The sequence below is a fragment of the Mus musculus genome, chromosome 7 (genome assembly GCF_000001635.26).
Source record: "Mus musculus strain C57BL/6J chromosome 7, GRCm38.p6 C57BL/6J".
In the NCBI taxonomy this organism is placed as follows: domain Eukaryota; kingdom Metazoa; phylum Chordata; class Mammalia; order Rodentia; family Muridae; genus Mus; species Mus musculus.
This window is the reverse complement of record NC_000073.6, coordinates 134531312-135503559: the sequence shown is the minus strand read 5'-3', so window position 1 is coordinate 135503559 and position 972248 is coordinate 134531312. Positions and strand designations below refer to the sequence as shown.

The 972248-nt window shown below is 44.8% G+C and overlaps 4 protein-coding genes, 4 long non-coding RNA genes, 1 other non-coding gene and 1 pseudogene across 15 annotated transcripts, besides 1 other annotated feature; 5 read left to right on the top strand and 5 right to left on the bottom strand.

The window, feature by feature from the left end:
• Positions 1-11254: 11254 nt before the first annotated feature.
• Positions 11255-17639, bottom strand: Gm36356 (predicted gene, 36356). The gene is made up of 8 exons (NR_166608.1): positions 17397-17639; positions 16518-16848; positions 15064-15231; positions 13815-13937; positions 13205-13601; positions 12695-12836; positions 12147-12373; positions 11255-11472 (listed from the first exon to the last, which is right to left on the bottom strand). It is a non-coding gene; the product is annotated as a predicted gene, 36356 (long non-coding RNA).
• Positions 17640-73635: 55996 nt separating this feature from the next.
• Gm39105 lies at positions 73636-79428 on the top strand. The gene is made up of 2 exons (XR_870015.2): positions 73636-73922; positions 78783-79428. It is a non-coding gene; the product is annotated as a predicted gene, 39105 (long non-coding RNA).
• A 10509-nt stretch (positions 79429-89937) lies between these two features.
• On the bottom strand, positions 89938-93193 carry Foxi2 (forkhead box I2). Its single transcript, NM_183193.3, has 2 exons — positions 92620-93193; positions 89938-91961 (listed from the first exon to the last, which is right to left on the bottom strand). The coding sequence occupies exons 1-2, from the start codon at positions 93119-93121 to the stop codon at positions 91528-91530; spliced, it is 936 nt and encodes a 311-aa protein (NP_899016.2). The 5' UTR covers positions 93122-93193; the 3' UTR covers positions 89938-91527.
• A 10889-nt stretch (positions 93194-104082) lies between these two features.
• Positions 104083-107911, top strand: Gm36062. Of its 5 annotated transcripts, none has more exons than XR_378562.4 (4): positions 104083-105816; positions 106144-106260; positions 107057-107206; positions 107494-107911. It is a non-coding gene; the product is annotated as a predicted gene, 36062 (long non-coding RNA). The 5 variants fall into 5 exon arrangements; XR_378563.4 differs by having other exon boundaries at positions 105498-105567; XR_378561.4 differs by having other exon boundaries at positions 105572-105694.
• A 122706-nt stretch (positions 107912-230617) lies between these two features.
• Nps (neuropeptide S) lies at positions 230618-234941 on the bottom strand. Its single transcript, NM_001163611.1, has 3 exons — positions 234914-234941; positions 234720-234801; positions 230618-231367 (listed from the first exon to the last, which is right to left on the bottom strand). Exons 1-3 carry the CDS (start codon positions 234919-234921, stop codon positions 231188-231190), a joined length of 270 nt encoding a protein of 89 aa, NP_001157083.1. The 5' UTR covers positions 234922-234941; the 3' UTR covers positions 230618-231187.
• A 72616-nt stretch (positions 234942-307557) lies between these two features.
• Positions 307558-311795, top strand: 1700120G07Rik (RIKEN cDNA 1700120G07 gene). The gene is made up of 4 exons (NR_046050.1): positions 307558-307589; positions 309657-309850; positions 310546-310733; positions 311326-311795. It is a non-coding gene; the product is annotated as an RIKEN cDNA 1700120G07 gene (long non-coding RNA).
• Positions 311796-329912: 18117 nt separating this feature from the next.
• On the bottom strand, positions 329913-832873 carry Dock1 (dedicator of cytokinesis 1). Its single transcript, NM_001033420.2, has 52 exons — positions 832716-832873; positions 779147-779230; positions 773502-773542; positions 769455-769510; positions 765834-765930; positions 762426-762574; positions 759221-759356; positions 758453-758610; positions 757050-757131; positions 756517-756652; positions 750126-750198; positions 746604-746683; positions 742623-742748; positions 739587-739711; positions 738242-738340; positions 737297-737369; positions 731990-732093; positions 731085-731268; positions 726068-726165; positions 721122-721211; positions 720713-720813; positions 714275-714409; positions 698910-699018; positions 655348-655418; positions 651957-652063; positions 629375-629502; positions 627245-627340; positions 512937-513038; positions 504242-504336; positions 426347-426425; positions 421642-421742; positions 412128-412186; positions 404679-404827; positions 395040-395125; positions 394698-394854; positions 389672-389712; positions 388180-388270; positions 384533-384652; positions 370482-370571; positions 369597-369701; positions 365604-365745; positions 365404-365482; positions 363169-363253; positions 359718-359804; positions 357970-358146; positions 357037-357120; positions 351214-351351; positions 344954-345099; positions 340084-340282; positions 336307-336460; positions 335046-335197; positions 329913-331113 (listed from the first exon to the last, which is right to left on the bottom strand). Exons 1-52 carry the CDS (start codon positions 832759-832761, stop codon positions 331018-331020), a joined length of 5598 nt encoding a protein of 1865 aa, NP_001028592.1. The 5' UTR covers positions 832762-832873; the 3' UTR covers positions 329913-331017.
• Positions 362942-365639: an enhancer, noted in NCBI's record as "VISTA enhancer mm1401". NCBI's record gives its function as "enhancer in: midbrain (mesencephalon)[3/4] | forebrain[3/4]" and the evidence as "EXISTENCE:transgenic organism evidence [ECO:0001131][PMID:17130149]".
• Gm24581 lies at positions 371914-372046 on the top strand. The gene has a single exon (XR_003947172.1). It is a non-coding gene; the product is annotated as a small nucleolar RNA SNORA17 (small nucleolar RNA).
• Positions 565130-621652, top strand: Insyn2a (inhibitory synaptic factor 2A). Of its 3 annotated transcripts, NM_001143802.1 has the most exons (4): positions 565130-565848; positions 584756-585917; positions 604343-604414; positions 618969-621652. In NM_001143802.1, exons 2-4 carry the CDS (start codon positions 584761-584763, stop codon positions 619150-619152), a joined length of 1413 nt encoding a protein of 470 aa, NP_001137274.1. In that variant the 5' UTR covers positions 565130-565848; positions 584756-584760; the 3' UTR covers positions 619153-621652. The 3 variants fall into 3 exon arrangements, with proteins under 3 accessions (NP_001137274.1, XP_017177932.1, XP_006508166.1); XM_017322443.2 differs by lacking the exon at positions 565130-565848 and having other exon boundaries at positions 575475-585917; positions 618969-621336; XM_006508103.4 differs by lacking the exons at positions 565130-565848; positions 604343-604414 and having other exon boundaries at positions 575475-585917; positions 618969-621336.
• On the bottom strand, positions 841906-843225 carry Gm9333 (predicted gene 9333; annotated as a pseudogene).

The following is a 972248-nucleotide window of genomic DNA, read 5'->3' as shown; positions in this document are numbered from 1 at the left end:
CGTTAGATGCTGAGAAAGCATTTGACATAATCCAACACCCATTCATGATAAAAGTCTTGGAAAGATCAGGAATTCAAGGACCATACCTAAACATGATAAAAGCAATCTATAGAAAACCAGTAGCCAACATCAAAGTAAATGGTGAGAAGCTGGAAGCAACCCCACTAAAATCAGGGACTAGACAAGGCTGCCCACTTTCTCCCTACCTATTCAACATTGTACTTGAAGTCCTAGCCAGATAAACTCGACAACAAAAGGAGATCAAGGGGATACAAATTGGCAAGGAAGAAAATATCACTTTTTGCAGATGATATGATAGTATATATAAGTGACCCTAAAAATTCCACCAGAGAACTCCTAAACCTGATAAACAGCTTCAGGGAAGTAGCTGGATATAAAATTAACTCAAACAAGTCAATGGCCTTTCTCTACACAAAGGATAAACAGGCTGAGAAAGAAATTAGGGAAACAACACCCTTCTCAATAGTCACAAATAATATAAAATACCTTGGTGTGACTCTAACTAAGGAAGTGAAAGATCTGTATGATAAGAATTTCAAGTCTCTGAAGAAAGAAATTAAAGAAGATCTCAGAAGATGGAAAGATCTCCCATGCTCATGGATTGGCAGGATCAATATAGTAAAAATGGCTATCTTGCCAAAAGCAATCTACAGATTCAATGCAATCCCCATCAAAATCCCAACTCAATTCTTCAACGAATTAGAAAGGGCAATCTGCAAATTCATGTGGAATAACAAAAAACCTAGAATAGCAAAAACTTTGCTCAAGGATAAAAAAACCTCTGGTCGAATTACCATGCCTGACCTAAAGCTGTACTACAGAGCAATTGTGATAAAAACTGCATGGTACTGGTATAGCGACAGACAAGTAGAACAATGGCATAGAATTCAAGACCCAGAAAGGAACCCACACACCTATGGTCACTTGATCTTTGACAAGGGAGCAAAAACCATCCGGTGGGAAAAAAGACAGCATTTTAAACAAATGGTGCTGACAGAACTGGCGGTTATCATGTAGAAGAATGCGAATTGATCCATTCCTATCTCCTTGTACCAAGGTCAAATCTAAGTGGATTAAGGAACTCCACATAAATCCAGAGACGCTGAAACTTATAGAGGAGAAAGTAGGGAAAACCCTCGGAGATATGGGTACAGGGGAAAAATTCCTGAATAGAACAGCAATGGCTTGTGCTGTAAGATCAAGAATTGACAAATGGGACCTCATAAAATTGCAAAGCTTCTGCAAGGCAAAAGACACCGTAAATAAGACAAAAAGGCCACCCACAGATTGGGAAAGGATCTTTACCTATCCTAAATCAGATAGGGGACTAATATCCAATATATATAAAGAACTCAAGAAGGTGGACTCCAGAAAATCAAATAACCCCATTAAAAAATGGGGCTCAGAGCTAAACAAAGAATTCTCACCTGAGGAATACCGAATGGCTGAGAAGTACTTGAAAAAATGTTCAACATCCTTAATCATCAGGGAAATGCAAATCAAAACAACCCTGAGATTCCACCCCACACTACTCAGAATGGCTAAGTTCAAAAATTCAGGTGCCAGCAGATGCTGGCAAGGATGTGGAGAAAGAGGAATACTCCTCCATTGTTGGTGGGATTGCAAGCTTGTACAACCACTCTGGAAATCAGTCTGGTGGTTCCTCAGAAAATTGGATATAGTACTACCGGAGGATCCCGCAATACCTCTCCTGGGCATATATCCAGAAGATGTCCCAACCGGTAAGAAGGACACATGCTCCACTATGTTCATAGCAGCCTTATTTATAATAGCCAGGAGCTGGAAAGAACCCAGATGCCCCTCAACAGAGGAATGGATACAGAAAATGTGGTACATTTACACAATGGAGTAGTACTCAGCTATTAAAAAGAATGAATTTATGAAATTCCTAGGCAAATGGATTGACCTGGAGGGCATCATCCTAAGTGAGGTAACCCAATCACAAAAGAACTCACACAATATGTACTCACTGATAAGTGGATATTAGTCCAGAAACTTAGAATACCCAAGATATAAGATACAATTTGCAAAACACAGGAAACTCAAGAAGAATGAAGACCAAAGTGTGGACACTTTGCCCCTTCTTAGAATTGGGAACAAAACACCCATGGAAGGAGTTACAGAGACAAAGTTTGGAGCTGAGAAGAATGAATGGACCATCTAGTGACTGCCATATCCGGGGATCCATCCCATAATCAGCTTCCAAATGCTGACACCATTGCATACACTAGCAAGATTTTACTGAAAGGACCCAGATATACCTGTCTCTTGTGAGACTATGCTGGGGCCTAGCAAACACAGAAGTGGATGCTCACAGTCAGCTATTGAATGGATCACAGGGCCCCCAGTGGAGGAGCTAGAGAAAGTAACCAAGGAGCTAAAGGGATCTGCAACCCTATAGGTGGAACAACAATATGAACTAACCAGTACCCACCCAAGCTCGTGTCTCTAGCTGCATATGTATCAGAAGATGGCCTAGTCAGCCATCAGTGGAAAGAGAGGCCCATTGGTCATACAAACTTTATATGCCTCAGTATAGGGGAACGCCAGGGCTAAGAAGTGGGAGTGGGTGGTTGGGGGAGTGCGTGGGGGATCGTGGGGGGGGACTTTTGGGATAGCATTGGAAATGTAAATGAAATAAATACCTAATTAAAAAAAAAAGAAAATTCAGTCTTGTGTCTAGACAGTTATATTAGAGCAAGGGCAATGATTTTAACAGATTCTTAAAGCATTTGATTACATTTTAAAACTTTTATTTAGTGTGAATGTGGGGGCCACATATGCACATGGAAATGTGTGTGTGTGTACATGTAGAAGCATGTTCAAGTGTAGGAGTTAGAAAACATCTTTAGGGAGTCATGTGAGTCCCAGGATTTGAACTCAGGTTGTCAGACTTGGTGGCAGGTGCCTTCATCTGCTGAGCCATCTCCTGGTCCTGAGTTCCTTAGATGGCAGTGGGTTCCCTCCCTGACACTGGAGTAAACTTGACAAGTGGTGTAGAATGAAGACAGCATCACCATTCTGTTCTGACCACATTTGCTGTGTGCTCAGACAGTTCTCAGCCCTGTACCCCACCCCTCCCTGCAATAGTTGAGATTTTCATGGCCTTGACCATGGTCCAGATGTATTAAACAAAATAACTGGCAAGTTATGTCTAAAGTAACTACCATCCTTTGCCAGGAATTAACATTTCAAGGTTACCTGACCCTCATCTAACTCCAATGTATCATTGTGGGTTTTGCCTTTAAAGATGCTGTGTCCCTGAAGTTGGCATCAAAAGACATTTTAAAGGCCCAAACCTGCTCTTGGTCTGGCCTTCAGTTAAAAGGACTTAAACTCTTTTTTTAAAAAAAGATTTATTTATTATTATATATAAGTACACTGTAGTTGTCTTCAGATGCACCAGAAAAGGGTGTCAGATCTCATTACAGATGGTTGTGAGCCACCATGTGGTTGCTGGGATTTAAACTCAGGACCTTTGAAAGAGCAGTCAGTGCTCTTAATCACTAAGCTATCTTTTCAGCCCAGACTTAGAACTCTTAATTGGCTTCATCAGTGTGGGTGCCACTAACTGTGTCACACAGGTCATTACACTCCTACTCAGAAGTCATTTGCACACGGAGTCTGGGAGGATGAGGGTGAAGTCCCCTTTTCTGTTAAAAACTCTTTCTCTTCTGTGTTGTGAGTGATTTTTTAAAAAACTCATTCATAATTTTGTAACATTAAGCAATGGCCATTTGGAAACAACTGACTCACCCATTTATCCAAAATTTTCTAACATTGATCTAGTCTTCATTACCATTGAAAACCCACACTGGGGCCTGGAGAGATGGCTCAGTGGGTAAGTGCATCGAATGTTTTTCCAGAGGGGCTATAGTTTTCAGCACCAGGCAAGAGTGCTCACAACTGACTGTAGCTGCAGCTCACTCTGCTGGCCTCTAAGAGCACATACACATGGCAGACTACTGCTACTACCGTTCTGTCTATCTATTCATATCTCTCTCTCTCTCTCTCTCTCTCTCTCTCTCTCTCTCTCTCTCTCTCTCTCACACACACACACACACACAGAGGAAACCTTTAAAATAATCTACAGTAGTTATTTTTAACACCAATTTCAGGAATGCATGTAAATGCAGAAAGCTGGACATCTCACAGTGTCAGAAGTACGTTTTCCAAAATTCTGATATTATTATTATTTGCTTGAAAAACTCTAATTTGGCACTAAATACTGTTAGTTTTTTCCCTTGATGTGTCAGACTTACTTTATTCACCTTTAAGAAAAATACTTGTGGTTGAAAAATGATGCTGAAAGGGTGAAGAGAACGACTCAGAGAGGACTAGTCAGTATTCCTCACCAAGTAAAAGATGTCAGCCTGTTCCCAACAGGGAATATATCGGGTGAAAAGTTTTCTCTTAGCCTCTGGAAGTTCTCAGTTGGAGTGTGGGGCCTGAGGGCTTCCTCACAGGGATGGCAGAACAATCTGTGTAATGGGAAGTAGAGAAAGAGGATGCTACCTTGGGACCCCTGGGCACTTGCCACTTGGGCTTCCCTATCCCTCCTCAGGGCACAGTCTGTGTGGGGAGACCACAGTGGTTGGTGTTGCTGAAGCTTGGTAGTGGTCCAAAGGTGTTCCTTGTATTCTCTGAAATAGAGAAAGTTTAAAAAGAGAAACAAGAATAATTTTATAAGAATGCTCTTAGGCCTTGATACTGGAAAAGGGAAGTGGTAGAGAAGAATTCTGTGCTGTCTGCAATAGTGGTAGCCCTCTTCCATAGTTCTGTGGGGCTAGACTACACTACAGTCCAAGGAACCCAGAGGACGGTGTCTTAGTCAGGGTTTCTATTCCTGCACAAACATCATGACCAAGAAACAAGTTGGGGAGGAAAGGGTTTATTCGGCTTACACTTCCATGCTGCTGTTCATCACCAAGGAAGTCAGGACTGGAACTCAAGCAGGTCAGGAAGCAGGAGCTGATGCAGAGGCCATGGAGGGATGTTCTTTACTGGCTTGCCTCACCTGGCTTGCTCAGCCTGCTCTCTTATAGAACCCAAGACTACCAGCCCAGAGATGGTCCCACCCACAAGGGGCCTTTCCCCCTTGATCACTAATTGAGAAAATGCCTTACAGTTGGATCTCATGGAGGCATTTCCTCAACTGAAGCTCCTTTCTCTGTGATAACTCCAGCTGTGTCAAGTTGACACAAAACTAGCCAGTACAATTGACCCCTTGTCAACTTGACACACAAAAACATCACTAGTAAGCCTCAACCCTTACAATCTTATTCATCCCCAAGATCTAAACAACTTTAAAAGTACCACAGTCTTTACATATTCTTAAATTTTCAATCTCTTTAAAATATCCATCTCTTTTAAAATCCAAAGTCTTTTTACAATTAAAAGTCTCTTAACTGTGGGCTCCACTAAAACAGTTTCTTCCTTCAAGAGGGAAAATATCAGGGTACAGTCACAATCAAAAGCAAAAGTCAATCTCCAACCGTCCATTGTCTGGGATCCAACTCACGATCTTCTGGGCTCCTCCAAGGGCTTGGGTCACTTCTCCAGCCATGCCCTTTGTAGCACACACGTCGTCCTCTAGGCTCCAGATGCCTGTACTCCACTGCTGCTGCTGCTCTTGGTGGTCATCTCATGGTATTGGCATCTCCAAAACACTGCATGACCCCTTCAGTCCTGGGCCTTCAATTGCAACTGAGGCTGCACCTTCACCAATGGCCTTCCATGGCCTCTCACAGTGTCGAGCCTCAGCTGCTTTGCGTGACCCCTTCATGCCTTCAAAACCAGTACCACCTGGGTGACCCTTACATATTACCAAGTCCTGCTGCAGCAGGAGTACAACCTTGGCCATCTCTGGAACACAGCCTCTTTGTCCTTTCAGAAAACACTTCCCAGAAGATGTCACCTCAATGATGCTGGTCTCTTCTTAATCACCGCTAATTTCTTAGCTCCAGCTAAACAACATCAATAGTCCCAATAATGCAAAGTTTTTGCTTTGGTAGTTCTGGTATCTTGTTAATCACAGCTGATTCTTCAGCCCCAGTTAACCAGAACCACAGGATCTTCACAATCAAAACAGCAATGGCCCTGAAAAGAGTCTTTAATTTTCCCTCTGAAATTTCACAAGCCAGGCCTCCATCTTCTGCAGTGTTCTCAACATTATCTTCCAAGCTCCTACACAACATCCGACAGAGCTCTTAACAACGGATGGATCTTCAAGCCCAAAGTTCCAAAGTCCTTCCACAGTCCTCCCCAAAACATGGTCAGGTTGTCACAGGAATACCCCACTCTGCTGGTACCAATTTGTCTTAGTCAGGGTTTCTATTCCTGCACAAACATCATGACCAAGAAACAAGTTGGGGAGGAAAGGGTTTATTCGGCTTACACTTCCATGCTGCTGTTCATCACCAAGGAAGTCAGGACTGGAACTCAAGCAGGTCAGGAAGCAGGAGCTGATGCAGAGGCCATGGAGGGATGTTCTTTACTGGCTTGCCTCACCTGGCTTGCTCAGCCTGCTCTCTTATAGAACCCAAGACTACCAGCCCAGAGATGGTCCCACCCACAAGGGGCCTTTCCCCCTTGATCACTAATTGAGAAAATGCCTTACAGTCGGATCTCATGGAGGCATTTCCTCAACTGAAGCTCCTTTCTCTGTGATAACTCCAGCTGTGTCAAGTTGACACAAAACTAGCCAGTACAGATGGAGATATACAGGGTACTGGTGACTGAACCCAAGGCCTCACACATGCTAGACAAGGGTCCTGCCACTGAGCTACATCCCCAGGCCCCAGAGGATGTAGGAAGATGCTCTTGGGTCTCCCTCTAGTTGGGTCAATTTCTTCTGATGGCAATGGAAGGAAACTTCTAGATAGTCACAGGAACAGATCCCTGAGGTGCACCTGGCCTTGAAACATAAGAGACCTGGAAGCTCTCAGCCAGCTCAGGCTCCTGTAACCAAATGCCACAGACTGTGTTTTAACCAACAGCATTTTATATCTCACTGACTGGGAGGCTGGCGACACCCAAGGTCAAGCTGTTGACCCAAGGTCAAGTGTTTGATGGGGTTCCACTTTCTGGACCATAAATGTGGAGGTTTGAATAAGCATGCTTCCCATAAACTCATGTATTTGAATGCTTGGCCCATTTTGAGTCCTCTCTATTAGGAGGTATGACCTTGTTAGAGTAAGTGTGGCCTTGTTGGAGGAAGTATGTTACCATAGGGGCAGGCTTTGAGGTCTCCTATGCTCAAGTTATACCCACTGTGGTACAGTCTCCTTCTGTTGCCTTTGGACCCAGATGTAGAACTCTCAGCTCCTACTCCAGCACCATGCCTGCCTGCATGCTGCCATGTTCCCACCTTGATGCTAATGAACTGAACCTCTGAAACTATAAGCCAGCCCCAATTAAATGTTTTCCCTTAGAAGAGTTGCCGTGGTCATGGTGTCTTTTCACAATAATAGAACTCCAAGACAATACGTGTGCTTTTCTCTGTGTCCTCGGGTGTGGGAGGAGCCAGTGCTCATTCATATGCCCACCCTCTTCATGAGGAGTGTACCCTGTACCTCTTTCCCACTCCAGGTCCCACTGTCATTTTGAGTGGGGCTTGCAACATTCCAATTTCAAGGGCTGAAGATACCCATCCAGCAGCAAGGGCACCATCTGTTGACCATAGCAGTCTCTCAGAGACTCCATCCCAGTTCCAGAAGCATCTCTGTTGGGAGGACAGACAGATGGAAAACAGACAGGCAGCCAGACCTAGTGTCAGGCTGGACCCTGGCTGAGGCCCGGATGGCAGGTCCCTGGAAATGTGAGGGGGGTGCATATCAGAAAGACATGACTTGTGGGAGATCATAATGGTGTTCTCCCACGCCCTGATGCTGACCATCACTGTAAGTGGCCCTAGGGGCCCACAGGTCTAGGCAGCTGAGCAGCTGACACACTGCATTTCAAGGGCCCCTCTAATCACTGTTATGTATGAGAGCCCTCTAGTGGACTTCTGTCACTGTGCCGCAAGGACTGTCAGGGCTGGACACTGAGGCTAGGCAGCCTTGGCCTTTCCAGGAGAGCAGGGAGGCTGACTGGGCTCTAGGGATTGGGTATGGCAAGGTCAGATGTCAGCTCCTCCCTGGCTAAAGCATTATCACTGTCTCTGAAGGGCTCATTACGTGGTAGGTAAGTGCTTTGTTAGCAAAACACTCATATCTTAAAACAATGTGTGGGCATATGGAAAATAAAGATACGCTAACCACCTGCATCCCCACCACTCAGAATTTGAAGTATTGAAGTCCATGTTCTTTATCATTAATTATAGAGCTGTAAATTAAAACCCCTGGGGAATATAACTTCACTCCAGCTTAAATGATTAAGAACTGAACAGCCAGGTAGGAGAAAAGACTCAACAGTGAAGAGCACTGACTGCTCTTCCAGAGGTCCTGAGTTCAATTCCCAGCAACCACATGGTGGCTCACAAGTATCTTGGGATCCAATGACCTCTTCTGGTGTATCTCAAGACAGTGACAGTGTACTCATATGAATAAAATAAACAAATCTTTTTTTTTAAAAAGAATTCAACAGCCATATAAACCAGGTGTGGAGCCAGACTCATGAAATTCCATCCCTGGGAGAGGAGAACTAGGGAGTTGAAGGTCTACATGACAATTTCAAGCCCAACCTGAGGTACACGAGCTTCAGTCTCAAAAACCCAGTAAATAAACTTATGATGTGAGAACCAGGAGCCGAGCCACATAGCCATAGTTCTCTCAGTTGGGGTGGAGGGGTCTCTCAGTTCTCATAGTTCTCTCAGTAGAGAGGCTGAGGATGGAGAGTGACTTGAGTCCAGGAAGAGCATTCTGGGCAACATAGCAAAACTTTGTCTTAAAAAAAAAAAAGACTCACAAAAAGAATTATGAAAAAGAGAAAAGAAAACCACTGAGCTCCTACAGTCACTTGATTTTTGACAAAGGAGCTAAAACCATCCAGTGGGAAAAAGACAGCATTTTCAACAAATGGTGCTGGCTCAACTGGCGGTTATCATGTAGAAGAATGCACATTGATCCATTCTTATCTCCTTGTACAAAGCTCAAGTCTAAGTGGATCAAGGACCTTGATAAAAAAAAAAAACAGACACACTGAATCTAATAGAAGAGAAAGTGGGGGAAAGCCTCGAACACATGGGCACAGGGGGAAAGTTCCTGAACAGAACATCAATGGCTTATGCTCTAGGATCAAGAAGTGACAAATGGGACCTCATACAATTACAAAGCTTCTGTAAGGCAAAGGACACTGCCAAGAGAACAAAACAGCAACCAACAGATTGGGAAAAGAACTTTACCATTCTACATCCCATAGAGGGCTCAAATTCAATATATACGAAGAACTCAAGAAGGTAGACTCCAGAGAACCAAATAACCCTATTAAAAAATGGGAACAGAGCTAAACAGAGAATTCTCAACTGAGGAAACTCGAAGGGCTCAGAAACACCTAAAGTAATGTTCAACATCCTTAGTAATCAGGGAAATGCAAATCTAAACAACCCTGATATTCCACCTCACACCATTCCAAATGGCTAAGATAAAATAACTCAGATGACAGCAGATGCTGGCGAGGATGTGGAGAAAGAGGAACACTCCTCCATTGCTGGTGGGATTGCAAGCTGTTACAACCACTTTTGAAATCTATCTGGCAGTTCCTCAGAAAATTGGGCATAGTACTACCTGAGGACCCAGCTATACCACTCCTGGGCATATACCCAGGAGATGCTCCAACATGTAACAAGGACACATGCTCCACTATGTTCATAGCAGCCATAATTATAATGGTCAGAAGCTGGAAGCAACCCAGATGCTCCTCAACAGAGGAATGGATACAGGAAATATGATACATTTACACAATGGAGTACTAATCAGCCATTAAAAACAATGAATTCATGAAATTCGCAGGCAAATGGATGGAACTTGAGAATATCATCCTGAGTGAGGTGACTCAGTCACAAAGGAACAAACATGGTATGTACTCACTGATAAGTAGATATTAACCCAAAAGTTTGGAATACCCAAGGTTCAATTCACAGACCATATGAAGCCCAAGAAGAAGGAAGACCAAAAGGTGGATGCTTCAGTGCTTTTTAGAAGGGTAAACAAAATACTCACAAGAGGAAATATGGAGACAAATTGTGGAGCAGAGACTGAAGGAAAGGCCATCCAGAGACTGACCCACCTGGGGATCCATCCCATATACAGCCACCAAACCTGGACACTATTGTGGATGCCAGGAAGTGCTTGCTGATCAAGAATCAACAAATGGGACCTCATACAATTGCAAAGCTTCTGTAAGGCAAAGGATACTGCCAAGAGGACAAAACAAGAGATGTGGCTGTCTCCTGAGAAGCTCTTCTAGAGCCTGATAAATACAGAGGAGGAAGCTCACAGTCAACCATTGGAGTGAACTCAGGGGTCCCTGATGGAGGAGTTGGAGAAGGGACTGAAGGAGCTGAGGAGGTTTGCAGGCTCATGGAAAGAGCAACAGCGTCAACCAGCCAGACTCCCCCGGAGCTCCCACGAACTGGACCAACAACCAAAGAATACACATGTAGCAACCCATGGTGCTGGCTGTATATGTGGCAGAAGATGGCCTTGTTGGACATCAGTTGGAGGAGAGGCCCTAGGGCCTGAGGGTGTTCAATGCCCCAGTGTAGGGAATGCCAGGGTGGAAGGATGAGAGTGGGGGGTGGGGGAGCATCCCCATAGAGGCGGGGGGATGGGATAGGGGATTTCTGAAGGGGAGACCTAGAAAGGAGAAAACATTTAAAATGTAAATAAAGAAAATATCGAAGAAGAAGAAGAAGAAGAAGAAGAAGAAGAAGAAGAAGAAGAAGAAGAAGAAGAAGAAGAAGAAGAAGAAGAAGAAGAAGAAGAAGAAGAAGAAGAAGGGGAAGGGGTAGGGGAAGGGGAGGGGAGGGGTAGGGGAAGGGGAAGGAAAAGGGGAGGAAGAGGAGGAAGAGGAGGAAGAGAGGAGGAAGAGGAAAAGACACTGTGACATAGTGGCCCCTGCCGCAGGTGCTGTTAATTACAGCCCTAGTCACTAAATGGGGGAGTGTGATCTGCTCACCGTCTTTTGAAAAGAGGCTCCCAGTTCTTTTAAGAATAGAGTTAACCATGTGATCCAGCAATTATACTTCTAGGCATGTACAATGTACACAAGCGAAATGAAAACACATTTATTCTTAACACTCATACACCAGTGTGTTAGTCACTGTGTTCTGTTGCTGTCAAGAGACACCGTGGCCAAGGCAACTCTTATAAAGGGAAGCATTTAACTGGGGCTGACTAACAGCTCCAGAGGTTTAGTCTGTTGTCATCATGGCAGGAAACATGGCAGCGTGCAGGCAGACATGGTAGCTGAGAGTTCTACATCCAGATCCTAAGGCAGCAGGAAGAGAGAGACACACACTGGGCCTGGCTTGAGCTTCTGAAACTTCAAAGTCCACCCTTAGTGATGTATTTCCTCCAACAAAGCCACACTCACTAATTCTTTCAAATAGTGCCACTCCCTATTCAAATATCGGGGACTGTTCTTGTTCAAACCACCACAAGCAGAGTTGTCAATAGCAGCCAAAACTCAAAAACTACTTGAATGGCTGCACCTGAACCACTAACAGACCACTGCGTCTCTTCCTGCACTGGAATATTGTTCAGCCATGTAAAAGGACACATGCTGTAATAGGAATGAACCCCTGCTGAGGGAAGAGAGCCAATCACAGTGACCCCATTATGTACTTAATTAATACACTCTATCCTAGAATTCCATTCTCATCAGAGGTCCAGGACAGGAAAATCAGGAGAGACAGAGAGCAGATTGCTGTGAAGCTGGGGTTGACAGCTGTGACTGCAGATAATTGCTTTTTTGTTTTGGGGTTTTTTTGTTTGTTTGTTTGTTTTTGAGACAGGGTTTCTCTGTATAGCCCTGGCTGTCCTGGAACTCACTTTGTAGACTAGGCTGGCCTCGAACTCAGAAGTCCACCTGCCTCTGCCTAGATAATTGCTTCTTTGATAATAACTTTCTTGGATAACGTAGCTGCCTAGCTGAGGACTCACCAAGCTGCATACTCTAAACAGGCGGGCTCAGTGCAGGGTAATCGTAACATGATAAACGCTGGCTGCTGTTGCTTTTTTGTTGTTTTGCTTTTTTTGTTGGTTTGCTTGCTTGTTTTCTTTAGTTTGCTCTTTGGCCTGTTGAGACAAGATGCCTCTCATTCTGTTGTCCGAACTGTCTTCAAATTTGTAATCTTCCTGCCTCATCCTGGAAACGGAACCGAGATCCCCTAGAAGAGCAGTAGCCCCTTTAACCACCAAGCCATCTTTTCAGCTCCCCTACCCAGATAAATCTTTTCAGAGCCATGTTTCCAGCATTTTCCAGTGCACGGTGCAATTAGTGTTATGTTCCGTTCACATCGTGAACATATTTATTCTAATTTTTTTAGTTTTCAGTACTGAGGCTTGAACCCACGACCTGACACACACAAAGCAACTATTCAGCCACATGCCCCATCCCCAGTCTTCCTCCAGTATTTTCTACATGAAAGAAATGGATGGGAATGTGGAAGTCCAGCCTCCACTCTTCCCCTGCATCCTTCCTTTCTCACCACCGCAGCCATGATCGTGAATCTCCCTGCAGTTTGTCATTAGCGGCTGTTCCCGAGGTTCTGAGAGTCTGCATTGCATTTCTTCATTAGCCACCGGGTGAGTTCCTTTTTTCCAGGCTGCAGTGTTACTGTAACAGATGAGCTAACCCAAGCACAGAAAGGTCAAAATCGATTCACCCAAGGTTTCAAAGCCGAGTGAAGCCCAGCTGCCCTAGCTGGATGCTGCTGTTCAGTTCTGAGTTCACATTTTCATTTCCTGTTTCCCTGCAAGCCTCTTTGGCTAAGCTCACGAATAATCACATTAATCTGCTTCTAGGAAAATACTTTGTGGGTGACACTAACAGTGAGGAGGGGACATGCAGGAATCTAGGAGCCTCATGTTTTCGAGGAGGTGCTTTCATAGCTGCTGTGTAATTTTATAATTCCTTTTCCCAGAGGTAAAGTATTAAAATCCCAACCCACGCAATGAGATGACCCAGATTGCTCAGTGAGAGCACAACTGCTCCTTACCTCCCAGGCCTGCAGATGTCACTCCTCCACCACCACACCTGAACAGTCGCTGCTCTGCTAGCCAAGGACAGCCACCAGAGAGGGCCAAGAGGCTGATCCTCCATCGCAGTAGGAAATAGACATGACTCAGAGATAAAACATTTGCCACAAAACCAAAGATGAGTACAACAGACTGATGGATTATTCCAGAGGTCCACTGTTAGGGGTCTCAGGCTCCTCCCATTCCTTCCTCTACGTACCCTAAAGATTGTGCTGCTGAACCCCAAGACAAGCAGCTACGTCCATTGACTCCTCTTGAGTGAGCCCCGGGTGTCTTCAGGGCACTTGTTGCAAACGGTCTCCTAAGCATACCAGCCATCACCATCTTCATCAGAAGCAGCTGTGACTATTCATGGCCCTTTGCAAAAGGAGGGGGTGGGGGAATCCCGGGACTGTCATCTGAGATCTCAGTCACCTCCCTACCCTGCCACCTGCTTATAATCCTGCCCAAATCACATGTAACCTCAGGAGATGCTAGAACATATAGAGAGTGGAAAGTTGGCTGAAGAGGGGAGAGACTCCATCTATACAGTCATAGGGAAGTCAGTGTCCAAGCTAGGGTGAGACTTACCAGCAATGCAGCTGCTCTGGGGTCACCTACTGTATTGGCTGGTTTTGTGTGTCAACTTGACACAAGCTGGAGTTGTCACAGAGAAAGGAGCTTCAGTTGTGGGAATGCCTCCATGAGATCCAGCTGAAAGGCATTGTCTCAATTAGCGATCAAGGGTGGGAGGGCCTATTGTGGGTAGTGCCATCCCTGGGCTGGCAGTCTTGGGTTCTATAAGAAAGCAAGCTGAGCAAGCCCAGGGGAAGCAAGCCAGTAAGTAACATCCCTCCATGGCCTCTGCATCAGCTCCTGCTTCCTGACCTGCCTGAGTTCCAATCCTGACTTCCTTTGGTGATGAACAGCAATGCGGAAAGTGTAAGCTTCCACTTGCTTCTTGGTCACATCTTTTGTGCAGGAATAGGAACCCTGACTAAGACACCTACATTCCTTAATTAGACCCTCAACTGTGCTAAATAAGGTCAATGAGTTATTGCCTCACAAGTTGGATTTGGGTGGAGTTGTGCTCTGGTCTGTCATTGGTACCTTGCCTCCCCAAGATTGGCCTATAGGCAAGTCTAAGAGTAAATTTTCTTGGCTTATGTTCATGTGGGAGGGTCTAGCCCACTGTTCGTGGTGCCATCTCTGGACTGATGGTCTTGGGTTGAATAATAAAGCAGGCTGAGCTAGCCACAAGGAACAAGCAAGGGAGCAGCACACTTGGGTGGCTCCTGCTCCTGCTCCTGCTTCCAGGTTCCTGTCTTGCGGTCCTGCCCCCCTTCCCCCTTCATGATAGTCTGTAACTGATGAAATAAAGCCTTTCTTCACCAAGTTGTTTTTCGTCGTGGTGTTTTATCACATAACAGAAAAGCCATCTAGGACAGTACCATATCTGGGGTGTGTGGACATTTGTTCACATTTACCCAGGAAAACTTCACTCAACAGACACCATTGGGAATGCAAAGGTGCTGGTGACTAGCTTTCAATATGAGATTTCTTACTGTCTGATGTTAACCTGGGAACTGCTGGAAGCCTGTCCGTCCTGGTGATAATTGACAGAGCTTTAAGGAACTATTGGCGTCTCTTCCAAGGAGAGAGTTGAGGATTGTCGGTGTCTGTACTCAACCAATGTCCATGGGCCCCAGTTCTTCTGGTTTCAGTTTCCTTATTTGTAAGCTAGACTTCTGTTGTAGGCTAGAGTTCAAAACACAGACCCCCCCGTCCCCCCTCCCCAAACACAGCCACTGTCCATGGTGTTCTCTGGAACCAGCCTTACTCAGCCATGTGTGCATTGCCAATAGTTGTTTCCATGTGCCAGAGAAGCACCTGAGAGATCAGATGTGAGAGATCAGATGGTCCAAGAGTGCCTGGGAGATGCCCGGGAGCACTGCCTCCTGGTGGCCACTTCAGGAACTGAGGAATGGTGAGTGAACCCAGCAATTACCTATGGAAATACAGTGTGCCTGGGCTGTATAGCCTGAGACCTGGAATAATGTTAAACACCCTTGTGATACTATGATTCATCCCGTGTGGCCTGCAGCACACTTGCATAGAGTCCTAGGCAGCCCGTTCTACGCCTCCCACTCCCCCACCCTTATTAACGACTTGAACACAATCTCTGCAGTACCACAACAGACCATCTGATCACCAAGACAGCTGCTCAGATAAGTACCAGCTGGAGAACACACACAGTGGGGATACACTGGATAGAGAGGCTAATGCGATTTCATCTTGCTATTTGAGCAATGTGCAATTTAAAACGCATGACCTGCTCATCCCTGTAATTTTTCCATTCTGTATTTACAGGGCACAAATGAGAAAGGGTATGTGAGCATGTGGAAAGCTAGCCCACCATGGATAAGGTGGGATCGCTGGACTCTCATCTCTTAGACACTGTTCCCATCATGAGTCTGGGTAGCTGCTTCTATTAGAATTGATTTTGAAATGTAGAGACTAGGTGGGTGATTTTCTGTGTGGATTTCACTTTGGGGTTTGCTGCAAACTTGCACATTGATTCTGGCAGATGAGGACACCCCTGGAGAGTCCACAGGGCCTCTCAGAGTTCACATTTCGGCTTGGAACTTGTCCCTCCCAAGAGGCAAAAGTGTGTTTCCAGGAGCTACCAGTAGAGAGCAGCAGAGGCCGTTAAATGCGTTGCTGCAGTTGGCAGAGAGCTCAGGGAGGGAATGGGTCATCCCCTGTTAAGTGGGTGATCTTCTGTGGTTTGGAGGTGCACTTCTCCAAGCAGCTTTGTCCATGAGGTTCCCTAAATTCTCACAGTCACCCTCACATGTGCACACCAGGAATCACCAGGTTAAAGGAGCGCTAATCCCATTCATTTGTGGGTTTTACGTGTATTCGTGCATGCAGGCCCTTCTGTTGATAGTGGCCCCCATAGTCATGTATTTTTTCTTAAATCCTTTTAAAAATCAAAGTCAATATGTTTTCATGGCTCCCAAGTATAGCAATCCCTCTGCCTTATGTATCTCCCATGCAACCCTGGGCTTCCCTCTCATGAAGCCTTCCCTCTAGTGGCCTCCTCGCTGTGTGTATGTACTTGGCATTCTGCCTGCGTGTCCAGGCACACACATCCCCACTGTGCAGACACTAGGAGGTCCTGGGGCCAAAGCCTTTTTACAGAGCACAGTGGACACACTGAAGACATTGCTTCCCACGAAGCCATGTCACCTCAGACTGACACACACTCTTCTAGGTGGCTTAAAGACTCACTTTGATGCAATGGCTCCTGAGTTCTGTGGGCTTGGCTTCACAGCCTTGGGTTGTCCTCGGCTACATTGCCTTGATCAATGCTCTATCAGCATCCGTTGATGGCTCATTCTGCTGATGCTGCCTGTCCTGTAACTTTCTCCCCACCTGAGGAGAAGTGGGGGAGAGGCAGGGTCTATTTCTTCTATTTCAGTGTGGTGTCTTCTGCCAGACACAGCCTCCTTTCAGCTTCACGCAGGGTCTTGGACATCTTCAAAGAGACTGACATCACCCGTCCTGCTGTGATGATGATCTGTAACTGCACGGGAGTACTGAACCAGGTCCTTCATAAGGTCTGCTAACAAAAGGCTTAGAAGGACGAGCCATTCCTCTCTCACTTCAGCTGCACCCCAATCACCGTGACACCCCCTCTTTTTCTGAAGCCACTCCCTCCCTGACCCCTTTACGCTATCTAAGGCAGACTCCAGGCTCTCTTGTCAAACCTCTAATTCCCCTCCTGCAATTGCTTCTTCCTTCCCAAGAGCATGTTGGTCTGACCCTGCTGCTCCAAAGGCCGCAGGAATCGTTGTTGCTGCTATTATGCTGACCTTGTCTGCCAGACTTCCAGCTTCTTAGTCCAGCCTCTCCCTAGTGGCTTGAGTCCCCCCCACCCACTTTTCCAATCCTAACACTACTATTCCTTTTAGGGCTCCTTTTCTCACCCTCCTATCCCGCCTCTACCGCTCTCCCAGGCTTCCTTTCTGTCTGCAGCGATGGTAGCCATCTCCATTCCATTGCCCAACCCACCAGCTGGCCAGCCAACATCCAGCCTTGAAGGCCTGAGATCGCCTCTGCTCTCCCTGGTCAGCTCCCAGAAAGCTGGTCCCCTTGCCAAGGCCTCACCTGTGCCATCTGGATAGAGAAGGGACAGGAAGTGGTCTCGACTCAGTGACACTTCACAGACTGCACCCCAGATTCTTGCAAAGCATCCTTGCGAGCTCTGAAGGCTTGGCAGTGAGCTTCTGTTGGGTTTGGCCTGCTCCCTTGGTCCCTCTTCCTCGGCATCCTTTGCTGTGAGCAACCACAGCGGGGCGCCACGAGATCTGCCAACCCCACCTCTGACTGCTTGCTGAGTAGCACTCTGTGCACAGGCCTTTGGAGGCCCTTTGAGTGGCAGCTGCCAAGCTTGCCCGCTGGCTGCTTCAGCTATCTGGATGAGTGGATTCTTTGCTCTCCCTGTGTAGAGCCGTTCCCAGCCAGAGCTCCCCTGCCCCCAAGGCAGCTGCTTCTAAATTGAGATGTAAAAGTTAATTGTTTTATTGGACTAAAAAGAAAAGAGCAGCGGCAGCAGGCCGGCAGGAAGGGCTGAGAGCTGTTGTTCGCTAATTTATTTTAAACTCAGTTTTAATTTGGTATTGACTGTCCAGTCCCGGGCTCTGGGGGGTGGGGGTGGAGGTGGGGGTGGGGGGCATCTGCCCGGGGTTCCTTGAGGCTGGTAGGCTAGAGGCAGCAGGCTCCTCGGGTTTGAAACTAATTTGTCTTTGAAAGGAAACACTCAGCAGGACACTCAAGAGGTTTCTAGAGTATAAGGTTTTGAAGGGTGGGTCTTTCCAGCTCTGAAAGGCTGCTGGGGTGAGGGCAGGTGGACTGGCTTACCTTCCTGTGGTAGAGACTGTTCCCATTTCTAGCAACCAGCTTCCTTCCAGGACCTGGGGTAGGATCTCCCTGGCTCCCTCCCACTCTTTGATGGGATTATAGGGACCCCAGGTACCACCCCCCATCCTTTGATGGGATTAAGGCGGTTTGGAAAGGATTCATCTCCTCTAATGAGCCCCAGCCTTCCCAGCCTTTGACGGACGTTCCTGGTGCTGCTCCAGGGGCAAACTTTTTGGAATAATCTCCCTCGGGCCTCTGCTGAGCTTCTTTTCAGGGAAGAGTGTTCACAGGTTTCTAGTTCTTGGCTTGATTGGTGCTGTCTCCAGCAAGAGGGTGGGGGTGGGGCACAGATCCACTTATTTTTGTCACTGGCCTTCTTCTGAGTCTCTAATTGTGCACACAGGTCTGATTAATGTGAAGTAGCATGTCACAGAGATTTTAGGGTAAAGCCTGGGTTTTGGAGCCCCACAAAGCGAGACTCATCCACGCACCCCAATACACTAAAGAAACAAATGGGAAAACAGAACAGATATTAACTGTGGCCATATTGGGAAGAGCAACAGATAAAGGGGCCCAGTGACCCCAGTCTATCTTGGGGTACTGACATGAACTCAGATAAAGAAATAATTGGGGGTGAGGGTGGACGTGGCAGGGACAGGAGACATGCTTTATTAAGCTGTCCAGGTCAAGGTGTGGGCTGTTTGATCGCGTTGTCTCTGTGTGATCCAGTATCATGACCAGAAGACCTTCTGGATGCTATTGTTTAAAGGATCAGTCTAATCCTCGGAGACGGCCTCTCTTCTGCTGAAGGTGTAGCCTTGCGGCTGTGGAGGCTGTGGATAGCTGTGCTCCTCTTGAGAGAATCGGTCTTGTGAGATCTGCCCCCCAACCCCCACCCGGAATCTAAGATGGCCTAAGGTTCAGGGCAACGACTTACTTCCTTGCCTTCAGCCTCGAAGGAAGGATGAGGCTGGCTAGGATGGACGTCTGTACTCTGAAATCTCAGCTGCAGATGGATTCACGGGGGCAGGTACTCTCCACTGCCCTTTGGGGTGTTGATGGGGTGGGTGGGGCAGGATAGGATCGCATTGCCCATCCCAAGGGTTGTTCAGCTTGGAACTGGCAAAGCCACCACTCACTTGTTTCTAGTGAGATCCTAGGCTTGATGTGCACAGAGGGTATCAGGTAGGGGCAGGCTCAGCCCTGACCCAGCCACCTGGGGTTCTTTACCACCATCACCCCCCCATTGTCTTCACCCAAGCATTTCTCCATATTTAAAAGGTTATGGGAAGAGAGTATGGCTATGTAAAGGATCAGTTTACCAGTAAACAGACCCCACAGGGACCAAGTGCTAATCTCTTTCTCCGGGGGCTCCTCGAGGGGAAAATATAGATTAGAAGACACCCAGAGCCTGCCTTTCGGCCCCAGCAGCCTGGAAATCCATTCTGCTTCCCTGCACATCTGGCTGCCAGCCCAGGCTGAGAGTGGAGTGGTCACTGTGAGAGAAGAAAGGAAGCTTCTCCAGAGAACAGCAGCTCAAACTCTTGTAGGCGCATGAGATGTCGTCAAATGACTAAGGGGCCGGTCTCCAGCCCCTAGGCTGCTCTTTCTCTCTGAGCCAGTGGGTTAAGCTCTTTTAACCCTGGGACCATGTCCTGGCTTGTTTTGAGTCCGCTGGTAGTGAGGTTTGCCTTATACAGTGCAACTCCTCCGGGTTTTAAGATTTTCTTAAGGGGCTGGAGAGAGAACTCAGAGGTTAAGAGCACTGTCTGCTCTTCCAGAGGTCCTGAGTTCAATTCCCAGCAACCACATGGTAGCTCATAACCATCTATAATGAGATCTGGTGCCCTCTTCTGGTGTCTAGGCATGCATACATGTAGGCAGAGCACTGTATACATAGTAAATAAATACATCTTTTTTAAAAAAAGATAGGTTTAAGGAAGGAAGGAAGGAAGGAAGGAAGGGAAAGAAAGAAAAGAGAGAGAGAGAGAGAGAGAGAGAGAGAGAGAGAGAGAGAGAGAGAGAGAAAGAAAGAAAGAAAGAAAGAAAGAAAGAAAGAAAGAAAGAAAGAAAGAAAGAAAAAAAGAAAGACCCCTGGGTATGTGGCTGGTGGTGGTGGTGACTAAGTCTACCCTCTGGTGGATTGGTGTTCAGAAACTAGCAGATTGACTACAAGAAAAGCACAGGCTTGAAATCAGTGCTGTTTGTCCAAAGATGTTATTCCTGCCTGCAGACTGTCCTATGACAGGAATCTGGGAATGAGGGCTTTGAGGCAGAGAAGGAAGGCAGTGTACACATAGCCCTCAGAGGGTGTGTGAGCTCACACCTGGCTTGGCTTCCTGCTTGCCAGGACTGTGATTCCAGGCAGGTTCGTTCTGTCTCATCTAGCACCCACCCCCAACCAGCTCTCTTGTCAATGCATAAAAAGTGTCAACCAGAGATAATCACACCACCCTGCTGTGTGACATGGGGTGGGTGCCTCATTGGACACTCAGGTTGAAACTGGTCCTTGCTCTGGCCGTGCTAGAAGACCTTGTGGGAATACTTGGGTCACAGGGACCCCATGATGGTACTGAGTTCCACACACAGGGTTGAATGAATTATTGTGGGAAGGGTTTATTGTCCTGAGAGAAAGAGAGTTGTCATGAATGTGTGTATGTGTGTGTGTCTGTGTGTCTGTCTGTCCACTGTCTAGGTTTCCTCATTATACATTCTTGTATGAGGTACCATGTGACCTGAAACATCACAAGGCTCTCAGCAAAGGACTGACTTCGTATTTCCCACCTTCTAGAACCCTCAGGCAAAACAAATGTGTTTTCCGGGTGACCCAGTTTCATGCATCCTGTTATAGCAAGAGTGGAAGCAAAGACATTTATTTGGGTGTTGTCAGCGCTGCTCTGGGCACTTTGAGTATGAGCTTCATTGTCACGGTAACTGTACACAGGAGGTGCCGTCATTACCTGCACTTCCACCTGGGCAACCTGAGGTCTGAAGAGGTACATTGTTCTCACAAGGTTTCACAGACATCTAGGAATGGAAGAGAAAGGAGGAGATGAGGCGGCTTGGTGAGAGCTCTGTGAATCAGGGCCGTCCTTCAGGGAAGGATGTGGCCAGATAAACTTGAAGAATCTCAGGGGTCATACTTGAATTTACCTCCTGGACCTTTCCATCTGACTTGCCTGACTCACAGTGAACCCATGACCCACCAGTATCTACCTCGCTGGTGTTGGGTCCATGTATACGTGTCACCATCTTTTTCACACAGTTCACTCTTCTCCTTTGCCTTCTCAAGGGTTCATGGCCAGCACACGACCACTGCACAGACGCTGGGGTTTGTGTCCCACTCCCAGTTGACCTTCTTGGTTTGAAAGCCACTGGCCTTCGTTGGCGCCAGTCGCATGAGTTTTGCCTTTTGCGAAGAGCATGCCGGCAAATGCAATGTTCTCTGGCCTCTTCTGAGGGCAATTTGCCTGAACGTGGTCAACCAGTGGGGCTGCTGACCTTGAACTCAGGCACATTTACCCGGAATGCAGACAAGACGACCAGGGTTCCTTCCATCTCCAGTACCTGTGTGGAAAAGATGGTGACACGGATACATGGACCCAACACCAGCGAGGTAGATACTGGTGGGTAACTGGGTTCACTGGTGAGTCAGGCAAGTCAGATGGAAGGTCCAGGCCAATGGGAAACCCTATTTTGAAATTCAAGGTGGAGGGACTCTTGATTCCTCAGCTCAGATTGATTCCTGGCTACTCCATGAAGGCTCCCCCACACTTGCGCGCGCACACACACTTATAATACATACAAACTACACATACATATGCACACACAAAAACACTTACTGGCAGTAGGTGTGCTGTCTACCAAAGCAATCTGCATGGCAGTGCCACCTTTCACCCTCCAGGCTTTATGGAAACTCCTTCCCCTGCTAATCCTTCAGGGGCGACTTTAGTTACACATCAGGGTGTGAAGCAATCTCAGCCTTACTCTGTGGAATGGTTTCTTCCCCGACTCGATGAACAGCTGCACTTAAGAGACAGATGGCTCCCGAAGATGGGGAGATTCTTTCCCACATCCCTATCGACCTGTGCTCGTTGATTTACCCGGCTGCTTGGTGAAAGGCCACACTGTCAGACCTTAAATCAGCTCACAGTGACACCTGCCAGCCCCCCTCATCTGTCTTCATCTGTCACTGGTGAGTTCTGGAAAAGGCAGTTGTTCCTGTTGGTCCCTACTGGATGGGTGCTTCTCTGAAGCCTCCACACGGTTCTGTGATGCTCTCTCCTCAGGCTGCTACCTGGCTGACAAGAAATAGGCTTATCTTTGCTGCGTGGGTGAGACAGAAACAGTGCTGTTTGCACCTGAAATCTCTCCTCCCTCACTTCTAATCTTTAGGGGGGAAACTGACATTCCTGTTACAGAGTAAAAGACCGGGGGGGGGCATTTTAAAGGTATTTTACTTTATGTTTGAGATGATCCCAGCTAATTTGTTTGAAAAGTGTAAGCAGCAAATTGTTATTTGCTCTCTGTCTCTGTGTCTGCCTTTGCCTCTGTCTCTGTTTGTATCTGTCTGTCTGTCTGTCTGTCTGTCTGTCTCTGTCTCTCTGTCTCTGTCTCTGTCTCTCTCTCTCTCTCTCTCTCTCTGTGTGTGTGTGTGTGTGTGTAGATCAAATGTCTTTCTTAATCATTTCTCCACATTAGTTTTGGGAGACAGGGTGGCTGACTTACCAACAAGCCCTGGACACATCTGTCTCTGCTTCCCCAGCTCTAGGTTCCAGATGTGTTATTATTATTACTATTACTATTATTATTATTACCTGTGTGTTGGGTCATCTTACTTTCAAAACAAGCACATTACTGCTGGGGCCATCTCTCCAGCCCCACGAAGTGAACACTTAGACCCTCACGGTCTCCAGAGCACTAATCTCCATTTTCTGGAGCATTGTATTAGTAAAATTTCTTAGCCCAGACTCTGTTCTCAGCAGCCTCCTGTCACAGGGGAAGGACCTCGGGGACAATGGCAGAGATACTCAGCAGGCAAAGGCGGGCACTAAAATGTGTCCTTTTTCAGGATGATGGGACCATCTTTAGCGTTAGGAAATGAATGCGAACACTTCGAAGGTGACAGTTCATGAGCTGAGTGATGCTTTGAAACAGACCCAGAGGTAGTGTCCCACATGTGCACTGTTCTCAGAGAGGCTGCTGGGGCAGGTAGGGGGAGGAGGAGAGAGCATGTGACAGTCAAGGGGAGGCGCTGGTGTGGCACAGGCCCCGCTGGTGTGGTGCGGGTCCGCTGGCTCTGGCTCTGTTGCTTGCTTCTCTTCCTATAAGATGTGGACTGGGCAGACCCCTTAGTGCTGTATTTTCCAACCAGAGGCCAGGACAGCTCTGCCAAGAGACTGTCACCACCAAGACACCACTTTCCCTTTGCAGTGAAGTTACATACCCTCCTTTAAGTTAGACTCTAAAGTCTAAAAGAGGGTGTTTACATTCCAAAAGCGACAGTGACCTCTCCACCCTAGAGGCACATTCACCTGTACACCACCAGAGGGATTTCCTGGGGTGCCTGCCTTCAGCGTCTGCCCTCTAAGAAAAGAGTCCTGGGAAGGAACAAACCGACTCTCCCTTGGAAGGGGCGTTTTGGCAAGTGTCCAAGGATAGCTCTGCCTGCCATTTCAACAGGATAACTTCATCAGCATTTCTCCAGCACAGCTTTGAGGGTTTGAAAAGCTTGTTAACAAAGAGAGAGAAGGAGAAAGGGAAGGGAGGGTGAAGGCCTTTCCTGTTGTATCACTTTAAACAGAAAAACAGAATTCGGCGGGCGTGGCGGTACACATCTACAATACCAGCATTCAGAAAGCGGAGGAGGCAGGAGGACCACTAATTTGAAGCATGGTTTGGCTACGCAGCAAAACTCTGACTCAAAATAGTAGACAAAACAAAAGCAAGGGCTGAGAAGATGACTCAGCAAAGTGCTTCCCGTGCAAGCATAGGACCTTGGCCTGATCCCAGGACCCATACACAAAGTTAGGAGTAGTGGCCTAACCTAGTGTTAGGGAGTTGGAGCCAGGCAGAGCCCCACACAGATTCCCGGGACTCAGTGGCTCGTCAGTCTAGCCTACTTAACAAGCTTCAGGCCAGTGAGAAACCTGTCTCAGTAAAAGTTAGACAGATGAAAAATGATACCTGAGCTTATTCTGTCCTGGACACGCCCGCCCAACACACACACACACACACACACACACACACACACACACACACACACACCACATTTGTAGTCATATGAACATCCATACAAACTTAGAGAAGAAAAATAAGTCACCAAATCAGATCAGTCCAGCTGTGTTGCCACCAATAACACTAGATACCACCTGACAGTCTGCAGAGCCCAGAGGGGCTGAGGTGCTCCAAACTTTCTAACCTTAGAGCCAATTAGATCATTACGTTAGCTATGTTCAAATATCCTTGTCACTTCTACAAGGGAAATGACAGCCCTCTCCCTATTCATTTTTCTGAGCTCTTTCAGACATATGTGTGTGAGAGAGGCCTTAAATAAGGAGACATGTCACCGGATGCACAGACGTGGTTTTGTGACTTTGTTTGTGCTGAGACCTTGGGCATCCTGTGACACTCACCGTGTCAGAGACCATATGGCTGCAAGGAAAAATTAGGCTAAATTAGTAAAAGGACAAATTTTGTCATCTGTCAAACCATATTTCATCTTGTATCATGATCACAACTCTAGAGTTTCAGTGTCTCACCCAAAACACTTCAAAAACCAAAAAACCAAAAAACCAAAAAACCAAAAACCAAAAAGAGGACAAGGCTGCAAAAACCAGACAAGACAGCTCGGACTTGGCGTTCCTGTTTTTGTTCTGCACATGAGAGCAGAGGGCGGTCTCCCTTCTGTCTTCACCCCTGTGCCCCAGGAACATCTCCAGCCTCCTGCCAATTTTTAAGGACTCTGGATGTCTCCAAAGTCCTTTTTGGCATCATCCAAAAGAGCTTAGCTCGGGGTTTCTACCGAGACGTTGACTGTGAGTGATCAGATACTATGATGGTGTGTAGATGTGTGTCCCCGTAGCATCTCCACTAATAAAGCAACAAGAAACTGCTTTGCCAGATCTGTCAGCTGCCTGCCATCACCTTTGTAGCCAATGACAACCACGTGAGTGGGTTTTACAGAGGTTTCAAATGGTGGCCAGGGAGGCTGGCTGTAAATAGAAGATCTTGTTGGACAAAAGTCTATAGGTAGGTTTATAACTGGGTTCTAAGCCTTGATATCTGAGGCTAGATCATTCTCTGTTGTGGAACTATCTCCAGCACAACATCTTCAGACCATTCTCTGTTGTGAGGCTATCTCAAGCGCAGTATCTGCGTGTATGACCTCTGTCCACTCATCCCCTGTCCACTGCTTCCTCCTTTAGCTGTGGTGAGTAGATAGGTCTCCAGACATTGCCAAGTGACTCAGGTGATGACCCTGAGTGAGATCTATAGGTGTAGCTGTAGCATTTGTGTATACATGTGTGTGCACCCACATGTGTTGCTGGTGATGAGAGATCAGATTTAAATGTCCACTGGTGTCCCAGCTTCTCTCCTGAGATGAGGTGATTACCCATAGAGAAGTCTCTTTTTCTTGCAGCAACCTTAGGAAGATTCATCTCTTGTGCTCTTGAAGCCACAAGACTCACCCTTCCTGCACAGCTGCACCTTCTGCCTTGGAAGCCCCTCCCCCTTGGAAGCCCCTCCCCCGACTTGCACTGCCCAGGGCAACTCTGAAAATGGTGATGGGCATTGACAAAAGAAGACAGGTGAGCCCTGGAGTGCAGAGGGACTTTCCCAGGACCCCGGGTCTCCACCTGGGGCCCTGAACCAACTCATCTGGTCATTTCTGTAGCTTCACTTTGTTGATTGTTGAAGAATGCGCCTGGGGACACTGGCTTCTTCCTGTGCACTCTCTGGAAAGGGAGTGCTTCTTGAATTCCTCAGGGGAGGGGGCAGCCTGGTCCTAATTACAGACCTAGCAAGGGCCCACGGCAGGTTTCTTTAGAGTCAGAGGTGGAGACCTAGGGGCTCCAGGCTCTTAGAGCCAAGCATGCTCACAAGCCCGTGCATCCAGTCACCATATCCTCACTCCAGACACCGTCCCAGAAGCTGGAGGGAATCAAGTCAGTGTCTCACTCAGTGTTTCAGCTCTCCGCAGACTGGATGGGATGGATGGTTTGTCTCTCTTCCAACTGCTAATTCCCTTCTGGCCAGTGGCCCTGACCCTCTTGATCTCTGGCCTTTTAGCTTGGCCTGAGCATGCTTATTCACCTCAAGGAGGGCATCTCAGGGTAAAAATACCATGGCATCTGCCTACCCAGGGGCTGGCCCTTCCCTCCCACAAACTCAAAAAACCAGAACCATCTACAGTTAAAGAAAGAATACAATGAAGGAAGTAAGAAAGACATCAGCTAAAGGCACTTGCCACCAAGAGGCTCTGACATACACAGACAGACAGACAGACAGACAGACACACACACACACACACACACACACTAAATATGTGAAATACATTTTTGAAGAGGTATGGGGAGTCCTGAGCAGTTGCAAACAGTACCTGCTCACAGAAGTGAGACCTAGGTTTGAGACCCAGTAGGGACTCAGGCTGATGATGTACAGCTAGGGGGTGGGGTGTGGGAGGAAGTGAGCTGGCAGGCTCAGATAGATCTCAGGCATTCTCATTGATCCATCTCCTTCCTGCTACAATTCATGTACCACCTGCTCTGCACCAGGTGCCAGACTCAAAGTGCAGGAGAGAAAATCCTTCTCTTCAGGAGCCTGAGGCTGAGTGAAGCAGGTGGACAGACCAGCATCACCCCTGTGGCCTTACGTGGCCCCTGGGGAGGTGGTAACATGGCTTCTTTCCTCTAAGGAACCTTCCTGAGGGTAGACACCACAGTGAGCCTGTTTGTGACTGAGGGACAAGTGGGAGAAGAAGGAACTGAGGGTATCAGGTGTGGCTTTGGTTGGGAGAAGGAGGGATAAATGGCCAGAGATGAGATGAGCCAGGGGTCGGCAGATAGTGACTTGACCTTTGACCCCTGGCGGAGTTAGCCTAGTCCTCCACACGACAGCAGAGCAGAGTTCAGTGTGCTAGGCAAAGGGAATAAAGAGAGCTCTGTTCTTCTCGAGGGGGAGGTCCTGTAGGCTCTGCCATCTCTCCGTAGGGTTAGAATGGCTGTCGAGAATCCCAAGGCTCATGAACAGAGCAATGGTCATGCCAACGAGGAAGAGAATGCAAATGTTTTCATGGAACTTTCTTCTCTGCTTCCTGAGCCCATGTCTGTCCTTATGGCTGCCTGAAATTGTTCAGGGTACAAAGGACAGTAGAAACTTGGCACCCCCAAAAGGGGGCAGCAGCATGGCAGGTTATGGTCTAGGATCGAGGAGGAGGAGGATGTGAGACAACATAAATAAAAGTCCAGGCATTCTGCTGTCTGAGGTTGGTATTTCCCAGTGGGTCTGGCAGTTTGTCTGGCTTTCCATCCTGAATGCTGGGTCAGCAGGTCCTAGGAAGCCTTTAGTGGAGCCCACCCACAGGAGGGGATCTTGGGATGATGGACAGCTCTGCCCCACGCTAACTACAAAGGGCAGGTGAGTGGGTTCCCCTGACCCAGCCTCTGCTCTCCAGAAGGCGAATGCTGCCAGGGGAGCCTTCCCTTCCCAAAGATGTTGGTCTAGAATCCAGGTGTTCTTAGCTTCCTAAGAATTCCTAAGAATTGTGTGTCCAATTGGACAGAGTCTGCATGATAGTCAAGTGTCACATTGTCAATGATGCTGCCAAGTTTGAGGACTAGACACAGTTCTTTCCTAAATTGTTCTTCTCAGAACTACATCAAGTTAAATACGTTTTCTCCCAGCTAAACCTTTTCAAAGACATTATGAATGGAAAAAGAAACGTGGAAATATTCTTTTAAAAGAAAAATTGCCCATTGGCTTTATATGATTTCAAAAAAGTTAAGTCCCATATTCAAACACTCAATAAGCATTATTGTGGCCACAGCCTTCTCTTTCCTCATTTTCCATGTTTTTGGTTCCAGTTACCCAGTGTCTTAGTCAGGGTTTCTATTCCTGCACAAACGTCAGGACCAAGAAGCAAGTTGGGAAAGAAAGGGTTTGTTTAGCTCACACTTCCACACCGCTGTTCATTACCAAAGGAAGTCAGGACTGGAACTCAAGCAGGACAGGAAGCAGGACAGGAAGCAGGAGCTGATGCAGAGGCCATGGAGGGACGTTCCTTACTGGCTTGCTTCCCCGGCCTTGCTCAGCTTGCTCTCTTATAGAACCCAAGACTACCAGCCCAGGGTTGGCACCACCCACAGTGGGCCCTCCCACCCTTGATCACTAATTGAGAAAATGCCTTACAGCTGGATCTCGTGGAGGCATTTCCTCAACTGAAGCTCCTTTCTCTGTGACAACTCCAACTTGTGTCAAGTTGACACACAAAACCAGCCACTACCCCCAGGATCCATAGCAGTGTGGAAATGGTAAATGGAAAATTGCAGCAGTAAGTAATTCATAAGTTCTACATTGCACGGCATTCTGAGTGGTATACAGATCGCTTAGGTGTTCTGTTCTATCCCCCTGGGATATGTCATCGTGTCTACCTTGCATATGCCGCCTGCCTGCCAGTCACTCACTGGAGTTATCACAGCAGCTGTCAGGGTGTTCTGTTCCATGCTGTGTACAAGTGACCCTTGTTCTTAGTCAGTAATGGCTCCAAAGCCCAAGAGCTGTTGACGTTGGCAATTCTACTTTAGTATATTGTTATAATTTTATCGTTGTTATTATAGCAAATCTCTTAATGTGCCTGATTTAAAAATTGAACCTTATTACAGGGACGTATAGAACACAGTTATGTAGGATTTGTTACTATCTATCTGCAGCTACTAGGAGTCTTTGAACATATGCTTTATAGATAATATGGAACTATTATGTTCTTATTCTTATGGTGATGGTTGAATGTGAAGCATCTCTCATAGGCTCACATGTTCAGGACTTCCTCCCCAGTTTGTAGTGCTGTTTGGGAAGGTTCTGGAAGCCTGAAGAGGTGGGATTGGAGGAAGTAAGTCATCCCCCCACCCCCTCTCTCTGTTTCCTGACTTCCTTGGTATGAGCAGCTTCTGTACACATTTAAGTCACCACGGTGTTATGCTTCAGCTCAGGCCGAAGCAATAGTTCCCAGCTGCCATCGATTGAACCATCCGAAACTAATCAGAATACAGCTTTTCTCGGTTTAAGTTGTGATATAAATGTGATGGCCCCCGTAGTCTCGGGCGTTTGAATGCTCAGTCTCTGGTTGGTGGTACCACTTGGAAAGGCTTAGGAGGTGTGGCTTCATTGGAGGAAGTGTGACGCTAGATGGGGCTTTGAACCCTTTGGAGGGTTCACACCATTTCTAGTCGCTCTCTCTGCTTCCTGCTTGTGGTTCATGATTTGAACTCTCAGCTGCTATTTAAGTCGCTATGCCTGCTTTGCCATCACTGAATTAGCTCTCTGGAATCATAACCCCAAATAAACTCTTTTTTTCTATAAGTTGCCTTTGTCCTGGTGTTTTAATCACCACAATAAAAGATAACCATTACAGTTATTTTGTTTGTTTGTTTGTTTGTTTTCAGGTTGTTTTGCAGTAACAATGAGAAGATTTAACCCATACAGTTACTATTTCTTTTGTTATTTTATAAGACATTACTATTTTCCGGAATACAGTTTTTTAAACTTTGGACTTTTATTTTTTGCCTCTAATACAAACCGGTTATTTAAAATATTTTAAGTGCAAGGCCCATCTGAAGCCCAATGGCAGCTGCTCATAAAACATCCAGGATTTAAGTAAACATCTTAGGTTAACTCAGATTTACTGATATTATTATTAAAGTCAAGTTATAATTTAAACACATTAGGCTAGACACCCAAAAAGGCCTTGTGGTCAGAGAACTCAACTCAGCCACAACTGCTGGTCCATCACCAACAGACATTTTGTCCTGACAGTGCCCTTGAAAAAGGTACCATACGTAGGGAACCATCGTCCCTCATAGGAAACCAGGTCTGACCTTCTGTCTCCAGGCCATGTGCTCCACACCTCAGGACTCAGCCCTCACCTGATCTCCTATCTTGGCCCGGGAACTGCCTGCCTCTCCACACAGCAGCCATGGGGAAGCTCCAAGACATGGAGAAAGTGAAGCCATATCTTCTTTTAGTGTAGAACAGTCTTGGTTTCCTTCCTTTGTTCCCTCCTTCTCTCCATTCCCTCTGTTCTTTCCTCTCTCCGTCCCTCCCCTCCCACCTCCTTTATTTTTTTTTAAGACAAGATCTCATGTAGCTCAGGCTGGCCTTGAACTCCTCACGATCCTCCTGCCTTGAGTTCTTGAGTGGCAGGTACTCATGATTTCATCAGGCTGCATGCACCCCAGAACAGCTGTGAACATGGTCCAACACCAAACTGTAAACTACTTAAAACACAATGAGGCTTTTTTTTTTCCTTTTTCTGTGATTCTTAAAAACTCAATCACGTGGTTTTGAAGGATGAACTTTGTCAATGGCAGTTCTATGTTGCCATGTTAAAAGCTGGGACACCCTTGCTCTGGATCGAGTCATGATGCACACAGGAAATATGCACAGATGAGGATCATAGGCTTAGGTGGCATTTTCTTGGCATGCAATCTGCCTTGGGTTTCATCTTCAGCATGAAAGGCCTGGACAGCAGTGTTAACTGGTTCTCCCAAGCAATCTGCCAAACCTGGGCTTGTGTACCAAAGTTGCATGTCAGGTACCATTTCCATCATCACCATCATCATCGTCATCACCACCACCACCACCCTCATCATCTCTGTCATCATCATCAGTACCAGCAGCAGCAGCATCACCACCATCATCATCATAACTATTGTTGTTGTTGTTTTGTTATATTTACTGTTATTGATGGTGCAGATAAAACCCAGGGCCTTGTACAGACTAGGCAAAGCTCTACTACTTATGTCCCAAGCTCTTAGTTTTGGAGGTGGGATCTTTCTATTTAGCCCAGGCTGGCTTCCGATTTAAGATATTTCTGTCTCCCTCTGCCTAGCATTAAGATTACAGGTGTGTAAACCCATATCCAGTAGGCACTGTTATTCTTAAATGAAACAGAAATCAGCATGAAGAAAAGACCAATTTGGGCTAAATTGGTATAATGTATATAATATATAAAATTACACATAAGTAAGACTCCAATCTCCTCTCCTCTCCTCTCAGGATTGTTCTGTGGAAAACTCGAGCCTTATGCTTCTCTTTGTGCTTGAGAGGCTGTGCCTGGGCTTCTCTTTCAGAGCTCTGGGTAGCTTTTCCCTGGCGTTCATCTTTAGGGGCCATGGAAATGACCCTGGGTTGCCAATGGTTCTGCCCTTCCCTCTCCTTCCTCTTTCCACCTCCCACCCCACGAAGCCAATCCCAGCTGCCACCCCAAGCCAGGAATCCTGAAGAGAAAAGCATTTCCTTCCTTGATGGAACCTGAAAGCTGGGAAATTCTCAGCCACTCCCTTTGGTCAAACCACAGAGATTACTAGTTAAAGGTCTGAGTCAAGCTTTTGAAAAAAAAAAAAATCTGAAACCAGGGAATGTTTCATGCCCTGAAATGCGACAGGTGTCTCGGTGGAGCAGGTAGCGCATGTGTGTGTGATTGCAGCCAGGGAAGGGGCTGAGGCAAGCTCAAACAAAGAACAAAGAGACCAACCATTCAAAAGTCACTTTCTTTGTAAAGTTAAAAAGAGAGACCAAGTCCAGCTTGTTTCCTGGATAAAAGCGTAGGGGCTTCCCATGCCTGCCCATGTCAACGGATGCTGGTCTAGAAGGGAAGACAGGCTTCCAAGTAGCAATCCTGACTTCTTAGAAGGTCAGATAACCACCTAGGATTTGGTTTGATGATCATAGTGCTTCATAGTAGAGCTTCCTGTAACATTTACTCAATGCCTTTGAATAAAGATTCATTCTTTTACTCTTCCAAATTGAGAAGATATTAAACATGCTTATGTGCAATTAGAGGACCCAACTTTGGACCTTTGTGGACACAGTGTGACCACAGTTCAGTTTATGACCACCCCCACACACACACACACACTTCTACCTCCTTCTGTCCTTACTATATGCCCTAGAATTGACTTCTCTAAGCTAGCTACCCTGTTCTGTCTGCTTTTCAAGGTTGATGGATGTTGGGTAACCTCAGGTACCCACAAAGGGTCTAGGCTCTTGGAGGAGGGTGTGTGCTTGAATGTCCTCACACAGCTGGAGTGTGAGCATGGGCTCTAGAAAGGACATAGAAAACATTTCAAGAGATTTAGCACAAAATGGCTTAGCAAAGGGCCCTTCAGGGGTCAGGATGAACTGGGCTAAGGAACTTTCCAGGGCTGCATAGTAGCTTTCTAGTGGCTGGCTGCAATAGGGGGCCTGCATCTTCTTCTTAGGGCATCTGGGGGTACCTGCTTTCCACTGTGGCCTCTACATCAGACAGCAGGGGCACAAACACGTGTAAGCATGAAGGAATGTGTGATACCCCTGTACTTTGTACAGGGCACAGAATCCACCACCCCAGATATGCCTCTTCGGTATAGGAATCATTATTTTATTTTAATAATGCATGTAGCTGTTCTGTGTGTGTATATGTCTGCAAACCACATTCAGACATTTCCTGAGGATTTCAGAAGAGGGTGATGGATTCCCTTGCTTCCAGAATTGCTGATGATAGTCAGCTGTGATGTGGGTGCTGGGAATAAAATCCCAGCCCTCTGTAAGAGCAGCCAATGCTCCTCGGCTGCTGAGCCATTCCTCCAGCTCTGACACATGGATTATGGTTGTGCCAAAGCGAGTGACAGTAGCAGACACAGGGAGACTTCTGACTGACTAAAAGCAGATGCATACATGGAGGACATTTGCATTTGTAGCCGGGAGTTTCTCACTTGGGATCTATGTTAAGCAGCTTCATTTTAAATCATAATCTGTGATTTTGCTGAAGTGAAGGCACCAGAATACATTTTACGGACTAAATCCGTAGGAACATATGTGTTGATCTGCATGGAGTGGCTCTTTCCTGTAATCCCAGTTAGGAGAGGCAGAGGAAAGAAGATTGCTATTCTAGTTAGGGTTACTATCGCTGCAACGAAACATCTCATCCAAAGAAACTTGGGGATCAAAGGGTTTGTTTGGCTTACATGTCCACGTCATAGTCCATCATTGAAGGAAGTTGGGAATTCAACTCAATCAGGGCAGGAACCCGGAGGCAGGAGCTGATGCAGAGGCCGTGGAGGAATGATGCTTACTGGCTTATTCAGGCTTGCTCAGCCTGCTTTCTTATAGAACCCAGGACCACCAGCCCACAGATGGCACCACCCACAACAGGATGAGCCTTCTAAGTGGGGCCCTTCCTAGTCAATCAACTTTAAAGATGTCCTACAACTGGATCTCATGGAGACATTTTCTCAGTTGAGGTTTCCTCTTCTCAGGTAACTCAAGTTAATACGAAACTAGCCAGGACAATTGCAGAGATTGCAAGCCTTGAGGAGCAAGCCAGTAAGCAGCATTCCTCCACGGCCTCTGCATCAGCTCCTGCCTCCAGCTTCTCTATGTTCTTTCTAGATTCCCAAGCTCATACTCCAGCTGTATGAGGACATTCAAGAACATATACCTTCAGCATCATGCAGATGTTTAAGAGCCTAGACCCTCTCTGAGCACCCTGAGGTTATCCAACATATGGTCACAATCCCAGAGTTGGTCCTTCTGGCCGGACCTGCTTGGTTGTCATGGTCTGTTCTCTTCTCTGTGCATGAAATCTCTGAGAGACTCATTTTATTGCAGGAGCCAGGGCTGGGCACAATGCCCATCCCATCAAAGGCAATCAATAAATACTGTTAAGTGAATGCACAAAACAGAGATGGAAAAAGAGAACTCAATAGGAGGCAGGTCGGGAGCCGAAGCCCCTGAACTTGCCCAACACCAGAGCCCTTTTTATTACAACTTCATGAAATGTGAGTGAGAACAGTAGACATTTTCTGCAGGACCTAGATACCCACTTCCACAGCCGAGGCAAGAGAAGATGGGCCAACCCCAACCTGGCTCAGGCAGGCCAGCAGCTCATGAGCCCTACCTGACCCTTACTGAGAAATCGAATGGAATTTCAGTGACTGACTCTTGAAACAGGAAGCAGACCTCTGAAATCAGTGAGTGGAGAATTATAATCCCAAATTGGGAAAAATGGAGGTTTTGGTCAGGGGTTCTCAGGGTGCCAATTAAAATATGGGCTTGCCTTGAGTTGCATTCACCCACATCTGGAGGGGTTTCATTCCCGTAACAAGCTGCCAAGGACTCTGATGTACAATCACACAGCAATTATCTGGAACCTGAAGCCCAGAGAACAGAGTTCTCTAGTTGAAAGGATTGCTGCAAAAAAAAAAAAAAAAAAAAAAAAAAAAAACCCAGATCAGGTTCTTCAAGGGTCAGGCTGCCTGCAGCGAGGACCAGCTGATCCCTGTCACTTAAAGGGGAACGAGGTCAAAGGCTTCAGCTTGGGGAATTGCTGCTCAGTGAGTTGGGGTGACAGCCACACACTTCACGGCTGTCAGGACCGGCATGGGGGATGACTGTGTGTCATCGGAGGGTGTCAGGAGGTAATTAGCGCCCCGTCAGCTGTCTGTAAACAAACATTTTTGATACATGCCATGAGCTATTTTGGTGATCAATTTTTGTACTCTCAGAGAGCTGTATTTAATTACTTGTCTGATCTATCATGAAGCCTGGCATCACGTCAGGACCAACCGTGGGCGGAGCCAGGCCCCCACCTGTGCAGAGGTGGCTGTGCTACGTGCCCGGGTCTTATTCCAAGGTCCATTCTCTTTCAACAGACCATCATTTTCACTGGGGTTTACTAAGAGACAAGGGTTCTAAAGTCAGTCAGAAGGCCTTGAATGGCCTCCCAAATGGCCTCTAGAAACCTTTCCTGCGTGCTAATGATGTTAGCTAATGGCTAGCATCCCTGGCCCTGCGCTGGCAGCTGTGAAGACCAAGCTGCCTTGGGCTTACTGTTCCCCTCACCCAAGGAATGGAAAGTGGCATATTAGACACAGTGTACGGGGTTACAGACATGCACAGTATGAGATGGCAATGGGAGAGAACGCTAGCCCAGCTTGCGGGTGACGGGGAGTGGGGGTAGGGGTGAGGACCTGAGATACCCGGAAGTCAAAAGCTTCGGGACCCTCCCTTTGGGTCTGTGTTCTAGTCAGGCTGCTGATACAAAAGAACCAGAAAGAGAGACTTCAGAGCCTCTGACTGAGCTACAATGTAACAGTGAGAACAAACTAAATGGAGCTTCAAAACCTTAGAACTTAGTATCTCATAAAAAAATGGGCTGGACAACGAATGGCTTAGATGGTGGCTTAGGCTTAGTTGCTACGTAAGCAGGTAGGCCTGAGTCTGTGTCCCTAGCACTTAGGTAAAAAACCTAGAGTGGTAGGCACACCTGCAGTCTCAGCGCTGGGGAAGCAAAGATGGTGGGGAGATCCCCTGGGCTTGCTGCCTAGCCAGTCTAGCTGCACAGTGAGCACCAGGTTGACCTCAACTCAAAAAATAATATGCAGTGTGCTTGTGAAAGATATCCGGTGTCAACTGCTGGTCTTTACACACACGGGCATGTACATGCACGCAACTCCTTCAACCATCCACACTACACACAAAGGTCAGAGGTGGGCAGCTCATGTCCATAAAGACACACCTCAGGGCCCAAGGGTCTAATTTCCTGTGGTTTCATTCCACCATCCTTATATAGCACGTGGTGGCAGCCGCTCTGACGTTCAGCGTGTGGGCCACAGTGGTGCTCCAAAATTCGGGCAGCAGGCTCGGGATGCGGAGACACTGTACGTTAAGGGGCATCCCAAACTTTTCATTTGTTTTCATTTGGGTACTTCCATATGGGCTGCCACTGTGCCTGTCATGTATGTTCAGTAGAATTTATTTCCCATCTCCTATCTCCCGTGTTTCACCCCTAGTCAAACCTAAAAGACCATTTGTTACTATTTTTAATGTAAATTGAATGCATGGGGATTACACTCTGAAAAAGACATAAAAGGTTAATAAGAGCAAAGCAAATCCACTTTTCGTATATCCAGTGCCAGCTCCTGGCTAATGATGCGTATACAACCATGCAGTGGTGATGATTACCATCACATTAATCACGGGCCACCCCACAAAGCTGCTTCTGTGCCCAGTTCACAGAGAAGGAGATGAGGCCAAGAGAGTGCCCGAGTGCCTGAGGTTACTCAACCTCTGCCCTTCTGACTCCCGCAGCGTGGTAGGTGAGGAACAGGGAAAGAGAGCGTTGAAGGAGCTGGAGTCTTCCTATACACAAGGTCCCAGAGCTCACACCCAGCACTGTAGGACGAAGTAGAATAGAAGAAAAATACAAAATATCTTTTTCCTTGTATCAAATGGTGACCCTTCCAGCAGTAACAAATTCCCACACAAAGCTCTGCAAGGGTTTGCCAGCTCAGCTTTTCTGATCTTCTCTTCACTTCCTAACTTCTTGTCCTCTGCCCTCCGCTTGATGTTCCACCTTAATTGACAGTCACCCAGTTTCAGGGAACAGAAACAAATTAGCATCTTCCAGAGGAGGGGATTGTGCTTGTGGTGTGATAGTGTGGATGTTGCTATAGTAATTGGCAATGGTGGTTGTGATGGCAGTGGTTGTCGGTGGCCCTGCTGAATGGTATGGTGACTGTGGTTACCGCTACCGTGCCAGTGATGGTGCTCAGGGCTGTGGGAATGGTGGCAGTAGTGGCGGGGAGGGTGGTAAGACTGTGATGGAGGTACTGGGATCAGAGCAAAGGTGAGGTGAGAGATGCTGAACTGCTTCTCCTCCTCCTCTTCCTCCTCCTCCTCCTCCTCCTCCTCCTCCTTCTCCTCCTTCTCCTCCTCCTCCTCCTCCTGCTGCTGCTGCTGCTGCTGCTGCTGCTGCTGCTGCTGCTGGAGACTATGGCCGCTCTGGACTTGGTGGCATCTTTGGGATCCTGTGACACAGGGGAGGAACATTTTTCAGCAGGACAGACTCAGGACATAGGCAGTCAGTATGGGAGGCTGCCTTTCTGTCTCTTTTGATGGCAAAAGGGGTTTCATACCCTTGCATCTTCTTGTATGTGTCAAATGATGACAGGTGGGCACAGGGCCACTCCCTTCCTTGACCATTCACAGGAAAGCTGAGTTTGGGTGTCCTTAAGTTTCCAGAGTCAACAGATGGAACCAGTTCAGTCCAGCTAGGACTGTTTTGTCTGAGGTAGCTGTGGGTCTAGGGGAGGAGAGGTGTGTACTTCTGCCACAAACAAGACATCCAGGACAGTGGTGGACTCTGCAAACTGTGGATAAAAGAGACATGGTCTCTGTTAAGCACCTGCATATTTGGCAGGTAAGACGGAGTGGGTATCCAATCCAAGGAATTCCCGGGCAGATTTGTAACATCGGAAGCTGGGCTGCACTTGAAGCCTCATTCCAGCCACACTGTCCAGGCTTGAGACATCCTGCCCTGTCAGGGAAGAAGTGATGTTTTATGAGGTCAGGGGTTCATTCTTTCCAGCTTTCCCTATTCTGAAGTTTAGGGGAGATTTTATTTTCCCCACTGGCGTCTTTTCACCCTTTCTCGGTCCTCAGGGTGGGCAGAGCGGAGTGTGCAAGAGGACTGAATTTCACAAAGCAAAACAACCCCGCCACCCCTCCCACAGCGAACTGGCAAAGGGAGCGCCAACAAGCCAGCAGTGTTCAGTACACAAAGGCTTCCTGTCCCCGCCACATACCAATTCTCCAAGCTCAGTCACTGCAGGATTGTCCACAAAACCGTGCCTCAAAGTCGTTTGAAAAATGTTAACTATGTGGGAGAAGCATGCTTCTGGATGCTCTGCCTCCTGGGAGTGAATGCAGGCTCGTTTCTCCCCGTGAGGATACTGGGGTATCAGGAGACACAGGCGCTACGCAGCGGTGAGCTCCATCAGACTGCCTCATTCAACCTCCATTCATAGAAAGAGGGGCTGCGGATTACAGGGGCTTTGGGTTAGCCCATCAGCATAAGCCTTTTTCTTCTCTTCTCTTCTCTTCTCTTCTCTTCTCTTCTCTTCTCTTCTCTTCTCTCCTCTCCTCTCCTCTCCTCTCCTCTCCTCTCCTCTCCTCTCCTCTCCTCTCCTCTCCTCTCCTCTCCTCTCCTCTCCTCTTCTCTTTTTCCCTCTGTCCCTTTCTGCCTTCTCTTTCTTTGCCTGGTGGTAGTCAGTCCCAAGAGCATCCAGCAGGGGTCACACTTTCCTTCCACATGATGCCATGTGGTTTTGTTGTATTTGTCTTGTTGCTGTTACTCTTTGTTTATTTATTTTAAGAGACATTCACACTGCACCTTGCCCTGGGCTGTAAATTTCCAACGCACTCAGAGAGATTCTGCAGTGGATGCTGTGGGAGGCAGGCCCTGAGACATACGAGCTGCCAATCATCCATGCTTCTCTTGTTATAGCATGGATAATGACAGTTACAGTGGAACAGCCATACAGCAGTGCTGGCCTTTTCATGCCTCCATTGTGCATACCACTGCGGTGTGTTGGCTTAAGTCATATTGGGCACATACTGGCATTGGCCTTATATTGACCATAGGGTCTTCTTTTCAGATTGTGACTACCTAGAGTTATTGCTTATGGACCAGTCAGGCTCCTGTGAACCATCTGGAGTGACTATAGTTGCCCAATAGCTTTCAATCTTCTGGGCTATGATCTCCGCACTGAGGAGGTTGGAGAGAGCTGCATGGCAGAGGGGAAGACCTGGGCTGGAATCTTCAATGATGTGCAGTAATGAGCTTGGAAGATGAGAAAGGAACAGTTGATTAACTCGAGCAGACCCATTGCAAGGGCTGAGAAGATGTTTGGTGGATAGGAACACTTATTGTGGAAGCCTGGAGAGCTGGCTTTGTGTTCCTAGCACGCACGCACATCTAAATCTGGGCATCCCTGTGCATAACTCCAGTGCTGGGGGCGCAGAGACAGGCAGATCCTGAGAGCTTGGTGGCCAGACAGCCTAACTGAAACAGATTCAATGAGAGACCCCATCTCGACACAATAAAGTGGAGAATGGTAGAAAAAGATAACTGAAGCCTTCCTTGACCTCTACATCCATTGGTATGCCTCTGGATATTCGTGTATGTACCCTATACACATATGCATAAACATATGCAGCACATATGTACCTATACACATGCGCACGCGCGTGCACGTGTACACACACACACACACACACACACACACACAGAGTTTGCCAGGGGGTTGCCTGGCAGTCTTCTCTGGCCCACAGTTCACAGGGTTTTCTAGCAATGAATATGTAGGAAGAGCTAAGACTTACTGGCACTCCCCAGTCCATTCCCGAGAGCCAAGTGCCTTCTAGTTCTTAATTTGGTTCTAGACTTGAGAGAACCAAGACTAAGATGTGTTTCTGGAGCACACAATCTGACCCCAGATGCCTAGTGTCATGTGATTTTTTTTTTTTTGATGAGACATAAAGAAATATGTATTTGTTGGAGATAGAGGGATGACAGATCCAAGAAAAGATTCCATGGGAGTCTCTTTTGATAACTGGTCAATTTAGAGTTCCTTACAGGAGCATGGGTGACTTAGAGTGATCACATCTTTGGGAAGTTTTCTGTGCAGCTTACATCAGTCCCCTTACTGAGAGCCTCAAGCCCCAGTCCACCTCCCACATCCTCTACCCAGGAAGGAAAAAGGTCTGTGAGAATCTTGTGAAGGTTTGTGAGCTGCAGGGGAACCCAGGACACAACAAGCCTCTCTCTTGAGGGTCTTTGCTAGTGAGCACAGCTGCTCTGATTCAAGACAGCAGAGGCCATGTCCTGCTGGAGGAAGCAGCTCTGTGAAACCCACTTTAGGTGTGGTCTAACCATTCCTCTCAGTAGTTTCTTAAGAAGTAACTCAATTCCCGGTGCGGTACAGTCATGTCACTTAAGCTGGTGGTTGACATGTTTCCATAACAGTCTCAGTGCGGGGACATATCCTGTTGCTACCCAGCTCCTTCACACTGGGAAACAGGCTAACATGAAAAGCTACCCAGGGTAACAATTTAACATGAATGGAAACACCTGGGGTCTGGCCACTGGCATTTATCTAATAAAAAGACTAGCTATACACAAGTGGAAACAGAGGGCAGTGCGTGTGTGTCTATGTGTGTGAGTGAGTGTGTGTGTGTGTGTGTGTGTGTGTAACCCCAAGAGTGGGCTATATTCTAGTGTTTTTCCCTTGAAAAAAATTTTAATTACATATAATTTTTATACGTGTGTGTGTGTGTGTGTGTGTGTGTGTATCACACATGTGAAAGTCAGAGAACAACTTACCTGGAGTTAGTTCTCATTTCTCTCCTTCTACCATATGGGTCCCAGGGCTTGTCAGATTTGCATGCAAGCATCTTTACCATTTGAGCCATCTCAGCAGTCTCTTTTGGGGTGTGTGTGTGTGGGGGTATGTTTTCTGGGTAGTGTGTGTGCCTTGTGTGTGAGAATCAGAGATCAACCTCATGTGTCCTTACTTAGGCACCATTCACTTTTTTTTTCTTTTTGTGACACAGAATATATCTTACCAAGCCTGAAAGCTCACCAAGTAGGCTGGGCTGGTTGCTGCGGACTCCCAGGATCAGACTCCTTACTGTCTCCACCCTATCAGTTCCATAGTTACAGGCACATACAGCTAGAGGAACTCAGGCCACAATTCATATGCCCATTGCCTCATGGGTACCCGAAGCAGAATGAGGGTTCATTTGCTCATTGCTTTAGCTTGGTAGGGTTAGGACAAAGGTCCCATGTACGGTATAACCCACATACAAAAGGGTCAGTTTCCCCATACAGATTTCCAAGAGATTCCCAGACTTTTCTCTTCACCACAGAGCACACCACAGATCTTGACAATAAGCCAAGGCAAGGTTCAAGTCACAGATCATACAAACAGCTTCAGTGTTTGTCATGGGAGGTGACAAATGAAGGCAGGGTCCTTCCAAATGGGTCTAAGCAACATGCTGGCAAAGGCTGAAGTGATGAATGAGATATGAACAGCAGGAAGGGCAGCATCCCTGTTTCCCAGACCCTGGGGAAGGCAGCCATGGCTCTCAGTGAGAAGACTACAAAACAAACAAACAAACAAACAAACAAACAAACAAACACAGCCTCAGGTCCCCTTGCATCAGCTGGCACCATCTTGCAGTTAGGTATAATGAAAGAAATATGATCCATTAGAGCAGTCTAGAACGCAGCCATTGTCTACAAATCATCATTATAAAGTCTTTAAGAAATGTTGGGAGACTAGAGAGAGGGCTCAGTGCATAAAAGCACTTGTGTAAGGATGAGGACTTGAGGTCATCATTTCCAGAACCCTCATAAAGCCAAAAGTATAGCATGGGTCCTGTAACACTGAGGGTTATATAGGGAGGTAGGAAGATGGGAATGGAAAAATTCCCAGAAGCTCATGGCACTGTAGGAAAACGACAACAAAGGGACCTTGCTTCAGACAGGGCAGAAGGCAAGAATTGACAACTGAGCTTACCCTTCATACTGGAATATGTGTGTGTTACAGAGAGAGAGAGAGAGAGAGAGAGAGAGAGAGAGGGAGAGGGAGAGAGAGAGAGAGAGAGAGAGAGAGAGAGAGAGAGAGAGAGAGGAGAGGAAAGAGAGGTTGAAGTCAGGTATGGTGGCTCACATCTGTAATTTTAGCTACTTGGGAGGCAGAGGCAGAGGATTATTGTGAGTTTAAGGTCAACATGAATAACACCGTAGGTCCTAGTCTAACCAGGGCATAGTGAGACCTTGTCTGAGAATACCACCAGTACCACCACCACCACCAGTGACACAGGAACACTGAAGTCTTTTTGATGTCTTTACAAAAGCATTCCTCTATATTTGACCCTTTATGTCAAGAGTCGGTAGTCAGGGAATGAGATAGATACAGCTCTCGACGTGAGTTTGTCTGTTGAGGCTTTTGTGGCAAGGCTCTTCCTGTGCTCCATGTCGTCTACTGAGCATGATATTCTAGTCTGGGTTTTCACACCTGGCAGCATAGCATCAGTCACTTTGGCTTAGGGAAAGCTGTTGGAGAAGTTTATGAACAGCGGTACTTGGAAGTCCATGTCAGAGATCGATGACATTGACTCAAGTATCCTAGTCATGCCTGCAACTCAGGCCCAGGGTCCACAGTGGTGGTTGCTCAATTAATGTTTGACACAGAATGGATGAAAAAAAAAATACACACTTTCTTCCTGACCTGAGACTCTCACAGTTTTAGAGTTAGTGTAGGAGACCAGAGAAAACGCTGAAATGTTAGAAAACCCTAAGACTTCAGAGACCCTAAATACAGAGATTTTTCAGCAATCCCCTTTCAATGGACAGCATCCAGTGAGCCACACAGCAGATCAAAGCCCTCAGAGCCATGGGGATCCCTCCTTTAAGTCCCTGCAAAGTTGACAGAGTCAATCTTCTAGAGAGATGGAGTGCCGGTTTGCTCTGAGCTGCTTAACCACACTAAACAATTCCTGTTGTCTGTCTCTTGGGGACTCAGGTCACCTTTCAGAGAAGAGCCGCTTGCCTGAAGTGGCTAGCCAAGTGTGAGAAATCTCAGAAGACTCACATAGCAGAAACCGTTGTTCTGTTCTCTCTCAGTGCAGCTATGTACTAATGGGGTGATCTGTCATTTCCTTTGGCCTCCCCACTTTATTACAACAAATGCAGCCAGGATTTTTGGTTGAAAAATAGCTTCTTGACTTTCCCATAGTTTAAGAAATGTCAGTAATTTTGTGCAGAAACATCTGTCCCCTCACCCCTTGGTCCTGTTGAGTAATCTCTGATGTTTGGGCTCAAATCTCACGCTTGTGGAGGAGGTGTGGCTAGGAAGACATCTGAGAGTCCATGCCCTGGGCAGGGGGAGCCTGGCTTTAAAATTACATTTTATGTCACTTGCCAGCAGGAGGTCACATCGTCCTCATTTTCAGAGAAACTGAGTCCCCACAGGGGGCCGGTATCACATTAGAAAACTTTGATACCATCATTTATGGGTGGACAGAGGTGTGGTGTGTGTTTTAAGAGCCAAGAAAACTGGAGTCATCTACTTGTTTATTCTCGCATTGTACGTATCTGAAATTAAAGTGCAGGCAGGTTGAGTGAATCCCAGAAAGATGGAATCTATGGGAAAAGAAAGAGCTTGGTGAGCTGTTTCAAGTGTGAATTCCTTTCTCTGTTGGGTCCTCCAGAATTGGACCAAAGTAGAAAACAAAGAAGCTTGCAATTATGTGTAATACTTTAACCAGGCAGGGACTTGCTATATTCTTTTGTTTGTTCTTTTGTATGGTCTTTTTCGGATCATTCTAGCTAAGGGTGTTCAACCTGTGGTCTTCAAGTTGTTGATGGCCCAATGTAGCCACAAACGTGGCTCAATACAAAATCTTAAACACTCTTGTGTACAACGGAAGGGGGTTGTTGTTGTTGCTCTGTTGTGTGGTCCTGGAGTATAAACTCTATAAATGAGAACAGTGTCTCTCAAAACAAACGTATATAAGCTTGCACAACGATGTGTTACCCAAGATAATTCATCCAATGTGGCCCAGAGAAGAAAAGAGGCAACACACTCTGCTCTAGACTACTGGGGACACAGTGGCACACAACCCCATCCACAATCCAGGGCCAGGGGACCAGGATGAGGCGCTCTCCACATGGACACATGTGTAATGACCTCTCTGAGGATTCACACCAGTCCCCTGCTGCTTAGTGTTCTTAGCTGCTTTTAACAGAACCTCTAACTGTTGGGAACCAGCAAGCTGGCAGAACCATCCCTGATCCTGACTGGACACAGCTAGAAGTTAGCATGAAGACCCTGAATTATCTCCCTGGGGAAGTGAATTTCCCATGGATGACTGGCAGATCATATGTCTCAGGCTGTTAGAGTGGCCTGGATGACCTTTCATGACTTTTCAGAGCAGGCACCATGATGGTCTCTCTTGAAATATGAATGCTAGCCTGCACTGTACTTTGAATGGGTGACGTTTGTCTGGAGAGTGCTCTGCACAAGCCAAAGCTCACTGCCAACAAGCCTGTGATGCGGGTGGGCTGTGTTCTGTGAAGTTTCATGGAGTTATGGTTACAAATAATGTTGGCTTCCCTTCTGCTTTGGGAAGGGCAGGAAGTTCTTCCAGGAAGTCACTAGGAATCTTCAGCTAAAACTTCCTGTTCTACAGACAGATAGGCAAGCCATCAAGCTTCTATCTGGAAAACCCATGGAGCCTGTGTGAACTGTCACGATGCCTTGGGAGAAAATAGGAAATACGTGTCTTCTGTCCATTCATTCCCAGAAGATATAGCTCCATCTTCTACCAGGAATGCAGGGGATGGTAACGCAATGGGAGTGTCAATTTTGACATAGCTTATTGGTCCATTCGTCAGTAACTGATAGGGCTGGCTGTCCAATAGAGGGAATTAGGCAATGACTATGCAGCCATTGTTCTGTTGGGCAAGTGGTATGACTGTAGTAAGCGACAGAGATGCTAGCCTGGCTGGGTTTGGGGTCAGGGAAGACTTTATGGAATAGGGACATTTATATGATACATTAAAGTATGGGTGAGAACTCACTGGTGCAGGCTTCGTAAGTACTAAGCACGAGGACTCGAAGCTCTCTACAAGAGTAGGCATGTGAGCCACAGCCTTACATGGGATTGAAGTATGAAGCATAGATGAGATCGTGGTCTGAGGACCATGACAACTGGGGTGCTCATAGAAAGGGCTTTATGTGCCTTGCTAGTCTTCAGAGAGGTGACTTGTCACATGGCCACCCACAAAGGTAACTGTCCAGGGCTGGTTGTCCTGGACATCACTGCATCTATAACCATGAATTCAATGCTGGGACTCAGAGAGGGGACCAGATATAGACACCTTCCTGTAGTCATGACCATCACTATCTCCCCCCATCAGAGCTACAGGCAACCAGCAGGCACGGAATGGGACACCTTTGAGCTTGTTTTCTAAGACTGTCTTCATGCACTAGCCAGGCAGCCCAGGCTCTGTGCTAATTGCCCTGATTGTAACAAAATCATCAGATGGGGTTGCATCTGAGAGTCAGATTCTGTTAAAGAACTGAAGAAACCAGCTTGTTCAGTGCGCAGGTCTCACACTTCCATAGAATGAGTTTTCAGTAGCTGGTGGTGTCTCTGCTATGCTGGCTGGAGACTGTACCAGGCCATCACAGTAATTTCACACGAATGAGAAAGGGCAGCTGGGGTGGTTTCCATCTTTCTTTGTAAGACAGCACTACTGCTTGGGTTAGGCTTAAGGCAGGCAGAGGGTGAGTGGAGTTCCAATAAAGGTGACAGATGTGTTCTTCACCCTGGGAGACAGAGGGAAGGAAGTGTCTTTCTCCTTTGCTTTCCTCTGCTTCTTTACTTACAACTCTCCTTCTGTGGGAAGAGTAGGTCAGCGAGACCTTGGAAAAAAGATGCTTATCGCCTGTACTCATTCCTTCTTAAAAAGAAATCACCCGATGTGGATATGCGGGGCTGTACATACATGTGTGCACACTTGCGTGACTGTGGATGCATACATATGATGACTCAGTGCAAATCTGTGCCTGTGCCTGTGGAGGTCAGAGGTTGATGTGGGTGTTTTCCTGGATTGTTCTCACCTCATATCCTGAGCCCCAGAGAGCTCTGATTTGGTCTAGCCAGTCAGCTTGCCTTGGGGATCTCCTTTCTTCACCTTTCTAGAGGGCTGGGGTTGCATGGGATGCCATCTGTGGTGGTTTGCTTAGGGTCATCCCAGGGAGTGGCACTAGTAGAAGGTGTGAGCTTGTTGGAGGAAGTATGTCATTGTGGCGGTGGGCTTGGAGATCTTCCTCCTAGCTGCTGAGAATGCCCAGTCTGCTCCTGGCTTCCTTCGGATGAAGATGTAGAACCCTCAGCTCCTCCTGCACCATGCCTGCCTGGATGCTGCCATGCTTCCACCTTGATGGTAATGGACTGAATCTCTGGACCTGTAAGCCAGCCCCAATTACATGTTGTCATTTATAAGACCTGCCTTAGTCATGGTGTCTGTTCACAGCAGTAAAACCCTAACTAAGACACCATGTTAGTCTGGTTTTTACGTGGATGCAGGGGCTCCAGACTCCAGTTGCCACTCTTGAAAGGCCAACAGTTCATCTACGAATCAGGTCACCAGCCCTGCTGACTTTTTTATGGCATTTCTAAATCAATAAAAGCTAAAGCTTTCACACGTGGGTTTATTGCACATCCAGCCCCTTTACATCTCCCTACATTTCCTTTTCTCGCCCCTCCCTGCCCCCACTAGTCTTTCAGGTTGACTTAGACGATTTTACTTCTGTGTTCACATTATATAGTCATGCACACTTCCATGTATCTCAATACCATCCAGGAGCTACAAATGAGAGGAAATCTGTAGTTGGCCTATTTGAGACTGACGTAATTCACCCATTTTCCTACAGATGGCTTAACTTTGTTCTTCTTTATGGCTGGGACACATTTTCCTTATTCAGCCCTCTCTTGTTGGATGCCTGGGTTGTCTCCATTCCTTCAGTAAACATGGCTGTACGAGTGCCTCTCTGCTGTGTCAATGTCAATCCAAGGCCTTTGTATGAATACCCAGGGGCGCTGTAGCTGGGCCTTATAGGAGACCCAGTGTCAGGTTTAGAGAAGCCTTGCATAGTGACTGGACTAATTTACATTCCCACCACCAGTCCATGAGGGTTCCATTTGTTTGCGTCCGCTCCAGGAACATCTGGAGTCCCTGGAATGTGCTCCTAGATACAGAATACAACCTGTAAACATCCATTAAAACCTACAAAAATTTTGTGGAAAAAAAAAAACAACAACAAGTTCCCTTTTAAACAACAGAACACATCCAGGATGAGTGATCTTCGTCCCATAACTTGGGCCTTAGAGGGTGAGCACTGCTTAACAGGAAGTGTGTGGAAGAGGGAGGGAGGCACAGATGGAGACTGAGTGGGAGCCATGCTAGAAATGTCTCCCACAATCCATCAGCTCCAGAAAAGGACAGCATGTAGCATACTGCTGAGATTAAAATAGAGAAGATGGCGTTCTTGCTGGAAAGACAATAAGTTTTCATAGGGTGACCTTTGCATAGGATAGCAGTAAGAAGGAAATGCTAAAGCTCAGGGTTAGGCAGGAGGTGGGCCGTAGGGGAGAGACTGTCTGCAGAGTGTTGACTGGCACCTAACCCCGCCATGCCACAGATAGGTGGAGACTCAGGAGTTTTGGTTTCCAGAAGAAGGTAGATATGGGGGCTGACAATCTCTGGAAACTGAAGTCCTGGTGACATCTCCCTGAGGTGACCTTGGGAAGCTCCCACTTGTTGTGATCCACTCTGTTGACAGTCAACAGTGACAGTTGTCCCAGCTGCTGTGAATGTCAGAGGGGACAGGTGTCCTGTGTTATTCTTACCTATGTATAGGCAGTGCTTACTATAAACACTTCATGCCTTTACACTCATAAGAAAGAAACTGGGTCTATGTCTGATTTCAAGATCACGTCCTTGTGGCTGTGTAGAGCACTCAGCTCCAAACATACGTCATCTCCACCCAGGGGTACTGTATCTGCGTCATATGGGGAAATCAAGTGTTAGTTTTTCTCTTTGGAAAAACCTCCGTAGTGACTTTCATAGTGACTGGACTAATTTACATTCCCACCATAAGTATATAAGGGTTCCAATTGTTTAGAATCAATAAGCAAGTGCTTATTTTGCTCCATCCCAGGAGTGCTGGGCAGCGACAGGGGCAGAAAAAGGTGATGTTTATAGAAGCTCCAACTCCAGTGACATTCAAGGCAACTATGATTGTGCATAGCTTAATACCCTAATTTCCAGAAAAAGCCTGGCCTGAATTGACGATGAAGTCCTGCTGATTTGCCTTGGTGTCAGGTCAGAGCTCTCCTTGTGGAACTAGTGCGATGGGTTCAAGAATGCTATTATTTTTCATTAAAAATGAGATGACACGTTTGTGTTTACCAGGGCTACAGGCTGTGTCAGAAGCTCAGCAGCTGTTACCATGGCAATGAGATACTCTGTGCCTCTTTGCAAGATCACCTTTGTTTTGCTAGAATTCTTTCCCCCCAGTATCTAGAGACCTGTGTCCTAGTGTCATGGTTAGTTTTTGTCAACTTGACACAAACCTAGACACACATGGAAGGAGGGGATATTAATTGAGGAATTGCCTCCATCAGATGGGCTGTGGGCATATCTGTAGCACATTATTGATTGTTAACTATGTAGGACAGCCCAGTCTACTGTAGGTGATGTTATCCCTGGACAGGTATATCCCTGGGCTGTATATGAGAAGTAGCTGGCTGAGCAAGCTGAAGGAGTTAGCTAGTAAACAGTGTTCCTCTATGGTCTCTGCTTAGGTTTCTGTCTTGAGTTCCTGCCATGGCTTCCCTGATGATGGACTGTGACCTATAAGTCAAATAAATCCTTTGTACCTCCAAGTTGCTTTTGGCCAGTATTTTATTCCAGCACCAAAAAAGCAAAGAAGAGTCCTCTCACTGAATTCAGTTATAGAATCTCAGCTAAGGACACACACCCAGCATGATTCTTAGGTTTGCAAGAGCTCAGGGTTGAAAATTTTGGGGAAAAGAAAAGAAAATTTAAAAAAGCATTAGTTGGTTCAAACCTGTGCAAAGGCTGATTTGGCAGCTAGGCGGGGTCACAAGGTTAGGACATTCCCCATTCAAGACACATGCATTTGGTCCAGGAAAACAAGGAACCATTTGTCACACATTCAGATGAAGCCAACCTTTAGAAAAACCAGGACCTGATGCAAGTTCTCTGCCTGAGGATGCAGAGGTAGAGGAAGTGAGGAGCAGGATACAGTCAGGAGACAAAGGAAGATGCTTCTGGGTAAAGAAATGACAGGCTCTAGTCTTGGAAGATCTTGTAGTCATTCGAAAGAGGCTGTGGCCGGCAACTGGTACAGTCTAAGCGCAAATATAGGTCCTGCTAGGCTCTTTGTGACCTTGAGAAAGTTGCTGTATCCCTCTCCCATACTAGAAAAGTGCAATTTAAAAATTCAACTCCTCCAGGCTTTTGTGAAGATGAAATACTGTATAGAGTATAACCTCACGGTATGTGACAACATGGAGTATGACGTCATGGTGTGTGTGACACAGAAAGTGCTTGGTGCTGTTATGGGCATGCCTTAACTCATATCTTAAGGTAGAGGAAGGCCTAGTAGGAAGATGCTACATGACCAACATGAGCATCAAGGACTTTACAAGGCAGCCTGTCATACTGGCATTCAGACAGGGACCAGCTGCTAAGCTACAACTTACAAGAAGCACTGGTAGTTACATATGGTGAAGGATCCGAATGGTGGTCCTTACCAGACTGTCAGTGGTGCCGAGGGTCAGACCCTGGCTGCCACCCCAGTATGCTGCAGACTTTGTCCTAGGAGCCAGTCACCCCAACAGTTCAGCACTGAAGCTTCCTGGACAGTTCCCTGTCCCTGGTGTCTGCGGGTTTGGAGGGGTAGCTTGCTTAGAGAATCATAGCTGAGTTTAGCTTGTCAATGTCAGTGCACACAAACCCACTTGCTTTTTGTAACAACAGTTTCATTGATGAGCCTTGTAGAAACACATCTGAGCTGGCAGACTGCTCACCTTTCTCATTCATGAAGCCCCGGGTCTGATCCATAGCACTGTGCAAGCACTGTGGTAGCACACATCTATAATCCCAGCCTTCAGGAGACTCAGAAGTGCGAAGTCATTTTCATCTACATTATGAGTTTAAGGATAGCGTAGGTTATGGGAGACTCTCTAAATAAAGAAAAAGTAGTTTCATATTGAGAGAATCTGTGTAACAGGAAACTCCTGTTTAAAGCTACAGATCAAACTTAGAGGCAGCAGCAGCAGCAAAACCCAAGCAAACCAAAATGAAACAAAGAAAAAGAGATTTAATATAAACTCTGTGGTTAGTAGTGTGCTTGTGGTGTGGTACCACACCCAGGTCAACTCCAGAATGTTCTCATCACTTCCTGGTGGCCCTCATCTCTGACTTGGATGGAGGTTGTGTTTCTACAAACACTTCACTTAAGAAGCCTTTCCACTGGTCAGGAGGATTAGATCAGATGTCTACAATCTTGAAGGCCTGATTTAAAATGCATGCCAGGGATGGTGCTGGAGTTGGCTCTGGGGCACTACTTTTTTTTCAGTGTGATGCTCACCAGGCAAATTAACCGTATGTCTTGGCATAGTTGGCAGGTAAGATGTGCTCGTGGAAGGTTCTACACTGCAAGGGCAGGTGGAGTGTTCACATCAAGTTGTCTGTCCTCTGTCCCACCAACAGTGATTTCTATATCAAGTGATCAAGAAATACTTAAGACATTAATGCTCATATGACTAGAGACTGCAATCCCTTTATGGTGCCTTCCAGTCTACAATGCCTGTGTCCAGTGAAAGCAGGGGCCAAAGTATTGACCTGTGGGATGACCAAGTCAGGTGCTTCCACCTTCTTGGTGTTCCATATGCAGAGGGTGAAGCTGTGCTGTGCTGGACTGAGGCACTACCCCAACAGAGCAAGTAGGTTGCTTGGGTGAGCCCAGGTAGGGTGGTGTGTTCAGCCCCAACACATGGCTTATGTGTTTTCTTCCCTTCTGCATCTTCCCTTGTCCCTTGGAAGACAGAGGCAATGGCAAATCTTACTGTTTAAATTTGGATTCAGGACACATTGCCTAATTGATGGGCCATTGCTTTCCAAGTCAGTCTCCTTTTGTGCTCATAAAGTCCCCTGGTTTCTGGGGTTGTTGCCAAGTATCCTAGAACAAACAATTCCTTTCAGCCATCGGAATATGACTCTGGCTTTTGGGCTAAACCCCTAAAGTCACAAATTTCTCAAGGCTCTGTTTTTCTTCTGAGGAATAGCACCAATTCCTCTACAACCATCAACTTTGGATAAAACAAAACAGGACAAGGCAGCAGCACATGTATTCTGGAGCTGCATGCAGTTACCTGTCCAAGCTACCTCACTCTGGCTCACAGAAGCTGCAGAAGGACCCAGGATAACACTGGCACCCTTAGTCTGAGGGCTGGAGGCAACAGGAAAGATGAGGCTGTGGCTTGTCAGCTAGAGGCAAGGGTCCTGCTTCCCCTGAACCCTGGGCAGAGTGGAGAGGGAAGACCGTGGCACTGAGTAGAGATAGAGAGAGAACACTTGTGGCATCTTGGGTACAGTTCCCAGTGGAAAGATTCAGCTATGTTCTTTTTCTTTTGTTCTGTGTGTAGGTGCTTTGCCTGCACTATATCTGTGTACCACATATGTGCCTGGAGCCCTTGGAGACCAGATTCCCTGGAAAATGAGTCATAGATGGTTGTGAACCATAATGTGGGTGCTGGGGTCTGAAGGTGGATCCTCTGAACAGCCCACACTCTTAATCTCTGAGTCCTCTGATTCTTCTGCTGCATTCTTGAAGCTAGAGCCTCTTGACTCCTTTGAGAAGCCCCTCTCCCCTTACCCCTTCTAGTTATGCACACCTCTGTCTTTTGTTGTTGTTGTTGATTTAGTTTGGCTTTTTTAATTTTTTGAGACAGGTTTTTTTCTATGTAGCTTTGGCTGTACTGGAATACCTATGTGTTGAGTACAGACCCATATAGTTCCAGAACTCAACACAGCTCTCCCTCTTCCTCGCCTTCTTTCCTCCCCTTCCCTCTCCCTCTTCCCATTGCTGTCCCCTCTCCCTCCCTCTTCCCACTCTCTAATACTGAGTGTTCTGCCTCATTCATTTGGAACAGGGTCTGCCATTGAACCTGAAGCTTGCATAGGCTGGATTGCCGGAGAGTTTCTGGGATCCACCTATCTCCATTTCTAGTGTTAAGGTTATAGAGCAACAGACATGTGGGATGTATCTGGGGATTTGAACTCAGGTCCCCATGTTTTCATAACGAGTGCTCTCACTCACTGAGCCATCTACTCAGTCCTGATGTTCAGGTATTTTCTAAAGCAAGAAACATTCTTTTACCTCCTGTCTTCTTTTTCACACTATTGATCTGGAGTGAGATTAGTAGGAAAAGCCAATGTCTTTCACTGGGTATGGAGTGCTCCTGGGAACGAGTCTGCTAGGCTCAGCGACTTTCAGAGACACTGGAGATTCTCCCTGAGAGCAGGGAATTCCTCTGCACCTTCTAAATCCCATAAAAGGCTGAACTGCGAAAGCAAGTCAATAAATTTGAAAACAAAACAAAAAAAAAACCAAACAAATAAACAAAAAACCAGAAAGCTGGGGTGCTTCGGAGACAAGCGCCAGCCCATGGGCATCAAGTTTCAGTTGAGAGTATCAATAAATACTGTCTGCTTTGTAGGTAAACACTAGGACAGGAGCCTGAGGGGCAACAACTACTTTACTCTGGTTGTATGCAAATTGCTCGTCAAACTGCCAACCAATAACTCTAAATGGCCAGACTCCTTCCCCTATCCTCCTTTAGCCTCCTGTGTGCAGATGGTCTTGTGTGGTGACATATTTCTTGGGGAATCTATTTCCTTTCCCACAAGACAGAATGGACGATGATGTATCCAATTCTGACTTGAACTGATGAGTTTATTGGGGTTACATATAGGAGTATGGGGTGACTGAGCTGCTCATGGAAGGGTCCACCCCAGGACTGATGGCTACTTATAAAAGCTACATCACCTTGTGCCCCTACTTTAGGCAACACCGGGGTACAAGTTCTCCCCAAGCAATGAAACACTTTATATGAAAGACTTTTGCATCTTGAGAGCAGCACACACTGTGAGTTAGACTTGCTGATGCCAGCTTAGCCCTCCTCCTGTGGAGTGCTCAAGGATCCTGGAAACCACACAGCACAGCCATGGAACAGGACTTAAAGTTTGGGTTCTGGGCTGTCCTTTAGACATCATCCTGGTTCCCCCAGACTCATCATGGAAGGCTCTAACAGTCTTTAAGACTGCCTTGTGTGCCTCCAAACAAATCTTTAGCCCACAGAAGCGACAGAGTGACAGGGACAGTATATGCAATCCACAGATCTACCTGCATTTCTCTCTAGCTCAGGAGAACGAGCAGCCACAACAAAATGGGAAGAAATCAATGGAACAAAAGATGAATCAGTTCAAACCAGTGGTTCTCAACCTCATGGGTGATGCAATGCTTTGATACAGTTCCTCATGTTATGGTGACCCCGCCCCAACCATACAATTATTTTCATTGCTACTTCAAAACTGTAATTTTGCTACTGTTATGAATAGTAAGTAAATATTTTTGGAGAGAGAGGTTTGCCAAAGGGGTATGATCCACAGGTTGAGGCCCACGGATCTAAACCTGTCAGATAGTTGCTGGACCATCTAAGAAAGAGTATCTTAGAGATAAAAGCTGGAATGTTGAAATTCTTAAAAACACATGATACCCATCTTGTGTTTAAGATCTGGTGCATTCCAGGTGAACTTTTGTAGGAGAAACTGCTGAAGAAACAAACCCTATTGTAGAATGCTAGTGGCCAAAGGGATTAATAAACGTTATCAATTCAAAACTTCAGCCCAGAGATAGAGTGACATGGAGATGTGACTCTTCAAAGAGGGGACAGCTGCACATTTAGATGTGCCTATGGTACCATTCTGGTTTCTAAACATGTGTTTGTTGATATTTTTCTGTATGTAGAATATAGGCATCTCTCTCTCTCTCTCTCTCTCTCTCTCTCTCTCTCTCTCTCTCTCTCTCCCTCTCTCTCTCTCTCTGTGTGTGTGTGTGTGTGTGTGTGTGTGTGTGTTATGGGTGCCGCTGGAGGCTAAAGGAGGACATTGGATTTCCAGAGCTGGAAATGATTGTGAGGTTGCAGGGAACCTATTAGGGTTCCTTTGGAAGAGCAGAAAACACTCCTAGATGCTGAAACACATCTCCATGCCTGTGTCTATATCTCTTAAATATACTCATGGTATATTCTCCCTTGGCTCTCAGCTATTGTTTAGATTTAAGATGGACAGGGGGGTCTGAAAGATTAGAAATTTGAAAGCGTCCATGCTTGCTTCTCCCCCAGGCCATCTGATGTGGATGTGTTGAATCAGCGCAACCCTAGTACCAAGACTGGGCCAGGTGCTAGAGATGCAATGGGGAGCAAAGACCCTGGAGATTTGGGTGGCACCCTATCATGATTCCACACTTGACCCATGGAAAGGCTTGAGTCTTAAATATGAATGTCTCTGAGGAAAAAGAAGAGAGGCCATGTGAGACCATGATGTGCAGTGATGCTGGGCTACCCATGTGCTCTGTCTGCGGTGAGCAAGGCGGCTTCCCAGCCTTGGGAACAAGCTGCTGCGGTGGATGTAAGTGTGGCCACTGTCTTGCCACAAGGCTCTGTGGAACCTCGCAGCAAAACTCTAGACTTCTTGATACTTTTGTGCCAGGAAAGGAGCACAGACGCTGGCTTTAGACAACTGAAATCGGGTTATGGGCCAGAAAAATCTAATAAAAAGTTTATCATTGAAAAGAGTGACTGAGGAATCTTTTACAACAATGAAGGTTCATTGAAGGATGAGGCTATAACTGTCACAGACCTTTATATATAAAATAATATAAACGAATACCAGTACTATTGTGCATAAAAAATACATTAGCCCTAACATGCATAAAATGTAAACTGCAGAAAATATGAGGGAAAAGTAGACAGGATTATAATAACACCAGGGGCTTCTAGTGACTGCCAGGAGTTTATCATTCAAGTAGAGACAAGCATAACAAGAAGTCAATGAATATTCCTACAAGCGTAACTGATCAAGTTACTTAATAGATACGTTAAACTTTAGCCCAGTCTAGATAACTGTAAATACATCTCCTTCTTCACTTCCTGTGGCACCTCATTAACCATCTCTGACTGCATTTTTGCATGACTAACATCCAGCCAGTTCCTTACAGAATGTGAAGGAGAAGGCAGACCCTCTGAGATTATGCAATAGTCTTGTAACTTTTTCTTTAAAAGGCTTATTTTTATATTATGTATATAGGTGTATGGCCTGAATGTATCTATATACCACACACGGTGCTCGTGGAGGCCAGAGGAGGACAATGAGTCCCCTGTAAATGGAGCTGCAGATGGTGGTGAGCGGCCTGATGTTGGTATCGGGAGCTGACCTCAGGTCCTCTGGGAGAGTACCAAGTGCATATAACTGTTGAGCCATCTCTATAGCCCCTACATTCCCACCCACACAAATACACATAAACACATGCATATAAGTGAGATTATACAGACTGAACAAATTATTTTTATATACTTAGGAACACACGATATCTATCACCATTTTCAGAAAAAAAAAATCTCTTGAGGTTTTGGAGTAGGTTCTATCACAGAAAGTATATACCAGTGGGATTAAACAACTAAATTTATTTCTGTCATTCTGGGGCTAGAATTCTGAGATTGAGGTACTGGTGTGGTTGGATTCTATTGAGAGCACAACTCCCGAGTCACAGGTAGCTGTGTCTCTTCAGGGTCCTCAGAGGGGGAAAGTGGGGAAGATGCGGTTATTTTCTTTCTTTAACTAAGGCACTCCCAGAAAGGCTAAGTGGGGGAAAGACCCACCCTTCATGTAGAGGCACCATTTCTAAAGTCCTGGTGAAGCAAAGGAGTCAAAGAAGAAATCCCTGCTCCTTCCTTGCAACCATGATTCCAGATGCTTGGCTCTGCCACGCCCTCCCGCTCAGTTTGCTCTGGTCGGGTAGATTATCAATGAGAGAAAATTCAACACAGGTGTAATATCATCAAGCTGCCCTTTGTGGCGTAAAGCTTGCTGAAACCCAGGTCTTCATCCCAATACCCTGGGGGTGAGGGTGGTAATTTGTGAATGTGGGAGGATATAAACACCCTGTTTGTATCAGGCAGAGAAGTGGTCACTTGAGTCCATGTAGCAAACAACTGAAAAACTTGGACAAAATAAGACAAGCAACTCTTTGAATTTACCAGAGGGCATAGGAAGGCAGAGGTGCTTAACTTTACAACTGCAAGGGGGAAAGGACAGCATCGTGAGCCTTCAGCATAGGATGCAGACTGACCACAAGGCTGAGGCCATTAGATGTAGCTTGGGGAGACAGCAGCAATTTTCCTTAGTCCATACCCTCAGAACTGGGCAGATGCTCATAAAGAAACAGAAGTCATAGCTTTGTGAGTACCTCAGGAGAGTGAGAATGAAATTCAGGGAGGAAGACCCAACCTCTGATGACAACCCAGAGCATGGCTATGGGGGGGAACCCATCCAGGGACCCAGGAAAAAGCAGCCAGAGGGCAGAGAGAAGGGAGTTCTATAACCCTGAGTTTTTGCTCCTGGTCGGTTGTATGCTTCCAGCCACCCACCCAGGAACTCTTTGGATCCACGAATGAAACACACAAACGCGCATGCATACATTAGCTTATTTTTGAAAATGCCTTGGCTACTCAAAGGCTGGGCACTTCTAATCCTTTCCCTGCTACCTTAGGCCCACTCAGAGAAGTGGCCAGTGGCCACTCACCTGAATCACATGGCTGGTTGGCTTTCTCCCCTGCAGCTCCCCCACCCCATCCTTCTTCCCCTACTCATGGCAATTCCACATCTACTCCCCACCCTGCGTCCTAGCGGGAGCAAATCTAAAGGTCCCGCCCCAGCTCCCTTTGCCCAACCATTGACCACTGGCATCTTTATTGATCAATCAAAAATAAATTGGGGACAAGGACTTCTAGAGTTTGGACACACAGATTTCCAACTGAATCAAAACATTAGAACCAATCTCCCAACAGAGCTCTTCATGGATAAGCTGTGTGGACAGAGAGATCAGCCTCCCCACCAGGAGCAGAGGAGAAAGCTAGATCTAAATGGACTCAAAATGCCAGAGCAAGAAATGCAAAGCCCAGTACCTGCCAGGAGTGAAACCTTGCCTCTGCTCAGAGTCTTGTCTGACCACCAGCTGTGTGGATGAGCACAAGAGAGGCCAGCTGTGTGGATGAGCACAAGAGAGGCCAGTGCAACATCCAAAGCAGAGAGGGCATCCCTGTGGGTCTCAAGCTCTCTGCCATGACAAGACTAGATAGGAGGAGAGTGGGTGTCAGAGCTGCCTTCTGTAGGGAGAGAGAGCATGCAGGTGGAATCCAAACATGCCCAATATATCTGCAGGACCCAGTCCATCAACACACACATACACATTATTTACAACGTTATCCAATGTCAATAAACTTGCAAGAAACAGGGCATCGTGTCCATATTCCTGAAGAAAAGATGGTAACAGAGCCTGCCTGAGTTGGGCCATCAGCAGATTACTCTTTCAAAGCTACAGTGATATGTATGGGGAAAGAATTAAAAGGAAATATGTGCAAATAATGGAGAAAATATGCCTCACGTGAATGGAGAGTGCAACAGAAGAGTGTAAACGATATAAAAAATTTGGTGCAAACAGCTCAATACCAGAATGGCAATCATTTAGCTGGGTAGAGCTGCACTTTAGAAACACCAGCATTCTCAAGAGATGGTGACAACAGATCAATAAACATGCCCTTCTCCGAAAAAGGCAGAAAAATATTGAAGAAAAATAAAGTTTCAGAGTCCTGTGGACCACATGAAGTGACCTAACATATGTGCACTGGAATCCCAGGGAGGCTAAGAAGGAGGCAAGAAAAGTATTTATTAGAAGAAAGGATTTAAACATGGGGAAACTGTTAGAGACTTGAGGACATCAACAAACTTAAATCTTCTAAAGAAAGTGTCTCTCAAAAACATGATAGTCAGATTGCTGCAAACCAAAGATAAACTGATAATCCTGGGTAGATGAGATGGCTCAGCAGGGAAAGGTGACTTGCTCTCAAATCTGAGGACCTGAGTTCGATCCCTGGGGCTGGCATGGTAGAAGGAGAGAACTGACCCCTATCCCGGGGTTGTTCTCTGGCCTACAAACACACAATGTGGCATGTGCCACCCCATAAATCAATAAGTGTAGTAAAAAATTAAAGGTATCAATATTGAGAATACAAGCCATTCTGCACGGAGAGATACTGGCATATTAATGACTGACTTAAGTCATTCAAATGGTTCAATAAAGGAAAGTAAATAAACAAAAACCCAATCTCCCCTCCTCAACCCAAAATCCCGTGAGTTCAGCAATCTAATCACGGTGGCACTCTCCTCCATAAATGAAGGCACATTTAAACGTGTTCAGATAAGCAGAACCTGGGAGAAGCCACTGCTCGCAGATGTACAGCTAAGTAATGATGCAGCTGGTTCTTCAGGCTAAAGGGAAGAGCACAGATGCCTCAGAAGTGCCTGTGCATTTAAAATGATATTTTCTGCAGTTTCTCTTTACTTAAGAAATACATGACTTTGGGGCTGGAGAGTTGGTTTAGTGGTTAAGAGTTCTTGTTGCTCTTACACAAGACCCAGGTTTAGTCCCCAGCATCCCACACGGTGGTTCACAATCATCCTTCATTTCAGTTCTAGACCACCCAATGTCTTGTCCTGATGGTCTCTGAAGGCACACGTGAGGTGCACATGCATGCGTGCGGGAAAACCACCTGTGATGAATAAAATAAGCAAATGGAGATCAATTTTAGAACACATGACTTAGTGAAGTTAATATCCTCGCACTGTGGCTATGGGTTTTATCAGTGGGTGAGATTGGCAAGACAGCGGTGTCACAAGAGATATGTATGAGGATAAAGACATTTACACTGCACCAGCGTCTTGTATTTTACCTGAAGTCTTTCAGTATTTACTCAAAAGAACAGCTTGACGTATTTAAAGTGCATGTTACAATCCTTGAAGCAACCACTGACAAACAACTGCAGAAGGCTCTAGAGATAATGAAGCCAACTCAAATGTTGTCTTCAAAGACAGATTGATAGAATGGGCTATCAAAATACAGACACACACACACACTTACACACATGCACACACACAGAGCAGTGTAAAAATATGAAAAAAATAACAAATGAGACAAACTTTATTTTTAGTTATTTTTGTTTTTGAGACAAATTTTAGTAATAAAAAGTAACAATCTCTTAAAATTAAAACCATTTTATTTCATTTATGTGTGTGTGTGTGTCAATGAGAGTACATAGACATGTGTACCCAGAGCCTCAGAGGACAAAGTGGGTGTCCAACTCCTCAGACCTCGAATCACAGGCATCTGAGAACCCTCTGACACGACATGGGTGCTGGAATCTGAACTCTGGTCCCCACAATTTTACTACAAGTACGCTTAACTGCTGAGTCATCTCGCTTAACTGCTGAGTCATCTCTTCAGCCTTGATAAGGAAATAACAATTTTAATGCATCAATATAATAATTAAAAGCAGACAAACTGAAAATCATGGTAAAAGATAATCTGGGGGCTGAGGATAAGCCTCAGTTGGCAGAATGTTTGTCTGGGATACATGAAGTCCCAGGTTCAATTCCCAGAACTTCATAAACCAGCTGTGGTGGCCCATGCCTGTAACCCGGACACTTGGGAAACAGAGGTATGAGGATCAGAAATTCAAGGTCAATCTCAGCTACATGAATAGTTTAGGGGTAGCCTGAGATATGTGAAACCCTGTCTAAAAGAGAAAAGCCAAAAGGATAAAATAGGGATGAGCATCTAACTCCATGGGAACACTGGGCTAGCAAATCCCAGCACAAAACAACAACAACAAAACAAACAAACAAACAAAAAAACAAATAAGTTTAAAATTCAAGAACCAGGGGCTGAAGAGATGTCAAATTAGTAAAGAATGTGTAAATACTGTCTTTGTAGAGGACCTGAATTTAAATTCCAGTATCTAATTTGAAAGGTCCACCACCACCTCTAAATCCAGTTCCAAACGATATGGAGTCTCCTTCTGGCCTCTGTGGGCACCTGCATTCATATACATACACTCACACACAGACACACATGCATACACAGCACATCCTTAAAAGTTTATGAATAAATTGAATTATTTATTTAAATTAATTAATAAAATTTTAAAAATGAAATAAACCTTTAAATCAATTTAAGAACCAACTATAGTATATTATATGATGTTTATTTTAATTCCAAAAACACAGAGTGAGCGTTGTAGGCTGCTCACACAGTGAGAGCTGCGTAGGAACAGCAGCGTGAATAGCACACAAAACAGAACTGAGGCAGAAACACTACCACACAAAGGAAGAGGTTGTACATGAATACAATATGGCTTTCCCTTTCTGTTCCGTTTCCCTGTGTGAAATCTCCTTAAAACTCTTTTTTTTTTTTTTTTCCTGGTCTTGCTCCTGGGTTGCAAGCTTCTGTTATCTGCTATTTTTGATCAGTTCAGTCATGTTTTCTTCTTGAATTTGTAAGGTCTCATGGATTTTACTTACATGTACATTTGTGAACTGATTCTACAAAATACAGTCATTAGAAAAATTTGCTTCAAAATGTGTACAATCTCACGGAGTTTGTTTTCATTGGTATTTTTTATGTACTTCATCAACAGAAAGTTGTGCATCTGGGAGCAAAATCTCTCCAAAGGGCTCTCTTCTCATGATCAAAGGACTGGGGACATTGCAAGTGCCAGCAGCTCTGGCCTCTTTCAGCTGTCTGTGAGTTACTCTAAAACCAGCAGGGTACCATTAGGTAAAGGTATAAGGGTGGACTGTTTTCGAACAAAGAAGCTGTGGTCTTAGTTTCTCAGCATGACTGAGGTCGCAGTGGTCCTCTGCATTATTGGCGATACTCAGTGTTTCTTCTGACTGTCCAGTTAGAGTGGTAGGAGGATAGATTCTGACCCCACTCTGAACACGAAGCAGCAAAGGGCACACTGTTTCAGAGGTTGGCACAAACAATCTGTGAGTCAACTCCGAGGGTTTCCACATCTGGCTTTTCCTAGCTGGGATTCATGAACACCATGGATGAGGTCCTGGGTGCATTTCTCATTATCCGGGGACTTGAGCAGTGAACAACTCTGTCTTGACACAGAGCGCGCTTTCCAGGTGCACATACGTGTCTGCCAACATGTATGTGGATTTCACCTGCCATCACTTGTTTCTGGTTCTTAAGATTTTCTTCTCTCCTGTTTCTTTTGAACATCAAATTAGTTTGGATACCTGGTTACTATTATTAAATGCTGTATTAAACATTAGGTGTACACACACACACACACACACACACATGTTGTAAGTACATATTTTTAAAAAATTGTAAAATCCATTCTGGTGAATTGAATCTGCTGACCTCTGATAGGATCTTGTCCCCAAGAACCTTTTCTTAGGGTAGATTTGATATGTATCAGGCACCAAGTCAGGAGGGAGGGATGTGGATGGAATACTTAGGGGTCACTCTACTTGAGCAGATCTGCAATTAATTAGTAGGGTACACAAGCTGAGGTTAAGTTGGTCCTGGCTTGGATTTGTTGTAGCTAACTGGCCAAGGACAATCCATTCAGACTCTGCCTCAACATCCCCTTCTGGAAAGTCAGGTTGACAACAGTGCATATGTCTTGCCCATCATCTTTAAGACTCAATCAGATGACTTGTGTATAATAAGCAGACTGACTTTGTGGATATGAGAAGACTAAATCAGGTTATTTGTGTCCGTGTCTCAGCTCCATAGCTGGTTGGTGTGTCAATTGAATATGTTAGTCTATCCTGTCTGAACCTCAGTTACCCCATCTGTAGGGTAAAGATAACAGCAAGCCCTACTTCATAAGGACTAAGGGCTTCACAATGTAAATAGTTATGATGAAGCCCACAATGTAGTTGCTATGGTTACAAGAAAAGATGTTTGAAGATGTCAAATGTTGCAGAATAAATCACTAATGAGTACTGCATCCCAAACAAGTGCTGCGTATTTTCAGGTGTTTACAGATCCTTTCTCAGTGTTTGGGAAATCTCTGCAAAGTGAGTGGCCTGCCTTTATGTGGGCAAAGAGAACCTAGGAAGTTTATGACAGAAACCACCCCTCACACCTAATGTCTCCACAAGTATTTCTAGGCAGTCCTCTCCTTCCAAGGCCAGCATAAGTGTCTACTTCTTTGCTGATGTGCCCTGAAGGGAGAAGTCCTTACATCACTCTCTCACCATGTACAAAGGACGGGGCCCTCCCTGCTGAGCTGTCAGCCTCCTCCTATAGCAAGCCAGCCATTGCCTTGTGTCCTGGCCCTGTAACTGCCCTCCTCCCTCCTGGCTACAAGCTTTTGTATGTCTCCATCACCTGCAATACCCACATCCTTGTTTAGCTTTTCATTTGAGCCAAATCATAGGTCACAAAGCATGGTCAAAGGCTCGGGAAATAACCTCAAGCCCCTCCATTTATTTTGTTTATTAGTGGCAGTATTGGAGATTGCCTTTCTCTGGAAAGAAAATAGTCAAGGCGACAGAATATTTATTACTCAGAGGACCTGTTTATCTGACTAATCAGCCTCAAGCACTGGACATAGGTGAGAATGAGCCTGTTCTGTTCTTGGCTCTTGAGCATTAATTAGAGACCATCTTCTGCTTTCCTTGACATTCAATGTGCAGAAAAAAAATGGTTCCTGAAATGCCAAATTATTTCACTACAGGACCTATTTTACCTTCTCAGGAATATAACCTTTCAACACAAGGCTTATGCTAGCTCTGGAGTTGGTGATACATGTGTTTTGGAAAACAGTGTGAGTTCATAAAGGTTTATTAGAAGATAATGGGATATATAGTATACTTCATAAAGGAGGCCTGCTATTACTACGTTAAACAGTATGTAATTTCATTCGCCTCTCCCTTTGTCTTTGTGTCCATGGAAAAATGGCTGTTTGCTGGAAACTCTCTGGGAAGAAGAAAACATCTATCTCCACTAAGATGTAAAAATTACTATTAAGTCTCTGGCAACTTTTAATGCAAATTTAAATGTTTATAACTGAAATGTACTCTTTAGTGGCCTTTCCTATAATACAACCAGACTGCATCAGGGTCAGTTTTCAGAGGCTTCAACCATCTTTCCCAGAATCAGAAACCAGAACTCAAGAACTCTATGGCTGAACCACCCCGAACACACACGATCTCATCAGAAGTAAACCCCTCTTCCTCCTGACAGCTGGAAGGGCTTTTCCTAGCAAGAGTGTTTAGCACCTGTTGCTTGCCAGCTGTGCTGATGAGTTTATGTCAACTTGACACAAGCTAGAGTCATTGGAGAGGAAGGAGCCTCAATTGAGAAAATACCTATAGGGCAGGCCTGTAAGGCATTTTCTTAATTAGTGATGGATGGAGGAGGGCCCAGCCCATTGTGGGTAGAGGCAGCACTGAGCAGGTGGTTCTGCCTGACTATAAGAAAGCAGGCTGAGCAAGCCATGGGAAGCAAGCCAGTAAGCAGCATTCGTTTCTGTCCTCTGCATCAGCTCCTGCTTCCAGATTCCTGCCTTGCTGGACTTCCTGTCCTGACTTCATCTGGTGACAAACAGCAGTGTGGAAGAGTAAGCCAAATAAACCCTTTCCTCTCGAAGTTGCTTTGGCCAGACACCAGGCCTGCCTCTGCATTAGATATCAACAAAACTTCTGAAAAGAGCTAGGAAGTAAATATTTAGGCTTTCTAAGTCCCCCTTCCCACTTTCTTCTCTCCCTCTTAAATTCTGCTTTATTTTAAGTTTTGCTTTATTTCTCACAAAAGCTCTGGAACATTGTGACAAGGAAAGACAAGCAGAAGTTCTTTCACCTTATATTTGTGCTCAGGCCATTTTAGGCTTGGGACTAGAACTTGATTTAGTTCTAGTCCTAAGCCTAAAATGGGAAGGCATTGTAGAAAATTACCCAACTCTGTCCTAGAAAGTTGAGATCAGGACCAGGGTCACAAGTCCCTTCCAGTCAGTGCCAGCACCGGGTCACCTAGGATGCAGAGTAGGCAGAAACCCCCAAGGTCCCCAGAGGATTCTCCATGCCATCTTAGGACCTCTGGTGAGTGGAACACAACTTCTGTTCCAATCCAATCTTGAGGGACCTGAGATAGCATTAATTAGGGAAGCAGAAAACCCGGCCAGACCAGGGTAACAAGTCCCTTCCGGTTGGCACCAGCACCGGGTCACTTTGGGCACAGAGTTGGCAGACAACCCCAAGGTCCCTAGAGGACTCTCCATGCGATCTTAGGACCTCTGGTGAGTGGAACACAACTTCTGCCAGGAGGCAGGTCCGAATACCAAATATCTGGGCATCTTCCCTGCAAGAGGAGAGCTTGCCTGCAGAGAGTGCTCTGACCACTGAAACTCAGGAAAGAGCTAGTCTCCCAGGTCTGCTGATAGACGCTAACAGAATCACGAGAGGAACAAGCTCTAACCAGCTATAACAACTAACTCCAGAGAACACCAGATGGCAAAAGGCAAACGTAAGAATCTTACTAGCAGAAACCAAGACCACTCACCATCATTAGAACACAGCACTCCCACCTCACGCAGTCCTGGGCACCCCAACACACCCGAAAAGCTAGACCTGGATTTAAAAGCATATCTCATGATGATGGTAGAGGACATCAAGAAGGACTTTAATAACTCACTTAAAGAAATACAGGGGAACACTGCTAAAGAGTTACAAGGCCTTAAAGAAAAACAGGAAAACACATCCAAACAGGTGATGGAAATGAACAAAACCATACTAGACCTAAAAAAGGAAGGAGACACAATAAACAAAACCCAAAGTGAGGCAATGCTGGAGATAGAAACCCTAGGAAAGAAATCTGGAACCATAGATGTGAGCATCAGCAACAGAATACAAGAGATGGAAGAGAGAATCTCAGGTGCAGAAGATTCCATAGAGAACATGGGCACAACAATTAAAGAAAATGCAAAATGCAAAAAGATCCTAACTCAAAACATCCAGGAAATCCAGGACACAATGAGAAGACCAAACCTACAGATAATAGGAGTAGATGAGAATGAAGATTTTCAACTTAAAGGGCCAGCAAATATCTTCAACAAAATAATAGAAGAAAACTTCCCAAATCTAAAGAAAGAGATGCCCACGAACATACAAGAAACCTACAGAACTCTAAATAGACTGGACCAGAAAAGAAATTCCTCCCGACACATAATAATCAGAACAACAAATGCACTAAATAAAGATAGAATATTAAAAGCAGTAAGGGAAAAAAGTCAAGTAACATATAAAGGCAGGCCTATCAGAATTTACCCAGAGTTTTCACCAGAGACTATGAAAGCCAGAAGATCCTGGACAGATGTTATACGGACACTAAGAGAACACAAATGCCAGCCCAGGCTACTATACCCAGGCAAGCTTTCAATTACCATAAATGGAGAAACCAAAGTATTCCACAACAAAACCAAATTCACACATTATCTTTCCACAAATCCAGCCCTTCAAAGGATAATAACAGGAAAAAAATACAAGGATGGAAACCACGCCCTAGAAAAAGCAAGAAAGTAACCCTTCAACAAACCAGAAAGAAGACAGCCACAAGAACAGAATGCCAACTCTAACAACAAAAATAATAGGAAGCAACAATTACTTTTCCTTAATATCTCTTAAAATCAATGGACCCAATTCCCCAATAAAAAGACATAGACTAACAGACTGGCTACACAAACAGGACCCAACATTTTGCTGCTTATAAGAAACCCATCTCAGGGAAAAAGACAGACACTACCTCAGAATGAAAGGCTGGAAAACAATTTTCCAAGCAAATGGTCTGAAGAAACATGCTGGAGTAGCCATTCTAATATCTAATAAAATCGACTTCCAACCCAAAGTTATCAAAAAAGACAAGGAGGGACACTTCATACTCATGAAAGATAAAATCTTCCAAGAGGAACTCTCAATTCTGAATATCTATGCTCCAAATACAAGGGCAGCCACATTCATTAAAGAAATTTTGGTAAAGCTCAAAGCATACATTGCACCTCACACAATAATAGTGGGAGACTTTAACACACCACTTTCATCAATGGACAGATCGTGGAAACAGAAACTAAACAGGGACACAGTGAAACTAACATAAGTTATGAAACAAATGGATTTAACAGATATCTACAGAACATTTTATTCTAAAACAAAAGAATATACCTTCTTCTCAGCACCTCATGGTACCTTCTCCAAAATTGACCATATAATTGGTCACAAAACAGGCCTCAACAGATGCAAAAGTATTGAAATTGTCCCATGTATCCTATCAGATCACCATGGACTAAGGCTGATCTTCAATAACAACATAAATAATAGAAAGCCAACATTCACGTGGAAAGTGAACAACACTCTTCTTAATGATACCTTGGTCAAGGAAGGAATAAAGAAAGAAATTAAAGACTTTTTAGAGTTTAATGAAAATGAAGCCACAACATACCCAAACTTATGGGACAAAATGAAAGCATTTCTAAGAGGGAAACTCATAGCTCTGAGTGCCTCCAAAAAGAAACTAGAAAGAGCACTCACTAGCAGCTTGACAACACACCTAAAAGTTCTAGAACAAAAGGAAGCAGGAGTAGATGGCAGGAAATAATCAAACTCAGGAGCGAAATCAACCAAGTGGAAACAAGATGAACCATTCAAAGAATCAACCAAAGAGGAGCTGGTTTTTTGAGAAAATCAACAAGGTAGATAAACCCTTAGCAAGACTCACTAGAGGGCACAGGGACAGCATCCTAATTAACAAAATCAGAAATGAAAAGGGAGACATAACAAGAGATCCAGAAGAAATCCAAAACACCATCAGATCCTTCTACAAAAGGCTATACTCAATAAAACTGGAAAATCTGGATGAAATGGACAGATTTCTAGACAGATACCAGGTACCAAAGTTAAATCAGGATCAGGTTAATGATCTAAACAGTCCTATATCCCCTAAAGAAATAGAAGCAGTCATTAATTGTCTCACAACCAAAAAAAGCCCAGGATGGGTTTAGTGCAGAGTTCTATCAGACCTTCAAAGAAGATCTAATTCCAGTTCTTCACAAACTATTCCACAAAATAGAAGCAGAAGGTACTCTACCCAATTCATTCTATGAAGCCACAATTACTCTGATACCTAAACCACAGAAAGATCCAACAAAGATAGAAAACTTCAAAACAATTTCCCTTATGAATATCGATGCAAAAATACTCAATAAAATTCTTGCTAATCGAATCCAAGAACACATCAAAACAATCATCCTTCCTGACCAAGTAGGTTTTATTCTAGGGATACAGGGATGGTTTAATATATGGAAATCCATCAACATAATCCATTATATAAACAAACTCAAAGACAAAAACCACATGATCATCTCCGTAGATGCTGAGAAAGCATTTGACAAAATCCAACACCCATTCATGATAAAAGTCTTGGAAAGATCAGGAATTCAAGGACCATACCTAAATATGATAAAAGCAATTTACAGCAAACCAGTAGCCAACATCAAGTAAATGGTGAGAAGTTGGAAGCAATCCCACTAAAATCAGGGACTAGACAAGGCTGCCCACTTTCTCCCCACCTATTTAACATTGTACTTGAAGTCCTAGCCAGAGCAATTCGACAACAAAAGGAGATCAAGGGGATACAAATTGTCAAGGAAAAAGTCAAACTATCACTTTTTGCAGATGATATGATAGTATATATAAGTGACCCTAAAAATTCCACCAGAGAACTCCTAAACCTGATAAACAGCTTCAGGGAAGTAGCTGGATATAAAATTAACTCAAACAAGTCAATGGCCTTTCTCTACACAAAGAATAAACAGGCTGAGAAAGAAATTAGGGAAACAACACCCTTCTCAATAGTCACAAATAATATAAAATACCTTGGTCTGACTCTAACTAAGGAAGTGAAAGATCTGTATGATAAGAACTTCAAGTCTCTGAAGAAAGAAATTAAAGAAGATCTCAGAAGATGGAAAGATCTCCCATGCTCATGGATTGGCAGGATCAATATAGTAAAAATGGCTATCTTGCCAAAAGCAATCTACAGATTCAATGCAATCCCCATCAAAATTCTGACTCAATTCTTCTAGGAATTAGAAAGGGCAATCGGCAGATTCATGTGGAATAACAAAAAACCTAGGATAGCAAAAACTCTTCTCAAGGATAAAAGAACCTCTGGTAGAATCAACATGCCTGACCTAAAGCTGTACTACAGAGCAATGGTGATAAAAACTGCATGGTACTGGTATAGGGACAGACAAGTAGACCAATGGAATAGAATTGAAGACCCAGAAATGAACCCTCACACCTATGGTCACTTGATCTTTGACAAGGGAGCTAAAACCATCCAGTGGAAAAAAGACAGCATTTTCAACAAATGGTGCTGACAGAACTGGCGGTTATCATGTAGAAGAATGCGAATCGATCCATACTTATCTCCTTGTACTAAGGTCAAATCTAAGTGGATCAAGGAACTCCACATACATCCAAAGATGCTGAAACTTATAGAGGAGAAAGTAGGAAAAACCCTCAGAGATATGGGTACAGGGGAAGAATTCCTGAATAGAACAGCAATGGCTTGTGCTGTAAGATCAAGAATTGACAAATGGGACCCCATAAAATTGCAAAGCTTCTGTAAGGCAAAAGACACTGTCAGTAAGACAAAAAGACCACCAACAGATTGGGAAAGGATCTTTAACAATCCTAAATCAGATAGGGGGCTAATATCCAATATATATAAAGAACTCAAGAAGGTGGACTCCAGAAAATCAAATAACCCCACTAAAAATGGGGCTCAGAGCTAAACAAAGAATTCTCACCTGAGGAATACCAAATGGCTGAGAAGCACCTGACAAAAATGTTCAGCATCTTTAATCATCAGGGAAATGCAAATCAAAACAACCCTGAGATTCCACCTCACACCAGTCAGAATGGCTAAGATCAAAAATTCAGGTGACAGCAGATGCTGGCAAGGATGTGGAGAAAGAGGAATACTCCTCCATTGTTGGTGGGATTGCAAGCTTGTACAAACCACTCTGGAAATCAGTCTGGCGGTTCCTCAGAAAATTTGACATAGTACTACTGGAGGATCCCGCAATACCTCTCCTGGGCATAAATCCAGAAGTTGTTCCAACCAGTAAGAAGGACACATGCTCCACTATGTTCATAGCAGCCTTATTTATAATAGCCAGAAGCTGGAAAGAACCCAGATGCCCCTTAACAGAGGAATGGATACAGAAAATGTGGTGCATTTTTACAATGGAGTACTACTCAGCTATTAAAAAGAATGAATTTATGAAATTCCTAGGCAAATGGATGGATCTGGAGGGCATCATCCTGAGTGAGGTGACCCAATCACAAAAGAACTCACATGATATGTATTCACTGATAAGTGGATATTAGCCCAGAAACTTAGAATACCCAAGATACAAGATAATATTTGCAAAACACATGAAACTCAAGAAGAACGAAGACCAAAGTGTGGACACTTTGCCCCTTCATAGAATTGGGAACAAAACACCCATGGAAGGAGTTACAGAGACAAAGTTTGGAGCTGAGACGAAAGGATGGACCATCTAGAGACTGCCATACCCTGGGGATCTATCCCATCATCAGTCTTCATACACTGACACCATTGCATATATTTGCATGATATTCCTGAAAGGACCCAGATATAGCTGTCTCTTGTGAGGCTATGCTGGGGCCTAGCAAACACAGAAGTGGATGCTCACAGTCAGCTATTGGATGGATCACAGGGCCTCCAATGGAGGAGCTGGAGAACGTACCCAAGGAGCTAAAGGGGTCTGCAACCCTATAGGTGGAACAACAAGATAAGCTAACCAGTACCCCACAGAGCTCGTGTCTCTAGCTCCAGATGTATCAGAAGATAGCCTAGTCGGCCATCGTTGGAAACAGAGGCCCATTGGTCTTGCAAACTTTAGATGCTTCAGTATAGGGGAACGCCAGGGCCAAGAAGTAGGAGTGAGTGGGTAGGCGAGTGGGGGGAGGGTATGGGGGACTTTTGGGATAGCATTGGAAATGTAAATGAGGAAAATACCTAATTAAAAAAATTTAAAAATCACTTACTGTTGTAAAATATTATTAAAGAAATTTTTTAATTTGAAAAAGAAAAAGAAACTTGAGGTCAAGGTGTTGCAGCTAAGTTATCTTCACTTATGTTAAACTGATTGATTGTGGAACCCCCACCCCCCAGATAAATGCTTATGTTAGCTTCTGTTAAGCTGATTGCTTGCACAAGCCTACCCCTGTAGTTGCTGTAAAAGATAATGGAACGTGTTTTTTGCCTTTGAAAGTTTCTTACTCTATAAGCTCAGAGCTACACTTGGGTCCTGAATATCAGAGTGTAGTCCCAGCCAGCGGTAATAAAGATTTTCAATTGCCTGTAAACTCTGTCTGAGTCCTCTTCTCTGGTGGGCTCCCCATAACAACATGAACACCATAGCCAATGAACATACTGAGGCAGAGTACACACTGAATTTCATAGAGACTCTGGGATGAAATGGCCCCTGGTTTCATAGATAAGGAAGAACCAGGTATGTTCTTTGTGGAAAACAAGGGATCTTGAATGTAAAAGTACAGGTGGAGGAGAAAGAGTAAGAAGTAGAAAGGGAGAGCGAAGGAGGGCTGCGGGGAGTGAACCTGTCTGTGCAGGCTGAGAGAGGCAAGAAGGATATGAGCATTCAGTCCTAGGTGTCATTCTACAGCCTGAAGCAGTGGGAGTGACTTGAGGGAAAGCAAAGCCTGTCCTTTCAGAGGCTCATGGCAGGGATCAGAGACTTGGTTTTGAAAGACAGTTGAGGGTTCCTGAAGGATACTAAGCAGAGTCCATGTTGTTCCACCTAGGACTGAGAAGGGGTGGGTAGGATAGGCCAAGAGTGTGGAGCTTCTTTGGATGGGAGTGGTGGAGGGGCACAGAGAGGGAGGAGAGGCTCTGACTTCTCTACTGACCTTGAATTTTATCAAGTTGAGGGTCAGGTAATGGGATAGTTGGGTAGATGAATAGATGAGATGATAGATAGATGATAGATAAATAGATAGACAATAGTAATATGGATGGATAGATTGTAGATAGATAAATGATAGTTATACGGATGAATGGATGATAGATAGAGTCATCCTGGAGATGGTTCAATGCTTGCTCACTCTAGAGATTGCTTGAGGGACCAGGAATGACTTAAAAGTAGCCCAGACTATTCTACAGTCCTTAGAACCATTCAAAGGTGAATGGAATGCTCACTTCTTATATGTCTTGGATCTGAGAAGAAAGTTCTTGGTCATACAGAGGCATGAGTTTTCTCAGGTGACCCACAGTTCTCAGCTTTAACATCACCATCTGATAATGTGCTTATCCAGGTCCTTGTTCTAGAATTCTAGAGAGCCTGCCATGTGCCTCATCCATGGAACTTTGGAGAAAAGAAGTAGTCAGCCTCCTCTTTTTTTTTTCTATAGGAAGTTGGCAGTCCTGTTTAAGAACTATGCAGATAATGCATAGAAAACATACGCGTGCACACACACACACACACACACACACACACCATTCAGCACTAGGAAGGACACGGCATGGTGAGGAAGTGGATGATGCGTGGATATGTGCAGGCAGCTTCCAGGGCCCAAGGCTGTGGTCACCATGCACTGTCAGGCATGGTGGAATATGCTTGAGATCTCAGCACCTGGACTAGAGGGAGAGGGGACAGGAGCTTGAGGTCAGCCTGTACTATGTGAGGCCTGTGGCCGTTCAGATAAGATTGGTGCCCATGGGCTCACAGATTTGAATACTTGGTCACCAGGGAGTGGCACTATTTGAAAGGATTTAGGAGGTCAGACCTTGTTGGAGGAAGTGTGTTGCTGGGAGCTGGCTTTGAGATTTTTGAGACACAAGCCAGGCTCTGTGTCTCAGTCTTCCTGCTGCCTGCAGACCCAGATGTAGAACTCTCAGCTCTTTCTCCAGCACCATGCCTGCATGCTGCCATGCTCCCCACTGTGATGATAATGGACTGAATTTCTGCAACTGTAAACCAGCACCAATTGTAATGCTCTTTCATAAGAGTTACTGGGATCATAGTGGCTCTTTACAGCAATAGAAGAGTGACTAAGACAAGGCCTTTTCTCAATGACAACAGAAAAAGAAAGGCTGACCATTGCCTCCTCTAACAAATCTACAGTCCTAGATAAAAATTTCCATTATGATGACTCTTGGCGGTAAAGGAGATCACCGTTGTTTGGGGTACTTTGGTACTCCAGGCTGAGGAGAGGAAGGAGTTGTGGGTAGAGAACTCACCAAATTGCAGCCAACTCTGACTCACCAAAGTGTGTCTGCAACATCAGGCCTCTATGTACAGAAGTCCCATTTTAGTCTCTCCCCTCCCTCAGCCCCCCACTCCGCCTCCACACACCAGCCTGCCTGATTCATGACCACCCAACCTTCTCTTTGAGAGCAGAGCAAGTCATTAGCAGACAGGCCAGACAGACAGGAGCCACTGTGATAATGACCTGCATTCATTACCCACTGACAGCAGGGACTCAAGTGAAACTAATGACAAAGCTCTTTCCTTCCAACAGGGACTTGGTGCCAAACTTCTTGTTGATGACACTTGAAAAATCGTAAGAAGTCATTAGAAAGCTTCTCCCAACTGTGTGTCCTAGTGTAGAAAACTTATAGAGAATTAGATTATGGTGGATAAGAGCCTGCAGATTTCTGGGGCTGGCACAAGGCATCTCACATGGGTGGACAGAGTGGACAGAGATGCATGCAGGATTCACCTGGCCTGACCATAACCCCCACACTTGTTCCCTCCAGAATTTCAGGGTCAGCAGTGTGGTGCAGAACTTTGGGCAGATTCTTACCTTTGCAACATGGCTTTGTGGACTCTCAAGTTCACACTGGAAGACTGTGCAATCAAGGTACAATTTTTATTTGTTCGTCTTGGGAAAAAAATGCAATAAGTTCTGTAAGTCTTTGATTTTGTGTTGGTGTGCTGTGTCAGGAGGACACAGGCTAGAGTGGTTTGAAAGGAGACAACATCACTTGAGAAATTTCTCCAGAGATTAGCCTGTGGGCAAGCCTGTGTATTGGATTTTCTTGATTGATAATTGGTGTGGGAGGGGCCAGCCCATTTGTGGGCGGTGCCAGCTCTGGGCAAGTGATCCTATGTTTTATAAGAAAGAAGGCTGAACAACCAATGGGGAGCAATCTAGTAAGCAGGATTTTACTGTGGTCCCTGCTTCAGTTCCTACCTCCAGGTTCCTGCCTTGAGTTCCTTCTCTGGCTTCCCTTGGATGATGAATTTATCAAGTGTAAAATGATATAAACCTCCCCCCAACACACACACACACACACACACACACACACACACACACACACACACACAAGTTACTTTTGGTTATGGTATTTATCACAGCAAAAACGATAAAAACTTATATAAAATATTTTTTCCAAAACAGACAAATAAAAATCGCACCTAACAAAGATAATTGGTTATGTATATAGCTATCCTGGGCCACATAAGATCATGTGGGTGATCATGTTGTAGATAAGTTTAACACAATGTCCATTCTATGTTCACATCCATGATGGAGGAATAGGAGATCCGTTTTCTATGGCCTTCCTGGGAAAACGAAGCTTTCCAAATAGTCAAGGCCTGACTGATTGGCCCATCAGGCGCAGCACTCCCCACCTCCGTGTGATTCGGCCTTCCACAGGAAGCAGGCCTGTGATTTGACCTTCCACAGGAAGCAGGCCTGTGATTCGGCCTTCCACAGGAAGCAGGCCTGTGATTTGACCTTCCACAGGAACCAGGCCTGAGTTCTACCAGAAGCTGCTGTGGCCTGGATGTCGAACATCTCTGAAGGACTATGTGCTAGAGGTATGGTCTCCATGCTGGTGTTCTCAGGGGTTGTTCGGTCATTGAGGAAACGTGGTCCAGGAGACTGAAAAGCCCCTGCCTCTTCCTCTCTATTTCTTGCATCCTGAGGTGAATACTTTTCTCCATCACACATTCTTGTCAAGATATGTCACTAGTCCCAGAGGCTCAAAGCCATAGGATCACCTATTCTTGAACCTTCAGAGCTTTGAGCCCAAATCATTCTGCCATTTTTATAAGTTCAACAATGTGCCTTGGGCATATCACTATAAGGGCAGAAAAGTCGTGAAATAAAATTGAAATAAAATATTTCATTTTATGAAATATGAAAATAGCCCAATGAAATATGAATATGAAATAAATTGAAAATGAAATGAAGTCAAGTTATTTCCCAAACAACAGCTTAGCTGGCAACAGGGAAGTCCTGGCTAAGTCTTCCCACACAGGAAGAGGACACAGACTGATCTGGCAAATTAGTTCTTGCGTGGCCTACAATTTTATTTACTTCTTTTTATTTACTTTGTTCTTACTGTTGCGTATGTGTGTGCCTGTGCGCATTTGCGTACATACTCACAGAGAACAGAAGAGGGCGCCAGATCCCCTGATGCTGAAGCTACAGGCAGCTGATGGCCGCCTGACATGGCTGCTGGGAACCAAACTTGGGTCCTCTGGAGGAGCAGCCAGTGCTCTTAACCACTAACCCATCTTTCCAGCACCTTATTATTATTTATTCTGAAACTGTATTTGTCCTTGTTGATGTATGTAATGTATTTTGGTTCTTTTGACCCCTTTAATCCCACTCATCCTCCTCCTACCCCTGATAACCGCCCTCCCCCTTTCCAAACAAATCTTTCTTAACTTTCTTCCTACTTTCATGTCTTTTTGAGATGTTTATTTGTTTGTTTGTCTGTTTATAATCCACTGGGTTTAATCAGGCTTGCTTGCATAGGCCCGAGTGGGTGGACACTACTTCCTGGAGCATGGATAACTTAGCAGTGGCCACAGAACTGAAGACAATTACTCCTCCTTCTCCTCCTGCAGCAGCAATCATTAACTGCCAGGAGCTTGTCAGGGAGGGGTGGAGCCCCACGAGCTCCTCCCTCATCTGTGATTGGGTGTGGATAGTGCCCCATCTTGTGCAGGTCTTGAGTTCTGTTATGAAACAGCCACATTACATCTTGGACTCAGTGGTTCATTGTGTTCCACCTCTGCATCCTCGGTTCACGTATGCTCTCTGCTCCTTTTCTTCAGTGGCCTCTGAGCCTTAATGTGGGGCAAGGGGTATCAACAAATTCCTACAAATTCTTCTAAGATTGAATATTCAATGGCCATTTACTCTCAGCGCTTTGATGAGTCGATGCGTCTGTGTTATTCATCACCTACTACAAATGAGAGTTTCCCAGACCGACAGCTGGAGCTGCACAGGCATGGGTATAAACACTAATATTTGGAAAGCACTTTGATGCAATTCCCGTTTAATAAAACAACAGTAGCATGGTTTTGCCTAGGTCTATGACCTCCGCAGCCATGGGCTTTAGGATGGTAATTCTGATGACAGAGGGTGGGACCGGAGAGAAGTAAACATCAGTCTTAGCCCATTTGAATCTACCTTACTTCGATTCCATCCCCAGCACATTATTACAGTCAGACAGGCCCTCTGAGGTAATATGGCCACATTTTAGACATGAAAGATGGCCAGAATACCAGTTTTCAGCCAACAAGACTGCAGGGGGCTACCTTGAGTCTTTCATATCAATTCAGATTAAAAGATTTTTTTGATAGTGGCAGACTTTTTTTATTTCCACTGTTTATCAAGCAACTTGTGAGTAAACGCCACAGCTACCTTTCAGAGGAATGGCATCGAGGAAATGTTATTTTTAATATTTTCATTTTTATTACATTTTTCTCCCAGTTTTATGAGAATGGTAAAACTTGATCACATTGGTAACCTGATCAGACTTCCCACTGTAAACCTGAAGGAGATTTAAGTTTGATATTATGGTTATTTGTACTTAAGCCAGTAGGTGCACTTAGGAAAGAAATCTGTCTGACCAATGCCGGATTCAAGGCTTCTAATATGTCTGCTGACATTCAGCACTTCAGAGGCTAGGTCCAGGTCCATTCAAGGCCACTTGCAGCCTCCATGATGATGTGCATCGTACAAGAAGTAGAGCAGGACCTCTCTGCTACCAGATGTTGGCTCATCATTCATCTGAAGTGGGAGCATCAATTCCATGGGCAGAATAGATGTATCTGTTCAAAACTGACCAGGTCCATGTGAAAAATGGAGAAAAGGCAACAGTGTTAGAGAGATAGCAGCTAGTGAGAGACAGCTCAGTGAGTAAGAGTGCCTGCTGTATAAACATGAGGACTTGAGATCAAATCTTTAGCACCCACATAAAACGCCAGCTGTGGCCACACGTGCTTCTATAACTCCAGTGCTGTGGGGAGTGAAGGCAGGAGGATGGGTGGGACTTGCTTGTTACCAGCTTAGTCAAGGTTCAGCGAGACTGTGTCTTAAGGTAATAACACGGAGAGCAGGCCTCTTCTGGCTTCAGTACATGCTGCTCAGATGTGCTGGCTAGTTTTTATGTCAACTTGGCATACGGCTAGAGCCATCAGAGAAGAAGGGGCCTCAATTAAGAAAATTCCTTTATAAGATCAGGCTGTAGGTAAGCCTGCAGGACATTTTCTTAATTAGTGATTGATGGGGAAAGGCTCAATCCATTGTGGGTGGGGTCATCCCTGCACTGGTGGTCCTGGGTTCTATAAGAAAGTAGGCTGAGTAAGCCATGAGAAGCAAGCCAGTAAGCAGTATCCATCCATGGCCTCTGCATCAGTTCCTGCCTCCAGGTTCTTGCCTTTTTGAGTTCCTGTCCTGACTTCCTTTGATTATGAACTGTGATGTGAAACCATAAGCCCTTGCTTTCTCAAGTTTCTTTGGTCATGGTGCTTCATCACAGCAAGAGTAACCCCAATTTAGACAACAGGCATGTGTACTCACACACATACATACTCATACAGCACACACATTGCCCCTCCTGCCCTTCCACAGACAGCAGTTGACTAGTCCTTTCCAAGAAGGCTTTTGTTCACTGACCACAGGCTTCCTAGTATTGGGCCTGATATTGAGTTGATGATCAGTTATGAGAGTGTGCAAGGTTGTGATAGGCCTGGAGAGGGTACAACAATACTTCAGGCATGGCTTGGTGAGGAAAATGAGGGTAAGCAAAGTCAGTTCTAAACAAGCTCTAGGAAACATCTTCTGGACTTCAGGGATAATGCTGTAGGCTGGGGTTGCTGATACAAGTTCAAGTTCTTCATAAAAGAAGCTATGACCTATTGTGGTCTCAGATACATAAGCAGCTCAAAGCCCAGTGCTGGGCCATCATGCTGCAGGCAGGTGCACTTATCAAGAAGGGAGCCACACATATATGCATGGTTGAGTCTCACTGAAGCGGGCAAGTTTACCCAGAGGAAGCATAGTGGAAGTGATCGGTCAGGATACAAGAGTGTCCATCACAGAAGTGTGAAGACACTGACTCCTTGTGACCTTGAGATTCTCTACTGTCTACTATCTACCTCATGGACCACAGGCTTGCTTATCATATCTTGTATTCACAAATCTTGAACTTGAGGTTCACTCTGCAGAGACCATGGTGAACACATCAAGGTATTTTTCAGTGGGTGACTCACGCAATTGGATATTATTTTGGAAACCAAAGAAGATCATTCAAAACAAAGGCAAGACTTCTTGTAGAGATCTGAGCTCTGTGACCATATGACCAGAGAGGTAGGAGGATTGGGGAGCACACTCAAAACTTGAGTTAAGAGTAGGCAGGGTGTATTTCTAAAGAGGAGCTGGAGTGTTTCCTGTCTGGTCACAAAGGGAACACATACAAATATTACACAGGCTAAAACTCTAGCCACATAAGAAAAATAGTGAATACCTTTCATAAAAACACATAACTATAGTATATGAGCATACATATATGCATATGGGTGGATGAGTGGGTAGATAAATGGATGAATGGATGGGTAGATGGACAGATGAAAGACAAAAGGATTTATAATAAGGAATCAGCTCACATTGGTACAGAAACTCACCAATCCTAAGGTGTTCAGGATGAGCCTTAAGCTGGACCTCAGGAGTACTTAATGGGTTAGTCTCCATTTCCCTTCAGATGCCAGCAAGTCAGAAAAGCTGGAGTATAATTCTTGTAAAATCTTGGCAGATCTGAGATGCTAAAAGACTGAAGTGTGTAGCTCAAGCTCAGTGGAGGAAGAAGCTGCTTTGAAAGAGTCAAAGAAGGGAGTCCCTCCTACCTGAGGAAGGGTTAGCACTTTTGTTTCATCCAGACCTTCAAGTTAGATGCTGACCAACCACATGAGACAAGGAAATCTGTTTAAGCTACCAACTCAAGGGTTAGTCTGACTCATAACTATCCAGTTGGATGTTAGAGCAAATATCTGGACAACCTAGTCCAGTCAAGTTGATGTAAGCAATTGACCATTGCTGAATACATTTAGAGAAGAGTTACTGAAAGGTTAATATGGATTCTTTTCCAGGAATTGGTGCTATTTGGAGCCAATTTCCTTTACTTGTGGATGTAGATTTGTGATAAACGCTCGTGTCATGGTTCACACTGTCAACTTGACAGGATCTAAAATCACTTAGGAGGCCAACCTCCAGACATGCCTGTGAGGAAGTTTCTAGATTAGGCTAACTGTGGTGTGAAGACTCGCTGTAACTTTTGGTGAAGCCATTCCCTGACTGAGATCCTGAACTGAATAAAAAAAGAGCAAGCGAGCTAAGCACCAGTAAGCACTAGTGTTCATTTCTTTCTCTCTCTTTGCTTCCAGACTGTGGGTGCAATGTGATCAGCTGCCTCAAACTCCTGCTGCCATGATCTCCTCACCATGATGGACTGTACCCTCAAACCTGTCAGCCAAACCAAACCCTTCATCCTTAAGGTTTTTGTCAGTTGCTATCTGTCACCTCAACAGTAAGATTGTTCCACCCTTCTATGAGACAATAGACTTCAACATACATGTCCACATGTCCCCTTAGATGACCTGAATTTAACAGGTCCACATCTCATGCAACCAAGTCTTGGCTCATCCAGTTGCTGCTGCTCAAAGTGCCTTCCGCTCAGCCCACTTGGGTGATGTACTTTGCCTTCCAGGATTTGTGAGTAGAGCCTCCTCATCTGGAACCTCCCTCAGGCAGCACAGTACCTAAGGTGAAAACAGAGATTGACCTCTTTCCCCATCTAATTTCCCGCATCAGCTGCTGACACTGTGATTTACCTGAACGCTTTGTTTTAGTCTCCAAACCAATGTTTGCTAAGAGAGTGAGCGCATAGACCCCTCGAAAACAGCATCACGTTCGTCAAGAAGTTTTGAATCTTCCTGTTTTCTTCCCCTTGTTGGCTCCTTAAATAAATGTAACCCCAGCTTAATGCTGCTGTCCATAGTGCTACAAGGCCTGTCTGATTCCATCTTAAAAGACAGTGATCAAGTGTATGTCCTTCCCTTCTCTTCCGTAGTGAATCCATGAGTGTCTCCGTGGTGGATCTTTATGGTTAAGCCATTCGTGCTGATCAGTTTTTATGTAAGCTTGACATAAGCTAGGATCATCTGGGAAGAGTGGACCTCCATTGAGAAAATGCTTCCATCCTATTGGCAAGTCTATGGGGCATTCTCTTAATTGGTGATTGATGTGGGAGGGTCCTGCCATTGTGGGTAGTGCCACTTCAGGGACAGTGGCCCTGGGTTGTACAAGAAAGCAGGATGAGCAAGCTGTTGGAGAGTAAGCCGGTATAATGGGTTCCTTCATGGGCTCTGCATCAATTCCTGTCTCCAGGTTCCTGCCTTGAGCTCCTTCCCTGACTTCCCTTTGGGATGGACTACAACTGTAAGCCAAAATAATCCTCTTTTCTCCTCATACTGCTTTTGCTCGTGACATTTCTCACAGCAACAGAAAGCAAACCAAAACACCATATAATTCACTAAAGAAATGAATATATTACACAAGGCAAATGTTTAAAGATTCATGTTCATTTTTCCAGAGTTACATTACTAGTTAATAAAACATTTGGCTGTTGGCTTTGTGCATTTCCCATGGGGCTGTGCTAACCGTTTTCTCCCGCTGCTGTCAACTCTGGTACTAGCTGGGGACAGGGCAAACCTAGGAATCAACCTGCGAATCTCCAGATCAGGGTGCAGCAGACATCAGTGGAAGGCCACAAGCTTCAGTGATAGTTAAGATTTCACCTGGCCTGGGTACTCTGCATTTTGTTTCCAGATGCTCTTTAAAGAGAAGCTGCTGTTGGCAGTGTTTTATGAATTCTGCCTGGAGGAAGAGGTATAGGCTGCAGGTAGTAAAGGGCACAGTCCTGCACCAGGGGGGTGAAATTGAGTTCCAGTTCTCCTGCCTTCTAGTTGTGTGGTTTCACGGCATGCCTCTGACTCAGTTTCTCCATCTTCAAAAGAAAATAATAATATCTCACTATTTTCAGGATTGTTGGAAGAATGGTGTGTATTTAAGATGCAAACATAGATTAGATAAATGTCAGCTATTTGAAAATTGAACCTCAAAGAAAAGCCACACCATTTATAAAATCTCAGAGGCACACATGTGACCCAGAGACTAAAATTCAGGAATGGATAAGCCATGTGAAACCAATCTTGACTCAGAAAAATATAATTTCTTTTTTGAATTTTTTTCATTTTTTAAACTAAAGCTTTATCTTTTGTGTGTGTGTGTGTGTGTGTGTGTGTGTGTGTGTATACCTCATGTGCATGCAGCTGCCTGTTGGGGCCAGAAGAAAGCATTGGATGCTCAGGAGCTGAAGTTGTAGATTGTAGTTACCTGATATGGGTGCTAGGAACTAAACTTAGGTCCTCTGGAAGAGCAGGAAGCACTCAAATGCTGAGCCACCTCTCCAGCCCATCTCAGAAGATTTAAAAATACTTCTTTGCCTTGCACAAAATGCTGGAACCATAATACTCAAAAGCATGAGTTCTTAATGATCAAAACACAGAAATGGCTGCCTCCTATTCCACATGCATGTGATAAATGGAAGGCTGAGTCCAGAGATCCAGAGTTTCCATGTGCCTTTGGGCATAACTAGTGGTTCAACCTGACTTTTTTTGTTTTTTCAGTTATACTGTCGTGACAAGAAACAGATTTAATCTTATAACTCTGATATATATGTAATAGCTCCTTTAAGGGAAATAATGAGAAAGGTTCTAAAGCTGAGTGAAGATAGAGTAGTCAACAGTCTGGTGATCGATTATTCATGTCTGCACAGGAGTAAACATGGGCACATAAGTGCAATGCATTTGAATGGAGTCATGTCTCAAAAAATCTTTCTAGCTCTAAGATGCTTGGAATTTTAAGTTGCTTTAAACTGCTACAATGTCTGCTATAGCTTCTGGTTGGGAATAATTATTTGAACACATTCAATGTAGATTTTTAGGTTTTAGGCTAGGCTTCAATGCTTCCTTTTCTCTGCTTTCTTATGGGATTCTGACCAAAATAATGAGCCTGTCCTCATCCTCATATGCACTCCTTACAGCAACCCTAGTGCTTCTAGGGTCATCCAGTCCCTCCTTTGCTGTCTTCCACCCACGTGTGCCATCCTTAAGACTCACTTCTTGATAATTTCTTTATTACTCCCTCCCTACTCCTACAGCTCAAAAAAATGCTTCACCTTTAACACTTTTAATTTACTGATTTAGTTTGTGTGTGTAGTATATCACCCATGTGTCCCCCCTCTATCCCTCTCCCATTTTATTTCTTGAGACAGGGTCTTTCCATGAACCTAGGGCTCACTGTTTTGGCTAGGTTGGCTGGCCAGCAAACTCCCATGATCCACCTGTCTTGGCCCCATGATGTTCAGCTGACCAGCATGCATGGCTGGCCCAGCCTGGCTCTGTGTGGATGCTGAGGATTTAAACTCAGGTCCTCTTGCTCTTAAAGTAAATTCTCTTGCTCACTGGGGAATCTCTCAACCCTAGCTTCACCTTGTGATTTTGAGAAAAAGCAGAGATTAGTATGAGGATCCCTGCACTCTGTCTCTCTCAAGGGGGAAGAGGTAGCCATTCAAACCTTTTCCCTCTAGAAGGGGGAGATGGCTTCTTCTCTTCCAGGCCAATGTCTTTGTTGTGTGCCAGAGCAGCCTACTGCTCTCTCGGGCACTTACTTCATATCCTCTCTGATCTTCAGTCTGCCTTTTACCTTTTCTCTCCCATTGTCACTTTGTCCTTGCATCTCAGCAGGATCTTACAAACATCAAGCAAACCTGAAGACTGACTTTCACTTTTTCCTCCTCTTCTTCTCCTCCACCCTCTAATCCCATCATCCACCCCTGCATCTGCTGAAGCTGCCAGGCTCTCCCTAGGTGTCCACTGAGAGATGAGCTGGCCAAGAGAAGGTACCACAGAGGAGTGGCTGAGGGCGCCCATCACTCCTAGGAACATCTGCGGCTGTCCTTTGCCTTTTCCATCTGTGCCGTGGATCCTCCTGTTCTCTTCATTTTTCAAAGCCAGCACTTGGCTTTGAGGATCGTCTCTATCAATGTCTGTTTTATGAGTCTCTTCTTATGAATTTTCTTCCTTATTTAAAGCCATTTTTCCTTTCCTCCCCCACACTCCCTTTCTCCTTTCTCTCTTTCTTTCCTTGTTTTGGGATAGAGTTTTATGGATAGCCCAAGTTGGCTTCAAGGTCAGGCTCCTCTTTTCTCAGCCTCCTCAGTATGGGGATTAAAAGTATGCCACTGTGTACTCAGCATCTACATAGTCTAGAATCTTACGGAGCTGGGGAGGTGGCTCAGAGGTTCAGAGCGCTTGTTGCTTTTACAGAGGACCTGAGTTCCTAGCACCTATATGGAGGCTCAGAACTGTCTGTAATTCCCATTTCAGGAGATCCAACACCCTCTTCTGTCCTCTGTAGACATTGTATGCATGTGGTATAAACATATACATGGTGGGGAAAAACTCCCTTCTCCCCCCACCCCCCCCAAAACCAAAACTCATACATAAAAAAATAAATAAATCTTTTTTTTTACAAAAAATAAACTGTATCAATCTTTCTCCTTTTTAGGTGGTTGAGTTGCTAGATAGCTAAGAATGGGCTCAAATTGCCTGCACTATAAATATACTCATTTCATTTACTTTAAATTTTTCTTCATTCCTTGGGAGCTATTGTGTCTTCCTGATAGTCAACTATTTTTTATCACTGTTGATCTCTTTCTTTGCCATATTAACATGTCTATATTAAATTATATTTTAAAGTTAATATTGCTATAGCTTACCAAATGCTTGAAATGTGCCTCCTAGATCTTTTTATGTGCCTTTCGATTTTCTTTGGGGTTTTATTCCATTTGTATTTCTTCTTGGCAGCCTACTAGATGAAAAATACATTCATCATATCCCCTGGCTTTAAAAAGATGTGTATACACTTACATTTATTATCATAACTACTGTGCATTTGCATTTCTTTCTCCATCTTACTCTGGGCTTGCTCTTAACTCTTCACCCCTCTCCTTTTCTATATCCCAACAGGTCAGAGATTGACCTATTGGTCAATATTATTCTGATAACATTTGGTAATCTCTAGTAAACACCCTAGGCTTTGGGGGCCAAAGGCCAAAAGCAGTGGTGTCTTGCGATGCCCATTTTGCAACGGAGAGACAAATTTTCCACAGCAGATTTTGCCTTGTGTGTTTTTGTTGTTGATCATGTTGAAAATCGTAACATGAAATTGCTCCTCATGGTGTTACACCCTTGTAAACCTAGCACTTGAGAGAACGAGGCTGGAGACAAGCCACAAGTTCAAGGCCAGCCTAGGCTACATAACAAGAGCCCATTTAAAGAACGAAATAACAACTAATCATATATAATTATAAGAACAGAACTGAGGACAAGAAGTTTGTCATTTGAAATGGATTTGTTTTCTCAATGCCCCTTCTGGCCACAATTTTTTGATTCTTGTGTCCATACTTGACTTAATCGGTAAATGGCCTTTGCTAACGAGGAAAACCCTTGGAAACATTGTTGGTGGTAGCCTCAGTTTCAGTTCTGTGCTCTTGTGAAGATAGTCTGTTGTGCTGAGACAGTTTATTAATTTGTTTTTCCCTATCATGGCTCCCATGAGGCATAAGCAATGGTGTCTTAAAATGTACAAGAGAGATCAATGAGCTGAATATGAAAAAGAGCACATTCTATACAAACCTGAGAGTTTCACAGCAAACCCCACTGTTGTTTACAGTTAATATACATACTAATGAGAAAAGACTGCAAATTATAAATTTGATTTTTTTTCTTCTTTTTGACATGTAGAATTTGTTTGGATCATAGAAAAACAGATAGGATACATGGAAGTGACCCTGATGATGCTGGCATATGGGTGACCAAGTCCTGCTCCCTTCAGTTTGCAGTGTGTAGCTACAGAAAAGCCACACTGGTCTGATGCAGCCCCCCCCCCCACTCTGTCCATTGAATGCAGAGGCAATCATATCTCAACAATTGAGCAAGCTGACTCAAAGTAAAACTACATTTAAGGATACTGAAATTTTAATTTTATGTCTTGAAATAGTCTTCTTCATTTGAGTTTCTCCAGTTGGTATGCAACATGAAAATAACCTCTCATTCATGGGCTATACATGGAGCTTGAAAAACAACCTTAACGGATCTCCCGATGAATTGTTTGTTTGTTTTTAGTTTCCTTCATTCTCTTGGAAACTATAGATTGTATTCATGTAGTGGTCTTGTTTAAATTCTAAAGTCCTGCTTACTAAGGTAAACTTAATTTTTAAAGGACTGATTGTTTGATATGTATGAGTGTGTTGCCTGTATGTATATATGTGAACCTTTTGTCTGTCTGGTGTCCATGGAGGTCAGAAGAGGGCATTGATATTGGTTCTTCTGATGCCGGGAAATGAACTGGGGTCCTCTACAACAGGAATAAATACTCTTAACTGCTGAGCCATCTCTCCATCCCCTAAATTAAAGTTACACAACAACAACAACACCCAAACATAACCGTATTTATATTTCAATTCAATCTTACTGGATTGTTCCATGTCTGCTCAACTGCATGGTACTTATATTGCCATCTCATGGAGCTGGTCTTTGTAAGAGTCTGCACAACCAACTCAATTCTCCTTGGTGGCATTTTAGTTGGTCGAAGCATATGGCATTCCTGACCACTTCCAGTTATTATATAAAAAGGTCATGCAGATCGTGGGGGTCAATGGACTTTGGATCAGACAAAGGAGGCTTAAATTTTTGTTCCCCTGTCCTCAGGAAGTCACTAAGTTCTGTGAACCACAGATTTGTCATTTCTAAGGCTGAGCTGGCAACTCTCGTTCATTACTATGATGCACGGCTATCGCAAAGCCAGCGCTCATAGTACACACTACATGGAGTTTGATATTGGTTCTTAAAAGGTCAGAGTCATGACTGGCCTGGTGGCTGGGGAGCAGGATGGGACAACTCAACAAAGACTCGTTATTCAGGTGTGTCCCTATTCACTGTGGACTCCCCATTAGGCTGTCAAAGAGTTTGCTGTGTGGATCAGCCCTCGTGAAGTCAGAGCTCAAGACTGGGCTGCCTCTCAACAGGCCAGAACGTGGAAGCACCCATCTTACTTGTTATCTGAAAATCTATGGCTCTTTACTGGTATAAATCTCATTTCCATTTTCTTCTGGAGACGAAGGCACACATACTGCTGTATGTGCTAACAGACTCACATTTGGAGCCCGGCAATTGGAATGTCTCCGCAAGGAAGAGAAGTCCCATCTTGTTAGGAAAATATAGAACTGGTACAAGTTCTTTCTCATGGTGCTTACAGTTTGCTTATGTACCGAACACATTAGCCAGGGCGCTAGAGAAAAAAATAAAGTAAGATGACAAAAAGAGAAGCCAAAATTTATTTCTAGAGAATTATATAAACTAACAATTCTTTAAAAGTTTTTTTTTGAGATTTCTTTCTTTTGTATAATATTGTTAAAAAATAACAGGTCAAATAATTTTTATTTAAATTTTTCTCCAGTTAAAATACACAATTTATAATACACGTTCTTTTCATCCTAGACTTTAAAATTAAGAAAACAGATAAAACAATGTATACCAAAGAACAAAACAGCTAAGTGCGTGGTTTTCAAGACTCCTGAAACTAAAACCTCTCATTAAAGTATTCATTCTATTGACTCTGGAGTGCATCTTCCTCTGTGACCTGCCCGTAGGCTCCTTGTAGTAAAGTGGTCTCAGCCTGGGCAGGTGGGTTTCAGTCAAAGGTCCAGGTTGCATGGCTCAGGTGTTGACACTAATAGGTGCCTCAGGCAGCTCCCAGCCACTGGTGCGTGCAGGAGTGAGGGTCTAGGTGTGGGTGATGGATTGGGGGACCATTAAAGGCTTGGGGACAGGCACTTCCAGAGGGCACAAAACTGAGTTTTACACATGCATCCCATTTGTCTCCCACCCCATAATGGAGCCAAGTGAGAGGCTGCGACAGAGCCTAGCAGTGGGACGCAGTATCGCCTTCAAGTCCTTGCTGCTCCCTTGGAAGCTAAGGCTGGTCCCGTCTTCTTGGATAAGGAGAGTGGGATCAGAAGCATGGAGGAGAGGAGGAGGTGGTATGGAAAATGCTTCAAGGGAAAGTATGCACGTCTAGTCATTCACTAAGGTGAGACCACAGAGGTGACACCATAAATACTCCACGACAAAGCAGACATCCTCATGCAGTAATAAAGCCAGCCAATGAGAGCAGCTTCCTGCAAGGCAGAGGGGGCTTAGCCAGAGTGATGCTGCTTAGCATGCTGGAACGCAAGGCGTTCTCAGTATTTCAGCTCATGGATGCAGGGAAGCCCCAGTGGAGTTTTACCCAGAAGCCCTAGAAAGCTCAGATCCAGTAGATGACGGGTCTCCCAACAAGAGGACAGGTCTCCAGTTAAACTCAGCATGTGCTACTGTGGAGCGGGGAATAAAGCAGACCCACCCGAGCCTGGCTGCATGTGCCTATACCTGAGGTTAGGGAGAGGGGCAGAATGTGGAACACAGGTAGGTACAGTTGGTACAATGTGGTAGTATGGCATTCGGGCTTGTGTTTTTGTTTTTTTTTTTTAAATTATTTATTTATTATATGTAAGTACACTGCAGCTGTCTTCAGACACACCAGTCAGATCTCCTTAAGGATGGTTGTGAGCCACCATGTAGTTGCTGGGACTTGAACTCAGGACCTTCAGAAGAGCAGTCGGGTGCTCTTACCCGCTGAGCCATCTGCATTGGAGCCAAGTCACCTCCATTCGGCCTGTGCTGTGGCTGCTCATCATCTTTGTCCTAACCATGGGGAGGAGGCTCTTGTAGGGCAACAACTAGCGCGTACCACTTTCTGCTGGACTGACAAAGATTCTTAGTTGGTCCTTTAAAAGATTTATTGGCTGAATCACATTTTATTAAGCTCTATGGTACTCATCTTCTGCTATATTTTGTAACATTTCTGTGGTTTTCACCCACCTTGGTCCAGTCCTGATGCAGGGATGACCTTCTCAGAGTATTATTTGAAGACATCATGGGCAGATGCTATAATGAGTGAATTTTACCTTAAGGATTCTGGCCAGGACAGTGCTCTATGGTGTGTGTGTGTGTGTGTGTGTGGTTGCACACACATGTGCGCACATGTGCACACACACATGTGTACAAGTGCATTGTTTGATGGTTTGTGTGCCAGGAGTCCTTTGTAACCCTCAATGGATGAGTCTCTGCCCATCACCTAGTTCTTTAACTTGAGTTATCTACCTGGGAGAAACCTCCAGATTCTGTCTTACTGAGAAGTTCTGCTAATCACTGTGTTGCTGGGTCCATGGGTGACAGATGACACCAATTGCAGGGGACATGCTTTGAGAAATGAGAGATTAGCCTGGCAGTAGTGGTGCATGCCTTTAATCCCAGCAGGAGGTAGAGGCAGGCAGATCTCTGTGAATTTGAGATCAACCTGGCCAGCCTGGTCTACAGAGTGAGTTCCAGGACAACTAGGATTACCCAGAATAACCTTTCTCTCAAAAAAGAAAGGAAGGAAGGAAGGAAGAGAAAGGAGAGGAGAAGAGAGGAGAAGAGGAGAGGAGAGGAGAAGAGAGGAGAGGAGAGGAGAGGAGAGGAGAGGAGAGGAGAGGAGAGGAGAGGAGAGGAGAAGAGAAGAGAAGAGAAGAGAAGAGAAGAGAAGAGAAGAGAAGAGAAGAGAAGAGAAGAGAAGAGAAGAGAAGAGGAAAGAAAAGATTGATTGAAAGAACTGGGCAAGGTGTCTGTAATCCCAGCATTCAGGCAGCATTCAGGCTCTCTCTCTCTCTCTCTCTCTCTCTCTCTCTCTCTCTCTCTCTCTCTCTCTCTCTCTCTCCACACACACACACACACACACATCCAATAATACAGAATATTTTTTAAAGTAGTAGTGTCAAATCCCTTCAAAAAAGAATGGAAGGAAGAAAGAAAAAAGGAAGGAAGGAAGAAGGAAGGAAGGAAAGAAAGAAGGAAGGAAGGAAGGAAGGAAGGAAGGAAGGAAGGAAGGAAGGAAGGAAGGAAGGAAGGAAGGAAGACCTATGACAGAAGTGTATGGTCATCACAGACACACTCCACGTTTTTTTGACATGTGAAATGAGAACTCATGTCTTGAAGTCAAGGGCTCACTCTCACTTTCACAGACACATTGAAGGAACATTGGGGTTCCTTGGGAATATCCGTTTTAGAAGGGGGATTCTTCCCCCCTCAGTGACCAGTCCATATCCAGGGAGACTGTGGCTCGTGCTATTAGTATGCTCTTTGGCTTTTAAAACCTCAAGATTATTATGACTTAGTTGACAATGGTCAGAACTCTGAGTAACCCAATGTGCTTCCCTCTGAAGTTTGGAACTCAGTGGCTCAGCTGCACTTAGCTGTCTCTCAGATGAGGAGCTGGGCATCCAGTGGGACACCATCATTGGCTTGTGACAGCTTGTGTGGTGGGCCCACAGTTAGTTACCTTAATAAGTTGGCATTTTCTATAAGTTTAACCATTTCAAAGGCAACAAAGAGAGGGGATGGGGAAGAAAGTGGGGCATAAGTACCGTGACGGGGTCTTTAGCAACATGCTCTTTGCCATGCCAACGACACCCTGGTCTATTCGTGTGCAGCTTTAGAGAGGCCAAGCTCACCCTGTCTGCTTTGTTTGGCTTCTGGTTTTGCTCTCAGTAGAGTCTTCCCTTTAGGAAAGTAGTCCTTTGTGATGCTGGAGTTGGCTGCACCAGCACCTGTGAATGCCTCCCCTCCAAATATTCACCCAGACACATGGGCTGTCTTCCCGAAGGGTGGATTCTGTTTGGTTTTTGACACTACCACTTTCCAAATAGCCTGCGTTACTCTCTCTCTCTCTCTCTCTCTCTCTCTCTCTCTCTCTCTCTCTGTGTGTGTGTGTGTGTGTGCTTTTGTGAGAGAGAGAGAGAGAGAGAGAGAGAGAATATTCTTGTGACAGGGTCTGATGTAGCCCAGGCTTGCCTCAAACTCACTATGTAACTAACACTGGCCTTAAACTTGATTCTCTGTCTCTGACTCTTTTTTTTTAAAGAATTATTTATTATATATATATATATATATATATATATATATATATATATATATATATATATATATGTATACGCTATAGCTGTCTTCACACACATCAGAAGAAGGCATTGGATCCTATTACAGATGGTTGTGAGCCACCATGTGGTTGCTGGGATTTGAACTCAGGACCTCTGGAAGAGCAGTCAGTGTGCTCTTAACCGCTGAGCCATCTCACCAGCCCTGTCACTGACTCTTAAGTGCTAGAATTACATTTATTTGTAACCACGCCCTTTTGGAATATTTTTAATTATGGTTTTCTCATAGAGAGCTCATCTATTTGATATATCATTACTTATTAGTGCTATGTAGCTTTGAATGGCCAAATCATCTTTAAGTACCCAAAACTGACTTTTAGGCAAACAAAACATCAAAAAAATATTTTCCTTTTCTTAATTTTAATAGAAAATCCAGCATCAGAAGTAGAAAACAAACACAATTTCCATGATGCAGCTGCCACACAGCCAAGACACCTGGATGTATCCAACTTTGTGGAAGCCCTGACGAAAGTTACACTGTATTTCTTCTTGTTGTAGCTAGTTATTTCTTTCTTTCCAATTTTCTTGCAAAGATAGAATAAAAAGTGGGATGTTCCTTTTTAGTGTGTTATTCTATTAAAATATGCCCCCAAATCGAAAAACCTTTTTTATTTATATTTTAAATAATTTATATTTTCCTGAATTTTAAAAATCGCATTACATTTGGAAAGAGAGTATGGGTTGACTGTAAGCTTGGTTAACCACAGCACACCAGGTAGGAACAACACGCAGCAAACAGGAGGCAGGGTTGGGGAGCAGGACCCCATTCCTGCATCCTGAGCACCGCAGGTTCAGAGGACCATGGCTCTCCCAGTAGGCAGATTGGAGATAGTCCAAGGCAGACTTGCCCTGTTGGTGCAAGTGGGGCTGGGCTCACTAAAGGGCAAGACTGGTCTGGCTTAAGACTTCCCTCTCTGCTCTCTTCCAGGGAAAGTACTCCTCCCATCTGTCCTGGCATAGTATGGGTCCATGGCCAGTGTCCATGTCCCCAGAAAATGCCAGGTGACACAAAGACTTATAACAGCTGGGACCTCAAGGAGCTCCTGAAAGCACAGAGGTCCAAAAGCCAGTCACTGAATATAAACAGGCTTGGAAAGGCTGGAGAGTTAAATTCTGGAGGAAGTTCTCAGGATTCTGCCTGAGAGCAGTCACAGCAAGGGAGGAGGCAGGAGTAGAGAGAAACCAAAAACAGGTGTGGTCACCCACCTGCCTCAGGTGAGCTTTAGTGAGTGTGGGCGGTGATGGCGATGGTGGGGGTAGGGGGTGGGAGCAGCGGTCAAGTAAGGCAAACCCAAAGCTGCCCAGGGTTTCCTAAGTGCCAGCCTCTCTGTGGTCTGGGGACAGCGAGGTTCTGTAACAGGAGCACTGATGATGCCAGGAGCACAGTGACAGGGGAGGGAGCTGGTGTCCTCGGGGATCTCCCTCTGCTGAGACAGCTCTTGCCTAAGTATGAGAGTCCCCTCAATGTGCAATCTCATGAGGGTGGAAGGCAGCCACCTGTCCTCATGCTGCACCCCCATCCCATTCCCTAGCTGCCCTGAAACAGGTGGGCCAGAGATGGGGCCAATCACTGAAGGGCGCTCTGGATGCTCTTGCAGCCCAGTTTCCTCCCATCCTCTCACCAGCTGCCAGACATCTCTCTGGAGACTGGAGACCAACAGGCTTCTTTAGGAACCTATTACCCCTTTAAGAAGGCTCTCTGGGGCGCTCTGTCAGAGAGCCCAGAGCTGGATCTATAGGCAGAGAACCAGCTTAAGAAGAGGGTATATTCCCCAGGTTGATGAGAACACAGCAAGCTCAACCTGCCTCAGCCAATCCACACAGGAGCCCCGCCATTTCCTATGCAGCACCTGTGGGGCTCCCAGGAAGGACTGATTCAGGACCTTAGCTCAATGTTGGAACAGAGCACCTGGCCAGTCTCTAGCTTTCCTTCAAACTTCAGTCCCATCCCGGCTGTAGATGAGGTGCCCCATCCTAAAGCCTGTAGCCCCTGTCTGATGGCCCGGAGCGAAGCCTGGCGCGGTGTTAGGAATCTGAGGGCTGTGGGCAGCCGCGGTTGGTGGTGGCCTTCGCAAAGAAAAGTCATGGGCCAGACCATCAGGGAGGGCGCCAAAGCCGCCGGCCAGGGCTCCCATGGCCGTGGAGAAGCCCGAGAGGCAAGTAGTGGTGGCCTCAGACGGGGATGGTGAGGTCTGTGGGTCCTGGGGAGTGGAGCCACGGGGCTCCAGTGCAGTTCCCTCTGGGCTGCTGGCTCCAGGCACAGCGGCCTCGCTAGTCTCTCCTCTCCGTCTCCTCTTCCTTCGGAAGTTCCCATTGTCAAACATCTTCTCACAGTTTGGATCCAGCGTCCAATAATTGCCTTTTCCTGCAGAGGAAGGCAGTTAGTTCAGAAAGCCCCGTATTGATTCCACTGGTCCCTGCAAAGGGTCCTGGGTCCTCCTTCTCCCAGACCTTGAGGGTTCACTGTGTTGGGAATAGGCCTCCACAGTCAGACTGCAAGAATTTGGGTGCGCCAGAAAGATCCAAGCATGGGCTATTGAGGGAATATCCAAGTACATCTAGTTGGAAACTGGAGAGACTGTCCAAGAGAAGGGCTCAGCCAGTGGAACTGAGCTAACCACATCTGGCCTTTGTGTAGGGCCCAACGCTTTCCAGAGGCACATCACTCCTTATCCTGCCCAGATTTTTAAAAGGTAGGCTCCATTTCTTTCATTTTACAGGGAAGTGTATGGAGCCCAGAGACCTTAAACTCCCAAAGCCTTTCACTCAGTTGGCTAGCTCCTTAGGGAGGTCTCAAGCAGATAAGCAAAGAGCCCTGGGGCATAGGACTGGAAACTAAGACCTGAGAACACTGCAGCCATCTAGGAAACTGCCCTTGCCTAAAATGTTTCTCCTTCCCATATCACCCCACCGGAGCTCTCTCCTTTGCATCAATGGGCTCCCTCAAGGTCGCTTCTATCCCAGCTACCCCACCAGATGCGAGAGGCCAGGATACTGGACCAGGCGCATGTGCTGCTGTTTACCTGGATCGTTCTCATCTCGGGGCACCTTCTTGAAGCAATCATTGAGCGACAGGTTGTGGCGGATGGAGTTCTGCCAGCCCGCCTTGCTGCGCTTGTAGAAGGGGAAGTTGCCCGCCACATACTGGTAGATCTGGCTGAGCGTCAACCTGCGTAGCGGCGCGCTTTGGATGGCCATGGCGATCAGTGCTGAGTAGGAGTAGGGCGGCCGTACCAGCCTCAGCAGCTCCTGCTGTCCGGACAGGCTCAGCCAAGCGAGATCAGCGCCTGCCAGACCGCCTGAAGCGCCAAGAAGCGAACCCGGGACGGCGAGAGTCGCTGCAGCGTAGGATGGAGCCGGCCCTGGTCCCGTCGCGTAGGGCGCCGGGCTGAGCGCGGCCGAGTTCACCCACAGGCGCCGGCCAGAGCTCAGATCCGTTCGGCCGTAGCTCGGGGGATGCGCGATGGCCCGGGTCAGGCCGTGCGGGACTGAGCAGGAACCCAGGCTGTCGCAGAACCCAGCCATGTCCAGCTCTCCCCCGGCCTGGGCCGGTGCAGGTGGCTCCGTGCTGAAGCTCATGGGAGCTCCATTCACCCTGTCCTCACACTCCTGACCTGGGCCCTTTAAATGCCATTGGGGAGGAGGGAGCATGGGGGTATCCAAGGTGGTGAGTCTCCTCCCTTGTCACCTTGGAGGAGTGAAGTCCATGTCCCCACCCTCAGGTCAGTTTTCAGCCCCGCCCTGGGACAGCCAGACAAACAGTCTTGGAACTCTCCGAGGGTACTTAGGTCTCTCTGTTAGGTCGTGGCCTGCAGTGTTCTGAGGACAAGGACTCAGCATCTCTCAGATCCCAGCTCCTAAGGCTCTGCTCTCTGCATTGACCCCTTTGCACATTTCAGACCCCAAATTGAGAGCAATTGTCATGGGCATAAAATCCTAGTGAGGTCCTTGGGTGTAACAGACAGAGTCTCAAGAAGAAGTGTAGAAAGAGAGTTGTCGGGAGTCCTGGTGAGTTTCACTAGAAATCTCAGAAATCCTGCCCAAGGAATCTTGATTTTCAGATGCTGGAAGAGTCTGGGCCCTTGCTTGACCTGTTTGTCATGTAGCCTGGGCCACCTAGTGCAAGCAGCAGCAGGGAAGGCCATCCTGGGCATCCCCCCGAAGAACCTAAGACACGAATGTCTTCCTTGCAGTTGTGCCAGCTGCTATCCATCCCTCCATTTTGACACTGAAGATCAAAGCTGCGGGCTTTCCTTCCTGTCAGGCTCTGGGCTTCTCTCCTGCTCCATGTCCTGGTTAATCAGCACACTCAGTTTCCCAGATGCCCTTGCCTTAGGCACCGTGGGGGCTTAGCAACAAATAAGGTTACAGCTGTGGCACAGAGGGACAGTTCTGACTGGGGTGTCTCAGAACTGTTCACTGAGGCCAACTGAATGGAGAGAGAAAATTTCTGGCATAGGAGAAATAAGGGGGTAAGGGCGGGGTGGGTACCACAATGGGTTCCACCACCCCCCCAAACTATTGTCTTCAGTATAAGAGACTAAATTACTAAGTTGCACAGCAACTTTTTTTTTAATTAGGTATTTTCCTCATTTACATTTCCAATGCTATCCCAAAAGTCCCCCAATCCCCTACCCACCCACTCTCCCATTTTGGCCCTGGCGTTCCCCTGTACTGGGGAATATAAAGTTTGCAAGTCCAAAGGGCCTCTCTTTCCAGTGATGGCTGACTAGGTCATCTTTTGATATATATGCAGCTAGAGACAAGAGCTCCGGGGTACTGGTTAGTTCATATTGTTGTTCCACATATAGGGTTGCAGATCCCTTTAGCTCCTTGGCTACTTTCTCTAGCTCCTCCATTGGGAGCCCTGTGATCCATCCATTAGCTGACTGTGAGCATCCACTTCTGTGTTTGCTAGGCCCCGGCATAGTCTCACAAGAGACAGCTATATCTGGGTCCTTACAGCAAAATCTTGCTAGTGTATGCAATGGTGTCAGCGTTTGGAAGCTGATTATGGGATGGATTCCTGGATATGGCAATCACTAGATGGTCCATCCTTTCGTCACAGCTCCAAATTTTGTCTCTGTACACAGCAACTTAATATGTTGGTTAATAAAAGAAAAAGTCCAATCTGGCCTGGCTTCTGGCTGAGGAGGCGCCTGCTGTTTGGGCCAGTGGTCTGGCCTGGCTTTGGAATGGAAGAATTCTTTGCTGTAATGATACACAGACATCGGGTGACACCATCAGTTAACGAGGCAGTATGACAAGGGCAGGAGGAAGTGAGATTCCATCTAGCTCAAATTTGGCCTCTGTACTCTGTAGCCTTGGGAAGAGGTTGGTTAAGTAAAGGCAGTGGCCAGCCAGTGACAACAGCAGTCAGGAATGGACTCATGTGGGCTCTCTAGCCAGATGGTGGCCCTGCCTCCCTTCCCCAGAGGGCTGGTTGGGGGAGCAAGTACCTGATATCCCCCCCAAAACACACACACACACACACACACACACACACACACACAGAGAGGGAGAGAGAGAGAGACAGAGACAGAGACGAGACAGAGAGAGACAGAGACATACAAAGACAGATGACAGAGACAGAAAAAGATAGAGAGACAGAGAGACAGAGAGACAGAGATGACAGAGGCAGAGACAGAGAGACAGAGAGACAGAGGCAGAGACCCAGTGACGGGAAGCTCTCTGAGCTTCTCCTCCCTCTCTGGCTTCTCAAGAGGTGTTATCTGTTGTATTTCCCTAAACAGCACCCAAAGCCACCAGCCTCTCTCTCTAATGAGCCATTTCCAAGATGTGCTCAAAAATTACAAAACTGTTCTCTGTGGGCTTAAAGTAACCACTTTTCGAGGGGAGTTTCTTTCCACCAGCAAGTGTGGTGGTGTTCCTCATAGTCCTAGCAAAGGGGCACTCACCCCCCTCCTTACCTGGTCACCTTTTCTCCACCTGCTGGAATCTTGCTGTAGATGAGGAAGCATCGTTTGACAGCCCAATCGTCACAAGACAGAGTATCACAGAGGCTACTGCTCTGCCTCAGCCACATGATCCCTGAGACAGTCCACTGTGAGAGCCACAGCCAGACAGTGGGGTCATATGAATCTATTTTTAAGAATTCTGCCTTCTCTGGCTTCTCTGTTGTGACGTGTCTGTCAGGAACATGGCTGCTCTGTAAGGAGGTGATCCAAGGTGTTAAATGGAGTAGACATTTGCCTTGCACTGCGATGTGAGAGGGAAGTTTTATTTTATCCACAGTTGGCTATGATACTGGTAAAAAGCCGCAGTCATCCAGACAACATGTCACAGCATAAAGACAGGTAAATAAACCAATGGAGTGGAATAGAGAGCTGAGCTGAGCTGAGCTCGCCCGGGTATCTACAGCCAGCTGACTTTCCACAAAGAATCTAAGAGGGCCCATCAGAAAAAAGGACACGTTTCCAATAAACATTGCTGGGGAAAACTCACACCTACATGCAGAAGGAAGCTTGACTCTCATCTGTCAAAAGTTGACTTTAAAATGATTGAAGGTTAAAACGTGAGACCTGGAAAAATGAAACTATAGACAAAAAACACACCATCCTCCAGGAAAGAGCTCACCCTTCTAAAAAACAAAAAACAAAAAACAACAAACAAACAAACAAACAAAAAACCTGATCCTTAAAACATAGGAAACAAAAGCAAAGAAAGGCCAATAGGATTGTGTTTAACTGAAAAGCTTTGGCACAGGGATGTCATGAGCTGCTGAACAGAAGACAGCATTTGAGAGCTGTGCATCTGAAGGGGGGGGGGGGTGATAAACATTCAGAATAGGCAAGGAACTCCAAACTCAACAGCAAGTAATAATAATCCGGTCCAAAACAGATAATAAACTCAAATGCCTAAATTCTTCCTTCAAAAGATAGCACACAAACAGACAACAGGTATATGAAAAGATACCCAGCATTATCAGCCACCAGAGTGATGCAAATCAAGACAGTGCAATGCAGTATCAACAAACAAAAGGAAGAATAGTTGTCATCAAAACGGAAAAAAGATAACCAGTGTGGTGAGGAAGTAGATAACAGGGAACCCTTGAACACTTTTGGCAAAGTGTACATTAATGTAGCTGTGTATGATCCAGCAATCTTCCCAATATGTGTTCAAAAGAAACAAAGTCAGAACCCTGAGGAGTCGCCACCACACCCACATTTATTGTGGCTCTATTCACAATAGCCAAGAAACAAAACCAGTGCAAGTGTCCAACCACAAACAAGATGTGGTATGTGCACACAATGGGACACTCTAAAGGCATAAGCGAAGAAACTCATGCCATTTCAATAGTATTCAATAGCAAGTTTCAAGAGTCTTCTCTTGCTGGTGAAATGGCTCAGTGGTTAAGAGCTCTTCTGAAGGTCCTGAGTTCAAATCCCAGCAACCACATGGTGGCTCACAACCATCCATAATGAGATCTGACGCCCTCTTCTGGTGAGTCTGAAATCAGCTACAGTGTATTTACATATAATAAATAAATAATTTTAAAAAAAATAGTCTTCTCTTGCAATGCAAATGAATAACGGACAGCCAGTCTCTTCCCAGGTTCTTATCTTTGCAGTTTCTTTCTGTTGAAGTTTTAACTCGTGAACACTGTGGGCTCTAGGACCTCCAAGATCAAGTGAACCTTCCTGTAATTTCCCTGTAAAAATCATTACAATTTGTGCTGTATTTCTACCCTCCTTCTCTGATGCCCAAGCCTGACGCCTGTCTTCACAGTAATAGCTTTCTGAGCTTTCAGCAGGCTGGACCCCAGTGACTCTCAGTGGATGAAGAACAGTCATTTTTGGGAAAATGCTTTAACACCTGAATCATCTTTGAGGAACCCTGATGAGAATTTTTCGAAGAGAAAAATATGTCTAAGAGAGAACTCACAGGGCTGAGAGCATGCCCTGCTGAGTCTCAGGGCAGGACAACAGCCCTGGGCCCCTTTTCAAGCTCTTACCCTTTTGAAGTGACCCACTACCTACCTTGTGGACACTACCTACCTTCCAGACATCCCCCACCAAACACAAGCCCAACTATAGGTATGCCCACACCTGCAGCTGTGCCCACACCTGCAGCTGCACCTACACCTGCAGATGTACTCACACCTGCAGCTGCACCCACACCTGCAGTTGTACACACACTGGCAGCTGTACTCACACCTGTTGCTGCTGTTACCACCCCTTTCACCCGCCAAGCCTCTCCTGTGGGCAGCAGTGGTGTGCAACATAGAGGCACTGAGGTGTGGCTCTGTGGCCAGTGGCCACACTTAGGCTTCTCAGACACTAGGGATCCAGCTGGAGGAACTCAATCACTGGAGACATGTCTTTGGAGAAGGGGGTGCCTTGATTTGTCTTTGTTTCCTGTCCACTATGAGGTGAACAGTCTTTGCCTCCCTCCACTTCTACCACCATGCAGTATGACATTATGCCTGAGCTTGTGGAGCCAAAGATGGGTTGAAGCCCCTGAAACTCTGAACCAAGACAAGTCTTTCCCTTTCTAAGTTGTTCTCTTAGGTTTTGAGATACAAAAGTAATATGTTTAGTTAAACACTTGGCTGTTCATACATGTTAAACTCTAATCCAAATATGCTATCTACCTACCTATCTATCTATCTATCTATCTATCCATCCATCCATCCTTCTTTCTATCTATCTATCTATCTATCTATCTATCTATCTATCTATCTATCTATCTTTTATCTATCACTAGGGACTGAACTCAGGACCTTTCATGTGCTAGGCAGGCACTCTGGCCTGACCACATACATTCTTGATATAAAACTGAAGAATGATTTTGCCTTGGTCTGCTTTTTTCTCAATGTCCTTTTACTAGGGAAACATTGGCCAGGATTTAAGTATAGATCATTTAACTAATTTCAAGACTTGTTTTTCTTTTGTGTATTCTAACTTTTATTCTAAAAAAAAGTTCCAAACATAAGATTAAAACTCAAAAATACTAATTATTTTTGGCTTTATTCTGTAGCAATCAGTGCCCATCAAAAACAAAACAAACAAAATGACCTTGTCCTACATAGTCCCAACCTTGCCATCACGGCTAGCAAGTTAACAGCAATCCCTTAATGTTATACAAAGCAGCAAATATTTAAAATTCTCAGATTATCCCTAAATTAATTTTTGACCTTTATGTTTCCAGATCAGAATGCAGTGTGTGCATGGTTTTGTGTACACTGCTCTGGATTTTGACCCGTGCCTTAAGTTCTAGAACAGTCCCTGCCTCCCACTCCCGGCATTTTATATAAATTTATATAAATTCTGGGGTAAGTGCTGTACACTGAGTGTGGAGAGAGGCCCACATATGAGCCTATCGGGTGCTTCTTCTCCTTGTAACACTTCATATATTGCTGAGTCTCCAGCATCCCACAAATGCTGGAAGACAGGACTGACAAAGCTGGCCTGAGAGGTAGCAGGAAAGCTGCTAATGTTTGCCACACAGAAAAGCACAGGCTGCAGTGTAAGAGGCTGGGAACCTAGTGTAAAGAGGCTCGTTTCAAAGTGGCCACGGCCGTGGCCCACTTTATAAACCATAAGGGGTATGTTTCAGCCTGCTTTGGGATTGGTTGCTATGTATCAACTTTTCTTAAATTAAGGAAAACTGTTGGTTGATTTTCTGTAATTAAATTTTACTAATTTACACTGACAAGGACATGACGCTTGCATTTCATATTTCAGTTGTGGTGAGAAACCAGTGTTTTGGGGAAAATTAGAATCATGTAGGTTCAATTAAGGAGTCACAGTCAGTGGGTCTTTGGTGTACCTAAGCTGTGGTCTTTTCATCTTTCCGACCAGCTCTGAAGTTCTGATTGAATCAAGGTTAAATGGTTTCCTGTCAGTCATTCTGCTGTGGAGTGACGAGAAGCGGTGAGGCTGGACCACTGTCCCTGACGTGGAGCTTGGTCGTGGACTTGAAGGGGTGATGGCAGCTGGGCTCCAAGATGGCACGTGGGCTTGTACAATTTCAGTCCACTCAAGTGTATCTGGGTTGGGTTAACTACTGCCTATGTGATCTGGGATGAGTTAACTCAGCCTCTCAGTTTCTTCCACTTTAGGCAAGAGGAGTCAGCCCCCAGCCCCCAGCCCTCAGCCTCATCCCCAGGACCAATGAAGCAATTTGTGTGAATTTGATTGCTGGAGCTGGACAGGGGGGCAGTGTTCTAATGCAATTAAGCATGAGTTTTCAAAGGTCACAACAAACGAGAAACCAAGTCCTAGTACTGGAAAGAGAGAGGCTGTCTTCCTTACCCTCCAGAGTAAGTCCAAGGGGACCTCTTTCCTCCAGGGAGATGCCTGCCTGTCATTATGTGGTTGTGGCGCCATCTAGTGGTAGATGACAGTCTGCTTAGAGAGGAGAAGCGACGATTGGTGTTAACTTCATGCCTTCCTTATTAAAGGTGTATGCAGAATGCATAGACATCGATAAAGATAACTTTGAATGAAATTTATTTTAAAGATACAGCCTTTCTTCTCTGGACTTAGTTAATAAAAAGTAAAGAATCCCCACAAAACAAGCTTGTTTACTAAGAAGTCTTCTTTGGTATTTTTTTCTTAAAACTTGAATATTAATTTTTGTGACATGTGTGTGATATTTTTAACACACACACACACACACACACACACACACACACACACACGCTGGTATCACAGCTGTGTGTCACCATCCCCAGACAATAAGGGTTTTCTGTAGCACTGGGAATGAAACCCCAGACCTTTCACACTCCAGGCAAATGCCCTGCCACTGAGCTACACCTCAGCCCTTGAGCCTTCTGGAGTTTTAGTTTTCAATCAATAACATTTACCTCACCTCGAGTCACATGCATCCGAAGCATAAAGAAGTTCTGGGGGTCTTCTGCAACATATTCTGAGCTTCACAAGGATATGAAAGGTTTTCTTTTGTGAAAGACACTTCTTTGAGAAGTGTGTAAATATTACTCAATCTAGCTTTTAAAAAGTAAAACACTTTACAGATTTGTTTTTATGTGTCTGTGTGGGCTATGGACACACGTACAGGAGCTCGAGAAAGCCAGAGGCATCAGGTCTCCTGGAGCTGTAGGTCCAGGTAGCTATGAGCTGCTGGATCGTGGTGCTGAGAACCAAACCGTAGTCCTCTGCATGAGAAATAAGTGCTCCTAAACACTCAGCCATCTCCACCATCCAAACGAAAAGATAAACTCAACTTTGCCCATCTCACCAGAAGTCTGCTGGAAACTCTACCTTGGTCTGCTTGCGGTTTTCCCTACAGACACTGGTGTGGTCAGTCATGTGGATCAGAGCTGGGCACCTCTTAAAAATAGGTTCCAAGTGTTGTGCCAGGGGTTGTCCAACTACTCACCGCTACGTTTGTCATGGTAGGGTCATTCTGTGCCTTCTTATTCTTCTGGCTTAAGAACCTTCAGAAGAAGCTGGGGTCCCATAAAGGCTTTGGGTTGCAGAGGTCTCATACCAGGCTGGAGGCAGCGAGAGAGCTCTTGTTTCTGAGGGATGCTCTAGCTAGACATGGCAACTGGGTTCCAATTCAAGAGAGCAGAGGGGGTGTGGGAGCAGGCGACTGCAGCAGCTCCTGTCGTGTTGACTGGTAAGAGTGGATGTCTTCTTGCATGGGTGGCAGCCTGCTCTGCCCTGGGAAACAGGAGCAGCATGCTGCAAGGGTCCTGGGCGTGCTGGCTCTAGCAGAGGTGTGGAGCTTTAGCAATGCCTAATACCTCCATCATCCCCTGCATCCAGCTCTTACTATAATTTCATAAGTTAATGTCTGTCAAACACCCCTTCTTGTGACCCCTGAAGCAGTCTGTCTTCCTAATGGGACACCAACTGATGTGCTCAGAAATCCAGTAGGTGTGAGTGAGCTCTGGGTTAGCTCACTGATGCTGTCTCGATGGTCCTCAAGGCTAGACCCTAAACCATCACTAAGGACAGGAGAGCAGGACACACATTTTTTTCCCCACGTGCTTGGAACTTTTGAACACCTGTTGTGGTTGTTTCAGTGAGGTTTCCCACAGTCACTTCTTTAACTGGAGACCACAGGACTCAGTCAATCTCTAAGCTATGAACACCTCCCCTCCCCCCACTTTAAGTTGCCACACCAGTCACTGGTGAGTGGTCAATTCACAAGTCCCATGCCTGTGAACTCAGGAGGTGATTTCCAGGAGAAAGGAGATCTCTTCCCTGCCCCCACCCCAGCTCTCTTTAGTCGGGTTCCCTTACTCCTGACTGCATACAGCTTAGGGGCCTTTTCTCTCTTCAAGGCATGACTCTGTTATAGTCTAACAAGTTTTGGTGCATCCATGTGTGGATTGGGCTTAGCTCATTCTTGGGATAACCTCATGGCCACACAGAACAGTTTTCACAGACTGCCATGCAATGGCGTGCTAATTCGACATCAACGAAATAGACTAAACGCCTTGGATCACACTAGCTTCTGTGGTAAGGCCTGTGGGGCAGACGGCTGTCTGGAGGCCAGCGAGGCTGGGAAGATGTAAGGCAAGCATCTAAAGGTGTTGAGGAGCAGAACAGAGGGCAAGGTTCGGTACAGAGATTGAATGCTATGGGTTGGAGCCTGGGGGCTGAAGTGACGGGTCAGTGGTTAAGAGCTCTGGATGCCCTTCCAGAGGACTCTGATTGGTTTTTGTTTGTTTGTTTGTTGTTTGTTTGTTTTCCAGTGCCTACTTGGTGGCTTGCAACCATCTGTGATTCTAGTTCCAGAGGATCCAATGCCCTTTTCTCATCTCGGCAAATGGTACATAGATATTTATGCAGGCAAAACATCTATACACATACAATATAATAATGATGATGATGATGATAATAATAATTAAAAAAAGAAACAACAGCCTTGGGCTTGTTTGGAGAGCACTTGCTATAATAAAAGCAACTCATGGGCCAGAAAGATGGCTCAATGGGTAGAGACCTCATGATTTGAATTTGATCCCCAGACTCCATGGTGGAAGGAAATGATTTACTCTCAGAAAATCCTCTGATTTCCAAGTGCATGCCATGGCATGCTCCCCTCCACTAACGCAATTAGTATCACATAATACTAATATGATATATAATTATATAATAATGGTGATTACTATAAACAAAAATAAATAATTAAAAATAAAAATAGGCCCTGTGTGCAAAACTCGGGAGGTTTTGTTTGTTTGTTTGGTTGGTTTTTAAGTGAGCCTTCTCTTCCAACTCCTTGGTGCCTGAGCAACCACCAAAGCCAAACTTTCCACCCTGGTCTCATCCAACAGTGATTCTAAACACTGAGACTAGACCTCGGAGTTGAGTGTTTAGCCACCTTGTTTTGTTATCTAACCTGAGGAAAGGACTGTGGGGGAACCTCATTGGGTCATGTGAGTGTGTGCACCCTCCTACTGGAGGGTAGTTTGTAGAATAATTTATAATAACCAGATATCTATCAACTGTCTCTGAGTAGAGACTGAACTGATACGGTCTTTTTGTGGTTTAAGAGAGAACCTGACTGGTTCTTCTGCGCACATATCAGGGATATGAGGGAATGGATATCTTGCCTAAGGGAACCACAGGACAGCACCTCCCGTGCACTTACCAGCCCAGATGAGACTGTGGGGGAGTCCTCAAAGCATCTGTCTATGGTGGACAGATCCCTCTGAAAAGCCACAGGTAGCTTGATTGCCAAAACACCTTAACTGATAGTCCCTAAGCCCTGGATACAGTTTAACTGCTCCCACCCAGAAACCGAACTCTCACTTGGCTATTGAGTCCCTGCCATCAGGGCTCTTCTAAATAATTCATCACTCCCGAGGAAAAAGTCATCAACTCTCATGAATCAAAGCAAGATAGTTTTACATTTCTTCTAAGAACTTTGCTGGGGTTCAGAATCTGCCTGGAGGGAATCCTGGCTTTATTTTCCAGGCACATGCTTCTGAGACCAAAGGTGATCTAATTTCTAATTACAAAGGAATTTTGAGCAGCTCGGAACTAACAACCCAAATAGCTTTGAACCTTGCCTGCTTTACCTTCCAACAGCGACTGAGAGTGTAGGTCCTGCAATCCAACTCCAGCTTCTGAAAGAGCATCCAGGATGTAACGGCCTGGGTTCTCAGAGAGAAGGCTGCCGGCGTAACCTTTGCTTACACGAGGTAGATATGCCTTACTGGGCTCTTTACAAAACCACCGCTTTCTGGGGGAAAGTTACCAGCCGTGTCGTGCTTGATGGATTAAATAGCTGTCATAACCCCGACTGGATCCTTCTGGCTTTGATTTCTATCAGAGGTAAAATTGAACGGTTCACACATGGCCAGGTTTAGTGCACCATCCAACTGTGTGCTGGGCAGTACAGCAGCCCTGCAGCTGAGTAGCTCCCACCTCTGGCCCATCTCTGTCACACTGGCACTATATCAGAAACACTTGCTTTAATTGCTTTTATTTATAGAGTTTATTCATAGCATGTTAAAAAGAGGAATGCATAAATCTCATATAATTCTTTTAAGTACAAGGTTGCTTTTTATTAAACAAATAACAGAACGTCAAGAGCATGTTTTACCATAATTTTTCTGGTGACTGAATGTGTGTGGAATTGTTTGAAGATTGTGCCACCAGGACCTCTTTTGTGTATTTAAAGACACAGCCGAGGATATATTAGTTATTTCAAAGATTAGTCATAGTGAGTAAAATGACTAAAAAACCCGCCTACAACACTTTTTTTTATTATTATTTCTTTTTGTTACATTTATCTTGAGGGGTGGGACATGGGTGTTGGGACTTGTGTGTGGTGCTCAGGGGACAACTTTCAGGAGTCACTTCTCTCCTTCAACCACATGAGCCCCTGGCATGAAGCTCAGATATTCAGGCTTGGTGACAACTCCTACCAGCTGAGCCTTCTAACCTGCCTAATACTTCTTGGTGTGATAGACTACTGTTGTCTTCTCATGTAAGTTATCGGAGGCAGTTTAAGTGGTGTCACTACACTTTAGCCCTCAGTTAAAGTTCTTAAATAAGACGTTGGTAATTTCATATACTGAATTTTGGTGATTTTTACCACCTTACTCTGAAACCCTTCTCCCCAGCAAGCCATCTTTCTACTTTAATCTCTTAGTCATTTGGTTGTTTACCTGCTGAATTTAAATATGGATGCCTGCCTGCCCTTTGGAGTAGTTTTCCATTGCAGATTGATCTACATACTGTTAATCTCCCTTTTCTTTTTTATTTATTTTTATTTTTATTTTTTGAGATTGTCCTCCTTTTTTCTTAAGAATAAAAAAAATCTCACTTCGTTGATGTGTTTCCGTCTCTTTCCTTGAAGGTTCAGCGAGGATTAGGAAGTGGAGCCATCAATGTTAATATGTACATTAAAGATGAGCACTTGCGTCTTATTTTAGGACCATCAACCTTGACAGCTCCTTTTTAATCACCGGGATTTGAACAGATATGTAAACACGGGAACGAGAAGTAAAGGGCTCACGATTGAGAAGTCAGATCATCGAGAAAATTGCCGGAGAGGGGACACAGGTTGGTAATTCCTTCACGATGCTCTGATTCCAGAAATCTGCAGTTGTCATACAAGTGGAAAACGGAAACCACCTAGACTGAGCGAACCCAGCGAACAGCGTGCATTTGTTAATTGTCCAGTCTGAGAAGCCGAGGGCGTCTCCCACACAGAAATCCCCGGACTCCTACTGATCCTGGGGAAATCAGGGTCCCTTCCTGTCTTTCTTATTCTCGTTAATATAAGAATTCATGAATGGAGCAAGCAGAAGTTTAAAGGGTAAAAACAAAACAAGCAAGCAAGCAAGCAAACAAACAAACAATGGCAACAGAGTAGGCATGCCTTAACTATCAGCAGCTGCCCAGAGGAGGAGAATGGGGGAGGGAAGGAAAAGGCCACGGTGTGTGAGTTATCAGCACGGAGGCACACCACATGGCTGAAGATAGCCACATTTTGGGGACAGGGGCTGAGGAAAGAAGCTCAAAGTACTTGAAAAAACAAACTTAGATTCTGGTCAGCACGTGAAAGAGATAGAAAACAAGAAAGAAAAATGTTGCACCGTTTTGAGTCCTCACTCAGAAGGGTGTTTGGGCAGAGGCAGCAGAACCTCTGGTTGGCTCCGCTCCTAGAGGCTGGGCTGTGGGCAGGGTGGGGTTGTAGGAGTTCTGGGAAGGAATAGAATAGTATCCATTAAAGGGCTAATTATTCCATCCATTTCTTTAACATGGCTTGAGGTGAACATACCTTCTTAGGGGTGGCCCCTTTAGCCAGGCTGGGGACCCTGTTTAGCTGGAATATTATTAGATCTCTGCCCAGGCCAGAGATCCTATTCTCTTTACCAGGAGTTTTTCCTTATTGGGCCTCTACTGCTGCTTTAACACCGTGACTCTGGTGTTTGCCCTCCTTTGATGCCCTCCTGGGGAACTGATGAGTGATAAATCAACAGAGCCATTTAATATCTTCCTCTACAACTCTTTGCTGGTGAAATAGGCCTTTTTCTTTGTTTATTTAAAGACCGGTATACATTTAAATAGCATCTGTCATTGCTCTCTCACTTGTAGGTCAAAGTCAGCCCGTGTGCTTTGGAGGACATCCTAAGTGGGAAATGAGAACTCAGTGGGACTCGATGTCCTGCAGTCACAGACAACATTGATGGGGAAAAGACAGCCTCTGGCCAGGTAAGCTGTATATTTTATCTTCTGGATTGAGCAGGACACTGGGTGGCTGGCTGGCATCCAACAGCATCGCATTAAATCACAGCCTCCCTGAGCTCCTGACACTGAGGCTTGGGTATCACAATTCATCCGTCTTCCTAGCCAGTAAACCACTGTGTGATCAATTCCTCTGCAAAGGATGGCCATAAAAATTTTCAACGGTAACTGCAGAATTCTCATCTCATGAACCATCATGAGGAGGTACCTGATGATCAATGTTTAAGCACAGGCAAGAATTAAAATATATCGCATAGGACTGTCACAGAGGTGAGGTCCAGGGTTGGAGGTCAGCAGATAGGCAGCAGGGGTGACTGGGTTGCGGATGGCCTTGGTCAGTTTAATCACATGGTTTCCAGGAAGTGACTTTAGGCTTTACTGAGGGCTCCTTCCCCTCACTTGTATCCATCCCTCGCGGCTGGACTTTGTTCCATGAAAACATCACACACCTTCATCTCTCTGATGGAATTTTCTGGCAATCAGCCTTGATCTCACCAGGTCGAAAGAATCATGGCCCCCTAGCCAAGGGTCAGAGTAAGTGAGGGGTCTCAGGGGTAGCTCTTGGTTCTCAGGGAAAGCCGTTTTCTCTCGGGCCTTTGCAAACAGAAGAGAGTTAGGCACGGCGTGGCAGCAGTCTGGAAGGCCCTTTAAGGTCTAGGGTGGTTGACGGACAAGAACCCTAATGAGAATTAAGGCCTCGATATCCTGTGGTCCCGGAGGCGGGGACACAAACGCGACATGCGCTCACTGGTTTTCCTTTAAGTCTTATGGATGACGACTGTATCTGGAAGGGACAGAAGAGCAGAAGCTGAGTGAGCTGACTTGTAAGAGAAGGCAGGAAGATGTCTTGGACACTGCCCATTGCAGAACTTCATCCCACCTCCCTGAGGGAGTTTCATCAAGCCGAAGCTGGGTGGGTGCGCATGCCCGATGAGTACCTGTTCTCTCACTCCTGGGCTGGGTGGGTGCGCATGCCCCATGAGTACCTGTTCTCTCACTCCTGGGCTGGGTGGGTGCGCATGCCCGATGAGTACCTGTTCTCTCACTCCCGGGCTGGGTGGGTGCGCATGCCCCATGAGTACCTGTTCTCTCACTCCTGGGCTGGGTGGGTGCGCATGCCCGATGAGCACCTGTTCGCTCACTCCTGGGCTGGGTGAGTGCGCATGCCCGATGAGTACAGGTTCTCTTTTCCATTTGCAGGCATCTGCCATCAGAGCTACAACTTGTTGATGGGCCACCCTGACAGCCTGGAGGCTGCATGTACTCTTCTCACCCGGCCTCCATCACCCTGCACTTATGTCTTCCCTGTCTCTCTCCTTCTCTCTTTGCCTTGGACGGCTACATTTCTCACCATGTCTGTGACTGGCCTCCTGGGGGTGACCCGTTCTTTATACAGTATGACCCTATAGTTTATCTACCCTTTATTCAACCCGTAGCCCTCAGAAGCTTTGACATTGCATTCTATTTTTTTTTAATGTTTATTATGTTCTTTTTCAGGCTTTCTATGTGCATGCAGGTGAATGTGGTAGATGCATATGCAGTGTACCTTTGAGTGTGTGTGTGTGTGGTATACTTCTGTGAGTGTGCATGAGTTTGTGTGTGTATGTGTATGTATGTGGTGAATGTGTGTGGTAAACTTGTGTGTGTGTAGTATATGTGCATACACTTGTGTGTGTGTGTGTATATATATATATATATATATATATATATATATATATATATATATATGGGGGGGCAGGGACATGTATACAAATGGGGTCCAGAGAAGGACACTGTTATTCTACTTTAAGTTGCCCTGCCTTATCTTGGGGATGGGGTGGGTGGAGTTAGGCTGGGCTGGTGGCCAGCAAACCCCACCCTTCTCCTAGCTTCATCTCTACATGTCCCAGTAATGGGATGAATAAAACAAAATAAAATATGAAATACCATTTTAATATTCTATCTGGTAAAACAATACATTCATCTATTTGTAAACACTAGCTTAAAGATGTAAACACATATACACATACATATATTTGCATATTCATAAATGCATGCATATGCATTGCTGTATCCATTTTGCATTTTGCATGACATTTCATTTTAAGTTGCATAGTATCTCAAACATCTGTCACTTTGCACTAGGATTGCCTTGCTACCTTCTGCTTGCTTATGACAAAAATATGATTCATTTTTTTGAGGCTAAAATTGAAAGTAAATAAAAAATATTAAATTTCAACTGGAAAAATTGGCTCCTATCCTCCATAGATTAAATATATATAGTTTTATTGATTTTGCTTGATTTTTAATTCCTTACTTTACTTCTATGGCTTAACAAAGTATATTTTATTTAAAAATAAAACATCTGTGAAAGTTTATAACAGTTTCAGTGTTCATAATTGAGCTGGATTTCCATATCCCGATTGTATTATCTTAGGCTTTTCCCCGTTGCAGTGGATAAAATGCTCAGATAAAAGGAACTTACTGGAGAAAGAGTGTCTTTTTCTGGTTTGCTGTTCCAGGCTCATGCCCACCATAAAAGAAGCTGCAGTAGCAGGGACTTCAGACAGCTGGTCACATGCCACCTGCAGTCTTGAGGCAGAGTGACAGGTCACATGCCACCTACAGTCTTGTGGCAGAGTGACAAGTGCTTGCTCAGTTCCATTTTCCCAGGATCCCTTGCTCAGGGAATGGTCCTGCTCACAACTGAGCTGGCAAGGTGGCTCAGTGGGTAGAGGCGCTTGTCATGCAAGCCTGGCGATGGGAGTGGAATCCGTGAATCCTTACAAAGGTAGAGGGGGAGAACAGATTCTCCAAAGCTGTCCTCTAACATGCTGGACCACATGCCACCCACCCCACATCATGCATGCGTGTTATGATAGAAATGATCTTCTCACGTGAACTAAGATGATCAGCGTAATCCCCAAGGGCCCTCCCAGAGGCCATCTTCCAGAGGACCCTAGAGCCTGTCAATCAACACTAAACATCACAACCATCTACAGCTACTGTTGCATCTCAGGAAATGCCAGTAAACAGCTTCTGCAGAGCGACTTGAAGCCTCTCCCTTCCCTGAGAACACACACTGCTCACTGATGTGTGTGTGTGTGTGTGTGTGTGTGTGTGTGTGTGTGTGTGTGTTAGCAATCTAGTTCCTAGCACATTTTAGTGTGATTTGCAGGTTGGTGGGACATTTGTCATTTACTTAGCAAATTTATGGCTGTAAATGATCTCCCTTGGAATTTTGGTACTGAACACTTATTATAATTAAACATTTTTTAGGTTGATTTATTTTGTATTGCAATTGTTTCATTATGCTTAAAATATGAATTTAGAAAATGTGATTGGAGAATAGAGGGTGGAGATTGACTAAGCAGCCCATAAAAGTGCTCATCTATTTAAAAATACCCACACAACACACACAGGCACACACACACACACACACACACACACACATGCATGCATGCACACACGCACACACGAACGAACGACAGCTGCCTCTCAGGCCTGAGGCGTGGAAAGGTGGGAACAGCAAGTTAGTGAGTTGATCTCTTTGGCAAACCTCTCTCCAACATTTTTCCATTACAGTTGACAACAGTAGCAAACTTAGAGTCATGAAGTAGCAATGAATGTGGTTGGAGGTAACCACAACATTAAGAACCATATTAAAGGGTCTCAGCATTAGGAAAGCTGAGAGCCACTACAGTATAGGTTTCCATATGAACAGGGGCACCAATGTAGTCATACCCCTTTGGGTCCCTAGTAAGTACAAAACATGGAGAAAATATTCACAGGAGACTATTAACTCCTTTGTGAAATGACACACAAAAGGCTGGTCAAAAAAGAACTTATACTAAGTCACACATCAGACAAAGAGGATGTATTGACATACACTTAAGAGAGCAGTGAGTGAGACCCGGGAGAGAAGACTGTGGAGCTGAGAGCAGGTGATGGAGTGGGGGTGGGCAGCTTAACATCAACAGAGAGGCTCCTGGGTGGACTCATATCAGGGTAGACAGGAGACATCTTTATCTGGTTGAGTAATAAACTTTACAGCGTCAATTGCTTTTCATGAAACTGGCTATTTGTGTAAGTCGCCATGGGTCAACTGGGGTCGGGCTCTGGATGGTTAGATCTGATCACTGAAGTGTAAGGATTTAGCTTTTATTCTTGGCCTTTTGTCTGTAAGTTAATCTCATACATTTAAAGTAATTGCTCCCTGTGTTGAGTCCCAGCAGGCATCAGCATGTTAAAGCCCCAATCCTGAAGGCACTTTGGTGTCAGCAATGAAAGCAGAGCCTCTGATGGGAGCATCAGGTCAGCACAAGGGTCAGACTCGAAGGGTAATTTATAATGAATCGTATACACATTTCAAATAAACAGCAGAAAGAAGGCTGTTTGCCAAAACACATAACAACATTTTAGATGGGCTTTAGGGGAAAAGAGTAGAGGGATAGGAGAGGGCACTGTTGCTATCTCATGTCATAATTCTAAATAGAGTGAGATAGAAAGCAAAATAAAATGAAAACGGGAAAAAAATCCACCCCTCAAAGAATAGCAAAACAATCTTCCGTGAATGTATTCCTAGTCTGAGAATCTCCAATTCATCACCGAACTCATAAAAGAAAACCGAGAGTTTTATTATTTACACAATTAAAATTTTCTGTAAGAAAAACGAATTCAAAGTCAAGTCAAAGGCGACACAGGCACACCTGTAAGAAATGTCTGCAAGATAAAACTTCACTTCATCTCTGAAACCACAGAAAGTAAAAGAAGGAAAGACAAACAGCCGGCAGGAAAGCAAGAAGCAGGGAGGACTGGGGCTTTCCTGGCACAGAAAGCATACTAATTAATCTAAGAAAACCTTATGCATAATTAAAGAAATGCAAATAAATAGAAAGGCAGGCCATTTTCTTAGTTTCCCTGATAGTTAAAAATTAAACAATACCCTAATAATCTACGAAACCCGAAATCGTCCCCACTGCTTGTCAGAAACCAGGGCAATTTTTAGAAGGCTGCATTCTGTTATCTTAAGGTTTTAAAAAAATCATGAGCTTGTTCCCGATAAATCGATCCATTCGAAAGAGCTGCAGAGGTGGCTGGAGAAGTGGCTCACTGGTTAACATCATGGGCTGCTCTTCTAGGGGACTGGAGCTCATTTGATTCCCAGCACCTTCTTGGCAGCTGATGGCCATCTATCACTCAGTTCCAGGAAATCTGACACCTTCTTCTGGCTTCTGTGAGCACTGCTGTATATGCATGGTACACAGATCTACATGCAGACCAAATATCTATATACTAAATAAAAACAAAAATAATTTTTAAAGAGATGCACAGATTCTATCTATCTATCTATCTATCTATCTATCTATCTATCTATCTATCTATCTATCTATCTATCATCTACCTAAAGATGAAGACTAAACCCAAGACCTCACATAAGAGTTCTACAATTGAGTTACATTTTCAGAATCTACAAATCTTTCTTAAACAACTGTAGAAATGAGACAGTAGAGAAAATCCAGTGAGGATGGTATTCAGGCAGCTCTTTGCTTGAAGACACTGATAAATAGATTATAGTGTGGGAGATGCAGCCACCCTATACAGACTCACTGCCTGCCGTAGTCATGTTAAAGTGGCTGGAGAGAGAAAAGGGAGGTGTCCTGAATGGGGGGGGGGGGCTGATCGGGAGGTGACCTGAAATCTGAATGGGAACACTTTTCACTCCTGGATTATCTTTGAAATGCACAAAGAGAGAAAGACCAAGGAGACCTGGAAGAAAGCAGCATACAGAAAGAAGCAATGGATGGATGGATGGATGGATGGATGGATGGATAAATGAATGAATGGAGGGAACATTACCTTCTGGCTTCCCAGGGAAGTCAGCCTGGAGATTAATTCAGCTAAGTTTTTTGCATGAAGAGATAAAGAGTCTTTTTTTTTTTAAAAAAAAAAAGATGGGCTGGAGATATGGCTCAGCCATTAAAGGCTAGGCTCACAACCAAAAAAAAGAAAGAAAAAGAAAAAAGAAAAGGAAAAGAATGCAGAGTCTCCACAACAGCTCACCCACGTGGCTTAGCACACAACAAGAAACCGACAAAGAAAAAGCATGAAGCCTGGAGTGAGGAGGAAGGACACTAGAAGCCGACTTCTGCAAATGATCCAGATATTAGTGCATAGGAGTTCAAGGCCATTGCTATAAGCACACTCCAGGACACAAAGGACAATGTAGCCTTGTGAATACACTGGTGGGGATCCTATGGGACAGGTGGAAATAGAAGACAAGGGGGAGTTGACAAAGTGATCACTAGAGGCAAAATAATGTATAAAGTCGATGCTTATAAGATGGACTTAAGGGCAGAAATATAGTTAATAAACATGAGAAGTTATATAAGATAAATAAATAAATTAATAATAATAATAAAGAACCATTTATGAAAATGAGAGAATCCTTTCTGGTCTTTGCAACTATATCAAGTAGATTACCATTGCAAAGAAGAAAGAGAATGGAGGGAAGCAGAGAATAAGTGCTGGAATTTCCTAACAGTGATGTCCTCTCTCTCCTTCCCTCCCTCCCTCCCTCCCTCCCTCCCTCCCTCCCTCCCTCCCTCCCTCCCTCCCTCCCTCCCTGCCTCCCTCCCTCCTTCTCTTCTTCCCTTCCTTCCTCCCTTCCTGTCTTTCTTTGATGCCAGGATCTCAGGCTGGTCTGGAACTTGCTATGTAGCCCAGGCTGGGCTCAACCTCATAATCTTGCCACCCCAGCCTCTCAAATGCTGTTGTCTTATGTTTATCACCACCCATGATAAAATCTTAAACTTATATCTCAAAGATCAGTGTATGTTCAGAAGAACACATATTTAAAAATGATATAGGCATGTGACTAGTGGATGTGAGAAAACCTAAGAGAAAGAGAAGACCTTGAACACACCCAGAGAACACACCCATCTTTATGGGTGGTGATACCTGGGCAAACTAGCAAACCATTGACAGAGGCTGTTCACTGCTTTCAATGGGGATAAAAGGTAAACAGGATGATGTCCTCAAAGCATCAAAAGAAAACATTCCAGCACAAAATCCTACACTTGTGAAAATATTGTTCAGAGAGAGAGCAAGCGAGCGAGCGAGCGAGCGAGAGAGAGAGAGGGAGCGCAGAATAAAAGCATTTTCAAATGTGTGAAGCACATAGAACTGTTTCATCCACAGAACTACAATGAACAAATGTGAGAGGAATTTCTAGGGTGCAGGAAACACCCTAGAAAGGAGGGGACAGAGGGCTGGGTATGTTAGAGCAAACCTGTTACCCCAGCACTTAGGATAGTGAGCTGCAGGCCAGCCTGGGCTAGATAGTGTTCTCCAATCACTGAAATAGAACACACATAAAGTACAGGAAATGGATAGCGCGTGTATGTGCACATTTCTGTTATGTGCACGTTTTAATTTTGTTTCCAGCAGGTTAGCGTATCTGAGGCAGGTGACAGCTATGCTTAAGCCTTGTAAGAACTTTCAGACTTTCCTAAAGTAGTGTTAGCATTTTATTATTAATATTCCATTACCCTCCTCAACATACGTTATTGCTGTTTTAGTCTTGCCATACAGTAGTGGGTGAAATGGTCTTGACGCACATTTCCCTGAAGGCTGACATCAGATCCTTTCCCCATGTCCTTTGGCCATTGATATATCTTCTTGGGGGAACTTTGCTCAACTTTGCAGCTGGGTTATACGCCTTTTTAATTGCGTTGTTGGGGGTATTCATTATGCGCTTCACATACTCAGTGTTCTCTTGGGGGAAGAAGTGGTCAGCTGGACAATGGGGAGCTGGAATACTACGTGGGTATTGTCTGTCTAAAAATATACGTACGCTTTGTGGTGTGTATCCCTGTACTAAACAGAGGAAAACCCTTACAATTTTGAACTTGGTGGCTGCAATTTGCTCAGTGATCAACTGGGATTCTCTCAGTAACCAAGCTCTTGTCTGTCAAGTACATCTATCATTATTTTCCCTGCCTAATTACAGCTTCTTCTGCCTCGGAACAACCAGTAGGGGGCAGTAACAGCAGCCTAGAAAACTGAAAGAGACAGGACCCAAAATTCTGTTACTAAGAGAGCTGACCTCCTTATGTCCCCACAGGATCATCTGGTCCACCAGCTTAACAGTGACCTTCTTAAAGGTTCAAATCCCAGTGCCATTGTGAGCCTCCTCCAGTTTTTCAAACCCCCAAACTTTATACCTTGGTTTCTCTCTCTCTCTCTCTCTCTCTCTCTCTCTCTCTCTCTCTCTCTCTCTCTCTCTCTCTTTCTTTCTTTCTATAGTAGAAAGATAATGATTTTTGGCGGTTTTTTGTTTTTGTCTTTTTTGTTTGTTTGTTTATTTTCTTTTTCTTTCCGAGACAGTGTTTCTCTATATAGCCCTGGCTGTCCTGGAACTCACTCTGTAGACCAGGCTGGCCTCGAACTCAGAAATCTGCCTGCCTCTGCCTCCCAAGTGCTGGGATTAAAGGCATGTGCCACCATTGCCCAGGAAGATAATGATTCTTAATATTAACACTTTCTGTTAAGTAACTAGAGTCATCTCTCTCAACAACAAGCCTTCTGGATAGCAGGGTGGCTTCTGTTTTCGTCTTAATCACCCATCTACTTCCTGAATTTTAGAAAAAGAGAAAGATGTCTTCCTTAGGCAACAAGGAAGAATCAATCCCGGGGCATGATTCTGAGAATCAGCAGAGATGGTGCATCCCATAAGTGTGTGACATCTCTGGATTCATCAGCGTCTTCTGTCCAGAGAGGAGCTCAGGGCTGGTTTTTCAGCTGGGCAGTTGGATCAGGCTTCTCCTGATTTGTGCGTCATGTTGATGCCTCTTTCATGGTTCCCCTAATCTCCTTTGGAGTTGGACTAAGGAATTAAATACCAACTGATGGTTTCTGGCTCTGCTGGCATCCTTGTCACCTCATCTCCCTCTGCTTGGCTATTGCAGCCATCCAGTGTTGACTGACTCTACACGAAGGTTTTTGCTAAATTGCAGCTTCAATCACTCCAGCCCCCCTTTAGAGACTCCGTGTGTTTGCATGTGTGCATGTGTGCAGGCCCATTGCTGCACATACAGAGGCCAGAGGTAGACATCAGGTGTCTTTGCTTTCTACCTTATTGAGACAGTCTCTCACTGAACCAAGAACTCATTGTTTCATCAAAACAATGTCCCCAACCCCCTGGGGATTCTCCTGCCTTTAGCCCCTGTGCTGGAGTTAGACACAGACTACCATGACCAGCTTTCTTCCATGGATGCCAGGATCCAAATTCAGCTCCTTACGACTGCACAGCAAGCGCTCTAACCACTGACTTATCTCCCTGGACTGTCTTGAGACTTTTAACTGCTTCTCTGAACACGAACTCAGCCACATCCACTGTGTCACCCTGGTGGGGACTAGTCACCTTCGTAATGTGCACAGCAGCTGCTTCTGTTCCTCTCAGGTTCTACAGTGATGGCAGAGTGCTAGCTTCTTAGAAACCCTTTGAATCCTCCACCTTGAAAGTCACTTTCCAGAACATTCTTCCCGGAGTCTCCTCCTATTCACATACATTCTTTAGACTTCAGCTTGACAGTCAGTCCTCAGAATAGGCAACTCTGACCACTGCCCGAATACAGTCTTCTCTTTCTAGAATTCCTGTACCTTCTTTGATAAACTTGATTGCAACCTGTACATGTATTTTTTATTTGTATTTTTAATTGGATATTTTCTTTATTTACATTTCAAATGTTATCCCCTTTCTCAGTCCCCTGCCTAGAACCCCCCTATCCCATCCCCCCTACTTCTACAAGGGTGTTCCTCCACTCACCCACTCACTCCTGCCTCCCCACCCTCGATTCTCCTATACTGGGGCATCCTTCGAGCCTTCATATGACCAAGGATCTCTCCTTCCATTGATGTCTGACAAGGCCATCCTCTGCTACATATGCAGTGGGAGCCATGTGTGCTCCTTGGTTGGTGGCTTAGTCCCTGGCAGCTATGGGGGTCTGGTTGGTTGATATTGTTCTTCCTATGCAAACCCCTTCAACTCCTTCAGTTCTTTCTCTGAATTCTCCATTGAGGACCCCATGTTCAATACAATGGCTGGCTGCAAGCATCTGCCTCTGTATTTGTAAGGCTCTGGCAGGGCCTCTCAGGAGACAGCTATATCAGGCTCCTTTCAGGAAGCATTTCTTGGCTTCCACAATACTGTCAGGGTTTGGTATATGGGATGAGTCCCAGGTTGGGCAGTCTCTGAATGGCCTTTCCTTCAGTTTCTGCTCTGCACTTTGTCTCCATATTTGCTCCCGTGAGTATTTTGTTCCCCTTTCTAAGAAGGACTGAAGCACCTACACTTTGGTCTTCCTTCTTCTTGAGCTTCATGTAGTCTGTGAATTGTATCTTGGGTATTCAGAGCTTTGGGGCTAATATCCACTTATCAGTGAGTGCATACCATATGTGTTCTTTTGTAATTGGTTACCTCACTCAGGATGGTGTTTTCTTGGTCCATCCATTTGCCAAAGAATTTCATGAATTCATTGTTTTTAATAGCTGAGTAGTACTCGATTGTGTAAATGTATCCATTCCTCCATTGAAGAACATCTGGGTTCTTTCCAGCTTCTGGCTATTATAATTAAGGCTGCTAGAAACATAGTGAAGCATATGTCCTTGTTATATGTTGGAGAATATTTTGGGTATATAGCCAGGAGTGATATAGCTGGGTCTTCAGGTAATACTATGAGGAACCGCCAGACTGATTTCCAGAGTGGTTGTACCAGCTTGGAATCCCACCAACAATGGAGGAGTGTTCCTCTTTTTCCACATCCTTGACAGCATCTGCTGTCACCTGAGATTTTGATCATAGTCATTCTGACTGATGTAAGGTGGATTCTCCTTTGACCAGTATAAAGTGTCCTTCCTTTCCTTATCATTTTTGATAACTTTTGGTTGAAAGTTGATTTCATTCGATATTAGAATGGCTACTCCAGCTTGTTTCTTGGAACCATTTGCTTGAAAATTTGTTTTCCAACCTTTTACTCTGAGGTAGTGTCTGTCTTTGTCACTGAGGTGTGTTTCCTGTATGCAGCAAAATGCTGGGTCCTGTTTACACATCCAGTCTGTTAGTTTATGCCTTTTTTGGGGAATTGAGTCCATCGATGTTAAGAGATATTGAGGAAAAGTGATTGCTACTTCCTGTTATCTTTGTTGTTAGAAGTGGAATTATGTTTGTGTGGCTATCTTCTTTTGGATTTGTTGAAAGACTACTTTCTGGCTTTTTCTCAGGTGTAGTTTCCCTCCTTGTGTTGGTGTTTTCCATCTAGTATGCTTTGTAGGGCTGGATTTATGGAAAGATATCATGTAAATTTGGTTTTGTCATGGACTATCTTGGTTTCTCTGTCTATGGTAATTGAGAGTTTTGATGGATATAGTAGCCTGGGCTGGCATTTGTATTCTCTTAGGGTCTGTATGAGATCTGCCCAAGATCTTTCATAGTCTCTGGTGAGAAGTCTGGTGTAATTCTGATAGGTCTGCCTTTATATATTACTTGACCTTTTTTCCTTACTGCTTTTAATATTCTTCCTTTGTTTAATGCATTTGGCGTTTTGATTATTATGTGACTGGGAGGAATTTCTTTTCTGGTCCAGTCTATTTGGAGTTCTGAAGGCTTCTTGTATGCTCATGGGCATCTCTTTGTTTAGGTTAGGGAAGTTTTCTTCTATAATTTTGTTGAAGATATTTACTTTAAGGGCCTTTAAGTTGGGAATTTTCGCTCTCTTCTATACCTATTATCCTTAGGTTTGGTCTTCACATTGTGTCCTGAATTTCCTGGATGTTTTGGGTTAGGAGCTTTCTTCCTTTTTCTTTTCTTTTCTTTTTTCTTTTCTTTTCTTTTCTCTCCTCCTCCTCCTCTTCCTCCTCTTCCTCCTCTTCCTCCTCTTCCTCCTCCTCCTCCTCCTCCTCCTCCTCCTCCTCCTCCTCCTCCTCCTCTTCTTCTTCTTCTTCTTCTTCTTCTTCTTCTTCTTCTTCTTCTTCTTCTTCTTCTTCTTCTTCTTCTTCTTTCTGTTGTGTCAATGTTTTCTATGGTATCCTCTGCACTGAGATTCTCTCTTCTATCTCTTGAATTCTGTTGGTGATGCTTGCATCTATGGCTTCTGATCTCTTTCCTAGTTTTTTTTTTTTTTTTTTTTTTTTAACTCTAGGGTTGTCTCCCTTTGTGATTTCTTTGTCGGTTCTATTTCCATTTTTAGATCCTGAATGGTTTTGCTCATTTCCTTTGCCTGTTTGATTGTGTTTTCCTGTAATTCTTTTAGGGATTTTTGTGTTTCCTCTTTAAGGGCTTCTACCTGTTTACCCATGTTCTCCTGTATTACTTTAAAGGAGTTATTTATGTCCTTCTTAAGTCCTCTATCATCATGAGAAGTGATTTTAGATCCAAATCTTGCTTTTCCGATGTGATGGTGTATCCAGGACTTGCTATGGTGGGAGAATTGGGTTCTGGTGATGCCAAGTAACCTTGGTTTCTGTTGCTTATGTTCTTATGCTTGCCTCCTACCATCTGATTATCTCTGGTGCTACCTGCCCTCACTATATCTGACTGGAGCCTGTCCTTCCTGTGATCCTGGTTGTGTCAGAACTCCTCAGAGTTCAGCTGTCTCTGTGATCCTGTGATCCTGAGATCCTGGGTGTGTCAGAGCTCCTGGGAGTCAAGCTGCCTCTGGGACCCTGAGATCCTGGTGTGAGCAAGCTCCTGGAATCCTGTGATCCTGTGATTCTGGGTGTATTAGAGCGCCTGGGAGTGGAACTTCCTGTAGGTGTTGTGGGACTGGCTGCAGAGTTCACACCCAAGGTCTGCTCAGGGCACCTGCTCAGACTGGAAGGAACCAATTTCACTGTCAGGTGGGGTTCCTGGGTGCCTGGGTCCCGCTGGTCCCAGTTTCTCCCAGTGTTGGGATAAATGTGTCCTCCTCACTTCTAATCCTATCTAACTGTATTTTTATTGGTGTGGTTATTAGATACAGCTTCCTTGGTAACACTGTATACTCCCAGCTAAGCTGGGGAATAGATGTGTTCTGGTTTTCACATAATTTCCAAGCAGTTTGGGCCAGTGGAGATACACTAAAGAGAAAAGAGAAGGAAAGACAGCTCTCAGAATTCAGAGATTATGAGCCAGACTCAGGAGCCACAAGGCAGCTGCAGCACCGGCAGGGGTGGTGTTGTGGTCTGAGTGAGTAATGTCTCCCATAGGCTCATGCATGTGAACATTTGGACCCCAGCTGGTGGTATAGTTTAGGGAGGTTATGGAACTCTGAAGAAGTAGAACCTTATTGGGGATGGGCTTTGAAGGCTTATAGTCTCAAACCACTTCTAGTTCTTTCTATCTTCTTCCCACGTGGTTGATGTGAGACCTCTCAGCTGCCTGCTCCTGCTGCCATGCTTTCTCTGCCATTATGGACACCTAACCATGTGGAACCATAAGTCAAAACAAACTCTCTCTTAAGGTGCCTTTGGATGTGGTATTTTACACAGCAACAGAAAAGTAACTAATTCCGGTGAGTCTCCAGGCTTCCTCTGGATAGCTGAGTGTGTGATCCACAAACTCCATCCCTTTTTGGGATCTTGTCTGGGCCTGTGGTTTCTGCTGCCATTGCTTCACCAAAGACTACAGCTTTGAGCCATAGCCTTGATAAGTCCTTCCTGATATCACAGGCAATCAACTTGTTTCTGATTACCTCTATTCACCATGAATAATTATTACTGTTATTATTAGACCTAAAACATAACAAGTAAACAGCCATCTTAGAAGACCTCTCACATTACAGCACACACACACAGCCCAGCAAGGTGCTGTTGACATTGAGTTGACAATGGAGTTTGCTATACATTATCATTTTCAGAACCACAGAGAGGAGGAAGAGGAGCAGGAGAAGGAGGAGGGAGGGAGGAAAGGAGGGAGGGAGAGAAAGAGAGAGAGAGAGAAAGAGAGAGAGAGAAAGAAAGAGAGAGAAGAAGGGGAGTTGAGAAGGGAATAGAGACAGAGAAAGACACACACACACACACACACACACACACACACACACACACACACCCTAGAGAGATTTAAGGCTTTGGTCCTGGAGGTTAATCATGAGAACTCTGATCCCTCAAATGTCAGTGTCCACCAGGTACTTTCTCCATAGCTCTTCCCATGATGGGCTTAACAATGGCTGATAGGTAAGGACCTGGTAGAGACCACGAACACGATCACTCTGGGGTGCTCTGAAAGTTAGAGGTCAAGGTTGAAAGGCAAGCCCAGTCCAGAAACTGCTCTCTCCAAAGCAGTCTTGCTGTTGGTCTTGAAGTAGATTTGCTTTGTTAACACTGTAGAAACTCAATGTGATGGTTGATGGTAAAGTGGACATGTTCTAAGTCACCTAGGAGACACACCTCTGGGCATGCGTGTGAGGGAGGTCCTAGGTTAGATTCATTGGGCCGGGAAGACCTACCCTAAGTACAGGCAGGTCCATGCTATAGGCTGAGTTTCTGGATTGAATAAAAAGCAAAAAGCAAGCTAAGCAACCGGCAGCATCCACCTCTCTATGCTTCCTGGTTGCTGATGCGACATGACTGACTGCCTCACATTCTTGATGCCACCTCCTCCCTGCAAAGAGGGACCCCTGAAACTGGGAGCCAGAGTAAACCCTTCCCTCCTTAAATTGCTTTAGCCATGTGTTTCTGCCATCAATATACCCATTACAAAGAAACAAGCATGCCGATAAGACAGCTCAGTGGGCAAAGGCCATTGCTGCCAAGGCTGATGACCTGAGTTTGATCTCTAGGTCCTGTGTATGGTAGGAGACAACTGACCTCTACACTTGTTCTGTGACACATGCATGGACACACACACACACTCTCTCTCTCTCTCTCTCACACACACACACACACACACACACACACACACACCACAGCTGGATGACTCAGTAAAGTCATGTAACTACAGTCCACCACATGGGCTGCTCCCAATAGGAAACCAATGCCTGTGTGGTAGAACCAAAAGCCCCATTCCTTCCTAGGAAACCCTACCACAAGACTTTCACTTAACAGCAGTTTGATCCCCCCCCCCCCGCCCCTCCTGGAGTGGTTTGAATAAGAATGGAGATGCCCACAAACAAACTCCAGCAACAGGGAAGGCAAAGGAACTGTCAGATTCAAAGATGTTGTTAGGAAAACAGCCCTAGAGTCCAGGGACACCAGTGCTCAGAGTGGCAGCAGAGATGCTGTAGCCAACCTTCCTTTGTCTCTCCCCATGAGCACACTTACCAGTTCTTTCCCAAAGAGCTCTTATGCCAGGAGGCAATCCATCCTCATTTACATCAGGAGACAGTGGGTTAGAGATGGTAGAATCCTTGAGGCTCTGGGATCCCATTTCACTAGCTCACATCCTGTGTTCAATGGCTCAGCCTCTTCTTTCTCTTCAACACTAAGGGCCTGCCATAGTTGCTCTTTTAGGATGGGACTAACATGTCACGTTTGCACCGTTTGGGGGAAGTTGTGATATTCTTTTTTTTCCCCTGAAGCCACTATGCACTTCTTATCCTCCAGGCCCAGAATTTGTTGAAGGCAGATATATAAGCAAAGCAGAGCTGGCAGGTCTGAAAAAGCAAAAGGAAATAAATCATCGCAGCCCCAAATGTAAATGATAACTTCAGCAGATAAAACTTATGCTGTGAGCATTTGTATTTGCAATGAAACTGTAGTGCAGTTGATACCTCCACCCTTCTCTCCCCGCCAAGGAAAAAATGTATTTGAAAAAAGGGTGATCTAATATATTGCAGAAATTGAAGCCAGTATTTTCTTTCTTTCCTTTTTTGCTTTGCTTGTTTGTTTGTTTGCTTTTTGTTTTTTCGAGACAGGGTTTCTCTGTGTAGCCCTGGCTGTCCTGGAACTCACTTTGTAGACCAGGCTGGCCTCGAACTCAGAAATTCACCTGCCTCCCGAGTGCTGGGATTAAAGGTGTGCGCCACCAGCGCCCAGCGAAGCCAGTATTTTAAAACTCTAATTTTTTTGCACTTAAAAACAATTGTCTTGTCTAGTGTTACTCAGAGTGATTCCTGGAGAGAGATAAGTTAATTAAATAGTTTGTTTCTTTATTTGTATTTTGATGATCGGTACTAACCTGGGTCGAAAATCAAAAAAGTCCAAAGCTCTTCTCGTTAGCTTTTTGGTAGAGAAATAAACCTGATCATCTTTGGCTGAGATGGGTTTAACCGGATGCATCTCCCCTTTCACTCATTTTCAATTCCTTGTCAGAACTGTGGAATGCAGTCCTTTAGAGTGGACGAGAGCTGGACAATGAGCAAATAAATTCGTTTGAAAGAAAGGTATACTGTGCTGTGCACGTTGAAGTTAAACCTTCTCACTCACCGTTTACCTCACACCATATAACTGCTAGGGAGAAAGCCCCAAGATGGATTGTCATCTTGGGCATTTTTTGAAGGAAAAAAGAGCCAAGGACATTACCTGCCAGAAATAACGTTTCTCCATGAGGCAGATCATATTTGTGAAGCTTCCTTCCTGGCAGCAATTCCCCCTGAATTACTTTTGTAAGAGCTGTGACTCCTTCCTTCTCCCTGCCTTTCCTAGTACCCTGGTTGATTACCAGAGCTGTGGGTGGCTATTGATTGTCCTCAAGGGATCGGACACCCTAGTGAGAGACAGCAAAGCCAGATGCAGGAATCTGCACGCAAGGGTGTCTCTTGCCTCCTGTGTCACACTGCCTTGGACTCGAGCACAACAGATAAATTCCGAGAGAAAGAATGAAGCTTAATTTTCAAGCCCACTGACTCTCTGGCCTCTTTATAAAGTCTGTCAGTCTGTGGAAGACCTCCTTGACAGGCGAGGGAAATTTGCTGTGCACATGGACCCTGCTGTGTGGGGTTTGGTGTTGAGGTTCAGGGAAGAATCGCAATTGTCAACATGGGCAGTGTTCTGCTGCTGTCATCTAGGGCCAGCTCTCAATAGTGGAAAGATTTCAGCAAATACTGAAAGTAGGAGAGAGAGAGAGAGAGAGAGAGAGAGAGAGAGAGAGAGAGAGATTGATTCCAACTTCAAAGAGTTTAAACTTTAGCAGGTGTGAGGGGAGGGTGGTGTTGTATTAGTCACTGGCTGTGACCAAATATTTGACAAAAGCAACCTAAGGAAGCAAGGGTATGAGCTGTCTCACAGTTTAAAGATACAGTCGGGAAAGCATGGAGGGAAAGCATGGTGGTGCAAACGTGAGGCAGCTCAGCTGTGTCACCCACTGTCAGGAAGCAGAGAGAGAGAGCTGGTGCCCAGATCTGTTTCTCCTTGGTTACTTTTTCTCCAGTTCAGGAACCTATGGGATGGCGTCGCCCAAATTCATGATGAGCTCTCTCTGGAAACACCCTCACAGACATACCCAGAGGTGTGTCTCCTTAAGGGATTGTCAAGTAGACGGTGACAGTTAACTTTCAAGCTTGCCTCCTTTGTCTCTAAGTCAGAAAGTTGTCAGAAGGCAACACAGAGAATTGGTGGGGTGCTGCCCACATCCCAATCTCCTCTGATGAGATTCCGTGCCAATTACATAGAGTGTGCGGGTGACTTGGGGCCACCAAAGCATTCTGAAAATGCCCTACTGCTCTCACATAAAGAGGCCAGAGAGCACTAGACAAGCGTAGGCCCCTGGCTGGATGAAAGCTGCCTTGGTGAAGAAGAGGATAGAAGTGGATTTGGAGAGACCTGGTTAGGTGCCATTCTAATTTATGGAAGTCTTAGTCACTTATCTAACTCAGTCCATTGATTACTTGAGAGACAAAATATTTTCTGTCAAAGTTCTTCCAATGATGTGGTGCTGTGTTCCAGCCTAGCCTTCCACAGAGGAAGAGATGTTTCTTTACGTACTTGATAGACAGAGTTGGATTTCATCAGCTGGAGCAAGATGGGGATGTGTCTCCAGGCAGGAAAGTTCATTCTATCCATGGATGTTGTTCAATTTAATAGGACATTTAAAAATCATTGCTATTAACCGGCAGTGATGATACACACCTTTAATCCCAGCACTTCAGAGGCAGAGGCAGGGGGATCTCTGTGAGTTCAAGATCAGCCTGGTCTCCAAAGTAAGCTCCAGGACAGTCAAGGCCACTCAGAGAAACCCTGGAAAAAAACAAAAATTATTGCTATTATTATTATTATTATTATTATTATTATTACTAAAAAGACAATGTCTCTGTCTATAATACAGACTAGCTTTGAATTCATGGTCATGAAACCTCAGATGCCTGGGGGTTGGAATTCCAGGCATGTGTGTGCCCATATGCCCCTTAATACAGTTTTGTTTATTTGTTCATTTATGTATGTGATACCAGGGATGGAACTAGACAAGAGCTTTACTGAAAGCTACAATCCTAGCTTCCATAGGACTGTAAAATAAAATGACTTGATGAAGTGTTATATATATCAAACAAGCTTTCTTTCTACCCCAAATAATCACCTTAATGCCTATTACCTGGGACTATGACCATATTTGGGAATAGAGTTATATAGAGTAGATGTGATTAGTTGGGACAAGCCCATATTGCAGTAACGTGGGCTCCCTATCTCCTTGTCTAAAATGACTGGTGTCCTCATGAACGTGAAGATGAACTTGAAGAAAGCCTGTAGGTCAAGGAGAGAGGCCCAGCACAGTGCCTTCCTTCAGAATGGGTCATCCCTGCTTGTATCCTGGCCTTGGGTTTCCAGGTTCTTCCAGGGTTCCAGGACCATGAGTCACCATTGTTTAGAAATTGTGGCTGCCCTGGCAGATGAGTACAGGAAAGGGATTGAAAAAGGCAACTTAGGGCCGTCGCAAGAATTGGAATGTCATATGTGGTCTGGACCAGAAGACAGAAGTGGGATCATCAGGTCGAACAGGGACCTATGTGTGTGCTTCAGAATGCTGCTATCATTGGAGGGAAGTAAGACTGGAAAGGAGACAGTCCCATGGGCTGCACAGGGGAGGAAAGCCCTGCATAGAAGCAGTGTGGGCAGCAAGACAGGAACCGTGTTATTGACGGGCTTGAATATGCGGGAGGCAAGGCAGCAAAACTCATTCATTTGAGATAGGGTCTCACACTGAATCTAGGGCTAGGCTGGTTGTCAGCCAACCTAGCTACCCACCCGTCTCTACAATACCACCCCCAGCAAAAGCAAAGCCCAAAGATGGGTTTTTGTGGCCTGAATCTGACCAATAAGAAGGGGTTGCTGGGGCTTCATTTTAGAAGTCTTGGTTTCTCTCTCTCTCTCTCTCTCTCTCTCTCTCTCTCTCTCTCTCTCTCTCTCTCTCTCTCTCTGTGTGTGTGTGTATGTATGTATGTAGGCAGGCACCCACCTGTATGGAAACTTCTGAGTCCATTATATGTTTGGAGCAGGTGCTCAAGGCAGAGTGGGAAGTATCTATTCCACTGCAAAGCAGCTGTAGACTTACACTGAGGCTACCGCATGTGGATAAAAGCATTGAGGAGGGAGAACGTGGCAACGGACGAGCGCAGTGTCTCCCTAGAATGTGTCCCTGAAGGGGAATTCTGGGAAGTGAGATTAGTGGGTGCAGCCCGTGTATATTCTTAGGCTTCTTAACACGTATCACAAATGACTCTCCCTGAGGATTGTGCCAATTTATTACGCCACACGGTCGCGCTATGTAAGTGGATCTTTTCCTATTAGATTTTAAAATCTATTTGCGTTTCCTGCTCTGAACTGTCTTCACTTTCCTGGGTTAAATCTTGCTTCATCAAGATAAATTAGTCTTAGCGTGCATGGCTTAATTTCCTTTATCAGAGTGGTACATGGCTCACTTCTTGTAATTTAAGCCATAACCTCTTCAACATCACAGTCTCATGGCCGCCACCACTGGTTCCCTGAAGAGCTGAGACAGGTGGAGAGCAGAGCTCGGAGGCTCTGGGGCCTGTGTGTCTTCCCCGGCTCTGGGTTAGCCAACGCTTCAGTGTGACTAGGAGCCTGGGGCTAGGCTGGCCACACCAGGACTTGTGATATCTGTTGTAAGCAGAGAAGAAAACGGAGTAGAAACTGAGGCAGCCAAGAAAAAGAAGCCAGGTTCAAAGGTTCCCTGATGTGGTATGGCTTCCCTAATGCTGTGCTTCTGTTCCATAGTGCGCCCCCTGCAGGCCAACTGGAGCATGACCTAGTCATTCCAGGAGTCCACACTCACACATTATCTGAGGTTACCACCGGTCTTAGTCTGTTTGTATCAAAATACCCAAGACAGGGTAATTTATATAAATACCAGAAATACATTCCCTATAGCGCAGGAGGCTAGAAGTCCAAGCTCAGGGCTGCAGCCTGGGTGCTGGATGAAGACTGCTTTAGTGATGGTGCCATGCTGGAAAGTGGAGGAAAGGGCATGACCAGTGCCCACGAGCCTCCTTACTAGGACACTAATCTATCCAAGGGGGATGCATGGCTCATAACTTATTAATATCTAAAGGTCTTACTCCTTACTACCTACGTGAATTTTATTGGGACTCATGGATTCAAACCATAGCACCAGTCTAAAGCCCTATTCTTCTGGTCACCTGTCCTGAACTACTTTCCTAAGAATGTAGGATACAGCCTATGTGTCAGGTGGAACCTAGCCTGGCCCACTGGGTTTGCCCATTTTCAGAGGGATCTGGTCCATATATTCGTGCTGGAGGATACGGAGGCTTGGAGAGATACATGCAGACCAGCTTCATCCATGGGAGTATGGGAACTGTTGGATTAACATGCTGGCCTCCTTCATAACTCAACCACTTGCATTAGGCTTCCTTCACAACAGATTTAATTCATTGCCAAACAATGACAAATGCCACTGTCCTCGTGACTGTTGCCCGGAGGAGCGCAACCCTGCCAAAGAGCAATCACATCCACCGAGAACAATTAGTAGAGTAGACTTTTATACTTACCTGGATGCGCCTATTATTCTTTAGAAAGTACAGTTACTATGATGTAAATGCTACATTTTAATTAGCTTTTATGAATGTAGTCATCCAATTAGCAGCGTTTCTACAGAGCCTGATGAGGCGAGCGCAGTTACAGAGGAGGTGCGCATGCGCAGGCAGGAGGCGAGGGATGATGGATGGTCCCACACATGTGGCGAATAAAACATTTGACAAGCAATCTTCTGTTTTTAATAACATGAAACATTGCGAGGAAAAAGGGACAGGGAAGGAAATAAATCTATTTTTATAGATCTGTGGAAGCAATGGGATCGTTATGAGAAGAACAAGTATGCCTCCAATGAGATTATAATTATAGGTGATTTCAATTATTTCAAAGAATTGAAAATCTCTAAGGTATTCTGCACCGTAAGTCCCCTAAGAAACAGACACACAGAGGATGTCTTGCCTGGTTTCTGACCAAAGAGTATCACAGAGCAAGATTCCATAGTCCTCTCTGCTTACCAAGATGGAATCTTATTAGAATTATCCAAGACACCAAGGTCAAACCAGGCTAGATATTTATTACAAAGATGACAGAATATTTAATGTACAGCCAGAATTCTTCTCTGTTGCTAAGAAAGTGGCTTCCGTTGTGGGATGCCTGTTGGCTGACTTTAGATTCTGTGGAAGCCTTCCAGCTGCCTTCAGAGGTGCCCAAGAGCTTCCTGGAACCCTGCTTCCGTAAGTGGGGCCATCCTTTGAGTAATACATTAATGGTGTGTCCTGCGAGATTGTCACACTAATATATCACTAGAGGAGCAACTCGCTTTGGTGATGCATGGCTTGATGGAGCTGGGAGGAGCCATTCACTCAGGGGTAGACTGGCTCTGGCTCTGATACCCTGTGCTGACCCCAGAGAGGAGCGAGAGGAGGGAGAGGAGGGAGAGGAGGGGAGAGGAGGGAGAGGAGGGAGAGGAGGGAGAGGAGGGAGAGGAGGGAGAGGAGCGAGAGGAGCGAGAGGAGGGAGAGGAGGGAGAGGAGGGAAGAGGAGGGAGAGGAGGGAGAGGAGGGAGAGGAGGGAGAGGAGGGAGAGGAGGGAGAGGAGGGAGAGGAGGGAGAGGAGCGAGAGGAGCGAGAGGAGGGAGAGGAGGGAGAGGAGGGAAGAGGAGGGAGAGGAGGGAGAGGAGGGAGAGGAGAGAGAGGAGGGAGAGGAGGGAGAGGAGGGAGAGGAGGGAGAGGAGGGAGAGAAAGATTGTGGTCCCTTTTATTTAAGGCACAAATAGAGCTCTTTACTCTCAAGGTTCCTTGTAGATCATTCCAGAACATAATGTGTATTCTGACTGCCAGGTGATACAAGAACAAAGCTTATAAATTCTGCATCTAGAGAAGTCCTTAAAAGCCAAGGTCTGGCCTGGGGAGTGATGCACACCTGTAACCTTAGCAACCAGGAAGCTGAGCCCTGGCACTCTTTTGAGTTCCAGGCCAGCACAGGATTCATAGTTGGCCTCCATCTTAAAAATAAGAAGAGTAATTAAAAAAAAAATAAAAAGCCAGGATTTTGGTAGAGTCAAACTGAGTATTTAGAAGCAATGTTCCCTTCCAGAGGTGCACGCCTCAATCAGGGGGTAGCAATTGCTTATCTTTGATTCCACATAAAAGCATTCATCATGGTAGCTTTTACACTCATTTCCAAAGTGGAACTATGTTGAGTGTGTGTGTGTGTGTGTGTGTGTGTGTGTGGAGAGAGAGAGAGAGAGAGAGAGAGAGAGAGAGAGAGAGAGAGAGAGAGAGAGAGAAGATGTGTGCACCTACAGGAAGAATGGAGGGCAGTGCTAGGCATTATTTCTCAGGCATCCACTTGTGTTTTAGGATGGAGTCTCTCACTGACCTGGAACTCTCCAAGCAGGGCTGGCTTCTCCAGTGCTGGGATTGCAGATAAATACTACTGCTCCTTTTAAATGTAGGTGCTGGGGACCATGCTCAGGTCCTCATATGTGCACAGCAAGCACACTTTACCAACGGAGCCTTTGTTCTTCCTGAGAGCTGTAAAATGAATCAACTTAGGGCAACTCAGAACTTTCTGCTTGCTCGGGGCTCCAGGCAGAGAGCCCCCTCAGTTCAGAAATGTTGACATGTTACTTAACATCATTAAACTAACTTGTAATGTTAGTCTTTGATACCCATATTGGATGTTGCTATGTATTTAAATTTAAAACATATATATATATATATATATATATATATATATATATATATATATATATATGTATGTACTCAGATTGTCTTACACAATTTGAATCACCACTCGAGTGATTGATGGCACTGCCATTAAAATGATCAATGTCATCTTACTACAGTGTTTAAATTTTACAAAAAGTAGTCATCTCATTATGTAATTTCAATAGCTCTTTTCACACCGACTCATGGCATAAATTGGGTGTGTGTCTATCATTGTTTTACACAAAAGGACCTTGACATAGGAGAGGCTGAGGGCTTTGTCCAAACCCCTTAGGCCCAGGCCAAGAGAAGATACACAGCTGGGCCATGTGGTCACCTCTTTTCACTACCATGTGCCTGCTACCTCCACCCCAAGAATCATTCTAGGATCCCTGGAACCCTAAACAATCATTGAGGGATAGGCCCCCAGGAAAAGCAGCAGCAGCTTGGGAAATGCTGCTATGTTTACAGGTATTTAGCTAGAGTTACTTATCACAGTCAAAACAGACATTTCTAAAGTCTGTTTTGAAAGGGAAGAGGGGACCTGGGAGCACTTGACTAGTCATGCGCTGCCAAACCCCTCAGCATTGTGGAACATAGGCTGACTTAAAGACATGTTCTTTCTAACTGTATGAGCAACTACTCCGGGTCACCCCCTTTTAAAAAAAAGATTCATTTATTTTTATTTTATATGTATCGGTGTTTTACCTGCATGTATATCTGTATACCACAGTCAAGCAGGGTCTGAGGAACTCAGAAAGCAAGAATTGGATCCCCTGGAACTGGAGTTAGAGATGGTTGTGAGCCACCGTCTGGGTGCTGGGAACTGAGCACGGCTTCTTCAGCAAGGGCAGCCAGTGTTGAGTCTTCTCTCCAGGCCCTGGGCCATCCCTTCAAGATTGATACCCCACCCACCGTCCACTCTACAGTCTCCTAAGTCCTGAGGAGGCACATGCAATGGTCAATTCCACTTTCTCCTATTAATATGGCTTTCTCTATTGGGTCGCAGCTAAGAAACACGAAGAGTACATCCTTTTTGGCTTCTAAGTATAACCGACCACTATGTGTGAAATCAGGGATTCAGGAGGGACAATCAGGCACAAGGTCCAGTCTGCCTAGCTTCTCTGTCAAATTCTGAACCACTTTGGGGTGATATTACATAGTAATATTCTGGGGGTCAGGGGTAGGGAGGAATCTCATTATCCGTGGGTAGTGATTCCTGTGCATGCTGGCATGAGCTGGCATGAACTGCATACCACCCTGGTGTGCCAGAGAATGAAGCTCCATGCAGGCTCGGGCCCAAAGAATCCAGCCAAGAAATTACCCAACATCCCTTAACATGCCTTGAATTCATAGAAGCAAGGGCTGTCTAGGTGTGAAAGATCGAGCATTCTTTTCCTATCAATGGCAGAAGATATAATGGCATCAGCCTGTCAGGCTTCAGGAATTTGCAAGAGAAAATGGTGATTGCTTACCATAACACAATTTGGGGTTGTGCTGGGAATTAATGACTTTGTGTCTTCTGTGTGCACAAGAAACCGGCACCTGCCTAGCTCCTAGGAGGCACAGGCTGCTATCAGGAAAGTAGATTGGGATTCTATGAGCACATCATATTGAAGTCACATTTGCAAAAACAGACCTGAGAACTTACCAAACACGCCAGACTGAGGCAGGGTGTAACACCCTCACTTGGACTCTATAGAGACGAAGGCACGGAACCCTCACTGACTGGACTACCTAGTGTGTGTTGTCAAAGAACCAGCAGGCAGAAAATTCCCAATTGTCCCCAGAGCTTCAGCTCAACACAGTTGACAGTGCTGGAGGTAGCACATTTGAGCTCCGGGCCATCTGCCCTCCTGCATTTGTTCATCTGGACCCTGCCCTGCACCTTGCATGTATGTGCTGTGCCTCACATCCACAGCCCTGTGGCTCTGCAGTTCAGGGAGACTCTGGGACCCCAGGGCTCAGCTCTGTGCCTCCATCAGTTGTCCAGCTGGGTTGGTCAATATCTCATTCCAACCCCTGCAGTGACTCTCTTAACACCGATATCAATTCTCTGCCTACAGTGCTGCTTCCCAAACCCTGCAGTCCCTTTAACCCTTTGCAGCCAGCCATTCTGTAACTTACATGAATACCTGTGGATGTAACTGCTGTATAGAGTGTAATGTGTGAACTGAGAGTTAGCATTTGTAGTTAAGATTGCAATGGAAGATCTCGTGGCTGCCAAAGGCTGGATAGCAAAGGAAATTGGGACACTCACCAAGAAGCAGCCAGTGGAAGCCACAAAGCTTGTGAACTGATTGTTACTCAGTAAATTCTGACAGCATGGAAAACCACGTGGGTCCGTGTTCTTGGCATGGAGTGATCATGGAGTTGGGGACTGAACCCAAGGCTTTATGTGTTCTCTGTTTTGAATGCACTACTACAGCTACATCCCCAGCCTCGTGACTTGCCTTCAATCCTTGTTGCGTGTAACATGAGACAAGTCTTATTCCGTGAGGATACTATGACTTTCCTACTTGCATCCCTTCCAAAATCCATTATGTTCACAGTTGCCAGTGAGATATTATTAAGATGCTGGGCCAACGGGATGTTATAGAGTCATGAAAGCAGAGCTCTAGTGAATGAGATCAACACCTTTATCAAAGAGGCTTCATCCACAGTGGGTGCCATCTCAGCATCAGAAAGCAGCCATCAGCAGACTACATTGCTGGCACCTTGGTCCTGGACTCCTCTGTCTCTAGAGCTTTGAAGAAATAAATACTCCTTTTACATATTACCTTGTCTTGAGCATTTTGTTACAGAGGCACAGATGAACTAAAGCGATGGCTAGCCAGTTGACAGAACACCATTTGTTTGTTTGTTTGTTTGTTTGTTTGTTTTGTTCGTTTTGTTTTTTTGTTTTTTTGAGAGGATTGCTTTCCCCGATGCATTACCAGCAACTACTTTCCTTGTGTTGGGCACACAAGCACAGAATGCAGTTCTGCCTCCTGGGACTCTGTTCAGTCAGTGTCTGCACCAGCAGGACCTTCAAAATGCCATGAGAGGGTTTGAATCTATGGTTTGTTAAAAGGGCTAAATTTTTTTGCTCCATACATGTGTGGATGAAAGCAATCCAGCACAAACTATTTTCTTCTGGGGAAGATTTCAAAATATGAATCCAATTTCTTTCTTGTATGTGGAGTTGCTTGTATCTTAGCTCACTTTTTGTCAGTTTTAATATATCTTAAACAAAATTTGCATATTTCATAAAACTCACAAAATTGTCTGCATGCGAGTATTTATAACATCCTCTTATTATCACGTAAATGTGTTTGGCATCTACAGTGACATCCTTTTCAATTCTGATATCGAAAAATGAAGTTTTCTCTCTTTTGACCTTGATTAATTCATTTTATTAATCTTTTTAAAATCCAGCCCTTGGCGCTGTTGATGATCCCCGCTTGTATTTGATCTCCATTTCATTGATTTATGTCTTAATCTCCTTCCCACCCACTTCACTTGGGCTTCGCCTACTGTACTTTGTCCAGCTCCTTAAGAAGACCGGTTCTGTAGCTGGCCTTTCATCCTTGCCTTCTCCATCGTGTGAATTTATAATCTTAGCTTCTCCACTCAATAGTTTCAGTGTCATCCTTCCTCTTGCAGTCTGTCCTGGTTTTGGAGTAATTAAGTCAAAATATATTCTTAATTACCCTGATAACTTACTCACATGTTTCTGGTGTCTACAGTTAGGAGTGCAAGCCCCAGATCCTCATTGTTTTTATTTGCCTTGGGTTTCTTGTTTGTTTGGTTGGGTTTGTGTGTGTGTGTGTGTGTGTGTGTGTGTGTGTGTGTGTGTGTGTGTGTGTGTTTGTCTTTCTAAATCACAGGGCCCTGAGTATGCTCATATATACTCCATTTATATACACAGTATAGCTAGGACTTATTCTGTGAATAAAATTAGAATTTTTTTGATTTGAGGCAGTGGGTTCAACTGGTCCACATTCACCAACATACACCTCTAGTCTGTAATGTATCATGTGAGACTTCCATCCATCCACATTACATATCTATATCTATATCATCTATATCTATATCATCTATATCAATCATCTATCTAATATCTATATCTATATCTATATCGATATCATCTATATCATCTATCTGGTTCCATCTGTATGGGGTGTGTTCTTGGTTCCTAAGACAGTCTAGCTTTAGTTTGGGTACTTGTATTTTAGACTAACTTCTGTCCCTGATCATCTGTTTGGCCCTTGATATTTCTTTCAGTGCCCCTGACTTCGGCTTCATATCCATATCATCAGATGAGCTAACCCTCTTCCCTTTCCATCTTCCCAGAGCCCTTACTTCAATGGGGTTATTTCTACTTTATCAAAAGATCCACCATCAGGATGGTGATTTTTCTCTCTGTTTTAATCTTATATCAATAGTTAAATCCAAATAATTCCTACTGTTGTTTTCCCAATATGTACTAGCTAGGACTGCATTAGATTCATTTCCATCACTATTTCAAAGGTTTCAGTCCACCAAGGATGGACAGACAGACACACACACACACCACCTTTGATCAGGTTCCACCTCCTACAGATCTATCATTTCTTAATATTCTATCAAAAATTTGATCCAGCCAGCCGTGGTTGAAGTCAGAGCCCTCACAATCTCTCCCTTCCTTCCTTCCTTCCTTCCTTCCTTCCTTCCTTCCTTCCTTCCTTCCTTCCTTCCTTCCTTCCTTCCTTCCTTCTCCCTCTCCCTCTCCCTCTCCCTCTCCCTCTCCCTCTCCCTCTCCCTCTCCCTCTCCCTCTCCCTCTCCCTCTCCCTCTCTCTCTCTGCGTGTGTGTGTGTGTGTGTGTGTGTGTGTGTGTGTGTGTGTGTGTGTGTGTGTGTCCGTGTCCCCAGAGGTATGCTGCACTAATTGCCTGGGAGTTTCTCAAACTAATCCTGTTGATGACAAGACCAGCCATACAAGAAAGGTCTCTTTTTCTAGTAAAAACGTCCAAGAAAGTCCCTGACGTCTTATGCATTTTGACAGTCTTTCTGTAATTTAGTCCCTGAAGTTCAGCTGGACTGAAAAGTCGAGTCCTGGGCTCATTATTCTTTTCCATGGGTTTATTTTTCTTTTAATGCAATCGTGATTAATTATTGGCAATTAGTGAAATAATCAATTCTGTGCTACTGAAACTCAAATTCAGTGCTTGCCCAGCCCAGGCAAGCACCCTGCCACCGCCTATACTCCCAGCCGTCCCTTGAGCTGTTTGTCAACATTGTTTGGTTTTTCTGTTTTACTGTTGTGTTTTCTGTGTTGCTCTTAGAGGCCTGACATCAGTAGGATTCTGTCTGCCTTACGAATAATTAGATCCTTATAGTTGAACAATCTTTGACTGTTTTTCTTTACCCTTATAGCCTAATTCTTTTTCTTATGTCTGTCCAGAATTAATCATTCCGGGTGTACTCTCTCAGGGGTGGGGGAGCTACTGCCATTGTCTCTTTCTAACAGTTTAACTGGGTTTAGGTATAGATTACAGTTTTCTTTCATTATTTGATTTCCCACTGCCAGGATTCCAGTTATATCTGTGTTGGATCCTCTTTCTCTGACTGCTAACCGGTCTCCTTGTAAGCATTTCTACTCATCCCTTTTCTCTCTTTATATCTCATTTTCCCTTTGGATTCTCTACTTGTATTTTCCTATATGGCCCTCTTAATTTTTAACTATTGTACCCTTGGGCATTCTGTCTGCCTCTCTGCCTGTCTGTCTGTCTTTCTCTCTGTCTCTGTCTGTCTCTGTCTGTGTCTGTGTCTGTGTCTGTGTCTCTGTCTCTCCCTTCCTTCCTTCCTTCCTTCCTTCCTTCCTTCCTTCCTTCCTTCCTTCCTTCCTTCCTTCCTTCCTTCCTTCCTTCCCTCCCTCCCTCCCTCTTTCTTTCTTTCTTTCTTTCTTTCTTTCTTTCTTTCTTTCTTTCTTTCTTTCTTTCTTTCTTTCTTTCTTTCCAGACAGGGTACATACACAGTGCAGTCCAGGAGGATTCAGAGCTTGCTGGCCTTGGACTCCTGGCAATCCCTGTGCCTTAGCCTCCCAATGCTGGGATTACCAGAGAGAGCACTTGACCACTACCAGTTATTTCTGTTAGGACATTTCTCTTTTAATTGTTTTGGGCTTTCTAATGCAACCATCTTAATTTAATAAATTTAATAAATAAAACAGTGTATCCATTGTTTTATTTATTTAGTTCAACCATTGTTTTATTTATCCTTTAATTAGAAAACTGAATTTAGGAGGGTTTATTTTGTTGTTTTTGTTTTTTGCTTGTTTTTCTGTTTTTTTTTCAAATGCTTATTTAATTATATTTAATTTAGCTCAGGATTTTTCTTTTCTCTTTTTAGAGATTAATTTCATTTGTGTGTGTGTGTGTGTGTGTGTGTGTACAAATGTGAATGCAGATGCCTTTGGTGGGCAAGAGATCACTTGGAGCTGGCCTTACGGTGGTTGTGAGTGCCTTAATGTGGGTGCTGGGAATGGAACTCTGGACCTCTGAAAGAGCAGTGATTGCTGTAACTGCTGAGCCACTTCTCCATCCTCTAGGACTTTTTCTTACATCTTTTCTGCTTTATGGTTAATTGGAGCAGGTAGAAGCTTGCAAACCTTAACCTGGGGTCTGTGTTTATCTCACAGGGATTCAGTGAATGAAGATTCTCCCTACTCCTGCCCTTCGTGTAAGTGGATGGTGGCTTGGGAGAACGCACCACCGCATGCTCTTCCTGTGGATGGGCACAGGGTGTGTAGCTTTCTACGTTCGTCTTGCCTTACAGACCCCTGTATTTCTCCCTTCCTATCTCCAGCTCTTCTGGCCCCTGTGCACCTCATTGTCTTTCTCCAGGACAGGCTTGCGTGAAACTGAAAACACTTGACAGTAAGATCCAAAACATGTTTCATAAACCTTTATGAACAAGCATTTGTTCAGCTCATATTAAAGCCAGACTGTCAGACAGTGTCATAACCTGCATGCTTAGTTAAAATTTCTGTAGTCTACGGGATTTGAAGTTTTGAACAAAAGGTAAATCTTCTACATTGTAATTTACCAAAATTTCAATAATATATTCAAAAACATTGTGTTCATTATGCTTTTCAGAGCTACATACAGCGATGAAAACAGGAAGAGCTGAACAAAGCTGGGGCTGGCTAATCATCAGGTCCTAACCTTGATGGGAACTACTCAGGGTTCCATGCTCATAAATAATTTCTTAACAGTGATTAGAAATGTGTTTATATGATAAAATTACATCTCATAATGAGTCTCCCCATTATGCAGATAATAAAGACAACTGGGATATACTTGTAGAAAATGCTGAAGTTTATTAAAGAAATAAATTATGAATCCAACCGATGCAAAATAATAAGTGTGAAGCACATTATTTATGTACTCAAGTAATTATTCTCCTATTTTCTTCTAATATCCTATTGTTATTAGAAATTTTATACCCTATTAATTTCCCCCTGCCTTCTTTCCACAGCATAACATTTGTTTTGAGCACACACATATTCTCCCACTCCTCCTGTGCACAAGCATTTGCACACAAGCAATCCCTCCCAAGAAGAGATACTGACGTTGACAAAACATGGTAGTAGAAGTCTGGTATTCACAGAGAGACACATTTCTAGAAGTGTGATTGGCTATTTTCTAGATTTATGCTAAACATGTGAATTAGGAAATGCTCAGTGGTTAAGAGCATTGCACTCACGTGGCAGCTCACAACCATTTGTAACTTCAGTTCCAGGGAACTCAACGTCTTCTTGTGACCTCTGTGGGCATCGTATGCACCTGGCACACATATATACAAACAGGCAAAGCATTCATGCACAATCAATCAATCAATAAATCAATAAATCTTAAAAAGGACTGTGCTATGTGATATTTTTAAAAGAATTATCTATTTATTTTATGTATATGAGCACACTTCAGACACACCAGAAGATGGCATCTGATCCCATTACAGATGGTTGTGAACCACCATGTGGTTGCTGGGAATTGAACTCAGGACTCCTGGAAGAACAGTCAGTGCTCTTAACTGCTGAGCCATCTCTCCAGCCCACATGTGATACTTTTTAAATGTATGAATTGGGAAAGCATAATTTGGAGGGAGTCCTTGTGCACATGAAAGAGACGACTAGAAGTTGGGCTGATATTTTGTGTTGTGTGTACGTGAGTCTTTGAGCTTGAAAGGAATTTAAAAGGATTCTTGAAGGACAGATGGCAGCCTTCAGGTTCCTGAAGTGTTTCCAGCCACAGAGAAGTCTTGAGCTGGCACATCTTCCTCTTGGAACTTTGTAAGCCCCCATGAGATGCATGATTCCAATTAGTTTGATGCCATCCAAGGAAGAAGGTTCAACTTATTGACTGAGAGGTACAGTCAGTGTAGAACTTTTACTCTGTACCTATGAATAGCCAGGGACAGGCTATAGGATCAGTTTGCCTGATGTTATCACACCTTTTCTTAAATGGAAATGTACAAAGGGGCAGAAAGAATTTGTGGAACAGCTGCCATTTATGTGATGTTTTAAAAAATATTTCACTTACGTTTGTGCTTATGAGCATTTTTCTATGTTTATGTATATGCACCCCATGCATGCAGTGCTCAGGGAGGGTAAAAGAGAGTATTAAATTCCTGGGAGCTTGGTTACAGGTGATTGTGAGCCAACACTTGGCTGCTGGGAACTGAATCCAGGTCCTCTGTAAGAGCAGCAGGTGCTCTTAGCTGTTGATCTATCTCATCAGTCTCGTTTATGTTTTTAAAAGTTCATTTTTGGGTCAGGGGAGGTGGCTCAGTTGGTGAAGTAAATAAATAAAGTGTTCACTATGCAAGCAAAGGGCCTGAGTCTGGATCCTCATCGCTGGTAGATGCCACTATAGCCCCCGCTTTGGGGGGAGGACAAAGACAGGGGTGTCCTTGCTTTCGACATCCTTGCATTCAAAATTCAGTTTTTACAATCTAGCTGAATCAGAGAGCTTGAGGTTCAATGAAGCCCTGCCTTAAAAATATCTTTGGGGGAACAATGAAGAAAGACAACTGAAGTCATCCACACGCATATGTGTACATGCACATATGACACATATGCACATCACACACATATGCACACACATTTATGTGCACTTTTAAATAGAAGCATCCGAATCTTTTGATTTATGTAGAACAGGGGTTCCTGCCCATCTGATCAGTTGGGACCTACAGTTAATCAGTTTACTAAGAACATTTGGCCAGTTTTTCAGAATAGTTTGTATATGAGATGTCCTGGACAGGATCATGCATTTGATTGTTTGGTCGTCTAGCTGGTGGCACTCTTTGGGGGAAGTGATGGAGACGTTTGGAGGTGGTGACCAGGTGGAGACGGCTGGGTGATGCGGCCTTTGGAAGGTGTATTTGCTACTTTTCTGTTGGTGAGATGAAACACCATGACTAAAGCAACTTTTAAAAGAAAGAGTTTATTTTGGCGTATGGTCTCAGAGGGAGAGTCTATAATAACAGAGACAGCATGGCAATAGGTGGCAGGCATAGCAGCAGGAGCAGGAAGTTGAGAGCCCACATCTTGAGCAGCCAACATGATGCAGACAGAGCAATTAATTACAAATGTCATGGGTCTTTAAGCTCCGCCTCCAGTGACACACTTCCTCCAACAAGGTCCCATCCCCCTAAACTTCCCCGAACAGTGCCACCAACTGGGAACCAAGTGTCCAAATGCCTGAGTCTGCGGGGATATTCTCATTCAAGCATCTACAAAGGGCATCTTGTCATTGGCTCTTTTCAAGCATCCTTCTCCCCCTTCTCAGCCCTCATCTTCCTCTCTGTGACGGCCAGCCTCCTCTCAGACCCATGGCAGTAGAACCAACCTGCCACAGACTGAAATGTTCAGCTAACATACAACCAAATTGCTTCTCTCAGACTTTTGCCACAAGGATGAAAGTCTGACTAAAACACTTTCTGTCTCCCTGGCCCATCTCTCAGCTCACTCTTTTGACTTCAGTATTTGCAAACCCACACAACATTGTCTACTTAAAATGTGCTTAGGAAGCCAGAAATGAAGTCTTACCACCACAAAAAGCTTTACTGACTCGGTCTAGATGACCTATACTTCACAGACAGATTTGGGAAACAGATCAAGGGAAGAAATCAGAGAGTGAAGAAGCAGAACCAGCGATTGATACCCAGCAGTGGACAAGACTCTTCATCTTTGCACAAATCCAGCAGTGCTGGTGAGAGCTCTTTCCATTTTCTGATGCAATTCAGATCTGGATGCTCCATCAAAGAAGCAAAGGTCCTTGAAATTTCTAGCCTCTGAGATGATGCCTGAGTATTTTTCAGTCAACAGAGACTGCGATTTCCAAGGAAGGCTGAAATCACTGAAAGCATTTCTTTCCAAACTATTTTCTGGACCGAATTTCACCTCTGCTCATATGTCTTGATCAGATCAATATGAGCCCAGTGCTCACACTTTCTGACACCTTCATCTAAATCATTTTTTTTCTGCTATGGGGAAAATATCTATCTTTAAAACAGGAGTGAAGTGTATTTTCTTGAGTCAAAATAGTACACACAGAAAGCCATATTATTTTTTTGTCATGTGTAATAGACACTTATTATTTTACCCACAGAAGAATCAGATTTGATTCCTGCCAAGGAAGGGTCAGTGATAAGAACTTTATGAATCTCAAATCCCTAGTCAGGTTTTGTCAAGTAGAGTCAATGTTAACAGGTCTGCTCTGAAACCCACCACTTGTGGGCGCGCATGTATAGACACACAGACTCAAGGACATACACAAAACAAGTGTGCATGCACACATGAACATATATGCACAGACCCATGTGCACACGCACACATATATGTACCTGCACTCACACCTGCACACATATATGTATAAAAAAACATGAATGCATGCACACACAAATGTGCGCACATGCACACTTAAATGCACACATGTGCACATATTACATCCAGGAGAATTCAAAGCTTTTTAGAGCTTATGACAGATTCAATAGTCCTCATACATTTTTACACTGATTTAAACCTTTATTGGGCTCTAACACCAGTATTTCAGATACAACATTCAGACAGGGAGAGTTATTTGATATTACTCTTCTTTTATGCCATTCTGGGAGCTGTGCACTAGAAGTTAACGCCCAACTTCTGGATTCATAGCTTACTGGTAGGAATATATTTCAGACAGATATTTGATGCCTACCATAGGCATTGATTGATTGGAATACACTTGCTGAATTTTGGGAAATGGCAATGAGGATCAGAAATGTTAGCTACACTCCGATGCTTTATAATCATCTGATGTCTAAGTTTGTACGCAGGTAAGTTGTGTTTTCTTTTCTGGTCTAAGAGTGAAGCTGATCCGGGTCAGAAACACAAGTCACCCTCGGCACGCATGCCACCCACGTCACCAGACCTGTAGCTGCAGTTTGATATGCAGTCAGTGTACACTTCTTCAATTGTAAAACTTTCAATTTATACACAGGTCATAAAATGGCTCCCCCGGAATTCTCACTGACTACTCAAGTTAAAAACAAATCATTGAAATTTTCCAGTTCTGGTAAAAATTTCTTCTAATCAGGAAACTCATTTCCTGAGATCTGACCCTTGGCACTCTGGTATAAAAAGGAAGCTGAACCGACTATGGAAGCTAAGTGGGAAGGAGTATGCCATGTGGTCCTTTTGTCTAGTGATAACCTCCTCTACAACTTAAGGAGAACATGTGTGCTTAATTTCAGTGAAAGATGGCACTGGGCTGTTTTGCTTCTGTCTTTGATGCAAGATGTCGCTATACACCCTCTTCTTCAGCCACCTTTCCCCATGCTCATGAGTCCATTGAGGCAATACTAACTTCAGAGTTGTTTGTGTTTGATGTAAACTTGGTTGCTGTCTCTGATCCCTCAGCTTAGGACTTCAAACTTTCATTTGGGGTGTGTGTGTATGTGTGTGTGTGTGTGTGTGTGTGTGTGTGTGGGTGTGTGTACGTGTCTGTGTGTGTGTGATATTTTTAATACTTCCTGAATTCATCATCTAACAGAAGTTAGAAAGCTGAATTCCAAATATAAATCTATCTTCTTAAGACCCAGGGACTTGCCTTCAGGTTCCCTGAGGACACTAAATTTCCAGTTCTGGCCCCCTGATGCACTGTCATCCCTAGCTGTGCATGTTAGTGGGGCCATCAGAACTCCACAGTCTGTGGATGATCTTCTATACCCCAAGCATAGGCCTTCTAGTTGTTTGATTTGTTTACCTTGAATATTAATAATATTGGTAGTTATTAGAAAATCAGTCAACTCTCCAATATTTTAAGGTTTTTTATTATATGTGTGAAAAACAAAAATAGGTATAACCCTTAACATTTTAGATGCTCCACATGTTTAAATCTTAGAATCACACAATTCTAACATTATTCTTACGGTATCTAATGGAATCTATTGGGATCTGATACTGTGACTTGAGAGCTACCACCATCTATTTAAAGACCACACAAAGCAAAACCAGGTGGTGGCTTATACTTGCAGCCCCAGCCGTTGCCAGGTCAGGCTGAGATAGCAGAATTGGAAGTTGGTGGCCATCTTGGACTACTAGATAGTTCAAAGTCACTCTGAGCAATAGAGTGAGACCTCACCTCAAGCAAATAAAAATGTAGCTGACACTCTAGCAAGATGGCCTGAAAGAAGCAGAAAACCATTCTAGAATCATTACAAATACCTTTTTTTCTGCAACAGCAACCTGTGCGCTCACTTCTGCATACAGTTTTCCCCAAGGGTCATTTATTCTGTTATGGAGAGCTTGAAGCAACCTTTCTTCCTCCACCATTTAAAACAGTTTTCAAATCATTGTGATTGTAAGACTCTATTTAGGCTATTTTAAAAAGCATTGCTAATACACAGTGGATCCATGCAGACTCAAGGTAACACACCTTTTAATTAGTAATTCTTGAATTCATATAAACTTTCATTGAGGAGATATCTTTTGGTAAAATGGATGAGTATTTTTGCAATTGTTTATATGCCCATGCTTGACTATGCTACAGATAAGAGGTAAAATGTGGAATAGTTCACTCCAAAACATAATCAAGTGCTAAGATAGCTTGTTAACATGAACGAGGAGACAGAGAAGTTCCAGGGCGGTAAAATTGGACGAGGTTTTAGTTTTTAGAGGCTTCTTGGTTTTGTTTGTTTTGCTTGTGTTTGTGTGTGTTGTGTACATGTGGCACTGCTCACAGTGAGTCTCCCATATCAATCATCAATCAAGAAAATGCCCCATAAAAATGCCTTCATGCCAATCTGATGGAGACATTTTCTCAGCTGAGGTTCCCTTTTTTCCAAATGACTCTGGCTCATGTCACATTCACAAAGAACTAACCAGCGGACATTTTTACTTAACCTTTAGAGAACTGTCTGTTTATTTCATTAGCTCATTTATAGACTAGGTGGTTTGATTTCCTTGTATTTGGTTTTTAAGATCATATATGTGTGTGTATATATATATACATATATATGTATTTACATATACACACATATGTATGGGTGTATACACATATATATGCATATATATGTATGTGTATATATATATATATATGTATGTATATCCATGTCTGATGCATAGGTAGCCAAGCTCTCTCTTTCTCTGTTTGTCTTTTCAGTTTCTTCTTTTATTGCAGAAGGCTTTTGATTTCATGAAATTCTCTCTGTCAGCTGGCATTATTTCCAGAGCAGCTGCGATCCTTGCCTGTGCCCATGTCTTGAAGTCTCCTGCTCTTTCCTCTCACTGCCCTAGAGTTTCAGATCCCTGTTCCCTCAGGAGTCGATTTGTTTACAGGGTGAAAATAGAGATGTCACTTCACCCTCTGCATGTGAACACCCAGTTTTCCACTTACTGCAGAAAGTGTCTTTTCTCCAATGTGCATGTTTTGCATCTTTTGTCAAAAACCAGGTTGCTGTAGCTACAGGGATTCACATCTGGATCCTCATTCTGTCCAGTTGTGATGTGTGGCCGATTCCATGGCTGTGCAGTATTCACTTTTTAAAAGGATGTTTCACTTGTGACTGGCAATCTCTGTAAGACACTTTCCAAATACTTTTCTTATTCTCTTTATAAAGCAGGAGCAATGTGGGGTCTTCATGGTCATTGCCACTTCCCTGTCACTGCAGGTCATTTTACACCTATTTATCGATTCTCTTTCTCCACATTATACAGATTCCCGGTCTCCGCATGGAGATTCCACCAAGCCCAAATGGGAAACATTTGGGGAAGACTGTGCCTGGCACTAGCATGGTCATGCTCATACAGGCCACATGGCTCCTGCCATCCCCAAACCATCTAGCACAACAATGTGCACATACTTACATTGCATTAGCTACTGTGAATCATCTAGAGATGGTTTGCAGTGTAGAGGCTATGGTAGGTGGGTTACGATAGTATGCCACTTTATATATGAGATGGGGACATTCATGGATTTGTTTTTTTAAGTCTTGAAACCAATCCACACAACCCCAGACAGTAAGGACAGGTTTTAATTCTGGGGTCTAAGTGGATCTCATTAGAAGGTGTGGGCCAGCATTTCTGCTTCCTTTCCTCTTTCTTTGCTTCCTTTTTTCTTCCCCCCTCCCTCCCTCCCTCTCCCCCTCCCTCCCTTCCTTCCTCCCTCCCTCCCTCTCTCTCTTTTCTCCCCTCCTCTCTCCTTCCCTTCCTTCATGTCTTCTTTGTTTCTTACAGCCTAGGATCATATGCACCTTGAGCAAGAACTCCACCTCTGAGAGATACCATTGGACCTGATTTCTAAAAGCTCAAGTGTCACCTCACTGAGAACAACACTGACTCTTCCTCCTGATTACAGTTCAGTGCTGACCTTCCACCACTCCAGACTCACCTCTTTTTCTACCTCTCCTACAAAAATAGCAGTTAGTATCTTAATACATTTCAATTTATTTGTGTATTACAGCAACAGTTCATTTTAGGCTCTACAAGTCCAGGAGACTCTGAATTTGGGGGCTTGCTGACATACTCCTTACAACAAAACAGTACAGGAAGCTTAGGCATTCAATAAGTATTTGCTGATTGAGCAAATAAACTGTGAATGGTTCTGCCCGACCCTTTGTTACTGAAAGCAGTGTTGAGTTCCAATAAGCACATTAGGATTTTGAGGGACTTGAAACACAATCAATGCAGGAGGCTTCCCCTGAATTCCTAACTTGTCTTAAGAATAAAAGTTTAAAGAGAAACTCTTCCAATATTATTTTATGACTATTTTCTACAGGAACAGGCAGAGAGATAGCACAAGCTGCTGGCTCCCTTCCCAGCCTATCACTGAAGATGCTGAGGAAGGAGGAAGGAATCATATGGCTGTAGAGACAGCAGATGAGACCACGGGAGGCTGCAGGTAGGTGAGTGTTGGTGTGGCTTGGCTTCAGGAGAAAATAGCAGCCTAGCACATATGACGGTGGGCCTCACTCACACATAAACATGAGCCTATGTGCATGCAAACACACACACACACACACATGTCAGAAGTTGATGTTGGGTATCTTCCTCAATTGCTCATCATTTGTGATGGTTTGTATATGCTCAGCCCAGGGAGTGGCACTATTAGAAAGTGTGGCCCTGTTGTAGTAGGTGTGGTCTTGTGGGAGTAGATGTGTCACTGTGGGTGTGGGCTTTAAGACCCTCATCCTAGTTGCCTGGGAGCCAGTATTCTGCTAGCAGTCTTCAGATAAAGATGTAGAACTTTCAGCTCCTCCTGCACCATGCCCACCTAGACTCTGCCATGCTTCCACCTTGATGATAATGGATTGAACCTCTGAACCTATAAGTTAGCCCCAACTAAATGTCCTTATAAGGATTGCCTTGGTCATGGTACCTGTTCACAGCAGTAAGACCCTAACTAAGACACCATCCTATATGCTGAGGATAGCCAGCTTGTTTCAACGATCCCCTGTCTTTATCTCCCAAGGACTGGAATTATATGCAAGATGCCATACCCACCCAGCAGTTATGGGGTTAATGGAGATATGAACCCCACTCCTCATGCTTCTATATAGCAAGCACTGAGCTATCTTCTCACTTCCCCTGTTTCTTGGGGTTTCACCATGCAGCCTTTGCTGGCCTTAAGCTTCTGGTTGCTTAACTGCACAAGCTTCCCTTTGCAGCACTGGCCTTGGCTGGGTAATGTCTGTGGGACAGAGTCCAGAAGTGTGGGAACCTTCCTGTGACAGGCAGGGGCTACTCTGGAGGCATCTTGAGAGTTGAGTGTTAATGGGAAAGAGAATGTCTCTTTAAGGAAAGTGGTAGCAGGTGGGCGTAGCTATGGGAGTGAGTGCTCAGGACCCCTCCAAATGGTCAGCGAGTGGGGCTGCCAGTCTGGGTCTCCATGGGTTCCCTTCCTGGAGAGCCCTCCCCTTTTTTAGTCGACCTAGAAAAGGCAAGCTATGACCTTGGCCCCAATACTCCATAATAAAATTGACTTTCTAAGAAGGCAGCATTTCCAGAGGAGGAAATTGTCTCCAAAAGAACAAGGGGAGGTAATTGTCTCCGAAAGAAAAATTAGCCGGCTGCCGATCAGCCAATGTAAAAGGAAAGAGACAAGAGGTGTGGAAAGAAAGAACACAGTACCCTGGACCAATGAGAAGAAACAGGACAGAATGAGAAAGAGTGAGAGAGACAGAGTCCCAGAGAGGATGTGATGCAAACAAGAGCAAGCTGGGCCCTGTGCTTCCTGCTCCATGCTTAAGCTTCAGAGCAAATGGCAGAGCAGAGGAATAAAGCAGAGAGTAGGTGCAGCCAAAATTACATCAGCAATTCAGATTGAGAAACTCCTCAAAGACAGCAACAAGAGATAAAAAGATGAAATGTGTGATAAGAAGGCTGAGACATAAAGGATGATGTGTGTGCACATGCTGGAGCAGAGGGATGCGCAAGAGCATATACAGGCAAAGTGTGTGTGTGTGTGGGGGGGGGGGGTTCCAAAGCCAGAAAACACAGTGAACATGCCAGAGCAGAACAGGCAAATGTGTGTGAGGAGCAAACATGCCAGAGCAGAGGGATGCACCAGAGCATCCACAGGTAAAGGTGGGGTGTGTTCCAAAGCTAGAAAACACATTTGAAAAGTTTACAACAAAGAAGACATTTAAAAAAATATTTAAGTATCTGATTATAAAACCTTATAGGATCCTAACTATATGAATGAGGGGAAAAAACCCACCACGTGTAATTTAACTGAAAGACAAAGAGGGCCATTCATTCCCAAGACAGTGTTCTGCACTAAGAACAGACTGGCAATTAGAACATACATGGTTTACAGTTAGCAGAGCTCTGGGTCCAGACTGGAGGCTATGCCAGCCAGTGTAGACATAAGGCTCAGAAATCTCCTTTCTCAGAGATTTCTGAAAACCCCACAGGAGGATACCCTCCACGAGGGGGACTCAACAGTGACAATGACTAACTCGAGCAAAGGTGAATGAATTACCAGGTAGACAAATCACTTGATTAAAATTAATAGAGTTCTACAAACCAAGAAGCACCAGGAAATCTGGGACGGGAGAAGGGAGGGCGAGGAGAGAGCACTGAAATCTCTTCTGAACTAAAAAATGCAAGACCAAAACTTTAAAAATACTTCAGCTGAGTTGTTTCGATTTTAAAATGAGTAATATACATATATAATTGTCTATCTGTTTTCAGAATCATCCACACAAAGTAATGTCTTCTTGCCTTTAATCCAAGTCTAATTTTTTTTAAGAGTTGTTTTAAAAAAAATAGTTCTTTGAGAATTTTAAACACTGTGTTTTGGCCATACACACCCCTCCCTCAACTCCTTCCACATATCCTCTCCTCCTCCCGCCCCATTTTCTCTTTCTTTTTTTTTTCACTCATCAAGTCCCAGTCTAACCTTGTCAAGAAGCGTCTCAGGAGGAGGTCAAGGGTTTGGTACCTGCTGATGCTGATGCCGATGCTGTACCTATGGGCATCTCTTCCTGTGCTGATGCTGTACCTATGGGCGTCTCTTCCTCTGCTGATGCTGTACCTATGGGCGTTTCTTCCTCTGCTGATGCTGTACCTATGGGCGTCTCTTCCTGTGCTGATGCTGTACCTATGGGCGTTTCTTCCTCTGCTGATGCTGTACCTATGGGTGTCTCTTCCTCTGCTGTTTGACCGTGTGCCAGTGTGAAGTGACTGAGGCCAAGGAGGATGAACAGGCTGTGCAATCTTCTGGGCTTTACTTCATTCCTCTCTCTCTCTCTCTCTCTCTCTCTCTCTCTCTCTCTCTCTCTCTCTCTCTCTCTCTCAAAGCAGAGTCTCACTGGCTGTCCTGGGTGGAACTCACTATGTAGACCATGGTGTTAATCATATATGAACTGAGATTTCTAGGAAGTTTTGAATTTCCTCTCTGATTTCTTCAATGAACCACTGATCATTCAAGAATATATTCGTCAGTTCTGTGTACTGGTACAGCTTCTCTTGCTATTGATTTCCAGTTTCATTTCATTGTGATCTAATAAGATAAAAAAAGTTATTTTTACTTATATTTGTTAAGATTTAATTCGTGGCCCACAGTATGATCCATTTTAGGGAAAGCTCTGTAGTCTGCAGAGAAGAATATATATATTTTATAGCTGCTTGTATTGAGAACATTAATGAAGATACTGTAGATGTCTGGGTTTTGTATAATTTAATGTAGTAGTAGGTATTGCTTAATGCTGAAATTTACTTTTAATTATTTTACTATTATTGTACACAATATAGTGTATTGTGTGTGTGTGTGTGCACATGTGGACATGCAGATGTGCACTGCCACATGCCCATGTTTCTCTTTTTAAAGCATACTTTACATTTTAGAGGTAGATACTGTCAACTCTTATGTTGGTGTGTTAAAAAAAAACCCTGGCAAAAGCAACTCAAACAATAGTTTATTTCAGCCCACAATTCAACAGTCTACCATCACGGCAGGGAAATCAAGGTGGCAAGGGCTTCCAGCAGCTGGCTACATGGTGTCCTTCACGTGTTTGCCCCAGCAAAACACCATCCAACCGACTTTCCAAAGAACCCTTAAGTTTCCACTTCAGATGCATGTCACTGCTCCTGTGGCTCCCAGGGATAAAACTCAAGTCATCAGGCTTGGGAGCAACAAGTGTCTTTCCTCACTGAGCAATCCTACTGGCTCAGAAATGCTCTTTCAAATGAAATCTTCTGGATTGCACGAAGGAAAAAGCAACTACTGTAATAGCAGTAATACCAAACAAACCAGCTGTAGAAACACACCACAATGACTGAAGCCTAACACTCCTCCACAGATGAACAAGGGAGGGAAGTGGTAGCCGAAGGAAGGCTGGAAACCTAAAACGGATGAATTCTGCATTGAAGCTTCACTGTTTAGTTATGTAAAAATTCAGATGAATAGCAGCTTGTCAAAATTTAAATTTGACAGCTGACTATAAATTACATTTTATCTCGTAAATTCCGGACCTGCTTATTTTGTATATTTGTAGATGACACATGGTGCCAATTATTTCTAGCAAAATCAGCATAGCAAAGATTGTATAAGGGCACATTGGATTGTAAGTCACCCTCATGGGCGTTCGTGTCAAGAACATCATTGTGTAAGGGCACATCGGGTTGTTAGTCACAATCATGGGCGTTCGTGTCAAGAGTGTAAAATCTCAGCCTCCAATTTCTGAGCCTTGGATGGACAGAGTATTAGGGAATATCCTGCTAGGTACCCAGTGCACAAATCAAGGTGCCCAGTAAGGGGGCAACTCTAGCCCCTGCTTCCTGCGAAAGAATTTACAGGCTGTTATAATTGTTTCTGATGTCCGAAGCCCCCAACCTCATAATTCAAACACATTACACAAAAGCACTCATGAAAGGAAGAGAAATAAACATAGGATTATTTAAAGCCCTTTAAATGGGTCCTAAACTACAGTCCTGCAAGCATTTCATGCTGGGCACATTTCAGTGGGCAATAAATAAAAGGTCCTGAGAAGTGGGGCATTTTCTGACAGGGTGAGCATCTCCTGATCAGAGGAAAGTTCCTGTAAAATAAGTGCCTCTAAGTATGTGGCATACAGACCACACATCTGGCCCTCTTCCTCTCATTTGACATTGTGTCCTGCAAAGTTCTGAAATATTGCAGTTCTGAAATATTATGAGATGGGTCTTGGCTTGCTGTAAGCTCTCTCTCTCTCTCTCTCTCTCTCTCTCTCTCTCTCTCCCTCTCTCTTTCCTCCCCCTCCTTCCCCCATCATTCTCTCCCCCCTTTCACCTATCATGAACATTCATAAATATCCTATATAAATTTTAATTTTTAAAAAATTTACTTTTATTTTATCTTTATGGTGTTTTCTCCATGTATGTATGTGAACTATGTGCATGTCTGATGCCTGTGGAGGTGAGAAGAGGGCATTGGATGCTCCAAAATTGAAATTATAGATGGTTGTAAGATGCTATCATGTGGATGCTGGGGAATCAAATTTGGGTCCTCTTGAAGAACAAGCAGTGCTTTTTACCACTGAGTCATCTCTCTAGGCTAGCTCTATATACTTTAAGCATAAGCAACAAAAGTAGCTAAGTAACAAATAGTCAACCAACTGTAAGTCTCCAGGAAAAGACCCTTCTACATCTATCCAACATGCAAACTGACTTTAGTTTTTCTAAGTCGTAACTAACACTGCATTGTGTGTCTGTATAAATACAGCTTTTCCTCATGCTCCCATCCATATTTAAAATTGCTACCTTGGGCTAAATTCCAAGACAAAATTGTTAAATCACAGACTATGAATGGGTTAGAATCTTGATGCATTGCTAAACTGATTCCAAAGGCAGTGACCCTTGTACACTGCCACCCACCATGTGCGATCGGTGCACAGCACCTCACTCTCAGCAGCAGAGTAAATTAAAACGGCCTCTTATTTTAATGAGGTCACTCATTTCTCGTACGCGTTCTTATTCATTGCCTGCAGGAGATGGTGATAAGGACCCACAGTTCTTCTCGAGGGACTTACAGGAAGTCTCTGGAGTTTAGAGCATTTCATCTGACATTCCTCTGCTCTTCTCTCTAAAATAGTCTGTCAAGTATGACCTCTAGTTCCAAGTGAGAGACCTGACTCCCAAAGGGGGTCTTTTACCCCTATGGTAAAAGAGAATACATTGGGGGAGGCTGGGGAGTTGGCTCAGAGGTTCAGAACACTTGCTACTCTTGCAGAGGACCTAGGTTTGGTGCCTAACACCAACATGGTAGTTCACAATCAGTTGCAAACTCAGTTTCAGAAGACTTGATGCCCTCTCCTGGCTTCTACAGGTACTAGGCATGTTTGTGGTGCACACACATATACGTAAGCACTCATATATTCTTATAAAAACCTAAAAAAAAAGAAATGAAAAGAGGACAGACAGAGTTCTCCACACTACAGCTACCTGGCCACATGAAGCTCACTGAAGCTCACCTGGGAGCAGATGCAGCCTCTTCCATGCCACGTTTGAGTGTAACCTCATGCAGGTACAAGCAGAAGGAGCCTGCCTGCTCCAGTCTTTAGTCCCATGGTCCAAGAGGAGAGCTTGCTTTTTTTCTAGACTTTCCCACAGTCTACCTGATCAAAGAAGGTGAGAGAAGTTTTTCACAAACATGGGAGGAACATGATGCTGGTCAGGATGAAATTCTGATGTAGACTCAATTCCATCAAACAGAGATTCTACACTCAATGCTGATGTTCAAGGAGGTAAGAAGGCTTGTTTCTTGGTTGGATGGCTAATGTATGGGACAGAATTATAAGCCCTGCCCAAGTTTATTACAGAGGAGGAAGAAAAAGACTTGGGAAGTGAGTTTGTCAGTGAAGACCTCATGTACACTGGGAAATTCCAGAGGACACACATTTCTAGCCACAAGTGTGAAGAAGATGAATAGGTGAAGAACCCCTGGGCATCTTCAAAGGGTCTGTGATTTCTATTTAGGAAAGGGGGAACCAATCTCTCCCTACATGCAAAAAGAGAGATTGGATCCTGGGTGGGAGGAATGGAGCCCATAAGAGAGTGTGACCAGAATCAACAGCTGAGCTAAAGGTATTGAGAGTTCTCTGGTCTGCACAGACCACTGGTGTCATCCAATGGCTTGTGGTGTCTCTAAAATAGGAGAACACCACAGTCTTACTTCCTCTGCTCTAAAGCAGAAACCGCCTCAATCAAGTGAAAATAGTCTGGTCTGAAATACTCAGTCAGCTTCCTCCATAATCACAAGACTTGAGCTAGAGGACACCCATAAACCTTGGATGAAGAAGAGATGAAGTCTCCTTGAGATGAGACCATAACCTGTGGATGAAGAGGAAGCTGGGTCCTCTATATGAAACCCATAATTCTTAAATGAAGAGGATTTTGTATCCCATTGAGGAGATCCATAACTCTTGAATGAAGAAGAGGTTGGGTCCCCTTAAGAGAAGGCCAAACACTGTTGCCAAATAGTTCCTGTGATCATCTTCTTCCCAGACTCTTCAAAGGGATCTGAAGAATTCCATGAAGACAGTTGTACAGTGATGAACTGGGTAGAGACTTCTTGGGGATTGCTAGAAAAGGGTTGTGAGATGCTGTCTGTCCCAGCAGACATGCAATACTATGACAATCCACTGGGCTATGGATGTCAGGTGGTTGTGCAGGTCCATCTAGCAGGTCAGCGAGTCTTCAAACATTCTTGTATCTATTTCTTCAGATCAATAGGAATGCATCACCATAATGAGCACACCCTACTGTGTCAGGACCCCCATGTCTTTGGAGTCATTGTGGGCTCTAGGTAATCACAGGCTAATTCCTTAACCTCTTTCTATCAGAAACTTCTCATCTGTAAGAGGGTGTCGTCATCATGACCATCCTACAAGCGCTGTGAGGAACTAATGAATATTATACATATACATATATATATATGTATACACACACACATATATATATACATACACACACACACACACACACACACACACACACACACACACACACACACACGCACGCACGCACACACACACACACACAAACAAAAACAAATCCTCGAGAAGTAAGCTCATTCAGAACTATTTTGGAGCACAGGATGGTTAGTGCTGTCAACTTGCTAGAATCTAGAATCACCTGAGGGTTGAGCCTCTGGAGATACCACAGGGCACTCATTTTCTTGATTGTGTTAAATGAAGGGGGAAGACCTGCCCATTTTGGGTGCTATCACTTCCTGAGCTGGGATCTTGCTCTGTTTAAATGTAGAAATGGGACTGAGCAGTGGCAAGCATCCATTGCTCTCTGCTTCCCGACGGTAAACATTATATGGCCAGCTGCTCCAAGCTCCTGTCACATAATGATGGACTGCTGAGCTGTGAGCTGGAATAAACCCTCTCTCATTTCATCTGTGTTTTTTTTTTTCAGAGAATTTTATCACACTAACTAAAGAGTGACTAAGACAGTACCTATGTCTAAAAGATAACATATGTTTAACAAACTTTAAAACCTACATCCATAATACCAAATATCCAGAGTTTGAATTCCTGTATTGTTAAAAATTATTTTAAGTTAAATTATTTTCATTTCATTTATGTATATGTGTTTTAGCTGGCACCACGGGTGTGCACCCTCAAAGGTCAGAAGAGGTTGCCTAATCTCCTGGGACAGGTGTTACAAACAGTCAGTTGTGAGACACCGATGTGGGTGCTGGGAGCCAAACCTAGATCCTTTGAAAAAGTAGTGAGTGCTGTTAACTACTGAACCATCTTTCATACCACATACTTTAAGTTCTGTTTAAATCAGGATAAATAGGAACTGAAGGGATGGCTCAGTAGGTGAAGTGCTTACGACCAGGCATGAGGAACAGACTTTGGATCCCCAGTGGTCACACAAAAAAATGGGCTCAACAAACACATGCCAGTAATCCCATTGCTGGAGGTACAGAGACAAGCCAATCATATAGCTTCTCTGGGCAGCTAACCTGGCTAAAAAAGCAAACGAGAGAGGGAGGGAGGGAGGGAGGGAGGGAGGGAGGGAGGGAGGGAGGGAGGGAGGGAGGGAGGGAGGGAGAGAGAGAGAGAGAGAGAGAGAGAGAGAGAGAGAGAGAGAGAGAGAGAGAGAGACTTTTCCTAAGAATAAGTTGGAGAATATTAGACAAACATCCCCAGTGACAGCTTCTGGCCTCTGCACACACACACATAAGTGATCAAAACATGCACATATCGTACATATGTGCACACACACATTATATACATGTATACGTATATGTGTATGTATACGTATCTGTATACACGTATGTCAGTACACAGCCATCAACAGATCAGTTCTCTTTTAATTCTCAGTTATCTATTAATAACTTATTTGTCTACCTGTCTGTATCCATCTCTTTTTTTATTTTAGTTTCTTGTGGGTAAATGCCCGTTTCTCAAATGACTATGTTATACAATAAGTATATGTTCAACTTTGAAAGGAATTGCCTAGAAATCTCCCAAAGTGGCTGGCTGTACTATTTCATATTCCAACAAGCAATGTTGTGGCAGCTCTTGACTGTCAGTCATTTATCTGAGGTGTGTGCACTAGAGTGGCCTCCCCTGTGACTGCAGCAGCTGGGTGTCATTTTATCTGCTTCTTCAGTGAAGCATCTGTTCAAAGCATTTTTCTTTTACTTGAGCTGTTTGTCTTTCATAATTTCACATAATGCATATAATAACATATATATATATACCAAGGGGTCATATTCTTGTCCTTTTCTCTCTCTCTATAGTATCCAATGTATAGTTCCTCCATAGGACTTGCCTTGTCACTTTCTTATGAACATCTTTTGAATGTTAACATTTAAAAATATTTACAAATGGCAATTTATAGAATCTCTTCCTTTTGTAATTCTAAGGATATTTTTGTTTGCTTGTTTGCTTTTTTGTGTGTGTGTGTCCAATTTTATACCCACCAATGTGGCCAGGCGCATCCCATTCGTTCTTGTCTCTCAGCAACATTCCACAGATTCTAATGTACAGACTTGCACTTGGTTTGTTTAATTTGACTACTAAATCAATTACTACTGTGCTGGTTAGTGTCATGTCAACTTGACACAGCTAGGGTCATTTGAGAGGAGGGAGCCTCAATTGAGAAAATGCCTCCATAAGATCAGGCTGCAGCCAAGCCTGAAGGGCATTTTCTTAATTAGTGATTGATGAGGAAGAGTCCAACCTGTTGTGGGTGGTGCCATCTCTGGACTGGTGGTCCTGGGTTCTGTAAGAAAGCAGGCTGAGCAGGCCATGAGGAGCAAGCCAGTAAGCATCACTCTCCATGGCCTCTGCATCAGCTCCTGCCTCCAGGTTCCTTTAATAGGCTGTGACTTGAGCCATGTAAGCCAAACACACTCTTTCCTCACCATGCTGCTTTCGGTTAGTGTTTCATCACAGCAATAGCGAGATTGCTAAGACACTCTTCTGGCATCATAAATGGCGTCTAAACCACTTTTCATTCTTTTCTGTGTTTTTGGACTAATCTTCTTACCACTACAGTTTAAGTGTTAGCTTACTTTATGACCCAGCAATGGGCTGTACTCTCCTGCTCTGGTCTGAAAGGTTCCCTTCTTTAATTCAGTCATGTTAGTTTCTCTTTACTGGAGATAAGTATTTTGTCTTTGAAACATATTCCACTAGTGGTGTAATTGGAAAATCAGTTGGAAGAATACATTCTCTGCATTATTATTTACCACACAGCTGGATTTACATGATGTCATGTGCTTCTAACTTCAGGGTTAGCTTCTATTGATTTCAGCCTAACATTTCACCTGGCCTCAACAGCAAACCCAAACCACGTGGGTTCACAGGCATGTTACTTCTTAGTTTCCATCATCTCCCATAAGTGATGGTTTTAGTAGCTTTTACTTTATCTTCCTCAAGGATTTTCTTTTTGTCATTACAGTTTTTTTTTTTTTAGCTCCTTCCTTTCTTTTATAAATCTAGCATAAAACACACCACTCTGATTCTCTCTTCAGTCACAGATCCCGGAAGCTGCTTTATATAATTATTTAGGTGACTTTCTCATATGTGTGCATGGCTGTAGAGTATTCCCTTTGTATGCACACTGTGATTTTTTTTATGAAGGTCACATGAGTCATCTCAAGTCTGTCTGTCATTATTACAAATCAACCCGTGATTGATAACTTTAATGTATGTTATCTCATACCCACAGACATAATTCTTCAAGGTAAACTTCTACAAGAGGAATTGCTAGCACAAGGGTAAATACTTACCTGATTTTATAATATTATATATAATAAGATATTGCCTAATGCCCTTGTTAACAGGCTTTCGACCCCTTCATGCCATCGGAACTTCTGGATAGACTTAGAATATTCCCCTAGACTGCTGTAGTTTTTCAGTACATAGGATAAAGCTCACTTGCTGGTAGATTCCAGTCAGTGTGTGAGTGTCCTAGACCCTATGTGCTACTTTAACAAAATACCCAAGGTTGGGTGATTTATAAGTAGTAGATTTAGGTCCCATGGCTCTGGAGAATGGGAACACAGAGTATCATAGGGTTGCTGCTCCAAGACAAGGTCTTTTCTCCATGTCCTCCTCCAGAGGGAAGGAAGGCAACCTTTTTGATAAGCCAGAGAACACTGACTCCACCTTTGAGCCCCTTTTGAAGGCTGTAAAGTTGGTCAAACACCTGAGAAAGGCCCAAGTCTTGCTCCTGCTCCAGCTTGAGTTTTGGACAGAATACGATTGTTTGACTACAGATAGCAGGCAGGTAAGTCCTACTCTCCTCAAATATTCAAAGTATTTGCCTTTTTAAAAACAAACATTCTCACAATACGTCCCCCCAAATATTTTATATTTTCAACCTCTGGACGGCAACAACAAAACACAGTAAGCTAGCTGCTGAGCAGGCTATGTGAGAGCACTTCATCCCTTCACTGTGAATATGCAAGAAAAGCTCAATTATAAATAATAAATAATGCTGAAATTCAGTGGTGCTGTTGCTAATTTTGTATACAGTTCTCTCTTAATTGTAGTTCAAAGCCAAATGCAAACACTGAACACACAGCATCTGTGATGGTTAGTTTTGATTGTTGGCGACACAGTCTGGAATCACCTAGAAAGAGAATGTCAATGAACGAATGATTGTCAAGGTCAGGTTCACTTGGGACAATGCCTTTGAAATGTTTTCTTTCATCTTTTTTTAATAAGATGTATTTATTCTATACTGTGTGGTTGAGTGTTTACCTGCATGTTGGTGTGTGTACCACACGCACACTGCCAGAAGAGGGCGTCAGAGCCCTGGAACTGGAGTTACAGATAATTAGGAGCTGCCCGGAACCGAACTTGAATCTTTTGCAAGAGTAGTAAGCCCTTAACTGTCGAGTCATCGTTCTTCCATTTGGGATTCTCTTAATTGGATTAGTTGAAGTGGGACGACAATCCTGGATATGGCTTGAACCATATCATGGGAAGGGTCCTGGACGGAATAAAAAGGAGAAAGCAAGCTAAACACATAGGGATGCTTTGTCTGCCTATTCTTGACTATGAATGTACCTAGTTGTTTCATGTTTCCACTGCTTTGACGTTCCAGCAAGGACCGGTGGTGACTTGGAATGGTGAGCTAACATGAAGCCTTTCTCCCCCATTTGCTTTTGTCGAGGTGTCAATCATAGCAACAGAGAAGGGGACTAAGATGTCCTATAAACATGTGCTGAAGGATACCATGCCTTTTACTCTTCAACTGTATCTGACGTATAATTACAGTTACATGCTAGTTAATTATTACTGTAATTATTTATCACTTTAGCTGTACATCGCTGTGTTAATAAAAATTAAGTGATAAGACATGACATGCTGACTTGTTTTATTTTAAAAATGAATACGTGGGTTAATTTCTTCAGATCTGTGTCATTTAAACTTAATAAGAGTTGTCTATTCTGTAAGATGCAATCTGTATTTTGTGGTGATTTTAAAAACACTGCTAACATTGAGATAAAGAGATACCTGAGAGATTAGAAGCACTAACACTAGTGGGGGTTTATAGTGTATGCCTCCCAGCACTCTGAGGCAGAGGCAGGCAGATCTGTGTGAGTTCATTACCAGCTTGGTCTACAGAGCTAGTTCCAGGACAGTTCAGTTCCCAGCACTCACATGGTGGTTCACTGGGGTCTGTAACTCCAGTTCCAGGGATTGCAATGCTCTCTTCTGGCTTCTGAGGCCCTCCATGCACAGGATGCACATACACACATGCAGACAAACACTGATGCGCAAAATAAAACAGTATTATTAATGCATAACTTGGAATTGAATTGTGGTACGTTGAAGGTTAGCTCTTCATTGCTTCAGACGATGGTGGTGTTTCCAACCGTGCTCCTTATGGATTAATTGCCTAACATGAGTTTCCACTGGAGAGAGAGTCAGCACCTACTAAGAGGACCAGCACCGTTACAGGAGGATATGTAAGGGTAGGGGGCCCTGGGACAACATTGTGAGGAGAGAGATTGGCTGTGTAGCTGAATGCATTAGAAGCCCAAGGACTTTTGACCAGCCATCTGAAACTGGAAAGAGTCAAAGATGCACTATAGAGTATAGAGGGAACCTGGCCCTACCCAGAAGTGTGCTACCCCCAAACTAGAAACAATAAATTCTATTACTTTAAACAATAATTTGGGTGGCTGGCTTGATGGCTTAGTGGATAGAGACACTCAGTAGTAATATTGATGATCTGAGTTCAATACTCTGGGCCCAATTGGTGGAAGGAGAGAACCCAATTCTACAGGTTATATTCTGACTTCCACATGTGTCATGGCATGTGTACATGTAACACAGAAACAATTAGTAATGTAATAAAAGCCTGGATAAACAATGCACTCAGAATGACCCAGTTGTGGCTCTTTGTTGTGACAGCCCAAGGAAACAAATGCATATGTGAAATACCCTACTTATTTAAACACTAACCCATGAAGCGAGTTATTTATGACGGGAAGTAAACCTGAGCTGGCCAAGTTATTTGACAGCAAGGGTTGACGTTGCTGCTCAGGCTGAGTGGAGGGCCGCATCCATAAAATTTAATGAGCTTAATCAGCATCTTGCATTTTAGATTATGGATGCTTTACACATGGGGAAAGAAATGTAATGTTTTATCTGAAATGTTATCCTGCAAAGGCATATTAATGAGTTTTAATTTCCCCTGTTTTCTGGGTGTATCTTGTTAAAGTAAGCTGCCTCCTAGCAAAGGGATGGAAGGGCCATTCAGTAGTGACTAGGTAGTTATATTATCGCGTATTTTGGCTGTACTCTTCCAAGTCTTCAGAAAGTAGCCAATCCTTTTGCAAATTATGAAATTATGATCACTCAAATGTGTTGTTTTTAGTTGTTGTTTTAAGCAAAACTGAGAAAATCTAATGCAGGTCATAAACTATTTGTTATTGAAAATGTATTTTACGATGATCCACTATGATTTGTGGCATATAACAGATAAGTTATAGCTCACATTTTGGCATCTGTTTAGGATCAGTATCTACTCAGGAATTCCTCTTGGTGCCCCTGAACATGAAAACTTGAGATGGTTTCTGCTACCTTCTGGTTCCAAGCCACTCACAGCTGAAGCAATTGATAAAGTGGTCACGATCCCATCAGAAGACTCTCTTCAAACAAAACCATGTCTTTCCCTTTAACAATTATTGTTATCAAATTTGAACCTGATTTTTAACATGAACAAATTTTTGGAAATTTCGGCATGAAAGTTGCTTGTGATTGTACATGGGGATAAAAGAGATAAAATGTTAGAACCCATGGCTTCAGAGAATGAAACCCTTTCAATTTAACTGTTCTTTTACTGGAAGGCATGAGATGAGCAACTGTTTCCCATTCATAAGAGAGTATTTGGATAAAAAGGGAAAAGCAACAGCAAGTCAGGGCAGAGTGACACGTGAAGATGGTTCTACTCTTAGAGTCAAACTATGGAAGGATTTCCAAATGAATGATGCTCTTCCAAGGTCATCCCAGCGTTTTGGTCCCTTGAGAGACATGTGAATGGAGAAGACATTTTGAACGCTACTTCCTGTGGTGCTTTGAGTTTCTTTCCAAATATGAAAACAGTTTTATAAATTAAAAAGCAGCTTGAAAAGTACAAAGAAGGTAGCTGTCTTTCAAAGTCCTTGCAGGAGCTTCAATGTGTCACTGGACCATTGTCCCTGCTGTCCTGGAGAGCTGGCTTGGCCACATGCCTGTGTCCATTGTTTCAGGATTGACTAATTGAACCCATTCTTACACAGTTATTGAGTTAGAAAATGTATTGCTTTCCCCAAATGGCCCTTATTTTAGTCACTGGACAGTTTTGCTTTTGTCTAAAATTCTCTCCGTTTGGAGTGGGTTTTCTGTTTTGTATCAGATCCGTCCTCCATAATTCTAACTCTCCTGATAACAAGGGGAGTTTCCTCCTTTGTGATTGGGAATGACAGGCAGTGAGACGTCATGGGCTGGGTTTCTTCAGCGATGTTGGTGAGAGTGTGGGAAACTCTGGACATCTGTCTAGAGGGGTCACACTAGCTGTTCAAGCCGGCATGTGTGGTGAGCAGGAAGGGAAGAGTCCCGAGGTTAGAAGGGTATCTACGGAGGGAGACAGGCTTGGAAAGGAATTCTGGTTAAAGGCAAGCATACTGGGAGAAGCACAGCCAAATCCAAGTACTTGTAAATGGGAAATACCTGCTGTATTTCAAAAGAAATTATAGCAAAACCCACCACAGTTCTTTTCCTTTGGGGCAGGGTTTTGCTATGTAGCCCAGCCTGTCCTCAAACTCACAGTCCCCCTTGCCCTGGTCTCTGGAGTGGGGCAGAGATAGGCGTATACTCGGGCCTTACTGGCCCGACAGTTATAGGTGAATTGGTTCACAACAGCTTCGGGGAGAGTCTACCTCAGTCAACCTTGCTGATGCTGCCCCCCTTTAATACAGTTCCTCATGGTGTGGAACCTCAAATCATAAAATCATTTTTGTTGTTACTTCATAACTAAGTTTGCTGTTGTGAATCATAATATAAATATCTGATTTGCCGGATATCTGGTACATGACCCCTGTGAAATGGTCATAGGGTTTTGACTCACAGGTTGAGAAAGACTGTCCTATCTCAAAAAAGTGGAAAGTGAGCCTCTAGCTTCCATAGCACATGTGCCCACATAAACATGTGTGTGCATGCCGCCCGAGAGACAAAAAGAGAGAGAGAGATCCATATGTTCTCAGATAGCTGTGATTTTATTGAATGCTCCAGTCTGAACGTCGTTACAGTGTATAGGCTAAGCTCGTTATACACAAGAACCTGCCCCCTAGGCACATGTGGTGTGATGGTATTCAGCAGATTGCAAACACAAACAGATGTTCTTGAGGCCAGAGAGCTACACTGTAAAAAAGTCCTATGTTCATTAACAATAATGATCTCAAACCAAAAATATGCTAAATTCTTCATATATCTGGGACAATAAAGAAAGAGAAGAAATAAACTCCTTTCTAATCTTACAATTAAAAATGTTCAAGTTTTAGAATGTTTCAGGGCATAAACCAGTGGGACTAAAAAAATAGCAGACAAAGAAAAACCTAATTAACACACAGCCCATGTAGCAGAAGAAAGAAAAGCAAACAGACACAAAGTGAGCCACGTGTAAGGCAAGAACAAAGTGAACTTTGAGCGAGATCTGCGAACATTACCAGAGCTCCGTGAGCGGATGTTTCCGGAAGCTGGGTGGCATTAGGACTCCTGAGTCCCAGTGCTGGCTGCCAAGGGGAAAGATCTTCAAGAGTGTTACAAGAAGCTGTTGTAGCTCTGATTCTGAGGTCTGTCTGGGACCTTGCAACGTGTATCTCCAAGCTTTGGGGTTTCACCTAAGAAAATCCTGTGGCCTGAAGGCACGCAACCCCTAAACAACCTCAATGAGTTGCTAAAACTCTAAGATGGGAAAATATGTATGTGGTTAAAGGAAGGGGTAGCCATAGTGACCTAGGATGCTGTAGAAACCATTAAGTAGGGGAAAGGGCAACTTAATATTGACAAATAGTGTTATTCACAACGAAAAATTATAGACCATATTAGTGCAAACGAAAATATGTTAAAGAAATTCCTGATGATTTTGGTAAGCACTCCTCGCTTTTCCAACCTTCCTTCTCCCTCTCACCTTTCTTTGCATCATAATTTAGAAAGTCTTAACAAAGGCTAGGAACATATAATATATCATATGATGAGTAAATTCAACAAAGTCTTAGAGGTAAAAGATTAAAGCTTCCATCTCATTTGCCATTAAAAGAGGAATGACTAGAAAGATGCCCTGTGTCAGCACCACTCAAGTTTTTGTACAGTAGCCCGGAGTTAGGGCATCTGCACTATGTTTATATTTTTCATCTGCCCTTCTGTAAGTTTTTCAGATAAACAATATTATTATAATTGATTAAGAAACATAATTGTGGACGGGTACTCCAAAGTCTGCTCAAGAAGAGCACGAATAAGGTTAAGAACTCCAAGCTGGCAGAGCTGGCTGGCCCAGGCTTATAAAGGTACTGTAGCACATCCTTGTCGTTCAAACGATAATTCTTCAGTGTGTGTAACAGCTTGCAATAGTTCTCGATGTTGGGAGTCTGTGGAAACAACTCACCTGGCTAAGTATCTCACACAAGACAGTGGGGAGGACAACAGTGTATGTGTGCACAGTGCACAGTTATACATATACAGACACGGATACTTGTATATGCGTAGATATATGTATACATACATGTACACGCATGATTTGTGAGAAGAGTAAAAGTATCAGGAATTCCAGGGATGCCCTGTCAGATCTGGGGATGAGTGAACAGCTAGCATGCAGCATTAAGGAAGGAGCATCCTGGGTGGAAGGGCAGTCTGGGTGGAAGCCTTTGAGTAGGTTCCTCCAGTAACCTCACTGGGTGTGTGTGCCAGAGGGAAGGAGGCGGCCCTGACTGAAGATAGAACAAGGCATGAGAGGGCCCCAAACTGTATTAGCTTGCGTGAATTTTATTTCAAGCAATTAAGGGGGATCTCAGAGAATATTGATCAAGAGTTTAACACGGTCTAATTTATGCCTTGGACTGCTGCCTAGAGCGATGGTTGGAAGGAAGAAGGAGGGTGGCTGGAGAGCCTCTAGTGTCGTGGGATGGTGGCTGCAAGGGGCTTTGGCAGGAAAGTGGACCGGCTTGACAGCTTGAGGCTGACTGTGGGGAAGGGAACCCACGAGAAGGAGCTGTGGACGCACCTCGGGTGTGGAAAGCTCTTCACTGTCTGCTTTGCGCAGTTAGAGGGAGGGGCGGTGTCGTTTTTTCCGAGCCGAGAACCATTACCTAGCTTTTTTTTTCATTTTTTATTAGGTATTTAGCTCATTTACATTTCCAATGCTATACCAAAAGTCCCCCATACTAACCCACCCCCACTCCCCTACCCACCCACTCCCCCTTTTTGGCCCTGGCGTTACCCTGTACTGGGGCATATAAAGTTTGCGTGTCCAATGGGCCTCTCTTTCCAGTGATGGCCGACTAGGCCATCTTTTGATACATATGCAGCTAGAGTCAAGAGCTCCGGGATACTGGTTAGTTCATTATGTTGTTTCGCCTATAGGGTTGCAGATCCCTTTAGCTCCTTGGGCACTTTCTCTAGCTCCTCCATTGGGAGCCCTGTGATTCATCCATTAGCTGACTGTGAGCATCCACTTCTGTGTTTGCTAGGCCCCGGCATAGTCTCACAAGAGACAGCTACATCTGGGTCCTTTCGATAAAATCTTGCTAGTGTATGCAATGGTGTCAGTGTTTGGATGCTGATTATGGGGTGGATCCCTGGATATGGCAGTCTCTACATGGACCATCCTTTCATCTCAGCTCCAAACTTTGTCTCTGTAACTCCTTCCCAGGGTGTTTTGTTCCCACTTCTAAGGAGGGGCATAGTGTCCACACTTCAGTCTTCATTTTTCTTGAGTTTCATGTGTTTAGGAAATTGTATCTTATATCTTGGGTATCCTAGGTTTTGGGCTAATATCCACTTATCAGTGAGTACATATTGTGTGAGTTCCTTTGTGAATGTGTTACCTCACTCAGGATGATGCCCTCCAGGTCCATCCATTTGGCTAGGAATTTCATAAATTCATTCTTTTTAATAGCTGAGTAGTACTCCATTGTGTAGATGTACCACATTTTCTGTATCCATGCCTCTGTTGAGGGGCATCTGGGTTCTTTCCAGCTTCTGGCTATTAAGCAGTTATCAATAGTCTCCCAGCCAAAAAAAAGCCCAGGACCAGACGGGTTTAGTGCAGAGTTCTATCAGACCTTCAAAGAAGATCTAATTCCAGTTCTGCACAAACTATTTCACAAAATAGAAGTAGAAGGTACTCTACCCAACTCATTTTATGAAGCCACTATTACTCTGTTACCTAAACCACAGAAAGACCCAACAAAGATAGAGAATTTCAGACCAATTTCTCTTATGAATATCGATGCAAAAATCCTCAATAAAATTCTCGCTAACCGAATCCAAGAACACATTAAAGCAATCATCCATCCTGACCAAGTAGGTTTTATTCCAGGGATGCAGGGATGGTTTAATATACGAAAATCCACCAATGTAATCCATTATATAAACAAACTCAAAGACAAAAACCACATGATCATCTCGTTAGATGCAGAAAAAGCATTTGACAAGATCCAACACCCATTCATGATAAAAGTTCTGGAAAGATCAGGAATTCAAGGCCCATACCTAAACATGATAAAAGCAATCTACAGCAAACCAGTAGCCAACATCAAAGTAAATGGAGAGAAGCTGGAAGCAATCCCACTAAAATCAGGGACTAGACAAGGCTGCCCACTTTCTCCCTACCTTTTCAACATAGTACTTGAAGTATTAGCCAGAGCAATTCGACAACAAAAGGAGATCAAGGGGATACAAATGGGAAAAGAGGAAGTCAAAATATCACTTTTTGCAGATGATATGATAGTATATATAAGTGACCCCAAAAATTCCACCAGAGATCTCCTAAACCTGATAAACAGCTTCGGTGAAGTAGCTGGATATAAAATAAACTCAAACAAGTCAATGGCCTTTCTCTATACAAAGAATAAACAGGCTGAGAAAGAAATTAGGGAAACAACACCCTTCTCAATAGTCACAAATAATATAAAATATCTCGGTGTGACTCTAACTAAGGAAGTGAAAGATCTGTATGATAAAAACTTCAAGTCTCTGAAGAAAGAAATTAAAGAAGATCTCAGAAGATGGAAGGATCTCCCATGCCCATGGATTGGCAGGATCAACATTGTAAAAATGGCTATCTTGCCAAAAGCAATCTACAGATTCAATGCAATCCCCATCAAAATTCCAACTCAATTCTTCAACGAATTAGAAGGAGCAATTTGCAAATTCATATGGAATAACAAAAAACCTAGGATAGCAAAAACTCTTCTCAAGGATAAAAGAACCTCTGGTGGAATCACCATGCCTGACCTAAAGCTTTACTACAGAGCAATTGTGATAAAAACTGCATGGTACTGGTATAGAGACAGACAAGTAGACCAATGGAATAGAATTGAAGACCCAGAAATGAACCCACACACCTATGGTCACTTGATCTTCGACAAGGGAGCTAAAACCATCCAGTGGAAGAAAGACAGCATTTTCAACAATTGGTGCTGGCACAACTGGTTGTTATCATGTAGAAGAATGCGAATCGATCCATACTTATCTCCTTGTACTAAGGTCAAATCTAAGTGGATCAAGGAACTTCACTTAAAACCAGAGACACTGAAACTTATAGAGGAGAAAGTGGGGAAAAGCCTTGAAGATATGGGCACAGGGGAAAAATTCCTGAACAGAACAGCAGTGGCTTGTGCTGTAAGATCGAGAATTGACAAATGGGACCTAATGAAACTCCAAAGTTTCTGCAAGGCAAAAGACACCGTCAATAAGACAAAAAGACCACCAACAGATTGGGAAAGGATCTTTACCTATCCTAAATCAGATAGGGGACTAATATCCAACATATATAAAGAACTCAAGAAGGTGGACTTCAGAAAATCAAATAACCCCATTAAAAAATGGGGCTCAGAACTGAACAAAGAATTCTCACCTGAGGAATACCGAATGGCAGAGAAGCACCTGAAAAAATGTTCAACATCCTTAATCATCAGGGAAATGCAAATCAAAACAACCCTGAGATTCCACCTCACACCAGTCAGAATGGCTAAGATCAAAAATTCAGGTGACAGCAGATGCTGGCGTGGATGTGGAGAAAGAGGAACACTCCTCCATTGTTGGTGGGATTGCAGGCTTGTACAACCACTCTGGAAATCAGTCTGGCGGTTCCTCAGAAAATTGGACATAGTACTACCGGAGGATCCAGCAATACCTCTCCTGGGCATATATCCAGAAGATGCCCCAACTGTTAAGAAGGACACATGCTCCACTATGTTCATAGCAGCCTTATTTATAATAGCCATTACCTAGCTTTTTAAGATACCAGAGAAAAGCAAATGAGATGACAAAGATCAGGATGGTGTGGGTGGCTCTTTGAAGAAAGATTTTCTTGATTTGTGTGTGCGTCATCTGTGTGTATGACCATGTGTGTATGTGAGCGTTCTCGTGTCCATTCACATGATCACGTTGTCGTGAGCCAACCGATGTGGGTGCTGAGACCCAAACTCAGATCCTCTGCCTGAGCAGCAAGTACTCTGAACCACTGAGTCACCTCTCCAACCCATTTGAGCACCCTTAAAATAGGTCCCCCTTTCTTCCTCTTCTTCTGCTCCCCCCTCCCTTATTGTGGATTTGGTGCATCATGGGTTCCTCCCTGCATGTAAGACGTTGAACGACCCTGCCCCCCGCTGGTTCTGATTGGTAAATAATGTTGCTGATTGCCAATAGCTGGGCAGGGAGACAGAGGAGGGACTTTAGTATTCACTGGCAAGGGGAAGAATTACCATGCTGGGAAGCAGAAAGATCAGGCCTACGAAGTACAGGACAGAAAGACAGCCTACAAGTAAGAGTCGGGAACTGGGGCCCAGGAGGGCAATAATTCAGGAATATTGGAGGGGAGAGTGTGCTAGCCGCATGGAGGTTTGAGAGTGGCCCTGCCATTGAGTTGCTTAGGGCATATTAAATATAAGGCTGCATGTGTGTGTCTTTCATTGCAGAATCCACAACACTGGGAAGGTAGTAAGGAGCTGGCGCTGTCCCTGGGTTAATCTACTATAGCAGCACTCCCTTCCTTCCTTCCCTCTATCCCTCCATCCTTTCCCACATGCCTCCCTCCATCTTTCTCTCCCTTTTGTTTTACTTTTCAATTTCCTTTCATTTTGGGGGATAGTCTCGCACTGTAGCCCAGGCTGGCCTCAGACTCCCAGTCTCTTCTGAGAGCTGGGATAACAGGACCATGTCACTAGGCTTGGATCTTACAATTCGTTTTACTTAGTGGAAGAAGTCAGTCCACAACAGCTAATAGTGTGGTTTAAATGATAGGGCAGTGTATACACGGAAAAAGACAGCCATAATAAAACGAATCAGTGACTTAGGAGATGGAAGAGCATGTGGTTGAAAATGAGGGTTTGTTTGTTTGTTTGGTTGGTTGGTTTTGGTTTTTGTATTTGGGCTTTGTAGTGGTTATTCCTAGTTGTCACCTTGACTATATCTGGAATGAACTACAATACAGAATTGGAAGGCTCACCTGTGATCCTAATTTGGAGGCTGGGAGATACAAGTTTCTGACCTGGATCTTGGCATGGAGATATTGAGATCTTGTTGTTGTTATATATGTGTTGCTTTTGTGTTTTTGGCAGTAGAGCTGTCACACAGCCTTTGTCATGAAATAATGTGCTTGTCAAAATCCATAGGATTTTATAATACAATATATGAGTTTTTGGAAATCCCCAGGGAGGCAGTCAGGAAATCCTAGGACACTATAGTAGCTATAAATCCCAGGAGACTAAGGCAAGGAGATCTCAGAGTTCAAGGTCATCTGGGACAAAGCAAGTCCCAGATCCAGGCATGGTGGCACACACCTTTAATCTGGGCCACACCTTCTGCTGGAGACCTACATAAGGACATTTGGAAGAAGGAAGACGTTCTCTGTTTTGCCTGCTTGCCTTGTGGGATTGAGCAACTGCTAGATCCTTGGACTTTCATTCATAGCTGCTGCTGACCATTGTTGGGAGTTGGACTACAGACTGTAAGTCATCAACCAATTCCCTTACTATATAGAGTCTACCCATGAGTTCTGTGACTCTAGAAAACCCTGACTAATACAGGTTTTTTGGTTGTTGTTGTTGTTGTTATATGTGTGTTGCTTTTGTGTTTTTGGCAGTAGAGCTGTCACACAGCCTTTGTCATGACATAATGTGCTTGTCAAAATCCATAGATTTTATAGTACAATATATGAGTTTTTGGAAATCCCCAGGGAGGCAGTCAGGAAATCCTAGGACACAATGCAGAATGCATCCATAGCATGGAAACATGTGACCAGTATCACTGAAGGAGCCTAGGAGAGGTGCTGACCCAGGTGGCTCTGAAATGAGCAGTCATTTACACAGCTAAGAAGGAAGTAGCCTAGTTACCCGCCAACAGATATATGGTAAAGAAAACATATGTATGCACGAGGAAATTTTACTCAGCTGTAAAGAGAAATGAAATCACAATATTTGAAGGGAAATGAATGATATGCAGGTTCTAGGTTTTTTTTTAATGTGTATGCAAGGGGGCATATAGGTCATAAAACTAGAAAGCAGACCTTGAAGAAGGAAACAGAAGGAAGAGGAGATTAGAATACACCGGTGATAAAAGGAAAGGGGATGCTAGGAACAAGAAAGAGATCAGCAGGAAGGAGCCAGGGGTCTGAGGTAGTGGTGGTAGGAGAGAAGGCACATATGAAACTGTCAGTGAAAGCTGTTACTTTGCGTAGTATTTTAAAAATCAAATAATAAACCTTGCACAACCTAACTGAAGGCTAGAGAGACGGTGCAGGGACCAAGAGTGTACATTGCTCTGGCAGAGGACCAGAGCTCTGTTCCCACTCTGGGTGGCTCATAACTACCTGTAACTCCACTCCAGATCATCTATCCTTGTCAGGACCCCGAAGGCACTTGCACCTAGTGTGTGAACTTCCAACCCTGCCCCCCCCCCCCGACGTGCCCATAATTTAAAAATAAATATTAAAAAATGACTGTCAAATAAAATTGCAGTGAAGCTTGCCCTGGAGCCCAGTCAGCTGCTTTCCTAGGAAGGCCGGATGGACAGCCAGCCAGCCTCTGCTGGAGTGAAGGATTAGAGCATAGACTGCCTAAGGGGAGCCAGGTCTCCTGACAGGTTAAGGCTTTGCACTCATTCGTTCCTCTCTGCTGCCCCCTAAGCCAATAGTCTCACTTAGTGCCTCTCTCAAACCACGTTTGTTGTTGTTGCTTAATCTTCAAGTTTGGTTTGGATCACTTTTCTGTTCTTCTACTTATTTTGTTTCCCCCTAGGTTCTTCCATTCCCATCATGTACACATTCTCTTCACCTTTTGAGCGATTAGAGCATGTTTTTAATAGATCCTAGCATCTGTGTTTGCCGATGCCTTCATCTCCATCATTCTATCTTGCTTGCCATCCATTGAGATTTACTTTTAGTTTATGGATTGTTTCCTCTTGTCCTCACATATGTGGCGATGTTTGCTTAGATGTCAGTCTTTAAGAAGTTTGCATTATCGGAGGCTGTTTTGTTGTATTCCTTTTAAGTATATTTGGGCATCATTTTAGGGTTGCTGTTAATTTGCATGAAGCTAATTTGATCTGTTTGCAGCTAGCTTTAAATAGCAGCATTTAGGAAGCAGAATAATTTTAACAGTATACAAACTTAATAACTAAGATTGAAGCTAGCAGAATTAAACAGGAGCAAGACTAAGAGAAGGGGTAGAAAGCCATATACATTTGCAGCTGGAAAACTCAGCAGCCATCTCTCAACAGTCAATGGAATGAGTTAAACAATCAGTAGAGTATGGGAAACTTGAAAACACTGTCAAACTGACTTAGTGTAACTAATAATCATAGACCATGGAACTCAACCCTGGAAAGCACAGAAGGCTGAAAGTGCTTGCCCAGTCTTAAAAATTAAAATGAAGGAAATAAACACGAGTAATCAATGGGGAGGAAATAATAAATACAAGGGCAGAGATCAATAACGGGGAACATAAAACAGTTGCTTAGGAAGTTCAGTGAGGGTCTATTCTGAGCATAGAAAAAAAATGAGACACGGAGTATCATTGCCAGAAGTGAGAGGACGTACCATGAGCCATTCTACACCAGTAAACTTAATTTACATGGAGTGGGAGGAGTCTTTAAAGATATGAAACTTTCTCAGGAATACTAGGTGCCCTAAGCTGCGCCCTGCCACCCATGGCAGTACCATGGCAACATCTACTCAGCATTAAAGGGAGGAAAAGCCTCTGAAATCACAGTCACCTTCATATCTAAATAAGACAGGCCAGGGTGGCGAAACGTGTTTGAACCAGTTTTCCTCAGAAGCACACATACATGCTGTCTGGTTACTTTTCTGTTGCTGTGATTAACGCTGTTACCAAAAGCAACCTATGGGAGAGAAGAGTTTCCATCATCAACGGAAGCCAGGGCAAGTGTTCAAGGCAGGAGCTTGAAGCAGAAACCACAGGGGAAAGCTGCTTACTGGCCTCCTCCTTCTGGATTGCTCAGCTTGCTTTCTTATATAGATAGCTCAGGACCACGCCTAGGGAAGACAACACCTAAGGTGGACTGGACCTTTTACATCAATTAACAATCAATAAAATTCCCTACAGACATGCATGAGGCCCATCCAATGGAGGCAATTCTTCAGTTGAGGTTCCCTTTTCACAGTCAAGTTGACAACCAAGATTAGCCACCATACAGATACACACGAAATGTCAAATTGAATGCAGCATCATATTAAAATAATAACACATCATTATAAAGATAGTTTTATCTTTAAATTTTAAAATATGTATAATATTCAAGTTTTAATGAAACAGCATGTTAACAGATTAAACACACACACACATACACACACACACACACACACCATCTCAAAGGTGGAAACGTGTGATTTAGAAAAAAAAATGTGATTTTCTTCATAGAACATCCTAAACTTCAATATACCCTGCTATAACTGATTTGATTAGCAAGTTCTGGGTCAGTGTACAAAAGCAGCTGCATTTCCTTGTGTCAGCATTGTGTAAGTAGAGTTTTAAAATGTAAATAAAATCTCATTTACAATAACCTGTAAATAGAATAAGAAATGCTCAAGGGTGAATATGACAAAATACATTCATATGGTGCTGGTTCCCATTTCTGTTGCTGTGAGAAAACACCCGACAAAAACAACTCAAGGGGTAGGGGGAAGGCTTTGTTTTGGCTTTCAGTTCCAGAGATTGCATTACAACTGGCAGGGCAGGTGTGGCAGCAGGAGCAGGAAGCTTGGCAGAACTCATTACATTTGTTTCCAGGAATCGGGGAGAGAAGGGAAAACGGGAACTGCTATAAACCCTCAAAGCCCATTTCCTCCAGCAAGACTCTGCCTCCTAAAGCCCAGCGACCTTCCCAAACATCTGCACCAGCCGGGCAACTGTTCACACACAAGGGCCTTTTCCTATCTAAACTACAACACACACCTGGAAACTCACTGCTCAAGGGAGGCAAATCAGGACTGGGAGGGGGGGATGGGGGGCAGGTTGGGGGGAGGGGGAGGTGTCCCATGCTCATGGATAGGGAGACTCAACATTGCTCTTAATAGTCCTCCAACTGAGCTGGACATACGGTGCAATGTATTACCAAGCGAAACGTAAGCAGGATCTCAAGGCAAACTGAGCAAGTGGAAGCCAAGAATATCCAAAACTGGAGCAGGGGCGATCCCAAAAGCTGTTGTCTGTACTTGGGATACGTTCTACTAACTGAGCCTCAGTGGGAGAGGAAGTGCCTAGTCTTGCAGAGACTTGAAGTGCCAGGATAGGGGGATACCCAAGGGGACCACACCCACTCAGAGGAGAAGGAGGGGGGAGGATTGTGGGAGAGGGCAGGGGCAGTGAGTGGGATATAAAGTGAATAAGTAAAAAAATTAAATTAAAAAAGAATATCCATAAAAAATAAACCATAAAAAATAAAAAAAATTGAGAGGCTTATCATTTCCAATATCAATTGTTTTAAAACTATAATGACTAAGATTGTATGGTATTGAGAGCATACTGGTAGACACACTAACCAGAGGGGCAGAAGAGAGAGCTTAAAAATAAAGACATAATTTGCAGAGACAATCAATCGTGGAAAATAGAACATTTTGAACATATGCTGCTAGAATATTTGCATAATATGCAGAAGAGGGTGTTCTAGGCTTGAGTGTCCTAATATAAATTATTTTAAAGAATTTTTAACTTTGGCCTTGGCAATAAATATGTAAGATACAAAAAGAGCCTCCTTTTAAAAAAGGAAATCACTACTTTGGACTTCATTGAAATTGAAATGACTTGCTCCCCAAAGCACACTCTAAGGAGAGAAAAGGGGCAAGCTATAGGTTGGGAGGGAATCTTTACAAGTTGATAAAAAAAAAAAAAACCTAAACAAATGCACACAAAAATTTGGACATTAGCGAAAAAGGTATGTAAAGGGCAGGTTGGTACAGGAAAAGACACAGCATCGATAGTGACTTGGGAATGCAAACTGTAGTCAGATGCAGTGAGAACATGCGCCGAAGTAGATAACGTCAGAGCCTGAAGTCACCAAGTGTGAGCGTGAGGAGCAACTGGAGAGCAATGCTTTGCTCAAAGGGTGTGAAGGGGTGCAAAGGCTTTAGAAAAAAAATGTTTGATTTTTTTTTTTTTGAAAATAAGCTAAGCCACTCTTAGGCATGTGTTCAATGAGAAATGAAAATAAAAGATTCCCCAAGGCTGTTAGTGGAAAAGCTGGACAGGGTTCACCCATCACAGAGCCTAAACTCAGTTGTCTGAAGGTAACAAAGCTGACCTGAAAAAAAAAAAACACCCCTAAACACTTTACTGCAAATCAGTTCAAGAACGCATAATAAAAATACCTACTAGGAAACATTAGAATCCTTTGGACATTAATCCCAATAGTAAATGGGGAGGAAGTGCCAACACACTTTAATGCCAGAGTCAGTATTTTGTGAAAAATGAAATTTACTTGTTTTCAAGTAAACTTACTTTATCAGGCTAATATGCAGAAGGTGACTTTAATAATGAGGATATATTTTAATTAGCCTATCAATTCTGCATGTAAATGAATGCATGAAAACACTTTGTTCTCCTGAGTAGCTTAAGCATCCCCTGTCTAATCTTATTTACATTCTTAATTTGCTTTGCAAATTTTTCATTACCCAGATAAAATTCAAGTGGTCACAAACTGAGACTAGGAATACCTGAATTAATGAGGCCTTCCCCATATCTCTCTTCTAGACCATGTACTTCAAAGCTTCTTAAAGAACAGGCTTGGTTCAATGTTCCCCTGGCTCCAGACAGGCTCTCCAGTTTTCACACGCTCTGTCTCTTTGCCAGGTTGATGCCAGTGGCGTCGTCAGCAGAAAACATCAATTTGACTGTTTTCTCCTGGGTTATTTTCCAGCATGCCCATGTCTTTCTCAGCTGTCTCAATGATCTCAGCCCTCTGAATCTCCCCAACCTTAAGAGCAGATCGCTGACCCACCCTAGAATGTTCTGGAAGCCCTCTCCACTCCTCAACGATTTCCTGTCTTGGATCTTCCACAATTCTTTCTTTATATATTTTACAAGTTATCTTCTTGCTGGGCCTCCTTGAGAGCAGGATGTAGTCTTAACACTAGTCCAGTGGTTACCTAAATAAAAATTGTAGGCTTTACCCCACATTGAGGAAACCTCTTTGAGACAGACAGAGACCATAGAATGAAAATCACAACCAATCAAAATGTAGAGTTTCTGTGAGGGTGTGTCTCCTAGGAACATGACTGCCTAAATGTGAACTGAACAGGGACAACAAGAGATACACTAGAGCAGACAGGAGAAAGGCCAGGGGGCCTCAACCCTAGACAAAGAGCTTCAGGCAACTAAGGATCATTGAGAATGGGAGAAATAGTCTTTCCCAGGGAAGAACACATCAATTGGTTATCCCATACCAAATGGTCAGCCCTGAAAATACACAAACAGGCAACATTATCCAGTCTTAGCAGATTGTACTTATTAAGCATGTATATATACATACATATTGACCAAAATAAGCTAAGAAGCAAGGGAAGCAATATGGGTGGGTTTGGAGAGATGAAAGAAAAGAGGAAAATGGTATTGTGTAATTATATTATGGATCTCAAAAAAATAATTTTGTTTAAAGTTGCATCTAGTAACTAACAAATTCCCTCAAAAAATATTTTTGTCAGATAATAGAATATACCATGTAAAACACATCCTGAATTTAACAGAGTTTTTGTTGGGCATACTGAGAACCACCAGAAATCCTTTGCCCACATTCCAGAACCTGGTTCCTTCCTTCCTTAAAATGACTCAGTGCCAACTGCCCGCCATCACTAACAGCCAATGCAACAGAGTTCCACAGTCGATGTATTTTCTCTATGCCCAGCTCCATATTCACTAAAGAGTCCACCATCATGGCCTGGTCTGCTGCTGTCTGTATCCCGGCTCAGAGGCAGCCATTTTGCTCCCAGCACCTCCCGCCCCAATACATTTCTGTTACATGATGTGATTTTTGTGACATTCTTCAGCCCCTGGTAGCTGAGATATACTTTCACTGAAAAAAACAAAACAAAACAAACAAACAAAAAAAAACAAACAAAAAATCCAAACCAAACCAATCAAACAACAACAACAACAACAAAACTTTCAGTCTTTACTTTACCTCGTGGAACAAATGAAAACAACAAAACAAAACAAAAGAGAAACAGAAACAAACATTAACTATAATGCTAAATGGTGAAAAGGCTAGGCAAACCATTTTTGTCTTATTTAGTTTTGTCGTTGTGATAAACAAAGGCAACGTGAGGAAAAAATTTTACGTGGCTTACAGGTTACAGTCCCTTGTTGACAGAAGCCAAGTCACAGACTCAAGGCAGGCACCTGGATGTGGGAAGCAGCTTCTCTGAAAGAAGACTGTTCCAGACTGTCATGGGACGCGAGCAGGAAGGTTACCATAGGCAGAGACATTGGAGGCTCCATGGGGCGGCAGCAGCAGTAAGGCTCTGAAGGATAGGGAGAGTTTTGATGACTCAGGAAGGGAGTGGGACAACAGAGGCTCAGCCATGGGCAGCTGCTGGTGTCTTCAGGGAAAGGGAGGGCACAGGGAGATGCCACGATAGGTGGGAAAGAGACTTAGTTTCTGTAACCAGTCATGCAGAGAGCCCCAGGCACAGACTCAGAAGACCACAGTCCTCCCCAAGACAATGGCTTCTCTACATGACTGCTAGGGACAGTCTTTGCCTCAGCAAAGGTCCATCTGGACATCCTCCATTGAAGGCTCTCATACGAAGAAGGTGAGTGCTGACTTTTGAGAGGAGACCCGTGGTAGCTGTGCAGAGCTCTTAGAAGCAACAGCTGCAAAAATGGAGGAGATGTACATCTTCACACGTTTGGGGGCAGAACATCCCAGTGCTCAGACATCAGATCTGGAGAAAGAATATCAAGTTGCCTAGACTGCAGATCTAGGAGGAGAAGATAGAGGGAGGTGTTCAGATGTAGAATCTGGGAAGAAACTGTACAGATGCCCAGCTGTCAGGCCTGGGAAGGTTGCACAGTGTCACGGTGTTCTTTCCTTATTCCTGATTTTAATGAATGGATTTCAGGTTTTAGTTTGGGGTGATTTTGATAACTAGTTTATGTCAACGTAAGGGGTCTGTGATCCTATCACTTAAGAGACTTGGGCAGGAGGACTGTATTTAAAACCAGTTTGGGCTACGTAACAAGAACCTATCTAAATAAACAGAAGAACCCCAAATTTAGTTTTCTTCTATACCTATGCAATTATTAAGAATATTTCAAAGAGTCAAAACAAAGTGCAATCAATGAACACTTGTTCCCAGCATCCAGAATCTCTAATTTGACATAGTTTGCCTCAATATTTAGTTTTTAAAGCTCAATTTGGTATTTTTGCCACTTGATTATTCTTTTATTTTTTTAAGATATTTATTTGTTTTATGTAAGTACACTGTCACCGTTTTCAGATACACCAGAAGAGAGTGTCAGATTCCATTACAGATGGTTGTGAGCCACCATGTGGTTGCTGGGAATTGAACTCAGAACCTCTGTAAGAGCAGTCAGTGCTCTTAACTGCTGAGCCATCTCTCCAGCCCTTTATTTTATTTATTAGCATGATCAATTTTACTTCTTAAGTTTGTAAGTCCTCACATTAACAAGTGTGAATAAAAAAATCAAGTCATAGACAAATTGCTATCTGTGACCACTAATTTGAGGATTCTGGGTCCAGGACTATAGCAAGGATTCCTAGCCATCATCCTGAGCTGTCAAAGTTCACACAAGACACTAAAGCCACCAAAGCCTTTGGTTTCTTCATACAATAAGAACAGCCAGTCATCTCGACCATTCCCAGAATGGTCTCGAAGGTCAAGTGAGAGAATCCGAATGTGAAACAATAAGGTGGGAGTTGCAGAGATGGAGGGTCCTGAACTGCCACGATGACTGTGCTATTGCTATGATGAATTTTAAGCTCCTTTGTTTCTGAGTGCTGTTCCCCTTTCTGCTCAGCATCCCACGATCAGCCTTTGAGAAGCAGGACATCTACCCTGTGGCTCTGTTGACACCAAACTCTCCAATGAGGTCTGAATTATGACTCCTCCGATCACTGCATGGAAAATGCTTTCTATCTGCTCTGCAGATCTATTGCAACGACTCCTCAAATTACAGCAGGGGAGCGGGGAGTTGATTGTTAATATTTAGATCAGGTGTCTCGGACCTCAGTGGTGTGATCATTTGCTTTAAATTTTTTAAGATATGCAAATGTGGTGTGAAGGTGCTGCAGTGCCTCCCACCCCTGCTGTCAGCACCCTGTCTCATCAGAATTTATTGTTTTTAAACATATGAAACATTTTGCAGTGTGACTATAAGTCATCGTAAACACGGCATGGTTGATGAGCACATGGCCAGGATCATGGAGAATCATCTGTGGCCCAGAAGATTCTGGTTTTGCTATTCTTATAAGATGCTTTAACTTTGTCCAGGGTGTAGCAGGGCTCTGCATTTGAAACAGGTTGTTTCGTAGCACTCAGGCAAACATTTGGCATTAAAGTCTGTGGATTTCATGTTTGTGATTGTGATTACACACACATCTGAGACAGTAAAGAAAAGAAATGAAGGGTGATTTAGCTCAGACAAGATAATATAATAGAGAAGGTACAATTGCAGTTTGGAGACCAACCCAATACAACTAGAGATTTGAAACTACATCCGATCAGCTCCATATAGTTTCCAGCCCATAGTTAAATTTCTAATTATCTTTTTAAAAGTCACTTTGTTTTTATATTACTTTTATGATTGCAGGAGAAATTGGGAGACTAGGACAAAGAAATTCCACACCCCTCACCTCCAGTTCCTCCTGCGATTCACAGCCTAGAGGGATGACACATTTGGTGTCGAGATTAACAGTGATGTGTTAGCAGCTGAAGTCTGTATTTTACTCTTAGGTCTTTCAAATTCACCTACACCCTTTTCCTGGTCCAAGAGCCTGTTATGAATCCCACATTAGATTAGTGTTTTTCTATATGTTTCTTGTATGTTGGCTTCTCAGATTTACTTTTGATGACCTTGACCGTTTCAAGGTCTCTACTTCTTATTGGCCTCCTTTGCCAACCTTCCCACTTACATTTCGTCTTGTTGCTGCTGCTGGTGGTGTTGTGTAACAGTTCCCCCGACCTTAGTAGGCTCCCAGAATTCAGAACAACTGATTCCATAATGGAAGTACCATTCAGGCCATAAAACACAGCATGTAAATTGCACCGTCTGTCAAAACAAAAACAAAGACCTAATCCATCAAAGTCCATAGTTCTGGGGGTGTTTCTAAATGTACCAACTTTCCTTTGTGGCTTCTATAGCTCTCCTTCTGACTAACCAGGCTTGTTAACTGAAGCAAGTCAACCCAGGGTATGGCTTTTGTGCTTAAACACTTACCCTGAGAAAGGCTGTGACTACCCTGGAATCCTACTACCCAGTGTAGTAGCCAGCCAGCTAATAAGGACTTCCTGTTGGCTAAAACCCGTGTCCGAGCAGTCTTCTTTGGTGGATACCACATAACATTTTCTTGTTTTGTTTTGCTGAGACAGGATCTTGCTATATAGTCAGCTGGCCTGGAACACAAGGAACTCTGACCTGAACCTCCTAAACTCTGAGATTACCAGTGTATACCATGCCTTCCCAGTCCTAAGCCCTTCTTAGAAAAGTGAACGCCCCAGTGTTCTGAGACACTTTGGATAAACTTTGTAGAGATGTGCATTCTAATATCAAAACAGTGGTGATTGACTAGTCGTTCCATTTTATAAATGTGCTTGTGTTGACTTATAGATTGGGGCATGTCTATACAAAGTTGCTTCCTAGTGATTAGATATTTTGAGATATGTTTTATAACCCCAATTTTGATTTTACTTGAAATTAAAGTTCACTACAGTTATAAACATAATCTGTTTATGCTGCATCAATCTGGTGGCTCTTATGTAATATAGGCACAATTAACATCTCCCTGTATTCATGTCCCCCTCACCCTGTCAAAACAAACACCTGCCCAAAATCCACAGAAGAAATTCCTAGAGGGGTAAGAGGATAGAGTGCAACCCATCCCCATGTCTTGTTGCTTCCAGGTCACTAAATCTCAGACCTCTAAGCCAATAGCAGGGTCTTTTGTCCTTGTATGGAGTTCTCAGGCCTTTACAGTCCAGTGACCTCCTTCTGTCCATTGTTTAAAATTATTTACTGAGCAGTTTCTCTGTTACAAGTTCTTTGTGAATGGGTCAAACACTTGTCTCTGTCTCCACGGATAAAGCTTGGCAAAGAGAGAGGCTCAGAGTAAATCAATCAGTAAAGATTTAGTACGAGATAACTGCTCTGTGAGCTGGGAGAGTCCTGTGATTTTTCTGTGATTCCATTTTCATCCCTGTGTTAGCGTGACACGACTGTTACAAATGCCTGACAGGCTCAACAGAAGAAGAGGAAAAACTCATTTTCACTCATGGGTTTGGAGGTCACCGTGCATGGTCTGTTGTGACCACAGCTTTGAGGCCTGTAGTTGAGGTGAACTATCTTGATATGAAACTGAGTAAAATTCTGCCCCATCTTCGAGTGGAGTAAAAATGAGAGAGTGAGAGGGTTCAGCATCAAATGGCTCCCTCAAGGGCATACATTAGTGACCCAAAGGCACTCTGCTGGACCACATTCACAATTTCCAGCAACTCCCAATAAAGACCAAATCTTTAACACATGGGACTTGGGGACATCCAAGATCAAAACTCCCTGTCTTCTCTGCTATTCCTCTGGCTCTCAACTATCCCTCTCCGCTCCCCACCATTGACTCTCCTCAGCTTTTCTGGCCATGGCCAACCCCTTCAGACCATTAGAAAGGTCCGTTTGACTCAGTCTGTCTCAGCTTTGGTTGCATCACATCTGTGGACTAGGCTGCACTGCTTGCTGTGGGAAGACATGAGCAGACACTGCAGAGGCACAGAGCAATTGAGTCCAGGAATGGATGCTTCTCCAAAGAGAGAAAAGGACAGGAAAGTTGATAGAGATCCAGGGAGTTGTAAGCCAGTTCATAGTGGTTTACAATGTGTACAGTGGGAACACAGGAGAGGGCACAAATCGGGGAAAGACATGGAAAATAGTGGACGACACATGATTGGTCCGAGTGTCATGCATCTTAAGATTAAGGAGATATAAAACATATCAGGGATTTCGAAATCATCATTTCATTATGATTGAGGGATCAATTATACAAGACAACACAACAGTTCAAAACCTATATGGCTCCCTGCAAAGATGCTTTGAAATGTGTGGAGCAAACATGATAGCAATGGAAGGAAAATGAGACAAAGCCACAACTGTGAGAAATCCCAACACTCACCTTTAGTAATTGTCATGCAAATAGGAAATTTGATCTTTATTTGGATACTGATAGAGCCCAGTCAGCTTTCTTTCAGTGTAAAAATATCCTTTACCATTTGAATTCTTTTTTGTTTGTTTTTAGACTGGGTCTCCAGTAGCTCAGGCTGATATTGAACTCCCTATGTAGACAAGGAGTGACTGGAATTCCTGATCTTTCTGCCTCCACTTCCAGAGTGCTGGAAGTTCCAAGCCTGTGCCTCCACTCCAGGCCTAGCCTATTGGTCTTTAGGCACGGTGAGTCTTTACCCTCAGATTAGATTCCCTGTAGGCAGCGCATGCTTGAGTATATTATCAACCAAATTGGGGAATTTTAAAGAGGCAACGTGAACAAACCCCATGTTCTTTTCAAGTACACAGGCTACAAACCCAAATCGGCCATATTTTAAGACACAAAATGTCTGAATACATTTAAAGGGGTATGGTTAGTTACTAATAGGTTACCTGGATGTGATGGACTTAAATCAAAAACATATCACAGAAAGACATACTGTAGAGGCCAAGCTTTTGTCAACAAATAACTTAATTTAAAATAACTCACAGGCCAAGGACAAAATAAAAAGGAAATAAACTATTTTTAACAGAATAAAACCATGCTAATATGTCTGAAAATACAACACAGTGCAATTTTTGAGATGCAACAGAATGCAAAGCCTAAAGGGACTCGGATCGCTCTGGATTCCTATTCTGAAAGAAAGAGGAAAGATCAGAAATGTACAACCTTGAGCTTCTATCTTAGGAAAAATTATGAAAGTCAGGGAAGTCAGATCCAAAGTAAGGAGGAAGAAGTAAGAAATATCAGAGCAGACATGTGTGAAGCACAAAGCAGGGCATCTCACATTAAAAAAACAAATCAATGAAGCAAAAGCTGGTTCTTGGAGGAGATCAATGCCATTGATAAGCCTCCAGCCAAGCCAAGGTAGCTAACAAAAGGAACCCAGTCAGAAGCAACTGATAACAGGACTGAGACACATGACATGACAATGAGCCACAGATACATCTGTGATGATGGGGGACAACTGTGAGCAGTTTGATGCCAAAAAATCCAACAACTTAGATGAGACAGAGCTTTCTTGACATACAGAAACTCTAACAAAGCTCTCTCAAAAGGAATCAGTCGTGCAGTTCTGACATTCATAATTGTTCACTGGCCCTACACATGCATGGACCAAGACACAGAGAATAATGTATCTAAGATGTGCAGAATTTGGGTCAACTAAATAAGACTTCAGTATAGGCATTTCAAAATCTAGGTTGAGTTAGTCAGCACCTGTAACCCCAGTGCTTTGGGGGCAGAAACAGGAGGATTGCTCTTAGTTTGAGGCCAGCCTGTTCTGCACAGCAAGTTCCAAGCCATCCTGGGATATAAAGGAAGTCTGTTTCTCAGAACAAAAGAATCTGTGTATTAAATCCCTCTTCTCATTAAAAACCACCAATGGCCCCTTTCTGGTTTCCTGGCTTCCTCTATACCATAGAGTCTATAGTATAGACTATACTCCAGACCTGAAGCTCTGACACACTAGGCTCTTCATGAACGAGAACATGAGGCTTTTGTCTTCCTGGTCTGAGTAACTTCATTCAGAATATTTTCCAGTTCTACTCACTGGCCAGCAAGTGTCATGCTTTCTTGACAGGTGAATAGTATTTCATTGTGTAAATATAGCACACTTTCATATTTGCCTGTCGGTTGATAAACATCAAGGCTGTCTCTATTTCCCGGCTATTGTGAAGACAATTGCATCTCTGTAATAGGATATAGATGACTTTGGGAAGCACTAAGGGCAGGACAGCTGCATGGTGTGGTAGGGCTCTTCCTAGCTTTCTGAGGGGTCTCCACAGTGATCACACAGGGGCTGCATCAGTCTGCCCTCCCACCAACAGTGAACGGGTGTTCCTCTTCCTCCACATGACATGGGTCAGCATTTCTTATTTGGCTTCTATATTATTTATATTATTCCTTTTACTTTTTGAGATTAGAACAGTGGATCTCAACCTCCCTAATGTTGTGGCCCTCTAATAAGGTCCCTCATTTGTGCTGACCCCCCAACCATAAAATTATTTTTACTGCTACTTCATAATTGTAATTTTGCTACTGTTATGAATAGTAACATAAATATCTGTGTCTTCTGATGGTCTTAGGTGACCCTTATGAAAGGGTCACTTGACCCCCTAAGGGCTTAAGACTCAGGCGGAGAAGCACTGGATGAGTATATAATTACATCATTTCCCCCTTCCCTTTCCTCCCCTCAAACTTCAAACCCTCCCATATACCCCTCCTTGCTCTTTTTCTAATTCGTGGCCTCTTTTTCATTAATTGTCGTTTCATGCGTATGTGTACGTATGTACATATATGTTCCTAAATACAGCCCGCTCAGTCCATATAGTGTCACTTGTAGGTGTGCTTTCAAGGCTGACCATTTGGTATTGCATAACACACTGTTGTGTTCTGCCAAGAGGATGATTCTCCCACTCTCTGCATTCCTTAGTTGCCTATATTTCTTTGTGTAGGGTTGAGGGCTCCTGGGCTTTCACCACCCACTTTGGCTTGTCTACTGTGGTTGTCTTTGTTCAACTCATGCTTAGGCTAACATGTTGTTGAGATGTTATGAGTGTAGCTTTTGGTATTACTCGGAGACATGACCTCACAGCAAGCCCCCAGATCTTTCTGGCTTCTCTTCCACAACATTCCCAGAGCCTTAGGTCCAGAGTGTTTTATAGGTATAGAGCCCATCAGGACTGGGCTCTACAACTCCAGTTTTGACTGGTTATGGTTTTCTGTAGTGATCTTTGTTTGTTGCAAAGAGGAGTTTCCTTGATGAGGGGTGAGGACTACACTAATCTCTGGGTATAAGGACAAATACTTTGCAGTTGGGGATTCTGCTGTTTTAGTAAAATGGTGGTTGTAGGTTCTCGTCCAAGGCTCATGACTTTACTAGCACTAGACAATTGGCTAGGTTTCCACTTCCCCTCTTGTTGAGAGGATCTTAAGTCCAATTAGGCAACTGCTTGTTAGTACCAAGATATGCATTTCACGGTACATCCTTAGGGTTATGGTGCCATGTTGGCCATTGCTGTGGTTTAGAGGAGTCTTAGTGGGGTAGGACTGTTGGTTGCTTCCCTCCTTTGGAAGCTTGCCTGGCACCTCCTGGTTCCATGAAGGTAGTCCTCAGAGGGGCAGATTTCAGGTCAGTTGTAGCTCAGGGGCCTCTGAAGCATATATGAATTTACCTTTCCCATATGAGAACAAGCAAGGACAATAGCAATCGCTTGTAATGTTTTCAGAGTCTCTTGGACAGCCCTGACCAACAACTCAAATGAGAGCTTCTCATGCCTGGCATTGGGGTTTTGTTAGATGGTGTTTGGCTCATAGAGGAAATGTTATCAGTCCAACTGAGAGATTTTTATTAAAAAAATTCATTTTACATCTAATCACAGCCCCCCTTTCCTCTCAGTATACCCCTCCTACTTCTCCTCCTCCCCTTCTCGTCAGAAAAGAGGAAGGCCCATGGGTACCAACCACCCAGGCACATCAAATCACAGCAGGACTAAATGCATTCTCTCCCACTGCAGCCAGACAAGGCAGTCCAGCTAGGGGAAGGGGATCCAGTGGCAGGCAAAAGAGTCAGAGACAGTCCCTGCTCCAATTGTTAGGGGAGCCACCTGAAGATATTTTTCTGAAGATTTATGTGTTTTCTTGATGACAGCCATTCTGACTGTGGCAAGATGAAATCTCACAGTTGTTTCAATTTTCATTTTCCTAATAGACAAGTATATTAGAGAGTTTTCAAAAATATTTTTTAGCCACTTATATCTCTTCTTTTGAGCTCTTTGTTTAGTTCTGTGGCCTATTTTTTTAGTTGGGTTATTTGTTTTCTTGGTGTTTAAAGTTTTGAGTTCTTCGTGTATTCTAGACACAAATTCTCTGTGAGATGTATCACTGACAAAGATTACTTCCCCATTCTGTAGGCTGCCTCTTCAGCAAATTAACACAGTCCTTTGGTGTAGAGATGCTTTTAAACATTGAGGTTGGTCTAGTTGATTACTGCTCTTATTTTCTGCATGACGGAAGTTCCCACTCAGAAGTCTTAACTGAAGCTGATACTCTAAAGTGTATTTCCCATTTCTTCTTCCAGAATCTCAGGACTAAAATTGACATCTTTGATCCACCTAAAAGTTACTCTTGTGCAGGCTAAGAGATAAGGATCCAGCTTCAATCTTCTACACATAGCTATCTGGCTTCGCTGCCAGCATTTGTTAAAGATAGTGTCTTCTCTCCAATGAGTATTTTTTACCTCTAATAAAAATCAGAAGGCTGTTGGACTATAGGCTTATATCTGAGTCCTCAATTCTATTCCATTGATCAGTATGTTTATTTTCATGCCAATACTACATTGATTTTTACCACTATGGCTTTGTAGTATAACTTCAAATTAGGAATGGTGACGCCTTGCTCAGAGATTTTATTCTTTGGGATTTGTTTTGGTTAGCATACAGAGACAAAATGTGGAGCAGAGACTGAAAGAAAGGCCATCCAGAGACTGCCTCACCTGGAGTTCCATCCTATATACAGTCACCAAACTCAGACACTATTGTGGATACCAACAAGTGCTTGCTGACAGGAGCCTGATATAGCTGTCTCCTGAGAGGCCCTGCCAGTGCCTGACAAATACAGAGGTAGATGCTCTCAGCCAACCGTTGGTCTGAGCACAGGGTCCCCAATGGAGGAGCTAGAAAAAGAATCCAAGGAGCTGAAGGGGTTTGTAGCCCCATAGGAGGAACAACAATATGAACCAACCAGAACCCCGAGAGCTCCCAGGGACTAAACCACCAACCAAAGAGTACAAGTGCAGGGACCTATGGCTCCAGTGACATATGTAGCAAAGGATGGCCTAATCAGACATCAATGGGAGGAGAGGCCCTGGTTCTGTGAAGGCTCAATGCCTCAGTGTAGGGGAATGCCAGGGCAGGAAAGTGGGGGTGGGTAGATGGGTGAGCAAGGGGAGGGAGGATGAGATAGGTGGTAACCAGGAAAGGGGATAACATTTGAAATATAAAGATAATATCTAATAGATATTATGAATTTGAAGTGTTTTTTCTATTTCTGTGGTGGGTTGAAATTTTGATCAAGACTACAGAATATGTAGACTGATGTTGTTAGGATAGCCATTTTCCCCTTACCTGTCTATCTACATGTGAAATCTATCTGTATAGGTTTTTCATTTTTAGGCCGAATGGGATTTGCTCCATGGTCTCTTTCTCAGTCCGTCTTTGGAAGATCCTTAATTTAGGTATGTTGATTTCATAACTGATACTTTTCTGAAAGTGTTTATCAGCTCTTAGCTTCCTGGTGACATGTTTGGGGTCTCTCATGTTATCTACAAACAGGGAAAATTGGACTTCTTCCTTCCCTGTTTGTATTCCTTCTATTTCCTTCTCTGGTCTTGTGCTAGCTAGCAACCCAAGCGCTCTACTGAATGGGAGGGGCGACATTGGCCACTATTACCTTGTTCTGCATCTTACAAGAAAGCCTCAGGAGCTTTTTATCCATTGCTCATGATGGTGACTATTGGTTTGTCATGAATAGTCTTTATCTTGTTGATAGATGTTCCCTCCACCCTTAGTCTCTCCAGGGTCTTTATTATGAAACATTGTTGGATTTTGTCAAAGGCATTTTCTGCACTGATAATCCTTTGGATGCATTCTTAAATTTGGCTTGTAAGTATTTTTGCAACTGGTGAAAGTGTAGAAAATGAGTGTCTGTGGAGAGCCCGGCCCTAAATAGGACATCACATTGTCTACCCTCAAGATGCTGGGAATGTGGTGAAACACAGGGTGAAAGATTTGAAGAGCCAGAGGCTGAAGGGGGGGGGGGGAGTGAGGCGAAAACGGTCCATAGAACTGTAGACATGGAAGAACCTTTGCAGTCACAAACTCCCAGCAGCTGTGGTTGCCTGCCACAGACCTCCACAAGGCCAAAAGAGTCAACACTCCCGCATGGATGGACGACAGCACATGAGTACCCAGCTGACGAGCAATTGACAGGTGATGCCTGCTAGGGGAGGGAAAGTCTATTCCCTTTAGGGACATGGCTGCTGCTCCAATAGATGGCTCCACCCTCATGTCTCCATGGTCCACACTGGACTCAATCGTTTATAAGAAGGAAGAAGACATGACGTGAGAGGGCATGGTGGGACTCAGAAGGGGTTTGAAAGGGTTGATGGGAGGTATGTGCAAAACCCATAGGCGTGTATGAAACTTTCAAAGAATAAAGAAACATTACATTTAAAACGTTACATCTGTATTGACAGCCAGTGATTTTCATCCAGGTGAGCTCTTCTTTGTAGGGACCGTGGGAAGAGATCCCAGGGCAACAATGTCTTACGATGTCATGGGTAGGACAATGGTGTCCTATTGATGTATGGGTGGACTCTATCAAACAGAGGTGAAGTATAAGAAATGGTGTCTAGTGTGAAGTTTGGTTGATGCTACCTTCACAGACTGCCCTTTCCATTTTATAGAGCACTGTGAGGAGCGTTGCTGTCAGCTGTTCTTACAGGGTTTGCTGAAACTCATCAGTGAAACAGTCTGGGTCTCTGGGCTTTCTCTTTTTGGGGGGAGATGTTTACTCTGCTTCTTACCTTTGCTCACTGTAGTCCTGTTTAAGTTGCTTATCTCCCCTTGGTTTAACTTTGGTAGATTCCCCATGTCTAGGAATCATCTGTTACTTCCAGATTTTCCACTTTTGTTTCTTTTTTAATATGTGTTGTCAAAATATTTCCCAGAGATTTTTGGATCTGAAAAGAGTCTTTGGCTGCGATATTAAAATTGACTGTGCAATTATGTCTGTCAGAGCTCGGCTAGATGGATAATGATCTGATGGTACAGATACAGGAGATTGGTGTCCTCAAAAAGACCCACCAAGTAGGCTTCACATCACTCCTGAAGTGCCACCACACTAAGCTGTGGAAGTGTAGTTTGGTCGTTGAGTCCTTAAGCGTCAGGCACTAGGACCATAGCGTGTATTTCAGCAGCTCCTTGAACTAACTTTTCCAGCAGCCTCGTGGCGCCAAGCTATTAGCAGCAGGGCTTCTTTGTGCTATTGCTGGCAAGTGTGTGCTTGTGAGCAGCCTCACCGGACAGCTGTTTGTGTAGCAGCAAGGTATTGGTGGCTATGTTGGCTGTTTAGTGTCAGTTACCATGAGAAAGAGCTGTAACAACAACCCTGGGAGTGAAGGTAATGATTCCCAGACTTCTTTCTTAAGGCATGCTCGCTGATGACTTGCCCAAAGGCAAGGTTTATTCCCAAGCTTAGAACATGGTTGTCTGAAGACCACAGTGATTCCTGCTCTTATGTAATTCCAATGATTTGCAGAGCCGCGTTAAACATCTAGGACAATGGACAGAGGCAGATTTGGGGAGATAGCTGGAACAGGTGGCTCAGTTGAGGGAGCAAGGATACTTTCAGAGCCTTTTGATGTGTCTATGGTGGGAGGCCCAGGCAACATGGCTGGCTGCAGCTCACTCAGAATGTATGTTCCCTGAAAGGCTCTCAAGCCAGGGAGGTGCTTACATTTACTGTAACTGGGCAACATGTACCACTTGGGGTTCAATCAGTTTGACACAACTGTCTAGTTATGCTCCAATCTCTCCTCACTTTAAGCAATACTGAGTGGATACAAATGTTTTTCATTTTCTTTCTGTCTTTCTCTTCCAGGGCAGATTTGCTCATGAAAGCTGAGTAGGGGATTCCTTTTGTTTGGTTAGATCGGGCCTGTGATGTGCAGGGGCTTTTGTGCATAAGCCAGTTTCAAACACAAAGTGAGTCCGTGCCCCAGTTTCCCAGTCTTGTATACACAGTGGAATCTGTCTCAAAAAAAAAAGTAAAGAAAAGAAACTTGTATTTTTTTTCCTCTATCTGTAAAAACATGATCAGAATATGAAACCAAAATATGTGGGAAGGTATTATACATTTTCCTGAATTCTGTGAGATTTATGTAAAACTTATCATTTGTGATTTTTTTTTACCATTTTAGGTGAAAACTTAAACTGTTATATTATATATATATATTATAACCATTTATTGATATGTTTATGATCCTGCATTCTCTTTTTTTATTTCAAGAAGCTAGCATATTGCAACCTGCTGTGTGTTGTGTGGATATCTACAAGAGAGGACCTCAAAACCGAGATCACAAAGGGATAACAGGGAGAGAGAGAGATGCTAGCTAGCTGAGTGTGTAGGTGCACACCGTGTGCATGTGTGAAAATGTCACATGAAAGCTCATTCATGTGTGCAATTACTACATGCTAACAAAATCAAGTTCAGAGGCAACCTATCCAGGACCATAAAGAAGAGAAGAGACAAGTGTCCCAACAGCAACTAGTGAAGACATTGCCCTGGGGCTAATGAGGGCCTCAAAGCAGAAACACATAGAGACTCCACCTCCACCCTTGTCAAGAGGAGGTTCTCCTCCTCCTGGGGAGTCAACACTAGGTATAAAAGCAAAGGAAGTTCCTGTGTCATATATGCTTTGAGCCCGTGAAAGTGCCGTGTACCTTTGAGTGTCAGGGATAAAGCCCAACCCAGGGTTGGGGACCCTCATCTGACCCAGGGCCTTCCCTTGGATGGGTTAGGCAGCTTTAGTTTCTGATTCAATTCTCAGAATTGCTGTAATTTGAGAGAAGGGGAGGTTGGCAAGGGAGATGAGGGGAGGAAGAAACTGAGATGTCAGACAACTGTTGAGAGAGATGTGTGTCCATGGCTCTGTGGGTCCCACATATAGTCAAAGGTCTTTCACTCCACAAACACTGAGCCCAAGTGTCAGAGAGAATGAGGAAATAGAATTTCCTCTGCAAATTTTTATTGCAAATGAAGGGAAAACCAAGCATCTCTTAAAAGAAAGGGCATCACATAAGAAGCTGTGCAAGGCTGTGAGCAGCAGCGGCAATAACAGAGAGCCAGGCACAGCTCACTCCGAAGTCTATCGAGCCTTACAAGGCGAAGGAGCAGTAGGAAACTTTCCAGTAACTGGATTCAAGAGCCATATGGAAAGCATGCACTAAGAGAACAAGGTGGTCAGAGTGTGGGCTGCCTGGCAGAGGGGCTGTGCTTTTATCTCAGCAGGAGAAGCAAGATGACTACAGAGACAGTACCATGCAGCTGTGGTACAGGACCCCATGATAAACTGCACTAACAATGGTCTAGAATATTAGAATAGTACAGAGTAGAGGCATTAGTGTAGTATGTGTCACATGCACACAAAGCACATGAATAGTATGCAAGTAGTATAGTATGTATCATCCACATATAGCATAATATAGTATAGATGTATATAAGGTGTATGTACATCATAGGGCAGAGTAGAAACCTATGGTATAGTCCACAGCAGGTGTGCACAGCATAGTGTATAGAACATGTATATAAAATAGAATGAATATATATATGTATGTACATATATATGTATGTATATATAATGTGGTACACATTAGATGTGTATATACCCACAATATAGCATGTAGTAGATACATACAGGATCATGTCTAACACTCACACGTATATGCATATAACATCCCAACATGTAGCAGATATACATAGTATGGTGCACAGTAGATGTATATAAGATGGTATATAGTGTGTATTCACAGCACAGCATGTGGTAAATACATATAGAATAGTTGTAATATATGCATATATACAGCATAGCATGTAACACATGTGACTATTATAGTGCACAGCATATTCACATAGCAGGGCATATAATATACATGATGCTGTATACCGAACATGTCCATACATATGTGTGTAGGTTATATACATAGAATACTGCATTCTAGAAGCACAAAGTACAGTATATAGCATGCATTATAAATAGTGCAGTATGCATTATATATACTGTTATATGTGCACATGACAGCACATATGTACGTACTTATTTGTAATGCAGAGTCTATGCATGCTTTTTAAAACACCAAAGGGAAGGGCTGTGGGGACAGCTCAGTGGATCAAATCACTTAATAATGTACAGGCCTGATAACTTGAGTTTGGATCCCCAGAATCCATGTAAAAACTGGGCATGATAGCACAAGTGCCTGTAATCTCAGCACACCCCAACAGGGAGATGGAAGGTAGAGATGGGAGATTCTCCAGAAGCTGGTGGGCCAGCTAATTTGATCTCCTATTTAGCTCAACTGTCAACCAGACACAGCTCAGAGTAATCTGAGGAAGTCTCAATAAAGGAATCTTACCAATCAGATTGGCCTTTGGGCTTATCTGTGTAGGCATTATATTAAGTAACTAATTGCTAATTAGTGTAATAGAGCCAAGCCCACTATGGGTGGTGCCATCCCTAGGCAAACAGGCCTGAGCTGTGCATGAGAAGTATCTGTCAGAAAAGCAAGCAGTACTCCTTCATGGTTTCTACTCTAGGTTAGTGCTTTGAGTTCGTGCCTTGGCTTCTCTTGGTGTTGGACTGCAATGTGTAAGGTGAAACAAACCCTATCCTCCTCAAGGGACTCCATGGTGTTTCTCACAGCAACAGGAATCAAACCAGAGCAACAGGAGCATGGGACATGGGAGAAGCCCTGTTTCTAACAAGACAAAAAAGAGATAGACTTACACCCTAAGATTGTCTTCTGCCTTCCACATGTGCCCTAGCACACACATGCTTATACATCCACACATGAACAGGTGCATACGTGTATTCACACACACCAAAAAGGAAAAAAGAAAAAGAGTTTAGAAGATGAAAGGGAAAGGAGAAATGACAGACAGCTCATGACAGATGACTAATGTTTCCAATTTGCAGGGAGAGGGCTCAGAAAGTCTGATCATGAACTCCACTGCACTGTTAAGTCAAGCGGAATGCCTTGGTGGCACACCACTCAATTATCCCAACTGCAGTCGTCATGGCTGACCCTGTCAGTGACTTCTGAGACACTGGATGTTATTGTGGCTCTAAATACGGGTTCTGTACTTTCAGCTTCCACACAACCAGCTATCCACTCCCATTGTCCTCTTCTCTGTTTCTCTAAGTCCTACAGTTTTATTATATTCTGATTTTATAATATAAATTTTAAAGCTGCTGTAACATTTAGGGAGATTGAACCCTAACTTATTTTATACTTATATTTATTTTTCTGTAGTAGATTACTTACAGTTTGAGTTCAATTCATCTGCCATTTTAACTTTTAAAAATGTATAAAAAGAATTATCCTTTAAAATTTTTTTTATTTTTGAGATTATAACTTACATTATCCCCTTTCTCTTTCCTCCCTCCAAACCCTCCCACATATCCTTCCTTGCTCTCTTTCAAATTCATGGCCTCAGTTTACAGTATGTATTGTTACATACATAAATACATATATTATTAAATATAACTTACTGAATCTATATAACATTACTTGCATAATTGTCCTATTTCTAGAGAGCCCTCCAATCTTTGTTTCCATGGTCTTGACCCATATCCTGCCAGGTACCAGAGTGGAGCAGCCATCATTAGCACACACTCCATCTGTGCCCATGCAGGACTGTCTACAGCCCTCTGAAGCTGAGACCCAGCTTTTCTTCCTAGTTCAACTGTTCCCATGAGATGAATCTCAAGGCTCTGAGTCTTTCTTGAGTCTCTTCCATGTGCCCTGCTGAAGCAAGACTCCATGTGGTACAGTGTCAGGAATGGTCTCTTTCTATTAGTATGTACAGTCGTCTTCCTGCACTCCAACGTACTGCAAAGTCCTTGGGGTCGAATGGAGAACATCTTAGGATGACAGCCACTCCGGAAACTGTGGCTATGTTGCCATGGCCTGCTGTCTTCATTTGTACTTGTCTTCATCCAGACTCTGTGAGAGACTTCTTTATTCTTTCATCAGCCTGCAAGGCAGAAAGGTGGGACAAATACTAGCATCATTGCCGTTTCCATCATGACTCAGGATCAACCAGGAGCCACCTCTATCTACTCTGTATCTGAAGTAGTGTACAGACTCTGCCCTCCATCGTCTTCTCTGCAGCCTCAACTCCAACTTCTCCCTGACAAAGCCCACTTGAGCCAACTCTCCTTTTGAGCTGAGGACATACCTTGCTGCCTCCCCATGTACCCCAACCACCTTTGCCTCCTCCTCACCCCCTTCTACCTGTCCACCAGAATGAAGGTAAAGTCCCTCGAGCACCAGGTCCCATTCTTCCACTGAGCCTTCTTACTCCCGTAGGAGAGCCTGTCTTTAGAGCCCTCTGGCCCTCTTTCCAGAACCATTTCCACTATAGTTAAGTGGTGTTCGAACATGGTCAAAAGAATGACCCATGGTAAATAATGCCTTGAGGAACTGTGAGAGAGACTCTAGGAAAAAATGGCAGAGGGCCTTTTTTGTCAGATGTATTTTGTGCTCTGGATTACTCTTAGACATGATTTCGTGCCCCTGTGACTGACAATCATTTACATTCAATGTATAAGATATGTTTATTGTTTTTGTTGGATGTCAGAACATAACAGTAAAACCCAATCTGGTGAAAGGCTATGCTGGGTGCTTCCCTCAGTGTGCCCTGAATCTGGATATGGCCTTTTACCTTGCTCTTGTGCTTTCCCAGATATAATCTGTAGTACATGCCAGGCAATTGCGTTTCAATTGCCTTGTCCTGAGAAAGTTCTATTATGTTAACATTTAGTATGTGCTTACTGGAGTTTGTTTACATGTTTTTCTGATCTTGTTTTTCTGAACTCAAACAACCTTCCTTGGATCATCGCTTTCTTTGTTAACATTCATATGTAAAAGTATGCTGAAATGAAGTAAGATAATCTACAGCACTACAATGTAGTCTGCCCTATTCTTTCAGGTCCTCAGATCCGGATCCAGCGGACAAGATCTGCATAGGTTGATGAAAGTTGCCAACATGGTGTACCACTCTCTCTGTACCCAGTTAAATGCCTTGCTTTCCAACCTGATGGTAGGAACTGCAAACTTCTCTTCCTTTAACTACGATCTTCTGTATAGACACTGATGGAGAAAGTCTTGGAGTGTGTTCCAACTGGTAAGATGAAGTCCATCAATGTATCACACGGATATAAAGTTTTTTTTTTCTTAATTCACTTAATCCAGTATCCCAAGACAACCTTCCATTCAAGTCCAAGGTAAGACCTTTCAAGGTGTTCTGGAAGCAGATTCCTTGGTATTCTTCAGTTCTCACATTCCCAGAACCAGAGCCTCCTGTCAGATATTCCATGCCGCAAATGTAGACATTTTAGCACCACCCAGCCTTCCATGGATATTCATGGTGGTAAGTGGAGGTCTTGGTTTATAAATATACAGAACCAGCGGGTGGCCCTGGGTCAGAAGTAAACACCTAAAAGAAACAGAAATGGGCTCTATTTATGCATATAAATATTGATGTTATAACTTGTGGTAAAGAGAGATCCAGATGAAATTAGTTTAAGCAAAAAAAGCAGACTGTCTTGGTGGTTTCAATGTAAAGAACAGATGAAAGGACCGGACCAAGTACATAGCCAAAAACTGTCTTATCCTGACCTCTTGTGGTTTCTACCCTTGCGCTGCTCCAAGTGTTGGAAGCATAGACTCAGGCAGCACAGGGTATATTCTTGTAGTCACTAGACTCTCTGCCACTGCCCATATATAAATTCTCATGATATACCCTGAGTGACCAGCTATGGCCATGAGCTCATCCCTGGGCCTTCAGCTTGCTGGCATTTTAGGTCTGGCCATGCCTGGGTCCCACAGTCACCTTGTGATGAAGCAGAAAGAAATCAGGTTGCGCGGGTGAGGGGCAGTTAGGAAAGTCACCAGTAGGAGACTGTGCACAAAGCCTATCAGGCCTATGAAGAAGGAGAACTGTCGCTTTGTGTCTAAGCCCATAGCTAGACAGTGTCTGCTGGTCACAACACAGGTGCCATCTGGAGCCACATGAGAAGCTATTGATTAAGGTGCAGCTGTTAAATGCCCTCAGAGCTCCACCCGATGACACTTATTAGCATTTAGTGTGACTTTGGTTTTCTCTCATTGCAACCCAAGGAGAAACCTTCAGCTTCTTCCTTGTACACACCAGGTAGCAAAAAGTCTGTCAGTGCAGTCCACTAACACAGACTATAAATGGCTTCTCTTCCTTTCCAGAAGCTTGCCTTCCCATGGGTCACGGTGCTTGAGAGGAGCGCACCCTTCCCTGGAACTGTCTCTCGGAAACTTCCAAAGCTCTCAGGGCCTAACACTTTCCTCCTCTGCGGCTGTGACATGGAAGCTAGCGATGACTGGTGAGTCCAACCAGGGAAGGTCCTATGAGAGCTCTGCCTATTCCTTCCAAGTAGAACTCTCCACTCCCCCACCCCCGTGTTTCTTCTCCTACCCTTCTTACCTCCCTCCCTCTCCATTAGTTGAAACTCATTTTTTATATGTAGAAAACAATTACCTTATTTTTGAGAGTTTCATGCATGTATGCAATATACTATAATCATATTCACCCCACCATTCTCCTTATCATGCGTGTATGCCATATACTATAATCACATTCACCCCACCATCCTCCTTATCATGCATGTATGTAATATACTATAATCATATTCACCCCACCATTCTCCTTATCATGCGTGTATGCCATATACTATAATCATATTCACCTCACCATCCTCCTTATCATGCATGTATGTAATATACTACAATCACATTCACCCCATCATCCTCCTTATCATGCATGTGTGTCATATGCTATACTCATGTCCATTATCCTCCATACTGTCCCTTTCCCACTTTTACCATTTCCCCACTTACTTTAGCCAGGGTTGCTGGCATGGGCCTGGAGGGGCAAAATGCAGGCAATGTAACAGTGGCTACACCACTACAGAAAATGAAACTTCCTCCCATGACAACCGTTCACTGCCAATGGCTTCTCAGGGAGGGGCGGGGCCTCATGAACCACTCCCTGACACATGATGTTGAAGGACCCACTCTTGTGCAAGTCCTGTGTACCCATAGCTGCTGCATATTTGTGCATGTGACAGATGGCCTGAAACCCCTTTCAAGTGTGAAGAGTCATCTCCTGACTAGATTTCAAATTAAATGACAAAGTGTTGAACTTGGACTCTTTCTTGTCTGCTTCTCTCTCTTCTTGAAAATGTATTATGTCAGAATTAAAAGTTTTTATCCTTAAGGGAGCAGGAAGATTCCTCTGAATATTGGAGAAACACATGGGATGTGGGACTATTTACAATCAGACCAGCCTTCATCCAAAGATTCTCTACTGAAGACACATCATTATGTAACATGGTCACGACCTGCCTGCCTGAGTCAGCTGCCCATGGAAGTTGCCATCATATTTTGAGTACGGTGTTTTCCATGCGATTGGTCTTGAACCAGCTGATTACTCTCAGGGACCACAGCAGCCCCTAAGTCAGATTTCAGCATCTTCACTGGACAAGTGAGAGCACTGTGTGTGATGGAGGAGACACATCTTAACCTGCATCAGTTAGCCATGATGGGCCCAGAGCCAGAACCCACATGCCCTTCGTCCAGTGAAAGATGGTCTAAAGAGGAAGGGCTTCAGTTAGCATTTGGTTTTTTAATTATTTTTCTACTTAACAGTTACCCGCATTCCTCAAAGTGTCTCAGCCTTTGGCTTTCATTAGCAGTGCTTCAGGTTCTTCATCTAGAGGCAAAGGGGCCCTGAAGGAAAGCTTGTCTGCATCTAACTCTGAAAGAAACACTGGCACAAATGCTCCCACCTCTGATTCTGGCTTTAATGTGGACCCATCGTGGAGCCAGGAGCCAGCCAATCTAGAGCTCACCTGATGGCAGATTTTGTTCTGGGGCACAGCAGATGATTCCCTGAGCCATAGGATCTTGGATCAAATCATCTCAGTTTCCAACTCTTGTGGCTGAAACCAACACACACACACACACACACACACACACACACACACACATTCATCTGCACACATACACACACATGCATGCATGCACACATGTATGCACACAGTGACATCTTCTTTTTAGCTATTGATATATCTGAAGACATAACCAATACAGTGTGATTGATCTGCACTTAATAAAGTCCTCTTCAGTATGAAGACACAACGAAGGGAAAGCTTTGGCCTGTTAAGAATTATTAATAAAGCATGGTAAGAAGGTGCATGTGTGAACTTGCAAGTCTCATGGAAGCACCTCTATTGACTTAGCAATGATAAAAAAGAAACGAACAGATGTTGGACCTATTAGTCGCTATTAAGAAAGACTCATATTTTAATCAGTTTATTAATCTTGTAACGTTCCCTTCACATGATTGTCACAGAGCAGAATCAGCGGTGTTTCTCTGGGAAACTGCCCTGCGGTGGCATCTCCCTTTTAATCAGGAATATTATTTTTTAATTTCCAAGGTATCTAAAGTGAGCCAACTCTATGTAACTAAGGAGACTGAACAATTTGCATTTTGGGGCCCGTGTTGAATGGAAAATATTTCTTCTTTCAAAAAGCCGTGCTTTTAAAGTACATCTACATGGGAAATGATCTTGGCTCCTGACATTCAGTTCCCTTGACAAATAGATGGCCCGTGACAGTTAATCATGCCTGTCAACTAGATGCCACCGGAATCAACTAGGGAAACATTTCTCTACATGTGACTGTGAGTGTATTCCCGGAGAAGTTTGCCAGAGAATGGAAGATTCAACCTGAATGTGAGCAGTACCACCCAAGGGCTAGGGCTAGGGCCCAGAGCAAAAGGAGGAAGCAAGCTGAGTATGGGGGTGTATCTCTCTCTGCTGCCTGACTGTGGGCACACTATGACCAGCTAACTCAAGATCCTGCTGCTGTGGCTTCCCTGCTATGATATCCTGTACTCTGTGAGCCAAAGCAAAACCTTCACTGCTCAAGTCGTTCCTGTCATGGGATCTTATAAAACCAACAGAAAAGCAAGACCCAAGAATTTCTAGTCTCGCTCCATTCACATGTTGGCCCAGATAGTTCTTTGTTGCTTGAGGTTCTCTTGTGTGACTGGATGCTTGTGAAGAACTATGGCATCTTCCCCTAGATATCAATGGTATTTCTACCCCCAGGTTGTTATAACCAGACATGTATGCATGGCCCAATGCCCCACATCAGGGAGGGAGCCTACTCACAATTGGGAATCACCATCAAGCACTCCTTCCCTCTACGTGGCCTTCAACTTTTGACCTAGGGATAGTCCTAATATTGAGAGAGAAGTTTTCACTTCCAGAGCCCAAGGAAAGCTGCAAATGTGAATTTTTAAAAAATGTTAGTTATAAAGGTTCTGAAAATGTTAAAAGGTTCTGAAAATTCTAATGACCTAGTGGCATCCAACACCCATATTTTGCACAGGATAGAGCTTTTCTACAAAGTTTTTCAGGCACCTTCCACATTCTCTGATCAAATAAACCATTCCCAATGCCAGACACATTCTCTTGGAATATCTTCCAAGTTCTGGGAGTTGAATTTAGGGCCTCATACATTTGAAGGGAGTACTCTACTACTTAGCCATCGTGCGAGACCATGAAAAGACCACTAGTCAGGGGGCCTAGGATATTTCCCTCTCCCCTCAGTGAAATCATTATCTTCCCAAGGAGGAAGAAAAAAAAAAAAACCAAAGCTGTCTTTGTGTTTCAGTCCAATTCTTCTCTTCATACTCTCATTATAAAATTTTAATCTTGCAAAGTTTGCTTAGACTTGGCTCCAGAAATTCTCACTGAAGGGGCAGGGAGAATTATAAATCTCAGAGATGTGCAGAAAGTCTGGGACCTGCTAACACATCCCTCATCTGTGTCCTGTGAGCATCGCTGTAGGCAGCAGGTAAAGGGCAGGTGACTAATGATGCCAAGAGCCATCCCTGGCAGCTCTCAGACTGAATTTGCTGCATGTAGATAGGACACTAGATGCTTCATCAAACTAATAAGGCTAAGGAAGAAATGGTATCTGCTTCAAGATGAGTCCAAATCTAGCATGCTTTCCTCTAAAAATTCACAAATATTAGAAAACAAACCTTTGTTAGCACTTTTGCAGAAGATAAAACAAGAGCCTGGAAAAACAAAACAAAACTTGTTTGTTTTAGCTAGTTGTGTGAAGACCAGATAAACAATCATAAAACAAAACAACAAAGAAACAAAACCACTGCAATCAAATCTATGGATCCAGGAAGAATATGTTCCTAGAAACAGGCTAGGACAAGAACACTTTTAAGCTTAGCTCATCTGATGGCCAATGAGCAAATGCTTCTAGATATGTGCCATTTACTTACATAGAAACACCCCCTTTTTCTGACTACAGGTTCTCCAAAGCATCTTGGGAACTAGTTTTTCATTCCCATGTGGTCACTTAGAATTAACTTTGTTTTGCTGTGAAAAATTCCATTTTGCTTCTTGTATATATCACTTGTCCATCCACCTGTTCAACCTTCAGCTCCATCCACCCATTTGACCATTCACTTATCCATTCATCCATCCATCCATCCATCCATCCATCCATCCATCCATCCATCCATCCTTCTTTTTGTCTATACACTCATGCATCCATAATTTTATCATTCTACCTAGCCATCCATCATCTATTCAACATTCCATGTATCTATTCATCTACCCATTTGTTACCTAAGCATCTATCATTCCATCATTATATCCATCCACCAATCATCTATTTATTCATTCACTCGCCCATCATCCCATTATTCCATCCATAACCCATTCATTTATCCATTCATCTGTCTATCATGTCATCCTCTACCTATCCATCCATCCACTTATTAATCCATGTATTGACCAGGAATTAGCTAAGTGGCTTTGTTATGCTCTGGGATTTCTATGTCAGTTGCTGTGAGAGGTTTTAAGATTAAGAGATGAAATAAACAATGTCCTCAACGGACTCTGCATACATCTTTGTTGAATTATCAGAATGTAACACATTAATATGTACAAATACTATGTGTCAGATTCTTAAATGCTGTTCTGGATAGTCTCGGAACACTCAAATGTTTCAGAGGCACTCTGAGGACCCCATAGGTTGGGACTGCATATTCTTTATATGGGAAATATTGGCTGCTCCACACTGATGTTCACTGATAGACCAAAGGATGGGTAAGATCAGAGTGCTGATGTGTGGATAAACCATCCATCAAATACGTTTCTAATGGTGCTAGGTTCCTGGTTAGTCAGTCACAGTGTCATGGGATATTTTAAGTTCTTCTGAGGCAGATGGGCAGTACACAAACTTCTCTGATGAGTCCTTCAGTTTTCTATTGAGAGCTGAGTTTGCTGAGCTCTTTGCTGATTGGCATGGCCCAGTAACCCTTTGATGCATGCAAATTTGGAATGAGCTGCTGGCTCATGGACAGTGGTTACGATGGTACCCAGCAGATGGCTTGCTGGTTGCTAGAAATAGACAGTGTTGGGAGAAATTCTTGCTGCTCATCTGTGGTTTGCCACACTGGATTCCGGAGGGCAGGAGCTGGCTCCTGGTGGCTAAATATACTCTGCCTGTTCAGAGCTCTGGGGGTGCTTTCCAGGTGCTGTGCAGGGTGACATAGGGCTGTCAAGACCACCATGGCTTCTTCCAGGGCTTATACCTAACGTTCTTCTAGAATTTGACATCAGGCTCTTTCACACAGGTGATTTCATTCTGTGAGAACAGAGGACAGATAATAGAAAAAGTGGGGTGTCACCCAACAGAGTCTCCCAAATGCTGTTTTCTTAGCCAGCTTCCTGCTCTTCCTTTCACCTACTTAGTTAGTATCACCCCTGTAAAAAGAGAAGTGTGTCCCTCATCCCTGATTCCAGAGCTCTGAGCTTGTGCTTGAATATGGAGCCATCTGCTTCAAATCACCCCAAACCCATCAGTCTCCTGGCTAATTGAACACTTCCTGAACATGGGATCATTTCCTATGAATTGTGTGCATGTTCCTCTTATGTGTGTCCGTGTGTGTGTGGTGTATATGGGTGCGTACATGCGCAATGGAGCAGGCATGAGTGTATGTGAAGGTTATGGGTCACCCTTGAGTGTGATTCCTTAGGCCCTATCCACCTTAGGTTTTGTCACAGGGCTTCTCACTGTCCTGGAACTCACCAATTCAGCTAGGCTGGCCACTGAGTCCTGAGAAGCCGTCTGTCCCCATTTACCCCCGTGCTGTGATTATAAATGCATGCTGGGAATCAAACTCAGATCCTCATGTTTGCCTAGCAAGTATTTTACAGAGTGAACCATCTCTCTAGGCCCCAATTTCTGTTGGAAGGAAGTAGAAGGGGAGCTCAGGGTGTCATGTGGAGCTAAAAGTTAACATTTGGGAACAATGATATCACTACCCGGTGAGCTAGCATTGGATGAGGAAGCTCTAATCACTTCACTCTGTTGAAGTTGTGTCCTGGGCACATTTTATTTATTAACCATGTGACTTAGCACCAGGAAGGACTAAAATTCAAAGAGTTCTGGGGATCCCCACCCCCCCTTCATGGGATATTTTAAGGCAGCTTCTCAAGAGTTTATTTTCTTTTGTGATTTTTATGTAACTGCCATTGGAAGTTTATCATGAGGGACTTAAAAATGTGTTCTCACTGTAAAATCTTGAGCCAGAAGCCATTTTTTAAAGTGAATTTCTCACTTGGGTCAGTGTTTGACGACAGAAAAATAGAATGGGCCCAGGCAAGTTCGTTTAGCTTCCTGCCATTGTTGTATTGGCTCAACATTCTGTTTACCAAAAAAAGCATCCTTGTCCAGTTCCAGCTGCAATGAATTCTCCTGACAGAAAAGATGGTGAGGTCCGTTCCTCATCTGCTCTGGAAAAGGAGTAGAATTTTAAAGTTATGTTTTCATTTGAGAACCTAAACCATGTTGTTCTTATGAGGGGTGTTTGAAAGCTGAGCTATAAATAAATTAAAACACTCCAGGTAATGATGTTCTTCAGAGCCTCCAATGATGTCACTGAGCCTGAAGTCAGGCATGCCTTTAAGCATAACAGCAGAAAGCATTTTAAGACTTAAATCAGCAGTAGCAAAAGTTGATCTTGGCCACATGGAAATACTTAGCAAGTCATTTCAGGAATAAATGTTATAATTGGGAAAATGCAAACAAACATATTTTGTTGTCTGTTATATACAAGAGCAGAGTTACCAAAGCCAAGATCACAAAGATAGGTTCACAAACAAACTGGCAGTCTTCAAAGAAAAACCAAGGATGTTATAAAATCTTGAACGGTTATTTTTTTAAAGTAGAAACAATGAGTAGAATAAACAGTACAAATGGTGAAAATAAAGTTTAACTCAAAGTTAATGGGCTTGTCAATAGAGGGTCATCTCAGAAATGACCTTAACAGTGACACTTACATAAAGGAGAAGCTGGTGATGTCCTATAATGGCACTATGATTGATTCTAGCTTGAAACAAATGTAGACTTGCTGGTCAATATACTTTTCTTAAATGATAAGAGAAGAACATATTTTATTCTGGTTAAAAGTCAAATGGCTGATTTGACTCAGTGTGTTACTTGCAGTCAGTTGATCTCAAAGATGCTAATGACATAGCCATTATATGAATATGTGTTTGCAATGTTTATGATGATGGTGGCTATAAACACAAATTATGCTGCAAAGTGCTTGATGGTTAGATAATGACACAAAAATCTCAAACCACAAGTGAATGTTTCAGTGACTGCAGGGCCGGCTGGCTATGGAGCATATACATTGGACCCACCTGGGCTCTGAGAGATATCTGGAGATGAAGGCATCTGTAGGAAGTTAGTTAATATTAATAAATGACCCCAAGAAGCCCTGGCAGAGGAATGGGACTAGTTGAGAAGGTCACGTAAAGTAGTGCCTGTCAGAGGCTCATGGTGTGACGTTGGACCATTAATGTACACAAGTCACATTTCAGTGATTCCTATTAGTGTAATGAGAAAGGAAATTTGTACACTGTTGGTTTTGAGTTGACAGTAGGGCATGCACTTTCCCTGGTGGTTCCCTTTTCTCCATGTGAAGAGGCAGGGCTCTTCAGCAGCCTCCTGACAAAGGGTCATGGATGCTTCCATGTAGGATTCAGAGCAGGCAGGCATAAAGGTGATATACAGCAGTACCAATCATTTGCTGAACCCACTGAATACTCAATGTACCAAACATACCTTGCCATGGAGACCTGTCCTGGGACTTCCATGAATGGCATAGGCATTATCTTTTCCATTCATTTTCTCTCGAATGGAACATTGCTTACATTCTAGGCATGAGGAACCCAGCTGAGGTATGCATACTTCCAGGCTCCCTTGCAGCTAGAAGTGCCAGGGCAGCCCTTTCATACTTCTTCATGGCCCACTCTTGCAAGAGAGTCATGTAGTGACAGGAGCTGACAAGCAGGAACAGTGAGGTCTGTAACAAGGTTAGTGGGCTTTTGTGACTGAGAGTTAGGGACACATGTGGCACCTGTTTCCTGGGAAGACTTTATGGCTGAGCTCTAGTCCTCCTGAAAGGCAACTCAAGCTAAGCTACTGGTGTGTGTGTGTGTGTGTGTGTGTGTGTGTGTGTGTGTGTGTGTTATCTCCTTCTGGAAGTATTCATAAACAATGCTGCAGTGAGCAGAGATGGTAAATTGACATGCATAATAAATTAGACGATGACTTTTATTTCTTTTAGCTAAATATCCAAGTAATGAGAAGTGACCTTGAATGTGTGTCCTGCTCCATAGATACCAGCTGACACGGTAAAGAGAATCTCATCAGGGCTTTCTAATTTGTGGTTAGATTGTTGTTTTTCTTCAAGGAGGAAAAATAATAGGCAAATTTGGATAAGGGGAATGAATTCATTGTTCATCCAAACGATAAAGAATGTCTCCCAGATTTGGTTTATTTTAACAGATGTTGAACAGGCTTAATCAACAATCGCAAGGCAAAATGGAATATGTTTATTGCAGATGACAAGATTGTCGAAATGAAGATGAGCTTGGGAATTGGATGAAGACAATTGATCATGGGAACGATTAATCACTGGGGACTCTTGGCTCATTTACATGGGATAAGATTTAATGTATCTGAGGGAAACAGAACACACCATCCATCCTCTCTTCCCGCTAAGAAATCATCCTGGTGACAATAAGAAGGGCTGGCTGGGTGCTCTCCTGTGTGTCTCAGAGTCCTCAGCACCCCACATTATTATGTGTGATCATCGACCTAACCCCAACTCCACATCAGGCCCCGAGTTCCACAAGAGTCAGTGGCATCTCTCCAGCTTCCTGTGTTAGCTCTTTCTTTGGGTATATAATGGGTTTGTACATATAGATCTACATATAGATTGTCCGAACATACAGAGCAGGAGAGGCTCTTCAATCAGATGTGTTTGCACAGATGTGTAAACTCCTTTTGAGAAGTTCACTATGTTCCACAGTGGACACTGATGGAGTGCTGGGACACTCCAGTCATCCTTCAGCAGAGATACAGTGAGAACTCTGATGCCAGCCACACATCCAGAGATAGTGAGCTCCAAGTCAAGGAAGAGAGAGGACCTCCAGACCCACTAGAACCCCATAGATGACTCCTTCAAGTTCAATCCTGGTTTTAGAAATCCATGCATTCATTGCATCAGCTTCTTATCTGCTGAGCAGCTAAACAGGAGGCACCATTAATTCTCATTCCTCTTCATGCTATTTTTTGTTCATTATTTTTGGTTTTGTCTTTACTTTTGTTTTCAACGCATGGTCTTTCTGTGTAACTCTGGCTGTCCCAGAATCTGCTCTGTAGACCAGGCTGGCCTTAAACTCAGAGATCCACCTGCCTCTGCCTCCCTAGTACTGGGATTAAGGGAGTATGCCGCCATGCCTTTAATTTAAAGTAATTTAAAGTAGTGCTTTAATTTAATCTAAGTAATTTACAATATTTAAAAATACTCCATGGTATGTTTTTAAGATTGATTTATTTATTTTATGCATGTGAGTACACTGTCGCTCTCTTTGGACACACCAGAAGAGGGTACCGGATCCCATTACAGATGGTTTTGAGCCACCATGTGGGAATTGAACTCAGGGCCTCTGGAAGAGCAGTTAGTGCTCTTAACTAACTCTCTCCAGCCCCACTTCATGGAATTTTTAAACTCTTGTTTTCATGTGAAATTTCTGAAAGAAAACAAACACAACTGAAAAAAATCGGAGGTTTTAAATGTTCCCCTGTGGTAGGAGGAAGGCACTAGTATACCTAGAGATGAAGGTGAAAGCGGCTCCCATGGAAACCAGGTTCGTGTACATCACACACCTGTTATTTCAATGTGCAGGAGAGTGAGGTAGGAGGGATCATGAGTTTGAGGCCAGCCTGGGCTACATAACAAGACCCTGTCTCAATAAACAAAACCCAAAGGCTCTAAGAACAAGATGAAATCTTCCTCAGAGTCATATAGCTCTTTTGAAAAAAATGAACGCTTTCTATATATTGGGTTTTTTTAATCAATAAAAGCCTGAAGAGCAGCATAAATATTTTTGAAAGAACAAGAACAACATAAAGGTTTATTAATTTTTGTTGTACAACATTAAATTTTAGGGACTGAAAGATTGGCAATTAAATGTCCCTTTAATCCAAACTCCTGCCAACAAAGGATATCTTGCAAGAGTTCTGGCTTTCAGTCTTGCACTTTACCTGAAAAATACATGGGTGACAAATAATGTAAACAGGAAGCAACGGCATTCAGCATTCGGCAAATGTCAATCAAAATTACGGTAAGGTCCAGGGCACAGCTTAGAATGCTTAAGGAACCAGACAGTACTAAATGTTGGCAATCAAATTGTGACTGGCTTGCTGCTGGGAATGTAAATAAATACAACTGCTTTGAAAAGTGATGTGGAGGTCTTTCATACGATCAAACATACATGCAGTGTCATACCCAGAGATTGCAATCTTATATATTTACCTAAAAGAAATGAAGTGTGCAGAAGGCACACAAGTGTTCGCAGTAGCTTTACTTGTTGTCATTGGAATTTAGGAAGAACTCACATGTCTCCTAGCTTGCACATGGGCAGATTGTACCACATCTATAAAATGAAATGCTGCTCAGGAATAAAAAAAAAAAAAACAAACTGACCAAGGATGCTACAGCATGGATCATTTCTAACAGTCTAACCCTTCTTATAAAACCTTCTGGGCTCAGGCATGTTGGCATCCACTTTAATTTCAGCACTTGGGAAGCAGAAGAAGGCAGGTATTTGAGGCCAGCCTGGTCTACATAGAGAGCTCCAGAACAGCAGGGTTACACAGCAAGACCCTGTTTCAAACAGTAACAACAACAACAACAACAACAACAACAATAAAGCAAACTTTAGGAGTAGAAAACACTGGTCCCCCAGAAATAGGTTTATTAGTTACGTTTTTTAACTCCTGCGACCAAGTCCCAACAAGTAGATGTGTGATAGAGTCTATTTTGGCTTCATGTTTGAGGGTACACAGACAGTTTCAGTGGGGAAGGCATGGTGTTGGGAGCAGCCCTCCACTGTGGTGACAGGAACAGGAGGCTGCTTGCTCACATGGAGGTAGACCAGGAGCTCAGGACAGGACAGGAAGTGAGGTCAGGCTAGAAACCTTGCTGTCCACCCCACAGCAATGAGATTTCCTTCAGGTAGAGCATACATTCCTATGGTCCCATAGCCTCTGTGTTACAACACTACTATCTGGGAGCCAAGTTTTCAGACACATGAGCCTGTGGAATATGTTTTATGTCCAAACCCTAACTGCAGGGGAGGGGTTTGACTAGTAAACATGGAAGGGCCAGAGGAAGGAAGCCCCATGGTATCTTAAAGATGCATTCCTATGTGAAATGCATGGCACCTTAACCCGAATGGATGCTATGCAGTGAAAATTATCCCTCAGTAAATGTATGTGGGTGGATGGAATGAGACATGACAGCAATGCGCAATCAGCTCCTGAGCGTATCGGTAAGCACAGAAACAAACAGCATTTTAAAAACCAGCAGCTGTGATGGTGATATTGGCAGAGGTGGAGAAGATCAGGTGAGCTAGGGCATTATTTGTTTCGCTGTTCTGACTTTCTTGGGCATGAGGAAGGTCTCAGGGGCTGTGAGAGAATGTGCTTTCTTTGGACACACTGGCTGAGAAGCAAAACATCATGGTGGTCCCAAGCTACTATTCCAAGACTCAAATTGTTTAGAGAAAAGGTAAAGTATGTGTATGTGCTCATATGTGTGTAGAGAGAGTACGTGTGTTTGTGTGTGCACATGTGTGTGAGTATGTGTGTATATGAATGTGTGTGAGAGTATGTTTGCGGGTGCATATGCGTGTTTGCACGTGTGTGTATGTGTGCATGTGTGCATGTGCATGTGTGTGTGTGAATGTGTATGCTGTGCATGCAAGAACATGGGCTTGTGATTTTTTTTAACTCGTGTGCAAAGAGAGAGTATGGAAGCAGAGAAAGAGAGAACTTAGTGACTACAAGTGAAATTCTCACACTATACTTTTGATCTTGTATAGATTTGAAATTTTTCAAATAAAAAATTGGCAGAAAAATGTGTCAATCCTTCTTTACCGAACAGTGATCAGCAGTGAAGAGCCTTATCTTAATCAAATGATCATAGGTGGATGCAGAGATGTAGGAGAAAAATAGACTCAACATCCAGAAGTTTACAAGGTTAAAAAATACAAAGAATAGCAAAGTGTCCAGCCACACATAGTGCCTGACAGAGAGTGGGATTTGCTACAATTTTGCCAAACAAGTGGGTGTTTGCCTTAAAGAGTCATGAATAAATAAATAATAGTATATAAATATAACAGAATATTATGCTGACTTTAAATATGTTTTGCTAAATATTTAATAACATGGGGAATGCCTATGCCATGCTAAATGAAAAATTCAGAATGCAAAGCCTATATAGATGAAGTTATTCTTTTAAAACCATTTTTAAAGCATGGAGAGAGAAGCTGGAAGAAAATGAACTAAAACGTTAAAAGGGGCTCTCTCTTGTGACAGGATTTTTTCCCTCATTTGTTTTTTGCCCTACTTTCCAATGCTCTACACTGAATGTATACTTTTATTTTATTTTCTCAGCATCTGAAGTAATGTACTTGAGTTTAGCCATGCAGAACCCTGGGATGGAAACAAATGCACCTAGAAGACTCTCTTGTGGCAGGTCTGCCCAGAGGAGGTGTGGCAGCGGGGCTGAGGCCATAGAAACACTGGCAAGTCAAATATTGATGGGAGACTTGACTCAGGCTTGCCCTTTCTTACGATGAAACCTCCAGATTTAAACTGAGTTGGTCTCTTCTCTTTGCTCTGACAAAATTATCGAATGTGTTTTAAAAACTGGTAGCACATTCCGACTGTGCATTACTCCTGGAATTTAAGCACAGAGCAATATTAAGCCTTGGACTATGATAAGGGAGAACAAACATACAACTTTGAGCTGTCTCGGCAGAGCTTTCTTGACACCCCTTTGACTGCAGCCACACAGACTCACGTGTACCATAGAGAGCCAGCTCTGTGCTGTCAGGACAGCAGGCCTGTGAGGCTGCTTGCTCACATCTGGGTGGAGATGGAAGCAGAGACTAGACAGGAAGCAGAGTCAGGCTAGCAAGCTCAAGACCTAACCCACAGAGACTGATGTCCTTCATGCACGATAGTTGCCTCTGCAGCATCTCTACCCTGAGACCGCCGCTGGACTGTCTGGGTGATGCCCACACATCTGTCAGAGTCTGTGTTCTAAGTTGCATGGCTGGAGGGGATAAGCAAGAGCCAGCAGGAAACAGGAAGCTGAAAGAGCAAGTGGAAAACCCGTGAAATCACAGAACTCTGTCAGAATCGTCCTGAGCCCTTGTCTCTGCCGATCAAGCCTGGATGAGGATTGGAAACCTTGGGGTCTCTGATTTCAGTAACAGCCCTTTGCACAGCTCTGTTTATGTTGTTCTCTGGAGAGAAGGGAGTGCTGTGTAGGGCCCAGGCTTGGAGTACACTGGGCAGAGAGTGAACTGCCCTGGAGTTAGACTTTCGGATTTCCAGTTGGTGAAACAGAGACCCTGGGGGCGGGGGTGGTGGTGGTGGTGGTGGTGGTGGTGGTGAGGCAGAAGCCACATTCATCCAATTTAGGGAAATCAAGCTGTCAAGAGTATTTGCTTGGGGACCTTGCTGTGGACGAGGACTTGGCCCCTATAGTGGAAAGGCTACGAGGCCAGCTCATGCCCAGTTGAACTTGGAGGTCAGGCTCCTGCTCTGGGTCTAGAATCACCCAGGAGAGAGCTAGGAGCATGTGGAGGAGATGCGGAGGAAAGCTGATATTCAGGGCTTTGTATTAGCAAGGCAGCAGAGCAATGTGGTGTTCAAAGGTGGGCAGAGAAACCAGCTCAACATGAAATTTTCAAGCAAATTGACTTAAGAATACTACAAACTTTATGCACTCGTTATGTTCCTCATTGCTATGATCAATGCCCAACAAAAATAGAAGGAAGGAAGGGAGGGAGGAAGGAAGGAAAGAAAGAACAAAGGAAGGAAGGGAGGGGCAGGCTTACTTCAGACCCAAGGGTGTAGCTCACCATGACAGAGAAAGCATGGTAGCAGGAGCATACGGTAACCTCCCGCCTCTGTGCATAGAGTAAGCTCACTCTCAGGTTGCTTTCTTCATTTCATTCACTCTAGAAGCCCAGCCCACAGAGAGGTCCCACCTACATTTAGGATGGGGCTTCCTGCCTCAATTAACCAAGTCTAGGATTTCCCTAACAGACACGTCAAGAGATGTTTGTCTTCTAGATGATTCTAGATCCTGGCCAAGTGGAGAACTGATATTAACCATCATACTTTGGTTTGCTTTCTGAACAAACATTTTTGAATGGACATTTTTTGAATAAAAATATCTTTCTCCGCTCTGTGACCAAGGACCACCCGGAAGACCTGTGGGAAACTCTTCCCAGTCTAAATGTTTGCTTGTCTCATCTTAACATTAACTACACTGTACTATTCTGCTGTTCACAGTGTCCTGAACTGGACACGTGCCCTTGAATAATGCAGTCACATTGAGTAAATACTTTCATGTCTTCAGACTCAAGTATTAAGTGTAAAGAGCTCTACAAAGCCGTGTGGTTAATAAATGATGGTACAGCTTAATATCAGCACTTAGAAACCTGGGAGACTTTCATCTTCATATTCTAAATACTTAATGATTCCTTCCTCCCCTTCTTATTAAAGCCATTTAGAGAAATGAATCTTTTTCTTCAAGAAACTCCTAACATTCTCCTCATTAGTTGAAGGGAAAGAGACTCCGGTGCATCTATCTATCTCCCCCACTCCCTTGGCTCTGTGCTCACGTGAAGCAAGTAGAACTGAGTTTTAATGTGAAAGTTCCGTTTGTGTCACTGGGGCATAAGGCTGTGGCATTGCCATAGGTCTGCACACTGAGGTTTTCCTGTGGTGAGATGGATGATGGCTTGATTTTATGCATGCACCCATACAGATGTATGTGGGTACACTTTGGACACAGGAAGAGTTGACTCTTCCAGATATCACTGTAGCCCAACTCCTTCCTGTGATAAGAGAGGAAGTTTGGGGTTCATAAACTGCTTTGTCAGGGCCCCTTGCTCTTTGTTGTACCCAATGGTGTTGGGAGAACAGGACTCATGAGTTTGGATATCAGCTGGTTTTCCAACACTTAACAGAGTACACCTGTACCACAGGGAGGGAAGGAAACAGCACCTCACTGGCCTGCTGATGGGCCTCATGAGAAACAGCTTCTACAAATGTCAAAGATCATCCAGCCTTCCCCTTTTCAGGTCTATAAAGACCCATGGGCAAGAAGCCATAAGTGTTACCAATCTCCTGGTTCCCATTTCTTATGGAAAGGGGCAGCAGAATCATTTTAGAGGCAACGGTCTCTTGTTGATGCTGAAATGACTGGACCACCCATCACTAGCAGCCTGCTGAACAAGGCCAGTCAGAAGCCCTTCCCAGAATCAGGAGCCCAGCCATACGGTCTACAGTCCAGCCCAATTTCATGAAAATGATTTCACTAAAGGACTCTGCAGCCAGGAGTTTTGGATTCCTTCTCCTAGGGTCACCCTCTGCAGTCCCCGAAGAGCAGCCACAGCCTCCCCGCCACACGTTCCCTGCCTGGGGACATAGCTCCACCCTTAGCTCTGCTAGACTTTTGTTTGAGGTAGACCCAAAGTGGCTATGGACACCTCATGACTTCATACCACTATCTCCCAAAACAGCATGACCAGCTGAGGACCAAGTGTCCAGACAGATGAGTCTGTGAGGGAGATTTCACATTCAATCCAGGATCTGGGCTGAGACTCAAGGTGATAGACACTAGTTCTGCTCCGAGTGCCATGTCTGAAGGCACGCAAGTGTTGAGACTGCTTCGTGTTAACAAAATCTGACTCCTGAGCTCACTGGCTGCCTGAGATGTAGTTGCTTCGATTTTTTTCCCTTAGTTCTCCTCTGTTGCTTCTGCATCTTAACAGTTCAAGTTCAAGAAATCTTAGGTCACTTAAAGATGCCCTGAGTCATAGCAGGTCTTCTGGGGCACTGGTACACGAGGTAAAGCTGAATGGGACACAGCGGAATAGATGGAGCCTCTCACCCAGCACTGGAGTACCATGGGTCTCCTATTTAATACTAGCTGTGATTGTTTTTAAGCCAGATGTGGGGTTAATCGGAACTGTCAACCCGCTGGAAACAAATCACCAGACAGTCTGTGAGGAGTTTTCTAGATTAGATTAACTGAGGTGGGAAGGCCCACGCTGAATGTTGGAGGCAACATTCCATGTGCCAGAATCCTGGCCTGAATTAAGTGGAGAGAGTGAGCAGAGTACCAGATCCATCTCTCTCTGTGGATGTGGATATGGACGTGGACGTGGATGTGGACGTGGGCGTGGGCATGGGCATGGACGTGGATGTGGATGCGCAGTGACCAGCCGCCTCATGCTCCCGCTGTTTGCCTTCCCTGCCTGCCGTGGATACTCTGAAACTGTGAGCCCAAACAGACCCTTCTTTCCTTAATTCACCTCTGTCAGCAATATTGTAACAGCAGGAAGAAAAGTAACTAATACACTGGGATTTGGGGGGGAGAGAGGGGCGGAGATAAATGTCCTATTAAATTCAGAGAACCGGCCTGTGTGGTGTAATGGACTGAAGTGAGAATCACCCATTTTCACAGGAAACTCTCAGTGTCTCCATGGGCTGTCCCCACTCCATGTCAGGAAGTGGTAAGCATGGGCCTCCCTCTGGTCACCCCTTCACCCTCTTGAGGACAGGGATGATAAGGTGCTACAGATTTTTATGAAAAGAGAAAAATGACCTTTCATAAAATTTATGAGCCCCCTGTTGAGTGAAGGCAAAATGACTTGCTTACTTCGATCATTAAAAAATCTAGTAGAGGGCTGGCGAGATGGCTCAGCGGGTAAGAGCACTGACTACTCTTCCAAAGGTCTTGAGTTCAAATTCCAGCAACCACATGGTGGCTCACAACCATCCGTAATGAGATCTGACGCCCTCTTCTGGAGTGTCTGAAGACAGCTACAGTGTACTTACATATGATAAATAAATAAATCTTTTTAAAAAATCTAGTAGAAGCCATTTATTAACCAGCTGGTGGCACTGCTTTCTTTAAGGAAAGATGGGGTGAGATTATGCACACTGGTCCTTTGTCAGGTGTGTAGAGGACAGACTTATAGCTTCTTTTCATCTATGTGCATAAAATCCACCAATATTTGGTATGTGCAGCCAAGTCCTAAGAAGAGACAAGAGTTTTAGACAGTCGTTAAACATCGGCTAGCAGGGAGTTATACAAGTTATGCAGGTCAAAATGCAAGTGTTTGGTGTTCTTTTTTTCTTGTAACTGGCCCCTTGGCGAAGGTCAGTGTGAACACCAGCAAGACAGTTAGTTGGGTGACACTGCTCTGCATGGGTTGTGTCGCCTTGAGCTGTTTGCACAGGCCACCCATTCTCTCCTGTGCACTGTCGAAGACGAGAGTGTGGAACTCAGCTTTCTTCTCTAAAATTACCCGGTGAGTTCCTGCCTCCCTCCCTTGATGCAGAAAAGGAAGTCTGCCTGCAAAAAAGGGAGTCCTACGTCAGACCCACAGAGTGCCCCGAGTGTTATTTCTGTAACACAGTCACGTGACGATATCGTTGCCAATGTCCCAATTCCATTATGTCAAAAAGAATTGCCAATCAGGTGTGGGAATAATGTTGTCCTCCCACTGAAAAACACTCAAAATACCCACAACCTTGACCTCTCCATCTGGGTACACCATTTCTTTCTCCTCCAAGGGACTGAACCTCCCACCCGACACTCGGCTGGCACCATCTGTACCTTCCTCATCTGGGACTGGATTCGAAGTCCGCAGATATACTCAAAGCCAGTGCTTGTACCCAGCAGACCCTCTGACTCCTGAGCACAGCAGGCAGCAGGAAACACTGGGGGCGCGCACAAAACAACTCCCTAGTCTGTATTTCCTCTCCTCCTTTGGACCCATGCCTTCTTATTCTCCTGAGACAAGCGGATCTTTCTGTGTTCAGAGTTTTATTTACAAGGGAACGTTGATGTAATTAGCAGTGTGTTTAGGGTGATCTTTACTGATCTGTATCACAAAGCCTTCTTACCCCAGCAGCCCCAGAGAAGCAAAACCTTCCACACCCATGTGCAGGGAGAATGGGGGTCATCTGCCAAGGGTTGTACGACCAATTAGAGAAAGATGAATCTGGCAGCCTTGGAAATCCAGCCCATGAAAACCATTATTTGAGAATGAAAAGTGTTCTTCTGATTTAATCAAGAATGCAAAGTGTGCCCCGAGGATAGCGAGGCACAGCCAAGAACAGTGGGGTCTTGAACACTTTCCTATTGGATGGTTACTCCAATATTCTTATGAGCTAACCTCATAGGAGCTTGTAAGGATGACTAACTAAGCCTAATGCGTGTAACAAAAGCTGCCACCGGGGGCTTTATGACAAGGCTGTCTGAAGGATCAGAGAATCCCAAATCCTATAGGATTTATGCAATGGGTCACTGGAGGAAAAAAAAGCTTCCAATATCCTTGAATGGATCTTGGCCAATGGCTCATGAGCATCTACGGGCTGGTCCTGGAAGACCATCTGGAATGTAGACGGTGAGTCAGAGCTTCAAATCATGAAGTAGCAGGTCAGGGACTATAGGGGACAGAGCAGTTGCTTTCAAATGTTCAAAGGGTGACTGCATCGAAGAAATAAGTCCAATTTACTGGATGGCCCTATTCCAATTACTCAAACTGCCCCTAATATGCCAAGAACTTCTGGGATACAGCTGGAGAATAATTTCGTTCAACCCTCGTGTGTCCCTGCTGGATGACCTCCTCAGGCCTTCTATCTTACCTGCTCTTTCTACATCTTATCCTGATCCTGTTAGAATGTGTAATGAGTTCCAGTGAACCCTGCAATCACCGGAATCAGTCATCATTTTTAAGAAGAGCAGAGCCAGTGGCTACCAGCTAGAGACAAGGCAATTCCAGATAATATATTAGAACCTCAATAACATGGCTTCAGATAATACTTTCAAGAAACTTTGGAAAATAGGTTTCAATTCACATCTTTTAGGCAAGGGAAATTGCAATTTAGAGGCATGGAGTAAATTGTCTAAATGAATGTAAAATTTAAAATCACAGCCCGGGGCCCATATCTGCTCCTCTATCCCAGCTGTTCTGGTTTCCCACATGCCCTGTTAGTAAGGGAAGACATTGGTACCTGCCATGCAGAACCAAGGAGACAGGGCAGGGAGAAGCAAGCACTTCCCACTTAAAGTTCCTGCCCATATCCCCAATGCTGTGAGTCACAGCTAAGGTTGCATTGATTCTTGGGCTGCCTCCCTTATCCCAGGTCTCTGTCACATCCTGGAGATGCCCCCACCTCCCCACCCCAGGCAGTTGCAGATTTCCACTCATTCTCATGGCCTTCTGGCCACCTCTCCCATCTCTCCCCACACTTGATTCTGAGTACCCCAACTCCTTCCCACATCACCTCTCCCTCCCAGTTCCCTCTCTCCAGCTGCCTCTTCTGACCGTTTTCTTCTCCCTTCTAAGTGAGACTCGAGCATCCTTGCTTGCGCCTTCTGTCTTTCTTGTTTAGCTTCTTTGGGTCTGTGGGGTGTAGCATGGGTAACCTGTACTTTATGGCTAATATCCACTTATCAGTGAGTATATATCAGACATGCCCTTTTGGGTCTAGGCTACCTCACTTAGGATTATATTCTCAAGTTCCATCCATTTACCTACAAAATTGTCTTGGTTTTTATTGCTGGATAATATTCCATTGTGTAGATGTACCACATTTTCTTTATCCATTCTTCAGTGGAGGAACATCTAGGTTGCTTCCAGTTTCTAGCTTTTGTGTTTTATAAAAATGAAGTGGAGAGAAGGAATGTGTTTGGTGGATGTAGTCAGGTATGGGGGAAATGGTGCCTCTTTAGGCCCATGCTGAGGCATCCCTTTCCCCTGAGGGACCATCACAGGACTATAGAATAAAATAGAGTTTATTCAGGCCATGGGGAGGGGAGTTGAGGGAATAGAGACAGAGAAAGGCAGAGAGAGAGAGGGGGGGGAGGGGAGGGGAGGGGAGGGGAGGGGAGGGGAGGGGAGAGGAGAGGAGAGGAGAGGAGAGGAGAGGAGAGGAGAGGAGAGGAGAGGAGAGGAGAGGAGAGGAGAGGAGAAGAGAAGAGAAGAGAAGAGAAGAGAAGAGAAGAGAAGAGAAGAGAAGAGAAGAGAAGAGAAGAGAAGAGAAGAGAAGAGGCCAGCCATAAGTACATGGGGGAGGGAATGGGGAGAGAAGGAGAGCAGGAGCAAGAGAACAGAGCGAGTGAGCGAGCAAGAGAGAGAGAGAGGAGAGAGAGAGAGCTTGTGGGAAAATATCCTTCACTCCTGTAGACTGTTGATGGGTTGGCTATGTGTGTATAGGCTTCCCTACAGGAAACCATTTCCTTTTTAACTATAAAGATCTTCATCAGCTTACAGCGTGGGGTTTTGAGAATGACTGAAACCTGGTTTTAGATCTTCTGTATGACCTTTGATTTCTCTCCTAGAAACTTGTAGCAATTTTTTCCCTTGAAGTTTTTGAAATTTCATGACATTTGAATGGAGTTGGTGATGCTATTAGCTGATTGGTTTTAATGATCAACTTCACACAGCCTATAATCACCTGGGGAAAGTCTCAATGGGGAATTTTCTAGATCAGGATGGTCTGTGGAAGACTGTTATATTAAGACCCAGCCTACTGTGGGCAGACTCATTCCCTATAATCACAGACAACTAAAAACTAGCTTTCTAGAAGAAAGGGATTGAATAAATGAAAGAGGGGAAGAAGGAAGGAAGGATGAATAGAGGGAGGGATGGGAGAGATGAAGGAAGGAAGAGAAAGGGAGAGAAGAGACAGCTTATAACAGTCTAGGTAGAGTCTTAACAGGAAATTGTTTAAATCTTGTTGGTCTGTGGACATATCTGTGGGAGATTATTTCAATTAATTGATATAGGAAGACCTGGCCCACTATGGGCAGCTCTATTCTCTAAGCTGAGCTCTGAACTACAATGAATGAAGAAAGTTTGTAAACACTTAGGGAATATGGATGCCTATATTTCTCTCTGCTATTGACTATAGATGTCACATAACCAGCTATCTCAAGCTCTTGCCACTATGACTTTCCTGCAATAATGGAATAGAATCTGGAATTGTGGGCTAAAAACCAACTTTTCCTCCTTTACATTTTTGTTTGTTTATTTTTGTTTTTAGTTTTTTTGGTCAGCATATTTCATCACAGCAACATAAGTGGAACAAGAAGAGCTCGTTTCTGACTACCGAGCTGCTCCTGGGTGTGCCCTTTTGAACTAGCAATTTGTGTGCTCCATTATTGGTGCTTTTCTTACATTGTTTCATTGGTGATTTATTCCTGTCCTTCCTCTATGCCAGGAACTACCATAGTTCTCTTTGCTTATGCTTTCACTTTTCCATGGTTTTGATTTTCTTGAGTCCAGCCATAATCTAAACACATTACGTGATTGTTGCTCCTAAAAGTTTTCTTCTCTGTAAAATCCAGTTCTTATTTCATGCTTTCATTATTCTGGCTTATCGATGTGAATGTTACCAGTAGCTTCCTGCTCTTTGACTTAGGATATTGTTATCATCTTTCTACTCACTTCTATTTACTTCATTTCCCCTCCTTCTACTAAGTGCCGTTATTTGTCTTCTGTGCTAGAAACTGCCTTTAGATGGCTCCTAACATTTTCTGCTCTGATTCTGTTGAGCAGAAGGCTCGACAGAGCAGGGCAGGTGATCTAGCACATGTACGGAGGCTGCTCTTAGAAGCCACACTACTGCATGAACTACTGATCATGTCAACTGGGGATCCTCTGGCATTGGCATGTTTGGATTTCACCAAACATCCAAGGTAAGAATTTCTTTCCTCTTGCCTGGTGGAAGCAGGAATTCCCAGACTACTAGGTGCTTGGTGAAAGCAAAGCATCTCAGCTGCAGGTAACATACCCTTACCCCGAAGTGCTCATCAGAATGCCCCCTGTATTCATCCATGCCTGGTTCTTCGGTCTGGATCCATTATTCACCAAGAGTAAGTCTTGTATTACACAAGGGGCACAGGGAAGAAGTGGTCATCTAGAATGGGACAGAGACTCTGGGTCTGATAGTTTCTTAAATAGACTCCTAAAATTTTTCTTTACTTTAGTCATCTCAGCTGAAGCTTTTTCTAGAAGCATCTAATGCCATTAAATGGGAGGCATTTTTGAGGGCTGTGGGATACACAGCTTACTTATATTATGGAGCTAAGTTTTCTAGAAAGTGTTCTGTCACTGGACCCTTTTATATCTTTACCAACCTCAAAATGCTATCACTGCCTCTTCTCTCATTCTGTATCTCATTCACCTTGTGAGGTTTGAGCTTCTTCTGAACACCTTTTCAGAGAGGTTTCTGGAACTTGTAAACACACACACACACACACACACACACACACACACACACACAATCCATTTTACTCCTTGAAGTGGGAGGAGACGGTTTTGTCAATCAGTGTCACCAGAATAGCATCCTCTACCTCTAATATCTTAAGTTAATGTTTAAATTCACATGCTCTTATCCAATTTTACATGATTAAGTATTCTCTTACACCATCTTTAAATATGCAAGGGGTGATTCATGCTTCCGTTAGGAACCATCTTAACTTTCAGGTTGTTGGTTCATGCAGTTTTGTTCTATTCAGTTTCTTCAGAAATTTTGTCTCTACACATTCCTAATTAGTTCTTAAAGGATAAAGCTAACATAATCCAATAACATATTCATTTGGTCAGTACTAGTGTTTTCCAGTTATTATGAACACTCTGGAACTGTACTGGAAATTCAAGAATGCACTGACCATAGGAAACTGACCCCCTGTTTCAGAGGAAATAAAAATTCTAGTGGTCACTCCCTAGACTGACACTTAAACTTGGCATGTCCTGTGCTCTCTTGATTGGCTACTTCTTCAGTGTGTTTGTAGGCAGTCATTTTGAAATTTTTATGAAGTTCTTCAGAATGTGGATCTCATTAATATGTAAGATAATTTGCACATGCCTAAGAGTTGTTAGGGATGCTATTATTGGGAGGGAGTGGATCTTGGCTCCATCAAGTTGTGATGAAGCACTGCTGACCTCTCTGTCACATCAGCAACATATTATACATAGCAAGGACATTCCTCTTCACAGGCTGGCCTTCTGAATTCTAGTGGTATATAGTAAGAGAAATGTCTCATATTCTTTATAAGGTTTGACCGTAGTTTTCAAAGTTAAACGTTTTATGGAATAGATGTGTCTGAGGCTGAAGATTGCAATGATAAAACATTCATGTATTTCTGTAGCCAAGTATTAAGCAAAGTTATTTTAAGGATACAAAATAGAAAGAAGAGTATCACCCATTAAATAAATCACTCACAATTGGCGTATTTTTGCACTAGGCTCAGAAGCTGGCATGAGATATGTGCCTAGCAACATAAAATGATTCCTAGAGGATCATATGGAAACTAAGGACTAAGAATGAACTTGTTGAGGCTCTGGATATATTTGGCTGTGAAGCTGCTAGAAAGTTTTTTAGTCACAGGATTAAATGAACCTGCCGTCGTTCATCTTAGAATTAGGTGAAGACCTGATCTCCCAGACTGGTGACACTGCACTCTCTTCTCCCTCAAAAGAAGAACTGAACATTTGTGCCAAGGAGAAAGACCTCAGGAGCATTGTGAAAACAACATTGTCACACACACACACACACACACACACACACACACACACACACACACCGCCGTCAGATCACTTGTCCTGCTAGTCTTATGTCAAGGTGACACAAGCTAGAGAAGAGAAACTCAATTGAGAAAATGCCTATATATAAGATCCAGCTCTAGTGATCTTAACTAGGGATCCATAGGGAGGGCTCACCCCATTGTGAGAGGTGCCATTCCTGAGCTGGTGGTCTTGAGTTCTATAAGAAAGCAGGCTGAGCAAGCCATGGGGGACAGACCAGTAAGCAGCACCCATCCATGGCCTTTGCATCAGTTCCTGCCTCCAGGTTCCTGTCTTGCTTGAGTTCCTGTCCTGGCTTCCTTTGATTATGAACTGTGATGTGAAAGCATAGGCTGAATAAGCAGTTACCTCTCTAATTTGCTTTTGGTTGTGGGTTTCATTGCAGCAATAGTAACCCTGAGACACTCATCCTCTCTAAAGAAGTGAGAGACTAGGATTAGACATACAAGAGGTCAACTTGGAAGGCCAAGTCCAGTCTACAAGACATCAAAGCAGGGAGTTGCCTTAATGTCTTCTTATTAATTCCTCCTGGCATTTCATTGCTTTGTAGACTCTGAAAGACTGTCCCCGTAGGAAAGGTCATGGACGTGCTACCTTAGGAGACTTTCATGGAGTGGTCTGTTCTGCATGGCTGCATCCGCAGGTTGGCATCACAGCTGCTAACCAAAAGGTGGTTCAGATACACATAAGGCTCATATAGGAGGCTTGCCCCATCAATCACTATGATGACAGAGAGGAGCAGCTTTGGGGAGAAGTCAAGTGTAGGACCAGCTAGGGTTCCCCTCCCCCGCCCCACCACTGGCAGTGTTCTCACTTGGCAAGGCTCAGAAGTTGAGCTCCCTCTCTTCTGAGCAGCTGCAGTGACTGAGCACACAGTACCCTCTGCCTGTTATGTGAGAGGTGCTCACCCAGAAAGGAGAAAGGGTGCAATACTGAGGAAAAAATGGTTGTATATTCTCCATACAGCAAGCCTCCATGGACCTGGGCCCTCATCCAGCAGTCTTGGAGGCTCAGTTATGCTCAGAACTCCATCCCTGTGGCAAATCTTTTATCCATGAACTTGGATTAGTTTGTTTTTGTGACTTGTCACCAAAGGAGTCTCAGGTTGTCCTCCCACCCAATCCAACCAATGCCAAGTGCTGTTCTGGCCTAGCTGTGTGGGTTCCCTGTGGTTCTCTCTCCAGGAACCGAAGCGATTAGCTGTCATATCCTTTGGAGCATCGCTTGTTTCTCAAAGCTCATGTCAAGTGGTATTTCACTTAGACTGAAGAAGGGAAAGAGGGAGTCTTCTGAATGAGACCCACAGAGAATATCTGTCTGAGAAGCACTGACCAGTGTCCACTTTGATGAGTAGTCAAACTTCTGGGGAGCCTCCTCCTTGGTCCCCTTACAGGTTCCTTATTGAGCATGGTGACACTGAGATATGCCATGTGTCTTCCTTTGTGAGCTTTGTAGCTCACACACTATTTCCATGTGTCTCCTATCTACTCAAGGTAGCTATACAAAGACTGCATGCGCATTCTTGTCCTCCTCCAGCTCCCCCGTCTTCGTCTTTAGATGCAGTGAAACATAATAAGAGAGGCACTCAACAGATTCTCACCCACGAATCAATGCCTGCATGTCTTTCTTCATCAAGGGTCTGGTCACCATGTATTAAACCAGTATTCATGATGCTCATTTTTGTGGAAGATGAGGGCTAACTTTATGACCACACTCAAGGAGGTTTTGCATTAATAGCTTCTCCTGATTTTGTTCCCAAGCCTGTTAGATGACAGCTAAGACAGACAACCAAGACAAAGCCTATCTTTAGTTACAGATTTCCATTGCTGAGAAGAGACCCGATCACCATGGCAACCCTTATAAGGGACAACATTTAATTGGGGCTGGCTTAAAGGCTCAGAAGTTCAGTCCATTATCACCAGCATGGCAACATGCAGGCAGACATGGTGCTGAAGAAGGAGCTGAGAGTTCTGGCATCTTGATCGGAAAGCAGCCAGGAGAAGACTGGCTCCCACTTGGCTAGGAAAAGGGTCTGAAAGCCCACCCGCACAGTGACACAGTTCTTCCAATAGAGCCACACCTACTCCAATTCCAACAAGGCCACACACCTCCAAATCATGCCACTCCCTGGGCCAAGCATATTCAAACCACCACAAAGCCAATTCCCAGTTTCAGAGGCCAATGCCGCAGCCTCTCAAGACTTAAGACTAGGTGTTTCCTATTTGAAAAAAAGTGCTATGTGATGATAAAGTGAGGTTGATAATGCTGTGCTATAAGCTGATCTTTCTGTGTATAAACTTTTTCAAACTTGAGTGCTATCCTAAAATTAAATGTGGGGAAGGACGCCTGCATGCATAACTTAAGCCGGAGAGTATAGATGGAAATAAACAGATGCCTGTGATGTCCCACACAGTCACTCCACACTGAGGATTCTAGAACCCTTGCGATTTAAAAAAAAATAGTTTAATCTTACAATTGCCTCTTATTCTTTTGGCAGCAAACTAGTTTACTATAGAGGAGAGTAAGAAAGGAGAATGGAGTAGATTTCCAAATGTATTTTTGAGATTTTAGCATATTTTCTCACCCATTTCACCAGGTAGGAAGCCATTCTTTCATCTCATTAAGCCAAAATATATTTTAAAGGTACTAAAGCCTGTGGTAGCATGTATCAGGACTATTTTTTTTAGCAAATATACACAAATGGGGGATATTCTAAAAGTTTCACTAAATGATTTTCTGAGTCAGAGAGGCCTTATACATACATGTATAAACTTTGACAATATATATTATATATAGTTTGTGCAACATGTATGTTCTAGAGAAATGCATATGGTTACACATTATATATTATACTCATCCATCACAAGAGCTATTATTTGGCAACACTGCAACAAAAGAAACATCAGATTTAGATATTCAGAGAAATTTAAGTACTAAGAAGTAGCTGTCTAGGGTTGATACAGTAATGAATTCTGCTTGGACCAGGAAGTGTTAGGGTCCTATGAGAAGCTGAAAGAGAAAACAGACTGGAGGCTGTACTGAGCAAATAAAGCCAACTTTAAGTCAGTTGGGATTACAGATAACAGTGAACTGTTCCCTCCTGAACCTCTGACGATTTCATCATGTGGTGTTTGTGGAGTAGCCCAGCCATTCAGCCCAGATCATACAAGGTTCATTGTTCACATAAAGATCCTCTCTCTTGTTCTGTTTCATCATGGCTCTTGTGTGGAATGCTAGTATCTTGTCTCTATATCACAGGTAGAAAGAGACAAAGTCACAGACTGTAGTTATCAAGGCATTAGACTGTGTGTGGTCGCAGGGTGATCAGTAGAGAGCTGAGTTACTTTGGAGGACTTTGACAATGTCAGTGCCAACAATACCACTGCTGTGCTGAGAACGATCCTAAAGGTTCTACATTCATTACTGAATGCCACTTTAAGGCCCTGGACTGAGTGTTTTATGTGCATCAACTCACTTAATCTACAAACCCTGCAGAATAGTCATTACTATTCATAGTTATTGTTTGAGTCAGGGAGATGGCTCAGTGGTTAAAGCACTTGTCAGTCAGGCCGCAATCATAAGGACTAGAGATCAGATTCTCAGAACCTGCTTAGATGTTACGTGGGTGTGGTGGCTCTCATATACTTCTAGCACTTTCAAGAGGGAACAAAGGATCCCCAGAGAAAGCCAGCAAGAGCTCTGGGTTCAAATGAAAAGCCCCTCCCTCAATGAATAAGGTGGAGTAATCAAGGAAGACCTCCAATATTAGCCTCAAGTCTTCACATGCACACACACACACACACACACACACACACACACACACGCACACACACGCACACATACTATATACACAGGCCCAAGAAAAAGTAAGCTGTTGTTTTTGCATTTTGCTCAATAAATAATTCAGTCTGCGAGAGAGGATCTTCTCAAAGCTATCAGGTGGTAAATGCTGAGCTGCCATGACTGGTGGGCGCAGAACACCAGAACCCAGAAACTGTCACTGTCACTCGACCAAATCTAGATGAAAGTCAACATGTTACAGATCGACCTGACACTCCCCCCCCCCCCCCGCCCCAAGGACTCTCTCCTTACACCCATGCAATCCCGTGCTTTAAAGGGGAGATGCCAATCATGGCTCCTCCCTCTTGGTACACGCTGCGCCTTCTGAAATAAAAACCTTAAATAAACAGGAGGTGGTGCATTTAAACGTCCCCAAATATTACTGAAAAAGAAAGAGAGAAAGGAAGAAAGAGAAAAAGAAAGAGAAGATTTTAAAGAGTTGTTAACAAGAGGATAAGAGCCATGGGATGCTGGCCTTTTGTCAGATCCATATAGAATTTGAAATTTCTGGGATCTTGGACATCTTTTCCATGGCAAGTTCATACATAGTTACTTGTCTTTAAATACAGTGTGATAAAATTATCTACAAATCAGAAAATGAGACCATACTTATCTTGAGAGCCCATTGAATACTAATTAATAATTAGTTGTGTGTCCTGCCTTACTTCTGTGGAGCTCAGTTAAATTACAAATATCTTTCTACCTGCACTATGGAATTACAAAGATTAGTTTCAATATGTGTGGGAAAACCCTTTTCTATCCTTATTCAAATGGGAGTGATTTTTTTTGAATTATAACCACAAAGTAAAACAAGTTGAAGACTCTCATCTAATACTTGCCACCTGGCCCCCCATCTCCTGGGGATGGTGCCTTCTTCTTGCTCTCTAGCAGGGATATTAAAGCAAAGACACATGGCCTTGATTCCCCATCTCTGCTCCAGACTGCTGGCAGGCAGGTACTCTGTGCATACAGGAGATGGAGTGTGCCCTGGAGGCTTTTCACAGTCATTCTTGCCCTGGGAATATATTAGTATCCCTTCCACATCAGGAAAAGGATGGCATCTCCCACCTATGAAGAGGGCAGTTTCTTCGTAATTTTGTCCATTGAAGGCTTTATGTAAGGCTTTCTAGTGAAACAACACCCGGAGGCAGGTCTCTGAGCAAAGAAAAACACTACAGACCCCCAAAAGGAGAGACCAGGCTATGGGAGGAGGGGCCAGCGTGTGACTTTAGAAGAAATAAAGAACCATAAGGCTCTCTCAAAGGCAGTAGAGTTGGGGAGACCCTCCTTTGCCAGCTGCAGAGCTCAAAGCTGCTCAAGTTAAAAAGATAAAACCTAGGGGGTCACATTAAGTAATACACAAGAGATGAGACTTCCTGGATGAATGGCTCCAGGACTATAGCCCATGTCTTCAGGGACTGCTATCACCCTGTATTCCTGTTTCACTTCCTATTTATTGTCTAAACATTCCCCCATCTGTCATGGAAAAATGGACACCCGTATCTTCACAGCTCTGACATATTGGGGAAAAGAATCTTTCCTCCTGACAGGTTCAAAAAAGGCCTGAGCTTCACATCTTTTTTTAAAATTTTTAATGTTTTTTATTATGTATTTTCCTCAATTACATTTCCAATGCTATCCCAAAAGTCCCCCATACCCCCCCCACTTCCCTACCCACCCATTCCCATTTTTTTGGCCCTGGTGTTCCCTTGTACTGGGGCATATAAAGTTTGTGTGTCCAATGGGCCTCTCTTTCCAGTGATGGCCGACTAGGCCATCTTTTGATACATATGCAGCTAGAGTCAAGAGCTCCGGGGTACTGGTTAGTTCATATTGTTGTTCCACCTATAGGGTTGCAGGCCCCTTTAGCTCCTTGGGTACTTTCTCTAGCTCCTCCATTGGGAGCCCTGTGAGCCATCCAATAGCTGACTGTGAGCATCCACTTCTGTGTTTGCTAGGCCCCGGCATAGTCTCACAAGAGACAGCTATATCTGGGTCCTTTCAGCAAAATCTTGCTAGTGTATGCAATGGTGTCAGCGTTTGGAAGCTGATTATGGGGTGAATCCCTGGATATGGCAGTCTCTAGATGGTCCATCCTTTCATCACAGCTCCAAACTTTGTAACTCCTTCCATGGGTGTTTTGTTCCCAATTCTAAGAAGGGGCACAGTGTCCACACTTTGGTCTTCATTCTTCTTGAGTTTCATGCGTTTAGCAAATTGTATCTTATATCTTGGGTATCCTAAGTTTCTGGGCTAATATCCACTTATCAGTGAGTACATATTGTGCGAGTTCCTTTGTGATTGGGTTACCTCACTCAGGATGATGCCCTCCAGGTCCATTCATTTGCCTAGGAATTTCATAAATTCATTCTTTTTAATAGCTGACTAATACTCCATTGTGTAAATGTACCACATTTTCTGTATCCATTCCTCTGTTGAGGGGCATCTGGGTTCTTTCCAGCTTCTGGCTATTATAAATAAGGCTGCCAATAACATAGTGGAGCATGTGTCCTTCTTACCGGTTGGGACATCTTCTGGATATATGCCCAGGAGAGGTATTGCTGGATCCTCTGGTAGTACTATGTCAAATTTTCTGAGGAACCGCCAGACTGATTTCCAGAGTGGTTGTACAAGCTTGCAATCCCACCAACAATGGAGGACTGTTCCTCTTTCTCCGAATCCTCACCAGCATCTGCTGTCACCTGAATTTTTTATCTTAGCCATTCTGACTGGTGTGAGGTGGAATGTCAGGGTTGTTTTGATTTGCATTTCCCTGATGATTAAGGATGTTGAACATTTTTTCAGGTGACCAATGTCCTTTATAATTGGGTCAGATGCTCACTTCTTTTAGTCATCACAGATCCAGGCTGTCTCTGATGCCCCAGTGTGTAATGTCTCTTATTTTATTTTATTTTTCTCCCAATGATCTTATTGTAATGTCACTTTGGCTTGTACTTTTACAGGAAACTGAGGCTGGGAAGATCTGGAAATGTGCCTATGGTTTTCAGAATGAATGCAGTTTGAGCTTGGGTGTGCCTGACCGCAAAGTCAGTGCTCGACAACTGAAGAATTTTGAGGTTCCTGTGACACACATGTTAACTGTCGGAGCACACCCCATGGGGGCCTGGGACAGAACTCTTGCACCAGCTTGAGCTGCACATCTCACTCCAAGACTATAAAAGAGCCATAACCCATAATTCTTTTATATACCTGGAGGGTTTCCATCATGGTGGCAGGAAGCAAGACTCCAGCTAATGTCATTTCTTGGCAGTGACCATAAGTCACTCTGATAATTACCGAACTGCTTGCCCAAGGATGTGCAAAGTTGCACTACGGACAGGAACACAGAGCTCCTGGCTCCCTACGAGCTGACCTCTTTAGGAGCTTGTAGCCATGCTGGTGCATAGGACACTGCTCTGGAACTTCTGATTTCCGAGTTCAGGTTGGGTCCAGTCATTTTCCATTTGCTCTAGTGGCCCCTCCTCAGGGCATACATTTCATCCTGGGTAATGCATCCTGGATCTCCTAGCACATCTTCATCTTCCGCAGTGCCCCCAGTCTTTTCTGTTCTTTTTCTATTCTTCATTCTGTCCCTGCTGTCCCCTACCTGAAACTAGCTTTTCCTCACAGCCCATGCTAGTAAAAAGATGTTGAACCCCGTGGGAATATTGCTGTCTTCCCAGAGTCCAAGAGAGTCAGCAGAGCAGGGGACTTGGGGATAGGAGGAAGGGAGATAGGGGAGGGAAGAAATAAGGAACTCCTCTGTCATTCCAAGTGTCCCCAGCATCTTGGATATTATCCACTGTTCTTACTCAAAAACTGATAGGAAGCTCACATTCCAGCTAAGCTGCTTCTGCCATCTGTGGTGACACACACCTTTAATAACAACACCCAGGGGCTTGAGGCTCTCAAATCTCTGTGAGCTTGAGGCCAGCCTGATTAACACGGCAAGTTCCAAGCCAGTCATCCAGGGCTATACAGTGAGACCCTGTCAAAAAACAAACAAACAAAGCCCTCCCACCAGCTTGGCTACTCTGAGGACATAACAGGGAAGAAGGCACAGAGGGAAGGGAGTCTGAGTCACTGGGTGTCCTTCATGTAGTGAATAACTGCAGTTGTTAAAACTGAATATAGGGGTATTTTATGTCTCACGTGTATAAAGTCACCAAGGCAAAAAGATCCAGATCTGCTGGAAACTTTCTAATCCTCTGTACCACTCAGAGGAAAAGCAAGAGTCTTACAAAACCCTTTAGAGACTCACTGCCCCGTCTGGTGTCAGTGTACCTTGTGTGCTCTGATCTCTCCTGGAGGCATCTTCCCTAGCAACTGAACCAAGATTGCTCTCTTTCTCCTACCCCACAAATTTCCATTTGTCAGCATAACCTTTTCTTTTTATCATCATTTAAGATGCTATTTACATCTACACAATTGAATGTAATCAAATACATAGATGCTACCTGTATATATGTACTATTGCATGATTGCATTGTATATGTCCACATACATATATGTACATGTTAAGTAAGACCTACTAGTCTTTTAAATTAGCTTCCATACCAATAAGGCTAGGTACATAAGAAATACCAATTTACCAGAAAGATTCCTGGTAGGAACCATCCAAGAGTTTTGATGTATTTTCTTCATCTCTGTGTCTGAGTTTAGTACAAGCTCAGCAAATATTTTTGAGCAAATGAATTGATCAGTAAAAGAGAAACAGCCTGGTAAGATAAGTGATGCCAGGTCTGGCTTGTGCAGGGGGAACCCGGAGTTAGAAGAATTTTAGAAACTGGGTGATGTGGTTAAACCAAGGAAGTGTAGCCATGGGTTTTGAGGGCAGCCTGCAGGATCAAGGGTTCTTGGCTCTTCTGCCTCCCTTGTCAACTTTGTGTCTAACTCCTCCATACTGATATCCTCTCTCACCAGACACATATGGCTCCTGCTGAATTTTTACTAAAATTCGACCTATTAAAATTCTCCAATAGAACATGAAACTCCATCCTGTTCAGGTGAGTCAGAGGGTAATAAATAACTTGTTACTCATTTTATGGCATGTTTATGTTCTAAGGGCTTCCAGAGCCTCCAACTAGCCAAGCAAAATGCTGGCCTCCATCAACGCCCTTGGTGAGGAATGTCACTGGTACCTTCTCATCGCCATCCCTTCACGCCAGACTACTCCCCGATCGATGCATGCAGCTTCCAGAGTATAAGATCAGTGACCAAAACCAGCTACCAGAGTTAAGCTCACACCCTCAAAGGTCTAAGTGACCTTTTCCAACCACTTCTCTGGTAACTCAAAACATTATTTTATCTAAAATATGTTCTTACAGAAATCTGGGCAAGACATAATCAGCCACCAAACGCAGACACTATTGCATATGCCAGCAAGATTTTGCTGAAAGGACCCTGATATAGCTGTCTCTTGTGAGGCTATGCCAGTGCCTGGCAAACACAGAGGTGGATGCTCACAATCATCTATTGGATGAAACACAGGGCCCCCAATGGGGGAGCTAGAGAAAGTACCCAAGGAGCTGAAGGGGTCTGCAACCCTATAGGAGGATCAACATTATGAACTAACCGGTACCCCCAGAGCTCGTGTCTCTAGCTGCATATGTAGCAGAAGATGGCCTAGTTGGCCATCATTGGGAAGAGAGGCCCCTTGGTCTTGCAAACGTTATATGCCTCAGTACGGGGGAATGCCAGGGCTGAGAAGTGGGAGTGGGTGGGTAGGGGAGCAGGGCAAGAGAAGGGTATAGGGGACTTTCAGGATAGCATTTGAGATGTAAATGAAGAAACTATCTAATAAAAAATTGAAACAAACAAACAAACAAACAACCCCCCCCCAAAAAAAAAAAACAAGAAATCTGGGCAAGAAGTGTACGCATTTTCTCCCGAAGCAGAATTCCCTGTCTGCTTACGCGCAATCCCCTCTGATTCTTTAGTGGTGAACACTTTTTCATAGTTTGCCCCTTCCCCAAGGCTTAAATATTTTACACTCAGAAATGGGAAGGGAAATTTTCCAATTATGTTTTTGGTGTTTTCTTATTCCAATCAATCTATATAAATGCAAATAATAGAGAACTGGGACGACACAAGCTTGGCCTTTTCCTTCTCTCTTACAAGGAGCCTCATCCACAGCTATGTAGCAATCTGCTTCCTGCCATAAAGCTGTAAAGACCAGCCATGAGGTTATCTCATTAGCTCTCCCATCAATAATTCCGGGAAGACACGAAGCACCCAGTTCCCTGGCAAACTCCAGCCAGGCTTTCCACATTTTACTGGAAACGTTTCCCATGGTGACCGTCAGGCCTCCATGTGCTGTGGAGTTTATGACCGTCACCCAGTGCAGATCCCTGGCTGTGTCCAGATGTTCTGAAAGTAGAGCTGACACGGACCAAGGGCTGAGATTTCTAAAGCTGTCCCCTCAGACTCAGTGGCAGAAAACAGAGAGCAAAGGTGATCAGTCCTGGATACACCGAGATTTCTTCCTGCCGTCTCTATCCACTGACATGAGACCAGGGAACAGCAATTGTCTCCCTTTTAAAAAAAAACAAGCTGCATCCACTTTGAAGGTGTTGGTTATTGTTTCAGAAATCTTTTTAAAAATCTCAATGGTTTCAGCCCATTCAGGTTCCCAGGAAGCAGATAAAAATGGCGAATAGGGGAGATGATGCCAAGGCCACTTTAAGTCTCCACATGCCTCAGGCTGATGTCTCCTTTCAACATGTGCAGGGCAGCATCTGCCTCCATCCCCGGTATCCTGAGCACAGAAATGGTGGCTCAAGGGCTGAAGAGCTGACCATGGCTGGTGACAGCTTCACATAGCTGCTGCCTAGAGGAAGGCTAGGGGGAGACTGTGGACACCATTTCAGCTGTGTCTAAGTGAGCTCCAGGGTCATGGACAGAGAGGGGAGAGCTAGGTGGCCAATCTTGTGTTTGCTAGCTCTGTGTTTCCTCTCACCATCAGCCTATGCACTGCCTTTTCTTGTCCTGGGGATAATCACACACACACACACACACACACACACACACACACAAGTAGTTGAAGTGTGTGTGTGTGTGTGTGTGTGTGTGGGAGAGAGAGAGAGAGAGAGAGAGAGAGAGAGGGAGAGAGAGAGAGAGAGAGAGAGAGAGAGAGAGAGGTAGCAGATGTGTTGTATGTGTGCTTGTGGTGGTTTGAATAAAAATGTCCCCCAAAGGTCCACAGGGAGTGGCGCTATTAGAGGTATGACCTTGGAGTAGGTGTGACTTTGTTGGAGGAGGTATGTGACTATGTGAGGGGTGGGCTCAAGTCGATTCTCTTCCTGCTGCCTGTAGATGAAGATGTAGAACTCCCAGCTCCTTCTCCAGCACCATTTCTGTCTGCATGCTGCCATGCTTCTGCCCGGATAATAATGGGCTAGACCTCTGAAACTGTAACCCAGCCTCAATTAAATGTTTTCCTATGTAAGACTTGCTGTGGTCATGGCATCTCATCACAACAATAAAAAACCCTAGTGAAGACTGTGGATATGTGTGTGATGTACATGTGTTTGTGGTAAGTATGTTTCTCTCTGTGCGTGGTGTGTGTGAGATGTGCATTGTATGCGGTATGTGTGCAGTGTGTACCTGTAGGGGTCTGTGTGCATGCATATGTTGTTTGTACATGTATGTGGTATATATGTTTGTGTATAAGGTCTGTCAGCCCATGTGTGAGTGTTTGTATCTATGTGTGTATTCGGGGAGACAGAAATAAGGAGAGGGAGGGGACCTTAGACAGTGTGTAGATTTTCTAAGAATGTTTCAAAATCTCGGCTAGAATGATGATAACTTACTGGTTTTGCAGAGAACCAGATTTTGGTTCCCAGAACCCACATCAGCTCACAAAGATCTATAATTCTAGATCCAAGAGATCTGATGGTCTCTCTGGCCTCTGAAATTACCCTCAGTCATAGGCACGTACCCACAGACAGACACAGACACTTATACACAAATAAAAATAAATCTAAAAGATGAATGTTTCAAGTTATCAGAAGCACCATCTGTCCCCTGAAATAATGTGTGATATGTAATAAACAAAACCACAGCCCAGAAGGTGAAGATGTCCTTTTCTACCCAAGGAACCAGGGAGAGCACACCCAGTGTCATAGTAGTATGTATGATGCTGTCTCCTCCCTGAGTCTGCCTTGGCACAGCCATTAGACAAAATACGCTGTACAGCTGGCTCTACAGAGCAGACCAGCAATGGATGCCTGGCTCCAAATGGTACATAAAGGTGAAGCCCAGGAAGCACTGGAGTGGGGAGGTCATTGAGTGTTGCAAAGCAGGGGATGGGGGTGGGGCGCAGATGGCATCATGGAAGGTCACAGTCATCACATCATCAGGTCTATAAGGACATGACTGCTAGAAGAAGGCAGGGGACAGTTGACCTCAATGCCCACAGCAGCACAGACCTTCCATGCTTGGATGTCTCCTCTGGGCTTTCTGGAAGTGTCTCCTTGAGGCTCCTAGAACCTTAAAGCCCCTTTAGCTGGTACACACATTGCTACATGACTTCATTCCGAACTATCTCCTGTGTATCTGCACAGCAAGAGTAAAGTGAACATGCACTAGCCAGGAAGCCCCTCGATTTTACAACAGGCAGGGGAAAACACTAGAAGGCATTGCAAATGGCCTTATTTCTCAGGCCTATTCTTAGAACCTTCTTCAAGTCTGGAGTCTGCTTACCATAAGCTCCAAATCCTGAAGAATTTTCTATCAGAAGCTGGTGACCAAGGACAGGGTCCTTCTTTGACTTTTAGAGCTGCCACCACCACTGCCACCGCCACCGCCACCACCACCACCCCACCCAAGTCCTACACTGTCCTTTTTGATACCGAGAGTGTCAATGTAAGGGTGCTGAGCCTGACCCAGCAGGGAGAGGGGACTTTGTACGGACCTCTACCGTACAAGCACCAGCTAGATATCTATTGTCACCGTTGTGACGGGCAGTATTTCATGGTTTAAGATTTTAAAAGTCAAGACAAAACAAAATTTCCAAGGCAAAACAATCAGTCATATTTAAGTATATTTGGAATCGGAAAAAGGAGAGGGAAAAACAGACCCAGAGGGGGCGAGCCCTTGCTGCAGGTACCAATTGGCTGAGCCATAGATCCAGGGGCACCATTCATCTTCTTACTGGAATTTCTTGAGATTCTTTTACAAACAGAAACAGCACAGCTGAGTCATTTGAGGAAATCTCATTTTAAAGGAGAAATGGCATATACCTGCCACTGCACTTGGTGGCACAGCACAGGAAGACCACAGGAGAAAAAGCACAGTAAAAAAACACTCACGCATTGTGGCCGACTCAAGATCAAAGCCGATGAATCCCTCCCCTCCGTATTCGTGGAAGTTTCTAGCTAAGCACAGAAATCGTTTTTTCACTCACAGGCAGAAGTTTGAGACAGGTTTGCAATTTTCCCCCAAAACTTAATTTACTCTGAGCCCGTTAGGAGAAGGGGGATATCTGAGGATGAGGAGGGAAGCAACATCTTATGGTAAGATACAACCGTTTTTAGCACATCAGTCACACTCTACATAGCTTGAGATTAATTCCCAGAGTCCTTTGCACACTTATTCATTGCTTTGCTCTTCGAAACGAAGTTTTTTTCGCCCCTGAGCCGACTCCGTTGCGAAAGGACCTTTTCATCGATGTCTTCTCCAAAATTGGCTTTAGAAAAGCTAGCCTGTCGCTCCCCTCCAGCCTGGCTGGGCAGCTGCTCAGCAAGATGAGAAAGTAATCAGGCTTCCCAGGCACCTGGTGATTTAGATGAGGAAAGAGAGAGAGGAAACAGCTTCTAGGTTAAAAGTTTATTTCTACAGCAATGATTTTCAAAAAAAAATCTCAAGGCTATCCACTCGCTCCGTCTCATCCTCTTAATGGGGAGAAACATCTCTGAAACACAACATCTACTTAGTGTAGGGCTACCACCGGCTTCTTCACTTTTTATTCCGCTGATCGGCGTTTACATTGTGTATTCTGCACAGCGATCATGTCGTTGTTATTTTACAAGGAATATCTGAAGGCTCTGATTAGCCCTGGGGATGCTACTGAAAATTCACCTAGGGGTTAGGGATGTGGCACAGTTGGTAGGGTACTGGCTAGCCTACTTAAAGCCCTTGGTTCAACCTCCCAGCCACACATGAACTGGATAGAGTGGCACGTACTAAAGATCTCAGCCCTTGGAAGGTGGAGGCAGGAGAATAAGAAATGTAACATCATCTTCGGCAAGATAGTGAGCTTTAGGTCAGACTTGGCTGTGTGTGACACCGTGTCTCAGAAGTTTCTTTTGCCCTAAGTATGTACAAACATGCTATAAGGAAACCTGCTGCTCTATAAGCTAGTTTAAAAATTAAATTAACTAAAAGAAATTCACCCAGACAAAACCCCACCCAGGGTGACCCAACTTTGGGTTTGTCAGAGTCACTTAGCTTCCTTCTGTAGCTGCCCACCAAGGTCTCTAGAGAGTGGTGTCATTCAATGTGAGACCCCAACCCTGTCAGCTTTGGGCTGCAGTTCCCAGTTATCATCATTGCCCAAGGCCTGGATAGCACATCACAGCTCTGGAGTGCTAAGTGGTGAAAGAAAAGGAGCCCCAGAGCTCGAGTCGGGCCAGAGGAACCTGTAGTTCAGTCCCACACTGTGTAGATGAGGAAGCCAAGCGCCAGAGCCAAGGCCTCACTCTGGTCACAGCTGCTGAGTCCTAGAGGCAGCCTTGATCCAGGGCTCTGGTGGGAAACCGCTGACCCTTGCCAGGTCTCAAAAGCTCAGGCCCAGTTTCAAATGAAACCTCATAACTGGCATCATGCTAACCAAATCCTGCCCCCTGACAAAGCAGAGACCTTGGTAAATAAAGCCTTCTCTGAGTGACGAACTCTCCATGCCTTCTGATATTTTATTTTATCCTGCAAAGGAAAAGAGCTGTGTGAAGCTAACACTACTGACTCCCCAAGCTCTAGGTGAGGAGGAGGCCACGTGCTTGCAGATGACGCTCTTCACCAGTGTCTGACTCCAAGACCTGGTTTCTCGGCGCCAGTAGAACAATAGCCTAAGCATTTTATTGAAAGTGAAGAGACATAGCATGAAGTAAGACTTACACCTCTTGCTGTTTGGTGGAGGAGGCAAGTTTGCCTTGACTAAGTCTGTTTGGGGGTTGGGGTAAGCCTTGCAAAGCATCAGATTCTCTGGAACTCTTTGCTCTGGCACCCAAGCAAACCTTTGCAATGTCCCTGGGGGAAGAAGATGTGTATCCTCTCTCTGTGTCTCTCTGCTACTGTCTTTGTGTCTCCATAACTGTCTGTGTCTGCCTGACTCCATCTCTGTCTCTGTCTCCGTCGCCATCTTCGTCTCCGTCTCTCTCTCTGTCTCTCTCTCTCTGTCTCCCTCTCTGTCTCTCTCTCTCTGTCTCTCTCTGTCTCTCTCTCTCTGTGTGAGTGTGTTCGTGTGTGTGTATGTGTGTGTTCTATTTGATCTGGGAATAGTCAAAGATGGTTTCATAAATATTGGTTATGGTAAAAAAAAAAAACAATCGAGAGGTATGAGTTTCATTCCTCTGTTTTCCCCTGTGTTAACATGATAGACCATTGCTGCACATTTTAAATCTCTAGCCAGAGTGACCTACGCCACACTGCAGAAAGGAAACAACTGACTGTTTCCAGAAACACTCATGTGGCCATCTCTATGGAACCCGAAAGGTGCCAGTTCCGGTTACGAGACCCTTAAGTCATCCCTAAAGAGACCTCCATGTACTTGGCTGATCTGGAGGCAGCTGCGCCAACTCATCATGAGGATACCACTGTGCACCTGCCCAGCTAATGGGCATCATGAATCTCTGAACCAAATGATGAAATCCTCTGTGATTAGACAGCACCATCGCTCACCCTGAACAGTCGAGTTGTCACGAACCCCGTTCATGACATTACCTGTCCGTAACAGGAAAAGCATTCTCATAAGCAAAGCTAGAAATAGGTCAACACAGTGAAAGGAGAGACACCACCTTGTGGCCCAGGAGGTCTCCACATACTTCAGAAGAAAGAATTCTTAATTTAAAAACTGCAGCAGACAAGTGACTCTTGTTCAAACTGTGTCGAGCAAACCTTTAGGGACAAATAATAGAAAGCAATCAGGAAGACACTTGAGAGGATATACCCATTTATGGATTGTGAGTCAGACACCTGATCAATGTCGCATCTTAAAGGATCAATGAGAAAATTAGTGTTGAGCGCCCATAGGAGGGAAAGGCGGGAGAGGAGCTATTTTAAGTAAACAGGACATAGAAAAATGACAGATGCAGAGATCAATGAGGAGACTGGTTATATAAATAACTAGAACACAGTGCTTGAAGGAGTTGCCTCTTGGAATTCCTGTGACCTCCCTTCATCCTAAAACTAGTCCTCCAATTGCAGTGAGCTGAGTAATGACATTGTGACAGGTTAAGTTTTAGTGAAGTAAAAAGTTCACAGTGTCCGCAATGGCCAAAGATAAGTTTGTAAAGATCATGACATAAAAACAATGACAGATGACATAGAAGGAATATAAATACCCCCAAAGAAAGGCAATCATTTTTCTGAATGTCTTGAGCAGCTCTGGAAATATAGCTAGGACCACCACCAATACTCCTGAATAAATACAGGAGTAAATATTTTAGGGAATATTTCATTGGAATCTAACATGTTGCCTACATTCTTCATCTGGGAAAAAAGTCCACATTTTTGTAAAATTAAGAAACTTTCTGCTTCTGAAAAATATCCACTGTGCGGGTTTTTGGTACAATTTTGATGTAAAATATCTACTATGATAAAGAGTGGGTGTGTGAAATAAATAAATTGTCTTGGGTCAAAATATGAACATTTTATATTGAAACATCCATTTCCTTGTACAAGATCCAACCCTTAAATAATTCACAATGAACTAGTATATTCCAGAGTTACCTACTGTCACATACAAATTTCTGTCTTACTAATTTCATGAGTCTGTTTACACTTGATTTCCTCTAAAGACGAAGTAAATGACCTTTGCTGTCACATATTTCTCGAGATCCTTTTGAATTTGGGCCCTCCACCATCCTGATCATCTATCTAACCATCAGAAATGGCAGTGACGCCCTTACCTTGGAAGAGAGGACCGGATAACACCAAAGCACGTGCATTACAGACAGCGACAGAGCTAAGACGAAGCTGAGTTTTAACGAGCTGCAGAGAAGAAAAGATAGAACCTTGGGTGGAATCTCACACAAGCAAATATAAGCATTAAGAACATACAAAAATTCAACATTTCTCTTGGCAGAAATGTGCAATACTTTACCCAATCATTTTGGATTTTCCGAGACCTGCGCAGATGGGTTTTTATTGCCAATTTCCTCACGTTTGCTGTCTGAGCCTGCTTGGGTGGCCCTTTTATATTAGAAAAGTTCAGAAGTAAAAATGTCATTGAGATCCCTCCTGTGTGACTGGTTGGCCTGGCTGTGGCCTTTTGTTCTTGTTAAGTAAGAAAAGGACAGTAACATATAAGCTGTCACCGAGTGTCCAGGGGTTGACTTCACTCAGAGCTTGCCATTAAGGATGCCCTTCAAAGGCCTAGCCCTCCACACAGCTTCCCTGTGACATGGGTGGCCAGGAGCCTCAAAAAGAACTCAAAGTATTGTTCTTAGCTGGGAGTTTAAACACTTAGAAAGGATGACGGTATTCTTTGAATGTCAGAGACTAATACAAGTGAAATCACTGAGGGATCCAAGGGTGATCACAGAAATGATGCAGCCTGATCAGGCCTCTACACTCAGTCTCAAATGGCAATCTGTTGTCACTGGTCCCTGAGTCAGTCAAGGAATGTTTCTGGTCCCTTTCTGAAAACACTCTCCAAGTCCTGTGTCCAGAGTTTGTGTGTCCCTACATTCATCATTTCCTCTTCAAGGGACAGAGCCTACCTAGCACTGTGCCATGATGTTAAGATGGTTTGGGGTGTTGAGCAGGGATGGGTATTGCTGATGACTACAATGGAAGAAAACGCCAAAGGGGATGTTGCTGCTATTGCTGCTGTTTCTGAAGTAGAGTCAATGCTTTTCATTGCTATTGAAAACCATTGTTTTGTGATGGTTCAGTTGCCAAAGTGCTTGCCATGCAAGCATGAGGACTCAAGCAACCACATAAAACACAGGTGCAGTGGTACACACCTGTGACTCAGGCACTGGTGAACTAGAGACAAGCAGAAGCCTGGAGCTCACCGGTCAGCCAATCTAATCAATGGACAATGAGAGACAATGCCTCAAACATAAGGTATAGAGTAACTGGGTTACATCAGCCTCTGACTTACACACACACACACTCACACACCCAGCAACTGAAATAAATACTCACCTTTTGGAGGGCAAAGATACCCTGGTATCTGGGACATAGCTACTTGTCACAACGACATTCAGTCCTTTCTCTTAGGAAATGTATCTCTGTATGACTTTTAGGCAACTGTCAATCATGTTGTCCCAGTCTGCATACCACAAGGACAAGGAGGAAACCCAGATCCTGAGAGAGCTCAGATCACAGGACTAGTGCCAAGCTGGAAGCCTGGATTAGGTATTCCAAACACTTTTGTTGGGAGTTCTTTTACATTTCAGCAGGATGTCATGTAGACACTGAAAGACAAAGTGGGCACAAGGAATTGATGATAATATATGGTTCTCTTTTGGTTGCTTTTTAAGACTAGATAACGTGCATGCAAACACAGAGAAGGGGGGATAGGGAGAGGCAGAGAGAGACAGACAGAGACAGAGACAGAGAGAGAATAAGGAAGAAAGAAGTCTTATCCAGAGGCAACATTAACCAATGAGCTGATGAGCAACAGACTGCTAGATCTGGGAAGTGCTTGCTGACAGACTCAGCTATGCTTAGGACTGGGTGCTCTTTACATGTAGTAAAGGTAGTACCAGAAGGAGGCCAGGAGAAGTGTGGTTGAGGATCATTTAAATGCCACATCACTTCCCTTCTTTTTGGACTTGGCAGGAGGCTAGAGGTTTCTTCTAAAGAGGGGCTAAACAGAGGCCTCCTAATTGAGAGGATTAGACATAGTGGAGTCTATAAAAAAAGGCATAACTCAATGCCATAACCCATGAGACTGTCTCTGATATAGCTCAGCTCTTATACATTTCCAGACGGTCCCTCGCCATCAAAACAAGTGGCAGAAGACCTTTTTCTCCATCATCTGCTCAAGACAAACGGAGAGAGCTGGAGCTATAGGAACTCCAGAGAGTCTGCACAAAAGCATCTCAGCAGGCTGAAGTCAGTGTGCTAACCTCCCCCTGTTGCCCACTCTGGTGACAGAAAATCCTTTTGTGAATGTTTTTGGTACCTGATCTTAAATCTATACACATGATCAAAACACAAGTGTGATAAATAAAGTACACTTACAGAGATGTACCCCAGTCAGAAGAAAGAGGATGAAGACAGCAATATGGAAAATTACAAAGAAATTAAAGGAACAAGAAATATGAAAAATGTAATGGGGAAAATTTTTAAAAAGGAAACAACTTAATATTCTCTGAAAGAATACAGGATATAGTATATCTATGAAACAAGAAAAGAAAGCTATATAAAAGGAAAGCTGCCGGAGACAAAGCATTCAATGAAAATGAAAATGAAAGAAAACTCAAAAGTATTGAGAGAGAACATTAAATAAACCTCCCAGACATTAGATTAAGAAGATAAGGGAGAAAGTTTGCATTGCAGAGTCCACACAGACACGACAGAAATTCTAGAAAAGAAAGCAGAAGGAATGTGGAAGCAAAGAACCATAGATAAATATCCAAGAATATTTCCTCAATATTTACAGGTGGAAAGGTGCCATCATTGTCTGGCAGAATAATGAAAACAGCCCATGCCAGAGCTTAACCCAATACATGTCAGCAGAATGGGTTCAGTTAGCTTCTAGATTATCTACAAAGCCTCAACTCACAAATACTTCTGAACTTCTCAGAAATAACACAGAGGCCAGGCAGTGGTGGTGCACACCTCTATTCCCAGCACTTGGGAGGTAGAGACAGGCAGATTTCTGAGTTCGAGGCCAGCCTGGTCTACAGAGTGAGTTCAGAGACAGCCAGGGATACACAGAGAAACCCTGTCTCGGAAAAAAAAAAAAGGAGAGAGAGAGAAAGGAAGGAAGGAAGGAAGGAAGGAAGGAAGGAAGGAAGGAAGGAAGGAAGGAAGGAAGGAAGGGAAAAATGACACAATTTAAGAATTTAGGAGATAGTGAAACAATGCTTTCAAAATTCTGGAAGAATTTTCAAACGTTATTTCCAATTTAGAATTAAAATCCAATGATTCAGAAATAGCCAGAATTTCTTTCTTTCTATTAAGTGTAAGACTATGATAATGGGGTAGTAGACTGCCAGGAAACTTGGTAAGGTTGAGTGGGTTCAGAAACGCAGCACCCACCTGGCACAGTAGGTGTTTCACTTGCTCCCATTTCTGTGTTTCACATGGCCGTGACTTTCCACATAAAGAACGTGACCACTGGTCACGCAGCACAGAACAGCATTCTCTGTGCTATGAAATCTCTAGATGGGCCTGAGGGTTTAGACAGTAAGCTTCCCTTCCTGGACTTTCCTTCCTGCTAAAGGTATTTAATCTCTGGTCCACCCTGAAGAAGTTGTATGCACCTATTCCCTACAATGAGCAACCAATAAACAGTTTGGAACCGAAGACTGACTCCCTCATTAAGAACCTCCATGGGGGTTCGGGGGGAGACTTCATCATACAGAGTCTTCTGCAGAAAAGCCCTCCATACTCTTGGACATTCACTTGCCTCCTGAGCTAAGCTGGAGTTCCCCATACCCCCACCTCCACCCCTGGCCTCATTGCAGACCCACGAGCCCCCTTCACTCCTGATTCCACAAGGTTTTCAGCAGCAACTGGATGCCCTGGGGCTTGGGAATCCCTGACTCTTTGGCCTTAGCCTGTGTCATTTCTCATCCAGGCAGAGGCCATCCTTGACTTCTCCCATCCTCTGAGCACTTCCCACAAACCCGTCACCGATGGCTGCATGGTGTAAAATGCAGTCTAGCATCTCCCATTTTTGTCTCACTGGGCGGAGTTCACACACCCCTGTAGTGAGAGTGAATGAGGACCCACATATTTTTGTACAATCACAAAATAATGCTTCTATAAACCTTTTCTCAGAAAGTTACTTCTGGGTATGCTCCACCAAAAGTGCAATGCTGAAAAGATGAGGGACCCAGCCACAAGATGAATACAGGAGATGGAGGAAATTCACAGATGGCAATCAAGAGCGGTCCCCAGTTCTGCCACCAGACCTGCAGGACCATGTGCATATTGGGGTGGGATAGAAGGCTCTAATGGAGACTTCTGTGAGAAGATAAAAGCTGGAGAATGACTAAATGCCTTGGAAGGAGAGTTGGAGCACTGGAAACTTGATGATTGATTTAGTAATAAGTCCATAGGAAACTAACAAGAAGAGGGGGTCTCTCCAGGGAGAATAGATAGCTAGCTACTTGACCCAGCTGGAGGATGTTGTACAGTGATTATAATGATTCGGTTACCAAGAGGGTTTCGAACCCAAAAGAAACCCAACTGTACAGAAAGCTATTTCTAGCGCGAACACAAATCTATGGTAAAGTGGATCGCCTAATCTCTATAAAAGGGAACTCAAGATATAATCTTGAAAAATGAAAATTCAAACCACACTATTTTATTCAGAGATAAATACAAAGATAATCAGCTTAAAGCGGTTGAAAGTGATGGCTCTGTAGGTGGAAACTGAACAGGACTGAGTATTATCATAAAGTGCTTCCTTGGATATTTGACTCTTTCAGTAGAATATACTGTTAGCTGTGATGAAAGTAAAGGTGTGCAATTTTACAACATTATAGACTAGTTATGTCTGAGGATGGCAGGGGTCATCTTTACTGCTGTGTAGAAAAAAGATTTCCTGAGCTAATTTAAAATTAAAAAAAAAAAAGCCCATACCAGAAATCTACACCAAGGAATGAAAAGGGGGAGAAAAGTAATAAAAGATGGACAGAGGAGGAAGGGAGGAAGGGAAGAAGAGAGAAAAATCAGGACATAGGTGCAGAGAAATGGGAGAAAGATAGAAAGGTTTAATGTAGACAGACGTGCGACAAAAAAAAGAAGTAATTGGAGATATATGGAGATGTAAACACATGAATCAATTAAAAGAAATGAAGAAGGAAGAAAAAAGATGGCGAGAGATGCAAAAAGAAGAGGGAAACAGAGTGAGGTTGGCAGGCAGATCGTTAGAGAGAGATATAAGATGAAATTGTATAACTCTTGAGCTTAAATACTTGAACCTCACTCTGTAGACCAGGCTGGCCTGAAACTCAGAAATCCACCTGCCTCTGCCTCCTAAGTGCTGGGATCAAAGGCGTGTGCCACCAACGCCCGTAGGCACGCCTTTGATCCCAGCATTTGGGAGGCAGAGGCAGGTGGATTTCTGAGTTTGAGGCCAGCCAGGTCTACGGAGTAAGTTTCAGAATAGCCAGGGCTACACAGAGAAACCCTGTCTCGAAAAACCAAAAAAAAAAAAAACCAAAAAAAAACAAAAAAACAAAAAAAAAACTTGAACCTCATTTTCCTTTGATATTTCATTTATGTAAACCAATTTTCTTCTTAATACAAATGAGAGATTTAACCTAAAAACATTTGGCTAACAAACACTAACCTCAGTCCGTAACAATAACAGTCAACATTTTTTTTTTACATCTGCCACTTCATTTATTGTTTTTATTTGCAGGAGGAGTTGAAACAAAAGTTTAAGGGTGTTTTTTGTTCTCCCCTAAACATGAATCATTCAAGTAAAACCAACATAACTATTGAAATTAGCAAAGTAAAGGGGAGTATGCACAACAACCCAAGAGCGAAGGCTGGGGAGGGAGGAGGGTGCAGTCTGTGTCCAACAGATGCGCGCAGGCAGCAGTTCACCTGCTGGGGACCGCCGACCCGGAAGGCAAGCACAAGGACCCTTTAATGAGGATGCCCCCCAACATCTGAAAATGTTTCAACCCAAAACATAAGGTTAAAGAGAAAAAAAAGGAAAAACCCCAAAACACACAACCCCACAGACCACCCAGCCATAACCACCATCCTTAATCATAGGCATTTCTTTTCATTTTATAAAAAGATTAATAAAAAATATTGAAAACATTATTTTCTCATCTTGTATTTGTAAAGATAATAGAATTCAGAAGTTTCTTAGACAACCGTCCAGAAACTGCCCTCCAGTTTCCACTCCTCTTGCTGAAGACCAGCAGGACTACAAAGGTTGGGACACTGGAGCTGCTGGTGGAGAATGGGAAGCCCAGCCCAGGAGAAATGAGACAGAGCAGGGTGCATGGGGAGGCTGGGAGCAACTCCACGGGATACATGGCTGTGTAGAAAGGGGAACACGAGGTGGTCAGAAAGGCCTTAAACTCCTCCTCAACATACAAAACCGGTTTGTACAAGATCCAAGCAGTTTGGTCCCAAACTGAGGTGAACACTTCAATTTTTATTCACATGCTTTGTTTTCTCTTAAGAGTCAAAGTTGCCCAAATTAAAATCTTTACACTAATATTACTATATATCCCCTAAAAAGAAGAAAAAGAAAAAGGATTTCTTAATAAAACTCAGGACAGGAAGAGACAACAGTCAACGTTTTGTACTGAGTGCTTGCTGTTGCAGGTTTGTGCAGCTTGACTGCTTTATGTGTTTCTGATCGCTATGCCTTCATAGCAGCTCTGGGAAGGCACGGCTAACAGTTCACCGTCTTCTGCAACTCAGTCTCAGAGATGTTAAACAACTTGCCCAAGGTTATCTAGCCAATGGAGGAAAGACCAGCTGTCACTCCAGTTTTGTGGAATTTCACAGGCTGTTTATTCTTCCATGCATGGATGTTGACCATGGTTGGAATAGCTAGTACTTATGAAAATCAAGTCCAAACACATACTACCCAGCACACATACACACTGAAGTTGGATTATCTCAGTATTTGAAATCAGATGTGTTCATTCCCAATGAAAAATTTCAGATGTCACCTCCCCCCAGTTCAGTGCAGTTGTCTGCTCTCTAGATCTGGTGTCTGTGTCACCTCTTGTTCCCTTACTTGCCTGGGCCAGGCTGGCTCTGTAATTCTAGGATCTTCCCTTACCCCTCCTCATTCCTCTTCCTCCATCTTTTTCCTCAGAGATTACACAAGACATTACCCAAGACAATTTCTGCTTCAACTTTGATGGTGTCATCTTGATCTTCCACCATATGGTATTATGCATGACTTTGAATGGTGCCCCCTTTCCCCTAAGCATCTTGCCTTACCCCAGAGATTTTCCTCTGAGGGACTCATATACATTCAAGGATATTATTATGTCCCCTATGGGTATAATAATAATAATAATAATAATAATAATAATAATAATAATAATAATAAAGTTCTACTACTCAGAATAATAAAGCGCTACTTGGTATCACCAACCAGGCATCTCTTAAGGTCAGTTGTCAGTTAGACTTAACTTTCAAGAGAATTTGAATCAACGTGTTTCTCCATAAGGCCCTTGTGAACTGCCATTTTGATCTGAAGGTAGATGGCATTAACTTCTCATTCTCTCCCCTCCTTTCTTGTCCATCTTTCTCATTCCCCATCTTCCTTATCTCCCTTTACCTCTCTCTCAATTGCTCCCTCCCTCCCTCCCTCCCTCCCTCCCTCCCTCCCTCCCTTCCTTCCTTCTTTCCTTCATGTGGTTTATTTAAAGACAGGGTTTCATTTATCCTAGGTTAGCCTTGAACTTGCTATATAGCCAATCCTCTTGCCTCTTTCTCTCAAGGACTAGTAGTACAAGTATATAACACCATACCTGATGTTTTGTGATGCTGGAACAGAACACAGGGTGCACGCTAAGTACTCTTCTAATTGAGCCAAAGCCCTAGTCTAGGACTATGACAATCTCGTAATAATAATATAACCATTATGTGGCTGATAGTTACGCTCATTTCTTAGCTCTCTGACGCTTCTGGTTAGTATTTGTCTGCTTCAGCATCTCTGCAGTAAGCACCTAAGAGAAAGCAATCTCAGGGAGGAAGTTTCTGTTGACTCAAACTTCCACAAGCCTTGCTTAGTGGCTGACTCCATTATTTCTGGGCCTGTTGAGAGGCAGAACATCATGGTAGGGAGCTGTGTCAGAACCAAGTTGTTCAACTCATAAGATCCAGGAAGCAGAGTCCACAGGCGGGATCCCAGCCCTTGAATCTCCTGAAACTACCCACTAGTTATTGTATGTATGTCTGTACTGGCTGGTTTTGTGTGTCTACTTGACACAGGCTGGAATTATCACAGAGAAAGAGGCTTCAGTTGGGGAAGTGCCTCCATGAGATCCAGCTGTGGGGCATTTTCTCAGTTGGTGATCAAGGGTGGGAGGGCCCTTTGTGGGTGGTGCCATCCCTGGGCTGGTAGTCTTGGGTTTTATAAGAGAGCAGGCTGAGCAAGCCAGGAAAGCAAGTCAGTAAAGAACATCCCTCCATGGCCTCTGCTGCATCAGCTCCTGCTTCCTGACCTGCCTGAGTTCCAGTCCTGACTTCCTTTGGTGATGACCAGCAACATGGAAGTGTAAGCTGAATAAATCCTTTCCTCCCCAACTTGCTTCTTGGTCATGATGTTTGTGCAGGAATAGAAACCCTGACTAAGACAATATCCATTTGAACCATGACCTGGGGAGAGAGACCAAGGTTATCATGAGACTTAGAGATGTCCCAAAATCCATGATCTATCTCTCTCCAAAGAACAGAGCTGCTAGCCTACACATGTGCTTATAACCAAACCAAGGTTGCTCATCACAGACAGTTGTAACCTCAAGCCTTTGTGAGATCTTTTCCTGCTGCTTGGTCCCATGACTATTGTTTATTCATTCATTTGGACACTAGTGTGTATAGTGTGTAATGCTTATAGGGAAGAGGGCTCATGGGGTGGATCTGACACATGTTTGATTAGCAGATTCTTAGACAAACCCATTCCCTCCCTCCTGTCTGCTACACCCATACACAGAGCACCTCCTACTTCTCAGCTGTGGCATTAGCCATGTAACTTGTTTCAGCCAATGTATCTTAGACATCAGGCAGTCTAGCTTGTAATTACTAAAAGCCAATCCATGCTAATGCTGGCTACTGTCCGGCCAACGTGGTCTCCCCACCTCCATGGCTATCCCCATGGAGTAATCCACCCAACTTCCTTCCTGCTGGCATTCCCAGCCATCCGTCTCCTGTGAGTAGTCGGCCAGGACTTTGAGTCCTATATAAAGAAAACTCCACAGGTTTGTAATTTATCAGTCAGATTTATTACAGTAAATTCTCAACCCACAAATCACCTATACAAAGAACTCAAAACTCAGTTGATATTGATACAAACTGCCCACCTAGATTGGACAAATTACCCTATATTATTCTATGCTCTTCTATAATATTCATAGCTGTCTGTGACTATTTCAAGCCACATGGATCTGGTGCATCTTCCTTTCCTATAGGTTCTATCTTGTCTCCTTGTCTCCATCTTCCTCTCTGACTTTCTGTTTCTCTGTACCTGTGTCTAAAACTCTCAGCCCGCCTTCTTTTTCCATTTCCCAATCACAGGCTCTAGCTTTATCTTTCACCTGCCTTCATCTGCTTACAGATAGCAATCTATAAGGCATCAACAGACATGGGACATGCCTGTTGTTTGGTGTGTGAGAAGAAACAGCCCCCATGGCCTGTAGAATCCAGAAGGGAGAGTCAGTCATGGTCTGGAGAGCAAAGGTCTTCCAGCCAGCCTAGCTGAAATATGTCACTAAGGTGTCCAACCGGCTGGGACTTTGTGTCCCAGAACTTTGTAGTGTTTTGGTATACAAAATATTTAGCGGATGGCTCTCCAGTCAACATTCACTTGAGAAAATGCAACATGAGGCTTTGCCTGTAGCTCCTTCTTGAACTCAGCCTGGGATTCCTCTTGACATATTGGCCATCCTCTAACCCAAAAGACAACCTTTGCGTGGCTGAGCTTGGTTACCAACACCACACACCTAGGAAGAGGGAACCTTAACTGAGGAAGTACTTCTATCAGATTGGCCAGTGTACATGTCTGTGGGATATTTTCTTAATTGATAGTTGATGTCAGAAAGCCCAATCTACCATGGGTGGTGTCATCCTTTGACCCTCGCTACCGTCTCGCCAGCAAAACACACGCAGGCCACTCGGATCCTTCTGCAGTACAGCTTTAATACATCTCGAGAGATAGATGATCAGCTTCAGGAGAGGAGACCCAGAGAGCAGAAAACCCTTCCCTTTTATAGACTGCGAAAAAACGGTTGGAGACGTGCACCACTGGGATTGGCTGCCCACTATCAGTCAGTTAACGCCACGAGAAAGGCAGGGCTCTGGTAATGGAATGATACCCTGACGCCTGCGCACATTTTACTACGAGCAACGGATGTCAGCGCCATCTTGTAAAGGCGACTGTGAGGGCGGCTCCTCACAATCCTTAGTCAGGAGGGCCTGGGCTATGGAATAAAGACAGCTGGTTTTGAGACTGGGAGCAAGCAGTATGCAGTGTGCCTCTTAGGTCTATGTTTTAGTTCCTGCTTTAAGGTTCCTACTTGAGTTCGTGCCCCAGCTTTCCTTAAACCCTCTCTTCCCCTCTCGTTTGGCCAGTGACCAAAAAAAGCAGCAGAAAGCAAAGTAGGACATCTGTCACCATGACTCATCCATGAGTCTTTCTACATTGGTGACTGAGCAAAGACTGATGGATTATACACAGGCTCAGACATAATAGTATAATAAGCATGCTAAATGGTCCTTCAAGGCGTAGATCTAATGATTCTTCCCTTCTGTCTTTAAAGGTATTTCAGGTGCCTGGATCCCAGTGCGATGTCTGGGACTGACAGGAAGGGTACCGAGACCCCTGTCAACACCAAAAATGAAAGTTAGCAGCAGTTAACTGTGTTAGAGGTACTCACTCTGCCTGCCATTTCTTCCCTGAAAACATATTTTTGTGTTCATCCACTTTGCTCTGGGCCCTGTGCTAGAAGCTGTGACTTGGAATTGATTATGACACCCTCAGTCCCATCCGGTCCTCAGGGAATTCCCAGATCAGATTCAAAAGCAAGATTTGCTTTCTGATCCCAAGCTTGTTAAAAACAGGTTGCAGCTGGGCAGCTGTTAAGAGATGGCTCAGGATATGCTCATGGCTTTGAGTTCTAGGCCAGGACTATGAGCCCAGCACCCAAGCACCCCTGCACCCCAGCACCCCAGAACTCTCCCACAGCTCAACTTCCGATGAATGAGAAGTAGAGTCTTTTATTCCTCAGTCTCGGCTAAGAATCAGAAGTCCTAATTTAGTTGCAGAGTGCCTCGAGCTGTAAGATTTTCCTTTTAGCAGCTTTGTGTGGAAAGGGCAGAGAAAGAATGTTGAACCCTGAGCGCATATAAATGTCAATTGCTCATCCAAGAGGAGGGTGAGAAGTGGAGGGGAGTCAGAAGCCTGGCACAGGCCCCTGGGGTCTCTTTGGAATGATGGGTTCCATAGTGTGGTGTCTCGGGCAGACAGAGAAGGTGCCACGTGCCAAGAACGCTGTCTACACAGAAAGCAAAGGTTAGTGCCAGCTCAGCCCTGGAACTTACCAGCCTTCGCCTTGAAAGTACACTGCCCTGCCTGTCATAGCAGAGTTGTCTGAGAGTCGCAGGAGGCCTTTGCCGACACTGCTTCCCAATATTAAAGACAAAGCAGAGGAAAAAGATCAAATGCCTTTTGACGTTTGCTTCTCATTGGTCAGCTCTGGAATGTCCAGACACGTCTGCCTCTCCCATCAGACGTTTTAGGGTGTCAGTTTAGAAATACTGTGGATGAGAGCCACTGAGGTCGGTCACCTTTTTAATCCCAAGGACTTTGTGTCAAAGCACCAAGAAATCTCCTTACGGATCAAGTGTATTACTACTGGCTTTAGCAACTTACCAAAACTAGGGACTTATAATAAAGTTTAAATTATTCCTTGTTAAAAATTTAAAAACAAAACCCAGGAAAGGTTAACGGTTTGGTCCAGTTGAAGGCTTGGATTTTTTTTAATGTTTTTGCAATGGATCTCAGTGGCTCTAATTATAATATACATTAGGCCCCACATCTTTCTGCGTATATGGAAAAATCAATTTCATCTTACTGCTCCTTAACTCATATAAATGTTATATCATCCAAAAGTGTAATTAAAACACTGAATGTGTTTTAGTATACTCTGTGCTTTATGGTAGAGAGGGAAGAGGCTTGGGGAAAGCTGAGGTGGATTTATTGAAGTCAGTCATTGCTCTGGTTCGTGGCTGTTCCTCAATTCTTTGCTGTGGTCCTGAAGAGCTGGCAGTCAGCATCAGTGTTGTATCGAGACAGGACCCAGGAGATGGTGAGGCGTGTCATGGCAGAAATAAAAAGTGAAAACCACCCACTCTCACTGATTGCTTTATATGATGGCTCTACAACCTCAGAAGTATTAACATCTACAGATGGACATATCTCTCTGTGTGTGTCTGTCTGTCTGTCTCTGTCTGTCTCTCTGTCTATCTATTTCTGTCTCTGTCTCTCTCTGTCTCTCTCTGTCTCTCTCTGTCTCTCTGTCTCTCTCTGTCTCTCTGTCTCTGTCTCTCTCTCTCTCTCTCTCTCTCTCTCTCTCTCTGTGTGTGTGTGTGTGTGTGTGTGTGTGTGTGTGTGTGTAGGCCAGATGTCACCTTCAATGTCCTACCTCAGGAATTATTCATGTTTTATATACACAAATGTGTTCTCTTTTTCCTTTCCTTTTTTAAAAAAAATTATTTTTCATCTTTGTGTATAAATGTTTTTCCTTCCTCTATGTGTGTCCCACTTGCATGCAGTTCCCATAGAGACCAGAAGAGGGTGTCAGATAACATTGAACTAGCATTACAGTGGTTATAAGACACCATGTGGGTGCTGGGAACTGAATCCCAGTTCTTTAGATCAGCCAGTCCTTTTAACTGCTGAGCCATCCCTCCAGCTCTAGCAGCTGCTTATCTTATCTGTTGAAACAGGGTCTTTCATTAACCTGGAGTTCACAGATTGGACCAGGCTAACTGGCCATGAGCTCCAGGTATCTACTGGTCTCTCCTTCTCCAATGCTATGTTTACAAGTGTGTGCTACCATGCTGGGCTTTTTAATATGGGTTCTGGGGGCCAAACTCAGGTTCTCATTTTTTTGGGCAGCAAAATTTGTACCAACCAAGCCATGGGCTCAACACCACGGGCTAGAAGTGATTGTGAAATCTGCTCATGTATTTTAAGCTTTTAAGCAGTGTTCCTGGCCTACCTATTAGATACTGCTAAGCCAGCAGTGGCAAATGTAAACCTTTCCAGAAATGGCCAAATGTCCCCTGGGGGAAGCAGGTGCAAAATCCACTCACATATCCCTTTCCCAGCTGAGAACCATATCCTGGACATAAGAGACCAATAGTCTAGGCAGACGTATTTTATAGGTCCGCCTTGCTGCCTGGCTACCTCCCTTCCTTCTCTCTTTCCTCCCTTCCTTCCTTCCTTCCTCCCTCCCTCCCTCCCTCCCTCCCTCCCTCCCTCCCTCCCTCCCTCCCTTCCTTCCTTCCTTCCTTCCTTCCTTCCGTAATACAAGTTCTCGCTATGTAGCCCTGGCTGACCTGGAGCCTGTTATATAGACTAAGCTTGAACTCACAGAGATTTACCTTGAGGGCTGTGAATGCTTCCCTGTCTTGTTTATTCATAAAATGTGGTGTTTTTTTTTGTTTGTTTTGTTCATCTTGTCTCACTGGTACTTGTTTATACTTACTTATTTGTGGAACTTATTGTGAGATAATACAGAAAGCTGTATCACATGACAAATGGCTTATATGTTGATTAAATAATTAGTGATAAAATATGCTATCAGATTTTCTCAGAGGCATACCTTCTCAGTTAGAAATGTCTGCATATGCTCCTGTGTTTAACCCCCCAGTTTTATTCTATTGGTACTCTGAATTTCCTCCTGAGGAGGCATATGCTCTGCAAGGCAAGGTTTCAGTGTGCAACAGGATATTTCACAGAATCCTGTTTTGCAGCCTCATTGAGCAATAAAGAAAACTCCTTAAACAGCTGGAAACAGCATCTGGATCTTTATTGATAAGCAAGTAGTCTTTGATAGGACTCACTGTGGGAAGAGAAGACCCTTTCTCTGTTCAGGATGGAGCACTCTCTTAAAAGCATTTTCTAGAATATTCTAGAAAGTTCCATTTATGCATCGATTTGTTAACAAATCAATAAGGGTCCACTGTATGCTGAAGACTGAGCACCAAGCAAATACTACAAAGGGTGAGATGCAGGAGATAAGGAATTCAGAGGTCAGGGTGGCATGAATGGGGCAGCACCTACCAGCACTCTGCCTTCATAGTGAGGGGGAATCTGAGCCCCAGGGTGTTTGAAGTCCCCACAAGAGGCTCCGTCCTGCTACTTTTAGTGCCACTTGAGAGTTACAACAGGTTCCCATCTTACAGGCACAGTGTACCAGGACTGGGCACCTGTACTTCATTCTGCCACCAAAGAATCACGGCAGAGGAGGCACCTCATCAGAGTTGTAGCTTTTAAATGGTCAGAAGCAGAGGAAATAGGCAGCCTAGCAAGTGGGCAGAGAGGGTCCTCAGTGTGGTGATCCAAATGAGAAGAGAGGGCTGGAGTCAGGCTGGTGCGGCAGAGGTAAAGACAGACAAATGAGCACATTCACAGATTAGGCTGTGTGGGCGTGATGAGATGATTGGAAAGGGTTGACTTTTTCATCAGCTCACTGTGGTTACTCAAAAATATGCCATCTTCAAAATGTCGCCTCCACACCTGGCCATTGTCGCCCTCCCCATATTGCCTTTTCTCTGTTCCAGGTCCTCCAGGGACTCTAACTGCACTGGGTCTCATGACCTCCATCTTCACCACCCACCTATGCTCTGACCACCTCCTCACCACCCCATCTCTGCCTTGGCCACATCTTTACCTCTCATGTCTGCTCTGATCACCTCTTCAACACTCAGCTCAGCTCTGACCACCTCCTTAGCACTCCCACCTCAGCCCCACCACCTTTTAACCCCATCATTTCCCTGATCACATCCCCTTTCAGCCCTCATCTCTACCCTGACCACCTCCACCTCTACACTCCTGCCTCTGCTCTGACCACCTCCTTAGCACACACTTCTGTTCTGTCTACATGGTCAACACCTGTATTTGCTCTGAGCACCTCCTCAATACCTACCATACCCTGGGTCATCTCTTCCTTTACCACTCAGCATAGAAATCCCCTGCTTCATTGGAAAACCTAGGTCTTCCAGATTAGATGGCCATGCCTTAAGCAGATAGGGCTGCAGAGTAGAAAACACAAGAGCCCCTACCACTTGCGGTCGGAGGCAGCTTGGTTGTGGTCATATATTAACCAAGTCCCTCTTCTCCTAGTCAATATTTGTGGCCTCTGTCATGTAGTCCAAATCCCCAATTTCTTACCTTTGCCACATAGCATAGGTCACATATTTAACTAAGTCTGTTTACCAAAATGTTCAAGAGTATTACCTGACTGTGTCTAAAAGGGCTGAAGCCTTGTCCTTTGGACCCCAGATGTGCTGTGTTGCCTGCCTGTTGCCACAGTGGTAATAAATCTTATACCTGAAGGGCAATTGGGTTCAACATTTTTTAACACTCTTTTCTCCCTCCTCAAAACATCCACAATCATAATTATTCCTGAAAGAGCCTCTGTCTTTCCAAAACCCAGCACAACTGTTAAGATTGCCACCACATTGGTTTTGAGTGAAGGTATAGCACCCCATTACTGAGATTCCCTCCAGTAACATCATAGGAAAGTGCTCAACTTCTTAGTAAAATGTCATGGCTACAGATCTCCCTCCCTGGATCACATATTAACTGGGCTCAACTTACCTACCCAGAGGAAGAGTGGCTACTGTCACATTAACTCAGCTTGCTTCTCTACCATGCAAACCCCCCTTTCCTTGAAAACCTTGAAAGACTTTTTTTTTTGTCTTGGTGGTTGGCTGGGACCATTTCCAGTTCCCTAGCATGTGACTGTTTGTGTTAACAAATGTCTGGCCTACATGATGCCTCAGTTCAGAGGCAGTCTCCAGCCTCCTCTTCTCTCCCTCTCTTAGAATACTACAAGTGACTGATTCCTGCCTCTGGGAACTGGCACTGAATAAGCATGTAGAGTGGTGCTTTGGGTACCAGGAGAGCATCTTGTGGTGAACTGCTAGATGATCAGAGCATCCTGCGCCCGACATGTAGATCCGGGAGGAACCATGTGCCTGTGTGGGAAGCCACATGTGCCGTTGCAGAGTGGCACTGACTACTGCTGGCCACCACGCATAAGTTTGGATAAACAACCAATGTGTACATATGCAGTAAAGTTTTTTGCAAAGACACTGCCTGGCCCGGGCATGATAATGAGGCTTTGAGAGTATAACCAATCAGATATGAGACATGCAAATGAGGTATGATAATGAGGCTCTGTGAGGTACAGAGAGAGAGAGAGTAGCCAATCAGATGAGGAACATGCAAATGAGGCTTAGTGCATAACCAATCCGGGTGTGAGACACACCTCTCCTAGGCCTATATAAGCAGCACCAGTTCTGGGCTCGGGGTCTCTTCGCCTCTGCAATCAAGCTCTCCCAATAAACGTGTGCAGAAGGATCCTGTTGCAGTGTCGTTACTGCTGGCCAGCCCGGCGCTCGCAAGATGCCTAATGGAAGGGTACTGCAATATGGACAGAGAGGTGGGGTAGGATGAGCACAACCATTATGGCCAAAGGAAGATGCTGAGCCCCTGGTCTTGGGGTTATGGTGGGGGCACAGGGGAAATCTAGTGGAGATGAGCAAGGCAAAGGTTGAGCAATTGAAAGGGCTCTCCAGGGCTCTCTAAGCTGCTGAGGGGTGATCCCAGTCAGGTACAGGGTCCTACTGGAAGGTACTGAACATTTCTGTCTACTTCTCAGAGGAGCTGCTAGGTGACAGAGGCAAAGAGAGCAACCTGTATAGCATTGCATCCTGAGTAGCTCAATATTCAAGGATGTGAACCCAGAGGCACAGCTGGACCCCAGCTCTCATGTCCAAGGTCACTCTCCAGATGCCCAACCATGACCCCAAACAGTTGTACACAAGAAAGGCAAGAACTTGTGGAGGTCATTGCCAGCTCCTACAGCTCCGACCTATCTTACTTCCTGCTTTGACCTGGAGCCCCAGGACCATCTCCTAAGCATGTCACACAAAGCAGGTGGCAGAGTAGGTCCCTAGTAGCCTCTAATCAGCCCCTCCTGCCTCACGCTGAAAGGCTTTGAGGAAAATAAGCCTCAGCCTGCAAGGACTGCTGAGAGGGAAGCAGGGCTCTGAGACCCACCCTTCCGTGGAGGCAGCCTCCCTGCTGGCCTTAGTCACACCCATACATCCCATCTCTTGTCAGGGATATGTCCTTGCCTTTGGCTCTTCCTTCACAATTTTCCCTCGTCCATATATTTTACTATCTAAATTTTATTAGGGCTGTGGTTATTTTCGAGCTATGTACCCATTTAGACGTTATAATCTTTTATTGGGGTTGTATTCATGGATAAATAAATCCCAGGCACTTGAAACTTTATCTACTGGAAGCTTCTGCTTTGGCCTCCAAACAATCCTGATCTCCAGCTAAAATAATCATGTCAGTATCCCTGAAAGATGGAGCTTTCAGAGTTCCAGAGACTGAGCAGGGGGGACAGATGCCTACATAAATCACACTCCTACTATGCTGTGGGATTTTTAAGTGCTTTTGAATTAGTTGATGTATAATACTGATACTATTATAAAAATTAAGTATATTTGGATTTCCTATAAGAACGAACACTTCTAGGGTTGGAGAGTTGGCTTTGCACCTAAGAGTACTTACTGCTCTTGAAGGGAGGGGCCAAGTTTAGTTCCGAACACCGACAATGAGCAGCTCACAACCACCTCCAATCCCAGCTCCAAGGGATCAGATACCTTTCTTGGGCATTCACAGGTTCTCTGTCTCTCTGTCTCTCTGTCTCTCTCTCTGTCTCTCTCTCTGTCTCTCTCTCTCTCTCTCTTTCACACACACCACCACCACCACAAATAACACAACTGATCAATTTCAAAATTGATGCTAAACATTTTTTGGTCATGGGATATGTTATATATTCAGATTGATATATAGATAGGTATAGATATGGATAGATATAGATATGCAATTTTTTAGGGTTTTTTTGAGACAGGGTTTCTCTGTGTAGCCCTGGCTGTCCTGGAACTCACTCTGAAGACCAGGCTGGCCTCAAACTCAGAAATCTGCCTGCCTCTGCTTCCCACAGGCTAGGATTAAAGGCGTGAGTCACCACTGCTCAACTCATATATATACATTTATGTCTGTGTCTATATACAGCTGTGAGCATACAGAGGGGCCAGAAGTGTCTTACTCTATATCTCTTCCCACCCTAGTTTTGAGACAGGGTCTCTCGCTATGCCTGGTTCTCACTGATTTGGCTAGACTGGCTGGCCAGTGAGCTTTGGGGACGTACTTCACTCTTCCCCACCACCAAGCACAACATTTGACTGCGAAGCATTTGAAATACAGGATAGACGCTGGCCAGGAGGAAAAACTCCAAACCTCCCAGGTTGTGGGTGAAGATTTGGAGGTCAGAAATGCCATGCCAGGAACTCTCATTCAGCTGTATACAGAGCCACTGCAGGGGAGCATCCCACTCAAGACTGCAAGAACAGAGTGGAAGTCACATCCCACTCAGGAACAGAGTGGAAGTCACAAGTTACTTGTCTTTATTCTTGTCCTTTCCTTTGACTAGCTGAGGTCCTGTGGTGCCAGATCCATCCAGTTCTCTTCCAGGAGCGGAGTGGGTTCTGTGACAGCTATCGCCAGCTTTTATCTTTATGCTGCCAGAGCAAGAGGGCCTAAAACGATGGCCCAGTGGATAGAGTGATTGTTGTATAAGCATGAGTACCTAAGTTCAATTCCCAGCACCCATGTATAAAACTATTAAGGACATCTCAGTTGCTGGCGGGCTCCCTTGTTAAGCAGCCCTATTAAATCAAGGGTGTTTGTTAGGTGATGATTCTAGCCTTGCGTGTTTCTCTGACTGCCTCTCACTTCATCCCAGAGGCATCTGGGTAAGATAGTTTTGCCAGTGAACTGGCTGGGGTCCCTTGACTCTCTAGAATAATTATTATGGGTAGATAAAGAGATACTCTTCCAGATCTTCAGTACCCAATCCCTAGGAGCCAGGCTGCTGGATGCGAATGCCAGAAAGCTCTTCCAGGCTTCAGAACCCAGAAACTGTAGGTACTGTAGGCACTTGGACTGGATGCTCACTGTGCTGAACAGCTAACACTTGGCGGTTGCTTTAACTTTAAGCATCTAGCAGTATTATCGTTCAGTAGCAGGTTCTAAGGAGGTTTCTGCTGTGGGCTGGTGTTTTCTTGAGCAGATCTGTCCACTGTAGACCCAGCACTGCCCTATTCTATCCTGTCATAACAACCCCGTTCTGCCCTGATTGCCCTATACTTTGTAAAGGGGTCTCCTTTTCTTTGTTTGGCTGTCCCATCTAGGGCAATGACCTCTCCTCCTAGCTGCTTTCTATCTTGTAGTTATTTGACTGATATGTTCCACACCCATAGGCTCATGTGTTTAAATACTTAGTTCCCAGCACCCAGACCTGTTTGGGAAGGATTAAGAAGTGTGGCTTTCTTGGAGGAGGTGTGTGCCTGGGGGCAGACTTAGAGATTGCAAAAGACTCTATTCTCAGGATGTTCTTTCTTTCTCCAGCTCCTACTTGTGGATCAAGATATGAACTTTCAGCTGCCATGTCTTTGCTCCTCCAGCATGGACTGTGACCACTTTGAAATGTAAACCAATCAAATGCTTCTTCTCCTTCTTCTCCTTTTCCTCCTTCTCCTCTTCCTCCTCCTCCTCCTCCTCCTCCTTCTTCTTCATTGCCTTGGTCATGGTGCTTTGTCATAGAAATTTAGAAGTAACTAAGACATATCTCTTTCTCTGGAAGCAGCAGGAAGGCTGCTGGAGACCTAGGGGATTTGGCTGAGGCCTTTTCTGGACACAGAAATAATAAGATATACTTCCTGTTCTATGATTCTCAACTCTCCTATGCAAAGTCAGTGGAGAGGTTCTTCAGAGACTGAGCAGGAATGAAGGATGCATGCTTTTGTGTCCTTTCTGTCTACCTAGGAATTTTCTACTGAACAGCTGCCTTACCTCCTGGCCTCATGGTGGGCAGAGGGAGGGAATAGGAGGGACGTGGAGAGATCACCCGTAATTCCTTTCTTCCCCTAGAAACTAGAAACTTGATTTACTTCCCTATTTGAGCTGGTTTGTGTTTGCCAACTTGATACAAGCTAGAGTCACCTGGAAAGAAGAAATGTCATTTGAGGAATTCTCTCTTTCAGACTTGCCTGTAAGCAAGTTCGTAAGGCAGTTTCTCAATTGATATAAGAGCCCCAGAACTTTGTTGGAAGTGCCACCCCCTGGCTGGTAGTCCAGAATTTTATAAGAAAGCAGACTAAGAAAGCCATTAGAGGCAAGGCAGTAAGTAGCATTTCTCATGCTTTTTGCTTCAGTTTCTGTTTTGGGTTCCTGCCCTTACTTCTCTCAGTGATGAACTGTGCCATTAAAGTTGTAAACCAGATAGGCCCTTCCTTCTCCAGGTTTCTTTTGGTCATTGTGTTTTTGAAGTACTAGAAAGCAAACCAGGACATTATGCAAGTTTCCAGACAGGTCTCATATTTTTTTTTGTTCTGAGAGAGAGAGAGAGAGAGAGAGAGAGAGAGAGAGAGAGAGAGAGAGAGCGCACTTGCACACACACGTGCTCACATACACATGTGTTTGGTGGGGTTCCCACAGAAGTCAGAAGAGAGAATCAGACCTCCTAGAGCTGGAGTTACAGACAGCTGTGAGCCACCTGATATTAACACTGGACACCAAACCCCAGTGGTCTGCAAGAGCAGAAAGTGTCCCAAACCACTGAACATCTCTCCAACCCTAACTGCCTCTTAGGGGACACTCAAACTCCTCCTAGTGGGAATGACAAAGTAATAAAAAGTAACACCAAATGTCTTTCCATTTGAGTCCCCTCCCTTGGACCACCCCAAATGTCTATGCTAGCTATCCTGGACTAAACATTCCCTGGCATCTATAATCTGATTGTAGAGCAATGTGTCCAGGACAAAGGGGTGGGGAAACTGCATTCACTGAAGCGAGGAGAGCTTGGCTCAGTTTTATAAACTGTCTTTCCTCAGCTGTGACCCACCCCCAGATGAAGGAGAAAAAAATATAATCTGGCTCTTCACTGTTGGAAATAATACAGTGGGAGCCTATTCAAGGTCAAGTTGACTTCAAAGAGTCAAAGCTGAGAAGAACCCCGGTGGTCCAAGGAGATTTGATGGAGAACTCCTTACCCTGGCTTCTGCCAGCTCCACATTCAGCACACATAGTCTACAAACGCTGCACAGTCCAGCTGAGGTCTCAGATCGCAGCAGGACCTGCCTGCCAGAGATTTGCTTGGAGGTCAGTCATGAGGCCTCTGTTTGCTTTTAAGCCTCTCTGAGAGGGACTTGAGCCAACTCTTTGCTCCAGCAAAGGTCTGAAGGCCCCTGTGTCAGACCTCTGCAGCCTTCTAGATGACAACAGGGCAAGGCTTGTGGGGCAGCATCTTACTGATAGTAATGTTCTTTTCTTGGGGAAGGCTCAGCCAGTCTACAATAGGGTTGAAGAATAGATCATGAAAGCCACCAAGGTGGACTTTGCCAGTGAAAGAAACTGGAAACTAAGAAGTCACATTGAGAGGGTGCCCACTGACTACTTGTCCAAGAGCTCAACCTGGGTACTACCACCCCTGCAAAGGACTCACATGTGTTTCAGGAAGTGCCTCCTGGCTCCTCAGACCCACTTCCACCTCCCAACTTGATCTCTAACTCCTGAAAGCTCATTGATGTTGTGGTCTCATTCATAGTTGCCTCTGCTTCTTTTCTGAACATTTAGATTTCAGAGAGCTGCCTCAAAGACAGCTGTAATGGAGAATAACATATGACATGAAAACGAGGAAGTTTCTGGAGAAAGGCATCGGAGACATGGGCCTGGTTGCCTGCTCAGGGCAGAATTCTTAATCTGCCTTCTCTGTTCCCACATTACCTGTTCCAGGCTGCCTCGTGTGGCAGCCACCAATTGGGAAGACCAGTGTGTGCCCCGGCCCTGTCTTTGAATAACACGTACAGCCTGCTCTGGAAGGCTTTGAGAATCAGAGCACCTTCAGGGAGATCAACCCCTTCCTTCCTGTTCACAGGGACACTTTGGGATGAAGGCAGGGTATTCAGGCAGAAAGCAGTACAGTCTTATGCTGGCTGGAGTGTGGCATCAGGGGAGGTGCCACATATAACTGGAGACAAAATGAGAATAGAGGAAATGTAAGTGCCAGGCAGCGTGGTGACAGTTTCATAGACCGCTCAGAAAGGTAGCTCTTGAGAAAGATATCATTATTGAGAGAAAGATGCCTGTTAAAGATGAAGTTCTACTTCATGACAGAATAAACAGCTTCTCAGCCAAACATGTGGGAAATGCAGAATTTCCCCGTGGCCACAGAATGGGCTGCCAATACTACTGGGAGAAAGTGAGGGTGCATGGGTATAAAGTCCCCAGTCCTTGCCATTGAGCTCAAATGGCTACAACCATCTTTTTCTGAGTATCCCCAGGGGTAGGCATCCATCCCTAGCATTCTGCCATGCAGGGATTGTCAACCGTGCTTTACAGGCAAGCATCTAAGGTACCACACAAGAGAAGTTTCTAGTGTGCAAAGCAGGGGCCAGGCTAATTTAGAAACATTCTGTTGAAAGCTCTCAGAATCAATGAAGGTGTTGAAGACCATGTCTGAAGCTGCAGATCCAGTGATCTTGGGAACACAAACTCTGAATGTATAGGACAGCTGAGGGGAAATTCCCAGAAAAGACATTTCAACTGTCTTAGCTGAGTCATGGGGACTTAATTGGGCTCTGGGGCAAGTTGGAACCACCTCATCAGAAACATCAGGAAAGGAGCCAGCTGCAAAGTCCCCTCAGATAACAGCTACTTCAAGAACCCCAAAAATACCAAACAATGAGTAGCACTGGCTAGCCTCGACCAGTGCTTGCCTTGGGAATTGCTAAAGAGTAGGATTGTGAAAACAAGCCTGGAACTTTGTACAGACAACTCCTTGCTTGGTGACTAGACAGACAGGGCTCAGCCTCCCTGTGACTTCAGTTCCTTATCTCCGAAGTGGAGCTTGTAAGAGCTTTACAAGCTTGCAGGGGGGATTCGCAGATGAGTAGCTCCTGGTGTTTCTATACCTGGGTCTTTAGAAAAAAATTATCCAAGATCCAGGACTGGCCACACAATTTGCAAAGTCCAGTACAGAATAGAAGCATGGGGACTCTTGTTCAATAGTCATTAGGAACTCCAAGACATGAATAATGGTTCATACCTGTAATCCCAGCACTGGGTAGGCAGGGGCAGGAAAAGCGGGTGGACAGGGGCAGGAGAATCCTGACAGCTGAAACTACATAGTGAGATCTTAGGCCAGCCTGAGCTACATGTGTCTCAAAAAAATGCAGACAGTAAAAGCAGAGATCTACATTCAAGTGTACAGCCCTTTCAAGAACTGTTTCCTATGGGACTATATGTATCCCATGTCCCAGAGGCAGCCCTGCCGTGGTCATCCAATAGGCCAAGCCAGGCTCCATCCAGACACTGGATGGTCTCTTTGGGAACCTGAGCCTTTCTGTTTTTACAGCAATGACACTTTCCTGTGAGACTTGTAGTCTCATTCTAAAGAACACTAAGGTAAGGGTCTGGCTTCTCTGAAGAGCAGATGGTGACTAAGTCACACAGAAGAGATGGATGGAAGTTGTCCTATTCTTTGATCTTTGGAAGGAGAAAGGATATGGATAGGAGCTAGATGGCTCAGTAAGCAGGGTCAGCTAGATGGCCTGGAAGTTCTCAGACATGGGGATCTAGGAGTGGAAAATCTTGTAGGGGCAGGGCAGGTAGCAAGTGATAGGAAGAGAGCCAGGCAGAACAAAGAAGCCCAGCTCCTTGCCATTTTGAGGTGACATGCTTTATTAAGAAATGACTGGCAAGAGAAAGCCACACGGCTGTAAATGTCAGCAGGAGCCCAGTGCCGATGCCCGTCATTGTCCGTGAAAAGGTTCCTCTCAGAGACGACAGCCAGCACAGACAGAGTCCTGGCTTGAGTGATAGCCTGGCTGGCTCTGAGTTCCTGGCTGGGTGTCTGTGCAGGAACAGACTCCTGTCCAAGACTATTATATTGCTCCAAGCAAAAGCATCCTGCTACTCCAATCCTGCATCAAATCCACAGCCTCTGCCTGGCTTCTCACCTTCTCGTGGCCCTACTGCCCAGGATGCATTTGTCTGGGTAGGGATTTGAGATACCAATGAGTAAGAGCAAAACTCTTTCTGGAACAATATTCCAGGTACCCAAGAGACAACAATGCCAAGAGCTTGTGAGCTCCCAGCTCAGCCCTGATTCCCTGGCTCGGCTCCGTGGTGGGTCATTTGTCAGCACAGCAACACCAGAATGTGTGTCAGCTTGTGGCCAATGGGATTCTCATTGAGTGAGCTCCTGTACCATAATAGGTTTCAAAGCCTATGGTAGCTGAACCCTGCTATGATCCTGCTTTTTGACATTTCATGGAACGTGTGTGTGTGTGTGTGTGTGTGTGTGTGTGTGTAGAGTGTGAGGCAGAAGTCAAGGTCAGGTGTCTTCCCTCTAGTTTCCCATCTTAACTTTTGAGCTAGAGTCTGTCATTGACACAGTTTTATGCCAACTTGGCACTAGCTAAAGTCATCCGAGAAGAGGGAACCCCTATTTAAGAAAAAAAAAGTCTCTGCTAAGATTGAGCTGTGGGCAAGCCTATGGGGTATTTTCTTAGTGATTGACAAAGGAGGGCTTAGCCCATTGTGGGTGGTGCCACCCTCAGGCTGATGGTCCTGAGTTCTATAAGAAACCAGGCTGAGCAAGCCGTGAGGAGCAAGCCAGTAAGCCGCACACCTCCATCCATCGCCTCTGCATCAGCTCCTGCTTCTAGGTTCCTGCCCTGTCTGAGTTCTTGCCATGATATCCTTTGATGAACAATGATATGGAGGCATCAGGCAAATAAACCTTTTCCTCCCCAACTTGCTTTTTGGTCAGGGTGTTTCATCACGGCATTAGAAACCCTAGCTAAGACAGTCGTTGAGTTCACTGCTTTGGCTAGCCTGGCTTGCTAGCAAGTGCCTCAGACGTGCCTGTCTGCCCTCCAAGGTATTACTGTAACAGGCAGGGGCTGCTCTGCCTGACTTTTACCTGTACACTGAGAATCCAGATTCAGAGCCCCATGTTTCTATCACAAGCTCTTCACTCACAAAGAAACCATTTCCCCAGTCCTCTCATAGCCTCCTGTCTCGGAGAAGAAACAGAAAAGCAAATCAAGAGAAATCTGAAGAGTAGCATTGCAGACCTGTTCAAATTTAAAGATAAATAGACTCCACCACTCTGATTCTGAAGGAAATTAGAACCGTGTTGTCGGGCCCCAATCTCTACCTGCAATGGGCTGCCTAGAGAAGTAAGACCCAAAAAAAAAAAATCCAGCTCCAGAATTTTCTGGAACAAACAGCCCACTGAGTCTTCTCCTGCTACTTCTTCCATGATGCTGGTCTCACCTGAGACCTCTAGCCCATCTTCACTTGTAACAGCAGAGACATGCTGTTGGGTTTGTGACAGTAACACCCCACACCTTCCCTTGCAATGATTATCAGTGTGGGAGTCTGATCCCAACATCTTCACAACTGTGTGAGACCAGGACCATGGCTTGTCTAGCTACATATCCCCAAACAGTGCTGGGCCCATGATAAAAGACATGGAGAAACACTCCAAAAAGACTTGTTAAACTTTTCATTCATTCATTCATTCATTCATTCATAAATGTGCCCCTCAATCATGAATAATCCTTCATGACAAACACTAGCCCACTGTTCTAGTTTGTCGTACTTTGGTCACCATGATAAACACCATGACCAATAGCAGCCTGGGGAGGAGAAGGTTTATTTCATCTTAGAGTTTATAGTCTGGCCTGGAAGTCGGGACAGAAACCTGGAGGTGAGACCTGAAGTAGAGACCATAGAAGAGCACTCCTTACTGGTTTGCTTCTCATGGCCTACTCAGCTTGCTTTTTAAAATTACCCAGGACCACTTGGCCAGAGGTGGCACCACCCATGGTGGGATGGGCCCACCCCTTGTCAATCACTAATCTAGAAAATGCTCCATAGGTTTGCCTACAGGTTATTCTGATGAAGGTATTTTCTTCATAAATTACCTCTTCCCAGATCACTTTAGCTTGTGTCAAGTTGATAAAAATTAGTAAGCATATCTACAAATACTCTTTTAATCAAGCATTTTATCTGGCTGAACCTTACTTCCACATTTAGGAAAATAAGAAATAGTACTCCTTTGAGTGTGGGTTTCACAGAGAGGAACAAGGTTGCTAAGAGCCAGGGCTGTGAGCTTGGTAGGGACAAAACTGCCTGGTGCTATTAGGTTGAAGTTGAGGCACGGCAGGAAGCCACCAGAATGATTTTTGTTTTGGATTTTCAGATAATGGGACTCTGAGTGCTATGCTCAATTGTCTGAGCAATCAGAGATGCCATGGCAGCATAAGGAGAGTCCAAAAGTGATGATTTTGAAGGGAATGGGGCTTTCTATACCAAATTGGTTGACGGTTATATTAAAAATCACATTGTTAGGGCTGGAGAGATGGCTCAGTGGTTAAGAGCACTGATTGTTCTTCCAGAGGTTCTGAGTTCAGTTCCCAGCAACCACATGGTATCTCACAATTGGAATTGGGATCCAATATCCTCTTCTGATGTATTTGAAGACAGGTACACTATACATACATATAGATGTAACTGGACTTCATGTAACCCCTCTATAATTGGATCTCATGAAATGTAGATGTTCACACATACAGTTCTTTAAGAACATGATGCAAGCAGGCATAGTGGTACACACCTGTAATTCCAACAGTTGGGAAGCCAATGTAGGAGAATAGCCTCATCATAAGTTTTTAGCCAGTCTATGCTACATAATAAGTTCTAAGCAAACTCTAATAGAGACCTGAGACCTTGACAACTTTTGATTTTCTCTAATGCAGAGGAAATTGCATGTGCGCACATGTATGTGCGCCTGTACACACACACACACACACACACACACACACACACACACACAGTAGAGTGGCACAGGGATTTCCCCTCCTACCCTGGATTCCTGGGAGAAGGAGCCACTTCTGTAGGTGTGTCATCCAGACATCCTGGATCCAGCCCAACTAAGCAAGAATATTCTGACTCACATCACTTGTGACTTTTGACATTCTCAACTATATTTTCAGATTGGAGAACTAACTTGAGATTTGGATAGCTGCTGTAGTACCCCTTCTAGTAGTACTTCACAGTTCAAGGTCAGCTTTACTCTTTTAAAGCCTCTTCTATGCAGTTTGGCTTCCTGTAGTATTTCCAACCACATGGATTCAATCACAATTGGCTCTCTGTAGATGAAGCTCAATTAGCTTCTAGTACCTTGGTCCCTATATCATAGTCTAGGTCTCTAATAGAGTTTGCTTAGAATTTACTATATAGCATAGTCTGGCTTCAAACTCATGAGGAGGCTATTCTCAACAAGACAATGATGAACTCAAAGCAGCTTGTAATGGTTAATTTGTAGGCTTGGTACAATCTAGAATCACTTGGGAAGGAAGTTTCAATGACAAATTATCCTCAACATCTTGGCCTTAATTGATGTGAGAAGAGTCAGCCCACTGTGGGCAACTCCATTCCCTAAGCATGCATCGTGAACTGTGTAAGAGTAAAGAAATGGGGTTGGGGAAACAAGTAAGCGTACATGCTTAGTAAGAGAAATGAAACTGGAGAGTTGCTCAAGAGGTTAACAGGCACCATCATGTATTGTATTTGGCTTTCTGCTGCTGGAAGTGATTCCCTGACAAATACTACATGAAACACAGCTGGGCAGGAAGTCAGGCTGGGCTGGGTTCATCATCTCAGCAGACCCCATTGCCAGCTCAGGAAGCCAGCTGCAGCATTCTCTAGGAGAGCTTCTTCCTCTGCATAAGGAGAGGGGTCTCTAACTCAGAGAGAATGAAGGCACAGGAGGTTTAATTGTCCATCTAAAGAAACCTTTCTCATTTCTAGAAGGTTATGGAACTTTCTTTCCTCCTTTCTACACCCAAAGGAACTTCCAATTCATATTTAGGTCTTAGCATTGTGTTGCTGGGTTGTAAAGAGTTGGGACAGGAACATAGGAAGCTGTAGGGAGGGCATGTAGGGAGGTGTTTGAGGCCCAGAGCCTGGGAAAAATACAGAGGAGGGGGCTTTGAGGAAGTTGTCCCATACTGCATACGCTACTCACAGATATAGAATGTTTGGATTAGTTTGATATTACTTGCTGGGGACTGAGCTGTTATTAGACCCTCTGAGATTCAGCTTTCTGAATTTTGGCTTGAACAGAGTTCCATTTCAAACCTCCAACGTCCTTGCCTCTCTGACCCTTCACTTCCAAGCTCCATCTGGCTTCGCATCCTGCGGTCATTGTCTCCATCCTGGCCTCACTGTTTTTCCTGGCACTTGGTTCAGATGCCCTTCCTGCTCCATGTGCATGAGAACCCCATCTTCTCACAGCTGCCTCTGCTGCTGTGTCAGCCCGCCTCCCTCCACCTGCTCAACACCTGCCAGGGACCTTGCAAAAGCCCTCGTCTCATCTGACCATTCGATGGTTTTAGTCTATGTAGGCACCCTATCACCTTGAATCATAAAGAAAAAAATCCATTTAGGGACACACTGAGGCACATACTTGTAATCCCAGCAATGGGCAGATAAAGATAAGAGGCTTATACGTTGATGACTATCCTGGGCTACATAGTAGGAGCATGTAAAGGAAAAGATGGCCACTTTTTTTTTTTTTTTTTGCAGCCCCATCCCACTCCTCCTTGCCAGGTGTGATTGTTTAGATCCTTTCTATTCCTGAGTGAGAACTAAAATTTTCTCTACTGGAAAGAGGAGATATCTCTTGTTCCTAAGACACCATGGAGTCTGATTGCCTTCTTTCTACAGCTGTCTCCTTCCTGCATGTCCTCAAAGCAGGCCTGTGTCCCCAACACTCCATCTGCACTGTACCTACGTGACAAGACACATCCTCTAGTGTATCCTGTGATCCATGTACCAAGAGCCTCAGTCATGCATTGGAAGCCCAGGCTTGCCTTCCCCCCTCGTCTCTCAAGCTCTTTGGCATATCCACTAGAATATCTCTAAAAAGCCGTAAGTTAACATATTAAAAACAACTTTTGCCCTTTGTGCATCTCCCTGTTTCTTCTTCCCGCTGTCAATAAACCACCCAGATGTTCAAGTGGAAAACTTAAAACCTTTCTCTTCCCCAGTCCCATGAGTCACCAAGACCTGGGTATTTACCTGCAGAACACAACTCACTGTTTATTCATTCAGCAGGAACTGAAGCTCAAGTCCTTTGCCTCTGACCTTAATTCACATGTGCCTGCAGCTGGAATCCCCACCTTCCTATGGGCCTTCTCCATCTGTCTGCTCAAGCCCCCAATGAAGCACGAGTCAGATGAGGCTCTTCCCCTCAGTGACCCTTACATCAGATCCCAGCTCATGGCTGCATCCGCAGTGTGCTGGTTGATCTAATAACTGCTTTTCCTGTTGTCTCTTTCTCTGCTTCTTGCTTCCTCTGAGCGCTTATACATGATGGGCCTTTTGCCAAAACACCTTCCCCTCTCTGTTTGTGACTGCAACCCCTTAGCATCCTATAGAAAAGCACAAACTCTACTTTTCTTTGAGTTTCTTAAATACCTTACCCAAAGCACAGTGCCCCCTTTCTCAAATGTTATTACAACACTATGGAATTGTTTTATATGTTTTTCATTGATAAAAATTATATCCAACTGCCTCTCCATACTTCTCATATCCATAATGGTGGAAAGTGTTCTTCCCTATATTCTCTGATCTCCCCATAATAATCACATGATTACTGTGTTCTTGTTAAACAAATGCACATGAACACCATTTCAACCTCCAGAACTTGTGTGTCTTCATCAGGGTAGGACAGGATACAGTGACAGAAAGACCTACTTCTAGACAATAGGTAATAGGACCTCTTGCCCATCTTTTGTTGTTCCTTCTTTCTTTTATTCTATCAAGGGCTTTAGGGATGAGGGAGATGGCTCAGTAAAGTGCTCACCCTGAAAGTGTGAAGGCCTGACTTAAGGTTCCCAGTATTTATATACAAAGCCAGGAGCCATGGCTTTAATAAAGAACAGCCACTGTATGAGCCACAAGGCCCCTTGGGCTAGCAGAAGGGACCTGAAGAGACCCTCATTTTGGTCACTGCCTGTATAGAGATCTCAGAGCACTGTACATTGAGGGTCCTGGGTATTGCAGGAAGAAGGATCAAACAGTTTATGTCTAGGCTCTGGGAAACCTGGATGGTCCTGACTTCATTGAAGATGACAGCTTGACTCTACTGTCATGAATTCCTTCTCTCTCTCTCTCTCTCTCTCTCTCTCTCTCTCTCTCTCTCTCTCTGGATGTCTGTGCTCTAAAATCTGTGGTTGAAATTACTATGTCACAAGTTGCAGCTCTTTTCTGCTCCTATATGTTTCAGCCTTCATTTAATGTTGCCTCCCCATGTTTTATAGCCACTGTCACCACGCCAGGCTGAACTTGCTAATACAGCTCATTGGAAGTGCCTCTCATACCTGGATGATAAGTGGAGGACCTGTCCATCTGTTGCCAGAGAAAGCCAGTATGGTTTTCTCACTGTTGTGTCTGCCCCCTGTACTTTGGGCTGCAGACGGCACCATCTGCTTCCAAAATCCACTAATATGCAGAGGAGCTATGGGGTGATAACCTTCCTGGCCCAGATTCAGTTTCCGTATCTCTGACCAACCCCTGTGTTCCCCATCCCATCTGCAAGTGAGACCTGAGCTAGAAGGCTGGCAGCCTCAAAAGCTTGGCCAGGATGGCCCCAACGTCCTCCCACCTCAAGAACACATCCCTCTCCCAACAAAAGCCACAGGTCCATGGAGAACAGAGGTTGGAAAGGGACCCTGAACCCAACAAATATGAAGACATTTTTGTTGCCTGGGAAACGACTCTTTTGTGTCCTGGGATCGGCTCAGGCATACTCTAAGAGATTTCCTCTCTATGCTACTCACATTTGCCAGTGTGAAGCATTATCAGGAAAACCCTGACATTAATAAAATGAGGATATGAATCTGCTAAATCCGATTAAGCCTTTTTAACGTTAACTGTGCCTTTCTGACATTCACAGCAACCCTAGAAGTGCTAAGCACAAGTTCAACGCATTTCATCAGTTAGCACAGGCCTCCCTTCCCCTGTGATTTGTGGAGAGTGTGTGTGTGTGGGGGGGGGGCAGAATTAAACCATCTGGTGTATATTTAGGATGAACTCTGTGATGTGAAACATCTGGTCAGCAGCCAGACCAAGGGAAAGCTTGGAGAGAATTAAGCTCCATCCATTCTTTTAGCCAAATCGCCTGCATTGGACAGTTAAATATGGGTGGGTCATTTGGAAGGAGAGTTTCCTTGCTGACATTCTTGCAGTGGCTGATTCATCCTTCAACATAACAGGGTTTAGAGCTGAGGATTGCCCTTTCCACTTAACCTAGAGTCACAGTTACCACTGTCAGCATCCCATTTCACACGTTTGATTCCAAATACATAATAAAAACTCTATTAGCGAGAACATACATTTTCAGTAGCTTATTCTCCAGATTGCTAAGTACCGATGTGTCTGTCCAATTTAGAAATGCTGTCCTAGAAAACACCAGCATTAGATCTCAGCTATGTGCAAGCGCTTTGGTTTCTAATAGGAGAGGTTTGCCTTGTGAAGGGCAGACTCAAAGAATCTGGTGTGAGATTAGGGATGCTCAGTAGAAAATCACTAACCACAGTCATTGGTCAGGTCCTTTGAGGATTTGCTCTTCAGGGAAGAGAGGGCGGAAATCATGCAAGGGGACTCTCTAAGGGCTTTAGTATATAGAACAAGACATTTCAATGCTACTTATTACTACTCTTTGGTGAGCAATGCTCGGTGAAGACCCTACTATGATGGTTCAGTGGGTAAAGTTCTTATTACACAAACATGAAGATCTGAGCTTGATTCCAAACCATTGATACAAACGTCAAGTGGGCTGCATATGAGGAGGAAGACAGGTGACTCCAGAGGCTTGATGGCCAGAGAGCCTAGTGGAAATGATGAGATCCTGGTTGGTTCACCATTCAGTGGTTGGACACAGTACAAAGTGCCAGCAGAGTGATGGAAATGTCACTTTCCCACCCCTCATGGTAATTGCAGGTGTCACTAATAGCGTCATCCCAGCTTTTAACTGGAATATAGCCCTGGAGATTTTATCCACATAGTCCCCAGGCAGGCATAATAGACAATGACAGCTGACATATACAAGGACACCCATGTGCCATTCTTGGCGTGGATTCCTATTGTTCTAATGAGGAAGAGAAAGGTCCATAAATACATACCTGCTGAGATTCCAAAGGCCAGATGTCTCACCTCTGCTGAACTAAGACAGAAGTGGCTGAGATGGCTGATATACCTGAGAGCAAAATATCTGAATACAGAAGATTTGTTGTGGTTGCTCCAGGCAAACTTTGATCTCCTGGTGCTGTGTTGGTGACAGTTGGAGTGGCTCTCATCCTGTAAGAGGCAGGGATGCTGGGGTTATAACATTTGATGATCAATGATCTTGCCTGGTTGGGTGGGAGCATTTGAACTGCCTTGTTTAACATTCCAGACTTAGATGTTCTATGCTCCTCAGACAGGAACTCAGAGGAACGGGAAGATGGATGCTTTGAGTGTATAAAACATGTATGGAAGGAAGAAGCTTATGCCTTGTAGGGACCAGAGACCCTATCAGGCTAGATTGAAAAGTTACTACACTACAGAGATGACCCATACTGCCTTTGAAAAATGGAACAGATCACTCTCAAACAAACATGGGATGCTTACCCTAGGTAGTTTAATATAGTAAACAAGGATAGAACAAACAAACTCTTTCCTCATGAGTTCAGGGGTCCATGAGAAGAAAGACCCATCTGGCCAGCTGTGGAGAGTCACCAGATAATAATAATAATGTTGATGAGTCCCTTGGCTAGCCCCTTTTGCTACAATAGGAATTCCCATGGACACATGGGTTGAAAATGAGTCAGAAATGTGAGACATCTCTCCTGGAGGTAAGGCGTATAGAATGAGGAGTGCAGGGCTAAAGATTAGTGGAATGAAGGGTTAGGTCTTTCTGGAGACTCCTTGGGGGAGCCTGGGTACTTGTTCTGTCCAGCTCACAAAGGTGCTAAAACTCTTAGACTCTACTCCACCCCATCCCCATCATCACATCTCTCCAGACATTGTTTTTATTGTCAAATCTTCTTTTCCTAATTTTGTCTCCAAGTCCTTTTGATATTGGATACCCAGGTAATCAAGATGACCTGACCATCTCAGAGTATATAACTTTCACCTGAAGATCTTTTGTCATCTAGGGTAACTTCATTGGTTCCAAGGATTCCAATGTGGGGTGTGGGGTGAGTGTGTGTATGTGTGTGTGTGTGTGTGTGTGTGTGTGTGTGTTCACCTTACAGGTGTGAACATCTGATTTTGCTTTGGAATTTGTTGTGTCCTTGCCTTGCTTCTAAAGGTGTAATGAGAACTCACTCACTCTCTCAGTGAGACCTGGCTCCCTCAGAGTGGCAAGGAAGGGATAAGAGAGACTGGCCTGATGCTGATCTTAAAAGCCATGCTGCAGCTAAAGCCAGCTCTTAAAAGAGAAGAGACTGATTTGAATTCCAAAACCTTCATCTGGAAAAATCAAAGGCTAAAGTCTGAAAGATGGGGCCATAGAGTTAATCCACATAGAATAGATTAGAAAGAGGACTCAGGCTGTGCCTATCCAGTAGGGAATGCAGCTTTGCTGGCTGGTCACAGTATAAAGACCAGAGGGGCCCAGTATAAAATAAGGAGTATGGATTCCTGAGGGTTCTACAGACCAGATCTAATGCCAAAGTCAAAACTATAGAGCAAGGACAAGCAATGGAGCTGCAAGTCACTGGGAGGCTGGGGAGTTGTAATCAGCTCGCTCTCCCTGGGCTCCTAGGAATTTTAGCTTCTCCAGACCCTTGTCCTCTGGGTTCTGGGTCTCTGTGTGCCCCTGTAAAGCAAAAAAGCATCTGAAAGAACATTCTCTCAAGATGGATGCAGATGAACCTGAAGAAGAACCAGAGGCTCAAAGTCTACGAATAAAATGAGAAACCAGGCTGCAGACGTTGCAGAAGCATGGAGTTCTGAGCCTCTGCCATATCCAAGGAAGCCATGAAGGGCAAACACAACCCCAGATCTGGTACCAAGCAACACATAGGTCTTCCTTCTACCCTGTATGGCGTCTACACTGTGACCTAAAGGAGTTGAAGACAAGAAGAAGGGTGACTTCCAGGGTGCCTAAGTATAGCTCTGTTTGGACTACACTTAGGACTGGAAACAGCCAAGAGCCCCTTCACTGGGACATGGGTGCAAGGTCTCTGGTGACTGGCTCACCATATTTCGAACTGGAATAGTCACCACTTGTCTTTAATGGTATGAACCCCTAACAGTTCTAACTGTCTTGAATGATTCCCTATATTCTAAATCTCTCTGATTCTCTTCTGAAGGTGTTGATTAGTTTTCCCTTTATTGGTGAGCTGCCAAACTTTTAAATGATGCTTTTTAAAAGCAGATGTTTTATAGCCTTACAACTGATATGTAATGATAATAAAGACATGGATTTATCTTCATTTGGGAATAATGTCACTTCCTTCATTGTCTTATAAGAGCCCCATCAAAGCTCACCAAGAAGACATCCAGCTATTTTGCCATATCGATTTTGAATATGGAGATGCTGATCTTTGTTCAATCACTTTCTCAAGACTTGAGAAGAGGGGTGAGGCATGTAGCTCACTTGATAGAGTATGCAGGATGTAATAAATTTGATCTGCAGAACCACATTAACTGCATACAGAATAAGTCTGCCCTCAGCAGATAGAGATGGAAGAGGAAAAGTTCCAGGCCATCCTCAGACCTTGCCTCAGTCAAGCGTATGCCAAAGATATGGTTGAACAAGGAGTTTTCCCTTCTCCATCTCCAAAACTCAATCCTACCGCGAACTTTTGGGTCCCATCAATACTTTCTGCCCATAATGACTGAGAACAAGATTCCATACTGCTGAGACCTGGACATCAACATGTACACTTAGGATGTTTGAAAAGATTTTGTGTTTGTTTTCTCCTGAGAACATGGGGTGGGGGCAGACTTGCCAGTGTCGCTCACTAGAACACCACCTGTTATTTGTGGCTTGGGCATGAAATGTTCCCCCCTCTAACTCAAATATCTGAGATTTGATCCTCAGCTGCTGGTTGTGTACCCTCTGGAATGTGGGGACCCAGCTAGAAGAAGTAGGTCACTTGTGGTGGGTAGGCCTTGATGCTTATATGGCCTTGGAAGGCTTCTGGCCCTCTCTTTGCTTCCCAACTCAAGGGAATATAGAATGCTGAGGGGCAAGCTCACATAGTTATGACTTTCCTATCCATCTTGGACTTTCCTCTCAAACCATGAACTAAATACACCTTGCCTCTTTTAAGTTGCTTCTTGTCAGATACTAGGCCATACCAACAAGAAAAGTAATGAATACACAGACTCTCTGAAGGGGAGGTTACAACTTAATTGTCCTGACCTCCTAACAGCAGGTACCTCTGCCTCAGAAGAGTCAGAAATGTGAACACTGAGTTCAGTGTTCACCATAGCCTGGAGTGATGCTTAGGACCATGAAATACAAATTGTTGAATGAATGTATGAATGAATAAACAAGTGAATGAAGCAATGAATGAAGTAATGAGTAAAGTAGTGGGTATTTAGCTCAGGGAGAGATTTAAAACAAGTTAGTAGAAGACTTGTGCAAGAACAATGTACAGGACTGGTATTGACTCTTGCTCCATGCGGCTGCACCCAAAAAGGATTTGTGCATCTCCTGGATGCCAGCCATACCCTCCTGGTGATCATGCAATCCTCTTTATAAGTGGTGAAGGTCTTTCAAAGAACGAACTGCCAGGCATGATGGGACACTTGAAACCTTGTCACAAATTCTGTTTCCTCAGATATTTTCTCAGAAGTCACATTTTCCCCCTTACTGTCTCATCTCAAGAGAGGCTTAGAAAAATGAATACCTACTAAGTCTTCATAGAGCCGGGGCTGTTACAAGAGAAGAAACTGATGGGACAATTCTACTCCTTGTCTCAGGAGGCTGGAAGTAGCAGCATCTATGCATAGTGGTGAGATCTACCTCCCAGACCAAATTGTGGGAGATAGGGTTGTAGGCCCCAGCAGAATGGATGCTCTCTGCTTGAGGTGACTCCGCTGTGACTTCACATTGTTGAGAACTGGAGATGCACACATGTAACTGTGCATGTGTAAGACATTTGAAAAAATGCTGTGTGTTTGTTTTCTTCTGAGAATACCAAAAGAAGAGAAAAATATAAGAATACTCCCAAGAGTTTTCAGCAGGTCCTAGAAAGAAAATGATTCTGGGTTTAGTGCTGGATTCATTAATATTCTTCAACAGGGACCTGCCGGGTGTCAGCCCTGGTTGGCACTAGAAATCTAAAGGAATGTCTTAACATGACAGCAAACAACCCACTCAAGTCCACCTTCCTTTTTGTTGTTTACAAAAAAAGCAATCTAGACCCCTACCCCAACACACACACACACACACACACACACACACACACACACACACACACCATCTTTTTCCTGGTAAACAGCCTCTCCAGGAACAGTAGTCCTTCTTAGTTGATATTCCCATAATCACTGAGCCTTGTAGCCATTGTAAAAAAGAGTAAGATTTCCGGTCTCTGCTCCTAGATGTTCTTATTCAGGAGACCTGAAACTTTGCTCAGAAATCTTTGTCTTTTAAAATATGATTTGGGATGGTTCTGAGCAAAGCCTTGTTTGGGCACCAAGGGCTGACAATTATCCAAAGCCAGTATTGGGGTCATCCATACTGCAGCAGGATTAATTCACTTTAAGGTGAGCTATCCCAGGACCTCAGCGCCAAATCAGTTGGGCATCTCAGGAAACATTTGTCACCGGGGAACAGTGACAATTTGAACAACATGATCCCTTGCCTTCCTTCTCAACACAGAAGTCAAAATCCCCGTGGTGAGGCTAGGGCTTTGTCAGTTTTCAGAGCTGCACTAGAAAATCGTAGAGCAGTCAAAGTCAAAGATCACAGAGTTAGACGAAAGTGAACGCACATCAGTTCAGATGCCTTTTGTCGAATCCTACTTCCTAATTACCCTGGTGATGTTCTATACCCTACAAATTATGTAACGTGGAACTCAAAATGAGTAGGGCTGACCTTACCAACTCCATTTCACAGGTAAAGAAGTGATGCTCCAAAAGGGCAAATATATTTCCAAGTTGCTACAGCTGCCGGGGAGACCTCAACGGGAGAGTACCACAGCTCCTGGGCTCCCCCATTGTGTCACAAGCCCTGTACCAACTAGAGGGGCTTTGCTGCTGAGTTTGATTTCACCCGATTAGAGATTACATATTTACTCTTTTGTGGTTTTAGAAGGAAGTTTATTGTAGACTCATAAGTATGTGCTTAAGAGGAAGAGAGAGAGCGAGCCATGCCATTCAAGTTAGATGTGGAAGACAGCCACATGGTTGAGATGTAGAGGAGTAAGGCAGCCCGGCATACCAGAAGATGCATGCTTAGGTCTGGCCGACATCTAAAGGAAGAAGAGGAGAAAAAGGCAAAGTTCTACACTTCTCCATATCAAGTCACTGGAAAACAAGCAGACCCTATGAGCCTCAAGGAGACTCTGGGAATTCTGGGAAGGAAAAGTACATGATCTCATTAAAGAACTAATTCTTTCTCCCAGCTCTTCAGAGTTGCTTAAGCTCCTCAATGAGTCTCTTGGTTTGACTTGAGTGAAGAGTGGGTGTCTAGGGTGGGAATGAAGAGCCACATAATCACACACTGTCCTAGAAGACAAGCAAAATGGATCTACGTTGTTTGATGCTTCCAATTTACATCTTGTTAAAATATGATGTGAGAAAAGAAAAAAAAGCAACCTTCAAAAACAAGCAGTTAACTGAATCGAAGTTTGCAAGGAAAGAGATAAATGACTCAGGGAAAGATAGAGCAAAAACAAGATAACATAATATATATATTTAGGATCAGACTTTCTAATTTACTGCAATCTGTGATTCTCCAGATCTCACTACATTGGCTATAATTATTTCTGTCTAAATAATTCTGCAGACTTGCAGCGTAATAACTCAGGATCACAAATAAGAATCAGCTCTGCTGTGCTCACAACACAGCAATGATTATGTTCTTGAGTCAGTAAAGCTCTTTATAGCTTGGTACAAAGTAATTATGGTTCTCTTTCCCCCCGTTGATATGAAGCACATTAACCTGTGGAAATGACAAACCAGAAAGTAGAAGAAAAGTCTATGCATCTGGTGGGAAATACCAACACTGGTTGACTGGAAATTCTAAGCTGGGTGAATAAGGAGGTGTTGAGAGGTCTCCCTGGTGGAAGCTGCACTTCATTGATAAGGTCATAATCTTTATGGACTATACTACAGCAGACATTCCCATAACCAGTAGAGGTAGAAATGCACCCTTTATAGAGGACATATACATCAATGGCTTGGAAGCCAGCCACAATTGATACCTGTGTCTCTAGCCATTTGCCTTCATGCTGCAAATCTACTCTCTGAATAGATCATCATCGTTTACTAACTAGAGACTGCAGAAGCAGTGGTGCTTTCGTGGAGTTGCAAGGAACATGACTAAAAGGAAGGGCGTAGCAGGTTTCTGCTGCTTTGTGACCCTTTGTTTCATAAGGTAGATAATGACTTTAGGGTAGTTATCTTAAACTCCCTATTTTTTATTCACGTAAAATAGTTTTTCTATTTTCTTTTTCTTTTCAAAAAATAAAAAATGCAGTCCCAGATCCATCAAATAAGGGACAGAAAGAGCAACTGCACAAGCTCAAACCAGGGATGAAACTGGTAAAGATACTGGACAGCAAAGTCTTCCAGTCTCGTGTGTGCACATGATGGAGAGTCTCCCGAGCCACCAGACTCTTGGTACCACTCTGGGACAAAACAGAAGAAAGACATGAGAACAGGGAGCCCCCAAGCAGTCAGCTGGCCTCCCCTGGGGTTCATAGCATGCCAAACAGTGGAAAGTCAGGAAATTTGTGACTAATGCCACCTCTGCCAAGAAGTTTGCATGGTTGAAGGCTCCTGGGCTCTGTGAGATCTTGGAGCTGCTTCTCGAGATGCCTGTCAGGGAGGAGCTGAAGAGTGAGAATGCTGTTAGAGCCATAGCTAAGACCAAGTAGGAAAGTAGACTCCTAAATGATAAAAGAGAAAGTGAGACAAAATTGTAGTGGTAGAGAAACAGCCTGAACAACAACAAAAACCACCACCACCACCACCACCACAACAACAACAAGAATCAAGGAGCCACATCTTGAATATCATATGAAACCAACAGAAGGAGGAATAATATGCACCTAGAAAAATGTGTCTGAACCAAGCCTCCCTTGGGAGTCTGGAAAACAAACTCCATGTTAAATAACTGTTATGGGACACAAAAGCATCTTGAAAGGCAAAGAAAGTATACAGTATACTCTAAACCATCATAAAAAATAGTTTAAAACAGGTGAAAAAAATTAGGAGTATAAAACCAGACACAAAATAGTAATGTAAATAAGAATTAGAAAGACCCAGAATAAGGGTCTCAATAAGGGTCTCAATAAGGGACTCAATAAGCACTTAACCAAAAACCTAATATAACTTAAAAATGAAGATGAGATTAAAGAATGCAAGAGTAAATAAGCAAATTTTTGAATCAAAATAGGTCTTAGATAAAAGAAACAAAGCCTATTAAAAGCAATTCAAGACACTGAAAAAGTCACCATACCGGTAACCTTAAGGAAGAGAGGTCCAGGAAAAGAAAGATACAGAATAAATATGACAGACTCCAACACAGGAGAGAAAAACAGATGTGAAATTACTGAAACAATGCACTCTTTACCTAAGAATAATGACATAGAACAAAAAATAAAATTTGTTTCACTCAAGTTCCCACAGTTATTAAAAGAAAAATATTTTAGCAATATAGGGAAGAAGAAAATGTGATTGAAAAATAAAATTAAATTAGATTATTATAAAATGATTTTTTTCTAGCCCTGGTTTATGACAGAAGAAAATCAAATAACATCTTTAGTATATTTAAAGGAAAACCAGTCATGGTCTGTGGCACCTGCCTGAAATACCAGAACTCTGCAGCAGAAGCAAGAAGTTCAGCACAGGTTGGAGGTCTGCTTAGGCTACATTTTATGCTCCTGTCTTAGTCTGTTTCCACGATAAAAATGTCCTAACAAGGTTTAGTTGACTCAAAATTCCAGGTTACAGTCAATTGGTTCTGGAAGCCAAGGCTGCAGGAACTTAAAGTGACAAATCACATCACTCAAAGCAGAGGACAGTGAGTCAGTGCATACCTGCTAGCGCTCAGCTCTTTCTCCATTCTAAGCAATCCAGGATTCCCCTATCTAGGGAATGACACCACCCTCAGGGGTGCTCACAAGCCAATCTGATCTTGTCAGTCCCACATTGAGACTTTTTCTTTCCAGGTGATTCTTGATTGTATCAAGTTAGCAATTAATGCTAACAATCACAGAGAATGCCTCAAAAGAAAAAAAAAAGAAAAAGAAAAAGAAAAAGAAAAAGAAAAAGAAAAGAAAAGGTGGAAGAAAGGAAGAGGAAGGAAAATGAAAGAAGGAGAAAAGGAACCAAGGAAGGGATCTGAGGCAAGACTTCATAATGCAACATGATCCATAAGTATAAAATGGACAAAGAGTTACCCATGGAGAAGTTGCCAGGAGCATTGCTCACAGATCTTCCTGAGAAGTCGGGCAGAAAACAAACTTTGGATACTGAACATGGCCAGAAAGTTCTTCCTGGGTATGAGCACTAACTATATTAACCTACAACGTGAGAAAGAAGAAAGAGCTGAGAGTTTTAGTTATACCCAAGCACCACTTGAGAGGGTGTGCAGATGAAGGAACATGGATGGGCCCAACAGTCCTAACTGGTGACAAGATCAGATGTGCTGTCATTAGAAATGAGATGAAAGTGGAACCAACAAGAGAGGATATAAATTCTAATTTCATCATCTCTGGCACCTGAGAACTAAGATCTGAATGTAAAAGGAAGGCTGTTCAGGAGTACTATAGCACTAGTCATAGGCCTGGAGTCAGGACTCTGGGAATAACAGCAAGAACTTCTACATTATTCTATGTGTATCTGGAGAAAGTGAAGGAACATACATATATGCATAAATATACACATTCATACACATATGCACACGTAGACATAAATATGTATACATTCAGTCATGCACTCATACACATACATACACACAACACTTTTCAACTCTGTCCACTATAGCTATAATACACACAACACATTTCAACTCTGTCCACTATAGCTATAAAAGCCTATTAGCAAAAATAGAACCATGATTATGGTCTCAAAATAGCATTTTCCATTAAAAAAAAAAAACCCAGGGTTTAAAGACAGACTAAATTCCATGCCTAGAACAAATATGTGGAATATTACATAACCCAGAATAGTCAGAAAGCTGGTGGGGCTACTTTCTCTAGCCAAACACAGGACAACTAAAATAAGCTTCAATAAGAATGAGAATTATGGGCTGGAGAGACGGCTCAGAGGTTAAGAACACTGACTGCTCTTCCAGAGGTTCTGGGTTCAATTCCCAGCAACCACACGGTGGCTCACAACCATCTGTAATGGGGTCCAAAGCACTCTTCTGGGGTGTCTGAAGACAGCTACAGTGCACTCATACATAAGATAAATAAATAAATCTTTTAAAAAATGAGAAATACAATGGGAGTTGAGGAGATGGCTCAGCAGTTATGAGTGTTGGCTTCTCTTGCATAAAACTTGCATTCATCTCACAGCATTCAGGTTTGGGCATCTTATAATCACCTGCCACTTCAACTCCAGGAGATCCAACATCCCTTTCTGGACTCCATGGTCAATCCACACACATGTGACACATGTGCCCATACACACACATGGATCAAACTCTAAAACTGATGCTAAACCTATTACATCATAATGAGTTTTTAAACTATGACTTGCCCATGAACATGACAGAAACATTTTGTTATCTCTGAAAGTAAGAAAACATTTCTGCATCAAACATTTCTTCATTTCTTGTAAGAACCATACCACAAGATAAGTGCTTATCATATAAGAAAAGTGTCGCTTTCCTTCCCAGGGATTCCATGCAAATGAAGTGATTGTATTAGGACTCACCATTCGGCAGTCCCTGGATTATTGGATCTGGGTAGAAAACATGATGGCTTCAAGAATTTGAGAAGAGTACAAATCAGATCTTCTGCAGTCCTGATGAAAGAACACAGCCAGCAACCTTGGCAAAGGATCCAGATTGAGTCGGATCAGGTGCCAAGTTCTGGGAAATGCAGGAAACTAGGCACAGGCCAAGTTGTCATCAGCATCATCATCGGTATTATAATTACCACCATCATCACCAATATCAGCAGCAGGAGCAATATCACACAAGGCCCATCCTATGGGATGCCATAACTCAAACGCCCTAAGTTCTTCTGTGTGCAAGTTATAAGGAAAAGAAAAGGATACCAGATGGCCCTCCTACAGTGCACAGGGGGTAAGGATGAAGACACTGTTGGAGTGAGTAAGAAACTTTGTAAAGAACGCCATGCTTTCCCATGGGTCAGAGAAGGAAAGGGAAATGCCAAGACATACATACATACATACAGACAGACAGACAGACAGACAGACAGACAGACAGAGATGGAGAGACAAAGGGAGAGAGACAGAGACAGAAGAACGGAGGGAAAGAGGGAGAGAAGGAGGAAGGGAGGCAAATACATCAGTTACACAAAACTTAAAACATAATTAGAATCAATCTTCTGTCTCCTGATAGGCAAATGGCAAACACTTCAAGATTCCCATGACAGTGCTCATAAAAGCCAGGCCACTGGAAGTGACTTTTAGAGCAAGGAGGTTTGTGACAGGAATGAGGAAGATGGAGATGCTTAGAAGGATCTGACCAAGGATCCTGTTCTTGACTAAACTGATGTTTGCAAGATGACTTTAAAACTATTCTTTCAGCTCCTCATCAAATGGATGGGTAGATGGCGAAAGACAGAATGCTTGACACAGGTTAAAGGGCCCCGGGTGAAAGCCACACCTCCCACCCTGCTTGGCTGTTTCATGGGGGCAGGTTTCTCAGCTCTGCTGAGCCTTCCTTTTTCCATCATCAGGATGGAGTCTAATTTGCAGTGTTGTGGTTTAAAAAAAATACTTCCTATCTCCATATTTTTTGTCAAGATGGAATAAAATGTGATAGCGTCAGTAAGTCTCTCCAAGCTTCGCTGATGAGCCGGAAACTAGACCTGGGAATGATCTTTGAATGTGAATTGGGTTCTTTGCTTTTCTTTGCAAAAGGAAGTCTGGGTGCTTCCATTGGACCCCTAGTGGTGATTCTAGAAGAGAAATAAGAATGACTCTTGCTATCCAGGTGTGGTGGCCCACATCTTTAATCCCAAAACTCTGGAGGCCAAGGCAGTTGGAACTGTGAAAGTTGTAGGCAGGCCTGGTCTACCTAGCAAGTTCTGGGCCATCTGGGGCTACATAGTAAGACTCTGTGTCAAAACCAGAAGCAAAAAGTGACACTTGTCATTCTCAGTGATTATGACAACTGAGGAGGTAGGTACGGGCACATGGTAAACTGTTGTGTCTTTACAGAAAACGAGCTGTGGTCATCACCCTCTGGCACCTGCAAAGGGTGGTCTGCCCATGCTTCTGAGGTGGAAAAAACTCACTGAAATACTATGGATTGCTCCAGACTGTGCAACTCAAAACAGGGTAGTTAGCAACAAAAGCAAATATGGAGGGTAAACTTTGTTGAGTGACCCTGTGTTTGGGCAGCAGTGTGAGGTCAGGTGTTCATCTGAAAGCACAAGAACCAGTGTCACCATCCTGGGCAGTAAACTGAGACACTGCCATGCAGAGAACAGATCCAGAAGCTCAGGAGGAGAGCCACAGAGAGCCGAAAGCAGAGGTCAGTCCCAGACTGGCGGGAAACATCGCCCAGTTCTTCACGCCAAAGAGACACTGGGAAAAGAGATGCTGCAGGGATTTGAAGCCCCAGTAAGCCTGTATAAACACACACACACACACACACACACACACACACACACACACACACACACACACACACAATCCAGTTATTATGATTATAAGATATGTGCCTAGCCTGGGCAGACCTAGCACTATACTCACTTATTCCCCAGCTACTTTGCTACTTGCAGTTTCTCCCAGCCACGTGGTTCTGCTCTATCTTGGCTTCCTCCTCCTTCCCATCCTCTCTTCTTCCCTTTCTCGTTCTCTTCCCTCCTCTTCAAAAACCTCTCCCCCCCCCAACTCCCCCCCCCACTGCCCAGTCACAGGCTCTAGCCTTTATTGACGAGCTAGAATGGGGAGAAGTTCACATGAGACTCATTGCTTAACCCCTTTTAGAATAGGATGTAAATATTACAAGGGCTAAAAGTTAGATTTTAGGGCCACACTAATTGGGGTTCAAATTCTGTCTCTAGAGGACCTTGCCGTGTTTCCTAAGTTGTTTCGTGTGTTAGTTCCTTTGTTGATGTGACACAGTTCTGCTGCCTACCACACAGCTTTGATAAGAAGAAGGAACACAAAGGTTTTAGCTCGTGGTGAGAGCTCTTAATGATTGCTTTTATCTATCTATCTATCTATCTATCTATCTATCTATCTTTCTAATATAGTGAAGTCCAAATAATATGTCACAATCTCCCACATTGTATAAATATACTCCAAAATATCACCAAGAAAGCTTTGGCCCTGTGTACTGACCCTAAAAGAGAAAAATGCTGTCAGTCTAATACTTCCTGTGCAATAGTCACATAACTCTAGAGCAGCTGTTCTCAACCTGTGGGTTGTGACCCCTTGGTGGGGTTGAACAACCCTTGCACCGGGGTCATCTAAAACCATCAGAAATATTAGATATTTACATTACAATTTATAACAGTAGCAAAATTACAGTTATAAAGCAGCAATGGAAATAATTTTATGGCTGGATGGTGGGTGTCACCACAATATGAAGAAATGTATTAAAGGGTCACAGCATTAGAAAGGTTGAGAACCACTGCTTTAAAGCTTCTAGTTCAATGCTTTCTGGAAGGAAATATTTGTATCTTAAGTCTGAGATAAACAGTTGAGAGGTATGAACAGCTTGAATCTGAACTGTCCTTCTCAGGTTTGTGTTTTCAACACATGGCCCTCAGCTTTTGCTCCAGCTCAGGAGGCTGTGGAACCAATAGGAGGTAGGGTCTACCAGGAGGAAGTGGATCACTAGTGATGAGCGTCTGAAGGTGACTCCTGGTCTCTGCTTCATAGTCTGTCCTGTTGCCAACAGCTTCCTTCATGTGCTTCTAATGCCTTAAACTGAGCTGCCCTAGCACATTTCCCTGCAAGGATGGACTAAATCCCTCTGTAACTGTGAGCCAAAATACAGCTTTCCTCTTTTCTCTCTTAACTTGTTCCTGACAGGTATCGTAGTCAGTGACATGATTATTCAAATACGATGACATGTAAAAAGTTATTTAAAATAACACAGCCATAAATTCAGTCTTTAAAATATATATAAAACAGATTAGACTAAATAATGAAAGAGAAAGATAAGTAAAAGCAACACTGAGTTTATTATTTATTTATTATTTACTGTTGTATGGGGTGGTATGGATGATACACTTTGTTGGAAAGTTTGCTAATGAATAGGTCCTTGTATATTTCTGGTAGACCACACAAAGATTCATCAGAAAAACCATCATGACTAAAGCAGTCAATTCTAAAAGGCTACCTTGAAGGCAAACCTCTGTCACTATACGAACACATATGCCCATGTCATAAACAACACCCTCTTTGGTAACAACAGACTACTGGAGTTGGTCCCAGTGCTATTAGACATGGCTGGTTGAGTAGATTGGGTAAGCCTGTGCAGAAGCCTCCTTACCCAATGTATTAGGAACTTACAAAAAAGATGTCCTAGGAAGCAGCAAGGTGGGAATTCCCCTGTACCCCAAGGTAAACATAAACCTATATCACAATACATTAATGCCTCTGCACTTCAAAACAGAAGAGGGGATTTGATAGGCTAATCTAGACAAAGCTGGGCCATGGCCAACTAGGATTTCCTGGTCTTTCTTAGAAAACATGAGCATGTACAACATGAGAACACAGGTAGTGACCGACAGGATCCAGTCCTTCAAGGGTGGCACCATTCCCTAGGCAGGGAATCCTGAACTATATAAATAAGAGTGGAGACACTGGACTTAGTATAAACAAGCAAGCATGCCTTTATCTATCTCCCAGCTCTTGACTGTACATGTGATGTGACCAGTTGTCTCAAGCTCTTACTTCATTGATATCCCCAAAGTGACAGCCTATCATCTGGAACTGTACAGTGAAATAAACCCCCTTGCCTGTTCATCAGGATCTGCCCAAGAAGACCTGGTGGACAGAATGGCACTTACACAATGGTGGCTGCATTCATGCGATCCACCTTCCCTACAACCTGTCATGTTATATCTGCACAGGAATATCCATAGTAACTCACTTTTAAAACGCTCGTCTTTGAATAGTGAAAGGGTTACGAGATGAGACCACATCAGTATCCATAACCTATTCAGTGCCCAGATCATACTTTTTAAATATCATTCTTCATAAAGTATGGGTACAGAATTTTAAAATGAACAGTAAACTTGGAGCATCATGTTCAATCATGAAGCACAAAAATCCAAGGACAAATAGGACTCTGTCAAGTGATTCAGAAGATCCTTGGAGTCCACCCACCTCTTTAAATGGGGCCAAGCTTAATGTCAGAATAAGACTCACTCATAGGACAAACAGAAGCTCAGAAGCCCGTGGTGACTAAGAGGGGTTGGAGACAAGAAAAGCATCCTTGTGTTGGGGGTGGCTTCACACCAACTCCTCACTCTGAGAATTGGTGACTATGATGCTTGTGAGCAATGGTAGCTCTCTTTAATCATCTAAGTTTTTCAGAAGTACCAAGTAATTAGTGTAGAGATGGGGATCAATTTATAAAAATCACCGTTCTATAATTCTCAAAGAATTAACAGACATAAGCAAGGAAAGATACATGATGCTAAAACAAAATGGATGCACTGGGCCTATCAGAAGGCTAACTTCTCACAAGGAGAGCCAACCTTTATAAGGAGGGGGCATGATGTCACCTCTTAACCAAGTGACCAGACTTAACACTAGTGAGAGGGACTCGGAGCCTTGGGCTTACACAGTGTCACCATGAAGTGTCTTTGCTAGAAATGTTAAGTCAGAGTCTACCCAGTTGTGGACATAGCTACCAATTTAAAGTACACTTAGGGGTGAAGACATGTATCAGACAGTGCCACAGGAAAGAGTCATATAAATCTAGAACATTATAGAACTTGCTGGTCTTCCAAGCAGATGAGCAGTGCAAACATGAGACACCCACTGGAAAGCCAGGCACCCTAAGGAGGCTGTGGCTTCTTTTCATCCTCTTGCTAATTATGTAATGTGATAGAGATGATGGTGGGTGCTTTGTCAGTCACAGTCTTTAATCTTGAGGTTCCTTGTGCCTGGATGAACAATGACTGCTCAGGTCAAGTCAGTACAGGGACCACAAGGCAATAACCCCAACATCTTGCCCTGACACCAAACTATCATCTGGCCATGTCTTCAACTCATTAGCTGGCTGTGTCCCTTACCCAGTATCCATCCCTCTTACATTCTGTCCTATCTGTCCATGTTCTTATCCCTAACCCATCATTTAACCCTGTCCCCTCCTTACCATCTGTCCCTATACCATTTTATTATCTGTCCCATTCCATCATCTGTCCATGTATACATCTTATCATCCATTTCTGTCCCACTCCATCACCTGTGAGTGCTCTTCAGTACCCCCTTGCAGAAACAAGGGAGGACAACATGGAGGAAGGTGCGTTTAGCCTTCCAAGATCTCTCCATTGTTCTGTTTCAACTTTTGCATCCCTGAAACCCATGAAGGGAAGATGCAGAGGGAGCGCCTCTGACTACCAAGTGCCTCCTCCCACATCCCATTAAAAGAACAAAGACTACTCTAGTGGCCACAGTTTAAATATTCATCTCTAAATGGACTGTTCCTGTTAGTTATGGCAAAGCATTTCAAAGGACTGACATTATACATTTTAAGCATGTTAAAAATTCAACCATACAAAAGCACTCACTGCAACAAGTCTTCTTCAGGGTGCTAGAGGAAGCCGTTGTTCATGGTTCCTCTGAATGATTTCTTATATTATCTGTGTCCATGTCAAAAACAAAAATGAAAACAACAACAAAATTTCACACCCAGGTTTATCTATTCCTCATGTAAAATTCCTCAGTTAAAAGTTTTCTCCTTGTTTTTTTATGTATGTGGCATGTGTGTGTGTGTGCATGTATGTTTATGGGTGCTTGAATGTACGTGTGCATGTGTACATACATGTGTGGGGGCATACATGTGTGCTATGTATATGTATGTGTTTGAAAGTGCATGTGTATGTATGTTTATGTGTGTGTATGCCAAATGTTGATATAAGGAATCTTTCTCAATTATTCTCCACCTTACACATGGAAGCAAGGTCTCTCACTTGAAACCAGTGGTTCAGCAAGACTAACTTGATCCAGGAACCCCCATCTCCATCTCCCAACTGTGAGTGTTGGTATTACAGGCAGGCTATCAGATCCATGTAGAATTTGCATAGTTACTAAGGATTTGAACTCCAGTCACTAATTGTGTAACAAATGCTTTACCCACTGAGCATCTTCCAGCCCATAAAAACCACTTTCTACCGGGAAGTATCACAGGCCTAACAAAAGATGCATAACATAAAAATGTACAGCTTGAAGAATTTAATAATATATCCATATAGACCCATTCACACCCAGAGATAGTACATGAGCAGCAGCTGGAAACCCTTGAACGACAGCTATCGACCTTTTGTGGTGGTCACTTTCTTATTGTTCTTATAACTAATCTTATAGCACAAGAATAGATCTCTAACATTATAATTTACCCTTGTCAGCCTTTGAACCCATTTACACAGAGACAAGTGTGATATCAAATTATATAACATTATTTCCCCTCATTCACTCCTGTTACTGCTTATGGTTGAAATTTGTTTGTTTAACTGGTGCATAGGTAGATTCATCGTCGGACTACATAAAAATCATTTATCCCTTTGGGCCCTTTAGACTTTCTCAGGTCCTGGTTTTTACAGAAAGTGACACCACGAGCATTTGGTTAGTCATGTTGTGTGTGTGCTCATGGCCTTGGGGGGAATCTTTGCAGGAGTGTTGTGGGCTCACTGACAGTCAGAAAGCAGAGATGTTTCCTTGGTGCCTCTGCCAATTCACCTTGCCTCTGGCAGTGTCCAAGAGACCCTGTTGCCTCACGTTCCTGTCAACATTTGGTATTATTCATTTCAGCTCCTGTGCTGATTATTGGTGTTGCTAATTTGGGTTTCCATGATTAAAACTTGTCATTGGTCAATACACTGTCTAGTCTTTTAAATTGCCAAGTCACATTTGTTTTTTTATCAGTTGTCTGCAGAAATGTCTGCTTTTTTATACTGACTTATGAACGTTTTTAAAAATATTGTAAGTGTTCCTCTTTGTCAGTTTTACTAGCTGCAGATAGTTTCTCACCATTTCATTTAGCTTATTGATTTATAAATGTGTCATAACCAGACATACAAGGCAACATCTGGTTTTGAAAGAATTCATATCACTATTTTTTGTTTCTTTTTTATTAGATATTTTCTTATCACTATTTTATAAATAAAAAAACTTTTTGTGACATATTATGAATTGATTTAAAGTGAAGAGCTTAGCATCATTTAGTGTATTCACAGAGTTGCATGGGCAATCCCCCTTCTGATTTGAGAGCATTCACCCACACTCATTGGCCTTCAGTAACCGACTTTCTCCCCTTAGCTTATTGTTTTGAAGCATTACCCATAGTGCAGTGTACACACAAACTTCATGTGGACTGACATTCCAGTGTACAGAGATATTGTGTTCACACACTCTGGTCAATGGACACTTCACCCAGTGACCAAACAGCTGCAGTCCGCATGACTGAGGCGGACATGGCAGTTTGTGTTCTCAAGGATCTACCACCTGAATGGAAAACTCACAGGTCAGATGCATCCCAAAGTCTGCTCCTTCTTGTCAACTGTCATCTGCTGTCTTTCAGGGCAATGGCACACAGTGGTAACTGGGGAAGGTACAGATCAAATTGTGCCTCTCCAAATTCACAGACTGAAATCCCAGTGGTAACGCCTTATTCTGTGATGATACCGGTGATGGAGTCTTATGGAGTAATTGAGGTAAAACAACATCTTACAGTCAATCCTCAAGTCACAAGGACTCACCTGCTTATAAGAGGAGATTAAAATGGGCTAAAACTGAGTATGTGAGGCCGTGGGACAGAAGGCGTTCATATGGAAACCAAGAGAAGAGGCAGAGAAGAAACCAAACTTATGTTTACTTCATCTTAGATTTTGAGTCTCCAGAAGTGTGAGATAATCATTTTTTAAAGATGTATTTGTTTATTTTATGTATATGAGTACACAGTTGCTCTCTTTAGACACATAAGAAGAAGGGCATCAAATCCTTTTACAGAAGAATGTGAACCCCCATGTAGTTGCTAAGAATTGAACTCAGGACCTCTGGAAGAGCAGTCAGTGCTCTTAACTACTGAGCCATCTCTCCAGCCTGAGCTAATCATGTTTTACTGTTTAAGCCCTTCAATGTGTGATCATTGGTGACTGTGACCTTAGCAAACTATGCAATGGGCATCTTCATTCCAATTTCATTGGAAACATTGCTGTGTTTTCCTCACTGGCCAGTGTTGGGCTTCTCATTCTAAGAAAATTTCCATCATTCCCAGTAAGAGAAGTTCATAACATCAAGACTAGATGTGAAGGTTTTTTTTTAAACTAGTACATCCATTTTTTATTTATTTTGGGGGGTTGGCATGTACACACCATATGTATGCTTAGAAGTCAGAAGACAACTTGAAGGTATCATTATGTTCTTATCTAGCTAGCTATCATTACAAGGGGCTTAGGACTCAAACTCAGGACATCAAATTTAGTGGCAAGGGTGTTTATCTACTGAATTTATCTTGCTGGGCCAATATTATGTGATTTTTTTTTTAAAAAAATGGCTTTTAGAGACATGGGTTCTCTATATAGTCCTGGTTGTCCTGGAGCTCACTCTGTAGACCAGGCTGGCCTCAAATTCAGAGGTCTGCCTGCCTCTCCACTCTACTGCCAGGATTATAGGAAAGTGTGAGATACCACATAACCCTATTATATGCTTTTAAAATATACATATTTTGCCACTAGTGGAGGTCAGATGATCAATCTTATTTAATTCATTGATGGTATCTTTGATTATCTTCATGGATTTCCTTGTCTTTTAAGTGTGTGTGTGTGTGTGTGTGTGTGTGTGTGTATGTATGTATGTGTGAGTACACATGGGTACAGGTACCAAGGACCAGAAGTCTGATCTCCTGGAGCCAGAGTTATGGGCAGTTGTGAGCATATGGGTGCTGAGAACAAACAGAGGGTACTCTGCAAGATTAATACATGATTTTATCTACTAAGCCATCTCTGCAGCCCACAGACATGGTTCAAGATTTGCATTATTTAATTAGCAGGCAAGGCTTCATGTGTAGAAGCATAAAAATGGCTCCTGAATATTTGTCTCTTTATCAAAGATGGCTGACTTAGGGGAGTCCTTGCCTTTGATGTTCTCCCTGAGTTTCCACATCTTCTAATTTATGTAATCCCAGGAGACCAGGCTAGCCCATCTAGTATTGTGTATTCTTGATTATAGAGTCAACATTTACTGTCCTTTCAGGCTATTTTTTTTTTCATTTTTTTTTTTTTTTGGATTTTACAATCATAGGAGTTCAAATATTCTCAATATTCTTGACTTAAATAAATAACTTGGCTTTTATTTCCTTTGTCTGATGCATGTATAATTTTTTCTGTAAGTTTCAGCGTCTCAGGTTTTTGTTCTGTGCTGGCATTTCGTGCTGTCACCAGTCCATGCTTCTGAGGAGACAGTTTTCTTCTGCTATATCTTTGATATGCTTTCACATCTACTCAGGCTTCTCCCAGAGAGCACCAACTTTCCCATCTGTATCTCTCTGTTGTCTGCATTCCGTGTATAGCATGTCCCCTATAATCCTTTCAACTCTCCTCTTTTCCATTTATTTCTTTGAGTTCCTCTTTTGTGACTCCCATTGCAATTTTAATAACATTAATCTGCTTAGTGATTTAATTCTGACATTTATCCATTCAATGGCTTGATTTTTCTCTCCAGCCTTTTTCCTTGGTGCTTCCAGCTTGCTCACCGCCTTGCATTGTCTCATCTTATATGCTTTGGTATGCTTATTTCAGCATAAAAATACTGCCTTGTAGGTGGTTCAGTTAGAAACAGTGTTTACTACACAACCATGAGAACCAGGGTTTGAATCTTCTAAACCCACATAAAGGATAGGCAAGAAGAAGGGGCGCTTACAACTCAAGAACTCAGGATGTAGACATAGGAGATCCCTGCAACAATATGGCTGTTGCAGACCACTCAAAACAGTCAACTCTGGGTCCTCAATAAATGAAGTGTAGAGCTATGAAGACACCAAACATCAACTGCAGACCCCCCCCCCATGTGTGTGTGTGCACCTGCACACATGAGAACATGCCTATGTGTATGCATTCCACACATATATACAAAGACACAGACCAGACACACACCAAAAGAGACACATAGAAATACTACCTTTTCTTTTCTTCATCTGGAATTACACATTGTCTACAAACATCTGCTGGTTTAGGGCTCAGTTCTTTGGTGATGTGTTTTACCCCATATTTCATAGGGTGTATTTCCCTTATCATTTTATTTTGCAGGCTTACTATTGAGTCCTATTCAGATTCCTTTCTCATTGTACTTTATCTTGAATATGGTCCTTCCAACGCTAGGCATTGCCCAAAATACAGCACAGTGGGTGGGCCAGCAGTGCTGGACTAGAGACTGAATGCTGTGAGTGTGAAGCTGTGAGCTCTAGAGACGTGTCTCAGCTTTGGGCAGGCAGGAGGCATGCCTGGCTCACAAAGAGACCCAGCATGTGAAGGTCCTTCTGGTGTGAACTTGATGTTCAGACCTTGTCTTCTGACTGTGATCACCAGCTGCCAGGCTCATCCTCACCAACTGCCTCTCTTCTACCCTGGCACTCACTCAATAGACTTATTGCAAAGATGCTGTGTATGCATAGGCCTCAGGCACCTTAAAGGACATTCTGCAATGTCATGACACACTCAAGGACACTCTACCAAAGCCTATTATTTCATAGAACTTTCTTGCTGGGTCACTCGACACTGAAGAACTGGGTTCACCACCCAGCATCTGCAGAGTCCATGCCCTCTCTTGGCATCCACATTGTACTCTCCTGCTGCTAAACTAGCAAGCACACAGGCGCACATCTTTCCTAAGTATGCATTCTGGCAAGGAGGAAGCCCTCTCTTTGGAAAAACCTATTTTTTCCTCAATAAGGCAAGGCAACTCATGCTGAAACATGACTGGGGGTTCTTAATTAGCAGGCAAGGGATTCGTGTGCAGCAGCATAAAAATGGCACCTGGACTTTTGCCTCTGTTTGTCAAGGATGAGTGGCTGAGCAGGAGTCCCGGCCATTGATGGTCTTCCTGAGTTTCCACTTCTCTTAATTTCTGTAAGCCAAGGAAAGCAGGTCATCTCCTCTACTGCTATCTGTGGATCTTCCCATGCAGTCTCTGGAAACACCAGGGACCTGATGAGAGCCAGCTGTAGTGATGGCACGTGTGATTTTAACCTCCCCAATGGTAATTGGGGAACTTCCTTGACACATAGCATAATGACTGGGAATGATGGGTGTGGTAAATGATTACATGTTGGGGGCATCATCGGGAGTGCTTAGTGTCAAGATCTGCTTCCAGCTAATAGCCAATAGGGTATCAGGAAGTCAGTGAGAGCTAGACACTGGGTCAGGGTAGCACACTTCAAGGAAATTGATGCAGTATGAAATTCAAAATACAGCTACCAGCAAGAATTAAAAATGTATGACTCCAGTAAGCAGAAAGGACGATGGAGTTCAGAGTTCAAGTCAGAGTTCAGAGCTCAGGAACCACGTTCACAGACAGAAATAGAATAAACAGAAGCTGTGGTTATCCTGTGAGGCCATGATTTTCTTATCTCAATGCAAACCAGTTTCACCCGAGTTAAGGGATAATTATGGAGGGCTATACAAGAAATCAAATAGCTACAAGAAATATGAAAATGTGTCTATCTTCCACAGGAATCAGCTCCAGGCACTGAATCTAGAGGAGCCCATCTTCCCATCTATGGCATTGGCCTTGCTCATGCAACTTGCTTTGACTAACAAGGTGCCAATCAATAGAACATGAACGAAAGCTTTGTGTTGACGTGGCCTTTTTCACTGTGATTGAAAGCCATCCCCCATGTGTCCGGGGAGAAATAATCTGAAAAAAAAAATCAGAAGTCAGTCCATTAATAGGAGCCATGATCAGCTCAACCTGATTTATGGAGCCATCTGTCGCAGTCCCATCTTCATTTGTGAAAAACCCCAGTGTTTATTTCCAAGGATTTTCATGAGCAAACGTGAATCCAACGAAACATTCCGATATCCAGTCAAATGTGCTTTCTATTTTGCAATGGTTTTAGTCTTCATAAACATCCAAACCCTTAATTTTTACAAAAGTTTAGATTCTTTAGTGAGTTCTATCCTCATTTATTGTTTTTAGAATTTTTGATATGATGGGGCTGGAGCCTCAGCAGGTAAGAATGCAGATCTGATGCCCCCTTCTGCCCTTTGTGGTTACAGCAGGCTCTTGTGATATATACACAAGCCCACACATATAAGTAAAAGTAAATCTCTAAGAAAACTTAAAATTGTGGTAAAATACATCTTTTGTCAAATTATCCCCCTCAGTTCTTTTTAAAGTGTGGGGTTAGGTGACATAACATGCACTCCTATGGTGGAACAGCAATTACCATTGTCCATCAGAACTCTTAGCCTTGCAAACCTGAAAGGGTGTCCATCCCTGTCAAACAAAGCTCCTCCTTCCCCGGGCCTTGCCACCACCTGGAACCATTGTTCTAGTATCTGTCTCTATGACTGTGACTATGCTGAGGCCATCACACTGGTAAGCCGCCGATAGAACTTGCCTACTGCGAACAACTTATTTCAGTTAACACATGGCTCTCCTGTGGTGTACCAGAGGCCAAAATCAAGTTTACTTTTCAAAACTAATATCTCACTACACAGGTAACACTTTCTGTTTGTTTGTTTGTTTGTTTCATGCATTCAGTTGTCAGTGGGCACTGTGGTCATTTCTACTTCTTTGAAAAGATGTTATCTTCACTAGTATACAAATATCTATAAAGAATCTAATTTAGGGAGCTTTGTGGGGGACTATAGCTATATAGAGCCACTGTATCAAATGATAAGTCTATTTCTACTTAAAGCTCAGCCTTATTGCTTTGTAAGTTTTTTAAACTATCAACTTTTGGTGCGAATTGAACCCAGGCCCTTGGAAAGAGCAGCCAGTGCTCTTAACTACTGAGCCATCTTCTCAGCCTCAACCCTGTATATTTTAAATGAGCAGTTCACTCTTCAGCTCAGATAAGTTCACACCTCACTGTAGAGAGCTCTATCACTGCAGATAGCCACTCTGGTTTTGCCAGGAAGCTTTAAAGGTTCCTTTTAGAACCGTTTCTCTTCTGTGGCCTTTCCTGACTCACAGAGTAGGAATGTCTTGGCTCAGGCCCATGACCCCATGTCCAAGTGTGCTCATCCATTTTGCTCAGACATCAGATGTGTCGTACTGCCAGCTGTAAGCCCTTAGAGTGAGGGGGAGGAACTTCTTGATCTTTTCCTTTGTGTGTGTGTGTGTGTCTGTCTGTCTGTCTGTCTGTCTTAGAGTTTTTATTTGTTGTTGACTGCATTTTGTTTTCCTTTTTACAAAACTTCACAATTATTTACTTGTGGCGTGTGTGTGTGTGTGTGTGTGTGTGTGTGTGTGTGTGTGTTTGTGCGTTCATAGTCATTCATGCTATGGTGTACCTATGATGGAGGTCAGAGGACAACTTGCAAAGTCAGTTCTCATCTTCCTCTATGTGAGTCTCATGGATCAAACTCAGATAGTCAGGCTTGTTGGCGGTTGTCCTCCATCGATAGCTGACCCATCCCACCTGCTTTGTTTTAGGAGACAGGGTCTCTTTATGTACACCAGGCTCCCCTTGTATGCATTAGATAGCTGGTGATGACCCTGAGCTCCTGACTTTCCTGCACCGTCTCCCAAATGCTAGGATGACAGCTATGACTGCCATACCTCACTTCCTCTGCATCTCCAGCAGTCACCACAATCTCAGAACACTTTACTGACATGTATTGGGGGATTTCTGGTATGCATTAGCTTCATGTCTTCACGTCCCCTCAGACATTAGTCTGCTAGCATATAGACACTGCTTTTCACATGCAAAAGCAGCTCTCCCAAGGCTACTCTCTAGTTTATTCTCCTGATCCCCCAAACAAGGACTCAGGTGGCCAGTCCCTCCACATACGTCTTCTATGAAGTCCTCCCTCTCTTACCTCTTGTCCCAAGTCTCCACTCATAAGTTTGCTATGGGGTCCACCTACATCCAACATAACTCAAGCACCAGGTCAATTCAAATGACAAAAATTTATTGCAATCAAGCTGCTACTGATCAATCAGGGCTGCAGAATAGGCTTTGGAGCTAAACTACACACACACACACACACACACACACACACACACACACACACACCCCAAGCCAGGACATTACCAAGCTCTTAAGGTTGAAGACCACAAACATCTGTGCCAAGTTACAGTCATATTTTCCCACCAATCAGGATTTAGGGATAGAAGACTTCCTTGGGAATATGTCTTTGTGGTACACTTATCCTGTTGCCATTGTTGGGTTATTCAACTGTGGTGGGGCAATTTGCTTAGCATTCATGCTTCAACTTGCCAACCAGTATGGCAGTTACTCAGGGAGGTCTTAGGAAGCTAAATTTCATTTGACCCATATTCAAAATGGAAGATCTATTCAAAATGGCTTCAGTTTGGACCTTTTATTCAGTTTTTCATCACGGACCATTGATCCTTCATGGAGACCCTATGATTTATGTCCTTCTCTGCCAGCTTTTCCTGCAAGCTGGCAGTCATATGTCAATCACAGTTTTCAACATTTTACCCTGGAACTCCTTTGCGGGCCCTTATATCTGTGCACCATGCCTGGCCACTGTGCCCCAGGACTACTTTGTCTGGTGGCACAGCAGAGATCCTCGCCTTCATTCTTATTCAAGTCTCACCCTTTTCCTTTTATTATTATCCAGCACAGTGGTCACTGACACCTCTCTCCACAACAGCAATCATCCATGGGAAGCTTTGGCTTGTCTCCATGGGCTCCCAAGCTACTGATGCCTTTATTCTAATGTTGATCTGTGGCAAATCAGGCAAGAGCCATCCATTCTGTGGTTTCCAGTGGATCCTGCACCTGGCAGCACAGTGTGATTAGGCCAAGCTGCCCAAATATACCTATCTGATTTTATTTTTCTCTTGCAGACAGATAACTGATCTGTCAGTGAGCTGGCATATCAGTCCTAAGCTGGGTAATAGAATTAAGAATTAGGAAGACTATAAACGCCTGCTTCAGAGGCAACAGAGTGACCCAAATCACTCTCCTATCCTAAGAGGATGCTGGTGTTTAGTGGTACCAAAAGCAAGTGTGATAGTCTCCACTGTCAGTTTGTTGGGGTTTAGAGTCACTAGACCTAGAGGTGTGTCTATGAGAATATTTCCAAAGAAGCTTAACTGAGAGAGGTAACCTGAGAGGGGGTGGCATCAATCCATGGATCAGAGTCCTGGAGTGAATCAAAAATAGGAAATGACTGGAGCTCTAGCATTCTTCTTTATGCTTCCTGACTTAGGCAGCAGGAATGTAATGTGGGTACAATGTGACCAGCTGCCTCACATTCTTGTTAGGATGCCTTTCCCCACTATGGTGTACAGTACTCTCAAACCATGAGCCAAAATGAGCTCTTCCTCCTTTAAGCTCCTTTGAAAGATGTTTGCTCCTAATGACACCATGAGTAACTAATATAAGGAGGGCTCAGAATGCCTTTCAGCTCTGCCTTAAGAATTGTTTTTTTTTAACATATCTATGTGAGTGCCTATGTGTATGTATACATTCCTGGTGCTCTCTGAGGTCAGATGAGGACATTGGATACCCAGAACTGGAGTTACAGGTGGTCGTGATCTGCACACTATAGATGCTTGAAACCAAACCCAGGTCCTCTGTAGCCATAGAAAATGCTGTTAAATGTTGAGCCATCCCTCCAAGCTGATCTGCCCTAGTGTTTGTTATTCTTCACCCATAGAATCTTATAGGACAAGCCCTGATAGCCCTACTCTTCCTGACAGTTCCTCCTGCCTCAGTTGTCATAAATTTTTATCCCAGGAAAATTGAGATAAGTCTCTTTCTATCACTGCAGATATTTGCACTGGTTCTTGAGAAGCAAATATTAGAAAGGCTGGGGTCTTTATCCTGTCCAACTACACCCTTACTGCCAACAGTAGTTCTGGCCTCATGAAGCATATGCAGGGGTGATATAAGGATACCCCTGCCCAGTGCTATGCAGAATAGCAAGCTAGCAAAGGACCTCATCTCTGGAAACCTTCATATTTACTCAGGTTTAGAAGGCATTGTAGGGGTGATAGCCCAGGTCTGACCAAACTGACTCCCTATCTGGCCCCAGCTATGAAGTTTGACAGCCCAGACCTACATACAGGTGAGCAACTGTGATTCTTGAAGTTTTGACCAGAAGGGTCTAAGACTCTGGACTTCACAGTTTGCAATAGCTGGTAGGGTCTTGAGACTAAGACCTCTCCAATCAGGTAATATTAATTTTTGAGAGGCAAAGACCACTGCAGATAAAAAGGACAAAATCCAGAGATGGTGCTCTCTTAGGAGCTGACAAATCTTGTGAGGGTAGAATCACTCTCAGGGTCTCACATTAACTCCCAGGGCCCGCAGGCCCAAAGAAAGAGACAGAGACAAAGACAGACACAAACTGAACCTAAATTGCGCAATGTGGATATTGGCTGTCATGAGGGAGTCATGTCTAACCTGATCTGAAGATACAGTCCAAGAATAAATCCAGCCGAGCACCTTCCTTCATAGCATCATGAAAAGCATTTAAAGGCCATGGCTAGAACAAGCAGCAAGAGGACATTGCTGTCAGTAGGGCAGAGTGTATAGGGAACTGATTCAGGTCCTTGAGTCTTAAGTGGGTTGAGTGTGATAGTGACAGTGCATATGAAATAGTTATTTTTACTCTTCGGGGAACCCTTTCACAGACTGCTCCTTGTGCCAGGCTCCTGTGAAGGAACGGAGCGTTGAAAGGGGAATACATAAGGAGACAATGAAAGGGGCTGAAAGAGAGCAGCCTGGGAGTGATTTTGGTGCAGGAAAGAGATGAATAACACTCAAGAGCAAAGAGAGGGACTGGGACCCAATAGAGACAAAAGACTCCCCAGGGAACAAGCACCTTAACACAAGGATAGCTAGAACTCAAAGACCAGCCACAGGGCCCTCCATAGACAAGCCACAGGGTCCTTCAAAGATCAGTTACAGGGTCTTCCAAAGACCAACCACAGGGTCCTCCAAAGACCACTCACAAGATCCTCCAAAGGGCAGTGTACTCCAGTGCAGAGAAGGGATCTGGCACTGTCCTATGATGGGGAGTATGTGGTATCACGTATGGATCAAAACCCATACTGTGCACTACACATAGACACTAGAGACATTCTTTAAGGAATTCTGATTTCTGCTCTGTGTTCTCCTGTGAACTGAACGCTGCTCTAGAAAGTCTAGTCTCTGAAGAAGACCAGATCAAAAAAGCATCCTTAAAAGAACAAGAGAGGAACTGCAGAGATGGTTCAACACTTAAGAGCACTGGTTGCTCTTTCAGAGGACCTGGGTTCAATTCTCAGCACCCAGATAGTGGTCCATAACCATGTGTAACTTCAGTTTTGGGGGATCTGGTGTCCTCTTCTGACCTCAGTAGACATTGGCACACATGTGGTGCATAGACACACATGCAGGTAAAACATCTAGACACGTAGAAGTTCTTAAAATGCTTTGGAAGAACCAAGAGCAGCCACCTGATTTCTCATAGACACACATGCAGGTAAAACATCTAGACACGTAGAAGTTCTTAAAATGCTTTGGAAGAACCAAGAGCAGCCACCTGATTTCTCATATGGCTTTGATGAGGCTGCACAAGAACATAGGGGCGCCCCTAAGTTGTCAGTGTAGTTCCCAGATTAGCCCATGTTCACCTCAGTCCTGCTATATTTAGATGGGTGTGCTCAACCAAGGGAGTTTAGCTTTAGATTCTAGCATCCTCGCAGTGAGATTTGGCATTGTATTTTCCTGTTTGATGCCACTGTGTTTACCTAACATCAGTGTCTTATGGCTGGATACACAGCAAGAGGGAGGGTTCACAAAATGACAACATCAGTTTCTCATCTGCCAAAGGATGTGGAACTCTCCCGACAACTCATGTGGACATCTTCCTATCTGATATCTTGTAGGAACTACACCGTGTTACTGCACTTTTCATCTGGAATCATAAACTATACTAAGTAGGGCCAATGAGATAGCTCAGCAGGTAAAAGGCTCTTCCCGTGTGCCTTGGCTGATTAAGATTACTATTGCTGTGATAAACACCATGACCAAAAGCAACTCGAGGAGGAAAGGTTTAATTTGCTTACTCTTCCCTAACACAGTTCATCATCAAATGCAACCAGAGGAAGAACTCAAACTGGGTAGGAACCTGCAGGCAGGAGCTGATGCAGAGGCTGTTTACTAGCTTGCTCCTCACGGCTTGCTCAGTTTGATTTCTTATACACCTACCTATGCAGGGATGGCTCTGCCCACAATGGGTTGGGCCCTCGCACACCAATCACCAATTAAGAAAAATGTCCCACAGCCTTACCCACAGGATAATCTGATAGGGACAATTTCTCAATTGATGGTTTCTGTTTCTATGTCTGTAGCTTGTGTCAAGTTGACATAAAGCTAGCCTGCACTTGCTCATTTAGAGTTACACCAAGATATTTTATATTATTAGTGGCTATTGTGAAGAGTGTTGTGTCTCTAATTTCTTTCTCACTCATTCATTGTTTGTATAAAGGAGGATCCCTGATTTTTTTCCCTGATATTTTTTTTGAGTTAATTTTGTATACAGACACTTTGCTGAAGGTATTTATCAGCTATAGGGTTCTCTGCTAAAAATTTTTGGGGTCACTTATGTATACTATCATATCATCTGTGAATAGTGATAGTTTGACTTTGTCCTTGCCAATTTCTATCCCCTTGATCTCTTTTAGCTGTCTTATTGCTCTAGCTAGAACTTCAAGTACTATGTTGGATAGATATGGAGAGAGTGGTCAGCCTTGTTTTGTTCCTGATTTTAGTGGAACTGCTTTAAGTTTCTCTCCATTTAATTTGATGTTGGCTGTTGGCTTGCTGTATGTTGCCTTTATTATGTTTAGGTATGGACCTTGTATCCATGATCTCCCCAAGACTTTTAGCTTGAAGGGGTGTTGGAGTTTGTCAAAGGCCAAATATTAGGAGGAAGAGTCTTTTGGAAGAGTCGGGGATAGGATTGAGGGAACTAGAGAGGTTAAAGACACCATAAGAAGACCTACTGGTGAGAGTCAGCTAACCTGGACCCATGGGGGCTCACAGAAACTGAACTACCAACAAAAGAGCATGCAGAGGCTAGACCTGGGCCCCCTACATGCAGTTTGGTCTTCATGTGAGCCCCCTAACAATTGGAGCACAAGCTATTTCTCTGTTGCCTGACTTTGGATCCCCTTCCCCTAGCTGGACTGCCTTGTCATGCCACAGTAAGAGAGAATGCACCTAGTCTTGATGGAACTTGATGTGCCAAGGGTGCATTGGTACCCATGGGGGACTTTCCCTTCTCTGGGGAGAAGGAAGGAGGGAATGGGGAAAGGGGTTTATGAATGGGAGACTGGGAAGAGAGAAAGTAGGGGCCTTCAACTGGGATGTAAAGTAAAGGAGAGAGAGAGAGAGAGAGAGAGAGAGAGAGAGAGAGAGAGAGAGAGAATATCATGCAAAGCTAATGACCTCAGTGAGTTCCATGCCCAAAATCTTCATGAAATGCCAGATGCAATGGCACACACATATAATCCCAGCACTTCTGATTAAATAAGAGGTGGAGACAAAGAATGGCTTATATGTTCACAAGCTAGCTAGACTGGAGTACAGTACACAGCAGAAATAAAGGGTAGCCTGCTTTGAAAAGGTAAGAGGATAGAATCTACTTCCCAGAGTTGTTCCCTGACCTGACCTCCACTCATGCATGCACCTCTCTCTCTCTCTCTCTCTCTCTCTCTCTCTCTCTCTCTCTCTCTCTCACACACACACACACACACACACACACACACCATATACCCACATAGACAATAATGAATACAGACAAAACAGCATCTAGCATCATTTCCAGATGACCAAGCACAATCCTCATCAGAAAATAAAATTCCTATCTTGCATGGCTAGCAATTTTCTGCCAGTGACTATACTAAGCTGGCGTGAGGCAGGGGGGGGGGGGTTGGGAGGGGCATTTCCAGGAATGATTAACAGAGTGGGGAAGACCCTTCCCCAGAGTGGGTTGCAGCAGCAGCTCAGATGTAAAGAAACACCAGGAAAAAGCAGCCTACTCTATTGCCTGCCCTTGCTTCTTGATGTCGTGCTTATCTGTTGCTGCTGCAGGCATCCTTTCCCGACATCAGACTCCATGGTCTTCTGGTAGGAACTGCCCAAGAATATCCCAGGCCTTAAGCACTGGATTGGGATGGCTAAGAAATCCAGCCTCGTGGATGGAGCTGCTACAAGGCTCTCTGCCTCTCCAACACATAGATGGCCATTGTTGTACGACCTAGCCTGTATTCTATAAGTCAATCTGATAAGCCCCTTTTATAACATATATTTGTTCTATTCTGTCTGCTCTTCTAGAAAGCTGTGACTAATGCACAGCTCATCCTTCCGATCCACCCTCAGTCTCTGCCGTCTGGCTCAGCAGATGCCCCCGGTGCTGAGTCTAGCAACAGCATGGATGTATAGGCTCTGGAGGCCTGGGTTCCAGCTGTCACTCTTCCCCTGTGACCACAGACTGTACGCCCTTTCTGGGCCTTCTTCATGGTTCTGGGTCAAGGATGCATCTGTGCATCCAGCTGAGAAATAGCAACCCCAAGCCTAGGTTTTCCATGAAAATGGTGTTACACCTCACTCCCCTACTCGAGACACACTATCGAGGAGGCTGCTGCTATTTTCCCTTTTTAAAAAGTTGGAAAAAAAGGGTTGCTTCATTTTTTTTCCCTGTGAAATGTTGAAAATCACAAGGGAAAAATTAAAACCTGGGAAGCAAAATTCCCATTGCAACCTACCTAGAGGTCCCTTCTTCATGTATTTTGAACTTGTCTGTACGGTTATTTATTACCTACAACTAGTGTGTGTGTGTATGGGTGGGGGGAAGCAGGGTACCTCCTAGTGAAAGAGAGGGACTTTCAAAACAGAAGCAGCTCTGGCTTCCTGGGGGTTCCCAGAAGCAATTTTCGTTATTGGACTATCTCTGAGTTTGCAGTGGCTATAAGGAGAAAAGAAACGAGGTGTAGAAGGGGGAGGGGGAGGATGAATTGCAGCCTTACAGGTGGGGCACACCTGGGTGATGCACAGGTGGGATGCTCGTGAGACTTCTAGAAATAGGAAAAAAAAAAAAAAAAAAAGAATGTCACCTCCATGCTCCATCTGATCTGACTGAGAGGAACGAGAGAGAACATGGCCTGGAATTTAAATGACAGTCGCTACAACACTCTGCAGCAAACATCATTTGAGTCTGCAGGATCAGACATGGTTCTACCCACAAGGAATTCATGCCTAATGGCCAGATGCAGTGGACCATGGGACAGAAAGGGTGGGAATATTATTGTAATTGATTACATGTAGAGGTTAGTGAGAAGTGCGTATGGTCATCTGTAAGGGTGCCAGGAAACAGATGCTAAAATCGCATATCCTCTTCTGACACAAAATTTGAGTAGCCAGAGACTAGAAATACACTTGCTAAAATTAAGAGAATCCATTAGAAAAATCTAGCAAGCATCACACTTGGTAATAAATCATTTGACATTCCCATTAAAGTCAGATTGGCAAGCTGCCCAAAAGAGGCAGGACTTGGCACCATAGGTACATGCTTCTTTGTAGGGTGGCTCTGGAATCTTTTCCTCTACCTTCTAATCCTGGGCTGGCCTTGACATTGGAATGCAGAGAAAGTAATATGCCACTCCAAACTAATGTCACTGGAGATGCCACAGTCTCTGTTCTTGCTGAAGTACTGTCTGAACAGTAGCCTGGACAGGCCACAAGTGGAGGCCAGACCACACAGCACACACAGACTGCTCTGAGGCTGGTACCCAGCATGATATATGTGCTGGCGGCCACTTCAGACATTCTGCCTCAATCACACTGCAGATGGCTGCAGCTATATGAAGGACACTCGAGGGAGTAGTCCAGCTCAGCTGAAGCCTTGCCCTCATTGCTGACCTATAGAATGGTGAAAGGACACAAATGCCTGCTGCTCTGAGCCTCTGTGTTTAGGGTGTTTGTTAGGTATTATGCTGGTTAGCTTTAAATGTCAACTTGACATGACCTAGATTCTAGGTGCTAGTACAGTGTGAGAAAAAAAATCTTTATGATGAATTGTCTACATTGGGTTGGTCTGTGGGGGAAGGTTTTAATTAGTTGATGTGGACAATCCCAGTCCACTGTGAGTGGCACCATTCCCTATGCAAGAGTTTATAAACTGTGTAAGTATGACGAAATCAGGCTAAGGATACCCAAGCAGGTGAACATGTATACAGTTATTTCTCTCTGCTCGGGTTGGGTGTGCTTCACACTTCACCCATTACAATGACTTCCCTACTAATGTGGACTGAACCTGGAACTGTGCCGTAAAATAAATCCTTTCTTCTCTATATTACTTTTCGTCAGAGTATCACAGCAACAGAAATTAAACATATATATGCTATTCCTGGTTGTCAACTTGACTATATCCGGAATGAACTACAATCCAGAATTGGAAGGTTCACCTGTGATCCAGATCTTGAGACTGGGAGATACAAGTTTCTGACCTGGATCTTGGCATGGAGATCTTGAAGCATAGTGGATATGAATCCCAGGAGTCTAAGGCAAGGAGATCTCTGAGTTCAAGGTCAGCCTGTGACAAAACAAGTCCCAGATCCAGGTGTGGTGGTACACACCTTTAATCTGGGCCACACCTTCTACTGGAGACTTATATAAAGATATTGGAAGAAGGAAGATTCACTCTTCATCATCACCATCTTGCATTTTCTTGCCATCACATCTATTGGAACCTACTAGCCTTTCAGAACTGAGCAACTACTAGATCCTTGGACTTCATTGTTGGGAAGTAGGACTACAGACTGTAAGTCATCATAACAAATTCTCTTACTATATAGAGACTATCCATGAGTTCTGTGACTCTAGAGAACCCTGACTAATACACATATACACACAGACGTTTCTCTCTGTGTGTGGTGTTGTGTGTGTGTGTGTGTGTGTGTGTGTGTGTGTGTGTGTGTGTGTGTAGGCTTGTTGGAAATGTTACTCAAACTAAAAAAGCAGTGTGGCTCCTTCAGAGGAGCCCAGCAGTGGGAACTGGTGTGTAGCCAGCCTTGCTCTTGCACTTTCAGATGCTGTCTTCTGTTCACGTGACATGAACTGTGTGCATCTTCCCAAACCTCACTCTTTTATAATAAACTGATCCTATTGGGCTGCTGCCTGATTTAATGACCTCAGTTTAGCTTGAACTTGCCTCCAAATAAGGTCACTTTCTGAAGCACCAGAGATTGAGACATATGAATTTTAGAACTTCCCATCCCAGTGCACCAACAGATGACTCATGGTTCACACGTTTGGTGACAGGGATAATTGCAGTTATTGATCTTTGCTCTGAAGGCTCTAATAAAACAAGGCAAGAAAATAAGCTGAAGGTTAATATTGGGAAGGCAACAATAAGCATATCATTACTGGGAGATGTTCTTATCGTCTACCAGGAACTTAAAACCTTAAGTGGAATGCTACTGTGACTCCTTTTAAGATAATTCCTTAGAGCAGAAACTGAGGGAACCAATAGCCAATCCCTAACACTATTAGTGATACTCTGTTATGCTTGCAGACAGGCATCTAGTATGGCTGTCCTATAAGAGGCTCCACCCAGAAGCTGAATCAGACAAATATAGACACCCACAGCCAAACAGTGGATGGAGCTTGAGGACTCTTATGGAAGAATAGGAAGAAGGATTGCAGCCCCCAAGGGGATAGGAACTCTACAGACGACCAACAGAGTCAACTCACTTGGACCCTTGGAGCTCTCAGAGGCTGAACCCACCAACCAAAATACATACACAGGCTAGACCTAGGCACCCCCGCTCATATGCAGCAGATGTGTAGCTTGGTCTTTATGTGGGTCTTGAACAACTGGAGCAGGGGAGGGGGTGGCTATCCCAAAAGCTGTTGCCTGTACATGGAACATGTTCTAGTTGGGCTGCCTTGTCTGGTCTCAGTGGGAGAGGATGAGTCTAGCCTCACAGAGACTTGATGTGCCAAGGTTGGGGGGCATCCAGGAGGGCCCTACCCTCTCTGAGGAGAAGGGGAGTGGGAGAGGGGAAGGATTGTGAGAGTTACTGGAAAGGGGCAGTGAGTAGAATGTAAAGTGAATAAGAAAAAATTTAAAAATAAATTAATTAATCAAAAAAGATAATTTCTTAGGATTCTGCATATATTAATATGCTTTTCAAAGTTCCTTTTCCTATGTCAGAAATAACTGAACATATAATTTTCAAAGTTACATGCACAAGAGGCATATGTCAGTGTTCATATCAGCTTTATTAACAACAATAATATGTTTTTTAAACCTTAAAATAAGAATGATAGCCAAGTGTGGTGTTATATGACTATCATCCAAGTGTGTCAAGAGTTCAAGGGCTGTCCTGGCTATAGAGCAAGTTTGAAGTCAACCTTGGTTGCATAAGGTCCTGTCTCAAAGAAAGAAAGAAAAAAGAAAAAATAGAAATGGCACAAATAGCAATCAACAGCAGAATGTCTGATGAGCAAGGTGAGCCCAGTGCTGGTGACATTTCTCCATGGATGCAAGGTGAGTATGAAGATGCGTATATAAATATGTATTCATCAGGAGCAGGAGCTCATCAGACTAACGCTTAAAATGGAGATGGCTGCATTCATCTTGCTGCATATAAATTACACTTGAGGGAATAGCTTTTTACGATTTATTTTTATTGTTTTTAATTCTGTGTATGTGTGTGTTGGGGGAGGTGTGCATGTGAGTGCAGATATCTGCAGAGACCACAAGAGTGTATTGGGTTGGAGCTGGACTCAAAGGCCATTGTAAGCCTCTTGATGTGGGTGCTAGGAACTGAACCCCAGTCCTTTGGAAGAGTAGCATATACCTTTGACCACTGAGCCGTTCTTTCAGTCCCAGAAGTAGAATTTTAAAGTTTTGAATTTTATTATAAGGATGAACCTTTTATATAAATAGGAAGACATTAAAATGGCCAAAGAAAAATTAAAGGAATGGTGTTAAATTTTTACTGTGAAAATACTTTAGTCAACATAACAGAAAGAAGCAAGATTCATAAGAGACATAGATCAAAAAGTTTAAATGTCACATTATGAATAACATTTCACATGATTGTATAGCAAAGGACACCATGAGGGTGGAGGATGGTTTCTCATTGTAGAACACTTACCTAAGGTTCAACACCCCTGCCAGGAACAAAATAGGCAACAATAGTTCAAAATTTATAATCTACTTGTTGAACAATGGAGCTCTTTCAGAAACACCATTCTCTGGTTGAGGTGAGAGAAGAAAATCCCAGGAATTCTTTGAGTTTAGGATGCTCCCAAGCTGAACCAGCAGGGATGATGACTTCATGCAGATATCCAGCTGCTGGGAAGGCAGAGGGATAGGCAGAGGAAGCCCTTGAGCACAACCAATACTGTGCAGCCACTGTGGGAATGATTGGTGGGGATCATCGTTACCTTTTCCCTGATGACCTTGGCTTAGCAGGAAATGCAATGTATTCTGTCCTGTCCACTCCTAGCTCCACCCCACTCAAGGGACATGAAGAATGAGCCCAAGTGTAAGTTATGTTCACTGTCCTCACATCCCTGGATCCCAGAAGCCCTCTTCTCCCTAGATAGCTACCAAGGAATGAAAAGAGCTGCTGCTTGTTCATTGAAGCATCAAGGCTTGCTGTGTTAATTAGAAATTAAAACTGAGAATACCCCAGAATGTTGTTGTTTAAAAAAAAAAAAACCCGACAGATCTAAAGTCATGATGTGTTAACTAACATTAAGAAAACTAGCTTATGAAAAGGTAGCTGGATTATTCACTATTATGAAAAGAGTTTTGCCATTAAGACTGCTCAAAAGAATATCAGGGGCTCTTGGGTGCCACACTTCTGCACATACCCTGAAATGCTACTCCAAGGAAGTGTTCAGAAGATTGGCCAGAAAGGCTTAATCAAAGATGCTAATCTCAAACACACACATGCACAAAAAAGAAAAGAAATCGAAGAGAGAAGAGTAGGCTTTCTACATATCCTCCTAATGTCTGGCTTACAGCAGACAGTTGGATTCTCAGAGCTACTCTGCTGTGGTTGGTTGCTTTGGTTTAAGTACAGAAAGGAAATCAGGCCTTCTACACACAGGTCAGTGGAGAGAAAGGGAGTTTTCCTTACCCGACTTTCAGATAATTTTAGAAATTCTCCTTTTACATCTTATCAAGTGTCAGAAGTCACAGGTTACTAAAATTGTATTCAATGTGGCTGGAGAGATGACTAAGTAGTTAAGGGCACTGGTTGTGCTTTCAGAGGACCTCAGCTAGTTCCCGGCACCCATGTTGAACAGCTCATAACTCGAGATCTAAGGGACTTAGCACCCTCTTCTGGCTTCAAGGCACTGCACTCATACACACACACTCAAACACAGATACACACATACATTTAATTCCAAATGAAAAATAAATCTTAAATAGAAAAATAAAAGCACTTTAAGATGGCTATATATATTCTTCTGATGCATGGTTATCAAATCTCAGTAGGTTGTAGGTTGCTAAAATGTATTCGTGGTAGAATGAGAAGCCCCACCAATGATCTTATACCCAACTTGGACTTTAACTCTCTAAGGTCATCTTGGACTCCAATATGTTGCCACACAGCATCTTACAGTGGATATCAAGAAAATGCTAAGTCTCTAAGTTATGCAGAGCTTGCATCTGTTGCCACATTTTCTCATGCATGATTAGAAAATTCTCTTTGTTAAGTTCTCTAGCATTCTCAGAGGAAGGCACCTCTGTACCGGGAGCTGTCAGGCTCAGGGAGGCTGCTACAAGTGTCCCAAAATTCCAATTTTCACTTGAAAGCTCGAATTTTATCATCGGCAAAAATAGACTGTCAGTTGCTCTCCTTGAAGTGACAGGCTTGCATCGTTCATTTTTGAGAAAATGTCTAGCAAATACCGAAGTCTGAAGAGCCGTGGTGTGTCTGTCAGTCACTCTTTGAAATAAAAACGGCGTTCCAAAGAAGGAGAGGTTCATTCAACTCAAAACAGAAGCAATCACGTGCACGTGCTTCTCGGGAAAGAGCATAGAACACGTGGGGGGCAGAAACACTCAGTGCACACTGGCCCTGTCACGGGGCAGCAGAGCATTAGAAGACAGGCATCCTAGAGCCAAGGCTCTGGTTTCATGCATGTGTTGTGTGCACGTGTGTGTGAAGGTGCATGTCTGTGTGGAAGTCAGATGTCAATCATGCATGTGACATTCCTCAGGTACTGTCTACCTTGTTTCTTGATAGAGTTTCTCACTGTCCTAGAACTCATCAAATAGGCTAGGTTGACTAGCCAGAGAGCCCCATACATCTGCCTGTCACCTCCTCAGCACTGGGGCTGCTAATACTCAACGTCACACCCCAGTCTTTTTTTTTTCTATCTGTTCTGGGGATGGAACTTGGCTTGACAAGCACGTTAGTCCCAGTGCTAACACTCCAGTCTTCTGAAACTAACTTTCGACATCAAATTGAGCTAACTAAGATGTCTTCTCTCCTTAGAGACCCTCATCTACAGAGGCATAGGGGGCCCAAGTCATATAGGAGGTATTTGTGTCCCTGGGTATTGGATCTATGCTTTGAATTCCCCAAATAATATCAAGAGCTGAGGAATGCCCTTAGAGGGTAAGGAGGGCACAGCAGGAGGAAGGATGCCTGAAGTATTAGGGCTGCTAAAGATGGTGAGAAGGACTCAGGCAGTGGGAAGGGCTCAAGCTTTGGGATCCAGAAGTCTCAGTGTGTGACTGCAGGGGTGAGAAAGGAGCTATGCACTGTGTCTCAGCAAAACTAAATCCAGAAAGACCAGTCCCTGAGAACGACATTGGCAGCAGTGTGAGCAGGGGCGTACATCACTGGAAATTTCTGAGGAACCCATTGATAATTCTGAGCTAAAAGTTGCATCACAGGAAAATTGATCTGGCAGCTCAGTTGTGGAGAGAGACACAAAAGGAATAGAAATACAAGTATAGGAAATAAGTGGGAAAATTAATTTATTTGGAGGAAAAGATAAAGTCTTCTAGCAAAGAAGACTCTTGAAGCTGTCTCAGTGACATTGTGTGTCTCTGAGACATGATCCTAGTACATGTCCTCTCTGTGACCAGTTAGGGCTGTCACATAAAGAGACACTAATCTGAAAGGATTCACTTATTCAGCCAACTTATTTCTGTGAAGGACCTGCCGTGTTCTAAGTAGGTGGTTTTGTGTGTGTGTGTAAAATGCATGCATGATTAAGTGCACAAGACCAGAGAAAACAAGGGTCCTACTTTGTCACTCTCCATTTTATTCCCTTGAGACTGGATCTCTTGATGAAACTGGAACTAGGTTTGCTGCCAGCAAGCAGGGCTATCCTCCTGTCTCTGTATTTCACCACTAGGGAGCTACAGACACACCTGGGACCATGCCAGCTTTTGACGGGAGGGGAATATTCTGGAGATTTGAACTCAGATCTACATGTTTATGTAGCAAGCACTGTCACCCGTGTATCCATCTCCTGAGCCCACGCCAGGTGATATCTCAGACATATCTTAATTGTCTCATGGAGGTGACCTGAGAAAATGCTAGCTGCTGAGCAAGAGACTGAAGCATGTGGTCATGAGCTCTGAGAAGCTTCAGTGGGTGTGACATTTCGTCTTGGAACAGAGAGTCACCTCTGCGGAGATATTTCACCAAGAGGCTCCTGCCGGAAGTGTAGGATCCACAGCTTATGATTCAGCATGAGCAAGTGCGGAAAGGACGACTGGCAGCAGCCACCGACTCGGGGGATATACACTGTGGTTCGGCACCCAAGGTAGCCCCTGTGGAACCAGAGGACAGCCAGACTGAGCTGGAAGACCCAGCCACCAAGGCAGAGAGAAGGAGACACCATGTTGAGCTGCTCTGAGGAAGAAAGTACAGGGCACACACATGGCTACCTGGCCACATGCAAGCCCCCCCGCCCATGGAAGCATCTGGTCACTCAGTGGACACCCCACTTGAATCCCAAGTTGTGCACAGGGCTCCTGGCTTAGGTAAAGACTAATAAGAACAATTTCTATTTTTGAACAGAGATTGATCTGCATATTTGACTACTCCTCTAAACTGCTATAGCTTCCGAGATGGTGATGCTTGTGACTGAGGGCTGACAGAGCTTTAGGGGTCACTGGGAAAGACAGTGGAGTCTGGTGACGCAGCTTCGGGGAGCCCTTGGCCTTACACCTGAGCCCTTGGCCACTGGAGCTGATTCTAGGCGCTGGGGCTGGGGGTGGGGGTGGGGGTGTCACAGTGAATTTCTGAAGTGCATGGAGCCTCTTAGCTTTTGAGCACGAAACGGTTTTAAGGCTTTTCTATGAAGGTGTGATCCCGCATTGAGATGTGCCTGCTGCCTTCTCATGTCCCCTAAACAATTGATTTGGAAATCCAGGGCCAAGTCACTAATGCTAAACAGGGCTTCTCCATGTCAGCCCCAGGTCAAAAAACACTGTCGTGACTCTGCATTCAGAGCTGTTTTACAAATCCTCAGACCTGGGAAACATCTCAGACAAAAGTGGGACTTCTGCTCAGAAGGTGTGAGGCTTGTCAAAACTAAGTCCCCTAAGAGCCCCGGGGACAACTTTGGAAAGACTAGAATGCATACAGGTTCAAGCTGTGTTTGGATCTTAGAATGTTTTAAGTCTGGAGAGTTCCGTGCCCCTCTGTATCTAAGGAGGACACAGCCAAATGGGAAACCTACAGAGGGGCCAGAGAAGAGAGGGTAAGGAGAGCCTGGCTAACATTGGGGTGCTCATGTGAAAGACTTTGCCATACCATACCAGAAGAGGGGTATGGCACTTTCTCTTTGCAACTCCCCCAAACAGAGGAGGAACCCAGAGAACTAGAAAATCCCCTCTCTGAGATTCCCCTTCCTAGGTGAATCTAGATTGTGACATATGGAGAAGTAAAACCAACCACCACATACTTAAAATATTTACATGGAGAACAGTTCTTCTCCTTGAGTTCTAGGAAATGAGTTACTAACAGTGGAGGGCACAGGAGCCACCTGACTCTGAGGGACTGTGTGATGGCTGGAGGTAATTCAGGGGGCACGCTTCGCACACCCATGTCAAATCATGTGTCAGTGTCATTCATAGTTACTGATGATGAGGAAGTGGGAAGGCGCAGCTTTGGGAGTTGAGGAGGATGTAGAAAGGCTCCTTGCAAGAACTGATTTCTGAAGGTAAACACCAAGGATAAGTTGCCGTTAAAGAATTGGTTGCAGGGGCTGGAGAGATGGCTAAGTGATTAAGAGCACTGACTACTCTTGCAAAGATCCTGAGTTCAATTCCTAGCAACCATATGGAGGCTCACAACCATCCATAACAATATCTGGCTCCCTCTTCTGGAGTGTCTGAAGACAGCTACAGTGTACTTACATATAATAAATACATCTTAAAAAAAAAAAAGAATTGGTTGCAGGGGCTGGGAATACTGTATTGGAGTCAGAAGCTAGAGAAAGCATAATGATTTGAAACAATCTCAACATGGCTGGAGGGATGTCCTTGAGAAAAGATGCTGAGCTGGGCTCAGAGATGTGGGTCTTTTAGCATTTGGGATGCAGAGGCAAGTGGATAGATTAGTTCAAGGCTAGCCTGGTCTATGAAGTGAGACCCTGCCAAAAAAAAAGAAAAGATAGCAGAGGGGGGAAAGGGGAGTAGAGGGGAAAGACAGGAGAGAAGAGATCTATTGGGTAACCATTCAGTAGCAGCAGAGTAAAATCATGTGGGGTTTGTCCTATGGCCAGGGATTCAGAAAGATTGAGGGCCATTGACACAATCAGACTTATTACTTCAGAAATGTTCTGACTGCTCAGGGAGAGATATCAGGGGGCAGGAATAGAGGTAAGGGACCTGTGAGAAGCCACAAAGATCAGCTGGGAGGCAGACAAAGGTGGTCTGGATGAGGGCTGCCGCACTGAGGACCAAGACCGGAAGGTTACTGTGTCAGAGGGTCCTAGGTGGGATGAAGGAAAGGGGGTGTTGAAAACAAGTCTGTTTCCTGTCTGAAGCAAGTGGATGCTGGTGTGCAACTTTCCAAAATAAAGGACAAAGATGATCAAGATGGGCCAGGTCAAATCAGGAGAGAAAGAGTAGGAGATGGGTAGGACCACCATGCTGTGGGCAGGAAGCAGAGGCTGTGACATCAAGGTAGCAGAAGGCAGTGCAGTAAAGGCTATGGTGATGGTGTAGGAGGGAGTAAGAGGCCATGAAAGGTACCTGGAGCTGCTGGAAAATGGGGATGGGATGCCAGCTTCAATTCAGTGCCTAGAGACACCCTAACCCTGACTCACCAACTGTAACCCTAACCCTGACCACTATTGCACTCCCGGTTCCTTCTTTCTGTGTCCTGATGTGACAATGAGATGTGATCAGCAGCTCTCTTCTCCAGCTATCTGTTGCCATGCTTCCCAACCATTCCTGACTTCACCCTCTAGAACCAAAATAACCTTTCTTCTGTAAGTTGCTTTTGGTCATGGCGTTTCATCGCAGCAACAGAAAAGGACCTAAGAATCCAGGTCACGGTCAAACCCACTTGAGCTAACTGTGGAGTAGGGTGACCATGAGAACATCTGAGCCCTGCAGCCCCTCCTCTGAAGCTCTAGCCATTTTCTGAAGGTCACGATTCTCTGCCCATCGTGTAACTATAACATTATGTGGGATGAAGGTTATCAATACTGCAGTCTTGGACTGATGTATCAAAGTACACAGTGCTTGTCAACTGCTTCTCCCATCTCTGCAGAGGTTTCTGAATATGTTTGCCTTGTCTCCTCCATTGACAAAGAAAGATTGAAACCTATAAGCTCAAAGGAAAGAGCTAAGGGAGCTGAGGTATGACATAACTACGTGCCTCTTACGGCTTGTTTGGATCTGCAGTCTGCCTAACAGTGACACCTACGTCCACACTAACGGAAGAGAAAGTGTCTCAATGAATAGCATTTCAATGGTGCATACAACACAAGTGGAATGGCCTTTTAGTTAGGTTAGTGAATCCTTGCTTGGGTATTTGTTTTAATTAGTTCAAATTCTAGCTACCTAAATCGGAGAGAAAAAAACCCACTCTTGTTTGTGAGGAAGAAGATGAGAAAGAGGAGGAAAAGGAGGAAGAGAGGAAGAGAGGAGGAGGAGGGAGAGGAGGATGAGAAGGGAGAGGATGAGAAGGAGGAGGGAGAGAGGAGGAGGAGGGAGAGGAGGAGGAGGGAGAGGAGGAGGGAGAGGAGGATGAGAAGGGAGAGGATGAGAAGGAGGAGGGAGAGAGGAGGAGGAAGGAGAGGAGGAGGAGGGAGAGGAGGAGGAGGGAGAGGAGGAGGGAGAGGAGGATGAGAAGGGAGAGGATGAGAAGGAGGAGGGAGAGGGGAGGAGGAAGGAGAGGAGGAGGAGGGAGAGGAGGAGGGAGAGGAGGATGAGAAGGGAGAGGATGAGAAGGAGGAGGGAGAGAGGAGGAGGAGGGAGAGGAGGAGGAAGAGGAGGAGGAGAAGGAGGAGAAGGAGAAGGAGAAGGAGAAGGAGAAGGGGGAGGTTTGTCTACTAGCTAACAACTGAAGAGGACATTTTTTCCCCAAGAATTTTTAAGCCGTTCTAGTTTGACAGGAATTATTTTATCATCAACAGATTTTTTTCACTGATTTATGAACCATTTTAACCTCTTTCTGTTGTACTGCGAACGTTTTCTGGTAAGGAGTTGGAGGAGACCACGCAAAGCAGTTTCATTTTCTGGTAAGGAGTCGGAGGAGACCATGCAAAGCAGTTTGCTTTGTGGCAGCTTTCCCATCATCCCTGAAGAGTTCCTGGGAGGACTCAGCTCTCCACCAAACTTCCCCAGAACCATCACTCCTCTCTGTGGATGGCAGCAGATTTAGGACATTTGTAAGTCGTCTTTATAATACAATAAACAGGAATGAGGACCATGAGCGCATCCGTGCCTACCAACCTATGAAAGTGAGAGAGATGCCCACGTTTTTAGAAAGGGAGAGGAATAAAGTTTTCTTCATGGATGTATTTTTCTTTTAAAGCAGTTTGTATTCTGGCACTGGTCAAACAACCCAGAATGATTAGCTCTGGTTGAATTAGCTCTAGGTGAATGATAACCCAAATTCACCTCTGACGTTCCATAGAGGGCAGAGCTGCACTGATTAGAAAGTGCCAGAAAGCCAAGTATCAGTGTGTCAGCTGCAGATTCTACTGTGCCAGGAACTAGTAATGTTTTCCAGAAAGTTCCAAAACCCAAGGAAAGGGCTTTACTCCCTGCTAGCACTTTTCCTTGCCCAGTGAGGTGAGTAGAAACATTTTAATTCATACACAGATGTCATCATTTCTCGTGAACCTTGAGAGCGTATAGTGAAAATCATTTAGCCAAAACCTAGCCCCTTCCCCCCACAGAGCTAAAGATCTTCATTCAAAGTCTCAAGCAATGATTAAATATCTTCTCTACACCATACCTCTGATCTTCTCTTTTCAGGACAGAGTTAAACCAGTTGAGGATACATGGATCCAACAAGGTGTCTGCAGCTTTTCTGTATTTGATCTACATGCAGACAGATACTAGCGAATGGAAACAAATTCTTCATTTAAAAGAGTCCTTGGCGTTCCTGAGAAGCATAAAGAGGAACACGATGCAATCTAAGTCTCAGATTATCAAAATGTACAAAGAATTGGGCTCATGAAATATTCAAAGAAAAGTAGGCAGCATCTCATAGAAATATGCATTTGGTTGCAAGGGGTACATGGAAAGTGTAGATCTTGATTTGTTTTCCTGTGAACCCAAAACTGTTAAAAAAAAAAAAAAGAAGAAGAAGAAGAAAAGAAAAGAAAAACCCAAAAAGCAAAAAACAAAAAAAGCAAAACAAAAGAACCAAAACAACAACAACAACAACAACAACAAAAAACCACCACCAAAACCCCCTGAAATATAGTATATATTGTGTATTTATATATTGTATGATATTGTATATAGTGTGTAAACTGATATTGTATATAGTGTGTAAACAATCTGAACAATGGAGGGTTTTAAGTCCACTGTATCATGGCCCTTGCAACAACTCATCTCATCAGTGGCAAGAAGGCAAGGGTGTCTGGGAAAGATAGGCGGTGTCAGGCTCACCTCTACCCATCAGACCGAGAATGAGGGTGGCAGAGGGTAGCCTGGCAGGGCACAGGGTAGAAGTGCTTCATGTCCTAGAACTGGGGCAGGTCTGAATTCTAACACAGAAGTGACACTGTGCTGTGATCAGAATATTAGATAATTCAGGAATTTCTCTCCAGAACACAACCCTGAGCAAAGAAAATGCCAACCCATCTGACTTTACAGCAGTGACCTTGGCCGTCTGTTCTTCCACATTTACCTTTAACTACTGGATGCTGAGTGCAGGGCTTAGCCCTGGGCAGGCAAAGGGGCAGGAGTCTAGCCAGTCTGTGGGCGGGGATGGCACTCCAATCACAGTAATGGCAGTGACTGTTACCAGGATTTGGAGATGATTTGGGGCAATTATTTCCTGTGCTGAAGGTCAGGAAGGCTTTATAGAGACAAGGTTTGATTTCATCTTTGGAAGGAGCCTAGAGCCCGGGAACAGCAAGGAAAGGGCCAGGTGGTGCAATCATACACATATGACATTTATAGTTGTTTGTGTTTATGTCAAATCACACACAATAAATAAGTATGCATGCATATAAGCAATATCATCACTTAGAAATACTCATGGGTCAGGCAAAAGTTTAAAATAGTCTTAGAATGTTTGGGTCAGATGCTCAGACCACAAAGTGATGAAATTACAATGCCTAATAATAAAAATTCAACCAGGAAATTAAAATGTCTCCACCCCACAGATAACATCTGAGACAAAGGAAACCCAGATTTCTATTACAGAATAATTGTGTAGAAATTTTGAAATGTGAAGCCCATTCAGTCTGACTCACAGGCAATATGCATGAGCTAGAGATATGATTACCAGTCGCTAAAAAACGTAGAAGTTTGGAGGGTAGTGAGCGAGCACCCTGGGGAAGTCATGGTAACAAAATTATGTTACAATAATTGAACTTAAAAGTCTAAAAAGCAGAGCTCAAAACCTTGATGGACCTAAGCAATGTCTCCGCTAAGAACTCACAAAGCCAGGTGAGGTAGTGCACACAGGCATTCCCAGTTTTCATGAGGTTAAGGCAGAGGAATGCAGTGAGTTCAAGGCCAGCCAGAGTTAACAGATCAAGACTTTGCCTTGAGTCAAAAACAAACAAAAGAGAACAGTAGAGGCAGAGCAGCAACAAATAACACAGCCAATGGAACAGAACTTTCTAGAAAACCTTAGCATGAAAGAGGATGGACAACAGAGTCCTATCCCAGGATGATCAAGAACAAACCGCCAGAGACCGTCGTTTTAATGAATGCTGTAAAGGATTCCATTATGAAATTTTAAAGTGGGAATGAAATCAGTGAGTCTTCAGGAAAACACGCACACGTCAAAATCAGCTCAGAAAGAAGTGGGAGGTTCCAGGAAGTCGAAATAATTAGTGCATCTCCCAAGCCTCGAGCCCAAATGATCCAGGGGGATAATTTAAATCTGTAACTAGTCTATTTCCAAAGTTCAACAGGAAAGCCTGCCTTTCAAACAGGCTCCGTGAATTCTGCCTATACCCCAAGGTTCTGTTTATTTTTAACTATTCGTGATCAAGGGAAAACATGAAAAAGATCTCTACTTATTTTTTCCAGAGTAGTGGGATCACATTATTCATCACTACAGAGGCAATCATGCCCATGTTGAGTGTCCTTAAATAACTACCACTCATTAGTACACAAGGCCTGGGGGTTGGGATCTCAGAAAGGACTGGTGGGCAGTGCCATCTAAGAGATCACTTACAGACACAGCTCCCTTCCCTGATGCCCTAGACTGAGCGCGCGCACACACACACACACACACACACACACACACACACACACACACACACATACACAGAGCAATCAGTCCATTCAAGGGGCAATTTAAAAAGGTCTACCTGTTAAAGGAAGGTCTAGCAAAGACTCCTGGGTATATTGTAATCTATTTGAATTATTCTTTGAACATTTCATACATGTATAAAATGTACTCATCATATCCACCACTTCCCCGTTCCAGCCCATCATGCCCCTCCCAATTCTTCATATCCTAATTATTTTACCACTCCCTCCCCCAGTCCAATTAGTGCCGCCCACACGTGCAAGAGTGCAGGGCCATCCACTGGAGCACGGGCAACCATCATTCCTGGAGAATACCAAGGCTAACTTTCCCTCTCTCCGCAACCATCAACTGCAAGTAGCCTCTCCTCTGAGGTGGGGCGTTTTGTGTCTGTCCCCTACTCTGCTGGAAGTGTGACTGATTTGATTTGTGCAGGCAGTCACACCTGCTGTGGGTTCATGAGTCCAGTGGCGCTGTCATGGCTACGGGACATCCTTCACTAGCAGTACTCCCTAATCTAAGTGCTCATTCTGCCCTCCTCTCGAATTATGGGGTGTAATATAGACGTCCCATGTGGCTGAGCATGCCATGGTCACTTAGTCTCTGCATTTTGATCAAGTGTGAATCTTTGTATTAACCATTGCCCACTGTAAAAAAGAAAGAAGAAGAAGAAGAAGAAGAAGAAGAAGAAGAAGAAGAAGAAGAAGAAGAAGAAGAAGAAGAAGAAGAAGAAGAAGAAGAAGAAGAAGAAGAAGAAGAAGTCTGATGAGGACAGAATGATGACAATGACGACCACGAAATCATGGATCTAGTTGCAAACCTCAGCATAGCCTATCAATCTGCTGATTGATTGAAAATTACCTACCTCTCTCCAACATGCAAAACACATTCACATTCACCCTACTCCTCCATCTGTTCTTTACAGCATCAGTAAATGATCCAGGTGGTTTTCCTACATGGTGGGTCCTCGGGGAAGGAGGCTCCTTGGATGTAACTTTCAGCACATCTCAAATCCCTTTTCTCTTGACAAAAGACCTGTGTGCCACACATGCAAAATGCAATAGGTGGAGTAAAAGAAACAGTTTCCATGTTTAAATCCATCCAGGCAAGCTGTAGCTTTCCTGAATGGAACTCAGTGCAATAATATGTCGTCCACTTCCTGTCTGGTGGTGGAGCTTGGAGGGCTTCAAAACCACCTCTCTCCCTTTTTTCTCTTGTTTCTGTCCTCTTCACTTCACACTAGTGATATTTATTATGCATTTCTTTTTAAATGTTTGTGGGTCTTCTACAATCTTATTGAAGATTGGGTTCATTAGGACAAAGTCACAGTTACTATACTTTTAAGGGTAAAACCTCTATTTGGGTTTCTGCTAAGACACCTCCCTTAAGTTTCTTGAGAGTCCTGTTGTTATAATGACTCTCTCTTTTTAAGGTATTATCCTGTCCTTTTTATAGCTAATCAAAGACTAACCCTGCCCCAAGAGGTATGTCCTCCCCTGCCCATCTTCCAGGGCTGCAATCAGGCAGCTTTATTGGCTAGAGTAGTATGGACTCTGAACAATGATGCTCTCACTGACAGATGCTACCCAGGTCTCAGCACTGTGTGTTCTTCCCCAGAGAGCTGGTTTATTAATATGGTCTGAGGACACAGCTTGTTGCCTTCCCAAGAGCTCTGTGTTCATGCTGGGCAGGGATTGCACTTAATGATCCAGTGAGAGTCTCAGGAAGCTGTTCAGGAAGGGAGATCGGAGACCAGTGAAATTTAGGATGCCTCTCTGCCTGTGTGGCTCAGTGTGAATCAGGTTCGGTCGGTACCCCTGCGCTGTTGAGGAGTGCTTCTCTGTCTACTGGATGGCTTTCACTGCAGCTTCTGAGGAGTTCCTGGAGGCCCTCGCTCCAGAAGGCCTGCCACGTGGATAGAGAGATAGATCAGATGAGCTCTACAGAATCCCTGCGGCAGCATTGAAAGTCACAGTTCCAACACAGACCCTAGCTGGCACCGACCAGAACAACTATCCTCTCAAATGCCAGGACTTGACTCTCCATGGCTCTGCTCAGCCTGCTCTGGCCTAGCAAGGCTCTCTCAGCAAGCACATCCTGGAGTAGACAAAGGAGAAGGGATGGAGGTTGGACCACTACTTGGTTTATGAAATGAAAGGCCTTGGATCATGGAGGTCAGAGTGTAGCCATGGATGTGGGTGGCATCTGTGAAAGACAAGATTGTTTGCTAAAGCCCACATTGTCTGTCTAGGCAGGGCAAATCTCAACATAGCCTCACTTTAGAATTTTGGATTTCATTCCTGAGGACCTTGATATCCAGAAGTTCGGCTGGAGGAGGACTTAGGTCTTCCAAACTTGGTAGGCTCACTTAAGGCCACGTGTTAAGGTTTGATTCATTGAGACCGAGTCTTACTGTGTAGCCACAGGTGTCCTTGGACTCACTATATATGTCTTAAACTTATTATCTTCCTGCCTCAGCCTCACAAATACTGGGATAATATGCATGCACCATCATGTCTGACTGGTGATAATGTTTTGGGCTGGTGACTTTTTTTTAAAGGGTGATTGCCATCTTGCTTGCATCTAGAATCAACAAAGAGGCAAGCTTCTTCTCTGAGGGTATCTCCAGGAAGGACTGATCAAGGGGAGAAGACCCTCTCTCAGAAGCAGGGTTACCTGTTGCCTTCACTTCCTGCTGCTGGGTGTGTGTCTATCCCAGCGCCATTTTGCACAGCCATCAGAATCCAGTTCCCTCGGGCTTCCTGTGTGGACTGAAGACCAGCAGCTCTCCACCAATCCTTCAAGCCTTCGGCATCTGACTGAAATGCTGAGGCATCCAGTCACACGGATATCTGAGTAGCTATTGGGCTCCTGGCTTCTCTGTGTGCAAACGGTCATCGCTGGACTTCTCGGCCCCATTGTGTAAGCCAATTTTGAAAACCTCTTTTTGCAATATCTATTTATTCTATCTCTTTTGTCTTTCTAAAGTGCCCTAACAACAGTCTTACTGTTTTTGTTGTTGCTGATGACAATGGTCTCTGCTGCTTTATTTTCTCTCATCATTTAGCACAAGGGTTTTATTCATTCAGACCACGTGATGGCTAGTGTTCTGCTGCTGTTCGGAAAATGAGCACCTCCTCTGTGGTCTTCACTCACACAGAGTGAGGGGAAGTGTGTGTGGAGGGCAGGCATTCTCTGAGCTCTGGGGGTGGAGGTGGGGGCACAGTCGCTGTTGGCCACTCCCCAGAGCATTTGGTGAGACATCTCAGGAGGTGCAGTGCTTGGGGCTGTGGCATACACCTCGACATGCATTCCTACCAAGTTGCTTATGATTTTGAGTAGCCACTGAGGACCTCTATGTCTTGTATAAAACATGGCCTCCCTCGCCGGTGTGTCAGTAGGGTACTCTCAGCTGATAGGACTACATTCTCAGTGAGCCCTAAGACTCAGTCATGGCTAAGAAGGCCCAGTGACTCTCTAGGGCTTCAGTAGTCTGGGTGTTTCACTCCTGGGCAGGGAAGCTGTTTGGATACCTTGGGGAACTCATTGACATGTTCAGAGCTCTTCAGGTAAGTGGGGGTAGTCATAGAATTTCAGAGCTCTTAGACATCCGTGTCCTATCTCAGATAATAGCAGCCCTACCCCTGACATCTTGCAAAGACAGGCTCTTCCCTTTCATCCAAGCCTTCCCCTTAAGAGAGCATACCCACCCACACAAGGCTGAAGGCCACCGGTCACTTCCAATTATGCTGCCCCGTCACCTAACAGTCTTTGTCAGGTGAGGAGAAAAGCAGTGGAGGCAAGGCTGGTCTACAGAGAAAATTGTTTCTTTTGTGTGACTGTGACCTGGAGAATAAGGAACCATTCCCAGGAAGACACATAATGATGGGTTAGTAAGCACTGTCAGAGCTTAGCCACCGCTGCCAATGCCCTTGAGGGAGGCTGCCATTCTTTCATCACCCTCCTACCAGCTTCTATTCAAAAGAAAGCTGTTATCCTGCCTGAGGACCCTGCCTCCTGACAATGGTGAGGGCCAGCCTGAGCTAGGGACCCTGCCTCCAAAAGAAAATGAAAATGGAGATATGAGGGAAGAAGAAGGGAGGAAGAGGAGAAGGAGGAGGAGGAAAAAGAGGAGCAGGAGGGAGAGGGAGAGGGAGAGGGAGAGGGAGAGGGAGAGGGAGAGGGAGAGGGAGAGGGAGAGGGACAGGGAGAGGGAGAGGGAGAGGGAGAGGGAGAGGGAGAGGGAGAGGGACTGGGAGAGGGAGAGGGACAGGGAGAGGGAGAGGGAGAGGGAGAGGGACAGGGAGAGGGAGAGGGACAGGGAGAGGGAGAGGGACAGGGAGAGGGAGAGGGAGGAGGAGGAGGAGGAGGAGGAAGAGGAAGAGGGAGAGGGAGAGGGAGAGGGAGAGGGAGAGGGAGAAACCAATCTTCTTAGCATATTCAAAGTCAAATATTTGCATGTACTAGATAAGTCACAAAAGTCGAATTCTGATGAGTTCCAGGTCCCAGAGATGAAGCCATGGCCACTGTGCCACAGGGAAGGACTTCTCTGCCTACCATCCTCCTAGAGAAAGAAGAACGTGGGGAACAAATGAGCAAGGCCAGGTCCAGTCACATGAAAGATGTTGAGGGGACTTAGTGAGACTGGATATGCTCTGAGCAGCATGAGAGGCCTGCCTGGGCTTGCCATCAGCCTGCAAAACGTCATAGCCACATGTCACTCAGCTTTCCAGGACTTGCACCTTCCTCATAAAGTGAGAAGGAAATCTGTTGTTCCTCTTATATACCCATGACAGTTATGAGAATCCAAGATAATTGATGTGTTAAGCATTTTGGAAAGTATAGGGATTCATGATAAAAATAAATATTCTCTTTTAGACTCAATAATAGCTTGCCAGCGTCATGACATTCTTGGCTCACTGCTAAGTGGCTCCAGGAAGCTGAGGAGATTGATTTAAGGTTTGGTTAGGTTTTTTTTTTTTTAACCTTTCATTTTCCCCATGCCCACAATCAAGACAGCATCTCTTCTACCACCAAAAAAAATCTGTCAGCAAGAACAAGCGTGGGACAGTGAGAATTAGCCTTTCCAGGAAGAAGCAAGCCTGGGCCCTTGGTGGGTACCAGCTGGGGCTTGCCCTCCTCATCTGCTTCTTCTCCAACTCTGTGCAGCAGACGGCAGGCTACACAGGACACGTGAATTAAGTGAAGGCTGTGAACGAGGTGTTCCTTTTTCTCCTTCACTCTCTCTCTCTTCCCTTCCCTTCTCTCTTCTCTTCTTTCCTTTTTATCCAACCCCCACCTTCTCTGCTTTCTTACATTTCTGCCAATCCTAGTTTCTCCTCAGTGGACTGGTTTGTGATAACGTGTTCTCAAAGAGAGTTATCAGCTGATGCACCAGCACTATCTTTAGAAGCCTAGTGATCTTGCTGGTACAAGGACCTGCACTGGAGCGACTCCTGAGTCTCTGTCACCACTTCCATACCTGCCTGAACTGGGGACTGGATCATGTGTGGGTTAGTTCTTACAACAGGATTGACTGCACAGTGCTTTCATGAAAACTACTTCCTCTCTTGCCCCAAACACCTTAGGGCCGACATGGGTGGTGGGGGTGGAAGCTGTGGTTATGATGAAGATGGTGGTAGTTGTAGTTGGGATGGTGATGATGGTGGTGGTGATGATTGTGAATAGAGTGATAATGGTGATGATTATGAATGTGGTGATGATGGTAGCAGTGGTGACCATGGTGAGGATGGCGATGCTTGGGGTGGAGGTGGTAATATTAATGGCAGACGAAAGGGTGGCGATGAGCGTAATTATGGTAATGACAGTGTTGGAGGTTAGGGTAGGGATAGAGGTGACAGTGATAATGATGGTGGTGATGACTGTAGAGGTGATGGCATCGATGATGGTGATGGTGGAGTTAGTGGTGGTGATGAAGATGATGGTGGCAACAGTGGTAGTGCCGTGGATAGACAGCAACATCTTTTTCCCCACTTCTGGTTGCTTTTCTTCCTGATTAACCCTCCCATCCTTCTCCTCTCAAAGAGCAACTAGAGCTGACGTAGCTGCCAGCCACCAGCACAACCATAACAATGAACATCTGGCCCTATCTGATTGTATGTGGGTATGGATACCTGATTCTAGCAGGCAGGTCCATGTACAGTCCCTACAGGCTGTAGGAGGCTATCCCTGCTGACCCCTCCTTGCTTTACCCAGAGTGCATGCAGATGATAATAATGTCCATCTTCCTCACTGCAAATGATAGAGGATGTTTTCAGTATATCAGTCACATTCCCTGGCCCAGGTCTGGCTTCATCACAGTGTAGGAGCTAATAGTACCCACTGTCTTGTGTTTTAGGCCATCTTTGAGGCTGCAAAATTTTGCCTAAGCTGGTGTGAGGGGCAGTTAAGAAGCAGGAACAGCCCTTAGTCACTGGGACAAGAGTCTAGATGTCTCAAGCTCACTGTGTGCAGTCAGTAAAATGTGCTTTGGGCTAGAGGATAAAAATAAGGACATTATTGGTCATGGAAAAGGACGGTGACGTCAGGTCTGGACAGTTGGGACAACTGAACCGCCTGTGCTAAAGCTATAGTATATACAGATAGATTCTTCCTGCATTAGGGCTGCCTCTACCCCTGTGAAAGAACCATGTAGGTTCCTTCTACAATCAGATGGCAGTGGGAGGTGATACCACTTCTCCAGGAGAAGTAGGAGAATTTGTGGAAGGTCTCAAGTGTGTTGCCACCAAGTAGAGGGGAAGAAGGGGACTTCTGGCTGATGGAGAGGTATTAGGAAAGCAGGGGAAGTGACAGACACCAAGCCCCTTCTTTCTTTCTTATGCCTTGATATATAGCTCCCTCCCTGTACGGGCACCACTGTGGTAACTGCTTGGCTCTCTGGGTTCTTCATGGACTTATTCTATGGGCTTTCATCTGTGCAGCCTGGAGCCTGAGAACTGAGCTGAGACCTGAAAGAAATAGGAAGCCTATGGCAGGGTTGAAGGACAGGTGGAGATACAAGTTAGCCATTCAGAGATGGAAAAGTATTGTCCGGGAAACAGATGGAATATCAATCTAGTTTCTGCAGAGAGTCTCTGTTGTGTCATGGGGATTTCAAAAAGTCTGTTCCTTGTCTTCTCCTAAATTCATGAGGTTTCTGGAAGCCTGTTGGCTTTGAGTCCTTTTAAAATGTTTATTCTTTTGAATTCTCTTTTCTCAAAGGCGTGCCTATTATCAGACTAGTTGAGAACAGATTGCCTGCAGGCAGATGGAGTAAAGTCCCCTGGGGGGCCTTGCCCTCCTCCAGCCAAGGTGGGGTAGCCTTATTGACCTGTTAGAAGAAAGCTGCTTACATGTAGCCAGAACTGTCCAAACCCACACACAATGTGCTCATTTATAAGCAACTTGTAAAAGAACTGATATTCTAGTCATTGGCAGGCTCGGTCCTCAGGGCAATTAGTAGCCACATGATGTGGGCAATGCACTGCAGGCGAAATCTACGATCAATTATTTTCCTCGGCAGTCATAGTCTGTGTGCACACTAACATGCTTGTCAGGAAGCAACTGCAGCAGGTAGAGGAGGTGACTCTGTGGGTAAAGCGCTCGCTGTGCCAGGATGAGGTCATGAGTTCCATCTCCCAGAACTCAAGGGGACACCGAAACGCTGAGCCTGGTGCACACACCTGTAACTCCGGCACTGGGGAGATGGGGTTTGTTGGCCAAGCCATCTAACTGAAACCACAAGCCTGAGGTTCAGTGAAAGCTCCTGTCTCAAAGAAGTAAGATAGAAAGCAATAGATGAGAGCAACGAACAGGTCTTTCTTGATTATATGCACACACTCAAATGCACACACAGAAATCGCTGCAGCCTGTAGGGTTGCTTCACTGTCCCTGTAGTGAGGAGGAAGATGGAAGCTGGCATCGAACCTGTTGATGGTTGCTTCAGAGTGAGTTGTGCAGAACATACCTAGGAACCCTGAGAACCTTAAAGGAAGCAAAAGACCTGCCAGTTCAATCATCCATTTCTAACCCAACATGAGTTCCAAGGATGCCTTCAAACAGAAAGCTGGCTGGGCAGCCTTGGTAAATTCTGTGTTTTGAGTTTCCAAGTACTATGATGAATGCAGAAAACTGAAGTTGAGTGCATTGCCTCAATCCCAAGAGTCTCTCCTTAGAGAAGAGTCTGGAATCAGTTTTCCACTTTTTAACACCATGAACCTTTTCTAGCTGTGGACTTACTAAATTTCCTTTCACCTCTGACAGCAGGAAACAGTGGAAAGTGGACATGTCTGAGAAAGAGCCTGTGCCTGAATTAGGGATTTAAAACTCAGTCTCTGCTGCCACCTGTTCTACTCTGAGCTGTGGAGAACAGGGCCTGGATTCAGGACTCTCTGATCATTTCTGTGCAGATCTGTCACAGCCAGGATGTTCCAGGCACTTGGAGACCACACTGAACCAACCACCAGACTTTGCATTCCGTTCTCCACATCTCTCCCTGAAGGGAGTCTGCACCCAAGGGTATAAAAGCTGTGATCCCAACTCATTCTGCCCACCAGACTTCTGGGCTGCCAAATGAGCACTTCGCAAGCCATCAAAACCAAAGAAACTGGGCAGCCTTTACTCCAAGGCTAAAATAATAAGATGCTCCTATTGAAAACCATTCGTTCCACTAACGCGTCTGAAAAACTGAGGTGTGTTGGGGGGGGGGGTGCTCTGCCATAGCTTTGCCATTATAATTGCTTTGCTTTTATGAAGTTTGCTTTTCATGTGAAAAAGCCTTCACCAGGCAGTGAAAGCCTGCAGATGTTGTCTGTATACCCTGCCGAGAAACCAAAAATATGCAGGTGTTTAAAAATAACCCTGCCTTTTGCAGGTAGCTCCTTATTCAATATTAAGTGTCCTCCTCTCCAACAAGAGTGTGCATAATGGTAAATTAACTGTTAACAAGTATTTTTAAATAGCCTAATTTATGCTAATTCAAAAAATATTCCGTTCCCAAACTGATTATTTTTGCCTCCCAAATTGCCGCACCTTTCCATTAGCAGCCGAGAAGTCTGGGTGCTGTGAGCCAGAAGCTTCCTGGGTGGCTTTCTGGATTCTGGTGGTTTCTGTGAGTGTTTTCCACTGTGGCCACTGCATAGCTCACTTTGGAGGATCAGGGTGGCAATGAACTTGTGTGTTTTGTAGTGTGCTGCCGGTGTTGTGGAGGCAAGGCTCACAGCAATGGTCAGGGCATCCCTGGACATTTTCAGGAGACCTCTCTCTCTTAAGCCACACCCCGCCCCCAGCTGGAAAATCCACAGTCCTAATGGCAGGGATGAAACTCTAAAGCCACCTTGTACCTCTGGGGTTTCTTGTGCTTCCTTTGAGATGTGGATGCTGACTTCATCTAGTGATAGTGGTGATGCGAAAGACCTCATGGGCCATCCTTCCATTTCCTTGTTACCAACAAAAGAACACCCTCCTACATACCCTTCACCTGGGGTGGTGGTCATTTTCCTTCCTGCCTTTGAGTTGAGATCTAAGTTCCCTCATGGACAGGAGGCTCCCCAAGGCCTGGTCCCACTAAATCTTTGCCCTTTGTGCCCGTTCACCTCTGCCTTCTGTTTGGGAACCATTCCCACTTCATCCCCAGTCACACTGCCCTGGATTCGTAGTTCGTTCCTACAGCAGCTCAAGGTGGCCCTCAAACACTGCAGCTTTGGGGAGTTCACCTTCCTCTCTACCCGTCTGAGGACCACAGGGTCTTCTTATTTCTGGTTTTTATAAGGATTAGCAACACCCCCCCCCCGAGTGTCACCTGTTCTCTCCTAGAGGACCTTCAGCATTAGCTCTGCTCACAGCAGGGCAGGAGCATGAACAAGGCAAGGCCTGGCAAGATCCCTGGAACCATGTCATAAAGACAGGAAGGGAGGGGTTCTTGATCCTTTGATCTCACAAGCTCGGCAAACCTTTGCTCCTTGGGGTTCTAAGTGGAGACTTCACTGGTAAGAGAGGTATCAGTGGTGGCTTTGCATCCGTGTTTCCAATGATGCTGAACCTAAGGAATGCTCTAAGGAAACTTGTTTGTGGACATGGCTAGCCTTTCTCAGAGAAGTTGTTGAATATCACATCAAGTTTCCTAAGGGAAAAGGTATTTGCAACCTTCGGGCATGATGCTCTGGGATAACACAGCTATGTTGCTCTCCTGGAATCATTTGACATAAGATGTCTGCTGTGTACAGCACTAGCCCTCTTGCTGTAGTGTGGCTTTTCTTCAAATGAAGATAGTTTTGTACATAGCCTCAATGTGAGCATTAAAGCCAAGAATTCAATACTGATTATATTGGCTTGGCACCTTTTCATTTCCCTGTGACCAAACACCTGACAAGAAGCAACTTAAGACAGGAAAGCAAGAGGAGAGAGAAGGAAAAGAGGGGGGAAATGAGAAAGAATTGGGGGGAGGAAAGAAAGAAGGCAGAGAAAAGGGAGAGAGGAGGAACAGAGGATAAAGAGTAGAGAGAAAGGAGAGATGAAAGAAGAGAGTGGATAGAAAAGGGGACCGGGAGAGAGAATGAGGAGAAGGGGGAGGTGGAATATAAAGAAGGAAGTGGGGGAGAGAGGAGAAAGAAGATAAGCAAGCAGAGAGGTGAAGAAGGGAGAGAAAGGAGAAGGGATAGAGAGAGGGGAGGAAGAGTGGAGAGAGAAAAATGGGGGAAAGGAGAGAGGAAAGAGGGAAGAGTAGTGAGAGAGAAGACAAAGGAAATTTGGAAATGGGGAGAATGGAGGGAAAGAAGGAGGGAGGAAGAGAAAGTAAGGCTGAGACACACACATAGACATAGAGAGACAGAGAGATAGAGACAGAGAGGGACAGAGAAATGTACACACAGACACATACAGAGACACAGAGAGAGACACACAGATAAAGAGGAGACAGAGAGAGATAGACACACAGACAGGAAGTCACAGAGAGACACACAAAGAGACACACACAGACATACACACCAAGACAGAAAGGCAGACAGAGAGAAACACAGAGAGCAAGGCTCTGTCTCAACAAACAAGACAAAACAACAACAACAAAAAACAAACTCAACAAAACCCTAGCAAACAAGAAAGACTATATCACACCTTTAATGTCCAGGGCTAGAAAGAGAAATTTAGTGAATTTGTCAAAATGATCTTTATCCTGAGCTACTATGTTCAGATCTAGAACATTCATTTAGGCCTTAAATCAAGGAGTGGGAATGGCAGATTATGTAGGGGAGAGAACAACAGGATTAGTCAAGTTTAGGACATGAGTTAAAGGATTAGACAGTCCCCTGCTCTTCTGAGCACCCCCAACAAGACAGGAGGGTGTTTAAATAGTTCTAAAAGGCCAGTTGAGAAGACAGAGGGAAAGTTACCAAACAGACTAAAAAGGAAACGAAAGCAATTAAATATAGAACTAAAAAGCTAAGGCTTGAAAGGCATTAAACCCACAAAGGCTCCCATGAACACGACCCATGGAGCCCAGAGCCAGAGAGGAATCCAGAGCAGAAGATAATACAATCTGTAAAGAATTAAAGAGATCAAATCTTTACATGAAAGAATAATCTTAAAATTGATTTTTAAATAATTTCTTTAGATACTAGGAGGCAATCTTCAGGCACCAAGGGTGGTTTTTAAATAGGGGGAAAAGATTTTTCCATTTATAGGATAAAGCTTATATACTATCTACTTGGAATAAAGATGTGGGGGAAGTGCGTATTAAATTGGGTAGTTAAAAGTAAAGGTGAATGTTTAATAGGCCAGAGAGCATTCCAAAGGTCCAAGGAAATAAAACCAAAAGTTAAGTAACTCTGTGAGAGCTAAACTTGGCCTTGAACTTCCTAACAATCAAAGAAAGGAAAACAAACAAACAACCCCCAACAAAACAGAACACAAGAGACTACACCCCACAATAGTTTTAGAGTTGGCATTGACAGTGATGCACCCCAGAGAGTGGGAACTGAATATTAAGCGAAGAGGCCAAGTTGCACATCTGCTACATATGTATGTGTGTGTATGTGTGTGTGTGTGTGTGTGTGTGTGTGTGTGTGTGTGTGTGCTAGCTCTAGACCATGCATGTTCTTTGGTTGGTGGCTCAGTCTCTGGAGTTTTCAAAGGAGATGTTGGACTCTGGGTCTTCCCCCCTTTCTCTTCCTCCTTTGCAACCAGCTGTGAGGTAAATGGGCCTTCTTCCTTCACTGCCACAAGGCATAGGCCCAAATTGTCACAGCTAATTGATTGTAGCCTGAAGTCTCAACTGCGAGCCTAAGTAGACCTTCCTCATATTTAGGTTCATTTACTTCAGGCATTCTTACAGCAACAGAAGGCTGACACAGGGAGAAAATTGTGAGACTACACAGGGTTAGAGATATCCCCTTCTTGTGAATATATCGGTATATTAAGAAAGTTCTGTGACAAAATGGCTGTCTCCCTTCCTTCTTTCCCCTTCCCTCCCTTCTTCCGTCCCTCTTTCCCTTCCATCCTTCTCTCCTTGGTAACTTTGCTATGGTCTCCAGGTGTTTCCCAGCAGGGGGTGTGGCCCTGGAAGGTGTTGTGGTTCCGAGGAGCATGCTGCTGCTGCTATAGGCTCAGGTATTTGAACACTTGGCTCCCAGTTGGCGACACTATTTGGGAGGGCTTAGGAGGTGTTTGTTGCCTTGCTGGAGGGACGGAGCATGTCACTGGAGGCAGGCTTTGAGAGCTTAGAGCCTTGTGCTGCTTCCAGTTCACTTTCTCTGCTTCACACCTGAGGTTGAAGGGAAGCTTCCGGTTCCAGCTGCCATGTCTGCCACTTGAAGGAGGACCTAAGGAGTTTTCTGTTGATGGAGAGCAAACAAATAGAAAAGGGAAGGGCAAGACCAGGGCAAGACCCCATCTACCCATCTATGCTTCCAACTTATGAAGGATTGATCTTCTTGTACAAATTGCCTGAATTATCATGTTTTGACACAGTAACAGAAAAGTAACTAATATAGAGGTGTATGTATGTGTGTGTGTGTGTGCGCGCGCGCGCGCGCATGCAGGGGTATGGTATGTACATGAGTGTGTGTGTGCATGTGTGTGGTAAATGGGCATGTGTGTGCATGTGCAGGTGTATGCAGTGCATGTTTGTGTGTGTGCATATGTGTGGTACATATGTGTGTGTGTACATGTGAATGATTCTCACAGTTGTTGGTGGCTACATGCATGAGACAGTGCAATGACATCCCCATCCTCCCATTCTCAAATAACCCACAGCCAGTAGCTGGACTCTTGATATTCTCTTATACTGCTGTGCCAAAGCCATCTGTTGCAGGACTGTGGGTCTGACATACCGGTTAGAGGATGAGCATGTATCTTGATGAAAAGAGCAGGTTCACACAAACACACACACACACACACACACACACACACACACACACAAGATTCCACCTTGACAAGCCAACTGAGTCCTAGATATTTACCTGTGTGTATGTGTGTGTGTGCACACGTGTGTGTGCATGTATGCACACCCATACATGAATGTGTAGTGCTCATGAACTTGTGGGGAGGCCAGGAGACACCAAGTATCCTGCCCTATCATTTTCTTCCTTATTTCCTTGACCTGGGGGTATGGGGGTTCTCACTGAACCGAGAGCTGGACAGCAGTCCACTGTCCCCAGTGGTCCTCCTGTCTCTGCCCTCCACAGTGCCTGGGTTACAGGGACACATAGTCACACGTATATTTTTTAATGTGGGTGTTGGAGATCCATGTTTGTGTGACAAGTATTCTTACCAGCACATAGAGGCATCTCCACAATCCCTTAAGCAGTTATATTATACTCTGAAGTTGTTAAAAGTTGTAAAGGGGCAGCTACAACACGCGCAAAGATGCCCTGGGGCATCTTGGTTTCTGCAGAGGGCTCCTCCAAGTTGGTGAGGGCAGACACACAAGTACTTTCTTGTGGACTGAGCATGTTTTCAAAGGAGGGAGATGAGAGCCCTTCACAGGAGGACCTATTGTCATCTAATATCTAGCAGGGTAAGTCCTGGAGAAGGCTCTCTAGCATCCAGGCTTCTCAAGCCAAAGCACACACCGTAGGACAAAGTCCTCTCTCAAATTAGCAGCAACAGAGGCAGGAGAGAAAGAGGCCTCAGCAATGCCCAGCCAGAGAAGAGGCCCCACAGAGAAGCAGCTGGGGGACTCCAGGCCCAGTGTGGGACTAAAGTGTAGGAGTGTGTATCTCAGATGTGGCCTGTGAGGATGTGGGCATTTTTGACCTGGGCTCCCAACCAAGAGCAATGAAGTGGGATGATTCATAATTGTAAGTATCAGCATATATATTTAGAAGGCACTTCGGCAGCAATGGTCATTTAGCAAAATAAGCAATAGCAGGTTTTATGCTCCAGCCGATGACCTCCCAGCCACGGCTTTTGGACTAGGAACTATTTATGTTTATCCTCCATAGACCTGGGCTGCTCTCAACCTTGGTCAGAGAATCTTCTTTTTGCAGTGGACAGCAGCCACTTCGGAGACATATAGCCAATCAAATGGCTAAGAATAAAAGACGGAGGGCTCAGCGCTAAGCGGGACATCTACATTAGCTTCCCAACCTCCAAAGGAAGGCTCAGGGAACACCACAGAAGAGTAGGTGGCAAGACTGCACAAGCAGGAGGACGTAGGTTGGTGCTCTGAAATGCTATCTGCCAGAGGTGATATAGCTATGCGGTCATGAGCTCACGGCAGCTGAGGTTTCCCCGCACAAATTCAAGCCACTTAAAATCTGGGCATGGACAGGAAGATGACCTCCAAGATCCACCCCTTACTGAGATGGGAAAATCTCTCTCTCTCTCTCTCTCTCTCTCTCTCTCTCTCTCTCTCTCTCTCCCCCTCCCCCAGGTTTCCCATGCTCCAATGAATGGCCTCACACTCATGCACATACCAGCAAACTTAGTGTGTTATTAAAAAAAGGGAAAAGAAGACGTGAAGTTGAGCTAGGACGTGCTGGTATAGGGGAGCTGGGGGGAACATGAGGGGTCCATATGGTTATGTTTCACTGTGTATATGTGTGAAACTCGTAAAATAAACTCTTTGAAACTCAAAATAAAAATAAACCTTTTCAAAAATTAAAGAACAATTATGTCTAAGGGCTGAGGAGAGGGCTCAGTGAGGGAAGCATTTGTTACAAAACCATGAGGACTCGAACGTAGTGCTAGAACCCGCACCCCGGAGCCCGTGTCTCTAGCTGCACGTGTAGCAGAAGAGGGCCTAGTCGGCCATCATTGGGAAGAGAGGCCCCTTGGGCTAGCAAACTTTATATGCTCTAGTACAGGGGAACACCAGGGTCAAGAAGTAGGAGTGAGTGGGTAGGGGAGCAGGGCGGGGGAAGGGTATAGGGGACTTTCGGGATAGCATTTGAAATGTAAATGAAGAAAATATCTAATAAAAAAAAGATGGGGCTGGAGAGATGCCTCAGCATTTAAGAGCACTGACCGCTCTTCCGAAGGTCCTGAGTTCAAATCCCAGCAACCACATGATGGCTCAAAACCATCTGTACAGCTACAATGTACTCATATATATATAAAATAAATAAATCTTAAAAAAGAAAGAAATATATCTTTAAAAAAAAGACAGTGGTAACAAAAAATGTACAGTGTGTTGGCTATATATGCATAGAAAGAAATAAAACTCAGCTTGTACCAAATTTAAAAAAAACACGCTGGGAGCAGTGATGTGCACTTATAATTCCAGTTCTAGGGAGGTAGGGACAGGTAGATCACCGAGGCCTGCTGGCTGCCAGTCTAGCCTAATTCTTACCTGGTTACTGCATAGCTTTTCAGGGGAGTTGATCTCACTCTACGGTTGAGGTTCATGAGAGACCCTCCCTCAAAACACACGGCAAAGAGCAACTGAGTAAGAAACATGAAGTTTAGTTCTGACCCCTATGTTCATACACAGACATGTGCACTCACTCACACAAGTGCATGAGTGTACACACACACACACACACACACACACACACACACACACACACACACTTACACACACAGTTAAGTTTGAGGAAGATGGATAGGTACATATATGATTATGTGTTTTTTCCTTAAGAAAGCATCTATATTTTATGTTAAATGGTTAAAAGAGGCCAGCCACCAGGAGTCCTTTTTAAATAACATTTATTTCTCATTTGTCAGTGATTAACTTTGAACTCTCCTAGAACAAACAGTATCATGATCAGAGTGAATAAAAAAATATAGATGATCAAATAAAATATTAGGTTATACAAAGTTAGTTTTTTTTTTAAACAAACGAATCATTGTCCACCAACATTTTCAGGACCTTGGAAATCTGGAAAACAATTTTGCGGTATTTAGAAAACAAATATTTCCAGCAGTTAAACATGAAGACACACTGGAGCTCGTTTTCAGAGACCCGCTGGAGTAAGCAAGGGTGACAGACACTCACCGGAGCTCTGAGAACCACCGTATATACAAATATTCTGTACACACAGAGAAGCCACCCAATTAAAACCACCTCTGGTGGTATAGGGGGCTCATATTTTAAAAAGAATGAAAATTCACCTTCCTATGCTCATATTAATTTTCCATTTGATCCAGTATCCATAATGGTGTCTCTACGCCGTATATTAATATCTCTTTAGTAATCAAGAGATATTCCTACTTTAAATTATGCCACGGGAAATTGAGATCTTCTCTGAAGGGGTACACTTAGCTGCTTGATGTCAGCTGAAGTGACACTCCACCCCAGGAGTCACACTGCAGATATATCAAGGATAGGGGTTGAGCAGTCAGCCCTTGGGGGTGAGCTAGAGTCTGGGTTGGAGAGGCCGAGTGAGGATCCTTACAAGGCTACTGCATAGCTTCTCACGGGAGTAGGGCTAGGGGTTTGCCTCATCCCTCCCGCTTGGCTGACTCACACTGGACAAGCTCTCTGCAAATGAATATAAGTCATTTGGCACAAAAGGAAAGAGTTTCAGGGCAAGACTGAGGCTATCAGAAAGGCTGACATGCTCTGAGTCCCCAACTTAAAAAAAAAAAAAAAAACCAATCCAGACTATGTATGACTTGGCTCCATTCCCACTGTGCTGAGACACTTCAGGCCTCTGGTCCCGTGGCTAGGATGGACCTCTTTCCAAGAAAAGCCAATCACACTAAGGCGAAGCATCCCAGGGCCCGGAGGAGGTCATCGGCAGGCACGGCAGATGTAGGAGAGAAGCAGGAGGTTAGCCTTCTCCTCCCAGGATTCACTGCACGATTCCAGAGTCCACTGAGGTCTGCTTTCGGGTCGTCTTCGGAGGGGGAGGAGGTGGTGTTTTGCTGGGCAGTGGAGGTGGCTGTTGCTAGGAAACAGGAGTATGAAGAAACCACCGCATTACTGGTATCCTCACTGAGAATCTTACTCGGCATAGAAGTGGGAGGTCCATCTGAACACTTAGGATAGGCACTGACCCTCTTCCTGTGACCTGGCTCCACCCTGCCTGGCTTGGATCCAGCCTGTTAACTACCCCACCCTGGGCTTCCCTGCAGCCATGTGGATTTCTGACATCTGAATCTATGTGCATCCCCTGAAAAGCATCATTGTTTGTGGTTTTTAGATTCAGGTATTGTCACCCTAGCGTCACCCAACCAAAGGACAGGTTCTCTAGGGTGTGATGAGAGATTGTCCCTTGCCTTCTGAATGGACAGCCCAGGTCGGTCAGCAAGATTTCTCTGGAAAGTAATGTTCTATAATTTGTGGGTCATGTGTGGCTCTCACTGAGGCTGGGAAGCAGCCCAAATCTGGACCAGCAGAAGCCATGGCCATAACTGTGGGTGAAGGAAACTTTATGAACAGAAGCAAGGGACTGGCTGGATTGGTTCATAGGCAGCAAAATGCCTTGGGTTCTGGGTACAGCTTTATTGTAAATGCCTCCTCCCTTGCAGACTCATGTGTTTGAACACCTTGACCCTAGCCAGTGGCACTACTGCAGGAGGCTTCTTAGCAGTGCATCATGAAGATTAGAAAAATAACTAATAGAACATATCCTCCAAAACAGGTACCAACCACACAGCTGTGAAGCCTCAGAAATTCATAGGGTGGTACCTGCTGGGTGTCAGTGACTCAGGGGGCCACTGCCCAACTGCTCTAGGGACCCTCACGACCATCACAGATGCTGAAAAGAGAGGCCCAGGTACCTAAAGACAGGCTGAATAAGAAGATGCAAAAACTGGTGGACTGGGGGAGGTGGGAGCCACCACAGGCAGAAATCTCAACGAATGTTCAAGAGCCAACATGTGACGAAAGGGCCAGAGTCGTAGTCTCTCAGCAGAGGCTGGGGGTGTGGCTGAATGTGAGGGAAGTTCTCAAAAGCAGAACCATGACATAGGGGTCTCTCACTCACTGCCTCGGTTTCCTCCTGGTGCTGAGATACAGAAGGAAGGAGGTCGCCATTTTACAGGGGAAAGCAGTGGTCTCGGGAGTTGGCTCAGTTTTGAAATTCTTGTCACACAAGCATAAGGGCCTGAATGCATGCCCATGTAAAAAACTGGGCACAATAGCACAAGCCTATAACCCCTGCCTGAGGGCCAGGAGAATTCCTGGGTGTTGCTGGGCAGGAATCAGCAAAATCCAGGTTTACTGGGAGATCTTTCTCAAAAAAAAAAAAAAAAAAAAAAGGAGAGTGATTAAGAAAAGACACCAGATGTTAAACCTCCAGTTCCCATGTGCAGATACACAAATGTCCATACGAACCTGCGCACACACACACACACACACACACACACACACACACACACACACAGCCTCTCCCCACAACACACAAATCAAGGAGAAAGTAATGAGTCCATTTATAAGTCTCTTTTAAGGCTGGTGTGAACTGTGGAAAGAAACACTGATTTGACGGCCTGAGAACATTCATGGTAGGTGTCTTTGCAGGTGACATCTATGGTGACAGTGACCTCCAACAGAGGGTTCCTGCAGGTAGGACCACCAGTCTCAAGAAATCACAGTGTTAGATGCCAGAGGCATCCTTAACATCAAGCAGGAGAATGTTGGATTTTATCACCATTAAGTAAAATGATAGCTCACATGGCTGGTCATATGAGCGGTTCTGAAATGAATGACAGCTTAAAATGGCAACAACTAGAGATAGAGTCACCGACAAGCCTGGGGCCGATCGATGAGAGTGACGGGAGGCTATCGATCACCTCCCGCAGCAGATGAACGATCATTATCCAAAAACGGCTCTCAGGGCCTGTGCAGAGGGACGCACCTGAGAGGACGCCTTAACTAATTACGACGCACTAACCACCGGCCTGTCATCCAAACTTGAGCCCTGGCTGCAAATTAAACCAGAAACAAATTGCAAAGAGAGTTGAGTAATTAATCTAATTGAATTTGCACCCGCTTTATAAAGCGGAGCAGCTAGGGCACGAGTCACAGGCAGCACTGATTGATGGCTTAGGACACTGGATCTGTCACCCCTGCATGGATGCGAGACGGAAATGGACCTGATCACACTTCCAAAGTTCAGGGGTTTCAGATTATAGGAGGACCTGGGGGATATTTCTGCTTTTCAAATAAAATATGGATATAAGCAACTCAATAGGCTTCCCTAAGGAATTGGAGGTTCCCCTACCCTAGGCCCCCTGGGGTCTCCTTTTGTACTGGAGAGGTCAAGTTTACATTCCAGTAGCTGTCTGAGCCCTCTAGCCTAATAGAACACTCCCTTCTCCGGGGTCAGCTCCCTACTTTAGCTTTAGAAGCGCCACTTGTCCCTTGCATGTCACAGAAAAAGCCTTAGAGTGAGTTTAGTTTCCTTTAAAGAACAACCAGACACACAGTTAACACACAATCTCTTCCCTCACTACTTTCTTTTTGTATGTGCAAACGCCTGTCTGTCTGTAGATGTTTAAACATGTGCTAGTGTGAATATTTGTGTATGAGCACCTGTGTGGCAGCCAGAGGTCAACATCAGGCACCCTCCTCAGTCTCTCTCAGCTTTCACTGAGCCTGAGCTCACTAATTTGGTAAGCATGACTGGCCAAGGAGCTTCAGGGGCCTTCGTGACCTAGCACCGCCCTAGTACTAGGATGACAGGGGCCTGTCCGCATGCCTAGCACTTTTACATGGCTTCTGGTGGACTGGGACTCAGGTCCCTTGCATGATAAGCATTTTACATACTGAGCATCACCCCAGACCTCCCTGACCTCCCTCACTGCTTTCACAAGGGAAGAAAAGAGGTTTGCAGAGCACCCAGTAAAATGCCTCCCCAAGAAAGAAAAAGAGAAGGCACGGAGAATTTATTTTTATTATGACTGAGGAAAAAGCAATTCCTGTGCCTTGTGATAGCCAGCAGCAAATCTCACTCCATCAGGGCTCTCAGGAGCTCTGGTGGCCATGCCATTACTTTATGGAGGAAGGGCATCAAAAAGTATGGCCAGCTGTACAAACATAGACTTGAGTGTTTTACTCTTCAGCCCGAGTTGATTTAACTTTATAAGGCCATGAATAAATGCGTCATGGGAATGGGGACTTGGGAGTGGACATTACTGTTGTGACTGCATAAATGACACTGTGCCTCCTCCCTGAGCCTACCTTCTTTACTCACTTTTGAGCATTACAAGAGGATGGGTCAGGGCCACAGCCTCCCAGCAATGCATGACCATAGCTGTGAGGACCCAGTGCAGTGTGGCATTTAGGACCCTCTCTACCATTGCATTAGCAGGTAGGCCTGAGGCTGCTCAGCAGGGAGTGCACTGGATGTGATTAATGACTTTAAAAAAGTGTCTGGTGGGGACCAGCGCTGGGGTTCGCGCTGGCTGCTCATGAGTACTGCTGGAGCAAGCCAGGCCAGAACCTTGAACCAAGACTTTGAGCAGCACTTGAGGGCTGATGAAACAGGACGGTAGGGTATGCAGTCTGCACCAATGTGGAACCCTACTATGGACTCTCTAAGTAGCAAGAGCCTGTGGCTACCAGGGAACTGTCAATGTGAGGACAACATTGTCCAGAGAACCTAGAGGGCCAAAATGGGGAAAACAAAGGAGGCGTCCCCTATGGAACAGCACATCTCTTCAGTGCAGTCAGACAGACCTCTTGGCACCAAAGCTGCTGGTAGTACTAACAGCTCAAAGACCAGCATCCATCAGGACAGCTTCAGAGCAAAGGCAGCACTGTCTGGGAGGTGGGGCTGCCTGCAGCTAGGGCTAAGAAACTGTATCACAGAGCATGCATACCTCAGTCCTGGCTGCGGGCAGAAACTAAAGTCTCGTGGTTTTAGATCCCACTTACCCGTTGTGGGGGAGGAGGAGGTGGAGATGTGGGTGAGACCATCATATCCTGGTTTTCCATCAGATTTCCATAATCTGCCATGTTGCCTTTGAGGGGCAGAGGGGGTGGGACATCGGCCACATCCATTCCCATCATGCCGTTCAGCTCCAGACCTGGAAAATGGTGAAATGGTTACAGAGGGATCAAAAAAGTCTAAAGAACACAGCGAAGGGTAAAAGAGGAGTAGAGACTACAAAGAGTAGGATTCTTTCCTGGTAGAATGTTCTAGAAAGGAAACAGAGTGCTAGAGCTTGAAGCAACGTATCAACTCTCTGTGTAAATACTACTGTCTGTGAGCCTCCTTCTCCTTAGTGGCATCCGCATAGTTGGTGCGACAAGGCTGTGGCTTTATGGTAAGTCTGCCACAGTTGCTATTGGGAGAGCTCACTGGTAGAGTCCGGTGATGGGGCACACAGCCAGCTCACCAGGGCAATCCATGATTGTAGGACAGGAAGCGGCTGGCAGCTGCCTTCCAGAGCCAACAGGATATGCTACAGGTTGTTAAAGCAGACAAAACTGGCTGTTTGTAAACAGAGGGGAGATCACAAAGGTGGGCTAACTTCATCAGCCTTTGCTGATGCTCTTGGAAGAGATGTTTTATTTTAAACCAAAGAGAGGAAAATGGACACTTTCACTGATGGGTATGGTTTGGGAGTTTTTAAAGTGGTCAGTTGTCTGATAATAGGGCAATGACAGGGTAGTCCAGTGGTGAATGTAGAAACCTTGGTGTCGAGCTGGGAGAGCAGGGGTCCCCAGGAGTGGCACTTGAATACCTGAGTCATTGCAGTAAAGCAGATGTGATGTTAAGTTCTGCAGTGTGCAAGCCCATGGTGGTTACAGGCTGATGGTGCTGTGCCATCTGTCATCCCTGGTAGACATTTCTATGCTGTAAGCAATGACTCTCTCACCGTTCCTCCCACTAGACACGGAGCCCCAAGACCCCTGAAGACATTGGTACCCTGTGGCTCTCAAGACTCCTTTCAGGCAGGAGCTCTGCTCCTGGGTTGGGTCCTGCACTTTATATTTGTTGAGCTCTGCCACTGAGGATGGATTTCTTTCTGCGTGAGATGTTTGAAGTCTAGATTTCCCACCTCAACCTGAGGTGACTTCTTCAGACGTCACATACCCCTCTAACTTTCACTCTACTGCTGGGGAAAGGGTCCTGAACAAAGGGCCACAGTCAGGGGGCACCTTAAGGGGCAACACCTTAAGTTCCACTTACTGGGCTGAATGCTGAAGCTGAGCTTGGCTCTTGGTGTGACTGGAGGGGGCGTCTGCTGGGAGGACGGTGATGCTGGAGACACAGAGAAGCGCCTTTCATTTCCAATGACATTGATCACCTGGCTCTTGGGTCTTTGGGGCCGCAGGGGACTTATCTGCGTTGAGGGACAGAAAGAACAAAGTTAAGGTGTGTATGGACTGGCTGTGTCTTCTCCAAATCCCTGTGCTGAAGCCCTGACCCCAGTGCCCAGCCCACAAGCCCATCTGGGTATAGGGATTTTTGCAAAGAGCCAAGTTAAGATGGTGTAAGCATGAATCCAACGAGACCTTATAAACTAAGGGGGTCTGAACAGCATGCAAGCAGAGAGAATGTCATAGGAAGACAAAAGCAGAGGTGGGGTACCCCTGCAGCAAGTCAAAGGACACCAAAGATGGCCAACCAATCCAGAAGCCAGGGGAGGTGTGGAACTTAATTTCTTACCACCTTAGCAGGGGGCAACCCCATCTACACTTTAATCTTGGACCTGTAGCTTCTAGAATTGGTAGGGAACAACTTTCTGTTGTCTGAGTTGCCCATGGAAAGGACAGTACTTTGTTCTGGCAGCCTGTCCCCACTAACACAGAACTTCACATGAATCTTCAACCCAGCCTTTGGGAGTAGCCTAGCCGGGAACTTGCTATGTACCTAAGATGACCTTGAACTCCTGATCCTGCTCCATATCCTGAATGCTCATTACAAGTGTGCACCTCTACTACACTACCACGTGGGGTTTATGAGTTGTTGGGGATTGAACCCAAGGCCTAGCATGCTAGGCAAACACTCTACCCACCGAGCTATGACCCTAGTCCTTTATAGGCTACTTGACCACAATGCTAAAGGGGAGGAGTGCAGCTATGAGCTATCTGTGTAGCTAGTGAGCACACCCAAGGATGCCCCCAAAGGATCAAGAACAGAACAGAAGTCTGGAGCCTCAGCAAAAGGACAGGAGCCCCTTTGCCCCTTGTTTAGTTTCTCCTCTGAGCTGTTATTGCCAACAGGAGTTCCTTTTCTCTCCTCTTCTTGCTGGCCTTGGGCTTCGGGGTGCACTTGACTTTTCTCCACCTGAGCCCTTTCCCCTGTTTGTAACATCAGTAAATTTAATTTGTATATTTCTTACAGCTTGCTCTCTGATCTTACACATCAGGGAACACCAGCAATTACAAAATATTCTGAGGTAGGATTATTCAGAAACGTTATTAACTTGGCGGAAGAGCAGAAGAGGCTGTCTCCCAGAGGGCCTGGCCTTGGCGTTTCAGCTTAATCCTGGGGCAGAGTGGGTGGGCTGAGGTGGTTTTACAGGGGTGGAAATGGCAAAAGCCAGTGAGTCACTGTATCTACCTTAGAAGAGACCCACAAAGCCAGCCCAGGCTGGAGCTACTGAAGCCAGAAGTAGAAGTGAGGTTCTGAGCAGGGAAGAGGCCTTCAGATACATGAGCAGCACCTAGCCTCAGCGTACAGATCAAAATTATTCTGTACAGAAGGTGTGGGTGCCATGACCAAGTACTCTGTGGAAATGGAGAGTCCTTGCTGGGTGAGGTCAGGACTGGCTCCAAGCCTGGCTCTCTCAGGAAGATGTGCTAGGAGCTGGTGAAAGAGGCTGAGGCTGTCAGGTGTTTCTCTCACTTCTGAGCTTCTAACACAAAGCTTCAGGAAGATTTCCTGGGGAAATGCAAATGGTAGCCTGAAGGCCCAGCTTGGAGAGGCTCAGCTAAAGGTCAGGAGATTGTTAACCATGCAAATCAAGAAGGAAGCTGAGCCCAGCCCAAAAGGGAAGAGGGAAACCCTACAGAGGCAGGAGAGAGCAGTTTACTCCTGTAGGTCTATGGAGGGCTGGGAACACTAGCAGCATCAGCGTCCTGAACACTAGGGGGTGCTACAGTCATCATGGAACATGCAGTTGCTTTCCAGGATGACTCCTGCCCAGGGGACCACATCAACACCTGTGCCTGGAGGAGGCCTCTGCTTGCATAGATGCACCGTGCCTGACCAGTGGATAGGACTCTGCTGTTGCAGCCCTGGTCACTGTGCCTCGAACCCCAGGCACCTACTGATGGCAAAGTCAAGGCTCTGGGCTCTGACCTTGTGTAGTTCCTGTGACCTGAGAGGCCCCCATATGGTTTTGCACCTGGCCCTGTCATCAGCAGGTGTTGTCTCAGGGACATGGTCATCATTGGGAAGGACAGAAACTGTCCTGCACTGGCTCAGCCCTGTCCTTGGAGTTGTCCTTACACAGTTCAACTGTGGCCCTTTCTGCTACTTGGCTCTATGTTTCTCAGGCCCAGTTTCAATATCTTAAAACAGAGCTTAAATAAAAATGTCTGAAGGACTGCAAAGTGCCTGACCCTGAGTAACTATGTCCAAGAAGGAAGCTGAGCCAACTAGTTAGGATGCTGTGTGCCCGGAGAGGAGATCTCAACTTGTGGGATTGTCTGGAAGCCCGGCTTTCTGAAATGGTTGATCATTTCATATACAGCCTGAGGCCCAGAATCCAGGCATTTAATGCCAGCCTTGACCAGTGGGCCCAATGCCCTTGGTCACTAGGCTGCACAGAGCCATCAGAGCCCGGCTCCAGTGAGAGCACATGTCCACAAGGCCGAGAGGCAACGGCCTTCTCGAGCCATGCTCTGGCACCTGTATCTCTGCCTACCACCTTGAGTAGAGCAAGCAGCATTTGTATGACAGTTGTTGGTACCGGGACGTTCTCTCCGACATGGTTTAGTATGGCTTACAGAGAAGTGTGCCTCTGATGGAGGGAGGGGTTTGTATGGGTGGGACTGGGAAGAAAGGAGGGAGGGGGACTGGGATGAGGATGTAAAGTGAATTAAAAAAAACTATACCTTGATCAGCATTTTGGTGAAACTGCCCTTAATCCCAGCTGAAATGGAGCTGCTGCCCAAGACACATGATCTGGCCACTTCCCAGTCAAGTGCTATCCACGTCTAGAAGTGGCTCTCAGATTATGTCAGTCTGGACACTGATGTATCTGTCTGTCTGTCTGTCTGTCTGAAACATTTTCTACCTCATTTCTACATGTAGACCCAAAACACTGTGGTGTGCTTCTGGGATGCGTAGGCTCAAGACTCACCGTGGGACGAAAGCGCGCTTACAATTACTTTATTCATTTGTATAGGCATGCATACATGCCTATGTTTGTATGTATCTGCACATGTCATAGCATATGTGTGGAGGTCACAGGGCAACTTGTGGGAGTCAATTTTCATCTCCCATGTGGATGCAAGGGATCAAACTGAAAGCACCAAGAATAGAGTCACCTCACCAGGCAGAAGCTGAGCGGATTCTAACCCTCAGGCAGTGACTAAGACTTAAGGATGCTAGTCAGGAAGGGGTAGGGAAGACATTTGCTATCCATGAGTGAGTACAGCTTGTGAAAGCACTATGCTTCTGTTCTCTGAGGTGCTAGGACACAAGGGCACCAAGTCCAACGGAGCTATAAGGAGCCTAGACACATGAGGTCCCTGTAGGGGACTGACCTATCCAGCCCCTCTAAAAGAGGATAAAGGCCAAGACAGCATGTGCCCTCAGAGAAAAGACAGCACTGCTCTGTGTCTCTGACGGTTGGGTTATTTGAGGTCAGAGATGAAAAGACCTCGGGCTTTTAAGTTGCTATATTTTGCAAAAATTCAATAAAATCCAACTGACAGCCCTCTCGGTAAGATGCAGAGCCTAGGTGGGTCCCAGGCACCCCTGCAGAGCTCTTCCGATCTACAGTTAAATTACCGTTTCAGAAAGGATCACAGCCTCAGACTGCTGCAGGGAGCTGTCAGCGGGCTTGAATTCCTTATCAAATATCTCTTGGTGTTTGCTGTTCCTTTTCTCCTTCTTCTTGTCCTTCTTCTCTTTATCTGGATCGTCCTTGTCTAGCTTGTCCTGGGACCTGGAGTGCATCTTCTTCGGCAGCAGAGGCTCTAGAGCAAATCTGAAAGAAATAGGTATCTAAAGCAATGTCTTAGCAGGGCAGCTACTGCTCTTTCCCCAGGCAGAGATATGTAAAGTCAGGCACCATGCACCAGGCTATCTGGTAACCACAGACTTCTACGAGGAAAGGCATGGTTCAAAGAGAGAGGCAACAGGGGTCTTTGGATGTATTGTGACCCATCAGGAATGATGTCTGAATCCTAACAAAGCACCAGGCTAGAGGTGGCTGCTTTGGTTAAATGCTTGCTACACAAGCACAAGGACCTGAGCCTGCTCCTTAGAACTGACATGAAAAAGCCAAATGTGGCAGTGTGTGCTTGCTTCTTCTAGGTGTGCTGGCCAGCTGGCTTAGCTAAATTAGTGAGCTAAAGGCCAGTAAGAGACCTTATCTTAAAAACCACCAAGGTACTAGAGCCCTAGCAGTACTACTTGATCAGGTCCTTCAGCCTTCATGTGTACATACTGCCCTTGGACATGAGCACACACTCAAGATGCATGCAGGAACACACAAACTGCCCTCCCACGAATGCACATATGATATCTGCTGGAGGAGATAAATACCACAGAGTGCAAGAACTGTGTTACACACATGTTGCCTCTCCCAGGCTAACAGAGCTGTGGGATGGGATTCATTGGTGAGGTGTACATGCAATTTAAATTGTAATGGTGTTGAATCTGAGCATAGATTACCAATGGCCATTAACATCACCAAGAGAGAAAGTCAGCTGTGATGTGCCCCTGATGGGAAGGACCTATTGCCACCTATAAGGTTAGCTGGCCCCAAATCAAACCTGAATTACACCAGACCTCTAGATTCAACTCCCAATACGCTGATAATAGGGAGGACAGACACACATCAGACAGCATCTACACTGCAGGGCACAAAATCAATACGATCCACTCTGCAGACACAGAAAGGTAAGCAATTTGGATTTTTCAACAAATTACAAAGACAATGACAGTTTTTAAAAAGTAGATTGTGAGACTTAAGGAGATAATTCCAACCAAGAGTATGGTGAGGGCTTCATTCAGTTTAGCTTCAAACAAACTTTTAAAAATGTGTAGTAGGGCCACGGAAATGGTGTGGTGTGTACAGTTCTTGTGCAGCTGTGAGGACCTGAGCTCAAATCTACAGCACCCACATGGGGATGGCTATGATGCTGCCCGTTGTAATCCTAGCACTTCAACAGTGAGACGGGAGCAGAGGCAGGGGAATACCTAGAAGTGCAGGGGCAACTAGGCTGCTGCACATAGTGCTGAACAACAGAAAGAAACCCCATCTCAAACAAGGTGGAAGGTGAAGACGAGCAGGGGAGGTGCTCCTCTGACTGCTACATGCCTGCAATGGCGTGTGCATGCCTGTATGCATGCATGTAAACACACACACACAGACACACACATGCAAGATAAAAATAACAATAAAATAAAAACACGCATATCAAATGAGAAATTGTTATGAAGGTCATCATGATTAGGAATTCATGTCAATTATCTTACATGATGTTAAAGTATACAGCTACGTTTTCTAAAGGGGACTCCTCATCGTTTAGGAACTCACATGGAGGACCAACAGGTAACAAAATACGACGCTTAAAACTTGTTACAGAAGAAAGATGAAGTCAGGACTAGGGGGAGATACAGGTGGAAACAAAAGGGGAAGGTAGTTTATAATGTGAAGGTTGGCTGCTGGGTAAGACATCCTATAATAGTATTTAGTCCATACTCAACATGCCTGAAAAATTCCCATAATAAAACTATTAAAAATGACAGGTGATATACACATCAGCTCTTGTCTGTGATCATGAAGGCTTGGCAGTCTGCATGAGAAATATTTCCCACAGACCCATGCATTGAAACGCTTGGTCCCCAGTAGGAGGTGCTATGTTTGCAGAGGTTATGGAGTCTTTAGGAAGAAGTATGGCCCGGGGCAGGCTTTGGTGGTTCATAGCCTTGACTTACTTCCTATTCTCTTCTCTCTCTCTCTCTCTGCGTCTCTGTGCTTCTCCCTCTACCCCTATCCCCGCCCTCTGCTTTCTGAGTGCAATGTGATGGCCTCCACTGCTGCTCTCCTGCCTTTCCTGCCTGGTGTCACACCTTCCTGTTCATGGTGACCTCATTCTTTCCAGAACTGTGAGCTAGCCTCATCCTGCCTTCCTTGTTAATTTTTTGTCAGGGTATTTTATCACAGCAAGACAAAAGTAACTAAAATAAAGGCATTCTGATCTATCTGTCCATCTGTCCACCTGTCTGCCTGCCTATCTATCTATCTATCTATCTATCTATCTATCTATCTATCTATCTATCTATCTATATTTATATATCATCTACATATAAAATACACTTAAATATCTGTCTATATTTATTTATATATTTGTATCAAATCAACATCATGACACATGAAATATTATATCTAAAATATTAGAAGCAACACTAAAGAGAAATGTCACCACTCTAGTCCATGTGTTTCTGAACTTGAGACAATTTAAATAGGCAAAAGGCAAATTTATGGTCCCCTTTGGAGCTTAGGAGGAGACCTCTGCAGTCTGTCTGGGAGAGCATTCAAGGAACTCAAGCGAGCCAGGTACAGTGCTTTGCCTTTGGAGGAGAGTCAGGATGGACTCTAGCCTGCATGTCACCTGTACCACTTGATAGTACGCCTCATTTTGTCAGTATTAGTCAGAGAGCAAAGCCTGGCAACCCAAGAATGAGCACAACCCTGGGCTCTAATAGAGACACTTTCCAGTTAAAGGTTGAACAAACGCCTCCTGGGTGAGCTGACTGTAACACACCACTCTATCTAAAACTTCTCCATCAATTTCCACCTAACCCCTGCGTTCTCGGGAATATAAAACCCTTTTCCTAACTAGCCTGGGGATTCTCTTGAAGGGAAGCGGCATCAAATTTCTCTAGCTATCTTGTTCTAAGTGACAGGCACAGATGATTTAAACACCTCGAAATGGAGAATTTCCATATGGGGTTGGCCTAATAACAGACACTGATAAAAATTACTGTTAAGGAAAGAACATGGCTAGATTTTGCGGTTCTCTATCAGGTGCATCAACTGCTGGCAAGAAAAGGCACTTAGAACTGAGGGGCCCCTGATATTCTCTGGTAGGCTGTGTCTGTATACAAGGACCAGGAGCCTTGAGGTTTGATAGTGACAAACTGTCAACAGAAAGGGCTAGGAGAAGCACACCACTGTGCAAAACTAAACGCTCACAGGTTCTTCAATGATGTATAAACTGTATGTGAAATTTTCTTCTTTTTGCAGAAGAAGAAATTCTACATGGTTTTTCACGTAAAAACAACAGGAAAATACAAGTATCAAGGTGGTATTTACAACCATCTGAGTTAATGTTCAAACCACACTGAGGGCTCATGAGTTAGCTTGTAAACTAGCAGGTTCATGCCCGCTTTCAGTTTTTATGCGGGGTTCTGTAAGATGACCTCACAGGACATTATACATGCTAGACTGGGTAAATTCAATGCCAGAAAGTACAGTGGCTGTTGCTGGGGTCTAAAGGAGTGGGGTACAAGGTTTAATGGTGTGAGGTTCAGTTTGTATAATGAAAGAGTTCTAGGAGAGTGTACAGCAGTGTGACTTTATGTATACGTATATATTTAACAGTGTTTTTCTTTAATTTTAATCAGTATTTATCTGTTGTGTTCATGTACATGTATGTGTGTGTAGAGGACAACTTGCTAGAATTAGTTCTCTCTTTGCACATATGGGTCTCAGGGATCAGACTTGGCAGCAAGACACTTTGCCTACTCTTAAAGGTGGTTTTAATGATGCAACAAACTATAATTTAAAAATTGGGGAAAAAGAATGTGATTTCTATTCTGCAGGGTAGCCAAATAAAGTAGAAAGAGAGTTTTTCTCACAAGTATTTAACTTAAACAGAATTTCTCTTTATAAAGTAATAAATCTGGGATGGAGAGATGTCTCAGTAGTGAAGAGCATGCACTCTTCTTACAGAGGACCTGGTGTATGTATTGGGTCATTTTTTGGAGTGGGGGGGGGTTGTCAATTCTAGCACTCACATGGTGCTTTAGCCACCTGCAAGTCCAGTTCTAGAGGATCGGCTGGCCTTTCTGGGTACCAGGCATGCATGTGGTGGATCTATCTATCTCTATATATACACACACATATGTATATATGTATATATGTATGTATGTATGAATGTATGTATGTATGATGTATGTGTATATATATATATATTATATGTAGGTAAACATTTGTATGTATATAAAATAAAAATAAATATTTTTAAAAAGTAACAATAAACAATTTAAAAGAAATAAACAATTCTGTGCTGTCTTTCTCTTACACACACACACACACACACACACACACACACACACACACACACACATTATCCAGTGATATAAGTCTGGCTCTGGCAGTTGGCATGGTTGGGATCATAGAAGAGTTGAGACGCATTGAGTATTAAATGCTCACTAGAGTTTTAAGGTTTGGCAGACGCCTTTCTGGCAATGCTACTTAGAGCAAGGTCACAGTAACCACACTGTCAGGTACCACCAGGTCTTGGAGACTCTCAGTTTTCAAAACAGCATGACCAGGATTGCTGCGCAATCCCAGGGTATGGATGGCACCCTATGCGGTGCCCAGCCGTCCCTACCAGGATTCCCGGCGGCTGAACCCACTCACCCATCAGAGCCTGGCCTGGAAGGAGTGCTGTCAGAGGAGAAAGAAGAGACGGAAGCCACTGACAGGGGCCGGGAGGATGATGGCATGGTGAAAGATCGCACCATTGAACGTGGACGGCTGCCTCTCCTGTCATCCAAGCCTGAGGGCTGAGAAAAGAAGAAGACAACATGTTAAGGTCCAGGCCACTGTGGTCAGATCTTTGTGCTGAAGGACCTTATGGGACCACACTTCATAAACTATTTCTTTTCTTGTTCTGAGCTGAAGGGAAAAACAATGAAGACAGTTTCCACATCTTTTGAGACCCGAATTAACGGATAAGAATTCCAGAAAGAACCTCCTTGGCCTTTTTATTTTAAATATAGATTTCCTCTCCTAGACAAATCAACCTGTCCTTCAGTGGGGTTACTCACAGGAAGTTTAAAGCACAGTGCATCTAGAATGTGACTAAAAATGTGTAAGATCTTTGCATGACCTTTGTCCACCTGCACAGTAATACCTGAGTCAGATGCCCAGACTCACAGAGCTGTATTGGTTCAAAGCTCTCACTACAGAGGCGCCTCCTCACACTAGAGTCGGGTCTTCTTGGCTGAGCAAGGGTGATGGAAGAAAGGCCTGGGCCAGGCTGTGGGTCTCTCCTTTTCACACATTCTAAGAACATTGTCACTAGAGGGAATTTTCCAATCTCTCCTTGACAACTTGCTGTACATTACCAACAAACAAACAAGCAAACAAAACGCCCAACGTTCATTGGATACAGCATGTATCGACATCTAATTAGCTAGGAAACACCAGAGTACCTGAGCCTGAAGCCAGATGTTGGCACATCTGGACCACAGCTGCTTCACAAACGCTTTCTTTGGGCTGGCAGAAATCCCATGTCTGAATGTCACTCCTCTTGTGTTGTATCAGGTTCCTCACAGCACCCTAGGATGCTGTTGGCATGTTATACAGATAATCACCTACAGGACAGCTGGTTTGTGTTACATTCACAGCCCTTGGAGGTAGCAAGGTGCCGATTAAATATGATGCAGAAAGGAATGGGGCTGTCTGCTAATAAAACTTTATTTACAAAATATGCAAGTGACCCCTGGTGTGGTGCAGGCCACTGGCTCAAGATAATCAGTGTCTGGGGTTTGCCAGCACAAAGTCTTGAACTTAGTGCCAGAGGGCACTTCCATGGATGTTGACTATGATTAATCAGCCATGAGGAGGAAGTTATAAGGTGTAGGGTGACTAGTAGATTCTCCCCATGTGCTAAATATTTTCTACAGGACACCTGGAGAGTTGGTATTTACACCAATCACTCTGCACTCTTCCCATCCCTTCTGAAGTGCTGCTGGGTATGCAGAATGATAGCTTGATCGGTAAGGTTTCCCTCTGCCTTGGGCTAGTCCCAGGGATGTAGGTAGCTATTTGTCCTTGTCATTCCCATTGATTCAGGGTAGAGTTCTGCCTAGGTCCATTCTGACTTGCTCATCACCACCCAAGCCCTATCCTACCCACCTGAGATGCCAGTTACTCTCTGGTATCTTTGAGGCCAATGGGCCCTCAGCCTTTAACTCACTTTATGCTTTAAGTGAGACCTGGTCATATCTTTGGCCTTCTCAGATGCACACTGTCTTTGGCCATTCTTCTACAGGACTAGAGGTGGAGAATCAGTTGTTGAAGGTGCTTACATTTCCAAACAACCTCTAGCTGGGGAGAGACTGTCTTTCTGACTCTACTGCAAGCGTTTCAAGCTTGACTTTATCATTATCCATTGGGCATACTGGTTGGGAAAGAAAGGAAGGCAAGAAAATGTTGGACTCTGCTGACTTCTGTAACTTGGGGGAATGCTGCCTTGTGTCTCACCACCACCTGGGCAGGGGAAGGAGAAGCCAAGGAGACAATGCCAAGCCAAGAGCTGGGAAGAAACTTGACCTATATGGTATGTGAGTGGGGTTGCCCCGGAACTCTGAGGCCTATTCCTGAGAATATCCAGCTTGTGGGCTGCTATATCTGTGATGCAGTGATCGTCCATGTACAGAAGGAGACCACTGAGGGTCATAGAGTACAAAGGTCAGACCAAGTCACCTTCAGACTTCAAGAGGACCATCCACCTGCTGTCAACCAGCAAGGGCTGGCACATAACCAATGTGCACATGCACTGGGATGTACAAGACAAGGAGGAGGTCATGGGAAGGATCCTTGAAACAGGAGACAGGGGCCCTGTTGGAGATTTGTATTTACAGGGACTCACAGAGGAGAACTGTGGGTTCTTCTGGACCATTAGTCTTATTTCTTTATTGAGTAGAGGCTGAGAAATTTAGAACTAAGAGGACTTTCATTTGTTCCATCTGAACCAACTAGAACCTCACGTAAGACCAAAAGGTAGCTCAAGGCCACACAAACGGGAGTGTCTTGCTGTCTGCCTGTTCCAGCCATAGGGCCAAACAGGTTAGGAGTAGAGTGTTAGAACAGGCTAGATTTTTGTCTCGTGCATCAACTGTGTGATCATATGCAAACCAAGGAATTACTGTGAGCTTCTTTAAAGACGCGCAGAGAGCTGTCTCCCCATTGTGGGTCCTCTGTAAAGATTAACAATGACTGCATATGAGGGCTGTAAGGCTTGGTGCAAGGTTAGTAGCAGCTTCCATTGTCCTTCTCTTGTTGCCTTGGTATCTGGATGGAAAATTTATTTTGGTCTTTGTAGGTAAAATGACACTCGGGCCTTGCCCTGTAGCACCGAATTTTGCATCTTTTCTTTCTGGCTGAAGTATGTTTTTCAATCATAACCATGAATGTTGACTACACAATGAATCACGGTCAGGTGACTGGATCGAGGTGAGTTCACAAGGAAGGGAGAGAGGTAAGTGTATTTTGGTCTTTGCCTGTGGACTGGAGACTCAGGCATTATGCTGCCCTGAAGGCAGCCATGTTTGAAGCCATGAGAAGCAGTGCAGGAGCAGGGGCCTGGTCTGAGTCTCCCTCCAGGTAAAGAGGCCCAGCACTGAGCTGGAGGTGCCAACAAAGCCAGTAGGGGAGATAGATGACTGGATGTTGCAGCTGATGGGTGTAGCACTGAAGTACTGGGCTGTGGGGTAGAGGAGACTCCACAAGGGTGTAGGGGCCACCCGGAGAGAGAGGCTTGGAGTTCCAACCAGCACATGGTCTGAATGGTGGTTTGGTTCAGGTGAGGAGAGGGGTGGAGAAAAGAGCAGAGCCAAGCTAGGCCCTCTGGACCTCATCTGACTTTAGGAAGAGGACAGGAGGGCCAGGAAACAGATAAAAAGGTTTCATGTATATGGAGGAGCCTTCACATGCTGTGGGAAGCAAAGGCAGAGGCCAGTGTTTGGCATTTCCTTTCTGGGGGGGGGTCTCTGGGAATCTGCTCAGCGTTCATCCAAGAAGCGGTGTCTCCTTGGATCTCCAGAATCGACAATATAGATGGCACAGAGGAGCCAGTGGGAGAGGCCCTTGTATTACACAGTCAGGGGGGGTCTAGTGCTTGCCTTACTGGAGCTTAGGCTGGCTTAGAAACATTGAAAAAATGGTTTATGTCCTTTCTGTGTTTTTTTTTATATTATTATGATTTTAAAGCCTATCCTTTTGGAAGGAGGATGATGTGATATTGCTTCTCAAAGTATTCTGATATGCTTGTAGGTTTCCAAAGTAGGTAAGGCAAGACAGGTGCCTTCCAGCCTGCCTTTATGACCACATCCCTCACCGAATGACAAGCTGCAGCCTGAACCACTGCTTACCTAGAAAGGACGGCTGCAGAGCCTCATTCTGGGCCCCAGGATGGAGTAGGACTCATAAAGGTTGCTCCCTGTATCCTAGTAGCCATGGGGATAAATGCTTCCTGAATTCTGTCTCCAGATCATGCTCTGAAAGCCCTGCTGGGTGGGATGTCCCGTTGCCCCCACCAAGAGAAGCATGATGTATGGAGAAGGTGATATAGAAAGTGGTTGCCTTTAGCTAATGATGGGTGCCAAGATACAAGGGAAACATGTCTGAAAAGACATCCTTCATCTTTACACATCCCCCATGTCCCCCCATCCAACCCAACCCAACCCACCACCACCACCTTCCTGCCCCCACTTTCTATTTTGACCTATACCCTATAGCATGGTTTCTCAGTGGTATTTCATAGCAGAGGAGGGATGTAAAAACTAACAGGCAAGATCAATAGGTTTCTTTAATTGTGGAAGATTCAATAAAGGGTTGATAAAATAGGAAGCATTGAACTAAGTTAAGAACTTGGAGCCTGCACAAGCACTTCATTCTTAGAGCAGCATGGAACTTGGAAAGAGTTGCCTTCTGACACACACACACACACACACACACACACACACACACACACACACACACACACACACCTTTTGCCATTCAGCCCTGATGCTGACAAGCTGCAGGCTCCAAGCTATCAATAGCACTGCTCAAGGATTCTGTCTTACAGAAGGGTTCTCCAAAACAGCAGGGGAGGCACCTTGTATCCTAGCTGTTTACCTGCAGGGGCTCCCACTGGGCTGTCAGTCTCAGGTTCTCATCTGTTGGGTTTACGACCAGAGTCCAGGCTCATGTCCTGCTGAGTCTGTGACAAAGCACTGACCAATGGGATTAGAGACATTGGCTCCGCCATGAGCATGCTCAGTGGGGGCTTGTCTATAAAAATACATCCGTAGCTCTCTTTGCATTGCTGAGAATCAAAGATGCTCATCTGTCATGCTTCTGACCCCAACCCCAATCTGGGAATTTTTCAGGAACACATCACCAGAGTCATTCAGCCCCATGTTGTGAGCATAGCCTACTGCCCCTGAGTGGTGCCTCTGGCTCATGAAGGCTGCTTGCCTTTCCAACTTGCCTTTGGTGCTCTTCTGTTAAGTGTATACCTTTGTCTGCATTGGCCTCTGGCCTGCCACTCAAAACCCTGGTTATCTCCCAGCCTGGATCATTTCTACCATTTCTACCTCCTTCAGTGGCTAAGCTTTTATTTAGCAACAGTTTAGATCATCAGTAACCCATCTCCCCATCTCTTCTCCCTTTCCGGCCATGGTGTGTATGTGTGTGTGTGTGTGTGTGTGTGTGTGTGTGTGTGTGTGTGTGTTCTGATGGGTGAACATGTATGCTGTCTACCTTCTATTATGAGACAGGATCTCTCACCTTGCCTAGATCTCTCCAAGTAGGCAGTACTGGCTGGCCAGTGAGTTACAGGGATCTGCATATCTCTGCCTACCAAGCACTGGTATTACATGTGTGTGCCATCATGCTTGGTTTTGTTTTATTTTACATGACATGAGGGGATTGAACTTTGGTCCTCATGCTTTCAATAAAGCCATTGTCTCCCTGAGCCTGCTGGTTATGTTCTTAGGTTCCAGCATCGAGCTAGGCATTGAGTCCATCTCTAGGATACCATGGGTGCTACTGCCTGAGCGTTACACAGCTCTCTGTGTATGGCATGTCTCAGGACAAGAGCTCTGTAACCCACCCGAGTCCTAAGGGCCTCTGTGAAATTTCTCCATGACCTTGAGTGACTAGGAGTTAGCCAGGCTCCCTGGTAGGTTGACAGACAGGGAGAAGGGCCATGGCCAGGTAATAAAGGTGGTAAACTTTCAACACTGGCTTAGTGCTCATCCATGTGAGACAAAAGCCTGGTACTTTCAAACAAAGGACTTGCTGGCTTTCTCTACCACCATCAGCAGCACCCCCACCCTCACCCTCCACCCCAACATCCCGTCCCCCATAGACTGACTCAACAAGTTCAAGGCCTGATCAGGACACAACAACTGTGAACAAAACAGCCTCCTGTACTTTCTCCAAATTGACCAACCCTAAATTAGAGACAGAAGACTCTTCAGAGACCTAAAAATCCCCTGCTCTTGAGAAGAAACTAGGTTTCTGGGTTCGAGTTCCCTGTCTGCTTCCCAGAGGGTCCTTCTCTCTGTGTGTCTGTTGCATGTGTGGTTCTTCACCCACCATAAGGGCCTTTCTTCGTCTGCTGATTCTGTTGCGTCTGTTCGTGGTGTTCCAAGATTTCTCCACTGCTACCTGTCAAACTCTAGATCTTCCCTGCTTCCTTTGAATTCTTGAACTATCCCTATCGAGACCCCCAGACTGCACCAACCTACACAGCACACTACTCAGAGACGATGAATGAGGTACTTGGAAATTAACAACTCCCATAAAGTGAGCTTGGTAAGGAGGCTGGGGTCCATAAAAATCCCAGAGGCCCCAGCCCCTCCACTCCAAACGGACACTCTTCTGTGGACCCGCCCACTTACCATGGTCCTGACGCCATATTGCTTTTCCACTTTTTCCTTCAGTTGCTTGAAGCAGGCTTCCATGCGCTCGTGGAATGGCCTCAGGGCCTCTGTGACTTTGTCTCCATGAATCCTGATCCCTTCAGCCAAAAATGGAATCTGAAAAACACAGGGTGATGTTCCTGATTTGGGAGGGGAACAGGTCTAGATGGAGCAGTACACAGCAGGAGGTGGCAATGGCAAGCTGGTTGCACCTGCTTCTGTTCCCAAATCAGAGTGACTGATTAAACTCATCAGCAGACAGGCCACCCCCACCCCTCCAGCCCCCAGAGATGGAAATGTTTAAACAAGAATTGCTTGGGATTTGGGGGGGATCATTTCCAAGGTGGAAGACCCCATGAGTACTGCATTCTGTTACTTGGTGGGGGTGGGAGGTGTCTTGTTACTCAACCAGCCCCAGAACAGACTCAACACCAGTGTTTTCTCAATGGATTTTGGGGGACAGTTTTGCTTTGAATGTGTTCACATACATCTTGTGCTGGTAGCAAAAGGTCATGCCATGGCTCATTTGTCGGCCGAGGATACACTGTATTTATAGGCAATTGAGTAGCCTACCCCAAACATAACAGTTCAGTTACAGGCCATCCATAGTCCTGATAGATATTCTCATGTGGAAAGGAAAACTATATTTATTCTCCCTTAAAACCAAAAATAATCACTTCTCTGACGACACTACTGTCACAAGATATCCATGCCAACACTTCACTTCCAACAGTAGAAGCGCTGCTGACCTTTAAAACCTGTCACATGAGACATTTTCATTTTCTCAGTGGCAGAGAACCCTGGAGCAACTGTGGCTAGGGACTGGCCATGAGAAGAGGCTCCATTCTGTCCCTGGCCTCTGCTTCTCCCCTAGGACCGAGACTGGAAGTTAGTCAGTCTTCAATGCAATCAAGCTAAGAGGCTTCCTCTTAATAATTTATAATTAAGTAAAAATACTGATTAAAAACATATTTTCCTAATAGGATAGAATACCGATCTGAACCAGCATATTTATTAGGGAGAGGAATAATAAGTATACAATTGAATTTCATGTGAACAAACTCAAGGAATCTTAGCAAGATGAATCCACTCATGAGCTGTATCTGCTTCCATTTATAGCACACAGCTGCTGCTTCTCTTGTACTCCAGGAAAGGAGGGGCACACAAACACCCCCATATTCAAAGTACCCAGCCTACTCAGGAGGCAGGGACACAAAAGTTAGTTATGCTGACAGTTGGGCCAAAACACAAGGCACACGTCATTTGTTACCCATTTCTGTCTGGTTATCACACAAGACCTGTGTGCAGGTGAGCTTCTTCAAAACAGACAAGGTCTTTTCGTAACCCACATGAATTCCTTATGCAGATGGCAGCTTTCCCAGGGCTTGCTACCATGCACTCAGGACTGGCCTAAGAAATGTTCATTGCTGGTCTTTTGCTTCCTGAGTTCTGACTGGAGGTAGGGGAGTTTGAAGGGGCGGTGGTGGTGACAAGGACCTGCTGGGACATCTTTGGGTGGCATGGCAAATGTGTTGTCCGTGGAAAAGGGAAGGCAAACCTGTGTGGGAAGGCTGTCTCTAGGTGACACCGCAGTCATTCTTGATGCTAAGAGCTGTTCTGATTTAGAATAACTTGTTTCAAATGTGCAAAACTTGATCCAATCACCCCGGGGTTTGTGGTGGCGGAGGTGGTGAGGGTTGGGGTGATAAAGTTATTCTTTGTACCAAAGAGACGACTTGGTGGATGAGAATGAAAGCCGAGGTCCTGGTTTGCATGGGGACAGCTGGAACCTGGGCTTTGGCAGGTGAGTAGCACAAGGTGAGAGAACTTGCCAGTCACTCTCAGTCGTCCCTGACACTGAGCAGACAAAGCCTTCTCAGAGAATAGGATTTAGTCTTTGCTATTTGGATCTGAGCTGCGGCTGTGGTTCTAAATGGAGGGAAATCACATGCTATTTGTGGAGCTCAGTCCAATGTATGAGATGCTTAATATACAAAGAAAGACCATAGACCTGGGGTCTTTGGAGGCCTTTTTGTTCCCTATGTTCAAAATATCTTTGGCAGGCAGATTCCTTGCCCCATTCAGGATTGCCACAATTGCCACGGGACTCGGAAACTGTGCCCCACAGCTTGAGTCACTATGGGTACATTTCGGAACCTGTTATTTCTGAAGCGCCCCAGACTCTGGAAGAAAGGGGAGGCTTTTCCAGCCACACCTCCAGTTGTTCTAAGTGAACCTTCAGCATCGTGCTATGTGGGCCCTGCACGGGTCCAAGCCTTGCCAGCAGCAGGGAACATCTGACAGCTTTGTTCATTGCTCGCAGGGCACCAGCCCCTGCAGATAGGACAGTGCCAGTTGTCAGCTGGGGATGATGAGTGAGGCTGCTCGCTCTTCTCTGTACACTTCAAAGAAAATAAGTACGGCACATAGCAGTTGAATAGGAAAATGCATGGGCTCATCCTTGGACACTCTGCAGGTGTGTTTAAGGGAAGACAGAGCTAAGCCTTTGAGGAAGTAGCCCTGACTGGGTATCAAAGTCTGCAGGCTCCAGGCAGCCTGCATCATGACCAGTCTCCCAGCTGTCGAGGGCCAGGCCATCACTGTTCAGAATCATGAAGAGGAGCTAAAGAGCAGGCCAGGGCCCGCCAGCCAATCTCACAGGAACTCTAGGTATGGGAGACATGCTTGTCTACAGCCATATACCTGTGATGTAACTCAGCCAGCAAGTCCTGGGACTCCTCCCAGGAGAAACCCTAGAGAGAATTTCCGGAAAAACCCAAACTGAATAAAGGAAGGAGCAAAACGAGAACAAGGCTAACTGTAAAGCTCTCATTTTTTTTTAATGAACATACAACTCAATTACTGATACGAAGCTATCAAAATGCTTGCAAATGAGAGCAAAATCACAGGTAATGCTCTGAATATGTATTTCTTTCCCTTTGCTCTTTGATTTAATGAAGTTGCTAGAAAACAGACTTTCTTTCAACTTTCCCATGAGCTGTTTTAAAATTCATCTTTTAATATAGATATTAGGGGCGATGACATGGTGCTGGCATAAAGTCTCTCTCTGGGGAACAAATTATTTTCCTCTGTTTGACTTGAAACTCATAGAATCCAATTTGCTGTGAAAGCTTACAGGGGGAAAAAAATCAATAGAACTTCTGCAGACCAAACTAGTTTCTGTGTTATAGAATACTGGGGGATTTTGAGTTCTGTGCCCCCTTCATTTCTAGGGACTCAGATGGAACCATCCAAATCATCATCATCATCTTTATCATCTTCATCATCATCACCATCATCATCTTCATCATCATCACCATCATCATCTTCATCATCATCTTCATCACCTTCTTCTTCTTCTTCTTCTTCTTCTTCTTCTTCTTCTTCTTCTTCTTCTTCTTCTTCTTCTTCTTCTTCTTCTTCTTCTTCTTCTTCTTCTTCTTCTTCTCCTCCTCCTCCTCCTCCTCCTCCTCCTCCTCCTCCTCCTTCTTCTTCTTCTTCTTCTTCTTCTTCTTCTTCTTCTTCTTCTCCTTCCAAAATAAAAGTCACAGGGAGACTGGGGATATGACTTACATTCTGTGTGAAGAAACTATATTGGCCAATAGTGTCTCTCCCTTTTTGTTCATAGGGATCTTATGTCACAAAACAATTGCAGGGCAATCAGATTTCAGGAGCTTTGTGACAAAAATCAGAGTATCTTTTCGTCATGTAAGTCTCTTAAAATGTAAATATACTAAAGCTGCACATGCATGACGATGACCATGGTAGGAAAAAAAAGAGAACACGAATAACAACAAGTCTTGGTGAAGACTCAGACACTGGACCCTTGGATTCCAGTTGTTTGGTGTTTAAGATGATTCAGCACTGGAGATAAATTTGGTAATGGCTGAAAACCTCAGACCTAGAATTTTATACGATACAGAAGATTCAGCCTTCAGTACATGCAGAGTCCAGGAAGCAAGGGGATCGATCACAGGCATCTGTGAACTTGTGTTCATTTCATTGTTAGTCAGACTAACCTCCAGGTAGACACAACCCAAACCCTCACAGATAAATGCATGGATGAACTGTGGCATAGCCACACGGCAGAATATTATTTGGCCTCACAAAAAGATGATCTAACAAAAGCTACTACATGGATGAACCTTGAAGTCATTATGCTGAGTGAAATAAGACACACCAAAGAATGAATCATATACAGTTCTACTCAAGAGTTTCTTAGAGTCCTCAGGTTAGGCAGACCGAGAGCAGAAGGGCAGATGCTGGAAGCTAAGGGAAAATTCAAGGGGCACAACTAGAACAGGGGTGCGTGTGTGTGTGTGTGTGTGTGTGTGTGTGTGTGTGCGCGCGCGCATGCATGCATGCCAGAGCTGTGACAATCTAGTCATCTAGATGCAAATTTAGAAGAGGAAGAAGAAGAAGAAGAAGAAGAAGAAGAAGAAGAAGAAGAAGAAGAAGAAGAAGAGGAAGAGGAAGAGGAAGAGGAAGAGGAAGAGGAAGAGGAAGAGGAAGAGGAAGAGGAAGAGGAAGAGGAAGAGGAAGAAGAGGAAGAGGAAGAGGAAGAGGAAGAGGAAGAGGAAGAGGAAGAGGAAGAGGAAGAAGAAGAAGTCGTCCAACTGGGCTACAAGCCGTAACTCAGGCCCGCACTCTAAGTGGTCTCACTGGTCAATGTGCTGATGACAGAAACGTCCCAAGTATGAGACTCCTTTAGGAGTCAGTACAGAATGAAGGAAAGGTCTCATAGCAGAAGCATCTCTGATGAGTCTAGATGTCCTTAGGCTCATTCAAGAGTCTAGGGCCAGGCTTAGCCATGCATGCAGCCTGGGCGCCTGCCCAACTCTAACACAACTTAGCTAGCTTTCTACCTCCTATAGATTGGGCACATTCCTAACTCAAGCACAGGGTGGCCCACTCCCTACCTTCTGCAGTCTGGCTAGTGGGGTTATACCTCATGAATATCATGATGCCAGCACCTCCTTCCTGCCTGTGTATGGAAACCTCTAGCAAGTCGCTCCAGTGGTAGAACAATTGTAGACAGTGTAAGTGTAGACAATCCAGATCAGGGGTTCTGGGGAGCACAGACCCCAGAGGAATACAAGGGGCCCTCTGCAGCTCCCTACTCTTGAAGTAGATAGGCAAGAAGGGCTCAGCCTAGAAGCAAGAATGGAAGCAATCTAATGTTCAGAACCACAGCTGGGCAAACACAAACAAGGACACTCATCCTCTGGAACTGCCTCCTCACAGCAGAAGGGATGGGCAGGCTGCAGCTCCCCTATGGATCTGTTTCTCTGTCTTCCTTCCTTCCTTCCTTCCTTCCTTCCTTCCTTCCTTCCTTCCTTCCTCTCTCTCTCTCTCTCTCTCTCTCTCTCTCTCTCTCTCTCTCTCTCTGCCTCCTCACAGCAGAAGGGATGGGCAGGCTGCAGCTCCCCTATGGATCTGTTTCTCTGTCTTCCTTCCTTCCTTCCTTCCTTCCTTCCTTCCTTCCTTCCTTCCTTCCTTCCTTCCTTCCTCTCTCTCTCTCTCTCTCTCTCTCTCTCTCTCTCTCTCTCTCTCTCTCTCTCTCTCGCCACAGAGGCTAAGGCCTGGGCTTTTGCAGCTCTGGGTCCACCTCAATATCTGATATTCTTCTATTAATTCCAGCCAAAGGTTTCCCAACAGATCTTGTTCATTTGCCATGCAGAATTTTGCGGGTGTTTGAGTGACTTTATCCTTGTGAGTGTGTTGACCCAGAAGCCACTTCAGTGGTAGGAATGTATGTGGACAGGCCCAGGATACCCAGCTTCCTTTCCCAGACATACAAACCTGCCAGGCTATCAGGTCCTTGAGCTTCTCAATCTGCCCATGGGCCTCAGGATGCTCCTGCAGGTATCTGTCTGTGAAGAAAGCCTGTGGAGACAGGGAGAGCCTTTTAGCACATGTGATTGCCTATCACGGCACTGTGTATAGGAGCCTTGGGAAGAGAAACAAGCACAACCCAGCCCCACAGCCCTCTTAGGGTACTCCTTGCAGGACCATAGATGGACTCTCCCCAGAGCTTAAGGTACGTGGAGCACACAGATAGCTAGGGATCCAGAAAGGCCACGTCCGACCTAGATTGCTTAGTAGCAGTGGCTATGACCCTCTCAGCTGTACCAATGTCTGGAAGTTCACTTTTGTAGCTGATATTCGTCTGTTCTATTGATTCTAGCCAGACAGAGATTTGTCTGGACGACAGAAACATTGGGAAGGGACTAACTTTTCTTCCACGATCATTGGCAGCTCACCAGGAGAGCCCTTTTGGTCTCAGGTTTAGATCTGTGTCAACAAGCTTCTTTTGTATAGGGCCAACAGACATGATTTTGGTCTTGTGGACCACACAGGCCTAGTGGCTCAAAATATCATTGCTACATTAGGAAAACTATCCTGGACAAGACATAAATAAATGCACACAGCCCCAGCATTTACAAAAATAGGCAGTGGACTATGGTGAGCAAAACAGGCTTAGCCTGTACCACACGATCTTTAATTTCTACCCATTCTCACTGCGCTACTATTAAGGGATGCCAGTGACCCTCCACCGCACCTATGCTCTCTCTCTAGGGTAAACATCTGGACTCTTGCTTGTCTCCAGAATGGAATATTTAGATCTTTGATAGCCCCAGAGTTCTGGAAAGTGAGGGTGACTCTCCACAATAACTTCTGGGTCCCAGGAATGGACTTTGTGAATGGTTAGGCTGTCCCAGGTGTGTCACGTGCCTTCTCATAATTGGCAAAACCACCCATGACAGCAGGATCCACAATGCCATTCAGGAGCATGGACAGGGGGTTGATAGGCAGGCCCGGGTCATCCAGGTGCTGCTGGACCATGCTGCTGATCTTGTCATTGGTCAACTGCATTGTCTCGATGGCATTCTCCAGTGGGCTGATCTCTACCTGCAAGGAAAAGAAGAAGGTGGGCATCACCCAGCTACTGTAGTGTGCCCAGGTGAGGAAGCCTCCCTGGCCTCATGTATACTTTCTGTGTAGTCCACATAGTTTCTGGAAAAATACAGGTATTTGGGGTTATGAAAATTTAGTCATTTTGTGCATGTTAATGCAGTGTCGGGGGCTTTCCTCCAGATCTTAGCCTGGCCACCCTAAACGTTCTCATGGTCTAACGGCACGATTGCCTTCTATCTACCTTGGTTGCTTTGGGACACAGAATGGAGGTCTCAGATCCTGAGGACTCTGGGAGTAAAGGATTGGGGGGCTCCATCTCAGCTGCAGTGGGGTGGAGAAGTCTGGTGGAGCGGTGACACGTGTTCATAGAAGGGCCCAGAGTTCTTATTGGTAAAAAAAAAAGATTGGTGGACATACAGAAGGGAAGAGCAAGTTTGGCAAGCTTAGCCAAGTCCTTAAGCCAAATCACCAGGTGTTTCAGGGACTCACTGTTAATTGAACGGCAGAAGCCATCGCCTGATATGGGATCCAGCCCAGCAAAGGCACATGAACAAAAGCATATTTTAATTAGTTTTTTTTTTCTTGAGACAGACTATCATGTAGCCCAGGCTGGCTTCAGATTCAACATAGAGCTGAAGGTAACACTGGGGCTTGGGATTCTCCTGTGTGCTAGGATTATAGGTGTGCACTGCCACACCCAGTTTATGTTGGGGATAGAAGCCAACATGCACACAAGACAAGCGTGCTTCCAAGTGGGCTACCACACCCTTATCCTTTCAGGGGATTGTCTTACGTGGACAACTGTCACAGAGCTGCTGTTTCAGTCCTGGTAATAAGCCTATGGTGGAGCTCTGCGCTTCATTGGTGAAGTCTTCTTGTATCTCCCCACAAATGTTTGTTTCATGTAAATAAAAGTGTCCCATGGTGTCAGAGATGGCTTAGTGGTTAAGAGAACAGACTGCTCTTCCAGAATACTTGGGTTTGCTTCTGAGCCATCCCTGTCGTGGCTCACAAACCATTTGTAACTCACAACTCACAACACCCTCTCTTTTGGCTCCAGCAGGCATTGCATATACAAAGGATATACATGACTGTAAAATGTGCACTCATAAACCAAACCAAATGACAAAATAACCCATTGATTAATACAATGGGAATTGTATCTTTAAAAATATGTCCCAATGGGAATACATTCTCTTATTTACTCACTTGAAATGAGTAAATTCTATTGGCTAAGTTATTAGTACACCAAAAGTGCCAGAAAGAGGCTTGGTGCAAGGTTCATGGAGCGGCACAGTTCTGGCTGAGATTGCTAATTTGTGAGAAGGAATGGGTTTCCTGTTAGCTAGCCCTGAGGGTGGCCACACAGCTTTGGAAAGAAGATGCTGGGGGATAGGAGATACTGATGCTCTGAGGTATATCACAGGGTGTAACAGGAACTGAAGGGCCTGTAGCATGTAACAGGCCATACATAGCAATCACACGATTCTTGAGAACAAACCGGGGAGAGGTGTCAAATGCAATAGGTAAGGAGATAGGAATCTCCTTCTAGGGTATATTCTTACCATGAAGACAGATTTGACTTCAAACCACCTTAAAATTCCTGGCAGTTTATAGGCCGTAGTGTAGATGGTTCTTTCAATCCACATATTCTGTAAGAAGAGACCATGCAATACATGTCAGGAGGGTAGTGCCAGTAGGAGGGGGCTCTGTTCTGCTGCGTATCTGTGTGACCCCATCATGTGGGGTCCTCTAGCAGGACAAGGTTGTCCTGTGATCACAAAGGACAGGTGTGTGCTGAGGGGAACCTCAGGAGCCATGTTCTACTCGACAGCTATAGTACATTATCAAAGTACCCCATTTCTCACCTATCAAGCATGCCTGCTGTCTGGCAAGGAAATGTAGTGGGTTGTCAGGGGTTGCCTAAATCCCTCAGAATGAGAGGGCTTCCCTCTTAAATGAGTGTGTGTGTGGGAGGGATCCTAGTGTACTTTCCACTAGCCTTATCTAGAATTCAAATTAGCCTTACCTAGGGCTCAAAAGAAACTCAAAGGCACAAATGCATCAAGGTTTCCTGAAATTAACCTCTTGTGTGTCAATAAAATCAATAGTTTAAACAACACAAATATTGTGTGAGCACATAGTATGGAGAAAGAAGAGAGACATATCCTCAAGGCACTGAGGAGGACCTAAACACTTTAGTGGCCTTTGTTCAAGGCTTCTCACCCAGTGTTATGCCTTTTCTCCATGTATTTTTTGTTTATTTGTTTTGAGACAGGTCTCATGTAGTCCCACTGGCCCAAACTTGGTAGTTAGCTGCGGAGGAACTTGGACTTGTGATCCTTAGTGCTAGGATTACAGTTGTGCACCACAATATCCACTCAGCTTGTGCAGTGCTGGGGCTCAGACCCAGCTCTTCCTGCATTCTAGGTAAGCATTCTACCATCAAGATGCAACCTCAGCCCTACCTATATTAAAAAAAAAAGCCATTTCCAAATTGTAGTCTTTATAACGCTGCAGGAAATGCTTTCAAACCAATGAGACTAATTCTGTCTGGCTCTTCAAAGGTTGGTCCCTCAGCTCTAGTAGCCAGGCAAATAACCCTCCAGAGTGGCACATCTGCAGACCTATCTAGTCATGAGATGACAATTACAGAAAGCTGGCCTGGCTTTTAGACCATCTGAGATACCAGGCGAAGCAAGGAGACCACAGGAGCTTCGTGGTCACTGGCAGATCTTTGTCTCCTAGGCCAGGTTCTTATATCTGTGTTCCTGGGGACTTACCAGAGAAAGGGTAACTGTCTGCTCTACGGCCATACCCTTGTGAATGTCGTATACTGATGCCAAGTTCCTTATGCAGGCCCCCACCTTGGCTGGATCCTCTTGAAGTTTCACCCCCAGCTCAGGCTATAGATTCACCCCTGCTCAGGCACAGCTCTTGGCTTCCTGGGGAAGTCTTTCTAGCCTTGCCCTTGGGGTAAGAAATCCTATAGAAGGGGCCAGGATCAAGCTCCTCACTACAGAAAACCACTTTGCTCTTTTCTGGATGCCTGAATGTTTGTCAGGCTATGAAGGGTTAAATCCTGTAGCTTCTGAATGGCCCATCTATGTGTGAGGACCCAAATGGGGCCATCGGAGGATTTTGGGGCCATCTAGAAGCAGCACAAGCTCTGAGGCTTAGGATGTCAGGTGTCTCGGTTATTCTTAGCTCCGCTGCCAGCTCGCTGAGCACCCTTCAGCAATTCGCTTGGCCTCCTCGTGTCTATTCCTTACAGTGTAAGGATATATACATTCAGCAAGATGGAAGGCGGGTAATGGGGGAAAGTCAATAAATCCCTGGGTCCCTGACATTGCAGAAAGAGCGACATGACTTATTATGTGAGAAAAATACTCAGAAAACTGTTCATCTACTCTTAGTGTGTCTGTTCCTAGGCTCTGACCCTAGTTAAAGACCAGCCATCAAAGGCCTGGGATGTTGGTACTGGCCAAGGAACACAACCTTTGTCTTGAAACAATAAGTCAACTCACTCCAAAGTCCTGACATCACACAAGGACACTGGTCTCTGGGCCAGAGGGGATGTTACTTAAGGTGACTCCCAGGAGGTGTTAAGGAAACTCAGGGTTTTGCCTCTCAAGATTTCTATGGAGGGAGGTGAAAGTCCTTCTCCCTAAAGCAGCCTTGACAGTTGGCTTCAAACTATGCTTTGGGTCAGGTGTGGCTATTTAGTCCCCTTTGGCCTCCTATATCCCAAAGGCCTCTAGACAACAAATGAGGCCATGCTAGCAGGGCTGGTCTTTGATGTTACTTAGGGGCTAAAGTGTCCTCTGAACATGGGTCTGAAGGGAGATTCTGCAGGGAGGCGTTCCAGTAAGAGGTCTTAACATTTTAAACTACGGGTTGGTCTGATACCTTTTGAAGTAGGCTCCATTAGATCAGTTCATTTGTACAACAGATTCTTTGAGTGTGTGTGTGTGTGTGTGTGTGTGTGTGTGTGTGTGAGAGAGAGAGAGAGAGAGAGAGAGAGAGAGAGAGAGTGTGTTTGTGTGTGTATATCTTTGGTACTTTTCATCTTGTTTTCCAGAGTCTCATATTAGGACCTGGCTTGCTTAGTAAGCTAGAGTGGTTAGCCAGTGAGCTCCAGAGAACTGCCTTGCTCTGTCATCCCAATGCTGGATTATAGATATGCACCACCACACCCAGGTTTATTAACATGGATTCTGGAGATGGAATTCAGGTCCTCATGCTTCTGTGGTAAGCCGCCGCCTCCTCCGCCTCCTCCTTCTTCCTTCTCTCTCTCTCTCTCTCTCTCTCTCTCTCTCTCTCTCTCTCTGTGTGTGTGTGTGTGTGTGTGTGTGTGTGTGTGTGTGTGTGTTACTATTCCCAGGGTTATTGTGGTGGCTGCAAAACTGAAGAAATACCTGGCAGTGTCTAGAGCTCTGACTGGTTGTCCTGACCAGGGAGATGACACTGGGTTCAGGTTGGAGGTGCATGGTGTGGCCCCACAGAGGATCACCCAGTCCAGAATGGCAGTGAGCATCCTGCTGCAGTGTGATGAGTTACAGGGAGGCCTGGTACTGGCCTCACCTGACTGTCATTGTCACCAAGGCCAAATTAGCCTCTGGAGTTCTGAGCACTGAGACTGGTGTTAGAGGACTAGATTAGGGGTTATATCCTCATAATGGCACAGAGCCTAGTAAATAAATCCTAGTTTGAGTCTCATTCAGTTGACGCTGGGCTGGGTGGGGATAAGACTAATTATTATTATTATTTTACATTCACTAGAAGGGAATACCCAATGCCCTAATGCCATTGGTCCATTATTTCCTGTCTCAGCTATCTCGATGACAAGCTCTGTAAAAATGCTACTAGCTTTGCTCAGTCTGGAATGTAATGCTTAGGATGTCTGCGTGCAATGTACAGAGACATTTAACACTGTCCACGGTGGCCTGTGGTGATGTGTTCTCCTGGAGGTAAGGATTTGGGGGCATTGTTATGGTGGATATGTTTTTTAATTACCGCAAATTCATTGTCTGGGTTTTTCTCTCCTTTCCGGATGGGCCGTGAATACTCGAATCGCTGTACCTCATTCACCCTGTAAAAACTGTAGAGACAGACAAATCATCAGACTTTTAACCTGAAAGTAGCCAGTTTGCTGTTAGATTTGCGGGAGGGAGGTCCTGTTCAGAACACATCTCAGGAAGTATGCCCACATTTGACCAGAAGCCACAGCCTTGGCTCCTTCCTTAGCAGCTCCTGAGGGGACATTGCTGCAGGTAGAAAAACTGACTGGAGACTTTTGCCTCCTCTCTGTCTCTGGCAGCCCTCAGGGGAGAAGAGATGCTGAGTAAGGTGGACTGGGCACAGGCTTGGCAAGGTGAAGTGAAGGAGAGACAAAGTGCCTGTGGATTCCACAGATATGCGCACTGTTTATAAAAAACAATAATGTGTGGTTTTAGTGATATAAACATATAATTTAGTGATATATGTGATCTATAATAAATAATAAAACTACATACACATACCACATATGTATGCATGCATGTATGCATGCATGCATGTATGTACGTTTGCATGTGTGTATGTTATGTGTGTGTATAGTTTTTTTTTAAGACAGTGTGTCATTATGCAGCCTTGGCTTGTACCTTGTTATATAGACAAGGCTGGCCTTAAATATCTAAAGATCCACCTGCCTCTGCCCCAGCTAACGGAATAAATTAACAGTCAATTTATCTAGAGGAACTGACAATGTGTATCTTTAAAAAAAAAGAAGGGTGCCATGCACTCTAATTTCAGAGTTTTGAGATGTAGATTTAGCAGAGTGGTGTTCCGGGCAGGGCCACACACAGCTTGTTGTCTGTCTTCCATACCACTAAGGCGTGGCCAGTGCTTGTGAAGGGTGTGTGCATGCCCATGTACTCGACTTAATTCTCTCCCCAGGAAAGAATGTACACAAAGCCATGTGAGCAGCTTTGTGATTCTCTTTGCCTACTGCTGCATTTCTGTGACCGCTGAAAGGCAGCCCTAGATTGTTTCCATGGCTTCCAAGGCAACAGTGATGAAAGGCTAAAATGGAACTCCAGGATGTGGAACAAACACACCAGAGGAGGAGCAGGCCTCAAAGAGGCTGCAGTTCCCATGAGCACAGAGATCAAAGAGATGATTCACCACAGCAAAGAGCCTGCAGGGAACTACTCTACAGCGCCCCCCACCCCCCACCCCCCAGTCAGTTGCACCTTAGCACTGGTGTGTGAGCTCAGCCCCACTGGGATATGTGGAGTTTAAATGCCACTGCATGACTCTGTCTGTGTGATCATTTGGGGGGGGGGGGAAGAAGAAGGGGAGATGGGTGTGCATGTAGAGGTCAGAGGACCACCCTTGGCATGGTCTTTCAGGCACCTTCCACTTTCTGTTTGAGACAAGGTCTCAAAAGCCTGGAACTTCACCCAGTAGCTCTGCTTGCTGCCCAATGAGTTTACAGGGACTCCACAGTTTTGGCTTCCCACTTTGCCATTTCTGGGTTAAAGCAAAAAGCACCCTACCTGGTGGTTTCCGTTGGTTTGTTTGTTTATAATATGGGTACTGGGGATAAAACTGAGGTCCAATTGCTTACAGTCCGTGCTTTACCAAAGGAATGATCCCTCTAACCCAGTGCAAACGGACTGTTTTGCATCTTAATGGGGAGCAAATACTCTAATCTCTGCTTCCATATCATAAAAGGCAAAGAGTCTGTAATCTCCACAGGACAGGGCGAGGGTTGGCTTTGAACACTGTTGGGTATTTTACCCTGAATGTATGGTCTCTAAGGAGACCCAAGGCCTACTTCCTTCCTTCTGGGTTTCATCTTTGCAGACGCTGGAAAAACAATCCTGAGCGCCCCTCTAATAACTTTCTTTCCTTTTGGTGGGTGTCAGAAATCGCTAGCTTTCCTTGTTCTTGGGAGAGGGTAGAAGAAACATCTAGCATGTTCTTCAAAGTTTAAAGTCTACCTACCCTTCAAAAGGTAGACTGATTAGCAAGACACCCACCGTCAGCATATTGCTGCCTTTTTTTTTTTTTTTTTTTTTTTTTTTTTTTGAGACATGGTTTCTCTGTATAGCTCTGGTTGTCCTGGAACTCACTTTGTAGACCAGGCTAGCCTCGAACTCAGAAATCCGCCTGCCTCTGCCTCCTGAGTGCTGGGATTAAAGGCGTGCGCCACCACGTCCGTCTTATCTTGCTGCCTCTTATTGGTAAGAAAATTAGCGTAGTTACCTTACAATCTGTTCAGACACGGGTCGGTGAAATCTCGGAGGTAAGTCTAGCTTGGGCTTCACTGTGAAGCACTGGATGTCTGAGGAAAGGGGGTGAAGGAAGATGGCAGCACACATGACAACCAAGAGAAGCCCTGCTCCCTGTGTGCACCAGTGCGCCCATGTTCCCATGAATGGCCCTCCTGCTGCCTTAAAGGATACACTGGCCGGGAGAAGTCTTAATGTCATCGCCCGGTGGAGACGTCGTCTTCATTTTTTCAGCATTTGGAAACTGAGTTAACAGCCGAGCTTCAAAATCTTCCCGTCGCTCATATTCCTTGCCTCGGTAAATGAACACTTTGCCCTGGAGACAGTGACCTTTGTTAAATACACCACAGGTGGAGGGCCGAGAAAAGCTCACACACAGAATGCTGCTCTTCAGATACGTTTGACAGTTTTGTTTATTTGTTGCTTGTTTTGGACAGTTTGTTTTTCCTTTTTAAATCACTGCATTTAAGAATAACTAACAACTCTCCTCTCTCATCAAGAGCACCAAACTTCATCCCGCTGAATACTCACTGTGAGCTTTACTCTGAGTAAGAAGGACTCATTACAAACCTGTGAAGGTGGGCAGCGGGATGGTTTAGCAGGTGAAGGTCCTTGTAAGCCAAGCCTGACCCACATGGTACAAGAAGTGACTCCCACAAGTTGTCCTCTGACCTCCACAGCCACACCCCGGCACATGAACACACACAAGTAGGCAATAAGTTCTATTATTATATAAATACATGTAGTAAGTAATCAAGCAAGGCACAGGACTCCCACACATGTTCACACAGGGTTAACTAGCCAGTGTGTGTGGACAACAGTATTTGTTTTTCTTCTCAGGTGAATGTGGAGGACTTAAGAATATGCTGACTGGAATATAATTATTTAAAGCCAAATTTCCCCCATGGGACTGTGGCCACTATAGGAGTTGCTCAGCCTCCTTCTCCTCCTCTTTTTTTTGGAGACAGAGTCTCTATTATGTAGTTTTGTCTGTCCTAGAACTCACTGTATAGACCAGGCTGACCTCTTGCCTCTGCCTCCCGAATGCTAGGATTAAAGGCATGTGCTAACACATCTATTAGCTTCTACTTTCATTTTGAAGGAAGTAAACGGATTCTTACTAGGGGAGCCTTTCATACTCCACTGTAACCTGGATAACCGCCTACCTATTTCTGTCAGTAACATTCCCAGAAGTTTCTATCCCGTTGTCTGTCTTGCTTTTATTTTGTTAATTCATTGCTCTGTCAACTCTGGTCATATAGTTGGAATGTATTCTCTTGTGAAAATCCATATGTATATATAAAATTAATTAGTTTTTATGTTTCTCTCATGTGAATTGGGTCCTGTGTTGATTGGCTACCTAGACACAGGAAAGAGCTGGCATGAGACCCCAGCGGCCAGTGGCAGCTGCCTCCCCCTTGTAGCCCTAATTAAGTCATCATTCCTCTGCCAAAAAAGAATACAGCTCTGCACAGGACCAAGGGGAGGTCCTCAGATCCTGACCTGGTCCATGGTCACATGGAGGTCAGCAGAGATGGAGGAAAGGGGACCCTGGCCAAACAGGAAGACCCTGAACTCCTGGCCTTCCTGAAGCCTAGAAATGAGTGGATGGTAGGACTTCCTTCTGGCAGGATGAGCTCTGTAAGATCCTTACTCAGCAGCTACAAGGTGTACGCAGTTCTCTTAGGACTGGCTTTTGTCATTTTCAAGTGATGTTCTCCAATCTAGATTCCGCTGGAAGCTGTTAGCATAGGCCAGAACAGGTAGCTCTGGTATGTGCGTAGGTGAATTGACACTCCCCTTACACTCTCTGTGGGTTTGAGCAGCCACACTACATACATCTGGAAGGAAGGGTCCTGAGATATATAACAGATCTCTTCAAGGACCAGAGAGTTCGGCATGTCATCTCAGTCACAAACAGGTGTCAGCGGTTACAACATGACATCGCTGCTGTCATCTGAAGTCTGCCGCCTCTCCAACTGCCCAGTCCTTTCCTGTGCTTCTGCTATCTACTGGAAGACTTGTCTGCATCAGCTAGTGATGCTAGGTGAAGCCCTGCCTTATCAGTAGCTGTCCATGGACAGATATGAGTTGGTGGCAGTGAGAAGGAGGAAGATGGAGTGAGAGGAGAAGAGAGGGACAGAGGTAACAGCATTTTGCCACACACTCTTAGATCTGTGTTGACTCAGCCATTAGTAAAAACTTATCCAATCAGCACGCTGTCACACAGATAAGGGGAGACACCTGCCCTTACTGTGGCTTGAAGGACCCTGCCACCCTTTTACCCTTTAAACACTGAAATACAGTCACCAGTGTAATGGCTGATGGGTATTTGTGTGTGTTGGGAATGAACTAGCTCTGCTAAGGTCTCCAGAATTTTTCTTCTCCTACCCTAAAGGGTCTCATCAGACACAGAATCAACTGGTCCCTTGCCCTGGACTTCACAGCCTCCAGATCTATGAGCAATAACTTTTGGTTGTTTATAAATTACCCAGTCTAAGGTGTTTTGTTATAACAATCCAAACCTACCTGAACAATCCCCCTTTCAAGTCCCAATTTATTCTGCAGTTTAACAAATTACAAAGGAAGTAACAGTTTAAGGATTAGATTTTTCTCCCCTGCTTTGTGCTTAGGTATGGCTTGAAACATCATTATGGAAGAAAAAAAATGCCCTATTTTTTTTCTGGAAGAAAAATGTCAAGCAGAAAGGAAAGTAATATGTAGTCTTAATTAGAAATATAAATACAGAGTCTGGGCCTCCTGTGAGGCTCTAGGAAGCCAAACATTTCAGGAATGCCGTAAGATTTACTAGAGAGCAGACCACTCAGAAAGTAGCATGCATTTATTAAGCTTTACCTTCGAAGAAGGCACAATAATAAAAACACATAAAGGCTTTAATAGAAAAACACTAGAGTTATAGACGAAAAACACTAATAATATTTTCCAGAAATGTCCATTATTTTGCATTCTGCAGTAGTCCTTCCAAACATGAAAATGGAGGAAATGTACATAGAGTCAGAGATATTTATTCCTTGTGAGAATGATAAATATTAATAAGAATGCAAAAAAGCAATGAGCTCGATTTATGGAGAGAAACAGTGCCAAGGGGACAGGCAGATAGCTCAGCGTCTGCTCTCTTCGGCAGCTTGACGCTGCTAAACATTCCGCCCACTTTTTGGTAACTGGTAATGTCATTGTCAGGCTGACCCCTGCCAGGCGATCTGTGAAGCGTAATGGATATATTGCTACAGCCCCACGGAGTTATTCAGGTGTGTCGGGAAAGTCAGCTCAATATTAATCAAGCGCTTTAAACTCTTTAGTCTTACTTTATATTCTGTCCTTTGATGGTGGAAGTGACCCAGGACGGTCCCTGGAGCCTGCAGTCGCCAGTGCTTCAGACTGTATTGCAGTGTGCCCCTGGGGGGCATTACATCTCACGCTCAGTCAGGCTGCTGCCTTGCTGGTGGAGCTAGATAACTATAGCCATGGTTGGTGGCCCCTGTATCACAGGGGGACTCTGTGCCTGGGCCCCAGACTCTACCACCCCATGAGCATGAGTGTGTCAAGCCCAAGGTTAATCTTTCTTTCCTTGAGATTCATACATGTGGGGCACACATAAAGACACTAAAGTTTTTATAAAATGTGCACGCATTCCACAGAGTGTTTACGGAGATGAGAGGAGCCACGAGTATTGGTTAATATCCTGTACTTTGTTTGAGGCAGGGCCCCTTTGTTGTTTATTGCTTTATATACCAGACTAGCTGGCCTATGAGCTTCCAGAGGGTCTCCTGTATCTACAGTCTATCTTTTGGTAGAGTGCTGGTTTTGTGGATATGTGCCATTGAATCTGGTTTTGTATAGGTTCTGGGGGTCGGAACTTAGGTCCTCGCACTTTGGCCAAGTGCTCTGCCTACTGAGCCACCTCTCTGGTTTGCTATGTATATTTCAACACAACTAAACACATATACAAATCTTTGAGCAGAGTTCATTCAGGAAAAAAAAATCACACAAAATCTCTAAATGTATCCAGAGTCCTCATGTAATTAAATATTTTTCGTCCCTCTCTGGCATCCCAGAGTCAACATCTGCTCTGTAAAGCACTAAGACCGGAAGGTGTCTCTCTGCTGAGCGAGTGACGCTGGTTCAGAGCAAGAAGATCAAACTTACCCGAAGGAATGACGGGAACCCTTGCCCATAGTAGCCAACAGCAAAATAGTCAGGCTTGGGTCTTATCACCTTCACGATGTTCTCGTAAAATTGTGCCTGTTTTTTCTGGAATGTAAAATGAAAACTCATTTCAGGGTTGCACAGAGCATTGGAGCACCCATCCACCCTTCTGGATTCTTCTTGGGGGCCTGGGGCCTGGACCTGGATGAATCTCAATTTGGATATTATTTTTCAAGTTGTTCAGCAAGGTAACCTAAACAGGCCACACTTGGTCGCTAGTTATCTGTTGAGGGGATTTTCAATAATCCAAGGAAGTTATTTCCCTGCGCTTCTACTGCTTTAAAAAAAAAGGGGGGGGGATAGAGCAGACACTGGGAGAATTTGAAAGACAGACTTATTCTGCTCTAAATCATAGGCAAACACTCGGTCATAAACGTGGCCTGCTGTGCACTAAATAAATAAATAAATAAATAAATAAACAAAGGTAGATTATGGCATGGCTGAGAAGTCAGTAACTAAAAACTTAGAGGATGTCATGATCGAAAGGTTCTGGCCACCACCTCTCCATCTCCTCTCTTGTGGAAAGGGTGAGCACTTTAAACTAGCTGAGACTCTCAGAGACTCTGGGCTGCCAAGACCCCTACACTTAGGACGTAAGCACCTGTTATGCATTACCGATACCAGGTTTAACTTCTTGGCCTACTTGAGAATAAAGAGTGAATTTTCAGAGGCTGGAATCAACCAGCAGATAAAGGAGAGCCATTTCCCAGGACAATAAAGAAGGCACAGGTCAGAGCCAAAAGAACATCTGGGGTGGGTCTCAACATGAAAACCGAATGGGAAATCTAAGTAAAAACCCAACCGCAAACCCAAGCAAGGACTGACCAGCAATTCACTGAGCTGCTCATAATCAAACATCTCTGTTTCGTACTGCTCCGCAAGTTCCTTGCCCAGGGCGATGGCCTCCTCCCACATCTGTGAGTGACACAGAGAAGAGAGAGAGAGATCCAAGCATGAGTTACGCATCAAGCCAAACAGGAAAATCATTATTTACAATGAAACATCCAGAAATACACGAGATTAACAGGCACGCTGGGGAATCATGCAGGAAATGTATGAGTGTTTTCTAGAGGTTCCAGCTTTGGGCTCAGGACCTGCAGTCTTGACTAAAGTGCTCAACCCGAGCCTCATCCATCACACCACCTCTTCCCTGGCATGGTCGTCTGCTGGTCCAGCATCACTCGTCCCCACTCTCCTGCTGCCAGCAATGGCCGCCAAGGACCATCTGTCAGGGCAGCCTGGGAGCCAGGGAAGAGACACCACAGGGTGAAGATGCATAGTGAGGAACATCTACTATGTGGCAACTTCCCAAATGTTCTCACTGCATAGCCATCAGGTTCCAGAATGCACACTGCCAAAGCTTCATCATGCTTGCTTTTCTTGCTTTTTGCAGATGCAAATCCTGCCAGTATTTGAAAAGGGGATTTTCCTATGGCAAGTGGCTTGAAAAGGGGATTTTCCTATGGCAAGTGGCTTCTGCAAGTGGCTTACTTTTAAAAACATGGATTAAACTTTTACTTATTTTACTAATTTATTTTGTATACACACACACACACACACACACACACACACACACAAGTGCCAGTGTCGTTTGAAGTGAGAGGTGATGGAGTTATAGGCTGTTGTAAGGTGTCCAGGGTGGGTGCTGGGAACCAAACTTGGGACCCTGCAAGAATAGAACGCACTCTTAATGGATAAGCCATCACTCCAGCTCTTATCACTATCATGATCACTACCATCACCATCGATGTCATCATCATCATTAACAGCAGCAACAGCAGCAGGGGCAGCAACAACAACAGCAACAGCATTTTTTAATGTGGATAAAGTTTTGAACATAGTAGTTTGATGCTAGTCCTGGCTCCTCCTTGGGAAAGATGAATTGCCTGAGAAGCATGGGACATTTGGATCCCACTTGCTGCCCACTCTCCTTCTTTGGACTTCAGTGACCCAGAACTTTCTTTAATGTATTAAAACTGGAACATGGTTGTCTTTTCTCCTCAGATTGTATTTCCCCAAGAGCAAGGGCTGGGTGTCACTCAGATGAAAGCTGAGGACATAGCTACCTATTCCTCAAGGCTCAGTACACAGAACAGGAGGCTGACAGGAAACTAAAGTTCCGACAATTCCTAACAAACTAATCTGAGCCTCATGTCTCTATATTTCCACAATGCTATCATCCCTAGGAGATCACTGCACTAATATTCATGGGAGCTACTCATTCTTGCCTACCAGTAGCTAGAAAAAGATGAGGACTCCTGCCCCTAGAGACATTGCAGGTATGGCTGCTGTCACATGTGAGTCAGTAAGTAGTAGCAGGGAGGAGAGAGGCTATGTCTATGCTCAGTGTTCTGACCTGGGAACATCTGAATGATAAGTAGCCTAACACTCCCTGAAAAAAAGCAAGCCTGAGATTACCATTAGCCTGGTACCAGACAGGCTCAGACAGGCTCCCAGGATGGGAAGAAAGCCAGAAACTAGAAGCATCCCACCTGGGACTTCAGTCCCTAGGTGGGAGTGAGCCTGAGACAGAGGACCCTCACAAGAGGCCACTAGGGCAGACTGGGCAAGGTGCAAGCCTAAGGTGACCACTAGACTGGCACCATGGGGTCCAGACAAGGAACTACTCTGAGATGACCCCTGCCTGGCACCATAATGCATGAGCAGAGCAGAGCAGAGCAGAGCAGAGCAGAGCAGAGCACTCCTGAGACTATTTCTGAGATGACCACAGACACTCAGAGACCCCAGGAGCCACTAAGATGAGCAATGGTGGAAGAATGGAAGAGAAAGAGAAGCAGAAGGATGTGGTACAATGAAGAGAGGTAGAACTGAAGACTCGAGGGTAGTGAGGAAGAGCCTGATGTGAGTAGCCAGTGATGCCACCTGTGTGTGTGCACGTGTATGTGTGTGTGTCCTGACTTGTGGTTCCACTGGGGCCTGTGTCTGAGATTGTGGCCATGCAGTAGCAGGAGTCTGTTATCAAAGGCCAGGCAGATGTCCCTGGTCTAGGTTGCCATCTACAGACACGTTGATGTCTGAGGGCTGTGTAGAACTGGCCCTATCCCCCTTACCTAGACATCATGGGAAAGCTGGCCCTACCACTGATATCTCATGGCATGGATGAAGAAGAGATACCCTCCTCCCCCTTGACCCTCACTGTCTGTGGCAGGTGGGAAAATAGGTCCTGGGACCATAAGAGTAGGAGAAAGGGCCCTACCCCTCACCAGCTGCACATTCACACCTCGCCTGGACAGTGCAGTAGAGCTGACCCTTGGAGGGGAAGGGTTGTGCTGGTCTAAGGGTTTAGGAGAGCTAGCCTCAGCACTTGTCTGTCTTGTGGTGATGTAGGCAAGGAAGAGAGGAAGAGATGACCCCCAGGTGGGAGAGTTGGCCCAGTTGGGGCCCTGAGAGCAGAGCCCTGTACCTCATTTGGGCAGTACAGTAGAGCTGACCTTGATGGTAGGACATTGGAGACTTTCCTTAAGGGTGTGAGCATGAGAGAGCTGGCCCCTCAACTTGTCTGTCGTGGGGCAGTGTGGGCAAGGGAGATAAACTCCCTCACTCTTGCCCCTTGCCACCTACCAGGTGGGAGAGCCGATCCTGGGGTCATGAGAGCAGGAGAGCTGCACCTGTCTCCCACCTGGGGCAACATCTGGGAGAGCAGCCCCTGTACCTTCCCTGGTACAGCAGAGCTGGCCCCAGATGTGGGAGTTGTATGTCGGTGAGCCAGCTGGCGGGCATGAGTACAAGAGAGCCTGTTCTGTCTCTTGTTCCCAGGTCGGTGACAAGGATAAGGGAGAGATGCTCTCCTCCCCTTCCTCATCCTGTGCCATTTATGACAGGCAGGAGAGCCGCTCCCAGGTTCATGAGACTGAAAGAACTGGCCATGTCCCTCACCAGATACAAACACTCAGGGGAGCAGACCCTGCACCTCACCTGGGCAGCACGGTAGAGCTGGCTTTGGTAGCAGGGGATGGCTGGCAAGCTGACCCTGAGGGCAGGACCAGCTCAGATAACCCTCAGGTCCAGATCCAGGGCTTTGAGTTGGCCCATCCCAGTTTCTACTCTATCAGTGACCTGATGTAAAACATGAAGGGGCAGGTCCTACAGTTCCCAGACTCCAGGATCTCTAGGACACGGGCAACCATAAGGTGTCTGAGAAGAGTTCCAGGGAGCTTCCAGTATTGATAGAGTAGCAGAAGCCAGAGGCCTCATACCAGACCAGCAAGTCATTGCAATGAATATTTGCAAGCAAAGAAGTGTGGACAAAAGGGTCTGCTGTGGGACACACTACAGCTTCCACCATGAGTTTTCCCCCCTCTGTTGGAGGGAATGTTGCAAGGAGGGTGAGGTAGGAGGGAAAGGGGGAACAAGTGGGACTGGGGACCTGATATGAAATTCACAAAGAATCCATAAAAAGTTTAAGAAAAAAAGATGAAGACCTGCTGGGGGAATGTCTCCCTGACAAGGACTTAGTTGGTGTTTCTCAAGCTGTGGCTCAGACCCTTTGGGGGGGGTTCCCATATTATATCATAATTCATGACAGTAGCAAAATTATTATGAAGTAGCAACAAAATAACATGGTGGTGATGGTGGGGGGTCCACCACAACATGAGGAACGGTATTAAAGGGTCGCAGCACTACTACTACTGCTTTATAAACCATCCCCCTTTCTCTCATTGGGGGTATTCTGAGACGGGGTCCTCCAGTTCACTATATACAAGAGGATGATTTTGAACTCCCGATTCTTCTGCCTCTACCCCCCAAGTTCTGAGATGCCAGCAGTGTGCCATTATGTCCAACGCCACTGGGAATTCTTGGTAAGAAAATAAAAAGGTGACTCTGAATTAAGGACTGTATTTTTAATACTCGGAAGAGCAAAGTAAAAGTAGGTTCCTTGTGGGCTTCAGATAAGGTAGACTGGCCTGAAGAGGAATAGAGGAGGCGACAGGGACCCCAGGTCAAGGAGTCACTTCACACTGCTCTCTTTGGTCTGATATTCTTTTACATCCTCTGTGTACCCACATCTGCCTCTCTAGACCTTTCGTGTCCTCTTCCGGAGCCTGAGTTCACATGCTCAGAACACTCTCCGCTATAATGTTCTAGGCACCACTCACCCATGCCTCCCTTAGTATATTTCCACTTCAAAGACCACATTCCCGCTCCTTGTAGGTCTCCTTTAGCCGATTGTTCCTTAGTTTCTGTAAGCTAATATACCTTCTCTCAGCTGCTCATTCCCGAGCAAAAGCTTAATCTGTCTTGATCCTAAATGACAGATGAGGTACTTTAGATACGTAGCCAAGTAATTGTTTTTAAAAGAAATATAGGTCTCGAGTAAATATCTGTTCTTGCTCACCCTGAGGTTTCATGGCTGTGTTTCCTATCAGATTTTCTATAAATATATAAGCCACCCCCCCTCGTCCATGCCCCTCCACTTGTGTTAAAGGATTCCACACTGGGCAGATTTTCATCTATTTTTAATTGGACCAGGGCTCTACAGGGAGTGTGGGCAGTTCATACTTCCAACACGAGCGCTGAGGAAAATATTTCAGTGCCACAGAGGAAGCAGATTCAATACGATCTAGATTTAGATTGTCTCAGGGAAAGAATCGCTTTGACCTTTGGTGACCGAACTCGGGCTCAGTTCCATTCTTACAAGAGCTGCGGGCTTAGCAGGCTTGGACAGCCCCAAATGAAAACGCCTGGATCCGCAGACAACTTTATTTTCTGATCTGAGGTCTTTAATCCAGTTTATGGTATCTGGGGAATTGTTAGCCATCGTCTGGGGGAGGTGGGGGGGGGGAAGCACATTTGGCCTCTGTCCTCTTCCCTGAGGGATAGGTTCCCCCCCTTTCCTGAGATGGTGATCTTTACTGTCTTCCTTGGTTCTGGAGCTCCCCGTTTCTTTAAGCCCCGCACCCAGAAAACTTTCTTTTCTAATAAAACACCTTTCTCAGTGTCAAGATGGTGGCAGTCAAGGAGGTCTCTCTCTCTCTCTCTCTCTCTCTCTCTCTCTCTCTCTCTCTCTCTCTCTCTCTCACACACACACACACACACACAGTGGCAGAGAATATACCAGGTATTGATTTCTCAGGCAGACATGATGTGGGTTACAGGGATGGAGACACTTCAGGATGGCAGGTCAGCAGCAGATGAAGAAGGAGATGTCATTAGGGGTGAAAGGACAGTCACTGGCTGATTCACCAGGACTCCCATGGGCAACCCTGGTTTAGTGCACATACTGGCTGCGAGCAGCTCCCTAGCAAAGGTGTTTTATATGAAGCCTGACTTTCGGCCATTTTTTTACTGCTCATCCGTTTTCCCTGGCAGTTATTGGGAATAGTCACACTCAATTACCTCCTGAATTTCCAGAGTCCCACACAGCTTTCTGGTGTTTAATGGATGAGGATCAATGTTGTGGAAGAGGCCTCAGCACTGCTTGAGGCCCCTCTGCACCAGAGGGACCTAGTGGCCCAGGACCGGCAGGAGGCCGTCACGCTCAGTTAACATCCTTCTGGTCCCCAAATCTGAACAAGGGACCACTGACACCTGTGAGGTAGGTCTACCTATGTCCACCGGTGTCACATGGGCAAGGAAGGCTTCCTTATGTAGATACTCTTTGAGAACTCTGATGCTGGCCGTGAGTCCCTTGAGGTCAACTCTGCCTATGTTTGTGTATATCAGGGTGCAGAGTGGCCTGCAGCACACAGTAGGTTTGTTAGTGGAGAAATTTCTCTGTGATCCTACAGGCTAAAGTGTGACAGACAGCATTGCTCCTGGCTCAAATGCTCTGACAAAAGTTAATTCCTTTTAATAGTGTCAAATCCCAAAGAACCTCAGAGACCTGAATTCCCACAGAGATTCCATCTGATGAGATAGACTCAGGCTCACACTGTGAGTTTGCAAAGCCTGAAAATGAACTTCTGACAGGGTTCCACAAGGCCTTCTAAAAGGGAATGAATGTCACAGGATGTGAAAATGTCACCCAACTTAGAAACAAAATCCAACCATCTCTCTCTCTTACACACACAAAAAGGAAACACACTTCCTAACTCCTATTTACAGCTCACAGACGATGTAGGCTGTGTGCATTTTGGTTTTGATTTTTTTTACTCCCCCCCCCCCCCCCCAAGTTTGGCACAAGGCAAAGTGTGAACTTCATCAATGGGATCTCGTTGTAAAGAAGGCAAAATTCAATTAAAAACCGTTGCAGGGCTCCACACATCATCCTGGCCGTAAATTATACATCGTCGTTGTTAATGGCCAGCAGGGTCTGGACTTGAGAGATTGAGAGCCACAGTCACCTGGGGAGGACTGGCATCCCTACTGTAAATTCTCCCAATAGTGTGGCTGCTATTTTCAACTCTCATCCTCCACAGAGAAGCCTGGTAATTTTCAGTGAAGTACTTGGATTAAGGGCTTTATTGAAAATTACTAGGCCTCAGCCAAACACAATAAGACAGACAATTTGGAACAGCTTCAGAAAAGAACGCTCGCTTCCCAGATAAAGCCCGAATGGAGGCCTTTGCAGGGAAAGGCCCAGGTGGGGGTAAAAATGGAATGGGAAAAAAGTCTGCAGTAATTGTTGGGCTGTAGAAGGAAGAAATGTTGGAGAATGAAAATGAGAGTGAATGGAAATGACATTTTGTGGAGAGAAAGGAAAAAGATTAAGATGCCAACTGCTAGGCTGAAAGTCATTCAAAACGGTAAAGAACGGAAGAAAAGCAAAAATAGAAGAGTGATTTTGTATAGGAGAAACACAGAAAACTAACAGGTCATACTTTACAGGTAAACGCGCCCAATACAAAGGGCTAGAACCCCTGTTGGCCTTGCTGGTGTCACAGCACAAGGTAGAGATGGAGGCTTTCTTAGATTCGATTCCAGCCTCAGCCCAGGCCCTCTTGTTAAAGCTTCCCGGCAACCAGGCACAGCTGTGGACCTGAGAATTGAGCCTTCCTCTTAGTCTGCCAGCAACACCCTGCTCTAAGTCACACTGCCTGGGATGCTGTGGGCCTGACTTTCCCCATATTAGCACTCCAAGTCCCAACAGTGCAGCCACTCAAGGCTTTATTACGCCATGTCCATATAGCAAGCACAGAGCGAAGAGTTCCTTAAGTGCAAGGGAAACCAGACCCAAGATGTCAAGCTGTATCCAGAGCTCTGCCTGAAACAAGGTTTGGTGAGACTGAGGTTTCATTTCATTTCCATCTTATCACACCATTAAAAATAATTTAAATGTTCTACTCATGTATACATACAAGCGAATAAATGAAATAAAAAATTAAAAATGCATGTCTACGTGCAAGATCAAACTTGCTTGAGGTTTAAGTGGGACACAAGAGCCAGGCTATGAGTGCCATTGGCAAATCTTATCTGTGTCATGGCCCTCTGCGTGTTTGTCTGCTCACCCACTCAAAAAGCTGCTGACTCGACTCAGACTGAAGGTGGCTGCTTTTAATCAGACAAACAGGGCTCTGTATAGTAATGGCCAGCCCTTCTCTTGCAAGGACCCATCTTTGTCCCATTAGCAACCTCTACTGTGAGTGAATGCGGTGCTGGGGGCAGCAATGGAGCCAAGTTAGTACAAGACTCAGGACGTGCATATTAACAGCATGCACGGCTAGGATATTCATGGGAGGACTGATGGGGCAAAGATGCTTCTGATGCGGTGTCACGTGTGGGGAAGAGGAGAGATGCTTTTGAGGCCTCCCTGGGGCTCAGAGGCAGGGTCAAGAAGCAAGATCATACACTTGTCTGAGGAACTTCACGGCGTACCTAAGTGATGGCAGCATCTTTGATCCCATGGTGTTTGCTGCTCCAACAGTGGCCAGAGAGGGCCTTAGTTGCAAAAAAAAACCCCACCTGATTGTGTTGATACTCTCAAGTATTGGGGTGTGGGGCAGGGGAATAAGGACAACTCTGCACTTTTTGCTCAATTTTGCAGTAAATCTAAACTATTCTAAAAACACACAGTTTAAGGGTGGTGACGTGGCTCTGTGGTAGAGGTCCTTGCCTTCTCTTAAAGACAGGAGTTTGACCTGGGAATCCACATGGTTGTACAACTACCATGGACAACTCTTCCTACAAGCTGTCCTTTGGTCTCTACAGGTTGATGGTCTGTACACCAGGTTGACCTGAGGCCATGTCTGTGAGGGATTGCCTCCATTATTGCAGAAATTCCCATCTTAAACATATCAGACCAGATACAATTTCATGGAGGAAAGAAAGCTTCGCTCTTCTGTCCCATTGATCTTCATTCTCATTGCTGAGCTCAGCTACCCTGTTGCTCCTGCTGCTGATTCCTTCCATGATATTAGAACCAGCTTTTCTGGGCTTCCAGTGTGAACTGAAGATCAGTGGTTCTTCAGGCATCCAGCCTTGTTTGCAGAGCTGGGGGTCTCAGCCTCTGTGGTATGAGAATAGCATTGCTGGGCTATCCTCCTGAATATACCCTGAAGCCAATCTAAGAAGCCTCCAACTAGTAGTATACACTCATTCTATTGGTTCGGTTTGTCTAGAGCAATAGTTTTTATCCTGTGAGTTGTAACCCCTTTGGGGGCACATATCAGATAGTTACATAACAATTAATAACAGTAGCAAAATTACAGTTATGAAGCAGCAATGAAATAATTTTATGGTTGTGGTCACCACAACAGGAGGAATTGTCACAGCATTAGAACGGTTGAGGACCACTAAGTATGGAGGACCCTGACTAATACAATCCCCCACTGGCTCATGTGGTCTTCAGATGGTGATGCTGTTCTGGCAAAGCTGATGAATCTGTATGGTGTTTGAGAAAGTGAATCATTGCAGGTGGGCCTTGAGGCTTCTCTCTGCTTCCTGACGATGGGTGTAGTAGATGTAGAATGACCAGTCAGTCACCTTATGCTGCTGCTATGCCTCCCCTGCCATGTGGGACTGGCTCCCTTCCATTGTTGCTAATTTGTCAGGTTATTATTCAGAGCAGGGAGCAAAATAGATAACCCAATGCTCTTACGCAGAATCAAGTAGAACGTAGAGGCAGGACTTAAGAGGAGTTGGTGGGTGGCTGGTAATGGGAGCCACTCATCCTCTGAGGTAGACAAGAATGCAGCTCTCCGGGAGATAATGTGACTAGTCCTTACAAGCCCAGGAAATAAAAACTGACGGTGGTGGGCTCTGGACAGCATCGGCAAATGCACTACTGAGGACCACAATTCTCAACTCAAATATTAAGGGAAGTTCCAGGAAATGCCAACACAGTCAACAAAGTACCATTGCACTTCATGTGTACAGATACCTGCATGTACGTGTGTGTACCTGGAATTTTCCTCTATTGATCTCTACCTTGGTTTTGTTTTTGAGAGAAGGTCTCTCACTGAAACTGGAGCTTTCCCAGTTTTGCTAGGCTGGCTGGCCAGGAAGCCAGGAAATGCTCCTGGGATTCTCTTTCCCAGTGTGAGGATTACAGGTCGCAGCCTTGTCCCGTGCTTTTCATCTGTGTGTTGTGGGATGCAAGGCAGGTCCGATATGAAATGTTTTCATATAACATGCAGGCCATCTTCCTAGCCCTGCTGCTGAGTTCCTTGGATGCTAGTCACCACCACAGTGGCCTGCAGCAGCCTCTCCTTTTTCCTTAGCTTCTGTCTTGTCCCTGCAGGTTTGCCTATAGTCTAATCTTAAGGAGACATTTTCTCAACTAAGGTACCCTCTTTTCAGATGAACCTAGCCTTTGTCAAGTTGACAAAAAGAGAACAATACAACAAAGTCAATGAGAGTGAAATGTATGAAGAACATTGGTTCTCCAATTACTATGTAGTCTAGCTTGTTCCCTCAATGAAAGTGAGTCAAAATCTTGAACATTGTGTCAAACTGTCTACACCTACTATGCTACACCCCTACCCTGTGACCTCACAGGACACCGGGACCCATTTTGCAACACTTTTCCTATATAGGTCTGCCTTTCAGGATCACTCAAATGGAAGAATGGTAATCAGTCACAGAGAAGCCAGGATGAACACCAGAGTCAAGTTCTCTTAGATAGCAGTTCCTATATCTCTAGCTGTGAGGAGTCACACCATTAGATGTGTAGTAGTTTTCTTAGAACACATGTATCACTTGGGAGAAGTGAAGATTAACCATTCTAGGATGGACAAGATGGCTCAGTGGGTGAAGTGCTTGCTGAACAAGCAGAAAGATCTGTGTTTGAACTCCTACCACCTGCATAAAATGTTAGGTGTTGTGCTGTGTATCTATAACTCCAGTCCTGGAGAGGCAAAGACAGGGGGAGTCCAGGGGCTTTCTGGCCATTCAGTTTAGCCAATCAGTGAGCTCCAGGTCATGGAGACACCCCATCTCAAAGTGGATAGAAACAGAGGACACCCCTGGGGGCTTGTATGTGGGCCCAGATGCACGCACGCACGCACTTGCGCGCGCGCACACACACACACACAGACAGAGAGAGAGACAGAGACAGAGAGTCAGACAGAGAGAGATGGAGAGATTAACTGCCTTATGTGCTGAGAGAACACAATTACCTAGAATTCCCCCTGATCAAGTGCCGTGGTGCATGATGGGAGTAGGTTCCCCTCATGCTGTCCTGTTCTCCTAGGCCCTTGCCCATCCCTGGAGGGCCTGTATGGCCATGTGGTTTGCCTCAGCAGAAGACAAGAAGAGAAGCAGTTCAGGGAAGCTACTCCCTCCTATCTGTTCCTGGGCTGCATCTACCTGAGCAGATGGGCAGCCTTCCTGGGCCTTGTTCAGGGAGATGGCCACTAGTCTGAGCAGAAGTGGAGCACTGTTGTTTGGAACTCTGGAGAGTTCCAGGTCAAAACTCCAGAATGTTCTGGCCCATCCCAGGCTGCATAAAAGATAATGGCTTCCTAGAACACATCCTGCTTGGTGATATGAAGATGAGCCCTTTGCTGCCAGCTCATTACACAGGCACTGCTTGCCCTATGCACTGGCGTTCTCTCCAGCATCTGTGTTGTAGACTCGTGTAGATGGGTGGACTGGATCCTTTTTAACATTCTGGTGGAAATGTTGCAGGCACTCCGAAATGGCTTTCCAATCTTGTTGTTTTATCAATACAACTGGAATGGCAGCTGGGAACGCAGCCCTCCCAAGCTCACTCTGACTCAAGGTCAGCCAATGGACCACGTCACCATGGTCTTCTTTCTGTTTCCACAACATAGGGACATCTGGGGACAGGCCTCTGCTGGTTTTCCATTTTTGTCTATACTATTTTGTCACATGGATCTCTCTCTCTCTCTCTCTCTCTCTCTCTCTCTCTCTCTCTCTTTCTCTCTCAAAGCAGGCTTTCCAACCTCAGCACTATTGACATTCTGGGCTGGATGTTCTCTGTGCTGGGGACACCTTGTGCATTATGGGAAACTCAGCCCCACATGCTCAGCCCCAGCCATGAGACTTCTAGTGACACTGGTTCTCACTCATGAGAGCAAGGTGTTCTTGCTGATTAAGATCGGATACCAACATTCCAAACTGACTGCATTCATTTTTGCCCCTTCATGTTGATTCTTTTTTAAGATGAGCAATTGTATACAGAAAGTTAACAGATTATCTTTCATTAAAAACAACAACAACCAACCAAAAAACAAAACCTCACTGTCTTCTGTCTCATTCCTATGGAAAGTGAGTCGTGTCCCGCCCCCCCCCCCCCCCCCCCCCCCCAGTGAGCCTGCAGCAGGCAGCAGGCACTGTTCTGAGCATTAGGCATGCTGGGAGAAGAAATAAGAGAAGCCTCTGTTTCCAGTGCTCACAGTCTCTTCGGTGAGGCTACAGAAGCATGTATGTAAACTTCCTGTAGCAAATTAAAGAAAGGACTCCAAAGAAAGACAGAGGGTGACTCAGGGGCGAGGAAGAGGTGACATTTAGGCTGAGATGGAGAAGAAAGAGCTGTGTGTGGGGGAACAATAGATAGCTTTTGGGCAGAACAAGACTGGTATATTCCAGACTCCAACAAGTATGGCAGAAACACAGAGTAAGGTGAGGGGAAAGAGAGGGAGACAAAGCCAGAGAAACTGAGGGTCTAAGACCGTTCAGAGCTGTGCTTTTCATGGAGAGCCTGAGTCTGGCTGCCCACGGAGCCATGTGCTCCTCAGACGTGGTAGACCCTTGTTTTCCTTAGGCTTCCTGCTTGGGATCTCTGCCTGGGCTTCCCAGTGCCTGGTTATCATTCCCCAGCATACCACAGAGCCACAAAGCAAAGGGGAGCCCAATGGTGAAAGCCTCGCTTCTAAACATCCTGCTAGTCTACCATAGGGTCACGAAGAACCTACCTTCCAAGTGGCCTGAGTAGAGAATTTGGACTTTTCCCTGTGTGAAGAAGACAGGTGGCATAGGCCTGCTATCCTAGCTGCCAAGGATGCTGAGGCAAGGAGGATCACAAGTTCAAAGTCAGCCTGGTGTTTTGAAATGAACAGGTTAACAGAAGGAACGGTGGAGGGCAAAGCACTTGCTTAGCACATGTAAGGCTTAGGTTCAATTCTCAGCAACCCACACATACACCATGCAAAAAGATAACATACGATGACTTCAGATGTGGAGAGAATCCAGAGCTTGTGCTCACAGAGGAATCTACTAAATGGTCACTTTTAAGACGGTTGGGTTCCTGTGAATAACAACTAAGGGTAAGGGTTCTTCTGTACAACACAGGATGCTGTAGGTAGAAATGCATTTCCACAAAGACATGGGCAGTCCTAAGCCCTGGTATCTGTGATTGAGAGCTTCGTGTGGACATAGGCACTTTAGACAAAGTTCATTTCTATGGAGCAGGGTGGGGCAACCTGACAGGCCAGCATTTGGTGTCCTCATAGAAGAAGGAATATAGACACAGGCACACTGTAAGCATGGGGAAGACCCAGACAGTTGGGTGATGGGTCTGCAAGGGAACAAGTACCAACAATTGCCCACCATGACTGCCATAAGTGGTCCTGGAAGGCCTCCAGAGACCCTGGGCTCCACTACACCTGCACCCCAGGCTAGGAGTCCCAGCACTGAAAAGTGAGATGTTTCTACTGTTCAAAGCGTTCTGTCCCAACAGTGATAGTCGGAAATAAAACACCAGCTGTTTTTGAGATCCTGCTAGAGTGACACAGAACAACCTTGACATGATTAAAAAATTCAGTGGAACCCCAGAAGGAGCTTGGAAGTCACCTTGGTTTTAAGGATTTCTTAAACAGAGTGGCTAGATTTTATAGTGACTACACATCTAATCACAAGGAAGTGACAAAGTGTAAGACGGTTGATTAAAATGATGCCAGCTTTCCCTTAGAAAAAGTCAACTGAATATATCATTTTGCTTAAGCCAATTAATCTACAAACTGCCAAGGTGGAACAAAGCCCGTCTTGTCACAGGGTTAATTTTTCAGTGACAATAGGAAAATGGAAGATGCCAAAGGCTCCAAGCACACAGACATGGCTAAGCTGCTCTTCCAGACCTAGTTCCTCAAGTAAGAGCTATCAAAATAGTCAGATGTCTTCAGGCCTTACTATTCATAGAGTTCCTAAAAGAGCTATTGTTTTTTTCTTATATAAAGGGGTTTCTTATAAGTACGAGCCAGAGGAACATACATAAAATACTTCCAGACACAACATGTAATGTATTTCTTGTTCTGTGAACATCGTGTGTTAAGAATTGTACTTCTAGGTTCTATGCCCCAGTATAGGGGAATGCCAGGACCAGGAAGCAGAAGTGGGTGGGTTGGTGGGCAGGGGGAGGGGAAAGAGGATAGGGGGTTTTTGGAGAGGAAACTAGGAAAGGGGATAACATTTGAAATGTAAATAAAGAAAATATCTAATTAAAAAAAAAAAGAATTGTACTTCTAGTGCTGTGGGGGAAATACATGAAAGAGACCAAGGGACAGTGTGTGTCTTACCTTGCCTTTGTCAAAGTAGTGGATGATTTCTTGGTAGAGCTGCTCTTTCAGCTGTCCCTGTGTTGTCGCCTGGAACCCGTCCCGCTGAGTGAGGTGAGCTGCACACACGTCCTCTGACCACTGTGGAAAAAAACAATGAATGAACAATACTGAGGCAGGGGCATGTTAAATAATATCACTAAGCACTAAGGCAGGCATTGAGTGTGGGGATGAGACTCTGATGCCAGGGACCTAGGGCTGCTGTTATCAGACTGCCCAGGCCTGGAAATGCTAGAGGTACAACCTGTCCCTGAAGGGCCTAACAAGAAGGATGGATGAGAAGGCAGAGCCAGACTTGCCCAATAGAAAATCCCTGAAAAGCTCGGGCTCCTAGGCTTGCAAATAGCTTCCTGGCAGCCAGGGTGTACTATAAGCAAGTGATTGCTGACAGTTCTCAGTGGGCAATGAGAGTGCTCTCTCTCCTTGGTCAGAAGTCACTCAAAACCTTAACAGACAATGTCTGTGGATCACAGGCCATTCAGAAGGGAACTCCATAGTCTATCTTTATAGAAGGAGGTGGCTCTGCACTACCAGCAGTAGGCCCACTACCTAGCATAGGTTCTGTCAGTATTTGTGGTAGTGCTGGCCAATTTTTGAGTGAACTGAAGAGGTAGAAGAGTAGAAGCTAAGGCCATTTGACAGGCAAAGCATGTGAAACTCCTCAGTATTAAGTTAACAAACCATTGTTGTTATGGGCTTCAGTAACAATGAGCTGATGTTTCTTGGGGTCTTTCCATGTGCCTATGGGTCAAGATGTGTCAGGAGACTCACCCACTGGAGCTCTGAGCCACCTATCACACAAGTGCATCATGGGATATAATATCCCTGAAGAAGATCCCATAGGCTTCTAAGAGTATGAGATGTGACTTTGCCTGGGGTGGCCTGGGAGGCTCAGGGTAGAGCAGGAATGAGCTTCTCAGATGGATCTGTGAGGTGTAATGTGACCCTCTGTTACGGCAGGACAGGGAGGGTCTTACAAAGAAGCAACTGACTTCCAGGCCATTATTTCCCAAACAAATGCGAGTGAGAGCATGGGATATCCCAGTGAACTCTGTGGGATAGTCAAACCACAGGACCAGCTCTGATGACATTTGTTAAGGGCATGACAGACAAGGAGAGCTGGGCAAGCAGTGGGTATCATGGTGGTGCTGGGACATAGAACAAAGGGCCAAACGGACTGGCATGGAGAAGTGGGGAGTTAGGCTCCACTGATGGTGGTAACAAACCAGATGTTTACTCCCAGGCACACAACATTCCTAAAGTCCAGAGCCTTGGGCTACCTCAAACAGAACTCTGTCAGTCTGGAGGCTCCCTATCCCTACGATTGTTGGGTAGGAGCTGGGAGACCTTTATATGGTCTACAAGATGCTCAAATTAAAGATGACCTTACAGATCCCATCTGCAAGCAGAACCTGAGTCTGTGTAACACAATCGGTAGTTGTAGAAGTTGTGGATGCAAACACCAAACTTGGGTAACTGGCAAGGACCAAAAGGTTAAGGCTTATTGTATGATTTCAGATCATATAAGTACCACATTGAATCTGGATGGGGAAGTTCCTCATATTTCCTATAGTAAGCCTGCAGATGAATAAATTCACTGCTAAGCTAAACACTCATGTTTTTAATCATTCTTATTTTTGATAAAAAAATAGTAGAAAAGATTGCATTTAAGAACCTTTTTAATTCATAGATACAGGAATACAAACCATTTTGTTTAGTAAGTTGATTGACCAGCACAAATTCACATTGATAATATCAAACATATTTAGGAAAAAAAAATCACAAAATGTAACAGTATAAGAAATATGGAGGCAGATTATGTTTCATTTACCATTTAATTGGAAAATTTGGAGCCCAGTGGAAGAGATAATGCAATTGAGCCTATTGATCTAGGCTGTGGAATAGACTCTCACACAGTCAGTGACAAACCCATCTGTCCTCAATATATCCAAAGATTAAGCAAATGGAATGCTTATACACACACACACACACACACACACACACACACACACACACACACACACACACACACATTTTACATCTATACAGACATACAAAGTTTATGTTCTAAGAGTGTGAGCAGTCTGCCAAACCGTTTTAATTTCCCTGGTGTGAATAACAAGACCTTCACATTTTGCAAAAATACTCTGTTCCTGACATTTGGATTTCTAATAAATACAGACATCGGACTTTACAAAGGAAATGGCTGCTTCCAGGGGCATGCCACGAAATCTCTATCTTCAAAGCTGATACTCCTTGGGAAAGCTTCAGATGGCTGCAAGACAGGAGGGGTCCTTAGGCATCCAACCTCCAGGATTGTGGAGGGGGAGCAAGAGTAAGCCAGCTCTTTGCCTTCTATCTGCCAGGACCCTGCTCACTTCAGGCAAAGGCAAATGCTGCAGAGCCATGTGTGTGTGTGTGTGTGTGTGTGTGTGTGTGTGTGTGTGTGTGTGTGTGTGTGTGTTTAACTCTGGAACACCATCCTCCTTGACTCCCATGATCCAAAACACATCTCCTAACACACATTTTAATGTAATTTTTTTCTTGTGGCATTATCTCTCACTCTACTTTTGCTGTTTGGGAGGTTATCCTAATTTGCAAACAAGAGTCATTGACTAAACACTCTAATGGTTCTTGTTTATCTCATGCAGAATTTTCTGATTTTTTTTTTTTAAATAAAGGTGACATGAGAAAGATAATCAAAGACTGGCTAAGATTCTAAAATATAAAACTTGAAGTTGCATAGAAGTTTCTCCATCTCTTCACCTGTCTATCCATATCCACCACCTCCTCATGCATCCGCACAGCCTTCATCCATCCATCTATCCATCCATCCATCCATCTATCCATCTAGCCATCCATCTATCCATCCATCCATCCATCCATCCATCCATCCATCCATCTGTCAATCATCAACTATCCATCAATCCTTCCCCCATCCATCATCCAACATCCACCCATCCATGCCTCTATCCCTCTCTCTTCCCACATCCATCCATTTACTTACTAATCCACCCATCTACCTGTCCACCCACCTGGTCTAGCTATTTTATAAGGATCTACTTTGTATTACTACCTATTCTGGAATTGAACATCAGAGACAACACAACCCATCAGCACAAGCAGAAGGCCAACGTCTTAGAGTGGGCTGAGGAGTAAAGGAATCACCGAAGTTGAAAGTTCTCGAGCTATTGCTCATTAGCAACACACGTTATAGACTCCAACAGCCGACACGGAAACGCTCAGCACGACCTGCTCTGCAGAAAAGTCTGGACCTGCTTGCGCCCTCTGTGAGGAGGAGGATGACGTACCCTTCCTCTCAGCTGCTCTACCAGGATCATTCCTAATTATCGATGTTGTTCTGAGTCACAGTCGCTTCACAGCCCACTGAAGGTTTGCAAACCTGACACCTTGTTAGATCGGCATTAGCTGGGCCGAGTCTGCAATCAGAGCACTTGGATATTTTTGTTTCTATCACTGACTGTAGCCCATACCCATAAAACCATATGCCAGTGGTTTACTAAAATTTGTCATGGAAAAGGAAAATTTGAAATAAAGTCAGAATTTATAAGAAGAGCTGCATAGACATGTACAGTGATTTTTCTTACCTTTAGAAGTTTCGCGTGCAGAAGCAAAGTGTAGGCCGCCTCTGTGTAGTTGTCACACTCTTTGTGCAGGTCACAGAGCTTATACAAGTACCTGGTGATGAAATAGGACTGCATTCTTAAGGACTCACAAGGTAATTTGTGTTGAGGGCTGTAGGTACTAAATTTGACATTCAACAGTAACTCATGGCTATACTTTCTTTTTACTATGTTCATAATTCATAATGCCTTTAAAACTGTTGGTGTAGAAATCACAGAAAGAACTGATACGAATAAGTGTAATAATAATAATATATATGCAGACAGACATATATACCATGCATATATAAATAAAAGTATATGTTGGCATATACATATACAAATATATAATTTTAAGTCATCTTTGTAGGAAAAAATGTGGATAATATATAAAGGTAAGAATTTTATTGCAGGGTTCCTTATTTCTCTCATCTTTTCCAGTTACATTCCTCAAACATTTGAAATGAGATTAGACAATCTAGATTGTGCATTTCTCTGGAGTCAAAATGCATATGTACAGAAATCCATAAAGATCTAAATCCACAAGACAAAAAAAAAAAGGCATCAGTGACAGCAGACTTGATCAAAAGGAAGTCTGTGCCGCAGGAAGAAAGGGATGCTCTTTACTCCACAGCCAGACACATTTTGGATCAAAGAGGCTGGTTGTTTCCTAAGTTTATTATATTCATATCATATGTTTTAAAGGAAAAAGTGAAAAAAAAACCAAGAAATCCAAAACCATGCAAAGTACACTCTGTGTAGCTACCACACAGTCAAACCTTCTGTCCCACAGGTGACAAGCTAACCTCATTCAATAAGGTGGTCTGTAACCTTGCTAATTAGGGGCCACATAGCCTGAAAAGTGATTGAGAAATATAGTGTGTTATTCTAATCAAGTGCTTTGATCATCCAATGATGGTAAGGTTCAAACCTAGGTCCTCCCCAAGCTAGGTTAAGTTTTCCACCAGTGGGCTATGTCCCCAGTGTATCTTAAAAGCAAATAAAGAATCAAGTCCAGCCGGCCACACAAAACATTTTTCATCTTTGTGAGAGAAAGACATAGGCACGTGGGAAATAAGAATAGACTGCAAAATTATACTGTCTACTTCTGGAAAATTTATCACCATATTTCTCATTTGATCACATGACTTATTAGGGGACCAACATATACAGAGAGAGTGCCGGCCAGCTTGGCATATACATACCTTGTATACATGTAACATGATTATAGCTCACACACAGGGTACTGGTCAGCTCAGCATATTACATATCTTATATACATCCCACAGTGATTGCAAGGCACACACAGGGTGCAGAGTCAGCTTGGCACATACATACCTTATATACACTGCACAGCGATTATAGCACACACACAGGTGCTGTCCAGTGTGGCACACACAGGATGTAAGCCAATAAGGCACACACCTACTTTATATGCATCTCGGAGACCACAATGCACACACAGACATACACGTACCTTATATACATCTCTTCTCTTTCAATTTCTTTGTAGAAATTCTGAAAAAAATTAAACCATGACATTGTTTAAAAAAAAAATCTGACTCCATTATACAACACAGTACAAAGAACAACAAAGCAAAAGCAAAATTACAATAACTCATCATTGCAAATCCATGCTTCAGTTATGATTGGCACACTCAGTGGATCTAGTGTATGTAGAGTAGATCTCTCAATTCACCTGAGCTCTGAGCATCTAACACTAGTCCTGCTTTTTGCTTTTGTAAGGATCACATCTCAAACACTTTAGACACTTGAGGACTAAACCTGTATCGGTCATTTGAAAGTCACCCATCTTCAGTAAGGACAAGGTTCTGCCTGAAAACACAAGCTCTCAACCACTGTAGCCAGTCTCATTTGAATAAGCAGTCTACTATTGGGAGGAAGGAGAAGCATCATCAATATGACTTCACATCCTGGGGCCGGCCTGTGTAAGAGATGGAGAAGCCTGGGGACATTCGTGTCCTCACACATCCCAAACCACTGGCCATGTGTATTTAAAGGCAAAGACACATTAGTTACATAACACTGCCACACTGACTGTTCCACAAGGGGCCACTGTCACTGCTGTTAAGGCCGAATCCCACCTCCATGGACCTATAATGTATAATGGATTCCACAGAGAATCCACTGTGTTAGAGAGAGGCCCTCTAAACTACAGTATAAGAAAAATGGATGCCCACTTAAAAAAAAAAGAAGGAAGAAGAGAAGAAATAGAGGAAGGAAGGAAGGAAGGAAGGAAGGAAGGAAGGAAGGAAGGAAGGAAGAAAGGAAACCAATCTGAAAGAATAAAGCCCCTTGTCCAAAAACCCTGGTGGAGAAAAGTTAGCTTGTGATTTCCACTAAGTGGGCTATTTCTACACATTACTTTAAAATATCATCTGACTCAATATTTACATCAAAGTCACACTTCTCGTGAGCACGGCAGTGTACACGTATATGGCAGTACTGGGAGGCTGAGGCAGAAGAATCACGAGTTTGGCCCAGCACAGGCTATATAGAGATTCTCAAATCAGTCTGAGTGACACCATGAGACCCTGCCTTACCCTTTCCACCTAGTGATGTTTCGTCTCCCTGTGGACTACTTTCTACACCTTACGTTATGCATAGGACACTACAGAGGTGCAGGAGTCAACTCATATGGGTCTGTAGGATGGAAGCATGAGAGTCACTTTATTTTCTATATCAGTTTTTTGTTTTTCTTGAGAATTTCATACTTGCATACAATGAAACATGATCATATCCAATGACCATTTTCCCCTTTGAATTCTTCCCAAAATGTCCTCCTCTTAACATTAAGTCTTATGTTTCTTGGAGAGAACCCATTAGATCTAATGAATGCTGTCACATATGCATGGGAGAAGGGCCATCAGCTGGAGCCCAGGAACTCAACAAGGACCGACATAGTCATTCTTTTTCTTTTAAACTAACTTATTTTTAAGAATGATTCTCCCTCCCCCACAGTTATCATCTGCCAATAATTCCCCAGTAAGGGATGGGGCCAGAAGAGCTCCTCATCATGAAATTTAGCATCTAGGAATGATGTTTAAACGCTACCATGAGTGCCCCCAGGGAGCTGGCAAACACAAACACTGTAAAAGCAGACACACAGTGAGTCTTCAGCCTCACAGATCAAGAGGGCCAGTCTCCCTGAAACAGACTATCCGGACAGCAAGCAGGGTTCTGTATTGAAAGACCCATTCTTCCTGGAGCTGCACCTGACATTCAAATGAGCCCAGGTTCCCTTGAGGCCAGCAGTAACAAGGGCATTTCCAGCTACAGCCGGAGACTCAACAGAAGATTCAGAGTGAGAAAAGCCCTTTCTTCCCACCTCTCACTACGATGACCCTCTCTTGTACCCACGGTTTCAATTCCAGCTCACATCCTCAAATTCATTACTGACTGAACCATCTTCTAAGTCCCACAGTTATTTGACATGCCTGGGCCAATATCTGTGAGACCTCTGTCGTGTCTATGTCTGGCTCCGATGGATGGCTTCTCTGTCCCTCAAATTTTGCTCTCTGTTTTTAGGATGGTTCTTTTATGCTGAGAGGACAGTGATGTCCAGCCTGGGTTTCTACTATCCTGGATGTCAGCTCCAGCAGCTGTGGCTTTGAGCATCTTCTTGCCTCCATAGCTGAAGGAGAACTTGATAGTCTAAGAAGCTGGATGTTAGGAGAACTGTTTGTCTTTTTTAGTTTATTCACTTTCTTCCTTTGCTGTTCAAGGGAAGGTGATTCTCATGCTCTTTCCACCACTGACAGACATCATAGGTCCCCATGCTTATGGAAGGGAAAACTCATTATCAGAATGTTTGTCATCAGCCTTAACAGCTTGTCCAGACAGCAGACAGGGGCTGTGCTGTACCAGGACTTTTAGAAGACGTTCCTCATGGCAGGACAGAGACAACATTGATGCTCAGAGAAGCAGAGAGTAAAATGACTGCTTCTGATAATTTTTCTTATTCAAATATCTCAGGTTTTTCTTTCTGATTTTAAGATTTTCTTTATTATTTATTTATATGAATGTATGTATGCCTGTACCCATGTATGAGTATCCTTAAAGGCCAGAAGAGGGCACTGGGTCCCCTAGTGCTGGAGTTACAGGAAGCTCAAAGGTTTCTGATATGGGTGCTGAGAACTGAACTCAGGTCCTTTGAAAGAGCAATATTCACACTTAACCTTTAAACATTTCTCTAGCTCTTTCTGATTTTCCTTAATATATGTATGATTATATGAGTGTGTGGTATATGTGAGTATGTGTGGTGTGTGTGAGTTAGTGTGTATGAGTGTGTAGTGTGTGTGTGAAAGTGTATGTGTATGTATGTGAGTGTGTACATGTGTATGTGAGTGTGCATGTGTGTTCTCCCTCTCTCTCTCTCCCTCTCTCTCTCTCTCTGTGTAACTGTGTGTTAGTGTGTGGTGTGTGCACCCATGAATGTGTTCAGAGGCCAGAGAAGAATGTCAGGTTTGCTGTTCTCTATCCCACTGTGACAGCACCTCTCACTGAACCTAGAACTATGTTGGTAGTCAATAAGGCCCAGAGATCCTCCTGTCTCTGTCCCTCACAGTGCTGTGCATATAGCCACATATGCCACTCTGCCTGAGTTTTCGTTGACACTAGGATGCAAACTCAGGGTCTGATGGTCACTCAGCAAGTGACATTACTCACTGGGCCATCTCCTCAACCCCTTTGGTAACACCATAAAGAATGAATGCTATATCACATTCCTCCTGACACAAAAGTTCCAGTCTGGTGACCTCAAAGTACTTGCAAGTCACACAAATGGCAGATATGGAAGTGAAGGCCAAGTGCTTACATGCTACTCAATGACTGAGTCATGGCCTGAAATCACAAGGCCAGTGACTGGGAAGAATAGTGAAGGAAGTTAGGCATGGTAGGAATAGTATTGTCTTGCATTTCTGCCTACAGACAGCTCTGGGAAGCAGAGAATAGTCAGCTATTATGGTTCCTTATAGGAGCAAAAGTGCACGAAAATGCAGAGAGCCCTGAAGCCAGATTGGGAAGTATATTCATATAGAGAGGCTTGAGGTTGGCCAGCCTAGCCACTCCTTGGACTTGAGCTTGCGCGTCATCAAGCTTCCTAAAAGCACACTGGTCCTCCTGCTCTTCCCAGATGCACATTAAGAAGGAAGTGCAAGGTCAAGCATAACCAAATTCATCTCGCCACCCTTCATCTGTGCCATCCTGCACTATTGTTCTGTGGTGCTCTCACAAATGACCATAAACTGGGTGGCTTCAAACAACACAAAGACATCCTCATAGTCATAAAGTTCTAAAGTCAAGGTGCCTGTTAGCGCCTTGCATTCTCTGTGAAGGCTCTAGGGAAGACGTGTTTCTTGACCCATCTAGCTTCTAGAGATTCCCAGAGTTCTGTGGATGCTGTATTTATCACTCTAATTGCTGCCCCCTATTCACTTAGCTTCTCTTCGATGTCTGTGTCTGCTTTCCTTTTGGCCGGTGGTGGACTGAGACAGGGGTCTTATGCAGCCTACACTGGTCTCACATAAGCTATATAGCTGAGGCTAGCCTTGAACTTTCATGATCTTCATGCCTCCATTCTCTAAGTACACTGCCACACACAACTTCTTCTTTTCTCTTTTATAAGAACTCTTTTGAATAGATTTAACCCTATCCACCTAGGCATCGCAGGCTAATCTCATCTCAAGCTTCAGTGTGCATGTGTGTGTACTTATGTGTGTGTGTGTGTGTGTGTGTGTCGGGGGGTGTGCATGCATGTGTGAGTGTAAGAGGATGAGCAAAGCTCTCATTCATTCCTCAGCTTGTTTTCTGTCTTTGTTTTTTTTTTTTTTTTTTTTTGGAGATGGAGTCTCTCATTGGCCTGGAGCTTACTCAGTGGGCTATGCTAACTGCCCACTGAGACCCAGGAATCCAACTTTCCAACTGTCTTTGCTGCACCAGTGCTGGGGTTATGAGGCACCATGCTTGGGTTATTTTTATGCATGCTTTAGAGGATTGGACTCAGGGCTTCAGATTAGTAAGGCAAGCACTTTACCAACTGAGCTATCTGGGTCTCATCTGGAGAGATGCCTTTTTCCAAAAAGAGTCATATTCTCAGGACGAAGGAGAAATATATCTTTTGGATGCTACCATTCAGAACACTCACTATAGAACATGACTCTGATCAAATAAAGGTAGAGTCTTCCTATCTGGAATTCACAAGGTGCAACTTTGGCTATGAAACTAGATGGCTTGCCACCCTCAGCCGCAGCAGGGACATTGTGAAACATTCAGAAGGGAGTCAAGCTCTCAGATATACAGGTAATTCTCTGCCCTTCCTTCCCAGCACCAGAGAGGACGTCCCACCCCCACCTTTGGCAGGGGGAAGCTATGATGTGCTGTGGAGTGTTCTAAGGTCAGTTGTCCTCTGGGCTCTGGAATGCCCTGGCTGTTTGCATGCAGCATGCTGTGAAGATAGAAGGTTTAATTAAGGTTTCGCTCACCAGCACGTTGACGGTGCAGCTCATCCGATTGTCTTTGTTTTCGTCATGCATGATGGTCCTGTAGTCCAGGAGCCTCTCCATCAACCGCACTACGAGCTTCACAAAAGTTTCTCCTGTCTTGGCGAGGTATTTATGCTTCCTGCAGTGCTCCAGGAGGCTGAAAAAAATAATTACATACACCTTGTTAATCACACTCCAAGAAAGAAACTTGAGGCATGGTTTAAAATATTTCCCATTATTAACACATTTTAATTATTTCTGGGCTACAAAGTTCATTGTAGTCTAATTACAAGTCTCTCCATCTCTCTCCTGACATAAATCCCACCGTGAATCAACACTTACATTTTATCAAATAACACTTTGTATTGCTCGTCTCCTCTGCCTCCTTCCACTTCATGATCCAGCTTAGTGATGATCTCATTTTCAAACTATAATTAAACAGAGGAAGTGTAAATAATTAGCATGGCAGATATTCCATCTGACAACATGGGTCTCAGTCACATTTACGTCTTTGGGGTCAGTGCTGGGTGGTTACCCTCTGCCTTTGAAACATGATTTCATTTCAGAGATGCTGTCCCTGAGCCCTTACAGAGATCCAATGACTCACAGCCTCAGAGAGAACCTTTGCTTCTTCTCCCAGTTAATGAAGCCAGAATGCATGTATTTCAGTAGCAGGAATAAGAGCCACGTAAGGAAAGTCAAGGCAAGTCAATTGTAGGAGACAGAATCAAAGCGTAATGGAGTGATGTACCCAACTTTATCTCTACAGACAAGCAGTAAGTGGAAGAGGGTGTCGATTCCTGGGAAGGAGTAGGTGGCACTTCATTTGCTAAGTTAGTGTTCTGGGCAGTCTGAAAACATCCATGGGACCACTTCACTGCTACTCCGTGACAGATCTCCACTCCAAACAAGATTAGTGGAAGCAAAACAGAAGAGTCCAGAAGCTGAGATTAGCAGGCATCTTTAGATGGTCCATTTCCAGGCTCATCCTAGAGCTGGACATGGTAAGTGTCAGAGTTAACTGATTATATTTCTAAAAAAAAAAAAAAATCTCTAAATTCTAGGGAGAAATTCCCAGCATGTTTCTGGGGACAATTAGATTGGAAATAAAACACCATCATAATAATAAGTATCTCTCCCCGTTTCCTTCCCTGATAGCCAGATGACACCCAGATCACAGAGAATCTCAAGGTTACCAAACCTGGGGTATTGGTAGGCAGGAGGGGCTAGGAGAGTATGGGTTCTTATAAAGATGGAGACATCCACACTCTGAACAATTGGAGGTGAGCAAGAGGGAAATGGGCAACTGAACTCAAAGACCAGAAGCAAGAACACTATAGCATAGATGTGAGGGTCTCGAGGATCCCTTTTAAGATGTCCAAACACCCAGTTCTCAGCAGCAATCCCCAGGTCCCCTATGGTGGCAAGGTTCTTATGAGAACGACAGCCAGGTGAGACTAGGCCTCCTCTCTTAGTGACTGCCATATTGAGGCTTGGAGATAAGCCTGAGACAGTTGACCTCATGAAATAAATATGCTGCCCCACGGGCATGGCAAATTTGTTTGGTGACTGTCATGTATATAAAAGTAGAATCTCAAGTCAGTATATAAGCGAGGAAGAACTTCTAATCCTCCTGCTTCTACCTCCCGAGTGTTGGGATTAGATAGGTGTCACTATATAAGTGGAGTGTTATGGAGTATTATGGAGTGTTGAGGATGGAACCCAGGGTTTCTTGTATGACTGACAAGCCCTCTACAGTGATCTATACCTAGGGATGCAAGTAATTGAGCCTTAAGTAGACAGAACTCAGGAGAGCTCAATATGCCAGCAAAGAGTGGGCTGGTTGGTACCGAAACAACTGGCTCTCTAGGCCATGTCCAGCCAAGTGGTGACATGGTTGAGCCACAACACTAGCTACAGGACACTGGCATGGCGTATGGGAAGTGTTACTGTGACAGTGGCAGCTAATGGTAGGCTCTGGAGAAGCAGAAAGCAGGGCCCATGGAAGAGCCTCTGGGCTGGCACAGGCTCTCCTGTCCCTATCATGACACAGCCCTCAGAGCCTCACTTTCATCCCGCTGCACAGACATAAATTAGGGTGGGGGAGGAGGGTGCTTTTTGCTCAGCATTAAGGACTTGGCGGCCTCCCAGCAACCTTGGCCTTTATGATCTCCTCAGTCTCTCTGACCCTCTCACACTTTTCTTCCAGATAAATAGCACTTTTTGATGGTCAGGCTTAAGAAGTTCAAGGCTTTTAGAAACAGAGATGGTTCCACTGAAGGAAGAGATTGACTTAGCTTTTTTCCCTTTCAACATGGAGTCTCAAAAAAGGAAAATACATTTGCTGTGAAATGACCACCTTTTGCTACTAGCTCACAACTCTCTTCTTTATAGAAAGGATTCCTTCAAGTGGGGCCATTCACTTTGGACTCCAACACAAGGGAGATCTCTTGTAATTAGCCCCTAAGCGGCATTTCAAGGCAATCCCATCTTTCAGGAGAAAACAGACTGAGAAGTCAAAGATTATGGGAGTGACAGGCATGTGTGATTCACAAGTAGTTGAGACAGAAAAGAGAGCCCAGAATTCAGACATAGCGCTCAAATGTATGTATAAGAGGACTACAACTGGGAAGGTATAGAGAATTCAGAGAAGCAAGACTTATTCTAACACTGGCAAACATACATAGAAACATTTAAAATGGTTTCTCACTCAGAAGATACTGGAATGTGACTTCTACTTTATGAAAATCACACGCTTCCGTGTGTAAACTTAGCTGTTACACACAAGGAGATGAGGAAGCCTTGGGCCATTCAATATGCTGCTTATCGAAGTTGACTAAGGAATTTAAAGTTTTCCAGAAAGAATGGCTGAATTGTAAGTGCATCGCAGTACAGCTGACTCTACATTTACCAACCTCCAGGCTGAGGTTGAACAGTTGCACAAACAGCTGGTAACTCTGTCCTATATCAGCAAGGTCTACAGCAGCAGGGCTCTTCAGCTAGCCTCTCGCTTCTGTGCCTTCATTCATTTTTTTAACAGAACATATGAGGATCAATATGTTAGTGTACTGTGACCTGTTATCATAATCAGAATTAAATGGCCCCATCCCGATAAACTGGAGACAGTCCATTTGCTGATAGAGCAGGGCTGGTTTTTATAAAGGCTGTGTTTACTGTGTTCCTTGTCAGCCTGCAATGGTAACAGGCAGCGGGGCTCTGTGGTTGGGATAAAATTAGAGTGTGTTTATTGTGCTACTCAAATGGTGGTGGAGGCTCACTGATGGAGCAACCAGAATCATTATATTTTCTTCTCTTTTCTGAATCACAAATACTGCTACAAAAACATCCACAGGGTAGCCAACTTAAAATACAGACTAGAGCATCTCAGGCCTCTGATATCAGCATTTTCCCGAGACTAGCAAATGGAAGAGGTCACCAGGGAAAGGCATTCAGAAAGGTGCTTTGCAACTGGCCACGATGGACTGTCCTTAGTGGCACTGATGTTGTGAATTCAATTAACTAAGAAAAAGCTACTGCTTCCCAATATTACTACCCAAGTCAGCTATGGGTTACTGAATACTATTTCAGAGACTACGAAATAGGGATCCCAGCCATGGATAATCTTAAAGCCTATGATAATTCATTTGAAATGTATAATTTTGGGTTAGGTTTACTGCTATTAAAAATCATGGGCATGTGCCATGTCTCTACCCACTGAGCTATCTTACCAGTCTTACTGCTATCATTACAATATATTTATACATGTATAAAAATCAGACCTGTAATGTAGCCAGGATTGTTTAATCACAGAGATCTGGATGTAAATAATACAAACAAAGGCTAAGAGCTTTTCGCAATCTGGTTGAAATTTGTGAACCTATGAGTGTAGCCTGCAGCATCTAGTAGCAAAAGAATTTCCTGGTGAATATTTCTCTTTGCCCAAAGTGCTCTACTTTCCTCTGATGTTCTCATGAAAACAAGTTGAAAAGACACTACAAGGTAGGAGCCTGGTGCTTGGCAACTTCCTGGTTTCAGAGAGCACCAAGGCATCACCTCTTTTGTCTCCTCCACCTCCACACAGGGCTGGCTGTTCTGCTGGAGCCATACAACCTCACTCGCGGGCTTTACCAGAGGCCATTAGAAATAGGAAGATGGTTGACTGAGCCTGCATGGAAAATACGTCTGTGAAGAAGCCTCAGCAGACACAAGCCGGGTGCTTAGAAGCCTCAGTCCCCCAGCTCTCCTGATGAGATCCTAACAGTGACAGATTCTTCAGTCTGTCACTTGGCCTTTAATCCCCATGCTCTGACACACTAATATTTTTATGTAGATTACATTTATCTTCCCTAACCACTGCGTAAACTTAATTACATACTTAATTAATCTCTAGGATTTCATCCCATATTAAAAAAACAACATTCATATTCCTCCTGTCTATCAAGGAGGCCGCTCCCTGACCTTGAAGCTCCTGTGACCGGTTCATGAGTTGAGAGTCCCCAACACTGTACCCTCAGAGCAGGGAGGCTCAGCTGCCGACTGGCTGAGCTGCCTTGCAGACACTCACAACTTAGCCTGAAGAGGATCTTCTGAGCACAGTTCCAGTGAACTCTGAGGAAATGGCAGAGAGAGCCAAGTTTGATTTAGTTGAAGGGGACCACGGGAGGTTGAGTGTGTCTTTGCTGGAAGGCGTTAAAGAACAGAAGTCAATCTAATCAGAACTCTTGGAGTCAAAGGTATTGGCTGTCAAGATCTCGCAGACCACCTTTGGAAATGAATTCAATGAAATCAAATCTACTCCCCAAGCCATGGTTCCTCTAGAAGCATTGAGCGCGATATGGCCATGTTTTCTTTTGAAATAAAGAACACAAATAAACAAGTCAGCAAATACAACTCCCTAATGAATTGGAGAATAAACAAGATAAAATTCCCACCAGACTTACTCACATTCATACTAGACTACAAATTGTACTGGCTTTTTTACCAAGTGGCAGACGCTTCCAACATTGTTCCAACAAGTTGACTCACTTGGGCTATTCAACTATTTGCTTAAGGTAAGCAGCAGGGGTGGCACAGGGAGATGATTCAAACGGAAACTCAGGATGACACCAAGATTACTCCTGTTTATATTGTCACTACTAAATGGGAGTGTCTGGAGGTCATGGAGCTGTTTACCGAGTCTCACAGAGATGACATGAAATGACCCCATGATTGAGAACATGATTTTGCCTTTTCCACTGCATTCATTTTTATCAGTGGTATGCAGGCTGCATGGCCATTTGCTTACACTTCTCTCAGCTGGGAGGGCTGCATTTCCAAAGCCGAAACAAACGGAATTCTTTAAAAATATGTCAGGACAGAATTAAAAGGGTGGGGTTTTCCCCCTTTCATTTTTATGTTTTGGAAGTAAAGTACAGCATAAGGCTGGGATGGTGATGGCTGTGCCTCTGGAAGGCTCTCAGTCAGAAAGCAGAAAAGGCAGGGTAATGCTGAGAGATGGTCCACCATCCTTTTACCAAGGCCGGGTGTGTGGAGGAGGGTGACAAATGGGGCAAGAAGACCTGGACGTCTCCTCACCTCTTCCATATTACCGCAGAATGGGGTGGAAGGAGGATTCAGACACAAGCATGAAAACAGGGCTGAGTTGAGGTAACATGTTACCATGGTGGTGGACAGAGACTTCCTGGAGGGGAAACCCACAGAGCAGGGGTAGGAGTGAATGACTTAGGCAGATGGGTGGGATAACCTGATCGTGAGAGGGTCTTGGAAAGGACTGAGAGGATCAAAAAGGCAGAGCTTCATAACAGTCAGAGATGAAACAGGTGCAGAAGAAAAGGATTTCTGCTGAGGGGAGACTCATGTAGAGAGGGCAGAGACATGACAGGGGAGTCCCTCTGTCAATGGCAGCCGCTACAGGGACAGGAGGGATCACCTCAGGGACACATGAAAGGCCTCTGAGCTGAGGCGCTCACATGTGCTCTTGCCTCTGCTACTTGGAGCACCCACAACCATGGAGGAGAAGGACATGCTGCAAAGGTGATGTGAGGCAGGGAGGAAGAGTGAGAGTAGAGATTTGGGGATGGGAGAAAGCAACCTGTCCACCATGATGTCTTCCTTCCAATGGGCTGCAGATCTGCTGACCTGGCCCAGAAGAACAAACATGTCTATAGCCAGGAGGGATTTCCGAAAGGACCTGAGGCTGCCTCTTATTTCATATGCTTCTGCCTTGTCTAAGATCCTTCTTGTTAGATCACAGACTCACCCATTTGGGCCCAGTCCCTATACAACTTAGCTATAAACTGGTGACATTTGCTAGCATTAGAGACACTGAGACTACAGACCTTCCTGTCCTTATTTCGCTTTTCCTAGACTGTTTTTTGAGCCATGCTCTCATGTATTCTAGGCTAGCTTGAATTTTGCTAGGCAGGTGAGGATGACCTTGAAATTTTGATCCTCCTGCCTCCACCTCCAAAAGATTAAACACGTACCACCATGCTAGTTTATTCAGTGCTCGGGAACCAAACCCATGGCTTTGTGCATGCCAGGTAAACACTCTACCTACTGAGCCACATCCCCGGGTCCTATAGACTTTCATGGTTCTGGTGAGATCTGTCCAGAACTGAAGAAATCACGGTGACTCAGTGAACTGAGGTAAGGAACGCAGCTCTAGAAAGCATGACATAGGCTACAGGAGGCTGTGGTCCTTGAATGGGTACCTCTATGTCATCCTTCCACAGGAGCCCAGCCAATGGAAGGACCTTGGAGAGGCTGGACAGGGCAAGGACACAGCGGTTTTCGAAGTTTTCTGCACTCCCAGGAACGGCATTGAAAAGAACATGCTAATAAAACATTACCATCGTGGCTGGGGTAGGGGATGCAAGGGCAACTCTGGAAAAAACAATTTGTAGCACATGCTTCTAAAACTCTAGTCATGGTTAGATACCATTTAATCTTGAGTAAGTTGAGGTTTCCCCCTGAACCCGAGAGGTTGCCCCCAAACTCCAATTACAAGTGATCAAGATAACCTGGCCACAATGCATATTTTGGGAACATCAACATATCAACTTCTCTACTGTGGAAGCGCAATCTTTAGAAGATGCTGCGTCCTGTGACCAAAACACTAAAGCTGCTGAAAAACAAAAAGCCCTAATGCCTTCCCCTCACTCCATTAGGTTTGTGCATCTGCTATAAAAGTGGAGGCAATTTAAGCCCTCACTGATGTGACTAATCAGGTTAGATAATTGCATTTGTGGTGGATTAGTTAAACAGCAGCCAAGCATCCCCATCCCAGCAGCTCCTGGATGGAGAGGCAGGCTGAGCCAGCTGTGTCCTGGTGGCTGAGCATGCACCCAGTCAGGATATATCTGCAGAGATTGCCAGTAAGGAAGAGGGATCATGGCTTCGGCTTTAAGAGAACAAGCTGACCTGCCAGAGTGAACGCAGGAAAGTGCTAGAAGGGCAGAGGAAGTCAACGGATAAGTGCTGTGGTCCAGGAGAGCCTTGGTATGGGGGAGCACGGAGAAGGGTGTAGCCCAGAAAGGGCAAGGTGAGATTTCTCAAATGACTGTAGTCAGGAGGCAGAGAAGGCAAGCAAAGCCACAGTAACTACCTTATACCAGAAAACCAAGTGGCCAGGATCCTAGCAGAGAAATGAGTGATGGGAAGGTTTGGATAGGGCATCTTCCTGAGAAGCAGAGGTCATTAATTTTTTTTTCCCAACCCCGAGGAACAGACTGACACAGAAGAGACCGGCTACAGTGGGCTTCACTAGTATGCTCTCAAAGTCCCATGTGACAGAGGCCTGGTTTCCAGGAAACCGTTAGCATGGGAGGTGTCTAGGCCAAGTAGACCAATAGGTGCACCTCTGAGGGAGAGAGAGCATGGTGGCAGCTCCTCCTGGTCCTGGGATGGGTGGCTTTGCTGCACTACTTCTCCAGTCCTGCTGTGATCAAGGGCTTTACCAAAGACCCCAGACAGGGGCAGCTGGTGACAGTGAAACTCTCTCAAACGGAGCCAGAGCAAACCCCTTCTCTTTATAAATAGATTATCTGGGGTATTTGTTCTGGCGAGGAGGGAAAGCTGGTAATCACAAGACTGCTTCTACAAGCTTTACGGTTTTCTGTCTTCTGATTTGCTTCACTTAGAGAGTTGTCAACACAGGCAACCCAGCGTCTCTACACAAGTGGAACAGCCAGTGAGATTTGAGCAACGTGCTGGAGGATGAAGAAGCCGTGCTTAGCCTGGTACCGGTACCGTCTCTTTTGTGGATCTGCTGGTTCGGGGCTGTGCTTTTATTTGCCTAAATGCGAGTGAGGTGTGTCTTAAGTCAGTGAAATGCTTATAGAGCATGAGCTAGGATATAGGGAGCCTTGCTTCTTTGTGGGATGACTCAGGAACTTTAGCTCTGTGCAAAAAACAAAGGACAGAGTCTGAATGCCCAAAAGGAGTGTTTACATGGGCACCTGCTCCTATGGCTCCCATTGACTTCATCCCATTTTCCATCAAACCTGGGGGAGATCCTAACACAGAAGAGACCCGGCTACAGTGGGCTTCACTAGTATGCCCTCAAAGTCCCATGTGACAGAGGCTTAGAAGGTTGTTGTAAGATATTTAGAAACCTCCATAATACAACAACTGGGTACCAAGACAGAGAGGAGGGAGGGGAAATGCCAACCCCCCCCCCGCACCCTCCCCCCAGCCCATTCATCTTCATTTAACCTACCCTTGACCTTTACTTTGACCCAAAGTTTACGTTTAAAAATGAGAAACGGTATTAATGGTTTTCAAGGCTTATGATTTTAGTTTTCTGGGCTTGTGACACTCATCTATATAAATACCTTTTCTCCATTTATCTGAGGTTTTAAATTTAATAGCAGTTTTCACAAGTCTTTCTTTGTGCTTGATTCATACGAAATTCAAAAGTGTGATGAATTTTATGCCTGGGAAAAAGTATTTTAGATTATAATTTATAGTTTCGGCAAGCCTGGAGTGACACTGGAGCCAGGCTTTTGAGGCAGCTGCAGTGGAGGCAGGTCAAAGCTTATAGCAATAATATCAAACAATTTGGCAATAATGTCAAACGGTACAAAAAGCGTTTTGATTCTAAAATTGCATTTCTGAGTGTGTACACTGAGGAAACATTCAATATGAATTCAAGCTGTGTGAATGAGCAGGGACGCAGTACACTCATTGGTAGTGGAAACTAAGCAGCCCAGGGCAAGGAAGGGGGTCAATGTGCTCTCTGAACTGTTATATCCCCATTAAAATAAGATTTAAAAAATCACACACATACAGTTTATGTGTGCACCCACTCGTGTGTGTGTGTGTGTGTGTGTGTGTGTGTGTGTGTGTTTGTGAGAGAGAGAGAGAGAGAGAGAGAGAGAGAGAGAGAGAGAGAGTGCAGACCCCATCTGCAGAAGCCAAAGGATGCTGAGTGTCATGTTTTCAGTCTCCACTTTATCCCCTGAGACCGAACACTTCACTGAACCCAAAGCTTATCTTTTTTGTTAGGTTGGCCAGCTGGCAAGCTCCTATGACCCATGCACTGCTACAGTCCTATGACCTATGACCTATGCCCTATGACCTCCCCCCCAACACTGGTAAGCATGCCTATGCTCTGATTTTTTTTTTTTTAAACATGGATGCTGGTGATTCAAATTCAGATCTTCATGTTTGCACAGCAGATGCCCTACACCCATCCAGCTCCCTTTCCAGCCTCAAGGGGCTTTAGTCTAGGATTTGATGTAAAGTCCTTATAAAAAAACAATAGAAGACAGCTAGAAACCAACCACCCCCTTCCCAACCAGGAAGACAGAAGACAACAGATTCTCAAGTAAGGATGGTCACCGTGTTTTCTTTGAGCTGTGGAGAACTGTTTTTGCGTGTGTCACCTTTAGCTCTGGAATCGCCTGTGTCTTCTGTTTGTTTGTTTGTTTGTCTGTCTGTCCCGCTGGTCTTCACATTCTTTACACATTACGCCCTTACCATTTGAAAGCTCCGGGTGGAGTGGAATTCACACTGCATCATGTCGAAGAAGATGGGAAGGGTGGCTTTTCGAAGCTCTGTCTCAGGAATCAATGTCATTTCCAATATTGGGCCAACCATTTCTGGGATGAATTTTATCTTGTGTTGACCTTTCAATCAAGAAACGCAACATCTATTATTTTAAAAAGAAGCGGTAGAATTTTCAAAAGGGGGTTGAGGACACAGAACACAGCAACACAGACCCTGGGATACTGAATGGAGTTTCTATGGTTGTGAACTCAATCTTGCTTATAAGGATTTTGAGTGCTTTAAGTCATGTGTGGACTGAGGGCTGAGGAGATAGTTCAGTAGAGAAAATGTCTGCCAGGTAAGGATGTGGACTGGAGTTCAGAACCCCAGCATCCACATAAAAGCTGGGGAGGCCATGTATGAGAGGCAGAGACTGGGGCAGTATGGAGAGTCAGGCTAGCCTACACAGTAACCTCTGAACTCAGTGAGAGGCCCTGCCTCAGTAAATAAAGTAGAGGGCACGAAGAGATGACACTTAAAGTGAACCTCTGGTCTCCATACACATACGCACATCACACCAATATATACACATAAGGGAGAAAATGTGGATAGAACTCGAGTTCAATCATGATCTAGCAATGAGACACTATTCTCTACGTGTATTTCCAGGCAGCAAGATGGCACAGTAGGTAAAGGCATTTGCCACCAAGCTCCAAATACGATCCTGGAACCCACATAAAGGTAGGCAGAAAGAACCAGTCCTACAGGGACCCCCTCATCTCCACACACACGCCATGCCATGTCCCTCCTCTCCCATATCATGCACGCACATTCAGTAATAATAAAAAGCAATATTTTAAAAACTTGTCGCCTGTGGGCATGGTTCGTGATACTACGTACTATAATATTTACTATTGTTCCTATAGAGAGGTCATTTGGATGTTTATTTTGAGAAAAGATCTCCCTATATATTGACCAGATAATGTGGTTTCACAAGAAGGTAGTTGTAGGACATAAATGAAAGACATGATCATTGTCTGCTACTCAGACAGAGCAGGGAACTGGGGCTGGGATAGCCCCATCTGACACTCACAGGAGCTGAGACAGGGAGAGTGTGGGTCTCCAAGGTTCCCTGCCTCCAAGGTGGCATGGAGAGGTGTGGTCCACTTGACACCCCTGTAACTTCTGAATGACTGCAGTCAGAGCACAAAAAGCCCCCACTGAAATATGGGACTACAGCAAGAGCAGAGCCTACTATCTCGGGCTGCTGCACGATAGGCAGGCATTTATGTAAAGAAGAGCTTTGTCGGGCTCAGGAGGTAAAGGGGCTGCCTTGCAAGCATGAAGACCTTGGTTCGATCCTCAGAATTTAAAATAATAAAAAGCAAAGATGCGGTGGAACCCCTTTGTGTTCTCTGCACTGGGAGGTGGTTTCCTAGGGCTCAGTGACTGGCTGAGCCTACGGAGCCTACTTTGACTTTCCCATCCCTGAGTTCAGGATGTTTGGGGGATGGCACAGATGAGTGTACATAGGGCTTGATGAGAGCCATGGAAGGCAAGGGGAGAAAGCAGTGGCAAGACCTAGTTCATGCCCCTGCTCGTGTGCAGAAGTGAGGCTTCTAGGAGCCTTTCTACACAGAGGCAAGCAGGCTGTGATGATTAATCTCTGTTGTCAACCAACAACATCTGGAATCAACTACAAACTCAAGCAGTTGGGAATATCTGCAATGGATTTTTTTTTTAATTGGATTATTAGAGGAAGGAAGACCCAGCCTAAGTCTGGGCTACACCTCATTCTGGCAGCCTAGATAAAAGGACGCCTAAGGAGGAAGCCTTTGCCTTTGCCTGCCTGCCCTCACTCTTGCTGGCAAGTTCATCCATCCTGTGGCTGGGGCATTCCTCTGCTGGGATTAGAACCTACTTCTTTGGGATTCCAACATAGACTGAAGACCAATAGCTCTCTAGGTCCTCCCTGGGATGCCAGCACAACCTATGGGACTGTTTAGACACCTAGTTTCATAGAGTGAAAAACTATGGGATTCTTGGCCTTTATGTCATGAGATAGCCATTGTAGGACTACCTGGACCACAGCCTGTTAGCCATTCTAACTAACTAACACATTCATTCATTCATTCATTCATTCATATTCTCTCTCTCTCTCTCTCTCTCTCTCTCTCTCTCTCTCTCTCTCTCTCTCTCTCTCTCTCTCTCTCTCAGCTCTGTTCCCTTAGAACACTGACTAATACACTAGCCTCCTGAAGGGGCATGATGAGGCAAGAGTGGTGCTCCCGGGCAGCTGTCTCTCATCCTTCATTGCAGAATGCCCCCTTTCTCTTCAAGCCTCTGCACTCTAACCAGCACTGTCTCATTCCAGCACATAACAGGAGGGTGCATGAGAAATGATACGCCTGACTGAATTATTTGTGACATTTTCTTATTAACACTAGCAGCTGATCTGGAGTTAATTAATCTTACTAATACTTCGACACAATCGGGAAACACAACACAGAATCTGGTTTTCTTTATAGCTCAACAAATGCAGATTTCTGTCAAGAGAATCATTAAGTGAATGTGTCTATTATAAATAACCATACCTAAGAAAGTAGAGTGTCCTCATAAGCCAAAAGATGTTTTTAATAGAGTGGACACAGGTACCAAAATGTAATCTCTGATAAGGAACCTGAATTTAATTAGAATCCGAATTTTCAACCTTTGCTAAATAGATACTATCTTGTCTGAAGCGACAATGGTGTGATTCTGCCCATTTCCCTTAATGCTTAACACTTCTGAGAGGCGTGCAAGCGCCGCAAAGTGGTCCCCTGAAAATGCCATTATATTCAATTTCTCAGGTGACATTTTCCTTGTATTATGCCTAAAAGATGTCAGAGCCAATGCTTCAGAGAAGCAGGAGATCGTGACAGCAAGTTGTTCATCAACTGTAATTTCAGTGTCATAAAGTTCTGTCTGTCACTCTCGGCTTTTATTGTTCCAAGCTGGGAGGAACATACAAAGCAGAGCAAGAGGGTGCTGGAGCAGCTACTGGAAAACTGAGCTAGAAGAAAATAAGAGCTGCAACCCCAGGCATCAGCACCCTTCCCTTGGGTACAGAAAGCACACCTGGCTGGAGTAGCCTGAGACCTTTGAGCTGTGATACCCCTGGGGATGGAACTGTCACAAGTCCACAGTCCTTGAGTTAGTAAGCTGGGCAGGGCTGTCAGATGCTCTTATTAATTTAATTATTTTTAGACATCCAGATTTTGGGCTTCTCCTGACGCACATCTGGCCGAAGTCTAATGATGGAACTGGAGGTGGGTCAACGAGCGTCAAGGCTTTCTTTTCCTTTGAAGAGAAAGGCAGCACGAGATGACTGTGGTGGTTTGAATGAGACGTGTTCCCAGAGCTCGGCTTTTTGAAGGCTTGGTCCCTAGACAGCAGCTGTGTCTGGGAAAGTTAAGGAACCTCCGGGAGGTACAGCCTTGATGGCGGAAGTACATCACTGGGGGCAGGCCTTGAGAGTCTCTAGCCTTGCTCTACTTCCAGTCTCCTTTCTCTGCTTCCAGCTCCAGCAGCCTGCTGCCTTGCCTCCTTTACAGTATGATCTCTCTCTCTCTCTCTCTCTCTCTCTCTCTCTCTCTCTCTCTCTCTCTCTCTCTCTCTCTCTCTGGATGACATAGATCCTTTCTTCTGTAAGTTGCTTTTTTTTTTTTTTTGGACATGGTGCTTTTATCACAGCAACAGAAAAGTAACTGAGACTCTAATAACCATGGTGCGAAGTGAAAGATTGTATCTTAGGTCCCCTAGTTGTATTCTCTAACCCCTGCACCCCCAAGACCTCCCTGGAGTGTCTAATCTCGTGACAGGATGTAGCACTAAGTCCTCTGAGAGCCGCACCTGGCTTCCTCTGAAAGGCAGGCTTTCGCCTTGACACTTCTGATGGTCAAGAATCAGACCACTGCACAGGGTCTTAATGTAACAAAGTTGTGCACACAGAAGGACCACAGGACGGAGAACCTTTCATCACCTCCAGCTATGGCGTAGTGTCTGGGTCTAATGAAAAGCAGTCAGTTTGCACATCCCCAAAAATAACAGGGAAAGAGATCCTCACACGAAAAATAGCCCAAGCCAAATAAGGCCAAAGAAAGGTCTCGCCGTGAGCATCTTTTTGTTTCAGTCAGAAGGCATCAGGGAGCATGCGCTGGTTCCTGAGAGGTGGACGTAACAAACAAAAATGGATGAAGGAACCAGGAGAGAGGGAGACGAGGTGGCCCTGTAGGCCGCCACCAAGCTGCACTCATAAATAACTGGAGGGTTCGGTAAAAGAACACATTTTCTCCACTTCTCTTTTGAAAGAGTACACTTCTGATTTTCTCTTTGACATGCTGGGTTCTGCAAAGAAATGGGTTAGTTGCCCTGTCCCACCCAGCACGCCTGGGTCTGCATTTGTAACCACACTGAGCAAGGAGACTCCGATCTGTGCCCTGGGGCTGCTGGGTACCTCTGCGTGAGACACCCCTCCCTCCCCAAAGCCCACAGACTGCACTGGTGGAGTGACAGGTGACTAATTCTAAGGTGAGGAACACATCTGATCCGACTTCTATTTTTATTTTCTTGGCAGAACTGGCTGCATATGCCTGCCAACATATTCCCAAACCTGAGCCCACTGGAAAAAAAAAAGAAAAAGAAAAGAAAACAGGAAGCTATGTGGAAAAGAGGATGTGTATATCCTGGGAAATCATGACAGGCTGCTGTGAGTTTGGAGAGCGGCAGCCTGCACAGTGCCATTGGCAGGCAGGCCTGAAACCTGAAGACCCACAGCAGGAAGGGTCCAGCATGGCCAAGGTCATGGCTTCCGTTTGATCTCCTGCCTGTTCTCATGCCCAAATTGATGTTTGTTGCTGACAAGCAAGCTTTGAAACACTTGGGTGTTAGTTATATGTTCACATTAGTGAGTAAGAAGATTTTTTTTTGGGGGGGGGGGGTGTTCCTGCTCAGTTAGCTTCCTTCTCAGTATCCTGAATCAGAAATCTCATTGCTGGGCTCATCTTGTTTAGAGAATAATGACAGACGCTGTCAAGAGAGTTCACCGCTCTGGGACGGAACAGAAAAGTCTGGGCACACACCTGAGACTGGGGGCTCTCGAGGAGGTGCTGTGGAGAACCTCACTCTTCCTGAAGCTCATCTTTCCTTCCTTCCTGGGGGTCATGGCAAATGACATGGAAAGAGATAGGACCAGGTTCAAGGTCAACCTCTGTCCCTTCAGAGGTGTCACTGACTATACTTAAACATGAACATGTAGTTTGGTTGCTAGAGGAGGAAGGAACATCTTCAGGGATACAACTATGGGCAAGGTGCACATAACCCTCACCCAGGCTTCAGGAAGAGCCTTAATGAAACTCACTTTGTAACCCCAAAAAGAAAAAAGGGCATGAAAGTGGGGGGAGGCAGAAGGGGGTTAGCAGAAGTAAGAGGGGGCAACAGGAACAGTGGGGATGAATATTTCAAAAATCCCATACATGTATAAAACAGCACACCCAAACAATAAAAATTATTATATAATTAAAATAGTATGATAAAAATTAAAAAAGAAGTACAAAGTTCAAGGTCAGCATATAAAACATAAACCATGGTCATTGAAAACAAAACAAAACAAAACAAAAAACCAAAACCAAAAAAACAAAACCTCAAAAAAAATTAAAACAAAAATATTGGAATGGCAAGAAGACTCATCAATCCATCAGTTAGGATAATCTGTGGATTATCTCTGGATAATACCTGGGGCCAGAGATCAGTTCTTTCTATTCTAACCAGTGACCCTGTCACTACAGGACCATAGTGAGATGCTGGGGATGCCTGGGACAGCACCCAGAGTTTATCAGGGAAGAAAGAGCCACCCTATTGCACACTGGTCCCTCAGGCTCTCCTTTTCTTTCCTCTTCTTTTGCAGTACTTCAGACTGAGTGCAGGGCCTCATGCATGGTAGCCTATGCCTAGAGGAGCCAACAGGACAGTGCAGGCTGGCAAATGAGACAGAACTCATGTCATCTCCTTTGTGAATGCTGGGTCTAGAGAGGATCTAGAGAACCTGTCATCCAGTGGAGAACCATGGTGTCCCTCTAAGCTGTCCATGTCGGGGGTCCTTGGCTGCTCATTACTCTCTTTCTCATAGGTAACACATTGTTTCCTGTCGGGCATTAGTTTGGCTATTGGGCTGTCTAGGTCAAGTGACAAATGGATCTTTCAGCATGAGCTTTTGAGAAGAAAGACAGAAAAATTGGTTAAGATTATCCATGGATGCTCCCTTCCTTGTTCCAACAGACTCAGACTCTTAGCACTGAGCTCATCCTATGTCCACGTCATAGGACTGTTAGGCGTCTGGATTGGAAGTCTTCTGACAACTTCTGCCCAACCTCCATAACATAAAAACTGGACTGCTGAGTGAGGGAAACGGAGAAGGACCATGTCACATGACAAGAGGTTACAAAGGCAAGGCAGTGGAGGAAGAAAACTCAGTGTGACTTAGCAAACTACTCAGTCCACCCTTGGGTTCCTGTGAACTCCCAGAGTGGGCAGAAAGTCAGGATGGTTTCTGTGGGGTCCATGTTACAGAGATCAGCAGGCTGAAACGCCCAAGAACCAGGACTTACTCAGGTCCTCCATAAACAGCTTGCTGTGATCTTGTTACAATCCTATAGAGAATGTCCCTGAAGGGTCCTCAACCTGCTCCAATTATGACACCTAATATGATAGGATGGTGCAGGTTCTACATGCACTGGATGACTACAGCAGACATATTTCCTTGACAGCTCTGCACTTCCACTATGGAACTTTACCCTGCAGCTCTATGCCCAGGAGCTGAGCTGGGGCCTCAGGTGAAATGTTTATGCTATCAGTATTGCCTACAGAATAATATCACCTATAGAGTAATGTCACCCATAGAGTGATATTGCTTATAGAGCAACATCACTTATAGAGTAATATTACCCATAGAACAATGTCTCCTATAGAGTAATATCACCTATAGAGCACTATACTGATACCTGTGCATGGTCCAAGGACCAACTCCTCCATAGTCCAGCACACTTGATACAAAGATAGCAATAGGACCTAGTATCTGCCATGTAACCAGGAGGACCTGAGTTCAAAGCCAGAACCCATATAATATAAAGCTGACTGAGGGTCTCATACTTGTCACCCTAGTGATGGGGAGGCAGAGACAAGTGGATCCCTAGGCCCTGATGAGCCAGACAGCTGGTCAACTTGACAAGTTAGATCCTGCTCTAAAAACCATTGGATAGACCCTAACACACACACACACACACACACACACACACACACACACACACACACCAGAGACCAACATTAAAAAATGGGGCTGATGTCACAGTACAGAGAGAACTCAAGGTGCTCACCCCATCTCCAAGATGATGCCCAGCTACTCACCCAGGTTGTACCACATGTCTCTGATCTCAAAGCCAATCTGCCTCCTCATGTCTCCATACCTAGAACGAAGGAGAGAGGGCAATGCCAGTTTACAGAGCTTCTGGAAATCAAACTCCGGCCTTCCATCATGGACTTAGTTAGATGAAGGCTATGCCAGAGTTCCAACTACATCCATCAGCAGGATTTCTAGGAGAGCTCCAGGCAGGAATGGGGCTCATCCCAGATGACAGAGCATCTCCATGGGAGCATGGAGAAGCTGTGAAGAACAGCCAGTCTTGTGTTTTTCAGTCTTGTGGCCCTGGGCCTAAGGGAGTTTGTCTCCCATGCATGCTGCTGTTGGCACATGCAGGCACCCAAGAGCATTCTACCACAGAGCAGAGGGTTCCCCCAGGAAAATAAAACCCTAGAGTTGGGGAAGGCAGCTCCCAAAATTTCCCCATTCTTCTATATCATTTTAAATGTAAGCAAGAGCTTAATACCCAAATATGTCAACAAACATTCCACCAGTTTTTGTTTATCTGGGAAAATAAATGCTAATTTTCCTCCCGGTGGGCGAAGAGAGGAGGTGCGCGTTTCATGAGTAAACAGAATTTGATGCTTCGGAAGATAAACCTTTATTAGCTTGTGAGCAATTTAACTTTTTCTTTTAGTGCCTAAGGAAAAAGCTGATTATATTAAAAATAATAATTTGCGAAATTATCATACAGCATTGCAGCCGAGCAGCTGCATCGTCAGGCTTGCTCCGTTCTTCCTTGTGGCAGCTGAGGCGCCAAGGAAAGCTGATCACAGATGATGGTGTCCTGGCTCTTCAGGCAAGCAGCCCTGGCTGCTAAATCAACAACCCTCAGCTGGCTGCCACCTTATTAAAGTCTCTCACACCTAAGCACCTGTCTGTCACTCACAGCAGGAAGGTTACAGTGGCATGTTCATCTCAACCAGAGAAAATATGTAATCCAAGGTACATGCATGCTTTCTCTATGTGGGATCTGGCATGCACATATACATAGGCATATGTATGTATGTATGTATGTATGTATGTATGTATGTATATACATGTGTTCTTTTCCATATATATGTGTGTGTGCAAGTATATACAAACTTTTCTCCATATTATATACATATATAAAGAAAATAGAAAGGGGATATAAGGAAGGGAAGAGGTCTAAAGGGAGGGAAAATGAGAGTGAATAATGGAAGATGTGGCCTAAAATAGGAGGACTGATCTTGGGGGTAAGAGAGAAATGAAGGGCAGGTCTTGGGGAAGGATATTGAGGGTGTATAACAATAAACTATAATAATATATGTGTATAAAATGTCATAATGAAACTCATTACTTTGTATGCTAACATATGTGTGTATGTATACATGTATGTATGAATATATACATGTATGGTGTATGGATATGTTGGATGCCATGGAGTGTAGAACATCCAGGTTTATGTAGCTGGAGAAACAGAACCGGGAAGTCAGCTATTTCCTCTCAGGACAAGCTGGGTCCTAAAGACCCTGCCCAGCAAGCCAGTGAAAGCTGACTCAGAGATTCTCTGTAAATCAGGTGATCTAAGCCAGCTGCAGATTCACTGCCAAGGCCACAGGGGTGGGAGGCATGTTCCAGGCAGTGAAGACATGATACCAGCTAGTAGGTATGAGGTAACAGGGAGACACTCTCCCAGGCTTGACTCTCCCTTCAAATCGCTTAAGGGTTCCGAGACCTGAACACATTAAGATGTGCATTATTTTGAGGTTTCTCAGCAGTCAAAGCCACCTGGGCCTGGGCAAGATGGAGTTGGAAGCATGCACAGCGACCTGGCTACTTGCAACTTCTGGTATTTATCAGGGGGAGAGGAATCAGCCCTGACTTTGAGGCTAATGGACGAGTCACTTTCAGCTACAAGGCCACAGACAAGACTGGGAGACACAGCATTGTGGCAGGGGGCTACAGGACACAACCATCCTCAGTTCTCTAGCTCTCTATGATGTGTGTTCATACCCTCAATCCACCAATGAAGCCAGTGGTATCAAAAACAGCATCATTAACTCTGGCTTTGAACATCTTGCATCCAGGTTACAGGAAGGATTCCTCCTTAAAACACAGGAATACCTAACAGTAGGCTTCATGGATGTCTCTGTTCCTTTGCCCTTGACTCAAGGTCTTTGCTCTTTCTCTCGGGTCCTCTACTGATTACAGTTCTAATCGTGTAAAGGAAGCCCTGGGACTCTAACATTTGTGATTCTGGGTGGGGACCTGCCTCTCTCCAGCTGCTGTGGAAATTAGGAGTGCTGTTGCTGCTGAAGGAGGGTGAGGACCATGGGTTCACACACTCACTTCTGCTTTTCTGGTTCGGGTGATGATTGGACATGACGGTATTTGAGAATCAGGGCATTGGCAATGATCAGAGGGGGTGATTCTTGTGAGAGCCAGGCCTACAGCACAAGGAGACAAAATACTGTCTAACAGCAGAATGAACTAGAGGCCTAGAAACCCAGACGAAAAGGCGGGAGACGCACGGTGGAGGGAAGGACTGAAGTTCCCTGGCAGCAGGCTGGGCTTGATCCTTCCTTTGCATTTAATAGGAAGGCAGATCTGATGAATCTGTACAAGCTTCCTAGCAATTCTCAAGCAGAGTAGCAGCTGTCACCAGACCTCAAGAGGGTTTGCGGGGAACACTTCTACCTTCTTCCCTTAAAAGAAAAATATGAGGATAATTGAGAGTGTCTGGCTGGAGCTCATTTCCTGGAGACAGACCTTGGAGCCAGGGGCAGCCCTAGAGATCACAGTTGAGTGGCTCTCTCATAGCACAGAGTCAGGGAGCTGGCCCAAGCCTGGAGGGGAAAGCTGGATGACTTGGCTTAGGTTACAGGGCAAAGAGAAGAGAGTCCAAGTCCTTAGATCGCAAGCCCACATTGCTCCCTGCACTGCACACTCCAGGGACCGACTGTTGCATCTTCTTCCAAAATGCTTCTGTCTCATATCACAGTCGCTCTTCCAGTGAGGAGTCCAGGACTCATGGTGCTGAGCAGATGGGCCTAGCTCTGCTAAGTCATAAGGGACCTGGAACTTCATAAGAACTGGAGTGACCTCACCCTGTGTGTCCACCCACCAAGTGAACATAGGAAAGGTGACTTGAAAGGGAGCCTTTCCCCAGTGCAGGAAGTCCTATGCTCCTACATCCAGTCTCAATGGCACTACTTGAATTCTTGCATCTTTACCCAAGATGAGGAATTCTATCTACCATTCAGCCTTATTTAAGCACAGCTGGGCAACTTCTTGGCCCCTATTTCTTTCACAGTTTAAGGAAACAACTCTTGGTGCTTACCTTGATGCTGGTCTGAATGTTGAGAACAAGGTAGCATCTACTCTCTCTCAGCCAGCACTCTAAGGAGGAGATGCTATACTTTAAAGGGCTGGCCTTAAGCACAGCATGTTGGCAAAGGCCATTAGACTGATTCATTTAGCCATCACTAATAGAGAACTACAACAAGATTCACAAGCCTTAGGACACATGCACCATGACAGGGGAGGCAGACTTCAATTCCACAATCATACAGGGCATCTGCAAATCTTATACATATGACGCCTGTCTGTGCGACCTCATTTGGAAATAGGGTCTGTACAATGTAACCTAGTTGTGATGAAGCCACACTGTAGTGGAGAGAGGCCTAAATTCAAGGAGTGATGTCTCTATAAGGAGGGCGTATCAAGAGTCACAGATATACAGGAAGACTTAAAAAGAACCTAATCTAGAGAAAAGCAGAGACTGAAAAACACAGGCTACGGAATGCTGGGGTCTGGGATGGCAACTTAAAGGTAACAGAACAGTCCCCCCAGAGAGATCTGCACCATCACCATCCTGACTTCAAACTCATGGCTTCCATAATTACCAGACAAGAGACTGTAACTTCCTTTGTACCCACTGTTATGGCAGGTGAACTCAGGGAATATATGCAACAATCCATTTATTTAGTATAGTCCATGAAACAATGAGAATCTAGAATCTGAAAAATGCTTTCCCATGGAAAGAATAAAATAAGAATTCTAAGGCTGAGATTGGAGGGGGCGGGGGCTCTGGCACGTTGATGTGTCCGTGTAGGAGTCTAAACCAGACAAGGAAACAGGCTGAAGAGGCAGAAGCAAACCTAGAAAGAAGTTCCACGGGACAAGGAGATAGAGTGCTGTGATTTGGATACTCCTGTCCCCAGAGGTCCATGTCCTGCCACTTTGGTCTCTAAGGTAATAGGACAGAGAGATGGCAGACATTAAGAGACCCAGCAGACATGGTTCTATCTGAGCTTGCTTCCCTCAGGAATGGGTAAATACCTTTCAACAGATTGGGTTGGTTCTTTCAAGACTGGGTTAGGTCTTCAGGGAGCGAGTCAGATCTCTTGGGAACGACATAGCACAGGTCAGAGCTAGGTCTTCAAGAATAGATTAGCACAGGACTCTGGGGAGAGTAGGTGTTTATACAGCAAGTCTGCCTCTGTTTCTCTCTCTCTTACGAACACTTCCTGTCTGCACTCCTTGCTCGCCCTCCAGGCTTCACTATCATATGTTCTACAGCACAAGACTCTCAGCAGAAGCTGGGAAAATGCTAGTTTCATGCCCTTGAAAGAGCTTGCCTCCAGGATGATGAGCCAATGACAGCCTCTTTACAAAACATTCAAACTCTGGGTTTGTAGCCATGACCCAGGCCAAGAAACAGTGGTGAAGGACGTGGGGAGAGCAATCCAGAGCACCAGATGTGGATTTAGTGCCTTAGTGACTTGGTCAGAGTGCCAAAGGGTGGACGGTTCGGCAAGAAAAAGAAAGGAAAGATAACCAAGAAACAGGCTCATGGATAGGATGAGGCAATTCTGTCTTAATGGGAGACAAAACAAAACAACAACAACAACAACAAAAACCCGCATACAATAGGTCGAAGGGGATCAGGCCATTGGGAATGAACCCTGTTGGACACAGGGCTGATGTGAGCATTCTGCCTACATTAAAGCTTTATTATGCTCTCTAGAGCAATGCCTCACCAATATATCTAATTAGCTTTGCCAACATGAAGGTGGCACAGGGCTACTGCTTATGAAGTGTGTTTCCCTAGGTCCCTTACTAATCCTTAAAGTGAATTTACTTGGAACGACTTGAATCTTTTGGAAAAAAAAATAATTAGCATGAGGATTGAATTGATCGGACTCTGCAATACAGAATCCTACTTTCTGACTAGGTCACATTGTAAAACGGGACTTGTCACATCTCATTTATTCCTTCTTAGCTTCCTTCAAAGTCCCTTCTACAGTCTGGACTCTCAGAAGCCAGTGTCTGGTGAAATGGGAATATGTTTGTTTGTGTGATGTTTTGGTCCAGCTGCAAAACATGTCCCCTCAGGAGATTATAGATTTCACAGGGGAAAAAAAAATGGGCGAGTGAAAGAGTTGGACGTGCTCAGTCAACATCTCCTCTCCCTCCTGTGATGCCATCCAAACCGGGAATCTCTTGCAAACACTTGGAAAAACGCTGTGCTACCTTTAATTCCAGTACTTTGGGAGGCAGAAGCCGGCTGGATCTAAGTGCCTATGAGGATAGCCTGGGCCTCCAGATAGAGAGATCTGCCTCCCCCACCACCCCTAAAAAAAGAACAACCAAAACAACCAAAACCAAAACCAACCAAACAAAACCATGCAAAAGCGATTATGAATCTTTTCTCTCCCAGAACAAAGTTGGGCCCTGAGCATGGTGCGCTTTTGTGGTCATGTGACACAGTAATGTTGTCCAAATGGCTATGAGTTTAGAGTTAACTCTTCTGCATTTTATTTATATTTCCTGAACCCCAATGATGCAAAAAACTTGGGGAGGGTGGCTGATGGTCCAAAGCCGAGTTGCCTGATGTCTGTGGTGGGAGTCGCTAGCACCAGGGAGGAGTTGAGGCCGCACAGCAGCGTTTTCTTAGTAGGGACCTGGAGTTCTTGAGGTTCTTAACTAAACTTTGAGTTTTAGAGGAAAATCTTTTTTTATTTGGAGGTTAATATACTCAGTTCTTGGCAATGGTGTAGCTTGGTGTGTGTGTGTGTGTGTGTGTGTGTGTGTGTGTCTGTGTCTGTGTGTGTGAGTGTTATATGTTTTGCACCCAAGTACTTAGGGCATAAACAAGAAGTATTCTAATTCCAGAAATCTTTAATTTTCTAAGCCATGGTGAGGCAGACCAGGCAAGAAAAGAGAAGACCCAGGTTGTCCACTCAGATGTGCCCTATAGAGGCTGACAAGCCACACATGGATAGTCTTGAGGGCATGAGTGGGCAGACCCGAATCTACCTCAGACCCAAGGGTTTCTCCTACTTGTAGTTAAATGTTGCATACAGCATTCCCCAAGTGTGTAAGGCCAGCTACCACCACAGACCACTGGGACTAACTCCGTACAATCTTGCAGGAGATGTCCTCTGAGCCTTGCCAGCCACTGCCACTCCTTTATACTATCCAAGGCGTGTATCTCTTTGCTATAGGACTGGGATATACCTGTCAATGTCAGTCAAATGGGCAGGCATCTCAGCTGCCAGTTCCCCCTTGTCTGACGTCCACACTACCTGGTAGCCTCCACTCCCTAGGCTGTGCCCCAGCCACTTCCAAAGCTCTGTCGATAACCTTATCTTCTCCTGATCCCCTATACGGATCCAGCTTAGCTTTCTACTAGACAATGAATGGCTTCACCTGAGGATCCGCTTCTCCTTCTCCAGCAACAGGACCATACTTGCCTGAGCACAGAAGAGGCCTAATCCTGTTCCATTAGATAAGCCAAAAGGATCCAGGCATTCAGTGTACCCAGTAAATTAGAGTTTGCAAATATACTATGAAGCGTCTGAGGTCTATAAAGAGGCACAACTCTCTCGTGAATGCTGGTGACAAGCTGCATGAAGCTGATGTCTCTTAGGCTTAGAGGTCATGTTGGGTTTATCATAGACAGGAGCCCTTGATGGCCAGTCACTGCCACATGGAGTCTTGTCTAGTGAGACCCAAATATAGCCCAGAGTTTACAGAGACAACTTGCAATGCGCTCAGGTTTTTCGCCTGAGAAATCCTTGAGAAAACACAGACGCACAGCTCAAGTCTCTTGTCACTGTGTCTAAGAGAGACAGGAAAACCCGATCTAGAGTCCCCGTGGGCTCTGGGAAGGGAGACACCAGATGGCTGTGTTCAATCTCCTTTGGCTCTGTAGCTCTTGAAACGATAGAGCAAGAAGGGAAGCAAAGACTTTCTCTGGAGAACAGGATCCTTCCTGATTAAAGCTATCGCTGGTGCTGCTCTAGCTAGGACTGTAGACACAGCAGCAAGAGGAAACCCCAGCTCAGAGCTACCACCCAGTCTCCACAGCACTCAGCAGCAAAGCCTCCAGGAGCGACACCTCATTTAAAAGCCTCTCTTCTCCTGTGGGCATCTATCTCTAAGGGCACGAAATGCAGGTGCTTCCCAGGAAGTGGCTTCTAAAGTCAGCCACCATTAGGGCTGGATGTCCAGCATCTCACTGCAGCATGCACCGGCCACACGGACTCATGAACACATGTAACAAATGGTGGGAGTGTGTACTTCAAGAAGCTGAGGTGGCCTCGGTGAGCTGCCCTGATTGCTGCTAAGGATGCTCTGCTTCTAAAGTAATGGTTTCTACCGCACGGGGAGCAACAACAGGAATCCCTCCCTTCTCACAAGCCCCGTGAATGCCCGAAGTGGGAAACTTTGTATAGTGTCCATCTCTAGCATGTGTAGCCGGCAGAAGTCTGTCCTTGGCACAGGGGGTCATGGTAAACGATTAAGCCCTGAGAAGGTTCCAAAGAGGGGCAATGTGCCAGCAGTCACAGGTGGGGCTACTCTGCGCTCACTGTGGTTGGTCTGGCAGGTACATCTGTCACTTCTAAATAATAGTCACTGTCTACATTCATGCCTCTTGGGGTCAGCCAAAGAGGATCTGATCAGTCGCAAGAGGGCTTGCAGATGGGTTCTCTCTCTGAAAGTCAAGTTCTCCTTGGACAGAGTTGCCTGGGCTGGAATCTGGCAGCAGGAGATAGATAAGGTGGCCCATGATGGGTCCTGCTCATAGAGATGGATGCCATCCATAAGGCATTCATAGTTCAACATGGATTAGAGGACATACTGAATGAAGAGTCTTGCTTTTTAATGATTATATGTGAAACATGCACATGCACACCTAAACATAGGCACACATATAAGTGCATACATGTATAGACATGTACACATGTATGCACAGTGTCTAGAAGGATGCTGTCATGTGAACTAAGCCCAGTGTTAGATGCAGAAACACATCTTACATCCTAGAGATCAAGTGCTTTCAATTTCCCAGTAACGGTGATAGAAACTGCTGGGCTCTGAGAAGAAGAGCCGCTACCACATTCCAAGACTCCCTCTGCAGCCTCTAACCTCAGCAACTTATAGGGACCAGGCCAAGCCTTGATGGTCAAAATGCTACAGAGGCATTATAAATATGACAACCCAGCAATATGGGCACCATTTCAGAATCTTCTTAGGAGTTCCTGTTAGAAGGACACCTGGAGCTGGATGACATTAGTGGAGCTTAGGCCAAAGGTGAAGAGCAAAGACCTCAGTATAGCTGAGCAACTATTTTTCTTTTCCTTTGTAAACTGTGTGTGTGTGTGTGTGTGTGTGTGTGTGTGAGAGAGAGAGAGAGAGAGAGAGAGAGAGAACGCGAGTGTGCATGTGCACACGCATGGCGATCACAGGGATTGGACCTCTGGTTCCACGTGCTTTGAGAAAAGGTTTCTTGTTTGCAGCTATGCAAGCCTGAAAGCATCTGGGGACCGTCCTGTTTCTCTTTCTCATCACACCATAGGAACTCTGGGGATTTGAACTCGGATACATATGCTTGAGCAGCAAGCACCTGACCCACTGAGCCATCTTCTCAGCCCACGGTCTTCTCTCTTGCCACAGGAACATGATCATTCAGGGTATTCAGGGGCGCCATAGAGCTGCCCAAGCACTTTGGCCTTCATGAAGCTTCTCTGGTGAGACACAGGCTGATCCAGTCCACTCAGACCTCCTACCCAGAGGAAGACAGGGGACTTTTGTGCCACTAAAGAAACCATGGCTAGCTCTGCTTCACCAGTCAGGACAGTCCCAGCAGTGCCCGCCCAGGACTTTCATCAGCACCTCTCTTTCCGTAGAAGCAGAACTGGAAAACTAAGCAATAAAGTAAACCAGAGCGTAATGACATCAGAAAGGTGCTCAGCAAAGGTCATTATCTCCAGAAACTCAAACGCTGTTTAGCACTAACCATCTCCAATCACACTGACTTTGAACCTGCCAGGACGAATCCTGCAATTTTAGATCTTGATTCATGGGTTACAAAGGCAACACTGGATTTGTGATTTGAAACCACCCTTTCATTACGCTGTGATTACATCTCAATTTGTACCCAGTTGGCTTAGAGAAGACATGGAAATTAGGGTAATAAGCAGAAGGCTCCCGCCTGCAGTGGCAGGGCTGTGGTGGTGGTGGGGGACTTACTTGTTAAGGATTTTAGCTCTCTTAGCACTTGAAAAATTCTCCAGTTGCAGGGACTCTTGAGTGAGGAAAGCCACGGCCAGGTGAAAGTAGTTGTTCCACAGCTGAAAACCAAAAGACAGGAGATAAGGCTGAGCAATGGAACAGCTTACCGTCGGGTCTCAGGAAAGTTCTGGGCCATTATCATCCTGAAATGCTTCAAAATCCACAGCACTGCAAGCTAGTCTTCAGGGCGTGATTCATGGGTGAGCATGAGGCTCAATTCAGCAGGGCAGCTCCTCTAACCTCTCTGCCTGTGCTTCAGTTGCTTCTCGGGGTTGTTAGCAGTATCTACCTGGGTAGGCTTCCAGGAAGGGATCAAGGATTACTACCCGAAGAAGCAGTGGCTAATGGTATGGTGGTGCTGAGCAGGTAACGAGCACTCCACCGTCTCAGCTCTAACTATCAGCAGGAGATGGAGCCCCTCTCTGAGGAACAGTATACACTTGCATAATTTACGACTTTTTACTACACCAAAATTATGCATACACCAGACAATTAGGGAAAACATGTAAAAGGATCAAACCTCCATTTCAAGGATTTATGGGCTATATGTGATTTGAAGGGTGATCTTTGGAAGACATTGTAGATACTTTTTTTCTCCTCATTTACATACCAGGTATCCAAATATTCAAATATGATAGCTACAAAGAGTCACAGGAGGATAAGGCATTCACATTACCAACTCTGAGTTTAATGACCTGCAAAAGTTGGGAATTTAAGAGTATCCTCAGAATATAACAGTGTGTGCGCTCCCTTTTATCTGGCTCTTCCTAGGAAATGGCATTGCCTACAGGGCTTCTGACCACCAAAGAACTAACCAAGGATGCAATGGCCACCCATATTAGGATGCTCACAGCTACAGTAGAATTGAAGCTGAGCAGATGTCCCTGACCTCAGAGAGCTTCGTTACTGCCCACAAAGCACATTTTTCTTTGGCCTTTTTCTGCAATCAAAAGGGGTGGCTTCACTCCGTGAGATACTAGTTGCTCTTTTTCATTTATTTTTGAAAGGAGCATTTCCCTCCTGTGTCCTTCTTGATCCTGCAGCAGTCACAGGACAATGCTACACATGTTCTGTATGTTCTGAGAACCACAGAATCACGGCTGGCTGGAAAAGTGGACTGGGAGGGAGGCAAAGAGGGCAGGAAAACACATACCGGAACCTATACAGACAGACACCTGGTACCTGTTTTTGTTTTCTTTTTATTTTCTGACACAAGGTGCCTGTGATGGTTTGTATATCCTTGGACCAGGGAGTGGCACCATCAGAAGGTGTGGCCTCGTTGCAATAGGTGTGACCTGGTTGGAATGGGTGTGTCACTGTGGGTGTGGGTATAAGATCCTCACCCTAGTTGCCTAGAAGTCAGTCTTCCACTAGCAGCCTTTGGATGAAGACATAGAACTCTCAGCTCCTCTTGTGCCATGCCTGCCTGGATACTGCCATGCTCCCACCTTGATGATAATGGACTGAACCTCTGAACCTGTAAGCCAGCCCCAATTAAATGTTTTTTTTTTTTTTTTTTATAAGACTTGCCTTAGTCATGGTGTCTGTTCACAGCAGTAAAACCCTAACTAAGACAGTGCCTTATAGCCTAAGATGGCTTTGCCTGGTTATGTAGCTAAGATGAACTGCAATTCCTACTGCTTCTATTCAACCTCCAAAGTGCTGGGATTATAGGTATGTAGGTATGTGCCACCATGCCTGCCGACCTAGTACCTCTAAAAGCCATAATGTAATAATCACGAATCCAATCCAATCCTTTCCTCCCTCCCTCTCTCCCTCCCTTCCTATCTCCCTATTTCTTTCTTTGTGTGTTTGAATCCAGGGCTTAAGCGTGGTGGGAAAAGCATGGTATTGCTGAGCCAGATACCAGCTCGTTTTAATTTTAGTTTTAAGAAAGGAACCTGCTGAACTACCTAGGCTAGCCTTGAACTTGCTATGTAGCCAAAGTAGGACCAGAACTCAAAATCCTTCTGCTCTAACTTTTTGAAGTGGCATGTCCCATCATGAGCGACAATGTTCCTTTCGGCAATCTGTTTTCTCATGACAGGCTATAGCTTTGCATTTCAGACAAACCTAAAACCTGGGATCCTTCCATTTTAGCTGCCTGGGAACTGAGGTTACAGGTGTGCACCACCACACCAGGCCGAGAGCTTGTCGAATGACATTACCAACTCCTCATTCCTTCTATTCACTTATGGGGCCCGGACTACTTGTGGTTTATTGTGGTTTGGCCCACACCCAGTACTCTTGCCTGGTCCCAGCTCTGAAATCTGGAGAGCACAGAGCCTTCAAGGTGTTCAGTCTCAAGGTGAGAACCCAGACAGCAGTCATAATAGCTCCTGAGTAGCAGGGCACATTGAGAATGCCTTCAGTGGGGAGATGGGTCCCTCCCTAGCAGCAGCCACATTCAGGACAGACAGGAATCCAGCCAGCAAGTCACAAGGCAAGCCGGAGTTCAATGAAAGCTAGAGCAAGAAGACCAGCATGGAATGGAAGAAAACAGGCTAGAAAATACTCCCTCAAAGGCTGTCCCATTTCCAAGTTCAGCAGTCCAGCAAGTCCAGTTAACATGCAAGCAGCATGATTTTCAGAAGAGACACTCAACTAGCTGATTTTAAAGTACGTGTGCAAGAAGTAACACACAAACGCAGCCAGGGCAATTCCTTGCAGAAAATTCACTGGGAGGTGCGGGTTCCACTATCTGGCTATAGAACTGAACCAAGGAAGTCACTGTGGTCGCAACACAGATAACAGAGTCTATACACATGTAGGTTTGCAATCTGGCCAGCGGCAGCATGTCAAGTCACTGGAGACGGAGGAATCCAATCATGAACTCCACGTGGTGAGCGGAGAGTAAGACCCTGATCCTAACACTAGTTATAGAAATCTTAGGTGGATTAAATAACTGAAAAGTTAAAAAAAAAAGGAACCATTAAGCTGAACTCTGTAGATAATTGCTGATATTAACTTCATTGCGGATAACTCAATCTACAACATTAAGGCAATTAGGGATTCGCTATGCAAAACCTAAGACCATATAATCACAAGAGAAATGTCAGGTTTCACTACAGGAAAAGTTAAATATTTTTATATAATAAAATTAAAGCCATGAATAGGATATAATAAGAGTCCCAACTAATTAAAAACACTGAGAGCCAATGAAAGCAAAAGAAAGGCCCAGGCAGGGCATAGCAAAAAAAAATCCCCATAGCTGATAAATTCTCTCAGCAGAACTGGTCATTCAAAAACGTAGTGGTCAGAAAAGGGTTCATAGAAACAGGAATCCTAAATTCTCAAGAAAGCCTGCACAAAGCTGCTTTGTGCAAAAGAGGCTAGTGAGAATGTCTGGATAGCTCAATGGGTCAGAAGGCAAAACACAAAAACATGAGAAGGGTACTTGGAATTTGGAAGGGAGACTGTCAGGGGTGGGAGGGAACTTGGAGAAGATGGGGCTGGTGGGAGAGACTGAGGAGAACGTGGTACATACATATACGAAAATCTCCAAAGAGAAAATTAAAAAGGTTTATAAATACACACACACACACACACACACACATACACACACACACACACACACACACACACACACACATCTATGTGGCTAGTGGGGTGCTACTGCTGGAACACTTTTAGGACGGCATTGTGACCCTGCCCATCGAGCTTAACCACTCATCCCGTTTTGTCTGCAATCAGCCTTTTCTTGGGGGTGCGTGCACTGACATTCATGGAAACTCAAGGAAGCTTGGCTCAGGGCAGTGAGAAGCAGAAGCCGCTGGGCCATCTTGCAGGGGCAGCAGATACATTCATGCTGTGGGGTATGACAGGCCTGTAAAACACTCGGCGTGAACCAACATGTGTTAAAAGGAAGATGAAGTCATGCACGGGGCCGCATAAATGTGTCTGGTGTCAGGAAGAGTGCAGAGCACTTAGTTACAAGTGACTCCTGCAGAGAGAGAATGGGAGTTGCTAAGAGTAGAGGAAACATTTCCTAACAACTCATTTACGGCATGCGACTCTTTGTTTATGACACATGAAAACAAGCATCAAGCGGAGAAAAACAATAAAAAGTTAAAAACAAAAAAATATTTTAAAAATAAGATTGCTAGGGGTGGGGATGTGGCTCTGTTGGTAGAAGGCCTAATTAATTAGCATGCGCAAGGATTCAGGGTTCCCTCCCCAGGACTCCTCCACACCTACTTAGGCAGGCATATACAGAAGAGGTATTTATGATACAGGAGGACTCAATGTGGACAATACGGGTGGCACAAAGCCAGGAGCGAATATGACGGGGAAAGAGTTTCAGAAGCAATTAGCTCAGTGAAGCACACCCGATTCTCCTGTACTGAACCCTTCATCCTGTCTTAGGATGATGTGAGAGGAGGCTGGCAGCCAGGCATAGTGGCACTCGGTAGCTTGCCTGCTGCTTCCTGCCAGAAGAGTCCCTCCTTGCCACTCTGATTCAGTACTTTCTCCTGGAAACAACTCTATCTCCTAACTTGCTAAATGGAGCAAATACACTAAAAACATCATTTCTCACTCCCTGAGTCCCATCTCCACACCTCCGATCAGGATCCCAGGATTAGAAATATAAGTGACTGACACCGGGCAGCTGTTTGTTTTAACAAGATTCTCCCACAAAGGTGCTGTCTCCTTCTCCTTTTACCTGCAGCTCAAAGTTGGCTTGATCCAGAAATCTCTTGTTCAGCATATCTGCATACTGATTAATCGCCCGCAGAAAGACTCTGAAAGACCAAGAGAAAATGGCATAATTACACACTCAGGCTTTGGCACCTTTGCAGGTTTGGCATTTCAATTAGGTAGGATTCCAGACTGTGGAGAAGGCGAAGCCTCTAAGTCCTGCATGAAGTTGGGAGGTTTTGCCAGTGAAAAGCACTCAGCGTTTATATGCAGATGTTCTCCAAATTAATCAAGAAAATTAGCACAAGCGGAATGAAAGAAACAGACCAAAATAACAGCCCCTAAAAGTAACATTTAAAAATGTATCACAAAAATACCCCGCTTTCCAAAAAGAAGGAAGAAAAGGTGAAAATAAAAATCCTTTCCTGAAGTTACAATGTCTTGCTGCATCATAATCGAATCCTTTGGTTGGATCTGAAAGCACTCTCGGTGTGTAAGCTACTAGGCTCAGCGTGCTTTGGTACAATGTTACTGTACTTGGATGTATTGCCATTATCGGTACCATCTGTCCTTTATCTAATTTCAATCATTGTTCACTTAATAAAAGAAAATTAAAAAGGCTTTAGTAGATTAGAAAGTGACTCGGCGAGAATTTTAGAGGTATTGTGATTCGTCGATTCACCGATATGTATAATTGGTGTGTGTGTGTGTGTGTAGTTGTAGTAGTAGTAGGAACGGGGAGGCCAGATGAAGACATCAGATAACCTGATCACTCTTTGACTTACCCCTTTCAAACAAAGAATATGCCTTTGATTGACCAAGGAGCTAGGATAGTAGCCAGCAAGCCCTAGTGAGCCCCTGTAGCCTCTGGCCACCTACTCCTGGGATAACAAGTGTACGTGGCCAACCCTAGCGTTTTACATGGGTGAAGGAGATTTGAACTCAGGTGTAAATATGTGCACAGCAAGGGCTGGATCCCACTGAGCCACTTCCTCAGCCCTGACAATGTGCAATTTTCAGCATTTCTCAACACCCTGACTTCTACTTTTCCATGATGAAGTGTGCAATTTGGGCTGTCAGGGAGGACTCTGGAGGACTGTCTTTCCCCAGCTTGTTCACTCAGTAGACTTGTTTTATAACCCTTGAATGTGTTGACAACAGTAAAGCATAGTCCAGCTATTTCTTTGTAAATGGCATTCTCCCTTCGCACAAAGCAAGGATGCAAGAAGAATTAGCATTAGGTCACAGATAATAAACTTAATTACCTCTCCTCATTTAGACAGCAGGAAGCAGCTACAATGTGAGGGAAATCTGGGTTACTTGAGATCCTTGTTCTCTGATGGCATTATCTTTTTAACTAAGTATGCTTATAGGAGCTCCCTAGGTCCTACCACCTCAGAGTCACTAAAGACTAGTGATGTTAGGAGTAAGAAAAGGACTCTCGACTTGGGGCTTTAAGAGGTCTGTGGCAGAGCCTTTCCCACAGCACTTGAGGCCATCGTACTTTCTCACTCCTGAAGGAAGCTCTGTCAATCCAGAGCTACAGGCATCATTCCATCAGAAAGCCAAACATCGGGATGTACGACCCACACAGTTGTGCCACATGGCCCGTGGTGGAGTTTGCTATCTCAGTCACTGGAGAAACAGACAGTTATCTGTATTCTTCCCTGGAGACATAAAGATATAACCAGATAGGAAAAATGGGTGTTTTTAAGTGTCTTTTAATGGAGGACCATGGGGTCACTGCCTTGACTGTTAGCCAAGACTGGGCAACAGTATCCATTGGCCAGATTTTGCAAATTTAGGATGCCCAGTTACGTTTGAAATATAGCCCTGGATACTGAACTCTGCAATTGAGTTAGTTGTTTCTTTAAAGCTGAATGCAGGGTGTTAGGACATCCTGACAGATTACTACATGGAGCACAATAGGGCCATGCCTCCTGCATGGAGGAAACATAGCAGCCCTAGCTAGGCTCTAGACTAGGGGTGGTGCCTGTCATGGCAGGGTTAACCCTCAGGAATACAGCAGAGGACAAAAGAAGATGATCTCATATTGCCGAGTCTTGAGCTTCGGAAGGTACACGTTGCAGGGCCAAAAACCAGAGCCTCCAGGTAACTCAGTTTCTTTCTCAGAGGAATGGGCTTGCATGAACTCCAAAAACTCCAAGCTTATGTAGCCACAATAAACTTTTCATTTCTATTTTTCCCCTTCATCTTTTGTGGACATTCCTGAGAGCACCCAGCTGTCCTTAAGAGCTGAAAGTCATTCTCCCCAGCCCCTGATGGCAATAATGATGGGTTCATCACAACATGCATTATTATTACAGGGTAATTATTTGGCCTCTAGATAACACCCAAACAGATGCAATATGCTACTTCTAATTAAGCTCTGGAACATTTTCAGCTAGTTAAATAAAGTTATTTCTCAAAATGCCCTTCCACCCCTTTAAAGAAAAAGAAACCATGTCAGGCTGAAACAATATGAAAGCTGAACAAAACCTTTTTTTTTTTTTTAAATGAACTGTCAGCTGAGAAAGAGCAGTGCTGAGAGATAGATTCTATAATTTAGAATCCCTATAAATTTTTTAAAAAGTCAGGACAAAACTCCAAATAACACAGAATGCAAGACACACGAAGAAAACTAGGGGAAACACTACAGCCAATGCTGTAAACAAGAGCAAATGGAACATGGGCTCAGGGCAGGAGAGGAGGGCGACTTACACAGCCCCATCAGAGACACGTGGAAATAATCCCTCACAGTTCACAGCCATGGGATGAAAAAGCTGCTAACCCCAAGTCTTCCTGAAATCAATCAATTAGCTAAGTAGGCAAAAGGAAACAAAAGCTGCGGCTATTTCGGCAGAATGACCTGTTAGGCACTGTAATCCTATGTTGTTTGGAATAAGTCTCAAACTACGGAGCATACACGCCGAAAGTCAGAAGCTTTTGCACAGCACTTGTTTTTGGTCATAGAGGTCTGTGAAGAAGATCCTAAGTCATGTGACTAGACCCATTCTGATTCATGATGCCTTATCAGACGATATAGAGTATAGGAAAACAAACGCTTTCCTCCCAGTGGGTCCCACACAGCTACATCTCAGTTGGTTTTGAAAGGAAGTGACGATAGGAAAGGCAGGTAGATGAATAGATAGATAGGCTTGTCTTTACATACTGATGAGTCTGTCTCTACTCCACACTGTTGGAGTAGGCTTAGGGGAAAGAGAAAAGAAAACAGAATAAGAAACAGTCCCCTCTCTAACAATGGGCAAATGGTAGGGATGCAAAAACACTGGCTTTGTCTGCTTGCAGTGGTTAGTTGGGTAATGGGTAGACAAATAGAAAGGTGGAAAGATGTATGAGTGGGTGGGCCAATAGATAAATGGATGGATGGGTAGGTGGATGTGTGATGAGTGAATGAATGGTAAATGATAGGTAATGGATAGATAAGTGAGTGCCTGGATGGATAAATGAGTGCATGAGCAGTGGGTGGATGGATGGATGGGCAGGCAGGTAGATAAGTAGGTGAGTGGATGATGGGTGGGTAAGTAGTAAATGAGTGGGTAAGGGGGTGGATGGAGAAATCGTGGATGGACAGGTGGATAGATGGCAAATAAATGAGTACGGTGGCCTAGAGAGCAAACTGACTCCCAACAGAGGCTCAGGTATTCGGGGTGTTCTCAGTCTCTGGAGACCCTGCTTCCTAAGTGGACTCTCTGTGGCAGGGTTAAGTATTTTCAGGGTTTTGTTATCCAGGTTTCTGATATGGTTTGGCAGTGGCATTGCTCCCTTCTCCCATTCTTGGTCTAAGGAGCTCATTCCATTATCTCTGGCTCATTTCTTGATGGAAAGAATCTTGCTTTTTTTTTTTTTTTTTTTTTTTTAACTTCAAGAACCTTCAAGGCATCTATCTGGCAGATCCCTTGTTGATGTGCACATTCTGCAAGGCTCTGTTTCAAGGAACCACATGTTTACAAGGATGGTAATAGAGATCTTTAAGCCAAGGTGAACATTAGGAAATTTTACCAACCAAAGCAAAATACTCTATCCGTCAGCTTCCTCCAGGACAGCTCAGTAGAGGCCAGGCGCAATGTTAGAATATCAGAAATGCTTGCTAGGAAGAAAAGAAGGTTCCCAAAAGGGGAGGGGGGTGTAGATATTATATTCATGCAGAAGAGCGGAAGTCTCAGTAGGTGAAAACCATCAATCATTAGGCACATGAATCAAGCTTTGTCTTGTTCAGAGCCTGGGATATCAGGTGGCAACTTCCAAACACCCAGCTAATGGTATAAAAGTTCAAATGTGTTCATGGACGCTCTCCCAAATGATCTCAATGCTTAAGAAAAAGGGTAAGCCTGCATTGAACAGAGCTCTTTTCAACCATTTTTAATCTATGGAAGGATTTATTTATAATCTAAAACTTTAGAAGATAAAAACCCTGCACAGAGATAAATAATACAGAGAGAATCAGAGGCAAATCATGTCACCCTAAAAAGATTAAAAAATGTCATCAGGTCGAGAGACTGCAAGTTTTATTTCCAAAATACCAGTGGAAATAAAGTAATCTCTGGGTACTTGCAACCTAGTCATATGTCCACAAAGTCCGGGTAGCATGCTCAAACCTATTACAACATACTCTGTACACATTGTGTATATATGTACATAGCTTGTGTGTGGAGGTCAGAGGAGAATGTACGGTGTCTGTCCTTAAGTGCTTTCAACTTCTTGTTTGAGACAGAGACTCTCTCATTGGCTGGAATTTTACCATGTATGCCAGGCTAACCAGCCCATGATCTTAAGATATCTGCTTGTCTCTACTGCTGGGATTATATACGTGGGTGCCACACACAGCTCTTCTTGTATGGGTTTTGGGGGCCAATAAGAAGGTACACACACTTATGACAGAAGGTATACACTGATGGAGCCACCTCCCTAAAATTTTTTGTTTAAATTGGGGCAATGGAAAAAATAAAGACAATTCATCCCCAAGCTAATATAATTCAACTAATCAAACAACACAGGATGTCTCTCTGACAACGCCTTCTATAAGAGGCAGTCACTGCTAGTGGCTTTCAAGTAGAAACAATGCTCAATTCTATTCTGTCAGTCTCAACTAAATTTAATTGTAGATGACACATTCACACATTTGTATAGTTAAATTCTTAATCTAATTGTATCTATATATCTGTCAATCAATGGCTTCCTCTGCATATAAACATTTAGTTATGCACAAGTACTTCAACATCACAAGGGCATGATAAGGATGTAAGGTGACAGATAAATTAATAAGGATGATTTAACCACTCTACAAGATGTACATATGCCACCAGAACACGCTACATCTTGTGAATACATAATACAACTGCCAATTACAATTGAGTTATAAAGAAGATATTACATCAGCAGAAGAAGCAGTTCGAGCCTCGGAGCAGTTTATGAGAATACTGAGCTGAGTACTACTGAGTTCTTTGAAATCTCTCAATCTACACGGCTTACCTAGTTCAAGATTTTCAAAATGAAGAAGTCACATCACTACATGTCCCACTGTCATCAAATGCTGCCATCTTTATGCATTCTATGATGGGTGGTTAGACCTAGTTTCCAACTTGGTTGTCTCTGGGATATACTGAGACTCACTTTTGGGTTGGTCTGTGAAGGCATTTCTAAGAAGGGTTAACTGAAGGTGAACACTAACCCCAGACTGGCTCTCACCTTCCAGAGGCAGCCCATATACAAAGGGGTCTTAGGGTAAAATGAGGCTGTTGCCATCCTTTGCTGACTTAGGAGCCCAGATTTTAAAGTGTCCTAATATGGACTGAAGACCAGCAGCTCTCTAGGTATTCTTTAGGCCTTCAGCACCAGACTGGGACTACAGAGGCCTTTAGCCTCATGGACTAAATAGCTACAGGATTCTCAACTCCAGTGGGTATAAGATAGCCAATGTTGAATTAACCAGCCTATCTTGTCTAAATCAACCTAATAAATCCACTTTGTAATATATTCACTCCTTTGGTTCTGTTCTTCTAGAGAATCCTGAGTAATAGGAAAAACTATAAAATCTTAAGTTGCATTTATCTAAAGGAAGTTGTGCCCTTGATTATTTCTATGTTTTGCATGTCCTGGTAGATATGCCTGAAAGAGGGATGGGTGGTTTGAATAGGTTTGGCCCCATAGATTCATGTAATTCAGTGATCGGCAAAGAAATGGCAATATTAGGCAGCGTGGCCTTATTAGAGTAGGTGTGGCCTTATTGGAGGAAGTGTAACAATGTGTAGGCAGGCTTTGAGGTCTCCTATGTATAAGCTCCACCCGGTATGGAAAGAGAGCCTCCTCCTGGTTGCCTGTGGAGGACAGTCCCCTCCTGCCTGCCTTCTGATCAAGGCTGTAGAACTCTCAGCTCCTTCTCTAGCACTATGTCTGCCTACATGCTGCCATGCTTCCCTTCATGATGATAATGGACCGAACCTCTGGAACTGTAAGCCAGCCCCAATTAAATATTGTCCTTTATGAGAGTTGCCTTGGTCATGGCATCTCTTCACAGCAGGTAAACCCTTACCAATATACCAAGGTATTTGCTGAGTTCCAAGCCTCTGAGCAACATGAAGTTTATGGGGAGCTTTCCAGTGCTCTGGACTTTCTGCCCCAGTGCCTATTATGACCTTGTACAAAATGGGCAGGGTCTGGGGATGCTTCTGCTCTGGCAGGAGACCACCCAGAAAGGCTGCCTGCTGGGATAAGGCAGGTGATATATAGAGTCCTAAAAGCAACACAGGCCAACTCAGCTGAGGAGGGCAGTTAACAAATGGAAAGTCCTCAGAAGCCAGTTTAAGCCCTGCAAGGACAGGCTCTAAAATGACTGTGGTTTACGCCCCCAATGTCTCCGTCTTCTCTGTCACTCAGTGGTGCTGCTAAGACTCAAGATGAGGTGGCCTGTCACTAAGGAGGGGAAAATATGGAGAACTGCGCAAAGCCTCCAGGGAAATGAAAAGCCAGTTCCCAAACTGTGAAGCTGAGGGCTTTTCCTAATTCCTTCCCTAAACTCACTTTAACTTACATAATTAGATTGCACAGTTCAATATGAGGGCATTTAAACAGTTCTGGCACCAAAACAAGTTGCTTTGGGGGCAGGGGAAACTGCATCTTTTACGAAAATGTTTTGCCCAAAGTAGGTAGGGAAAAAAAAAAAAAAAAAAAAAAAGAAACAAACAAATTAGAAGTGACAGATCCCATCCCAGCAGGACAATGAGTCAAGTGCAGGAGCTGGAAATGCGCCTTCAAAGGATTTCTGCAGAATTCAGGAATGCTGGGGAAAGAAAGGGGCAAGTTAAGGAGAAGTAGCGAGGGGGAGGCAAAGCAAACCATTCCAATTAGATGAGAAGGGGGTGGGTAATGAATGCTTTATTTCAGCAAATCGGTTTGGCTGTCCAGTCCCCAGCTTAGCAGAGCAGCTTTTCTGACCAACTAGGGTCAGCGGCTTCCTGTTGTGTAACCTCTACTGGGAAATGGAAAACTCATACACACTCGAGGTGACTTCTAAGGGGGAACCCCAGGAATGGACATATGAGGATGCAGAGAAACCAAAAGCCTGGTGATCCAACATTGCCTCAGCAACACGGTAGGAAGACGAATGTCACTAGAGAGCCAGCTCAGTAGATATTATGATTGACCACGATGTGGGGTTGAGCCTTGTTTGGAGGCAGACAGTTGAGTTAGCATAGATTCCGAGGACTCTAACCCGGGGAAGGGTCACATGTAGCTGGGCTTTCTCCCAAATCTCAAGACTCCATCACCTGCACAGGTCTTGCTACAGTTTCCCAAGATTTCCTCATTTCTTTTTCAAATCAATAAAGACTTAAATATCCATCAGGCTCTTAACTAAAATCCTAATTTCCTTCTGAATTTTGTTTGGTTTTGTTTTCCTACTGGCCAGGGCTGGTAAGAGAGCTTGAGTTGCAGACAGGAATACAGAGAATTTTCTGGGAGGGCCTGCCCTGCATCTAGGTTGTGTGGTCCTCACTACAAGGTCTCCAGCTGAGATGGCTGGGCACTCACCCTCTTGTTCTTGCTAAAGAAGCAGGGCAGGATTCACGCTCTACCCCACTTCCACCAAGCCACTCCTCCCACTCACGGAATCATTAGGGCTGAAGGGGCTGCTCAGGTGGCTGCCCGGGGACCTCAGGCTTCCTCTCAATGGCTAACCACACTTCTTCCTGCTGCTCTGCTGTTCCAGGAAATCTCTCTGTTATAGGAACTGCTGCTGTTCCTTCATACAAACCATGCTCTGGAATGAGGTCAACAATTATGGGGTATAGATTATTCAATACTATACACACAAGCAAACTGAGGCCCCTTCTGGAGCTGAGTTCCTGTGACCTCACAACTGCTTTCCTTAGGAACCTGAACAGGGTGGTCAGCGTGGCCCAAGTCAATTCCTGATCTTTTTCTCCTTTCACACTGCAGTAAGGATATAGCTTCCATCAGAAACCTAAGCAGACAGCACAACCGGAGCTCAGGCTCTCATAATTATACTCTGTCCAAAGCTGTGTCATTTACCCTTCCGTCCCTTAACTCTCTCACATTATTTTTGATATTTTCGGGTAGTTTTAGGTCCTCAGCAAAGATGGATGGAAAGTGATGCTTCTCTCCCAGACATGGCCCAGTCTCCTTCAGTAACCTCCTTAGCTGAGTGCGATACATTTCCAACCATCTATGAACCTTCATCAACATCTGAATGCCAGTTATCACCTGGAGTGTGTGGTTTACATTCCTGTTGACTCCTCATGCTGTGTGGTCTGTAGTAGACAAATGTATGGCAGAGATCCTGTACTGCAGAATAATAAAAAGCATGCTCACTGCCCCAGGATAGATATTCTGTGATCCACCTAACTGATTTCTCCTCTCTCATCCCTGACAGCCACTAATCTCATCACAGTTCAAGGGTGCAGTTCATCATGGTGGGGAAGTGAGGGCAGCAGGAGACTGAGGAGTGGACCCTGTCACATCCACAGTCAGGAATCAGAGCGTGATGAATACATGCTGCTCCTCAGCTCCCCTTCTCTGCTTACACTGTCCATGATTTAACCAGGGATTGGTGCTACCCACAGTGGACAGCTCTTCCCACCTTCATCAGTAAAGATAACAAGATGATCCACACCCCTCTCCCCCCAGGCATGCCCAGAAGTCCAAGTTCCAAGTGAAAATAGATTCTATCAATTTGATAATTAACACTAATTATTACTCTGGTGTATGCATGTGTTTGCTCTTTTAAAAACAATCCAACATAAATAACGTAAGTTTGATCATCGTAGCATTTTCCATTTTTTATTTTTTATTTTTTTTGAGGCAGAGTTTCTCTGTATAGCCCTGGCTGTCCTGGAACTCACTGTGTAGACCAGTCTGGCCTTGAACTTAGAAATTTGCCTGCCTCTGCCTCTGCCTCCCAAGTGCTGGGATTAAAGGCGTGCACCACCACTGCCCAATTTCATCTTAGCAATTTTAAGGCATACATTTCATCAGTACTGAACATACAAACATCTAAGCCATAATTGCTGTCTATCTGCGGAGTTTATCTTACAAGCATAAAGCCTCAGCCCTTAAATGGTGACTCCCCATGTACCCGTCTCCTGTCCTTTATAACTATCTTTGCACTGTCTATGAGTCCGATAACTCTTAGTTCCAAATATGAGTGGAATAATAAAGAATTTATCTTCCAGCGTGTGGTTTGCTTCATGAGCAAAATATCCACAAGGTTTGTCTTTGTGGCTGTGTCACAATCCCTTATTCTTAAGGCCGCATAATACCTTATTGTAAAAGTCATACTGTGTTTGTTCACTGATCTGCCAGCTGGACACGAGTTGTTTCCAGCTTTTGGCTAGTATAAGTATAGGCATGCAGCTTGGTGTGTAAGTATCCGATTTCGATGCCTTTGGGTGTCCACGTGGAAATGCACTGGCTTCAGTAGTGGTAATAGCATTACAGGCTTTTAAGAAACCACTATGCAATTTTACATGGCGGGCTGCATCACTTTATATCTCTAACAACAGTACATAAGAGTTCTAACTTCTCTAAGTCCTCACCAAGGCTTGCTATTTTTTCTTTTGGAATCCTGATAGAAGCTATCTTAAGGTACCACCTGTGAAGTGGCATAAAGTCTCATTAGAACACAGCCATACCTACTCATTACGAGATGTTCCATGGCTGTCTGCCCACTACAAAGAGAAAGGCTATGCCATGGGTGTGGGTGGGGTGGGATGGAAAGCTGCCGGCCAAGGAATGCATAAAGACTTAGATTGAAGGAATAGAGGTTGAGAGATCTATGGACACCAGGTAGGTGCCTATGGATAAATGTGTTCTTGAAGCACTGTGAAGAACATGGCTGTTAAATGCCTCATCACATGTTAACCAGCTAGATTACAGCCATTCCAGAACCCATAGACACTCCACGACAACAGTGTTACACAGGAAAAAAACAAGGGTTGTTACTCATCAAATAAATAATGAACGTCTTAATAAGGCCACAAGCTACCCCTCTCTCCAACCTTCTCCTCACTCTCCTGTACCTCCCACCCCTGTGCAGATAACACATGGCCACTCCACAGTAAGCGTTGGGTTAGTGGGAGGCAGAACAGTGCAGTGAAAGTGATCCAGCAAACCCTAGGAAGCAGGGCAATCTCTAATGAGGGCAAGGCAGGGAATAGAGTACATGGCTTGACTCTAAGAATTAATCACGGTAGGGAGAAAGGGTCGTAGTTGCCCCAGAGTCTGTCTATTAACATCCCAAGGCGTGGTCCCCCGCTGTTCTCAGGATGCTTCTGTGGTCACCTCTCACCTGGATGGTTCAAGGACTGTGATGTTTGATGGTGTGAGATGGAAGATGATTTGGCTGGAGGCAGAGGCAAAAGTGGAGGTGGGGGTGGGGGGCAGTCATCTTTCAGGCTTAGGAACAAGCATACAGATCTCCATAGAATGCGAGTATCAGCCTCACCCACACCGGAGTCTTTTCTGATTTCCAGTTACACACAAAGGTGGGAGGGTTGGAACAGAGAGCTAGGAATTTCTGCTCAGAGATGAATTGTGTTGGGAATAAACAGCAATGTTGGCAGCACAACATTACAGATGTAATTAATGCTCTCAAACTCTGCACACTTGTAAATGGGAGAAAGGTGAATTTTATGATATATATATATATATATATATATATATATATATATATATATATATACATACACATATATATATGAGAAAGACACAGAGGGAAAGAAAACAGCATTTTCTAGAAACTGCAGCAGTGGGAGTCATGATTTTCCTTTGCTATCACTGTGACTTTAGTTCCATGCTTTAGAAAACAAAAAACCCCAACAAACTAAACTAAACTAAAGCAAACCAACAAACCTGGGAATACGAATGTGCGCATTTCACTCTGCAAGCCCCAGGCTGTTTGGGTCCAGGAGTCTGAGGGGCATTGATAAATAGGCATAAACAAAGACAAAACCAGAAACCTAACAAGGATAACAACCACTAGCCCAGAGCCTTGGGCCCTAGGGTGCCTGTCACCTAGCTTGGGAGCAGGGTCAGCCACAGGCCTGGAGGTGCCTTTTCAGCTAGCAGGCCTCCGGGGATTTTGTACAGAATAAAGCCTAGTGCAGATGAATGCACCTTGTGAGGACCCCCGGGGTGAGCTGGTAAGTTCAAGGCAGAAATTCTTAAGAGAAGCTAGCAGAACAAAGGACAAAGTGTCTTTCAAGTCAGCTCACGCTTGGACGGACCAGCTCTGTTTAGTACTCATCCTGGTGCATCTGCAAGACTTGCTTAAGGGCACTTTAATCATTTAGCAAACTAATGTAACTTGCTCCAGGCTCCGTTGCCACAGGCTAAAAACTGGGACAAGATTCTTTGGCCACTCCAGGGGCCTAGGTGCCTGAGAGTGTTCTGTGAGCAGCTACCTGGCACTTGGCATTTTCTATATTTCCCTCATCTGCACTGAAGTGTGGCTAATTCTTCTCGCTACCAGCTTAGATTCCCATGCACAGGTTTCCTGCTAGGTCTCTGTGTGAGAGGAACAGGGGAACAGGGAGGATATAGGAGGTAGGAGAGGAAGCAAGGAGAACTTTCATACTCCATAGTATGATAAAGATGTATCTGTACTCCATATTGCAGAAAGGAATTGAAGGATACTTTATTATTAGCGCTTCAGTTCCACGTTCTTCCCATCCTACCGCAGCTCAGATGGCCTGGAGGAGGACAAGGTCAACATCAGCCTACCCTAACCAGCTCCCAGAATTCAAGAACTGCCAGATTCCAGATTCTTAGAGAATGAGCGAATGAGGGAGGGGGTGGTAACCAGAGACATAGACACCTCAGGTCTCTGAAAAGTGGCTGACCACCCAAGTGACTTCTCTTGTTAGCCTAACAAAAATGTTTGACAAGGCAATTAGCAGATAGAAGGGTTGGCTTGGGCTTACTCAGTGAGGATAAGATGCAGTCTGTCACAGGGGGAGGTCACAGAATCAAGAGTTTGAGACAGACTGACTGTCACTTTGCACCCACAGTCATAAAGATAGAGAGATGGATGTTGGTGCTCTCTTTCTTCTTTTTCTCCAGTCCAGGATTCCAGAACATGAAATGGTGTCCACTACATTTAGGGTAAGTCTTCCAACATGAATGAACTCAATCTGGAAACATCCTCATAGACACAACTAGAGGTCTGTTCCCATGGTGATTTTCAATCCAGACTAGCTGACAATGGAGAGTAGCTATCATGTCACCTGACTTGTGAGGGCCAGACTCTGTAGTGGCTGGCCTTTGCTCTTTGCTCTTCTCCCATGCAATCTGCTGCAGGAGAGGAGCTGTGAGGCAGTGTAGGGTGTTAGCTTACTGCCATCTCAGAGCCCTGGCCCTCGGAACACAGTGTGGGTAAAGATGCTCTTCCTGGATGCTCACTGGTCTTTGTGCTAACCAGCATGGACTCTGGTCTTCTAGTTACAGAGGACCCTTATGTGTGAGCTGTCACTGGTAGCCTGTGCAGCCGTGGTCAAGTTCATTAACACCTCTGAACTCCAGTCTCCTTGCTGAGGTCTGGGGCACCGGGGAAAGAGGATCAGAAGTCATAGCTTCTAAGGAGGCTACATGAAAGAACTGCTTGACAGCTGGCAGAGCCCGCTGGGACTGTGGTCAGGACACAAGGGGTGAAGGCCCCTGTTACCTTCTTTGTCAGGGGTTTTAGAAGACATCTGTGAAAGAGTTCAGCGAGCAAAGGAGAATTCAGGTTAATGTTCATGAGATCTCAGTCTGTTGTAAAACCCCCTCCATCACCCCACAGCAGCCGGAGCCCTTGGTGTGTAGCAAAGCCTCCACCATCATCCTCCAGCATCTGGAATCCTCGGGCTTTATTCTGATAGTAACCAGAAGAAACTGCCAAGCCCGTGTGATTGCACGAGCCCTGGAATTGATGCCACGATGTTTCCCTTAACCATTTCTTCCTCTTAGTTTTGGAGAATGGGGTTCTCTCACTGAACGCAGAGCTTACTGCATCAGGTAGTATGGCTCATTCCTGGGCTCCTGGGATCTACCTGTCTCTGCCTCCATGGCTGGCTTTTATGTAGGTGCTGGGGATTCAAACTGGAGTCCTCATGTTTGTGCATCAGACAGTTCACTCACTGAGTCATCTCCCCAGCTCGGAAGGTCTGCTAATTAGTGACTTTTAACTGTGCCTCCTCTTTCAATGCTTGGATCATCCCAGGCATAATAGGGTGCATCACGTATGGTTCTGCCTATACACAGGGGTGGTGGGTGGGAACTGCCCCAGGGTGAGGCTCCTTGTGGTCATGCTGGAACTCGGTGGACCACGGTAGATTTGCTCTTTTATTTTTTTCCTGGATACATGGAGCCACAGAGCTCAAAGCCAAATGTATTGTACAGGTCCTGCTGGCATTGTCTTTCAGCCATGAACTCATGCAGAGAGAGGTTCTCCTTTGGTGGTCCCCATGCTGGCATGAATGTTTGAGAGAAAGTGGAGGAGAGGCCAGGAAAAGAAAGCACGAAATACTAATGTGTACCAGGCTGGAGAGAAGGGACTGCCCTTCCAGAAGCCATCCTCTGAGTGGCACTTCTTATTACCGAGCATAACCTTAGTCTGAGCCTGGGAGGCCATCTCATTCCAAGTTCATTTGCTGGCAGGACTCAGCATAGCAGCCTAGACCAGGAGAGCTCAGGCATTGAATTATGATTTTCTTCCCCTGCAGTCCAGAAAAGAAGAAAAGAAAAAGCAGCAAAGGAGTTGCTTATATTTACATAATTGCTCAGAGTCACAAGAGGGAGGGCAAGCTTTCTTCTTCCAGAGTATAGTATGAGCTCACACACTAAGGAGTTGGGTCAAGGCACCCTGTGCCATGTCATAACCCTAACCTGACAGGAAGCCGGATAGAATCATGTCTCTGAAGTCCCCATACTACATCCCACAGACTAAGCCCACCATCTTATATCAAGAAAATTATACTGGCATAGAATAAACCTGCACAGAGCTGAAAATGTGGTCTATCATTTGAGACAGGGTCTTATGTGTAGTCTAGGCTGGTTTGAAACTCTTAATGTAGCAGAAGATGATCTTGAATACCTGATAAACTTCCTGAGTGCTGGGATGAGAGGTGTACAATGCAGTGTGGCTCTAGTTTGAGGCTTTATGCATGTGCAGCAACTGAACTACAGCGTCAGGTAGACCTGTGGCCTATCATTGTAACAAATTCATTTAACAATTCACTTAAGAAGTTCAAGGAGAGAAGACATAGTATACTGACCCCAAGATTTATTTGCCCCAGTAAACTCATGAACCCATCCCTACCTCCGATGTAAATTTGCTATCATTTTATTATTAAGACCACCTGAACCTGCTCCTTCTATCCCAGACATAGTGTCCCCCGTCCTTGGAACAGCGTTACCAAGTGACCTTGACTTTTGGACTCACGAATGCCCAATCCTAAGATTTGGAAAATGGATCCAAGTCTTGCTTAGGGCTGGAAGTAATGTCAGTGTGACAGTTAGACAAAGAGCCCGAGTGGCAACCCCAAGTGTCTTCATGAACCAGTGAGCTATGAATGTAATGACCATGGTCTTTCAGCTTCCTTGTCTATCAAATGGGTCCCAGGTAGGGAGAAAAAGTGAGCTACAAGGGTGTTTAGTACTTAAGAGAATGCACTGCACACACACCAAACTGTGAGAAAGTGGGTGAACCGCTTACACCCAAACAATTCAACAGAAAGAACTAGTTTAGAGCCATGTCATATACAGTCAGTTCGCCTTCAACTAGAAAAGTACATTCTAAAATGAGTGGCCTGGGCAAGTGTTTTGATTTTTTTTTTTTTTTTTTGACTAAAAGCTGAATGCAAGCATGTTGCTAGAAATTATTTTATGAACTTTGAATTTCCACATGATCAGAACTGATTATAAAAATAGTCATCCTTATTAATATCTGTGTTATGTAAAATATATGGACACCCACAGTTGTTTTGGGAATTCTCCAGGCTTCTGTGGGAATAGGCTATGAGGATCTCCGGAGCTCAGTATCCGGGGATGGTACCCAAAGCCTCATCATATACTGTAGCATCAAGCCATGGGTCCAGAGGACTCAGCTGGCCTGATGATGACAATTACATCTAGCATACTTTCTCACCTGCTTGGAATGCTTTTCTTTATAAGGCACAGGGGAAGAGCAGCCATCATGACATAAGGGGCTTTGGGAAGCCCAGGGTCACTGCATATGGATAGACATATGTGGCTGACTTTGGTCAGAGATCACCCTTCATGTCCGGTAGCCAAGTAACGAGGACACAGCTCAGTAACACCAGTTCTGGAGATGGGCAGCTCAAGGCTGGGGAGATGGTTTAGCAAGTGAAGTGCTTGTTGTGCAAGTGTAAGGACCAGAGTTCAGATCCCAGCACCCTTGGAAAAGCTGGGTGGTAGAAAAGGAAAGCTGGGGTGGTAATCCCAGCATGGGGTAGATAGAGATGACAGTTCAGGAACAACTCAATTAGTGAGATGAACTAAACTGTGGTTGAACAAGGGGTCCTGCCTTAATATGTAAGTGGAAAGTGATCCAGGAAGACACCCAACATCAACCTCAAGCTTCCACATGCACATATACACATGTGCACCTACATACTCAAACATGCATACACACAGACACACACAGACAAACACAAACACAGATAGGAAGCTCACAGTATGGTAGCAGATACCACCGATATGCCTCGGCTCTTTGTTAATGTGACAACATATAACGGAGAGAAACTATTTAAAAGGAATATTGATTAAAAGACCCTAGTGCAAAAGCATCCTGGTATGACAGGCACAACATGGTAGAAAAGGAAAGCTGCTCATCTCATGGTGGGCAGGAAGCAGCAAGAAAGCTGGGAAAGGGCCAAGTGCAAGCTAGACCCTTGAAAGGCACCTCCCCAGTGACCTACTTTCTTCCCACGGCTGCACTTCCTCATAGCTCAGAGCTGTAATTGCATCCAAGAATTAGCTCCTGGGTGAAGTCAGTGGCAGTATGCGGCAATTAGTGCCAGCAACTTGAGCATCAAATCTAATATGCACAAGCCTTTTTTGGTGGATGTACCCTACCCAAACCTTGGCAATGACCAGTTTTAGGTCCAACAATGAGGCCTCTCCCACATTGACATTACTTGTGGCACACAATGGCCTTAGAGAGAATGCTGCCCGAGATGACCTGCCTTGGAACCCGAGTGAGTGCCCTCATTCTGTCCCGTAGGACATCCACCTTCCAGGTGTTTCTGAGTTCTGATATTGGCAAACTGCTTTAATGACTGGCTGATTAATGTGAGGATGAGACAGGCGGATGACAGTGAAGCTCATTCGTGTTTCTCAGGAGACATGGCTGGTGCTTGGTTGTCAAGTGAATTTGCAGTGGCTGATTTCTGTTCAGCCCATCGCTCTGTCATTTGAAGCTCAGGGGTGGAAGGCACCTCAAACAGATTTTCTTTCCACAGAGGCTCCCATGAGACAGCTGTTTCTTGATCCCAAGACAACTGACAGCTGTCAGCTAAGCGATGGAGGGTGCACAGCTCCTACCTCTTGAGATCAATGGCTTGAAATGAACAGCCTCTGCTCACACCTCACCCTGAAGTGACTGCACCCAATTCTGAGGCACGGTGGCTTGGTGTGCATCTGGCTTTGGCTCCATCCACCAGCAGGAGGAATGCTGGACACATGCTCAGTTGCTGAGATAGACCTGGGACGGGGGTAGACTCTGTTCTGAAGTAGAGGAGACAATGCTGCCGGCCACCCCGCTCTGCCACCTGCTAAGCCCAGAGTTCACACACTCTCCCATTCACTCTCTTTTATTATCAGTGGAAGGAGGAAAGCAAAGGTCCACTACCCGTTTAGGCCAATCAGCCAGTAGGCAGCAAAAGCTAGCCAAGCCTCCCACCTCCCTTATCTGTACTTCATGAATCACTGCTCACAGTTATGAAAGGGGTGCTGAACTCCTGGCCCTGCCCCCTTCCCAGGGAACACCCTAGAGACTCAATCAGCTGCTTGATGGCATCACAGCAGTGCCTTGTAGAGAAGTCTGGCATTTAGACAACACAGCAGCAAAACTATAATGAATCAGTTAATTAATTAATTAATTAATTAATTAGAGACAGGGTTTTTTTTTTTTGTATCCTAGGTTATCCTCAAACTCATGAAGTCAAGGGAGACCTTAAGCTTCTGATCCCCCTGCCTCCACTCCCAGAACACTAGGATTACAGGTACACCCAGCACTCCTGGTTTATATGGCCCTGGGGATAGAATTTGAGGGCTTCCTGCATGCTAGGCAAGCACTCCACCAACATTTCCAGCAACACTTCCCCCTTCCTCATGCAGTATAATTTAAATGCCTTGCCTTTGCTTCAACACACTTAGCTGGAAGGAAATTTGAGCATTTTGATCAAGTACCGGAAGTGCCCGTGGGAGGGACAGCCCACACAGCCCCAGGTGGCTAGATGGAAGGCATGGAAGAGAGAAAGATGCTGAGACAATGACATCTTTAAACTCACTTGGCAAAGAGACCGTGGGAAGACAGCATCCCCAGTCACTCTGGTATAAATGATTGTGTCTCCCAAATTCGGAGGGTGAAATCTATATAGCATTAGGAAGTGGAGCTCTGGGAGGTGATCAGATGACTGGGGGTGGAATAACCAGGGCTGGGATTGGGGGCCTGGTAAAAGTGGCCTAAGAAACCTTTCTCTTAACCCTTGCTGTACTGAAAACTTGTCAAGATGTTATTTGTGAATGAGGAAGCCAGCATTACCAGATGGGAATCTATCTCAACTTGACTTGGATTTTCCAGTCTATAGAAATACGAGAAATGAACTTCTGTTAATTTTAACCCTCCAGCCTTTGCGATTTTGTTACAGCAGTCCAAACGAGACAAGGCTGAATTTCCTAGGCATTGTAAGCATACAACCTTGAGAGCTGAGCTGGCCAATCCCAACCTGTGCTGTTTAGGCCATGGGACTTAAGGATGGTTCCAAATGCTTTTATCCTTTGTTCTGTATCCCAAGATCGAAAAGCAGGAGGAGGATAACAGTCTCAGAGTTGGAAGGTTTGGGTGAAGAAGGTTGACTTTCAACCCATGATAAATGACTGTGAGGGTCATCAATTGACCAGACTATTCCACAGGGTCCCTGGAATCAAATGTAGGGTCACTGCATGGCATCTGCAGCACCCAGAGCTGGAAAGACGGTCTAGACCAACTACAGGCTGAGGCACTCATGTGTACTCTAAGGGTGACAGCTTTGTGCTCATCACATCCTGCCCCAGAAAGTGAGTAGGTCACCATAAGAGTGGTCAGAGAACCAAAGAGAAGGAAGCACTGAGACAGGTTGGGAGGTTCCCTTTGAAGGGACAAGTTACACCTGTTGTCTCTTCTTGGGCTAAGTCCTTCAATTGCCAGAATGGTGAACAGGATCAAACTGTACAGCCATGAAGAATGTAATGGTATTTTCACACCTGGACAAAGGGAACCTCCACAGAAATGCCAGGACAAAGCAGAAACGTAAGCTAAATCCTGTGATGTCCTGAGGCACCCTCACATCACATATTTACAACCTTGTGGCTCTAGAATCAGATGTTTAAAAGAAGGCCCAAATACTGGAAGGGCCGTGTTCCATATAGCGGCTCCCAGAGAGGGTCCTTTGCCTTGGCTTTTCCCGTTGGTTCTCAGGCTGCATCTATAACCTAAACACTCTTAAGACACACAACAGCATGTTTGAGAGACCTGGGAACTAGAATGCACATATTTTTGGGGTACTTGTATTCTGCTTGCTGTACTGAAAGAGAAGTCACTGCGGATTAAAAGTCCACTATGAGTCCCAAGTACCAATATGGAGTCTCCCCGCCAGCTGCAGCCACCTGTGGGCCTTCCTTCCTATCACTACATCTCTTGCTATCCTTCTGTGGTTAGTGTCTTGTCTTCTGGAAGGCCATAGCTTCTTTCCTGTTTCTGTGATAAAATGCCCTGACCAAAGCAACTTGAGGGAGCAAGGGTTTATTTGGCTCACAGTTCAAGGTTACAGTCTATCATTGTGAGGAAGCGAAGGCAGCAAGAATTTGAAGGAGTTAGTCATATCACATTCATTGTCAAGAACAGAGGGCAACAAATTAATGCATGCTGGTGTGTGTACAACCCACTCTTATGTACATAGCCCAGGACCTAAACCTAGGGAATGGTGACATGGATTTTTAAGCTGCTATCCATTAACACAATTGAGACAGTCTCTCATAGACATGCCCATAGGCCAACCTAATACAGACAGTTCCTCGTGGAGACTGCCTTCCCCACAGTGTGTCAAGGTGACAATTAAAACTAACCATTATGACTGGCTTTCACACAGGAGTCATTTGTGGAACCTCCACAGTGAATTTACAGCAGATCATAGGCTGAGAATAACGTGCCTGCTATCTAGATGCGTGTTCTCTATCGAGGAGTTCAGCCCCTAGATCAGCAGCCTTGCTCTATTAAGAGCCAGAGCATAAAGAGATTAAGCCTCCCAGGCCATATGGTCTCTGTTGCCACTCCTCACCTACTGTGCAAAAGTGGCTACAGTGAACACATAGATGAGGGGACAGTGAGCCAAACCGGCTTTATTTATGAACACGGAAGCTTTAATTTCATCTAATTTTCAGGTGCTGTAAAACATTCTTATTTTGACCACCCCACACCCCTCACAAACATTGTGACTAAGATCAAAAAATCAGGTGACAACAGATGCTGGTGAGGATGTGGAGAAAGAGGAACACTCCTCTATTGCTGGTGGGATTGCAAGCTTGTACAACCACTCTGGTGGTTCCTCAGAAAATTGTACGTAGTACTGAGGATCCAGCAATACCACTCCTCAGCATATACACAGAAGATGCTCCAACTTGTAATAAGGACACATGCTCCACTATGTTCATAGCAGCCTTATTTATAATAGCCAGAAGCTGGAAAGAAGCCAGATGTCCCTCAGCAGAGGAATGGATACAGAAAATGTGGTACATTTACACAATGGAGTACTACACAGCTATTAAAAACAATGAATTTATGAAATTCTTAGACAAATGGATGGATCTGGAGGATATCATCCTGAGTGAGATAATCCAATCATAAAAGAACACATATGTTATGTACTCACTGATAAGTGGATATTAGCCCAGAAGCTTGGAATACCCAAGATACAATTCGCAAAATGCATGAAACTCAAAAAGAAGGAAGACCAAAGTATGGATACTTCAATCCTTTAGAAGGGGGAATAAAATACACATGGAAGTAGTTATAGAGACAAAGTATGAAGCACAGACTGAAGGAAAGACCATCCAGAGACTGCCCCACTTGGGGATCCATCCCATAAATAACCACCAAAACCAGACATTATTGTGGATGCCAACAAAATCTTGCTGACAGAAGACAGATAAAGCTGTCTCCTGAGAGGCTCTGCCAGTGCCTGACAAATATAGAAGTGGATGCTCACAGCCATCCATTGGACGGAGCACAGGGTCACCAATGGAGGAGCTAGAGAAAGTACCCAAGGAGCTGAAGGGGTTTGCTCCCCAGGACTAAACCACCAACCAAAGAAAACACATGGTGGGACTAGCTGCATATGTATGACCTAGTTGGACATCAATGGGAGGAGAGGCCCTTGGTCTTGTGAAGGTTCTATGCCCCAGTATAGGGGAATGCCAGGACCAGGACTGGGAATGGGAGTGAGTGGGTTGGTGAACAGGGGAATGGGGGGAGGGGATACGGCATTTTCAGAGGGGAAACTAGGAAAGGGCATGAGATTTGAAATGTAAATAAAGAAAATATCTAATAAAAAACAAATACAAATACACAAAAAAGATACTTTCAAACAAACAAACAAAAATGAGTGGGAGGGACATTAGAACCTGGAAATTGACCTAATCTGCCTGTAAATGAATCCTTGCTAATGGATGGAGGAAACAGAAGAGAGGTATCTAGAAGAGGCGGGAAAAGGGTAGAACATAGAGCCTGTGAAGACACTAGTATTTCTTCTGGATAGAGCGGGGAAGCCTTCTGTGGAAGAGAACAAGAGAGAGAGAGAGAGAGAGAGAGAGAGAGAGAGACAGACAGACAGAGACAGAGACAGAGACAGAGAAAGATCTCCACACCCAGAGACAGAGAAAGACACACAGAGAGAACAGGTGGAAGGAAGGGAGACACAGAGAGAGAGATGGGAGAGGGGCATGTGCAGGGAGAGGCAGGGAGAAGAGATATAGCATAGACAAGAGAACTAGAGTAACGTGGGGTCATGTGGTGAGGGGAGAGGGTGGGAAATAAGAGCAGAATCCAGGACTGGTAACATGATGACAGGGCTTATTGACTGAGCATTCCTGATATCAGTAGAACAGATGTTAATTGTGGAATGGGGTGGTTAGGGGTCTTGTAAAGAGGGAAGGCTCTGGAAAGTCTTCTCTGAAGAGGAAATGCAGGTGCTGGGCAAAGGCTGAGGGGAGTTCAGGGCTACATCTGAAAGATGGGGTTGTACACATTTTAAAGATACTAGAAGGGAAGGGGCAATCTACAAAAGACGGTACCTGCAGAAGCAGAGTCCCAGATGCTCGTTCTGTAGACCGGGCCTGGGCTGACCTGTTTTAAGTACTTAGTAGATATTTCTAGAACAAATAAACACCCAAATGAATGATGTCTTGGCTAGGTTTTAAACTCCGGACTGTTCCCTTCCCATTGTCCTTGTTCCCATAGTCTCTTCCTCTCTGGATTACCCCCACTTCCCTTACCCAGCTCTGACCTCATTCCCGTCTGGTTCACTATTCCAGTCGACACTGTTTGATTTGATGCTATCAAACCTGACATGTTGCTAGCCATGTGGCTGTGCATGAGGGAGCCCCAGGCGCCTGTTCCATTTACACAACAGCTCTTCCCTGGCACCAGCTCCTGGGTACTGGCTAGACTGTGCTTCCCAGCCTGGCTCTGCAAAGGCTCACATTAACCTTTAAACCATGCCACATCTGCGTCTGCTTTCCCTGCACGTTCTTCGTCTCCTTCTGACCCTCTCTCCATTCCCTACTATCTTCCTCTGTTTCTCTACCCAACTCAAGTGTCAACCTGACATCTACTGAAGATAGGAGGAGGTCATACGGAAAGCCAGCACCCTCAAAGCCCTGCACCTTACATAGCTTCTAGAAGGAAACAAGACAGGGAGCGGGGTGAACGGGATGGTTACTATTTAGTGTCAACATGATTGACAGGAAATATCTGGGTCTTTGATGAGATGCACCTCCGGGTGTGTGTGTGCCCCTTCCTCAGGGAGGAGTAACCGAGGAAATGAGACCTGCTCTGAATTCTGACGCTGTGGTATGTTGGCTTGAAGAAAAGGGAAAAGGGAGAAAGCCAGCCGAGTACCAGCATTGCCAATGCTCTGCTTCCTGGTCTGTCAAGGTGTAAGCAAGGAGCCCTATGCTCCCACCACCACAGGTTCCTTGCTTTGAAAAAACTCCTAGAAAAAAACTGGACCTTCCATCTAGGCTTCAGGGTAAGTGATTAAAACTCCAGTGGCTATTGGAGAAGTTGGGGTGCTGCAAGTCCAGGGCCAAAGTATATTTGCTTGATCTCCTTGGCAATGTGATAGAACATCTCTGTGACTATTGTAGCAAACCCGTGGAAACATACAGATCACCAGAGTCCACCATCCAAGAGGCTAAGAAGGCCTCAGGTGTTAATAAGCCTTTAGCTCAGACTTCTCTGCCTCTTTTGGGAAAAGATATTCATGATGTTTCTGCCAATATACCTGAAAAATCATCTAGATTTTTTTTAAATTAAATTTTCTTGTTGCTATAAAAGGTCATCAAACTATTAACATATTAGAACATGGAATCTGGGGTAACCTAAATCTGCGTCCCTAGAACATGGCTGCTCACATTTCATCCTAGGACAAATCTCTCTCTCTCTCTCTCTCTCTCTCTCTCTCTCTCTCTCTCTCTCTCTCTCTCTCTCTCAAAGTTGACAGTTCTTTTCTTTCCCTGACAGAGCATACATACACTCAAACCTCAAACCATAAGTCAGAATAAACACCCATCCTCCTTAGGATGAGAAATTGACCAACGCAGGGTGAGTGGGGCTCTGTGAGCGTGGCCTAGTATCAAAAACTCCTGAGGGCTGATGTGACAGTGCAGACAAACGTGTGGAAACGTGCCTCTGTCTTGTTCACTCTTGTTACATGACAAGCCCAGGTGACAAATCCCACTGATTGCAAAATGTGACTCATATGGTGTCATCTGATGGGTTGGCTTACGATCAAACTTGATCCAGAACAAGGGGGAGTGGCTAGCATCTGAGCTCGTAGAGCCATGAGTGGGCAACTCCAAGGTCAGCCAAGAGCGGGCACAGAGCAAAGACCAGCCCATCTGCTGCCAAGGCCCTGGTAGACACAATCAGCAAAGCAGAACTGCTGGGACCCAGCCTTCTGCCCAGCTCTGCTCCAGAGACAAAGTCCAAAAACCAAGACCGGACCATGATGGTGGGGAAGCAGGCAGCAGTTTCTTGTTCAGTCTTCAAAAGCCTTGCTTTTATCTATTATTTTTAAAATTTGTGTGTATTTGTGCGAGGTGGGTGAGTGAATATGCATACATGAGTGCAGGTGTCCATAGACGCCAGAAGAGGCAGTGATCCCCCCAGAGCTGTCCAGTGTGGATGCTGGGAACCACATTGCGTCTTCTGTAAGAGCAGCAAGTGTCCTTAACCACTGTACTATCATTTCAGCCCGGAGGACTTCCTTGTTCTGATGAACATCATATTACCAGTATAATAGGCCCATCTTTCTCATTACTGTGCCTTTTACCACACAAATAAAGCCACAGTGACTGTGAACGTCGTCGACTCTGCTATTAGAGGGAGGTAACTAGGTGATCAGGGCTAATCACCATGTACCTTCTTAATGCTAAGTGACTTATTACCCACAAACACGTGGGAATGTGCTCCGGGAAGGGCCCTTCCCGCTGAACACAGGCACGTTAAGCTTCTTAATTGAAAATATAATCTGTATTGTGGAGATTAAAATATATTGGATTCATTTTGGCTCTATTCTTCCCCATTGTCCCACATACATTTTCTTTATGCTACACAATCAAATTAGTTCCCCTGCTACGGAAATTATTTCCACACAATAAATCAATTTTATAGTGAAGCTATGACTGAATGTCCTATTTAAAGGAAAAGCAAACCGGGGAATGGAGACAATTTTCTAACTGATGCGATCAGTGCACTACCTCCTGCCTTTGGCGATCTAAGTAGCTCGCCTCTTTTCTTTCCCAGTGCTGTTATTGACGAAGGTTTTAGCTTTCTGTGATAGAGAAGGCAGGTAGGTAGCTGCCTGCCGGTCAGAGTGCCAAAGCAAGCCTCTGAGCGGTCCTACTGAGACTGGCTTCATAATGTCAGTCCCCTGGTCCAGGGAAGACCCCATACCTAGTCCTCTGCAGAAGTAGTCACAGGCCCCAATGTGAGATACCTGCTTCACACCTGAGATGCTTCACTTATTTGCATGACAATAGTCCTAGATGTTATATGAGCAATCTGTATGTCCGAGAAACCATCTCTCTGAACCTCCATCCGTGTAGGAGGCAAGCTCCATGAAGACACAGGTTTGGTCAGTCTTGTTAGCATTGCAACCAGGGCCTGACACTCATGTCCATGAATAGGGAAAATGCCTTGTAAAATGAGATGAAATCACAACAGCCAAGGGCGCATCATTCTTGTTAGACAGACAAAACTCTTCCTCAGAGGTTGCCATAGGGGCTGGACATATGAACTGGAAGGATGAGTGCCTCCCACTAACTCTTCCATTTTTTCCATGCACTGGCAATTGCCTGGGCTGCTTCTTCTAGGTGTCACCTGATTCTTGTACATGTGGTCTGACAACTTCTCAGCTCCTAGCCTTCCCATATCTATCTCCTTCTCCCATGCTCCCAAAGAACCATGTGTTTCTACTTCAGAGGACCCAGGTCACATTTGCTATTACACGGTCACTTGCTTGCTTGTTTGAATAATGTCCAGGGTATCCCCCAATGACTCTCAGCGATGGGAGAGGCTCCACATCCACTTCTGTGGGTGTTTGCTTAGCTGCTACTTAGCCTGCATCCTGACCCTTAGGAGGCATTCCACACCCATTTGAGCTGGGGAAGACAGAATGAAGGTGAGGCTAATGAGATGAGGCAGCTCCTTAATCATCTTCCATGTGTGCACATGCTGGGTAACACCCGAGAGTGTGGCATGCCGCACTGTGCATGTGTGGAGGTCAGAGAACAACTGTGGGTGTCAGTCTTCTCCTATCCTATCTGAGATACGGTCTCCTGGGGATTTTCCAGTCTCAGCTTTCACCAGTCCCACCATAGATGCACGGGGATTGCAGGCACACTCCCACACCCACCATTACCCAGATTCCTACTCACGTGCTCTTGCTTGCACTGAGCCATCTGACTAGCTTAACATTTGTCATGGTGCTATGGATGTCAGTGCTGCTATTGTCATATCAATATGGATGCTGTAGAACCAGCAAGTCGGTGTTCACTGCATCCTTATGCACTTGTCTACTTTGAACGGAAGAGACGGGGAGTGGCTAATGAGCATGGGATAGCCCTAAGAAAGGCTGCCCTCAGCATTAAAGATTCCACTTCCCTTCAGGCAAGAATTTATGATTCTTAGCTGGGACTTCCCTATCCTTGGACATAGAGGAGTCAGAGCCTCTGGGTGCAGATTCTACTAGTATCAGCTGACTCTGTCTAGATGCAAGATGGTAGCTATTGATTAAACATCTGGAGGGGGTGGGTTTTGCTAAGAACTTAGGTGTTCTCAGTAATGTACAGGAAAGGGCGGCTATCTCTAGCAGCCTGTGAGTGGCACGCCCAGAGCACACCAGAGTATTTATAAGCAGAAAGATATAATGTGCTAACCCAACTGAGCTGGTTTTAACACAGAGGCTAAATGGATGTGCAAGAAGCTGCTGCCGATTGGCATCGGTGAACCAGCTGTTCTATAGGACTAGTGAGTTGCCGTGAGTTGGAATCCTGAGCATCTGGCTCAAATGCAGTCTATTCTCCTGAGTCACAGTGAGCTCTGCGATTAGGAGCAGACGCTGCATGAGGCTTAAGACACCTACATTCCAGGCGGGAGGTATGAGGTTCATATGTGGTAAACACATGAAAATTATAAAAAGCTGTATGCTTGTAACAAGCAAATTCTACACGGTACTAACACTTAGCAAAATCGTTGTCTCAATGTTTTATGAAAAGGTTGTCTTGGAGCATGTCCTTGTCTCTTGATCCAAACTCTGGTGCATGGAAATGACCACCAAGAGTGGGTTGTTTTTAACTTGGGCTTTCTGAATATGACAAAACCTGCCATTCCACCCATGCCCACAGGCTTAAACAAAAATACGCATTTAATGAGGTCATGGGACTAATACTGAAATGCCTAAAATACATGGTGTGAGCCTAGAAAAAAAAAACTGTCAGCAAAGTCTCAAAATAACTTTACTAAGGTCTGTCAAGTTTTGGGAAATAATCCAAGAAAATGATACAAGAATGTACACAGAAGAGTCAGCTCATTCTAACTTCTACAAGCCCAGGGTTGAGGTTTGGGGTGAAACAGTTCATTGTTTGGAAGGAGTCTATGCTCCAAGTTGATATTTTTCTTGGTCTTGGAGAAATTAGGGTTTCTATGGCTGTGACGAAGCATCATGACCAAAAAGCAAGTTGGGGAGGAAAGGGCTTATCTGACTTACACTTCCTTATCACTGATTACCATCAAAGGAAGTCAGGACAAGAAGTCAAGCAGGGCAGGAACCTGGAGGTAGGAGCTGATGCAGAGGCCATGGAGGGATGCTGCTTACTGGCTTGCCTGCATGGCTTATTCAGCCTACTTATAGAATCCACAACCACCAGCCCAGGGATGGCTCCACCCACAATGGGCTGGGCCCTCTCCCATCAATCACTAAGAAAATGCCCTACAGCTGGAGCTTATGGAAGCATCTTCTCAATTGATGTTATCTTCTTTCAGAAACCTCTGGTTTATGTGTCAAGTTGACATAAGACTAGTAAGCACATCTGTGAAGGGCAATTATTTATTAACAAGTCTGCCCACATGCAGGATACAAGTGTTCTTGGACTTGTGGGGCCAGCTTGTGAGCTGTGAGAGGCTTGCTGGTGCTCTCAGACCCCTATCTGCGGATTCCCCCATCTCTTCGGGATGATATGTAGGTTCACAGTCAGGTCTCATATTAAGCCCACTTTTGTTCTGAGTATAACCAAATAGCTTTCTGAAATCACCCGGGCTGTCCACAAAAAGATGCCACAAATATAAAATCCCAAGCGGTATGCCTTTAAACAGAACAATGGAAGAAAAAACAAAACAAAACAAAACAAAACAAGTAAAGCTGTTGTTTTTAAGGCTCTGCTCAAGAGGAACGAGAAGAAGTGAGACAATGCAGTGCCCCTTTCTAACCCTCTGCACATGGTCTTGGCCTTGTAGAGCCAACGCTCACAGCGGCGTCCCAGAGCTTCACCACTGGATGAGAAGGCCAACAGCCTCCTTCCTGCCAGAGGTTCAGGGCTGGGGGCTGGGGGAGAAGCTTGAGTTAGTGGTGCAGAGGTGGAGCCGTGTAGTAGTAAGTTAAAGATCCGACACAGTTTGAGGGCAGGAGCTAATGGTATGGGTTGTGCACTGGGTTTCTGTTAGAAAATTTAGAAGTGTTTATCACATACAATAAGATATGCAATTGAGTCAGCTGGGTATCTATTCTTATTTTTTCCTGCAGTAACCACTTTGTTTAAGTGGGTATCAAAACATTGTGTGTGGACCTCATGTACACTGCTAAGTGTTATAACTACATCACCACCCCTTATGTCAATCAGTTGCTGTGAACACTTGGTACCTTGAAAGCAGAGCCAAGAACTTTATCTCCCAAGTAAAGACACCACATAAGGACTGGAGACATGTTTTTGTGTTTGTTCACAATGCTGGTGAGCTCTGGTCACCAGACACCTAGCCCCTTGCTAGTCCTATGAGGGCTCTAGGGCAGAGTGCATCTGGATGCCAACAGACAAGTTCCTTTTCCACAGCCACCTTTGGGCAAACAGGTGAATACAATGACTGTGAATACTGGTCTCCTTTAAATGGATGTCCCTGGCAAGGGAAACAAGTCCTGACTCGACATCATGGAAATTTTGTCATACTACAAGTGTGACTTTTCCAACAGAGAAAAACTTGATCTGCAGACTTATGCATGGCACCAAGTCTGAATGCCCTTACCAAATAAAACACACTGTTGAAATCTAACAGCACCCGGAAGGATATTGGAAGTGGACACCAAACTCTAGGACACTATGGCATTTAAAAAAAGAGCCAGAGTCCTGAAGTAGGATATCATGGGTGTGGCTCTGTGCCACCTTCTGACTGCAGAGTCCCTGCCGGCAAGAACCTTACCAGGTGCAGTGGGCTGATCTTTAATTTCCCAGCCTTCAGAACTGTATGCCAAGCAAACCTCAGACTCCCTACCTTGTAACATCAGCCAGTTACACCTGGGAACAGGTAAGAACACCATACACTCCATGCCCCTTGCAGTGCTCAGGTCGCAAGCACAAGGAACAGGTCAGAACCCGGGCGAGTATGTGCACAAGGGTGCTGAGCCACTACAGACCTCCTCCAAGCCACAGGTCTCATCTCTCTCAGATATCAGCAAGCATAGCTTGTCTGCAGCTCACCCAGGACCCAGCTCAGGAACTATGGCTCCCCTGTTATCCATTTTCCCCTTTAACTTATGGTGGAGAAAGAATCACCGTCATCCACACAATCCTGCCCAACTCTAAATACTCCTACTCCAAAAGAAAGCATTCACATGGCTGCCCTTTCTTGTTTTTAGGATTCACTAAAAATAGATAGCACTAGGGTAGCTTGGTTCTCTGGGGGAATGTCATGTCATGAGCAAACTTATCAGCTCAAGTGTGAAAACAGGTACACACTGGCCTTCTGAGTTAAGAGAAATATTTCATTTCAATATTTGTAGACAGGAGAAGTCCCTTTCTTTGAAGGGTACAGAGCTCCCCAAACCACTGCATAAAAATCTACTCCACATAAAACCACAGAGGAGAACTAGTCAATGGATAGACTGAAAAAGGCCAGTTGAAAAACCTCACACACAGTCCAGTATTAAACACAAATATGGATGCGGTCAGCATGTGAGAGCCAAGGGCACTGGGGTGACTGTAGTGCTGCATTAAGTCCTGCAGGGACTTAGGCAGACAACCCTAAGCTTTTCTCCTAAGAGAACCAGAAAGGAAAGCATGGAAAAGGACCCTTGGAAGTATCTTCTAGGGGCAACGGAATATGGCAAGGGTAGATCATGGTGTGTGCTGATAGATTGGGGCCCTTCTCTCAACTCCTCCCTTCCAGGCTAGGAAGATAGCTAGTTGGTAATATGCTCGAAATATATGTGTGAGGAACTGGGTTTAATCCCCAGAACATATGTGGAAAAGCATGGCATGGTGGATACTTGTAATCCTAGCATGGGGGAAGTAGAGCCAGGGACATCCCTGAGGCTAGCTGGCCAGCCAGCCTAGCTCAAACAGCACGTTTCAGGACGGTGAGAGAGCATCTCAGAAGCAAGGTAAAGGCATCTTAGGAATGATAACCATGAACAACCTCTCACCTTTACGAAGCGTGCACACAGGTGCACGAGCACTGCCGTTTCCCATGCACACAGGTGAACGAGCACTGCCCCTCCCCATGCACACTGGTGCACGAGCACTGCCCCCCCCCATGCACACAGGTGCACCAGCACTGCCCCCCACCCCCTATGCACATGGGTGCACGAGCACTGCCATTTCCCATGCACACAGGTGAACGAGCACTGCCCCTCCCCATGCACATTGGTGCACGAGCACTGTCCCCCCCCCACCCATGCACACAGGTGCACCAGCACTGCCCCCCCCCCCATGTGCATGGGTGCACGAGCACTGCCGTTTCCCATGCACACAGGTGCACCAGCACTGCCACTTTCCCCACCAAAGGCTCTTCTCTTCTAAAGATTGAGAAGGGCGTGGTAAGCAAAGTGACAAAAATAACAGAAAACAAGACACAAGCTTACTGATCCAAGGAGCAACTATTTCTTTCACCGAACAAAATCTTTAGTAATGACAGATACAGAATTGGAAATATCAGTGATTTTCATGTCATTCTTACATACCATGTCCCAAAGCCCAGTGCTAGGTGGTAGCAAGTGGACCCATGGTAGCCATTTCATATGCACACTTTCCACTCTGCCAGTTAGAACCAGGGCTTGCCTTGGGCTGCACAGCTACTGAGCATACTGCCCTGCTTGTGCAGCAGGGAACGGAATGTGGCTACACTGCCTAAGTGACACACTCCAGGGGTCAGGGCTGAGTATCCATACTGTCACATGGGAAAGGGGAGAGGGGATCTAGGGAGTGAGGACTTGGGTGCTGGGATCTGGACTCTGGTACTCATGACAGAATAGCAACTCTTATCAACCCTTTAGCTACCTCTTCAGCCCTCAGGACAGCAGGTATTTTAGTGAGAATAAATGACACCTCCCAACCATTGAAGTAGCTACTGTAGAAAACATTGGAAATAGGAACACTGAGGAGGACACAGAGAAGTTGGGAGCCTTGTGCTGCCCGGGGCTGTGAAACTGCAGCTGCTGTGGAAAACACAAGTATGGGTTTTCAAAAATTCAAAAGTAGAACTGCTGTATGATCGAGAATCTCCATTTCCAGTTTTATTATATGTCAGAAAGAACCAGAAGCAACATCTAAGAGTTCCATACAGCCATACTCAGAGCAGGGCTGTTCACAAAAACCCAAAAGATAGGGGCAACCCTAGGGCTATGTGGTAGATGCATGGGGAACCACAACGTGATAACTCACACGGTGAAATATTAGTTAGCCTTCAAAAGCGGGAAGGGATGACACAGGGTACAACATGGATGGACCTTGATGTCATTGTAGCAAGTCAAACAAGCTGGGAACAGTATGATTCCACATCCCTGTGGTATAGAAGGGCCAAAGAAGGAGGAAGGAAGGAGGGTGTGGAAGGGACAGGGTCTAGCGCTCAAGGGGTAAAGTGTGAGTTAAAAAGGTTCTAGCACATGCACACCACCCCCCCATACACACACACACGAGGTTGTTCAACAATTCAACACCACTAAACTATATGCTTGGCATTATTAAGATGGCAAACTTGTTTTGCATATTTTATTACGACAAATTATTAAAAAGGAATTAGTTAGCCTGCCTGTGGCAAAGAGCGTTGTAAATGGCACCTATGCTGTCAGCAGCAGCATGTGGGCCAGTAAGGCCATTTTTACTGGGCATCTTCACTCCTCTCCTCACTAAAGAAGAGAGAGCAGGTCTCTTCTTTCAGGGCAAACTGGGGGAGCCTCCGCCACTCTACATACCAGGGGCACTGAGCAAAGTTGCAATAAGACAGGGTGACATGCAGAGGCTGAAGAATGGGGGTTGGGGGCTGTAAAGGGTCTGTGTCAATTCAAAGGGTGTGGCTTAAAGAGCACTATCTTAGCCACTGTTCTACTGCTGTGAAGAGACGTCATGGACAGGCAACTCTTATGAAAGAAAGCTTTTAAATGGAGGCTTGCCTACAGTTTCAAACTTAGTCCATTATCATCATGGTGGGGAGCAGGGAGGTATTCGTAGGGCTACAGCAGTAACTGAGAGCTCAGAGGAAATCCACAGGCTCAGAGACAGACACTGGGTCTGGTATGGGCTTTTGAAACTTCAAGCCCCTCCCTTCTTCCAATCCTTCTCAAATAGTGCCACTTCCTAACATATGAGCCTATAGGGGCCAGTTTTTAACCCCAAATCATCATGATACCAATTCATAGCATGATTAACATGTACCCTAAACTCCTAAGCTGGACCCTCTTTCTCCCCATAGAGCAGGAGGCACAACTTAGTTTTCTGGACAGAGGGGCCACCTGTCTGGGTTCAAACCCCAATGCTGGCTCAGCATCTACTGTAAATAGATAGGAGTATCTAGGAAGGATGACTAGGCAAGTTTACAGGTCTCACAACCTCCCTCTTCAAACAGCCCTGGCGCAGCTACACTGGAGACATAAAAACAGATAGTCTCAGGTTCCTTGTGATCCACTGGACTGGAACCTGAATTCTGATAGGATCCCTGGGGACCAGAGCACATGATGAGATCTGAGCAGCATGAGGTAGTGAGCCCCACAGCCCTTTCTTATTGACTACCACATTCAAAAATATTTGTGTTCCAAGGATGAAAATTATTGATATAGGACATGGTCCAAGCCAGGGTGAAGGTCAAAGCTGCCGGTATCAGGTGCATTTAGGACCCATTTCCCTGTTGTGGGTTTGGATGTTTTAACTTTGCCAACCCTCTTTTCCTCAATGCCATCTAATAAGACATAACAAAAGATAAATCAGCCTCCTAGTTTGGGGCATTAAGAGATTGTAGCAATGTGTTCTAGCAGGCCACTGGAGTTTATTTCCTAGTATTTCATGACAACTGGGGCATTAAATGGTCTTAAATCACTGGGCTGTCCCTCGCCTGCTCTGTGGCCACTCCTGTGGCTTTGGAAATCCAATACGAGAAATTATTCTTCATGGCAGACCCACATAGCTGCAAGCAAAGCAATTTAGAGAGCGCTTCCACGAGGTCCGTTTCTACATCCGCTGCCTCTGTTACAAATTACTCCCTCGCTTTGACAACGCTCACGAAATATGCGGTTTAAGTAATACAAATGGGTTATCAAATTTTCATGATGTAAACAGTCAAAAAGTTGTTTCCTATCAATAAATCCATAATCAGGCAGCAGCAAAGCTCGGCTATTTACTCTGTGCCTGGCTATTCTAGCTGGTTTGGTACATGTCTACAGAGGGAGAATTTTACACTCGCTGCTTCTCCAGAGTAACCTACTTAGGCTGGGCAAGCGGCTTCACACCCTCCTCGTATTAGGAAGGGGAAATGGGATGCTGTGGGATTCAACAGGCAACTGGCTCCCATCCACAGAAAACCCCAAGTTTAATTACAATTGTCACTAGGGTCTTAATAAAAAACATGCAAGATGTGGTATTTCCATAACCTTAGGGGATTTACCTGGGTAGAAGAAGATTTTTTTTTTTAATGTTCTGACTCATCTCTTTGATTAAAATCATTTTTTACTGATATGAAAGTCATTGGAAATGGCCAGAGAGACTCAATCATGGCTGTGCACCTGGGGGTAGAAGGAGGCAATTCTAAATTGAGAGTGAGCCCAACATCCCAGGTTACTGCCACCCACGGTGAGGAAAGAGAAGGAGGAGGCAGTGGCTAATTGCCCAGCACACAAAGCATGAAGCCCTGACCTGGAACCTTCATACTCAGGAGACTACAGGAGAGGGAGAGATTACAAGGTTGTCTTACTGACAGAGAAAGGCAAATACCTCTTTGTATGTCCAGAACGCACAAAGTCAGTAGAAGGGACCAAGAAATACAGCGTGAGCTTTTGTTACTCCTCACTGTAGGACCACTGAGGCAGGACCAGACCCTGGAGGGTAGGATGCTCCATGAGGGTAGCACAAATGCTGGCCATCTGCTTCTGTGTCAGGACAGGGAAGTCACTGATAAGCTACCTCCTTGCATTTCAGAAAGATGTCCATAGAGCCTGCTGACCGTAATGTTTCCTTCTCAGTGGGGGCACTGTTGGACAGGCGGGTGGATGGAGCACCATCATTTCCTTTAGGGGTCTGGTGTCCAGGTTTAGGGAACAGACTGAAAACACAATCTCAGGCTGACAGGGACGAGAGGCTGGAACTATGGACAAAGTACATGCTTTGAGGATAAGAGCAAAACAAGAGAGCAGAGCGTCTCCTGTTACAAGGCTGTGCCAAAGCAGAGACACAACTGGCCAAATCTGAGAGCAAAAGGATTCTCATCTGTCCTTCACAGCACGGCAAAGTAGCCAATGCAGACAATTTATATATTCAAGCGAATTGGTGAACGGCTTGGAAAAGACAGACTCTTGCCAATCTGATTAGCACAGCTCCAGAGAAACGGGTAGGTTCTCTGTGCCCACTTTCAAAGTAATATACTGAAGATATCAAATTAGCATTACCAAAAGGAAAACATCGCCTTATAAATGAATCTTCTTTTAATCCTAAAACAATTCCCCAGCTAGTCTCGGTGCTCCTGTTTTCAATTATGGCTAATCTAACGGCAACACTTTGCACATAATACATGTAAATATTTTTCTTAATTCTCATCCAGAGAGAGATTTTTCTCTTAAGAAAACCAGACTTTCAGATTTCCATTTTCACATCCCTGTCACTTCATCGGGGGTTTAGTTTCATAACAGCTGAATATCTATCATGTAGCATAAAGCTAAAAGCCCCCCAAGCACATATCCAGGTTTCCCATAATACAATCAGTACAAACAAAACATATTTCCCTGATAAGTTCCTAAGACCACACTAAAGTCAGGGGAAGCTGATTGAATGTTGGCCTGGGGACAAACTTCTGTGTGACAAAACAAAGTTATCATCATTGTGAGAAGAAAGATACTTCTGGGAAGTGGCTCTCCTAGGTGCCACCAACAGCCCCTCAGAGGAAAACAGAAAAGTCACACTTTGACAAATAGGTCTTTAAAAAAAAAAGATTCTTTGAATACTGTGTATGGGTGTGTGTGTGTGTGTATATGTGTGTGTGAGTGTGTGTGTGTGTACACATGCAAATGAGTGGAAGCTCCTGCAGAGGCCATACAATCCCTGAATTTGGGTCTTCTGTGCAAGCAGCAGGCAGTGTTAACAGCTAAGCACTCTCTCTCGCCCTTTCACAGGCAGTTTTGAACTGGCAGTAAGTTGGACATTCAGTCTGGGGTCACACAGTACAAAACACCAAAAGCCCATTTGGACAACATCAGTGCGCCAGGATGTGTGTGCCTAAGAAGTGGTATTTTTTTCATTGAAAATATATCTTTCATACAGCATATTTTTGATCATGTTTTCCCTGCTAGATCTTTCCAGATCCTCCCACTTCCCACCCATCCGACTCCACACTTTTCTCTCTCAATTTAGAGAACAAACAGGCAAATAACAAACAAACAAACCAGAAGAAAACAAAGCAAACAGAGAAAAAGAGAAAACAAATTAAAAAAAAAAAAACCCACAAAAATCACGTACATATGTGCACATGCATGCGCCTTCCCTGCCCTCCACCCCCACCCCCAAAGCATTCAGTGACAAAATGTCTCTAAAAATACGATTGAGCTATTGAGTTTGGTTTTGTGTTGGCCATCTACTGTTAGAAATAGGGCCTCCTCAAGTGTGGTTTATATATATACCCAGCGAGACTCCATTGGAGAAAATTAATTTTTGACCTGCAAGTAGTAATTAGCCAGTGATAGCTCTGGGCTAGGGATGGGATCTTGTGTCCACGTCTCCTCTTTGCATAGGGACCCTATCTGGCTTGCCCCTGCGTGTGCTGCCACAGTCGCTGTGGGTTCATATATGCGTCTGCGCTGCTGTATAGAGAAGGCTTTGCTTACTTGGCATCCTCCCCTCCCTCTGGCTCTTAGACTCTCTGCCTCCTTTTCCACAGGGTTCCCTGAGCCCTGAGGGGAGGAATTTGATGGAGCCCTCCCACTCGGGACCGAGTGTTCCAAAGTCTCTCACTCTCTGAACATTGTCCAGTTGTGGGTCTCTGAATCATTTCTGATCTCCTTCCTGTAGGAAGAAGCTTCTCTGATACTGGCTGAGCAAGACACTGATCTGATTCCTGGCCTGTGTGAACACAGGAGTAGTACTTCTGATTACGTACTATGACTGTTCTTCCAACAAACACCTAAGAGAAGCAACTTAAAGGAGAAAGGACTTATTTTGAGACTCAGTTGAAAAAGACTCAAATCCATCCTGGTGGGAAAGGCATCACAGAATATGCATCTTCTTGTAACACAGTAATGGGAAGGAATCGGGGGACCTGGGCAAAGGACTACCAACCTGTAGCCAATCTTCTAGCGACTTGTTTCCTGTAACTAGTTTTACCTTCTAAAGGTTCCACAACCTTCCAAGATAGCACTGCCTGCTAGGCAGGGTCCAAATGTCAAACACAAGCTTATGAGAACGCTTCACACTTAAACCATATTACCTAAGCCTGTCATGTCCATCTACCAATTCAGAATCAAATATCTGGAGCTGGAGATGTAGTTGGTAGAATGCTTGCTTAGCACGTATGAATCACTAGGTTTGATCCCTAATACTACAGACTGGGTGTGATAGTGCAGGCCTACAATCCCAGAACTCAAGAGGTAGAAGCCAGAAGATTAGAAGGCATCCACTGCTATGCATGGGGTTTGAGGCTAGCCTGGGATATAGGGGACCCTGTGTGAAAATAATAACACACCGTGTGTGTGTGTGTGTGTGTGTGTGTGTGTGTGTGTGTGCGCGCGCGCGCATGTACTAACTACTTAAAATATCAGCCTTTAACTACCCTGTTTCCATGGTGAGTGTCACAATCCTAGGTCCAAACCACTTGGTCCACCCAGGACAACAAAGCCAAACTCCTTAAGGAAGAAACAAACCAATAAGTTTCAGCGTAGGTACAGGAGTGTCAAAGCTGATCACACTTGCAATCTCTTTGCACGGTTTTCTGCTTACAGACAGTCAGTCAGTCAAGCACACTTCTGCTCTTGAGGATGCTGCTGACAGCTTGGTCATGATCTCTGTTTGCTCTTTGCTTTATCTACCTGAAGATACAGCTCATCTGTCACACTGTTCCCAGAATGCCTTCCCATTGTCCCCTGAGGCCCAGCAAGGTTTGCTGGCAGTCATGTGCAGCAGGGATCTTCTAAAATGACTTAGAGGAAAATGAGTCCCTGATTTAACCCAAACCCAGTGCTGCATTAGTAACACGCTGACCCCAGCCCACCTCATAGCCTTGGGATGCCCAGGTTCTATTGTACCCGTTCACCAGAGCACAAATGCCAACCAAGTTCAAAAGATTTCACCCAAAGCCTACTTTCAGCTGTTCTTCATGATACTGGGTTGATGCTGGGATACAACTGGGAACAATGGGTGAAGAGGATGAAAAAGAAGGAGAATTAGTTTTCTTACATTGCGTTGTAAATAGAAACTCAGCAATACTCATGAAATTGACTGACTCCACACTTTAAAAGTTAGTAGGTAGAAGCAAGTTCAAACAGGCCTGCGATTATCAAAACCCAACGAAGACGAAAGGCATAAGAGGTGCGTATGTAGTAAGTAAATGCTTAAGGTGTGTGGTGGGCATAGAAACAGCTCCTGTTAGCTCAGCTAACTTCCCACCTTAGTCACAGAGTATAAACCAACACACAAAACAACAACAACAAAAACTCTTACAAAAGGCTTTACAATTTAATTGAAAGTCACATGTGCATATAAGAAACTCTGGGGCAGGGGCTGACATTTTTTGATTTGGTATAACTAGTGAAGATATAAAAATATAGCAGAATTTTGCATGTCATACAGGGAGAAATTATTGGCCACTAAACTCATCTGTAGTGACAGTGAGCTGAATAACTGGTGGCCTTGGGAACGCCTCCTAGAAGAGCATATCTGTCACTGCTGGCAGACATTTTTCTCACTGTCTCAGTCTCTGCACCTGCTCTCTACTGCAGTCTAGGATGAGACCTTGTTGTGAGTGACAGAAATGGAAGCCATGTCAGCTTCATACAGACCATCCCCACTACTAAGGGCCTTTCTGCTTTCAAAGGAGTTCTGTCCTTTATCCTGGGGCAAGGAGCTTGAAACCCTCAGTGGATGCCAAGAACACTGTGAGGCCTGAACTTGATACTGTGTTTTTCTCCATGTACTCACACGATAAAGTTTAATTTTTACATTAGGCACAACTCGAGCTCAACAATAACTTCTCATAAAATAGAACAACGGTAACAACTGGTTACAGCAACAGTTATTTGAAACTATAAATTGTTTGTTTCTGAAATTTTCCACTTACTACCTTTGGGCCCATGGTTGACCATAGGTCACAGAACGTAGCTTCATAACATCAGACTGGCCAAGCATATAAGAAGTCTTGAGTTTAATCCGCAGCAGCAAGACAAACAAAAGAGAAATGGGAGGCATCGCTACTGTGCTCTCATCCTAGTAGCTGAGAACCCTCCTAGGAACAAACCAGTGGAGCTGCTTGCCCAACTTTCCCCAGAGGGCCAGAGTGGATTCTTTCAGTGGGCCAAACACTACTGTGCTCTGCACATAGCCACAGGCACACATCCTCATATGACTTAAAACATTAAAGCCGTATGTATTTTCTCTCTCACATTCCACTGTACATTTACAAATACACTTGAGTCGGTGCGGTGCTGAACCCAGGCGATATTTATTAACTGTAAGTAACAAGGTTAAGTCAAGAGTCTGACAAGGAATGTCTCCTTGACTTCAGTACAGCTGAGCTCCTCTGGAGACTTTCTCTTTGTCAGGTCTCCACCTGGTTCCTGACTGTCGACCTCAAAGAGAGCGAATTCTCCTTTCCTTGTGTTTGTTCAGTCTTCCTATCCTCATCTTGACCATCTCTGTCCGTGCCCTTTTCCATAAGAATCCGTGATTTTCGTTTACATGAATTACCTGACCCTTGACATCTCATTAGTAATTTGTCATCCTTCACCCCCCTCTGCAACCTAGCCTGCTCCTTGGTCACAAATCTCCACTGTTCAGAGGAGAGCCCGATCTCACCCTATTGCAAACATCTCAACCCCTACGGCAGTAGATGGAGTAAAGGCTTCTCCATCTTTTAAGCAAATGTTTAATAGTGAATGTGTTTGTTTTTAACACACACGATTTAGTCATTCTATATTTTGGTGAGAATTTTAATACCACAAAGGTGTTCTAAGGCGTGACAAACTCAAAGTCCAGTGCAGCTTCTCTGAAAGTTCCATGCCTGCCTATTTATTGCAGAGACATCCATACTGCAAATTGTTCTGAAGCGGCTCGCTTGGCAATGGTTCTTTTCTAGCAGTTTTAAGAACTCACTCTCATGCACATGCCTGTGCACATACACAAGCCCATGCATACACACATACTCAGACTCGGTTAGAAAAAGCTGTATCAGTGGAGGGAATAGCGCACCCTAAACCAAAACCACTAATCATGAAGCTGTCACCTGAAGTAATGCATTCAGAAAACTAAGCTGTCTCAAATGCTCCTTCCGTGTTTGGTTTCCAATCCCCAATCCCCGAACTCCGCCTCAGTCTGCAGATCACCAGAGAATGATGGATTCCTTTGGAGGAAAGTATCTTTTCTGTCCTCAAATTGCCTTTAAGTACGGATAGCAGGCCCAGCATTCACCTGGAGGCAAGTAGACAGATGTAACAGAGAAGTATAAGCTAGCCCCAGTCCTTACCAGCAGCTCCCCCTCTTAGAGCCCTTATAAGCAGCTCTTGGTTTTGTCCCTGGACATGATGTAGAGAGGCAGACACCTTCCGATTCAAATGTAAGACATCTCAGGTTTGCCAAATGACGGCTAGATCCCTGTAGCCACCTATAATTCAAATTCCACAGGGGTAGTCCAAACAGTCCATGGAAATGAGCTAGGCCAGAAAGGAGGGTGAACCAGCTGGAAACAGTACTGTAGAGACCCAGGGAAGAGACAGAGGCTTGCAACGAGGAGCCTACAGGAACTCTGGCACAGGAAAAGCCCGTGAGACTATCAGCAAAGACAGGACTAAAGGCCACAAGCTGGCTCCCATGCTTGTGCAAAAGCCTGGCCTTTTTCTTTCTTTGTGTCTTTAAGTGGTAGCTCATTATAGGTACTTGTTCTTGACACACAGGCGTTCTTTTATTTTCTCACAAATATTAAAACCACGATGCGCATGTGTAACGATCTCGTGTCACCAAAAAAGCTGACGCAGGCATCTTAGCAAGCACCGTGGTTTCTTGTAGCTCAAACTGATGGAGACTCTGTTCTAAGATCCGATTCTTCCCTTGGTTTGGGCATCTGACAAGAACAGGGTATCACCATGGGAACATGTGTTGGGACCCTCATGCCTCAAACAAGAGAGGGAGGGAAGAAGGATGGGAGGGAGGGAGCGAGAACAGGGAGAGCAAGCCCGATCCCTTCTGGGGGTACCTCTACTGACCCAAGGCACTCCTTCCTATAAGGCACCATGTCCTAAAAGTTCCTAAATGTCTATAGCACCCGTCACCACCACTCTGGAGACCAAGTCTTTATATATGACCATTTGGGAGACACTTATCTAAAACCACAGCAACATATTCACGGATGACCATGCAGTCTTGACAAGTTCTTCCTCTACACTGATACAGACAGCAAAGTGAAGCCGGTTTGCAGACAGCCTGCATTCCTCCATACACAAAACCACTCCTAACCCATGTTCATGAAAGTTAGCTTTGCCCTCATTTGTTCCATCGGGTGAACATTTGGGATCCTTCTGCTAGGGTGGATACACACGGCTAGAGGGCTAGCAGCTCGAACAATACAAGCAAGGTTTCCTTTTTCTGAATTCCCGAAGAACAGAAGCAGCATGGGAAGCGGCTGCGGAGCAGGCAAATCGTCAGCACGGCGGTACAGGCTGCACTTGGGACTTGCACACAAGAAGCACAGAAAGCGGGGTCTGATGCCAGCTCAGAAGTAGATAGACTCCAGTCTCCCACTCACATGAGACAGAGCCTCAAAGTCCTAGTCCTTCCCTTTGTAGGCTTTGGTGGCTTTCATGAAGATCAAGTGGCACAGATGTCAACCCCACTTCCTGGGAGTGCTATGACTTCGACCTCTTTCAAACAGCTTTCAGATCTGAAAAGCCTGAAAGGTCAGGAGAGCAGGTAGCTGTGATAGATCAAAGAGAGAGGACATGCCCAGTCCTCATATCACGTGGCCTGGCCTTGCACAGCAGCAGTAGGACCTCATTTAACCACTTGGGGAAGGGGGAGGGGATGCAGGAGACAGATGATGACAACCTACCATGTTGTTAGACTCCAGGGGTCAGGATTTCATCTCTCTCTCTCTCTCTCTCTCTCAACACCATCCCACAGTCAATGGACTAGCAGCATACACCTACCCAACCACCCCAGGATCTTAGGAGTTACATTATAGGATAGAACTTTTTGCTACATTAGAGGCCTTCCACAGCCCAAATGCAGGAGGGTTTAGCAAAATGTGATCAACTGCTGTTCAATAGGGATGGTCCCCTAACTGCAGGCTCTGGGCTTTGTAAGTCCAGACGAGTTTGCTAGGTGTTTCTTTGGAAACTAACCACAGAGTGTTTTTTACACATTTTCATAGGCAGCTCAACAAGACCCAGACAGAGCATCAGCAGCCTCCGGGCTCCGCAGGAGTGGACAGCAATCTAAGTTGGGAGAGGATTTACAGCCCAGTTGGGATGAGAGGAATGCCTGGGAAAATGATTTCCCGATGACAATGGTCAAAGCAATAGCTTGGTTGGCTCAAGGAGATCTGAAGGGTAGCCCAGTAAATTTAGAAAGAAAAGAAAGCTCGCTAATAACCGAACCATGAGAGGTAATTTAAGGAAAAGATTTCATTTCAGTTAATGAATGATTTATGGAAAATGCAAACAAATGCAGAGCTCTGCTGTAGCTACAGTCGCATTTCAAAACAGGGGACTCTCTATCTCATTAATCAGATTCAAACTGACCCTCCCCCACCCCCAAAGGGATTCAACTTCAAAGTATTTCAATGGTTAACCTGCAAATCTGGTCACTCATTACCATAGAGGTGTTCATTGTTTGGGATTTTAGGTGCCAAGGTCACAGAATATGCTAGAACAAGGTATGCATGAGCAAACTCTCAAATTACAGTGCTCATAACCAAGAACCGAGTTGATCTTCATAATAGTTTTTAAATTCACGTTGATTCATGCTTAATGGATTATTTTCCCTACAGATGGGTTATTACACATGGTGGGAATAATTGCTTTTCCAGTATAATGTTTGGTGGGATTAATTAAGTCCTGTTTGTTTCCTCTCAAGATAATACAAGCAAAACCTGGAAATGAGTAATATTCCAAGGAGGAAGCAGAGGAGAAGGCACCGCTGTAGGCCGCAGAAGGTAGGCTTGCCTGCTCTGGCTCCAGCCTGCCTGCATCATGCACAACAGTGGGAAGGATTCTATGGCTCACTTCCTCCCCTCTTCTCCTCTCTCACTAAATGGATTTCCACCACAAGGGCTTCTCAAGTTAATGCCAGGAGGACTTGGTTTTTGCTTTCAGTGTTCTGAAATGCTCACACATAGCTTGCAGAGAAACAAAATTTATTACTGTCACATAGGCAAAGGGACAGAGGGTGACTGGGAGGAGCTCTGGGTGGCTGAGGAGTTAACAGTTGTTAGTTAATTCTGAAGACCTGATGAGAACTCCTGACGCCATATTCCTTCTCCATTGTCACTGGCGAAGACCTAAACCATTTCTCCTCTCCTTTTAACCTCAGCTTAACCTTAACTTCTCCTACCACACATCTCACCTCTGGAACTAGAGGTCCTTACTCTGCTGACCCATCCATCCACTGTCTCTCAGGCAGCAGCTAGATCTTCTGGTACTGCTTGTTCTGAATTACAGGTGTCCTTCCAGGTCCCCACTGCTCAGTGTATCCTACTATGCTGCAAAGAAGCCACAACCGAAATTGAATTCCTGACTCAAGGTCACAGGGTATGGTCAAGGATCTTTGGTCTAGTTTTTCTTGTAGAGAAAACCACTCGGTCCCACTACTAGCCACTGATGAGCCCATCAGAGCACATAGAAGCTCTTCTCCTTCCTCATGCTCTAGAGTCTCAGCTCTTCTGGCTCGTCCACCATCCAGCGAAAGAAAGAGCGTCTCCCTTTCTCCATGCCTGTCACCCAAGGCATGCATGTCCGCTGCTGACCCTCAGGCTTTGCTCTAGAACTATACAGAGTTAGCCTTTCTCTGGGCCAGACATATAAAAACTCAGCACTGAATTGGGCAAAGGAGTCAGTGCCTTTCCCAGAGGCTCCGGACTCAGACTATGTCCCTTCCTCATCATTCAAGATGGAGTCTTGACAGAACATCTGGCCAAGCATCTTGACATTGATTTAACAACAGAACAACAGATGTGACTGAGAATCATCTCTCTTGCAAATCAGACCAGTGTTTGGATCTACTCACTGGGCAGTGGTAAGCAAGACAGAGGCCTAGGCTTGAGGCCTCCCAGGAAAAGCAGGGGCAGCTTCATTCTGGGGGGTGGGGGAAAAAACTGGCCTCACACACCACATGCAGCTGCTCTTTTGTCTGCCTTGGTGCATAATGGTGACAAGTCCTTGGTGTGTATGTGTTTCTACTATCGTAGGATGATGTAAACTGAGGCAAAAGTCGAGTTTCTAAAAGGGACGAGGTCATGAGAATCATGCAGAATATACATGGCCACTCCTTTAGCAGATTAAGAAAAGAAGATCGCAGAGAAATTAAGAAACTGTCCCCAAAGCATGTATTTGGCTGTAAGAAAGTCACCACCTGCTCCCCTAAAAAAAAGTTCCTGTTATATCACCGAGATTTATTTAAAACTATAACGATCAGCATCCAAGGGAAGAGATGTAAATATTTATCACAATTCTGACTCTAGCTTCTTCATGTTGTCAACACTTTAGCTGCACATCTAACAGGTTTTTTTTCCCCCCAAGAACAGAAGGAGCTATGTGTACTACGGAGATCCAGCCCCATATCTAGGCAGAAGGCATGGATCCCAGTTCTGAGCTAACAGGTAACTGCAGGCTATGCTCTAGTCCTTTCCTTCCTAGACCTGAGCCCTTCCCATCATGAGTCTTTTTCCTTCACTCCCCACAACCCATCATCCCTCTGAGAGCAGACTGAAGAGGACATGCTATATCATAGCAAGGTGAGGGGCATAGAGTAGCATGTTTCAGTCAAGGGCACATGTCTACACAAAGGACAAGCCAATGTCATTATGTTCCCAGAGAAAGACCAGGAACCCATCCAGGTTGGGTATTAGCAAGAGAAGATGGTAGTGCTGCAGGAAAACTGGGGTGGCATTTTTAGTGTCCAATGATAGCTGTTTTCCTTCACAGGTCCAAAACAGTTTAGGGAGGGACATAGCCAACTTCAGTGGCCTCTAGGAAAAGGTAGGCACTGGCTTCTTATCTACTGGTCTCCTATGCAGTGAAGGGTCAGTCACTCCCATTTGTCACAGGCTTCATGAAAGGTTTAAGAGCCTCCAAAAGAGAATCCTGTATCATCAAAGGCCTGGCACTTAGGTGTCCCTGGCTGTCATCTTCTTCATGCCATGCACTCAAGGCTTCTGTCCCCTGTTCCCAGCTCCCACATCCCTCTCCAATATTTGTGGAACTCACAGACCCCTCTCTGTCTTGCTGGGGTTTGGGGGCAGCAGGGCTGGTAGCTTCCCAGCTTGGTTATTGGAGGCTTACACATTACAAATTGAACCTGTCAAGAGGGGGCCTCTCATCTCTGTTTTTAATATCCTTAACAACTCAAAGGCAGCAAACGGGTGGCCAGGAGACAGGGCATGAAATCTGTCTGCCGATATCAACTCTCAGCAGGTCAAGTGTCACTTCACATCACCAGCAGCTCTGCCTAGAGAAACGGGAAACTTAAAGCCCGTGGCTCCAGGCAAGCTGCATGAATGACTTTATTTCTTTGTAAATAAATGTGATCAATAGCGCTGCTGACAAGAAGGCTTGCTGCACCTTTAATCAATCAAGAGGAATGCAAAGTTTACAATGATGCACACCGCCACACTCCCAAGAACAAGCAGGACAGAGAGAACGACTGCACACCTGTATTTTGTTGGCTGCCAACCATCCTTTCTTCTCAGCCTGCCTCTCATTGCTTTAGGGCTGTGCCTGATGCTGTCCTGGGCATGGTGCCCCAAAGGCCCCATGACAAACACTAGGGTCCCATTTCCTTGTTAAAAACATATAAAAGACCCTGTTCATTGTTCCACAGTGCTGTGCCTAGTGAAGCCGACAGGAGAGCTTTGGAGCAGCAGCAGCAGCAGGGGGCAGTGGACCCTGTGCACTGCCTAAGTCTCCAGCATCTTGGGCCCAGGCAAAATGCTGAGCTCTTTCCTGGACTTTGCCTCATGAGTGGACAGCACCCACCTACTCCTGAGAGTATTTCTAAGTACACACAGAATCCGCAGCAACCATTCCACAGAGGATTGGAACAGCACTAGAACAGCAAAGCAGCCAGTGGAACGGCCATACTGGGAAGCAGACATCATTAAAAACTGTCCCACATTCGAGTGGTCTAAAAGAAGTGCTGTCAACAGCCGCCTGTGACACAGCTCAAGCCACAGAGAACTCTCTCGATGCCCTTCCTTTTTGTTTGTTCTGCTTTGTTTTGAGCCAGAATCTCATGTAGTCCAGGCTGTCCTCTAACTCACTACAGAGCTGAAGATAACTTTGAGCTTCTGATGCCCCTGCCTCTACATTTGTCTTCTGAGCAAAACAGCTGGCCTCTTCATCAGATCAGCTATGCCTTTGTTCAGGGGATTCTCAGTGGTACTTGCTCACTCCTGGTGTTCCGAGAGAAGGATGGAAGGGTCACGTGAGATTCCAGCCGTCCCTCTGAGCTACCAGCACACAATTCTGCCCTAATTATATATAACCGCTGGGTTTTGCGACATGTTAAAGTATATGGACCAGACAAAGTTAACCAAGGAGCAACTCCATCCAACCTCTGAGGGGAAGCCATCATCTGTGCTATGAGGTGAGATGTTGTGGTCAGTCCTGCTGCCTAGGGTTCAGCCACTCCCTCATGCTCTGAGTGAGCCTCATAAATTCTCTGGTCCCCCAGATGAGCTCTGGAGACACGGTAAACTTTGGTGGCTCTGTCTTTTAGTTTGTTCAGGGTGCATTAGAAAGAAGAACTAAGCGCGTTTTCTTCTCTTTTGGGGGGTGGGTGGGTGTGGGTAGACTCTTGGTGATGAGGATGGACCACCAGTTTTAACCTTTAAAATTTTTATTTATTTATTCTATTTTATTTATGCTCATAACACAGTTTAAGCATATATATATATGCTAAGGACTGAATCCAGGACTTTGAGCATGCTAGGCAAGCATTTTACCAACTGAGCTACATACTCATCCCCTCCTAAAGATGCTTTGGATGTACAGATTTCCCAAGCCTGTGATGTTTTTCTCAAACCAGGGCTTTTGGTTCTAAATGGATGCCTAGCTTGGTGCCTTGCTGTCCTGCCCTGTAGGTTGGGTACACTCTTTGTAATAGTCGGAGAAAGCTTTTCATCTCCCCAGTACTTTCTCTGGCAAACTGAGCCTGGTCTGAGTGATATTAATGGGCTACTTTTCCTCACAACCTGGTCTGTCATGAGAAAGGTTGTCTATCCAGGAACAAAGGTACTACTACCCTGAGCAGTACACACCTACCATGCCATCTCAAGAGTACAGCTTACTCCAAACACCAAGCATCTAACACCAAGAGGAGAAGAAGCAAACACAGAGGGAGTCTGGGTCAGTGCTGCACTCTGGAAGACTTGAGCTGTCCCTGCCTCCATGGCTACTATGGAGGACACAACAGCTCAGGAAAGGAAGCCACAAGAGCTCAGGACAAGTCCTCGGGACTGTAGACCAGGCTTTACCTACAGGCATAGGCTTCTGACCTATGGGACGTTCAGACTTGCCTCCAGGATTTCGGAATTTCTAACTAAGTAGCAGGTCAGACAACCCTGAGGCTGAAGGCTGGGTGTCACATTCTCCGTCAGCCATCAAGAAGAAAGGGGTCAACAATAAGGAAGAGTGAAGCTGGCATGCACCAACTGCCAACATTTAAGTCCCTAATTCTGACTGTCCCCCAGTGATCATGTGGCAGGTGGCCTTACCTGTGCCTAAGAGTTCCGTCTAGCAATTCTACGCTGAGACCATGTGCTTCAGAGGAGATAGGGCAGATAATGTCTTCTCCATCTCACACTTTCGAGAGACCAAGGGGGACCTCCCTCGCCTGGGCACCGGACAGGTGCTAAACATTGCAAAAGAGTGGTTTAAATGTTTAAAATCACTACTCGTATTAATGACAAGTTTTTTTTAGTGGTGGTGGTGTTTTTTTGTTTTGTTTTGTTTGTAATTGTAAATACTTTATGACAACCATTTTCCTGTAAGGAAGCTAAGACGTGGGGACAGGGCAAACCAACACTCGCTAATTAGCAGCCTTGAATTCTTGAGCCATTGGATGTCTAAGGTGCCTTGAGCAACAGCACTGCCAGCCACATAGCCAGCCAGACCACTCTCAATGCCCCTACACCAGGCTTCTTAAATGTTCCATGATGCCTCAAGAAAATGATGCAAAAGACTGCAGCCGTCTGCCTTGGCTCCTGCACGAGGAGCTGGAGCCAGGACTGTTTGAACAGTTTGTACCAGGCTTTGTGCAATCAATCACAGCCCGGATGGATCATTTCCACTTTGGTCAGAGTGGAAGTACATCTCCTGGTGGAAAGATAGTAATTCTTGTGGCAAGGCTGTGACTGGTCTACAACACAAACCTTAATAACTGTGATTGGTCCAAAATAAATAGCTGTGATTGGTCCAATAGGGACTGGTCCAAATACTCTAGTTTGGTCTATATAAGCAGACCCTCAGCTCACTCAGAGTTGACTGAGGGACACTTTCCTCTACTGCCCACTCTGATACTGCAATATCAGGCTCAGTGACGAGTTCTCTTGAATTACCGTTCTTTGTCTCCTTCCAGGAGTCCTCACTGAGCTGAAAACAGGATGAAGATAGTGGCACAAGCACCTTCAGCCACATTGGCAATGGAATTAGCTGGCAGATGTCCTGGGCAAGCACTGTCCTGGGCAAGGGCAACTGTACCTGGCTGCAGCCTCCTCCAGCAGATTCAATGAAAGCCCATCACAGGGAGGAACAGGCACACTGTTACCTGCTCAACTGCTGAACAGATGTCTGCCTCAGGTGACTGCATGTGCCTTCTCAGGTGGCAGCTAAATCCTACCAGTACCACTGATACTCTAAAGGTGTCTGTCTAAAGGGGTGGCTTGGTTGTATGGGTGCCATGCGTACCAGATCTCACTGGTCCAGACACTCTGAACCTCAGCAGTTTGTCAGCTGAGTAGTTCAACTAATAGGACACAGCCCAGTCTGGTGTCAGCATCCCTGCAATCAATACTGCTTCTGATCCCCTGTGCTGAGCTCCAAGCAGCCTAGCTGATAATTCCTAGACCCTAAGCTCCCTACTGAGAAAGCTGTACAACTCTTGAACAACTAAAATGATCCGCCTTCCCCCCCCTCCTCCCCCGGGGACAATTACAGTGGTTGGTGTCCAGGTTCTGATACTAGCCTCTAGGTTCCTAAACTCTGGGCCCTACCTCCTCAGTGCATGGAGCATACAACACTGCTTGGCAGCAGAGGAAGCAGCGAGGCAGAGGCTAAGGAGCGGCCCTCACCTATCCAGAGCTAAGCCTTGCCAACCTGGAGCAAAGAAAGGCCTAGAGCCATGCTTCATGGATTCATGCCCAGGAAGCCATGCCCTACGTGGCGAGAATGTCTATCCTGAGTGATCATGGCTAAGTCTTCCTTGGAGGATGCTTACCTGAAAGAGCAGTTGCAGGGTTTGAGAACCTTCAGTGGAACAGTAGGGGGTGTAGGAGAAATCATAGCCTACATGGTTGGAGTCTGCTTGGCCCAAGGGAAATGACACTATTAGGAGGTGTGGCCTTGTTGGAACAGGCATGGCCTTGTTGGAGAAAGATGCCACTGTGTAGGCAGGCTTTGAAGTTTCCTAGTGCTCAAGGGAGTCCCCTCTTGGCTACCTGCAGAAGACAGTCTCATCCTGGCTGCCTTCAGATCATGATGTGGCATTCTCTGCTCTTCCAACACCATGTCTGCCTGGATGCTGCCATGATTGCCAGCATGATCATAATGGACTGAACTTCTGAAGCGGTAAGCCATCCCCAGTGACATCTTTTCCTTTATCAGAGTTACCTTGGTCATGTTCATAGCGTGTTCATGTCCCTTCATAGCAATGAAATCCTGACTAAGACAGAGCCAAAGAAGGCAAGCACTAGAAGGGTTCTAGAGATCTGTCAAATCATAAGAGCCAAGGGTCTCAGACCTGAGAGTCCAGATACCCCAAGTCTATGCAGAAACTGAAACTCTAGAGCAGCGATTCTCAACCTCCCTAGTGCTGTGTGACCCTAATACATGTTGTACTGATCCCAACCATAAAGCTACTTCATTACTACTTCATAAGTGTAAATTTGCTACTGTCATGAATTATAACGTAAATATCTGATATGCAGGAATCAGATAGGTTGGAACCACTGTGCTAGCTGGTGCTAGTTTCCACCGATCTCCCTGCGCACGGCCCTCCTCATGGCTGCCAAACACTGAGAGGTGAAGGCTGTGCAGGACCAGTGTTTCCATAGCTTCTTGCCTACCCGTGATTTTTATCAAAACAGAACTAAAGAGCCCTCAGCTAGTGAATCTATGTTATCCTGAGACAGGAGCCCTGGGGGTCTGGCATGCTACAGGGAATACAGTGAGGGAAGGGAAGTGCCAGGTATAGTCTGAATCCCCAAAGATAGCTCAGATGACTGAGTACGAGTGTCCCAGATCTCTACCTTGACATGGGATCCTGGGTATTTATGCTAGAGAAATGAAAGCTTTTCTTCCCTCACAGAAACTATTCACAAATACTCATAACACCTATATCTATAAAAAATGACCTTCAGTTGTCATAAACATCATTATTCCACATTATGGATTATTACTCAAAAACACCAAAAGGAGATTGAGTTTTTATATCCACTTTAGACAGATTTCAGATGAAGTATGAGAGGTGAAAAAAAAAAAGCACCAGTCTTGAAAAGGTGACCAACTGTGCAATCCCATCTACTTTCTAGTGTAATAATGAAAAAATTACAGCCCTGAGGATGAGACAGTGGTTGTTAGAAATGCAGCAAGGTAAGGAGGAAGAGGAGGAGGAGGAGGAAGAGGAGGAGGGGGAGGAGGAGGGGGGGGGGAGGAGGAGAGGGATGTGGTCCTGAACACAAAAGGAGAACTCTATTTCTTGGTCCCCACCAAATTCAAGTTACGTTAGCTCTGGATGGAACGGAGCAAAGAGCTTGTGGAATCCATCTACATTATTTCTTACCGTGGTTTGGAAACATACAACTAGCTCTAAAAATATAAAAAAAATACCTTTTCTACCCAAAACACCTGTCATCTTCTTTGAGAAGTACAGAAAGGGCTGTTTTATCTCATATAGATATACACAACATAAAAATCACAGGAAACTAGAAAAAAGGGTAAATTTGATACAAAGGAAGGCAACAGCATCTTTCTAATGAATTCATTGTTTGTTTTAAATAGGATCTCAATCATCTATTTCTGAAAAATCCAAGCAAACAGGCAATCAAGACATGATGATAAGCCACACGCCCTCATAAAAACAGACCTACAGAACAGAGCAACCAAGAACCAAGCCTATTTAAGAGACTGAGAGACCAAACAGGGAAGTTTAGCATTTGATTAATAGTGTGAAAATAACCGAATGAGAATTCCACAACCACAATGAATGAGTTTCCTAGCATATCACAGAACAGGAAAAAGAAAGTCAAAACTCAAATATATATCCAATAGATAAACTCAGACACAGAAAAAGAATGTTTAATAACAGTAAAGAAAAGGAAAGGCTAGGGAGAAAACATAAAACACAAACCATGTATGTATGAGAACCTGAGTTTGAACCCCTAGGACCTTTGTAACGTATGTCTGCAACCCAAGGGCTCCAAGGCAGGATGAGAGAGAGGGGAGAATTCTTGTAAGCTGATGGGCATCTGGCCGAGTGTACACAGTGATAAACAAGAGACTGTTTCAAACAAGGTGGAAGGCGAAGACAATGGTTGCCCTCAGACATGTACATATTATGGCACTTAGAAAGGCAAGTAGTAGGCTGTCAAGGTCTACCATGGAAGTACAGGAGTCCCAGAAGAAGAAGAGAAAGAGTGATGTGAAGCAATAACAGAGGCACTAAGCATTCTTCCAAGTCTGAACAATGGTAGCACAGGAACAAACACTGGAATGGTCATACAGCAAGCCATGCAAGACCACGCCCATTTATAAAATTGTATGTTGGCATGCATGCTACTGAAAACTTAAATGTGCTCAGATATTTCTAGTGAACAGCCTAACTGGATAATAACACTGTAGAATGGCAACCTGACTTGTCCAATCCAGCCAATGTACTGCAAAGAACCTACCATAAAGACACACTGGAAACCCCGCGACAAGACTAATACACACAGCTATTAGATCAAGTCTAATAGACTTTACAAAGACTTTGCCTAGAAAATTCAGACAGAAAACACTAGAAGTCTGAATGGAATATAACAAGAATACCCAACAGCCACCAGGACAGAGAAAAGGCCAACGAGAAACACCAGAGTGTGGTTGCAGACCCGTCTCCAGAGAGCTCATTCACATGGCAGAGGGAAACAGAGAAGCAATGCCAACAGGTGGATCCTGAGGGCTCACTGCCCAGCCAACACATCCCAGCAGTGAGCTTCCTGTTCACTGGGACATCTTATCTTAAACATGATAAGGTGGAGCAGATGTAATGCTCTGACCTCTGAATGTGTACACATGGATACATGCGCACACACACTCATGTAAAACACACCTCTACCCCCTACCGAGTCCCCAGCATCACTAACATTCAGTCATCCGACCAGAAGAAGAATGAGATTGAGAATATGTGCATTACTTCTATTAAAGTTCAGTAATGATGTATACATAAAGAGCAAATTTAATAACAACGGTGTCCTGTTGGAGAAACAAAGGAGGCAGAGATGAAAGTATGCAAACACCTGTTTACCGAATCTGACCCTCATAGTCATAACAAAAATGATGAAGACAGAATCATTAAAAGTCAAAAGCAATATGAAATCATTCTAAATGTCAAGGTGATGACTCACTCATGGGAGGGATCATCTTGTGTGCCTGAAAAGCACGGGCCTGACTGTGTATGCCGGCAGGATACAGCTAACAAAGCAGACATGGCAAAGAAAGATTTGCCTGTCATCTAGAAAGGATTCTATAATTCTGCACCCAAGACATGTATATTTTATACAATCCCCTTTACTCTGTGCATTATAGAACACATTATGTGCAATGCACATAGTCCACAGCACGTCCCAGGGACTGTAAGACGCATACCACATATAAGACCCTTAACTCTGAGGTAAATTCTAATGGTCGTGAGAAACATACTGTAAGTAATATCCTGAAGACTAAGAGAAACATAAACAACATAAAACTGTGAGAAACATGCCGCACGTGACACCCTAAATACAGTAAACACAACATAAGACCTGGACAACTGTGAGACACACACTATATATTGCTCCCTTGTGCGATGCTTGTAGCCTATTTAGATTCTGAGTAGACCTAAGTAGAGAGAGTATTCATAAACCGACATTTTTGTGGGGGCAACAGCACAGTGTGGTGGTGTGAAGACTCCTTTGATTATGAAATACAAATGAAATATTTGGGAATGGAGAGAGCAACATCTGAATATTCTCCAAAACTGTGGCGAGAAAGTAACATGGGAGAACAACTCCGAGCAGCTTAGTCCATCTCAAGAGGTGCCAAGGTTAACAGAAGGTTCTAGAAGGAGGTCTTATTCCACTCAACCTTCTACATGTATGAAATCTCCCTTAATATAAAGTCAACAGAGAAACATAAATCCCCAAATAACATAATTATCTACAAGAAGCAGAGAAAAAATGTGCATGACTCAAATTCCAAATCTGAACTCAAACCAAAATTCTTCTCAGATCACAAATGAAGACAGATTTTAAAATCATATGCTCCTGATATTTTTCAAGCAGAAATGTAATGATGGCAGATGGGCATCGAAGGTCACACCAAGACTCTTCACCTCCTTTACAGGAGGAGGGCATAAGATGCAGGCTAGAAGTCTTCTGTGAGAGCACAGGGCATGTTGCAGCAACCCAGTCTCATAGGATCCTTGAACACAGCACAGCCCCATGAGCCAGCAGAAGGGAAACTCAGGCTTTAGCTTCTGAAAGATTATTCAGAAGTAGGAAGGAAGCCAGTCCAGGCTCATGCGAGGTTCCTGGTCTGATCAGCTCATTGATCAGATCAATGTACTCAGGCCAGTTCAGAGCTAGGATGGTGTAAAGTCTTCCCGATGCCCTTCTGTCTTGTTCCCAGCAACACTATCAAGCCTCTCACTGTCTGGTGGATGGTTGGTCAGTCGAGTGCTGACTCTTGTATGAAGAGGTCAATGCCTGAACCCGCCACCTTCCAGACCCTGCTATCTGCTAAGGGACAGGGCACACTGCAGTGGAAGCAATAGCCCCACTTGTGAGTCTGTGAGGGGAAAACCTGAGAGAAAATAGTAAGGTTCTACAGGAAGCCAGAAGCTGTGATTCTTGTCGTCCATCTTCTGAATTATCCATAGCAAGCGTGGATACTTGACGAGCCTGAGAACAAGACACATTGCTCATGGAATACAGCACTCTAAACTGAGCCGCGCTCACATGATGCTTGAACATAAATCCAAGCAGAATTTGAAACTAAATGCTTTCCACAGATTTCTCAAAATTATATTTTCTTTGGTTAAAAAATAAATGAGGTTTACTTATTAAGGAAAAGCCCAGAAGAGCAATGCGGTCCTAACCCGGAAGTAGGAGGTTAGTTGCATCACTGAAGCAACCCCCAAATTTCCTCTAATGTTGTTTCAAAAATTGAGTTCAGAGGATCACTTGAAACTATGGTGAGGGATTACTTCATGAAAGGTAATGCAGTAGCATGGGGATTTAAAAAAGTCAATGTAACACACCTAGCACCAAATACTAAATTCCAGAAAAACTAAAAATTAAAATTTAAGACAATAAAATAAAATAGGAAAACCCCAAACTGGATAGTAAATGTGAGAAGGGAGGATGGCAACATGGTGACAGCGTGCAGAAAAAAACGGAGATGTGTGTAAAACATTATACATGAAACATCAGACACATTTTTCAGACAGCCATATCGTGAGATTGCAAAGAGAAACACACATCCACACCCACATATACATACACATACCCACACACATACATGTACACATAAACATATACATACATACATATACATATATGCACACATATACACACGTAAGCCCACACACATATACACATATATGCCCACACATGCACACATATATACACACACATACATACACACATGTATATATACATATACACCCAAACAATAAAATATACCCATGGAAATGGAAAGGTTAAGATGGGCATCATATAAAGTGCTGGTAAATTGCTTAAGAACAAGGTTCAAAGCTGGAGTGATGGTTCAGTGTTGAGGAGTACTAGGTGCTCTTGCAGAGGACCCAGGTTCAGTTCCCAGTATTCACGTGGTGGCTGGCAACCATTCATAACCCTAGTTCCAGGGGGCTCAAAATCCTCTTCTTAACTCTGCAGGCATTGGACACCTGCAGTGCACAGACATAAAGCAGCACTCACATATATACAAAATAAAAATAAATCTTTTTTTAAAGGAAAAAAAAAAGATTAAAATCCAATAAATACAGAGGTCCAAAGCAGGAGTTACAAGGAAAGTGAGTAAGAGTTATTTTATCCTGCAAACAATTGAAGAAATGCTAATTTAATCAAAATAAGAGAACTTTTATCATCACATTAAATGAACTTTTTTCTTGCTTAAGATAATACTGGATTCTGGCATGCGTACAGAAAGTGGGTAAAGTCCTTTTGGAAAGGAATTTGACAGTGTGTATTGAGCCCTAGTAATCCCACTTCTGGGAACGAATCCTAGGAAACAATCCAAAATATAGAAAAAGTACGCACGGATGCGCTCACTACAACGTTATCTGCACCAGATGCAACTTGAGAGCAATTCAACGTACACGCAGCGAGGATGGGCTGGCAAATGGTCCAACCATTGGACTGACTCCTGTGTAGCTGAGGGTGGGGTGCAGGGAGCAGGGATCCAAGATTCTTTAGAGGATGACAAATGCTTGGTGCAGGGGATGTAAAAAGTACAGCATACTGACATTCCACTGAGGTGCTTAGAAAGCCAAGCCCACAGGGAAGTCAAACTGCAGGAAACTACAAGAGTTGCCTGCAGCCCTGAAAGACCCACACACCGTCCTCACCTAGACCCTCTGAAAGCAAACAGCCTTCAGTGCTCCTCTACTTCATAAGGGGCCTTCTAGAATTTTCTCTGATCTTCCTTGTAAACAAGCAGATCAAAACTGCAAAGCAGGGCTAGCCCCATTTAGCAGTTCTGTGGGACCCTTAATCACTGCCTTGGCAGATAAGACATCATCAATCCCATGTAACTGAAGAGCAGAGACCTGGCAGCCCAGCCCAGAAAGGAAAGTGAAGAAAAGGAACACAGGCAGAGATACTTCAGCTGCCCTTGAGGCCTCTTCATAGAGTTAGACAAAGCATGACATGTCCCAACTTAGACCCAGAAATACCTAGATTGTCATCAAGTCCCCAAGAATATGCTGCCCATATGCCCTGTGTTAAATCCTTGGGACAAAGACCTCTGGCAAGAAGGCTCTAGAAGCTGTGCATTTGCTTGTTTTTATATGCTGGAGGAGAAAAGACTGAAAGAGAGCTGGGCATGCCTACCAGTTACCCTATTTGTTGTCCCCAGGCAGAACCCCTCAATCAGAGACTTCGTGCTTCCCTTTTCTAAAATCCTATCTACCGCTCGGGAGTCATAGCTGTCGCCAGAACAGAGCTAGCTCTCAGGAGGAAGCTGTGGTAAAGAGACTGACTGAATGCTAGTGTCTGCTAAGGAAGCAAAGAAAGAAGTGAGTGTGAGCGAGAACAACGGGAAAGAAGGAGGGAGGCGATGAAAGAACAGGGAGATCCAGGAGGAAAACAATGGCCTCCTCCTAGGACCTCCTTGTGGGCTCACACCACCTTCAAAGAAATCCTTGCAGCAGGATTCTGGCCACAGTTCTTTCCAAGATGAGCTGTCTGCCAGGGTGAAGGCTCAGTGCTCTGGGGGCAACTCTGCTTCATTGGGCCAGGTTCTGATGACTTGCAGAACTCTGAGGAACCCTGCCCTGTCTCAGGCTCACTGGAAGGCCTTCATCTCACCAAGGAGTAAGCTAAACCAGCCTGGGCCTGTGGCCTCTTCCATAAAGAAGAACAGTGGGACAATAGCCCAGGCAGTCACCCCGAGGGCCATGGATGAATTGCAGGCACAGAAACTCTGACAGGATCCGCAGACCCTATGTGTAGAAGGACAGGGTGTCCCTGGTAAGTCTTGTAACTACCAAAGCGATGGACGCTTCCTTGATTCACTTTGGTCCAAGTTGCAATCTGGTGAGGTTTAATAGGTGTGAGAAAGTCTAGAGTTGATTAAGCTAATAGGGGGTTAACTCATTTTCACAGAGAAAGACATCTCAACCTTTCTGGGGCAGAGGAATGAGTAAAAGAGACCAACCTCTGTCAGAGTGGGTGAGGTTTCATTTGTTGGAAAGGAGGCGAGTAGATCAGTCCAACCATAGACCTTGTACCAAAGCTCCCCTCAGCTAGTGCATCCAGGGAGAGTTTCAGTGGTAGAAGAATAAAGGGAAGCGAAACACCTCTGGTTTACCTACCACAAGCTTTCCAGTGGCAGCTTTGAGCACCTACTGAGTGTCAGGCAACAACTATTTTCAGAGTAACAAGATGAGCTATGCCTGCCTTGGTGAGCAGAAAGATAGCCAAAGCTGTCCTCATTCCTCACGATGCTGTGTGAGATCAGAGCAGCAGGAAGAATCAGGGATGCCAATCAGCCAACAGTGTGAGGGGCATTTTATCCTGGATCACACACGTGTTTCCAGAGAGAAAATATGTAAGCAGGAGTCAGACTCAGTAAGAGAAAGGCTTTCCATATCTTTCTGGCCTTGAAGATGGAAGAAGCCACAGCCAAAACAACAAACAACAACAAATCAGGCAGCCTATGGATACTGGAGACACAACAGAAAGATTCTCCCACAGCCTTCTGGAACAAATGCCACTCAAGAAAATTGGACTTTACTCATGAGGCACTTTCGGACTTTCACAAATCAGTCTGTAGAGAATACATGTGTACAATTTAAAGTAAGTCACAAAGATGGGATCCTCTGTGATATGAGACTGGTCCACCAGCTCCTTTCAGCAGGAAAGGTCACTTCCCAGTTAATATGGAAACCATACATTGTGAGCTGGTCACTCAGCTCTCCTGAGACATCACCCCAAAACTCCCCAGTCCTCTCCCGGATCTCATCCTGCTAAGCCCTTCATGCTCTTCTGTTCTGGGGTAACAACTGATTATCCCTGGTTGCTTGTATGTTCTATTCCTTTCAGACATGGGAACTGTCCTATCTACTTGCATCTATCAAACCACCCCAATGAAGCTAGTATGCAGTCCAGTGGTAGAGCATTTGCCCAGCATGCACAGAACCCTGGGGTTGATCACTAACATCACACACACACACACACACACACACACACACACACACACACACTTCTTTTGAAGCCCAGATCCTAGAGCAACTTCTACACCCTTTCTGAATCCCTGCTTGGGAAGCCTCCAGTTGCCAGGCATCCCTTCCTGGCACCATGTGTCAGACTTGGGTACTTAACATAGTTTTCCTGAAACAGAACTTCTTCCAGCAAGGTAGAAGCAAAGGAGAAAGCGATATGGGGAGAGTGATAAGAAGGGCGGGGTTGGAGGTGGGCATGGGTGGCTCACACAAGGAACAGCCAGCCAACCACCATGAGAGTTGTAACACCTTCTTCGAACCAGTCCCAAAGTCATAGTGAGTCTATGACCTGCAACTGGGGTAGCTCCAGGGGTCTCATTAGGTTGCATCAGCGCAGCTTTTTCTGAACAAACATCTTTGCTGTTCCAATGTGCTCTTGGGGTGCCCTGTCAGGTGTGCAGCCCAGCTCATGATACATAGGAGAGCTCTGATGTTTTATGCTGACCTATAACAACCACAGGCTCTCAGGGTCCCTTCTTCATTGATGCCTGTGCAGGAGTGTGTCACGGGATGGAAAGGAGCCCAGAAAATGATGAATGGAAAAGTTTGGCCAGGATATCCCATACCTGCTCAGTACCTGGAGCCATAGGTAGCACAGCTTCCTGGCCAACAGGGAGACTTTCTTCCTAGACAATCTGGAATAAGTCCTCATATGCTCCTCTAGGAAAGTTAAAAAATATCCATTTACAAATTCTCCCTGCAAAGAGTCTCTTCATGTTGGGGCTTTCTAATGTTACTGCATGGGGATGCATACTAAACTCAGGATCATTTTCTTAACAAGCCACAAAACTACTCAGGACCATGACAATTTGCTACGCCATGGCTCAACAAGCTAATCCCTCTTTCTTGCTAACTTCTTACCAATTACAACTTTGGCAGCGCATTTTAGGGCGGCCAAGCTTTGTGAATTTGCTTCTTGGAGGACATTAAATAAATTCACTTTTCAATTTAAAAATAAAATTACATCAGGGGCAAAGCCCTGGAGTCTTTACTTCTAGCCACACTGAAAATATAGAGGACCAGGCCCCCTTTCCCCAAATCAAATAAAGAGCCAAGGCAGTTATTGAGAACAAATACTTGCTAAATGGAAATATATTAAATGTGGCCTTACTGTAAATTTCAAAGGAAGAGCTGGCTAAACTAAACAGTATTGGCTACTGCTAACTCAAGAAAGAAACATGGACCCAGGCTGAGACATTGTTTTTGCACTTTTTAGAAATGAAAGAGCTGAAAATGTTCTGTTTTAATGTGTGTGTGTGTATGTGTGTGTGTGTGTGTGTGTTTGTGTTTGTGTGTGTGTATACACACCTCTATGTGGAGGTCAGAGGACAACTTGAGTTGTCATCCTCAAAACCACAGTCTATCTTCTGCAGGTGAGGGGTTGTCACTGGCCTACCCAGTAAATAGGCTTAACTGGCTGGCTGCCAGCTCCAAGGTTCTACCTGAATTCAGCACAATCCAGCCCTGTGATTATGAGCTTGCTCAACTAAACTGAGCATTTTTACATGGGTTCTGGAGACAGAACTCACTTTGTCAACTGAGCTGTCTCTCCAGCCTGTGAAATACCCGAATGGAAGGGAGATAGGAGAAGGAGAGCCCTCTCTCCAGCTCTGGAGCAGCACCAGGCAGATGGCAGACATATTGGAAGGACAGAGCTGCATATCCACACTGCACACCTTGTCCTACAGGCACAAAATTCTCAAGCAGTCACGGACAGAAGATCTACCTGAATTCTCTGCTGCCAAACTTGTCTAGAGGAAGCTGAGTGCCTGCAAGAGCCACTAGCTGATCTGCTGCTTCGTCCCCAGCAGCTCAGGGATGGGTGAATACCCATAATTCCCTGTTCTTTTTCCCAAGAGCCCAGAGTTGTCTCAATGGAAGGTGATGAGGACAGAGGAACTGGATGCATGAAACATGGAGCGGTTTTGTCTGACTTGAAAAGAAAATCCTTACAGGAAAATAAAAGATATTCACTACCGGCACATTTTACTCAAAGAACAAAAGAACAAAGGTTCCTCTCTTTTAAAAAAGTATGTGAAACAAATTTCCAAAACCACAGAAATTTTCTCAGGGTAAAAAAGTGTGTGGTATTTGATTCAATGTTAAGGTCACTTTCTTACAACTCTGCTATAAGGAGATATTGGGGGAGAGCCACTGCTGTGGGCGAATGAGAAATGAGGGAGAGAAGCAAATATTGCCTTTGCGTGCGATAATCCTTTATAAATTGCTGGGCACGTCCGTTCTTCCTGAGCCATGAGCAGGAGGAGGGCTGCAGCATCCTCTCACCACTGCAGTCTGGCAGGGGATGGTCTGGAAGTCCGGGCTGGGAGCCTGCCTTCTATGCCCTATCCAAAGCGCATTGAGCAAGGTGAACACCCAGGAACGGGCATCGGTGAGCAGGAACAGATTTCTCAGAATTTCAGCTATGTATGCATGCCCAGACATTTGCTCGGCAGGCAGGGGGGAGGTTGTGGCGGTGCAGAGCAGGGGGATACAATGCTTGCCTATATGATGACATGGCCTGATGACCTGAGGTCTTGACCTTTTCTCCACATGGCACAAAACTGTGCCAAAGGAATTATAAAGGAGAAGCGGTGGGGGCGTGAAGATCGAGTGGGGTTTTAAAAAAGAGGGCATGTGCTCTGGAGCCAGGCAAACATAGTTCCAGTCTTACTGATTAGGTGGAGATCTTGCTGTGCTCAGAAGAGATTATCAAGGTCAGCGCCATCACCACTGAAATAAGGACCACACAACCTGACCTCTGTGGCTACTGGGAGGATTTTAAATAAATAGTGCAAAGTGTGAGGTCCAGACTAAAAGCTCAATAAACGCTAAATGCTTTGTTATGAATTTCATGATCTTTGATGACAGTCTATGTAAAAGTTACACAGATGTCTAACCATGTTCGCAGTACCACAAATGTGACTTATTATGAAAAAACACTTGCATTTAGATTCATACCTATACATGGAAAATGCGACACTGGAAAATTACCAACTGCAAAGTGGGAAGGAAAGCAGCTGTCAATTCACCATGTATTTCCTGGGAACCTGGCATCTTCAGGGCACCTATCAGCTACCGTGGGGCCCTTCAGGATGCTCAATGCCTGATTCCTGTCACTGATCCTAGTTACCATTTAGGAAATACTCTACATGGTAAAGAATGCTCAGAGTATCCTGGACTTTCATCAGTGTTTACACTCAGACCAAAAGGAGCCCATCCTGTGGAGAAGAACAAAATATTTTGACCCCTCTACCCAGTCCCCTCTCCTGTCAAGCAGGAAAGTACTTTACCTTGTCAGGGCGCACTCAGGAGCAGTGCCCTGGGATTAGAGATGACTAGAAGCCTGCGTAGTTATGTTGACGTCCTCCTTGAGTTTCTGAATTTAGTTACCCAGTGCTCCTTCACCCTTGTTTAATTCCCTCAGACTGGGCAGGAGATGCAAGGTAGAAACAGACAGCTGAACTTCTGGTCCACTGAACTCATCCCTTGCTTGCTTCCTGGACAATATTTTCCTAAAACTTTAAAAATATCTCAAGATTTCTTCCTGTTGTTATGTGTATACATATGAGTCTGTCTGGGGATGCATCAAGATGAACAAAGATGCTCTCTCAGAGGCATCAGATCCACTGTCTGGTGCTGAATTACAGATGGCTGCGAGCCACCCTAAGTGAGTGGAACACAGGTCTTTTGCAACAGCAGCTCTTAACTGCTGACCCATTTCTCTAACTCCATTTGCTTGGATCTGAGAGGAAAAAATAAATACTTTACTCTTATTTTCCTGAGGACCTAGAAGCGTGGTTATCACTTTTCAAGGGTTCGTGAATAACTGCAGACCCAGCAGCTGCAGAACTATAGAGGTTTCCTCATTTAAACATTCAATGGTTTACGTGGGCAAGGCAAACGCATACCATTAAGGACTACCTACATGCAAACTTGCTCACACTCAGCACTAACCAATGAGGTGCTGTCCTGGTGTCATTTCTGCTGTGGTGACAAATGATCTGGGGTAAAAAGCCACTTAGAGGAGGAAGGGTTTATTTTACTTAAAATGCCAAGTTGCAGTCTATCTTTTGGGGTAAACCAAGGCAGAAAGTTGTAGCTACTAATATACACACACTAGAGCAAAGAGCGGAATGAATACATGCATGCTCATTTGTTTGTATTAAGCTCAATTTCTCTACTCTTACATAGAGCAGATCCATCTGCCTGTGGAATGGTATCGCCCACAGTGGGCTGGTTCCCACATCAATTAACTTAATCAAGATAAACTCACAAGGCAAGTTCAAAGGCCAATCCGTGCAGGTAAACCCTCAGAGAGACTCTTTCCCAGGTTGTGTCTAGTTGGCAATTAAAGTTAAGAATCATAAATACTAATTTTATCTTAATGGGCACTTCCCTTTAACCTATATGATAATGAACCAATAGGGTTCAGATAAGTAGCCCTGAGTGACAAGAACATGGAATGGCACAGGTGAAACAAAGCTTACAAGCCCTATACATGCACAGTTCCCGATCTAATGGATGCAATTAAGTCTGTTATCATAAATTAGTTATTTACAGAAATACTATGTAGGACACAAATAAGGAATTGGTGAAAATCTGCACAAGGTATAAAGTCCTTTGCCAGTTTCTTTCAGTTCTTATTCGGCTTCTAAGGAATAAAAGTTGGCTTGTTGAGGGCATCCAGTTCTAGGAAGGCACTGTGAGCCGTATGCCAGGACATCTGTACTAACAACCCAACAAAGAAGACCTATTGATGACCTTCGGGAAATGGGTGCATGTTTATATAGACTGAGAATCAGAATAAAGCCTGCCTGATGTGTAAGTATTTATTGTTTGCAATCCTGGGGATTGAACATAGAGTCTCCTGCATTCTAGGGAAGACTCTACCACTCAGCTATGTCCCCAGCTCGGTATGCATTATAGTTTTCAAAGCTCAACCGTCTTAGCAACTTTTTGCTTAACAACTGGGACGGAATATGATTGCATTGGGTGGCATGATTTTACAATATTGTAATTGCAGAAACAGCATCAAAGGCAGATGCTCCAAAGTTATCCAGGACTGTGATCCTTTTCAGAGAGGGAAATTAAGTGTATGCCTTGTGAGTTAGGCCCCCCACCCAGAGGCAGCTGAGACCAGAGTCTCTCAGTCATGGCTGCTAGAGCTGACAGTAATACTGTATGAACAAGATCAGGAGAATGCATCTACTCCACTGGATTCCCTAGCACTGTGTGCACTAGCCAGCTGCTCGCTATCTCTAGGGATGTGCATCTTATGTCTCTGAGGAACTAGCAAGATGAAGTCAGCCACAGGGAGTGGTCTGTCAGATTCACCATTATGTGAGTTCTGCATTCTCTTCCTGCATTCTGCAGCAAGAAAGTGGAAATGCAATGGTCTCTCTAAGGAGTGATTGGATGAATCAAGTTTCACTTTGCTGCCTCCAAGACTTATCAGCCCAGATGAAGAAGGTATGAGAAGACATGTCTACCTCTAATGAAAACGGAAAGGGGACTGAGAGTTGCAAGTCACCTGCTTCAAGGACACCATAGCTAGGTCCTGGGATTGTCCATGAGCCACCAGGCATTCAGAGTCACTTCTTAGTCATTTGAGAAGACAAGAGGAATTCAAGTCAAGAAAAGAAACAGGAGGCAGGGGCAGTGGAGGACCAGCAGGGTAGCTGGTTTGGAAAGATACCTGAACATTATGGAACTGGCTTTTAGTGTAGAAAAACCAGCAACAGGACTTTTAAAGCAGCCCTACTCTCCAAAAGAGACAATTAAGAGAAGCCAGAGGGGCTTCAGACACAAGTCACTTCTTCAGGGACATCTGGCTCCTGCATTCCCTCCCAGTCCCAGGGCCAGGCTGCCATATACACCTGCAGAGGAGGAGCCTGAGAGGGCTATTTTGAGAGACCAGTGGGTTTTGATGGCTAATAGGGTTTGTTGAAGCTTAAAAGACAAAAATCCATCTAGAAATGTTCACGGGAGGGTGACTTAGTAGCAGTTATTTAAAGTGATATATCTTTTTAGACTCCTGTACTCATGAGTCTCTCCCAGACTTTATGTAACACAACATGTGTCTCAGGGCCACACATATGGAGACATTCACAGTGAGGGACACATGGTAAATGCTCTAGGTAGAGTTGATATGGGTACTACACACATGCAGATAGACCCAACATCCCCCCTTCCCCGCCCATTTCCTTGACTCTTTACTGCTATTGACCAAACTTTAGTCTTGGGAAATAGAAGCCATATAAGGATTTCCTACATCCATGTACATTTTGACTCTGTTTCCCCAACTGTCTCAGTAAATCAACTCTCTTCCCATCAAGGCCACGCCCCTGATGCTGCAGTCATCCCAACTTCCATCAAATGCACCTCCATATCACCTTTTCCTTCCCCCATCAGAGTATTCTCAACCACTGCCCCACCATCAAAGAAACAAGAAATACAGGAAAACCACCATGGTATCCCAGATCCCTAAGCATACCCTTTCTATGAATGTAAGCACCATGAAGCTCAGAGAGGGCTGCCCAAGGTCAATGCACACACATGCTAACTGCATGGGGATAGACACAGTTGACATCAGCGGTGACCTCGACAGTGGCCTCTTCCTTAGGTCACCTCTCTGTTAATTGGCACACCTTCTCTTAGGAGCTTAACATTGTCTTTTCTCTGCTGGTTTTCCTCCTACTTTGGCTCCCCCTCCCAGTTCCCTGTGCTGTGTGGACCTTTGCATCTGTTCAGCCTCAGGGACTTCTGTCTACCTCTACTCCCTGTCTCTAGCAACATTGTTTTTTCCTCCCGGGCATCTTAGTGGCATCATGCCATTATTATTGGCACCCTAAATAGTGACATCTAACTTGAGTGTTAAGGCCTACTTGCTAGCTGAGCCCTTCTGCAGCAGCAGACCATGCATTCCTGATCGAAAAGCAAAGGATGAACACCAGTTCTTGGTGGAGAAGCTAAGAGGTTTCAGACACAATCCTGCATGTGGCCCTCCATAGGACACTCTGCACATTGTCTCATTTCTCAGTCCTTAATTCTCTTCATACTTAAGGGTAAACACAATGTAATTCCTCTCTGTAGGAGGGAGACAGTGTGTGTGTGGGGGGGGGGGGGGACACACACACTGAGCATGATGGGAAAGAGTGCTTGTGAATATTCCCACTCTGTTAAACTGCTTCCCCACATCAAGGGTGAGCTGCCAATCACCCTTGGCTAACCTTGACAATAGGCTGCCTTTTTACCTGTACCATTTAAACTCCTTGTAGCCAAGTCGTAGCTCCATTTGGTCCTACCTGGAAAATACTTCAAATGCCCCATTTTCTCCTCTCCATGACCACTTCATTCTGGGACAAAACCATCTATGGTCTGGATTAATCCAGAGGCTCCCTCCCGGTCAGCTCTCCAGCCAAACCCTTGTCCATGCTCCTTGCTCTGATGCCCTGGCCCTAGGGAGCCTAATGTTGATGTCACTTTGGTGTTCTAAAGCCTGGCTTTCAAAACAAATCCAGGAACTACCTATACTTAGAGGATAGCTCTCTGCCCCAGGAGGCAACCCCAAGCTCCTGCACCTAGCAGTCAAGGACTCCTGTAGACATCTGTATAGATATGGTTTCTTTAGACTGAGAGACATCTGTGAGAAATAGAGCAATCCCTTTCACTATGGTTTCTGGCAGGTTTCAATCCACTTCACAGTACCAGGAAGACATGCCAGACTGTAACATATGAGCAAACTACATAAGAGCAGCTCCTAGAAGATCAACACTATATTCTCTGCACCTACCTAATGTCATAGGTTTAATACCAAAGGTAAAGATACCTACCCACTTATCCATTTACTCGGAATCCTCCACCTCCATATCACCTGCAGGCTGGTAGCTGATTGGTACCCCTTCCTCCCAGTGATTACTAATATTGGTGAGTCAGCAAAATCAGTCTGAAGAAATAAAGCAGATTCCCGATCCCTTAATCCCATGAACCCTAGGGAGAGTGGCAAGGAACCAGCTGTAGGTGGCAAGGGCTGTGCTTGGGGACTTTTGGAGGAAGAGTCTAAACTGCTACCCACTGCTGCTGGCAGCCTGGTCCTTTTCTTTAGGGCAAAGGGGATTCCTATCAAAGGTATGAAGGCCAAAGAACCTTAGGCAAGGCAAAACAAAAGTGAACAGCACTAGCAGTTTAGCCCCCACCGAAGGAACCTAGGCCTACAAAACACTCTGTCTATCATCTTTCTAAACCCCACGACCCTCCCCAATGCATCAGAAGTGCAAGGTGGTAATGTTACAAAATGCTTTTTGTGAACACACAGAATTGTTGGTCCAGGGAGGCTATGAGCTTCATGATGGAAAAGTGAAGGGCTCTCTGACAGACCTTTCCCTGTACACTCCAGTGAGCAGCTCCCATAGCCATCAAGGTAATCACTTCTATGTAGGCATGGAAGTCATGGCAACAGCAGCCATTGAGTTAGACAAACTAGGAGCACAGGTCCCTTTCCTGTAAAAAAAAAAAAAACACTGAGGCAAGTGGGCCAGACACAGAGAGGCCTCCTTCCACTCACGGGGATGCTGAATATTTGTATATATATAAAAAAGCAACCAGCACTATCCTGCTGTTCCCAAGGGCCTGTGCATCCCCAGCATGGAGCCGGTTGTCCTGGAGGTACAGTATGGGTAGAGCTTGCAGCCACACTGCTCATAAACAGGAAGGGAGGAAGAGCCTGTAGTGTGGGCTTTTGTTTTGGACCATTAGAATCCACTGAACTGAAAAGATCAAGCTGTCAGAGTTCATTTTCTTCCTAAATCAACCAAACTGTAGAATAACACAAAATATTTCACTTTACAACATAATTTGTATCTTCAATTTACTCACAGCTCTGGGAATTTGACAGGTACAATATTAAGTAAAACCCCTTCTTTGATGCCTTATTGGAAAGGTTAACCATGAAGCAGCCAGCTCCGGCAGCCAGCAGCTCCCTGCAGCTCCCAGGCCTGCAGCAGAAATGCTTATCTGAGCCAGGTTTACAGACTGAGATCTGCAAGAAGGTGCCGCAGGTAAACTTGGGACAACGTTCAGCTAAGGAAATTCATTCGTTACCAGATTGTCAGGCGTATAAGGAGGAGTCTTTGCTCATTGCCTATTGGCATCTACAATAATTTCTTTGTGGACCCAAACATAAGAGAGCATGCGCACGGCATTCCTGTAGAGCATCTGCAACAGAGTTTCATGTCCTTACCAGTTGACTTCTTGATCTCTCACAGGGGCAGGGGGATGTATTTGAGCAGGCAGAATGCTTGCTTTGCTTGCACAAAGCCCTGAGTTCAAGTCTCAGCACAGCGTGAAGCAGGTGTGCTGCTGCATGCCAATCAACCCAACACTTGGAAGGCAGAGGCGGGAGGCTGTCAAGGTCAAGGTCATCCATAGCCACATTAGCACGATTTCTACTGACACTCATGATTTTAGATTGGCAGTTAGATGAGCACTGTTAAATACCTACTGTGTGGCGGACAAGGTACCGTGCAAGCCTCTGAGGGTGTTGGGGAGATTCTCAATATCTCGATGCAGTACCCACAGCCACGCAGTTCCCCCAGCCGCGCAGTACCCCCTCCCCGCCGCGCAGTATCCGCAGCCTCGCAGTACCACCCCCCCCCCCCCCCCCGCCGCGCTGAGCTTTTCAGATAAAGCACAGTGACCACCCTGTGAAAGGGGCTCCTATGTGGAGCAAGGATGGAGGATGTTGCCTTCCTTGTTCACACTTTGATTCGCTGAAGGAATTGTAGTGGGCATGGTTACAATTCCTTCATAGATTTGGGCACACATCCCACATTTAAATTTTTAGCATCTGAGAACAAGGGTCGGGTTGGATTGAAGATGGAGACAACATCTTATTCAACCTTATTTTTAACCTTCTGACCGGCAGGCAGCTAACTATGGACTTTCACACTTAGTACTGAGGCCAAGCTCACTGTAAGAACAGTGTTTTTGGTGACACTGCATTGGAGAAATGTGAAGCCTCGCTACCTGGACAGTTACCAGAGGTGACTCTAGTCAGTGTCTTTCTGCAAGTCTTCAGGACAAAATTTAAATGTCAACCAACAGAAACATTATGATGAGAGGAAGCGCTGCAGTTACTGAGCTGAGAAAAGTATCTGCAGAGCACACACACACACACACACACACACACACTCACACCCACGCACACTCATACTCACAAACACACTCACACTCTCACACACTCATGCACACACTCACACCCACTCACACACATACTCACACCCACACACTCACACACACACTCACACTCTCACACCCACACACACTCACACACACACTCACACACACATGCTCTCTCACACACACACACTCACACACTCACATATACACACACACTCTCCCTCTCTCTCTCTCTCTCTCTCTCTCTCTCTCTCTCTCTCTCACACACACACACACACACACACACACTCTCACACACACACTTCCACAAGGCTCTGGGTGTATGTGTTTGTGTGAGTATGTGTGTATAAAGAACTGTTAGCGCAGAAGGAAGGAAAACAGGAAGGAAGGGAGGGAGGAAGGAAGGAAGGAAAAAAGGAAGGAAGGGTGGGAGGGAGGAAGAAAGGAAGGAAGGGTAGGAGGGAGGAAGGAAGGAAGAGGAGGAGGGAGGGAGGACAGGAATAAAGAGTCTACATAGTGATTATACTATCACCAAATCTAAGCATCGTCTATACTACTACCTCAGTAGCACAACAGTGACTCCTGTTTCCAGTCCTCAGGAAGGACCCATCTATGACCAAGCCTTTGCCTTTCACTATTCCAGTGATCTTCCCAAGGAGCTTTGAGGGCAGAAGGAGTCATAGCTCACTGCTCCCAGCCTAGGAGCAAGACTGGCTCCAGCCTGCTCCACTGCATACATTTCTGGTAACCAGTGTAACCTGCCACATCTCAGAGCCTCATCTGAAGCCAGAGTGGGGTCGTCCTTACAGCCTGTAGCTCTGACATGCTATCGTGTTGAGGTAGTTCCACAGTTCCATAGACCATGTTTGGGAACAAAGGGCAACTGCATAAGCCAATGAGCTTCCCAAGTCCCAGCCAACCACATATAACTACTTTAATGAAGACAGACAACAATGCTGGCTGACTTAATTATAAATCAAGTTAGTCTGTAAATTTAATATATTCAAATGTCATAGAAATAATATGTAGCCGGACGTGGTGGCACATGCCTTTAATCCCAGCACTTGGGAGGCAGAGGCAGGGGGATTTTTGAGTTCGAGGCCAGCCTGGTCTACAGAGTGAGTTCCAGGACAGCCAGTACTATACAGAGAAACCCTAACCCTGTGTCGAAAAAAACAAAAAAAATAAAAAATAAAAAAATTTTTAAAAAAGTATGTTTATGGGAAAAAAGAGTTTCATTCTTCATAATACACCTTCAATGCATGAATGAAGTATTTTTCATCTCCATGGAAACATTCAAATTTCTAATACCTATGACCAATTTCTTGGATATGGAGGAACAAAGACATATTTTTTTCTACATCCATAGAGATGGCCAAGGTAATAGCTCCTATGGTCACTTGTTAGAAGCCACCTAGGAAAAGCTATGGCTAGCAAGTGAGTTTTCTAGACATGGTCCACTGTTTTGCATGGCTGTGATAGGTACGCTCTGAGATGCAGGGTCCTCAGAGACTTCATCCCAGGATTCCTTCTTGCTGCTGAGATGCCTTTCCTGCCACAATTACATAGCCTCATGGGCATCAGCCCACCATATTGGTCAGATTTCTTACAGAATCAATATGAAGATGTACTTTCAAGGAATAATGCTGCTTAGGTGAATTGATGGTTTCATAATTCCTGATAATGATCTTATAGAATTCTTAAACTGAAATAAGTACTCTCAAACCCCCTATAGAATAAAAACCGCAAATAGAGCTCTGTAAACCTTTGTGTGTCATGGGATTAATTGCTCTAGGAAAAGAAAACAGGCTTTGAGCAAATTTACAATAGATAAAAACATTCCTTCTAGGTTAAGAATGAGGCCACTATCTGGTAACTAAAGATCATAAACTGGAAATGGGCAATTTATTGTAGGTGCAAGGACAGGAAAATAAATGATGAACTAGTTTGTCTATATAAGACTGAAAAATTAAGACACAAGGCAGATGATTTGTGTCTTGACAAAACCATGTTAACTTATGACATAAAGATTATTGCTTTAAACTTAAAATGAAATTATAGGTCTAGAAAGCAGATAATGACTGTTTAGTCAGGTACTAGTCTCAATGGAAAGACATGTAAACAATTCTTCGGTAACTCCTTAAGTTTAATGGAACTGTGACATGAACTATTGCCTTCAGCTTACTATGAACTTATGGAATGTAAAAATGCTTTAAAAACCATCTGATCAATTCTCCTAGGAAAGTATGGAAATTAAGAACAATAATAAAGTGGCACTGTAGCCCTTTTTTGCTCCATCCAGTTATGTGTGTGTCTCTGAGTGGACCTGACTTTCTTCCTTTCCTTTTCTCTTTTCTTTTCTCTTTGGCTCACAAAGATTTAAGGAACTTGACTTCTCATACAGACAGGGAGAAGCCTGAGTCAATGTGTAGAGATCCCAAGTAACTAAGTTTCTTTTCTAATTTCCCTGAACTACCAGCAGGAGTTCATTGCCAGCAGCAATCAGCTGTCGGCCCCTGATCAGTAACAGAGAGTTAAGCATCAGAGGTCATCAGCCTCTGGTCTGCCTATCTGGGTTCCACCTCACTACCTGACTGCTGGGGCAGGACCCAGGCAGACACAGCAGATCAGGTTTCAGTGACACACTCCGTTCCTCTTAGCTCATTCATGTTCCTAACACTCCTTCCATTTTTGGTCCAACTCTTAATTAAAGTTTCAGCCTAAGGTAAATTTACCAGCCTCCTTGAAGCTGGCCAGCGGAGGAGTCTGGATGGACATGGTGCTGGAGTTCCCTCTTTGTTGCTGGGATAGAGCACGGGGGCAAAAACAGCTTAGGGAGGGGAGGAAAGGATTTATTTCAGCTCACACTGCTGAATAGCACTCCGTCTTGGAGGGCAGTCAAGGCAGAGACCAGAGGCAGGATCTGAAGCAGAAACCAAGAAAGAGCACTGCTTGCCCGGACCTGCTCTGGTTCACTCTGAGCCATCTTTCTTACGCAGCAGTCCAGCCCCACTTGCATAGAGAAGGGTTCTACCCAGAGTGGCTGTCTCCTACATTAAACCTCAGGCAAGTTCTTTTTGGTCATGTTTTCCCTTCGCCCAATTTCTCCTAGATCCTCCTCATCTAAGTTATGTTTCTATTGCTGTAATAGAACCATGAACAAGACCACTTTAAAGCCACTATTTATTCTACCAGGTGGGTCAGGAACATCCCTGAGGTCTGCTCAGTAGATGCCAGAAACCCTCTGTCCCTAAATACAGCAGCCAAAGTCTATATGGACACAGCCCCTTGGCCTCTGTGGGGGGTGGGGGTGGGGGGTGGAATCTCAATTCATTTAGCCACCAAAAGGATACCGAAGGCATTGCCAGGCAACTCAGCAAGTTTGTTGCTTTGATTCCCTTCAAGTTTTTTTGTGGGTTTATTTGTTCATCTGCTTCGGAGGAAGTCCTACTGTACAATCCACACTTTCTCTCATCTACTCCATAATCCAGACTGAACTGGCCCGAAACTTTGTTCTTCCTGCCTCTGCCACAATCAATGTTCCCTCACTTGGTCTTTCTTAGTCCTCAGCCAGTGCAGGCCCTTAAACGGTATAGATTTTTCTAGGTCCCAAGACTGTAATGAATGAGAATTTAGGACAGGTCTAACCTGGGAGGTGGTGGTGGTGGTGGTGGTGGCTGGGGTGGGGTGGCAACAGATGGCTATGAAGAAATGGTTTCCCTTCAGTTTGTTTGCCTCCTAGAGATGCCCCCATGCACTGGACAGAGAGAACGCTTGGCTTCTGCTCTCATGAAGTGCAGGGCATCCTTCACTGCCAAGGGCCAATGGGACGGAGATAGACAGTGGCTGGGAGCTCACAGGGCGCAGAGGTATGCACAGTATGCTCAGCATCCTCCGGCAGATGCTGCCTTTCAAACTCCCTCTGAAGTGAGTGTCCCTAAGTAAGAGACCTGAGAGCCCTTCATCACTGGCAGCTCTTGAAGAGCGGTTTGATTTCTCATCTTGGAATTAAATAAAGAGGCAATTCGAATCAACCTCACTGGTAGAAAATATCTATGCTACGTGCAATAAATTAGTTATAAACAACCAGGTTAAAAAAAAATCAGAAAATGGCTTGTTTCAATTATGCAAAGAGCAAAATAATTAAAAATAGTCAAAAGAACATAATAAAGAGGAAGGGAATTTTGAGAGGTAGAAGGGTGTGGCTTGGAATAAAGAAATAAAGAAAGGAATAAAGCAGATCAGCCAACTCCACACTGTGGGCCAGGGAGATCGTCTGACAGTAAAGGGTTTGCCTTGCAAGCTTAAAGTCCTGAGTTCTGATCCTCCAAACTCCAAAATGAAGAGGCAGATGTGATGGCACATAATTGTAATCCCAGCCCTGGGGAGACAGGGACAGGGAGATGTCTGCATTTTGCTGACCTAAGGGCCGAGTTTCAGGCCAGTAAGAGATCCTGTCTCAAAGATCAACGGGAATGGCACATGAAATGGACACCTAGGATGTCCCTTGGTCTCCACAGGCATCTGTACACATATAGACAAGCATACACACAACCAAAAAAGTTTCGCATTTGTTAAGCTTACTTTCTCAACAACTCGAATCACAGCCAAGCCTTGTTAGGGCCCTGTACTGACTGCTAAGAAGTGTCTATTTGTTTCTGAGAGGCATCATTAGTTCTCAGCAGATGTTTGCCCTCTGAGACTTTCTTGCTCAACATCTCTCTGGGAATGACCCTCATGATGAACAGTCGGGGTTCTCTGGAGAATAACAGGGCTGTTTCCTTGTCCACCATCCAGCGAGAATTTGGTAACCACTGTGCCTTCCTCCATACCCTTACTTGCCAGTACACTTCCCTTCCTGACTACTACGAAGTTCCAAGTCCACTCCATAATTTTATAACCATGGATTTTCAAAAGTCCTCTATGCGAGTGTGCAGGATGCGCACCATCCTTTATAATCAGTCTCCTTTAGGCCCCAACTCAGCCTCAAAGAGACCAGCCAGCCTCAAGTACAAGATCCACACTGACATGAGGGATACTTGAAACCACTGACAATCACAGCTGTCAACAGTGATGGTTCTGAGCAGGACAGAGTGTTGATTTTGCTCAGTTTCCACCTGAGAGAGGAGGGCCTGCTCCTAGCAAGGCCCACAGGGGAATTTCAGAGGGAGTGGTTAAAGTTTCAAAAATTCTGTCACCAAGTGCTCATCACTGGCAAATGCAGAAACAGTTCTGCCTCCTTCTCTGGAGTCAGGATGAAGAGGAACCTGACTTCTATGAAGCTGTCAAATCATCCGGAGCACTGTCCTTTCTCTCACCCGATGCGTGAGGCAGAGATGTGTCTCACAGGCCAAAAGAAAGCAATCTATAACATTTCTCTGAGGTGTAGAAGAATTGTGTCCACAGACAGACCTCCCACCAGAGCCCAGCCATGGTAAAATCCTAGTGTGCATAATGGGCACACAAACCCAGTGCCACTGGGGTGAGTGAGCCCAAGCCCAGGACCAGAGGCGACACGGCAAGTGGTTACATTTCCAGTAGCAGCTAACACAGTCGTGACTTCATGAATGAGTGTGCAGCTGTGGGATGTGCCACATACACTCAAAGCACCAATAAAGAAAAGATAGTCATGTGAGAGCCAGGGCAGCTGTAATGCTCAGTTGCTGAATGGAAGGCACCCTGGGGGCTTCCAAGAAAATAGCACCCATGAATTCTGGGTAGACTATGAAGCACTCTGGAAGCCAGCACACAGATACCATCTGACTGCTTCTGAACCGTGCTTATCTTAAATGTCATCTTGCCACCTGGCACTATCATACTGGAGCTCAGGGCCATAATGTCAGGCCATTGCTAGTCTGTCACTATCGTAACATGGAAACCAAGCCGTGGCTGTCCTTGGGCTCCTCATGCAGTCCCAACATCCTTGGTGTGCAAGCTTGTTGCGCCACATCAAATGGGTGCTGTCTTTAATTATATTTTACGAGCCCTGAACATCAAGGAGCAGTTTGTTCACAGACAAAGCCAAACGAGCACAGGGATATTTAAGAGACCAGAGAGGCCGATTGGGTCGATTTCTAAGCCGTGGGTGGTAAAACTGCATGTCCAGCTGTGCCATTAAAACTTAAATACAGACTCAGGAAGCTCCTGGGAGCCACAGTTTAGTACTGTACAGAGGGAAGGAAGGCTGGCGTGAGCTACAAGGAGAGTGGCATGAGCAATGCTGGCAATGGGGGACATAGTCACCACAGACAGATGACAGACAGATAGACAGACACCCCCCACCCACCCACATACATAATACATACATACATACATACACACAGCAAAAAGGGCAGAAATCATGTAGAAAACATATGTGGTGCTTAATCTGGACTGTCACCTGGATGGGATTTAGAATCACCATGGAGATAAACCCCTGGGGACATCTCTGAGACACTTTCTAGACAGGGAGACAGAGGTGGGAAGGCCACCTGTGGATGTGAGTGAGTGGGCTGGGGTCCCAGACTCAAGCAAAAGGAGAAAGGAACTGCAGAGCAGCACTGATCCTGTGCAGATTCTTGGCTATGGGCACAGTGTGACCAGTGCCTCACACACATGGCTTTCTGCTGCCAGGCCTTCCCTGCCAGGATGGACTGCACCTTTGAACCACGAGCTAGAACAGAAATGTCCTCCCTTAAGTTGCTTTTGCCCAGCATTTTCTCATAGCAACAAGAAAAAAAAATGTATGTATGTATGTATGTATGCATGTATGTATGTATGCATGTATGAATGTGTGTGAGTGGTAGTTGTTCAGTCCACAAGACTGACTATCTCAGAAGTCCGAGTCTGATGATAGAGTCCCAGAGAGGTCCTAGAAAGCTATCATTTACAGTCCACGTTGCATTTCCAAAGAAGGAGGTTCTAATACCGGCATTTAAGGGAAGGTGTGGACCATAAACCAACCTGCAGTCTCCAAAGAGCTCTAAGTACCTCACCTCTCGCCTGGTGGAGGTAAGGGGTCAAGATGCTTCTGTTTCAGTTTCTCTTTGAACTTGTGATCAGTCTGCCTCCACCTCCCAAGCGCTGGGATTACAGACACACGCTTCCACATCTGGGTTCACACAGCGGTGCAGGGGGCTGGGGATCAAGCCCAGTACTTAGTGCACAATGGGCAAACATGGGTGAGCTGCATCCCCAGTCTGGGACGAGGCTCCCTTACACATGACTGACTCAGCTTCTACACATCAGTGCTGTGCATTGTGGTATCTGCATCCCCTGGGGTATGGGAACAACTTTGCCAGTTCTCTGTGCCCCCACGTGATGTGCATCAAGAAAGGGTGGCTCTTCCACAGGTTACCTTGCCTTGAAACTTGTCCCTCTGAAAAATATTAACTGTGGCTTTGCTGTGATTTTTAAGGGTTAGGTTCTCCTCAATAGAAGAGCCTTTATATGAGCTCCTAACTCAGTCACACATTGGTAAGAACACACACACCCTTGCATGTCTACAGAAAGCACCAAGGGAGGAAAGATGGACAGGTGGGCCTGGTGACTCAAGAGTTTTTGTTACTAGACACTCTGGTGCAGTACTCTGTGTAAGACAGATAACAAAACAGGCAGACTGGACAGACGGGGATACACACACACACACACACACACACACACACACACCCTTTATCATGATTTCCTTAGGACTGCAGCCTCTATGCACAGTGTATCAGAGACTAGGACAATGTCACAAGCTATACTTAGTGTCACTTATTCTCAGAAGTATCAATGGCTCAGCAACAGGAGCAGGGAGGAACCTCTGCCTTCTCAGGTCATCTTCCTCAATGCAAAAGCCTTGGGCACACCAATTCAAAACTGAAAAAGTCTTTCTGCTGAAGCTGACAATACAGTGGACACTCGATGCTGCCCACCTACTGTAGCCCATCACGTGGCTAAACCCGCAGGGAGCATCCAGGGACCAGGAGGAGGTTGATACTGCTTAGTCAGTCCACAGCGCTGGCGACCACAGATCAAAGCAGCATGGCCCCAAAGAACCTTGGTGTCTCCAGATCTGCAGCGCTGTATGGATGGAACCACAGACCATGGTGACTCCTTTAGTTCTGGGGCAGCTGAGGCTCCCTCTAAGGCAAAGTTGGAGGGAGGGGGGAGTTGACGGAGTAGCAAGAAGAAGTGATACAAGGGTGCTTTGAAAACTAAAAACAACCTGTTGATCTTAAAAGCATCACAAAAATAAACGTGTGAGTATATTTTATGTCCCCCACCCCCACCAACACATTGGTGGACCATGGAAGGGCGATTCAACTACAGGGAAAAAGTCATATCTGAGCTTTATTAGAGGAGTCATCACTCAGGGTATGGAATTCACAACCTGGGCACTGACGGGCACGTGGCTGCCCTTCTGGAGAGAGCAGAAGCCAAGCCCACCCTTGGGATCATGGCAAGCAATCCACACCTGCTATCCCCACCCCACCCCAGTGTTCAGTTGCCTATTCTAAGCAATGTTGCCATGCTATCCCTAAGTCTGTACAATGGTTTTGTACATGGTTCAAAGACAGTGGGGAATTTGTTTCAGATTCTGATGTTGATTTGTTTGTTGTGATGGATGAGAAATAGACCCATTAAAGGCACTGTATACAGTTCCAGGAGGATGTGGAATTTCCAGCCACAAAAATAAACCCTAAGGGCAAGAAAGGAATAGTACACTGTTGGGTTGGATCTCAGCCTCCACAGTAGGATGGGGATGTCAAGAGACAGGCAGAGGGCTAGATGATGTGATAGGTGGAAGGATGGAAGCAGAGGCCAAGACCCCTATTTCAACCAGTCAGGGGTGACTGCAGCAGACCCAAGCCTGAGGGCCAGGACTCTCTTCGTCATCCTGCCCCACCAAGAGAGAGCTTGGCCACAACAGTGTCATGTGACTTCAGAAGTACAGCATTCCCTCATGTGACTTCAGGTACAGCATTCCCTCAGTAGACCCTTGTCAGAGGTCTGCTGGGAATCCAGCCATCTGAGGAACACAAGGCCCCAAAACCGTCTCTACTGTTATAAGAGGAGCAGAAGCCAGGAAAGGTCTCTGCTGCCACAGATTGCTCTACTCCACAGATGGCCAGAAAGGCAAAGCCAGCCAGGCAGGCTTGGTACCCTTAACCCTGTTCTCCCAGTGACTGGAAGCTGGAAGCAGGAGAACTGGGAGTATAAGGCTAGACTTAACTACATTGTGAGTTTGAGGGCAGTTCGAAATACATGGGGCTCTAAGGAAAACAAACCAAAACCAAAGAAAAAGTCAAAGCCACAGGGAGCTATAAGCTAACACTGCAAGGAGAGACATGGACCTATTAGAAAGGCTAAAGTACACCCAGGCCCCTTCTTCTCATTTATAGCCAAACAACAACCTTAATCCACAGCCACCATTGAATCCTTGTCTCAGATTGTATCAGCAGCATCTGAGAGCAGCCCTGGTTCTCCCCCTGCAGGGACATACAGCCTGATCTAGCGGCAGAGTTCCATGCTGGCATTAGGACACTCCCATGAGCTACATGTTCACAGTTCCATATAACCACGGGCACCATAGAAGGCATAGACGACCTCAGCAGACACCTGAGAACCCAGCCGCAGCACCACGGCCACCAGATGCGATGGAGGCAAGATGCAGGCTTCAGGCTGGACTTACTTGTTCTGCATCGTGTTCATTATCACCCAGTCGAAGGGGTAGACGTTCTTCCCGATGAGGTTCTTAAACATGATGAATGTCTCCATCAGAAAATCCTGCAATGAGACAACACGGCGGTCAGGAAGCCCACCAGGAGCAGGGTGAACCCTCTCCCTGATGATGAGATTATAAAAGATCCCATTATTTTTAGCTGAAGGAAAACATTCTAGAAGCAAATGAAGATGTATTTCTCTGGTGCTCTATACTGCTTCTGTCTGTTTACCTGGGCACCTCCTGCTTGAGATAGCTTTTTCAAGGATAGATGTTGAAATAGTCCCTGGGAATGTCTCTATGGCAGTTAAAAAAAGATCCCCAAGGGTTATAAATATACATTTGTGCCTCTTCTGCTTACAGGAAAACATGGATTTTATAAACCTATCAGGCAGGCTGTGGCATTCTCTCATGTTTATCCTAAATCCATTTTTCACTACATCAAAACTCCCAGAGATTGGTATATTGTGATCCCCAGCCTTTCTTTTTGTAATTTAAAGCTTGCCTTGACCCTCTGCACACACGCAGTGTGCAGCTGACCACGTGAGTAAGGAGACATTTTGCCCAACCGCTCCATAGTTAAGCCATTCAGGGATGCTGCTGGAATCTCATGCTCTTTGTGGGGAGCTCCCAGATCAACATAGGGCAGCAGGATTCAAGGGGTTGCCTGCTGTTTTATGCCAATTATACACAGGCAAGGAAGCCTCTGGACGTGGCAAGTTGGTAAGCCTGTAGCAGCTCCCTGGTTGGAATTAAGCTTAGTTCCTATTTGTGAGGGCAAGTTTGTTTTGCTCTGGGCTGTTAACCTGAGCCCTATCAAGGTCTTCTGGGAAGCCCCCATGTGTGCTCGGGACCCAGGACGAGGAAAAAGGCAACAGGGACTTGGTTTAGAAAAAGTTAGAGTTGGCTAAATGAGTGGACCTTTCTCATATTGGAATCTATTAAATCATAAGGAAGTGTTGGCTAAGAAGGGCAAGGGGGAAAATAGAATCTAAGCATCCAAGAAGGTAATTCCCTAGTGGGAAATGCTCAAGACGGCATCGCTTGCAAAGAAGCACAGGTTAATCTTGAAGACAAGCATCAGATTATAGGCAAGGTTCACATTCTTTTGGGGCTTACTCTAGCCTCATTCTACTGCTGAAGAAACACTCTGAGCAAAAGCAATATAGGGGAGGAATGGGCTTATCTCAAAACAACTCAGTTATTCTACTTAGCTTCCCATTTAGCCCTTAGTTTGGAACTTCCTCGGATGGCTGGGTTGTATACTTTGTGAGCTGCATCTCGGCTTGCATGAGATTGCTAGGATTCCTGTCCATCCTTCACCTAAGCCCAATAACTGAGAGATAGGGATGGGTTTACATGCTTAGTAGATAAGCCATCTTTTCCCAGGGTCTTTTCTTTCTATGATTCACAGGCCAGCACTTAATTAGTATTGCTCAGTTGATATATGATGGAACTTGGCTAAATCAAACAGAATGCAGTCTGTGCAGTGGGAGCTGACCTCCTGTGAGGCTTATTTGTAGGGCTGAGTAACTCAGTAGTCAGGGTGGTCCAGCAGAGCTGATGAGGTTTACAAAGACCTCCTTGGAAGCCTGGAATTCAGGAGTAATGAAAGAGAGCTTCATCATTCACCCTACAGCCAGTCCTCTTGCTATGTGCATTTGAGTATTCACAGGGTGTCCAATGTAGTGAGTGGTCAGCTCTAACAAAAGCTGCAGGGGTGCTCTGGAGGCAAACAACAGCTTCTCTCAATCTCTAACACCATTAATTTGATGAAAAGGTCACCTTCAGCTGGACAGCCCACAGGATCAGGATCATCTCACAGAGGATCCAAAGGCAGTTCCTAGCACCTGTGTTGGGCAGCTTTCAACTGCCTGTAAGAGCTCACAACTCTCGTTCCAGAAGATACAATGCCCTCTTAGGGCTTCTGTAATCCAATCTGACATGTTCTTTCTGACAGACACACACACACTAACGTCACAGATGGAAGAAAGAGAGCAAGGTGAAAAGAATAAAATAGAGACACACTAAAGCTCAGTGTGGTGGTCTATGATGGCAATCCCAGCACTCAGCAGACTAAGCCTGGAGAATCACAGTAAGTTTAAGGCTAACCTGAGCTATAAGCAAGCCATACAGAGCCATCTAGATAGAACTCTGAGTCTGAGGGGTGGTACAATACAAGGCGTACAGAATTCATTATAAATTGAGAGCTGTGTGTGACTCCATAATGGGCTCAGAATAAAGTTCACACAAAACATAATGGCTCTGAAAACAAAGATGCACCAAAGGATTGAAGGTTGGCTAGCACGGCCCAAGAGTTCCTGGTTGGTATTTTCCTCAGTGGCCCATTAGTGCCTCCCACAGGAAACTCCCCAGCATAGGATCAGAAACCCCTCCTTTCACCTGCAACCCCTTTCCCTCCACCATGGCCCACTCTGCCAGGGAAGCCACCTTACCACTGACTTAGCCTCATTTGTTCCCCCTACCCACAAGAGCTCAGATGATAAGGGAGCCCTGAAAAGACTAACTATGAGGCATGCCAGTTTGTTCTGCTTGCCTTCCACAATGCGGATAAAAAGTCACTGGGAAAGAAATCTGTACCCCTAGACTCATAGTCCCGTGTAGCTCTCCTGAGGCTGCATTGCCAGGGGAGTGGCTCAGAAGCAGAGCAGGCAGGTGTGTGGAGCCTGTCTCATCTTTCCGTCTAGGATGCACGCTCCATGGAAACTGGGCAACACCTCGGCTGACAGTGTCCCGCGGACAGCAATACCTTGAAGACCTTGAGAGTCTCAAGTGCAGCACGTGTCTGAAGCACGTGCATCCTTGCTGCTGGCAATTCTGCTCCCTCTATACCCACTAATGTTCTTCCTTACCACTTTCTACATACACTATGCCAGCCTGGTACATTCCAGAACAGGCTGATGGGCCAATGGAACAGACAAGGTAAAGTGCTATGAAGGGAAGGGGCCTAATCCCATCTATAGAAACGCTGACAGGTGTCAGAAAGAGGCTCCTACAAGGTTACTACCAAAGCAGCAAGAAGGTGAGGAAGGATTCTAGCAAGAGGGCCTAGGATACCTGGACTTGTCTGACAGCAGATTAGGCCTGGAGGACTCCACAAGGATTACCCAAGAACCAGGTAGCACGTGAGAAGTCGGGCAGTACTGAGTCCATGTGCGCCATTCTCTCTCCTAGCCTTTAACATACGCCTCCCCTCAACACTGTCTCCACCAGCTCTGTCCCTGCACCCCTCACTCTTCACCCAACACACATTTGCTATGGTCTAATGGCACAAAGGTCCCAGGAACCTTGGGTTCCTGAGTGTCATTATTCTTCCTATCTACATAATGAGTCTTATACATGAGTTTATCTTAAGGAGGTGTCAGGGTGGGGCTGGTCTCCAGACAGAAGAAAAGATGTGAGGCTAGAACTTCCAACCCTATATACTCCAACTAGGGGGAGATTGTGCCAAAAGAACTTGCAGACAAGACTGGAGGGACTGGGCTATGGATAATCTTCTGAGAAGGAAGCAGAAGTCAGAAGTCTGAATGTCCACCCCTCTTACTCTGTCCTGTGCAGCAGTTCCTCTTGATTTTCCTAGAGTTATATCCTTTATAGTAAACAGGACAGAATATGCAAGCATCTCCCAGAGGGCTGTGAGCTAGATGGGCAAATTATGGACCTCAAGGTCAGGGTTAAAGGAACTCTTTTTTTTTTTTTTTTTTTTTTTTTTTTTCTGGTTTTTCCAGACAGGGTTTCTCTGTATAGCCCTGGCTGTCCTGGAACTCACTCTGTAGACCAGGCTGGCCTTGAACTCAGAAACCAGCCTGCCTCTGCCTCCCAAATGCTGAAATTAAAGGTATGCGTCACCACTGCCTGGCTAAAGGAACGCTTATTAATAGCTGCTTAGTCAAAAGTACGGGGGCCTAGACTTACAGCTGGATCTAGGTGAGCCCTGTCATCTGTGGAATCCATGATGACATCCACGTTGACAGTGCAGGGATCGTGCTGAACGGCAGGACATTCAGCTGGTGTCAGAGAACTGGCACATGAGGGAATCAGTGTGAAGCAAAGTATAGGCTCTTCCAGAGCCACCCAGTGGAGGGCTGGGACACTGTTAGAACAATCTTAGGGAGCGGGGAGGCTTTGGCCAAGCTTCCTGCTTCTACTGATGCTGAGACTTAGACAGAGGGCAGCACCCAGCACTAGGCAGAAGCAAGAGAGGTTCTCTGCAGCTTGAGAAAGCAGCTTCCCTGTCCTGGGAGGGATGCTTGAGTGTCACCTGTCTGGTCTTCCCCCCTAGTTGAGATTCTCTGGCTACCCTGGGAACAAAGGACCATTTGGAAGGTGACAGCAGTAGCCCTGTGGGGTTATTGGAGTGATAATGACTGTGAATCTATGTGAGAATGATTTACCCAGTGGCAGCATTTGGGGTAGGAGGCAGAGGGAGATGGGAGGGGGTGTCTGGGTATGGGGGGGGGGGGGGGCTGAATCTGAGAATCCAGAGCTGTGCTTGTTAGAAGCAAGCAAGACTCTGGAAAACGGTTTTAGGCCATTTTCATATTGGAATACTAATTAACTTCCAATTATTTCACAGGAAATGATCTTTTCATTTTCATGGTAATTGGGAGAGTAGAAAAATAAAATACTCTCCGCATACAGTGAGTGGGTAGGAACATATTTTCATGAAGGTTTTGATGAACTAACAACAATAAAAAATCTTGCCGTGGGAATTTGAGACATACAAATAACAAATGCCATTTTATAATAGAAATCAAATTGTATGCAAATAATTGACTTTTCTGGATGCCTGTGTCTAAGAGGAAAAAGAAAAAAAGAAAAACCCCTTGGGAAATTTGGTCCACAACATGTAGCCTCCGGATACTTGATCCTCTATTCTGGGAAAGGAGAAGGTATACTCCAAGCCAACAAGGCACTGCCATCCTGTGGTGCTTTGTGTGAGAAATGTCCTCCATCATCTTAGGCATTTAAATACCTGATCTCTTGCTGGTAGCACTCTTAGGGAATGTTTACATGGCACAGCCTTGCTGGAGGAAGTATGTCACAAGGAACAGCCCTGCCTCACTTCCAGTTTCCTCTCTGTTTCATGCTTGCTGCTAAACGTATGATTTCTCTGCTCTCTGTTCCTGTTGCCAGACCTACCAGTGACTCCCCAGCACCAGGAAGGACTCCTGACCCTCTGAAACTATAAGCCAGAATGAAGTTTCCCTCCCTTAAGTTGACTTTGTTCATGGTGTTTTATAACAGCGACAGAAAAGTAACTCAGACTCACCCTTGGAAGCCATGTTGTCTAACTGTGTTTCATCCCACGCTGTAGCTAAATTCATATGGGACATTTGTTAATGCCATGTATACCTTTTGAGAACACATGTGTTCTGATAATGTATCAATTGTTACCGTGGTACTCATTTTTCAGTAGAAGTAGTTACTCTCATCCTGGAAACTTTAGCATTCATCCAAGAATATCATCTCTGAAGTCTCTCAACTCTATTATTTTCACTGACTAAAGCAGGCCATAGAGGCACACTGAAGATTTAAGGATGAAATTAAATATTATGAATATTCAAAGAGATTTCACTATACTATGATTTCAAACTAATCTTATGACATTGCGTGATATTTATTTATTTGACTATGTCCCTACTGTAAACTTCTTCTTGATATTCATAGAAAACTAAAACACAGGGGCACATAAAATTGTACACATTTTATACCCTTCTTTTCTTTTATTGGATATTTTCTATATTTACATTTTTATTGGATATTTTCTTCATTTACATCTCAAATGTTATTACCTTTCCCAGTACCACGCCCAACCCCCCTATGCCATCTCCCCTCCCCCTGCTTCTGAGGATGTTCTCCCAACCACCCACCCACTCCTGCCTCCCACCCTGGCATTCCCCTACACTTGGGCATTGAGCCTTCATAGGACCAAGGGTCTCTCTTCCCACTGATGCCTGACAAGGCCATCCTCTGCTGCATATGTGGCTGGAGCCATGGGTCCCTTCATATGTACTCTTTGGTTAGTGGTTTAGTCCCTGGGAGCTCTGGGTGGTCTGGCTGGTTGATACTGTTGTTCTTCCTATGGGGTTGCAAACCCATACAGCTCCTTCAGTTCTTTCTCTGACTACTCCAATGCGGACCCCACGCCCAGTCCAATAGTTGGCTGTGAGCATGCACCTCTATATTTGTCAGGATCTGGCAGAGTCTCTCAGGAGACAGCTATATCAGGCTCCTGACAGCAAGCACTTCTTGGCTTCTACAATAGTGTGTGGGTTTGGTGACTGTATATGGGATGGATCCTCAGGTGGGGCAGTCTCTGGATGGCCTTTCCTTCAGACTCTGCACCATACTTTGTATCCATATTTGCTCCTATGAGTATATTGTTCCCATTTCTAAAAAGGACCTAAGTGTCCTCACAATATTCCTCAGTTGAGAATTCTTTGTTTAGCTCTGTACCCCATTTTTAATAGGGTTATTTGGTTCTCTGGAGTCTAACTTCTGGAGTTCTTTGTATATATTGGCTATTAGCCCTCTCTTTGGATTTAGGATTGGTAAGGATCTTTTCCCAGTCTGTTGGTTGCTGTTTTGCCCTATTGACAGTGTCCTTTGCCTTACAGAAGTGTTGCAACTTTATGAGGTCCCATTTGTCTACTGTAGATCTTAGAGCATAAGCCACTGGTGTTCTGTTCAGGAAAATTTTCCCTGTGTCCATGAGTACGAGGGTCTTCCCTACTTTTTCTTTTATTAGTTTTAGTGTATCTGGTTTTATGTGGAGGTCCTTGATCCACTTGGACTTGAGCTTTATACAAGGAGATATGAATGGATCAATTTGCATTCTTCTACATGCTAACCACCAGTTGAACCAGCACCATTTGTTGAAAATACTGTCGTTTTTCCACTGGATGGTTTTAGCTCCTTTGTCAAAGATCAAGTGACCATAGGTGTGTGGGTTCATTTCTGGGTCTTCAGTTCTATTCCATTGATCTACCAGACTGTCTCTGTACCAATACCATAGTTTTTTTTTTTTTTTTTTTTTTTTCATTATTGCTCTGTCATACAGCTTGAGGTCAGGGATGGTCATATCTCCAGAAGTTCTTTTATTGTTGAGAGTAGTTTTTGCTATCCTGGGTTTTTGTTATTTTAAATGAATTTGCAAATTGCTTTTTCTAAGTCTATGAAGAATTGAATTGAAATTTTGATGGGAATTGCATTGAATCTGTAGATTGCTTTCAGCAGGATAGTCATTTTCACTATATTAAACCTGCCGATCCATGAGCATGGGCAGTCTTTCCATCTTCTGAGATCTTCTTCAATTTCTTTCTTCAGAAACTTCAATTTCTTGTCATATAGATCTTTCACTTGCTTGGTTAGAGTCTCTTCAAGGTATTTTATATTCTTTGTGACTATTGTGAAGGGTGTCATTTCCCTAATTTCTTTCTCAGCCTGCTTATCCTTTGAGTAGAAGACTACTGATTTGATTTTTATACCCTTTTATTTAAGGAAAACTGCTATAATTTAAAGTATAGATTTATTTTTTCTTAGAAATTATCTGTATATATTTATCCATAATTTATCTATTAACCTATATTCTTCTCTATAATTATATCTATTAATCAACTAGCTAACTATCAATGTCCATCATCTTGTATTATCAATAAATCTATCAATCTACCATATACCAAGTAATTATCATTTATCAATCTATCTTCTATCAATCTATCATTTATCTACGTATAAGGAAATTCGTTATAATTTTGATGTATAAATTCATTTAACTCTTAAAGATTTACTTACCTATCATCTACATATGTATGTATGAGCTGTCAGTATTTACCTATTGTCTGTTTGTCTATTGACTATCTGCCCTCCTACTATGGCCACACAAAAGAAAACCTGGTCTTTGATGTAGCTCTTTGAAAAAAAATCATGAAAATCTTGCTGCTTCCTTCCTTTAGTAAGGTCGAGACCAAGTGCAATAGGCCTTGCTCTGGAAATATGATGTGAGTTAGCTGTGCCACACAGGGACCTATGAACATTCAACAGGAGCAGTGGCTCCTTAAAAGTGGAATCCAAGAATTTGCATCAGCTTCTCACTAGAAAGCCTGCCAGCAGGTTTGGTGCAGCTTTGCAAAGGATATTCGCCATATGGCAGTGTAATTTCAGGCCATTAGGGAGGTAGCTCCTAAGCAATAAATTTCCCTATTACACTCTCCCAATTAAGTTGCATCATTGTTTGTGTGAGGAGGACTAAGGAGTTATTAGGAGAAATGCTGATGAGGGTCTATGGTTAGCACTAATTAATAGCAGAAGATAGCTTAAGGTCCAGGAGGGTAGCTCACAAGCTACTGTTATAGAAAGTCAACCAAGAAATGACAGGAGCTAATGACTGTGGGGCACATGATTGTTATTGACCCAGTAGCAAGTGAAAGGCTGCTGTGACCATAACAGATGGGATTTCTCCAGGCTCAGACCCAAGTTATTCTCCAGGTTAGTGCTAGTCAAAAGCATCCACACAGTGTCTTGAGTGGCTTCTGATATCAAATAGAGAATTTCTTATGCAGAAATCTATTTTAAATGGAAATACAGATGTCACTGACTGCTTCCAATGTTGGCCTTGTGACAGGATGGAAAAGACACTCACCACGACATCTGTCCTCATTTTCCCAAAGGTCTTGATCAGGTGTGCATAATGGTAGTCTTCCATCTGCCGTAAAATGGCTGTCATGCAAGCCACAAAGTTCCCCTGTAGGTGGATAGAAAGGTAGAATTAGGTAGGGAAGGGGCAATCTTCTTGGAAAGAACTGACATTAACTACGGAGCTAGCTCTGCAACCATCAGGGAAAGGCATGATATTTGGGCAGAAGTCCCAATTCTGCTCCATAGTGCTCAAGGCCAATCAGAGTGTGCCTGGGTCACTTCTGACCTCAGAATTTGTTTGTTTTAAGGGACACAGTAGATTGTTTTCTTCTTTAACTATATTAAATGATTAAGTACATCTTGACAAAAGGTTTCCCAGAATAAAAGAAACCAAGCTTTAAATGCTTTTTCCTTAATTAAGTTCACAAAAATTAAAGACAAGAATGAAATGCCAATCACTTCTGTAGCATTCTTGGAATTCAGTTGTCTTTATTATCAGGCAGATGTGTGCACAGTCCCTCTTCTTGGGCTGTGGCAAAGAGAGGGGAATTTTATTTCTCAAAATCTACCCATGTCTTCCTTGGCCAATTCAGAGGCAATCACTATGGGCCAATCCCACTGTGAGATCTGCTTCTCGGGAAGAGCTGGGGGGGAGAAAGGCAGTCTCGGTGCACTGTCCAGTGGGAGGGATGGGAATTCTCCATACCATATGGAGCTTGGGAGAAAGGAAGTGGAGGAAGAAAACAAACCAAAAAACAAAACCTAATGACGGAGAGGGTAAGGAAACAAAGCAACTGGACAAGGAGTCTGGACAGTGTGCAGGGCTGAGCAGCTATAAATACAATTTCTTACTGGCAGGCTGGGGAGCTAACATCACAGAGCCTTTCTTGTTTTTAAATATGTACCCGTAAGTTAAAGACATCTGAAAGCCACATAGGACCTATACGAACTTCCATTACATTGTATGAGTCTAGTAGAGTAATAAGAGGGATATAGTTTGAGACACATCCCTATTTTTTCTTTAGTAAATGAGCTCCCAAATTGCTTTCTTTTCAGTAATTCCACTTTTTCCAACAATATATTTGAATGCCTAAATGTCTTTTATATTAATTTGGAACATGCACTCCTCCGTGAATGTTAGAGTCCAATACATTTTCTATCTGTAGTATACACACAGGCTTCCAAATGAGTCCTCGAAGGACCCATTTTGCAAATTGAACAAATACAATAATGATGATATGGTATCTTCCATTTGCCCAGAAATGTAAATTATTTGTGAATAATGGTAATTGTTGAGATTTAGATCCCAAGTCGGTGGTGTTCTGGGAAAGAGCAGAATAATAGTTGGTTTGCATGGGAAGGATATTTATTTATGAATGGGAAATTTGAAAGGCATAACTATTTGGCACCCCAGTGGGTTCCAGGGAAGCTGCCTGTGCACTTCATCTTCTCCTCAAGAGATGTCGTGCCTTGAACACGCATCCTTGTCAGGTTGCCCACTAGCCAAGCTCTGAAGCCAGTCTCGCACTCATTCACCAGTCCACTTGTTGATTGTTCCATTTCTCAGGCAGTTGATGTGAGATTCAGAAACTGGACCCTCAAAGGAGTGGGTGGTAAAGCCACGTGTGAAGTCAAAACTCCAAGGCTAGAATACACGTACTTGGTTGCTGACAACCAACCTGAGTTAAAGATTAACTGTGTCCTATTCTTGTAGTTATCAGAGAAAGCTGGTGGAGGGGAAGGAAGGACTTCTATAATACTTATCATGCCTCAAATTCTACTTGCATGCAGCTGTCTGGAGCCTGCTATCTATTCCTTGAGAAGAGGGGCTTTCTAGAAAAAGCATCCATGCAGATGCTCCTAGCACATGCTTAGATGAATGGGGCAGGTCAAGACAGTTCAGCGATGGAGCCATTGAGTCAACGAGTTAGATTCAGCAGTGGAACATTACCATGCCCCTCATGAAAGGTCAAGCTGCCAGAAGAAAGAAAAGAAAGACCACTGTGGGAGCTAGGGAAGACCCGAGGCTCTGTTCAAAGTCACATCCATAAGAAGATCCAGCACACTTGGGTCAGGCCTGAGGGCAGAAGAAGTGACATAGACTCATTCACCCAAGAACTGATTTCCAGGTAATGCGGAAAGTCCACACTAAGCAAAGGAAATGGTGGGGAAAGAGGCCAAAACCCATGAATACAGTGGTATCCTTAAAGTGAGTCCCGGAAAGACATAAATGCCCAGCCTGGAATCTTTTATCTGAATGAGAACATCTTCAGGAATGTAGCCAAACAGCCCCTTATTTAATGATACTGGGGGCTAATTAAAGCAGACCATGCAGGGGCAGAGAGAGAGCCACCACCATGGAATAGCAGAGTGTTGTCTGGCAGACTGTGCGCCCCCTTTACTTAACCTAAGGAAATGGGCCAAATGTAATTTGTACCACTCAGCCACTCTTTTCTCAAAGGAAGCAAGTTTCACTAGCTCAGCACTATTTTAAGTTGGATGGGACTCCACTAGCTGAGGGGAAACCTATGTGCTACAACCCACAGACATATCACCCTCTTCCTCCAGGCCCTTGGGGCAACGGAGACCCATCCTTGGGACACTAATACATTTATCAGACAAGTACTGCTCACATCAGTGAGCTGCAGATCCCACCTGGACCCAGTGTAACTCAGCATATGTATTTGTCTGCAAGAATGGATGAAGTAGCTTTCGTGAAAATGATATTTGAAATCAGTTGTATTCCAGGAACAAAACTAGAGAGAACCATTGGGGTGGGGGGGAGACTTCTAATTCTATAGACTCAAGAAAATTATACCACTTTTTGGTTTAATTATTTTAAATGCATTTTAGGAGTCAACTGGGGCTTTTATTTTTAAACAGTGGGTAGGCTGGTGGTAAGCCATTGTACAGAGCTGGTCCTTGGAACTTGAGTTTGGGGAGTGGGTTCCAGCTCTAGCCACAGGCTAAAAATAATTAAGGAAATAAAAAGAAGAGTTATTCCTATGGTTTCAAAGCAATGCAGAGTAAGGGCAGAGAGGTCAACTGTACTTAAAAACCAGGACATCAACTGCCTCATAAACAAAAAAATGCGAACCTCATTAGTAATCAAGAAGAAAATGATACAGCGATATTTGCTGCCAGAACAGCAAGGCAGGATTTAAGTGCTGAGTGGTGAAGGTATGGAGGACGAGGGCTCTTACACGCGGCCCGTGTGAGCGTAAATTGCTATAACCTTTTTAAAAAGCAATTTGGCAAGAGGTTTGAAAAGTCTTGGAAAGAAAATACTCATCTTCTCGGTAATTCTCCTTCTAACAACCCACCTGAAAAGGTAATTCAGGAGAGGGAATTTTACGTCCAACAGTGTCCATTGCATTTCTGAAAAATATCTAAGCATTCAAAGCAAGAAATTGGGTAGGTTATATATTTTGTAGGGTTGAAAGATAAATGCAGAATGCCACTTCTATTTGAATCTCAGGCAAACAACAAAAGAAACCCTCCAAGCACCGCCTTAGAAATACTACGCAGGCCTTACAGAGGCTAGGAAGAACAGTGTTTATCTAACGTCCACATGCAGTGGACTGTCTTGTTGGCGTCTGTTAATTCAAGCACTCATATCTCAGTGTTAGGCTGTACAATCCCTGGATATCAACCTCAGAACCATGAAGTGCTCTAGTAACACAAGAAAAAGAGTTGAAGAGCAAAAATAGAGCTATTTTAAATGCATAAATTCACAATAAAAGGAATCTGTAGGACAAGGTGAGAGAAAGAAAGAGAGAAAGAGAGAGAGGACTAGAAGAAAAAGATTCCAGGCTATCATCTGGAAGAAAGGGTGAGCACATGTTATTTTTATAAGCAGCATGTATTAGGACTTTCAAAGGTGGTCTTGAAAGACAGAAATATCACCCATGAGGAACAAAAGATGTCATCCGTGAGGAGGCGCAACCTCTCTGCCTAAGTCCTTTATTTCCTACCTTCTTATCTTCACATCTATCAAGGATCTATTGTCTGGGAAGACAGAGCCTCCTATCACTTCCTGATCCTGTGGTCTCCCACTCCACATACACCTTAGAACTCCTTGAACTGGCTTCAGTGACCAGTTTTAAATCCCTTTGTGTCCTCAGTGCATTAGCAAGGTGGATGGTACAAGGAGGGGTGGGGCACACAGGCAGGATGGAGAAGGGGGCACAGGAGGACCAAAGACAAGAGAACCAGGGGCCAGCTGAGCCTGAGAGCAGGGTCAAAACCAATGACAGGGGATCTAAAGATGGGTAGGAGGGAAGATAGGCAGAAAGAAGAACCTGTAGACAGGAGCCTGGTAGAGGAGCAGGGGATAGTCTGCACCAGGTAAATTCATTATAAGATGCTGATGCAAGGTAGAACAGCATGGTGGTGAGGTGGGGGTGGTGGTGGTGGTGATGGTGGTGGTGGTAGAGACTAGGTACTGCAGAAACAAAGCCAGTCTTGCCCTAGTGTCTCTGTCAGCTGTGCCCATGTAAAGATTAAGGGTTGGGGACAAGTACACGGATTAGAAGAAAAACCCCCAGCTATATTTATCCCTGGTTTGGGGGAGCTATGAAGGCGGGAGACAAATGGTTGCAGCCACATGACTGGTGAACTTAGTTTGGTGATTCTGTCAGCTGGGTGTGAGCTGACTCATCTGCCCTACAGCTCGCACTTCACACGTGCAGAGTGTCTGCTGGCTGGGGTGTGTGGCACCCGGGCGGAAGTGTGAACACTTCTCTAAGTTCCAAAAGCTCCATGAGGTGTTTGAGCAGCTCCAGCTCTTGGAAGCTCCTGGAAAGCAGCGAACGCACACCCAGAACACATGACAACGAGGTACACGGAGGGTCAACACTGGGAGTGAAGACCGGCTAGTGCGGGTAACTTGACACCCAGGCTACTTGGTGACTTCTAGTAGGGTCTTGGGAATCAATGAAATGTGTTCTCCAAGACAGTGATTTGAGAAAGGAGATCCCTTTTAGATACTTAAATCTCACGGGATACCAAGAATGGCCACATGTTGAACAAAGTTGAAGAGACAGCAGTCAGCAGTGGCATTTAAGTTTGGCTTTATGGATAAAACAGTTTGTTGTTGTTGTTGTTGTTGTTGTTGTTGTTTTAAGTCAGCCTTTCCCTTAAGGAAAATGTAAACAATCCATTTTCTCATATATTCTCAAAAGCTCACTGTGTATCAATAATCTGCTCATGAGCTCAGTTTCAAGATAATGAATAATAGTTGTTTGTGAATGAAAAAAAGACGCTTCTAAATAAAAACTTTAAAAACCTGTCCCTTAATTTCTTTGTGTCAAAAAGAGTATGCCGAGAATGTTATTTTCAATTGTCTACGAGTAAAATTTTGATATTGAAAAAGAAAAAAAAATCTGTTTTGAGCCAACCCTGGGAAGGAACTGCAGGCCAGGCGGGAAGATGCATAACCGAGGGGTTGGTGATGACTGGCATTTTGAGGAAGAGTCAAACTGAAGAATCAAAAAGCAAGCAGACGTGTGAGAACACAGTGCAGGAAAGGGGGTGTATGTGGCTGGGAGCCATGCCGTCCACTGAGAAATCAAAGGCATCTCAGAATAAGTCCAGACGAGGAAAGTCTGGGTACTGACACACCAAGGAAATATGGTACACAAACGCTTTCTGTTTTGAGATGAATAGCCAGAGGTGACACACATCTATGCTCCGGTTTCTATCAAGAAATTACAAAATGGAATTTTGATGGGGATTGCATTGAATCTGTAGATTGATTTTGGCAAGATAGCCATTTTTACAATGTTGATCCTGCCAATCCATGAGCATGGGAGATCTTTCCATCTTCTGAGATCTTCTTTAATTTCTTTCTTCAGAGACTTGAAGTTCTTATCGTACAGATCTTTCACTTCCTTAGTTAGAGTCATGCCAAAGTAGTTTATATTATTTGTGACTATTGAGAAGGGTGTTGTTTCCCTAATTTCTTTCTCAGCCTGTTTATTCTTTGTGTAGAGAAAGGCCATTGACTTGTTTGAGTTAATCTTATATCCAGCTACTTCAATGAAGCTGTTTATCAGGTTTAGGAGTTCTCTGGTGGAATTTTTAGGGTCACTTATATATATACTATCATATCATCTGCAAAAATTGATATTTTGACTTCTTTTCTAATTTGTATCCCCTCCAACTCAATTCTTCAACGAATTAGAAAGAACAATCTGCAAATTCATCTGGAATAACAAAAAACCTAGGATAGCAAAAACTCTTCTCAAGGATAAAAGAACCTCTGGTGGAATCACCATGCCTGACCCAAAGCTTTACTACAGAGCAATTGTGATAAAAACGGCATGATACTGGTATAACGACAGAAAACTAGACCAATGGAACAGAATTGAAGACCCAGAAATGAACCCACACACCTATGGTCACTTGATCTTTGACAAGGGAGCTAAAACCACCCAGTGCAAAAAAGACAGCATTTTCAACAAATGGTGCTGGCACAACTGGTGGTTATCATGTAGAAGAATGTGAATTGATCCATTCCTATCTCCTTGTACTAAGGTCAAATCTAAGTGGATCAAGGAGCTCCACATAAAACCAGAGACACTGAAAGTTATAGAGGAGAAAGTGGGGAAAAGCCTCGAAGATATTGGCACAGGGAAAAAATTCCTGAATAGAACAGCAATGGCTTGTGCTGTAAGATCAAGAATTGACAAATGGGACCTCATGAAACTGCAAAGCTTCTGTAAGGCAAAAGACACCATCAATAAGACAAAAAGGCCACCAACAGATTGGGAAAGGATCTTTACCTACCCTAAATCAGATAGAGAACTAATATCCAATATATATAAAGAACTCAAGAAGGTGGACTCGAGAAAATCAAATAACCCCCTTAAAATATGGGGCTCAGAGATAAACAAAGAATTCTCACCTGAGGAATACCAAATGGCTGAGAAGCACCTGAAAAAATGCTCAGCATCCTTAATCATCAGGGAAATGCAAATTAAAACAACCCTGAGATTCCATCTCATACCAGTCAGAATGGCTAAGATCAAAAACTCAGCTGACAGCAGATGCTGTTGAGAATGTGGAGAAAGAGGAACACTCCTCCATTGTTGGTGGGATTGCAAGCTTGTAACCACTCTGGAAATCAGTCTGGGGGTTTCTCATAAAATTGGACATGGTACTACTGGAGGATCCTGCAATACCTCTCCTGGGCATATATCCAGAAGATGTTCCAACTAGTAAGAAAGAAACATGCTCCACTATGTTCATAGCAGCCTTATTTATAATAGCCAGAAGCTGGAAAGAACCCAGATGCCCCACAACAGAGGAATGGATACAAAAAAATGTGGTACATTTACACAATGGAGTACTACTCAGCTATTAAAAAGAATGAATTTATGAAATTCCTAGGCAAATGGTTGGACCTGGAGGGCATTATCCTGAGTGAGGTAACCCAATCACAAAAGAACTCAAATGATATGTACCCACTGATAAGTGGATATTAGCCCAGAAACTTAGAATATCCAATATATAATTTACAATTTTCAAAACACATGAAACTTAAGAAGAATGAAGACCAAATTGTGGACACTTTTGTGGGGAGCCGCCCTCACATTCGCCGTTACAAGATGGCGCTGACATCCTGTGTTCTAAGTGGTAAACAAATAATCTGCGCATGTGCCAAGGGTAGTTCTCCACTCCATGTGCTCTGCCTTCCCCGTGACGACAACACGGCCAATGGGCTGCAGCCAATCAGGGAGCGACACGTCCTAGGCGGAGGATAATTCTCCTTAAAAGGGACGGGGTTTCGCCATTCTCTCTCTTGCTCCTGAAGATGTAAGCAATAAAGCTTTTGCCGCAGAAGATTCCAGTTTGTTGCGTCTTTCCTGGCCGGTCGCGAACGCGTGTAAGACACTTTGCCCTTTCTTAGAATTGGGAACAAAACACCCATGGAAGGAGTTACAGAGACAAAGTTTAGAGCTGAGACAAAAGGATGGACCATCTAGAGACTGCCATATCCAGGGATCCATCCCATAATCAGCCTCCAAACGCTGACACCATTGCATACACTAGCAAGCGTTTGCTGATAGGACCCTGATATAGCTGTCTCTAGTGAGACTACACCGGGGCCTACCAAACACATAAGTGAATGCTCACAGTCAGCTATTAGATGGATCACAGGACCCCCAATGGAGCAGCTAGAGAAAATACCCAAGGAACTAAAGGGATCTGCAACCCTATAGGTGGAACAACATTATGAACTAACCGTACCCCAGAGCTCATGTCTCTAGCTGCATTTGTATCAAAAGATGGCCTAGTCGGCCATCACTGGAAAGAGAGGCCCATTGGACTTGCAAACTTTATATGCCCCAGTACAGGGGAACGCCAGGACCAAAAAGTGGGAGTGGGGGGGGGATGGGGGACTTTTGGGATAGCATTGGAAATGTAAATGAGGAAAATACCTAATAAAAAAACTAAAAAAGAAAAAAAAATTACAAAATGAGAGATGAGAACGTTACGAATACAAAGAAAATCTCAAGATGTCATAAACTTTTCAAAGCCTCCCTAGAGTCTTCATGGGGATGATGCTTGACCAAACACCCATGGGGGAATCACATACAGCACAGGCAAAGCCTGGGTCTGTCTCTGGGTCCTCTCAACATGCTGACATTAAGGAGCATGCCCCAGAAGCAGAGCCCAGCCAGGTGTGGTACCACATGCCTTTAATCCCAGCACTTGAGAAGCAAAGACAGGCTGTCTCCATAAGTCCCAGGTTGGACTGGTTCACAGAGTGAGTTCCAGGACAGCCAGGGCTATGTAGAGAGTGACTCTGCCTCAAAGAGCATCAACAACTCAGAGTCATGGGGGCCAAGATAGTGAGGATGAACGAAGGACAAGAGAATTTTGGAAACTGAAAAGGGAACAAGCAGTGGTGGCCAGTGGATATGGAAGCAGGGAGATGGTGATGATCTAGCAACAAGCCCGTTGACTTCTCTGAATCCCAGAAAAATGCAGAAACCAGGAATACCAGGAACTCAGACACTAAGGCATGAATTAGAAGGCCACAGAAAAGGAAACCATGTCAGGAGAAGGAGGAAGGGGGTGGTTTGGAGGGGGAGGGAAGAGAAGGAAGTACACACACAGGCACGCATGCGAGCACTCATGAGTGTGAACACACACACACAAGCACGGAAAGGGGAGGGATAAATTCAATAACTTGATGTCTTTATTCAACATATGCTTAATTTTCACTCATTTAATTTACAAAATATCATAATTTCCTTATTTTATGAGGAACCAAAGGGAAGACTATAAAAAGGCACAAAATAAAACTGAAGGCAGCATGGCTGATAAACTACATTAATGCCATCTATTAGGGATTTTAAACTACTAGCAACAAAATTAAATATTAAATTTAAATAGTGTGCTTGGTTGAATTCATAAAGTACTAGTATCTCATTTCATGCCAGACACACCAAGGCAGGAAATCTAATTTTCAAAACAAAATCAATTTCAATTTTATAGAAGCCATAATTATGGAAAGATGTTTAAAGGACACATGCCAAAGGGGAAAATTTGGATATAAACTTACCTATAACAATTATTTGCTACTTATTGCATGAAATAATTTAAACCCCAGTTCACATTTGTTATAGATAATAAAGGATTAAAAAGTACAAAAATTATACTTTGTGAAGTGTGGTTTGAGTGAGAAATGTCCCTCAAAGGCTCATGTATTTGAGCACTTAGTCCCCAGGAGGTGGGGCCACTAGGGACAGTTATGGAATCTGTAGGAAATTGAGCCTCCCTGGAGGAAGTATGTAACTAGGGGTGGGCTTTGAGTTTATGACCTCACCCCACTTCTAGTTTATCCTCTCTGCTTCCTTCCTGTAGACTGACATGATCTCTCATGGCTTCTCCCTCTGGCACTGTAAGCCCAAACAGTCTCTTTCTTCCATAATTTGCTTTTGTTCATGGTGTTTTATCACAGCAATAAAAAGCAAGTGATACACAGTGCAATGAAGATTATATACTATGTATGCAACTTCTTAATAAAGTTCATTTGATGTCAACACTAGAAAGATAGTAAAGCAGAGATTTTATATCTTATTTTTATAAACTCAATAAATCAGGCAATATTAGAACCTTAGAGAACTCAGGATTTCCCAAGTCTTATGACATGATAGACAGAATCAGTGAACAGGAAGTGACAAAAATGAGAGGAATGGAGCTGCAATCAACCCTGCTAGCTAATAGGGGAGTCAATGTCCACACATTTCTATAACTGATTTCTGTCCATAAAGGGCTCAATTGCCATCATGGGTATATATTAAATTGGAAACAGGCAAAACAGATGCATAGATCATAAAAATACATTGTCTTTGGTTTTACTCACATTGGCTGGATAATACAGAAAGAGAAGGATATCACATACTAAGTTAAAAACAAACAAACAAGCAAACTGAAGGCCAGCAAAGGGGATCCGAAGGCAAAGGCACATGCTGCAATGCTTGACTACCTGAGTGTGACCCACAGGACTCACACGATGGGTGGAAAGGACTGAGGAGAGCAAGTCATCCTCTGGATACACACACACACACACACACACATACATGCACACACATACCACACACATACTCACTCACACACACATACCACACACACCACACACACACACACACACATACACGCACACACACACCACACACATATTTACTCACACACACACCACAAACACACCACACACACACACACCACACCACACACACACACATGTACACGCACACACACACACACACACACATACACGCACACACACACCACACACACACACACACCACACACACACACACACACACACAGTCAAATAAATAGTATTTCTTTAAAAGAGCATAAATCAACAGCTAGATTTGATTGGTTCCAACTTTAATCTCAGAGCTTGGGATGCTAAAGCAAAAGGACCATGAACTCAACACCATCCAGGTCAGCATGGCGTACAGAGCGAAAGCAGAAGGAACAATGAAGGCATCACCAGGAGTTTTGGAAAGAACATTCTCATTGTCACACGAGGACACCCTGAGAGAAGTCAAAGTAACCAGGCAAGTCCATTCGTTTTAGATAAAAAAAAAAACCAAAGCAATCGCCACACCCCCTGTTGTTGTTATTGTTGTTATTGTTTTCTTTTGTTTTTGTACCATGACCCAAGCAGGGTTAGTAAACATACTATCATGGAAACTTCACTTAGTTTTTATCTTAACTCAAGTGGTAACTCAGGTTCAACCCTGGTGGAAGTTTGAACTCTCAACCAGATGTGGTCAGTTGATTTAGTATAAGCTTAAAAGCAATTAAGCAAAGGGGAAAAGGGTCAGCTACTTTGAGTCATCAAATTCCAAGAATGCAGAGAAACCTTTTTATAGACAACTTTTTTTTTTTAAAACTGGGTGGAAGAGAGAAAAGATTTGGGTAAAAGTTTCATAAAAGGTTGGGGAGATTTGTGGGACTGGTCCTTAGTAGTGGGTAGATATTTTGAATTTCATCTTTTACATAATAAAATGCAGACGTCATAGGGCAATGCTTATGGAATTCTTATTAATATATCATTATGCAGAACCAGATGCAAGTGGCTTTATGTGCAAATGTTATACAGCAGATCAGTCGATTACAGCAGATTGATTGAAGCCATGTAATATAGCATGTAACACAGACAAAAAGCCCAAACAAACCAAAAACAACAACAACAACAAAAAACCTCTCAGTACCCAAAGTGGGATCCAGATCAAGGGGAGGCCCCAAGGCCTGACACTATTACTAAGGCTAAGGAGCGCTCACAAAAAGGGACCTAGCATGACTGCCCTCCAAAAGACCCAACAAGCAGCTGAAAGAGTCAGATGCAGATATTTACACCCAAAAAATGGACAGAAGCAGCTGACCCCTGTTGTTGAACTAGGGAAGGTTGAAAGAAGCTGAGGAGAAGGGCGATCCTGTAGGAGAACCAGCAGTCTCAATTAATCTGGACCCCTCAGATCTTTCAAACACTGAACCACCAAACAGTCAGCATACATCAGCTGATATGAGGCCCCCAACACACTTACAGTAGAGGACTTCCGGGTCTGTGTCCATTCAGAGATGATGCACCTAACCCTCGAGAGACTGGAGGCCCCAGGGAGTTTAGAGGTCAGGTGGGGTGTGGGTTAGAGTAGGGACATCCTTGTGGAGACAGGGTTTGGGGAGGAGGTATGGGATGTGGAGTAGTAGAAGGGTGGATCAAGGGGGTGGGGGAATAAAATATAGAGTGTAAAAAATAAATTAATTAAAAAAAAACAAAACTCCAATGTGGCAGAGTGTGACTGCGGGGATCTAAGAACAATGTGTTTGGGTAGCAAGTATGTAAAAGATAACATAAAAAGCAGACACACACTCCAGCCTTAGCATTCCCATCTGCCATTTTACTCTTTGCTGAGCTCCAAGAAACTCCATTTCTCTGAGATTCTGAGGCTAGGACTTAGCTGTGCTGTGCAGTAAGCAAAGGGAGGAGGGAAGGCTGCAGGACAAGTTCATGGTGGCAGAGCAGACTCAAGTGCAATTCTCAATAGTGACTCGGTTACAGTGCAGCGTAGACAGCACTGAGACCCTGGAGGAGGCCAGCCAAGCAGTACAACGGGCCGCTGCCTAAGACAGAGTCACACACTAATCCTCAGAGACACTCCGAGTGCCTGTCTCCCTTTACCTATCCAACTGTGGCACATCTGTACAATGAAACACGAATCAGCAGTAAAAAAGTAATGAGAGCTAATGACAACAAACAGATGAACTGAAAACACTACACTGAGTCACAGGTGGGAGACTTGAAGGCTGACTGTGTGTCTTTCTTCAGAAGGGAAAATAGTGAAAAGGGAGAAGACAGAGAAACACGGTACAACGGGTGTTTAAATATGGTATATCTTATATTTAGCTGTAGAAGTGTACATACTGTTTAAAGTTCAGAACTTACATTGGTAGACTGTATTTAACTGGAGGCGGGGGTGGGGGGAGTAGGGAGAAGTGGGGGTGGGGTGAGGGATTGATTTCCAATTCCCTATCAGCTATGGCAATACGCATTCCTTCAGCCTATATCCATACAGAAACAGACGAGTCTCCCCCACCCCCCCAACCCGAGACAGGGTTTCTCTGTATAGCCCTGGCTGTCCTGGAACTCACTTTGTAGACTAGGCTGGCCTGGTCTCAGAAATCCACCTGCCTCTGACTCCCAAGTGCTGGGATTAAAGGCGTGCGCCCCGGCAGACGAGTCTTAATTAATACCTTGTACATTACACTCCAGTGGACTGTTGCTCTCTGTTGCCAATCTTAACTTGAAGCTTGTTTTACACACTTTTCTCCAGTTTCTCTATTTACCTTTTTTGTAAAAGAAGGAAGAAGGGGAAGGGGAAGGGGAAGAAAAGGAAGACAGACAGATGGAAAGACAGGAAGAGAAGGGAAGAAAGAAAGACAGACTGGCAGACAGATAGACAGATAGAAAACAATGAAAGAAAAGGAGACGTCCTTGAGGAAGCACAGGGGCATGTTTAACTCCAATTTTAAAAAGGATAAAAGTTTTTTTTGCACATGCATGTACTCATTGTGTGGGTGCAAGTATATGTGTGTCTATGTGTGTGGGTCTATGTGGAGGATAGAGGTTGACATTTGGTATCTCACTAGATACACATCTCTCTCTCTCTACATATATATATATTTAGGCTAGATGTCTGTTTATCTATCTATCATCTATATTCTAAATATTTATTTATATTGGTGGTGGATCTATATCTATATTGTCTATCTCTCTATCTCTCTATGTATCTATCTATCTATCTATCTATCTATCTATCTATCTATCTATCTATCTATCTATCTATAGTGTTTATTCCTGGTTGTCAACTTGACTATATCTGTAATGAACTACAATCCAGAACTGGAAGGCTCACTTGTGATCCTAATTTGGAGGCAGGGAGATACAGGTTTCTGACCTGGATCTTGTCATGGAGATCTTGAGGCATAGTGGCTATGAATCCCTGAAGATTAAGACAGAAAGATCTATGAGTTCAAGGTCAACTGGGACAAAGCAAGTCTCAAATCTAGGCGTGGTGGCACACACCTTTAATCTGGGCCACACCTTCTGCTGAAGACCTACATAAGGATACTGAAAGAAGGAAGATTCACTCTCTTTTTTGCCAACTTGCCTTGTAGGACTAATCCTTGGATTTTCATTCACAGCTGCTGCTGACCATTCTTGGACTATAGACATCAACCAATTCTCTTACTATATAGAGACTACCCATAAGTTCTGGGACTCTAGAAAACCCTGACCCTGACTAATTCATATTCATTCATTCATATTCTCTCTCTCTCTCTCTCTCTCTCTCTCTCTCTCTCTCTCTCTCTCTCCCCCCCCCATGTATTTATTTACTTATATTGAGGCTGCATCTCTCCTTGAAGCAGAGCTTCTTAGTTCTAATGTAGCTAGCTTGCTACATGGATCCTGCCTTCACCCTCTGTGCTGCGATGACAGCCAGCTACTCATGAACCCACTAAGCGTCTGCTTGGGTCCTGGAGATTTGAACCATGTCCCCCTGAGTGCATAGCAAGCCTGTTATCCCCTAAGCCTTCTCCGCAGCCACCCCAAGCCAATTTCATTTTGTAAACAAACTCCAGAATCACATATTTTAGTTTGAAACAAGTTCCATTTGGATTCAAATTGGACTTCCATCAAATTGTTACATGAATTGAGGAGGCTTACAAAATAGCTCTCCCATTTAAACACACAAACCAGACTGTCCCAGACTATTTTTATATCATTGGGGAATATTTCACGGATGCTATTGTAAAGATCTTTAAAAGATCTTGCTATTTTCATATGTAACGGGTAGAGTGAGGGCTTTTTTCTGTTTTGTTTTGTTTTTCAGTAAATTTCATTCTTTCTATATATTTGGTGGGCATATTGGCATATTTTATGATACAACTTAAAAAAACTTGTGACTTTAAAGGTTTTTGTTTTTGCTCTGGAAGGCGTTTCTAAATAAATCAAGGTGTTGACGGTAAACACTTTGGTGGTGTCTTTCCTCATCTCAGGCTGTTTCTACCCCTTGCTCTAGGCCAGGACAACCTCAAGTCCCAGTCATAATGGCAGGGCCTTTGTGTTCCCCGTGATTTTATTTCCTTATAGTTTGTAAGATTTATTTTATTTGTGATTATGTAGAAATGTGTGTCATGCATGTGTATGTGCCTGCTATGGCCAGAGAAGAGTACTGGAGCCTCTTGTGCTAGAGTCCCAGGCAGCTCCTGAGCCCCATGATGTGGGTGCTGGGAACTGAACACAGGTCCTATGAAAGAGTGCTATGTGCTCTACTCAGAGTCATCTTCCCACTACCTCGGTGAGTTTAATGGTCATGCCTTTGGGGCTAATTTTTAACTACTACTCTGAACAGTAGTATAGGAAATAACTAATTTATCATGATAAGCAAGTATTTATCAACTAGGGACCAGCCATAATTAAACACCACAAGCTAAACAAATATGGCCATGGATATTACTACAAAATAAGAATAACTAATTAACAAGAAAAGTGTGCATCAAGACATACAGTCATTCCAGTACAATGGTACACACCTGGATCCCCGGCATTCCAGAAGACGAGGAAGGAGAATATCTAGTTCAAGGCCACACCTTGGCTGCACAGCTAGACCATGTCTCAAAAACCAAATGACACACGGTGTAAAGATGCTTCTGAGTTCTCACTAAGAGAGTAAAGGTAAAGCCAAAAAGGCAGAATTGTATAAGGCCAAAAACCTAGGAGATGGGGATTCATTTGTTAGCCACACCCGGCCTGCAGTGTCATGAAAACCTCACACTCTTCTCTGAAGGTTCAGACACTTGGGTGGGGGTGGAATGGTGCAGGGTGTAGGGTGGGAATCCTATTGGCAGCTGAATATAAGCATCACTTTAACTTGTCAGGGCTGACATTAATCAGTATCATAAGAGGACCATCTGGTACCTGCAGTAAGTGCACACCATGTGCTTGCTGAGTAAAGTCTGTAGATGGCTCGTGTTATATTTTATGTAGAAAGAAGATCTTTCAGATGTCCAGACATGGAGGAAAATTCTCCAGGGTATATATGTTAGCCACAGCCTTACTATATATTTGTATGGTTCCTCCATTTTGATAAAACAAGGACAGTTCTTAAAATGAAAGGAATTTGGTCCCTATAGCCAATGTGACTTATTTTTTTAGAGCCTTGCCCTCCTCACCTGCGTGGCTAATTCAGAGACACCCCAGCTATAAGCATCCATCAACCCATCAACCACATGGCAAGGGACCTCCTCCACTCCTCAGAAACCTGTAAAAAGGGACCCCAATTCTGCTACACGGTCCTGAATTGTCCTCAGAGGACCAGCACCGCTGTCTGTCTATGGTACTAATAACTTCTAATCTCTTAAAAGACAATCAGCTTTAGTGACATCCTTGAATGCTCTTGGTATCAGTCAAAATGCACAGTCATGGTAGTAGTGGTCCATAACCACTATTTATATTTCCAATTTCTACCTTACTAATTTTTCACAAGAAGATGTCAGAAGAACACATGCACTCATCTCATCAAACTTCACAGCTGCTCCTGCGACAGTTGCATGACCAGGGTCAATCATGATGCTGACCATCATAATTTTAGTTATAAAATAAAAACAACGCTTTATTAGATTATTCTCCTTGAACAAAAATCCCTATATTTTATAAAAAATTTTAGTTATAAAACACCAGGCACTCAGATCATTTGCTCCACACATAAAACAATGAAGTTAAGCCAGGCGTGGCGGTGCACACCTTTAATCCCAGCACTCGGGAGGCAGAGGCAGGCAGACTTCTGAGTTCAAGGCCAGCCTGGTCTACAGAGTGAGTTACAGGACAGCCAGGGCTAATACAGAGAAGCCCTGTCTCAAAAAACCAAAACCAAAACAAACCAAAAAAGCAAAAAAAAAAAAAAAAAAAAAAAAAAAAAACCCAAAAAACAATGAAGTTATCATAATAACAAGAACACAAAACATTGATTATCCCCTAGCATGAATCTCAGACTTCAGCTGGAAGTTACACAGACAGATGTAAACTAGAAGTCACTGTGGACCAGATGCTTGTTGGAGATTTTTTTATTCCTTATTAATTTTTTTCCGACAAGACCTTAACGGCACGCAGTGGAAGGTAAACCCCAAAGCGGCCCAATAATGACTAATTTTAATTACTTTCCAGAATCTCTACTTGTTTGCAAAACTGACTATGTTTCTCACAAGCTAATTATCTAGCTACATAGTTAAGAGTTTGCAAAATGGAATATTCACCATCCCTGTCTACCAAGAAGCTGCAGGATAATGGGATGAAGCCCACTTGCATTGAATTTCAATGGGCTGCTTCAGTGTCCAGAAGAAGCAAAAAGCCCAGACATCTAGGGTGATCAGTCAGAGAGAAACACCATTATTAGGTGGTATTTCTTTAGAGAGATTACATACCCTAAACACTGCCCAGGGAGAATCTCTGTTATTTAGGTGAAATGATTATCATAAGTCAGAAAGAAAAACAGGGTCTGGGAGATGGCTCATTTGCTAAAGTGCTTGCTGAGGACCCGAGTTCAATCCTTTAAACCCATCTTAAAAAAAAAAAAAAATCAGGGCATGATGGCACATCAACAGGAGGATCACCGGTGAATAACAGGGAAAGAGAGAAATAAGAGACCCTGTCTCAAAACTGGCAAAGATACAAACATGAACACACACACACACACACACACACACACACACACGAGGTGCAGGCTGTATTAATTTGAAGCCATGTGTAGACGAATGAAGTTCCCCAGGAGTTGTTCCAGCCCTCTATGTTACCTCCCCAACTCAACCTCCTTCTGGACATTATTCCAATGACATTGACAAACCACATTGTTCTTATCCTTATCACCTGCCCTCTTTAGGATCCTGCTATCTGTGTCTCTGTTGGAGGTTGATGCCCAAGGCACCATTAGGCTAACCTCCCCACTGCCTGCAGAACTAGGTACCAAAACCTCCTTTGCAAGAACTTTGCCTTTTGCCTCCCACTCAAAGTGGGAGATATGTCTGGTCCTGGCAACTTGACCACCTCCCTATCCCTGATCTGATCTCCATGTATGGGTCAATCCCATGCAAGCTACATAGCTCTCTATCTAGTACACCACCCATTGTTCCTCCTTACAAGAATGTTTAATTTTCCAGGACAGGTACCTTCCCTTTGTTTACAGACTACACTAGAGGGCCCAGAACACAGCCATCGCTGAAGGGACACTGCTCCAGGCCTAGGGATGGGCTGTGATCCCACTATTCTAAATGTACCTACAGAAAGAAAGACGGCCTGGTGTGCATAGCTAGAATGGAATGACTCACAGCAAGGAACAAGCCTGTCAATGATTAGAAGGAACACAGCTTCATGTCTAGGTCCTTTAAAGATCTTAAGCCTGTAGCGAATGGACTGTGCTAAGTCCTACACTGAAGACTTTTCACCATGAATTTAAAACTAACTATACTGAATACACATCTTTAAAATATCTCTGAGAAGGGGATATGGGGAAGATGTTTAAATATTAGAATATCACTTCAAATTTGCTCTACCCCGTCTCTAAAGATCTCTCTTCCCAGATCCTGCTTGATGTAAACTTCCAGTCTTCCCTGAGCAACACTACCTGAAAACTTGGAAACATAATATTTGTGAGTGATTAATTAATATGAACAATGCAATGCACCAGAGAACAAACTACTAAATCACGTAGAGTTTAACTAAGATAAGGCAGATCCAAACACTGAAGACAGAAACACCCCTGGAAGGTACCATACAAGGCACAGATACAGTGAATTAAACACCATGCTTAAAGCCCAAAAGTATTAATCTTGTCAAAATGCAAGACCATGAAATCACAAGGGCAGTAGTCACAGAAAAAAAAAAAAACCATCAGAAAAAGAAAAACAAACAGCAATGAAAATTAAGCATCTGTAGGAAACCACAAAAGATCTTGAACTGACAATGAAATCTTCAACAAAATGAGCAATATTAAAGGCAATATACTGGCCAACCAGCATGGCATACCTTTAATCACAGCACTTGGGAGGCAGAGGCAGGAGGATTTCTGAGTTCAAGGCCAGCCTGGTCTACAAAGTGAGTTCCATGACAGCCAGGGTTATACAGAGAAACCCTGTCTGAAGAAAGAAAGAAAGAAAGAAAGAAAGAAAGAAAGAAAGAGAGAGAGAGAGAGGGAGGGAGGGAGGGAGGGAGGGAGGGAGGGAGGGAGGGAGGGAGGGAGGGAGGGAGGCAGGCAGGCAGGCAGGCAGGCAGGCAGGCAGGCAGGCAACATACTACTAGAGTTCAAAATACAAAGCAAAGCTACAGTAATCAAAACAGCATGGCAAGGCACAAAATCAAGCACATCCCTCAAGGAATAGATTCTGGAAGACCATTCAAGTGACATTTTCTGTTTGTTTTTGAGATTGTAATCTAATTATGTTTCCTCTCTTTCCTTTCCTCCCTCTAAACTCTCCAATTTAGCTCCACACTTTCCTTCAAATGCACAGCCTCTCTTTTCATGAATTGCTATTGTATACACACATGTATTTTTATATACATTTCTAATCCTAAATGTAACTTAGTGAATCCATGTTACTTGTTCATATGTTGTCAAGGTTGACCAGTTGGCCCTGAACAACCAATTGCTGCATTCTCCTACTGTCAGCTTTCTACAGTTGCCTGTAGTTCCTTGTGTAGGGTTGAGGCTTATGGGCTTTTTACCATCCAGTTCGTTTGGCATGCAAGTTTTGATCAAGATGGCTAGAAGGCAAAGGTGCTGGCAATTTTACAGTGACGTTGAGGGAATAGGAGACTCACAGGTAAATTAAATTAGACCCTCATACCAAAGGCAAAAGTCAACTTGAAGTATATTAAAAACCCTGGCTGGCTGAATGGCACATGTGTGTAATCTGATCAAAAAAACTCAAATGATAAACAGGAGGATCACTGTAAGTACTGGGCCACTCCAGCCTACATAGCAATAGAGTGTCTGTCTCAAAAATCCAAATTTTTTTGGCATGTGGATATGTGTGTATATGGTATACAACATATGTGTTACATACAATAAATATGTATAACATACACATAAAATGTGTGCCTATGTGTGTGTGAATACACGTGTACATATGTACTATACTAAAAGAAAACACAGAATGGCTATGGGCAGTGAATCCAAGCAAAAACAAACAAATAGAATTGCATTAAACTAACAGGCTGCACTGCAAAATGAACCATTTCCATAATGAAACCATTTGTTAAGCAAGAAATGTTTAGAGGCATCATTTGGATAAATGTTACTATCCAAAATGTGTAAGAAACTCAACTCAAAACCAAAAATAACAAACAAACAAAAAACCAAACAAAAACCCCTACTGGCCTGATTATATCTTGGTAAAGGGTGTGAGCAGACATGTAGGCAGAGATGCAGGGGTGGGAGACGATGTTCTGCTCACTAGTGAATGGGATGATACAAATCAAAAGCAGAGAAAGATGGACTACATTGGTTTGGTTGGCTTATTAGTTAAAGGAGGGAAGAGGAGGAACGCAGGCTAAAGGAAGGAGAGAGGAACCCGGCACACCAGTAGGGAGAATATACATTAGTACAGCCATTATGGAAAACTGTGTACTCTCAAAAAAAAAAAAAAATGAAGCCCATGGACAAAGAGTTCACTATTAGATACTTACTAAAAGAAGACAAGATTAGGATATACCTGGCTGGCTCACCTGTGAGCTCCCAGAATTCCTGTTGCTGCCTTCAGTTGTGTTTTCAAAGTACTAGGATTACCATGCCACCAGGCCTGGCTTTACATATGACCTAGAGACCCTCCACTCACCGTTCACTCACTGAGCCCTTGCTCCAACCCTGCACCTTATTTTTTGAGACAGGGTATCTCACTGAACTTGGAACCTATTGATCAGCTAACATGGCTGGAAGATTAGCTCCAAGGATTCATCTGTTTCTCTAAGGTCTTCCCATTGGCTGCTACAGCCAACTATTATGTAGATGCTGGGATACAAAGTCAAGCCCTCAGACTCATGAGGCAAGCATGCTGATGACTGAGCCATCTCCTCAGCCCTAGTGTTTTCAAGTTTGTATCGCTTTGTCAAATGTCTGGTCAGTCTCACTGCAATGAAGCTTAATCCTGCACCAGGTTGAAGAATTTTTCTCCAGCACTCCAGGTATGGAAATAGTGGGTTATTTTGATATAGACTGTGTAGTGTTTGGTCCATCATCCATTGTGGCCAGATGTTGCTGGGAGAGGCTACTAGAAATTGCTTCAAAAAGAAGGCAAGAAGAGTGTGATGGCTAAAGTTAATCTTCGCTGTTAACTTGGGTTTGGAAACACCTAGAAGAAACACGTCAGGTGTAACTGTGGGGATGTCTCTGGAGAGGTTTAATGGAAGACAAAAGACCCAACGCCCATGTAGATAGCACCTGCTCACAGGCTGGGGTACCAGGCTGAATAAAAAGAAGACAAGGAATTGAGCACCAGAGTTCCTTTCTCTCTGCTTCCTGACTGCAGATACAGTGTGAAAAACTGTGTAGGTTCCTGCACTGACTTCCCTGCCAGTATTAACTATAACCTTAACCCATGAGCCAACATTACACCTTTCTTCCTGAAGGTACTTTAATCTGGGGATGGGGGGTAACACAAGGAGACACAGCTCTCATCTTGCCTTGTCTCCTGCCTGGCCAGACAGAGCTTGTGACACAGAGAAGTTTTGTAATGGAAACACACGGTACACTAGTATACAGATACATTGTGTACAGATGGTATGGCCAAACAATGCCAGACCTAGCCACTACAATCCGCATCGACGGCGTTGTCACAGGAGTCCTCAGTGGTGGCTCACCTATCAAGGGAATTTGCACTATGGAGGATCAGAAAAGAAGGCATTCAGGATGGATGCTCTGGAGCAGGCACGCCAAAAACCAAGTGAGGATTGGCTGGAGAGGATACCACACACAAGTATGCCATCCAGAATAAGACCCAAAGCTGTGGGGTAGGCTAAATGAGCCAAAGGTGACCACCTGAGGACTTTACCTTAAACTGGGGTCTCAGGACCCAATGTATTTATGCCCAGTATGTTCCTGGGCACTTGCTGCAGGCTAAGTGCTGTGCTGAGGTACGGAAATGTGCTACATGGTCCTCGCTCCTACATCTAATAAGTGTCCTTTAAAGGTGTGGCAGGGCCATACTGGGCAGAGTTGTGAGCTAAGAGGGAACATGATGGGGACCTCTCAGGGTGGAGATGGGTGTGGAAGAGGAGAGGGTCAGTCCCACAGAAGAGCTGCTATGGAATCACAACGCCAAGAGCCTGAGAGCCGGTACCCAACAGTGCCAAGAGGGGAGGATGCTCAGTCTGGAGAGGCAGGAAGTGACGACACAATAGCAGAGAAGAGGACCATGGCTCAGCGTGCCCAAAGATGTGAAATCACACAAAGTAGGGCTGGGATGGGAAGAGCATTATGCGATTTTATTTGACGACCTCCATCTGGTATTATATACTTCTGTAGTCCACAGCATTCAGTGTGAGGGGAAGGAGGCAACATCCGGGTAACTCCAGCATCTTGGGATGAGCACACGCTACACAGTAACTGCCGGGGATATCAGAGTTAAACACAAGCTCCATGCCTGTCAGTTAGCAAGGGAAAGGATATAAAGGATGTGATCAGTTTTTCCTAAGCTGTACGTCCAACCACTGGTACTCAAAAGGGTAACTTCTACTAATTATTCCTAAGCAACCCTTTACGTCTGTGGAGTATGAGGGTTTGCCCAGCCTGATACTCATCAGGATTTAGAACCCCTTTCTGTGTCTGAGAGAACTCTGACTGATGAGAAGAGGGTACCTCAAATGTGGGCCTCCACCATTAGCCTGCTTCTCCAGCAAGCTTTGCCCCAGCTGCCTGCCCCTCCCTGGTGGAATGCAGTGTGAGCAGCCACCTCATTCTGCTGACATCTGGTCCTTCCTCACCTCTGTGGTCACAGAGCCACAGATCAGGAGCAAAAACAAATCATCCCCTCCCCCCTCGAGTTGCCTTCGTCCAGCATTTTTGTCGCTGAAAAAGAAAAGCCATTGGTACATATGGAAGTCTCCCAGTTAAACATGATGATCACTGGGCATTGTGAGGGCTGCAGTCTTAGGCAGGAAGACTGGGTAAAGGGGACACACCAAGACGAGTGGGAATCTTCTTGGCGCTAAAAGGAGGGTAGTAAGCTCTAGGGTAAAATGTCAGAGCTCTCAAGTGAGGGGCCATGTAAAAGGTAAAGTCCCTGTCCCTGCTTTTGTTGGGGGACCCCTGTGGACACCTCCTATGCCAACAACTTTGATGGGTAAGTGTAGGATCCTACTTAACAAACTAAAACTGCTCATTTTCTCTTTACCAGTAAAGCGGACAATTATGAAAAGCTATCAGAACACGGTGATTGCAATTCTGCTGGGCCCACAAAACAACCTCCTATTCCTCTTCTCTTTTACATGGGTAATTTTCTGTATTTTGGAAATGTAAGGATAGATAATGTTCTAACCTTTCTAGCTCAGATTTCTAGTATAAAAAAGTGTTAATTGGTAGAAAATGTGACATTTGGGACATGCAAAAACCTTACCAAGAAGTAGACAAAACAGAGTGTAACCATACTCATGGGAGGCGAGGCAGGAGAATCAGGATTTAACACCAGCCTGGGCTATATTAGACCACATATTAAGGACAGCAACAGACAACATATAGAGTGTAAGTGTACAGCAGGATTCCTACATGATATCCACTTATAGGTCTATGGCTAAGCAGAGTGTCCGCCTCCTTCTCTTCTAAGAACTCAATAACATATTCCTACTTTCAATTCCTGCTTCACATTGCTCCTGGCATGGCTCCTGCAGTTATGTATATTTAAACACCTTTATTTCTAAACAGCCTTTCATTACTTTAAGTGACATGGCTTCAAATCACCTCTGGAGATAATTAAAACAGCATATTTTTCTTGCTAAGAAATAACTCGGCAGAAAACCGAGTTTTATACACAACAAGTGTATAAATGAGTTTTATATTTGTTTTATACACAAACAAACAAAAAACCTAAATAAACAGATTTTTAAAGAGCCATGCCCAGGTTAGCCCCAACCATGGCCACAAACACAAGTCTAAGATGCTATGAGTATTTAACTTAAATTGGTAGACTGAATATCAGAAATCAACCTGCAAGGTAAACCCTGCTCTCAGTGCCAGGTCAGCCCCCTGTACATTTCCCACTCATCCCTTCAGCTGGATGATAAGACTCACAGTGCCAGAGAAGATGGCATGGTCACTCCGACACGACAAGAGAGAAGCAGACTGAAAATTGAGAAGACAGCAGCCAGTGCCATTCAAAGTTCTGGATAGTTATAGATTCATTTGTTGAGAAGGGCCTCACATATCCAGGCTGGCCTCTGCAACAGGAATGACCTGGCCACCTCTATGTAAATGCCAGGGGACTAGTGGCCCCCAAAACATCTCCTGCAGGAGGACCCAATTAAGAGACTGCCTGAGAGACCAAGGATTGCTGGTGCAGACAATTGGGATCTGCTATTTAGAAGAGATACTTTCTTGGGACCAATCAGGGCCCAGGTGGAGGGTATTAAAGGAGGGTATTAAAGTGTTCAGAGTGCTTCCTGAGGCATTTCTCACCTGCTCCAGGAGGCTGTGTCATTGGCTCTGCACCACCTCGGCCCCAAACCCTGAGGGCAGGTAGAGTCCAGCAGCGAGTAGTCCAGGGCACAGGCAATAGGCCTTGAATTTGCTATATAGCCAAAGCTGGCTCTGAATGTCTAATCCTCCTGCCTCAAACTCTCAAATGCCGGGATTATGGGTATGTGCCATAACACCCAGGGTTGTTGTTGTTGTTTTTGTTTGTTTGTTTTTTGTTTTTTTAAAGGCACTTCTGAAAGAAGAAAGCAGGTAAGAAGGTTCATGCTTATAATAGACGTACTCGGGAGGCAGAGATAGGTGATTACCACAAGTTCAAGAAATACAGAGTAAGATCCATGTCAGCTTGGTGATGGAGCAGGGCCTTGTCCCAATAAAGCTAAAACCAACCAAAGAGAAGCCACTGTCTTTCCCAGGTAAGCAAAGCATCACTGTGGAAGCAGACAATGCCCATGGGCCTGAGGCCCAATGCTACCCTCTTCCTACTGGATATCCTTGCCCAAGAAGTGTAGCAGTCTTCTACTCCATGAGGAGAGATTAAAAATGCATCACCAGATTAGAATTATTAAGCTCAAGAAAAACCCAAGTCAAGCATTACCATATTATTAAGTTAAAAGATAATTTTAATGATACTAATTGATTTTTAACTTTCTAAACAATAAGCACACACAATTTACCACTTAATTTGCTTTTGTATACATTTCCAAACTACTCTCTCTCTCTCTCTCCAAATATCCTTGAAAGATGCTAATGTGTGTGGCTTTAAATTTTACAGATCATTAAATTATATAATCAAACATTTTCACAAACGTGAGGTTCTCAGCAGTGACTTCTAAGCTGTGACCAATGTACCTCAGAATGCCGAGAGGAGGAGGAACGAAGGGGAGGTGCATGGGAACCGGCAGCAGCATCTTTCCATCCTCTCTATGAGCCTACGTTCTAGCATCATTTTTGTTGCTATGAAAAACATGTTGACAAAAATCAACACAGGGAGGAAAGGGTTTCCTTGGCTTATAATGCTGGGTAGCTGCTGTCTAGCATTTCAGGTCAGTGAAGATGGGATCTCAAGCAGCTTGTCCCATGGCATCCAGAGCCAAGAGCAGACATGGAATAGACGTTTCTCTAATCATTTTGTTTTCCCCTAACCTTCTCAGCTTATACTATTTACGACCTCCAGCCTAGGGAATGGTGCTGCCAACAATGGGCTGAATCTTCCCACATCAACTGATAATCAAGATAATCGTCTTAGTTTGGGGCTTTTTGCTGTGAAGAGATGCCATGACCAAGGTAACTCTCATAAAAGAAAACATTCCATTGGGGACAAATTACAGTTCCAGAAGTTTAGTCGCTTACCATGGTGGGAAGCATGGTAGCATCCAGGCAAACATGGTGCTGGGGATGGAGCTGAGAGATCTACAACTTGATCCAAAGATAACAGAGGAGACAGTTCCACACTGGGCAGAGCTTGAGCACAAGACTATGTGGGCCATACCTATTCAAACCACCACAATAATCATCCACAGGCATGTCCTAGTGTCAACCTCGTATAGTCAACTCTTCATTAAGACTCTCCTATTCTCGATTCTAGATTGTCTCAAGTTGAGAGCCAAAACCAATCATCATACCCTACAAAATGCTTTTGAAAGCAGAAGAATTGTATTGCACGTGGTAGTAGACACCTGTAAATCCAGTACCGCAAAGGTGGTAGGGGTAGGGTCAGTGAGTTGGAGGTTAGCCTGGGTTATATGTGAGACCTTGTTTCAAAGACAGGGTTGAGGGAGGGTGGAGGTGGGAGAGGAGGAAGACTTAGGAGAAGAGGTAATATTGAGGGAGGGAGGGAGGGAGGGAGGGAGGGAGGGAGGGAGGGAGAGAGGAAGGGGAAAGTATATATAACAAAACTATAAAACTAAGCTCTTGAGGAAATATTTGTTTATCATGAGAGGTTGACATCATTTGTGGCATCCTCTAAAGACCCAGATTCGATAAAGAAGCCGACACTTAAAGAGATGTTGAAAGCAAGTAGAGTATGCAGTTGTGCAGCAACTCCAGGCTTATCGTCAGGGATGGTGAATAGTGATGGCCGGTGGGGTGGCCTTCAGAGATAGGAAAGGTCAACAAGAAAAGCGTGATCTAGTGGGTTAATTGTGTGATTACCTTGCAGCCTGTGTTCATGTCAGCATGCACATGTAGGCGTAGGGCTGCATGTGTATGCACAGTTCAAAGGACAACCTTAGATGTCATTCATTACTCAGGTATCCTCCAACTTGCTTTATGAAATGGGGTCTTTTAATGGCATGGAACTTGCCAAGTTAGATAGGCTGGCTGGCCAGGGAGCTATGAGGAACACCCTAGCTCTACCTTCCTCATGCTGGACTGTAGGTGGATGCAGACACACTTGGCGTTTAAAAACCCACACAAACAAAGCATAAGGGGTGAAGAGCTCTGAAGGCACAAGTCAGGTCGTCCTGCTTGCAAAGCAGCCCTTTACAGACTGGGCTATCCCCCAACACCTAACTCCTCTTTTCTTTATTAATTACCAAGTCTCAGGGATTTCATTATATCAGTAAGATGTGTGTGTGGATTGCAGAGACCACAGCATCTGTGTGGAGGTTGGAGGACAGCCTGGTGGAGTCAGCTTTCTCCTGTCACCTTTCCTTGGGTACTGGGATCAAAAAAGGTTGCAAGCCTAGGTCAATAGGCACTTTAGCTATTGAGAGTTACTCTCCCTGTTCCCTCCATTCAAATATTTTACTAAGAAACTCTCTTAATCAATGAAAGCCAGTGTGGCTCATAGTTTTTATAACTCATAAAAATGTTTTCCATGAGGTGATATTTTCTCAAATCAATGTCACCAGTGTTTAAGGAGACTATTTTTTAAATATGAAATGGATCTTTTGAGCATGCTAAGACTGCCAGCATGTTAGCATTTCATGTCTAAAGCATTACTTGGCTTTATTTCCACAGGGTTCTCAAAACAGATAAGAAACTGTTGAGTGAACTCAAACTTTAATAACCAGGGAACACTTTAAAGCCATGCCTTTGCTGTCTGAGGTCTTGGGAGGAAGAAGAATATCCAGGCGCTCAGAGTTTGGTAGCACATCACAGCGCTGTCCCCTTCACCCCCCTTCCCACCTGCCAACACACACACAGTAGGTTTCTTGCTACACTGGTTTCCAGCAGAGCAGTATATTATCAGTCAGTGAGAATTAGAACCACATACAGAAACACTAATGACATAAAGCCCTGTGTGAAACAACTTAAAGCACTTACGCTGGACAGTTTCAAAGACGCAACGGGCAGAAAACCAATTAAAAAAGCCAGTTTTCATCTGCTAAACAGCCCTTCAAGGATAGCTGGAGAAGAAGGTGTTTGTTCGCAGGTGGCTCCTTGGCACTGAAGTTAGCTGAACCTGCTGTGATGCTCTGAGATGCCTGACATCTCAGGGTGCATTTGGGATGCCCCCATTCTTAACTGGTCATGGCCCTCCCCTCTTCCTCATCTTCTCTGCTGGGATACAGATTCAGTGAAGACGGTGAGCAAGTCGTAGATTATAGACCTCACCACTGGCACTTTGAATATGGGCACATATGGACAGGTGACTTCTTTTTCCAGCCTGCACAGCCTGCACCTGAGGGATGGCTGATGTGCACATGTCTTCGGAGGAGCACCAATCAGAGCTATGGCCTGACAGATACCTGGTTCCTAGTTCTGATGCTCATGCCTACACTGAGGTTGGAAAGTACTGGACACAGCCAGCTACCACGAGCACACTGCACTCCTGGTGACCAGAGCCCCTTCTCCTTGAAAATTCTGCTCATGATGTCTGAGTGCAGCCATTTCTAGATGAGCTCTTTCATCTGACAACTCAAGCCTTCCATGAACACTTCTGTCTGAAGACAGTTAGGAACACAGGGTTCTGAGGCCAGTCCCTTACAGCCCTGAGAAAGAACATTTAAGAAATTAATGAGCCAGAAGCCATCACCAGTTGACGCCTTCTTTAGCATACAACCCAGCCTGCATATGCATTTGGAATGTAAACAGAAGGGATGGGACTGTGGAGTGTCACCAGGAAGGAACAACTGGAACTCAAACACACTCACAGAGCGCAAGGTCAAGACTGCTAACTGAGACCCCCCTAATGGCTTCAAGTCAAGTCAACACATTGCTTACAAACAGAATGAATAAAAACACTAGCTATGTAAGTAGGCATTTAAGGTTTTTTTTCTTCTTTCTGATTTCTAAATGCCATTTCCTCTTTAGCTTTTAAACTCACAGTGTAAATTTAATTTTTTTTTAGCTTCCCCCATCCACCCTCTCAAGCAGACAAGACTAAAAAGCCCCTTTTTAAATGCCTTTGACTCTGCTGCACTGCTGGTGAGAGTCAATCACCCCAGGAAATAAACCCAAACAGAGAACCGTGCGGGGGGGGGGGGGGGGGGGGGGTGGGGAGGTGGGGGGATGGGGGGATGGGGGGGATGGGGGGGATGGGGGGGAGGGGCCTGGATTCATTCAGCCTTACTGATACCTGGCAGTATAATGCTAACTATCTCATAATTACGTTTTTAAAGAGCTTAAAAATGAAGAACACACTTTTGGCTGATAGGACTTAATAACTGAAAACAGATGCTTGGAAGATAAAGCGACAGTGTGGGATCATGCTCCTGTCACAACGTGGGACCTCAGATATGGACCTCAGCTGAGAAGCAGAATACACTTCTAACACAAAAGGTCACTTGCTCCCATGAGGAGACAGCTCATGACCACCTGTAACTCCAGATCATGGGATCTGTCGCCCTCTTCTGGCCTCCAGGGGTACCTGCACTCACACTCACAAACCTATTTGGACACAAACAGGTAGACATAATTAAAAACAAAGTAAGTGTTTCAGGAAGGTACAGAGGAAAGGTGATAACAGGAGTCAAGGAGATGGTGGGATGCCACCCAAAGACAATGAGATGTTTCACACCTGTATCTCTAGTACATCGGTGTTGGGGGAGGGGGGGTTTAAGGAGAGAGGACATGAAGCTCTAAGCTCAGCCTGGGTATGCCATACACGGATTCAACACCCACAGCCCAGAAAGGGGCTGCGGTGAGAGCAAGTGAAGAGAGAGACAAAGGGAAGAAAGATTTGGGGTTATAAATAAGGCTCATAGAGCACAGGGGAAACTGCAGGGGTGTAAGATAGTCTTCTAACCAGGGCTTAGGAGCTACACGGCAGTCTGACAGTGATAGGTTAACACTGGGGTGTCGCTCAACACGATTACCGACTAATCTGTGTGATTCTCTTTCTTCGCAGTTGTTCCTGTTTTAAGTTACTGAGATAGCCCTGAATAGTCTGATATTTACTATACACCCTCACCAGACCTTGAACTCACTGTAATCCTCCTGGCTCAGCTTCCCAAGTGCTGAGATTATAAGCATGCTCCATTGTTAGAGAGAACATAGGAGACAGCTATCAACCAGGAAACTTGGAGCAGTCATAAAAAGGAGTAATCAACTCTGGTCAAATGTATTCTAAGTAACATGACGGGGGGAATATTTTAAGCCCACCAATAGAGAACCTGAGAAACGTGACTTAGACAAGACCAGGCAGAGATTAGACAGCAGAACCCCAGACCCTATGGCCCACACTTCCTTGAACCAAATGCTTGTGTTTATGGGAGTGTCTCCTCTCAATTTAAGAAATGTTGTTTGCTAGACTTATCTTGACTTTCTGTTGAACTCTTTAAACCAAGGGGCAAGAAGGAAGAGACACTAATGGCATTGACACACTCAGTTGAAGGTGATTATTTCTATTCTTTACTGATGGTGTCAGTGACAAACATGTTCTTCTGTCTGGTCATCACTGAAAAGGAAGAAGTCCCCAAAAACCATGGGAGTATGAGACCGCTGAGCAAGGCTATGTGGAGCAGCCGGTTAACCTGGAAGAAGGGGCGGCTGGTAGGGAGAAGGAAGGGTTAAGGGGAAACCCAGATAAGAGGATGCACTAAAGGGAGACTGGGAGAGTACACGGTTGAGCTTCGGCATTGCATTCTAGATCGCAGCGGGTAACATGGAGAGGACAGGCAGAGACAGGGGTGCAACAGGGCATGGGCATAAAAACACATGGGGATAGGAGAGGATGCAGCCTGGGTCTGGACAGAAGTGGAGGAAGCAGTGAAATATATTCCCACCTCTACCCCACAGATGTCAGAGGGGAGCCACAGAAACAGGTGTGCTCCTGGGGTGTCTAGGAAGCAGGGACAGCAACTGGGAGTGAGTGTATCCCTAAGATCAAATTCCATAGAGGGTCCTGTGCTAAGCATCACTTAGATGGTATTCCAGTATGAATATAGATAACAGGACACAACAGAGACCCAAGTCAGCCTGAAGAATAGGGTCCAACTCCTGGAGCGCACATGGTGGGAGAAGAGAACTGACTGCCGAAAGTTGTCCTTTGGTGATCAAAAAATAATAAAGACAAATATAAATTAAATTAAATTAAGGCACCACAGTCCTATTCTGAGAGCACCCACCCCCTGCAATGTGACCTAAGCAGGCAGAACCACCGTGCAAACTTCTGCACCTTTGGCGCTCTGCCCTAGACTGGCAGCAGGGTGAAGAAGCTGCGATTTTGGACCAATGATATCAACGTCTGTCAGAGCTGGCAGACTCCACACTGCCCTGGAATATTGTGTCTATCTCAAAAAGCAATTATAAACAGCTTCCTATACAGACTACAATTTTTCTAAATTGGTGATTTGACTTAAGGCTTCAAAACTTCTTGTACCCTGAAAAGTCCTGAGAAAAGTGGTACCTTGAAAAGTGAATAGGAAAGGCAACTTTGATTATACTGTTTCAGGGCCAGTTGGCCCAGGTGCTTTATAATGGTTCTTCTACAGAAACTGAACATCTGTCTCCACGTGGGAAGGGTGCTTTTCCAGTTCCGTCTCCGGCTGATGGGTAGAAAAGCTTGCCCACTTAGAAGCCTCAGCACACAGCTACCTGGGAAGTTCCCTGTCCTCTTTTCTAGAACCACAATTTCCCTCTGAAGACCTTCCTAGGCAGTTCTTCCTTCCTGGAGCTGGCAATATTTCTAGAAATATGCAGGAATCTTTCTCTTCATTCAGTGAGTGTCTATAGCAAGCACACTGAGGCTGTGTTTAAGAGTTTATGCCTCCTCATACTGAATTGTCACTTCACTTCTGCATGATGCTGGGAGGCAAGCTCCCTCAGGGCTGTGTCTTACCTGGAGCAGTTTTTGGAAGTCATGAAACCTTCCCAAATGACTCCCTCCCTCCCTCCCTTTCTTCCTTCCCTCCTTCCTTTTTTCTTTTTTAAAAAGATATATTTATTTTATTTATATGAGTACACAGTATTTGTCTTCAGACACACCAGAAGAGGACATCAGATCTCATTATAGATGGTTGTGAGCCACCATGTGGTTGCTGGGAATTGAACTCAGAACCCCTGGAAGAGCAGTCAGTGCTCTTAACTGCTGGGCCATCTCTTCAGCCCCCAAACAGGACTCTTAAAGCTCACAGGTTTTGCCTTCCCTGGGGTCTCTAATAAAACCAAAACACAGCAGATGGCATAGCTTCTAGAAAACAATTTCAATTCATAAATTTCCCAGCAAGCCCCCTCCTTTCACCCTAGAGTGTCAAGGCTTCCATCATTCTAAATCCCAGAGAATAAACTCTACTAAAGAAGCTAAGATGTAGTTCCTGGGGGAGTGGCACCCCATCAGTTCATTTTAGGCAAAAGCAGTGACCAGATGGCTTAGTACCAGAGGCACACTCCAATACTCTGTGCCAATCAAAGAGGCCTTTGGGTCAAGGGGCAGTGAGAAAGAAGGAGGAAACCTAACTCACACTGGGCATTTTGATGCTGTTTACTATTCTCTTCTGGGTTCTTTGCCTGTCTGTTTCTGATAGAGAGGAGGTCGAGTAGGTCTATTCTGGAACCCATCTATCATCCAAGCAAGGTCATCCCTCTTCTTTCTTTTACCTTCATTTAAATTATCAGGGGATTTGGACACTTGAGGAATCAGGTGTTAAGTCTTTAAGTGGGATTCGGGGACTGAAAGTGGCCATTGTTCACCAAGCATTATCTAGGGTATCTTGTTGGTGTCAAGGTCTGAAAAACAAGGCAGACTTAGGTGCGAGTCTTACTTGTGACCTATGTGTGAGCACTTCTTGGTTCACAGAGGCTCAAGACAAGCAGGGCTAGAGCCCAGCTGTGGATTCTGTTCTAAATTCATAAATTCATGGCTATGTGCACTGGGTCTCTGCAGGACCTGGAGCCTATTGTGCTCATGGCACACTCCACAGTTCTGTACTCTGAAGCACAGCCAGTGTGGATAATGGGCAGGAATGTACATGGCTTTGTTTGCCTTGCATCTACGGGAATGCCCAGTCAGATATCACAGGGTAGGGGGAGAAAGATAAGAAAGACTCCTAGCAGGGGTGGCTTCTGGAACTTTGCAAGTTGTCCTCCTGGGTTCCACAGGGCACAGCGACCTGCGTATGCTGAGAGGGCTGGGGAGTCTTACCAAAGCTTCAGTATAACACACATAGGGGAAGCTGTGGAGGAGGCAAAGAGCAAATGGGAAATATGAGGAAGGCTTCTTAGATGTGGTGCAGAGGTCAGTGTGCCTGAGAGATCTGAATATGGGGACAGAATATGATGACAGAGAGTGGACGAGAGCTTGCAATCCTGGGAGTTAAAAAAACTCTATCCATCAAAAACCATGTCTGTGGAGACTTTTCTTGGGCAGCACCATCCCTAGGCAGACAGGCTTTGGCTATGTAAGCTCAGAAGCTCCCAAGTTTTGACGTCAGTTCTTCCCCCGAATTCACTCAATAGCAAATCTTGACCCAGAAGCACAAGGTGATATAAACCATGTCCTCCCCTAAGTTGCTTTGGATCGCAGTGTTTATCCCAGCAGCAGAATTGTAAACTAGAACAGTATGCATGTCCTTTTGGGTGAGGAGGAGCAGGGGTCCAGGCTAGACCTCACATTACCACCACTACAGTGCTATAACACAGAAACTGTCAGCATACAATGAAAAACTTAACACCATAAAATGCTGGATTAGGACAAGTGAAGTGTGGGCAGTCTGCAAGGAATCAGGCTGGTCAAGTCTAAACACTGTTATTCATGCAAAGACCAGACCCCTGAGCCTAAGAAGGGCTGAGGCTGCCCTAGTCTGGGGAAAGCATTAACCTTGAGGAGAAGCTATCCCGGAGGTCTCATCCTGGAATTACTGGGAGATGGCAGATGAAAGACCCCCAACATGGCTCTCATTGCAAGCACCGATAGACGTCAGGCATCCATCCATGAAGAAATGATACATTTGCTGTGACCCATCTCACACTGGTATTTTATTTGCTAAAGAGGATGAACAATCTGTAGCTGTACTATCAACAAGCATAGACGCACAGTAAAATGTGTGTCACTGAAAAAGCTCAGCGCACAGAAAGGGTAATAATACACCACAAAATAACTTACTCTCAACTATGTATACTAGAAGCAAAGTCAAGAGGTAGTGAACTCCAAGTCTGGGGAGACACATGCAGAAAGATGGAGAGAAGCACAATTGAGGGAGCAGAGTATCCAGGGACCCAGAAGTACCACATGGGACTGTCTCAATAATTTCCAAACCATAAAAACATTCTCTGTGCTCAGTTTCTTGTGTGTGTGGTCTACTTTGGTTTACAAATGGGAAAATTAGAAAATGATGCATATGAACGGGAATGATCAGTTAGAATAAGGTACAAATCTCTACACAAGGAAAGCGCATGACCCTACATGATTAGCATAGCCAAAGAAGCAGCATTCCCCAAAGCGTGTTCCCCAGAACACAAACCATGGTATATGAGCCAGCCCACTTTCCATTGCTGTGACAAAACACCAGTGATAGCTATGTGTGGTAGTGCACACCCACACTCCTCACACTTTGGAGGCAGAGGCAGGAGGATCAGGAGCCAGAAGCTCAGTCTGGGCCACATGTGTTCACACCACATGTTCACACCACAGCATGACGAAAGGTGCTGGAAGTCAGCTGTCAACACTGTGTGTGAACCTGAAAGGATGGGGATGGGGAGGTAGGGGTGGGAGCAGGGGACAGAAATGATTTGATGTCTTACATTACATCCACTTGCTGTGATCTGTTTACTCATTAAGAGAGTATGCACTACTGCTCACTATTTTTAATTAGGGAGGAATTTTCTTTCCATGTGAAGAGAAGTGACTCTAAGAAGCAGGGAACCATCACTGTGAGAGAGGCAGGAAGTCAGCATGCAAGCAAGCAAGATACTACACATCTTTTGTGACTAAGAGAGGAATAGGGAATGGATATGAAATAGCGTCCACCAAACACGCCAACTCAGTCCTTAAGAGAAGGCCTCCTCCGTCATGGAAGGGCAGAAGTGTGAATTTGGCAAATTCATCCTTCACTGAGAATTGTCTGAAGACAGATATAGAATATTCCTAAAACAGACAATTGCTTCTCAACTGCTAGGAGCTGAGGAAGGCCGGGCAGAGGTGAAGGGAAAGTGTGGCTGGTGCTGAGGGGATGGGGTGAGGAACCAGAGGGAGAATCCTGGTTCTCCAGAGCAAACAGCTGCATGCAGGAGCAAAGGCTGCACTGCTTTCTAAAGACATTAGCCCAAGCACATGTAGTGCAGACTAACATGTAAAGGACAGGCAACTGCATTGTCACATGGTGGATTGGTATTGGTTTGCTTCTAAAAACATGCTTTTTTTTTTCTTTTTTTCTTTTTTTGCTTTTTTAAGATTTGAGAGTGACATCATTCTTGAAATAATTTAACCCTTTATGTTATTGTCATTACTGACTGATATCTCACAGACAACTCATGGACAGAATCAGTGAGCCAGACCTGAAGACTTTTACTTCCTTGAGGTATTTCTTTCAGAGTCTTTGAAAAAAAAAATGAATGCAGACACAAACTTGTACAAGCAATTATAATAGCTAGCTTTAAAAGCTAAGTGACATTAAACTGGCTTCAGAAACTAGTTTTGAGCATTATGGAAATACACACACTTTTCAATACTTAGAGTGTGGTTACTACAAATTAGCATAAACTGGAATATATTCCATACACACAGACTACCAGCTCCCAGTTTAGCCACACAATGCAGTGTGGTGTCCGTGGCTTCCTTGGGGAGCCAGGGGCTGACTGAAAACAGGGCTTGCTACAAAAGACGACTGTGTTATATATGTTTATACCTTGGGCAATGTTCAAAATTCAAAATGTGAGTTCTACATTCTACTAAATTGTGTATGACTTTCCTAACATGGAAATAGCCAGGGCTCATTAGGCCAACCATCATAACAGGTGAACAAGCACTAATGCCTCTACCAGACACACCCCCTTTTATGTGGTAAAATTGGGTTAGTCAAAGTGAACTTAATTTTACTTGCAGATTCAAATAGCAAGAGCCCCTGGGCAGTGTGTCAGGACAGACAGCTCATTTGGTACAGACAGGAATAGGTTTCACATACAAAGAGCAGAAGACGGGGTAAGAAAGGGGTGGGGATCGACAGGCATTTGCTCTCAGCAAGTACTCAAGGAAGGGTGCAGGTTCTCATCCATGGACAGATGGACAGCAGGAAGGCCCACCCAAGAGACAGACGGACAGCGGGAAGGCCCACCCCAGGGACAGATGGACAGCAGGAAGGCCCACCCCACTACCTTTCCTCTTTACCAAATAAGCCCATTCCTGGCAGCGTGTTTTTAAAAGAAAATTATGGAATCAGGATTTTTCTTATTTCACCAATTATCTAATCCATAATTTCTACTATAGAAAAATCAATGCCTTCAAAATTCAATACTATAAAGGCTGTTAAATGTCAGAGGCAAATTTGACAAGAATTAAAAGCACAGACACTATTTCCTCTTGGGAGAACCCAGAGCTCAGAGGGAGAGACTTAAGTCCAGACCCCAAATTCTCACACTTGGTGATGCTGTCTGTTAAATCAGAAAACAGGGTGCCTAGCAGGACTACCAAGGTCAGTATATGCACGGAAAGGAGAATTCTCTCCATATCCCTAAGTGCATCAACCCCCAAACCCTAGAACTTTCATTTGGGAAGCACTTGGGAGAATGCTATGCGAAGAGATACACAAAACACAGAACCACCAACTACCTAGCAAGCTACACTGGCTCTCCTGCCCTTCCCACAGTCTAGGGCCTTCCCAGCCTAACTGGGATCTTAAAGGACAGAGAGCTGTCCATTCCCATGCTTTTGGAAGTCTGCCTTTCCAGCTAATCCTTACAGGTCAGCAATACTCCAATGCACACTTACTGCAAAGAGGATACATCTCCTGTGAAGTGTCCTAGATAAAATAAAACAGAAAGGCCCGTCAAGATGGCTCTGCGGGTACAAGCACCTGTTGCCATGCCTGAGGATCTGAGGTCAATCACCAGACTCTGTTTGGTGAAAGGAGAGATCCAGGCCCCTTAACTTCTTAACCTTTAACCACTTCTGCCCTCCAGACACATGGGGAGGCTCTTACAGGTCCCCTCCCCTATAAATGCAATAAAAGCAAACAATAGATTAAAAGAAAATAAGACAAAAATCGAATGGATGACAGAATAAATAGTCTTATGTCATTAGGTCACTTGTCATGTATTCTGAGAACACTATCCCAAGCTTTAATTGTAGTAGTGTAAAGAAATTAGTAATGCCTAGATTGGGACTATGTACTAGGCAGGAAACCTCGAGGCTATAGGATCTTGGAAAGTAGGGAGAAGATGAGAAAGAGGAAGAGAGGAAAAGAGGGGAAGAGAGGAGAAGGGGAGGGATAAACTTTCAAAGCCGCACTATTGTAACCTCAACTAGCCAAACAATCAGCCAGGAGGCAACTGCCGGCTTGGCCTGGCCTCAGTACATAGCACAGCCGTGGTCGGTGGCAACCAGGATGCAGTTTAGATGCAGAGAAAGGGCTAGACGAAAGAACTGAAAATCTATAAACCAGAAGCTGCAGGGAAAAGGCACAGCCTTGCTCAGACTCCCTGTAGACAGACAGACCCTGGGTGCCTGGGCTACTCCCGCCATTCACAGAGAAGGCCCTGCTGACTCCATCACCATCAAATCAGAAGCAGTACCACATTTCCACAAGAAATTCTCAGTCACCATTCCCTTTACAGCTCCTTAACGTCTCGTGTCACGTCCTCAGCTCTCCAAGGCTTCAGTGGGAGTCATTTGCAGAGCCAAGCAGGGGCCATTTTTTTCCAAGCTGAGCACTGGGGCCACCTTTCGTGGCACAAATGATGCCTACGGCTGGATCTGATGACAGCTGAGTGAGGTCTTTACAGTAGTTTCCATAGGTAATAGGGTAATAACCGCCAAATTTAAGATGACATAAAAAATTTCATTCTGTCAGCAAGGAAACCAAGAACCTGAGAGAAGAAATCTTTTTCTTTTTCTTTCTTTCTTTTTTTTTTGGTTTGGAACAAAAGAAAGAAAGAAAGAAAGAAAGAAAGAAAGAAAGAAAGAAAGAAAGAAAGAAAGAAAGAAGAGAGAGAGAGAGAGAGAGAGAGAGAGAGAGAGAGAGAGAGAGAGAGAGGCAGGAAGGCAGGCAGGCAGTGAATCATAATGGCACAGACTGGTGATAAGGAGAGATTTATAACTGAATCTAGGGACACCACAACTGAGGATGGGGTTTCCCTAGCCAGGGCTCAGCATCCTTGGAGGATCAGTCTTACAGCAGACTGTGGCAGGCCTGCTAAGGTGTTGGGGAGGCTCTTAGCTGAATCTGCCAGTTCAAAAGGTCTAGATATCTGGGGGGTGGGGAGTCAACCTGGGAGGCAGTATGCCCATACCTCTAAACTATCTCTAAGCATCCCTGGGACACTTTTGAGTTCTTCCTTCTGGAAAACCGTTTATTTTACACCATTTTGGATGGAGCTCTTATTGATGTTATGTCATTTTTGTTGCTGTTATTGTTGTTGTTTCTCAGTTTTATGCCTTATCTACTTTCCCAATCCATCATCTTAAGGTTTGAGGGAGGCAGGAAGAAGGGGTTTGATGATTTTCCTGCCCTTTAAGCACCCATCTGCCAGGTAGTGCCATGCCACCATGACTTAGCATTTGATTCTGACCGTAGAGGAGAGGTGGACCTTCAAAGTCAAGCACATGTTATGGAAACCTCCATGCAAGGACAGGTATATATTCGACACTGTCAAATACCTGCCCTCAGGTATGTGCCCTCAGCCCAGCCCTCTGTTCTATCTTCATCCCTGAAAACGACTGGCCCCTGTACAATGCCAGAGTTTGCTCTCTTTCAGGAAAATCCAACTTAGGTACTCCCAAATGACCCTTAATTGTCACTCTAAAACCCCGAAAGCAAGCTCAGTCTCTAGCCTGTATGAGTGAAGCATTCAGAGTCATCCTCAACATCTCTCTCTCTCTCTCTATAGACCATGAAACCACCATTCAAAAGGACCACTCACAGGCTGAAGGAGAGGATGATGGGAAAGAGTAGTCCTGAGAATCCAAATGGATTTGGGATGAGATAAATGACACCTGGATTAGACAGGCTTGGGAAAGGTCAGTATAGGTAAGTCCTCAAGGCCAGGTAAACAGAAAGCTGTCACCAAGACAGCCTGTGCTGGCAACCGTTGGTACTTACAGTGCTCCTTGGAGAGTGAACTGATTTTAATGAATGGTGATGTTAAGTAGAATTAATGGTAGCAACTCAGAAATAACGCCACATGAATTAAGTTTATCTTATATCTCTAGGGGACACTACAAAGCACTAATAGATGACAGGGTGTGGACAAATTCCAAAGCGGGATGGAAACCCTCAAAGATGCTTGGGGAATTAACAGAGCATCATGTCACTTTGGGGGCATGTTTTAAACATAAATGGAAGGTTCGGCGGCTACCTCAGTGGGTAAAAGGTACTTGCCACACAACTGTGAGGATCTGAGTTTGAGTCCACAGAGCCCATGTAAAGACAGGCACCAAAACCTAGATCTGTAACTCCAATCTCTGATGGAGAAGATGGGAAAGAGAGGAGCATCCACAGAAACCCATGGGGCTGCTATCCTAGTGCACATAGCAATAAAAGAACAGGAGACCCTGTCTTAAATAAGGCAGAAAGTCAAAACTGATACCCAAGGCTGTTCTATGATCTCTACAACCAAGTTGTGGCATAAGCATGCCTACACACACACACACACACAAAATGATGCAGGGATAGGGTATCTCAGCTTCCTGGAATAAAAATCTATAGTACTAAACATAACCTTAAAACATACATTTGATTATTGATTCTTACTCTAGTAAAAAAAAAATAGGAAGCTTATGCTTAATAATTTTTCATATGGTTACAAGAAACAATTATAGAAACTTAACTATTTATCTCAATTGTTTGGAAACTATCTGTACTGGCTAGTTTTGTGTCAACTTGACACAGCTGGGGTTATCACAGAGAAAGGAGCTTCAGTTGAGGAAATGCCTCCATGAGATCCAACTGTAAGGCATTTTCTCAGTTAGTGATCAAGGGGGAAAGGCCCCTTGTGGGTGGGACCATCTCTGGGCTGGTAATCTTGGTTCTATAAGAGAGCAGGCTGAGCAAGCCAGGGGAGGCAAGCCAGTAAAGAACATCCCTCCATGGCCTCTGCATCGGCTCCTGCTTTCTGACCTGCTTGAGTTCCAGTCCTGACTTCCTTGGTGATGAACAGCAGTATGGAAGTGTAAGCCGAATAGACCCTTTCCTCCCCAACTTGCTTCTTGGTCATGATGTTTGTGCAGGAATAGAAACCCTGACTAAGACAAATTGGTACCAGCAGAGTGGGGTATTCCTGTGACAACCTGACCATGTTTTGGGGAGGTCTGTGGAAGGACTTTGGAACTTTGGTCTTGAAGATCCATTCGTTGTTAAGAGCTCTGTCAGATGTTTTGTAGGAGCCTGGAAGATAATGTTGAGAACAGTGCAGAAGATGGAGGGCTGGCTTGTGAAATTTCAGAGGGAAAATTAAAGACTCTTTTCAGGGCCATTGCTGTTTTGATTGTGAAGATTCTGTGGTTCTGGTTAGCTGGGGCTGAAGAATCAGCTGTGATTAACAAGATACCAGAACTACTAAAGCAAAAACTTTGCATTACTGGGACTATTGATGCTGGTTAGCTGGAGCTAAGAAATTAGCGGTGATTAAGAAGAGACCAGCATCATTGAGGTGACATCTTCTGGGAAGTGTTTTCTGAGAGCACAGTGGCTGTGTTCCAGATATAGCCAAAGTTGTACCTTGTGCTGTGGCTGGACTTGGTAATGTGTAAGGGTCACCCAGGTGGTACTGGTTTTGAAGGCATGAAGGAGTTGAGCAGAGCAGCTGAGGCTTGGCACTGTGAGAGGCCATGGAAGGCCATTGGTGAAAGTGCAGCCTCAGTTGCAATTGATGGCCCAGGACTGAAGGGGTCATGCAGTGTTTTGGAGATGCCAGTACCATGAGATGACCACCAAGAGCATCAGCAGCAGTGGAGTACAGGCATCTGGAGCCTAGAGGATGACGCGTGTGCTACAAACGGCATGGCCGGAGAAGTGACCCAAGCCCTTGGAGGAGCCCAGAAGATCGTAAGTTGGATCCCAGACATTGAATGGTTGGAGATTGACTTTTGCTTTTGATTGTAGCTGTGCCCTGATATTTTCCCTCTTGAAGGAAGAAACTGTTTTAGTGGAGCCCACAGTTAAGAGACTTTTAATTGTAAAAAGACTTTGGATTTTAAAAGAGATGGATATTTTAAAGAAATTGAAATTTTAAGAATATGTAAAGACTGTGGGACTTCTAAAGTTATTTAGATCTTGGGGATGAATAAGAATGTAAGGGTTGAGGCTTACTAGTGATGTGTTTGTGTGTCAAGTTGACAAGGGGTCAATTGTACTGGCTAGTTTTGTGTCAACTTGACACAGCTGGGGTTATCACAGAGAAAGGAGCTTCAGTTGAGGAAATGCCTCCATGAGATCCAACTGTAAGGCATTTTCTCAATTAGTGATCAAGGGGGAAAGGCCCCTTGTGGGTGGGACCATCTCTGGGCTGGTAATCTTGGTTCTATAAGAGAGCAGGCTGAGCAAGCCAGGGGAGGCAAGCCAGTAAAGAACATCCCTCCATGGCCTCTGCATCGGCTCCTGCTTTCTGACCTGCTTGAGTTCCAGTCCTGACTTCCTTGGTGATGAACAGCAGTATGGAAGTGTAAGCCGAATAGACCCTTTCCTCCCCAACTTGCTTCTTGGTCATGATGTTTGTGCAGGAATAGAAACCCTGACTAAGACACTATCAAAACAAAAAAATCCATATATCATATCCGTCATCCTAACAGCTCCCATATTAAAAGCCTACAGCAAAGACAGTACATTTGGCTGTGTGAAACATTTAAATAAATCAGCTGGAGAAGAAAAGCCAATGCTAACAGCACTGTCTAGTGTTCTGGAGGGGCAAACAGCCTCGGCACACACAGATCTCCTCTGCACAATGCTCTGGTTCTCACTGAAAGACTTCAGAGACTGGAGAGATGGCTCAGCAGGTAAGAGATCTTACTTCTCATGAAGGCCCGAAGCAGGTGCCGCATCCCTCCCAGCTGGAGTTACAGATGGTTGTGAACTGCCTAGTGTAAGTGCTGGGAACCAAACCTGGGTCCTCTGCAAGAGCAGCAAGTATTCTTAACCATGAGCCATAGCACCAGCCCCACAAACAACCTTTCATTGGAATTCAAACACAACTCACTCTTTAACACATTCTTTCGAGACAGAATCTTTCTATGTAGTCTTAGCTATCCTGGAACTCACTATATAAACCAGGGTGGCTTGGAACTCACAGAGATCATCTACCTGTCTCCTGAGTTCTGTGATTAAAGCCCACCCCTGTCCCCTTATTTTTGTTTCGTTTTTAAAAGGTGTTTTCTATAGCTGTTCTGCTTTGTCAGCAGAGACCAGTTTTCATAACAAGATGTTATGGCCCATAAAGTCTTAGGATATTTTAATTAACTTTTTAAAGGAAAGCTTGCAACACCTTTTTTTTACAAAGGATTCTTTTGAGCAACGCTTCGATGATGTTCACATTCATCTCAAAATACATCCAAGTATTTGGTAATGTTCAAGAATGCAAGATGCCCTGTTTCTAGAATGAGAGGAGGCACAGTATATGATGATGTCATCTCAGAGTGCCATTGGTTCATCTGGTAGATCTAGACACTAAACGTGGACAGCTTCAGCCATGCTTTGCCTGTCCTCAAGGCAGATTGCTTTATCTGATATGGCTGTAGACAGTTCTGAATCCTTCCTGCTCCTGGGAGGGGTGTTTATGTAAGATTCTGGACTTCATCTTGTGCACTGTCCCACCTGAGCTTGCTTCTCCAACTGGCACTTGGTGCTGGTAACTCTTAACCTAACTTCACAGGTAAGGAGAAGGAAAGTGCTGACGTCATCGATTACCAAAAGTACCGTGTGCAAAGACACCATGGCATATCTAGGAATAGCATAAGGAAGACTGGGAGTCCAGACTTCGCTTACAATGAAGGAGTGGAGGAGTGATGCTTCCCAAACTTGCCTAAACTCCTCTGAGAACAGCACCTTAGATTCCCACCTTGTCACTTATCCAAAAGGCAGCACCATGTCCTTTCGGTACCATGCGTTAACAAGCTCCCGCTTCGAAAAACATTGGAAAGCGGTACAGACAAGGAATCTTCCTTGCCTTAAGCATCCTGTTCTTGAGTCTTCGGGCCCTAGTAACAGTTCCTGGCTCAGGATACTGCTGAAGACGAGGCTCTCCCCAGATGTCTGGAGGAGGAAGAGCACTTCCTCTAGAAGTCATGTGCCTAGCATCTTAAACTGGAAAACCATGTTGCCATTACAAAGTTCATACAAACTACACATTATCTCATTATTACCATCCCCACCATCACCATCATCACTACCATCCCCATCCCCATCACCATTATTATTAGAAATTTCACAACATTTAAAGCACATTTTCAATTTTGAGTGGAGTAGCATCTGTTGCTATCTTTGGCTAAAAGCTGATACTCAGCACTCAAGTTGGACACATCCAGTCAACCTCTGACACTTACTCCACCAGATGAAGCCCGGAGCCAACACAGCACAGCTAAGTTCAACCCTAATCTGCTCACCCGCTGTTCTTATTAGCTATGCTCTACAATATCAAACTGAATTTAAGCAATTTGCCTACAGCAAAGGCAGGGCAGCATGGAAGCCACAAGCTTGAACCCTGGAGCTTAACTAGGCAAGTGGAGCCTCACTCTTCTGCCCATGATGCAGTTAGCAGAAGAAAAAGTTCCAGAACCAAAAACTCTTCATTAACACCCAGAGACCAAAAAAGAAAGCGGCAGTATCAGGAACCGGCAAGCGAGGAGGTTGCTTCTTCACTATTTTCACAGTGTGAATGAGTCAGAAGTCTAATTTTAAGGGATTTGGAAGCGTCACCAACAATTTCATGTGATAATATTTACTCCACGGAGAAGAAGAAAAGGTGTCATTGAAATTAATTACATTGTTTTCATACTTGAGTGCAGGGAACAAAATAAATCTCAATAAATTTGATCTTTTACTAGAACATCAGAGCTTAACACCATAGCCCAAGATATCTAATAAAGAGATGGTTTTTTGTTTGGTTTGTTTTGTTATTGTTGTTTTGTTTTGGCTTCTCCTGCTTGTCATGGAGAGAACTGAGCTCAGTACTGCCCAGGTTTCTCCATTTGCAAATGAGAAGAGATGAAGGGAGCCCCCAGTGGCCACTGAGGATAACATCCATGCAGTCTCCTGACTCGCCTCCTGCCTTTTATTTATAAGCTGCTTAGCTTTACGGAATCCTTTTCAGGTAGTCAATACATTCTAAAACAAAAGCTTGGGATTCACACTGAAAACACACTCAGAATGAATTTGGATTTCCTGTTGTCTTTGTACTGAGCAAAAGCTGTATAAATAAACACACACACATACACATAAACACACACACCCAAACACACATACACACACACATACACACTCCTATATACATGTATATATCATACTGTATAAAGTACAGTGACTTTCTTTGCTTAATATGCTGAAATACTGAGCCAATGGGTGCCAAGAAGAAAAGGCCTCCATCACCAAGAAGGAGATGCCAACACCTCATGGCTCTTCCCTACTTCAGGTTCTGCGGGGGCTTGGGGGACCCCATTGAAGTTTCCTTGCAGAAGGGGCTGTCACAGCTGCAACCAAGGGGTTCAGAATTGTGTTCCAACTATACCCACTGCACTTGAAATTACCGACACAAGCTATTTACAAATGAAGAATTGTAGGCAGCATTTACACATTCCCATGCTATTCTTTAAATCCTGGGAGTAAAATTGCACATAAAATATGTTCATAGAAATGTTTGAATGTTACTTTAGCTTAAAGGCACAGTGGAACTAGCAGAAAGGCACCAAGAAGTAAGCTCTAAAGACACACGCTCCTTAGAGTGTATCATGCCCATAAGGTACCATGGCATGGTTTATGCTGAATGAAGAGAACCCTGGCCTGCAATACTGGGAACAACCTGCTCATCTAATCCCCAAGAATTTTCAGTATGGAAGAAAAACGTATTAGGAGTAAAAATGCAACTGAAAATCTGTGTGTGGACTTAGGGGGTCACCAAATATAAACAGATATTTACAAAGACATTCGTACTGTTCCAATGTGGACCTGGGCACTTAAAAACAAAAACCATGTCTTCCCACCCTCAGGATCCACACTCCCCAGTAAACACAACATTCAACGTCAGGTAATCAATTCCTAGACCCAAATTAGCAAAATAATTTATTACACTGAGTATAAAAATGTCAAGGGCGGGTAATTAGAATTATATGCACAGCAAGCTACTGGAGGAAGAGGAACAGGAGAAGCAGCAGGAGAAGGAGGAGCAAGAGGAGGAGGAGCAGGAGGAGCAGGAGGAGCAGGAGGAGGAGGAAAAGGAGGAGAAGCAGGAAGAGGGGGAGGAGAAGGAGGAGAAAGTGCTGTCCAAATTAGCTGGGGCTCAGGAATGAAAGCAGGCAGGGATTTTGTATCATCAGTAAAGGCCACAGTAATATAACTTTATTACTCATGGCATAAAATTTTTTGAAGAGCTCTGTGGTGTATACAGAACATGTATGTTGTGATGGATCATTTTAATAACTGTCGTTTGATGGAGACAATGTGTGATAATGTCACTGAAATCACATGGGTGAAACAGAACACTACCCAATACAAAAGCCTCCTGCTCGGTGGCTGACCACATGCCTGGTCTCTCCTGGAAGTTCCAATGGCAGGTACACCAAGAGGAGGGTGTCTGGCTAAGGAAGTGAAAGAAAACTTGGCCAGAGGCTTGCCAGCTTGCAGCAGGGAGCTCAGCAGAGGCAAAGGACTTGACTGGGGCCAGAGAGTTTCCCTTTGAGCTGTTCCCATGATGATCTGGGGCATTATAGTAAGCTGGAGACAGAGGTCTCTCCTATCACTTAAGACCCATAAAAACCATGAAGGGGATTACAGTGGATAGAGACAGTCCCCACTCCTGCAAGATTGCTCAGCCCAAGTCAAGCCACACTCAACTTACCATATATATTCTACAGCAATGTCAAGGGCAGATAAAAATAAGGAACTGAACGAAGCAGCTAGCAGCCTGGCAATGTGCAGGACCCGTGTGTGAGCCTAAGCTCCAGCACTTCCTGGCTGTGTGACCTTGGAGAAACTGCTGATTAACATCTGTGGAAAGTTTGTCTCAATATATTTCACAGCCTTCCCATGAGGACAGAAGCAGACAATACACAAAGTGCCGGGGCACAACATGCTGCAGGCTCGTCACAAGAGCCGAACATCATACGCATCTTGTGTGAAGAGCCTAGGGTACAGGAGAATTCCATTGTCTTCTTCCCACGCTCCTGCCCCCTCCTGCATGCCTAGGAAGGCTAGGGACAAAACAAGGACAAACCAGGCAACTCCTATGCTGGATGTTGCAAGACAAGTGCCACCCTGCCCTACTCTGACTTCAGGCCTCCCTGCAATGCCCCACGCTGCCACCCAGCCTCTGTCCAAGGGCAGACTTCAGATGGAAGAACAGAGGACAGCGTTACACAGAGTGGACTGGAAGACATGCCCTGAAATTTGAGAGCAATTTTTATCCCTTTTTGACCCAGTTCTGGTTAAAGGTGTCATCTTTGGCCTGGGCAGATGAGCTGCTTTACAGAAGCTGAGCTGCAGCAGGCTCAGAGAGATGGCAGCAAACACTGAGAATGGCTCTGGAGCCAGCTACCTCTGTAGCAAAAGGCTTACTCCTTGGATTAGACACGGATGGTGAGAAACCCAGGCTGAAAAGAGTGAAGCTAGCCAAATGGCTACTGCAGGCTTGCTTCCTCAGTGAGTCCTGGGGTGTGAGGGGAAGGGTGGCCAACCTAGAAAAGGAAAGCTGGGGTTGTTTTGTTTTGAGGCAAAGTCTCACTCTGTAGCCCCGCATGCCTTGAACTCCTGCCTCAGCGCCCCCCCCCCCCCATAGCCAGGATTACAGTCATGAACCACTGTGCCCAGCTGCCTGAGGGTTTGATGAGAGCCCGGCACGTGTATGTCTGGGAGAGTGCCAGGAGGACATGCCCACTCCATCCTTCCTCACCAAGCACAGCTGCTGCAGTTGTTAAAGGGAGGCTAGAACCACCAGCATCCTCTTTAAAAGGGAAAACATCTCATTTCCTTAAGTTCTATTTGCAGTGATTGGTTTAGGAAACCTGGGATTTTCACCGGTCTTCTAGATGCTCAGCCTCTCCCAAACTAATTAGATTAGCGGCTGATAAACCATCTCTGGTCTCTCATATTGGAATGGAAAAAACTAGGGAGAGTAGCATCAGAGGGTGAACAAGTGGCTCGCCTCCAAGAGGGTAAGACCCAGGGTCCAGAGCAGTAGGCAATTGTGGGTAGGGAGCATGACAGAGATGGAGATGCAAGGAGATACAGGTCCAGGAGGCAGAAGGTAGGTGACAAATGGAATGTCTGAAGAGGGTGCCTCACGGGTCTCCTGGGCTAAGGGGAGGACTGGTGGCCATGCATTTTGAGCATTGTGTCGGTCTTGTTCTTGAAGAGAAAGCAGAGCTTTGCATCTGCACTGCTCCCACCCAACAGGGGCTCATCAATGCAAGCTCCCTCTCCTGCACTATGGGTCGACCATGGCTGCAGCTGCGGCCTCTGAGCTGGAGGAGGGAAACCACTCACCATAGACAGTCCCACCTTGAGTCACTTGAGAGCATTAAAGTAGGAGGTGGGAAATCATCCCCAAGTGCGCTGTGTCACAGGGGCATCTGAGAGTCAGGAGGGCCAGGTTTCTGCAGCAGCTTCCTTGAGAACGTTCTCACCCATGGCTACATGAGCAGAGAGGCTGCGGAGCCCTTCTTTGCTCTTTCCCTTGGGTTTGGGCTTCAGCGATGAAAGCTCATATCACTGTCAATAAGCCCCTTCATTTACAGAGACGTATTATAAGGCATGGTGAGGACGCAGTGACAATATAGACAGACAAAATGCAAGGAGGTGACAGGACACCTAGTTCTAATGGATGTACAAGGACATCCGCAGGCTCTGTGTAATTAACATCCAACAGTAGCCACCAGCGTCATACCAAACACCACAAACATCCCCGTGAATGAATCCAGTGATACATGCTCTCTTTGTATGTATGTATGTATGTGAAGTGTATGACTGCATATATGTCTTGTACATTGAATGTATGCAGTGCCCTCGGAGGCCAGAAGAGGGCGTCAGCTTCTCTGGGATTGGAGTTACAGACAATGTGAGACTTGAGAGAGCTGGGAATCAAAGCCTGGTCCTTTGTTAAGAGCAGTCAGTGCTCTTAACCACTGAGCATCTCTCCAGCAAATTGGTGACATACACTCTCGTTCTGCATGATGTTCCCAAAAGTCTTCTGGCCTCAGAAGGTAATAATTTGTTGGTGGTTGTTTCTAGATAATCCTCCACACTTTGATAAGACCAAGAAATTCTTACCTATTTGCTTCTTAGGATACTTAGGTTACTTTCAGTTTGGAATTAAAACTGCTCAGAACATTCTGGAACACAGACACACACACACTGCAGTTTATCATACTACTGGTTTTGTTTTGGTTTTGAGACAGGGTCTTTGGTAGTCCAGGTTTGCTTCCAACTTGCTATATAGCCAAGGATGACCTTGAATTTATCATCCTTCTGTATTGACCACTCAAGGACTGAGTTTGCATGCATACACCACAAGGTCTGCCTTCTGCAGGCTGAGGAGGGAACCCAGGTCTGTGCGTTGCTAGCCTAGTACCCTAATGACCCAGCGACATCTGACCAATTCACTGGTTTAGAATTTCAGGACTTCCAGGAAGTCAAAGGAGCAGACTCTGTGTGGGTTAGGCAGCAGGAATTGCTGTGTAGTTTTATTCTCTGGCTGCCTCTGCCTGTGGGAAATCTCTTTTTAAAATGGCTATTTTCTCCTTTGCAAGACTACCTTTTGTGGCAAAATTCTGAAGCAAAACCTAAGAAACCAATTTATACCTAATTGATTCCTAAAATGAGTCTACTTTCTTTTTTTCTGGGGAAGCTGAACATAAGGACTCATTATAAACCCTTAATATATACATCTGTTCTGTCCACACAGAAACTATGATGCAAAGAGCATCTGTGGGCAGCAAGAAGGCCACAACTCCTCCCCCCACACAGCCCCGAACACAAGGCTTGCTTGACGGTTCTGAGCACGCTGATGCTCATGGAACAGTCCTCCCTAGTCAAATGACACACACTCTCAGCAATATCTCAATTTGTGATGGCAGACTTAGTGATGCAGTAGGTAAATGCAGTCATACATTTTACAATAGCAGGAGGTACACCAATGGCTCGCTTATTACTGCAACAGAATTCATGAGACTTCTTTAAGCAACTTAAAGAGGAAGGATTGTTGGGGTGTGGCCTAGAGGTATTAGTTCATCAAGGTAGGGAAGGTAGGAGCGACATGACAGTAGATGTACTCAGCTGGGACTTCTCGAACCTCTGGTAGGGAATGGGATGTGGGATCCAACTAGAACCCTCAAGGACTAACCTGATACCCTGACCCCTGCAACCTACTTCCTCCAGATAAGCTCCACTTTCCAAAGCTCCCACAACTTCTTCAAGCATCATCATCAGATGGGGCCCAAGTGAGCCTGTACAGAGGCATCTTAAATCCAAAGCAGGATAACAATAGACCTAGCAACAGCTGAAGTTACTGGGCAGCTGGAGAACTCAGAGCAACCACGGCTCAGCTAGAACATCTTCCAACCTGCCGGCCATAGCATGCCATCATTGCCTCCTCTAGGTAGCCATTGCGGGGATCATCACTGACACTGTCTCTAGAGACACCTAACCAGCTCACAGCGCCGCTTGTGGCTGAGCTCTGGCCTCCTCTGCACACTTTTCTGTCTATCTGATTTTACTCATGGATCCCAAAGCCAAACCTTCTATTCTCAATGGTGCCACTCCCACATTGCCTGGCAGATGTGCAGTGACATACTTAAGAAATAGGAAAAGGGGTTTCTAATCTTATGGATTTACAATAAGGTAAGATTTACAGAAAGTTTTCTGGACAGAATTCCCAAAGATGTAAGAGCACACCTGGGGAAGGGGGCAGCGGGAGGCATGTCAGGCAGGAAGTCTTGCCATCTGCTGTTACACAGTCCCATCCTACACAGCCCTCTGGCTTCTAGCTGGGTAGCAGAGTCTATTCACCCTTGCAGACTGTCCTAGTCAGAGTTACTGTTGCTGTGACGAAGTGCCATGAGCAAAGGCAACTTGAAGAGTAAAGGGTTTAATTCAATCATAGTTCCAAATCACTCTTCATCATTCAAAGCAGTGAGGGCAGGAACCTAAGCAGGGCAGGAGCCTGGAGGCAGGAGCTAATACAGAGACCATGCAGGGTCCTCCTTACTGGCTTGCTCCTCATGGCTTACTCAACCTACTTTCTTACAGAACCCAGGACCGCCAGCCCAGGGATGGCAGCACCCACGATGGGCTGGGCCCTCCCCCATCAATTGCTAATTAAGAAAATGCCTTTCAGCTGGGTCTTATGGGTGCATTTTCTCAATTGAGGTTCCTTCCTCTCAGATAACTCCAATTTGAATCAAGTTGACATAAAAGCAGCCGGCACACAGGCCCTTTCCCCAGCCAGATCCCAGCCGCCTCCAGGCCTAAAGACATAAATGGGCTGGCAATCAGAATTGGGAGAATCTGGGTCCTAAGGGGCATTTTAAAGAGTGGGAGGGACAGAGTCTGGGTTCCTCAGGCTTGGTGCTCTCTCCATGCAAAGGGAAGATATTTTAGAATGACCTCCTCCTGAAACGTGTGGACACATCATCCTACATAGACAATGCAGTATCTTACAGAAAGCCCTTTGAAAGAGCTGAAAGTATATATAAAACAGAGAGCTGGGCTCTATCAGCCCACTGTATGAGGATAGAGCAATGGAGTGGCCTGGAATACTAAGATGGGATACAGGGATAAAAGGATACATAGAAACAAACCAGAGCCTGTCTTCTGTCTGAAAGGTGTGCTTGTAGGGGTGGGTGATTAAGAGCATTTCCCATCTGAATCCCAGTTCATTGGCCAAAGCTTACCACCATGTTATCGGTGGGGGCTACTTTCCAGTATGTCTCAGGTAGGGCTGGGAGACCTGTATGCAAGAATACTTAGTCCCAGTGTCTGCTCCTCAGCCCTGCTAGGCATCGGGGAAGACCCTGAACCTGCATCAGAGAGCTCACAAGACTCTGGTGGAGTTTGGGGTATATGCTGGGAATTGTCCTCTGTTCATGCTAAAGAAATCTCTTTTCCGAGTTTATTTAACTCTGATCAAAACAAACACAATCTCCCACTGCCTCTCTAGGGGGGTGAGGGGCAGAGGGACTAGGAGGTCCAGATGAGGAACAGTGGAGATGCCTGCTCTGACATGTCCACAAATTATCAGGATGCAACAGAGCTGATAGGCAGGCAGACACTCTCTACTTTGTCCCTAGGCCAATAAACAGGTCTGCGTTTCAAATCCTTATTTGAGGGACAGACTCCTGGTTGGTTACAAACGTAAAAAAATGCAAGAGAAACCTTCATCCCTAGTCTCTCCAAAGACACATCTGCAGGTGAGGGGGCGGGCGCCTTGCCCAGATGTCCACTCCCATCTAGGGTATTAACTACCCAGCAGGGGTAGGCTGGTTGACACCACAGAAAGCCATCAAGCAGGGTTTCCTATAGACAGCCCCACTCCTGAAGAAGAAATCAATAGGGTCCCCGTGCCTGCCTGAGGTGGCTCCTAGGTAGACTCAACAAGTTCCAGGGGCCCCGCAGCGCCGCCTGCAGCTCAGAAACCCTAGGAATGTGGCTGAGGAGCTCCGCGCACAGGCAGCAGCCAGCGGCTGCTTCCAGCACCTCCTCCTTCTCCTCCTCCTCCTCTTGCCCGCGATCCGTCTCTGGCTGGAGGGGCTCCTTCACGCGCCCGGCCCCCGCCCCACGCACGCGGCCTGGCCCGCCCCCGCCCCACCCCCGCCCCACGGGCCCCGGGGCTCCGCCCGCCTCGGTGGCAGGCGAGCGCACAGGCGACTGGCGCGCAGCTCCCGGTGCCCTCTCTTCAGTCCTCTGGCCGCTCGGCTGCATAGAGTAGCCGGGACCTGGTGCCTCGGCCAGGACTCCCCTCCCGCTCCCTCCCCGTCTCCGCCCCCTCCTCCCGGCCCCGGCTCCCGGATCTCGCCGAAGACAATTGCAGTAAATGAGGACATCTGAGGAGCACGGAGCCGGGTGGCTGTGGCTGGCTCCGCCGCGCCGCGATCGGGCGAGCGCGCGGGCGTCCCCGGAGCCGGCCGAACCACTGCCTCCCCGTGCGCGTCGCTGAGCAGGAGCCGAAGGGACTCGAGCTGCGGCGCGGGGGCCGGCCGGGCCGGGCGGGCCGGGCCCGTGGCAGTGGAGGGGGCGGGCGGCGGGCACGCAGCTGGCCAAGTCTCCGGAGCCGAGCCTCCTTCAGCGCGAGCCCGGAGATCCTTGCCGTGGATGCTCTGCCCCGAGTGCTCCGTGCCGCGCCAGGCTTGCCAGGGTCCGCGGCAAGACATGCCCGAGCCAGGCGCTGCACCGACCTCCACTTATCAGTAAGCAGCCAAAGGTAAGCAGAGCCCAGCATGCCCTCCTCCTGCACCCCAAGCCCTCTGTACTTGACCGCTGGCAGATGGGCGCAGACCCTGGCTCTTGCGCACGCAATAGCCCCTAAACTGGCTTCGCCTAGGTCCGGGACGGCGGGTGTAGCCCAGTGTAGACCCGGTGGCGGGCAGCGGCGAAGGTGGGGGGCGAGGTTACGCAACTGCATCTGGCAGGACCTAGTCGCCCAGGGGCATCTGGCAACTTTGGCTACAGTCTTGGAGGAGCGGGAATATGATGTCTATTCTAGACAAACGCCACAGCCTTGTGAGCACAGGACATCCTTGGCCAGGCAGAACTGGGCGGGAGGGGGTTGGGGGCTCTGGGGACGACCATCTCCCTGGAACGTTCGAGGTTTTGAAAGTATTATCCAAACTAAAGCGAACTGCCAAGTACAGTACAGCTGATTAACTTCAGGGAGATGGGGGGAATAAGTCTGAGCAGAGGGGCCCTGCCGCCTGCTGTTGAGCAAAGACCGAAGCAGGAGAGAAGGCAAAAAATGCCCACGTGAAATGTTGGTCTCTTCTCTTGGTTACGGGTATAGGCACCTTCTCTGAGCTGGGGTCTGCACCCCGCTGAGCTTCCGAGTGCACATGCCTGACCTGCACAATCGTGGGAAACCAACCGATGCTGCGGATCCTAGGGAGCTAGTGAGGGCAGGAAAGAGGAACGAACAGGGGCCAGCCCCAAGCAGGGGCAGAGACTAGAGCCCAAAGTCAAGAACAAGACTCGGCATCTTGCTTGTTCATGCTCAGGGTTCCAGGCTGGCGTCTCTGCTGCTTGAAAAAGAAAAGGAGCCTCTCCCTGTGACCTCAACATTCTACTACCCTGAAAATATGCCACAAGGAGATGGAGCCAGTGATAAAGGGATGCCAGAGTGGGGGAGGAGAGGCACCCCTGGAGTAAATAAGGAAGAAAAATGGGTGCCTTCTACTCTCTGCAGATCAGGGCTCAGGTCCCTTCCCCTCTCTTGGTGCATGCAGGCCTGGGGCTGGGGGACTGGCTGCCCTGTTGGACTCATGAGCTAGAGGCAGCAGGAGAAGCAGTTTAATTTGACCTTGTCTGCTTGGGTGCTGAAATTCTGCCGAAGCATCCCGAGGTGAAACTGGCAAGAGTGGGAAGGAACTTTGGGCAAGCCCTGCCTTGGCTAAGAACCCATGAGATCATTTCAGAGCACCAAGTCAAGGGCTAGCACAGGGTTGAGGTCAGTAGCTTGAAGTCTTTCTCTTAGAAAATGACTTGCGGGGGGTACTTTTTCACAGCCCGATCAGGGCTTGATCAAGGTTACAGAGCTAGGGACCTGATTAAAAAATACCATTCAGATCATAAAAGCTGGATCGCCCCCCATGAGTAGTTCATAAATAAGAAGGCTACTGCCTTTATGAAGCTGACGGTAAAGGCTGAACAGACCGTAATCATTGCACTCCGCAGAGGCGGAACATGCTGGGTTTTACTATTCATGGTGTGCTATTTCTTACACTCACATCCTGTTGAATGCTACTTTTCAAAGTTCATATTTATCTTTGCAATTTTTTGCAAGCATGATTAGCAAACGTGCACAAAACAGCTCAAAGAGGGGGGAAAAAAAGGAAGTCTTGCCATCTGCATACCTTTCCAGATATTAATTTACTGTCCGTGTTTACTCTCTACGTGAGAGGGTACTGCGTTCCAGGATGGGTTTATCAGATTTGAATTTGGTAGGGAAGAAGCCTAGCCTAGCATAGCAGGATTTGGCATCAATTATGGGAGCAATGGAGTTCTGTTTTCTTCATTAAATTCCTCTTTTCCTTTAAAAGGTGCTGATTCAATTTATTTTTTTATTAATCTGAAGCAAAGACCTCTCTTTAAAGACAGGATGTCCTTGAGAAGCGAAGCAGGTCTTAAGGTGACAATAGTTGCTGTGACTTTCTGTTTTATTATCGTGATTAAGACATTGGGGTTTTGACATAAATCAGGTCCATTATTCCACTGAGAAACATAACTAGTGGTTAAGAAGCAGGCTAATAAGGCAAGCACCAAAAAGCTCCAAGTGAGCCTTCAGGAGGCTCACTGAAGATCCAGTCATCCTGCTACCTCAGTTTACCACAGAGAGCTTCTATGCTGTCACAGTTATTTTGCCCCAGGAAGAGGCATTTTTTGACTTTTGTCTTTCCCTTTGGAGATAAAAATTTAAGAGCTACATAAATAAAAGAAAGGCCTGTGCAAGACAGGCATGCATCTCCAAGGAGAAACCGTACACAGTGGAGTGAGTTCACAGAAAATACAGATACCAGGCTATCCTGTGAGAGACTAGGTACTTATCCACATTGCTAGATATTTGTATCCTCCGGTTTGCTCCACTGCATGGCCGCCTCACTGAGAGAGACAGCTACTGAGCTCCCTTGTAGAAGCAGAGTCCTTGCGTTGGCCAGGCTACTTCTCAGGCAATAAGGTTGAGAAATGATTGGAGGCATAGCGCTGTGAAGCAGTTCTCAGGGCAGGCCTTGCTGTAGAAGGGCAGGAATGGAGTTGCTAAGGGCCTTAATGCTAACACTCTGGCCCAACCCACCGGATACCTAAGCAGATGTGTAGCAGAGAGGCTGTTAACAGATCAGCTGGGGCACCGCACCAATTATACAGAATGGAGGTGGCTCACGTCCTCCAGGGGATAAAAGGCCACGAGGACTCCTGGACACAAGAAGGACTGTTTTCCACAGCTCCTTCGGAAACGTGACAGCTGCGTTCATCACCCCTGGACCCTTTGTAACTCCAGAGATCTGAGTTCTCCAGCCCAAAATTAGCTGACATAATTTATGATGTGGAACCTTCATATTTGATTTTAATATTTCATGGCATTATGGAGTGGCTTCAATATTTCAAAGCAAAATTTAATATGATTGGTATGACATGACAACACACCTATCTCCATGAACTTCCAAGATGTCTGGAGAAGCCCTTATCCAAACTTAAATTAATCTATCTTTATGTAAATACTGTAAAATATCACGACCTTTAATCAATTCACTTAAGGAGTTTATCTTATACCTTGAGGACAGAATACAGATTTGTGTGAGCTACAGATTTGGATGGCTCTGGCAAATTCACACAAACAAGTTGTCTGGATGATGTTGCATACTAAGGCATAGAGGGTTTAGGTTTGACCCTCTCAACCATGTCTGGGGAGGTAACTGTTTCAGTCCCTGAAGGCAGAAGACAGGGAGGTGTGTCCAGACAACCAAGATCCTGGCCTCAGGTTAAGAAACAGCAGAACTGCCGCACGCCTTTAATCCTAGCACTTGGGAGGCAGAGGCAGGCGAATTTCTGAGTTCAAGGGCAGCCTGGTCTACAGAGTGAGTTCCAGGACAGCCGGGACTACACAGAGAAACCCTGTTCCCCGGGGGGGGGGGGGGGGGGGAACAAAAAAGAAAGAAACAGCAGAACTTCAGAGTCATCTCCTTGTGGACCTCAACCTGGATCCTAAGTCATTGGGATATTCAGTATGAATTGGAGACTCAGTTCAAGCCAGGCATGGGAGACAAAATGAACTTGAATATAGAGAAAGTAGAATTAGGAGACAAAGAAAGAGTTGTGTTTCTAAATCACTCTGTAAATCTCTTGGAGATAATGCGGCTTCACAGGGATGTGGGGAGGATTCTCTCTGCAGTAATCATTTGGATATTGCTTTTGCAGAGTATGGAGCTAATAGTTTAACGCACTGCATACTCATAGATCTGTCCGGTGGCCACGTCACCCTGGGATTAGGAAGCCGGAGAGAGAAATGAGGAGAGAGAAGCACATCCATGCAGAATGGACAGTTAGAGAAGTTCCACTGTTTTAACCATTGAAGAAACAAGAGACAGCGATATTAACAGTATGTCAGAAGGCTCCTTAAAGTTTACATTGGAATTACTATGGAAAATTCCAGTTCGAGCTTTGATAATCTAGGATAGGATTATCAAAAATGAAAAGCAGCAAACTTCAGACTAAGGGGGTGGGGGGAGCTGCCGAATGCTGACCACATCACAAACAGCTTTGCAAATGAAGGTTGATTTCTCTCCACTTCAGGAACCCATAGAAGCAACAGGGCAGGCTGATGCTGAGGTCTGTCTGTCAGTTGCTAGGCAGAGGAAAGTCTTTGAGGAACAGCAGACCCATTGCCAACTTTGTGTTTCTAGTCTACGTCACCAAGTGACATGGATAGCTTCTACATTGTTCTTGGGGAGTATTCTACAATGTTCAGCTGTCCCTTTTGAAAATCTCTTTCACCTGTTTGCAGCAGTTAGATTCTAGACAGCTCGTAGAATCGGCAGCTTGCTTCCTAGGATCTGCTTGCTTATTTTTCCAGTGATTTTAGAAATTTTGGAAACTGACTGGAACTATAAAGACCAGGCTCTTAGAAAGAGGTGGACATAGGCAAGGTAGACAGATAAGCAGATGGCAGACAGGACCAAGGAGGAGGAGATTTACAAGACCGAAGCAAAGGTGTACAAGGAAATTGGGTCCAGCAGAAAGAGAAGAGGTGACTAAGACGTGGCAAACAAGAGAATCAGGGTGGGAGGCTGCAACGTGAGTGAGTGACACCTTGGCTGACTTCAAGGGTCAGGGTGTGAGAGGATGCTGGGTCCAACATGTACATACCCAGGGCTCGAGCCAAGTGGTGTTGCAGGGAATGGAAAAGACACCAAGAATGACAGGCAAGAATGAGAAGTGGTATTTGGGAAAGCTTTGGGTTTCAGAATCACAGGTTGAAGCCACTTTGAGAAAGAGCCAGAAGGCCAAGGTGGGCCTCATGGGACGCCTGTAACAAGAATATATGTTATGAGAAGATGAAGTGTTGATATCCAGACAGAAGCCAGAGAGAAGGAACCAGAGCCCAACTGAGAAGGTATGATAGGTGAGAATTGACTAGGGCAAATGGTGGCTGGTAGTACTGAGGCTGGATCCAGAGGCAGGCAGCCATGACAAAAATCATCAACAGTAGAATCCATGCAACATGGCACCCGGTAGAGGACAGATTAACATTCAGCCTGGGGTGTGGGTCGGGGTGGGGGTGGTGTGGTTCTAATGAACAGGGAGACAGCAGGGGGAAACCATGATGATCACCTGGAATAAGAGTCTGAGTATTCAGCTGGAAATACTACTTGAAAGGGAGAGGAGGGATGTTTGTTTGTTTGTTTGTTTTAAGTCACTTCTAACCTAAAGCATCAAGAATGCTTTCAAAGAGGGAAGAAAGGAGGGATGGACCTGGTGACTCACAACTCAAAGAGATCCTTAAAGGAAGAAACACTGTACTACCAAGTAACAGGTGCTCTATGAATATTTAATAAGGCCATTAACTGTAAACCTAGTCAGTAACTTTGCTGGAAATCCAGGGAATCCTGGCTGGAAGCAACTCTTCTTGCCTTTTTTTTACCCCCCTAAGAGAAGGAGGACGGAAACATCATGATAAAAGGTGATAAAAGGAAAGACAATTGTCCTTAAGTCTAATCATGCCTTATTTAGAAAAGAAAGAAATAGAGGAGCCAAGGGGCTGGGTTTCCTCTGCCCAGCTCACAACCCGGATCTTCTTTGTTAAGAAATTCACTTGGGTAGAGACTGAGTTTTTAAAGGAAGAATGCCTTTGAACTGACTAACCTTGAGAAACAAACCAGGGGAAGAGAGAGCACAACACTCCCTGCCTTTATGTCCATGAAAGCTCCCACACCCAAGAGCTGACATTCCTAACCCAAGGGAATTTTTGTTAGAGTTCTACCAGCTTGGAGAGTTCACCAGGCCAGGCTGAGACACCCAGTGTCTGCCTTCATACCTGGAACCTCGCATCTCAGTTTGACATTGTGACACCAACGTCCTCGTTCTCTGTGTCAGACCCATGGATTTATCACTGTGGTTTTAAAAGTCTGTAGAAGGTGGTCCATACAGGTCCCTTCCTCTCTCCCCTATCTTCTGCCTTGAAACCACTCAACACAAACGGCTACATTCCTCTGAAGATGAACTGGAGAGGCCCAGAGCTAGAACCCCACATCCAGGATTTAGTGACCCAGAGAGTTGCTGGCATGTTGCAGGTGGAAGCATGGAGAGTTGGGAACTTCAAGGCTACTAACTTCTTATTTAAGCCCTTGCTTCCATTCACTTTGCGAGACCATTTAGGAGCATGGTGTTGTGAGTTCTCCCAGCCAGTTGTCGTATGTGGCTGTTTGAATAGTGGTTGTTGGTTCAATGACTTCACTAAAATAATTTGTGCCTTCATTTAACTCATTTTAGTTCTGGCATTTGTGTGCCCCTTCACAGGTAGTCCATTAGCTCGCCTCTGAGTGCATCTCCACTTACTGTGTCTATCAGAATCACTGATGTGGCAAATTTATCCAAGGTTAGGCAAAGTAATGACATCTGTGCAAATGTGACCCAGGCTTCCTCAGCAGGGTTGACGCCTCATGAGGTGTGATCCAGTGCTAACACAGACACACACATTAATAATAAATTAAAATAAAAAGTGAAGTAGAAGAAATCAAGGCATTAGGGAAGAAAAATAACAGAAGGCACAAGCTAGCGGTGTACCTTCATAACTGCACTATCAGAATGATCTGAGGAAGCCAAGAATGGTGGTGCACTGAGAATTTTCAGGCAAGTGGATCTCTGTGAGTTCAAGACTAGCCGGGTTAATCAAAGCAAATTCCAGGAAAGCCAAAGCTATAATGAGATCTTGCCTCAAAAAACAAAAAGCAAAACAAAATCCAACCTATATATAATGGTCAGAAGAGTTTAAAAATACATAATCCCTCCAAGTCTCCACCCTCTATACACTGATGTACCAGGTTAGGTGGGAACTGAATATATGGTCTCATTTTTTTTTCCTTACCTCCTAACCCACAGTGTGCCATTGCTGAGAGCTTGCAAGCCCAGGCTTCAGCCCTCAAGGAAAAGGCACGCTTTTTTCCTTCTGCAGTAGGACAACCTTCATCATCTTTTCCTCTCCTGCCAAGCCAGACAACTTGCTTTAAACACACAGACACACACAGACACACATAGACACACACAGATACACATTTCATCAATACTCAGGTCTCTTCCAAAGTTTCAAGAAAGGCAACAGGGAAAGGGTCCCCGAAGGACTGAGTGAGATCTCTATTTCTACTGTATCCCTTCGTCTGCAAGGAGACCTCACAGACTCCTGTCACCATCAGTCCTGCTCACTCGCTGCCTTGTGCTCAGGGACCACTCAACCATTTACTCTGTTGTTCTCTCTCTTCTTGCCATGATCTTTATAAAAAATACCATGGAGGTCTGAAATGGAGGCAAACTCAGGACTATCACCTTGGTCTGCCCACTAGACTGACACTTCAGATGTCTGTATGTGAAGAGCTGTATATCCCAGTTGCCTGCCTGGCCTCTGTTCTGCCCCAGAATAAAGTGTCAAGTTCTATTCTGGGTGGGCAAAGGGTTGGTACAACTCTAATCAAGCTGCCAAAAACCTGACAGTGGGGCTCAAGGCTACCCAAGCTCTCTATATCTCCCTCAAGTGCAAAGCAACCAAGATATATCGTAGTTCAACTGCCCATCATTACTGAGTGTTCCTTCCTGTCAGTATGTCCCTGTCTCTGTCCACCAGTGTGTCTTTCCACTCCTTACTCTTTGTCCTTTTTAGGTCTGCCATCCCCATATTCATCTTAGTATATAAAAGAAGAGGGAAATTATATAGTCCTAAGGAACCATGGTACTTAGTGAGTAAAAACGTATATCCACGGGTCATTTCCAGGGTATGAAAAATGAATGTGATTTTATCCAGTCCTTGATGTGCCTCTGGGCACTAAGGTCCACTGTTGTGATTTGGACCCTACAATGTTGTTTGCCCCTCAAAGGCCAGCAGTATCTCCTCTATAGCTGGTTAAAGCCCAGGATTATGAAAGATGCTATGCTCTTAAATTTGTATATGAGTTGGAGCCATTGAAATGTGTGAATTAAAATTATAATTTATTTGGCAACTACTACATCACAGATATCATGGCGGGGGGGGGGGGGGGGAATATACTGTTAGCAAGTCAAATGTCTGCAAGGAATATGTCATCAAGTCCCCATTATGCATCACAATTAAACACAAAACTTGCCCCATTAGTAGGTCATCTCCTTATTCTTGTGAGCATACATGCCATCACTTTCTCTTGCATCAGTGGGGGCGGAGGGATGTTGCATAACTCCAGGTAGTGGTTTCTTCAAACTTAATGAAAACGTGTTCTTTCTCTTATTCCTGCCCGAGCTTTATTATACAGCCAAGATTCCCCTGGGAATGCAGACAGAATCCTTGGAAATCACTCATATTGCACACTCATCCTACAGCTCCTTGACCAGATCATGGAAAGGGCCACTGCTCCAGAGATGACGTATATGTATATTCAAATCAGTCAGCAAGTATTGAAGGATGGCAGGGCACAGGGCAGGGATATCACACATCCTTTACTGGGGCTTTGCCCAAAAACTTAGGCTTAGGAGAAAGCACATTAGGCTGCCTCCTGCATGCTTTCAAGTGCAATTGCCCACAATCCTGGAGTTACAAGGGACTCTCTCAGCAACTGGTCCCTTGTAACTCCAGGATGACACATCACTGAGGATTATGTCTCATTGTTTCACAAGTACCAAGAAGCACACAGCAGGGTACCTGCTTACCTTGGACATGCAGATACCTGAAACTGCCAAAAGCAAGACGAGGTCTATGCCATCTAAGAGCCAGGAACCTTGAGTGGTGGCTGAGTTACAGCCCTGGAAAGTGAGCTAAGGGAAGGAAAGTTGCACAGGAGGGATGACCACAGTGTGTTCGCAGGATGGTGTAGGAATGTGTGAATTTCAGTGTTGGGGATTCTTGACAAGATGGAAGAGGAACAGGGTAGGAAAGAGTAAAGACGGCTTTAAAGAAAACAAGACTTGCTGCTCGACTGGACTTTGCTTAGAGCCTCCAAGGACAGAGATGGGAAGTAGAAACGGAAGGTAGGCTTTGGGGAAGGCTCAAAGACTAAGATGAGGAGGGGAATAGTATGGAAAGGAAGTCAACTGGAGAAGCAATAGCAAAGAAACATAGATATTAGTGGGTGGCAATTTTTCAATAGGCAGCATGGAGTTGAAGTGATCATACTGTTAGCAGCACAGATTGCTGGAAGATGGTACAGCAATCCCAGTAGGAGGGGGGGCTTTGAACCCCTGCGTGCTAGGTCCAGAGGCTGCCTTGAAGACCAGTTGCCTTAGTCTAAGTTCAGCTGAGGCAAGCATGGCAGTTGGGTTTCTAGGTTGAAGATGGACCACACTCACCACCTGACAAGAAGCACCACAGGGCCTTCGCAGTGTGGCGGAGGCACTGAGAAGGCTGATGCGCACAAGGGATATACCTTCAATGTGGAAGACAGAATGTGAGAGGGATGTCTACAGTCTCAGGGTGTAAAGTAGCCGCTGGGTTTTTAATATGAATAAAAAAGATGACGTTAAAGGTCATTGCTGGTCAAGAAAGGAAATGAAGATTCAACAAGCCTGTATAGAATAGAAGAGCAAGTAACACCAGGATTCATGACAGATGAGATTTGTTTTAATAATAATAATAATAATAATAATAATAATAATAATAATAAAACAAAAACTATGACAACTATTGAGGTGACACAGTCTAAAAAGTATTCTCTACTTTCAGTTTCTCTATTCTCTCTCTTTCCCACTGCCAGACACAATACTTTCCTTGTTTGTTTGTTTGTTTGAGAGAGGGTTTCTCTTTGTAACCTAGGCTGCAAGAGATCCACCTGCCTCTGACTCCCCAGTGACACCATGCCAAGCTTGCACTAATATTCTTAACACTGAAACTTTGCCCTTTGCACACCTGCAGTGTCCGTCATTCTGGTCAGAGTATTCCTTCAGTTTTGCATATTCCAAGCAATTAACTGTGTACACTTAAAATGTGGTTGTGTGTGTGTGTGTGTGAGAGAGAGAGAGAGAGAGAGTGAGAGTGTATCTATGAGTGAGTGAGTGTGAGCATGCACATACATGTGTGTTTCTGGGGTCAGCTATACATACAAGTGTAAGCAAGCACCCAAATGTGTGCATGTGAACGCAAGGGGTCATCCTTGGGACTATCCACTTTGTTTTCTGAGATGTGGTTTCTAACTGGCCTGAAGCTCATCTATTAGGATAGGCCGTCCCTGTGCCCACTTGTCTACACTTCTGCAGTGCTGGGATTAGAAACCCACACACCACTTCTGGGATTTTACATTTGTTGTAAGGATCAAACTCAGGCCCTTGAAAGCACTTTACCAGCTGAGCCATCTCCCCAGCCCTTAAGTCTTGTTTAAACTGACAAAACAATCCCCAGGGCAGTGAGTAATTTCTGAGGTCACCCTTCTGTGCCATCAGCTTCAGAGGAAGGGAGACGGCTCCCCTGCTTTATATTGTGAATTATGCCAGATTAAAGCACCCCCTATCATTTGTAGCCTACAAGCCAGAAGGCCTTCAGAATTCAAATCAGGGTATCTTTCCACATTAGACTTTGGCCAACAAAAACTATGAAGGCTGACTAGGTCTCACACATACTACTGGCTCTGTACAGCCAATGGACCATCCACACGCATTCCTGGGGCAGGACATTTTCTCTGCATCCAGCAATCAGCTTATAAATAGAAGCCGATTATAAGAAGAACTCACGGCTCTTTCTTCTTGGCTAAGCTGCCGCTGCTGTGAACCGAGACCTATTCAACCCCCTGGCCAAACCAAGGAGAATACAGCCGTGGAGAGGTGGAGATCCTATAGAGGCTAAGAGATAGGGGCCTGTGTGGACTTGCCAGAAAGACAGATTGTATCTCCAATTCTAAATGACTTCTCTTGTATGGGATGGTTACTTCTGCAAGGAAGTCCTGCCCTGCATGTCCCCGTGTGCTGTTCTGGGGTGACAGTGACATGGAGCAGGAAAGCTTTTGCTTGCAAGATGCACTTTGAAGGAAAGGAAGGAAAAGTCTGTATTCTGCTTGGGAGTTCAAATCAACCATGAGTGAAAACATGTTAAACCAGTTAAAAGGTGCACAGGGAAGAGGGTTTGATAGGTAAAGCACGCGTGTGTAGCACAACATGGAAGATCTGAGTTTTGATCCCCTACACCTGTGGGGTTTATTTTAGGTGTGGCAGTACATGTCTGTAAGTCGAGCCCTGTTTAAGATGAGGCAGGCAGATCTGGGTCTTGCTGGCCAGCCAATCCAGACTCAATGAGAAACTCTGTCTAGGGAAAAGTAAGGTAGAAGAGAAACTTAGAAGACATCCGAACATCAACCTCTGCCTTCCACACAGGCCCATGAGATGACAACACAGGCATGATGTGTGTGCCTGCTCATTCGCATGCATGCGCGTGCGCACACACACACACACACCTTCAAAAAAGTTTGGATTTAATACAATTAAAGGCAATGGACTCTCCAAGTCCATCCCAGTACACGTGCATCTATTTTTATGAGAAGAAGCTGTCCATAATATGATGTAAGAAGGGGAAGTTACCTCTTTCCTGGTGCACCAGTTTTTACAAACTCCAATCTCTGAGGAGCTCCAGGTGGCTATCTGATGAGCTCTTCATTATCTGGAACCTACACAGGGCAAGTAGGGCGCCTGCTATAGCAGCAAACTTTTGCCCACGAGCAGCATTCTGAACAACCACCCAACCTCTCGACTTCGCTGGGACTGGCACGTATGCCCATGGGGGAGGTGCAGAGATAGAAAGATGGGTTCCTTTTACAAAGCTGGTTGAACCTGGGTTGCAGAGTCAGAACCTGGTCTACCTAACTCTTTGGGAACTATTGATTGCCAAGCTGGTGGTGTAAATGCAGTGGGAGCAGGGTGGGGGTGGGGTGTTGTTTGTTGATCAACATAACACCCCATTTGGAGAAGGCAGGGTTCCCAGCTGACTTTTCACAAACATCCTACAATTCTGCTGACCTTAATACTAAGTCAGATTCGGTTTGGATCATGGGTAAGCAAAGGTAATGTTTTTGATAGAACTTAAGCAAAGAGAGAGCTTCTTCTAAAGAGTGAAGGAAAGGGGGAAGTGGATAAACTGTTCTTTCTTTCTTTCTTTCTTTCTTTCTTTGTTTCTTTCTTTGTTTCTTTCTTTCTCTTGTTTTGTTTGTTTGTTTTTTGTTTTTTTCCCCAAGACAGGGTTTCTCTGTGTAGCCCTGGCTGTCCTGGAACTCACTCTGTAGACCAGGCTGGTTTCGAACTCAGAAATCCGCCTGCCTCTGCATCCCAAATGCTGGGATTAAAGGCATGCGCCACCACTGCCCAGCTAAACTGTTCTTTAACCTGGTTCTCAATCTCTCTAATGCTGTGACCCTTTAATACAGTTCCTCATGTGGTGATGTGCCCCAAACATAAAAGTATTTTTGTTGCTGCTTCATAACTCTAATTTTGCTTCTGTTATGAATCATGTTTTCTCATGGTCTTAGGTGACCCCTGTGGAAAGGTCATTTGACCCCCCAAAGGGGTTGTGACCCATAGGTTGAAAACCACTGCTCCAAAGCCTCCACACCAAAGCAAAGTGTCCATGCCTGGATGAGGCACACAACTCATGCCTTTCTGCCCACTCACTGTGAACAGGACAGTGTGTGAGCATGCCAGCAATGGCTCATACTGTTGGTGTTGACTTTTCCAAGGCTTCTCTTAGTGAGCTATATATTCCAATGACACAGATAAGAACAGGTCAGAGTCCCAATTTAGACAGGCTTTATTCTGCTCAAAGCCTGCCTTTATCAAAAACAAAACAAAACCCTATCCTCAGCGTTGAACAAGAAAGCCATCAGTTCACAATGGCCCAGGTTACCTTTGAATATTCTATTCAGCAAGAGAGGTAGTGAATGCATTTATCTGGCATGTATGCCCAACACACTGGAAACCATTCCCAGCATCACATGAACTAGGCACAATGACATATACCTAAAATCCTAGCACCAGAGAAGCAATTCAAGGTTACCCAACAATACATATAGCAAATTCAAAGCCAGCCTAGTAAGTGGGGAGGGATGGAGGGAGGGGGGAAAGGAAAGAGGGACAGAGACATCACACAGAGACACACAGAGACACACAGAGAGAGACAGAGTGAGGAGGGGAGAGAGAACCAAAAGAAAAGAAGCTGTATGTGTCTTCCCTGATTTCCTTCCTCCCACAAGCCAGGTTGCTGTCCCTGACACAGCCCCCTCACTTACTGTCCACCCTGGAAAGGCATCTGAATGGACTTAGAGTCATCCCTTTTCAGTCAAAGCTGCGGCCTCTGAAGAGTGAACGACTGTCTGGGCAAAAAGAGCGTCTCCATGTGTTACACTAAACTAGCCCATGTTCTGGGACACAGTCTAGCATCTCTATCTCTCAACAGCTACCTCTGCCTCAGGGGAATAAGACTGGTTCAGGACTGCAAACTGGGTTTCCACATTAAAGCTTTCCCTGCAGAGGAGTCCCTGGAGTGAGAGCTAGTCTACCTCCCTTCCCCACTGGGAGGATCCATGTTCAAGAACAGCTTATCCTCTTCCCTCTTTCCCCCACTCCTAGGAGCCTAATGCACAGGCGTTCCCATAGCATATGGAATAAAATGTTGACCCAATTAATCTTGAACTGCAGCCAGCATCTCTGGCTCCAAGGTGCCTCGACCGCAGGAAAGCCACTGGGAAGCCAGCGCTGTCCTGTAGTTCCTCTCTACACTCGTGGGATGGCTTGCTGGCTTTTAGGCTATACACAGTGATGGAAGACGCTAAGGCAGGTAGTTTCCCCACAGTCCCACCTGTCAGAGGACCAAGGCACACATACCATACCACAGGGACACATATGAATCCTGGGAAGTATGAGACATTTGGCGGTGGCAGAATAGAAGCAAGTCTTTCCCATCAGCTGATGAAACCCCAGACTTCCTGGACACTCTAATCACAGAGCTCAGGGCAAATCGATTGGATTATAAATTCAAACCAGTGGCAATTTTCTTCTTCGTGGTAATGAATACTGGCATGATCTGTTAATTCTCCCGAGCCCTGTGAGCATGTCTGTACATACAAGTACTTATGTGGTGAGCATACACCTGGACATACAAGCGCACGTGCGCACACACACACACACACACACACACACACACACACACACAATTATAACTTTAAAATTCAGCTCTCCATCAACGTGATCAAAGAAGGCCTTTGGGGACTGCTGGTCCCCAACGTGATCCTTTCGGGGGGGTTTCTCTGAGAGGGGGTTTACACTTACAAAAACCTGCTGATAGGATGCTTAAGTGGAAAAGTGTGGTGGCAGCATTGGGCCCCTCCTCTCCACTGTCACCCTCAAATCAACTGTGTCCCTCTTGACTGTCACCCTCAAATCAACATGGGAAAGACACTCTCCCTAAAGGCAATGTTTTGGTACAATAGCGACCACTTTGCTTTGTTTCTACCCAGGAAAACTTGGTAGGCCATTTTCTTTCCCTTAACATTAGCTCCTGTTTTGTGGAGATATTAAACCGTCCTTATAATTACTATTTTAATGGTCACAGCGAGTGAGCATACACCATCATTTACTTGATTGTTTACCTATTGTTAGACTGTTAGTAACTTCCCTTTCTCACTCCTTCAAATTGAACTGAACATTTTTTTTTAAGTCTATGCTATTCATTTAAAACAGTACAGAGACAGATGACAGGGCATTGCTAATCTAAAACTACAGGGTTTATATATTTACAACTCATATTTGATTATGAAACTTAATTTGGGAGAGTAATTAAGACATTTGTATTCTATACAGCTCTCCGGCATCTAGATCTGCCCGAGCTAGGCAAGCCCAACCATGACTTGCCACTTTCCTAAGCATTGCCCCATGAAATCCAATATACGTTATGGACTTCCACTGCTCTACAGATAAGAGACTCACCCAAAGGAGCAAAACCTCTAGCTCTATGGCGTAACTTACCCCAGGACGGCATTTTATAAACACTATTCAAGTGTCACAGTCGATTCAAACTTCAGAGCAACCCTTAGTTTATATACCAATGTCAGGCATGTTCCAGGACTACTGGAGGTCTTCCATGATCCACAACTGATAAAGAATATTGGAATACCAGGAGAGTGACTAATTCATGTTTCAGATGCCCGATGCTTTATTATTGTTATTGTTGCTGTTGTTATTAAGAAAGGGCCTTACCAAGTATCAATGGATAGCCCAAAACTTGTTATGTAGACTAGGCTGGCCTTAAACTTGCAGTGATCCTCGTGCCCCTGGCTCCTGCATTCTGGAGTTGCAGGGACATGCTACTGTGCCTGGCCTAGCTGATACTTTTTGAAGTCTACTATGCCAAAAGACAGATTTTTCTGCTCAGGGTATTTCTTCCATGACTGTTATTCAAAGGGACTCAGGGTGCAGACCACCAGCTGTGCCCTTCATATAGTCCCAGTCTAGCAATGGAGCATTGCCAGCAGGCAAGGGTATCCTGAGGGACAAATGAGAAGATGGGAGGGAAAGGCACAGGCACAGGCTGGCATTTGTTAGCACAAAGAATTGTATGCATGGTCTCTAGACTCTAGAGAGATGGCTCAGCAGTTAAGCGTATGTACTCATGTTGCAGATGACCCAAGCTTGATCAGCCTCTATGACAGGCAACTCCCAAAGTCCTCTCACTCCTGTTCCAGGGGCTCCCATTGCCGATAACCTTTTTAAGTATCTCCACTCAAGTACATATACATGTAATTTTAAAAGACAATATAAATAAAATCTTCAAAGCTGCCCAGCAGGCACAAGGCTCTAGGGCCAGCCCCATTTATTTATTCGTTGTCACTGTTTTCACTAATAGGAGAATTGTGTTTTACATACTTAGTAACTCAGTAAAGCATGAAGAGTTTTGTTTTTTTTTTACTATTTTGCTTTTACCACCAGCAATTAATCCCTCTGATTTGTTTTATGAGTCTGATGGTTGGGTCTAGCACTCAGCAAACCAGTGGAGTGATGTAAGAAAATTATTTCAGTTCAGTTCCTGGCAAATCCTGATGATGAATAGTGAGGCAGGACAAACCTACTCAGACACACATTTTTCAGGACTGGCAGGGAAAAGGCTGAAAAATTACTAGTAAATTGCTTTTTGTAAAAATGCTCTCTCTTTCAAATTTCCCCTAGTCTGAAGGTCTCCTTCAGAATGATGGCACAATACATTCTGACACACCTAGATGGCAACAAAGCCAAAGAACAGACGCAGAAAACAATGAGGGTTGGGATTTAATTTTCTTATTAAGTCCCCAGTTTCCAATACTCTTGCCCACATCAACTTCTTCTGAGAATGTGCCTTTTACCCATTGGGATAAGCGTCTCCGAAAGATAGCGGTTATCTGTGCTGGGAGGCTTCCCTGCCCCACCCTCCAGGCATAATCCCCTCCTCCAATATATGAGCTTTGAAATTCATGTTATCATGTCTCTGGTCCATTCTATTCCTATTCCTCCTCTCTAAAACTGTCCCGAAGGCTGAGTTTCAGATTCCAGAGGCCTGCAGATATCCCCAGCACCTACTTGAAATCCTTGATTCTGAGGACGTAACTCTGGGCCAGTGGCATCTGCCTTGGAAATATATGGTTGGAAAGGCTAATGCAGGATTGTCACGGTGGTGAAACTCACTTGGCAACATGGCTGGTTGACACACTCAGAGGAAGACATGCTTCTCTTCTGTTTGGGAGAAGCCAGGACTACTGCTGCTGGCTGAGGCTGCTGAGAGTTCTGCATTCCCTTCCACCATTAGCAGGTCATCTGCCTGATGGAACCCTGGAGCAGCCACAGAGTAACCCTGGTCTATAATCAGAGAGTGCAGAGATGACTTTAGGGTATCTCCAGATATAACTACCCATTAGTTTTCAGCATTATTATGAAGAATTGGTCATTGGACTTGCCTCTGAGTCTTCCATGCTGTAAACAACTGTGGGTTCTTGTAAGGTGGCAAAGATCAGTGTAGCCAAGGTGTAAGCCACTGCAGAATAGGTCATGTAATGACCCTAAGTCATGGGCTTGGGTTCTCTCTCTTCTTCTCCCTCGGCAAGCCACGATGCCTATTGGCTTGGAATACTGGCTAAGGATTAATAACAGGAGAGGCATTAGACCTGTATGTTGGATATGTAGATCTGTTGGCAACACTGTGAGCTCAGTGTTTGGTGGGACAGGGCCTTCCTGGGCTTTCTCACCTGCTGTGTAAGCTTGAACAAGTGGCACACCATACTTCTGTGCCATAGGAATGGTGACACCAACTTCTGTCCTCATGTGCATTTGCCTCTCTGCAAATATCTCCACTGCCATGGTATATCCCAAGAGTCTCCCCCAGGTCTCTGGTCAAGGCTCTTGCCTACACTACTACCCCTGTCACCATCGCTACTGGGACAGCACTTCTGCATCAGTGCAGAGCTTGAGTTCTGTTGACCCTGGGCTGGATAACCAGTTTTTACTGACCTTGGCTCATCTCTGTGTCTTTGCATCCCTGGACACTTGGGCTTGAACAACTGAACCTCTCGTATACACCCACATCCATCAAGCTGACAACTTTATCCTCAACTGTCAGGAGTCTGGCAAAAGCTACTCACAAACAGCATCACCATAGCTCTGTCTTCTGTTTGCTTTTGTTTTGTTAGACCCAGAATTGAACCGAAGGCCCCATATATATTATGAAAACATTCTACCACATTTTGAAACAAGGGTCCCTAAGCTGTCCTGGCTGCTCTTGAACTCACTCAGTAGCCAACTGAGCCTTGAACTTGTGATCTTCCTGCCTCAGCTTCCTACATAGCTGGAGTCAGAAGTTTGCACTGCCAGGACCAGTTTCCTTGTATCCCCTTGCTTCAAGTGCAGCTCCCAAGAAAGTTCTTCCGTATGCATTAAGCAGCTGTGAATCTGCTTATCTAATAAAGGGAAGGCACTTACCCTCCTGGTATTCCCCAGAGAATCATTGGCCACCTGCATCTCTTTAGCTGCATTTAATAGCTCAGCCCAAGATGAATCTTCATGATTAACAAAAAGCCTCCTGATTTTATTTTCTTTCAGCTTTTAAATGCTAGAACAAATACCATTGTTGTCCGCCACCCCCACCCCCACCCCCACCCCCACGGGGTTGTGATCAAAACACAAAATTTTATTCTAGAATGAATAATTTATTTTTTCAAAGTAATTTCCAAATACCATCTCCATGAAATCATAGAAGAGAGATGGTATTGCTGTTTTTGTAGACTCAGGGAAACCCACGGAATGTTCATGACTGACTTTTCTGGAAGCCACACTCCCCACCATGACTTATCACCAGAGATATATCCCTGTGCAGGAGTATGGTTGGCTCCCCATAGAGTCCTTGTTGACTGACCCTAGTTACTACCTACAAGGGCATCCCTCTATGTCTGTTTGTCTGCTCAGACATACAGGGACCTAGAATATTCATTAAGTCTTTAAATCTGTTAGATTCCAGTAATAGATTAATCACGTCATCCTTTAAAAAAAAAATAGTAGAAATCCTAAACTAAATAAGTTGCATTTGGTAAACCATCTGCCTACGGAGCAGAGACACACATGTAAAAAGATAATTTGCAAATCTGACGCGGCAGAGTTGTTGGGCTGCTTGATGAATATAGTAACACAGGTTTGTCTAATGGGGAAACAAGCATTACTATCAAACGAAAACCAAGTGTATCCCACATGGAAAAAGTAAGCAGGCTTTAATATCGAGAAGCAGTTCACGCTGTGCCTGCCAGCAACTCCCCGCCTGTCTGATTTTCCTTAACATAAAGGCCGACCTCACCTGTTTAAAAATAATTAGGAAGCCAGCAGCTGTGATTTGGCTGGACGTCCATTCGGCCTCGTTTGCATGTGTGCTTCTGACCCACTGATGCCTCTGTTGCTGTCTCTGCATGCAGGCACCATGGTCAGCAAGGACTCTGGCAGATGCATACTCACGACACCAGAGCGGGAAGTGGAGCCCGCCGCCTGCCTGGCCCTGGAGATGAGATATGCCCTCGACCCTAACCGGCAGATCAAAAAGCGAAACAAAGCTCTGCAGGTGCGTTTTAAGGATATCTGTGAGGCCCAGAATGAGCAGAGAGACACACAGCTGTCTTCGGGACCTCTGGGGGAGAAGCGAGAGGCCAAGGCTGTGTCCTGCAGGGTGGCCTATCGTAAGTATATGACAGTGCCTGCACGCCGATCCATTCCCAATGTCACCAAGAGCACCGGTGTGCAGACCTCACCAGATCTTCGCAAGTGTTACCAGACATTCCCGCTGGACCGCAAGAAAGGCAGTCTCAAAGGCCTGCCGGCTGCAGATGCCTTCAAAAGCCAGAACAATGGGTTTCTAGCAGATTCAAAAGAGAAGAGCGAGGCGGGACCCATGGAGGAGCCTCGGCCTTGCAGTGCAGGAAGGATTCACAAGACCACCGCATTGGTTTTCCATTCCAATGAGCACGTGAACGCACTGGGACAGCCTTCTGGGGTCAACTGTGCAGAGCTCTGTAAGTCTCCAGATGTGCTTGGCTACCCAGAGGCTGTTTTGCAAAACTCTCGGCCTCCCTCTGAGGAGCCCATCCACCAGCTGCAGGGGAGAGCTAAGCTTGACAGGGGCACCCTGGACTCAGAGGAGCCGGCTCCACTCACCCACGGAAGGGTGTTTAAAACCGAGGTCGCCACTGTGTATCCGCCTGCCATCAGTACCAGGGCCCCTGAGCCTGGCTTGTCAAACTCTGCTGCTGCCAGCCAGTGGTCTCTCTGCCCTGCAGATGAGGAGCAGAGGCGAGCCGCCCACCTCAATGGGCTACAGGCATCCACAGGCTCTGCTGTGGCCTGCTCAACCCCGGTGCAGTACCTGTCCCCAGAATGTAGCGAACAGCCCCTGCAGAACCAGCCTAGCCCCACAGCTGGGATAGGGGATGAAGAACACCAACAAATTGTGCCTCACACAGAGGTGGTAGACCTCAAGGCCCAGCTGCAGGTGATGGAGAACTTAATCAGCTCTAGCCAGGAGACCATCAAAGTGCTGCTGGGAGTTATTCAGGAGCTGGAGAAAGGAGAAGCCCATCGGGAAGGGTATGTATGGCCACTGCATCTTACCCCCTGTGGGCTCACCACTTGCAGGCCCATCAGCAGCCCCGATGTCCCAGCCCTAAGGAGTCTAATGCCGGTGGTTTTTGTGTCAGGGCTGCAGTCTGACAAGGGTCACAGGTGTGTTGAAGGCCAGGCTTCCTGGCACACTCGCCTCTGATACTCATTCGTTGGTTAGCATTTACCCATCTGGCCTTGGGTTTCAATCTCTCCCTGTCTATTCAGGGAGCTGATGGGTCTTCCTTGTGATCTTTTCAGATTGATGTTTTCTAGTCTTGCTGAATTGTAATGTGCACGCTGGCTCAAGATATTTAAATAAGAGGCCACTTGCCCCTTCGGAGTCCCATTATAGAAGACAGCATTAGAACAAATCAGACAGCATCGGGCAAAGGAAATGCTAGCGACTGATAAATGATGTCACTGGGATGGGCATTCTGGACCATGTCTCAAGGAATAGACAGTCTTTGGTTTTCATTCTTTTCCAGGAGCACACAGAGGCAGAGCCCCTCTGTAGACAAGCCCGATCTGTAGGTGATTAGGAGGCACCCGCACCCCTGAGTTGTTCTGGGTGTCCATTTGGACTACTAAACAGTCCAGAAATCAACAAGGGCTTGTTGGACATGACCAGCTGCTGATCATCTAAGTTAGAAAACACATCTCCCCCAGCCCTCACTGTCGGCGAGGCTGGCAGAGCTGGTTCTGTGCATCTTCAAACAGTGCTCACGGCTCACCAACCTTTTTCTGATTGGCCAAGCCTTCTCTTGTACAGCCCTTTGGACCATCTAACCCACCCTATGCTCTGGAGCTTGGATGTGAGGCTGTGTTTTCTTGTCTACGTAGCTGGCCCCCTTTATTCTGTGGGTGAAGTGAGCTACGAGTGGTGTGGCAAAAAGAAACCAAGTAATACATTGTCACTGTAGCAGAGCTCACTGGACTCAGAGGATTGCTGTGGGTGAATTAGTCAGTGTTTGCTTTTTGCAAGTAGTGAAGAAGAAACAGCCTCTGCCTTCCAGGGCAGGAGGAAAAGCCAATGCACTGGTTTCATTAGCAAGACACAGAGGACAGCAGGAACCTGTCCTGAACTTTGATATAGCTTGTAATAACTGGATGTCACCAATGCCGGGTGGAAAATGTTGAACTGGATAATGTCTGCGAGTGTCTAGTGTTGGTCTCACTAAACAGTGGTTTTGCATAGGAGAAAGAGGGCCTGAGGAACACTTAGGGTCCCTTATCTGAATACAGTGTTATAAATGCAACCTCATCTGCTGAGCACAAAGGCTGCTACTCAACACTGCCCTGGGCACCCTGGGGACTCTTTGCTGAGCAGAGTGGCTGATAGCCACCTGTGCCTAATGAATCTCATAAACTCAAGTTGACTGCCGTTAGTTACACTTGACCATTCATTTCCCTACTCACACTGACCAGGATTTAAGAGCTTGATAGTGTCACTCAGAAGACAGAGAAAAGGTCTCCTGTCACAGAAAGCCTTCCACTCCAGTATCCCAAAGCTTGCCCAGAGTCCTAGCCATCTTAGGACTTGGCACCTTGAATCAAGGCCAAGGTCCCCTCCCTCACCTTTAAAACCTCTGCTTAGTTCTTCATCCATACAGAACAAGCCCAGGTTCTCAATGCAGATCCACAGTGTGGCAACTTCTCATATCAGGTTCTAGAACACTCATTCGCATCTACCTTAGGGAACTGACTGGCAAACATAACAGGGAATCAAGAAGTTTCAAAATCTAAGGTTACTTTACTTTGATGGTGGCCATTCCCACTCCAGGACCAAGATCATTAATTTAACTAATACTCAAATTTTCCACTTCCCTTGTCTATATGGGGATATCACAGAGGGAAGCAGCCTCTAAGAGACAAAGCAGAAGCTGTGAGATGGAGGTTCCAAGGCGTCTCCAAAGGTTAAAGGGCCAGCCATAGCCAGTTCCACACTATGACACCTATAACAGCTGCGGAGAAGGGTAGTACCTGCCCGTTTCCCTGGTGTAAATACTGCCTTGTGGGGCAATTTCATCAGCTCCCAAATCCTGAGAGTAAACATTGCCCGCTTCTCTGATCACCCAAGCCAAACCCTGATTTGTATATCTTATGGAGGCTAGGGAGGATCGTGTCGGTTGCATCCCAAGTTAGAACATCAGGAGGTGCATTCTCCTCTATGCTCATTCATTTTTAGTCCATGAAAAAATTATATTTTATTTATTTCCCTCTGCGTGTGTTTGGGGGCACAAAGTACAACCTGCAGCCATCACCTCTCTTTCCCCCACATGGCTCGTGGAGATAGAAGTCCCTGGGCTTGGTGGCAGGTGCCTTTGCCCACTGAGCCATCTTGCCATCCATATATGTATCATTACATACTCACTTTGTGTGAAATGACAAATTATTAAAGAGTCCATTAAGCTAAAATATCCAAAGTTGTCCCTAGGAAATAGTCTCAAACCAATGGCTCATTGACTGTGAAAGAGGCTGATGAAGTGGTGGCCCGGTGTCAAGGCTTCTGCTTGCCTGTCTTGCCCAGTAAAGCACTGAGTGGTTCTGGATAGAAGTCACCAGTATTAAGAAGGAGCTCCTAATGGAGGTAGACCCACTGCAGCCATGACTGCATCTATGTGACATATCTTATACCCATAGTCCCATAGTGCTTTCTGGGATATAAATGAGCCTTTGAGAGTCATGGACCTTCTCTTGTGATGCCTGGACAGTGTAAGGGGAAAGTGATGATCTTTGAGCCTGACCCGCAGCCTCTACATATCGTGGACTGTACTTAATATGTAATATCCTTGATGGGGTTTTTCTTTATCTAGTGGCTTTTTCTCTATGGAGTGATGTGTGCTTCGCCAGACATGTGTGCCTTAAGACCCTTCCAAGTTGGTCTTCCTACGAGACTCTCCCATTTATCTCATTTGCTCATAGGTGTGCCTGAAAGGCTTGCGCAGAGAAAGGTCTCTTCATAGGCAACTGAGCTTCAGTTGGGTCTTCATCAAAGTAGGAGTGGCAGAGACTTAAGTAAGGTTTGTAGGAAGCCCCCGTCTATAAGAGCTCACAATGGAGACAGGATAAAAGGGTAGGACCTATGGACAGCGTTGGAAAGGATGCCTTCTGTAAGGAAATGGTTGCACAAAGATTTCCTCACAATCATGCTTTTTAGTCCCCCGTAAAACATTTGGGCAATTCACGCAACTCCCTCTGCTTTATGCAGCACAGGCGGCATTTGCTCACACGGCTGGCGTGAATGCCAAGAATTACCCTGCCTATTTCAGTGTTCTCAGTATTATTCTGGTCTCTTCTCAGGAAGTGCTAGGTCACACAGGCTACCTGCATGACTGATGCTTTTGTTAAAGGTTGAGAACAGGGCAAGCTGGATATGGAATTAAAAACCCAACCAGTTCTTGAAACAGTGGAAATTCCCTGTAGCCACTCTGGGCTTCCTGAGTTGGGCAGTCACTGACCAGCTGCCTGAAGGGCCTCACTGCCCAGGGCACTGCAGCACCAGCAGCGCCCTGTGGGGAGACCACTCCTCCTGCCTCTAAGCTAACCCATCCCAGACACTCTAAAGTAATGGTTCTCAAGCCTACTAATGTTGTGGCCCTTAATATAGTTCCTCACGTTGGGCTGATCCCCAACCATAAGACTGTTTCCATTGCTACTATATTTCTGTAATTTTACTGCTGTCATGAACTCTAATGTAAATATCAGATAGGCAGAATATATCTGGAATGCAACCCCTGTAAAAGGGTCATCTGACACCCTCCCCAAGGGGTCCCGATTCGCGGGTTGAGGACCATTTGATCCAGAAAATTAATATATTCACTCCTAACAGCCCAACAATGCCTTCCAAGGCAGAGAAAACCAGAAACCCACGGGAGAAACTACATTCAAAGATGTTAACCACGAGGTCAAGATGAACCCCGACTATAGCTTCTTCACTGACAGCCCCTCCAAGAATCTCTCTTAGGCTTAGGAAGTGAGGGGCACTCAGGGCATGCCAGGCCTTGCACCAGAGATAATAATAGAAATAATAGTAGGAAGCAGACATGAAGTATGGGGCCTCTATGTCTATACTGAGTCAGAAAACATGTGAGACCACAGATTAAAAGAAGACTTAAGCTAAGGTGACTGACAGCTTATAAGTTCCAGTCACCCCCCCCCAAACCAGTCCCCCCGCTTTTCCCTTCTCCCTCTTGCTCTGGCTACTTGTTCCAGCACCTGCTCGCTCCAGCCCATAGGTTTTCTTTCTTTTTTTTTTTCTTTTTTCTTTCTTTCTTTTTTTTATTTGTTTCTCATTACAGATAGTTGTGAGCTACCATGTGGTTGCTGGAATTTGAACTCATGACCTTTGGAAGAGCAGTCAGTGCTCTTAACCACTGAATCATCTCGCCAGCCCATAAATTCCAATTCCTAGGCAAGGGAACAGTTGCCTGTCAGTGGAATATCCTTCAGCCAGGTAAAAGGTGGCTTCTTGGTGGTTTGAGATTCAGTTCAACCTATTTGGGGCACATAGTGGCTTAACTAACAATTTATTTTACTTAAAAATTAAACACACACACACAAATCCACTCATGGGAATGCCTCCAAGTTCAGGGACTTGGTGAGGATAGCATTATAGTGCTTTCAGGACTTGGGAGATTAAATAATAGAGTTAGCAAACCTCATACAGTGACCTGTAGTAAAGTTTCCTGAAGTTGATTTACCACGTTACCATAAAACAATGGCAATATCAGCCATGTAAGAAAGATTCTGTGCAGACAAACTGGTGAGAGATGAACACTGCAGTCCTCGGACCTGTGTCACCGGAGGACCTCAGAATCCCTTCCCACGGAGCAGAGCCAGCAATCGTTGGGAGGTTCGGGGGCCGATGATCAGCTTTGGGACCCACATCCAGATGATTCTCATTCTATCTTTATCCTCAAAGCAGCCACAGGCGCTCCAAATATGAGCAGTCATGGTTATATTGCAATGAGCATTTACACAGAGAGAGTGAGACCAGAGACCATGGGGTTGCCTAGTAGATGGATACGTGTTGGGACTACATCAGCTCAGTTGTCAGGCTAAAATTTGGGTACGGGTAGTTTGTGTGTGACTACCATACAGGAGACGTGTAGTTCACTCCCACTCGGAGGGCTTCTCCTGAGCCTCAGTGGTGGATGCCAAGTTAGGCAGTGAGCAGACTGAATTCAGGCCCAGCCTTTGAGGAGTACAATGACACTATTGGCTACATTCAGTTTGGTTACGTATATGCTTTACCTTCCTCCAGCATGTATGACCCTCACCCAATCCCTGACTTTGAAATTGTGTGTGTGTGTAAGTGTGTAACACAAAACTGTAAATTGTATGGCAGCATCCTTATAGACATAAGAAAGGTTCCCAACTTTTTGGGGAATAAAGGGCTTTTTTTTCATTGATATGTTGAGGCCAGATGGATAGAACTGTATACTGGCTCTTTCTCATATTGACAGAACCGACATTTCAGAACCTGTGAGATGAGAAACCTGGAATTTTCTCTGATTACCCAGGCCCAAAGGGAATAAGTGCTGTGTCACAATAGTAGAAAACAAATGGAAGGAGCCAGTTTACTCACTCAGGTTACAGACCAAGAGGATGGCAGGGGATTAGTATACCCATGGGATCTGTATACCCTGGTGGCAGCAGTGGCAGAGCCCTGATGCATCATAAAGCTTTTCTATTGCATCTAAGTTTCTGGCTCCCAGGCCCCTCTTCAGGAGTTTGGGCAAATCCAGGTCCAGTAAAGAGATCCCCTCCCACCCAGGCTACATACTGCCTACTGGATGAAGAGGTGCTCCTGCCAGAACCAACCCACTGCATTAAGATCAAGGTCTTGAACCGGATTAGCTGGGAAACGTCCCAAACAGAGGTGAGAGGGTGGAGGAGACAGTGTTTGACAGCCTCCCCCAGTGACCATGACCCCAAGAGCTACTCTTAGGGGTTCTACAAGTCCGAACAGTATTCTCCTCAGCTCGGGCAAGATGTTCCACAGGCAAGCAGGGCACTGTGAGCAGCGAGAGAGGCTGTGCTGAGCGACCAACCAGAGGCAGAAAGGTCCTTAATTCTGCCAAATGCTCTCCCGTCTCTTCACATACTCTATTTGCAGGGGATGGAAATGTCAGCACTCCGTTTTCTAGTGTTCTTGATGAATGTGTCGTGGTGGCTCTCTGTACAGTTATTGTAACCCAAAACATTTTAAAGCAGTATAGCCAGCAGAGAGAGGTCAGCAGCCATTGTACTTACCCCACCCCCTCAGGAAATGGGCTTCGGCGAGACAGCAAAGCAGAATGACCACGGCTCTGCAGTCAGCAGGTCCTGAGCACTGACATGGCCTCCTCTTGCCATTCAGCAGAGTCTCCAACCTGCTGGACCTCTGACTCTGCCTTTGTAACTGAGACCTCTAAATACCTTGCAGCCTGCGTACCTGCCTGCAAGGGGACTCGAAAGACAGGTGTGGCGGTTCACACTTGGAATCTCGGCACGGCAGAGGCTGAAGTAGGATGAGGTTGAGTTCAAGTCCAGTCTATGCTACAAGTCCAGTCTACAGTTTCTGAAACACAGAAACTATAGAAGATGGGAATCCCATACACAGAGGATGTGGACCTGCAGCCCCGGCTTTCCTGTAAAGTTAGTTTCTCTGTCAAATAACCTTGCAGGAGTAAGCCACGAGTCAAGGCGGGTAGGCTAGAACGTGTGGAATGTCTCCTCTGGCTTTGGTACATGGGTTAGATTATTCTGGAGGCTGAAGATTACGGAATCGAGGCACTGTACTTCAAACTCTGCTTCTGGGAGAACCGCTGCCCTCGCTCAGAGCCACCAGGAGTTGCGATGAGTCAGGGAACTTGGACTTGCTTCCAGCTCACCTAGGCTTGGCTTTCTGACATACATTTTTCTGTCTGGAAGAAGGTTCCTTTCTGCCCTAAGAGCATGTTCTGCAGAAACATCTAGAAGTAGTACAACTTCAGCAGCCATCTTAAAATACTCATAAAATGTTACTGAGGGAAAGCCCTGTTTACTGCTTGGCAGACACAGAGAACAATCTTGCCTTCCCTTCACTCATCCTGACACCTCCCCGGTGCCTTTGCTCCCCAGGAGGCTGCAGGTGAGGGTGGCATTCTCTTAGAAGATTTCAGGAAAACGTACTGTTTTTCTATTACAAGTACAAAGCTTTCATTGATTTGTGATAAAGTAGTCACATTCCCACATTCGAGTGCATTTCTTAGTTTTGTGACTTTTGAGGTGGAAGTGTATGCCAGGGCCTCCCCAGCGCATGCACTTTTATCTAACTCACGGGGTCACGGGGAGCCGCCGCCTTTAACACTCGCGTGAGGATAGCTCTGTAAATACTAGTTTGAAGTTCTCGGAACTTATAAGTTCTTCCCTTCTTAATATATATAAAAAATAAAGCTAAATATATTTGTAGGTGTATAAAACACATTTGTCATTCTTGCTCTGGGCTTCGTGTAGGTATCATATATACCTGAAAATGGAATTTAAATAAACTTCCTGAGCAGAATGCCAAAATAGCTTTCAAATATCTCCCCAGCCTTTCAAGTTGGCCACTGAATAGAAACCTCACCACTGAGCCACTAGGCAACTCTGAAACCCAGTTTGCAGATAAAATGAGCAATTCAAGGCATGACATGAACATTTATGAAATTTATGGATTTGTGTTCCAGAATTCAGATTAAAAAAAGGAAGAAGAAATGTGAGTTCTGGTTTTCAAATACTTTTTCAAACCTCATGCAATTTCTGCTAAGCAATGCAAAAATGCTCTACACTCTACTTTCCACTGGGTCTGAGGCAAAGTCACATGGGAGGGAGGGCACCCAGGTGGAGCCCCTCAGAGCTCAGCACATCCGATCATGCAGCTACGTGGGGCAACCTACAATCCACGCAGCATTTCTGAGCCTTCCCAGAGCAATCTGAGGTAAATGATCTCCAGCAGAGAGCTGAGGCTTGGGTGTGCTTCAGAGGCTCCCCAAGGTCAAGAGAGAGGGGGTTCACTGAGTTCCCAGGTCGGTTGTATGAGACTTTGCAGTTCCCTGAAACTGGGGACTCAGCAGGTCTGTACATGGAAGGAGAAAAGGAGGCATTTCTCAGGCTACTGCAGCTCCAGGTTCCGCTAGGATTGAAGGGGCTCCAGAAACTCTGCTCCTGTCTCCTTCTACCCTTGCCTCACACAAAATGAAATTCAATCTCTAGGGGAAAGAACACTGCCAGGGCGAGAGGCAGCACAGACCACCATTTCCCACACAGCGTATATTCTTAGGGATTCATCTTGACCAAGAGCAATTCCCTTGGTGTGATCACTGCAGAAAAATCAAGATCATTTATCTTGAAAGTCCAGGGACCTCGGAAAGAGCGCAAAGCTGAATCTGCCCGAGGAAAAGAGCTCCCCCGATGAGATGAGCAGCGACTCATGGCATACCTACCCACCAGCCAGGCTCTTACTTCCTCACACTGATTCAAATTAGAGCAATGTGTGAACAATATATCAAAACAAACTTTTCAGTGCAACATAAAAACAACAAACAGAAGCAGGTTGAACAACAATAAGGCAGAAGGCTCTAATACAATATAAAATGAACACTGAACATATTCCAAAGCCCAGAGGGGTCTCATTGTGGAGCTTGGCTGGCCTGGAACCTTTTTCATAGACCAAGCAGACAGAGCCACCTCCCTTTGCCTCTTGAGTGCTATCATTAAAGCTGTGTGCACCTCCACTCTGGCTGGAGTAAAATCTTTTAGATCAACATCTCATGAGTTATACAATAGGTTGTATTCCCAGATGAGTCTCAAAATGGACAATAAGGATTTCTACAAATCATTTTCCCAAGATATAAAAAATTTCTTAAAAGTCTTGTGTTTTACTTTGTGTAGATGAATATGCAGTACATATCATGTCTAGAAGAGTGTCAGGTCCCCTGGAACTGGACTTACAGAGAGTTGTGAGAGAGCTGCCATATGGATGCTGGGAATTGAACTCGGGTCCCCTGCAAGGGCATCAAGGATTCTTAATCACTGAGCCATCTCTCCGGCCTCAGATTAGACCTGAATCTTCACCAAGGAGAGTTCAGGTACATTTGTTTCTCAAACGAATGCAAGATCAGCTTTGAAAAAGCACCCAAGCTTCAAGAAGCACAAAGCCTCAGTTAAAACTGTTAACTAAGCTAATCTAAATACATCAAAAGAATCTATAAATAAAAGATAAAAGCCCTTGTGAGTATTTATCATCAAGACCCGCAAATGCATAGTCACACTTTCAAATTGAAACCTCCATTCATTACAACATGCTTGACTGATAGGGCTCAACTGGAGAGAAATGGCAGCCAGAAGGGAAACTCCATCTTAGTACCATAAACTCACATCCTAATTTTTATTCCCTTTGTGGAGCTGGTACCACCAAAAAAATTCATTTTCATTAATTTTCAATAAACTATAGCTTAAGCATTAGCTCTGCTTTCGGGACACAAATTAATCAAGCCTGCCTCCGCTCAGCCCTAAAAAGCCATCTTTCTTATTATTAATAGATATTTCTAGTGCCTTCTGGGGCAAGTGGCTTGTTTGTATCATTATTGTCATTATTTCGCAACTGGGTATCTCCTCAATTGCATAAGTACATTAAAGAAAATGCAAGCCATGTACATTTATAGTAGAAGTTAGAAGTTCACAAAGAGCCTCACCAGAACGAGAGGGTCACCGCCACATCTGGGGAGATGGTCGTCTAGTGACAGTTTGTTTGTCTACACTGTCGACAGAAATCCATGGAGTTCATGAGGGTGAGTCTTATGGAGGGATGCTTTACCCAGATTGTGTGTATGCTAAATGACTGACCTTTCTCGGGTGTGTGAGGAGGGCAGCGTAGGGTGCAAGTGCTGAGCCATTCATCTTCATAACTGGGTGTGAGGAGAAAACCATGACTGACCCTTATCCCCACTTGACTGGAAACATTTGAGAGGGGATAATGCTAATAGCCCTTAGGCAGGCATCCTTTCCCCAGCTGGAACATCACCAAATTGGCCAGTCTATTACCATTTCCAGGAGCAGAAGGGTATTTTCTTCCTAGACCCCGAAAGAATATATATGTATATTCCCCATTTGCTCAGGCATCCATCCGTTCGTCCAGTAAGTGTTCAAAACATACCTCTTGGCCATCCACTATACTACTGACATATGCTGCACACTGCAAGTTCACCAGATCCTTGCCTATATAATAGTGTCAACAGATAAGGCAAACCGTCCATTGGCCTGGAGGCCATCCTCTGTGAGGATTGGTGTGGTAAGTTTTAACATGGGGGAAGGAAACAGATATTAACTTCCTATTAGGAAAAAGACAGGCAGAGGCTACATCCAAATTCTTCTGATCAGAGGAGAGCACGTGCTAGACATCACTTGGACAAAGGAAGGATAGAAGTCACCATGTCGATACTGAATGCTGGAGGCCCTGACAGAGAAAGCAAGTGGAGGGCAGACAAGAGGCAAGCAAAGAGCTCCCAACAAGCAGCTCCAGGGTGGCCCTCCAGAGCTCTTGGAAGGCACCAGACAGGCAACCGCATAGGTACCAACTGTCACCCCACTTCCAAATCATCAAGGGGGTGGGAAGGAGTACCTCAAATTGTTTTGCCAATAGTGGAGATGACTGTGCTATGTCTACTTTTATTAGACACCCAGGTGCAGCAAGGGTCACAACTGTAACTCCTGACTCAGCTGAGAGGCAGCTACTGGGAAGGAAACCGAGTTGGACCATTAACTAAAAAGGCCCAACAATAGATGACTCTGGAGTTGGCCATGAAAAGCAACTTGATATTCTTTTTAAGAAGCTTAAAACATTGGGCAAAGTGCTTGCTGCACAGGAATGAAGACATGAGGTCAAGTTCCCAGCACATACATTGGGCACTGGCGTGCCTGTGTTAACACCGGTGCTGAAGTACAGAGAAAGGGGACATCCCTCCTCCCTAGCCAGCCACTGAGCTACAGTTTCAGTGAGGGACCTGTCTCAAAATATAAGGTTGGTGGTGATGGAGGAAGACATCTCGTGTTAACCTCTGTCCGCCACACATGCACATATATATCTACTACCCCAAGTGCCCCGCCCCACGTATGTATACATCACAAAGCTTTCAATAGATGCTCCCTAAATCCTGGCATATGATAGCTTACATCTATGTGGGCTTACAACAGATGTAGATGTTTCTGTGGATATATTGGGAAAGTCTAAATTCACTTTAGCAACGGAAGAGCTGATATATAAACTAGGTACACTTCCAGTACATGATCTGGCAAATTCCTAGTGAGGTTTCAGATGCAGAAACAAGCTGGGTTTGCTTCTGGGGAAGTTTCAGAACCTGTGAGGTTCCTTACAACATTCAACTCCGACGACTTTCGAAATTTAATTTCTTGCCAGTAGCAGAGGTATGGTGTACCTCTAATTAATGTCACTTTGAGACTGTTATGTGGAAAAGCCCATTAAGATGCTGACACAAACGATGGCTTAGCTATCAAGAAGGGGACAGCTGGGCAGGAATGCAAAAGAAAAAGAAAAAAAATTGGCACCAGGTGAAAAGAAAAAAGAGATCAAAATTAAGAGGATAAATTAGATAAGAACATACATTATCACAGAGAACAGAGATGGTCTTTGCATATTTGCAAGAAATGCCATCTCTTGCTGAGGGCCATACCCACAGGATTAGGACACAGCCTTTGTGTTGATTCAGTATGACAGTTCCAACACTCTGTGTAACTAGTGTTTTGAAAAACCACACTTGGAGGGTCACCCCCAAAGTTAGCATCATGCCAAATGCTTTTGTTTGGTACTAGAAATGTGACCTTGCTGAAAATGAATGCACCATTTAGAAGACAGTGAATAAGCTACAAGGTCACTGCTGTCTCTTGGGATGTGTAGAATTTTGGGGGAAGGACCCACAACACACAGCATTACAGGCAATGCCAAGAGAAACCTTTCTCCCAAGTGCTGCAGGCAAAACAGACTTAATACAGAGACCGACGTAGCCACCAAGGCAGGTGAGCCAGGGAGGTTGAGGTTGAGAGCTTAAGATCACTCTGCTTTCTCTACATTTCCCCTCTTTTATTCTGATCTGCTTGGTTTTATTTTACATGGATGGGTGTTTTGCCTGCATGTATGTACGTGCACTGTGTACAGTGCCTGGTGCCTGTGGACATCAGAAACGGGTGCTGGATCCCCTGGAACTAGAGTTGGATGGTTTGTAAGCTGTAGTATGGGAGTTAGAAACCTAACCTGGGTCCTCTCCAAGAACATCAAGTGTTCATAATCTCTGAGCCATTTCTCCAGCCCTCCTCTTCTCTTCCTCCCATTTTCCTTTCTTGTCCCTACCTTTTTCCTATTCTCCCTGCCCAAACCCCCACCGCTACTTCTTTGAACAGTTGAACTGCATCTCCCATTCCTTTTGAACTCCTAGACTTTGGTGGAATACCCCCCCCTTTCCCCCTCCCCCATCAATCTCTGCTGCCCTGGTAGCGGGAGTTCTAATCATTCTACCATGTTTGACTGCAATAATCCCTCATAGTGCAGCCAAGGTTGTTGTCACACGTGCAAGGCCATGAGTTTGATTCTCAGTACCATGAAAGTAAAAAGGTTTTATGGAGCAAAGTATGTAGGCATCACTGTGACTACAGGAACAACAGAACTCGGTCAAAAGACAAAGTCAACATTACTGTTAATACTAGAAAGCCAACTTCCCCTTCCCAGACATTTTTTTCTATGAGATCTTAGAACTTTGTCCGACACTGCTCCTCATAAAAGCATGGGGAGAGGTGACCTCATGATGGACGTCCCCCTCCCTGCCTCCTCCTTCCTGCTCCTCTTTTATGTACTCCTCCTTCTCTTTCCTGTCCTCTCCTACTCCTCTCTGCCCCTCCTTTCTTCCCTCTTCCTCTTTCTCCCTTTTCCTCCTCCTCCTCTCCACCCCTTGCCCTTCTTCATACCTCTCCTTTTCCTTCTTCCCTGCCCCTCTTCCTCCACATTTTATCCAGACTCTCCTCTTCCTCCTCCTCCTCCTCCTCCTCTTCTTCCTCCTCAGTCTTTATTCCTTCTACCCAAACAAATAGTGCTTGGCTTTTGCTTTATCTTGTTTTTACTCAAGAACTGTGCGTCCTGTCTCTTTTGAATCCTTCAGGCTGTCAAAGGGAGCAAGCAGCTTGGATGGGGATTTAAAGGGAGCTCCCAGCCACCCTTCCCTGACACCCCTTTACCCTTCATACCACCTAGCTTTCCCCAGTAGCTTTGGGAGATGCAGGTAGTCTGTCTCTCTCTCTCTCTCTCTCTCTCTCTCTCTCTCTCTCTCTGTCTGTCTCTCTCTCTGTCTCTCTCTCTGTCTCTCTCTCTCTCTCTGTCTCTGTCTCTGTCTTTGTCTCTCTCTCTCTCCCATTTCCTGGCCTATGGCATCTCTGGAGCCAGGACAGCACCTTGGTATACCTCAGCTGAGGTTGGCAGCCAGCCTTCTTCCTTCAGCATCACTATGGGATGCTATAAAAACCACTGCAGCAATTCAGCTCTGTGTCTCCCTTCTTTGTTTCTTTCACAATGTAGCTCCGGTAAAAGGAAACATTGGAGAATCCCGCACAGGAACTATTACCAATGCTTTCCCACAAATATACACTTGTACATATGAAAGGGGATACACTTGTAGAAAAACACACATTTATATTTATATGTTCAGGGACTTTTACTTACAACAACTGAAGAACTGAAGCAAATTACTATCAAAGCATTCAGTAGCTAGACTAGAGAACTGAACTCAACTCAGTGAGTGCTGGCTGGCCCCTACAGTGAAGTATCCAGCTGATTCTCTGAACAGGGACACCCTTAGATGCAGGCTGTACTCTGCAGACTGTACTCACTATGCTTTTATAAATGATGTAAACCCTTGATGAAATAAGGTTTCATATCAGAGCAGAAATGACCGCCTAACTGGTCCCCTATGGCCTGAGCTTGTCTAAATTCTGTTTACCTAGAACACCAAGTTCTTGTCCAAATTCTACTGTACTCAATTATGTCTAGTTACCCGGACCTTTCCATAAAGCCCATTCTAAGACAAAGATGTAGCTAAAGAGCATCATCAAAGATAAGCAAGTTCTGGGTGGCTGATTTGGACTGATCTGAGTTAGACTGGTATGCTAGAGCCAAGATTAAAGGGTACACAGGTCTGGGGATGGAGATCAGTCATCCAAGCACTTGCCTTGCAAGCATGAGAGGTCAGTCACCAAAAGCCGTGTGAAAGGCAGGGTTTTATCTGCATGCTCTTATAATCCCAGTGATCATGAGATGGCAAGTTAAGACAGGCAGATCCCTGGGTGCTCACAAATGGCCCAGTCTACTTGTTCCAGGCAAACAAGAGGTCCTGTTCTAAACAAACAGAGAAAGGTGCCTGAGGCTTGAAACTCAGAGCTATTCCAGATGCAGGCACTTTGCGCAGGCTTGCTTACTTATGCCCAGATAACATGCGCTCACTCAGGAATGAGGATGGGCAAAAAGGTAGAGAGATGGGCTTTAGCCTGTTCCCTAAGGGACCCCCCCCCCGCCACACACACCCCCCCGGCCCGGGTGCTGTCCTTGGTGCTAGAGCCTATTTTCTCAAGTCTAATGATGTGTTATTGTTAAGGCTATAAACTTACAGGTCACTACAGTGGGACAGTTACCCTATCTTTATTACATAGGACAAATATGTTTGCCACTGGACTCCAGAGGGTTCAACTTGTGTGACTAAAACTATTCAGAATTTATCCTTCCACTTCGTTGTGGCACTCACTTCTGACTGTAGGAGCCAGAGTCTTATTATCCAAACAATCCAATGGGACCAGGTTTTGAATCACGAATGAACTTACAACCCAGTATAAAGCGTGGATTCCTGAATGCGGTCAGGAAGAAAACTTTACAAGGTCAGCGCCTTCTCAGCCTCCCTGGTTTGTTTGTAGGTCAGTGCCTTAAGCACTTACGTCTGTGAACTTCTGATTCACCAGAGATCAGGGACTCATTGCCCCTGAGGAAGCTCTTGCTGTAGTAGTCTGAGGCTTGGCATTGCTCTTCTCAGTTACAATAGTGACACAGAGTGACAGTCCTTTCACCTCCTGGTCTTATGGAAAGGAGGGAGGGAAAAGCAAGGGCATTTCTGATCGGCACTTAGTGTTCGCTGCCCTCAAGTGAGTGAGTCTGCTATTTCTGTATTTGCAGCACAGACCCAATTCACATATTCCCAGTTATTAATGTGGCCTTAATATGATCAGTGAAACCAAATCCTAGAGCTTGGGAGGTCCAAGATGAATTAGCACTGAGCACAACAGAGTCTTAAGTCAAGAGTACTGTACTGAGAAGTCTCCTGGAGAGCACTCTTTTGATGGATAAAATTTCAGTAGGGACAATGATTGACAAGAGCTGCTGGCAGGAACCCTGGGGTGAGTTAGCCACACAGCAAAGGTCAGCATTTTACAGTTTACCACAAGCTAATCCCTCTCTGACTTGTTTGATTCTTTTAAATGACAACCACAGAAAGGATATGAAAGAAACTGTTGGAAACATTGAGAAGGGTCTCTCCGAGAGAGGTCCTGGTAGGTAATGAAGCCCGGATTGTAAGTCTCTGATAGGGAAAGCTGGTGGAAAATACCACTGAGAAAAACAGAAATGTAACTGGCCACCATTGGGAGACCATCCAACCCTCCCTGGTGAACTCTACCTCTTGTAAGCATTTCACAAGCACTTACCATCATCTGGATAGCCACAGCCATGCCTGACTCAGTAGGTACTTGCTAACTGATGGGGATGAAGGTGTGTGCTTTTTACAAGTGATTAGCATAGTGCGCTCAGAAGAGCTTAGGAAAGGACAGTGTCTTTCTAAAGCCTCCCACCATCCTGACAGAGGGTCCTCTTGTGACTCTCTTGGTGCCTGAAGCCTTTGTCCTGTCATTTTTTGATTCACCGACTATATCCCAAGCTGCCAATTACATGTCGTGAAAAACACAGGTCCCTGACTAGAGGCAAGGCAGCACAGAGCATCAGAAGCCTGGGGTCTAAGAATAATGAGATCCTGGTCCTGGAGTGTGGCTAGATCCTGTCCATAAATGAGAGGAGAATAATTAATTGGAAGACTCCAGGCACTAGTACGAGTAAGGCTCTTGAGGCTTGGAGGTGACTGAGCAGAGATGAGAAGTGAGGCTGATCAGGTGTGGTAGAGGTTGTAGTGATCTATGGCAGGAAGATTCTAGAAGCTTGAAGTATACCAATGATGGTCTCAAACGATGGTTTTGGGACCACAGAAGCCTTCTCTAAGAACCTAGAGTTTGGATGTGACTAACACAAAAGGCTCACTGGTTGGTCTATTGCTCATACCCATTAGGATAGCAGCACTTCTGGGAAACCCAGCCTAGCAGATTGAGAGGACATCAGAATGGACAGACATTGTTAGGATGTCAAAGCACGGATGTGGGCTTCTTGCTGTATGGGGGCTATGGTCAAGGACAAGCTGAGGACCACGCTCAAATGAGGATACTGAAAACAGAGTGGCTCTGTGCATACTCAGGAGGATGGAGAAGGGCACTGTACATACCTAAAAGGATGGAGGGGGCTCTGGCTAGGATGGAACAAGGAGACAGGTATATCCTTGGGGTTTACCACTTGGGAAAAAGAGCTAAGACCAGGAAATAGTCATACATGAGGAAGAGCCAAGGTAGCATATGAGGCTCAGGTGGGAAGCCCGGATATGGGTGTCCAAAGGTACCCAGTATAGCAGAGAGACAATCTGAACACAGTGATATTGTGATTGTAACTCTCTTTCAATGCAACTCATCACAGGAAATGTTTGGCAACACTTGGGAGCAGAATATGGTCTCTTGATTAACAAATAAACTCCACCAAACTCAAATAAACTGAACTGATCTCAAAGTCATGCCTGTATTTACTGAGTTCACAAAGACAATGTCAGCACTGAGCGGCCAATGCTTCTGTCAGATGTTTACAGAACACAAAATATAAATGAGGAAACAAATGTTATTTTCAATTTGAAACTCACAATGCATACACACACAGTGTACACAGCAGAAAAAGGTGACACAAACAGAGACTGGTGTTGACACAGCCAGTGTACACATGGTTGCCTTGCTGGGAGATGCTATCCATGCAAATCTGTCCCTGAGGTGGTCAGAAATCAATCCAGATGGCAAAGCTTCTCTCACCATCAACCGGACAGATTCAGTTGTTCGTGTTTGACTCCTGGTGCGAATGATATTTAGAATAAAGTATGTGTGTGTCTTAGAATGATCAGAAAGTCCAACTAAGGTCATTGGGAAGGAGTATAAAGCACCATATAAAACAATTTGGGAGGTGGAATGGTTCGAGCTATGTATTCTAGGCAACCCTGACCTGGTTAAGAAAATGAAGAGCCTCCCCCATCAAAGCAAAGCATGTTTCAATATAATACTACAGAAAAATACAGTTTAGTTATTTTATTATGAGAGTCAGAATCTCTCTCTCTCTCTCTCTCTCTCTCTCTCTCTCTCTCTCACACACACACACACACACACACACACACACACCCCTACCCCTCAAAAACCTGCTTGGTCTCTAGGGTGAGCAGAGGTCTGCCATGTTCTGTCCTTACTAGGTCATTACTTTCAGGCAACACAGCCAGAGAATGCATCAGACATCTTGACAATGGGAAAGATACATTCACAGATAACAGCAGCTGTTTTCTCTACACATCCATGGAGGAAATAGTCTAGGATTTATAGACCAAAAACAAACCCAAGGAAATTATATGCATATTAATTTATGTATAAGATCACAATATTTATGGTCAGAATGAAACCTTTGGAGACATACATAGTTTAATCATGTTATAGACTGCATTCTTTGGATACTTCTTCAAGCATTTAACAATGTAAAATCCATCCTGGGCATGCTAGACAAATGTAGGATGGGGTTAGGATTTGACCCAGAGTCCATGCATGTCACCCCCTGCTCTAGCAGAACAGGGGAAGAAGGTCATAAAACCAGGCAGTTGTCAGCCTCTAAACCCATGGTTTTCTCCTGGAAGATTTCCTTTTTTAAGTACAATAAACATAAAGTTACTTTGAAACATTCCACTCCCCGTGCTTATAACGCAATCAGATTGCACACTCCATCCAGAAGCGTATGTTCACATTCTACATTTAATTTCAGTGACATCTTGGCTGTAGACGTGTACTGGCTGGGACCATAAAGGCAGAGACAGAAGCAGAGTGGTAAACACACAGGCGTCAGTTCCTCTGATCACAAGCATCTCATACCGGGAAGGCGTCTGAATTGAGGCTTCTGCTCTGTGAGGCCAGCGACTGACCCCCCCACCCTCAGCCACCGATTGTAACACTCTCCTGTTCTTATCTTGTAGGCTTTCATATCGGACGGGGCAAGACACAGCTAATTGTGACACGTGCAGGAACAGTGCATGTATTATCTATAGGTATGTTAACATTCTCTTCCCACTTTGTTATTCTGAGTGACAAATGCTGTTTACCCACAACTGCAATTGCAAGAATCATTGGGGGCCATGCTGGGAAGATTCCATCAGACCAAAAAAAAAAAAAATTCCTTCCTTGACCATAATTCTAGGTTATGTCTAAACAGCCATCCTTCCATCCAACTCCCAACCCTCAACCCCAGGTATACAACCCCAGGATGAAGGAGAGCATACACACGTTTATCTTGTAAATGCACCTTTGTGGGCTCAGGAACAAGTATCATTTTGATGGCTTGCTCCCTTGGAATCTATAGTCTTGAGTACAGAACTGCGGTCTGGCAAAACAGTAAAACATAAGCCCTTTGGATGGTATAGATCAAAGGCCTGAGTCCACACTGTATGGGATAGGTCCAGCTCTGGACACAGCATGTACAGGTATTTTTCAAGGAGCTTACAAGGTCCATGGTCTCATGACATGATCCTCTCTTAGGAAACTACAACTGTTTGCCATGTGGTTTTGGTTATGATTTAAACATTGTAATAATTGACACCCACTAGAATAGATCAGAAATCTTCAATAGGTAAAAGTTATTTTTAGGTCCTTGACAGTAATTTTAAGATTTTTAAGGCATGGTCAAAACTAATGGGGGGGGGGGTCGTGAAAGTTTTATAAATTGTGGCCACAGTGACAGGTGTTATGGTTTAGTTCATTTTAAATATGACTTAAGTCAAGAGCCAAGAGGGATCTCATGCCTTCCTGGCATGAACTGTGCGGCAGTGGTGAGTGTAGATATTTCTGGGATATACTGATGTCATTTCTAATGGTGTAGCCCTTATGGTGGCAATTCTGGCTTCCTGAGTGCACCTAGTAGGGTTCTCCATAGTGGTTGTTGTCATGCACATTCCCACCAACAGCATCTCCACAGGTGTGACCGACCATGTACATTCCCACCAACAGCATCTCCACAGAGGTGTGACCAACCATGTACATTCCCACCAACAGCATCTCCACAGAGGTGTGACCGACCATGTACATTCCCACCAACAGCATCTCCACAGAGGTGTGACTGACCATGTACATTCCCACCAACAGCATCTCCACAGTGATCATGGTTGCACACAGCCTTTTCCTATATCCTGGTCAACATTTAACAATAGTGTTGTCTTTATGAATTGAGGCAATGTCTCATTGGGGTTTTGATTTGTATCTACTGATGGTTATCATTTTATCTTACACTAATGGTTATCTGGGTATCTTCTTTTAGAAAAAAAAAGTTTCAGTAAGATATAAAATTATCAAAAAAGTTAGTAGTAACTTAGTAGCTAAATATGCCTAAAAATCTAGAGAGGGTCCTCCTTGCTCCCCTATGTTTTTTTTTTTTTTTTAAGTGAACCAAACATCACTAGCACTGTATAAAAAGGTCAAACCTGGACAGTGTGGGAAGGCTTCAGGCCACGTGGGCTCATACCCATCAGGTCCGTGCTGACAAGCAACATAGATATGGCTGTAACCCAAGCTGAGCATCCCAGATAGGGCCCCGGTTCTCTAAAAGAGGAGCTGGGTCCCGTGGAAATTTTGTGAGGGAGCTAGCAGAAGAAATCACAGCTAGACATAGACTCTGAATGACCCCAGTGATTCTGACTCCCACAGGATGGTGGGTGAGTAGAGTCTGAAGGGATACATTGGTCATAGCTAGGTATGCATGACGGGCATCTGATGAGGAGGCAGGTACCAGGTATGCTGTTGATGTCCTGTAATGCATAGAAAAGCCCATGAGAATAAAGTCACTGGGTCCAAAGCATCAGTAGAGGTGGGGTGAAGAAGGCCACCATGTTGCAAACATCCTATGCCATGGTTCTGTAGAGACATAAGTTAAAGCCTAAGGCATGGGCAACAGGGAAGGAGCCAGGACGCCCCGGGCAACCACAGCCAGGGCACGAAGCTCTTGATTGTTCTTGGTTGCTGTCCATGTGAAGGTAAAACATCAAGCACCACACAAAAGCTTCTCAGTCGAGAACTCCTTGTTCCGACTCAGAGGGAGCAGCTGCCCGATGAGCACACCGAGTAGGACGTTGGCACACCATGAACACTGTGGATAAGAGCTTTGATTCAAGAGTGAGGTGGCTTTAGTCAGGACATTCCAGTTTTAACGAATGACATGAATACAGTTAGGGCCTGCAAGTTTATTAGGCAATTCCTCCCTGGGGAGTAACACACTTCCAGGGCCAGAGTTCATCCAGTCACCTAATGTGAGAAGTCTGAAATGGAAAAGATTTCTAGAGAAAGTTCATGGGGTGAGCATGTTCAGGCTAAAACTATTTAACATTTTGTGGGTGACTGGAAAAAGAATTTATTAGCACACTGTCCAAGGTAACTGAAAATAATTTAAATAAATTTAGCTCTAAATCCAGGGGTAACTTGTATAAAAAGTGATATTAAAGGTGATTTTAATGAGTCAGAGAAGGATAAGAATTTGTCTTTGGGGGAAATTAGCCTAGAGTATTGAATTGGCTCGACCAGCACTCTACAGGAACCCAAATACATCAACCAAAGGTTTCTCATGGAAAACAGCAGTAAGTGTCCAGACATTAGAAGAAGATGAGAGTCCTCCTCATCTTCAGAGGAAGGCTCATGAAGAAGAAAGTCTGAGTCCTGATGATTGATCCCCCTCGTCCCACTGCATAAACCAGTCAACTCCTGGAGACCTTTGCATTAACAACAGGATTTGGCAGGATGCATTTTCACAAACAGGATAGAGAAGAAGCTTGTTAGTGCCTCACAGACTCCATCAGACCCTGAACCAATGCCAAAGCATTAGCAGAGGATGGGGTGGGAGGAAGAGTGGAGTTTCCCTTCTTTCTTCCAGAAAAAATAGTGGAAAATTATACCGTTCAGAGTAATACGAAACGAAAACACATTTCAACTCCACAGACTCTGAGTTGCACACTGAAGCTACTCTGGCTTAGTGAGCAAGTTGTAGAACATTCTGCATGTTAACTCCAGGCCAGCTCACGCTTCCACCGTCCCGTAAGTCCTTCTTCCACTGAGTCTCGCAAGTCTTCATCACTTGCTCAATAAGGCATGGAAGGTCCCATCAGGTAGGACGGACAAAACTCAGCCAACTCGCACCTTGATGTTGCTGTCGTCCTGTGTTCGGTTTGGCTTTTGAGACAGGGTCTCACTCCCTAGCCCTGGCTGTCCTGGAACTCATGATGTGCTAGGCTGACCTTGAACTAACCCGGATCCAGGTGCTTCTGCTTCCTAAAAGCTGAGATTAAGGGTGTGTGCCGCTACACCCAACGCCTGTGAACCTTTACTAGAGATAAAACGCAACAGTGACTCTCACAATGTCTGAAATGCCACAAGAGTTTCTTGAGGTTCACAGGAATAGACCTTAAAGCCAAGGAAAATGTAAACATTTTTGTTAACTGAAAACCCTCTGCCTTGGGGGAATCCATAGCAACTCTTATCTACCTGGTATAAGTATGTCATCTCAATTTAAATTATAAGCATTGAAATCTCACACCTGTATGATTTAAGGTGTGGTCAGTCTTTAGCAGTAAGACCTGAGAATTTTCACTAAACGTAGATATCTCCAAAAAGAGTTTCAAGTTACCTTCCAGGAGTCATGGCTGCTTTTCTGTATTGAAAATGGAGCCATGCCATGCAACTGAACCAGACTACAGAGCAGCCTGGCTGTATCCTGGAGCTGCCCCTATTCTTTTTGTGCATATATTGTGACAGTGCCCCTCTTTCCAAACACAAGAATAACTTACTGGATGTTACAATATTCAAATCACATCATATCAACGATGAATATAAAGAGCATAAACAAGTCAAGGAACAAGTAAAAACATATTTTTTTGGCAAGCATTTTGTTGCAGAACAACTAAAGGTCTGAGTCAAAAAGAAAGAGAGGGAAGCCTGTTCGTCCACTCAAGAGCAGAGGCCTTGGGTAGGTACTGGCAGCATCACCCAAGGAAGGGCAAGGATGGTTAATGAGGTACAGCAGCTCAGGGTCCCATCTGAACACCAAAACCCGATTCACATGGGAGATAGAAATGACTGTCTCTATGACAACAATCTGAGCAAAGGGTAAAAGCTTAACTCAAGGTCAGAGTCTTTGCAATCTCTGATGTTTTTACTAAGGAGAAGGGACCGTATTCTTAAGTTGAGGATCTATAGCCCTATATCATAATTTGAGCCTCTCCTCTGCTAGAAGCATGTGTGGGATTGGGAAAGATTAAAGCAGGTTCCAAATTGGGAGATTTTTTAAATGCCACGTGTCTGTGGTTATCTTAGAAGCTGAAGGACACAGGGGTCCATGAAAGCTGCCAATGTCCCCAAATTGCAATTTGTCATACCTGCTTGTTGGCAGACTGAGAGCCCTGTAGGACAATGAACTTGACCCCATCTGTCTCACATTTAAACACTGGAAACCCAGCTGTCTTCTCCACAAAGCAGAAAAAACCCTGTGCTTCTAGGAGCAGTTGGCTTAGGGAGGCAGGAAGGGCATTGTGTTCAAGACCAAGCTACCTACTTTTGGATGGATCTGGTCTTGTAATACATGTGTGCCTTTGTCACGGGTAGAAAATACATACTTCACTATGAAATAAGATTTTGCCATGGAAATATACAGGGCTTGAGAAAAATACCCAAAGGACAAAAGGTCATGAAGCGCTTTCAGGAAATAAAGGCTTCAGGGGAAAGTGGCACCAGGCAAAGATTAGAAGCACTGCTATGTCAAACCCAGGCTCTCAGATTTGGGTGCCTGGGGTTCAGGGCTTGTGTTCCCTTTTCTTGTGGGCTGGTATTCATTCCCCTTTTAAGTCCTACAGAATTACAAAGAAATCCTTTCCAACTCTGAAATCCAAGAAGCTGATTATTTACAAATACAAAACAAGAAAGGGCCTGGGGACTCAGACAGGGCCTGTGCATGGCGGGGAATATGTGGCCATTTAAAGCACACCTCTCCATCAAAAATCCTGTCTCCACATCAGCAAGTGCATATGCAATGCTGCCCACAACTGACCGCTGCCCCCACTGCTCACTAGCTCACTGCAATGCCAAGCACCAGACAGTTCTAGCTCTTCACAATGGAAAATGTTGACAAAAATCACATTTTCCCCTAAAATGACACCTCTTTGATTGTGATCTGGACCAACTAAGATATTCAAATGAAGGAGAGGTTCTGCATAAAGAAAGATTAAAAGAGATTTGAGTTGGACTTTCCTTTAAGTAAAACTTTTCTGCCATATCATCCCTACTTCCTGTCAAAATATGCTTTAATTAGTTTAGAGATGTTTTAAGGATAAATGGCAGTCTTTGCCTGCAGCCTATCCCAGCAGTGCTGCTGTCAGACTAATCTGATGTCACCTCCAGTGACTCACCTTGTGCTCAGATTTGGTTTCAAAGGGAACAATGAAAGAGACCATTAGCAGATCCGCCCGTTCCCTCTTTTTCTGAACTGGTTAATTCATAAAGTAATGGTGCAATAACAGAGAAAGGAAAGGGGGTGAATTCTCATGTGTGACTTTTAATGAAAACAACAGTGAGCCAGGCTTGATTCAAAGGCTTTGGGGGATAGCACCGAGAGGTAAGAGATAGTAATAATGTTGACACTGATTAACTAAGGAGTATTGTTTCCAGACAGGAAGTTCTTCTTGAGCAGGGTTAGGACAGACTTCAGGAAGAACTGCCTACTCCTGCTTCATTTTTTATAGTATCAAGGCCACCATAAAAGTGGCTTCAAGTGACCCCAGTAATCAATCACTCTGGCAGTCAATGGACAGGGTAGCAGGAGGAAGCCCAGCCTACCCAGCCTTACTGTAACTCCGGGGTGCGGGAGAACTTGTAAGTTGTCCTATAAGGTGTCATAATCTCATCATGTGACACAGAGAGGTAAGGGAGAGGCAGGACACCATGGAGGGATGCCAGACAATGAGGGGGGTAGGTGTGAGAAGGTGGCTTAGCTATGTTTTCTAGAGCTCCCTCTGCTGGAGAGTTAGGAACTGGCAGGTACCAGAGCATCTCCAATAAAGATGGCTCCATGGAAGCAACTTGAGGACAGTATGTGACTCCCAAGAAGGAAACGCCTTAACGATACATGTTCTTACCCAAAATGATGATCAGGTTTTAGGAAAGATGAAGGAAACACACTCAAATGATTAGACAGAGTAAGGTATACAAAAAGACCATGACTGCCCTTTCTTATATCATTCCCGATTAAATTACCACACACCACTGATGAGCACACAAAATATATGGTTGGAAAGACATGAAGATATGCGACGAAGGAGGATTCTTCACTGGTGCCCAGTGTTGCGCAGAAAGGAGCTCGTCGGGGTGAGGGAGCAGGGCACAGCATAGCTAATGAAGTCTTGTTGTAGAGAGAGGTAATTGCATTTGTATGCGGAGCCAGTGCCAGTCTGAGGCTATCTCCATAGCCACTTGGAGCAGCAGTGTCGCTGCAGCCCATGTCACCCGACGATTATCTCTTAGTGGAAATACCCTTTCCAGCGCCGCTTCAATTACTCCTCTTGTGCATATTGAGTTCTTTAGCAGTCTGAACCGAGATGGGGGAAATGTGCCTTCCATCTAACTAACATACATAGCTGTATTCTAATTCACATTGTTTAAGTGGGGGTGGGGACGGTGATGGTGATGGAAAGGAACCCTTAGACAATACCTCACACAATGTTATTCCAGCATAAAGGAACTATTTTTTTTAATAAAATAAATTAAGTCAGGGGAGAAGAATAGCTTTGACAGGCCTCAAAATTCCTCTTGAAAATTCCCAACGCTAATAATCCAATCTCTCTCAGTATTCTTTTAGAATCTAAAAATACACTATCTATCTCTTGCCCCCCGCCCCCAGAATGTAAGGATTTTTCAAACCTTCAGAAACACCTTGCTTCCCTTCTGGAGACACTGTGAAGCTAACAATGGCACAGAGTAAAAGCTGCCCACATCCCCACATCTTGCTGGCAAAGCAATGACTTATATTTTATTCAGGGCAGAAGACCCCAGAGCATCCACAGCCCTGGCCTTTGGTTAAATCAAGGGGTGAAGGTTAGAGATCCTTTTTCCTGAAGTCCAAATTAGCACCAAAAAAAGAAAAGTCTGTCAATTTCATAAGGAGACGGATGCCCTGTGGTTTTAGATGAATATGGGGATTTTCTAGGGCTTAAAATACAGGATTCAGATTTGCCCCTAATTCCTGAGCTGGGTCAGAAAACATTCTCTGGGAGGTTTCAGTGATTTTTGAGTCCCGTGGTCCCCAGGCCCTCTCAGCCAAGGCCAAAGGAACAGAGCCTGCCGAGGATTCGGAAGCAGGCTGCTTAACTCACGCCCAGAAGTATCCAGGAAGCAGTGTCCCTGTCTGAGCAGAGCAGCAGAGGAGCATCCAGAATAAGGACGGGGGGGGGGGGGGGGGGTTCCGATTATAACCAAGTCCTGCGACCTGGGGCTTGAGGCATGCTAGAGTAGATTTCAGATAGGATAAAAGTTGGGCATTCTCTGGAATTCACTGCAGTTACACCCCAAAGAGAGAAAAAGCCATGCTTGTCACTGAGGATAGAATGGCAATGTGTGACTGTCTACACTTAATAAATGATTGATCCCTTCTAATTACAATGCATGATCTTGGCAAGTTCTCCTAGGATGACATGAGACATGCTAAGTACTCATATGATAATCTCATAGTCGGCTGGCCACATTCCTGCCTGCCTGGGGGAAGCGATAACAGGCAGAGCTTACCAAAATGTCTTGAGTTTACTTCTGCGGCCCTGTGGCCAGAGCAGGGCTCCCTGAGGGCTGTGACTGGCCTGACCTTCCCTCTTACATGGGCACTTGCATAAGACCTGGTGTGGCAGGTAAGACGGACAGGTTGGGGCCTCAGACAAGCATATTCCCAAAGGCCAGGGAAAAGTGAGAGGATACATTCTGGAAGATCACTCTTTTTAACCAGCTTTGTATACGATGTATGTTGATTTGTAGCTACAACCTATGGGTATTTAAAAACTATACTCATAATGCCTTTGTCATAGCAAATATCTTTATAGTCTCAATAACTGAATATTACTGGATAGGCAACTAAACTATGTCTGGTGTTTTGAAGCCTTATAGGACTGCTATAAATAGATATAGAATACATGGAACAGTGCTGGGGAAGGATAGCAAATCTACGTATAAAAATTAAAAAGCTAGTAATTATAAACCATCAACACTCAGTGGGAGTGAGATCCATATCTTCATATAGGTCAATACATATTATATAGAGATAAGAGATAAAAATACAGCCATATGCTATGTACATATTATATAATACACAATAAACAGAATCCAACAAATTGAACACACATTAAATGTAAGACAACACAGGCTGGGTAGTGCAGCTCTGTGAGTTTGGAAGGGAGGAGATTCAGTTCAGTTCAGTTTATTGTGACTCAGTAAATCCAGAGGGTCCGCTCTGGGAGGCCAGCACTGGCTAAACCACAGTGAAAGATGGAATCAATGTGGCATGTGTGTGCCTCAGTGGATTCCCAGATAGACATGGAGAACACTTGGCCAGATCATGGCACACCAGGGTATTGTGTATGACCTATGAGTAGGCAGACTAAACTCCTCTAGAAAACCCATTGAAGGAAAGGGAGACGAGCAACCTCAATTTAGACACAGCAGCAGGATGTAGACAAGGTGTTTGTCATATTGGCCATGGAAGCTTTGGAAGTGGCAAGACCAAGACCCAGCTATTTCAAGGGCAAAGGGCAAATGCCACGGTTCTGCAGTGGGGTGGTAGAACGTGTGGACAGTGGGGAGGGGAGCAGCGTGAGAGCCACTGGATCAGCGAAGAGAAAGGAAGAGTCTGCGTGTGTCTAGGAACATGGACAAGGCTGCCCCTCAGATGCTCTATGGGAAAATGTTCGGAGAAAAAAGATGGCGACTTTGGATTTTGTGTCTTCTACTGCCCGGAGAAGTGGCTGAAGATGTAGATAAACAGAGCAGAGAGAAAGAAAAGTGGTTGCCCAGATTCCTCAAGCACACAAGAGAGCCCAGCCTGGGACAGTCCCTACCACAAGCTTCCTCTGGACCATGCTGGTGTTTTCCCATACAGGACATGTCCAGACAGTCGTCGCCTGCACCCCCACTAGGTGCTTTACGCAGAAACATTACTTATCATAGCCAAAGACCTGGGATGAGAGCTCCCCGTGCTCACAGTGCATCCGCTCTTGGGAATTGCCCTCTGAGCAGAAGACTCTCAATCACCACTTCACAGCCAAGGGAGTTGGGGTCCCCAAGGTGAGATGATTTATCCACAGTGGCAGAGCAAGATGTGCAGAGTCACAGTTAGCACCAGAGACTCTGTGATCTAACTCAAAGAGAATTAAAGACAGAGGCTTGGGATCTGAATCTCGCAGGTCCACGGGGCATCGACAGGCAGGAGAAATGAAAGATTTGGGGTCTTCCACTTCAGAAAACAAGCAAGAGCTTGGGGACCACACTCACCTGCTTTTAGCTCTTTCCTGCTTTAGACTGAGAAGCGGAGAAAGACATCACCTGAGGCATTCATTTAAGCGGAGGTATGGACAATAGTTGGCAGAACCTAAGTTTTGCAGGAGGTTCACACGAGCGAAAGGAGGCACTGGAATACTATCCTGCTGCCTCCCATGAAGTGCCCAGGAGAAGTGTTCATAAGAAACTTAGCATCTTTCCCAGGAAGGAAAACAGAAGCTTAGATACGGGCTGGAAGAACAGCCTGAGATGTAGACAATGGCAAATTTCACTTCTTTAGAAATATACAGACTGTGCTGGAGAGATAGCTCAGTTGATGAAGTGTTTACCTTGCAAGCAAGGGAACAAAACTGAGCCTAACCTCAGAACAAACACACACACACAAACACACACACACACATACACACACACACATACACACACACATACACATACAAACAAAAAACCCACAGGCATCCTGCAAATACTGAAAATCCCAGTGCTGAGGAGATAGGCAAATTCTTGGAGCTAGCAGGCCAGCCAGCCTAGCCTTACTTGGCAAGTCCCAGACCAGCAAGAGATTGTTTAACAAACAAAACAAAACAAAGGCTCACCAAACAGCAACAACAAAAGGCATATGGCACATGAGAAATGGTAGGTTAATCTCAGGCCTTTATATATACATGCAGACATGTACAGGAACATGTGTATGTATGCATCAATGCATGTACACATACACAAGAAATATACAGAACAGTGATTATTATAAACTCTCATAACTAAAACTTATCTTTAAGACAAAATGATTAACTAAAGAAATGGAATGACTTCCCATCCTTTGGCCACGAACCACCAGGAGCTACAGAAGAGTGTAGCTAAGGCTTTGCAACACTTGCGAAGAGGGCTTTTGCTCACTGGGCAGCCCTAATGGGAGGTATTGTTTTAGATTTCTCGAAAGAGAATGGAGGTGCAGGCAAGAAAAGGAAATCTTTAGAGGAGTTCAATAATATACCCGGCACAATAGCTATTGACAGAGTCTCTGGATCTTTCTCTTCCATTCAGTACAAGGTACATCCTATTATCTGATGCCACCAGGGCCCACTTACCCAGAAAACACTGGCCAGTTCCCAGTACCAAAGCCAATGCAAAATTCCCCAAACTTAATGCAAGCCAAAGAAGTAACTCAAAGATAGAAGATGAGGATTTGTAGTCAAGTTGCAGAGACTGTGTTTAACCGGGGTGGTGATAGGAGGTTGGAATGTGGCATCCCATGTAATGAGCCAGAGAAAGTACCCCAGGTGGGCAAAAGAATGGCCACAGGGAGCAGGCAAGGAAAGGAGGTGATGACAGCCATCACATTACACATAGAAGTGGATGAAGGTTCATCATCTCAGAGTTAAGAGAAAGACCAAAGCCTGGGCCTACCGGCCCTCTGCCAGGCAGGCCTCCCTAAACTCTATGTGGCTGTCCTCGGAGATGGCGGACTGGAGACAGAACAGCTCTGCAGCTCTGCAGTAGACAGGACCTCAGTTCCTAGCAGGGGCCGTTTGGCCATGAAGATCAAAGAAACCTTTGCTCTAAGGCAGCCAGAGATAACCAGATACCTCTTAACCTTGTAATGCTGCTCTGTGCACTCCGCCATCTACTGCAGACCCCAAATAACCCGGAGTGCACTTGGACAAGAAGAAACTGCTAGCAGGCAGCTATGCGCAGAAGAATATACATCTTTGCTACTTAACAGCCAGAGTTCACCTATCCAGATTGAGGCTGGGTAATAATACATCCATACCATCCCAAGACAGATACACTGCGACCTGGAAGGCACAGAGCCAGCAGTGAGGAGAGGCAGGGCTCACAATCACTGTGTCCCTGAACCCCACTGCAGGCATGTCCCAGCAGGAACTCCCAGGCTTGGTGGCCATCTTCTTCTACCAAGCCTGCTGCGGACTGCAGTATCCTGAATGATCGCAAACAGGACCGTGCTCAACAGATAAAGTCGAGTCATTTCGTTAACAAGAACTCAGATTAGATTACTCTGTGATTACATGGTTCCACGGTGTGATAAATTGGTTAATGACAGGATTCCCAATGTAGTTGCTTAATGGGAATTCAATAATTGCAGGTGCCCAGGATTAGACGGTAGTCTAGCAAGTGCTAGCCACATGCTCCGTTGTAACAAATGAAAAGCTACCTGGGACAGCCGAAATGGCCTTGACATGGAAGGCGTGTTTCAGTATTAGCTTAGCTAACTGTCACATCTCACAGACTCCTGAAAGGCTCTTTTGCCTAAGCATCCAGACTGAGAATTCTCTAATGCTTTTTTTTCTAATCAGTACCAGACTCAATGGCAAAATGTGCAGTCAACACCCAACAGTAAGAACAAAGTAATAAGGAAACTATTCACTAATAGTGAAATGGTCTTTCACAGACTTGTAGGTCTGAGAATGTGTTCTTTCTAGAATTTGGTAAAACAGCAATTATCATTCCTTGAACTGGAGTCAATGGAAGCTCACTGATGATGTGGGAATTAACTCAGCCCAGCTCCCCAGACTCCTGAACCAAGACAGGATCTACTGCTTTCTCAGGTACCACAGCCCAGACAGGCTGGGTTGTCACAGGTTCATTATCTCCTAAGGTTTGCACTTTGCACAGCTGCCCATAGGAGGGCCTTGCCTCTACTGTCACTGTCACACATTCTAGATAGGTGGCACATGAGCTTCAACTCTCCTTCCTGGAACTAGAATCTGTCTCAGAGAGGATTTCAACAGATTCCTGAATACTGTCTTCTGCTTCCACACCTGCTGTGCCGTCCATACACATGCATGTGTGCATGTATACACGCGTGTACACACAGACACAGATAACGCTCACTGTTCTTAAAGTAAGTGAACATAAAGCTTCTTATGGGAAAAAAAAAGGAGAATAGCCATTAACTTTTCTTGAAATTAAAAATAAAAAAAAAAAAACCTCAGTGATATCACAGCTTTTGACAATAAGGAAAATGCTGTATGGAAGTTAGAAATCATAAACTGGCCCATTCAATAGGCTTGAACTTATTTTTAAGACTCCAGATAATACGGCTTTGCTGTTTTGTGTTTTGAAAATGTCAGAATTTGGCTGGGATTAATGGTTCTCTAAATGGATAGGATTTTGTGCTTATAGATGATGGTTCACGGACGGTCCCCCTGGCTACAGAATGTTATGAACAGTCACTGAACTCTACTGACATTTAGTCTAGCATCTGAATAAAATGAGAGGACAGAGTGGAAGACTCCAGAGACCTAGTCCAAACCATATGATCTAAAAAGCAGGTGATGGGAAGAGAGGCTCTCCAGTGCCACACCATCACAGAAACACAGTGGGCCAGAGGATCCATTAGGAGCAGAGTCTAGCAGACCATCATCCTTCCCAAAGACACGAATAACAACTGCAGCACACGGACAGCACTCCTTCCAGCATCTTCCTAAGTAGCAGTGTATATTTTGAAACACATCTCCAATCTTATCTTTCTAACACAAACATCCTTGCACACTCTTGCTCCCAGGGTGTAATTACAATCTTGTATTGTTTTGACCAAACACTATCTATGCTGCTTCGTGGGAAGCTGTGTTTGATAACAACAGAAGCCTTTCAGTAGAGCTGAAGCGATACACACAGGAGTCCTCCCCAGGGTCCTCACCTAGCTGTGGTCCACAAGAATGTTTCAGACAAGTACAACTTTGCAGGAAGGCAAGCCCAAGTCAAGGATTCATGGTGGTGCCAGCCGGCAGGTTTCTCTGCTTGGAGGTGGTTACATGGGAACACACAGCCTGATGCACTGCACATGTGTGTGTCATGTGTGTGCATGTGATGACTTCTGCCTCTCCCCATGTGTGTGGCTAACTAATTTGCATGATATCCATGTGGACAATTCCGGATAGATAGTGTGTTCAATCTGACTTTCGCATTTTCTGAGGCAACAGATACATAATGGACTTTGCTTTAAGTTCTTTGTGCATTTTGCATGCACATGGTCTTCTGGTCATGTGCACACATGTGTCGAGGCAACAGATACATAATGGACTTTGATTTAAATTCTTTGTGTATGGTGCATATACATGGTCTTCTGGTCACGTACACACGTGTGTGCATGTGGAGGCCAGAAGTCACACATCTGCCTCCATAGCTCTCAATTTTATTTTAAATTTCATTTTTATTAATAACTTGAGAATTCTGAATAATGTATTTTATCATAATCACCCCCTACTCTAACTCCTCTCACTTCTACTTTCAAAGCTCACCTTCCACCACCACCACCACTACCCCGCCCCCTACACATCAAGACCAGTTGGTGCTGCCCATTTCTTCTTGGATGTGTGGACTACCTCCCAAGGCTCAGGAGTCACTGAGGCACCATGAAGAGTCTAAGAGCCAGAGGCAGGGAATACAAAGAAACATCCTCTTTGCTCAACAGGGCAGCTGCACATATGAATTCACAGCCACTGAGACAACATGTACAGTCTTTGTGTAAACTTAAGCCACACAAAATCCCAGCATGAACAAGAGACGTGGCTACAAAGTCCTTCCCCTAACTGAAGAGCTATTGGCAAATGTCAGCTGCCAGAAGAGAGACAATCAGCTGTGAGAGGAGCCCCTGTTTAATCGGCATCTTACTGTTTGAGGCAGGGTTTCTCTCTGAACCCAGAGCTCATTGATTGGCAGGTTGGCTGGCTGATGAGCTCCAGGGAACTGCCCAGACTCTGCCCCGTACCCAGCCCTGGAATTACAGACATACACCACCACACGTGGCTCTTAAGTGGGAGCTGTGGGTGGAACTCACATCTTCATGCTTGCCTGGCAAGCCCCTTCTTCACTGAGGCTTGCCTGAGAAAGTAACTTATTTTTCCAAAGAAAATGAGTCAATCTGGAATAGATCACAGTGCTTGATAGTAAAGCTATCATGGTTACCTGTGTATTACTGAACAGTGCAGTTATACTATAATTCTACTCTGAATGAACATAGCCATGATAGGCAGTCCCGGGATCTCTTGGGCCACACATTAACCCTGTGTTCTATCTTTCTAGTGTGGAGCTGGATTTTAAGCAACAAGAAGACAAACTGCAGCCTGTGCTGAGAAAACTGCACCCTGTCGAGGAAACTCAGGTCATCCCTTCGCCTTACCCTCAGGAGACTCACTCCTCCACGCCCAAGCAAAAATCCAAAACTGAGTCCAAAAAGCATGGCAGGTGGAAACTCTGGTTTCTTTAAGACTCGTGGGCTCGGGAAGACCCAGACCGTCTTTTAAACCCACTGGGATTTAAGTGAGTCCTTTTCCGAATCGGATAGGATCAAGGAAACTGCGGTGCCAACGCGTGCTCCCTGCTTCTCGCCCTGCGTACCAAAAAGGCCTTCGCACCAACAGATAATCAGCAGCAAGGGAGTGACTGTCGCCCCTTGCCAGCTGTCCTTTGCAGTTCACTGGTATGGGGTATAAAGTCTGAAATAAAACTTACGTAGTCAAAGATAAGGAAAAACTCTAACCCCCGACAGCGCCCCCTTACCTAAGAATTTGTATCGAGATGCCAGTGTTCCATACGGCAGGCTGTCTTTGTAGACAGTAGAACTTCTCATTATTTTTGGCTCTTTATTATTTTTTTTTAAATGAGAAGAGAAAGCAAGCCTTGTGTTGGCAAAGGACTTCATTTTTACCTTTCATTATGAAATAAGCAGGGGCGAGTGCAGTTTTCAGCACATTCAATTCCGGAGAAAGCACAATTTTTTTTCAAGTGGTCGGAGACCATGAATAATCTCGAAAAATGTGACTCTATGTATATCTGCCTTTGTGTGCTGTAGCGCTAAGCCAAGTGACCACATCTCAGTGTCAAATTGACACCACAGATTTAGACCCCTCTTCATCTCCAGATGGACGACATGTTTACTGTTCATTTCCCAAATGGCCAGCAGCCAGGAACCACTCCCACCCCCACCCCGAGTCATGATATGCCTTCAATCATTGCAAGCTGACAGGGTCAGAGCTCCTGGACACTAAGCTTTCTTAGAACTTGTTTTTATTCTTTGGGTACCCAAAGGCCAAGTGATGAATCTGGCAAGAATTGGGAAACAGACAGAGATACACAATGGGTAATATAGTTACCTATAAATCACGGGTGCCTAGGCTGCGGCAGAAAGCCCTGGTTCTTTTTTTTTTTTTTTTTTTCTTTTTGTAGCTCAATCCCCAGGGATGTTCTTTATCCCCAAGCGAGTGCAGCCAGGTGTTTTATATAGTTCTTTATGCTTTGTCACTACTGTGTGAGATCTGACCATCGCAGAGAGAAACTGCCTGTTTCCCTTAGCTGCTACCAATGGCCAAACTTACCATTGCCTCCATTTAGCCTATCAGAAAATTGTATTAAATGGCATACTTAGGGAGAAGCTGTGAATCAGGTGGTTTTAGGCATTTTTAAAAATCTGCCGTATAATCAAGAGTTCTCTCTTGATTTCACGTGACAACGCGAACCTCCACCCCCCGTTTTTCCGCTCATTTCTTTGCACCTATACAAGTACCTTTTTAACAGAAACCAAACTCCTCATGTGCATTAATGACGTCTCTCTGTGTTCTGCTTTTCACGTAGGAAGTAGGGGTCTTCCTTTGCCTTTTTTCCCCCCTTTTCGTATAACTTAACGTTTTGAATAGTTTGTAAGCATACCAGAAAAACCTAGTGTTGGTCCAGCACTTTCAGCTGGAACTGATGCTGATGGCAGATCAGACTGCAAACCTGCAGCTGCTCAATTTCGGGAGAGAGTCCTGTCCTTCTGATGGGTAAGAGCTAAGGCTCACCACATGCTTGTCCTCTGGACTGAAGAGTTTCATTTAGTTCTAAACATTTGAGTTACACAACAAGCTTTAACAGAAAAAAAGCTAAAAGAATATTTTGTGTGAAGACTCTTTGGGAACTGCTCACACCACACTAGAGGCGTGCTTAATTTGAAATGCAAGGGCAGGTGCGTGCGTGCATGCACGCACAAGACACACATACACACACACATGCAAAACACACTTGCGCACACACACACACATGCACACAAACGTGGAACATGCCTATGTGGAAGTACCCTACAGGAATACGAATCTGTAGAAGAGCAGTAAACAGGCCTGTGGGAGAAGAGCCCTGACCAAGCTGATCCGGTACCTTGAAGGAAGTGCAATTGTTTCATGCATACTAAACTTTAAAACACGTGTTTCATGTTTTTATACTGTTTTTAACTGATGTTATAAAAATGTTCACAGTTTTCTCTTCCTGTGTTTGAAGAATCCCATGTTCTCAACAAGTGAATGGAAGGGTTCAGCAGCTTTCTGTCCAGTGCTACACATCTGTGCTGCACATCTGTCTCCATGGGAGCATATGTGATTACCTGTGACGTCAATGTTTCCAACCAGGCTAGGGCCCCAAATAAAAAGATTGGACATGTGAGGACCAGAAATGAAACTCTGAAGATGAAGCAATTCTTCCTCAAAAGAAAAGCATCTCCCCAAACTGGAAACAAAATATATTGGCAAGCTCATTTCATAGCTGAATCACGACCTGCCAGTGACAGACAGAGGATGACCCTTCTCCTGGAAAGATTGAGCTCAAAAGTTTCATACAAAACTAAGTAAAAAATTCAGTGTCCCCTCCTATGTAGATGTACACATGGCATTACGTATAGAGAGTAAATTATTATACTTGTCATTAAATATTTATTAATTTTTAAATAAAAAAAACAAAGGTAATGATTTGTGTGGCTACCAAATTTCTTTCTCCGCCTCTGTATTTGGGGGTGGGAGGGGTGCGGGGAGAGGAGGAATCTAAGAAAATAATAATGGATAGATACTTGACCTAGAAGGCACTCTGGTGAGGTTCAAACAGATAAGACTATCAAGTGTACTCAGTGATCACTATATGCCCACCCCTGACCCAGATGAACGTTTGGCTTGTTGCCTTGCATAGAAGTAAGCTAGAAGGAGAAGCAACCAAGGATCGTGAACCTCACCACAGCATCGATTAGCCACTCGCCAGGGTATAACTCCCCACACACTGGTGGGCTGATTTTATAGGCTGCTTTTATCTGACACAGTGGCCACCAATGGAGGCAGTTTCATGGGTGTGCTGTTAGCTCAAGACTACAGCAACAGGTTCCTTCACCCATATCTCCTATCTTAAAAAAATAAAAAAAAAATAAAAAAGACCTTTCATATCTTTGGCCTCAGATAAGTATGAAGCCAATTCACTTATTGGAAGACAAATAGCTATATAACACAAATGCCAAAAATGTCATTCAGTTTTGTGAATTAATGTAAACTAATTAAGCCATAATGGGTAGCATGTGTTATGGAAGGTCACAGGTCATGGGAAAGCTCCTCATTAGCTTTTAAACACCTTAGTAATTTTAATATAAAGCACTTCCACATGCAAGAATTTCACTCGGATGATGGCGTGATTTTTATTTCCTCTGCTGTAAGCCCACTGGTAGTGAGCAACTTTGGTGGAAGTAAAAAACAAAACCTTAGGACCCAGCAATATAAAAAAGCAGGAAGGATCATCCTGCCAGCACTAAGTATAAATGACCTTGTGAAGTCAGTGCTCACACTGTGCAGACAAGAGAATGAAAATCTGAAGGCCACCAATATAGTTGTCCAGCTGGAGTGATGCCTGTATTCAAAAGTCAAGTTCCTTCCATTTGAAATATCTATAATATATTATTTCTAGAAATGAAGATTTGATCTTTTTACAGTAAGGAATTTTAAAAGCACATTGATACTTTCACTTCAAGAAAACACCAATTTCAACACCAAAGCGCATGGAAAGGGAAGTAATATATTGGTGATAAAATTATGTTAAAACTTAGTGAAATGGCACTCCTCCCCGAGGTAACATTTGTAAGTAGTGTCTTCGTCTCCTGCAGAAGCACCACAGGCTCTCATAGTGATCCCTTGCCAAGACAGCCACTCCCCCGTCAAACACTCTGCTCTTATCCATGCCCTACAACAAGTACTGAACTTTGTCCAAGACTGAGTCCAGTGAGGCAGAGGCTCTCAAGGTCACAGACAGGGACAATCCAGACAGACATTCCCCGTCCCTGAGAACTGCCCAGGGGACTCTTTCCTTAGGGGAGGCTCACATCTCTGCCTAAGTGAGTTGGTAATTTTCAGTCTTCTCGTGTGTACCCAGGCCAAAGAAAACGCTTTAGACATTGTCCTCACCCAATTACATTTGTAAAGGACTCATTATCAGAATGGAAGTCCAATCATTTGAAAGAAGCAACCCAGTAATGCAGCAGGAGAAGGAACATCCCTGCTTGTTAATCACTGTTCTCTGCCTTGTCCCATGGAAGATGCTTGTGAGTAGCTCCAGGTCACACCAAACGGCTGATCTGGCCACCTCTTTACAAAATCACTGTCCCTGACTAATATCACACATCCTGGATAGGAATGCTATAATCCTGGGAGTCTAGACAGGCTTCCAAGAGGAAGAGACAAATACAGTGAATGTAACGTCAGGCCCTGTGCAAAACTGAATGTGCCACACAAGAGTCTCTGATGGTGACTTGTACTCCTGCCACCTGTTTCATGTGGTTGTGGCCACAGATGTCTAAGGACAGATCCATTCTTCATACTTGCTTTCTTGATGGTTAAGGGTTTGTCTTAACTTCTACGTGGAGCAGAGGTTAAAAAGTCATTTTAATTCAGTATTAGGGTTATATAGCATAGCCTGTTTTCAGCATCTATATGTTCTCCATTCTACAACTGCCAAGTGCTTTGTTTATATTTTATTAGTTAAGTTACAGATTGATCTTAATGATGACACTTAGGATCAAGAAATATTTTCTCGCGTATGAAATGCATTCCCGTGGTCACTTCAAATACAATCTACTTAAACAAATGCCACATGGCAGAGTGCAAAGCAGCACTTACATAAAAACACTGCAGAGGTGGATAAAAGTGGCTGTGCATTGTCTGTGGCAGCTTGGCCACTTCTGTGTGAGGTTGCCCACTCCTAACTCTGTATAAACCAGACAGAGACTGAATACCTAATAAACCCATGGAAAAAGCAAACCCATTCCCAGTACTAACTTGGACGATGTCATGGAATAAGACTTCTAATGAAACACATCTACTCGGGATGTTTTCTTTTAATAACTTCTATTTTTAAAAAAAAAATCCATTTTGAGCCATCAGTTATACCTTCCCAGCTGATTCATAGTTATACAATTTCGACTACAGTTATGCAAAATGAGTAGCCCAAGAAGATGGAAAGCGCTGGGGCACAATGGAGTGGTGCAGCTTGAGTACAACCGCTCTCTAAACCATTTTCTGCTCTGTTTCCACCCTAGAGGACCCGCTGATGAGGCTTTTGTCCCCCTTGTCAGGGATGCTTTTGTGAAGATCCCCCGCTAATCTAAATTCACAGAGCAACAGGGTAGCATTACATTAATGTATGCGTCCCCAGCTGGAACAGACTGTGATGCCAAGGTGACACACACTCAGGAGTCCTGTGGTCCCACTGTTCTGCAAACAGCAGAGAGGGGACCTGAGGATGGCAGATGACTGACAGACACATGTGTCAACAATTCACATCTTAAATGGCCGATATCCTTCCTGATCCATCTCCACACTGTCATTGCTCATTAAATAATTACAGCTCATTCACATTTCCATTTGTGATTTTTTTTTCCATGACAGCTTGCTTTTATAAAGCAAATTCAACAGAAAGTCTTTGATTCTTTTTTTGTAAATATCCCAGTTGTTCAGAAATGGGGGAAGCTGGCTTAAGATCTCAATCCCCCTTTGACTTCTGGAGACCTCTGCTACAGTCAAGAATATGGGAAGTGGGCCTAGATATGACAGTTTCCCAAGCTTACTCATGCCCAGACAGTGGTGTGAACCTCTGATACCTACTTCATGTGAATGTGGTACAGATGAGAAGGCCTAGTGGAGGCCCTTCATACCCACCTTAAGAATATTAACGAGTTTATTTAAAGGGAACTGCTATGTGGTCCTTAGAACACAAGGGCTTCTCCAACCTTGGACACTAACCCATCACAAAACTCAGCATCAACACAACATCTGGATTTTGCCTGCAGAAGACTGTAGCATCTGTCTTATGAAAATGAAGCAAGGTAGGTATAGAAGAGGTCTTATTTTACAAGGCTGCTGCCTACATGTAGAGCAGAAACCAGAAGGGTGCTTTCGTACATTGATACTAGCTGACATAGGCCACGGCACTCAGCATTCCACCTTGGTCTCACAGCAGAGGCCAAGACAAACTGGCACTAGAACCAAGAACCACAAACATATGGGGTTCCAATGTTCTATAGTTGTTTAGGCAGTGGGGGTGGGGTGGAAGGAGCCATAAACAAGAATCTTCCAAGACATTAGTAAGTATCCAGCTCAGGCAGCCACTAAGAACTTGCTGTGGTTGTCATTAGGACTCAGGGAAAACCTTCCAAAGAGTCCAGGACCCCAAACTCTAAGAGACACTCACCACACTCTTGCCTTTATCAAGTTTTGTGCACTCTACACAATCACTCACATCCAAAACATGTGTGAACTTGTATAAGATTCCTCTCTGCCCTCCTTGCCCAGGTTTGGCTGCTAGTCAGGGACCATGCACCAAGAGATTCCAGCTTGCTACAAAAATGAAGCTCAGTTAGCGTCCAACTAGCCAAGGCTATATATCCTTAACTAAAGGTAGGACCATGTTCGCTAAACAGAAACAGAACTGTTGTTCCCTTAACCAGACACAACAGTACTGTCTCCCTAACCAGAAACGGAAAACAGGCTCCCTCCCAAACGGGACGATAACCCTCCACCTTAGACAGAGGTAAGGCTACTTTATCAGACTCCTTGGATTTACACCAACCCACCAGTTGGACCCTATTCAGATGGTGAAGCTTCAGCAGGATCTGAAAGCCCCTGAGCACCGCCATGTCAGCACCAGCCTTCAACCTAACTTATTCTAGGAAGGGTTACAATAGAACAGCATGATGCTTGCTTTGGCTGCGAGCCGCACTCTATCCATTCTATACGGAAGCATTTTCCAAGTTCCCATGCAAGTATATACAAAGTGCACTAGAGCCTGATTGCAGGGGAGCCCTCAGGTACGCTGGAGCCAACCCCCAATCTTGTTTATGGGGTTCAGTCTTCACTGACTGCTAATACACAGGATGTTCCCAGCTCCTGAGAAAGTCACATTAAGAAGATATCAAGAGTTCAATGCTGGAAAAGCCAACTCAAATGACAGCCAATTCACATGGAAGCCTGTTATTTCCTAATTCATACCTATGATAGCCAAACTTAAATGATATATCCCTAGCCAAGGAAAATCTGAACATGGCATGGTCTGCAGGTCAGAGACAAGTGCACAGTTGCACTAGACAGGAAGAAACCCAGTCTGTCTCGGGGCTACGATCCACATTCTGAGTTACCCACCTACCTACTTCACCCACATGATACCCCCAGTTGTGAAGCCTGTAGACAGGGACACAGAGCCCAGGCGAGGGTGGTTATACAACCAACAGTCAGCTTCTCCCCATTGGTTCTCTAACTGAACATGTGGAAAGGATCAGGGTCACACACCAATGAGGACCAATATGCCTTTCCTGCTGGTGGGTGGAAGACTACAAAAGCTTTTGTTCTTTCAATTAAGGAAGCGCTTTGTTTGTTTGTTTGTTTTTGTTTTTGTTTTTCTCTCTCCTGACAGGCCATCCTGCAAGGATAGCTAAACTGATATGCATTTGATAAAATGAAGTGGTAATGAGAAAGCACATGTGGGCCTCAGGCCAAATGTAACCAGATGAAACCATTTTGGGGGCTAGAGATGACACATTCTGCACACCAGCCACCATGAGAGTTAAAATGACAGTGACTATTGGAATCCGATAGAATCATTTTCCACACGTAATGAATGACCCATTGGGAGAGAAACAACTAGGATACATTTAGCAGACAATAAAATTGCTAAAGTAGATTACCTCAATAATTTTTTAAGGTGCTTCATAAAATGTTACCAAAAGTACTTTCAACATAAATACAAAGAGAGATCCCACCAGAAGAGTGAAGTCTTAGAAGAAAGCACACACCTTTGACACAACAGTGGGACTGACAAGAATCCCAGCACCGAGTGTTTCTGTCTCTGACACAATGGAAACCTTTTCCCCCAACAGATGCTTCTAGAAGTAATGGAATTCAGAACAGACTGCTTCTCAACCTCATGCCCCCTTTAAGAAAGAAAGTTCATGTCCCAGTGGACAGGAGAGGAGCAGTGCGCCCGGTGTGTGGGGAACACTTGGGAAGATACAGCGTGTGTCTCTGGGCACTTACAATGAGCTCGGAGTCCCGCCCCATGGAAATGACCGTCCTGTTCACAGTCCTAAGCAGCGTCTCCATGATGATCTGGACGTGCCTCTGAGTCGGTCCCTGGAGGGAAGAGACGCCGATAAAAGCCAAGAGCACAGACCATCATGGTCCCCCAAGCCCAAACACTTGTCACGGAAACCAGTTGCTCTGTACGGAGTCAATCAATTAGAAGCCTTAACGAGATGAAAAATGGTCTTTGTCAAAGGCAAATGCCTTCCTGAAGAAAACTCGAGGCCTTTTATTAATTATAGCCCATTAATGATAATTTGTTACATAATCGTGGCAAATTAATTTAAGCAAACCTTTAAAACTAAGAGCAAATCCATTTAAACAATATAATGTTTATGATCCCTGGTGAGACCGCCAATTAGTCTTCCAGAGACGCTTGGCCATCTGTAAGTGGAAGGCAGGCAGATAACAACGCCGACTGCTCTGCGTGTCACATCCCGATAACTTAACTGCCGCACGAAACAGAATGTTTTAGTATCGGGGCAGCAAATTATCTAAAATTCACAGTGCCATGGGGAGAATTTATTCCCTTGTTTAATGTGAAATGGGATGTGATTCTCTCCCATGCATATGGCTTGAGTAGGCAGGCACCTGAGCAATCTGTGCATAGTCAAACGCTCTTTCTTGAAGTTGCCCTACAACCTCTTGGCCCTGGCTTTCCTCTGAGAAATGCAAAGGGCCTGTCCTGGGAGCACTGGGGCTGGGCCTGGGGAAGACATCCGAGCCTTGGGCTTCCTCTGAGGAAGGTGCCTCAATATCTAGCAGAGGTTGTATCTGATCCTTTGAGCACAAACCAGGCAGAATGGGACAGCTAATCATCACTGTCGACTTTACTGGATTAAGGAACACCTAGGGCATTAGTAAGCTAAAGCTTTGATTAGCTTTCCACAGAGGATTAGCTGAGAGGGTAAGACGCACTCTAGTATGGGTGGCAGTAGTTCACGAGGTGGAGTCCTCCAGGACTGAATAAAAGGGGGGAAGAAGAAAGTCACATCAACACCAACACCCACCCATCCCCCTTCTTCTAGATTTGCTTCTAGATTTGCCCAAATGGAAGCAAGCAGCTTCCTGTAGCTGCAGATAGACCCTGGCCCAGCCTTCCTGTTCCCCCTGTCCCTGCCTCAATGTCCTAGAGCCTCTGAACTGTGAGCCACAATTAACTTCTCCTCCTTTAGTTGACTCTTATCAGGTCTTTAGTGAAAGCAAGAAAAAAAGTAAGAAATTCAGAGTGGATGACTTACTCCTGAAAGGAAGGAACAAACAGGAGTGTGTGTATGTGTGTGTGTGAGTGAGTGTGAGAGTGTGTGTACCAGGAAGGCATCCTGACCATGCAGGAAAGAGCTCAGAACAAACCCTTTTTACTTAAAATTCTGACTAGAACTGAGAGCACCAACAGGCAGGGGAACCCTAGGCATACTGAGGAACCTTGGGCACACTGGAGACCCTTGGGCACACTGGAGCCCACCCCCAATCTTGCTCATGGGTTCAGTCTCCGTTTATTAGTAACATACAAAGGTGTTTCTGTCCTGATGCCAGACAGCAGAATGATCAGTGGCGTTACCTATGTGTCTACTTTACATTTGCACAAACAGACATGGTGTGCTGGTGATGGGAAAGAATGGGTGGGACATTCATATGCCTGCCTGCACCAGATTCAAAGTAGAGAAATAAAATGCCACTGGAATAAAAACAAGATTTAGAAGCTCAAGAAGCACCAGGCGCTTCTACCTGTGGGGAACAGAGCAGGGAGCTTCAGGTGGCACAGTTGGCTTCCTTCATGTATCACTTAATAGATGCAAGCACTATAAAAACGAAGGGAAACCACCCTGCTAAGCCTTCGCCTGAAGAATGAGAACTTTGGCCTAGGGAAACATCTTAGCAAGAAAACATTGGAAAACAAAGAACTGACTTCAGTTCAGAAGGGTGAATGCTACGATGTAAATATGGTACAAGTAACTCAAAGGTAAAAGTCTACAGAGAGAAAGGCTGAAAGTGAAGACCATTGCTTTTTCAACACATTTGTAGCATATGTCCGGCTTAGTCAATGGCAGGTGACGCTGTCCATGGCATGACATCATGACTCACCACATCCTTCCGGTATAGCACCTCCAGGATGTTGCTAAGCAGCTGGCAACAAGCCTCCAGCTCCTCCTGCCTCTCCAGGTGGTACTTGAGCTGGTCTGTCATCATGGGGAGCAGGATCTCTCTGCAGTCTGGATAGAATAGGATTGTCAGTCAGTGGGAAACACCATGGAATCCCTCAGATCTGCAAGAAAGCTGTGAGCCCCCTTGAGTGTCTGATTCACAAGGTGTGGAATGGAAAGGAACACCCACACGGGCAAACGGATTGATGGCCAGGAAGCCATTTCCATTGCTGTCAATCATTCACAGACGGTTACCTGCATGCATTGGCAGGTCTCTGTGTAAACATAAGTCACTAACATGCTTGTCACATAAAAATATACACATGTACATCCCCCCCACAGTTGCACATGTGATAGGTTATCTACTAGCATCTCTTATCTACAATGCATTCAATTGCAACATTAAAAGGAATACATCCTCCAACAAAAACTTTCCTAACTGCAGATTTCCAGCTTTTTCATAAAGCAAGCATATGGGATACCCTTCTTAAGTTAAAGAGCTCAGCCCAGGGATGGGACAATGGTGCCCGGCCCTTCCTTCTTAGAAAAGCTCTCTGGAGTAGGCTGAGGAGGCAGGATGAGAAAACAGAAGCCAGGGGCAGAGAAACAGGACCGTGAAGAGAACCTTGGGAGTTGAGGATGTAGGTCATTGTGGTTTAGTTAGGAAGACAGCAAGACTTAAACATGAAGAGCAGAACACCATGGGCTCAGGTTAAGGACGAAAGGAAATTCCTAGCTGCCGCTTCCAGTTTGGAAATCTCGCTGAACCCCGACAGCATCCACTTTCCAAAATGGCCTGCCTATTTGGAAAGGTGCTGTAGGATGGGTTTTGGTCCAGGTGTGAATAAGAAAGGGAACATTTAAAAAGCAGCTGAGCCAGGATTCCCTGCCTTTTGCTCTCTGTTCTGTTCAAATGTGATGTGGTGATGAGTGGCCCCTTGTTCCGACACCAGTGCAGCCATTTTTGCCTCCTTTAAGATGCAAAGCAAGTGAGCACAGCGGAGCTCTGCCACCGGAAATAGATGTAGTTGGTTTTCAGGACTGTACATTTTAGAATTTACGACATTAATGATACATAAAAGCATGTTTTGCATTAATGTTCCAGGAGTTTTCTTACGGAAGGAAAAGGAAATCACACACAACAATGAAAGAGCTCCTCCACACCTTCAGAAACACACTCTGCACTCAAAGCCCATGCTGAACTCTCCCAAGAACAACAGTTTAAGGAGAGGTGGGAGGAAGTCCCTTCCGGGGCAAGGCAGGAAGAATCAAATAAATAACACAAGCCCCTCTGCCCTATGGTCTCCCAGTGAGACACACATAGATAGCTCAACCAGGGCATTCCCAGATTCCACTTGGGTCTTCCCCCTAGACAGAGACTAGGAGGAATTCCACATTCCAGAAGAGGAATGGCCCGGTGCATCTATACATGATGAATAATCGTCACTGACAACTTGTCAGGCTTTAGAATGACCTCAACAATATACCTCTGCATTGTCTTTGAGGGTTGCTCCAGAGAGCTTTAACTGAGGACAGCAGACTGTCTCTGATTATGGGAGGGGCTGTAGGATGGGTTTTGGTCCAGGTGTGAATAAGAAAGAGAACATTTAAAAAGCAGCTGTGGCCGGAGTCGCTGCCTTTTGCTCTCTGTTCTGTTCAAATGTGATGTGGTGATGAGTGGCAGCCAGAGCTGTTCCTGCTACAGTGACTTTGGCACACAGGCCAAAAGAATCCCTTAATCCCTTGGGATGACTCTTGACAGATATTTGGTCATGGAGATAAACAAACAAAGGAAAACCTAGGTAATCTAACATGCATATTTTGCTTCCCTATTGACACCACATTTTAATAATCAACCACTGTGCAGATGTAGTGCATAAGACAGGCCAACACTGCTGGACATGACACCAGGAGCTGCCTAGAATCCTGCAGAAAGCCAGGGGCAGAGGGGACAGCACATAGCAAGGGTGCTGTGTGAGCTGGGAAGTTGGCCCTTTGTGCCTGGGTCTCCAGTGTTGGGAAGACGTAATCCTAATTCCCCACAGAATCCTTTCCAGTGACCCCATAGAAGGGTTTTGCTGATAGGACCACGCCCTTTTGAGCTTAAGACACATACTCCAATATGCCAAGGTATGCTGCCACTCAAGATGTAAGAACTGGCCAAAGATAGACTATCCAAGGAAAACAGTACAAGAAAATGGCCCCTGGAACGGGCTATCAACAACATACCGCAGATGCCTTTCCTATAGAGCTTCAATGTTCACAAGCTACAACCACCTTCATTTTAACTACATCTGCTGCCTTGAGACGTATGTGACACCTAATGCACAGCAACCCTCCAGACCAGTACCTAAAATGCTCCCTTGGTGAACAATGCCCAAGCCCTGCCGTTCATGATGGACGCTACCAGAGAGCGCCAACTGAATACCTCCAGCTGAGCCCTCTTTAGCTTCTGCTGGGAACACATGACCTCTATGTGCCCAACTCAACATAGAACAAGCTCTGAGCTATGCCTGTCCATCTAGTTACTCTCCTGTGACTGCCACCATTTTGGAGGTCACATGAATTTCCAAGGTGACTCAGAAAAAGAGGCAGAGCTTCTAAGGCAGATGTCCTCAACCTGTAACTTTTGACACCTTTACAGGGGTCACCTAAGACCATGAGGAAAAAACAAAACAAAACAAAACAAAAAAACAGTTCTTTACATTATGATTCATAATGAGAACAAAACTATAGCTATGAGGTAGCAATGAAAATAATATTATGGTTGGGGGTTACCCCAACATGAGGAGCTGCATTAAGGGGTTATAGATTTAACCACTGTGCTAAGACATAATGAGTAGAAAGCTTTGTGAACTGGCCAGCACGGATCTGTCTCTGAATGGTTCAATGAGAACTGGTTGTTAGGCTCTGAAAACAGTTGTCCCAGCCTAAGACCTGGCCTTACAGTCCCAGTTATCTATTCTGCTGGGAAAGCAGTAGTGGACTACACTGTTCTCTGAGCTGACTGCGTGTGCGGATTCCATTTGTCAGTATTACCTCAGGGTGAAGGAGGCAATTCTGCACACTCATCTCAGCCAAGGAGGTACTGCCCACCATGTTAGGTTCCCCTGTGGGAGCAACCATCACTAGGTCTTAGCAACTTCAGTTGGCTATTATGCTCTGTGTCTTGGTGAGAAGCAACTCCACTGACAGTTTGTCATGTTTAAAACTATTTTAAGCTGGACTTGAAGCCTCATATCTGTAATACCAACACTCAGGAGGCTAAGACAAGAGGACAATTTTGAGTTCAAGTCTGCCAGAGCTACTTAATGAGATCCACACTAGCCTAGGTTACACTGGGGCAAAAAAAAAATAAAACAAGATATCCAAGAGCAGAAAAATTTCCTCCACTGACCTCTCTGAGAAGATAAAAAGTCATTGGCCATGATGATGGCTTGACAGATGAGTGTCAAGCTGTGCTGGGAAAATCGAGAAGAGAAGACTATAATTGTGAAGACAGAGGGAGATGGTGTCTCAGGAAGGACTTGACACAAATCACTCTCCGCTGATGCTCTAAGAAAGAGGCCCAGGCCCAGCAACACCATCATCACAAAATTATCTCCGCCTTCAGCTCCACATCTGAACAGAGATAGACAAATCGGCCAGATAGATCAGGAGGTTTGTCAGACGGCCCTGAAGGGCAGAGGCCATACTGTCCAACCCAGTGATCTAGGGCAGACTTCCAAGACTATACTGTAGCTTACAGCATTGTCCACCACTGTGTCATCAGAAACCTACTGTGCCTCAACGGAAGAAACCCAATGTCCCGAGTAACTGTTGGGAACATAGGCCAAAAGAGTCATGATCTACACCTCCAGGTCCACGCACACAGACCACCAAAAATACGGACGGCATTAACTATGCTTCTTTGCACTGGGCAGTAAACTCTTGAGAGGAGAGTTTCCTGTTCAATAAAAGAAATAATCTCAGCATGTAAACCCAAGGCCTGAGTGTGTGTGTGTGTGTGTGTGTGTGTGTGTGTGTGTGTGTATGCGCCACACACACACACACACACACACACACACACACACATATTACTTTCTCTCCCTTAGAGGTGAGTTAGTTACTATGGACTACCATACGTGTTCCTTTTACTTGTGAACCACAACAATTTGCACCTGCTAAGTGGTGAGAAGGCCTTGCCATCCACAGAGGCCCAGCCCCAACCTTGGCAGACAGCGGAAGGACAAACGCCCTCAACAAGAATGCTTCCATCTTACAGGGTTTCTGGCTTGACTGGATGGTTTCAGAGCCCGTCTGGACAATAGCGAACAGCTGAACAAGAGGGCAGGTTTGTGTGTTAACTTGCTTTACTTTGCAAGTGCATGCAGATCATAGGAAGACTAAAGTGCAGGCAGAACTACTGTCCAGTACTGTACCCAGCCCTTAATGAATACTAGCTGTTGAAATTATAATTTTTATAATTTGTGTTATTGTACGTGCAATTTGTATTATGAAAGGCCAGGCTCTTTGAGTGAATATACAGCAGGAAAATTAATGCCTTCCATTGGCCTTAGACTGGATCTACCCACACAGTAGCTATTCTGCTGCCTGCTCCCAAAGCACAGAATAACATTAAGTATTATTTAAAAAAAAAAAACAAAAAAACCTACTTTATTATTTTGACAAAACGTTCAATGTAGCCCAGGCTGGAATGAATCCAACTCATAATCCTATCTCAGTTACCCAAATTTTAGAGTTATAAGTACATACCATACCATATTCATCAAACGAACAACGTTCATGTTTAATGGGTCTTTCCCTGATCTGTATTTCAATCTACAGAAGTTAAATGTTCTTACATGTTAAATCATCGTAGGGCACGAAAAGTACATGCTCCATCATGCCTGGAGATTTTACAACCTATGGTGGCCATGACAGACGTCTCCAATGCCACACAGTGGGCATTCCAACTGGGCATGACCAATATCCTTTCACAAAGACAGAATATCATATCCAGAAAACCAGTAATACAAAAGAAATAGCCTGAATCTGTTCCCAGCACAATTAAGAAATAAGCTTATATTAAAGGAAAAACACATTTGTTTTACATGTTTCAAATCAACCATTGACACATAGCCTCTGGATAACTGTGGGATGCAGGCCCACAAGACTGATATGCTGTGATATTCTTTTTTTTTTTTTTTTTTGGTTTGGTTTTTTTTCAAGACAGGGTTTCTCTGTATAGCCCTGACTGCCCTGGAACTCACTTTGTAGACCAGGCTGTCCTGGAACTCAGAAATCCGCCTGCCTCTGCCTCCCAAGTGCTGGGATTAAAGGCCTGTGCCACCACCGCCCAGCAATGCCATGATATTCTTAAAAAGGCTTTTGATAAGTTCATCCATATGAACTTAGCAGATAGTCAGCAGGAGTAAACACCAGCTCTTAGAAAGAACACAAGTGGTCAATACAATGCCTCCCCAAGAAAATGGGCACTAAGAACTCACAGTTGCACGGTCCAGGATGGTGGTCAGTGGACACGAAGCCAAATTGTTGCATCCAAGGGGTAGACTTTATAACAACTGGATTTAATTTGCTCATTATTTGAGACTCTTATCTGTGTATACGCATATTCCTTCCCTCTCCCCCATCACCCACAATAACTCCCCTTCCTACAGGATATCATCTGTCCTTTTATGATGTGACTGGCCACCATAGGCTTGTATGATTGAATATATGATTCATGGGTCATGGAACGTTTGGGAAGATTAAGAAGTTTGGCCTTTTTGAAGGAGGTGTGTCCCTGGGGAGTGGGCAATGAGGTTTTAAAAGCCTATATAAAGACAGCATCTCTCTCTCCCTGCCTCCCTCCCTCCCTCCCTCCCTCCTTGCCTCTCTCCCCCATCTTCCTGCAGATCAGGACGTAAGCTCTCAGCCCCTCCAGACTTGCCCGCATGCTTCCTGCCCTGATAATCATGGACTAACCCTATGAAACTGTCAGCAAGCCTCCAATTAAATGCTTTACTTTATAAGACTTGCCTTGGTCATAGTGATTCTTCATAGCAATAGAACAAATGACTAAGACACTAAGTCAATTAGCACTTTCCATTTGCGCATAGGTGTGCAACATTATTGGACCAAAGAAAACCTGCCAGTGACCATCCCCTTAAAAAATGTCTCTCTCCAGAAGCTAACAATTTTTAACAGACCCTCAGTAAGGGGTGGGGCCTGGAGAGCATCTCCCCCATTAATAGGAGAACTGTGATTGACTATTAATACGACAATACCAACCTTCTATGTAAGGTGGATCCACTAGTATAGTAGCAGCAGCGCTGCTATGCAGTAATTAACTGCATTCTGATTAGATTTCAGGATTATTCAGCAGGAAGGAATTTCATGCCTAGCACTGTATTCTGGCCAAAAGTCCTTGGCTGTGTAGGTAACAAGCCCTAGGGCAGATTCTATTACTATTTTGCTAAATGGTCATCTTGTCAAACTGCCTTCGAAATGTGTATGTTTACAACCATAGAGCTGGATTTAATTTTAATAAATGAATTGCAAGTTCAGATGTTTAAAAGTGGTGTTTAATCTAGTTACTGCAAACAACTGTTAAGAAAAATAAATCGTATTATACATTGAAGACTAAAGATCCAGGGTCTCAGATAGAGTACGAATTTAGCATTTAAATTGTGCTATCAGTCACAACACAATGAACTTCTCAGACTCGGCATGGATAAAAGAATATAAAGCAAGGCATTAGTGAGTTTTAGATAGAATTCAGACTGCAATGACATTCTGGATAAAATATATGACTGACTTACATTGCTTCAAACTACATTTGCTGAGGACTAGGGAATTTAAAATGATATCCAGGGCTCATCGTCTATGTCTGTGGGAAGCACAGGCTAAGGCCGTAAGAAAGCAGATGAGGAGAAGCCCCTCCAATTCTTCACTTTAATGAATGAAGCTAGCTCAAGGCCACAGCTTTCAGACCACTCACCCTATCACAGGAGGGCCCAGGCCTTCTTCATACCTGTCAGTACCCACTGGAGGCATAACAGCAAAGAGCATAGCTGCTATATTTTATTCTGCCATATTCAGATATCAAGGATGGCAACTCATCCCAGAACCCAGGCCAGGGGAAGGCATTGCTATGGACCCACATTCTATACAAATTGCCATGAGGGTGACACCAACCACCTTCCATGCACTCCCTTCGCCACGTTCTGTGATGGTCACAGACTCCAATCATTCAACATCTGCTCATCTGCAGCTGTGAGGGCCAAAGCCAGGATGATTAATGCTCTGGTAATGGGCACAGAGTAAAAAATATTAATCTTTATAAAAGGTATTCAACAGGCATCATCGGCTTATAAATGTCCAAGCAGAATATCCGTCTATAACCCCATTACAGCTCTACATTAAAATAAGACACAAAAATGAGAATGAATTTGTCCATTTAAAGCATTCATTTTTATGAACACTGAGTAATGTGCTTCTTAATTTTTAGTTCGGTCACATTAAACAAATGATCCATAAAGTGCATTTAATAACCTTGTGTGTGCTGCATAGAACCGAAAGCCAGAATAACACTTTTAATGAGAATTAAACAGTAAGAGCCATATTAATGGGGAATGCTTGCTATTCATCTTTTATAGACAATCATCTTGTTTCCCTACCATTTAGGAACCCTGTGCCCGTGTTTCAATATGTTCAAGTGATTTCCTCCATCTACACGAGTCTTTAAGCAGCAGCGGCTCAAAGACTCTATCTGTCCTAGAAGGGGTCGCAGAAGCCATCTACTGATCTCCAGACTGTCCAGATGCAGGAACCTGGAACATGGTGACAAATACAGCCAGCAACTGTACTGCTAAGCAAATGCTGAGCAGGCATTAGCCACCACACTCCCAAGTCAAAGAACTTGGTGATAAAAGGCCCGTGCCTGTGCACACCCATGTGGGTATGGATAAATGTCAAGTACAGAGCCACTTCCTCCAAAGTCATTTGTAAGTAAGAAGTTACGAAGCTTGCAGTGTCAGAAGAAGAAACTACCAGCAAGCCACCGTTTTGGAATGTTGTTTGCAGATCTGCAGAACTGAGCATATACAGATATCTAGTCCAACATTTCCATTCCTGACAGCTGGGCAGCACCTCGTAAAGTATTCTGGTCAGAACAGTGCCACTTGCTTGTGTGCTAAAAGGATCAGAGATGTGTCAATCTGTGATTCAGCCTTGAGGTACCTAATGTCATGGAATTTTAATTGAGAGGATGACAGAGCAAGTAAGAGGCTTTGGAAATTGGAAAGACGAGCAGAGAGGCATGAAGACTGTTAAACAATGGGGAGCAAAACTCAGTGGGTAGTGACAATTGCTACCCAGTCTGATGACCAGAATCCCATCTGCAAGGCTCACAAGGTTGAAAGAGGAACCCATGCTTACAAGTAGTCCACATACACACTGTGGCATGCATGTGTGGGCACACAGAGAAGGATAAATAAATGTAAAATAATACATTTTAAAACCTGGCCAAATATATTACTCCTGTGTTTGGGCATGAGACCTTGCATAGTAGAAGAAATGTTTGTGATGAGCATTAGGCAGTAGACCCTCTTAACCTTTGAGACTGGAGAAGTACAACAGAATAGTAGACGTTCTACTGGAATTGCTGTAGGTATGACGTCTCCTTAGGTGATGGGAAAGAAAAACCAATGGAAAGGCTACAAAATGAGTCCATGTAAATACACGCGCGCGCGCGCACAAACACACACACACACACACACACACACACGCACAAAGCCTAGACTGAAATAGAACAGAAGGAAAGATTGTGTGGAAAATATGGTCATGTGAGCAGTCTACTGTCTAAGTAAAGAGAAGCAGGTCAAAGAGGAAGCCTGTTGATTTGACAAGGAAGTCTACAATTCTGCTTCCCTGAGGAAAGATTCTCAACATATAAGAGAAGAAAATAGACACAGGATCCATGGTCTGGAGGTGATGGGTAGGGTGGTGCATGCTGCTGGCTGATCTAGTAGATGGCCAGACACAGCACTTAGTCAGAGTCACATGCCACTCTTGGTGGCGCTAGCAAATAGAGATGAGTGTTAAGAAATTGCAGATGAAGGCAGTTCACTCTGGAGGAAGGTCTGTGCCCTTAGCAATAGATTTATGTAATGGCTGTTGCAGGGTAGAGTCATGACACAAAATCCTGGCAGGTGCAGACTTTCCACTGGTCCAGGACAACATCTGATAACAGTAAGAGCTAAATGTTCAGGCCTAGACAGAATCAAGCGTTCCATGTACCTAGTGATAGCATGATTAGGTACAAAACAAATGAGGACAGCCAGTTCTTAGACTGCTCTTCCTACATCTAAATACAAGAACAGAAACAGGAGCCTGGCAGCAGTGGGCTCAAAGTAGGGTCAACAGAGGCTAATATGTAGATTAATAACACCATAAAGAGTTGATGGCTCTAGCAATCTGTTCAGAAACTACAACCCCCACTACTGCCACCCCCACAGAAAGAGAAGAGAAATACTATTAAAACCCCATAGACATATAAGAACACTACCATATGATTTATTTATGCTTAATTTACAGATGTGGTCATTTATCCATTTATTTGTAATTTTTTTCCTTCCTTCATATAGCGTTGAAGAAAATTCAGCTTTCAGAGAGAATTACTCATGCAGTGGGCGTGAAACAGTTTTAGGAGTGTGCAGATGATGGATCTGAAACAAGCCAGAGCCTTAATCAGCACCACAGTGCTGGACAGCTCCCTGCCTGGGCCTCTGCTTACATACAGGGCTTCTTATTTAACTCTGACACCTTCATCTGTACATTGAGTTAATTAGTCTTTGCCAACTCTACATTTGTATGTTTATGACTCTGCAGTCTCTCAGAGGAATCAAACTTGCTAACTAAAACTCCTGAATATGTGTTAGGTGATCTATAAACTATGGTGGACTTCAAATGGGTATAATTAAGGAACTCCTGTATTCAATAAGCTATTTCTAAAAGTGTGTACTGCTGTAACAAGTGGCCTCTGGACAAACACATATAATGAAAGACACAGAGAGAGACCTACAGAGCGAGGGATGGAAAAGGTATTGGGTAACAGATAAAGATTGAAAGTTTCCTTGAGGCATGGGGGTTGGGAGGAAGCTTGAAAGAGAATGGGATGTTTATATTCCAGCATTATTTAAAAGAGTTAGTTTTCAGGGTTCGCAGCTGGCAACATTCATTAGAAGTCATCAGCACAGCTATCTAATTAAAGTGTTCCAGAATGCCTTATGAGTGGGACATTAACTGACTGTGGCAAAATTAGCCCCAACCCCTATTTTTCCTCTGTGTACAACATCTATCAAGTTAACAAAACTACTGGAGAATAGTTCAGGGTTTAAGATTTGGCTTTTCACAGTAGAAAAACTCAATAAGTACTGTTTTGATCTGTTGGTAGATGAAAGCATTAAAACAATATGTTTTATTACGTTCTGAATACACAGTTTCTCGTGTGTATGACCTAACGCAGCAGAAATAGATGAACAGGGCAGTTTTTAGAGATAGATGCTTTCTATGTAGGGTCTGGCTACTGTGAAGGGCACTCTGACTTCACTATTTCCTAATCTCAAAGTCCTGTTAAGTATGTGGGCATGGCCCAGGGCCTTCGAAAGACTGCTATAACGAATGCTTCCACCATTAGCAAAGAGTTTTACTCTGTTTGATCACTGAGAGAATTATTCACCTTGAAAAGAAGAGTGAAACACATCATTTAAACTCCCTTGCCCTGCATTTTAAAGAGGCTTCCTATTATTCAGAACTTAGGATACATGAGTTTCCACAGGGCAGGTGAGCACTGTTGGACAAGGAGTCTGCCCTTAGTTTGATTTCCGTAGCTGTGATAAAAGACTCTGTCAACATGGAACCTGGAAAGCACAGGATTTATTTAGATTACACTTGCAGGCCACAGACCATCACTGAGGGCTCAGCGACAGGAACTCAACGTAGACTTGCTTGCTATTCTACCCAGCATTACCTGGAACCAGGGTACCCAGCTAGGATAGGGTCTATCTGCTAAAGGGAAGGAAGGAGTATAAGACCATCAGGCTCCCTTCCCTGTCCTGCTCACAGCAAGAATCCAGCCACCAGGAAAGCAATAGCCACAAACAAACCAAAGCCCTGCCAGGAAATAACAGGTTTACAACCACCAGGGTATTAAAACACTACCAATACCAAAACCTGCTACTACACTCTAAGACAAACATGGTCAGACGTGACTCATCCGATCTCACACTCCCCTCTAAAACCAAACAAGCACAGATACAAGAAAAAACATGGATCAAGCTGTAAAATGAAACCTGTCAATCACCTAGGTCCCTACCAGGGTGGGGAAATGGAAAAGCTATGTCTGGGAAAACAAGGAAACTATTCCGTGTTAATCAGAACGCTTCCCCACAGTCGAGGATCCAGAAGAGCAAGTATGAGTACAAGGAGAAAGTTCCAAAAAGAACCTCCATTTTGTGAAGCCCCCCTGCAAGCACAGGGAGTCCTCTTGACTAGGTTACACAGTGATGCTAGCCAGGTGGACTCACTCCATTCCAATTCCCATACCATCAACATAAAAACAGTTGGGTGGGCATAAATCCCACACTCAGTTCCGACGTTTGATTTAATTACACTAGAACTTTTCATTTCTGTAATAGGATTTAAGCTTTAATTTTTCCCAGCTTTTGTCAGATATGTGGGCAACAACATAATCACATGGGAACAAAGCCACAAATGCACAAATTATGAGATGTCAACCTTTCCCTCTCTTTGTATCTTGCTTTGAAAATCTGCTCGCGCCACACCACAGATGATATTCAAGAGTCATCACTCTGCGCAGCACATAATCTGTTTAGCCAGCTTTCAAGTAGGCAAGTCACATCAGAGACCAGGCTCGGAAGCCATTACCGCCCATTCATTGGCTCTCATGCACAGCATGTTAATCAGCCCAAGGCCCTTCACCTCGGCATAGGAGCAAAAACAGGACATCCAAGGCAGATGATGGGGGATGGGTGGGGCAGGCCAACATAAGAACTAGACCTAGACTACATCTTCAGTCTGGAACAATGTCATTCACTGGGTAATTGCTATCTAGGCACACACTGTATAGTCTGAAATTAGCTTCAGAGTCTGACTGTGAGCTCACTATTATTGATGCTGGGTAGTGGGGATATAAGTATATATTCCAGCCTTCATTCTACGCTTTAATGTTCTGGTAATTTCCTCCCTTTTTTTCCCACATGAAAGTATACTGAACCCAGAGGCAGGTCCATCCTCCCATATGGGGCTTGACACCATGAAATCCATAAGCCAGAACAGAATACAACAGAGAAGAAGGCTGGCCTCCAACGCCAGTTCATATAGCACAACCTCCTGTGACAACCTATCTATCACTCGTTGTAACCCCAACACCCCACCACCACCACTGGGTATATCTTCCCTTTCCCTGTCTATGAATGGGAGACGTGGTGAGAGAAAGCGGGAAACAGCCTGGGTTTCACTAACCTGAGCCCCCAGGAACTTGTGTGTGAGAGTCCACAGCTCACTCTGGTAAAGCAAGGCTGCTGTAGCTATGTACTGTCAAGTTAACACCCACAGGCATGCTGACCACAGGACCAGGCCAGACTTTAATGGCTGGAAACACAGCCCCTCTAGTTATCTGTACAAATATGTTTCTTGCTGCGAAACACCCCAGACAAGAGAGTGCTCATACATCTTCCACATGATAGCTTAGCTTAAGCTGGCACTGAGTACAATTCCTGGCTGGCAACAGGTATTAATTATCACAATCCCTTGCGAGTGTAAATCTGTAAGTACGGCAACCATTCCGAGAAACCTGGAACACATCTTCAAGACTGCTTGAAGCTGTTTTCCCAGAGAACAACCCTAATTAGTGCCCAAAGTGAGTCATTTTCTTGTTCTCAGCTTGGTTCAGAACTGGAGGTGATTTAGGCTGAAGCCCAGCCTTTGCCCTGGGGCTCCCACAGTGACCTCGAGGATTCTATCACTATTGCACTGGGAGCATGCCACATACGTGCAGCACATTCCATAGAGTGGGTGGCAAAGCCAACTTCTACAAAGTTCTAAGGATCAGGACCCAAGACGGAGAAGAAAGCATGAAAACCGTAGCTGCCATATCTCATCCGAAAATGGCTTGACTTTAAATATTTATACAAATGTGGCACGGACTACTTTATAAAAGTAATGGCATCTTTGTGAGAATAGACCAGCCAGAAGATTTCAGCTGTTCATCTTTTCCAGACAAGGAGAGAAGACAGCAGTTGGCTGCTTGGGAGGGCAGAGCCTGCAAATGAGAAAAATGGTGTCGTTCTGTGCTCTCCCAACACAGAAAGATTCTTACCACCAAAACCCATAAATGGGGGAATTTTCATCTTGGTCAAAGCATTCGAAAAGGTTTGAGGGCAGCCACTCAGTGGTCAGAACACTTTTAGGAAGCGGAGTCTAACATAGGCAGCAGATGCTGATTGGCTGCAAGGTGAGACGCTCCAGGCTGATTTTGTCCTGGGCTACAAGGTCATTGTGGGTTAAAACACTTCACATATGTCACTTATTAGGCTGGGTACAACTTACTATAGAGATCAAAATTCAAGGCAGGGCTGGGAGAGATGGCTCATTCAATAAAGTGCTTGCCTTGCCTGCACGAGGACCCAGAGCCCACATGAAAAGCTGGGCATGGCCACAGGTGCCTAGCAAACCCAGAGCTAGGAAGACAAAGGCAGGAAGGTACCTAGGGGCCAATGACAAAATGTAATAAAAGAAAAAAATTTCATATTTGGTGAGAAACTGTATCAAAGGTAAGGTAGAGAGTGATGGAGAAAGGTGTCTGATGCTGACATTAGCACTCATATACATGGATGCATGTGCACATGCACACACTCTCACACACTCACACACAGACCTTAGAACACATATACACAGATGGATGTGCAAACACTCACACACACACACACACACACACACACACTCACTCACACACAGGCTTTAGTACTCATATACACAATGCATGTATACACGTACAGACACACACACCTACAGACACACACACATTCACACACACTCAAACACAGGCCTTAGCACTCATATACACAGATGCATGTGTACACATACAGACACACACACTCACACACAGGCCTTAGCACTCATATACACAAATGCTTGTGCACAAGTACAAACTCACACATACACACACACTCACACACAGACAGGCCTTACCACTCATATACACAGATGCATGTGAACATGTACACACACACACACACTCACACACAGGCCTTAGCACTCATATACACAGATGCATGTGTACATGAACAGACATACACACAAACACACACACACACTCACACACAGACAGGCCTTAGCACTCATATACACAGATGCATGTGCACACGTACAGACACACACACACTCACACACAGACAGGCCTTAGCACTCATATACACAGATGCATGTGTACGCGCAAACACACACACACAAACACACGCAGACCTTAGCACTCCTATACACAGATGCATGTGCACATGCACATACACACTCACACGCAGGCCCTAGCACTCATATACACAGATGCATGAGCACACGTTCAGACACACTCACACACACACTCACACAGACACAGGCCTTAGCACTCATATACACAGTTGCATGAGCACACGTTCAGACACACACACAGACACACTCACACACACACACACACACACACACACACACACTCACACACACACACACATCTTAGCACTCCTATACACAGTTGCATGTGCACACGTTCAGACACACAAACACACACATTCACACACATACAGGCCTTAGCACTCATGTACACAAATGCATGTGAACACGTACACACTCACACAACACACAAACACACTTACACACAGGCCTTAGCACTCATATACACAGATGCATGTGCACACTCACACACACTCACACACAGGCATTAGCACTCATATTCACAAATACATGTGCACACATACAGACACACACACCTACAGACACACACACACACTCATACACAGGCCTTAGCACGCATATATACAGATGCATGTGCACACATACAGACACACATTCACACTCACACACACACACACTCACCAGAGGCCTTAGCATCTTATACACAGAAGCATGTGTGCACGTACAGATGCCTGCCCGCACATACACACAGCCCTAGCACTCATATACACAGATGCATGTGTACAAGTACACACACACACACACACACACACACACATATGCACTCTCAGGCCTTTGCACCTTATATACAGATGCATGTGTACTCACATACACAAGTACACAAACACACACACAGGCCTTTCCACTCATATATACAGATGCATGTGTATATATACACACATACACACACACATGCCTTTGCACTTATACATTCAGATGTATGTATACTCACACAAACTCACACACTAGCCTTTGCACTCATATATACAGATGGATGGATGGATGCACACACACACACACAAACATACACACACACACACAGACTAAAGTATGCCACTATATTTAAAACAATGGATTATTTTAAAGGTTAGTATTAACTCATTTTGAACTCAAATCATCTATACATTGTTTGGTTCAATTAAGACCTAAGACAGTGTATGAAAATGAGACTCGGAAAACAGAAGCGGAAATAAACAGTGCAGCTAAATGGGAAGAGGTAGTCAGGCATCCGTGAGCCAGGGTGAGAGGAGCACCAGGCACAAGCAGCAGGATCCTTCAGGATTCCCAGTAGCTGACGAAAGAGAGAACGTTTTACGGGGAGGAAGGGGGAGGAACATTTCCCGTGAAACAAATCCCTAGGAGAATTTCTGCTTTACATATTTGTTACTAAAGGCTGAATGTTTTAGGTACTTATTCAACAGGAGGCACAAGTTCAGAAAAAAAAAATATCTCCTAACGTATGTAACTAAGGTGTCCCTCACAACAGCACTCAGCGGAGGTCGAGGACATGAGGACATTTCACTGGTACCTCACAGTTGACGCTCATTGCCTACATGGAAACCAGGAGCTTTGGGAAGCGGGATAGAGGGATTCACCCCAATGAAAACCCAGAACTAGCAGATGAGGCCTGAAGGGTGTGAGGGAAGGGTACTTAGACATGGTTGCTTGATGGCTGGGGCTGGGGAGTCAGCCTAGTCAGCAAAAGAGCTTGCTAGACAAGCTGCGGACCCGAGGAAAATATTCCAAAATTCCACAGTAAAAACCTCCATACAGTGGTATGGTTTTTAAATCCTAATACAGGGAAGGTTGGGAAAGGCAGATGCCTAGGGCCTGCCTACCAGCCAATCTAGACAAGTCAGCAAATTCCAGGCCAGCAAGAGAACCTGACTGAGATGACAAAGTAGACAGTACCATGAGAAACAGCACCTGAAGTTGACCTCTGACCGCCACACACATGCGTACACATGAATATAAGGAAAAACATAAATACCTACCTACCTACACACACACACACACACATGCCACAAATACGTGATAGTCTTATGGTAACTATCACAAGACTCTGACAGAGGCTGTTGCAAATATACATCCATAAGCAAGTTTACAACAAGGTAATTCACACTTGCCTATAGTCCAGGTAACAGCTTTGGAACAGAATTTAATTGAAACCCACTATAGTGACCCCAGAACTTCTGGGGATGGTTTGGAATGGGTCATCATGGCCTCTGTACTGTGGTCTGTTAGGATTTCTCCTTAACTTTTTAATCCAATTCAGCTCAGGGTAATGCCTTAGAGGCTTTTTATGGCGAAATCCCTTTGGGTTCTAAAAATCTTAGTACTTTTTGGAGACATGTTATCTCTGCATAGCCCAAGCTGGTCTATAGTATACAACAATCCTCCTGCATCAGTTGTCTAAGTAGTATAACAGTTTTTTTTCTTCTGCATATCTAAATTCCTGTGAGTACCCCTAAGAATATTATTCTTAGATTGTAATATTAGAGTTAATATACAAAGGCATTTAAATGTGTGTCTCTCTTTCTTCTTCCACTTTTCAATATGGTTCTTTTTATATTCTTCTGCTTGTTGATTTTGTCAACTTTATATAATTTTGTGGTTGTTAGTTTTCAAAATCTCTCACATAGCTTACCATGGACTAAAATTCACTATGTAGCAAAGAATGACCTTGTACGTATGACCCTACTTCCTCTACCTGCCACGTGAGAAGAATTCATAGCAGTATAATTTATGACACCTGGCAAAATAATTTTATTGTCCAATGTTGCATAGAACTTTTTAAATTTCAGTTAGGCTCGTGAACTCTGAGACAGTAAACATGGTCAGTAAGGAAAGAGAAACACAGAAAAGATCCTTTCTAATCTGAGTTACTCTGGGAGCAGCCTCGACAGAAAATGTTGTTCCAAGATGGCCAACAGCAATGTTGAAGTTCAATAACGTAACAGGTCACCTTAATTAGTTCCATAATATCTTTATTAATAGAACACAGACTCAACTCCAGAAACAAGTGTGTTTGTATTCTATATTACTTTGTCTCACCAAACTGTTGATGAAATTAAAACTGAAGTTGCCTTCTGGACTGTTAGCAAACATGCTTGATCAGATTTCATGGCTGGGTTGGGGTATGTTGTCCTATCTTGGATGTTAATGGAACCTGTGATCCCAGCTTGTGAAGGGTGATGACTGCAGGCTGTGAGTTCTAGGCCAGCCTCTCTCAGAAACCACAAGGTACAGCAATAGGTGTGATCAAAGAATAAATACACAGAGAAGACCATAACCTTGACTATGACTTCCTATGTAGAGAGAACAGAAATGTCAGGTTCACTTTTTCCTTTGGGGGTGGGGGGAAAAGCTGTGAGAAAGTGTATGAGATTTCTCAGTTTTCTTAAGAAAACCATGAAAAATTGCTCAAAATTATTAAATTAAGAAAAATGGAGGAAATATTTGTAAGTGCAAATTAAAATGTATTTGTCTTCATATGCTCTATTGGAGAGACTACATATGTGGGTGTAATGGTTGATTTCCATTGTCAACCTGGCAATTTGCAATCACCTGGGAAGGGAGTCTGGGTGTGGGGCTATTTAACAGTTCTCAACCAGTGGGTCTTGACGCCTTTGGGGAGGGGTCCAACAATGATTCACGGGGGTTACATATCAATTATCCTGTGTATCATGTATTTACATTATAATTCATAATGGTAGCAAAACCATATCTATGAATTAGCAACAAAAATAATTTCTTGGCTGGGGGAGAGGGGGTCACCATGACATGAGGAACTGTGTTAAGGGGTTGCAACATTAGGAAGGTTGAAAACCACTAGGCTAAATTGAATTAGCCTATGGTTGGGCTTCTGAGATACTGTCTTGATTATACTAATTGATATGGGAGAATCCATGTTAATTGTGGGTAGGACCTAGGATGTAAGAGCAGAGACAATGAGCTGAGCTCTCTCAGCTTGTGTTAATTCCTCTTTTCATCTGACTATGGGTGCACTGTGGCCCCCTGCTTAAACTCCAGGTGGCCCAACTTCTCAATCATGATGGACTAAAACCTGGACCTGTGAGCTAAATTCCTTTTCTCCATTTGCTGCTTTTCTCTGAGTATTTTATCATAGCAAGCAAAAAAGAAACTGAGAAAATGGAATCATTAGCAGATAGGAAAGTCAATTCAAGATGGCCTCCTGTCTAACTTCTTGCTACAAAGAAAAGCTATGAAGAATAGAAAATTCTAGTTCACACATGTAACTATATATAAAAGGACCCAAACAATAAGAATTTTTAAAAATAAATTTTTAATTGAGAAAGGGGCTAATTTTATATAACTCTGAACATTTTAAGGAGTAATATAATATGCAAATTTAAGAAAGGAAAGAGCTTTTGAGTTAGAAAAAAATGAAGAAAGTTACAACAACAAATACAAAGATATATTTTGGTTTAAAGATATTTAAAAAGAAGATTCTTTTGGATTTGAAAAAAATTTGATGAAAATTTAAACCTTCTGCTAAAAAATTAAAATGGCTGTGTTGCTCTAGATAGGAAGGTGGACAATAATGACAAGGAATCTTAAGAGCACTACAGGCTGCTGCTGCTGTGTTCTGTGTGCATGGCTGGTTGGCTGCTCAGTGTGCATGGCTAGCTAGCTGGTTGGGATCTTTGTTTTGAGACAATGTATCACACTCAATGTTTCCCAGAATGGCCTAGAACTCATGGCAATTTTACCTCAGCCTTCAGAGTGCTAGGTTTACAGGTATGAACAAGACTGGAGGGTTATTAAGTTTGTATTTGTCTTAGAGTCTTTTGAGTGATTATTTTAGAGCTGGATAAACAAATGACTATTATTTTCCCATGATGCTTGGTATTTATTTTTAATGAAAATGTTCTAAAGATCATATAAAATTTATAAAAGCCTGAAGGTCCTATTGTGAGGCTGTCAGTCATGACTGTTATCTTAAAATGATATGTGCAATAAAAATAACTAAACCATGTCAATTGCTAAACTCTCATCAAAGATTAAACTATGAATATTATGTGGTTTTTTTTCAGTCATAGTGTTGATTCTTCTCTGAAACATTTAGAATTAGATTCTGGTAGGGTAGGGGTTGGAGGACCCCTAACACAACTCTCTGGGAACAATAAGCTGTGTAGCTCACACACTGGTTTGTCTTTGACAAAAATTAATATAACCTGAAGGATAGATGATGTCTCCGAAAGTCGCCATTTGTTTTGCTCTGGTGGGCTTCATTTTATATTTTCTACTAACCCTTCACTTGTTGTGTGTCATGATTTTACACAAATCCCTCCCTCTCTTAAGAGGATAAGCCAGCCCAATCTTTAGCAACCTACAGGACAGACAGGCTGAACTTAACCATGAATTCCAGGGAGGGTGCTACTCCTCTCAAGTCTCCTATTGCTCCTGAGTGACTGAAGTGGGCGTGACCTGATTCTCCATCACCAGTCACTTCTGCTTTGATGTGGTTCAGACGAGGAACTAGAATGTCCGCCAGGAGACAGCTAATCAAGTTCTAAATACACCGATCAACAATGTTTTCAGAAGAAAATCTCCACCAAAGTGAGGAGGAGGAGGAAGAGGAGGAGGAGGAAGAGGAGGAGGAGGAGGAAGAGGAGGGGAAGCATTTTAGGATCAGAATGGAAGCTGTTGTGTCAATTCAAACAAAAATAAATAAATAAAATAGAACCAGAAGGTAAGGAAGGAGGTGTTTATATACAAGACTGCCTCATCATGACTGTGATGGAAAATTCTGCCAGAGCCAGAATCCTGCACTGTGGCCACCAAAACTACAGAAGTACTTCTCCAAACATATATCCACACCTGCCAATAGTCTCCAATGAAGCCACTTGTCACCACTACTGTAGCTAAGGGCAATTATGTTTTCAAATGCCTCCTCTGGTTCTCCTGGTGTTGGTCCCCTCATCACAACCACTTTGAACACAAACCCTACTTGTACTAGGATATACAGTCCTAGTGTGGCACTCTGAAATTACCTAATAAAATTACCTAATAAATTTCATAATCCAAAGAGAGAGGAAGAAAAGAGACAGAGGAAGAGAGAGAGAGACAGGGAGAGAGATGGGGAGAGAGATGGGGGGAGGGAGAGGGGGAGAGAGGGAGAGAGAGAGAGACTGACTCAGTTGGCAATAAGTATTCACTCAGTGAAGATACTGTTGATGGCAGTGATGGTGATTGGGGATCCAGGCTGCGTGAGTGGGGTATTAAAGTCTAGGGGTACAGGGGTGGTATGGGGAGAAGATAATGAGACCTAGAAGGGTGTGGGGCATGAAGGGTCTGGGGTATGGGGCTTAGTGTTGTCAACGTGGCAAGGTCTAGAATCACCTGGGAGGCAAGCCTCCAGGCACACCTGTGAGGGAAGTGTGACGATGATGGGAGACCCACACTAAAAGTGGGCAGCACCACCTTCTGACCATGGTTCCTACAATACATGAAGAGGAGAAAAGGAGACATGCCCTAGGATCTATCTGTCTCTGCTTCCTGCCTGCAGCTGCAATGTGACCAGTGGCTTCCATCTTTCCCCCAGAGAGAACTGTGCCGTTGACTTGTGCATTAAAATGAACCCTTTCTTGTTTAAGATGCTTTTGTTAAGTTATTATCTCAGCAGCAAAAAAAAAAAAAACGAAAGAGTGCTAGTTGCCTGTATGTGTGGTAGGGATGGAGGAATGTGGGTGGAGTATGTGAGAGTACGGAGATATTGAGGAGAGAATGCATACATATACATGGCTATTGGCACATTTCTCTAATGATGAAACCTAATAAGACTCAAATATAAATCGGGGCAGAAATGTATTTGTTCTAGCTTCAGTTGTAGTCAACAAGGGAAGGCCTACTTGCAATGTCCCCAATGGTCACCTTCTTAGCAACTTTTTATGGGCACCATGGTATCCCGTAGCTTTTGAAGACACCTCAGAAATCAAACCATTCACGTTGTTGAGTAAAAGCCTGAATTACAGATGTCAGAACTTAGAGCTCCATCCAGATCATGTGACTCAAGTCCTAGGCAATGAGGACTTTCATAAATGATATAAAGGGACTCCGCCCCAGAGAGGAGAGTGGGGAAAGGTGCTTCAGAAAGTCACCACATTTGATCTCTTCCTTTTTTTAGGGGAGAGGGTGGAACACTTCCACTCAGATAAAGAACCAAGCCCGACCCCTATACACATGCCAGAGCGGTCTCAGAGTTAGATGAAAACAGACGAGCCAGCAAACACACAGCTCAGCAGCACAGCAGCAGGACTGGCGGGGACAGCACTTTCACCAAAACAGCCCAAGGGAGAAAAGAAGCAGCTCTGTGCTTGAGGACAGAAGGAGAAGAATGGAGCCACCAACCGTCTGGTCACAAATGGAAGAGAATAAATCTGTGTTACAGAGACAGGCTGTCACCCACCAGACCTCAAGTCGGCCCCGATAAATGACAGAGGTTGGAGATTATGCAAAGGTTTTGAGCTTTCAATAAAATTGCTTGGCAGGTGTAAAATATTAATTCAATCTGTCCAAATAGAAAATGATTAATCAAACGGGAGGAGAAGCTAATGAAGAGGGATAGAAGGTTCTTGGGGATACAAGAGTCTTTAGGGTCCTCATGACTCGGAACGAGATCGGAGGAAGCCCTGTCAAAAACCAGGAGTTGGAATAAGACAGAGCTATTACTTCTAAATTTAAAAAAAAAAAAAACTGGATATTTTCGCCCTCGCAATCACCGCTAGGATGTAAGTGATTGCCTCCCCAGGACAGACAATGGCACATTTAAAGAGCTACAATGTATGCTGATTATACAGGACACCGATGTGCTCCCAAATTACAAACCCACTCTTCCCCCTCCACTCTCAATGGCCTATTACCTATACAGTTGCCCTTCTCTTGAAAGGGCTGAAGCCTGCCTAGAGCAGGCAAGCTGTTTGAATTGAGAGGCACCTCTGCTCCTTAGGGCAACTAGGAGAACTAAGTGAACAACCAACCAATTTGCCAAGTCCCAGGGATCCACTCACCATGCTGTGTGAAGAGGTCACTGTGAACAATCTCAATCAGGCAGGAGAGCTTCTGGACCGTCAGCAAGCCCGCAGGGACATTCAGGATGAATTCCGTGAACATTTTGCTATGAGGAGAAAGGCAAGGGACACTGATCAGAAGCAGAGCCAGCCTGAGCAACCCATGCTGTCCCAAGATGGTGCACAATCAGCAGGGTGGGAAAGAGCCTTGAAATGTCAAAACCAGGATTGATAGAGGCCGTAATAGAATCCAGGCCCAAAGACCACCCTGAGAATGTGTTTTAAAACATTGGTTTGTACTTTACAATAGATTGAGTGGGTAAAATTCAAATAACATATAATGATGAGTGTGGTAAGAATGTAAAGATATTAGATCCTTCAAGCTATGTAGGTTGGAATGGAAAGGGGCCTTGTCTGAGAATTTCCTAAAAATGTAAAAACACATTACAATGTGTTATATATCATATAATATATAATATATACACATGTATAAAACTTGTACAAGACTTAAAATAGCATTTTTATAGTACCCAAAAAGTGAGCAACTGCCCAAATATCCTAGCATATTCTGTCATGATGAAAACTGGACACAGTCAACTAGGGCATGTTCTCTGTAATCAAAAAGACCATGTTCACCTTGAACCTGTGGCACTTACCAGCTGAGTTACCAAGGGCAAGCAAAATTAGGCTAACATGAAACCAGGTCTCTGTGCAGTCTCTGTGCACGCACAACACTTTGTGAGAACGCCTAGCAGATGCCTATGGTAGTTTAAATACATGATGGTCCAGCATGGGATGGGATGGCATCAGAGGCACTCCTAACTAACCACACGGAAGACATCATCTCAGGAAAACAAGGTATCTTAAGTGCAGACGCAGATTATAAAAACAAACAAACAAACAAAAAAACACCACTGACCTGAAAGGGGGAGGAGAGAGAGGGAGAGAGACAGAGAGAGAAAAAAACAGAGAGAAACAGAGAGAGAAACACAGAGAGAAACAGAGAGAGACAGAGAGACAGAGAGAGGATACGTGTCAGTGAGTGTGTGACAGAATGTTTGTTTGAGGGTATGTGTGAGGGTGCATATGTGTGAGGGAGTGTATGCATGTAAGTTTATTTGAGTGTATGTGAGTGTATGTGCAAGAGGGCTGAGTTTGGAACCCTAGAATTCACTTCAGTGCTAGTATCCCTGCCCCCAATGCAGAGGGTGAACACTCATCTGCAATCCCAAGGTGGTGGTGGTGGGGGGGAATTCAGAGTAAGCTTGATAACAAAAATAGGCTTGTTGGTGAACCCCAGATTTGATTGAGAGTCCCTGCCACAATGAAACAAGATGAAAAATCAACAGAGAGGAAAATCCACATCAATATTGGGCTTACACAGACACACACACAAACACACACACAAACACACACACACACACGTACACACACAGGCTTGTGCCTGCCCACTCACCCACATATACAATGAATAACAAGGCTCTTCTAATACTCATGAGAGCATGCACACACATACAAACACATGGAAAGGAGACAAGACATAAATTGATTTTCTAAATATTGTGTGTGTGTGTGTGTGTGTGTGTGTGTGTGTGTGTGTGTGTGTCTGTGATTTTAAGGTCATTTGTAAAACTGGTATAGAAGGCATTAAAGAAGCTCATGTAGGCACAGAGCAGAGAGTGAAGGCACATGGCCCAGGGGAAATAGGTCTTCCTCAGAGCTTCAAGCTCGTGGTACAACTGCCAATCCCAAGCAGGGATAGTGTCCCTCCATGGGCTATCGAGGACAGGACTGGTCATGGCTCTGGCTCACAACAGACAAGCCTCTCCATATCCTCTCACTGTCGTCAGCCCCGTGCTTCTCAAATATCCACTTGGATCCCTTGAAGGTTCATGAAAACTAGACACTAGGCTGTCATGTCTAAAGAAGATTCAGGAAGGGCTTAGGATTTGACATCGAACAAGTGGAAGGGTCATGTGTGGGGCTGGTCCTGGGAAAACCCTATAAAGCCACACTCCAAGAAAAGGACCTTGCAGAAACACAGCTGGGAAGACCAACATCGGGGGTCACATAGGTTTCACTTTGACCATTTGGAGCCTGCTAAGCTAGAACCCTAATGTCAATGCCTTGGAAGCAGGAAATAAGTATGTCCCTGTTGGACACTAAATCTCAGGCAAATCAGAGAGAGGACTGTCCAGGAGCCCCTGGCCCTTCAATTTCAAGATATTAATGGCTTAAGGTGGATATAAAGTGAAGGAAAAATGACTCCTCAGGGACAAATGTCCTCTTAGATATTTGGAGGGTCTGGTTAGTGCAAATGGTGCTATTTCCTACACATAGTTCATTGTGTCAAACATAAAGCGGGTGTACTGAGCTGCTGGGCTCACATGCGGTATCAAAGGCTAAACACACCATCAAAGCACTTGTCAGAAAGCCATGGATCTGTCAATTACACAACAAAAAGCCCTGGAAAGGGGCACATACGGAGAAGGGAAAATCTGGTCCCTAGGCTAATAGTCCACTCTGAATGGCCAATGATCACCCCCTCAGAAGGTTCGTGGTTGCCGTCATCATCATTGTAGTCATCCTCATTGTCATCAAAATTATAGGTGGCAACTTCTGACCATGAGGCCTGTGGCTCAGAGCCCTTCATTTAGGAGGGCTCAGAGAGAGAAAATTATCCTGCCCCCTAATACTGTGGGTGCTACCAGGAGAGGAGAACAGAGCCCATATAATTTTTTGAGGGTGCTGAAAATTCAAACTAAGCCAGCCACCACATAGTGAAACCCAAACAGTAAAAGTATATAAAATGGAAAAATTGGGCTGTGTTGGTTAGGGTTAACTGTCAACCTGACAAGAGCCAGGATCACCTGGGAGACAGGTCTCTGAGCATGCCTATAGAGGGTTGCCTTGGTGACATAGATTGATATGGGAAGACTGGTCTTAACTGTGGGTGAGACAACTCCTTGGGCTCCCAGCCCACATCATGCGGAGAAAGAGTTCTGGGTGTTAGCATGTATTCCTTGGCATCTCTGTTTTGACTGTGGATGCAACACCACCTTTAGCTCCTGGTGCCTTGACTTCCCCACCGTGAAGGGCTGTAACTTAAACTGTGAGCCATAATAAACATTTTCTCCCTCGACAGACAAGGAAACAGAGCTAACATTGGATCACAGTCCCACCGTACTGTAAACCATTTTCCAACAACCACCACCAACGTAGTGGCTGTTGACAGGTAAAGCCTTCTCCATAGAAAAACAGAATCCACAGCACTAACTCCACACCATCCAGGGCATTGACCTCGGCAGGTCTGAGGCAGCCTACAGCATCCTCCAAACTCAGGGCTCTGGCAACAAGCTGCGCAGCAAATGTTTGCTTCCAGGAAGCTTACCTGAGCTCCTTGGGATCAAACACCAACTTCACATCATTGACGATCGTCGGCAAGTACTTCAGGGCTGCCCCCTGCAAACCAGAAAGAGGGTTGGTGAGCAGAATTCGGGTAGGCAAATATTAACATAATCTTGTAATTCTGATAAAGGTCTGCAGAAAATCCAAGATGAGAACCTTCTTCCTGATGAGGCTTAACCACAATGACAAATGAATAAAACAAAATCCCATTCCCCTGAAATGGGCATTTCTTTTGTATCCTTGTGCAAAAAAAAAAAAAAAAAAAAAAAAAGGTATTACAGAAAAGAGAATGGAAGATTATAAGAGTCACAGAACAGGGACTTTTCCAGAAGAGTAGTACCCATGTAGTCTCAACACCATAGCTACCTGAACAAAGACAACACCAACAGGCATTCTAAAGTCAATGGGGAAGCTCGTGGGGACTCAACACTAGACAAAGAACATGAGCGACCAAGGAAAACACAAGAGAAGAAGACATGGTCTTCCTTAGGGAAGAGCATAGCAATTGGTTATCCAAGACCAAATGATCTGTCCTTTAAACATACATGCAAGGGCCAAAGGGGGGGAAAGGTAACATACTGGACGCCAATAAGTATAACTTGTAAAACTAAGTGCCCACACTGTGAGCTCAGCAGATATATTTGTCTCTAACTGTAACAAAATGAATACCAGTTCCCTACAAAAATACCTTTTGACCTAATCCTCTGTGGGCTTCCACGGAAGCAGTTCTGTTACACTCTAAAGACATCTTTCTGCTGTCTGTGTCGTTTAGTGAAAGACCATTTCAATCTTACTCAGTCATCTCTGGTGTTCGCCTCTGTGTCTTTCAGCGTCTTAAGCTATAGGCAGTATCTCCATCTGGGTCCCCACACCTGAACATGGGGGGCTGAAGAAGTCTGGCCACCATAAAAGTTCTGAATACACATAGGCCCAAAATTTGACTCAAAAATCAAGCATGCATTATGCCTGGAGACGGTGGGTGTTTCCGGCAGTGTCTGCCCAGGTTACATCGCAGGACTTCACTACAACCCTGGCTCTGCACACACACACACACACACACACACACACACACACACACACACACACACACACACCATGCCTACTGTGCACTGGGCATGCTATCACACCACACATGGGTCAGGAGCTCTGCACAAGGAAGATAGTTCAGATCCCAAACTATTACATGTTAAGGAATCACTGTAGTTTTACTGTAATAACATTTTCTGCCATTACAGAAATGCACTGGCTTAATTTACAGGAAGGAAAGACTTGTGATATTTTCCTGCTACCACTCCTGGGCAAGCATCTCATTAGCGTATCTTTGGGCTGTACTGAGATATACAAACAAGTACATACCAATCACTAATATGCATATTTGCTTTGCTCTTGGAGGAATGGGAAAATTCTATATAGGCCTGGTAATTGTTTTCAAATAGATTTCTAATGTGTCCTCGGTACCTGATTCATTTGGACACCTGCTTCAACTTCCTGGATACCTGAGGTCACTTCAAAATTCCTCAGGAGAAAGGGGCTGCTAACACAAAGAGGTGAAGAAGCCCTGTTCTACAAAGCCCAGAACCTCACAGCTCACGTGCAGGGACAGAGTCTATTCTGTTACCTGCCATTCACCATGTAAGACCTGACCACTCAAGTATTTGATTTAAAAATTTTAATTAGTATATACACTATTAAATTGCAGTACAGAATTTTTATTAATTATCCTCCCCATTTCTCTTCTATCCCCTGACTGACCCCCACTCTGCTTGCCCTGGGGTCTCCTTCCTCTCTTCCTCCCTCCTGTGCACAATCACCTTGTTCCGCCCTTCTCTCGTGATCTCCTCTGTGGTCCATAGTCACTCCTACACACGTGCATACATCCACACATACATAATACATACATACAAACACAAACGTGTGTGTGTGTGTGTTTGAGTACATCGTAAGCTAGTATCCCCATAGAGAGACAACATGAAATATTTGTCTTTTTGGTTCTGGGTCCTCTCACTTAATATATTTTCCAAATCTATCCATTTCCATGCAACATTCACGATTTTATTTTTCTCTGTTACTGAATAAAATCCGACTGGGTACATAAACCACAATTTCATTATCCAGTAATCTGTTGAATTCCTTGTTTTGTGAGAAATTAAACAAACAAAACACTGCCAATCAACAAAACTGCCAGTCCACAAATGGGCTAACAAAATGAAAAGATAGTTTTCAAAAGAAGAAAAATGAATGTCCAATACATACTTTTAAAGGTGTTTCAACATCCCTCGACATGAGAGAAGTGAAAATTAAGACTACTTGGAGCTCCCTCTTACCCAGTCAGAATGGTTGTCACTGAGAACAGAGACAACAGCAATTCTGGTGAGGATGCAAGGGAGCAGGAACCTTTTTCACTACAGATAGGAGTGTAAAATAGCACAGCCATTATGGAAAGGGGTATGACATTTTCAGCAAAAGTTCAAAGCAGAAGTGGGCCAGTATGATGACTTAGTGGAGTCATGGCACTTGTCGTCAAGCTTGATGACCTGAGTCCAAGCAAACCCCAAGTCCCTGACTCTGGACCCACATGATAGGAGGCCAGAACTAGCTCCTGCAAGTTGCCCTCTGACTTCCACACATACCCTCTGGCAAGTATGTATACACACACACACACACACACACACACACACGCACACGCATACACACACACACGCATATACACACACACGTGCGCGCACACACGCACGCACACACACATACACACACACACATACACACACACACATACACACACACGCACACACACACACACGCACACGCAGACACACACACACGCAGACACACACACGCACATGCATACACGCACACGCATATACACACACGCGCGCACACACACAGGCGCACGCACACACACACGCACACACACACATATACACACACACACGCATACACACACACACACGCATACACGCACACGCATATACACACACGCACACACACATACACACACGCATACACACACGCACACGCATATACACACACACACGCGCGCACGCGCGCACACACACGCACGCGCGCGCACACACACGTGCACACACACACGCACACACACACACACACACACGCACACACACACACATACACACTAGAGAGATGGATGGATGGATGGATGGATGGATGGATGGATAGATAGAACTCTAGCAATCCCAAGGATATGCTCAATTGGTACACTGCCACACAGAGCCCTGTAACCCTTACATCCTTTATCCTTACATCTAGGAGGCATCCTGTGTACAAGTGAGAGGTGTCAGAGGAAGAAACAGACAGCACAGGTTAGTGACTTTTGTCTTATTCACAGGGAGTGCTGACAGAATTAGCTATAAGTGTGAATTCGGGAGAAGCTAGAGACACTTCCCGTTGACTACATCCAGCTTGGGAAAGCATAGGGAAGTTCAGTGTTCTGACCTGGCTCTGTCGCATCCTATCTCTGACTCTAGCACAGGTGCCACACAGAGCTCTGCTTCTGATGCCATCCGACTCATGTGAATGTCTTCAAGGGACTGTAAGAAAGCTCAAAAGCATGGGGCAGTGGTGGTGCACGCCTTTAATCCCAGCACTTGGGAGGCAGAGGCAGGTGGATTTCTGAGTTCAAGGCCAGTCTGGTCTACAAAGTGAGTTCTAGGACAACCAGGGCTACACAGAGAAACCCTGTCTTGAGGGGGAGGGGGAGGGGGAGAGGGAGGAGAAGAAGAAGGAAGAAGAAGAAGAAGAAGAAGAAGAAGAAGAAGAAGAAGAAGAGGAGGAGGAGGAGGAGGAGGAGGAGGAGGAGGAGGAGGAGGAGGAGGAGGAGGAGGAGGAGGAGGAGGAGGAGGAAGAGAAAAGAAAGCAACCAAAAGCAAATGAACAAGATAGCAGGAATCCATGTAGGGTACTGGAAAAATGACTGCAATTAGTGTGCCACCCCTGACTCTGCCCCAATACCAGAAAACATGACAGCAATCAGTATTACCCTGCCCAAACACTCTCAAATTATTTCCCTGAATATATATGGTTGAGGGATTTGTACCAAAGGCACCCATTCTCCAAACACTTCACCAAATGATGACGTCACTCCAGAGTCACACATGATGCACAGGTTAAAGTTAAATGTCAAACGAAAACTTAGACTATGAAACTTTTAAAGGAAAATGTTTGTGACTTTTGGCTAAACAAAAATTTCTCACACACAATAATAACTGCACAGTCTATAAAATCAAACATTCAAAACAAAGAGCCACATCTCTGAATGACGCAGTTTGGGTAACAAGGCAGGAGTCGCACACAGAGAGAAGATGGCTATGAACCCCCCCCCCCCATCTGACAAAGATTTTCATCCAATCCAGCATGTTCACAGAGTCAGAAACTCAATAAGAAAACAAGAAAACTCAGCACTTTAGAAAAGGGGCAGGGGGCAAAAGAGTGGTAGAAGTCCTTCTCCAAGGAAAGATAAGTAAATAAACAGTGTTTGCAGAGATGCTCAGCACAGCCAGATATGGCAGTGCACACCTGGAATCCCAGAACCTCCAAGTTGAAGAAGGTTGGAGGATGAGTAGTTCAAGGGTATTTGCAAGATCAGGGGCAGCTGGGGGAAAGAAAAGAAAGGAAGGGAGGAAGGAGAAGAAAAGAGAGGAACTGAAGGGAAGGAGACAGGAGTGGAGGAAGTGAGGAGAAAGAAGATCTCAGCACCACCACCATCAGGAGAATGTAAAGCAAACCCCAGAGAGGGACCACTCCATCTCACAGAATTGCTAAAAGGAGGCCATTGTCTTCAGGGATGCTCAGCATCTCTGTGCTGCTAGTCGAAATACAAAAATAAGGAAACAAAGCTAGAAACAGTCCTGAGAGCTTGTTGCAGTGAGGCAGGAAGAATCCACAAGACCCATCAGTGCATCCCTATGCGTTAGAATTACAGAAACCCTGCATAGAATAATTCACAGCAGCCTTATTTATTGGTAACCAATAAAAAAACAAGGAGTAGCCCAAAAGTTCCTCAAGAAATGAATCCATACAATGAATAAGAATCCAGAGTTACACCCGGGCAGGCAGATCCCAGACGCACTGGGCTAAGGAAGACAGGGGACCCAGGAGGCCAGAGAATATAACTATATTTTAAATATTCTGGAAAAGTCAAGATAGCATGGTGCAGGGGAAAGTGAGGGACAATCTACTGCCAAAGAGAATGGAGGGATGTCACAGTGGCTGGCATTCTTCCATGTGACAGCATGACGGCTCTGTAAAAAGTGTCAGAACTGCCTGGCATTAAGATGAGCCTATGACATAAGCCAGTTGGCAGAAAATATAGAAACCCCTCCCCACAGAGGCTGACATGTAACAGAAAAATATGAGCATGTTACAAATGTCCCAGTCTGACCTATGCAGGAGCCTTTCGCCTTAATTTTCAATATCACTAGAAATATGTTCAACAGATATATGTCCATATTTAGAATGGAAGCATATGGGGAGGAAAGGGGGGAGGGGACAGAGAATGTACCTGGGCTCCGCTGTGGAAGGCTTCAGGAGCCAGATGCAAGTCACATGACATGAGATTGGGTGGTTGAGACAGGTTGACCCCTAGAATATACTTGGCTACCTAGCTTAGCTGGGAACATTGCAGACCAACTATAGATCTTGTCTAAAGGCATGACACCTGAAGAGTGACCTCCACACACATATGCATATGTGTAGACACACAATCATGAGAACATACAGGGCCAGTGAGCAACTTGTCCTGTAACTCTCCTCTGTAGATTTTCGGTGTCCATTGTTCTTTGCAGGTATTAGCACTGCCTTTCAACACCAAAGAGATCAAGGGGTTCCAATTAGTAACCCTGTGTTTCTACTGGGGGGAAAAAGGGCACTAAATAAAATTCATTTCTTTCTGGTTTTAAATGTTCTGCTTCAACTCCCTCAGACTTGGTCTGGAAAACTAGAAAGTATTTATGGTGACATTTAATAATGAGTGTCTGCAAAGGCTGACTGCGTGGTCTTTTAGAGTGTCTTGTTTAGTTTGTGGACATCCAGAAGGGAAGGTGTGGATGGGCTCTTTTATACTGAAGCCAACAAAGAATCATTGCCTGCAGCAACTTCATAAACACCACTTCCCAAGTATGTAGCAGACAGCCACAAAACAGACAGGGCTTGAGCGGGGCTGTCTTGTGCTGGTGGCCTTGAGCCATTCAGTTCAGGGTTCCGCAGGACAGTTGGAATGTCAAGTCACAGACAGAGTTCTACCAGGTTTCCCCAGTGAGGTTGTCCCAGGCCTTCCAACCCAAGGATGTCCCAGGGAGGCGCATAGAAGTCCATGCCTGCTAAGCAGGGCACTAGAGGCCAGCAATGTCACAAAGCCCGTTAACCTGGAATGCGGACCAATTATTACAGACCTTCTATCTTAGAAGAAGTAAAGGTGAAGGAGAAGAGAGAGACCACAGATCTAAAGTGCTGTAAGATGAAGTGTCTTCTGTGACATCCTCAGGACTCCAGTCACCTCTTCTCGCTCTACTCTTCCCTCAGCACCCTATGGGGCGCCCTATTGCCTATGCCCTCTTCCATAGGGGGTTCCTCCACCTGTGGGCCCTGGGATCTCACCTCCTCCCACCCCTGGTGTGCACTCCCCCTTTCTCCTGAGCTTCACACCGGTCCTAAAGCACGCCTGCTGGGCTCTGGGTGCCTCCTTACTCCACAGCCTGGACTGTCAGCCATCTACTTGGACAACAACCCAAGCACCCTGCTTCCTCACTGCCTGCTGGCATTTCGTCTAGGCTCTGCAAGCTACCTGATATTAAACTTGCCCTGCCCCTGTCACCTGCTCCTTACTAGAGATACCCCATCCAATGCCTCAGCCTTTTAGCTAGGCTCCTGCCTCTGCTCTGACACCCTCTAGCTCAATTCTCACTAGGGAAGAATACACACACACACACACACACACATACACACACACACACACACACACACGCACGCACGCACGCACTCATGTGCGACTCAGTTAATCAGCCTAGCCTCCACCCCTAGCTTAGATCCTACACTCCAGGACACAGAAATACTCTATTAAGTACCTAGAGACATCCTCATAGGCAGGAATCCAAAGCTGGCTTGTTCTTCTCCTCACAGAGAAGGATGTCTTCTGTTCTTTTGAAGCAATACCAACCACCAGGGCTCCCAAAAGAATGTGAGCTTGTGTTCACTGGGCTCTGAAACAACACCCGCCTCTCCACCTCCAGCCATGCCTGTCACTGCCCTTAGCTAAGATAGAAAACACCATATCTTATGTTCCCGTAGTGAAGAGTTCTATTTCCCCTCTTTCCCAGTCCTGACTCACCCCTGGGCCAGTGTGAGCCCCCTGGCAGAGGACCACAACGTGCTTATGCCATTTTTAATAAATCCTGGGGTTTGTCCAGAGCACCCACTGCTTGCTAACAACTTAGCCTAAGATTAGCAGAAGGTATCAGTGCTCTCTCTAGCCTGAGATCACTGTTCTGAGGTCAGGTCCTGGGTCAAGAGGAAGGGCTGCTGCTTTAAGAGAAAGCCAAGACGCAACACACAGGAAGGATACGGCATGGGTATAACACTGCAGGCAGATGACACTGGGCACAATCTTACCTAGAGAGACACCCAAAGAAAAATATCGGTGCTCACATATGCACCAATAATGACAGAGTGGACAGGAGAGACAGTGCAGGGTGACAGAGAACAGGGCTCCAGACTAGCATTTAGGAACAAGGATGGAATCCACCATCTGCAAGGTGAACAACATTCTACCATGTAGTAAAGCTACGGCTAACAGGATGACTCCAGGGTGCATTGGAAGGGAAAAAGGCCATGAACAGATAAGCTTGTCTCAGGATACAAATGGATGCCCAGTCTACAACAGACTCTGGCAAGTTCTACAGCCACAGTAGCCACAGGACAGCATGCAGATGCGCCAAATGTTAATTCACCCTGACAGCAGAGCTCTCCACCCTGAGTCTCAGGTCAGTGGAAATCTTAGAACCTGGCCACCCTATCAGAGTTCTCAAAGAGCAACACAGTGCATTTCCCATTTCTTCTGGATTTGTTTGGCTTTTATTATTTTAGTTCAATCAATGAAGAAAGGCCTGCTGAGAATGTGACAAGCTCTCCTCAATGGTGGCCTCAGCACAGCTGCTCTTTGCTTCCTGGACCTTGCACAGTGGGAGACCACTCACCCATTTCTGGGGGTGGGGAATTGGAGGGAGATGGTGGACAGCCTCTGGGACGCTCCCAAGAGACAGAACTGAGTGGAGCAGAGGGTGGAAGTGGTGTCTCTCTCAACCCATCCCACGGTGCTGGAGTACCATAGGCCATCTACCATATGACCGTCTTTATCAAAGAAAGGAAGGCCCTCTGCAGGAATGCAGGCAAGCCCACTGATTTTGGTTCTGTCTGCTCATCTCCTATTCATTAAGTCAGAGGGGAACTTAACAAGCGAATGCTTCATTTTAAAAAGCCCATTATTTCTTTTCATTTGATTTAAAATACAGCTAAAGAAACATCACAGCAGATCTGAGCCAGGCTAGAGGTTCACTGCCTGGGTGGAGCTTTTATCTGTCCATCCTGATGGGCGGATCCAATTCTGAATGCACTTCAGACTGTGGACACACATCCACTGGCCCAGCAATATCCTGAGAGTAGAACACACAGTTGAGGTCCCCCACACAAGCATGTACAATGAGGATTCCAGAAATGGCCCAGTTAGACATGAGTTCAATCCCCAAAACTCACATTAAAAAACAAAACAAAAAAACAAAACAAAACAAAACAAAAACAACAACAACAACAACAACAAAAAACCTGGGTACCAGGATGTGGTCCTTCTAATCTCATTACTGAAGAGGTGAAGACAAGCAGGTTCCTGGGGATCAATAGCTAATTAGCCTAGCTCCTGGCCAGTGAGAGGCCATGTCTCAAACAAAAAACAAACTGCATGGGACCTGATGAAACAAACCCTGAAGCTGACTTCTGAGCATCACACATATGTGCAGATATACCTCCCTGCACATACAAGATGGGGGAGAGAGAGAGAGAGAGAGACAGACAGACAGACAGACACCGAGAGGATGAATGAATGTACACTGTAACACAGATCCACCATTGAAAGCCAGCAAGAGATACACAGTGCCAGTCACAGAACCACAGCTGCAGGAAAAGCTGTTTCTGCTTCTCTAAGGAGACAGGCGGGCTGCCACGTACCCTTTTAAAAATCGGGTCCATCTCTTAATATCTGAGTAATCAGGAATTAGGAGTATTCTGCAATCAAAACCCCGAAGAAGGTGAACTGGGTCAAAAGGATGGAAATGGACAGGGAAGACACAGAAATGAACCTTCCAGAAGCAGAAACAGGAAACCCATAAAAAGGACCACAGAAGCTTTTAAAAGTTTTCTTATGAGTAAAAAAGTTCAGGTTAAAAAAAAAAATGAGATAAATTTTATAGTTCACATAATTTCATTGCCATGCCTCTCATGAGAATGCTAACTTAATACAAACTGTAAAACAAAACCAAAAAAATGAATTTTCTATCCAGCATCAGTTTAATGCTGTGAGTGTCTCTCTGCCTAAAAATATTACTACTGATGACGATTAATAGATACTATTTTAGGGTAAAGTTCAGGATACATTATTCAGCATAATTATTTTAATTAAATCCATTAGCATATCTTTATATAAGATTACAAGAGCTATCGGTGATACAAAATAAGTTTTTCTTGAATAATGTATGAAATGATTATTAATTTACATATTTCTGGAGAAAAACACATATTAAAAAGATTCCATTTGTAGATTTTTGAGCTAATATATATATACATTATCTTTACCTCTTCAGTAATGAGATTAGAAGTACCACACCCTGGTGCCGAGGTTTGTTTTTTTGTTTGGTTGGTTTGTTTGTTCGTTTTGTTTTTGTTTTTCATGTGAGTTTTGAGGACTGAACTCATGTCTAACTGGGGCCATTTCTGGAATCCTCATTGTACATGCTTGGGGGGAGACCTCAAGTGTGTGTTCTATTCTTAGGATATTTCTTGGCCAATGATAGATAGATAGATAGATAGATAGATAGATAGATAGATAGATAGATAGATAGATAGATAGATAGATAGGCAGGCAGGCAGGCAGGCAGGCAGGCAGATAGACAGACAGACAGACTTACTTCAAGGTTCCGGTTCTGGAATACCTCAGAAATGTCTGAAGAGTTTGTTAAAGAAAAGTATAAAGAACACGCCTGCCAAGGAGCACCCTTGGGTGGAGGTCTTGATGAAACTGGACAAGTGGTTAGACACAGTGAGATGATAGAGAATGGACAGGAGCCTGCAGCAGGAGGAGTGTGGTGTCCTGAACAGAATCCACACAAAGGGACAGCTGAAGCCAATCCTATTAAGACGACCCACATCTCGAATTTCTCACCTCTTTACGTGGTCATCAAGCTTCCATGCCACAGTCCTGTCCTTCCTGGTAGCACTCCTCATCTCTCCTCTGGCGCTTGGATGCACTCAAACCCTGTTCTCAGCGGAGCTACCAGAGTTACTTATCCTCAGTGCATCTATTGCCAAGTACCACCAACACTTAATAAACATTAAACTTAGCCCATGCTCCCACACTTACAACGCAAGGGTTAGAACTCTTTGGAGAACACTGACCATTGGGAGAGAGGGGGGCTCTTTATTATGCAAAAATGTTTTTAGCACTTTGGAATACTGTCCACTAAAAGCTTTAACTAGCTCCTGCATACACGTGCATACACAAACACACACACACACACACACACACCCCTAGAACTTCCTGATTCATATATCTATGTTACCTGGAGTCCCCACAGCATAGAAGTCTGTAAGCTTTGAGTCAGCTTGGTAAGTTCAGAGCCAGCAGACAACAGAGTCGGTCAGTTCAGGCCACAGTAATTTCTTTCACTGTATCTACCCCTGGCTAAGTGAGCATGCCCCTCCCTGCTCTCTCCCTCCCACACACATCTCTAACACTATCACACAGAAAGTTGGGACAGACACATGGTCTTTGTCCCTATACCAGATAAAGGGAAACTAGAAGAGAATGAGTCAAGTGTAGGGTCAAGTGTAAAAGCCACCACAGTGCAATGACTTCAGGAAAAGCCACAGTGGCCTAGAAGAGCAGCCACCAATGGCAGATACAGGAGAAAAGACCCATGACAAGAGGCAGAGCAAGACAGAGAGGAAGACAAACAGCCAATCAATGCAGGGACAAAAAACATCCCTGTGCTCTCCTTAACCTCTGGGGATGCTCTTGTCAGGAATCAAGGCTTGCTAAACAGAAGAATTAGCCTGATTTAGCTAGAACAAACCTGAACTGCATTATCGAACTTCCCTTTCCCTTCCCCTTCCCCTTCCCCCTCCCCTCCCCCTCCCCCTCCCCCTCCCCTCCCCTTTCCCTTCCCTTCCCTTCCCTTCCCCTTTCCCTTTCCCTTTCCTTCCCTTCCCTTTCCCTTTCCCTTCCCTTCCCTTCCCTTTCCCTTTCCCTTTCCCTTTCCCTTTCCCTTTCCCTTTCCCTTTCCCTTTCCCTTTCCCTTTCCCTTCCCTCTCTCTCTCTCTCCCCCCTCGAACCTCCCTCTCAACTTCCCTCCCTCCCTCCCTCCCTCCCTCCCTCCCTCCCTCCCTCCCTCTTTCTTAGTTCCTTATGCCAGCTCAGTCACTTTAGGGAGAGCTTGGGGAAAGGAGAGCAATCCTGTGAGAGGGCCTGCTGATTGGTGCAAATTGGTTACCTGTCTAGACAGCTTCCAGGAGGCAAAGCTCAACTTCCAAGTGACAGGGACTATCTACAACATACTTGAAATTCAGAAGAGGACAGATGGAGACAGCAGCTGAAAGGTCTGAACCTCAGTGAATCGGTTTTGAAAACAGTGAGCAAACACCGCACCTTATGAATACCTGGCTTTCCTCAAAGCCAGGACAGCCTGGGCAAATGGAACCTTTTAGGAACCATACCAGAGAACACAGCATGTGCCACAGGGCAGGTGGGACCAATGCAAGAAGGCAGTGGAGCCCCCAGACTGTTCTTGCAAGGCAAGGCAAGCTACTCATAGCTACCTTGTCTGCTGCCTTGCTGCTGCCATGCTGTGCCCCCAACCCCCAAAAGGTACAGGGATGGAAGTCACATAAGAAAGGACCTGAGATCAAAGGAAACAAACACAGGCCCAGCCAACTCACAACAACCAGCCCCAGCCAAACCCCAGCCTTTCTGAACCTGCTGAACTAGAGGCTCATGTCCATCTCGCCTCAACCTCACCCTAAACGCACATTGGGTCCTAACAACAGTCCTGTGTTTGAATGCCCCCTTCCCAATTTAAGTTCAAGTTCATTCACCGCTGTGATGCTACTGAGAGACATTTAAGAGGTAATTAAGGCATAAAGGCTCCAGGTTCTGTCCTATAAACAGGAGGGGCCTACCACTCTGCTTACCCTCCAGGCTTCCACCACTTGATAACATGCAGGGAAATGAAGCCTTCTGCTGGAACTGTGCATTATATATATCTGTTTATCATATATATGGTTCAAGTCTCAAGAATTCTGTTAACCGCCAAAGAAGCCACCGTACTGACGATAGAATGATCCAGAACTAGGACCTTTACACAGAAAAATCATATTTGTGTATGAGGAAACCCTAAGTCCAGTGGTAAATGAGGTAGGTGTTTGTATCAGAAAAGGAAGATGTAGGCAGTAATACACACAGATTCCCATGTTTGTAAAAAATACCTGAGATAATTAACAAATGCTCTGCAACTCTGCTTTTGAGGCTGGGCTTTTAGCAAGGGTTCTCTATGCAACAGTAGGGAGTGCACAGTGGAGCACTCTCCCCCCCCCCACACACACACACAGGCACACACGCACACACATGCATACACACAAATGCACACACACACACACATATACACATGCAGACATGCACGAGCACACACACACACATACACACACATGCACACATGCACATACACATATACACATGCAGACATGCACAAGCACACACACATACATACACACACACACACACACACACACACACACACACACACACGCATGCGCACTTCCTGAATAGGAAAAAAATGTTAAAGGAAAGACCAGAGTTCACATCCCCTTTCAAACACAGACTTCCCATTATGCCCTGGATCCTAAAGGCTCCAGCACTTTCCAACATCACAATTCCAGATAATAAAGTTTTAACACACAGCGTGTAAGGGAAGAGTCAGTATTCAACTCTAACAGATGTAATTTTTCTTATTTTAATTGAAAGGGGAAAATTTGGGACCAGTCTATCACTCAATGGAGTAACCTGGGAGAGGCCACTATAAATAAATAAAAATAGGACACCATTCTTGACAAACAGGGAGAATACTGTGCGACCTGGCATGGCCAAAACTAGGCATATACAGCAAAGAATGTAAAAGAGCTATTAAAATTCTCTATAGGAGTGATCCTGGAAGCTGTGTTCACAGCAGAAGCAGAAGTGTCCATCAAGGATGTAAGCATGAACAGAGTAGGGCTCATCTGCACACACTCGGCCTGTCATGAGAAGTTTCTAGGTGCTACAAGAGGAACAAATCCTGAACTGTGTGTGTGGGAAACCATTGGAAAGGCCACGTGCTTCCTGGTGGCATTAATATAGAATAGACGCAGTCGGAAACAGATGAGAGCTGTTGGCTGCTGGGGTAACAAAGAAGAGGGATCAATGGCCATCAGTATAGGGTTTCCTCTTGAATGGCAATATTGGAACAGTAACACGGGCACACAGTGGGAATGCTCCCATCGCAGCAGATCTGCTCATGTTATGAGGTCTATAACAGGGCTATAGACACGATGCAGCAGCTAAGAGCATTTACAGCTCTTCAGAGGACCTAAATTCAGCTCCCAGCTACTGCTCGTAACTCCAGCTCTGGGGGGACCCAACACCACCCTCTGCACTCATACATGTGCATGCATGCGCACACACAATTAGATAATAAATCTTTTTAAAGATGGTTATAACTCATAAACCTTATGTTACATGCATTTGGGCACAGTCAGAACACAGACACACACACAGACACACACACACACACACACACACACACACACACACACACACACACACAAATTGGAGAAGAATGAGGACATACTGTCCCTAACTCCCTGACTCCAAGTCACAACCTGAGCCTTGACAGCTTGTGACTGACACACACAATGGTCTCCAACAGTGACAGACATACATTTCAGACACAGCTGTGTGGCTGAAAAGATCTTAGAAATTGATCTGAGGTTGTTGATCTTGTTAATGCATTCCAATATTGCTGCCTGGCATCCCAGATCCCCTGGGTCTCCTGAGCATCCACTGCTAATGCCATCACTAATTAATAAGCCTCCATGGTACCAGGATGGAGAACCAACCCATGCCCCCAACATTAGTCACTAGGCAAAACTTCCTCTGTCCCAAACCACCCTCCCCTTTGTAGGCTAACATGTTTCCATGATCCTTTTCAAACAAGCTACAATTTATGTCCCAAACATTTGGCATCAGAAGCTATAAATAATAATAAATTAGTAACATTTTTAAAAAACCATATTTGGGGCAAAGGTTCAATAGATAAATCACTTACTGCACAAACATAAGGATCAGAGTTTGGCTCCCTAGAGCCCACAATAAAAAACAAAACAAACAAACAAACAAAAAAAAAACAGGCAGGTATGGTAGTAGTCACTTGTAATCCTAGAACTTTGGAAGAAGAGACAAGGGACTCCCAGAACAAATTGGAAGGCTGGACTATCAGGATTTGGAGGTCCAGGGTTCCACAAGAGACCCTGCCTTGATAAATAAAGTAGAAAGCAATTGAAGAAGATACAGGATGTCAACTTACACTGAAATACAGAGAAGGAGTTTCTCTAAGTATTGCCAAAATACATAAAGAAAAGCTTAGGCAACTTAACGCTACACACAATGTCCCATCTCTATCATCTCAGCATGCAGGGGGCTAAGACTTGACTACTATGACAAATTTAAGGCCTGTGTGGTACAAAGTGAGTTCTGGACCAATGCAAGGTATGGACTGGGACTCTACACTCTACCATCAGCATCATCACCACCAACAACAACCAGAGGGACAGAGTGGGGGAGAGAGGAAGGAGGAAGACAAGGGGAGGGGGAGGGGGAGGGGGAGGGGAGGGGAGGGGAGGAGAGGAGAGGAGAGGAACCATGAAACTAAACAAAACCTTCCTCATGTCAGACAGCATCTTCTTCAGAGGAGAGACTGATGCAACGACATCCCTTCTCAGGCATCATCTCTCCCATGGGTGAAGTGACTATGGTGAATCACCAGAGCTGAGTGGGGCCATGCCTGGACACAGAAGCCTGGGTGATGACAGTGTGGAAGAAGGAACCACAGAAAAGAGACAAAGAACATAAAGCTAGCAGGCAGACTGGTACAGACTGGCAAACCACAGTAAAAATGGTACCAACACAAGTCATGAGAGAAGCCAGGGGACACTGAGAGGAAGCTGAGCTACAGCATGGGTACAAGAAGAGAGGAGAAGCCAGGAGGGCGCAAAAGGCAGACATTTGATTTCTGCTGTCCATGTTACTCAGCTCTGGGTGCTGTAACAGGTGTCCCAGTCTGGGCAGCTTACACTTCCAGTTGTCCAAAAACAGATCATCGGGATTCCAAAAGAGGTTTCTCTGGGGCACAGCCAGCAGGTAGCACACAGGCCCATCTTCTGTGCTGGCTAGTGTTATGTCAACTCAATACAAAGGAAGGCATCAGAGAGGAGGGAAGCTCAATGAAGAAAATACCTGCATAAGATCAAGCTGCAGGAAAGTCCAAGGGATATTTCTTAATTAGTGATTGATAGGGAGGGCACAGCCTGTAGTCACAGGAAGACAAACCTGGGTTAGTCTTCCTGGGTTCTGTAAGAAAGCAGTCTGAGCAAGCCATCCATGATGAGCAAACCAGTTAGCAGCATCCCTCCCCGGCCTCTGCATCGGGTCCTCCCCTAGGGTCCTGCCCTGAGTGAGTCCCTGCCTTCTCTGCTTCTGATGTCCATTTACCTGTTATGTGGAACTGTGAGCAAAACAGACCCTCTCTGTCTGAAGTTGGTTTGGATCGTGTTGTTTAATTAGAGCAACAGTAACCCTAACTATTACATCTCCCATCTTCTCTGATACATTTTGCCTGTAAGAATGGCTTGGTCAGCTTGTGGTTATGACTTGCTGCAGCACAGCACTAGAAGGCCCCTTGAATCAAAGGAAGCCCGGCATGAGGCGCGCTCAAAACCTTTCAGTCAATATCTCCCTTTCTTAGTACCTTCTCTAACCATCCCATCCCCAGTCAGAGAGCACACAGCTTCCAGCAAGGACCTGCAGGCATGGTCACAGATTTGCTGTGACCTAGCCCTAGACAGAGAGCCTCCAGTTACGAGTCCTCAAGGTAGAGACACTGCTCTTCAGTCAGGACCAGTACGCACAGAAGCCACACGGGGCGATCCACACCCACTGGGGAAATGAGACGTTCAAATTAACAGCTCACTAAACCATATGGCATGAAAGAGGGAAGGAGGTGATCAGAGGTAGACAGGGTCAAAGCAGGAAGGGGGAGACAGGCATGAGAGAGAGGAAAACAATCACTAGAAAAAAAAATTGGGAGCTCCAGAGATAGCTCAGTGGTTAAAAGTGCTCACTGCTTTTGCAAAAGATCAAGAAGTTCAGTTTCTAGTACCCATGTCAGGTGGATAACAACCAGCTAGAATCCAGCTCCAGCAGCATCCGATACCTCTGACCTCCATGGGCACCTGGATTCAACCCCACATACCCCTACACCAGCGTGCACACGCATACGCACAGGCACGCATGCGCATTCACATACACTAAAATATTACAAAACACCAATTTCACTTGAAAAATCTCATAGTGAAACCTAGTAGTTTGTATGAAGTGGATGAGGTGCAGGGCACAGAGGCAGTTTGTTGGGCATCAAAGGGTGTCCGTGAGCATCAAAGAGCATATGCAAAGTTGGAGTTATCAGAGTCCTGCCCCTAATAGCACTCAGAGGTCCACCCAGCGTGGGGAGGCTCTGTGGGCTCTGATGGCACCGCCTGAGCCGGCAGCCGGCAGCTGTGTCCTTGGTGCCCACAGCAGCCTCCAGCACCCATGCAGTCCGTCCTTTCATTTTCTGGGCTATCTCCTTTGTCTCATGCTATGCCTAGCACATGCCCAGCAGGTGTATGCCACAGGTCAAGTCAGAGATCTCTCCTCCTAACAGCCTGGGAACTGTCAGCCCAGCCTTCTGCTAGTAATAGAGAAGATACTGCCCACGGGGAATGAAGCTGGTTCCTCATCTCCTAAAGAGATGTACAAAAGCCCTTCCCTGCCTCCACTCCTGTGGAGGACCATCAAAGGTTAGAGACCCCCTCCTCCAGCACCAAGTCCTAACTTTTCTCTCTAACACACAAGTCCCTCCACAGCTCACTAGACCTCCCTGGCTCCTCCTCCACCCTAGAAGCTATTAACCCTTCTGCTGACTTCCACCTTCCTGGGGAAGAAAGGTGCCTCTTTTTCCTTCTCCTCCCTCTCCCCCTCCTCTTCTTTCCCTTCTCCTCCTCCCCCTCCTCCCCCTCCCCCTCTTCCTCCTCCTCCTCCTCTTCCTCCTCCTCTTCCTCCTCCCCCTCCTCCTCCTCCTCTACACCTCAGCTATCATGTTCCTGACCTTACACACATGGAGACTTGTCCACCAAGGCTGTTGTACTCCTGGAGGGAGTTTCTAAATGCAGAGCTTTTTCTCTAACCTTTGGGACAAGTGTCATCTGGAGGTGGCAGGATTCTAAGTCTCTTTCAGGCCAGGGGTCTCTGGCATACAGAACAATTAAGCATGTGAAAAATGGAAAACTCAACACATGTGCATTTACTTGTGTGTTTATTTATGAATTGCACGTGGGGGGCGGTATGAACATGTGCATGCACAAAGCAAGGCACATACCCAAGACCCCATGTGTAGAGGCTAGGAGGAGAGACTGGGTGTGCTCCTCAGACTCTTCATCATATTGCTTCAGTCAGGGTCTCTCACTGAGGCCAGAGCTTGCCATCGCAGTTAGTCTGGCTGGCCAGCAAGCTCCTAGGATCTGGCTGTCTCTGCCCCTGTCCCAGCCCCCAGTGTTAGAGCTATGAAAGGACAGCAACATGCTTGGGTTCTGGGGATCTGAATCCAGGTCTTTATGCTTTATGCAACCAACACTTTTAACCCCAGAGCCATTTCCAGAGTCCACATATATAAATTCAAACTCCTGGTCCTGGGTAACAGTAAAAGAGAAATATATATGTGTGAATATATATATATATATATATATATACTTCAAGCTGCCATTCATCTATATACTTCAAACAAATGATAAGTTACCCAGAAATCACTATAATCATTGTTATTTTCAGAGCAATAATAGAAGTGAGAGATTAACTTGAACTCAAACAAGATGGCACAGAAAGACATAAGCAAGAACAGACTGAAAAAGAGCATTGAGGTTTCTGCTGGAACATGACCATCAGTCAGTCAGTTTAATAGCATTTAATAACTTGTGATGGGCACGTTCAAAGCAGGCGTGGGAACAGCATCCTAGCTCTGCAATCTGGAGGAAAAACAAAAAAGGGTATTTTTCTCTGAAAAAAAAGACAAAAAAGTGCCTGCTTCTTCCACAATTGACTGAAGGAAAGAGAAAAATGTCATCAGAGACAACAGTGAACAGTGAAATAAAAACACAACGGCCAAAAGGCCCAGCAACCAACTGCTGAAAGGCTCAGCATCCAATGACGTCACCATGAGCCTGAACAGACGATAATGTAGAAGATGAGACACTTGTTGACAGCTAACTGGGTATCAAGTTAAATAAAATAGGGAATAAGTTTTCCAACCCCACCATTAATTGGCAACATGAGCAGAGAAAACCTGCTGGCTTTCACTCTGCATTAGGAAAGGACTGTTTTCAGCAAAGCAGAGAAAACTTAAAAATCTAATACAAAAGCAAGGGCAAGAAAATAATTTCATTTATTGGAAAATGAAGTGAAATAGGCATTAGAGAAAAATGAAGTTCCCTGACTCTGGGTCGTGGAAGGCACAGATGTTGACAAACAGTGCACAGAAACACAGTCATGAAAGCCTGGGTGAGAGATGGGACACATTCCACATGTGCACTTGGAGTCACAGTAGTCTTTACCTAGCCAATGACAACACGTTATTAATTACTGCTGCAGGCGGCCTTTGATGATGTCATTCCTACCTCTGTGAGGCCATGTGCCCTTCATCCCAATGTCCTCACCAAAGCTTGCCTCAAACCATCCATACCTCAAAGAACAAGTGAGCAAGATAAGGAGCCAGCAAGCATGGCTGCAAATGAACCTGTAGACTGACTGGATGACTTGGGTGTCTTCGTCGTGGAGAATTCCTCAACTACACCCCAAGCGAGCCCTTTACAAGTTACTAGAATGGTTAGCGCCCAGGAGTTCTCCTAAACCCCCTATAACAGATCCTCAGAGCTCCAGGAGTCTCTACTCGACATTCTCTGGAAAGTTTACCTAAAGCACCTCTGCTCTCAGCTCTCTTGCTCCCCTCCCTCCCCTTCCATGCCCCCATGAGCAGCAGAGTCTGAGCTCCACGTGAATATATTTGGCTCAACCAACTCAGTTTTCCATGTTATAATACTGTTGAGGTTCATGCTCTAGCTCCAGGAAAACTCAGCATCCACTTAAGAAGCCAATGTTCTGGCTTTAGCATGACAAAAAGCCGTGTACCAAATGATTTCGCTAACTGCCGTATATAGTTCAGGGTGTTTTATTTAGTTTTGAGACAGGGTCTCACTAAGACAGCACGGGCTGGCCTGAAAGTTGATAAGTAGACTAAGCTAGCCTGGAACTTCCAGAGATCCACTTGTCTCAACCTCTGGAGTGCTGGCACTAACTAAGCAGCCATGTGTCACACACACAGGCTCATGCTTTAGGAAACTAAATAAGTCATGGAGGCAAAATGACACAAAAATGTATTAAGACGTGGGACTCTGGGTAGAAGCTGCTGCGGGTGTGTTTCTGTCCTACGAGCCTACCCATCTTCCTTTACCTTCTGAAGGCTTCGGCAGCCAACAACAAATATCTTTCACCATACCCATCAGCTGAATAGGAAGGTGCTTGGTCTCTGTGCATGATGTGGCTGTGGAGACCTTGAGAATTTCACACTGGTAGCTGTACATCTATTATATAAATACAGATGAGAGCCAAGCGTCTACACACAACAGACTACTAACGTACATAACTCCCATGCAGGTAACATGTAGCTAACATCCACACCATATGTGTATTTCCTTCTGCTGCATAGTCCATCTCACAGAATTGTCTTTTTTTTTCTTCTATTGAAAATAATTTGTTTCAAATGATACTTTCTGATTATGGCTTCCTCTCTCTCTACTTGTCCCAGTCCCTCTACATCTCCCCTTCTATCCAGATCCACACTCTTTCTGTCTCTCATTAGGAAACAAATAGGCTTCTAAGGGATAATAATAAAATGTAATGAGACGAAACAAAGTGTCACATTGGAATTGGACAAAACAAACAAACAAACAAACACAGAAGAGCCCCAAAAAAGGCACAGGAAACAGAGGCCCATTCATTGATTGGCACATTCAAAAAGCCTTAAAAGCCCAAACCCAGAAGCCATAACACACATGCAAAAGACCTGTAGAGGAGGAGGGGGATAAAAATAAAGGTAAAGATAATATTGAAAAAGATAAAAGAAAGAAAGAGAAGAAAGGCCAACATCATGGATGAGGAGGAATGTCCAAGGTTGCTGTTGAGTTTGCTTTCCATTGACCTCCACTGCTGGCCACAAAGCCTACGTTTAAGAGTCATCTGTTTGTGCAGCAAGACTCCCTTGGAGAAAACTAAATTATCATTTCCAAGTGGCATCAATTGGAGATGGCTTCTGGATTATGGGTGGGGGCTTGTGTCTGCTTCAGCTCTTGGAGCCCATTTGGTGCAGAGCCTCTGCAGGCAGGCTTTGTGCACCACACTGCCTCAGTCTCTGTGAGTGAGTTCATACGCACATCAGTCCTCTTGCTTCCTTGGTGTCCACCCTCCTCTGGTACTCTAACATTCTTCCTGCCTCCTCTTCCTCAGGCTTCCCTGAGCCCAGGCAGGATTTGAAGGAGACACCCCTTTAGGGCTCAGTATTCTAAAGTCTCTCACTCTCTTCACAGTGTCTGGCTCGGGGTCTCTGTATTTGTTTCCTTATCACAGAATCATCTAAACATCTGAATTTTTAGACACTGGTAATTTCGTTATAACCAACATCAATCTGGCCAACATTTTTTTTCTCCAATTTAGAATACTTAAGGCCTGGCAAGTTTTAAGAACAATGGGAATGTCTAAGCCAAGCCACCAATACCTATTTTTATAGAATTAGGAGTGGCTGTTTTTAAAATTTATCACTTAGTTACATATTCATGATATTTTATGAGCTGTACAACATAGCCAATTATTCTATTTTTAATGTGACCTTTAAAAGGCTTATTTAAAATGACATCTAACAATTGTGTTCATGCCAGCGAGAAAATGCCAAGTATACATTACATTTCCTTGCTCCTTTTTTATTGATTCTGCCAGGTGACTTCTGAAATCTTGCCAAACCAACATGGAAGATTCAGGCAGATGTGTTTCAGTATTTTATTGCTGTCTCAAAATGATATAGATAAAAATGTTCATAGGTCTGTAAGAAAGCCACTGGCCCTCTGGACACTGACTGGAGGAAATATGGGGGTTCTGTTTAAATGAGAGTTACATTAATTATGAAGACCAAGTTGGGTCCTCCTTTGACACCAAGGGGCTCTTCCAGACCTGTTTCTTAAGAGCTGGAGAGCCATCTCCTTTAGCTAGAGGCCTGTCCAGGTCTGGGGTAGTCCAGTAAGAGAAGAGAAAGCCTCCTTTCAACACATCTCCTCTTGCCTCACCAAGTCCCCATACATGGGGACTCTAGTAATGCTCTACCTCCCTAGCATCTGCCAAATCATCTGCCCTTCAGCAGATCCTGAGAAATACCTATTAGTATTTAGTCTCACCTTTAGTCTGAGCACTTACACCAGGAAGACAGAGGCAGGTGGATCTCTGTGAATTCCAGGAGAGCCTGGTCTACATACCAAGATACAGGCCACTCAGGGCTACATAGTAAGGCCCTGTCAAGGAAAGGAGAAAGGAAGAAGGCAAGCAGGCAGGGAGATAGGCAGGCAGGCAGGCAGGCATGCAGGCAGGCAGGCAGGCAGACAGACAGACAGACAGACAGACAGACAGACAGACAGATGGATGGACAGACGGACGGGAAGAAGAAGGGAGGAGAGAGGGAATAAGCCTTTCAACAAGGGCTAAAAAGACAGACAGCAGTAAACCAGCCAGAAACAAAAACAAGCTCTCTTCTCTTCCACAAGACCAGGCTAATGTGATCTTAAAACACTCAGCAGCCACCAGGACCCAGAAACATCTCTCCTACCAGCCAAACTCTTCTGGAGTTGCATGTCTCTCTGATCAGCCATCTTACACAGTGGAGACCCCATCCTGCATCCAATCCCCCATCCTTTCCTCACTTTTCCTGGACTCTGTGTGACTCCTGCCCAGAGATGGAACATCATCATGAGAGACAATGTCTCTGCGAAGAACACAGGGCGATATCTGAGTTCTGGTCGCAGAACATGCAGTTTCTCCCTGGCGCTCATGGGAAGGAATGGCACTTTGGTCTCCTGCTCACTTACCCGCTTGTCACTTTTTCCTGGCACCTGGCACAGAAAACACCAAATGCTAGAAATGGAGGTGTTATCCACCTTGTATTTTTCCATGTAGGCTCCAGGCCAGTGTCTAGACACCTTGAGGAGCCCTAACATGGTTTCCCTCATCTCGGGGAAAGGTCATCCATGACGCAACCAGACTAAACTCCTGCTTCAGTGTGACAAAGGGTCTTTGGACCAGATGTCATTACTGTTATGACCAGAGTTACTTAAAATGTGATGCCTACAGACCTTGGGGCCCCAAATCCAGGGAGGAACGCACATGTCTTTCACTGTGGCTTTATATATTATCGTCTTAATTGCAGCGAGTACCAAGTGCTCACCAACCATGGATTAATTAAATGTAAGTCATGAGATACCCACAATTACAGACAAGAGATTATTGGTGAAGGATTTAAAGATAAAGCATTTTTTTTAAAGTAGCATTATTTAATTATGAAATTATAGAACAATATAGAAATAATGGGATCTGGAAGGATTTAGACATATTTATTCTGAATAATAATTTTCAGGAGTAATATAGACAGAGATGGAAAATTACAGCTATTTCCAATGGAGAGGTTCACTGCTGCGTTTATGATCAGTGTAGGCAGTGCAGTACTGTGGTCAGAGCCGTGCCGTGCCGTGCCTGCTGACCCTGGGTTAACACACATGGAGCACAGCTCTTGGCTAGGACTTGTTTTCTCTTCAGAGCCATAATCTACTAAAGGGACAGAAAGTTTGCCCATCCCTAAAGCCTTGAACGGTGTCTTAAAGGTCTAAAGTAACTTTTAATGGATTTTTCTTTTTCGTCTCTCTATCATAGGAATTTGTTTGGAAGATTAAGAAATCACCTTAGGAAAGAAACATTAAACAGAGCTCACTAATCATCTTCCATTTATAGCCCTTTCTATGAGTAAATAGGGAAATGATTTCTAATCACATCCATTATACGGAATTCAAATTAGTGCACTCTGTTTTATTATCTAGCAACAGGAAGTGTACATCCTCACTATGAAGTTGAGTTAGTGAGTTTCTTTCTTACATGATTAACTCCTATTTTAATAGTCTGAAGGGTTTCGGATCAAAGCGGGCAGGTCAGGCGCAAACAATACCAGGAACTGGATAAGATGAGGGCTCAGAATCAGAGCGCACTGTGACTGTCCTGGCAGGGATACAGGTAGTCCATGGAGACATGTGTGCCCCTCCCCTTTAGCTGTCAGAATATTGAAATAATGGACCTGAGGAAGTTCCCCAGGAATCTCACGCTGGGAAAAAGAAAAGAATGAAACCTGGTGCCAATCAGAGGGGAAACTTGTCTGCAGGAAAGCAATTTGATACAATCTGACATCTTGCCAAACTGCCTGACAGCAGAGACTGCTAAATGAGCAGGACCACAGCTTGACCAGGACTGCTCAGTTATGCATACCTCTTGCTTTCTACTTAAACATAAACCTTATTGTCAAGAACCCAAACCTGCGCTTGAAGAGAGTCACTGAGCCTCTTTGTTCCTCTGCCCAATGTGGCCGCGCTGAATAAATCTCCTTTCTCTGCTTTTCACTATGGTTTATTCCTCTAATGAGTCCACTGAAGATGAGTGTCTGCATCTAGCTTGTTAGGACTAACAACTCCAGTGTACCACTATCACCAAGGCTACCAGGATGAGGTATGCAAGGAAGGAGCCAGCCAGGAAGCAACCAGGAATGTGTCATACCACATTTAACACTTCATGGATACCACGGCAGGTATAATTCCAGAATCATTTTCTGACTCCATGTCTGTTTGCTCATGGCTAATAATACATGTCCACCATCAGCCAAAGTGCTAGATGGCCAAGACCTGTGACATACTGAAGAATGACATTTAAAGAACAGCCCCAACACTTCTGCGCTGTGTGGCTCATTGGAAGAGTTCCTTGCTAAGGACTCTGGGAATGAGTGAGGGCCTGGGCATGAAAGGTGGTATGCTAGGACCAATATGAAGAAATAAAGCTATTCTACACGGGGTAGGGAAAACTATCTGACTGGTAAGCAGGCCAACTGGGAGAGATGAGGGGATGGGAGTTCCAGAGAAAAGGCTCAGGCTAGCAAGGCACAGCACTGTGCAGTGCTGAGACGGAGACAGAATGATGAAAGGGCTACAAGGAGTAGCTCAAGGAGGGAGGTGGAGGATGGAAGCCAAGGGGAAGGCTCTGGCTCTTTCCACTCTTGCCAGACAATCTCTTGTCACTTCTCCCAGGGAAGTTGCTTCTTGACCAATGCATAGACCCCACTGGCACAGGAGACCCTGTGCTGCTGTCAGGGGGATCCTTCACTCAGGGTGAGGGTCGCAACTCGTCCTCTTCCTGAGAAGCAGCAGCATAAGACGAAGCACAATGGACCCTTCGCCAGAATGGTGAAGACTGTGCCACGTACCCACATTTCCAAAGTGTGTCCAATGCTGCAAACACCATCGCTGCTATTTTTAAATGTAAACGATCTCCCCATAAAGGGGTTTTTAAAGGGAGTTCATGTGACCCAGCAGGTCAGTTAGTCCAAGGCAGGGTAGGAGATCTCAGAGATTGCCTGGGGTTCTGGGCCAGGACACAGATTCCCCACCCCCACTCCATCCCCATTCCGTACTCCATCTTGGCTATTTCTGCATTTTTAGTACCAGAGGCTGTCTAAAGAAGAGATAGAAAAGGACAGGGAAGATACAAACAACACATAGCAAGCAACCTCTTGGTTGGGTGTCACAGAGCAATACATCACTTTCCCAGCCCTAAGGACCAGGAAAGCATTAAGCACCATATATATCTACATCAAGAAGTCTTGAGCCCGAAGAGAAGCACACATGCATGGGGCCTACGAATCAAGCAGCAAGGACTGCGATATGTGCAGACAGTGAAACTGCCTGGCAGCGGGTCATCCACCGAAAGAGGAAATGTAAACTCGCCATTGTTTGCCTGATAAAATCATTTCCTAGCTTAATAAGAAGAGACATGGGTTTTAATCCACAGGGTTGAACTCTCTGAAAATAGTATTTATTTTGCCAAAACATAGCACTGCGAGTTTGGGAATGTTTCAAGTCCACATGACATATTTAATTCATAGAGGAAGCGAAATCTCATTTAACAACCTTGGAGGGTCAGAAAAGGTGGCCTGTGAGATCACACCAGGCTGGGAAGAGGTTACAGAAACAATCGCAAGCTAATGAGTACACACTGGAAGGGCAGAGGTCAGGGAGGCAAACTGCAGGCTGCTTCCCTTGACCCTCCATGCTAAAGAACAAAAGACCAAAGGTGTCATTTTTTTAAAAATATTAAATTATTGAAAAGGAAAGACCAAACTCAAGCATGGAATGAATGGCACAGATTTTTGAACAGCCTAACATTCTACCCAGGCTGGTTGGGACCAGACTCAGGGGAACCTGTGACACAGAAACTGAAATTCATATTTAGGGTCGGTCTCCTTCTACGTCACAGAGCACACTGGGGCTGTAATGTCCCAAACCTGACATGCCTGAAATGACTCTTCCGTGGGCTCCCTTCCCCAACCCTAACAGCTCCAGGTACTGCAACCACAGTAAAGAATCCCTCAGGAATATTTTAGCTTTTAAATACTTACTGTATGTATCACAAAAGCCAATCAGCCCGACCCTGGAACCAATGGTGGTGGTAGTGGGGGGTGAGGAGGCACTAGTGAAAATATAAAGAACAATAGATTTCCAAGAGAAATGCTATTTCATGTAAGCTTTCAAAGGAAATGAACATCCCAGCTTAACATGACATTGGCAAGATCTCAGGCTTTCTGGGCTGGAGGGGACCTGAGCTCATCACTTCTAAAGTCCTTGTTGGCCATCTGGTGGAGTAAGAGCCAAGAGGGACTCAGATCCCCCGCAGTGTGAAAAGATCTCTTCCCTCTAGGAAGTGTAAGCATGCCAAGAGCAACCTAATCTGCTTAAGATATGCATTTGACTGGCAGAGCCCTGTGTTCTGAAGCTGGGAGAGGTGAATGGCAGCCCAGCCACTACATTAATTATCCCAAATTATGAATAAGTGGAGTGTAAATGAGACTGCTCTACTGAACTTAACAGAGCTTTTAAAAAAATGAGCAAAGAAAAGATGTTAAATATTACACAACCTAGAATGCTAATTCCGGGAGCTACAATTTCTTTACAATACAAAAGAGTAACACAATTCCAAAAAGCCATTTCTGATTATTAGACTCCACAAATTAAAAAAGAAAAATCTTTCTATGGGGCTGGGGAGATGAAGCAACAGTTAAGAATGCTCTTGAAGATGATCCAAGTTCAGTTCTCAGCACCTACATGGCGGTTTATAACCACCTACAACTCTGGTTCCAAGGGATCTAATGTCTTCTTTTGGCCTCCACAGGCACCAGGCATATATGTGGTACGCCAAAATAGACAGAAACACACACACACACACACACACACACACACACACACACACACACACATGCTCTCAAACTCACACACTTAAAAGATCTGTCTCTATGCATGCTTATGAGAAATTAGTTCCCAATGGAAGTTAAGGATGGCATTGTGTCCCTTTGTGACCTTGCAGAGTTTCCTTTGATGCTCAAAGATGACCTTGGAGGTGACCACTTTGTTCTAGAGAGAGCCCCAAGGGATGAGTGCAACCATCAGAACTTTGGGACACAGTTGACACATTTCCTGGTGTTTTATAGACAGATACAAGAAGACTCACTTGTGTGCAAAGCTTAAGTCCACAGGAACCAGAACTGCCAGCCCAGATGAAACTCAGAGCTTCCAATTCTGAGAGAATAAAGAATGCAAACTGCTTCCCTCACAATGGACCCAGCAGACACTCGGGTACCAGGAACGGAGATGCCCTTTACTAAGGCGGGGTGGGGGTTCACAGAATATGTACTCCTGAAAACTGACTGAACTGTCCACGTCAGTATGGATTTTATTTCACTGCCGATAAATTACAGCTCAATTTAAGATTCATCGCTTTCAAGTGTTACATGTAGTAAAAATCAAAGGAAAGGTTGTCAGATTGTGGAATCTGAAAGCAAATTTGTGCGACTCATAATACGCTGTCCTTAAGTTAAGAAAAACCACAAGCAGAAAACTGAAATGGAATCTCAGTCAAACACCCGCCCACAAAATGCACCATGAACCAAGCAACCTGGACACAAACCTTAAAACGCATTACTGTTCACAGAGCTCTGTCTAATACCTCATGGTCCCAAAATACACCTTCCCGCACTTTATTGATGATATCCCAGGGAGGAAGGGACTTGCCCAGCATCCATCCCTTCAGCCAATGCTTATTGCAACCTACCAGAGAAAAAACATCAGGGAAGGCATGAGATGGGCTCAGTGAGAACCAAGGGCCAACTCGGGAGCTGTGTGTCCAGGGAGTGAAGGATGAGACCAGGATAAGACATCTACACATGCAATGTCGTCCACTCAACAAAACACACTGAAAAAATGGCCACACATTTTACCAATATATTGGGTATATGGAGGATTCCCTACAGCTGCTTTCTAGCTAGTAGGAGAATCTTGAATTGGGAAGACATGGCAGTCCACAACCCCCACAAAGCAGCTCTCAGAATGGGACATCAGGGCTCCATGGGGGAAAGAGAGGCCAAGCACCCTACAAAGAGGCTCCCAGTGAAAGCCCCAAAACTCTGCAAGGGGACAGGCAAGGTTTCTGGAAAATTCTTTTTCCAATTAAAGGCATATTTTATTTAAATATATAAATGAAGAAAGTTATCCCATGGTAATAATAAAAGAACCAATAATGAAGTCTATAAGATAACATTTTCAAAACTCATGTAATTTTCATACTGAGAGATAACCCCCCCCCAATTTCCATACCCCTGGGAAATCTTAACCTTTTGTAAAAGTGTGATTAAAAAATAAACTTCTATGTCAGTTTTCATTATGTGAGCTGGGGCTCACACACGCCACCACTAGACTGCCAGAGTACAGCCAAGATCCCTATACTCCACAAACAAGGCATCCACACCATCTTTCTCTCTCCTTCTCCTTCCTCCCCCATCCTCTCACATAAAGTGTCCCTTGATATAATCAGCCATCTTAATTCTCAGCCTCAAAGCTCAGAGCCAATCCTCTGAGCTGTAACCAAGGCATTGATAGGGGTTTCAGGGCCATTTGCACTCTGGGCCCCTATCTGGCCTACAGTCTGTCATCCTGACAGCTAATGACATACCACCTCACCTGTCACCTGCCCTGGGGGGTCAAATGCCTGGCTTCTTCTCCTAGAGACAGAACATCTTTCACTGTCTGTTACTGATGGCCTCGGGCTAGTAATGAGGCCAAAGTTGGCACGAAATGAGCACTTAATACACTCTAAAGGGAAGGAATATAGAGCACATTATGTCTGCCCACATACTAAAGTAGCCATACATTAAAGTGCTAGCTGTTACACCAGCAGCCAGGGAGGGGGCAACATTGGAAGCAGACTTGAGAATGTACTTTAAGAACGATCATCCAGTCAGACAGACTTGCAGACAGTGGTGTTATAATGGCTTCTCTTTTTCTTTAAAAAAATCATTTATAATTTTAGATTATGGGTATGGGTATTTGTAGATATAAATATCTGTACCCCACACATGGGCCTGGTGTCCATGGAGGCCAGAAGGGGGCTACAGACCTCCCTGGAACTGGAGTTACAGACAGTTGTGAGCAGCCATATGGGCGCTGCGAACTGAGCCTGAGTTTTCTGAATGTCTTCTTAACCACGGAGCCATCTCTCCAGCTCCATAACTTTCCCACAGAACAACCACCCTAGAGGCCATTTCCCTGAGAGCCTAGTCCACTGCTCAGTGTTGACAGACAGGAGATCTGTAGAGTGAACTCGAACTCCAGCCAGGCCCCAGAGTAGGAGGGAAGTTCCCGGGACATTCATACATCCAGTTTCCAAAAGGGAACAGGTAGAGGAGATACCACCATGAAGGATAAAGACCAAACCCTGAGGTAAGATGAGGATGGTGTATGCAAATGAATGCCGGGGTAACAGAGCAGGCTCATCAGAAGGAAGGGGAAAGTGGGGAAAGACCCTGGAGAATGCTGTAGAGATGCAGCCCACATACTGCAGGAAAGAGTCTGCCTTCAACCTTGATGTCCAGGGGTCCCTCAAGTATTATACAGTGTGCAGCCCTGTTTTCCAGTTCTTTGAGCTTTCTTAATGTATCCCTGCTCAGCATTTTGGTTGTTTGTTTTCAGTGGAATTTGCTGTTCAGGTATTTCTCCGTTCATCAGCCATTCGTTAGACATGAATTTGACCCAACTTTGTGGAGTTACTTAGTGGTAAGAAGGTATTACCTACTCACAAGGGAAGGTCCCCTGAAACAGTAGGAGAAGGCAAAATTGGGAAGAGCAAGAGCCATGTGTCTGCACTGTGCTCACTCACGTAAGCCTTGTTCATCAGTGATCCTATCCAAGGGGCCAGCACTGGCCTCTCTCTACCTCATACATCTGCTTGTGTATTTCATAGCATGTGGTTACTTCCCTGTCCCTGAGTCACAGTCCAGGAAGGAACAAAAGTCTCAGCTAAAAGCCGACCCCCTGTCATCTGTGCTAGGGTCAAGAGTCGATGACACATCACATGATGACGATGTGATGGTTTGTATATGCTCAGCCCAGGGAATGGCACTATTAGAAGGTGTGGTCCTGTTGGAGTAGCTGTGTCACTGTAGATGTGGACTTTAAGACCCTCATCCTAGCTGCCTGGAAGTCAATATTTTGCTAGCAGCTGAAAGATGTAGAACTCTCAGCATCTCCTGTACCATGCCTGCCTGGATGATGCCATGCTCCCACCTTGATGATAGTAAACTAAACCTCTGAACCTGTAAGCCAGCCCCAATTAAATGTTGTCCTTACAAGAGTTGTCTGGGTCATGGCATCTGTTCACAGCAGTAAAACCCTAACAGACACTGAAGTAAAAAGCCCAAGCCCCATTCACCAGGAGCCATCTGCTACCCACGGGACATCTAGAGCTAGCTCAGACAAGGAGGTGGGGGGCATCCAGACTAAGTCTGAGAGAGAAACCTCAGTAAATTAATCAGAGAAGTAGAGCTGTGGTTTGTTCCTGTGTCCCCAGTAACAGACAAGGCCAAAGATGGAAGCAAGGAAGTAGGAGAGACCTGCCAAAGAGGTGGATGAGCATCCTGCATCAAGAGTGGAGAAGCGCTTGGGCTGAGTCACAAGCAACCTGCAAAGTATCACATGAGGATAGGCCTGAGAAGGGAGAAAAACTGAAATACTGTCCTCCACTTTAATACAAAATGAATTATTTAAAAGAAAAGCAATAAAAGGAATTGGTGCTCACTGACTTTCTCAGATATACTCTGCTTTGGATTGTAAATGTCCCCCAAGGGTCCAGGTAGTTAAAAGCTTATTCCCCAGTGTGTTGCTACCAGGAGATAGGGCAGCCCTTAGAAAGGTGCAAACTAGCAGAAAACTGCAAAGCAGTGTGGGACCCCTGCCTGTGGCAAGAAAGTGAGTCACTACAGGGGCATGTAACATGGCGAGACTGTGACAGAGTGCCTAGCCACTGGTCCAAAGGGACAGATCCAACCCATTCTGTCTGGGAGCTTCTGAAACCAGAACCAGGCATAAACCTTCACTCTTCAGAAGCTGTTTTGCATTTTTTCTGCATTTCGCATTGTTTGCATTTGTCTTTGTCACAGTGATCAAAGCTGACTGACTAACACAGAGTACCTCTGCCTCTGGTTGTCAGAGGTAACCATGGAAAATATTTTATGGCAAAAATGAGTACTTCTCAGAAAATTCTCAAATTTTCCCTTTCAAAAAGTTGATTATACTCTTTGTTTCCACCTAATCGAGTGACAGGGAATGCTGTGCCTCCTTCACCGTTTGCATGGATAGAAGAGGTTTAAGAGGAAAAAGAAAAACCCCGGACAACTGGGAGAGAGTTCAGTCAGGTTCATGCTTGTGGACCTGAATTTCATCTCATTAAAAAAGGATAAAGGAAACTAAGACTGAGTGACCTGCTCTTGGAATGTCAGCACTGGGGGCTCACATATGGGTGGATCCCTGGGGCTCTCTGGCCAGCCAGTCTAACCTATTTGATAAGTTCAGATGATGGAGAAACCCTAGGTCAAAAATGAAGGGGATGGCATCTGAGAAACGAGACACAGGGTTTTCTTCTGGCCTCTACCTGAACACCCCTACACACACACACACACACACACACACACACACACACACACACACACACGGGTAGACAGTCTCTTAAGAATGAATGGCTAAATGTGAAGGGTACACAGGTTTTAAGGTCTGTTTTGTTTTAATGATACATCTTTCTTTTACAGCCCTGCCCAGGCTGTGCCTCTTTCCCAATACAACCCACGGTACTGAGTCTGGGTTTTCCCAAGGGAAAAATAATTCTCCTTGAATCATTGAGGTGCTGTGTCCACAGTGGACAGAGACTTACGCTGCTGACCTTCTCATCAGAAGGATGGCCGAGGATTCTGAGTAAATCCGGCATAATAATTTAAAATCGGATTGGAGTAATCTCAGGGGAAAAGCAACACAGTGAAGAACAGGAAATTAGGGTCTGGCCTTCCTACCTGGGATTCTCAAATCCCTGAGTAAATGCCCGGAAGCCTTCAGGATAGGACTTCTCACTCCCTCACTCGCCAACATAACTCCTGGAGTAGTGCAGAAATCCAACTGAACCTAATGTGCAGTCTTATCAACACACACACACACACACACACACACACACACACACACACTAAGAGAATGTACACAACTGTAATACTCCAAAGCATCTTGCCAATTTATAAATATCCATTCTGACAGAGCCAATGAGTTTTTCAAAGCTCGAGTATGAAGAGTCTTTCCCTCACTTCCTTACACTATTTCAACTTGATGTCATTCTTCCTGGGAAGGTTTAAGCATCCCGCTCCTCTTGCTTCAGGACATGCGCTAATCAGCATGCAGGGTGAGCACCATGTCTCAGTGAAGACTTCAATGTCCCTTTGCATCAACACAGCCAACAGGCCAGAACATCTCATAAAGCCCATCTCACAGAGTCACAGGTTTACAATAGTTTCAGACACACGTGCTTGTCCCCAAGCCCTCCTCCCAGTTGCTCTAAGTCCTCACTCTCCACTCCCTCCATTATGTCTCCATGTCTGTTTCAGCGGCCTCTTCTTTCCCAGGACCTCTGCCCGTATCCCCTGCTTAGAGAAAAAAAGTTCTAGAGACCTTGGGACATGAGTATACATGTCTGTATATGCACTTGTGCATGGGTGTGTGGAGCCTAGAGGACAGCCCTGGATATCATACATCAGGTACCATTAACATACATACAGGGATGGATGGATGGATGGATGGATGGATGGATGGATGGATGGATGGGTGGGTGGGTGGATGGATGGATGGATGGATGGATGGATGGATGGATGGATAGATAGATAGATAGATAGATAGATAGATAGATAGATAGATAGATAGATAGATAGATAGATAGATAGGACAGTAGATAGATAGATAGATAGATAGATAGATAGATAGATAGATAGATAGATAGATAGATAGATAGATAGATAGATAGAATACCTGGTTGACTAGTTGACTGACTAATTGAAATACGGTATTTCATTGCCCTGAAGCTCATGAGGCAGGCATGGCTGAATGGCCAGTGAAGCCCAGGGTTCCTTCTGTCTCTCAGTACTGGCATGACAACTGTACACCATCACACACCAGTTTTTCACACGGGTTCTGGGGAGCAAAGCCAGGTCCTCAGGTTGACAAGGCAAGGACTTCACATTCTGCACCATCTCCCCAGCCCAGAAAGGCATTCTTAGAAGGATGGACATTCTCTCAAAGAGCCAGTCACTGTATGACCATGGGGATCATTAAATAGTGAGAAGAATGGAACGTTCTACCCGATGGTAGACATTTCTCACTCCAGTGGAGACACAATCACTGCACTGAAAGGAGGTTAACTGTTAAGCAGAGGCACACTCGGGCCTAGGGTGCCGGGCTTCCACCTACCTGAAGCAACCCACACCGGGCTTTCGAAAGCAAATCTGAGCGCAGTCTGAGCAGAGGCAATGGCAGCTTTCCAGCGATGCCTGTTGAGTTGAGAAGAGGCAGTCCCCTAGGGTTGTTCTTCTAAAACAGCCTATCAGACAGTCTGGCCTCTTAATTTCTCCTCTAAACTTCAGAAGCATGGCATCAATAATCACACTGTAACTCTAAGGTGTGGATTAGAATGGGAGTGAATCTAGAACTCACCTGTTCTTGGCATCTTGACATCTGATCTATACACAGAAAGGGGTTTTGTTCCTTTTATTTAGATCTTATTTAAGATGTCTGCAATGTGCACCCAAAATATGCCCCATACACTAGAAACGTAAAATCTAGATATAATTGATCAGCGCTAAGAGGCACGGCCTTGCTGAATGTGTTTCCCTAAGTGTGAGGCGCATCAGCTCTCTGAGGGCTGGAATCTTCAGCTCTGCTGGTCAGTCTGTACCCACCCTAGCATATCCCTGAAAGACCCCAAGAGATGGGTGCATATGAAGACCCAGACAAGAGCCACTGGCTGTGAAAACGGAGCCGTTTGCATCTACAACCCTGTCCTTAGTTTCATCTTCCCTTGCATTATTGTTTTGTATGGGCACTATAGTGGTACTGAGGGATCCTGAGAGATTACATGCATCAGAAAGCTTTGGCCACCGAGAGGCCACACAAATAGGAGGGATTAGGATTATTTCACACTGCACAATCCACCAGAGCAAAAAAGCAGAAGATAAACTCCCCAAAACCATATGGGAGTTGAAATCTGGTACTTCCCCAGCTTCTTATATAACCAGGCATCCAATGATGCCCAGCAACACTGCAGCAGTAACTAATAGCCAGCCACCGACAACACACACTAAAGGGATACCAGGCAAGGGGCAGGCATAAGATGTTATCCCAAAGGTTTAAGATTGGGAGAAGGAAAAGAAGGGAGAAGAGGGACAGAGGGAAGGGGAGAGGGGCATAGGGAGAGGGAGGGGGACAGAGGAACAAAGGTAGAGGGACAGGGGAACAAAGGGAGAGGGGGGAAGGGGAGAGGGAGGGACTACTGGTTAAAGATAGTATTGTGTTGGAACTAGAGAGATAGTTCAGCAGTTAGGAGCAATTGCTGCTCTTGCAGAAGACCGAACTCTAGTGGCCAGTATCCATATGGGGCAGATCAGAAACACTGTAACTCCAGCTTCCAGGGATCTAATGCTCTTTTCTGCCTCCCCAGACATTGAACTCACGTGTGCACATAACCAGATACAGATACATAAATAAAATTATCAATTAAATCTTCAACAACAATAAAAGATTTTATTATATTACGAGTGGAAAATGAGTCAAGGGGCAAGTGTATGCTCGGAACATGCTGCCCTGAGCAAGTATGGGGTCCCCATGATAGAATGGGACAGCCAGCGCAACACAGTAGCTCATAAGCAAAGTCTCAGGGATGAACAATCGAAGATGTGCAGAATTTATACAGACTTTAAGTGTGCCCATAGTTGTCTGTATCTAATTTGGTGGATAACATGACCCTGCCCCCTTATCTCTTCCCACCCTCTACCACAGATTGGTAGAGGCCTTCACATTTGACTAAGTACCATAATCTTAATCTCACACTCCATCACCAGCCCCGTAACTCATGGAGTCTCACATGGGCAACACCAGTCTGGGAACCACACATAACATCTAAGAGATTCTTCTGGCAATTATGATGAAGATGGTTCCTGGGCATGGGCCAGCAATGCGGCTAAGTGTCTACAACAGACAAGTCAAACATTACCATCTCCAAATGTCATCAGGACTGGGGTTGGGTATCCTGCTTTATTTCACCCCCAGCTTCCTCCCTTGGCCTTTGCACCCTCTTCTGCACGCATGACTAGGATAACCCTTGGAAAAGCCAGTGGTGGCCTGACTAGAGCAGGATACACCATGCTATCCTGGTCTTCCATCATCTGACCTTCCCAAGGATCTGATTCTTCCCTATGGAGTCAAGCTAGGTGCAATCTCTGAACTAGTTTTTTGTTATTTGGGGGTAGGGGGATAACACAGGGTCTCACTATATATATATATATATATATATATATATATATATATATATATATATATATATATATATATATAGAATGTAGCTCTGACTTCATATTCTTGTTTCCTTTTTATGGTTGGTGGGTTTTCTTGTTTTTCTCTGGTACTAGTGGTTAAACAAAGGCCTCACACATTAACTAGGAAATGATCTGAACCCTGAACTGCTTTCCAGGCCCTTTTGCTATTTTGTCCTCAAACAAGGACTTGTTGTGTTTCCCACTCTGTCCTCAAACCTACACATTTCCTGCCTCAGCCTCCTAGTGCACCAGCAATGCATCAGACAAAAAGACAAATGTCTCACTTTTGAAGACCACAATGCCCAAAATTTCCCCACTCAACACTTCCTTTTTTACACTTCCTTTAAACTTTCCAGAACTCTCCAAAATATTTCCATCCCGAGACATCCTGTCTTTTCAAACTGTATATTTTCCATTGCTTTGCTCTGTCTAACTTTTCTCTTTGAATAATTTACTAATTTGTATTGTCTATATATTGATGTTTTGCCTGCAAGTATGTCTGTATAAGGGTGTCAGATCCCCTGAAACCGAAATTACAGACAGTTGTGAGCTGCCATATGGGTGCTGTGAATTAAATGGGGGACCTCTGAAAGAGCAGTCATTGCTCTTAGCTGCTGAGCCATCTCTCTAATCCATATTTTTCTTATCTAATCCATATTTTTCTTAACAGTAATTTGCTATAAGTCATAAAGTGAGAACATGTGTGAATTTGAATAGAATTACCCATGTGGTTTATCCTTGTCTTGTTCACTCAATTGTACCCATGAGAAAACATACTGAAATGTATTACTCCCGACCTGGCCTAACACAGTGCCAGGCACAAAGTGCAAACCTCTTGCTCACTGAGACTCCTCTTTACATGCTTCCCCCACCCCCCAAAATAAACATTTCAAATAGCTGAACAAATAAATGATTGTTGCTAGGCATAAGGAAGCTTGCCCATCAGGACCGACGCTACTTGGAGATACTGAAGGAATCCTGACCGTGATGGAGGATGAACAAGGGAGCTAAATGGCATTGTTGGCAGGAAACAGGATGCAAGCCAGAGGAAACATGTGTGGGAAGAACACCGGAGAGTCCTGAAGACCAAGATGGAACGAGTAGGAAATCATGGGCTCCTGAACAGAAACTCTAGCACCAAAGGAGACTATTTCCCCTTAAGCCCAAACAAAAGACAGAGTAGGTGGAATGGTTAAATTGGCCAGACTTCAACTCAAATTCTTGCCTCTAACACAAAGAGGGTCATGGTGATCAACACAGAAATCACTCACAGGTTAAAGGAAAAGATGACTCTCTCCCACTCTGTACTAATGAAACCACTCACTGTAGGGTTAAGAGTGTAAAAGCAAAGCCCTTACATTCAACAGTAACAAAGTTATTTTGATGAGAAATCACTGGATTGAGCAAATGAAGGCATGTCTGCTCAGGCACATGCCCCCAAACCGGCACAGAGTGATTACAGCTATAATTATGGCTACGTTCACCAGGACAGGTAGCTGGCTTTTAACAACAAAGCAAGAAAACACAAATGTTAGGTATCATCCTTGTAACAATTTTCTCTCTCAGGCTGGAAGGAGAACCATGCAAAAGCAGGCATGCTGAAGGAGAGTGGGTGGGCAGGATCTTGTTACTACTGCACATCTGTAAAGCTGGCTGTTGCAGCAGTCTCCTGCATGTAACACAGACAGGACAAAGGAAGACGTGCACCTGGCCAGGGGGCTCCAGACTGACCTTGATTATGCTTTGTGGTCCTATAGAGACTGTAAGAACCTTTGTAGTGAATCTACTAAGCAGGAAGCCCTGGGCTGAATTCTCAGTTTCTGGACTTTGGAAACCCCTGAAGAAGTGCAAACCAAAGACTACAGTAATGGACTTGGAAGCATAAACTAAGGGCTTCTTGTCAGGAAGACATAACATATTGCCTCCATTGCCTTCTTCTCTGCTGTTGATTCTTAACTGACACATGCCATAACTTTACTGGGCAAGGGTCTTCCCCAGGCACATTCAAGGGAGCCTTGACAAATCAAAGCTGAGAAGCTGAGGGCAGGCAGCACAGGTGAAGCCAACGGAAAGGCTGCACCAGTTCAAACCCCAGTATTCATTCCGCCTACTATAACACAGACACTGGAATGCAGCACTAGTCTGGCTTCCTCCAACTTATACACATGGAGACTTCTGCTGTGGGTTGAAGTGATTTTTCTATCAAAGGTTACATGCAAATCCAGAGCAGTTGTGAGTAGGATCTGACAGCGTCTTTCTCGGATAAAATTAAGTTGGCATGGAGTCAGGCTTCAGTAGTGTGAGCACTGGTTCCAAATAACTGAAGAGGAGAAAGGACACAAGATGCAGACGCACAGGCAGAGCCCCCATGCAAAGATGCAGACTAGAGCCAGATGGCTGTGTCTATGGACCGAGGGTGGCTGAGGACTACCAGGTTCTGCCCCAGACTACACAGAAGGAATCAGTCTGCTGGTGCCAGGATGCCAGGCTTCCAGTCCCCAGGCTTATGAAAGAATGAATCTATGCTGTTTCAAGCCACTGCATATGAAGAAGTTTCTTTGTGCCATCCCAGAAAATTAATACAACCTCTATGCTAACTAGGTCTTTCACCTTCTGGACTCTGGCATCTTGTCAGCGGTACTCTCTAGAAGGCCTGGCCTGTGGCTGATTCTCAACCAAGTGTAGCCATTCCTGTCATGGTTGGCTGCTCCTGGGTGTAGCTTCAGCTGCTCCTATCTTCTCATCCCATAAGTCTTTTCCTTATGCAGTGACATGACCTGGAAAGTCCTCATGGGGAACATCACATCCTGTGCCTGAGATATACAGGAAACTAGCAAGTAAGGCACACACCATGCTGTGGCTGTGGCTACCCACACTGCCCACCTCCTGTACTACCCACTGCCACACGGCGACCGCTGCTAACTTCTAACCAAAGGGAGTAAAAGAAAGACAATACTGTTTGCTTTGGGCAAAACTTTCAGACTCAAAATGTGACTTTCTTAGGCTGTCTGTTGGTCTACAATGGCCCAGTCCCTCACTGGCTACCCTCCTCACCACCACAATCTCCTTTGTCCCCAACACAGACAATAACCAGAGAACAAAGTAGGTGCTGAGACACTGGGTAGTTCCCTCCACGCTCCATGCCACTGGGAATTAAGTAGAAGCCTAGACAGGACTATATGCACAGGAAACTAAGTCAACAGCCATCTATGCACCAGGCATAGAAAGCACAGACGCCTCACGAGACAGATAAGTCTTTAAAGTTCAAAGGGCAGTCACAGAACAACCATGGGATCAGAAACTGAAGCCCTTGGGGTAGACCAGATGGTTCAAGGATTCTGCCAGGACTAGACATGGCCAGCCATAGAAGAAGGGTCCTAAAAAGCTGCATATATATATATGTGTGTGTGTGTGTGTGTGTGTGTGTGTGTGTTATATACATATACATATATATATATATATATATATATATATATATATGTATGTATGTGTATATATATATATGCATATATATATATATATATATACACACATACATACATACATACATTAAAAAAGGGAAACCAACTCTATGTTTTGAAAGAGGAAGTGGATTGAATGAGCAACAGTACAACCAGCACCAGATAACAATGTGCTAGTGAAATGCACTGGTGAGTCAGGTTAAACTGTAGTGGTTTTCAACCTTCCTGATGCTGCAACCCATTCATATAGTTGCCCTTGTTCTGGTGAGCTCCAACCATAAAATTATTTTCGTTGCTATGTCGTAGTTGTAATTTTGCTACTGTTGTAAATTGTTATGTAAATATCTGTGTTTTCTCATGGTCTCAGGGAACCCCTGTGAAAGGGTCTTTCAACCTCCAAGGGAGTTGTGACCCATAAGTTGAGCATCCCTGGGATAGAGAGAAAATTCGGCCATTAAGGGTGCATACTGATTTGGCAGAGGATTCAAGATCAGTTCCCAGCACTCAAATCACATTGTTTACACTACTGCTGTAACTCTAGCTCTAGCTCCAAGGGGATCCTACACTTCAGCCCTCCCCACAAGTAAATGTATGGGCAGGTACACATGTATATACAAGAGAGACAAGGAGAGGGGGAGGGAGAGGGGGAGGGAGAGAGAGAGACTGAGACTATTATATTAATGGCTCTATTGCAAATCCATGCCAAAGATAGATATAGAAGTATAATAGTATATGTATATGTGTGTGTGTATATTATATGTGTGTGTGTATGTATATAATATATATATATATATATATATCAATTACATGCTGCCAGGCCTGCCTCTTTAACCAAGCAATAACTAAAAACAGATGTGAGGAAATGTGTCTGAACCAAAACGACACAGACTTTTTTTCTCACCATTCCGTATTCAGGACCACCATTTACATGGCATTTACACTGAATTAGGTGTCATAAGGTATACAGAGAAGACTAGATGTATTGAGGTGGTAAGCTGAGCACTTGGCAAAAGAAATCTTTCCTCTTAAAAAATTAAGCTAATAATAAAATGTAATAGACTATAAGGGCTGGACAAAGGTTATTTGCAAATGCTTGTTCATGTTTGCAAGGGATTTGAGCATCTCAGGTCTCCATCGATCTCAGTTGAGTCCGGGAAGCAGTGTCCCACATGCACCGAGGGAAGACACTGTGTCAACAACACGTGACTCATCATATCTGTGTCCATGTGGGAGCACTCTGAATATAGAGAAAAATCCCAGCAGAAACTCAGAGAGCTGAGGTGATGAGCAACTCTTCTGTCTTCTGAACTTGAACACAGGGAGGCAAATGAGAGAGCCCTGGAGGGGGGGAGTGAATAGGCACTGCTGATACCAGGCATGGAGCACCGTGTTGGTCAAAGCTCCAGGAAGCCAGAGTTCCCATTGGTGCAAACTGTGATATCTGACTGTTAGTTGTCATCACCCTCACACATTCAGACTGTTTATCTGAGGAAAATAGAAGGGTAAACTTTGGGATTTGCAAGAAGCAGTGCAGACCTGAGATGCCAGCTTACCCATGCTGAAGAATTTGACGTAAGACATAAGACCAAGAAGAAGGGGTACTATTTTTAGGCACATTAAAATCATGCCTCTTGGAGGGAAAAACTCACCCATCAGCTCCAATCCAACTGACTACACAATGACAGCATCCCAACACAGCTCCTTTCAGGAAGGCCAGATGGAAATCGCACCGGGAGAGGGTGAGAAAGGGGACAGATGGGAGGACTTCTTCCTAAGGGCAGTCCATGGAGGAGACAAACACTCACACGTCTGTGCATCACCCTCAGTTCAGGAGCCTTGGATTCAATTAGTCGTGACTCGAGTCCCAGCCACATGCCCAAGTGGCAGGGGCCTGTGGCTCCGCAAGACAGTGGGGAAAGCTCAGAGAACTATGATGACAGATTCCTTCTATGCTGCACAGGAAAGATGGGAAAGAGCCCCAAAGAACAGTAAAAGCACTGCTTGCAAATGTGGGCTGAGATCCATTAGCCCTTGCTGAAAACACAGGGCTTCCCAGCAAGCAATTTTACCACTGAACAACATTAGTCTAGAATACACTAAAGGAGACTAGAAGAGGAGAATAGAAACTGCCTGAGAGCATCATGTGGAACAGGGGCTGACATTTTTCACAAGCCATTTTCAGCTTCATCTATACAGCAAAGACACTACAAATGAATGCACACAGAGAAATAAACAAGCATGCATGGCAATCCACACAGTCAGACAGCACAAACATGCATGCTTACTCAGATACACTCACACACAGACACACAATGCTTGCACCCCACAGAGATGCACGGGGCTGCACATACATATAGACACATGCACACACTTCCAGGCACATGCACTATGAGAACATATACACGAACTGTATGACAGCAGCACCAGGGAACTAGGGTGCATAGCAGTGGTGGCCCTTTGGGAAACAATATTTAATCCTAGAAAATGTCTCAGTAAGAAAAACCTAAGATGCCGCACAATTCTATTTCCATTTCAATAGGGCAAAAACAGGAAGAGTAGAAATGGTGTGTGAGCCAAGGCCCAAGTCCCAGGTCCCTTAATTCGGCAACACAAAAGAGCAAATGTGGTGAGATCATACAATACCAAATTAACAGTAAGGGAAGAAGAGACTCGTCTTCCAACGTGCAGATGGAAGGCCTGAAGCAAGCATGAACGTCACTGAATTTATCCATGTCTTACAATGAAACACCCACCGGAGGGAAAGCTTTCTGGGCTCCACTGACAAATGACTCGACTACCAGGGAGGCAGGCAGACACCAGTCAAGCCCAATCAAACTTAATAATATAAGAGTATATTTAGCCAACTAAAATTACTTCTGGTCTCGAAACTTCCTGGGACTGTTTTTTTATCTATTCTTGCACAGTGTGCTCCTGTTTCTCTGAAATGTCACTACATTCCTCAGTAAAGCATACTGGTACAAAGCTAATTTTAACCCTGGAAGGTTACAGCAGCCTTAGGCAATATCATACTGTCAAAACAACTAACCTAAAACTTCTAATGTATGCAGGACACGACTTTCCTCACAGATCATCAATCTGGGGGAAATTCAAGTCAAAATTGGACTGAGAGATCACATGACAAAGGCAGGAATCATTCTGGAGGAAGAGGTGAGGTCACACCGTGGTCAGCTGGGAGAGTCACCTTTGTCAGTGGGACAAGGAATCACTTCTGAGCGCACACATCCTCATTCTAGATAGCACAGCAAAGCTTTTCAGCTGGAAGATGGCCTGTCCAAAACATTTGTAACACAATAGTAACAAGAAACTCATTTGAAATTATCCACTTAAAAAAAAAAAAACAGAAAAGAAGAAAAGCTGCAGCTTCCGTGTGGAGTGTGAAGCTACAAGGGCTCACTTAGAAGATTGCTTTTTGTTCCTAGCTGGATTTTAGCAGGCAGCGAACTCCAAACTGTACAGCTTGCTTGGTCATAAATCAGCCCATAAAAGCCCACATAACCGAGATGCCCTAGGGTGCAGGAGCCTGGCTGCTCTTCGGGGCCTCTCCACACCCTGTCTCTGGGACAACTCCATAGCAGTAAAAGTCCTAGAGAGGTCCCCAGCCTTCATCCCAAGGACAGCAAAACAAGACGAGGTGATCATAAATGACGGGCTGGGGAGATGGCTCAGCCACTAAAGTGCTTGCCTTACAAGCATGAAGAACTGAATTCAATGCTGCAAAACTCATTTTATAAAACAGGACAGGGGGCCAGCAAGATGGCTCAACCATTAGAGGCGTTTGCATGCATGGCATAAGGAGAGTTTGTAGAAGCATACATATACTCCAGGCACAGTGGTGCACACTTATATTCTCAAAGACAAGCAGGCACAGAAAGAAAGATCCCTGGAGCTAGCTGCCCAGTCAGGCTAAGCCGAATTTTCAAACTCCAGGTAGAGTTGTAGACCCTGTCTCAACACCAGTGGGTTGGACATGATGGCTCATGCCTTAAGTCTCAGCACTTGGGGGGCAGAGACAGGTAGGTCTTGGTGAGGTCAAGGACACTCATAACTAAGGGTCTCTCAGCCCAGACAGGAGCTGCCTAAGCCTGGCTGAACGTTGTAGCACCTACCTTCACCCTGACTGTGAGCTCTGACAGGCTGCTCATCATGTCGTTGATGGACCGGAACAGCTGCAACAAGGACTCCACGAAGTCAGCTTCCCCCTTGTTTTCATACAGCCTGCAAGAAACACACAACATTGTGGGGACCTGAGGAAAAGACCCTGATGTTCACCCTGCATCCACAGTACCTAAGGGAAAGACCCTGATGTTCACCCTGCATCCACAATACCTAAGGGAGTTGATGGGGGGGGGGGGGGGGACCTGCTCGAGTATGAGGTGCTATCTCTGGCATCCATCAAAAGGGGGTCTGATTTGACACACAACTATGGAGCCATGCATCAGGTTGGACTTAGTCACAACACATAATGCTAGGGACTTGACACAGTTCATAAACCTATCTAGAGAAGAGATACACAAGGGAAGTCTGGAAAGGAGACAGAAGAAAGAAAAGCAAGGGTATGATGGACCGCTTCAACATTAATCCCACCCCAAAGAAACCATAATTTTCACTTGACACACTTTGTGCCAGTTTTCAATTATCTGTTATTTATTTGATTTTGTGGTACTGTGGCTGGAGCCCTGGCCTCATGCAATCCCGGCAAGTCCTCTGTCGTGGAGCTGTATCTTCAGGCCTTCTGCCAGGATTCTTAACTCCTAATGTTATGTAAGTAACATAAGGAGAGTTAATTGTCCAAATGTGACCAACTAGTATAGCAATTTGAAAAACAACATTCTATTGGTAAATTCACAATTATGTTGAGAAACGGTACTACCCCAGCGTGATCACTTAAGAGGCAATAGGGACCAGAAAACTGTCAAGAGCTTTGGCTATGCCTTAAATGGACAATAGGGATGTTGTGCACTGGTTGTGTGAATGCTGATATATGCTGCTCATCATAAAGAAGTCCCATCTATAAATTATGTATTAGCAGTTACAGCAAGTTGCATTTACATTTTAAAATGTAGCAACTCAGATGTTTTATTAATATAAACTAGTTTCCTGCCTAATTAAAAATATACCCCACCTGAAACTTGTACACAATGGAAAATTTCATAAACTCGGTGATAATTAATTACCCCAGAGGTAATCTTACATTTAAATGAGTTCCTCTCTAAAGCAAGGAATTCTGTATAAAGTGGGAAATTGCAACCCAGCGCACCTGTTTTGTAAATAAAGGTTTCCGAATAAAGGTTTGCTTAAATGACGTACTGAACCATTAAAATTATAGAGTTGTGAACTTCTGCTCGCAGGTGGTAGGGGAACAATGGCAGGCACGGCTGCAAATATCTGGGAGGTGTCATGATGTTACGGAACTAACATAAGGGGACTTAATTGTCTAAACATAACCGGATCTTAAAACCATTTGAAAATGACATTATCATGGTAAATTCAAAGTTATTTTCAGCCATGGCACTACACGAGGGCCTTCATTTTAAGAGTCCATAGAAATCAGGATACCACCAAGAGCCTCAGATGCGCTCTAAATGGACAATGAGGCTCTTGTATGCTGGTTCCATGAGTGCTGATATATGCTACTTATCGTAAATAAGCTACAACTTGCTGTCACCCCAGGATATGACATTTGCCATCTCCTGTTGCCGCATGGCGGAGGAGACTAAACACACAAACGAAAACTTGGAGAAAGCCAAGTAGAACTGGCAAGTGTCTCCAAAAGAAATGGCTTGGGTTTCAAAAACCAAGGAAAGGGACACAGAAGATAAAAGACAAACAAAACAAAGCAAAACGAACCACAACAGATTCTGGGTGAGGACTCTGGAGAGCCTTGGAAAATGAAGTGTTGACCTCTACAAGGCACACAGCCCACCACTGGCTCTCAAGAAACCAAGGTGCTCAGAGTGAATGGGAATACAAGACAGGCTCTGGTTAGTTTTAAAAGACAGCCTAGGACCATCTGGAAAGAACACTTTAATAAGAAATGACGCAGAGCAGGTTAGCCTGTGGGCATGTCTATGGAGTACTCTCTGGATTGTTAATGTGGGAAAACCTAGCCCACTGTGGGTGGAAACAGACCCTAGTCAGGTACTCTTGAACATATTAGAGAACACAAGCTGGCTGACAGCAGGCAGGTACAATTATCTCTTCGCTCCTGAATGTGGCTGTGCCTGCCTTGACTTGCCATAGATGGTAACTGTGACCTAGAATTGAGAGGCAAATAAACTTTTTCTCCCCAAAATTGCCTTTTGTTGAGGCCTTTTACCACAGCAACAGAAATGACCACGATTAGAGTACCGTCATGCCGAAGGAAAGTCTCCCAGAGACCAGGAAGATGAATAAATCAGTAGATGGAATAAGCCATCTCAGGAAGATGATAACACAGTTTGGGACTTCCACAGTTTTGCATAGGTGTAGTCCAGCCTTCAAGCAGAGCTCACTAATCTCAGCCAAACATGGTTCACATGGCCAAATCAAAGAGAAAAAGAAAATAATGACCCAGAACACAGGAGATGTCTTATAGTCAATTGATGGGAACATCAAAATTAGAGGGAAAATGAGGGCTGGGGAGATGACTCAGTAGTCAACAACACTGAAAAGTTTTGCGGAGGGAGGATCCTAGCTTGATTCCCAGCACCTACATTACGGTCACAACAAGCTCCAGGAGATAAAACATTCTCTCTTGCCCACTGTGGGTACCATATGCATATGTTTACACACTGAGAGACATACAAAGATGCACAAAATTGAAACTAAAACATATCTTTTTAATTAGAGAAAATAAAAAGTTGGAATGTTAGAAAATAAAAGGTGGAAAAAAAGTGAAAGTCAAGGTGGAAGATTGTAGTGTACAAATGGATCTTTAAAACGGAAGTTCTCAATTTTAAAAATGTAATAACATTGAGAAGTCACTGCATGGGCTAACTAGAGAGCAGGCACAGCAAGAACAAAAATAGTGAAATGGAAGACAACCTGGGGCAAAGCCACTACAAAGATAAACAGAGGAGGAAAATACAGAGACAAGGGTGGAAGATGGAGGCACAGCGAGGGGATCTAGGACCAACAGAAAGGGAAGGTATTCGAAGGAAGGAGGTCAGGAGAGACCCCTTTTTGAAGTTCAAAGACTTCAATCCCAAACCCCAAACACCCAGTGCAAAGTAAACGCAAAGAAAAGTGATCCTGTACAGCCACGATAGAACTGCAAATCAGCACAGAGACCTTGAACCTTGAGGGCAGCCAGGGGGAGACACATATTACTCTATCTTTAAGGATGTTAAGTGTGAGTCTGAAAGCAGACTCACCAGAAATGATGGGAAACCAGAAAAAAATAGAAGAACAGCTGGAGGAAGAAAACTGCCAATCTGGAGGGCTGTGTCAAATGAAAGTATCTTTCAAACACACACATGAAATAAATCATTTTCATATACACAAAGCCTGTAGCTGATTTCTTCTAAAAGAAATTCTATGGTGAACTCTTTTGACAGAAGGAAAACGACCCCTGAGGGAAACCTGAAATTTAAAGAGACATGAAAAGCAAGTCCATGCCTAGAGCACACCCAGTGAATACCGATTACACAAAACAGCTTTGTGTGACAGAGCTCAAAATACATGTAGACTTAAAGTGCATGGCAACATTAATGCCAAGGACAAAAAGAATGGCATCACCATCCTCTGCCATGCTGGATGTAGCTGGCATTTTCTAAGGAGAAGTAAAGGTAATTTAAATTATTCTTTAGATTTAGCAGGCACGTTTCCATACAGAATAATTATCAAAAAAAAAAAAGGAGTAAAAGATGTTTAACATTTTAAGACAGCAGAAAATAAGATGGGAACCAGAAAACATTACGTGGTATTGAATAAGGCAAGGGGGAAAGGGAAGAAACTGGAAGCATGATGCTTACAAGGAGAAAAGTACATAGAAAAAATAATAAAAATCAAACAAATGAGAACAACATAAAAATTGTTATAATCCATATGGATTCATTTTGTGCTAGACCACTAAAAAAAAACAAAAAAAAAAAAAAAAAAAAAAAAAAAAAAACAAGTATACAGGGCTGTGGAGGTGCTCAGTGGTTAAGAGAAGATTGCTCTTGCAGAGGACCCACCTGCATTCTGATGCCAGGACCCTGCTCAGGGAAATCACAGCTGCCTAGAATCCCAGCCCCTGGAGATCTCTTGCTCTTTTCTGCCATCCATGAACCCTGAGTCGCATGCACACACCCACGTACAGACACACAAGCATGCACAGGATAGTTAAAGTCTTTAAAAATAAATAAGGCCTGGAAGTTCTAAGAAGGAGAACTGACGTGTGTGTGTCTAATATCATCACGCATCTGCACAGCAGTTACAATGCCACCACCATGGAGGCTCTTTGCCCAGCATCTGCCCCCTCAGTCTGGGACTGATGCCAATCTGGCTATGAATCACCATGTCGAACAACTACGGTTCAAGTATCTAATGCCATGCCATGCTTTGTTCTGGAAAATCACTCCCTTGCCTCAACCTCTGAATATGTCCACAGCCTGCTGTGGCATACATGCTCCCACCACAATGTGCAGCAGTTGTCATGGAACTGCTATTCCCAAATAAAGACATTGGGGAATCTTTGTCAAGCAGTAGATTAGGGAGATATGAACAGAAATTGAGAAATGATATCTAGAGAGGGAGAGACAGGATCAGGATAGATAGACAGACGGATGGACAGACAGACAGAATAACAATGCACTGATTTGAATGAGAATGCTGTTCCTGGGCACTGATGACTAAAAGCTCGGTCCCAGTTGGTGATGCTGTTTCAGTAGATTTAGGAGGTGTGACCAGGAATAAGCAGTATGTCACTCGGGATGAGCTTTGAGGGGCAAGCCATTCCCAGTTCTCTCACTCTGCCTCCTGCTTGCAGTGAGAGATGCAATCTGTCAGATTCTCCTTGGCCACCCTGCCTGCTGGCTGCTGCCTCTGCTCCACATTCTGGAATCTGGCTTTCTGTCTGGAACCTCAAATCCAAATGAACCTTTCCTTCTGTAAGTTAGCTTGGTAATGTTGTTCCATCACAGCAGGCAATAAACTAATCAATACAGATAGACAGACAGATACAGGCAGAAAGACAGACAGAAGTGAGAGACAGATGAGAGGTTAGTGCATGAGAGATAGATAACTGATATAGAGAAACGATAAACAGATAGATATAGAGATGATTGACTGATGAGAACAGATAGAAATATATTCAAAGAGATGATAGAGATGGAAAGAGAACTATATATAATAGACTTATGGACATACAGAAAAGATATATAGGACAGACGAGCGTATAGGTAATATTCTCGTTTCTTTTCCATTGCTGTAAGACAACACTGACCAAAAGCAACTTAGGGAAAGGGGGTTTATTTATGTTATGCTTCAGGTCACAATCTATAGTGAGGGAAGCCCTGGCAGGAACTCACACACCAAAGACCTCTACTTACTGGCTCACTCCCTGGCATATGCTCAGCTACCTTTCTTATACAGCCCAGAACCACGTGGGTGGAGAGGGAGGGGTTACACAGTGGCATGGACATCCTAGATCATTGGCTCTCAACCTTGCCAGTGCAGTCATACCTTAATACAGTTGCTCATGCTGTGGTGACCTCCTACCGTAAAATTATTTCCACTGCTACTTCCTAACTGTAACTTTGCTAGAGTTATGAATCAGAATGTAGACATCAGCTATGCAGAAGGTCTGAGGCAGCCCCTGTGAAAGAGTTGTTCTACAACCCACGAAGGGTCATGACCCACAGGTTGAGAGTCAATGTCCTAGACCAACTGACAGGAAAACACCTCATAGACATGGCCACAGGACCATCTGACGGAAGCAATTCTTCAACTGAGGTTCCCTGTTAAATAATTCTAGGTGTCAAGTTGTGTCAAATTGATAATAAAAATTAACTTGGATGGATGAATAAGAGTATGGAAAAATAGGGACAGAGGTAGAAAGATGATAGAGAGTTCATCAAAAGACAAGTAGGTAGGTAAGAGAGACTGTAAATATGAAAAACATGTTTGACAGTAGATCATACCTACATACAACATACATACATACATACATACATACATACATACATGGATAGACGGGTGTCAGATTTTTTTTCTTATTTAAGTTGACCACAATGAGGTCTGGAATACTATCCCTTTGGAGGGAACAGTCAACTCTAGCAGAGCCTATATGGAACCTATGGTATTCTCCATTCCCACAGCACAGCTTTTTCGGACTCATGAGTCCATTCAGGGATCAAGGTTGGCACTTTTGTGTTAAGGCACCCTATTGACTTTATCTCAGTGTATCCGAGGGATCCCTTCACTAAGCAAGGCAGAGCTCCAGGAACCCATCAACTTTCTCTGAGGTGAAATTTCTATGAAGGCTCATCTGTTGGGTGCTGCCAGTTTTGGTGGGGATGACTCCATAAAGGTAACCTTTTTGTCTTGAGTGCCAGCAACAGTTCAGGGAGAATTAACTTAGCCAGGGTCAGCTGAGCCTGCCATCAAAGGTTAATAACTTCAACAAGAGCTCCAGCACCAATGATATCTACAGTGTTTTTAAATTTTTTTTTACTGCATAATGGATATAAAATTCTCATGTCAATATAATCTGCAAATAATAATAATAATGATGATGATGATGATTAATAATAATGTTAACTTTTGCTTTAATTCCTTATGTTTTGTCTTCAACTTCAATCCACACTTTTTTCTGACACTAAAAGTATCCAGTTATTCAAGGGAGTTAGGAAATTTATTTTACCGAGTTCTAGCCGAAATGAAAATATCCAAACATTTACCCCTACATTCATGTAGATGAAGAAAAACAACAACAACAACAATACAAGTAGAAGAGGTTTATTTGAACACTGTAAGCTGTGTGAATTGCTAAGGCTGAATAATTTGGTCACAAGCTTCATAAAACTACAAAAATCTTAAAGTTCCATTATCTAAGCAGGTGAGCTTAACTTGTTCCATTCTGCCACAAATAAAATTTTCACTCAACTATCTTTTTAGGGACTAAAAAATTTACATTACCATCTCACTGTCTTAGGAATTTTTTGACAAAATGAAAATAGAGATACCTGCTAGTATTAGAAGACTAACTTGGTCTGGATTCCATGGGTTAACCAGGTTGTAACTATCTCTGCTAGATATCAAAATCAAACCATAACTTTGAACTAAATATTAATATATAAATAAAAACATAATGTAATATCTATTTCCTCCTACACATTAAATACAGATACTTATCTTTTAGGGTTTGTCTTTGACAAGGAAATAACAGAAAATAAAGACTGTGTGTGTGTGTGTGTATGTGTGTGTGTGTGTGTGTAACATCTCCAATTTCATCAATATATAGTCAAAGAATAAATTAGATGAGTGTTAAATGGTATATTTAAAAATAAATTAGCCACATAAGATAAAGTCTACAATTAGTATTAAATATACAAAGGAACTGCATGATTGCAATGTAACACAATATATAACTTGGTCTATTAAAATATACATCTTCGCCAGGTGCTGTGGCACACGCCTTTAATCCCAGCACTATGGAGGCAGAAGCAGGCGGATTTCTGAGTTCGAGGGCAGCCTGGTCTACAGAGTGAGTTCCAGGACAACCAAGGCTACACAGAGAAACCCTGTCTCGAAAAAAATATATATATACATCTTTATACGTTGTCAATATATGGAAAAAATTCAAGATGGATTTCCTCTCTGGACTTGACTACAAAAATGACTACTTCAAACTTGAGCTGATGGGTAATTCTATATGGGAGAATAAAATGGGAAAATCAAGCATGTGTTGAGAAGGAAAACTTGTAACATATAAAATTCATCCTTTCTTCGTGAGAAAGAGTAACTGTCGAAAAGCAGAGAGTTTTAGAGCTTTGTTTTAAAGCGTCCATTTAAGGAAGAAAGCCAAGTCACACTGGAACCGGGAAGCAGGCAGGGAAGAGACACACAGAATTACTATGAGGAAGAGACAGTTTTTGATACAGAAGGGGAAAAAAAAAAAAGAATTTTTTTCAGATACTACAAAAATGAAGTTTTTGTCCAGTAGTAGAATAGCAGGCATTGGTCCAAAGTGAAGAAGAAGAGGTGCAGGAGAAAGAGGAGGAAGCGGAAAAGGAGGAGGAGGAGGAAAGAGAGAAGGAAGAAGAGGAAGAGGAGGAGGAGGAAGAAGAGGAATAAGACAGAAAGGGACCAAGTGAAACCTTAAGCATGTTGCCATCAGTGAGCTGGAGATTTGGGAAAGACAGATCTTACCAAAGGAAACTTATGCATGTTTATAAAGCATTTACAGTATTCTCTAAACCCTAACCTAGGCACTGAGTCCCACTCTTTTTTTCTTTATGCAAATAAAAACTCTATGTATCTGTTCTTAGTAAAACTTAAAAAAACTAGCTTAGGATACAAACATTTTTCTATTTTCTCAAGATAATTTTTTCTGCCAGCTGCATTAGTTTGTTTTTTTTTTTAATTACAAATGGTTAAAACTTAATGATTGTTTTCTTTGTGACATTTGTTTGTTTGGTTTGTTTTTTAAGACTATCTTTTGCCTGTATATATGTATGAGAACTATGGTCAGAAGTCCTATGAAGGCTCGATAGATGCCCCAGTGTAGGGGAATCAAATGCGAGGAGGGGGGTGAAGAAACACCTTCATAGAAGCAGGAGGAGGGAGGATGTGATAGGGTGTTTCCGGGAGGGAGGGAAACTTGGAAAGGAAATGTAAATAAAGAAAATATCCAATAAAAGAAAGAAAAAGAGATAGAGGGAGAGGGAGAGGGAGAGAGAGAGAGAGAGTCATTGCATCCCCCTGAATTAGACTTGGAGATAGTTGTGAGCTGCAGAGTGGGCACTAGGAACTGAACTTAGGTCTTTAGCAAGAACAAGTGCTGTTAGCCGCTGAGCCATCTCTACAGCTGGACATCTGTTTGTTTTGAAGTCCTTTAAGTATTGTGTTTAAGGTGATTAAATCTGACTTTTAACTCCAGTTACATGATTAAGAATTGCTTTTATAATTATGTTTGATTATTGATGGAACATATTATTGATTGCAAAAGGTTTTAGAACTCTCATGGTCCATGCCATTTCCAAATTCTATATGCAAATGGAATTTCCTTCTTTGTTCTTTTATTTCCAAACATCCCATGCCTTATATTTACTGCATCTTTCTGGTTTTGTTGGAAGGCTCACTGCTTGAAAAGATAACCATTTCCAAAGAACAGAACAGAGGAAAAGAATTTATCCACAGACTCCAGCAGAGCTCTCCAGAGACCTGGTCCTGCTAAGCTTTCTCATGGCTCCCTGTGGCAGAAAGGGTATGACACTGATTCCCAAAGACCAATCACTTCTGTCCCTGACATGGGACCAAATGAGCAACCAGGGGAGCAGTGTGTCTCAACAATTTACAAGCAGAGTCTAACTACAGGGCTGCTGATAAATAAGTATTAAGAAGTACAATCTTTATTTAAAAGAAAAATGCAAAAGTTGTCAGAATCAAAATGTGTTTTCGGTGCAGCCCCTATTCCTGAAAGTACCTAAGGCTGGAGGCTGTGAAGGGAATGTCCTCAGCATGACTGTCCCACAGTGACTAACAGGAGAGACCCTGCATAGCACATGTGTGCACGGATGGGCACCACAGCTTGATATTTTTAGAAAGATATGCCCAGCAACCTTGGACTGAAATCATTCTTGTCTATTCGCTACAGGCAAAGATGATTATTCAAAAATAGCTGATGTAATCTTCCTCTCTTGGTCCTTAGAAACATCCCCTTGCCTCATCCTCTTTAAAGATGTTCACAGTTTAATAGGACCCGTGTTCTAATTACAATCTTCTGCCATTCTCACAAGGATACAGACAAGAAAATAACATTTGCTTTAGAAAATCTCCTGGTGGTGTCTCTGTCTCTGTCTCTCTCTCTCTCTCTCTCTCAATTTAGGTTGAGAAATAGAATCTAAAACCTCACAACATTATATAGAAACAAATGGAATTTCCAATGTAAAGAACTGTGAGATTGGTAAATAAAGATTGACACCTGTCAAAAGACAGACCTTAGGCTGGGCACAGAGCCTCATGCCTGCAATTCTAGTTCTCACAGGGCTGAGGAAAGGGGATCGCCATGAGGCCAAGACCACCCGAAATCACAGCAGGAATTCCAAGGCAAGCCTGGGCAAGGTGGCAAGGGAGGCTTACACATAAAACACCGAGAGTTGGAAAACAAAAGAATGAGGAATGAAATGTACACGCTAACCAAGACATTGGGGAAAACTCTCAAGTCAATTAAAGACTACATCCCTATAGCAGACAACAGTTATAAACCTGTAGGCCAACAACAACTCTTTCAAACCTGTAAAACACGATGAATGAGCTTTTAATATATCTGCAATCCTATGAAGAACCTCTCAGGGAGGACATTTTAATAATGAGTTGCTCTCTTGGCAAACAGTACACTCAGGCTAATGAGTGCTTAGCACTATGTATGCAGTAACTCTTCTGAAACATCTCTCTGTAATGAAAGATCATCAGGAAGTCTCTAGAACTTTCCATCCTGGTTTTATCCAATATACCAGAAAGAGTCATTCATTTCACCTACTTTAAAGTATAGGAAGGGATGGGTAGAAGGAGCCCAGAAACTTATCAATAAATAAATTGATGAGTGAGACCTCCTCATTCCTTACTCTACTTTCAATAAGAATTCATTAACAATGTATTGTGACAGGCTCTTTGTGTATGATCTACATTCTATTTTGTGACCCAAGGAAAAAGAGCACAAAGACAGATCAGCATAACTTAGCCATGATCAATAACTAATTATTCACAAAGCTAACACCAGATGACAAGCAGAAACTACAGCACCCTAAAGGGAGTCACGGCGCCAAGCAATGGCTAGACAGAGGCCAGCATTCAGCAGGTCTGCTGCAGGATGTGTCTGCTTTGGGCTTTCTACTTAATGTGGTCCACCCACACAAAAGGCAGAAAAACAACAGCAGAGGATCCTCTAACTGCCTGGAGCTTTCACTGGGTTCACCATGAACCAAATTTGTTTGGGCCAGAGCTGCTATTCTCATTCCAAGACAAAAAAGAGCTTCCTAAGTAGAACAAAGAGTATGGAATGGGACTGTACCACAGAAAGGCAGGGACGGAGCACGCTAAGCATCAATATCCCTATCTCCCAAGTTTCATCTCTTTGTTCTTCGGAAGAATAATTACTCGCAATTATCCCCAAATTTAACACAGCAACTACATTATACTTGAAAACACAGCAGACCATTTTGAAAGGAGAAAAAGAATAGACCTCAAAAGTTTGTTCCAACTGGAAAAAAAAAAGAGAGAGAGAGACAGTTGTCAATCCCAGCTGTGAACACAACTGCTCCTCTCCCAAGTCAATGAACACACTGTAGGTAAAAGCTCCGCTTTGCTTCTCTCCCCATCTCTGAAAATATTCTGCTTAAAGCCTCTGTTAGTCAAATATTCCAGACCTCGGCAAGGAAACCAGGCTGCTGCTGCCTCTTCAAGTAACCCATTCAAAACAGGAATGGGCTAAGACTCCAATCAAGCCCTTGAAATCAAAGATAAATGCCATGGAATGACAATGTCATAGGATATTATAGGCGGGGAAATGAAACTTTTGGCAGAAGCAGCTCGGGCTGGAAGGGCATGAGTGTTTTCAGCCCCTGGAATCCACAAGATACTAAAACACCTCACAGTTTTCAGCCTCTGATATAAAGAAGAGGTATTTCCTCATATCTACACAATATGGCTACAAGTGCACTTTACACTCTGAAAGGCACATATGTTCTTTCATCCCTCAAAGATCCTGGTAGGCAGCTAAAACCCACAAATGCAGAAGGGTTTGACAAGGACATGAAAACTGTGATGTAGACAGGACTTAAGTTATTACATATTTATGGAAGGAGACTAGAACAAAAAGAGAGAGGGAAGGAGAAAAGGAAAAAGACAGTGGAGAGCAAAACACCAAGTCATTATGACACCCATGAGTCAGTAAGAAAGGCCATGACTCCAGACAAGGTCCTTGGGAGTGCAGGACTCTACTGTCTCTTAGAGATAGCTGGTGCTTGATTTGTTTTCTGCACAATCTTGGCGCTTAGAAACTGCATGCTATTCTAGCAAAGAATGTTAGTTTGAGTAAGGCAAGTTCTTGCTGAGACCTACCTGGGAGAGATGAAGGCTGAAGACCCAGCCTAGGAAAGAGGGCATTGCTGAGCCCCTAACTGGGGTACATCCTGTGTCCTGCCCAAGTTAGGTTTTAGTTGGAGCACATGATTCAACAGGACACTGAGACAAACTACTGGGACTATGCTATAGTACTATGGGCAAACAGAGAGCAGCAACAAGTGAGGGCTTCAAGGAAAGTTCAGGCCCCGGCAGCAGGGATATATACCATGGTGGCGACATGGAGGAGTCAGAGTCCATAAGGCAGAGGGCAGAGTCTCTTCCGATACCTTTTGAAGATGGAAGGAGATCATAAGAACCAGAAGGCAGGCTCTCTGATTCCCAGAGTGGGAAGGAACAGGATGTGGAGGTACCCCTTTGGTGTAGACTCACTTCCCATGTGAGATGTCATGTGGATTTTATGGCAGTGACCCAGTGGGATATGAGTTAGTACCTGTGAGAAGAGACCTGAGCAGAAGTATTCTAATGTCACATTCTTACAGGCAACTCTGTTTCCTAGAAGTCTATCTATCGCTCATGCAGTATCCCAATGACTGAAAATACGAAAAAGATGCTGAGGACAAGAGTCTCTGATGAAAGAGAAAGGCTCCACAGAGCCTACGTGAAGATGATTTAAAACCTGAGATGAGGTAGGGAAAGACCAAGCATTAGAAGCACCAGGTACTTTGGGTTGAAAGTATGAGGGTGAGAGTGGAGACTCTCTGTCTAATATATACTTACTATAGCAACTTAGATCTTGTTGAAAGTATCAATAAACTCTGCATCAGCTCTGTTCTCATCTATCTCCCTTAAAGCTAGGGCTGGCATGTGACAACGTTCTGTCAATGAGATGAGAAAGCTGAAGGCTCTGTCTAAGAGCACCTGGTACAGCTGCCTACACTATAACCTGACGTCACTGTTCAGCATTATCGGCATCCTGCTAGGAATGGCAGAGCCATCTTTGAGGACATGAGAAAAAGAAAGAGTCTTTAAAGATAACAGGATAGAAAGATCCTGGATGTTGAGAACACGAGGACAACATGGAACAAGGGAAGGGGAGCCAAAATCTTCTCCAGGCTAGAGGTTTTATACATGGTGGGTGGGTAAAGGGAGCCTCACTTGGTAAAGCCACCTAAGTGGACTTTTAATGTTGACAAGAAACCAAACATATTCCCTAAACACCTTAAGACTGATCAAACTGAGCAAATCTGAGCTACCAGGGTTCTAAGATCTCATGCCTGTAACTCTGAATTTCCTACAGGTAATTGACCTCAGTGGACTGAAGGACCATAGTCATTTCTAATGCAACGCTGTTATGTAAAAGAGTCAACATTTGCTATGACAACCCAAATACACAGGCCACTCTTGTGAATCTCTGAGGGATGAGAGAATCCTCACTATGGCCTCTGGAGACACTCGTCAAATCCCTGACTCAGCAGCACACGGATCACACATGGGACAAGATTAAAATTTTTTAGGTAAGCCATGATAAAAGCCACATCACCGGACTATTATAGGTTTTCTTTCTAGCTCACCTTCCTATGTTACTGTAATGAGAGAATTTAAAGAAATGAGAAAAATAGGGGCAAGATGACTGGTTGGGAAGAGCGCTTTCTGCCAATGCTGATGACCAGAATTTGATCCCTGAAAACTCAATGGTGAAAGGAAAGAACCAACTCTTACAAGCTGTCCACTGAGCCCTACACGTGGGGCATGACATATGCAGAGAGAAGAGGGCAGTAATGGGGGGAAAATAATTAAAATGAAGGTTCTCGGGGTCACAGAGTTCTCTGTCACATAACTGGCATGACTAAAATAAAGCCAGACAATACACAGCAGAGCATAGGCAAGTTTACCTTGTTCTCATTCTCACAGAACAGAAAATCACTGTCAGCTTAAGCACCCTAAAAAGACAGAATCCATACGCATCAAAGCACCATGCCAATACCCCACAAGTGGTAAGAGCATGCCTTTGAGATGCCAGTCAAGCGCGAAGCCTCACGCCTCCAACCTTGAGTCTTTCTATGACTACTGGCTTAACCACGAGAACCCTAGGGTAAACAAAACACACTCAGCCCATGCACAGGAAGGGTTGCCCTGCCCCTGGTAGATAACACCATTTCTGACCACGACTGGTCTCCATAATCAGTAGCACGCTGCTGCGACATTCCCTATGTTTTCTTCCCCTTTTCCTCTTGGCATTCATGAACCTGTCCACTTCAGGCAGGTGACACTGAAGCTTAGAAAAAATAGGTGCCGATAGGGGTCCAAGGAAGTTTAGGCCAAGTTTTCACTGATAACATGCTGTGTGCCCTGCTCTCTGCAGTGATTGGTGGACTCACAAAGCCCGTCTCTGTGTGTAGAAACCTACCAGAAGAACACCAATCAACCTAGAACACCTATCAAGTGCACACATTCACTGTAGGTCACCCCCACCAAAAAAAAAAAAAAAAATGGCACTGTCCAAAAATAAGCAGAGTTCACTCCATACCCTACACCTCCACTGTCGACCTCCACTGGTAGTGTCAGATGCTGGGGAGATGAAAAAGTGACTTCATTTTATCAGCACAGCCATGGAGGTTGTAAGTATCAATTTATAAAAGACCAACATTCTCTGAGATAATCTATTCATAGATACCCCAATTTGCTTTCAAAAGCAAAATAAACTCGAAAGGTGGTCAACTGCCATGAACCACTCCCTAGGCAGAGCGCCCAAGGGTGCTCTTGTGCCTGGAGAAACACAGTATTCTACTGAAAGGAGAAAAGTGGCCGGGGCTCTGCAGTGCTCCCCCACGAGGCAGTACAACTTGATTTTGGCATTTTCTCCTCATTGCTCGTTTCGTCTCTGTTTGCTCTTGTGGGGCTTTTTGCTCTATGAAGATATACTGAAAAGTACTGGCAAGCCCTTGGTGGATGCCCAGCGCTGCGTGAGAAGCATGACAAACGCTTTCAGCAGACAATGTTTGGCTCACAGGCACACTTTCTGAGCCTCTGGGATACCGCAACCTCTGCAGGGACAGCTACGGAAGCTGTCAGGGTCAGCATGGGCAAAGGAACATCTGCCCTTTATCTAGGAGTGTTTGGTCATGACAGGGGCAAGGAGAAGAAGGAAGAGGAGTCAAGGACAGAGAGGAAGACCAAGGAGAGAGAGAGAAGAAAGAAGGAGGCAGGGGCGGGGGTTGGGGGAGCAGATGAGGATTTCTTAGGGTCTTCACTGAACACTTACTGGTTGAACAGTACCCGTGAGCGCACTATGAACTTGAAGATGTACTCCAAGGCTTTTATGGCTTTGTACAGCTGCTCGTTGACTCCCGGCTTCTCTGCGCTGGCCACGTAGGTCCGTAACACCTTGGTCAGCTTCCTGGTCCACAGGGGAATATATGTCAATCAAGGATTCAGAAATCACAACTGGAAATTGACTGAGAGCGAAGTTTACATCGTTACTTTTATTCTGGCTTCCACATACAAAAAATATGCATATTCATAAAGGTTTTCTAATCAGGCAAAGCACCTGATAAAATACCTTCCTGGCAGTGCAGGAATTTTACAGGGGTGAGATGAAAGAGTCCCACACTCAGAACCATCAGCCACCTGCTCAGGTGAGCTAATTTGCTGCAACTAAAGGCCTTAAACTGAATGGGAAATTGTTCGATGGCAATGCAAATAAACAGTGCTCAATTTTCAATGCATTTCCTAAGGATCTCTAGTAAGAGGATAAAACAATAAAAATAATAACATATTTAGGATAGATATTACATTACTTAGTAATAGCATTCACCCCCAAACATTTAATTTTTAAAACATAAATAATAACTGTATTTCTCATGTTCATATTTATAAACTGGGATCGTAAAACAAATCACTAACATGAAAAAAGTTTCGACAAGCCACAGCACATACACATTCATCATTTTTCACATGAACTATCCCACGGCAGACATGACTATGGAAATAAATACAAATCAGTTGTCCACTGTGACTCTGGAATTCACAGCTTCTGATGTTTGGGGGCCTTGCGGGGATAGGGATTGCTTGTTTTTGTTTTTTAACACAGAGTCTCATGATATAGTTCTAGCTGTCCTGGGTCTAGTTATTATTCAGTGGTTCTCAACCTGTGGGTTTAGACCCATTAAGGGGTCACTTATCAGATGTCCTGCATATCAAATATTTACGTTACAATTCATAACAGTAACCAAAATGGCAGTCATGAAGGAGCAACAAGATAATTTTATGGTTGAGGATCACCCCAGCATGAAGAACTGTATTAAAGGGTCACCGTATTAGGATAGTTGAGAACCACTGATAGAAAAGACTGGCTTCTGGTTCAAGAGTACTAAGATTAAAGACTTGTGCCACCACACCCAGTCATAGACACCTTTTTACAAAATCCTTGGCACAGGGAAAAGCGTCAAATTTTCCTATTTTGTTCTATTACATATAACCAGAGAGTTCAAATGGTAACAGATTCATTCAGACCTTCAGGGTATGTGAGAAGGTTGAGGTAAAACAAACAAAATTTGATAAATGTAATTTTTAAAAAGTAATCAAGTTCATTAATAAACAAATACATGTAAATTAGAATAAGACAGGGATGAGAAAGCCGCTCAGTAGGAAGATGCCTGCAGCAGGAGGCAGGCCCTGCATCCAATCCTCAGCACCCAGAAAAAAAGTAAATAATACAATTATATAAGCAAATAACAAGTGAAATGTTTGCCTAGTAAAGACAAGAGGAGAGGATAAATGAGAAAGATACTCTTTGGAAGGAAACCAACAACCTCAGTCAGGGTATTTTCTCATTGATACCAGTTAAAAGCAAAACTATTCCAGTCCTTTGACATCAGGAACTCCACTTTGTGGCCTCTCATACAGCAGCAATGACCCATGCATTCAGTAACATCTCCCTCAGCTTCATCTCCAGCAATAAAAGGTATAAGCAACACGATGCCCATCCTGAGTTGCATAAGTAATTTAATCATGAAGGCGAGCAGAACACTGCTCAGCTATCAAGTGTGCAAAGGGAGAGGCTAGACAGTAGTTTCTACCACCACTAACATGGATTGGTAGGGTTGCTGGTTCGGTTACATTCAGTTCAGTTCAGTTGTGAGACAAGGTCTCATGTCACCCAGGCTGACATTCACTATGAAGCTGAAGATGACCTTGGACCTGGATCCTCTGGCCTCCACGTCAAAGGTGTTGGGATTGCAGATGTTTGCTATCAGGCCTTGTTTTTTGTGCTAGGGATCAACCCCGGGGCTTCTGTGCCTATGGAGCTACATTCATGGCCACACCTTCCCTATCTACACAAAAAGATGTTGGTGAGTTGCTGGTGGAAATACAAAGCAAGACAATAATTTCATAAACTACATGTGTGTCTCTCTGCTCGGCAGATTTAGTCCTGAGCATTTACCCGAGAGAAATGAATCATGTCTATAAAACACAGGAATTCTCAGCCTTATGCAGAATACCAGGAATTTAGCAGCCACCCCCCGCTCCGCCCCAGCCCATCTATCAATAATGACTGAACAAATCATGGGAGTCAATTATGACTGAGAGATTAAAAAAAAAAAAAAAAAAAAAAAAAGACCCAATTCAAACAATGACACATAGAGCAATATGGACAAATCTCAAAAATATCATGCTGAAGGAAAAAGGCCAGGTGCACAAGAGTACATGGTGTTTGAGAGAAGACAGAATAGAGCTGATACAGAACTGGGAACATGGCTGCTTCTCTGAGAGCGACATTTCTCCAGGCCCACTTCGGAATTTTAAACAAGCCAAGATACCATGGTGTATGGTTTAGGGTGAGGGGTCAGTGGGTCAGGGTAAATGCTTATCACACACGAATGAGGACTAAGGTCAACCCCCAGGACCCACTACGAAAGCCAGGCACGGACGTAGCATGTGCTCACAATACCAGCACTGGCGAGGCAGTGACAGAGGAGGAAGATTTAGTGATTTGTTTTATGATCCAAGGTTATAAATATGAACTAAGCAGGTCACTGACCTCCGGGTTCAGTGAGAGGTCCTGCCTCAAAAAACAAGATGGTGAAAGAGAGGACCTCTGACATCAGTCGGAGGAGTTGCAGACTGCCAAGCGCTGCCGTGTGGGTGCTACATATTGAAAGTGATCCTCTGAAAGCACAGCCGGTGGTGTCTTTCGTCCCTGAGACATCCTCCAGACCCCTAAATATAAGGTTAATTAGATAAAAAAATAAGATTGTAAGTGACCAAATGAATAAGGTCTCCCTGACTCTGAACAGGTTAAAGCACTCCAGAAAGGAAGTCAGAGCCATTGTGGGGGCCAGCCTGTATGAGCATGCAAACTGTGTGTTCTGAAAGTTGGCCTGCAGGATCCATCTGCTATGGAGTCTGGCACTGTGATTCATTCATTGGGAAGTGCGGCAAAGCAAAGGCCACTCCTTGAAACCTCGAATACTTGTTACAAAGCTGTCTTACACAGCTCCTGTTGTTTTTCCAAGATTCACAATAGCTTATCTTTTCACTCCTATTCGCATCACCACTCAAAAATAACAACAAAAGAAAAAAATCCATAGCACACACTTGTGAGTAAGAATCCTTCCAACTCATTTGTCAAAGAAAGGATTGAAATAATAATTATGATCTACAAAGAGAATGGCCCAAACCCAGAAAATAAATCTGCATGGCCATTGCATGACTGCATAAAGATCAAAACCTCTGGTGGAAGTCAAAATGGGGCAGAGCAAATGGAGCCTCAGTTATACTGATGGGACGCAGACCACAGCTACATGAGATCTAATGCATGAGACAGAAAAGAGCCATGGCATGAAGGTTACATGAAAAGCAGTCCTCATAGGAGCACCTCCTTCTCTTTTCAATGGGATCAATTCTGGTCACAGCCATGATGTCCCAGCCTCCATAAACTGCCATTGCAGGGAGCTGTGCTGAAGCTAAGATGCTGAAAGGAAGGCCCACTGCTGGGAGCTTTCTCTCTATTCACACAGCCTTTGAAAGGCAAAAGACAGAATTCACCTTCAACCCCAGCACTAGGGGGGCAGAAGCAGGTGAACCTCTGTGACTTCGAGGCCATCTTGATCTATACAATGAGTTCCAGGATGAGGATGCATAATGAGACCTGCTGAGGTCTTCAGGGAGCAGGATGGATGGAGGTTCTTCATAGACAGTGCTGGAGTTTCAACTGACCCACAGAACATTATGAGCACCCAGAATGGAAAGAGATACATATGCAGGGACGGCATTCACTGGGTGCTACAAATCACAAAGCTTACTCCTTTGGTGTTTCAAAGTTTGAATACTCAGATTCATCACTTAGGAACCAAAGTTTCCACAGAATCAAAATTGCACTGTTTTAGAGGCCAGAGAGATGGCTCAGCGGTTAGGATCACATCCTGTTCTTCCAGAGGAACCAAGTTTGATTCCCAGCACCCATTTAGGGCAGCTCACAACTGCCTGTCACTCCAGCTCCAGGAGAACTGGTGTCCTCTTCTGGACTCCACAAGCTTGTGCACTCATTTGCATATACCCACACCCATCCAGACATGTGAACAAATAATTTAAATGTTTTTTTTAACTCATAGGAAAAGAATTTTTACTTTCTTAAGTGTAATGTCAAATATGTGAGTTCCTATTTTTCATAATCTACCAACATGTAGACTCTTATTTTATTAACTCTTGTGGTTGATGTAGAAAACAACAGATTGACGGTTTATCAGAACGTGGTACAGACATCTATTTCCGAAACACAAGTCTTTTCAGCACACAGCACTGACAGAAGCGGGGGGTACTGATTCTTGCCTCTGCTTCATCTGAGCTTAAAGACAAAATGAGGCTTTAAACTCTCCCGTTGATTAATTTCTCCAAACCTAAATACAGACACACACCACACACCACTTCTTTTTAAGTGGGGTCTCCTATAATTCAGGCTATCCTCATACTAACGTAGCCTGTAAGTTTGAATTTCTGATCCTCCTGACTCCTCCCACAGAGAGTAACCCATCACACCCAGGCCCTAAGATGCTAGAACTAAAACTAAGAGCTTCAGGCCCACTACGTAAGTACTCACTCTACTGAGCTATACTCCAGGGATTCCAACTCTTCTATCTTATTTTTCCACCAGTGAGCAAGGCACACACCAGACATTTGATACTACAGGTAGAACTCAGTAGTGCTTTCGTTTCCTGAGTTAAAGTATGAAAGCTACTCTCAAAACAGATGATTAGCCCTGCTTACAGGAAAAATTTGAAATCAGCTACATATGGAGACTCTGCTACGTGCTTAGGCATCTGGCCACATCTACAATCCCTGAATAGCCATTGCTTAGTCAATAAGGCAAGAAGGCACCCCAATTTGTTCCTTTCCCAGAGTCTATAAGAAAATGTCCAATATTCAAACCTACAGGGCATCTCCCCCGAGCCAACAGAGGGCTCAGAGTAAACAGTAACAGAAGACTAATAAAAGGCTCTACACAGCTTGTTCTGCAAGCTTAAGTAGCTTCTACAACTCCTACCCCTGCTAGTGACTCTACCCACCACCTCTCATAAGCATGCAGTACAGGGCAAGAAGGGATATGCAGCCCAACACAGGGTTGTGCCACCCACTGGCTTCATAAGCTGGCATCCCTGGACCTTGAGTTCACAGCTACACAGTCAGAGAAAACAGGCTTTCACAAAGTCTCCTAAGAACCACAGATGGGGCCCTGGACTCATTTTACAGACTAACTTCTAAGTATGGTGTTCTTGAAGAAATAGCATGACTTTTTTTTTTTTTAAGTTTTCAATGCAATTACACAATACAAAATTTGAATACATGTCATTAAATCCCAACATAAGAGAGTAAGTTGAACAGAGCAAATGAACCCCAACAACTGCTTAGTGCTTGCTCTCTACACATCAGGCTTTATTTTTGAGCTCTAATAATTCATTAGAATTCTCAAACAAGTCTACAATTGTCTTCTTTTTTTTTTTAAATAGGCAAAAAGGCTGAAGGCCAGAGATCTTAAGCAAATTGCCTAAGATCACACAATTCATAAAGGACAGAGCTGTCACTTAAGTCCGCGAACCCTGCATTCAGAATTGTGTTACCAAACAGGAGATAACCTGTCTTGACGGCCCAAGCCCCATAAGTTCCCTGTATCCTCAGAGAGGGCTAGAAACAAGGGTCCTACATGGACAGAAGAAAAAAAAAATCTAAGTAGCTTAATAGCTACAATTTGTTTCAGAAAAGAGAAGACATACCTTAAGGAGCAAGGAGGCTAGCTAGAGAATACAAAACTGCATTTTATGTTCACTAAGAAAAACCCAACAGCCTCAAAACAGAAACACATCCATTTATTCATTCATCAGTTGTTTATTGGGGGGCTGCGATGTGACAGGGAGCAGCATCCATACATCAGCTTCATCGAACATAAGCAGAAATTTTCAAAGATAAATGGAAGGTGTGAAGGAGAACGTGGATTTATTCCAAAATGTAAGGCTAATTTATCATGCATCTCTTTCAACAAGATTTTCAGGTCTGTTAAGAAGGAAACAATAACAATACAAAGTATGCCAGTAAACTCAGAGTTTTGAGTGGAGAAACGTATGGTCATAGGCCAAAGTCACAGTGGAAAATGATTGCAAACATCGGAGAATAAAGCAGTGGTTTGAAATAACGTAAGAGAACTCACGTGTAGGCTAATGTTGCACTGAAGTGTTTCTTAATGTAAGTCTCCAAAACAGGATTAAAATGCTGAAATTTCCTATCCGCGATTAGTCCAATAATAAAGACCTATCAACATAACCAAAACATTCTCGTGAGTGGGACAAGGAAAACCATTTTGGAATTATCCACTGTGATATCAGGAAACGAGCTGGAAATGGTCCAGGCAGAGGCCATTCCCAGATTTATATCTGTCTACCCTAGAGAGGGTATTAACATAACTATAGTTTCACATTCAAAGTATATTTGCACTCCTCCGGGCTTCCTTTTTGATTGACTCTCTTTCAAGGTGACTGGGATGGGTCCCTTCCCCCTTCAAAGGCTGCAGCATGAAAGAACACCTCACCCTCTGAGAGGATGAAAGGGAGGCCCCTTACCAGAGCATCAAACACCAAGGTATCAAACGTCTCACTCTCTGAGTTCTCCATCATGATGTTGAAGAGGGCATCCAAGGTGTCCTGAAGGAACTGCAAAGACACAAGAGGTCACTGAACTGTACCTGCATCCTACCTCCCCCAGAGACATGGTCTCTGGCAACACTGACGTTACCCACCTTTCCCCAGTCAAGGAATTGTGGTATGCACCTCTAATCCCAACACTGAGGAGGCCTGGGCAGGACAACTGTCTGCACTATAAAGGGAGTCCTGGGCCCAGCTGAACTACAGAGTGAAACCCTGCCTCAATAAATGTATGAATTAAGTAATTAAACTAGTAATTTACCAGATTTTATTCAGGTAACAGGTGACTGAAGCAAAATTCCACATGACTGATTTCCACACAAAAGGAGGTCACCCTGGGCCAACCAGAAGAAGACTGGAGCTGGGAGAGGCCCTATGTCACCCACTCCACTCAGAGACCCTTCTCAAGTCTCTTCCACATTTTCATAAGGACACGTCAGACTCATTCTTACGAACCAAGCGTCAGAGGCCACGAGTAATGTACATAAGTCACGGAGCACCATGTCCGCTGAGAAAAGAAAATACCTTCTACCAGCTGAGCCAGAAAGAAGAGAATGCGAGACAGCATCTGCGTGCAGCTGAGGAACAGAGCCGGGTGCTGGAAAGGCGTATGCAACTCCAGTAACTGGTGCAGTGCTACTCCTGTCTACTGAAACGCGACAGAAATCACCATACAGGGAAGCAAAGCATCACTCACTTAACTATGAAACAAATTAGACGTCAAAGATCCATCACCCAAGTTCCACAATCTAAAGGAGGCGTGAGATGAACTGGATTAGATTGTACTGAACTAGTGAGATCCTCGGTGGGAGGGATGGCCAAGAATGAGAGGGACAGCATATGATAGAACACTGCCCATGAAAGAACGAAGTAAAAACGCCTCAGCATTAGTCTCAGGAGGGACACACAGCTGAAACCACACAGATGCCCACACCCCACCCACTGTAAAGGTAGACGACAGTCCAGCGTGGGAGAGGGGGGCAGAAAAATGGGGGCCTTTGTGCACTCACTGCTGGGAGAAATGCAAAATAGTACAGAGGCTCTGGAGAACAACTTGACAATTCCTCAAAAACTTAAATCTATATTAACCCTCTAACTCAATGGTAGCATTCCTAAACATCCCAAAGAAAGGCATAATGATCATGCAAAGCCTGCCCAAAAGACAGAAAGCAACAGTGTTTATCATTGCCAAAAAAAAAGGGGGGGAAATGAAACAAATGATGTCCATCCACTGACTATGGGTGAGCATAGTGAATGCTCTCTGTCCATCCCCATCTATCCTCCCACGGGACCATCACTCAGCCACGTGGAGACAGGACAGTCCTGGGGAATTGACAGCACAGACACTCTGTCCATTAAGGACTCAGAAGCTACACTGCACAATTCCTTTATAGCAAATGTCCACAAGAAGCAAATACAGGGAAAGAAACTAGACCGTAGTGCCAGAGGCTCAGGGAAGTGACTGCTGACAGGCTTGAACTTCTATTGTGGGTAGAGAAACTGTTCTTAGATCATACTGAGGACTGTGCCACAATTCTATAAATATATTAAAGCTATTGAACTGAACAGAGTAAAAGGAGAAATTTTATGATATATAAGTTACATCTCAAAACCAGGAGGGAAAACTTTTTTTAAAGAGTAAGTGGGCTAACCAGTACCCCCGGAGCTCGTGTCTCTAGCTGTATATGTATCAGAAGATGGCCTAGTCGGCCATCAGTGGAAAGAGAGGCCCATTGGTCGTGGAGTGGGTGGGTGGGGGAGTGGGTGGGGGAGCATGTAGGGGACTTTTGAGATAGCATTGGAAATGTAAATGAAATAAATACTTAACTAAAAAAAAAAAAGAGTAAGTGGGTGAAGTAGTCACAGGCAGAATAGCACAGGGATGGCTGCATCAGATATTGGGCCCAGATTTTGAGAAGTTCAGCCTTCACAGAGCACCCAAAGGCCCTCGTAGACAACACAAAGCATCGTATATTCCTTTTGAAGAGTGAGGACACAAGTCCCAAGAACCTCTTCCCAAACTAGTGCCAGCTCCAACTACCCACCTGTGCTTTATGCTTTAAAACCAGAAAAACTAGCAGGAGAGCTGAGGCTCGGAGAGACAGAAATCTGTACTATGCTACCCAGCCTCCACTACACCGAGAAAATGGGACAACTAGCAAGAGATAAACTACTGTTTCCATCAAGAACTCGAGCCTGGACATGACAAGATCTTTATCAACTCTGATGGTTTGGGTTTGTACAACCTTGTTACATTCCCCATAGTTTTCAGATTGTAAATCACTGCAAAGGTCAAAACTTCATGCCATCTGCTAACAGCCTAGTATCCCTGCCAGCAGCCTCTCTGAGTAGCCAGCTCATCACAGTTCCTGCAAACTCCCTGCCATAGGCCTACCAATGGCATCAAAAAAGATGACAAGGTCGGTCGGCAGCCCAGAGTCGGAACTGGACAGAGAAGAGCCTCCCTCTCTGGACACAGTAGCTGTTGGTCAGAGACAAGCATGCAGAAGGGGTCCCTACATATAGCCAAAGGTCTGCTTCTCAGACACCCCTCCCCTTAATCTCTGAGCTACCAAGTGAAGAATCAGGCAGCCATTGCCATTCTCCATCTTCATGTGAATCGATTTCTCCCACTACATGTACAAATTCCTTTCTCAATCCATCAGGCACTGCTGTCCATCCTCTACCAGCTACGAAAACACACAAGGAAGTCATGGAATAAATGGAAGATACCCCACCACCTCTCAATGTCTCTAAATAAAGAAGAGCCCTATAAAACCACATGGCTTGAGTCCTACTGTATGGCTTAGAGAACTCAGTTCATCTCTCCAGGAACAAGCATGGCTGGAATACAGTAGCAGAGGAGAAGGAACCAGGTAAGGTGGTTAGGTGGACCCAGCTCAGCCAGGAGAACCAATAATCACCAGAAGGAAAGCTAGGAAAAGCACTTCCATGGGCGAACATTGAGATATAATAATACTTTAGCTATGGGGAATGGACAAGATGACAAGATGATTCTAGATTTTTTTTCCCCTGGTGTGACATCAAGTCAATAGAAGTACCATGAATGCATGACACTGAGACTTCAAAATGAAAGACAATATTTCATTAAACGCACCTCTTTAAAGTACTTTCATTTATCCAGCCAGTTTCCATCTAAACTGGGGATTTAGAATCCAAGGAAGTCTAAAAAGCAATTAATGTTGTCCAAGCCATTGGTACAAGAGCAGGACTGAAGAGATGATTAAAATTTTAAGATTAGCAAGAGCATGTTTGAGCAGTTACACAACGGATGCAGGAAAGTAGTGCAACCAAATTAATTCACGCCGAAGTTAAGCACATTGCTGGTTAATTAAGGCCATTTTAAGTAATTAATTTTCCAGAGATAAGGCAGTCCCTTACTGCATGCTCCTCTCACAGAGGGTGAGGAACTGAAGAGGCAATGCACCAACTAAGCAGTAGAGAAATGATCTATGAACCATCATAGGCCACTAACCAGCTAGCCTGCGTCCCCTAGCCCAGATGGATCACCCCAACCATGATGACATTTCCATTTGTGCAAGGGAATGTCATTCAAGCCCCTTTAATGGAACATGGGAGAAGGAGCAGGGGAGGGGGTGGAGGAGGCAGTACGTTAGAAGCACAGACGATTAGAGAACATAGGGATAGAACCTGATGCTTACAGGAGTTCAGATCACTGCTCTGACTGAAGGCTCCCAGGTCAGGACACTGAGTGGCGAGGGTCTGAACAAGGAACCATACCTACACAGCACAGAGAGTGTCTGCAGGGTGCTCAGCCACGAACCATACAACTCTATCATACTCCCTCACCAAGGCTCAGGGACCACTGGGAAAAGGGGCTGAAAAGATGCTAAGAGCCAGAGCTCAAAAAGATTCAGAGTGAAAGTATCTTCAGGATGGGACAGCTAGCTGTTCTCAGGAATAAACAGCACCTGCAGTTATCTGCACAAAGCCTGTACAAGATCAGACCAGATGAGCCCCTCCCACTCGGTGAGGCACTAGGGACTGTTAAGAGCTCCTCTGGGAGCCTCCGCTTTCCTGAAGGTTGTAGCTCCTGATGCTTTGGTGAGTGGTAATCTGTGGGCTTCACAAGTTGGAATCTACGGGTTCTTACATTTTTTTCAAAAAGGACATTTAGTTGGAGAGGAGAGTGTGAGGTGTGGGGTAAACCTGAGAGGAGTTGAGGGGCGGAGGGGAAGGGGTGAACACAGTCAAAATGCATGAAATTCTCAAATAATGAAAACATTAAAAACAAATACATGCAAAAGCAAACAACACTAATTAGTACCTAATGTTTGTCCAGAGTCCAAATGTGAGGCTAGGACATGAGCTCACTCACACAGGTGGGAAATGACCAGGTCCAACCCTTGGTGCTTGGAATAGTCTACCGGACCCAGAGCTGGCTATCCTGGTCACTTCTGAGTCACATGAAGAATCATGAGTCAGATGCAAGGATGGTGACAATGACCATAGTAAGAACGAAACAACCCAGTACAAACAGGACATCCCCATGGATTAGAAACAGACCACCGTGTCTCAGGAAACACTAAGAACCTAGAGAAAAAGGCAGTGACTGAGCTAGCTGAAGGAGGCCATTGAGCATTGTCAACACCGCATTCAGGACTCATCAAAAGAGAAAACAGCACCCAGAGCAGATGGGTTCCAAGTTCACACTTCCAAGTTAAGCTGCTTAGCCCTTCCAAAGAGAGTTCAGCAGCACTGCGCACACACCTAAGTCATTGTTAAGCAATTATAACCAGAACCTGGCACTTCCCCAGTCAGTACATAATAACAGGCAGAAAACACAAGACCAAGCCTCCCTCCGCAGCCGCAGCCCTCGTTACCTTCACCACTTCACCACCGTCCACCTTCATCAACTGCCTCAAGTTCTGCTGCAGAAGGTTGGTGTTGGATCTCCACTTCAACAGCCCCAGGAGGTCCACTGCAAACAGAACAGCAGATTCAGCTCTCATAACAACACGGACTTTGTCTGGAATTCACAGAGTATGTGAGGTTCTCTGCAAATACATCTCAGAAGAAAACTCAGCCCGATTTCAAAAGGTTCACTTGCTAAATACTTCATTACTGAGCGCTAACATACATAATAGTGATATAGTTGAATTCACTATTTCTAGCCACATTTACCATGAAATGATTTCCATGAAGGAGCTTTCAACATGCATTTAGGAACCAAATGGGGCAGAGGATGACCCCCACCTATTGGAGACAGCTGCTAACCCCTGGAACACTTACTAATGCTACCCACACAGAAAGAGCTGCCAAGCCCTTATCCCCCAAATGGCTCGTCATGCTCAAGAACAAATGTCTATTTTTTTAAATAATATAAAACAAATTGAAGTCCTGAAACTACAAACTGGATAATCTATGGAACAACGAAGACTGTGAAAAATTGAGAACCCTTTTAAAGCAGCTGGCTGCTGCCCTCTGAGCTGTCCAGGATTGAATATTCTAGCTTCCAAAGATCCAAAGAAAAGGGACATATCTGTAGTGTGTGTGTGTGTGTGTGTGTGTGTGTGTGTGTGTGTGTGTATATGTGTGTGTGTGTGTGTGTGTGTGTGTGTGTGTGTGTGTGTGTGTATGTGTGTGTGTGTGTGTGTGTGTGTGTGTGTGTGTGTGTATGCAGGTGCATGCACAAGTGCATGGGTAGATGTCCAGCCTTGAGTATTTATTCCTCTACTATCATTGTAAGGCAACGTCCCCCACTGAATCTGGAGTTTGACTCAATTCAATGGGCTGGGCACTGGGCTCCAGGAATGCACCTGTTTGTACCCACCCACTCCCAAGTGCTAGGGTTACAGAAACCGGACACTGCTGCTTGCTTTTATGTGGCTGCTAAAGACCCACACTCATACCCTCACGCTTGCAGAGCACAGGCTACAGACAGAGACATCTTCCCAGGCCTCGAGGGGTTTTGGATGGTTTTTCTTTTTTCCTTTTAAAGCTTGAAGGATTCCGCTTAAGACATTAAGATGTTCTTTACGGTAGGAAGACAGAATCCCATCCCTGTCTAGGAAAGCCCATGTGCCCATACTTTCTCCCTTACAATTATATTTCTATGCTTCTATGCCATTTCTTGCAAAACTGCAACTGGCAAACTGTATCTCACCTACAGCTTATATGGGTTAGCGGGAGCATCGGCTACAGAAGAAACTACAAGCACCAAAGTAAACAAATTGACAAATAAATAAAGCCAAGGTTCCCGTTAACACTGGAAAGCCAGCATATAATTTTGGATCTAGGTAAGAATTCGATAAGCAGACATGCATTCTAATTTCAGAATCAGACCACACAAAAGCCACCTACACCCCATACAGATTCTCATGTGTTTCTTATCACCTCGGGCATCACTGATGACTAGAAGAGTAAACCGGAGGGGGGCGGCACTCAGCACCCACATACAGTGTGGATTATGTAAAGCCAGCTGAGTCACACAGTAACTACAGAACACTGGGCAGGGAGTTTCCCTTGTCTCCTTGGCTGAACAGCGGGTGCGGCGCTGCATAATTTGCAGGGCAGCTAAAAGAATCCAACAATAAAACATGTAGGCAAGCTTATCACAACAGCCAACATAAAACCAGCAGTCGTCCTTCAGATAGGAAAGGAGCTAGAAATTTGGGGCGGAAGTTGACGTGTTGTGATTCTAACTGAAAGTAAAGTAACAAGAAAGGGTCCATCTTGGCCTGACCCTTCTGATCCAAGGGTTGAGGGTGTCTCCGTCTCTGTCTCCGTCTCAGGAGTGATCAATGTCGCTTTAATGGAGACCAATGCATCACCTAAGCCCCAATCATTCCGAGCTGGTATCACGCACCATGTGACTGGGTTGAGTCTGGTCTCTATAGTTTAACTTTCCATTTCTAGTTATTTACTTATCCTTGGGAGGGTGTTATTTCGTTATTGTTCATTTGGGGTTTTTCTTTTCCTTTTTTTTTGGTTGTGGTTGTTTGAGGGATTTTTGTTTTGTTTTGCTTTTTTGGAGGTTTTTTTCCCCCCTTTTTGGGTAGAGGGGCAGTCAGCGATCATTAGATGGATCAGACTAGCCCGGAGCTCACTGCAGAACCCAGACTGTATTTGAACTTGTAAATTCTCCTGCCTCAGCAACCAAACCCCATCCCACCCAACAAAAAACTTGGATTATAACATTTGTACTGCCCATCTGGGCTCTGTATTGCAAATTTGAGGAAAAAGTTCAAATGAGAAAATTCACAAATCACCCCACTGGGCAGTGCTGAAGGAAAAAGTTTGTCCCTCCCCCACAGAGCTACCCAGGCAGGAAAGGCCTCCAGTCCCGGGGACTCAACACAGCTGGGTTCATAATTATCCTTTGTTTCATGACTCCTTTCCCTCTCATTATACAGTAAGCTAATTGAGAGGAGGGATCGCATCTTACAGTTCTTGTCCTATCCCCTATGGCAGCCCACACAGCGCTGAGGACAGAGATCTTTAATACAAACCTTGATGAATAATTCAGCCCCTGCTTTTCTTTCCCTAAGTAATGGAACTTTGCGAGAACAAATTATGGTTTCAGGAAAAATGATTCCCTCAGAGGAGAATTTGGGACTCCACACTCAGGCGCCAACTAGGGCACCCCCATCTTATACACTCCTGGCATGGCACAATCCCAAAAAGGGGTATCAATGCTTGCATGAAATGAAAGCCAGATTCTTCCTTCTGTTCAGTGAGCAGCATCACTTTGGAATTTCCTTGTTGCTTGGCAACAGCTGCTGCAGAGACCAGGGCTCTCTCACTGGGTACCAGGGAGGGAATCACCCTGCAAATGGTGAGATTCAAGGAGCTGTAAGGTAAGAAAGTATTCCACACACCACCCTGGGAGGTTCCCCCCCCCCCGCATGTTTTAAAGAGATACTGTGGATGAGACTTGTTTTGATAGGAAATTATGATCAAATTTCAGACAACTAGCGATGCATCTGGAACACTGACCCACATATAAGACAGTGGCTTCCTCCAAAGTGAGAAGCTGAGCAGAGCTCAGCACCTGCTGAGACACTAAAGCAGACACACTTGGGGTCAATGACCCAGCTGGGGACACCACCCTTAGCCTGCATTGAATGAGGCACAAACATTAGTTCATGTACCCCAATGTAGGTACACGCTGAGAATCTCATTCCTAGTACTGGGACATTCTTTGCACAGCCCAGTCACTAGCTGGAGCCCACATAGCTGACTCATGTCCCTGAGAATCAAACTCCTGCACAATCCTCCCTCCCCCCCCCCCCCACTTACACAAATCCAGTCCTTCTGGGAAGTGGGGGATGGGGGGGGGGGGTCATTTGCTGGTAGCGATTACCACAGGCAGCAAGTAAGAACCCTTCAGAAATGATTCAAACCCACGGTGACTTGGCAACCAGGAAGTGTCCAAATGGTCTCCAAGTATCGGTGTTCACATAGGCTCAAACAACTCAGATGTGTCTGGATGACTCACAGCCTCTCACTAATATTTTACTAGGGAGGCCAAGGGTGGGAAAGCCTCACTGGGCAAAGCTGAGAATGAAGAGAGATGTAAAATGTAAAGAGAGATGGAAGCAGCAGGTGGCGAAAGTTTGAAAGACACCTGACTGGCACGCCTCAGCCCTCAGGACAGCAACATTTCTCCCTTCCAGAGTCCCATCTTCCAAAGGACGGGCTTCTTCCATGCTAGGGTAATCCAGTGCAAGCCCAAACGATGCCTGCTCCTCGGCAAATCTCAAACTCCAGCCATGACTGACAGGCAACACCGAGATGTGATTCCTGATAATGACGGACATTAATAATCACAACTCCTATCAGGCAGTTAAGAGGGAAAAAAATTGGATTTTCAAGCTCCATTTCAAGAGAGCATAAAGTCTCTGCACAGCTATGATACGGCCACATTAGGAGGACGCGGCTTTTAAATGAAGGATTTGTGCAGAGAGCCTCTGCCTCCTCCAGACAGAGTCACGGCAACGGTACTGGTGTGCCCTGAATAAGAAGTATCGCCACCGGGCTGCCATGACTCCGAGGAGGCTGCAAGCAGTGGGAAATGAACTCAGTCAGCCCAGGGCCGAGGCATCAGCTGATGAGTGACCTGCCACATTAGGCTGAGCTTGGTGGACTAGAACCAGCAAGGAGGTCTTATCTCACACTGTAAGCAGGGAGCCCAAACATATCAGGCCAATCAACTTCTCCAAAGAGAGATAACTGGGAATTATCTCAAGGAGAATCAAGACAGAGGAAGACACAGAGAAGGGAGTACCTCACATCTGACAGTGTGTATACACTAGCCAGAACGCTCCGGAAGCAGGCATTATTCACATGTGTACCAGCGGGAAGAGCTGGGTTAAAAGCTTCGTTACTCAAGGTCATTTCCAGGGTTAAGTTAGAATGAAGGTTCAACTCCATTTCTCTGATCTGTTTTCAAACCTTGTGTATTCCCCATGATGCCTTGTTTCCTTCTTTTGCCTGGAAAACTTCTCCAAGAGGAAGGCTGACAAGACGGAAGAGTGGTTACGGTGCTCGCTAACAAGCTTGATGAACAGAGTTCAAGCCCCACTGTTCACACAGAGAAAGGAAAGAAGCCAGTGTGTCCTCTGACTGCCCCCACATACACCACAAATAAACACATTTAAAAATAAAATTAAGTCCTCCCATTGTTTAATCTCCCTGCTAAGTTAGTCCTCAGCCCAAAATAGAAGTGTGAGTTTTAAACTCTGACGGATGCCACTTCCTCTTCCCAAGCTCATCGACATCTATGGAGGTCCTTATCAAAGGACACAGTGGGTGACGTCCACGCACCCACAGGAAACTCCTCCACTCAACACGCAGCCAAAAGGGATGTGTTGGAGAGGGAGGAATTCTAGAACTCACCGTTCTGGGTCAGTTTCGTGGAACACACCAGAGTGGAGATCTGGAAAGAGTCTTTGCTGATGGTACAACTCCCAAGACTCTGCATTCCTTTGCCTGTGGCTGAGTGGCCCTTTTCTTCCAACTCCCCCTTGGTACTAGGGAGGCTCAAGTATGTGGCTGCATCTTCGAGCTTTTTGGCTTCAGCCTGTGGGTTTGATTGCACCTTGTATCAAACAACATTCATGGAGGCCACACTCCAGGTTCTGCATGCCTTATTATTATGATTTCCTTCAACCCCCACGCCCCCTTCCACACTGTGTTCTACAGTGCACTTCAACCATCTTCCCTCGTCCTGTGGACTAACGCCCATCCTCAGCCTTCGCATACAGCACGGAACGTGTTATTGCCTGTCATCGTCTCTCGTTAGGAACAGCAAAAGGGCTGGCCAATCATAACTGCTCATTTACATAATTAAATGCAGCTCCATGCTACACAGCAGCTCTGTCCTCCGGTGAGAAATGTCAACTGAGATGTTCATCTTGATCGCAGGCTTGACTGAAGTGGGAAGTTCTGAGAGCTTGGTAAAGCATACCTCGAAGCGTGTCCACCACAGAGAATTAACTATGAGGGGAAAGTTACCTCCTGAAACTAGGTACACATGAAGACTGGGGACCCTGATGGGCTAAAACAAAGTCTCCTCCCACAGTATTCTCTGTTTCCTGGCCACCTGGATATAAGCTGCTCACCACACCCTCCCCACCAGGAAGGACCAGGACCGAAAGCGCTGACACACCCTGACTCCCTTTATTGTTTTGCTCAGGTATTTGTCACAACCATGAAAAGCTAACAGTTCAGCTCAGGTGAGGGCTTCACTAGGGCCTGATCCAGTCAGGGCGCCCAGGGTACCCTGGGACAGAGGTGCGTACCTTGTAGACAATAAGGTCATGCTCCCCGTCTCTCAGGGTGGTCCCATCGTATCTCATCAGCTTCACAAAGGCCAGTGCGAAGATCTTTTCAGATTTATCCTTGGCTGCAAAGAAAACCAATCATTACCCTCAACTACAGTCAGGACAAAGTGACATTAGCACCTGCTACAAAGACGCCTGGTAGACAATCGCCAACGTACACAGGAGAAGCCAATGGGGGACGGAGAAACAAACCCCACAATCACCAACAGGAAGATTCGCATCAGAAGGATCGACTGTCCTCGAACTAGTTCCAAGTCTCAGGGAAGGGGAGACTGTGCAACCCAGAGCTGATTCCAGGACAAAGCCAGGAAGGTTTTGCAGAAGAGTGAAGGGAGCTCACACCGCTACAACCCGAAGTAAGTGGGAGGAGCCAAACTGAACGTGGCTTGGTTTAAACAAGAACAGAGAGACTGCGATGTGAACGAGGGAATAAACCTAGGACATGGGAAAGGGCCAGTGCAGGGAGGAAAACTGCTTAGCAATAGAGAAACCACGGAGTCCTAGTGCACACCACCTATCTCTGGGGGCCAGAAGACCCCCCCCCATGAGATGTTCTAGGGTCTTTAGCAAGAAAGTGCAACAGCCAGGCCTGCATGGAGGGCAAGAAAGTGCAACAGCCAGGCCTGCATGGAGGGCTCGTGCTCTCCCTTGCTTCAGGCTTCTTCAAAGCATCTAAAACAATCAACTGCCCATTCATATATGGTATCAGCATCTGATGGGTTTTCTTCATGGTCTTCAACACTGGCAGATATGTGGGGGTAGGGGATTTGTTATGTTACTGCTAGTCTGTCTACTGAGCCCTGGAATCTAAGGGTTTCTGAGTATGCATGTTTGTCTGTGTGAGAGTATACATATGTAGGTGTGTATGTATGCAATATATATATGCATATATATGTGTTTCTATGTGTCTATATGTGTACATATGTATATGTATATATACATATGTAGATATATGTCTGTATCTGTATATATACACATGCATATATGTGTGTATATATTTATATATGTATATGCATATATACACAAGTATATGTATACATGTGTATATACATGTATGGATGTATATTTTTGGATGTAATATGTATATGTACATATCTGTAGATGTGTATATGTATGTATACATATATGTATGAGTATGTATGTGTAGTTGTATATATGTTTGTATATGAATATTTATCTATGTATATACATGTGCATATATATATGTATACATATATATATATATGTGTGTGTATGTGTGTATGTGTGTGTGTGTGTGTGTGTGCATGAGTATATACATGCGAATGTGTATATGTCTGTATGTATGCTATTTTCCAGCACATGAAATAAAGCCTAACCAACAAATACTGGCACTAGTTAGGAAGAGGACCAACAAAAAGGTAAGCTCTTTTACATCACAAAGAAAGCAAAACCTGGACGCTTGCACAGGAATAAAGGATCAGCGGCCCTGTGGGAGGATGGTCAGAGAAAGTGGATCTGAGAAGGTAGATGGACCACATGCCAAGAAGAAAGGGTGCAACAGCAATGTCCACTAGCAACGAGGACCCCGATGGGGATGGAAGGCCAATGTGGCTGGCAAGCAATGAGTGAGAGCCATGGAGTAGTAGGGACAGGTAAAGTAAGGTAACAAGCAAGAGTCAAGACTAAAGAGATGATTTCCACAAGCTGCCAAGAGTGTCAAAGGGAGTATTCAAAAGTCTGTCCAAAAGGGAAGGACAGAGGTAAGACTTGGAAGGAGCACACATCCATCCTCCTCCAGATGAGGAACTCAAAACTTTCACACCATGACCTCAATAGCCAAGAAGCCGCATCTTGTGAATTTTGATAGTTGCACTGCCTTATATACAACAGGGGCTCAGTAAATGCTTGCTAATTAAAGGACAGTCAACCAACCAAAAAATAGAGATGTAGAAACAGAACAGATGTGCCTTATTCATCTAAAACACTGCTTTATGAACAGCAGCAGAACATGTGAGAGACGTCTGTATCAAGTGGTAAGGACCCACTCCTGCTAAGCTTGAGTCCCCAGGAGCAGCAACCTCTAGACATGCATGCAATGGCAATTATCAGCCGACAGCTTCTACTGAGCCTACCACTGAGTGGTACCAAAAAGGGGCTTCGTCCATTACCACTGCATCTTCAACACTCAAGGAAGGGTCACTGTCCAGCACATGCCTGCTAAGAGCCACTGCAAAAGTAGATGGATTATTCTAGCACAAACTCAGAGTCCTATAAACTATACAGCAGGAGTCTGCACTTTATGTAGCCAGAACTGCCGCACCCAGACAAGCCTGCTCTAATCCAGAAAGACATATGTGTAACACATGAATCGATGTGTCTACATGGCCAACAAGTTGCCAGTAGGGCATGTGCTTGCATGTCAACACCAAGCTACTCCAACACAGATTGTGACAGGGGGCATCCCATCACTTCTTCTTCTCCAGGACTTGCTCTAAGGTAGAAAGCAGCTTGAGTGTGGCTAGTAAACAGTAAAGGTAGACAACGTGTACTGAATTCTTTCTTTCTCAGACCCAGGGCTTGTGTACTCAGACTCAGCTGTAGCAGCCCCTACGGCTGCCCTCGGTAGCTGGCAAACAAGATCTCATGAGCGTCACTTTTACAATGCTCAACATGTCTCCAAAACCACATAAGCTATGGCCTTGGAGACTTCATTAATTATGCAAATGTGTCTTGGCAAGTCGGGTGATAGCATCTTGTCTGTAATGAGTACTTAAAACTGACGAGAAAAACAAGGATTTGGAAAATTAGAATGCTGGAGATCTCCCTATACCCCAGTGTAATTCATTAATTAAGGGGAATGAATTTGGTAAGAAAGTGGCTCCAGAGTGACTCTGACACAGTCCTCCATGGAGTCTAGATCTCTTACCAACTATGCTTCCTCCACAGAAACTGGAGGCCCCATAGCCTCTTACCAACCTTGGGATGATGTGTGTCCAGGAAGCCAAGCCTGCTCTACAGATGGTCTTTCCACCTTTTCAAGAGTACCTAAGCTCCTCCTGTCCTCTCAGCAGAGTGCTGACCTACATCCTGGCCACACCTGGGCTGTGGCACCTGTGCAGGTCACACCTGTGCCCAGAGAAGCCCTTTCACCAGCCCCCATCTGTCCACATCCCGTTTCTGTCAGTTCACATTTTATTCTGGGCTATCATTCCTCAGGTGGTCCTGCATACAAATCCCATGACAAAGGAGCCTCCATCTCCTTGGTGTATAGACAGGCAATAACAAAGACCAGGAGATGGAAGCCATTCACCAAAGGCACTGTACTATAGCGCTAAGACACAGGTTAGACCCGAAGCCGTTTTAGGGGCCACTAACTCAAAAGCCTCTACCCAGAGTTCTTCACATATAACGTGAGAATTCAGGCCAGGAAAACTGACTGTGTAAGGACTTCTAGTTATATTTGATCCATACAACACAGTGAAGCTCCCACGTCAGCCTCAAGAATGTAAGCGCGCCGGGTGTGGTGGCGCACGCCTTTAATCCCAGCACTCAGGAGGCAGAGGCAGGAGGATTTCTGAGTTCGAGGCCAGCCTGGTCTACAAAGTGAGCTCCAGGACAGGCAGGGCTATACAGAGAATCCCTGTCTCGAAAAAACAAAAAAACAAAAAACAAAAAACAAAAAAAAAGAATGTAAGCGCACAGTCATTGACTGTGCCCATCACCCTGGGGTTTTAGGGCACTATGTGCATTGACTAGACTCTTTCTCTCTTCCTGCTGACCCAAAGGTGACTAAGCCCTAAGTAAGGGAAACCCCACCTCTCCACTAGCTGGTCTTCACTCACCTGACAACCGGTGGCCCTCTAACTCAACTCCTGACCGTTTCTCACTGCTAGGATGGGATTGTGAGAGGTGGCTGCCATGCTCTTCGTCCATCACATACAGATCCACCACGTGGGCTCCTAGCTGTTCTAGAGCCTTTGTTTAACCGATTCCTAGACTTGCACATCTTGTAAGCTGATGTTCACATATGGCTCTCCAGCTCTGCGGAACTTAGGCCCTCTCCCTCCTAACTCCCCCCGAAGTCTCAGGATTCTCAGTGGCCTTCCGCAGAAGACCACAAACCTTCCAACAACAAGCCTGGGGTGTGTTCAGCCCAGCGGGCCACTGTTGGGTGATCCTCCATCACATACACCTGGCGACAGGGAGGGCCTGAGTCCCCAGAAACTATCAAATGGAGACAGAGGAGCACTTCATCCAGTAACAGGGTCCTTTCGGGACCCAGCAGGATGCTGAAGACAGGCTAATAGATGCCATTTCTGTAGGAATCTGCGACAGAGTCTAGAACTAATTGTCTCCCTGTGTGGCCCCCATGTGGTCATCGGAGGCACACTATAACACTGTATAACACTGTAACACATCCTTGTCACAGATCCCATCTAGCTGTAAGCCTACCCAACTCAGTGTCACACACTTCAGTCAATGGAGGACAGGAAGTAATTGTGTCATCGTTCCGTGATAGTTTAGTGTTTAGCCTGGAGCTATACCCGTAGCAGACTCTTAATTTGACCTGTGTGATGGAACGGGCTTCAGTAATCAGAGATCAGTTCTTTCAGAAAGGAGAAAATGTGAAGACCCGCTCCTTCCTCTAGGCTTGGTATGAAGGGCAAGGTTGCATCAATGCCTGTGAGAGCTCCAGCTAAGCTCCAGCAATCACCCACGAATACAAAGAGGGTTCGAGTTCTCCATTCCAAAGAACACTGAGAGGCAATTTTCCAAATGGTTTGATGTGTCTCAGTGACTTTCCTAATAGAACTGGCATGGGGTGAGTCAAAGAAGAAATGGGACTGGAACGATCCCTCACAGTTAAGCACTCCTGTAGAGGAACTGAGTTCAGTCCACAGCACCTACACAGGGCAACTCACAACAGTGTGCAACTCCAGCTCCTGGGGATCTGACTGACGTCCGTGGCTACCTCCACTGGCACTGCACTCGAGTCCACAAACCAACACTCACACACACACATAGACACATAAGTAAAAATAATAATCTTTAAAGATGAGGAAGAGCGGCATGAGAAAGAGAAGCAAGGAGCAGGGGCACCATCCATCCCAGAGGGAAGCATGACATCAATTTCCCTGAGATCTCTTCCATGATGTTCCAGGGGCAAGTTCAGATGAAAGAAATGGCCCAGGAGCCATGACATCACTGTAGATGACAGCCATGTGCTGAAGCAATTCAGAGCAGGTGCTGCTTGCTAGGCCCTTCCCTTGAAAACAAACACTGATAAAGTGGCCCGTTACTCACAGTCCTGCGAGGATCTATGGCGGAAGGTGAATCGAAGGTGACTCCGGTTCACGTCCTCAATGGGGATGGCCACCTTGAAGAATCAAATGGGGATGTGTGAGTACCTATCCCAAGCTCTTCCAGCAGGAAGTGCTTAATTCAGTCTGGTTATCAGCACCAGGATAAACACTCGGGCACCAGAGAAATGAAAACACTGTCTATCTCATCCGTATATGATTTCTGCCAAAGGCAAAATGTCTTTTGAAAATTTAAACAAGATAATATTGTGAAGGACACCAAGCCAACTCTGCTAGACAGCCAGCTATTTTTTGTGTTAACACTCAGATGCACACCGCTCAGATTCTATTTCGTTGTCTTCATTGTAGCCACTACATAAAGGTATCTACATCCCACCGGCAGCCGCAGCCAGAAAGCTTTCCTGTTCCATTATGGCCAGCGAACATGGCCTCATGCATGTGGCCTGTAAGCAAAGGCTACCCCAGATGTTCATGTCAGGATCTATATTCCAGGGGCCAGGCTTTACTTTATTCAATTCAGGTTCTTAGGGTAGGTGCTGGGGTGGTGGTCATGGTTACACATGACAGTGGGGTATCATGGTGCTATGAGCTGCACCAGGAAAGCATTGTGGCAAGGTCACAAAAAGCAGACCCAGTACTCAACAGTACCCTCCACACACTGACACCTCGATCCTTCCTATGTGGTACAGCGGCAGCAGACCACAAAACACCCCAGACTCAGGGAGAGAAAGACCATAGCTATCTTGAAGATGTGACAGTTCATTTCCATTCAAGTCCTCTTTTTACGTTTGAGGGAGATAAGGGTAAACGTATTAGTGAAATTCCTAGGGTGGGTCCTTGACAACCTTGAGCAACTTTGCTTTCTGTGGTGTGAGGGAGGATTTCACAAGCAGGCCCCAGGGAGGAAATGACCATAGAAATCCAATACCTTAAGGGTCTCAAACCAGCGAGGCTGCTTCACTTGATAATAAATCACCGATTTGTACTCGGAGATCGCCTCGTCGCCAGCACCGGGGAAAATCACGTGCTTTAGGAAAAGGCATAAAGAAAGAGTTCATGTTAGGCAAGCTAAGGGGGCGCAGTGGCTAAAGGCTCTCGGTGCCAAGTCTGACGACCAGAGTTCAGTCCCAGGACCTGCATGGTAGAAACAGAGAACTGACGCCTACATGTGTAGGCATGCGCACACACACACACACACACACACACACTAATTTTTTTTTAATAATTTAGTTTTTCAAAGTGTTAACATTAGATATCACAGTGTCTTCCCTACATATTCCTGTTGTACCCAGTAAAGGAGGAGCGGTCGTCATCAGGCTGCCAATAAACCACTGCATTTGGGCCCCAGAACGAAGGCACAGGTCTGCCTGTGCTAGTGGTCAGTCTACACAATAGCCTCAGACCCTGGAGGTACAGACAATCATGAAACATGGGGCAAACCTTGACTGCCACTTCTCCTGTCCCCTCCCCAACTCAGTTCAAATGACAATCTGAGAACACTTGCCTGACTTACTCAGCAGGCCTAAAGCAAAGGTTGTCCACCAAACAGGAGGTTGCAAGATGTATTCCTCTAGCCACGAGGATTGCCTGCCAAACTTCAACCAGATTCATGCCACTGATGCCCAAGAGGCCGAGGCAGTATACCTCAAGGCTTCTAGAGAAATAAGTGACGCCAGACAAGGCCAGACAGGGAGAAACGATATGAGCCATGTTACACACAGCTGAGCCCAAGTACTAGCCCAGCAATTGCTGTCTAGTCCAGTGGTACCTAGAGGGACACCCGCTCTGCTCATCAGAGGGAACCACAGTGCCCGGGCCAGTCTGGTGGATTCTGCTGGCTGCTTTTGCTATGAAGACGAGGTATTCGTCACTTTGGGCATATGAGAGACAAGACAGATGATCCTAAAAGTCCACCTCATTCTCTGACCCTGAGCAGATAGTGTTACTGCTCAGATTCCATCTCCTCATCTCTCAGATATTGAAAGTAATGATCTCTGACCTATTTCTGCAGGACTGCAGTAAGAAACAAGATCCCGTTATAAATCTGAGCAAGAAATGTGGTCAAAAATCTACAGGGATCCCCTGAGACAGGCTAGTGGCTTGGATTCCCAGAACACAATGGCAAGCAGGGAAAAAGAAGGCAGGCACCCATACACATGCCAACATATGAGATAACACAGCCAATCAAAACCACCTCAGTTCCTGCAGCAGAGCCCAAGTGGACATTTGCATAGTTGAACTTGAATTCTACAGACAAGACTCAGCAGAAATACCTCCAATCGCTTCCCATCTTCATCATAGACAGACACTGTCACCTCCACGTTCTTCGCAGTTGTTTTACTGCCTTTATCAAAATCCCCTTGAACTAATGTCACATAGATATCATTTCGAACATCACCTGGGGGGAAAATTATATCTTTAATAGCAATCCATCATTCATAGCGTAACTGTGAATTTAGCCAAATTGTCGGAAGCACTTATAAATACTGTATTAGATGGCTCTAAAATATTTCCTACAAAACAGTCTCGGCTTCTAAGACACGGCAAAACCTATTTGTATCAACTTCATCTCTGTACCTCTGTGAGGTAGTCAGAGTGGCCCCAATGCCACTGATGAAGCTATAAGGACCTAGACCCTTTGTAGCATCCCATGATCAGTAGAGACATTTGTAAGCCGCCCATGGAATATCACTATGTCCTCAGCAGCCAGTGCACACACGCATAAGAGAACCAGCATTCCTCTTTGCTAGTTCTCCTTTGCTTCCTTTGAACTGTCTGAATTCAAGCCTTAAACTGAAAGCCTAAAGGGATGAGAACCAGGACCAAGGACAGGGGCAGGTCACAGAGAAGGTTCTATGTGGTTCTTCTCTTCTAGCAAGTAGCTGTCGGGATCAAGTGGGAAGCACAAAATAGAACTGCAGAACTATAAGAACCGAACAGAGTTTTGCAAGGGGCGGAGGTAGGTTTTTGTTTTCTTTCGCTTTTATTTAGGATCTCACTTGTAACCCAAGGTGGCCCCCGATGTACAGGGATCCTGCCTCAGCCTTCCAAGTGCTGGGATATCAAGGGTGTAACGCCACATAAACCTCATGCATTTTAGTCTAAAGTGGACCTTTAAGTGTGATGAGGACAGATTAGAACAAATGAACGGAGTCTTCTTTCTGTTGAGAACGTGCGAGCTGCGCACTTCCTTAGCTTCATGATGGAGAGGAAGCATTGTCACTGCTCTGCTAACCCGTTCTAAGGCTGCCTGGCCCCAGCCTCGCTCAATCCAGCTCTGCACAGAAAAGCAGAGTGCATCGGACGCCAGTGGTGCTTAACGATGAGGACTTCTTAAGGGGAAAAAAGCCTTTTCTTGCTTTCTTGTTTTTTTATTGTGCTTTTTAAAAAATTGCTCTATTTTGGCTTTTAATGGATCCAACTATTAAATTAAAGTTGCATTTAAAAGTCATTATTGTAATGGTCCCAGTGGGTTGCTCCAACAGCCATGGTAGCTACTCAAGAAGGAAGCACGGCCGCCATGGCAGATACTCCCCACAAGAGAGGTTAAAATGATTCAAGCATGAGGCTGGGGCTGCAGGAAGCAAGACTTCCAACCTAAAACCTACCACTTATCAGCTGTGGGACCTCAGATAAGTCCCTTGACACCACTTAACAGCTTTATTGCTTTGGCACACCTCAATTGTATGTTTCTCCGCCTGAAAATTCTATCAAAACACAAAAACCATGATCTTTGCCTGTATGCATATGTGCATACAACTGTATATGCAGCTGCGGAGGCCAGAAGACAACCTCCATTGTAATACAGCCATCCACATTCTATTTCAGGACAGTCTCTCACTGGCCTAGACCTCACCAATTCAATAGACTAGCTATAAGCTTTAGGGATCTGCCTCTCTCCAAATCCGCTCCATGCAAGCACATGTCACCATGCCCAGCATTTTTTAGGTGGGTTCTGGGCATTTAAAACTCAGGTCCTCGAAAGCATTTTAGCCACTGAGCTATCACTCTAGCCCTCAAAATCATAATATTTTATTTTATTTGTGAGGGCTATATATGAGTTTCCTAAAACCCTCAGCAGGGAGAGAAGTAGCATGGGCTATCAGACGTCAAGGGGATGAAGGACCACAGCCTCACACCTATGTTCACCATTCCCACAGAGAAATGCTTCTGCACAATCATAGAAAAAGACAAAGACACCATTTGCAGTAGAAGAGAAAGATGCTAGAAGATGTTGAGCTTTTGTCAAACTATCTATTGTAATGCTAAGTGTGGGCCTGGAGTCTGCACTTAGACCCTGTGACCCTGCTCCCCGCCCAAGTTAGTTCTGATTGGTGAATAAAGAAGCTGACATCCAACAGCTGCACAGAAGAGACATAGACGGGGTTTAGGTTTTGCAGGTTTGGGAGAGAAGAGGACCAGGAGGAAGAAGAACGTGCAGGAGAGGAGGAAGGAGAAGCCACCGTGGGTTAAGGGTTAAGAGAGCATGGCCTGAGGGCTGCCCAATTGGAGTTAAGAGCAGCCCAGATGGAACATAATAACTTGGGGTTATCGATAGGAAAATAGATCCCAAACAGTATGAAGGGCAAACAGCTGCCCAGCTATTACGCTGCTTAAGGCTTATTAAGCCCACCAGGATGAACTATACTCTGAATGGTGAGCTAAAAGAAATCCTTTCTCCCTTAAATTGCTTTTGTCTCACATTTTTCTCACATTTACAGGAAGGGGCAAGAAGACCTAAAGCATCTGTCAAGGTGAGGGTAATCCTAAAATACCAAGCCAGTGCACCATAACCTTCTCCCATGCAGGTGCATCTCAGGTCCAAATATAAACCGTAAGCTCACAAACCATCCATCCCACTTCCGTGAACAAGACTGACAGGCCACACCTTTACAGGGATCAACAATGTCATCCAGGCTAGCCCACTTCAGTTACCTGCCATGTCAGCAGACAGAGTAGCCAATAACCCACACAAGTCCTGAAAGGTGAATAGAATGGAAGGCATCTGTCCCATGGTTGCAGGAAATAAGAAATGCAATGCCCATGGCCTCCCCACATGTGAGCTTTGTAGTTAGAGAGAATCCTAATCCTACAAGAAGCCCAGAGACCAAAGTGTGTATCCCACAACTGTGTGCTCTTAGCCCTTGAGCACTAAAGTTATTCTTAACAACCCCGGACCTAGCAATGTACATGCCATGTGCTCTACACTCTCTCTACAAGAGCTTTTGCATATTCCTATCCACATATCGCTCTTCATGGCTAGTGACCTCTGTGTGGAGCTCAAAGGCCATGAGAGAGGCGAACCTTACCTGGCATAATAATCTCAGGAAACCCTGTCTTGCGGGCCACAGCTGTGGTCCTGTCCACCAAGTGAGGAAACTCCTTCCGAATCTGATGGATGTCTCCAGGAAGTAATTTCAAGGTTACCCACAAACCTGGGGAAAAAAAAAAGAGTCATGTATACCTCAAGTGTGTGGCTAAAGACAATTTCAGCGGCTGAAAAGCTTTTAATCTATAGAGCAGCATCGTATACAGAAATATTCAGGCAAATGTCCAGGCAAGAGGCATCCAGCACAGTGACACTCACTCCGTCCAGGTACAAACCTTGCCTGTGCGATCAACCAGTAAGTCTGTGACATAGAAGGGAAGTGGGACCCTCTATGTGCCAAGGACTAACGGTTCTTTGAAGTCATCTCAACTTAGGAAAAATCAGAAGGTGGCATTTATGGCAGAGGCTGAGAAAGGCAGGAAAAAACTTAGAGGTTCACACCCACCATGGAGGTCTGCCTCTAGAGGCCAGTTAAGGACTATGATGCTCTGAGGAGGTCCCGAGAGCTCAAGAGCAAGCCAGGTCACTGACCTCAAAACCCAGCAGCTGCAGGTAGAAGTTAAAGAAAAATACTGAGTCAGGAGAGGTTGTAGGCCAGCACTTGAGCCTAAGATGGCAGAGGGGCTTGGAAAGACCAACATGGGGTCATGACCACAGAATTCAGGAAAGACAAAGTGTAGGAAGGTGGCTCTCAGAGCACCTGCTGTGGGCATCCTTAGATGTTGCTCTGCACTGTCCTCCAAACGAAAGCCTGCTCCAGGTGACACTCGTAGGAACACATGGTTAGGGAGACAAAGTCCCAAAGCATGTGTGGAAGGGTCTCTCCACTTGCAGCTCATACTGAGGAGGAGCTGGAGAGATGACAGACAGGAACTGTGTCACCCACATGGTCAAAGCATGAAACCCAAGTGGGAAGGAGAGCAGCAAGAAGTCCCTTCGGCCCTCAGGTAGAAAGACAAGGGCAGATGCTGGTGAGAAAAGAATGAGGTTCAGCAGATGCCAGGGAGCAGGAACTATAGAGGGTGGAGAAGCAGACCCAGCCATAGACACCGGGAACTGCCTACACAACTTGTTTAAGGTGCGCCCATTTCTACAAGTTTCCTTTTCCTTTTTTTCTAAGATAGAAAATCCCAGATCAGGAGAGAGTCCCAAGGAGAAAAGGGTGCCCAAGAAAGGGGATCTCAATGAATGACATCAGAGGATGGCACCAAGAAAAGGGCACATGTAGCATGTCTCGGGAAATGCACTGCACATGTGCACAAAGAACTGTAAAGGAGCTGCACTGTGTTCGCTAGCCTATGCTCCCAGGAACTGTCTTTATCTCCATACACCCAGGCTATGGGCTTCTTTATGTAGCTCACATTAAAGGATAACAGGCCACTCTGGGCATGCAGAAACTTAAACAGACCCTCAAGGGGCTGGGTACTTTACCTCGTTCCCTTCTTCCCTGATTCTGCCATCCAATCCAGCAAACTACACCTGGTCACATTAAATAACATCAGAGAGGCTGCCTTTCAAATACCCTCACAACAGTCTGCTCAAATATCTTGGTGGATAAGTAGAATATTGGTGACACAATCAATTTGCTACAATTGAAATATAGAAATTAAATAGTCCTGATTACACAGACTAAGTATGTTTAGAATTGACATGTGTTTTACAGAACGATGGAACACACAATGCATATTCAACACTCCCTCAAACAACGGAAGCAGGCGTGGGCATGAGGATCTGCTGTCCATATACACATCCAGAACTCCGAGTCAGGAACCAGAATCATGCAGGCTAAAGAGAAAAGAATCAAGGGGCCATAGATGTAGCTCGGTGGCACCATGCTTACTATGTATGTATGCATAAGACTCTGGGCTCAGTCAACCAAAGGAAAGAGGGTGTTCATGATACTCTCTGCCTTTGTGACAAGAAAGCTGGATGCTACAGAGATGGAATCAGCCCGGGCCTAGAGCAAGCTCAGAGGAGCTACATGGACAGGCGAGCGTGGAAAAATCCACTGGCTCTTGCAGAGATTACCATCTCCTTGTCATCCATCCTGGGTCCTCTGGCTAAGACTGGGAAGATGAGCAGGCATCAGGAGGTACCTGGGTCATTCTGATAGAAACAGAAGCCCACGGGAAGAGCCCAGGACACCCAGGAGTGGCTGCCCAGGCCAAGCCTCCATCCACTCTCCGAGGAATGACCTAGTTTGTATGTGTGAGTGCCGGAGGAAAGGTCAAGATCTACCTGAACTTCACTCCCCGATGCTGTTGGCTCAATATGCAAAGATTATCCTTGCATTATCAGCATGCAAAGACTCAGTATGTTCATTCAGAAAGATACTTGTAGCTCCCTTGGAAAATGCCATGAACATTCTTGTCTCTCATTCACAACTGGGATCTGAAACCTCTCTCTACTCTCTGGTAGTCCAAGGTACCAGGTGTTATCAACCCCATCCAGGTACCAGTCAGAGTCCATGCCATTGCTGTGTAGCTCATAGATTCTGGCTGTGACCCGTGCATGAGCCTGGCTGTTTGGATGTTGGCCTAACACTTTTACTATTTATCCCATGTGAGTCTGTAATAAACAAAGCATCGTGAGGAGACTACAAAAGGAACTAGAGGTCTGCAGGGGTTAGAGATTGCTGAGCCAAGAAATAAGGGAACAGCCAGGCCTTGTAGTAGCTCCTACCTCTGAGGAGACAGACACCCTGTGGTTTAAAAATACAGGGCAAACTGGAAGAGCTGTAATCTATAAGGGGTGAGGCCTTGGTACAGTTTAAACTTGCTCCATGTATAAAGGCTATAATCCATAAACATTCTAAATGGAGTTGGCCAGAGAGTTGGGTAAAGCCAAGGCTAACTACAGAGATGATCTGAGCTCCCTTTTCCAGAACATTCTTCAGACTCAATAAACACTGCTTGGGAAAACAGAGCTTCTCTGAGTACATAGTCTGGTGTACCAGATCAAGGACCAACCCGGTACATGGATTTTCCCAAATGTGAAAAGCAGGGTTAGAGTCCCCCATCTCTGAAGGTGACTTACTTTCCTCCCTGTGAGAGGTGGGGCTTGATGAGCAGTGGGTTTTTGGCAGGTCTCCTGGCCAGCCCAACGCCAACTGTCATCAGCGAAAGCTGATTGATTCATCAGCTCTGGCGGCAGAAGGTCAGCTGCTTGGACGAATCCATGTGATATTAAAAATGATGAGAGCAGGAAGGGGAACAGGAAGGTGGGAAGGAGGAGGGAGGAGGCTACTTGGTTGACAGAAACAAGGAGTCCCTTCTCCTTCGGGGACAGAGGGACAGTTACAGAACACCGGCAGTTCTGGGTCAGGACAAGAGCACATGCTAAAGGGGAGGGACATGAGATGAGGTGAGCCCGTGGCTTTTGGGCAGGGGACACACTCATGGCTTCTGTTGCTGTTACTCTGGGATCTGGGTTTGGTTCAGGTTTGACTTGTTGACTTCCTTGCTCATTTGTTTAGACTTGTAGCGGGGTAGCCTAAGATGACCTTGAACTTCTGATCTCGCTAGCCTCCCAACAGCTAGGGTTACAAGCATCAAAGCCTATTTTTGGTGGTGGTGGTACTCAGAGCTTTCTGCATGCCAAGCTGTCACTGTACCAACCAAGCTAAGTCCTCAGCCTTCCGGTACTTTGTTAGGTATGACGGAGGAAAGAGAACGAGGAGCACTGGGAAGTAGCAGGAGTCAAAGGAAAGAGCTGACTCCTGTGCTCCAGGCTCCTGGGCCCTCTGTTATTCAGAGAGCCCCAGCCATATCCCACTCCTGTCCTCTTCTGCACTTACCTGGGAGGCTGGTTCCCAGGAAACTACAAAGGCTATCAGTTCGAGAGCTGGCAGAGCTGCCCATCCAGTGGGAAGAATCATCCCCCTGTCCCACTAGTTCCAACAGGAACATCCCAGCCCAAATTCCCCACCCACCCACAGACAGAAAATGACAGTGATACACACCTTGTCCCTTGTGGTTGACTTCTTTGGCTGCAATGACTTTGTTTATGACAGTTTGAAGGAAGTCATTCTCCCCTGCCACCCTGGGTGAGAAACGGGATGACATGTTCAGCGGCTTGTGTCGAATGGCGTCGTCCAACGCGAGCCTGGAGGGCATGGGGCAACCAAGACCACAGGAGACAAAGGGGCACAGAGACCCGTGGGTGACAGTAACAGGGGGACACAAAAGAGCATCGCCACCGAGTATGAGAGAGTCATCATGAGTCAACGAAAGACAAAGGGCAGGATAGGTGACAAGAGAGACAGGGAAAGCATTGATCAGGAAAATGGCGAACCACAGGAGAGAGGTCCGACTGAGGAGGGTGCCCCACTCCCAGGGACCATGTGCACAGGGCTCCACTCCATTGCTAATGGACAGTATGAAGGGGCTGCTCTGAAACTAAAGTGGCTGAGAGACCCTGAATTTAATATTGATGGCTGTTTGTGCCACTTGGCTAATGCTGAGCTAGTCAAGGGCAAAAGAGGGATGAAGAAGAAGAAAACAAAAACAAGAACCCTTTTCTTCCCCTGAAATAGCACTCAAACCTAATGACTTAAGAAGCCCTGCCTTTGGTTCCTCACTGTGTTCACAAAGGGTCTCCGGTGGCCACATGTGAAGGTAGCTCCTACCTTCAGTACCTCAGTCCTTCAGAGAACAGAATTCATGGTTCCCATGTCTGGATGCTGAACCCTGGACATCACTCAAAATACAGACTACCAACATCCTTAGGCCCATGAGGCCATGCACGTGAGAGAAGCGAGCACAGGCAACATGCATCAGGAGAAACACTGTGTGGTGCCACCAAGCACAACGGGAAAAGGGTGCGAAAGCATACATCAGGTACAGAACGCTTAAAATCAATTCTAGGAGCAAGGACTATGTCATCCATCACTTGAGCCAAGCAACTCAAAGGAGCGCTGTTCTAATTTATTTCACCAAGTTAAAAAGAGATGAACGAGAGAGCGAGAGAGAATACACACTGTTTCCCTCCCTAAAACCAACCCTGTGAGGTGATAAATCCATTTTAATGGAGCAAAACACGTTCTCATTAGCATGACATTTCCGAGAGAACGGTTTCCAGGCTTATTTTGCTATTAGAATCATGCCACTTTCCTCTTCTATTCCCTGCAGATATTAATCTGTGTAGCCGTCATCCTCTCAGAGAGTGAGACTCACAGATAACACAACAGGTGACCGTGCACTAAGACTGTTTGAAGTGGACTTCCACTGCCATGGGAAAGCCTGGTGGGAACAAGCAGTGATCTCAAAGGCCAGCTGAAAACCAGGAGTCAAAACCTGATAGATCGTCTCACTGTCTTTTCCAATACCCAAAGCTAATGTTTCGCTTGGGGTTTGGTCTTTGATGCTGTTGTTGATGATGTTTTGTTTTGTTTATCTTTAGAGGAGACAAATGAACAATAAGGAAATTCACTTAGTCGGACTGTTGGGCATTCCTACGTCCTGTGGTCTTGATAAAATTGAAGCTTTAGGAACAGTAGGAAGCCCTGTCGTTTTTCAAAGGGACTGAGTAATATAATCTGACAGAAGCGTGTTTTGTTTATTACCACTTGGTCAGCCGTGTTCCCAGATGGGAATATTTCCTGTGTGTGTTAAGGACACTTCCGGGTTCTATAGAAGGCAGCTATCTATGCTTGCCTGGGATTACCCAGGATAACTGGCTACAGAGATGAAAGGAGCACCTACACCCCTTCTGCAAAGGCCATGTTCACTGTCAAGCTGTGAGAGCTAGAACTCAGGACGAGCACAGGGAGGGGGGATAATCTTGACAGCTTTAACTGAGGTGAGAAACGGGCCCACTATGGGTGGCACCATTCCCTGGCTGAGATCCCGGACTGTATAAAATGGAGAGAGTGAGCTGAGCACAAACACACAATCCAATGATGGACTGGAGCCTTGAACCGTGAGTCACAAAATGCAAACAAACAAACAACAAAACGCCAACCTTGCCCATTAAGTTCCGTGTGCCAGGATATTTTATCACAGCAAGAGGAAAAGAAACCAAGACACTACCCACTATGGCAACAACCAGCCCTGCATGGCCCTGAACACTCGAAAGAGACAGACGTAATTGAAGAGCTGCGTTTTAATACGACTCAGCTGTAATTAATATAAAGAGCCACATGGGGCTAGTGGTTAGCAGAGACCAGACAGAAAAGTAAATGGAAGCATTTAAGCCACAAGAGACCTCTGCCTCCAATTGCCTGTGCTGAAACACGTGGTACTGGAGCCCAACTTAGTCTACACGATGCTGAGTCTAAAGTCACTCCTCGAAACAAGATGTAAAATCTTCGATAGAATGGCACAGGAAAGGGTACTCATTAATACACAAAAATGCCACACTTCCACCATCCTAAACAAGTGGTTCTCAAGTCTGCAGGGAGTGGGGTGGTCCCTCACGAAGCATGCATGAGGCAAGAGAAGCCCATACCACGCCTCCCTCTCTCCCAACAACAGGCCTCCTTCCAGACACCCATCATCACAAGCTCCCCCTATCTCTCAAGCAGCACCTCAAAAGCAGTGAACGCCTACCCACCTGAAAGCCACCTTAAGCTTAGAAGTCTTTGCATAAAAACAAGATGGAAAAGAAATGAGGACAGAGGGAGGAGCTGCAGAGTCCCAGAGCAGGTCACTCTAACCCCAACTGCTCATTCTCCTGGGAAGTCAGGCCCCTGGAGGAGGCTGCCTCCCGCAATCAACCTGAAGTACCCAGTCCTGCCTCCTCCTGGAAACAGGAGTGGCCCCGATCACGTCAGTAACCTCACCCATGGGTTCTAGCTTCAAATCAGAGACTAATCTCACAAATCGGCCCCAAGTGTTTTGCCCATGTTCCCTCGCCCTCTCTAAAGACCTCAGGTCATAAGTGGATAAAGCCTTTTAAAAAAAAAAAAAAAGAAAGAAAGAAAGAAAAGAAAAGAAAAGAAAAGAAAAGAAAAGAAAAGAAAAGAAAAGAAAAGAAAAGAAAAAGAAAGGAAAAAGGGAAAAAAAGGAAAAGCTAAAACCTGCTCATCTGAGCGAAAAAGCAAGACAGAAAACTCAGCAGCCTGATTACGGGCTTTAAGGTGTTATTTCTCCCTTTACAAAAGAAGTCATCATTACTTTGTTTGGTTTCTATTTTAAAAAGCAGCAATCTCTTGTGATGAATCTGAAAGTATTGTATTTTGAAAATGTGAATTGCTACGAGAACAAATCGATTATGTAAAGAAACATGCTCACTGTGGAATTGTAATCTTTCTACTGATAAGGTAATTCTGGGAACACAGGGAACATCGGGACCATACACAAACATCATTTCATTGTCCTCTCAGTTCCTGATTCCATGTGCCACAGCAGCGACTACATAGATTCCTCATTATTGTAAAATAAATGAATCCTGACTGGGCTTAATGAATAACCTTACCAGTAAACTATTAACTGTGGGATTTTTGTGTTGTAGTTGGTTAAGGGCAGGATTATCTCATACTTACGCCTGGAAGGGGATGAAATGCTGTTTATCTTCATCATCGACTTTCCCGTTTATTATGTCTGTCACATCCATCACTGGGGAAAGAAATAACAGAAGGAACTGTTTTGGCTTAGGTGCCACCGCTATAGAAAGTTAAAAAAAAAAAAAAAACAAAGGAAGCACAGACCATGCTCTACCACAAAAGAATCTTCTCACACGTAAGTCTATTATCCCAAGACGCCTGACAGATTAAGTCATGAACATGCTGGCCCCAGTGGGCAAGGAGCTCAAAGAGACAATTCCACTGAAAAAATTTCCTTTGGCTGGCCCAGAGTGTGGATGGAACTGTCACTCTAGAGATCTGCTGTCCAACACAAAGTCTTATAAGAAGGAGCTATTCTGCATCAACGGGCACCTAAGTGTGTATGGGGGAGGGGATGTTGGAGGGGGGTGTCAAGTGTGATAAGAAATGGCTTTTAGATTCATTTCACACATTTGATTTTATTTTAAACAGCACTCGCAGCAAGCAGTGCTACCTACTCATAATGACATAACACTCTGAGAGTTAAGACTGACTCAAGAGATCTGAAGTCACCTAGGAGACAAGCCTCCGCACACACCTGTAAGAGTTTTACTAAATTCCCTCAGCTTCTGGGCATGTCTGTGAGGGACCGTCTAAATAAGATGGCTTTAGGTGGGAAGGCTGGTCTTCCTGAACTAAGAGGAGAAGTGAGCTAAGCACAAGCATTCATCCTACACTGCCTCACTATCTTGGTACCTGGCCTCCTCGGTGTCATCCCCGTGCCATCCACAGCATGGTAGACTGTATTCTCAAGCTAGGAGCCAAAAGAAGCACCCGCTTCCTTAAGTTGCTTCCGTAACAGGTATGTGCTCATGGCGATAAGAAAAGTAACTCAGACACAGTTTAGTAATGATAAAATCACAAAACGGAACCTTTGGCTAAGAGCTGGTGCCTGTGTCAGTGGGACGCTTGAGGTTGACCCTCAGTTACCTGCTGGACATTGAGGAAACTGAGGTACACAGACTAGAACAAACAGGCATCCCAAAGCCACGGGTCTAACAACATCTCACCACCTTGGGCCCCTGCACGTTAGTACCTTGTCTTCACGGGGCTGACCCAAGTTCCCCAGTGTCCACACTATCTGTATTAAATGAGAGTCTAGCTCTGGTGGCATTTGGGGCTTTACTCAAGGCAACTTTCTCTCTTCCTAACCACTCTGTGACGTTGACTATGCCAACCACAGCTTAAAAACCCTAAAGGGAACTGCAAAGGTTCTCTAACGTCCTTTCTCACTCACGCATCTGGCTAAGAGAGTGCCACAGGTCTTTCCTGGTGACTAGTTCCCCTGACTGAACCTACATAACCATGCTCAGGTCTGTGGTGTGAGTGTGAAGAGTCCCCTCAGGCCCAGGTCTTTGATGCTTAGTCTGTATCTTAATAGAAAATGGAGTCCTGCTGAAGTAAGTGGGTCACTGTGAACAAGCCTTGGGGTTTTAGAAGCCAGTCCCTCTTCCTGTCTGCCCCCTTGCTCTCTGACAATGGAAACAGCATCACCAGCTGCTTCTGATTCCTGCTTACTTGATGTTTCCCCACAGTCCAAGGCTGTACCCTTCCTTATTTGTGATGTGGACAAGGAGAGAAGCCATTATCCAAAATGTCCACTCTGGTTACAATCAACAGGATCATGTGTAAGGGTGAGGGTATGGTGGACCCAGGAACAATGGCACAGCAGGGGGCAGGGATTCAAAGAGGAGGACAGAAAGGGGGGAAGGGGAATATAGCACAAAGGAAGCAGGAAACAAGATAGAGAAGCAGGCTTCAAGGGAGAGGGAGAAAGAAGGACCTACAGCTACAGCCACTGATGACATGGCACGTCCATGCAAGTCACTCACATCATTGGGCACAAAACAGGAGACATGGAGGACCACACGTACGCTCTCATTCAGCAACTTCAACAGAGCGACTTCCCTATGTGCAATCAGAGCACCCACCACACCCTGAGCCCCAGTGTAAAGGACTGCTAATCTGAGTGCACAGTACCTATAGACTGTAGACCCCAAAGCCCTAACTCCTGAACAATACCTTGCAAACTGAAGTATCCACAATGTGATGCTAAGTATCTTAGTATGTAAAGAGCACACATACAAAATATGAGCACACCACTACCACCCTACAAATAGTGAAGCTGGTAAAAGAAGAAAGCCAGGGACCAAACAAAACAGCCTCACACTGATTAGTGCTTTGCTGCTTTGGTCTTATGTATTTCTGTCAAACTGAACACTGAACCCGGCCTGCACCGTGAGTAATGGCACCACCTAGGATGAACTTCCCTGGCCAGGTAATTCCCATAAAAGCAGAGAGAAGTTAGAAAAAAGGCACACCAAAAATAAAGTTGATGTGCTACCCTGGCTCTGTCAAATTATGGATGATTTATTTAATTATCTTTCTTTTTTCATAAAGTGTCCATGATTTTCCCACCACTGCCAATCACTTTCACATTATCAAATGTTCTAACAGAAGGGATCATGACATATTATTTTCAATAAAAGACTAAAACCTGTAGGCTTAAAGGTGCATGAATGCCTTTCTCATTTTAAAATTTTAGCTCTGTTGACACAGACGGGCAGAGATTGTTCTGGAAAACGCCTCAAAATTAAATCTTTGCATGTGGACATAGGCACTGCATGCGAATGGGCAGAATCCCACTACCAAAAAGTCGGTCTTCCTTCTCAAGTATGAGGAGGGGGCTGCCTAACAGGAATGGGAACCTGTGGCTGGGAGGTGCTCTATGGGCATCCCAAGTCTGGGCCAGGAAGGGAGAACGTGGCCAGAGTATGCTCAATACCAACGCATGAGGAAGGGGACCGGGGAAGGTCGGAGCACTGCCATATGCCAATAAAAAATGTAAGAGGCTCATAGAGACTAAACTACCCACCAAAATCATGCAGGGGCTGGACCTAGGCCCCTTACACATTTGTAACAGATGTGCAGCTTGGTCTTCATGAGGGTCTACTAAAAATTAGGATGGGGGCTGTCTCAGATCAGACTCTGTGGCCTGCCACTGCATCCCCTTCCCCTAGCTGGACTGCCTGGTCAGGGCTCAGTGGGAGAAAATGTGCTAATTCCTGCTATGACTTGATATCCCAGGAAGGGGGTAGTACCCAAGGCAGGAGTGGGGGGGGGGGGTCCCTTCTGGAAGGAGCAGGTAAGGGGATAACCAGGGGAGGGATGTGTGAGGGTGGGACTGAGAAGAAAGAAGGAAGGGAGAGGGCTGTGACTGGGATGTAAAGTGAATGAATAATTAATTAATTAAAGAAAAAAGTCTACACTATAAAAGCACAAGATAAAATATTCATCCTCAGTCTCGGGGCAGAAAGTAAAAAGAAATATAAGTAGATACTCCAGCTATCAAGTCAGAAAGCTGGTCCTCAGGCGACTGCAGAGGCCAGAGTGTGGTGCCAGGAGGCAGTATGGAGGAGCCTGCACTAGGCCTGAGTCAGTGGGGAATTTCTGTGAAAGCAGCAGAGATCTCTCTCTCTCTCTGAGGCCATGATAATGGACCTCCCATGGTCCAACTACCTAAGACCAGAGGCCTCCCAGGGCCTCTGCAGCAACTCATGTGGGAACTGGGCAGCACTGTAGCATACAGGGTCTCACCAGCCAATCACACAGCAGGAAGAAAGAGGCTCATCTCTCAAGAATTCAGGCAGCAACAGACCAGAGAGACTAGAGTTTCTCTCCTGGTGATTGGTATCCAGCAGTACTAAGCCTGCAGAGTACCAGGGAGAGGAGACAGGAGACAAAAGGAACAAAGGTCAATCCAAATGGGTAACCAAGGATTCAAGTGAACATCAGAGTGACCAAAGATGAGATTTAGCCGGAGAGGGACAACAATGTCCTCACAGCCAGAGATCTAAGTGCAAGGGATAGACAGTGGCCCAAATGTCCTCTCACTTCACACATGGCACCTCCAAGGTCAGAGAACTATCAGATCTGTTGTCCCTAATCTGACGTGTAACATGACTCCTGAGATGTCAGTTAACACCATACACCACTAACCAAAGAAAAAAGAATGATACGGGCACAAAAAGAGTACCACAGCATCAGCAGGTACCATGACCACCAATCTGCCCACACTTCATCACATAGGACTTCCCAGAACTTCATCACAACCAAACCAGGAAAAGCTGGGCAAAATCCCCATTTTAATCTACAGAGGGAGAGACTGTCCGCCTCCGGCTAGATCTCATCTTTGCTTTCACAAACCTAACAATGCTGTCACAAAGAACGTATCAGCAGGATCTCTGCAACGATCTAATACCCAGAGAACCTGCAGTCCCCAGGCCTGAAGAAGAAACTTACATTATCATGTCACAGATCTCTCTGATGGCTTCAGAAAAGAATAAAACACCCAAGATAAAAAAGGAAAAAGAAAAAAAAAATAGTATTTGCCTAAAACTGCCATGCAGGTGGGAGCAAGCAAAGGAAAGTTCTAATCCACTGAAGCATCCTGAGTATCTCAGCTGGACATGCTAAGGATGTGAGAGGTTTGGGGAAACAGGAGTAAGTTACACTGTGTGCTCAACTCTCGGGGGTGGAAATGCCAAGCTTACCCAGGGTACCTGACAGACCAAACCAACCCTCAACATCTCACCTCACCATGGATAATAATGACACAGGGACAGCCCACTGGAGAGCCTAACAGTACAACAGCCTAACGGTGCAACAGCCTAAGTCTCCAAGTTTGTGACTGTGAAAGGGACACAAACCATTATTATAAATTTGTCAAAACCCACAGAACGAGGCCAGGAGGATGACTCAATAGGCAAAGTTGCCTGACACAAGCATGAGGACCTGACTGTGACCTCAGCGCCCAAGGACAAGTCTGGAATGGTGGTGTGTGACTGTAACAGGGCTCTGGGGTGAACAGGAAGGCAAGAAGACCCCTGGGGCTCAATTGATAGATCAATGAGAGCCAGGTTCAGTGGGAGACTTTATCTCAAAAAGGTGTCAGACAAACAAGTGATTGAGGAAGACCCCTACCTTGGACCTCTGACTTCCATATTCACACACACACACACAGACACACACAGACACACACACACACACACACACCCTGACAGAATACACAATGCCAACGGCAAATGTTCCTATAAACCATGGACTTCTCCTAGAGAAGTCACAGTTTTCGTTGAAGGCCTGTCATAAAGGCAACATTCACTGCTGCTACAGATGAGGAGGAAGCTGGCGCGGGGTAAAATGTATGGGAACTGTTTATTTTCAGTCTAATTCTTCCAAAGCCTATAATTTGTCTGAAAATAACAGTCTATTTAATTGAGTAAAAATTAAGTGCTGACTTTCTGGTAGCCAAGAAAAAAAAACTGTCACTGATCACTGATCATACAAGAAATAACAGCTAGGTATCAAGAGTCAAAATTCTCCTCATATACTACACTGTCAGCTTGAAACAGCCTAGTATCAACTGAAAATGGTGCTTCAGTTGAGAGTCTTCTTTATCGGGTTGCTCTGAGGATATGTCTATGTGGGTGTCTTGATTCATAATAGAAGTAGAAGAGCCCAGCCCACTCTGGGTGTTACCATTCCCTAGGCAGGTGGTCCTGACTCATAGAAGGAAGGTAGCTGAGCATAGCCGTGAACAAGCAAGAGGGTGAGACAGCAAGCAAGTCCTCTACAGCTCCTGTCATGAGTTCCTGCCTTGATTCCCCACAAGGATGAATTGTGACCTGGAAGTGTGAGCCAAATAAACTCTCTCCTCTCTAAGTTGTTCTTGATCATAGTGTTTTATGACAGCAACAAGATAGAACTAGAACAATGTGATGCTTGAAGATCGGGGAGATAAAGTGTCAGAGAAGTCTGGTGAAAGAATTGCCCTGCAACTATAAGAAAGAAAACTGCTTCCCAGCATTATGAAGAACATGCCTGACATTGAAAGATGTCATCTCTAGTGGGGACACTTATTGTTCCTTGACACAAATAACCAGAATCTTACTTTCTTGTACAGCCACCACCACCAAGTAGAGATGTGGACATCAGCAAGCTCATGGCTAGCTGTATTGTGCCCTCATTTAGCGCCTCATCTTAGAGCCAGGCTGTGCCTGTCCACCACTCGGCAAGCCTCCCGAGTGCTGGCTTCTCCACAGTGTGGGAAAGTGACTCACTGTCTCTCTCAGTAAAACCTGGGATCTGCTTTCAAACCAGATGGACCTGAAGCATCCTAGACACAGCAGGTGGACTCCAAACTGTACGAAAAAGAACTAAGACATTGTTTTCCCCCCAAGCAGTTAAAGGCATAAATCAAAATGGCCCACTATCTTTTCTCAAAGTGAATGGTCTGAAACTAGCAAGGAAAAACAGGGATGGGAGTATTTACCAGCCACGCCGAAAGGTCGCCGCAGCCCCGAAGTCAGCTTCCTCGTGTTGCTGTCCCTCAGCTCCATGCGACCGACACGGACAATCTGGCAGACGAAACTAATTTTCTCCCTTTTCAAGTCTTTGCTCCCCAGATCCTAAAAATATGAATTTTCATACATCATTGTGGAGAACTATGATTCAACACAAGTCCAATTGAAAAGGATAAAAATGGACTAAGAGTCTGTTCTCAGACCAGCTTAGGGTATTTTAAAGTTACTTACGTGACAGGAAGGAATAAAGTAACAGCAGACACTGAGCTAAGCGACCTGGACACTAGCTCAAGCGACAGGAAGGAATCTCTCTCCTAGCCGTACTAAGTCAAGAGCAAGCTTAGAAATTTTCACAATGGGCTCAGGGATTCCGGGATTAGCCAGTGTCCCAGGTGGCACCACCACCACCCCATAGGAATCATTCAGTGCTAAGAAGTCCCCAAAACAGCCATCAGAGCAGGACTCAATGACACTCAACATGTACAGCCATGGGTGCACTCACCGTAAACACAGCTCGCAAGTTATGTAACCGATCAATATCTTTTGGTAATCCTGAACTTGACCAGCGGACCAGATAGTTCTCACTTGAAAAAGAAAAAAAAAAAAAAAAAGAAAAGAAAAAAGAAAAAAGAAAAAAAAAAAAAAAAACAGGATCAAATTAAACTCCCAAACATAGACGGGTACTCAATGTATCCCATAAGACTTCATAATTAACAATATGAAGATCCACTATGCATCTGACCCCTGAGCTTACAGAGCCTGAGCTAGGCCACAGATAAACTCTTGGCGGGGCAGGTAGGGTATGACCAACCATTTCCCTTTCTACACCATGGGTTAACCCGTGTAACACAAGTATTCGCAAATGACATTTCAATATTTATAATGTGAAAAGCCTCTCTGAATGTTTAGAATGACAACAATACAGAGCCGAGTATTGAATTGGGAACAATGTATATTTAATTCAGAGCCTTCGGAAAAAGCCGAGCAAGCCGTAAAATACAAATTGTACCTCCATCAAAAAGAAAGAAAGCACTTATCAGAAATGAGAGTGAAAATCACCTACGTGCTCTGTTTCCTGCAAACACTACATTTTCAAATTTTGATACTTCAAGTGAAAATACAGGAGAGTTTGATATATAGATATGCACACACTTCACACAGTCTAATCACATTTTTTTTTTAAATCAGGATAAAGATAAAGTTATATTAAAGACTGATGGGTTTCCAACGGTTTTGTTCAACAGATGTTTATTATGACTCTTCGTATGACAAGAGAAAATACTTGGCACACACAACTAGCCAAACAGCTCAGAGAGACAGCAAAAAGTTGAAAGCCACAGATGGCATTCCTAGACAAAACGCTTGCAAAAAAGTAAAGGTGAGGCTTGTGGCCAGAAGAGCCATGGGGAACAACGTGTTCACCTCCCTGTACTGCCTACAGTCCTGCCTGAAGAGAAGTCAGGGCTGGAACTCAGAGGCAGGCCCTGACGCAGAGGCCATGGAGGAACATCGCTTATTAGCTCGTTCTTCTTGGCTTGCCCAGTTTGTTTTTTAAGTAACCCAGGGTCATCTTTCCACAGTAGGCTGGACCCTACCATAGCAGTCATTAATCAAGAAAATGCTCCCACAGACTTGCCTATAGTACGATTATGGTAGAGGGATGTTTCTCAATTAAAGATCCTTCTTCCCAGATGACTCCAGCTTGGTTCAAGTTGACAAACTAACCAGCCCATTTCCTTCAGCTGAGAGCAGCTCCCACAAGCAGGACCTCACCATGTTGGGTCTCATCTTCCGACTGTAAGTCAGAATAAACCCTCCCCAGTGCAGATTCTTCTAGTCAGGTATTTTGATCACAGCAATGAGAAAAGCAATTGATAAAATACCCGCAATGGGGAAGTCACCTACCTGATGAATTTGGACTCCATGGGGTCATAAAGAGACATGAGAACTTCAGCATCTTCTCCTATTTTACAAACCACATTTTTGAGGTTAACAAACAAGGCCAGCGATGGGGTGGCTGCAAACTTGGCTTGTCTGTTGATATCCATGTTCTGCTTTTGAGACTGAACAGAAAGGTAGAAAGTCAATGTGAGCAACCTGGACTATAACCAAGGCTCTTTTATTTCCCCTGTAGAATAGTGAAAAGACACTGCCAACTGTCACATCTCATGCCACTCATACAGTCACTCTGTGTCCCCACTGCATGCTCTCAGACAACACACTGCCTATCCAGCCACAGCTAATGACTAGTGTTTGCAAGAGCATGGGCCTTCCGAGTGTCTATCAACAACTGGAATGACGGTTGCTGGACTGGTAGCTAGCTTTAATTTGGGGTTCTGAATGATTGATGCCCCCAAGAACTCTGTGTCTCACTCTGCATTATGTTCCCAGTCCCTGGAACATGGCAGACGCCTGGCCAATACTTGCTGAATTAGTAGGTTATGTTGACTTTACCCCACTCCTCCTTGTCTGAAACACGCTGGACACTTGCTTTTTGAATGTTCTTTTTAGTGTCAATTCTGGACTTCCTTAACATTTTCTGATATTCAACATGGTTGGTGAGAAATACAAGGAGGGGGTGCCCCCTCCCTGAACCCCCACACACCCCACCCCCTGCCCCATTTCCACCTGCTGTGCAAAGTGGCAAAGTGCACATTAAGGAATGGAACCTACTTTCTCCTCTTGCAGTCTCTCCTCCACTTGTTTAGAAGCAACTTCGTGTGCTCGGAAGAGACTGATGGTGCTAGTTAGTTCCGGGTCCAAAATGTTCCCATCTTCATCCCTCACCACCAGGTCCAAATCAAGAATTCTAGAATACCAAGAATCCAGAGCATGGAGAGCATGAACCAAGAGAGGGGGTCCCCTAGCACAGTGTCAGGCCCAGCCACAGAGCAGATGAAATGCCTCAGAAACTGGGACCCATCCACAGATATCAGAGAATGCCATTCTGTGGCATGGCTTTCTGTAATTCAAAATATGTCACACTGGGAGAAAGAAAATGACTCAGTGTTACCTATATTTCAATAAAGCCTTCACCTTCCAATAGACCTTCAAAGTCCAAGTGAAGTATGCATGACTAACAACTGTGGAAGATGCGGGTCATTAGAGCCCATTCTGCACCCTCACATGTATACGACCCATGGGTACATGATGGCAGAAAGCCTCTGAAGGATCGAGGTCTATGTAACAACTTTCACTAACAGGACAAAGCCTCTCAAATCTCACCAACTCATCCCAACCCTGAACCTGCTCTAAGACTCAAGACCAAGACCATGGGTCAGCATTTTATGAATGATGTCAGTGATGTATGGGTGGGGTCAGCTCTGATGTGGGCGTGGTCAATGAATTGTAGGTGCTGTGGGTGAGCTCCTGGAGGCCCAGGCTAAAGGCCTGACAAGCTATACCTGGTGAGGCCACCTTGAGGAAGATATATATCAGGCCCTTTGCCAGCCCACCATGAGTATCATGTGATGTCATTGTCACCTCAGTCCAGATAGAAAATCTGGTCAGACCCACTTCACAAAACAGAAAACCGAAGCTCAGTGAGGTCAGTTATGTAGTTCGGATAAAAGATAGAAAGAAGATGGGGTGGCAATATTCTCACCACAACATCATCACCATATGAGGTAGCCTGTCAGTCACAGCAACCAGTCTACATGGGTCTCTGCAACCAATACACAGTTGGTTCTGTTGTGGAGTGTTGGCTTCACCATAACAAGGTTAGAGACTAGTCCCAAGAGATGGCAAAGGGTCTAAAGAAGGGGATGGCCACCTCCCTGTGAAATCAGAGTGTGTGCGTGTGTGTGTGTCTGTCTGTATCTATGTGTGTATGTGTATGTACAAGCAGGTTTCTATGGATAGGTATGGTTGTGGACCTGTCTGGTGAATCCGAGTAAAGGTGTATGCATGTTTGTCTCTGTGTTTTACACAGCCATCTTTGTAAAGAAACAGTCCGTGACCTTTACCATATTTCCCACAGTTCCCTAGACACTCCACAACCCCACCCGACTCAGGTAAAAGGTAAAAGCAAGAATACGTATGTGATAATGATGAGAGCAACAAACTGCTCCCTGAGAGACGAGACCATCCCAAAACCAAACACTCTATGCTTTTCTTTATTATTATTATTATTATTATTATTATTATTATTATTTATTATTATGTCACTCTCTGAAGGGGGGAGGGGGAGGATAAGCAGAGAGCATGGGGCTTTAGAAGAATCCTGGCCTGCAGTCCTCAGGTGAACTTGTCTTAATAAGGTTGTATTTCCTATCAAAGCAGTAAATTACATTTGGAAACACTTTCTGTCTTAACAGGATTGTTCCATGGCGTAACGTACTTAGGCTGTTTCCTGCAGCCAGATTAAGCAGGTGGTCTCTGAACCTAACTTTGAAAACAGGCTTCTCCAATACAAAATGAAATCAGAGTTCCAAAGGTTTGCTTTTGTAAACACACAGTCTTGAAACAGGCTTCATTGAATCAGTATCTAATGCCCTATATCTGGAATCTCTGGCCTTGGAGGCATACAATCAATCAATCAATTAATCAATCAATAAATAAATGCCTTTGCTCCTCACATTTTAGCCCAATGCCGCCACCATATGATGCAGCCTGTCAGTCACAGCAACCAGTCTACATTTGGTCTCTGCAACCAATACATAGCTGGTTCTGTGCAGGTGTTAGTCTCACCTCAACAAGATTAAAGACTAGTCTCAGGGGATGGATGCCACCTCAGGAAATCAGAGTGTGGGCCTGGGTCAGTAGCTTTTGAAAGCAGGTAGTCTTGTAATGGGTTTCATGAAAGCTGTGTCTAATACTCTATATCTGGAGTCTCTGGCCTTGGAGGTAAAAATAAAAGTCACACCTAATGTGATATTAGGAAACTTTCATACATTAAAAGGGGAATTGTCAGAAAACAAAATTATGCAATAATTCAGTTATTCACAAAGGCCCTATGGCTTGTCTAAGATTCTGAGCTGATGGGCAGGAGGCAGCCCCTGTTCTCACCTCCACATCCTCAGGTGTAAAAATGGGGAAGGGTGCAGACTACACCTTAAGTTTTCCACCACCCAAACAGCAGTCTGACTGAGCTCTTAACCTAGACCAGACAGCAGAACTCAGAACCCAAGGGGCAGGTCCCCGGATTGAGTATAGTGAAACCTGCCCAGGTGTTTCTGAGGTTATAGGGCCTGAGGAAAATGCAGGACCAGGTCATCTTTAAGGCTTCTTGCAGTGTAACATGTGAATAAGCAAATGGGTACCAGATGGGAAAGGCCATAACTTCATCCTAACTACTGATATAGCAGAGATAGAACCAAGACAGTCACATTCCCAGCAGCTAATATTAGAGCATGCTGTTTTCAGGAGTGAGCCATCTTTCAAGACACTCAACTAAACCAGGGTGGATGTCTCCCATAAATGGAAACATCTCAAAAAGGCAACGTATAGTTCATCTCAATTGTAAGTTAAGAGGATTGTGCCTCTGTCTGTTAGATCAAGCATGTCAACTCTAGGGACAAGTTTCATGGTGACTTCTAACGTCTAGTCTGACAGACCAAGGGACTACAGGAAATAATCTAGAGTCAAATGCTATGAGTAGAAAGTAAAATTATAAGTAGAATATCATAACAGGGGTGGGACAAAACAGCAAAAATGAGGGGCTACCCCAACCCAGCTTCACAACTCCCCCACTTACACAGCAAAGACTACAGGTTTCAAGGGTGACAGGATAAACCAGATTAGAATGTAAGCCACTTCATTATTTTGATATTAGAAGTTTGGTTTTATGATAAAATGTAATTGAACCATCCTCCAGGCCTAGGGTTGTGCTATTACTGTGGAAAATTTAAGCATGAAATCACCATTTGCACAAACAAACCTGTTTCCATAATCAATTTTGGCTGTGACCTTCTTCTTCAGCTCTTTGAGCTCATCCTGGGGCAGAGTTCCAGAAAGGATCTGCGACCGCCATTCAATAAGGTCATAGATCATGTGTCGCACACTTCGAAACATCTCTCTATTATCTTGCTACATAGGAGAGAAAGTTAAAATGTAAGGGCTCTGATTTAAAAAACAAAAAGAAACAAACAAAAACAAAAAACAGCACAGTGGAGATTATGTCAAATGGATCGTTCTTCAAACTAAAGTAGAATATGCTCTGCTTCCTGGGATCCAGTGACTGTCAAAGAAGAGCAGGTTCACACATCAAACAGAGCACATTGTATAGGATTTGGTTCCTATGAGACCCTGAAAGAACAAGAAGTAAGCCACGTCCTCAGCATTGAACACAGCAAGAACAGAACCTTGAGCCTCAGTCTGGCCTGGAACTCGAAGCAGCATCCTGTGCATGACCAATGCATGAAGGCAGCCAGATAGCTGAGGATAGTTTCCAACACAGAACTATAAACTCACCTAAAACATTAGGAGATTCCCTCTTCAAACTTCATTGCTCCATCGTGGAGCCTGAGCTTCATAGTTAGCAAAGACTGGCATGTCACCATGTCAAATATTGGCTATGCCTGGAAGCACTGACTGTTGTACTCTCTTCCCATGACAGTTCTGCCCCATTGCTCACCTGGAGATGCCTGGGTCCCAAGACCATGCTGCCAGCTGACAGATAAGCCATCTTGTACCAGCCTTCCCTGGTACACTGTGACCCTCACAACATACAGCGGCAGAAAATGTCTATCCATGGATACTCTTTTTGCTTCTACATCAACTTGCAGTAAACTGCAAGATAAGATCCCAAACTGACCCGTCTCACCTTTTGTGTATTGGGTTTGTGGTACAAGAACCCCCACAGGTTTGCACTTGTTGATGTAGCTCATCAAGAAGACTAAAGTTGTCTACAATGTTCAGCTTCTCAACATCCAAGTGGGAGTTAATTAATAATATTTTAAACACTATCATTGTTCAAAAATTAAAATGTAGAATTGCTGTTTTTAAAAAGGAGCTCTGGTCTGTATTATCTGAGATACTCCCTCCTCACTAGCTCCTATTTTGAAAACCATTTGAAACCCCTCTTTAGAAAAGTTTTTAAAACAGCCCTACCACCTACCCAACACACAGCACTCTGACAAGTTATATTATTGTGTGTGTGTGTGTGTGTGTGTGTGTGTGTGTGTGTGTGTGAGGGAGGGGGTTGTTACAGCAGAGGCTAGCAGAGGGCATCTGATCTCCTGGAGTTGGAGTTAGAAACTTCCAGATACAAGTGCTGACAATCAAACTTTGGTCCTCTAGAAAAAACCAGCAAGTGATCTTACCTGCCGAGGCACCTCTCCAGGCTGTTTGTACATTACCCTCGTTCTATTCCTGCCTTTTTTTCTCCTTCTTCCCCTTATTTTTATTTGTTGCTGTTGTTTTGAGACAGAGCGTCATGTAGACTAGGCTAGCCTCAACCTTAAACTATTCTTCTAGTCACTCAACAAGTATTTTTTGAGACCAAACACTGTGCCAAGAACTGCAGTGGTGTGGGATATTTGATCCCATTGTGACCCTCAAGACTGTGAATTGGATACACCGGGTTGTAGTGTAGCTCAGCCCTAACAGACTCCTTTAACCCCAGAGCTAAATAAAGTCAAGTCTAGGTCAAGAGGCAGGGCAAGAAACCAGCTGACAGGGAGTGAGCGTAAGTAACGGAAAGGAGGGACTCTGTGTTGGGAGGAATGTGTTTAAGGGCATGAAGAAAGAAAAGAAACCTTCTCCTTCCGGGGTGTTTGAGGCATAGGAAGGTCAGCTGGGCCCTTTCTCTGCCTCTCTCAGGGAGCAGGCTTTTACCACAGTGTTTGGCTCCTGAGTCTTCACTGGTAAAAGGGAATGGTTGGGAGTTTGTTGTTTAAAAACAACACTGCAGAGAGTAGATAGAACACAGCAGAAACTTCAGCCGTAAACTCCTACTCTCCCTGCCTCTGATTTCCGAGTGCCCATCACCACGCCAAGCTCCTCACTTGGATTTCTCAAATGAAAACTAAAAGAGGTCCAAACTAAGAATTTATTGCAAAACATGGTGTTTTTCATCATACTAATCCACCTTGCTGTTCTCTCACATATAAAAGACATAGCTGTTTTGTAGACAGGTCTGCAACAGCAGATTGCATCTAAAAGAGTGCATCCCTATACTGAGAAGGACCTCTGACTTGCCATTGTACAGATCTAACAACATCAACCCATCAGAGGTGAATGTGCCATTTGGAGAAGGAACCAGATGATAATGGTTAAGGATGCCGAACAACAGGGAAACTGACAGTGTCCACTCACTGACCGGTCCACGGCAACTCCTGTTTGTTGTGTTATCATATTTTTGTTTAAAAATTGCTAAGTTGAACATGAAATACCGACTATGAAATTGCTCAGATTTACACAAAACATTCATGGCTAACTTCATGCTTTTAGGTTTGTGAGTACATTTGATGAACAATTACCGCAAGTGCTTATTACTGTACATTTATAGGAAACCACTGTATAATCAAAAACAAGCCTGCCCAGCGAACAGCTGTGGAGACTTTAGGAAGTTTTCTATGTTCCTGAGAAATTAACGCACTGACTTCCTTCCAGAGCCCTTGCTCGGTGATAATAACATTAGCATATGAGAAATCAACACGCTGAATAGAAATACAGGCTTAACAAAAGGTAATCTTCTGCAAATATGGATTTATGTGCAAAGAAATGCCCCGAGGGGAAAGGAAATGGAAGATGTCAGAGCTCCAACATCTCTGCATTAATAAGAACTGGACAACTGCACACAGAGCCAGAATGTGAAATAATCCCTGCCCACCTCGGACACAATACATCAAGACTAGCCTACTCCTCAGCCCTAAGACCATCACTGACACAAATGAAGGGAATAATTACTAGTAACCATCTACTAAGTCTTCAAAACTATGGGATTTCGGTGCAAAAAAAAGATTTTCATTTTCATGATCAAAATATATACTCAGAGGTAACATCAACAGAAACTGCCTGGTCCTGTCCTTTCAAAGACCTGGCAGAAACCACATTCCCTTTACCCAACACAAAGCAAGAGGGATCCAAGGCTAACTTCCATTTTAGTTCAGTTTATTCAATATAGTAAGCAAACTGCATCTCAACACAACAAAGGTCAAAGGCCACAGGGTCCCCAACAGTAGCTAAAACAATGATCAGATGCTTGCTCTGTCCTTCAGAAGCAAGACCCTGCTCAGAGCCTCTCCTCTCTAGGTTCCCAGGGAAGGAAAAGTCTATTTTGGTACAGGGACCAGAAACACCGCTCTGGATTTTTAATCTTTAACTGAGCATCCCAGTTTCTTACCACATAAAGTTGCCTCCAGATGGTAGACCACTCTCGAAGCGTTGTGGTGACTTCCTGTATAAGGGGGAGGTCCCCAGGGATGACGGTTTCATGTTGCCTGCGAGGAAAAGAGGGAGAAAGAAGCTGATTCTGTGACTTCATTGTGAGCTGTACCTGACTAGGTCCCTACAGGAGCTATAGAGCTCAATGGTTAAGCCAATGGAGAAAACACACAAATATAATGATGCTTGCACACATGTGAATATGCCTACAAACGACAAGCTCTTTATACAGAGCATGGAGATGTCTACACATTATCCTGCCTGGAAGCCATGCACCTTGTGTGGCAGGGTAAGATGAAGAAGAGAAAGATCAGCCACCAAAGTCTCTAGAACACCAAGGGCAGGGGGGAAAGGAAAGTGTATTCAGAATATATATATATTCAGTGTATACCCATCTCTCTCAGACTACCATAAACAACACCCAGTTGGTGTGTGCCATTGAAATGCACAGGTTTAAATAAAGATTATTTCCACATTTCTATCAAGTATAAAACTCATTCTTTAATGATGCATGGGCCAATTATCCTTGCTGAAGTGTGACTAAGTTACAGTTTCAGGTGCTCATGAGCGGTCTATCCAGTCCCAACCATGACTACCTGCTGACCTTCTCTACCCCAAAAGATTTAGTCTCTGACTTGGCTTTAACTCTGTATCGGCACAGGCACGGCCTTGTGAGCTTTATTTCCCCAGAATTGAAAAATCACATCATTTGTATTTGGTAGAGGTCAGGAAGGCACAGACAACAATGCCTCTCTTTATTACCTGGGGACAAGACCATCAGATGGAGGAAAGAGTCCCACCTGAGCATCAGATAAGTGTGAGGGAGTCCCAAGGCCAGGACAGTACCACCCCAACACCACCTGCTCATCCACCGTGCGAGCACAGTACAGAGGGAAAGAGTCCTGGCTATGTGCATCAGGAACTGTGAAAGGGACACATGCTGGAGAAAGGACACAACATTAAAGCGAGAGAAGGAATCCAAGAGTTGTACTGTCCAGCATGGTGGCCAGTGTCACTAACAACACACTATGAACTTAAACATGGCCTGAACTGCAGATTGTATGTGTTCTCCCCTCAGATGAGTATGACTGAAGACAGCCTCTCCTAAGAACCCTATGTGAACTAGCTCAACCTGCCACCCTGCAATGTACATGTAGAGTAGACGCCATGAGTACGTAGCAGTTTTACTTATCAATTCGAAATAATTCTATAAAAGAGTGAGTGGAGTAGAGCAGGAATGGAACCAGCAACTGTGAGCTAGTTTTCTAGGGAGGAGGAAGGGGCTGGGAGTAGGGTGGAGATAGGGTGACCTGTAGCCCAGGTAGCCATGACATAAACTACTGACCATCCTGCTTCTTCCTCCCATTAAGGAGTTGGGATCACAGGCATGTAACACCACTCTTGACTGGTGATTCTTAAGTCCTTAACCTCTGCCCAACTGAACCATGGGTCCAAAGAAAAAGCAAGGATAGAAGCCCGGGGAAGACCAATTCCAGGTGTGCGAGAAATGGGCCAAGTCACAGGGAAGAGGTCTCAAAGAAAGGTCCGAGCCCTGAAAGTAGTGTGAGGGGGCAGGTAAGAAAGAGTACAAGGGACTCAGTACCCACAGGGGGCTTCACAGAAAATAGCAGCCAACTGTAGCCATTGCTGCAGGCAATTCTGTGTCAGCAGAGAGGAGGGGACAAAATGGGAATTGCTTTGTTATGACAAAATATAAAAAGCACATTATCATGGCCACAGGCATGAAACAAAAAAAAACCAAAAAAAACCAAAAAAAACCAAAAAAAAAAAAAAAAAAAACAAAAAAAAAATGAAGGAAGGGATGGGGACAAGAGTTCTGAAAGGAGAGGCCAGGCAAGAGAGAAGTCATGGAAGGGAGAGGACACAAAAGGAAAATCATGGGAGAAAGAACATATGTGTGTGGGGGTGTGGAATGAGGAAGAAACGGTATGAATGAATACAATGATAATAAACCAGGAAAGAGACAAAAGGAATGAAGTGAAGGAGTGGCTGAGCCAGCCCTGGACAAGAGGAAGGACCAGCAGAAAAGAGGGCAGATTTCTGCAGCATCTAGAAGAAAGGAAGAGGTAGTGGTCACCTGTCAGGCCCTTGGGCAGAAGAATCTCACAGGGGGAGACAGCTGGGCAGCCAGGTACAGTGGGAAGAGGTAAAGGTCAGAGCCAGGAAAGGAGGTGTGGAGCAAAGGCTGAGAGCAGAAAGCATCATCAGGACACCTGTGCACTGCTCGACTCCACTGCGGTTCCTGCTCGCCACCCTAAAACCTGACCCCAGAAGACCAACAGGACCTGCCTGCCTGCTGCCTGGATCCAGGTGATTCTACATTCCCATAATAGCGTGCCGCCGAATAAATGTTGTGGAAACACACACCTTTCATCTGCTTCAAAATGCTTTTGAAATATCACTACTCCTATACAAGCAGACTTATCTAAAGACTGTGACCCTAGCAGATAGAAGCACATTAAATGGGAACTTCAATTATTTCCGTAAAAAGGCAAAACTTTTCTAACTTACTTTTGTCTTCCTTTCGAGAATTCTGCATACAAAACATTTTATCTGTCTGAACAAATTCCATCTTGCAGGTCAGCACCATCCATGCCTCTAAATTATTCCCTTCCCTCTAATTATGCGCCGGGGAAGTACAGGAACCCAAGCCGTCCTTTTCATATGTTAAAAGTACAGTGCTCAGAAAGGCAATTTTGTAATCAGCCAAAGAGATGTCATTATGCAGTAATCATATGATTAGTAATTTTATAATTTACATATTTAACGGAATGTGAAGATGAGGGAGAGACCAAAAAAGAAGACATTTGAATGCTGTCTTCCCCCAGTTCACACCTGGCATGGGTTCCTGGTCCATGAATGTTCTTTTAAGGACCTTACACATTAGTCTGATGACCTCGGGGAGTTATAAATCTCAATTAGCTGACACATGAATTCACACAGGTCCCAACCTAACAACTGTTCATTCCCCCGCAATTCTGTACCATACCCTGCTAGATTTCATGGGCTGGGGCAGGGGAGAAGAAACTCAGCTAAGGATCTAGGGTGATCATTCTCAAATGAAGTAGCTCATAGACACCAACACCTCCCCAAGTTGACCTCTGCTTCAAAGAGATGACCACAGCTAAGGTGCTGACCTTGAACCCTTAAGTGGGCCAAAGCAATGACCAAGATGACTGAGTCACGAGTTCCTTTATTGTTCTATATCATCATGGTCAAACAGAGCTATTATCTTTTATAATGAGTTACTGTTACTATCTTTAACTGTGTATTTACACGTGCATCTGTATGGGGCTATGGGTACATGAGTCTAAGTGCGTTTTCTGGAGTTCCAGGTAGTTGTAAGCTAGCAGACATTCCTGCTGGAAACCAAACTCAAGACTTCTGCAGAAATAGTAGGTGCTCTTAACCAATGAGCCACCTCTGCAACCCCACTGGTATTATCTTAACCTCCGAGTCTTACCCTACCACATATTTGGCAGCAGTGCCATGTGAAATCATCTAATCCTTCATTTAAATATCCAGAAGAGACTCATCACCCTTTTCCTTCAACACTCACCCTTTTCCTTCAACAATGGCTTCTTTAAGATGAATATATGAAGCAGGAAATATACCCTTGGAGGGAGAGAAAAAACATTTTTATTATCCATGCAAATACTGACTGCAAATCAAACAATAGCCCCAGAGGAGGAGGGGCTAGGGGGCTGGCTAACCATTAATTTTGCAAGTGTAAGCATCACACACAACACAACGAAGAAAACACAAGGCATAAAAGAGAATCTCCCAATCAGCTTGTATTTCAGACTGTGCAGATGTCTTAGCAAAAAACAGACACCACATGTTTGCGAAGCAACAATTTCACAAAGGCCCAAGGAAATGTTCTCCTCCACAGGTTGCCCCTCCTCTGCACTGCTGACCTTGACATTGGCACATGCAACAAGTCTGATGCCAGAAACCAATTGTGAGGACAGATTCCCCTTTATAAAATAACAAGACTGCCATCAGAAGTTGGCTTAAACCACTGATTGTCACAAGTGTCCACTGACCACTGAGGTACAGCCCTGGGGCTCCCCTCATCAGTCTCTGTATGAAGTAGACAATGGTAAAAGGCCGAAGGTGGGTGAAATTCCACCCATCTGCAGAAGTGCTGAGGAAACATGCTAGCCTATGCTTCTACCCTCCTCTAACTCTCCCGTGTGCAGCATAAACACATGTGTATGTAGACATGTGGCTCAGTCGAGTCCTGCTTAAAGGAGCAGGTCTCTTGAGAAGAACTTCAACTTCAAACATGGTCTGTGGAATGCCAGGAGTAGTTTTTCAAGACCTGACTCATGGGATCCAGAGCAGCCCAAACCAGTGACTCCCAGAGGCTCAGGCTGCACAAGCCAGAGATGACTGGTACACATAACAGAAAGGCAGTTAGTGCCCTAGTGATTCAAGATAACCTATTGGGGAAAAAGGAGCATCTGACTGGACGCATCTGCCAACAAGGGGCTACACTGGACATCCAGAAAGCAAATGGGCAATCATGCTTAGAAGGAAACCGGGCTCAGAGAGGGCTGAAAGTGGCTAGCAGATACTGCTGATCTCTGCTTGCCCTGTCCTGTTGGAGGTCGATTCTAATGATTTGAATTAATCCAGTCCTCAAAATCAGGAAGGTCCTCGTCACCAATTGGTTTCTGATCAATCAATAAAGAACCAATGGCCAAGGGATGGGCAGGTAGACTGATGTGAGACTTTGGGGATTTGCATGGACGAGGAACCAGGAGAAAGGAAGAAGAGGAGGATGACCATGGCGGGGAAGAGAAAAGGCCAGACCTAAAGGCCCACTTGTGAGAATCAGGGTAAATGGCCATAGGCCACTTCACTGAGAATCAGGGTAAATGGCCATAGGCCTGGGGTGTCAGAGGTAAAATCTAGATTTTAAAAGATGTTAACACTGCCAGGCATGGTGGCCCACGCCTTTAATCCCAACACTTGGGAGGCAGAGGCAAGCAGATTTCTGAGTTCGAGGCCTGGTCTACAAAGTGAGTTTCAGGACAGCCAGGGCTATACAGAGAAACCCTGTCTCGAAAAACCAAAAATAAATAAATAAATAAATAAATAAATAAATAAATAAATAAATAAATAAATAAGATGTTAACTCGGAAGTACAGTAGGGGAGTGTTTGCTAGCAGTGGGAAGAATTAGAAATGTCCAGCTATTAAACTAGTCAAGGCATATTAAAATTAACTGATGTGTGTGTGTTTCATTGAAGAATCCAAATAGCTCTTGGTGGGTGTGTGCATGCAACCCGTCTGGAGCACAGAGTGGCTAACTAACTACCGCAACATTGTCCACCAGCAAAGTGAACAGATTTCACACATAGAAATACTATGACATCAAGCAAAGGAGTCAGGCTGAGCAATCAAGAGGTCCAGGTCATCCAATCCAGGACCCAGATGCCAAGACACCCAGAAAGACATGTAGGTGTACATGTAACACGTTATTTTCACTGGAACTCGAATAGGTGTGGGTTTAGAAGGAGGTGACACAAACCACTCCAGCCCTGTCAAGTCCACAGAAAGAAATTCCTCAGCCTCAGCACTCAATATTATGAAAACCAAGGAGAAATTACAGCTGGATGAGACTGGACATGCCTAGAGATTTGAAATGAGCCACTGCCCAGCCCAACTACATGTCTATGAATATCTAGACAGAGGATGCTCATGCAGGGCTCTCAGACAAGACTCCTAAGGGCCTTGCTGCTTCTCTGCATCTGCTTGGGGCCACTTCACACAACTGCAACCAAACTTTAGCCTCTGCAAGGCTTTAATTTCCTCATTAGCCAATGGGGATGTCAGGTAGAAAATAACCACACCCTTTTGCAGCATTAGGACATCATGAGGTAGAAGGCCTAGGTCTCCTGGGGCCAGGAAGAAAAATTCTGACTTTGAAAAGGACTAGAACAGTGGTTCTCAATCTAAAAGTCACAAACCCCTTGGGGTAGCATATCAGATGTTTATATTAGAATGCGTAATAGTAGCAACATTACAGTTATGAAGTATCAGTAAAAATAATTATATGGTTGGGGTCACCACAACATGAGGAACTGTTTTAAAGGGTCAACAGCATTAGGAAGGTTGAGAACCCCTGAACTAGAAGAGTGGGAGAGCCCAAGATGGGGATGGGGTTGCTAGGCAACATATGAGCATCAAGGAAAAGTGAGAGCCTTCCTAGGCCTGTGTTCCTCACAGCAGGGTGGCTTTGCCCTATGTAATAAAGGAGTCTGCACAATGCTAACCATCAGGGTGGGTACCTATGTGTGCACATGTATGTAGGCATGCGTGCGGCAAGCGCTCTTCCTCAGAAGTCATCCACCTTGCTTTTTGAGACAAGCCTTGTTGGCCAGTGAGTTCCAGATAATCTCTACTTTCTGCCTTCCCAGTGCTACAATTATGAGCATGTGCCACCACCCAGATTTTAAGGCTTTTAACATTGGGGCTAGAGATAGAACTTGGATCCTCAGGGCAAGCACTTTACCACTGAGAAACCCTAATACTCCTGGTGTCTTGCCTCCTGAAATCTTCACCATGGTTCCCCCAATCTGCACACTTCAAGGGTGATATCCCTAAAGGAGGCTTCACAGCTTCATGGAACTCTAGCCCTGCTGGTGAAGGCCAGCCCAGGCCTCTGAGGATACAGAACAGGGAGGCCCTGGCATGGAAACCACTAGGATTCCAAAGCCCTATTATAGACTAGAGATCACAACAGAGTCTAGTTGGATACAGCAGTAATGAGAGGCCAATTCTGGGAAGCAAAATGAACCATCTGTCAACCACAATCAGATATTAAAAGGTCCAAGTTAACATGGACAGACTAACCATAGCTTAGCATGGGCATTACTGCAATGCCATAGCATTACAGAGTAAGAGAGAAGAGCCATAATTAGGTTTTGTGAAGCTAAGAATGTCGAAGCCACACTCCCTTGTGGATGGGAGTGCCCTTCACAATATCTGAGGAGTGATAGTATGTTTTTGATTCGGATATTCATAGACTCACACATGCAAATCACCCTAGAAAATCAGGCTCTTTTAACTTGACTAAGCTAGTCTGAAAACTGCCATAAGGCAAGAGGGAAATGGCCATGTGTGAGCTTTGCAAACTTGCTAATTTACCAAGGATAATAGGAAATGGAAAACTGTTGGCGGCATTTTACTCTTCTGAAGGGATTATTCTCAGTTCATGGCTACACACAGTGGTTCAACAAGATGCAAAATTCTATCAGGACAAAAATCAATTCTCCCTCCATGAGTGGAGATCAACAATTCACTCCTGGAACTAATCACCTAGGTGAAATGTTTTTTGTGGGGACAGGTTCTCACTAGGTAGACCAGGCTAGCCTAATACTGGGATTATAGATAAGCATTCCCAGCAGAAGCTGTGATTTCTGCAGACATCTTTATTCAGAAGAATCCAACTCAAGGTCATTTTTTTTAATCTCAGCCCATATATATGGTAAATTTCAAGAAAGAGATAAGTAACATTCTTATATATAAATAAGATGGAATTTATTTCCTCTCATGGTTTAATTTATGAAGAGACATGTTTAATGGAAAAGACTTACCTTTTTAGACTTTTTCCTTAAGGTGTAGCCTCTGTACCACCCTAAACAAACACAGGGTTGAAATGGTTAGGAGACACAGCATACTCCAAGCAAAACCTTCAAAGTTTGCAGAAGTCACTGCCCTCCAGACCCGGAAAGACAAGCACCCTAATGCCATAGAGGAGTCCCATAGAGCACGGCTCGCTCCCTGCACGTGCTGACCACCCCACTTCATCTCTGCCTGCCTCATCAACCCATCCCATCAAAAATCAAAAGTTAAGTCCTAAAAGAGGCCTTGTTCCCAGCAGGATCCTTGTGCATGCCCCCCAACTCCCCATCTGCTGATCTGACTCAAGATCTCTCCAGGCACAACTTCCAGAGTCTGGAATCATCAAAGACTGTCCAACAGAAAACCTATTGAGAGCCCACTTCCTTCCTCTGTAAGGCTCTGCCCTGGAGCAGCCAGAGTCTCACAAAGTACTTCTGTGGCAAGGACAACTCCCAAGGAAGCACCCAGGCCAAGCACTCATAGACCCTGCCCCCTTAGGGGTTGGCCTGACTCCAACTTCCTATCCCTTCTTGTTATACAAGAAAAGGAAAGTGGGCAATGAAAGGAGAGACACTTGAACTGTTCATTCACATCAAGTGCTGAATGGGTGAGTCCTACCCAGCATATTGGACACCATAAGGATGCCAAAAGACCCATGGCCATGAACCCATCTCCCCATAATCCCACCAGGCCAAGAAATCAGATCGATATTTTCTTACAATTACAAAGACTGATTCTGGCCACCTTGTTTCTAGAAAGTAACTCGTAAGGTCAAAGACATCCCATAACTCTTTGTGGTGTTGTTGTTGTTTGTTCCACGGGACTCTGCGGAGCATCAGGTTGTATTTGAAGGTGAAGTGGGGAAATTCTGAGAGATTCAACATTATGGAGTCTTAGGCACCAGACCCCAGAGCCTAAAGAAACCCACAAGAGCAAGATATGATACAAAAGAGGGGAGGGGGGAGGGGAGGGGAGGGGAGGGGAGGGGAGGGGAGGGGAGGGGAGGGGAGGGGAGGGGAGGGGAGGGGAGGGAAGGGAAGGGAAGGGAAGGGAAGGGAGCAAAGGAAGGAAGGAAGGAAGGAAGGAAGGAAGGAAGGAAGGAAGGAAGGAAGGAAGGAAGGAAGGACAGCACATGGCAACATTGGGTCCCTCAGCCTTCCCAGAAAGTAATCCTGGCGAAAGTGGCTATACACAGCTGCTGACATGAACAAGGGCCTCCAGGAATAATTAGAAAGATATATCTAGAAAGGGGAAGGGGAAGTCCAGGAATCTTGGAAGGGCCACAAGAACCCTCTCTGCCCTTTTAACATAAGGACCAAACACACCGAGTAGGGATATAGCCTGTTCTAAATGTCAAGTGTCCAAATAGCAAACATTCCGATAGCCACTGTCAGATCAGAGGTTTCAGCTAGACTAACCTGGAATCAGTGCCCACAGTTACAGCATTATAGGCTCCGGGCAAATGGCGCCGTAATCTAATGAGTTATGCAAAGCCTGTACCACTCAGTCTAAAAGGAACGTCCTTTACACTGCTACAATGTCCTTCCCACACATTCAACATTAGTATGCCCCTTTTTCTCTGAAAGTGACAAAGGACTGATGTCCTAGAATATCAAAGAAAGACAGCAGGGGGGAAAAAGTCAGCAAAAAGGATGTTAAAAAATAAAAAGGATCAAACTATACAAATGATTCATCAAAGAAACCCAACAACCTACACACATGTGAAGAGAACCCAAACTTATTACTAAGCAATGAAGCAAAAACTCAACAACCTCCTACCACTGCTCCAAAATAAAGCTGGTGAAAATCAGAGCAATCAGAACATGGCAGCCTGGGCTCAGAATTCAGCGTAGACAGCAGCTACTAGTGAGCACATCTGACCTTCAACCCCCCCCCCCACCATAAAAACCAGGAACCCTATACCCATCACCAGCATACCATCCTAGGGAAACAGCCTGAAGATAGCTGTATCCCCTGTAGAGCAGAATAGACACAAGCCCTCCTTCCTGGCAACAGGATCTTGGAGACCCAGAGTTGAGAGTCCTTTACTGCCAGCAGGACATGAAGCAATGCTCACAAGGCAGACAGGGCCAAGACTAAAGAGACCCAGACAAAAGAGCAAAACAAGATAAAGAGAAGGCAGTGAGACTGGAAAGCTGTAAAACACCTACCTAAGGTAAACACATACACAACACATAGAGCAAGAACCCAGGTACAAGAAAGGCTTAGGTGGCGGTGGTGGTGGTGGTGGTGGTGTCTCGTTTGTTTTGGTTTGGGGGACAGAGGTATTTTTATTGTTTGGAGGAACTGAGTTACAGCAGTCAGAAGAGAAATCTTTAACCTAGCATAGCTAGCTGGCAGTTTCTTTTTGTAATGGCATTTCTAAGCTAAGTGCTTTCCGGCATGTTCTGCACAAATTATTGCTTCATCAAGCGGGGCCCATTCACTTGTCACTAGAACCTTCCTAAGCACACCAATTACAGACACAGCCTCTGCTCATGACCCACAAGGTGCCTAAGACAAACAGGGCCTAGCCACACTGAGTGATGCGTGCAAGGGAGTTTAGTGTGACGAGGAGGGTGTCACCATGAGTATGAAGGGATGTGACTGAATGGCTAGGAGAGGAAGGGACAAGGCTGGCCAAAAAGATGCTCAGCTGGCAGATAACACACTTAGAACAACTCCCAGGCAGGGTTTGCTGCTGCCCTTCATGTATCAGCTCTTCCATACCGAAAAGAGACACCCACTGGAAAGACAGACAGACAGACAGACATAGCAGAAATACAGCCCTGAGCTCAGGGAGGCCATATGCCAGCATAGGAAGTTGGAAGAATATATATAGCATTATCACCCAAATACCTGAATTAGTCAGCGTTAGTTAGTTGTAACCGCCACATCCAAAAGATAATTTCTCAACCTTTGTACAGTGCTTCAGGCTTGCCCTGAAACAGCATGCAGCCCTGGGGAAACTTACACAGCACCAGAGTCCCTTCTTGAGCAGCTGGGACTAGTGTTTCCATGTGACTGGTTAGCACTCAACACTAGAAATGACTGGAAAGGCAAGAGCCTGCACTGAGTGCATCTGCCCACCTCCACAGTGCTGTGACCTGAAGTTAGGTACCTTTCCTGGCTGTAGCAAGCCTGTCCAACCTTTTAACGGTTGTTGTTGTCTACAGCACTCATGCTAAGAGCATTCAAGTTTTTACAATTAAAAAAGACAGGGAGAGAGAAATCTCCTAAAGGCTTAACTACGTTTACAATTTTCTGGAGGGTGGTACTGGGAGCTGTCCTCACCTGCATATGGCCTTTGGGCTGCAGTTAGACACCCTCCACCTCAGCAAGCCTCAGAGAGCAATTAACTGTAAGGTAAATGTGGTCTTTGAACTGCATGTAATAAAGGCTAATCATCTTAAAAGGAGAAGGAAAAAAGGGAGGTGGAGAAAAAAAGGGGGAATCCAGCTTAGCATGGGGCACAGGGAGACTGAGTGGGCGCTTAGATGTTACAGTGTTTGCAGCATCCTATATATAATGAAATCCTGGACCATAAAGAAAAAGAAAATCAAGGTTGATAAACAGAAGGAGGGAGGGAGGGGGAGGGGGAGGGAGAGGGAGAGGGAGAAGAAAAGTGGAGAGGAGAGAAAGATGGAAACTGTGCCAAACTCCAAAACAAGCCATGAGCAGAATGTAGGCGCAGGGAAGCCTTGGCAGTGGTATCTTTACTTGATGATAAAGTCACCCAGTTTCTGGAAGATGCAGTTAATGTATTTCTCGGCCCAGAGTCCACCAAGAAGTTAGCTGCCCAGGAAGGGAAAAGCATTTTATATTAAAGAGTCTTTTGGAAAGACACTGCTGGTTTAATCAGATCCAAGACTGGCCTGCAAATTAATCCTGGCTGAAGACCGGAAGTCAAAGCCACTAGCAGATCACTGTGAGGTTAGTGTAGAACAAGGCCCACTGATGTGACTGAGGTGGCAGGGCGAGAGGGGACAGTGTCCTCCAGAAGTAAAGGAAGACACCACACTCCACCCAGCCAGGTGCCCCAGGAAATCATTAACTATTCAGGAAAGACACTGAGGCTCTGAGCGGAGGAACCAGGGATTCCACATTCAAGTAGCTAGGGGCAATTAAAAAAATAAAAGAAACCTATCAGCATTTCCCTTCAGATCAGAAAAAGTGTCTGAGATGAGATGCCTGATCCTTCACCTCAACTTAATTTCTCTCTCTGTTTCCTCGAAGCCACTGGCAATCTGTACGGGAGAGCAGATAAGGAAATCCAACTGTCAGCTGTCAAAACTGAAAACAAGCAGAAGGCGCCCATCACAGCCAGCCACTCATTCGCTTTGGGGCTCCTTTTTGCCAAGCTCCAGCTGCTTCTAGGCATACAGAGCTGACTCCCTCATCCCCCACACAGTTTGCAAGTAAACGGTGCAAATGGAATAGAGTTCTTCCGAGTCTTCCTGCATCAGAGGAAGAAATAAGGGGCAAGACATGGATTTTTTTTAATAGGGTTTTGCTTCTCAGCCATGTCTCTGAGGGACACGGGAGCCAGTCCCCGCTTGCCTGGCTGGCAGAAGCGGAGCACAGCTCACTCCTGTGCAAAGTGGAGTGTGAAGACCTCTCTGGAAGTTCAATTTGTTGGTTACTATGAGCTGTCTACAATTTCCTCTCTCACTTGTAAGGCTTTCGCTGAACCCGATCTGAAAGCAATTTGGTTATTTAAATCAGGTCCCGGGACTCAAACACTGCTTATGGAGTCATCTTTTCCGGCAGAAAAGGAAGCCAGCAGACACAGAAACACCAACCTTAAGGAAACTGAGGGGAGCGATGCCTAAAAAGAGAGAAGTAAGGAAGCAAGCTGCCCGCCCGCCGATGCCCCTACACTCAGTAACAACCACCGCAGAACACCCACAGTGGCTCGCAGGCTGTGCAAGGCACTAACCAAGAGCATCAGAAAAGCCACAATTGCTTCCTTGAACCATAGCCCATGTAACTTGTGATCTTTTCACCCCGAAGAAAATGGGGGTCACAGACAAAGGAAAAGGTCAGCATGGCAGCTGCAGTTTCCCCTGAGACACACTATTAACAAATCAAAGTGAAAACTTAAAAACAAAACAAAAAAAGACTACTTAAAACACTCATCACACACATCAGAGCAACACACTGAATTCTCCAAATCTGTCTCTCACCAAGTCAGTCAGTTTCAGTCAAAATTTACACACAGCCCGGTGGTACTGACACACATCTTTAATCCCACCCAGCACTTGGGAGCCAGAAGCAGTTGGATCTCTACACACAGAAACCCTGTCTTGAAAAACAAAACAAACCAACGAAACAAACAAACAAAAAATATTTACATATATGTGCAAAATAACGAGCCAGTGAGAAGCATTTAGGGGTTAAAAATATGATGCTTAGTTTTAAGTTGGCCTTAACAAAGCCTCACTGAATTTAACAAATAGCTGCCCGAGCAACCTTTGCCTGGAAGAGCATCTATCTGTGGGGAAAGTGTCCATCCTGAGAATGTAGCACCCTAACAGAGAAGCACTTCCCCCCCCCCCCAGAAGGCCCTGAAGCGTCATCCCAAATCCCCAACAGGGAGCCATCAAGCCTCACTTACCTTCATAAGTTTCTAGGATGTGCACGGTGTCTCCAATTTGAAGGGACAGTTCATCTGCTCCCCTGGCATCGTAGTTGTAAAAGGCTGTTGGAAAAGTGACAGGAGAATGCATTAGCAGAAGCAGAAAGGATTATTTTCAACATTACAATATATTCAGTCTAGATAAACTCACATGAGCAGCCTTCAGTTCCACACACAAAAGGGAAAGGGCGCATCTTAAACATGTGCCAATTCATAACCATTCCTAATTCCAAGCAGCTCCGCTTTTTTTTTTTTTTTATTATTGTGGGGAGAGAATGTGATTTAAGTATGCAATCTTGGGCTTTGGTTATATTCATGGTATGCAACTTATCACCCCTAGATTCCAAATGTTTCCCCAACACCACAAAGAAACCCACTACCCACCCAGCAGTAGCCCCAAGCTCCTTTTTTCTGTCGCATGATAAAACACGGAGGAAAAGCAATGTATGTAGGGAAGTGTTTATTGTAGTTACACATTGCAGTCCATCATTGAAAAACGCCAGGGCAGAGGCTCAAGTTGAGAACCTTGAGGTAGCAACTGAAGTGGAGACCTTGGAAAAGCGCTGTTTATTGGCTTGCTCCCAGCCCTAAGTTCAGCTACTTTTCTTAGACAGCCAACCTGCCTAGGGATGGTACTGCCAACAGAGAGCTAGGTCCTCCCACCACCCACAGGCATGTCCTCAAGCCATTGGCATGGAGGCAACTCCTCAACTGAAGTTCCCCTTTCTGGGCGTGTGAAGGTAACGGCTTAGGCCATCTATGACAGGCATGTTTAGACCTATCTGGCCCACTGTGAGTTTAGTTGACACCAAAGTCCTTTATTGAATTGGGAAGTGACACACTTTTTCTGCAAAGAATAATGCTCAGCTTCCGAGTTCCTTCTAAAATGTCAAAGCAAGGGCATTTGCTCGGGCTCACAGCCCATCTCAAGCCTCCAAACACACACATACCTGCAAAATCCCATTTTCTCAAGTATTTCCCCCAAATTCATAAAATGTAAGTGTCCCCAACTGGCAAAGTGGGTTGTTACCAGTTATTAAGTTTATTTAGCATTTTATAGTGACTCTTTAACAGGAGATAACGGCGCAGGTAAAGGCGGCCCAGAGCAGATGCTGAGCGTCCCCAGTTCAGCACAGCCATATTCTTAAGCCTTTAGGAACCATAAATGCTTTTATATCACTGCCGTGAACAGCATCGCTTCCAGCATGCCTACTCAGTTAGAGAGCCGGAAAAGAAAAAAAAAGAAAGTCAGACATACTAAAAATGAAATAAAACGAACACATTGAGTGTAAACACATCTGGGCCTGTGTGAACATGCAAAATGTATACACATGATTTTTTTCTTAGTGTTTCCCCACAAAGAACCCTACCTATTCAGAAGCAGTGAAAAGAGGGCCGAGAATCTCATACACACATTCCAAAACCATAAATGTAACTTGGAAATGAGCCCGCAGACCCACAATCTTATCTGTGAAGGATGGCATGGCTCTATGATTGGCACGTGGCCCCAAATCACCAGACAGTCATGACCACAGCACTGTCCCCAAATCTGCACTCAAGTTAATGCTGATGACTGAATAACTCAAAATTCACAGCAAATTAAAACACTCCACAATGTAAGAATATCTGACAAAGGAATAGGGTAGATAAAACAGTGATATTCTGAAGAAATTACCATCTTAATTCCCAGAACCCAGTGCAAATGTTCCCAACATGTCCGAAGACGCCACTGCAGTTGTCACCAAGCTTAGGGTTTTCAGATGGGGACATTAATTCTGGATTACATAGTTGGCTCAAAGTAGTCACGAAGACCCCTGAGACAAGGGCACAGGATAAACAGTCCAGAATGGAGGAGACAAGGTCCAGATGGTCCTATATGCTGGGCTCACGGAGTACATGCTCCACACATGTTTCCCTGCATCCCTGGAATAAAACCTACTTGGTCAGGATGGATGATTGCTTTTATGTGTTCTTGGATTCGGTTAGCGAGAATTTTATTAAGGATTTTTGCATCGATATTCATAAGGGAAATTGGTCTGAAGTTCTCTATCTTTGTTGGATCTTTCTGTGGTTTAGGTATCAGAGTAATTGTGGCTTCATAGAATGAGTTGGGTAGAGTTCCCTCTACTTCTATTTTGTGGAATAGTTTGTGCAGAACTGGAATTAGATCTTCTTTGAAGGTTTGGTAGAACTCTGCACTAAACCCATCTGGTCCTGGGCTTTTTTTGGCTGGGAGACTATTAATGACTGCTTCTATTTCTTTAGGGGATATGGGACTGTTTAGATCGTTAACTTGATCCTGATTTAACTTTGGTACCTGGTATCTGTCTAGAAACTTGTCCATTTCGTCCAGGTTTTCCAGTTTTGTTGAGTATAGCCTTTTGTAGAAGGATCTGATGGTGTTTTGGATTTCTTCAGGATCTGTTGTTATGTCTCCCTTTTCATTTCTGATTTTGTTAATTAGGATGTTGTCCCTGTGCCCTCCAGTGATTCTAGCTAAGGGTTTATCTATCTTGTTGATTTTCTTAGAGAACCAACTCCTCGTTTGGTTAATTCTTTGAATAGTTAATTAATGTGTGGTGCTTTGGGGTTCCAAATTTGTGAGGATGTGTTTTAGTAGCAAAGAAAGACTGGCAGACAAAAGAATCTCCAGACCCCACAGTTCAAAAAAAAAAAGCCCAACTTGTGCTTATAATACCAACAATGGAGAGGTGGAAGCTATGAGATCCCTGGGGCTTGCAGGCCACCCGATTTAGCCTACTTGGTAAATTCCAGGTCACTTCAAAACCTGTCACAAAAAAACAAGGTACATAGTGGCAAAGGAATGACCAGCAAAGATGTCTTTGAGTCTCTGTATGGACATGCCCACCTACACATGAATGTGTGCACATACACATGCAAAAATGTGCAAGACGACTGTAAAGTGGCATCTTGTAATTAACATATTCACTCCTGAAGGCTGCTGGAACTGGTCTCCATTGCAGGACCCTGGATCCAGGCAAGCACGTGCCTATAGTTTCGATTCTCAAATTATATGAGATAAACAAGCACAAGGGGGCAAAGTTGTCTTTAATAAGCCCTAAAAGCATTCAGTGTAAGGCTGCTTGCTCCTTCTTATGGCCAATCTTCCAACATTGCCCTCATCGGGAAGGAGAGGTCAGGAGCACAGGGCCATCTTGCAAAAGGCAGCAATAAACATCTGGGCTTAGCCTGAGCTCACTTGACACAGCTAAGAGATGCAAGCCGGAAGATTTCCTTCATTTGTTATGGTTGACTAAGGCCTAGGAACTCCTTCCCTGGAGAACACGCTTATCCTATCTCACTCAGATCTAGGCAAATACTTCTGGGTCGTGGGCACATCCATCTTGAAGACCACTTACCTTTATTTGGTGGTGGTGGTGGTGGTGGTGATGGTGGTGTGTGTGTGTGTGTGTGTGTGTGTGTGTGTGTGTGTGTGTGGTATATGCGTATGTGCACATGTATGAGGGTGTGCTTACCCATGCAGATGCATGTAAAGGCCCAAGGTTGACTTTAGAATGTCATCCTCTATTTTTTTTGAGACAGGTCTCTCGATGAAACTAGACATTTTCTTTAATGCTAGAGTGTCTGGTCACTGAGTCCCTGGGATCCACTTGTGTCTACCCTATAGCACTGGTGTTACAAGCTTGCACTACTATGCCTACCTTTATACATGGATGCTAGGGACCCAAATTCAGGTCTTTGTGTTTGTACCACAAGCACTATACTCACTGAGCCATCTCTCAGGCCCCCGTCACCTTTTTTTTACTGGCCCAGCTATGGGTGACATCACCAAGCACCAATGCACAGGGACATAAACTTCTCTTTCCTGGAAAGTGGAGTCCAGTGTAGAAGTGTGACATGGCCTCTATGATAATGGAGGAGACAAGCCAGTCATAGAGCTCTCCCTCTGAGTGGTGAGTTTTCTTATAACTACTCATTTCTTAAGAACTGGCAACAGCCCAGACTAAGTATGGATCTTCTTCCCAAAATATGAAGTTAGCACTCTGGCCTGTCTCTCAGATAGCGAAGTTTATCAGAGATGAGGAAAGCAAAGCCATGACCTCGGCTCAGGTTCCTGATCATCTTGGAAACAGCTGTGAGTTATATCAGGAGGAATGGTGACTCAGAAGCCCAAGAGGAAGAAGGGATCTTCCAGGCACCAATGTTGTCGGTAAGACTGAGGGTGGGGGGTCCTAGAGTTGATGCTGCTGGTGATGATGACATAATATTGAGCCACCACAAGTACTGTCACTGCTGGTGATGGCAATGGTGATGATGATGATGATGCTGATGGAGTTGACTGACAGGCACTATGCACATTCCATGAACCAAGCATTGTGAGCTACAGCTTTTTGTGGTCAGACTAATTTACCTCTTTTTTTTTAAAACTGCCTAATACCGTGAGTAGAGAAATGTTTTCCATTTCTCTCTATCTGGGTTTATACCAGAAAAATCACAATACCCAGCTTTGAACATGACAAACAAACAGGTTGTACCAACACTGTGCCATCCTAAGGGCCACCCAAGTCCAAAAGACTCCACTTGTGATTTCTCATTCCTTACTAAGAAAATCTCATTAACAAAAACCAGGATTATCAAATCAACATTCATCACCACACTTACAAAGCTATGTCACTTCTTGAGGGGGGCAGAATCAGCACCTGATGACATGAAGTCCCACTGTGGGGGAGTCTACTTCACTACTCTCACATGGGAAAAATCTAGTTCAGCCCATTGACCCACTTAACAGATGGAAACAGTAACTGGGCCTGACTGGTCACTCCTTTAATCTCAGCTAGTCAGGACTCTACGGTTGGAGGATCACCAGTTCCGAGTCAGTGTGAATTCAAAGACAGCCTGAATTACTCAGTGACTCTTCTCAAATTAAAACGTGAGGAGAGGACACAGCTCAGTGGCAGAGCACTTGCCCAGCAAATGTAAGATCCTGGATTGAATCATGAGTGCTGAGAAGGAGAGAAGGAGGAAGGGAGTGAGGGACGAAAGGAGGCAACAGTAAGATCCACGTCGTTCACAAGCTTCGAGTGGCAGGAGGTGTTGAAGGCAGCCCTACCGCTCCATGTCTTCCCTCCCAGACTGTCTCCCACCCAAACTACCTGGCCAACCCTCCACAGTCTCCAAGAGAGCCACGGACTCCTTCCCTTCCCCAGCGCTGATGACACGCTGCACTCTGCCCTCACTCAGCCTTTCCTCTGAGAGTGGCTACCCAGCACAGCATCACCCAAGCCCAGTGGGATGTACATGCCACCTGACTTCGTCCACTTGCTCTTCTCTAGCACCACCACACACCATGAGCTGTTCCTGCTGCTGAGAAAAGGTTCTTCTCCATTCTTCACAGCCCCCTCTGCCTGCAAAGCCCACCCCTAAACTCCACATCCTTGTTCACATTCTAAGTGAATCCCATCTTGTTCCCTTTAATCAAAGGTTCTGCGCACACTTAGAATAAACCGCTTATTACTGAGCCTCCTACCAACTGGGTAGTCGCATGACCTTGCTGAAATGTCTTCCCCTGTACCTCCCCAAACCATGACTCCTTAGACCAGTGGGTCTCACCCTCCTTAATGCTTCAACCCTTTAATACAGTTCCTCCTGTTGTGGTGACCCCCAACAATAAAATTATTTTCATTTCTACTGTAATTTTGCTACTGTTATGAACTATAATGTAAATGTCTGTGTTTTCTGCTGGTCTTAGATGACCCCTGTGAGAAGATCACCCCACACTCCCCCAAAGGGGTGTGACCCACAGACTGAGCACCACTGTGTTAGATGAAGGAAACCTATATTAGCTTTGAAGGCACTCAGCAAAAATCCTGCCTTGAGCCAACTCATAAAGTATCCCCTCTTGGGTGGTTTGCAGTCGGAGGAAAGAAAACCTTGACAGTTCCTTCCTCTTCAGGGTGCTCTTGACTCGATCCGGAAGCTAGAGGTTTATCCAGTCAATTGCAATTCTGATTTGGGTCTAAGCATATATGCTCTACCCACCCACACTGGACCGAGAGCCTCCTCACAGCAGCTAAGGTGAGTTCTGTGTAGGTCCCACACACCCTTGCTTGAAACAGGATAGCAGGATTTTCAGGCAGCAGCTTAAAAGATAATTAAATTCTTTCTTCATGCCAATCTGTGAAGATGAGTTGCTCTGTTTGTGATCTCAGTCCCTTCATCTTGCCTTCAATGGGAAAAGTGTTCAAGGGTACCCATGATCTCGGGACTTGAGAAACCGTCATGGGAAGATGGAGGCCGGGCTCCCTCCCTCTGCGCTCCTGCAGGCCCATCTGCCACAGCCAGAAGCCTGGCCTCAAGTCAGGAGAGCAGGTGTGCTGGGAGTCTCCTCTCAGCTTTTCCCAAGCCCAGACCCTCTCCTAGCTAGCCCACTCTAAAGTAGCCTTGAGCCTAGAAAGAGCTGGGTACCCAGGAAGCAGTTAGTTAGTTAGTTAGTTAGAAGCCTGACCTCTAAGGGGTAACCTTTCCCATGCTGGGCCATTCAGAAAATACTGGATAGGAAAAAAAATCCTAGGTGAGGTGAGATGGCTCAGCAGGTAAGATAACTGCCTGCTCTTCAGAAGGTCCTGAGTTCAAATCCCAGAAAGCACATGGTGGCTCACAAACATCTGTACAGTTACAGTATACTCATATACATAAAATAAATAAATAAATCTTTAAAAAACAAAAAAAGGAAAAAAAAAATCAGGACACACTAAGACATACCCTTTGAATTGGACCTTAAAGGGCAGGGGCTGAGAGGAGAGAAAGTTAGCTCTATAGTCATTGAGGACTCTGCAAGCAACACTAGCGATGATGCCTGCCTGTGGGAATCCCTTCCATCACCACAAAGAAAGGGACACACACATCAGTTGCCAGGGGGCTGCAGGCTGCAGTTTCTAAATTGTCCCTTCAAAAGGAGACACTGCTGCATTGGTGCCCAAGTCAGGCTGGCAGAGGCTACAGAGCAAATGTCTCAGGCAGGGCTGGATCACCCATCATTTCTTACCCGGTGATTCTTCTCCTTGACTTTGGGGCCCTCAAAGACCTAACTGTGATGTCCTAGGACAAATTTCTAATGTTCCTGGCACACAACAGATCCTCTAACACCAGGGGGGAGCATGGATGGAAGATGGAAGTGTGCTACAAGAAGGAAGGAGAGTGTCAGGAAGATTCTGAGAGCCAGGCAGAAATGATAGTGTTCAAAGTGCTGCTTCTAAGATGTTTTAAAGATAAAAATAAAAACCAGGCCAGTGAGCTGCCTCAGTCGGCGAAGGCAGCTGTATGAGCTTGAAAACCTAAGTCTGACCCCCCGGAGGAGAGAGGTGACTGTACAAAATGGTCCTCTGACCGCAGAATATGTGCCCAACACACATATGCTCACGCTAATAACAAATTCTTAAAGAACAAAAAGAATGAATACAGATACATTCGACCCAGGAAGAAAAAAGAAGCTACACTCGGGGAAACTATAAGATGCTGCAGAAAGGAATGAAGAGACACGCACAAATGGAAAGGTATCCATAGTAAGACACTCATGGTCTTGGAGAGAGAGATTTCAAACTGTCAGCATGTCAGTGATATCCAAAGCAATCTAAAGCTACGGCATAGTTCCACTGAAACCCCACAAACAGAAGTATCCATCACTCAGACTCTAGAGCAGCTAAGAGGAAAGAGAAAGAGAAGAACAAAGCTGGGGCCTCCCATTTTCCTGACTTCAAAGCCACAGCAACAGTGTGGTGTAGGCATAGACACCAACAGGCAGATCAAAGGACAAGGAGAAAGCCCTGTGCCCAGGACAAGCAATTTCAACAAGGCTTCGAGACCATCTCCTAGGGAGAGGTCAGATTTCAACAGATGGTGGTGGGAACAACTGGATCCCCAAAGCTGGATTCCCCCCCCCCCCATCACAAAAATTAACAAGCTAGAAATGATTCAGGAGTCAAAACTGCAAAATTCATATGGCAAAGACATGACATTAAACCTGGAAGACTTCTTGGATACACTACCAAACACAGACAACAAAAGGCAAAATAAAAGGCTGGATGTGATCAAAGTGAAAAAGAATACATCCGAAGATATTATTCCTAGAACCCACAGAATGAGAGAAAGCATTTGCAATTCTAATAAGATGTGGTGTCTTTTGCTATTTTTCCGAGACAGGGTTTCTCTGTGTAGCCCTGGCTGTCCTGGAACTCACTCTGTAGACCAGGCTGGCCTCGAACTCTGAAATCCGCCTAGCCTCTGCCTCCCAAGTGCTGGGATTAAAGGCATGTGCCACCACTGCCCGGCAAGATGTAGTGTCTTGGCTACGGAAATAATTTGGGGCCAGTGAGATGGCTCCATGTGTACAGACGCTTGCTGCCAAACCTGAAGACCTAAATTCGATCCTCAGGATACACAAGGTAGAAGGAGAGAACCCTTCCTACAAACTGTCCTCTGAACTCTACATATACAACACAACATGTGCACATGAATGCATATACACACATGCACGCACGCACACACACACAAGCTGCGGCACACACTATGCCATGGCACATATGTGCTTCCCCCACAATTAAATACGTGTTTTTAAAACTTCCTACCAAGTCAATACCAGAGGCTGTCTTAACATGGACAAAAGACTTGAACAGAAATTCCTGCAGTGAATACAGGCCAATAGGCACAGCATCGCCACTCTCTCCTCATGCAGTCATTCATTCAAAAACCACAAGAAGCTGCTGCCTCACGGGCACAGGACTGCTGCCACTGCCCTCCTACTAAAAGCAAAGTCTCAGTGAATATGAAAAAAAATCCCAACCTTTCATGGGTGGCATTGACAAGAATACAAAGCGGTTTAGCTGTCACCAACAACTGAATGGTCATGACCTAGCAGTGTGTACATGTGACTGTAAGCAAAGGTCTAGACTCAGTGTGTATATACCAAATATGTACGCACCCAATGTGCAAATAACCAGGTGAAATACAAGCAGACTACTCGTTTGCTCGTTTATGGATGCACTCTTTACAGTCATCTAAAGACAGGTGTGACTCCAGAAACCTGTCCATCAACAGAAGATAAAACATATCTGATATATCCAGTGGACTCCCATTCTTGGCTTTATGGGAAAGAACGTTTTAGCATATTTTGCAATGTGGACGATTGCACTCAGTGAAAGGAAATGGTATCAGACATCAAGTGCTGGGAGAAGGCAAGTCTTCTTGAATGACAGTTTTACTGAGGAAGATGAGGAGAGGAGGAAGATGAGGAAGATGAGGAGAGCTCTGGGGATGGATGGTCAAAATGGCTACCCCTCAACCAGTATATGCTTAACGAGCCAAAACTGAATGCTTCTGATTGATCGAAATGGCAAACTTTATGTAATGGGTTTTTCTTTTTAGTCACAATTTAAACAAAAATAAAGATGCAGTGAGGAGGGTCCAGAGCCCTATGAGAGATGCCTTGACAGACTGGCCATGGACCACTAAGCCAGAATCGTACAGCATCCTCAGGTTCCCTATGCAAACTCCGGTGGCTTGGGCAGCCTCCCTACCCAGGTTAGGGCACCAGGTTCAAAGGGGGCACAGGAAACTGGGGAGAGGTGCCAGGCACCAGCTCACCCCAGCTACATTTCTCTGCACAGGCCTCTCACAGAATGTCCTGGATTCTCTGAGGAAGAAAACTACTTTCAAAGTCACCATGTTCCTCCTGCAGGGCTCACTATTCTTCCAGGCTCATATCTTTCTTTCTTAGGAATACAGAGGTTGTTTCCCAGCGAATAAAATCCCCTGTGGCCAGATTTCATGAACTATTTGGATATTAGAATCTAGAAACTCATCTAAATAATTTTAAAAAACAGAGCAGGGCACGGTAGGATAAAGGCACTGTCATTTGTTATTCAATAGTTCTTTCTGCCTTTTAAATGGAAACAGGTGGACAGGCGGTGGAGATAAGGGTATGAGAAAGAACTAGGAAAGCGTCTTTGCTCCAATTCTAATTGAACTGACAGGCACAATTCAAAGACATTTTAATATCTTTCTTCAGAATAAAATATCACTGTCTGTCTTATCTCTGACTATCTTATTACTATCTGGTCCAAAAGGCCACAGTGCCAAAACGCACAGGTTCACAGAAAGCACGGTGGGCACTGGGGAATGGCAGCTTTATTGCTTTTCCAAGGTAGGAAAAGTAAAATCCTAGATGTCATGAAGTCAGTCCTAGAATAGAACGTTCCCATCCTCACATCAAGGGACTTGTGCAAGCTCACACACAAAGAAGAAAGGACTCTGAAGGGTGGGGAACTGGCTCAGCTGAGAACCTGACCCCATGTTTAAAAAATAAAAAAAGCTAAACTTGCCAATAGTCCCAGCACTAGGGAGTCGAAGTCAGGAGGTTCCCTGCAGCTTAATGGCAGTCAGTGTGGTCTACAGGGTGAGCTTCAGGCCACTGAGCGATCCTATCATTAAAAAAAAAAAAGGGGGGGGGGAGAGAGGTAGAGAGCATCCACATACATGCCCCATGGGCACATTTGAGTGTGCTCGGGCACACGCAAACGCACGCACACACGCGCACACACACAGACATCTAGGCTGAGGGTTGGAGGGGAGAACTTGGCTGAGGGCAAACAAATGCATCTACTCTTTTTTTTTTTTTTTTCCATTTTTTATTAGGTATTTAGCTCATTTAAATTTCCAATGCTATACCAAAAGTCCCCCATACCCACCCACCCCCACTCCCCTACCCACCCACTCCCCCTTTTTGGCCCTGGCGTTCCCCTGTACTGGGGCATATAAAGTTTGCGTGTCCAATGGGCCTCTCTTTCCAGTGATGGCCGACTAGGCCATCTTTTGATACATATGCAGCTAGAGTCAAGAGCTCTGGGGTACTGGTTAGTTCATAATGTTGTTCCACCTATAGGGTTGCAGATCCCTTTAGCTCCTTGGGTTCTTTCTCTAGCTCCTCCATTGGGAGCCCTGTGATCCATCCATTAGCTGACTGTGAGCATCCACTTCTGTGTTTGCTAGGCCCCGGCATAGTCTCACAAGAGACAGCTACATCTGGGTCCTTTCGATAAAATCTTGCTAGTGTATGCAATGGTGTCAGCGTTTGGATGCTGATTATGGGGTGAATCCCTGGATATGGCAGTCTCTACATGGTCCATCCTTAATGGCTAAGATCAAAAATTCAGGTGACAGCAGATGCTGGCATGGATGTGGAGAAAGAGGAACACTCCTCCATTGTTGGTGGGATTGCAGGCTTGTACAGCCACTCTGGAAATCAGTCTGGCGGTTCCTCAGAAAATTGGACATAGTACTACCGGAGGATCCAGCTATACCTCTCCTGGGCATATATCCAGAAGATGCCCCAACTGGTAAGAAGGACACATGCTCCACTATGTTCATAGCAGCCTTATTTATAATAGCCAGAAGCTGGAAAGAACCCAGATGCCCCTCAACAGAGGAATGGATACAGAAAATGTGGTACATCTACACAATGGAGTACTACTCAGCTATTAAAAAGAATGAATTTATGAAATTCCTAGCCAAATGGATGGACCTGGAGGGCATCATCCTGAGTGAGGTAACACATTCACAAAGGAACTCACACAATATGTACTCACTGATAAGTGGATATTAGCCCCAAACCTAGGATTCCCAAGATATAAGATACAATTTGCTAAACACATGAAACTCAAGAAGAATGAAGACTGAAGTGTGGACACTATGCCCCTCCTTAGAATTGGGAACAAAACACCCATGGAAGGAGTTACAGAGACAAAGTTTGGAGCTGAGATGAAAGGATGCATCTACTCTTACACTAAATTTTGTTCAGTGGCAAAGAGATGGAAAGACTAGATAGGGAGGAGCTCTAATCTCGGGTTTTTTGAGACAGGGTTTCTCTGTGTAGCCCTGGCTGTCCTGGAACTCACTCTGTAGACCAGGCTGGCCTCGAACTCAGAAATCTGCCTGCCTCTGCCTCCCGGGTGCTGGGATTAAAGGTGTGCGCCACCACTGCCCGGATGAATCTAATCTCTTCAATCACCTTCTTCAAGACAGAACATGAGGAGAACAGAGGCTTCTGAACTGTCTGGGTGCTTGCTCCTCGGGCCTGAGCACTGCAAACCAGCAGCCGCTGAGGACAAGACCCATGAATGCCAACACTAGAGTCCCCAGGGAAGAGTTCTAGTGGAGAACAGGGCAGCCAGGACCTCCATCCTACTCATTTGGCTCTAAACCTGGTCCTGCCAACCTGGTCCTCTATAAAAGTAACCGTCTTGTAATAACAGAGACCTGGGATCTCCTGGGCAGAGGCAAGCTGGTCTCTACCATGGGAACAGACAAGCTCAACTCAGAACCATTTGTATGCTAATACTTGGTGATGATGTCACTTGGCCATATATACTGATTTATCCTCCTGAGCATCTGGAAAACTTCAAATGACTTGTCCTGTAGAGCACTAGGCCACTTTCTCCTCTCTTCATAAAGTCTAAAATTAATGACAACCAATAAGGGGAAAAGCAAAGAAACTTCCAAAATGCTAATTGGATTGTCTTTCTTTTAAGTATGTGTGTGCATAAAAGACATGTGAGTGCAGATTCATATAGTGGCCAGAAGAGGGCATTAGCCTCCCTGGTGCCGGAGTTACAGACACTTGTTGAGTAGCCTGATAGGGGTTCTGAATCTTCTGGAAGAGCAGCAAGCATATAACCACTGAGCCATCTCTACCCACTCACTTTCTAACTGGCTTTCTTAATGACAGGCTATGCACATAGATCAAATTTTACATGTGCAGAAGTTTACCAGCAAAGCCAGCAATCAGACAGGGGAAGAGTCTATGCTACTTCGTGAAGAGATGAGTCTCTAGATCAGAACACAAAGGCACCCATGAACCACCCCCCTCAAGCCTGTGTCCAGGGCTCCTTCTGCCTGGCCTGGCCTGTCACCTCAGTGTAGAAACCTTCACACATGCTGTCAGTAGTGTCCCTAAATACTCTGACAAGTCAGTACCAAATGCTGCCTATGTGCCTCTGTGTTCACTGCCTGTCATTAGCCAAAACCAATAAGCATAAACGAGAGTATACAGAAGGTGTCATCCAGTGCTGCACTCCACAATACTACCGAGACTCTACTGTTCACATGACTCCCTCCTCTACCACCCTGTGCCCTCCCCTCACAACTATACTTCACAGTACCCAACACACAGGGTTTCACAAAGCTGTACTGATACACCAACCAAGGACTTCAGGGTGACATAAATATGGCCACAATCCTAACCCCACCGTGATAGTCACATACATGGAAGCACAAGTCTATCTTCACGTCTGACCTACTTACCTGACCTTTTGTGATACTCGCATGTTCATTTCGTTACATAAACTACGTCACCGTGAGTTTACCTATTTCCCTACTGAAGGGCATCTAAGGTACTCGCTGTGGAGCTTTTCCGACTAAGACTATAATTCCATCTTTAACCTTTCGGAGAACTTGCTTTCAACCAATAGGAATTCAGCCTTGACCAGGGGAGTGAGCTTCTGGGAGAAGCTGCACACTGTAAAAGCATCTAGGAGCAACACTAAGCCCCCCAAAGCCCGAGGTTGCCCCCACCCATCCTGCAAACCAGAGAACAGCAATGGTGGCAGACAGTCTCTGGACAGAACTCTCTCATTCCCAGAGATGAATTTTGACTCTCTAGAGTTTGTTGAAATTCCTCCTGTGTAGTGTTGCATTCCTAAGCTTTGATAAAAAATAAAATTGAAGATTAAAAAACAATCAAGCCCTCTTTGAGATAAACAATAAAGTGGGGCACACAGGGGTGTTAATGAAGGAGCTGCACAGAGGCTGCAGAGCTCAGAGCAGTTCCCAGTCATTCCTCTTTCAGTAAGATGACTTGTCAACACGCCAAGTCCTCTGCCGCCTCCTTCCACCATGGGCAGGCTCCCTTCACACTATGGTCCCACTGTGCACCCAATGAGCAAGACAGGAGGCACATGCGTCCTCCACCTGAGAAACAAAGGGCCCCTCCACATCACCTCCATGAAGCAAATCCTCCCTCCTGCTACCTCCCTGTAAGGTTCCACTTCAAGGCAAGCAGGCCCCTCGCTCTAGCTGAGACCAGCACTGGGACTGGAAAGACCAACAGGAGCTCAACCGCAAGCCCCACCTCTGCTCCTTTGGTGCAGTTTCTCACTCTGTGAAACGGAGTGACAAGAGCCACCATAGCACCCGTGGGTGAGGATGAGATGTTGCCTAGGAGGTCGACCAGTCAGTGCCACTCCAAGCCTGTACTTGCTGAACAATACTGTCAGCTTAAGGAGGGAACAGGGGTGCCGGGAACGGGGCTCAGTATGCAAACATGAAGATCTGAGTCTGGATTCCCAGCACTTACAGAAAAGCCAGGCTTTGTAGAACACATCTGTAAACCTGAAACTGGGTGATGGAGACTGGCTCAGGGTTCAGTGAGAGACCCTGTCTCAAAACCCAAGATAGAAAGTGATCCAGGAAGATGTCAAATGCAACCTCGGCACTCTATCGGTATACATATGGGCACATATACCCACCCACACAGCATGAGAGAGAGAGAGAGAGAGAGAGAGAGAGAGAGAGAATGAATGAATTAGGAACTGTCTCCCCATAGCACAAAGGCAGGTGAATGTGACACTCCAGACGTCTGTATCCTCCATCCTCCTCCTGGTCCCTGCCCTACCCCAGGACCTCTCTTCCCTGTCACTATGGCCCAGATGAGGGTGTGCATGTCTAAGTAGGACTTATAGGACTATAAGAGGCAGCGCCTCCATGCATAAAGATCACTCTTAGAATCTAGAGGTCAGAACCAGAACAAGCCTCACTCTTCAGGGTTAATCCCAGGATTTCCTAAACTTTGGCTCAGGCAAGGGCGGCACTGCAGGGGGCGGGGGTGCAAGGCTGGGATATATTTGCATACTCGGATGCTAATGGCCCAGCAGCCCACACACTGCCCTCTTGTTCCCAGGCAGAATCAACACTGGGCACTGGCAGCTGGGGCTTGTCCCAGATGCTCTGCTGAGGAGAAGGGGGACAGCCTGCACTTCAGAGGGACCCATGCCAGCTTAGCCTGAGGGAGAAAGCCCAGGGCCTGGTGTGGTTGGACAAGGCACCTGTCTTTTCTGTCTGTTGTATATAAGGAATGAGGCCTAGGAGGAACACCTGCCTCCAGCACTGTGGAGAGAGGAGCCAGTGCCCAACCCTTGCCCCCAGAGGACACAAGACAAATCTTGCCTTAGCTAAACGCTTGATAAATTTGTCTTTCCTGGAGAGTACCCAAAAACACAGAGAAGACAGTGTGCAATAATTGGGAGTAGTGTTTGTGGTGGGCTGCCTGGACACAGAGGGCAAAGAAACACTCACAAACATTATGTAACAGGGACATTAAAGATGAACACAGAGAACTGAGCAACTGAGACCTGGGGAGAGTCCTATCGTGCCTACAGTGCTCTGCCCAGACAGACACTGGGACTGGTGCATGGTGACAAATGGCTGTAACCTCAGTGCTGAGGAGACAAAACCAGAGAGATCAGAGGTTCAAGACCAGCCTGAAAAAGTAAGCAAGACCCTGCCTACAAAGAGTGGCCTGCCAGGGACATCCCTTAGATGGCATTTTACAAAACACCCTGCCAGCCCATGATGGTGCTTATTTCTGGGACTGGCTACGTAGTAGAGCCCATCGCAAAATACCAGTGCAGTCTCTTATTTGACGATTGCTGTAAATTGAAAACAGGATGACTATAATTAAAAAGTTATAATACAAACATCTGAAGAAGCCAGAACCCTTTACAGATAGATTGCATACTGCAAAGAGGCTGCTGGGGAAGCCACCTGGACAGCTCTTCCAAAAATTAAGCATAGAATTACCATGGAACTGAGAATGGCAGCCTGCACCTGTCATCCTGGCACTCAAAAGGCTGAGGCAGGAGAATTGCTAGCATAGTCTATACAAGTACCAGACCACCCTGGGTAACCTACTGTGCAGCTTCCAAAGCCCAAAAAAAAAAGAATTGCCAAATGATTTCACTGACGTGGGCTTAACACTATGAACGGGCCGACCACCCACCAACTTGAAAGATCAAGAAAAGAAAGGTCTGTCAAAAAGGGAAAGCCTACATATATGGTACTACAGAGAGAAGTTCAAGATGTGACTACAAGGCCTTAAATTAAGTGTGGGAACTTTTGGATTCAGCTGTGATGTTCCACTAGATGGTCCACTAGAGGGAATCCAAAATTACTTAGCAGATAGGCAAGCCTGTGAAAAATTATTTAGATTCAGTTAACTTAAGCAAGAAAACCCACCCACTGTGGGAGATCCTGGACGTAATAAAAAAAAGAGAACACAAAATTAAGCAACAGTATCTATCTCCCTCTCCCTCTCCCTCTCCCTCCCTCTCTCCTTTCTGACTATAGACACAACCAGCCTCACACCCCTGCCACCAGGTATTCCCCACCATGATGGACTGTATTCCCTCACACTATAAGCCAAAATAAACGTTGCCTTAAGATGCTCTTGTTGACTATGTTGTTCCAGCATCAAGACAAGTAACAAACATGGAGGGCCCACAAGCAGGCACAGACCTCAGGCCCAAGGTACAGGCCCTGATTCCCCAGAAGGCCTCTATTTCCAGGACTCTGCAGCTGGCAAGGGCAGAGCTGTTGTGAGCCCTACAAGCAATGTTATATTTTAATAGTCGTTTCAATTGACTATAAAAATACAGCCTCACATAATAAAATTGCTTTTGCACTGTGGTAGAAATACTTAGCAAGAGATGAGAAATACTTAGCGAGAGGCTATAAAACCCTATTTGCTTGCTTATGGAGTAGCTGCTGAATAAGACGAAAGCTGGAGCAGATAAGCCAGGGCAGGCAGGCGAGAGCAAGACAGCAAAACGCACCGCAGCATGTCTGCCATGATGCTCAGCAGACAGGAGCGCTCAGGATTGTTTTCAATGATCTGAACAGAAAAGTGAGCATCTCTCCACTCCTGTTCCATCTGTAACTTTTAAAGCTCCATCAGACTGGACACAAGAAAACACATCCCCTTGCAGTTCCCTGTGGCTTCACACGGCCCTTCTTCACGGAGCTCTGAGTGGTACCAGGGCTGAGCACCGACAGCCACCATGGCACTAACGTTACTGGCAAGCTCTCCTCCACAAGATGTGTTGCAGAGAATTTCCCAGCCACAAAGGAGGACAACGGCACACTAATGAATGATAGAGGCCCAGGAGGCACTTGGAACAACAGACAAGGAAGTCTATCTGCACCACCATGTCCATGATCTACCAACACTAGCAGCACCACCAACATTGCCACTGTCACCAGCAATCATGTGACATCAGCACCAGCACCAGAACCCACTGTCATTACCAATCACACCGTGTCATCATGGTTCCCCAGTCATGTCAAATCAGCATCATGACCACAACACCACCAACCACAATGCATCCACACCATCACCCACCTCACTGCCACTGCACTGCCATGACCATTGCCCCCGCATCAGTAACGTCACACAGGCAGCATCAGCACCACTGCCCCATCAATCCGCACATCAGCACCTCCGCCACCACCACGTTATCAACATCAGTATCATAACCACCACTAGCCACCACCACCATCATCAACGCTATCACAACATCTACAAAATCATCATAGCCACCACTGACAACATCACCACCATCAAGCCACCAGTATAACCACCACTGCTACAACCATTGTCAATACCATCACGGCACCTACGTAACCATGAAAGCCATTATCATCAACACCACATCACCCACATCAGCAACAGTGTGCCCTCACCACTGTCAACATCAGTGTCACCATCATCTCCACTACTGTCACCACACCACCACCAATAGCATCTGTATAAGCAACACTACCGCCACAATATGACTACCAACCACCATCACTGTCACCATGGCAATAAGCATAAGCTTCACTCCGACCAAGTAGGACCAGACACTCCGCAAACTACTCCTTGTGTTTGTTGCTCATAGAGTCCAGCCAAGCAATGTGCTCTTATGTCTGAACAAGGACTCTGAGGTCAAGAACAGGAGGGAGGTATGCAGTCTCCTAGCCTGGAGACCCTACTCATCCTGCTCTGGGAACACCTCCCTGCACATAGCAAACAAAAAGTACTACCCCTCGGCCTCACAGCTCAGGCTTCTGCAGCTCCCTCTGCTTCAGCGGGGCCACCACACTGCACTGTATACACGAGACAGGATGAAATGACAATCCCAGACACAGAGGGCAGCCAGAGGGCAGGGCACTGTACCATATTCCCTCTAAGGAAAATTCACCTTCCAGTAAACAGAGTTCAACACAACACTCAGGAATCCTCACTAGGTCTCAGATCCACACAGCAGGGCATTCATAGATCCACACTATGCAAGGCAACTCCCAAAGGAGCTCAGAGCCTTGGCAGGGAAGGAGGTAAGACCAAGACTAACCAGGAACTGGGTCTCAACTACCGAATGGACCCAACCAGAGCAAACCATGGTAAAAGCCATGGAACAGCTGCACTGGTGTCCTCTGGAGGCACGCTGAGCTTAATTGACCCAAGTTTACCACTACAGAAACTCACAAGAGGGGGGGCTACTCAGCACCCCCATTTTAGGCACATTATAAGACATAGAGACTGCAAAAGGCTATTTATTACCTACATTCACTGAGCCAGAAGGTGGGAAAAGTTAAGTGCTTGGGCATAGCCCTAAGCAACAAGCATCACGGCTGGCAACAACCCAGCGACATGGTTAACGTTGACGGTTAACAAGATCATGAATTACTTAGGAGCATGGGCAAGTCTCCGGGCATGTTTGTTAGGGAGTTTCTAGACTAGGGTTAATTGAGATGAGAAAACATACCCTAAAAGTGTGGGCAGCACCATCCCACAGCTGGGAACATAGATGAATAAAAAGGGCGGGAGGGAAGGGGGAGGAGAGAGGGAGGGGGGAAGGAGAGAGGGAGGGGGCTGTGCACTACCATTTGTCCCTCTCTGCTTCCTGACTATAGATACAATGTCTCCAGTCACCTCAAGCTCCTGCTGTCACACCCACCCCTAACCAAAATGTACGGAGGCAAAATTAACCCTTCTTTCCTTAAGTTGTTTTGTCCAGGCTCCTGTCACATCTAGAATATTAACCAAGACCCTTGCACACTCTGGGGAACACCAGCCTCCCTGGACAGCTCAATACAGGTTTCTGGCTAGCCACTGGTCCCTGGGTTTTTACAGAAAAGCTCTCATAAAACTAGCCAGATGTCAAAACAAAAGTCATACAAAATCCCATCTAACATCACACAAGGGCTGTCACGAGCACACCTTGTCACAAAGTCCCTTTTGGATGAAATATTCTCAGTAATCCTTTCCCTTCCGGATCCTTCCGGCATCAGTCAAACTCCAGCCCCATCCCTGTCTAACGCAGATTGATGGCTGCAGCAGAGAAAGGACATTCAATACCCCGAGTTCTGGTCACACAGAGATCCATCTGCGGCCCAGCTCTTTGTTCCTCTGAAATACAAGCAGTGAGCTACTGATGCCTTGGGGTGTGAGGGTGCACAGCACATAATTCTATCACAGGAGTATCCCTTAACCAGCCACTCAAGTCTACATGTTTGGTCATTTGGTTGCTTGCTGCACAAAGGTTCAAGACTGAATGAGCAGGTGGGAACTAAAACCCGGGACAAGCTATGGTTCCCAAGTACCAGCCTTATAAAGAGGGGACCAACTTTTTTTTACATCACACCAAGGAAGGAATCTTCACGGCACGTTTGTTATAGCGTGTCCTGACAGTTCCACTGAACGCTGCCTACTGTGAACCTCTGTGGACCTCTGTGGACCCCAGGCCTACATGGAGCCTAGACACAAGCAAGGGTCCTGGTGGTAACAGTGGGTTCTCCAGACCAAGCTGAGATTAAGTAAGGGGCTTCCCTGAGTTCACAGTGCAGGAGCTGGCTCCTCACGGTGCCTTCTCTGGCACCTGATAAGTCTGCATCAGATACCCAGCTGACCCTCTGGCACTCTGATCTTGAGGACACTTGTCAATATGTTCCATGGTTACTAGAACGTAACAACAGTAAACCCCAAAAGAATAAGTCTCCTGAGGTCCCACAGGCTGAAAGTAGCGATGGGAACATCAAAGTGTCCCAACCACCTCTACAGTGACATGCACAGATAGGACAGAGTCAACCAAACTCAGCAGGGGCTGCAACCCTGGGCCTGCAACCATCAGAGAAAAGACACTGGGTGCTGAACTTGCTCCTTGCAGAGGCCAGAGGCCTACAACCAAAGCCCATCCCTCTGGACATCCCTTCCTGCGAATAGAGTTCTATTTAGTTACAGGATAAAAGGGAGTTGAGTGGCCGCCCAGCCATGGCTTTGAAAGCATGCACAGAGCCTCCTGGAAGGGAACAACTGGGAGGGGCTTGGACAGTGTCCAGGTAAGAGTAGGCTGGGGTGCCTCTCAGGAGTGGCTCCACCCATCCCCACTTCAGGATCTGCCCATGGCCAGAGAAGAACACAAGGTTCTAGGTGGATACACCCAACCTACCAAGGGTGAATCCTGTCTCCACCTAGGCCTCTACTAGGGCTTGCCATCTCCCTGCCACTCCCAAAGGTTAACCCAGTCATGTGAGAATTTATGAAAAGGTAGGGCCTATGTCAGGGAACAGGCTCAGCATACCAAGTATGCTGTTAGGAAGATGTCCTTATATAACACACTGCAATATATGCATGAATATAAGCAATGGAAAAAAATGTTCTCTAGCTTTGGCCAACCTCAACCTCTCGATGTGTAGATCAGGCTGGCCTCAAACTCACAGAGCTCTCTGCCTGCCTTTGTTTTGGGAGTGCTGGGGTTGAAGGTGTGAGCTACCGAAGGGGCATCCATTTATGAATAGGGAGTCTATTGATGTTCAAGTGGAATGTTTTACCATTGATCTATACCTCAATAGTAATACATTTACATATATATGTATATGCATACATATATATAAATTGATATCAGAAAAGGAAAGAATTTACTCAAGTTGTCCTCTGACCTCCACTTGCACTCTTTCCCTCTCTCTCTCTCTCTCTCTCTCTCTCTCTCTCTCACACACACACACACACACACACACACACACACACACACATACACACACACAAATGTAACAAATGTGAAAAAAAATTTAAGTACACTGAGTTCCATGTGATTCCCCAAAGGGGCTTCTGCCTTACAATCATAGGATCTGTTGTCATTTAGCCCAGAGTCCACTGCCCCTTTTCCAACAGGACCCCAGCATGCTATCTGCTTCATACCCACAACATGTGCTATGTGCTCGATAGCAGAAAGCCAGCACATCTGGAGAGAGCAGGTGCCCAGGGAAACCCCAGAAAGAAGTCACAAGCCTCAGAGACTAGGGTGAATGGACTTTCAGGGTGACTGCCAAAGACACCCACCTCCTGCTGTTTGCAAGTGTCTCCCAGTTAGTGTGGGTCCCTCAACCAAATAAGGCATCCGACAGGAATGAGGGTCACAAAAGGACTGATTTCTGTCCTGTGTGTTCTCAGTACACTTGTCTACTCCTGCCCTCAACTCGCTTGCAAGGTTTAGCAAGGCCAGCCGTGAGCTATGGAGAGAGGCCTGTGTGGCAAAGACCACGGGTAGCCTCTGTCCACAGACTCCAAGGAAGAGTCCTGCCAGCCAGCAGCCTTGTGACAGATGGAACACATTCTAATCTCTGAGCCCATTAGGCCCAGGCCACCCAGCCACTGAGAAACACCCGCAGGCCATCCTAACCATAGCTTCTCTGGCCCAGACTCTTTCCCCAGCACTCTCTCCTCCTGCAGGGTCTTCCTGGGTCACCCTTCACCCTTCCTCTTCTGTCCTGCTGAGGGTCCTAGCTCCAGGTCCCTTAGCTGTACCTCTTCTTCCAACTCTTCCCACCCAAGTCACATCCACAGAACTGTCACTATCTACTTGTGGACTCCTAACCCCTTAAACTGTTCCAGAGTCCCACAGCTTCTTGATCCAGAATCTGCCAGCAAAGACTGCCCTCTCACCCCCACGGCCAGGGCTGTGTCTGGACTCAGAAACCAGGGGTCATCTCTCCCCACACCTGAACACCTCCCTCACCACGCACACTGCTGGCCAGGCTGCCACAGCCACAGCTTCCCCTCAGACCCTCTTTATCTGCCTCCCACTGGGTCTTTCCTGTGGTGGTTGATCCTGGTTGTCAACCTGTCTGGATCTTGAATCCACTAAGAGACACAGCTTGCTGGGCTTTTATCTGAAGTGTGAAAGACCCACCCTAAATGTGGGCAGCACCTTCCTGTGGCAGCCAGAGAAAGGTGGATCAAGGGGAGAGCTTCCCTTTTGGCCTGCTTGCCTTCCCATCTAGCTTGTGAGTCCTTCCATGCTGCCCCTGCTGCTGCTGCTTTCCTCCCTGACATTAAAACCCAGCTTCTTCAGGCTTCCACTGTGGACCAGTGGCTAAGAAATCCTCCAGGCCTTCAGTATGCATTAGGAACTGCTGAGTCAGCTGTCAATTCTCAGGTTCCCCACCCCCGCCAGTGTTAGGACTGTTACTGTGGGTACTCAGCTCCCACCACATAAGTTGACCTTAAAAATCCCTTTTTAGGGCTGGCGAGATGGCTCAGTGGTTAAGAGCGCCGACTGCTCTTCCGAAGGTCCCGAGTTCAAATCCCAGCAACCACATGGTGGCTCACAACCATCCGTAACGAAATCTGATACCCTCTTCTGGGGTGTCTGAAGACAGCTACAGTGTACTTACATATAATAAATAAATAAATAAATAAATCTTTAAAAAAAAATCCCTTTTTAATATAGATTCATTATTATCAACTCTCTTCTTCTAGAAAACACTAACACATCACCCAGTGTTATTCTGTGGCCTCAAACCCTTCCACAACCACCCACTGCTAAAAGCAGATGGTGCAGAACGCTTAAAAAGACCCAGCTTGGGCTGGTGAGATGGCTCAGCAGTTAAGAGCACTGACTGCTCTTCCGGAGGTCACGAGTTCAAATCCCAGCAACCACATGGTGGCTCACAGCCATCCGTAATGAGAAACAAGTTTTTAAAAAAACAAAACAAAACAAAACAAAAGACAAACAAACAAACTATGGGCTGGATAGAGGGAAGGCCGGAACCAAAAAAAATAATAATAATAAAGATCAGCTCATCTCTGCATCGCTAACTAAGCACACTCAGTTAGACTGAGGCCAGATTGCCCTGGGCTTCATATCATGAATTCACATCTACTCTTTAAAGCACCTACGAACTGTTGCTGCACCCAGGACCCTGCCCTGGCAGTTCTTTCTCCTCTCACCCCTCAGCACTGTTTCCTACTTGGTAAGTAAATAATTACACATACACACAACATTTATGAGACGCCTGCAGACACCAGAACATGCAAACACCATGACACTCATGTCACAACTGCAATACTATCCTCACTTCACAGAGGAACAAACTAAGGCGTGCAGAAGTGACCCCACCCTATACACACGCCAGACTGGGATGTGACCCTGGGCAGTCTGGCCCCTGATCAAAACTCTTGACCACAGGAAAATCAGCCCTCTAAAGAAATCAGGGCAGCAGGTTCAAGGACATTCTACTCTAAACCTTTCCTTGGTTTGTTTTAGTGATCATCTTTAAATGACCAAGAAAAGGAAATCATTGCTTTTTAAATGGTAATTAAGATCCCCAGAGCCTGAGAAAACCAAAGCAATCTATATTAATGGCATGAAACGTGCCATCTCTGTAAATGCTCTCTAGAAGTCCCTTGTAAACAAGTGCCCAGCCGGAGCAATCAGAGGCTACCCCTTCTTCCCCTTAGAAGCTTCCCAAAAGGACTTATTGTGGTTATCTTTTAATGAAAGATCGCAATGCGGATTTTATTTACAGTAAAAGTAAGCCCCTTCAAGACATCTTGCTTCTCCCCAGGCCCCGGTTCCCAGATACTGCTCCTCCAAGGCTGGTTCCTCCCATTAAGGCAGCTTCCTGCAGATCAGAGCAAGCAGGAGGTTCATTCATCTTTTCCAATGCTAATGCATCTTTTAGGATCTAACCCTGACATCTCAGCACACAACCTACCCTGATCTGAACCCACAGTCCATCTGAACCCACAGTCTGCTCCTACCCAAGCCTGAGGGTAAACTCCAGTCTGCTGAAGACAAGCTCCGCCTCACTCAGGACTCAGCTGAAAGGGAGCCATCACCAGAGTGACCAGCACACCACACTCCCAGCCCACACCCCCTCTGGTGAGCCTCAAAGACTGAATACCCACAACATTCCTGCACATGGGATTCCACACTCTTCGCCATCACACCTGTAACGGCGACCTGAGAAGAGGAGAGCACTCCGGAAAGGGCGATCACACTTTCCTCAGAAGGGGAGAATCCACTCAGGCTCTGATCAAGGCTCTGGGGAAACTTCTGTAGTTGTTAGTCTACTGTACTCATTTGCTTTTATTTTTGCGTTTTGGAAGATGTGCCAAGCAGGGCTGCAGAGGTGGCTCGGCAGGGAAGAGCTCACGGCTCTTCCAGAGGACTAAACTCAGTTGCCAGCACCCGAGTCACAGAGCTCATGGCCACCGCTCACTCCAGCTACGAGGGATCAAAGACTGCTGTCCCCGGGCCTCCATAGGCTGCACTCATATGTACACACACAAATACACACATACACAATTAAAAGTAAGAAATAAGCTTTCTTTGACCGGATCAAGCATCTGGGAAGATGACTCAGTCAGTAACCTGTAGCACAAGGGTGTGGGTTTAAAGTCTGTGTCATCACTAATACAAAAAGGCGCCTGTGGCAGTGCACACCTATAACCTCAGCACTGTGTGGTCAGAGACAGGAGGGCTCAGTGGGGTCCGGTGAGAGACACTACCTCAAAAAAACCAAAGTGGAAACAATAAAGGAAGAAACCCGACACTGAACTCTGACCTCAACCACAAAGCACACTAGATCTAGGTATACACGCTCCATTTTTGCACACCTAAATAAGGCCCACACAAAGGCACACGGCATCAGAGGCGATGCTAGCATCGAGGGTAGAGAAATGTCAATCTGCAAACAGAGACTTGCTTGCATTCTTTGGGGGAATCCCTTTGAAGTTAAAGCATCCGCCATGCTTTGGATGGGTCCTCCAAAGCTCACGTGCTAGAAACGTCATCTCCTCACCGATGGGCTAATGGGACTGGAAGGCAGGGCTCCAGAAGACTAGCAATGAGAATTAGGTCAGCTCATGAGGTGGGGCCCAAGGCATCAATGGCTTTAGAAGTAGAGACACCTGAGCACACATATACCTTGTCACTTCACCAAGGCATTGTGAGCTCCATACGTAGTTCTTTATTAATGGACTTCACAACCCTCCAGACCTGGAAGTAGTATCTTTTCTTTACAAACTATCTAGATCGTGCTGTTCCCTGATAACAATATAAGGCAGGAGTATTCATTACTTTGATGTCATTGAGACAAAAGAACTGATGGAACAAATGAAAAAGAGGAAATATTAACCTTGCCTCATTGATTCGGAGGGTGCAGCCTCGAGCTGCTTAGCCCTGGCACTGGAGCAGAGCATCCTGGTGTCTGGAGAACATGGCAGAGGACAGCTGATCACATCCTAGCAGACAAGGAAACAGAGAGCACACAGGAACCAGGGACCTGGCAGAACCTTCAAAGGCTCTGCCCTGGTGATCTACATCTGCCAGCTAGACCCTGCCTCCTAAAACTCAACTCTACCAGCTGGGCACCAGGCATACAAACCATGAGCCTCTTAGGGGCATTCAGACTCAAATCCTCACAGCAGATTCAAACACTAGCTTTTCCGGAACCACAGAAGAGTGAAGCCAGAGTAAGCAAAGTCATTTCCTCGATCCCCCAGATACTGTTTACAACAAGGAGTCCCCTAAGAGTCCCTGGGACTGCAGTGCCCTGACTAAGTTCACAGGAAAGATGAATCCACCAAACCAAACATTCACAATGTCATCCTCGCAGACGACAACAGGCAAATAATCCTGGACCAGCAGGTCTCTGAAACACTGTGATGGAAAATATGTAAATGCACAGTTCATAATTACTTTGTCTGTATATCCATCTGCTGGACTTCCCGAATCTATGCATTTACGGTTACGCCTAATCACCCTCAGGAGGGTTAACTTGGTGGAGTGGCCGAGCAATATAACAGAGTCACCGTAATTCCATAGACACTTTTGATTTCCCTGGTAAGATAGTTAGCCATTGCCGCTTGCTATGCCAGCCCCGTTTTCCGTCAATCCTAGTCAAATTTTCCCTGATAAACGAATTACAGGAGGCCTGCCAGCTACAGGAGGAGGCACTCGGATTTATTTGGGCTGAAGAGTTTGTTCCCTAGCATAGACATATTGGAGATGAATATTGAGTGTTGAGTGAACCAGATTCTCTCTGACCTCACTGGGATTCGGAAGAATAAACCTTTCCTCTTTCGAGAACTGCTACCTTCTCAGGCAATTCCCATCAAGGTAAGCCAGACCGCTGAAGCAAGTCACCAAGAGTGGCCCCAAATGCCCAGGGTTGGATATCATCCTGTCAACCATGCATATTTAATTCAGAGCAAACTTCCTGTTTTAAGGCTCAGGGTGGGGGTGGGGAGGCCACATTTAGAAGCAAAGGCCTTGGCTGAGCACAGCTTTCGAAACCTCAAAGGGCATTTGGGAGGAACAATGAGTTTGGAACACGGGCTTTCAGCTTTCATGGTGTCCTTAAGAGGGAGATTTGGACACAGAAAAAAAAAAAAGTTCTCCTAGCATGCAAAGAAAACACATGTCTGTGTGATACTGCCACAAGCCAGGGTCAAATGCAATGACAGGACCACAGCAGCAGCGAAGTGGGAAGCAAGGGCAGAGTCCCTCTGTGTGCTCCAGACCCATCTCTGTAGACACCATGGGCTAATGCTGAGGGCTTCCACAACTCCGTGTGTGTGTGTGTGTGTGTGTGTGTGTGTGTGTGTGTGTGTGCATGCACGTGCATGGCTGGTGGTTAAATTGCCCGATTTTGTGTGCAGCTGTGGACACCATGGGCTAGTGCTGAGGGCTTCCATAACTATGTGTGTGTGAAGGGCGGGGGGAGCGGGAGAGGGAAAGAGAGGGAAAGAGAGAAGGAGGGAGGAGAAAGCGAGATGGAGAGAGAGAGGGAGAAGGGGAGGGGGGAGGGAAAGAGAGGGAAAGAGAGAGAGGGAGAGGGAGGGAGGGAGGGAGGGAGGGAGGGAGGGAGGGAGGGAGGGAGGGAGGAAGAAAGGAAGGGAGGGAGGGAGGGAGGGAGGGAGGGAGGGAGGGAGGAAGGAAGGAAGGAAGGAAGGAAGGAAGGAAGGAAGGAAGGACGGAAGGAGAAAAAAAGCCACCATAAGGTCCAGAAGCCAAAAAGAGGCCACACGCAGAAAGAACTGAGAGCTGAGAGCATAGAACTGGAGATGCAGGGTCTAGAACCTAGGGTCCTTGGTGTGAGCCCAGCACCTTTTTGCCAAGGACACTGACCCCAGGCAGCACAGTCAGCTTTGTCTCTCTGTGTTTTATGTAGCTCTACTCTTTGACAAATCTTACCTTGCCCTGGACTCTTGTGATCGAGGTGAGGGGCCCCAGGCCACGCCTGCTTTTCAGGCCTCAGCAGTAAGCTCAGAACCACCACAACCTAAGCTCTGGTTCCCAGAGAGGCAGAGAAGGGGCTCCCCCTTCCCTAAATGCGCATGCGTGTAAGTGCAGGGAAGAGCACAGCTAGGGAGACCACCCAGGGATGGCTGCATCTCCACTTCAGGACTCAGGAAAGAGAGGGAGAGGTGTGTGCCTGGCCACACCCAGACCTACCTGCAAAAGAACTGAATACCTGTCCAAACCAGTACTCACACAGGGAAGATCAGGGCAGGACTGGGTAAAGTATCCTGAGGACATAAATGACCCAGTGTCCAATGGCAGATGAATAAATTCGAAGTCTATCCATAGAGTGGAAAACGATTCAGTCATATATAGGAAGTACTGACACATTATACAAGATAACTAACCTCAAAACCACAGCAAGCTAAAGCAACCAGACAACCAAGGCTTGCATGCATTTGAAAGCTTCAGAACACAGGGCTATGGAGCTGGCTCAGGGGTTAGGAACCTGCCCCACAAACAAGAGGACCAGAGCTCAGATCTCCAGAACCCACATAATTGCAGGGCCTGTCAGCCGGCCTGCAATTCCAGCCTGCGAGGAAAGACACATCGATCCCCACAGCAAGCTGACTAGAGACACTGACCATATCAGCGAGTTCTGGGTTTGATTGAAAGTCCTTGCCTCAATGAATAAGATAGAAAAACAAACAAGGAAGTGTCACCACCTCACACAGGCACACAGGTTTTGGCTGTAGACACAATTAACAGCCACACAACACTGAAATGCAGTAAATGCCACTGGGCTGTTTCCTCACAACTGGCTAGCTGCACTTTCGAGAAACCCCAATGCATTTATTTTGAAAATGCAAAGGACTTACAAACTTAGCTGGATGACCAAGCCCCTTCCAGGCTGCCTGCCTGGCTCACTGCACTTGGCCCTGTCTGTCCCCCATTTGTCCTCTCTCTCAGCCTCCAGTGCCCAAGTGTGGGCAGCCCCACCACAGGCTCCTGCTCTCATTACCTACCTTTGCACTCCTCATGTCTTCATCATCTTCCCAAGCTCACCAGGGACCCTGTGAGGAAGCTGTCCCAGGCAGCCCCTCCCTTATAGGAGCCCTCTGGTCCCTTCGTGAGGCAAGAACAACACCTTGCATGTTCAACCTTGTCACAGTCGGTCTGCAAGATCCATTTCCCTACTAGACCAGAGCAGGGGAAGTCCAATAAATCTTCCCGTCTCCTGTGTTGGTATTTAATCCTCATGACAGCACCACATGGTAGCAATGGCTATCTAGTCTACGGTCTACAGATGGAGGGTGCAGTAAATATCAGAAATTCTCCAACCAGGAGAGTACTGCCAGGACTCATCAAGCCCAGTCTTGGAGCCCTTGAGATACCAGGCCATTCCAGGGACCACACAGTCCAAAATGGAACCTGGCAATAGGATGCAGAGTCAATTCCAATGCAAATTAGCTTCTACGAACTTCTACCTGCATCTGAGCGATCTATAGCTGGAAAGGGAGCCTGCTACCAAGCAAGACCCGTCTTGTGTTTGGATGGACTTCTTACAATCCCTCTGGACCAAGAAGTGGTTCTCACACAGTACACATAAATGCCTCCAGAGACTGAATATCAACACCCAGCACTGATTAAATACTTACCCACAATACTCGTCTAGACTCAATAGATCAACCCCCAGGCTAGGGCGACACTGGCTACACAGCAAATTGAGCAAAACGATGCTTATAAATGGAAAGCAGGAAGCAGCCCTCCTTAGTTTCTGGTAAACTAGGATCTGGAGATTAATAAGGCTGAGCATGTTTGCAAGTCCAGCTGCATGAGGCCTCTGGAGCAGAGCCCACCACCAGCCCTGAACACAGCAATCGATCATACTGAAGCCCGGGGCTTGGCCCTTGGAAAATGGGTGCCAACAGCCAGCTCTCTAGCCTCTGAACACTCTAGGCCCTTTCTCTGGTTTGGGTTTTATTCTCCATCTGGTGTGTGTGTGTGTGTGTGTGTGTGTGTGTGTGTGTGTGTGTGTGTGTGTATGCACACATGCGCGTGCTCACACATACACACAAGCACATAAAGGCCAGAGGACAAGCTTAGCTGTTGTTTCTTGGCTGTTATCTACCTTTCCTTTGAAACAGGGCCCCTCACTAGCCTGAGGCTCATCAGATAAGACTGCCTGGCCAGCCCGTAAGCTCCAGATCTACCATCTCTGCCTTCCTAGAACTGGGGTCATAAATGCGTACCAACACACCAATTTGGTTTTAAAAGTGAGCTCTACAGATCCTCAGGCTTGTACACAATTACTTTGGCAATTGAACTGTCTGTCCAGTCCCTTCAGTAGGCTGGGTGCTAGTTTGTTTTCTGCTTTTCGGGCTTCATCTATCTATTGGATCTCCAACAAGACTGACTCTGTTACGTCCTCGGGCAGGTACCTTTCATGAGAATACTCACCTCAGAATTAAAACTGACTGGACTCAAATCCGTCTCTGCCACAGACAGCCAATGCTCTGGGGGAGATACCAAACCTTGTCTTTGCCATGTTGGCAGCTCTAATTCACTGTTGGCTGAAGGAACGTGTGAAGGACCAAATAAAGAAACTCAGACAAGGCCTGGAGCAATAGCTCAGTGCTTAAGAGCACTTGTAGCTCTCTTGTAGAGAACCGGGTTTCATTTCCAGCACCTATGGTGACTCACAACCATCTTTAACTCCAGTTCCAAGAGATCCAATGCCGTCTTCTAACCTCTGCAGGGACCAGGTACGCACGTGGTATATGTACATATATGCAGGCAAAATATCCATAAACATAAAATAGTAAAACAAATAAATCTAGGTGCTGGAGGGATGGCTCAGTGGCTAAGAGCAATTACTGCTCTTGAAGAAGGCAGAGGTTCTATGCCCAGTATCCACATGGTAGCGCACAACGCTCTTCACATACACTCAGGCACATACAGATACACATAAAATTAGACAGATAAATGTTTTAACTAAGTAAATAAGTCTAAAAGAGAAAATAAAGAAAAGAACTCAGAATATGCTCTGGAAATGAGCGACAGCTCATCTAGCCCTCTGCCAAGCAGTTGCCTGTGCCAGAATATTCTCCAAAGCCTGCCCCTTGGAGAGACAGTGGTTAGTTACCACCCATTCACCTAGAATGCTCATCAAACCCACACTGGAGGCTGGCCCTGGAGTCTGCTTACATCATCACATACCCAGCACAGGGGAGACAACATCAATGCTCCAGCCCCTCTCTTCTAAAAACATGATTCAAATGGACAGTGTTCTTGTTTCCTTCCTGTTGCTATGATGAAGCATTCTGACCAAAAGTAGCTGAAGGGAGGAAGAGAATTTGGCTTCCATTTCCAGGTCATAGCCCACCCCTGAGGGAAGTTAGGAGTAGGAACTCAAGCAGAAACTTCAGGCAGAAAGCAATGAGGAACTCCCCTGGCTGGCTTGCTCTGGGGCTCATGCTTAGCTAGCTTGCTGTACAGCCCAAGACTACCTGCCTGAAGGAGGTGCCTTTCACCTTGGGTTGGGTCCTCTTACATCAATTAATAATCAAGACAACCCCCACCCCCTGCCACCCCAGACATTCCCACAGGCCAATCTGATCCTGGTAATTCTTTCATTGAGACAGACACTCGGGTAAGCCTTGTCTATGTCAAGATGGCGGTCAAGGGAACTAAGACAACTTAAGTGTAATTCCTCGATGCCTGTTTATGCATCAGTTGGAGGCAGGTGATAAGATGAGGGAGAGGGGAGGGGAGGGGAGGGGAGGGGAGGGGAGGGGAGGGGAGGGAAAAAAGAGAGAAGAGTTAAAGAGAGGAGAGGAGAGGAGAGGAGAGGAGAGGAGAGGAGAGGAGAGGAGAGGAGAGGAGAGGAAGAGGAAGTGTACAAGTCCAGCTGTATGAGGCACCCGGAGCAGAGCCCACCACCAGTCCAGAACACAGCAACCAATACAAAAGGCCAGAGCACGGCCTGAGGAAACCCCGTCAGACACCACTCCTCCTCCCTGGAGGCTCTGCTTCCTTCCTCTGACTCTGGCTTTATCCTGCATCTGATGAATGTCTTCACTGGGTATCTTAGTTACCATTCTATTGCTGTGACAATACTAAGTTATGACATAACTAAATATTAAGCATTTCATTATGACTCAAAGATGCAAAAATTAGAGTCCATGAGCATTGAGGAAGGGAGCATGGCAGAGGGCAGGCAGACATGGCACTAGAGAAGTAGCTAAAAACATGGATCTTAAGACACAACCACAAGGCAGAGAGAGCACATTGGAAATAGACAGACCTTTAAAAACCTCAAAGCCCAGCCCCAGTGACATACCTCTTCCAACAAGGCCACACCTCCTAATCCTTCCCAAATAGTTCTCTCAACTGGGAGTCTATCATCAATATATATGACGAGCCTATGGGAGCACTTTCATTCAAAGCACCACACTGGCTTCTTGTCTTATTTCCTCATGAGTCTCTCCTTCCAAATGGCCAAGTTTTTCTGTCCTGACTGCACCTTTGCACCAGCTCTCTGCAGCTCCATAACCAAATACCACAAATGCAGGCATTTGTAACAGAAATGTTTTCTTACACAGCATTGGAGCAGGGGTCAGCATGGTTGTGCTCCAAGTCTTAACAAGAATCCCTTCTTTTAGCTCTCTAGCTTTCAGCAGTTCTGGATGCTCCATAGACCTTCCTCATCCTCTCTGGAGTTTGACAGAAAACTCTACTTTCTCTCTGGTCACTAGTGCACAGCTCGTCCCTCACACTAGGACATAGTGAGACTGGCTGAAAAACCCACCTACTCCAGGATAACCTCATGCTAACTCACAGTAATGATCCTATGCCAAACTAGGTCATATTCTGGGAATACTCAATTAGGACCATAACCCTTTTAAAGGGATTGAGGGTCACAGTTTAATCTGCAATATATACTGCCTTGCATCACATAATATTTATGAAATGATCCAGCCACTGGACCCAGGCATTAAGTAGCTATGTTTTCCCTCAAGTTGAAATGCAAATATATGCAAATGATAAGAAAATGGCTTTTAAGGTTCAATCTTTTTCCTTTTGTCTACTTTTCCTAGAAATCTCAATTCAGACTAGAACATGTAAGTAGTTTTAGAATGAGGAAAAAAAAATCACATAATTTGGATGGAAATCTGATGGTTCTACTTAACAGCTCTCTAGTATTCTTGGGGCTTTCTGGAGGGGGAGTTGTTGGGATTTCCGTTTTTTGGTTTAACAGAAGAAAACTTAGATGGCTCTGTCACGGGGGGGGGGGGGGGGGGGGGACAACTCCCAGGCTTCTTTATTCACGGGTGGCACTCCATGGGCAGGTGGCTACAGGTGATAAGCAGAGTCGATGTGCGCTGACCAAGCTCCTGTCAGTCCTCTCATAGTAGAGAAGGCACGCTAAGAGAGGCACACAGAGTTAACCCGGCCAGGACCAAGTCAGACAGTCGGCTTCAAACTTAGCCAAGAGCTACCCACAGATTCAGCTTCTAGACCTTTCTTGCTGTTTCAAGGCCCAACCTCCCCTGCTCCCAGCTATCACACTGGGACCTATATCACCCTGAACCTACAGTTCACCACACCATGAGATGAGCCCATCAAGGGCATTCATTCCCCTGCCTCAATTCCAGCCAAACACAAGAGGTACACCCCTGGTCACCTTGAGATGTCACCTACACTGGCCTCATTCTTTCAGACTCCAAATCAGCACCGGCAATGTCCTGGCTTGCAGAAGTCCTCTACAGCCCTTGCATGCTCAGCAGAGCAAGGATGGGTGGCGTTCAGTAAATAGGAGCGTTTGCCATGCAGTCATGAGGACCTGAGTTTGAAACCCCAGCACCTACCTATGTAAAAAGCCAGGTACCTACCTATGTAAAAAGCCATATACTCCCCTAGCCCTTGTGCTATTTGTGGCAAAGACAGGGCTTGCTGCCAGCCTAGTCCCAGCTTCAGTGAGAGATCCTGTCTCAAGGGATAAAGCAGAGGGTGCTAAAACAAGACACCTGACATTCTCCTCTGGTATCGATGTGCATACAATTGTACACACAGGTACACATACACTACACATACATACACACCTACACAAAAGTAAAATATTAAATAAAATCACCATGGCCATTCAACCCAGTCATAGGCTCTCTGCGGATGCCCAGATGGCCATGCTTGGGCACGGAGAGCCAGCTAGCTGTCCATGCCCACCCATTATTCCTTGCTTTCTCTTTGACTTTTCACAGGCAGAGAATTCTCAGCTCACTCGGCATTACACAGACAGGAAAGTTTAACCTCTCAGTCAGCAGTCACACGGCCTGGACAATCTGGGTATTTCCTAACAACTTCCCTTCCTCTCAAGAAAAGAGTTCAATGCCCTTAAGAGAGCTCGACAGGTAGAGCCACTGGCTTCCAAGCCTGGGGACCAGAGTTTGACCCCCAGAACCCACATGGTGAAAAGAACACTAAATGCAAGTTACCCTTTGACCTGCACACGTGCAATGTGGCAATTACCCATACCCTCATATACACATAAAACAATAAAGTGTAATAATAATTTTTCAAGAACAGCAGACACTCTCAACCTCTCACATGTCGGAGGAAAACCCTCTGACGCCGTGGCTTTAACTAGCCTGGTGCTCCCTATGCAGGGAACCCACTCTCCTACACACACATGCACAGCAGTCCCCACCATCAACAGGCATGTGTGTTGTGACACAGTGGACGCCAGAAGGACGAGAGTACCAAGCTGAGTACTCTCCATGTGGCGTTTTTCTCCTGCATACACACACACACACACACACACACACACACACATGATCAAATTTTACAATCAAGGATCAATTAGAAAACCAGCCCAGGAAGGGAGCAGTAAAGTAACTAATAACAGAGCAATAGCAGCAATAGACAGTACTCAGTTATTTAAGACATGAGTCATTCATCGCTGGAATTTTCCACTTGCCTTTTTCAGACTTCAGCTGATCAAAGGTAAACAAATATCAGGTAAGAGAGAAGACATCAATTCTGCAAATTTGAGTGTTTATAAATGTACCCAGAATGCCTTGGGGGGAAGGAAACCAGCAAGGAGAAGTAGGCCTAGGACCTGCAATGGAGTCCACCTGATTCTAACTTCCTTTTTTTTTTAAGATTTATTTTATTTTATTTTATTTTATTTTATTTTATATATGTGAGTACACTGTCATAATCTTCAGACACACCAGAAGAGGGCGTTGGATCCCATTACAGATAGCTATGAGTCACAATGTGGTTGATGGGAATTGAACTCAGGACCTCTGGAAGAGCATTCAGTGCTCTTAACCACTGAGCCATCGTGTGTGTGTGTGTGTGTGTGTGTGTGTGTGTGTGTGTGTGTGTAAACAACAGCATTTTGGAACAAGCCTGTGGCAAGTTAGTCATACTGGCTCACACACAGGCTATATGAAACCAGAAATGTTAATAAAAACAGGAAAGTCTCTACTCTGCTATTCCACAGTAGTGGGAGGAGCGGGTAGTGACACACTTCCAAGCCAAGATGGGTCACTATGAGATTAGTGATAAAAAGCCCAATGAAGAGAGTGTGTGTGTGTGTGTGTGTGTGTGTGTGTGTGTGTGTGTGTGTGTGTTATACACTTACACATGGAAGCCAGAGGACAGCAGGTATCTGCCTGAATTGTTCTCACTCTTTTTTTCTTTAATTTGAGGAAGGGTTTCTCATTGAACAGACAGGCTAGTGACCACCAAGCTCCAGAGAACTGTCTGTCTCTACCTGACCACTACCTCAATGCCACGGTTACAGGCATGCAAGACTCTGGTCAGCTTAGATGTAGGTATTTAGGATTTGAACTCACATCTTGTAAGTTACAACAAACACTCTCTTGTCTACTGAGTCGTCTCCCCAGTCTCCTAGTAAAAATGTTATAAACTGGTAAAAACATAGAATAAAATGTAGACAGATCTAAAAGCAAATCACAAAGCTGCCGGCCATATCTGAAAGTGAGTGGCCTACTTTGCAAATGACGCTGCACTGCTCAACAACACAAGTCCTGGGGCTGTACCCTGTGAGCCACTATCGCTCAACCTCTGTCCTTAAGAAACACGTTTGCCCAATCCTTCATTTCCAAGGACTGTGATTTCTCATTCTGAAGGCTCATTCCATGCTAATCCCACCTTCACATTCCTGCCTATAAATCACAGAAATCAAAGGGTGACGCCATGCAGACAAATGTCCACGAGCCCTTGACCACATCTGGTCCCCACAGGCAAATGCCAGTCAGACAAAAACTTCCAATGGAGACTTTGCGCTTGGTTAATCTGGAGCAACAGGTCTGAAGAGGTGGAGACCCTGAAGAACTGGGTTCCTGTTCCCTAACTTTTTCAAACCTTTCACCCACCTTGCACCTACCCCAGCCCAGACTTGAGCACTGCAAGGGTCTCTTGCCTCACCTATGACGCTAAACAGAGGTTTCCAGAGACAGACCAGCTCAGCTCTACCTCCCAAACCTCATGTCCACAGCCAGATGAAGGAGCAAGCGGCCTGCTGGCTGATCCTCCTGCTTTTCCACCCGCTTCTCCTTACACGTGGCATGATGTGGTGGCCTCTTCTGCCTGCTATTTCAGCAGTAAAACAAACGCATCACAGTTCCGGAAGCTGGAAGTCCAGGATGAAAGCATCAGCATGTTTGATATGTGGTTCCCAGACATCCTCTCTGTGCCAAGTCCTCACATCGAAGAAGAAAGACAACTCTTAGGGAGGCCGCCGATAGAGGCACCCTCTTAGTTAAGGTTTTATTGCTGAGACACCATGGCCAAGGCAACTCTTATAAAGACAACATTTAATCAGGGCTGGCTTATAGGTTCAGAGGTTCAGTCCATTATCATCAACGTGGGAAGCATGGCAGCATGCAGGCAGGCATGGTGCAGGAGGAGCTGAGAGTTCTACATCTTTATGTGAAGGCCACTAGGAGAAGACTGGCTTCCAGGCAGCTAGAATGAGAGTCTTAAAATCCATGCCCACAGTGACACACTTCCTCCAACAAGGCCATACCTACTCCAACAAAGCTATACCTCCTAATAGTGCCACTTCCTGGGCCAAGAATATTCAAACCACCACAGGCACTATAGTTGTCAGTGGGCAAAATCTAGAATCATCTTAGAGACAGGGCTCTGGGCTTGCCTGTGGGGGTCATCTTGATTGCCTTTATGGGTCTAGGAAGACCTGCCCACCGTGGGTGGCAGCATTTCCTGGGCTGAGTACATTAACAGGAGATAGAAAGCTGAGTAGCAGCAGCACTCATCTCTCTCTGCTTCCTGATTGCAGCTATGATGCAACCAGCTGCTTCAAGCTCCTGCTCCCTTGACTTCACCATGGTAGACTGGACCCTTGAACTGTGAGCTAAATAACCCTTCCTCCCATAAACTGCTTTTGTCAAAGTATTTTTATCACAGCAATAGAAAAGAAACTAAGACAGGCCCCGCCCTCAACACCTCACAAGCAAATAGGTTTTGGTTGACAGAGACAGCAATCTACTCAGAATGCTGATTACAGCTAAATAGGGACTTCTGAGATTTGGGGTTTAATGCCTTTCTATATTGTTTACATTCTTTTCATAACTAGCACAAAATAGTATTAAAGAAAATAATGGGAATTGTTCTAAAAAAGATTCTGAGTGCTAGAGAGATGATTCAGTGGGTAATGAATGTGACAGTCACACAAGCATGAGGGCCTGAGTTGTGAGTCCCAACATCAATGTAAAGAAAATGCCAGATGTGGTGTTAAACATCTATAACCACAGCACTGGGGAATAGAGAGACAGGCAGACCTGACGCTCTTGCTGGCCAGCCAACCTTGCAAAACAGTGGAGCTCTAGGTTCAGAAAAAGACTCTGTCTGGAAAAAATGTAATGGAGAGTGATCAAGGAAGACACTGGTGTACGGAGAGTGATCAAGGAAGACACTGGTGTCAGCCTTTACTTGCACCTGTGTGTGCATACACGCACGCACACACACTCACTCACACATACACACACACACACACACACACCCTAAGACCATAAGCAGGTGTGAGCAATGTGAGGCCCATACGCTAAACAGGGCTCAAGAGCTATGACTAGTCTTCATTTTCTCACCGCTGAGATTAAAGTGTCTAGGTACACAGCAGTTGAAGTTCACAATATTGTGAGTCTCCCTCGCCTCCACCTACTTCTAAAAGATTTTCATCCCAGTAAAGGAACACGGACTGCTAAGTAATCATTTCCCTCCTCTATCCCCAGGCAGCCATTAATCTGTTTGCCTATGGATTTGCCTGTTATAGATAACACATATCAGCAGAGTCCTGCAATATATGTCCTTCTGTGACTATCGATGGTCTCTTAGCATTAATGTTTGCCAAGCTCTTCCACACTGTACCATGAATGGGTGCCTCACTCCTATTTATGACTCAGTAATATTTCATTGTTTTATCCACTCATCAAAGGTGGACACTTGCTCATGTTCCCTTCTGCGTACTGGGAGCAGAGCCACTATCAACATTTGCGTGTAGCATCATTAAACTATCATTATTTTTATAGGAAGCATACCCATGGGGGGGAGGGGGAGGATTCATTCCTACAGAGCTTCTATATGTGATTTTTTTTTTTTTTTTGAGTAGCTGGCAAACTGTTTTTATAGATATAACATTTTCCGGCAGTATCACTTGTCAGTGACTCTATCAGTGCTCCAAGCACCCTGGACCATGCCTCTTGGTATGCAAAGTCTAGCACACTTATCAAATAAACTGGACAAGAAAAGCGGCCCATCTCAGTTTGAACAGAGGCTGCTAACTGTCCCCTACAGCTGTTTAATGTTTGGCATTACAAAATACTTTGGCATCGATTCTCTCCTTTGACACCTGTCTTTTCATCGCATTTGGGGCAGGAAAAGCCAGAGGCAGAACCTCCACTGACGGATCATCTGAGACCACAGACATGCTTGAGCCACACTGTGGAGCTGGAGCCAGGACTCAAATGGCATCCGCTTATACATTCATTCACCTTCCTTCTAGTCATTACTGGATGGAGAAGTCTTTTATCTTCAAACGAGACTTGAAAAATAGCCTTGTATCAAGATTCAGTGGGAGAAAATCTAAGACCATAAAAATCCCCAAAATGCAAGTGATAGTCCCAATTTACCAAGAGAATATCTGAGCTATAAAAATATGACTCACCCTACCCACCCCATATGTCCACTCATTCAAACAGCCGGGACACAAGAGAGGAAAAGAGTTTTGAGGTCACTGCCCCATACATCTACTAGACCACTCTGTGGGTCCCAACACTAGCCTGGAAGCAGCAACACAAGCCACGTAACACACACACACACACACACACACACACACACACACACACACACACACGACTCCAGTCTCAGGGCTGTTGAGATAAAAAGCTGTCCCTTCACCTATACACATGGGCCACACACCACATGCTGGGGACACAGGAAAGGATCTACACAACCCTGGCAGTGGAACAGGGGACACAGGGATTGGAGGAGAACTGAATTGTGGTACTTCAGAGAGAATTATAAGAAAGCCTTGCTTTGCAAGCTGGGTAGGAAGACAAGGGTGAGCCTGGAAAGCCAAGTGGAAAGCCAAGTGGAAACAAAGAACGTCTAGACAGCCAAAGAAGCCTGTGAAAAGGCACTGTGGCTTATCAGACCACAAGGCATTAAATTCCTCAGAGTCAGGGGTCGAGGAGACCACTAACCCTGTGGGCAAAAACACCAGAAGTCACCTTGAGGCTCACAGGCCAAGTTCATCCCTCCTGTGAACGGTAGTCCCTGAAACCACTCTGACCCGAGGTCCTCCATCCCTGTAGCCTCACCAGGCCAGTTCTTAGGGCAGCACCCCACCAAGAACTACTTAAGGGTTCACAGTGGCCCAGAATGAGGGCTAAACAGCCCAACACACGCTCTCACCTTTGAGAAATGGGCAGCCAAACACACAAGACAGAAAGGACTTGAAATAAATCGTACTAAGTTAATAGAAGTGAGGCAATTTGGAAGAAAAATAATCACATTTTCCTCCTGCTAAGTCATTATTTGTCCCTGGTAAAGTCAATTATGTTAAAGAAAATAAGTTATTATTTTAGAAAAATAAAAAAAGAGGCTTGGAAAGTGCTTTTATTTTTACAAATAAAACTCTGCGAGCTCCCTGGCATGGTGCACACCTTTAATTCCAGTACTCAGGAGGCAGAAGCAAGCAGATCTCTGTAAGTTCAAGGCCTGCCTGGTCTACACAGTGAGTTCCAAGACAGCCAGAGCTGCACAATGAGACCGTGTCTCAACAAACAAATTCTGAGCAAGACTGTCTGGGACAGGTCTCCAGTGACTGGCTTGAGTACACTTAGAAGAAATGCAGGCCTGGCTGGTTGGTCCCCAGGTCATTGTCTGAGCTCTAACAGCCAGGTAGGATAACTCAAGCAATGTTACCAAGACCTGAGTTTGCTCCCGAGTACCCCCATACAGTAGAAGCGATGAACCAATTACTACAAGTTGTCCCCTGACCTTCACATAACATACAGTGGCCCACATACACATGCATGCATGAAAATAAATGTAATTAAAGACAAAAAATGTAGGGGCTGGAGAGGGAGGTCAGCAATGAGGAGCACACACTGCTCTTGCAGAAGCCCTGAGTTCAGGCCCCAGCTTCCACATCAGGCAGCTTGCAACTGCCTGTCACTCCACTCCAGAGGAAACCCATGCCCTTGGCCTTCCCAGGGCACTTGATCACGTATACCATCCTCTCCCCCACCCCCACCCCCCACATACATATACATATAATTAAAAATAATAAAAATAAATCTTTTTAAATAAGAAGCTTCTATTTGCAGCAAATGATTAACAGAGACCCATAACTAGCTACTTAGCCACAGTAGACTGCAAAATACTCAGCCCTAAAGGGAACATACATACTACATACACACACACACACACACACACACACACACACACACATACACACACACGCGCGTGCACCTCCTCTACCAAAGCTTTGGGATCATTGGATGAGGCAGGGCAGGAAAGGTGTAAGAGCCAGCGGCCATGAACGAAACTTCATCTTGTGGACACAGCAAGGCAGCTACACATATAAACTCATGCAGGTCGTGGCAGCATACAAAAGACATGGACATATCTGTGGAGCATTTTCTTGGTAGCTCATTTGTTGAAGGGAGGGCCCAGACCATTGTGGACTGTGCCAACCCTAAACAGGTGGGCCTGAGCTATAAGGAAAGGCAGATGAGCAAGCCAATAAGCTGCACTCCTACACCATATCTGCTTTAGTCCCTGCCTCCAGGTTCCTGCCTTGAATTCCTGCCCTGACTTCCTCAGTAATGAACGTTGACTGAAGTGTAAGATGAAATAAACCTTTCCCTCTCCTAGTTGCTTTTGGTCTTGGTGTTGATCACAGTGACAGAAGAAATAACTAGAACATAGTGCAAGGTCAGTGGCACAGAGAGACACTTTGCTGACAGTGAGAGCAGCGGGAGTAGCAGGAGCAACAGCAGCAGGAGCAGCAGGAACAGTAGGAGTAACAGGAGTAGCAGGAACAGCAGGAGTAGCAGGAGCAAAAGGAGCAACAGCAGCAGGAGCAGCAGAAGCAGTAGGAGCAACAGGAGTAGCAGAGGTAGCAGGAGTAACAGGAGCAGTAGGAGTAGCAGGAGTAACAGGAGCAGTAGGAGTAGCACGAGTAGCAGGAGCAGCAGCAGGAGCAGCAGCAGGAGCAGGAGCAGCAGGAACAGCAGAGGAGCAGCAGGAAGAGCAGCAGGAAGAGCAGCAGGAGCAACAGAAAACAAGTCAGAGCTTGGCCATCTTCCCCTAGGAAATGCTTAGCAATGACTGAGACATGGGGTGGGGGGGGGGGGAGGGGGGGGTTCCCACCCAGAGACAGAAAGTGCATCCTTCAAGGCTCAGGATAGCTCTTGTGACAAAGACTGACCAAGCCCAGGAAGTGAGAAGTAACCAGGCTGAGCACCCTGCTTGACATGAGTTAGCTCCTGTGATCACAGAGTGTTTTCCTGAGGTAAAAATTTCCATCATTCACACTCAGCACAAGGGGTGTACAACCTGAGAAACAGGGAGGCTGAGGGGACATCCTTAAAGGGTGGGGTACAGAAGCCAACTACGGGGTCTGCCTGCAGACATTTCTTCTTCGTTCTATCTCGCAGGCAGCTTAAGCTCCCTATGTGGACAGTGCAGGAAGAGCTAGGTCTCTCCTTCTCAGATGGAGGCAGCTGGCTCCCGGCCTGAGCTATGAAGGCTATGCCCCAGCCGCAGAGGTCCGTCCCCAACACTGCCTATGGGGATTCCGGAAAAGGAAACAAAGCTTCAAGAGCCCAGGGAGACACACCTGCTGGCTCCCATCCTGTCTATGTCCCCTCCTCATTCCATCCTTCCCGTCAGGGTCTGGGGAATCAGAATCATTCACAATAGATCCTCAATCTTCCCTCCCATCTATCCCCGCAGCCTGGCTCAGAGCAAGAGGAATAGTCAGGGCAGACAGGACAAGCCCTACAAAGCTGGGAACTGAGCAGAATCAGGCACAAATGTGCCAAACCAAGGACAACAGGACATGGGGCCACCATGAAAACAGGTAACACCCATAGTTCATTCATTACTGATCCCCTAGAAATCCCCAAAGCTCCAGAACCCAATGAGAACTCACTCAGTGGCAGAACCCCAGCCTGAGTAGACAGCAGGGTCCCTGCATCAGGCATGTCCACACCCCATTGCCACTGTATCTACATACTCAACAAGATTCCTGGGTGTCGCCCAGAACTGTGCAGGGTGAGGTCTGGAACGTACATGAGCCACCTACTCGTACCTGTCTGTCCACATCACGACATCCCAATTTCTGACACAACATTGGCTGTGACGGGTTCAGACTGGGGACTGTGCTAGAATATGAGACCCAGAAGGACAACTCTGTACCACCCGTACCCAACAGAGCTGAGAAACAAACAGAAGGGAGTTGGGGGGAGAAGGACTGGAGGAAGGCAGGGAAGAAGGGAGGGAGGAAAAAAGGAAGGAAGGGAAGAAGGAAGGGAGGAAAAAAGAATGGGGGACAGGAAGGAGAAGGAGGAGAAGGGAGAGAGGGGAAAAGGTCAGGGACGAAGGAATCAGTGAAGGGAGAAGAAACTGAACAGGAAGGAAGGGAAAAGGAGAGGAAGACAGGGAGGAGGGAGAGGGGAAACAGAACAGAAAAGTATAGTGAGGAGAGGAGAAGAGGGAAGGGGAAAGTGAAGAAAGAAGATGGAGATGGGGGGAGGGAGAAGGGACGGAGAGTAAGAAAAGGAGGAGGGAAGGGAGGAAGAAGGTAAGAAGGAGAGAAGAGAAAAGTAAGAAAAGGGAAGGAAGATAGGGAGGGTCAATACAGAAAAGACGCTTAAGGCTTTGCTTCCTGGACTCAGCAAGATGTGGATCATCTTGAAACCCACAGACACCAAACACGGCCTCAGTTCTCAGCTGCATCTCTTCTCATTTCTGGGGAAAGCAAACAACTGTTTACCATTGCGTTTCAAAAATAAAAGATGAGGTGAAGTACATTCAAACTGCTCATGATCAGTGATGCCAAAGGGCCCATTCCAATCTACATCCTGATTAATAGAAAGTGTCAACAGGCGTGGGTGGGCAGGACTACCAACTTCTGGGTTCCTCCTTCTCCACCTACCTGCTGTGGGTGAGGCAGAGAGCTGTGAACCTGTGTGACACCAACATAAAGCAAACTTTAACTGTATGAAGCCAGCAGAATGCACTGTCCAGCCAGAAGCAGGCAGATAGATCCCTGTGAGTCTGAGGCCAGCCTAGTCTATGTATAAAGTTCCAGGCTAGCCAGGGTTACATAGTGACACCCTATATCAAAAAAAAAGGGGGGGGGGGTTAAAAAAATTTTAAAAAAGGCAACATAATAGCCAGAACACTTGCGAGAGCAGCTAGCAAGCAGCCAGATGCAGAAAGGAAATCGTGACTGTTACATTTCTCTACAAGCTTATCTAATGTGATTCTGTTAAACAAATCACTCAGGGTGGCACACAAATTGTGTGAGGCACTCCCAAGGTAATGGCAAATCACAGCTTTAAACAGCACCTGGGAAAGGCTGAGGGACACTTTCGGAGACACAGTGACAACGTCAAGCTGAGCCTATACCCTGTACTTTTATGGTCCCCTGAGAAACCAGAAAGAACTATAGCCACTCAGGCCAACTCAGTAATACTCTCTAAAGCTCACCCAGTTTCACCTCTCACTCTCCTGAGAGAAGCTGCCAAAGCTACAAAACAATGACTAAACAAACAAACAACAACATCAAAACAGGTGTGGGGAAGAACACCTGTGTTTGCAGCACTCGGGAAGTGGAGGCCTGAGGGTCGGGAGTTCAAGGTCATCTTCAGCTACTTAGGAGATTGTGAGGCTGGCCTAGGTGGCACAGTGAGGTCTAGGGCAGCAGACTACAAACTAAAACTTTGTCTCAAAAGGCAACTACCAAAAAAAATGAATAAATCCACAACAAGGCTCTCTGTGCCTCCAAAAGTGAGCGTGCTTAATGTCCTCCACCACATGCTAAGCACCACAGGCACCCACGAGAAAATGTAACTTGCTCTCCCACCTGCCTGCTGAAGGCGGAGGGTGCCAGTGTGCTTGTACCCAGATTCCCTCTTGGGTGCAGCTGTGGTGACTTACTTGGTAGGCACAGAGCCAGCACGGCTTCAAAATTATCACAAAATTGGAGGCATTTATTTGTCCCAAGGCCAGTCCCTTCCCTGCCCCTTTAGCTCCCCTGTGACTCCGTGGTGCCACATCACTGAGAGCCTTGTGAGTTTGCCTAGGGGAGAGAAGCTAGGCTCCCAGTGCAGTACGTAAGGCAGTCCCTGGAACAGACAGTGTGCAGTCCACGGACAGTAGCAAAGGTGCAGTCCCAGCACCAAAGGCCATCCCTGTCACTGCTGCAGAGCTGGGATTCAGGAAGCACAGTGCAGCTGGCTCCTGTCACAAAAACACACCTTCTGAGAACCGGGAAATGAATCTGAGCAGGGTGTGTGAGCGCCCAGGCCCAGTGAGGCTTGAGAAAAACAACAGCACCAAATACTGCTCACATTCAGGTCTAAAACTGCCTGAGCGAGCGCATTGTTCTGGCACAAACTCTGCTGCTGACTTCCAGGCTGACCCAAGGACATTTCATCTGCCACATCCCTCCGGGAACCTTACAGGAAAGAACAAAACAAAGCCCAGGGGCCATGAAGACAAAGGAAACTCAGCTGAGTCTTAAGGTACACTGCTGAGGGCTGGGTCGGGAGCCTGAACATCTGAACGCTGGAGTTACAATCTCACTTTAAACCTATTATGCTCTTTTCTGTTGCTGTGATAAAATATGACCAAGACAACTTAGAGAAGGAAGAGTTTATTTGGGCTTGTGGTTCCAGAGAGACGAGAGTCTATCCCCCAAATGGCAGGGTGGCGTGGCAGCAGGCAGACATGGCAGCTAGGAGCAGACAAGAGCAAGCTGGGAGATCACATCTTCAATCACAAACAAAAAGCAGAGGGAACAAACAAGAAGAAAAAAGAAGCCTCTGCTCTCCAAGCCCACCTCAGACGCTTCATCCAGCAGGGCCACACATCCTGAGCGTCCCCAAGGAGCACCACTACGGGGACAGACTCACTCGAACGACCACAGAGCCCCAGGATGGAACTTGGGGTAGAGGGGACAGCGAGGCCAGTCATTGGGTGGCTGGACTCAAACAAGGTTTTCAATAAAAGCCCCAATTCAATAGGTCTGGACTCATTTGTTTAAAGGAGGAGAGGTTAGGGCACACACAGCAGAGTAAGATGAGGTGAAGATGACAGTCTGCCAGCCAGACAGGGGCTTGGTCATAGCAGCCCCGCTAAACTAATACACGTCCTGTGCACGTGGGTCTTCATGACAGCCCCAAGAGCTGCCCATGTTAGCAGGAGCAAATCCACAGCTGTGCTTCCAAGCTGCCTTACAGAGAGCATTAGCTCCTCTGAACCCCACATCAACAAGCGTTCTCCCCGCTTTTGGGAGAGGTGCAAAGGAGGCTGGGAAAAGGCTCGGAGGCTTGCCCCAGTCACCTGCGGCATCTCCATCTTGAAGATGTCAAGGTTTCATGAGGAAGCTGTGTGCATGGGGGTGGCACCTGATGGTGCTTGACGGCAACCTGTCAGAGCTAAAAGCCAACTCTGGTGTGCACCTCCTCTCTTTGCTGGTTAGCGGTTCTCAACTTGACACAACCCTACATACGCCTAGGAAGAGGGAACCTCACTTGAGAAACTGCATCCACCAGGCTGGCCTGTGGCACATCTACAGGGCACTTACTTGATGGCTGGTTGATGTGAGAGGGCTCATACCTCTGTGGGCAGTGCTGTCCCTAGGTAGGTGGGCCTGGACTATCTAAGAAAAGTAGCTGAGCAAGGCCAGCTAATTGTTTTCCTGCTTCAGTTTCCCTGGATGATGGACTGTAACCTGTAAGCCACCTTAACTCTTTCCTCCCCAAGTTGCTTTTGGTCACAGCAACAGAAAGCAAACTAGTGCAGCAAGTCACCCAAGAGCTTCCCAGCACACTGAAACAATTGCAAACGCAATCGTGTGGATGAGTGGCCCACAGCTCAGTTACACACTGCTAATCTTGCAAGGCTGGCCAGTCACACTGCCCCACCCCCTCCCTGCTGTTCCTTCAGACTGAACAACTACCCTTCCACGAAAACACGAACAATTGTCTTCTTCCTGTTGGTAAATAAAATATTACCTTTATACTATTATTTTATGTTAGTTGGGGGAAGGGCACACATATCATGGTACCCACAGAGGTCAGAGGGCAACTTGCAGGAGTCCAGGGTATCAGACTCAGATCCTCGAACAGAAAGCAACTTTAGTCATTGACCTCTTCTGAGGGCCAGCCCTAAACAACTTCTCAGGTCAGTGGCCCAGGCCCTGCTGTCCCTCCCTGGAGCGCCTCCATCATTGTCAGCCAGCACATGCTGGCCTCCACACATACATGACATCCAGACATCAGAGAATGGCTGCCCTGGGGAGACACACACTCCAGCTATCCTGAGACACTGATGCTCCAGTCAGCCTGGGTAAAGGGAACAAAGACAACAGCAAAGGCAGGAAGGACAGAAAGGAAGGGGTACGTGGCTGGTATAGGCAGCCCACGCAGCCAGTGCAGCAAAGGCTGCCAGTTTCTTTTAAAAGCTAAATAGCCAGGACCACAGAGGAGGCTCACAGGTAAAGTGCTTACACCAAAGCATGGGGACCTGAATGTGGGCTGTGGTACCCACATGAAGGCCAGGCACAGTAGTGAGCACCCATAAATATAGCAATGATGGAAGGGGGTGGGAACAGAGGGATCCCTGGAGCCGGGTAGCCAGTCTGCTTAGCCAAAATGATGAGTTTCAGTTCTCGTAAGAGACCCTGCCTCAAAACAGAAGGTGGAACGTGATGGGGAAAAGCACTTGACATTGACCTCTGGCCCCACCCCTCCCTCTCTCAAAATGGGAAGAAAACGAAGAATCGTCACATTATCCACCTACCACAGGACTCGGCATTTGCATTCCTGGGTATCTCCCTTCCCACCCCAACATACACATGCACACACACAGAGAGACATACACAGACAGAGAGACAGAGAGATAAAGAGAGAGAGAGAGAGAGACAGAGAGAGAGCAGCTTTATCCATAACAGCCAAAACACTCAATAGGAAGAAGGGAGGAACTGGACGACAGACACAACAACCTGGTGGACCAAAGACGGAGAAGCCCCTGCGTGCACAAAGACCAGTGGAGGCTGTCTACTGTAGGAATCCACTTGAAATGCAGAAGTCTAGCCACAGGACAGACTAACAATTGCCAGGTCTTGGGGAGTACTGAAGTAGCAGTGGCTGCTAAAGGACAGCATGAGAGGCCTGGGGACACTGCAGCTTGACTGCATCGACATCCAGACCCTGGCTCAGTGACTGTATAACCAGTCTGGTGGGAAGCAAACTGAAAAAGTGAGTAAAAGACCCCTTTATGTTCTTACTTTTTGTATGACTGCATGTGGCCACATTGCTTGAAAATGCCAACTTTAATGAAGGGGGGGGGGCGAAAGGAAGGAGAGAGGCAGAAGGGCAGGGGGAGGGAAGATGGGAGGGGGGAGAAGGAACGAGAGAGGGAGGATGGAGGAGCTCAAGTACTACTGAAAAAAAGCTGCTGAGTTCCCTTATATCCGCCCAGAGAACTCAGCTCTTCTCTGGTCCCTGCCTTCACTGCCTGCAGCCACAGGAGTGACCCAGAACCAGCCTGAAACTGATTCCCACACCCTAACACAATCCTGTTCAGACAGGTAATATTCTAGAGTGATGGTATAACAATGCATTTAAAACATTTGAGTTTCAAAGTAAAATCGGATTTGGATAAATATAATCCGTGCCCTAATTCAGTTTCCCTGCAACTCCAGTGACTGAAATGTGTGCGTTCTAACTTACTTAGGATCCAATCGAATGTTTTATCCCTAAGTAGCGGCCAGCTCAGCACTCTGGGTAATGAATGAGGCCTCTACCACTACTCCCTGCCCTCCCAGGGGTCTTTGGGTGTTCTTTGAAGCAAAGACCAAGCCAACAAGAACACACCCCATGTTTCATACTGACCAAGCAGGATTTTAAGAATCACTTGCCTGGGCCACAAAGTTAGGCCAGCCTGAGCAATACAGTAAGATTCTGTCTCAAAAAATATAATATAGTATAGTATAGTATAGTATAGTATAGTATAGTATAGTATAATATAAGAAAGGAAAAGAAAATCAATTTCCTAAGGACTATGGGTGTTCGTTCCATCTAAGTAGGAAGTCCCTCATCATCACATCACCAGCCCCCCATCTCTCTTTCCCTTGCCTTTGGCATTTTGACTTTTTTCAAGATAGTCTCACTATGTACCTTTGACTGTCCAGGATCTCACTGTGTAGCCCAGGCTGAGCAGAAACTCAGATTGCCTGCCTCTGCCTCCAAGTGCTGGGATTAAAGGCAGGTGTGTGCTCTCACGCCCAACTTCCTCATTACATTTCTTTCTTTTTTTTTTTTTTTTTTTTTTTTTTTTTTGGTTTTTCGAGACAGGGTTTCTCTGTATAGCCCTGGCTGTCCTGGAACTCACTCTGTAGAGCAGGCTGGCCTAGAACTCAGAAATCCACCTGCCTCTGCCTCCCAAGGGCTGGCTTAAAGTTGTCCCTTAGTAAATAGCAAATAAATGGAGGCCGGCAAGATAGGTCAGGCGGTGAAAGGCACTGAGGGTGATGACCAGAGCTTGATCCCCAGTGGACCCACACAGTGGAAGGGAAGAACCAACTCCTATACACTGCCCTACGGCACGCATGTGTGCACCATGCATGGCGCCTGGCGCATGCATGCACACACAAATAAATATAATAATGTTTTCTTAAAAGTAAAACAACAGCAAGCGCCAAGGATAATATACCTTCCCAATGCCCTCTTCCTCCTGGGGTTCTCTGCCTGAAAGAGGAGGGGTGAGGAATGCTGGCCCCACTATCTTCCCTGCAACTAACAGAGCTCACGAACCCATGTCGCTGTCCACATCATAGGCTCTGGTTTTCTACTACTGCCATAACAAACTACCCTAGTTAGATCCCCTTAAGCTTACTCAAATGCATGGCTCCACACTTCTGTAGAGGCCCAGTGGCTGTGGGTCTCAAACAAAAGCCTGGCCAGCAAGGCACCCACCAGGAGACTGCAGGAGGAATCGACTTCCAAGCTCATCTGGGATGTTTGCAGAATCATACAGTTTTATGAGCCCACACTGCCTGGTAGTCCTTAGCTTTCTGGGACCTCAGTCTAGTCCCTGCAAGTGAACCCCTACATCTTCCTGCAACTGCTCATCAAGTCCTTCTCTGGTGTGGGACCTAGCTTCCCATTCAACATGTCTCTCTTTCCCACTCCCTCTGCCAAGACCTGCCAGCCAAGCTCCCAGAGCCCATGTGACCCCATCCCATACTTCATAGGCTCAATCACACTGCAAAGCCTCTCTTCGGTATCAGCATATCACAACTCACAGGGTAGAGATCAGGCTGTGCACAAGGCTGTGGGCCACCTTCCGCAACTGTGAACACACTGTCCCTAAGTGTGCTTCTAGCCCACGCTGAATCTGACAAACAGGATCCATCAAAACGTATTAATTCTAGAACACAGGACCCTGCCATAGCTGGGATGATGGGAAAGATCATCTAGCCAAGCCCTTGGTGTGACAGCTAACTCAAAGTTTATACCTGCGTGAATAAGCCAATCCCCTGAACACGGCCCACCAAACCAAGCCCAGGAGTTAGGGGGGAAGCCAGCTGGCAGCCTATACAAGCAGCAGCCCCTACAAAATGAATCATGGGAACCCCCACTTCCTGCCCTGGCAAGAGCCACACATCAGCCCTTTACGCTCATCTCGATTTTCCGGAATAAATAAATAAATCACTACAGCATCTCATTTACAAACAATGCTTCCAAGAGTCCCCAAGCTCATCCGAACAATGAGCTGTGATTCATGTTTCCAAAAGCGATGGCGTTTGATCATTTTCCTTCTCCCTCGTGATTCATGCACGGGCCAAGTGGCTGGAGTGGAAGCAGGGTCCACCCACCAGAGCCTCAGGAGAGAAACACAGGCCTGTTGTTAAGGCTACCAAAGAGAAGGCTCGAGTTAGTATGGGGGATCTTTAGTAACTCTCCCTTAGGGAGAAACAGCCAATCAGCCTGCATATAAGAACTTGCAACCTCCCCAGGGAGCATCTGTCCTATGAGCCACTAGGATCCTCCCAGTACAGACTGTCAGACACGCAGAGAGCTGGGGTGTCCCCCCAACTCTGACACATGGAGACGCTAACCTTCAAGGTGCCTTCTGATGCCTGTTACACCCAAGCTCAGCTGTCTTATCCCATCCTGGTGAAGAGAGACACGGGTCCACTTTCTCCTACACCCGACAACCTTTCACACTTTTGCTCGAATTTCCTGGCAAAACCATCACCTAGACCAACGGTTCTCAACCTGTGAGCATGGCTCCGGGTGTGGGGTCACATGTCAGATATCCTGCATATCAGATATTTACATTATGATTCATAACAATAGCAAAATCACAGTCATGAATTAGCAGCAAAATAATGTTACAGTTGGTGGGGGTGGGGGTCGCCAGAGCATGAGGAAATGGGTTAAAGGGTCGTAGCATTAGGAAGGTTGGGAATCACTTTAGTAGTTCTCCTGTGAGAACTCTGCAAAAACAGTTTTGAGATTAATGCATTAGCAAAAGACTTGATGTCAGAAGTCACATCCAAGAGTGCCTTTGGGAGGGTGTATGGCTTCACTGAGACAGCCACAGCCTCTTGGGCTGCTTGCTTCCCACCTCTGGAGAGAGACCCTCCTGCCCCTACATAGGAATGTCTCCCCAACTTCTCCAGGTAAAGCCACACTACAGAACTACAAAAGGCGCACTGGAGGCAACATCCATGTCTCTAGGGGACGTTACAGCAAAATGTAGTGCCACCACCACCCTACCTACACCCCAGCGCTGGATTGATATCTCTCTCTCCCTCCCTCCCTCCCTCCATCTCCTCTCTGTCTTTCTCTGTCTCTGTCTCTCTCTCCCTCTCTCTCTCTCCTCTCTCTCTGTCTCCTCTCTGTCTCTCTCTGTCTCTCTCCCTCTCTCTCTCTCTTCTTCTCTCTTCTCTCTCTCTGTCTCTCTGTCTCTGTCTCCCTCTCTCTCTCTTCTCTCTCTCTGTCTCTCCTCTCTGTCTCTCTGTGTCTGTTTCCCTCTCTCTCAAGTGAAGTCCCCACACCCAACAAAAGAACTCACAGTGTTTCCACTGCTAAATGTTTTCTGGCCTTTTGCTTAGAAAATACAGCTTTTTTCCTTTTGAGATACGCTCCCACGTAGCGCAGACTGGCCTCAAACTTATTATGCTGCAGAAGATGAACTTCAACTTCTGATCCTCCCAAGTTCCGACTTTACTGGTATGCACCTCACTACCACCCTGCACTACAAACTAGGTTTGGACTAACTGCCCCCCCCCCCGACACCCCCACCCCCACCCCCAACCTCTCCCAAGCCATTTTCTTTCCTATCTACAACCCTTCATTCCCAAGGCTGCTGAGGTCTCCAGCCTGCCTATTTCTTTCTCCCAAATGGCAACAAAACAGTCTTCCAACTTAAAGGGAGTGGAGGATGCTGGGGGGGAGGCGGGGGGGGGGGGGCGACGACACGACCCACCAGATGTGAGGATGCATGCCTTTAAACCTAGCAATCAGGTGATAGAGACAAGTAGACCTCTGTATGAAGCCAGACCAACCAGGGCTACATAGTGAAACTCTGTCCCCCCCCCAAAAAAATAAACAAAAAAAAATCAAAGAAATAGACTCCCCTCCCCAATAATCCCAAGGCACCGTGGCAGTTGCAGCAGAACAGGGATGAATGTGAACCCACTGTTGCCAGGGTTCAAACCCAGCAGCTCCCATTACTATGCTACAAGGGTAAAGCACAGGGGGCAAGTTTCTCCACTACCCGGGAGTCCTCTGCAGGGCCCTCCTTCCTCAACTGCACCCCGACTATCTGGCTTTCTGCTTGCCCCTGCCACTCTTCTAGCTGTTCTTTCAACAGTCCTGGGCAACCCCAAGAGAAAACCTCCCACACCCTGAAGCCATCCTAAGTAGGACCCTCATCCCAAATTAAATAGATGGGACTCTAACAGCCCTTCCCAGCTCTGCCATGGGCCTCTGAAAGGTCGGCCAAGCACAGGTGGAGCTCAGCTCCAGTGTTCACAACGCAGGGAAAAATCCTCCAAACCTGGGTGTGGGCCTAGAGTGGAGGTAGGGGCCCTAGGCTTCTCCAGCCCTGCCCCCATGGCCACCATCTCCTACTTGTTACAGAAATAAGTAACTGGAGTTCAAAGGAAGGACACGGCCTTGTAGACTGGAGTCTCCGGGAAGCTTTCAAAGACAGCGGGCTGGGACATGAACTAGGCCTGCAAGACGGTGCTGAAGGCATGCCTAGAACAGACAGCTGCTGAGAAAGTGCCCCAAGGCAGCCCTTAGGGTGGAAGGCAGCAAGCTCCCCTAAATGCTTGCTTGCAAATCCCCAAGAAATGCCTGCTTGCAAGTCAGAGTCTCTGCTCAGGTGAGGCTGGGCGTCAGAGGATCCTTAGGGAAAAGAGAGCAGGAGCCTGGAAACGGAATGGTCAAATCTGGAATGCCAGCGAGCCCTGAGGCCTAGACAGACCTGACTTTTGATGTGGGCTAGCTGGGGGGCGAGACAAGGTCTGCAGGGCTCTGGGACTGTCTGGCCATTGAGGAAAGCGGGACTCCTTGGATCAAAAGTAAGCTTGCAACCCTACTCCTTCTACCCCCTAGGGAAGCGACAAAGGCAAAACCAGGTCCCCGCCCTCGAGGTCCGTTTCCAGAGCCCCGGGGACACAGGAGCGCCTGAGTGTCCCCTACCATCCAGGGCGGGAAAGGCGGCACCGACCCAACCCGGGAGGCGCAGCCACTCCTCACGCGAGAAAAGGAGGCTTCACAGATCCGAGCGCTGCACAATGAAAAGTGTCCACCCGGAGTCCCGGATGCCAAACAGAAGTTTCCCGAAGAAGCCAAAACGCACACAAACAATGACCCCGGGAGCCCCGCGCACGCAGGAGCACACGGGACTACGACAGAGCGAATGCGCGGGAATGAGGAGCACGGTGGACCCCGGAGGGTCCCCGGGTTCCCCACGCGGGCTCCAGCCCCGGGCGGGCCGGGCTCCGCACCGCGCGGCAACAGGCTGGGCGCCGCGGCGGGGAAGTTGCGCGCGGGGCGGGCGCGGGGCGGCGCGCTGCTCACCCACGCCGTACTTCTCCTCTCGCTTGGTGGGGACCCAGCGCGTCATGGTGGCGCTGGCCGCAGCCCACTGGAGCCGCCGCTGCTGCCGCCGCTGCTCGGGCAGGAAACTCTGCGCCTAGGCCGCCATCTTCCATTCCTTCCCCGCCGCGACAGGATGGGGAGGAAAAAGTTTGCGGCGGAGGCGGTGTCATGTGGGACGGGGCGGGCGGAGCGTCGCGGGCCGGATGGGAAAGGCCGGGAGCGCCGGCGAGAGGCGGGACGGCGGCCGGCTGTAGCCCGCCCAGGCGCGCGTGCCCTGGGGCTCGGCCCGCCGGGTCCCTCGAGGGACCCAGGCTGCTTCCCGGAGCCCATGGACGCCCTGCATGCTGCAGGAACCGTGCAACTCACATCCTCTACTTTCCACTAAACACCGTGCACCTCGCACCTACTAATCTGCACTGTATGGTCCTCACCCTGCACTGTCTACTCTGCACCGCATCCAGCACTCTTTACCCACACTCTACTTTGAACACCGAGCACCCAGCATCCCAAACACTCTGCACTCTGTACCATACAGGGTACACACATACACACACACACACACACACAACACACACACACCACGCACACCATCCTGAACACTGTACCCTGCACCTCACAAAGTGCTATCTTTTCACACACAAGCGTGCACGCGCGAACACACACACCACAAATCCTTATAGCCCTCTAGGCCTGGATCTAACACAAATAGTCAGACACCACACATGTACTCACTGGTGTGAAGTGCGGAAACCCCAGTTCTGACCTGGTGGAGAGCGTTGGAGCAGAGCTAGGAGTTCATCGTAGTTCATTCATTCATTCAAAGTGGGCACCCATTTTGCCAGGGTCTGAGCGCATTGAGCGTGCCTAGTAGCTGATGGGAGTGGTGATGTACAGTCAGCACTGGTAAGAGAAGCCTAGGAAAAGACTTTGCAGCCCCTGGGTGTTTCTAACAGCCCAGATCTCTTTGGGTGTTGAGGGTCTGGAGCAGCACAATGAGGCTCCTAGTTTGCAGCAACTTTGAGGCGTTCAGTAGGAACTGGGCCTGCTGAAGTGGGGAAAGAGAGGAAGTGGGAAGAGAAAGGAAGCCAGTTCCAGCTTAGAACAAGCAGCTCCTAGCAACTCTAATCTGAAGGAGGCTGGTCTCAGACTCACCCAGTGCCAGCCACCCACAAGTGCAATACTTCCGATTTCTTCAAGGCCTGCCCATAGACACACCCTGAGCGTTCATTAGAATCCAAGAAAAGGTTAAAACTAAGGGGAGGGGTGCAAGGGGACCTCGGGTCCACAGCAAGCTATTAGAAGGGGCAAATGAGATTGCATATTCTACTGTGTGCCCTCTCTTGCATCCTAGAAACAATGACAAAGACACCAGCCTGGGAATCTTCAAGGACTAAAGGAATGAAAGTTTAAAAGAATGAAGGCTACATTGTGTAAGATTGCATGTCAGAGCCAGAGAGGGGCCAACTCAACTAGAATTGGAAAGGTCAGGTGCCTACCTGCTGTAGACAGGGCCACCCCAGCCTGGAGCAGTTATATCAACCCGTCCAGAATGCAGCTTAAATAGCCAGGAGCTCCTGGATGGGGAAGGTGAGAGAGAACCTCCCCAGTTCAAGATAATATACAACTAAGATTTCTAGCAATTCAGCCACTGATTCATAGAAAGTCACAGGCTCCTTTCACTGATAAGGAACTTCAGTCCCTCAAAAGGGAAGCTGCCAGGGCTCACCTCCCACGTGGCCTCCAGCATTCACTAAAATCCGAAACCTCAAGGGTTCAGGCCTTGAGGGTGGGGTCCAGTAACTCACCTGCTCCAAAGAGAAGCAACCAAAGGTGCTAACCAGAAGTGGGGTGCTCAGAGTCAAGTGCCTGGCCCACTTTAGGTCAAAAGAGTTTCCCTGAGAAAACTGTCTTAAGCCTGGACTTTAAGGATAAGCAGAAATGAGTAAGGGGAAGTGGGGAATTAAGTGGATGTGCAAGGGGCCTGGGGTGGAAAGAAATGCTGGTTTTTAAAGGAAGGAAGAAACCAGTAAGGCTTATTTAGACGTGACCCACGGAGATGCTCCTGGATAGAAGGGCTTTCTAGGTCTTCCTGGGATTTTGGAAATCCATGAAGAAAACCAGGAAGATGGATTTCAGGAGCACACATATTATCTTCTGTGCCTCATTTCAGTTCTGTTTTTGAGGCTCCATATGAGAGCAGATGGCTTGTGTTGAGAACAACCAGGCGCCTGAGATCCAACAGTCCTTGAAAGCATGCCCTGCTGTGGCCAGCTGTGCAGTCACTCTGCTGTTGCTTCTGCCTCATCCTCCTGGTGCTAAACCTCAGGGTCCTGACGGCCCCATACGTGAACCAGGACTGCTGGCACCAACCTCATGGGACATCCTGAGGCTCTCCAGAGAGTGTAGCTATATAAATCAGCAGCAGACCCAGAGCTGACGGCCTCCTGTCTCTCCCTTCCTCCGTGTTCATTGTTCAGTAACCTCAGGGTACACATTTTCACTCTGATAAAAAATGACTGGTACAGGAAGCTAGGGAAGTGGGTCAGTGGGTGAAATGCCCAATATGCAAGTTTGGATCCCCCAAATTCAAAAAACAAAAAACAAAAAACACACAAGCATGGCAGCACACACCTGGAACCCCAGATGGGGAGCCAGAGACAGGAGCTCATTGGCTAGCCAGATTATCCCAACTCATGAGATCCAGGTGTAATGAGAGACCTAGCCAGCCATTGAAGAATGCACTGACGTGAACCTATACCTGCACATGCACACATGTGCACATATATCTATGTGTGCAGGAGCACACACCTATACAAACATATACATACAACACACATCCTGGCTTAATCTGGTTTTGATTTCTTGTAAGAATGTTATGCTAAAATAGACTTACAAATCAGAGTTTTAACTTTATGTTACATTTTTATTTTATTATTGAAGGGAGGGATCTGCATCCTTGGAGGTCAGAAGACAACTTGCTGCAATCAGTTCTCTCCTCCTATATCCCAGATATCAATTTAGAGGTCAAGGTCTTGACAGCAAGCAGACTTGTCTCATTTCACTACAGACTTACACTCATTTCTCTGGCCTGTAAGTCAGTTTTAAAACTTCAGGTGAGCCATGGCCATGTGTTGGAGACAATGTGGCTGGAGACTTGTCCATATGCCCATATTCCTTGAAGCTCAGAGATTGGTCATCACCCACGGGCAGGCATAGTCACATCTTGTGGCTCAAAATATCACTATCTCCTTGTCCTGTGTGACCACACTGGTTCAGTATTCGTTGGTTCCCTGAGCCTTGGGATTGTGGCAGTGGCATTTTGAACTCCTGACTCATAGCCACAGATCTTCTGCCAGGCCTCATACCTCTGCCAACTGGCTGCAAGGCCCGGAGCTCCTGAAATCAGTGATGGATCTCATCCTCAGCTAATGTAACCACAGGGTAGGGAGCCAGGGCTGTAGTCCACCTGGAAACCCATAGCCCAATGGCCCAGCTGACGCATTGGCAGGAGCACAGACTAGCAACTTCCCACTGAAACAGGGGGCTGACAGAATCAGGGATCAGCACAACAATATTAGTTTAAAATCTTGATTTTTTAAAAAAAATTTTTTAAGTGTCTCTCACTGTGCAGCCTTGGTCAACTTACAACTCAAAATCCTCCTGTCTCAGCCTCCCGAACACTGGGATTATAAGTATGAGTACCACTCTGGGTTAATTTCATGTGTGAGAGACAGATTCATGTAGCCACAGCTGCCCTCAAGTTCACCCTCAGATACAGCCAACAGAAGATGGCCTTGGACTCCTGATCCCGCTGCCTCCATCGCCTAAGTTCTAGTCTTCTAGACATGTGTTACCACACACAAGTACTTTTAATTTGAATGCCTTTACTATGCAAACCCAGGAGATAAAGACACCAAAGTTATGTTCTGGTAGAGGTACCAAAAAGCCCCATAAATCGACATGGCCACTCTGGGAGGCAAGCAGATGAAAGTGGATAAGGAAATGAGAAGTCTATTCACAGACAGAGGCCTAAGCAGAGCTGGTTTGACAGCCGAAATGGGAGGGAGTTAGTATTGCTGCAGAGGCACCTAGATGCTGGACCACTGAGCCAGGGGCAGGTACAAACCTCACATCAGATGTGCACTGTAGTACAGTGTCACGAATAAGTGTGACTGTGGACCAAACTTCCAGTTTACAGAAATAGAAGAGACTGGGAAATAATTAAAATAAACATAGAGGGCTGGGGAGATGGGCTCAATAGATATGAGTACTTATTCTGCATGTGTGAGGGTCTGAGTATGAATCAAAATGTTGCTGTTGTTGCTGTTGTTGTTGTTGTTGTTGTTTTAAAGCCAATCGTGACCACGTTGGCCTGTAACCCTAACATGGTGGAGGGGTGGAAGCAGGCAGATCCAGATAACTCGCTGGCCAGCCAGTCATCCAATGTCAAAACAAAAAGCGTCTGGTTCAGCAAGAAATGCCATCTCAAAACATGACACACAAGGTCCTGATCTGGTCGCCATGTGCAAAATAAAGCAAAATTATTTACACTTGGTGAAGGGTCTGGGTGTGTTGCTTTCCTCTGCTTTGTTTGTATGTTTGACACTTTTTCTGAAGTGAGATGGAGGTGCTGGGAAGAGAGGCGTGGGGACTCAAGGCCACTTTAAGTAGCAGTGACTGGGAGTGGCTGCATATCAGCAAGCTAACCCAGCCGTATTGACTGCCTATGCCTATGTGTTCCCTCCTCAGCCAACAGGTGCCCTGCTTAGCGATCTCCATAAAGGTGAGTAAGGCCTTCCCCAGGCATTAAACTTTTATCACTCACACAGAACAAATATACTATTAAGTGGAGGATTCTGCATCCAGGCTGCTGGTGTGCCCTGGGGGCCTGTGTGACGTGACTCTAGATGCAGACCAAGCTGTACTTCCCTGTACACAGGAAATGAGCTCTGACTGGGTCCAGGGACAGTTGTTACAAAAGGAGCTGCCTGGAACTGATGGAGCTTGGATCTAGATTGCCAGGCCACTCCTGGGACCTCAGTGTCCTTCGAAATGCTACATTCATTCACATAGTCAGCCAGAGACCTTGGTAGCTGTCCAACTCTGACACTGTCACCTGACCACTCTGCTTTCTGCAAATTTCATGGAGTATTATGAGCATAGATTCACACAGCAAGGATCCAGATGAAGCAACAGTTTGCCATCATGGTTATAAGTGGTTCAGAATTTTGGGCTTTAGAAACGGTGCACGCCTTTAATCCCAGCACCCGGGAAGCAGAGGCAGGCGGATTTCTGAGTTCTAGGCCAGCCTGGTCTACAAAGTGAGTTCCAGGACAGCCAGGGCTATACAGAGAAACCCTGTCTCAAAAAAAGAAAAGAAAAAAGAAAAGAAAAAAAAGAAAAAGAAACGAGTGTGGTATGCACTATTGTTTCTCTACTCTCTTTATGAAGGCAGATGCTGAGCCACAGAACAAAACAGGGGTCTCTGGAGAGCCTAAAGCTCAGAGTGGAGGCAGATTTGGAATTTCAGAGAAGCCTACTGGACTGGTTTTCTCATCACTATGATAAAAAGTCTAACAAACACAATTTAAGGGGGTTGGAGAGATGGCTCAGTGGCTAGGAGCACTGACTGTTCTTCCAGAGGTCCTGAGTTCAGTTTCCAGCAACAACATGGTGGCTCACAAGCAATTGTAATGGGAGTCAGTGACATCTTCTAATGTGTGTGATGACAGCAACCATGTGCTCACATACATAAAATAAACAAAATCTTAAAAAAAGGAAAAAAGGCAATGTAAGGAAGGAAAGGTATGTTTTAGCTCCCAGGGTCAGGGATACTCCATCATGGTGGAGAAGACATTAGCTGGAGCTTGGGGCAGCCCATCACATTGCACCTCCAGGCAGGAAGCAGAGTGGGGTGGAAACTGGTGCTGTGGGAGGTTCTGGACCATTGTGGGCAAGAAGAAGCAGGCTGAGCAAGCCCTGGGTAGCAGCATCCCACTGCTGTGGCCTCTGCATCAGCTTCTGCCACCTGGTGCTTGCCCAGTTTGAGTCCTGTCTGACTCCCTTTGAGGATAGACTGTGATGTGGAAGCATAAGCTGAACAAACTATGCTTCTGGTCTTAGGGGCTCAGCACAGCAATAATAACCCTAAGTAGGACAATTGCTGCTGGAATGGCACTATCCCTGTTTAGGGTGGGTTTTCCAATATCAGCTACCCTAATCTAGATAATTTCTCAGACTCACCCCAAGGTTTGTCTCTTAAGTGATTAAGAGATCCTGTCAAGTTGACTGTGTTTACTATCACCCAATGTAGTATGGTAAGTAAGATGGGGGAGGAGGAGGGGAAGGGAGAGGAGGAGGGGGAGGAGGAGGAGGAAGAGAGAGAGAGAGAGAGAGAGAGAGAGAGAGAGAGAGAGAGAGAGAGAGAGAGAGAGATGTTCTTAGAGATGGGTCAGTAATGAAACTTTTCTTGAAACCAACATGGGAAACTATTATCAAGTGAAGGATGCCAAACTGTCATCCAAAGGAAGGTTCCCACCTTTGCAGAAAGGCCAGCTCAGCAGCAAGCCATAGGTTGCTCTGATTGTTAATAAAACTAAGAACCAATGGCAAGGCAATGAAGCTGAGCCCAGGGGACTTAAGTGCACCCTATGGCAAAGTCCAAGGTTTATTAAAGGATGCATGATGTCTGTGGTAGTTTGAATATGCTTGACCCATGGGAAGGGGAATTATTAGGAGGAGGAGCCTTGTTAGAGAAAGTGTGTCACTGTGTAGGAAGGGTTTTGGGGTCATATTATATGTTTAAGTCTGGCCAATGTGATTTGAGTCTTCTGGCTGCCTTTGGACCAAGATGCAGAACTCTCAGCTCCTTCTCCAGCACCCATGTTTGCTTGTACACTGCCATGCTTCCTGTCATGATGATAATAGATTAAACCTCTGAAACTAAAAGCTAGCCCCAGTTAAATATTGTCCTTTATTAGAATTGTCTTGGTCATAGTGTCTCCTCACAGCAATAAAACCCTAACTAATACAATGTCTAACACCCAAAATTATAAACTTCATAATGCCAATTATCTGCTCTTTAAAAAAAAAAAAAAACATTATACACCATGTAAAGAGACAGGAAAACATGTCCCTGAGCCAGGGGAAGAACAGATCAGAAACAAATGCAGATATTAAAGAGGTCTGGGATTTGTCAGACAGAAAAGACCTAAAACCCACATTACACATAAGCTCTATGGCCCCCCCAAAGAGAAACTGTTACACAACACAGTCAGTGATGGAAGCTGTAGAAGTTCACATCTCTGGCAGCAGATGAGGGTCAGAGGTCACCTTCAACTTCTAGTCGATGAATCTTGGAGCCTAGCCAAGTCCATAGACTCAGGATGTGAGTGGCAAGCTCTGCTCAGAGATGGATTATCCTCTCCAGTGGGCAGGAAACAGTTCAGCTAGCCTACAGTGGGAGGAGACAATGGCCCACTGTTGTAAGTGATGGTCCTCTGAGGAAGCAACTGACATCATGGGGAGTTTGGATTCGGCCTCTTTTGAAGGGATTACCCCAGCTGGATGTGTTGACTCTTTAGATCCTTTCACAGATAATAAGAAAGGTCTCCAGACTCTCACTTGAGTATCCAGCACCTGCTCTGCCCTAATCACACATGGCCTTGGGAGGGACTCAAGTATAGTCTAGGCAAGACTATATGCATGTGGGGTTGGGGGTGGTCTCCATCTATGTGGCAATGGGAGAGCCGTCATACCTGCTGTGTAAAGGCTTTCTGGTGAAGCCTTTGGTAAAGGAACACCCACACCCCTGTAAGTAACCCAATAAACTCACTGGTTCCCTGGAGTGAACTTTGGTAGAATTATGCCTCAATTTGCCCTTAGGACCTTAGACTGAGGGACAGACCTTATTTTCCCCAGGGAAGGAATTTAAGTAACGCTCACCCATTTAGGGAAACCTTAAGAAGGGGTGTTGGGGTGTTGAGTGGCACACTTGCCCATGCCCACTTTGTTTCAGGCAGTGCTAAGCAAATGCTCCACTTCTGTGCCAAACTTTTAGCTCTATGTGTGCACTTTTAACCGTGTCTTCTGTGGAAAGTGGAGGAATTGGAGGAATGGTAAGGAGAATTGCAAATACCTGGGGGCATAGTGTTTAGACCAGATAGCACCATAGAACACCAAGGCAGCAACAAGTCTGGAGATTCTCGGATCAAAAAAAAGATGCTGGAGAACTGAGAAGGACTGGATATAGAGTGAGGAGCTGTTGACATGGTAAGCAGCAGGCAATAGCTCAACTACCAGACCTTTATCATCTCGTGTGTGTGTGTGTCCTTCAGTGGCCCTGCTTTACATAATCTCACCTAAAAGAAAACCAGATTTTACACTACTATGTTGTTATACATTACAACTCACGGATATATAGTCGTGATATATATATATATATATATATGCTGAGTCCCAATAGCAGTCCTTTCATTATAAAGATGTTATGAAGTTATGAGTTTACACTAAATGGTCCTTTGCTTTTGTTGCTGCTTGATGGTTCTAAGGACTGAACCCATGACCTTGGGCATGCTAATCGAGTGTTCTACTATTAAGCTATAGCTATAGCTTTAACTTTTTTATTTTGCGACATGGACTCAATAATTTGCCTAGGTTGGCCTTGAACTTATGATCTCTTGCTTCAGCCTCCTAAGTAGTTGGAACCACAGAACCTGTGCCACCAGGCCTATGTATTTTTTTTTTTTCAGATCTGAAAATGTCTTTATTTTTTAGAAAATGGATTCCAGGGAGGTTAAAAAGCAATACCAAAGGGCATAGGTACAGAACTGAATGAAGTCATTCAAAGCATCCAAGTAAGAATATGGCAATATAAAGATCCAAAAAGCATCTCTTAGGTCTTCAAAACAAAACGTGTGAGTAATTCCTAACTAGTGAGCAGTACAGCATTTCCTAGATGGGAAAAACAGTTAACATTAAAGTCTTGAAAGCCTTTTCCTTGGTTAATTACATGTAGACAGTTTGCCTTTGATCAAACTCCTTTAAACATGGGTAACGGTATTATACAGGTCCACTGCTAAAACAGACATGTTGCAAATTACTTGTGGTATAATGTGTTCCAACAAAGCTTAGAAAATAAAGACATTGAGTTGGCTTTGGACTAAGTTTAATAGTCACCTCCTCTGCTGACAACTTCTTTACAGGTTGGACGCAACAGTATAGTGTGTTCAAACTGTGCTGTGTATAACCCTTTAATGTCACACAGTGGTGGGTATGGATCTACAATGCCCAAGTCACACAGAGTCTTCAGAGCCATTAAGTATTTACTTTCTCCCAAGCGATCCAGCCACCTTTGGCAGAAGGCAAGAGTACCGAAGTTTTCGTTGATGACATTTAACAAGTGTTTTGTTCTTGGAAGCCTTATTGGCACATACCCCACATCAAAATTTTTCATGTAGTGTGAACATTCCATGTCGTCATGAACCACGCCCTTCCCCGTGCTCCCAAAGGTCTCAATGGCATACACCTCTCCTTCCTCCATTCTTGTAGCTTCCCCTCCTTTCACAATGGGCACCATTTTTCCAGCGTGAATTCTATATGGCCCAATTGAATGTCCATTTAAGTTACATATGGGTTTCTCTTGATATGTCTTCCCATCTATTTCTACTTCATAGGATTCCATAACTTCTTGAATGGCCTCACCGACATCGCAGAACGTCAATCCTATTCTACCACTTATATGTGTTCCAAAGTCTATCTTACAGATGTCATCATACTGCAAGACTGTCGTGTCACCAGCATTGGGAGTGTAATGGGCAGCACAGTTGTTGAGAGAACACCCAGTGGGGAACGCCAGGACTGCATTTAACCCATTTTCCTTTATTAGCTTTTGGGAACAGTCTTCCAACTTCTCACAGATTTCTATCATCATCATCCCAGGCTTGATCCAGCTCATGACATATTTCCTAACTTGCCGATGTTAGCTCCGCAGCTTCTCAGAAGTCGTTCCATATCTCCTCTCTGGCCTGGTCTAGGGCCTTTTTTTCCCTCACTTGTGGTTCTCCAAGCAGCTGTCCGCCCATCTTTATTCACACTCTTGTCCTTTGGGAAATACACCATTAGGATACAGGTCACATATTGGAACTGAGGGAGGGTCTGTTTGAACTTTTGGTCCTCTCTTCTTCTTCTTTCTCTTCTTCTTCCCAGTTGCGCCATCAGCATCACCATCTCCATCTTCATCATCGTCATCTCTCTCCTTCTCCTCCAGTGCTTGGCTCTCCAGCTGTTTTGCTACTTCATCCACCAAGGCTCCGGATTCTTCAAGTTCTTGTTGCACTGCTGACACAGCCCCTTTGCCCTTCTTCTTCTTCCGTCTTTTCTTCTTGGCGGCTTCCTCGGCCATGCTGGAGGTTCCCTCTTCCCTGTCGTCTGGATCCAGGTCGCCATTCAGGTGACCCCCGAAGGACGCTGCCTGCTCCACGCCCGCCATGTTGCCCAAGAAAGAGAGAGAGAGAGAGAACGAGCGGCGAGGGCCTGCTCCTTCTTCCATGTATTTCTTTGCACAAGTATTAATATGCTTAGTACTCATGACTTTTTTTTTTTTTTTTTTTTTTTTTTTTGGTTTTTCGAGACAGGGTTTCTCTGTATAGCCCTGGCTGTCCTGGAACTCACTCTGTAGACCAGGCTGGCCTGGAACTCAGAAATCTGCCTGCCTCTGCCTCCCCAGTGCTCGGATTAAAGGCGTGCAACACCACACCCAGCAGAGTACTCATGACTCTTATCTTTCATGAGTAGAAGGCAGTTCACATTGGTTCCTGACTTTTTGAGATGTAATGTCAGCATCTTTTGAAGCTTGGCCAGCTTCCATACAAGTTGACATTAAATAATATTACAGGTCTTTTTTTTTTTTTTTAACTGAAGGCTCGTAGTCAGTCACATCTCAATGAAGCATTGATGTCTTTTGGTGAGCTGCTGTATTCCAAGATGACCCTGTGAGCTCCAAAGAACTTAGTTGCTACTGGATTTTTACTTTGAGGTTTAGAGGATGGGTCCCAGGCATGATATATGCTAGGCAAATGCCCTACCACTAAGCTCACCCAAGCCTTGGATGAGTTATTCTTTCTAGGCCTTCTTAGTAGTTAGACTAGGAAAATATCTTTCCTATATTGACATTGACCTTCTTACTCAAGTGCTAGGTGGCAGAACGCAAAAAGGCGTCTTCTCCAGCTCGTTGTTGTTATTCCTGTGCTTCACTGTATTTCATTTATTTATTTATTTATTATTTATTTATTTTTGATAGTGATAGTTCTTATGCCTAAGGACCTGGGAGACAAAGAAACTTAATGCACTGTATGTAATATGGCTAGTTCTGATCACCAGCTTGGTAGGGTTTAGAATTAGCCCAGAGACAGACCTCTGGAGATGTCTGTGAGAACATTTCTAAGGAGAATTTACAGCAGGGAGGAGGCACACCCTCAAAATGGGAAGCATTTTCCAATGGAAAGACCAGAAAGAAACAAAGAGGTCCAAGAAAAGGTCAAAGCTACCTGGCTGGCTTTGCCTCTCCGTCCTGAGTGACCATGTCTGTCACTGCTGCTGCTGCTGCTGCAAGGATATCACCCTCTGTTGCCCTCATTCTCTCCTGGATCCCTCCAGAAGAGCTGATGACAAGACTATTCTTGTAGGTTCACAATGATTTAATTGCATATTTGAAAGTCAGTTTTGCTGGGTATAAAAATCCACAGCTTAGTACTTCTTCCTACCTGCTGGTCAAGGGAGTCTTTCTGTGTTAACATATATTTTAATGTTAATTTTCCTTCACAAACAAACTTTCTTGTAAGACTATTGGACTGTTTTAAAGATATATAATCTCAGGAGTGTGGTCATTAAATAATTTTTCATATCCACAAGTATAAAAAATATTTCTGGCTTTCTATTCTTTCCCTTGAAATTAAGTGCATTCTATCTTTACCTAGCTGGAAACATAACAGGTAATACTCTCTCAAGATCAATGAACTTCCCTTCCCCTATAAGCCTTTAAGTTTTTTTCTAGATGCTCAAAACTTTCTTTGTTTTGTGTTTTCAACTCAGTGATTTCACCAGCCAGTGCTTTGCTGCTGGTCATTAGAGACAGTAGTCTCTGATGGGCAGCACACCCTCTCAATAAACATTTGAATATCTCTCATTTATTCCAGGGAGTTTTTCCTTGAATTATGTTTTTAATATTTGTTTTCTTTCTGAGATTTAATGGTCTCCTTCAGGGATTCTTGTTATCTGTATGTTTAATTCTTGTTTTGTTTTTGCCCATTTTCAAAACTTGTTTTCTTTCTCAAACAATTCTTAATACTTTTCCATTTATTATTTTCAATTAAAACCATTTTCTTTCTTGGATCTGTCGCTCCTTTCTGGACTTTCTCTTGTGTCACTCATCCTTGAATTCCTTGCTCCTGCTTAGGCTGAGACTTGAGATAAATGTCTCTGTGTTTTCTAATTCTTATATGTGCTCTACTGTCTCATCCTGAACTCTCTTAAAGGTTGTTTAAAACTTGTGTTGTATCATTTTAACAAATTTTTATGACCTTTTAGTTCTAAACTGCCTTGTGGTCATACTTTGCTGCCCTCAAGGGATTATACAGAGGTTATTTACTCTGCTCTTTTTCTTTATTTATTTTTGATACTGGTAGTTTTCATGCCTAAGGACATGGGGGACAAAAGAATTTAAAACATTGTTGTGACATCACTATTCCTGATCACCGGCTTGGTGGGATTTAGAATTAGCCCAGAGACAGACCGTTGGAGATGTCTGTGAGGATATTTTTTCCTTTTTTTAAATATCTATTAATTTATTTAATGTATGTGAGTACAACGCTGTTGCTGTCTTCAGACACACAAGAGAGGGCATCAGATACCATTACAGGTAGTTGTGAGCCACCAGGAGGTTGCTGAGAATTGAACTCAGGACCTCTGGAAGAGCAGTTAGTGCTCTTAACCACTAAGCCATCTCTCCAAACCCCATGAGGACATTTCTAAGGTGAATTTACAGCACACCCTTTTTTCTTATAAATCATGGTCCTCTGTGTGGAATTTGTTGTTTATACTTGTTTGAGATTTGTTGAATATACTTTTTTAGTGAAATTCGTGTTCCCTGAACTTTGTAGTTAGTGACCAGAAAAGCTGCTCCACGTCCAGAGCTTCCTCTCGACTTTTCTGTTTGCAGGCTTGTTTTATTTATTTATTTATTTATTTATTTATTTATTTAGAGACAAGGTCTTGCTCTATGTGTAGCTCAGTCCAGCCACAAATCTCTACTCCACCTACCTCTACTTTTGGAGGTTTTGAAGTTACACTCAGCTTGCTTTTATATGTTATTAAGACTCATGGTAACATGCTTACTGAACCTTGAAGATCCACTCCCATCCTTCATTTACATTGGGATGTTCTTGACTTCTCTATTCCTATCATTTCTCATTCTGTCCCCTGATGTTTCTTTTCTGCTCAGTCCCTGTGTCAACAGAACACTCAGCTCCTCTGACCCTCTTTCCATGGGCCTCTTGCACAATCCACCTGCTTTTTTTTTTTATCTTTTTTATTAGATATTTTCTTTATTTACATTTCAAATGTTATCCCCATTCCTATTTTCCCCTCTGAAAACCCCCTATCCCCTCCCTCTCCCCCTGCTCCCCAACCCACTCACTCCCATTCCTGGTCCTGGCATTCTCCCATAGTGAGGCATAGGGGCTTCACAGGACCAAGGGTCTCTCCTCCCATCGATGACCGACTAGGCCATCCTCTGCTACATATATAGCTAGAGTCACAAGTTCCATCATGTGTTTTCTTTGATTGGTGGTATAGTTCCAAGGAGCTCTGGGGGTACTGGTTAGTTCATATTGATGTTCCTTCTATGGGGCTTCAGTCTCCTCCAGCTCCATGGGTATTTCTCTGGCTCCTTTATTGGGAACTGTGAGCATCCACTTCTGTATTTGTCAGGCACTGGCAGAGCCTCACAGGAGACAGCTATATCAGGCTCCTTTCAGCAGGCTCTTGTTAGCATCTGCCTAGTGTCCACTGCCCCACTCGGGGATCTACCCCATCTGCTTTTTTTGAAGATGCAAACCCTTTTAGACTGCATGTGCTACTCTCAGCGTTTCACAAGCCCCAAGGCTGAGAAGATTCTTCTAATGAAGGTGTTAAGACCTGAGTTCAGATCTCCAGCATGCACATAAAGAGTTGGACTTTCATGTCTATAATCTCTGGAAAAGCCAGAAGAGGCAGATCCCTGGAGCTTGCTGGGTAAGCTCTAGGTTTAGTGAAAAACCTTGTCTCAAAAGTGTGATGGAGAGTGACTAAGGAAGATATAGCACATACATACATACATACATACATACATACATACATGTACACATACATGTACACACACACACACTGAGAGAGAGAGAGAGAGAGAGAGAGAGAGAGAGAGAGAGAGAGAGAGAGAAGAGAGAGAGAGATCCTGAAACTTACTCTGCACTTGTTTACTGAAACTGTCCAGTCCTTCCATAGTTGTACTGGGGTAATAGGCAGGTGGTGCCAGAAATGCTGTCACTCTTGTTTGCCATTACAGTGGGTCGGGGAGCAATGAATATATCTTAGATGCTCACACAGAAGCCGACAGTGCTTGGCAACTGTGCTTTCTCTGAAAATTAATAGTTTATAACACGGTTGAGTGGATATCTAGATAAATAGCAGGTTGAGTGTCTCTGTAATTACATTATGAGCTGAAAGGAGTGATCAGTGTTTGTTTTGGGATCACACATTAATTTGAAAAAAATTGACTTGATTATAATTTAGGTCTAATTAATCATTTTTTAGTTTTCATTAATATTAATAATAAATATTTAATTCTAAGATAGTAAATGAGCAAAAGAGAAAAAATTTAAATCTTAGACAGGTCTGTTAATCTTAGCATTAAAATAGAAGTGAACTGAAAGATGATTTTAAACCTCATTCTATTTCATTTACAGACTGATTTATGTTTAAAAATTAATCTTTAGAAAGTATCAAAAAGTCACATTTGTGGCAGCTGGATAAAATCACGTCATGAATCACTTATGTTCACACTGGAAAGAAACACACACAGTTTTTTGAGGAGATAGATGTCTTATTCTTGGGGTTAGATTTTTTGGCTTAAGGCAGGAGAATCCTGAACTGGGGTTGTTGGGAGACTTCACATGAGACAATTAGCCATATTAGAGCCATTTGGCTTATTGTAAATGGCACCCCAAATGGTCAGACGACTCACCATCCCGTGTGAATTTCCCTGCACTGTCCAATGTTCCTGATGCCCTGCAGCTCCTTGCTTTGAGCACTGGTTCTCCCACCCCCACCCCTCAGCTTTAGCATTAAAGCAAACCTAAGTTTATGTGGGTACAATTTGAAAGTGGAGTAGACAGTAAATGCCTGAAGGACAAGCTTGAACCAGTGGGGAACAGCCTGGAATAGTAGTTGAGGTTCTGGAAAGGTCATCCAAGAGATTCAACCTGGCTGTGTGGGATGTGGGCAGGGAGTTAGGCAGGGAGACACCCACCCGGAAGAGAGCTTGTGTGTGAGAGAGAAGCTGACAAGAAGCGCAGTGTTTGCAGAGCCCAGTGGATGATGGGAAAGAGCGGATGGGTTGGGGAGCAGGGCGGGGGGAGGGTATAGGGGACTTTCAGGATAACATTTGAAATGTAGATGAAGAAAATATCTAATAAAAAATGAAAAAAATTAAAAATAAAATAATAAAAATAAAATAATAAAAAAAGAAGGAGAATGGAGATGAGAGTATACAGGTGGTAGTTTTCACATCCTAGGTACACCCTCTGCTACGGAGCCCAAACTCCGGCTCTACGTTTTTTCTTTTTTGGGGAGGTGAGGTGGGAGTGGGAGGCGGGGTAGATCCTTACAGGATTTCATGTATTCTATGCCTTCAAACTCACATCTGAGCCACACATTACTTTGAACTTCTTATTTTTCGCTTCCCAAATGCTGGGAATACAGATATGTGCCACTGCATTCATTTGTGTGGTACAGAGGGGTCGACCCTAGGGCTTGGTGCATGTTAGGAAAGCACTCTATCTGTTGAGCAACATCTTGGCCCCACTTTCTTTTGTTACTTTGAGAAAAGGTCTCTAATTTATCCAGATTAGCCGCGGACTCGTTCTTAGCGCAGGAAGGCCTTCTTCAGATCCTTCTACCCCCATGTAGCCAAGTAAGTGCAATGAAGGGCCCTGGACCCCAGGGCCCAGCAACAAATCCTACCTCTCCAGAGTTCTGATGGCTTTCACAGGGCAAAAGCTCCTGAACCCGAAAAGAAAAGCCTTCACCCCGTTTGTTATACTCTGCCCACAAAGAGTACTCATTGGAACAGCTACAGTCCACGCTGTAGGAGTGCTAAGTGCTTGTTCGGCAGTACTGGGGTTTGAGTCCAGGGTCTCATGCATGCTAGCCAAACACTCTAGCACTGAGTTACAGCACCCACCCTACCAGCTCAAATGTTAACACTGATTGGTCACTGGCCACTCTGTCCTTGGGTTATTGCCCGGTTGAGGTCCACAAATCCCCCTTTTATTGGTGCCTTCTCTTGAGTGTCTAAATAGAAGACCCATACTTTGGGCTTCAAATTGGTTTTCGGAGTGAAATATAATTCTGACATATAATTATAGAAACATGACTGATCAAAATCCAAATCCTGATGAAAGGAACCCAAGGCAGTGATGGATGGGCAAATGGTAAAGCTATTTCTCATGGTACGGTGGTGAGCAGGCAGCTGCCAGGCTTGGGGTTGAAGGTAGACGTAGCCCTTTCTCTGAAGCTGGAATCTGATGGTCAGATTCTGCTGACCGTCCCTGCTGTTGTTCTGCTGTCCCCAACCCTGGTGTTACCAGCTGCTGCTGTAATGATGGCTTTGGCTCCAATGTGGAACTGGGAGAAACTGCCCCAGACTGGCAGTTTTTACACTGGTTTGGGGAGCTCTATTTTTTCCTTTTTCCTTTAAGAAAAAGGTGTCTAAGTTATCCAGAGTAGCCTCAGACTCATTCTTAACTCAGGAAAGCTTTTTACTTGAGATTCTCCTGCCCCATGCACCCAAGTATGTGTAATGAAGGACCTGGTCTCTCATCGTTCTTGTAGGTGGCTTAGTTCTCAGAATATGCCTGAGGGCACAGGTTTTTGGGGGAGAGTTCCCTTCTTTAGGCCTGATCCCTTTCTGTTTGGGTCAGTAGAAATTTACTCCCCAGTGAGATGGCCCAGTAAATACTAGTGCTTGCTATTAACAACCTGAGTTCCATTCTGGAACTCACAGTTGGACACAGAGAAAGCCCACCCTAAACAGTTGTCCTCTGATGTGTGTTCCATGGCATGTGATCCACGGCAGGTACATACACATACTCACATATACACATCACACATGCCACCCATATACAATGATGATAAAGTAAGTAAATGAGCAAATAAGTGAATGAGAATAGCTTAGGGCTGCAATTCTGAGCATAATTCCAACCAGAGTAGGTAAGAGGGTGGAGAGAAAGGAGAAAGAAAGCCAATGAGATAGATAGTTTAAGACAAAAGAGGATGAGAGCAGAAGTGGTAACAGTATAAGAGGTGGGAGGACAATACACATAAGATGTAGGGGCACGGGCTGGAGAGATGGCTCAGTGGTTAAGAGCACCGACTGCTCTTCCAGAGGTCCTGAGTTCAATTCCCAGCAACCACATAGTGGCTCATAACCATCTGTAATGAGATCTGATGCCCTTTTCTGGTATGTCTGAAGACAGCTATGTACTCACATAAAATAAGTAAATAAATCTTTTAAAAAAAGGATGTAGGGGCACAAACACAAAATAAGAACAATTTTTGGACATTGGAGTTCATTGTAATAAGGCTGTATTTGAATATCCCTCACATCACCAAAGGATTTTACCTCCATAATAGAAAAGCTAAGAGTTGAAGTTCTGCTGTGCCAAGGAAGGAATTGTAGGCATGATTTTTGGATACAGATTTCCTGCTATGGTCAAAGCTATTTGAAAAACAAAACAAACAAACAAACAAAAATACTTTATGTTCATTAAAAAACTAATAGTGAGCCAGGTGGTGGTGGCACACACCTTTAGTCCCAGCACTTGGGAGGCAGAGGCAGGCAGATTTCTGAGTTTGAGGCCAGCCTGGTCTACAGAGTGTGTTGCAGGACAGCCAGGGATACACAGAGAAACCCTGTCTCAAAAAACCAAAAACCAAACCAAACCAAAACAAAAACACAAAAAAACCTAATAGTGATATATTATTTTTAAATATCATATAGTTAATATATCTGGAGTTACTTAAAATTTGAGAAAAACATGTATTTTCAGTATTACTGTAGACAAACATCTACACAAGACTGTTCAATTGATTGTTGTTTTATATCAACCAACTTTTATAATACTCATTTTATTGTTACAATATTTTATAAATTTTAAAGAATATGAAAAAGATGAAAGGTACTGCACGTTTGGGGGGCACTCCAGGAGGAGTTGGGGTACAAAAGGAAAAGAAGAATGTGATGTAAGTCTATTCACTCAAAATATGTTTTTAAACGTTATCGAATTCAGATAAATTGAAATTATGTATCTTTTCTCATCATAATGCAATAAAATGTAAATTTTAAAAAATGTAGGGGCACATGAGGAGAGGAACTGGAGAAAGCCCAGACCCAACGTGAGGACCTCACTGGTTGCAGGAACAGGACAACCTGTGACGGGTGAAGCTACACATAATAGGTCAGCAGGATGAAGACAGGGGTCAGAGGGGCTAGAGCACTATGATTGATGGGTGGGGTTATGATTAGATGTGTTGATACATGGCTTCAAACAGCCTCCTATCTCTGGCTGAAGAGTAGACTGCATGAGATCATGGAGGCTAGGGATCTCCACAGATGTCAATCCTGAGAGCTAAATGGGACAGAACCCAGCAATGGGCTGCAAGAGAGAACAGGATAAAGAGATTATGTGAAGCTTCCTGAAATTTGAGGCTTACAAAGCAGGTGGCATCTCATGATGACGTTGTAGAGAAGCAGGAGACAACGTCGTCACAGCTGTGGTGGTGAGATCAGGGAATAAGAAATTGTATCTGTCCTGTTTCCTTCAAGGTCATTCTTAGGCACTGAAGGAACCTTGTCAACAACAGAAGATGAAGCAGGAGGAAGGAATGAGGGTGCCTGGAGCCTAGAACCAGGATGAGATTCCTAGAAAAATAGACAGAAAGAAAGGAAGGAAATGCAGAGCCGTGTACTCATCACTTAGAGTCAGAACCAGGAAAGAGCCAGCTCAGGGACTGAGCGAGAACATTCCATCATCCAAAGGGAACACATAGGTCAGGTCCTGGAAGCCAAGAAGGGGTTTCAGTTACTCAGTGTGTCCTCCTGTGATGGAGGTGGCTGGGAAGGTGACAAGTGTGTGCTTAGGAGGGTCCATCAAAGCAGATGTGTGGGGCTCTGGTGCAACTTTGGTAAGAGGGCTTTTCCTGGGTCGGGGAGGCTGGGTGGGGTCAGAGGCTCCTAGAGTGCCGGTCTGGCATGGGAACTAACGAGGCAGGAATGAGGCAGACACTGTAGCACTCCAGGTTGTGAGATGACCAGGGCATCAGAGGCCAGGAAAGGAGTCCTAGAGCTGCATGGTCTCAAAGCCCCCTGTCCTGTCCTTGGCAAGGGTGACACATGGTCAACCTCTTCAGGCACTGCCTTCACTCACCTGCTCACCACAACCCTCAAACCCTCCACCAGAATCAGGTTGGATACTGTGTGAAGTTCTTGCTGGAGAGATTAGTGTGTAGTAATGGCCTGAGTCCCCATGTGGCCATAAACATCTCTAACTAAATAGTCCCAGGAATGGCTCCAAGGCAAGTGTGTCTAGGGGAAGAAGAAGAACTTGTGTGAACAGGGCTCTGCTCCCTGGAAATGCCATGAGCTCCTTTACTGATCTCCATGATGGCTTTCTGCGTACATTTGCTGTCAACAGCTTTGGCTTCATCGAGCATAGGGTACGTCTTTATTTTTTGAAAACATTTCTGCTTCTTTCCCACCTACTTCTTGGTCTCTGATTTTTGGCTTGAATCTCGACTTCATCCTGTTGTGACTCATGCTACTCTGTAGCTGGGGCTGCTTTCTTCTTAGTTCCATGTGTAGATCTTTTAAGCTGTGAGGCTGCATGACTCACTATGGTCCCCAGGGACTGAAAGAGTTAAGATGTACTTCCTCTCAGAACACCATGCCATCATCCAGCATTTATGAGGCGCCTTCTCCAGGCCCTAGTGGCAAAGAGGTAGGTGGGCAAAATTTGGTGTCAACAGGTCAAGGTTCCACTCTCCAGTTTCCTAGTAGGTGGATGTTTGGCAAGTGGCCAACCTTCCTCACACTACCTGGTGCATGCCGAGGCTGTGTACCGCACAACCCAGGGGCATCCATCCACAGAGGAATCCGCTGGAACACTATCTCCTCCTGCACACATGGGCAGGATATCTGACCCGCAAGCCTTTTTCCTCCTCTAGAAGAGACAACTGATGATCTCACACAGGCCTGAATGGAAGGGGCTCAGTAGGGGCAATGTGTGTGATCTTCCAGATCTGACACTAGGCACATATATGTGTCAGTCTGACTGGATGCTGAGGAATGCAGGAGTGGGCTTTGTCATTGTTCAGTGTGTACTGTGCATTGAAAACAAGGCAGGCCCCTTAAAAGTAGTGACTGGGGAAATGCTAGCCTTGATCTAAACACAATGAATGCTCTGACCACCACCCTCAAGTTCCCCATCAACACTTTACTCATGCCTCAGGCATTCTGCTTGCCAGTGGAGCCTGCACTGTCACCTCTGTGGCAGGTGAACAGTGTAGGCAATCTCATTGGTGACCCTTGACTGTTGGCCCATGAGTTCCTCAGATTGGTCTCTATGGGACAACCTAGAACGTGGTCTATGCTGGATCCTCACATGTGAGCCACATTGTTCGTGGGCTTATGCCTCATGATCAAAGTCTGTCTTCCTGGCTGTGGTAGTTCTTCCATACCACTCGAGCAACCTGCATTGAACCTCACACCTCGATCTGAGGTAAGAACAGCCTGTCTGTTCTGCTACCACTTCTACCATCCCCTTTGTGGAGGTGTCAAGAATGCTTGAAGCCCAGCACATGTTGGTTTATGATGGTGTCATCCCATCTCCTTAAGTTTGCCTTCCTCCTGACATCACCCAGGTCCTTGAGCAGGTTGCCTGATCTTCACACACACTAATTTCCTTCATAGAAACGTGCAGATAATGGAGTCTATCGTCTGGTCATTGGAGAGTTAAACAAAAGGAACCATTTAAAAAACATTTAGTGCAAGGCTTGACCCGCAGGAAGTGTTGAGCCCATGTGAATCAGGATTGTGCTTGTCACCAGGGAAGCCATTTAGTCACATGTCTGTGCTGTGCTGGATGAGGATGAAACGAGAGGGCAGGGGAACCATGGAAACAAGCTGGAACCTGGGGATGCTCTGATGTTCTCAAGCACTATGCAAACAGCAGCTAGGTGCTCAGGTGGGACAGCCTGGCCTTAGCAACTTCTGGGGTTCCTTATTCCTCCTACTGACTTTGGAGGGCATCCAAAGTCAGTCTCTGTATCGAACATTTCCCATGCTGAGTCCCCGGGCCATCTCTCTCCATGACATACTTTGGAGCACCATAGACACCTTTTATCACCACAGCTGACATCCCAACACTACAGTCATATGCTACAGCAATAGTGATAGGCTAGTGGATTGCAGACTCAATAAGGAGAAGAAGGAGATGGAGATGAGTCTGTGGCTGCCATGCAGAGTCGCATTGTTCAGGGCTCTGCTCTCATTAATGCCTCTGTAAATCATGCCATTCCTTCGGTATGTTCAATATTTTCATATCCATCTCCATTTTTCAAGAAGAAAGTGTCCGACTTGTCATGCCAATTCTTTACAAATGACCTGTCGGCATCAGATTGAGTGTCTGTGAGCCTGTGATCATACCAAGGAGCCAGAGAACACTTAATGCCTCTAGGAAACATCCCATTTTGAGTCCTAGTTGATACAGGAAGGTGTCTTGAGTGCTGGGCCTGGCTCATGGACAGTGCTGCATCAGTGTCAGGTACCATTCCCTCCAGAGGACCCTGTTAGCTGGAAGGAAACACAAGTAGTTACCTGGTGACCATGACACCAGGGAGCATGATGCCCACTCACTAGGGGACTAAAGGAATCCTTTGAGCAGCATAGGTTTATGTTTTAAACAGTTCTGTTTACAATAAATAGCAGCAAAGGCTGGAGAGATGGCTCAGCTGCTATGAATATGGGCCGCTCTTTCAGAAGACCCAGGTTGTATTTCCAGCACCAACACTACAAACCACAAACATCTGTAATTCTAGTTCTAGGACATCTTATGCCTTCTTCTGGCCTCCAGGAGCACCAGGCATATGAGTGTCACCAGACATCCATGTGTATGAAATAAAGATATATATGCAAAATTAAAAACATAGTGGTAAACATAGAAAACTTCCCACTTGGGCTTTTTAAAATATGGGTTTTATTTTTATATGTGTGTGCGTGAATATGAATATGTGTAGGTGTTTGTGGGTGCTCAGAGAGACCAGTAGAAGGTGTTGAATCCCCCGGAACAGGAGTTACAGATGGTTTTGAGCAGCCTGATGTGAGTAGAACTCTTGTCCTCAGCAAGGGCAGTAAGCACTCTTAATGAGTATTTTTCCGGCCCCTCATTTGCTGTTTTTAAGTGTTTAGTTCAACAATGTCGTAACTGAGATTGGCTGGATACTTTGGCTCTATCTGGATACAAACTGTGGTTGGCAAGTGGAGTCTAACCATGCATACCTGAAATCCCAGCACTTGAGAGGCTGGAGCAGGGGGATTGCTGCAAGTTCAAGGCAAACCTGGGCTGGAGAGTGAGTTGAAGGCATGTTTGACTCATAAGACAAGAAAGGCTTCCTTAAGTGTTTGTTGGTGGTACTGAGCTCAGGGGCTTGAGCTGGGCTTCCAATCCAGAGGCTTTATAGCTCCAAGTCTTAGAACCAGGGGCTTATAGGTCCAAGCTTTCAAAGCCAGCAGCTCCTTGTTCTTGTGCCCAAGGCAGAGGCTTAATGCTCTAAGCTGTGACCACCAAGAGCTGCAGCCCCTTACCTGGGATCATCAGCTCTCTAACCTTTGACAGTTCTCTCAGACTCCTCCAGAATTGGAGTGCTTGCCCTTAGCACACACCTTTGCCTCTTTGCAGTCTCTTGTTTCCTGTAGCCCCAGCTTTGCTGCTATCTCTCGCCTTTCCAATGTGTCTGCTGCTCTTCATCGTTTCTGGTCCTGTTTCCACCCTGGTCACATTTGGGAACTCTTTAAGTGCTGCCTACTGTGAAAGTTTGGCTTTGAGTATGGGCTTCTTAGCCAGCCAACAGTTGCTGCAGCAGCTCAGAGCTTCCAGTACCAGAGCCCTTTGCCCCTGGAAACCCTTTACTCTGGATGCAGTGTCTACGGCTTCCACATCTAGGGAAGGGAATGCTGGGATGTTTTGTTTTGTTTTCTGCCTTTTATGAGATGGACTCAGACCACTCTATCCAAGAACAGGCAAAAGACCCTCTGGGAGATGCTTTTATTGGAGCCTAATCTTGCAACATTGGAGGAAAATATTCAGGAGGACTACGATGCTAACCTGACAAGACTAAAGATCAGCCTGTTTTCAGAGCTGGAAAGGGGTATGCCAAGCCTGCCAGGAGATTGTAAATACACCAATCACACCACAGCTTCTCACTCCATCAGTCACAAGCTGTACACTCTGACTGTAACAATCCCAGGATTTGTCTGAGTCACTAGAAAGGTGTCCACCTCCTATCCTAAAAGAAAACAACTGCAGGGTGAACAGGGCAGACGACAACTCACTGAAGTTCTTCTTGCCAGGAGGAAAGTCTTCTAATGTCTGTGCCCAGTGCCTGCGGTAGTTGTGACCAGAACAAGGCTTCCTGAAGCAGGAGCTTGTGGCTTCAGCCTTGTCTTCATGTTCTATACAGCTAGAGTGCTGGTAATTTCCTCTGGATGGCCACAAGGTGTTCAAAATATTGGGAATGCCTGATGACAGTTCAGCTGGCTATCAAAGATTTGATTGACTGCTCTCTTCTTACAGCACTGGGCACATGGAGAGAATGGAATAGCTACTAATCAATGATTCAAGTTACCAGGCCTCCAGAAGCTCAGCTTATTTGAAGGAAAAGTGAACCTTAAAGGGTACTTACAAGGAAAACCTTACATTGATGTAATTAGCAGTATTTAACAAGGCCTCACTCCTAGCCACATACACTGAGGGAGAGTAGGGTCCCTCTGGTCTGTCTCAGTGAACTATAGTCATATAGTTGTGTAGGCTCCAGACTTTGCCTTATTCTAAGCTGTGTCTATGTCCACTAAGCACCATTTCCCCTCCGCCACATCCTGGCAGCCATTATCCTACTCTCTGGCTGTATATATGGCAGCTGTAATTCTTTACACCAGCTGTGTGATGGTTGACATTGATTGCCAACTTACAGAATCTAGAACCACTTAGGAGCCAAATGTCAGGACATGTCTGTGAGGCAGTTTCTAAATCAGCAGTTCTCAACCTTTGGGGGTTGCATATCAAATATTCTGCATATCAGATGTTTACATTTTGACTCACATCACTAGCAAAATTATAGTTATAAAGTAGCAATGAAACCATTTTATGGCTGAGGATTGTGATGGTTTGTATATGCTTGGCCCAGGAGTAGACCGATTAGAAGGTGTGGCCCTCCTGGAGTAGGTGTGGCATTGTTGGAGTAGGTGTGTCTCTGTGAATGTGGGCTTTAAGACCCTCATCCTAGCTGCCTGGAAGCCAGTATTCTGCTAACAGCTTTCAGATGAAGATGTAGAACTTTCAACTTCTCTTGCACCATGCCTGCTTGGATGCTACCACGTTCTCACCTTGATGATAATGGACTGAACCTCTGAACCTGTAAGCCAGCCCCAGTTAAATGTTCCCATGGTCATGGTGTCTGCTCACAGCAGTAAAACCCTCACTAAGACAGGGGTCAATGTGAAGAACTGTGTTAGAGGGATGCAGCATTAGTGTACGGGCTGGTTTTGTGTGTTAACTTGACACAGGCTGGAGTTATCAGAGAGAAAGGAGCTTCAGTGGGGGAAGTGCTTCCATGAAATCCTGCTGTGAGTCATTTACTCAATTGGTGATCAAGGGGGGAGGGCCCATTGTGGGTGGTGCCATTCCTGGGCTGATAGTCTTGGGTTCTACAAGAAAGCAAGCTGATTGACAGCACACCTGAAAGCTCTAGAACAAAAAGAAGCAAATACACCCCCAAGAGGAGTAGACTGCAGGAAACAAACTAAAGGCCAAAATCAACCAAATAGAAACAAAAAGAACTATACAAGAATCAACAAAACCAGGAGCTGGTTCTTTGAGAAAATGAAGATAGATAAACCTTTAGCCAGACTAACCAGAGGGCACAGAGACAGTATCCAAATTAATAAAATCAGAAATGAAAAGGGAGGTATAACAATGAAATATATCTTAAAATAATTATTCTGTTTGTTGAATATTAACAGTTGGAAGTATTAAAATCATATTCTACAAACATCATGGAAATATTATTAATAAATTTTCTCACTGTGCTTGAAATTAGCATTTTCTTAATGTTTAAAGAGTTTTTGCTATTTTGAAATCTTTAAAATGTACTTACTGATAAAAATAATTTTTCTCCTAGAAACACTGATAATCTTTTTCTTTTTTTTTTGCATTTAAATTAATTTTTTTCTCTGTATTTTTTTTAATTAGGTATTTTCCTCGTTTACATTTCCAATGCTATCCCAAAAGTCCCCCATACCCACCCACCCCCAATCCCCTACCCACTCACTCCCCCTTTTTGGCCCTGGCGTTCCCCTGTACTGGGGCATATAAAGTTTGCAAGTCCAAAGGGCCTCTCTTTCCAGTGATGGCTGACTAGGCCATCTTTTGATACATATGCAGCTAGAGACAAGAGCTCCGGGGTACTGGTTAGTTCATATTGTTGTTCCACATATAGGGTTGCAGTTCCCTTTAGCTCCTTGGGTACTTTCTCTAGCTCCTCCATTGGGGGCCGTGTGACCCATCCAATAGCTGACTGTGAGCATCCACTTCTGTGTTTGCTAGGCCCCGGCATAGTCTCACAAGAGACAGCTATATCTGGGTCCTTACAGCAAAATCTTGCTAGTGTATGCAATGGTGTCAGCGTTTGGAAGCTGATTATGGGATGGATCCCTGCATATGGCAATCACTAGATGGTCCATCCTTTTGTCACAGCTCCAAATTTTGTCTCTGTAACTCCTTCCATGGGTGTTTTGTTCCCATTTCTAGGAAGGGGCAAAGTGTCCACACTTCGGTCTTTGTTCTTCTTGAGTTTCATGCGTTTAGCAAATTGTATCTTATATCTTGTGTATCCTAAGTTTCTGGGCTAATATCCACTTATCAGTGAGTACATATTGTGCGAGTTCCTTTGTGATTGGGTTACCTCACTCAGGATGATGCCCTCCAGGTCCATCCATTTGCCTAGGAATTTCATAAATTCATTCTTTTTAATAGCTGAGTAGTACTCCATTGTGTAAATGTACCACATTTTCTGTATCCATTCCTCTGTTGAGGGGCATCTGGGTTCTTTCCAGCTTCTGGCTATTATAAATAAGGCTGCTATGAACATAGTGGAGCATGTGTCCTTCTTACCGGTTGGGACATCTTCTGGATATATGCCCAGGAGAGGTATTGCGGGATCCTCCGGTAGTACTATGTCAAATTTTCTGAGGAACCGCCAGACTGATTTCCAGAGTGGTTGTACAAGCTTGCAATCCCACCAACAATGGAGGAGTGTTCCTCTTTCTCCACATCCTCGCCAGCATCTGCTGTCACCTGAATTTTTGATCTTAGCCATTCTGACTGGTGTGAGGTGGAATCTCAGGGTTGTTTTGATTTGCATTTCCCTGATGATTAAGGATGTTGAACATTTTTTCAGGTGCTTCTCTGCCATTCGGTATTCCTCAGGTGAGAATTCTTTGTTCAGCTCTGAGCCCCATTTTGGGAAAGGATCTTTACCTATCCCAAATCAGATAGGGAACTAATATCCAATATATATAAAGAACTCAAGAAGGTGGGCTCCAGAAAATTGATAATCTTTTTCTAAGTAAGTTGATTGTTTGACAATGCACACAGATATATAATGTGTGTTAAATATACTCTGACTATGTCAAGTGGTATCATATAAGGGCTTTTGAATATATTTCTTTTTTTTTTTTTTTGGTTTTTCGAGACAGGGTTTCTCTGTATAGCCCTGGCTGTCCTGGAACTCACTTTGTAGACCAGGCTGGCCTCGAACTCAGAAATCCGCCTGCCTCTGCCTCCCAAGTGCTGGGATTAAAGGCATGTGCCACCACTGCCCGGCATTGAATATATTTCTTAATGATTCATTTTTAATATTTTATGCTCTTTTACTATACTTAACTCCCAAAGACCATTTTGTATGTTTTGAGACAATTTAGTAAAGAAAGAAAGGAAGCAAGCAAGCAAGCCAGGGGAAGCAAGCCAGTAAGCAACATCCCTGCATGGCTTCTGCATCAGCCCCTGCTTCCTGACCTGCTTGTGTTCCAGTCTCGATTTCCTTTGGTGATGAACAGCAGTGTGGAAGTATAAGCTGAATAAACCCTTCCCCCTTCCAACTTGCTTCTTGGTCAAAATGTTTGTGCAGGAACAGAAACCCTGACTAAGACCATTAGAAAGGTTGGGAACTACTGTTCTATATTACTTGAGGTGAGAAGACCCACTCTGAATGCGGGGCAACACTGCTCCATGAGCTGGGTCCTGAAATGACCAAAAGATGGAGCAAGAATGAATACCAACATTCACAGCTGTCTGCTCCCCACCTGCGGATCCAAATGTGACCAGCCACCTCACTCTCCTGCTGCCATCCCTTCCCAGTTGTGAAGGACTATAATCTCAAACCATTAGCCAAAAGAAACCATTCCTTGCTCAACTTACTTTTGCTGAGTGTTTAGTCAGAGCAACAGGAATGTAGCTAATACAAATGGTATCACTTGTAGTTTATCTTACTGTGACTGGCTTATTTCAGGGAGCGCAAGGTCCTTGAGGTTCATACCCGATGGGGCACACACCAACATTTCCTTCTTCTTAAGTCCGAGTCATGTTCTTTCATGTGACACTACATTTGACTTATCTTTTTGCCAAGGGACACTGTGCTATTTATTGTCCCCTCTTTGGTGTTGGGCACTCTACTGCTATGAACATAGGTGTCGAAGATGAGTTTTTAAAAGGGGGAACTTTAATGAAGCAGGGTTTCCAGGGCAGGGTCAGAGAAAGCAGGGGCTATCTTAGAAAGCATGTGCAGAAGCCCCCAGACACTGTGCCCTCGAGGATGGCAGTGGGTGGGATTCTCTGCTGCTTGGCTCTTAGCCACGTGACATGGAGGGACTGAAGAAAGACTGGACGGTAGCTTTATCTGGGAATGAGCTTGTGATAGACAGGTCCCAGGCCACAGGATAACAGAGGCAAGGGCTGTAAATAGATGCTGCACTTCTCAGGAGCTGCGATCCGATGAAACATACATTGGTAAACAGTGTGTGAGTCCCCGTTCATTTGTCAGAGGCACAGAGAGAGGCGTACTGCATGTTGGGCTGCTTGTAAAGATTGTCTGGATCTAACTCAGGACTCTCTAACAAACACTACTGGATTGCTGGCAGAGGTTTGCTGTCACTACTTAGGGCATTATATATATATTTTCACAGTCTTAGGAACTCCCAAGAATTTGAATCAAGATTAGCTTTAATGCCTCAGTGATTCAGAGGAGTTCCTTAACCTCCGGGGTCTCGGAGGCCTTATCGGTTAGTGAGTGATAAAGATCACATCGGAGAGCACTTCAAGCTCGGAAAAGTCTGCCTTTATAAATTCTGTTCAAGTTTCTGTTAACTATGCCATCGTTGTCCACTTTTGCCCTCTGGGTGTCTAATTCCACAAATTACTGGCTTTGGACAAATGTCTTAGCTTCTCTCTGGGTTTCGGAGTGAAGAATCATTGCTACAAAGGCAGTTAGGAAAGCATCTTCCCAGTTTGTCATCACACCTGTGCATGGGAGATTCCCAGCTTGTCATCACACCTGTCCAAGCGGGGGAGGAGATCTCCAGCTTGTCATCACACCTGTGCATGGGAGGGGATCTCCAGCTTGTTATCACACCTGTCCATGGTGGTGGTGGTGGGGGATCTCCAGCTTGTTATCACACCTGTGCATGGGAAGGGATCTCCAGCTTGTTATCACACCTGTGCATGGGAGGGGATCTCCAGCTTGTTATCACACCTGTGCATGGTGGTGGTGGTGGGGATCTCCAGCTTGTTATCACACCTGTCCATGGCGGGGGGGGGGGGGGGATCTCCAGCTTGTTATCACACCTGTGCATGGGAGGGGATCTCCAGCTTGTTATCACACCTGTCCATGGTGGTGGTGGTGGGGGGATCTCCAGCTTGTTATCACACCTGTGCATGGGGGATTCCCAGCTTGTCATCACACCTGTCCATGGTGGGGGGAGGGGGATCTCCAGCTTGTTATTACACCTGTGCATGCTGGGGGTTCCTAATTTTCCATGCACACCTGTGCATGGGAGGAATGTGGTGAGAAAGTCTTTGGTGAGTGACACTGCTGCCACTTCATCCAAGTGTCTCAGGACATGAACTTTCTCCAGCAGACACATCTGTCCACACCCTTAGAACTTTCCCAAGTGCTTTTTCTTCAGGCTTAATGTGCAGGATGCTGTCTTCCTGACTGGTCCATGTACACTGGTCAGATCAGTAACAGATGTGTGAGAGTCCCTTTGTCCCTGTAGCTTCCCTCCACACATTGGTCCAGCCATAGTGGGCTCCTTACTGTCTTTGAGACACATCCCTACTTCCTCTCTTGCTTCTCTTTCCTTTGGGAAGCTCTTTCTTGTGGCTCTGAGAAGCCTCTTCTCCCCCCCCCCCCAAGAAAGGGACATTGATTGGACATCCTAGGGGATTTAGACAGCACACGTCTCCATGTGTCTGTGAGGATGGTTCTAGAGACAATAAAAGCCCTCCCTAAATGTGGGCAACATTAGTAGGGTGGAGGCCCAGATGGAATAAGGTGACAAGGAGGAGGAAGCTCTCCGGCCAGGCATTCTCCCTGATGATGCTCTCTGATATTGCTCCTCACTCCAGGTCCAGAAACAACACAGTGAGACAGGGACTCTCACCTCTGAAACCAGGAGTCCAAATTAAAGCTTCTTTCAAGTAGTTTGGTCACAGTGAAGTAAAGCCAAATAATGCCTAGTGTCATGCCCCTACCCCACCCCCACCCCCCCACCCCCCACCCCCCCACCCCCCCACCCCCCAGCTGAACAGATCACCTCTGGCCCATTTTTCTTTTCAAGAGACCTACTCAGGGTTTGGCAGCACACTCCTCCCAGCACATCAGTGGGTAAAGGTTTGTACATGTGCCTGTGTTCTTTAGGAAAGTGGCTTTGGCCTCCGCAGATTCTTAAAGCATCTATCATCAACCAGAAATAAATGCTAAGTGCTCCTAGATTGTAAAATCAATGTAAAAAGTGAATTAGGAATAATGAAGAAAATAGAGCGAATATTTATCTAGTGTCAGTGAAAAGGAGCTCTAAGAATTATGGGAGAGAAAACAATAAAGGAATTTGTAAGAGCTAGCCTGGTAAAAATATGTTTTGAATTACTGTGTATTAAAAAGAAACCAATAAACAAAAACCAAGAGAGGGTCAGAGGGAGGGCTCAGAGAGTAAAGAGGGCTTGCTGCCAAGCAAGACAGCCTGGTCCAGTCTCAGATCTACCTCATAGAAGGAGAGGACTGACTCCTAAAGTTGCCCTTTGACCTCCACACATGTGCTACAGCATGTATCCTTCTAAATGCACAATAAATGTGAATAATAGAAAACATTTCAGGTTAGCCTAAATAATCACAGAAAGAAAAATCATGTTCTTATTGACACCATGCCTTGGGGCTGCTTCTCCTTTAATTAAGCTTTTTACGCTGACTGGCTTAAAACAATACTGACCTATTCCCTGATTGTCCTAGAAGATAGAAGTCCAAAAATGGTTCTTGGGTCAAAACCTAGGTTTCCCAGTGCTACATTGTTTCTAGAAGGTTCGAGGGAGAGCCTGCTTCTCTGCTTTCTGCAGTTCCCCAGCTCTGGAAGCTGCTTGCATAGTGCTTCTTGGCTCCTCCCTCCATGCCTTGAGCCAGCGCGAGAAGTCTTCTGTGAGTCTTCACACACCCGTCTCTGTGCTGGTGACACTTCCTCTCCGTTCTTGCATGCACAAGGACCCATTACCATTTTCCCAGAGCATCTGTAACAGGTGCTCAAAATGAATCTACTCTCACAGCTCTGGAAGGCAGACTTGGGAACCTGGGAGCCGGAAGGTTGGCTGTGAAGGAAAACCCGCTCCTTACCCATTTCTTAACTTCCCGTGGCTCCTGCATCCCTAGCAGTGTGTGACTGGTGGCACTGTAACGCAGTTCCATCACCTGGTCCTTCAGTTTGAATCTCCATGTCCCTGTTTCCTTATCAGAAACAGCAGTCACTAGATTAGGACTCACTATAACTCAAATTACATTGTTTTAATTTAAACAATTTCATCTGCAGAGACATCATTTCTTTTTTAAAAAAATTAATTTAATTTTTTATTTAATCACTTTTACATCTCATTCACTGCTCCCCTCCCAGTCACTCCCTCCCACAATCCTTCCTCCGTCCCCCTTCCCTTTTCCTCTGAGTGGATCCTCTCCCGAACACTCCCACCCTGGCACTTCAAGTCTCTGTAGGGCTAGGCGCTTCCTGTCCAATTAAGAACAGACAAGGTAGCTGAGCTAGAAGACCATACCCCATGTACAGGTAACAGCTTTTGGGATAGCCTCCATTCCAATTATTTGGGACCCACATGAAGACCAAGCTGCCCATCTGCTACATATATGTGGTGAGGCCTAGGTCCAGCCAGTGTGTTCTTTAGTTGGTGGTTCGGTCTCTGAGAGCCCCAAGGGTCCAGGTTAGTTGACTCTGTTGGTCTTCCTGTGGAGTTCCTATCATCTTCAGGGCCTGCAATTCTTCTTCCTGTTCTTCCATAAAAGTCCCCAAGCTCCATCCACTATTTGGATGTGGGTGTCTGTATCTGTCAGCTGCTGGGTGGATCCTTTCAGAGGACAACTTGCTCCTATCTGCAAGCAGATATCCGTTAATAGTGTTAGGGATTGGTGCTTGCCCATGGGATAGGTCTCAAGTTGGGCTGGTTATTGCTTGGTAACTCCCTCAGTCTCTGTTCCATTCCCTGTGCCTGCATTTCTTGTAGACAGGATACATTTTTGGTCAAAGTTTTGTGGGTGAGTTTGTATCTCTATTGCTCCACTGAGGTTCGTGCCTAGCTACCAAAGGTGGCCTCTTCAGGTTCCATATCCCTGGTGTAGTGAGTTATAGCTAAGGTCACCCCCAATGACTCTTGGGTGCCTCCCTTATCCTAGGCAGAGGCCCTATTTCTACATAGATCACAATCTGAGGCTCCAGGGGCCATTTACTTTTGGAAGACAATATTCAATGAGACACACTTGTGATTACATTGGACCCACTTGTGTAACACCCCCCCCCCAACATGCCATTTTTTAAAGAAAAGGTCTGCTATATAACCCATGTTAGCTTTGAACTCCTTAACACCTGTCTTCACCTCTTGAATGTTACGTTACAGGCTGTCTTAGTCAGGGTTTCTATTCCTGCACAAATATCGTGACCAAGAAGCAAGTTGGGGAGGAAAGGGTTTATTCATCTTACAATTACATATCACCAAGGAAGTCAGGACTAGAACTCAAACAGGTCAGGAAGCAGGAGCTGATGAAGAGGCCATGGAGGGATTTTCTTTACTGGCTTGCTTCCCCTGGCTTGCTCAGCCTGCTCTCTTATAGAACCAAGATTACCAGTCCAGAGATGGTCCCACCCACAAGGGGCCTTTCCCCCTTGATCACTAATTGAGAAAATGCCTTACAATTGGATCTCATGGAGGCATTTCCTCAACTGAAGCTCCTTTTTCTGTGATAACTCCAGCTGTGTCAAGTTGACACAAAACTAGCCAGTACGCAGGCATACACAGCACATCCAGCCACTGCTAAATTTATTGAGTTTGCTGAGTAGCAGCCTTCATTTGATCTATATTCTTTGTATCTACTGTTATATAACTCAACATACTCCTGGGTCTGGGAATTGGGATGTGGCTGTTGGCAGAGATCAGTATTAGTCTTGCCTACACAGACATAGAAGACCCCAGAGCTCAGAGATATTCTAGACTCCATTCCTTCATTCTAGACCATAGGAGTGCTCACAGAAGAATTTGAGAAGGATTCTGAAGGCCCATGTGGTCTTCTAGGCCCACATACCTAGGTGCTACATCAACTTCCTACCAATATCTAAGACAATGCCTCAGGGGAAAGCCCAAGAATGTTGGTGCAGAACCAACATTTTCTATCTGAAGCTTTAGGGAATCTTCTAAGTCCACATAAAAAACATCTGACAGTTTGAAGTCTACTTTCACATGCCCAGCTGTCTTCTTACTTCAGACATGAACGCTGATATCCCCAGTCCTCACAGTAGAATCATTTGGAGAACTTTTAAAGATTCTGGTTCATGTGATCCAGGGAGGATCCAGTTATTGGCATTTTCAAAACTCCCTCATGTTTATACTTAAATGCAGGTAGGGCTCCAAGCACATTATTGAGGCTTCTGGATTCCGACTTTAGTCAATACACTGGCTACTGTCTCACTCTTGAACATATTATACTGAGGGGTTTTGAGCGCAGAAACAATTCAAAGTGACTTAAGATGTTCAAAATCTTCCATCTGCATGAGAAATAGGCTATATCAATGGGCTAGAAGCACACTAATCAGCAATCCAGGTAGCAAGGATAGGCACCAATATAGGAAAGGGAAAATCCATGCAAGGTGCTGGCAGAGTTGAAGACTCAGTCCAGGGATATGTGCTAATGGATGTACTTTTAAGAATTTCCCTCAGTAAAGAGAAGGAGAGTGAACCTATGCTTTCTCCTGAGCACTGGGTACACCATGCTTGTAGAGGTGAAAATTATACATTGCACAGATGGATGTTGAAGGGCACGAGTGTGAGTTTGTGTGTGTCAAGCCAGAGGTGCTATTGGAATCCCAGGGGAGGTATCGAGTGAGAAGTTACCTCACTCCATAGGAGTTCAGAGAGCTTGGGAGCAGAACTGTGCATGGGATGTCCTTTCTAAATATGTAACGTGGTAGGGCAACATGAAGTCACCTGGGTAGTCATGCAGATGGAGTCCCCTGGTGTGTCATCTAGACTGGCAGAAGGGGGTTCCTACAGATGTGAGTAATACTGGGGTCCTGTGGAGGGGATGCTATCTTGAGACCCCAGGTAGCTCCGATTGTAAGAGTCCTGTCAAGAGAAGCAAGAAATTCCTAATCATAGTATGATTGGAGGTGACCCACTGTTAGTGTTCGATGGATCCATGAGCTAATGGGCATCAAGATGGAGATGTTATCAAATTAGGGAACTTGTAAAAGCTAGAAGTGGCCAGGGATGAACGCTTTCACTGACCCTCAAGAAGGACCCCTGGTGACACTGTGACTTTTTTTTTTTTTTGTCAGTCCTACTTTGGACTTCTGGTCTCCAGACATAAAGATAATGAATGTTATTTATTTTATTTCTTCGAGTAGTTAAAGGAAACTAAGAGGAGAATGAACCCATTTGTCTGAAAGATGTGGCAGAAGCAGTCAAGAGTTAAAGGAGCAGTATACTCAGGGAGGAAAGACCTGTGAGGTCTGTTCCCAGACCAGGTTGAGCTTAACTTATGCATCGAGGAGGACCTAAGTAGCATGTGAGCACTGATTGAGGAAGGGTATGGAGTTGGTCAAGGAAAGACCAGAAGGTTCTTTGGACATTTTTGGTTCTCTTTATGAGAAAAGAAGGGTTGTTCCTACTGGTTATTTCTCTGAGTGCTAAAAGGTTTTATGCTTGCTACTGGAGGAGATAAGTAATCTCCAGTCATAGCAAGCTATGAATCCTGTGAGTTATAGCAATGACTGGCCAGCAAGACATGCCCACTGCTGCAACACTGGCATAGACATAACAAGAGAAACCAGCCATTTTCTTGTTGGATTTAGGCCCCAATTACAAGATGTAACCCATATACAGTATCATTATTGAACCAACAACCTGTCTAGACAGGTCATAGGCCACGGGGGGCGGGGGGGGGGGAGAACGACGGGACGGGACGACCTGCTTCTATTATTCCACTAAACAGATATAGCACTAAACTGACTTCTAATGACTTATCTTTATGCCCCCAGATGAATGAATCTTTCAACTCTCACATGAAAAATTCTATTTGCGGTAGGTGGAGATTAACACAGAGACCCACAACTGGCTATGATGCTGGGAATAAGAGGCTGCTGAATGCTTAACCCCAGAGGGAACATATACAAGGTACCCTTCTTCCATCATGCCTCAGAGATCATTTTAGAAAGGGCCATGGGAAAATTGCAAGAGCCAGAGGATGACTATAAAAACAACAACACAACAACAACACCCCAACCAACCAACCAACCAACCAACCAACCAACTAACCAAATCTCTCAAAACCAAAACCAACCAACCAAATAACAACAAAACCCTCCATTATCTTCTAGACACTGTAGGGCAGTTGAATATCTTGCTTACACCAGCTATGACATCATGTACAGCATTTGTTCAAGACCAATCCAGACCAAATCCCAGCATGGAGATGAGAGTTCAGCACAAAATCCCACCCCTAACAGTGGAGCTATTACCTATTGTTAGATGCTATGAGGAGTGATAGTTTCCTCCAAGAGTGGAGCCCCTAATAAACTGACCACACTTCAATTGGAGATCATGAATCTAAGAATATTTGGGCAGCACACGTTGTCTTGATGGATTGAGATGTTTAAATAAGGACAAAAATTAGGGAGGTAGGGAAATGGAGATGTAGGTGGGTCTGGGAAAAGTCAGGGGTGAATATCATGAAAACACTCTCAAGGTAAAGGAGGGTGGGTACTCCACTGAGGTAGAGAAGGGAGAGACAGAGAAGAGAGAGTTATTACATGCTCATTTAGAGAGGAGACTTAAGTAATTCTACTTTTTACAGTTTTTTCCAAAATAAATGCTCAAAGAGCTACACAGACTTTTTTTTTTTTTTTTTAGGTAAGAATGTCCTTCAAATGCAAATAGATCCATACCTATCAACCTGCACAAAACTCAAGTCCAAGCGGGTCAAAGACCTCAATGTAAAACCAGATATACTAAACCTAATAGAACAGAAAGTGGGGACTAGCCTTGAATTCATTGGTACAGGAGACAACTTCCTGAACAGAACATGAATGGCTCAGACTCTAACATCAAGAATTAATACATGGGACCTCATGAAACTGGAAATCTTCTGTCAAAGGATACGGTCAATAGAACAAAACTGCAGCCTACAGATTGAGAAATAATTTTCACCAACCCTACATCTGACAGAGGACTGATATCCAACATTTATAAAGAACTCAAGAAGTTAGACACAAAACAACCCAAATAACCCAATTATAAAATGGGATTCAGAGCAAAACAGAATTCTCAACAGAGGAACCTTGAATGGCCAAGAAACACTTAAAGAAATGTTCAACATCCCTAGTCATCAGGGAAATGCAAATCAAAATGACTCCGAGATTCCATCTTCCCATCAGAATGGCTAAGATAAAAAGACTCAAGTGATAGTACATGCTGTCAAGGATGTTGAATAAGAAGAGTTGCTGGTGGGAGTGCAAACTTGTACAACCACTCTGGACATCAATTGGTGGTTTCTCAGAAAACCAGGAATAGCTCGACCTGAAGACCCAGCTATACCACTCTTGGGCATATACCCAAAAGTTGCCCCACCATACCACAGGGACACTTGTTCAACTATGTTCATAGCAGCTTTATTTGTAATAGCTAGAAACTGGAAACAACCTAGATGTTCCTCAACTGAAGAGTGGATAAAGAAAATGTACATCTATACAATGGAATACTATTCAACTATTAAAAACCAAGACATCATGACGTTTGCAGATAAATGGATGGCACCTGGGAATATCATCCTGAGTGAAGTAACCCAGAACCCAAAGGACATGCATGGTATACATTCACTTATATGGAACCTAAAGAAACTACCTCTTGTAGCCATGCAGGAACCCCAGTGGAGTGATAGAGAAACCAACCCACCCATAAAACTTTTGACTCAATATTTATCCTGCCTACAAGAAATTCAAGGATGGGGAAATGGAACAGGGAATGAAGGAATGGCCAAGCAATAATGGGCCCAAGTAAAAACCCATCCCATGGGTAAGCACCAATCCCTGACACTATTAATGATACTCTATTATTCTTGCAGATAGGAGCCTAGCTTGGCTGTCCTCTGAGAGGCTCTACCCAGCAGCTGACTCAGACAGATGAAGAGGCCCACAGCCAAACATTGGATGGAACTTGAGGACTCTTTTGGAATAGTAAGGGGGAAGGGTTGAGGACCATAAAGGGGATAGGAACTGCACAGGAAGATCAACAGAGTCAACTACCCTGTACCCTTGGGGCTCTCAGAGACTGAACCATTAACCAAAGAACATACATGGGCTGGACCTAGACCCCCCCACACACACACACGTGTAGCAGATGTGCAACTGAGTCTTCATGTGGGTCTCAAACACCTGGAGCAGGAGCTGTTGCCTGTCTGTGGAATCTGTTCCCCTAACTCGGCTGTCTTGTTGTCTTGTCTGGCCTCTGGGAGAAGAAGCACCTAGCCCTGCAGAGACTTTGATGTGCTGCGTGGGTGAAGGAAATGCCTAGGGAATATTGAAGGCTGGAGAGAAGGCCCAGTAGTTGAGAATGCTGTTGCACAATCAAGAAGACCAGTGTTCAGATCCTGGCACCCATATAACAAGTCAGGCAGCTGGGCGGTGGTGGCACACGCCTTTAATCCCAGCACTTGGGAGGCAGAGACAGGTGGATTTCTGAGTTCGAGGCCAGCCTGGTCTACAAAGTGAGTTCCAGGACAGCCAGAGAAACCCTGTCTCGAAAAACCAAAAACCAAAACAAACCAAAAGAAAACAAAAAAACAAGACAGGCATCTTTTTTTTTCCATTTTTTTTACTAGATATTTTCTTAATTTACATTTAAATGTTATCCCAAAAGTCCCCTAAACCCTTCCCCCACCCTGCTCCCCAACCCACCCACTCCTGCTTCCTGGCCTTGGTATTCCCCTGTTCTGGGGCATATGATCTTCACAAGACCAAGGGCCTCTCCTCCCATTGATGGCCCATCCTCTGTGACATATGCAACTAGAGACACAGCTCTGGGGGGTACTGGTTAGTTCATATTGTTGATCCTCCTATAGGGTTGACAACCCCTTTGACTCCTTGGGTACTTTTTCTAGCTCCATCTTTAGGGGCCCTGTGTTCCACCCAATAGCTGACTGTGAGCGTCCACTTCTGTATTTGAAGACAGGGCTCTTGAGTACTCCAATAACCAGCCCCAAGGTGTCAGATGCTGTTTTCTGTCTTAAACAAGTGTATTAATAGCCCCAACATGTATGTGTATACCAACATGCGCACACACGCACACACATGCACACACACACACACACACACACCCCAAAAAACTTTAAAACCATATTGGACCAGCCATATGATTCAGCATAGAAAGCAGCAGTCGCTAGGCCTGAAGCCCTGAGTTCGTGGTACAGAACCTGTAGGGCGGAGATGAGGAAGGGACTCCCACAAGCTATCTTCTGATCGGGACATGCGTGCTATGACATTCAAGTGCACATACTCACACACAAGCACAATAAATAAGTGCAAAAATATTGGGACCAGCTCCACTGACAGGTAAAATGTACCAATTGAAGAAATTATGTTGTATCCAGGTTGTATTACTCTGCAGACATTAGGAGCTAGGCTTTAGAAGACCAAGTAATTAAATATGAAAATGTATTATCTTGTTAAGTAGAGGTGGTAACAAAACAAACATGAGCAAAGTGAAACCAATTTTACAGTAGAGCTATGTGTAAATATATGCATTTAAAAAGACTAAAATACACCAAAGTGTAAATAATAATTATCTTGCAGTGGGAAAATTACAGATAGTTTAATTTAGTCTTCTTGTTTGTATTTTCACATTAAATAGAAATTGTTTTTTTTTAAATAAAGACCCATTAATATATGTGAAAATATGAAAGGAAAATGTCAAAAATGGAAGATTTGGAAATTAACACACACCACTCAGCATTTAAGTGTCCAGTACACTATTTAATTATCCTAGTGATTCTGTGAAGGACCCATTCTGTCATGAGCCACTAAGGAGGAAATTGACCCCAACATAACCTTGCCCAATGACACATGAAGCAATGATGATTTGGAATTAAATCCTACTTCTCTTATTCTGTTATATCTTCTCTACCCATGTGCCCACCGTGTTCTAGCAAATCTCCAGAAGCCGCAGGCCCAGAAGGCACCGGAGCCTTGCCTTGGAGCCTGCCTTGCAGCACAAGGAGGGGTGTCTTTGCTGGAAGCTGAGGGTCAATGATGGGAAGCTCTGGTCAAGAACCATTCTTATTCCTTTTTTTTCTTTTTCCAAGTTTTTATTAGGTATTTTCTTCATTTACATTTCAAATGCTATCCCGAAAGTCCCCTATACCCTCCCCACCCTGCTCCCATAGCCACCCACTCCCACTTCTTGGCCCTGGCGTTCCCCTGTCCTGAGGCATATAAAGTTTGCAAGACCAAGGGGCCTCTCTTCCCAATAATGGCTGACTAGGCCATCTTCTGCTACATATGCAGCTAGAGACACGAGCTCTGGGGGTACTGGTTAGTTCATATTGTTGTTCCACCTATAGGGTTGCAGATTCCCCCCAGCTCCTTGGGTGCTTTCTCTAGCTCCTCCATTGGGGGCCCTGTGAGAACTATTCTTTGCCAAGATGACATTGGTGACAAGATGCTGTACTGAAAATACACACACACACACACACACACACACACACACATGCACACACACAAACTCACAGGTGCACACACACACACACGTACACAAACATATGCACACATAGACATGCATGCATGCACACAGAAACACATACATACAAGCACACAAACACTTAGAGACTCTCAGAGCTGAAGCTACCCTGCTCTACGACAGTCTGTTCTGGGGGAAGATTTTCTGCTTCAAAGGAGACAGTGGTCTCTAGGGGTGAATTGTATCTTTAAAAAATTCAGTTCCTGGCGCATGTGTGAATGGCTTTTTTGGAACTGAATCTTTGTAGCTGTAGTCAAGTTGAGGTCTCACTGAGTCAGGGTCATTTATCAACTGACTGATATCCTTTAAGAAAAGGGAGAGGTGCCTGGGCATATATCCAGAAGATGCCCCAACTGGTAAGAAGGACACATGCTCCACTGTGTTCATAGCAGCCTTATTTATAATAGCCAGAAGCTGGAAAGAAACCCAGATGCCCCTCAACAGAGGAATGGATACAGAAAATGTGGTACATCTACACAATGGAGTACTACTCAGCTATTAAAAAGAATGAATTTATGAAATGCCTAGCCAAATGGATGGACCTGGAGGGCATCATCCTGAGTGAGGTAACACATTCACAAAGGAACTCACACAATATGTACTCACTGATAAGTGGATATTAGCCCAAAACCTAGGATACCCAAGATATAAGATACAATTTCCTAAACACATGAAACTCAAGAAAAATGAAGACTGAAGTGTGGACACTATGCCCCTCCTTAGAAGTGGGAACAAAACACCCATGGAAGGAGTTACAGAAACAAAGTTTGGAGCTGAGATGAAAGGATGGACCATGTAGAGACTGCCATATCCAGGGATCCACCCCATAATCAGCATCCAAACGCTGACACCATTGCATACACTAGCAAGATTTTATCGAAAGGACCCAGATGTAGCTGTCTCTTGTGACACTATGCCGGGGCCTAGCAAACACAGAAGTGGATGCTCACAGTCAGCTAATGGATGGATCACAGGGCTCCCAATGGAGGAGCTAGGGAAAGTACCCAAGGAGCTAAAGGGATCTGCAACCCTATAGGTGGAACAACATTATGAACTAACCAGTACCCCGGAGCTCTTGACTCTAGCTGCATATATATCAAAAGATGGCCTAGTCGGCCATCACTGGAAAGAGAGGCCCATTGGACACGCAAACTTTATATGCCCCAGTACAGGGGAACGCCAGGGCCAAAAAGGGGAAGTGGGTGGGTAGGGGATTGGGGGTGGGTGGGTATGGGGGACTTTTGGTATAACATTGGAAATGTAAATGAGCTAAATACCTAATAAAAAATGGAAAAAAAAAGAAGATTAAAAAAAAAAAGAAAAGGGAGAGGTGGACATAGAGGCAGAGATGGAGAAGTTTGTGCAGGTGGAGGCAGAGACTGGAGGGAGGTTGCCACAAGCCCAGGAACACTAAGGAATTCTAGAAACAACCAAAAGGGAGACAGGAGACAGGCGATCTGCAGTAGCTTCTCCATTGAACTGGGAGGCAGGAATGCTCTTGACTCTGGCATTTTGGCAACTCGAGCACAGAATGTCTAAGGGAACCAACCAAGAGGGCTGCCTGACCCCTGGCTTTCCGATTTTTAGCCTTCAAAACCATAACAAATACATTTTTATTGTTTTAAAGCACCCAGCTTGTAAAGCATTTAGGAGAGCCTTGGGAAATTATCAGTGCCAAAAGGAAAAGAATCAGAGTTGCATTTTACGAATCAACACGAGCCCGGGAGCTAGCTTCTGTGAGAAACAATGGCCCTCACTCCATAATATGAGTTCTGGAGACACAAACTAGCCATCGTGAAGCAGTTCATTTACAATCCTGCAAAGCTGGACTTCAGCCTAGAGGAAAAGCAGAAGTGGCCGGCATTTAGATTTGGTACAAAGTAGTGGCTTTTATGTTTCTGACTGCATTTCTCTACCCCTAAATTTCTTATCGGCTGAGTTCTTCAGTGAGGTACAACCTTCCTGGTGTCTAGCACTGTTCCCTCCCTAGACTCCCCTCTTATTGTCTCAGGACACAAAGCCTTATCTAATGGTTTCCCTGGGACTTGAGATCCCTTCTTTTCTGGTACCTGGGCTCAGTCACGTAGTAGACTGCCTGAAGATTCTCCACTCTAAGATGAACTGAGAGACTGTATACAAGCAGACACCAGCTGGCAGCTAGGGAAGACAGGTGTTCAATGCCACCTGCTCACCTGATTCTCCGATGAACTATACGTGAACACTGTACCGAGACTGGATAATAAGAGTTTATTTCTTACACCTCTAAGCATATTGGTGTAGGTGGAAGCTATTGTTGATGGAACTGTATGGTTTGATCTCCTTGCCTATTTAGTTATCTCGGGGAAACTTGACCCAAGCCTGGAGGAGATCCATGAATACCAACTTAAGACTTCCCACAAAGGTTGCCTGCTTGCAAGGTAGGATTGGCCTTACTCAGTGGGGATGGGAAGAACAGAGGAGGGAGTCAGTGTGCCCTTTGCAGCTGCTCTTATCTGGGAGGCAGGAATGCTCTTGATTCTGGCCTTTTGGCAACTCGGGCACACAATGTCTGAGCTGACACTTCCAGTGGGCAGGAAAGTCCAGCTGAGTCACTGCTGGCACATATGCCCGAGGCTTTTAAAAAAGTGACAGTCTGCAGTTACATAGCCAGTGTGCCAGCCAGAGCCACACACGGTTAACTATAGTTTTCAATTTGCCTGTGACAGAACCCACTATTTTTTTGACATTTTGGTTGTGATCTCAGCCTTTAGCATCTTAGAACTTTAGCAGTTCAGGACTCACTCTTTTGTGTGTGCACGATGCCCCAGGGGCTTTGACGTCACATAATCACCAGCGAGAGTGAGACTCAGGAGAATGTTGGTCCAACACGACCCCCGGCCTACTCCTTGTGCTCAGCCTTTTCCCAGGACCTGCTGCTGGCAGTCATTCATTTCTTCTGAATATCTCATTTTTTGCTCTTTCGAATTCAGACATTTTGTGTGCACTTATATGTATACAGGGCTATGTGTCTGTGCACATGCAAGGCAGATATTGAGGCCAGAGGACAACCTCAGCTGTCATTCCTTTGGTGCCATTTATTTATTTCAAAATATATAATATTTTCCATTGTTCCCTGAGACTTTCATACATGTAGATAATGTATTTTTTATCAGATTCACACCCTTCCTGCCCTCAACTCTTCTCCCCCACCCTCAAATCCCTTTCTCAACTTAACGGTGTTTTCTTTTTCTTTAATACCCATGTGTCTAATGTTGGGCTTCCCATACACCCAATATTGGACCAACCATTAGAGTGTATCCACTTTCTTTTTGAGATAGACCTATGCAAAAAGGACATTAGTGTGACCAAATAGGCTAGGCTTGCTGGACAGTGAGTCCCAGGAATCTACCTGTGTCTCATATGCCACCACATCTGGATTATTATTTTTTTGTTGTTGTTCATTTGTTTTATTTTTCTGTGTAGCCTTGGCTATAGTAAAACGTGATTTGTAGACCAGGTTGACTTTGATTTCACAGAGATCCATCTGCCTCTGCCAAGAGCTAGGATCAAAAGTGTTGTCACCAAATGTCCGGTCATACCTAGATTCTTCACGACGGCTCTCGGGAATCCACCTCAGACTCCTGTGCTTTCCAGGAAAGCGCTTTGCCCACTGAGCTATGTCCCTAGCAATTTAAAAATAGAACTACTTAATTAAAGTAAAATAAACTACTTTATTCCTTTATATTCACATGCCAGTAATGGTCATAAGTTTGGACCAGGAATACCATTCCATCATTGCAGAAAGCTCTCTGGGACAGTGGCTATAAAGCACAGTTGCTCGGTGGCTCTTGGGGGCTATGGATCTCTTTTCAGAGAAAGGAAAGGATAGAGTCATACAACACAGCCTGGTGCAGATTTCACTGCACCCATTGGTCCATCCAAGTTCTTTTTTGGGGCTTAACAACGCTCCACATTCCTGTAATCACAAAAAGCTACCGAGAAACTTCCTTAAACTCAAGCTCTGCCTGTCTTCCATTTGGGGAGCTGGGGGAAGCTCATCTTGAGTGTGTTGTATGTCTCCTTATAGGATCAGCAATGGGTAAGTCTTCCTGTGCCTAGCATCCTGCCCTACCGAGCTACCTGGGAGTCATCGCTATGAGTGCATATATGCTGCAGACATTTGAAAGGTATTGTGAAAATGTGTTTTTTTTTTTTCATGTTAAATCTTGTTCATAAATAAAGACAAAGTTGTTTCAGGTAAGTTTAGCAGGTTAAAGGAGAAAATTTTTCTGCCCTTAAAACAAGAATCCTTGTAATTCTAGTCCTGACCAATTTCAACCTGGAAGCTGCACCCTTCTGCCTCACAGCCTATGTGTGATATTTGTGTATTCTTTACTGATGCTCTTCTAGCCACAACTTCAGTGGACAGCCTAGCTTGGTTCTCCATGGATGTGGAGAACATGATTCTGCCTCTAACACACCTGGGGTTATAGAAGGCTTGTGTGCAGTGTGGAAGGCTTCACATAACAGATGCGAGTGGATTTTCAGGTTCAGATCTTAGATACTGTGCAACCTTATGCCATCAAAGGCTAACCCTCGATGACCCAGATGCTTCAGGGGACTCCAGATCCCAGCACATCCGGCTAACAGTACCTGTGCTGGCTACCTTTATGTCAACATGACAGGCTAGAGTCATTTGAGACATGGGAACTTCAATTGGGAAAATGCTTCCATACAATCAGGTTATAGGCAAACCTGCAGGGCATTTTCTTAATTAGCGATTAATAGCCCATTATGAATGGGGTTACTCGTGCCCTGGTGGTTTGGGGCTCAATAAAAAAGCAGGATGAGCAAGCCATGCCAGCAAGCCAATAAACAGCATCCCTCCATGGCCTCTGCATCCGCTCTTGCCTCCAGATTCTACCCTGTTTGAGTTCCTGTCCTGACTTCCTGCAGTGATAGACTACAATGATGTGCAAGTATCAACTTAATAAACCCTTTCCTCCCCAAGTTGCTTTTGGTCATGGTGTTTCATCTTAGCAATAGTAACCTTAACTAAGACAGTACCTTAGAACGCAACCTCAGGTCTCTTGGGAATGGAAAGCCACCCTTAAGGCTCTGCCTCTTTGGTACACAGGGAAGTGGAGTGGAGGGTGAAGTAGGTGAAGGGATGCCACAGCTGGTGTTTATAGATCAGTACTTTGTCTTTCTCACAACGATGTTTCCAAACAGGAAACAGGCTCTGTAGTGACTTCACTGCAGGCTATCCCTCAGGAGAGGGAAAGCCAGAACTAGGTCTCCATGCGGCTTCAAATCCTTTTAACACTCCTTTCAGCCTCTAGGAGAAGCACATTAGTACTTTTGCATTGCTGTGACCAAAACACCCGGGCAACTTAAAATGAGGAAGGCATTGTGGTGGCACACAATTTGAGAGGTGCCTGTCCATGGTTACTTGGCCCCACATTTGTGAGTGGAACATCATTTCTCAGTCAATTTTCTCATTGTTATGATGAAATAACTGAGAAAAGCAGCTTGAGATAGGGAAGGGCCATCGACTCTCAGGGCAAGGCTATTGTCCATCTTTTTGCGGAAGTCAAGCAGGTGGGATCTTGAGGCAGCTGGCCACATTGTATCTGATTGTTACGTTCTCTAGAGGAACAGACCTCCTTATAGAACAAATTCTCTCTCTCTCTCTCTCTCTCTCTCTCTCTCTCTCTCTCTCTGTGTGTGTGTGTGTGTGTGTGTGTGTGTGTGTAGGGATTTATTAGAAGGCTTATACTCTATACTTCAGCTAGTCCAGCCATGGCTGTCAACCAATGGAAGATTCAAGAATCCAGCAAAGAGGGCTGGAGAGATGGCTCAGCAGTTAAGAGCACTGACTGTTCTTCCAGAGGTCCTGAGTTCAATTCCCAGCAAACACATGGTGGCTCACAACCGTTTGTAATGGAATCTGATGCCTTCTGGTATGTCTGAAGACAGCTACAGTATACTCATATACATTAAATAAATAAGTAAACAAATAAATAATTTTTTTTAAAATCCAGCAAAGATATTTCTAGTGTTAAGTGTAACTAGCTCCTGGATAGGAGCCCCCATGGAGATGTTCTTTGACCCATGAACTTGGTTATGTGAAGCACATAGTTAGTTAACTTGATATTCTTAGGTGCAACACCAGGAGGCTCTAAAAACACAGGACAAGGAGCTGGCGATGCTAGCCATCCTGCTTTGATGGCTACAGGTAGAACACGTGTACCAAATTACCACACTGAGCTCAGGTTACATACAATTACAAAGAAAGACAAATCTTGTCAAGAACGAGAAGGCAGTAGCAGGTGTTTACTCATTGTCTAGTCATTCCTATTCTATTTGCAAGACTTAAAAAAAAAAACTATTATAAATCATTTGTTAGATCAAATTGTTTTTTCCCTGGGCTGAAATAACACACACTTGAAGTACTTGTCCTGGCTGATAGCATGGATAACTCTAGGGAAGTCACTTCATACTCTTCTGCTTGGTGTTAGGAATGCATCAGGCAGGACAGGGAAGAGCTATTGTAGACTTTTCTCAAATGCAAATCTCAAATCGCGCACATGTGCATGCAATATGTAAATATTTTTACTTGTGTTTTTTAGAACGGCAATTATTTCCCATAAAATATCTGAGAGTGAAAATGTGTATCTCTCCAACACAAATAACATAACAGCCAACAAGCCAAGGGACCTTTGGCCCTCCTTTACCTTGTGACTCCACAATTCAGGTTCTCCAAACATCTGTGTTCAGCGTCAGAAACAGAGGTCTGTGGGTGTAGGGTATCTAAGGGAGTGATTAAGAGGAGGGAGAAGAGGGGTGTAGAGGGACCCCAGGAGAGGTGCAGGAATGACGCAACATACTGAAATTAAGAAATGGAGTGCATCTTTCTGCTCTTCCTTGCGCTGCGCTGTTTTACGAAAAAAGAGCTCCCCTTGTAGCCCAGGCTGACCTTGAACCCCTGATCAAGCTTCCTGCGTTCTGGAAGCGCAGGCACGTGCTGCTGTGACTGGCTCTCACTGTGTTTCTTTTCAGTCCAATCTCCCCGCTATTAGTGTTATTATTGGAACAGAGGCAGACTTTTAAAAACGTTCTCACTCAGAGCTTAGTTCACTAGGGACAGGGGCAGTGGGTGGAAAAACCTGAGAACAGTACTGGAGTTTGGGGTAGACGCTATGTAGGGGTGTGGCTAGCGCTGACCTGTGCAGAGGTGAGGCTGGGTAAAGGAAGGGTGGACATACTTGGGCCTGAAACCTGGCTTTAGCCATCTTTACACAGCTAGTCTTAGAAGGGTCTCTATACCCGCCTCTTTCCCCACGATTTTATTGAAAGTAGATTCTTTTCCCATATAATATGATTTCCTTTCTCTCTACTCCTAGTTCCTTCTCCATTTCCCGCCCCTCTGGTCTGCTCTCCTCTTTCCGCTCACTGGAAAAGAGCAGGCTTCTAAGAGATAACAACCGAACCTGACAAAATATAATATCATAAGATGAAGTAAAACCCATCATGTCATGGCAACCCAACAGGAGGAAAAGAGTTCCAAGAGTGAGCACAAGAGTCAAAGACTCATTTTCACACCCAGGAGTCCCATAAAAAGACCATGCTAAAAGCTATGTCATAAATGCACAGGGCCTGGTACAAACCCATGGAACCCAGTGCTTGCTGATTTAGGCTCCGAGTCTATAAGCCTTGCTTAGCTGCTTCAGAGGGCTTCATTCTCCTGGTGACCTCCATGCCCTCTGGCTCTTACAGTCTCTCTGCCTCCTCTTCTGCAGAGTTCTCTTAGCTCTGAGGGGAGAGATTTGGTAGAGACCTCTCAGTTAGACCGTCTCTCTCTCTCTCTCTCTCTCTCTCTCTCTCTCTCTCTCTCGTCTCTGCATCTGTTCCGATCTGCTGCAAGAGGAAGGAGACTTCTCTGACGATGACTGATAAGATACTGATCTATGAGTATAGCAGCCTACCATTCATTAGGAGACATTTAATTTATTCTTAAATTAAATTAAATTAAATTAAAATTAGACAACAGTGTTTGGTTTTACCCTAGGCCCGTGAACTATTTAGTCTCTGGTTCTTGGTTACCCAAGCAGTGTCGAGTATGGGTTTTAGAAGGGTCATTACTCTTAAGGAAAGAGGAAGGAGAGGGAAGAGAGATTTTTATGGAGGAGTAAGGGAATGCCATCTGGCTAAATGAGGCAGGCTCAGCTGGTGCCCAGTAGTGTTTTGAAAAGGGATATTCTATCCCAGATGTCCAAACTCTGTCTCCCCTTTCCCTCTGGTCACACCTCCACCTCCTCTCTTGGAGGCTCTTAGGACCTGGCTGTGCTGGCTTCTCTGGGCTGTGGGCAAAACAGACACCCCACAAGTGTTTGATGATGAACACTTGAGTTTCCTCAAGCACCCCTGAATTCTTTCACTTGTTCATCTACCCACAGGCCATCTAAGTTTCTCTACTGTCAACCCAAAGCATGAATCTTGAAAGAGACAGGAAGGAGTCCCATGTGACTCCTTTCCCAGGTGCATGCTTGGGGCGATGCCAGGCAAAATTACTACTGTAAGAGGATGGTCTGCCAGGGTGTGAGACACATCAGGACCAAGAAACAGTGCCACAAGGGAGTTTACTGCAAAAGAGGAAGCTCTGCAGACATGTTCAAAGAGGGCTAAACTGACCTCCTCCTAGGGCGATGGATCTCAACCTGTGGGTCATGACCTCTTCAGGGGCAAATGGCGCTTTCACAAGGGTCACCTAAGACCATCCTAGATATCATATTTATATTACAACTCATAACAGTAGCAAGATTACTTTTATGAAGTAACAATGAAAATAATTTTATGGCTGAGGGTCACCATGGCATGAGGAACTGTATCAAAGGGTCACAGCATTTGGAAGGTTGAGAACCACTGGTCTAGAGTAACTATCGTAGTCATTTTCTGTTGCTGTAAAGAAACACCATGGCCAAAGCAACTCATATCTAATTGGGAGCTTTCTTATAGTTATAAAAGGTGAGTCCATTGGCATCATGGTGGGAAGTCTGGCAGCAGCAGGCAGACATGATGCTGGAGAAGTAGCATTACACCCTGATCTGCAGGCAGCAGGCAGAGAGAGAAAGAGAAACTGGGCCTGCTGTTTGCCTTTGAAATCTCACAGCCCACTCCCAATGACAAACCTCCTCCAACAAGGCCACACCTCCTAATCCCTCTGTGAAAGCTCCATCCACTGGGTACTCAGCATGCAAACATATGAGCCTTTGGGGAGTTATTCTCATTCAAACCCTAACAGGAACATGAGAGCCTTAGCGGTTCTAATCAATTTGCTATGATCTTCCAAGGCCAAATTTGCAATCACCTCACTTTTCTGCTTAGAGACCACCAATGGCTCCCTATTAATCTGCATAATGAAATACCCACTTGCTGTCAGTGTGTTCAGGTGCACTCAAAAGTGACCTCCACGTTCTGGGGGTGACTTCCATTCTTTTATCCTTCAACTTAATGATTTCACTGTCTATTTTGTTTTGTTTTTTTTCTTCTGAATGTTGATTGCCCCCCCCATACACACCTCTTTTTAAAACATGGCACCAGGGTGGTCCCTGAGGATGGGGGCTTCCCACCCGGTCAGTTCACAAGGTGAAGATGAGGGGGCAACAGAGACATGGGGGAAGAAAGTCCCCTGGCTCCCTGTATCTTGTGGAGGATCATAGTACAGTGTACAGGCTGGCAAAGCCTAAGAGACGTTGGGATTCAGGCTCTGGCAACACTTGCCTGGTATCTTAACAAAGCAAGTTTAGAGGCTGGCATTCAGTTATTCCAATAAATCAAAGGAAATCTGCATTGGAGGTTTGGGGGTAGCTGTGTGCCAAAGCTTGTCTAATGCAACAGTATTTTATAAAAAAATTTATCCTATCTTTGGGACTTTGGATGATTAATGTTTCAATAAGCGATTTAAAAGGGGGTTTTGTCCCCATGACAGCAATGCTTTACATGCCATTAAATAAAACCTATTACACTTTAAGGATTTCTCTTTAAAAATGAAACCCTGCAGGAGTACAGGAAAGTACTCAAGTTTCCCCAGGCTTGCCCTTTGGCTGATGTAATGTATGATCATGATAGCATGATAGGCATGCATAGCATGTGTGTTTCTGCCTGGGAAAAGTCCTAAGGAGGGCTTTGAAGGGGTCTTTCTGCACAGCCACTCACACATACAATTACTGCTGGCCACTGTATTTTAAAAAAATTTATTATGATTTTAAAATGGTGTGTGTGTATGTGCACACGTGCGCACATGTGTGTTCTGAGTACATGTGAGCACAGGTACCCTCGGAGGTCATACTGAATCCCTAGAGCTAGACTACATAGGTAATTGTGAGCTGCCTCGAGTGGATGTGAGGAACGGAATTAAATCTTTTGCAAGGGCACTGTGCATTCTTAAGTGCTGAGACATAGCCACAGCCCCACTACTGTACTCAAAATACTTCTTTACTTACTTCCTGACAATTTCATACATGTATATAATGTATTTTGATTATATTCACCCCACCCCCTCTCTTATTCCCCTCCCACTCCCCCTGAGATCCTTCATCCCCAAATATCCCTTTCCTACTTTCATTTTTTAAAAACAAAACAAAACACACACACACACACACACACACACACACACACAAACCAACTGATTTTAATTAGGGATGTTTGTGCAAGGGTGTGGAGTTTTCACCGTGTTATAGACAACTTCCCAGTGGCTCCACCCCAGAAGAAAAATGACTCTCCTGACAATGGCTATTGTAGGTCTTCAGATCAATTTGCATAATGGGGCATTCCATAAGAGAAGCCACCACTCCAGACATGGAGCAGTCCCTCTGCTGGTGACCACAGTGTTTTTGGTATTGGGCCAAGCATGTAAGACTTTCTGCCCAGAGCCCTCCTGTACCGTCCTTTCACTCTCCTGTTGGAGTCTCCATCCCTGTGCCTCTCCCCAAAGCTAGATCTCAGACTCATTCATGGAGTATGCTCCAGCTGCATTTGAATGAGACAAAATAACACCTTCTGCTAAGAGGGCTGGATATAAATTACTTATTGATTTCCAAACAACTTGGCTGTGTAGTGTGGGTGGTAGCACTGAATAATTAACAGGGAGAGTGGAGTCAGGTGCTCCCTCTTGTTTACATGAACTCTGCTGGGGACCCACAGTCCAGGGGTAGGAGGCTGTCATGAGGAAAGGGGTGGTACATCAGTCTGCTAAGCTGGCTGACTCCCCTGGAGCTCAGATCCACAGTGCTCCCAGAATGGGACCACCCAAGCATGGTGACACAAGGCCCCTTCCCTGGGAAGAAACAAAGTAGCAATTCTAACCCAGCTGTGAAAGTGAAGGTGACTATAAATTAGGGAACAACTAAGAATCTTTATGGTTCTGTTTCTCCTTCTGTCCCTCTGCCATCTGCCTCCACCCCCCGCCCCCCTTACCTCCCTCTTTTCTTCCTTCCTTGCTTCTTCTTAGTGTTGAGGTTTGAACTTGGGACCTGAAGCAAGCTGGGTAACACTTTATACCACTGAGCCACTTGCTATGATTTATTCATGTTACAAAATAACAAATGCTTGCTGTCAGGTGCGCAGCCTTTCCACACTGCAGCTGGGCATTGTCATCTACAAAGTTACCGAAAGAGAATTCACAAACTAATCCTATAAGATCTTAACTAAATTTACTACCTTGTGCGGGGTGACATTCACAGCTATGGCTGCTTGGTCCACAGGACAGCCAGTATCCTACAGGCTCCTTTCAGCACTACGGTTAGGATTCTCTGACCCTGTAAGAACTGACTTTGCCATCTCTGCCTTCACATAATGTTGAATGGCCCAGACAACCTTTTTACTAATATGATGACATTTCTTATATTAATATAAACTTTTTATAAATATCATTTTACATAGCAACTTAGCCATTGAAATGTGATTGCTTCCACATCTTTTTTTTCCCCATTGCTAAACATTTAAGCCACAGATTATCCTGTTTGGGGAATAATAAGCAAGTGAAAGCAAGTTAACTGCTTAATAATCTACTAAGAAATCAAGACATGTGCGTCAGTGCCATGGCACACACCTGGAATCGCAGCCCTCAGAAAGTAGAAGTCGGGAGTTCAAGGTCATTTGTACCTACATAGTGAGTAAAATGCCAGCTTGGGCTACATGAGACCCTGCAATAACAATGCTAAACTGGGCATGGGGGCGCATGCCTTTAATCCCAGCATTTGGGAGGCAGAAGCAGGCAGATTTCTGAGTTCGAGGCCAGCGTGGTCTACAGAGTGAGTTCCAGGACAGCCAGGGCTACACAGAGAAACCCTGTCTCGCAAAACCAACCAGCCAACCAACAGAACAAAACAAAAAAACCAATGTTAATGACAATGATGAAAGACCAAAGAATAGAAGAAAAGAGATAAACAAGCTCACTCTGAGCAACTTGTGCCAAGGTGAGGCTCACCACGGAGTAGCGAAGCAGTGGGTGGAGGAGTAGGGGTGGGGATGGGGAACTCGAGAAGACTTAATTAGGAGTGGGGGTGGCTGAAATCTAAAGTGAGACTGCATCACTGTTGCACAGGTAGAGAAGCTGCCGGCTGCAGGATCTGACATGGGAGCAGTACTTGTCCCCAGACCCACCAGAAAGCCAAAGGAATTGTGTATCTTGAGGGGGGCGTCTGTCCATATGGGTCCAGGGGAGCTCCAAAGTGTCGGGGGCCAGAGCAGACTAGAGGGTCCTAGGACCCTGATACCCATTCATCAGCAAGGCTGCGTGAGAGGTGGGCGGCCAGGACTCTGCCTCCCAGCCCTTTTCTAAGCACTTCGTGGATGGGAGCTGCAGTGAGCAGGCCTGTGGAGGGCCTGATGCATGCTGTTGTCACTCCAAGGTGTAATTAAAGAGATGTATGCTAATTTTTAACTTGGTTAAGGGATATTAACTTAGACAAATGAACCTCTCCTTTCCCAATAATTAGATATCCAAACAAACACACACTTTCTCCCCAATTAAATGAATGGAAAATTTAAGCTGTGGAGCCCAATTTCAATATGCCCTATTTGTTATGAGTTTCCACTTCGCTGCTTTCTTTAACTCCACAAAAGCAAACTGTCCTATCAAGAAGCATAATAAAATCATAACAGTGAAAATATCATTTTGATTTTGGGAGGGCGTAAAATAAATGCTCATTTGCAGTTGGGGGGAAGGAGATGCTTGTGTTTAGTGAAAATGTCATGCTGTTTTCAAGAGAATATTGCTTAAAGGGCTTAGGGGACTATGGTATCCAGGTGGTACATCTTAATATTATATTTAATTTAAAGGCGTGATGCCTATCCCTTAGGTATAGAAAGGATGGAGTCTATCAAGCAAAGCTGATATTTCGAAATTAAATTACAGAATTAGAGGAGAAAGGAAGAACAATTAATGAATTATGCATTTTTTGCTCCTGTGTGTTGTAGTGTGTGTGTGTGTGCTGTATGAGGATGTGAGGGGGGTAGGGGGTGCAAGAACTTATGTCAGCACATACAGAAGTCAAAGGAGAGCACTGGGTATCCTGCTCTAGCACTCCCCATCTTATCTCTTTGAGTCTTTCCCTCACTGAACCCAGAGCTAGGCTATAGGGCAGCAAGCCCTAGCCACCCTCTGTCTTACTCCCACAGAACTGGGATTATTGGCATCTGAGCAGTCATGTCTGGCTTTTTATGTGGCCACTGGGACTTGAACTCAGGTCCTCAGGCTTGCACAGCAAGTATTCTTATCCTTCTATCTATCTCCCAGCCTCAGATTACATACTCCAGTCAAATGGCTTTTATTTTCACGTCAGTGCCTATAGTGTAGGGATGCTCATGATTGAGTAGACTAATGTGGCAGGTGCCTGTCAATCCTACAAACCACAGGATTTAGGAGATTTCTAGAGGGTTTCAGTATAGGAAAATCTGTGTGTGCTGTAGGCCACCCCTCTCTTCCCAGAACACACTGTGGCATGCCTGAGATCATGGTGTGTCACAGAGCAGAAGTGTACACCCAAAGTGACACATGAGACTTTTAAAGAATTAGATGCGATGGGCAATGTGCTCCAAAGTATGTTAAAGACTTAATGTAACCCCATACAAATACAATAAAAGGAAAAGATGGGATTATTTTGAAAGTTACTACATATAATTATGTGAAAATGTATGTGAAGAAGGCTGCTATTTGCTTACTATAAAAATAAACTCGTTTTATATATAGTAATACATTGTTGACTTAATACATTTTACAAACCAGATACGAAAAAAATAAGAAGTATTAGATGCACATAGGGAGAGCTGTGACACCGTCACCTGTGGGTGGTCTACCTGAAGCTGATTGTGGCCCTTCTGGTGTCAGGCAGAGTCTATGCAAAGGGCAACCCCACATTTCTCCCTCTGTGGTCTGGAGCAGCAGCAGTAAGTACTGTTTATACGGAAACACCAACTTGCAATCCTGATGGATAGGATACACCTCGTGCAAGCATGTCACAGGAGTTAAGTCTGGGTATGACAAGTCTGGAGAAAAAGAACATCGACTTGGCATCCTAGAGAAGGTCTGGTTGCCTAGGGTTACCAAAGAATAGGACCTGCCTGCAGACAAGTGGAATAAGAGGTGGAAGTAGAATGTCAGAGTAGGCTGCAGTTCCTCTGAGCCCTGTGAGTTCCCAATACCTGAAGGGCTCTTCAGGGTGGATGTGAGAGACCAAGCCCTTTTCTAGGCAGGGAGAAGATTTGCAGTGTACTGAAAAGTAACAGTAGCATCAAGGTTGGATTGTCTGAGGTAACTGATGGCCACACCCAAGACTGTGGGAACTAGACAGTTTGTCATGACCAACAGCAATGACAGATCCTGTCCAGCTACAAGAGAGCACTGTGGTGTCTTTCCTATTCATTCACAAACTGTGGATATTTTGTTTCGAAAGAGTCCTTTTGTGTAGTCTATGCTAGCCCTGAACTCTTGATTGGTCTACCTCAACTTAGGAGTTCTGGAATTACAGACATGTTAAAATAAACCCAGGTCTTTCATTCACTCATTTCCCTAGAATAATTTTTCAGGATAAGAACTGTTCCTATCATTTCCATTTTATAGATAAAAGATGGGTGGGTGGATGGAATAGATGAATGGAGGCATGGATAGATGGATGAGTGAATGGGGTAAAAAGATGGATAGATGAACAAGTAGGAAGGTGAGTTGATAAGTGAGTGCATAGATGGTTGGATGGATGAATGGAGGGATGGAGGGATGATAGGCAGCACATGTGGTGAGCTCACAGAACAGATAAAAGTGAACACTGGGTTTCACCATCAGTATCAGAGTCTAGGTGCATCATTTTCCACTTCTCTAAGAGAATCCATCTCTGATGGGTGGGAAGAAGACAGAAACCTCTCAGGTTCTCCGTCAGGAGCCTGGAATGCACTGCCCCTCTCCATTGGCAGGTGCTCCTTGTCCATGACATATCTCCTTTAAGCAGGGTTAGATGCTGGCATCAGCACAATAATTCCTTCAACACAACCTGCAAAGTCTCATATCTGATAGGATTCCTGCACCTTCTCCTTGCCAGGCTCATTGTCCTGCATCTGCCCCTCACTGATTTTGTATATAAATAGAGTATTGCATTTCACCTACAAATGCCTCAAGGATGGGCCGTTCTCATGTCCGATGCCTCTCTTGTAGCAACTGCCCAGCAACTGGTGGATCTGGGGAGGTCTGTGGTGTTTATGTGATCTGTCTCCCTCCATAAGAATTGGCCTGGGCTCAGTTAATTGGCAGTGAACCAGTGACGGCCCTTTCAGGGTGAATGGACTCAAGACCTGCTATCAATATTCAAACAGCCCTTGATGTTGCTGCTATAGACCACAGAAACAGAGTAGTGGACTTGCTCTCTGCATAGGCTCTGCCTGCCAATGTCACAATGACACAGGAATGTCACAGCTATTAGGCCCTCTTGGGTGTTCCATAGTTATGACTACTTGGGGTCTGAACATCTGCCCTTGCCAAGTAATGCTTGCTCATGACATCCCTATCTGATGACTCCATGTCACCTGCCTTCAAGATTGTACTGTGCCCTTCTGGGACTCACCTAAGGCCTAGAAGTGGCTGGGGGAGTCCATGTCACAGAAAAAGCACTGTCCCATCAGTGTCATCATTTTTGTCCTTGAAGATTACTGGTAATGGTGTCCTGAACATATCTCACTGGGACCAGCCTTGGCTTTACTGGTCTCACCATGCCCTCTTTATCTCTAGTCTCTGCTCTTTTGTACCATGGATTTAGAGACTATCATGTGTTCTCATCTCTTTCCAAACAGTAACCACAAATCATAGTCTACAGATAAAGACATATGCAGCTCACAGGTAACATTTCTGGATGCAGAACCAAGATTCTCCTACCAAGTAAGGCCTATGAGAGATCCCAACCCTCATTCAGGTATTCTCGGGACTTCTTGTCTTCAACACTTCTAGGTCAGGGTTGAGGTGGACCTCGCTCTGGCCAAAACAGCCACTCTTTGGTTTCTCACACCTTCTGACATTGTTCAGTATTGGTTTTCCCATCTTGGAGGCTTTCTGTTAACCATCATGAAGGCACCACATAACCTCCTTGCCCGACACTCCTTCAAGGAGCCCCCCAATCTCACTGCTGCTCATCCATAGGCAATCTCTGTTCTCAATGGGGGAACTTTCGGTGTTTGTTTCTATTGGTTTATTCCAGAGTTTGTCTCTACTTATTGCTTATTTGGTATACATCTTAGAAGTACCCTCTCATTTGACCTTGACTGTGGTCTAGTAAGGTTTACCCGGGAGAGGACAATGCTTATAACGCCATTTAAACAGAAGATGTGCTAGGCCTTACTCAGACTTGCCCTTGGCCTCTGGACAGGCCAAATCTATATTGCCTGAAAGATAAAAAATAATTACTATATTGTGTAAAGTTGAAAAAAAATTCATGATGTGCACTGATTATGAGACTCAAAGGTAGGAACCATAAAGTCCTTCCTTTAAATCTTGTCAAATATTTTCAAGCCACATTGGCTGATAAACAGATATACACCTGTGACTTGCCAAGGCTGATTTTTAATCACTTGGCCCTCTTTAGAAAAAGCTTACTCTAGACACCTGAGATCTGCAATATCTGGGTTCCTAGTTGTGCCAGAGGCCTTTCTGGAAGGAACCTGGGGATGGATGTTGCGCTGTGTTCCACAGACAATGGAGCAAGGGAGTTGATATGAAGGTAGGCCTGAGCTGGACTGTGAACATTTCATCCCACAGGCAGAAGCAGTGTGTCACTATGTGTCCTTGGCCAGCAGCTCCTTGGACAACATAAATGTTCGTGAGGCCTATGAATGTCTAAGGTCTTGATGTGTATCAAGATGGAGAGAGATCAAGAAGTTAAGATGGTGGCTGCCTTCCTTATAGACACAATCTCAAGTGCGCTTCAAAGTCGAATGAAGGTCGTGGTTTCTGATGCAGCTGGCTCAGTGCTAACGTTGCTGGCACTTGTGCTACCACGTGTGACATTTATTTTAGTTTAGGGTGGACTGGGAGCGAGTAACTTGAGGTTAGCTTCTCCCCACATTCCAATTTCAAAGCATATGGTTGCGCCTGCACATCAGGAACTACCTGACCATGAAATTAGCTAAATCCAGGGTCTGGAAGGACCTTACATCATATCCAGCGGTGCTTCTCAAACTTTAATGTGCACACCAGCCACTCAGAGAGTCTGCTTCCCAGTGGATTCTGAATCTATCGGTCTCTAGTGGTTCTGAGATTGTACAATTCCAAGGATTACCTGGGGGTAGGGGTGGGGAGGGGGGTTGCTGAGGCTCTTGGTCTAAGGACCACACATGGAACACTGATGCTTTTTCTTGAAGCTGCATCCTGAAGTGTGGTTTCTAGGCCAGCAGCTCTGGGACTTAGAAACGAATAATACAAATGCTTAGGTCGGGTCACCAACCAGGCATCAGACTCCTGCAGGTATAGCCCTACAGCCCCTGAGCCCAGCCACCCTGCAGGCCATAGGGATACAAGGTCAAGTCTGAGAAACTGTGTCTGCTTATTCTTGTGCCCCCTTTCCCAGCTCCAGCCTCCTCCTGGTCTGTTCAGAGGCACCTGGGCTTCCTGCCATTCCTTGAGAGAATCATTAACCATCTTTTCATATCTAAATCCCTGAGCCTTCTCACCCAGAGCCTGTAAGGTGGGTAGACACCCTTGGGATAAACAGCTTCATTGCAAGCCAATCCCTGCAATCTGGAACCCAGGCTCAGGGAATTTTCCATTCGGGGCTCATTTTGGAAATGACTGTTTGCTTCCTCTGTTTATAGTGTCTTAGTATGCAGGACCTGTTCCTCCCCTGGGAGCGAGTCACATGGGCTATGCTTTAGGCCAGTTTTGGACACACTAGCATGCCAGCCTGGTCCTGGCGGTCACCCACCAATACCCCAAAGACGTTTTTCTCAGCGATGTCATTCTAGGTCTGCTCTCTCAACCTTGTGATCATCTATCGATGTGACAATAAAAGAGACACGGTTGCCTCTTTGAGAGAAGCATCAATTATCTGTTTTGCATAGTAGAAAATTATTGTGGAGATAAAAGGTGTTAGTTTCCCGGGAGCCTGGGCAAATCCATCTGCTGTAGCGCCAGAAGTTAACCCACATCCCATTGAAGAGTCTGTATTTGTCCTGTCTCATCCTGTTATGAGAATATTAAATTTCTATTTGTGTAATAGGTTCTAATTTGCAGAGCAGCCCTTGCATGGCAGGTATAGTGTTGGGATTACCGGAGCCCTTATTTTGACTTTTGGCTCTTAAATAAATGAAGCTTTAAAAATGTCTGGAGTCATGTTGCAATAGAATGTAGTTAGATTTCACAGTGACTATAATTGTGATTACAATCAGATGGCTGTAACGATACAAAAGACACATTATCTTTATAATTTATAATCCTCCTGGACCAAGCTCAGCATCTTAAAAATGCAACATTTCAGCACCATCTGGGAGATTTGCCCAACAAAATTATGTATAAACAAAGTTCTTTATTGACTCACTGAGATCCAAGTGGAATCAATTATACATTACTGTTGTCTTTGTCGGCATCGCAGAGTGTAATACGGCTAAAGACCCACATTCCATAAATCATCGAAGTGTAATTTCCCCCGGGGCTGAGTTTTGCGTGGAAACAAAGCCTTGTCGGTATTTTCTGCTTAAATTTCTTTGGTGATATTTGGTGTGGGAGCTGGTGCTTTCCCCCCGGGCTCCCAGCGAGTCAGGCTGGCTGAGTTTGGTACAAAGAGTTGTCCCAGAAGTGTCAGACCTGGAGCATGTGGTAGCGTGGAGACAGGGATCTAGGGGAGGGGATGCGGAGAAACCCAGAGCCTCTCAAGTCGATTACTTTTGCTCACACTGAACCCACAACATTGAAATGCTGAGCCATCGATATTTTGTAGCTGAAGTGAAAGATTGTTGCGAGCTGTCTGAAAATGAAGGAAAAATGACTCTCTTTCGAGAAACGTGGTCCCCAAATCCCAAACCACGGGGAACCTGAATGTACTATATCATTCCATGGCTGGTCATTTCAGAACACCCAAGAGAGCATGTGGGTAGGATTGACAGCACCCCTGCCAGGAATGTGCCTATAGCATCAAAAAGGTTCGAGGAAGGCAGGGAAGGATGCTGGGCCTGCGCTGAAGCAAACTGAGAGGCACAAGGGCACAATGTGGGTCTGTCCCACTCAGCACTTTCTCTAAAGCTGAGTGTTGCCTGACTTACCCTAATCAGATGTTAAAAAAAAAGGAGGGAAGAGATAAAGAAAAGAAAAAGAAGAAGAAAAAAGGAAAGTGTCTATTTATTCCAGATAAATGTGGCATCAACAGACTAACTAAAGAATTCATTCAAGTACATATTGGAGAACGAATGTGTTCAGTAGGGAGTCTTCAGAAGCTTGGGTGACTCGGAGGAAGTCTTAGTACTGTTATGTTTGCTAAATATTATTAGTAGGATCTTATCTTAAACATTATTTAGTAGGATCTTGGGAAGGGGAGGGGTCTTGTGATTCCCTCCCCCACCCCCCCTACAGAGAATGTTCATATGCTCAGGGTTGGAAGGGCCTCATGTGGTCACCAGGCTGCTTTATTTCACAGTGGTGATGGCCGTGTCTACTTGGGAAGAAATACCTGCACTGTGCTGAGCCAGTGACTGAACTGACTCCAGGCAGAGGTCATGTTGCTCTGAGACGGCCACTCATTCCATGTGTAAGTGCTGATTCAGTCAGGAGTCTGCTTGCTGGGTGACCTTTGCCTGGTCTCTTTAACCTGTTCATTCTGGCAGCATTGCCCAGAACCTAGTAGGAATCTGCACTGTGCCCACTTAACAGTTTCTTTTCTCCTTAGGGCTTCTGCATCCACAGCCAGGATGCAGACAGAAAGATGCCTGTGCTCAGCTCCCCTTCTTTCAGTGTGGGACTCTAGCCTATGGGATGGGATCACACACTTCCAGGGTGGGTTTGCCTAGCTAACTCGATCTAGAAATTCCCTCACAGACATACACACAGAGGTTTGTTTCCACAATGATTCTGGAGTCTGTCCAGCTTAAGCATCACAGCTCACCACAAACCAATTGCTATCCATGGCAGACAGACACTGATGGGCAACAACAGTCGTTGTGTCAGGTCCATAATGCCCCATTCTACTAAGGGTCAGAGAGGCTCTCCATGATACGACTCAGGAACTGGAAAGATGAGGAGAGTGAACAGATCATGGAGGGGAGGAGGAAAAGACCAAGCACTCTTAGGCTGGGAAAGGAGACTCCAGAAGGGAAAGACAGAGATAGAGCACATCTGTAGGGAACAAGAAAGATCGTGGAAGCAGAGCCTGGGGTGGGGGAGGGGGGATGAGTGGAAACACATTTGATGCCTCACAGACCTGGGGAAGAGCCTGCCTTATCACGGGAAACTTGGTGGATTAATTTCAAGTAGGATGGGGATATTAAATGGGGCAAGGGGCAATATGGAAGTAGTGGTGTCATTACCACCACTGAGAGAGAGAGAGAGAGAGAGAGAGAGAGAGAGAGAGAGAGAGAGAGAGAGAAAACGGAGATATGAGAGATGGGTCCAGTGGTTTGGGGAAGAGGCAGTTTAGAATAAGGAGAAGGTTCTAGGCGCATGCGTCAACATTTAACTGAGACAACTCCAATGCAGATTTGGCTTTTAAGCATGAAAGGCTAATAATTGAGCTTCCAGCTTACCAACACAGATCAATTCCTTCTTGAATATGGCTCACCTGCAGTGATTTCTGGATGGCTCAGACTAGCCATATCTGCTTTGGGCTATAAGATACACTTCTACCCTTCCTCCTGCAGAGCACTCCTTCCCTCTCTAAGGGCAGAGTCTGAGTATCTCTATGTATACATATGCTCTGTATGTATGTTCATATGTTCATATGCTATCTATGTGTACATATGCTCTGCATGCCAAGGCCTGCGTGGGTAGATCCTGTTTATCCAGGGCAGTTATCCACAAAGTTTTCCATTCTTCCTTCAATCCCATAAATATCTCTTATAGCTTTGGATAGGTAGGCAGAGGTGACATTTTCTTCAATGGGTGCTTCAAAGCCACTGGTATTCTACCTAGAGAGGCAGCTGCCTGGTCTGAAGTCACTGTGCTTGGACAAGGAGAAGTCACTGTGCTTGGACAAGGGGAGAGCTTTCTCTTTCTGGGAGGGATCATTAGCATGCATGGTGCCAACTCACCATACATTAGAGATGACAGCCAGGAGGAAGTAGCCTCCCCTTGCAGCTCAGGGGAAAGCTGCTGTTTGTAAGAAATGCCCAGAGAAGAGAATCTTTCTGGTCCCAGTGGGGTCATAGCTTAAAGAAGCTCCAAAGCATCTGCATGCATACGCCAGGACTTTCCCATGGTGCTGCAGATAGAAGCCAGGTCCTCAAGCTTAGGCAAGGGCTGGACCACAATCTTCACATCTAACTCCATTGCCAGCGTTTTAGAAAACCCCTTTAATATACAGAATTGTTCCTTGGCTCATAGAGAGGACTCCATGAGTGTTTGCTATTGCTTTCATTATATGCTTTTTATTAAAAATAACATCATTGAGGCTGATGGAAGATGCCCAGTAGATATTTACTGAATATTTGCACATTAGGCAAATGAGAATTACACCCACTGGTATGAATTGTGGCTTAATAATTTACTTAGGAGCAAGGACATCCTTTAGCTAGAGATTTTTCTCTTGGTTCAGAAATCTTTAGTTAGGGATTTTCCTCTCTACATTCCTGCAAAGGGTTTAATCTCCTTCTAGCTTGTCAAATAAGACAGTTGTAGGAAATTGTAGATCCTTGATTCTCAGCCCTATGAATAAATAAAGCTGACCGCAGAAGACATTCCTTGCCTCTCCTTTCTCCTCCCTCACTCCAATCCTTTGGAGGATTATATATAATGAAGCCATTCTCCAATGGAGAGAGACTCTGAAGGCTGCGAAAGAGCTCAGCAAGGATCAGACATCTGCATTCCAGGAACCTCCCTGCCAAATGGCTACCTGGCACCAGGCCCTTGACTTTGATAAGGTGTCTCTGTGAGCACAACTTGCTCCTGCGATGTCCCATACAAAATATTCCCCCAGGAACTGCTTGTCTCCTGTGTGCATTCACAGAGCCAATTCCCCAATGCTCTCAGTGTTAAGATTCCTGTCTTTAAAAGATGGTTGGGCTTCCTTTTACTAAGCACTGAAAATGGTATAAACTGGGTTTCCCTAGTGACCAGGTACTCAGGACTCTCAGAGGTGTGTTTGGTGAACAGCTGCATTCACACAGCGCCAGGAATTCTAGAGTCGACAGCTTGTATACCAACAGACACCATTGTGTTCAGTTGCCAGCTGAATGCTTCGACCATTTGTTTTGTTTTGTTTTGTTTTGTTTTGTTTTGTTTTTTGCAGGATCAGTGCTACTGCTGTCCCCATTTTACAGATGAGAAATAAAGGCTATCATGATTTATTAATTTATTTAAGATTGCACTCTGAAAGGTGGTATTGACCAGGGCTCTGAGAATCATGTTCTCTTCCTTTTCCTATATGAAGATGCTTTTGTTATTTTATTTTCCATTAATTAATTTATTCATTGGTTGTATTGGTATTTTTTTCTGTTGCTGTGATAAGACACCGTGACTGAAGTCGGTTTAAGGAAGATAGAGTTTATTTTGGCTTTCAGTTCCATGGGGATAAGACGTCCATCGTGGCAGGGAGGGAGGCATGTTTGGAGCTAGCGTGTGTGGCAGCAGAAGCTGAGAGATCTCATCTCAACCACGCAATAGGAAGTCGAGAGAATGAACTGGAAGTAAAGTGAGCTATGAATTTTCAAAACCCACCCCAAGTGATGTACTTTCTCCAACAAAACCACACCTCCTAAACCTTCGCAAACAGACCACCGATTTAGGGCCAAGTGTTCAAAGATGTGAGACCATGCCTCACGTTTCTCCTCTAAATCACCACACTCAGTCACCACACTGCGTCTCACTGAGAAGTAGAGAATAGCCTACAACTCCCCAGGCTTCGATTTCAGCCTTCTGATTATCGGGATTGTGGATATGTGCCACCACACACAGCTTAATAAGAACAAAACAAAACAAAACAAAACAAAACAAAACAAAACAAAACCAAACCAGCAACAACTTTCTTTTAGTTTATATTTTGTTTTGCTTTTGTTTCTTTTTTCTTTCCTTTCTATTCTTTTTTCTTTTTTTTTCTTTTTGACAGCCTGTAGCTGTGTTTCTAAGATGATCTAGAATTCCTGAACTCAAAAATAAATAAACAAACAAATAAATAAATAAATAAAAATAAAAATCCTTTCACTTCAGTCTTCTGAAGAGCCTGGCTTCTTCTATACTTGATTTCTTCGTGCTGGTAGCTGCGGAAATACCAGAACAAGGTGATATGTTTAATAACTAACCAGACTATGAAAAATTAAGTTGATCTGCTTCAAACAGTCACAGAAACTATGCCCAAGAGTATTGTTTATGAGACCCTTAAGCTCAATAAATATCTACACAAACACAACCTCCTGCTAGAAATTTAAAAGCTCCTGAGAAGACCATTTCTAACCGTTAATAAGTTGGAATCATTTTTATCGTATTAAAAATGTATATTCTGAGAGACAGATTGGAGAACTATATATCTCACTAAATTCAGCCCCAGCAGCCCAGGGAATCCTTACTCTCTTGCAGGGGACGTGGATTGGAAGGAGGAATACACAGACTGATAGACCCTCTGCAGCCTCATAAGAATCCTTCTGCATGGAAATTGCTGCCCTGTTTACATAAAGAGACCCATCTGTGCACCCATGCTCAAGTGGTCAGTGAGGAGCAGAACTTGGAGTGAGTCTCCACTGGGGACCTCTCCATGCCTGTCAGAGCCCCTGAAGCCTCCTCATGCCATTCCGGACCCTGATGGAGGTACCAGGACTTAGGGGACCCAGGAAAGCAATGGTACAACATGGGAAAAGAGGGATAGATATGTTTCTCTGGAGAGACAAGTGGCCTATGAGCACAGCCGGAGAGAGCACTGGTTTTCAGTGGAGTCTGTGTGGGATGGGAGTTTTATAGAAAAAACAAACAGCAGAGGCTGAGGAACCAGAGAGCTCAGGATGTGCAGGGAGGGCATTCAGAGCAGAGGCCACATAAGTGAGTACTTTAGGGTGGGAACAATGATTGCTGCGTAGGAGAAAGAGCAGCCCAGGTCTACATCCTGCCTCTGATTTCAGTCAGCACTGTGACCATGTCAGGAGGGCAGAAGGTCATTCAGAGGGTCACTCACTAGGACCCAAGTTCAATCAGAAGACCTCTCTGGGGGAGATGAAGAATCCTTAACCCTCCCTCATTGGTGAGCTGCAGGCTAATGAGAGACCTCATGGCAAGGAAGTGGATGGCGTTTCTGAGGATGATACCCAAGGTTGTTGTCTGGCCTCTACAGAGTTCACTAATGTGTGCTGTGTGACAGCAGGCACAGTAGCAAGTACTCATGTTGTATGTTCAGAACCTAACCTGCAGGGCTCATGTTGTGTGTTCAGAACCTGGCCTGCAGTGCTCATGTTGTGTGTTCAGAACCTAGCCTGCAGGGAAGCCATGTATGCACTATGGGTGAATACTGCCAGGCTTATCTCAGATTCAAGACACATTGGAGTTGGAATTATTTTTTTGTCATTGATAAGAATGTGCTCTCTCTCTCTCTTTCAAAAAAACAGGGTTATTATTCTTCATGGTGCAGATATTTGTAGCTGCAGATTATAAACTCTTGGACAAGCTGTGACAGCTGTGAGTGCTCAGCCAAGAGCAGTTACATGGGTTACACATTTGATGCTTATGTTGACAATCATACATCTATATCATCTTTCTTAAGTTTAGGAAATATATCACCACTTTGAACACTATTTTACTGTCAATATGTATTTATCTTTATGTTTAAAGTTGTTATAAACAGCATATTGTTGAGTCATCCTATTAATTCAGATTGATAGTCTCTGTCTTTTAATTAGACTGTCTAGTTAATTTACATTTAATGTACTTATTGACATAGTTGAATTTAAGTCTTCAGATTCTATATTTTGTACTTTTACTCTTCTTTTCTATTTGTTTTGTGTTGAGTAGTTCTTACTCTATCTTTTTTATTGAATTTCTAGTGATTTGTATCTAAATGTATTTTTTGGGTTGGTCTAGGTGTATCATACATACACAGTCCCAATTTATCTATTTTTATACTCATATACTTTACTTTCATCTTTGTTTTCAAGCCATGATATGTTTCAATGTTATTTTAAGCTACAAATGTTATTTTAATAAGGTAAGATTAGTAAAAGGGTTATTTTTGTTGTTGTTGTTATTTTCAGTGCTTGGGCTTGAACCCAGATCCTTGCACATTCTGCGTATGAGTGTGCACAGAGCTATCCCTGTATCCTCAAGAGTCTTTTATATTTATGTATAAGTTGACACCTCTAACAACTTACATTCCTGTCAATTGATCTGAATTTCTGCTTAGTTTTATTTTCCTTTAGTCTGGAAAACTTCCTTTAATATTTCTTGTTTCTTGTGCTCTTGACAAGTTTCTCCTTTTTTGCTTATCTGAAAAAGTATTTCAAAAGGTTGCTTCTCTGGACACACAGTTCTAGCTTGAGAGCTTTTTCTCTCCCTTTCAATGCATTTGGTTTTTTTTTCACTTCTGATAAGAACTCGGCCATTGTTCATACAGAGTTCTTCCGTCTGTGCAAATCTCTCTTTCCTATATCCTTGGCTGCCTCCCTGGAGACAACCATTACCAACTTCTAATGTATTCTTCTAGCAAAAGCCTATGCATATGTAAGGATTACAATATATTTGGGCTAGAGATGTGGCTCAGTTGGTCTGAGCTACAGGATGTCTGAAGATGTCAACCATCTTAGCCTACTTGGCAAAGTCCAAGGCAGTGAGGGAACTTGTCTCAACCAAAGCAACCACCAAAATCATTCCCCTAAAGAATGACAATGAAGTTGCCTTCTGGTCTCCAAACAGATGAACACATGCATGCACATGCCGCTGTTCACACATGCACACATCCCATGAAGCTGGGCATAGCACCACCATTATCCTAGCACTTGGGAGGTGGGAGCAGGTAGATCAGAAGTTTGAAGTCATCGTTGGCTGAGTATGAAGCCATCTTTGGATGCATGGCAACAACTCAGTGTAGGATACTTGAGAGCTTGTCAAAACGGAAACCATAAACACACACACTACACTCTCATATCGCACTCCCTGTTCATGGCCTGACTCTTTTCACCTAAGAAGAAGCTGATTTGGAGAACAGCCCATATTAGTCATCCTACCTCATGTGAAATAGCTTGGTGATAATCAATGGTGTGTATGTCACCATTTATTCCACCCACCCAGAGCCCCTGTCCTTAGTGCATCTCAGCTCATTTGCTCTTTGGCAACATCTTCCTCATTGTTATCTCTTTTACTGGAAGTCCAGGTGCCTGCCTTACTCCAAAGAAGAAGACATCTCCTGTTTAGACAGAATGGTGCTCTACAGTGGGGTTGCTTCTTTCCAACAGGGAGGAAACTTCCTATAAGTGCAAAATAACATTCACCAAGACAGAAAGACATCAAGACCAACTCATAAGAATCAGAGGCAGTGGCTCTTAGGGGCTAGCTTAATGATGGGGTGAAATAGGCCCACTTCGCTGAAGACACTATTTCTGATGGGAACTTCTGCTTCTGTCTCCCTAAGGCAAGTACACCTTGCTTGTCAAACAGACCTATGGGCTTTCTTAAGCCACATATTTAGCTGTTTTGTCAAAGCTTATATAAAAGGGAATGAGAAGAGCTACAGCAACATCAGAGTTTTCAGTTTGTGCTACCGCCAGCCAGGTTGAGATCCAATTAGGTTGAAAAAAGATCGTGATAAAATGTGGGTGTTTTGGTGGCAGGGAGATGGCTCAGTTAGTCAAGTGCTTACCCTGCAGGCACGAAGACACGAGCTTGATTCCAGAATCTATGTAAACAGCCAGGTGTGATGCGGTACAGTTGTAATCCCAATCCTGGTGGAGACAGGAGGCCCTGAGCCAGCTTAGCCTGGCAACTTGGGGAGTTCCAGGTCAGGGAAAGATCCTGTCTTAAAAAACAAAACAATACAAATAAAACCAACATCCAAACCCAAACACAAAACCTGCACAAGCTCTTGACACATACACACAGACTTGGGCACCTTCTCTCCCCCACTCCCTCACCTCCATCCCAACCCTACTGCAGCAAGAGCCTGAGACTGATATTTAACACTGGAGGAGAGACACTAATGTCAAAATCAGAGAGCCAAATCCTTTATTGTCTGTGAGATGTGACACGGCGAGAGAGGTTAATCATGCCTCATAATGAATGCCACACTCATGACTTCATGGAGGAAATGCTTCGCTTTCCTGAGTTCAAAGTCATTGGCTCAAAGCACTTGCAATCTTCAAAGCTGAGCGCTTCATAAAGGTGGATGAACCCTGCCTTGTGTGTGGGCTGTGACATCAGGTTATGTTTGGCTTCTACAATTTACATGGCAGAGGCTTCTGGAAGTAAAAAAAAAAAAATCCTCGCTTTGATTAAGCAAGATGGGTCATTAGGTCTCTATTATGTTTTCCACAGTTGGCTGTGGTGGAATGAAGAACCATTGTGTTTATGACCTGAGAACTCTTTCCGCTAAATGGAAATGATATGAATTCAATGACACAATTACCCTCCTTGGTTCTGGGAGCAAGTATGGAATCTGTCCCTAATGTGTTTTAATTGCTCATGCAACTCTATGGAATTGTTAAGAGCCTGTAGTAGCTGTACACATCTCTCCCTGAGCAGATGAGCCTTCCTACGACTTCCCTGGCTATTTGATGACTATCTGAGGGGCACTTGGAACAGACGATTCTGAAGTCTTTGTCCTTCTGCAAACTGGAAATCCTCTGTCTTAGAATGGGGTGACAGCATTTTTAGATGCTAAGGAAACTGCTGGCAGTGACCATGTATTGTGGATTTACCATACCCTGGGCTTTGTTCTGGGCTTGAAAAAAGGAACCAATGTTTCCATTTGCTGCTTTTCATTCTAAAAATTTATTTTTAATTGTGTGTGTGTATGTGTGTGTGTGTGCGTGCATGTGCAGGTTCAAGTGATATACATGAGTAAAGGTATCCTTGAAGACCAGAAGAGGGTGTTGGAACCAGAGTTACAGAAGGCTATGTAGATGCTGGGAACTGAACCTGGGTCCTCTGCAAGATCATCAAGCACTCTTAATTGCGGAACCATCTTTCCGGCCTCCAGTAGGCACTGTTATCAGTGGTTTTTATCAATGACCCACTCAATCCTCGCAGACCCCTATGAAGTTATGTTATGGTTACTTCTCTTGTTTCTCTGCTCAAGTTCCTGACAAGATAGCTCAGGCAGGAAGGGGTTGAAGACACGGTTCTAATGGCGAAGGAGGCATGGTGGCAGAGGCTGTTCTCAGCTGTGGCAGCAGGAGTGTGGGACTGCCTGCTCACATTGCAGCAGATCAGGACACAGAGAAAGGGAAACACAGGCACTTGCTTGGCTCTCTCCTTTCCACTTTGATTCATTCCTTGACTCCAGCCCATGAGATGGTGCCACCTACTTTCCAGGCACACTCACTCAGTTAATCCTGTATGGGAAAGCTCTGAAAGACACTTTCAAGGTTATGTTTTATAATTTCCTAGGTGGGGTGTGTGTGTGTGTGTGTGTGTGTGTGTGTGTGTGTGTGTGTATGTGTGTTGGCATATAGAGGTCAGAGGTTGACACATGCTATCTTCCTCGCTTGTCCCCTACGTGATTTTCTGAGTGTAGATCTGTCATTGAACCCAGAGCTCATTGATTTGGCTAGGCTGGCTGGCCAGCAAGCCCCATGGGTCTCCTTCCTTCTACCTCCCCAGTGCTGGGATTACAGGTTAGAGCTTTCATCCAGGACTCTTTACATAGGTGCTGGGATCTGAATATAGGTCCTTATGCTTGCATGAAAAGCTCTTCCCCAAATGAGCCACCTATCGGTCTAGTCCCCTTAGGTGTTTCTTGATCCAATAAAGTTGACGATTGAAATTAACCACCACAAGCAGGTAATATTATTAGCCCTGTTATCCAGACAGGAAAGGCAGTAAAGTGGACCCCTTAGCCAGGCAAATAGTGGGAAAGGCAAGGAATACAGTAAGGCTATCTTTGAGCTTATGAGAGAGTGATTGAATAAAGTTATGGCAAGTGTGTGAGGGAGCAAGTTCTGGCACACAAGCCAAGGGTGTGCTGCAGTAACCCAAGCACAGAGCCTGGAAACATTCACTCAACAAATTCTATTAAGTGCACTCATCCACTGAAATGAAAGACCAAGGAGCCCTACGAGCTGTGTGTTACAGGGTTAGGAAAGCGAATGGTTTAGTTAAGGGCAAACAAGACTGCTGGGAAGCTAGAATCGAGGAGATCCTGTGGGATGCACCTGGTGAGGATTTCCAGGGGAAGGGAGCTGGCAATTTTTACATGAGAGAGAAATTAAACCAGCTGCTTAGATGTCATAGATCTTGGCTTCTTTTTATGAAAATCATATGCAAAATGCAAAGGTTAAATTTAATGACCTTCAAGGTCACTTCTATCTTTGAAAATCTTGGATTCTCTCAACTTATGCCTTATGGGCACTGATTAATGAACCTGACAGTACACCCAAGAACCTAATGAGAAATTTATTTAATTGTGTCTTAACTATCCTTGCCTTAGAATATCGTCTGCTAGCTCTTATTTGATGAAAGAAAAGAGAGGACTCTGGACACTTCTCTGCCCATTGGTCCCTTCCCGCAGTCCTAACCCATTTGTTTTTATGCATCCTCAAAAACTCCCTTTGTGTTATAGAGTCCTCTGCCTGGTCAAACAACTTAATGTCTTCATTTGTCCATTAAATATACCACATGTCAGACTCTCTGCATAAATAATTAATTGATAGACATTCAAATATACCAAGACCTCTCAATTAGTTCATAATAAATCTTGTGTGGCAGCTATTAGATCTCGGGTATGTGCTAATGACAGGAGTTCAGCAGCAAACATTTAACACCACCTCCTGGTAGGATGGATTTTATATTCTAGTATAGTGTATTATTGCTGGAGGCCCAGAACTTGGATACTTTTCAGACTTAACCTTTTGGAGCTGTGAGACCCTGAGCAAGATGCTGATCCTTTCTGGATATCACTTTCCACCTATGCCAATGGAAGGCATTTATAAAAATCTCAAATGATTTTGGAGGAAGAACAAATAATTCAGAAAATTACTTGGTATCTCGTAAAGGCTTAGGGAAATATGCAAGACATAGCTGGTTTTTAAGTTGGTGAAACCCATGATAATCTAATTAGTAAATGGGATAAAGACGTTAATATGTATCTTTCAAAAAAAGACATACCAGTGACCAAGATGTATATAGATGTACATACAATATACTCAATGTTACTGTCAGTCAGCCCACTATGTTACTATGACAAATTACCTGAGATACACAAGTTATAAAGAGGAATGGTTTACTTCTGCTTATAGTTTACGAGGCTTTAGGCCATGATTACTTGCTCCTATTGTCTTGGGCACAGACAGAAATGAAAGGAATATGTGACAGAGGAGGGAGCTCACCTCATGGTGGTTAGGAAGCTAAGGGAGAGAGGAAAAAGCTGAGGTCCCAATGTCTCCTTCAAAGGCACAATGCAAGACCATCCTTCTAATAAACCCATTTTCTAAGGATTCTATACTCTCCACAAAATGTTACGCTGGTAACTAAGCTTATAAGCAGGGGACTTTGAGACAACCCGCTTTAAACTGTAGTTATAATCACCAGGGAAATGAAGGTATAAATAGTTACAAGATAGGAGCTCAGCCAGGTTAGAAAGGTGCTTACCAAAAGACCAAAGGGAATGGGAGCTGGCGGGGGTGTGCAGAAATGGGAATGCTTACACATCATAGATGGGAACATAAAGTCATTCTGGACACTGTGGAAGATAGTACTGGCATTCTTCAGGAAACTCAGATGACAGGTTGGTAGGATGGCTTGATGGGTTCAGAAATGGCTCATGGAGTAAAAGGGCTTGATGTGGGGCTGCGCACAGCAGGTAATGCAGACACTCACCTTAGGTGGCAAGTTTGTGGTACACACTATCAATGTTTGACTACGGTCATTTTCTTCAGGCTAGGACAGTTTCTCAAGGACATATGCATAAGCAGAGGAACTTGTCAGGTTATAACACACGTCTTAGTTAAAAACAAAGACAGATGTTGGCAGACTCATTCATGATTAACCACAAGCAAGAAGTCAGTCCAAGTTAATTCTGCTAGTGCTCCCCACAACAAACAAACAAACAAACAAACAAACAAACAAACAAACGTCACAGTTTGAGGTCGTGTATATGGTTATTACCATGTTTGATCATCACTCAATATGTAGCTAAAGCTACAGAGTAAGACCTTGTCTTTAAAAAAACCAAACCAAAAACAAAAAACTACAGCATGGGCTGGAGAAATGGATTAATGACTAAGAACATTGGTTTCTCTTACAGAGGACCTGGGTTTAGTTCCCAGCACTCACACAGTAGCTCATAACCATCTGTAACTCCAGCTCCATGGGATCTGTTAGCTTCTCATCTCTATAGACACCAGACACGCATGTGGTACACATACACACATGCAGACAGAACACTCACGCACATAAAATAAGATAAATTAACTGCAACAAAAACAATCAAAAGCTCATCCCTCCAATAATCACCAATGATTTTTTGAGACAGGATGTTTCTAGGTAGACTAAGCTGGCCTGGAACACATAGAGAGCTGCCTGCCTTTACCTCCTAACTTCTGTGATTAAAGTCATACACCACTATGCCTGGCAATAATCTTTTAATAATATGTATTAATTGTGCATATTAATGGAACTCAGTGTGATACTTCAACCCATGTACACTGTGTATAGGTTTTATTCAACCTTCTTTTCTCTATTTTTCCCTGGCATAGTCTTCCCAATTACTAATAATCTTTATTGTATTATCAGATCATGTTTAGCATCTGCATATGAGTAATGTATAGAGGCAAGGGTCTGTAATTAGGACACTGGAGAGGCTGGGCGGGATGACAACCTAGTGAGACTGTCTCAAAAACACAACCCAAAACAAAAGATTTGACATATAAGGAAGATTACAGTATGGTGTGTATCTTTCTCTCTGTGGCTTATATCACATCTTCCTTCCAGATTCATCTGTTTCATTGAAAACAATAGAATTTCATTCTTCTTTATGAGTAACCTGATATTAAAGATAATAGGGAAGATTTAAAAGGCATGGAGTCCATGGAGAGTGTGAAGGCAATAGAGACCAGAAGAGAATGAAGACCAGGAGGGCCATGAAGACCCGAAGGCCATGGAGACCTGAAGGAAATGGAAATTATGAAGACAATAGGGCTCTGGCAGAAATTGAGACTTGATATATCAGAGACTTGAAGGCAACGGAGACTACTTGGGGTGGAGATTCTGTTGTGAGGAATCTAACCAGAAGAAATCTGGTCTTTGCCTTCAACCTCTAGGCAGTCAACTATAGGCCTTCGAAACACGCATGCTTTCATTTTGTGTCCAGCTTTTCTTTATATGTCAACCAGATACTGTAGTGTTGAGTTTCCAACAATTGACTTAAAAAACTTTGGGTCATGTGGTATGATATCACCTTTGAAAGGGCTGGAAACAAAGTGGCTTCTTGGGCTCGATAGTTCAAGTTGTGCCCCCAAGCTGAAACTCCAGTAAAGGCCCTAGACAGGAAGACTTGCTGTCTTAGGGTTTCTATTGCTGTGAAGAGACACCATGCCCACCGCAACTCTTATAAAGGAAACCATTTAGTTGGGTCTGGCTTACAGTTTAGAGGTGTAGTGTATTGTCATGGCAGGAAACGTGGTGGCATGCAGACGTGGTGCTGGAGAAGGAACTGAGACTTCTACATTTAGATTGGCAGGAAGCAGGGCCCAGTGACACTGGGCCTGGCGTGAGCAAATAAAACCTCAAATCTCTCCTACCCCCACAGTGAGACACTTCCTCCAACAAGGTCATACCTACTTCAATGAGCCCACTCTCTAATAAGCCTATGGGGGACATTTTCATTCAAACTATCACACTTGCAGGGACAACTGTTGTTACTAATACTTTCCACACATTATCTTACCCACTGGAGCCAGGAAGACAATACTGTCCCTCGTTCCCAAAGCAAGAGATGACACAAGCTCCACATTTGCTCTTTTCCCTGACTTTCTGCAGGAGCCTCTTCCCATGGCTGATTTAAAAGTGGATCCTTCCCTGTAACCCAGAGTTTAGCAGCATTCGATGAGATCTGTGAGTCCTTCGGAAGGATTAGCAAAAGCAAGGGTGAGTTTTGGGAACCCCCCCCCATGTTTTGCTGGTGTCAGACATGAGGGCAGTCTTATAGATTGTGTTCCCTCTAGCTTTAGAGTTGGCTGTTCTTCATAAGATAGTTAAAGTCATAAGTGGGAAACTAAAAAATAAACTTAAGGTACCTTAAATGTAATTATATCCATCATTAAAATTAACAAGTCTTTTCTTTCTTTTTTTCATCACTGGATCCCAATACCTGACAAAAGCCAATATAAGCTAGAGCAAATGATCCTGGCTAAGACCCCAGCTCATGAGATGGTGCTGCACATACTCAGAGTACGTCTTCCCTATCTGGTTAGCCCTCTCTGGAGATGTCATCACAGGCATCCCCAACGGTATATCTCAATTCGGGTTTAGGCTTAGGTAATATAGTCAAGTGACAACCAAAATCAAAATGAATCATAACAAAAACCATGTACTATACAGGTTAGGTTTTGTTTCTTTCCCCTAATGCTGTTCTGTAGTGTGTATTCTCATGAAACAGTAAAAAGAAGATGATGTCTTATTGTACCACGGAGAACTGCCAGAGCAAACATAGCTATCTGTGCACAGCTACCAAGGGCAAAAAGAATGGTTCTCCACAGAAGGGTTTCTTGTCTTTATTATAGGTCAAACTTTGCCCCATAGGGGATTGGCTCCTGAATCTGTTTTGTTTCAGGTTCTAGAGGCAGCCCCTGGAGAAACCAGTTCCCATTGTCAGGTTCAGTGCTTCTTTTGGGTACACAGGGGTGGGAGGTGCTGTGGCCTTTGTGAGGTTTTTGATGCATACCTGGCTCCTAGAACAATCGGGCTGATGCCAAGTCAAGCGCTTGCCTGGGGACACTGATTGGGTAGGCATCACAGAACACCAGAGTTGGTGGCAGTAGCTGGGACTTTCCTTGAGTGAGCATCCAAGGCCCTAGGGAAAGAAAGCCTTGTGAATTGGATCCACTGCAATATTTTCTCACCTAACTGTATGCATTAATATGTTATTAGCATATATCTAATGAGGGCATATATTATTTAATGGCTATATAGCTCATCATTAGAGATGAATTATGTATTCATGCCATATTCCTAGACATTTAAATTGTTTCCAATTTTTGGTACTTAGGGACCATATTTCCTTGGGGTCTGTTTCTAGAAGTAGAAGAGTAGAGTCAGGGAGGAAAATTGTACCTTTAAAATTAAATGAGGGGTGTGTGTGTGTGAGAGAGAGAGAGACAGAGAGAGACAGAGACACAAAGAGAAACAGAGAGACAGAGAGACAGAGACAGGGAGAATCCTGGACTCTGAATTTCTTGAATATCTGATGGAATCTTTGCTCCTGAGATGGAGACAAGCAACATAGTTCCACTAAAGAAATTGCTGAGGTCTCTCAACTGAACAGAGACATCATATCTCAACATGAAGTCACTAACTAACAAGGCCAACTTCCATAAGCACCAGAGGGGCTACTACCAACAATATGGGCAGGTGGGGCTGGGCCCATGGGTGTTGATGGGCCTGTCAGACTTGGAGGACGTGCATTTGAATGGTCTTTCCACTGGGAGATGAATTCAAATATAGAAGAAAACACACAGGGCTGGAGAGTTACCTCCATCCATTCCTAGCATGCATGGAGATGCATGGTGACACGTGCTTGTCAACCCAGGACTTGGGAGGTGGAGGCAAAGGATCAGACATTTAAGACCATTCCCGGGAATCTAGAAGGTTTGAGGACAACCTAGACTATATTAGAACTTCCTAGAAAACAAAAACAAAGAAACCCACACAAACACAAGACCCAAGAATAGGGCAAATAAAAATTAGCTTGAGATAAATCTGTGACCCAGTTCATTCTTAAAATTTTATTTTTATTTCATGTGTATAAATGTATGTGTACCACATGTGTGTCTAAATTCTGCAGAGGTCAGAAAAAGACATTAGATTCCCTGAAGTTACAGACACTCGTAAGCCATCATGAGTGCTGGACATTGAACCCAGGTTCTCTGCAACAGCAGTAAGAACTCTTAAACAGTAGCCATCTCTCCAGCCCCAACCCTAAGTTTGCTGTGCAAATTTGGCGAGCTCTCCAACCTCTCAAGGCATTAGCCTAAGGATGAGGGGTGACCCTTGTTCATCAGGGCTTCTTCTGGAACTGTTCTTCCCCATGATAGCATGCTGAGAAAGACTTCATATCCACAGTGCATTTATTAAGGAGAAGTTAATAGCTAGCATACCACATTGCACTGTTGTAGGGCCAACCAAAACAATTTTGAAAATGGATGTTTTAATGAGCACATGCAGTCTTCTGTCTGGTAAGCACATATGAAATGCAGACAGGAGACCCAGTTATTACCTCTCAGACACGTGGGAACCACTGGCTGGGGTGCTGACGCCTTTACTTGGCAGGTTTCCTTCCTTTGACAGTGAGTGGGGTCTTGAGAGTGGTTCTGCCCCCAACTGTCTCCTCAGTAGGGTGTGTGCTCTGGGCATTGCCAAACTTGTGATGGACAGGATGTGGTGGCATGTAAGCCGCCAGCTTGATGGCTGGGGCTTACGTACCAATCCACATCACATTTTTTACTATTGGGCTGAAAGATTTCAATAGCATTCAAGGTGGCAAAAACATCAGCTATGGGAATTGGAAAATCCTGCTTGCTTTGTATTGCTGCTGCAAAAGTGAATGGCCATCTGAATGGTTAGACACCCAAGCTGGGTTTTTGCCATCTACTTCTTACTGGGCTTAATGGGGGTCAGGGAAGGCTCTAGGGAGGTGAACTGATCTAGGAAAGGATATTGCACATTGCCAGGTCATCAGGAGAAAGAAGGCAACAGAGGGAATATATTTACATATTCATATTCATATGCAATAATAATTAGTGAAAAAAGAGGCCATGAGTTTGAAGGAGAGTAGGGAGGGGTGTATGAGAGGGTCTGGTAAAAGGAAAGGGAAGGTAGCCTTCACCTTTCACTACCACCACCACTACCACCACCACCACCACCATCACCACCACCACCACCACAAGGGGAGGTCTCTCTTGGAATTAGTTTGTCTGCTCTTTGGATGGGATTTTTGCACAGTGTGTTTCAGAGGCTTGGTGTGTGTGTGTGTATGTATGGGGGTGGGTACTTAGGAGGCTAGTGTGATCTGAGAGCTCTCTGGTCCACTGTGGGTTTTTAGGCCTTGCTGAGAAGTTGCTCAAGGGTAGAGCTTCCCCCATCCCACCTGGTGTCTGCCAGAGGTTTCAAATCTGCTTGGGATGGTTAAGTGGAGATTTAAGACCTAACTAGACCTCAGTCAGCTCTCCTCCATGACCTTTGTCCTGCACTGTGCTCTCAGTACTCAAGCCTGGACTGACCTTCTCACTCCATCTTGTTCGAAGGCCCTGCTGTTAAGGTTACAAACCACCAGGTCCGGATAGCCCCCTGAGCTCTTCAGGGCTTCCTCTTCTTCCTCTGATCTAAGTTGGAGAGTGTCTCTGAGCTCCTGTGCCTGACCCTGTTTTGAGGACGACCCAGTGCAGAGCTTCCTGCAAATGCTACAAGATTCAGCACATAAGCCTTGCTCTTCCTTCCACCTGTATGCTAATTTGGTCCTATGTTGTGACCAATCAGCCTTCCCTGCAACCCAAGAAGCAGGATATACCTTATCCTTGGAATGATAAAATGAGCTGGCTCCTGGAAATTCTCTCCATCATAGTCACAGCCTTCCAAACCCATGAAGAAGAAGGAGACCCACACACCCCACCCCGTGCTTGAAGATAGTGCAGATTCAGGCCCTAGTTAGACTGACTTCTGCTTCTCCTTTGGCCCAGGAGGAACCTTTTACCCATGGTTACTTTTTCTCGGGTGCTGTCAAAGCCCAAGGGAGCCTTCTCTGGTCCTTTTAGCTCACAAAGCCACTGGGTGCTTCTCTCCCTTCATTTTTCTAGACCAAGTTACCCCTACATTTGCCACTTAGTTTGGCTTTCTGTTATTCTCTGAGGTCTTTGGCTGGATCCTCTGTTTCTGAAGCATGCTGACAACACACATGGTAAGGCTGTCCCCCTGCTCCCAGGCATCCTTCAGGGCCTTCTGATCTAGTAGGCATACACTGACACAATGGCAGCCATTGATGGCTCTCTTAAAGAACGTGCAGTCAGTCTGTCTAGTTCTCTTCAGTAGGTGGGTTAGATCAGTACCTGGTGTGAATGGAAACTCCTGAAAAGAAGCTGCATCAGGCTGTAAATGAAAATTCCTAAGAGGAATTTGAAGAGACTGATTGGCTGATTAGAACTTCAGCCCTGAAGACAGGTTGAAGTGTTGCAGGTCCAGAGGCTAATTACTTCATAAGGGGCCCTTTGGAACAGCCATTCCTTGCCCACCTTTGTGTTAGAACTAACATCTTGTGACAATAGATAAAAGCCTTTTGTTTGGAATCTATTAACTTAGCAGGCCACTAGTGTGCTGGCTAGTTTTATGTCAGCTTGACAAAGATAAAGTCATTTAAGAGGAGAGGTTCTCATTAAGAAAGTGCTTACATAAGATCAGACTGTAGGCAAGCTTGTAGGTCTTTTTTTAAAAAAATTAAATTTTGTGTTAATGGTTGATGGGGGAGGCTATTCCTGGCCTCCATGGTTGGTGGTGCTATTCCTGGGCTGGTGTTCCTGGGTTCTGAAAGCAGAACCCAGAAAGCAGGCAGAGCAAGGCAGAGGAGCAAACCAGTAAGCAGCCTCCCCTCCATGGCCTCAGCATCAGTTCCTGCCTCCAGGTTCCTGTCTTGACTTCTTCCAATGATAAATAACAATAAGGGAGTATAAGCCAAATAACCCCTGTCCTCCCCAGTTTGCTTTTGCTCATGGTATTTCATCATAGCGATAGTAACCCTCACTATAACTGGCTTCTGCCAACCCCAAAACAAAGAATGCCATCATAGGCTTATAGAAAAGTCAAATCTCACTGTGCCTGCCTCTCTAATGTACCCACCAATGTGTTTCAAACTTGATTTGATTTATTACTTTCTTTGTTATGTAAAAGGATAAAAACCCCAGGAGACTGCTTCCACATTGTAAGTAATCTAAGTTTGGGTTCCTGGGTAATGGACATTCAAAATAACTCCAGAGTAAACGGTCACTTGTCCCCTTTAGGATGAGAGCTGTGGTTTGTTTTTTTTTTTTTTTTTTTTTTTTTTTTTTTTTTTTTTGTGTGTGTGTGTATGTGTGTGTGTGTTGACATTGGCCAACAAGAATTAAGAAGAAGGACGTGACTGACCCTGGGTATAGTGGAGGAGAAGGTTACTGTAGCTCTGAGGAGAGCAGAGGCAGAGGCATACACTCCTGGGAGAGTCCAGAGTGAACAGGACTCTGAGCTGGGCCGTGTGAGGAGAGGAGGGAGGGGAGAGCCAGGAAACCAAGAGACCAAATGGGAAAAGGGGGTAAAAAGACTGACTTAGTCAAAATGGTTGGACTATATAAGAAAGAACAACTGGGGGGAGGGTGCTCCAGCCCCTGGGATTGAGAGTTCAGGGTAGGGTGGTATATGCCAGGAGGGGGGACCCTGTAACAGGTAGGGACTGAGTGATGTTGGGAGAACATACCCGAAGGCCAGGGTCAGTTAGCCATTTGTCCTGTGTTTGAAACCTAACAGGTTGGGTGTTTGGAGGACTGTGAAAGGAAGCCTGGTTCCTGGTTGAGCTAAGGCTAGAAATCTGATGACCCTAAAGGGATGGCAGGCATTTTGCCTGGTTCCCAGATACTAGGCTCCTGGCACAAAGCCAAAGCCCTCCATAGATTTATGACCTTCAGATATGTAAGGGCAAAGCCCCAAGCCCCTCCACAGGTCACATAGACTCAAGACAGATCTCCATTTTAATGAGGTACCTAAAGATCTAGAGGCGTAGCCAATAAGCCTTCCTTCCCAGACATTCTTCCCTGCAAAAGGTATTTAACCTCAGGGCCACCCTGAGAAGTGGGGTATGGTCTTACTCATCCATTTTTCCACCCTGACAATAAATGCCTTTAAGCCATGAACTGCCTCTTTTCATCGGGATCTGTCTTGGGGAGCCATGAAGGCCTTTGCCAATAGACCCTCTGTCTAATCTCCTGTAGAAGGCCTCTCAGTGTTCCCAGCCACGTCCACCAAGCTCAAGCCCAAGCCTGCTGCCACCAACAAGCCAAGAACTATCCCTGAGGGATCCAGCTGGAGCTCCCCTCTTTTCCCCCTTGGCCTCAGGCTAGATCTAGCCCAGAGGGTCCCCAGTCCTTCCCCAGCTCTTCCTCAGCTCCCAGCAAATGCCTGGGTATCTGAGAGCCTGAGAACCAGACACCCCCAGCCTCCTCTCAGGCCCGCGGACTGCTCCTCCATGCTTCTCGAGCCAGCTTCAGCTGTCCTGCGCCTCAGACTGCATTCCCCCACTCCCTGGAACAGTGTCCCTTGGCTTCCAATAGCCTGACACCCACTGGGCAATGGCCTGGGGTAAGCACAGTCAAAACTCCTGCATCCTGCCTCCCCGAAAGGCCGAGCAGGTGGAGCAGACACGGGATCCGTTAACCCTACAGGAGTTGACATGGTTAGTGTATTTCAAAGTGATATGAGAGCTTCTTACCTAAAGGGGAGGCTGCAAAGGGGCTGTTCTCGGGACTTCTGGGAGATAACTGAGTTGGTGTCTGGTTGGCAACAAGTTTGCCAACTGGTGCTTGGAATGTCCTCTCATGAGTGGATTCCAGGAGCTTTAGTACTAGCGCCTCTCGAGATACTGGAGAGGTGTGCACATACTGTCAAATATAGAGTAGTTGAGTGGGGGGAGGTGGAGGAAGAGAGGGAGAGGAGAGGATAGATAAGGGGAGGGGAAAGGGGAAGGAAGGAAAGGGGAGGAAAAAGAGGTGAGGAGAGAAGAGGGAAGGGGAGAGGAGAGGGAAGGGGAGAGAGGAGGGGAGAGGGGAGGGGAAGGGAGGGGAGGGGAGGGGAAGAGAAGAGAAGAGAAGAGAAGAGAAGAGAAGAGAAGAGAAGAGAAGAGAAGAGAAGAGAAGAGAAGAGATGAAAAGTCATCTACTCCAGGGCTTTTGGTTTCTGAGACTGCCCTTGGTGGCATGACTGTGATTCAGACTTTTAGACCACTCCACATGACAATGGTTTAGTATGCCACCATGTAACACTGATCCATGCAACACTGACTTTCTGGTGGGCAGTTAGAAGCACATAGTTGTCGAATGTGTGGCTCTGGCTGTAGTCACAACTTTGCCTGGCATCCTCAGGGAAGTACCTTCCCTCCCTTTCCTTACCTGTGAAGTGAGAGTGATAACAGGCCCCTATGCAGAGACTTGTGTGAGCACTGGGTGGGATCCTCTTCCCTTGTTGAAGTCTCAAAGGGAAGCCACCACGTGTAGCCCCCACTGAAGGAAAGGAATTATGCTCCTTCGCTGAATGCCATAGACTCAGTACGTATCCCTTGGAGTTCCCACGGATGAAAGATTTGTCTGTATCCAGCCCATTTAATCACTCTTACACTGCTGTGGGCTCCACCCATTTATTGATATATTAGTTTATAACCCAATATGATTTATTATTTAATTTGTTTTCTTGCTCAAATTTTTACAGTGTGGCCCCTAGTTGATTTTTCAGTTGGCTGATGTTCCTTTTTTTTTTTTTTTTTTCCTTTTTATGTTCTTCTTTGCTTCTAGTACTAGAAAATTCTCCTGGCTCCCCTGTGTATCCCTTGACCCCTCCTAGAAGCAGTTCCTTCTGAAGGATCCTAGACACGGGCTCTCTCTGTGCTTGCCATTGCTGATGTGTCAGACTTTTTAGACTCATTCAGATGACAGAGCAACAGTTATATGTATGTCTATGAAACTGTGTATGCCCATAAATCCAGAAATGTTCATACAAATATGTATATCTACCCACAGCTGCTTGGGGAGAGAGTGTTATATTGTCAATGTCAGGTATATGCTATTTTAGGTTTGGTATATATTGACTTTATCAAATTGAGGTCATTCCCTTCTGTACCTAATTTGCTAAGACTTAAAAGACAAAACTCATAGATGTGAAGTTTTGTCAAGTGTCCTTGTGCAAGTTGATATAATCATATAATTCTTCTTTAGTGTCCTGATTTGATGGGTGTCATTGGTTGATTTTTATCTGCTCATTGTGTTGAGGATTTTGAACTTACATTCCTGTATTGTTCTGCAGCTTCTCTTCCCTGTAATACGATTATATTATCTTGTCATTAACATAAAGCTGACCTCATAGTATGTCTTAGGAAGTGATCTCACTACCTCTCTTTGGAGGATAGTGTGGGAAACTGTCTATTTCTCCCTTATGTGCTTTGGTGAAACTATCTGTTGGTGTTTTTTAAAAATAACTTTTGCTCATGTATTTTGATCCTCTGTTGTCAAGTAAAATTTACGTTATTATCCATTCATATTAGTTACAATATTAGGCTATCACTGGTTAAAAATGAGGGGGATGATCTGCCCGGCATGTTTAAGCCTGGCACAGCTTGATGTATAAAGGTACCAGCTAAGACCTGGAGGGAGGAAGGGAACACAACCACTTTACTTTATAGTCGCTGTTGTTTTGGGTGGAGGCTGCTGACTGTGCTTGGGCTCCACATTGGTAAGGAGTAAGAGCCAGAACCCTCCTTCCTAAACCCCACCCCTTTCAATGAGGGGCTGGGTTCCTGGGAAGATGTTGTTTTGGAGGCCAAGCTGCTGGCTGATGCAGATTCCATCACACTGGGCGTCACCCCCCAGGTTGCTTAGTGTCTGGTTTGAGATGTGGTGCCTTTGAAGGCTGCTGTTTCCAGCAAAAGCAGCAGTCCGACGCTGAGGTCATTAGCTCCTGAGCACAGTGGCATCCGGGACATGGGCTAGGACACTGCTTCCCCTCAGAGCCTCCGGGGAGCTGAGGCCACAAACAGCCCTCCAACTGGAAACTGGGTCAGTTTGTAACTAGGCCCACCCACAGAGTCAGGAATATCCTTAGGACTGGGATGATGTGAAGTCAGGGGACCAACGTGGATATCTGTGACTCTCCAGGCCTCTAAACCAGCAACACAAGAGCTTTTAGGATAAGTGTTGAAGGAGGCCCCAGCATGGTGACAACCCACCACGCTTGCCTCTCAACTTTCTCTTCCAAAATCCCTCTCCAAGACTTCTAGAAGGAAAAGAGAACCTCAGGTTGTTGGGTCAGGAAGTTGTTCAGCCTGTGACAGGGGGACGTGGCACCTTGTCCTGTGGAAACTTCCTTCTGACCGGGAAGCTTCTGTCTGTCACATTATAATTTAGGTATTAGACAGTACATAGCTTTGTCACCAGGCAGGTGACAACTTCATGCTCACTGTGCCTGTTATGTTTGCTACCTGCCCCCCCCCCATATTGGGTGCTTCCACCTAGATATTCAAAATACTGTTGGTGGCTCTATCAGTCTTCTCATACTTCTCAGCAATAACCTCAGCAAATGAGGCCAAATGTCACATGTATTGACCAGAGGCCTTCAGCTCAAGTTACTGGTCTCACATGGGATGGCAGCGTTGAGCCCGCCCCTTTCCTGTAAAACACAGCTGCTCTGTCTAGTATGTGCCATGAAAGTTTCGCTTCCGCTGTTACTGAAGGGACATTCTGACAGCTCCAATTTAAAGTCTGTTCACAATGGTGTTGTGAATGTTGGCAACCCTTACGCCCTAACAGCGTGGGCTCCAAGGAAGCAATTACACCTCCTATGGTATAGTTTATTAACCTCAAAAATAGAATACGTGAACTGTAGATGCAGGGCATTTATTTGGCACTTCCTTGAGTTCTCAGTACTACAGTAGCACAGCTAAACACCTGTCTCAACCTGCAGCCACCCTCTGACCTGGTGGATGCCAGAAATGGTCTAGGGAGTGAATTCCAGGTATGAGGCTGACTGGGAAAATTGGTTTCCTGGGATAACGGGGTTTCCACAGAGCTCCATAATGATTAGTTATCACTCCCTTCAGGCCGTGGGTTGTTTTCCTGCAAGGAGTAGTAGCTCAGGCTCAGGGACCACAGGGTCTGCAAGCACTTTTGTGTCTGCGGCATCCATGGTACCTTACTTCCAGGTACATAGTTCAGAAAGATAAAGACTCTATGTAGCTCTTCTTCCCAGGGCTCGTGGTCCCTGGAACCTTCAATTTGCCTCAGAGTCATGAATAGCCACACCTCTTCTTCGTAGGACTGAAAGCCATTTTACTTTGGAAGCTGAGTGGAGCTTGTGTTTTAGAACCCTGACTCTGCTGCATTAATTTTCCCTTCTGTAGGTCTAAGGGGATGGGCTTTTGTGGGTACCTGGCCCTCTCCTAAATGCTTTCTTTCAATGAGCTGCCTTTGCATGCCTGAGCTCTGGTCTTATTTGTTTGAAGAGATGACACCAAAACCCATGGGTGACTACATGGGATTTTAAAAGTAACACACCATCCCAGTTGTTGGGGACAGGGCTCAGTGTTAGCCTAGCAGTACCCATCAGCACCAGGCTCTGGCTTACTCCGGTCTCTAGGTTTATAGATTTACTGTATTGACTTCATGTAGGACTCAGGCCAGGACACCCTATCTATTATGGTAGCCAGCAGTCACCTGTATCTTCCAAGGAACTGGAAATGTGGAATATATTCTCTAGCTGAGAGACATACTAGGAAAGATAAAATGTAAAAATATGCCTTTAATATTTCCTATGTTGATTACATGTCTTATAGATAATGCTTTGAATATATTAGGCAAAATGAAACATATCATAATTAACTTTATCTGTTCCTACATTTCTTAATGTGGCTGCCAGATAATCCATAATTATATATGTGACTTCCATTGCCTTTGTTAGGCAGGCTTGATCTCTACCAGTGTTTCTCAACCTGTTTGCTGGGAACTGTTTTCAAACCCCGGGGTTATACTGCTGTTGGAAGAATTATAGCCTCTTATTAAGGACCTCTGGGGGTATCTGGATGCACAAGGAATATAACTGGCTATTAATGTGAACTTCATCTTCCTGACAACTGGGAGGAATCCTAATAGCAAATGGCTCGATCATGAGTTTGGATGAGCCACACACATCTGTTTATTGAAGGCAACAGGTGGTAGCTTTGCTTTATGCAAATAAAAAAATTCGGTCAGCAACGTTGGTTGGAATCGCAGTTTTGAAATATATATTTAGTATCAGGGTAAAATTGGACAAATTTCAAATAGGCAGAAGCCTAAGCTAGAGCAGATAATAAAATTCAGATCATAAAGCTATTAATGGGGAAATTAGAAAGTGCTAAGGAAATCACGAGTGTAATTTATAAACTTGACAAATCCTGTGTGTAATGTACATTGCATCCACAAAACCTTTTGGTGGCTTTATCATGGGACACTGGCTCTTTCACAGCATCTGCCCCAGATGTTTCCAGACCATTTCTATGAGAGCCCTAAGGGTTTCCAGATTTTGCAACTAACAATCAAGGGCACTCTATTCAGTTAGAATATCAGACAAATAAGGGAAACTTTTCAGTAATGTAAATGTGTAATATCTGTGTCTTGTGTTAAAGCGTCATAGCTGTTAATGTGAAACCATTTCTTGCATAGCAAAGGAGTAAGCTCAGAATCTTGTCCTGAAGAGTTCCCTGCATAATCTGAGCGATCTGAGGGTATCTATGAATGTCACAGTCAGGAGAGAAAGATTGGAGTCAGGCACCTTGGAGTCAAAGCCTTCTATGTAAACAGGTAAAGCCAGGGTCACATGTGCTCTTGAGGCTACCACAGGAAACACAGACTTTAAAGCCCTTGAGACCCATTCTTCATGACTTCCACAATACAGAACCATGGTAATACATCTGTGTTTTAAGTTACTCAGTTCTCAGGAGCTTGTCATAAGAGCATCACTAAGCTCCTGCCATCATGTGTTGGTTTGAATATGCTTGGCCCAGGGAGTGGCACTATTTGGAGGTATGGCCTTGTTGGAGGAAGTGTGTCACTGTGGGCATGGGCTTTCTGACCCTCATCCTAGATGCCTGGAAGCTAGTCTTCTCTTAGCTGACTTTGGAACAAGAAGTGAACTCTCAGCTCTTCCAGCCCCACATCTGCCTGGAGGGTACCATTCTCCCTGCCTGATGATAATGGACTGAACCTCAGAACCTGTAAGCCAGTCCCAATTAAATGTCCTTTATAAGAGCTCTTTGGTCATAGTGTCTCTTCACAGCAATGTTGTGAAAACCTTAAGACACAAGTTGGTACCAGGGATTGGTGTATTGCAGTGATAGGCCTGACCACGTTTTTTGTTTTGGGACTTTGTATTTGGGAAGAAGTAGGGCTTAATGGACCAGCCTAGTAGGAATATGGAAGACATTAGTGCTGAGGGTGATTTGAACTGTGGGGGCTAGACTCAAGAAGTTTCAGAGAAGAATGTTAGTATGTGACATAGAGACTGTTTCTGTGATATTTTGGTGAAGAATGTGGCTGCGTTTTGCCGTTGTCCAAAGAGTCCGCCTGAGGCTAAGGTGAAGAGATTTAGATTAATTGCTTTGACAAAGGAAGTTTCAAAACAGCCTGATATATATTCGGTTGTGTGGTTACTAAAGTTTACTCTCATGATTCAAGTCTAAAGGGGCGCCAGGAGGTGGAATGGAGCTAAATCCTGCACTCGAGAAGATAAACAGATTAGGGAAGTGGTGACCTCAGGGCAAACCCAGCTAAACTTATTTATTGTTTATGGTTTTGCAGGTGAGCAAGAAATAGTTGTATTTAGGTGTTATTATTACCTGGCTATTGCTTTCATTTGGACTTTTACTCTGGAATAAACTGTAATCCGTAACTGGAGGACACATCTGTGATCCAGCTCTTGAGGCTGGAAGACACAGGATTTTGATTCAGATCTTGAGGAGCAGTGACCATGAAAAGCTCAGGTCCAGGCATGCCTTTACTCTCAGGAGATGAAGGCAAGCAGATCTCCGAGGTTAAGACCAGCCTGATGCAGAGCAAGTTCCAGGTAAAGAAAAGCTTAAGTACAGGCATGGTGGTACACACCTTTAATCCCAGCATTCAGGAAGTAGAACCGTGCAGATGTGAGTTCAAAGTCAATCTACAGAGCAAGTTCTAGGACAGTCAAGCTTAGGCACTGAGGGAGTTGGAAAACAGATATCTGGTAATAGAATAAGGGGGGAGGGGCATGTTCCAGCCCCAACAAGCAGCAGATCTTAGTAGCTTTGGCCACGTGGCTCTGGCTTTAGAGTCAAGAATAGAAGGGGCTACTGGAACAATTGATGCTGGTTAGTTGGAGCTAAGAAATTAGCAGTGATTAAGAAGAGACCAGCATCAGTGAGGTGAAATCTTCTGGGAAGTGTTTTCTGAGAGCACAAAGAAGTGGTGTTCCAGAGATAGCCAAGGTTGTACCTCATGCTGCAACTGGACTTGGTAATGTGTAAGAGTCACCCAGGTGGTACTGGTTTTGAAGGCATGAAGAGGTCATGGAGAGAAGCTGAGGCTTGGCACTCTGAGAGACCAGGGAAGGCCATTGGTGAAGGTGCAGCCTCAGTTACAGTTGATGGCAGACAAAGGAATGAATCAGAGAAAGATTTGTCAGAATAGGATATGCACAACTCTCACGAGAACAGAAAAAAAGAGGCTGCCTAAGAGCGGTGCAGAGAGAAAAGGAGGGAGGACAGATTGACCAGGACAGTTGTACAGAGACAGGTTGGAGAGAGAGAGAGAGAGAGAGAGAGAGAGAGAGAGAGAGAGAGAGAGAGCTAGACATGGGTGAAGTCACAACAAGCCAAAGAAGGAGAAGGAGCCAGAAGATAAGAACCTATTGCCAGAGTTAGTATGAGGCGAAGCAGAGCAATTCAGTCAGAGGCTGGGAGAGAAGCCAGATTGAATCAGTGAGCTTGGAGAGGAGTTGGAGCCAGAACAGCTGAGTTGAACCAGCCAGCCAGAGCTCAGAGAGAACAAGAAAGGGCGAGTTTATTCAGCAGTAATCTCAGAGGCTGCAAACATTATAGGCCTATATAAGATTGTAAGGAGGCTAGAAACTTACAGGACTAGGCTTAGCTTAGCAGACAGATGCGTTAAGCCTCTACCATGACAATTACTTCAATGACAATTACTTCAGGCGAGTAAAAGTTACTTTTACCCTGTACTCTCACTGTCTTATTATGAATATAATAGATTAAGAAGATTCAACAGGAAAGTGCAGCAGAGCACCGGATTCCTGCATTATGGTCAATAACTACTTCCTAAGAAGGTGTTAATTACTATAGCTATGTTCTCAAAGCCAAAATGAGCCACAGGACAAATATGGTGGCCAAACTCACAAGCTCTTTTAGAGCAAGCACTTGCTTGTGGCACTGAGGTTTCTGAGTTCTTCTAGTGAGCAGAGGAGGGCTCACTCAGGTGTGAGAAATAGAATCTCCCACCAAGCCAGTGAATCTTGCAAACCATGGAGATAAACTATTTATGGTCATGTAATGTCATTTTCTAAAACAGGATTTTGAAGAATATTTCGGAAAACAGCCGTTGCTTCATTGGCAGTCAAAGCATGCCACCCTGGAGTATTTGCAAACATATTTATAAGCATAAATGCCAGAGAAATTTGCATATTATACTTTTTAATTGGTCTTGTGATTCCACAAGGAAACCTTCAGTTGAAAGGAAATGTTACCCCTCTCCTCTCTAGACAAGAAAAACTTTCCTAGGATGCCTTCAGAGGCTGCCTTGCAAAAGAAAGGAGTGTGCACTTGAATCAGAGATGTCAAGGCCTTCCAAGTATCTTTCTATCTTCTAATCTGCTGACATCAAAGGCCACAGACCAGGACTGGCTGTGTGACTTGTGTGGTCCAAGGCAATATGGCCAATTCTTGATATGGACAGAAATGAAGATACCAACAGAATATTTGATACACTTTTTTTTTCTGTTCTTCCACACTCCACCACATCTCATCCATAGTGTCTCTTGGTTGACTCAGTGTATGTTGAAATGACAAGTTCCACACAACCAGATCCCTTCCTGTGACCTGAATGGCCAGCCCACTGGGTGAGGTCAGCAGTCCCATCCCACAGTGAAGCTGCATGGAGTTTTATTATTCCAATCTGCTCCCCTTTGCTCTGACGCTTAGTAGCTCTATAGTGACTGCCTCTGCATTTATATATGGGCAATAATTCCCATGTATTAGGAGCTACTTTGCATGCATGGATTTTAAAAAAGATTTATTTATTTATTTTTATGTATATGAGTACACTGTAGCTGTACAGATGCTTGTGAGCCCTCATGTGGTTGTTGAGATTTGTATTTAGGACCTCTGCTCGCTCTGGTCAACCCTGCTCGCTCTGGTCAACTCTGCTCGCTCCTGCCCAGTGATTTATTTATTACACAAGTACACTGTAGCTGTCTTCAGATGTACACAGAAGAGGGTGTCAGATCTCATTACAAGTGGTTGTGAGCCACCATGTGGTTGCTGGGATTTGAACTCAGTACCTTCGGAAGAACAGTCAGTAAGTACTCTTACCCACTGAGTCATCTCGCCAGCCCCCACATGCATGGATTTTTACATACATTTGATCCAAGAAATTAGGACACACTCCTAATTTCTGGCAGACAAGATCAGGCATGTTCAGAGTGGTATGGCTGTGGACCAGGACAGTTGGTTCTGCATCTCCTCACCCAACCAAGAGCCTGAGACTCTGTAAGGTGGGTAATTTTCCAGTTATACAAGGCATTAGGTTGGGGTCAAATGAAGACTCTTTGAACTCTTAAGATAAACTTTGTGTATATGTATGTACACATGTATATGAGTGCAGGTGCCTACAACAGGCAGAGGTGTTGATAATGTGGGTGCTGGGAACCAAACTCAGTTTCCCTGCAAGAGCACTATAAACTATCAACCACTGAACCATCATTCCAGCTTCTGGGCACTCTCTTTCTACAACATGGGACATGGGTGGGGTTTCTCCATTGAGTCCTTTGATGGGGGTATCTTTTGAGAGAGAGTAGTTGAGAACAAGGTCTTTTTCGTGGAATCGGACTAGAGGTCAGTTCTGTAGCAGCTGCTGGAGTGTGTTCTCTTTGCAAGCGCGTAAAGAGTGATCTTTTTTCCCTGAGATGTTATACCCAGGAGAGTGTTGGGTGGGTTTTACATCCTCATTCTTATATATAGGGTCTATCTGATGTATTAACAAGGAAGCTGAGGTTGGGGAGAAGAGAAAGCAAGGGGATGGAGGAGGGAAGGTGCCAATGTGTGCTTAGCATCACAATAGGGGCAGCATCAGAGGCACATGGGTCTCATTTATTTTTCTGATAAATAACTGTTACTCATGTCAATGTGCAACGGTATCAGGCTCCCTTCATGCACTGGCTGCTTTTGCAAAGAATCCATTAGTCTCGCATGAATCTTCAATTATCCCTCTACTCAGCGAGGAAGTGAAGCTCTTCCAGTTGATGGAAAATCTTTTTACTCTCCTAACCATTTAACCAGACCAAGAACACTGATAACTTTCCCTAAATCTCATGAAATGGGGGCTGGGGGCTGCATCCTGTAGTCAGTAGGTAGATGACTGAACATAGACTTCTATCTCTGTCCATTCACTCATTCACAAAATATCCATAGAGTGGCTACTATGTGCCAGGAATTGACACAAATCCTGGATCCTTTTGCCCATTGACAAGGGCTCTATCTGCCTTGTGCAAGAGAACAAACACACTTAGGGCCATTTCAAACCAGCCTCAAAAGGAAGAGTATTATCAGTAATAACACCACTAGAAGCTCTCCATACAAATAGCTTACTTATTTAAATTCGTGTGTGTGTGTATGAGAGAGTCAGACAGACAGAGACAGACAGAGACAGATACACACACACACACACACACACACATATACATATACATATATATATATATATATATATATATATATATATATATATATAGAGAGAGAGAGAGAGAGAGAGAGAGAGAGAGATTGAGAGAGAGACTTCATCAGTGTCTTCCTACCTTGTTTATTTGGGGCAAGGTCTTTCTCTGACCCTGACCTTGGAACTTACCAATTCAGCTAGGCTGGCTGATTCATGAGCTCCAATTGCCGGTCCGTTTAAGTTCTCTGACCACTGGAATTATAGACACTCTCTGTCATGCCTGCCTTTTATATAGGTGCTGAAGATCTGAACGCAGGTCATTATGCTTGCTCAGTAGGCATTTTTCCAACTTAAGTATTTCCTAGCTTTAAAATGTTTGTAATAGTTACGTTCTTAAAGACTAAAAAAGTTGAAAAGGTTTTCATAGTTAAAGACTATGAAAGTTGCAAGGGTGATACAAAGCATATTGTTTTCTTAAGCTATTTAAAAATATTGGGGGCTAAAAGATGGCTTTGTGGTAAGAGCACTTGCCTGCAGAGGACCCAGGATTAGCTCCCAATATCTCTATCAGGCAATGGTGCCCTGTTCTGACCTCTGTGCACAGCTGCATGCAGACAGTATACATACAGAAAAAAGAAATAAATCATGCAGTCATTGAATCAACTGATTAATCAATCTTCAAAAATGCATTGTTGAGTAGATGCCCTACATCTCAGTCCTTTGGAGGAATTCTTTATGGAGCAGGTGCTCTTTGAGATCACAGGGAATGAGAGTGTGGCCATTGAAGGATAGTCATAGACAGGCAGATTTCTAGGAGCATAATGGGAACATAGAAGACTGGAGCATTCATGCAGAAGACCAAACACCATATGAGCTTCACAACTGGGCTAGAAGTTACTTCCACCACCAACCAACTGGATACAAAGAGAATGTGTGGGTTCATGTAAGAAAAAAAATCAAGGGACTTGAAACATGACTCCAAAAAAAAGCCCATTTTCTCTTTGTTCCCATCTTGTCACCTGGCTTCAGGGAGTTCCAAGGCTCCTTTGAAGAACTTTTATAGTGTGCAGAGGATCACATTGTGTGTAGTTTTCTTCCTTGACATAAAATTCCTGGACAGTACACAATGAAACAGGAAACTCTGTATGTCTAGATTACGGTCATGTTCTAGTGAAAAACCTTGAATGTTTTAAGAAATGTCATCTAGAAAAGAAAAATAATCTTCAGGCATTTGAATGAAAGAATCAAGACGTTGCCAGGAAAGAAGTAATGAAACTTTTCAACAGCAACAAATCACAGTAAAGGTAAATGAATGCATATTTAAGGTACTCACAGGAGAAAAATATGAGCCAAGGATTTCAATTCTAGCCCAGCTTTTCTTAAAGGATAAAGGCACAGGTGAACTGTCATGGGCATGCAGAAAGTATGGATTGCGGTTAGGCTGAGCCTTGTGTAGATTAAAACAGCTGGGACTATGCTTAGTGGAGTGTGTACTTAGCATACATAAATCCCTGGGTTTGATTCCTAGCACTGCACAAACCAGATGTGATGGTGCACATCCATGATCCTAGCACTTAGGAGGTGGAGGCAGGAGAATTGAAAGTTCAAGATCATCTTTGGCTACCTAGGAATTTTGAGGTCATGCTGGGCTACAGGTGTCCTTGTCTCCAAATGAAAACAAGACAAAGCAAAATAAAATAGCAGGCGGGAGAACTGATGTTGAGTCTAAATAAGTAAGTGATAGTCATAGAAAAAAAACCCATAATGTATAAAGGATATCACTGTGATGACAGTTGTACCGCTGTCAAAAGTGAAAGGAGTTTGATGAGGAAAGGAATGAGATCATTGGTTGATTTATTGACATTGTCTGGGAATAAAATATTTATTCTAAATAGTCCATAGTTTCTGCATACCCATGACCGTTCACCTGTTCCTTTATCTTCTAAGGAAAGCTGGGCTAGAAATGAAACCCTTGGCTCATATTTTTCTCCTGTGAGTATCTTAAAGTATCTTAAATTTGCATTCATTTACCTTTTACTATGATTTGAAGTTAAGAAGAAGAATGGAAGTAGAAAGTAGAAAAGTTGCATTATATATATAATTATTATATATGTATATATAATAAGCTATATATATACATATATATACACACACACATACACGTGCGCACGTGTGTGTGTTTGTGTGTGTGTTTTAAAGATTTATTTAATTATATGAGTACACTGTAGCTGTCTCTGGACACACCAGAAGAAGGGCATCAGATACCATTACAGATGGTTGTGAGCCACCATGTGGTTTTGAACTCAGGACCTCTGGAAGGGCAGTCAATGCTCTCAACTGCTGAGCCATCTCTCCAGACCTGCAAATTACATTTTATGGTTGGAGATCAACAGATAAAAGCCACAAGAGGACAAATCAAGATATTATTTAAAAGTTTTATAAAAGTATAAAACCTTTGCAGAGAAATTCAAGTCTTCCTAAACTCTAAAACACAGAATAGAGAACAGGAAGTTAGCTGAAATATGGAAAGACTTTTGTTTATGCTTTGATATTCACATATATCTGTGTCTGGGCATCTCTGTATGCAATGTAGTATACATTCCATTGTGTACCAGAAAAGAAACAAACTATATTGAATAGCTGGACATGATAGCATGGGCTTTACTTTAATCCCAGCACTGAGGAGCCTAAGGCAAGAATATTGAGTTCAAAGCTAGTTTGGGTTACAAGCCTGAAAAATGTATAGATAAACACAAGATTTCACAATTGAAAGAAACATTTTCATTTTGTTTTATTATTTTTTTATTAAAAGAAATTTCAACTTTGTGTTCTATATTACAGATATGTAAAGGGAAGCCTTGTAAAATAACATTTAAAATGTTGAAGTGCAAGACAGACAGCTTGGCATCCAGTAGGATGGAATTCAGACCAGGAAGCATCATAGGAGACAAAGAAGATAATTTATAATGTCAGGGCCTGCCTTTCACAATGCAGCCACTCACCATGATTAATGTGTACTCATTGGTAGCACACGTCAGTTTTCATACCGCAGAATCAATAAGAGATTCAAGGAGAAGCCATCGAATGCATTAATATTAGTCTTAATCTACCTCTGTCAATTCAAGGATTTGCACAGAGAAAAATTCAGTAGGAATATAGCAGATCTAATCAACACAACCAGAAAGTTAAATCTTATATATTAAAATCTAGATAATAGATATTTGTTTATTTTTAATTTTATTTATTGACCTTTTTTGAGATAGGGTCTCATTATATATCCCTGGGAGGCCTAGGACTCACTATGTAGATTAGGCTGGCCTTGAATTCGGAGACTGATTGCCTCTGCATCCCAAGTACTGTAATCAAAGGTATGTACCACTAGGCCCAACTATTTTTAATCTTTAATTATGTGCATGCATATGAGTCTGCATGTTATTATGTGCATGTGAGTGTGGGAGCCTGGGAAGGCTAGAAGAGGGTGTCAGAGCCCTTGAAAATGGAATTACAGGTAGACATTAGCTGCTGACACTAGTGCTGGGAACCAGCATTGGGTCCTCTACAAGGGTAACAATGCTCTTAATCATTGAGTCATCTTTCCAGTCCTATTACATAGTTTCTTAAAGTTCACATGGTGCTATGGTTTGGATATGCAATGTCCCCTTATGGGTTGGTCCATAGCTACTGTTGATGTGTTGGTAGATTGTAGAAGATTTTGAAGGTGAACCTTGCTGGCTATTAGGGATGGATCTTTGGGGTCATATCTCTGCCCCCTTCCTGTTTGTCTGTCTCTGTTTCTTGTCCACAGTGGCATGGACAGCTTTCCCATATAATGCTTTCCCTACCGTGATGTTCTACCAGATTACAGAAGATAAAGTATTTGAACCCTCTGAAACCATGAGCTAAATTAAACCTTCCCTTTTTCACATTGCCCATGCCAAATGCGTCTGTTATCACTATGATAAAATTGACTAACATATATGGTATAGTAAAGAAGTATCTATGCTTTAGTCCACAAAAGAGAGAATAACATATAACTCCCTGACCCTAGGAGCTCAATAGAAGAACTATTAATCTTTTTAAATGAAGCTAAATGATCTTTAGCTGTAGCTCTTTCGTATTAAAGCATGCAAACAAATCATAAGGCTTCCATACCTAGCATAGTGAAAAATTAATACTTGCCTGCACAGGCTGGCCATTGGAACAGAACAGAAAAGTCTGGGGAGAGATTCAACTGCCCAAGCATATTTAGTATCTACTAGTATCTTCTCGCTTAAGATTGGATCTCAAATCAGTATGAGATCATCAGTGTGTTCATTATGGCAGGAAACTTGGTAGTAGGTAGACAGACAGGGTGCTAGAGCAGTAGCTGAAAGCATACTTCTTGAGACACAACCATGAGAAGAGAGAGAGAGAGAGAGAGAGAGAGAGAGAGAGAGAGAGGGAGATATCTAACTGGGAATGGTGTTGGCTTTTGAAACCCCCTCCAGCAAAGCCATACCTCCTAATCCTTCTCAAACAGTTCCATCAACTTGAGACAGAGTATTCATAGGGTCGATGAGTCTATGGGGAGCGGGTGTCACTCATTCATATCATCACAAGCTGGGATCTGCCCATTATTTGGTGAGAGCTGCTTGCTGTTTGGGAATGCATGGGTTAGATGACATCCTCCTGTCCACTCCCCCAATTCTTACTGTTTCTGGAGTCTCAGAATGCAACAGAATTTGGAAGTAGGTTGTTGGAGATATGAATACTTTGGGTCAGTTGAGACTGGAGTTAGGCAAGACCCTTAATCCAATATGGTAAATGACATTTTAACAGGAGGGCTGGTGATATAGCTTATATGGTACAGCACTTGTCTAACACACACTAAATAAATAAATCATATGCGATGATACATACCTGTAGCACAGCACTTGGAAATGAAGGCAGGAGGATCAGGAGTGCAAGATCATCCTTATGCACATAGTGAGTTCAAGGCCAGCCTGGACTACGTGAAGTGCTGTCAAAAAAAAAAAAAAAAGTGACATACAAGAAGATGGCCAGGTGATGATGTTTCTAATAGTCAAGGAATACCAAGGACTGTTAGCAACATGAAAAGTTGGAACCTACTCTTCTAGAAACTTGAGAGAGACAGAGACAGAGAGTTTCTGTTTATAGCTCAATTTCACTCTTCTCAAATCAGAGATGAAGAAAGATGTCAAAGGCTTCAGGAACAGCACTATGCAGCTGGCAGCCTGGGAGGCTGGGGTTGAAGCTGCCTACTTTCACCTTCCTCTCTTCCTGCCTCCCGGCTCCTGATCTGAGCTGCCCAGCGTGGCCCCTTGCCTCCTATGACTACAAGGTGTCTTACAGTTTCCATTGCTGTGAACAGACATTATGAATAAGACAACCTTTTATAAGGACAGCACTTAATTGGGGCTGGCTTACAGGTTCAGGGGTTCAGTCCAATATCATCAAGGCAGGAAGCATGGCAGCATCCAGGCAGGCAAACATGGACCTAGAGGAGCTGAGAGTTCTACATCTTGATCTGAAGGGAACCAGAAGGCTGGCGAAGCTTAGCCCCATAGGGACACACTTCCTCCAACAAGGCCACACCTCCTAATAATGCTACTCCCCGTGGGTCCAACATTACAACATATGATTCTATGGGAGGGGGGGTTGGCTATTTTAAACCACTATGCAAGGCATGTGCGATGTAGCAAGTTCAAATCACGATGCACTCTCCACAGCCTGCACTGGGTTGTAAAGACCTAGTGAGAAAGACCATGAAATAGTTCACTAATTATGTACTTTTAAAATATCGACTACATGTCAATTCAGCAATATTTTAGGAATAGTGGGTTCCATAAAACATATTGTTAACCTTACCTTCACCTATTTCTTTTTACTTTTAAAAATAGGACTATGAGAACATTTTAAATTATACACATAGTGCAGGTTGTGACTTGTATTTCATGTTCTCTCACTGTTGCTTTGTACACAAAGTCAGAGGCAGGCAAAGCGGCTGTGAGTGGCCACTAAGGTGGCTTCCTGGGTCTAAGGCAGGAGTGAAGAAGGAGTGTTAGTTTTTGTTTTTTGTTTTATTTGGGTTTTTTTTTTTTTGAGGGCAGAGAAGAGAGATCTTGTGTAAGACCTACTGTGTGCCAGAGAGATACCTAGAGGGGAATATCCTGTGAGTGAGTAGAGCTTCTGGGGGTGAGAGCTATAGAGTTGGATGCACAGACAGAGTCCCAGCATGTCCAAGAACATGTCCCAGGATAGCTATGAGTTTTCTCGACACAAACTAGTTAATTACCCTGAAATATGATAAGATTTTCTCCAGCATAAGCTGTGTCAAAGATAACGCCACGTTGCCAAGACACTTAGTTTGAAGCATGCCCAGGAGGTAGGTGAATTTTGTAGAGAGACTGGACTGGCAAGAGCAGGGGTCAGTTTTGGTGATGAGAATACTTACAAGGAGCCAGTTTAGTATTGGAAAGAGGATGGCTTTGACTTTGGAAAGGAAGCTAGTCTATGGAAATGGCTGGGCCCATGGAACCGCTGGCACATTTCAATTTCAATTTCAACCACTGGTAGATAATTTTGGAGTTGTCAGCATGTGTTTCTGATCATTGACACTAGTTTTTGGAGAGACAAATGCCAGCCTCACCCCCAGCTATCAGACCAAGTCTCACTATGTAACTTAGGCAGACCCTAAACTCATAATCCCACTTCAGACTCCCCAGTGCCAGACGTATAGGAAGGAGTCACCCTCACATCTTAAAAATACATTTTGAACTGCAAAAACCACCTCACTGTCCAAAGAAATTCTGAGGAGATTACTTATATAACAACTAAATAACAATAAGTATTTATCATTATATAATTACCTGTAATGGTGTCTCACCAATCTTAGCAACGGGAGTGTGAAGGGCTCGTATTTGTACCATGACACACAGTGCTAAATCTGGGAACTGGAAAATTATGGACCCAAAATGTCACAGATGCTAATAGATTGTCTCATTATGTAACAAACCAAATAGCTCACGAGAAAGTACAGTGATAATGATGAAGGCAAAGCCATAAAGATTTCTAATTAAAATGGAATAATAACAGCAGCTGAAGACACAGCCATGCGGGGCCATTCTGACGGTTCAGGAATAACAGATCCTTGCAAATTCCCATGCTTAGCAGCCTAGGAAGTATTGTCAAATGGAGGCTGAGCAAAGTGCTTGGTAGCTCTAAAGCCAGCTTGATTTCTGTTTAAAAACACCTTTCTTGGGAAACTCATTCTTATAAGAAGGGAGGACAGGAACTGCCCGTCATCTGCCTGTTAGGAAAGAAAGAGTGTGAGCTCACTCTCCAATTCTCCTTCCACCTCTTCCTGCTCTCCTTTCTCTGGTCTACAGTCTTCTGTAACCTATACGAGAACAGCATTCATAGATGGCGTGATGATCCTGTTATTTAGCTAGGCGATAACATGAGCGACAGTTCCATAAACACTTAGGTTACTGGGATCCTCAAGACCTTTGGTGCATCGAGTTACACTTGCCATGATACACCACGTGAGAACTGAGATGCTGAGAGCATTGACTCATTTAGAATAACACTAACAGGCCAGTGCATAGCATCTTAACGTAACACGTTAGTCAAAATAAGCTCCATTTTCCAAGAGAAGGTAGCGAGAAGACCAGCATTGCTGAGCCAGTCTGAAAAATCCGCATAGTGTCTGGTTTAGCAGAAAAGCTTGGTTCTCATATCTGCCGCTTCCTGCAGCAGGCTGTAATATTTGGCTGAAGCAAATGGGGCAAGTTTGGCCTCAGTATCTGGGGGAAGGTTTACCACCCCAATATTTGTCACTGGTCTTTGATACTTTGCTAAGAAAGAAGGTACCAGTGTCCCCAAAGTTAGTAACAGTGTGTGATATGAAATGCCAAAGATGCCTTTGTTCTCCCTTCTATTCAAATACATTTTTCTATCTTGGAATCTTTTTACCCATGGAAAATTTCTGTAACACCTTGCACTAGCCAAAGGGAGAACAATCATTTCCTATCAAGATGGCTGACACAAGTGTTGACATGCTTCATTAAAAATTATTGAGTATTTATCTTCAGCACTGATGACATCAGAGGGTATTTCACGCTGAGTGGAAGGAAGGCTGTCCAGCCTGTGGCAACATATACATAATTCCCACAATCCACTTTTCGTCTCAAAGCCTCCACTTTATCTTTGACAACAGATAATCTCAGTTGTTCTCCTCCAACTGGCAGGCTCACCTGGTCCTCTCCTGAGAAAGGGCAAGTCTAAGAATCTAGTGTGCTTTTTAGATACACCAAGAGTGTTCCTTGGGAATGTGACTAGTTTAGGGCACAAGTCAAATAATTACTTAGGATCTTTTATTCCAGACAGCTATGGGATTGCAGTACACAGCATATGTATTTTATGTGTGGTTCCTAATGTTGTCATAAGGGATATTAAAGCACATCATATTAATTTGAAAGGAATCACCAAGAGCAATTTCCCCTTCTTTCTCTGCATGCAGCAGCAGAGAGCAGGATGATCTGGTCAGGTGGACACGTGGCCACTGACTTGCTTGGGAGCCAGAGGGAAACCATGAGGGGGGAGAAGAAGGTGAAGAGGAAGAGGAAGTCACCATGAGTTAGGAGTCAAGAAAACAACCCTGAGGGCTGGCCAACTAGAGTTAAGAGAAGCCCGGATGAAACATAGCAAAAAATAACTCAGGATTGTTGATATGAAATAGATTTTAATAGCATAGAGGATAGACGTCTGCCCAGCTCTAGTGCTGATTAAGGTTTAAGGTCGTGAGTGTCTTTTACCTGGGAACTAAATGGCCAAAGGTGGGGTAGAAACCCTGGATTGGGATTAAAATTTTCTACAACAAAATACTGCTGTTTTTCACCTTCAATACAAACAACAGTGTCCGGAACATTGCAGATAAGTCTTTGGTGGGGCCATGACTGTTGTTTAGTGTTTGGACCTTCAGATTAGAAATTTAGGGGGAGGAGAACTTGATATTGAGCCAAAGCTTTGAGTATCCCCAGCAAGCTCTCTACTCACTGAGCTGTGTTCCCAGTCCAGATCCTGTGGGATGCTCATTATCCAGAGGCTCCAGATGTCTTACTTTCTAACCTTCTGAAGCAATAGTAAAAACTTCTTTCCATAAGTTCAGTGTATATAGACTCACCTTCTCTCTAAGATCTGTTTATAAGCCCACATCAACACTTCTGAGCTAACCTTGTCATCTGCGGAGATGTTTCTCAGTGAGGTCAGCCATTGTGCTTGGATCCAGCCAAAGCTGACAGCTGGTGCTCATCTTTCCTGTTGTGAATGAGGGCCCTTCATGCAGCTTAATTTGTGCCTTATCTTTTGAAGATTTTTTTTCCTAGTTAGTAGTTTTGCTGTTCAGAATGACCCAGAAGAAAACTATGAACTGCTTCACCAGAGAAACCATGTTGATGAGACAAAGCTCTGATCTGGCCTGGCTTGTTACTGTTGGCCGTGTTTCACATTACAAATGAAAAATGCACTAAGAAGTCTTTGAGCAGAAACACATGTAAGGCAAGCTTATGTGCTGATCAGTTGATGAAAATGGATCATTGAAGGCATGCAGGAACCCCACTCTGCCTGACTTGCACTGCTGCCGACTAAGCCGCGTGTTAACAAGTGAAAGCAAGTATCAGGCAAGGTGTCTTTAAATAACCACAGAAAGCAAGCTCATGTGCTGCTCAGTTGAAATGCTATGACCTTGAGCTTGCAGGAACCCGACTTTCTATTTCCCTCCGGGACAGTGATTTAGTCTAGAGTCAGTGTTCAGTGGTTATCGTGAGTAATAAAAACAGGTTCAGTGTTCCTACAGAACATGGCTGTCATGAGTAATAAAAATGGCTATCTAACATAACATGTTTCTTCTTGGCCATCCCTTCATTAGGAAGGATATGCCACCCTGTGCTTCAGTAACAGCATGCCCTCAATCTTAATGTCTGAGAGTGATAATGATTTCTTTACTTTTATATTCTTTAAAAAAACCATTATGTGTGTGTGTGTGTACGTGTGTGTGTGTGTGCGCTAAGTGTGGATCTACGTGTATATAATTGTGAACATATTCTTTTGAGGCAGGGTCTCTCCCTGAAACTGGAGCTCATAGTTTTCTGTTTTGTTTTGTTTTGTTTTATTTGTTAGGCCAAAATCCAGCAAGTTCTAACAACACCCTTGTCTCTGCTCCCAGAGTTAAGATTATAGCTGTGCACAGACCATACTGAGCTTGTTATATGGGAGCTGGGATTTGAACTCAGGTCCTCATGCTTGTGCAGCAAGCGCTCTCAAACTCTGAACCATCAACACTGCACTCAGAATAATTCCTTTCATTTATAGTTCCTTCTTCACATTGGCTGTTACTTCTAGGGCCTTATGCATGCTTCTTTCCCTTTGTGACGTGGGCTGGCTCAGATCCCAGTGTTTAAAGCACAAATGGTCACCCTAGCAGCCAACGTTAAAGTGTTCTTCTGCAGAGCACATTGTTTGAGCTGTTGTTTGGCTGAAGTCCTAGATTCACACTAAATTTCCAGAAGGGAGCTAAGAGCAATCCTACCTGAAGCTGTTAGGCCAACTGCCAGTCATCTAAGTAGGGTGCTCTCTCAGGTATGCTTCAGAGCAAGTAGTAGATTCAGCCTTAGTGATCTGCTCAGACAGGCGAAGTAAGGGAGGTAGGGTCACCTTAGGGATGTGAGCCTGAGCTACACACTGTCAGTTGTTATGGCTAAGATTCAAGTAAAGTTAAAGAGGGTTCAGGAAAGCCTAGATAGTTTGTTCATAACTCTTTTCCCATCGCCGGTAAGAAAAAAGAAATGCAGCTAATTAAACCAGGGCCTACCATCTACTATGAGGCTCATCTTCACTTCAAGATTAAAATGCAAAAAATACTAAAACCCAAATATAGAGGATGCTGGAGAAAGTGCTGAACTTTAATGTAAAATGTAATATAAACCATTCTAATTTGTGTTCATAGCTTGCTCTTAATAATGTTATCATCTCAAAGTATAATTATTATATCTATAAGCAGTCAATTTTGGGCAAACTTGTTGGTATGTTATTATCTCAGTTTTTTATTTTGGTAAAATTCACGTTCATCATTAATTATAAAACCTGTATTAATAAGTCCCATATACTATTCACTCACACACCCCAAGGGTAACACCTCATCTAACTTTAGTACAATGTCACTACAGGGTGCTGACATTGGCATGATGTCCAGAGCTTGTCTGTGGTGTATGTATCTGTGTAGGTCTATGTAACTACCACCCCCACCCAATATACAAAGTGCCGGTACATTTTATGCGACACTACAGTACATGTGACATGTAGGATCTCAGACTTTGAATTGATGACTCATATAAGCCTTGATCGTTGACATCTTAAAATTGATAGTCACAAGCTTGGTTCCCTGGACCACAGGAAGTACTTTGGATCATTTTGAGCAAGTAAGATTGGTGAAAATAGGAATTCTCTGACTGGAAACCCACAAGATATTTGTCAAAAACATGTTTAGAAGTCTGTTAATTTAGATTGAGATCACTGAGTTGGAGGGGAGTGCGAATGGCCCCCATAGGCTCATAGATTTGAACAATTTGGTGTTCAGTTGGTGGAACTGTTTGAGAAGGACTAGAAGGTGTGGCCTAGCTGGAGGAAGTGTGTCCCTTGGGGGTGCATTTAAGGTTTCAAAACCTCACACCAGGTCTAGTGTCTCTCTCTTTGCCTGCTGCCTACATATCAGGATATAAAGCTCTCAGCTACTGCTCTGGTACCACGCCTATCTGCTTCCTACTATGATGATAGTGGACTAATCCTCTGAAACTGTAAGAAAGCCTCCAGTTAAATAATTCCTTTTATAACAGCTGCTTCTGTCAATGGTATCTCTTCATAGCAATAGTACAATAGCCACGACAGAAAGTTTGGAAAAGAAAAAAATAAGGGGCGCATACGATGGCTCATCTTTATCTCTCTTTATTTTGGGGTCTCAGAGGAAAGAGGACATGAGTTTGATAACATGAATGTAATTTTAAAATGACTGTTACCTTCCAGTCTCACCGAGCGACATCAAGGTTGTACAATAGTGTACATTGCAGTTCACTCTCAGTGCAATGCCCATGTAGGGACTGCCTGCTGTCTAAGAGACTCTGCAATGAGCCCTTTCCCATGCTGCTTTGCTTGGTTGGAATACTGACTTCATAAGGTGGGATCCCATTATGGCTTGAATGTGAAATGTGCCTTGTAGGCTGATATGGTTGAAAACTTGGTCCCCTGCTGGCAACAAACTGTGGGAGTATTGTGAAACCTTTGGGAGGCAGAGCCTTGCTGGAAGCTCTGTAGCCTAGGAATACTTCCTATCTAACTGTAGGTACAACGGAGCCAGCTGATCTTCTGCTCTGCTGCCATGCTCCCCTCACCATGATGGACTGGTCCCTTGAACTGTAAGCCACACTTACCCTTCTTCCCTTATGTTGCTTTTTGCTAGCTATTGTTTTACAGCTATGCTCCCATCTTCCTTAGTTATTCTTTCTGTTGTTGTGATAAACACTATGACCAAAAGCAACTTGGAAAGGAAAATATTTATTTCATCTTACAGCTTGTATTTCATCATGCAGGGGTATCTGGAGGCAGATGAAGAAATGCTGCTTACTGGCTTATTCACTCTAACCTGCTCATCCTGCCTCCTTATATATACCAGGGCCTAGGGTTGGCTCCATCCACAATGGACCAGACCCTCTTGAATAATCACTAATTAACAAAATGTCCTCCTGAATGGAGAACCACAATTTTCAGTTGTGGTTCTCTCTTCTCAGATAATTCTCAGATAATTCTAGATAATTGTGTCAAGTTGACAAAACTAAACAGAGTTCAAATATAACCAGGACACTCATAGCTGAGTGAACTTATTGGCAAGCTGTAGACTGACTCTGTGTGACTCTACCCTTGTCATTTGACCATCAAGTGGCTATGCCATGTCCTACCTTAGCTCCCTTTACTCCTAGGTCTATATTCTTTGCCCTGGATAATTTCTTGATTGTGTTTTCTCAGCAGATCAGGGGTGTAAACCATGAAAACGTTGCATGTCCTCTTCCCTCGTCTGCCAGATGTCAATTCTCAGTGTGACACAAGGGAACGGTGTCTGAGCATACCTGACATTTCCACCTGGTGTTACGTCATACGTCAGTTGCTTTGATTTTCATCTCAGAGTCTCTTCTTTAGGACTGGGCACATGTACTTTTGTGGACTTCTGGACTCCCTGGGACATCTAGCTTGGGTGCACTGAGTGTGACTGGAGTGTGCCTTGGTCTTCCCAGGAAGTGAACAGAAGCAGGCATTGCACAGGGCAAATAAATGCAGCTACCACCAGGGGGCACTCTAACCTTTATGTGGTTTGTACCTGGAGGTACAAATGGCCCCATCACCTTCTCCACAGAGGAAGGTAGTTTCTCTGAGATTTACGGTCTCCTTTGGCTCAGACACTGCTTTGTGAGGATAAATCTCTGTGGTTTCTACATGCTATGGAATCCGTATGCGCTCTGCTGGCATATTGCAGTTGAAAAAAAAAATGAGCCTCTTGAAGGCATTCCCCCTTGTATCTTACAGTGATGGATGACTATGGCTGAAGCTGTCTTTTCCCAGAGCACAAATGCATTCCGTTGTTCTCTTTAGAACCCACTGTTCAATTGATTCCGACACTAAAATATAATAAGTGGTGTCAGGGAAAGGTTGGTGGGTGGTTTGGAATTGTGAGCCGAATCCTCTGCCTTCTGGCCCTTGCTGAGTTTAGTTAAATGCAGTGTTCAGGTGCCAGTCAGTAGCTCAGTCAAGTGGAAGGGGAGCCAGGGCTTGGGATTGGGGAGTGAAAGATTGTATTATGTAATGGAAACTACTTTTATCTCTAGCTGCCCAAATGTAACTGGCTTGAAATTCCTCTGACCAAGATTGTGATGTTGGAAAATGCAAGGTGATTTGGGCCTCACAGAAGGGATAGCCCAGCCGAGTCTGGGCCAGTGTGTTTGTAGTTTGTTCAATGATTTTCATATGCTGCCTGGGCAGCATCCTTTGTAATGAATCCCAGAGTGGAGGCAGGGCATGGATGGCTGAAGCTGGACAGTAGTGTGTATCTTGGTTCTGAGACAGGAGAGGCCAGGCTACCAGGCAGTGCTCCATCCCTTATGTGGGTTGACATATGGTGTGTTTGATATTCTCACCAAACTGACTATCAAGGTCCAGCTATCAAAGTGTTGAAGTCCAGCAATCAAAAGCCCCTTTGGTTCACCTAATTAACACATCCAACCAAAAATAAACACCTTATCCTAACATGGGGTTTCCCCTTGTCTCTTTATAAACTGCCATTTTCCTATGTGCCATGTCTGGGTCCTCTATCCAGAGCTAGCCCTTCGTCTCACTCTGGGTCAAGCACCTCATCCCTTTCTTCCTTTCTCCTTTTCTCCCCTCTCCTTTATTCCCTCCCCTTCTCTCTCTTGTTCGATCTCCTGCTTTTGTGCCTTATCCCTGCACTCTGCCTCCTGGGGCGACTAAATATCCTTTTACTGAGAACTTGGATTTGGGGGTCCTGGGCTGATGCTTTTCCTTTCAGAGGACATGGGCATTTAGTTATTTGTGGGCTGGCCAAAACAGACCCAATTTATCCAGTAGATAGATTTTGAAGAGGAAGAGATGCCCCCCTTTTTTTGAGGAAGAGATCTTAACACTGAGAAAAGTAACCATGAATGTTGAGGTTGGCCATGAAAGGCTGGTCCTGATCACCAATGGAGGCAATACAGCTAAATGTTTTTTACTTACAAGAAACAAAACAAAACAAAAACAGTTTACATTTGGAAACTTGTCATCCTGGTCCTTTAATAAGAAATATCTCTATAGCATCTTTGGTTCTTCTCCTGCGCTGACAGAGCCTATGTTCTAGGCAAAGAAGCACAGACCCCACACTACATTAGAGAAGTTGATTCTTCTAGAGGAAGAGTTTCTTCCTTGGTGCAATCGTGTATGTGCACATGCACATGCACACACACACACACACACACACACACACACACACACACCTGTGTACATGCGCATACACACATTCATACTTGTCAATCTACATTTTGCTTTCATAAAATTTTGCTTTTACCTTCTTTAATATGTGACATATATTGTCTCTTCCTCCAGTTAACAGTCATCATCAATTGCCCTACCTCCTATAAACAAAAAGAAACCCAAGAAACCCCATATGCCCATGTGCTCATACTGCCTGCTGGTACCAGGCCACGTTTCAGAAGACCAAAACTAAAACTCAACTGTGCTGGTTGGTTTCTTGTCAACTTTACACAAGTTGGAGTCATCTGGGAAGAGTGACAGTTAAGAAAGTTAAGAACACATGCTCCACTATGTTCATAGCAGCCTTATTTATAATAACCAGAAGCTGGAAAGAACCCAGATGTCCCTCAGCAGAGGAATGGATACAGAAAATGTGGTACATTTACACAATGGAGTACTACTCAGCTATTAAAAACAATGAATTTATGAAATTCCTAGGCAAATGGATGGATCTGGAGGGTATCATCCTGAGTGAGGTAACCCAATTACAAAAGAACTCACATGATGTGTATTCACTGATAAGTGGATATTAGCCCAGAAACTTAGAATATCCAAGATACAATTTGCAAAACACATGAAACTCAAGAAGAACGAATTCCAAAGTGTGGACACTTAGCTCCTTCTTAGAATTGGGAACAAAACACCCATGGAAGGAGTTACAGAGACAAAGTTTGGAGCTGAGACGAAAGGATGGACCATCTAGAGACTGCTGCACCCGGGGATCCATCCCATAATCAGCTTCCAAACACAGACACCATTGCATACACCAGCAAGATTTTGCTGAAAGGACCCTGATATAGCTGTCTCTTGTGAGGCTATGCCGGGGCCTGGCAAACACAGAAGTGGATGCTCACAGTCAGCTATTGGATGGAACAGAGCCCCCAATGGAGGAGCTAGAAAAAGTACCCAAGGAGCTAAAGGGGGTCTGCAACCCTATAGGTGAAACAACAATATGAACTAACCAGTACCCCCAGAGCTCGTGTCTCTAGCTGCATATGTATCAGAAGGTAGCCTAGTTGGCCATCATCGGGAAGAGAGGCCCCTTGGTCTTGCAAACTTTATATGCCCCAGTACAGGGGAACGCCAGGGCCAAGAAGTGGGAGTGGGTGGGTAGGAGAGTGTGGGGGGTATAGGGGACTTTTGGGATAACATTTGAAATATAAATGAAGAAAATACCTAATTAAAAATTGGAAAAAAAAAAAAGAAAGTTAAGAAAGTCTGTTCATTAGGCTGGCCTATAGGCAAGTCTATGAGGACATTTTCTTGAGTAATAATCAATGAAGGAGAGCTTGGTCACTGTGGGCAGGTAGTCCTAGTAGGAATAAAAACGGTAGTAAATGTGAGCCCCAGAAGCAAGCAGCATCCCTTCATAGTCTCTCTGTTTCAGTTCCTGCCTCCAGGTTCCTGGCCTGCCAGAGATCCTGTTTTGGTTCCCCTCAATGATGGATCATGATCCAGATGTATAAGCCAAATGAACCCTTTATTTCCCAAGCTGCGTTGGGTCTTGGTCCTTCTCACAACAATAGAAAGTAAAGAAGGATACCTGTCAGCCAGCTGAACAGTTACAGGGTCTAACCAGCAGCTGTATTCATGAGCTCTTAGGTATCCAAAGCTGATATTGACATCTGTAGCACCTTTTACTCCGGTCCCTACTAATACTCCAGGGCAGCTTCTTGGTAAATTATGTTGTCTATAGAAAGCCACAAGTAGTGGATTATATAAATGGATTAATAGTGATTTATTAAAATCCTACTTTGAGAGGCTCAACCCATAGACAAATGTATTCAAGCCAGATACTCTTAATAGGGGCTCTCTCCATAGAATAGATGGCTTACCTCCCCTTCCCCCCACATACTCCATCCTGCTTCCAGGAGCTTTCTTTACAGCAAATCCAGCAGAGTGGCAGGGACAATATCATCCAGGCACAGTATTGTCAGTGGGAATTATGAAAGTGTGTTTCATGCCCTCAGGAGTCCGCACTGGCTTTAGTGAAGCCCCACTCAGATCTGTGATCTCTTGGTGTGTTGTTTAAGGAATGATTGTCATTCCTTTAAGGGAACTCACAGAGACCTAGATCAAGGTGGTCCTGCATTCATGAAAACCAGTTGGGGTTCCTTGTTGAGGAGGGAGTATATTGAGCATAAAGAGCAGCCCTGGGGAAGCTGGTTCCATGCCTGTGAGTCTCCATTTCAAGATGTTAGCCGCTGAGCTAATTTCTCTGCCGTTCTGATCTTTTGTCAAGAACACCAGGAACACTTCAGACACAGGCAACTTTGATGGACTTTCAAACCTGCATGCCCTTTCTTTAATACTATATTACAACCAACCATCCCGTATAGACATACTTTTCATTTAGGAAGTGTCAACCATAGAAGCCACAGAGGAAAAGAAATCTAAAGGCTGCTGATTGGGAACCTAGAGCTTCAGGCATCCCAACAGTCAGTCCACGACAGGGAAAGATTGACAGGCAAGTCCCTTTGGGTTCCTGGTGGGAAAGATCCATGAATGTCATGCATTTGTGGTCATTTGCTGTCACCATGAGCTTTCAAGAAATTCAAAGAAATAAATGATTGACAAAATTCATCTAAAGGGTTTGTTAAGCTCGAGATATTTCCAAGAGACTTCTCTGTAATTATAACTTCTGTAGTGGTTTAATGTTTATGGTAATGGTACATGGTCCGGAGGTATTTCTGGTCCTAAGCAGGATAAGAATCTGCACCTTGTCTGTACATATATGTAATATGCAGCACAGCCTAATGACACCCACCTCTAAAGCTCTGATGGAGGCATCTGCCAAGAATTCTTATTCTCCTGCTCCACCCACCTGTCTGATGGACACCTAGGACAAGGCACTCCCAAACCTGAATGGGTGTCCTCCCTTGAATCTGTTCTTCCTGTAGGTCCATAGTCCATTCCTACCTTTGACCTCTGCCCTTGTAGAGATAGCTTCTTCCAAACCCTTAGCTCTGTTAGCTTGTAAAGTATTTTATAGCTGCTGAGACACATGCTTTCTCAGACCTCCTCAAGCACCCCAAGCCATTGAGAGGATACTGAACTCAAAGGTAAAGCTAAGTGAAGCCATTTTCAATTTTCTAAACTTGGTCCAGTTTTGTCCAAAAACACTGATAGAGATTGCCATGTGTATGGATGCGGTTCTAGCATGTCAAGGCCTGTGTGTAGCCAAGGAGAAGTTAGGGGTGGATGGAATGCAGGAAGGACTAGCACTGTGGAATCCCTCTTCCTGCTAGGTCTGTTTGTTTTATAAATTGATCACCAATATATTGTCCCGAGGACATGGACACCTTTAAAGGATGCACCTTGTTATTCAGAAGCTGGTGGCATTTCCTATGGGTCCCCTCTGACAGGTGTGAAACTTGTTCAGTATGTAGATTTGAGTGTTTCCTGGCTGCCTTGGTCCTAAAGAGGAGGCTCTCTCAAGAAGCAGCCTGAGAAGTATGTATTTGGAGTTGTTGCCTGTTAAAGTTTGGGCATCTATTGAATATGTATGTATGTATGTATGTATGTATGTATGTATGCATGTATGTATGTGTTCATGGAGGTTGCCTGTGTATGTGTGGGTGCTCATGCAAGCATGTGCCCATGCATAAGGAGGTCAGAAGACAGCTTTCAGTGTAATTCTTCAGGCACCATTCAGATGTACTTTTGGGACAGGGTCTAACTAACCTGAAAATCACAGATTGCTTGGCTAGGCTGGCTGGCCAGTGAGTTCCAGAGATCCACCTGCCTCCATCTCCCCTGCACTGGGGCTATAGATCTGCATTGCCAGCATGTTCTGCTTTTTACGTGGTTGCTGGCACTGAAGTTGTGCCTTTACGTTTGCAAAGCACTTTACCAACTAAGCTGTCTTGGTGCAGAGGACATTTTTTATGGTCTCCAGTCCTCTGATCCTTTGTATGGTGTGAATGACAGAGGAGATAATAGAAAGTCCATAGCACGCAGGAACTTCCAGTCTGTTTGAGACCCTGTGTGCCACTGACTATTAAATGACTTGAGCCTTGAGTCCTTTAAATGGTTCAACACACGTCATCACTTCTCACAAATGCCTTCCACCTCGAGCAAGATTAAATGAGTTATTTAATCTACTTCAAATTCAATTTTGTTTTTCTCATTAAAGAAAGCAGTGGAAGAAAGAGTTGAATTTTAATTCTTACTTTCATTTAGCATAAAGGCCAAGGACAAGAGGGTCACTCTGTACTATTGAACCCTGAGCTACAGTGCAGATCACTAAATGTCTCCATACGCTCCATATGCTCTAAACACACTTCAGTCTGTCAGTGCTACCAAGACTCACGAAGACAGAGATATCAAATCTGGGGCTAAGGGAGATGATGGTTGTCTTAGTTATTTTTCTGCTGCTGTGGTTAAACACAATGTGTACAAGCAACTTGATGAAGAAAGGGTTTATCTGACTTAAACTTCCACCTCCCTGTTCATCATTGAAGGAAGTCAGGACAGAAACTTAAAGCAGGCAGGAGCTTATAGGCAGGAGCTGATACAAAAGCCATGGAGGGATGCTGCTTACTGGCTTGCTCCTTCTTGCTTGCTCAGCCTGTTTTCTTATAGAACCCCAAACCTCCAGTCCAGCGATGGTACCACCTACAGTAGGCTGGCTTTCCCTATCAATCATTATTAAGAAAATATCCAAAGGCCTGCTTACACCCAGGTATTACAGAAGCATGTTACCAGCTAAAGTCTTCTCCTCACAGATGACTATAGTTTGTGTCAAGTTGACATAAAACTGCCCAGCATAATGACCTAAACATGATGATGGCAGCAGCTCAAGATTCTTCAGGACCACATCCTGTGCCAACATCCCCTATGTTTCCCCCTCTACCCTTGAAGTAATTGGGACATTGGAGGATGGAATCTGTGGAAACAGTTGCTGAAGAGATGACTTGAATAGCACTTGCTATTTATATGAAGGCTCTGGATTCCGTTATCAGTACCCACATGGAACCTTACAACTGTTAGAAACTTCAGTGTCTGGGGATCCAGCACCCTCTGTTGGCCTCTGCAAACACTAGACATGTGCTCAGTGCACATACACACAATAAAAACACTCATAGACATCAGTGAAAATAAGTAATCTTTAGAAAAACTGTAAGGGTAGAAAAGAGATGCAAGAAGAGAAAGCAGGAGAGGAGAAGCCCTCCCAGGTGTGCCTGCAGGCTTGCCTTCTAGGTGCTCCCAGCTCCTGTCAAGTTGAGAGGCAACGCTAACCTTCACAGTGGTCTTGTACCTTAAATTGGGATTCAGCAAGACAGTCACTTTGTTGGTGCTAAGTGTAGGCAGGGAGTCTGGTGAGCAAGAGCTCGGTGATGGGAGGGAAGCTGAGTCACACTGAATGCTGCTTGTCCTGTACTATTCCCCTCAAAGGGAGTGTCTGGCTTTTCTTCAGAAGCCCATTCTACCCCCTACTTCCATCTGACCAATAGAAGTTCTAGGATTACAGATGTATACCACTACATCTGATTCTACATGGGCTCTGGGCATTTGTGGACTACAGTGGCACTCTGTGGAGGCACAAAGCAGAGAACAGGGTTAGTTGCTGGAGGCCTAGAAGCTGCTCATAATTATCAGTCTTTGAGAACGAGTGACTGATTCCTCCTGCACTCTCCATTCTGTTTGTTACCGGTTTCGTCAGCACTGAGCTGCTCGGATTCCAAACAGAATTGGACAAATGGGAATCCCTTGCCCAGGGTGAAAATGAATGTACTTCTATGGAATCCAACCCTGTCAGGCAGCTTTGACACATTCAATCAACCACCAAATAACCCATAGAGATTTCAGACTCACAAATAGACTTCTGTGCTTTTACTTGATAGACTCTCGTCTTTTCGCTTTATGTGTTCTTTGCCCTGAAGAATATAAAATATCTGAAAATTGGTCATGTATATGGTAAACCCTCCAGTCAGGTAAGGGATATTCCCATGACAGATGTGGGCTTACAAAGCAATCTTCAGAAGTAGAAGAGAGAATGATTGGCTGAGGGCACTTGAAAACAGAAATACGATTCATTTGTTAGAATGTTTTCAAAGGTTATTTAGCAGGAGTTGTGAAGAAAAGCACATAATTGGTAGTTGCAACAAGCTTAAAAGACACAATTATTTTTAATAACATATCCATACCCAAACTCTTATTTAACAAATAAACAGAAGTCATAATTGCTCTTGCTAGAATTTGTCATAACAGTTTCGTAAAGTACACAATTAACCTTCATGACAGCCTGTGATGTGAGGTTTATTTTATTTTACAGAGGAGGAAATGTATCGTAGAGAGGGCATATGCCTTGCTTTAAGTCATTTGGCCAGTTAGCGGTGGAATCAACTGCACTGTATGACTCCTAAAATCCTTCTTGCCATGTCCATATTTTTTTTCTAGAAAGTTGTCATTAAATAGAATAGAAGAGAATTTCCTTTTTTTTAAAAAAAATTGAAATTATTTTAAAGTGTGGTGGGAGTGGGTTCATGCTTGCTCCTTGTACATGTGAATGCCAGAGAACCGTTTGAGAAGATAGAGCCCTTCTGCTCTTTTGCGTATGTCAGGCTAGCTCTGTGAGCTTATGGGGATTTTGTCTCTGACCCCCATCTCACTGTGGGAATGCTAGAATTTTCAGAGGCTCTGGCTTTACACTGGTTCTGGGTTTCTAAAGTCAAGCCTTCACATTTTCGTAGCAAGTGTTTACCCACCGAGTCATATTCCCAGGCCTAATTTCTTTATTTTTGTTGAGTGGTGATAGTGGCTCAAACAATTGTCTTGGCAAAACCTTAAGGTCTGGTAATGTATACCATTCTCTCTCACCTTGCATCGTTCATTTTATCCCAGTATCTGTTGTTCAAAGACTGAGAAAACCCCATGAGAACCCAGGTCAGAAGAAGGCCGGTATCCCCCCACCCCCAACACCTTTTAAGTTTATCCACCAACATCACTATCTAATTGGGAAAAAAAATCACGAAGTGTGCCTAGTCTTATTTTTTTTCTTTTCTATAATGAGTTGTCACGATTCCTTAAAATAGAAGATAAATGTCTCCTAATTGAATGTGTGGATAATGGAGTGTGTAATAAGGGACCATCAGGGACTCAGGACATGAATAAGCAGTTTGATTCCCCAAGAAGAGAAGCAGTACTGTGTACGTCTCCTTTTGTCCACGGCTCACACTACAGACACATGGAGCTGGTAACAATGGCCTTTCCCAGGTAACTATTGCCTTAGTTTCTTTACAAGCAGCTATCATGAAACATCTTGGCAAAAAACAACTTCAGTGAGAAAGGGCGTTTTCAGCTCCTAGGTCAAGGGTACAGTCCATCATGGCGGGGGAAGTCAAGGCAGCAGGAGCTGGAAACACCTGATCACATCATGCCAACAAACCAAGAACCAGAAAGTGATGAGTGCATGCTGCTGCCCAGCTCTCTTTCTCCAACAAAGTCCTTGATCCCAACCTAGGGAGTGTGGCTGCCCACTTTCAGGATGGTTCATTAGATGTCATTAGCATGATCAAGATAATCCCCACAAGAATGCCCAGGGACCAAATAACCCTTCCCAGGTGTGTCTCTAGGCTAGTCTCCTAGCTGATTCCAGACCCTGTCAAGTTGACAGTCAACACTAACCACCCTAAATGGTCTTGTACCCCAAATATTCAGTATGAGGCTGCTTTGGTGGTGCTAAGTATTAGCAGGAAGTCTGGTAAGGACGAGCCTGTGGTAGGAGGGCAGCTGAGCCACACACATAGGCTCCTTTGTTAAGTACTGGCTGACTTCTAAGCATAGCATGTCTACTCTCTAAGCACTGGTCTCCTCAAAGGAGCCTTGCTTCTCTTCCCCAGTCCACATCTCTTTACTGGTTTTATGCTTCAGCTCCTGTCTGCTGGGTGTCCTGATGCTGCCTTCCTTGCTGTTCCCCCCTTTCAGATCCCAGCTTACATCCATTCATTCACTACTCAGACCAGGTCTATTTCCTGCAGGTATGAGCGAATCTCTCTTCCTCCTTTTCCATTTCCCTCTGTGTCTTTATGCTCTCTAGACCTTGTTGTATTATAGTCTTTTCCTAAGAAGAGACAACACACAGATGCATGCACGCACACACACACACACACCCCAGATAGGGAGTCTATGGCAGACCAAAGTATTGACAACATTTAAATCCAATTTGGTGAACCAATGAGTTTTATTGAGGCTATTTAAAGGACTGTGGGCGCAAGGTTACTTATAGGAACAGAAATGACTCAAAGGCACTAAAGCCCACCACGACACTGGTTACAACTCACAAAAGCTGGGAGCCTGGAGCATGTGCCCACTGCACTACAACAGGGTGGAGATTGTCCTAAGTGAGGTCTGAACCTCTTCCAGGTCTCTGCTTCTTTCAGATTGCACAGCTCGTCTGAGAGTCTTCTTTGCAGCTTGGCTCATCTGAGAATGACTCTCAGCAGTGTTTGCTGTGGGGATGGAGGCGCCTTGTGGATCTGGTCCATTTTAGGGACTTCCTGAAGCTATTTTAAGTTGTTTACATCCCAACTTCCTCTTCCATTGAGGATAGAATGACACATGAGTGCGAATGCACACACACACACACACACACACACACACACACACACACACACACATCCTGTTGTTTCACTTCATCCTGTTGTTGTCTACATGCCAAGAGGGAAGGCTTTAGCTTCGGAGGGAATTGCTAAATAACAGTCCTGCCTGGCACTGCTCTCTTGTTCCTTCTGACCTCAGACTGGATCTAGCTAACACTTGAACTTACCTGCTCCATGGCATCTCCAAAGCCCTAATGTTCTAGTACGAAGTCATTAGACATCATCATTATCCAGGTGACTATAGCTGTCTTCCTTCGTGGGACTCTCAAGCTTGTGTGTTTTCATTTTTGGCTTTGAAACCTAAAGGGATGTGTGTTCACTGTTTGAAACATCACATTGAGAAAATATGAAATTAAATTGTGTGTGTGTATGTATATATATATACATACACATACATGCACACACACACACACACACACACACACACACACATATATATATATGCAGTCTGAACTGTCTGAATGAGAAATGTTTCTGTAGGCTCATGTGTTTGAATATGTGGACCCCGGTCAGTGACTCTGTTTGGGATGTGATGAAACATAGAGCCTTGCTGCAGGAAGTACATTGAAGAGATTGGGCCTTGAGAGTACATGGTACTGTCCCACTTCCAGGTCACTCTCTCTGTGTCCTAGTGTGCAGAATATTCTCAGCCAACTGCCAGCCCTGGCCACCTACTGCTGTGACTCCTCTGCCATCATGGTCTCTAGAACCATAAGCCAAAGTGAATGTTCTTTGAGTCATGATGTTTCATCCCAGCAACAGGAAAGTGATTAATGCCTCATTTTATACTCTGGGCAACATTTTTGTTAATATATACCTATACACTTACATATGTTTTATACATTATTTTATGATGTTTAACAATTGTCTTAGTCGGGGTTTCTATTCCTGCACAAACATCATGACCAAGAAGCAAGTTGGGGAGGAAAGGGTTTATTCGGCTTACACTTCCATACTGCTGTTCATCACCAAGGAAGTCAGGACTGGAACTCAAACAGGTCAGGAAGCAGGAGCTGATGCAGAGGCCATGGAGGGATGTTCCTTACTGGCTTGCTTCCCCTGGCTTGCTCAGCCTGCTCTCTTAGAGAACCCAAGACTACCATCCCAGAGATGGTCCTATCCACAAGGGGTCTTTCCCCCTTGATCACTAATTGAGAAAATCCCTTACAGTTGCATCTCATGGAGGCATTTCCTCAACTGAAGCTCCTTTCTCTGTGATAACTTCAGCTGTGTCAAGTTGACACAAAACTAGCCAGTACAATTTACTCTTTAAGGCTTAGCTTTTTTTTTTTTTAATGTAGCTGCAAACACGGATCTATCTACTTAGCTCTTTTATTTGATAGATTTCACTGTATTAAATAATTGCTGGAAAATCAATATGGGCATAGAATGACCTATTGTATGTATTTATGAATGCACTCAACAAATATATATATATATATATATATATATATATATATATATATATAGAGAGAGAGAGAGAGAGAGAGAGAGAGAGAGCACCCTAAAGAGGACAGGTACTGTTCCTGGTGCCAGAGAAGAAGCACATTACACAAAGTTCTTGTTTTTATGGAGCTGAAATTCTGGAAGGAAAACACAAATTGTAAACAGATAGATGTTAAGTACATGGTTTGTCAGATAGACGGCAGTGATGGGAAGAGGAAGGGGTACGTACGGATTGATTGCTACTATATACAGTATGAGCCTAAAGGATATTACCAGTGAGGCTGTGTTGCAGAAATCAAAGAGATAGGAGAAAAACTCAGGACCACTGATTCCAGGCAGAGTAGTGGTGTGGTGGCAGATGACAACAACCAGCTCTCTATAGTGTTTTTGCAACCAGCTATCTAATTTTTTCCCCCTCGGAACTTTCTGATTCTCATGATGTAAACATGTCCACCATGGCTCATTTCTAGCTCACCCCCATCAACAAATGCACAGCATGGGAGAGATGCTTGTCCTTTCTGCAGGGCGGATTGATTTGGGGTGTACCGAATGGACCCAGAGGGGTGAGCTCGATGTGGTTCAGGGCCAGGCAGGCAGACCACATGGATGGAGTAGGCTGAACAAGGAAGAGAGTAGCAGCTGAATTTTAAAAGGCAGCCTGGGGCTAAGTGAAATAAGGCAGCTTCAAGAAACCAACTGCTGTGTGGTTCTACTTGGGTAGACCGGGAGATTCCTAGAGAGATAAGTGGGACGCTTGCTTGATACTGAGGAGGTGGCAGAAGGGAGAGAAGTTTCATGAGTATAGAGTTTAAGATTTCCTTTTATTATGCTTTATTTGTTTACTTGTTGTGTGTGTACAGGTTACTCTGTGTGTGTGTGTGTGTGTGTGTGTGTGTGTGTGTGTGTGAGAGAGAGAGAGAGACAGAGAGACAGAGAGACAGAGAGACAGAGAGACAGAGAGACAGAGAGACAGAGGATACCTTGTGGGGGTTGTGCTCTTCATGTATGTACCAGGGATTGAACTTTAAGTCATGTCAGGTTTGGCAGCAAATACCTGTTAAGCCATTTCCCCAGCCCACGTTTCAATGTGAGAGATGAAGATCCACTCTTGAGGTCTGTTCATCAGCAGCATGAAGATCCTTGATGCTACTGAACTGTGTACTTAAGATGGATCATGACAGTGAATTTCATATAATGCATTAAAAAGGATAATAGTTCAAATTTAAAACAAAAGCAGCCCAGAGCCAGAACACGTAGGTCCTACAAGCCATTGTAGGAATCTGGGTTTTCCTGTGTGAGGTTAAAATGTTTGAGGTAGAAAGGAACTTGATCTTACTCATGTTTTCAAGTGTTAAGAAGAGACTGTAGCAGATCAGTCCATTTTTTCCTTACTGTAACAAGATGCCAAAGGTTGCATCAGCTCCACGTTGGATGGCTTATAGCAGGGGTGTGTGATCATGTGGCAGACAGGAAGCCAAACTGAGACAATGTGTGTGATCAGATCAGTGAGGTCCATGAGAACTGCATGGAATCTCTCCTGAGGGGGACATTCCTAATGACCTAAATGCCACCTCTTAAAAGTACACCACCTCTCAACACGATCAGATGAGGATCAGGCTCATAGCGCTGAGCCCTTGAGGGGTCAAACTCAAACCATATCCAAAGGGAAGGAAAGAGGGCAGGGGAAGGCTGCTATAATAACCCAGGAGAGAGGTCTGTGTAGCTTGACCCTAAGTGTGAGAGATTGAGAAGCTGAATTGTGTGTGGGTTGTGCATGAAGATGAGTCAGGAGACCTAAGAGACTCATCTGACTGACGGGACGTAGGGTGAGAAAGAAAGAGGAGAGATAGGTGATTTCATAGTTTTTGGCTCAGCAACAGAAATGATGGTGCCGCAGGACTATACAGGAGGAACAGATTCAAGGGAGGACACCCATTCAGGTTTGGGAGTGCCTTGTCCTAGGTGTCCATCAGACAGGTGGGTGGAGCAGGAGAATAAGAATTCTTGGCAGATGCCTCCATCAGAGCTTTAGAGGTGGGTGTCATTAGGCTGTGCTGCACATTACATATATGTACAGACAAGGTGCAGATTCTTATTCTGCTAGCACTCCACAGAACTCTGAAGCCAAATTGAGTGATTAACTAAATATAAACAGAATTACAATAGCAATAAAGTTCGAATCACAACGGTATTGTGACAGATGATGGTGTTTTGCAGAAACCAGACCCTGATGTTAGGTTTCCCAGGAGAAAGGCGTATTTTCACATTTTTCATGGGCTTTTTTTTCTGAGTTCCTCTTTCAGTTAATTTCCTTTGAGCCCAATGGACCTTGCTCTCTCCTGGCTCCATTCCATCTCTCCTCCTTCCAGAGTGGAAAACACAGCACATTTAAAGGCTGCTAGAGACAGAAACTTCCCGCCATCATTGACTCAGCTCATGAGAGTCTACCTGGTCTTACATTTCTAGACTCTTCTCAGCCATGCTCCATGCTGTCACCATGTTATTCTTCCTGGCGCACAGCTGGGATTACATCATTGCCCTGCTTCACTTTAAAGGCATCCAGCTGGCTCACTTTCAGCTACACAATGTCGAATGTCTTAGCTGTCATTCACAGAGTCACCATCTGTCATTCTGTGGGTTGTGCATGGGACGTGTTTTCGACCCGGTCCAGTCATGTTTTAGAATCATGGATTCCCTACCACAGACCCCAGCCCACACCCCACGGTCCTTTGCCTGGGGTTATTTCAGTTCTGAAGTAGCCCCTCAGCTGTGTGTTCTCTGGTCTCCATCCTTATTTCTCTACTGCACATGCGTAGGTGCAAGGTCTTCTAATGCCACATCCTCTTTGTATAGTTTGGAACTTCTTTGAGCACTCCATGGCTCTAGTCCCATTCTGAACATCCTTGGGCCCAAGCTGTAGGTTTGGCTTTATTCTTTATTTTAGTCCCCATGAGGTCTTCTACACAAGACGGACATCATGGATTCTTTTCAATAGTGCAGCTTTCACCTCTCCGCCTGGAACTGGGTTTAATGCTCTCATGTATTCTGTAATTAACTATAAACTGAGGTCTGAAGGAGATGCTTTCAAAAATTCCTATGTTGTTTTAAGTGAAGGAGATGCCGGCCCCAGGTCAAGTACTGGGTGAGAGGGGGAGAGCTGGCATGAAGCATGGGTGGACAGTTCCTCTCCTGAGGCTGGCATGCATAGGGATTCCTTAGCAACTGGTGACTCTGCTTGGCTTGGGCTATGCACACTCTCCTTTGCACACAGTTCACCTTGAAACTTAGTCCATCAATCTGCATCCATCTGAACATGTATCCTGTTCCAAACAATGCAGCTGTCACTGACAACTCTTCTGAGTCATTCATTTATTCATTCACTCATTCATTCATTCAGGAAGGAAGGAAAGTTGAGTTGTACTAAGGACATTTGACTAGGGAAAAAGAGGTGCTTCATGAAAGCTGTAACTCGCTTTCAAAACACCACAAAGCATGTGTCTTCTAACAGGAGGGCCAACTCCCTGCCATGCTTATCTGGCATGGCAGACTGAGTCCGGATGAAGGCTCTCAAAAAGGATGGGACACGGCCACTAGAGAGCTGCTTCTAGAATGCTCGTAGCTCATCTCGCCACCTGTATCTTTGCACACTTGCATACATCACTGCTCCAACCCACACAGTCCATAGAACAGGAAGCTATTCAGAAGTAATTTCTTTGCCTCTTGATAGAGCATCTTCATTCTGAAAGAATCAATAGCCTGAAAATGAATTTTAAAAGGACTTCTTTGCAAGTCAGTGTTATTTGGGAGAAGTGGGAGGAATCTCGTATCTAACCCAGAGATAAATACATACAGTCTGAGCCTCTCATGGTATTTCACCCTCCCAGACGACAAGTTATCAAACACTTAAATATTTAAAGCCTCAAATTAACTTCAAGATAACAGTAAAATGCACCAATGTCCTTTACCCTGATAAGAAGTGCAATGAATGGCTTTAAATTAATGCCAGTGCACATGCTCAGAATCCATTAAGGAAACACAGTCATTTGTATGCCTGGCTAAGCCTGGGCCAGCTCATTCTGCAGCCGAGGAGGGCTGGAGCTGTTAAACAATGCCGAAGAGGAAGCAGCAGTGTGGCTTCTAAACAGCAACAGGAGCAGGCGGGCCACAGCCTGGGTCTGCCCAGTGCAGCTGCGCTGGAACCAGCTGCCTTTTCCAAACCCCCCTATGGTGACTAATCCTTAACACTGGCACTCGGTTCTGTGCTTCGCCAGTGTGGCCACGCACTAGGTCTGATCTTGTTCTCATCCCAGCTGCTGGGACATAGGCAGGGGTTGGTTGACCAGTTGTCCAATTACAAGTCAGGAAACTGAGGCATACAAAGGTTAATCAGCTTACCCATGCTTCTGAGCTAATTTTTCAGCCTGTCCTGTCAGCCCCTGTGGATTTCAGGAGATCAACTTGACATGGCCTTTTAAGAGTAAAATATGTGTGACTTTGACTACTCAATTGTAGTTCTTAGTATCTGCTTCATATACACTGGTATGGGGAGTTCTTCCAGGAAGTACAAGGAAGGCAAACATGTCAAGCTACAACCTAATAGATACAGTATTTATAGTATTTATGTAATAACACACAAACACATATTTCTATGTGCAAAGATAGGTTCTGGTCAGCAGCTCAGCAAGAAGATAGAGTGGCAACAGCTTCTTGGAAGAGAAATGAGTTTATTGGTTAGCATAGCTGTATGGTGAGCATTCTTGTTTCTTGGCTGGATTGAAAGCTGCAGCATCAGATACAAAAGGCTCAGAGCAGCTGTGTTTTCTCCGCTTTCCCCTTTATGTTATAAAAGTGACCTTGAATGAAGTCCATACCTGGGTTTGGGCATCTCCAGAGCATTTTAAGAAACAGATGAAATCACTCGAAGCAGGACCCCAGACAGCACTGAAGGCATCCTGAATTTCTACTCGAGCACTGTCAGGGAGAAACATTCCACACTGGCTTCATCACCTACCACATGTGCAGGACATATTTCTGCACGCGCGTGTGCACACACACACACACACACACACACACACACACACACACACACACACTCCATGCCCCAAGCTTGTGGATTAAAAGTGGCCAGGTGATGTCATTGTTAATTGTCCAGAAGGCTTGTCAAAGTGTATAAAAGACATCATGGAGAGTTTGATATGGTGCCAAGAACCTAGTTTCCCCTCTCCCTTTCTTGAGCTCCTGGGAAGGCTCTAGCTGCACTAACCACTGGGGAATGGTCTTTGACTCTGCTTAAGAAATGAGTACAGATGTGTCCCAGATGTGAGCTGCCTCATGGGGTACAGGACATCTGAAAGCTTTATGAACTCAGCGTACCACATTCTCTCAGCTTCTCAGCCTGTCTAGAACACAGGCTACTTTTGCACAGTTCCCTGGAAAAATAGTTGGACTCCGTCAGACTGCAGAACTGTCTTGGCAATGATGAAAACAAAGATCACTTGCCAAATGGTCATGTCAGTGGTTGGTCTGGAAGTGCCCAGCACCTAACAGCCCTGCATGTGTTTGGTACTGGCCTTGCAGGATAAGCCACAATCTTCTGAAGAGGTTTTTAGGTCTGGTACTCACAGGTTTGGAATCTGTTTTTAAGGTTTATGGAACAGCTAAAACAACAGCAACAACTACTACTACTACTTCTATTTCTCCTCCTCCTCCTCCTCCTCCTCCTCCTGACAGTGTTCAATGTATCACAGGGTGGCCTCAAACTCACTTTGTAGGCAAGAATGATCTTGAACTTCCAATTTTCCTGCTTTTACGTCTGGAGGGCTGGGACACCTGGTCTACTCGCCTGTCTATGTGACACTGGAGATGGCGCACAGAGTTGTTCATCCTAAGTCAATATTCTACTAACTGAATTATAATCTCAGATTTCATATATATATATTATCATGCTATATAGCCCACACTGGCCTCAAAGTCATGATTCTCCAGACTTGGTCCCCTGAGCTCTGGATTCAGACCGGCTCCACCATGCCCAGATCATTTGTAAAGCTTCTACTGGAGTTCTTATGTGTCAGGAGGGAATTTGTAGCACCATCAACCTCATTTGCTCTGATCTCCTGTGCTGCAGATGTCTGGTTTAGATATCCTTGCTGATAAGTTTGCATTTCTTATTTTTATGCTTCCTTTCATAATCTTTCTACTTTAAATGAATCTATTGGAATCCATAGAAAGGTTTTTGTTTTTCACTTTCACCAAAACCTCTGTTGCCAGTGACCAAGTTGGGGATCTCTTCTTCACATCACGGTGGACAATATTTTCTTGGTGAGAGTTCGACTGAGACCCCCAGTACCTTAAAAACACAGCCATATTCATGTCTGTATTGTTCCTCAGACTCACCTAGGGGAATTTTCAGTGACAACAGGATGTCCAGGCTTCCCAACAGCAAAGACTCAAGGTGGGTTTTGTCTCATCTCTGAACTAGCCACCTTGCTAGGGCACTGCTCACTGCACAGTACCCCCTCAGAGAAGGGCAGAGGTCACTGTAATCCCTGAGGGTATGCAGGGAAGCCTGGACTTTGGACCATGACAATCAGAAGCCCAACAACACAGAAGAACTGTGGTGATGACAGGTACTGCAGAGAACAGGGTGACAACTGTTCAACATCCTCCCTCATGAACCATTGTCTTAGTCAGGGTTTCTATTCCTATACAAACATCATGACCAAGAAGCAAGTTGGGGAGGAAAGGGTTTATTTAGCTTACATTTCCACGTTGCTGTTCATCACCAAAGGAAGTCAGGACTAGAACTCAAGCAGGACAGGAAGCAGGAGCTGATGCAGAGCCATGGAGGGATGTTCTTTACTGGCTTGCTTCCCCTGGCTTGCTCAGCTTGCTCTCTTATTGAACCCAAGACTACCAGCCCAGAGATGGTATCACCCACAAGGGGCCCTCCCACTTGGATCACTAATTGAGAAAATGCCCTAGAGCTGGATCTCATGGAGGCATTTCCTCAACTGAAACTCCTTTCTCTGTGATAACTCCAGCCTGTGTCAAGTTGACACACAAAACCAGCCAGTACACCCATTTTCCTACTACTGAGTGACAAAGGAAGGAAGCTCTGCCTGAGTGGAGGAAATTCAGTTTTCCATAGGGTGAGGACTGAGGTCCACCCTGTTGGGGATGTTTCGATTGTAAATTCGAGCATGCCTTTAATTGGTTGTAAGGCTTCCTCTCTGTCTGTCTCTCTGGTTTTCATTAGTGTTGTGCTTGCTTTTTCTCTCCATATGTGTCTTCCATCAGTCATGGACACACTCTGGCCATCTTGTCTTAATCTTCTCTTTCTTTCCTCCTTCTAGACAATGGATTTTTATAGGTATTAGACACTTTGACTATGTCCTGCATGTTTAATCTCTTTTTCCCTTTTGGAAGTCAAATCCAGGAACCTAGACCTGATGCTTTTATGTTGTCAATAATTCCCAGTCCCTATTGTATATTCTCCAACTTTGAAACATGTTCTCTCCCACTGTTTCTCTTTGCCATGCCTCAGTTTGGATGCTTTCTATTGTAAATAGAATGCTTCACTATTACAATCAGTGAAGATGAGAGGCCTTTATTCTGCCTGTTAAACTTGCTGGCAACTCCAGCTAATGAGCTCCTAATTCAAACATTATCTTTTCTATTGGAGAACATCCATTTAGCTAATATTTTTGTAGTTTATGAGCTATGTTAAAAATCATCTTTATTATCTTATCTAATATCCATCTTTTTCTATCATTAGAAATGCATTGAAAATAGTTGTTTTATAAAGTTTGTCTGCTAATGTTAACATCTGGATCCATGGCCCATTGGCTCTGTGGTCACCCCCTCACTCTTTCTTGGCTTTGGGTCACATGGCTTTTTTCTTTTTTGTGGCTAGTGATTTTCAGATTTTTCCTCCCTTCTAGATAGGACTTAATCCTTTCCTCCGAGGATGGGGCGGGGCGGGGGTGGGGGGAGACAGAAGATCAGCAGATGCTCTGTCACAACCAAGGCCAGAGCTGGGCTAATAGTTGATTAGATTTGTTTGTTTTGCTTTGCTTTTTGAGATGATGTTTCTCTGTGTAGCCCTGGCTGTCCTCGAAGGCACTCTGTAGACCAGGCTGGCCTTGAACGCATAGGAATTAAAGGTGTGAGCCACCACGCTCAATAACAATAGCAGCTGGTTAGTAAAGCTGATCAGTAAACATTGATTAAGCTTGGACCTTCCAGGATGTTTTGTTCTCTTGTTGCCTTAAAGGATATTTTATTTTTTAATTATATATGTGTTTATGCTTGTGTCCATGAATCCAGTACCTGTAGCGGCCAGAAGAGGGCATCAGATTCCACAGAGATACGGTTAGAGGTGGTTGTGAGCCACCCAGGGTGGGCACCGCGAACCTGGGTTCTCTGTCAGAGCAGAAGCTCTCTTAAACCCGGAGCCACCTCTCCAGATCCTCACTTTGCTTTAGAAAGAGATACAGTGTTTTTGTTTTTCTACAAGATGTGTTTAATTGAAGTTGCAAAATGCAAATTCTTGTATTATGAGCCTGTGCTTTCCAGAAGTTTCTACTGATATTTTCACTACAGCTAAAACCAAGAAGCAGTCATCTGTGTTTTTGAGGACTCCCAAGGGTTTGAACGCCACTGCCTTAGTCGTCTGGCGGTGGCCCTCTGTGCAGCCTCCCGCTGGGCTTTACCTTCTCCTTTCTTCACTCTCCTTTCCAAACCCAGATTCCAGCTGCTCTCCCAGGGGACCATCAGCCATTTTCCCTCTCCACAGTCTATCCTTTGTGAGCCTCTGCCAGTTCCCAGGCTTGGCGTCTTTATACTGCTCCCGAACAGGTGCTGCCAGAGACCTGAGAACGGCCCTGTGGACCACCAAGTACTGGGACTATAACTGATGGAGATCCTCCGTTGCTGGCCTCTGACACCTGTCACTGTGACACCGTCACTGCCCTTGTGACAGTCGCTCCTTTACAGGGGCTGCCCCTAGTCAGTGAAAGAGGGTCTCAAGGATGTGAAGCAAACCCAGAAGACCCCCTCCCACCTGACTGTGTTTAAGGGCTTCATGATGATTTAGGCTGAACGTCCTTCTGCTCTAAAGCTCAGCGTCTTCTCAGCCAGCCTTCATAGGCAGCCGATGGGTATCCCCTTCCCCAGCTCCTTCCCCGTGTTCCCTTATAATAAGATCACTGCAGGTGTGATGCCATTTGTCTGCATCTTGGAAGACCTGGATTCTTCCAGGTTATTTTCTGCATTTTATCATCTGGGTATCTGTCCCATGTGGGACGGCCACCAGTGAACTCAGCTCATTTGGAAGCATATGTCTCAATATTTTGAATGATTAATCTGTCCTCTCACAAATATTTCTCTGCTTTTTAAACTTGTCTTCAAGCTGGGAATAATAGTGTTAGTTTACCCAGAAGGCCAAGCAATTAAGAGTCAAATTTCCCCTTTGCTTTCAAATTTGAGATACAGGTATAAGATAAATACGACTTATAATAGGACCTAAAAGTCAAGTTTCTTTTCCTTTTCTTGAAATAAATCTTACCAAGGCACTGGCTTGTGCATTTCAGAGAGACTCAGAGACAGATGCTGGTGTAGGTAGGTAAATTAAGATGAACTTTTATCTATCTATCTATCTATCTATCTATCTATCTATCTATCTATCTATCTATCTATTTATTTTGAGATGGGTGATTATGTAGCCCAGTGTATTGTGTAGTTTTTTTACTACCCTGCTTTAAGTTCTGTGTGAACCATGCTACCAGCCTCACCCAGGTTCCTTTGGATCTGCAGGAGAATGATATAGTATATTTTCAACCTGCTTTCTTAGCTCAATTGCTGGGCACTTCTAATCTCCCACAGCTATTGTGTCCTTCTCAGTACTTTTAGCTGAGCACCTCTCAATCTACTCTCAGCTTCAGTTGTTTAGTTACCTTTAATCCCATCTCAACACCCTAACATCCTGCTCCTCCCAAGGTCTCACATGACTGATCACCTTTTCTCCCCTGCATCACCTCCCCTCCCCCTGTGGGGGTCCAGAAGTCCCACCTCTTTCCTTCTGCCCAACAATTGGCCCCTGGCATCTTTACTGATAGATCAAGAACCAATTAGAGAACAGGACCTTAACATCAGAACCACCTTCTATAGCCCAATGTGGCCTTGACCTCATGATCTTCCTGCCTTAGCCTGTTGAGTACTCCATGTAGGTGTATATCCTATGATCTATTGATGATTGAGTTAGTTTCTACCTCAAATGGGCTTCCTCTCACAAGAGGCCAGTGGCTAATTACTCATAAGACAGCCACTACACTGTAAGTAAGTATGTTTGTGGACCTGAGGGAGCCACCAGTCTTTGAAGAGACCTGCCAGTTCTGCTGGAGAGAGCAAGGCAGGTTGCAAGGGCCTCAGCATCTTTGAGCCAGGCATCCTGGTTGAGACTGTCTTTAGGTAGTTGTAGGGATGTCCAGAGCCCAGAGAATGTAACTAAGGCTGTACAGATGTGCTTCGCTGTTGGAGCAGGGAACGATTTGGGTGGCTTTTGCCTTGAGGACGGATCTAAGTTACTTAAGGTTCTGAGGTGTTAGATAAAGCATCTTATCTCTCAATTCTTCCCCTAATTAATTATGGCACCGTTGCTCTTTCATTATCCCCAGTCTTCTAAGCCTTCAGAGTCACAGTAACCTTGTCTTTTGCAAGAATAATGCTGTTGCCCTTTGCAGAGAACACCTCTCTGAGTTTAAGCAGGGAAGTGGGACCTGACTTGCAGCAAAGACAGTTGTTGCCTGTGCACTGCGACCCTAGGAAGCTCTGTTAACACCTCGAGGGCACTGGAGTTGAATGCTTGGGAGAGACCTTGAATAACACTTCCCTTGGAGCTCCTTCAAGCAGCAAGGGCTTCCAAAGCTGAGTAATACTACAGCTTTAAGGAGCTCCATGACCCAGAGAGCAGGAGGCACTGGGACACTAGGAACTTCCTATGCCATTTTCAGAGCAAGGTCCTTACTTTTACTTGGACTTTCTAGAATCCCAACTTGATTGGGATCAGATCTTCCAGGGTGCTGAGGCCCAAGCCGAGAAGGAAGCATTCCAGGAGACATGACAGTTCACGGCTAGGCACTGTAGGACAGCTAGAAGCGAGCTACGAGTATGTAGATTTTCCTAGAGAGACATGAACAAATGTCTACTCACCACAGATGGAACAATGTAGTGAGACTCTTGGTATCTTTTAAAACCCAGTTATGTTATGTGAGTATGTTTTTGTTTCAATCCTAAGTGCGGGACATGGGGCTGCTTTCAGACTGTCCACAGCAGTTAACTATGATTTGTCTTGTACTCTGGAGAGGCATGATTCTGTTGGCTGACGGTAGGAATTCTGGGGACTCTTCAGAGGGTGTAAGAATGTCAGAGCCCTAAGAGGTTACAGAGACTGCTGCTGCCCTTGCTGCCCCTGTGGCTGCCCCTGCTACTTTCCCTGTGGCTGCTGCTTTTGCTGAATTGCTGCTTTTCTGTTTGCTGGATTGCTGGATTGCTGGGTTGCTGGTTGCTGGTTGCTGGTTGCTGGTTGCTGGTTGCTGGTTGCTGGATTGCTGGTTGCTGGTTGCTGGATTGCTGGTTGCTGGTTGCTGGTTGCTGGTTGCTGGTTGCTGGTTGCTGGATTGCTGGTTGCTGGTTGCTGGTTGCTGGTTGCTGGATTGCTGGTTGCTGGTTGCTGGATTGCTGGTTGCTGGATTGCTGGTTGCTGGTTGCTGGTTGCTGGTTGCTGGTTGCTGGTTGCTGGTTGCTGGATTGCTGGTTGCTGGTTGCTGGATTGCTGGTTGCTGGTTGCTGGTTGCTGGTTGCTGGATTGCTGGTTGCTGGTTGCTGGTTGCTGGTTGCTGGTTGCTGGTTGCTGGTTGCTGGTTGCTGGTTGCTGGTTGGAGATCTCTTGATGATGAAGATTGGACTTGCCTCAAGGAACTCAACAGGAAGTAGTCTAAAGAGATCTATGCTCCCTTTCTCCTCTAACATTTCTCGCCTACCTAGTTTTGGGTTGGAAGGGATTGAGATGGAGAAGCGTGGTAGATAGAAGAACCCAGTGAAGTAGCCAGAAAATATGACTACAGGGCGCTGACAGCTGACCAATGGAAAGATTCCACTCGAGTTTAGTGTAATGAACCAGTGAGTGTATTGAGGTGACATAGCAGAGGGAGTGTGAGGGATTCCTTATGAGAGCATGGGGGGCTCAAAGGCAGCTTTATCACCCCACAGCCCATGGGTAAGGCATGGATAAGGACTCCAGAGTGCTGCATCCTGGAGCTTTCTACACGACCTGCAGGCAGCATGGCTCACCAGTCTCCTCTCCCCAGCAATTCTTACTGCTTAGATAACATCAGGGTAGGGTCTGGTGGATCTTGTTTCCTAAGCCTGGAGAGTTGAGAGAGCTTTTCTCCTCCTACCAGGAGGGCATGTTTTAGTTCAGCAGGAACTAGAGATGATGGAAGAGATGCCAAAGCATTTGAGGTTTAATTGCCGTCCGATGCTGAGAGTCACTTTTCAGATAGTGGAGCCAAAGGGTTATTACATCTTTGTAACCTTTCCCATGCACTCCCATTTCCCCAGCTTAACTCTATTCGTACAACATACAGGACCTGGCCCACTCTGTGTGTTCCACTGCTCCAGACCCACAGAATTCTCAGAAGCCTTTTAACATGTCATAGCCCCTGTGTCCCCACTGGCAGCCTGGACTGAATGTCAGTAGCACAGCCGCAGAATCTGAGTCCCTGCCTTTAGAGGGCTCCCAAGCCCATCCATTTCTGTTTGTTTCCCCAGTCCCACGGGACTTGGGCAAGGGAAAGACATGGGAGCCCAGCAGAGGTGCTTACATGATTGGAATGTTCTCCTGGTTTCTGCCATCCTTCCCAGACATTTTTGCCTGAGGCTATCACTGTGGTTGCTCTGTTGTCCTTTGAGCCCAGGTCTGCAGACATGGGACAGTGGTGAGTGCATGCAGATCTGAGCAGAGTAAGCACTGTGCAGAGCTGATTCCTACTCAACTCCTCTTGCCTCACACTGCATTGCCAAATCTAGAAGATGTGGGCACCAGAGAGGCCTTGGCCTGTCAGCATACTTGTTGCATTTTCTACACTTCTTTTTCCACACCTCTTCTCCATACTCAGCCCTGCATCTCAGGTCCCAACCCTGTCAACTCCATCCTCTTTTTTTCTTCCTTTCTAGCTTGATGTCATTCACTGGACATCTTCCTTACTGACATCCTTGTTGTGTCCAAATTCTAAGCCCAGTTTCCAGTGGCCCAAAGAGTCTGGCCTTTCCCACCAATGTCTTTATCACATGAATTTCATGGCTAATCTGCATTGTTTCTCTCTTTAATTTAAAGCTTTGGTTCTCAGAGGTCTATCTATCTATCTATCTATCTATCTATCTATCTATCTATCTATCTCTGTGTATTATGTGTATATGTGCAGGCATGCAGCTGCCACAGTATACATTTGAACAACCTCTTGCAGTCCCTTCTCTCTCTCCACCTGTACCTGGGTTCTGGGATTGGACTCAGGTTGTTGGTCTTGGAGAGTCTTTGCCCACTGACTTGTCTACTTTGAATTTCTATTCTTATTTTATTTTGGTGTTGTTTAAATTGCTTTCCTGGGATAGATGTAAGCAGTCTTTACTTCTTCTGTTTAGGTCTCAATGATAAACTAATGTATGAGTCCACCAAATTCACTTTGAGCACCAATGTGTTTTTTGTGCTTAAAGGCCATGGGTAAGGAGGCTATGACAAGTGCATCATCAAGCGGCCACACTGGACTGTTAGCATCCAGTAGGGATGATGGCTACCCTACAGTTGTGTAGACAGAACTCCCCTCCATTCATCCTTCCATACCTATATTCTCTGGCCTTTCCAATAAGACCACAAGCAATTACAGGCGAATTACACATTACTAGTTAGAAGGGGTATTTGGATACTCATGTGAGGATCCCATGATCCTCCTGGCCCCTCTTTCTATAAGGGTAGGTAAATGGGCAACAGGCCCAGCTGTAATGATTTTTTCAAGCAGGCCAAGAAGAACTCCAGAAAATGGTGACAGTTTGGCTTGAGAGATAAGCCTGTACAATGTGTGGTGAAATACACATAGCATAAAACTGACCACTTTAACTGTGGTAAAGTTAACAGTTCTGTGACATTTACTACATTCCTGATGCTTTACAACAATCACCTCTAGTTGTGCAAGGATTGCTTCCAGTCCCAAGCAACCCCTTCTCAACATTGTGTCTCTGTAAACTTGCCTTGGAAATTTTATACAGGCAGACTCATTGGCATCTTGTTTCTTATACCTTGAATATTGCCAAGGTCAGTTGTGTTGTAACCAGTCTCAATGCTACCTTTTTAAAAGGCCAGATGCAAACCTATCATGTGGACAAATCATGTTTCATGCTTATATCTGTTGACAAGGTTCCAGAAGTTTCCACCATCGAGCTTTTGTGAATAGTGCTGCTGTGAATATTCAGGGACAGATTTTGTTTGGATGATGTTTTCAATTCTTTCAGGCAGACACCTAGGAGTGGGCTTACTGGTTTAGGCAGTAAGTCCAAGTTTGATTTATTGAGGAGCTGCCATGTTGCTTTCCCCGGCACCTTGTTATCTTCACCAGCAGCATTGAAGATCCTAATCTGTATATACTCAGCAATCTACCTTCCTTCCTTCCTTCCTTCTTCTCTTCTCTTCTCTTCTCTTCTCTTCTCTTCTCTTCTCTTCTCTTCTCTTCTTCTTCTTCTTCTTCTTCTTCTTCTTCTTCTTCTTCTTCTTCTTCTTCTTCTTCTTTTTCTTCTTTTTCCTCCCCCTCTTCCTCCTCCCCCCTCCCCCTCCCCTCTCCTTCTCCTCCCCCCCCCCCCCCACTGCTCTTCTTCCAGTATCATTGCCATTGCAGTGATACCCACAGGCAGCTGGTATGCAGTTCACAGTTGTAGTCTCAGGGATGTGTCTGGAAGCAAAAGAGCCCAGGAAGGGAATAGCTTGCCACAAGAAAGGCCACCTGCTGCCCTGTCAGATTTGCTGAGCTTCTGTGAGTGGCTCTCAGAAGGGTCACTGTGTTAGACCTCCTCTTGTGACAAAAATGGCTGATAGCAACCCTATTTATAATAGCCAGAAGCTGGAAGGAACCTAGATGTCTCTCAACAGAGGAATGGATACAGAAAATGTGGTACATTTACACAATGGAATAATACTCAGCTATTAAAAACAATGAATTTATGAAATTCTTGGGCAAATGAATGTATTTGGAGGATATCATCCTGAGTGAGGTAACCCAATCACAAAAGAAGTCACTTGATATGCACTCACTGATAAGTGGATATTAGCCCAGAAACCCAGAATACCCAAAATACAACTTCCAAAACACAAGAAAATCAAGAAGGAAGACCAATGTGTGGATACCTCATTCCTCCCTAGAATAGAGAATAACATATCCATGGAAGGAGTTACAGAGACAAAGTTTAAAGCTAAGACAAAAGGATGGACCATCAAGAGACTGCCCCACCTGGGAGTCCATTCCATAATCAGCCACCAAACGCAGACACTATTGCATATACAAGCAAGATTTTGCTGAAGGGACCCTGATATAGCTGTCTCCTGTGAGGCTTTGCCAGTGCCTGGCAAGTACAGAAATGGATGTTCACAGTCATCTATAGGATGGAACATAGGGCCCCCAATATAGGAGCTAGAGAAAGTACCCAAGAGCTGAAAGGGTCTTCAACCCTATAGGTGGAACAACAATATGAAGTAATCAGTACCCCCAGAGCTCGTGTCTCTAGCTGCATATGTAGCAGAAGATGACTTTGTCAGCCATCATTGGGAAGAGAGGCCCCTTTGGTCTAGCAAACTTTATATGCCCCAATACAGGGGAACGCTGGGGCCAAGAAGTGAGAGTGGGTGGGTAGGGGAACAGGGTGGGGGGAGGGTATAGGGGACTTTTGGGGTAGCATTTGAAATGTAAATGAGGAAAATATCTAATAAAAAATGTGGGAAAAATGGCTGATAGCTAGTGATATGGCTCAGGTAAAGGTACTTGTCTCTAAGTATGTTGACCTGAATTTAATCCCTGGAATGCATACAGTAAAGAGAGAGAGAGAGAGAGAGAGAGAGAGAGAGAGAGAGAGAGAGAGAGAGAGAGAGAGAGAACTGAGCCCCATAAATTTTTCTCTGCCCCACATACAAGCACAGTAGCACCTCCTCAATAAAACATATGTGAAAAAAAGAATTAAAAAAATATTTGACAGAAAACTAGAAGCAAGGAAGAATTTATTTTGCTCATGGTTTCAATCCATCATGGCTGACTGTTGGTTCTGTGCCTTTGGTAATGTAGAAAACCACAGTAGTGGGATCAGATGTCAAGTCTATTATTCTTATGGTAGACAGGAAATACAGACATGGAAGATAAGCCAGGACCAGGGCAAGATGTAGCTCAAGGACATTGTCCCAGTGACCTACTTCCTCCAGTGTGTTCTTACATACTACGTTTTAGTACACCCCAATAGCATGACTGTACTATGAATCCACCAGGAGATTAATTTCAGCCATTAAGTCAGTGACCCCTGACCCATGGATCCAATCTTCCCCAGAGCCTACCAACTGACAACCACGTCCCAATACATCAGTAGCTATGTGACATTACATATTGGAAATACACTAGTTTATCCTCTTCACCCTCTGTCACAGGATTGTTGGAGCAACCTGTCATGATCATGGGTAGGACTGCTCTTTGCAGGAGTCTAAGATCCTGAATTTCTCTTACAACTTGTGTACACCTCTTACATCTCTGACACCTGCTCCACATGGAATCTTTTTTAAAAGAAGATTTATTTATCTTATGTTTGTGAGTACACTATTGCCACCTTCAGACACACCAGAAGAGGGCAGATCCCATTACAGATGATTATGAATCACAATGTGGTTGCTGGGAATTGAACTCAGGACCTCTGGAAGATCAGTCAGTGCTCTTAACCACTGTACCACATCTCCAGCCTCCCAACATGGAATCTTTTAAAGTTTTGCTTGTTAAACAGGGGGTTCATGTAGCCAAGGCTGCCCGTAAACTCCTGATCCTCCTGCCCCACTTCCCAAGTCCTGAGATTACAGGCAAGCAACCCTAACACTTGGCTCTACACAGAATCTGGGGAATATCTTCCTGGCCTGTAATGTGCCTGCATGCTAGTGCAAGCTCACATACAGGCCACAGAGACTCCTGCTTTCTGTTTCCCTTCCCTTTCCCAGTGTGACTTTCTATTCATTGTGACTCCAGCCTCCTGGGTGTCTTTTAGTATCGTCAAATGCTGTGCATGAGAGTCAACTTTCATGTTAGATCATGAAATAAACATACATATTAAATTCTTTTTTGCACATTTTTTCATAATATAGTATGATCATGGTATGTGCTTGTATGTATCTATGTATATATGGGCTTCAAGGACTGCTTTCACGTTTGATCATCTGAGAGTAGTTTAGATATTGATAACTGTTACAGAAACCTAAGGTACAGCCCAGCACTTTGGGTGTCTGTCTGCCTTATCTTTCACTGGGAGGCAACCATAACTGAAAAGCCCCTTAGCAAATGGTGCCATATTCCTGTCCCTACAGCTGTGATACAGCTGGGACCATAAACCCCATGTCACATTGGTTCAGATGATTGCTTGAGAGCAGTATGAGCCAACATCTGATGGCATAAAATAGGAATTGAAATTCACCTGGAAGGTGTGGAGGTCATGGATGGAAGGAAAGCTGAAGAGTGAGGCTTCTGATGAGTTGTGTATGGGACACAGGGGTAGCCTATAGTATGTACCACCATGAGATAAGACCATGCCAGGAGGCTAGGCAGAAGAAGGGGAAGCTGAAGTTTACAATCCCATCATCACTGTGTCCACCATTGAGTGATAAGTCCCCAAGGCCAAATGTAGGTTTCATAGTTGGAAAGTAGCAAAATGTAGTAGTTGCCTAGTTCCAGGCTAATTGGGAATTCTTTACCAGATTAATTTCTGTGTGAGTGCTAGAGACTTCCAAGAAGAAGGGTCCTAGTGACTTTTGTTTCTTCATTAAACAGGAGTTTTCAGAGAAACACATACCTATGTTAAAGACTCAAGGCCAATTGACTAGTTAGAAGTTTGTAGAGAGTTGGAATGGTACAGATCCAGAGTCAAATTATCTCAGGCTTTCTGTAGACCCTTTATTAGACATTTATTGCTAACCTCTGTGCCAGAACTAACAACCCTCTGATTGTCAGGTAAGGCATTGTGGAAAGTATTAGTTTAGTAGATCATGAGCTTCCAACCCATCCCAGAGTTAAGAATGCCATCAGACAGCATCTGACTGTAACCTGCCCACATGCTGTTCCCACCAATGTTCTGGAAAAGTACCTTGTATGTTGACATTCTTTTTACCTTTGTCTGTAAAAACATCATGAAACTATTTTCACTCTTAGACATGGTATTCATAGTATTTGGCCTGATCTGTATCTTCATTCTTGGGCCATGCTCTCTCCTGTTTGGTTCGAAAGCAAACCATTACTTATTCCCTTTGAGGTAAGCACTGTTTGTGGTGATACTCTTAAGTGTGCTCTGTAGGTGAACCTTCCATCAACATCTCATGAAGAAGTTGAAGTGCAGTGTCTCACCCACCCCATGGACTCAGTAATCTCTTGGAACTGGGGGAAGGGCTGGAGAGATGACTCCAGAGGTTAAGAGCCCTTGCTGCTCTTGTAGAGGACCTGAATTTAGTTTAAACTCCAGGGAATCCCGATGCTGTCTTTTGGCCTCTTCAAGTATACATCCATACATACATATTCACATAAGCAAAAATCAATTCTTAAGATAACCCTAGAGGCTGGAGAGATGGTTCTGTGATTAAGAGTTCTTGTTATTCATGCAGAGACGTGGGTTTGGTTCCCAGCACCAACACAGCAGCTGATGACCATCTGTAATTTCAGTTCCAAAGATCTGATGACTTTTTCTGGCCTCCATGGGCACCAGGCATGCATGTTGTGCACAGACATTTCAGGGAGGCCAAACACATCAAACATAAGTACATTTGAAAGGGGAAGGAGGGCTCTGACCCTGGATTTCAGTACATTTCCTTGGTGGTTGTTAGCATGGGCCTGGCCCTGGCCTGCCCTTTGAGCATTTCAGGTTCAAGATCAGAGTTCTGATTGTTCTCTCACTCCCTATATATTGCAACTCAAAAAGCCCTATGTGAGAAGCAAACTTCCCCAGAAGCCTGTATGTGTGGGTGTCTTCTGTGACAGAGAAGGGACTGCTGTGAGCAGAGGCAGCAGAGCTGGCCTTGGTGACCATGAGAACATTTTGTCCATTAGACAAAGCTGAAACCCATGTCACTTTGGGGCTTTGGCAAAACGTGAGCTTCTTTTGTAACAAGTGATAATATAGTGTGTTTGTTGAGTGACTAATTCTTGCATTGCACCCTAGAGTTCAGAAATGGTGATGCTTTCTTTATCCTGCACTAGATATCACAAATCAGGAGAAAGAGGCACAGGGACAGGTTAAAACTTGCCCTTGGGCACACAGCTGGTGGGGGCTGAGCTGGGAGAGAGTCCAGGGCACATGGCTGCACAACTAGCCTTTCAATGCCATGCTGCCTCCACGATTTGTTGATGCATAATTTTTACAATTAGTAGAAGGACTGCCAACAGGGTCATATGACAATGTCCTGGTACTTTGGCTTCCATTCTGCTTGGTCAGGGCAGTGTGGTTCTACTGAAATCCAGATGCTGGTAATGAGAGGTATCCAGGACACGGCCTCTGCACTCATAGTTCTGGCTCTGGGGAGGGCTACAAAAGGTCAAGAACATGATGCTGGTGGTTAGTAGTCTCCTCACTCCTTGGCTCCGTGCGATCAATCATCTTCCTGTATTAAGGCCTAATGTCTTACATGGAATCCTGGCAATTGCTGGCAACTAATGTGCAGCTGGCCTGGTGTGTGTGCCTTCTCATAGGGGTTTCTTTTCTATACCGTGCCCAGAGTACGTGTCCCATTCACTTAGTTTGGTTTTATTTATAGCCTTGCTTTATTATTCTCAGGCTTCTTTAATAAAATACATACCGTGTGGCCTAAGCAATAGAAATTGATACCTTGGAGCTCTAAGAGCAAGGGCAAAAACCCCAGTTCTGGGAGCCCCAGCAGGTTCTCACTTGGCCACCTGACTCAACTCACCAGTTAAAGATCAGTAATGGCTGAAAGCACAGAGAAGAAATAATCAATAGGTCAGGAAGGAGATCAAATAAAGGATTCTAGTGATCTCCAAGTCTGTCTTTGGGGCACCTATGTAAGCTCCATGTTTAAATAGAGGAAGAGAGGAGACGGGGAACAGGAAACACACAAAGTTAAGAAACACACAAAGTCAAGCAGCCATGTCCAGGTGTGAACTGGTTGACTGTTGTCCCCATCCTGGTCTACAGAATAGTCTGGGAAAGTTGGCATTGGTGTCATTGCTTGAAGGATCATTCTGGTTCCTTTGCGAAGAAGGTGCAGCCTCACCATGGTGGAGAATCATTGTCAACTGGGGAGTAGTGTGACCTGGCTCTGTGAGACTTTTGTAGCGTCTAGGTTCCAAGGTGACTGCAGGTTTTGGACGTTAACTCTGAGCCTTTAGCCTTTCAGGGGTTGAAGCTGGCTTGGCCAGGGCCACCCTTTGTTGATGGACATTACTGGATGATCATCATGCCCATGCAGAATCTATCAGAAGTCTGACCAAAGTAAAGGAGACAGGCTCAACATGAAGCCAGGTCCTCTGCTGTGGCCCTGTGGGCCCTCCTAAGAAGCAATGCCCCTTTGAAGAAGCAGCCTCTGATGCCAATAAAAGCAGATTTTACGCAGCAGCTTCTCTTTGCTTGGAGGTGGCTGCCAGTTTGCTAAGTGCCCATGTGACCTCGTTGGGTATAGGGACAGCTCTCTGGTGTCTGTTTGTTCTTCCAAGAACACTAACACCATCGTAGGGCTGTCCTGATGGTTTCATCCATACCAGTTATACCAAACCAAAGGCCCGGTCTCTAAATACCTGTTACAGCCAGATATGGAAGATGCACTGCAGTTTTTATTTAATGTTCCAAGATTAGCTCACCAAATTGAAGTGCTGTGTACTTTGACTGTTGGTCAAGTCCACAGCCTGACTCATATGTTGGTGGAATGAATTCAGAACTATAATTTGGGACTTTCTGGCAAGAGGGAAGCCAGTTCCATTTTTGGAGAAAACTGAAAGGCATATTTTTTTTTTTTTTAGCATTGTGTTGAGCCCTTGGGCGTTCATATTCACACATTTTATCTGACTGAGATACCACTCAGGAAAGAGTCCATTAGCAACACCAGGCCATTGCTGACCTCTCATATGTGATGTGTTTTTCTGTTTGTCTTGAACATGAAAGTTTTAGCCATTTTTGAATATTTGATGTAGGTTTTAAATTTTTTCCTGAACTTTAAAACCAAAACTAATATGTAGTACTTTTATGAAATTTATAAAATAACTTGGAACATCTTTTGAAGAATTATAAATCATCACAAATATAAAAGATCACTACTCATATTTCTTTACATTTCTTTTTTTATTTCTAGTGCTAGGGATTAAACATAGGGCCTTGAACATACAAGGCAAACACTCTACTACTAAGCTACATTCTCACCTGCATCCCTTCTTTTTATTTAAAATTAGGTATTTTCTTCATTTACATTTCCAATGCTATCCCATAAGTCCCCCAGACCCTCCCCCCCCCACTCCCCTACCCACCCACTCCCACTTCTTGACACTGGCATTCCCCCGTACTGAGGCATATAAAGTTTGCAAGACCAAGGGGCCTCTCTTCCCAATGATGGCTGACTAGGCTATCTTCTGCTACATATGCAGCTAGAGACACGAGCTCTTGGGGGTACTGATTAGTTCATATTGTTGTTCCACCTATAGGGTTGCAGACCCCTTCAGCTCCTTGGGTTCTTTATCTAGCTCCCCCATTGGGGGCCCTGTGTTCCATCCAATAGCTGACTGTGAGCATCCACTTCTGTGTTTGCCAGGCACTGGCATAGCCTCACAGGAGACAGCTATATCAGGGTCCTTTCAGCAAAATCTTGCTGGTGTATGCAATGGTGTCAGCGTTTGGAGGCTGATTATGGGATGGATCCCCAGGTATGGCAGTCTCTAGATTGTCCATCCTTTTGTCTCAGCTCCAAACTTTGTCTCTGTAACTCCTTCCGTGGGTGTTTTGTTCCCAATTCTAAGAAGGGGCAAAGTGTCCACACTTTGGTCTTCGTTCTTCTTGAGTTTCATACCTTCTTAGTGTGTTTAGGGCAAGCACTTTTAATCCCAGCCCTCAGGAGGCAGAGGCAGGCAGATCTCCAAGTTCCAGGCATAGACACATGAATTATTGAACATGAGCATGGACAGAATCCTCAAGGGTGTTTTGTCTTAGCCTCTGATGGGTATCATAGTTTTGTTTCTGTTGCTGAGATAAAAATACTCTGACAAAAGCAAATTAAAGGAGAAAGGGTTTATTTGCCTCGTAATTCTAGATAATAGCCCATTGTTACAGGGAAGTTAAGGCACCAGAAGCTTGAAGGATTTGGCCACAGTCAAGCAGAAAGTGAGGAATCAATGATGCATGCTACTGCTATTCTCCTTTCTCCTCTCTTGGATCACTGACTAGGGAATGGTGCTACCCACAGTGGGCAGGTTTTTCTACTTCAGTTAATATAACCATAACATAATCAACACCTAATCTAGACAGTTCCTCATTGAGACTTCCTTCCCAAATGATTCTAGAGTGTGTCAAGTTGATAACTAAAAGTAACCATCATGAGCTCAAGAAGCTAGACTCCAGAAATTCAAGTAGCCCCATTAAAAATGGGGTACAGAGCTAAACAAAGAATTCTCAACTGAGGAATACCGAAGGACTGAGAAGCACTTGAAAAAATGTTCAACATCCTTAATCATCAAGGAAATGCAAATCAAAACAACCCTGAGATTCCACCTCACACCAGTCAAAATGGCTAAGATCAAAACTTCAGGTGACAGCAGATGCTGGCGAGGATGTGGAGAAAAAGGAACACTCCTCCATTGCTGGTGGGATTGCAAGCTTATACAACCACTCTGGAAATCAGTCTGGTGGTTCCTCAGAAAATTGGACATAGTACTACCAGAGGATCCCGCAATACCTCTCCTAGGCATATATCCAGAAGATGTTCCAACTGGTAATAAGGACACATACTCCACTATGTTCATAGCAGCCTTATTTATAATAGCCAGAAGCTGGAAAGAACCCAGATGTCCCTCAACAGAGGAATGGATACAGAAAATGTGGTACATTTACACAATGGAGTACTACTCAGCTATTAAAAACAATGAACTTATGAAATTCGTAGGCAA

What these genes read in the sequence shown, in the direction of transcription:
- Nps (NM_001163611.1), bottom strand. An exon ending in ATCCGGTCCTCTCTTCCAAG is followed by an intron (nt 231,368 to 234,719) that starts GTAAGGGCGTCA and finishes CTAAATCACCAG; the next exon opens with GTGCCTGGGAAGCCTGATTA.
- Insyn2a (XM_017322443.2), top strand. Translation starts at nt 584,707, where the DNA reads ATGTGTGCTTCTGACCCACTGATGCCTCTGTTGCTGTCTCTGCATGCA. An exon ending in GGAGAAGCCCATCGGGAAGG is followed by an intron (nt 585,918 to 604,342) that starts GTATGTATGGCC and finishes CTTATCTTGTAG; the next exon opens with GCTTTCATATCGGACGGGGC. An exon ending in AGTGCATGTATTATCTATAG is followed by an intron (nt 604,415 to 618,968) that starts GTATGTTAACAT and finishes CTATCTTTCTAG; the next exon opens with TGTGGAGCTGGATTTTAAGC.
- Dock1 (NM_001033420.2), bottom strand. Translation starts at nt 832,761, where the DNA reads ATGACGCGCTGGGTCCCCACCAAGCGAGAGGAGAAGTACGGCGTGG. An exon ending in ACTTGCGAGCTGTGTTTACG is followed by an intron (nt 756,653 to 757,049) that starts GTGAGTGCACCC and finishes TCATATTTTTAG; the next exon opens with GATCTGGGGAGCAAAGACTT. An exon ending in TCACGGGTACTGTTCAACCA is followed by an intron (nt 699,019 to 714,274) that starts GTAAGTGTTCAG and finishes TGTTTCTTGCAG; the next exon opens with GCTGTATGAAAACAAGGGGG.
- Foxi2 (NM_183193.3), bottom strand. Translation starts at nt 93,121, where the DNA reads ATGGCTGGGTTCTGCGACAGCCTGGGTTCCTGCTCAGTCCCGCACGGC. An exon ending in CCGAGATGAGAACGATCCAG is followed by an intron (nt 91,962 to 92,619) that starts GTAAACAGCAGC and finishes CTTCCTCTGCAG; the next exon opens with GAAAAGGCAATTATTGGACG.